General features: G+C 39.1%; 11 protein-coding genes, 1 non-coding gene and 4 pseudogenes across 15 annotated transcripts; 5 read left to right on the top strand and 11 right to left on the bottom strand.

Moving 5' to 3' along the window:
- Positions 1 to 80,324: 80,324 nt before the first annotated feature.
- On the bottom strand, positions 80,325 to 110,171 carry SHCBP1 (SHC binding and spindle associated 1). The gene is made up of 13 exons (XM_044256223.1): positions 110,057 to 110,171; positions 106,541 to 106,708; positions 106,172 to 106,287; positions 104,287 to 104,495; positions 98,723 to 98,815; positions 95,514 to 95,747; positions 95,255 to 95,423; positions 94,834 to 94,954; positions 91,582 to 91,713; positions 90,818 to 90,936; positions 83,626 to 83,712; positions 83,099 to 83,240; positions 80,325 to 81,522 (listed from the first exon to the last, which is right to left on the bottom strand). Exons 1-13 carry the CDS (start codon positions 110,163 to 110,165, stop codon positions 81,197 to 81,199), a joined length of 2,025 nt encoding a protein of 674 aa, XP_044112158.1. The 5' UTR covers positions 110,166 to 110,171; the 3' UTR covers positions 80,325 to 81,196.
- A 43,967-nt stretch (positions 110,172 to 154,138) lies between these two features.
- Positions 154,139 to 182,245, bottom strand: VPS35 (VPS35 retromer complex component). The gene is made up of 17 exons (XM_044256222.1): positions 182,161 to 182,245; positions 175,952 to 176,050; positions 174,599 to 174,695; positions 173,463 to 173,586; positions 172,696 to 172,878; positions 170,801 to 171,014; positions 169,544 to 169,627; positions 168,762 to 168,871; positions 164,973 to 165,069; positions 164,722 to 164,870; positions 162,792 to 162,999; positions 161,281 to 161,436; positions 159,305 to 159,427; positions 157,052 to 157,231; positions 156,308 to 156,547; positions 155,692 to 155,835; positions 154,139 to 155,101 (listed from the first exon to the last, which is right to left on the bottom strand). Exons 1-17 carry the CDS (start codon positions 182,161 to 182,163, stop codon positions 154,922 to 154,924), a joined length of 2,391 nt encoding a protein of 796 aa, XP_044112157.1. The 5' UTR covers positions 182,164 to 182,245; the 3' UTR covers positions 154,139 to 154,921.
- Positions 182,246 to 182,386: 141 nt separating this feature from the next.
- ORC6 (origin recognition complex subunit 6) lies at positions 182,387 to 189,681 on the top strand. Its single transcript, XM_044256221.1, has 7 exons — positions 182,387 to 182,794; positions 184,281 to 184,410; positions 185,627 to 185,790; positions 186,003 to 186,092; positions 187,859 to 187,971; positions 188,456 to 188,524; positions 189,121 to 189,681. The coding sequence occupies exons 1-7, from the start codon at positions 182,730 to 182,732 to the stop codon at positions 189,246 to 189,248; spliced, it is 759 nt and encodes a 252-aa protein (XP_044112156.1). The 5' UTR covers positions 182,387 to 182,729; the 3' UTR covers positions 189,249 to 189,681.
- A 5,725-nt stretch (positions 189,682 to 195,406) lies between these two features.
- MYLK3 (myosin light chain kinase 3) lies at positions 195,407 to 230,603 on the bottom strand. The gene is made up of 13 exons (XM_044256219.1): positions 230,127 to 230,603; positions 224,077 to 224,167; positions 222,843 to 223,248; positions 217,376 to 217,827; positions 213,760 to 213,865; positions 213,177 to 213,270; positions 212,647 to 212,756; positions 211,565 to 211,706; positions 208,511 to 208,581; positions 200,069 to 200,197; positions 198,956 to 199,108; positions 197,503 to 197,635; positions 195,407 to 196,360 (listed from the first exon to the last, which is right to left on the bottom strand). Exons 1-13 carry the CDS (start codon positions 230,601 to 230,603, stop codon positions 196,301 to 196,303), a joined length of 2,424 nt encoding a protein of 807 aa, XP_044112154.1. The 3' UTR covers positions 195,407 to 196,300.
- A 34,860-nt stretch (positions 230,604 to 265,463) lies between these two features.
- On the top strand, positions 265,464 to 267,612 carry LOC122913801 (annotated as a pseudogene).
- A 10,756-nt stretch (positions 267,613 to 278,368) lies between these two features.
- On the bottom strand, positions 278,369 to 309,837 carry C7H16orf87 (chromosome 7 C16orf87 homolog). Its single transcript, XM_044256218.1, has 4 exons — positions 309,450 to 309,837; positions 302,581 to 302,677; positions 285,855 to 286,037; positions 278,369 to 279,396 (listed from the first exon to the last, which is right to left on the bottom strand). Exons 1-4 carry the CDS (start codon positions 309,513 to 309,515, stop codon positions 279,278 to 279,280), a joined length of 465 nt encoding a protein of 154 aa, XP_044112153.1. The 5' UTR covers positions 309,516 to 309,837; the 3' UTR covers positions 278,369 to 279,277.
- An 8,658-nt stretch (positions 309,838 to 318,495) lies between these two features.
- Positions 318,496 to 319,200, top strand: LOC122913800 (nucleoside diphosphate kinase A-like). The gene is made up of 2 exons (XM_044260428.1): positions 318,496 to 318,943; positions 319,164 to 319,200. Exons 1-2 carry the CDS (start codon positions 318,503 to 318,505, stop codon positions 319,179 to 319,181), a joined length of 459 nt encoding a protein of 152 aa, XP_044116363.1. The 5' UTR covers positions 318,496 to 318,502; the 3' UTR covers positions 319,182 to 319,200.
- Positions 319,201 to 399,870: 80,670 nt separating this feature from the next.
- On the top strand, positions 399,871 to 433,462 carry GPT2 (glutamic--pyruvic transaminase 2). The gene is made up of 12 exons (XM_044256217.1): positions 399,871 to 399,951; positions 400,165 to 400,435; positions 408,034 to 408,123; positions 410,279 to 410,387; positions 415,116 to 415,249; positions 417,234 to 417,477; positions 421,608 to 421,687; positions 423,508 to 423,644; positions 426,913 to 427,087; positions 428,215 to 428,370; positions 429,630 to 429,742; positions 431,015 to 433,462. Exons 2-12 carry the CDS (start codon positions 400,193 to 400,195, stop codon positions 431,103 to 431,105), a joined length of 1,572 nt encoding a protein of 523 aa, XP_044112152.1. The 5' UTR covers positions 399,871 to 399,951; positions 400,165 to 400,192; the 3' UTR covers positions 431,106 to 433,462.
- LOC122914747 lies at positions 411,516 to 411,600 on the bottom strand (annotated as a pseudogene).
- Positions 433,463 to 456,553: 23,091 nt separating the features above from the next.
- Positions 456,554 to 472,262, bottom strand: DNAJA2 (DnaJ heat shock protein family (Hsp40) member A2). The gene is made up of 9 exons (XM_044256215.1): positions 472,081 to 472,262; positions 470,585 to 470,644; positions 470,052 to 470,275; positions 467,292 to 467,372; positions 466,912 to 467,045; positions 464,452 to 464,648; positions 459,405 to 459,549; positions 459,098 to 459,225; positions 456,554 to 458,354 (listed from the first exon to the last, which is right to left on the bottom strand). The coding sequence occupies exons 1-9, from the start codon at positions 472,156 to 472,158 to the stop codon at positions 458,163 to 458,165; spliced, it is 1,239 nt and encodes a 412-aa protein (XP_044112150.1). The 5' UTR covers positions 472,159 to 472,262; the 3' UTR covers positions 456,554 to 458,162.
- Positions 472,263 to 537,463: 65,201 nt separating this feature from the next.
- Positions 537,464 to 602,941, bottom strand: NETO2 (neuropilin and tolloid like 2). Of its 3 annotated transcripts, XR_006385476.1 has the most exons (10): positions 602,885 to 602,941; positions 591,087 to 591,143; positions 588,278 to 588,418; positions 587,345 to 587,593; positions 583,343 to 583,387; positions 583,133 to 583,260; positions 563,556 to 563,784; positions 543,416 to 543,529; positions 541,231 to 542,052; positions 537,464 to 539,248 (listed from the first exon to the last, which is right to left on the bottom strand). XR_006385476.1 is itself a non-coding variant. In XM_044256213.1 (9 exons), exons 1-9 carry the CDS (start codon positions 602,916 to 602,918, stop codon positions 541,472 to 541,474), a joined length of 1,578 nt encoding a protein of 525 aa, XP_044112148.1. In that variant the 5' UTR covers positions 602,919 to 602,941; the 3' UTR covers positions 537,464 to 541,471. The 3 variants fall into 3 exon arrangements, 2 of the variants coding, with proteins under 2 accessions (XP_044112148.1, XP_044112149.1); XM_044256213.1 differs by having other exon boundaries at positions 537,464 to 542,052; XM_044256214.1 differs by having other exon boundaries at positions 537,464 to 542,052; positions 583,364 to 583,387.
- Positions 602,942 to 614,552: 11,611 nt separating this feature from the next.
- Positions 614,553 to 911,845, bottom strand: ITFG1 (integrin alpha FG-GAP repeat containing 1). The gene is made up of 18 exons (XM_044256211.1): positions 911,623 to 911,845; positions 909,862 to 909,934; positions 904,069 to 904,214; positions 902,837 to 902,894; positions 901,306 to 901,380; positions 871,765 to 871,859; positions 814,636 to 814,697; positions 806,136 to 806,217; positions 769,743 to 769,837; positions 767,133 to 767,305; positions 722,280 to 722,430; positions 719,236 to 719,344; positions 690,050 to 690,093; positions 667,401 to 667,479; positions 622,924 to 623,048; positions 622,200 to 622,282; positions 618,492 to 618,609; positions 614,553 to 615,949 (listed from the first exon to the last, which is right to left on the bottom strand). The coding sequence occupies exons 1-18, from the start codon at positions 911,828 to 911,830 to the stop codon at positions 615,890 to 615,892; spliced, it is 1,836 nt and encodes a 611-aa protein (XP_044112146.1). The 5' UTR covers positions 911,831 to 911,845; the 3' UTR covers positions 614,553 to 615,889.
- On the bottom strand, positions 628,736 to 628,851 carry LOC122914666 (annotated as a pseudogene).
- LOC122914742 lies at positions 680,237 to 680,369 on the bottom strand (annotated as a pseudogene).
- Positions 683,904 to 684,005, bottom strand: LOC122914820. The gene has a single exon (XR_006385892.1). It is a non-coding gene; the product is annotated as a U6 spliceosomal RNA (small nuclear RNA).
- Positions 911,846 to 912,106: 261 nt separating the features above from the next.
- PHKB (phosphorylase kinase regulatory subunit beta) lies at positions 912,107 to 1,146,890 on the top strand. 2 transcript variants are annotated; one of them, XM_044256210.1, is made up of 32 exons: positions 912,134 to 912,218; positions 914,385 to 914,497; positions 942,267 to 942,356; positions 944,133 to 944,271; positions 964,895 to 964,994; positions 971,191 to 971,298; positions 975,178 to 975,258; positions 1,004,487 to 1,004,602; positions 1,020,484 to 1,020,547; positions 1,027,840 to 1,027,935; positions 1,029,189 to 1,029,386; positions 1,033,102 to 1,033,159; positions 1,033,922 to 1,033,999; positions 1,042,980 to 1,043,138; positions 1,061,101 to 1,061,195; positions 1,099,227 to 1,099,282; positions 1,099,796 to 1,099,889; positions 1,106,087 to 1,106,170; positions 1,106,597 to 1,106,701; positions 1,108,137 to 1,108,219; positions 1,108,427 to 1,108,517; positions 1,113,238 to 1,113,299; positions 1,113,391 to 1,113,553; positions 1,114,751 to 1,114,832; positions 1,116,200 to 1,116,257; positions 1,118,622 to 1,118,712; positions 1,121,519 to 1,121,721; positions 1,132,937 to 1,133,071; positions 1,140,072 to 1,140,201; positions 1,143,148 to 1,143,255; positions 1,145,230 to 1,145,370; positions 1,146,019 to 1,146,890. In XM_044256210.1, exons 2-32 carry the CDS (start codon positions 914,443 to 914,445, stop codon positions 1,146,154 to 1,146,156), a joined length of 3,261 nt encoding a protein of 1,086 aa, XP_044112145.1. In that variant the 5' UTR covers positions 912,134 to 912,218; positions 914,385 to 914,442; the 3' UTR covers positions 1,146,157 to 1,146,890. The 2 variants fall into 2 exon arrangements, with proteins under 2 accessions (XP_044112144.1, XP_044112145.1); XM_044256209.1 differs by lacking the exon at positions 914,385 to 914,497 and having other exon boundaries at positions 912,107 to 912,218.
- Positions 1,146,891 to 1,153,433: the final 6,543 nt, after the last annotated feature.

The following is a 1,153,433-nucleotide window of genomic DNA, read 5'->3' as shown; positions in this document are numbered from 1 at the left end:
AATGTCAGTTCCTCAGAAAGGTCTTCCTGCTCCATCTAAAGTGGGCCTGTCACTCCTGCCCCTTCACACTTGATCACATCACCCTGTTTTGTTTTCTACTTAGCACTTGCTACTGTGAAATTATCTTGTCATTTATATTATCAGTTTCTCTCTCTTCTGAAAGTGCTTATGCACCAGAAGACAAGGCACTTGTTTCCCCAACATCAAGAAAGTACATTGTAGGGCGCCTGGGTGGCTCAGTGGGTTAAGCCGCTGCCTTCGGCTCAGGTCATGATCTCAGGGTCCTGGGATCGAGTCCCACATCGGGCTCTCTGCTCAGCAGGGAGCCTGCTTCCTCCTCTCTCTCTCTGCCTGCCTCTCTGCCTACTTGTGGTCTCTCTCTCTCTCTCTCTGTCAAATAAATAAATAAATTTAAAAAAAAAAAACTAAAAAAAAAAAAAAAGAAAGTACATTGTAGATGCTAAATAAATATTTGTTGGGTAGATGGGTGAATGAATAAAAGGATAGAAAGAAGGAAGGAAGTGAGGAAGGGAGGGAAGGGGGAGGAAGAGAAGGAGGATAGAGAGTTAAGTCCTCTCCATAATTGTCTAGAACTTATAGATGAAGACTGGTTCACCACTTGATTCAGATATGTTTTCCCATTTAGAAATGTGTTAGGCCAAAAAACCCAAATATAATAGCTGAAAGATAAAAGGTTTTCTTTTTAATAAGAGATCTAAAGATAGGGGTGCCTGGGTGGCCCAGTGGGTTAAACCTCTGCCTTTGGCTCAGGTCATGATCTCAGCATCCTGGGATCAAGCCCAGCATCAGGCTTTCTATTCGGCGGGGAGCCTGCTTCCCCTTCTCTCTGCCAGCCTCTCTGCCTACTTGTGATCTGTGTCAAATAAATAAATAAAAATCTTTTTTAAAAAAAGAAAGAAATCTAAAGATAGAAAATTGCTGATACTAGTTCAGGTGTTTCATGATGACATCAGATACCCAAGCTCATTTCATTTTTTAATTATTTTTTTATTTTTTTATAAACATATAATGTATTATTAGCCCCAGGGGTACAGGTCTGTGAATCATTAGCTTTACACACTTCACAGCACTCACCATAGCACATACCCTCCCCAATGTCCATAACCCCACCATCCTCTCCCTACGCCCCTCCTCCCAGCCACCTTTAGTTTGTTTTGTGACATTAAGAGTCTTTTGATTTGTCTCCCTTCCAATACCATCTTGTTTCATTTATTTTTTCCTAACCACCTAACCCCCACCCTATTGCATCTCCACTTCCTCATATCAGGGAGGTCATATGATAGTTGTCTTTCTCTGATTGACTTATTTCACTAAGCATAATACATTCTAATTCCATCCACATCATCACAAATAGCAAGATTTCATTTCTTTTCATGGCTACATAGTATTCCATTGTGTATATATACCACCTCTTCTTTATCCATTCATCTGTTGATGGACATCTAGGTTCTTTCCAGAGTTTGACTATTGTGGACATTGCTGCTATAAACATTCAGGTGCACATGCCACTTCAGATCACTACGTTTGTATCCTTAGGTTAAATACCGAGTAGTGCAATTGCTGGGTCATAAGGTAGCTCTATTTTCAACTTTTTGAGGAACCTCCATACTGTTTTCCAGAGTGGCGGCACCAGCTTGCATTTCCACCAACAGTGTAGGAGGGGTCCCCTTTCTCCACATCCTCGCCAGCATCTGTCATTTCCTGACTTGTTAATTTTACCCATTCTGACTGGTGTGAGGTGATATCTTATTGTGGTTTTGACTTGTATTTCCCTGATGCTGAGTGATGTGGAACACTTTTTCATGTGTCTTTTGGCCATCTGGATGTCTTCTTAGCATAAATATCTGTTCGTGTCCTCTGCCCTTTCATTGATTAGATTATTTGTTCTTTGGGTGTTGAGTTTGCTAAGCTCTTTATAGATTTTGGATGTTAGCTCTTTATCCGATATGTCATTTGTGAATATCTTCTCCCATTCTTTTCAGTAGTCTTTTGGTTTTGTTCGCTGTTTCCTTTGCTGTGCAAAAGCTTTTGATCTTGATGAAATCCCAATAGTTCATTTTTGCCCTTGCTTCCCTTGCCTTAAAGGGCATTGTTCCTAGGAAGAAGTTGCTGGGGCTGAGGTCGAAGAGGTTGCTGCCTGTGTTCTCCTCAAGCATTTTGATGGATTCCTTTCTCACACTGAGATCCTTCATCCATTTTGAGTCTATTTTTGTGTGTGGTGTAAGGAAATGGTCCAATTTCATTTTTCTGCATGTGGCTATCCAATTTTCCCAGCACCATTTGTTGAAGAGGCTGTCTTTTTTCCATTGGACATTCTTTCCTGCTTTGTCGAAGATTAGTTGACCATAGAGCTGAGGGTCTATTTCTGGGCTCTCTATTCTGTCCCATTGATCTATGTGTCTGTTTTTGTGCCAATACCATGCTGTCTTGATGATGACAGCTTTGTAATAGAGCTTGAAGTCTGGAATTGTGATGCCACCAACTTTGGCTTTCTTTTTCAATATTCTTTTGGCTATTTGAGGTCTTTTCTGGTTCCATATAAATTTTAGGATTATTTGTTCCATTTCTTTGGAAAAAAATGTATGGTATTTTGACAGGGATTGCATTAAACATGTAGATTGCTTTAGGTAGCATAGACATTTTCACAATATTTGTTCTTCCAATCCAGGAGCATGGAACATTTTTCCATTTCTTTGTGTCTTCCTCTATTTCTTTCATGAGTATGTTGTAGTTTTCTGAGTATAGATTCTTAGCCTTTTTGGTTAGGTTTATTCCTAGGTATCTTATGGTTTTGGGTGCAATTGTAAATGGGATCAATTCCCTAATTTCTCTTTCTTCTGTCTTGTTGTTGGTGTAGAGAAGTGCAACTGATTTCTGTGCATTGATTTAATATCCTGACACTTTACTGAATTCCTGTACAAGTTCTAGAAGATTTAAAGTCTTTTGGGTTTTCCACATATAGTATCATATCATCTGCAAAGAGTGAGAGTTTGACTTCTTCTTTGCTGATATGGATGCCTTTAATTTCCTTTTGTTGTCTGATTGCTGAGGCTAGAACTTCTAGTACTATGTTGAATAGCAGTGGTGATAATGGACATCCCTGCCATGTTCCTGACCTTAGAGGAAAAGCTCTCAGTTTTTCTCCATTTAGAATGATATTTGAAGTGGGGTATTCATAGATGGCTTTGATAATATAGAGGTATGTGCCCTCTATCCCTACACTTTGAAGAGTTTTGATCAGGAAGGGATGCTGTCCTTTGTCAAATGCTTTTTCAGCATCTACTGAGAGTATCATATGGTTCTTGTTCTTTCTTTTGTTAATGTATTGTATCACATTGATTTGCAGATGTTGAACCAACCTTGCAGCCCTGGAATAAATCCCACTTGGTCGTGGTAAATAATCCTTTTATGGACTGTTGGATCCTATTGGCTAGCATTTTGGTGAGAATTTTCGCATCTGTGTTCATCAAGGATATTGGTCTATAGCTCTCTTTTTTGATGGGATCCTTGTCTGGTTTGGGGATCAAGGTGATGCTGGCCTCATAAAATGAGTTTGGAAGTTTTCCTTCCATTTCTACTTTTTGGAACAGTTTCAGGAGAATAGAAATTAATTTTTTTTTAAATGTTTGGTTGAATTCCCCTGGGAAGCCATCTGGCCCTGGGCTTTTGTTTGTTTGGAGATTTTTGAGGACTGCTTCAATATCCTTACTGGTTATGGGTCTGTTCAGGTTTTCTATTTCTTCCTGGTTCAGTTTTGGCAGTTATACATCTCTAGGAGTGCATCCATTTCTTCCAGATTGCCAAATCTGTTGGCATAGAGTTGCTCATAGTATGTTCTTATAATTGTTAGTATTTCTTTGGTGTTGGTTGTGATCTCTCCTCTTTCATTCATGATTTTATTTATTTGGGTCCTTTCTCTTTTCTTTTTGATAAGTCTGACTAGGTGTTTATCAATCTTATTAATTCTTTTGAAGAAACAGCTCCTAGTTTCATTGATTTGTTCTATTGGTTTTTTTGGTTTCTATTTCATTGATATCTGCTCTGATCTTTATGAGTTCTCTTCTCCTGCTGGGCTTAGGCTTTCATTGCTGTTCTTTCTCCAGCTCCTTTAGGTGTAGGGTTAGGTTGTATATTTGAGATCTTTCTTGTTTCTTGAGAAAGGCTTGTATTGCTATTTATTTTCCTCTCAGGACTGCTTTAGCTGTGTCTCACAGATTTCAAACTGTTGTGTTTTCATTATCATTTGTTTCAATGAATTTTTTTCAATTCTTCTTTTATTTCCTGGTTGACGCTTTCATTCTTTAGAAGGATGCTGTTTAGTCTCTATGTATTTGGGTTCTTTCCAAATTTCTTCTGAGCCTTGTGGTCTGAAAATATGCAGGGAATGATCCCAATCTTTTGATACCAGTTGAGACCTGATTTATGACCCAGGATGTGATCTATTTTGGAGAATGTTCCATGTGTTCTAGAGAAGAATGTGTATTCTGTTGCTTTGGGATGGAATGTTCTGAAAATATCTGTGATGTGTATCTGGTCCAATGTGTCATTTAAGGCCTTTATTTCCTTGTTGATCTTTTGCTTGAATGATCTGTCCATTTCAGTGAGGGGAGTGTTAAAGTCCCCTACTATTATTGTATTATTGCTGATGTATTTCTTTGATTTTGTTATTAATTGGTTTATATAGTTGGCTGCTTCCATGTTAGGGGCATAGATATTTAAAATTGTTAGATCTTCTTGTTGGACTGATCCTTTGAGTATGATATATTGTCCTTCCTCAACTCTTATTATAATCTTTGGCTTAAAATCTAATTGACCTGATATAAGGATTGCCACCCCAGCTTTCTTCTGATGTCCATTAGCATGGTAAATTGTTTTCCATCCCCTCACTTTAAATCTGGAGGTGTCTTTGGGTCTAAAATGAGTTTCTTGTAGGCAGCATATTTTGGGGGTTTGTTTGTTTGTTTTTATCCATTCTTATTCCCTGTGTCTTTTGATTGGGGCATTTAGCCCATTTACATTCAGGGTAACTATTGAAAGATATGAATTTAGTGCCATTGTATTGCCTATAAGGTGACTGTTACTGTATATTGTCTCTGTTCCTTTCTGATCTACTACTTTTAGGCTCTCTCTTTGCTTAGAGGACCCCTTTCAATATTTCCTGTAGAGCTGGTTTTGTGTTTGCAAATTCTTTCAGTATTTGTTTGTCCTGGAAGCTTTTTATCTCTCTTCTATTTTCAATGATAACCTAGCTGGATATAGTATTCCTGGCTGCATGTTTTTCTCGTTTAGTGCTCTGAATAGATCATGCCAGCTCTTTCTGGTATGCCAGGTCTCTGTGGATAAGTCCACTGCAACTCTAATATTTTTACCATTATATGTTACAGAGTTCTTGTCCAGGGCTGCTTTCAGGATTTTCTCTTTGATACTAAGACTTGTAAATTTTACTATTAGATGATAGGATGTGGGCCTATTCTTATTGATTTTGAGGGGGGTGTTCTTTGCACCTCCTGGATTTTGATGCTTGTTTCCTTTGCCATAGTGGGGAAATTCTCACAATAATTCTCTCCAATATACCTTCTGCTCCCCCCTCTCTTTCTTCTTCTGGAATCCCAATTGTTCTAAAGTTGTTTCATCTTATGGTATCACTTATCTCTCAAATTCTCCCCTCATGGTCCAGCAATTGTTTGTCTCTCTTTTGCTCAGCTTCTTTATTCTCTGTCACTTTGTCTACTATATCAGTAATTTTTTCTTCTGCCTCATTTATCCTAGCAGTAAAAGCCTCCATTTTTTAAAATTTCTTTTCAGCATAACAGTATTCATTGTTTATGCACCACACCCAGTGCTCCATGCAATACATGTCCTCCCCAATACCCACCACCTGGTTCCCCCAACCTCCCACCCACCACCCCTTCAAAACCCTCAGATTGCTTTTCAGAGTCCATAGTCTCTCATGGTTCACCTCCCCTTCCATTTTCCCCCAACCCCCTTATCCTCTCCATTTCCCCATGTCCTCCATGTTATTTGTTATGCTCCACAAATAAGTGAAACCATATGATAATTGATTCTCTCTGCTTGACTTATTTCACTCAGCATAATCTCTTCCAGTCCCGTCCATGTTGCTACAAAAGTTGGGTATTCATCCTTTCTGATGGAGGCATAATACTCCATAGTGTATAAGAGCCTCCATTTTTATTGCACCTCACTAATAGCTTTTTTTATTTCAACTTGGTTAGATTTTAGTTCTTTTATTTCTCCAGAAAGGGCTTTAAATTCTCCGGACAGGGTTTCTCTAATGTCTTCCATGCCTTTTTCAAACCTGGCTAGCACCTTGAGAATCATCATTCTGAACTCTAGATCTGATATATTACCAATGTCTGTATTGATTAGGTCCCTAGCCTTCAGTACTGCCTCTTGTTATTTTTTGTGGTGAGTTTTTTCACCTTGTCATTTTGTCCAGATAAGAATATATGAAGAAGCAAATGAAATAGTAAAAGGGTGGCAAAGACCCCAGGAAAATGTGCTTTAACCAAATCAGAAGAGACCCCAAATTGTGTGTGTGTGGGAGAACAGGGTAAAAAGAAGTTCAGAAAAGAAAATTTTTAAAGAAAACAAAGAAAAAATATAAAAAAGAAGATATATAATATAAAAAAGAAGATGTATATATCTTTAAGATATATATCTTATATAAAGATATATCTTTAAGATATATATATCTTCTTTTTTATATTATATATCTTCTTTTTATATATCTTTTTATATATATCTTTATATACATTTTATTATATATCTTCTTTTATATATCTTTTTTAAATATCTTTTTATATATCTTCATATATATATATATATATATATATATATATATATCACCAGTCTAATATATTAGACTGGTGACTAGAACAGGGTCACTCACTTAATTTTGGGAGTATTTTGGTCTCTTAGAAGAAACTACCTTCCAAATTTTTAAAGAATGAAAAACATATATAAGGATAAACACAATGAAGGGATGGAATATGACTATAAAGATGAAAAAATTTTTTTTTTAATTTCTAACAAAGGAGTTGATAAGGTAAGTTGGTTGGGAGAATAAAGAAAAAGAAAGTGGAGAGAATTTGCTTGGGCTGGAGACTAGATCAAGCCCCGTGCTAGATTTAGAGTGTATTTTGATCTATTAGAAGTTGTATCCCAAATTTTTTAGAAGAAAAAACCCTATGTGTATAAAAAAATAAAGTCAGATACAATGAAGGATAAAATACGACTATAATAATGAAGGTTCAAGAAATATTTTTTAATGAAAGGTATTACGATAAGATAAACTAGTTTAAAAACGTTAAAAGAAGAAAGGGTAAAAGTTTAAAAAATTAGCAGAGGAAAAAAAATTTTTTTAATTAATTAACTTTGCAAGACTAAAGATTCATGGGGAGAAAGCTATGGATTCCTGCTTTGCTTTCTCTTCCTCTGGAATTCTGCTATTATCCTTGGTAAGTGAATGTGGGCTTGGCTGGATTTCTTATTGATCTTCTGGGGGAGGGGCCTGTTGTAGTGATTCTCAAGTGTCGGCCCCATGAGGAATTGCACCACCCTTACCAGGGGCCAGGCTAAGTAATCAGCTCCGGTTCACTTTCGGGAGCTTTTGTTCCCTGAATGTTTTCCATAGAGTTCCGGAGGATGAGAATGAAAATGGCGGCCTCCCAATTTCCAGCCTGGAGGAGTAGAGAACTCTGGGCCCCACTCCTCAGTGCACCCTCAGAGAAAAGTGCTCAATCACTCCTATCTCCCTGGCCTAGGGCTGCACTCCAAGCTCACCCAGTCGGTGGCCAAGCATCTCTGTCTCTGGCACACAGCTCCACCTGGAGTCTCCAAACCCCACAGATCCCTTCACTCTTCCAGGGGGTCTCCCTGGATCTTGTGGGGACCCCACTCACAGAGCACCGGCCTGTGCCATGGATTATGGTTCAAGGTAACCCCGAGTTGAGAGCTCACTCCTCAACTCTGTCTCTGTAGCTGGCTTCCCCACTCTAATATCTGTGAGCTCTGTGACACTCAGACACCCCCGATCCTTCTGTGACCCCGCTGGACCTGAGGCCACGCTGTCCCCGCGTGGGCTTCACCCCGGTTTAGCCCCTGCAAAGATGTCCCTCAGTGGAGCAGACTTTTAAAAGTTCTGATTTTGTACTCCGTTGCTCTGCTGCTTGCCGAGAGGTGGCCCCTCCCCACACGGTCTATCTTCCATCGCTTTGGATTCACTTCTCCACCGGTCCTACCTTTCAGAAAGTGGTCGATTTTCTGTTTCTAGAATTGTTGCTCTTCTTCTCTTTGATCTCCTGTTGGATTTGTAGGTGTCCAGAATGGTTTGATAGGCTATCTACCTGATCTCCTGCTACCTGATGTTGTTTCAGCCTGCTACTTCTCCATCTTGACTCCTCCCCGCCCCAAGCTCATTTCATTTTATCATCTTTCGTATGGTGACTCTCTCCTACATGTGTTTTGCCTCCCAATGACAGGATGGCTGCTGTAGCTCAAAAGTCATATTCATACATTACAGCAAAGAAGGAGAAGGGGCAATGTCAACCTTATTGTCTCACTCTTTTCAGGAAAGAAAAATATTTTCTTGACATTTCCCTCCAAATATCCCCAGCATTTTCAATTACATCTCATTAAACAGAATCAGATCACTTGATCCAGATACAAAAGAGACTGGAAAAGTGACTACGTATCTCTCCAGCCTCTATAGCAGAGAAGCAGGTGAGCAGAGATGGGAATAGGTATTCTGTTGAAGCAGATTTTAGTGTTGGTCACTGAGCCTAATCCCAGTAGCCATGACAACTGAAAGAGGAAGGACAGGATGCATCAAGTACTGACGAGTACCAAAGGGTCTCTCATGACAAGGCCATGAGAAAGAAAAGTTTCCTTCCCCTGTTGCAGCCAAATCAGTGACTCCCAATGCAATGAGAGTTGTGTAATACAATGATTTGGGAAAACATATCTCATTTTAATAATTTGTGGGTTCACAGTTGAATTAAATGAGATTGAATAAGAATGATGTGAAAATGTCACTTTTTTTTAGAAAGGCTAATTAACTCACTATATGTAGTCATGAAGTTGGTTTAAGCTGTTAAATTATTTCCAGACTAGGTAAGAGAAACAAGCCTGGGAGGTTTGTCTGGTGTGTTAACACGTATTATTTACCCCGAGGTGACATTTTAATAGCAGGGGAAAACATGAGCAGCCTCCTAGTCCTTGCACACGTTTTGCCACATGCTGCTCTGAACACATAAATCCTGGCTTTGTCAACAATAATGAGGCCCAGAGAGCAGACACCTGCTGGGATCCTTAAACTTTTCCTGAGAAAAATACACATAATTAAGGAATTGCGAGCACTCACCTCTGATTTATTATGAAAAGAACACACCTTGGGCTGCATTTGCACCCTCACTTGCTGGAGTTAAACAGACAAATGATTAAATATCAACCTCACAGGGATTCTCCCAACATGCTCTGCTCCCGTTTTCCACTTTCACCTCACCTGTTCTCAGATAAAGAAAGGAAGAAAGAAATTGAGCAGCACACCAGCACAGACAGGGAGTGGCTGCCATGAAGCTGGAGCCCTCTCTGCCTTCTGCTGTCCCCTGCTTTTATGACAAATGTAGAGTTCATAGTTAATAGCACTAACTCTGGGGTCCAAACCTGGGCTCAAATGCCATCTCTACTTCAAAACCTGTGTGCTTTTCCACTCTCAGAGGCCTGGGTTCCTTATTTGTAAAATGGAGCAGATAACAGCTTCCACCTCATAGGGTTGCCATGAGGATCTGGTATAACCTTCCACATACAGTAATTGCTCATTGTCACAAGGTGGCTGCCACAGCTCAAACATCACATCCACATTCATGGCAGGAAAGGAAGGCAGAGGTGAGGTCAGCCTTATCTGTCCAATTGAAACCTCCCTCCCATAGCAGTAGAAACTATGATTCGTTTTTTTATACTCCCTGAACAGTCCCTTCAGAATCAACCACTCTGAGAATTTTGTTCCCCAACCTTTTGCAGGAAGCCTTTCTTGATCACTGAGAACTCAGTGTCACATCAACTTCAATGGGAACCAACAGAAAGCACTTAAAATTACCATTTCTGTGGACAGAGAGAAGCTGGGAGATGGCCAGCAGCACATAACGGTTTCCCTAGGGTTTTTTGTTTTTGTTTTTGTTTTTGTTTTTAGAGATATTTATTTATTTATTTGAGAGAGAGAGAGAGATCACAAGGAGGCAGAGAGGCAGGCAAAGAGAGAGGGGGAAGCAGGTTCATTGCTGAGCAAAGAGCCCGATGTAGGGCTCGATCCCAAGACCCTGAGATCATGGCCTGAGCCAAAGGCAGAGGCTTTAACCCACTGAGCCACCCAGGTGCCCCTTCCCTAGGGTTTTTAAAGGAAATTTGTTGATATGATGCCTATTAGACTCTCATGAAAAGACACTAGAAGAACAATATGAAAGCAAATCCGTAAGTCAGATGGAAATGGCTGTCACGGGGTGGTGCTTCTTCATGAGTCTGTCTCGATTCTAGGAAGGAAGGGGACCCACTCTTCCCCTGATGTTGGAGGCAGGGTTTATATTAGCAGCTGGAAAGACTGGCAAAGCATCAGGAAGGCTATAGACTGGAGCACAGCTCCTGACAAGAACAGCTCCCAGGACATATACCTGAGTAAGGACTCTTAGCCAGAGGCTTCTCCATTCTCAATCACCTACTGGGGGCTCAGTATTGGTGAGAAATGGCAAAAAGGTCTGAGGTCCAACCCTGGAAGACCAGTAACCTCACACTGGGGAGCCCAGAGAGTGAGCACTCTCAAAGCTGGGAGAGCCCAAAGGTGGCCTCCATGGGATGGGAATCAAGGAGGCCTGCTGGGAAAGGGAGGGCCCTGATGGATGGCAAGCTTTCAAAAGGTAGAGGGGAGAGCAAAAGGATAGAGATTAGCATGAGCAGAGTGGGTTCATAACACTGTATTTCACCAATTCTAGGATGACATTAATTTTTAGATGAGCTTCCTAAACATACATTAAATGTACACAATTCTAAGGCACATCCTGATCTCAGAAATACCATGATATGGGAGAAATGTGGAATAGAAAATCGAAAGCTGTCACCTTGCCTCTGGTTCTTCTTATTCCCATCACTGGTGCAGATGTGCTCTAATGTTTTTCACTGGCACCTTATAAAGAAGATGCTGTTGCCAATTCTGTTTTGCAGATAAGCGGGCTGGAGATCTGAGGCTTGGGGATCTGACCATAGCCCTCGAAGCAGCGAGGGCTATGGTCAGATCCCCGAGCCTCTTTGCAGTGCCTGGAAAAGCTTATAGGGAAAGGGAGCTGCAAATGGGGTGGGTTCAGGTGGGTGAAGAAGGAGAGTCACCCTGGCCCAGGTCCCTATCATCACTTGCCTGTTTCACCCTTCTCCACTCGGTAACCAGAATAATCCTGGAATGGGTGCCTGGGCCAACCCTTCACTCTCTTTCCCTCTCTCTCTCTCTCTCTCTCTCCCCCCGATCTCTCCCTGATCTCTCTCTGTCTCTGTCTCTGTCTCTCTCTCTCTCCCTCCCTCCTTGTCCCTCCCAGCTACACTGACCTCATTCCTGTTCCTTGCAACACTGGAAAAAACCCAGCTCATCCTTGCCTGGGGCCTCATCCCTTCCTCTTCAATGCATAAAAAGACTCTTCTTTCCCAGATAGCTGCAGGCTCAACCCCTCACATCACTCAGCCTTGACTTCCATGGGGCCTCCTCAGAAAGACCTCTGACCTTCCAATCACAGTAACACCAGCCTGGTTGGTTTCCTTTGTAGCACTCTGAGATGGTCTCACTTCATGTTTGTTGATTTATTGTCTCCCCATAAGAATCGGAGCTCTGTGGCAGCAGGACTCTTGTCTGTTTTGCTCACTGGTACATCACTTGTGTTTCTGAATGAAGGAATGCACCCCACCGTAGTGGTGGAGTGCTCTGCCTTTAACAAGCCAACCAAACCTGGAGTCCTATTGGGCCTTCAATCAAAAGCAGACATAAGGCTAGCAATGCCTTGGGACTCTTCCCAGCCCGGGCAGGTTGCCCACCTCTAAGACTCTCTTCCTTCCAGAAATGAGGCATTTCCCTCATGCTTCCTCCCACACTGCTATATTATCCCAGGGCTTTAGGGAGCTTCCTCTGCAACTGTCCTGTTCTGCAACCTCAGACCATGTTGTTCCTAAAGCTTATATCATCTTTGTCTTGTTAAGCGTGAAGCTCAAGTGCCCGTCCTTGTCCCTTTGTGTTTTCCCACCCTAAAGTCAGCTTTCTGACATGCTGAAGAATCACAACATAGCACAACCTTTCTGCTGTGATTTCTAACAGCAATACTTCCAGAAATGTTTTCCATAGAAAGTTGTTGGGAAGACTAGAGTCTTTTCAGGCCATTGGTTAACATGTGCTTAGAGAGGCATGGTCCTGCCTCACTGTGGGGGATGGAAAAGAAGATTCATTCCTGCCTCAGAGAACTCCCAATCTCCTTTAGAAAACTAAGACTCAAGCTTGATACAGGGATTCATTCAGAATCGTGTCACCTTCAGGACTAAATTGTAAAATTTAGTGCCTAAAGAGTGCGGAGGTCACTGTGGACTGGAACAGTCGGGGAGGGCCCCTAGAAGAGGTAGGAGAGCACTAAGATTCACCCTTCACAGACACAGTGGGATGACAATGTTAGGAGGGGCAGGACATAACTGAAGTCTTACTGATGTTGAGTTTTTTCCAACTTGCTAATGGATTTGTTTTGTTTTGTTTTCTAAAATATCTTGAAATTTCTCCTCCTGAACAAAGTCTTAGATAAGAACTTAGATTTTCCAATTAATGTCTTTAGAACCATGTACTTTTGAAAGGTCTGTCATGCTTCCACAAACACCTCCTGGCTTTTAGGAGGTGGAGGAGATGGGCAAGAACATACCCCCAACTCTTACACTTTAACAGGCCCCTAAGGATGGGTGGGGTTTGTAAACCAAGAAGCAGTGCTTTCTAGAAGGCAGTAAGTGAGTAAGACCCTGTAGATGGAAACACGTAAGAATCCTAGAGAAAATGCGTGAAAGCAGCAATTCTTACCCATTAGGGAACCAATCAGAGGTGCCAGACAATGGACCCCCACCAGTGCAGCTATGGTGCTCTGCAGCTTCTTTCTCTGCTTCCTCTACATGCTCAGAGATTCTTCCCTGAGATTATTACTCAATTAGTGTGAATACATGAATACAGACTAAAGCTCTAATAGGCATAGGGTACTTGTTAACTTCCATTCCATTATATCTTCATAACAGTCCCATGAGAGAGCAGAACATATTACATTAACCCCATCTCTAAGATGATGAAACTGAGGCTTACAAAAATTAAATCAAATGGTTTGCCTGAGGTCACACAACCAGCAAATGCACCAGAGCCCCCTAGCATTCTCATCTCACAACCATCTTATTACTTTCCCTGTGGAGACCTCATCCTGCTATTCCGACTTTAATCATAATGAGTGTACACACTGAATTCAAGTATCAGAGTGATAATATAATCCTTTTATGTAGTGTTTTCCCATTATAGAGTGATATTACCTTGCCTATTCATATTCCATTTTCCCCCAAAGCTGTATCATTAACTAAAGAATATGTTCTGACTTATCCAATAAAGTGTTTAACCTTTTTTAATGTTTTATTGATTCTCAAAGCTTTGGTTCCACCAGAAAATCCTGATTGCTACATTAACAACCTCATTGATATTCTTTTAACAGACCCTCTACAACAAGAAAGGCAGTGTGAGAAAGATGGAGCCCCCAATGATCCATTAATCAATGAGCAAATCTTGCATCCACTTTATACACATTGCAGGAAAATGGGCAATGAGAAATAAGAGCTACACGCAGGCCCCTTTGGGGGTGGTGACATCCAAACCCAGACAACTCACCTGCCAGAGGATGGAACAAGCGTCTCCTTTGGAGACAGTCAGTGGAACAAGGAAAAATTTATCTCCAGGCTGCTCCCTTTAACCTCTTGCAATCAATGTGATCTCTGCAAGCCCAAGTTGGACTCTTCAAGAACAACCATGCACCACTGGATAGCTTCAAACAGAATTGAAACATGAAGTCAAATTCTTTGGTGAGGCATGCAGTTCATCCTCATCTGGCCTCTGCTCTGTGCCAGCTTCGTCTTTCACCATTTGACCCCTTCAGAAGTCTCTACTGCAACCATGCTCAACTACCAGGAGTAGGGTGAAGCAAGTGAAGCACTTGACTCAGAGGCTTAACTGAAAGGGGCAGCAAAAAAAATCAGTAAATAAGAATAATACTATTTTAATGTAATACATTTAAAAATCAAAACTAATGCAAAGAAATTCAGGTTAAATAAAATATCAAAAGTTTAAATGAAGACGAAATCTTCCCTGCATTTGCGTAACCCTGCCTTACTTCCCTCCTAATTGCAGATTCATCTTCTCCTTCTAGTTTTCCAAACATACTGTGTTCTTTCTGACTTCCTGGCCTTTGCCTATGCCATTTTTTCTACCCAGAAGACTTTTCCCTGCAAATCATCTTTCAGGTATCAGTTTTGGTGTCATTTTCTCCAGGCAAGTCTCCTGTAATGTTCATAATGACTGTGACACCCACTCATACACGAGCCTGGGACTGATGTTCCTATTATGTGTTCCATGAACACCTCCTGTGGTGATATCACACTCCACCTATAATTACCTGACTGCCTCCCTGACCAGTTTATAAGCTCCATTTAGGTGGAGGCTGGCTCATGGTCATCACTGTTCCCATGGCTGATGGCTGTGGTTGGGACTATGGTTCTGGTGGTTGCTCCTGCTCAGGCTGCCTGGTGATATGTCCTAGTCAGGTTGAGTCTACATGCAGACATGTGCTGAGATGTCCTGCTGAGGTGAAGAATTCATACAGGCTGCAGGCTCCCTTGTCTGAAACCACATCCTTTCTGCAGAAGCCCATGAGGTGGAGGTCAGTGGATCTGAAATACTGAAAGAAATATTACAAGAAGCACCCAGGAAAAGCAGGGGAAGTTAGGGTCCTGATTTACAGAGGAAATAGCTAACAAAGGGCCAGGAATCACCTTCATGGGATAGTTGGGAGAAAGCTCTTTTTCTCCACAGCACTCAGTGGACAGTCAATGCCTATCCCTCTGGTCTGGCTGGGATGTTTGCTGTCTTGCACTGTATGATGAGGAAGTGATATCACTGGAGCCTGGCTGGATAGTAGCATATAAAACCAGATGCAGGTAGACCTGCTGGCCTGTGCATTACCCACTTCCTCAGCCCCACTCCTCAGGTTTTGGTGATTACAGTCAAGGAAGACAGCTCTAGGAACAGAGCAGGGTTTGTGGAAAAAGTACTGAGACTTTTGTCTGGGGAATAGAATGAGATGGGGATCAGAGAGAACCTGGACTATAACAGCAGAATTTCATCCCCACAGTATTGCTCCTCCACTGTCAATTCCCCCTCTCCTGGTACCTCTCTTCCCGCATCACTCCCCATCCAAAACTCACCAGAAGAGACATGAACTAGGACTTGGACTTTAGACCAATGTATATATTCCATGCTATACATTTAGTATCCAAAGTAGTTAATTGCCCCACGAGAATGTGAACTCTGAGTAGAAAAATAATGAGACATTTGAGGAGCCCCACTCTGTAAATGAAGAACATCACACCCAACAAACTATACTCTCTACAGAACAAAGATTTAGAACAAGCATAATAAAGTCAAAGTTATATGAAAGGCTATTGACCAGCAATTATAAGTAATATTTAATTAGAAATACTGAGAATGGGGGCACCTGGGTGGCTCAGTTGATTAAGCATCTGCCTTTGGCTCAGGTCATCAGAGTCTCAGAGTCCTGGGATGGAGTCCAGCATTGGACTCCCTGCTCAGTGGGGAGAATGCCTCTCCCTCTTCCTCTGCCCCTCCCCCCTCCTCCTTCTCTCTATCTCTCTCTCTCTCTCTCTCAAATAAATAAATAAAATCTCTCCCCCCTCTCTCAAATAAATAAATAAAATCTTTTTAAAAAAATATGAGAATGAGAATTGTAATAATAGAAATATAGAGTTTCATAGATGAGATAGAGTAGAATGGATATTGTTAAAAAATGAGTTAGTGAATTGGTAGGTCATATAGAATTTTTCTACTCAAAATATGATCCACTGACCAGAAGCAGCAACAGCATCTGGGAACTTGTTAAAATACAAACTCTCAGACCTCGCCCAGACCTACCCAATCTGAATATACATGTTTACAAGATTCCTAGGTGCTCTGTATGCATGCTAAAGTCTGAGAAGCACTGACATGGTTCTCAACACTGGCTGCACATTGGAATTCTCTAGGAAAACTAAAAGTACCCACCACCAGAGAGCTTCATTTGATTTGTTTAGGGTATAGAGTTATGAACACTCCCAGGTGATTCTAATGTGTAGCCAGATTTGAGAAACATTGACTTAGAGAAACCCTCTTAGGAAAAGGAGAGGGATAAAACAATATAAAATGTGAGACATGTGGCACACAAAATCAGAAGGATCAGATCCATGTGTCCTACATGGAGAGACAAAAGTTAAGAGAAAGGAGGAGATACTTTTTGAGAAGAATGAATGAGAAATTCCAAAATTAAAAGAAATATTCAGGACCTCAGGTTGGTATATTGAAAGAACTCAAAAAGCATAAATGGGGGAAAAAATCTACACACAAAAATATATTGATTTGGGGGGCATCAGGGACAAAGAGTAATCTTTAAAAGCTGCAAAGTGAAAGGGAGGTCACTGCAATATGAACAAGAATAAGACAGACGTTTTAACAGCAGGACTCAAATATACTTCCAGTGTTTTCATCCATCCAAAGTCATGAGAGAAAAAATTTTGAACTTAGAATTTTATATCTAGTTCAACTAGCAATTCAACATGAGGGCAAAGTAAGATATCCACAGCCACACAGGCCTCAGATCAACTTTGATATGCTGTGTTGGTTCAGGTTCATGGTTGAAGTACACAAAGCAGAACCGGAAGCCCAGACCATGTGCGGAAATGGCCCAGAAATGTGGGAGGTGGCGTCAGAGAGCAGGAACAGCCCCACTGATTTCCCCTGTTGCCTCAGGCCCCAGGATGACAGCACAGTGCTGTTACTGATCTTGACTTCATGGAATTGTTTTTTTCATCATCATGGATTTTTTTGCATTAATTTTAATGTTTTAAACATCACATTAAAATATTATCTGTCTTTGCTGAGCTTTTTAAAAAATATTTTATTTATTTATTTGACAGAGAGAGAGAGAGAGATAGCAAGAGAGGACACAAGCAGGGGAAGTGAGAGAGGGAGAAGCAGACTCCCTGCTGAGCAGGGGGCTCAATGGGTGGCTCAATCCCAGGACCCTAGGATCATGACCTAAGCTGAGGCACAAGGCACCCAGGGTCTCTTTGCTGAGTTTTTGATACCCCTTTAAATTTTGCATCCCAGGTGAATGCCTCACTCACCCCACCCAGCTCACTCTCCTCCTAGCCCAGCTGCCTTAAAGTCTCCAGGCCTCCAGGAATAGGGATATTTGCAAAACTGCCTCAGCTCATTAATACCTCTATCCCAGACCATCCAGGGTGAGGATGCTTCTTCCTGCATGAAAATCAAAAACCAGGCCACCGGTCACTTGGTGGCCCCATCCCCAGCTGGCCAGCAGAGCACCACAGAATATGGGCTCGAATACTAACCACTCTGAAGATTGAAATTCAGCTTGAGAACTTTGTGGTTGGAGAGGGCTCCTGCTGCGAGAAGGGAATATGACAGATGGCATAAGATATTACAGTAATTTTACTGACAAAGCACTAAGCGTATCACAGAAGAAGTTCAAAATCAATTCATCTGCTTCCCAGCAGAAGCAAGTCTAACAGGCAGTGAAGCATAATCTTGATAATGTAGTTGTTCCAAAAGAAAAGGGAATTAACCAGGCTACCCTAAATGTGTCTGTATGACATTCTTTTTTGTTTCTGTTACCCTGATAAGGACTTAAAATCCCATTTGTATGGAAATAAACTAAGCTCCAAACCTATCTTCCTGTTCTGGGGCATTAGCTGAGGAGGCTTGCCGTGAACTCCTCTCTAACTAAATAGGATCTTGGGCTTGGGCCCTGCAGAGTTTCAGCTTTTGTTGTTAAAGAAAAAAAATACACTCTTATTCTGTTAAATAACAAATTTTAAAGATCCAAGTGTCTTTATTAATCTATTCACCAGTCAGGCAGCATCCCACATAGAAAGTAGAAGGGAGCACCAAAGGGTTACAGAAAGGGAAAAGTTTTTAAAGACAGGAGGTGAACCATGAGAGACTATGGACTCTAAAAAATAATCTGAGGGGTTTGAATTGGTGAGTGGGTGGGAGGTTGCGGTACCAGGTGGTGGGTATTATAGAGGGCACGGATTGCATGGAGCACTGGGTGTGGTGAAAAAAAAAATGAATACTGTTATGCCCAAAATAAATAAAAAATAAATTTAAAAAAATAATAAAAAAAAAAGTAAAGACAGGACAAGGAAGTCATACACAGATAAAGGAGTATTTCTGGTGTGGTCACCTTCTGTTGGGAATAAGAATCTTACTAGGTGGATTGCTTCATTTTCCTTTGGGAGGTGGAGAAGGCCCAAGTAACAGATTACCTTATTGATGCCGAACTGAAAATTCCTAACTGAGTAGCTAAGACTGCATTCCAGGGGGAGAGGAGGTTGAAACTGCGGTTACATTAGGTATTAGGCCTCAGTTTGGTAACTTGGCCTAGGTGACTGCATTTTGGGCCCAGGGTTTGCTTTTCAATAATTCCAATCACTACAACGATGTTTCCTTTAGGAGAATTAAAAGGTTTTTTGATGGCAAACAAAAAAAACTTAATCTGAGCAACCCAGTGTCCTTCTTTAAGGTCATTTTCTTTTGAATTAAAGAAAGAATCAGCTGAGCGAGAACCAGGCTTAATTAGAATGGGAGCCATGCAGTGTGTTGCATAGATAGGGAAGGGCTTGTGTAGGTGTCAGGTAGTAGTTTAGAAAGTTGTCAGAGCTCATTCATTCCAACAACAGGCCTCCAACTGATGTTTTGCATTCTAGCATTACTCACTCAAGATTCAAAGTCCACAAATAACTAATGTAATTATCCATGTTTGGGTCATGTGTCCACACTAACTGCTCTCCATGAGTGAGGAAAGGCTCCCTGCAAAGATATGAAGGTGCTGTGACTGAAAGCAGGTACTTGGTGAGCAGCCACAGAGGAGCCAAGTCTTCTCAGAAACCAAAGGCACACTTTTAAGAATGTAGAAGTTCCAATGTTTCCCTGGCACATTCCAACAATATATGAAAGTTTTGAAAAATGCACTTCATACAGTGCCTGATACATAACAACTAAGTCATTATCATTACTTTCATCATCATCCTCAACAATGACTAATGTTTATTATTTAGACTATCTGGCCAAGACTTCACAAAAGCAGGATGTTTTCTGTGGCCAAGGGAAGGCATATAAAATGGCTTGAGTTTTTCAGTAGAAGAAATAAAGAGATGGGGGTGTGTCTGGGTGGCTCAGTTGAGCATCTGACTCTTGATTTCAGATAAAGTCATGATCTCAGGGTCATGGAATCAAGCCCAACATCCAGCTCAATACCTGCTTGGAGTTTGCTTGTCCCTTTCCCTCTGTTTCTTCCCTACTCCCACTCTTCTCTCTCTCTCTCTCAAATAAATAAATAAGATGTTTTAAAAAGAAGAAGGAATAAAGAGATGTGTTATAATTGGCAAATGCTTCTGAAAATCCTGGCCTCCTGCTATAGCCCAAACTGCAATTTCCATGCTACCCCAGAGCCCATATATCCATTAGGCACAGTGAGCACATTGTCCAGGGTCCACAATACTGTTGAATGGTGCACAAAAAATGTTTTTAAATCAGAAGAAAAAAGTGAATTTTTTTTTCCAATTTATTTATTTTCAGAAAAACAGTATTCATTATTTAAGTGAATTTTTAAGTTTAAGAAAATGTATAATATGTATTTGTCTTTATACCACATAGTTGTTAAATATAACAATGAAAGTGATAGAGCAGCCCTGAGTAACTCTCTCACAACAGAATTTGTATGCTCTGTGGAGGAGAGCTAGGGTCACTTTCTTTCCTTTTGACCAGAAATCTTCCTCCATCCCATACTATATCTTGCTAAATCATTCCTAATACTTTACCAAGGATGGGGGCTGAAAATGTTCACAGATCCCACCTTCTTTACTCAATAAACTTTCATTAACTATCCAGTACAGGCCAGACACTCTGAAAACTACTGGGACACAGTTGTGGCAAGATAGATATACTCTTTGTGTTCTTGGGGATTAAAGTTTAATTTGAGTAATATGTAACCAAAATGCTTATCATACTTGGCTATAATTACCTAGTTAATAGGGGAATATATATCCATATCTAAGATTTTTTTAAGATATTATTTTTAAGTAATCTCTACACCCAAAAGAGGGCCATAAACTTCCAACCCCAAGATCAACAGTCACAGTCTCTACTGACTGATCCATCCAGGTACCTCATATATCTAATTTTTTTTTATGATGCTGGTCATAGCACACATAACCCACCCCCTGAAATTCACATCCACACACATGTACACATAGACTTCAACCAAATATGTTGTCTCCTCTTTTTATCCTATTCCCAAATCCCCACACTAATGCCTGCAGTAGAAGTTTTTATAAGAATCTTCATTAAAACAGCATGAATATTTGGATCAATGCATGGTGAATTGATAAATTAAAATTCAACTTACAAAAGGGTAAGTGAATAAGAATATATGAAAATATATTGTATATAACTTAATAGACTAGAATGTGGCATGTGAAGTGTCACATTACAGGTTAACCTGATATTGCTTCTGTTTTGGAATGTTAGTGTCAGATGGCATTTGAGGTAATAAGCTGTGTGAAACTTTGAAAGGAGACATCAGTTTGGACTGTGGTCACACATGAAAGGTTTTATGGGGAGGTTGGCACATTCATCAAAGTGAACAAAACTTTGGGCTAATATGGGCTGTAAAGGCCCCATCTCTTCCTCCTCAAGTGAAGATGTGCTTCCCTCCTCTTCGCATCTCTGAGACAATTTGTCTCTGCCAGAATCTACCAATGATAAATTGTTTGTTGTTGTTGCTAATTAAATAACAAAAAATGTGTAATGGATTGACATTCTGCAAATTCTCAGTTACTTTTTCAGAGATGCACTTCTGCATATATTTATTGAATGAGCTACATATTTTAGAAGAGCCTGCTCTATGACAGGCCCTGGTCAAGTTCCATGTGGAAGACAGAAAAGAGTTAGACAATCATTGTGCTGTATTGGGTCCCAGAGGTCCAGCACTTTCCAGGCACATAATCCTAGGCATGTTTCATAAATCACTTAATCCCTGTGGCTATGAATTAAGTAGTACTATTATCCCCATGTTAAAGATGAGGTCACTGAAACACAATGAAGTTAATATACATAAAGGACATATGTCAAGCACTGTTAAAAGTGACCAAAAAAATTATTCATTTACTCTACCCTGCTGTAGTAGATTGCAAAAATGGTCACAGTCCTTCACCATGCCCTGCCCCCATGCCTTTACAATGTCACCTTGTAGCTACTTCCATCAAGAAATGGCCTATTTCCCCACCTCTTGAAGCTGGGATGATTGGCAACTACCATAGGGCAAGGAAATGTGACAGACATGTTAGTTCTGAGCCTAGGCCTTAAGGGACATTGTGAGTTTCCTGTATCTTGGACCCCAATGCTGCCATGTAAACAAACCCCAGCTAGTCTGCTAGGAGACAAGTGACCATGTGGCACAGCTACCCCCGTCACTCCAGCTGAAGCTAGCCATATTCTAGACATGTGAGGTAAAGCCAGTCAGTCCCCAGCTGACCCACAACTGACCACAGACACGTGAGCAGCCCACTGGAGATTAGCTCAGCTTAGACCTGATCTGCAGAACTGCCTAGTTGAGCCCTAGACTCATAATCAGGAGTCACAGTTGTTTTAAGTTACTGAATTTGGGGGCTATAGTAGGGACTCCTGAAGACCATACAAGTTTGAAAAAGACACATACTCAGAAAAGTCAAGATATAAAGATGTGGGAACACAGAGAAGGAAGGGTCTCTCCTCAACAGAGCAAGAGGACTTGTGCTTGCCTGTAAGAGATGCTATTGGGATCAAGCCTTGAGGGATGGTGGTATCTATACAACAGCTATAGCCTAGGTTCTAAAAGACTACCCAAGAGCCTCAGATGAATGGATGAGTCAGTCTCTCTCCTGACTCCTATCTCTAGTGCCTATCTATAGGCACTAGAGAGGCTCCATAAGACATCAAGCTACTCAGGACAAAAAGCACCACACCTCCACTTGGGTGGACTTGGGGGCAGATTGCTGGACATCCAGCCATAAGCCAAAATGCCCAACCAAGGATCAATTCCCCTACATCCCTGCCCTGCTGTGTGCCCTCCATGGCCCTCCTTCCCCATACACTGTCAGCATTCCTAATAGCTCCTGTCAAGAGCCATGCAGCTCCAGACAAAGGGAAATGTTCAAAACCATGTTCAATATCAAAATGAGACAGGAGAAGTTATGTTTAATTCAACAAAGAAGGAACTGGCTTTAGAAATGAGATGCAGTAGGCAAGAGGACAGGGGGTAGCTGTCAGTGGCACTCACTGCGATGAGAGCTCCACGCATAGTACATGCCAGCTCACAGGGAAGCAATGCAAACCAAACATCAGGCAGACAACTACAAAGGGGACCAGGTGTGATTTCCAAACTGACTTTGATCAAAAATGTACACAGGCAAGAGAGGGGGAAAGATGGCAGAGAAGTAGAAGACACTTTTTCAACCGGTCCCCTAAAGTGAGCTGCTTATCTACCAGAACACTCTGAATACCCATGAAATCAGCCTGAGATGTGGGATTAAAAACTTCTGGATCTCTACAGGAGCAGAAGACGCCAGTGGAACAAGTACTCCCGATTGCTCAGAAGTGTTCCAGGGTGCAACTTGCCTGGTTCATGGTTGATACATTCAGCTACACATCCCCTCAGCCATGTCTCATCAAAATGTCTAGGAGAAGGAATGCCCAACAGAGAAAAAATTTAGAGACTGTGCCCTCTTCATCAAAGCTATTGGAGATGGGCATAAACAGTATGCTGGAAAGGGAATTCAGGCTAACAATTATCCCGGCAAAGGCTAAGTTGAAGAATGTCATTAATGACAACATGGAATCAATTAGGGAAGAAGTGAAGGCCATCTAGGAAGGAGTTAAAAATATTAACAATGAGTTCCAATATAAACTAAATTCTCTAACAGCTAGGGTGACTGAAGCAGAAGATAGAATTAGTGATCTAGAGGACAAACTGATAGAGAGAAAGGATCAGGAGGAGGCCTGGAACAAACAGCTTAAAAGCCATGAAAACATAATTAAGGAAATGAGTGATGCAATGAAAAGTTCCAGCATCAGAATTATTGGAATCCTTGAGGGGGAGGAGAAAGAGAGAAGACTAGAGGATACAGTTGACCAAATTCTCCATGAAAATTTTCACAATCTGGGGAATGGAACCAGTGTTCATGTCCTGGAGGCAGAAAGGTCTGCCCCCAAGATCAAAGAATCTAGAAAGACCTCAAGACACCTGATTGTGAAACTCATGAATCATAATTTTAGACAGGAGCCCTCGAAAGCAGCTAGAGGAAGCAATTCCTTACATACAGAGGAAGGCCCATAAGAATAATGTCAGACCTATCCACAGAAACCTGGTAAGCCAGAAAGGGCTGGCAAGATGTATTCAGGGCACTAAATGAGAAGAACATACAGCCAAGAATACTTTATCCAGCAAGGCTGACATTCAAAATGGATGGTGAGATTAAAAAGCCTCCAAGACTGGCAAGGTTTAAAAGAGTATGTGACCACCAAGCCAGCACTAAAAGAAATATTAAAGGCGGCTCTATAAAAGAAGGAAGAACTCTAAAGTGTCATAGAACAGAAATTTACAGAACACTCTATACAAAGACTTCAAAGGCAACATGATGTCAATAAAAACATATCTCTCAATAATCATTCTCAATGTGAAGAGCCTAAAGACTCCCATAAAATGGCACAGGGTTGCAGACTGGATAAAACGAAAGGAAATATACATATGTTGTCTACAAGACCCATTTTTAACCTAAGGATACATCCAGACTGAAAGTGAAGGGGTGGAGAAGCATCTTTCATGCCAATGGGCCTCAAAAGAAGGCTAGGGTAGGAATTCTCATATCAGATAAATTAGATGTTAAACTAAAGACTGTAGTCAGAGATACAGAAGGACACAACATCATTCTTAAAGGGCCTATCCACCAAGAAGACCTAACAATTGTAAATATTTATGCCCCCAATACAGGAGCAGCCAACTACATAAGACAAATGTTAATCAAGATAAAGAGGCATATTGATATGAATACATTAACAGTAGGGGATTTTAACATGCCATTCTCAGTAATAGACAGATCATCCAAGCAGAAAATCAATAAAGAAACAAGAGCATTGAATGACATGTTGGACCAGATGGACCTAATTGATATATACAGAACATTACACCCTAAAACAACAGAATATACATTCTTCTTAAGTGCACATGGAACTTTTTCCATAATAGACCACATACTGGGTCACAAATCATGACTCAGCAGATACCAAAAGACTGAGATTATTCCCTGTATATTCTCAGACCACAATGCCTTGAAACTGGAACTCAACCACAAGGAAAAGTTTGGAAGGAATTCAAACTCCTGGAAGCTAAAGACCACCTTGCTTAAGAATGTTTGGATCAGGGGCACCTGGGTGGCTCAGTGGGTTAAAGCCTCTGCCTTCGGCTCAGTTCATGATCCCAGGGTCCTGGCATCAAGTCCCTCATCAGGCTCTCTGTTCTGAGCCTGTTTCTTCCTGTTTCTCTGCCTGCCTCTCTGCCTACTCGTGATATCTGTCTGTCAAATAAATGAACAAAGTCTTAAAAAAAAAAAAAAAAGAATGTTTGGATCAACCAGGAAATTAAAGAACTTAAACAATTCATGGAAACCAATGAGAATAAAGACACTTCGGTCCAAAACCTATGGGATACAGCAAAGGCAGTCCAAGGGGGGAAAATCCTAGCCATCCAAGACTCCCTCAAAAAAATTGAAAAATCCAGAATACACCAACTGTCTTTACAACTTAAAGAACTGGAGAATCAACAACAAATTAAGCCAACCCCACACAAAAGAAGGGAAATAATAAAGATTAAAGTAGAGATCAATGAGATAGAAACTAGAGATACAATAGAACACATCAATGAAACTAGAAGCTGGTTAATTGAGAGAATCAATAAGATCGATAAACCATTGGCCAAACTAATCGAAAAGAGAGGACCCAAATTAATAAAATTATGAATGAAAAAGGAGAGATCACGACTAACACCAAGGAAATAGAAACAATCATCAGAAAGTATTATCAGTTATATGCCAATAAGTTAAGCAAACTAGATGAAATGGATGTATTCCTGGAAACTGGAAACTTCCAAAACTGAATCAGGAAGAAACTGACAACCTGAATAGACCAATATCTAGTGACGAGATTGAAGCAGTATCAAAAACCTCCCCCCCAAAAAGAGCCCAGACCTGACAGATTCCCTGGGGAATTCTACCAAACTTTCAAAGAAGAAATAATACCTATTCTCATGAAGCTGTTTCAAAAAATTGAAGCAGAAGGAAAATTTCCAGACCCTTTTTGTGAAGCCAGCATTACCCTGGTCCCCAAACCAGGCAAAAACCCCAACCAAATGGAGAATTTCAGACCAATATTCCTGAGGAATATGGACGCAAAGATTCTCAACAAGATCCTAGCTAATAGGATCCAACAATACATTTAAAAGATTATCCACCATGACCAGGTGGGATTTATTCCTGGATTGCAAGGGTGATTCAACATTTGCAAATCAATGAATGTGATAGAACAAATCAATAAGAGAAGAGAGAAGAACCACATGGTCCTCTCAATTGATGCAGAAAAAGCATTTGACAAGATATACCATCTGTACCTGATTAAAACACTTCAAAGTATAGGGATAGAGGGAACATTCCTCAACTTCATAAAATTTACCTATGAAAAACCCATAGCGAACATAGTCCTCAATGGGCAAAAACTGACAGCCTTCCCTTTGAGATCAGGAACATGACAAGGATGTCCACTCTCACCACTCTTTTTCAACGTATTAGAAGTCCTAGCAACAGCAATCAGACAACAAAGAGAAATAAAAAGTATTCAAATTGGCAATGAAGAAGTCAAACTCTCTCTCTTTGCAGATGACATGATACTTTATATGGAAAACCCAAAAGACTCCACCCCCAAACTACTAAAACACATACAGTAATTCAGTAATGTGGCAGGATGCAAAATCAATGTACAGAAATCCGTTGCCTTCTTATACGCTAACAATGAAAATACAGAAAAGGAAGTAAGAGAATCGATTCCATTTACTATAGCACCAAGAACCATAAGATATGTGGGAATAAACCTAACCAAAGAGGTAAAGGATCTGTACTCAAGGAACTACAGAACTCTCATGAAAGAAATTGAAGAAGACACAAAAAGATATAAGACCATTCCATGCTCATGGATTGGAAGAATAAACATTGTTAAAATGTCTATACTGCCTAGAGCATTCTTTACTTTCAATGTCATTCCAATCAAAATTTCACTGGCATTTTTCAAGGAGCTGGAGCAAACAATCCTAAAATTTGTATGGAATCAGAAGAGACCCCCAAATAGTAAGGAAAAGTTGAAAAAGAAAAACAAAATTGGGGGCATCACATTGCTACAAAGCTGTGATCACCAAGACAGCATGGTACTGGCACAAAAACAGACACATAGACCTGTGGAACAGAGTAGAGAGTCCACATATGGACCGTCAACTCTATGGTCAAACAACCTTCAACAAAGCAGGAAAAAATATACAGCCGAAAAAAGACAGTCTCTTCAATAAATGGTGCTGGGAAAATTGGACAGCTATGTGTAGAAGAATGAAACTCAACCATTCTCTAACACCATTCACAAAGATATACTTGAAATGTATAAAAGACCTAAATGTGAGGCAGGAATCCATCAGAATTCTAGAGAACATAGACAGTAATCTCTTTGACATCAGCCACAGCAACTTTTTTCAAGATATGTCTCTAGGGCACCTGGGTGGCTCAGTGGGTGAAGCCTCTGCCTTCGGCTCAGGTCATGAACTCAGGGTCCTGAGGTTGAGTCCAACATTGGGATCTCTGCTCAGCAGGGAGCCTGCTTCCTCTTCTCTCTCTCTGCCTGCCTCTCTGCCTACTTGTGATCTCTCTCACTGTCAAATAAATAAATAAATAAAATCTTTAAAAAAAAAAAAAAGATATGTCTCTAAAGGCAAAGGACACAAAAGCAAAAATGAACTTTGGGACTTCAAGATCAAAAGCTTCTGCACAACAAAGGAAACAGTCAAACAAAACAAAAAGGCAACCCACAGAATGGGAGAAGATATTCACAAATAACACTACAGACAATGGACTGATATCCAGGATCTGTAAAGAACTCCTCAGACTCAACACACAAAAAACAGATAATCATGTCAAAAAATGGCCGAAGACATGAACAGATACTTCTCCAAAGAAGACATACAAATGGCTAACAGACACATGAAAAAATGTTCATCGCTAGCCATCAGGGAGATTCAAATCAAAACCACATTGAGATACCACCTTACACCGGTTAGAATGGCCAAAATTAACAAGACAGTAAACAACATGTGTTGGAGAGGATGTGGAGAAAGAAGAACCCTCTTACTCTGTTGGTGGGAATGCAAGTTGGTGCAGCCACTTTGGAAAACAGTGTGGAGACTCCTTTAGAAATTAAAAATAGGGCTACCCTATGACACTGCCATTGCACTATTGTTATTTACCCCAAAGATACAGATGTAGTGAAAAGAAGGGCCATCTGTACCCCAAAGTTCATAGCCGCAAAGGCCACAGTCACTAAACTGGAAAGAACCAAGATGTCCTTCTACAGACAAATGGATAAAGAAGATGTGGTCCAGGGGCGCCTGGGTGGCTCAGTGGGTTAAGCCGCTGCCTTTGGCTCAGGTCATGATCTCAGGGTCCTGGGATCGAGTCCCACATCGGGCTCTCTGCTTGGCGGGGAGCCTGCTTCCCTTCCTCTCTCTCTCTGCCTGCCTCTCTGTCTACTTGTGATCACTCTCTGTCAAATAAATAAATAAAAATCTTAAAAAAAAAAAAGAAGAAGATGTGGTCCATATATACTATGGAGTATTATGCCTCCCTCAGAAAGAATGAATACCCAACTTTTGTATCAATATGGATGGGACTGGAAGAGATTTTGCTGAGTGAAATAAGTCAAGCAGAGAGAATCAATTATCATATGGTTTTGTTTATTTGTGGAGCATAAGAAATAACGCAGAGGACATGGGGAGCTGGAGAGCAGAAGGGAGTGGGGGAAATTGGAGGAGGAGATTAACCATGAGAGACTGTGGACTCTGCGAAACAAACTGAGGGTTTTGGAGGGGAGAGGGGTGGGGGTTTGGGTGAGCCTGGTGGTGGGTATTATGGAGAGCACGTATTGCATGGAGCACTGGGTGTGGTGCATAAAAATGAATTCTGGAACACTGAAAAGAAATTTTAAAAATTTTAAGTTAAAATTTTAAAAAAGGTACACATGCACGTAGTTTAAGAGTCAAGTAGCTCTGAGGAAGCAAGATGGCAGAGGAGTAGAAGACTGAAATACATCAGGTCCTAGTTCATGTAGTTATCAAACTGTTCTGAACACCTTCAAACTAAACAGATCAAAGAGAAGAGCAGCAATTCTAGAAACAGAAAATTGACCACTTTCCAGAAGGTAGGACATGTGGAGAAGTGAATCTGAAGCAATGGGAAGATAGACCACAGGGGGAGGGGTCAGATCCTGGCAAGTGAGAGAGCAGCAGAGGACAAAGTCCTCTTTGTCCTCTTTTAGAGGCTGGCTTTTTAGAAGCTGGCTCCTCTGAGGAATGTTGCTGCCGAGGCTAAGCAGGGGGTGGAGCTCTTGTGGGGGCAGTGTGATCTCAGGACCTGTAGAGTCACAGAAAGACTGGGGATGTCTGAGTGTGGCAGAGCTCCCAGGTATCAGAGCAGGGAAGCTGGCTACAGAGACAGAGCCAAGGAGGGCACTCTCAGCTAGTGGTTACCTTAAACCATGATCCAAGGCACAGTCAGACCACTGCTCTTTAAGTAGGGATCCCACAAGCGGTAGATCCTGAGAGACCACCTCCTCTCTCCTCTGGAATCAGCAGCCTGGAAGCATGTGGTAGAAATCTTCTGGGTTTGGAGATTCCAAACAGGCCATGCACCAGAGATAGAAACACTTGGTCACAAGCCAGGTGAGCACGGAGTCCATACTGAGACCAAGAAGAGGGGAGGGATTGACTGCTTTTCTCTGAAGTGCACTGTGGAGTGAGGCTCTGAGCTCTCAGTTCCTATAGGCTAGAGATTTGGAGGTCACCATCCTAATTCTGTCCTCCAAAGCTGTGCAGAAAGTGTCCAGGGAACAAAAGCTACCAAGAGCAAACCCAAGCAGATTACTTAGCCTGGCTCCTAACAAGGGTAGTGTAATTCCACCTTGAGAAAAGACATGTGCCTCTGCAACAGGCCCCTCCCCCAGAAGATCAGCAAGAACATCCAGCCGAGACCAAGTTTACCAATCAATAAGAACTGGGTAACTCCAGAGCTAGGGGAGAGCAACACATAGATTTCATGGGTTTTTTCCCAAGATCCTTTAGTCTTTCAATGTTAAATTTTTTTAATTTTATTTTTCTCTTATTCTATTTTTTAAACTTTTCCTCTTTGCTATTTTAACTTTTTAAAACTATTTTTAAAAATCTTTTTTAAATGTTCACTGTTATACTCCTATTTTATCCCTTCATTGTATTTAACCTTATTTTTTGTATACATATAGGTTCTTATCTTTAAAATTTTGGGATACAATTTCTTCTAAAAGAACTAAATATACTCTAAATCTAGTGCATGGCTTTGTTCTGGTCTCCAGCCTGACCATATTCTCTCCTCCTTCTTTTTTCATTTTCCAACCAACTTATTTTATCAATTCCTTTTTTTAGGATCTTTTTAAAATTTTCATCTTTACAGTAATATTCCATCCCTTCATGTTTATCCTTATTTTTGTGTGTATATAAGTTTTTCTTTCTTCAAAATTTTGGAAGGCACCTTCTTCTAAGAGACCAGAATACACCCAAAATCAAGTGGGTGGCTCTGTTCTATTAACCAGTCAAATATATATATATATATATATATATATATATATATATATATATATAAATCTTTAATTTCTCCCTCTTTCTTTTCCCCCTGGTTTTGGGTCTCTTCTAATTTTGTTAGCATATATTTTTCTGGGGTCTTTGCCACCCTCTTAGTATTTTGTTATCTCCTTCATTTATTCTTATCTGGATGAAATGACAATGTGGAAAAACTCATCACAAAAAAAAAGAATAAGGGGCAGTACTGATGGCTAGGGACCTAATCAATATGGACATGAGTATTAGAATTTGCAAACACCAAACCAGCTCTACAGGAAATATTGAAAGGGTCCTCTAAGCAAAGAGAGAGCCTAAAAGTAACAGACCAGAAAGGAACAGAGAGAATATACAGTAACTGTCACCTTATAGGCAATACAATGGCACTAAATTCATATCTTTCAAAAGTTACCTTGAATGTAAATGGGCTAAATGCCCCAATCAAAAGACATGAGGAATCAGAATGGATTAAAAAACAACAACAACAAGACCCATTGATATGCTGTCTACAAGAAACTCACTTTAGACCTAAAGACACCCTCAGATTTAAAGTGAAGGGGGTGGAAAACAATTTAGCATGCTAATGGACATCAGAAGAAAGCTGGGGTGGTAATCTTTATATCAGATCAATTAGATTTTAAGCCAAAGATTATAATAGCAGATGAGGAAGGACACTATATCATACTTAAATGGTCTGTCCAACAAGAAGATCTAACTAAAAATAGAGCTTCCCTATGACCCTGCAATTGCACTCCTGGGTATTTACCCCAAAGATACAGATGTCGTGAAAAGAAGGGCCATCTCTACCCCAATGTTTATAGCAGCAATGGCCACAGTCGCCAAACTATGGAAAGAACCAAGATGCCCTTCAACGGATGAATGGATAAGGAAGATGTGGTCCATATACACTATGGAGTATTATGCCTCCATCAGAAAGGATGAATACCCAACTTTTGTAGCAACATGGACGGGACTGGAAGAGATTATGCTGAGTGAAATAAGTCAAGCAGAGAGAGTCAATTATCATATGGTTTCACTTATTTGTGGAGCATAACAAATAGCATGGAGGACAAGGGGCGTTAGAGAGGAGTAGGGAATTTGGGTAAATTGGAAGGGGAGGTGAACCATGAGAGACTATGGACTCTGAAAAACAGTCTGAGGGGTTTGAAGTGGTGGGGGGGTGGGAGGTTGGGGTACCAGGTGGTGGGTATTATAGAGGGCATGGCTTGCATGGAGCACTGGGTGTGGTGAAAAAATAATGAATACTGTTTTTCTGAAAATAAATAAATTGGAAAAAAAATAAAATGAATAAAAAAGAAGATCTAACAATTTTAAATATCTATTCCCCTAACATGGGAGCAGCCAACTATATAAACCAATTAATAACAAAATCAAAGAAATGCATCAACAAAAATACAATAATAGTATGGGAATTTAACATCCCCCTCACTGAAATGTACAGATCATATACACAAAAGATCAACAAGGAAATAAAAGCTTTAGATGACACACTGGACCAGAAGGACATCACAGATATATTCAGAACATTCCATCCCAAGACAACAGAATACATGTTCTTCTCTAGTACACTTGGAACATTCTCCTGAATAGATCATGTTCTGGGTCGCAAATCAGGTCTCAACTGGTACCAAAAGACTGGGATCTTTCCCTGCATATTTTCAGACCACAATGCTCTGAAACTAGAACTCAGTCACAAGAGGAAAGTTGGAAAGAACTCAAATACATGGAGGCTAAAGAGCATCCTACTAAAGAATGAATGGGTCAACCAGGAAATTAAAGAAGAATTTTTAAAAATCCATGGAACCAAATGAAAAAGAAAACACAACTGTTTAAAATCTTTGGGACACAGCAAAGGCAGTCCTGAGAGGAAAGTATATAGCACTACCAACCTTTATCAAGAAACAGGAAAAGTCTCAAGTATACAACCTAATCCTACACCTAAAGGAGCTGGAGAAAGAACAGCAAAGAAAGCCTAAACCCACCAGGAGAAGAGAAATAATAAAGATCAGAGCAGAAATCAATGAAATAGAAACCTAAACAAACAAACAAAAAACGGTAGAACAAATCAACAAAACTAGCTGTTGTTTGATAGAATTAATAAGATCGATAAACCTCTGGCCAGACTTATCAAAAGAAAAGAGAAATGACCCAAATAAATAAAATCATGAATGAAAGAGGAAAGATCACAACCAACACCAAAGAAATACAAACAATTTTAAGATCTGATTATGAGCAAACATATGCCAGCAAATTTGACAATCTGGAAGAAATGGATGCATTTCTAGAGACCTATAAACTACCAAAACTGAACCAGGAAGAAATAGAAAACCTGAACAGATTCAAAACCAGTAAGGAGATTGAAGCAGTCATCAAAAATCTCCCAAGGAGCAAGAGCCCTGGACAGATGGCTTCCCAGGGGAATTCTACCAAACATTTTTAAAAAGAACTAATTCCTATTCTCCTGAAACTGTTCCAAAAAATAGAAATGGAAGGAAAACTTCCAAACTCATTTTATGAGGCCAGCATTACCTTGATCCCAAAACCAGACAAAAATCCCATCAAAAAGAGAATTACAGACCAATATCCTTGATGAACACAGATGCAAAAATTCTCACCAAAATACTAGCCAGTAGGATCCAACAGTACTTTAAAAGGATTATTCACCACAACCAAGTGTTATTTATTTCTGGGCTTCAAGGTTGGTTCAACATCTGCAAATCAATCAATGTGGTACAATATATTAATAAAAGAAAGAACAAGAACCATACGATAGATCAATAGATCTATCAGGATCAATAGCTCAATAGATCCTGAAAAAGCATTTTACAAAGTACAGCATCCTTTCTTGTTCAAACTCTTCAAACTGTAGGGATAGAGGATACATATCTCAATATCATCAAAGCCATCTATGAAAAACACACAGTGAATATCATTCTCAATGGGGAAAAACAGAGAATTTTTCCCCTAAGGTCAGGAACACAGCAGGGATGTCCACTCTCACCACTGCTATTCAATATAGTACTAGAAGTCCTAACCTCAGCAATCAGACAACAAAAAGAAATTAAAGGCATCCGAATTGGCAAAGAAGAAATCAAGCTCTCACTCTTTGCAGATGATATGATACTTTACATGGAAAACCCAAAAGACTCCACTCCAGAACTGCTAGAACTCATACAGGAATTCAGTAAAGTGTCAGGATATAAAATCAATACACAGAAATCAGTTGCATTTCTATACACCAACAGCAAGATAGAAAAAAGAGAAATTAAAGAGTCGATCCCATTTACAATTGCATCCAAACCATAAGATACCTAGGAATAAACCTAACCAAAGAGGTAAAGAGTCTGTACTCAGAAAACATAAAATACTCATGAAAGAAATTGAAAAAGATACAAAGAAATGGGAAAACGTTCCATGCTCATGGATTGAAAGAAGAAATAATGTGAAAATGTCTATGCTACTTAAAGCAATCCACACATTTAATGCAATCCCTATCAAAATACCATCCATTTTTTTCCAAAGAAATGGAACAGATAATCCTAAAATTTATATGGAACCAGAAGACTTGGAATAGCCAGAGGAATGTTGAAAAAGAAAGCCAAAGTTGGTGGCATCACAATTCCAGACTTCAAGCTCTATTATAAAACTGTCATCATCAAGACAGTATGGTACTGGCACAAAAACAAACATATAGATCAATGGAACAGAGTAGAGAGCCCAGAAATAGACCCTCAACCTCATCAACTAATCTTTGACAAAGCAGGAAAGAATGTCCAATGGAAAAAAGACAGCCTCTTCAACAAATGGTATTGGGAAAATTGGACAACCACATGCGAAGAATGAAACTGGACCATTTCCTTACACCACACACAAAAATAGACTCAAAATGGATGAAAGACTTCTATGTGAAAGGAATCCATCAAAATCCTTGTGGAGAACACTGGCAGCAACCTCTTCGACCTCAGTCACAGCAACTTCTTCTTAGAAACATCGAGAAAGACAAGGGAAGCAAGTAAAAAATGAACTATTGTTACTTCACCATGATGAAAACTTTTGCACACCAAAGGAAACAGTCAAGAAAACCAAAAGACAACCGACTGAATGGGAGAAGATATTTGAAAATGACATAGCAGATAAAATGCTACTATACAAAATCTACAAAGAACTTATCAAACTCAACACCCAAAGAACAAATAATCCAATCAAGAAATGGGCAGAAGACGTGAACAGACATTTCTGTAAACACATCCAAATGACCAACAGACATGTGAAAGAGTGCTCAACATTACTTGACATCAGGAAAATACAAATCAAAACCACAGTGAGATACCACATCATACCAGTCAGAATAGCTAAAATTAACAAGTCAGGAAATGAGAGATGCTGGCGAGAATGTGGAGAAAGGGGAACCCTCCTACACTGTTTATGGGAATGCAAGCTGGTGCAGCCACTCTGGAAAACAGTATGGAGGTTCCTCAAAAAGTTGAAAATAGAGCTACCTTATGACCCAGCAATCGCACTACTGGGTATTTACCCTAAAGATACAAATGTAGTGATCCGAAGGGGCATCTGCACCTGAATGTTTATAACAGCAAAGTCCACAATAGCCAAACTATGGAAAGAACCTACATATGTATGTATGTATGTATGCATGCATGTATGTATGTATGTCACATCTTCTTTATCCATTCATATCTGTCATACATATGCATATACACATACATACCTACATATGTATGTATGTATGTTCTTTATCCATTCATCTTTTGGTGTGTATACACACACACACACACACACACACACAGTGGAATACTATGCAGTAGTATCAAAAGAAATGAAATCTTGTTATCTGCAGTGATGTGGATGGAACTAAAGGGTATTATGCTGAGTGAATAAGTCAATCAGAGAAAGACATTTATCATATGATCTCTCTGGTATAAGGAATTTGAGAGGCATGGTGGGGGGTGGGGGGGTAGGGAAGGAAAAAATGAAACAAGATGGGATCGGGAGGGCGAAAAACCATAACAAACTCTTAATATCACAAAACGAACTGAAGGTTGCTGGGGGTTGGGGGGTATGGATAGGGTGGCTGGGTTATGGACATCGGGGAGGGTATGTGCTATGGTGAGTGCTATGAAATGTATAAGCCTGATGATTCACAGACCTGAACTCCTGTGGCAAATAATACATTATATGTTAATTTAAAAAAAGAGTCAAGTAACTTTACAAGACTTACTACAAAAATAGCAGCCCTCTGCTTCCTAACCAAACAACTCCCAGAGGCAACCACTCTCAACTCTTTCTGATGATTCATTTCTGGATATCTCTGAAATAACAAGAAGGAGTGATACATGTGCTTTTAGTTTTCAGCATTATTTATTTTCTGCCCAATGTAGTGAAAAAGACAGTTCTCTTTCACATCTGTCTTTTACAGCTTCCCTGCCTCACCTTACCACTCTTCTCTTCTTGCCATCCTTCTGACACAGGTCTTCTGGAAGAAATCTAATTCAGAGCCTCTGACTTGCTGAAGACTAAAGCTCTCATATGTTGCTAATTGTCACCCTAGTATCTCCATTCACAGCTCTCTTGACTATATCCCATTTCCCCCCTATGTCTTTCCCTTCCCTCTCTCCTTTGACTTAAACCCTAGTTTTGGTCAAGCATATCTTCCAATAACTTTGTGAGAAAGAGCACACAAGACTGAAATGTTATTATTATTCATCCCTTACATTTACGTGATAGCTTGGCTGGATATAGAATTCTAAGTTATGAATCACATTCCTCTCAATCTTGAAAGACACTGATCCATCATTGACCTCTAGCCTCCAGTACAGATGTTAAAAAGTTCAAAGACATCCTGTTTCCTGATCCTTTGTATATTATACATTTTTTTTTCTTTCAGGAAGGTTTTGGTCTCCAGTGTAATAAAATTTTATTTTTTAAAAAGGGAACCTATAGGGGTGCCTCGGTGACTCAGTGGGTTAAGCCTCTGCCTTCGGCTCAGGTCACAGTCTCAGGGTCCTGGGATCGAGCCCCGCATCAGGCTTTCTGCTTAGCAGGGAGCCTGCTTCCCCATCTCTGTCAAATAAATAAAGAAATTTTTTTTTAAAAATTATTAAAAAAATAAATAAGGGAACCTATAAAAAAAGAACATTCAGAGAACAAGAAAGTGTTCTTAAAATTTAAAAATTGGAGAACATAAATAAAAATTCCTATGGAAATGTTGGAGGACAAATATGGAAAAAATCTACTATAAAATAGAACAGAAAATGAATATTCTGAATATCCAGTAAAAATATCTGAACTTTTTCATATTAGAGGCTTTCCTCAGATGTCTGCTGATCCCTAGCTCTCAGCTCTATTTAAGGTCAGGACTTGAACGTCCTGATTGGAAGCTCAGTCACGTGGTGAGACCTAGCAGCTGTGGGGCTTACTTGAGGAAGACAATACAATCATTTCACTAATGAACTTTTAATGTCAGTATCTCTGGAGAAATGTCTAAGAAGAAACCCTAAAGAATAGCCTTTAAAAACCCTGCCCATAACATTACAGGCCCACAATCAGCATCCTGGAAACTGAGTGGAAATGCTAGTATAGAAACACTCAAAATTACCCCATTTTCACTACAGCACACCTGTGTCTATAGTGACTGTATCCCCCAGGCCAAGAGACCTTCTGTTTTATCTTATCTGAGAAAAAAATCTACCTCCCACCGAGGGTGGGAAGGCCAATCACCACCAGCATGGAGTAGAAAGGATTTCCCATTCCAACTGCTTCTAAAATAGATTTTCTGCTTATTCAAGCCTTGTCTTTACCTCCACCTCCACTACTACCTAAAAGCAGCAATTGCTGAGGCTGTTTGTGGCTCTTCAGTGTAATTCAGGCTGCTTCTGCCCAGAGAAAGATGATTACTAAGCCAGCAGTCGAAAAAGCCAAATCAGTTACCACTTTGTGTGCTTTTCAAAATGTGTATGTTTTTGTTTCATTTCCCCTTTGTTTTGCTGAGTTTATATCTTTTTTTCCAAATCTTGTTACTTTTTGTTTACTCTCAAAACTTCACTAACATGCCAATTAATGCATATGTTCAACCAACCACCTCTACCTACAAACTAACTTTCCACCACCTAAGAATTCTCAGCCCTGAGCTAACAGGGAGACTCATGAGAACAACAAAATATCCTCCCCATGGAACTGTGAATGGGATGAAAGGTCCTACAGTATCCTGGTCTCTGCTGTGATGATCATGTTAGCTATTGTTGGGACTGGGCAGCCCCATTCCTTTTCTGCAGTTGCAGGGCAACCCAGGCCTCACCAGTCATAATGTCTCATTACCCAGGGCAGTGATTGGCCCAGAAGTGGACATGGGATTCATCCAGACCCATCATAGTCCCTTCCTGAGTATAGTGTCAGGGAGAACAAGTGTAGCAGAATGAGAACTTCTAGGATGGAAGAATGTTCACTTGGAGAAGCCAGGGGTTACTTTTTCCACCACATAGAAAACACCTCTCTGTAATGAGAAAAAAAAATCAAGCCTAGTTGATATGTGTGTGAGAGACAGAGAATCAGAGAATGAGCACAAGAGGGAAACAGTGACTGATGGTTAAAAAAAAACAGAGTGGCAGGCAGAGAGAAGCATGTTCCCCACTAAGCAAGGAGCCCGATATGGGACTTGATCCCAGTACCTTGGGATCATGACCTGAGACGAATTAAGCAGTGGTTTAACCAACTGAGCCATCTGGACATCCCAACTTAATCTAGTTTTTTTTTTTTTTTTTTGCCACTCTGACTGCTTGTGCTCTCTCTCTCTCTCTGACAAATACATAAATAATAAAAATATTTTTTAAAAAATTAAAAAAAAAAACAGGAAGAGGAAGCAACGAATTTCTGGAATAAGATGGAAGGAATGTTGTAACATAGACATGCAAACTAGAAACTGAGGTTTATAGGTGGGAAGCAGGGGGAGAAGTGTCAAATAAACTGAAGATACTAGAGCCCCAAGAACTGGCTCACAGGGGTGTCAACAGCAATGAGGGAAGGAGAAATGAGAGGCCCAAGAAGATGGAGTTCACAGAAGAGCCATAGAACCAAAACAGAAAAAAGAAAAGAAAAATATGAGCCCACTGTAGGTGTCTTTTACCCCAACATCTTTGTCTCTATTACCAAATTTTTTTTTAAAAATCTGTCATGTGTCCATTGTAAGCCTAATTAGTCTTTCTCAGGACAAGATATGACCAAGAGATAGAAGATACCCTATGCTGGGCTCAGCTTTTCCAATCTGTTCTCCTGGACAATGTGAAAGTCTTACCTCCTGACTTTCTAACTATGAAGTATATAAATAAACTATATCTGCCACGCAACAAAACCCTGCACACACACAGAGCACAAGCATACACCTGCGTGCACACCCGTACACGGAAATGAACCTTCCCAGCATGAAATAATAGCCTGATATTCAAAATCACCAACTTTGCCTGTTGCCACAGTAACCGGCAGCATGAAGTCCCGCTGCTAAAATTTCAAGAGCAGATGACATGAAGTATTTATGTGTAATTGCACTGTATAAGGAGAAAGAGCTTTTCTTTCATATAAAATATGAGTGTAGCTCAGATGAGATGGTGTTTATATCACATTGCTGTCAGGCAAATATAACCAAGTCTCTCTGCCACCCCAGTGCATGTTACTTCCACAAGAAAGTGAGTAGCAAGATCCAAACAGGGATCGGTGTCCAGAGGAAGTCCCTGACCTGATTTGGGCTATAGTCATTCCAAAACCCTCAGGAGTTCAAGTCTCTCTATTTCCCTATTTAGGGGGGTTGGGAGGAGGAAATACTCTTTATCTCAACTCTTAGAAGCCTGTGTTCCTGCTGTCCCCCATGATTGGCTGGTTCCTGAACCACATTCGTCATCATGGGTTGTCAGCATGAAAGGACCCAAGAATGAGGTCAGAACCCTTCATTTTGCAGGTGGAGATTGACAGGGGTCATAACTGTATGTTTTGGGACAAGAAGAGTATAGTCAGTGGAGGTCCTCCCAAGCTGCCCCCAAACCAGGAGGGCCAGAGCTAGGTCACAATTGGGCTATATTGATTTTTCCCTCATCCAGGGGCTTTCTGTAGATATTCTCAGTCATTTTCAGACCATCTTCCTTCTGGAGACAAGGCTGTGCAGGTCCATATCTGACAATGGCCCCAGCCATCAAACACTGAGCATTGCTTCTGAGCACAACAGCACAGGGCACCAAGTGAACTCTAAAAGAAGCCTCGGTCATTTGGCATTCAAATCTCACATTCAGGACCAGGTGAAAGAACCTCAGTCAATAAATAAGCTTCATGATTATTTCTTTAATCACATCTTTAATAAGTTTTCCGAGAAAGGTAGAGGTTTTAAATGAGAATATACTCATCCAAATAATTCTGATCTTCTTGAGGGAAGAAATAAGTTCAGAAGGGTAGGTAATGTTTTATTCAAGGGGCTGTTCCCATATTGGACACAGAGACCCCACAGAAGCAGCCTTCCTCCAGTGCCTATCGGATGGGGAGAAGATGGAATTGGTTGGATGAAAATAGCATGGAGGACATGGGGAGTTAGAGAGGAGAAGGGAGTTGAGGGAATTGGAAGAGGAGGTGAACCATGAGAGACTATGGACTCTGAAAAACAATCTGAGGGTTTTGAAGGGGCCGGGGGTGGGAGGTCGGGGTACCAGGTGGTAGGTATTAGAGAGGGCATGGATTGCATGGAGCACTGGGTGTGGTGGAAAAATAATGAATACTGTTATGCTGAAAATAAAAAATAAAATTTAAAAAAATACACAATGAATGAATGAATGAACAAATGAATGAACAAATGAATGGCTTTAGAAAGGAGAGAAGGACTGAGGGATAATCAGAGCCAGAAGATACTGAAGGAAACAGGCAGGCTGTGGTGGAGAGGTTTCCAGGTCCAGGGAAAGGCCTAGAGAGTGCTAGCCTGCAATTTGCCCCCTGCCTCTGCCTTAGCACGTTCTATAGGAAACCCCTTCTGGGCCACACCACACAGCACCATCTCCACCTCCCTCAGCAGCTGAACCTTGATTCAGCTGTGTCCCCTGTTACAATATCAGAAGGGAAAAAGAGAAGACAAAAGAGAAATAAAATTATGATCATTTCTGTTGCCTTAATGAGACAGTCACATTCATTTTCTGTGTGCCTAAGAAGGTTATGGTTCACAGCTCAGTGACAAAGTCCTTTACTATGTACCTGCAGGCCATCTTGCTGGGCCTGCATCTGTGTAGGTAAGAACTCCCCAGCAAATGGAGGGCTCCCTTGTGGCACAGACCCCACCACTTCCAGTCCCTGACCCACGCCAGGCACTGCTGTCTTTGTCATAATAGCATCTCGAGTTTTGGATGGCATCTAGTCCCAAAATGTTCCCAGGCTGCGTTTCCCTTCCCAGGTGCACCAGCATCTTCACGCACTGCTGGGTTTCTCTGAAGCTCCTTTCCATTCTGGTGGCCAGATCATTTCTTATTTCTGCTGATAAACAAGGCAACAGGGCTTAATTAAAGAGTTCCCCCTTTGGAGGGCAGAGCGGCTGCCTTCGCTTGATTAAAATGTTTGCCAGCTGTTTCCTGTTCTGGACTCAGGCTGGCTTGAACGTTCAGGAAAGTCTGAAACTTGACCCACTGGGTAATTATTTCTCCTTATTAAAAATCTCCTTTCCTCCTTGTGATCAATGTGTGCAATTCCCCATCACAGTGTTGAGCCATTCCTGCCTCTTCCATTCATCTCCACTTCCATTTTGGCTTTATGATCTGATTCCGCCAGTTGAGCTGGAGCAATGAGCCCCCACCTTTGGAGTGTGAGCCCTCCAGAGAGGCCTCTGAGCCTCTCTGTGATCTGGGAAAAGCCACTCGGTATGTTTTCCACCTACCCACAGCACCTTCAAGTTACCAACACTTGAAGGACATCCTCGCAAAAGCAGCACTTGGAGCCAGTCCAACTCAGAAATGATGTAGTCAGGACAGTATGGTGTTTCTCTTCTCACTGTGTCCTCCTCAGGTGGACAGAGACAGGTGTCTCCAGAGCACTGTCCTGACTGCAGATTCCCTGACTTCATGCCCTCCCCGACTTCTGCCCCTTCTGCACGGGTTTTCTGACATGCAGGGTTTGCGGGAAGACAAAGTGAGAAGACATCAGGAAGTTGTACCCCGAAGGCAGAGCCGAGACATAAAGTGTTCAAAAAGGCAAGAAAAATATCCATAACCTTAGAAATGTCTAGGCCAGATTGTTTTCACATCTGTTTTGGAGAAAGCCAAGTCTACCCTGTCTCTGCTGGCATTCCTCAGCCCACTCCCTGCCCCTATTTTACTTTAGGACATAGCAGGCCAACAAAGAACAAAGCTGCATTTGAAGGAATGGGGTTTTAGTCACTCTTTCAACAATTTAGTGGATGATTACTCTGCATCAGATAAGGTTGTAGTGTTGAGACTAGAATTTCTGTCTGATAGGAGTTTACGGTTTCAGTGGAGGATGCCCTAGGTGACTGGGGCAGAGGTCAGGTGGCTCGTGCATGTAGTCTGGCTTCAGGCAAAGCTCTCTGAGGAGGCTCCTCTTACCTGCCTGCTCCAACAGCCTCTACCCCCATCCTCCTGTGGAAATAACAATTTCAAGTTCAGGAAAGCTAGTTGTAACCCTTGAGGTCATTGCCAAAATCTAAGTAAAACCTCTAGTCAAGATTTTAATACTCAATAAACCAGATCTTCATCCCCAGCAGGCAAGAGGAAGAATTGGCTAGGTTAAAGACACAATTTCAAGTTGTTTTTATTGCTACTGTTGTGTCTTGTTTCTGCTCTCCCAGATAAAGGAGAGGGAAGCTGCAATCTCTTGAAAAATATACGAGCAATAGTTTCCTGCAAGACAAAACCCCCAGGCATCTTCTTGAGGTCATCAGTCACATTCTGACTCACATATATCTGCTGGGGTAGGAGCTTGCCAAAAAGATGTCCAGGTAATTTGGTGACATGTATCCAAAGCCTTAAAAAACATACCTTTTCTTTGCTTCGTTCCTTAATTTCTTGCTTTAAATGTTCCTAGAAATGGAATTCAGCTTGCAGCAAGGTTCATTGCAGCACTATTTGTAAAAGTAAGAAGATAACCACAACCTAAACTGCCCAGCAGCAGGGAATTCTGACACACACGTCTGATGGGGCCCTGTACACCATCCCACAAGGAGGCTGCATGACTGACAAGAAACCCAGAATGTGCTGTCAGGGGGAACAGCAGGAAACAAGTCTGCTCTGCTGTAATTGATTTTTATCTGGTCCTAGAAATACAAATAAGTCCAGTCAGTTAAACCCAAAAATGTTCAGAATGATTATCCCTAGAGGAGTCAGACTAAAAGAGATTTTCATTTTCTCTGCAGTGTTTTCTAATTTTTTAAATATCACATGTTATTTGAGTGATTTTTCTTAAGATTAATTTTAAAAAGATGACAAAATCGTTGCCCAGAGTAACCCTCTCTTCTAAGTGTACTTCCCACTGCAAAGTGGGCAGTAATTGGCTCGCCTTGGTACCCAGTAGGTGGCCCACACTGTTGTGTCCAGCTTGCTGCCATTTATTCAGGGTGAGAGGTTACCAGGGGGTTAACTTGAGTCTATAACCACAGTGAAGTCCTTGGGCAGGAGCAGGGAAGCCTCCCAGAGTACAGGCAAATGTGACCATGAAGTTGCCCACCACTGCTGGCCAGAAGAACTGGCCATTCTATTCTGCTCCCCCCTCCATCAGGGCCCAACCCCAACACCCAAGGTGTCCAAGGATCTTACCCTCAGTCTATTTATCCAGAGCCCCCTGACCCATCAGACAGTGGACCGTCCTTGGTCCCACTCTTGGGGTCTGCTGGGCCTGCTCCCTTCCACACCCCATCCCACCCCCAGCCCCTGTAGTCCCTCGAATTCTCTTCTGTGAATTTCTGCTCCACCCTTTCCTGAGACTAGGCCTGGGAAAGGAGAAGGCAATTATTTTTGTTCAAGACTAGGCTTTCCCCCTTCTGCCACTGGTATACTTCCAAACCGAAAAATAAGCTTTACGAAATTCAATACTTACCTGCATATTTCCCATGTGCTTCCCTTTCCTCCTGCCCCGTCTCACTGGCCCTTGAACCTACCTCCACCTCCACCTCCACTGCATAGCTTTCCTCAGAGACTCAGCCTCCCTGCAAACATGCACATAAACACATAATTGCATGGATCAGGTAACATCTTAAAAGGGTCCATAACACAGAAAGGCTGAGACTCCCTTGCTTAGGCCATGCTTAATAGGAAGGACAAAAGGATCTGAACTCATCAGGCTTAAAAACAAAAAACCTGAAGGTGAGGAAACTTTGACTAAGTTAAACGTCCATCTTTGGAATCAAGGGCAACCATGATTCACTTGTGAATGACAAGGTCACCCATAGGTGTGTTGTTGGGTCCAGAAAAGACAGATGCCCACACTTGTCCTGAATACATACATGGGGACTGGGTTCTGTCCCAGTAAATTAAATGTTAAACTTCCATGAAGCCTGTCCCTATCAGCAGATGTATTTTTATTTAAGCTCCAATCTTACATTGTATATGCCCCTTTTCTCTGGCTTTGAGCTCCTTGAGAAGCATGGCCTGTGGTTTTTTCGTCTCTATCCTCAGGGCCTGATTCCAAAAGGTGGGCATTCCCCCTGTCTATTTAGGCACCTGGGCCCTCAGCATCCCTGACGCACCACCCTGCACCAGCCTCAGCAGCCCAGGTCCCCCACAATACTCGCATCTGCCATGGCATCTTGCAGCCCGGGGCCCTGCACTCAGCAGGCTAGCTTATGTGGCCCCATCTATGCCTGACTCCCTCCCTGAGGGTGGCTCTGAAACCACCCCAGCCCTTCTTCCCAACACAGATCTGGGGGCACTGGGTTGCCTATTTCCCTGAGAGCCACGTGCCTTTCATCCTTCCTTGCAGTTATGCGCTCATTTTTCCTGCTGCCTCTGCACTTCCCACACCAGTCCTGAGACTTGGGCCATGCTCCTATCACTCCACCAATGTGGGCACCAGAACCATGGTGTTCCATGGCTTCGGGCATGACATCCGCAGTGCACAGCTGCATCTGTGTAAAACAAGACTTCCCTGCCCAAAGGATGTGGGGGCCCTTTCTATAATTCTCTTTCATCTCCCATTCTTTCAGAAGTTTCATTCTTGCCCATGAGGACTTTCCTCTCATCTATGGACATCAAAAGCTGGTTAGAAAGTTCTACTCAGTGCTGCCTGCATGTTAATGCTTCTAAAAGGTCTCATTCTGATTCCTCTTGTTGTGAAAGAAATGCCCGGGTGTCCTCCTTGCCCACATTAACGGTTGCAATCTGCCTGGCCATGCCTCGACCTCCCCAGACACCAAGTGTCTGTCCTACACCATAATTAAAATTTATTGCATTCTCAGCTTTGTCATCTGGACCTTTCCATGGGATAAGAAGCACAAAATTCTCAATTGTTTTTCTTCTAAATTGCTGTAAAATGGTGAATTATGGCAATTACAGTCAAACTTCAATTATTCAGATGCACTGGGGGAACATGACAATTTTGAATAAATGAAGAGACTTTACAAAAACGCAAGTTATGCATAAGGAGAGCGGTTAGATTTCAGAGCACCTCATTTCTGTCACAGGACACTCAACCTCATGCTCCAATAAAGAATCCAAGTAGCCCACGTTGTAGGAAGTCAGAAAGCACCCAGCATATCAGCCCTTTCATGGAGCAAGGTGAAAACACTCTGCAGGGAGATGGCCTCCATCTCTACCATGAGCAAACCCCATAGTTATGCCCAGATGATCCACTGAATGGAAATCCTGTCCATCAGAGCACTTTCCAGGAAGCAAATTTAAATGCATACTATTATTTCTCTTCATGGGATATTCAAAGTGAAGGTTAACTTTCATTTACCAAAACCTTGGTGTGTCTTGTCCAGAGCATCACACACTCTCTGCCTACACCTCATCTTCACTTGTGTGGGTGTTTTGGTATACATATATATATATATATTTTATAAAATATATATATATATTTTAAAATATATATATATATTTATATATATATATATATAAAATATATATATATATTTTATTTCTTTTCAGCATAACAGTATTCATTATTTTTTCACCACACCCAGTGCTCCATGCAATCCGTGCCCTCTATAATACCCACCACCTGGTACCCCAACCTCCCACCCCCCTGCCACTTCAAACCCCTCAGATTGTTTTTCAGAGTCCATAGTCTCTCATGGTTCACCTCCCCTTCCAATTTCCCCCAACTCCCTTCTTCTCTCTAACTCCCCAGAATGGGTGCTTTTAAAGGCTTTTCTACTGGTGACAAGAAGTACTAATAGGCTTTGCAAGCCAACAGAAGCCCAAGAAACTATAAACTTTCAAATGTCTATTTTCAAAATGTTTACTCTAAGGGACATGGTAAGCTAAGTTCTCTAATTAGAACAAGTGTCTGCATTGCAAGTAAGATGGGTTGTGGGAGTAGAGGCACCACTGGGAGTAGAGGCACCACCAAGCAGAGAGGAAACCAAAGGCAAGAGGACATGTGACAGGCTCTAGGTGAACAAGGGGCAAGCCAGCCCACATCTCTTAGTTCTTTAGGTATTTAATCAACTGTAAAAGCTGCTGCCTACTGCCTCTACTCCCAGAGGTCTCTCTATTATCACTAAAATAATAATGACAAATTGGGAAAGGCATAGAGGACAGGCAAATGTGAAGCCAAGTGTTGCACATGGCAACAGGAGGTGACAGCCAGCAGCCCTCAGACACCAGGAGAGCCAGAATGGTCTTAGGGGTGTCCTCTTCAGGGAAGCAAAATCAGCTGCCTGCACTTAACCCAGCAGGAAAGGGGGCTGAGCCAAGGAAGCAACAGGATAGTGACCAAAAAAGTCCAACCCCAAGGTGAATCAGCCATAGAAACAGACTTGTCTTGTTTCTGGTTGAGAAGGAACAAAGGCAAAGTCCTGGAATAATAGGGAAGGAATTTCAGGTTAGACAGGAACAGAGGCTTCCACCCTGGGGCTTCACTGGGACAATTAAGGGAAGCTGCCCACTGCAGTCTGGTTCACCAGGATCACTTGTAGTTACTGCCATGGGATTGAGGATCCAGGCCTCAGCCCTCTGAAGCTGGCCATCAGTTCCCTGGCTTTGTGCTTCCAGATTCTCTCTAGCACCCATATCCCAGAATTCTCTTTTGTCTCATGAGTTTATAGGTTATCCTGCAGAAAATGATGTCAGAAAAAGGCCCACCAAACTCTGGAACTCCCTAGGGCTCCAGCTTCTAGGGTCCTGAATATTTCACGTGTGCCTTTGTGATTTCATGCATTTCCATTGTTCCTAGAATTCCCCTCCCAGAACCTCTTCACCTGGATCACTAACTCCTGCTCATCCTTCACTTCACAGACCACCCTACACCCCACCCACCTCCTCTTCCATCGCATGAGATGCTGCATTGTGCTCTCTGTTTTATCTTCATGACATTTTTTCCTTCTATCTTTCAACCAATATTTATTGATCATCTACCAGTAAGACACAGAAATGGCTACTGGGGAGTCAGCCATGATCAAGAAAAAAATAGTGCATCTAGAGGAAGAGGTCATTGATATTGACTAACGTGTATATTATTACAGCATTTGATATTTACATGTTAGGAAGGAAAAATACAATGAGCTATGAGGAAACTGGTATCCAAAGAACCGGAGGTGAGGCAGTTGGAATTAAAACACTACAAAATACACAACAAAGGCAGTCCTGAGAGGAAAATATATAGCGGTACAAGCTTTTCTCAAGAAACAAGAAAGGTCTCAGGTACACAACCTAACCCTACACCTAAAGGAGCTGGAGAAAGAACAAGAAAGAAACCCTAAGCCCAGCAGGAGAAGAGAAATCATAAAGATCAGAGCAGAAATCAATGAAATAGAAACCAAAAAAACAATAGAACAAATCAACCAAACTAGGAGCTGGTTCTTTGAAAGAATTAATAAAATTGATAAACCCTTGGCCAGACTTATCAAAAAGAAAAGAGAAAGGACACAAATAAATAAACCCATGAATGAAAGAGGAGAGATCACAACTAACACCAAAGAAATACAAACTATTATAAGAACATACTATGAGCAACTCTACGCCAACAAATTTGACAATCTGGAAGAAATGGATGCATTCCTAGAAACATATAAACTACCAAAATTGAACCAGGAAGAAATAGAAAGCCTGAACAGACCCATAACCAGTAAGGAGATTGAAACAGTCATTAAAAATCTCCAAACAAACAAAAGCCCAGGGTCAGATGGCTTCCCGGGGGAATTCTACCAAACATTTAAAGAAGAACTAATTCCTATTCTCCTGAAACTGTTCCAAAAAATAGAAATGGAAGGAAAACTCCCAAACTCATTTTATGAGGCCAGCATCACCTTGATCCCAAAACCAGACAAGGATCCCATCAAAAAAGAGAGCTATAGACCAATATCCTTGATGAACACAGATGCGAAAATTCTCACCAAAATACTAGCCAATAGGATTCAACAGTACATTAAAAGGATTATTCACCACGACCAAGTGGGATTTTTCCCAGGGCTGCAAGGTTGGTTCAACATCCGCAAATCAGTCAATGTGATACAACATATCAATAAAAGAAAGAACAAGAGCCATATGATACTCTCAATAGATGCTGAAAAAGCATTTGACAAAGTACAGCATCCCTTCCTGATCAAAACCCTTCAAAGTGTAGGGATAGAGGGCACATACCTCAATATCATCAAAGCCATCTATGAAAAACCCACTGCAAATATCATTCTCAATGGAGAAAAACTGAAAGCTTTTCCACTAAGGTCAGGAACATGGCAGGGATGTCCATTATCACCACTGCTATTCAACATAGTACTAGAAGTCCTAGCCTCAGCAATCAGACAACAAAAGGAAATTAAAGGCATCCAAATCGGCAAAGAAGAAGTCAAATTATCACTCTTCGCAGATGATATGATACTCTATGTGGAAAACCCAAAAGACTCCACTCCAAAACTGCTAGAACTTATACAGGAATTCAGTAAAGTGTCAGGATATAAGATCAATGCACAGAAATCAGTTGCATTTCTCTACACCAACAACAAGACAGAAGAAAGAGAAATTAAGGAGTCAATCCCATTTACAATTGCACCCCAAACCATAAGATACCTAGGAATAAACCTAACCAAAGAGGCTAAGAATCTATACTCAGAAAACTATAAAGTACTCATGAAAGAAATTGAGGAAGACACAAAGAAATGGAAAAATGTTCCATGCTCCTGGATTGGAAGAATAAATATAGTGAAAATGTCTATGCTACCTAAAGCAATATACACATTTAATGCAATTCCTATCAAAGTACCATCCATCTTTTTCAAAGAAATGGAACAAATAATTTTAAAATTTATATGGAACCAGAAAAGACCTCGAATAGCCAAAGGGATATTGAAAAACAAAGCCAAAGTTGGTGGCATCACAATTCCGGACTTCAAGCTTTATTACAAAGCTGTCATCATCAAGACAGCATGGTACTGGCACAAAAACAGACACATAGACCAATGGAACAGAATAGAGAGCCCATAAATAGACCCTCAACTCTATGGTCAACTAATCTTCGACAAAGCAGGAAAGAATGTCCAATGGAAAAAAGACAGCCTCTTCAATAAATGGTGTTGGGAAAATTGGACAGCCACGTGCAGAAAAATGAAATTGGACCATTTCCTTACACCACACACAAAAATAGATTCAAAATGGATGAAGGACCTCAATGTGAGAAAGGAATCCATCAAAATCCTTGAGGAGAACACAGGCAGCAACCTCTTCGACCTCAGCCGCAGCAACATCTTCCTAGGAACATCGCCAAAGGCAAGGGAAGCAAGGGCAAAAATGAACTTTTGGGATTTCATCAAAATCAAAAGCTTTTGCACAGCAAAGGAAACAGTTAACAAAACCAAAAGACAACTGACAGAATGGGAGAAGATATTTGCAAACGACATATCAGATAAAGGACTAGTGTCCAAAATCTATAAAGAACTTAACAAACTCAACACCCAAAGAACAAATAATCCAATCAAGAAATGGGCAGAGGACATGAACAGACGTTTCTGCAAAGAAGACATCCAGATGGCCAACAGACACATGAAAAAGTGCTCCATATCACTCGGCATCAGGGAAATACAAATCAAAACCACAATGAGATATCACCTCACACCAGTCAGAATGGCTAAAATCAACAAGTCAGGAAATGACAGATGCTGGCGAGGATGCGGAGAAAGGGGAACCCTCCTACACTGTTGGTGGGAATGCAAGCTGGTGCAACCACTCTGGAAAACAGCATGGAGGTTCCTCAAAATGTTGAAAATAGAACTGCCTATGACCCAGCAATTGCACTACTGGGAATTTACCCTAACGATACAAACGTAGTGATCCAAAGGGGCACGTGCACCCAAATGTTTATAGCAGCAATGTCCACAATAGCCAAACTACGGAAAGAACCTAGATGTCCATCAACAGATGAATGGATCAAGAAGATGTGGTATATATACACAATGGAATACTATGCAGCCATCAAAAGAAACGAAATCTTTCCATTTGCGACAACATGGATGGAACTAGAGCGTATCATGCTTAGCGAAATAAGTCAAGCGGAGAAAGACAACTATCATATGATCTCCCTGATATGAGGAAGTGGTGATGCAACATGGGGGCTTAAGTGGGTAGGAGAAGAATCCATGAAACAAGATGGGATAGGGAGGGAGACAAACCATAAGTGACTCTTAATCTCACGAAACAAACTGTGGGTTGCTGGGTGGAGGGGGGTTGGGAGAAGGGGGGTAGGGTTATGGACATTGGGGAGGGTATGTGCTTTTGGGTAAATTGGAAGGGGAAATGAACCATGAGAGACTATGGACTCTGAAAAACAATCTGAGGGGTTTGAAGTGGGGGGGGGGGGTGGGAGGGGGTGGGAGGTTGGGGTACCAGGTGGTGGGTATTATAGAGGGCACAGCTTGCATGGAGCACTGGGTGTGGTGAAAAAATAATGAATACTGTTTTTCTGAAAATAAATAAATTGGAAAAAAAAAAAAAACACTACAAAATAATTACAGGAAAGCTTTTGCTCCGCGGCCCCAGCACCTCCTGACACTACGCAGCCGGGGGAGGAGTCAAGGCCCCCAGCCCCGCCCCAGTCGGAGCTCTCATCCTGGTGCAGCAGAAGAAGGCGTGGGCCTGGCCCTCTCCCGGCCATCCTCAGCTGAGGAGGGGCCCCTGAACCTTGGCTTTCTCTGCCCTTCCTCCCCAACGGTTCCACAATTCGTTTCTCGTAGTTAATTTGACAAGTGAGAAAACTGTTTTTGAAGTAAACAAAATAAATCAAAATGGTGCTAACTTCTCTCAGTAATGTCCTCCATCAATTACGGATGACTCAAGCTTTTTAAACAAAAAGAACAGAGCTTTAAACTAAACTGCTCTCCCAAGTCTGTACCTTCAAGGTGTTGGAATTGATGTGTCATTAAAAAGAGGCTACAAGTACTCTGTATACCTAGAAGGAGGAGGGGAAAAAGTCCAATATTAAACTACATAATTGGGAGAGGGGCAAGACAGTAGAAGGGGGTAAATTCCTTACTGAATCAGGAAAAAAAAATTTTTCTTTTAAATAAAAAAGAGTTGAACCTTTTCATTTAATGCATTCATGCTATATAAGGCAGGTACCAACCCAGGACAGGAATGCACAGGGGAAGCATTAATTTTTCCCGCCCGGGAGGAACGTGAGCAGAGCCCGCCTGCAACTGGATTCTCACTGGGCTCCAAACACCAGAGCTGAATTATTTGATGCAGAATGAAAACTCACAAAGATGAAGTGGGAAATGGACAACAGCAAGTGAAGTCCCCCAAGGGAACAAAACAATGCATCCAGAACCTTCCAAATCAGGAGTCAGGTGCTTGCCTCCAGCACCATGAAAAAAGTTTTGCAAAGCAAATTAAAAGTAAAGATGGGTTCCCTAAAGTGGCTATAATAATAAAAAATATGGAGAGTAGCAGATGTTGGCAAGGATGTGGAGAAATTGGAACCCTCACACAATGCTGCTGGGAATGTAAAATGGTGGAACTGTTTTGGAAAACAGTTTGGCAGCTCCTTATCTCTGAACACAGAGATAAGGTATATACCTAAGAGAATTTAAAATAAAGGTTTATGTAAATGTTTATATAAAAACTTAAACATGATGGTGGCTCGGTTGGTTAAGCATAGACTCTTGATCTCAAGTCAAGTCTTGATTCCAGTGTCATGAGTTCAAGCCCTACTCTGAGCATGGAGCCTACTTCAAAAAGAAAAGAAAAACTTACACAAGAATATTCATACCAACATTATTCCTCATAGCCAAATAGTGGAAACAAATCAAGTGTCCATCAACCAACAAACAGACAAATTAAATGTGGCATATTCATGCAATGGGATATTACTCAGCCATTAAAAAAAAAATACTGAAGGACCAATACTGCTACAATGTCAGTGAACCTTGAAAACATTATGCTCAGTGAAAGGAAGCAGATGCAAAAGATTACATATTGTATGGTTCCATTTATAGGAAAAATACAGAACAGGCAAATCCAGGATGCAGAAAGTAGATTAATTATTAGCAGGGCTGGGGAAGGTGGGGTGGAGAGTGACTGCTCTCAGGTGGAGGGGTACCAAGGGTGACTTATTAATGGGTACAGGTTTTGTTTGGGGATGATGAACATCTTGGGATTAAATAGTCATGATGGATACACAACTTTGAGAAAATACTAAAACCCCTGAAATGTACACTTTGAGAGAGTGAATTTTATGATAGGTAAATTATATCTCAATATAAAAAAGGATACACATGGTAGGAGTGGGTAACCTACTTGGTGAATCTATTTTCTCATCAAATTAAATATAAACAATGCAGCAAACACAAATAAGAGATCTAGCTAATAAAGCAAGCCCAATTTAGCAACACTTTGAGGTAGTTTAAGGTTATCTAAGTGGTTTGAAAATGATAGACTTTTGAAGATGTTGTAGTATCAACATTTTATAAGTTCTATATGGTTTCCAGTAAGTTCCCACATTAGGAAGAATATGGGCTGAATTGTATCTTCCAAAATTCTTCCATTGAAGTCCTAACCCCCATACCTGAGAATGTGACTGTACTTGAAAATAGGGTCTCTAAAATGAGATAATTAAAGTAAAATGAGGTCATATGGGAGGGCCTAATCCAATATGAGTATTGTCCTTACGAGAAGTGATTAGGGCACAGACAGGCACAGAGGAAAGACCATGTGAAGAGAGAAGACAATCATCTGCAAGACAAAGAGAGAGATCTCAGAAGAAATCAATCTTGGCTATATTTGTATCTTGGACTTCCAGCCTTCAGAGATGTGAAAAAATAAATATTTGCTATTTAAGCCACCTGTTCTATGGTACTTTGTTTTGGCAGTCCTAGTAAACCAATACAGGAAGTATTCATGTATTAAATTCAGTATCTGACTCTCTTTAAATTATAACTATCATATGCTGAACCATATGATAGTGAACTGGCAAAGCGTGAAGTAAACACTACAAGGGTTTTTATCCTGCTTCCTTAAATTCTTAGTGTAACACTTAACTCTAAGAAAGGGTTTTTTTCTCCAAACACATAAAACTGAAATTCTTTCTTTAAAAAAATAAAATATTTTTTAAAGCAGCTTGCAAATGCCACTGATGTATGGAAGGTAAACATTGGAAGACAGCTGTCCAGAATTCTACAAATGTGATGTCCACAGGCTATTCTGCCTGACAACTCCGAGGAAATTAATTCTGTGAAATCACTGTAATAATTCATGGGACACTCATCTGCCTCGTGACAGATGCTTAAAGCCAAGAGGTACATAAGCAATAGCTCAATAACAAATCAAACTCAGAATTTTTGTCCCCCATGCAGCCCCAGAGAAGAAACTCCTTGGGGGTAGGGGAGGGGCAGAGGCAGAGGAGGGGTAAAGCAATAAACAACTCTATGCTTCTTTTGAAAATCCCACCATCCAATACTTCACACAAGACTAGACAAAAAGGACCCAGTACATACTTTCACATTCACTGAAAGACGACAAACATCAAAATGGCTGCCATTGTCCACATCAAGGAATCTGAATATCCTTGAACATATTTACTGGCCACTTATAACAAAGACCTCTAAAATATCTCAATATTGCTTTTAACCTCTGTCAATCTGAGAGGTTGAAATTTTTAAATTTATGGGCCTCATAGCAGGATAATTCATAATTGCCAGAAAATGGAAACAAACCAAATGGCCATCAATGGATGAATGGATAAACAAATTATGATGCACACATACAATAGAATATTATCCAACCACAAAAAGAAATACATTACTGATACATGCTACAACTTGGAAGAAGCTCAAAAATACTACGCAAAGTAAAAGAAGCCAAACACAAAAGATTACATGTTGCATGATTCCAAAATAGGCAAATCCACAGAGACAGAAAGTACATGGGGGAAAGGAAAACAGAGAGTGATTATTTTATGGGTAAGTATTTTTCTCAGGGTAATGAAAAAGTTTGAAACTAGAAAGAACCGGTAGTTACACAGCATTGTGAAAGCACTAAATCTCGTAGAACTGTACACTTTAAAATGGTAATTGTATGTTACATGAACTTCACCTCAATTTGAAAAAAATTATACTCCCACCAGTGTAGGAGGATACCTGCTCCCCTACACTGTCATCAATACCAGCATATAATCTCCCACAGCCTTTAATTTGGAGCACATAAGCAAAATCTTGGAGTTGTGCATCCCCTTTGATACACAATTTCTAGTTATTGGAATTTATTCTAAGGCTGTGGCTCTCAACTGAAGGCAATTTTTCCTCCTAGGGAACATTTGGCAAGGTCTAGAGACATTTTTGGTTGTCACACTGGAGAGATGCTACTAGCTGGCATCTAAGTGGGAAGAGACCAGGAATCTTGCTAAACATCCTACCATGCATAGGACACTCCCCTCAAGAGACTGTCCAAGCCAAAGTGGCAAGAGTGCCAAGGTTGAGAAATAAGTACACACTTGTGTATGCTGTCAAAAAGACGTCTATGCTGACCATTAATGTTTGGATAACTTGGGAGGTGGGGAGCTCATTATCTGCAAAGCATTCTGCTCCATTGTTGGATGCCTCAAGTTAAAAAGTAGGAATGGCCTCTTTGTGACAGATGTCATGGTCTTTATACCATCTTGTTCAGGGAATGGAACTGTCTCCTGTGTGCTGTGTATAACTATCATAGCAGATTCTCCAGCTAGAAGAGAGGTTTGCGTTTGCTCCTTAGTGCCCTGGAAGCTTCTCCTGATTGGTGAGGGAGTCTAGAGATATTCTCCATGCGCTTGACACAGGAAGCTTTGCAGTGGGAAGGAATTCAGGGGAAAGAAGGGGCCTCCTCGGGCTGACTGGTAAGCATTTGAGGGAGGGACAACAGAGTCTCTTTGGGACAACAGCCAGGATCTGTAGGGGCTCTTAAACCAGCACATTATTCCTCTGTGCCAGGCTCAGTGGGGAAGTCATTGATTTCCTGCTCTGCCAGCCTAGTTTCAGATCTATGCTGGCTGTCCCATCTTTGTTGGAATCTGAGGTAATGTGAGGTAAAGGAATCCATATCATGATAATCTACTAATAGTTTTCTAAGTACCTCTTCTAGGAATAGGGCCTGGAATTCTATTATCCAGTTGACTAGAGGGGAAAATTGTTTTCTGGGGTGTAATTAATATGACTTGCAAGAACAGGAGTGATCCAGCTAAGATAATGAGTTGGTCTTAAGAACCCACCCCCTACACACACCTCCTACCCCTCAGTGTGTTAAGAGATTCGGGATATAAGAATGAAAATGAATTCAAGTACAAAGGGTGCTAGGATAGATATTTGTCCCTCTGTTCAGGTGACTTACTAGGAGTAGAAAGGCCTAAAGTCAACATCAAACTTAAGGTAAGACATTTCAGAGATTGAAAACTGATGGCCCACAAATGTATTTTTTTGTCTATAGAGTATCTTAAAATGTCTAATTAACAACCAAGAGAGAGGAAAAAATAGATCTTACATAAGAATCAAAATTTCCACTGTCCTCTAAAAACCTGGAAGATACAGCACCTAGGCCCCAAATCTGGTGTGCTTGGAGTTGAGAGGATGTGGGTCCCTCCATCTGGCACCAGCTCCCCCGCCTCCCACTGTCTCTGATACAGAAGAGGAGCTAGCCCTTGTGGGAACTGGAACTGAGTCCCACCAGGCAGATTTTACTTCAGCCAGGTTTACACTCTGGTAGACATTGCTTTTTTATTTCTTCAAAGAAGAAGAATGGAGCACAGAAGTGATGCAGAGAAACTGAAACAAAACAGAAGAAACTATTGTGTCAAATGAAAAATTGTTCCTGGGTTTCCTCTTCTGTTCCCAAGCTGAGAGTCAAAGAAAATGATGTTTGCTGTTATTGTTTTTAAGAGCCTTTAAGAGAAAGTAGCTTCCTGGTAGTTTGGAAACAGCAAGCTAGTGGATTGCTTTTCCATTAACCTTTTGGTCATTGACAGACTGGGTTGTTTCTTCCCCCTAATGACAGACACTCAGGGGCTTTAGCCAGTCAGTGCCAGCAGTGGGAGAATTACTGGGTAGACATAAAGAGTCTGTTGTTTATTGTACCCCAGTGCAGAGAGACCCTCAATGATTGGGTCAGCAGTGGCCCACTAACGCTCCTGGCTGGGCTTGAACGTTACTGTTTGAGTTTCCCAAGTAGGTTTGGAGATGTCAAGATAAGCCCTTTCAGCCAGAGAGCTAGTGGATTTAGACCTTCAGAACAACCAGCAGTTCAGTGAAAGCATCCAACACATCCAATTAGCAGTCTTCAGAACTGAACTGTAAACAACATTATGAAAAATTGTTAGAAATGGAAGTAGTTTCATTATACTAAACTTCCTCTTAAAAACTTGAAATTTGGGGTGCCTGGGTGGCTCAGTGGTTTAAGCCTCTGCCTTCGGCTCAGGTCATGATCTCAGGGTCCTGGGATCAAGCCCCACATCGGGCTCTCTGCTCAGCGGGGAGCCTGCTTCCCCCTCTCTCTGCCTGCCTCCGTGTCTACTTGTGATCTCTCTCTATCAAAAAAAATAAATAAATAAAACCTTCAAAAAAATTTTTTAAATAAAAAATAAATAAAATTTTTAAAAAACTTGAAATTTAGGAGATGTTCACAGATAGTCATCTATCCAAGATTTATTGAGTACATACTATGTGTCAGACCTGCTCTGGGAGCTGCAGGTTCATGAACACAGCTGACAGAAAGCAGGTCAACTTTACCCACAACTGACAGGTGACACAAAGGACTAAATGTGTAGTGTCATTTTGATTGGCCAACAATTATATTTCTTTTTTTTTAAGACTTTATTATTTATTTGACAGAGAGAGACCAAGCAGGCAGATAGAGAGAGGAGGAAGCAGGCTCCCTGCTAAGCAGAGAGCCCGATGCGGAACTCGATCCCAGGACCCTGAGATCATGACCTGAGCCAAAGGCAGAAGCTTTAACCCATTGAGCCACCCAGGCGCCCCCCAACAATTATATTTCTTAACAGCATACAGGAGCCTAATGTGCTCCTAAGTTAAAGTTATTTACACAGTGTTCTACATCTTTTTGTTTGTTTGTTTGTTTGTTTGTTTTTAATGTAGACTTTATGCCCAGCATGGAGCCCAACACAGAGCTTGAACTCACAACCCTGAGATCAAGACCTGAGCTGTGATCAAGAGTTGGATGCTTAAGGGATTGAGCCACTCAGTTGCCCCTATATCATTGTTCTTATTCGCCGCTTAATATTCCAATATATAGATAAATCATAATTTAGCTACCTTTGATAGACATTGAAGCTATTTACAAATTTTCCAAATTTTAACTATTATATAAAAATGTGATAGTGAACATGCTAAAGTGAACACCTGTGCTCCTTCCAGATCCTAGCTGTTGTCTCAAAGAGACTCTGTTGTCCCTCCCTCAAATGCTTACCAGTCAGTCTGAGGAGGCCCCTTCTCTCCCCTGAGCTCCTCCCCATTGCAAAGCTTCCTGTGTCAAGTGCATGGAGAATATCTCCAGACTCCCTCACCATCCAGGAGAAGCTTCCAGGGCACTAAGGAGCAAACGCAAACCTCTCTTCTAGCTGGAGAATCTGCTATGATAGTTATACACAGCACACAGGAGACAGTTCCATTCCCTGAACAAGATGGTATAAAGACCATGACATCTGTCACAAAGAGGCCATTCCTACTTTTTAACTTGAGGCATCCAACAATGGAGCAGAATGCTTTGCAGATAATGAGCTCCCCACCTCCCAAGTTATCCAAACATTAATGGTCAGCATAGACGTCTTTTTGACAGCATACATAAGTGGGAGGTTAGACCTCATGGCCACCTAACCATTACTTTCAACAACAAAGCCTTACCCTGTACAGTGTTTGGTGGAAATAGAGTCTGTGTGCCCATGCTAACTTTCTTTCAATTCTCACAAAAGCTCTGAGAAGTTTCAAATCCTTTTTACAAAGAAAGAAATGGAAGCTTAGGAGGCTTATTTAATAGGAAAGAGAGAAGACTTCTTAGAGGGTGAACTTCCAGCTGGGATCAGAAGTCTGGATGTTGGGGCAGAGCATGAGGGGCCCATTGGGAGAATAGTTAAGTTGACCCAAACTCACCTTTTCCATAGCACTTCCATTAGACCCAACCAAGTCCCCAACACTCCAACTGCTGCTCCAATCTTCTTTATGGAAGGAGGCTTTGGGAAGCTTTATCCCAGAGAATAAGCTCCTTATATGATATCCAAAGACTTCAGAGCAAGATGCAAGGTATGATAGGAAAACCTGTAGAGACTGGGTGGTAGACGGCCCAAAAGGTGAAAATAACCCAAGACTGCTTAAAGAAGGCAAGTCCTGTCCTAAGACACCCAACAGCCCCCATTACTCCATCTCCACACATGACTTGCCTGGCCTGGGAAGACTTTTAAGTTTGCAAGCTTTGCTGAGCTCTGTGGGGAGCAGTTAAAGGAGGGATGCAACAGGTGAGATGAGGGAGGCCTGCACTAGAATTGGGGACAGAATAGATGGGATTTCAGACAGAAGGGGGTGGAAGTTAAAAGGCTAGGATGGCTGGAAGGTAGGTTCTCAGGGGAGGGGAAATTTTGGTTCCATCTTGCTAGTAACACTGCATCCTGGCAAAACTATTCTCCTTTTTGTGTTTAGGTATCTGGTTTTCCCTTCCTGTGATTGTTTGATCCATGATCATCTCCATCAGCATCTCCTTCAGAGCTAGGAGAGAGGTCAGAGCTAAAGGCACATCTTGGAGTGTTCTGCATAGGGATGCTATTAGAAGTTGTATAGACAGATGTAACCAGTGAGAAAGAAGGTACAAGGAGGAAGAGAGCCAATGACTACAAGCAGCAGACATGGATTCTGAGTCTTTGATCCTCCTATCACATATATTTATTTCCAGGAGACTCCTTTATGTTTGTTTACTAACACAAAGCTGTCTGAAAAGACAGAAACAGAGCAGTCTTAGAGATCCAGGAACAGAAATCTGGATTCAGCATGGCCCTTGGAATGAGCAAACTCCACTATTTTCATTCTTTAGTCATCCTGCTCAGGAACCGAATTCTTGGAAATTTGGTTATCTGTAGCAATCCACAGATGTATCTCTGGGAAGGGCTTCCCAAGATCACAGGGAAGAAGCCAGTGATATTCTAGTTTTATGGAGGAAGATTAAGTGGTTAGACCGAGACAACTTGGCAAGACCAGGAATAACATGGTCCTCAAGCTCCCCTAACTCGGAAACAGATGGAGAAGCATTGCTGCCTTCTGGCCTGAAACCTCAGGATATTCCCACAGGCTGATGTAGGGTTGTTTTATAGTGCTAAGCCCTCTACCGTGGGAGTGTTATGATTTCTTCCTACATAAAATATGATGTGCCTTTATACATAATAAAACACTCATTATTTTGCATCTTCATTTTACCTTGGTACAATTTAATTTTTTATTTCCAATGTCAATCTAGGACCACTTTGGGTCTTACAAGTCAGACACCTTTTAAAATTTGGGGGGAGGTGGGTAGAGGAAGGGAGAGAGGGAATATTAAGCAGTCTCCACAGACAGCACAGAGCCCCATGTGGGGCTCAGTCTCACAACCCTAAGATCATGACCTGAGCCGAAATCAAGAGTCGGACACCTAACAGACTGAGCCACCTAGGTGCCCTACTATAGCTTTATCTTTAAAAGAATAATAATAATAGTAATGTTTGAACAGTGGCCAAAAAATATACGTACCCAAGTTGTATGTGATAGCTTAAGCTTACATCACCTCTTGGCCAGGAAAGAACAAGAAACCAACAATGACCATCCCCCCAAAACCACATCCAGCGAGAAGAGGAGGAATAGTTTCTCTTAGCAAAATCAGGGTGCTTTCCCAGGTGACCTTAACGACCCAACCAAAGACAGCCACACTGATTCTGAGGCAGGGTATTTCATGGCTTCACATATAAAACTACTCATTCCAGAAAGCAGAGGATGATATGGAGCTGAGACTGCCTTCTCCTTCCCACCTTTCTTCTCAAATCCATGCAGAGGTGATGGGGAAATCAGATGTAGAGAGACACTTAGGGGATGAATGTGGGGTCATACTCAAAAGTTCAGTGCAATGCTCAAGCAACTTATTAGTGATTGCCAAGTAAACAAGCAAACAATGAACCTGGACTCAAAAATTTTCTTGGAGAATTTGAAAATGCTTCCCTTGGAAATTGGAGATTTCAAAAAGTCTTCAGAGTCAGCACCCTGGCTGGCACCCCCACTCACCTGGTCGTGGCCCAGGGTGGTAAGGGTGGTAAGGTTGCATCTGACCTGCCAAATGGGGCCTGAAAGAGTGGCTTCCTAGTCAACGAAAGTGGGAGGCTTATGGAGTTAATGTTTTCAAAAGCTTTCCTAGTGCTCTGATGGGAGCAGCTGTACCACGGGCAAACAGTCTTTCATCTCCCAAAATAGTCTCTCTTCCTACCCCCTCCAACCAGCTGGTTCTTCTAACTTTACCAAGACCATCGCCTCCAAGAGAAGAGGACAGGAGGCAGCTAGCTCACAGAAGGTGATGTATGAATCTCCCAAGATCTCTGATCCTTTGTTCCTTTGCCTAATGCACCTTGGCTAAATTTTGCCCAAACAGCATCATCAGTGGTACATGTGGCCCTGCTCCGAAGCTGTGCCATTTGAGAAGGCAGAGAAAACCTTCTTCTGGAAAATGAATGCAAATAGATTCTAATCAACAGGAAGAGCTCAATTAGAGCCAAGTTCAGCACACTTCAGAGGTATTGCTATTTTCTCCCTGGTTAACCCCACACAGCCCTTATGAAGCAATCTCTGACCTTGGGAGGGTCTGGGCAACAAGAGCTCCTGCAGGCAACTCTGTAACCAGGCTGGCAAACTTCCACCCATCTTGGATGTCCTCTGCAAGCCAGAAAAGGAGAAAGGCTCCCTGCTTAACTAAAGATGTTTGAGTTTAGAGCCACATTTCTCTTCTTGCATACCCACAGCAACTCTTTCAGGACAAGGATAGAAAAGGGCTCAGTGAAGACATGAGTATGGCCACTGATCTATAGGGCCCTGGGCCCTAAGAGCCCAGGTAAACATAACCACCTGCAGAATGACAGCTCTTCTGCCAAGCTGCTGGGAACAGACTCCTGTTTAAGTGACCTCAATTAATGAAGGGTTAGAGCCTGACAGCTGGGGAGGTGAGGCAGGACAGGAAATACAGCCTGAATGCTAGGCAACACATTTGGGGTTCAGATCTTGATACCCACTACTTGTTTAATCAACTGTGTGATCTTAGGGAGATTTTTGTATATTTTTAAGATTTTATTTATTTATTTGAGAGATAGAGAATGAGAGACAGAGCACAAGAAGGGAGAGGATCAGAGGGAGAAGCAGACTCCCCACTGAGCAAGGAGCCTGATGTGGGACTCCATCCTGGGACTCCAGGATCATGACTTGAGGCAAAGACAGTCAATTAACCAACTGAGCCACCCAGGTGCCCCTTGAGGAGATTTTTTTAACAATCCTGCAGGTAGGTACCACTGTTATCCCAGTTTATAAAGGAAACAATCCTCATATTATCTAAAGCATTAGCAAGAAAAGAGAGGAAAAAGGATCAGCACGGTACCAAGTACCTAGTAAGTTCTCATTAAGTGTTAACTAGCAGTACCATGCTTTCTGCAATTCTTAGTTAACACTGGTATGCTAGGAAATGTCTGAAAAAGAGCTAGTGACCAGAAATTTTCGGAAAAGCTGCACACATCCTCCTCTGGGAGTCTGAAAAGACACTTTTCTGAGGGACTTCCCCAGTCTTTAAAATGTTAAAGGCAAGTGTAACTTTGAGAAATATTGAGTTAAATAAATTAACTTACATATTTGTTGTTACAAAGAATACCTGCAAACATCAAGATACAGAAATATTATGAAGATCAAATTGAGAAATGCTGAACTCATACATTCTCAGCTCATTCATCTCTCCCTTCAGTAATATCCTACATAAACACTCCCCCAGGCACTGGAGACCTTGGACAGCAAAGGTGCACAGGACCAGGGCAGGCAGCAGGCTGAGGGGTGTGTCCAGCTCACTGTTCAGATATTGAGTTTCTCTCTAGCTCATTTCCCTCCTTCCAGATGGGATCATTCCAGGCTAGAGGCCACTGTTCATTTATTCTGCATTTTGATTTTGGACTTAGTAAGTTTTTAGTTTTGTTTTTAAATATATAACCACATCTCTCTTTCTCTCTCTCTCTCTCTTTAATAAAAGACAAAGAGCATGGAAATTGGACTGAGACAATCAGGTTTTTCATTCCATCAATTTCATCTCTGCAACCGTTTTAAAAAAATAAATTGGGTCAGTTCGTTCACTCTCCCAATATCTGTAGACCCAGTGGAGAGCCTGTTTTTTTATTACAAAATCTAAATTAGGAAAGCGCTTCCCTCCAGGAAGGAATTTTTCAATATATGGGAGCTGGGTAGTGTCACCCCCATGCAAGGAAAACCCTAACTAGCAAAATGAGCTCCAGGACCCTCTGGAATGTCACTTACACTGTTTCTTGTGCAAAAAGAGGCCTTAGCACCTGTCAGCTAGACTCAGCCACTTCCCAATTCATCATTCCATTCCTGTCTTTCTGAATTTCCATGCTGAGCCCAAAGTCTTGCTTCACCTCACCAGGGATTATGGGGGTTCCCAGGGGTTTCAAAACAGATCCTTTGAGGGGCGCCTGGGGGGCCTTTGGCTCGGGTCATGGTCCCAAGTTCCTGGGATCGAGCCCCGCATTGGGCTCTCTGCTCAGCAAGGAGCCTGCTTTCCCCTCTCTCTCTTCCTGCCTCTCTGCCTACTTGTGATCTCTGTCTGCCAAATAAATAAATAAAATCTTTTTTTAAATAAATTAATTTATTTATTTTCAGAAAAACAGTATTCATTATTTTTTCACCACACCCAGTGCTCCATGCAATCCGTGCCCTCCATAATGCCCACCACCCGGTACCCCAACCTCCCACCCCCCCGCCACTTCAAACCCCTCAGATTGTTTTTCGGAGTCCATAGTCTCTCATGGTTCACCTCCCCTTCCAATTTCTCCCAACTCCATTCTCCTCTCTAACACCCCCTGTCCTCCATGCTATTTGTTATGCTCTACAAATAAGTGAGACCATATGATAATTGACTCTCTCTGCTTGACTTATTTCACTCAGCATATTCTCTTCCAGTCCCGTCCATGTTGCTACAAAAGTTGGGTATTCGTCCTTTCTGATGGAGGCATAATACTCCATAGTGTATATGGACCACATCTTCCTTATCCATTTGTCCGTTGAAGGGCATCTTGGTTCTTTCCATAGTTTGGCGACCATGGCCATTGCTGCTATAAACATTGGGGTACAGATGGCCCTTCTTTTCACGACATCTGTATCTTGGGGGTAAATACCCAGGAGTGCAGTTGCAGGGTCATAGGGAAGTTCTATTTTAAATTTCTTGAGGAATCTCCACACTGTTCTCCAAAGAGGCTGCACCAACTTGCATTCCCACCAACAGTGTAAGAAGGTTCCCCTTTCTCCACATCCTCTCCAACACATGTTGTTTCCTGTTTTGTTAATTTTGGCCATTCTAACTGGTGTAGGGTGATATCTCAATGTGGTTTTAATTTGAATCTCCCTGAGGGCTAGTGATGATGAACACTTTTTCATGTGTCTGATAGCAAAAGCTTCTGCACAGCAAAGGAAACAGTCAAGAAAACGAAGAGGCAACCCACAGAATGGGAGAAGATATTTGCAAATGATAGTACAGACAAAAGGTTGATATCCAGGATCTATAAAGAACTCCTCAAACTCAACACACACAAAACAGGCAAACATATCAAAAAATGGGCAGAAGATATGAACAGACACTTCTCCAATCAAGACATACAAATGGCTATCAGACACATGAAAAAATAAAATCTTTTTTAAAAATTCTTAGAAACTTGGGTTCACATCCTAAAGATGAAAAGTGGCAAAGCAGCATTTCCAATCCCTAATGCCTTTTAAACTTTCACCCCTAGCAGAAAACTCAAATTTATGCCCATAAGTGGCTTTCTTTTTTTTATTAATTTTTTTTATTTCTTTTCAGTGTACCAGAATTCATTACTTATGCACCACACCCAGTGCTCCATGCAATACATGCCCTCCATAATACCCACCACCAGATCCACCCAACCTAAAACACCCCCTGCCCCTTCAAAACCCTCAAATTGTTTCTCAGAGTCCACAGTCTCTCATGGGTGGCTTTCTTAAGGATAAGCTGGCGGGTGCCTGGGTGGCTCAGTGGGTTAAGCCTCTGCCTTCGGCTCAGGTCATGATTTCAGGGTCCTGGGATCGAGCCCCGCGTCGGGCTCTCTGCTCAGCAGGGAGCCTGCTTCCTCCTCTCTGCCTGCTTTTCTGCCTACTTGTGATCTCTGTCTGTCAACTAAATAAATAAAATCTTAAAAAAAAAAAAAAAGGATAAGCTGGTGACATGAGTTGAGACAGGCTGTGGTGTGTAAAGAAGAAGTCTCAATTGGCTTGTCCACTATGTCCCAGGTGGTTGTATAAAGCCATTGTATTATTTCCTTCCCAGACCCCGTGCTCGCTTCGGCAGCACATATATTTCCTTCCCAGACCCCAAGCCACCTTCTTTTTTTTTTGTTTTGTTTTTTGTTTTTTGTTTTCTTTTTTTTTTTTTCAATTTATTTATTTTCAGAAAAACATTATTCATTATTTTTTCACCACACCCAGTGCCCACCTTCTTTTTTTTAAGATTTTATTTATTTATTTGACAGAGAGAGATCACAAGTAGGCAGAGAGGCAAGCAGAGAGAGAGGAGGAAGCAGTCTCCCCACTGAGCAGAGAGCCCAATGCGGGGCTCGATCCCAGGACCCTGAAATCATGACCTGAGATGAAGGCAGAGGCTTAACCCACTGAGCCACCCAGGCGCCCCCCAAGCCACCTTCTTATAGTCAGATCTGACCCAAGTTCAAGCCAATAAAAGGGGCTAAGATTTCAGGCTCTAGAGTCAGCCACTCTGGGCTTAACTTCTAGTTGAGTGAACCAAGGGAGGTAGCCTAAGATCACGGAGGCTCCCTGGCGCAGGTTCTCAGACAAAGAAGCCAACAACCATACCCCCAGCAAACATGACAGTTCTTAGGTCAGTTCCTGAAACACATTTATTTAGCCAACATTTATTGAGGACTGAGTATCATCATCATTAGTAACTAACTAAAGGGCACTTAGCTGCCCAAAAGAAGATGAGGTGAAAGAAAAGGCTTAGAATCAATCGAGAAACTAACATCAAATTGCATGCTGCTTTTGGGTTGGAGATCCCCCACACAGATATTAACTCCCTTTATTTTGGTAAATTATTCCCATATTCCCATACCACAGGGAGGAAAAACTCCAGGGGGGATATGAAAAGATTTGCCCAAGAACATGGTCAGGCAGCAGAAAATCCAGGATTGGAGGTCCAGATCCTCTGACCCAAATCCTCTGTTCCTCCCACTAAACTAAATTGTTTCCCATTAAAACCGTGATCTCCATTCTTCATAATCTTCCCTGAGGGCCAACATTTTCACCAAGCTGCTCTGAAGGTAAGTTGGCTGATGAAGAACCACCTTGAGAAGGGCCAAAGGAATCTTGTACAAGTGACCTTCATCCTGACCCCATGTCCTGGCCCCCAAAACGATGCCATTCATCAGAGACAGTGAAGTAAGATTTGCCCCCAAATCTTCCTGGTTCCTTTCCCGTCTACCCTGCCCAGTGGGATGGGAGCTCTGGAGCAGGTTCAGGGTCCCATTTCTTAAGAAAACTGGTGATTTTTACAAGTGGGTTAATGAAAAAAGTCAATCCTCAAAAACAGAAGAGAAAAAAAACAGATGTAATAACTTAAGATATAATATGCCTGTGTGATTTTTGAGATTAAAAGTGAAACATATCTTAGAAAGATTTACTTGATATTTGAGGCTCTCCAGTGCAGTCACTATAGACTACACCCTTGTTACAGCTACGCTTTCCAGCTTTTTGGCTCACCCGGAGACCTTAATGAAGCTCCAGAACTGTAGCGAACAGAGGTCTGCCAGGGAGGACCTCTGCTTAAATGGTAGAGGGAAGTGTTTCCAAAAGTCCACTATTCTTCTCCCTGCCACCAAGAAAAACCCGTCACCAAGTAAGCTTGGGAAATGTTGTTCACTGCCCCCGTCCCTCACGTCCACCCTTGGGAACTGACTGCACACGCCAGCATGTTAACCACGAGCCAGAGAGGTACACTGGAACCTTTCAAGCCCTGGTTCTCTAAACTTATTTCCCCTAAGCCCTTTTCACAGGCAACACCTACAGAAATGGTATTCCTTGAAACACCCTTTGAGAAATACTTTCATAGTGGTCAAGAGAAATTTCCTCACCTTTTCTGGGCCTGTTCTATAACCTGGCCAATACTACACTGGCAGGATTGCTGTGAGGATTAAAATGCTTAACACAGGGCAGGGTACATGGGTAGTGCTCAATAAATAGCAGGCTTAAAACAATTGTTTTTGAGAAATATATTCAATAAAGTGCATAGATCTTAAATCAATGCCTCAATGAATTTATATATATATGCTCATTACCCAGGTCAACTACCCAGAACCTCTCCAACCTTGAGGTCTTCCTCAAGCCCACTTCTAAATTGTTTTTTTTTTAATTTATTTTTTTATTTTCAGCATAACAGTATTATTTTTTCACCACACCCAGTGCTCCATGCAATCCGTGCCCTCTATAATGCCCACCACCTGGTACCCCGACCTCCCACCCCCTCGCCCCTTCAAAACCCTCAGATTGTTTTCAGAATCCATAGTCTCTCATGGTTCACCTCCCCTTCCAATTTCTCCCAACTCCCTACTCCTCTCTATCTCCCCATGTCCTCCATGCTATTTGTTATGCTCCACAAATAAGTGAAACCATATGATAATTGACCTCTCTGCTTGACTTATTTCACTCAGCATAATCTCTTTTGCTACAAAAGTTGGGTATTCGTCCTTTCCTCAAGCCCACTTCTAAAGAGTCCCACAAAGGTAGTCAACCACTGTTCTATCATATAGATTAACTTTCTATAAATAGGATCATATAGATATTATTTTTTAACTTCCTCTACATGGAATCACATAGACCCTGATATTTTTTTATGCCTGGCTTCTTTTACATATTACACCTGAGAAATTCACCCACGTTGTTGTTATGTAATGGTCTGGTCTATGAATATACCACAGGTGTACGCCTGTTCTCCTGTTGGTAGATACTTGGGCTGTTTGCTGTTTGGAGCTAGTATGAACAATGCTGCTATGAAATAATTTCTTGTGTCTACATCTGGGATAAAAATGGCTGGATCATGGGAGGGGAAATAGAGGGATGTTGAGATATAGTAGTGAGGTGCTTTCCTTTTACCAACACCTAAAATGCCCCTTCAAGACACATTCCAGTCACTGCCAAGCTTTAGCGACAGCAAGGTGACCAGCTTTCCTGGTCTTCTGAGGACAGAAGAACTTCTCAGGACATGAAAACTTTTAGTGCAAAAACCAGAAAAGTCCCCAGCAAACCTGGCTGAACTGGTCATCCTACCACCCAGTCTTCAGTGCCCTCTCCTCCTCTGTATGCCTTTAACTGATCATTCCCACACTTAATGTGACTTTTTTCTAGGTGCTTCTCCACTGACAAAAGCCCCTTGAAAGCAGGAGCTAGGTCTTACACATTCTTTTTTTTTTTTAATACATTTTTTTTATAAACATATATTTTTATCCCCAAGGGTACAGGTCTGTGAATCACCAGGTTTACACACTTCACAGCACTCACCAAAGCACATACCTTCCCCAATGGTCTTACACATTCTTCATGTTCTGACAATAACCAGGAGAATGCCTTATATAGAGCACTCTCCCCATAAGTCACTGGGGACATTATTATGGGAAAGCACATCAGCAAAGCTGTATTATATAGTGACATTATTATGGGAAAGCACATCAGCAAAGCTGTATTATTCCCATTCCTCAAATGAGAACACATTCACATGGGTCATTCACGTGCTCACTGTCAGGTGATAGGAGTCAGGAAAAAGGAATTTTCCCACAATTCTAGATATTGGGTTCTGGACTCTCTGCAAACATGGCCACCAGGCAACAAAGCAACAGCTGTGGAGGAGTTAGATCAAGGATTAGCAGATCTGTTTCCAGGCTTGAATATTAACCGGACCCATCACTTCTACAGAACACAAAACACGGCATTAAGAAATAATGCAGCACCCACCCCACCACCTTTATCCTCTACACTGTATTAAGGTGCTATTCCCATTACCTACCTTCCCTCATAGCAGTGATTAATCTTCCGAGCACATCAGAACCTCTTGGGGTGTTTTTAAAAATTATCTATCCCTGAACAGACGCTAGACCAGTTGATTCAAATTCAGGGGGGGGATGTGGGCCCTTAAGGTTGGGTTTTTTTTTTAAGCATGCAAGGTCATTCCAAACCAAGTGCTGAGAAACACATCTAATGCTCTAGCCTGGTGTCGTTTTATTAAGCTGGTATGGAAACAGAACTTAAAAGGGGCTGAAACAATGTCCCTACTTGTGTGGTCTCTAAAAATGTCTAGAGCAATAATGGGAGATTCAGACTCACATGAATTCATAACCAACACCATGAGTGATGAATCTGAAATAATTCTGCCTTCATGTTGTAAGGAAATTAGCCTTAGAGACTCTTAAGCAAAAGTGCTGGATAGACATGAGATATTCAGACATTTCCACAATCTCTAAAATAGTATCTTCTGAGAGCCTCCTATATTCCTGCCATTTCTATAATCTTAAATCTTCAAAAGTTGCATGTGAAAAGAGAACAATCTCTTTCCTCAAGTGACTAGGTGCCCTAACACGTACTACAGAAAACTACCTGTAAACCAACACTTCTATCTTGGGGGAAATGATTTAGCTTTACTATTGTCAATATTTGCTTTAATATTCTCAGTTCTTTCCATAGGACATTATGCAGTTAATTTCATAGGGTAAGCACATGTCTTACGTTACCATTTCCTCCCCTCCAGAAAAACTTTCCTGTATAGTGTCCTACAGAGCAGAATTCCACCCTTCCCCCACCATAGAATAACACCATCAGCAAATTAGTCATTACATTCCACAGAGCCAGGAAGAACCCTCCCCTGTCAATTGCTGAATCGTCGATTACAGTCTGGACATACACGCTTTACACTGATTAAAAAAAGAATTACAGCCGTTGATTCTGCTTTTGAAATTAAGGGACAACATCTATGTAATATGGAATTACAGAGACTTGGCTTAACAAAATGGTTATTTAAAAGAACAGAAAATTGGATTTAGAGGAAAACTCTGTGACCAAGACAATGTGACTTTCCAAAAACAGAGAGTATCAAATCTGTTAGCCTTTCTAAACCCATAAGATTGAAAGACACTAGGGAACCATAAACTCTAACCCAATATCAATACTATGTTGAAAGGCCAAAATGTTAATTTCCTCCAGCACCAGAGAGGATTTGTCTCACTAGCAAATTTTAGATATAAACACCGAGTCAAAAATAATTCTCCAGTGACTCTGAGCATTTTACCACAACAGATTTGAAATGCATTTTAGAAGCAATGACAGGGAATTAAATAGATTTCTAGTGCTATAAAGCTTAATATTACTTTAGAAAGTGTTAAACTGTCTGCTCATCTTCCTTGCAGCTCATTTGGTATCTTGTAAGCACTGAAGAAAAGCTAAGTGCTGGAGCACTTTATTAATGTACCAAAAGCCACATCACTATTAGTATGCCTAACACCTTCAGAAAGTTTTTTAGAGATCTAAAATAAAACAGTATGTGAGTTCCTAAAAGCTTTGCTGAAAAATATCACCAGCTATCATCTAGAGAGCTGCCTTTAGCTCAAGGGCCAACTATAAATTAAGGATACTTGATTTTGCAGGAACATTCACAAGTAACTGCAAAGTATTATGCTTCCCATGAAAATAATGCATAGGATTTAATTAGTTTTTAATTGCTTGTTAAATTGGTCCTTTTATTCAAAATGTCCTTTAAAGAGCTACACGTGATTATTTCTAATATTTCAGTAAGAAAGTCGTCGGCCCACTTGGCCTGAAAGTAGTAAAAGCTAAACTCCAGAAGTATGTACACCTGGTGAGCTCACACAGGCTTCTTAGTAAGGTAAGAGTTTGTTTGCCAACCATCCATGACCTCATCTACATAAATAAGTCTGAATGCAGAAAACTCTTAATTTTGGCAGGAAGCCCACCAAATTAGGGTTAGCTGAGATTCTGGAACACATATGTATGTGCTCAGCTGAAAGACTTAATGCCCTGTGATACCACCCTACCCACATTCCCCATTTATTAAACATTCCAAAAATGTTATTTTGGTCAAATACTAATTAGTCTAATAAATATTTCAACAGAAATAAGCTAGAGAAACTCAGAAATTTGAGCTGGTTAACAACTGGTTATTAATAGAGTCCCTCACTCCCTTTGTCAATGGTTCCAACCAGGAAGATTCAAAAAGACTTCCAGCTTTAGTCAAGATTGAGTAACAAATATCAGATTTACTCCCCTGCCTTAGATAACTAGAAAACTGGACAAAATAAATGAGACAATGGTTTTCCAGACATCAATCAACATAGGACTGTGTGTGATACCTGAGAAGGGAAAAAAAGGGAAGTTCTATAATTACTCTACTTTTGTGCCTAGTGGCAGTTTCCAGGCCTCAATACAGGGAAGGGAAACAGACCCCAGTTGATTCATGAAGGTAAGGAAACAGAAATCAGAGTGTAGGAGACAACCAAAATTTTCCAGGGTGGAATACTGGAAGAGGAAGAGGCACAGAGAGCTCTGGAAACCTGCGGTGGGTCCCCTTGAGTATTGGTTGAGTACCAATCTGTATACATGTGAGAACCACCCAAAGCTGGGGAAAGACCACCAGAAATGAATAAATGAAAAAAAAATTGATTCCTACCAGCTAAAGTGAAAGAGTGAAAAGATCTTACAGTACATGGGGCACCAGATAGAATTCTAAAAGGGATAGGGGATGGATCCAAAGAATAAAAGTTGCTCTGGTCCTGTCAAAACAAACCTTAAAAACAAGCACTAAAAAGATCCAACTGATTCTAAATAATGACATTCCAGAAAAGTATCCCACACTACTTAGAGGAATAAAATGAATCACAGCAATAGCATAAAATTCATAATGTCCAGCACCCAATTAGAAATAATGAGACAGCAAAGAAACCAGAAAATATGATCCATAACCAAGAGAAAAAACAATCAATAGAAACAGACCCAGAAGCAGTAGAGATGATAAAGCTGATAACAAAGAATATTAAAATAGCTTATAAATATGCTCTACATATTTAATAAAGTAAAATATGATTGTGATGAAAAGAGAAAGGGATTACATTAAAAAGAGTCCCCCCAGGGGCACCTGGGTGGCTTATTCAGTTAAGCATTTGCCTTTGGTTTGGATCATGATCTCAAGGCCCTGGGATCAAGCCCCACGTGGGGTTCAACACTCAGTGGGGAGTCTGTTTCCCCTTCTCCATTTGCCCCTCCCCCAACTGGTCCACATGCTCTCTGTCTCTCAAATAAATAAATAAAAATCTTTTTAAAATGTCCTCCTAAAATACCATCTTGGGATAAAAGATATAATACCCAGAGTGCTTAGGTGGCTCAGTCTAAGTGACCGACTGTTGATATCAGCTCAGGTCATGATTTCAAGGTAGATGAAGCCACACATGGGGCTCAGCACTCAGCAAGAAGTCTGCTTGAGATTCTCTCTCCCCCTCTGCCCCTCCCACCCACTCAAATAAATAAATAAATTTTTTAATTGCAGAAGATTAGTAAACTTGAAGACACAGCAATAAAAAATGAAACACCAAAAAAGGACTGAAAAATAAATAAAGCATGGGTGACCCATGGGACAAAATAAAACAGAGTAGCATGCATGTATTAAGTCAAGGAAAGAAATGAAAGACAGAGACCAAAGAACAACAACAACAACAAAAAAAAACCCTCACACAATGAAGTACAATGAACTCCACACAGAATAAACATAAAGAAGTACACACAAAATACAGGATAATGAATTGCTAACAACCAGTGATAAAAACTAAAACAGCCAGGAGAAAAAATACAGGACAGTAATCTACTTGTCAGAAACTATGTAAGCCAAATGGCAATGGAACAACATCTTCAAATACTGAAATAAACTATCAATTTAAAATTCTCTAAGCTGCAAAATTTATCTTTCAAAACTGAAGAAAAAAATGACATTTTCACAAATGCTAGAAGAATTCACTCTCAGCAGACCTGTACTGAAAGAAATGACAAGTATCGAAGTATAATATGATACCAAATGAAAATTTGGATCTACAAATACCAGAAAAAATACCAGAAATGGTATATAACTTAACAAATATAAGAGACATTTTAAAGATCTTTTTGAAGAATAATATTTTAAAGCAAAAATAACAGCAAAATATTGAGGAGCTTGTAACATACATAAAATATTTGACAGCAATAACACAAAAGATGGAAGGGGGAATGGACCTTATATATAAGGTGACAAAATATTATTTGAAGGGGGCTGTGGGAGATGGGTGATGGACATTAAGGTGGGCAAATGATATAACAAGCACTGGGTATTATATAAGACTGATGAATCACTGAACTCTACCTCTGAAAATAATGATACACTATATATTAATTAATTGAATTTAAACTTTTTTAAAAAGGAAAAAAATAAAAATAAATATTTTTTTAAATATTATTTGAAAGTAGTACATGTATATTTTAAAAACTAGGGCAGGGGTCAGCAAACTGAAGCCACAGGCCAAATCCAGGCTGCTACCTATTTTTGTACAGTTCACAACTAAGAATGGCTTTCACAATTCAGAGGGAGTAGAGGGTGGAAAAGAGATGCAAGACCGTATATGTCATACAGAGCCTAAAATATTTACTATCTGTTTCTTTAGAGAAAAAGTTGCTGAGCCCAGTCCTGAAGCAGGATTTCTCAGCCTTGGCACATTTGACATTGGGCCAAAATGCCATTCCACGATGTGAAGACAGTCTCGTGCATTGTAAGATGTTTAGTAGCATCCCTGGCCTTACCTAATATATGCCATTAACACCACTCCCAGCTGTGACAATAAAAATGTCTTCAGACACTGGCAAATGTTCTTCTGGGACTGGGGTAGGAGCCCAAACTTGTCTGTGGTTGATAACCATTGCCCTAGGGCACAACTTAAAAATAAAGAAGTATAGCTAATAAGCCAATGGTAAAGATAAAAAGGATCCGTTTAAAAAATATCAATCCAAAAGAAGGCAGGAAAAAAGAAAATAGATTTTTCAGAGAAAACATAAAAAACTGGGGTGCCCGGGTGGCTCAGTCGTTAAGCATGCCTTCTACTCAAGTCATGAGCCCAGGGTCCTGGGATGGAGTTCCGCATGGCACTCCTCTGCTCAGTAGGGGGTCTGCTTCTCCTTCTCCCTCTTCCCCCACCCTTGCCCAGCTTGCTCTCTCTCACACACTCTCTCTCTCTATGTCAAATAAATAAATATTTAAAAATATAATATATATAATATAAATATTTTTTTAAAAAGACATGAAAACTGTAGAGAGTCTCTCATGTCAAGCAGGAGCCCATGTCAAGCAATGACACAAGCAGTTAAGGTAGTGCAGCTAGGAGATATCTCTGGGACCAATGTCAGCTGACACCCCAGAACTTGTAATGAGCAGAACCAGAGGACTTCTGCAGAGACCCAAAACCAATTAAATCCCTTTAAAAAGCGGAGGGTTTTGGCAGCAAACTCAGACTCTTCAGACCTGACCCCACTATGTCTGACCACTTAAAAAAGGCAACTGCCAGATGGGTCTCTGAACAGAACCGAAGCCTTCCCTGCTTGAACATCAGAAGCAGTAAGTGCCAAGAGCTGACCCAGACCAGACCAAGGCCTCATCTCAGCAGCAGGCCCGCAGACCAACTTTGCGTTTGATTCATTCGGTTCCTGCACCATTCTGTTTTCTTGTTTGTTGTGTGGCTTGTCTTCTGTACTGCTTGGTGTGCCATGTAAGAAGCCAAGTTTATCACATGGTGAATTTTCATAGAGATTGGAATCCTGGACCTGCTTTATAGTTGTGAGCTAACTTTGCTTTAGGATTGAAGAAAACTGATGTAGTGGAAAGACACAATTCATGTGTCGTCATCATGGTGTGCTCATAACAAAAACACAAACCATAAAAGAAAATATGGATAAACTGGACTTGATCAAAATTTAAATTTCTGCTACTCGAGTTTTACTGTTAAGAAAATGAAAATTCAGGGTGCCTGGGTGGCTCAGTGGGTTAAGCTGCTGCCTTCGGCTCAGGTCATGATCTCGGGGTCCTGGGATCGAGTCCCGCATCGGGCTCTCTGCTCAGCAGGGAGCCTGCTTCCTCCTCTGTCTCTCTCTCTCTCTGCCTGCCTCTCTGCCTACTTGTGATCTCTCTCTGTCAAATAAATAAATAAATAGTCTTTTAAAAAAAAAAAAAAAAAGAAAATGAAAATCCAAGCCAAGATAGAAAGAAAATATTTGCAAAACATATATTTGATTAAAAACTTGTATCCAGAATTAAAAACAAACAAAACTTACTACTCAATAGGACAAATAATCTGATTGGGGTGGGGGAGGGAATAGGCAAAAGATTTGAATACACACTTCACCACAGATAAAGAAGTGGCCAATAAGCACATTAAAAAGATGCTGAACATCATTAAAGTAAATGCAAATTGAAAACAGGATGAGCTATCACAGCATACTCATTAGAATACTTAAATTTTTTTGTTTGTTTTTTGTTTTGTTTTGTTTTATTTTTTAGAATACTTAAAATTTTAAAGGTTATATCAAATATCAACTATTGGAAAGTGTGTAAAACAACTAGAACTCTCATATACTGGTGGTAGAGAAGCAAATGAGATAGCCACTTTAGAAATCAATTTGGGATTTTCTAACAAAGTAAAATGTGCACTTACTATACAGTCTAGCAATCCCACTTGTAGGTGTTTACCCCTAGAAAAACCTATGTTCAGACAAAAACTCTTACTCTGATAGTCTTAGCAACTCATCCATAATAACCAAATACTACAAACACTCATCAACTGGTGAATAAACAGACAATATCCACACAATGGAAAACTACTCAACGGTAAAAAGAAACAAACTAGTGACACATTAAAGAATACAGATGTATTTAAAGCACATTATGCTAAACTTGAGAAGATGGACACACAAGATTACATATGAGTCATTCTTTTTATTATGTGACTCTATAAAAGGCAACAATGGGAACAGGAACAGAAAGCAGGTCAGTAATTTCTAAGGTGTAAGCACTGGGGCAGGGGATTGACTGCAAAGGAAAATGAGGGAAATTTTAGAAATAATAGAAACATTCAATATTGTGGTTTTGGTAGTGGTTACTCAAATACATACATTTGTCAAGACCCAGAGAATTATTCCCTTAAAATTGATGATTTTTTTGGTATCCAAAAAACTAATAAGAGCAGATTTAAAAAAACAAAACAAAAAAACACCTCAATAGCCAAGGTTTTGAAAAAATAAGAACGAAGTGGGAGTTAAGACTACATTTTCCCCAAGTCACCTTACTAGGAAACACCTTGCTATATAGAGGGTAACCAGGAAACAGTTTTTCCAGCCACATTTGATTGAGTACACTTGGATCTAGGTAAGAGAATCTACATTTAGCTGGAGATTATTAGTCAGTAGTACTGAAGCCAGAGAGTCAGAAGTAGACAAACAGGGGAACTTAGCAAGATTCCTAGTAAGTGGGAAAAGGATGAACTATTCAATAGAGAGTATGGAGAGAACTCATTAACCATTTAGCAAAAAAGAGTTCTGTATCATACCATACACAAAACCATATTATAGATACAGAAATGTAAATTTAAACAAGATTATAAAAGTACTAAAATATGAAATATTTTTATAATCTGGCGATAGGTAAGCTTTATGTAAACAAGTCGCAAGACCCAGGTACCCCTGGGTGGCTCAGTCGTTAAGCATCTAACCTCAGCTCAGGTCACAGTCCCAGTGTCCTGGGATCCAGCCCCACATCGGCCTCCCTGCTCAGTGGGAAGCCTGCTTCTCCCTCTCCCAATCTCCCTGCTTGTGTTCCCTTTCTTGCTGTCTCTCTCTGTCAAATAAATAAATTGAAATCTTTTTAAAAAAAAAAATCACAAGGCCCCGAAGAGCAGATGTGACTACAATTAAAATTTTTAAATTTCAGTAAAACAAAATATCATAAATAAAGCTCAGATAGCTCAAGAGATTATTTTATGTATATACATGTATACTACATATATTTATAAGCATATATACTTTTATATAAGTATGCTTAAATGTTATATGTATAAATGTATTTATAAATCTATTTATATGTATAAATGCATGTATATATATATACATGCTTGCAATATAAAGGATTAAAAACACCCTATATAAAACTCCTTTTAATCAATAACAAAGTCAAGCCACCCAATAGGACAATAGACAAAAGATAACAACAGGCAACTTTCTGAAAAACAGATATATGAAAATATAGTTAACGATAAAATATTAAATCAAATAGTCATCAAATAAACACAAGTCTGAATGATTTTTTCAATCATGAGATAAGCAATATTTTTAAGATTTTTTTAAAAGATTTTATTTATTTATTTCACAGAGAGAGATCACAAGTAGTCAGAGAGGCAGGCAGAGAGAGAGAGGTGGAAGCAGGCTCCCTGCTGAGCAGAGCCCAATGTGGGGCTCTATCCCAGGACCCTGGAATCATGACCCGAGCTGAAGGCAGAGGCTTTAACCCACTGAGCCACCCAGGTATCCCAAGATTTTTGTTTTTAAGTAATCTCTACACCCAAATGGGGCTTGAATTTACAACCCCAAGATCAAGAGTTAAATACTCTAACTGAGCCAGCCCAGTGTCCCAAGCTATTTTTTTAATTGACAATATTATCAGAATATGGCAAACTGTCACTCCTATATACTGTGGACAGGAGTATAAGGCAGTGCTCGTTTTCTTAGAGAACAGTCTGGCAATACCTACCTAAATTTAAATCCACAACCCACGACCCAAAAAGTCTTCATCCAATAATTTTTTTTTTTTTTTAAGTTTCTATTCATTTGTCAGAGAGAGAAAGCACAAGCAGAGGGAGAAGCAGGCTTCCCGCTGAGCAAGGAGCCTTATGTGGGACTTAATCCCAGGACCCTGGGATCATGACCCAAGCTGAAGGCAGATGCTCCACTGACTGAGCCACTCAGGCCTTCCTTCATCCAATAATTTAACCACAGAAAATCTTAGAGATGTCACAAGTGTTGCATTGCATCCTTTTAGGTGTGTCTATTTGTTGTTTTTTGGTTTGAGGTTTTTTTTTTGTGGAACAAGAACTAAGTTTATTTTTTCATTTCTTGTATTTTTAGTATTCCTCGATGACATCCTTTGCCTAGGTGTGTCTTTTTGTAATAAAAGAAAAACTGAAAACCTGAAAGCCCACAGGGGACTACATTAAATTATGCCTCATTCATCTCTGGTGAAACATCTGTTTTTGCCTCCAAAGCAGTCCTTCCATCTGCTTCTAGAAACAGAACCCTTTCCCTCTAGAAACTGCTCTTTCACCACCTAGAGAATGCGTCAATCACACAAAGCTCCACCCCTCTTAGAATGTGACTCAGTGAGAACAGATGGCGCCATCCATCAGGTTTCTAGTGTCTGGTCAAAGGACAAGCAATACTGACAGAATCAACCATACCCTAGAAGGTCTCTCTCCCTTCTGGGACCATAAAAACAGGCTATAGAGCGCCATTTGTCCACCACATGAAAAAAGCCAACCTCAGGATGAAGCCAACACCAGGAATGGCAGAATTAAATGATGTAACCCCCCAACCATGCCCAAAATCAGACCTCCTACTTCCAGCAAGCAACCCTCATCAGTCTGTCTGAATTGGATTTCTATCACTTATAAAATGAAAGAATTCTGACAATGGAGTTTAACATAGTCAACAGAAAGACTGAGATGGATCTGTACATACATAAATTTCTATATGTTAAGAGAAAAACAGCAGAAGTTCTTCAGAGCATTATACTATGCCTTTTTAATTGTTTTTAAAGGATATATATTTTTCTATTAATAGTGAGAACTGGGAAAAGAGAATGTTCACTTTAACACATATAAGACTTTAAAAATAGGGGCACCTGGGTGGCTTAGTAGGTTAAACATCTGCTTGTTTATAACACTTTAAAAAAAAAAATCCCTGCTCAGCTGGGAGCCTGCCTCTCCCTCTCCCACTGCAGCTACCACTTCTTGGCTCTTTTGCCCTGTCAAATAAGTAAATAAAATCATTTTTTAAAAAAAGACTTTAAAAATTTTGTACATTGGGGCGCCTGGCTGGCTCAGTAGGTTAAAGCCTCTCTTCTCTCAGGTCATAATCCCAGGATCCTGGGATGGAGCCCCACATCAGGCTCTCTGCTCCACAGGGAGCCTGCTTCCTCCTCTCCCTCTCTGCCTGCCTCTCTGCCTACTTGTGATCGCTGTCTGTCAAATAAATAAATAAAATCTTTAAAAAAAATTTTTGCATTAGGCCTTATCATCAATTTCCATAAAGCCTATGGAATTTTTTTCCTAGAAAGTAATAGAAATAAAAACATCAAATTACGGGGCGCCTGGGTGGCTCAGTGGGTTAAGCCGCTGCCTTCGGCTCAGGTCATGATCTCAGGGTCCTGGGATCGAGTCCCGCATCGGGCTCTCTGCTCAGCAGGAAGCCTGCTTCCTTCTCTCTCTCTCTCTGCCTGCCTCTCCATCTACTTGTGATTTCTCTCTGTCAAATAAATAACTAAATAAAAATCTTTAAAAAAAAAAAAAAAAACATCAAATTACAAAGCAACATAAGTGGGATTACTTCTAGGTGCTCGTGAAAGTTCTATTACATTTCCTCAACCTTCCTTTGAAGAGCCAAGTCTGATAACTGGGTATTTCTCCAATCTCCTACAACTAAAAATTTGCATAAGTTCTAGAAAATTGGGATGGACACACTGGAGAATAAACGATCTTAGGCTGAATGAATGAAAACCTATTCATGGACGTATCTGTGGCATAATAACAGAATAAGAAACCAAAGGAGATACTTCTAGAAAATTTCAAATACTCAAATCAAGGTACAGAACTTTGCTACCTGCCATAAATCCAAGGTACACTAAGAGCAGACCACAAGGAGAGGACATATGGTAATTTAATCAACATTGAAGACAGTCCTTCCATGTCAGTATTTTCACCTCAAAAGTCAAATCCACATCCCTTCAGAGCGCTCTCTCTACCTCCTATACTAAGTCATCTAAGGTGTTCAACTCTTCACAATTGAGGGAAATGGTACTCTGCATAACTTAAATAAGAATGCATTGGGCCGGGCGCCTGGGTAGCTCAGTGGGTTAAGCCGCTGCCTTCGGCTCAGGTCATGATCTCAGGGTCCTGGGATCGAGTCCCGCATCGGGCTCTCTGCTCAGCAGGGAGCCTGCTTCCTCCTCCCTCTCTCTCTGCCTGCCTCTCTGCCTACTTGTGATCTCTGTCAAATAAATAAATAAAATCTTTAAAAAAAAAAAAAAAGAATGCATTAGGCCTACTCACTAATAACTTATCACGTGAATAAAAATGTGAGTTTAGATTTAACTGAAATAGAAATGAAATCTAAAACCTATCATGTTATAAAAAGGAATAAAGAAAGTATTAACTTCACTTATCTTGCTACTTGACATTCTCTTGACACTCCAGCAACTTACAATATATGAAATCTAAACTCCAAGATAATGTGGAAATTTGATTGGAAAACCAATCTGATTTCTTTTTTTTTAAGTTGAATAAGTGGTTTTTAAATCAGTATTTGACTCAAGTTGATGCAGAAATAATTAGCATTACCTCTGCAACAGGATTTAAAAAGAGTAAAAGAAAAATGCTTTTCAATGATCAAACAAAATACCCAACATAAATTCTTCCACATTTAGTAGCATCTGAAAAATAAAAATAATGTATATAAATATAAGAAATAACCATACTGAAGAAAAATTTAATACTCCTGAAACACTAAAAAGATTAAAAAAAAAATTTGTGTGCATTCCAAAGCACCACATATGCTAATAGCACTATGGACCAAAAGGCTTCTGGAGAAATACAACAACATTCAATTTATTATTTCATCATTTTAATTTTAATAAGTAATCATATTAATGTCCCATATACTTTTTAAAAATATAAATATTTTTCAAAAGCTATGTTTTACAATACAACATTCAAGAACACAGAGCTGATATAGATTGTAAAAGTAATCACTGTGTGTAAGACATTAGAAATTTGATCAGAATACTGTTATGGCAAAAGAAAAACACCTTCTTTTTAATCATTCATATTCAGCAACAGTGAAAATGCTCTACATACGCAGTGGCTCTGAATAACACATCTCCTATGTTTCAGACCTGCCATGCTATCTATTACTGTTTTGATGATTACACAGTTCAACATAAAAATGCATCCCACTCAGATTCTCAATAATAAGTCTGATTATGCAGATAACAACCCAATCATAAAAGCTTTTATTTTAAGACAAGTATTATGCAAATGCGGCATGGAAATCAGACTTGCTATAATTTGGAAAAAAAGACAAGTGTAAGAACACTGCACATTTGACACTTACTGCATTTCTGGGCACTCATCTTGCATCCCCTGACTTTCTTCCTCATCTTTGAAGTGCTAGGTTAAAAAGTGTATTTACACTAGAAAGTTACTGATAGGCTTAATAATATGACAGAATGATGTGTTTGAAAGCAAGACTTTCTAGATAATAAATCTTTAAGTATTTTCTATATTATATGTTTTCATGACCCTCCTTATATAGAGGGAATATTTCATGTGCAACACCTGCAGATAGAAATAGATGTACATTTCATTCAAACCCAATCAAATTTATCAAATATAAAATACAGACATGAAGCAAACTATGATAGCAGCAGTGATTTTCGGGGCAGCATGTACAAAATCCAGTATTTTGCTATCTATTTACATCATGGTGGTCAGAAAAGAAATGTGCCAAAACTCCCTTTCCCATTCCACTTGAACTGGTTCCCCACAATTGAAACAAACATCTCCTGTGACATTAAGTTGTCATCAGCTTGCGTGATCCCCAGTTCACTCAACCTCTTCTTCTTCATCTGGCCCTTCTGTGTGGAGGCAGCAACTAGTTCATTTACAATTTCACAGTTGCCTTCGACTTGCTCAGAAAGGCTGGATCTTGCATAAAGCTCCATTTTGCCAGTTGCACACTGAATCAGCTCTTCTAGATCCACCCTTTCCGCTGTGCCTGCCTCCTCACTTGCCGGAATTTTAAGTGCTCTATCTTCTGAAGAAACAAATAAAGTAACAAATAAAGTTAAATGTACAAAAGAACACAATGAAATATATATATATATATATATATATATTTCTACATTCTATTAGAGCTTTCAAGGTTTTTTCTGCCAAGGATTCCTCCGATCATCCAACTGGATTCTATAAGCTCTTTGCCATAAGTATCTCAATGAATAGCTGTCTTACCCTTTGTACCAAGGCTTTCTGACTCTCATACAGGACTACCAATTTTGAATTCTTTTCTCTTTATATCCTAGACTCTCATTCACTCAACAGACCTTGTCTGGGTATTTACCACCCACAATGCATGGTGTTAGGAGCCAAATGCAAAGATTAATAAGACAGTGCCACTCTTCCTAAAGAAACTCCCATTCCAGCAGCTAACGCCAACATCATCAGCGTTTATTGAGAAGCAGAATTCTAGATGGTCCTGATGTCCAAACCCCAGTGTTACTCTCATGATTGTTAAATGGCAAAATGGTTTTGCAAATGTAATTAAGGTTACTAATCAGCTGATTTTAAGACAGTAATTCAGGTGTCCCTAACCTAACCATATGGACTCTAAAAGGAGGGTTTTCTCTGGCTAGATGAAGAAGAAGAAAGCAGGAAGAAATTCAAAACCTGAGGGAGATTTGAAGCACAAGCAAAATTTGTTTTGAGGGAGGGTCTCTTAAGGAAGGTTGCTGAGACAGAAAGGTTATTGGGCAAGCACCTGAGAGCAGCCTCCATAGAAGCTGAGAACAATCCCCGGCCAGTAGAAAAAAATGGAGACCTCACTCCTACAACCTCGAGGAAATGGCTTCTGCCAACGATATGAATGAGCTCAGAAGCAGATCTTCCCCCCAGAGCTCTCAGATAAAAGCCCATTCACCTCAATTTCACCCTTGTGAGACCCTAAGTACATAATGTACCCAAGCCCACCTGGACTTCTGACCTGCAGAACTATGGGAAGAAAAAGAATTCACAGAGAACTGGAGTGGGTCCCAAAGGCTGACAAGGACTACTTTCCTCCCCACATGCCAGTGCTTAATCCCTCTGACTGAGGTTTCATAGTAATCTGGGTCATGGCTTGAAAGTCATGAATTTCCTACTGAATTAGCTCTGTTGCCAAGAAAAACAGTTGACAGGGAGGCATTATTTCTGCCAATAAAAAAATAGAGATAAACTCCATGATCCCCTCCAGGAAATGCAGGCTTCAAGCTGGCACACGCACTTCTCTGCCTCCATCCTTAACAAATGCCGGCGGGAGTTACTGCTGCTGTCATGTGCCCAGCTTTATTCTAGAAATGTACAGAAAGCCAAGCATGATAAGGGAAATGGGCAACCAAAGAAACCACACACCAGGGTTTTGAATGAATAGGTGAACTAGTTGACCTTGAAAATTTCTTCACCCTGAGAGTCTATAATGTAACAGCTACCCTAAGCTTCTCTATCTCCATGTCCAAGCATATGCAAGTTATCTTTGCTAAGGAGGAAAAGAAGACTAAGATCCTAAATCAAAGTTTAGTGCTGAAATAAAATAAACTAGATCTGGTTTTTATTTTAAAAAATCACTAAGTATAGCATACCTTCAGTTTCATCTTGGACATTTTCCTGCAGGTCAGAGAAGATTGTAGGTTTCACCAAGACAACACCATAACCTTCATTATTATGTATGACATTATTCACCATGGATATTTTGGGAATGTCATAATGCTCATCTAAGAAGTCCTGTGATATTGAAAACAAATGTTTTAAGGAACTGTTATATTCAACACACCTGATTTTAAAAATCTTCTCACTTTTTTTGGGCTATTCTAAAAATAAAGGCGAAAGCTACACTTATTACTAAGTGGTAGCACAGTCTGTGAGGTCTGAGTGACACAGCATTCTTCTGTCATTTCTACAGATCTATAGACATCAAAGTATTCTCACAAAAGACCCTCAGTCACCAACTATCAACATCAAGATAATTATTAAGATATATATACTGTTTGTGCTTTTCAAAAACGGAAAACAATAGAACTCAACATGGGAATTTAATGAAACATAATTATTTCTTAAATGAAACCATTCCAGCTCTTTAGAAAGAGGGTGTTTTAGCAGGTACACTCACCTTAATGAGTATCCCTTCCTTGCAGTGATGGATTTCATTGTCACTCAAGGTGCACTTACTTCCAGGATATATTTCTATACCAGCACCCTACAAGTTACATTTTAAGGTATCACAATCAGTTTTTTAAAGGCAGAACTACAAGAGAATGTTTATTATAATCACTTCTTAAAACTTAACATGGTGTAAATATAAAGTGTTTTACAAAAAGCTTATTAGATATTTCTAATCAACATTTCCATTTGTTCCATTTCCAGAAAGTTGTCTATCATTTATCACTTTCAAAAACCATACACAGAAACACACACAAAACACTGGCTAAGATTATCAACACCTGATTACTGTCCCACTCCCTTTCATTCTGGACAAGTCAGTTTTCTGATTCTGCCAAAGAAAAAGAACAAATTATTTAACAATTTTGCACTTATTTAACGTGAACATCCTCTCTGAGATAGTCAATTAGTTGGAGAACAGTATGAGTCTAGTAAAATACTGTAATGTAAGGATAGAAAAAAGACCCGATATTTTTAAAAACACATCAGTTTTAAAATATCCCAATGTAACTTAAAAATCAGTTCTATGAGCTAAACAATTAATGGACTCCACTACTACACACATTAAAATTAGCAGCTAATTCAAGAGTCTCATTTATAGGAAGTAACCAGAAAGATCCATGCATGGCCCAGTTTTTCCACACTGTCCCTTGGGACGACATGGTACCAATTAAGAAGTAATAGTAACAGGAGAATTTATTTCCTGAAGTTATACTAAGCACTTTGGGAAGTAAAAATCATTTATTCAAACCTCTCCTATAGTTATTTAAGAAATAATTTTTTGGAATAATTTCATACACAATATCAGACATGAAGAAGAGTTGTTATTAACCATTTATAATGCATCTATTGCATGTATATTGAGTTGTTTTTCTAAGAGTAATATAGGCCATGAGAAAACATTTATTATTAATTCCCCCTTTGGAGATACAAGAACATATATGCCCACATGGCCCACTTCACACCAGTCTAATTCTCTATTAGGTAAAAGATCTGCTAATTGGGCTTTCTTCCCCAAACTTGAGGATGAAGAAGTTGGCAATCCATTAACACCAGACACAGACCAGAAAAGCCCCCTGAAAAGCTTGCTCACTCCAGCCAAAGGACCAGGCAGCCTAGACAGGCAGAAAACTTTCAGTTAAAGCTCTATGCCAGCCAAACAGCACAGATAAAAACAGTGGCCCAGTCCCATGCATGCTGGCAAATGCCAAGAGGAGAGAATAGACTTCCACCTTCTCAAGGCTGGTGCCTGCTGGCACCCCAACTCTCCCAATGTTTGGTGTCAGAGAAGGCCAAGCAAGAAGCCAGGATTTGCATCCCACCAGCCAGTAACAAGGCCCTACCAGCATCAGTGGAGACTACACACTCCCATCCAACAGTAACAAAGTGCCGCTCCCCCTCCCCACTAGAGTGATATCAGAGCAGGCCATGTAGAAAGTCTGGACTTCCACCATTGCCCAGTGATAACAAGGTTACTGCTGTGGGGCACAGTGTCAGCGGACACCATGTGAGAAACCAGAATTTCCACCCCCTCCCAGCAGTATCAGCTCCCGCATTCAAACTGGGTATCAGTGGAGGCTAAATGGAGAACCTGGACTTACACGTTCCTCCACCTGGCAGTAACAAGGCACTAACCTCCATTCCACCCCTTCCTATAGTGTCCAAAGCTAAAACAGAAGATCCAGGTTCTCATAATACAGTACAAGATGTCCAGGTTTCAACTGAAAATCACTCGCCATACCAAAAGTTGAGAAGATGTCAAACTGAATAAGATAGTCAATAGATGCCAAAACCAAGATGTCCAGAGATGTTAGAATCAGCTGACAATTTTAAAGCAGCCATGCTAAAAAATGCTTAATGAGAAATTATGAACATACTTAAAACAAATGAAAAATGAAAGGCACATACAGAAATAGAAAGCCTCAGCAAAGAAACAGAAGATATAAAGGACCAAATGGAAATTTCAGAACTCAAAAATAACTGAAATTAAAAGCTCCATGGATGGGTTCACTGGCAGAAAGGAAAAGACAGAGCAAAGAATCAGTGAACTGGGAAGATAGAACAACAGAAATTACCCAATCTGAACAACAGAGAGAAAATGCACTGAAAAGGAAAAGTGAATAGAGCCTTAGGGACCTGTGGGACCATAACAAACTACCAATATCAAGAATGAATTGAGATAGCAGCACTGACCCTGCAGAAATCAAAAGATTAAAGGAATACTACAAACAACTCGAAATATGTTAATTTGACAACTTAACAGAAGAGCTGTCACCTGCCTCCCCAGGCTGGTGTGAGGCCTAATGGGCTGGGTGGAAGGTGGTACATCTAATACCTGTTACACCAGCAGCCACTGCCGCCACTGCCGCCATTGCCACCAAACAGGAAAGCCCTTCACCCACTGACCTGATGCCCACTCATAGGAACCCTGTAACCTATCAACATATCTATTACTTCGCCTCATACAAAATAGGTCATTTTAACAGCCCTATAACTACTAAGGAAACTGAATTCATAATTTTAAAACTGCAATAAAGAAATCTTCAGGTCCAGGGGTGCCTGGGTGGCTCAGTGGGTTAAGCCTCTGCCTTCGGCTCAGGTCATGATACCAGGGTTCTGGGATCGAGCCCCACATCGGGCTCTCTGCTCAGCGGGAAGCCTGCTTCCTCCTCTCTCTCTGCCTGCCTCTCTGCCTACTGCCTACTTGTGATCTCTCTCTCTCTGTCAAATAAATAGATAAAATCTTAAAAAGAAAAAAAAGAAATCTTCAGGTCCAGATGGTTTCACTGGAAAAATCTACCAAACATTTAAAGAATTAATGCAAGCTAGTGCCAAATTTGTTTTATGAAGCTAATATCCTGATACCAAAACTTGACAAAGACAGTGCAAATAAAAAAAACTTCCATATCCCTCATGAATACAGATGTAAAAACTCCTCACAAAATATTAGCAAATATAATACACCAATATATAAAAAAATATACACTATGGCTAAGTTGTGTTTATCCTAGGGATGCAATACTGGCTCAAAATTTGAAAAATCAATGTAATCCGCCATTTTCTTTCATCCAAAAAGAAATATCATGTAATCATATGAAATAATGCAGAAAAAACATCTGACAAATGTCAATATACATTCATTATGTAAATTCTTACAAAACAGAAACAGAGAACTTCTTCAACTTGATAAAGAATATCTACGGAGCACCTGGGTGGCTCAGTCAGCTAAGCGTCTGCCTTTGGCTTGGGTCAGTATCTCAGGGTTCTGTGATCAAGTCCCATGTTGGGCTCCCAGCTCAGCAAGGAGTCTGCTTCCCCCTCTCCTTCTACCTCTCCCAGTGCTTGTGTTCTGTCTGTCTCTCTCTCGCTAATGAATAAAATCTTAAAAAAAAAAAAAAAAAAAGAATAGCTACAAAAAGCCTACTGTTACCCTTATACTTATTGCTGTAATATTGAATACATTCTCCCTAATATCAAGAACAAGGTAAGGATATCCACCCTGACCACTCTTATTCAACATAGCGCTAGAAGTTCTAGTCAGTGCCATAAAGCAAAAAAAGGAAACAAAACCATACATATCAGAAAGAAATAAAACTGTCTCTATTTGCAGATGTCTACGTAGAAAATCCCAAGGAATCTACAAAAACAAACCTAGAACTAAGAAAAGTCAGGAAGGTCACAGGATATAAGACAAGCCAATTATATTTCTATATAGAAATGAACACGTGGAATTGAAATTAAAAACATGAGATGATTCACAATCACCAAAAAAAAATTAACTATTTACATATAAATCTAACAAAACACATACAAGACTTGTATACTGAAAATTATGGAAATGCTGGTGAAAGAAACCAAAGATGTAAATAAATGGGAGAGACACAGAGTGTCTACAAGATTGGAAATTTTAAACATAAAAAAAGATGTCCATCCTACCCAAATTGATGCAGGGGTTTACTAGAATTCATATCACAATCTCAGCTAGATTTTTTTTTTAGATAGAGACAATATTTTTCTAAAACTTTCAGGGCGCCTGGCTGGCTCAGTGGGTTAAAGCCTCTGCCTTTGGCTCAGGTCATGATTCCAGGGATTGAGCCCTGTGTTGAGATCTCTGCTCTGCAGGGAGCCTGCTTCCTCCTCTCTCTCTGCCTGCCTCTCTGCCTACTTGTGACCTCTGTCTGTCAAATAAATAAATAGTCTTTTTTAAAAATTCTTTTTTCTAAAACTTTCACTGAAATCCAAAGAAACTAAAATACCTGAAACAATTTTGGAAAAGACAAATAAAGTGGGAGGAATGACTCAATCAGATTTTAAACTTTACAATAGCAGGTATTGGTGGAAGGACAACTACACAGATCAGCACAACAGAACAGAGACCACAAAAATGGGCCCACACAAATTTCCCAGATGATTTTTGACAAAGGTGCAAACCAATTTATTGGAGGAATCACAACCTTTTCAAGAAATGATGTGGTTACAATTGGACATCTATGGGCAAATAAATAAATCTTAACTTAAAACTCACATTTATACCAAAATTTACTCAAAAATGGATCGTGACCTTAAGTGTAATTTGTAAACTATAAAATTTTTAGGAAAAAAAATAAGAGAAAATCTTTGAGATCTAAGGCTGGGCAAAGAGTTCTTACACTTAACACCAAAAGCACTAGCCATAAAGGGAAAAAGTGATATCTTATACTTCATCAAAATTTAAGACTTTGCTCTATAAAAGCCCATGTGAAGAAAATGAAAAGACAAGCTATAGACTAGCATAAAAATCTGCAGGGATACCTACCTGGGTGGCTTAGATGGATGAGCATTCAACCCTTGATTTTGGCTTAGGTCATGATCTGAGGGTCATGGCATCAAGCCCCAAGTAGGGTTCTGAGCTGGACATGGTGCCATGGCTGGATTTGAGATTCTCTCTCTCTCCCTCTGCCCCTCCCGCCCTGCCTATTCACAGATGTGTGTGCATGTTCTCTCTCTCTCTCTCCAAAAAAAAAAAAAAAAAAAAAAAAATCTGCAATCCAAATACCCATTAGAGTACTAGTATCTAATATAAAAAGAACTCTCTGGGCACCTGAATGGCTAAGTGGGTTAAAGCCTCTGCCTTTGGCTCAGGTCGTGATCCCAGGGTCCAGGGATCAAGCCCTGCGTTGGCCTCTCCACTCATCAAGCCTGCTTCCCCCTCTCCTCTCTGCCTGCCTCTTTGCCTACTTGTGATTTCTCTCTGTCAAATAAATAAATAAAATCTTTAAAATAAAAAAAAAAAAAAGACCTCTCAAAACTCCAGTTAAAAAGAACAAATAATCCAGTTAGAAAGTGGGCAGAAGTCACAAAAAGACATTTCACTGAAGAGAAGGATGGCAAGTAAGCATATGAAAAAATGTTTCACATAACTAACCACTAGGTAAATGCAAATTAAAACCATATACCTATAAGGGCGCCTGGGTGGCTCAGTTGGTTAAGCAGCTGCCTTCAGCTCAGGTCACAATCCCAAGGTACTGGGATTGAGCCCCACATCGGGCTCCCTGCTCAGCAGAAAGCCTGCTTCTCCTTCTCCCTCTGCTTGCTGCTCTGCCCACTTGTGCTCATTCATTTCTCTGTCAACTAAATTAAATCTTTAAAAAATAAATAAAATTTTAAAAATATACACTTATCAGAATGGCTAAAATTGAAACAGTAAAAATACCAAATGATGGTGAGGATATGGAGCAACTGTATCACCCAAACATCACTGATGGGAATGTAAAATGATATAACTACTCAGGAAAAGTCTGGCCATGTCTTTAAAAAGAAAAAAGTAAACATGCAGCTACCATGTGTCCTACAACTGCTCTCCTGGGCATTTACTCCAGAGAAATAAAGTATTCACATAGTAACCTGTATGCAAATGTTTACTGCAGCTTTATTTATAATAGCCAAAACCTGGAAACAACCCAGATACCCTTCAACAGGTGAACAGTTAAATAAACTGCAAGAACCATATGCTGGAGGTGCCTGGGTGGCTCAGTGGGTTAAGCCTCTGCCTTCAGCTCAGGTCATGATCTCGAGGTCCTGGGATTGAGCCCCACATTGGGCTCTCTGCTCAGCGGGGAGCCTGCTTCCCCCTTCTCTCTCTCTCTGCCTGTCTCTCTGCCTACTTGTGATCTTTGTCGTCAATGGATAAAATCTTTAAAAAAAAAAAAAAAAAAAAAGAACCATATGCTGGAATACTACTCAGCAATAAAAAAAGAATAAACAATTGGTACCTACAACTTGGATCAAGTTCCAGAGAATTGTACTGAGTGAAAAAAGCCAATCCCAGAAGGTCATGATTTACAGTTACATAACATTCTTGAAATGGTGAAATAATAGAAATGGAGAAGAGAATGATTAAAGAAGTCTAAAGGAGAAGCAAGTGGATGCAAAAGGTAATATGCAGGATCCTTAGAGTGATGGAAATATTCCACTTGACTGAATAGACATTATCCTGCTGTGCGATTGTACTACGGTTTTGCAAGATGTTACAATAACAGAATATACCTGATCATAGTCAAAAGGCCAAGAAGCAATAGTAGTAACAGAATACAATGCAGGGATTTCTCTGTATTACTTCTTACAATATTTTATTTCAGCAATCCTCTCAAAAGAAAGTCTGATTAAAAAGCAAAAGCAGGGCACCTAGGTGGCTCAGTGGGTTAAGCCACTGCCTTCAGCTCAGGTCATGATCTCAGGGTCGTAGGATCGAGTCCCGCATCGGGCTCTCTGCTCTACAGGGAGCCTGCTTCCTCCTCTCCCTCCCTCTGCCTGCCTGTCTGCCTACTTGTGATCTCTGTCTGTCAAATAAATAAATAAAATCTTAAAAAAAAATAAATAAATAAAATAAAAAGCAAAAGCAACTAAACTTCAATTGCTATAAAATCATTTATAAAGTTAACAAATGTGAAGGGTCTAAAATTCTCAGTTAGCACAGAATAACTGAGATTTCCTATTTTTCTTCCTTATACAACTGAACCTGGCTGACTTAATACCTAAAACTGTCTGAACCTCTTTGAAGAAAGAGAACAGGAGTATGCATTTACATCTTGGTCCCACATTTTGTTTACATATTTAGAACTTAAACCTAAACTACTTCCCCAAAGGATAAGAGATTATCCTACCTTGGCACCATATAAATCCGAGTTCTTCATTAAAAATTCTGCTGATGTTCGCACTGTGACTCCTGTGGTTTCACACTGCAGCACACAATTTTCCAACGTGGTCTTACCACGGTGAATGACTAGGATGAAAACATGCAATCAAATGCTTTAAGCAATGTGTGTTTTCCAATATTAGAAATGGTCTAGAGGTGACATTAGGTTGTCTAAATATTTCTCTAGCTACCAGTTAAACTTTGATACTAGAATTACGAACTCATATTTTATAAAATAATGACTAAAATTTAAAAGCAGCATTCTTAAAAATGATTGATCTCAGAAATGCAAAATCAAGTTAAAAAGCACTTTTCATTACCAAAAACAGTATCAGAAAGTAATTTTTATGAGTATCTTGGAAGGGAAAAGAAAAGGAGACCCAATTTAAGATTCTAGAAAACCAGTACCAGCACAATGTGAATAGACCTGTACTGAGTCTAGGGCTAAATCGAATACAAAGAACACAGACCACAATATTGGAATGTTTAAAAGGGGGAGAAAAAAAAAAAGATCACAAGGAAATCAATATTAAACTAACAAATTTTTAAGAATAGGCTGAACTATTTTTTACTTGAGAGTAACTTCCCAAGTCATCATGTTATGTACATAAATAATTAATCAGTCTTTTACATACTCAAAAGTGGTTTGTTAAACTGCATCTTCTAGAAAAAGTAAAAAGTTTTCTTTTTAAACCTGGAACAAAATAATACAGGAAATATTCAGATACTTACTCAAAATTCCTTCTACAGCATCATGCTGGATAAATTTTATGCCTGAGATTTTAATATCTACACCTGTACAATCCACAAAAGTATCTCCTTTGCCCCTCTTTTCTATCACAATATCATCGGGTAGACCATACCCTAAGGAAGAGAACAAGAGCATTTAAGATGAGTGAGGGGAAATGTCTACACTAAAATTGCTACAATAGATTTCTCTATTTCAAATGGCTCCAAATAATATGAGACCAGTCAACCAAGTTGCATTAAATAAAATCTAATCATCTCCCTACATATCTTGTTTAATTTAAACTAGGGTATATAATTTTTAATAATAACAATTCCTCAGTTTGCCCCCATATCAGGAAGACTACCCTATCAACCATCTCAGACCAGCTCAGCACTAAATTCACCTACAAAACTGCTATATAAAAATAAAATAATCCTAAATATAGCTGGTTCAAAAAGCTTTAAAGCATTTAACCCTTATAAATTTTTTCCCAACTCTTTAATTCTATTATTCTAATATAAATTAGGTTTAAAAAAAACCTAAGCATTTCTCAAGATTTTCTAATTTTAGTATTCTTTTTTCCTTTATCTTTTCTTATTTTTAAATTGTGTATGGTGACTAACAGAACACAATAATTTTAGTATTCTCTTAAACAGACCGATTTCCAATCTAATAAACTTAAAACCATTTTAATTATTGAAGAAATAGGTCTACCTTGTGAACCAATAAAAAACAGTGGATCTCTACAAATCCCAAACTAATAATACAGGCCAGACCTCTGAAAGGGCTTACAAAAAACTGAAGTATCAGAAAACCAGAGAAGTTGCCTGACTTTTATCATAAAACAAAAGCTCACAAACAAAGCTGTAAGAAATAACTCTCATTGTCTAAGATGAGCCTTTACTTGAGTAAATGAAAGCAGTCACCACATCAAAAGACACAGACAAGATTTCAGGGACACTGGAGAAGAATCCTAGAGTACTCCATACTTGGGAATGCTGCCAATGGTAGACTGAATGATTGGATTTTGAGTATCTTTTTTTCCTGATTCTTTTTGTCTGTAGTTGGAACATTTTCTATAATAACCATTGTTTTTTTAATCACAAAAAAAATAAAAAATAAAAAAATTGTCATATTTAGAAAAAACAGATTATTGAATAAATATACTACATATTCTGAGTAGGGTTTTTAAGATTTTATTTATTTATTTAATTGACAGAGAGAGAGAGAGAGAGAAAGAGAGAGAGAATGGTAACACAAGTGGGGGAGTGGGAGAGGAAGAAGTAGGCTTCCTGCTTCGATGCTTTGCTGGGTCCCAGGACCCTAGGATCATGACCCCAGCCGAAGGCAGATGCTTAATGACTGAGCCACCCAGGCGCCCTATTCTTAGTAGTTTTAAAACATAAAACCATCACTTAAGTGAAGATATGTTCTAAACAAGAAAGAAAAACACTATATATAAGCCTATATATAAACCCTACTATAAGTACTAGTAACACCCTAAACACAGTAGGTATTCAATTATATATCTCCTGTGATAAGTGTTAGCTATAGATCAGAAAAGATATCAGATAACCTTTAATCTTACTCATGAACAAGTACTCCATAAATTCACACTAGAGATACCATAGGATTTCCCAAATTCTCAGAAATGCCCTCTGTCAGTAAATCTACTAATCTTTACACTCAACTATCAGAATTCTATATGGTTATTTATTACACTTTGACAATTTCATTATTAATACCCTCACCAATCTAGGAAGAACTCTTATCCACCATAAAATCTATATTATCAATGTTATTTTCACTATGCCAAAAAATAAAGTGTTTTTATTGCAGTGATTTATCCTGCAGATGTGTTATTTATACACACACATCTATTATATATCAAATACTGGAGAGGAGAAAGAACAAAAATTACATACATAAAACAAAAAAGGGGGTGAGGTGACGTACTAGTGAACAGCAGGAAATTAAACTCCTAGCCTTGTTTCCATTAAGAAGTTTTGACAAGATAAAGATAAAGAACATAGCTTAAGCAGTTTGTGAACAGCTGCACAAGTCTCAAAATGATAAACGAGTTTTTGCATTACAGGCTTTATTGCTAAGTTGAAGCTCTTTTGGTAAATAGTTGAACAGGTGCATCTAAATTTGACACGTTATGGAAATACACAGGACCAAGATGAACAATTGTAAAGTAACCTAAATTTAAAAATCTCTCTAAATGTACAATACGATGATGCCTGCTAAAAAGTTATTTTTAATAGAATCTTTCAACATAAATGTTCTCAAAAGTACACTTTGGTCAAGATACGGAAGTGTAGAAGTTGACATTCAGCAAACTTTTAATTTTCTTTCCCTCTGGAGAGAGAGCACAAGAGCACAAGTTAGAGAAGGGCAGAGGGAGGGGAGAGAAGCAGACTCCCCGCAGAACGTGAAGCCCATAGCTGGGTTTGATCACAAGACCCTGAGATCATGACCTGAGCCAAAACCAAGATTCAAATGCCCAACTGACTGAACCACCTTTAAAAGTCCCTCAGCAAGCTTTTAAAGAATTAATAAGGGCATGTGGGTGGCTCAGTTGGGCATCTGCCTTCAGTTCAGGTCATTGTCCCGGAGTCCAGGATGGAATCCCAGGATGGAGTTCCTGCTGGGCAGGGATTCTTCTTCCCTATCTGCCCCTCCTCCTGATGGTGCTCACTCTCTCTCACAGTCTCTCTCAAATAAATAAATCTTTGAAAAATAAAATTAAAAGTAATTTAAAATAAAAATAAAGAGTAAGATAAAAGATTTTTGGTCCACTTTCAAGTTGGACCTATACCTATGCAAAAATATGTTAAATTTAAAAACAAAAAAAACATGCATCAACATATCCATAACATATAAGAAATAAGAGTAAGCAGTTAATAAAAATACTAAACTTTAAAAAAATATTGCTAGGAAAAATTTTTATTCTAGAAATGATATTTCCTCTCCATGAACCACCTACAATCTGGAAAATATGCTTCTTCCTAATGGTCTTTTTTTCTCTATATGCTTATTTTCCCAACACATACAAATAATCATACCTCAAGTTGCTCAAACATTGAGTCAATCCCCCATATACTTTCAAAACTCTTAATATTTTAGGGAAACTCATTTGAAATCAAATGGATTAAATCATATTCTCGGAGCTTCGGCAAGCTCCAAGTGACTTACTGTTTTCTTAAGCATATCATGCAAGAGAGTTTGGTTGCATGATATTCCAGACTCACCTTCCAGCTCAATGGAATCAGCAATGGAGAATGTACCATGTACCGTGTAATGGCCAGGACAAACAATCACAGTATCACCTTCATAGCAGGCATTTATAGCAGACAACGGATCACTATGGAACTAGAAAACAAAAACAGATTGCAAATATACACCCCCAAAATGGCAACCTACATATCACTCTAGGTACCTTCATGCTTCACTTTATAAAGGGAGCCAAAACTACATACTTAAGTATCTCCTCATGATCAACACATGCTTGGTAAGTTCCTAATGCTGATGACAGGCAGGGCTCTCACTACTACCCATTTCACCAAAGAATAGTTCTGGTAAGCTCCTGTAAATGCTTTATAGAATTCAGGAAAACCTTGGAGTGAATTCAAAGAAAAAAAGCCACCTCAGGCAAAAAAAAACTCCTTTTACCTGAATTTCTGTTTCCTCCTTACAAGGCTCCTGACAAAGCCTGTCCCTGAGCAGAGACTGCAGCAGACCAGTCATCATGGTGGAGGAGACCACATGCATGACCTTCTGACCATTTGGACGAATGCCCTTTGCTTGGATATTCGAATTCTTCTGATAACCGAACACATATCTTAGAGAAACCAAAAGACCTGTCAGTTCTTAGTAAGACAGCAGGTTAGAAAAGATGCCAACTAACTAGGAATAACAAAGACACACATACCTCAACAAAGGATTCTCAATGAGTTTTAGCTTTTGTTTCAGCTGTTCAATCTCTGAATATAATTTTAATCCTTCAACCATGGAGATGTTTTCCTGCTCGGAATCAGAGTTACAATTTGACAAACTGCTTCTCAGATTTAAAAATGTCCTGTAACTCTCCTCACATTGGGACAACAGATTGCGGTAATCAACAACAAGTCCTGAAGGAACTCGGTCTTCAAGGATATCATAATGCCTGAAAGTTTAAAAGCAAATTAAAATCCACTGCCTTTCTGACACATTTTCTTATCATTAAAACAGCGCATTTAGTCCTCAAAGACCAGGAAGAAAAAAAGCATTTTATCGTACATAACTCACGTACATGTAAAGTCTTTCTGAATAGCACTCTATTATAAGTGGAAGCTATTTAAAGTTTTAAGGACCACTTCGTTAAAGTCACTAATGTTTCTTGCTTTGGGGAGTTGCTGGGTGTTGTCCTTAGATTTGTGCTTTAGAAACACTGAGAGATCATGTTTTATCATTTGTATCATTATTTAATAAAAACTTATGTTCTCATATATTAGACTCAAAATCTTAATAAGCAGATGTCAGGCAACAATCTGGGAGTGTGGGGCAGGGTGGGGAGGGAAGTATCCTAATAGTATTCATAATAATTTTTAAGATTACCATATTTATAGGATCAAAAATTAAAAATGATTTAAGCATTGGCTTTAGTCCTTCCTCACATTTAAAGCACTACAACACAAAATTATGCTGAATATTCCCTCAGGAAGATTATTACAGTATGTTTCAAAAATGTAAGGCTTTGAGAGTTGCAGAAAAAAAATATATAAAGCTGCCATTACTAAACTAGAAAGTGATTAAAACAAAATAACCTTGTATTGGACAACCTTATTGGCACTTAAAATTTATTATTAGTTTATATACCTTCTCAAACATATAGATAGAACAAAAAGTATTTCTAGATGGAATATAATAATTTATTAATGTAGTACAATCACGTTAACAGATGTGAAATTAATGGATTTGAAAATAAACTGCAATATTCTTGTCATTACCTATAGTTTTAAATAATTGCTTCATTTCTCGTTAAAAGTTTATTGACTAGCTATGCCTGAGGCCAGAGTTTTTCAACCTTGACTGCATATTAGAATCACTGGAGAGCTTTTAAAAATACAAATGCTTAGGTCCCCATTCAGACCAATTAAATTGATCTCTAGAAGTAGAGAGGTTTTTTTTTAAAGTTCCTTGGGGATTCTAATGCGCAGTCAAGGCTGAAAACTATTGCCTTAGATGATGTTTTTTCAACTTAGTCATGCTCTAAATAAGATGGGGGGAAAAAACAGAACTACGTCCTAAACAAATTTACATGAAATTACAGTTAACATTCAAACAGTATTTAAAATGAATAAAAAATAATTTTTTTCCACTTTTCAACTAAATGAATTAGGTGAAGCTTGAAAAGCATGGATTTTGTCTGCTTTGGTTAATCCATACTCATTTAAAGATATTCTAGAAATCCACTCTGCAAACAAAAAATTGGGAACCAAACCACTGACTGCTTGATCAGGTCTATTAAGTTATGAAGATTAAGACTCAAATTTTAAAATAAGTTTCTTAGCATTTCCAATATCCATGCCAATCAGCTTATTTCTTTTCATTAAAGTGATACTTTGTGGTCTAAAAGCAATGAACCAACACCTGTGTCTCAGACACAGCTTCGAAGCACAGCCTTTTGAATTAAAAAGGAAAAACATACACCTCACAGTGCAAAATCAAGACAATATGGTTTGATTCCCTTTAAATCCCGCCTGTTGATAACAGTACACCTATCTTGCCCAGGGACCTTTTATAAAGAGTCTGCCTGCATTTGATAACATTCCAGTTTCCCTACCAAGTACCATAGTTTCTTCTCCGAAACTGAAAACAATTCCTCCCTTATGCTTTCCCATCTGCCACTGATGTACAAAGTATGTATGTAAATCATTTCTTGTTGTTTAAACATGTAAAGCTGTCAAATCAGAATACATTCCTTTCCAAGATCAATTTGCTAGATACACAATACTCACCTACGATAACATTTCACTTCAGTCAAAACCAATCATTGCTTTCTAAGGCCAAGTATACCAAAACTAGAAAATATGCAAGCTTATTGAAATCCTGGCATTTTACTGAATACACTATGGGAAAATAGGAAATGCACAATGGAAAAATTGGAAAGGCTAAATAAAAATCATATATAATTCTAAATCAGGTAGAACCATTAACCAGACTTTTCACATATATATATTTTTTTTTTACTTCTTATTTACTATATAAACCAAGAGAAACTTACTAAATCTAACTGGGTTCCACAAAAATGTAATGGGTTACTGCCTTATCTTATGTAACCAAATCATCTTTCACACAGGAAAAAAAAAATTACCTTCTACAAAATTTTTTGGAGTGCCAATTCTAATTTTATTCTTATAGCAGCACTGCCCTTAAATTACCATTTATGAATACAAGAAAAATTACCTAGTCTTAGAGTACCATCTAGTGGAAATGTGAATGCCACATTTAACAAAATCAGTACAAAACAATTACTTGGGTTGCACCATTAAGCTAGGGTTTTGTGTAACGTAAGCATTTTTCCCTATTAAAATATGACAAATTAGAAAAAGAATGTGTTTCACTATTTAGGAAATTTTTATGCACCACCAATATTAACTGTTTCATATTTTCATCCATTTGTCAAATAGGATTCAAGGACAAGAACTTGACAAAACACCCTGAAATAATTCTGTTAGTTTAACCTAGTATGTTTTACTATAGGAATTTAGAATAAAGCCAAATATTTTTTAAAGTTCTGTTTTAAAAAATTAAAACAAAAGAAGTCTTCTATAATTCAACTAATTTCACTATTTTTCAAACAACTGTCTTTGAATTTAACACAGGGAGTTTTTTTTTTTTAACACCTCAGCTCAACTGAGTTTTATTTTATAAAAATTAGCTCTTTAACTTCAGTGTGCCTGAACTCTGCTGTTACTCACTTTATAAACTAAAAGTAGGTTTCTCTGCACTTGCACAAGTTTCATTTAATAACTTTTTAATGGGTTATACTATTTGTATGGTGGCCTGTTCTGTGGGCCCCTGAAGTATATATACACCAGATGGGTAAAATTAAACCAGGGCAGCTATTTTTCCAACACGCACAGGTCACTAACTTACAATCTCAATCGAGGTTCAACACATCGGACAAAATAATCATACTCATCCTCCTCTTCTTCATCCCAGCTCCTCCAAATGTTTTGATAGAAAAACCTGAAATACAAATTCAATTCATTCAAATTTAATCACTGGCTCGGTGTTAGGGTTCTGGAGGTGTGCAAGCTAGACTAAATCGAAACAAATGTATCAGCTACAATAGAGAAAGCTGCATAAATGCTAGACTTCAGTCATGAGTCATAGAACTTCTATGGATTAGCCAAAGAAATTTTTCTATAATACTGGTTCCATTATGATCTTTAATTAGAACTATTTATTGGGGTGCCTGGGTGGCTCAGTTTGTGGAATGTCTGCCTTCAGCTCAGATCATGATCCTGGAGTCCTGGGATAGAGTCCCAGGTCGACTGAGTGAGGCATCTGCTTCTCCCTCTCCCTCTATCCCTCCCCCCACAAGCTCATGCTCTAAATAAATAAAATCAAAAAAAGAGAAAAGTTTTATTGACCATCTATAATTGGGTGGATGGTAGTGCCATTTATTAAGACAGAAAAGACTTGGAGAGAAACAGGTTTAGGTTAAAAACAGAGTTGTTTTCTCCATGTTTGAATTGAGATGCCTATCTGACCTCCAAGTGGATGATGTCAAGAGTAAAGATGAATATAACAAACCCAGAGCCCGAGGGAAAGGTCAGGGCTAAAGATATAAATCTGGGAGTTGTCAGCTTACTGATGACATTAAAGCAACAGATGAGATCATCTAGGGAAATAATATAAGGCAGCAGTTCTCAAAGCCAGCTACCTGTTAGAGCCGTCTTGGAAGCTTTTAAAAATTGGTTCTCAAACCTATTCTAGACCAATAAATCAGAATCTTTGGGGAAGTGTGGGAGGTAGATACAGAATCTAATTTTTTTAAACCTATCCAAGTAATTAACAAATTTTTATTATGGAAAATTTCAGACATATACAAGAGCAAATAGTACCATGAATACCATGATACTATGATGAAGCTGCATCACCCAGCTTCAACAATGATCCACGCATAGGCAATCTTATTTCGTCTCTACCTTACCCACTCACTTCTTTGCTCCCCACACCCACCATGCCGACACTGGATTACTTTAAAGCAAATGTCAAACATATCATTCACAAATTTTAGTATGTAGCTCTAAAATAAATCTTTATATCAAGAAAAAGTTAAAATTCTTTAATATCCAAACATCCAGTTAGTGTTGAATTTTCCCTGTTTGTCTCTTCTGCTATTGTTGCTGTTGTTGTTTTAGCATTGGCTTGTTCAAATAAGGATCCAAACAAGGGTCAGACACTGCGCTTAACTAAATCACTTTTATTCTATAAATTATCCTTCCCTCCTTTTCTCCTTGCAATTTATTTAAGTTTTCCACACTCTGAATTTTATTGATTCCATCTTCGTGGGGTCATCTAACATGTTCTTCTGTTTCTTTCACTTCTGGTAAATAGTAAGATCTAAAGACTTGATCAGCTTTAGGAAAGTTTTTTCATTTTTTTGTTTGTTTTTTTGTTTGTTTGTTTATTTTTTGTGGCAAGGATACTTAAAAGGAGACACAACGTACTTCCATTAGGAAGTATATGACACTTGGTCATCTCTTCTGATGATGAGGTTAAGAAACCAGTGGATTCAGTTTTGTCAGCCTGATCCATCCACTATAAAGTTCCCTATGAGTTTTCAACCAATGGTTGTAGCAGCCAATCATGATCATTGCCTAGAAACTTTATTACAGGTTGTAAAATATTGATATTCTGATCCTATCATTCTTTCCTCATGTATTAGTTGGAATACTCTTATAAAAAAACAATTCCCAGGTGATTCTAATGTGCTTCCAAGGCTGATTAAATAGAGGGAAGGGTAGCTAGCCTAGGATGGATCCCTGGGTAACTCCAACATTTTAAAGTTTTGAGCAAGAGCCAAGATGACTAAGAAGATGGGAGGAGAGTGTGTTAAGAAGATGGCAATGACCAAATAACTAGAATGTGACCAAGAGGGAAAGCAAGATGAGATCTTGCTTTCATCAAGAGAGATGATGGGGAAGGAGAACAAGGAGGACTTTGATGACCTCAAGCACAGCTTCAGTGGTGCTGTGGGGCAGAAGCATTACTGAAATACCACGAAGTGCAGACTGAGACTACACAAAACTCTGCCAGGAAGTTCTGCTGTGAAAAGGAGCAGTGAAAATGAAGCCATCTCTTAATCTTTAAAGATTAGACTGCCAGTCTCTTCACCCTCTAGAGTCATCTTTTTACGTTGTTGTTCGGCTTTTTTTTTTTTTTTAAGTTTTTTTTTTTTTTTTTTTTTTAGAAGGAGAGAGAGCAAGCAAGAGCAGGGGAAAGAAGGAGCAGATTGCCAGCCAACCAGAGGGCCCAATGCAGGGGTCCATATCAGGACCTTGGCCTTGGACCGAAGGCAGAGGCTTAAAAGACTGTGCCCCCTCTAGTGTCATCTTAAAGAAAAAAAAAAAAAGAAAAAGAAAAAGGAACCTGAGCATGCCTTTACTCAGTAAAAAAAAAAAACAAACTACTGGTTCCTACCCCCAGAATGAAGTTCAAAATCCTGAGTGTGGAGGTATTCCATGGGTTCGCAATCTGGCTCTAGAGCACTTCTCTTAACTTCAGAGCTCTTTTATGCAAACTCCCATTTCAGAAGCTCTTTCAAGCCTCCATGCGACATGCTGGCAGGCTGTCTGCCTTCTCCACCTGGTGATCTTATACTTACATTTTAAGACCCCCTCAAGTAGTAAGCTCACCAGTACTGTTCTGGACATTCCTACATCTTTCACATCTGCACCTCCTCTGGTGTTTATTCCCCCACGACAGAAACCTTGACTTCTGCCATATCCACTCATTATCTCCACATCCCCCAGCTCTACTCTACCACCAGGTCCCAGCCATCCTACCTTCTCAGGAAGCCTCCATGTGTCCTCTCCATACCCCACTCTAGTCCACTCTCTTGTCCCTAACCTGGGCTTCCTAGTCCATCTCCCTGCATTTGTTTTCCAAAATACAAAGCTGATCTTATTCACCTTTGAATAAAAACATTTTGATGCTTAAAGACAAAAATGACTAACCTGCTGGCAAAGCCCTACATCTTCTAACTCTTGACAACCTCTAAGCTGGTTTCCTAAGCCTCCTCCATTACTGTCTGTTCCAGCCACACTGGCCTTTCAGCACCTTAAATTCATTCAGCTCCCGAACCTGTTCCCTCCCTACCCCTGCCACAGCCCCTTTCACCTAGCCAATATTTCAGATCCAAGTTCAAATGCCATCTCCTCAAGAGACAACCATGTAATTGCCACCTAACCTAGCCTTAGGACCTGCCTCTTCACTGCACTCGTTGCAGTTTCCAATCACATATGCACTTTTGTGTGATTAGGATTCATCTCCCACCTCTAGATTGACAGTCCCTGGTGATGGTGATTGTATCAGCTTCATGCTCCAGTCACATCTACCCCTCAACTCAGGACCCAGCACTTGAATATTCATTGAGTAAACAAATGAGAACCTGCATAATTTGAACTTTTCTGGGCATTAACCAGAATCTGAGCCCTCAAAATGAAGAATAAATTTGCCAGGCTCACCTTCAAATAATACCATTACTAATTCTAAATACTAGTCTTTCTACCAACTTCAATACCCCTAGAGATTAGCTCCCTGATTCTTAATTTCCTAAACTCATCAATTATCCCTTTACCTTCAAATACTTCCATTGAAAGATTTTTTTTCAAGTGAGAAAAACATAAGAGAATTAATTATATTGGTTCTGGACAGAGGCCAGTTCTTTAGATTTATATTGCTAGGCCTAATGCTGAACATATAGGGTTAAAATTTCTTGGGTGCAATTAGAAATTTTCCATAACATCTTGGAAGCAGGGCCTGAGATACCCTGCTTCTTTGTAGAGCATTCAAATTAAGCTCAGCAAAACCAGGTTAACTCACTAATGGTACAAAAACTGAAAACTAGGGGCGCCTGGGTGGCTCAGTGTGTTGAGCCTCTGCCTTCGGCTCAGGTCATGATCTCAGGGTCCTGGAATCGAGCCCCGCATCGGGCTCTCTGCTCAGCGGGGAGCCTGCTTTCTCCTCTCTCTCTCTGCTTGCCTTTCTGCCTACTTGTGATCTCTGTCTGTCAAATACATAAATAAAATCTTAAAAAAAAAAAACTGAAAACTACAAGACACTAAGCCACGCTAGTTCATAGAGAGTTCTCTAGGAAATCTCCCAGTTCCTAGAGAAATAGAAGTCCATTTTTAAATAGACAAAAGTCAGCCTTCCTTAGTGAATATACTTATAACACAGAAGATCCAACAGAAGTACCTGTATCAGGAAATACATGACAAAAGATCTATCTGATGATCGTTATCAAAGGGGAGGTGATGGGGGGATGGATGAAATAGGTGATGAGAGCTAAGGAGTGCTCCCTTGATGAACACAGGGTGATGTATGGAACTGCTGAATCACTATATTGTATACCTGGAACTAATATAACACTGTATGTTACCTATACTGTAATTAAAATTTAAAAAAGAAAAAAAAAAAAAAAAAGGTATACTGTTTAATCCAGGTAGGAGCGTTCCTCCTCACTGAAAGGACAAGAAGAGCACATATTCAAGTGGAAATCAAGTATGCCAAAAAAGGTTGAAAGGCATGAACATATCCCCTAAGGATCCTGGAAATGACCTAAGAAGAAATCTTCTTTGGCCAGATACATTCTTGAGAAATAGGGGCGCCTTGGTGGCTCTGTGGGGTTAAAGCCTCTGTCTTCAGCTCAGGCCCTGATCTAGATCAGGGTCCTGGGATTGAGCCCTGCATCATCTGGCCCTCTGGGGAGCCTGCTTCCTCCTCTCTCTCTGCCTACTTGTGATCTCTACCTGGCAAATAAATTTTTTTAAAGATCTTGAAAAAATACATATATGTCTTATCAGTGCACAAGACATGGTGCACTTTCTCTTCTTTCCTCATATTCAAGTACATCAACCATAAGCCTTAGCATCCAGAACTTTTTTTTTTTTTTTTTTAAGATTTTATTTATTTATTTGACAGACAGAGATCACAAGCAGGCTGAGAGGCAGGCAGAGAGAGAGGAGGAAGCAGGCTCCCTGCTGAGCAGAGAGCCCGATGCGGGCCTCGATCCCAGGACCCTGAGATCATGACCTGAGCCGAAGGCAGCGGCTTAACCCACTGAGCCACCCAGGCGCCCAGCATCCAGAACTTTTAAGGGTTTCTAAACATATGCAAATCAAAGAATCTCCTATCTTTTGTTAACATTTGGGTATACTGAATGAAAGCCACACAGGAATTCTTTGTATTTTTTTTTTCAACTTCTCTGTAAGTCTGAAATTATCTCAAATGAAAATTTAAAATGTTTTTTAAATCTTTTTAATTTAAAAAAGATTCCCCTATTTTTGAATATTTTAAAATACTGCAATGACCAAATTTACAGTATGAATTTTAAATCTGGGTATATAACACAAACTAGAATTACTGCATTTCATCCATAGTTTCTGGCGACAAGGTTATTTTTATCAACTCTCCTCTTTTCCTACCTGACATGCTCAATTGCAAGGGCTGTCTGGTCAAATATTCCAGAATCATCAAACACCACCCACAGCTCCTGCAGGGGCAACCGATGTTCCTTCAGATCGAGGAGCTCATTCATACATTCCAAGGTAAAAGAGCTCACTTGAGATTCACAGAGGTATGGGTCTGCAAGCCTCACCACTGCCTTCAAGGCTGCAAAGTCCACATCTGTGACCTGAAATTTAAAATAATGTGACTTACATGGAAATCAAAATTAAGATACATACAAAACACTACTAATAGCTTGATTTTATTATGCAGGTAATGGGAACAGGGAGCCTTCTTCCATAATATAGAAAATAAACAAGAAAGGCCTGGCTCTTACCCAAATGGAGCTTACACTGTAATTGAGACAAACAAACAAGATGGTGATGGGCATGTGACAAAGCATAACAAACAGGGGTAGTGGTCTGGTTTTGCTGGGATGGTCAGAGTCACTTCTTAGCTGTGATGTACAGGATGAAAGGGAAGCAGCCATCTGAAGAGCAGGAAGGTAAAAAGGCCCTGTGGCAGAGAAAAGCTTGGCTGCTGGAGCAGCCGAGAGGCAGTATTTTTTGCTGGAACCGAAGGAAAGAAATGGGCGGGGGAGGGGCAGCAGGCCATGAGGGGAGAGTAAAGGGCAAAGAGATGAAGACAGAAACGGCATTGGAAGGAGCTTGGATTTCGTATTCTCTAGACAATGAAAAGCCACAAAGCCAACACCATGGCTTTGGTAAATGCAATGCATTAGAGATTTTAAGCAGAAGAATGATAACTTTCTCTCTCTCTCTCTCTTTTTTTTTTTTTTTGACACATTTCTCTTTTAAAACAATGACTTTGGGGTTGCCTGGGTGGCTCAGTGGGTTAAGCCTCTGCCTTTGGCTCAGGTCAGGATCTCAGAGTCCTGGGATCGAATCCCACATGGGGCTCTCTGCTCAGCAGAGAGCCTGCTTCCCCCTCTCTCTCTGCCTGCCTCTCTGCCTGCTTGTGATCTCTCTCTCTGTGTCAAATAAATAAATAAAATCTTTAAAAAAAAATGACTTTGACAACTTTGGGAGAGTGGATCAGGGTGGAGGTTGAGGGTTGGATATGTATGGAGGACACGACCAATGACAACACTATTATAACCAAATTAATAGGCCTTTCCTGCCACCAAACATATTAACATAATACAAAACTTAAGTCACCAGAAACAGCTGCAACCCACTGCTTCATCCATAATCACTCCAGTAAATGATGTCATTTTCTCAAAGAGCTGCAGCAACAACTTGTATTCTCACTCCCTGGTTTAACATTTTAGGTTAACAGGGTTTTCTGTGGTCCAGTTAACAAACACTGAGAAAAATTCACAGCTGTAATTAGAGTGCAAATTTAGTGTAAAAGGCCCAGTCAGTTGAAAAATAAGATCATTTTTACTTTTGACAATGGGACACATTATCAAGAGATTAACCACATATCTACAAATTTGTTAGGCAAAAAATAGGCCAGTTTTAAAATGCCTGTTTGGTTTGAGCTACTTAATGGGCTACAACTAAGAAGGTAAAAAATTAATTGAAACTCCGTTGACTTCATAATGAGGTCTCTTTATTTTTTAAATGGTCTCAAATACCTCCTCCACTTCATAGGTTTATAATCCATTCTCCTTGTCAAAGGACACTGGAACTTTAACCACCTCAATTCCCGAGTAGCTCTTCCTTGGCTGCCTTTAAAATTTGCGGAACACTTCATACACCATGACAATTAGATGTGAAAAACATGCTATTTTCAATCAGCTCATAAACTTTAATTAAAAATAAGCACTTTGGCTCTAACAGTCTGAAGGAAAGTGCTTTAAGCTAGAGACAAATGTCTTAACAACAGAATTAAATTTACCTCAACCAGCACCTCAAACACATTAGTGTGCCAGACTGCCCGCCATCCAGATGGTTCAAGGACCTTCTCCAAGAACTCAGCTGTGAATTCTCTTACTTCAGAGGCCTTGCAGTCAGCTACAAACAAATTAAACACAATAAGAATTGAGACTGCATAAAGCAGAGAAAAGTTAGTAAATCCAAGCTACAAACAAATTAAACACAATAAGAATTGAGACTGCATAAAGCAGAGAAAAGTTAGTAAATCCAATTTCTCAGAACTAACTGGCAATCTGGAGACTGAAATCTACTTGTAAACTGAAAACATTAAAAGCAGCAAAACGAAAAACAAACAAACAGCAACAACAAAAACAACAACAAACCTACTCACCTAAAATGTAATCTTGATAAGCTCTGAATCGCTCATAGAACAAAAGTTGACTTGTCTGGAATATTTCTGGAAAATGAGTCTTTCCTTCAAGCACAAAACTTGGTAAACTAGAACCTGGCTTATCATGATTGCTGCAATCACTGCATGAATCTTCATCTGGGAAAAGAGCTAAAAGAACAAAAATAAGCAGGTTTAACCATCCCAGACACTTCCAGTGCTTACAGACTTCTCCGAAATTCTAAACAAAATACAAATAAGGATTTGGATGTGATGCTTTATTTACCTTTATCACCGTCAAAAGAAATCAGTTTTCCAAACTTGAAAATATCTCAAAATCCAAGTTCTACTTTGAAACAATAAGAACTTAAAATCTTTCATAGGTTAAGTCTTTGTTGTTCTGTAAAGTTTTTCAGGAAGGCAGAGAAAAAAGGTTTTTTGATTCACTGGCAATCACTAAAAATCTCCTTCAAAGGATGAAGTTATGATTCTTACTATAGCTACCAACTTACAATGGTCAAATAGTTTACAGTTATTTTTTTCCCCAAAACAATTCCATAAAGCTGCATTAAAGTTAGGAGCTAGTTTCCTACATTCCTTCACAAATGAGCTGAAGCAGCCCTTAATTTTCTGCAATATCAGTCTGTCAATGGTCCCTCAATAAACAGGGATGAGAGATGCTTAATAATGCATACGGTTTACTTGGCTAAAGGTACTTTACTAAAGGTTCCTCCTCACCAATTTCAGTGACTGTGTCTAAAGAAAGGATTACAAAATGCTAATCACATTAGGTTTGAGCTGTATGTAATGATGTTTCATAAGGCATGATTTGATCAGTGGCATATCTAATTCTGTGTAATATGATGTTTTCTTTTTTTTTAATATTTTATTCATTATTTGACAGAGAGAGAGATCACAAGTAGACAGAGAGGCAGGCAGAGAGATGGGGGAAGCAGGCTCCTCGCTGAGCAGAGAGCCCGATGCAGGGCTCGATCCCAGGACTCTGGGATCATGACCTGAGCCAAAGACAGAGGCTTAACCCACTGAGCCACTCAGGTGCCCCTAATATGATGTTTTTAATAGACAAAACAACTACTAAATAAACAATGCTGAGGGTAACATTTAAGCTGGCAAAATAGTTTCCACAGTTTGTTTCTGGGAGAATATCTGAGACTGTTATTAACAGCAATCTTTCTCTCAACCACACCCCACCCCACTGTCCGCTGCTCCTCATATTTTCTCCTTCCTTCGAATCTTTGCCTCTATTCAGGCTACCAGAACTACTTGATCCCACAAATGACCCATAGTGTACTCAAGTCTACTGCTCACATGCCAAAGCACATGAGCCTCAGAAAACATCAATACCTCACTGCTGTGTGGCAATCTCTCTGTGCCTCAGCTTCCTCTCCTATAAAGTGAAGATGAAGATAGCATGCCTGTTTCAATTCATTAATTCAATAAATTATCTGTCAATCACTTACCCATATATATATAAATGTTTATATATATAAATGTATATATAAATGTTTATTAGAGGAATAATGCCTTCCCTTCCCACCCATTGGGATAGCTTTTATCAAAAACAATAAGAAGGGGTGCCTGGGTGGCTCAGTGGATTAAAACCTCTGCCTTCGGCTCTGGTCATGATCTCAGGGTCCTGGGATCGAGCCCCACATCGGGCTCTCTGCTCGGCAGGGAGCCTGATTCCTCCTCTCTCTCTGCCTGCCTCTCTGCCTACTTGTGATCTCTGTCAAATAAATAAACAAAATCTTTAAAAAAAAATAAGAAAAACTATCAAGGAAACAAGTGTTGGTGAGGATGTGGATAAACAGAAACTCTTATACACTGCTATAGGCAACAAAAATGGTACAGGGCTATGGAGAACAAACAGTATAGTGGTCCCTCAAAAACTTAAAAATAGAATTACCAGAAGACCCAGCAATTCCACTTCTGAGTATATATCCAAAAGAACTGAAAGCAGGATCTCCAAAACATATTTCTACGCCCATGTTCATAAAAGCATTATTCGCAATGGCTAAAAGGTGGGAGCAACCCAAGCGTCCATCAGTGGTTGAATGGATAAGCAAAAGGTGATATCTCTATACAAAGGAATATTTTTCAACCTTAAAAAGTAAGGAAATGCTGACACCTGCTACACCATGGATGAACCCTGAGGACATGATGCTAAATGAAATAAGCCAGTCACGGGAAGACAAATACTGTATGAATTCATTGACATGAGGTACTCACCGTACTCAAAGTCATAGAGACAGAAAGTACAATGCTGGTAGCCAGGAGCTGAGAGGGGGAGGATGGGGAGTTATTATCTAATGGGTACAGAGTTTCAATTTACAAGAAGACGAGTTATGCGGATGGAAGGTGGTGAAAGCTGCACAACAGTGTGAATATATTAAACATCACTGAAGGGGCACCTGGGTGGCTCCGTGGGGTAAAGCCTCTGCCTTCGGCTCAAGTCATGATCCCAGGGTCCTGGGATTGATCCCTGTATCTGTATCGGGCTCTCTGCTCAGAGGGAGCCTGCTTCCTCCTCTTTCTCTGCCTGCCTCTCTGCCTACTTGTGATCTCTGTCAAATAAATATATAAAAATTTTTTTTAAAAAATCACTGAACTATACAGTTAAAAATGATTAAGATGGTATAAGATGGCAAACTTTATGTGTATTTTTACACAATATAAAAAAGCAAAGACTACCTGACTTTGCCACAATTCTTCACAGCCACTTTGAAAGTACTACTTTTCACACATTATTTCAATTTATCTTCACCATTCTGTAGGATCACTGGCTCTGTTTTCCACATAGGAAAACTGAGGCCAAGTGATTTTTGCCGGTTCACAAGAGGGATCAGCAGTGGAATTAAATCACAGGTATGTTTCCTCCCTTTGCCAGGACTCTTTCCACTACATAATCCAACTGAAAATGTTAAAGGAAAAGTCTGAACAGCTTAAAACATCAGGAAAGAAAATCATCACGGTATCTCCATAAAGAGGTACACAGCACTGAAAATTGCACTTGGGCTCTATTTTTAGACTCTGCCCCACCCTGGCTCCCTTCACTTTGGGCGTGTCAGCTACCGAGGCCAAGAGTTTACTATCTTCTCTTTGGGGAAAGGATTCATGAGCTTCCTCTGAGATTGAGATGAAAAAGAGGAGACGTCTCTCCACAGATGAACGCAAAAAAAAAAAAAAAAAAAAACCAATCCGGAAGCCCACCCAGACATCCCTGCTGGGAATTCCTGAGCGGGCACAACCCCTTTCAGTGTCAAGGACGCTGAAGCCCGATGGGGCGAGGAGAAGGGGAGAGGCCCAGGGTACCTCCCGACCTTGACGTTCTGAGGAGGGGTGGGTGCCTCTCACAGTCACCGCCGCCACCCTGGCCAGCCGCTCCGGAAGGCCTGTGAGACCCAGGCGCCCTCGGAGGGTCCCGACTGCCCCAAGCCACCGCGGACACGGTCGGCGGCTAGGAGGCTGCTCCTCCGGCCTGACAAGACGGGTGCTCACCTTTCTCCAGAGGCGCCGGCTCCTCCTCGACCGCCCAGCCCGTGCTCTCCTGCTGCGCTGTCATTGCCTGCGACCCCAGCCTGCCACCCGCCAGCGATCCGTCCGCCATTTCAAATTTCCGCGGGCAGCCGCCTACCTCGGGAACAAAGTGACGCAGACGCTTCTGACTGGATGGTGGGCCGAGGCGCTCAGGCCAATTAAAGGAAAGCGTACGTTGCCCCATTTCCGAACGAGCTCCGCCCTCTCCGGCCGCCTCTCACCGGGTAACAGCGCCTTTGCGCCACCTACTGGCCGGACGAACCGCTGCTGTTCTCGCCCAGGCTCTTGGGTGTTTTGCTTGCTGTGACTAACATGGACAACATTGAACTTGGAAGAGAATCTGGGATGACTTCTGAAACACTACCAAGCCATGCCTGGAAATGGGTGTTAGCATTAGAGGCACTGAACTGGGGATCAAAAAAACAGTATTAAGGCTTGTTTCTGGGCGCCTGGGTGGCTCAGTGGGTTAAGCCGCTGCCTTCGGCTCAGGTCATGATCTCAGGGTCCTGGGATCGAGTCCCGCATCGGGCTCTCTGCTCAGCAGGGAGCCTGCTTCCTCCTCTCTCTCTCTGCTTGCCTCTCTGCCTACTTGTGATCTCTCTCTATCAAATAAATAAATAAAATCTTTAAAAAAATAAAAAAAATTTAAAAAGACTTGTTTCCGCCATTACTAGTGGTATTACCTTGAGCAAGTCCTTCACCTGTCAGAAACTTATCTTCCGTTGTAATAGTGTATTGACCTAAGGGGCTGTGAATTTTTCATCACTACAAGTAAGACTCAGTCTTTCTCAACATCCCCCCACCTCTCCCTCATTTGCTGTGTATGCACACATAATATTTTCAAAGAATGTCAAATCAAATTTAGTAAGTAAAAGTATGGTTTATGCATAATTATTAATCAAAGGCAACTGTAATCTCCAATGATAACTGATAACATGTATTGAGTATTGTGTGTAAGACACCCTCCCGCATGCTTTACTTATACTATCTTTTTTTTTCCAGTTTTACTGAGAAATAATTGACCTACATCATCCTTTAAGTTTAAGGCATTCAGTGTGACAATTTGATTTACATATATTGTGAAATGATTACCACAGTAGGTCCAGCTCATATCCATCTTCAAAGATAGATACAATAAAAATAAAAGAAGAAAGGAAAAAAAATTTTTCTCCTTGTGATGAGAGGATTTAGTCTCTTAACCTCTATAGATAAAACAGCACTATTAGCTATAATCATCGTGTTGTATATTACATACCTGCATTATTTTATTCAATCTTCAAAAAAAATCCAACGAGAGAGGAAATATTATTATTCTCATTTTACATTTGAGGAAACTGAGTTACCAAGAAGTGAACTAAATTGCCCAATCTAACTCAGCACAGCCAAGATTATAAACCAGCCGAACTCCAGAAACCACCCCTTTATGCTTCAGCAGGACCATGACCCATCAGAGCTGAGATGGGCGGGTGATGGCAAGAGGTTACCAGAACACACTGTGGGCTGAGTCCCACAGAAGGACAAGAGCCTGGTTGTGACAGTTAGGCTACACCGTGTTGTCATAGGGAAAATGTATCCACTTACTGGCTAGGAGGAAGACCTCGGGCTAATGTCCCTCAGATCCCTTGTGACTGAAATGAAATGGAGCCAGGGGAGGCATCTGTGGAAACCTGCACTTAATTCCACTAGCTTTTCTAGGAAATATGATTTCTTTGACTCTTGTGTACAGTGTCTGACCTTAAATGTATTCATTCACTGAGCAAATATTTATTGAGTTCCACAAGGTGAAAACACACAAAACAATAAAATCGAGACAAGCAACAGGCCTTGAAGATGAAGCTAGCTTTCTCATTATTGTCCCTTTAACCTTCCCGCCCACAAACACCACAGGTAGCAGGATTTCTCCTCATCTTTCTCCCTCAGCCCTGGAGCCAACATAGCTCTCTTCTTGTTCAATTACCAAATATTTCATCAGCTGTCAATATATTACCCAAGCCAGTGCTTCTGGAAATAGGACAGGAGGCCACAAGAGTTGGAGACAAAATACCTGTGCTGCTGCAAACTCCATTAATAACAAATTGTTCATTAAACTGGATGCATTTCCAAAACTTTATCAATGTTTATTCATTACTTGCTTAATTATATCAAATGTTTTTAGACTTTTCCCCTAAATGGAGACCTGTAATTTGCACCTATTTCATGGGAGTTTGCCTTCCCTGCCCCCTCTCCCTTATACTAAGGAGTGGATTTTTTTTTTCTTTCTTTCTTCCTTTCCACTTCAGGCCTATCTCAATCTTCCACCTATCCTAAGTTGGGATGGCACCCATTATACCCACTCTTTTTTATATATTTTTAATTTTTTTTATGTATATGAGAGATTGAGAGCGAGAGAGATCACAGAGGGAGTGGGAGAAGCAGACCCACTGCTGCGCAGGGAGCCCAAGATAGGGCTCGATCCCAGGACCCCAAGATCATGACCTGAGGGGAAGCCAGATGCTCAACGGACTGAGCCACCCTTTTTTATATCTTTGCTCTCTTTCCCACCCCTAGATCCTTGTACTATGTCTATACAAGGATTCAAAACTAACTGCCTTCCCCAAAAAACTCACCAAAGCCCAGTAGCAATCTTAAGATACAGCCTACATGCATTCCTTCTCTATAGTGCCTTCCTCTCCTGCTTTCTTGAAGGCCAGTGACTCACTCCATCACCCTCCACCTCACAGGAGCACTGGCTGCCCAGCACCCCTCCTCTGTAGTCTCAACTGGCCTCTGGGTGCTCACTCTCCTAGTCTTCTTTCCTGCCCTGGTTCCTCTTCCCCTCAGGTTCCCTAAACCTAGGGGTTTCCCAAGGGCATGTCCTGACTCCACCTTTCTCAGGAGGTAACACAAGCGAGTGAAGAGGGCCGGGTACGAACTGTGGCAATCACTGTGAGCGCACAGGAAAGTGGATTTGCTGATTCACTTAACAAATAATAAACATATAGAGTGTAGACTGTGTGCCAGACTAGATTCAAGGGAAATGGGCAAACAAGACAGCGTGGAATTCACAGCCTTGTGAGGATACACAATGAACAAATGAAAAAGGCAATTAATAAGAGTCTATTATGAAAAACAATAAAAATAAAATTTAGTGATATGACAGAGAATGATAAGTAAAGAGGAAAAATTCAGATTTTTATGGGAAAATGCCTGGTTTACAAGTAACAACTATTTTTTTAAAAACCTAAACACTATGGGGGCGCCTGGTGGCTCAGTGGGTTAAGCCTCTGCCTTCGGCTCAGGTCATGATCTCAGGGTCCTGGGATCGAGCCCCGTGTCGGGCTCTCTGCTCAGCGCCCTTCCTCTCTCTCTCTGCCTGCCTCTCTGCCTACTTGTGATCTCTGTCTGTCAAATAAATAAATAAAATCTTTAAAAAATAAAAAAAAAAACTTAAACACTATGTAACCCAGAAAAACTTGTTTCCTAGGCCACATCTGTCCCATGGCCCACTAGATTGCAGCCTGTGTTCTAAGCCCCAACAACTCAAAGTATAGCCAGGGACTTGTTAGAAATGCGGAGACTCTACCCCACCTCCAGATCTGCTGGATGGGAGTCTGCATTTCAACAAGATCCCTAGTCCCCAAACAACATCATTCACATTTGACACAAAGCCCTTCACACATAACATCTCTCCTGAGGCCAATTCAGTTTTCATCTTCCAGCTGGAACATTTGACCTGGAATTCTTGCCCAAGATTCACGTTCGCTGTGCTGTAAGGCCAAACCCAAGCGCAGTTTACCTTCCAGCATACGTGACACTACTCTCACCCCACCTTCCTGGCCACAGTCCCATAGGGCCACCACCATCTCCCATTCAGGCTGTCAAGATGGCATCTGGAAAGTCACCCTGTCTGAGAAGACTTCACCCACCCTCTCACTTGCTTCCAAAATTAATTGCTCCCCTTTTGTTGCTCCTACTACAGGGTCTCAAGCAGAGAGGCCCAGAATGGCCAGGAAAGTGACATAAGAAAAGAAGTGGATTCTTGTGTAAGTCCTATGGGAAGTAATGAGGGACTCAGTGTTGCCTTGTTGGTTTTCCAAGAGAAGTCAGAAACCCAATTTTTATAAGAAATCTCCCATATTAAAAGGTTGGCAACTAATTTTAAAAACTTAAACACTGGGCCAGCCAAATAAACATATCTGTTGAACATCAGTTTGCAATCTCAGAGATTTAATCGACTTGTGACATTGCATCAGAGACAATGCTCTAGGTTCTCTGAAGACAAGGACTTCGTCTCATTCATCTTGGCATAGCTAGCACTGAGCACTAAACTCCACTTAGTAGAGAGACAAACTAAATTAAGGCTGTTCTTTTTATATATATAACGTGTTAAGAGAGATAAATAGACAACAGGCCCAAACCGGAGTCACTTGAGCTAAATCCACATCACCAAACCTAGATTTAATACCTAATCGAACAGGACTATAATCGTAAGCCATTAAATCTGGAACTTCCTGGTTAGCACTAGGGAGGTAATCCTCTTGATAGACCCCTTCTGCCCCCAAAGAAAGATGAGGTCACACTTTTTCCTTGCCCCTGTCCCCTTCTGCTTATAAAATCCCCCATTTTGTTCAGCTTTTTGGAACTCCTTTCTACCTGCTAGACAGGATGCTGTGGATTCATGCATCATTGAATAATGCCCCTAAGAATAGACAGTGCATGGGGTGCCTGGGTGGCTCAGTGGGTTGAGCCGCTGCCTTCGGCTCAGGTCGTGATCTCAGGGTCCTGGGATCAAGTCCTGCATCGGGCTCTCTGATCAGTGGGGGGCCTGCTTCCTCCTCTCTCTCTCTGCCTGCCTCTCTGCCTATTTGTGATCTCTCTCTGTCAAATAAATAATTTTTTTTTTAAAAATCTTAAAAGAAAAAAAAAAAAAAAGAATAGACAGTGCAAATTCTGACCATCACAGAGGGTAGGGAGAGGCTCCAGAGCTGAGGAGGGGTCCCACTGGGGGAAAATTGTCCCTCCACTGCTGTTTTAGGGAACTCCATGTGGGCCCAGGCTAGGCAGGCATTCCACAATGTCCACTCTGCTGCAGGGACAGACAAGACGCTAGGTCTTTGCTTCTCTGATTGGAAAGTCTGGGGACCCCATTAGCAAGAACAAAAACAAAGCAAGCAAGCCAGGCCTGAATTTTTGGATTGTACTTTCCACTAGAGGGCAGCTTAAACTTTCAAAAGGAAAGAACTCTTTAGCATTTGGTAAAAAGGTTGAGTTCTTTCAGCAAGTTTCCTCTTGAGCCTCCAGGCCCATTGCGAGGCTGTGGGATGAGAAGGGAACAAATAAACATAGCTCTTCCTTCGTGGAGCTCTTGTCCAGCGGTAGAGAGACATAGTAAACAAGAGAACACAAGGTGAATGCAAAATCGGAACCTGGTGTAATTACCGTTAAGGAAAGAGAATCCCAGAGCAGGAACCTCTTTGCATGGGGAGCCATGGGAATGAGGAGGAAACAGAAGGCTGGCTGAGAACAAAGCAAAAGCTGACTCCCTCCAACCTTCCCTCACCCCCACTCCTGGGTGGGACACATTATGACATTCTTTAGGAATCTCCCAACTATCTTAATGTTAATATCTTGCTAAAGGGCAAGATGACCTTGGCAATGGCAAGGTCTCTGGTATCCCATATCTTTTGGGTCCTCTTTAGCATATGAAAGTTCTGTTGAAACCTCCCTTTTCCTTACTTCCCCCACCTCCATGGTACATAACCTGCAACCCCTCAAAACTCCAGGCAGCAGCTTTTTCTGCCCATGGGTCCTGTCCCTGTGCTTTAATAAACCACCATTTTGCACCAAAGATGTCTCAAGAATTCTTTCTTGGTCATCGTTTCTAGACCTCACCCCACCAAACCTCACTTATATTCTAAAACTTCATCAGGAAGACCTCACTGAAGGGAGGATATTGGTCTGAAACCCTCAGGATTAGGCAGAAACAGCCATGGTAGGAGATGGCAGGGGATTCAGAAAGATGAGGGGAATCCAGGAGGGAGAGTCAGGTGATGCAAGAAGAGGGCAGTCCCAGCTCTAGAGGCAAAAGAGAGTTCTGTGTGCTGCAGAAATAGAACATAATGCTTCAGCACACAGTGTGAGGGAGGAAGTGGCTAGCAAGAAGACTGCTGGGGTAACAAAGCCTTAAAAACCATCTTTCATAGAAAGTTTAAGATTTATGTAATACCGATGCCATTTTTAAGGAAAAAGAGGTGATCTGACGGATACTCTGGTAAGAGTTCTGGCTGCTCTATGGAGAATGCATTGCAGAGGGATTTCGGCATCTGGGTACATCCACTCCCTACCCAAATAGATTGTGTAAAATTAACAGGAACACCCCATATTTGCACCGTGCTCTCCAGTTTACAAAAGTGATTTCACTTGATCCTCAGCTGTATGCCCAATTTCTTTCCCCCTCTCCAACTTTGCTATGATGTGTTTACCTAGAGGGTATTTGTTTGGTGAATTCTCATGAGTCATCCAAAGTCAGAGGGATCCATAAATGAGGGAGTCTGAACTCTAAACCAAGTCTTTGAACTTCCAATCTTGGCTTTAACCATATGGTCCAAATACACATTACTTTATATACTTGTATAAATAGATATAAATATATTTATACATCTGTATTTTTATTTCTTTTTATTTGTCTAACATATCAAGGAAAAAGGATGCCTATATCTTGAGCTTCAAAATCCTGCAGAGAACAGGTCAGGCATTTAGCTCTCTGTATGTCTGGACATATGCAGTCTAGGGAAGTGGTACAGGACAGAGTTGGAAAATACCTAAGAAAATTCAGAAGCAGTAAAAGAGCTAGTGCCGCTCATGTAACCCACACACTCCAACCAACTCTTGGACATCACCCTCCTGCACAGCCCAGCATCTATGCTTACATTAACCAAATATAAGGACACACAGATAAATACTTCTGCTTCCAGGTGTGATGAGTAACTGGGACTAAACTTATGTTCTCACCATAAACAACCAGAAAAGTGGACAACATTTTTCAAACAACAGATGTTGCAGAAGAGAAGTGAATGACGTGAATCCTGTAGCTGTCCTACCTTGTGGCAAAGGCAGTTTCCAGGCTGTGGTATATAAAAGGGGGATTTAGGCAGAGCCTGGCGTCTCACTAAGCTGAGGACACAGTGATAGGAGTTTGGACGGACAGGCTGGGATTTTAAGGAATGAGGACCAGGAAGAAGAGCTAATCACCAAAAAAGTTCCAGAAGTCAGCAGACGGTTCCCCTTTGGTCTATACCTGAATACTGAGTCACAGATGCACAAGGGGGGACTTCAGGAGGCAGGACCAAGAAGCTCTAAGTTAAGTAAGTACCGCAACTCACACAGACTTCAGAGACATTTGACTTCAGACCACAGAAAGGAGACTCCTCAAAGGACTAGTATCCACAATCCACAATATGTAAAAAACTCTCAAACTCCACAGTTAAAAAAAAAAAAAACTAACTAGAAAATTGGCAAGAGACATGACCAGACATTTCACCAAAGGGGATTTAAGGATGGCAAATAAGTACATGAGAAAAACTTTCAGAAATGAAAACTGTGTTTCTACGATAACCTGTACGTGAACTTTGGCAACAGCTTTATTCATAATAACCAAAGACTAGAAACAACCCAGATGTCCTTCAAAAGATGAATGGTTAAACAAACTGATACCACCATACCATGTGTATTAACCAGAGTTCTTCAGAGAAGCAGGATCAACAGATGAACAGAGAGGTAGAGGGAGAGACAGAAATGTAGTGGGGGGGGGCGCCTGGGTGGCTCAGTGGGTTAAGCCGCTGCCTTCGGCTCGGGTCATGATCTCAGGGTCATGGGATCGAGTCCCATGTCGGGCTCTCTGCTCAGCAGAGGGCCTGCTTCCCTTCCCCTCTCTCTGCCTGCCTCTCTGCCTACTGTGATCTCTCTCTCTGTCAAATAAATAAATAAAATCTTAAAAAAAAAAAAAAAAAAAAAAGAAATGTAGTGGGGGGAGAGGGGAAGGGAGATTTATACTAAGGAGATAGCTTATGCAAATGTGGGGGTTGTAAGTCCAAAAATGTGTAGGGGAGGAGGCAGGCTGGAAACTCAGGTAAGTGTTGATGCTGCAGTCTTGATGCAGAATTTCCTCTTCTCTGGAAAACCTCAGTGTTTGCTCTAAAGGATTTTAATGGATTGGATGAGGCCTACCCACACTATCAAAGATAACCTCTTTTACATAAACTCAATTGATTGTAGATGCTAACCACATCTTCAAAATGTCTTCATAGCAACACCTAGATTAGTGTTTGATTGAATGACTGGGCACCATAGCTGAGCCATACTGATGCATAAAACTAATCATCACGGGGGCGCCTGGGTGGCTCAGTGGGTTAAGCCGCTGCCTTCGGCTCAGGTCATGATCTCAGGGTCCTGGGATCGAGTCCGCATCGGGCTCTCTGCTCAGCAGGGAACCTGTTTCCCTCTCTCTCTCTCTCTGCCTGCCTCTCCATCTACTTGTGATTTCTGTCAAATAAATAAATAAAATCTTAAAAAAAAAAACTAATCATCACAAAGGGGAACCCTCTTACACTGTTGGTGGGAATGCAAGTTGGTGCAGCCACTTTGGAAAACAGTGTGGAGATTCCTTAAGAAATTAAAAATAGAGCTTCCCTATGACTCTGCCATTGCACTGCTGGGTATTTACCCCAAAGATACAGATATAGTGAAAAGAAGGGCCATCTGTACCCCAATGTTCATAGCAGCAATGGCCACAGTCGCCAAACTGGGGAAAGAACCAAGATGCTCTTCAACAGACAAATGGGTAAGGAAGATGTGGTCCATATACACTATGGAGTATTATGCCTCCATCAGAAAGGATGAATACCCAACTTTTGTAGCAACATGGATGGGACTGGAAGAAATTATGCTGAGTGAAATAAATCAAGCAGAGAGAGTCAATTATCATGTGGTTCCACTTATTTGTGAAGCATAATGAATAACACAGAGGACATGGGGAGATGGAGAGGAGAAGTGAGTTGGGGGAAATTGGAGGGGGAGATGAGCCACAGAGACTTTGGACTCTGAGAAACAAACTGGGGGTTTTGGAGGGGAGGTGGGGCAAGAGATTGGGTGAGCCTGGTGGTGGGTATTGTGGAGGGCACGTATTGCATGGTGCACTGGGTGTGGTGCATAAACAATGAATTCTGGAACACTGAAAAGAAATTTTAAAAAATAAAGTCTACCTGAGAGGGAAAAAAAATGTCTCTTTACTACTTTAGATGCTTGCAACTATGGGACATTGATAGTAAAATAAAGAAAGTAATTAAAATATTATAATTAACCCATGGCCCAAGTTAAAGGGACTCACACACCCCAATTTCTGTGACCCATTCATCAGAGTTCAGGGTCACCTTCTCTCAGATACTGGCCTTGATTCTTCCATTCAGTATTTATGATCCATTCTCTATATCTTTGCAAATCTTACCCTTTAAGGCACAGGGCTAGCCCACATCCTCCAGGGAGCCTTGTTTCCCTTCCTTGTTTGCTCTCCTCTGAACTCTTTCTAGTCATTAATCCAACCTCTAGATCTCATTATTTGATGAGTTGAGAAAACAGCACATATATTACTATATCACAAATGTTTTTATAATACTTTGATACTGCATTTCACTGTAACTGGTTTCCTTTGTAATCCTATGTATTTTATTCATGCACCTAAAAATATTATTCTGTAAAGAGATCCAGAGGCTTCACCCAGTAGGATCATGGCACAGAAGAGGTTAAGAATTTCTGTTGATGGATTATACTTCTGATTCCTGAGGGAGGTCTGGGGCCTGCGGCAGCTGGAGGAACAGCCATCAGGTGGCTCAGAAAATACCATCCCCTCTCACATGCCCACTGGAGAGCACTTCCAAGAAGGCCCTGTGGTAATCAGACCAGCAGAGAACCCTCTTTATGGCAGATGGAGGCTTTAGGACTTGCCAGGTGATGTTATGGATAATGGGAGTTGTCAGGTAAAAAGAAGACTTTGGGCTTAGCCCTGGGGCACCCCCATGGGGAACAAACAGCCCTATCTGTACTTAACAATGACCGCAGGGCCACTGGGCCAGCTCTGCTGCTTGTCAGACTACAAGACGGGCCAAGAGAGGCTGCCACAGGCTGAATTTCTGTGTCTCCCCAAAATTCAAATGTTGAAACCTAGCACCCAATATGATGGTGTTAGAAGGTGGGGTCTTTGGGAGGTAATTTGGTCACAAGGGTGGAGCCCCCATGAATGAAATCAGGGCCCTTTTAAAAGAGAACCCAGAGAGATCTCTTCCACCTTCCATCATGTGAGGCCATAGCAAGACAGCCACCTATGAGCCAGGAAGCAGGCCTTCCCCAGGCATGCCTTGATCTTAGGCTTGACCTACCAGTCTCTTGCTCTTGAACTTCCAGCCTCCAGAACTGTGAGAACTACAGAAACTACCAGTCTATGGCATCCTATTATAGCAGCCTGAATAGTCTTAAGACGGAAGCAAAACTTTCTTCAGTCCTCCCTGGCCTTCAGACTGTGCCTAGTTTCAAATCCTGTATCTGCCCCTGACTAAGTTATATGTGGCTTTGGGCCAGGTGCTTGATCCTGTAAAGAATAATAGAACATATTTCTCATGGAATTGTCAGGAGATAGCATGAATTCGCACACCAGGTCCTTTATTAAGATAGCCTGGCATGTAGTGAGTGTTATGCCCGAGTTTTTGTGTCCGAGAGACCACCAAGGAGCCAAGCACCGATGTAATCACACGAGGGTTTATTTGACAAGCCTAAGCCTGGGCCCAAGTATACCTGACACAGCGGAGTAGGGACTTGGGCTCGGCCTCCACAGTGAGTAGTGTGTGAGTGCTGTCTTTATTGTTCTGTGGCTATGTATTACTTCCTTCTCGGCCACCCACTCTCTGAGTGACATGGGCACATTAGTACCTACCCCAGAGGGTTCTGGCACACAGTAAGCATTCAATAGCTATCCACTATTGTCGTTTTCACTGTGATTTCCAGATCCAAAGGACTGACTTTAGAAAAGGAAGATTCCAGACACAGTGCCTTTGGCTCAGCATTGTGGTCTGGTGTCCTAAAGGAGCCATTGCAAAGAATGATAATCCTGGATTCAGGGGCCACATTTTGACCTGTGACATAGTCAAGTTCACATGACAATGAGGATGGAGATGAGTCTGACCAAACTGACTGGTTCATAAGCAGCCATCATATTCAGAATACCAAATACTCTACTTTCCTGCCTGTCCCTGCCTCACACATCCTTCCACACTGTCCAGAAACCCCAGTCTGGCTACTCCAGCCCTCAGGATGGAACCCCTGTTGTGAGGTTCTCAGCCCTGGAAGTCCACACCTCAGCACTGGGTCTTCTGCTCCCCCTGAACCAGTCCCCAAGTACCTCAAGGGCAAAACAATAGCTCCCCTGACCCTTTGTCTCATTGATACCTTCTGGAAGAGGACCTCTATAATGCACTGCTTACATAATTCATTTATGATAGATTGATTAGTTGATCAGTTACTGGACTGGCGGCCAAGAATAGCAAGAACGTCATCAGTGATACTGAGCCTCAGGGATGTTGGAAACATACAGTATCTATTCTGCGTCTGGCTTATTGACTTATCTTTATGAACGAGATCTATGTTGTATCAACATGGATAGACCCTAGAAACACTGTTGAATAAAATTAATGAATTGCAGATGATATGCTAAACTTACCAGAGTGGTCATTAATGCTGTCTACCAAATATTCCCCATTCTCCCAGGCACAAGATTCTCACTCCTTGGAATTAGGTGAGGCCATGTGACTTGATTCGGCCAAGACATGACTTGCTTCTGGGTGGAAACTTTAAGAGATAATGCAAAATTCCTCACTTTTTCTTTCTTCCTCTCTTGGGTTCCATCATCCTGAGTCCTTCAGTGATGCCAATAAATAAATCCCCATTAGAGATACTTACCAGCATGTGTCAGAGAAGAAATAAATGTTTGTTCAGCCACCAAAATGTTTTAATTATCTGTTATCGGAGCAGAGCCTAGCGCATGGACATGTGCTCCCACATACAAACACATACACACCAGTTGATACAGCTTTTTAGTGAACAAATGAATGAATTTTTTAAGTATTATTCAGTAGGTCAAAGTTCTAAAACTGGTGACAGGCGTGAGTCATGGGATTCGGGGTGGTAGTCAAAAGAGATTTTAGCTTGTATAGAAAACGATCTACTTTTAAAAGTAAGATAGAGGGGTGCCTGGGTGGCTCAGTGGGTTAAAAGTAAGATAGATCTTGTTTGATTTTATAATTTTTAAAAGATTTTATTTATTTATTTATTTGACAGAGAGAGAAAATACAAGCAGGGGGAGCTGCTGCAGAAAGAGAAGCGGAAGCAGGCAGGGAGCCCAATGTGGGGCTTGAACTCAGGACCCTGAGATCATAACCTAAGCCAAAGGCAGATGCTTAACTGAATGAGCCACCTAGGGCACCCCTGATTTTATAATTTAAAAAATTACAGAATGACATGGTTATGCCCTATCGTGACTTCAACATGTCCTTTCTTTGACTGGTAGCCACATAACTGCTGTCATAGGGTCAAGACCATATCCTTGTCTGTTCAGTTTGCTCAGCATGAGGTCTTTGTGTTCACTTGGGGCTACTAGTATTTCCAGCCCACTGCCACAGACAGACCCTGCTAATCACGGTAACGAGGAAAGGTGTCTAGCCAGCACTGGAGACAAGAATACTCCCTTGGGTCCCCAGGCGAGGAGCCTCTTTCAGGTTCAGGATCAACTGGGGGGCAGGAGGGGCAGCGGGCAGGAGTTCTTTCTGGGCATATCAGCCGTATAGTGGTTGTACGTTCTCTCTCTGCACAGCATCTTTTTGGGGCACCACCTCTCACCTTGTTCAGTACGTCCACTTTAGGGATAGGCATATGAACCAGGCCAAGCCAATCAGGGAACCCCATTCCCCTGGGTCTAGTGAATGGCTCAGGCACATGACCAAGGCTGACCTGTCAGAATTCTCTCTGGGACTTTGGCTCGAACCAGAAAGAGGAGTTTTGCCTTTCACTGGGACTACCAGCTGTGAGGATAACATAGCTTAACACTGCCAGAGACATATTTGCCTGCCCGTGGAAGAGTCTGCCTGAATAAGATGACACAGAAGAAGTCAGCCAAGAACTACAGAAACAGGGAAGATTCCTGGGACCAAGAATTCATTCCCTGGGTCCACCTGTGCCTAAGCCAGATTGACACAAATACATGCAAAAACGCACACGCAATGATCTTTCTGACGTCACAAATCAGTAAGTTCTGTTTTTCTAGATTGTTTAAATTAACTGAATTGTTTTTCTGCAAACAGAGAGGTCTGTCCTGATTCATACCATGCTTCATCTTTTTCGAAGCTCCTTTGCAGTTCATGTGGTCCTCACATCATCACTATAGAGTGAATGCAGCGTAGATTCTTCCACTATTTTACCAAAAGGGAAGCTGAGGGTCAGAAAGAAGCAACTTGCCCCAGCCCTACAACACTTACTGTCACTGCCAAGGCTGATGTCAGCATCTTGACTCCCTTGTGCAACCACTACCCTGGAGTCCCTATTTATATTCTCTGCCAAGAGTCTCTTGGCTGCAGGTTGGTGAGGACAGGCAAGAGAACCACACTCTTCCCAGCTGGAAGTGGGACAGGCACAGCTTCCTCACATGAATCTCTCCAGTCCCGGGATTTTGGATCCACAGCTACAGTTAGCACAATCCTTCTTCCGCAAGTAAGCCTCTGCTGTTAATCATTAGGTCATTAACCTTCACTCCGATAACAAGCTCATGTTTAATCCAAAGAGGTCTGTTACTAAGGCAATCAGAATCTCCATCACCTTCTGGGAAGGCATTGAGGGTGGAAGTGGTGTGGTAGACGGTGGGAGGGAAGGTTCTGGACCTTCCTCTGACTTTCAGTGAGTTTTGTCTGATCTCAAGAAAACAACACTGCAAACCTCAGACAAATCATTCTGGTGAACTCCTGGGCCTCAGTTTCTCCAAATGAAAAATGAAGAGTTTAGACCAAACTCAGCTCCAAGATATCAGAGAAGTTTCCAGAGTGGGCCATGGGCACACAGCCCTGCACCCTCCTTGTTCCTCCTCAACAGGGCAGTTATATTTTTATATGCCTTTAAAATTTTATTTTTACTGTAATAGCATCAGAAACATAACCAATACATTCCTATTGTAAATTTTCAACCAACAAGGGTAAATTTCCTTGGCTACCTCTCTTAATTCCATTTCCTGTCTCCCTACTCCCCGAGGTAAGCTATTAGTTTAGAAGAGTTTTACCCTTCCAGAGAGGTCTGTCCTGATTCATACCATGCTTCATCTTTTTCGAAGCTCCTTTGCAATTCATGTGGTCCTCACATCATCACGATAGAGTGAATGCAGCATAGATTCTTCCACTATTTTACCAAAAGGGAAGCTGAGGCTCAGAAAGAAGCAACTTGCCCCAACCCTACAACACTTAGTGTCATTGCCAGGGCTGATGCCAGCATTTTGACTCCCTATTAGTTGAAACCTATTAGTTTAAAAGAGTTTTACCCTTCCAGGCCTATTACTACATATATGCATACTCTGAGAAAATGAACAGTACTCCTTGATGAGGAAGTTCTTTTAGTTTTTTTAAATAAATATAATTTTTTAAGAGTTTATTATTTATTTGACGGAGAGAGAGGTCACAAGTAGGCAGAGAGGCAGGTAGAGAGAGAAGGGGAAGAAGGCTCTCCACAGAGCAGAGAGCCAGATGCGGGCCTCGATCCCAGGACCCTCAATCCCAGGACCCTGAGATCATAACCTGAGCCGAAGGCAGAGGCTTAACCCACTGAGCCACCCAGGCTCCCCATTGAGCCACCCAGGTGCCCAAATAAATATAATTTTGAAAATTTATTTTTTAACTTGTTATTTGAACAATATATGTCAAATATAACCCATTTTAATATCTAGAATTCTACATTATTCTTTTCACTTAATTGTCAAGACTCTGAAATAAATCCGTAAAACATTTCTGACTTTCCTGTAGTTGGTCTGTTTTCTTTCATGGTTTTCCAAACCAGAAAACCACAGAGAATCACATTAATGGGTTTAACAGATAATGAAAGCAGTCATTTGTTCAAGGTGAAGGTCATTATTGCATATATTAGTTAGAATCAAAATTGTATCTGACTTTTATGTGCGTGTCTCAAAAATATCAGAAAGAAAAAGTGGAGAGTGTTTTAATGATCCCCAGAGGGCAATGTCATCCTCAACGGAGCAGACTCATTAGCTTCTCACCAGCTCTGTTAGGTCGCTCCTAGGGAGACCTAAACTCACCGGCCCTTCATCTCCTTGGTGATGATGTAACTTCCCTCCAGACTGGCAGCTGCATTGCAGGCTTACCTCTCAATCTGGCCCTGGCTCAGTGTTTCAGATAAAAAAAACAAGAAGATGGATTACAGAGCAAGGCCACTCACTGATTGGGCAGCGCTATGAGCCAAACTGCTACTTTTCCAAAATCTGGAACAAGGCCCATACCTCCAGGCTATAGGACCTGGAATGACTCAATGAGGGAAGCAGGAGATGAACACCTCTTCTTTGTTTGTCTGAACCAGGTTACAGAGCCACTGAGGCAATCTCTGCTGCTATTTGGCGATAAGCAACAAAAGCAGACTGGTCAGCTGAAGCAAAACTCAGCAACCACAAAAATAAACCATGGGAGCATAAAGAATAGCTCAAAGGGGCGCCTGGGCGGCTCAGTGGGTTGGGGCCTCTGCCTTCGGCTCGGGTCGTGGTCCCAGGGTCCTGGGATCAAGCCCCACGTCGGGCTCTCTGCTCAGCAGGGAGCCTGCTTCCCTTCCTCTCTCACTGCCTGCCTCTCTGGCTACTTGTGATCTCTGTCTGTCAAATAAATAAATAAAATCTTTAAAAAAAAAAAAGAATAGCTCAAAGAACTGAAGAAACACAAAAGGACGGGCATTTGGAAAGACAGGTTCTAAGGAAGCTCTGGGTTTGGAGTCAGCAGCCTCATCCTCCCTCAGGGTGATCCTCTTCCCCAATTTTCTGTCCTTACACCATTGCTCAAGATTCAGATTCCTAGTAGGTTTCAACTAGCTAAACTCAGTACCATCCCTATCCTCTGTCTGGGTGAAGACAGGCACCCAGAGCAGCCCCCTTAGCTCCCATGGGTAGAAATAGATTGCAAAGAGAACTCAAGATTATATTGTTACCAGAAAGGGGGACGATGTACGCCGGGGAAGGTGGGAGGAAAAAAAAACCCTATGCCCACCCTGTTAAACAATCATTTTGCAAATACTGAATTGACCCCAGTGCCCAACAGAAGTTGGAAAGAAGAAAGAAGAGGAGAAAAAGGAGGTTAGGGGAAGAGAAGGAGAGGACAAGATGAGAAGGAGGAGGAGGGTAAAGAGGAGAAGGAGGGAGAATGAGAAAGTTGCTCTGAGAGCCCCAGGGGCCACCTCAGGCTGTAAAGCCCCCCCCCCACCGTGCTAGTCCTGGGCTCAGTGACCATCCTTACAGCTGGAAATGGTGCCAACGGTGATCTGCCGTCCCTCTGACCCACCCCCTTTGGAAGATCTCTTTGCTACTGGACATTTTTCCAACTTTCTGTGGGTTTTGTCTGGTCTTGAGAAAATAGCACTGCAGTAGAATATTCTGATTACCCATAACCACAGACTCAGATCTGCACAAAGTTGATAATCTTTTTTTTTTAACTTGTAAGTACAGAAAAGCAGACAGTAGAATATTTTAAAAGCACTAATTTTCTTCCAGTCTTTTTTGTTTGCAAAGATCTAAAAAAACCACATCATGTAATTGGAATTATGTAATATACATGTGTTGTGACCTGCATTTCGCACATTTTCCTGTCACTAAAATTCTTCATAAACATAATTGCAATGTCTGTAGAAGACTCCACTTTATAATGACATTATAATTCATTTAATGTGAATTGTTAAGAGCTTAGAGTATCTATTCAGAAGGACCTGAGATGAAATCCCAGGTCTGCCACTTACTTATTGACCCTAGGCATATTGCTTATCTTACACGGGTCTCAGTTTCATCTGTAACTTGGAGATAATAAAGAGTACCTCCCCCTAGTTTGTCCAGAGGAATAGATAAGAAAACACGTGTAAAGCTCTTGGCACAGGGAGACCCAGGGTAAGCATTTTCACTGACAACCATTAGTTTTTTTCTAAATTTTCATTGGTACTATTAGGGGATTTTTTTTCCTTCAAATTTTTGCAAATGTAAATGGTTCTGTAATGAAAATCCCAGCACAGATTCCCAGAATTAGAATTCCTGAGTATGCACTTTTTCAAGGTTCTCAGTACAGTTTACCAGACTGCCCTCCTGAAGGTCAGCCAACACCCCGCTGACTTTCGATTATTGGCAATGATGAGGGAGCAAAAGGCAAGCTGAGGACAAAAGCACAAGCTGACACTCTACAAACCCTGCTCTCCCTCCCATCCCCCCCCCCCACCCCCACCCACCCCACCCCCCCCCGTCACCCCAAGGTGGGATCTGTGTGACATTCGTCAAGCACTCCTGGTTGCCCTAAAACTAAGGGAAGGAAAAACAAATGGCTAACTAATAGAGATCACAGTCCTGCAAGACCCGAGTCAGTTTACAAATGTCTTAGTGATTTACAAGGAAAAAGCATTCCTATCACGAGCCTAACTTTCAGAAACCCATGGACTCCGTTTCTTGGAGCCCTAACATCAATCCCCTCCACAGTGATGTGGGAAACAAAGGAAGAAGGGAATGTAAATAAAATGAAATTTCCTTATAACCTGCAGCCCAATGGACAAACGCTTGTGCTGGGTGGAGTATAACATTCCTCCAGGAAACTTTCAACTACCCTAATGTTAATGCTTTGCTGTAGGGGGAAAAAACAACCTTAACTTCACAATAGCCACACCTCCAGTATCCCGAGGGTCTTCTTTACTATATGAAATTCCTTTGGGACACCTTCCTTTTTCCTTACCCCCTCCCAACTCCCAAGTATATAATCAGCCATTCCTCACAACCCCAGAGTAGCAGCTATTTCTGCCCACAGGTCTTCTCCCCGTGCTTTAGTAAAGTCACCTTTTTTACACTAAAGACGTTTCAAGAATCCTCTCTTGGCTGTCAGCTCTGGACTGCAATAACCAGCTCCAAAAACTATATCAGCAACAAGGTCTGATTTTGTCTCTCTCTGTTTCTTTGTGTACCTCTCTCTCTCTCTTTGTCTCTTTCTGTGTCCCTGTCTCCCTCTTTCTCTCTCTCTCCCACCATGTTATCCAGAATCCTATTGTGATGGTGCCCTGACCCCAGCCCACTAGATGGTGGCTTGCTTATCCTAAATGCCAGAGGAAATCAGCACCTGGTGCCTAGTCACAGAGAAAGAGCCAAGACTCACATACAATTTTTCCTCTGCGATTTGAAATCTGTTTCAATCAGCCACATGAAGTGTCTGCATTGTACCCCACTTGTTACCTTCATGCTTTCCTCATTTATCCATCCAGATGGAGCAATTTCAGGAACATTCCTTACCTTCTGTGAATCATGTTAATTTAGTCTTCCTTTTTTTTTTTTTTTAAAGATATATGCCTGCCTGGCCCCATCGGTACCTTTTTCAAATATGTGGTTTTGTTTCTATGGCAACTGAGGGGTCTATTGTAATCAAATATTGAGCCCCATTCAATCGCAATCTTCTCATTGCCCTGCCATTTGCTCTAGTCGTCATCATGCTGTATTTTCTTCCGCATCCTCAATCAGGCTGTGGCAGTAATTTCCCTGTATTGGGCAGGGGCCGCTCAGAGCGCTACAGATGGCTTAAGAGTAGGCACTAAAAACTTTATGTCCACCTCAAATGCCAAAGGTTTTTGCATGTGCCTAATTGCCTTTTTTTTTTTAAAGATTTTATTTATTTACTTGAGAGAGAGAGAGTGAGAGAGAGCATGAGCAAGGAGAAGGTCAGAGGAAGAAGCAGACTCCCCATGGAGCTGGGAGCCCGATGCAGGACTCAATCCCGGGACTCCAGGATCATGACCTGAGCTGAAAGCAGTCGTCCAACCAACTGAGCCACCCAGGCGCCCCCTAATTGCCTTTTTAAAAGAACAAAAACCTCCAAGAACTTTTCCCTCAACTACATTCTCCTGCCCTAATTGCCTTTGATTTACATAGCTGACTCCAAATTGTACTAGGTCTTTCCGAACCACCACCACCAACAATAATAATATGCTACCATTTATTGAATTCATACCATGTGCCGAACACTGTGCTAAGTCTGTTTTATTATTAGCTATAATTTAATTTTTGAATAAACAATGAACTTGAAGTTTCCAAAAATGTTTTTAAGATTTTATTTCTTTATTTGGCACAGAGAGAGAGAAATAGTCCACACAAGTCCACACAGAGAGAGAGAAATAGTCCACACATTGTTTATAATTTATTTAAACAATGCAGACACTTCATGCAGCTGATTGAGGGAGCAGCAGGCAGAGGGAGAAGCAGGGTCCCTGCTGAGCAGGGAGCTCAATGTGGCGCCTGATTCCAGACCCCTGGCATCATGACCTGAGCTGAAGGCAGATGCTGAACAGACTGAGCCACCCAGGCACCCCGAAGTTTCCAAATTTTAAAAGTGTGGTGCATTTTCCATAAAAATATCCCTGCCCCCACTGTTCCTCCGCAAGAACAACTGATTTTACATGCTCCCAGAGATACGCTATACGTGTACTAGCAAATATATATGTGTGTAACCTGCACCTGATATCTCTCAGAAATCAGTCCATATCAGTTCATGGAGAGCTTCCTAATTCTTTCCATGGCTAGATAGCATTTCATTACATGGAAGTACTATAATTTATTTAAACCAGGATATACTGATGAGGGAGCAGAAGGCAAATTGAGGACAAGCTGGCACCTGGCAACAGTCCCCCCTTGTTGGGATCTGCCTGACATTCCTCAGGCACTCCTGGCTCCTGGCTGCCCTAAAACTAAGGGAAGGAAAAACAAATGGCTAACTAATAGAGATCACAGTCCAACAAGACATGCGTCTCCATCAGTTGACCAATATCTTAGTGATTTACAAGGAAAAAGCATTCTTATCAATCGCCTAACTTCCAAAGACCCATAACTCAATTTCCTGGCGCCCTAACACCACCCTCCCTTCCATGAGTGATGTGGGAAACAAAGGTAGAAGAGAAAGTAAATAACATTAAATTTTTTTATGACCTCCAGCCCACTGACAAGGACCTAAGATAGGCAGAGTATACCATTTCTCCAGGAAGCTCCCAACCTCCTTAAAGTTAATGCCTTATAGAAAGGAAAACAACCTTAGTGCGACAGTAGCCAGGCCTCAGTATCCTAAGGGTCTTCTTTAGCAAAGGAAAGTCCTTTGGGACACCTCCCTTTTTCCTTACCTCCCCCAACTTCCAAGTATATAATCAGCCATTCTTCACAACCCCGTTGTAGCAGCTCTTTCTGCCCACAGGTCCTGCCCCTTGCTTTAATAAAATCACCTTTTTTGTACCAAAGACATCCCAAGAATTCTTTCTTGGCTGTTGGCTCCAGATCTCACCAACATTCCAAAACTACATCATATAGTAATGAACATTTGGGTTGTTTTTTTAATCCTTTGAATATTTCACATGTGTGCAAGTAAGAAAATTCTTTTTTTTTTTTAAGATTTTATTTATTTATTTGACAGAGAGAGATCGCAAGTAGGCAGAGAGGCAGGCAGAGAGAGAGGAGGAAGCAGGCTCCCTGCTGAGCAGAGAGCCCGATGTGGGACTCGATCCCATGACCCTGAGATCATGACCTGAGCTGAAGGCAGCGGCTTAACCCACTGAGCCACTGAGGCGCCCCGGAAGAAAATTCTTAATAGTGGAATTGCTGGGCCAAAGAGTAAGTGCATTTTATCTTATTTATTTTTTATTTTCTTTTTAATATTTTTTTGAAGTTCAACTTAATTGATATATAGTATATTATTAGTTTCATAGGTAGAATTTAGTGATTCATCAGTTGCATATAGCACCCAGGGGTAAGTGCGTTTTAAATTTAAATAGATACTGCAGAGGTCCCTGGATGGCTCAGTCAGTTAAGCATCTGCCTTGTGCTCAGGTCATGATCCCAGGGTCCTGGGATTGAGCCCCGAGTTGGGCTCCCTGCTTATGGGGGACCTGGCTTCTCCCTCTCCCGCATGTTCATTTCTCTCTCACTATCTTTGTCTCTCTCTCTCTAATATAAAAATAAGTAAATAGATACTGCAAACTAGCACCAAGAATATAGAAGAATGTGTATTTCCCTATTTTTTTTATAGGAGAGTAAGAGAGGAATTTGTTTTTCTGAGGTGCAGATTGTATGGCAGAGGAAAGGACCGAGGAAGGTGGCAGATGTCAAAGGAATAAAAGTTCATTCTATCTGGTAAAGAATAAATTATTCAATGACGCCTGCTCAAGCACAATAAAGAAGACTTCATTCAAGGCAAGGTCAGGCTATCATGATGAGTATAGGGACCACTGAGGTGGGAGTTTGCAGCGGGAGGAGAGGTTGGGCTCAATTCTGATTTCAGCACATACAGTGGAAATTTATAGCCAAGGAGCAGGTGGAGATCCATGAACAGAAAAAGGAAACATCAGGTATTGGAGGGGATTCTGGCTAAACCTGTTACAGGACTCAAATTTGTCCATGCACCTGATGTACAGTAAGCCAGCATCTGGGACATTAGTTTTGAAGCAAAAAAAAAAAAAAAAAAATTTATTATTAGAAGGGCAACCCAGGGAGAAGGCAGGGGATCGTTCCCAAAACTCCCTCGCTTTGTTCAATCTAGGGCCAGTTTATACATAATTAGGTAGGAATGTGAACAACATGAAGGGCAGTTTATGGGCTTCTTGGAACTTTAGGGGAAGTCTTGAAACCATCCATCTGAAGGTATGCATTCTTCTGGACAGTGAGGCATCACCTGGGACCCAAGGACCTCAGACAGTTTTAAGACAAATGTTACTGCATTGCTGGGTGGCTGTTGGTTAAGCATCTGACTTGAGCTCAGAGGTCATGATCCTTGCATCCTAGGACAGAGCCCTGTATCGGGCTTCCTGCTCAGCCAGGAGTCTACCTGTCCCTCCCCCACTGCCCCTCCCTCCTTCTTGCGTGCTCTCTTTCTCTTTCTCAAATAAACAAATAAAATCTTAAAAAAAAAAAAAAGACAAATGTTACCATCTGTTTTCCATCAGATTCTTATAATCAGTGTGCAAACAAGGGAGAGAGTGAAAAGGACAAAGTTAATAATTAACCATGCACAGAACTTAAGGAAACATAATTAAGCAAAGAACATGAGGCTAGGTTAATAATACAACTATAGTACACCTTATACTTTCTAAACGGGTCCAAGAACCAAGTGTCTGGCTTCAAACCCACCTATCATGGTTCTTGCTGAGGGCAAGACGGGGGAATCATAGCTGATCAGTGATGGTGGGGGAGAGGAACCAGATTTGGAAGGTAATTAGATATCCAGGATGGGGAGAGGCAGGGTTCTGGTTAAACTGACTTAGCAAGATTCTTGCTAAAGTTGGACAATGCGTAGATGAATATGAAGTCCAAAATTCAGGCCTAGTTAAGAGTTGAGGGGAGTCTGAGTGTGTTCGGTCAATGAAAGAATCTTTGTCATAGGCTCCATGATGTGCCCCTACCTTGTGATCCTCAAATCTTCAGTAAAACGTATTAAGCTCATAAAGTGTCTGGTGGAAATGAGTTTATCTTGGAAGTCAGTGGAAAAGTTCATTTTGCATCCAGCTGATGTGAAGCAGAAGCAGCCCTAGAGATCCAGGCATGAAGGCAGAGGACAAAAGGACCCCACACAGAACATGGAGAGAGAGTTCTGGGCTTCTAGGGACTGTTATTTATGGAGTCCTAGAAGAGCTGAGTTGCTCTCCAGTGGCAGGGGGGATATTTAGGACATAACACACGCAGCTGGTAGTTCATTTGGAAATAAATCTGATGCTGTCTGGAAAACATATTTGTGAATGACAAGACAGAAGTCTGTCCATTCTCCCCAAGTCCTCTCTAAAAAGATGGCTCCACCTTCTTCCTTGGAAATGCTCCGGCCAGTGGCCTGATTGAGGATGCAGAAGAAAAGCAGTATGGAGTGGGGCAAAAGTCAGGGCGTGGGACAGGGTTGGTCACTCCCTTTGGGATTCTTGAGGTCAAACATGACTTCATCTTTTTATTCCTAACAGCTGCCTTTGCTGGTGCTGCCGTGCCACACGGGCAGCTTTGCATGCATTGCTGAATGTAATCCCCACAGCCAAACTCTATTACACTAGTTCCCAAATTTGCTTCATACCAGAACCTCCTGGGGAACTTTACAAACTCCCAGTGTCCAGCCATAGCTCATGCCAATTAAATCAGGATGTCTGGGGATGAAAATCAGGGTCAGTATTTTTTTAAGACCCCTAGATGATGCACTGAGCAGCCACATATGAGAAGCATGGCTCTAGTACTATCCTTCCTTAGAGATGAGCAGACTAAGACTCAATGTGATGAAGAGCCCACAGCTAATAGCAGTTCTAGAGCTATACCTTCTAAACCCACGCACTAGCCAACAAGTGGAACTGTCTCAGAGCTTCCACAGGGTAGGATCGGAAATTCTGGAGATAGAGGAGGCCTCCGAGTTCATTTTGGCATTTTGACTGTGACATTATATTAGGGTTCTCCAGAGAAACAGAATCAATAGGACATTTATTTATATTTGTTTATTTTCAGGAACTGGCTTGCATTGTTATGGAGGCTGAGAAGTCCCAAAATCTTGACTCAACAAGCAGGAGGCCTGAGAACCAGGAGAGCAGATGGTGTGAGATATAGGGCAAGTCCACGTATCAAGGTCAGAAAAGACCCACATGTCAGATCAAAGAGTCACCCAGGGAGAGAGAAATCTCCCTTCTTTGGCATTTTGCTTTAAAATGCCACACAGAGGACAGCAATCTGCTTTAAGCCGACTACCAATTCAACTGTTTATCTCCTCCAGATACACCTGCACAGACACACCCAGGAAAATGTTTGTTTTAATTTTTATTTAAATTTTAATTAGTTAACAAACGTGCAATATTGCTTTCAAGAGTAAAATTCAGTGACTCACCACTTACATACAGCACCCAGTGCTCATCATTAACAAGTGTCCTCCTTAATACCCATCACGCATCCAACCCATCCTCCACCCACCTCCCTCCAGTAACCCTCTGTTTGTTCTTTATCCTTAAGAGTCTCTCAAGGTTGGGGCACCTGGGTGGCTCAGTGGGTTAAAGCCTCTGCCTTCAGCTCAGGTCATGATCCCAGGGTCCTGGGATCGAGCCCCGCATCGGGCTTTCTGCTTTGCAGGGGGCCTGCTTCCTCCTCTCTCTCTACCTGCCTCTCTGCAGACTTGTGCTCTCTCTCTGTCAAATGGATGAATGAAATCTTTAAAAAAAAAAAAAAAAAAAAAAAAAAAAAAAAGAGTCTCTTATGGCTTGGGTGCCTGGGTGGCTCAGTCGGTTAAGTGTCTGCCTTTGGCTCAGGTCATGATCCCAGGCCCCTACTCAGCGGGGAACATATTTCTCCCTCTGCCTGACACTCCCCCTGTTTGTATTCTCTCTCTCTCTCTCTCTCTGACAAATAAATAAATAAATAAAATCTTTTTTTTTTCCCAATTTATTTATTTTCAGAAAAACAGTATTCATTATTTTTTCACCACACCCAGTGCTCCATGCAAGCCGTGCCCTCTATAATACCCACCACCTGGTACCCCAACCTCCCACCACCCCGCCACTTCAAACCCCTCAGACTGTTTTTCAGAGTCCATAGTCTCTCATGGTTCACCTCCCCTTCCCATTTACCCAAATTCCCTACTCCTCTCTAACGCCCCTTGTCCTCCATGCTATTTGTTATGCTCCACAAATAAGTGAAACCATATGATAATTGACTTTCTCTGCTTGACTTATTTCACTCAGCATAATCTCTTCCAGTCCCGTCCATGTTGCTACAAAAGTTGGGTATTCATCCTTTCTGATGGAGGCATAATACTCCATAGTGTATATGGACCACATCTTCCTTATCCATTCATCCGTTGAAGGGCATCTTGGTTCTTTCCATAGTTTGGCGACTGTGGCCATTGCTGCTATAAACATTGGGGTACAGATGGCCCTTCTTTTCACGACATCTGTATCTTTGGGGTAAATACCCAGGAGTGCAATTGCAGGGTCATAGGGAAGCTCTATTTTTAATTTCTTGAGGAATCTCCACACTGTTCTCCAAAGAGGCTGCACCAACTTGCATTCCCACCAACAGTGTAAGAGGGTTCCCCTTTCTCCACATCCTCTCCAACACATATTGTTTCCTGTTTTGTTAATTTTGGCCATTCTAACTGGTGTAAGGTGATATCTCAATGTGGTTTTAATTTGAATCTCCCTGAGGGCTAATGATGATGAGCATCTTTTCATGTGTCTGATAGCCATTTGTATGTCTTGATTGGAGAAGTGTTTGTTCATATCTTCTGCCCATTTTTTGATGTGTTTGCCTGTTTCGTGTGTGTTGAGTTTGAGGAGTTCATTATAGATCCTGGATATCAACCTTTTGTCTGTACTGTCATTTGCAAATATCTTCTCCCATTCCGTGGGTTGCCTCTTTGTTTTTTTGACTGTTTCCTTTGCTGTGCAGAAGCTTTTGATTTTGATGAAGTCCCAGAAGTTTATTTTCGCTTTTGTTTCCTTTGCCTTTGGAGACGTATCTTGAAAGAAGTTGCTGTGGCTGATATCAAAGAGATTACTGCCTATGTTCTCCTCTAAGATTCTGATGGATTCCTGTCTCACATTGAGGTCTTTTATCCATTTTGAGTTGATCTTTGTGTACGGTGTAAGAGAATGGTCGAGTTTCATTCTTCTACATATAGCTGTCCAGTTTTCCCAGCACCATTTATTGAAGAGACTGTCTTTTATCCACTGTATATTTTTTCCTGTTTTGTCAAAGATTAATTGACCATAGAGTTGAGGGTCCATATCAGGGCTCTCTACTCTGTCTTTAAAAAAAAAAAAAAAAAAAGGAGCCTCTTATGGTTTGTTACCCTCAATCTTTTTTTTCCCTTCCCATATTTTTTTGTTTTGCTTTGTTTCTTAAATTCATATATGAGTAAAATCATATGATATTTTTCTTTCTCTGACTGACTTGTTATGCTTAGCATAATACAGTCTAGCTCCATCTAGGATATTGCAAATGGTAGAGTCCATTCTTTTTGATGGCCAAGCAATACTCAAATATATATATATATATATATATATATATATATATATGTATATAGGTATATACATATATACACACACATACTGCACCTTCTTTATCTGTTCAACAGTCAATGGACATTTGGGTTCTCTCCATAGTTTGGCTACTGTTGATAATGTGCTTGATAGCACATCAGGGTGTATGTACCTCTTTGATTTGTATTTTTGTATCCTTTGGGTAAATATCAAGTAGTCAAATGCTGGTTTGTAGGGTAGTTCTATTTTTAACATTTTGAGGAACCTCTAAACTGTTTGCATTCTCACCAATAGTGTAAGAGGGTTTCCCTTTCTCAACATCCTCACCAGCACCTGTTGTTTCTTGTATTGATGACTTTAGCCATTCTGGCATCTGGCATCTCATTGTAGTTTTGGTTTGTATTTCCCTGAAGATGACTGATCTTGAGCATCTTTTCATGTGTCTGCGAGCCCTCTGGATGTCTTCTCTGGAAAAACTTCTATCTGTGTCTTCTGCCCATTTCTTAACTGAATTTATTTGGTTTTTTTTTTGTTTTGTTTTTTGTGGGTTTTTTTTGGGTGCTGAGTTTGATAAGTTCTCTATAGATTTGGGTACTAACTCTTTATCCACTATGTCATTTGCAAATATCTTCTCCCATCCCATAGTCTGGCTTTCAGTTTTGTTGATTGTTTCCTTTGCTGTGCAGAAGCTTTTTATCCTGATGAGTAGTTCATTTTTACTTTTGTTTCCCTTGCCTCTAGTGATGTGTCTAGTAAGAAGCTGCTATGGCCGAGGTCAAAGAGGTTGCTGTCTCTCTTCTCCTCCAGGATTTCGATAGATTCCTATCTCATATTTTGATCTTTCACCCATTTTGAAGCTATTTTTTGTATAGTGTAAGAGAGTGGTCCAGTTTCATTCTTCTGCATGTTGCTGTCCAGGTTTTCCAGCACCATTTGTTGAAGAGACTGTCTTTTTTCCATTTTTTTTTTTCCTGCTTTGTCAAAGATTAGTCAACCATATAGTTGTGGGTCCATTTCTAGGTTTTCTATTCTGTTCCATTGATCTAGGTGTCAGTACCTTACTGTCCTGATGATGACTACTTTGTAAGTGACTGTGTTAGCCTACCACCCAGAACCACACATCCACCTGGCTCTGCTCTACCCTTTCTCCTTGCTGCAGCCAAACTACAGGTCCAGTCATGTCCTCTCTCCTTCAGGCCTTTCAGAACTTCCCCACTGATCTCACAGGTAGGTTCTGCATCCTGATCATGGCCAGCTGGACCATATGCATGCTACTTTTTGCCTCCTCCAACCCAACTCCACATCTCCTTCACTCACTTCTTTCAGGTGCTCAAACATCACACTCTCCACCACCATAGGGCCATCATACATTCTATTCCCTCTGCCTGGTGTGCTCCCTTCTCTGCCCTTTCCCTTCAGCCCCAGTAAATGCCTACTTCATGTATAGATCGGGATTAGAATGAAACTTTGAGAAGGTAAATTTCTACCACAAGCATTCCTAGCACAGACAGTGGTCGTGTCCTTGATTTCACTGTAGAGAAGGAGCCACCTGCCCACACACTTCCCTCCCCACCACCTCGCGGGCCCCCCATCTAGAAGCAAATTTCTTCAGTGCAAACACCCACTTTCAGAGGGCTCCTGGCAGGCCCTGGCTCTGCCTACTGGCATGGCAGATGAAGGCAGAGCCTAATTCCATGCATCAGCCTAGGGAGGTGACATATGGACCATGTTCCCACCTGACACACACTGCAGACCTGAGCTCTGAGGATAGGAGTTTGGGATCCCAGCCTCACTGCTAAGACATTACCTGAGAGATGATATCATCATCTACCTACCTCATCATGGTTCAGATAGTGCTTGGAACCTAGCAGGGGGAAGGGGTTCATCCAAGGACACTTTGTCAACAACAGAGTCCAAATGGGAAACAAGTCTCTTTAATCCCATTTCAGTGCTCTTCCTCATCAACAAGGAGAGAATGACAATGAGAAGATATACCATCAAGAGGCTTCACAAGAAGCAGATACAACAAAGGAGGTAAAGCAGAAAAACATGGGACTGTTCTCGAACTCACCGGAGACAGCCCCACAGTATAAGAAATAGCTGGATGAGACTTTGTGGAGGATGAAAGGCAGACTGTGACTACAGGAGGTGCTGCTCCATGCTGGTGAGGACCAGAACTGGTGAAAAAGTACTGGTTATTACCATTCATAGGACCTCTTCCAGTCTACAGTTGGGTAAGGTCTAGGAAAACCCAGTTTCCATGTTAGTAACAGCAACTTGTATGCAGGACTCTCTGAGATGAAATTGGAAATGTCTTTTTTTTTTCTTTTCCAATTTTTTTAATTTAATTTTTAATTTTTTTAAATAAATACATAATGTATTTTTATCCCCAGGGGTACAGGTCTGTGAATCACCAAGTTTACACATTTCACAGCACTCATCATAGCACATACCCTCCCAGAAATGTCTTTTAAGATATTTTATCTGTTTCAAGTTTGGCAGGGAACATCCAACCCAAAATACCTGAAACAAAAAGGACGTTTATTCTCCCATTTTCCAAGAAATCTGGTGGACGTTTTTAAGGGTTGGTTCAGTGGCTCAATAAGGTCATTAAGGTCCGGGCTCTCTCCATCTTTTCATCCTGCTGTCCTAACCAAGATGATGATGTTCCCCCCATGGTTGCAAGACAGCCAAAGTATCTCCAAGGAATCACATCACCACACAGAGAATTTCCCCTCCCTCACACCTCTTTTACCTTGGATTGGATTCCATTATCTTCTAGGAGCTCCCATTCTCCCCAAGAAACTTCCCTTAGGATGTGGTCGGCTAGGTCAGGTTACATACCCATGTTGCAAAGGACCCCTACAAAGCAGTCCCTCGATGTTTCCACCTGTATAAGTGGAAGTGAGCACTGGTGAGTAAAAAGGAAATGATAGTGGGCTGTTTGGATAATCAATGGACAGGTTCTTCACTACTAGACAAGTCAAGAACAAACCCATGCCCACATCATGCCAAGATCCAGAAATTTGCTAGAAAGAACTGATTATCTCCTAACAAGGACTTTCACAAAGATCAGTGAATCTAAGACAGGCTTGACCTTATGGGTTGACTCACCCCATGAACAACCAGATATCTGATCAAGATTTTCCTCCTCCTCTACCTCTCATGGGGCTGTTTACATCAAGTTCATTTAAAGGCCCTCTGTCCAAGACTATGCAGAAAGATGACTAAGCCTCCTGTGAAAAGGACTAACCACCCCATCATCAGTTTCTCCTTTGGTATGGGGAAGATAGTCCAAGAGAGCAAAAGAGGCAAATAGAAAAACCTTCATCTTCAACTTAAAGCATAGTCTCAGGAGGCACAATGACCATGGAGGATTGGACATGATGACACTTGAGTTTTGGGCTCTGTAACCTCAAGCAGATTCCTCCGCCTCTCTGAGACTCCATTCCTCCACTTAGAAAATGACTTCCATCATCCATTCCCTTATTGAACTGAGATTATACAACTTCAGGTGTATGGAAAAGCTTTGTGAAGCAAGAAGTATTGATCAGTCGTTCAACAAATATTAAGTAAGTACCAATTATGCACAAGATACAACACAGTGATGGATGTCCTTGTTCTCATGGAACTTCCATTTTAGTTGGAGAAAATCACAGTTAAACAAGTGAACCCATAAAGAATGTACATTGGGAAGATATTCATAAAGGAAATGTCCAAGAAATGGTTAATATCCAAAACCATAAAGAACTTATACAACTCAACACCCAAAAAACAAATAATCCACTTAAAAATGGGCAGAAGACATGAACAGACATTTCTCTAAAGAAGACATCCAGATGGCCAATAGACACATGAAAAGATGCTCAATAGCACTCATCATCAGAGAAATGCAGATCAAAACAATGCGATGTCAATGAGATGTCAGCTCACCCATGTCAGAATGGCTAAAATCAAAAACACAAGAAACAACAAGTATTGGTGAGGATATAAAGAAAAAGAAGCCCTCTTGCACTATTGGTGGGAATATGAACTGGTGCAGCCACTCTGGAAAACAGTATGGAGGTTCCTCAAGAAATGTAAAATAGAACTAGCCTATGATCCAGTAATTGCACTACTGAGTATTTACCTAAAGACTACAAAACACCAATTCAAAGGCATACGTGCATCCTGATGCATTATCTACAACAGCCAAATTATGGAAGCACTCCAAGTGTCCACTAATATATGAATACATACAGAAGATGGGAGATTATATGTATATATGTGTATATATATAGTGGAAAATTATTTATTTATTATATATGTACTCTATATAGAAAGATATAGTGGAAATTTATATAAGTGGAAAATTATTCAGCCTTAAAAAAGAATGAAATCTTGCTATTTGCAATGATGTGAATGGAACTAGAGTATATTATGCTAAGTGAAATAAATCAGAGAAAGACAAATACCATATGATTTCACCCATTAAAGGAATCTAAGAAACCTAAGGAACAAAACAAACAAGCAGAGGGGAAAAATGAAAGACAAATCAAGAAAGAGACCTCTTTTTAAAGATTTTATTTATTTATTTGACAGATACAGATCACAAGTAGGTAGAGAGGCAGGCAGAGAGAGAGAGAGAGAGGAGGAAGCATTACTAAAAATTACTAAAAATCCAAAAATAGGGAAAAGAATGTACATCTGGGTAGTTATAAAGACTATAAAAAGTAAGTTCTGTGATGTTAGAAAGTGACTTGGTGGCCAGGAAAGAATTGGGCCTTCGACATTTGACTGAAGACCTAAAAGATTTGAAAGAACCAACCAGGAACTGATGGGGCGCAGCAAACAGTAATCGGGCAGCAGGACAAGGGCTGTGCAGAAAGGCAGGCCTGGGCAGGACAAAGGCCAATGTGACTGGAGTGCAGTCAGCCCAGAGAGCAGAAAGAGGAGGTCAGAGGTAGGCAGGTCCAAGGTCACACTGGGTCTCTAGGCCTGGGCTTCAAACTTTGGGTCACAGTCAGTGGTATCACGGTGTGCTTTTCAGCTTCTTTATAGTTTCTGTGCTTTCTCTTATTCGCAATGAGCGTATTTAATTTTTATAGTCATAAAAATAAGTTTAAAAACTGGAAACTGGGGCCCACAGAAACCTGGAGGAGCAGAGAAGGCATGAAGAAAAGGAAATTGTTCAGGGAAATCCTCTGCTTTTCCTCCAGCCTGCCTGCCCTGCCTGTAGTTACCCTTAGCCCCTCAAGACTTCCCTGCCCTTGCCTCTTGCCCCCCTCCCTCCCTCCTTCCCTTCCTCCCTTCCACCCTTCCTTTCTCCATCTGTAGAATTGTCTTTCCCCTCAAGTGGAAAGCCAAAAGTCCTTCCTTTACAGGCTTCATGAACCCTAACAACCTGAGCCAGTGGTTAAATGAGGACACCCAATTCAGTTCCATCCATATTTACTAAGTATGGCCCTAATATGGGTTTCCTATCCACCTCCCCAAATAAAAGGTTGTCTTTCATATGCCTAGTGCCCTCACTTCCTGATAGGAGAAGAAGAGGAATTGGCTAGAAACCAACATTCAGGGAACGAGGCAGAGGTTGGACTGACACTCCTTTCTTCCTGATGCTGAATGTAATTATGGGTCTCAAACTCACAGGCCTAAGTCCCTGGAAAGGATCATCAGTTAGCAAAGGCCTGACGTAAGTGGTGAGGACCGTGGAACCTCTCACTCATTTTCATGAGCATATTTATTCATTCATATCCCCTCTTCTGGTAAGGGTCAAAACAGTAAATGTACAGAAAATGGAGAGAAGTAGACTTGTTGGAACTCTTTGGATCCAAACCTCCCTAAAGCTAAAATCCTCATGGATATTTCATTTATGCAAATACACAGATTTCTATTTCATTTTAGCTAGGTCAGTGTGGGTTTCTGCCTCTGAAGAGTGAGAGGGCCTAGGCAGATACCTACAGATACCGTGCTTTGTCCTTCACAAGACACTTTGATCCCCATTAACTTATCTGAGCATCAGAATGTCCCTGTGATAGGGACACTATTACCACCTTCATTTTATGGACAAACTGAACAGCATGAAGCTCAGCCTAGTATAGTTGCTGATATACCTCCCAGCCCCGTGCTCTGAGTCCTTTTATCTCTCTGCTAATACTTCTCTGTCAGTGCCAAGAAGTGACTTACTTCCAAATATGAATTTTTCACCAAGTTCTGTGTAGGGTAGTATGTGAATTGGTTCTAGTCTCTGAAACAGATCGCCTTTGCCCTGATATGTGGCACATTTGATAAAGGGATGATTATGCACCTACATGAGGAATAATACTAATGTGGAAAATTAGGGGAGTGGATTTTTTTTTTTAAAGCAAAGACCATTTTCTATTGACTTTAATTATAATGGGTTCCTGGCAATAAATTTGTAGAAAGTGGGACAGCTGACTCAGCACAACACACAAATGAGAAAGGCTTCCAGAAAAATGGCAGGTAGAAATGGCAGAATCCTCACAGCCATACTCATTTGTCACAAGTACAAATAGGACAGAGTTTCCCAGAGTGTGTTTATACAGACCATTAGTCTCTCTGGACACTAGGGCAAGGCGGGAAATTTGTTAATGTCAAATAACAATGGACAGCTGCCCATACTACCCCTTTTGAAAGGATTCACTGATAAATCCTGAAGTAAAGAGAACTATTTTATTTTTTTAAATAATGATTGAGCATATAGATATTTTTTCTTCCTTTTTTAAAGATTTTATTCATTTAGTTGAAAGAGAGAGAGTGAGTGAGAGAGAGCATGAACCGGGGGAGAGGGAGAAGCAGACTCCCCACTGAGCAGGGAGCCCAACGCAGGGCCCAATCCCAGGACCTCAGATCATGACCCAAGCCAAAATCAGACGCTTAACCAGCTGAGCCACCAACACACCCTGAAGAGAACTATTTTACATGGGGTTTTCCAAACTTGTTTTACCAGGGACATCGAGGAATAAAATTATTTGGCTACAAACAACAGAAACCACAATAGCTAGCTTTAAAGGAAGAAAAGAGAACTTATTGGAGGACTATAAGATAGCTTGTAGAATTACAAGGTCTTTGGTTTTTCTTCTTATTAATTAGTTTCTGGGAGCTTTCCATGTCGGTTTACTACTATACGTATATTCATCTCAGTGTTTCACATTGCTTCCTGGTATTTCATCGTATGGCTGGGTATCAGTATCTATGGCTACAAAACTTTGTGGTTTCCAAGACCAGCTGCACAGTTCTTCTGGTTTGATCCAGTTTGATATCTGAGGAGGTTTCCCATGTACCTGTGGTCAGCAGGCAGGTCTTTCAGAGGCTGGATGGTCTAGGGTGGCCTCATCCATATTCCAAAGATTTTATTTATTTATTTGACAGACAGAGATCACAAGCAGACAGAGAGGCAGGCAGAGAGAGGGAGAGGAGGAAGCAGGCTCCCTGCAGAGCAGAGAGCCCGATGTGGGACTCGATCCCAGGACCCTGAGATCATGACCTGAGCCGAAGGCAGCGGCTTAACCCACTGAGACCTCATCCATATTCCAAAGGCAGCCAGTGTGCCCCGGTTCACCACATGGCCTCCCATCCTCCAGCAGGCTGGCTTGGGTTCACTAGCACAGCAGCGTCAGGGTTCCAAGAGAACAGGCCCCAGGACACAAGCGCTTTCCAAGCATCTGAGTGTGTTGTGTGCCACTGGCCAAGGAAAGTCACGATGCCAAACTAGAGTCAAAGGGTGGAGACGCAGACTCCAACTTTGGTCAGGGCCACTGGCAACACCACTTGTTGGGATGCTGGGATCATGACCCCAAGCCAAAGGCAGTGGCTTAACCGACTGAGCCATCCAGGCGCCCTATTTATTCACTTCTATATCCATGGACATTTAGGTTGCTTCCAGCACTTCATCATTATAAGAAAGGTTGTAACAAACATCTTCTTAAATATATCTTTATACACATGTAATTATTTTGATAGATTCCAGCACTGAAATTGTGGGGTTAAAAACTACGGGAATTTTTGTTTTTTGACACCGATGTATACTGCCATCCATTAGCAAGAGCCCATTTTCCTGCATCTTTTTCAATCACAGTTCTTATCAATCACTTTAAATGATTCCAATCATTATGGGCTACAAAAGCTATCTCATTGTTGTTTACATTTGCATTTAATTTGACTGTTAGTGATGGTGACATTATTTTGTATGTTTACAAGTCATGTATGGGTCTCATAAACTACATTCCATATACACATGCTCCGGAATTCTCCATTTTGCTTCATTATTGTATTTTTTGATTCCTTAACACTCTATATTATGATACTTTGATACACAATAGGACAAGTTTCTCCCATTTTTCTCAAAAATGTTTTGCCTATTTTTGTGCATTTTTCCTTCCCATGTGAATTTTGCTCAACAAACTTGGGGTTTAGTTGGGATTTAATTGAATTTACAGATTAACTGAAGAATTTTTTTTTTTTTTAAGTAGGCTCCATTCCAAGTGTGGAGCCCAATGCAGTGCTTGAACTCACGAGCCTGAGATCAAGACCTGAGCTGAGATCTAGTTAGGCACATAAGGGACTGATTCACCCAGGCTCTCCTAATTGAAGGATATTTATATATTATACTATTGGGTCTTAAATATGAGGAAACATTTGTCTCTACATGTATATAGTGGTTCTTCTAAGTCAATAAAGTTAACGTTTTTTCTTCACACTTTTCTTGCTCATTTCTTGTTGGGTTTATTCATAAATATTTGTGGCTTGTGTTGCCATTGTTAATGGGATTTTTTTGCAGCAAACTAATTGGTTATTGCTAGCATATAACAAGAGCTGTTGATTCCCATACATCTTTGAGAGGGACAGTCATCTCCCCACTGGCCATGTCTGTCAGCATCAGTCTGGAACCAGGTCTGTGCAACCATAACTCCCTGGATATCCTTGATTGAGTCTCTTCCCATTCTGGCCTGTTTCCCCACATGTAAAATGAATGAGTGGCTTCAACTAGATTAACTAGATTACTGTGTTTCAAATGCAGGTTGATGGCCAGTTGAGGATCATGAAATAGAAGTAGTGGGTCAAGACCAGCATTTAAAAACTAAAAATAAAACATACAGTAGAACCAAAAGTACCAGAATTCATCATACTAAGGGCAGTCACTATTTTTGTTAAACTGTTTCCTCACCAATATGCGTGTACATGCACAAGTGCTCAGTGTGTGTGTGTGTGTGTGTGTGTGTGTGGATACACACTGGGTTATAATGTAAACAGTATTTTCTAGGTGAATTGTGATTCAAAAAACTTGAGGGGTGGCTGGTTACCTCGTTCAGTTAAGTATCTGACTATTGATTTCAGCTCAGATCATGATTTCAGTGCTGTGAGATCGAGCCCCACCTCGGGCTCACTGCTCATCATGGAGTCTGCTTCAGACTCTCTCCCTCTGCCTCTACCCCCCATGCACTCTTTCTCTAAGAAAAATTAAAAATCTTTAAAAAAAAAGCTTGAGAGTCACCTCATAGTGACCCCCAAGGGCCCATCTCTGCTCTGTGGTCCAAGAATTTATATCCATGACACTGGGCTGCTTTTCCCACCACCAGAACAAACTGGTCTGCAAGAGGCAAATAACGAGACAGACAAAACAGGTATCATCTGCATAATTTATACACACCCCCTCTTCATACACAGCCTTTCAGAAACACATACACACACACCCCAAACCTCAGGCAGAAGCTACCTAATTCAGCCCAACCCAGGAGATAAAAGCATTAACTGGTAGTCTCCCAACCACCTCCCCCTTCCTAAGGGATTATCACTCCCTCTAGGGAAAGACTGCTTCTCCCCCTTGACAATCCTGTAGTCACAACAGGTACCCAACAGGTAGCCTGCTCTGAGCCAGTTCCCCACAAGGTAGGAGAAACAAAGGGGCCCGGGTGAGAAGTAGGGAGCTTTAGGAGACCAAACTAAGACCCCACACAATTACTACCTACTGTCAACCTTGAAAATGAAGCAGCCAGTTACTTTACCAGCAAAATGGATTTATTCAGAAATGGCAGAGAAATTGCAATTTGGACACGAAAGCTATGGCAAAACCACTGCTGGTCCAGAGAACAAAGGAGAGGAACATTATAGGGGGGAAAAGAGAAGTTGGGGGCCCCGGCTTTGAACAAAAGTCCATTGGAGGAAAGTGAGAAGAGTGATGACAGTTTCTCATTGGCTGGGCTGTTGTTGGGCAAGGAAAAAGAATCTTCCTCCTGTATGCTGGGGTAGTAAAGTAGGCTTCTTCCTGCTGGAAAATGCAAGGTATGAGTTGGGATCTGCAATTGCCCTAGAGTTGGTAGGGGGTGAAAGCTCCCCTTTCGGTATCCTGCCTCTATTTTAAATGAGGGTTCCTCAGTTTCACACCACTGTTAAAATGTGGAAGTGGCCGGTTCAAAGATAAATTAGAACAACTTTTTAGAGGCAACCTGACATCCTGCATTCCTTTTGTCCCAGCAATTCTGCTTGCATTAGTTTCTCCTGAGGAACCTGTGGGACAGGTGAGAAAAGACACACAAGCAAAACCAAACAAAACGTAGAAACACAGTTTCTTAGAAACAGATTGGGCAAATATATGCTCAACCATACGATGGGAAAACGATATCATTAAAGATAATAATGGTGATCTGTATTCTATATGGATGTGGAAAATGTCCAGATTTATTATTTTGTGGGGAGAAAAAGCAGCTTATACGTTGGAACAGCCAAACCCCATTTTTGTTTTTGCAAATCTGTGCGGTGTTCTGTCTCTGTGTGTGTTTTTTCTGTTTTGTCTGTCTAGGTCTGTGGCGGAGGAAAGAGTTGTGGGGGGGTAGGGGTGGGGGCAGGGGGCTAATTTTAAAAAAAAGGTCTGAAGCCTGGAAGGACTTAACCCAAAATGTTAAAAGTGGAAGGAGGAGATCTGGTAGAAATTTTACTTCCACTTGATGCCCTCTATATTGTTTGTTTTATACGTGTAGATGTTACTCTTATGATAAAACATAAAACATAATGAAACAAAATTATTCCTTTTCGGGCGGAGGGTTCGGAACAGTAGTAACAAGTTATTGGGAAGACTCAGTTCTCCCTGCCTTCGTAGATGGGAGCCCGCGCAGCGAGAGCCGCTCGCCGGGGCTCCTCCCCACCACCCCCGACCTCCAGCAGTGCCCCCGACTCCTCCCAGCCCACTCCCAGAGCAAGGCCCCACTCCCACCCAGCACGCCTCACCAGCAAGGCCCCACTCACCGCCCGCCCGCGGGCCCCAGCTAGGGCGCCCCGCCCCCAGCGTTCCTGCCCCGCCCCACGGACAGTCCCTATCCTACACACCCCGGATCCCAACCCCAGCGCCTGGGCCTAATCTCGGCCCCGCTCCGGCTGCAGGAGGTCCCCTCTCCAACGCGTTTCTTCCCTCTGTGTCCTCGCGCACCTCCTGGGCCCGCGCCCGCTCCTGCCCCGCACCCCACTGCCGCGAGCTCCCCTAGCCAGCCCCGCGTCATCTCTGCCACCGACCGCAGGGAGGCCAATGCAGCGGGCAACGCGTGTGCCCGTGGGCCGAGGTACCGGCTAGGGCTGCACCCCAGGCCGCACGCCTGCCACTTGCGCGGGTGGCCGCCCTGCTGGCGGCGCTCCTGGCGCTGCCGGTGCTGGGCCACGCGCTGATCGTGGTGGCCCTCACTGTGGACCACAGCCTGTGCTCCAGCGGCAACTTCCTTAAGTTGCCGTTGCCCACCTGCTGGTGGGTCAAGTGCAGCCCCGGGGCCTGGGGACCGGCGGCACCCGGGCAGTTCTGGAGTGGGGAAGTGGGGAACCCGGGGCTTGCAAGTCTCCCTCGAGAGTTGGGGCACCTTGGGGCACCTCAGGCCAGGACGGAACGAGCAACCCGGCGGCAGCCACTACAGGCGGCTTCTGCAACCTGCTGTACGTCCCCTATGTCCTGACCAGGGGGTGGAAGTTAAGGAGGAATCTGTAAATTGTGGCTGGTGTGCACCGCCTCGGTCTTCATTATCGTCCTCATCAGTTATGACAGGTTCCCCTCTGTCACCACGGCAGTGAGAAGAGTCGAGGCTCGACATAAATCCGCCGGTGTGGGGGACAGCCAGGGACACAAGTGGGTTCGGAGTTGCTGGGCTAGTGGCAGAGGGAAAACCCCACACGGCTTCCAGATATTTTAGGGCCCCACAGTGGCAGAGGGAAAACCCCACACGGCTTCCAGATATTTTAGGGCCCCACATATTCAAAGGGAAAAGAAAAGCAGATGCCAAAACTAGGTTACAAATACTGATGCCTGTTTTAAATACTTATATTTAATAAATTTAAAAGTTAAAATGCAATATAAATTGTGCCTTTCACATGATTTATTTTTATCATTATGAAGTGTACCCTAGGTGTTACCGTCTTGAGTATGGTCAGGAAGGATCCAAACCTAGGGGCCCCTGGCTAGCTCAGCTGATGGAGCACGCAACTCTCCATCTCAGGGTTGTAGGTTTGAGTCCCAGATTGGGTGTGGAGATTAATTATAAAACAAAATCTTAACAAAAAAAGGGGGCGGAGGGGGCGCCTGGGTGGCTCAGTAAGTTAAGCATCTGCCTTGGGCTCAGGTCATGATCCTGGGGTCCTGGGATGGAGCCTATATTAGGCTCCCATCTCAGTGGAGAGCCTGCTTCTTCTCCCTCTTCCTCTGCGTCCCTCTCTCTCTCCCCTATCTCAAATAAATGAAAAAAATCTTAAAAGGAAAGGAAGCAAGTCCTATTAAGGCACCTTTGTCTTTCCACCCATTGTTCTCACCCTGAGTTCAGCTGTCACCCCCCGGAGAGCCTTCCTCAGTCACCCATGTCAAATAGCAGCCCTCACGCTCTCCAGTTCTCCAGGGATATACTCATGCTTGTCACGGCCTGAGACTGTATTTGAGGTCTCTCTGTCTTCTTCATTAGACTCTACCAAGCTCTAAAGAGGCAAGAGTGTTGTCTTGTTTGCTGATGTTTTCCCAGTGCCTGGACCTGTACTAGTGTATGTGCTGATTTAATGTAAGCATAATTTCATCTGGAGATGTGATCGTATTCATATTCAAGGCCCAGTGGAAAGGTGATACAGATGCCAAGTGGATTTTTGTCCTCCCTGGTAAGTGTTCATGGCTGCCTCCCCAAGAAGAGTGCTGGGTGGGAAGGGAAAATGCCCCAGCATTTCCAGGGCAGACAGCAAAGGGAAGGGTTGGCATGAGCAACCACAAGTAAGGTGCGTTCACAGTGGTGCTCCTTAATCTGGTCCAGGAGTCCGGACTGAGGGTCCACTCTTAATTTTAAGACACTTAACACATTGTGTAATCTTGGCACATCACAGCACCTCTGTGCACCTGTTTTCCTGTAGGAAAGTGAGGGGTTAAAAGCCCGTTGGCTCTAACCTCTATGATGGCTAATTCTTTTGGTCCTTACCTCCTATAAGCAGAAACTAAAGTTTTTTATCCCTGTTTTGCACATCTAGATAAGACCCAAAGAAACTAATCAGCTGCAGCAGAAATGAATCTTAAGTGAGACAGAAGGGGAAAAAACAACAGTAAAAAGAACTTTCCTTTGAGCTTTAAAAACAAAAACAAAAACCTCCTTATATCTTTTGTCCAAGTAATCCAGGTTCACTATAGAAAAATCAAAAGCTTTGGCGGGTAGGCTAAGCCCACTCTATGGCACTTGAAATTTGCCTCACTTTCAGCTGGAGTTCTCAAACCATTTGGGGAGCACCTTTCAAAAAAATACCTTTTTAGATTTAATGGGCTTGGAGGGGGACCCAAGCTTGGCATCTTTAAAAATGTCTTTGGGTGGGGGCGCCTGGGTGGCTCAGTGGGTTAAGCCACTGCCTTCGGCTCAGGTCATGATCCCAGAGTCCTGGGATCAAGTCCTGCATCGGGCTCTCTGCTCAGCAGGGAGCCTGCTTCCTCCTCTCTCTCTCTGCCTGCCTCTCTGCCTACTTGTGATCTCTCTCTGTCAAATAAATAAATAAATTCTTTAAAAAAAAAAAATGTCTTTGGGTGATTATAAGGTATTACAAGAAATAGCTGAGGACAAGACCCGTTGCTTTCCCCACTGTTCTAGCCAGCTCATCCTGTTTCCCATCTGTTACCATTTCTTACATTTTCACTATATTTGACCAAAATCATTTCCCAAGTACCATTTTAAAGTGCCATTTTCTAAATTTCCAGGACCTCAGAGTAAGTATTACTCTAGGGCCAGCTCTCCTGAGGTGCTCCATTGGTGATTAGGTTTCCTTTGCTATGAATTAAAAGCTTTATGTACATTGCAGGCATACACAGTAAAATCACTTAATTAGCAGTATTAGCAGCTAACGTGGAGAGTTGGGTCTTCGACTTCAGTGACATACTTTCCCAAAGGGTCTTCGGTATGGCAGCCCAGTTGGTGTAAAATGTCAATCTTTCGGATCTTGAAATAGCCTTAAATTTCCTGTTATCTTTCATTATCTCAGAACTTCTGCACACCAAAGATATGGGGGAGTCAAGAACATTTATTTTGTGCTTCTACCTTTACAGATATTTTTAATATCCAGTAAGAATTGATAGCTAACCTTTGAAGGCTTATTTTAAGTCAGATACTGTTCAAAGTTTATATGGATTATATCCAAGAACTGATATAGACAGGGTCATGACAACCCTGTGGTCCAGGAAAAAGTGTCCCATTTTACACATGAAGAAACCGAAGCCCACAGAGGTTAAGTAAATTACCTAGAAAAAAGAGCTAGCCAAGTGGGCTTTTATTTATTTATTTAAGATTTTATTTATTTACTTGACAGAGAGAGATCACAAGCAGGCAGAGAGACAGGCAGAGAGAAAGGAAGGGAAGCAGGCTCCCCGCTGAGCAGAGAGCCCGACGCGGGACCCGATCCCAGGACCCGATCCCAGGACCCGATCCCAGGACCCGATCCCAGGACCCGATCCCAGGACCCGATCCCAGGACCCGATCCCAGGACCCTGAGATCATGACCCGAGCCGAAGGCAGCGGCTCAACCCACTGAGCCACCCAGGCGCCCCCAAGTGGGCTTTTAAATCCAAGCTACCTCACTCCAGACAGAGCCTCTGGTCTTTGTCACAGCAACATAGTGCCACCTACAGGAACAGTAGGGGGGACTGGCTTAGTCAAAATAAAAATACTGGGGCACCTGGGCAGTTCAATTGGTTAGGGGTCTGAATCTTGTTGATTTCAGCTCAGGTCATGATCTCAGTGTTGTGAGATCAAGCCCTATATTGGGCTCTGTGTTATGCATGGAGCCCGCTGAAGATTCTTTCTCCTTCTCCTCTGCCCCTCCCCTCTTCTCTATAAATAAATTTAAAAAATACTGAGTGACCACTTAAGTACAAGATGAACTTAAAGCTGGAAGACACAGTGCAAACCAGTGCTATTCTACTTGTGGATGCTGAATTGTGTATAACATATACATGCTCTGGGAGGTGTTCCACTTACACCACCTTCTTAGATGTGTACTGACCGTTCCCTAGTCTTGGAATTCCCCATTCAACATCAGGCCTAATCTAGGCTCAGTGCTTCTCTCCACCTATGAAGGGTTGCTCTCCCCAGTCTATTAAGAACCAGTATTTTGGGGGTACCTGGCGGCTCAAGTCAGTTGAGCATCTGACTCTTGATTTCAGCTCAGATCATGATCTCAAGGTGGTAACTGAGTCCCAGTGTTGGGGTCCATGGTCAGTGGAGCCTGCTTAAGATTCTCTGTCTCTGCGCCCCTCCCACTTCCTGCTCGTGTGCACTCTCTCTCTCAAAACCCAAAAACGAAGAAAAAGGACCAGGGGAGCAGACCTACAAAACAAGCCCTAATTCATTAGATTCTAGACATAAAATTGCCAAATTGGTGTGTGCTAATTCTTAGTCCACATTTTCTTTGCATTTCTCTCATTACAGACAGGTTAAGAGTTTAACTTGCTTCAGTCCATGGAACACTGCTGGACAGCCTGGCTCTAGCTATAAAATATGGGACTGCAAGTCAAGAATTAGTGTCACAAGGCTAAAAAATTTTAAAAAAAGGCTGATGCCCTGTGACTTGAAGTCACATGAAGACTCATAAAACCCTCTCTAGGCTGTACTCCAATACTCCTAACACCTGAAAGTCCTTCTGTGCTCTCCTAGAAATATCATATTTTATTATTGCTGGTCTGTCTTCATACCAGAAGAAAATTCTCAAAGCTAGGGACCATATCTTGTTCACCTTTATACCCAGCGCCTATGCTTCAGAAAAAAATCAACACACAGCAGGTGCTCAACTTTTGTTTAATAAAAAGAAATCTGCAAATTAAATTAGCCAAATTCTGGTTAAAAAAAAATTAGAAGACCTTTGGTTTCTTAAATCTGGTCTCTTCACCTCACCAAAAAAATGTGAAACACTTTATACCCCATACTAACATTACCACCAAACCTTTCTGAATTCAAATTCAAGTATTCTCAAGTCAAATCTTTACCCTTCAGCTGTATTTCACGGACCACGTGAATAAAATGAACATGTCAACTTCATTCCACAATCAGGTTTAGAGTAAAGTGAATACCTGCAACGTACAGAGAGGGTTTGCTATTCTACAGAAAAGCTAAGCATACTTGATAGATTTTAACGGCACCAATACTACAACTTTATAGACACTTATTCCTATAAAACCTGATGTTTGTTCAGACTGCTGTAACAAAATACCATAGACTGAGTAGCTTATAAACAGAAGTTTATTTCTCACAGTTCTGGAAGCTATTAAGTCCAAGATCAAGACACTAGCAAGGCTGAGTGAGGGCCCTTCCCCAAGTTCCTTACTGCCAACCTGTGTTGTCCTTACAAAGTGGAAAGGGGCAAGCAAGCTCTCTGGGGCCTCTTTTAATAAAGGAACTAATGCCATTCATGAGATTCTGCCCTCATGACCAAAGCACCTTCCAAAGGCCCTACCACTCAACATCTTTGGGGGTCAGGTTTTCAACATTAATTTGGGGAGGTGGGGGGAGGACACAAACATTCAGACCACAGTATCTAACAAGTGCCAGACATCTATCAATGGCGGGGGGAGGGACAGATGGTGAGGTGTTAAGTGAGGTGGTCATTTGAAAATGCCCATAAATTTGCAACTTCTCACTTCAAGAGGTAGAGCTTAATTCCTCTTACCACTGAACTAGACTTAGTAACTCCCTTCTAACAAACAGAATAGGGTAAAAACAACAGCATGTTCCAAAGTCAGATCATAAAAAGGCATGTGGCTGCCTCTTTTGGATCACTCTAGGGAAGGCAGCTGCTATGCATGACGACACTCATGCTGCCCTTGTAAAGGCCCACAAGGAGAGAGGAACAGAGGCCTCCAGGTAATGGTCATGTGAACGAGCCTGGACGCCAGCCCCAACCAAACCTTCAGATGGCTGCAGCTCCAGCCAAAATCTTGAGACACCCTAAGCCAGAACCACCAGCTAAGATGCTCCTAAATTCCTAAGCCAGAAAACCATGAAATAAATGTTTGTTGTTTCAAGACACTAAATTAGCCTTCTGAGAGTTTAAGTGGAGACATCATGCCTGGAGAACAGGGTAAGGCCAAGGAAAGCAAATGGGTATAAACCAAAGAGCAGATGGTGCCTTGCTCAAGAAGTGCTTAAGTTGAGAATTGAACAAGCAAATGCTGTAATGTAAGATTGTCTATTAAATTCCACAGGCATTCTACTAGCTCCTTCTACGCATCTAGCATGAAAGGGTGAAAGTCCAAAATTGTTAATAGCAACTTTATTGTTCCACTGGTGCAAAAAAAAAAAAAAAATCATAATTGTATGATGCATTTCCCCTTAAATTTACAATAATGAAAGTTATACATAAATTATATCAATCACAAATTTCCTATTTTATACTATTTAGAACAAAATTATTTTGATAAATATGCCCAGAGGACAACATAGGTTCTTAACTGATGACTGAATCCAAATATGCAAAATAGAGCTTTTGGTGTTGACCATGGTGTTTTAAAATTCTCAAACATGCACTAATATATTCTAGTTTTAGGGAAAATATTACACATGGCCTTATCTTGCAATTAGGGAAAAGCCCAAGCTGAATTTCACATACAGTATCCCTTTCCTCTAAATTAATCGCAAATTGGACTAGAAAACAGAGAGACAGACACTTTCAAGTTAGTACTCCCAAGTAATGAAGGAAATTACACAACCAACAAAACGGAATAAAGGAAGAAGAGCTTCATTAGTAGCTGAGATAAGTGGTGGTTTGTTTCTGCTTTTTTATTTTAATAGACCACGTGAGTTTTAAATAGCAGATCAATCATGCTACCTGGGGTGATCAGACAGACTGAACACTTAGGAAATGAATAACTTTATTAAGGTCCTGAAGGTGTCTGGAGGTGCTGGGTAAAACACATCACAGGTAAGAACAGGAAACCTACCTCAGCATTTCTGAAAGGCACAATCTATGGAAGGGAAACCTAGTATAATAAAACCCTTACTGGATGTACATGGAAAAGAGTATGGTGAGCCTGTTTCCTTTTTAAAGGATGAGACCTTCATAAATTGGCCCCTCAGATTCTGGTGATTCCCGCCTCAAACGCAAATGCTCCAGTGTGTTATGAAAATGTTTGTTAATCTGCTCTGTTTCTTCACTGGACTCAAGATTTGGAAGATCTTCTCGAATCTTTTGGATAAGCTGGTTCAAAACCTGAATTGTGACCTACAAGAGAATATGTACAGTTACATAATCAAGCACGTAGCATATAAAAAATATAATTCAACAAAAATGTTTTGAGACCCTTGTGTTACTCTCAACAGTCACCAAAGTAATTATAAAAAGAGAGATGAAAACATCATTCCTGGTTTGAGCAACTACTGGCAATTCACCGAAAAAAACAAAAACAAAAACAACAAAAAGAAAAAACAAACAAAAACAATAAAAAACAGAGCATCATGAACCAATAAAAGAAAAGCAGTACTTTATTTAACCAACAAATCTTGACCAACACTGTATTAATGCTAAAAGGATATTCCATTTAGGAATTATTCTAAATTTGTACCTGATAACCAATCAGCCTATTGTGTGTTTTTCAAACAGACAGTGACTATTTTTTATAAAATATTCATGAGCAAAAGAGATGAGAATTTTCTTACACACAATGAGTTCTTCTCTTAGAGAGATACATCTATAGACAGAAAAGGATACTAGAGAATGAAATTACCAAGATGATAAACTTTTCTATATATCATCTGAAGAGCAGGATGGGAAAATATTATCTCACTAACAATATTTTATTATAGTTTACTTACCGCATCATTTTCCTTTTCATAAAAATAGATATATCTATTCAGAATTTCTATAAAAAGTTGCACTTGTAAAGAGGGGTCCATGCACTGATTTGCTATTTTCAGAGCTTTTTTAAGGCATTCCATTACCCTCTTGCCTCCATGAAGCTAGAATAAAAGAGTGAGGGGGTTAAGGATGGGGTGAGAGAGTCTATTAAAGAGATTAATGAATTATAAATGTCCCACTTCACACAAAGACATAAACATAACCCTACAGTGGCTCTTAAGGCATAAAACAAATTTAAATCCACTTCATTTTTTTTAAAGCGCACACAGCTACACTTTACAATTGTAATTTGTTTTTACATATTTATATGTTAAATGTTTTATGTTTATTACATATACTTTTTAAAGGCGGTGGTATAAACTTGCTATATTACCATATACTCAAAGTGGGGCTTCACCACAGGATGTTGACTCTCTATACATTATACATTACTGTCCATTTTATTTCTTTTAATTAACAAAGCTATTTCCTTTGTCCAAATGTTTCACCTCTAGCACACAAGGGCCATGGCAGCTATTCCCTCTTAACAATCCCCTTTCCTATAACATGGTCAGGAATGACCTCCCTCCTTACCTCCTCTCCATTTTTGTCTGTGTTTCTGCCAGACCAGAAGAGATGTGCACAGGTGCTCACAGCTCGGCCCTGGTCAGGTTTCTTCAGAAGTTTGGATGCAGCAAGTGCACACTGAGTCCTCAAAGGTTCATGATTCTCTTCACTGAAGCACTTCATCCTCTCAAAAGTACCAATGATCAAGGTGATGGCAGCCAGCTGTGCTTTGGAATCACTGATTTCATCTTCATACAGAGAAAATGCCTGGTGAATAAGAAGAGACCTTTACTACCATCTATTGGAGCACTTTCTAAAGTACCGCCCACCAAAATCCCCATCTTGTGAGATCCTCTGCAGTCTCTTCATATCACAACATGCTGACCCCTCCCATGGAGAGGAAAAAGACAGCTGATAAAGGAAAGAAACTGACAACCTGCAACAAGGAAACTTGTTTTTTCTTTTGTTTAACCCAGAGTTCTCAAACTGAAATTAATAAAGGAACTCTTCACTCCATGAAACACTTATACCAAGACCCACCTGGAAATCTTAAATCTCTTTATAGCACCTAGTAACTGATCTATTTTCCTGCTCCAAACCAATCAATATAGTATTAAGTATTATAGTATTAAGGAGTTCCAAGATAGTGGGAAAGGAGTAGTTACAAATTCAGTGAAGAGAAAATCCATGTGCACTACCACTGTAAGTGCAACAGGAGACTGAACACAGCAAAACTGATTAAATGACACAGAAAGGAGAAAAGACCATCACCTGGGACATAAATTCATACGCCACTGTTTCATGATTTTCAAAACCAATTTCTCCAGCAGCTAGAGCCCCTTGAAGAAAAAGTCTTAAGGGTAATTCTGCCAGCTCTGCTTTGATCAAAGCACTAATAGTCTGGTGAGCAAATGAAAAAATCTTCTGGCATTTCTTTTCCCATTTGTCATCCTAAAAGAGAAAAAGTAGTTTCAATTACCTTAATTTCAAGATTAACTTGCTCAAGAATATTCATTTTATGTGAAACTTCTATAGAACAAACAGGAAAAGCAGGAAAGCTGAGCTCAAGGTTCCACCATCCTCCTCCTCCATTTCATTTATGAAGCACACAAGTGAATCAAGCACATATTCACTTGTGCTTACTGGCTTTGTAATTTTTGTATATTTGGCATTTTGTTTTTTTCTCATCAGAAAATCAACACATATCCCAACTGCACAGAATTAGGAAAATAAATAAATTTTAAAAACTGTAATCATCCCTAAATCTACTACCCAGCAATAATCACTAATAACATTCTGATGTTAACACCTTTTTCCTATGCAAATGTAATGTAACTGAGATGTCTATTCTGGTTTTGTTTTCTACTTTGTAGTAACTCACCAGAAGCGTTAAATTGGGTTCATGCTGCATATATTTGCATCGAATTTCTTTTTCTTCTCTTATTTTGTCTTAACAATTTTCCTCATGATACTAAGTTACTGGAAATCACTTTAATGACTAGAAAATACTTCACACACTGAATACAGCATATTTTACTTAACTATTTCCTTTTGGACATAATCTGTAATACCAATGAATACTAATGCTCTATACACACACAGTTTACTGAATCCCTAATTATGTCTTAGTATAAATTCTTAGAAGTGGAATTATTAGTTCTTTTAAGGCTCTACTTACACACTGACAGTTTTTTAGAAAAACTGTAGTATTTCACATGTCCGCCACTACTAGTTGAGAATGAATCCCCATTACACCACTGCCACTGCAAACCTTCTTTTTCTTTTCTCTTTACCACTATGATTTCTAAAACAGAGGTTCATTGTTGAAATTACTAGTGAGGTTAAAGTTTATCCATGTTTGACCATCCAAATTTCTTATTAAAGCAATCAGTTCTTTTCATTTTTAAAAGAGGGTAATCATTATAGACTTGCTGCAAGGATTAAATGCAATAATCCAAGTATATAGATAGTCTTTGGCACAGTATATGGCACACAGTGAATGCTAGTTGCTATTTCCATTGTTATCAAAATCTATACAGAATGCTAGAAAAGGGACTACATGAGCAGGCGGCATAATATAAATTGGCCAAAAGCTCCTGTGTCAAGCTGGCAGGTATATGGTTCTCTATTATTGGAAAAGTAAGTTTACTGAGGTTTATTCGTTAACACTATCCTGACTGTCCAAATTTCAGGTACATCAGATTAAAGTAATTTCTATAAAACTATTGAAGACTTAAGCCATGATTCTGCTTAAAGAGTAAGTGCATAAAAATATACACAATTCATAAAATTATTCAATTTCAGGGTTTTGGAGAAAGGTTATAATGCAATGCTAGGCACTTTCATGAGTCAAAACTACCTTGAATTAGATCTCACCTGTTATGTACTTGCAACCTCTGCATGAAATTACTGTATCATTTAGAATTGGTAAAGACTCTAAGAAAGTAAAATCATTCTTAAACTGAGGCAGTCTGAGCCAATTCTGTCATAAACTTAACAATGTTTCACAAATAATCTTTATTTTTTTATTTTAAGATTTTCAAGAACTTATGCATTCGAGACAGAAAGAAAGAGTGCATGCATGCACATGAGCAGGGGAGAGAGGGAGAGGGAGAGGCAGACTCCCCGTTGGGCCAGAAGACCCCTCTCACCACCCCCACCCCCGTGTAGGACTCAATCCCAGGACCCTAGATCACGGCCTGAGTTGAAGGCAGAGGCTCAACCATCTGAGCCACCCAGGTACCCCTCAAGTAATCTTTAAATTACAGGAAAACTTTTGGCAGAAATCTGAACTGTTTTAATCTTTCATTTCTAAGTGTTTTTATGTGATCCCTCAGCTAGTATATGCAATCTACCAACACCATTAGGAAAACTTAATACAAGATGTATAATGAACGATTTATTGAAAATGGAATTTTATTATACCACTATTTTTGAATTTTTGAAATTTTCTATAATAAATAACATACACACAGAAGAAGAAAAAAGAAAACAAAGTAGTGACATACTTAAAAGTAAACCCACCACTTTAGAATTCTCTTTGTAGCGAAACGCCAGCTGATAAGCTGCAAATACCAAGGGTGGCAGTGTGAAGCGAATCCGCTGATTTCCACCAGCTCCAAAATGTTTTCGTGCTGTGTTTAAAATCTGACAAAAAAAAAAAAAAAAAAAACCCTAAACATTAATCTTTCCTACACTATGATTAATCATTTATAAAATCAAATGAGGGCTCTAAACACTGTTATTCCTAACATTTTTTTACTACATCTGATGTAGCAGGCTTTGCAGTAGATGCTTTGTATTTTATAATCTCATGGAGTCAATGTAATTGACATCACAACCGAGACAGACAGTAACCCCATTTTACCAATAAAGAAGGCTGAGGTTCAAAGAGGCTGCATAATGTGTTCAGGGTTACACAACTAGGCAAGGGCAGAGACAGACAGTAACACTTTGTCATACACACTTGTACAAAGTCTGCTATGTTGACAGAGATTGCAGACTCTGAAGACAGACCTATTTAAAAGTAAATTCTAACACCTACTGCCTGAGTGACCCTGAGCAAATTATTTACCTTCTCTTAGCAGTAAAAGTTTCATTTGAAAAGCGCAGTGGTGGTGGTTATTGTTGTTGGGAAGATCAAGTAAGGCAAGTGAAGACTTATAACACCTGACACAGGAAAGGGCGCAAGGGCTCAGAAAATGTTCGTTATTACTAGGATGCAAAATAGCTATGTATGTATTGCTGGTATGTCTTACCTCCTGATTCAGAAAAAAAAAATGACCATTAAAGTAAAAGGAAATGGCAATATACTTTAGAAGAGCCATTGTGAAATAAACGTCAGATTGTTTAAGAAAAACCACAAGGATTCATGAAATACTTTTTAATATGTGTGACACAACGTGTGACATATTCAGGTTTTGTGAAATTCTCTAACATAATAGATGAGAACGCATTCCCCCTTGGGGAAATCAAAGCTAATGATCCTCCCTTAAAGGTCGTTCAGTGCACAGGTACAATCAATTGGCTACACGTGGAAGGCATACTTCCAAGCAACAAAAAAAGAAAACAAACGTAGGCACAGAAACATAAGGGAATCAGTTAAAATATCTGAACACTCAGCCAATCACTGCGTACAGATCACACACAGTGCACCGAGTGGGACACTGGAGTGCCCAGAATGTTTGTCAGGCAAGTCAAAGACTATCACTGCCAGAAGAAGTCAGCTTCTTTTTCACCCTGCTTATGAAGGAGTACAAGAGTGTCCTATAACAAAGTCAACAGGAGAAAATCAGGACTCAACTTCAAATACAAATGTTCCTCATTATATAAGCCTATGAATCCAACAAGTTAAACTACACTTTGCCCAAACAATAATTAGACTGCCATCTGTCCTACCTTTCATTAAAATAAATCATCCAGATCAGTCACCAACATTTCTACGCAGGCAACATGTTTTCATTTCACAAATATTTACTGAGACTAATGATAAAGAAAGGGAAAACCTCAACTGGTTGTTCTTTACCATGAAAAAAAGGTTAAGAAAAAGACCATTTGATTCAAGTCTTTTCATATATTTTCAATGTGGCAAACACATACAACTTTTATTTTCAAACCTTGGAAACATAAATACAACTGAATATAAGGACTGTTGCTTATACTTTAAATTTTATTATGATAAGCAACTGGACAATTCTAAAAGCAGCATAGTTCAAAAAGAAAATGAACATGGAATGAGTACTGAACATCCAACTAAAGGAAAATCGGTTTTCTGCAATTCTTAAGAAGTCTTGAAAGAAACTAGAGCAACCAACTTGTTTCCAATAAGCTCACAATTATGTATTTCTATATAAAGTAAAACTCCATGAATATCACTTATCTCATTCAGTTGCAATTTTTTCAAAACCTTCTAAGACCATAGGGGCGTAAGACCACTTGAGGCACATCTACATGGTTTCTCTAAAGCTATGAAGGTGTATGATAACTGAGTTAACTCATACCAAGTACTGCTGGTCGGGGTCCTCAGACCGCAGAAGATGAATGAATCTGCCTACAAGGCTCTGCTCATCAGCAAAGTCTTCAGGATCAGGGTCTTCTATGGGCTGATCTGGCTGGTCCTGAATCAACGTGGATACCAAATTCATTATGGAATCCACCTGTAACATAAGAGAGGCAGAAATCCACTGAGGTGAGACCATCAGCATGTAAAGTCACTATTAAGTGTTTCCAGTTAAAGACCCTAGATGTCCATCAACAGATTCGGGGGTGTGTGTGTGTGTGTGTGTGTGTGTGTGTGTGTATAAAATGGAATACTATGCAGCCATCAAAAGAAATGAAATCTTGCCATTTGCAATGACGTGGATGGAACTAGAGGGTATTGTGCTTAGCAAAATAAGTCAATCGTACAAAAACAACGATCATATGATCTCCCTGATATGAGGAAGTGGAGATGCAATGTGGGGGGTTGGGGGGTAGGGAAAGAATAAATGAAACAAGATGAGATCGGGAGGGAGACAAACTGTAAGAGACTCTTAATCTCACAAAACAAACTGAGGGTTGCGGGGGGGGGGGGATGCTGCGGAGAGGGGGTAGGGAGAGGGTGGTGGGGTTATGGACATTGGGGAAGGTATATGCTATGGTGAGTGCTGTGAAATATGTAAACCTGGCGATACACAAACCTGTACTCCTGGGGCTAATAATACATTATATGTTAACAGAAAAATTAATTTTAAAAAAAAGGGTTTCCAGTTATGTAAAGTTAACCAGTATTAACATAATTCCTCTTATTTTAAGGTTTATGTATGCTAATACACATACAGACAAGAGTCTAGAAAGATACACCAAATATTAATTAATAGTAGTTATTCTCTTTCTGGTAGGATTATAGTTTTATAATTTCCTCTTTATAGACCTCTAATTTACTTTTTTATAGCCCACACTTATTTTTTACTTTATTAACATATAATGCATTTTTGTTTTGGGGTACAGGTCTGTGATCCATCAGTCTTACACAATTCACAGTGCTTACCATAGCACATACCCTCCTCAATGTCCATCACCCAGCCACCCTATCCCTACCACCCCCCTCCACTCCAGCAATCCTCAGTTTGCTTCCTGAGATAGTCTCTTATGGTATGTCTCTATACACTTCTAATTTCTAATTTATATAATGAGTAAGCTCATCGTAACCTTTTTAAATTTTTATTATCCTTTTTTTAAGATCTTATTTGACAGAGAGAGCACGCACATGCAGGGTGAAGAGCAGGCAGAGGAAGAAGCAGGCTCCCCGCCAAGCAGGAAGCCTGACATGAGGCTGGATCCCAGGACTCTGGGATCATGCCCTGAGCTAAAGGCAGATGCTTAACTGACTCAGCCACCCAGGCACCCCATAATCTCTTTTTTTAATATTAAATTACACTCTTCTTCTGTTTAATGTGTGAGTCTCAGGATCTAAAATCATTACTACGTTGTCTCAGTTTTCCTAATATATAGCACATTGGTATTCTCTTACCTGGTCTTGAGAGACAATTTCTGTGTTATAATCCAGAACATTACTAAGCACATAACAACTCATGCTTTTTCTGGACTCATAGTCAAAGTACTCAAAAAGTGGGTGAAAATGTTTTAATTTCAAGACTGTTAAAATATTGTTGTAAGTGTCAACAGGTATCTTCAAAAGTCTGGTGAGCTCCTTTGAAACTGCACTACTGGTAGCAATACTACAAAAAGAAAAACAACAGCTCTTTAATGAGTAAAATTAACTTTCTCTATATACAAACATACTGATTGCATAGAAACTTGAAGGTTTTCATTTATACATTAAAACAAAGAGGTCAGGTAAATCACACCATCTCAAAATACTCCAATGACCTTCTGAGAAGATGAAGATGCCTATCTAAACACAAACACATACTCACCTCTTAATATTCTGTTAATACAAAATAAGATGTAACAACATCTTACCAGTTGTACAGCTGGAGTTAAAATGACTGTCTAGAATTTGACATTTTTAGGAAAGCATTTTAAGTGGCAGTTAGGTTGCTAGGCAGCCAATCAACACTGTATATTCATGATGAAAATAAGTAGGGAGAAAAATCCATGCAAAACTAGCAACTCCACAAAACAGAAAAAAAACTGCTTCTTTTGCATCAGATGCTGGCACTCAAGGAAAAGCAGGCTGAATTTAAAGTAGCAGCTCACAGGAGCATTCTGTGGAGATGAGGCATACCTGGGCATTTATAAGATCTTTAGAGGTAGGGATTTCTAATTCTTTGTCTAATTTTACTTTAAAACTTACTTGGTGGGAGAAGATACCAACACATGATTTAATTTTCTCTCACATTTAACATTCGAGATCTGGAATGTTTTTCAGTTCACAAAAAATGGAAGTAACCAAAAGGCGGTGGGATGGTGAATAAAAAGAGTTATAGGGAAATAAGAAATCCTCCTAATGTGGCTCAACCACAAGAAGGGAGATGAAAAAGAAAAAGATTATATGAGGCAAAATTATGGATAACAACGATAAGGGGAAAGGGACTACCTTGACCCCATGTTCAGATGCAATACAAGACAGACAACGAGGGGACTGCTGAGGAAAAGATAAAGGGATCAGAATTACACACAGTGGCCACTAGAGGATGCCACAGACTAGGACAGCACCTTGAGGCTCTCAATTAGCAACAAAATAGACTATTTTCCTCGATGGTATCAAAATTAAAGGTCAAATAGAGAAGTATTTTAAGCCAATTTAATTTCCACACCTTAAATATACATATGCTCCTAATTTTTAAAAACATACTCATCTCTAGGAAAACACTTCCTATAGAAACACCACTTAACATAAACACAGCTGACCCATGAATATGGATTTGAGTAGTGCAGGCTGACTTATACATGAATATTTTTCTACAAATACAGTACAATAAAATGTATTTTCTCTTCCTGTAGTATTTTAAAAATTTTCTTTTCTCTAGTTTACTTAATTGTATGAATACAGTATATACTATGTAGAATGTACAAAATATGTGTTAATTGACTGTTACTGATAAGACTTCTGGTCAACAGTAGGCTATCAGTAGCTAAGTTTTAGGTAGTTAAAAGTTATAAGCAGTTTTTCAATTGCACAGAAGGTCAGTGCCCCTAACCCCAACATTGTTCTAAGGTCAACTATTAACTTCCTTACTAGTTTGAAAACTAACTCATTCATATATCAAAGGGGTTTGAAACGGAGAGACTCTGGTCCATAGACTACTTCTAGTCCTTGAGTGCCACTACTTGATCAAGGAATACAACCAAGAAATTGATTGCTACTTTCTGCACTGATTAACACCAAGCATACCAATCTAACAAATGCTAACATTTCAAAAAGCAATTAAGAAACACAAGTCTAGGATTAAAAAGTGCTTGATGAGGGTTTTTATAAAAATACAACTTTGACTTACTGTTCAAGGTTGAGCTTATTAAATATTTCCACTGTAGTTTCTAGAACTTTATCAACATAGTCCACACGATCAGGGTAACACTTCATAGCAAGATTAATGAGAGAAACTTGTAAAGATACAACATCCTCTGAAGGCATGTCTTGTCTAGACTGAAATGTTGAGAAAACCACAAAATTTATCTTAATCACAAAAGGATCTACCAGCTCAGAAGTTTCAAAATTTTGAGAACGTAGGAGAAAAGCAATACAAACCTGTATTACTGTAGCCACCTGCTGTGAAAATATGTCAAAAAGTTTAATATCTGCTGGGATTCCAGGTCCATCTTCACGGTGGGCAAACAATGCTAATCTGAAAAAGAAAATAATCTTTATTTCAACAAATACAGGGATTTAGGTAGTGGGATTATGGATGACATTTATTCTTTACACTTTTCTGTCTTTTCTACAAGGTATTTCTCCTACAACATTAAAAAAGATTTTTAAAAAGGACACGGAATGGAGCTCATCATTCCCCCAATTCATTTTTTTAATAAGTTTTTAATTCCATTAGAGTTAACAGTGTTATGTTAGTTTCAGGTGTACAATACAGTGATTCAACACTTCCACACATCACCCATTGCTCATCATGACAAGTGCACTACTTAATCCCCATCACCTATTCCCCCATATCCCGCACTGACTTTCCCTCTGGTAACCATCAGTTTGTTCCCTAGAGTTAAGAGTCTGTTCCTTGGTTTGTCTCTTTTTTTTTTCCCTTTGTTCATTTGTTTCTTAAATTCCACATGAGTGAAATCATATGGTATTTGTCTTTCACTGTCTTACTTAGCTCAGCACAATACTCTCTAACTCCATCCATGTCACTGAAAATAGCAAGATTTCATTCTTTTTATGGCTGAATAACATCCCATTACTTATAAACCATGTCTTCTTTATCCATTCATCTATCCACAGACACTTGGGCTTCTTCCATAATTTGGCTTTTGTAGGGAATGCTGATTTTAACACAGGGTTGCATGTATTCCTTTGAATTAGTGTTTTTGTGTTTTCTGGGTAGATATCAAGTAGTGTGATTGCTGAATCATAGGGTAGTTCCATTTTTAAGTTTCTCAGGAACCTCTACACTGCTTTCCACAATGGCTATACCAGTCTGCATTCTCACCAACAGTGAAAGAGGGTTCCTTTTTATCCACATCCTCGACAACACTTGTTATTTGTGTTTTTCATTTTAGCTATGCTGACAGGTATGAAGAGATAGAACTATTTTAGTTTTGATTTGCATTTCCCCTGATGATAAGTGATGTTGAGCATCTTTTCATGTGTCTGTAGGCCATCTGGATGACTTCTCTGGAGAAATGTCTATTCATGTTTTCTGCCCATTTTTAAGTCAGATTATTTGGTTTTGGGGTATTGAGTTTTATCAGCTTTTTATATACTCTGGATACTAACCATTTATCAGATATGTCATCGCAAATTATCTTCTCTCATTCAGTAGGTTGCCTCTTAGTTTTGTTGATTGCTTCCTTCATTGTGAAGAAACTTTTTATTTTGATGTAGCCCCAATAGTTTATTTTTGCTTTTATTTCCCTTGCCTCAGGAGACATCTAAGAAAATGTTGCTATGACCAATGTCAGAGAAATTACTGCCTGTGCTCTCTTCTAGGATTTTTATGGTTTCAGGTCTCACATTGAGGTCTTTAATCCATTTTGAGTTTATTTTTGTGTATGGTATAAGTGGTCAATTCATTTTAAACTGAACAGTTTTGTCAATGATGTCGTATTTCACTGAATTCTTACTATATGCCATATTTTAAACCATACATAAGATTTTTAACAGCCTGATTTTGCCATAGTCTTTGAAACTTAATCAAGTAGATCACAGATAAAAATGCATTAAAGGGACAAACATATTTGACAACCATGACTTTAAAGAGAAATTTTTAAAAGATAAATCCCCTTATAGCTTCCATTAAGAGTATGCCCAATTCAGGGGCACTTGGGTAGCTCAGTCAGTGAAGCATCTGCCTTCCCCTCAAGTCATGATCTCAGGGTGCTGCGACTGAGTCCCACATTGGGCTCTCCACTCAGCGGCGAGTCTGCTTCTCCCTCCCCCTCTGAGATCCTGCTCCCTCTTCGATCACTTTGCTCGCTCTCAAATAAATAAACAAAATCTTAAAAAAAAAAAAAAAAGAGTATACCCAATTCACATATAATTCTTGCTGTCCAGATTTAAACTAGTGATTTGGAGAATCTGCTACATCTTAGACTTTAATAGCTTAGGTATTTAAAATCTAAAAAAAAGGAGTGCCTGGGTAACTCAGTTGTTAAGTGTCTGCCTTCATCTCAGATCATGATCCCAGAGTCCTGGGATCGAGCCCTGAATCGGTCTCCCTGCTTGGCAGGGAGCCTGCTTCTCCCTCTCCCACTCCCTCTGCTTGTATTCCCTCTCTCGCTGTGTCTCTCAAATAAATAAAATCTTAAAAAATAATAATAATAATAAATATATATATATATATATATATATATATATATATGAAGGTATTTGCAGAAATAAATCTTCACTTGGGTTCCTGGTTTCATAAGGTCAATGATGTGTAAGCTAATGAGTAGGACACATGTTATATACAAGCACTCAGCACAGTTGCCAAGAAGACACTCTTTAGAGTCATTATCGAAAGCCAAGTTTAATATTTTTAACCAAGACCAATGCCGAAAGAAATAAAATTTAAACCTAAGGGGCATATACTAGACATATTTAATACTTCAAAACTCTTTTTTAAAAAAATATGATAGAATGATTACCTGAACATTCTTTTTTGTTAAAATTTTTTAAATTATTTACTTATTTATTTGAAAAAGAACGAACGAGCAAGAGAGAGCACAAGCCAGGGGAGGGGCTGAGGGAGAGGAAGGAGTAGATCCCTTGCTGAGCAGAAAGCCCGATGTGGGACTCAATCCCAGGACCCTGGGATCACAACCTGAGCTGAGGGCAGACCCTTAGCCGACTGAGCCACGCAGGTACCCTTACCTGAACATTCTTTTTAAAATTTTTTTTATATTTATTTGAAAGAGTGAGCAAGTGAGAGAACATGAGCAGGGGTAGGGGCAGAGGGAAAGAGAGAAGCAGACTCCTCGCTGAGCAGGGAGCCCGACAAGGAGGGGTTCAATCCTGGGACTCCAGGATCACGACCCAAGCCAAAGGCAGTCGTATAACAAACTAGTCACCCAGGTGCCCCTTTACCTGAACACTCTTAATCATGTGTTTCTAATGGCTACTTGATAAAAGAGACTCCAAATCAAATCAGTGCCCAATAAAAAGTAACTTTCATTACCGTAAAAAACAAATTTTGTTCTTTGCATATGTAAGAGTTAAATAATGGTTCTGTATGACATTGCCAACTAAATGTCTAGATTAAAAATATTCATTATCAGGTGCCTCGATGGCTCAGTTGGTTGAGAGACTGCCTTCAGCTGAGGTCATGATCCCATGGTCCCAGGATCAAGTCCCCCAGCCCTAGGACTGAGTCCCACATCAGGCTCCCTGCTCCGCAAGGAGTCTGCTTCTCTCTCTGCTCTGACCCTCCCCTCTCTTATGCTCTCTTTCTCTCAAATAAATAAAATCTTTAAAAAAAAAAAAAAAAAAGAATGTTTAGGGGCGCCTGGGTGGCTCAGTGCCTTAAGCCTCTGCCTTTGGCTCAGGTCATGATCTCAGGGTCATGGGATCGAGCCCCACATCAGGGAGCCTGCTTCCCCTTCTCTCTCTGCCTGCCTCTCTGCCTACTTGTGATCTCTGTATGTCAAATAAATAAATAAAATCTTTAAAAAAAATATATTCATTATCTCCATGCCTCCTGCTAAACCTCCTTCATGCCTAAGCTAGGCAAGCACCTGGTAGATACTCACACTTACAGAACCAAACTGTTCATAGTGTAACTGCCTTAAAATCATTAATATAATAAAGATGTAACAGAAGTAATTCACAAAAATGTTTTAAATTCATTAGTCCCTGGTCAGAACACTACCCTCCAATGTTGGAAGCACTTACCTATCAATTAAAGCAATGATTATGTTCTTCACATTTACATTTTGGTGTAACTCAGCACAGGCCCGGAGAAAAGGATTCAAAGTTTGAAGGTGGAATTCATCAGGGAAAACCTGAAAATCAAATAATAATTAACTGACACAAGTAAAAGTATTTCACATTATAATCTGTATGGTATCTTTATGGTAAATGTATCTGTATGTATCTTTATGGTAAAGTTCATATTTGTGGAAATAATCGTTTTAATCTTATACAACTAAATTCAAACCATGACTTTTGAGTCTCTTTAAACATTAAACCCAAGTAGAAATAATCCATTGGACAAACTACATCTACAATTAAACTAAAACTAGTGAGAACTAGAGAACTTGGAGGCCTCTCTTTCCCACATTTTGGGGGGAGAAAACATATCAATACAAAGACCAAGTTATCAGTAAGAGAAAATAGTTCTTTTTAATCAGGACAGCTTGTTTTTTTTCCTTTCTTTTCTTAAGATTTATTTATTTTAGGAAGAGTGAGTGAGTATGGGTGAGCATACACATGTGGGGGAGAGGGGCAGATGGAGAGGGAGACGAGCAGCCGACTCCCCACTGAACCAGGAGCCCCACGTAGGGCTTGATCCCAGGACTCCCAGATCCGAAATCGAGAGTCAGATGCTCAATCCACTGAGCCATCCAGGCACCTCAGGATAGCTTCTCTTCTATTCTATCAAGACTTCTTTTCAAAACAATGAAAATTAATGAAGGACAAAATGAGTTATTTATAAAATGAATGTCCTCACTTACCTGAATAATACACTCCATAAGATATTCTTGAGCCAATGCATCCCTACAATTCACAACTTGCTCCAATATGCCAGTCAAAACAATCTAAAAAAAAAGGTAAGAGTTAAAACATTATTTTTAAGTCCTAAGACACTCCTCTAATAACATATTTAAGCTATTAATTTGAGAATCTTATTTTAGATTTTTCCAACTCATACTTTTTAAATTAAACTTCAACATTTCACAGAAGCATTATTTTATTTTTTTGAAACAGAAGAATTTTTTTAAAAGGTTTAAATAAATTCTGGACTTCTACTTAGTAAGTCATTTAGGATGAAGTTTAGGAATTTTTTTTCTTTATGATTTGTGCCTTTTGCGCCCTAAGAAATCTTTGCCTAATCTAACATTATAAAGATATACTTTGTATTTTTTTCCTAAAAGTTTATAGTTTTAGGTTTTATATTTAGGTCTGTGATCCATTTTTTGAATTTTTCTGTATGGTAGGAGAACAGGTCATAGTTCAAGGGTCTTGTTTGCACACAGATGTCTAATTTTTCCAGAAACATTTGCTGAGAAGGTTAAGATTACACTTTTATCAAAAGTAACATACTATATGTATGTGAACCTAGTTTGGACTATCTTTTCCAGGGCTGACAAATCCAGTTCAATGTCTGCTTTTGTAACTGACTCCCATATTGTCTGTTACTGCTTTTCACTACAGCTGTTTACAGAGTTTACATAGTAGTTGCAGACAAAATCAAACATTTTTCTTTATAGGAAGAGTCCTTTATAGGAAGAGTTTGTCAATCTCTGCTTAACTCCCCCCCCACTGATCACATTCTTTTTTTTTTATTTATTTAACAGACAGAGACTACAAGCAGGCAGAGAGGCAGGCAGAGAGAGGGGGAGGCAGGCTCCCTGCTGAGCAGAGAGCGCGATGCGGGGCTTGATCCTAGGACCCTGGGATCATGATCTGAGCCGAAGGCAGAGGCTTTAACCCACTGAGCCACCCACGTCCCCCCCAATATCACATGCTTAATGCAGCTTTAGAGTAAATCTGGAGTAAAATACAGTCAATCTCAATTTAAGAAAAATTGGTATCTTAATAAAATATTGAGTCTTCCAATCCACAAACTGAAAATATATCTTTAAATTTACTTGTCTTTAATTTTAAAGTGGTTTTCAATGTAATATTATTTAATAAAAATATTTTAATTTTAAAAATCAGACTTCAATTTATATCTCATAGGAAAAGGTGACAAGTAAAAGGATATACACCTGTTTGTAACGTTCCACATTCACACCTTCCAACTGACTGAGGCGCACCAAATTTGTTCCCACCAAAATTCTCAGTTCTTGTCTTTCTCGTTCTCTTTTCTCTCTATCTCGGCTATGTCCCTGATGTTGCATTCGCACCCAGAGCTTGTTCATCTCTGCAAAGTTAAGTAGTACAAAATCCATGGAATCACTTATGTCGCCAGTTGTTTCTTCACTGCAAAGAGAGAGTTGAAACAATCTTTACATACACTATTTACACTAGAGCACCATCTTACTGTTTCTGTTCACCTTTGTGCGTTTCATTCTTGTCTCTTTAATACACCGATATTTCATAGAAGAAACTTTAAAATTCACTGGCTTAGTGTTCAATTTCAAGGGAAAGAGACTCAAGAGAAAAAAGATACCAGGGAAAGGACACAGAACAAGTGTAAAAGAACAAAAAACTTTCCCCCGTTCCCTATCCTAGGTCAACTTGTTCTCACAGCAATACATTAATTCAGAAAGCCTTTTAAAAAAATGACACTTAAAATGTACTGCTAACTAAATCTTTTTTTAAAAGATTTTATTTATTTATTTGACGAGAGAGAGAAGAGAGAGCGCACACTCGCGTGTGCACAAGCAGTGGGGAGGAAGGGCTGATGCAAAGGGACAAGCAGACTCCGTGGTGAGCACAGAGCCGGATGTGGGACTCAATACCAGGACCCTGGGATCATGACCTGAGCAGAAGGCAAACGCTTAACCTCTGAGCCACTCATGTGCCCAACTACATCATTTTACTGTTGAACATTTTATGTTTTCAATTGGAATATAAGCTTTGAGAGGGAAGAAACCATGTATTTCCTGCTTATTTTTCATCTCCTAGGATAGGGAACATAGTTTTCAAAAATTTGTAATGATTGCCTAATTAAATGCTTAGGATCTGCAGTCAAATCGTAATAAAACAAAGAACCTCACCATCTTCTCACATTGTTAAATTTTTACCTTTTCTATACCATTTAACTTTACATGCATGGTAAATTTTTGTATTTTTTCTCTTAAAAAGGAACTGATACAGAAATACTAAAAACTACTGAACTGTACACCTTAGAAATAAATGAATAAACGAACTTAAAGAAGGAGTGCCTGACTGGCTCAGTCACTAGGACATGGGACTCTTGATCTCAGGGTCCTAGGTTCGAGCCCCATGATGGATGTAGAGATCACTTAAAAAAAAAATTTTTTTTAAATAAATAAACTTAAACAAAAGGAATTAAGTTACTCTATCTAGGAACTCTGCACATAAAGAGTTCACCTAGTTGGTTGCAGACCAGCTAGCTGACCATCCACCCCTATGTGAAATACAAGTGCAATGGACGTGGATACTGGAACACTGGTCACACCAGAGACAGGGCTCTTATTCTGAAAGGCTTTTGCTTTTTCTGTTTTGGAGTTAATATGTAATTTGTGTATAGAGATAATTTAAACCACTTATATCCAGGGTATCTAGCAGTCCATAAATGAAAAAAACTGGTAAGACACATTCAAGAAACAACATGAAAATTAGCTAGTTCAGAGAGTAAGTTAAGGATATGTCACTATTCATCACAAATACAACTTCAAAATATAACCCATTTTAAAAAATCAAATCTTCAAAGAATACTTAATGTAATGGAAAAATGCTCTCATAAAATTATGTTTAATGAAAAAAGCAGGTTCTAATAATCTACAATTTTTAAAAGAGCACATTTTGCATCCTACCCCATATGCTGAAGAAAATATCTACATGAAATGCTACGTAAGTACCGGCTGTGGGTGGGAGAAATATTGATTTTTTTTTCTCCATACACTTTTCTATTCTTCTTATATATTCTACAACAAGAAGTATAACAACTAAATCAAAAGAGAAAATCACTTACTCTGTTGGCTCTCCTTCATCAGGCAAGATGTTTCTGGTACACTGAAGAAGATAGTTCCGAAGAAATAAACCTCTCAAAGGATGCTGCACACCCCGACACATTTCTACCAGGTCTTTCAAAATATCTTTCCTGGACTGAGGAAATGACTTGACATATACAACTCCAACTGTGATCAACAGATAACTAGGGGAATTATAAGAGAATATCTGATTAAAATATTAATAAATAAATAAATACTCAAGTCAAGAATTTGATTATGTCTAAACATACTGAATCCAAACATATTAAGCAAGACAGGGACCAGGTTTTCTTCTGCACAATGAAAAAATACCTAATTTAAAACATAACCACTCCCACTCACTGACCCTCCCCCAATCTATGTATGTATTTACATGCAAATTATATACATATATATTTATATACATATACAAATATATATGTACATACAAGTATATAAATATGTACACAAATACATATATACATACATAAGTATCATCATCACCTTTAAACATACTAGTAAGAGATGTCACATTAATTTCTCTAGTAGTCAAGGCATTAAACAAAATAGTATGTGTACTTTTTCTATTTCCAAAATTCCTCAATTATTCATATAAAAAGTAAAATTAATTATACCTTAAAACCTTTAAAGAAAACCCAGAATACCTACCAAAAAGTTACTCTCAACTTGTTAAGAAATTAAAGAATCTTAAAATTGGTTTTTAAAAATCAAAGTGGAAAATGCAGATATCCGATTCTCAATTACTTACAGCCTTGGGATAATGTTTCCAGCATACTGTACAAGTTCATAAAGATCTGCCACTTTTCTTCCTTTAGCAAATTCATCTGTCAGGTAGACTTCCAAGTAGTGTAATTCATCAGAAATAGCCATATCTTTTAATTATAATTAAGGACGCAAATAAAGCTAAGCCAACCTAGGCAATACTCTGAAACTTTTTGGAGTCATTACACTATTGGGTAGGTATCTTAAATGTTAGTCCTTTAAGAGAACATGTTTAAATGAAGAAAGAATTTCATTTAGGCTTTCCTTATTTTAAAATAAGTGTTTTTATTCACTTACATGCAGAATTTAAGAAACAAAACAAATGAGCAAAGAGAAAAAAAAAAGAGAAACAAACCAAGAAAGAAACTCTTAACTATAGAGAACAAACTGATGGGAGGGGAGGTCAGCAGGGGATGGATGAAATAGGTAATGGGGAATAAGGAGGGCATTTGTGATGAGCACCAGGTGATCCAAATAAAAAAACTTAAAAAACAAATAAATGGAATAAAATAAAATGCTTAAAAAACTGATTAAGGGTTTTTAAAGATGTCCAGTAAAGCGAAGCAGTAAAAATAAGGATTACCCATCAGACTACTAGAGGGTTGTTGGGTTTTTCTAAGATTTTATTTATGTATTTGACACAGTGAGACAGTAAGACAGGCAGAAGGAGCGGGAGAAGCAGGCTTCCTGCTGAGCAGGGAGCTAGATGCAGAGCTTGATCACAGGACCCTAGGATCATGACCTGAGGCGAAGAGAAACACTTATGGACTGAGCCACCCAGGTGCCCCAACAAGAGGGTTCTGAAATGGCAAATCACTGAATTCATTTTCATTTTGGAGTTCTGCATGACAAATATCTAAGCATTAAAGAACCAACTGCCTAAAAGCCTCAATATCCTTCATGAAGGGAATAAAAATTAAAACATAGTAACAAAGAAGCTTAAACATAGAAAAACGGTTTCTGTTATTAAGTTTTTCTTTCTCATAAAACTTACATAGAGGAGTACTATTTGGTTTAGACAATGAAAAATAATGTAACAGCAGAAAAACACAAGAAGAAATAAAATATGGCCTCATCAAGAAAAAAGTATGATCAAAATGGTCTTCAACATTCAAAAGATACAAAGTTCATAGTAGCTCTTTGGTGATAACATAGAAGTCCGGAGTTCACCAAGCATATTAGAAGCATGTTTCAGAGCATCCATAAGCTTGTTTTTGTCCTACAGAAATACCAAGAGAATTGATGGGAATGTTTAATTTAAGTAAACATTTAACTTGGATTTGTTACACAGTATATAGCACTTAAATTATTTTAATCACAAAACAATCAGGTTTAGTTTCACCTTGACTTCTCTATAAAGAAAAAGATTCAAGGTTCCTCATCCAGACTGCAAAGCTTAGCAAGTCTTATGTAACTAGGACTATAAACTTCCTGGTTTAACTCTAATCTTTTAAATCTCTAGTGACTATAAAAGTAACTCCATTAATTCACACTTACCTGCAATCAAGGCAGCTGGCATATTAATTCTTTTAAAGCAAGCTACTATCCTGACAATGGCTTTGTCATAGGTAAAGACTCCTCAGAGTTGTCTGAATTGACCATCCCTGTCTCTAAGTATGCTTTCCTCCTCACAATGCCCATGTGTCCCACTGAACACATATCTGAAGACAATGCCTTTAAATACAGGAAACAATATTCATACTCAGAAAGAGACAGAAACAAGCAATAACCAAGTTCCATACCCACTCATTTTCTCCATTCCAAGACATTTTTTTGCAAGGAAAAAAATACAATACATATAATTGGTTAAAACAGCATATTACAAAGCTTTAGAAATTGTGAGACATTTTACAAAGGTTAAGATATCATCATCAGAGCAACTTATAACTTGAAGTACCAGCCTATTTGGTTCTATTTCTTAAATTTTAATGCAGGGATTCTATAGTTTCTACACAGATTACTTCCTACCCTGTCTTTTAGAATATGACAACACAGAAATTGGTGTAAGTATAATTTTCAAGCCAGTTGCTGTAATATATATATATATATATATTCAGGATGGAAACAACAGACTTCAAGATAGAAAAAAGCCAAAAAATCCAAAATGAAGGCATTTAAATACATTCATTCAACAAATATTAGGGGCTCATTATATGTCAAGTACTTCTCAGGTTTGAGGTATAGAAGCAATGACACTAGTAACTGAATCAGATAATTGGTATGTTGATAAAAGGTAGGGTCTCTTGTCCTCGGGGAGCTTCCATTCTGGTAGGGAAGACAGACATTCCCAAATCATAAATGCAAATGCAAGTAAACAGGGCTCTGTGCTGGAACTATTCCATGCAGTGCTTGAAGGAGGTGAGATGCAAGATGTATGCCAGAAGACACTGAAGATTACATTTAGTAGAGCACTGGTGCTATACAACCTTACAAAACATACAGATTGTATTTTGCCTCCCATATTGACATTCTTACCAGGCATCTCTTCATCTGGAATGACTGGACCTTCACAGCCTGTATGGCTTCATCCAAGAGCTTTTCCTGCTCATCCTGAGGTGACTGCTGTGTTGTAGGCTGAAAAATAAAAAAATACTCCCAACTAATGTCTCATTAGCACTCTCTTCTAAAATAATCCGTTATTTCTGTACTTCTAGATATAGCCCTTCTCCAAGGCTTTCATAAAAGGCACATTCCAGTTCCAGATCTCAAACCCGTTTATTTATTTTTGATGATTATTGAACGAGAGCTATACCCAGTCACCCAAGTTAATAGCATAATAATCCTGAAGGGAACAGTAACATGTAGAGAATCTCTACTCTCTCAGAAACTGATCAACATTCTTGTAGCAGGTTGGCCTCAAAAAACATGTGGTGTTAGTGTGAATCCAACAACAATCCTTATGATAGGTATAGTTTATCCAAATTTCTAAATGCCTCTTTTTTCTCTATACTACTTTTCAGCTGCATTTTAGTCTAGTCTTAGATCAAGAAACCAATTTATGAAACACTACATTTCTAAGGCAATATGTAACAAGACACTAAAGAACTTAGAAATAAAATCACTGAAATTATTAATAGTGACTGATAGTAGAAAACCATTAAGGCATACTCTCCTCAAGTACCTACCTTATCACTTCAAACTGAGAAATCTACAGCTATAATGGACAAAACATATCTTGATATTCTTCTCTTTGTTATCAGCGAGACACCACTTGCAAAATTAATTAGATCTTCTGGTCAAACAGAATTAACCACTTGACCCTTTACATGTATAAACACTGTTTACACCTCTACTGCAGCATGCATTATATTGTAATTATAAATGATAGCCATTTCGATATCCTTGGGACCCAACACATTGCCTGACACATAACAGCTGCTTCATAAACGTTCACTGTATGAACGAATGAGCTGGTTTTAGAATGTTTAGGTCATATATTTAATTTTTAAAATGCCTAAAGAATTAACAGGTAAGAGTATCTGGGTGGCTTAATCAGTTAAGTATCTACCTTTGCCTCAGGTCATGATCTCAGGGTCCTGGGATCGAGCCCTGCAACAGGTTCCCTGCTCAGCAGGGAGTCCACTTCTCTCTGCCCCTCCCCCCACTCATTCATTCTCTCTCTCTCTCTCTCTCTCAAATACATAAAATCTTAAAAAAAAAAAAGAATCAACAGATGAATGGTTAAGTTGTGGTATACACATATATATAAATACATATACCGGAATATTATTCAATCATAAAAAGGAACGAAGTAGTGATATATGTGACATGAATGAAACTAAAAAACATTATGCTAAGTGAAAGAAACCAGACACAAAAGACCATGTATTGTATGAGTCCATATGAAATATCCAGAATATGCAAATCATCCACAGAAACAGAAAACAGATTTTGGTTCCCAGAAGAGAGAGTGGGGTAATAACTACTTAATGAGTACAGGTTTTCCTCTGGAAGTGATAAAAATGTTTTGGAATTGGACAGAAATGGTGGTTGTATAACACTGCAAAAGTACTAAATGCCACTGAATTGCTCACTTTTAAATGGTAAATCTTGGGGTACCTGGGTAGCTCGGTTGGTTGAGCAGCCAGCTCTTGATATCAGTTCAGGTCAGGATATCAGTGTCCTGGGATAGGACTCATGGTATCAGAGTCCTGGGATAAGGCCCTGAGTTGGGCTTCATGCTCAGCAGAAGTCTGCTTGAGCAGTCTCTCTGGCTCTGCCCCTCCCCCCACTGGTTCTGAACCCCTTCTAAAATAAGTAAATAAATCTTAAATGATTAAAGGTAAAATGCCTCTTACACAATGAGATGGAAAGGAAAAAGGCAAAGAATTACATATAAACATAAAAGTTAAACCTGTTCAATCATCTAAGACAATCAAAACAGCACTGAATTTGAGATTAACAAAAAACACACAAAACCCATTTTTTAATTAGAATCACTTATAAAAATGGAAAACTTTTTCTTCACCTAATTTTGGAAAAAGAAATAACATTAGTAATATGAAATTCCAAGTATCTTTATTTTTTTTCCTACAGCAAATCTAATAACCTGTGCTTCCTTGTGACCACCCTTCTTCCCAAGCATATACGAACTTCAAAGAAAAAGTTATGTCATTTAAACTAATCTTAAAGGGAATCTTCATTTACATAGCAGAACTATTAGTGTAAAATATTGGTCTTTGAGGCAAAGACAACACCAGCATCTGAGGATTCTGACTTAATGAAATTCACTAGCCATCCTGGGCTAGTCCTCTGAGAACTTCAGTGACACCAAGCTATGGTTTGGATTTCTTCAGCTCTTTATCTCTAGATGCAAAAGATTTAACAATTATTAGAATCAATGGATTTCATTAAGTTCAGATGACCAACTTAGAGATAAATATTGATACATCAGGAAATTTTTACACTTTGTCATTGTGGTAAAATAACATAATTTGCCATTTTAATCATTTTTAAATGTGCAGTTCAGTGGCACTAGGTACATTCACATTGTTGTATGGTCATCACCACCACTCATCTCCAGTATCCTTTCATCGTTCTCAAAGGAAACTCTGTACCCATAAAACAACAACCTGCCATTCTCTACTGCTACCCCAGGCAACCACCATTTTACTTTGTCTAGGAATCGGACTTCTCTAGGTACCTCACGTAAGTAGAATCACACACTTTTGTGTCTGGACATTTCAACTTAGCACAATGTCTTCAAGGTTCATCCATGTTGTACCATTTGTCAGAATTCCCTTTCTTTTTTTAGGGCTAAATAATAGTCTATCGTATCTATTTACCATGTTTTGTTTATCTATTCTTCTACTGATGGGAAACTTGGGTTGCTTCCACTTTCTGGCTATTGCGTAGAATAACATTAATATAGCAAATAAAACTGTGATTACAAAGATACTAAAAAGAGATGCCTGGGAGGCTCAGTCACTTAAGCATCTGCCTTCAGCACAGGTCATGATCCCACGACCCTGGGACTGAGTCCAACATCCAGCTCCTTGCTCAGTAGGGAGCCTACTTCTCCCCCTCTGCCTGCTGCTACCCCTGCTTGTGCTCTCTCTCCCTCCCTCTCTGGCAAATAAATAAATAACATCTAAAAAACAAAAACAAAACAAAGAGACTACAAACAATTCTAAAAATATTTGTATAGAATCCAATAGATTCTCTGATCTATAAACAAAACTGTAGCAAAATTCTATTTTGTATCAACTGGGTTTAAAATAGAAACAAATACAAAATATAGAAAATTACAGCCTTATTACAAGGTAAGCTATAAATGAAGAACTAAAGCTGTAATAAATGTATTTTTAGATATTACTCCCAAGACAATGTAGTTATTATATAAATGTAGCCATTATGTGGCCATTTTAAGAGAGTGTCTTGATGCCTTTCCTGGGAAGTGTCACATAGAATAAGAACAGTAAGAACTGTTACGAGCATGCTTTCATTAAACACAAGCCAGGTAATCCATGTCTCCTAACTTATGGAAGTAGTCCTCCATCTACAAATGACTTTGTATTTATCAGTTACATGGCTAAGAGAAAAATGGAAACACTAAAGAACCAAGATCAAATTAACGTTTTAATTAGGCTAACATTAGCCTGAGACCCAGGTCAAAGAGCCCCCCCCCCCAAGTTCATATAATTGTAAAGTTCAGAGAAAGTAATCCATCATAGATCACTTATAAAACCACTTATTCAAACAACATGCATTCGTTTCCTCTTCTACTAAACAGGGCAATAAGAGTACTTATATTACTATTATGAGGAATAAATAAGATGACCCAGAGCTCAGGACATGCTTAGTAATATGCACTTTGTAAGTGTTACCATTATTATTATACACCCTTATATATAAGCAATTACCTCCACCCATCCTAGCAACTTAGTTGCTGATCCATCTCTTCACTGATACGCTGCAGCTGTAATCTAATAACACAATTATATCAACTATAAAACAAAAATAAACAACCTCACAAAGATACAGTATTTCAACACATTTAATGAAAGTACTATTTTTAAAATTATAAGGCACAAAATTACAATTGAAGTAGGGAGCATTAAGGATGATGAGGGCTTGGGAACTTCAAAATACAATCTGAACACAAAACGGGCTCCAACTTCATTTACCAATACATTTCCCCAGGAATTCTATGGTACACACCATGAATATTTACTTCTCCCAGCTTCATCTCCAGGCAACACTTTTTCTTCTCCACCTGGAGAATTTTTTTCTTTTTAAAATTTTATTTACTGACAGGTGCCTCCTTAGCGCAGTAGGCAGAGCGTCAGTCTCATAAAATTTTATTTATTTATTTGAGAGAGAGAGAATGCACACACAAGCAAGGGTAGGGGAAGAGGGACAAGTAGACTCCCCATTGAGCAGGAAGCCCAACTCAGGGCTCAATCCCAGGACCCCTGGATCATGAGGTGGGTCAAAGGCAGATGCTTACCCGACTGAGCCAGCCAGGCACCCCTCCACCTGAAGAATTTCTGCTTGCCTTCCTCACTGTATCAGTTCACATGTTACTTTCTGCAGTCTTTTTCAAGCCCCCTGTGCAGAACTCTCTCCCTCCATGACCCCAAAACACTGAACTGACAGTGCTAATAAAGCAATCCTCAGACTGTATTAAGTTCCACAAGCATATCTCCCTCCATAGACTCTTAAGCTATTTGACAGCAAGAACTATGTTTGTTTCCAGTGACCAGCACAGTCCGTGATATTAGAAGGCATACAAGATGTTTGATGAATTGGATCCCAGAATATTAGGACTGGGAAGGGCCAAAGAAGCCAACAGTTGTTTTCAGATGCAAAAGTGAGACTCACAGAAGACTGAATGACCTGCCCAAGTCACAGAAACAGTGACTGTGACAAGACCGATAATCAAGTTTCCTTTCTCAAAAATGTTCATGAGGACAGGACTGCTCATTGCTCCAAATTAATTCATCCAGCACAGAACAGGTGTATGGCAGATCAGTTAAGTGCTTTCCGTTATAAAATACTGCAAATATCAATTCATAAATGTAGAGCAACAGACAAAACCTAGTTAAATTTTTACATTGTCCTTGTATCACTTCCCAGTCGTAAAAATTCTGAGAAATAAAATCATCCTGTATGGCAATATAGTATATGAAGTAATACATGTCAAATATTTAATTCTACTTTCTGGCATTAACACACCTAAAGTGAAGCCTGTTTCCAGACTTACAGATTTATAGAAGTGAATAAGGAGATAATTAAAACTGCCATACAGTACACCAACATTCAAAAACATTACTTATACACTGCAGACTATGTCAAAAGCCAACGAAATGCAAGTGACAACTGCCTTTGTGGAAACTCGGCAGGCACATGGATTCACATTTTGAGGAAGTTCAAGTTTACAGGCCAACAGCCACACCACGATTTGCTGCCATCACGAAGAGGCACTAAAAGAACGAATGCCTACTTCAAGCAAATAAAATACCTGGATTTCATCAATGGGGAGACAAATAAGAGAACCAGGGTGTCCAATGAACAAATATTAAAGGAAACAAAGTCTGCTTTCTCTCTGTCAGAATTCATGGATATCAAATAGCCTAAGTACTTCCAGGAAATTCACATAAGCGAGTCCTTAGAATTCGCTGACAAACACCGCTATGGAAGGGGACTATGAGGCCGAAAAAGACCAGGGCACCATTTGGACCCTCCAGCAGGTATTTCTTGCACAAGAAAAGGGCGTGGGGCCAATAGAGCACTATCAAGCACAAAGGTGGAAACGCACGCTGACGAGAGAGCAACCCGTGGGCGGGTCCCGACGCCACCCCGAGTCTCAGGCCCTCCGCACGCCCCCGGACCCAGCCTGACTCTCAGACCCGTCCCCTCAAGGCGCGGCGGTGGCCGACTCCACTCACAGGCGGCGGCAGGCCTCCACCGACTTCAACGCCTACAGGCCGAGACACCCCCTCAGAAAGGCCATCCCATTCCTGGGCAACCGCCGCGATCAGGAGCCGCCGCCCACCCCGATCTCGGATCAGCCCGCCTGCGGCCTTCCCCGGCCTGTCCTCAACCCGCAGGCCAAGCCCGGCTGGTCTTAGTCCCGATTGGGCCTCGGGGCACCAACTCCACCCGCAAGGCTCCAGGACGGTGGCAGAGCGCAAGGGTTGGGAGAAGGGTCGGCCCAGGACCCGCAGCACCTCAACACTCACCATGGCGACTCCCCTAAGCCTGCAGCAAGCAGCACCCACCCCGCGCGGAGCCTCCCGCGGTCAGGTGACGCTGCGGCCTCTTCAAACCCCGCCCTCCTTAGCCCCGCCCTCGGAACCCGCTGGGGGCTCTTCGATTGGCCTGCTTCTAGGAACTCAAGTCTCGCGTGTTTATTGGCTCTTGCCACTTATCCGTGGACTGACGGACCTGGGTGCCATTCAGTCTCTCCCCAGTGTGTGAGAGAGGACGATAAGGTGCAGAGTAGTGGGGTATCTCTCGGCGACAGGATAGAGCCAACAGGAAGTAAAGACATCGTTTGAGGACTCTATCAAGACGGGAGAAATGGAAGAAGGGGGAGCCGCTAGTCCGAGTTCACCTGCCGAGGAGCGTGCGGTCGTGGTGCGCATGAGCAAAAAGAAGACTAGGCTTGATTTGCGCAGCAGTCGCGGCTTCTCGTCCCAGCCAATCCAGATGCAGCAGAGGGGTGGGGCCTGGCCCTCACTGGCCGGCGCGGCATTTGCGCGCGGGTTTCGTCGCGCTGCAGCGGTTCGCGCGGGTACTTCTCCGTGCTATGGAGTCGGGGCTGATCCGGCGTCTAGCTGCACGCTTGGGTATCGCGGAGCCATATGTGTTGAGGTGGGTCTGGCGGCGCAGGCCTCATCGGCCTTGGACTCCTCAGGCGAGGCCCGCGTGACGTGCGGCGGCGCCGAGTGAGGGGGGACGCCGGAGCCCGGTGGGATCAGGCCCTATTTCAGGAAGAACGTCCCGGCAGTGGGTTTATCTGAACTGGCAAGAAGGGGTGATTGTAGACGTCCCTGGGGACGTCTGGCTCTGTGGGATGCACTGTGGTGGGACGAGGAAAGTCGAAATTCCGGTCGTTTCGCGGATACTTCCTGAGGGTCTCTTTACAGTGGTGAACCACACAGACTGGATACAGACCTTCTTGGAGGTCACTATGCAGTAAACACACGCCAAGAAGTAGGAGGGAAACGAAACTAGGTGGTGTGCCGAGTCGAGGGAGGGAGGCAAGTTCTGGCGTCTGCTTTTCCTTAAAAACAACCACCTCCTAGATATATGTTAACTAATTAGAATTTAAGTAAATTTTTGAAAAAAAAATCTTAGAAAGGCCTCGGAGGGGGCTGCCGCTTGTGCTGAGACCCGATTGATAGAAGGTGCCAGCCATGGGAAGATGTGGGAAGAGCGATAGCTTGTGCATAATAAGCCCTTTGCATAATCCAGGGTTAGAAATAAAGCTATTGTGGCTGAAGTGTGGACAAGACTAGGCCCATGCCTTGCTGCTCAGTTAAATGACGGAAGGGAAGGAAAGGACTTGTTGAAAGAGTTGAAGTAAAGAGCTCCTGAACGCCGTAATCATATAGAACAGCCGTTCTCGAAGTGTGGTTGGTTCCTGGACCAGCAACATCACTCGTTAAAAATGCAAATTCTTGGGTCCCACTTCACGCCTACTGATCAGAAACTCTGAGAATAGGACTCAGCAATCTCTTTATACAAACCCCAAGGTGATTATCTTGTACCTCAAAGTTTGAGTACCACTGATTTAGAGGAAAGGATAAAGAAAGGAAGAAGGAACCCTGGTATAACTGCCAGCATCTGATAGTTTATGTTCGTCCCAGTAATGATGGAAGGATGAAAGCAGGTGTTTTTTTGTTTTAAGAAATTGAAGAACTGGGGCACCTGGGCTCAGTCCTTAAAGCATCTGCCTTCTGCTCAGGTCATGATCCCAGGATTCTGGGATTGAGTCCCGCATTCTGCTCCCTGCTCAGGGGGAAGCCTGCTTCTTCCTCTCCCATTCCCCTGCTTGTGTTCCCTCTCTCACTCTCTGTGTCAAATAAATAAAATCTTTTAAAAAAGAAAGAAAGAAATTGAATGACTTACTTTTCTTAAATGTAGTTGGGCACAGTGGAATCTGAAGTCAGGGCTGGTTCTGTGTTAGAAAACATTGTTCCACATCCCCAAAGGATGTGCTTCTTGTTGGGATCCCCACATAAACTTGCCTAGGAATTAGGCCCAGAATGAAATCGACCCTGCTGTATTCATTGTTGACCAAATGTTAGGCAAACGTCTGGAAAAGTTTGAGTGAGCATGTTGCCCTTATAACCAGGAAAGCTGAGGAGTACTTGCGACTGTCCCAGGTGAACTGTAATGGCCTGTCTGCACATACCACAGAAACCAGCAATGCAGTCATGTGTCTGGACCTTGCAGCTTCCTGTATGAAGTGCCCCTTGGACAGAGTAAGTAGGTCCCATTAATGTCTAAATATTAGACAACTTTAATGTCTAAATATTCTGCAACTTTGAAACTTAATTATACCTTTTAATTTCTGGTTGGACTAGACTCAAAACTCTTGTGTTTTAGAATTTTCCTGGCTATTGTCCTATATAATCTAGATGAATTTTAAAATCATTTTTATCGAGTTGCAGAAAATTACCTTTACTATCTCGTTTCCTTGGCCACCTCTTTCTTTACTCAAGACCATCTTTCATGCTGCTGCTAGCATCTTCCTAAAGTGCCTGCTTTTAAACTAATGTGTGTTTTTCTTCTAGTATCAGAGTGGTTGAGAGCACAAGCTAGGAGTCAAGAACAGTTAGATGTTAAGACCAGATTTTAATATCCCTAGTTACTAGCTCTGTGAGCTTGGATTCCTCATTCATAAAGTGGGGATAAGAATATCCATTTCACTAGATTGTGAGGATTAAACCATATACTGTATGTAACACACTTAACAGTGCATATCCCATTAAATGATGGCATTAAAAACACCATTAGCTCCCAATGGGTTGACTCCCCATTACTGTCAGCTTCTCCAGCTTCTCTTGAACACTAACCTCAAGCTACACTATTTACTTAACAGACCATGAACTTTAATGACTTATAGCTTTGTAAATGCAACAACATTTTTCTTTACCTGCATTTCTTTTCCCATAAGCTCCTATTTGTCTTACATGATCCTGCCTTGCCGTTACATCCCTTATGAAGATTTCCTTGACTCTCCCAGGCAGTGTTGCTTCCCCTCAGTTGTTGATCCTTCTGTTTCCCAGTTTCCCTCTCTCCCTTTTCCTGTACACATTCATCCTTCCCACCTCTACTCCCTACTTCCCTCCTTCCTTTTCCCAGTGAATTGCACATTGACATTTTCAGTGAAAAACAGATGACCATGTATGTGTTTCCTGGGTTTTTATTCACAGCTTGGCTGTAGTAACACTTGTTTTTAAATTATCTGTGCTTATGCATGACTGTCTAGTATGAGCCCCTTGAGAGCAGTACTCAGCTCTGCTTGGTGGGATTACTGACTTGACTAAATGAAGCTAAATGTTTAGATAGAGCCACTTGCCACAGAATTAATTAATTTTGGAAAAGTTGACTTACTAAACAAGTGTTTAAGGGCACCAATATATAGAATGATTGTGATTATGATTTTTATGATTGGAGCATTTTTTTCTTTCAAAGGATTATTTAATTAAACTTTCTGGTTTGAACAAGAAGATGTATCAGAGCTGTCTTAAATCTTTTGAGTGTTTACTGGGCCTGAAATCAAATATTGGAATAAGAGACCTAGCTGTACAGTTTAGCTGTACAGAAGCAGTGAACATGGCTTCAAAGATACTGCAAAGGTATGAAGCATAAAGAACCTTAATTGAAAATTTATACTGACACATAAAGCAGAATTATCTGATGTTTTATTTTCAGTCTTAAAAAATAACTAATATGGTAAGGTGACATAATGCATTATTCCATACATTTAAATAGCTTATAAATTCTGATTTACATTTTCAGTCTCTTTGAAATAATTTTTAACAATTCTGCAAACACTGCTTTCCCTTAGCTATGAATCCAGTCTTCCACAAACACAGCAGTTGGATCTCGACTTATCCAGGCCACTTTTCACCACTGCTGCATTACTTTCAGCATGCAAGTAAGTATGCCTTTCAACATTGAGAAAAGTCCACAATTTAAAAATAGATTTCTCTTTCCCAAAGAGGACTTCTACTTAGTTTATTTCAACTCAGAGTGTATTTTCCTATATAAATAATATTAGAGGGGCGCCTGGGTGGCTCAGTGGGTTAAGCCTCTGCCTTCACCTCAGGTCGTGATCTTCAGGGTCCTGGGATTGAGCCCTGCATTGGGCTTTCTGCTCAGCAGGGAGCCTGCTTCCTCCTCTCTCTCTGCCTACCTCTCTGTCTACTAATGATCTCTCTCTCTCTCAAATAAATAAATAAAATATTTTAAAAAAAAAATATTAGAAACAGTGGCCAATGACCAGATTTTGTTTATCCCACAATATAGCTGATAATTTGGAACCCCTATCGCCAAAGTCTGCTTGCCAAATGGCATTTGTATATATAAGTGGGGTATTCTGTTTTCAGGGTCCACCTTTTTTTATTTTTATGTTTTATTTTCATTAGTAATTTGTATACCCAGTGTAAGGCTTGTAAGGCTCAAACTCACAACCCTGAGATGAAGAATCTCATGCTCTTAGTCTGAGCCAGCCAGGCACCCCTAGGCTCCACCTTTTATAAATGATAAAATCTATCATTGAAACTGTAGTTTGTGATTTTTCCAGTTATATATTTTCTTAAGTACTAATTGCAACTATGTTTCAAATAACTTACGAAACACCAATGATAAATTCTAAAATCTGGATCTAAAATTTGGTGTTATCTTTTTACATACTGAAATGTTACCTTGGAAATATTAATAATTGTTATTTTTCTCTAAAGTTGTCTTGTTTTATCTTGCTGAAAAACTTCTTATAGAATGTAGGGGTGCCAGGGAGGCTCAGCTCGGATAGTTCAACATCTGCCTTCGGCTCAGGTCACAATTCCAGGGTCCTGGGATGAAGCCCCACATCTGGCTCCCTGCTCCACAGGGAGCCTTCTTTTCCCTCTCCCTCTTCCTACCACTCCCCTGCTTGCTCTCTGTCAAATAAATAAATAAAACCTTTAAAAAAAATAAAATAAAATGTAGTTGGCCCTTAAAGAATGGGTTTCTTACTACCCAGCCTATTTTGTTTTTTTAGCTCTCTTAGCCACATACCTAGAAGCAATTAATTGACATTCATAGAAAATGTCCCCATGATTCAACAAAGATATGTATATAGAGAGGAGTGTGGCTGCTGTTGGAAAAAACAATATTGACAACTCCACTTTGAATTATGCTGAACAAAGAAAGGTTTGACTAGATCTATTATCCTAAATAACAGACAAGAAGTCTGTTTTGTATATTTCATCAGTAGTTGTTGTGGAGTGGTAATTAGGGGTTTTGGAGAGGGGAAAGTAGTTTACATCCCTGTAGTACAGATGTAGGCTTCATGGATTAAAATGAGCTGAATATTTAAAAATGCTATGATTGTCATTCAGCAAATCAGTAACCTCTGAGATTTAATAGGAATTCTTTGAGGCATGAAACACCAGAGCAAATGTCTTCTATGATTTCCTTTTATTATATAACAGATCTCATGTATATTTTTGACTCAGTCCCATAAACAGCTAAATAAATAAATTCAAAAGGCAGATTTACATAGTTATAGCTAATAATATATGTGTGGAATAAAGGGAAAACTAAACAGTTGGGAATTCTTAATAAAACATGGGCAGAAAGGAAATAAGTTAATAATCTGGTTGGCCAGAGAAGACAACTATATTGGTCTTAAGAACAGTAATTTTTCAAATTCTTTTGTAGGATTCTAAAGCTAAAGGTGGATAAAAATAAAATGGTAGCCACATCTGGTGTAAAAAAAGCCATATTTGATCGACTATGTAAACAATTAGAGAAGATTGGACAGCAGGCTGATAGTGAGTATTCGTACTGTATTTCAAGAGTGTGTCATTTGAAAATGTAAACCAGCTGGTAAAAGTCTAATATTTTCAAACTTGCAAAATGGCTGCTCTCTGAATTCTGTATTTAATGTGGACTAGGTAAGTTTTTAGTGGAAAATTTTTTTGTTTTTCAAATAAAGTAACTTAATAACCTTTAAAACAGCTGTGACTATATGACTCCTTGCCTGAAAAATAGTTTCTCTGTTAACATGCTCCAGTGTTAAATGCCAGTCTCCATATACATAAACTTGAATAGAAAAGATTCTTCAGTCTGACAAGAGAAACCAAGGAAGGGAAGGCATTTGCCTTCTCCTTATCCTTATATTTGGTCAGTCAAGGTGTCTTATTTTTGTGTGTGTGTAATCCAAAATAAGCTCAACTACTAAAATTGAGAACAGGCAAAAATTTAGCCCTGATGACACTTTTGTGTTGTTGTTTTTTTTTTTTTTTTTTTTTAAAGGAGAGGCTGGAGATTCAGCTACTCCACCACAGAAGAAAAAGAAAACAATGGCTGAACCTCTAGCAAAGGGTAAGGCATACTGACACTGGACAAAGTTTGAAATTAGTGCAATGGGATTAGTGTACAGTGGGTTTAATGCAGTGACTAGTCCTGTGCTACTTGTATGACAAGAGTTAGGTTTTAAATAAATCTGGAAAATCATTTGATAAGATCAGTTTTCCAAGCAGTCATTACAGAAGTTAATAGAACTACTATGTAAGAAAACATCTAAAGCCAAACTGCTTAGGTTCAACTCCTGCCTTACCACCCACGGGCTCCATAACTTTAGGAAAGTCACTTAATTTCTATAAGCCTCAATTTCCTAATCTATAAAGTTGTACTTAATATTAGCACCCACTCATAGAATTGTGGTGAGAGCTGAGTGAGATGATGCCATTGAAATGATTGGTACAGCATCTTGAAGCACAAGGTAAGTGTTTAATGAATGCTAACTACAGAATGTTGTGAAGTGCTTGGAGTTTAAAAGCAAAAAACTGATGTGTTAGCTGCTGTTTCCACTTTTCATTTTAGCATGATAGTACCTATTTTTAATTAATTAGATACTTCAAATAAGTTTACTTGTCAGTATAAGAATTTTGAAACACTTTGAAAATTTTCTCTCACAGAAACAGAGAATGTAGTAGAAAGCTCACATAAACTGCAAAAAGATGAAGATCTGACACAGGATTATGAAGAATGGAAAAGGAAAATTTTGGAAAATGCTGCCAAAGCACAAAAGGCTACAGCAGAATGATATCAGCTTCTGGACTACCTTGGATTGTAAACCAACAGTACACATGCCACCTCAATGAAGATATGAGAGCTTTAGAATTTTGTTTAACTTTTATAACGAGGATCCTAAGACTGTTGCCTTAATAACGAAGAAGCCAGCACTGGGGCTGAGCTCAGACTGGCTGGTGACATGGGCAACAAATTCTTTAGGTCAGGCACAGTGCCTGGTTGGCACGGCCTTGGCTCCCCACAGGTCTGCATTCCTACAAAATGGAATTGAAGCAATTTTGCTCTTTTGTTTTTAAGCAAAAGACCGTTTCCTGTCCTATCCAGAATATCAAATACAGGCTGAATGGAGTCTTAAGGATTTTACTTGGATTTTTGTGTAAGTTTCTTGGTTTGACTAAATCAGTATGTGGTACAACCTAAGTTAATAAATGTTATTTTTAAATACATTCAGGTTGCTCTTGTCATCAGTTTGTGGGGTCATTGCTATGCCAAAAGCTAGTAGAAAAAAGCCATATGCTGAACCATGCTGCTCACCACACCACAAACTCTGAAATCAGACTTCCTGGGTTTAAAACCCCACTCAGTGACTTACTACCTGTCAAACCTTGAGCAAATTAATTAGCTTCTTTATGCCTCTTCTATAAGTAGGACTAAAAATGGTATCTACTTCATAGAATCATTTGAAGGTGCATCGGAGCTGATACACGTAAGACATTTAGCACAGTACCTGGAATAAATATTTAGCAAATGTTAGACTAGAGAGAGAAAAATTCACATATAAATGCCTCATGTAATGAATTACACATTAGCAGCATATTAAAAAGTTGGATGGACTGAGGGTTATTTTCTTTGATGTCCACATCCTAAAGAATGTAACCTTATTAAATACTCCTTATTTTAAAACTAGAGGAAAGGGCCTTTATAGAAGATATGTTGCTAGGGGATCTGAGGCATGCCAGGCATGATTTTAACTAAGATTAAGAATACGTGGTCTAATTAAATATTTCCGTACTGTAAAGAGGGGCGCCTGGGTGGCTCAATGGGTTAAGCCTCTGCCTTCAGCTCGGGTCATGATCCCAGGGTCCTAGGATCAAGCCCTACATCGGGCTCTCTGCTCAGCACGGAGCCTGCTTTCCCCTCTCTCTCTCTGCCTGCCTCTCTGCCTACTTGTGATCTCTCTCTTTCTGTCAAATAAATAAAATCTGTAAAAAAAACCAAAACTTCCGTAAAGAATGTAATAGAGACTACATCCAAATTTTAAAAACCTATTTAGAATGGTATCAGTAGTACTAGTGGTTGCATTTTATCTGCTCAAAGTAAGGCATAATACCTGCTGCATAGACCTGGAGTGCTAAACAAGTAATTTCTCTTCTCCCCTGCCTTTGTAAATTCTAGATATTTAGCAGCTAAGGTCAAAGAAATGCCACAGTCAAATGATCCCAACACAGGCTTAATGTCCAGCAAGCCCTATGGTAGAGGGGAATAAACCTGAAAGCAATTACAGTGCATTTAAATTCTGACTCTGCCACTTCCACCCTAGGGAAATTTCAAAACCTTAAAGAGTCTCGGTTTCCTAATTTATAAAGTAGAGACGCTTTCTACCTTGTGAGGATTAAAGGTAATATTTCTCAAGTAAGTGGCACTTAGAAGGTGTTCACTAAACAGTAGGTCTTGTTACTACTTTGATCTGAAATGGGTAAGTGAGGTTTTTCTTCATTTATTTATTAAGATTTTATTTATTTGAGAAAGAGTGCAAGGGTTGGGGGTTTAGGGGACGCAGGGGGAAGAGCTGAAGGAGAGGGGAAGCAGACTCTGTGGAGCCCTTCATGGCACAGGGTTCAATCCCACAACTCAGAGATCATGACCTGATCCCAAATCAAGAGTCAGACACTTAACCAACTGAGCCACACAGGAGCCCCTTTCCTCATTTTATTTTAAGAAAGTGTATAATTTTTTTTATTTGGTGCCAGTATTTCGATTTCTGGCTTTGGGTCAAAGCAGTCTATTCATTACCAAGTAAAATTAGGCACATTCACTTTTTCTTTTATTACTGTAAAATGCACCTAACAAAATTTATCATCTTATCATTTTTTTTAAAGATTTTATTTATTTGACACAGAGAGGGGACACAAGCAGGCAGAGTGGCAGGCAGAGGAAGAGAGAGAAGCACACTTCCCACCAAGCAAGGAGCCTGATGTAGGACTCGATCCCAGGACCCCGGGATCATGACCTGAGCTGAAGGCATCCGCTTAATGACTGAACCACCCAGGTGTCCCTACTATTTTACCATTTTTAAGTGTGTATAGTTCAGGAGTGTGAAGTACATTCATATTCTTACACAACCAATCTCTGGAGCTCTTTCATCTTGCATAGCTGACTGCAGCCATTAAACAACTCTACCTCCCTCCCCTAACCCTTGGCAATCACCATACTGTTTATGTCTGAATTTGTCTATTCTAGATTGGTTCCTCATATGAATGGAATCATGTCCCTTATGCTTATTTCACTTAGCATTATTCCTTGAGGTTCATTCTTATAGCATGTGTCAGAATTTCCTTCCTTTTTAAGGCTGAATAGTAGTCCATTGTAAAGATAGACCACATTTTATTCATACATCTGTAAATGGATACTTGATTTGCTTCCACTTTTTGGCTATTCTGAATAATGCTGCTATGAACATGGATGTACAACATCTCTTTGAGACCCTGCTTTCAATTCTTTTGGATGGATGTATACTCAGAAGTGGGATTGCTGGAACATGTGCTAATGCTATTTTTAAATTTTTTTTTTAGATTTTATTTATTTATTTGACAGAGATCACAAGTAGGCAGAGAGACAGAGAGAGAGGAAGGGAAGCAGGCTCCCTGCCGAGCAGAGTCCAACGCAGGGCTCAATCCCAGGACCCTGGGATCATGACCTGAGCTGAAGGCAGAGGCTTTAACCCACTGAGCCACCCAGGTGCCCCAGGAATTCTTTATATAGTCTAGATAATAACCTTTTAGCAGATACATGCTAGCAAATATTTTCCTCCACTTCTTAGATTGCCTTTTCACTGTTGATTCCGTAAGAGTAAATGTAAATTATGTTTGTGACTTTTTCCTCCTTTATCCTTAAAAGCAGGTAATGGTTATTATTTTGATTATCTGGAACATAGTTATTTCTTATATGGCTATTTTTTTTAAAGATTTTATTTATTTATTTGACAGAGATTACAAGTAGGCAGAGAGGCAGGCAGAGAGAGAGAGGAGGAAGCAGGCTCCCTGCTGAGCAGAGAGCCCTATCCGGCCTCCATCCCAGGACCCTGAGATCATGACCTGAGCCGAAGGCAGCAGCTTAACGCACTGAGCCACCCAGGCGCCCTCTTATATGGTTATTTCTTAAGTTAACTGGAGTCGGGGAGTAGGCATTGCCTTAAAGCAATTCTTTCAAAACAACAATTTTCCAGCACACTTATATTTCCAGTGGTGGATGCTTACTACCTAGTGAGTACATTTCAGTGCTACTTTGTGAAGACTTTGTGGAAGCTCACTTCTTTAACACTGTCTCATTGTATTCATTTAAGTGATTTAAAAAACTCTTTATCATGAAAATTCTCAAGTGAAAATATAATGAAACCCTGTATTGATCATTCAGACCCAATAGTTAACAAAGATTTTGCCACATTTGCGTAACTGTATCCATTTTTCCTAGTCATTTAACCTACATTATTACTGCATTGCCATTATCATAACTCTCAAAATTAATAGAAATTCTATGTATTATTTTTTCAAGGTTTATTTCTTTTAGGGAGAGAGAAGTAGCATTAACAGGAGAGGGAGAGGCAAAGAAAATCTCAAGCAGGCGCCCCTGAAATTCTATGTATTATTGAATATGCAATTTAGCATTTTATTTTCCTGGATGCCTCTAAAATATCCTTTTATTGTTTGTTCAAATCAAGGTCAGAGCAAGGTCCACAATTGACATTGCATTGCTCATTTTTTATTATAAAAGCAATACATGCTCATTGTAAAAACAAAATTTCAAATTATTCAGAAAGTTATAAAGTGAAAAGTGGAACTGCCCCTTCTCCCCATCACCCATACTCCACACCCCACTGCTAAGTTTCTTGCATATCCTGGAAATTTTTAATGCAGGTATAAGCATATGTCTCTCCACAAATGAGATGATACTCTCTCTCTCTCTCTCTCTCTATATATATATATATATACACACATATATATATTCTATAATTTTCCTATAATAAAAGGTGGTGGTCAGTACATCTCAATCTATGTTTAACAGCTACAAAGTATTTCCCTATATGAATGTGGCAAAATTTATTTAACTAAATTCATACTGATAAGCATATGAGGTTGTTTTCATTCAGCCATTAGCAGCAGTGCTACAGTAAACATTTTGCATAAATCTCAGTCCACTTGTTCAAGTATTGCTGAGGGATAAATTTCTAGAAATAAAATTGCTGGGTGAAAGTGTGGATATGACTTTTATTTGGACACATACCCAACGAAAGTGGAAGAATTCCATTTCCCCATTTCACCCCCACAAGCACACCAATCTAACAGGTGAAAAAAGTGGGTCCTATCTTTTAGAGTTTCTCTGCCAAGCAGTTTCCAATGACTATTCAAATGGAAAATCCATTAGAAATAGTTGATACGAGCACAGTTGCAATCTAAAAATACCAGCAAAGTAGAGAACTAAAAATATCTGAAAAATTTAGAGCTTTGAAAGTTCCCTTGAATTTCAGATAAGAGAGGCTAAAATCACATTACTTCTCACTTGTGTGGGATTGACCTAAACAAAGCCCTCCTGAGGGGATTCTAGGTAAAGAATAACAGCATACAGGGGGGGGAAAAATAAAATCTGATAAGTAAAGGATTCTCTCTCTCTCTGCCCTGTCCAATGTAGAAGCAACTAACCACATGTGGCTAATTTATGGCTAATGCAACTCTAGGACCGAATTCCTGTTTTTATTTAAGTTAAATGTGAAAATGGATAACCTCATTATTAGAAAACCTTTGAGGTGTTTCAAACAACTTGAGTATGTGAGTATATGTTTCCACAGTAAATTTCATGAAATCTAAATACAAACTAAGCATGTCTGATGAAAACCTCTTGTCTGAATTGAAATATATTTTAAGTGTAAAATACATACCAGATTTTGGAGATTTGTGTGAAGAAAAAATATAAAATATCTCATTAATAGTTTCTATGTTGATTATAAATTGAAGTGTTTTTGATCTTACTGTGTTAAATTATTAATTTTACCTGTTTCTTTAGGGGAGCTATTAGAAATTTTTTAAGTGATGTATATGGTTTGTATAATATTTCTGTCAGTGGTGCTCTAGATCAAGCAAGGTAGCTAACTTCATTTTTCTGGGGAGAAGATTCATAGCATTCCCAAGAGTCAGAAATCCCAAGGGATGTAAGAATCACAGTACCTGACAGAATTATAAGGTAACTCTGGCTCCTTCTGGAGGTTGCCTTCCTAAAACCTTTTCAGAGAAGTAGCTTGTTTTAAAATAAGGCATTATCTTAAATCAGATTACTCTCCCATGAAAGAGAGATTTTCAGCAGCTCTCTGTTCTGATGTTCATCCACTAGCTGGGCAGCTTGGAGCAGGCCTGGATACGCTGGTACTGAAAAATCTTAGTTCTCAACAAGAGTTAGCCTTCTGGAGAAAAGTTACAACTTGAGAACTGCAGCAGTAGGAGTCCCCTCGCCTCCTTCTGCCTCCCTCCCGACACCCACGCCCTCTGCCAAAAAAAGCAGGGTCTTTATTTGAACAAAAATCCTGAAAGGCTGTGAAACTGTTGCATGGCTAATTAAAAACTTAAAATAAAAAAAAACACAAAGAAAAAAACTAAGCTAAAGGTAATTAAAACTGCTGACCTGAGAAGTTCATGAGGATAGCACAAAAATCAGGTTAGAAGCAAGGAAATTAAAAGCATTTGTTACTTTCAAATAATAAAGTACTTCTTGTTACTAATTTTATAGGTTAAATGACAACACTGAAAGTGGCATATCCTTTTTTTTTTAAGGATTTTATTTATTTATTTGACAGAGTTCACAAGTAGGCTGGGGGGTGGGGTAGAGCAGGCTCCTGCTGAGCAGAGAGCCCCACGCAATGGGGGGACTTGATCCCAGGACCCTGAGATCATGACCTGAGCTGAAGGCAGAGGCTGAAGGCAGAGGCTTAACCCACTGAGCCTCCCAGGCACCCCTGAAAGTGGTATATCCTTAATAAAGCTGTAGAAGAGCAGTTTATTGTCCCATGATATACCATTTGTGTTTCTCTCAGAAAGCTGAACACCATTACACTCTTATCCCTCTTTTACATATTGCCTGTCAATTCCAGATTTACTAGACCCTAAGCTCATAACTGAAGAAGGGAGTTCAGGAGTGAGACTACCAATTAGGAGAGGGTGGAGGTATGTATAGATTTAAAAAGCACATTCAAAATAATCATAGTTCTGATTTAGCCAGGATAGGTGGTATATTTTGAAGTTTCAAAGAATATTAAAGGATGCATGGTTTGATTCTCAAAAGAGAAAACAAGTTAAAACAAGTGTGAGGATCATTGCCCTAAATCCACATTGCTTTCCACAAGAGCAGGGTAGTATAGTAACATGTCAGCTCACTCTCGAGCAAATCAAAATTCTAAGAATTCTTTGTACTGGAGGGAATAACACTGAATAACATGCCCCGTGTAATAGTCTATTTAGTTCTTTAATCAGAGTAAGTTTAGACTTCAGATTTAACATATACAAAGTAGAAGCTTTCCTACGTACCTAAAGCATTGCCTACGCTTATCACCCAAAGTAGTTATACTTGAAAAGTAAACACAGCATATCAACATAGTATGATCTTATAAGGCAGAAAAAAAGTTTTTAGGTCACTTTCCTTACAGCCACTTTTCATCCAGAAGGAAGGCAACAGCCATAACCTTTCTTTACAAAATAAGAGGAATCAATATTAGTACAAGACTGAATTATTACAAATCTTGAGTCATCACTTCATCACCAGTCTCAATAATTTCTGGGCCCATGGGAGCAGCAGTGTTGAGAATTAGGGACTAGTTGGAAATTTCCTTAGCCTGTTGGCAGCTGTCACCACGTAGAAATGTTTCTTGACGTTAAGGAGAGAAAAGAAGAAAAAAATATATTTTTAGACCAATTGCTTTAAGAACAATAAAAGGACTTAAAGTTTAGCTACTTGGGCTTGTTCAAAACTGAGAACTTAATGGAGAAAACAAATTTGTGGCAAACTTCTAGCAGAAGCATGATTTTGGGGCATTCTGGAGCAAGTATGAAGTGAAAAAATAGGTTATCCTGCCCTTTTCACATGAAAAATGGAGTCCATTGGAATACTGGTTTTCAAGTTGTAATTCACAGTCCACCACTGGGGCATGAAGTCAAATTGGTGGGTTATGACCCGCACTTTTTTGAATGAAAACAAATACCACAGAATAGAAAATATCTGAGTGCATCACACTCTGTTTAGCCAATGTTGGGGTACTTTTATTTCATAGCGTATGTATGTGTATGTGTATTTGTATACTGGCTGGCTTTCTAGGTAAAGGCTTTTGTTTTTTGTTCTTTAGTGAGGATCTGAGTTGATATCAAGATGCAGGAAAGCCACTTTCCTGGAGGACAAATGTTTTTGAGACAGATTTTAAGTCCATAGAACCAAAGAGTTCTGTTTGTAAACAAAATTATGAAGCTTTTAAAACCTAATAGGGTTTCTCAGCCCTTCTTCCTGAAACATGCAGGAATCAGATCTCAAGCTGCAGGCAGTAAGTTCCAGGCACTTCACTACTATTGTCGTTGGGAACATATGCTCAAACTTCATTCTGTCATTACAAGTGTCCACCTAAGTATGAACTTAATGCCACTTTTATGCCAGATGGTTTTGGTAGGTGGCATTTTTAATCAAGATAACAGGTTTTGACATAAGACACTTTTTTTCTCCTAAATCTATTTAGAATAAAAATGTAAGTAAAGGGACGCCTGGGTGGCGCAGTTGGTTGGACGACTGCCTTCGGCTCAGGGCGTGATCCTGGAGTCCCGGGATCGAGTCCCACATCAGGCTCCCAGCTCCATGGGGAGTCTGCTTCGCTCTCTGACCTTCTCCTCGCTCATTCTCTCTCTCACACTCTCTCTCTCAAATAAATAAATAAAATCTTTAAAAAAATGTAAGTAAAAACAGCTACATTTCTCTCAAAGGACACATTAAAGACACATTCTGCCTTCCTAAGAAAAAACAGATACCTTCCATTTTCTCTGAGCCATGTATTTCTGCAGTAATAACTGGGATTTGAGACGAACTTTGGATTTTGAAGCTTTGGCAGGCAAATTATTCAACCACTCATGTTTCAGGCACTGTGTGGCACTCATTCTGCAGCTGTGAAATCAAAGAGAAGTTGAAACTTTTAGTTAGGGTTGCCTTTTCTGGTTGTCCAGAAGATAGTTCAGCTGGCTAAGAAGTCTGAGTCAATGGGACAGATTAGTCATTCGGGCAGATTTGTGCCACGTACTAAAAAGGAACTCCTCATGCCTAAAATTCCCCTCCTTAGAAGTATGAGAAAGTCTTCGGCAAAATGCCCCTGCCCTCCTTAAGTGGGTAGGAGAAGAATCCATGAAACAAGATGGGATAGGGAGGGAGACAAACCATAAGTGACTCTTAATCTCACGAAACAAACTGTGGGTTGCTGGGGGGAGGGGGGTTGGGAGAAGGGGGGTAGGGTTATGGACATTGGGGAGGGTATGTGCTTTTGGGTAAATTGGAAGGGGAGGTGAACCATGAGAGACTATGGACTCTGAAAAACAATCTGAGGGGTTTGAAGTGGTGGGGGGGGTGGGAGGTTGGGGTACCAGGTGGTGGGTATTATAGAGGGCACAGCTTGCATGGAGCACTGGGTGTGGTGAAAAAATAATGAATACTGTTTTTCTGAAAATAAATAAATTGGAAAAAAAATGCCCCTGCCCTCTACAGAGGGAAAGTAGCCCAGTGATTAATCACCTCTTTCAGAGGGAGTTGGGGAATCAAGGCAGGGAGTAGAAAGGCCAGCTGGGCCTGGAATTGCTCTTAAGAAGTTGCTCTTAAGAACATGAGCCTTGAAAGAAGCTTGTCTCTCCTTCCAGAGAAAAATGTCAGTTTTGTTCATCTGAACTAAAAATATTTTTTCTCTCATAACTTTTCACAATCGGAAAGAATCAAATAGGAAAGGCCAAGGAACTATGGGCTGTCTCAGAGCTCAGATTCTTGGACCTCGCCCTGGGTTGTTTGCAATTATTTCTTAGTGTCTGATTATCAGAAAACTCCATGGTTCCACCCATGAATTGGATAGGGCTGCTGAAAACGAAGTCGGCCTTCATTATCAACAAAAGGTTTTCTGGCCTTTATTCTGGGGAATAACATCTGCATGTCTCAACTTTCTTTCAACATTAACCCATTAGAAGTGCTAACTTAGTAGTAGGACTAATTTATATGTGTGGTCCTTTCTAAAACTCCGTCTAGATTTTATGCTCCTAGTTGCTTATTTTTTTAATGATTTCCTTCATCTCTTCCCCTGCTACTTGTTTAGCTCCAATGGAGTGGCAAACTAAGAAATCTTGGACAGAATTGGTCCAGAGGAAACCCCAGCATCAGCCTGACCTTCACAGCACCCAGACGGGTGGTCATGGTCAGAATGGCTTCAGAATGATAAGCAATGAAGGGTACCTCTTCTCTTTGACGAGCAGACGGGAAACAAAGTCTTTGGCCTCCTCCGACAGCCCTTCAAAGGTATCAGCGTCAAAGTCCCAGCTACAGTTCACAATGAAATTCATGGTCTCTGCATCTGTTTCCCCTAGAAATGGGGACAAACCACTGAGTCTACAGAGGAGAGAAAGAACCATCAGTGTGTAGAAGCCATATATGCCAACACTCAACAAGAGTGTAGAGGTCTTACAAGGTTCAAGACCATTAGCCAGAACCAAGAGGCTCCCCCATTTCTTCTCTACAGGAGATAGTCCAGTGTGTTCTGTTAGGGGAACAAGCGGCAGGACTGAAAATTTAGAGGCATGAAGAGGGTTTGAATAAATCCCCAGTCATGCTCACCTATTTTCCTTTAAGCCTGAAGTGAAGAATAAACTGAGACCCAGTCCAGTATGTCCATTTATCAGGTACATATTGACTTAATTTTAAAATACCTTAGCATGTCTCCGAGACAGCCTGGTGAGCTTAGAGACTACCCCAGGCCTTGGGGCCCAAAGGAAAACTGGCTCATTATGCCCCTCTAGAGTGAGGGCAGAGGGACAGGACACTCTAACTTGCTGGCCTTGGGCCTCAAATTCCCCCCATCTGATGCAGTACACCCAAACAAAGTGTGGGGATGCACAGTAGCAACTGCACTGTAATGATAAGTCTGGGAGCAAAGCATGACTTGATTGGGCCTTGGAGGAAAAGCCAAGGAAGGTCACAGAGATGAGAATGCTTAGTACACATAATCTCATCTCAGTCCCTCCTAACTCTGCTTTCCTCAGTCCAGAGAAAACAGTGCAGGGCAGGAAGGACAAGGTTAGATGATGCAGGAGCCCATGTCCTGCCATGTGCATCTCCTCTCCTTAGGACTCTGTTGTACTGCAGCACCTGCATTTCCTTGCCAGAGAGCTTTCTCTCCAGTGGAAGCTGCTTTATCCGCCCAGAAGTTTCAGGGAACCAAGGTCCTCGGCATCAGCACACAAGCAACGACTGGTAAGAGTTGGTGTATAAATACCCTAAGTCCCTCCCCCCTCAGACAGAGTAATTGTGAAGGGCTGTTCCACGATGGGAGCCAGGCTCCTGGGCACTCACAACATGTAGGTAATGACTCCCACACTCCACATGTCCGTAGGGAAGGACACAAATTCATAGTTGACCACTTCCGGGGCCAGGAACTCTGGAGTGCCGAAGTTCACCTTCAGCTTCTCCCGAGGCTTGTACCTGGCGAAGAGAAGGTGCAAAGGACCATGGGAGTGAGCCCGGAGAGAAGATGTGGAGGCTGGGACTAATTCCAGGTGGGAGCCAGACATTCCCAGCCCTTCCTGTCTGCCATGTTGTCTAGACCTCACATATCACCACGTAATCATCATAACTCTGCCCCAACTTCAGACTTTCCTAAGTCACTAGGGAGAATCAGAAAACCACAGCACTCTTCCTCCAGGCAACTGCAACGTGAAAAGGAGAGAAGATCAATATATCTTATTCGTCATGCAGCCACACGAAGAAGCACAAATTGGAGAGCAGCTGTCTGGGGAGGCCTGCTCTTGTGGTGCGAGCCGTTTGGTTGGTGAGATGACGGTAAGAATTAGAAAAAGCAAATGTGCTCAATATCACTAATCATCAGGAAACTACAACTCAAGACTACAAGGAGATAACACTGCATATCATGACTACTATAAAACAAGCAAAGAAACGAAAGACCAGAAAATAGCAAGAGTTGGCTAGGATATAGAGAAACTGGAACCCTTGCTGGTGGGAATGTAAAATGGTGCGGTTGCTATGGAAACAGTATGGCAGCTCCTAAAAAAATAAAAAATAAAAATAGAACTACCATATGATCCAGCAATCCCACTCCTACATATATATCCAAAAGAACTGAAAGCAGAAACTTGAGGAGATATTCATACACCCATATTCATAGCAGCATTATTCATAACAGCCAAATGGAGGAAATAAAGTAAGTGTCTACTGATGGCTGACTGCAAAAGTAAAATGCGGTAGACACATACAGTGGAATATTCTTCGACCTTACGATATAAGGCAATTCTGACTCGTGCTACTATATGGGTGAACCTCCAGGACGTTCTGCTAAGTGAAACAAGTCGTCACAAAAGACAAATGCTTTTGTCTTTTGGTATCGTTCCACCTAGAAAAGGCACCTAGACTAGCCACAGTCAGAGACAGTGGGTAGAATGGTGGTTTCCAGGGGCTGGAGGTAGGGGGAAAGTGACCTGTTACTGTTTAACAGGTATAGAATTTAAGTTTTGCAAGATGAAAAGGGTTCTAGAGATCGGTTGCACAACAATGAGTAATACTTAACACTAATGAATTAATTCAAAAACAGTTAAGATGATAAGTTTCATGTATGTTTTACATAATTACAAAAAGAATAAGAATGAGAAAAAAGGTTCTGGGGCGGCTGGGTGGCTCAGTCAGTTAAGCAGATGCCTTTGGCTCAGGTCATGATCCCAGGGGCCTAGGACTGAGCCTCAGATGGGCTCCCAGCTCAGCGAGGAGTCTGCTTCTCCCTCTCCCTCTGCCCCTACCTCCTGCTCATGCTGTCCCTCTCTCTCTCAAATAAATCCATAAAACCTAAAGATCGTATTGATTTATTTGAGAGAGAGACAGAGAGACAGAGAACACTTGCGGAATGAGAGAGAGCGCACAAGCAGGGGGAGGGGAAGGGCAGAGGGAGAAGCAGGCTGACTCGGGGCCTGATCCCAGGATATTGGGATCATGACCTGGGCTGAAGGCAAATGCCCGACTGAGACACCCAGGCACCCCCAATAAATAAAATCTTTAAAAACAGAAAAGAGAAAAATGGTTCTGAATAGGAAGATTAATAAAGGTTAGGAAGAGAGTTGATGGATGAATGGGGAAGGGGGTGGCCAAAGGTGGTTTTTAGAATTTGTGAACTTTGAGAAAGTCTTTAGCTAAGATGTAATGAGCAACATCAAAGATGGCCTTTAGTAGGTGAGTAGATAAATAAACTGTGGTACATCCAGACAATGAAGTAGTACTCAAAGCTAAAAAATGAATTATCAAGCCATGAAAAGATATAGAGGAAACAAGCCCACACTACTAAGTGAAAGAAGCCAGTCTGAATGGGCTACATACTGTATGAGTCTAATGTCATTCCAAAAAAAGCAAAACTATGGAGACCTATGGATAGTATATATATGGAGAAATATGGATAGTATATTAAAAAGATCAGTGGGGGCCAGGGGTTGGGGTGGGGAGAGGAAAGGAGGGATAAAGAGGTGAGAGAACAATGGATTTGTAGGGCTTAGAAATACTCCATATGATACCAAAATGATGAATACATGTCATTTCACATTTTTCCAAACCCAAGAGTGAATGGTAATGTAAAGTATGGACTTTGAGTGATAATATGTCAGTGTAGGTTCATCATTGGTAGCAAATGTACTGCCCTGTACTACCCTGGTCGGGGTCGGGGGGGCTTGACTGGGAGTAAGGAGTATATGGGAAATCTCTGCACCTTCCCTTCAATTTTATTGTGAACCTAAGATTGTTCCTAAAAAAAAGAAAATAAAGTATTAATTTTTTATGATTTTATTCATTCATTTGACAGACAGAGATTACAAGTAGGCAGAGAGACAGGCAGAGAGAGGAGGAAGCAGACTCCCTGCTGAGCAGAGAGCCCGATGCAGGGCTCCATCCCAGGACCCTGGGATCATGACCTGAGCTGAAGGCAGAGGCTTTAACCTACTGAACCACACAGACGCCCCTAAAGTATTAATTTATAAAATATAATGGGCACATCCTATTTGCCAGGGTAAAGGCTTTCCATATATATAATCTCTTCTCATTCTTACAATAGCCCCATGAAGTCTCTAAGATTACCCTCCTCATCCTACAGATAAGGCAATTGAGAATAAAATGAAAATCCTGCCAATGTGTCTTGCTTCCCTTAAACCAGGGAGGTGACTTGTCAAAGAGCTTTCTCTTCCAAATTTACTGAGAGCCAGATAAACGCAGACTTGTGCCAACACAGCCTACCTTCATCCAGTAAAGGAGCTACAAGGATCATCTTGGTAGCCTCATTGAGCGCGAAGCAAGGAGAGAGCAGGATCCCCCCTCTGGCAGACCCTGGCAACTGAGTCAGGGCCAAGGAGCCGAGCTGTAAGGGACATCTTTCCTCTGGACAACAAGCAGCTACTCTGCTCAGACAAGTCCCCAGGGAATGCCACAGCGTTGTCCAGCATCTCAGGACCGATAAGAAGAAGAGGACAATACAGTATTTGATTCATTGTGTAGGGAAAAAATCTTTTGTTAAGAAAATGGATCCAGAAGCCTTGATGAAGATCTTAATTGTGGTTTTGTTGTCAAACAGTGTGTTGTTTTCTTTTGAAAATGTACAAAATATCTATCATATTAATAGACTGATAGTCTATTAATATTTGTATAGAAATCGGTTTGTCTTGCATACTAGTGTAGATACACACATTCTAGCAAATGTATTTGCAACTATGATGTGGTCAGGGTTTTGTGATATAAATATACGTTTTTAAGTGTACTTTCGCTTTTAAAATGCATGTTTGGTGTTTCACAATAAAAGATCTGAAACCTCCCTCCCTCCCTCGCATAAAAGGAGAGAAGAAAAGAGAGAGGAACGAACACCCAGGCTCTCAGCCCCTAGAAGCCACTTTCCCAGAGGCTGCCTTGTTCTCACTGCTTCATCTCGCCCCGAGCCACATCCTGTGTCCTGTGACTTTGTCGCTCACTCGCCCCACCCCACTGACACTGGCTCGGCCACGTGAGATGCAGGGGGTATGATAGCGGGGCCCATCCAAGCTAGACCGTAATAGCTTGCCTCCTGGTTCCTCCGCCACCACCATGAGGAGAGAACGGGAGACACATAGAGCAGATCTGCCCTCACTGACCTGCGTCTTAGATCCAAGCCCGAGTCCGCTTGGTGGTCAGGAATCAGTGATTCCCAACCATTGGCCCATGGGTAAATGTTTAACAACCAGCTATCTGATTAAGAAAAAAAAAAAAAAAAGTCCTGATTTGCAGCATTTGCCATTTGCAGTGGTATAAATACTGATTTAATGATGGTTGATTTCAAACATGATGAATGTCTGGATGCAGAGTTGGGAAGCGACGTGCTGTAGCGAGCCATCCCATGGTCTTTCAACAAGCACCAATAATTGCAGGAGCAGTAAAATAATTAGGAAGTGAGAACGTTTGAAAACATAAGTTCTTTAATTGTAAGTTCATACAATTTAATCATGAATTAATGGTACGTCTTAACAACTGTTTACAAGGTTCCTTATCTTGAGCGGCTATGAGTGGGTCCAGCATACCACACCCCCAGATGACTCGCAAATGAGTGGATGAGAATAAATGACAGCTTTAAGTCTCTGCAGTTTGGGGGGGTTTGTCACACAGCAGTACTGTGGCAGTTAACTAACACCAAAGCTGTTTCAATATATCCACCAGGACCTCCTCTCCAAATTCCTAAGGCACTCTGTGACTATAAGGTCACATAAGAGGTTGCAGCCTCACGGAGGCTGGGGCGGGCACTTCCTTGCCGTGCCAAAGGATCTGATGAAATAGGTTTGTATTTCAATCTGAGCACTGGACTGGTAGTCAGGAAGCCTAACCCTGCACCCAACATTCTGGAGACCAAACTTAAACAAGATACTTCCCATCCTGCCCCCATCCTTGACCTGTAGGCCCCTACTTCGACCCACTGATGGGTCTCACTGCCCACTGGTATAACACTGGTCCCTCTGGATGGATGTTTTGGCCTCTGAAGATCTGTGTGTGCCAACCCCCCAGACCCCTACCCCTGCCTACATGATGGCCACCATCACCTCAGCATCTTTAATAGCTCCACCCAGAAATACCACTTTACTTCCTACAGTTTGTATTTTAGGGGGAAATTGGCTTTTCCTTCCTCTCTACAAACATTGCTTCTTCTGGCATATAAAATATGCTCTCTCAACCTGCACATTCCCCCCACAGATTCCTCCTCTTAGAAGGACATGCAGGCCAATCTGGCAAAATCCAACTTGCCAAATAATCCTTTTGCCCAATGGCCAGCTTGCCAGACTGCTGAGGAAGTTTCCAATGTTTTCCTTTTACCTCCCAGCTGGAGCCAGTGCCTCTGTCAGCCCATCTCTGCTGAGTGCGGTTTCCTGAGCACCACGTGTTTTAGACACCTGCATTTCCCCCGTGCCCAGCAGTTTCACGTGGGTGGCCTTCTCTTCAATGTGGTTCCCCGAGTTTATTGTCTTGAACTTGCCTTGCCCTCCGCCTCTGGGCCATCAGCAAAATTATTGTCATCAGTGCCTTTGACCAGGTTAATGAATTTATCTGACAGTTTGAGATGGACTGCCTGAGAGTTTGGGGATAGATTTGGACTGACATGTTTGGTAGGCTGTCCTACAGCCTTTTTCACCTCCCCACTAGGTAACTCGATGCCTGATAGGATAATGTTCCAATATCTTAGCAGGACATTCAGGACTCCCTAGTAACACCCTCATCTCCACTGTATCTGCCTCCCCCCGTCCCACCCCAGCTCCTCCCTTCCTGTGTGGGCCTGGTGTACATCCTCTACCAGCCCCCATCATCCACACACCCCCACCACTCCCACCCCCACCCCCGTGTGCTGGAGCTGGTTCTCAAGAGTACAGGAGAGTCCGTTGTCCACATCTCCTCCCAATATGCATTCAGTGATGTTGTGTTGGTAGGTTGAACTCAGCTGAAATTAGCTAAGGCTACAAGTCGAACCCCATCTCCATCCAGGCCCCCAGAGCTGATAAACATTTGCCAGCATACTACTGCCTGCAGATTAACAACACCCTGTCCATCCCTCCCTGCCAGCTGCTCAGAGAAGACTTCCCAGAATCCAGTTGCCTCAACTGGTAAATCCTTGCTCTGAATTCAGTTTGTCACTGTAAATACTCATTTGGCAGTCGGACATCTGGCAGTTGGGAGGGTACCACATACACACTGCGGGAGGCTGTGCATCCTCAGTTTGCCCCACTTACGTGAGCGTTGGTTCCTGGAAGGGCAATGTTTTGTGGCTCTCCAAAGGGCTATGATACATAAACAGATACAAAGGACAACTGCAGCATTTACTTCCATGAGGAGGGGGGCCTGATGCTTAGGAAAGAAATGTCTAAAAAGACTCTTTGGAAGGCAGGCGATGATAATAAAAAAATAGATTCAGAGACATTGCTATAGCATTTAAGACACGCAAGCGTGTAAGATGTATCCCAACTTGATAAGACATTATTTAGGAAAATATTAAGTAATTTTTTACATCATGGATTGAATGTGATTTTGAAGCATTTGGGTTGGGGGCTTTGGCATATCGTTCATGAAAAACAGTACACAGTGTAATAGGGATCCTATTCAGTAGGAATATATGAATATATGAATTTTCCTCTGCTATTACTCTCACAACATCACCCTTGGCCTCATCCATCATGTTGGCATTGAAAAATGCATCTTTTGCGCCTGCAAAAGAAGCAAAGTTATCACTTCACCAATGGGGAGGGACCTAGGAAGAGGCCACTGTGGTTTTGACTACTACTTCTGGGAGGCAGGTCTGGACAGCCGAGGCTGAGCTCAGGCAAATGGCTCTGTCTCCGTGGGGACAAGGTTTTGCTTTTCTTCCCCTGGTGGTGGATGGAGTGGAGGACACTGTTAGGTTTATAAAGGGGCAAAAACAACTTCTTTGTGATAAATGTCCAGCAGGATGAGGGAAAATTTGAAGAGTTGAAAATTCAGCTGCACTGTAGAGACCTACCTAAAAAAATATATGATTCCCAGGGAAATGTGATTCCTGGTGGAAAAAGAATTCTGGAGGAAGTAGACTGTGGGTGCTTGAGGGTTTGGGGGACAGCCCTACCCAATGCCATAGTTAGGAACCCATATACCCAGCTGTGTGTGCCAGGGGCCAGAGTGTTCATCACACATTTGACTGGACAGGATCATAAAAGTACTTATGGATAAACCATCCTTCACTAGGCTTTAGGCATTTTAAGGGATTTTAAGATTTTTTTTTAAGATTTTATTTATTTATTTGTCAGAGAGAGAGAGAGAGAGGGAGAGCAAGCACAGGCAGACAGAGTGGCAGGCAGAGGCAGAGGGAGAAGCAGGCTCCCTGCAGAGCAAGGAGCCCGATGTGGGACTCGATCCCAGGACGCTGGGATCATGACCTGAGCCGAAGGCAGCTGCTTAACCAACTGAGCCACCCAGGTGTCCCCAAAGATATTTTTTAAGTTACATGTTTACTTTGTGTAGTCAAACTGGAGAACCTAGCCACCCTCCTAGGCTGGGTCTGCCCTGTCGACATATTATTCCATTTAACCTTCAAAACTGCCCCATGTCAGCAGGCATTTCATTTTATCATCATTTTACGAAGATTTAACTCAGTCTTGAGAGGCCCAGAACCACTCAGCCGGACACCAGCCTACACTGGGACATACGCATCCTCTTATTTAAACTACTCACTTCCCAGAGGGCAGGGATGGTTCTGGATACCTCATACAGCTCAGCACATCCTAGCTCCAGGTCTGGGGGATGAATAGAACTGATCTGACCCCCCACCCCCCCGCACCCATGCAGTGGTCCTCTTTTAACCTGTCACACGCTCTCTGTTCAGACAGGGGGACTGAAATAAAATGAATCCCGCAGCCTTTTAAGGAGAAACAGAGTCTGAAGCATGAAGCCACCCCCCTAGCCCCCTGGGTAGTAACAAGGCCTATCTCTGCACAATCAAAGTCTACCAGCCTGTCAGGGACAGAGCTTTCTGTGTCAGTTCCAAAACTCAAAAATCAGAGAGGATGGGGGTGCCTGGGTGGCTCAGTGGGTTAAAGCCTCTGCCTTCGGCTCAGGTCATGATCCCAGGATTCTGGGATCGAGCCCCACATCAGGTTCTCTGCTCAGCAGGGAGCCTGCTTCCTCCTTTCTCTCTCTCTGCCTGCCTCTCTGCCTACTTGTGATCTCGCTCTCTGTCAAATAAATAAATAAAATCTTAAAAAAATTTTTTTAAAAAATCAGAGAGGATGAATACCCAACTTTTATATCAACATGGGTGGGACTGGAAGAGATTATGCTGAGTGAAATAAGTCAAGCAGGGAGAGTCAATTATCATATGGTTTCACTTACTTGTGGAGCATAAGGAATAACATGGAGAACATGGGGAGAAAAAGAGGAGAAATGAGTTGGGGGAAATCAGATTAGGGAGACGAACCATGAGAGACTGTGGACTCTGAGAAACAAACGGAGGGTTTTGGAGGGGAGAGGGGTGGGGGGATGGGAGAGGCTAGTGGTAGGTATTAAGGGGGGCATGTATTGCATGGAGCACTGGGTGTGGTGCATAAACAATGAATCTTGGGACACTGAAGAGAAATAAAATTTTAAAAAATGAAAAAAATAAAAATAATGCTAGCACACACACACACACAAAGGCTGAACTGTGGGTAACCACGTCCAAAAGAGCCATAAGCAGTCCCCCAGGAGTTTTGTCAAAGTGCCAAAATATAACTGTCTTACCTTCTGGCCAGCCCAAAGTCAATGATCTTAATTTGATGTCCTGTTTGACTGACACACAGTATGTTCTCTGGCTGGGAAAGAAAGAGAGGTCTGCTTAGCTCAATCAGCAGCCAAGAAGGTGCGCAACTCCCACACTTACGTCAACAGGCCTCAGATTCCCAGCTTCGAAGAGAACGAATGGGTCAGGACAGTGCTCCTACAGGAATATGTAGATCACAAAAACGAAGTGGACTAGCGTGAGATAATAAGGGGTGGTATGGATTGTAGGGAACTGGGGGACTTCTGCCCTGTGTAAAGCAGCTCCAGCCACTGGTCACCATGCAGGAATGCAGGCCCAGTTGCTCAAGAGAAGCCAGAGTATATATCTTTATGTGAAAATTCCATGCTTTTAAATATTGACAACTCAAGTTTAAAACATACGTCCCTGTGCGGGAGTTAAGTAGAACACCTTTGTGATGCAGGCTTGACCCATAGGCTGCTTGTTTGAGACTGCTGGCCTGGGGTCATGGTTCTAAACCCTGGCTTTTCTTTAGAATGATCGGGCAAACTCTCAAAAGTCCTAAGGTCTAGGCTCCAACACTGACTAATTACATCACAGAATCTCAAGGATAGGGACCAAAGCTTCAGTAGTCTGTTCAAGATCAGAGCTGCTCAACGTCAATCTCCCATTTTGTGGTGATAGCTGTGACCCATGGGATGGAGGTGGTGGTCTTGACAGGCCTCTCCTCTCAAGTTCTTCAGATCAACTCTGAGGCCCAGAGGGAGCATGGAATGATGCTTGCTGCTTGTGCAAAACAAATTTGGATGGGGTGGGGGCGGGTGCACGTGGAGGGTTTATGATAGAACATCCCTGGAAACCCAAAGCCTAGTAGATGAGGTGTAGGGGTCTATTATCTAGGTCTGTGTCCCTAGGTGAGTCCCTTCTCATTCCTGAAACCTCAGTGTTTCCTTCTATAAAATGGGAATGATAACCACTTCCTGCCTTCCTCCTGGGAAGGTATGAGAATCAAATCACATAACATGAATAAAAACACCGTACAGCTTTCCAAGAAAATACCAGGTTCTGTATCGCCCAACAGAAGGTTTTATTGTTATTTATGGTAAAATGGAGTCATACAAGTTCTCAGATAGGAGCAGGAGAACGGTAATTTAAAGTCTCCATGTCTTCTTTATAAAGTCTAGAACAACACTGCCTGATAGAACCATAATGTGTAAACTACATATATAATTTATAAAATTTTCTAGTAACCACAATAAAAAGGTAAGAAGAAATAAGTGAACTTAATTTTTATAACAGCATTATTGAAATATAAATAATAATGATGATATCATAAAATTCATCATTTTAAAGTGTGCAATTCTATAGGTTTTTGTGTATTCAGAGAGTTACGTAATGATTATCACTATCTAATTTTAGAACATTTTTATCTCTTCCAAAAGAACACAACTCATACCCATCTGCAGTCACTCTCCATTCTCTCCCACCCCTAAATCTTATAACTATTAACCTATTTTCTGTCACTTTGGATTTGCCTATTCTGGACATTTCATATAAAGGAATCATACAAACGCCAACCTTTTTGCACCTGACTTCTCTCATTTAGCACTGTGTCCTTCCAGTTCATCCATATTGTAGTATGTATCAGTACCTCCCTTATTCCTTTTCAGAGCTGAATAATATTCCATTGTATGGATATACCATATTTGTTTATCTGTTCATCTGCTAGAGAATATTCAGGTTGTTTTCACTTTGGGGCTATTATGCATAATGCTGCTAAGAGCATTTATGTACAAGTTTTGGTGTCGACTTATGTTTTTGATATTCTTGAGCACATACCTGGAGGTAAAATTACCAGGTCATGTGGTAACTCTGCATTTAACACTTTAGGAACTGCCAAACTGTTTTCTAAAGTGGATGCACAATCTCATCAACAATGTATGAGAGTTCCAGGGCGCCTGAGTGGCTCAGTTGGTTAAGCAACTGCCTTTGGCTCAGGTCATGATCCTGGAGCCCCGGGATCAAGTCCCACATTGGGCTCCCTCCTTGGCAGGGAGTCTGCTTCTCCCTCTGACCTCTCACGTCTCATGGTCTTTCTCTCTCATTCTCTCTCTCTCTCAAATAAGTAAATAAAATCTTTTAAAAAAAAAAAAAGTATGAGAGTTCCAATTTCTCCACATCATAGCCAACACTTCTTATTGTCTGTCGGTTTTATTTTTTATTTTAGCTTAGTCTAATGGGTGTGAAACAGTATCTCACTATAGTTTTGATTTGTATTTCTCTAATGACTAATGATGTTGTGAATTTTTTCATGTACTTATTGTCCATTTGTATATCTTTATTGGATAAATGTCTATTTAAATCCTTTGCCCATTCTAAAATTTGTCTTTCAATTACTGAGTTGTAAGATCTCTTTACATATTATAGATACAAGTCCCTTATCAGAGATATTGTTTGGAAATATTTCTCCCATTCTGTGGGCTGTCATTTCACTTTCATGATGATATCCCTTGAAGCACAAAGGTTTTTAATTTTGATTCAGTCTAATTTATCCATTTTTCTTTTCTAGCTTTTGCTTTTGAGTCATTTCTAAGAAATCACTGCCTAATAATACAAGGTCACAAAGATTTAATCCTATGTTTTCTTCTAACGATTTTATAATTTTAGGTCTTACATTTAAGTCACAATCCATTTTTTGTGTATAGTAGGAGTGTATTATTTTGCATGTGGGTACAAGCATGGTGTCCATTGAAAAGATTATCCTTTCCTCATTGAATCGTCATGGCACAGTTTTCAAAAAATCAATTGGCCACAAATATAAAGTTTTGGTTCTGGACTCTCAGTTGTATACAATTGAGCTATCTATTCATCCTCATACATATAACCCATTGTTTTTGTTGCTGTCGCTTAGCTGTAAATTTTGAAATTGGGAAATGTGCATCCTTCAACTTTGTTCTTCTTTCTCAAGATTGTTTTTTGCTGTTTTGCCACAGAAGAGCAGGAACCCTGTCCCCCCCACACCACCACCACCACCACAAGCCCAGGTGGAGCCTGACCTTGAGGTCCAGGTGCAGGATGTAGTGTTGATGGAGGTAATGCACCCCCTCGCAGATCTGCTTGGTGAACAAGATCACATCCAGTTCGGTCAGCTGGTACTTCTCCTCTGTGATCCGGTCAAAGAGTTCACCCCCATCCACACTGCCAGGACAAAGAGAGAGGCAAGCACTGGCCTAAGGAAGGCTCTCAGAGGAGTTGTCCACTCTGATCACCAAGAGTCAAAAGAGGCCAACCCAGAAAAGCCTGAAGCCACTGCCATCTTGGATTTCATGGAGATCTTTGTTCTAGGCCTATTCTCAGCTCAGAGGGCAGGAGGTAAAAAGGAATTGATGGGCCAAAAGGAAGACTGGGAATTGTCTTCAGTGTTGATAATCCAGGCTCACTCTGGATACTCTAAGTCAAGGTAATAAACTCATTTGCCTACAGGAGCCAATTAGTACTTACATGGCAAGAACCCAAAACGAGCAAAAAAGACCAGATCTGAGTCAAAAGTTTCTATAAAATACAGCCCCTTAGTCTATCTTTGTTTTTTCACTCATGGTAGAGACATGACATGATAAACCTTACCAGAAGGAAAATAGCAACACAAGCACAAAAATAAATGGCCTCTGAGCCCCTGGCCTCAGCTTCAGGGGTAGTTGGGAATGGTGGGGACTGTGACAAATGAGACAATGGTTGCCCTGTCTACAAAGATCAGCCATTAGGAGCTCTAGCACACCATTTCTAGCTGGAAACACAGGTCTAGAATTACTAGCTCTTTCACATTTTTAAGAAAAAACAAGATAGCTGGGTTTCCATGTGAAATTTCCCAATTTCCAATTGCTAACACCTAAATCAAAATTACTGAAAACTGTAGGCCAAACTGACATATATCTGAGTGAGTGAATCAGGTTTACTGCTGGTTTACAGAAAATGGCTTTGTCCTCCATGCTCCATATTGGAGGTGATGATATTCCCTACATAACCCAGAGAGGGCAAGGGGAAGAGGAAGGGAGAGTTTTGCCTAGAACTATGGCTCCAAGCCCCAGTCCTGAGTCCTGGCTCACAGAGAAGTCACTACTCCACCTCCCAAGATACTCACTACTCCATGATGAGTGTATAGCTGTTCTTGCTCTCAAAGGCATCATAGAGCTGGATCAAGTTCACGTGGCTGAGCTGGTTCATGATGTTGACCTCATTCTTCACATCCTCCTTGCAGAGTCAGATAGGAGAGGAGTTTCCAAGAAATGGGTCAGAAAGATGAGCCAGCTGTGCTTCCCAGGACACATGCATGCCCACCTCCTCCTTTTCTGCTCTCACATCAGGTCTCCAACTCATGACCCAAACCAGTTCTTAGAACAGAAGGGACTTTACTTCAATCCCCCATTCCACATATAGGGAACCTGAGACCCAAGAAGGAAGCTTGGAAGTCCAGAGGGACCCTGCTGCCCAGGGCATGAGGTGATGTGCTGAGAAGAGTGTGGGAAACATGGAAAAGAGACAGGGAAGTTGACAGGGTTCCTGATCAGCATTCAGGGGTCTGGGGAAGCATGGGGCCAGGGAGCCAAGAAGGAAGTATAGGAGCCCCGAACATGGCCCAAGGTACTAGCTAGCCCAGGGCAGATGCCTCACCCGGTCCTTGGCACTTTTCACTTTGATGATCTTGGCTGCCAGCGAGAGCCCTGTGGACTTCTCTGTGCACCTGTGGACCTGGCCAAACCGGCCTCTGCAGAGACATGATGGTAAGGCAGGCTGAGAGCCCAAGGTGAGCCATCCTGTATCCCTGGCTTTCTGGTCCTGCCCTTTGTTCATAAACACCATGGGGATTACCCTGCACCCCGGAGGCACTATAACCATCACCCCTACACCATATGGGTTATTCTCCAACCTAGAGAAGATCTTCACCCTATTGTAAGTGGTCTATGCCATACCCCAGGGAACTACTGCCCTCACTCCACACCACCCAGACCACCCTACCACCTCCAGCATATGGCTCCCACCCATGCCCATATACCATGTGGGTTCCCCTGCACTCACCTACTCTCTGTAGGCTAGCCAGTCACTAGCACGCTCTGTACTCTATCCCACCCTGGGCCTTGGCTCTCGACCAACCCCCTCCCAAGAAGCATCCAGCAGCATGCCAGCTCAGGTGTCCAAGTGTCTCTGCCCCCATCCCTCCTGCTCCTGCCCCTCATCAAGGCAGAAGCCCACCTACCCTCCCAAGACATCATGCTGACACACTGTGTAACCTGCCGAGGTCGAGGTCTCCTTGACACTCACCACCCGGTGTTCAAAGGGGGCTGGTGGGGCTGGGCTGTCATCTGTTTGGGAGACAATAGGATGTGAGCCTCTAAGTGCAGCCTGCCCCACTCAGTCACCCGCTTGGGTCAAGTGACAAGCCCCTCGCCCTTCTCAAGGATCACCTCATTGGAGTCACCCATATGGCAGAGGAGCTAGCTGAATTTCAGAGAGGTGAGGTGACTGGCCCCACGGGCACACAGTGAGTCAGTGACAGACGGGAGTCAAACCCAAATCTCCTGTCACCTACAATGGTGCTCTTTGCAAGGTGGAGAAGCTCTACCCAGTCTGTTCACTGACGTTGAGAGGGGATCCAGGGTGGATCTGTGCAGCCAGCAGGAAACGGAAGGCACCCTTGAACAGGGTGATCAAGCAGAATTTAATGATGGAACTATATTTGAAGGCACAGGCTGCAGACCCCCGCCAGGGTGGTGTGACAGGGAGGCAGCTGGAGAAATAAACACGCTCCCTTCCTCCCTCCCTCCCTCTCTCCCTCGGCACCCTCTGATCTCACAGGGCGAACAGCCCTCGAGGTAGCCCACAGCGGGTCAGCTTCGGGGGAGGTGGGCTGTGTAAGTCAAAAGAGCCAAGGACGAGGATGCCCCCCAGAGATGGAAGCCACAGATGATGGACCCCGCTGATCGTGGACTAAAGCTAAGACTCAAAAGACTATGAGTTTATTGTTGTTCCTATTGTTACCTGTTTGTGTATTGTTGCTCCTATGTTACCTGTTTATGTAAAGTATAGGTGGGAAATTAGATGAATGGAATTAGGAAAAATGGAAAAGGTTATACAAAGCGGTGAATGGCTAACTCATCACCCGACCGTGCTTTAACCTAACATTAGTAACCCTAACGTTACTTTTTGGCTCCTGCATTATAAACGTCCTAATGTCATTTGTAAATGTTAGTCTTACATGCTCAATATAACCCCTTACAACAGAACATAGAACTGGCTGAAAAGTCAAAGATTTGACTAATCTCCAAAGAAAAGGGGGGAATGCAAGGGCCTACTTAGCCAGAGGGAGCCATTTTGTTGTTTATACAGTGAACTTAGATTGACCCTATGCAGTAAACTTAGATTGACCCTATGCTGTAAACTTAGATTGACCCTGCCCTTCCCAGAGGAACTTACTTGCAAAGCCCAGATAAAAGAGCAGGTCAGGCCAGGTGGAGACATCCAAACAGTGGAGCGTGCATACTGTCTTCCTAGCTACCAGGGAGAGTGGGCCCCGCCTTTTGGGCGCCAATTCTGACCAAGGTGATAGGCTAGGGTAAATTGTAATCTCATTGGCCACCTGTGTGTAGCCAGGCTCAACCACATGGCCTTTGCTCTATAAAAGCTAGTCCGTGAGGTGGGGAAGGGTCGCCTCTTTGTAGGAGACGGCCCTGACCAGTCAGTTTGATTCTCCACGCTTGGCGAGAAATAAAGCTTTGCTTGACCTTCGCTTTGTATCAGTCTCGTTCCTTTGACCATGGACCCAACAGGCTGGAAGTGGACAGTGGGCCTGGAGGGGAAACCAAGGACACCAGCATTTGGAAAAATAAAAATAGTCTAAGGTTTTGGGAAAAATCTCACACTTCAGAGGTAGTATCAACCTAGAAATGTTGCCTGAAATAAAGGACTAAAACAGAACACCAAACACAATGACTTGAGCTGGTTTGCATATTAAGGATTGGGCGACTCCATGGCGGGCAGTCAGCAGCTTGCATTGGGTTTCTCGGGCTTGTTATGGTTCACTCAGAGTGTTCTACCTACAATCTCCTGCCTCTGAAACCATATAACCCCTGCCGTGAAAACATGGCTATTTGCTCTTAGTTCATCTTTTTTTTTTTTTTAAGATTTTATTTATTTGACAGAGATCACAAGTAGGCAGAGAGGCAGGCAGAGAGAGAGAGGGAAGCAGGCTCCTCACTGAGCAGAGAGCCCGATGTGGGGCTCGATCCCAGGACCCTGGGATCATGACCTGAGCCGAAGGCAGAGGCTTCAACCCACTGAGCCACCCAGGTGCCCCGCTCTTAGTTCATCTTAATAAAAGCAGTTTTTGCTCCCCAAAGTAGTAGCTTGAATTTGCCTCAAGAGAATATTGCTCCTTCCTTTTTGTATCTGCAAAAGCAAGCCCTGAGCCCCGGATCACAAAGGTAACAAATATGGGCTGTTTCTCCTGCTGCTGCTGTTTTCCTGGGATCTAGAAAGGCTGAGAGAGCCTGGATGCTGAGTGTGTGCCACAGAGATTCCAAATCTAGAATTTGGCTTGAAGTTTCCTTTGCTGCTCACTCTGGGCCTTCTGTTCTGAGGGGCCGTAGAGCCACAAGGTTTCTACACAGCTTCTGGAGCCAGACAGGGCAGCACTGTCTCCGTGGCCCTGAGCGTGTTCCTTGACCTCCCCTGTGTTTCTTTTTTTTTTTTTTTTCCCCAATTTATTTATTTTCAGAAAAACAGTATTCATTATTTTTTCACCACACCCAGTGCTCCATGCAAGCTGTGCCCTCTATAATACCCACCACCTGGTACCCCAACCTCCCACCCACCCCCGCCACTTCAAACCCCTCAGATTGTTTTTCAGAGTCCATAGTCTCTCATGGTTCACCTCCCCTTCCAATTTACCCAAAAGCACATACCCTCCCCAATGTCCATAACCCTACCCCCCTTCTCCCAACCCCCCTCCCTCCCCTGTGTTTCTATTTATCCCCCCTCCACCAGCCCATGGGGGGAAACACCAGCAAAAAGTCACGTAGCTTGGTACACTGAGAACCCTAAGTTCACGTTGGCTTTATCACCACTCCAAGCCCCAGAAAGGACTCTGGAGTCTCCGCTTGGTTTCAGTGGTGTTTTAGGAACGAAAGGAGGCCTTTGTCCACACTTGGACCGAGCCATACAGGTGAAGAGGAAGCAGCTGGAGATATCACTATGACAGGGCAACTGCAGAGCCCAGAAGCGGCAAGGGGCCCCAGGATGACCTGCAGAACACACAGCCCTTCCTTGGGGACTTCCTGTAATCCCAGAGCAGGAAATCAGCCTTCCTGCCGCCACATGGGATGAGGGCTCAGACCAAGGGGAGTGTGGCCCTAAGGGCTGGAGGAGTTGAGGACATTTGGGTCACAAGAGCACAAGGATCCCTCCCACCACCACTGGGACAGAAAGCAGGTCAGCAGCCCCAGCACACCCTTCTGTACCCCAGGACGAGAACTCGCTCACTGGGTGCGGTGGCAAATATTGACATCAGTTAATAGAAGTTTTTTTTAGCAAGAGCCTTCTCTGGCTCAATCCAGAATGCCACCCATGGTGGAGAGTTCAGTCAGGCTAGTGACTTTGAGAAATCCACATGGGCTCCTTCCTCCCCTGCTGTTATAGTCACCCCAAACTCAGCCCACTGCATCTCCAGGCCTTGTTCTCCAGCCCCAGCAGGTACTGGTAGGCTGTTCCAAGCCGTGGACTCTCCCAGACCTCCCTGGAAGCTGCAAGAAGGCACCCTTGGAGTAGGCCCCACCCAAACTCACTCACCTTGGGGCACCAGCAATGGGTTCACTTACCCAGAACCACACTCCCAGCTTCAGCTCCAAGGGGCAACCTCCTTCCTGCTTCAGCTCTGCCTGCACCTCCGGCTGTGCAGTCCTTCCCGGGTTCAGGATTTCCTGCTCCCATGCCTTTGTCCTGCTGCCAGCCTGTGGCTCCAGCATCACTTCCTTTGTCCCTCCTGGCCCCGCTTGGTCCCGTGGTGGACTCAGCCCCAGGCCCCTGCTCCTCCTCTGTCTTTATTCCCTCGTGGCTGTTCTGTTTCTGCAGTGGGGAAATCTTGCTGGCTCCTTTCGGGATCTGTTCTTCTGACTTGGTTGCAGGGGTCTGGGGCGTGGGCCCAGATGGGTACTGCTCGCCTGGATGGGCAGCCGTGGGAGCCTCCACAGGGGGCGTAGGTCTGAGGCTGTCCCCTCGTGTCACAAGCATCTCCCCAGGGTTATCTGTCTCCTGTACATGGATGGAGATCCTGGGGCAGAGAAAAAATACGGCCTTAAAACCAAGGACTTTCGAGTCACCCCTGACCTGGGTTCAGATGCCTGCTGCTGCCCCTCAATGATCATGGCTTATTGGCCTCAGTTTCTCATCCAGAAAAAGGGTCCTTGCATTAATTATAATAGTAAGGTAGGTTGTGTTTAGAACCAGAAGACTCCAATACCTGACTACCTCTGCCCTGACAGGACACCAGGGAGAGGCTGGATTCAGTGAGATGGTACTCTCTGCTCTCAGGATTCCAGGGGATAAGCGGTCAAGGAAGGCTGAAGTAAGCTGTGATGGACACTGGTGGGCACCAGATGTCTATGAAGGCCTTAGAAACCTGCTTCGGCCCCAGGAGGACTGTGGCCTGGAGGCAGGATATCTGGGCTCCCCTCTCTAGACCTCAATCTCCCTTTCAGTTAAGTGAAGAAAGGGTGAACCAAGCCAACTAGCCCACGGGAAACCCCAGGTCAGGCATATTTTATTAAAATCAGGCAAGAGCAGGAGCCCCGGATGGTTCAGTTGTTAAACATCCAACACTTGATTTTAGCTCGGGTCATTATCTCAGGGTTGTGGGATCAAGGCCTGTGTGAGGTTTCCCCAGTCAGTGGGGAGTCTGCTTACAACACTCTGCCTCACCTCTTCGACCTCAACCGCAGCAACTTCTTCCTAGGAACATCGCCAAAGGCAAGGGAAGCAAGGGCAAAAATGAACTGTTGGGACTTCATCAAGATCAAAAGCTTTTGCACGGCAAAGGAAACAGTTAACAAAACCAAAAGACAACTGACAGAATGGGAGAAGATATTTGCAAACGACATATCAGATAAAGGGCTAGTATCCAAAATCTATAAAGAACTTATCAAACTCAACACCCAAAGAACAAATAATTCAATCAAGAAATGGGCAGAGGATGTGAACAGACATTTCTGCAAAGAAGACATCCAGATGGCCAACAGACACATGAAAAAATGCTCCACATCTCTGGGCATCAGGGAAATACAAATCAAAACCACAATGAGATACCACCTCACACCAGTCAGAATGGCTAAAATTAACAAGTCAGGAAATGACAGATGCTGGCAAGGATGCGGAGAAAGGGGAGCCCTCCTACACTGTTGGTGGGAATGCAAGCTGGTGCAACCACTCTGGAAAACAGCATGGAGGTGCCTCAAAAAGTTGAAAATAGAGCTACCCTATGACCCAGCAATTGCACTACTAGGTATTTACCCTAAAGATAAAAATGAAGTGATCCGAAGAGGCACGTGTGCCCGAATGTTTATAGCAGCAATGTCCACAGTAGCCAAACTATGGAAAGAACCTAGATGTCCATCAACAGATGAATGGAAAAAGAAGATGTGGTATATATATACAACAGAATACTATGCAGCCATCAAAAGAAATGAAATCTTGCCATTTGTGATGACATGGATGGAACTAGAGGATATCATGCTTAGCGAAATAAGTCAATCAGAGAAAGACAACTATCATATGATCTCCCTGATATGAGGAAGCTGAGAGGCAACGTGGGAGGTTTGGGGGGGTAGGAAAAGAATAAATGAAACAAGATGGGATCGGGAGGGAGACAAACCATAAGAGAGTCTTAATGTCACAAAACAAACTGAGGGCTGCTGGGGGGAGGGCGATAGGGAGAGGGTGGTGGGTTATGGACATTGGGGAAGGTATGTGCTATGAAGTGTGTAAACCTGGTGATTCACAGACCTGTACCTGCTAATAATACATTATATGTTAATAAAAAAATTTAAAAATTAAAAAAAAAACACTCTGCCTCTTCCTCTGCCCCTCCCCCCCTCTCTCTCTCCCTCCCAGATAAATAAATAAATAAAATCTTTTTTTAAAAAAATCAGCAACTAGTCATAGAGACTAGACTTCTCGTTTCTCTTGAACAAATAGGTCTGGCTGTGTTGGGCATGTCTGCATAACCGAGAAGCAGCTCCCCTTCCTGACAGACCGTGCTGTACCCTGGCAACGCCACTGGGCCCACTTCACATCCATTTTCATTACCCAGACGTTGCGACATAGGGTTTGGAACCCCAGCCAGAGGTCGGGAAGGCCTTCTGAGCCCTGCTGACGTTCAGAGGAAAGGACTTGACCCCGGGAGCCATTACCCCCAAGGGTTTAACACTTGTCCCTGCTGTGACTGCTCTTTACAACCCCACTGCTGGGGTCTATGTGTATTGGGGTTGGGGTGAGGAGGTGAGTGTCTGGCATGGACTGAGTCTCACAAGGGAGCCCAGCAGCCTCCTCTCTGGTCTTAGCTCTGGACCGTGTTGCGGGACAACTTTGGACAAGGCCAGCATCAGCTCCCTCTTCTGTCAAACAGAGACATTAATACCTCACAGGAGTGCTGAGAGGCCACGAATCGGGGAAAGCCCCAGGGGTCCCAAAATGAGGCTCAAGACGGTGCAGCTGCTATGGAAAACCCGCTGATGGTTCCTCAAAAATTTAAAAATAGGACTACCCTATGACCCAGCAATTTCACTTCTTAAAAAAAGTATCTAGAAGAATTTATAACACAGTCTCAAAGAGATAACTTGTACACCTGTGTTCATAGCAGCATTGTTCACAACAACCAAATGTGGAAGCGGCCCACAAGTCCATCGAGGGATGAATGGATAAGCAAAATGTATAATATCTATACAATGGAACATTATTCAGCCTTAAAGAGGAAGGAAATCCTGTTACATGCTACCACCTGGGTGAACCTCAAGGACATTATGCTAAGTGAAATAAGCCAGTCACAAAAAAAAAAAAAAAAAGAAAAAGAAAAGAGAAAAATCCTGAGTCCATTTGTACAATTCCACTTTTATGCAGTACCTACAGTAGTCAAATTCAGAGGCAGAAAGTGCAGTGGTGGTGGCCAGATCTGGGGGATGGGCACGATGGGAGTTGTTTGATGGTTACAGAGTTTCAGATTTGCAAGATGAAAGATATTCAACCCTCCTGCACTGTACACTTATAAACGGTTCAGTTGGTAAATGTTAGTTTATGTGTTTTTTCACCATGACCACCAAAAAAAAAAAAAAAAAAGTGAGGCTTTTCCCCAGCCGTTGAAGGCCCAGCCGCCTCCCTGAGCTGCAGCCAGCCCTCTGAAAGCAGCACCTCTTCCTGGATGCCCCTGACTCGCTACAAGCCTGTCCACAGCCAGCCTTGGGCAGGAGGCAGCCGAAGCCACACACCCCACAGCCCTGCACCCCTCGGGAGGAGGGAGTGTGGGTGGGTGATGACAGGGTAGGTGCGAAGGGTGGCATCCAAGCCTGGCTCGGGCCTCGTCTCTGCTGAGGCCATGGGAACTGCAGTTGCTGGAAGAGTATCCAGGTGGTCAGGTGACCGGCTGATCAAGCCAAGAGTCACTGCTGTCCCACTTGGTCTTCACACCGAGCCGGGCACAGGATGACCCCAACGCACGGCCACGCATTCCCATGCCCTCGAGCGCCCAAGGCTTTCCCTCCCGCTGCTGCGCTGTGCACCCGGGGCAGACGCCGCTGACCACTTCCAGCACTGTGCTCCTCCACCCGCTGCTCGGGCCTCAGCAGCCTCGACACGGGCAGCCACGGCCCATCAGAGTGGATGCTTGACTTGAAACTCATCTTCTCAAAATATACTCATGGGCTAGCTGAGGACAGGCAGGTAGTGATCCCTCCACTTCCTGAGCCCGGTGGCCGGTCTAGTGCGCCTGAAATTCAGAGATCGGCTAAAACTGACATAGAGAACTTTCCCCTCATGCAGAATCTTTTGGGGGCCCCTAACAAGTTCATGGAAAGTCCACCCCTATCCCTAGAGTCCATGTTTACAGCCTGGACCAGGATCCGGGGAAGCCTACCAGGAATCCCTCCTTTTAGTTGGTTAAGCTCTCCCAGAGGCTCTCATTTCCTTCCAGAACGAAGGCAGACAAATGATCGGGGCTTTTCTGCCAGTGGCCCTAGCACACAGACATCAGCCCCCCCTCCCTGCAGCAGGCCTAGAGCAGGGATGGGGCTGTGTTACAGATAAGGACAACCCTGGGCAGGCGCAGGAGGGCACCAGACCCTCTTAAGACAGGGAAGCACAATATACTTCCGTGGGACGCCCTGGGGGCCCAATGCACTGTTCCACAGGGCTGAGGAACATAGGACTAGAGAGAGCTTGGCAGTCAGCAGCCTCTGGCTCTTCATTATCCTGCCCTGTGTCTGCTGAGGGCCGAGCGCTGGTCCGGAGGCTGTGTTCCGAGGGCACAATCCCACCTTCAGGACCCCAGGTATAATCGTCTTGAAAGCCCTACTGGATGGACTCAGCCTATTCCAGCCTCCCTGTGCATCCCCATCCTTCTCTCCCCAACTTAGTCTTTGGGGCCTAATTACATGCTGACCTGAGGAGGCAGGGTGGTAGGTACAGTGGCTGGGAGCAGATTCTGGAGTCCAGAAACCTGGATTCAGATTTCAACTTTGTGAATCCCTAGCTGTACGGCCGCTCTCAGCCCATTTCCTCATTTTCCTCACTTGCCTCCTGGGATGTTGTGAGAATACAGCAAGACGTGGTCTGTGAAATCTGTGGCCAGTGCCAGCTCCTAGGATTGCGCCGTGAGCCCCAGCTTGTAGCTATCATAACTACTCTGAGAGCTGGTGGTTCTCAGCCCTGCTCTGTATAGGAATCACCCAAGGAGCTTGTAAAAAAAAAAAGACAGAAAGAAAGAGAGAGGGAGGAAGGGAGGGAAGGAAGAAGGAAGGAAGGAAGCGTCAGTGAGCTGCACTCCAGACTGAATAAATCAGACTCTCTGGGCATTGGTATTTTAAAAAATTGGTTTCAGGCAATTCGAATGGGCACCAGGTGAGAAAGAGAGCTTTAAATTCCCAAAAGCAGTGCCTACACCTTCTCCTGTCTTGCCCTTAAGAAGCTAGCCAGCGTGGCAGACAGTGGGCACTCCATCCCAGCACTAGCCCCTTGGTCGTGCTCCCGCTGAGGGGCTGCCGTTAATTCCCTCCCTGCCCAGCATGGAGGAGCACCCCTTACCTGGCAGGCGTTTCACCACCACCATGAGCTGCCTTGGCTTGAGCTGGCAGCCCTGGAGTGAGCTTCACGCCTGCCTCTGAGGGCTGCGGGTCAGGCCCGCTGAATGACGATCCTTGGTCTGTACTGGGTAAAGCTTCCTGGCTGGTGGGGGCTTCACTGACCCTGTTGGATGCTGCAGACAATTCCTGGCCAGTCCCAGGGCTCTCAGCGAATGCTCCAGGAGCTTTGGCTTCGACCTCTGTGTGCAGCGGCAGGAGGCCAGGGGGCACTTGGGCTGGGCCAGGAACTCCTTCTTCCTGCCCTAGTTGGGCCTCTGCTTGAGTGGGGAGGTCAGATCCTATCTCGGAAGCATTGACGGGGGTCAGCCTCTCCTCTGTCCCCTCTGGCAGGTTCGCCTTCTGGCTCTCTACAGGAAAATCAGCAGCATAAAAATGCATTTCTATGTGGATGAGTCCAGCCTAAAGATACTGCAAAGGATATGCAAAGGCCATGCAGGGACACATGTTTATAATAGGCAGACTGGAAACAACTCAAGTGACCAAGAGTAGGAGGCTGGTTGACTAAACTACGGACCAGCACCCAGACACTGCACAGCCATAGAAAATAGACACGAATATCTCCAGATGTGGGCATGGACTGATCTCAAGATGTACTGTAAGTGGAAAAGAGTCAGGTGGAGAAAAGTGGGTCTGGTGTGCTTCTGTTTCTCTAGGAAGGGAGGATGTGTGTGTGTGTGTGTGTGTGTGTGTGTGTGTACATGCAGGTGCATGTGTATAACCACTGATAACATGGCCTAAGGACACACAAAGAAAGACAAAAAATTTTGTGAATGGTTCCATGTGCAAGGGAGGAAAAAAGAAAAGCCAGACTTCTCTTAATACCCCTTGTTTTGTCAATATGACTTCAGAATCATGTCAATATTACCCAAAATTGTACAAGAAAATGAAACTTGAATAAAAGCAATCCACAAAGACGTAGAGCAAAGTGAACTAGACCTGAGATTCAAGTTGGTGGCATAGCTTACGCAGAAAAGAGTTCATCCAAGTGACTTAAAACAGCAATGTATAGTGGAATATATAGAAAAGATAAAAGAAAAATGAAAAAAAGGAAAAATAAATAAAGGAAATTTAAAAATTAATTAAATAGATTTAAAAAGGAAAAAATAAAAAATATATTTTTATTCTGAAACCATTTTGTGTGCAACATGCAACACAGCAAACAGGGCCCCACTCACCTTCCCAAGGCCCCCTGATCTCAGCTTGCACAGCTCTGGTGCTCAACGCATGCTTTGGCTTTGCTCCTTTTTCTTCCACTCGATCTTTGTTCTGAAAGAACAATCATCATCATCAACGTCATTGTTCAGGACACACACATTGGCTGAACACCTACCATGTGCTTGAGGTAGAAGTATTTAGATTATTTCACCTGGTCTCACGGTAATACTAGAGGATAGATATTGCTACTGCCATTCTAGAGATAAAGACACAGAGTCACAGATTCTTTCTAATGTGTCCTTACATTGCCAGTAAGGGAAAGACCTGACGCGGCTTCTTAATGGACTGGACGTCAAAATACTTAGACCAGGGATGGAAGATAAATTTAAAGTGTCAATTCAGATCATTCAGTCATGGCTATTACAGTGCTGGCTTGGCTTGGATTCTAAAGTCAGATTGACCCATGCCTGTTTAGGGGGCTAGGGGCAAGGAGGAGGGTTGGAAGAGTGCCCCCATCAATTAATAATGCCTGCCAGGGAGCTGGGTGCCTCCTACCGTCACCCCTTTACTGTGCAGTAGCGTGGCCGGAAGCACAGCCTCTCTTGACTCTGGAGCCAGACCCTGCTGGGTTTAAACCCCATCTTCACCCCTCAGCCTCCCTTTCCTCATCTGTGAAATGGGGAGAGTAATATTATCTGCTTCGTAGAGTGAGTAAGAGATTTGGGGGAGTTGATCTGTGGAATGTCCTGACTAATGTGCCCAGCGCATGGTAAGTGCTCGGTAGCTCTAGGGATTTTGTCACGCCTGAGACAGGGAGCACTCTGTCTTCAAGGAGCCAACGGACTGAGGGACGGATCAAATGTGTAAGGCCCAGAGAAGCTCTGGGCAGCTCTTCCTTTAACTCTGAGTGCTCTGTACCAGGCCAGTGCTCTTACTCCTGAAATGGTAGGAACATTCAGTATTTCTAAGTATAAATATTTCTATAGGACCTGACTCTCCTTGCTGGGTCCCTCTGGTGCTTCTAAAGGTTTTAAGACTTGGGGACAGCCCCTAAGACTCCTCCTGGTCCTTATCACAGCAGCAGGTCTGGTCAAGGCACTCACCCCTGAAGGCCCTTTCCCTGGCCTCACCCACAGATGCCCCAACTGGAGCCCAAATGAGCTTGAGACACATTTTGTTTGGACCACACAGCATTTTCAATTTTTAAATTTGTTATCAACACTTGAAATCTAGGAGACTTTTACATCAAAATTCTAAGTTCTCTTTCGGGGCTTAGGATTGTTCTCTATTCTCATTGTGGTGTATATACTTGTTGAACTGTGTACTCACACGTACTTTGTGTAGTGTGTGCCATTTATTGTATGTAAATTGTGCCTTAATAAAACTGATTAGAAACAATTCTAAGTTTTCTAAGATTCTCCTGAAAAAAAAATCTGAAGATCTGACAATGTTAAGCTCACGGCAAAAATCGGCTGGAGCAGTTCCCGCTAACTGGGGCACCCGTCCTCACAACTTCAGAGTGCCTCCCCAGCACTGAGAAGGGTTGGTTCCACTTTTTTTTCCTATGCTATACCCACTTCTCTCAATCCTACTACCTGCTCATCCCTTTGGGATTCCAGCACACCAAGTTCTGTCCTTTTGAGGGTAACAGCACATGGGAACACCTAGCCTTGCACCTGGCATGTGCTAGGCACTTAATAAATAAACACCAGCTGTTGTCATCGTGATTAACACAGCGCCATCAGGGTGACCCGGATCCCCTTACTCAGCAGAGACTGCTCCCTGGACCTCTTTCTGCAGACTCTGCCCTGCCACCCCCGGAGCTGGGGGAACTGGAAGCATTATCACGGGATGCCTCCTGTTTCACCCCGGTAGAGAGGGACTCGAACAAACTGTCCTTTGGCAGACCTTGTTGGGCTCAGCATGTCCTCTCCCTCCCTCTGCTCTTGGTGTAGGTAGACACACACACACACACACACACACACGCACGCACACACACACAAACACACACACACACAGCTGCGTCATGTCTTCATGGCTCATCCAGAGGAAGGAGAAGAGACCCTCGACACCATTCTAGAGGACTGGTGTCTTCTGAACAGCTTGCTTATGATTTGGGCCCAGGCCTGGCTGAGCCTGACCCTGTCCTTCAGGACAGAGCACCTAACTTTTAGTAATAATCTAATTCATTGTTACAACTAAAATGATATCCTGCTGGGCACTTCAGAAAACCCAAGGAGGACCTTCACAAACTCCCGACACCATTTTCTTTTCTTTCTTTTTTTTTTTTTTGACTTCTTAAACATTTTTTAATTCCAGTAGAGTTATTATACAGTGTTATGGGACACCTGGGTGGCTCAGTGGGTTAAGCCTCTGCCTTCAGCCCAGGTCATGATCTCAGGGTCCTGGGATCGAGCCCCACATCGGGCTCTCTGCTCAATGGGGAGCCTGTTTCCCCTCTCTCTCTCTGCCTGCCTCTCTGCCTACTTGTAATCTCTCTCTCTGTCAAATAAATAAATAAAATCTTAAAAAAATATATATAGTGTTATGTTAGTTTCAGGTGTACAATATAATGATTCAAGGGGTGCCTGGGTGGCTCACTTGGTTAATCGTCTGTCTTATGGATCATGATCCCAGGGTCCTGGGATCCAGCCCTGCATCGGGCACTCTGCTCAGTGGGGAACATGCTTCTCCCTCTCTCTGTCTCTGCCTGCCTCTCTGCCTGCTTGTGATCTCTGTCTGTCAAATAAATAAATAAAATCTTAAAAAAAAAACTACAAGGTATATCATTCTATCTATTTCTTGTTATGTTTGATATTTTCCATAATGAAGAGTTGTAAATTTTTATGAGTTAAAGAAAAAGAATTAGCACTAGAAGGCATATAATCAGTTGTCTTATTTGAATCTTGATTCAAATAAACAAACTATAAGGAAAATAAAGCATAAGACAATTAGGAAAATTCAAACACTGACTTTGGTAACATTAAATTACTGTTTACTTTTTAGTCATGATAATGGTATTGTAATTACATTTTTTAAAAGATGCCTTATCTTCTAGATATAAATGTTGATGTTTGTGGAGGAAATGATCCAATGTCTCAGATTGGCTTCAAAATAATCTAGAGACACGGAAGTCAGTGGGGAAGAGATGCAATAACATTGGCCTCCTGTTACAGGTTTATAGGGTTCATGATACTAATCTCTATTTTTATAAATGTTTGAAAATTTTCATATAAAAAATTCCTATTTTGAAAAAATTTTCAATGTGCTAAAAAAAAAACACATGCTCAGTAAGATCTCAGTTTTCTTTTTTTTTTTTTTTAAAGATTTTATTTATTTATTTGACAGACAGAAACTACAAGTAGGCAGAGAGGCAGGCAGAGAGAGAGAGGAAGCAGGCTCTCCGAGGAGCAGAGAGCCCGATGCAGGGCTCGATCCCAGGACCCTGAGATCACGACCTGAGCCGAAGGCAGAGGTTTTAACCCACTGAGCCACCCAGGCGCCCAAGATCTCAGTTTTTAATCACCACACAGGCAAAGAATTAAAAAGTTGGATAATGTGTTTTGTTAGCTAAATGGGAGGCAACAAGCACTCCCATATGCTACCAACAGGAGACTAAACTGAAATAACTCCTTTGAAGGTCAGTTTGGTTTTATGTACACAACCTTACCCTTTGGCTTCACCCTGCCACTTCTAGGAGAGATAAGCTCACACTTCTGTGGATATTCACTGCACCGTTATTTATAATAGCTAAAAATGACAAATAATATAGCCAAACAATGATGTGGGGCTGGTTAATAAATTAAGACACATCCCCCAACTGGGGCACACTACAACTTTAAGAACGAGGAAGTTTTCTATGTGTACATATGAAATAGTGCCCAAAACACATTAAGTTAAAAAAAAATCAAGGTCAGAATAAGGTGATTAATATTTGAGCTAAAATCAAGAGGTGGTGCTTACAGATAAACAGACTCTGTCTGGGAGGTTCTGCGGGAAACAGGCACCTCTAACTGCATGGGGAGGAGGGTGGTCCTGGGGCCTGGGGGCTGGAGTAGGAGGAACACATGCTCTTTATACCACACGAAGCAGGCGCTTAACTGCTTAGCCATTTGAGGCCCCCAGCAGCCCCCCATGAATGTCTTTTACCACATGCATAAATCATACCACAGTAATTTTCTTTAAAGCTGAGGTTGATGGGACGCCTGGGTGGTTCAGTCAGTTAAGCGTCTGACTCTTGATTTTGGCCCAGGTCATGATTTCAGGGTTGTAAGTTCAAGCTGGGTGTGAAGCCTGCTTAAAATTCTCTCTCTCTCTCTCTCTCTCTCTCTTTCTTTCAGGCCTCGGTGGCTCATTGGGTTAAACCTCTGCCTTCGGCCCAGGTCACCATCTCAGGATCCTGAAATCAAGCCCCTGCATCCAGCTGGTTCTCTGCTCAGCAGGGAGCCTACTTCCTCCTCTCTCTCAGCTTGCCTCTCTGCCTACTTGAGACCTCTCTCTCTCTGTGTCAAATAAATAAATTAAATCTTAAAAAAAAAATTCTCGGGGTGCCTGGGTGGCTCACTGGGTTAAAGCCTCTGCCTTCAGCTTGGATCCCAGGGTCCTGGGATGGAGCCCCACACAGGGCTCTCTGCTTGGCAGGTAGCCTGCTTCCTCCTCTCTGCCTGCCTCTCTGCCTACTTGTGATCACCGTCAGTCAAATAAATAAATAAAATCTTAAAAAAAAAAAAAAAAATTCTCTCTCTCCTCTGCCCCTCCCCCACCTCACCTTCTCCCCCTTTATTTATTTGCCAGAGAGAGAGAGAGACCAAGCGAGTACACACAAGCAGGCAGAGAGGCAGGCAGAGGTAGCGAGAGAAGCAGGTTTCCTGCCGAGCAAGGAGCCCGATGCGGGACTCGATCCCGTGACCCCAGGATCGTGACCTGAGCCAAGGGCAGCGGCTTAATGCACTGAGCCACCCAGGCACCCCCTTCTCCCCCTTTAAAAAAAAATAAATAAATATAAAGTCCAGGTTGCTTATCCACTGATAAGCAGAAGGTCACATCTCCCCTGCAGGCAAGACTCATAGGAGAGGTGCAGAAAGTGGGGAGCTGGGTGGGGGAGGGGCATACCTTGGCCAAGGCTGTAGGGCAGGGGTGGGGGAAGGGGTCAGCAGGGTGAGCTCTGGCCTGGCTGGGGATGAGGAAGGAAGGCACACTCCTGAAGCCTTGCTCCTGTGAAAGCCTCGGAGCTGACACAGAGTCCAGCACAGCCTCCTGTAGACCCCACCTTATCTCTTTCCAGAGGTTGGTGGATAACTACAGTGATCTGAAATGGTGGCTCCAGGCCGTCTGAGGGTTGCTAAGTGGCTGACTCTTAGCTGTTCCCTCCCAAACAGTATTGCCTCTATACACCACACACATAAACACACACACACACACACACACACACCAACCAAACTTCCATTAGCCAGCGGGTTTGATTATGCAATCCTAGGGAACAGCCGCTCCCAGAAATGCCACGCTCCACCCCCAGGCTCCGGCTCCTTCATGGCCTTTGTCCCCTGGGGGTCACTGTCAACACTCATCTTCCAACAAGCAGCTGCACACTCCGCCCACTCTGGGACCCAGCATAGGTTGGGGATAGGAAGGGGAGGGTTCTAAAAGGGGGGTTCTGTTGGGGCAAATTGGCTCCCACCTGTTTCTCACTCTAGGTGTGACAAAACAGAAAGGAGTAAAAAGAAGTCACTAGTACATCTAATAAGCTTCACTGTCCTCCTCTCCCTAATGACCCATTTACCCCCACTTCTAGTTGCTCTGAAGCTGCCCAAGGCCCCGCAGACCTCACTGAGGCACTGCTTCTTCCTTTCCCTAGGAAGAGCGGCCTGTCAATGACCTGTCTGGAAATCTACCTGTGACCATTAAGGTTCAGTCTCTCCTCTTCCCCATCAACAGGTCATGCAGATGGCACAGGAAGGGAACAAGAATTCCTAGTGCTTCTAAGCCTAGCCGTCTGGCTAGCGTCCCCACCAGGACCACGCTGTCTCCCTTTCAGCCAGAAGGGTACAGGGGTAAGGAAGCAGGAACCAACCTCCAAAGGGCCATCAGCCAGGCTTCCTTTCCTCCAGGGGACACTCCCTTGCATGATGAAATCCACCACCTTCGAGTTCTGGAACACGGCCCCCACCAAAGCTATGGCCTTGTCCACGGCCACTACCATCCTGAACAGGGCTTCAAGCCTGGCGCCATGCTGGGCAGCCTCCTGCCGCACAGCCCTCACCAGCTCCAGGACCTCCGGCCACCCAGCTTGTGAGTCAGCTGGAGGAGTGTGGTCAGACCCACCCGGGCCCAGAATCTGAGAGGTCTCCAGCCGGTGTAGGCCTTGCTCCAGGTGGCCCATTCCTTGGTACACACACTGCAGTTTCTCCGTGACATCTTCTTGGAAATGCAAGAGTTTGTCCACCTTCTCATTTAGCGTATTAAGCTTTTTGTCCATGGTGGTTAAGCAGGCCTTGCCTGACACCGGCAGCCCTCGGGTCTCCAGGCCCTCCTTGGAGGCTCCGGACATCCTGATGCGGGCTTGACAAGGGCGAGGATTCAGAAGAGCCTCAGACTCCTGGCTTTTACTTGGGCAGTGGTACCTGGCAGTTCATTGTTCTTGACAGCTAACAATCTCGCCCTGCAGCGCCAACCCACACAGATCCTCTGGGTGGTTTAGGGAGCCCAGGAAACCAGTCTCTCTCTGAGCCTTTGCCTTTGCTTATCTCCCACTCTGCCGTGGCCACGAGTGACAGGCTGGGTTTGGCAAGGCGCTTCTCCTTGGGGCCCTTTTGACATCACGGCAGCATTTGACATTCCTCTCTGAGAGGGTGCTGATGGGCAAATATTTTAAGAATCTGCCCAAGGCAGGCAGGGGTTTGGATAGTTGAAATGAAAGGTTAGAAGAAAGGGGGTCCTTTAGGTAATGAACCAGAATGCTGGACTTTACAAGGGGCCTCAGGGATCCCCGGGCAGGGTAAGACCTTCAGCGGTCCAAAGCTCTGTGGCGCACGCAGTATCCTGCCTGCCCCGAACACTGAATTCACAGAGAAATAAATAAATAAATAAATAAATGTGAGGCCATTCTGATTTTTGCCATGATAAAAGTGTTGATGCTTCTGCAAATTAAAATCAAATTTCTGGTGCCCCTACTTTGCAGGTGCCCCCAAATAAGTGTTTGGGCTGCCTGTGGGGTGTACCTTCAGGTCCCACCCCACAATGGGCCCTCAGTCACTAGCTGCTTGTACCTAAAAATAGAAGTGAGGGAAAATGGCTTAGGCTACTCGCCAGGTGCCATCCCTCAGGTCATGTTCTGCATAGATCCCTCTGGAGCATAGCTGCCAGGGGTCTCCTGCTACCCCCCACCCCACCCCACCCCCTACACTGCTCCTCAAGCACTGACTACACACGCAGGTGTGGGGCACCCAATTTCTCTACGCTTAAACAGACATAGTAGCAGCCTAGAGGGTACGGGGGTGGGGGCTGGTTTTCCTGTAGTTTCCATACGTTTTAGCTTCAAAACCCTTGGTTCAAATGGAACTGTTACAGAAGCATTGATAAATAAAGCAGACAAAGGGGATGCTCAGGCTGACACTGAGGTGGGGCACCAGGAGTCACCACAGAGTCCCTAGGCCGCTGGAGAGCCATTGACTGACACCAATTTCTTCCAGGTCCTCCCACAGAGAAACTTAAGGGAGAGGGAATTCGTCCAAGGTCACCCCAGCCCAAGGCCTCCTGAGGCTAGCAGCTTTGTCAATGCTGGCTGGCCTGGTGGTGTGGGGGCAGGGAGGTGTCTTTAGTGACCTGCTGAGTTTCCTCCTTCTGAATAAAAGCAATCATGAGAATAAACTTTGACCTGGAAATCTGACATCTGAAAACACCCTTAAGTCATTTTGCTATTTTAAGCTACAGGGGACTCGCAAGCACGGGGTGCCAGCTAGACAAGTGCAGCTTGACCACCCACCCCTCACTACCTGTAGCATTGCCGGGATAGCTGCCCTCAGCCGTCCGTGTAGAAATCCAGACCCATTTCTGGGGCACAGTCCTGGGTGTCAGTGGCAGAATGGCCTGGAGCTCAAAAGAACCTTGGTCTCTTAGAGAAATGTGATTTAAAACAAATACATAAACTCTCCTTGGAAAAAGAAATTTGGGGAACGCTGTGCTCCAGCTCCTCTCGGGGATTCACAATGCCCTTCCATGGACCTCATCTGCCAAAGAAAGAAACCAGCGCCTGACCAGGGAATCCCTCCTTCCCCTGCACTTATCTCCTCATACTGCTCTGTGGGACTAGGGGTCCCTGGATCACTCTTTGGGAAGCGGCGCCCTAGAGAAATCTCTGGGTCTAACACCAGTTCAATGTCTGCCCTACAGCAGGTAGGGGTAATTGAAAGAGACAGACCAGCTTCCAGAAAGGAGTTTCCACCAGCATGAACCACAGGCAGCTGCTGCAGGGACCTTCTGAGCAGCCTACATCCAGTCAAGCCTGGGCTTAATAAAGCCTGGACACAGATCTTGAAAGTCCAGCTGAACCCAAAGAAAAACAAATATCCCAGACACACATCTATATTGAAAGCTAATTATTTAAACTACAAAAAGATTTGTCCCAGGTCTCCCTGAAGCAACAAGGGGCTGCAAGTCAGCTGGTGTTGTAGAAATGTGCCTGCTGCATTCGCCACTGTTCTAGAACCCCCTGGAAGTTTCCTGAGCCCATAGCAGTCATTGGGCTTGCCTCAGTCCCCCAGTGCACCAACATGCCTGGCAAGTGCAGGGTATTCAATACAACCGTATGGAAGGAATGAGCTAAGGGGGGGGCCCCGGCTGAGCAGGAGGCTGGACTGAGTTTCGGGAGACTTGGGGAAGGGGGAGACTGCAGCTAGGGTTTCCCAGAACAAAAAAGTACAGGGCAGAACACCTTGACAATTCCCAGAAGTAAGCTCTGGGACCTTCTGAGGAAAAGTTCGAAATATGCCAACAGGTGAAATCCTTGAGGCTTCTTTGATGAAAAAGAGCAGCCAGGAGGACCAGCTTTGAATCCCTTACATTTCTCTGCTTAGAGGAGAAATGAGTTCTGTGAGGGCTGAGGCATGGCTTCTCTTCAACTCTTTCTGATGTACAGGACACAGCAAGAACCATGGGCAATTCTTTTGGGGGCAATGGTGCCTTCCCAGAGGAGAGGAGAGGCATTCCACCCCTCAAGCCAAGTGAACACAGACCAGAGAAGAGGCAGTCCTGCTGGATGGGTACAGAGTAGCAAATCCAATGACACTTCATCTTTCTTGGGTGAAGACAGGACAGCTGATGCACTCCCAGAAAAACACAGACTGACCTCTGTTTGCCATAGGGTGGGATCAGTCCGCACCAAACCCAAGACTCTTCCGTGGCCTTTCTGGTGATAGCCGGCTTTCCCTGTACAACCCTAGAGGCACTGTGGACCCTGAGGTCCCAGGTGGACTAAGAGGGGAGCAGAAATGCAAGGCTAAGGAGCCCATTCCAAAGCAGTGACTCTCCCCCTTCACCATCTCTGCACAGAACAGGCAGAGCCAAGAGAGGCCTCACTCTCCCTGGAGAAGAGAGGTCTGTTTCTGGAGAAATTCGATGGTCCATAATACAACAGTTCTATATGCTGGCACTGGCGATCCCTGGAATCCCCTCATCTGACCATCCTCAACAGGCCAGCCAGTCAACAAGCTTCAACCTCTCACCCAGTTTTTTGTGCCTTATTCTGAAATATGTCCAGATAAGAAAGGATCGCCAGGTAGTCAAACAAAGCCCCCGTGATGAAAAGGAGAGTCCCCCAAAACAGAAACATAACTTTGGAGAAAACCCAGAAAACAAGAAACAGCAGAAAGTTTCAAAAAGCCTGTCCTTAGTTGCCATGGGCAAGTGCAAAAGGCTATCCCACCCATTAAAAAAGAAGGTGTTATGGAGAAAGAACAGGCATAGAATAAAATTAAAAGTCTGTGGGTTAAAAAGTTTAAATCCAATACGGAGATGAGAAAATAAAGTTAAGATAATATCCCAGAAAGGAGAATTAAAAGATGGTGATGCCTACCTAGGGAGAGAAGAGATGACAGACAATGGACCTAACCCCACATTTCGTTCCCTGGAGTTTCAGAAGGAGAAATGAAAGCGGGAGGGAATTTATCAAAGAAATAGTACAGTCATTATGCAATTTGAGAACACAGGGATAAAGAGAAGATTACAAAGCTCCCCAAAACCTGAAAGTAAAAAAAAAATCACATCCCCAAGGAACTAGACTCAGGATGACATCAGACCTCTCATCCTAAAAACAACTGGCCTCTGGAATCCAGGCAGGATGTAGAATTCTAGGTTCAAGATTTGAAGACACTGCATCTTTGTCAGAGGACAGAAGGAAGCATTTTAAGACTTGCAAAGATGTAAAAAATGTAAGCGCTCTTTGAAAGAGGCCCTAAAGTGATTTATTTTTCAGTAAAGAGCATTCACGGAATATTGTTCACACTATGATGCCATAATGGGGTCAACGCTTCACGGGGTTAAAACAGTGATGTTGTTAGGATGGGGGGGGAGTGACAAAGCTGAATCGATTCTCTTCATAGGAAGCACACAGATCTGGTAGGAAACTGATGGGGAGGAACGCAGAGGCAAATGCAGGCAAATGCCAGGGAAAAGAGCTGAAAGGCGGTCGGTGTTTGCCGCTGGAAAGCAGGACGGGAAGCACGTTTTGCAGAGGTCCGGGTACTGCATGTGAGGGGATGTGAATATTTATAACAAGGTTGCAGCCTGCCACAGTGAGGGTCTTGTTCTAACAGAATCAGATATGACCATTTTCTGAGAGATGGAGGCCCGTGGCCTTCTCTACTTCCCATGAAACGGCTGTAGGGCCAGCTGCATACCTGGAACTTCCTTAACCTCTCTGAATGCAGCTTCCCTCATCTCGAAAGGGGGCACATGACGGTGCAGTAACCACGGGGCTGTTTGGGTCCCCATGTAAGTGAAACGCCTAGCACAGGGCCTGGCACATGGTAAGTCCATGAAAACAGGAGATAATCGAACTCACTAGCCCGTACTCATCCCCCACTCCAGATGGTCAGCTAATCAGCCAACAGGACAGCAGTGTGTAGAGCCACCTCACTGCGGGGTGGGGGCAAGGGGGGAAAGGAGGCATCTCCCCAGGCCTAATTCAGTCCCCAGGTGCCCGGCCCACCCAGGCCACCTCCCTTGTGGGCACCATCAGCTGATGTGCACTCACAAAGTGCCACCCTGTCCTCCATAAAGCCGAGCTTATTCAGAAAAGGAAATCAGAGATGAAACAGAACCCCAGAAAGCCTCACTGAGTTCAACGCAGACAACCTGGGGGTTAGCAACTGCCGGGCCTTGTGCGCCCACTACACCCTGTGTTATCTGGGGGGGGGGGGCCCGCACACTGACCATCCCCAGGCTGTACCCATCAACCAAAGCTTCCTGCTGACTGCAGTTCTTGGTCCAAGAGGACCTACGTCTGGGGGATAATTGTCACCAAGTCTCCCTTAGTCCCATGACCCTAACAATTGTCCCCGAGGGCTCCTACTTCAAAGCAGACCCGCCTGGAGCCGCGCTTACCGCAAATATCTGGATGTAATCTGACGCCCGCTGCTGGCCTCTGGCGCCGGGACTGTGAAGTACCGGAGTGGGGCACAGAGTCCCCATCCTGGGGCTGCGGCCACGGTGCCAACTCAGTGTTTACTCTGCCTGGAGATGCCCAGCAGCCTGGAGTGCTGGGAATGAGGTGGGCTGGCTGGCCAGGGAGATTTCTCCAGAACTCAGGCAGCAGCGATAAGCCTGGCATTTCCGCTTATCTCTGACCCTGCCCCAGGCCCCAGAGGCATCCAGAGGCTTCACTCAGTTATCTGGTTTGCGAGGCGGTATCTGCTTCCCAGGGGCCTACTTCCTGCATCACTTAGTGAAGTGTCCAGTTGTGAAACAAACACTGTGTGGTCCAAAGAAGGAGGAAAGAAGGGAGGGGGCCTAGGGCAGAACTGACCTGCTTTCAAAACCCAGAACCGTGGTATCAGAGCCCAGGAGATGAGCTGGGAATCACTGCCTTCAGGCAGCCCTCTGGGATAGAGGAAAGCCCCATCAGCCAGAATGGGCTGGCGGCCCGCGTTTCTTCCCTGGGGCTGCTGGCATGGCTGGGAACCTCGTCGGTCATCTCCAGGCCAGGAGGGTCCAGCCGTTGCCTCTGCAAGTAGGACTATTGAGGAAGCAACAAAGACACACTGTGCCCCAAGACTGCAGCATGTTGCAGTGAGGGAGAAGATAAGACCTACAGCTCCTGCCGGATGAGGTGCCGGCTCCAGCTCGGCTCTCTCCAGCCGGGGGAGGGGGGGGCGGGGGGGGCTTCCTGTTCAGATCTTCCCAGAGCACCACGTGAGAGGCTGAGCCCTCCATACACCTTGGCGCACACACACGCATACACAGACACACAGATGCTTGCACACACACACACACGCATACACAGACACACACAGATGCTTGCACATACCCATCACTTAGTGCTCCATGGGAGACTGAGCCCTCCACACACTGGCGCACACACATGCACACACACACACACACACAGATGCTTACACATACCCATCACTTGGGGACCTCCACTTACCTGCCCACACACACAGGAATCAGACAAGTGTCACACAATGCTTGTACTATTAGCTTCCTCGTCTGAGCGTAACCACAGACAGACCCTGTGCTGAGCATTTTTTTTTAAGATTTTATTTCTTTATTTGACACACAGAGATCACAAGCAGGCAGAGAGGCAGGCAGGGGCCGGGGGGAAGCAGGCTCCCTGCCGAGCAGAGAGCTCAATTCCAGGACCCTGAGATCATGACCTGAGCTGAAGGCAGAGGCTTTAACCCACTGAGCCACCCAGGAACCCTGTGCTGAGCATGTTTAGCTGCAGTATCTTACTTAAACTTCACTACATCCCTATAGGGTAGATTACTAGTTGTCATTCCCATTTTACAGAGGGGATTAATCTAGAAATTAAGTGGTTCACCCAAGGCCACCCAGAAAGCAATGGAGCCAGGATTGCAACCCTGTGGTTATAAGTCACACAATCCTGCCACTTTTGGAGATGGGAGGGATCTCAGAGACCACAAGGGTCAACTCCCTCAGTTTGAAGACAGAGAATTTGAAGCGCAGAGAGGGGAAGGGACGTTCTGAAGGTCACACAGTAAGTCAGTGGCAAAGACAGGACAGGATAGCAAAAACTGTCTTCCTCAGAGTGGCTGTGGAACTCCTGCCCCACTCTGTGGGTTTATGAGGGGTGTATGTGTGTGTGTGTGTGTGTGTGTGTGCATGTGTATGCTCATGCATGTGTGTGTACACGTATCAGTGTGTGTGTCATGCATATGTGTAGTCAGATTAGCTTCTGTCCCACAGGCTTGACTCTGTGGAAATGAGGAGGGGGTGAAGGGGCTCGGGCTCCCAGGTACCATATTGGATGCTTATTCTTTCATAGAAAAGTTTCTACAACTTGTCTCACCTGGCTGTCTAGAGAGATACTAAAACAACAGCCATCAGTCTGCCAAGATGAATCCAGGAACTGCGCTTAAGAACAAAACCAAAGTCAAGCTGGCCTCTCTGAAGAAGCAGAGAGGGAAATGACAGCTATGTGGAGCCTGGCCTGGGCCTGAGGGGTCCCCTGCAAGCTCTCAGGTGGCCAGTAGGTTTGCCCCCGACATGTCCCTATCTTCTGTGGCCGACTTTCCTACCCTGGCTTGAAACCCTTCTATTTGGTCAATTCCTTTCCCCCGTCCCTAGTCAACATTGCTCCCTGCCTAAACAAGGGACCAGCCTGAAAACACTAGAGAAGAACAAAAAAGCACCCTCAGGAGCCAAATCCAGACCAGTACCCATTCATTTGTTCCTTCATTCATTCAGCACTTACGGGGCAACACTTATTAGGAAATAACAAAAGCACTAGTATTCATTGAGCACATCTCTGTGTCAGGCACTGTGCTACAACTTTATATAAATTACCTTTTACCCCTCAACATTATAAGAGGAAGGGACTATTATCCCCATTTCACAGACAAGTAAACTGAGGTTTGAGCCACTTTCCAAAGTCAGTGTCAGACCCTGTATATAAATGCAGGCAGCCAGCCTCGGAGGCAGCTTACAACTGCAAGAAGTCTAACTAAAACATCTTCTGTCTAGAACCCGGCTCTGTCTCTGGGGGGCTGCCTTTGCCAAGTACCAATTCAGAAACGTAATTGCATGTGCAATTTGGAATCAGGCCAACCAGTTTCATACAAGACGTTGCATTGCTGGTCCTTCTACCAGCTCACACAGCAAGAGGTCATCACCTGCAAAATACTTTGACATGTGCTCACACTTACACTCATGTGAGGTGGATGGATTATAGCCCCCATCTTCCCCATGGAGAGACTGAGGCTCTCACTGTGAGTCTATGCCACTTTGGACCTTGGACTTGGCTCTATAGCTCTAGGGCCTGTGTCCACAGCAGGGCAGGGTTTCTGGACCCCTCCTCACCACGACACGCACACACACACACGCACACGCACACACGCACACACACATCATTTGGGGGCCCTGACTCACCTGGCTTGACTGGGAGAGGCTGCAGGCCTTTGATAATAGCTCACTTTTCTGAGCCTTACCAAAGGCAGACCCTGTGCTAAGCAATTAGCTGCAATATCTTTTTTAAACCCCTTGATTGTGCCAATGCTTGTAAGCTCAGAGCTCTTGTTGTGTTGTGAGAACTCAGCAAATCTGTACGGGAGCAAAGTTAACACCTCAGAACAACAGAGAAGTGAGAAAGTCACTAACTCCTTGACTTAAAGGATGTAGGGTGTAATGGGGCAAAATCAGAAGCTCTGTCAGTATTTTCAGCCTTCCTGTATCTGATAAAAAGAATTCCTTCTTCATCTGCTCAAATTCTCCCCTCTCACTCTAGCCCTGAGGAAATACTGGTTTTGGATTTTCGGTGTCAAATCTGACACCAAATCATTTCGGTGTCAAATGAGTAGTAAGATGCGACCTGCGGTCTGGAAGGCTGGAATTAGCTGAGCTGGGGAGCAAAGCACCAAGAGCAAAAAAAGAAAGAAGGGGAGAGATAGATAGCATGCAGAGAGCAGCGTTTAGCGTTGCAGAATGGAGACTGGGGACAGTCCCAAGATGCAAGAGAACGGGAGTGCACAGAAGGGAGGGTTTGGGAAACCGTCTGCTGCAGGACAGAAATGCTCACCAGGGGCCATAAGTAGGAACAGCGTAGTGGCAAGGCTCCTGAGGCCCCAGCTCTCTATGGAAACTTAGTCACGTGGTGTTAACTAATTCAGGTGTAAGAGGGAGGCAAAAACATGGGGAAAAAATTTGGCAAAGAGGGAAGATTTCATGGAGGAAATGGGACTTGAGTTGAGCCTTGGTGAATGGGTGAGATTTGGAAAGGCCAAAGAAAGGGCAGTTCTTGGGAGGACTCAGAGTGAAACAGAGCTCCAGATGGAGCCTGGGAGGTGGGGTGCCAGTGCAGAAGTTAGCCTCAGGTCGGGAGGTGTCAACGGAGGCCCAGATGATTCAGCAGGCAGGACCCCAAAGAGAGTGGACACAGATAATGAGGCAGAGACATTCAGACCCAAAGCAGCAAAATATAGGAACAACAATCCTATCGAACGTTTTTAGGTAGGAAATAACACGATTAAATTAGTTAAAATTAATTAATTAGTTGGTTAAATTAAGTAATATTTCATACATCAGGAATGTATGGAATAATTACTGAGGCATGGGGAACCAACTCAGAGAGGACGCAAAGCCACTTTGGGGATTTGGGAGATGTTTTATATCCTGAGCGGTAGTCAGTCACACCGGAGTGTGCATGTGTGCATACCCGTCTGCTGTATTCACAGGCTATAAGATTTGTGTTTTGTACTGTATGTAAGTTATGCCTTAATCAAGTTCTGCTAGCATGAAAATAAGGGGGGGGAGGGGAGACTAATGCACCTGACAGCAGGGTGCAAATGGATTGGAAGGGCATAGGATCATCATCCACACAGAAGCTAAAATCAGCAAGTGTTTACTAGTTCTGGGGTGTACGCTGTTGCCAAAACACGGGACTGCTAAGGAAGTGGAGTGACATCTGCGAGAATAAGTCTTTGAAAGTCTTTGAAAGCAAGGGCTGCCTAGAGCTCTAAGGTCCTCATTCCCTGCACAGCCCCTAGCCTGCAAGAGAAACAAGACCTCTCCCCGCTGCAGAGACTCGAAGGACTTACGATGCTCTCCCCAGATCCACTAAGTGAAGAGTTCACCCCAAAAACAGTTCATAAAACAGCAGGTACATAGATTAGAATCCCATGCTTGTTTGAAATTTACCTATGTGCCAGTATGGCGAATTCTGCATGAGAGAATTGTAGATGATCTTTATTTTCCATATTGCTTTCATGTAATTATTCTAAATTTTTTAATGTGTATTATTTGTGTTATTAAACAAGTTTGTTTTTCTATAATAGTCACCTTTTACTTGGACCCACAGGAATTACTAGAGAGACAATATGCACCAGAGAGGGGTTTAATTAACCAAGAACAGAGTCATAGACTCCCTCGGGTACTTCCCCGACAGAAAACAACATTTAAAAACCTTAAAGGGATGTCTGAGATCAATTGCTTAGCCTTAAATGAACAGAATGCAGGAGGTATAACAGGTTCGGAAGGACTTCTCAGAAACAGCAAACCCCAGGTGGGAAGAGCAACAGGTCCTCTTCGCACTTTGTTATTGAAGCAGATTTTTGGTCCATTGCAACTTGGAAACAAAAGTTCCAGACTCCATGTGCAATTCAGAAACTACACAGTGAAAGTAACTTGGGGTTTGTTTGTTGTTTGTTTTTGTAGAGAAAAGTTGGCAAACATTTGAGAACAATCCCCAACTACAAAATGCTCAAAAGGATCAAAGGACCCGTAAACACTCATCACAGCAGTAAGTTCGGACACGGTTCTGAAGTCTGAATTATACATGCAGCTCCCCAAACCTGCACAAAACCAAAGACAAATCCATGCATCTAAAACTGTTAGCTTTTATTGTCACTTGTTGGTTTTCGATCAGACTCTACAGGTGTTTTCCGGAGGGTCTACATGCCTCTAACACACCTGCTAAAAGCACAAACACACAGGAAGTTTATCATCTGCACTTACATACCACCTTCCATCCATGGATCCCAAGTGGTCTGTCAGAAATATTGTTTTCCTAAGTCCCCAGTGAGATGTGTAAATATTGTTGCCTCCATCTCATACTCAGATAAACTTAAATATGTGGGCAGTTAAGTGGCTTGTCAACGGTTATAACCCAAGACAAAATCCTTGCAAGCCGCCCTCTGGTCTCCCTTCCTCTGCCGACTGTCCCTTTGAGCTTTCTCGTTGGCCCTGGCTTAAATCATGCACGCAGGCCATTGTTTCCCTGGTGATGGAGGTGGCGTGCTATTTCCTGCCCTGAATTTGGCACCGGGCCCCCAGCTACAACGCATTTAGCCACAAGTGCATCAGCCGTGCGTGAGTGGGGACAGCTTGGCTCCTTGGAAACCTAAGTGGCGTGTGTCAGCTGGCTCCAGCCCACGGAGAGCCACTCCAGGCCATGCTGCTAACTCCTCCATCATTAGCCCAGAGCAACCCACAGTGCAGGCGATGATGGCTCTCAGAGCAGGGTGAACAAATGGAGACGGCTTAAAGGCAAAGGCTCCGGCCCGGCTCCAGCGCAGCCCTCGGGGAGAAATGATCCATAGCTCTCTGGCACCCCAGCCCTTAGACCGGTATGGTCCAAGCTGCGCTCCTTTCTATGGACAACACAGCAAAGTGTGATGGCTGTCGATTACATTCCTCGATAGGCAACCGAATTTACACTTCCAATTCCCAGTTGCACTGCTTATTCTTACGTTTCATTCATTAATTAATGTGTCCTAGAATGACCATTCAGAATCAGATCCAGACAAATAGGAAAGTTGTTGGGGCACCTGCCAGGGGACAAGAATGACCACTTGAAAAGCACCTCTCTGAGGATTGCAGTCACTCTTAGAAATTGGGGGTGGAAATTTTTTTACGGTCAGTAAATGCCATATACTTTAAGTTAATTTTAACTTCTTTGCCTCTCAAGTGTCTTGTTAACCTTCCAGGATGCATCATATGAACTAGAGGCTGGATTAGTTGCCTTTCTTCTCATATGCTTCCAAAGCACCTCATAGGTGTTCCCATCAGAGCTCACTGCTAATAATAACACCTAATCTCTGCTGAGCATTTACCTTGTACGAGGCATCCTGCCAGACAGTTTAAATTCATTAGTTTTTTTCAGGTTCTAAGTATTACCATTAATATCCTCATTTTGCAGATAAGGAAACTGGCTTAGAGAGGTCACAAATCACTATGTTAGTTTCCCATGGCTGCCATAACAAATTACCACGAATATAATGACTTAAAATGACAGAAATTTATTCTCTCATAGATCTGGAGGCCAGAAGTCTGAAACCAGTATCACCAAGGTTTCAGTAAGGCTGTCCATCCTCTGGAGGCTCTGGCTTCTAGTAGCTGCTGGCATTTCTTGATTTGTGGCTGTAATACTTATTCTCTGCCTCCATGATCTCACTGCCTTATCTGCTCCTTTGTGTGTCAGATCTCCTTCTGCCTCCCTTTTATGATGATACATGTGATTACATTTAGGGCCCATCTGGATAAGGTCCTTCACTTAATCATATCTGCAAAGTTTTTTTTGTTTTGTTTTGTTTTTTGGCTATCAAATGCAACATTCATAGCTTCCTGGGTGTGAATGTGAATGTTTTTTGGGGGGCCATGATCTAGCCTATGATTCACTCATCTAGTAGGTAGTGTCTTCAAGTTTGGGCTCATGAAGATTCATCAGTGAAGTAGGGGTGGGCGCCTCGAGGGTAGGAGTGTGGGCTTTGGTGCATGAGGCAGACCTGGCTTTGATCCAATTCCGCCACTTACTGTGTGACTTCAGCAAGCAACTTACCCTCTCTCAGTCTAATGCATAAGATTGTTCTGAGGATTAAATGAGAGAATGAATGTGAAATGCATACAATGGTGCCTTGGTGTAGTTTAGAGCTCAGTGAATTGCAGCTGCTGTCCTTTTTGTTAAAAGCAGGGGCTAAGCTGGAGTTCTGACCCAACCTTGCAGATAAAGGTCAGTGAACACCAGGCTTCTACAGATGAAGAAATATGAAAATGAGGAGAAAAGTTAGTTCTGCCACAGAGCCAAGGAAAGTCAGTGCTAACCAAACACAGTAGAATTTTCAAAACCATTTGGCATGGTACACTATAAAGATCGACCAGAACTAGCCATGCAAAGGATTTCTGCTCTTCAAAAGTGGAGAATGTGACCTTTCTCCAAAGTAGGGCCAAAATGTGTATTTTTGTCAATAGATATTCCTACACATTGTTATAAATAGGAGTCACCTGGATAGTCACACTTTGATGGTCCTCTTGAGGTTAAAATGATTCCAATTTCAAGACCTATAATAAAGAGAATGACCAGTAAATCAAGAGTTTAGAGCATGGAGAGGAAAATGAGAAAAATAGGCAGGAAATAGTAGGAAAAGGACAGTAGAGGGGAACAAAAACATTTGAATCTGGTGTTTGTTAGGATGATTAAGAGATGTCATGTAAGCTGCCTTGCCTCCTTGACTCTGAACAAAATAAATGTGATTTGGTTCTGTTCCATTATTTAGCTGGGATAGGATAACATGAAGTTCAGCAAAGAAGTTTTAGTACTGCACCTCTAAATGTGGTCATATATTATATGTTCAACTTGCTATATTTCATCCAATCAGGTTTTTTAGTTTAATATACTGGGATTCTGGGGCACCTGAGTGGTTCAGTGGGTTAAAGCCTCTGCCTTTGGCTCAGGTTATGATCCCAGGGTCCTGGGATCGAGCCCCACATCGGGCTCTCTGCTTAGTGGGGGAGTCTGCTTCCTCCCCTCTCTCTGCCTGCCTCTCTGCCTACTTGTGATCTCTGTCAAATAAATAAATAAATAAAATCTTTTAAAAAATACTGGGATTCTTTGCAATACGGCAAGGTTTCTCAATTTGGGTAAAACATGTGAAACAGGAACATTAATAGATTTTGTCTTTTTAGAAAAAGAAAAACCCTAAATTACTTAAATGTCAACCAGTAGGGGAAAGAATGATAGCTTTACATCCACTGCCATGAAAAGACATACAACCAAGTTAAAATTCACAGAACAACACATAAAACTGGATCCTATCAAAATTAAAAAGATAAATAACCTGACAACCAGACAGATGGACAGAGATATGTAAATCCATTAGCAATAGTTGAGGATATACACCCAATTATTAACAGCCATTAGTTCCTGGGCAATTCTAGAATTGAGTTAGGGGAAAAGCCAATTTCCCTTTATAGTCTACAAGCTTTTGTATTTGCTTGGAACATGTTTTTATAAGGAACATGTTTTTGTACATTACTTGTTCACTTTTTTAAATAAAGATTTTCCCTTATTTATAAGATAGACAGAGATCACAAGCAGGTAGAGAGGCAGGCGGAGGGGGGGAAGCATGTGCAGAGAGTCCAATGTGGGGCTCGATCCCAGGACCCTGAGATCATGACCCAAGCCAAAGGCAGAGGCTTAACCCACTGAGCCACCCTGGCACCCCAACTTGATTACTTTTTTAAGCTGTAAAAGATAAGTTATTTATTTTAATATAAATATATCATTAACATACAGGGGTTTTGCTGGAAATATTACTTGTGGAATAACAAACAGTAAATGTGTATTTTTTTTTTACTTTTATTAATGAACCAGACATGCTCTGTCTTCCTTGACTCTGTATTAAAGGAACAGAAGTACAAAAGAAATAAACCCATACATGAGGGAGAACAGGGTAAGGGAATGTCATATTGGGCTGAGAGAGTGGGCACATAACTGGAAGCCAGGAAGTCAACGGGAGAGGCTTAATAGGTAAGGGACAGTGCAGAGAGGGGATGTATGAGGGCTGCCGAGGAGGGCAGTCAGTCAGCCTGAGGGGACCTGGGCAGGCTCCGACAGTGGATCAACTGTACCCACCTGTTTTTTTCTCCACCACCCCCTATATCCCCCGGTCCCCTGCACGACACCCAGCAAGTACAGGCGGCTGGCATCTACCCTCAGGCAAGACTGGAGTCTAAGGTTTTTAGTCCTCAACTTCATGTCCCACAGTGAAGTTCTCACTCTGGGAATCAGGGGCTCTCAGTCTCACAATGAGTTGCCCTCCCCTCCCCACCCTCATGCCCAGAGCAGAACATGCAGTCAGATTTCTCACTGGGAAGATGATGGAGCCCAGCTACATGGACCTTCTTGCCGCCTCCTGACCACCCACGGGAGAAGAATGAGACACAAACAAGTCAGATGCAAGAGAATGGGAGTAGGGGGTGACAAGGTGGCGACACGTGGTGGCCGAACAGGGACTTGAGAGACCAGACCCAATGTGAGTTTTGCACAGGCAGTGCCTTCCCTGCCCCCCCACCCCCCCCACACACACACCCCGCCGCTACTATGTTGTGGGTACTTACCCAGGGTATGGGTAATCTGGAGAGCACAAACGAGTATCACCCTTAGGGATGTTTGTTGAAAAGGCTCCTAAGGCAGGAGGAGCAAAAGTCAGCGAGGGCAAACTGTTGGAGCTTTTAAAGGTAATTAAAAAAACATTGCTCCTAATTCCCTATATTAGGGACTTTAGATTTACAAATATGAAAAAAAGTAAAACATACGTAAAACTTTTGCCTACTAAAGAAAAACCAATTCCAGGGACGCCTGGGTGGCGCAGTTGGTTGGACGACTGCCTCCGGCTCAGGGCGTGATCCTGGAGTCCCGGGATCGAGTCCCGCATCGGGCTCCCAGCTCCATGGGGAGTCTGCTTTGCTCTCTGACCTTCTCCTCGCTCATTCTCTCTCTCACTGTCTCTCTCTCTCAAATAAATAAAATAAAATCTTTAAAAAAAAAAAGAAAAACCAATTCCAATTACTATACGGTCTACTAAACCTCTTATTCGCTCCATTCTGCAGCTTTTACAAACCCATGACTCAGGTAAAAATTAAAAATAGGGTGGGCCCAAGTAAAACAATAATCAGTATTTAAAGAAAGCTAAATTTATTGGCTTCATTAAAATAGACATGTCTTTAAAGTTATCAACATTAAATGTAAAACTTATTCTCTTAAGGTTTACTAAAGGTCAAATAAGCTCATACTATCTCTGCTGGAATTTGTTAACGAAAAGACAACTAAACTGATAACTCATTGTCTGTCTCAAAGTTTTCATGGGTAATTGTTAAGATAGCTTTCAAAGTCATTGTAACCTAAAACATCAAAGTTTTACTTAAATGATAAATAAAACTTAAATGATAATTTAAATGATAAATAAAATAAAATGTGTTGGACACTTAGGTCTTTCCCGAATAAAATAAAGTGCTAAGTGTTTTCTACTGTGGCCCCTGCTCCCATTCTGTTGCAGCTGACTTGTTTGTGCCTCATTCTTCTCCCATACACCATCAGGAGTGGCACCTTCTTTCTAAAATATGACAAGACACATAAATATCACCAAGATATTAGCAGATCTGGAAACTTGAGAAAGAAAAACCGAGACAAATTTTGGTGGAAACAAACATAATCAGGGAATAGAAGAAAACTTGACTCAAAAAGATATAACAAAGATTTTATAAAAGTGTACAAGGGTGATTTGAAAAAAAAATCAGAAAAGCTCTTAGAGATTTAAAATACAACAGCTAAGAAGCACCTGGGTGGCTCAGTGGGTTAAGCCTCTGCCTTTGGCTCAGGTCATGATCTCAGGGTCCTGGGATCAAGCCCCGCATCAGGCTCTCTGCTCAGCGGGGAGCCTGCTTCCCCCTCTCTCTCTGCCTGCCCCTCTGACTACTTGTGATCTCTCTCTCTCTCTCTGTCAAATAAATAAATAAAAATTTAAAATAAAATACAACAGGTAAAATAAAATGCTCCAAATTAGAATCATAAGATAAAATAAAGGAGATCTTCCAGAGCATAAGATAAAAAAAGAGAAAAATGTGAAAGAACAGATAAAATCCAGAAGTTCAATGTTCACCAAATGGAATCCCAGAAGAAAATAGAGAAAAGGCTGGGAGTGAGAGGTGAGGGCTGAGTGAAAACCAGCCATTTCCCCATCTCAGGGTCAATGTTTTCTAAGGGAACTCTGATGGGGGCCTCTTGGACCCCCATCAGTCCCATCAAGACTTGGAGGGGGGCTGCCCAGGCAGCTCAGATGGTTGGGCAATCTGTCTTCAGCTCAGGTCATGATCCCGGGGTTCTAGGATCGAGTCCACGTCAGATGACCTGCTCAGTAGGGAGTTTGCTTCTCCCGCTGCCTCTCTCTCTCTCTCTTTGTCTCTCATGAATAAATAAATAAAATCCTAAAAAAATAAAATAAAATCCTAAAAAAAAAAAAGGACTGGGGTATGGTATATTCAGGAAGGGTAGATGAGTGTGGCCCAAAATAACAAATGTCTACTACTTTCTTTCTTTTTTTTTTTTTAATTAACATATATTATTTGTTTCAGGGGTACAGGTCTGTGATTCATCAGTCTTACATAATTCAAAGTACTCACCATAGCACATATCCTCCTCAATGTCCATCACCCACCCCCCTTCCCTCCAGCAACCCTCAGTTTGTTTCCTGAGATTATGTCTACTACCTTCTTAATGTAGCCTAACAGCACCAAGGAAGCCAGGACATGACCTTTGTTCATGTGGGCATTTGGACTCTAAGGATAACTCACTTGACTCATTGAGAGAAATGCTAAAATCAGGAAAGGGTGAGCAGAACCCTGAAATTATTATCACTAATGACATTCCTCCAGGCAAACATCAGTCCACTTTCTTTGGATCTGATTGTTCAATTGCTTATAATTTCATCCGAACCCCTCAGCTCGTTTCTGCATCTTGTTTATAAAGATATCATGACTCCAACACTTTGTTCTAGAGAGTGTAAGAGGCACCTCTTAGGTGAATGCCTGGTTAGAAAGTATTCTGACTTTTCTAGGAATGTCCCTAACATAGTCGACATTAGTAGACGCCTGCAGCCATGTCTGTACTATGAGATTCTGGTGCCCACCCAACTAGTCATGACTCATTAACCCAAGAGCAGATTTCTGATCAATTCAGAGCAATAGGATTTTCCATCCTAGAAAGCTGAAAATTGGTCTGGTAAGAGAAAGATTCTAGAGACAGTCTTTAGGCTTCACCCTACAAAACAGGACCATAAAGTCCCACATATTGACAAAGAAAGGGTAAAAAGAAGACAAAAACAAAAAAGGCACAAATGAAGAAGTATAGGACAAAAGGCACAAAAGTATTTTTATTTGTTAAGAATCAAGAACTATGATATAGGCAAGGGTAGATTCACTGGAGACTTTCAGAGCTCAGCTGAAGAAGTGGAATCCATTAAAGACAGGTTTTAGGAAGCAATCAAGACACAGAGTTGAAAGATGAGCGCATGGTAAGAACTCTTTTTTTTTTTAAATAGTTCGCATTTTAAAGATTTTATGTATTTATTTGACAGAGAGAAACCACAAGCAGATGGAGAGGCAGGCAGAGAGAGAGAGACGGAAGCAGGCTCCCTGCTGAGCAGCGAGCCCGATGCAGGACTCGATCCCAGGACCCTGAGATCATGACCTGAGCCGAAAGCAGAGACTTAACCCACTGAGCCACCCAGGCGCCCCGGTAAGAACTCTTAAGGAAAGAGACTTGAGATGGCGTCTTGTTCAGGGAAAGGTGGGAAGTTCAATGAAGAGACCATTGTAATCAAGATTAAAGCCAGCCAAAATATGAACAAAATATTTTTTTTAAAGATTTTATTTATTTACTCGACAGACAGAGATCACAAGTAGGAGGAAGCAGGCTCCCCGCGGAGCAGAGAGCCCGATGCGGGGCTCGATCCCAGGACGCTGGGATCATGAAGTGAGCCAAAGGCAAGAGGCTTTAACCCACTGAGCCACACAGGCACCCCTTTCTCTCTCTTTTTTATTTTTGAACAAAATATTTTAATCCAAAATTTGCATCTGAGGGGCACCTGGTTGGCTCAGTCAGTAGAGCATGCGACTCTTGATCTTGGGGTTGTAGGCTCGAGCCCCACATTGGGTGTAGAGAGTACTTAAAAATAAAATCTTTTAAAAATTGCATAGGAAAGAAACCCTGTAACACACTTGGAGAGGACACCTGCATTGATCAGGAAGGTGAGATGAGTACTCAGCTTCCTGCACTTTTATGTAATATTCCAAAACAGTTTTTTTAAAAAAAGGCCTTTCTACCTACTTACTTAAATCTTCTATTTTCCAGATGATATCCATGTTGCTTTCCTGGCCACTCACAGTAATACTAAGCTATTTGAAATATATTGTCCTGTTTTCATCCTCCTTATAAGTTGTTGTACTTCTATTAGGGAAGTGGGGTCATACTGGCTTAGCTTTGTATCCAGACTCTGCAATGTACCAAGTACTGACCCTGAGCAACTTTCTTAACTAATTATTTGAGCTTCATTTTCCTGATTTACAATTATTAAACACAAGCATACATGGAAAGTATGTGGCATAGTGCCTAGGACATAATAAGTACTCCATAAATGGTAGCTCTTTTCTATTGTTTTAACTACTATTCTTTTTAATCACATTCACATGCTGCACTACCATGAAGACATAAATAATTGTACCCAGATTTGTTCAACTGATTTTTTTTGTTACAAACACGAGCTGACATTTTTTATGTGTTTTATATTTTATAACCTCAAAACCACACTTAAAACTTCTAATTCTGTTTTTCTGAAAATAAATAAATTGAAAAAATTTTTTTAAAAAACTTCTAATTCTGAACTTCTTGATGAAGGGCAGAAGCCACACTTATCCCTTTATCTCTAACATCAAATATATATGTACCTCTCAACCCAGAAGAGGCACACAGCAAATTTGTGTTAGATCTCCTACTACTGGAGTTGATACAGATTCACTTAATGATGACATTTGAAATTTACAAAGTAAAATTTTCATTTGCAGGTCTAATTTGCGACCATATACCAGAGAGTGAAGGTGTTTTGTTTGTTTTATGTTTTAGATTTCGTTGAGAGAGAAAATTTTCCAACCCAAAGAAAAATGAAGGATAACAGTGTATCACTGAAGCCTTGGGGAGCCTCACCCCAAAATCTTGTGCCATTAGTCCAGTCAATCACCCTTTTCTGAAAGTTCCCATGTAGAAAGAGCAGGAGCACTCTCTGAAAACAGTGCACATGCATGGGAAGCAACTCCGAATTACTGTCTGTTTCATCTATTACAAAGAAAGATCTTTCACATAGGTTACACAGTTATCATAGAAACATGAAATGTTTTCCTGTGGAGCATTTTCTAGAAATGCCAGTTATAAAATATTAAAATAAATATCAAAAATTCCAGAAGATCATTTGGAGAGCAGATAGATTTGGACATTAAAACATAACTCACTCCCCAAAACAAACAACCCAATTCAAAAATGGGCAAAGTTTTCAAATAGGCATTTCTTCAAAGAAGATATATAAACAGTGAGGGAGCACGTGGAAAAAATGATCAACATTACTAGTCATTAAGGGAATGTAAATCAAAACTACAGAATACCACTTCACACCCATTAGGATAGATATTACAGGAAGAAAAAAAGAGAGAGAAAAGCATACACACACACAAACCAGATAACAGCAAATGTTGGTGACAATGTGGAGAAATTGAAACATTTGTGCATTGCTGGTGGGAATGTAAAATGGTGTAGCCCCCATTTAAAACAGTCTGGTAGTTTCTTGAAAAGTCAAACATAAAAGTATCATATAATCCAGCAATTTCACTCCTAGGTACATACACAAAAGAATTGAAAGCAGGAATTCAGACCAATACTTGTGTGCCACGTTCATAGCAGTATATGCGCAATAGCCAAAAGGTAGAAACAACCCAAGTGTCCATCAATAGAAGAACGACTAAACAAAATTCATTATATACATAAAATGCAATATGGCTCAGCCTTAGGAAGGAATGAAATTCTGATACATGCTACAATATGGATGAAACTTGAAAGCATTATGCTAAGTGAAATATGCCAGATAATAAAGGACAAATTTAATGAGTTCATTTATATGAAGTACCTGGAGGAGGCAAATTCAGATAGACAGAAAGTAGAACAGAGGTTACTAGGAGCTGGGAGGAGGAGGGGATGGGGAATTATTATTTAATGGATAGCCTATTGGGGATAAAAAAAAGTTCTAGAAATAGTTGTGATTATTATACAAGACTGTTGTGTCACCGAATTGTACACTTAAAAATGGTTAAAATGGTATATTTTGTTATGTAAATTTTAACCATTTTTATTTAATAATTTAAAAAATCACATAAATCTGGGGTACCTGGGTGGCTCAGTTGGTTAAGTGTCCAACTCTTGATTTTGGCTCAGGTCATGATCTCAGGGTTGTGAGATCAAGCCCTGCATCAGGCTCTATGTTGGATTGAATCTGCTTAAATTCTCTCTCGCAGGGTGTCTGAGTGGCTCAGCTGGTTGAGTGTCCAAGTCTTGATCCCAGCTCAGGTCTTGATCTCAGGGTCATGTGTACACACACATACACACACACACACACATATGGAATATTATTCAGCCAGAGAAAATAATGAAATCTTGCTATTTGCAGTGACATGGATGGAGCTAGAATGTAAAATGCTAAGTGAAATAAGTCAGTCAGAGAAAGACAAATACCATATGATTTCACTCATACATAGAATTTAAGAAACAGAACAAAATGAGCAAAGGTGAGAAAAGGAGAGACAGAGACAAAGAAACAGACATTTAACTAACAGAGAACAAAGTGATGGTTGCCAGAGGGGAGACAGTTGGGGGTGGGGGAAAGAAGTGAAGGGGATTAAGGAGAGCACTTGTGATAAGCATCAGGTAATACAGGGAATTGTTGAATCGCTATATTGTACCCCTGAAACTAATGTAATACTGTATGTTAACTGGAATTAAAATAAAAACTTTTTTAAAAAAGATTTTGTTTATTTGACAGACAGAGATCACAAGTAAGCAGAGAGGCAGGCAGAGAGAGAGAGAGAAGGAAGCAGGCTCCCTGCTGAGCAGAGAGCCTGATGTGGGACTTGATCCCAGGTTCTGGGATCATGACCCGAGCGAAAGGAAGAGGCTCTACCAACTGAGCCACCCAGGCGCTCAGAAAAGAAAAACTTAAAAACAAACAAATAAACAAAAGAAAAGAAAAATGAAACAAAAGGATTGAGTACCTGATTTTGTGAGGCTCTACCATTCTGAACATTACTAGGCTGTCAAGGAACCCAGCAAGGGACAGCGGGGATCCAAGCCAAAGATCTAGCTGAATATAACCTGGTTATAATACAAGCTTTCCTTGATCTCCAAAATAAGAAGAGAGACCGGGAAGTTTATACATTATTAGGTGGATTGCCTTGTATCCCTACTTAAAAAGGAATATACCCATGTCAGATATAATGAAGGCAGACTGGTAAAAAGATTAACTTCATGACTCTAAAAGTCTGTTTTTGCTCCTTTTTCTTTTACATAATTATTATAGATGTTATTTCTTCAACACACACTTTGCTTCTCCAAATAAGTTCAATTATGGACAGCTGTATCACCCCATGCCCAAGTTCTAGCCTGCCCTTGAAGATGGCCTGTCATGTTGATTTTGGATTTGCCTGGGAAGCCCCCTCAATCATGTAAGCCAATTCCTTTGCATACATTTCTTAATATATATATTATCTACTTCTGGTTCTCTTTCCCTGGTTGCATCTTGATGATACAGACTTTGGTACCAGAAGTGGCTCTAGAGGAACAGAATCTTAAAGATGAATTTTCTGAACTGATTCTGAGTTTTCTGGAATTGATTCTCTAATTTTATTAAAGACACTAATGCCTCTATTTCTAGCACTAAAGAGGACACTAGTAGTCCATGACATGATGCAACAAGGGATATGCAAAATATTATCATTAGATACTCCTAATCAAATACCTAGAGGAAGTGAGATTCTAGGTGACCATGTATTTGTTACATTAGAATATTTTAGTGGAACTAAGGAGTGTAATGAGATTGGCTGATTGTCCTAAATGTGGTGGAGAAAGTTGAGAAGGATGAGCTCAGGGCCTCTGTTTCCCAGCTTCAGTGTCACATTGACCTGAAAGGTAAATCTGCCCTTGGAAAAACACTTATCTCCTGTAGCCTATAGAGGCTTTCTTGCAAGTGGTTGAACTACAGTGCAAATTGAACTCTTGACCAAAAGGGTGTTTTCCCTTCAAATGAGGGCACTGATTGGGAAGGAATGGGATCTTGAAAATTGCAATGGGGAGATGAAGCCAAGTACATTGAATTTCTCAATTCTTTGAGATCCTCTTTGCCAGCAGAATCAGATTTTTTTTAATTTTTATTTTTTTAAAGATTTTATTTATTTATTTGACAGAGAAAGATCACAAGTAGGCAGAGAGGCAGGAAGAGGGAGAGAGAGAGAAGCAGTTTCCCCGCTGAGCAAAGAGCCCGATGCGGGGCTTGATCCCAGAACCCCGAGATCATGACCTGAGCTGAAGGCAGCAGCTTAACCCACTGAGCCACCCAGGCGCCCCCAGAATCAGCTTTTTGACCTTTGTTAGCCCTTCGTTTCCTGAAGAAGTTGTCTTAAGGGACGCCTGGGTGGCTCAGTTGGTTGGACGACTGCCTTCGGCTCAGGGCGTGATCCTGGAGTCCCGGGATCGAGTCCCACATCAGGCTCCCAGCTCCATGGGGAGTCTGCTTCGCTCTCTGACCTTCTCCTCGCTCATGCTCTCTCTCACTGTCTCTCTCTCTCTCAAATAAATAAATAAAATCTTTCAAAAAAAAAAAAAAAGAAGTTGTCTTAAAAGGCACTGTTGATTCTCTTCAGGACCTGCCTCTCTCCTTACTTCAAGACCAACAACTCGGTATAAGTCCCAGCAGGTACCAAAGGGTGACTTATAAAGTATGCCTGCACACTGAAAGATGCACTAACACACTAAAAGACCTGCATGACTTTTTTCAATTAATAGAGATGCAAAATATGGGTCATATGTATGGGAATGGATCTTCAGGGTGTGGGATCACATTAGAAAGAATATAAAGTTGGATCAGGCTGACTATATTGATATGAGTCTCCTAAGCAGAGATTCTTTTTTTTTTTAAGATTTTATTTATTTATTTGACAGAATGAGAGAAAACAAGCAAAAGGAGCAGCAGAAGCAGAGGGAGAAGCAGACTCCTTGCTGAGCAGGGAGCCTGATGCAGGGCTTGATCCCAGGACCCTGGGATCATGATCTGAGCTGAAGGCAGACACTTAACCAACTGAGCCACCCAGTGCCCCCTAAGCAGAGATTCTGAATTCAATGTTTTAATTTAAGGGGTTTAGAAAAGGATCTAATAGTATGACCGGTTAGATGAACCATGGATCCAAGTTTCGACTACACCAAATGAAGCTGAAACTTGCCTTAGTATATTATAAAGAACTGCCTTGATATACTATAAATGAAAGTATCCAAAAGCTAAGAGATATTGTCTTCTTCCCTCTTTTATTTCCTTATTCCTTATCATCTCTAACATAGGATGTGTTAATAATAGTTACATTTATATCACAGAGTTTAAGTTACAGGATCAAAGGAGAAAGCTCTTCCGGAATAAGAGCTAGCATGTTTTTGATTGTATAAAAGGCAATTGTATTGATGAGAGACAGAAGCAGGAAAATGTTTACCTTTAGCTTGGAAGGCAGACTTAAAGTCTGCATAGTTTCGATAAGGATCAAATATATGCTGGTTGCTACATTCTTTAAGAGTATCATGAAAGGGACGCCTGGGTGGCTCAGTCGGTTGGGCAGCTGCCTTCAGCTCAGGTCATGATCCCATCATCCTGGGGTCGAGTCCCACATCGGGCTCCTTGCTCCGCAGGGAGCCTACTTCTCCCTCTTACTCTGCCTTCCACTCTGTCTGCCTGAGCTCGCTCTCACTCACACTCTCTCTCTGACAAATAAATAAATAAAATCTTTTTTTAAAAAAAGATTATCATTTAAAAAAAGGGTATCATGACTGCTTATATATCTCACAAATAGTTAATATCAAACTGGATGAAATGTGTGGTGTCTAAATGGGATGTCTGTTCTGATCGGAGGGGGGCCCCCAAATGTGGGGTGATGATTGGGTGAGGCCAGTGGTACAGGTGACAAAAGAATTCATCCGAGGCAAAACAAAGGAGATAGAAGTTTATTGAATGCACTGCAAGGGAGCCGTGGGCAGAATAGGAGAGCAGAGAGGCTGTCTGCAAAGAGGCAATGGGTGGGGGCTGTTTTTAAAGGGGGGAGGTAAGGAGGTATGACGATGTATAGAATTCTCCCTTTTTGGTAAGTGTGCCTGGTTGTAAGTAGACCATTGGTCAGGGTCTATGGATATATATATATATATATTTTTAGGGTCTATGGATATTTTGAGGTGGGTCACCTGATGGGCCTGTGTGTATTCAGCCAGTTGGTCGTTATGGGCCCTCTCTATATTCCATTGCACAAGTCTGCCTAAAAGTGGCCTCTACAATATGTACCAGATGAATCTTGCAGAAGTAGTTTTCCAAGTAATAATTCAAAGAATTTTTTATAATCTGATATGCCCTGCATGCCCCCCCTTCCCTTTGATTGCTAAGTATGTAACCACCAGCTTCACACAGCAAAAAGTGAAGCTCTTTCTGTTCATAGGCCCTGTCCCCATGCTACTTAAATAAACTCACTAAGTTGCCCTGTAAACATCTCAAGAATTCTTTCTTGACCATTGCACTGGAGGACACCACATCAGTATCATTTAGGCAGAAGTATAACTTTGTTATTACCTTTATTTGAGATAAAGTATAGCTTGAGATGTATAAGGGTAGCAAGCTGACAAGAAGTAGACCATGCTCTTTGTGTTCACTTGACTAAGCTACAATCCCTAGTTATTCAGACATGAATCTAGGTATTACTATGAAGGTGTTTCATAGTTAAGGTTAAAGTCCATAATCAGACTTCTGGTTTCTGACATGTAAGAGTTCTGACATATCAAACCAGAAGTGACTCTTAATCTCACGAAACAAACTGTGAGTTGCTGGGGGGAGGGGGGTTGGGAGAAGGTGGGTAGGGTTATGGACATTGGGGAGGGTATGTGTTTTTGGGTAAATTGGAAGGGGTGGTGAACCATGAGAGACTGTGGACTCTGAAAAACAATCTGAGGGGTTTGAAGTGGCGGGGGGGTGGGAGGTTGGGGTACCAGGTGGTGGGTATTATAGAGGGCACGGCTTGCATGGAGCACTGGGTGTGGTGCAAAAATAATGAATACTGTTTTTCTGAAAATAAATAAATTGGAAAAAAAATTTTTAAAAAAAGAGTTCTGACATATCAAAGTTCAGAGATCATCACTCCCATCCTCACAAGATCTGAAAAGACTGAAAAATCAATGACTTTTCTTGGGCTGGTTGAAGAATTGAGGTTGTGGGACAAATTGCCACCCTAAAATCTGAAGAGATATGCAAATATAGGAAATCAGGTAATGATCTCTTTACCTTGAGCAGAAGCTCTGATGGCATAAACAGAACACTTACATGGTAATTTCGACAGATGCTGGAAGCTGTATAGGCTAGTGTGGAAGTGAGAAACTCCTGGGACTGAATTCTTAGTGGGGAGAGAAAGGGACACATTTTCATGGGTTTCCAAAGAATCCTAGCAAGTTCTCAAGGTTAAGAACCAAGAAAAAAGATAATAGCTCTGGCAAGATGAGAGGAAAAATAACCATCTTTTTTTTTTTAAGATTTTATTTATTTATTTGACAGAGATCACAAGTAGGCAGAGAGGCAGACAGAGAGAGAGGGGAAAGCAGGCTCACTGCTGGGCAGACAGCCCAATGCAGGGCTCCATCCCAGTACCCTGGGCCTGGGCCAAAGGCAGAGGCTTTAACCCACTGAGCCACCCCGGCGCCCCAAAAAATAACCATCTTGAAATAGATGTAGATCATCCTCCATAATAAAGATCTGCTCTCCATAGGAAAAGCCATTTCCAGAACCTTATCTACTTGGAAGGAAGGACATTTATCTAACTCCTCCCCTCTCCGGGCTTTCTGTCTCGCTTAAAGGGGTTATAGGGTGAATAAAAGCCAAAAAACACTTGGGAAGGTAACAGCCAGCCCAGGAATAAAGTTCTACCACTAAAAGACTGAAATATTATCAAAAGATTAAAGAACGTTTTCCATCCCCCACACCTTACCACCAGTACAACAACACTGGATTACAGTTGGAAGAACTACAGGGCATAGGCTCTATTTAAGGAGACCTGCTCCAGAAATTAATGGGAGGGGTAAAAACAAGAAAATAGAAGGGTCTGAAGCCTCTGGAACCCACATCTACAGTGAACAATAAACATAGCCCAACTCTTAACCTGATTAATACACATTAAAGACCTCTTAACTCTCCTGGCCCCATCTGTTCAGAAATGCTGGTGAGTGTCGCTCTGTGACCCAGCGACACTCAGAGCAAAGCCAGTGGACCTGTTTGGCTATGAATCTTGGAGTGAGTTAAGACAACAAAGAGCTCAAAGAATTCAAAATATCCTCTTAAATAAATTTAATGACCTACAGGGCACAGTGAGGGGAGCAAGCCTCCATAAGTTGGCTATAGGAAAGTTGACACAGCAGTGAAGCAGAAAATTGGAACTTTCAGAAATCTGCTCGGTGAGGGACATCCCTGCCTAAAAGGTGCTCAGCTACTTCTCCCACTGCATCCAGGCAGAGAAACTAATTCATAGCACTGCTTGGTGTTGAATACAATACCCAGCCTGCCTGACCAGCTAAACCAACCAGAGCACATATGTAGCTTATCCAACATCCCTGCATACAGTGATACTTGAACAGAGAACACAGCCCATGGTTTTCCTCATCTGCTGAGTATAACTGTGCTATAGTTATATATACTGTTATAGTTATATATACACTATATATACTGCTGAGTATATAGTGACCTCACCTGACCATAGAAATCTGTGTTCACTCTTGCATGATTTGGGTCCCCAAACAATGTACCATACATGTTCAGGGTCATATCCTGCTGCCCTGCCAGGGTAGGGAAGCTGATTCATGGCCCAATATACTACCAAATATAGCATTCAGTTACAACCATCTGGTAAGCCTGACCAGAGAACCAGGAAACCACAGAGTCCATCCTCCAGGCTCACTTGGATAGGGAACCAAACCAACTTAGCTAACTGCTCTCCACTAGTGGCACCCACCCTCCCAATCCATCAACCCCAGAAAGGGAACAAAAAATATACCACCTGCCTAACAACATTATCAGTAGATACACCCAGAAACCCAAACTGAGCTGGCTGATGAAGAATTGTCACTGCCAAAACAAATCTCTTAAGGAACCTGATTACTCAAATGTACAGACACCAATGTAAGGAATCAAGGATCACCAAAAAACAAAACAAAACAAAACAAACAAAACAAAACAGGTAAATATGACACCAATAAAAGAATCCAATAACTGATCTTTTTTTTTTTAAGATTTTATTTATTTATTTGACAGACAGAGATCACAAGCAGGCAGAGAGGCAGGCCGAGAGGAGGAAGCAGGCTCCCCGCTGAGCAGAGAGTCTGATGTGGGGCCTGATCCCAGGACCCTGGGATCATGACCTGAGCTGAAGGCAGAGGCTTTAACCCACTGAGCCACCCAAGTGCCCAATAACTGATCTTTTTTAGAAAATGGAGACCTATAAAGAATTCAGACAAGAATTCAAAATATCCTCTTAAATAAATTTAATGACCTACAGGGCACAGAGATAGCTGAACAAAACTAAGAAAACAATGCATGAACAAACAAGAAGTTCAATAAAGCTATAGAAATAATTTTTAAAAATCAGAAATTCTAGAGTTGAAAATTACAATAATTGAACAGAAGAATTCAATAGTTTCAAAGACAGACTTAAGCATGCTGAAAAAGGAATCAGTGAAGAGGAGTATAGGACATTAGAAATTATCCAGTCAGAGGAGCAAAAAGAAAAAAGAATGGAAAAAAAGTAAAGTCTATGAGACTTATGAGACACAATGAAATAAAACAACGTTCACAAATGGGAATTCCAGAAGGAGAAAAGAAAGAAAATATATTTAAAGCAAAAATGGCTGAAAAATTCCTGAAGGAGAGAAAAATGGACATCCAGATCTGTGAGGCTTAAAAAAACTCCATATAGGTTGAACTTAAATAGGGCTACACTAAGACACATAATTGAATTGTAAAAAATTACAACAGAAAAAAATTAAAAACAGCAAGAGAAAAGAGAAAGAGTTACAAACAAGGGAACCCCTATAAGACTATGGGCAGATTTATCAACAGAAATACTTCAGACCAGGAGAGAGTGGGATGACATATTCAAAATAAAAGAATGGTCCATCAAGAATACTATACCCATTAAAAGCTATCCTTCAAAAACAAAGGAGGGATAAAAACTTCCCTGAACTAACAAAAGCTGAGGGAGTTCATTACCACTAGACCTGCCCTAGCTTTGAGTGGAAGTAAAAGGATGCTAATTCACATCATGAAAACATTAAAAGGTAGCATAAAACTAACTGGTAATGGTAAGTATATTGTCAGTGTTCGACTCTAATTTGGTAATGATGTTGCATAATTTACTTATAATTCTAGTTTAAAAATCTTTTAAAAATGAATATATTGAAAACAACCATAAATACAATAATCTGTTGCTAGGTATGTGATATAAAAATATGTAAATTTTAACAGCAATAACCAAAAAAGTGAGAGAGAAGTAAAAGTGTTTAGAAATTCCATTATCAGCTTAAAATAAGGTGTTATAATTTTAGGATGTTTTCTGTACCTCATGGTAACCACGAGGGAAAAACTATAGCAAGTACACAAAATAATATGACAGATAAGTCAAAGCATACTGATAATTAAAGAATCAAAAGACAGAAGAAAGCAGGATAAGAAAAAAGAAAAATGAATCTACAAAACAACCAGAAAACAATGAACAAAATGGCAATGGTAAGTCCTTACCTATTGATAATTGTGTTAAAGTTTATTTTTTTAGTAATCTCTACACCCAATGTGAGTTTGAACTCATGACCCTGCAGGACACCAACGCAGGGGAATTTGGCGGCACCAGGTCCTCATGTGTAAGATGTCTCTTCGGCCCAGGCCTCCGGAGTCCACAGTATTGACAACTGTGTAGTTTTGGGCAAGAATTGAAGGAGGTCCACAGTGGCTTCAAGGGCTGTTGGGCTCTTAAGTGGCACCTCCAGGACTGGTAGAAACCACTGCAGGTAGTGTTGGTGATCAGAGCCAGTGGTGTGCACACACTTGACTATAGAGGCCAGCTATAGGAGCCTATGCAGTTGCAGAAGTCACTTACAGACACACTCATAATAATGGGGGTCAGGATGGGTAGAAAGAAGTAGGGCTAACTATGGGTTCGCTGGGATCTATGGAGTCTGTTTGTATGCCAATACTATATTATTTTGATTATTATAGTTTTATAGAGTTAGCTTGAAATCAGGAAGTGTGAAGCCTCCTGCTTTGTTCTTCCTCAGGATTTCTTTGGCGGATTTTTGGAATTTTGTGGTTCCATAAACATTTTAGGAGTTTTTTTCCTACTTCTATAAAAAAATGCCATTGGAATCTTGACAGGGGTTGCTTTGAATCTATAGATGGCTCTTGGTAATACTGACATTTTAACAGTATTTTTATTCTGCATGGGGTATCTTTCCATTTTTTTGTGTCTTCTTTGATTTCTTTCATCCATGTCTTGTAGTTTTCGGAGTAGAGATCTTTCATCTTCTTGCTTAAATTTACTTCAAGTATTTCATTGTTTTTATGCTATTATAAATGGAATTGCTTTATTTCTTTTTCAGAAAAGTCATTCCCCACAACTATATGGTCAATTAATCTCTGACAAAGCAGGAAAGGATATACAATAGGAAAAAAACAGTCTTTTCAACAAATGGTGCTGAGAAAACTGGACAGCAACATACAAAAGAATGAAACTGGACCACTTTCTTACACCATACACAAAAATAAATTCAAAATGGACTAAAGACCTAAATGTGAGATTGAAACCATCAAAATCCTAGAGGAGAACACAGGAAGTAACCTATTTGACATCAGCCATAACAACTTCTTCCTAGATATGTCTCCTGAGGCAAGAAGAGCAAAAACAAAAATAAACTATTGGGACTTCATCAAAATAAAAAGTTTCAGGGCACCTGGGTGGTTCAGTTGGTTGAGTGTCTGCCTTTGGCTCTGGTCATGATCCCAGGGTCCTGAGATCAAGTCCCACATCAGGCTCTCTGCTCAGCACGGAGTCTGCTTCTCCCTCTGTCCCCACCCCTGCTCATGTGCTCTCATGCGCTCTCTCTCAAAAATAAATAAATAAAATCTTCAAAATTTAAGAAAATTAAAAATTAGAAGTTTCTGCACAGCCTAGGAAACAAGAAAACTAAAAGGCAGCATACAGAATGGGAGAAGATATTTGCAAATGACATATCTGATAATGTGTTAGTGTTCAAAATATATAAAGAACTTATCAAACTTATCAAGTTCACCCCCCAAAATAATCCAATTAAAAAATGGGTAGAAGAGGGGCACCTGGGTGGCTCAGTTGGTTAAGCAACTGCCTTCAGCTCAGGTTATGATCCCAGGGTCCTAGGATTGAGCCCCATATCAGGCTCCCTGCTCAGTGGGAAGCCTGCTCCTCCTTCCTAATTCCCTGCTTGTGTTCCCTCTGTCACTGTCTCTTTCACTCTCTGTCAAATAAATTAATAATCTTTTTTAAAAAAATAGGCAGAAGATATGAATAGACATTTTTCCAAAGAAGACATACAGATGGCCAATGGACATATGAAAAGATGCTCAACATCACTCATCATCAGGGAAATATAAATCAAAACTATAATGAGATATCACCTCACACCTGTCAGAATGGTGAAAATCAAAAACAGAAGAAACAAGTGCTGGCAAGGATGTGGAGAAAGGGGAATCATCTTGTAATCTTGGTGGGAATACAAACTGATGCAGCTACTCTGGAGAACAGTGAGGAGTTTCCTCAAAAAGTTAAAAATAGAACTACCCTACAATCCAACAATTGCACTCCTAGGTATTTACCAAGAGGATACAAAAACACTAATTCAAAAGAATACATGTACCCCAATGTTGATAGCAACATTATCTACAACAGGCAAGATATGGAAACAGACCAAGTATCTATCAACAGATGAATGGATAAAGCTGTGGCATACATATATGATGGAATATTACTCAGCCATAAAAAAGAATGGAATCTTGGCATTTGCAATGATGTAGATGGAGCTAGAGAGTATGCTAAGCAAAATAAGTCAGTCAGAGAAAGATAAATACCATGATTTCACTCATATGTGGGATTTAAGAAGCAAAACAAACCAACAAAGGGGGGAAGAAAGAGAGAGAGAGAGAGAGACAAACCAAGAACCAGACTCTTAACTATTGAGAACAAACTGAGAGTTACCAGAGGGAGTTTGGTGGGGGAATAGGTAAAGTAGCTGATGATGGATTAAGGAGTACACCTGCTGTGTGTTGAACACTGCATATTGTATAGAAGTATTGAATCACTATATTATACACCTGAAACTTATATTACACTATATGCTAACTAACTGGAATTTAAATAAAAACTCAAAAAAAATTGGGGTGCCTGGTGGCTCAGTCAGGTAAGCATCTGACTTCAGCTCAGATCATGATCTCGAGGTCCTGGGATCAAGCCACCTATCAGGCTCAGGTTCCCCCTGGCCCCCTGCTCCTCCCCTTCTTCATGCTCTCACTCTCTCTTTCAAATAAATAAATAAAGTCTTTGAAAAAAATAAAGAAAATTCACTATTCTATTCATTAATGTATAGAATGGTACTGATTTTTGTCTGTTGATTTTATATCCTGAAATTTTACTGAATTTATTGATGAGGTCTAACAGATCAAACAAAGAATTTAAAATAATAGTTCTGCAAATACTCAGAGAGCTACAAGAGAACACAGGTTTTTAAAAAATAATAATAATAATAATACCAGAAAGATAATATAAGAACAAAATACAAGAATTCAACAAAGAATCATCAAAAGAAATACTATGTATACTATTGGAGTCCCATAAGGAGAAGAGAAGTTGAAAGGAGTAAAAACTTATTTCAATAAATAATGGCTGAGAACATTCCAAACATGGAGAGAGATTTGATCATACAAGTTCATGAAGCAAATAGCAAATCTCCCAACAAAGGAATTTCCAGGACCAGGTGGTTTCACTGCTGAATTCTATGAAAAATCTAAAGAATTAATATCAACCCTTCCCAAACTCTTCCAAAAAGATAAAGAGGGGACACTTCCAAAGTCATTTTACAAAGCCAGCATTACCAAAATAAGAGGACACTACAAGAAAATTACTGGCCAATATCCCAAATGAACACAGAGGCAAAAATACTCAACAAAATATCAGCAAACCGGGGCACCTGGGCGGGTCAGTGGGTTGAAGCCTCTGCGTTCGGCTCAGGTCATGATCCCAGGGTCCTGGGATCAAGCCCCTCATCGGGCTCTCTGCTCAGCGGGGAGCCTGCTTCCCTCTCTCTCTCTCTCTGCCTGCCTCTCTGCCTGCTTGTGATCTCTGTCAAATAAATAAAGTCTTTTTAAAAAATTAGCAAACCAAATTCAACAGGACATTAAGAAGATTAAATATCCTGATCAAGTGGGATTTATCTCGAGAATTCAAAGGTGATTCAAAATACAAAAATCAGAGAAAGGAAGATGCTGGAAGAGTAGGGGACCCTCATTTCATCTGGTCCCTTGAATTCAGCTAGATATCTATCAAATCATTCTGAACACTCGTGAATTCAACCAGAGAGCTAAGGAAAGAACTGCTGCAATTCTACAAATACACAAGCAACCACTTTTTGCAAGGTAGAATCTGTGGAGACCGTGAATCTGAGGGGATATATTGGAAGATAAACAGTGAGGGGAGCGAGCCTCCATAAGTTGGCTATAGGAAAGTTGACACAGCAGTGAAGCAGAAAATTGGAACTTTCAGAAATCTGCTCGGTGAGGGACATCCCTGCCTAAAAGGTGCTCAGGTAGCAACACAGGGCAGAATCCTTAATGGAACAGTGTGGTCTCTGGATCCCTGGGGTCACAGAAAGAATGGGGGTGCCTGAGTCAGCAGAGTTCCCAAGCAACAGAACAGGGAAGCCAGCTACAACCAGAAAGCCCCAGAGTGGGCTCTTAGCTCAGTGTTGCCATAAACCATCAACCGCAGCACATTCCAGTGACTGCACTCCAAGCAGAGGCCAAACAAGTGGCGGAACCAACGTGAGACCCTGGTCCTTCCCCCAGGAGGACTGACAGGGGTGCACACCACAGGAGCCTGCAGAGTTTGGTGCACACACGATATTGGCTAATTTTCCCTAAGGGTTAGCTGAAGAGAAGGGGCTGGGATCTTTCAGCTCTGGGGCTGGAGATTGGGGCACCGTCATTTTTCTTTTTATCCTCTGAAGTGGCTTAGAAAAGCTTCAGGGAACAAAAGCCATGGAGAGCAACTGGAAACAGTTGATGCTGAGCCTGGCCTCCTGGCAAAGGGCGGTGCAGTTCCCCCGAGACCAAGACATCTGAGAATCAGTGCAGCAGGGCCCTCCCCTAGAAGACCCGCTGGAACATCAGACTAATACCAAGTTTACGTAGCTCTCAGAACTGAAACACTCGTGCACTAGGAGAAAATTATACAATATATAAAATTCAAGGCCGAGGCTCAGGCAGCATTGGTGGCTGTGGTGGCACAGCAGCGAGGGCCGGGCAGGGGGTGGTTGGGGGGAGAGGGACCTGGCGGAGCTGACACAGCAGAAGGAACCAACACTTGAGCTCAAGCCACTGCCCCGGCAGAGATGCCGGGTGCTCCTCCCTTCCCCGCGGCTTGTCCTAAAAGGATTCCCGTACACCTTAGAGGTGCTTGAGGGAGAGTGATATAGATAGGCACGAAGCCTCTGCCGTACAGCTGCATTTGTAGTTACTGTTGAAGCAAATGCCTACCTAATTTTTTTAAAAGATTTTATTTATTTGACAAGAGAGAGCACAAGTAGGCAGAGAGGCAGACAGAGAGGGAGGGAGAAGCAGGATCCCCACTGAGCAGAGAGTCCAATGCCGGGCTCCATCTTTGGATCCTGAGATCATGATCAGAGCTGAAGGCAGAGGCTTAACCCACTGAGCCACCCAGGCGCCCCAATGTCTACCTAATTTGACAGGCTTGGTGTGTTTAAAAGTTTTTGAGTTTGCAAATAAGCATATTAAATTTATTGATGGAGCCTATTGATGGAGGCAGTGAACACTTATATGAGGACTCTGCTCCTGGAGGCAAATCCCAAGATGCAGAGGCCAAAAAGCAAACAGAATCAGAACAAAAGTTGTATGAAATGACCCACAATGCTTTGGAGAACATTAATGTGATTGGCCAAGATTTGAAGCATCTCTTCCAGCACCAGCACAGGAGGTCATCAGTGTCTCCACATAAGGTGCAACCATTTCAGGTAGATCCAGAACCTGAAATGGATCTGGAAAACCAGAATGCATGTGCTGAGATTGATGGTGTTCCCGCCCACCCCACAGCTCTGAATCATGTCCTGCAGCAGATCTGAGTGCCACCCAAGATGAAGAGGGGTACGAGCTTACATAATAGGTGGGGCAAAGACCCCAAAGGGAAGTCCCCACATCAACAGGAAATCTGGTCAGGAGATGGCAGCTATTATCCTTTGGGCAGAGCCAGGTCTTTATCCACGACTGATACTCCAACCAGCTCTGCTATGATAGAAATAGCTTGTGCTGCTGCTGCTGCTGCTGCTGCATGTCTGCCAGGGGATGAGGCAACTGCAGAGCAGATCCAGCAGATGGAAGTAAGCCGCCTCGCCCAGACTTCCAGAGCAGTGGCCTCCAGCACCCATGGCAGCTTCCGCACAGACTCTGTGGATGGAACACCAGACCCCCAACACACAAAGGCTGCTCTTGCTCACCTGCAGCAGAAGATCCTGAAGCTCACAGAACAGATCAAGATTGCACAAACAGCCCAGGACGACAATGTTGCTGAGTACTTGACTTGTCTGCCAACAATGCAGACAAGCAGCAGGCTGCCTGCATCAAGCAGGTCTTTGAGAAGAACCATCCTCCATCTGCAAAAGAAGCTTGAGAACTACCATAGAAAGCTCCAAGAGGTGGAGCAGAATGGGAGTTCCAGGCAGCCGAAAGATGTCTTCAGGGACATGCACCAGGGTCTAAAGGATGTTGGGACCAAAGGTGACTGGCTTCAGTGAAGGTGTGGTGGACAGTGTCAAAGGTGGACTTTCTAGCTTCTCCCAGGTGACCCATTCAGCAGCAGGGGCGGTAGTCTCAAAACCCAGAGAGATTGCCTCACTAATTTGGAATAAATTTGGTAGTGCCGACAATATCCCTAACCTGAAGGAGTCTTTAGAGGAAGGGCAAGTGGATGATGGGGGAAAGGGTTGGGGGGGTGATTTCAAACTTCAATCAAGCCCAAAATATGTTAGTGAGGAAGATTGTTCTAGTGCCACTTCAGGCTCAGTGGGAGCCAACAGCACCACTGGAGGCACTGCTGTAGGAGCGTCCAGGTCCAAAACAGACACACTGGACATGCAGAGCTTAGGATTAGATGCACTACTACATGAGATCCAGGAGATTCAGGAAACACAGACCAGGCTAGAGGAATCCTTTGAGACCCTCAAAGAACATTATCAGAGAGACTATTCAGTAATAGCCTTACAAGAGAGCGATATAGATGTGAATGATTAGAAGAACAACTAAATGATGGAACTCCATCAGAATGAAATCTTAAACTTGAAGCAGGAATTGGCCAGCATGGAAGAGAAAGTTGTATTTCGGTCCTATGAATGGGCCTGGGATATCCAGGAGGCGCTGGAGCCATTCCAGACCCGCATCTCCAGGATGGAGCTGCAGCGACAGCAGCAGCAGGTGGTGGTACAGCTGGAAGGGCTGGTGAATGCCACTGCCTGGAACCTTCTAGGCAAACTCATCAACATCCTTCTGGCAGTCATGGTGGTCCTTTTGGTCTTTGTCTCCACGATAGCCAACTGCATGGTTCCTCTCATGAAGACTGGCAACAGGGCATTCAGCACTTTATTCCTTGTGGTTTTCTTTTTTTTTTCTTTTTAAGATTTTATTTATTTTTTTTGTGAGAGAGAGAGCGAGCAAGCACAGGCAGACAGAATGGCAGGCAGAGGCAGAGGGAGAAGCAGGCTCCCTGCTGAGCAAGGAGCCTGATGTGGGACTCGATCCCTGGATGCTGGGATCATGACCTGAGCCACTTAATCAACTGAGCCACCCAGGTGTCCCATCCTTGTAGTTTTCATTGCCTTTCTCTGGAAGCATTGGGATGCCCTCTTCACCTATGTGGAATTGTTCTTCTCCTTCCCCAGATGATGCTGGAATGAGAAGGCAGTGCTCCCCTACCCTCTGGCGAGTGCATGCAGCAACGAATTAGACAACTTACCTACTCTGAAGTTTTCTACAACAGCAAAAGAGTTGAGTGAATATGTTTGCACTTAGAATTTTTTTTTCTTCAAGAAACGTAATTGCAATAGTATTTTTTAGATTTTATCCAAGAAGTTTTTTTGGGCAAAAATCTTGAATGATTTTTTTTTAAGATTTTATTTATTTGACAGAGAGAGATCACGAGTAGGCAGAGAGGCAGGCAGAGAGAGAGAGGAGGAAGCAGGCTCCCTGCTGAGCAGAGAACCCGATGCGGGACTCGATCCCAGGACCCTGAGATCCTGACCTGAGCCGAAGGCAGTGGCTTAACCCACTGAGCCACCCAGGCGCCCCTTGAATTATTTTTATGTAGCATGATATTCCTTGGGATGCAAATCTTAAACAGTCCTTTAACATGAACAAACAATCTGGAGCACACTGAAGGGCATTCAAAATTGTGGCTTGAAGGACTGCACTAAAACCCACTAAAAAGATGCAAAAATCTGATTAGGGGAAACCAGTTAAACCTAAAACCTTGCCTCATCTGTGCTCTCCCCTATCCCAGACTAATTTACTGTGAAATCCTGCTACATTCTATGTCTGAATTTTTGTATTCAGGGTGGATTGTCCTTGTCTGTGGAAGAATGCATGGATCTCTCCTTGGTTTTCTCATCCGAGTTGGCCACTCATGCTGACCTTGGAAGTATGATCACTTTTGAACCTTATCCCTTAACCTTTGCTAGGATATAAAAGTGAGAGCATCATGCCCCCAAAGGATCACTGCAAAACCCTACTACAGTATTTTGAAGTATTTTGAAGTAGTCCTCTAAATACTTAATTTGAAGCAAAATCTCTTGGCCACACTTTTAAGGTTTTTTTAAATATGTGTATAGTCACCAAGTTAAAAAAACAAAAAATTCAAACAGCATACTTAAAGGATGTAATACTCAAACTCTCAGTGATTGCTTATGGTTTCTAATAGGATTTTTTATTATCATTATTATTATTGGGTTTTTTTGGAAAGGGTCAGAGGGCCTTTTATTTTTCCTTAAAATAAAGAAGTGATGTTTTTAAATGAAAAAAAAAGAAAAGAAGAATTCAAGGTTTTTTCAAGTCCTTACTCTTTCAGTTTAAAATTTTATGTTTTCCTTTTCAACTAGCTTATTTTATCAACTCTTTTTTAGTCTTTTTTAAATTTTCACTTTTACATTTTATAGTCTTCATTTTTGTGTTCCTTTCACTGTATTCAATTTTATTTTTGTATATATATGTTTTTCTTTCTTTATAATTCAGGGATGTAGTGTCTGTTAGATTATATTCTCTCCCCCCCCCTTTTTTTTGTTTCTGATCTCTTTGGATTTGTCTAGTGTATATTCCTGTGGGGTCATGGTTTGATATTTTTTATTTTGTTTTCTCATTTATCTATTCTTCTCTAAACAAAATAATTAGAAGATGAAATTTGCAACAAAAGAAAAAATCAGAGGCAATACTCTCTGCCACAGATTTAATAAATATGGATATAAGTAAAATGTCAAACCTAGAATTTAGAATAACAATTGTAAGGATATTAGATGGGCTTGATAAAAAGCATAAAAAATGCTAGAGAAGGGGCGCCTGGGTGGCTCAGTAGGTTAAAGCCTCTGCTTTCGGCTCAGATCATGATCCCAGGGTCCTGGGATTGAGCCCTGCATCAGGCTCTCTGCTCAGCAGGGAGCTTGCTTTCCTTCCTCTCTCTCTGCCTGCCTCTCTGCCTACCTGTGATCTCTAATAAAAAAAAAAAAAATTAAAAAAAAATAGTTAAAAAAATGCTAGAGAATTCCATAGTGTAGAAATAAAATAACTAGGGACGCCTGGGTGGCGCAGTTGGTTGGACGACTGCCTTCGGCTCAGGGCGTGATCCTGGAGTCCCGGGATCGAGTCCCACATCAGGCTCCCAGCTCCATGGGGAGTCTGCTTCGCTCTCTAACCTTCTCCTCGCTCATGCTCTCTCTCACTGTCTCTCTCTCTCAAATAAATAAATAAAATCTTTAAAAAAAAAAAAAAAAGAAATAAAATAACTAAAATCTAATCAGGCCAAAATTTAAAATGCTTTAACTGAGATGCAATCTAAAATGGACGCTCTAATGGCTAGGGTGAAATGAGGCAGAAGAGATAGTCAGTGGCATAGAAGACATGATGGAAAGTAAGGAATCTGTGGAAAAGAGAAAAACAACGAATGAATCATGAGGAGATGCTTTGAGAAATCAGCCACGCCATAACTGAAACAATAGTAGAATAATTGGGGTCCCAAAGGAAGAAGAAAGAGAGAGGAAGAAGAAAGAGAGAGAGAGAGAGAGAGAGAAGGTATATTTTAGCAAATCACTGATGAGAACTTCCCTAATCTAGGGAAGGAAATAGGCATTCAAGTCCAGGAGACACAGAGAACCCCTCTCAAAATCAATAAAAACAGATCAGCACCCGGATGCATAAGAATCTTGCATTTTAGGGGTGCCTGAGTGACTTGGTGGGCTAAGCCTCTGCCTTTGGCTCAGGTCATGATCTCAGGGTCCTGGGATCGAGCCTCACATTGGACTCTCTGCTCAGCAGGGAGCCTGCTTCCCTCTCTCTCTGCCTGTCTCTCTGCCTAATTGTGATCTCTATCAAATAAATAAATAAATAATTTTTAAAAGGTTAAAAAAAAAGAACCTTGCAAATTTTAGATGAAAAAAGAGAAAATCTTGGAAGCAGCTCAAAATAAGAGGCTTCTTACCTAGTGAGGAGAGGACATCAGACTAATATCAGACCCATCCACAGAGACCTGGCAGGCCAGAAAAGGCTGGCATAATATATTCAGGGCACTAAATAAGAAAAACATGCAGTCACGAATACTTTATCCTGCAAGACTGTTATTCAAAATGGAAGGAGAGATAAAGAGCTCCCAGGACAAACAGAAACTAAAAGAATTTGTGATCACTTAATCATTAATATTAAGGGGGATCCTCTAAGTGGAGAGAGAGCCCTAAAGTAACATAGACCAGAAAGGAACAGAGACAATACACAGAAACAGTGATTTTACAGGCAATACAAAGGCACTAAATTCATATATTTCAATAGTTGCTCTGAATTTAAATGGGCTAAATGCTTCAATCAAATGACACAGGGAATCAGACTGGATAAAAATAAAAGACCCATCAATATGCTATCAAGAAGAGATTGATTTTAGACCCAAAGACAGCTCCAGATTGAAAGTGCGGGGTCTAGAACCATTTATCATGCTAATGGACATCAAAAGAAAGCTGGGGTAGCAATCCTTATATCAGACAAATTAGATTTTAAACCAAAGACTGTAGTAAGGGATGAAGAGGGACACTATATCACACCTAAAGGGTCTATCTAACAAGGAGATCTAACAATTATAAATATTTATGCACCTAATTTGGGAACAGCCAATTATATAAACCAATGAATAACAAAATTAAACACATTGATAATAATACAATAATTGCAGGGAACTTTAACACCCCACTCACAGCAATGGAGAGATCATCTAAGCAGAAAATCAGCAAGAAAACAAGGGCTTTGAATGACACATTGGACCAGATGGACTTCACAGATATATACAGAGCATTCCATCCTAAGGCAACAGAATATACATTCTTCTTCTTTTTTTTTTTAAGGGATATTCAATTTCTATTTTATTTTTTTATTAAGATTATTTATTTATTTATTTATTTATTTGACAGAGAGACAGAGACAGAGAGAGGGAGCACAAGCAAGAGTAGTGGGAGAAAGAGAAGCAGGCTTCCCGCTGAGCAGGGAGCCCAATGTGGGCCTTGATCCCAGGATCCTGGGATTATGACCTGAGCCGAAGGCAGATGCTTAATGACTGAGCCACCCAGGCACCCTACAATATACATTCATCTTGAGTGCACATTGAACATTCTCCAGAACAGATCACATATTGGGTCACAAATGAGGTCTCAACTGGTACCAAAAGACTGGGATTATTCCTTGCATATTTTCAGACCACAAAGCTCTAAAACTTGAACTCAATCACAAAAGGCAATTTGGAAGAATTCAAATACTTGGAGGTTAAAGGGCATCCTACTAAAGAATGAATGGACCAACCAGGAAATTAAAGAAGAATTCTAAATATCATGGAAACAAAAATGAAAACACAACTGTTCAAAACGTTTGGGGTGCAGCAAAGGCAGTCTAAGAGGGAAGTACATAGTAATACAAGCTTTTCTCAAGAAACTAGAAAATTCTCAAATACACAAGCTAGTCTTACACCTAAAGGAGCTGGAGAAAGAACAGCAAATAAAGCCTAAACCAAGCAGGAGACAAGAAATAATAAGGATTAGAGCAGAAATCAATGAAATAGTAACCAAAAGAACAGTAGAAGAGATCAATAAAACTAGAATGGTTCTTTGAAAGAATCAGTAAGATTGATAAACCCCTATTCAGACTCATCAAAAACAAAAGAGAAAGACCCAAATTAATAAAATCATGGATGAAAGAGCATACAACTAACACCAAGGAAATACAAATTGTTATTTTAAGAATATATTATGAGCCTGTGTCTCAGCTGGTTAAGCATCTGTGCTCAGCTTAGGTCATGATCTCAGGGTCCTGGGAAGGAGCTCTGTGTCAGGCTCCCTGCTCAGCAGTGAGCCTGCTTCTTCCTTTCTCTCTGCTCCTCCCCACTTCTTGTGTGCTCATGCACTCCATCTCTCAAACAAATAAATAAAATCTTATTAAAAAAAAAAAAAAAGAGGAATAGAAGCACCTGGGTGGCTCAGTGGCTCAAGCCTCTGCCTTCGGCTCAGGTCATGATCTCAGGGTCCTGGGATGGAGCCCCGAAGCAGGCTCTCTGCTCTGTGGGGAGCTGGCTTCTCCCTCTCTCTCTGCCTGCCTCTCTGCCTACCTGTGATCTCTCTCTCTGTCCAATAAATAAATAAAATCTTTAAAAAAATATTATGAGAAATTATATGCTAACAGATTAAACAATCTGGAAGAAATGGATAAATTCCTAGAAACTTAGAAACTACCAAAACTGAAACAGTAAGAAATAGGGAATAGTCGGGCGCCTGGGTGGCTCAGTGGGTTAAGCCGCTGCCTTCGGCTCAGGTCATGATCTCAGGGTCCTGGGATCGAGTCCCGCATCGGGCTCTCTGCTCAGCAGGGGCCTGCTTCCCTTCCCCTCTCTCTGCCTGCCTCTCTGCCTACTGTGATCTCTCTCTGTCAAATAAATAAATAAAATCTTTAAAAAAAAAATAAAAAAAAAAAAAAAAAAAGAAATAGGGAATAGTCAATAATATTGTAATAACATACCATGACAGATGGTGGCTACACTTATTGTGGTGAGCACTGAATAATGTATAGAATTGTCAAATCAGGGGTGTCTGTGTGGTTCACTTGGTTAAACGTCTGCCTTCAGCTCAGGTCATGATCCCAGGGTTCTGGGATTGAGCCCTGCATCAGGCTCCCTGCTCAGTGGGGGGCCTGCTTCTCCCTCTTCCCTCTGCTGTTCACCCTCCTCATGTTCTGTCAAATCAATCAATCAATCTTTAAAAAAGAAAAGAACTGTCAAATCAATATGTTGCACATGTGAAACTAACATGACGTTGTATCTTTGTTATATTTTAAGAAAAAAACTTAAACCTGTGCATAAAGGACATTATCAAGAAAGTAAAACAACAACAACAAAAAAGTAAAAACACAATGTACAGAATGGGAGGAAATATTTGTTAATCACCTGATATGCAGAAGCTATAAAGAATTCCTATAACAAAAGACCATCCAATTTGAAATAGGCAAAGGAGCTGAACAGACACATCTCCAGATGTATAAAAATGGTCAATACGCACATGAAGATGTTCAACTGCATCAGTCATTAGGCAAATGTACATCAAAACTATAAAGTGATACCACTACTAGGATAGCTATAATACTAAAACAACAAAAAAGCACTGGCCAGGATGTGGGGAAATTGTTGAATCATGTACATTGCTGGTGGGAGTGAATCTGGGGTAGTCAGTTACCACTATGAAAAATAGTTTGGCAGTTCCTCAAAAAGCAAATATAAAATAACCATATGGTCCAACAATTCCACTCCTAGGTTTATAACCAAAAGAGGAACTCCAACATGAATTTGTATGTCAATGTTCTGTAATGGCATTTTCACAGTGGCCAAAAGATAGAACCCAAGGATCAATCAAAAAATGAATAGATACATGAAAATGTAGTAGTACATAATTAGATATATATAATTGTACATTTAAAAATGGTTAAAATGGGGGAACCTGGGTGGCTCAGTGGTTTGGGGTTCCTGCCTTCAGCTCAGGTTGTGATCTCGGGGTCCTGGGATGGGGCCCCAAGTCGGGCTCTCTGCTCAGCAGGGAGCCTGGTGCTTCTCTCTCTCTGCCTGCCTCTCTGCCTACTTGTGATCTCTGTCTGCCAAATAAATAAATAAATCTTCTTTAAAAAATGGTTAAAATGGTAAATTTTGTTATGCATTTTTTTTACTTTTTATTTTTATTTAAACTTTATATATTTTTTACTTTATTTTTTCAGTGTTCCAAGATTCATTGTTTATGCACCACACCCAGTGCTCCATTTAGTATGTGCCCTCTTTAATACCCACCACCAGGCTCACCTGCCATGCATCAGGCTCTCTGCTAAGTGGGGAGCCTGCTTCCCCTTCTCTCTCTGCTTACTTATGATCTCTCTCTCTGTGTCAAATAAATAAAATCTTAAAAAACAAAATCAATGTGACCTACCATACTAACATTCTAAGGGGAAAAAAAACTTTCCAATTTACATGAGAAATACATCTGACAAGATTTAACAAATGTTCACAATAAAAACTTTCAGCAAATGAGAAGGGATTTTCCTCAATTTAATAAGGAGTATTCTACAACACAAAAACATCATACTTAATGCTGCAAGATTGAGTATGTTTCTCCCATGACTAGAATCAGGCCCAGGATCTTCCTCTTACACTTTTTCAACATTGTGCTAAGGTCCTTGCCAGTGTAGTAAGGGAAAGAAATAAAAAGCACACTGATAAAACATTAGGAGGAGGGGAGAGACACACTCAACAAGAGGATAAAATATTCCTTAATAATACAAAAGGAAAATTTTTTAATGTGGCAAAAAGAATTATTCCAGTTTAGCCTAGAGCCTCTATATGTCCATATTTCTCATTCCAGAGAGTTTGATTTGTATGTTAGGATACTCATTATTATAGTTGTTATCTTTGGGCATTGTACACTACTAATAAACTAAAATAAGCAGATTAAAACAGCACAAAAAACCTAGAAAAAGTATAATAGGTGTGTATATGTATGCATGTATATATATATATCCATGTATCACCAAATGTAAAAACAAGCCTTATAATAATACTCAAAGATGAAAACAAAAAACTGAACACCAAAAAAATTAAAAATTCTACAGAGTATATTTTTTTTCAAAATTTTAAAAAATATTTTTATTTATTTGACAGAGAGAGATCACAAGTAGGCAGAGCAGCAGGCAGAGAAGAGAGGGGAAGCAGGCTCTCGGCTGAGCATATATTTGAACATATATTTGTATGTAAAAGTACAAAAAGTGAACAGAATTATACATCTTAAACTCGTGGTAATGACCGCCTCTGGGAAGGAAGATGGGAAATGAGACAGGATAGTAGTGAAAGGGAATTTTAGCTACATCTATAACGTCTATTTCCTTTAAAAGAAAAAAAAAACCATTAATCTAAGATGATTCACTTAGGCATAGTTAGGGGATGTGAAGGGTCATTGAAATTCTTATCTAAAAACACAGCAGAGGTTTGAGATCTCATCTTTGTCCTCAAATTATTCTTTCACATAATATATAGGGTTTTTTTGTCAGACAGAACTTATGTCTCACTTTCTTTATAACAACAATAAAACCTGTTTCAAATTGATTAAATAATTCAGAAGAGTTGTTATCACCTCTTTTCCCACAATAACATTATCCTCACCAATTTCTGTGCCATGGTGATGGAACTGGATCTTTGCGTGTGTTCTGTAAAGAGTATGAGTCCTCAGTAAAAAGAATAAATAAACGAATAAGTAAATAAGCACAATTTGCTTGCCGCCTGGCAAGCAAGAGTTTGTGGGTGTTTGCATTTTGTGAAAAGTTGTTTCTCGAGGTTGCCTGTGTGACTTCTTCATCTGCAGGAACGTGTTGAGAACAATAATTTTGTTATTTTGCTCAGCCGAGAGCCTGATGCGGAACTCGATCCCAGGACCCTGAGATCATGACCTGAGCCAAAGGCAGAGGCTTAACCCACCGAGCCACCCAGGCACCCCTTTGGAGCACATTTTTGTATGAGAATAAAACAAATTTGATTCTTTTTTAAAGATCTTATTTATTCGTGGGGCACCTAGTTGGCTCAGTTGGTTAAGCCTTCCGCTCAGGTCATGATCCCAAGCTCTGGGATAGAGCCCCATGTCAGACTCCCTGCTCAGCAGGGAGCCTGCTTCTCCCTCTCCCCGCTGCTCTTTCTCTTTCTCTCTTTCTCTCAACAAGTAATAAATCTTTAAAAAGAAAAAAGATTTTATTTATTCATTTGTGAGAGAGCAAGAGAGCAAGCATGAGAGTCGGAAGGGTCAGAGGGCGAAGCAGACTCCCCACTAAGCAGGGAATCTGAAAGGAACTCGATCCTGGGACTCCAGGATCATGACCTGCAGATGCTTAACCGACTCAGCCATCCAGGCACCCAATTAATACTTTCCTATTAAGTATGCAAAGAGCTTAATTTTTCTAAATTTAAAGGATAAACATGGAGGTTGGAAGTAAAAATTACATGTATTACCAAGACATTTTTACAGTCATAATTAGAGATCAAATGCAATTAGCAGGGTTTAGAAAGTCAAACATTTTCCAAATTGAATTCTTATGTCAGAGAAAACAAGTGTTTGCTTTTAGGAAACATGACAGATGTCACGGCATACTGAGCATTGTTTTTTAAACTACTTTTTAAATTTCAAGAAGTACCAATTAAGTCTGGGTAAATAAGTCATTTATAATTTTAAATTTTATTTCATCATAATATAAATTGTCTCAAGATGTTTGATCATTTCCACTGATTGCTACAGAAGAAATAATTTGCAGTATTTCCTTATTTTTAAATACCTTACATTGAACATAACCTAAGCCTTCTCGCCCATAAAAACTTAAGAAATGTTCATGTTTAAAAAAATCAAATCTCAAAAATTTAAGTGCCTTCCTCAAAACATTTTTAATAGAATGGGGTGGGTGGAGAGGTAAACATACAAATTTGTATTGTTTAGCCTAACTCCCAAATCCCTTTTATTTAATCTTGTTCACGTTTAAGAATGAACATACCTTCAACAGAGCTAATCTAATTATGGAATCATTTCAGGGCATTCTGAATAATCATATCATTTATAGGTATTAAAGCAGAATAAATTTTAGATTATGTAATTAACTTATTATAATTATGTTCTTAGGACATACGCCAAGAGAGGTTTCTTCAACACCAATGAATGACAAGCAGTATGTTCCAAGACCATTACAACATTCTTAAGACCAATTCAGCTTTTTACTGAGATAACTTATAAAAATATCAGAAAACATAATTTTAGAGAAATTTCCTGAATAGGTTACATCACAAACAGAGAAAGCCTATTTCACCACAGAACTTTTTAAATAACAATGAACATCATAAGCATCTGAAATAAATTACTTCTTTACATGGTAAATTCCAGCCTAGTCACCAGTCTCCTTCCTTTTTGTATCCATGACTTTTCTAACATGACTTTCCTCTAAGGGTCTTCAGCTTTAAAGAGACAGACTCTGACATCAATAATTCTTTACAGAGATGCCTATTCCATAAGCTGTTCTTCCTTTTTCTGAGGACATACTCAAAAGCATTTTTAGATATTAATTACCTTTACAATTTTTTGTCAAAATGAAAATAGTTTTCTTATAGTTCAAAGACAAAAATCACACTAGCATACTTGGGAATAAACTTTATTACTAGGACTTTAAAATGCATACAAAGGGGAGCCTGGGTGGCTCAGTGGGTTAAGCCTCTGCCTTTGCTTGGGTCATGGTCTCGGGGTCCTGGGATCGAGCCCCGCTTAGCAGAGAGCATGCTTCCCCCTTTCTCTCTGCCTGCCTCTATCTACTTGTGCTCTATCAAATAAACAAAAATCTTTGAAGAAAAAAGTTTGTCTTTAAAAAAAAAATTTTTTTTAAATGCATACAAGGTAATGATAGTAGTACCTACAGGTAAATAAAAGAACTGCGGGGAAAGAATTCTTAGAAAAAATTCTGCTTCCTACCTAGAGTACCTCTTAAGCTCCCTCTGCTGGCTACCATTTAAATAAAGTAGGAAAAAAATGTCAATCTTCTTTCTTTTGAGAGATGATGAGAGAGGCAGGATGAAGCTGACAATGCAACTATTGGAACTCAAAGGGAAATTTCTCTTAAAGCTAAATCTGACTAATAAGTCTTCCAGACTGCCAAATAGATTCAGCCACTGGGGTGGGTGTGGGGGGTACCTGAAATAGGGGAAATTACTGTCAAGCTTGAATATTAAATTGATATACAAAAATGCAAAAAGCATTTAGTGTAGATCAACTAGAAGTAACTAGTTATCATTTATTACCAGAAAAATTAAGAATTTAAATATATTTCACAAACTTCACAGAACAAAAACACTATTAATCTATTAGTTTCAATATTAAGGTTTATTTTTTTCCAGAGTGAGATTAAGTAACAATTTAAATAATCATCAGGATGTATAAATGAACATCCACTCAGATAAAACATTACTGCTTTAAAAGTGGCTATCTAAGAAATATTTTGTATGTAATAAATATATTTTATGTTTAGGTTAACAGGCACCATCTTGAGAGCAGAAAAGGTATTTTTAACCAATAAATAAATTACATTCAAGAAAACAAGATGTTTATATCTGAAGTACGATATATCCTTAAATGTTTTTCTTCATATAGCACCCAAACTTCCCAAATGTCTAGAAAGTATCTCCCAAAATATAACTCATACCTTAAGTCATAAAAATAAAGGCCAAGAAAAAATCAATTTAAGACAAAATGTACAGTTTATATTCTTAATTCCCCATTCAATAAAATATCAATTGCCAATTTATTAAAAGTAAATGAACTGTATATATGCAATCTGTTAGTGCTGAAAATCTGAAATATAATATTTTTAAAAGTCACTCTTTCTCAAAGTACTTAAAATATTGCATCTCTGGTGGCAAACCTGAAAACTATCAAGCATTTTACTTCCCTAGTTTTCATTCTTCCACTCCCTCCTCTACCCCTGTATCCTTTAACAGCCATCCACTGTTTTTTATTTTTTTGTTTTTGGTAAATATACTTACTTATATCTCAAACACAAAACACTGACAATACTCCTTGGTAAACAAGGAAATCCCAGAACAGTCCAAGCCTACAGCTTTGCTCCCAAAGTGTGGCACAGGCTAAATGACAGGGAAAAAAAACAATCAATGGCCCTTATTGATGCAGTCAGAATGCTCCTGAGAGTCCACAACTGTGTGAGAATTTGCTGATGTAATCCTGAAGACAGTTTCAACATATTTTGCAGACAAATATCAGAGAATAAGTCTTTGATTGATAATTTTTCTATTTATTTCTGCCAAGGCGACTGAAAACACAAACGCCTTCTCATCAGAGAGGTTAGCATAGATGTCAATTTCCTTTTCCTGTTTCTCTGTTAAAAAAAAAAAAGAGATAACTTAATGCAAATATGGTAATTAAAAAATACTTGAGGCTTTTAAGTATTTCTTTAGATGACAATAAATATACATAATACTAACAACATATATTAAATGTTACACAGTATCACACTATTAAACTGAAATTTTTTTTAAAATTACACAAAGGAGTTATTGAAATGCCATGAACTAAATGGAAACTGTGTGTGTGTGTGTGTGTACACATTGTCTATAATATCTACATCATTTCTGTAAAAATCTCAAATATTTCTTTCTCTTCAGTAGGATAAGCTCACTGTTCCAATCAAAATTAATTTTCTCACCCTAAAGATGGTCCTTTCTGAAAATCTAATAGTGCCTTTATGAATATATTAACTTCTTTACCTTAGCCCTGCTATAAAAAATAAGAATAACCAACATTTAATTCAATGTTTCCCCCTCCTGATTACAAATGCAATCCAAGTTCAGCGTAGAAAATTGGAAAGTACAAAAAAAAAAAAAAACACCCAAAAAAGAAAATAAAAACCATCTACATTATCTCAGAGGTAGTTGAAAACACAATAAACATGGGGTGCCTGGGGGGCTCAGTGGGTTAAGCCTCTGCCTTCAGCTCAGGTCATTATCTCTGGGTCCTGGAATCGAGGCCCACATCAGGCTCTCTGCTCTGCCTTGCCTCTCTGCCTACTTGTAATCTCTATCTCTGTCAAATAAATAAATAAAATCTTTAAAAACACACACACACACAATAAACATCTTTGTGTACATTCTGCCAATTTCTTTTTTCAGGCTCTTTTATGATTGTACTTTGGTCTGTTTTTTGTTTTGTTTTGACTTTTTAATCAAAGTTAAATATATAGAGTCAAATCGTTTTTATTCAACTTGCTACAAAATATAGAAGTCTTCCTTCCCCCATGCACATTTCCCACACTCTATGTGCAACTACTCAACTACTTTTTTCCAGTTGTTTCTTTTTGTTTTTACCCCTCTAAACAAAATTTTTATGTGATGCTACTTCTTGGTTTTAGGCATTATTAACTGACCTTCCACCATGAAAAGTCAGGATCTTATTGTTTTCCATATTTTAAGCCCCATACTCTTCCTATCCCATCTTCCCATTACAGTTACATCATTTAGTGATATCAATATTCAATGTTTACATTATTCTTCTATGTAAATGATTTGACTTTTACTGCACTTTGTTTTTTTCCTGAAGAGATTCTTTTTCCATCTGCTTAGTTTTCATTAGTAATGAGTTGTATAGATCTTTCGAATGTTTACACATACTAGGTATTATATCAATTTTATCTTCTTGAATAAGTCTCTTCAAGTCTTCTGCTCCAATCTGAAATAGTTGATTTCTAGACCTGCTACACAATTAATTATCATCTAGATCTCTCTTCAACATCATGCTGGATATAAATGTCTTTCTCTTGAGTTGGACCCTGTGTCCTGGATCCCAGGACACTTTCTTGGTTTACTTCTTCCTTTTGATGCCAGGTATCCTATAGTGGCTTCCTGAGAAAGGGAGTATAAGTAGCAAATTTTTTGAGACCATGAATGTTAGAAAGTCTCCTTAGTCTACCTTCATGCTAATTCCCAGTGTGGTTCACTAGAGACTGATAGATTTCCTGAGTAGTATGAAGGCAAAAAAATTGTCTTCCAACTAATGTGCCACTGTTAGAAAGAGCTAATACCTTTTTTAACAGCTATTTAAAACATTATTGCTAAATTTACACACAGTGAAATACACAGATCTTAATGTACAATTGGATGAGTTCTGACAAAATGTACATCTACATAACCCACACCACAATCAAGATAGAGGAAATTCCTCATACTCCTTTCCAGTCAATTCCTCCCCACCTCACCAGCAACTACTGTTCTGATTCTATCACCACAGATTCACTTGCCTGTTCTTGGACTTCATACAAATGGCATCATCTAGCATGAACTATTTTGTGTCTAGCTTCTTTCATTCAACATGTTTTTAAAATCATGGATGCTATTTGTTCACATATGAGAGTTTGTCCCTTGCTGGGTAGTACTCCACTGTATGAATTCCAAATACCACTTCCTTCTCTTGTTCTTTTCTCCCTGAGCACTTGAAGGAGTTTCCCTTTAACCAGAGATAGGATTTCCGACGATATGCTTCAGTATAATCTCTACTTTCAATCCTCCACTCATCTGGGAATTTGGTGGGTCATTTCAGTGTGGAAAATCAATGTCCTTCGGGTTTGGAAAAATATCTTGAATTATTTCAGCGATGACTTCCTCTCCTCCATCTTCTATGTTCTTTTTTGGAACAACAGTTATTTATAAATGTTGACCTCAAACTGGTCCTCTAAATTTCTTATCTTTCCCATTCTATTTTCTCATCTCCCTCCCTTCCTTCCTTCCTTCCTTCTTTCCACCTGCCTGCCCTCTCTCCCTTTCTCTCTCTCTTTCTTTTTAGAGAGAGAGAGGGAGTGAGAGATTCCTAAGCAGGCTTCCCACACAGCACAGAGCCTGACATGGGACTCGATCTCACAACCCTGAGATCGTGACCTGAGCAAAAATCAAGATGGACACTTATCCGACTAAGCCATCCAGGCACCCCTTTCATCTCTTTTTCTATTTCTTTACATTCTGGTACAATTCTTTAATTCTGTCAATAAACCTGTTAAAGTTTTTCACTTCTGCAATCTGAATACATACATTTTTTTTTAGATTTGTATTTATTTATTTGACAGAGAGCAAGAGAACAAGACGGAGAATACAAGCAGGGGGAGTGGGAGAGGGAGAAGCAGGGCTCCTGCTGAGGAGGGAACCCTGGGATCATGACCTGAGCCGAAGGCAGACGCTTAACTAAACTGAGCCACCCAGGCACCCCAGATTTGTATTTTAAAGTTCATTTTCTAGTACTTTTTTGACACCGCTATTCCATTTAAATATCATCTTTTTCTTGTTTTATGACTACAGTATCTTCTCTTGCTAAAAACATTAAAAATACAGCCGGGTTGCTCAGTCAGTTAAGCATCTGCCTCTGGCTCAGGTCATGATCCCAGGTTCCTGGGATGGAGTCCCACGTCAGGCTCCTTGCTCAGCAGGAAGCCTGCCTCTCCCTGCTTGTGCTCACTCTCTTGCATTCACGCACTCTCTCTGGATTATAAATAAATAAAATATTTTTTTAAAAATCAACAATAGTTTTAATTCTTCCTCTTTCCTGAAAAAACCTCTTTTATCCAAGTTATTGTTTTTATTTTATTTGTTATTTTAGTTATTATTTTATTGTTTGGTCTTAGCCTTTCATATAGATGCTTTCTTCTGTATATCTGAGTAATTCTTGATAATACGAGCATATTTAAGAACAGGATCTGAAAAGCTGATGAGCTCATACATATGTGGAGCCTGACTGAGATCACCAATTTAGGATGATCTGACTGGGCCATTTGTGAAACCCCTAATGAATGTATCCTTGTATCAGGTCCTTTCTCTTGGGTTTTTCACATTTCCTAGAGAAGATACTGCTAATCTCCCAACTCGAAGATTCATGCCTGACCACTGATTTCAGTATTTACCCTCTTCAATTCTCAAGTAATCTTCCTGATCTCAATCTAGTATCCCTGTCCTCAGTGATACCTGGTGTTACTAAGTCAGAGACTCTGTTTTGTCTAATCTTTTTAAAAGGATAAATCTGGAAGGAGGGGAAAATGAGGTAAACAGCCCTAGCAGGCCATTAAAAACCAGACTTCCAAACAATCTCATTTTTAGCCACAACTTTACCCCTACACTTCCAAACATAGCTAATGCACCAACTCCTGACCTTAGGGGCAGTTGTATAATAAAAATCAGGGTTTTTTTATTAGTTTTTCCTAAAGGGGCAAACAATTTAGGTTTCATGGGTCTACTAAAGCAGTTATCACTTTCTAGAATTTTGTTGCTTTTCCCATTCCTTGTCCTTATGGAATTTGGTCCTTTAAAAAAAAATTCCTTTACTAATAATTACTTAGGATTTGAGGATGATGGAAAGCTTGGTGTGGTTATTCAATCCAACAACTTTAACTTGAACTCTACATAAATTTTGTATGTTCATTAATAAGATATTCAGAATTGCCCATTATATTTTAATCTTAATATCACTCCTATAATATCCAAAATAATCATATTCCCCTCATATAAAATGGAAACTTATCTTAAACCAACAAAAATTTTTAAGTTTAATGATTTGTTTTTATGATTGTATAAAAATATTTTGCTATCTAGATGTCTAACAAGCTTTCCTTTTCCATTCTTTCTTCTTCCTATTCTTTTTCAAAATATAGAAAACAAAGTCAATTAAAAATGTGATTTTTATACACAAACTGTCCTTACTAAAGGTAGGGCTTGCTCAAAGTTTTCAAGTACCCTATGAGCAAGAAATCAATAAAAACTGAATTACAGTAAATAGTTACTTAATACTAAGAAGCATACGAAAGAAGTCTGTTCTAAAATACAGAGAGATTTCAAAAGTTCATATTTCTTATGCGTATTATATTTAGAGAACATGGTCTGCCTCAAGAGTTGGTAAAATGCGGCCCAAGGTCAAATCTGGCCTGCCACCTGTTTTTATAAAGTCTTACTGGAACACAGCCATGCCCATTCATTTACATATTGTCTATGGCTACTCTCCAGCTACAATGACAGGGCAGAGTAGCAGCAACAGAAGGCTGTATGGTCCACAAAGCCTAAAATATGTATTATCTGGCTCTTTACAGAAAAAGTTTGCTGACCTCTTCCCCACTCCGACCCCAAAGCCTACCTGAAAAGATCCATTTATTCTACAAAAATTGTTTTGAGTGCCTTCCTGTATGTATTAAAAATAAATCAAAAGTGTATCTTACTCTAGATATAGCTTAAAACTTTTCTATTAATAAGCTCAAAATATCTGAAAAAAGATAGCTAACTAAATTCTTTTCTCAAGTTAATATGAATAAAAATTTAGACCAGCACATAAAAATTTCTAGCACCACTATCTAGATTTCATTACCCCAACTAAAAGACTGTCATTATCTGTTTTCTCATCTCCTCTCACTCACCACCAGAAGCATTCCTTCTCCATTCTTTGGGTTATATTCCCTTTACTTCAACCCGAAAGAATGTTCTGTTTTCTGGGCCAAGCAGTATTTCCCTGTTTTGTTTTTTTCTGTTAATTTTTTTTTTTTTTTGTCTAGTTTCCCTTCTGAAGCAGTTTTTAGCATAGATTTTTCTGATCATCCCATGTTAAAAAAACACATTCAAATTTTTAAAATAATTCAAACTCTCTGGAAGAGCAGCATAAGAGAAGGAAAAAGAAAATGGAGTAAATTTAAGGAATTAAGGAGTATCTAACTATTCTTCATAAAATACTGTCAAATATGATATAAGCCTTATTCCTTTAGACACACAATAGTAAGAAACCATTAATTCTGAAAAAGCTAAGGACAGCTATACCAGTGAATTTATTTTCCCTAACAGTCATAACTTTATTGAAATAAAAGCATACAAAGCAAAAGGAATGGTAAACAGGTTTAAAAAATTTTTTCAATGTCTAAAATTAGAGAAATTTACACTTATGCTTGAATATCAAAAACTGAGTGTCTGAAAAAGCAAAGCATAACTCACCAACAAGGTAAGAAATTATAAATGCATTTCACTGAAGATGAAATTATTTTGATGGAGGTTTTTAAGTAATTATAAAAAGTATCCATCCCTTTCTTCCATTAATCACAGGCTTGAAAGTCTCAATTGCAAAAGATACTCATTCAAGGCCATACAGGGTTTCATTATCCTAGTCTAGTCTCTCTACTCTTGTGTCATCTTTGAAATTTTCCATGATAAAAGATTTTTTAGAAGATGTACAAAAAAAAAGCTGAAGTTTTAGTTAATGTTTAAAAACTATTGGCAGACATATTACTTATCAGAAGAAAGAAGAAAACCTGTAAGGAGAAATTTGAATTTATTTTGGACCAAGAAGAATTGACCTAACTACCCAAACTCTGCCTCAAAGTAGAGAGGACACAATGAGCAATTTTAAAAATTCATACTGAAGAATATTTCAATAGTAATTTTAAAACTCATAGTGTAACAGTCTGAAATAAGTTTAACAGAAGTCAGATTTATCTTTAAAAACAAACAAAAAAACAACCGTTTTAATAGGCTTCTCTAGGTTGTCATATACAAATTATTATCTCTGAATAAACATTAGCTTATTGCAAGGTGAACTGTTCCTAATTTGAGACTTTAGCTTTTCCATAAGAATTAAATTCTCTGATTTAAAACAAAAACAAAAACAAAAAACAAGCATCTACCCTGGAGGAAATGTTTTCAAACTAAAATATGAGTTGTGATTTTGAGTCCAGGATCTCATTGCCTACCAAACACTTGCTTTACTATTATCTAATTAAGATCTAGAAAAGTTTAATACTTGAAAAACAAAACTGCTTCGATTTATTCATACCTCTTTCTTCCTCATGTTTTTTGGCAGATGCAGTTTTAGGTCTTCCTCTTCCTCGTCTGATATGATCTGAATGGCTGTTACTTCGAGACCTCTTTCTGTTTTCTAAATCCTTATTTACTGTAGAATTTATCTTCTCTCGCCTAACTCTCTCTGTTCGCCTCCTCTTGGCCTCATGCTTGTTTTCTGTATGGATGAATAAAAGCGATATATTTTAGGGCTTAGCAAGAACTGTTTGCCCCAGTTCTCATTGTCTTCTTTTTCTTTCTAAATAGCACTAGAGTTTGCTGCCTGGCATATTTTATAAAACTACAGCCATTACATCTATGTTCCTCACGCCCACACAGGAAAAAAAGAAATTCAACAGAATTCAGATCCACATTAACTCATGAGGTAGGAGGAAGTATAACAGAAGACCAGTTTCTTTATTTGGCACCTTTAATTTCAACCCCTACATGTTCACACAATTTCACAGTGATCTTTCTGTCTTTTTCCTTCTCTCTGCTTCCAAGCTAAAAATGATAAAAGTATTAGAAAAGAAAAAAAAAAAAACTCCATTCCTTTTTGTCCCCTACTCAAATTATAGACTGAAATATGTCAAATATACAGAAGCAAAACTGACCTTAGCCATAAATACATTAAGGTTACCAATAAAAAGCAAACAGAAAACATCCACAGAAAATATATAAACACTAGGGAAGTAATAAGTAGCTTTCACTTTAGCACAGATGAGATCATTTCTGACATTCTCAGGGCATGCAGATCCCTAAATGGAAAAGCAAAAGAGGAACTTTACTCAATATGGTGATTTAATTAATGCCAAGAAGCCATCCTTTTCACTCCAAACAATTCAAAATGTTGAATAAGACAAACAACAAATTAAAAAACAAAAAACTTGCTTTAATACATACCTGAACTCAAAAGCAACAAAGAGAATTCCCCAAAACCTAAAACCACATGGTAAAGAGCCAAAAGAGATAAAATTCATATTCCAAGAAGGGAGCAACTTAAAAGACTGTAATGTAAGTATAGGCTCTTAATAGGCTATTAATAGTATAATTTTTTTTAAAAAAAGACTTTTTAAGTAAAATGGTAATGGTTATTTCCAAATACTGTGCCCTTAGAGAATTACTTAATTCTAATCTCAGACATATACCAGATGATGCAAGAACACTTAATTATTCCAGATTGCAAGACAGTTGTCAAATACAACTAGGGTCTTGTTAAAGGACCCAAGGATAACTTGAAAAGGCTCCCACTGACCACTTTAGGACAATTGAGCATAAGTACAAACAGTAACTGAATAATAAATTGGAACATCAGATATACTTAAAACCACATGACAGGGGCGCCTGGGTGGCTCAGTTGGTTAAGCAACTGCCTTCGGCTCAGGTCATGACCCCAGAGTCTCAGGATCGAGTCCACATCAGGCTCCCAGCTCCTCGGGAGTCTGCTTCTCCCTCTGACCTTCTCCCCTCTTGTGCTCTCTCTTACTTGCTCTCTCTCTCAAATAAATAAATAAAATCTTAAAAAAAAAATGACATAAATTTAAAAAATACAATCAAAAATGACTTGGCCACCATAAGAATATGTGTAAGAACCAACTCTCTATTTTGAAAACTTAAATAGAATAAAAAGAAGAAAAGATTTTATCTAGCTTTTTCTATTCAAACTGTATCACTCACTGGGTAACAACAGGACAGATAAAGAGAAGTTTCTAATTTAAGAAGTACTGTGGCTAAAAAACGAAGAACAACAATAAGATAAAGATTTTATTTATTTATGTATTTGAGAGAGAGAGCAAGCAAGTGAGAGAGCGAGTGAGTGAAAGAGCGAGCACAAGTAGGGGAGAGGGGCAGAGGGAGAGGGAGAAGCAGGCTCCCCACCGAGCAGGGAGCCTGATCTGAGGTTGATTCCAGGAAACCCAGGACAACGACCTGAGCCGAAGCAGATGCTTAACTGACTGAGCCACCCAGGCACCCCAGGTATCACCATTTTCAACCAGAAATGAACTAAAGGATGTAAGTGTTAAACATAAATAGCTGCTATAATTACAAAAACAGAAACAAGCGGACTTTGTCACCTGACAGAATACCTATTAGGTAGACTTGTCAAGAAAATCAAATCCCATCAAGCCTTTGAATCCAAATTATAATTTACAGGAAAAATAAAAGTCACTGGAGGAACGTGTTATCCTACATTCCTACACCATGAAGACCCAAATAGCACATCCAGATGTACATGCGATAGCTTCTTTTTTTTTTTTTTTTTTTTTGCATGGAAAAACAAGAAAGAAAACAATAGATCAAAGAGAACTAAAAAAAGACATCACCCATACCTAATATATGGACCTTAAATAATCTGTTTTTTAAAACTTTAAAGAAGTTTTTATAAGAAACCTGAAAATGTCAACACACGTTGGGTATTTAATATTAAGGAATTATAGGGGCACCTGGGTGGCTCAGTGGGTTAAGCCTCTCTCTGCCTTCGGCTCAGGTCATGATCTCAGGGTCCTGGGATCAAGCCCCACATCGGGCTCTCTGCTCAGCAGGGAGCCTGCTTCCCCCCTCTCTCTGCCCGACTCTCTGCCTACTTGTGATCTCTGTCAAATAAATATATAAATAAATCTTTTTTAAAAATTAAGGAATTATTGTTAATTTCAATTGTGCTTATATTTTCAAAGGTATATCTTTTAGAAATATAAGAAATAAATAATAAAACATCTATAACAAATTATATGAGGTTTAAAAATAATATGCAAGGGAAGGAGTAAACATGGGTATGAATGGGGCCAGGTTGGCCATTTTCTTCCTGCTCTTCTGTATGCCTAGAATTTCTCAAAAAAAAAAAAAAGTGATAGGTAAAGCTTTTTATAGTATGCCTTTTAAAGTTCAACAATGAATTTAGGTTTGTTCCTCTGGCTACCCACCCATCTCTGCAAAATTCTCAAAAAAGAGCTATCTCTACTTTCTGTCTTCAGTTTCTCACCTCCCATTCACTAATCAATCCACTGCAATATAGATGCCCACTCAATGAAACTGATCAAGAAGGACAAAAAAATCTGTTATCAAATCTAATAGTACCTCTCTTTAACCATCTTAATGCCATACCTCAAAAATTCAACAAAGATGACTATTCTTCTCTGTAAATTATTCTTCACTTGCTTTTCAGGTTTCCAGGTTTCCCAGCTCACCAGTCATTTCCTCTTTATCTCCTTTTGCTGTCTTCTCCCCCAGGTTCTTTCTCATCTTTAATATTACAGCCCTAGACCTCTGACCTGAGCCCTCTTCTCTCACTTACATTCTGTCAAGATAATCCATAGATCCAAACATTACACTCTATTATTTATGATGGTTCCAAAATTTATACTTTCAACTCTGGCCTCTTCCCAAAGTTCCAGACTGCCTACCTGACAGCTTTACTCTAATATCTTCCAAGTATTTCAAATATATCAAAAATCACTCTTGATTTTCCCTTCTCCAAAGCTTCATTATATTAGTAAGTAGCACCACCCAGTTGCAAAAGCCAAATACTTTGTGATTATCTGTGACTCAGCCTGCTCTTTCTTGTATCATCACAAATGTCCACAGGTACTCCTTGCAAAATATATCCACAATTTCTTCATCTTTCTACCTCCATGGACAATACCCAAACCAAATATGTTTCCTACATAGCTGCCAAAGCTATCTTTAAAAAATTCAAACTGTATAGCTCCCCTTCTAAAATCTTTCATTAGCTTTTCATTGTATTTAAAAATAAAGTCAAATTTCCTTACCAAAGACTACAAGTGTCTATAAGATCTGACATTTGCCTCTCTCTCCAGTCTTCTCTCATACTGCAGCAATTTGTTCACTATACTCCAGACATGCCTTCCTTTTAATAAAACAAGTTCCTTCCTCCCTTAGGTATCTGCATTTACTAATCCTTCTGCCTAGAGTTCTGATCCCAAAACTTTTAATGAGACTACTTATTTACTTCAAATGCTGATTTATAGGTTACCTTCCCGTGAGTCTTACAGCCCAAATTACTTTTTATAATCTAATTTTATAATATGTTATGTACTTATATGTTCAATCTCTCATTAGAATATAAACTCCGTGGAAGTTGGGAAGTTGGGATGCCCCGTCTGTCTCATTCACAGAACATTCACTAGAACATTATCTACACATATTAAGTAGTGCTGAATAAATAAAATCAGACAGAGCACATGCATCTACCTCCCGCTTTCTGGAAAACCCCACTGAAAAGAGAATAAACATGGGTAAAAGATAAAGAGAAAAAGGAAAATAGATCTGTAATGATGGAAACAAGGATACTATCATGCCCCTGAAATTACAGAATTTTAGCAAATGAGCAAGTTCACAGATTCTGATTAAGAAACCAGAACAGTGGGGCGCCTGGGTGGCTCAGTGGGTTAAAGCCTCTGCCTTCAGCTCAGGTCATGATCCCAGGGTCCTGGGATCAAGCACTGCTTTGGGCTCTCTGCTTAACAGGGAGCCTGCTTCCTCCTCTCTCTCTCTCTCTCTCTCTCTGCCTGCTTCTCTGCCTACTTGTGAGCTCTGTCAAATAAATAAATAAAATCTTAAAAAGGAAGAAAGAGAGAGAAAAGACACCAGAACAGGGAGCACCTGGATGGCTCAGTCAGTGAAGCCTCCAACTCTTGATTTTGGCTAAGGTCATGGTCTCGGGATTGTGGGACTGAGCCTGGTATCGGGCTCTGTACTCAGTGGGGAGTCTGCTTGAGATTCTCCCTCTCTTCCTCTGCCCCTTGCTGAGCTCTCTAAAATAAATAAATAAATCTTAAAAAAGAAAGAATGGAAGAAACCAGAATAGAAGACACTACAATCCAAAACAGAAACAAAAGATGGCTCCTATAGAAGGGAGAGCTGTTCTTCCCCAAAATACTCCCAGGACAGAACAAAAAGTACAATAAGGGAGAGCAGGCCACAGAGTGATCATCAGAATAGCTACAAGACTACTACATAGAAAATGATACAAGGAAGTAAAGCTCTCAGGAACCAAGCAATGCTCAAAGGAACTGTGAACCTCCAAAACATAGAAGACACAAACAAATGACAGCTTCTCATAAAAATGAAATAATATAAGGAATGTCACATTCTATCCCAGAATGAAGCTTCCCTTATTTTGGTCATCATGAAATTCAATAGTGTCTCCCAGGCTCATGTAATTTATACCCAAAAGTCTGTCAATAAGCTCCTCCCAACTATACACTGAAGAGATCTATGGTCAAAATAGACTTTTAAAACGGTGTAGGATAGTCATGCAAGTTATCTACACTGAAAAATCCTTCATTTATAAATATCAATAGGCAATTAAGGATTACCAGCAATTTAAGGAAAATAGAAAGTGTAATAGAGAAGGAACAAGTTAAAATAGGAAGAACAAACATAGTTCAAGAAACACAAAAAAAATAGGGGCGCCTGAGTGGCTTAGTTGGCTGAGTGTCCTGCCCAACACTTGGTTTCAGCTCGGGTCATGATATCAGGTTGTGGGATCCAGCCCCATGTAGGGCTTGGTGCTCAGTGTGGAGTCTGCTTGTTCCACTCCCTCTGTTCTTCCCCTATCCTCTCTCTCTCTCTAATTAATATATAAATCATAAAAAAAACAAGAATAGATAACCTTAAAAAAAAAAGAATAGATAACCTTAAAACATTCTAATGCATACCTTCTGAGAGATCTGATTAGACTTTATATCATTAAGAATAAGATCCTTTTGCAAAAATAGAAAACTCAATCCTAAAATTCATATGGATTCTCAAGTGATCTGAAATAACCAAAAGAATCTTGAAAAACAATGTCAGAAGTCTCACACTTCCTGATTTCAAAACTTACTACACAGCCACAGTAATCAAAAAAGTGTGGTACTGCCATCTGACAGATACATAGACCAAGAGACTAAAATAGCCCAGAAATAAATCCTTGAATATTTGGTCAAATGATTTTCAAAAACAGTGCCAAGATGATTCAAGGAGAAAAAGATATTTTCAATAAGTTGTATTGGGAAAACTGGATATCCACATACAGAAGAAAATATAACTGGACCCTTATTTTATACCACATGCAAAAATTTATTCAAAATAAATTGAATACCTAAATATTAATGCTAAAACTATAAATTGTTTAGAACAAAAAAAAAGGAAAAGCTTCATATCACTGGACTTAGCAATGATTTCCTGGATATGACACTGAAAATACAGGCAACAAGAGAAAAAACAGACAACCTGGATTTCAACAAAATTGAAAATTTTGTGCATCAAAAGACAGTATCAACAGAATAAAAAAAGGCAATTCATGGAAGGGAAAAAATATTTGTAAACATTTATCAAATAAGGGATTAATATCCAGAATAAAAAGAACTTCTACAACTCAATAACAATCCAATTAAAAAATGAGCAAAGAACTTGAATAGACATTTATCCAAAGATGACAGGCAAATAAAAAGATGTTCAACATCACTAATCATTAAAGAAATGCAAATCAAAACTACAAGTCAACACTTCATACTGATTAGAATGGCTCTTATCAAAAGCACATAAAATAAGTGTTGATGAGGATGTGGAAAAATTGGAAACTCTGGGCACTGCTGTTTCTAACTTAAAATGGTGCAGCTGCTATGGAAAACGATATGGCATTATCATATACATAGAAATACCATAACATCCAGCAATTCCACTTCTGGGCATATATACAAAAGAAATGAAAGCAGGAAATTGAATAAATATTTGAACACCATGTTCATAGCTGCCTTATTCACAATAGCCAAAAGGTGAAAGCAACTCAAGTGTCCATCAATGTATGAATAAACAAAATGTGGTGTATACGTACAATGGAATATTAGAAAGGAATTTCTGACACAAGCTACAACATGGATAAAGTCTAAAGACATTATGCTAAAGGAAACAAGTCAGACACAAAAAAAATAAATGTAGTATGACTCCAAATAGGAACTAACTACACTAGTCAAATTCATAGGTACAGAAAGAATAGTGGTTGCCTTGGAGCAGTGGGGAAGGGGAATGAAGAGATTATTGTTTAATGGGTATGGGTTTCAGTTTGGGAAGATGAACATAGTCCTGGAGATTAATAGTGGTAATGGTTAGGTACACAATATGAATGTACTTAATGCCACTGAAGTGTACATTTAAAATGATTAAAAGAGGGCGCCTGGGTGGCTCAGTGGGTTAGGCCACTGCCTTCGGCTCAGGTCATGATCTCAGGGTCCTGGGATCGAGTTCCGCATCGGGCTCTCTGCTCAGCGGGGAGCCTGCTTCCTCCTCTCTCTCTCTCTCTTTGCCTGCCTCTCTGCCTACTTGTGATCTCTGTCAAATAAATAAATAAAATCTTTAAAAAATAAAAAATAAAATGATTAAAACAGAGGGTGCCTGGATGGCTCAGTCAGCTAATTCAGCTCAGGTCATGATCCCAGGATCCTGGGATCAAGTCCAACGTTGGGCTCCCTGCTCATCAGGTCACCTGCTTCTCCCTCTCCCTCTGCCTCTACCCCCTGCTCTCTCAAATGAATAAATAAAATCTTTAAAATTATTAAAATACAGATAATTTACCACAAAAAATATGAAAAAAAACAAGATTCAATGAAAAAAGAAGAAATCAGAAAACAAGATGAACTACTCAAAATTAAAGTGCAAAAGACAAGCTAAATAATGGACACCTCTGAAAGACAGAATTTTAGGGACGCCTGGGTGGCGCAGTTGGTTAAACGACTGCCTCCGGCTCAGGGCGTGATCCTGGAGTCCCGGGATCGAGTCCCACATCAGGCTCCCAGCTCCATGGGGAGTCTGCTTCTCCCTCTGACCTTCTCCTCGCTCATGCTCTCTCTCACTGTCTCTCTCTCTCAAATAAATAAAATAAAATCTTAAAAAAAAAAAAAATTTGAAGGACAGAATTTTAGCTCTAGAAAAGGAAATCAATGAAATTTCCTGGAGCCCCAAAAACAACAACAACAAAAAAAAGAGAGCAGGTGACACTAAATGAAGAAAAACGAAGGAAAGACCCAAAAAATCTAATATTCATCCATGACATAATTATTATCTACCCAATATTCATTCCGCCCTCTTCATTAAGAGCAGAATGTTCTGATTACAAGTGCAATGGGTCCAGCTAAAATACATACATTCAAAGACCTTCTTGCAATGAAGTGGCCATGGAATTTTGTTCTGGCCAATGACAAGTAAGTGGAATTGGGTAAGATTTCCAACACATTTTTTTTTTAATATTTTATTTATTTATTTGACAGAGAGAGAGAGAGAGAGGTCACAAGTAGGCGGAGAGGCAGGCAGAGAGAGAGGAGGAAGCAGGCTCCCCGCGGAGCAGAGAGCCCGATGCGGGACTCGATCCCAGAACCCTGGGATCATGACCTGAGCCGAAGGCAGAGGCTTAACGCACTGAGCCACCCAGGCGCCCCCACATTTTTTTTTTTAAGCTAGAATGTCCCTCTGTCCCTTTGCCCTTCCCTCTTCTTCCTATTGGAATGCATAAGGAATACCTAGAGGTACAATAGCTACCTTGTAACAATAAGGATGAAAGCCAAATCTCAGGACAGAAAGGATAAAGGAAACTAGGATAAAAGGAAACTAGGTCCTTGATGATACTACTGAATCACTAGTCTTGTAGTGCCAACTTCATCTTTCTTCACTAAATAGTGAAAAAAACCCACAAACTATCTGTCAATCCAGTGTCTGTCTCTGTGGATGGTAATCCTGATATATCATCCAACAAGTATGCAATCAGTATGCCAGGAGGAAGAGAAAAGAGAATGGGGAAGAAAGAAATAATGAGTAAAAACTGCTCTAAAGATTTGAGCCCTCAGATGGAAAGGAAGAATGAGAATGACATTTAAATGTGAGTATAGGGGGGCGCCTGGGTGGCTTGGTTGGTAAGTGGCTGCCTTTGGCTCAAGTCATGATCTCAGGGTCCTGGGACTGAGCCCCGCATCAGGCTCCCTGCTCAGCGGACACCCTGCTTCTCCCTCTCCCTCTGCCTGCTGCTCCGCCTACTTATGTTCTCTCTCCATCTCTCTAATAAATAAATAAAATCTTTGAATAATTAATTTATTAATATATGTATGTATGTGAGTAGTGAGTAATGAATGTATGTGAGTAGAGGGCTCCCAGGTGGCTCAGTTGATTAAGTGTCCAACTTGGTTTTGGCTCAGGTCATGATCTCAGGGTTGTGAGCTCTAGCTCCACAACAGTACCCATGCTTAGGGAGGAGTCTGCTTGGGATTGTTTCTTTCCCTTCACCCCTGCCTCCCCCCAAACTTGCATGTGTGCACGCACACTCTCTCTTTAAAATAAATAAATAAATAAATAAACAAATAAATGTGAGTACACAGTAAAGGCCTTCCACACAATGGAAAACAGGAAATGTATCAACACATACTTTCTATGAAAAAAATTTTTCCCAGGTCTGAAGAAACTTTCTGGAAAATTTATTTCAGAAATAAAAACACACGAGTTAAAGAAAAAATGGTATTGAAGAAAAATAGGATTATCCTAAGAGTATGAAGGAAGGAAATCTGAGTATAACAGCTATGCACCAGACCTCAAATCAGTCAGTCTTAATCAGAAGAAGTCAGAAGATTCCACAAAAAAAGTCTTAAAAATGAATATACTCATCATTATATAAACTACATGATCAAAAACATAAAAGTACAGGCACAGAGGTACATAAAGGTATGCATTCTTCCACCAAAGGCAAAAAAAAAAAAACCCTAAGCTATGTCCCACATATGAATGCATAGCAATTTTAAGTGATTAGTGTTTTCTGAAGTAATAAAATTAAACCTTTATTGCCAAGTAATTCAGAATTAATGTTTAATCACTGGGTTTAAAATACTACTGACAACTGGCAATAATCATTTCAGTTTTTTCTCTTAACTAAAAGTGAGTATTTCATTTATAGACTTCTTGGCTTATTTATCAGCCTTTGCTTGTTAACTATCTTAGACAATAATTTGAAAAGTAAGTTTAGATTTAATTTTTTTATGCTTTTTTCCTTCCCCCAATTAAAAATGAGGAGGTTTGGGGTGCCTGGGTGGCTCAGCAGGTTAAGGCCTCTGTCTTCGGCTTGGGTCATGCTCCCAGGGTCCTGGGATCGAGCCCCGCATCAGGCTCTCTGCTCAGCGGGGAGCCTGCTTCCTCCTCTCTCTCTGCCTGCCTCTCTGCCTACTTATCTCCATCTGTCAAATAAATAAATAAAATCCTTAAAAAAAAATGAGGAGGTTGTTATTTATTTGACTAAACTTAATCTAAAACTTATATCCATGGAGAAACACAGTTAAATACTAATAAGCTATTGAATTTCTTATTGTTTTAAATCTTTATTTCTTACTTTTAGAGGAAGTCTTTTATGAAGTAGTATGTCATTTAGAATTTCAGCTTACTTTCTCTTTATAGTTTTTATAATTAAAATTTTAGAAGGAAAAATGTATACCCATAATTATTAAATGCAAAATGGCAGCCTTGATATCAAAAAACACCTGGCATAGCCATTAGAAAAAGACAAATTTAGGGATGCCTGGGTGGCTGAGTTGGTTAAGCATCCAACTCTTGATTTTGGCTCAGGTCATGATCTCAGGCTGGTGAGACTGAACCCACCAGCAGAGGAGGTGGACTCTGTGCTCAGCAGGGAGTCTGCTTGTCCCTCTCCCTTTGCTCATTCCCCGACTCTCTCTCAGATAAATAAATAAATAAATAAATAAAATCTTTTTTGAAAAAGAAAAGTCAAATTTAAACAGTTGGAACAAAGCAGAGTTTGTTCTCATCAAAAACGGTTTCTGTCAGAATTTGGTGACTGATCAAATATTTGAATAGTGCTCAAGGTTTGGTCTATAGTATGGATACTCTCAATTTTAGGAAACACAGTATTTCCTTTAATCCCTTTTTAATTTTATATTTTATCTTTTTAAAGATTTTATTTTCAAGTAATCTCTACAACCAAAGTGGGACTCAAACTTACAACCCCAAGAACAAAAGTCATGTGCTCCACTGAATAAGCCAGCCAGGAGCCCCTTCTCCAATCTCTTTTTAGAGAAACTGCTTCAAATTGACAGTTTAGAACTTAATCTCAAGGCTATTTTTTAAACACTTAGGCAAACACTCAATTTAGAAATGAAATCCTGCATGAACAAGACAGTCAATTTTTAAAAATGTATCTCCATTTAATACTGGCCCCCCAAAGACAGTAAAAGAAACAACACATACCTAGCTCATTTGGCAAGTTGTCAAAGAATTAATAATTGCCTTGAAGTTCTAGGGCTCCTATAAAACACTGAGCATTTCTTAATACAGATTTATTTGTAATACTCCTCTCTTCCCCTTACCAAAATTAAAAAACTTTTAAAAATCCTTTAATTTCCATGATAAATTTTATTTAAATTTATTTTGAGCTAGATAAAGTTTATAGAGGTCTAGTGTACTAACTCCCTATTTCTACTGCATTATGAAGATACACAGAACATATTTGAAAAATGTGAGTTTTGAGCAATTCAAGCTTAGGTAAATTTGACTTGACAGCTTATTTTCCTCCTACATGTCACAAAGTTACAAAAGAAATTTCAACCCACTGAAATTTAAAATTATCTTTTATAGCTTTGATTTCACTTTTAAAATAAGTGCAATTTGAACTTTACAGATGGCTCTCTTTCTTGTTTTAAATGTTTAATTATGTAAGTAGAAGTCTTCCTTGATTCCTTTGTTACTTAGTGATCTATCCATCTATGCATTACATGTAGAAATAATTTTGTGGCGTCTTAAAAGCAAATGGAAAATAGAATGAACGTATGATACAGCAATTCTAATTTGGGTATTTATCCAAAGAAAATGAAAACACTAACTCAAAAAAATATACATATCCTATGTTCATTGCAGCATTATTTACAATAGCCAAAATATGGAAACAACTTAAATGTCTGCTGATGGATGAATGGATAAAGGTAATGTGGAGTTTTATTCTATAAAACTGAATCCTTGCCATTTTTTAAAACGTCAATGGACTGTGAGGGCATTATGTTAAGTGATATGTCAGACAAAGAAAGATTAAATACCATATGATTTCATTAATATGTGGAATCTTAAAAAACAAACTAGAGCTCATAAGTAACAGAGAACAGATTGGTGGTTGCCAGAGGTGAGGGTTGGAGGGGGAGGAGGAGGTAAAATGGGTGAAGGGAGTCCAAAAGTACAAAATTCTAATTATAAAATTAATAAGTCATGATTGTGTGAATACAGCATGGTGACTATAGTTACTAATACTGTACTGCATATTTGAAAGTTGCTAAGAGTAAATTTTAAAAGTTCTCTTTACAAGAAAAAAAATTTTGTAAAACAAAAATGATTTCATGCAAGTACTGTTTTATACTTTTCCTTAAATTAATTCTTCCTTAAATTAACTTTAGAGATTTCTCCATGTCAGTACGTAAAAATCTGCATCATTCTAATTAGCACATACTGTTGTTTCCTAAAAGATGTACCCTATTTAACCATTCCCCTACTGATGATATTTAACTTTCTACTATTATAAAGTGTTGCTTATAAATCCTAATAAATATTTCATGTGTATTAAAAACAGTTGTATCTTGAGGATACATACTTGTTGACAAAATGTCTAGATTCTAGGTTTTGTGCACTTAAAACTTTTAACAACTACAGTCAGAGCGTTCTGCAAAAAAGTTATGCTGATTTACAACTTCACCACTAGTATGAGACTTCGGATTCTGCCATACTCATAAAAGCACTTGGAAATCCTTTACATTTTTGTCAGAATATGGGTAAAAAGAAAGGTATTTTAATTAAACTGCATTTCCCTATTAGGGAAGTTCATTATCTTTCCAAATATATATTATCCATCTTCATTTTTCTTTATAAGTTCTCTAATTAAAACATTAGTTCTGGATCCCACTGACAATGTTCAAGTACTTAATATAACCACAGCGATATTAAAAATTATGTACTCAATCTCCAACATACTACAAACTATCCAAGGCAAATCATACTTTTAAAAAATTTAATTGTAGAAATGAATATTTTTTTAAGATTTTTATTAATTTATTTGACAGAGAGATCACAAGTAGGCAAAGAGGCAGACAGAGAGAGGGAGAAGCAGGCACCCTGCTGAGCAGAGAGCCCGATGCTGCATCCCAGGACCCTGAGATCATGACCTGAGCCGAAGGCAGAGGCTTAACCCACTGAGCCACCCAGGCTCCCTAGAAATGAGTATTTGAGTACATATAACATACTAAACTTTGTTTACATTAGCGATATTCATCTGCATATCATTTGGACTTCAATCCTCTAAGGCTTACATTATAAACCTATCTTATACTCAAGTAAATAGCAGCTGCTCACAGAGGTTAATTAACTTGTTAGAGAGGAAAAAAACTGGAATCTGAATCTGAACCCAAGGTTTCCAACCCCCAAACTGTTCTCTAGGCTTTGAATACTCTTAACCCTTCTTAAACCCTTTCCTCCTTTAGTTTCTATGGCACAGTCTACTCCTGATGTTCCTCCATCCTTTTAAACTATTTTTTCTGTTTCTTTCCTAGTTCCTCTTCCTCTTCCAGGGAATTTCTAGGCTTTAACGTCTCATCTTTTTTTTTTTTTTTTTTTAAAGATTTTATTTATTTATTTGACAGAGAGAGATTACAAGTAGGCAGAGAGGCAGGTAGAGAGAGAAGGAGGAGGAAGCAGGCTCCCTGCTGAGCAGAGAGCCCGATGCGGGACTCGATCCCAGGACCCCGAGATCATGACCTGAGCCGAAGGCAGCGGCTTAACCCACTGAGCCACCCAGGCGCCCTTAACGTCTCATCTTTAAGGTCGCAAGACCACACTCAGTAAACAACAGAACCTGAGGAAATTCTAAATATAAAATAATAATGAACTGCTTCTTACTCATCACCATGACTTATGTAACACCACTCTTCATTGGCTGTTCTCCTACAGCTGACATGTACACGTACATCTTCTCAGCTGACCTAAACTCCCTATCAACCTCCACCCTTTAAGACTGGAGTTTGCCAGAGTTTAGTTGCTGAACTTCCCTTCCTACCCTACCAACCCTCTGGGCACAAGCTCATCCATTTCTATGAGATCAACTACTATCTCTTCACTGAGGGCTCAAAAGATTTATCTCCAGTTGAGGCTATTCTCTGAGCATCAGACTATATGCCTAACTGGGGGGGAAAAATCGACATGGATGATATTTCCTAACCACATCCAAAACTTAATTCTTCATCTTTCCCTCTTCCTTTTTATATTTCCTTTCTAACCAGTAATCCAAGTCATTGGGAATAATTGTAAAATTCTTCCCTCTGGTTCAAGTGATTCTGATTCCTTAATATTTGCAGCATCTGTCCCTTCTCTCTGTCCTTGTTGGGTTTCTTCTTTACCTCATTTCTCACCTGAATCATTGGTATATAGAAGGAGCTTGAAAATATTTACTGAGTAAGAAAATAAACACATTTGTCCTGCTAAGGACAAGAACCGTGTCTTACTCATTTTGGAGACCCAGAGCTGAGCCACCCAGATATCTACTGAATGATCATTCAGGGTTCTCATACCTGAATCAAACACTTAGGGAATAAGACCCAGAAATCCATTTTTAACAAGCTCTCTGATTCCTATATAGTTAATCCAGCCAAGTCTTTATTTTCATGATGAAAGGGAACAAACTCAAAAACAGAAATGGAATTAAATAACTTATTTGCCACTTCTATACAGACCTAGGATAAAGAGACCTTTCACAGACATAAATATAATTTTTGAATCATCTGCTACTATAACCTAAGCACTAACTCAGCATTCTCACTTAGTTAACATACTGCAATAGCCCACTTCTATCTTGTACACCCAATAAACTATTCTCTAGACAGCAGCCAAAACAGAATTTCTAAAAGACAAATCAGAGCATGCTACTTTCTCCTCACCCCATTCCACATTCTAGGAATAGTTTGTACTCATATTTTAAGAAGAAAACCCAAAACTTCTTACTCTGGTTTATAAAGCCTTACACAATCTGGCCTCTGCCTTTCCCTCTGGCCTCATCTCCCACACTCCCCTGCTCTTACTGTCTACACTGCAACCACACAGGCATTTTAGTTCCTAAATACACCAAACTTTTTCCAGCCCTAACATTTTTGCATTTGCTATTTCATCTGTCAAGGATGTTCTTCTCCTTGATCTTATCATGGGTAGCCCCTTGTTTCAATTCAGCCTCAGTTTAAATGTCCCTTCTCAGAGAGGCCTTCTCCAACCACTCAATCAGAAGTAGCCTTCCAGTCACAGGCTAGGACAACAATCTATTTTAATTTCCTACAAGGCATTTATCACAAGCTGGTATTCTCCCTGTTTATTTGTTTATTGCCTATCTCATGCCCACAGACTGTAAGCTCCATAAGAGTAGTGAAACTTCCTTGACAGTAGATTCATTCATTCCTTTATGCTCAAGGCTTAAACAGTGCCTAGCATGCAGCAGATACTCAAAATTTATTTGTAATCAATCTACTCTTATTTGGAGATTATCTGATTTTATCTAAGGATAAATAACAAAATTTCATGTTTTTGAATTTCAAAATTTATAAATCCAATTTGTCTACATTAATGGGAAAGCAAAATTCAAAAAAAATATTTTTTAGATATTCTAAATCAGATAATTATAAAAAAAATACATCTAAAAATTATATTCACATTAAACCAAGTTATATTTTTCCAGCCACTAGTTTAGGTCATTATAAAGTTTACTAGCACTGAGGAGGATAAAACCAAATGTCCATCAACCACTGAATGGATAAACAAATTGTGGTATATCCATATAAAGAACACTACTAAGCAGTAAAAAGGAGTTAATTTTTACTGATATACACAAAGATATGGCTAAATCTTAAATTATGCTCAATGAAAGAAGCCAGGCCAAAAAAAAAAAAAGAGTACAAGCTATATGATTCTATTTATATATAAAGTTCTAGAAATAATGACTGAGGGCGCCTGGGTGGCTCAGTGGGTTAAGCCGCTGCCTTCGGCTCAGGTCATGATCTCAGGGTCGTGGGATCGAGCCCAGCATCGGGCGCTCTGCTCAGCAGGGAGCCTGCTTCCTCCTCTCTCTCTGCCTGCCTCTCTGCCTGCTTGTGATCTCTGTCAAATAAATAAATAAAATCTTAAAAAAAAAAAAAATTTAAAAAAAAAAAAAAAAGAAAGAATGACAGAAAGCACCTCAGTGGTTATCTGGGGGTGGGGTATCCAGGAGAGAATAACAATGGGGAACTAGAAAACTTTCGGGAATGAATTATCTTGATTGTGGTGACTGGTATAATCATAGGACAAAACTTATCAAGCTGCATACTTTAAATATGTGCAATATATTGAATGTCAATTATAGCTTAATTAAAAATTTTTTATTTTTAGAAATCAGATCAGATCACTTCCTCACTTAAAACCCTTCAATGACTTTTCATCCTCCAATAATAAAAAACAAAATTTGCTATAAGTTTTATCATTATAAGGGAGTTAACATTTAAACGGAATGAAGAGCAAACTAATGTCATAAAGTGGTTACCAACAGCTAATAAAAACCAAAGGCATACTTCAATAGGTTTTAATTTTTAAATTCAAAAAAAGATGTAAATAATATATTCACAAAAATTCATTTTATACTTCTAAATCAAAAAGCTAAATATGTGGTAAACTCTCACAATTACCTGTAGAAGGTGGTGATTTCTCTGGGTGTTTTGCATTTAAAAGTTTTCTGCTAATAAATATATAACCACAGGGACACGATTTACATGCAACAGGAACCTGTATAAAAATAAGAAAAAGTGTATTATTATTATTTTTCTTTTAAACTTTTCAGTGTTTATATAGTCTTCTGAATTGAATGATAAATTACCAAAGCAGGAATCATAGACTTATTTAAACACCACTTCCTTACTCAAATTGAGACTGGTATTGTGTCTTGTACATCTTCACATTCTCCTAATGCTTTACAATACCATGTATATAGAAAATGCATGATAGGGGCACCTGGGTGGCTCATGGGTTAAGCCTCTGCCTTCGGCTCAGGTCATGATCTCAGGGTCCTGGGATCAAGCCCCACATCGGGCTCTCTGCTCAGCAGGAAGCCTGCTTCCCCTTCTCTCTCTCTCTGCCTGCCTCTCTGCCTACCTGTGATCTCTGTCAAATAAATAAATAAAATCTTAAAAAAAAAAAAAAAAGAAAATGCATGATAAACATGTGCTGATGGGAAAACAATAACAGAATCAGAACAAGGGAAACTATGTGGGAAAAAAGTAGTATTTCCTAAAATATCAGTTTGATAGCAGTTTATTAGCACCAACTGGAAAAGGGAGCGTGGCTGGGAAGTAATTAAAGTAATTCCAGAATAAAAATGAGGACCCAACCAAAAGAGTGAGAATGGAAATAGAGAAAAGATAGATGGGCCAGACATTTCAAAAGGAGAGAATACTTCCACTATTTTCCCAAAAAGAACAAACGCATTAATTTGAAAAGATATATGCACCTTTAGATTTATTGCAACATTATTTATAATAGCCATGATATGGAAGCAACCCAAGTGTCCATCCATAGATAAATGGATGAAGATGTGAAACATACACACACACACACACACACACACAGGAATATTACTCAGACATAAAAAAAGAATGAACTTTTGCCAGTTGCAACAACATGGACAGATCTAGAAAATATTATGCTAAGTGAAGTACGTCAGAAAACGACAAATATGAAATTATGAAATCTAAAAAACTTATGTATGAAATCTAAAAAAACTAATGAACAAACAAACAAAAGCAGAAAACAGACCCATAAATAATAGAGAACAAACTGATGGCCCCTTGTGGGGGGCGGTGCGTTAGGGGAACAGGCAAAATGAGTGAAGGGAGTGGGAGGTATAGGTTCCTAATTTTAGAATAAGTAAGTCACTGGGTTGAAAATTATAGCATAGAAAATACAGTCAATGGTACTGGAATAGCCTTGTATGGAGACAGATGGTAGCTACATTTATCATGAGCATAGCATAACCTACCTATAGGATTGTCAAAACACTATGTGGTACACTTGGAACTAACGTATGCCAACTATACTTTCCTTAAAAAAAATTTTTTTAAGGGAAAATACTGAAAATTACTCTGGTTCTAATAGGAGAGGACAACTGCCACTAACAAAAAAAGAATAGTTTACAACAACTACTATGTGGGACAAAAGTATAGCATAAACAGAAGAGAATGTAGGAGGAGTCAAGATCAAGGATCTTTTAGTCTCAGCTCCAGGAAGAACATTGGATAAAACTTAAGCTTTTCAAACTTCTGTTTCTAAATGTGTACATTACAAGTAGCTCCTTTCTCTATTTCAAGTCTATGATTTTTCAAAAGCCAAATGTCACTAAAAATCATTTTTAAAATGTTTTGATTTCTCCACAATCATTTCACTCATATTAACTTTAATGATCCTTGAAACAAGACATGTTCATGAAAAACCAGAAATTAATCTCAACAAAAAGTACTCACAAAATAATTTATGGTCAGAAAACTGCAATTCATCTTTTAAGATAAATTCCATTTGCCCACTATTCTGCTTGTGTAAAAGTTTAGTTACAATTATAAAGCTTTTTATCCAGGATCGCCTGTGTGGCTCAGTCTGTTAAGTGGCTGACTCTTGATTTTGGCTCTGGTCATGATCTTGGGGTCCTGGCATTGAGCCCTGTGTAGGGCTCCATAATCCGTGGGCAGTCTGCTGAAGGATTCTCCCTCCCTCTTCCCCGACCTCAGTGCACGCTCTCTCTCTAAACTAACTAACTAAATAAATAATAGTAATAATAATAAAGCTTTTTATCCATGTATGTAAAGAATGCTTCAGAGTCTGAAATATAAATACTTGATCTTATTAAGCTAAATTAATATTTTGGCATAATTCTTTTTCTTTTCATAAAAACACTGAACAAAGGATCTCTAGTTTGCATTTAAGAAAAATAACAATGACTCATAAAAATAATCAAACTCCAGATAGGTCAAATAGCATGCTTCATTAAAAATGTGATGAGATTCTTTCATGCCAGGACAGAAAATGAAATGTTACATTTTTTAATACTGTAAAATGTACCCAAAATAGATGTTTGTCATTTTAAAAATTTCACATCTTCATAGAAACTAAACTCGAAGGTACTGACTCATTTCCTTTATACTTACACACATTATTAAGGACATTCACTGTAATATAAATTGTTTTAAATTACTGTTATCCAAAAAACACAGAGTCATGATGTTCTTATTCAAAAGATCCTTTGCTAATTTGCAAGCATTTTCTTCCAGCTACTAAAAATGAACAAATTTAAATTTAGGTCTCTGTCTTATACACAAGAAAAATACATCAACACATATCCTAAATTAACAGAGGGCTACACTTAGGTATCTGAGACATGTACATATGGCTTTGGGATGAAAGAATGCACAAACACTAATTGATAAGCTGATTTTCACTCCTTAGAGAGTGTTTTATGATCAAGAAACATTTATGTGCCTGAGCTGAGTCACCCAAATAAAACTTTAAAATGGAAAACTCCTTCTCTCAATCCCAACTCTGAAAAAAATACAACCAACCACATCACAACCCAAATCCTAGAAAAAGAAATATTAAATAGAGTGGACTTCAGTAATATTAATCTCTTCACAGTATAATTTGGTTTCAAACAAAAAAAAAAAAACCTACATCTCCTTCAAATTTCAGTTGTAATGCCAACAATGATACTAACAAAAGTTCTAATTCTGTACTCTCAGGGTTTTGAAATAGGGGGAAAAAAACCCCAAGGTTTTGTTTATTGATGACTTATTAATAGTTCATCAATTTATTCCTTGAAAAGTACATTCAGGTTGTTCTTATGTTTACAAGTAAAACAGCTAAAAACAAGTAAAAGGTTAAAAAAAAAAAAGGGTTAAGGAAAAAGTGCAAGAAACCAGATCCTGGTCTTACATTGTTTCACTGATTCTTAAAAAAGTTTAAAGTAACCACATTATAGAGAACTCATTTACATTCTTGCTGCTAAGACAAAGTGACCTACAGTAGACATATTTGCTACATAACACATAAAATTTCCTATAAATGGAAAGAATAATTTGCTCTATTTTTAAAAAAAAATTAAGGCAAAACAGAAACATACACAAAAGATACAAGGAAACTAACAAGAATCTTGAATATTACTACACACAAAATGGTTCAGTAATTTGAGCTACTGCATGTGAAACCTCTCGAAAATGAAAAGTATTGTGGTTTAGATGTTTCAGAATGGTATTTTCAACAGAGACATGTAAAGGAGATGTTATAAAACAACTGAAAATCTAGTTCTTGTTTGCTGATTTCTGTACCTGTTTTTAAACCTACACACACAGACACAGAACCTATGTAAATCTATTCAAGTGATGCCATCTTCTCAAAATTTAAAGATTTTACATACCCTTTTATGTTTATAAACTATTCCTAAATTCTATATTAATATTCATCAAACAACTTAGAATACCAGTAATCTAATGATGTTTTAAAAATGACTTCTGGATTATAATTTTTTTTAAGATTTTATTTATTTAGGGGCGCCTGGGTGGCTCAGTGGGTTAAGCATCTGCCTTCAGCTCAGGTCATGATCTCAGGGTCCTGGGACTGAGCCCTGCATCAGGCTCTCGGCTCAGCAGGGAGCCTGCTTCCCTTCCTCTCTCTCTCTCTCTCTGCCTGCCTCTCTGCCTACTTGTGATCGCTGTCAAATAAATAAATAAAATCTTTTTTTTTTAATATTTACTTATTTAATTGACACAGACAGAGACAGACAAGCAAGGGGAGTGGGAGAGGGAGAAGCAGGCTTCCAGCTGAGCAGGGAGCCCGATGTGGGGGGCTCCATCCCAGGACCCTGGAATCATGACCAGAGCCGAAGGTAGATGCTTAATGACTGAGCCACCCAGGTGCCCCTATAATTTGTTTTCTTTTTTATAACTACAAAGAAGCTTGTACTCTCCAATAATTATAAAGTAAAAATTAATCTTTTATTTCCTTCAAACCAATCACTTTTAGTAAAAGATATATCAATTTTAAGAATCACCAAAAGTTTTAGGGATGCCTGGGTGGCTCAGTTGGTTCAGCCACTGCCTTAGCTCAGGTCATGATCCCAGGGTCCTGGGATGGAGTCCCACACTGCACTCCTTGCTCAGCAGGGAGCCTGCTTCTCTCTCTGCTTCTGCCTGCCACTCTGCGTGCTTGTCCTCTCTCTGACAAATATATAAATAAAAATCTTAGGGAAAAAAAAGAGGGGCGCCTGGGTGGCTCTCTGCCTTCAGCTTAGGTCATGATCCCAGGGTCCTGGGATCAAGCCCCACAACAGGCTCTCTGCTCAGCAGGGAGCCTGCTTCCTCCTTTCTCTCTGTCTGTCTCTCTGCCTATTTGTGATCTGTCAAATAAATAAATAAAATCTTAAAAGAAAAAAAAAATCGCCTAAAGTTTTAATTAGCCCTTATATTCTCTTAAATATTTACAATAAAGAACAAAACCAACATTCAAAATTATGTAGTAGCTTCCCCCCTTCCCAAAAAATTCATATGTTTAAGTCTTAACCCCCAATCTCAAGGTATTTGGAGGTTAGATAATCAGATTTAAAGTCATGGTGGTGGGGCCCCTCGTGATGGGATTAGTGGCCTTATAAGAAGGGAACCAGAAAGGTCTCTCTTTGCCAGATCTTGGACTTCCAGCCTCCAGAACTGTGAGAAAATAAGTTGCTATTGTTTGAGCCAGTTAACCTATGGTATTTTGTTATGGCAGCTGAGGGAAAGGGAGGACATATTGTGTGTGTATAACAAAATTAATGTATGTTTATAAACAAACTGCTGATCACATTTTGTTGTACAATTACAGGGACTCCTAACAAGTTTATTGGCCTTTCCTTTTTCTTTAACCAGGATATTAAAAACAGGTTACTTTTTCCAAAAGATTAGTTTACGCCAAGTAAAATAAGGTCAAGGTTTGCAGTAACTTATGCCCTACAGACACTGGAATACATAAAGCATAACATGTCAACCTTATACTTCAGCACAGTTAATTGGAACAAATGGAAATGATTTAAATATTGATACAATGTCCTGCAAAGAGACTTAAATTATGAAGTCCATTTTTCTTAGAATTTAACAAATTTAGTTTATGTGGTAAATTAAGTCAAATGGTAAGAATGGAAGTTTAACTCTACTTTGGAAAACATAACTAAATTGTTTTTTTACTGCATATTCAATAAACTCAGAACATCAATAAACTCTAATTCTCCTTGCACAATCTTCCTTCCTTGAATTTCTACCATGCCCATAAAAGATACTGAATTAAACATGTAACATTTTCGTTTACAAGATTTGATCAAGGTACAAGATTGCTCTTAAAGAATGTTCCGACATCAGCATGCTATTTTTAAAAAAGTCTCCAGTCATTTCAAATTACTCCTGATTTAAAAAAAAAAAAAAAAAAAAATTAAGGGGGAGGAGAGAAGTATTCATCTGAAGAAAATTCTCTTAGTAGAAAAGAAAAAAATCACATCCAGAGCTGCACACTGGCATGAAATAAGGGCCTTCGGGTGGTTTTAATTGAGAGTTTTAACTCAATAGGTTGTAAGGAACGTCCATTATTCCAGTAAAGAATGAGGCATGCATAAAACTAAGAAACTGTAAAATGAGATTTTTAAAATTACAACTATGACACTATTAATTTTGTGTAGAAAGAAGTCATTTAAATTTCATGAAACTACATATAAATTTTTAAAAAGATCATGAAGCAGAAACGCCAAATTTTTAACAGCGGATACGCTGGTGGGTGCGGGAAGTGAAGAGAGCCCAGAAGGAAAGGGCTTCAATGGGGGCGTTATTCAATAATGTTCCACAAAAAACAACGTAAAGATCCACGATTATTTCCATCAAAAATATAAGAAATATATTTAGGAGGGAAAAATGTCCAAATTCACCTAAACTTCAAATCATTGATTGCGGCCCCTTTTGTCACATTTAAGCGTCCGCCCAGGTCGCGGTGGAACAGTTTTGGGGTTCACAGTATACATCTGATGGGAACAAAGCAACCCTGCATGGCAGGAGGGGCGTTCGGAGCCAGAAGCCTGGACTCGGGAGTCGGGCACACTGGGCATTCTCGTCGAGGCAGAAGGGGACTGAAGGGGCCGTGCTCGTCCACTTAGGCCACTGTCCCCACACTCCCGCCGCTGTCACCCAGAGCCGGCCAGGCGACTCTGGGAGGCTCCGGACAGGGCGCCCGGTCCGCTCCAGACAAACCCACGCCTCCCTCCCGCGCCACGGGCCGCAGGACACACACAGTTGCCCGGCTAAAGCCTCCTGGTGGGGACCAGCCACTGCAACCCCGGGAGTCCCCCTGGCATCCCCTCGGCTCAGCCCGGCCTCCCACCATGGACACCGAGCCCACGGGCCAGACCACCCGGCGAGGCGGCCTCTGCACAGCCAACCGCCGCCGCCAACAGCCGCCTGCCCGCGCTCCCGCCCCGCCGGCCCCCGGGCCGGCCCCCGGCGCCCACCTGTTGGTCGCACTCGGGGCACGATTTGGTGGCCATCTTCACTTTCTTGGCTCTAGTTGCAGACATGCTCTTCTCCAGCGGCGGCGGCGGCGGCTGTGGCAGTGGCTGTGGCGGCGGCAGCTCCGGCTCCTCCGGCTCCTCCCCTCGTATCTCAGCAGCCCAGCCTCCACCCGCCCGGTCCCCGCGGGCCAGACCGAGGATTGAACGGGAGCGCGCGCGTGTGTGCGAGCCCGGGCGGAGCCTGAGAGCAGCGGGGGCGGGGCAAGGCGTCTGTCCGCCGCGGCCAAGGGCCTCTCGCGCCTGCTCCACGGGACCGCGAAGGGTGCTCCCACCGGCACCGCTCAAGTCCTCGAGAGCGTCCGGATTCTCACGAGAGACCTCCTGAACCGTCCGGCAGCTATAACCGTCTGGTTATAGCCACGCCTTCTCACGGCCCCGCGGACGGCGTGGGGGCGTGGTTGGGGCGGGACTCGGCCGTAACGGGCGTCGGGTTTGACCAACGAATGCACAGAAGGGCGGGCCTGGTACGGGGCACGCCCTCTCCCCGGGAGGAAGGAGAACGTGAGTGAAAGAGGTGGAAGGGAAAGTGCTTACACAGGTCCTCGCATTTAAAACACTTCAATAAATGTTAGCAACTCTAATCACTGAGGAATTGTAATAGACACCTGCTGAGTCTGCTATATACCAAGCCCTAGACTCTACACTAAGACGTAAAATTCAACGTTAAGTCAAATATTTATTGAAGAAAGGCCAATATTGCCAGACAAATATAAATACAAGGAAATGCCCGCCCTCAAAAAATATCCAGACTACTGTGGTACATGGCCTAACTAAAATACAGCAGAACTGGATTGTTGATGGGAGGAGTAAATCGGTTGACTATTTAGAGCTGTATATAAAAATTTACAATCCTTAGGATGCCTGGGTGGCTCAGTCGGTTAAGCAGCTGCCTTTGGCTCAGGTCATGATCCCAGGGTCCTGGCATCAAGCCCCACATTGGACTCCTTGCTGGGCGGGAACCTGCTTCTCCCTCTCCCTCTCCTTCTGCTTGCCTGCCTGCCAATCCCCCTGCTTGTGTTCTCACCCACTATCTCTCTCTCTCTGTGTCAAATAAATAAAAATTTTTTTCTTAAGAAAAAAAATTTACCATCCTCTTGGTCTTTGACCTAGCCTTATACTCTAGCAATTCCGCCCTTAAGAATCTGTGCAAAAGATATTTTCCACCTGTACTCAAATCCATTTGTGCAAAGATGATGTGCTTTGTCACTGCTTGTCAGAGCAAAATGAGAAACACCCCAGATGTCCAACAACAAATTGCTTGAGCAAGTTAAGATATGCATACAACAGAATATTGCTGCAACTCTTTAAAGAATGAAATAGGTCTATGTGAACTGATACAGTGATCTCCAAAATACACTGTTAATTGGAAAAACAAGGCATAGAACTCCCTTAAGATTGTGCAAAAATAATGCGAAAATGTATTTATACTTGCATATGCATTAAGAAACTGGAGAAAAGGAACTGGGGGACAGGCGTAGGAGGGAGACTTATTTTTCATTCCATATCCTTTTGTTTTATTTTATTTTTCTACTAGATAAACCCAGTATGGCCTTTTCCCCCATAAAGGGAAAACGATTTGAACACAACTACTGAGGTACTGAGGAAGCCAGCAGACCGACCCACTGTTGAACGAGTTAGTTGTCCTAGAAAGCTTTGTAGAAAAGTTGTCACAAAAGCTGAATCCCTAAGGATGTCAACTGGTGTTCTTAATCAAAAGTGAAGCTGTACTGGGCAGATGGGACAGTAAGCAAAGGCAGAGAGGTCAGCAATTTGGTGTTGTGTAACACCAAAACCAGAGCAAAGAGTTAAGACTGGGGAAGTGGGCCATATCTAGTTATGCAGGTTTTTGCTACCAGGGGAAGAAGTTCAAGCCTCATCCTGAGGGCAATGGGGGAAGTTAAGGAGTAATAGGATTCGATTTGAATTTGAGAATGATTGGTCCTGCAAAATACGTCAAGTATCGATAAGACCTGAGGAAAGAAAGGTCAGGGGCACCAGGATATCTCAATCAGTTAAGCGGCTGCTTTCAACTTGGGTCATGATCTCAGAATCCTGGGATGGTGCCCCATATCCCACTCCCTAATCAGCAGGGAGTCTGCTTCTCCCTCTCTGTCTTTGCCCCTCCCCCATGCTGTGCACACATGCACACACACACACACACACACACTCTCTCTCTCTCTCTCTCTCAAATAAATGAAATAAATATAATGAAATATATATATTATGAAATCTTAAAAAAAGAAAAAGTAGGTAAAGGAGGAGAGGGGAGGGATTAAAAAAAGAATGAAGTCCATAGTATTAGAGCTTGAGGAGCCATTTTGCTGGGGAGGGAGGGATCAGAGATATTTCCAGGATGACTCTGAAGTTTCTACGGCAAAGGACTGGAGGAATAGAAGTAACAGTGGAAGATAGTGCTGCAGCTTTCCAAGAATGGTGTGGAGCATAAATCAGAAATCTAAGCCCTGCAATCCAGACCCTGAAAGTTTCATTTAAATTGGTCCGTTTTCTGGAAATTTCCTCAAAAGGCCACTTGGCTGGGGTAGGTGTTAAGGAAGAGGTTTTTTGTTTTTGTTTTGTTTTTTTAATTTATTTGACAGACAGAGATGACAAGTAGGCAGAGAGGCAGGCAGAGAGAGAGAGAGGAGGAAGCAGGCTCCCCTCGGAGCAGAGAGCCCGATGTGGGGCTCGATCCCAGGACCCTGGGATCATGACCTGAGCCGAAGGCAGAGGCTTTAACCCACTGAGCCACCCAGGCGCCCAAGGAAGAGGTCTTTAACTTTATGGGGTTTCTGAAATAGTTCATGTGCCAGAGACTGAGAGTTGGTTGATGTAAACTCCATCTAGGTCCCCCTTTCTCTCTAGCCACCTTCTAGCTAAGACTAGAAGATCATGGCCATGATCATATATGTGGTATTATCTCTGGCCTATTAGATATAAACCTGTCTGCTGAGTGGGATTTTTTAGAAAGGTTCTGAGTTCTTGATAAAAATGAACGGATTAATGTCAAAAAAACTTTTTTTGCCTTTTGCACTTTTTGTGCTTTGCCTTTCACACTTTTTCTTACTATCTGTGGAGTAATGAACATGAGACCCTAAAGGTATAGAAGCCATCTTATGACATGAGACAATGAGTGTTGTGCTAGTTAGTTATCTACTGTTATGTAACAAATTACACCAAAACTTGGTGGCTTAAAACAGCAAACACTTATTATCCCACTTTCTGTGGGTCAGAAATCCAGGTGTGGTTCTACAGTCTCACCTGAATGCTCAGCTAGGGGGGATACACTTCTAAGCTTACTCTTTTGATTGTTGGCACGCCCCACTCACTGTCCCTCATCACATCCACATAGTCTCTTCACAACATGGCAACTGTAAGCTGTCTCACAATATGACAATTTGGCTTTCCCTAGAAAAAAGAATGAGAAAGGGGCACCTGGGTGGCTCAGTAGGTTAAGCCTCTGCCTTCGGCTGAGGTCAAGATCTCAGGGTCCTGGGAAGGAGCCCCACATCCAGCTCTCTGCTCAGCAGGGAGCCTGCTTCCCCCTCTCTCTCTGCCTGTTTCTCTGTCTACTTGTGAACTCTCGCTGTCAAATAAATAAATAAAATCTTAAAAAAAAAAAAAAAGAATGAGAAAGAACGTGCATGAAAGAAGCCACATTCTTTTTATAACTTAATCTCAGAAGTGGCATCCCCTTACTTCTGCTATATTCCATTAGAAACTAGAGGTACCTGGGTGGCTCAGGCAGTTAAGTGTCCAACTTTTGATTTTGGCTTAGGTCTTTGATCCCCCCACCCCCCACGGGAGTCGGGCTCCCTGCTCAGCAGGAAGTCTGCTTGAGGATTTCCTTCCCTCTGCCTTGAAACACCCCCTTGCACGCATATACTTGCATGCTCTCAAATAAATCTTGTTTTGTTTTTTTAAAAGATTTTATGTACTTATCTGACAGAAAGAGACAGAGAGATCACAAGTAGGCAGAAAGGGAGGGGGAAACAGGTTCCCTGCTGAACAGAGAACTTGAAGCAGGGCTCAATCCCAGGACCCCAAGATCATGACTCAAGCCAAAGGAAGAGGCTTAACCCAGTGAGCCACCCAAATAAATCTTAAAAAAAAAAAAAAAAAAAAAAGCTAGTCACTAAATTCAGCCCACACTCAGAGGAGATTACACAAGGGCAAGAATACCAAGAGGCAGGGCTGTCTACCCGGATGCCATGCATGAAACTATGATCAATCCACTAAGGATGAACAAAAAGCTAGGAAGTGGGGCACCTGGGTGGCTCAGTAGGTTAAAGCCTCTGCCTTCGGCTCAGGTCATGATCCCAGGGTCCTGGGATTGAGTCCCGCATCGGGCTCTGTGCTCAGCAGGGAGCCTGCTTCTCTCTCTCTCTCTCTCTCTCTCTCTCTTTCTCTCTCTGCCTGCCTCTCTGCCTACTTGTGATCTCTGTCAAATAAATAAATAAAATCTTAAAAAAAAAAAAAAAAAAGCTAGGAAGTGCCTGGGTCCCTGACTGCATTGTTAAGTAACTACCCCAGTTATGGCCTGTCTCCCTAGATTCCTTATAATGTGAAAGAGGGAAAATAGTTCAAAATAAGACACAGCTCCACCCCCACCAAAATAGATAAGAAGAATAACATCAAATGTTGGGGGGAAGCGGGTATAAAATGGTGTAATCTCTTTGGGAAAAGGTCTAGAAAACTAAATATACACATAGCCTATGACCTGGTATTGACAATCTTAGGTATTTATCCAAGAGAAATGAAAACAAATGTCCACAAAAAGACTTGTGCAAGAATATTCACAACAGCTTTATTTATAATAAGCTCAAACTCTGAAAAAAATTCCACAAATGTTTCAAACAGGTAAATAGAAAAATTGTTATATTCATTTCATGGAATACTAGTCAACTTTTAAAAGGAATGAAATATTGGTACATACAACAAAATGGATTAATTTCAAAAATATGATGCTTAGTAAAAGAAGCCTTACACAAAAGAGCACATACTATACAATTCCATTTATGTGTACTTCTAGAACAGCCAAAACTATTTCATGGTAGAAAAAAATCAGAGCAGTGTTTGCCTTTAGGGATAAGAGTGGGGATAAAATGAAAAGGTATGAAAGAAGTTTCTGGGCTGACAGTAATAGTCTATATCTTCATAGGGGTTTGTGTTACACAAATATTTGCATTTATCAAAACATACTAAACAGTACAATTAAGATTTGGACATTTTATCGAATTTAAATATACAAGAACAAAAGCCTGAAGGCAATATTGGACTCTAGGTAATGACAGGTATGCTGAAGTATTTAGGGTGAAATGTGCTAATGTCTACTACTTTACATTACAATTCATATTTTAAAAAGGATAGTTACATGAGTAGATAAGTGATAAAGCAGAGTAAAATGTCAAATGGTACAATCTAGGAGATTGGCATACAGGTGTTCACTGTAAAATTTGGGTATTTTGTATGTCTGAAAAGTTTTGTAAGTTACAGTAAACAAAATCTACTTATTTAAGCCACTGCTCGTTAGGTTTTCAATGATCTGCTATCAACATATTCCTTACTTAAAATGATACCAAAACAAGGGTTTTCTACAAAGTGGATGAAACTGACCCTAACACTTATTCATTCATTTAACAAACATTTATTAGGTATTTACCATGTGCTGGACATTGTGCTCTTGATAGGGGTATGATCTTGTGAGCAAAAAAGTCCCCACTATTGTGAATTTTATAATCTAGCACAGAAGATGACAAACACGTACTATCACATAAATAAACATATAACTACTGTGATTATAGTTATGAAGGAACCATCCTGGAGTCCTAAGGCCATGACAAGGGGACCTGACCTACAGTATGGTGGGGTAATCAGGTAAGACGTCCTGGAGGAAATGTGTGTGACAGGCAGAGTTAATGACATGAAGACCAGTAAGCAGCATGAACAAATTAACTGAGGTCAAAGGAAGTGAAAGGAGGCTACTGCGGCAAAAGCACCAACAGAAAGAGGAAGACAGAGTCCAACACACTGACAGGTCCTAGAAGAGTCCACTTTCCACTGGGCTTTGGACGCTATCTCTGTGCCCAAGATCTTTCATGCATACCATTGAAGTGGCTATAGGTGCCCTAGTCTCACTTAAGCAATTAGATCAAGGCAGGAAGTTAATAACAGCTATTATGTATATAATAAAACAAAATTCAAAATCACTTTTTTGTTTTTTGTTTTTTTTTGTTTGTTTGTTTTTTAAAGATTTTATTTATTTATTTGACAGACAGAGATCACAAGTAGGCAGAGAAGCAGGCAGATAGAGAGGAAGGGAAGCAGGCCCCCCGCCGAGCAGAGAGCCCAATGCGGGACTCGATCCCAGGACCCTGGGATCATGACCTGAGCCGAAGGCAGCGGCTTAACCCACTGAGCCACCCAGGCGCCCCCACTTTTTTGTTTTGTTTTTAAGTAAACTCTACCCCAGTATGGGGCTCTAACTCATTACAGTAAGATCAAGAGTTGCATGCTTTACTGACTGAGCCAGCCAGATGCCCCTGAAAGCCACTACTTACTCCTTTTCTTGGTTGATGTTAATTTATTTATTTGACAGACAGAGATCACAAGTAGGCAGAGAGGCAGAAGGGCAGAGAGAGAGGGAAGCAGGCTCCCCGCGGAGCAGAAAGCCTGACTTGGGGCTCCATCCCAGGACCCTAGGATCATGACCTGAGCCAAAAACAGAGCTTAACTCACTGAGCCACGCAGGTGCCCTGCCACTTCTTACTCCTTTTGCAGTCAGGACCCAAGCTACCTCAGGGACATGGTGGGAAGATGAGATGTAGCAACCTCCACCTCCACTCCTTTCTTTCGACACTCAACCAAGGAGCTTTTGAAAGCTTTGTTTTTGGAGCGCTAAAAAGGTATTTACTATCTCACATAACCAAAATACACTAATAGTAGTTCAGGTACAACTCAATCCGTGTGTTCGCTCACAATGAACAAGGGTTCATTTCTGCCTCTCAAGTCGACACCCCTTTTTGGAGGGGGTAAGGATAATTGATAGGATAATTCAACATCCTATAACTGCTCCTTTCCCTCTCTCATCACATTTCACTGGTTCTTCTTGGAAGAAACCACTCATTTGGAGTGAACAGGGATATCTGCTTTTTTTTTTTTTTAAGATTTTATTTATTTATTTGACAGAGATCACAAGTAGGCAAAGAGGCAGGCAGAGAGAGAGAGAGAGGGAGAGAGAGAGGGAAGCAGGCTCCCTGCTGAGCACAGAGCCCGATGCGGGACTCCATCCCAGGACCCTGGGATCATGACCCGAGCTGAAGGCAGAGGCTTTAACCCACTGAGCCACCCAGGTGCCCCACTGCTGACTATTTTAAACCAAAGTCCATCATCCAGCTCTGGAAGTCTAACGAGAGGTCTGAGAAGTGAGGGAAGGATGGATGGCCACAAAGCTACTACTACCCAGACAAAGTAACTATACAACACCACTTTCTTCCACATTGGCCAAACTTCTGTGACCATTTGACATCACCCTTGTGCTTGCTGACTTTCATATAAAGTCCTTCCCACACCTCTGGTTTTAGCCTCGTTACCCTATCATCTGAGCTAAGTCTCAGGCTTCATTCTTGATTCATTCTTCATTCTTGAGAAGGAATTCACAACAACATTGACAGATTCCTTGACAACCCAAGGATGGAGCAGTTAAATCAGCAGGTGACTCCAGACCAGGGCACCCAGCCAGGGGAGTAAATTAGAGCTGAAAGACTCTAATTAGAGCAGAAAACACTCTGCTCACAAAGCCTTGTGTCATAGTACTGGGGCTGCTTCTACCCAAAGGAAGGGACATCTTTTTTTTTTTTTTTTTTTAATTTGCAATAATGCATCACATGGTCTTTAATTCTTTGGCTCACAGTCAAATTCTACTTTAGGGGACTTCCATTCCATCTTTCCCTCCATTCCTTGTCCTCCCTCCTTCCCTCTATGTCTCTCAAGTAAAATCCATTCCAGATGCCTTTTCCTCACCTCTTAGCTTTTAGGATTCCTTAGCTATCCTTCACAGATTAGACACAGTAGATCATCAGAAGGGAGAGAAGCAGCAAGAGAACCATCCCAATATCTTTACCCCAACTTAATCCATGAATGCCAGAAGTAACTACAATATAGCTACATAATCATAAAAAGGCCATTAATTATGGTCTCTGATAATGCCACTTATATATATTTTTTTTTTAAATAAAGAATCATGGACGAAGGACTGGCTTTGTGTGACAGAATAAGTATTATCACTCAAAAGCACCAGTATGCCATGTCTACTGTGTCCACGGCTCTTGTATCAGAAACATGCTTTCACTTCTTTACTCAAAAAATATCTTCTGAGGGGCACCTGGGTGGCTCAGTGGGTTAAAGCTTCTGCCTTCGGCTCAGGTCATGATTCCAGGGTCCTGGGATCGAGCACCGCATCGGGCTCTCTGCTCAGTGGGAAGCCTGCTTCCCCCTCTCTCTCTGCCTGCTTCTCTGCCTACTTGTGATCTCCGTCTGTCAAATAAATAAATAAAATCTTAAAAAAAAAAATATATATATATATATATCTTCCGAAAGCCTGAGAGCTTTTGCTTATTCCCTAAAACCCTCTTTACCCAGATTTTTGCATGGCTGAGTCCTAAGCATCTTTCACACACACATACACTCTGGGTTGTTCCACATTCCTCCAATGAAGAAGCTCAAAACTCAGGGGCAGCCTGTAGCTTTCCAGTATATTAGGTATCTTGCAGTCTTCATGTTCTGCCAGGGTCTGGGAAGGTATTAAGTTGAGCCATATGAATCTGCCTTAATATAAAAATGAAAATGTTGCGTTTTTCAGAAAAAGAAAAGTTTTATTCAACCAAAATACACACTATTAGCATTAACTGCTTTCCCCCAATGATAAATTTCTCCAAATATATTTAAAATTCAGCATTGTTGAGAAGGAGTTGCCGCTGGAGCCGCTGGAGGGGACCATGGCCAACTGTGAACGCACCTTCATTGCCATCAAGCCTGATGGGGTCCAGCGCAGCCTCATGGGAGAAATCATCAAGTGTTTTGAGCAAAAGGGATTCCACCTCGTTGCTATGAAATTAATTCAGGCTTCTGAAGACCTTCTCAAGGAGCACTACATCGACCTGAAGGACCGTCCCTTCTTTACCAGCTTGGTCAAGTACATGCAGTCAGGGCCCGTGGTTGCCATGGTCTGGGAGGGCCTGAATGTGGTGAAGACAGGCCGAGTGATGCTCGGGGAGACCAACCCTGCAGACTCCAAGCCTGGGACCATCCGTGGGGACTTCTGCATCCAAGTTGGCAGGAACATTATGCACGGCAGCGACTCCGTGGAGAGTGCAGCAAAGGAGATTGGCTTGTGGTTCCAGCCTGAAGAGCTGGTGGATTACAAGAGCTGTGCTCAGGGACACCTGAGTGGCTCAGTTGGTTGGATGACTGCCTTCGGTTCAGGGCGTGATCCTGGAGTCCCGGGATCGAGTCCCACATCAGGCTCCCAGCTCCATGGGGAGTCTGCTTCGCTCTCTGACCTTCTCCTCGCTCATGCTCTCTCTCACTGTCTCTCTCTCTCAAATAAATAAATAAAATCTTTAAAAAAAAAAAAAAAAAGAAAAGAGCTGTGCTCAGAGCTGGATCTACGAGTGACCAGAGAGCAGACCTCCACTTGTTCATTCCATTCCCTCTCCCTCCCCTGAGCAGGGGGCCAGGCTCTAACAAATTCACTTAATTTTGAGACCTTCCTTCTAACCTGGAGGGCATCTCCTGGAGCTGGGTGTGCTCACTGTACAGTATTATGTGCTGCTGTCAAATTGAAATATTTCATCCCCCCCAAAAAAAAAATTTCAGCATTGTTAAAATTTATTCAAATCCTTCCATTACTGTTCTCTATTAGAGAATGCTCTGTTTCTTAGAGTTTCAAATGATGACAAATGATACATAATTTCAACTTCTTTACAATAAGATGCTACTGTTAGGTTTTGCCTGAGTTAAAAGTAATGGAATACTCTCTTTGCAGACCACCATACAGTTACCAGAACCTTCTTTTTGGTTGCAATGATGGTTTTAACACACTTGGTAACTTCTCCAACATCCAACCATCATCCAGACCACTTTCATTTTTTGTCAAAGTTTATGATATTCTCTAAAATAGGCCTCTGCTCTTTCAAATCTTAAGGTATGAGCACATCTCTAATCATCTCAGTTTGTGATCATCCATCAGCTGGTGTTACCTACCCATTTGTCCAACTTTTTCACCTTTCCTATTGCAGCCAGGTGTCGAGAAATTGTAGCAGAAACTCCTAAGTCTGCTGCGAGGCCTCGAATTGCTGTTTTGGGGTTAGCTTCCACCATGGCTCTCAATTGATCTTCATTTAAAACAGATTTGGGTCTCCCTCGAGGCTCATTTTTCAGACTCAGATCCCCAAAACAAAATTTTTCGAACCACCACCGGATATAGTCCTTTCACTAACAGAGCTTTTCCAAAGACAGAATTGATGTTTCTACTTGCTGTGGCTGCACTGTGTCCTAGTTTAAATTCATATAAAAATAGTATTCGCAAATCTTTCAAAGATATGGTACTGTTCACTTCTGTGGAGGAAATAAATAATAAAAATTCAGCCATCAAAGAAAACTGAAGACCATAATATCATTATGAATACTAAACAATACAACTGAAAATAAACCTGACATCAACTTTATCAATCACAGTCAAGTTTCAACTAGTTAAATATCAGCAATTTCATCTGAAGGATACATGTTTTCATCACGGTGTTCTGCTGCCATCAGTTTATATCAGGCAGATGACTTTGCAGTAGGAATACAATTTCCAGTGATTTTATAACATCACCATAAAAGAAATAAATAGGAGTTTATTTATTGAACTAAAATATGAGTTCTGCTTTTTAATCTAGGAACTTAGGTCTGCCACACAATTTTTTCAGTACTATCAAATTAAGATCTCAGATCAATTTAATGCTTGGAAAAAATTTCTCCCACAACGGATTGATAAATACCTGCTTCTGATGTTTTCCGACAAAAGTATTCATAGGTTTTCCTTTCCCCCATTTCACATGATCTGAATGACTGCTACTTCACCAGTTCTTTATATTTTCTAAATCCTTATTTACTATGGAATTTTTCTTCCTTTGCCTAGTTCACTTTTTTGGGCTTCATAGTTAATTTTGGTGGAAATGAATGAAAATAATATTTCAGGTATATGAAAGAACTGTTTTCCATTTTCTCCTGGCATTCATGTATTCTAATGGCCCTAGGGTCCACTGCCCATTGGACTTTTTAAAAACTATAACCATAACATACATGTGCCCTAAACCTACCAAAGGTTAAAAAGGAGAGGGAGAGAGTTAGAGGGATTCATTCAGCAAAATTCCAATCTGGACAATGTTTGGGAGAAATCTTGGGGTAGGAAGGGAAAGTTTTTCTTTTCAGCAGCTTTAATTCTAACCCCTTTTAAGTATATATTACTCCAATAGTAACTTTTCTGCCTTTTTCCTCCCCTATGCTTCCAAGACAATAAAGTGGAAAAGAATTCTATTTCTTTCTACCACCACTTGAGTTCTAAACTGTTTGAAATAAGTTGATAATCTTCTTTACAAAAGCAGGAAAAAAAAATTCTGACCTCAACATAATATATTGTTACAAATATAAATATATACATATTGCAATTGTAATATAAGTATTAGGAAGGTGAGCAGCTTTATTTTAGCCCCTAAGTCACTGAAAGCAATTACACTATTATTCATCAAGGGAACAGGAATAGGGAGAGAGGGTTCCCATCATATACTACTATATTAGTAGGTTTAATTAATGCAAGAAGCCACCTCTTCCACTTCTAACACACTGCTTGAGATATAACCAAAAAACAAAACTTTTTTTAATACAGAGCTAAATCCAAAAGCAAAAGAGAATTTCCCAAGTGCAAAAAAGTAGGAAACACTAAAAAAAAAACCCACAGTGGTGAAGGGCACATTAACAGAATTCATATCTCAGAACTACATACAAATAATGGAGCAATCTGAAACAGAGACATTTTAAGAAAAAAGTATGACATTTTAAAGCATGCCTTTAATGTTCAAAGAAAAAACAAAGAAATAGATTTCACTAAGCAAGAACAGGCCATTGTAAAAGAAAAAAAACTCCCACATTATATTTAGTTGTCACATTTCCCTAGTTTCCTCCAATCTCTAACAATGCCTTGGTATTCCCTAATTTTCATGACCTTGACTCTTGAAGAGTACTGATTGCTTTACCTTGTCAAATACATTTCATTTTGGTTTGGCTAATGTTTTCTAATGACTGGACTAAGGTTATACATTTTTGGCAAAAATACAAAGAAATGATGCATCCTTTATCATGGGTTTCAAGATGTGAATATGTTTTGTTATTGTGATGTTCACCTTGATCACTGACTAAGATAAATTTTGGCAGGCTTCATCCCATTAAAATTACTATCTTTGTCTTTATGATTAATGAAGATCTTGGGGAACATACTTTGAATCTATACTTTTCCTCAAATTTCTCTCACTATATGGGATAGGGAGGGAGACAAACCATAAGTGACTCTTAATCTCACGAAACAAACTGTGGGTTGCTGGGGGGAGGGAGGTTGGGAGAAGGGGGGTAGGGTTATGGACATTGGGGAGGGTATGTGCTTTTGGGTAAATTGGAAGGGGAGATGAACCATGAGAGACTATGGACTCTGAAAAACAATCTGAGGGGTTTGAAGTGGCGGGGGGGTGGGAGGTTGGGGTACCAGGTGGTGGGTATTATAGAGGGCACAGCTTGCATGGAGCACTGGGTGTGGTGAAAAAATAATGAATACTGTTTTTCTGAAAATAAATAAATTGGAAAAAAAATTTTTCCCAACTGCTATTTGAGGACATAATTAAAACTTGTATAAGATAAATTGTGACAGGGGGCACCTGGTTGGCTCAGTTGGTTAAAGCCTCTGCCTTCGGCTCAGGTCATGGTCCCGGGGTCCTGGGATAGAGCCCTGCATCTCTGCTCAGCAGGGAGGCTGCTTCCTCCTCTCTCTCTGCCTGCCTCTCTGCCTGCTTATGATCACTCTCTCTGTCAAATAAATAAATAAAATCTTTAAAAAAAAAATTTCTCTCACTATTTTTAGAATCAATTGGTGGAGCTTGTCTGTAACAATTATTACTGTTTAGCTAATGCTTATTTTCTACTTCCCTCAATCCATCCAACCTTCCACAGTTACTAACTGGAATTTACTATAAGTGAAAACTGTTCATTTCCCCATTTATATCTATATCAGTATGGATTCATGGATATTTACTTTATTATTCCATGGGTTATAATCCAATGATTTCATTATTTCTTTTGCTAAAATTTCTCCAGCTCTGGCCATTAGAACTCTTTCAGTATGGTTCTCAAGTTCTTTCACACTATCCCCCCATTTTTTTTCTTTAAGCGTTTTGTTACCTGGCATACATCAAGATGGTCCAGGCACCTTTACCAACCACTTCTCTAAGAAATGGAGAATCAGAAATAAAAAACTGGATCCTAGGTTTGTTCATTAGTCACTCTCAGTGGAAACAGCTAAGAAACATGGATAGTAACCAATATATATAATATCTCAGATTCCAAACCAACCAGAGTTCATTTTAGCCTTCTTCTTTCTCTATTTGTGAGAAACCCAGTTTTTGTTATCTAAAACATATTTGCCTATTTTTTCAGTTAGAGTACACACAGAATTGTTAATCTATGCCCTTGTGACAAATATATTTACTGACTATATTACAGCATTAATGTGCAATTCTTTATATCTTTACCATTACAGTATCCAATCAAGATGTTATTTTCCGAAACAACTTGGAATAAAGTTCTTTTCTTCCCCATCCCCTCTAATGTTACTCCTTCCTCACTAGTTCCCATATCCTCACTTTTTGGCACTCCTTTCCCACCTACCCCCTGTAGATTACCAATAATCACTTTGGTTTCCAGTTTATCCTCCCAATATTGATTCTACAAAAACAAGTAGATACACATGTACTGTCTCATATCTCTTTCTTTCTTACACAGAAGACCATATACTATACTTTTGTGTTTTATTTTTGTCATTTAACAGTATATTATCTCAGAAACACTCCATATTTGTTGATACAGACCATTCTCATTCTTTCTTTTTCAACACAGCCCCACTACTCTATTAAATGGATATATCACATTTTAATCACTTTTCTATGTATGGACATTTAAACAGTTTCCAATATTTCACAATTACATTGTATTACACTGCGGTAGTGAATATCAGTGTATATGTATTTTTATATTGTTAGAGGTGTATCTAAATGGTAGAGTCCCAGAAATGGTTTTGCTGGGTCAAAAAGTAAAAAAATAAATACACACACACACATATATATACACATATACATATGTGTATATATATGTGTATAGTATTTTTTTTTAAGATTTTATTTATTTGACACAGAGAGAGATCGCAAGTAGGCAGAGAGGCAGGCAGAGAGGTAGGGGGAAGCAGGCTCCCTGCTGAGCAGAGAGCCCAATGCGAGGCTTGATCCCAGGACCCTGAGACCATGACCTGAGCTGAAAGCAGAGGCTTAACCCACTGAGCTACCAGGTGCCCCCATATACAATATTTTTAAGTATTGCCACATTTCCCTTTGGAAGGGCTATAACAATTCACATTTTCACCAGCAATGTATGAAAGTGCCATTTCTCCACAGCTTCACCAACAAAGTATGTTGTCATATTTTAAAGTTTTTGCCATTGATAGGTATTATTTTAATTCGCATTTCTTTAATTATGAGTAAATTTGAACTTCTTTCCATATATTTTAGGCCATTACTATGTCTTATTTTTTTGTGAGTTATCTCTTCATATCTGATTCCCATTATATCAGACTTTTGTAATTTTGCCCTCGAATTTTTTGTTTTGAAAATCTCAAAACCACTGTTTATTATCAAGGTGAACTCTAGGCTTCATGACAGACTTATCAATAGAATTTCTGGTAGCAAGTATGAACACCAAGGCCCCCAAACTTTTTGAAGTCACTGACACAGGGATCAGCTACCCCCCAGCAGGGTTTGGTCATACTGAATGAAAATGGCTTTGAGCTCCTTCTCGGAAGTCTCATTAATGTATTTCTGATAATAAGGACCCCAGGGCTCTGGAGTTGTGCTAGCAGACTGTGCAAATCTGGGTCACGTGACCACTACCCTTCACACAGACTCAGATGCCCACCCCAAGAAATCATTCCCTGCCCAGAAGCAGAACAGATTCCAGTAGCTTGTACTGCTGTGTGCACTGCCGGATCATCTCCAGGGGCTGCCCATTCACCTGGATAAGGCTGCTGCCCCATCTGCAACCAGATCTAGGGCCATCTGGTTGTGTCCAAGGACCTGCAGAGACTGCAGAAGGCCCTTGGACTGCACGGCTGCCAATGTAAACAAGAACTCCTCACCACATGGTGCACAACAAGAAAATCTTTTGTCCCTCAAATTTTAAGAGCTGTTTAAATATAAAAAATATTGTCCTTTTTATGTGGTATATACTATGAATATTTTCTCCCAGTTTCTTCTTGACAAACTTTTATTTATAGGATTTTTTATTATCTAAGAATTTATTTTAGTGAAATTTATCAGTCTTTTGTTTTACTGCTTCTGTATTTTAAGTAACAGCAAGCCTTTTTCTACACCAAGATTATAGAGGAATTAACTCATGTGGTGGATAAAGATAGCCATTTTTTTAAAAGATTTTGTTTATTTATTTGACAGAGAGAGCTCACAAGCAGGCAGAGCAGCAGGCAGAGAGGCAGGGGAAACAGGATCCCCCCTGAGCAGAGAGCCCGATGCAGGGCTCAATCCCAGGACCCTGAGATCATAACCTAAGCCAAAGGCAGAGGCTTAACCCACTGAGCCACCCAGGCACCCCAAAGATAGCCCTTTTAATAATAGTGCAATAAGGGACAAGTGGGCAGATTTGGAAAATGCTAAAAGTGGGTCACTCATTATTCCATGAAAAAGAAAGTAGATCATGTTTCAAAGAAGTTTCCAAAAACTTTCCAAAGTTTAGCAAAGTTGTAGGGTACAAAAGCAAAAATCAGTTCTGTTTTTATACACCAGTGATGAATAACCTGAATAAAAAACTAAGAAAGCAATTCCATTCATAATAGCATCAAAATAATAAAATTACTTAGGAATAAATCTAAGGAGGTAAGACTCTTTTTTAAGATTTTATTTATTTATTTGACAGAGAGAAAGAGAAAGAACACAAGCAGGCAGAGGGAGAAGCAGACTCCCCACAGACCAAGAACCAGACACGGGGCTTGATCCCACAACCCTGGGATCATGACCTGAGATGAAGGCAGACACAACCAACTAAGCCACCCAGGTGCCCCAGAAGGTAAGACTTTTAATGCTGAAAACCCTGTTGAAAGAAATTAAACAAGATCTAAATAAATGAAAAGACAATCATATTCACAGGCAGGAAGACTTAATATCAATAAGATGTCAATATTATCCAAAGCAATCTAAAGATTCAACACAATCCCTACCAAAAATCCAACAGCCTTTTTGGGAGAAATGAAAAAGCAGATCCTCGTTTTCATAAAAAAATTGCAAGGAATCCTGAATAACCAAAATAATCTTGAAAAAGAGTAAACTTGGTGAACTCACACTTCCTAACTTTGAAACTTACTACAAAGCCACAATAATTAAAACAATTCAATATGGGCATAAGAACAAACACAAAGACCAATGGAACAGAAAGCCCAGAAAGACCACATATGGTCAAATGATTTTCAACAAGACCATTTAGTGGGAAAGGATGGTTTCTTCACATGGTACTGGGAAAACGTATATCTACATGCAGTACGAAGCCGGACATAAACCACACCACATACAAAAATTAATTCAAAAATGGATGAGAGACCTAAATGTAAAAACTAAAATTACAAAAGCCTTAAAGAGAACATTGAGGAAAATGTTCATGGCATTGGGATTTGGCAACAATTTAATGAATATGACAACAAAAGTTTAAAAAAAAAAAAACCCCAAAACGGGTAAACTGGACTACATCTAAATCTAAAACTTCTGTGCCAAAGATTCAATCAATAGTGAAAAGGCGGGCGCCTGGGTGGCTCAGTGGGTTAAGCCGCTGCCTTTGGCTCAGGTCATGATCTCAGGGTCCTGGGATCGAGTCCCACATCGGGCTCTCTGCTCAGCAGGGAGCCTGCTTCCTCCTCTCTCTCTCTGCCTGCCTCTCTGCCTACTTATAATAAATAAATTTAAAAATAAAAAAAAAATAGTGAAAAGGCAACCTACAGAATGGAATATTTGCAAACCACATATCTGATAAGGGGTAAATATCCAGAACATATAAAGAGCTCCTACAACTCAACAACAGAATACAAATAGCCTGATTTTTAAATGAGCAAAGGACTTACATAAATGTTTCTCCAATAAAAATATACACATGGACAAGGATTTGAAAAGATGCTCAATATCATTAATCATTAAGGAAAGGCAAAACAAAACCACAATTATCAACTCACACCCATTAGAATAGCTACTAACCAAAGAAAATAACAAGTATCAGCAAAGATAAAGAGAAATTGGAACGCTTGAGCACAATTGTTGGGAATGGAAAATGGTGCAGGCCTCTATGGAAAACAATCATGTTAGCGTCTCAAAAAATTGAAAATAGAATTACCATATGATCCAATAATTCTACTTCCAGGAATATATGCAAAAGATCTGAAAACAAAGTCTCAAAGAGGTATTTATATACCCACATACAACCACATTCATAGCATCATTATTCATAACAGCCAAAAGGCAGAAACAACCCAAGTGTCCATCAACCAATAATGTATAAACAAAACATAATAATTGCATATAACAGAGTATTAATCAGCCTTGAAAAGAAAGGAAATTCTGACACATGCTACAACATACATGAACTGTGAAGACATGATGCTAATTAAAACAACCTGGTCACAGAAAGACAAATACTTCTACTTATGACACACCTAGAATAGTCCTATTCTTAGAGACAGAACATAGAATAGACCTTAGCAGGGGGTCAGGGTGGGGGCAGAAGGAATGGGAGTTGTTTAAGGTTATCGAGTATTCAGTTTTGGGAGATAAAAAGTTCTGGAGATTGATAGCACAAAGATGTGAAACTACTTAACACTACTGAACTACATACTTGAAAATGGTTAAGATGGCAAATTTCATATTTTTGTATGTTACCACAATTAACAATAAAAATCAAAAGAAAAATTAGGTAAGTTGGGTCTCATCAAAATTAAGATTTTTGTTCCTCAAAGGACACTATCAAGAAAGTAAAAAGAGATGGGACGCCTGGGTGGCTCAGTTGGTTAAGCAGCTGCCTTCGGCTCAGGTCATGATCCCAGCGTCCTGGGATCGAGTCCCACATAGGGCTCCTTGCTCGGCAGGGAGCCTGCTTCTCCCTCTGCCTCTGCCTGCCTCTCTGTCTGCCTGTGCTCGCTCTCTCTCCCTCTATCTCTGACAAATAAATAAATAAAATCTTTAAAAAAAAAAAAAAAGAAAGAAAGTAAAAAGAGGGGCGCCTGGGTGGCTCAGTGGGTTAAGCCTCAGGTCATGATCTCAAGATCCTGGAATTGAGCCCCACATTGGGCTCTCTACACAGGAGGGAGCCTGCTTCCCCCTCTCTCTCTGCCTTCCTCTCTGCCTGCTTGTGATCCTTTTCTGTCAAATAAATAAAATCTTTAAAAAAAAAAAAAGTGAAAAGACAAATGGCCAAAAAATACTTGCAAATCATACTTCTGACAAAGCTTAATACAGAAAATATATAAAGAGCTTCTATAGCTTAAAAAACAACCAAAACAACCCAATTAAACCCAATTAAAAATGGGCAAATGAGCTGAATAGACATTTCTCCAAAGAAGATATACAAATGGCCAATAAGCCCATGAAATGATGCTTACTTAACACTGTTAGTCTTTAGGGAAATGCATATCAAAACCCAGTAAGGTGACACCTGGGTGATTCAGTCAGTTAAGCGTCTGCCTTCAGCTCAGGTCATGCAGGCTCCCAGGATCAAGTCCCACAATAGGCTCCTTGTTCAGTAGGGAGCCTGTTTCTCCTTCTGCTTGCCGCTCCCTCTGCTTGTGATCTCTCCCTCTCTGACAAATAAATAAAACAAAATAAAATAAATCTTTAAAAAATAAAACAACAACAAAAACCAGTAAGATTAACAGTTACACCTACTAGGGTGGCAATATTTAAAAAAAAACAAAAAACAAACAAACAGAAAAAGACATCGGGGGCACCTGGGTGGCTCAGTCAGTTAAGCATTAGACTCTCAATTTCAGCTCAGGTCATACCTCAGGGTCATGAGATGGAGCCTGGAGTCAGGCTCCTCACTGGGCATGGAGCTTGCTTAAGATTTTCTCTGCCCCTCCCCCACCTCCTCCTACCTCTGCTTACACACTCTTTCTCTCTTAAAAAAAGAAAAAAAGGGGTGCCTGGGTGGCTCAGTGGGTTAAAGCCTCTGCCTTCAGCTCAGGCCATGATCCCAGGGTCTTGGGATCAAGCCCCACATCAGGCTCTCTGCTCCGCAGGGAGCCTGCTTCCTCCCCTCTCCCTCTGCCTGCCTCTCTGCTTACTTGTGATCTCTGTCTGTCAAATAAATAAATAAAAGCTTTAAAAAAAAAGAAAAGAAAAAAATTGGAAAATCTAACAAATTTGGTAAGAATAAGAGAAATTGGAACGTCTGGGCCTTGCTTGTGGGAATGTAAAACAGCACAACCACTATGGAAAACAGTCTGGCATTTCCTTAAAAGGTTAAACTCAGAACTACCATATGACCCAGATATTCTACTCCTAGGTATATATCCAAAAGAACTGAAACCAGGGGTTTGAACAGATATCGCTACACCAATGTTCATTACAAGAACCCTAGCTATGGCCCATCAGCAGATGGATTAAAAAATGTGGTATATAAATAAAATGGTAATTACTCAGACATAAAAAATAATGAAATTTAAATATATGCTACAATATGGGTAGACCTTGAAAACATTATAATTAATAAAATAAGCCAGACATAGAAGGACAAATATTATATGATCCCACTTACATATGAGGTGCCTGGAATAGGCACATTTACAGAGATACGAAGGAGAGATTGCCAGGGATTGGAGGGAGGTGTGCGGGGGTGGGGCAGAGGTGTGGAGGAAGAGATTGTTTAATGGGTACAGGGTTTATGTTGGGGATTATAAAGTTTGAAGTAAAACAACAGTGATAGAGACACAGTATTGTGAATGTTTTTAATGCCACTGAATTGTACACTTACAAATGGTTAAAATGATAAATACATTATAAATATTTTACCACAATAAAAAAAAGAAGTTCAACTTTACCCTAGTGGTCTAAAATACCACCTTTGTCATATACTAACTTTTCATATGAATTTGGGTCTAATTCTGCACTTTTTATTCTTCTCCACTGGTCTATTTGTCCCTGCCAATCCCACAACAATGTTTTAATTACAGAGGCTCAATCATATATATATATAATTTTTTAATTAAGCAGGCTCCACAGACCATGTGGGGCTTGAACTCACAATGCTGAAATCAAGAGTTGCATGCTCTACCAACTGAACCAGCCAGGCACCCCAAGGCTTTATATTAATTTTTATTTATTTTAATAGTACAGCTATCCAGCCCTGGTAGTTTATGTTTTTCAGTATTTTCCTGGTTATTTCTAAAATGAGTTTCATTGGGATGCCCAGGTGATGCAGTCAGTTAAGCAATCAACTCTTGATTTTGGCTCAGGTCATAATCTCAGGGTCCTGAGATTAAGCCTCGTCAGGCTCTGTGCTCAGCATGGAGTGTGCTTGAGATTGTCTCTTCCTCTCCCTTTGCCCCTCCTTCTCATGCTCTTTCTCTCTAAAGTAAATAAATCTTTAAAAATATATAAATAAAATATAATCACTTTTATTGAGATATAATTCACATCCCATACAATTTACCCATTTAAAATGCACAATTCAGTGGTTTGTTTGGGTTTTTTTAAAGATTTTATTTATTTATTTGACAGAGATCATAAGTAGGCAGAGAGGAAGGCAGAGAGAATGGAAACAGGCTCCCAGGTTCCCTGGAACCCAATGCAGGGCTCAATCCCAGGACCCTGGGATCATGACCTGAGCCAAAGGCAGAGGCTTTAACCCACTGAACCACCCAGGCACCCACAATTCAGTGGTTTTTAGTACACTCACATGATTGTGAATCTAATTTTTGAACATTTTTCCACCTCCAAAAGAAACTCTGTATCAATTAATAATTGTTTCCCATTTTCCCCCATCTCTTTCCCAGTCTTAAACCATTAATCTATTTACTATCTATAAATTTGCCTATGTGGACATTTTCTATAATTGGAATCATAAAAGTATATGATCTTTTGTGACTGGCTTCTTGCACAAAGCACATTTTTGAGTCATTCATGTAGTAGCATATAACAATACTTTTTACTGTCATATATTATTCCATCGTATGGATTACATTTGTTTTTCATCAGTTGATGGATATCAAGACTGTTTCTACTTTTTAGCTATTATGAATAATGCTGCTAATAACATTCACATATAAGTTTTTGCATCCACTTCTGTTTTCAACTCTCTTGAGTTTAAACCTAAGAGTGGAATTGTGGATCATAACTCTATATTTAATCATTTGAGGATTAAATCATTTGAGGATTGTTTTCAAAGTATCTGCACCATTTTGCATTCCTAAAAGCAGCATATGAGGGTTTCAACTTCTCTACTTCCTCATCAATACTTGTTATTTTCTCTTACTATTGCATCTTAGTGGTGTGAAGTAGAATCTCGTGATTTTGATTTGTACTTCCCTAATGACTAATAATGTTGAACATCTTTTGGTGTACTTACTGGGTCATTTGTATATCTTCTTTGGACAAATTCCTTCAAATCCTCTGCCTTTATTTTTTAATTTTTTTAATTATTTATTTGACAGAGAGATCACAAGTAGGCAGAGAGGCAGAGAGAGGAGGAAGAAGGCTCCCGGCTGAGCAGAGAGCCCTACGTGGGGCTCGATCCCAGGACCCTTAGATCATGACCTGAGCTGAAAGCAGAGGCTTAACCTACTGAGTCACCCAGGCGCCCCTCTGCCCTTTTTTAAAATTGGGTTATTTCTCTTTTTATTATTGAGGAGTAAGAGTATATATTAGGAGGGCACTTGTGTGGCTCAGGGGGTTAAGCCTCTGCCTTCTGCTCAGGTCATGGTCTCAGAGTCCTGGAATCGAGCCCTGCCATTGGGTTCTCTGCTCAGCAGGGAGCTTGCTTCCCTCTCCCTCTCTGCCTACTTGTGATCTCTCTCTCTCCCTCTCTGCCTACTTGTGATCTCTCTCTGAATCAAATAAATAAAATCTTAAAAGAAAAAAAAAGAGTATATATTAGGGATACAAGTCCCTTATCAGATATATGATTTAAAAATAGTTTTTCCCATTCTATGAGTTGTCTTGATATCATCTGCAGAAAAAAAGTTTTAAATTTTGATATAGCCCCATTTATTTACTTATTTATATCATTTGAGCTTTATATCTTATGTTTAAGAAACACTGCCTAACCCAAAGTCACTACGATTTACTGTTGGCTTTCCTCTAGGAGTTTTATAGTTTTGTTAGCTCTTACATTTAGGTTTACAATATATTTTGATTAATTTTTTAAGTTTTTATTTTAATTTATTTTAGAGATACAAAGTGAGAGAGAGAGTACACAGCAGAGTGAGAGGGAGAAGCAGACTCCATGTTGAGTCCGATGCAGGGCTTGATCCCACAACCCAGAGATCATGATTTGACCTAAAATCAAGAGTTGGATGCTTAACCAACTGCGCCACCCTGGCATCCCATATTTTGAATTAATTTTTATGTATGGCATGAGATAGGGTGCCAACTTCATTCTTTTGCATATCCAGCATGGTATATCAATACCATTTGTTGAAAAACTATTCTTTCCCATTTTATTTCCTTAGACCTTTACTAAAAGTCCATTGACAATTTTTGCGTGTTTATTTTTCCATATGAACCTTAAAATAAGCTTGTCTAACTCAATAAAACAACTTCTTAGGATTTTTATTAAAATTGCATTGGGGCACCTGGGTGGCTCAGTTGCTAAGCATCTGCCTTTGGCTCAGGTCATGATCCCAGGGTCCTGGGATCTAGCCCTGCATCGAGCCCCACAATGGGCTCCCTGCTCAGCCAGAAGCCTGCTTCTCCCTCTCCCACTCCCCTTGCTTGTATTCCCTCTCTCACAGTCCCTGTCTCTGTCAAAAAAATAAATAAAATCTTAAAAAAAAAAAATTCTAAAGAATAAAATTGCATTGATTTCATAAATTAATTTGGGAGGATTAACATCTTTATGATCTTGAATCATCCTATTCAAGAACAAGAGATGTTTTACCATTTGCTTAAATCTGCTTCAGTGTCTTTTAGGGGTGTTTAAAATTTTCCTTGTATAAGTTTTAGGTCATTCTTACTAAACTTATTCCTAAAGATATAACTCTCCATGTTGTTATTGTAAATAGGCTTTTCTCTAACATTATGTTCAGTATAAGCTATTTCTATATATGAAAGCTGATTTTTTATGTTAATATTAAATCCTGATCCTTCACTCAATTCTTTTACTGTATTGAGGTACTTTTATTATTGATTTCCTGGAGTCCAGCTATACTATGATCTGCAAATAGATATTGTTCTACTTGTTCTTTACCACTTCTATGCTTCTTCATGATTTCTCTTAACTAATTGTCTTGGCTACTTTACCTCTAACATAATGCAGAATAGTAGTGAAGATAGTGACAATGTTTGCCTTGTTCCTGATATGAAACTGAAATGGAAATGCCTGTAGAGGTTTCCCATTTAAATAAGATACTACCTTTAATGCTAAAATATATACTTCATCAAGTTAAGTAAGTACTCTTCAAATCCTATTCTCTTAAGTGTCTCTATCATGAATGGGTACTTAATTTTGCCAAAGGTTTTCTCAGAATCTACAGAGATAATCTTATTGTTTTTTCTTTATATTTATTAACATGGTATATGATACTAATAGGTTTCCTTATATTGTATCAATCCTGCATTCCTGGAATAAATCCTGCCTTAGAACTGCCTTTGTTTTTTCCTCTGCCTGGAATCTAATTTCTCTGGTTTTCATATGTCTACCCCCTTCATCTATTCAGATCTTATAAAATATCTCCTCCTCAGAGATGCATTCCCTGGACCACTCAATCAAAAGTAACCTTCTAGTTAATCTATAGGACAGTACCCTATTTTAATTTCCTACCCAGCAGTTATTACTAGTTGATATTCTCCCTGTATATCCCATATGTATACTCCTATGCAAATATCTTCAACTGTTACAACAGTACTAAACCTGTCTTAGAAGTATATTTATTGCTGTATGCCCAAGATATACAGTACCTGGCATATGTTAGGCGCTCAACAGTTGTTTTCAATAAATCTACTATCATTATGGGCTCACTATTGATACAACATGTGATTTTATCATAGGAATAAAAAAGTAGTAAAAAAACTCATCTTTGAATACACTTAGGGCATAAGTCTAGATTTCTCAACATCAAAGAGAAAGCTAGAAACTCAAACAAAATTGAAGTGGGCAATTTTTTAGATCGTCTAAATCAGCGAATCAAAAAAACCCTGCTAATTAAAAATTATGATACTAAAATCAAGGTTTCCTTTCTTCCAATTAACATTTTCTAATTAAAATTTCTCATTAAAATGTGTTATAAAATTTATCAGTAAAGGAGTTAACATTTAAGTTGGATGAAGAATAAATCAATGTAAATGACTTATTGTATCTAATAAAAACCAAAGGTACTGAGTATATAAGCCTGATGATTCACAAACCTGTACCCCTGGGGCAAATAATACATTATATATGTTAATAAAAATAATTAATAAAAAAGTATTCTTCAATAGATTTTAGTATTATAATTCCACCAGCAAAAAAAAAATCTAACTCACAAAAATTAATTTTAACTTTATATAATGGAAACCATAAAAAACAGAAAGGTGGTAAACTCTCTCAACTACCTGTAAAAGGTGATGATTTCTCTGAGCATTTTACTTTTAGAAGTTTCCTATTAATAAATACATAAGCACAGGGACAAGATTTACATGCAACAGGAAACTGGAGGGGAAAAAAAAAGGAAAAAAAATTACTGCTTTACTATTTATTAAACTTCTGAAGTACTTATGTGTCTTTTCAACTAAGCAATAACTTACTTGAAGGTAGAGATCACACTTTTATTAAAACTCCACCTCTTCATAAAAATTATTCAAGATAGGAAATCATACCCATCCCATTATTCCCCTAATCCTTTATAGTTCCAAGCATATGGTAAATGTTTAATAACAACTAATATGAGTGGCCACAGGAAGAATGTAAAGTAAAAAAAACTATTTGCTGGCTGGGGTAGGAGTCAAGACGGCAGAGGAGTAGCAGACTGAGATGATATCAGGTAGCAGGAGTTCAGCTACATAGTTATCAAACCATTCCAAACACCCACAAACCCAACAGAAGATCAAAGAGAAGAAGAGCAGCAATTCTAGAAACAGAAAATCGACCAGTTTCTAAAAGGTAGGATGTGCAGAGAAGTGAATCTGAAGCAATGCAAAGACAGACCATGGGGGGAGGGTCCAGCTCCCAGCAAGTAGCAGGGCGACAAAGCAAAAAATCCGGACTTTTAGAAGTCTGCTCCACTGAAGGATATTGCTCCAGAGGTCAAGCGGGGGTGGAGCCCATGTGGGGACAGTATGGTCTCAGATCCCATGGGGTCACAGAAGGATTGGGGGTGTCTGAGTGTAGCAGAGCTCGCAGGTATCAGAGCAGGGAAGCCAGCTACAGAGACAGAGCCGAGGAGTGAGCTCTCAGCTTGGGGTTACCTTAAACTGTAATCTGTGGCACAATTGGGCCACTGCTCTTCGAGCAGGGACCCCACAAGTGGCAGATCTGGGGAGACCTGCTTTCCTTCTCTGAAGGCAGGAATCTGCAGAGTTTGGAGACTCCAAGTGGACCTGTGTGCCAGAGACGGAGGTGCTTGATCACAGGCGGGTGAGCTCAGAGTCAGCCGAAGACTAGGGAGATGGAAGTGACTGAACGCTTTTCTCCAAGGGCACACTGAGGAGTGGGGCCCTGAGCTCTCAGCTCCTCCAGGCCAGAGACTAGAAGGCCACTATTTTCACTTCTGTGCTCCAGAGGTCTAGAGAAAGCATTCGGGGAACAAAAGCTTCCCAGAGCAAACACGACAGATGACTTAGCCCTTAGCCCAGCCCCTGGTAAGGGCAGCACAATTCCACCTCAGGCAAAGAGACATTTAAGAATCACTACAAGGGGTGCCTGGGTGGCTCAGTGGGTTAAGCTGCTGCCTTCGGCTCAGGTCATGATCTCAGGGTCCTGGGATCGAGTCCCGCATCGGGCTCTCTGCTCAGCAGGGAGCCTGCTTCCTCCTCTCTCTCCCTCTGCCTGCCTCTCTGCCTACTTGTGATCTCTCTCTGTCAAAATAAATAAATAAATAAATCTTTAAAAAAAAAATCACTACAAAAGGCCCCGCCCAGTAGATAAGCAAGAACATCCAGCTAAGACCAAGCTCACTGATCAAAGAGAAGAGCGGAATTCCAGAGGAGGGGCAAGCAAAGGATGGAATTCATAACTTTGTACCCATGATTCTTTAGTCTTGCAAAGTTAAATTTTTTTAATTTTATTTTTTTCTTATTCTAATTTTCTTAACTTTTCCTCTTTTAACATTTTTTAACGAGTTTATTATAACAATACCTTTCTTTAAAAAAAAAACACCTTTTTAAACCTTCACTATGATAGTCATTTTATCCTTCATTGTATCTAACTTAATTTTTTGTATACTTATAAGGATTTTTCTTCTAAAAAATTTTTGGGATACAAACTCTTCTAATAGATCAAAATATACCCTAAATCTAGCACAGGACTTTGTTCTCATCTCCAGCCTGAACAAATTCTCTCCACTTTCTTTTTCTTTCTTTTTCTAACCAAATATCAATACCCTTATTAGAATTTTTTTAAATTTTCATCTTTACAGTCATATTCCATCCCTTCATCATGTTTATCCTTATTTTTGTATATGATAAGTTTTTCTTTCTTTAAAATTTTAGGAGGTAGTTTCTTCTAAGAGACCAAAATACACCCAACATCAAGTGGGTGGTTCTGTTCTATTCACCAGTCTAATATATATATTTTTTATTTTTCTTAAACTTCTTTTTACCCCCTTTTTTCTCCCCGATTGGGGTCTCTTTTGATTTGGATAGCATACATTTTTTCTGGGGTCTTTGCAACCCCTTTTAGTATTTTATTCTCTCGTTCATATATTCTTATCTGCATAAAATGACAAGGCAGAAAAACTCACCAAAAAAAAAAAAAAAAAAAAAAAAAAGAACAAGAGACAGTACCAAAGGCTAAGGACCTAATCAATACAGACATTGGTAATATGTCAGATCTAGAGTTCAGAATGACAATTCTCAAGGTGCTAGCTGGGCTCGAAAAAGGCATGGAAGATACTAGAGAAACCCTGTCTGGAGAAATAAAAGCCCTTTCTGGAGAAATAAAAGAACTAAAATCTAACCAAGCTGAAATCGAAAAAGCTATTAATGAGGTGTAATAAAAAATGTAGACTCTTGGGTGCCTGCATGGCTCAGTGGGTTAAGCCCCTGCCTTCAGCTCAGGTCATGATCTCAGGGTCCTGGGATTGGGTCCTGCATCAGGCTATGCTCAGCAGAGGGCCTGCTTCCCCCTTCTCTCTGCCTGCCTCTCTGCCTACTTGTGATCTCTGTGTGTCAAATAAATAAATATAATCTTTTAAAAAAATGGAGGCTCTTACCACTTGGATAAATGAGGCAGAAGAGAGAATTAGTGATATATAAGACCAAATGAAGGAGAATAAAGAAGCTGAGCAAAAGAGAGACTAACAACTACTGGACCATAAGGGGAGAATTCAGAAGATAAGTGAACCATAAGATGAAACAATATTAAAATAATTGGGATTCCAGAAGAAGAGAGAGACAGGGGGGCAAAAGATATATTGGAGAGAATTATTCTAGAGAATTTCCCTAATATGGCAAAGGAAACAAGCATCAAAATCCAGGAGGCACAGACAGCCCCCATCAAAATCTATAATAGGTCCACATCTCATTATCTAATAGTAAAACTTACAAGTCTTAGTGACAAAGAAAATCCTTAAAGAAGCCGGGATAAAAAGTCTGTAACATACAATGGTAACAATATTAGATTGGCAGCAGACTTATCCACAGAGACCTGGCAGGACAGAAAGAATTGGCATGATATATTCAGAGCACTAAACAAGAAAAACATGCAGCCTAGAATAGTATATCCAACTAGGCTATCATTGAAAATAGGAGAGATAAAAAGCTTTCAGGACAAAAAAAAAAAAAAAAACTAAAAGAATTTGTAAACACCAAACCAGCCCTATAGAAAATACTGAAAGGGGTCCTCTAAGGAAAGATAGTCTAAAAGTAGTAGGCCAGAAAGGAACAGAGACAATATACAGTAACAGCCTCCTTACAGGAAATACAATGGCACTAAATTCATATATTTCAATAGTTACCCTGAATATAAATGGGCTAAAAACCCCAATCAAAAGACACAGGGCATCAGAATGGATAAAAAACCAAAACCCATCAATATGCTCTCTACAAGAAACTCATTTTAGACCCAAAGATACCTCCAGATTTAAAGTGAAGGGGTGGAAAACAATTTACCATGCTAATGGACATCAAAAGAAAGCTGGGTTGGCAATTCAGACATTTAGATTTTAAGCCAAAGACTATAATAAGAGATGAGGAAGAACACTATATCATACTTAAAGGGTCTATCCAACAAGAAGATCTAACAATTTTAAATATCTATGCCCCTAACATGGGAGCAGCCAACTATATAAACCAATTAATAACAAAATAAAAAAAACACATCAATAATAATACAATAATAGTAGGGGACTTTAACAGCCCCCTCACTGAAATGGACAGATCATCCAAGAAAAAGATCAATAAGGAAATAAAGGCTTTAAATGACACTCTGGACCAGATGGACATCACAGATATACTTAGCACATTCCGTCCCAAAACAACAGAATACACATTCCTCTCTAGTGCACATGGAACATTCTCCAGAATAGATCACATCCTGGGTCACAAATCAGGTCTCAACCAGTACCAAAAGATTGGGATCATTCTCTGCATATTTTCAGACCACAGTGCTCTGAAGCTGGAACTCAATCACAAGAAGAAAGCTGGAAAGAACCCAGATACATGGAGGCTAAAGAGCATCTTACTAAAAACCAAATGGGTCAACCAGGAAATTAAAGAAGAATTGGAAAAATTCATGGAAACAAATGATAATGGATACACAACTGTTCAAAATCTGTGGGACACAGCAAAAGCAGTCCTGAGAGGAAAATATATAGCGATACAAGCCTTTCTCAAGAAACAAGAAGGGTCTCGGGGCGCCTGAGTGGCTCAGTGGGTTAAAGCCTCTGCCTTCAGCTCAGGTCATGATCCCAGGGTCCTGGAATCAAGCCCCGCATCAGGCTCTCTGCTCGGCAGGCAGCCTGCTTCCTTTCCTCTCTCTCTTTCTGCCTGTCTTTCTGCCTACTTGTGATCTTGGTCTATCAAATAAATAAATAAAATATTAAAAAAGAAGCAAGAAGGGTCTCAAATATACAACCTACCCCTACACCTAAAGGAGCTGGAGAAAGAACAGCAAAGAAAGCCTAAACCCAGCAGGAGAAGAGAAATAATAAAGATCAGAGCAGAAATCAATGAAATAGAAACCAAAAAAACAGTCGAACATATCAAGAAACTAGGAGTTGGTTCTTTGAAAGAATTAGTAAGATTGATAAACACCTGGCCAGATTTATCAAAAAGAAAAAAGACCCAAATAAATAAAATCATGAATGAAAGAGGAGAGATCACAACCAACACCAAAGAAATACAATTTTAAAGAACATATTATGAGCAACTATACACCAGAAAATTTGACAATCTGGAAGAAATGCATGCATTCTTAGAGACATATAAACTACCATGACTGAACCAGGAAGAAATAGAAAACCTGAACAGAACCATAACCAGTAAGGAGATGGAAGCAGTCATCAAAAATCTCCCCAAAAGCAAGAGCCCAGAGCCAGATGGCTTCCCAGGGGAAATATACCAAATATTTAAAGAAAAATTAATTCCTATTCTCCTGAAACTGTTCCAAAAAATAGAAATGGAAGGAAAACTTCCAAACTCATTTTATGAGGCCAGCATTACCTTGATCCCAAAACCAGACAGACCCCATCAAAAAAAGAGAATTATAAACCAATATCCTTGATGAACACAGATATAAAAAATTCTCACCAAAATACTAGCCAATAGGATCCAACAGTCCATAAAAGGATTATTCACCACAACCAACTGGGATTTATTCCAGGGCTGCAAAATTGGTTCAACATCTGCAAATCAATCAATGTGATACAATACATTAATAAAAGAAAGAACAAGAACCATATAATACTCTCAATAGATGCTGAAAAAGCATTTGACAAAGTACAGCATCCTTTCTTGATCAAAACTCTTCAAAGTGTAGGGATAGAGGATACATACTTCAATATCACCAACGCCATCTATGAAAAACCCACTGTGAATATTATTCTCAATGGAGAAAACTGAGAGCTTTTCTGCTAAGATCAGGAACTCGGCAGGGATGTCCATTATCACCACTGCTATTCAACATAGTACTAGAAGTCCTAGCCTCAGCAATCAGACAACAAAAAGAAACTAAAGGTATCCAAATCAGCAAAGAAAAAGTCAAACTATCACTCTTTGTGGATGATATGATACTTTATGTGGAAAACCCAAAAGACTCCACTCCAAAACTGCTAGAACTTGTACAGGAATTCAGTAAAGTGGCAGGATATAAAATCAATGCACAGAAATCAGTTGCATTTCAGTGCACAACAAGACAGAAGAAAGAGAAATGAAGGAGTCAATCCCATTTACAACTGTATCCAAAACCATAAGATACCTAGGAATAAACCTAACCAAAGAGGCAAAGAATCTGTACTCAGAAAACTATAAAGTACTCATGAAAGAAACTGAGAAAGACACAAAGAAATGGAAAAATGTTCCATGCTCATGGATTGGAAGAACAAATATTGTGAAAATGTCTATACTACCTAAAGCAATCTACACATTTAATGCAATCCCTATCAAAATCCCATCCATTTTTTTAAAAGAAATGGAACAAATAATCCTAAAATTTATATGGAACCAGAAAAGACCTTGAATAGCCAGAGGAATGCTGAAAAAGAAAGCCAAAGTTGGTGGCATCACAATTCCAGACTTCAAACTCTATTACAAAGCTGTCATCATCAAGACAGTAGGGTACTGGCACAAAAACAGACACATAGATCAGTGGAACAGAATAGAGAGCCCAGAAATAGACCCTCAACTCTATGGTCAACTAATCTTTGACAAAGCAAGAAAGAATGTACAATGAAAAAAAAAACAGTCTCTTCAACAAATGGTGTTGGGAAAATTGGACAGCCATGTGCAGAAAAATGAAACTGGACCATTTCCTTACACCACACACAAAAATGGACTCCAAATGGATGAAAGACCTCAATGTGAGAAAGGAATACATCAAAGTCCTTGAGGAGAACACAAGCAGCAGCCTCTTCGACCTCAGCCTCAGCAACTTCTTCCTAGAAACGTTGCCAAAGGCAAGGGAAGTTAAGGGCAAAAATGAACTATTGGGACTTCATCAAGATCAAAAACTTTTGCACAGCAAAGGAGACAGTCAACAAAACCAAAAGACAACTGACAGAATGGAAGAAGACATTTACAAACGACCTATCAGATAAGGGGCTAGTATCCAAAATCTATAAAGTACTTATCAAACTCAAAACCCAAAGAACAAATAATCCAATCAAGAAATGGGCAGAGGACATGAACAGACATTTCTGCAAAGAAGACATCCAGATGGCCAATAGATACATGAAAAAGTGCTCCACATCACTGGGCATCAGGGAAATACAAGTCAAAACCACAATGAGATACCATCTCACACCAGTCAGAATGGCTAAAATTAACAAGTCAGGAAATGACAAATGCCGGCGAGGATGCGGAGAAAGGGGAACCCTCCTGCACTGTTGGTGGGAATGCAAGCTGGTACAGCCACTCTAAAAAACAGCATGGAGGTGTCTCGAAAAGTTGAAAATAGAGGGCACCTGGGTGGCTCAGTGGGTTAAGCCGCTGCCTTAGGCTCAGGTCATGATCTCAGGGTCCTGGGATCAAGTCCCACATCCGGCTCTCTGCTCAGCAGGGAGCCTGCTTCCCTTCCTCTCTCTGCCTGCCTCTCTGCCTACTTGTGATCTCTCTCTGTCAAATAAATAAATAAAAATCTTTAAAAATAAAAAATTTTTAAAAAGTTGAAAAAAGAGCTACCCTACGACCTAGCAATCATGCTACTGGGTATTTATCCTAAAGATACAAATGGAGTGATCCAAAGGGGCACATGCACCCGAATGTTTATAGCAGCAATGTTCACAATAGCCAAACTATGTAAAGAACCTAGATGTCCATCAACAGATGAATGTATAAAGAAGAGGTGCTATATATATCCAATGGAATACTATGCAGCCATCAAAAATGCAATCTTGCCATTTGTGACAACGTGGATGGAACTAGAGGGCATTATGCTGAGTGAAATAAGTCAATCAGAGAAAGACAATTATATGATATGAGGATTTTGAGAGGCAAAGTGGGAGGCTTGGGGGGTAGAAAAGAGTAAATGAAACAAGATGGGATCAGGAGGGAGACAAACTATAAGAGACTCTTAATCTCACAAAACAAACTCAGGGTTGCCCGGGGGGAGGGAAAGAAGGAGAAGGTGGTTGGGTTATGGACACTGGGAACAGTATGTGCTATGGTGAGTGCTGGGAAGTGTGTAAGCGGTACCCCTGGGGCTAATAATACATTGTATGTTAATTTTTTTAAAGGTAATTTTTTAAAAATCTATTTGCTAAAATGTCAGTCTCAGAATAGTTACAACATGGATTAGAGTAGGAAAAAGTGACTAGGAAATTATTACATTAATCCTAGGATGAGAGGCTGTTGGTCTGTTCTGCAATGCTGGCAGGGGAATGTATTTCCAAAAAAAAAAAAAACAAAAACCACATAGAGTATATTTTACAGACATTTTAAAGGGAGGAAGAAACAAGAAGTAGACACAAATTGATTACTAATGATAAAATCGAATTGAAGACTTGTGATTTCTTTTCTCATCCACCAGTTTTTCAGAGTATGTTATTTAATTTCTACAAATTCTTTGAATTTTCTAGTTTTCCTTTGTTGTTGATTTCTAACTTTATTCTGCTGTGGTTGGAGAAGATACTTTAAATGGTATCAGTCTTAAAAAATTAACTGTGGGGGCGCCTGAGTGGCTCAGTCATTGGGCGTCAGCTTAAGTCGTAACCCCAGCGTCCTGGGAGCAAGCCCTGCATCAGGCTCCCTGCTAGGTGGGAAAGCCTGCTTCTCCCTCTCCCACTCCCTCTGTGTTCCCTCTCTCACTGTGTCTCTCTCTCTCAAATTAATTAATTGATTCTCACCTTATGCCACATACAAATATGGACTACAGACCTACATGAAATATTTTAAACTATTAAACTTCTAGAAAATTAAAAAAAAAAAAAAAAACCTGCCTTCAATAGTTTGAACACGAGAGAAGAAGAGGGCCAGTACTAATTCCTGGCAAGGGATCATTTACAATAGCCAGTTTGAGGGAAAGGAACACGGAAAACTATAAAATAGGTGCCAGACATAGGTTCTCCTAGTCCCCGGCAGAGGAAAGACCCTGAACAAATCTCATAAGCCCTGCAGTTTTCTGTTTTCTTTTCTAAGGTCTTTACTACCTGAGTAGTCTGTGATCCTCACACAGTTTTAAGTGAAAAAACGATTATCATTTGACAGCTTTATTGTTATAATAAACATACAATAAACTATACATATTTAAAATGTACAATTTGACATGTTTTGACAATTATATATGCCCATGAAACCATCACCATCAAGATAGTCAATATATCCATCATCCCTAGGTTTCTTCATATGCCTTTGTAATCTACCTCTCCTTAGCATCCCCCTCAATATCCCCAAGCAACTACTGATCAGCCGGCACTATAGATCAGTTTTAATTTTCTAGAATTTTATGTAAATGGAATCTTAAGTACATGCTTTTTCTTTGTTTAGCTTCACTTAGTATAATTATTTTGAGATTTGTCCATGTTTTTGCATATAACAAGTTCTATCCTTTTATTGCTGAATACTATTCCATATGAAGATATACCACAGTTTATCTGTACATGTTGTTTTCAGTTTTTAGCTATTACAAATAAAGCTACTATGAACTTCCATGCAAAAGTCTTTGTGTAGGGGCACCTGGGTGGCTCAGTGGGTTAAAGCCTCTGCTTTCGGCTCAGGTCATGGTCTCAGGGTCCTGGGATCGAGCCCCACATCGGGCTCTCTGCTCAGCAGGGAGCCTACTTCCTCCTCTCTCTCGCTATCTTTCTGTCTGCCTCTCTGCCTACTTGTGATCTCTGTCTGTCAAATAAATAAATAAAATCTTTTAAATAAATAAATAAAGTCTTTGTGTGTATGTATATATATTACACACACATGTGTATACACACACACACATTATTTTCTCTTGAATAAATAGTTAAAAGTGGAAATGGTTGGATCATATGACAGGTATAACTTTTTAGGAAAACTGCCAAACTGGAGTGCCTGGTTGGCTCAGTGGTTAAGCGTCTGCCTCCAGCTCAGGTCATGATCCCAGGATTCTGGTCATGATCCCAGGACTCTGGGACCAAGCCTCACATGATGAGGTTCTCTGCTCAGCAGGGAGCCTGCTTCTCTTCTCCCTCTGCTTGTGCTGTCAAATAAGTAAAATTTCTAAAAAAGAAAGAAAACTGATCAACTATTTCCGAAAGAGGCTGTACCATTTTATATTCCCACCAGCAGTGTGTGAGATGTCCAGTTCCTCCACATCCTTATCAATATTTGGAATGTTCTTTTTTAGTTATTCCAGTAGGGTCTCACTATGGTAATACACATATCCCTAATGACTAATGATGTTGAGCATTTTTCTATAAGCTTATATGCTGCCTATATGTCTACTCTGGTGAAGTATCTATTCAAATTTATGTCTATTTTTTTTAAAGATTTTATTTATTTATTTGACAGGCAGAGATCACAAGTAGGCAGAGAGGCAGGCAGAGAGAGAGAGGAGGAAGCAGGCTCCCCGCCGAGCAGAGAGCCCGATGCGGGACTCGATCCCAGGACCCTGAGATCATGACCTGAGCCGAAGGCAGAGGCTTAACCCACTGAGCCACCCAGGCATAGGGTTGTTTGTTTTTCTGCACAATGAAGCAGAAAGGAAAACCCAGGTGCCCCGATAAAACAAAAATTTTAAAACAATTCCACTCACAAAAGCATTCAAAAAATTGAACTGATAGGGAAATATTTACAAAATAAGTTCAAAATCTGTACAATGAAAACTACACACACTGCTGAGTGAAATATTTAGAGCAGGCAGTACATTTCTCTTACCAAAGGAGAAAAGTAAAAAAGAGGCAATTATTTTGAAAAGATAGACACTGCATTATGACATAAAAGATGTCTTACAGATGGTTTTAACTGAAGAACTTTTAAATGAACTCTACTTTTCCTAGTTAAGAATAACCAGACTTGGGACGCCTGGGTGGCGCAGTTGGTTGGACGACTGCCTCCGGCTCAGGGCGTGATCCTGGAGTCCCGGGATCGAGTCCCACATCAGGCTCCCAGCTCCATGGGGAATCTGCTTCGCTCTCTGACCTTCTCCTCACTCATTCTCTCTCTCACTGTCTCTCTCTCTCAAATAAATAAAATAAAATCTTTAAAAAAAAAAAAAAAAAGAATAACCAGACTTTATAGACTAAGGAAACCATTAAAAAAAATTTAATGGTGGGGCTTGGGGGCGCCTGGGTGGTTCAGTGGGTTAAAGACTCTGCCTTCAGCTCAGGTCATGATCCCAGGGTTCTGGGATCGAGCCCACATCAGGCTCTCTGCTCAGCAGGGAGCCTGCTTCCCTTCCTCTCTCTCTCTCTGCCTGCCTCTCTGCCTATTTGTGATCTCTGTCAAATAAATAAATAAAATCTTAAAAAAAAAAAAATGTCATGGGGGGGGGGCGCCTGGGTGGTTCAGTTGTTAAGCGTCTGCCTTTGGCTCAGGTCATGATCCCAGGGTCCTGGGATGGAGCCCTGCGTGGAGCTCCCTGCTCAGCAGGAAGCCTGCTTCTCCCTCTTCTACTCTCCCTGCTTGTAGTCCCTCTTTCACTATGTCTCTGTCAAATAAATAAATAAAATCTTAAAAAAAAAAATTCATGGGACTATGACATGTTTGTTAATAAAGGTTTGACAAAAGTCTTCACTGAGATAAAAGACCTTTGCTTAAGTCTAGCACTCCCACCCTGGCAGCCTAATCAAATAATATTATTAGACAACATTGCTTATGGTAAAAATGACACGTAAGGGGCGCCTGGGTGGCTCAGTGGTTTAAGCCTCTGCCTTCAGCTCAGGTCATGATCTCAGGGTCTTGGGATCAAGCCCCACATCAGGCTCTCTGCTCAGCGGGGAGCCTGCTTCCTCCTCTCTCTCTGCCTGCCTCTCTGCCTACTTGTGATTCTCTCTGTCTATCAAATAAATAAATAAATAAAAATGACACGTAATTGGCATCTGGACTAGAAGGCATGAAGTTTTACGTTTCCTAAGTACAATAAATATAATCATGCCATTCCCGGCAAAACCTTGGAAGCAAAGGCCTTACTCGTGGGCTAAGAAACATGAAATTTCTAAGCTATGGTAAGTTTTGGAACCACTCCGACCATCTTGTTTTCACACCTGAACTGTCATTTGGGGAAGCAGAGAAAGCCCCTGGTATGCTGTGGGGATCCTTACTGACCACAATTCTGATGCTGTTCTGATTACACACAGTGTTTTCATCTGGGTCCAGGGCAGGCCTGAATGGCTAGCAGAACCCTAGACCCCTGGTGATCATAAAGCCATTGCATGACCTTATGAACTAAGTTTATAAAACAGATACTAAAAATTCAAGAAGCCAGGGCGCCTGGGTGGCTCAGTGGGTTAAGCCTCTGCCTTCAGCTCAGGTCATGATCCCAGGGTCCTCAGATAGAGCCCCGCATAGAGCCCTGCATCGGGCTCCCTGCTCAGCGGGGAGCCTGCTTCCCCTTTCTCTCTCTGCCTGCCTCTCTATTTGTGATCTCTCTCTCTCTCTCCCTCTGTCAAATAAATAAACAAAATCTTTAAAAAAATATATTCAAGAAACCACACAGAGGTAGGAATGGCAAATTCTTCTTTTTAAAAAGTTAGACAAATACATACCATTTTAAGAGGGGAGTGCCTAGAAAAGTAGGGCTTTAACAGGGATTTAGTATTCAGTGGTGTTCTATTAAAAATTTAGAAAAAAGTAATGGTTATTTGGGTTATGTGAAGTATTAAAAGGCATATTAAGATCACCAATTTAATGACATCTAAAAGGAAAATGTCATTATCGTTGCGGGCCCCCCCCTTTTTTTTTAAGATTTTATTTATTTATTTGACAGAGAGATCACAAGTAGGCAGAGAGGCGGGGAAGCAGGCTCCCTGCGGAGCAGAGAGCCCGAAGCGGGGCTCGATTCCAGAACCCAAGGATCATGACCTGAGGTGGAGGCAGAGACTTAACCCACTGAGCCACCCAGGCACCCCTGCTGCGGCCCTTTTTGTCACCGCACGCATCTAATGAGAACAAAGCAACCCTGCGTGGCAGGAGGGGCTTTCGGAGCCAGAAGCCTGGAGCCTGGACTCGGGAGTCGGGCACACTGGGCATTCTCGTCGCGGCAGATGGGGACTGAAGGGACCGTGCTCGTCCTCTTAGGCCACTGTCCCCACACTCCCCCGCCGCTGTCACCCAGAGCCGGCCAGGCGACTCTGGGAGGCTCCGGACAGGGCGCCCGGTCCGCTCCAGACAAACCCACGCCTCCCTCCCGCGCCACGGGCCGCAGGACACACACAGTTGCCCGGCTAAAGCCTCCAGGTGGGGACCAGCCACTGCAACCCCGGGAGTCCCCCTGGCATCCCCTCGGCTCAGCCCGGCCTCCCACCATGGACACCGAGCCCACGGGCCAGACCACCCGGCGAGGCGGCCTCTCCACAGCCAACCGCCGCCGACAACAGCCGCCTGCCCGCGCTCCCGCCCCGCCGGCCCCCGGGTCCGGCCCCCGGCGCCCACCGGGTTGGTCGCACTCGGGGCACGATTTGGTGGCCATCTTCACTTTCTTGGCTCTAGTTGCAGACATGCTCTTCTCCAGCGGCGGCTGCGGCAGCTCGGGCTCGCCGGCTCCTCCCCTAGTACCTCCGCGGCCCACCCTCCACCAGCCGGGTCCCTGCGGGCCAGACCCAAGCTTGAACGGGAGTGCGCGCGTGTGCGCGAGCCCGGGCGGAGCCTGAGAGCAGCGGGGGCGGGGCAAGGCGTGCACCCGCCCTGGCCACGGCCACCGCGAAGCGCGCTCCCACCGTCACCGCTCAGGTCCTCGAGAGCTTCCAGATTCTCACGAGAGGAGACCTTCTGAACCGTCCGGCGGCACGGTTATAGCCACGCCTTCTCACGGCCCCGCGGACGGCGTGGGGGCGTGGTTGGGGCGGGACTCGGCCGTAACGGACGTCGGGTTTGACCAACGAATGCACAGAAGGGCGGGCCTGGTACGGGCACGCCCTCTCCCCGGGAGGAAGGAGAACGTGAGTAAAAGAGGTGGAAGGGAAAGTGCTTACACAGGTCCTGGCATTTAATACACTTAAAAAATGCCAGCAACTTTAATCATTGAGAGACTGTAACAGACATCTGGTTAACGGTGTGGACCTAGAGTCAGGTATTGAAAATTCATTCATTTATTTAATTAAGGCCCACTGTCAGGCAAATTAAATGCAGAAGAGCGCACTTTAGGTATTTAAAACCAGTACTTACTGTCCACGATGAAAGACCACTTTTTAAAAATCCATCGGTCACTGATAGTTAACTAAATTAAGATTAAAAATAAGTTAAACATAGAAGCGCCTGGGTGGCTCAGTGGGTTAAGCGTCTACCTTCTGCTCAGGTCGTGATCCCAGGGTCCTGGGACAGAGCCCTGCTCAGCGGAGAGCCTGCTTCTCCCTCTCCTGCTCTTCCCCTGCTTGTGCTTTCTCTCTTTCTCTCCCTCTGTCAAATAAATTAATTAAAAAAATAAATTATTCGGGGCACCTGGGTGGCTCAGTGGGTTAAAGCCTCTGCCTTCAGCTCAGGTCATGATCCCAGGGTCCTGGGATCTAGCCCCGCATCGGGCTCTCTGCTCCGTGGAAGCCTGCTTCCTCCTCTCTCTCTCTCTCTGCCTGCCTCTCCGCCTACTTGTGATATCTCTCTCTGTCAAATAAATAAAATCTTTAAAAATAAATAAATAAATAAATAAATTACTCATAGATTGGAGAAAACTATACAAAACGCAATTTCATTTTTTAAATGTGAAATTCAACAGACATAAAATTGCATTTCAACAATCAGAACAAAGAGGAAATAATTTAAGAAACTGTATACTTTGTTTAGAGAAAATTTGTCAATTGACATTTGTTACAGTGAATGGCTATTACCCTAAGTTTTTGTTCTACAATCGTAACTAAAGCAGATATGAGTGAAATTCTATTCCCTTATTAAATGCCTGTAAGCACACTTGGAATGAATACATTGAGCATAAATATTTAAAGATTTCAGTGACAAATGATACTGTTTCTTGTTTGGTCATTTATCTAAACTAGGTTGGGTTGATAAAAGCATTACTTACAGAGGAAAATTTATGTCTAAACTAGTTCTAAGTTCTCATCGTAAATAAAACAATCTCATGGAGGTATGTTAATGGAAATGGAAGAATAGATTTTAAAGCAGCTTCAGTAAATTCATGGTTCATTCTTTTTTTTTTCTTCATTGTTTTTTTCATCATGGTTCATTCTTAACCTTTACTGAAAATGAACCGATGATGTATTTTCAAAATTCATATTCAGTCCTCGTAAGTGGCTAGGTCCAACAGTTTATCCCATACAGTAATAATTAAAATTTTAAATATCTTTTAATAAAAGAAATGTGTTCCAGATCTATAATTTTGCCTTGCAGCAATCTTTTTTTTTTTTAATAAAGATTTTTATTTATTTATTTGACAGAGAGATCACAAGTAGACAGAGAGGCAGGCAGAGAGAGAAGGGGAAGCAGGCTCCCCACTGAGCAGAGAGCGGGGCTCGTGACCTGAGCCCAGAGATCATGACCTGAGCCCCAAAGGCCCAGGCCTAACCCACTGGGCCACCCAGGTGCCCCTAGTAATCTTCTTTTAAGGGAAAGTACAATTCAAAATGTTCTATCATATTTGTAAAATATTTAATTACGTATTTTCACAGGTGTGCAATGTCAAGTCTTACTGATAATGTTTTTTAGTTTTTTTAAAGATTTTATTTATTTATTTGACAAATTCAGATCACAAGTAGGTAGAGAGGTGGGCAGAGACAGAGAGAGAGGAGGAAGCAGGCTCCCTGCTGAGCAGAGAGCCCGATATGGGGCTTGATCCCAGGACCCTGGAATCATGGCCCGAGCCAAAGCCAGAGGCTTTAACCCATGAGCCACCCAGGTGCCCCAATAATGTTTTTAAAATATGAAAATAACAATATATAAAATCTGTTCCTCCAATTCTTCTAAGTTCCATTTTTGTTCTTCCATCTTAACTGCCATATGTTGCCTTCCTTCCTTCCATTAAAATAGTAAGATCCAAATATCACCCACAAAATACTAGCAAACTAAATTCAGCACATCTTAAAAGATGTATAGATCTGGGGGAAAAAACACGCTGTTCTAATACAATAACATGTTTCAAAAAAAAAAAAAGTTTTTACATCATGACCAAGTGGGATTTATTCCCAGAGTACAGGGAAGGTCCTACATACAAAAACCATTCAATGTAATAAACTATAGGAGTAGTGGTTTTCTAATATCTTTCCCTCAAAGAGCCTTGATTTTGAAAACACTGGTGAGTAAGACTATCCATTTTGGAAATCCAACAGTCCAGCGGAGAAGTTCTAGCACATCCTTGGAGAAAGAAAAAAAAATCCAAAATTAGATCTAAAGAAATCCATTGCACTGAAATAGTAAGAGAAATAGTTTTAATTTATCTGTGTCTCCATTCCCACAGAGTGGCACAGCTTAGTACCAAGAGGGACACCTTGGCCTGAAGTTTCTCCCACAGCAGAAAGTGAGAACATGTGAGTGCCTATCCTCCCCAACTATGTGAGACACTGCCAAAGAGGTCCACCTTTTTCTTACCCCATCTGGAATACTGAGGTAAGCTGTACACCTGAGCATGAGGAGAGAATAGGAACACAGCAGGCAGGGCTTAGAGTGCATCACAGAGACATGGAATATGCTTAACTGTTTTGTGGACTCCATTACAAGGGCCACCACAAACCACTAGTGAGGTCTTGCCTGCAGATTCCCCTCCTGGCCCACAGGCATCCCTAATGCTCTCCACACCTCACCCACATAACCAGCACCCCCAAACACACGCACCTTGTGGTCAGTTCCCTGTGTGTGCCTGTGAGAGTGGCAAGTGAAAGCATTGGCAGAGGGCTCATGAACACGGAAAACTGTCCCAACTCTGCAAGACTGTGAAAAAGCAAACAAATTAGAACATTCACCGTTATCTTAGGGAAAGTAAAGCTAAAGCTCTCAGCAGTAGGTCCAACTTTGCAAAAAGAAGGCATATAATCTTAAGAATGCCACACACACACACACACACACACACACAGAGAGAGAGAGAGAGAGAGAGAAAGGGAACAAGAAGTGTAGAGCAGGCATACACATAGAAAAGGTTTGAGGAAATCCCAGAATCCCTAGACAGGCCAACAGAAATTATTTCTCTCCCAAAGCCAGACAGTAAAGACTGGAGGAGGTAATCACTTTTTCAAATGCCAAGACAGTAATCCAACACTTCAAGGAACATGAAAAATGAAGGAAATATGAAACTACCAAAGGAAAACAATAAATTTTCAGTAACCAACCCAAAAGAAATGGAGATCTATGGTTTGAATAAGATGAAATTAAAATAGTTGCTTTAAGAATCTCAGTAACTGGGCGCCTGGGTGGCTCAGTGGGTTAAGCCGCTGCCTTCAGCTCAGGTCATGATCTCAGAGTCCTGGGATCGAGTCCCGCATCGGGCTCTCTGCTCGACAGGGAGCCTGCTTCCCTCTCTCTCTCTGCCTGCCTCTCTGTCTACTTGTGATTTCTCTCTGTCAAATAAATAAATAAATAATCTAAAAAAAAAAAAAAGAATCTCAGTAACTAAAAAAAAAAAAAAAGAATCTCAGTAACTTACAAAGAAACAAAAACAATTCAATAAAACCATAAAAACAACATGGGAACAAAATGAGGAGTTTAACAGAGAGACAGAAATCGCAAAAAAAAAAGAACTAAACAAATTCTGGAGCTAAAGAACACTATTACTGAATTGAAAATTGCAACATTAACAACTGACTTGATAAAAAGAAAGAATCTCAGCTTGAAAACAAGTCACTTAAAATTATCTATTCAGAGATCAACAACAACTGAAAGAATAAAAAGGAGTGAAGAAACACTACATGGATTATGAAATACCATCAATTGAAACAATTTCTAAATTTTGGGAATACCAGAAGGAAAGAGAGGGAGAAAGGGGCAGAAAACGTATTTAAAGAAATAATGACTAAGGGGACACCTGGGAGGCTCAGTAGGTTAAGCATCTGCCTTCAGCTCAGGTCATGATACCAGGGTCCTAGGATCGAGTCCCGCATGGGGCTACTTGCTCAGCAGAAAGTCTGCTTCTCCCTCTGCCTGGCACTCCCCTGCTTATGCTTTCTCTCTCTCTCTCTCTGACAAATGAATAAAAATCTTAAAAAAGAAAAGAAAAGAAGGAAGGGCAAAAGGAAGGAAAAAAGGGAGGGAGAAAGGAAGGAAGACTGGGAACTTCCCATATCTGGAAAGAGATATAGGCAGCCAAGTTTATGAAGCTCATAGGTCTCCAGGCAGATTTGACCCAAAGATATTTTCTACAAATACATTATAATTAAAAAAATCTCAAATTGAAGAGAAAATATAAAAGCAAAAAAAGAAAAAAATCTCCTCACATACAAAGTAAACTCCATAAAGCTGTCAGTGTCATTCTCAGCACAAACCTTGCAGGCCAAGACAGAGTAGGGTGAAATATCAAAGTGCTGAAAGAAGAAAACCAAGAATATTCTACCCGGTAAAGCTGTCATTCACAAGTGAAGGAGAGATAAAGAATTTCCCTGGCTATTTTAATGATCTGCTGTAAAGGAGTTCCTCAAGCTGAAATGAAAGGATACTATCTACTGACATGAAAACATGAAAAAAAAACATATTGGTAAAGGCAAGGATACAGTAAATTACAGAATACTCATCCTATAATTTGATGTTTTAGAAATCACTTAACTTTAGGCGTGCCTGGGTGGCTCAGTGGGTTAGGCCTCTGCCTTCAGCTCAGGTCATGATCTCAGGGTCCTGAGATTGAGCCCCGCATCGGGTTCTCCATTCAGCACGGAGCCTGCTTCTCCCTCTCTCTCTGCCTGCCTCTCTCTCTGTCAAATGAATAAATAAAACCTTTTAAAAAAATCACTTAAGTTTAATGCAAAGGTTTAAGAACAAAGCATTAGATAATTATTGCTTCAATAGTTTGTCAATGGATACACAATATAAAATGACAGATGTTATGACATCAAAAACAAAATAGAGGGAGAAAAAGGGTAGTTTCTGTATGCAGTTGAAGTTAGAATACGCTGCTATGTTTATGTAAACCTCATGTGAATATTATTCAGTTGTGAAAAAAAAAAAAGGAAATCCTGCTATGTGCGATGATATGCAGGAGCCTAGAAAACGTAATGCTTGGTGGAATAAGCCAGACAGGTAAACACAAATACTGTATGAACTCACTTATACGTGGAACCTAAAAAACAAAACAGAACCATAAAAAGGTCTACCTCATAGAAACAGTAAAATGGCAGTTATGAGGGTCTGGGGAATGGGGAAAGTGGAGAGATGCTGATCAAAGGGTACAAGCTTGCCACTGAAGGATGAATAAGTTTTGTGGATCTGATGTACATACGTCACGATGATTATAGTTAGTAATACTGTCTTGTATACTTGAAATTTGCTAAGAGAGGAACCTTAAGCATTCTCATCTCTAAAACAAAAGGTAACATAAATATGCAACATGATGGATATGTTAATCTGGGTGGTAATCATTTTACAAAGTATATGTATATCAAAGCACCACATTACATATGGTAAATATATACAATTTGAGTTGTCAATTATATCTTAATAAAGCTGGGGAAATGGAACATACCAGATTAGTAGAAAGAAGGGGGAAACCACATGACCATTTTGACTGAGGCAGAAAAAGCATGTTGACAAAAATCAACACCCTTTCATGATAAAAACACTCAACAGAAAACAACAAGTGTGGCTGTGGTTGGGAGAAATTGGAACTCTTGTGCATTGCCTCTGGAAAGGTAAAATGGTGCAGCTCCTGTGGAAAGCAGTATGGAGCTTCCTTAAAAACTTCAACATAACATTACCATCCGATGCAGCAGTTTCATATGTGGGTTTGGATGCAAAGGAATTTGAAGAACACACTCCAACAGATTTTTTTTTTAATACAGAGATTTTTATTCTTCCAACCTTTCATATTAAGTGACTTCCCTTTTTTTCTTCAAATTTTTATTTAAATTCTGGTCGGTTAACATACCTTGCAATATTTGTCTTGGGAGTAGAATTCAGTGATTCATCACTTGCAAAAAACACCCAGTGCCTCACATGACAAGTGCCTTCCTTAATGCCCATCACCCATCTAGCCAACCCCCCAACCACCTCCCTCCATCAACCCTCAGTTTGTTCTCTATCTTTGTCTTTTATGATTTGTTTTCCCCCCTCTCTCTTTTTCCCCCTTCCCATATGTTCATCTGTATTGTTTCTTAAATTCCACATATGAGTGAAATCATATGATATTTGTTTTTCTCTGACTGACTTATTTTGCTTAGCATAATACACTCTAGCTCTATGTACATCATTGTAAATGGCAAGACTTCATTCTTTTTGATGGCTGAGTAATATTCCATTGTATATATATACCACATCTTCTTTATCCATTTCACAGAAATCTTGGCTCTTTCCATACTTTGGTATTGTTGATAATGCTGCTATGAACATCGGGCTGCATGTACCCCTTTAAATCTGTATATTTTTATCCTTTGGGTAAATACCTAGTAGTGTAATTGCTGGATCATAGGGTAGTTCTATTTTTTACTTTTTGAGGAAATTCCATACTGTCAAACATATTTTTATACCAATTTCCAGAGCAACATTCATCACAATAGTCAAAAGGTAGGAACAATCCAAATGTACATTTGTGAGTGGATAAGCAAAATGTGATATATACATATAATAGAATTTTATTCAGCCATAAAAAGGAATGAAATTTTGATATATGGTACAGCAGGATAGATCTTGAACACATGCTTAGTGAAGCAAGACAGACAAAAAAAGAACAAATATTGTATAATTCCACTTATATGAGATACCTAAATTAGTCAAATTTATAGACACAGAAAGCAAAAAAGTAGTTACCAGTGTCTCAGGGGAGGGAAGAGGGGAAATTTTTTGTGGATCTTTCCCAGTCTTATTGAAATGTACTTGACATATAACACTGTATAAGTTTAAGGTATATAACATAATGATTTGTCATGTATATATATTGTGAAATGATTACCAGAATAAGTTTAATTAATATCACCCCACATACTTACATTTTTTTCCTTGTGATGAAAACTTTTAAAATCTACTCTTAGCAACTTCCAAATATATGACACAATGTTGTTAACCATAGTCAACATGCGGTACATCACATCTCCAGAACTTTTTTATCTTACAACTTAAAGTTTGCTATCTTTCAATCTCCTTCACTCATTTCTCTCCTCCCCTACCCCCCACCATGGGTCATCTCCAGTTAATTCTCTGTTTTTATAAGTTTGTTTATTTGGTTTTTTGTTTAAGATGGCACCTATAGATAAGATGATACAGTATGTTTTCCTGTGTCCCTATGACCCTCTCACCCTATGTGGGCTTTGACATCTCACCCTGACTCATCCTACCTCCATCTCCATTGCGTGTGTGCTTCTCACGCAGCTCAGGCCCTACCACTCCATACCAGCTGCGGCTGCTGCTATGGCCCCAACACGCACAGTTGCTCTCCTCACCCTTCTTAAACCTGAACCCTGTGCTGACTGCTGCCACTGCACTTTATGGACGCCTTCTTTACCCAGCTGGATCTCCAACACTCCACATCGGGTTACCATAGTTGCCCTCTTCATCCCACTTGATACCCAATAGCACATGGACCTTCCTATTATTGCTCCAACCCCAAGTGTGGAGACATTCTTTATTCTTAGAACCAACATCTTGCACTGGGCCTTTAGCACAACTGTTCCCACCCCCATTTGCAGACTCCGACATTCCACCCCATGCTGCAAAGATTTCTTCCTACCCTTACTTGTGCAACCTCTGACCAGACTGTTTCTCAACCCACATGGACTTAACTCACGTGGACTCACCTAATGGTTTTGGACTGAACTGTTCAGGAAGAAAGAAAGGAAGAAAGAACAAAGGGAAGGCAGAGAGAATTGAAGGATAGAAGGAAGAAAGGAAGGTAAAAAAAAAAAAAAAAGAATGGAAAGAAAGAGTTATTTTTCTGTTATAGCTAACATGATTTTTTAGTTACAGGATATATAGAGTACAATTTCTGTTTTTAAATTGAGCAATTTTAGAGCAATTTTGAGTTCACTGAAAAATTAAGCAGAAGGTACACAGATTTCCCATATACTCTGCTCCTGCATACACAGAGCCTTCCCCACTGTCAAAATCTGGCAACAGAATAATACATTTATTATAATTAATGAAACCACATTGCCACATCATTGTCACCCAAAGTTCCTAGCTTACATTATTGTTCCTTCTTGGTATTGTACATTCTATGGATTTGAATAACATGTGATGATTTATATCCACCATTACAGTATCACACAGAATAGTGACACTGCCCTAAAAATCATTCATGTTCCGTTTTTCCCTCCTCCCCCTTAATCCTCAGCACCCACTGATGTTTTTACCGTCTCCTGGTTTTGCCTTTTCCAGAAGGCCATGTCATTGGAATCATGCAATATATAGATTTCTAAGATCAGCTTCTTTCACTGAGTAATGTGCATTAAAGTTTTCTTCATGTCTTCTCAGGGCTTGATAGCTCATTTCTTTTTTTTTTTAAGATTTTATTTATTTATTTGACAGACTGAGATCACAGGTAGGCAGAGAAGCAGGCAGAGAGAGAGGTGGAATCAGGCTCCCTGCTGAGCAGAGAGTCTGATGTGGGGCTCGATCCCAGGACCCTAGGATTATGACCCAACACGAAGGAAGAGGCTTTAACCCACTGAGCCACCTAGGCACCCCGATAGCTCATTTCTTTTTAGTGCTAGATAATACTCCATCATCCAGTAATCATGTTATTAGCATTTATCCAAGTGACTTAAAAACTTATGTCTATACAAAAACCTGCACACTGATGTCTATATCAGCTTAATTCATACTTGTCAAAACTTGGAAGCAGGTAAGATGTCCTTCAATGGGTGAATGGTGAATAAATGGTGGAGCATCGAGATGATGGAGTATTTCCCTGAATGTGTTTAACTTTATAAAAAAAAATGCCAAACTGGGTCACCTGGGTGGCTCAGTCAGATAAACACCTACCTTTGGCTCAGATCATGGTCCTAGCATGTCTGGGTCAGGCTCCCTGCTCAATGAGGAGTCTGCTTCTCTCTCTGCCCCACTCCCTGCTTTTGTGCTTGCTCTCTCTCTCTCCCTCTTTCCCAAATAAATCAATAAAGCCTATTTGAAAGAAAAGAAAAAGAGGGGCACCTGGGTGGCTCAGTGGGTTAAAGCCTCTGCCTACGTCTCGGGTCATGATCCCAGGGTCCTGGGATCGAGCCCCGCATCAGGCTTTCTGCTCAGCAGGGAGCCTGCTTCCCTCCCTCTCTCTCTGCCTGCCTCTCTGTCTACTTGTGATCTCTGTCAAATGAGTAAATAAAATCTTTTAAAAAAAAAAAAAAAGAAAGAAAAGAAAAAGAAAAGAAACTGCCAAATTGCTTTCCAAAGTGGTTGTACCATTTTGCATTCCCACCAGCAATGAATAAGAGTTCCTGTTGCTCTATATTCTCATCAGCATTAGGTGTTGTCAGTGTTATGAAAGTTAGCTATTCTAACAGATGTGTAGTGGAATTTCATTGTTTCTTTTCATTGCATTTCCCTAATAACATATGATGTGGCTTTAGGCTTCATTTGTTGTTCTTTTTCTAGCTTCTGTAGGTGTGAGGTTAGGTTGTTTATTTGAGATTTTTCTTGCCTGTATTGCTATATATTGCTCTTGTTGCATCCCAGAGGTTTGGACCATTGTGTTTTCATTTTCATTTGTTTCCCTGTTTGTTTGTTGTTGTTGTTGTTGTTGTTTTTCATTTATCCCTTGATTTCCTGGTTGACCCATTCATTGTCTAGTAGCATGTTGTTTAATCCCATGTCTCTGTGGTCTTTCTAAATTTTTTCTTTTTTATTTTTTTTTTGTTTATAAGATTTTATTTATTTATTTGACAGACAGAGATCACAAGTAGGCGGGGGGGGGAAGCAGGCTCCCCGCTGAGCAGAGAGCATGATGTGGGGCTCCGTCCCACGACCCTGGGATCATGACCTGAACCAAAAGCAGAGGCCTTAACCCACTGAGCCACCCAGGCGCCCCTCTTTCTAAATTTTTTCTTGCAGCTGACTTCAAGTTTCATAGTGTTGTGGTCAGAAAAGAGGCATGGTATGATCTCATTCTTTTCATATTTGTTGAGGCCTGATTTGTGACCTAATATGTAACTGATTCTGGAGAATGATCCGTAAGCACTTGAAAAGAATGTATATTTTCCTGCTTTAGAATGAAATGTTCTGAATTTATCTGTGAAGTCCATCTGATCCAGTGTGTCATTCAAAGCCACTGTTTTCTTGTTATTTTTCTGTTTTGTTGATCTGCCCATTGATATAACTGTGGTGTTAAAGTCCCATAGTATTATTGAATTATTATCAATCAGTTCCTTTATGTTTGTTATAATTGTTTTATATATTTGCATGCTCCCATGTTGGGTGCATGAATATTTACAGTTAGATCTTCTTGTTGTATTGTCCCCTTTATTATCATCTCTTGTTACAGTCTTTGTTTTAAAGTCTAATTTGGGGGTGCCTGGGTGGCTCAGTGGGTTAAGCCACTGCCTTCGGCTCAGGTCATGATCCCAGGGTCCTGGGATCGAGTCCCGCATCAGGCTCTCTGCTGAGCGGAGAGCCTGCTTTCCTCTCTCTCTCTGTCTCTGCCTGCCTCTCTGCCTACTTGTGATCTCTGTCTGTCAAATAAATAAATAAAAAATCTTTAAAGTCTAATTTGTCCAATAAAAGTATTTCTACTCTGGCTCTCTTTTGACATCCATTTGCATGATTAATATTTCTCCATTCCCTCACTTTCAATCTGCAGGTGTCTTTGGGTCTAAAATGAGTCTCTTTTAGACAGTATAGAGTTGGCTCTTGTTTTTTTTTAATCTATTCTGAATATCATAAGTCTTTTGAATGGAGAGTTTAGTCCATTTACATTCAAAGTAATTACTGATAAATATGTATTTAGTGCCATTTTATTACGTGTTTTGTCATTGTTTCTGGAGATTTTCTCTGATCCTTTCTTGTTTTTATCACTTTGGGTCTCTCCTTTCCCCTCAAAGAGTCCCCTTTAGTACTTCTTGTGGGGCCTGATTTAGTGGTCACAAACTCCATTAGTGTTTGTCTGAGGAACTCTTTATCTCTCCTTCTATTCTGAATGATAGCCTTGCTGGTTAGAGTATTCTTGGCTACAGTTTTCTCATTCATATCATGCCACTCCCTTCTGGCTTGCCAAGTTTCTGTTGAGAAATTTCCAGCTAGCCTTATCAGTTTTCTCTTGTAAGGTAAGGGCTTCTCTTGTCTTGCTGCTTTTGAGATTTTCTTCTTTATCACTGTATTTTGCAAATTTAATTATAATATGTCTTGGTGTTGGTTTGCTTTTATTGACTTTGATGGAAGTTCTCTGTTCTTCCTTGTTCTGGGTGTCTGTTTCCTTACCCAAATTGGGGACATTTTCAGCTCTTAGTTCAAATAACTTTTCTGCTGCCTTTTCTCTCTCTTCTTCTGTATCATGAATGTTATAACATTTGATGGAGTCACTGAGTTCCCTAAGTCTATTTTTGTGTTCCATAATTCTTTTTCTCATTTGTTCAGCTTTATTTCTTCCCATTATTTTGTCATCTATATCACTTATTTATTCCTCTACTTCTTCCAGCCTTTTGTTCATTGCATCAAGCCTGTTTCCAATCTCAGTTATTGCCTTCTTCATTTCTGGATGATTCTTTTTTAACTCTTTTATCTCTGTGATAAGGGTCTCCATTATGTCTTCCATTCTTTTTTAAAGCCTAGTGAGTATCTTTATGATTGTTGTTTTAAATTCTCCATCAAGCATGTTACTCACATCTGTTTCATTTAGATATCAGGCCATGGCCTTATCTTGTTCTTCCATTTGAGGTGAATTCCTCTGTCTTGGCATTTTGTCTAAATCTTTGCCTTCTTCTCTATGTTAGAAAGCCTGTTGTATTACCTGCTTCTGAAAGTAATGGCTTTATGAAGAAGAGGTCCTGCAGGTCCAGGGCCTGGTGCTTCAGGGAGTGTCTCTGGTGTGTGCTACATGTATTCTGCTGTTGTACTTTGGCTGCTCTGTCCTTCAGGCCAGTTGTCTGCAGAGGCTCTCCTTACCTGCAGTGGGCAGCATTTTGCCCTTGGCTAGAATGGGGCAAGTTTTAACTAGGTGTTCTCTGGTCTGTTAAATGAGACTGCATACTACTTCCACTAGAAGTGAGGCTCTGAAGAACTCTCTGGTCAGGCGTCATACTGCATGCAGGCAGGGTTTCATGCTGTTCTTCCAGATGCCTTTTATTCTTTTTCTTATCTAAGTGTTATAGATAGGACTTCCAATACTACATTGAATAAAAGTGGCAAGAACGAGCATCCTAATCTTGTTCCCGATTACAGAGGAAAAGTTTTCAACTTTTCACTTTTGAGTATGATGTCAGCTGTGGATTTATCACACAGGGACTTTATTATGTTGAGGTACATTTCTTCTATACTCACTTTGTTGAGAGTTTTTATCATAAATAGATGTTGAATTTTGCCAAATGCTTTTACTGCATCTGTTGAGATGATCATATGACTTTATCCTTCGTTTTGTCGTGTATCTCCTTGATTGACTATTGGATGTTGAACCCTCCTTGCATTCCTACAACAAAACCTACTTGATCGTGGTATGTGATCCTTTTAATGTATTGTTACATTTTGTTTGCTAGTATTTTGTTGAGAATTTTTGCATCTATGTTCATCAGGAATTTTGGCCTGTAATTTTATTGATTGATTGATTGATTGATTGGTGTCTTTGTCTGGTTTAAGTGTCAGGGTAATGCTGGCCTCATAGAATGAGATGGGAAGCATTCCTTCCTCTTCAATTTTTTGGAATAATTTGAGAAGAAAGGTATAAATTATTCTTTAAATGTTTGCTAAAGGGCGCCTGGGTGGCTCAGTGGGTTGAGCCGCTGCCTTCGGCTCGGGTCACGATCTCGGGGTCCTGGGATCGAGTCCCGCGTCGGGCTCTCTGCTCAGCAGGGAGCCTGCTTCCCTCTCTCTCTCTGCCTGCCTCTCCATCTACTTGTGATTTCTCTCTGTCAAATAAATAAATAAAATCTTTAAAAAAAATGTTTGCTAAAATTCCCTTGTGAAGCAGTCTGGTCCTGGATGGTTGTTTTGGGGAGTTTTTTGATTACTGATTCATTTTCATTATTAGTAATCATTATGTCTGAATTTTCTTTTAAAAAACATTTTATGTATTTGTTTGTCAGAGAGAGAGCACAAGCAGGGGTTGCTGCAAGCAGAGGAAGAAGCAGGCTCCCCACTGAGCAAGGATCCTGATACAGGACTCAATCCCAAGACCCTGGAATCATGACCTGAGCCAAAGGCAGATGCCCAACTGACTTAGCCACCCAGGTCTCCCTGAATTTTCTATCTTCCCGATTCAGTCTTGGTACGTTGTATGTTTCTAGGAATATATCCACTTCTTCTAAGTTGTCCAGTTTGTTGGCATATAATTGTTTATAGTGGTCTTTTATGATCCTTTGTATTTTTTGGTATTGGTTGTAACTTCTCTTTCATTCTAATTTTATTTATTTGGGCTCTTTCTCTTACTTTTTAAAGATTTATCTATTTTAGAGGGAGGAGGGAGAGATTTACTTATTTTAGAGAGGGGGGAGGTGTGTGGGGAGAGGGGCAGAGGGAGAGGGAGGGAAAGAATCCTCAAACAGACTCCAAACTGAGTGCAGAGCGTGACACAAGGTTCAATCCCAGGACCCTGAGATTATGATCTGAGCTGAGATCAAGAGTCAGATGCTCGGGGTGTCTGCGTGGCTCAGTGGGTTAAAGCCTCTGCCTTCAGCTCAGGTCATGATCCCAGGGTCCTGGGATTGAGCCCCACATCAGACTCTCTGCTTAGCAGAGAGCTTGCTTCCCTTCCTCTCTTTCTGCCTGCCTCTCTGCCTACTTGTGATCTCTGTCTGTCAAATGGATAAATAAAATCTTAAAAAAAAAAAAAAAAGTCAGATGCTCAACCAACTGAGCCTCCCAGGCACCCCCTTCTCTTTTCTTTTTGATGAGTCTTGTGAAAGGTGTATCAACTTTGTTTATCTTTTCAAAGAATCAGCTTTTAGTTTCATTAACCTTTTCTATTATTTTTTGAGGATCCCATTTCATTTATTTCTGTACTGGTATTTATTCCCTTCCCTCTACTAACTTTGGGCTTTATTTTATCTTCTTTTTCCATCTCCTTTAGATGTAAGATTAGATTGTTTCTTTGAGATTTTTCTTATTTCTTGAGGTAGGGCCTTTATTGCTACATAATTCCTTCTTGCAACTGTTTTTACTGTATCCCATAGATTTTAGAGTGTTGTTTTCTCATTCTCATTTACCTCAAAGTATTTTTTATTTCCTTGTTGATTTCTTCATTGATTCATTGGTTGTCTGAAAGCATGTTTTTTAGTCTCCACATTTGTGTTTTTTCCACTTTTCTTCTTTTTTTTTTAAGATTTTATTTATGTATTTGTCAGAGTGAGCACAGGCAGACAGAGTGGCAGGCAGAGGCAGATGGAGAAGCAGGCTCCTACTGAGCAAGGAGCCCGATGTGGGACTTGATCCCAGGACACCAGGATCATGACCTGAGCTGAAGGCAGCAGCTTAACCAACTGAGCCACCCAGGCGTCCCTTCACTTTTCTTTTTGTAGTTGATTTGTAGCTTTACACATTGTGGTTGATATGACCAACCACAAAGGATGGTTGATATGCTTGATATGAGGATGCTTGATATGACTTTAATCTTCTTAAATTTATTGACACTTGTTTTGTAACCTAATATGCAATTTATCTTGGAGAATGTCCCATGTGCACTTGAGAAGAATGTGTATTATACTGTTCCTAGATGGAATATTTCTCTCTGTCTCTTTCTCTCTCTGTCTCTATTTCTCTATATATAAATAGGTAGATATAGATATATAGATATTAAGTCTATCTGTTCTAATGTGTTGTTCAAGGTTAGTGTTTCTTCCTTAATCTTCTGTCTGGATGATCCATCCATTGACATAAGTGGGGTTTTTAAATCCCCTACTGTTACTGTATTACTGTCAATTTCTCTATGTCTGTTAATTTATATATGCTTTATATATTTAGGTGCTCCTATTTTGAGTGCATAAATATTTATAGGTGTTATCTCTTCTTATTGGTTTAATCCCTTTATCATTATATAATGCCATTCCTTCTCTCTTATTACAGACTTTGGGGTTTTTTTTTTTAATTTATTTGACAGAGAGAGAGAGAAAGAAAGCACAAGCAGAGGGAGAGGAAGAAGTAGAGTCCCTGCGAAGCAGGGAGCCTGATGTATGGCTCAATCCCAGGACCCTGAAGTCATAACCTGAGCCAAAGGCAGACACTTAACTGACAGAGCCACCCAGGCAACCCAAACTATCCCCATTTTAAAAAATTCTTTTTTCTTTCTGCTGTTCAGTTTGGGAGAATTATAGTAGTTTGTCTTCCAGATCACTGATTTATTCTTCTGCATCATTTTTAAAAGATTTTATTTATTTATTTGACAGAGAAAGACAGAGAGAGAGGGAACACAAGCAGGGGGAGCAATAGAGGGAGAAGCGGCTTCCTCCTGAGCAGGGAACTCGATCCCAGGACTCTGGGACCATGACCTGTGCCAAAGGCAGCCACTTAACAACTGAGCTACCCAGGCACCTTTCTTTTGCCTCGTTTAATCTGCTGTCATCCCTCTAGTGTAATTTTCATTTCTGTTGTTATAGTCTTCAGCTTTGATTGGTACTTTTTTATATTTTCTATCTTTATTGAAGTTTTCGCTGTGTTCATTCTTCTTCTGAGTTTGGTAAACATTTTTATGACCATTACTTTAAACTCAGGTAGAGGGACGCCTGGGTGGCTCAGTTGGTTGGACGACTGCCTTCAGCTCAGGGCGTGATCCTGGAGTCCCGGGATCGAGTCCCGCATCAGGCTCCCAGCTCCATGGGGAGTCTGCTTCGCTCTCTGACCTTCTCCTCGCTCGTGCTCTCTCTCACTGTCTCTGTCTCTCAAATAAATAAATAAAATCTTTAAAAAAGAAAAAATAAACTCAGGTAGATTGCTTATCTTCATTTCATTTAGTTTTTTTTTTTTTTTTGAGGTTTTGTCTTGGACTCTCATTTAGAACATTTTTCTCTCTTTCCTCATTTTACCTAACTTTGTGTGTTTGTTTCTGTGTATTAGGTAGTAGAGATATGTATCCCAGTCTTGAGGGACCGGTCTTATATTAGATATGTTCTGTGCAGCCATCAGGAGCCATCACTTCTGAGCATTCAGAAGTGCCATCCCTGGCCACAAAAGCCAGGTGCTCCAACTATGTCCCCTTTGTGGGCTGCATGTACCCTCCTCATGTGGCAGAGCCACAGTTGTGGCCACACTAGTGGGGGTGGGGGGGGAGCTCCTGTCTCAGCTGTCTATGAAGACCAACTTTGACTGCTGCAGGTCCACTGGTAGGCAGAGTTATCATTCTATCAGCTGTGAGGGCCAGCCAACCCCAGCAGGGTACTGTGAGGCTTCCAACAGGTCATGCCCCTTGGCAATAGCAATCCAGAGGGAAATTCCAAAATGGCACCCACCACTGCTGGGATCAGCACAGCAGAATGAGCTGCAAAAAAGGGTGCTGCCAGTTTCAGTCCCCGGAGAGAGGCCCAGCTGGCTCCTGCCTTTCCAGCAGGTTCTCTGATTCATAAATGGGTCTCCTTCACCTATGATCTATGTACTTTCCCATCTGATGTTTTTGTGCTAGTTTCTAGATCACAAGCCCTTCAAGAGGGGATTTCCTGGGTACCTGGATGGCTCAGTTGGTTAAGCAACTGCCTTTGGCTCAGGTCATGATCCTGGAGTCCCGGGATCAAGTCCCACATTGGGCTCCCAGCTCCACAGGGAGTCTGCTTGTTCCTCTGACCTTCTCCCCTCTTATGCTCTTTCTTACTCACTCTCTCTCTCTCAAGTAAATAAATAGAATCTTTTTAAAATTTAAAAAAAAAAAGTAGATTTCCCTAAGTTCTGTAGTTTTCCTTGAAGTATTCCCTGTTAGTTTTCAAAGACAGGTCTTTGCCAGCTCATCTCTCCTGTGTAGGATTTGTTTGGGGTGCCTGATTTGGAGCTTGAATCTCTCATTCCTCAGGCAAAAATTCTATGCAGTTGAGTTCCCTTCTGACAGTGGAGCACTGCACCTGGAATGTAGTTTTTTCCTCAGCATCACCACATCTCTGTCTCTTCTCTCCATCTCAGTGCCATCCTCTTCATTCTGTTCATCCAGGTTCTAGGTTCTCCTTAGAGACAGTTATTCTGAATGCAGGTGTGGATTTGTTGTACCCATGGGAGGAATTTAGGTCAAGATCTTGCTAGCTACTGTCTTAAAATTTCTCCTTATGTTTAACATTTTAAGGAATTGTCAAACTGCTTTTCAAAGTGGTTGAACTATTTTTCTTTTTTTTTAATTTTTTTTATTTTTTATAAACATATATTTTTATCCCCAGGGGTACAGGTCTGTGACTCGCCAGGTTTACACACTTCACAGCACTCACCAAAGTGAACTATTTTTCTATCGTCTCTTTAATCTAACAGTCTTTCTTTAAAAATATTGTTTTGTTTTGAAAAAAAAAAATTTACAACTATATGGTGACATGTTAAGTAGACTTATTGTGGTGATCATTTAGCAATATGTACATATGCAAATCATGTTGTACACTAAACCTGAAACTAATACAAGGTTATATGTTAATTATAACTTGTTGATTTTTTAAAAGATTATTTTGATTTTGAATTTATTTCCCCGTGGGTTGTTTTAATGTTTGTTTGTTTGTTTGTTTCTTTAATTTATAATCTTTACCCCCTGTGTGGGGCTAGAATTCACGACCCCAAGATCAAGAGTCGCATGCTCTACTGACTGAGCCAGCCAGGTGCCCCTTCTTTGTGTTCTGTATGTAAATGTCATTTATGTTTTAACAGTTTTATGGTTTCATTAATTAGTTTACCTCCACAAATAATATACTACAGTCCTAGCTATTGATTGTTAATTTTGGCTTTTCTTGACAAAACAAAACCAAAAATAGTAAAGTTTCTTTTGTCATGTTAGGGTGAAAAATAATAAATTTTCCTTTTCTAACTTAGCCCATGATATTAAACAGCATATCTTGTTTAAAACTTTTTTTTTTTTTTTTAAGATTTTATTTATTTATTTGACAGACAGAGATCACAAGCAGACAGAGAGGCAGAGGAGGAAGCAGGCTCCCTGCAGAGCAGAGAGCACGATGTGGGACTCGATCCCAGGACCCTGAGATCATGACCTGAGCCGAAGGCAGCGGCTTAACCCACTGAGCCACCCAGGCGCCCTCTTGTTTAAAACTTAATTAAAAACTTGGGGCGCCTGGGTGGCTCAGTGGGTTAAGCCGCTGCCTTCGGCTCAGGTCATGATCTCAGGGTCCTGGGATCGAGTCCCGCATCGGGCTCTCTGCTCAGCGGGGAGCCTGCTTCCTCGTCTCTCTCTCTCTCTGCTTGCCTCTCCATCTACTTGTGATCTCTCTGTCAAATAAATAAATAAAATCTTTTTTAAAAAAAAACTTAATTAAAAACTTAAATAATTACCAAATTAGGATCAGCTTAACTGGGTAGTTCTGGCACAGAAATTCTCATGAGGAGGTTGCAATCAAGCTATGTGCTAGAGCTCAGCCATCTGAAGCCTTGACTAGAGCTAGACGATAGGCTTCCGGGATGACTCATACACATAGCTGTTGACAGGAAGTCCTAGTCCCCTGCCCCATGGATCTATCCACAGTGTCCTCATAACATGTCAGGGGATTCCCTCCAGGTCAAGTGATCTAAGAGAGACAACAAGGGTAAAGTTTTGTTTCCTTTTGTAACTAAGTCTCAGAAATCACCAACCATCATGTGTGCTGTATTCTATTCATTAGAAGTGATTCATCAGGGACGCCTGGGTGGCTCAGTCACTTAAGTGTCTGCCTTCGGCTCAGGTCATGATCCCAGGGTCCTAGGATCGTGTCCCAGGCTCCTTGCTCAGTGGGAAGTCTGCTTCTCCCTCTGCCTGCCGCTCCCCCTGCTTGTGCGCTCGCTCGCTCTCTCTCTCTCTCTCTCTCTCTGACACGTAAATAAGTAAATAATCTTTTTTTTAAAGGGGGTGGGGGGAGAAGAAGAAGAAGCAAGTCAACAAGTCCAGTCCTCACTCAAAGAGAAAGGAATTAAGCTCCATTTCTTGAAGGGAGGTGTATCAAAGAATCTGTGAACTTCTTTTAAAACTATCATACTGGCTGGGGCGCCTGGGTGGCTCAGTGGGTTGGGCCTCTGCCTTCAGCTCGGGTCGTGCTCTTGGGGTCCTGGGGTCGGGCCCTGCATCAGGCTCTCTGCTCAGCAGGGAGCCTGCTTCCCCTCTCTCTGCCTGCCTCTCTGCCTACTTGTGATCTCTGTCAAATAAATAAATGAAATCTTTAGAGAAAAACAGAAAGATAAAACTATCACACTGGCTGATGGCAGGGGGCCCCATTCCTCACCATGGGGGCCTCTAAGCAGGCCTGCTTGAGTGTCCTTTTGACTGGGCAGCTGGACTTTCACAGAGCAGGTGATCCAAGAGAGAACATGAAGGAATCCACTGTCTTTTATGGCCTAATTTCAGAAGTTATACTCTGTCATTTCTGCAATATCCTATTGGTTACACAATTCAGCCTTTTTCAGTGTAGGATGGTACTAAATAAGGGTACGTAATCCAGGAAGCAAGGATTATTGGAGGCCATCCTGGATGCTGACCACCACAGGTACCCAAAAAAGCAATAATTAATTCTGCCAGGGCATGCAGAGTAAGCAATAATGGATTCTGCCAGGTCTTTCTCTTTATGTCACAAGGGAAGTGACATAAAGATGGGCTTTTGGGGTCCCACTACCCCTAAGAAAAATAGGAGAAATCAGGAGAGATCATCTAGTCTGTCCCTGACTTAAAGACAGAAAGACAGGTGTTAGAGGAGCCCACTTTCCACTGGCTTTTGATTCTATCTCCAGTTTTGCTCAAGATCTTTTATGCATGCTACTAAAGTGGCTGTATGTGCTCTAGTCTCACAAGAAGCAATTAGACCAGGCAGGAGCTTCTTTAATAACAGCTATTAAGTACCCGATGAACCAAAATGGCTATTCAAAGCCACTTTTTGTTCTCTGGAATAATTAGGACGTGAGCTTCCTCAGGGAGATACGGAGAATGGAGATGCAGCAGCCCCACCTTTATTCCTGTCATTGCTTTAACATTCAGAACACAGAGTCTCTACCAACCTGTCTTTTACAGCTTTTACATTTTTGGTGGGAGAACAGAAGAAGAGCAGTGGGAAGCTCAGCAGATTTTTAAAATACAAAATTTCCCATTTCTCTCAGAAAACTGAAAATAGCTCTTGAGTTATAAATTAGAAGTCTTTGTTCTTTCTTGTTTTTCTTTGTCTTTTTTTTTCCCCAAAAAAAGCCTTGGAATTATCACAAGGCTGTCAATGTGGTCATGTTTATGCTTTTTATTTTGTTATAAATTTTGCATACTTCTACAAAGGAATAATTTGCAAACAATAATAACAAATATAAATTCAAAGAACCATCCAGGCAAAGAAAAAGAGGATGAAAATCCTCATCTTTGGCCAGAAATAAGACTTTTTTTTTCCCTCCTACACAGACAATAATGCCTTGGGTCAGGGAACACTCATTGCAGAAAAAGCCTCAGGTTCCCAGTGACTCAAGAAGCCCACCTCCCTTACAGGTGGATACCTCTGGACAGTCCAAGCCATGCACCAATCTTTGCTGAGCACTGAACTCAGCCCACTGGCCTGCCCTGGACCCAAAGGGGCCTCCAGAGCTATCCATCCCTCGCTTTGCCTCCTTTGCTTTTTCCTCTCATAATATTAGATTCTATTTATCAGGCACCTACTCTGTGTCTCTGCTTTACATTAACTGTCCCTCTTCTTTCTCAAACCCTGCAAGGTGGTATCATGAACCTCATTTTACAGTTAAGTAAAGTGAAGCTCAGGGGGTACATTAATCAGGAATCTTTCTTTTGCTGAAACAGAAAGTTCAAACTCAAAATGGCTTAAGCAAAGAGTATTTATTAGTTCACATAACCAAAAAAAGCTAAGCATATGATGGGCGTCAGGCACGCCTGGGTCTATGTGCTCCTGTGAACCACCAGGGCCACATTTCTCTCCCTGACCCTTGTTCCTGTACTCTTTGCAAGCAGGCTCTTCCTTCCTGGTGTTATAGAGATGGCTCAGGCAACCAAATATGCTACATTTCATTAAGTGTGGCAGCTATGGAGGTGCTCTATTTGGATTGCCCTTCTAAAAGAAGTTGCCATCCAGCTGTAAGGAGCCTCCAGTTGTACCACCTTCAGGATCCATGCCCTTCCTTGTCAACTACTAGCCAATGGCTGGGCATGGCATGAAGTCCTAGCACCTGGTCACTTCTGCCCAGCACAGGACCCGACTCCTCTCGTGGTCAATGTTTGCAAAGCTCCCTTCGGATTGGCTGAGAATGTCAGGTCTGACTGTGCCTGAAGGCTCCCTCTTTATCTTTCACATGCATTACCTTCTGCCATAAACAAAGCTGTCGTACTTCAAAACCACCTCTCTCTCCCTCTCTCTCTGACAAATAAATAAATAAAATCTTTAAAAAAAAAACAAAAAACCACCTCAGCACCTTCCTCCCTCTGGAGTCAAGTAACATCTCTCATCTCTCTGGCTCCCAACCCCACATGAGGCCAATGTCCCTGGTTCACCAAGATCCCCTTGGATCCCTTTGAACTTTCTTTTTTTTTTTTTCCTTAAAGATTTTATTTATTTATTTGACAGACAGAGATCACAAGTAGGCAGAGAGGCAGGCAGAGAGAGAGGGGAGGAAGCAGGCTCCCCACAGAGCAGAGAACCCGATGCGGGGCTCGATCCCACGACCCTCGGATCATGACCTGAGCTGAAGGCAGAGGCTTTAACCCACTGAGCCACCCAGGCGCCCCCCTTTGAACTTTCAATGTGCTCCTCTAACACTCGTCACCTACAGCTGTGCTCAGGCAGTGTTCTCAGAGCCTCAGTTAGCCCTTCACCCTACCTGAACATTCAGAAGGTCCAGGGCCTAGGTTCCTCCCATGCTTCCTCTCCTGACTGATAACTGGCAGATTGAGGGTTTCAAAGCTAACACTCTCTGCTTCTAGGCAGACCTTCTTTTTTCCTTTTTTTCTTTTTAAGATTTATTTATTTATTTGAGAGAGAGAGTGAGAGCATGAGAGAGGGGAGGGTCACAGGGATACGCAGACTCCCGGCTGAGTGGGGAACGCAATGTGAGACTCCGGGATGGTGATCTGGGCTGAAGGCAGACGCCTCACAGACTGAGCCACCCAGACAGCCTGGGCAGACCTCCTGAAACATAACCCACCCTCCAGGGCTCCTCTGCAGCCTCAGGTCGAAGCTACTGCCCTCTATAGGACCTTGTCTGGGATCACACCTTGCCTGACTTTCTTACCTACACTACCCTGCTTCTCCCACTTCACTTCCCATCTGCCCTGAAAGTACTTCCTTAATAAATTACCCACACATGAATCCTCTTTTAGCGTGCTTCTCAAGAATCCAACCAAGAACCGGCAGCTGGGACCACAGCACCTGTCACGTGGCCTCTTCCTGTCACAGAACAGCTCCTCCTGGGTCCTCTTCCTATTTTTGCTCCATCAGGCCTAGGGGTTGTAGCTGCTTCCTACTGCCACTAACTTGAGCATGCTTCCCCAGGCTTTGATTGTTTGCCTGGGTTCCTTCCCAGCCCTTTGTAAGTTGCCCTTTCATTAAACTCTCCCCAGTGACTGCTTTGGAGTGTGCTACCTGTTTCTTGACAGAACACTGAATCATAAATACGACCATTACAGGGTTTATTTTTTTAATTATCTATCTATCTATAAAATTCATAGTACCCTAGAGGTTTGAAATGAGACAGACATTTAACATTGTGGAATGATTGCCCTTTCCCCCTGGCTTTCCCCCCCTTGGGCTCTGGGACTGTATCTCTAATAAGCCAAATTAGAGATAATATCGAAAATCTCATTTTGAAGTTCTTCCTGACGTGAAGACGGAGGTAACTACCTCCTCCTTCCAATTGGCCCTCAAAAGCCTTCCCGCTGGAAATGAGCAGTAAACAACTTGCAAAAGGTCACCTCGAGCACTAGATGGCAGCCGTGACCCACCAGTGCTGTTGCTCACTGAGGCCGTAGACCGGCCTAGCGCGTCAGGCTCTGCAGGTTCTGCAAAAACCAGTTTGCCGGCCGGAACTCCACTCTTCAGTCAGGGTTGTTATTCCTCCAACACAGAGGCAGTCTGTGATTTTCAGGCACCTCGGGTACCTGGGCAAGGTTTCCGTTTGGATCTCCCTACACCAGGCCTCCCTCAGTGCGTCTGTTATTAGACACTCAAACCCCGATGGAGAGCCAAGGGTCTGGATCTCGGGGGAAGATAAAGGCTTGGGGAAATCTCTCTCAGTACAGGAAATATGAGTGTGTTTAGCTGCATCTCCTGGCTAACTGACCTCAACAAATGCTTCGGCTGACCTTTCCCACCCACTTTGGCTTTATTATTTTTTTAAGTTTGTTTATTTATTCGGGCGTCTGGGTGGCTCAATGGGTTAAGACTCTGCCTTTAGCTCAGGTCATGATCTCAGGGTCCTGGGACCGAGCCCCACATCAGGCTCTCTGCTCATTGGGGAGCCTGCTTCCCCCCCCCTCTCTGCCTGCCTCTCTGCCTACTTGTGATCTCTCTGTCAAATAAATAAATAAAATCTTTAAAAAAAAAAAAAATTTATTTATTTTCTTTTTTAATTAAATTTTTTATTTTTTAATTACTTTTCAGTGTACTAGAATTCATTGTTTATGCACCACACCCAGTGCTCCATGCCATCCGTGCCCTCCACAGTACCCACCACCAGGCTGGCCCAACTTCCCACTCCCCGCCCCTTCAAAACCCTCAGATTGTTTTCCAGAGTCCATAGTCTCTCATGCTTCATCTTTCCCTCCAATTTCCCTCAACTCCCTTCTCCTTTCCACCTCCCCATGTCCTCCGTTTTATTTCTTATTCTCCACAAATAAGTGAAACCATATGATAATTGACTCTCTCTGCTTGACTTATTTCACTCAGCATAATCTCTTCCAGTCCCATCCATATTGCTACAAAAGTTGGGTATTCATCCTTTCTGATGGAGGCACAATACTCCATAGTGTATATAGACCACATCTGCCTTATCTATTTGTCCACTGAAAGCCATCTTTGTTCTTTCCACAGTTTGGCGACTGTGGCCATTGCTGCTATGAACATTGGGGTACAGATGGCCCTTCTTTTCACTACATCTGTATCTTTGGGGTAAATACCCAGTATTGCAACTGCAGGGTCATAGGGATGCTCTATTTTTAATTTCTTAAAGAATCTCCACACACGGGGCACCTGGGTGGCTCAGTGGGTTAAGCCACTGCCTTCGGCTCAGGTCATGATCTCGGGGTCCCGGAATCGAGTCCCGCATCGGGCTCTCTGCTCAGCAGGGAGCCTGCTTCCTCCTCTCTCTCTCTCTGTCTGCCTCTCTGCCTACTTGTGATCTCTCTCTGTCAAATAAATAAATAAAATCTTTAAAAAAAAAAAAAAAAAGAATCTCCACACTGTTCTCCAAAGAGGCTGCACCAACTTGCATTCCCATGTTTATTTATTTTAAAGCAAGAGAGTGCAAGAACACATTCTGGGGGGGTGAGGGGTAGAGGGAGAGGAAGAGAATCTCAACTAGACTCCACACTGAGCACAGAGCCTGATGCAGAGCTCCATCCAACAACGCTGAGATCATGACCTGAGCTGAAACTGAGAGTCAGATGCTCAACCAACTGAGCCACCCAGGTTCCCCCCTCCTTTGGCTTTAGCAAATAAGTGATATCAGTTAAAATCATTGTGCTAATAAAGACACTTTAAGTTACAAGTAACCAAAGCCCTGTGAAAATGAGCTTAAGCCCATTTAGCTATAAGCCTTTTTATTTAAAAAATGGGAGAATTGTTTAGCCAGTAACTTTGAGAACCAATATATGTGTGAATTCATAAGATTTATTTGTTTGAGTGAGAGAGAGAGCATGAGAGGGGAGAGGCAGAGGGAGAGGGAATCTCAAGCAGAATGCCCACTTAACACAAGGCTTGATCTCATGACCCTGACATCATGACCTGAGCCGAAATCAAGAGTCAGGCACTCAACTGACTGAGCCACGCAGGTACCCCTATACATATATGAATTTAGACACAACTATACCCACATGGACTTTAGGCATGGTTCGATCTAGGTGCTGAAAAAAGATCATCAGGAATCTATTTTGTCTCCATCTATCTTTTCCCTTTTCTTTTGAACACAGACTCCTAAGTGGTGAAAGAAATGCTTGTCTTTCTTTTTTTCTTTCTTTTAAGATTTTATTTATTTATTCGACAGACAGAAATTACAAGTAGGCAGAGTGGCAGGCATAGAGAGTGGCACGCTGAGCAGAGAGCCCGATGTGGGGCTCCATCCCAGGACCCTCAGATCATGACCTGAGTTGAAGGCAGAGGCTTAACCCACTGAGCCACCCAGGCGCCCCAATGTTTGTCTTTCTTCATAGTTTTGCTGAAACTCCCAGACTTGACTTAGGTCCAAATTCATCCCTAGACTAATCACAAGATCACTAGTCAAATGCCCATTACTAGAAGAAGGCATAGGTCAGGATGGAAGTGAGGAAGGCTTGGATTCCCATGAAGAAAACTCAGGGTGCTATTACCTGGAGAAGGACACAGGACAAGCCACATCAGCAGATGCCCATGATGATCAGACAGGCTAGTTCCCTTTGCCCTCTCCCACAATCACTTACGTATCTACTGACTCATTCAGTACACCTCAAAGTCTCCTGCCAGAAAGTCCTTCCACCTTTCCCTCTACACTCTTACCCAGACAAAAGTCCTGTTTATCCAACCTCTGTGTCCTCCTACCACATAGTCTCCTAACATCCTGTTGTTTTCCTTCAAAGCACTGATCAGTTCAAGATTGTATAGTGACATGCAATTATTAACCTAGTGTGTATCTTTCCACTACATTATACTCTTTAAAGAAACAAGATTTTGGTGTCCCAAAAGCCTAGTACAGTACAGTGACTGGTGCAGCAGTACTCAGTAAGTATGTGTTCATTCATTCACTTGATACTTACCTGTAAGACACTGGGGATAGTAAGTCCCATCAGACATGGTCTCTCCTTGGTTTCTACCCTAGTGAGGGAGACAGAGGAGTAAATCGGTGCTCACTGTCCAACTGCAACACTTACTCCAAGAATGGTGGACTCAAAGGAGCCAAGGGGAGGAACATATAAATCAGAAGGATCCAGGAAAGTCTTCCTGAAGAGACATGATGACCCTTCAAGAGACCTAACTTTAGAAAACATAAAAATAAGCAAGATGAATGAGAGGAGGAGGAGAACCTCATGTTAGGAAACACGGAAATGTAACCTAGCCTAAAAATTGCCTGGGAGAATTGATGGCCTCAGTCTCATTTCATTAACTGTCTACACTAGGGATAACTAGATAAGAATTAGGCCTTTAGCTAAAACTATGCCTTTAAGGAAAAAAAAAAAAAAAAAGAATGAAAGAAAATTAAAGGGAGGGCACCTGGCTAGTTCAGTTGCTTGAGTGACTGACTGCCTTCAGTCAGGTCACGATCCTAGAGTCTGGGTTTGAGTCCCCCATTGGGCTCCGGGCTTGGCAGGGGGTCTGCTTCTACCTCTAACTTTCCCCCTCTCATCTTCGCTCTCTCTCTCTCTTAAATAAATAAGTAAAAGAAAAGCAAAGGGGGCAGTGTCTAAAGTAGAATTTTTTTGGAAACAAAATAAAGTTAAATTTTTTGGACTTATAAAAAAAAACTAGCTTAATAGGATAGGAAGAAGCTCTCCGATTACATCAGCAACTGGCAAGGCAGCTGCCACATAGTAGGCCCTCAATAAATGTGTGAATGACTGGATGAAAGTCACTGGAATCAGTATGTTTTACTTAAAAGCAAGAGCAAAGCCAGCCAAGGATATGGCCCATTAAGAATCCTAGCAGTGGGACGCCTAAGCAGCTGCCTTCGGCTCAGGTCATGATCCCAGCATCCCGGTGATGAAGTTATCGAACCTAGGTCGGGTTCGGTGGGGTGAGGTTCGGAGCCGACTGCTAAAGAAAGAATTCTTAACACGTCTCTGGTGCAAAAAGGTGGTTTATTAGAGCACGGGGACAGGACCCGTGGGCAGGCAGAGATGCGGCTGCCCTGGGCCTGTGAGGAGTGTCTGGTTATATACACAGGAGTTGGGTAGGTGAGGACAAAGGGCTGTTCAGAAGGGCTATTGGGGCAAAGAAGACTGTCAGGATATTGAAGGCCTGGTTACTATCAAGTCAAGGCCACTTTCCCTCTAATGAGGCACTAACATAAAGACAATTGGGAGTCTCCTGGTGGAATGTTACATTCCTGCTATCAGGCGTCCTTGTTAGTGAGATTCAGGTTTTAAAAGAAATTTAACTTTATTTACTTTTCCTTCTACCTCCGTCTCCTTCGGTTTTTTATGGAGGGGAGGGTGACGTTAGGGCTTGAGGAACTGAGTTATGTGTCTTTGGAAATTGGGCTATTGATAGGGTAACTTCTTTGTTGTAAATCTCAAGGACATTTGTAAACCAAGAGAGACTCCTGCCTTGCAGGACTGTGATCTCTGCAAGATAACCATTTGCTCTTCTTTTAGGGCAGTCAGGGGTGCCTGTGGAATGCCACACATATTACCAAGGGGAGTGGGTGGAGAGGGGGTGCAAGGCGCCAGCCCCTGCTCCGTTCTCAGCCAGCCTCCTACTCCCTCATCACTGGGATCGAGTCCCACATCGGGCTCCTTGCTCCTTGCTCCCTTTGCCTCTGCTGCCACTCTGTCTGCCTGTGCTCACTTGCGCGCGTGCTCTCCCCGCCCTGCAACGCCCGGCAAATAAATAAATAAAATCTTTAAAAAAAAAAAAAAAGAATCCTAGCAGACTCCTAAGGCACACAAAAGAGATAAAGGGCAAAAGAAATTACTTTAAAGCAGGAAGATTTATATAATGCTGTGTGTGTAGAATAAAAATGTGCCCAGCTTCACATGCCATTTGCTGCCAGGATCTGAGATTGTTACTAAGAAAAGGGTGGGAGGAGGCTGTTGGGGGGAATCAGATACCAGGCCAAGACAGCCACAGAAAATTCGACATTTGGGGTTTGAAAAGAGGGCCTGGAACACAAGCCTCTTTTGTTTTTCTGGCTTCTCTTAATTACCATGTTTGAGACCTGAGATTTAAGAAAAAAGCACTAATCAAAAGGACAATTTACATTCCATTATAGAAACAGCTCAGTCACAGTCCCCAGTTTCCCCTCTGGCTGCAACCTGAGTCATTTGTGGAATGGCCGCGTTAAGCGTGGAGATCTATAAATGGTTTATAAATCAGCGTGTTGCATCACAAACCAAAGCAGTTGCTGCTCCCAAGCCTGGCAGCAAAATCATGAATCAGAGTCTAAAGTTCTAAAACAATGTTTGTGAATCAAATCTCACAATGGGTTGTCCTTAATGGCATTCTATAGCTATGCCCTCATCCCAGATCTCTTCCGAGCCAACCACACCCCGTCACGCACATGCATGGAACCTGGAAGCTCTTCTTTCCATACTAAGACGGATGAGCTAATGAAAGGGGTCACTTCCGATCACTTTATCTCATAGCCTTTGGTCAAAGGAACCCTATCCTTTACTCAGTACTTGCTGTGTGGAACATTTCCTCTACTTTGTCCTCAGGATCATTAAATCTCTCTCAATAACGGCAAAGACTTTAGATCTTATCCCATGCCCATCTCTGTTCTAAGTGTTTTATGCACATATCATCAAATTTATGTCACAACAGTCTTGGGGGGAATCTTGCTATCATCCCCCACCTTTCAGATGGGGAAGCTTTGGCTCACAGAGGTTTGGTAACTTGCCTAAAGTTACCTGGCCCTTAAATGGTTGTGCCAATATTGAAACCAAGGTCATTAGGCTCCATAGTTGACACTTTCATCTACTATGTTATGCTGTCATGAAACAGAGGGTGCTATCTAAGCTAGACAGAGCTGACCCTTGTCACAGCCCCACTCTGTTAACCATGACTGGTCCCAGGTACCCCCCACCCCCACCCCCAATCACAAAGTTCTGAAGAACCTGCCAGCCTTGACCAGGCACGAGCCAATCAGACATCAGTGTTCCCTGATCTTAGTTACTGGCTCAGAGCTGGGCCTGTGACTCAGTCAGAGCCAGTGAATCATGATGGGACTTTTCCTGGGGCTTCTGGGAGAAGGTAGTCCTCTGTTCTCTCCAGGTACTGGTGAGGGGAGGATGTGAGGAGAGAACTACTACAGCACTTTCACTGCTATGAAAGGAGGCCCCCCGAGAGGGAGTCAACAACCACAGAATACAGAACAAAGAGAAGAACCCTGCAGCACAAGACTACCAGGGCATTGCCAAGAGTACATAGTGTTGGGCTCATGCCATGCAATATAATGAGGGCCCCTGAAGTTAGGGAAGGCATATTGCCATGACCTAATTGGAGCCCTGAAGCCAGCAACTCTTGAAGTGCCAAATACCTCCACACCATTTGGTTCCATGAACCAGTATATTCTTTTTTTTTTTTTTTTTAAGAAATACTTTTTTTTTTTCTTAAAGATTTTATTTATTTATCTGACAGAGACAGCAAGAGAGGGAATACAAGCAAGGGAAGTGGGAGAGGGAGGAACAGACTTCCTGCAGAGCAGGGAGCCTGATGCGGAGCTCGAACCCAGGACCCTGGGATCATGACCTGAACCAAAAGGCAGATAATTAATGACTGAGCCACCCAGGTGCCCCCCAGTGTATCCCTTTTCAGCAGCCAATATGTGTAGGGTTTTTTTGCAACTTGAATCATAATGCACTATAATCAAAATTATTTCAACAAACCTTGTAAAAAACAAAACAAAAACAACAACAACAAAAAGTACGTGACAGCAAAGCCAAAAAGCCCACTAGTGACTGTGGTGGAACAATAAGATTTCTGATAAAGATGGAACCATGAGGGTGCCTGGGTGGCTCAGTGGGTTAAGCCGCTGCCTTTGGCTCAGGTCATGATCTCAGGGTCCTGGGATGGAGTCCCGCATCAGGCTCTCTGCTCAGCAGGGAGCCTGCTTCCTCCTCTCTCTCTCTGCCTGCCTCTCTGCCTACTTGTTTTTTTTTTGTTTGTTTGTTTGTTTGTTTGTTTCCCAATTTATTTATTTTCAGAAAAACAGTATTCATTATTTTTTCACCACACCCAGTGCTCCATGCAAGCTGTGCCCTCTATAATAACCACCACCTGGTACCCCAACCTCCCACCCCCCCGCCACTTCAAACCCCTCAGATTGTTTTTCAGAGTCCATAGTCTCTCATGGTTCATCTCCCCTTCCAATTTACCCAAAAGCACATACCCTCCCCAATGTCCATAACCCTACCCCCCTTCTCCCAACCCCCTCCCCCCCAGCAACTCACAGTTTGTTTCGTGAGATTAAGAGTCACTTATGGTTTGTCTCCCTCCCTATCCCATCTTGTTTCATGGATTCTTCACCTACCCACTTAAGCTCCCATGTTGCATCACCACTCCCTCATATCAGGGAGATCATATGATAGTTGTCTTTCTCCTCTCTGCCTACTTGTGATCTCTCTCTGTCAAATAAATAAATAAAACCTTTAAAAAAAAAAAAAGATGGAACCATGACTCAAGGCCCTCACCATGCTAAAGAAGAGAGAAAGAGCCAAGTTTCTTAAATCCTCAACCACCCTCCGATTTACATTTTTGTACAAATGGACAACAGCACAGATAATCCTCCCCAACTGGCCACTAATAGATTCACTTTCATAATTACATTTAACTTTAGTTAACATTAAAATGACTTTAAATGCTCCCAGCAAAGCAGAAAGTTGTGGACCGGACCTCCATTGAAGATAGGGCAAAGTCAGCCAGGCATCAAAAAATAACCAGGGGATCTGGGTTGGTGAGGTGGTCAAAAAGGACTTTAGCCTTATGTATGTGTTAATCTCTTATAAAGGAATGCATTTGTAAATCATTCATATAATTAAACGTTAACTTTAAAATAGGGTTAAAGGACAAGTCATGTAACTGCATTATCATACTTTTTTGGGGTAGTGTTACAGTTTTATTAATACAAGTAAACAAATCCAAATATAAATACAAATAAACAAAAAACAAATACAAAATATGACGCACACATATGCTCTCTGTGTATTCACTTCCCTCATTGTGCATGCTGGCATTGGTCTTGGTGACTCTTATGGCCAGGTGGGCTGCTCTTTCCGTAGTGGCTTTGCGGTTCTTGGAGGAGACATTGTGAGCAATCTCTACGCAGGGAGATTTGTTGCACTTCAATCTCCTTGACGTGTGCTGGGAATTTCCAGAAGCCACTGGGTGGCATGTGCTTTGTTTTCTTGTTGCTCTCGGAATCAGTGTCGGGCATCAGGATCTGGCCCTTGAGTCTTCTGTGCCCCATATTGTCAATGCTCTGGGTTTCTGCCAGTTATGCTTAACTTTGACATATGGGTCTGGCTGGTGCTGGATGAATTTCTTGGTCCTCTTTTGAATGATCTTGGGCTTCACCAGAGGTCTGAGGATGGCCATTGATGCCAAGTAGGAGACAGCTACCACCTCCGCAGGTAGTACCAAGAAAGAGCTATCATATTTTTTTTTTTAAAGTAGTGGAGCCCCTCAAATGGAATGTTATAAAACACTGTAGTGAACATCTGTTGTGTTTCCCTTCTTTGGTATAAAATTCAAAAACATGATAGCTTGCTTCCTGGGAACCACCTTCGCCTATTCACGCTCAACTTTGGTTCAGACGCATGGTCTTGATGAAAATATAATAAATTGATTCCAGAGCTCTCCTGGCTCTTTTTTCCCCCATGACAATTCTGGAAAGAGACAGCAGTGGCATAGTTTTTTTAATCTCCCTGAATCTTCTCCCCATCTTAAAAAAAAAAAAAAAAGCAGACAGAATAACTAGATGGTAAAACCAAAAACAATTAGAGACAACATCAGCAACAAGGCCAGATGGTAGGGTGTCCCCACAAAATTCAAAAATACAAGAGAGTGAGCACAACCAGCACCACCACTAATGAGATCTGCATTATATTCACGTTTATACAGGAGAAACCAGAGGGAAGAAACAAGGCAACTGATGGGCAAGCAAAATTGTACTCATGGAAGGCAGCAGAGTGGACTGATTGGAGCAAAGCAGTTGAAGTGATAGACAACCGGTTTGCCTGCTCCAATCCTAGATAAGTACAAGGGGTCTCTGATAAGATCTGAAGAGACTGGAGCGGTTAGAGCAATGTGGATTCATGAAGCTAAGTGACCAAGTTGCCTTCCGCAAAACTGATGACAAGTATAAACTAGTATTTTAAAACTAGTTAAAGATCTCAAAAGGGGGACGCCTGGGTGGCTCAGTTGGTTGGACGACTGCCTTCGGCTCAGGGCGTGATCCTGGAGTCCCGGGATCGAGTCCCACATCAGGCTCCCAGCTCCATGGGGAGTCTGCTTCGCTCTCTGACCTTCTCCTCGCTCATGCGCTCTCTCACTGTCTCTCTCTCAAATAAATAAATAAAATCTTAAAAAAAAAAAAAAAAAAGATCTCAAAAGGTACAAGATCTTAAAGATTAACATGAATTAGAACTGGAAAAATATTGCAATTAAGTGACAAAACTTGGGGAAAATTAAGAATAAATAATTTATTTCAGAAATAAAGCTAAACTAGGGAAAAAAAAACAAGAATGAATACATATTACAGATATTGCCTTTTGAGAAATAGAAGGTGAAAAAAGAAAGGCTTTTAAATTCAGAATAAAGAAAGAAAAATAATTTGAAAGAAATTGATACATATCGGGGGGCCTGGGGGCCTCAGTTAGATAAGTGGCTGCCTTTGGCTTGGGTCATGACCTCAGGCTCCTGGGATCAAACCCTACATCGGGCTCCCTGATCAGCGGAGAGCCTGCTTCTCCCTCTCCCTCTGCCTGCTGCTCTGCCTGTTTGTATTCTCTATCTCTGTGTCAAATAAATAAAACCTTAAAAAAAAAAAGTGATACATATTGAAGCCATGTAAATAAGATATAACGTTATATTAGGAGTAACTGCAAATGAAAACAAAACCAATGGAACATGAAAAACACTAAAAATTATAATTCAAAAAAACTTTCCAAAATAAAGTTTTGAAACAAGACACCTGGGTGGTTCAGTTGGTTAAGTGTCCATCCAAGTCTGGATCTCTGCTCAGGTTATGATCTCAGGGTCATGAGATCCAGCCTATCTCCAGCTCCATGCTAGGCGTGGTGTCTAAGATTCTCTCTCTCCCTCTCCCTCTGCCCCTTCAGCCCCCCTAAAAAATATAAATAAATATTTGAAACTACATTTTGAAAAGGCACACCTTAAAACTGAAAATATTGACCCAGAAAGACAAATACTAAGATATATTCTAAACTTTAAAGAAAAAGAATCAAATTGGCCCTTTTTGTAACTAGGTCAAAAATCCAAGTGAATTATAATGGAAAGAAAATTATATTTTCATTAGAATTTCAACAGCAATTTTTTTTTAAAGATTTTATTTTATTTATTTGAGAGAGAGACAGTGAGAGAGAACATGAGTGAGGAGAAGGTCAGAGGGAGAAGCAGACTCCCCATGGAGCTGGGAGCCCGATGTGGGACTCGATCCCGGGACTCCAGGATCATGACCTGAGCCGAAGGCAGTCGTCCAACCAACTGAGCCACCCAGGCGCCCCTCAACAGCAGTTCTTTATGCTGGAAGAAAATAGTTACAGATTTAAGATATCTAGGAAAGAAAATGTGAGCCAAAGATTTTGTATCCAGCTGAATATAAAGGGCACAGAAACAAACAACCTGTTCTTGACATGATAAAACTCAAGGAATCTTCCTCAGAATTGTGGGTGCCTGGGTGGCTCAGTGGGATAAAGCCTCTGTCTTTGGCTCAGGTCATGATCCCAGGGTCCTGGGATGGAGCCCCACATCGGGCTCTCTGCTCAGCGGGGAGCCTGCTTCTCCCCTCTCTCTCTGCCTGCCTCTCTGCCTACTTGGGTCTCTGTCTGTCAAATAAACAAATAAAATATTTTTTTAAAATTTTTCTATCAAAAAAAAGCAAATTTCATTCACATTTTGTTATTTTAATTCTTTTATTTTATTTTATTTTATTTTTTAGAAGGTGGGGTGGGGAGGGGCAGAGGAAGAGCAGGGGAGAGAATCTTAAGCAGTCCATGCTCAGATCAGAGCCCAACACAGGGCTTGATCTTATGATCCTGAGATTGTGACCTGAGTGAAATCAAGAGTCAGGTGCTTAACTGACTGAACCACCCAGGTGCCCCATTTATTTCTAATTGATGTATAATGTGTACAATATTATGTAATATATACAGATGTTAAGTCTTTTTTTCTTTTTAAAGATTTTATTTATTTATTTGACAGAGATCACAAGTAGGCAGAGAGGCAGGCAGAGAGAGAAGAGGAAGCAGGCTCCCTGCCAAGCAGAGCCCGATGCAGGGCTCAATCCCAGAACCCTGGGATCATGACCTGAGCCAAAGGCAGAGGCTTTAACCCACTGAGCCACACAGGTGCCCCCAGATGTTAAGTCTTATGGTGAAATGAGTTTTGACAAATGCCACTATTCTATCAAAATACAGAATATTTTCCCCAGAAAATCACTCTCCTCTCTGGTCCCTCACTGAGGGAATCACTGTTCTGATGATCTCTTCATCACAGATTAATTTTACTTAACATAATGGAGTTATGTAACATATAATCTTTAGACACACTTTTATTTATTTATTTATTTATTTGACCGAGAGAGAGATCACAAGTAGGCAGAGAGGCAGGCAGAAAGAGAGAGAGGAGGAAGCAGGCTCCCTGCTGAGCAGAGAGCCCGATGTGGGACTCGATCCCAGGACCCTGAGATCATGACCTGAGCCGAAGGCAGTGGCTTAACCCACTGAGCCACCCAGGCGTCCCTAGACACACTTTTAAAAATCTTAATATCCCTGAAATTGGAAAGCATGTTAGAAGTTGGTGGTGTTCGGGATGCCTGGGTGGCTCAGTCAGTTATGCAACTGACTTTAGCTCAGGTCATGATCCTGGGGTTCTGGGTTCAAGCTCTGCATTGGGCTTCCAGCTCAGTGGCGAGCCTGCTTCTCCCTCTACCTCCGCTGCTCCCCCTGCTTGTGTTCTCTTCTCTCAAGTAAAATAAATAAAATCTTGAAAAAAAAAAAAAAAAAGAAAGAAATTGGTGTTTAAACAATGAATGACAGTGTTTCTCTTTTTTTTTTTTTTTTTTTTTAGTGTTTCTCTTTTTTATTGTTAAATAAAATGGTGGAGTGTCTTATAATCAATGGCATCTTTGATTTGATGAAGTACTTATATAAATGAAGTAAATGTGGCAAAAATTTAATAGTTATTGAATTTAGTTGGTAGGTATATGGGTGTCTTACTTTTCTATAAGTTTGAACATTTTTATATAAAAATATAAAAAATTTGGGGTGCCTGGGTATCTCAGTGGGTTAAAGCCTCTGCCTTCGGCTCAGGCCATGATGCCAGGGTCCTGGGATTGAGCCCCGCATCAGGCTTTCAGCTCAGCAGGGAGCCTGCTTCCCCTTCTCTCTCTGTCTGCCTCTCTGCCTACTTGTAATCTCTGTATGTCAAATAAATAAGTAAAAATCTTTGCAATATATGTATAAAAAATTTTACTAAATACATAAATAAATAAAAGGATGCCACAATTGTTGCACCCTGCTTCGGTCTTTTCTTCTCCTTAATTCAAGTGACCATTAAATAATGGAATTGGTAGGAGCCTTTCTTGACCTTTGTGAAACCCTGACCATAGTAGGGACCAGGGTCCTCTAGACTAGTACAAGATCATCAACTCTTTGTAGGAGTTGTCTTGTTCTCAGATATATTATTTTTCTATACTCTATTTCCCCAAACTTTTCAAAAACTAAGAGCTCCTTCCCCATGTCCTGACGCAGTGAGAATGAGGAACTCTGCACTTGTGATCAAAGTGTCTAGTCAAGTGTAAAATCCAGCAAGCTGAGTGCCTGAGTGTAAGGCAAGAAAGAAAAGCTGAGGCCCAGAACCAGCACCTTGCCGCTGAAGTCCAAGATGCTAGTTCTCTAAGTATACACTTACTTCCACTTCTTCCATGTGAATAATTATAAATTTGTTAATGGGTACAGAATATATAAGGATGTAACTTTGACATTAAAAAACAAAGTGTGGGGGAGCGCCTGGGTGGCTCAGTGGTTTAGGCCTCTGCCTTCGGCTCAGGTCATGATCTCAGGGTCCTGGGATCGAGCCCCACATCGGGCTTTCTGCTCGGCGGGGAGCCTGCTTCCCCCTCTCTTTCTGCCTGCCTCTCTGCCTACTTGTGATCTCTCTCTGTCTATCAAATAAATAAATAAAAATCTTTAAAATAAAAAATAAAAATAAAATACAAAGTGTGGGGAAATGGAGCTATAAAGAAGTAGAGTTTTTGTACGTGATTGAAGTTTAATTGGTATTGATTTAAAGTAGACTGTTAGGCAGTGCCTGGGTGGCTCAGTCATTAGTGTCTGAGTCTTGATCTCGAGGTTGTGAGTTCAAGCCCCACAGTGGTGTAGAGATTATTTAAAATAGACTGTTTTAACATGGTTAAATGTTATATGTAATATCAGGTTGTTATATGTAATCCCCATAAGATCACAAAGAAACTATCTCTAGAACATGCATAAAAGTAAATAAGGAGGCAATCAAACCATGTCACTAGAAAAACTGATGTTAACACAAGGGAAGGCAGTAATAGTGAAAGTGAGGGACAAATACAATCTAAAAGACAAACAGAAAAGAAATAACAAAATGCCAATAGTAAGTTCTTTCTTATCAGTAACTACTATTGTTGTAAATGGGCTAAATTCTTAATCAAAAGTCATAGATTGATGTGAAACTAATATAACACTGTATGTTAGTTATACTTGAATTTAAAAAACATAGATTGGCAGAATGACTTTTTTTTTCAATTTATTTATTTTCAGAAAAACAGTATTCATTATTTTTTCACCACACCCAGTGCTCCATGCAATCGTGCCCTCTATAATACCCACCACCTGGTACCCCAACCTCCCACACTCCTTAAGGTCCAGAATGACCTTAAAAAAAAAAAAACAGGATTCAACTCTATCCTGTTTTGATGTAATTAACATATTTGGTGCAACATCCATTCATGACAAAAGCCCTTTACAAAATAGGTCTAGAGGGAACATACCTCAACACAATAAAGACCTTATCTGAAAAAACCCACAGTTGGCATTCTACTCAATGGTGAAAAACTTGAGAGCTTTTGCCCTCAGGTCAGAAACAAGACAAAGATGTCCACTCTCACCACTTTTATTCAAATATAATACTAGAACTCCTAGCCACAGCAATTAGGAAACACAAAGGAAAAAAAAGACATCCAAACTGGTGAGGAATAAGTAGAATCCTTAACTATTTACAGATGACAAGCTAGTCTATATAGAAAATCCAAAAGACTCCACCAAAAAACTACTAGCACTAATAAATAAATTCAGTAGAGCTGAAGGCTACAAAAATTAATGTATAGAAATCTGTTGCATTCTTATACACTTCTAATGAAGCAGCAGAAAGTGAAATTAAGAAAGCAATCCCACTTACCATTGCACCAAAAACAATAAAGTACTTAGGAATAAACTTAACCAAAGAGTGAAAGACCTGTACTCTGAAAATTATGAAACACTGATGAAAGAAATTCAAGGTGATGCCAAGAAATGGAAAGATAGTCCATGCTTATGGGATGAAAGAACAAATATTGTTAAAATGTCTATACTACCCAAACCAATCTACACATTTGATGCAATCCCTATCAAAATACCAATAACATTTTTCACGGAACTAGAATAAACACTCCTAAAATATGTATAGAGCCACAAAAGAGGTCAAATAGCCAAAGCAGTCTTGAAAAAGAAAAACAAAACTGGAGGTATCATAATTCAAGATTTCAAGTTATGTTACAAACTGGTAGAAATTAAAACAGTATGGTACTGGCATAAAAATCGACACATAGGTCAATGGAACAGAACAGAAAACCCAGGTGTTGAGAAAACTGGACAGCCATATGCAAAAGAATGAAATGGGACCACTTTTTCTTACCATACACAAAAATAAACTCAAAATACATTAAAGGCCTAAATTTGAGACCTAAAACCATAAAAATCCTAGGAGAGAGTACAGGCAGTGATTTTTCTGACATCAACCATAGCAACATTTTTCTAGATATGTCTCCTGAGGCAAGGGAAATAAAAGCAAAAATAAACCAGTGGGACTACATCAAAATAAAAAGTTTCTGCACAGCAAAGGAAGCAATCAACAAAATCAAAAGGCAACATACAAAATGGGAGAACATATTTGCAAATAATATACCTGATAAAGGTTTACATCCAGATTTTATAAAGAACTGATACAACTCAATATCCCCTCCAAAAAAATCCAATTTAAAAATGGGCAGAAGACATAAACAGAAATTTCTCCAAAGAAGACATATAGATAGGGAATAGACACATGAAAAGATGCTCAGGATGCCTGGGTGGCTCAGTCAGTTAAGCATCTGCCTTTGGCTGGGGTCATGATCCCGGCGTCCTGGGATCGAGTCCCACTTCGGGCTCCTTGCTTGGCCGGGAGCCTGCTTCTCCCTCTGCCTCTGCCTGCCGCTCTGCCTGCCTGTGCTCGCTCACTCACTCTCTCTCCTCTCTCTCTGGCAAATAAATAAATAAAGTCTTTAAAAACAAAAAAACAACTACCTTATACTCCCAACAAAAGAACTTCCAGATATTTACCCCCCAAATACAAAAATACTAATTCAAAGGGATGCATTCACCCCTATGTTTATTGCAACATTATTTTTTTTTAAGATTTTATTTATTTATTTGACAGACAGAGATCACAAGTAGGCAGAGAGGCAGACAGAAAGAGAGGGGGAAAGCAGGCTTCCTGCCGAGCAGAGAGCCCGATGCGGGGCTCGATCCCAGAAGCCTGGGACCATGACCTGAGCCTAAGGCAGAGGCTTTAACCCACTGAGCCACCCAGGCACCCCTTATTGCAACATTATTTACAATAGCCAAACTACGGAAGCAGCCCAAGTGTCCACTGATAGATGAATGGATAAAGAAGATGCGGTGTATCTATCTAATGGAATATTATTCAGCCATAAAAATGGAGTCTTGTCATTTGCAATGACATGGATGGAGCTAGAAAGTATAATGCTAAATGCCAGTCAGAGAAAGACAAATACCACATGATTTCACTTATGTGTGGAATTTAGAAACAAAACAAATGAGCAAAGAAAAAAAAAAGAGAGAGAGAGACAAACCAAGAAACAACTATAGAGAACAAACTGATGGTTACCATGGTAGGGGGTGTGTGTGGGTGAAATAGGTTATGAGGTTTAAAGGCACACTTACCATGATGAAAAAAAATAAAAGAATAAAATGAAATGTATTTGGTCTTTGCTCTCAAAGTTCCCTGCACAGAGCTTCAAAACCTTGGGAATATCCTGAATGTTAGGAGCGTCTTTAGTTATTCATAATGAAACCCTTTTAACCTTACCTGAGTTCATGCTAACAAGGTGGCTCAAAGTGAGCCCTTGCTGGTTTCAAGGGAGTTGCCTAGAGGGTTGGAACTTTCAGCCCCACCTGGCAAACTCCAGGGAACTGAAGGAGTATAGAGGTTGAGTTCAATGGTCAATGATATTAAGCGGCAAGCCCATGCAAAGAAGCCTTGATAAAAACAAGTTGGCTTGGAGATCTTATGGGTGGGGGGCCAATACTGATTTGCTGGGAGGGTGGCTCGCCCAGAGAAGGCATGGAAACTTTGTGCCATTGCCTCCCATCCCCCACAGCGTGCCTTATGCATCTCTTACATTTATCCATTTAGCTGCTCCTGAGTTGTATTCTTTTCTCTCCCTCTCTCTCTCTCTTGAGTTGTATTCTTTTCTCTCTCTCTCTCTCTTTGAGATTTTATTTGAAGGAGAGGGAACAAGAGCAGATTCTCTGCTGCGCAGGGAGCCTGATATAGGACCCTGGGATCATGACCTGAGCCAAAGGCAGACGCTTAAAGGACTGAGTCCCCCAGGCGCCCCTGAGTTGTATTCTTTATAATGAAATTGTAATTGTAAGAATAGTGCTTTCCGGGGCGCCTGGGTGGCTCAGTGGGTTAAAGCCTCTGCCCTCGGCTCGGGTCATGACCCCAGGATCCTGGGATCGAGCCCCGCATCGGGCTCTCTGCTCAGCGGGGAGCCTGCTTCCCCCTCTCTCTCTGCCTGCCTCTCTGCCTACTTGTGATCTCTGTCTGTCAAATAAATAAATAAAATCTAAAAAATAAAAAAATAAAAAGAATAGTGCTTTCCTGAGTTCTGCGAGTCATTCTAGAGAATTACTGAGCCTGAGCGAGGTGTTGTGGGACCCTTGAGTTTGTAGTTGTCTCCGCAGGAGTGCAGGTAGCTTGGGGACTCTGTCTGTGACTAGTGTCAACGTGGGGGCACTTTTGTGGGACTGCGCTTTTAACCTTTTAGGTCCTAAGTTCAAATTCAGCTCTGCCACTTATTAGCTGTGTGATCTTCACAAGTAGCCCAACCTCTCTGAAAGTCAGTATTCCTATCCATGTAATGAGCACAGTGACAAGTGTGTCAGACTCCTACGAGATGATACAGTAAAGTGCTTAGCCCAGTGTTTGACACATTAAAAATGCTTAGTAAATATTGGCTATGATTTTTAAAATATTTTTATTAATAAAGAAGGCTTTGGGACGCCTGAATGGCTCAGTTGGTTGAGCAGCTGCCTTTGGCTCGGGTCATGATCCCAACATCCTGGGATCGAGTCCCACATCGGGCTCCTTGCTCGGCAGGGAGCCTGCTTCTCCCTCTGCATTTGCCTGCCATTCTGTCTGCCTGTGCTCGCTCTCTCTCCTTCTCTCTCTCTCTGACAAATAAATAAAATCTTTGGGACGCCTGGGTGGCTCAGTGGGTTAAAGCCTCTGCCTTCGGCTCAGGTCATGATCCCAGCGTTCTGGGATCGAGTCCCACATCGGGCTCCTTGCTTGGCAGGGAGCCTGCTTCTCCCTCTGCCTCTGCCTGCCACTCTGTCTGCCTGTGCTTGCTCTCGCTTCTCTCTCTATGACAAATAAATAAATAAAATATTTTTTAAAAATATAAAATAAATAAACAAATAAATAAATAAAATCTTAAAAAGAAAAAAAAGAAGGCTTTGTACCAGGAGACACCCTGGTGCTAATCCAAAATCACAGATAATGTTGTAGGTAAGTATCGCTGCCTGTCACCCCAGGCATAAAATAAGAAACTCATTTCCTTTCTTAAAACACAGAGGGGTCTGAAGAGTGAACAAGAACTAGAATTTTAAAAGCTAAAAGAATAAATGAGAACTACAAAGACTAAGTGATGTAGTTTTGGAATATAGGTGAGGTTCGGTGGAGTTCAGTCCAGAACCGACCACTGAGAAAGAATTCTTGAGATGTCTTTGGTGCAAAATGGTGCTCTATTAAAGCGCAGGGATAGGACCCATGGGTAGAAAGAGCTGATGCTCTGGGGTTTTGAGGGGTGGCTGATTATATACTATGGGGTTAGGGGAGATAAGGAAAAACAGGTTTTTTTGTTTTTTTTTTTTAAGATTTTATTATTTATTTGACACAAAGATCACAAGTAGGCAGAGAAGCAGGCAGAGAGAGGGGGAAGTAGGCTCCGTGCTGAGCAGAGAGCCCAATGCAGGGCTCTATCCCAGAACCCTGAGATCACAACCTGAGCCAAAGTCAAAGGCTTAACCCATTGAGCCACCCAGGTGCCCCAAAACAGAGGTTTTGAAAGAACTTTCATGTTTTAAAAAAGACATACAGGATCCCGGAAACTTTGCTGGTTATCAAGTTAAGGTTGTTTTTCCTTTTAGCAAGGCATTAACAGTAAGATTGTTGGGAGCTTCCTGGAGGAATGTTACATTCCTGCTATCACATATCCTTGTCCATGAGCTTTATTTTTTTAATTTTTTTAAAGATCTTATTTATTTATTTTTTTTTAAGATTTTATTCATTTATTTGACGGAGAGAGATCACAAGTAGGCAGAGAGGCAGGCAGAGAGAGAGGAGGAAGCAGGCTCCCTGCTGAGCAGAGAGCCCGATGCGGGACTCGATCCCAGGACCCTGAGATCATGACCTGAGCCGAAGGCAGCGGCTTAACCCACTGAGCCACCCAGGCGCCCTTATTTATTTATTTGACGGAAAGAGATCACAAGTAGGCAGAGAAGCAGGCAGAGAGAGCGGGGGAAGCAGGTTCCCTGCTGAGCCGAGAGCCTGATGCGGGGCTCAATTCTGGGACCCTGGGATCATGACCTGAGCCTAAGGCAGAGGCTTTAACCCACTGAGCCACCCAGGCGCCCCACAATGAGCTTTAAATCTAGAAGAAATGCAACTTTATTTACATTTTCTTCTGCCTCAGCCTCCCTCAATTCTATGAAAGGGAGGATGATGTTAGGGCTTCAGGAACCAAGTTATGGGTCTCTAGAAGTTAGGCTATTGATAAGAAAGCTTTTTCCATGTAAATCACTGGGACTTTGTTTTGTTTTGTTTGACAGAGATCACAAGTAGGCAGACAGGCCGGGCGGGTGTGAAGGGAGCAGGCTCCCTGCTGAGCAGAGAGCCGACGTGGGGCTCCATCTCAGGACCCTGGGATCATGACCCGAGCTGAAGGCAGAGGCTTTAACCCACTGAGCCACCCAGATGCCCTCACTAGGACGTTTGTAAACTGAGTCAGACTCAGGTCTTGCAGGATTGTGAGCTCTACAAGTTAACTTTTTTTTTCCTTTAGGGCAGCCAGGAATGCCTGAGGAATGTCACATATATTCCACGGGGTTGGGGGGGTGGGGGGCGTGTCAGCTTCTGCTTTGTGCTCAGAATGCCTTATGTTTCCTCATCGTCGGGCCTTGCATAAATTATTTTTTCTCTTAATTTCCTAGGTCCTGAGACTATTTTGCAAGCCTCTCTAGGTGAAAGATCCTGTGGCTTCATGAAAAATATCTGGGAAAAGCTGGAGAGGGAACCAGCTGGAAATGTTGATTTGAACCATTGCTTCATATTTTGTCTGTGCTTGAAGGCCCTGAATGGCTAAAAAGTCACTGAATTTGCTGCTAAGAATTCTTTATGCTGGTCACTTGGACTGTTTCTGAAATCTTTCCCCATGACTGAAGAAGGCAAGTCCAAGAGTTCACATCCCGGCAGGATCAGGAAGCAAGCAATCCAGGAATGTGGAACAACAAACACTGCGAATGAAGGAGGCTGGGTTTGCTCCTGAAGCTTACACAATGGCTCCTTCTCCTTCCGTCCCCTCCCCTTTCCTCTCCTCAAGCTCCCATACCTCCTGGATTTCTCAGAGTCGGTTGCTGAGACCACAACATGCTGCCTCTGCTTTGAAATGGTATCAATGCAATGCTGAGCTCTAAGGACTGCTTTTGTGAAGTGTCTTTATTCTCTCCTGAGCTCTGTAAATGACACTTCCTTGGCACACGCTAGTTGCCTTATCTAGCTTGGCTTTGTATCTTTACGAGTTTATCTTGAACCCGCTTTGCAGGTCACTTTGAAAGCTTTTCTGAGTTCTATTCATTCATCTCAACTAATATTTGCATGTTATGGAGGCAATAATTTGCCTCAAACTGACTCAGAGCAGATGGGATCTCAACCAAATCCCCTCTAATTTTATCCTAAAATCTCAAGCCTTTTTTTTTTTTTTTTTTTTAAAGAGGACTTCATTTAGAAAGGGGATCCTGGAGGGCAAGGAAGGGTGCTGTCTGGAATGTGGCAGAGAGATGGAGAAGCCTGAGCAAATGCCTCCCAGAAACGCTCAGGCTAAGATTTCCATTGTTTCCCTTTCTAAATTTTGTTGCAACATAAAGGAAATCCTTGTGATTGTTTTTTATTGTGGTAAAATATACATTATATACAATTGCTATTTTGAGCCTTTTTAAGTGCATAGTTCAGAGGCATTGAGTATATTTACATTTTTCTGTAGCCATCACCACTGTCCATTTCCAGAACATTTTCACCATCTCAAACTGAAACTCTGTACCCATTAAACAACAACTTCCCATTCCACCTTTCCCCTAGTCTTTAGTAATTTAATTTCTGTTTCTGTAAATTTGCCTATTCTGGGTACCCTTTATAGAAGCGGAATCACAATATTGTCCTGCATAATGTGCCTTTGTCCTTTCTACTTAGCATAATGTCTTTAGGTTTCATTTACGTTGCAGCATGTGTCAGAATTTCCTTCCTTTTATTTTTATTTTTATTTTATTTTATTTTTTTTTAAAGAGTTTATTTATTTATTTGACAGAGAGAGATCACAGGTAGGCAGAGAGGCAGGCAGAGAGAGAGGAGGAAGCAGGCTCCCTGCTGAGCAGAGAGCCCGATGCGGGCCTCGATCCCAGGACCCTGAGATCATGACCTGAGCCGAAGGCAGCGGCTTAACCCACTGAGCCACCCAGGCGCCCCGTGCACGCAATTCTTGATCTTGGGGTTGTGAATTCAAGTCCCATGCTGGGGATAGAGAAGAAAGAAAGAGAAAGAAAGATAGAAAGACAGAAAGAAGAGGGGAAGGAAAGAAGGAAGGGAGGAAGGAAGGATGGGAGAGAGGAAGGAAGGAAGGAAGGAAAGAAAGGGGATAGAAGGGTAGAAGTGAGAGAGAGAGGAAGGGGGAGAAGAGGGAAGGGAAGAAGGAAGAAAGAGAGATCCTTCCAGCCTCGGGTCATCTTAGACTGCTCTCCTGTTGGGGCCATCCAACACCTATGGCAAGAAGGTGGTGGGCACAAAGAAGATGAAAAATTGCTAGAGGCTCCAACTCATTAAGAAAAGTGAAAAGTACATGCTGGGGTACAAGCAGACTGTGATGATCAGACATGGTAAAGCAAAACTGGTCATCCTCGCCAACAACACTCTGGTCTTGAGGAACTGAAATAGCATACTGTACCATGTTGGCCAAAACTGGTGTCCATCACTACAGTGGCAATAATACTGAACTGGGCACAGCATGTGGGAAATACCACAGAGTATGCGCTCTATCATTGATCCAGGTAATTTTTCTCTGTTTTTTTTTTTTTTTTTAAGATTGATTGATTTATTTATCTGACAGAGAGAAAGAGAGCACAAATAGGTAGGGAAGCAGGCAGAGTGGGGTGGTGGGAAGCAGGCTCCCTGCTGAGCAGAGAGCCTGATGCGGGGCTTGATCCCAGGACCCTGAGACCATGACCCAAGCCGAAGGCAAAGGCTTAACCCACTGAGCCACCCGGGCGCCCTCGGGTGATTCTAATATTGTTAGTAGCTTGTCGGAACAGACTGATAAAAAGTAAATCGTGCAAAATTTTTCTTTAATAAAACAGGCCAGAGCTTGTTTTAAAACTGTTAAATATATAAATACATATTTGTAACTAAAATATGTAAGTATATATATTTAAATATATAATTTTAATTCTCTCAGCAACCCTCTGAGGAAATACTGTCATCACTTCACTGACAGGTGAGGAAACTGAAGCTCAGTGAGCAGAGGTTTGCATCTGTGACTGAGGGAATCAGTTGGGCTGGAACGGGAGGCTGGAATGTCTTCAAGCTAGAGCCAGTAACCCAGAAATCAGGCAGAAATGCAGGTGGTTCTGCAGATGAGGAGGCTAAGGCCAGAGAAGAGGACAGCGCTGGCTCAAGGTCACACAACAGATTAGTGACAGCTTTGGAACCAGAATTCAGAACTCTGATCTATGCTTTTCCCCCTTGCATTGTACCTGTGGTTCTCAAACTTTGGTGCATCAAAATCCTCATTATAGGAAGGGTGCCTGGCTGGCTTAGTCAGTTAAGTGCTAGACTCTTTTTTTTTTTAAGATTTATTTATTTATTTATTTGACAGAGAGACAGATCACAAGTAGACAGAGAGGGAGGCAGAGAGAGAGAGAGAGGGAAGCAGGCTCTCTGCTGAGCAGAGAGCCCGATGTGGGACTCGATCCCAGAAACGTGAGATCATGACCTGAGCCAAAGGCAGCGGCTTAACCCACTGAGCCACCCAGGCGCCCCAAGTGCTAGACTCTTGATTTTGGCTCAGGTCACGATCTCAGGGTCATGAGATAGAACCCCATGACTGGCTCTGAGAGTCTGTGTGGAGCCTGGCTAAGATTCTCTCTCTCCCTCTACCTCTCCCCCTGCTCATGCTCTCTCTCTCCAGAAAAAAAAATAATAATAATAATTTTTAAAATTAAAAATCCCAATATAAAAAAACTCCTGGGCACACCCACCCCTAGAGTTTCAAAACCAAAAAGTCTGGAATCTGCATTTTAGGCAAACACTCAGGGGCTCCTGGGACAATAGAATCATTGTCGTGGGCCAAGACATTTGTTTATTGACAACTTCCACTAAGTTCCACAGAGCTCCCCAAGTGTTCTTGGGACCAAGAGATTAAGAACTACCTTTAAGTCACCCAAGCACCCAGCCTGAGCATGATTTGACATTCTGGAAGGTCATCCGTCCCTCCTTGTAGCCCCATAATGCCCATCTGTTCTTCTGGGAAGACCCTCTCACTTTTTGTTCCACTGAGTGGAACAGCCCTCGCTGACTCGGAGGACCGGCTGCTCTGCACCCCTGGGGGCTGCCCTTATCACACTGTACGATGCATCACCCTTCTCCCAGACTGCAGCCACCTTGAGAGCACAGACCCTACAGAGTCTATTTCATTCACTCATTCACTCATTCATTCACTCATTCAGCAAAAATTTACTGGGAACTTTTGTGTGACAGGTAATATACTAGATTCTGGGGATGCCAGAGAGCCTGTCTGTTTCTCACCATTCCCTAGTCCAGGGGAACAGTGGACATTGTTGGTGCCATAGTCCATCCTTCTGCACCCTCGACTGCCCCGCTCCAATCCATCCTCATGCAGCAGAATTTCAAACAGGAATATGATCATGTGACTCCCTTACTTGAAGCCTTCCAAAGGCTTTTAATGATTCTTAGGATGAAAACTGAAATGCTTAGTTTTAGGACCTTAGGCTGCCTGTCCCAAACTGCTCACCTCTGACCCTTTACTTCCAGCCCTGTTCCTCTCCCTCCTAGTTTGCCCTGCAGTCACCGTAGCCTTCTTCGAGCTTCTCAGCAGTCCCTGGCCTGGGACATTGGTGCCTCATCACTGACACTGAGATGGAGTGTGAGGTGCAAGATGGATATTAGGAATCTGCTTCTGTAAGTGGAAGTGGGAGGCAGCAGGCTTGGGCAGAGAAAGAAAAACCATGAAGCAGGCCTGCCAAAGCCTCAGCCAACCTCCTGGGAAGCCTTGCAGCAAATACCGCCCCAGCACTTGCTGAGTCTCGCTCAGGCACTGAACCTAGGCTTCTCCTGTCAGGGTGCAACAGCAACCTCAGGCCAGTTCTGTGCAAGTGAGGCAGACCCTAATGGCACTGGCAGGTGGAGGCAGGCTACGGACCACACCCCTTAGTTGAAGGTAAATTCTCTCCGATTTTTTTCCAGGCAAGTTTTCCCTTGATGGGTGAGGGCACATCTCCGTGTCTACCACACCCATCAGTACTGCTACCCCTTATCATCCTGCCAGGCTTCTCTGGGCAGGTTGTAGGCTACTTTGGGAAAACTTTGCTCAGACTTGAGGACTATAAGTACTCCTAAAACTATCCTTTCTCTCCCGATCCGTTTTCACAGTTTGCAATCACATGCTTGTGTGTGTGCTTATCTAACGGATGTCCACCTTTCCTAAGAAATTGTATGTCTGTGTAGGCAAGGACCATCTGTGTGACTCACTATAGTCCCAGAGCTCAGGTCAGCACCTGGCACATGGGAGGTGCTCAGTAAAAACTTAAGGAATGGCGAGCTGTACCATGTCTTGCAAACAAATGACTCTTCCAACTGTGGGTCATCAGGGATTTGCCGTGTATTTGGAGCTCTCGTCCCGCTCACAGAGAGAACTTTCATGACTGTTTCAATGAGGTTTTCTCTTTAATATTTAGAAGCTGCTCCTGCTCCATGCCAATCTGGTGTAGAGGGCAATTTTTTTTTTTTAAGATTGTATTTATTTGATAGAGAGAAACACAGCGAGAGAGGGAACACAAGCAGAGGGAGTGAGAGAGGGGGAAGCAGGCTCCCCAACCAGCAGGGAGCCCGATGTGGGGCTCCATCCCAGGACTCCAGGATCATGACCCAAGTTGAAGGCAGCTGTGTAACTGACAGAGCCACCAGGTGCCCCCGTAGAGGGCAAAATTAAGCCACAGTTCACTCTATTACCACCATCATCATCACAACTACCACCCAAAAGCTTTTCTAGGGCTCAGTGCATTACAGTGGCAGTGCCAATTTCCAAACCTACAGAGCTACCCAAGCCTGGTCCCTGCATGTATGGACTGAAGCTCTGGGTTAGAAATCACAGTTCAGGCTCTGCACTTGACTGGGCCACCTGAATAAGTAAGTCACTTACCTCTCTGAGCTTCATCTGCAAGATGGGGATAATGCCTGCCTTTTTCACTTCATTGATGTCTATCAGGTTCAAACGCAGTGATAAGTATGAATGTGCTTTGTAAATTGTAGTAGTGTGGTTCACAGGAAAGAAAGGGAGCTCTCTTCTCATGCAGTCATCACAGGTTGGCTAAGGACATAATTGGGACATTAACCTGTTTTCTACAACGATGACGTGTGAGCCCACGTAGATGGACTGTGTACTACGCATTGTTTTCCCCAGTTTTGCAAATGGATTTGTCCTCACCTCTCTACGCCCACCCACCCTGCCAGCTCCCCTGCCCCTTCTGATCTGGGGTGGAGACTATAGGAAGTGCACCAACCCGTGGGTGAACAGAGAGGGACTGTGTTTACATTTTATGTGGGTCAAGGTTAAATGTGTTTTAGAGATAGAGGTATGTGGGTGTGTTTCTCCACAACTGGGCAGAGCAGGTGAGAACATGATGTTGAAGGCGGTGGTGTCCTTAGAGAAGTCAAGCTCCCGAAGGGTATCTTTGCCTGGAGACGGGATACCTAGCCACTGGGACAGAGGCGGGGAAGGAGACAGTATCAACAGAAGTGCTGGGGGTGGAACCATTGATAAGAAGCCCAAATAACTGTCTTTGGTGGGCAAGACAGTTTATTAACATAGGAATATTTAGAGATATTCGTGTCTGCTGCTCCCTCAATCTGCTTTTCCCCTTTATTGCTAACCAATTTATCTAATCCAAGTATATGGCAATCTCTTGATGAGGATGAGTAAGAGAGACTCACAGCACTAGGTTCCAAACTCTTGACTTTTTCAGAGTTACCTCACTGAACTATCCTCACAGTCCCAAGAGTTTAAGTGTGTTACCCCATTTTACAGATGGGGAAACTGGGCTTACAAATGCTAAGTAATGTATTCAAAGTCAGCCAAGAGGTAAGTGATTATATGTATCTATATTCAAACCCAGATTTTTTTTTCCAATTTATTAATTTTCAAACCCAGATTTTTTAGTACCTTTTCCCCTACACTGCTGTGTGTGTGTGTTTAAGATTTTTTATTTAGGGGCTCCTGGGTGGCTCAGTGGGTTGGGCCTCTGCCTTCAGCTTTGGTCATGATCCCAGGGTCCTAGGATCGAGCCCTGTGTTGGGCTCTCTGCTGGGTAGGGAGCCTGCTTCCCCCTCTCTCTGCCTGCCTCTCTGCCTCTCTCCCTTGTGATCACTGTCTGTTAGATAAAGAAATTTTTAAAAAAGATTTTTTAATTTATGTATTTGACAGAGAGAGAGAGAGAGAGATCACAGTAGGCAGGGAGGCAGGCACAGAGAGAGGGAGAAAGAGGCTCCCTGCTGCGCAGACAGCCCGATGATGCCATGTGGGGCTCTATTCCAGGACCCTGGGATCATGACCTGAGCCTAAGGCTTAACCCACTGAGCCACCCAGGCGCTCCCACTGCTGTGTTTTTAAAGTGCCTCCTGCCCCCTACTTTCACACATCTAATACTGAGTGTGTGTGTTTGTTGGGGTGAGGGAGCTTTGGGCTGCTTTTCTGCAGGAAAACACCTAGACACAGAATTTCCAAGATGGGAAGGGAACTTGGGGGCATTTAACCCAATTTACTTTGCAGATAGACATCTGAGGCCCAGAGAGGGAAAGAGATTTCTCCCGCTGGCTCCCTGGATTTTGGTGTCTGACTGGTGTTTTCCATTCCAGCTCTTGCCCTACACTCACTCTGGGGGAGCCAAGGTGCCTTTGACTGGTAATACCTTTGCCAAAAAAAAATTCGACAAATATTTACTAGTGCCTACCTAACTGCCAGGAACCCTTAAAGGTGCTATGAATAGGATAAAGAGGAAACACTACCCTTCTGGAGCTAATGTGGTGAATGCAAGAGGTGGACATAAGCCCGTTAAGAGGTATCTAAATAAGATAATTTCAGATGCGTGCAGGAAATAAAGAGGTAATGAAAGTAGGGAAGAGCACAGATGGGAGTCAGGAAACCCGACCACCTGGTACCTGCCTGGTGCTGATCCTTTAATTCTCACAACCACCCTTAGAGGCTAGGGTCAGATCTCCGCTTTGCTGACAAGGAAGCTGACGTTCCGAGGGGTAAAGAGTGGCAGTCAGGTCCCAAACTCCTAAGCTCCACTTCCTACCAGCTCCCGTCGAGCGGCCGCGGCCACCTTCGGGCCCTGGATGATGAAACCCGGGCGAGGACTGCACCATCTCTCAGCCGTCTCCTCGCAGGTGCTCGGTAGTGGGTGGAGAGGGGGGAGGGGTCGTGGAGGGAGGGATGCGCTTCCAGACACACTGCAAAAAGCTCAAATTCGTAGGAGGCTGAAAGAGCCCCTGGCCCAGCCCCCGCCCAGCTCCCCAGCCCCAGAGCGGGGGACAAAGAGCCCGCCCAGCCCCCGGCAGAGTCCGAAGACCGTTCCCGCCTCTGGCTCGGCCCCCTATCTGGCCAGCGCGGAGCACTATGGGACTTGTAGTTCGACCACTTTCCACATCGGCTCTGGAAGCGGACTGGGGAACTACAAGGCCCAGGAGCCAGTGGGCAGGCCCGGGGCGGACCCGCCGGCTGTGGGTGTGCGAGCGCAGGGGGCCGGGCTGTGCGGGCTCTGGGTGCTGAAATGCTGCTGCAGGCGCCCAAGCCCTGGGCCAGTTTGAGGCGCGCGCGGTAGCTGGACGCAGCTAGGGGTGGCCAGGCGGCGGCAGCAGGCACGTTGCATTCGTGCATTGGGCGCAGCTTTTGCAAAACTGCTTTGGCTCTGCGGTAGCGCGGTGAAGGGTTCGAGTCGCCGGGGGATGGGCACCCGGCCCCGGAGCCAAGGTGGCTCCGCTCGCCGAAAGGGCCCTTTGGCTGGGCTTGGGGGTTGGGGCACTGGTGCCCGCCTTGGACTGTGCGCGACATGTTTGTTCTTTTTCTTTTAGTGTCAAGGTTTTCCTGGGCGGGCACGCGATGCAGCGGGCAGCGGCACTGGTCCGGCGGGGCTGCGGACCCCGGACCCCGGGCCCGTGGAGCCGTAGTCAGAGCAGCGCGGCCGCCGAGGCCTCGGCAGTGCTCAAGGTGCGGCCCGAGCGGAGCCGGCGCGAGCGCATCCTTACGCTTGAGTCCATGAACCCGCAGGTGAAGGCTGTGGAGTATGCGGTGCGGGGACCCATCGTGCTCAAGGCTGGCGAGATCGAGCTCGAGCTGCAGCGGGTGAGCGCGGGCGCCTGGGGCCGCGGGGCGGGAGGGCCCAGGGAGGCTAGGGTCGCCGAAACTGTCAGGGATTGGGGGAAAGGAGAACAGTAGTTGTTCGAGGCTGGGATCCACCCGCTGGGGCTTCCTCTCACCCCGGTGGCCAGCTCCTTCGTTCAGCCAAGGTTGGCTAAAACAAGAATGCCCTCCTCTTGTCCCTTCACCCACTGGTGCCCTCCCGGCACCTGGCACAAAGTAAGGCCCTCAGATACGGTTCACTTGTTGAATTGAATTTATCAATTATAATTGAGCGACCGGGAGTGCCAGGCACTGCACTTATGTGGCTGTCCTACCCGCGGCGGAACCAAGGTCCGTGGGGGGGGAGGTTAACAAAAACCAGTAAAGAAAGAGACAAGAGAATTTCAGATAGTGAATAAGTGCTTTGGAGAAAATAAAATGGAGGAATGGTGTAAGGGTTTGCTGGATGGGAGTGTTGGGAAGGCTGGCATGTTAGGTAGGAGGAGAGGGAGGAAGGCTCTAAGACTTAGGTTTGTTCCCAAAGCTTTTTTTCTTTCTGAGACCTTTTTGGTCGTTCTGCCAGTAAGGATTCCATGACAAGAATGGAGGTGTGGAGGAGGGTCCTGAAGGATTCCTGCCTCATTGAAACATTTTGATCTCTGGGGATGCACTCCTCCCCGGTGGGTAGTCAAAGTCTTGAGCCTTTGGAGCCTTGGTAGGATGGCCCTGGACTTTCTTTGTCTTGGGTGGCTGGCTGACTGCGATCTTGGCTTTCGTTTGTAGTTGCATGTAAAAGTGACCGCATCCCCAGGAGTGATTTCTCTTCCTACAACCAGGGTGACTGGGTGTGTGTAAGAGATACCTCTGTAAGATACCAGTTCTAACCTGAGTGGAATTCAGGAGGCCGAGTCAAGAGAGGCAGTGTAAAGAAAAAAAAAAAGCGAACACTGCTAAGATTTCTAAGATCTGATGAAACAGCTGCTTGCTTAAGATAGTTCTAACCCAGAATGTAGGTGGGGGAGGGTTCCTTGATCTGGCGCTCTCAGAGGCTCTAAACTGGGTGACTCTGGGGTGAGTTGATCACTTAGTGTCCCATGAATGTATGGGAGGAAGCAGTGGTGGGATCCCAGGTCTCCTGACTGAAAATAGTGAGCTGAACTAGTCAGAGTCCAGTGTCTCCCCCTGACTCCTTTCACAGCTAAGTTTAAGGTTTGGCTCACAGAAGGCTGGCTCGGCTTCTGTGCTTTCCTGGCCCGAGGTGTGAGGTGGGCCAGAGACAGAAAACACGAGTTTTGCCACTCTGCTCTTTGTGACTGGCCAACTGGAGTTGCTGGTCCTTGAGACAACAGTTTTCCCTGTTAAAGCAAAGCTGAGATTAAATTGTTCTGGGCTTATCACTTAAGCGAATTCCTCTGGTTTCAGAGCTGGTAAAGGCTCCAGGGGTTCTCTCCACCTTTTGCTAAATAGCAGCTTGGGTGTGGACTCCATGAAGTACGAGGATGATTAGAACAGAAAGGTGTCCTGTCTTTGTCTTCAGGAGGCTGACTGCCCACCTGTTCTGTGGACCTGAGCCTCTCCCCCACCACTTTTTTTTAAGAACTGGTGGGATTTTTTATCAGGCAGAGAAAAATGTGAGCATTCCATTCCACAGTGAGAGCTGTGAGCAAAGATGGAAGGTTGGGAAGTTCTGGCATTTGGGTCAGGGGTTGGTGCTGTTTGAAGAGCGGCCCCATGGCAGGAGGTTACAGGAGATGAATGAGACAGAAAAGGCGGGCTGGAGTTTGGGGGCTGGGCTCAGGACTTTCTGGGGCAAAGTGGGGGTTTTGGTGTGAACTGGGGAACCATGAAGTGGTTCCAGTAGGGCACAGTTCCATGACTGAGGTGAACAAATTTCTTGATCATTTAAGCTGGAAACACCGTGTGATTCTGGGAGGGACGATGATGCACATTCCCATAGCCTACTCCTAAGTAAGTTGAGTCTTGTATACACCTCCTTTCTGGTGCTTTCATTCAAACTTAACGCCTTCTCGTTGTATTCTCACGTTGTCCCAGTCTAGCTGCTAGAGACATAGCTCAGCCAAGCCAGCATAGCCTCCCTTAAACCTTCCATTTTGGGAGACCCCCTGTATCTACTTTGCTAGCTTACACAGTGCCCCTTCTGAGAGAGTCCTATTTTTCCCAGTCTTTTTTTTTTTTTTTTCGTTTTTTTTTGGCTTGGCTCTGCACAGCTTCATTTTTTTTTTTCTACCTCTGTTTTGAACTGCAGCGATCAAAATGGGACTGGTGTTATAAAGAGTTTGATTGGGTAGCGATGGGACGGGTAAGGATTTGTAGGGTGACTTGGGGTGAATCTCCTATCATCTCTGGGCTTTGGTTTCCCTAGTCTATAAAAGGAGAGAGGTGGCTTGGTGGGCCCAGAGATCTCCCGCCCCTCCCCCCATTCCCTGCCCCGACTTTTGTATCTCTTGTCCATCTGAAGGGGTCCTGGCCTTTATGCTGCCTTTTGGAATTATTTCACCAGGTGCTCTGCAGACAGTACTCACTGTTTGGCTGGACACGTGGTTCTGGTGTTTGACTTTGAGGTGGCTTGCTGGGCAAGTCCCATCCTCCTTCCCTCTGTGATAGGAGTGGAGAGTGCTCAGGAAAGCCTGAGGGAGGGAAGGGAAGTTGGTTAAGTGGGTGTGAAAGGGGCCATTCAACTCCAGTCCTGTCTGTGTGCTCTCTGAGAGGCCCTGTTTCTCCCTGACAGCAGCTCCAAGCTCCAAATGGGGAGAAACTATTAGCTTTTCAGATCCTGGTGTTCACTGGGAGCAGCCCTTAAAAATAAGCTGCAATTAGTAGGAGTTTTGAAAAGATCTGTCAGTTCTTCCTCAACCTACTACTTTTTTCCTTTATTGCAGGAGGGGAGGAAGTTGGCACCAGTAGAGACAGGAACGGCTCTACTTCTGTTTGCAAAGTACACACAGTTGGGGCGAAACATTCATAAATAGAGGGGAAAACTGATTGTGACTGTTAAAATCAGTGTGTGCTGCGTCTACACTGGTAAAAATGGAAGGTGCTATATACCACATGGTTATAGTTAGCTGAGAACTAAGAAACCCTGGTTGTGCCAAGCACAGGTGGTGAAATCTCACGGTCATTTTCTTCAACGTTCAATTTAGAACAAATTGGTAGTGCTGACTTCTAATAGAACAAACCCTCCCCCACCCACCCTGTCCAGGTCACCATGGACCTACATCCTGGGCTTTGCTTTACATGCTGTGGGCCTCAGAGAGGTCTTTCAGAGCACCTTGGGCTCAGTTTCTGCCTCTGCAAAATGGGCCAATTTATTTCCTCTAAAGACTAGTTTGAGATGAGAACAGCTAGAAGTCAGTTAGAACTCTTAAGAGCTGGGGTGCCTGGGTGGCTTAGTAGGTTAAAGCCTCTGCTCTGGCTCAGGTCATGATCTCAGGGTCCTGGGATCGAGCCCTGCGTCGCGCTCTCTGCTCAGCAGGGAGCCTGCTTCCTCCTCTCTCTCTGCCTACTTGTGATCTCTGTCTGTCAAATAAATAAATAAAATATTAAAAAAACCCCAAAAACCCAAAAACCTCTTAAGAGCCTTCTTCTCAAACTAATGAGAGTTGCTTGAGGAGAAGCACCAAGGAATGCCCTTTCCTTGCCTTTATGCTGAGCCTCTCTGGGTCTGGGAGTGCATTCTGTAGTGTGTGCTCTGTCTTGCCTGGTCCTTAGCTTTGCTGTCATGAATTATTCTATTTGGAGCTCATCAGCTCTCATTCCTGCTTCTTCTGTGAGTCTCTGTTTCTCTTGGTGACCCTCCCAACAGACCCCCGGAGTTCAGGGTTTCCCATCCCATGTGGACCTTGAGTACACAGACCCAAGACTTCTTGTCAGTGGGCCCTGAATTGGTTGAGCAGTGCCAGGGGCAGGCATGGGAAAGGAACATCAAGGGCTCTGTTCCAGAGAATAACTGTCCTATCCAGCCTTTCCCCCTACATGTCACATGAAATGACAGGAGCCATCCCTTGCTTAAGAAAACTGCCTTGTGCCTGTTGGAATCAGCTTTCCTCCCATCAACCTTCATAATGATGTTGGGCCTGTGAACTGGGAAGGCCATTGATAGTCTTTTTCCTTCTTGCTAACACCCTGTGAAATAGGTCATGCCTTGAGCCAGAGGGCCTATTCCCATATCCCTACGTAAGCTGAACGGAGGGGAAGGCCTTCCTCTAGGTAGGACATTATCTCAGCTGCCTGCCTGCCCCACCCCAAGCCCAGGGAGGCAGCGCTGGGTGGGATGTAAGCAGGTGGATTATCTAGATGTGCTCCTGGGTACTGTGAGAGGGAACGGGGATCTGCTGACCTGATGGGCTCCTGGGGGCTGGGCTGAGGCAAGGTCACTATTGGGTGTGCCAGTCAGACCTGGATGAGTCAGTGTGGGCAGGAGTCAGTCCCTGGCTCCTTTTTATTTCCCATCCCATGTGGACCTTCAGTGCTTTTTGGTAAGAATCTGCTCCAGAACAGCCTCCTTTATTTGGGGGCCTTTGGCTGGGCAGGCTGATCTGCTGCCCATTCAAGGGAGCCAGCTCATCCCCACCCCCACCCCCAGCTCATCCATCACAGCAAAATGTCTGGGGTCTCTGGGCACCTAGACCCAAGAAAAGAGATGCGCAGTGTTCCCAGGCTTCTTGTCAGCAGGCCCTGAATTGGTTGAGCAGTGCAGGGGGCGGGCATGGGAAAGGAACATCCAGGGCTCTGTTCCAGGCATATTCTCTCCCTGCATTGGGCTGGCTGAGGGCCCACAGCTGTGTGTTGGTTCCTGGCCCTCGACTGTGATGGATTTCATCCCTACCAAAGAATGAACTGTGCCCATACCATAGAAATTACCTGTGCTCAGCTGGCCAGGCCTAGGGGGCTGTGGCAATTTACAGGCTGACAGAAGAACCTGTGCCAGGAGCTCAGGCCAGTGCCAATGGGGGTGAGTCAGTCCTACCCCTTTGTACACCGTGGCCTGGCCCCTCCTCCACTCCCCAGCCTCCTGCCTGTGGGGTGAGCTCTGGGGCCACATGCCTCTCAGTCTGTCTCCAGGGTCCTGCTCTCACCCAGCAGAGGGTGGTGCCACCCACGGGCCTTGGCCCTCAGGACATTTAAGCTGGGACCTCTTCTCATACTGACCAGCCCTGAAGAGCTGTGCAGAAGGGACACAGGGATTTAAAAGGCCTCTTTCCCCCCATAGGCTTTTAGGCACTTACCAAGCCCTGTTTATGAAGGTCCGTGGCCAGTTCTGAGACCCCCTCCCCAGCCGGCTCTGTTCCCACCCCATGCCTTCTTGCTCCAAAACAGCCAGATAAATGGAAGAGTCTTAGGGATGGCAGATGAGGGTCAGGAAAACTTGTTTGGCAGCTACTTTTGTCCCTTAAGATCACTGTTTTTTACTTAAGGTATATATTATTGATTTTGAAAAGGCAAAGTTTTCTTTTTTTTTTTTTTTTTTAAGGATTTTTATTTATTTATTTGACAGACAGATCACAAGTAGGCAGAGAGGCAGGCAGAGAGAAAGGAGGAAGCAGGCTCCCCGATGAGCAGAGAGCCCGATGCGGGGCTCGATCCCAGGACCCTGGGATCATGACCTGAGGCGAAGGCAGAGACTTTAACCCACTGAGCCACCCAGGTGCCCGAAAAGGCAAAGTTTTCTAAAGGTGATTTAATTCACACATTGTGGGAGTTGAGAAAAGACAAGCGTCAGAACCTTAGAAAACAGGGAGGCAAACCCTAAGAGACACTTAACTCTAGGAAACAAACTGAGGGTTGCTTCAGGGGGATAAGGTAACTGGGAGATGGGCATGCAGGAGAGCATTTGATGGAATGAGCATGGAGTGTTATATGCAACTGATGAATCACTAAATTCTACCCCTGAAACTATAATACACTATATGTTAGCAAAATTGGATTTTTTATTTTATTTATTTGTTTTTAAGATTTTATTTACTTATTTGACAGAGGTCACAAGTAGGTGGAGAGGCAGGCAGAAAGAGAGAGAGAGAGAGGAGAAAGCAGGCTCCCCATCGAGCAGAGAGCCCAATGTGGGGCTCGATCCCAGGACCCCAGGATCATGACCTGAGCCGAAGGCAAAGGCTTTAACCCACTGAGCTGCCCAGGCACCCTGAATTTATTTTTTTTAAAGATTTTATTTATTTGATAGATCACAAGTAGGCAGAGAGGCAGGCAGAGAGAGAGAGGAGGAAGCAGGCTCCCTGCTGAGCAGAGAGCCTGATGTAGGACTCGATCCCAAGACCCTGAGATCATGACTTGAGCCGAAGGCAGGGGCTCAACCTACTGAGCCACCCAGGTTCCCCAGCAAAATTGAATTTAAATAAAAATACATAGAATTTCTATTTTTAAAATTTGAATTTAACATGTCCTCGAGGAAAGGGCAGCTGGAGATGGGAAGGTGGCCAGGCTTTCCATCCAGGCCACCCCTTGGTCCTGCCCCCTCCTTGCCCCACAGCTGCATTTCTCTGCCACGACCCTCCCAACCTCGTCCTTGGTCGGGCTTTGTAACATGATGATGTTTGTACTCTGCCAAGTGCTTTCGTACTGTTTGTCTCAGATAACCCTTCAGCCACCCTGGGGGTTGTCATTGAACTTGCTGCTGATTCTTAACGCTTCTAGTGGCAAATTCTGGACTTGGGAGCTCTGTGGAATCCCCTTATTTCCAGATCCCCAAAACCTCTGTCCGGAGTGCATTTTCTCATTCTCCGCAGCCGGGAGTCCTTCAGTCACCCCACCCCTGCCCCCCCATGACGTTGAGGTTGGCAGGTCTCTGAGTCCCTCCTCTCTGGGACCTCCTTCCTGTGTTGCTTGGGCAGTGACTGAGAGTTCTGCAGCCATTCTTTGCATCTTTGGTGCTTTTTTTTTTTTTTTTTTTTTTTTTTTTTAGCGAAAATCAGCCCACATTCTTTATTCTGCAAAACCAGGTTGCAAGGGAACAAGCCTAGAGGCCCCTGCTAATTGGGGGTCTTCTGGAGGGGAGGGCGGCTCTGGTGCCCCGGCCATTTATTTAGGCTGTTGAGATGGAGCCGTGCTTGGGGGCAAGTTGTGGGGGCCTTTCCCTGATGTTTGGGGGCCTCTGCTGCTGACCCCTGCCTCCCACCACTTTTGCCCCAGGGTCTTCTTTTTAGGCATCCTTCCCAGGCCAAGTTGGCTGGCAGGCCTTGGACCTGCAGCTGCCTCGGGGTGCAGCCCAGGAGAACTCCCGCAGCCTTCTTAGAAAGTGGGTGGTGGTGAGCATAATGGTTGAGAAGAGTGATCTTGGAGTCTGGCTTCAAATCCCACAACTTGTGTTTATCAATTACGTGATCTCGGACAAGTTGCTTAGCCTTTTGAAGCCTCGTTTTCCTCATTTGTAAAATGAGATTAGTACTAGTTCTTCATGGGGTGGTGGTTAAGGTTAAATGGGGCGAGCCACGTCAAGGGCTTGGCACTATGCCTGACACCTGGTGAGGCTCAAAATAGGAGTGTTTATTAATATCCTGTGGGGGCATTGCTTGGTGAATCCAGGGTCTCTGAGTCTCCAAGTAACCACCTGTTGCCTTCTCTCTGCTCAGGGTATCAAAAAACCATTCACTGAAGTCATCCGTGCCAACATCGGGGACGCCCAGGCCATGGGCCAGCAGCCAATAACCTTCCTCCGACAGGTAAGCTGGCGTTCAGGAGCAGAGGCTGCTGGGAGAGCAGGGAACTGGAGCCTGGGCGGGCCAGCCAGCTCTTCTCATTCCTGCTTCCTCCCCTGTCCAGCCCCCTCAGGACACAGCAGGCACCAGAATCCCACAGGAAGGTGCCATGGAGGTAGCAGCCCCCTCCGGTGTCTGATGTGCCCTGGGTCTCTCCCTCAGTCTCCTCCCCTTCCAAAGTTGTCTAGAATGTCTAGACTCACTTTGGGGCTACTCTTGCGTATGAGGCTCCCAGGGATACCCTTCCATAGTCTGTGGTCTCTCATACTGAGATCAGAGCATGGTTCATAAGTGTGTCAGAGAAGCAGCTTGGAGAGGTAGAGGCCCAGTGGGCTGGGAGGTGATATGTGGGGGTCCAGATACTTTCATCCCAAGTGAGACACCCCGAGTTTGAGTGTTGACTCTGCCACTTACCAGCTGGGTGGCTTTGAGTAAGGGCAAGTCACCAGAGGATTGTCTTGGAGGACAGCTGGGGGCCTCAGTGTGACACTGAGTATGAAGTACTGATCCCTGGCCCACAGAGTGTGGGGTTGGTGACCACTGTCAGCTGCTGCTCTCCTGCTTGCCTTGCTGATGTGACCCATCTTGCTCCTGAGGTCTCCAGGAGGTGGGGTTTAGTGTTTCCGTTTGGGCACCAACTGCAAGGATGCTGCATGGGCTGAAATTGTGGGATTGGTGGGCTGGCGGGAGAAAAAAATGCTAAGGGCCTCCTGAACAGAGGGAGAGACCAGCGGTGGGGAAAGCTGCTTCCTATGGAACAAAATATGGTCCTTACGTGGTTAAGGTTCGCAGGCTTGGGCAAGCAGGGCAGCTGAGCCCCGGAGGCCCCTGCCCTTTTCACCTGCTGCAGGGGCTGGCGTGGCGGGGGTGACCCTGCCCTACTCTCTGGTGGAGGGGTGCAGGGACCTGACTTAGCTTGGGGAGTTCACACAGGGTCTGGGGAAGAGAACCGAGACTGGCATTGAGCCGAGGAATGTCACTGGGGCTCCCCTCCCGTGGCCACTGCTGGTGAGCTCAGGAGCATACCAGCAGCTTGTGAACAGATGAGGCCCCAACCTGGGCCCGAAGCTGGGGAAATGGATCAGACCAAACAGCTCTGCCGGGGAAGTGGAGGCAGGAGAAGGCTGGAGGGCCCTGAGTGTCCTGGAGTCACACAGCTCTGGAGGAGAGAGTAGAAGCCGTTCCCCACACGTGTCTGGGGCTCTGGGCGTGAAGAGGCTCCTGTTGACTCAGTGTCCTCTGGCTGGCTGACTTGTTCCCAAATCCAGCTCTGGCTCTGGCTGTGGCAAACGCAGCCTCTCCTGCAGCCTTCACATGTGTCTCCTCTTCACAAGTGCCAGTGGGAGGAGGGCAAGCCGGGTCACACACCATTGTATGCATGAAGAAGTGAGGCACCAGGAAGCCAGCTCCCACCTGAAGTCCCCCAGCTGGTGGCAGAGCCACGAGCCCTCGAGTCCCCTCAGGGCTCTTGGCACAGCTTTTGCGATGCCAGCTTAGACTTGCCCGGTGAGCTGGGGTTTACCGGCACTTTTGCAAACATTTCCTTGCTTAATCCTCTTAATTTGTGAGGTTAGGGTGATTTTCTCTGTTACAGAGATGGGGAAACTGACCCGGCCTTCAGTTCTGGCCAGGAAAGGGGATGACCGTGAGCAAGGGGGCAGGGGTTGAGAGTGTGGGGGAGGACACTCAGTCTGTGAGTTAGGAAGGGGTCTGTGCTCCTTTCAGTTGGGGTTCACCTGCCTGCTCAGCCCTGGCCCCTGCTCAGGAGCCCCCTGGATCTTGTGGCCTTGGGTGTGTGCACTGCCGTCCTCTTTGGAAGAGTTAGGGCCAGGGACTGAGGGGCAGGCTCCTCCTGTTCCCCGGCTCCTCTTCTGGCAGCTCTCCCTTTGGGTCCCAAGCCCAGGTCATGATGTACCCCACCTTTCAACATCTCCTGCTGCAAAGAGCCCAGCATGCTCCTCCCCGGCCACCCCAAACTCCCCCCAGGCTGGAGCCCTCGTGGAGAGGCATGTCCCGGAGTTGTGGTCGTCACATTGTCCATGCTCAGGGTCCTCACGGCCCTCCTGGGGCTCTGGGGTTGGGGGTGCTGGGAGCCCAGCCCACGCCTCTCTTCCCCCAGGTGATGGCACTCTGCACCTACCCAAACCTGTTGGATAGCCCCAGCTTCCCAGAAGATGCTAAGAAGCGCGCCCGGCGGATCCTACAGGCTTGTGGCGGGAACAGCCTGGGTGAGCACCCTCCCCCGCCCCCCCATAGTGAGGTCCCGGAGGGCATGAGGTGAACATGCGTTCTGAGCGCGGGCTTGGGCCCTGGCCCCGAATGGAGAGTTACCCATGTGAGTGTGTGCATGTGTACGGGATTGTAACGCGCAGAGTAAATGAAAAACAGTCTTCCTCTTCGTGTCTGCTCTGTTAACCTCCCGTTAGCTGAGCAGTGAGGTAAATGCCATCTTTTGGAGGATCAGGGCACTTGAGCTGCAGGAGCCTCCGTTGGCCTGGAGTTTGGTTTCACACCTGGAAGCCAGCTTGAGTAATTGACCCTTCTGTCAGCAGAGTGTTGGTGTGTTTGTTTTAAAGTTTTATTTATTTTTTTTTTTAGAGAGCATGAGCAGGGGCAAGGGGAGAGAATCTTCAAGCTGACTCCCCGGGACCCCGAGGTCATGTTCTTGGCCAAAGTCAAGAATCAGGGTAACCTGAGTCCCCCAGACCTACCCCTCAGAGCAGAGGTTTAACCCAGTGATGGGCCTCAGTGACGGGCTGGGTGAAGTGCGGTGCGTGGCTTTGTCCAGTCTTCGTGTCTGTCACTGCTGTGGCAAGAGGTGGTCAGTTATTGGGGGATGGGAGTGCAGTGAGATGCCTGTGAATCCTGTGTGATGGCTTCCTTCCTTCTGATAGTGCTGTCCACCCTCCTATTCCTTGTGTTCCCACCTCCCTGGCCTTTGGTCCCCTTTGCTGGAAGCCCGCGCCCAGCCATCTGCCTCCTTAATTAAGGAGGGAGCACTCCGTGGAGGGAGGCCCTGGAATGTGGCCCCCGCAGATGTGAAAATGATACTCTCCCTCCCTTTGCTGTTGAGATGGATTTCCAGGCTCTGGACCTCTGGCTCTTTGTTCTCATCTCCTGTTCTTTGTTCTGTTTGCTTTTGCCCCATTCCTTTGCCCCATGCCTACAGAGGGGATCCAACTTTCCTCACCCCAGGAAAAATAGTTGTTCTGAGAGTTTTAAAATAGTTGTTCTGAGAGTTTTTTTTAGGACACGTGCCTGAACATTCTGGAACGTGGGAGAGGGATTCTTGTAGCTTGCTCAGCAGAGGGTCAGCTACCTTCCGCTTCTCTGCCACTCCCCTATCCCTCCCCTCCCTTTTTCTGTTCTTTCCCTTTCAATTAGCAATAATCGGGCCTCGGATAAACTTCATTGGCTACGATACTGCCACTGTGCAAAGCTTGTTCTTTCCCTTTAATGAGAGCCCTGTGCTTACCTTCCTTGCTGTGGTTACCCCACCGTGGTCTGTCCGAGTCTGGTCACTGTCCTTCAGGGTGTCCCTCTCAGGAAGGGACCAACTCCCCTTGCTTTCCTGCCTGCCAGACTGGGGAGGGTGTGGGCTAGCACCTTGTATGGCAAGGCCGAAACCAAAAGCTGTCAGAGAACAACCCGGCAGCCCAAAGGCTCAGCCTGCAGCCTCCTCTCCTCCTGTGCCCTCTGCCCAGTCCACAGGACAAAGGCACCAAGACTCTGTGGCCATGGGCCTAAAATTCCTGGAAGCTTCGAGGAGAGGCAGGGGAGGGAGTATTTGTTGTCTGCATGCCTGATGGGAATCCGTCTGACTCGGCAGGGAGGAGGGTTCTCTGTTCCCTGGAGGAAGCTTTGAGTTTTTGCAACTTTGTCAGCCAGGGCTTTGGAAAGGAGTTGGGGAGGCCACGTTCATGTGAGCCCCCACTTGGGGTGTTACAGCAAGAGGAAAGTTAGCCTGCATGTAGGGTTTTGGGGACTTGCACTGAGTTCTGAGGAGAGCTATGAGGAGAGGTGAGGTGGGTACTCCCTGAGCCTCTCTCCTCCTCCTTGAGCTAGGAAGTCCTCGACTCAGCTCCTGGGCTTTTGAAGGAGGTTGATGTATGTGCTAAAGCCCTTTGTCAGGTGTGGAGAGGCCCTGTCCGTGGGGGTCACTACCAGTCCCTGCCCATCCTACGGGAGGTGTTCTGTCACCTAAGCCTACCAGCCCACAGAAGTAAGGGAAATGGAAAATGTCAGTGTGCCCAGGACAGCCCTGACCCAGGTCGGGATTATTAAATACATACACAAGGTCTTAGAGCTCATCTGGATGTGTTTTAATCGTGCCCTTTAAAATGACTTTTTTGGGCGCCTGGGTGGCTCTTCCTTCAGGTTAAGGTTAAGCCTTTTAAGTTAAGCCTCTTCCTTCGGCTCAGGTCCTGATCTCAGGGTCCTGGGATTGAGCCCCACATGGGACTCTCTGCTCAGCAGGGGGCCTGCTTTCCCCTCTCTCTGCCTCTCTGCCTACTTGTGATTTCTCTCTCTGTCAAATAAACAAATAAAATCCTTAAAAAAATAAAACGACTTTTTTTAAAATTTAAGATTGATTTATTTATATGAGAAAGAGCATGTACAAGTAGGGGGAGGGGCAAAGGAAGAGGGAGAGAGAATCTCATGCAGGCTGGGTATTTGTTGTGTGCAGAGCTGGACTGGGACCTCAGTCTTAAAACCCTGAGATTATGACCTGAGCCAAAATCAGGAGTCAGATGCTCAACCAGCTGACCTGCCCCTAAAATTCTTCATAGAGTTCCTCATTTTCTGTTTGAGGAGTAATTCAGTTCTCAGGTTGTATCTTGGATCTTAAAAGGATTAAGGTGGAATCTAGACCTCCAGGGAGGTGCAGGTTCTTATCTAGCCCTCCCAGAGCACCCCTCTAGGCACTGAGGGACACTGGTGAACGAGGTGGATGGAATTTCTTTGCTCACAAAAGTTCATGATCAGATTTGGAAGAAACAAACATTAAAAAGAATTCACACAAAAACTAATCTCGGGTTTTCATGAGTTCTTGGAGAAAAAGCAGAAGAGTTATGCTATGGGTCTGTAACCAGGGATTCTAATGTAGAGGGAGGGTTTAAACCGCACATACGATTCAAATTCATGGGGGATGGTGAGTAATAGAGAACCTGCGAATGCATGCCAGACAGAAGAAATGTGTGCCAAGGCCCTGAGGTTTGAGAACTGAGTGTGATCAAGTGAAGAGGTCTGGATGGGGCCGTGTGAGTGTGGCAGTGGTGATGATGGCGGTTTGTAGGCCATGGGAGGCAGGTTGCCATGTGTCTGAGGGCAGTGGGTCCTAAGCAGGAGTGTAGTGGGGTGGACCAGGCAGGGGGATCGGTGTTCTAGCAGAGATGCACAGAAGAAATAGGTAATGGCCCCTGCCCACAAGGAACGTACAGTCAGCAGGGGGAGGCAGGCTTCATGTGTCTACAGTAAAGAACTGGAGAAAATGCAGGTGAGGAGAGAGGCTTAGTACGGTCGGTATTTTTATGACAGGCCCTGAGAGAGAGACTAGATTGGAGCTTTGACGGACCAGTGTGGTTTGGAGCATAACAGAAAGGCTGAAGGAAAGGGTGGAAGGTCCGTGGCCTTCAGGGACAGGCAGCTTGCCAAGGGTGAAGGCCTGGGAACTCGAGGAGGGTGAGCTAGAGGCAGGAAAAAGGGGAGGCTTGGCTGGTGTGGGAATGGACAGGCCCCATGGACTGAGGGCATTGAGAGAAGGCAGAGGGAAAGGTTTCTGAATATGGGAGCTCAGAAATAATCAAGTCAGTCACTCCGTAGAGGAGGGTTCTCTAATACCAGCATTTGTACCTCTCCACTATTTTAATTTGCAGAATATTTCAGATGCATTAGAATATTCCAAATAATGTAACAAAAGACCTTGAACCCACCACCCAGACTTGATTCATGTTCATGTTTGCCCGTGGGACCTTAGAGAATTGGCCTAGGCTCCCCTCCCTCCCCTTTCCATCTTAGCAGCTGGTCAGAAGGGAAGGCTGAGCGCAGAGATGCACAGATGTTGAGGCAAACGAGGGCTTCCAGGGTACAGGGCCTGGACTGATACTCACTGAAGCCCTAAGCCTCCTGGTGGTGGGTTTGTAGTAGTCTTAGAAGGAATAGGCTGGTTCTCTTTAAATGTGGCATAAAATTCAAACAGTGTCAAAGGATATAGAGTGAAGTCTGCCTCCCACCTCTGACCCCTGGCCTCCCCTTCAGCTCATCCTCACCACTTTGGGACTCCTGCCAAATGTGCCTGCACAAGTATATATACTCAAATTCTTCCTAAAAGTAGTGGCCGGACATTAAAAAAAAACAACAACTCTTTATAGAGATATTAACAAATCTATAATAAAGTGAACCAATATTGGTATACAGCTCAGATAATTTTTGCACATGTACACACCTGTGTAACCCTCACCAGATCATGACACAGAACATGTGCAGTGCTACAGAAGGCTCTTGCGGTTCTTCCGGGCTCCGTGGGACCCTGTGCAGGCAGCAGTGATCAAGACACAGGAAGTCTAGCAGTAGCGATTTACATGTTAACAGAACGTGTGTAAACCCCAGAAGGGTGGATAAAACAGGTATAGGCACATTTGACTGATGGGAAGCCAGGACCTAGAGTAACGCTTGACGTCTAACAGCTTCTCTGTGAATACCGAGTGTGTGGTTGGGTAGGGGGGTAGACAGGTGGATGGGCAGGTAGACGAATGTATAGATAGCAGATGAGCGGATGGGTGGGTGGATAGGTGGTTAAGCAGCCTGCCATGATTTCCACAGCTTAGAATAGTGGGAGTTGGGTCCTAAAGCCCCTCCCACCGCCCTGTCCCCATGTAGGTAATTACATGGATGTCGCAAGCTCCATAGAGCCAGTCATCCTGCCTCTAGTGACTGTCTCGCTTGCTGTCTTACAGGGTCTTACAGTGCTAGCCAGGGCGTCAACTGCATCCGTGAAGACGTGGCTGCCTACATCACCAGGAGAGACGGTGGTGTGCCTGCAGACCCGGACAACATTTACCTGACCACAGGAGCCAGTGATGGCATTTCTGTACGTGTGAGGGGGGCTCGCTCTCCAGTGTTTACCCCCGTGAAGAACAGCCTTCCTAGTTAGGGACAAGGATGTGAGCCTGTGCCAGTAGGGAGAAACAGGCCTGGGAGGAGGGCTTGGCGCTCTGCAGGTCCAGCTGGAGAGGAGCCATGGTCACTCGAGGGTGCCTGTCTTTCTGGTGGCATTGGCCTTTCTCTCACTTAGTTCCTGTTGGTGTTCCTCCTCTGCAAGGTGCTGTACCAGGTGCTTGGGAGACTGTGGGAACCGAACACACTTGGCCTCTGCTTACACCCTAGTGCCCGATCAGACCAGCATTGATAACACGTAGATAAATGTCATATCACAAGCTTTCAGTTTCTCTTCTGGGTGAAGAGGACAGAGTGCCCCAGGAGGAGCAGCAGGGGGTGGGGGTGGTTGTAGGGAGCAGAAAGGTTTCTTCTCAAAGGATGACTGAGCAGAGATCTGGGGGATATGTAGGCATGAACGGGGAGGCAGGGGACAGAGTGCCTTCTGAACAGAAGGTGTCAACATGTGCAGAGGCTGTGAGCTGGAAAGAGTCAGAGTGAATGAGCACATGTAGCAAGGGCCAGAGTTTCCATACGTGGGCTAGAAAGGCAGCCGGGGCCTGAGTCCTACAGGGCCTTAGTGGCCATGCTGAGGATATAGGTCATTGTCCTAAGAACAATGTCCATTGAAGCATTTGAAGGTTGGGGAAAGACAGATGGATAGGGGATAATTAGATTTATGTTAAGTTTTCACTCGGCTGGGAAAGGGATGATGGATGTGAGGGAGTGTTTAGGAGATGAGGGAGGAGGTGGCTTGGGCTGGGGGTTAGCTGTGGGCGGGGTGAAGAGGGGCTGTTGTCAAAGTGTGCTTAGCAGAAGGGCTCTGAAGTCCTGGGTCTGAGGGAGCTGTGGTCTTGCCATCCTCTGGAGCATGCGCTTTCCTGAGACTCATCAGTGCCGGTGCCTTCAATTCCTTTATTTTCTCTCCTCAGGGAGTGTGTGTGGACCCTTCCTTTGATGGGGTCATCTTGGTCTTTGGACCTCCAAGGCTCTTGTTTCTCCTGTTTGTTTAGTGCTTTAATCCTTTCAGATGCACAGAGCTCTTACGGGAGCCCAGGAAAGGGGCCCCAGCAACATTAAATGCTCTGCTGTCTTTAAGTCAGCCTCTTGTGACCGTTGGGGTTCCAGGGTTGAGGCTCAGGTCTCCAGCCATCACATCTTCCACTGTGTTGTGCTGTCAGGGCCTCTCAGTTCCCAGAGAAGCCCACATACATGCAGAGGTCCTAGAGCAGCCGAAGGAGGTGTCCTCAGGATTTTGTGAAAAGAATCAAGTTGTTGAGCTTCTGAATCCAGTGGCATTCTTGCAGCGAGAAACTGGTCTGTGTGTAAGGTGGAAACTCTTCCAGAACAGGGTTTGCGGTCAGTTATTGCCACCTCCACCCATATCCCCCGCCATGGGGTTCGGGTGGCCTGGTTTCTCAGGAGTCCTGCAAACCTTGAGCCACACAGCCCAGGAAACAACCAGATTGAAGCGCCACCTGGTGGTAGTACATAGGTATTTTATCCTGATTCGACAATCTCTTCTTTGTTCAGGGTCTGCCCAGCGGTGGGCACCGGTAATTACTAAAGGCAGATTCCTGTCCCTCCTCCCCTCCAGGACATACGGAATGAACTTAAGGGCAAAGACAGGGCCGGTTTGTGGACGACTGTTTCAAAAGGCCTCTTCAAAAAACATAGGCACTGAGTGTTTTAACTAGCTTGTTAAGAACTTAAAAGCATTTCATTTTGCTTACTTCTCACAGCAGACCTCGTTTTAAAGATGGGGGGGACATCAAGCAGCTCACATGGGGCTGCACTGAAGGCAGGCAGTGGGGTGGCTGGTAAAAGGCTAGGGTTGGGACCTCTGGGGGAGTCTTCCTGGCAGCCCCCAAAGGGTGGAGATGGGCAGTGTTCTGGAAGCCGTGACTTCTCTGTTGCAGACAATCCTGAAGATCCTGGTGTCCGGGGGTGGCAAGTCACGGACCGGTGTGATGATCCCCATCCCACAGTACCCCCTCTACTCGGCAGTCATCTCTGAGCTCGATGCCATCCAGGTGAACTATTACCTGGATGAGGAGAACTGCTGGGCCCTAAACGTGAACGAGCTCCGGCGGGCCGTGCAGGAGGCCAAAGACCACTGTGACCCCAAGGTGCTGTGTATCATCAACCCCGGGAACCCCACAGGTCTGTGCCCCACTTCTTTGCCAGTTTCTTGGGCGGTAGGGGCAGGGCAGCTGGTGTCCTACACGTCTGGTCACTAAAGAGTTAATGTGATGTTCTCTCTGCTCCCAGCTTTCTTGCATTTGCCAAGACTCTCCTTGAGGTTAATTATGCACAGCCTGTCCCCATTAATCACAGGCCTCACTTTACCTTTACTCCTAGTTGTTTTGCTGAACCAGTCATCAGAATGCTGGTGTGTGCGTTTTTGTTTTTCTTTGACACAGCGTTACTTGTGTACTTTGAGACTTGAGGAGGAAATGCCTTGTTAAAAAACAACAGCAAACAAACTGAAACACCCTGCTTCCAGAAGTCGAAAAGCACTCCTATTTTTACATATTTAAAAACAAAAACAAAAAACGAAAACCCCCACCAAACGCCCAGCCCTCCCTGTTTTGATCTTTCTGGGCCACTGGCTTCATTTGCCCCCACTGCTATTTGGATGCTCAGAACAAGGGCTCCTCTCTCCTCCTTTGTGGAGATAAATTGGGTCAGGGCCAAATCGCGTTGGAGTTGATTGTGGAGTCTGCTTCTTTGGAACATCAAATGATGCTTCAATCAGCTGAAAGCAGCACTTGAATTCCAGAGTGCAGAAAATGGGTGCGGCTGGCTGGGACACTCATTTATGTACATCAGCGCCCTGGGGGTAGGGGCACAGTCTAACCAGAATGCGGGTGGAAGGAAAATGACTACAGCTGGGCTCGCTATTGAGGTTGCACATTAGAATCACAAAGGGAGCTTTTTAAAAATGTCAAAGGCAGGGCTGCCTGCCAGAATCTCTGGGTATGTGCACCACCCCCCCTCCCCCCCGCAGCACCCCTCCATCAGTCAGTATTCCCTGTGCCTTGCATGAGAACCACTACCCTGGGACAGTGGTTCTCAGACTGTAACTTGTTAAAAATCAAACTGCTGGACTCCGCTCCAAGGTACTCTGATGTTATCAGGCAGGGCTGCGGCTTGAGAATTTGTTTTTCTAACGAGCTCCCAGGTGATGCTGATGTTACTGGTCCAAACTTGGGTTAGTAAGTCCTATATTTTGGGAAATACTCTGTATGCCTAGTTTCTATTAGAGGGTCGGTAACTTTGTAGCCAGGCATTTACTGTATCAGCTGGCTGTCTGGGAAGAAATATTTGCATTAAAGAATTTATTATTTTAGGTAAAGGGATCATGTGAATGTATATTAATATGAGTAATTTTTAAAGAGTAACTTCATGAATGGGCAGAGGCTGGTTTTGCTCTCTGGGTTCTCAATGTGTGAAATACCAGTCAGCTCTTGGAAGATGGGGGATGGAAAATAGAAACCTACCTGAGATAGCCAGGTATCTTGTCTGGACCACACGCTGTGATCACTTGGGCTGAAAGGTGTCAAGATGGAGTGGGATAATAAGCCAGGACTCAGAGTTTTAAGACTCAGAAATGTAGCTCAAGGCTGAAGGGTTTGGGTCCTAGAACTGTAAAGACCAGGGGTAAAGCAGTCCACCTGAACCAGCATCATTGCCCTGGGAACCTCGATCCCTTCCCCAGGTCTGGGTTAGAGTCCTTCCCAGAAAGTCTCTGTCCTTGGAGTGACCTTCAGCATCTCTAGCCCTGGTCTGCCTGCTGAGCAACCTCCCCGGAGAGCCTTGCCCAAAGTTTTAAAACAAAAATTCCAGGCCAGGTTCTCTTTGGCCCAAGTAGGGTCACCTGCCCATCCCTGAACCACTCAAATCGCCAAGATTCTGGCCATGTTTGTGTCCCATGCCCCTGCTGGAGTGCAGAGAGAGGCAATTCCCTGTAGGACAGCTGAGCTCTGTTACGCAAAGAAGAGAAGGCCCCTGGGCAGGATCAAACAACAGATTTTCTCATGAGGTTTGGGAAATTGGCTTTGGTTTGGCTCAGTCTCTAGTGAGAGGCACCTGGAAGACCCCTCTCCAGCCTTTCTGTGTCCAAGCCATCCCTTCTGTAAGTTGGCCTCATGTCTCCCCCTGCTGGGCACAGCTGTGTCCTGGTCCCTTAGACACCACCGCATGAGTCTAACCAGCCACTGGCTCTGGGGCATGTTCTCAGTGACTCCCAGGCACTGGAGAGAAACAAGCTCTGTCCTTGTCCTCAGGTCTGCACTGCACACCTCAGTGAAATTACTTCCCTTCTGCTGAGCAGCAGGCTTTCTGAGGTCCTGGTCCTTACTTAGTTCCTCTTTGCACACTCCTTAGCACTATGTGCCTGTGGTTTTGATATTCTTGCTGCTCAGATCTTCGCTTGCTTTCTAAGAGGATAGCCTGTGGGATCAGAGGTAAGCCTCACAGGGTTTGCAGGCAGGCCCAGCCCCCCAGGTAGCCACCACCTGTCAGTCTGTGGGAACAGTGGCTAATTCCTTGTACAATCCAGGGCCGCTGCCTTTCCAGAATCCCAGAATGCTGAGCTTCATAGGAAGCCCGGTTTGGCATTTGCTTGGCAAGAGGAGAGTTGAACCTTTGGTAAAGGAGTTGATTCATTGTTTCGATAGTTCAGAGCTGAGATCTGGTTGAATCATACTGTACTCTCGTAAGATACAACTTTTTTCCAGACATGTTCTTAATATTCTCATACAGGGAAGAATGGAGGTATTTTTATTTTTATTTTTTAAAGATTTTATTTATTTATTTGAAAGAGATCACAAGTAGGCATAGAAGCAGGCGGGGGAGGGGTGGAAGTGGGTACCCTGCTGAGCAGGGAGCCCGATCAGGGCTCGATCCCAGCACCCTGAGATCATGACCCGAGCTGAAGGCAGAGACATAACCCACTGAGCCACCCAGGCACCCCAGTGTTCTTATTTTTTTTTTTCAAAGATTTTATTTATTTATTTGACAGAGAGAGATCACACTTAGGCAGAGAGGCAGGCAGAGAGGAGGAAGCAGGCTCCCCGAGGAGCAGAGAGCCCGATGTGGGACTCGATCCCAGGACCCTGAGATCATGACCTGAGCTGAAGGCAGCGGCTTAACCCACTGAGCCACCCAGGTGCCCCTCAGTGTTCTTATTTTTAACAAAAATGTAACATAATCTGCGGATTGCTCTGCATCAAGATAGGTACATGTATATAAATAATGTGCATATTAGACACACACATACATATGCACATAGTTACGAGTAATATCCATAGACTCACATACATGCATAGTAAGGAAGCAGCCTTCTTTGGTAAGTAGTCAGCAAGCTTGACTGTAGTGTTGTTCCCTGCAGGGTATGTGGGAGCAACTCTCCCCCTCCCGGTGCCACACCTCCCAGTGCCACACCAATAGTAGGTGTCAGGAAACAGGAGAAAGTTTCAAAACTTTTCCACCTTGCAGCATTTGTTCCTTCCCCACCTCAACCCGGGGCATCTCCTGTGAACTGGGAGAGGACCGTTTTGCTTTTTGTACTCATTTCTGTAACATGGCGGGGGGGTGGGGTGGGGTGGGGGCGCGGTTAGTTTCCACTGTTCATGTTGAGTCAAGTCCTTGAAAGGGAGGACTGCCACGCGCTCCCCGTCCTCAGCGATGCATAGCTCCCACGTGGCCCCTGACAGGAGACCCCAGAGCTGGTGCTCAGGCTTGTTCATTCAGCACACACTCTGCAAATACTTCCTGAGCACCTGCTGAGTATTGGCTTTAAGGAAGCCGATGAGCCGCACAGTCCTTGTCCTGACTCACGGAGCTTGTGTGTGCCTCTTTGAGATGTTGTGGGAACTCTCCATCAGCCAGGGTGATCTCTCCACTGGCTGCTGTTGGTGTGTGGTAAGGTCTGGGGGCCACAGAGCTGATTCACTGCACCCTTCAGGTTTGTTTTCCTGTTCTAGGCTCTAGCCCAGACAGACATTCCCCCGCATACACACACACACACATACCCCTCCCGAGTTGAGTGTGAAACACGTCTCCCTCCATGTGCCTGACTTAAGTGAGTCAGACAGGTGGGGCCAACACTCAGGGGGTCCCTAGAGGTTGACTGCACCCTGTCAGGAGCAGTAACTAGGGAGGGCGATCCCAAAGGGTCATGTGGGAACACAGAACACCTGAGTGATTCTTGGTGGGGTTCATTCCAAGGGACAATTTAAACAGTGTTACAAGCTGCATTCTGGTTTTGTTGGGGATTTTTTTTTTAGGTCAGGTACAAAGCAGAAAGTGCATAGAAGATGTGATTCACTTTGCCTGGGAAGAGAAGCTCTTTCTCCTGGCTGACGAGGTAAGAGCTGCTCTTCGTTCTCCTCTGTGGGGAGTGAGGCTGAGCTTTCTCTTCTAAGGGGAGGGAGCCAGACTTGACTCTTGTGTAGCCAGAGAGAACTTTCTAGGTGTTGGAGGAGTGACTCTCACCAAGGGTGAGGATGTGCCAGCCTATGAGACTGTGACCTAAATCATCTCTATATTGGTTTGGGTCTTTGGTTCTAAACCTCAGAAAGTTAACCCAAACCACTTTAAACTTAAAAAGGATGGTAGAGGTAACAGGTGTGGGTTAAGTCCCGGGGCTCAAACCGTATCTCAGATTCTCTCGCCTACCTCGTTGGCTTCACACATAGCCCTGCTTTCTTCCCAGCCTAGAAAGAGCATTTCCTCCTGGTGATTCCCACAAAAGTCTCAGAATCGAGCCTCATTGGTGCAGCTTGGGTCACACACCCCTCGCGGAACCAGTCACTTTGGCCAGTGGTTGCAATATGCAAACTGACCAGGCCCCAGGCAAGGGGTGACGTCTCTGCCTCGGAGAGTGGGAGAGTGGTCTTTCCTGAGGGCAAGTGGAGGGACTCTCTCTCTGGAGGGGAGAGTGGATGCTGGCCGTGCATCCTGCTGCATTCCTGGGCCTGCGTGTGCTTCTGTGTTTACCATCCCATTTATAGTAGCCCGTGGCGGGGAGGGGAATCTTAATTTCATGATTGCTGCTCCTCGAAACCCCAGATGTGGAGCTGAGGCTGCCCATTCTTTTCCTGCTTTGTGAGGAAGAAACTCAGGCTTGTCAAATTCAACTTTCGTTTCTTCATTGATGCATGATTTCTGGTCAGTGGTAGCTTCTACCACATTGGTTTCCTTTCTTTCCTCACTAGAGGAACGCTCTCCAACCCCCAACGCTCTCCAGCCCCCACGTGCATACACACACTCATACTCACACACTCACAGCTCATCCACCGAATGGTTGCCCGGAGGAGCAGCCGGGTCTAAAGTTTTGTTTTGTTTTGTTAATTCCAGTATAGTTAACATATGGGGTTATATTAGTATCAGGTGTTAAAAATCTTCATTTCTGAAGGAGAGGAGGGGCAGCAGAGTGACCTTGGTGCCATGTGCAGACCTTCTCCCCTTCCGGTGTGGGAAGGGGTAGGGGGAGGAAGAGGAGGAGGGCTGTGCCTAGCTTGTTGAAGGTGGAGCTGGGCCGACTCCCCATGGGCCCACAGGGTCCCCGAAAGCCTCAGTTCCTTGAGCTCCAACATGAGTGTGGGAAGCTCATCTCCAAGGGCAGAGCAGGGTGCTTGCCTGCTGAAGGTTGACTATATGGACAGGAAGGAAGTATGTGTAGCGTCTCATGTGTAGAGTCTTGAAGGCTGGCGGTGAGACGGACAGAAACAAACAGAATGGTTCCAATGAGGATGGAGGCATAATGGGCAAGAGAGCAACACATTCGGCTCTTCAAGTGGGGACAGGGTCAGAGGACAGCTCCATGAACCGCTTCCATTATTAGTCTTATGGAAAGAGGTAGATGTTGAGGGAGAGAACTTGCTTGGGCCGATAGGAGTCCCTGACGCCATCATAGGTTCAGATGAGGGAGAAAGGTCTGGAGGTTGGGTGGAGTGTGGGTGAATGGGAGAAATCAAATGGACATACAGCCCAAAGCCTTTCCTCCTGACATATTCTGGAAGGTTCTTTTGGTATGGCTCGTTTTGGAAATAGCATCAGATGTTGGACTTCATAGCATACTAGGCTGAGCCTGGGCACCCGTGCCCTCCCTGGTTGGCAGCCTGCATGGGCTCAGGCCTCTTGGGGGAAGTTGGGTGACTGTCCTTGTCCTGTCCTCTCCCGCAGGTATACCAGGACAACGTGTACTCTCCAGACTGCAGATTCCACTCCTTTAAGAAGGTGCTTTACGAGATGGGGCCCGAGTACTCCAGCAACGTGGAGCTTGCATCCTTCCACTCTACCTCCAAGGGCTACATGGGCGAGTACGTCGGCTTCCACCTCCCTCCCGCTGCCTCTGGGCCTGCCCTGTACCAGCAGCCTCTCTGCCTTGCCCCACAGCCAGTGCACTACAGCCTCTGCTGATCCAAGAAGCAGGAAGGAGTCAGGCCACATCTCCCCCCACCAGGAGAGCCCTGTGGTGTGAGGACAGCCCTTGTGCAAAGAGGTTCTTAAAAAATAAGGTCCTGCTTGAAAGAAACTTGAGCCCAGTAAATGATGCAGATGAAAGCAGGGCCCACAACAGCTTCCAGAGCTAGTGTTTTCTGCCAGCCCTGTGGCTGCGGCTCCAGCATTGAAATCTTGAGTGGCCTGGGAAGGCAGGTTAAGTGCGTGAACGCCATGAGGCTAGGGGAGCAAGCTGTCTGTGCCCCCCACCCTGGCACTGGGGGCAGAGTCTGCTTCACTCCTGTCGTGGTTCATCCAGCTAATGCTTACGGATGGCCTGCTGTGAGTCCTGTGCTGATCTCTGCCCTGAGGGGACAGCAGCCAGCAAACCACGTGTGCAAACCGTGGCAGTCCCTGCCCCAAACACCTGGGGCCTAGTGAAGAGAGAGAGGCAGTAGACAAGTAAAATTGTGTGTCAGGTGGACAAAAACAGAAGAAATGGGAGTGCCAGGTGGTAGGGGCAGGGTCGCTGAGGAGGAAGGAGGGAGCTGGGCAGGTATCTGAGGGAGGAGCGTTCTAAGAGAGGGAACAGCATATGCTTGAACCCTGAGACGTGCCTGGAATCTTCTGGGAAATGGGGCTGAAAAGCAGTGCATGAGGGGGAAAGGGGCAGCTGTTGAGACCAAAGAAGTCCTGGGAGTCCTGATCACTAGGCAGGATGGGAGCCGTTGGAAGATGAGAGCAGGGTGTGAACTCCCCTGACTGAACGTTTGACTAAACGCTGTGCGGTTGCTGTGTCGTAGGGGCAGGAACAGAGACTTGCAGCCAGCTGAGGTACTGTGGGCCAGGACAGAGAGGCAGGGGAGACCCTGGGTCCTGATGTGTTTGAAGGTGGAGTGGACTTGATGGATGATTGTGAGCGAGGAGGCAAGTTTCATTTCCAAGCTGTTTATTACTCAAACAGCAGGGAAGAAGGAGATGCCATCAGTGGATGAGGAAGGCTGTGGCTGAAGCAGATTTGGGGGAAAGATGGGGAGTTGTTTTTTTGATCTGTTAAATTTTCAAATGCCCATTGGATGTCCAGATAGAGATGGATGTGGGAGTCCCCAGCTCGGGGCCGATAGCCTGCTGCTGACTGAAGTTTGGGAGATGCGGTGAGTGCGCGTTGTTAGATCTCTGAGCCTGGACCTCCCACAGGGAAGGAGCATAGATAGACAGGAGGTCTAGGGACTGGTCTAGGCCCTCACTGCCCAGAATTGGGGGGAGAAAAGGGGAAACTGCAAAAGCTGAGAAGGGAAGACTAGGGCATTCATGCCCCCAGGCACTGGTGGGGGAGGGTCCTTGCATGCACCAGGTGTAAGGATGGGGGAGGGGTCTCCCTTGTTAAGCTGGAAACCAGTGGAACTGTGAAGCTGGGAGAAATATTTTGGCCAGATGGCCGGAGCTGTACCTTTGGGATGACCGCCCAGCTGGCTTTATTTGATGTGGGCAGGGGTTAATTCATGCTGGTCTTCTGGTCCACGTCCTAGCCGTGCTTTATCTTTGCTAGACTCCTGTGCTGGGTAGCTCTTTTCCTAAATAAGTCTGTTCTCTGTGAACTCATTTTTCACGCTCCAGTGTTTTTATCACATAACTAGCCATCTGTCCGTCTGTGTTATTGATTACCCTTTTAACAGTCTCCCGGACGTAGGCATCCTGAGTTAGGCCCTGCAGTCCTCAGATGTGCTCACCTGAGATGAGACCGCTCTTCTCAAGTGGATTTTCTTTTTTTTTAAAGATTTTATTTATTTATTTGACAGACAGAGATCAGAAGTAGGCAGAGAGGCAGGCAGAGAGAGAGAGGAGGAAGCAGGCTCCCTGCTGAGCAGAGAGCCCGATGCGGGACTCGATCCCAGGACCCTGAGATCATGACCTGAGCCGAAGGCAGAGGCTTTAACCCACTGAGCCACCCAGATGCCCCTCAAGTGGATTTTCTGCTCATCAGCCGAGGATTAGGGAGGAAGTTCTTTCTTTCAGCCTCTGTTAGGGGAAACCTCTCGGAGATGCCAGAGTTTATCTTCTTGCTTCGGGAAGACGCAGCTGATGGCTGAGAGGGGAACTTGCCTTTGCCGGGTCAGTTCTGCAAGCTGATTCCAGCGGCATTTTACGGAGTGTCTCGTTGGGTCAGGGGCTCTGAGGTTGAGGGTGTGGGGTATACAGAGGAGGGTGAGACTAGATTCCTGCCTCAGGGAGTCTGCGTTTCTGGGGTCTTTCGTCTGAACTTACCTATCACAGCCCAGAAGAGGGGGCATGGCTCTGGAAAGTGGGACTGCTTGGGCCGAGTTGGTTCTGAAAGGATTTTTGTTTTTTTTAACTCCATGCATATCTCCGCTCCCATTCATGTGACTTGACTCTGTATCAGTCAGGATCCTTGTGGTGACAACTAATGGAAAGTCCACTCGAACTGACCTGTCCCAAGGAGGCTTTTTCTTTTTTTTTAAAAATAATATTGGCAAGAAGCCATGAGTCTTGAGGATGCCGATGGGCCTGGTCTCTGATCTCTTGGTCTCGTTGTCTTTCTCAGCTCTGCTGTCCTTTCGGTTGACTTTGTTTTCAGGCAGCAGGAGGTTCCAGCAGAAGTCCTCAGGCTCTGCTCATGGCTCCGTTGAATCTGGACCCGCCCCTGGCGCCTGTGTGGGCCTGAATCCTGGGCCGTTGTATTAGCTAGGCCTCAGACGAAGCTGCTTTAACAAAGAGGCCCCTAAGTACAGGGGTTAAAACAAGGTGAAAGTGTATCTGACTGTGACGTAATAGCCCAAAGGCAGGGGAGGTCAGGACAGTCTGACCTTGGGGTCATTCACGGAGGAGGCCTCTGCCTAGTCAACATGCGGCATCTCTACACTGAGGCTGCTCCTCCAGCATCTCCATGTCTCCCGAAGTGGGAAAAAGCAAGAAAAAAGAGGGGAGAGCATGCTTTTTCCTTATAAGGAAGTGATGTGGACTTTGCCCATGTCACTGCCGTTCACCTTATATTGCGAAGAACTCGGCCACACCTGGCCACTCAGTGTTAGGCATGGGCATGCTTACAGAACCTTCTGGCTGACCGACTGCCCGTAGTTGAGGCCTCTCTGTGACTGGTGGGTCCTTCTCCCTTCTTCAACCCTGCAGGTGTGGCTACAGAGGAGGCTACATGGAGGTGATCAACCTGCATCCTGACATCAAAGGCCAGCTGGTGAAGCTGCTCTCCGTGCGGCTGTGCCCGCCAGTGTCCGGACAGGCTGCCATGGACATCGTCGTGAACCCCCCAGTGCCTGGAGAGGAATCCTTTGAGCAGTTCCACAGGGTGAGTCGCCTGCCTTTGGCCTAACTGCGGTCTTTGCAGCTCGAAGGGATCCACTCAGACCCTTTCAGCTGCAAGGGAAAAAAACCCAGCCAGCTAGTTTAAACAAAATGTGTGGGTCACGTAACCAAAGGTCAGTTCCCAGCTGTTCCAGGCTCGCATTATTTTAAAATGTGGTAAAATACACAGAATGTAAAATTTACCATTTTAACCATTTTTAGCCAAACAGTTTAGTCCATAAAATCCATTTATACTGCTATACAGCCGTCACCACTGTTGATCTCCAGAACCTTTTCCTCATCCCAAACTGAAACTCTGTCTCCATTAAACACCAACTCCCCATTTCCCTGTCCCCCCAGCCCCTGCTAACCTCAGTTCTGCTTTCTGTCTCTATGACTGGGACTCTTCTAGGTACTTCGTCTCAACGGACCCATACAATATTTGTCTTTTTGTGACTGGTTTTTGTCACTCAGCGTAATGCCCTCAAGGTACATCTGTGTCATAGCATGTGAGAATTTGCTTCCCTTTAAAGGCTGAATGATACTCCCTTGTATGCGTGGACCATGTTTCATTCACCTGCAGGCCACAGCTTCATGCCTCAGTGCAGCAGCGGTCCTGGAAATGGTTCACCTCTGAGCCAGTCACTGATTTGCTTTGCCTGGGGTCACGTGCCCTATGCACACCACACAGATGGAGAATGGTGCCCAAAATAAAGAGTATGGGCCATCTCCTAGAAGCATGTTCTAGAGCATTCCATCCAGGGCCAAGTCCATTCACACTTCTGGGCTGGGATGGGGTTTTCTCGTTTTCAGGAAGGACCTCCTATGCAAGAACAGAAGCCATGACACAGCCTATGTAGGACCTACCTATTGCCCAGAACCCCCTATACTTGGGTGCCTTGTGTGCCCTGGGGCTGTGGGCAGCCTTTGGGGCTGAGCACCCAGGGAAGAAGTTCCTGGAGAGGGATGTGTTTCGCCCACCTCCCTGGTTTGCTGTGTTCATGCACACGAGCTCACTTTTCACCCTGCTGCTCCGTTGCCTCCGCATTGAAGGGACCATTCCTAGTGGCTGGAGCCATTCCATGATGCCCAGAGAGAATGCTGACTCCCGTGTTTTCTGTGTGTCCTCAGGAGAAAGAGTCTGTCCTGGGAAATCTGGCCAAAAAGGCTAAGCTGACGGAAGACCTGTTTAACCAAGTCCCGGGAATTCATTGCAACCCCTTGCAAGGAGCTATGTACGCCTTTCCTCGGATCTTCATCCCCAGCAAAGCCGTGGAGGCAGCTCAGGTCTGGGGTGCTGGGCTGGGGCACACTTGAACTTGCTTGGAATTGCTGGTTTGGGGGCTGTTCTTGTCTTAGGGAGCAGAAGTGCTGACTCTGGGGACTTGGAATATTGCAGACTGTTCTGCCAGCTGGTGCATTCAGCATAAAGATAGCAGGCTCTTGGAAGCCCAGCCCCGCAGCATGCTGTGGTGAGGGGCAGAGGTGAGGTCAGCCCCAGCTGGGCAGACCCAGCGGATCTGGGCTCTGTGAACTCCAGTGTTAAGAAGGCAAGTGCCCCACGTGTGACATGATGCATTTAACAATGAAGAAGCCATGACAGCATCCGCTCTGTGCAGCGACTACCCTAGGGCAGCACGTGTCCAAACTGCAATGTGAACATGAAATCACCTGGGGGGCTTGTTACAGTGCCCCCGTGCTGGTGCAGGAAGTCTGCGGAGGGCCTGGGATTCTGTGTGTGCGGCATTTTCAGGCCATGCCACAGACCGTACTTTGAGGATCAAGGGACAGAGCAATATATATATTTTTAACTTCATTTTATTTTTTCAGTGTTCCAAGATTCATTGTTTGTGCACCACACCCAGTGCTCCACGCAATATGTGCCCTCATTAATGCCCACCACCAGGCTCATTTTCCTTACCCCCCGCTTCCCCTCCAAAACCCTCAGTTTGTTTCTCAGATTCCACGTCTCCCATGGTTTGCAGAGTATTGCAGTATTTCTGAAAGTGTCCTCATGCTCCCCAAACCTCCTCAATACCCACTAAACATTCAGAATCTGGGCCCTCCCCCACTCAGCCCTACTGAGTCAGAATCCCGGGTGCTGGAGCCCAGGAACCCATTCAGCAGGTTGTCCAGACCAGAGGGGAGAAGCTCTGTGAACAAAGCCCCTGTGGAGCTGATCTCTGAAAGCCACCCTGGGCACAGCGTTTGGGGCCTCGTCATCAGAGGCTTATGAGCTTGGCATATAGGAGCCGCCGCCAAAGCCTGCTGCCGGGGTGTGGGGCCCAAAGGAAAGAAACTGTCAGTCCTGGGCGAGGAACAGAAGTACCATAGCCTGTGGCCATCCTGAAGTAGCCTTCAGCTTCCTTGTTCCTTGTACCTGCTTCCGGCCACGTCCACTGTCCTGCCTTGAGCCTTGCAGGGAGGGGAGAAGGGCCCCGCTGTGGGAGAGAGCCTGCCGCTGCAGAGGTTACTTGCCTTCGGGTGTTCAGTGGTGTGTTTTACAAAGCCATACACGAACCCTGAGTTCTGCCCTGTTCCCACAGGCCCATAAAATGGCCCCCGACATGTTCTACTGTATGAAGCTCCTGGAGGAGACCGGCATCTGTGTCGTACCTGGCAGCGGCTTCGGGCAGAGGGAAGGCACCTACCACTTCAGGTACCTCTGTCTTGCACCATGGGGCTGGTCCCAGGTTGGTCTTGGAAAACTTGGGCATCTGTGTGTGCAGCATTTTCAGGACGAAAGCACAGGCTGGTTCCAGAGATGGCAGTATGTGCGGTTCACGCCCCTGCTGCAGACCCCCTGCCCAACCCCATTCTGCCTTGCTGCAGAGCCATGCTGAGAACTGGGTCTAGGGATTTAGGAACACTGTGGGTAGATCCCAAGGTCATCTGCTTGACCACTCTTGTCTCCCTCCACCCCACCCCGCCCCGTCTCCATCTGTATTGTACCGTCTGAAATATTCCTGGTAGGCTGTTTTGTTTTATCTCCCTGTCCTTTCTCAAGTGCACGCAGTAGCATACAGTGTCCAGGTGCCCAGGAGCTCATCCAGAAGTCTGCAGAGGTATTGCATCTGAAAACAGTGGGATGAGTTTTGCTTACTGAGATGCACTGCCCCGTGGGTGCCGACCCTGCTGGGATGGCAGCCTGGGGAGCAGGGATTTCCCCACCAAGGCCTGTTCGGTTCAGAACAGCACCTTCTCCACTCAGTGCTCTCAGAGGTCTCCTGCAGCAGATGCTAAAAAAAGAAATGTCATGAGCTTAGTTAGCACCTTGGAGCCAAGACCTGACTCCAATCGTGGGCTGTGTGCCCCGGATGGACAGACATGTGTGGTTGGCCTCTCCCCGCTAGTTAGGTTCACCTTGGCAAGTGGTGACTCATTCAAGAAACAGTTAACTGGAGAGGGCTGCCTTTTGGGGATGGGGAGCATAATGGCAGTATTAGAGGAAGGAGTTAGTTACCATGGCAACTTGGGAGTTCCTTTGGAGGGAGACTTGTGACAGAGGTTCGTTCTCCCCCTGAGATTTTAAAAGGGCCTGCCTAGCAGCAGGAACAGCTCATTCTGTATCTGTAGGAAAATGCAGTCATTGTCTAGAGATTGTATGGACCGGTCAGAACGTCGTCCTGGCCTGCCATCACAGGTGGATGCGTCAGGGAGCCTCTGCTGCCATCTTCCTGCTTTTGGTCCTATGTGTTACTTGGGTAGAAAGAACACGCATGATTTGGGGTGGCGGGGTGGGTTCAACAAGTTCCAAGTTCTGTCCTGGGGCTGGTGCTTTCGCAGCGAAGACCAGCATCCCCCTCCCACTGCTTGCCTACACCTCCTCCTCTCTACAACTCAGGTGAAGGAAAGAGCTGCTGGCTTCTTTCCTCTCCCCTTTTCCAGAGCAACTTGTGTCCAGGCTAACTGCTGTCCTGTTTCCTGACAGAATGACCATCCTCCCTCCGGTGGAGAAGCTGAAGACGGTTCTACAGAAGGTGAAGGACTTCCACATAAAGTTCCTAGAGAAGTATGCATGAGGACTGCTTGGGCCCAAAGGGAGACCCGCTAGTCAGGCCTTCCCCCTGATGCCCACCCATGCCAGACTGAACTTGCCTTCCCTGGCGACTCTGCCTCAGACCTCACAAAGGTCACTGGTCGCTTTCGTTGTCATTCTGCCCCAAGAGACTTCTTTCTTTGTGCCTTGATGTTGGGAGCACTTCTCTTCCGAGCAGTGTGATTGAGGATATCTCACAAGTCCTGTTTTTTTGAAGCAACCAAAGTAGAGGGGACTTGCTCAGCACATGTGGCCGGCGTTCTCTGAATCCGTTGTTGTTCTTTTGGAAAGGTCATTGGAGTTTAAAACAACCAGGGTATATTGGGCGAGAGATGTTTTGGATCTGAAGAAACAAGGTGTGGGGAATGTATGACAATCATGGCGAGGACTGGAAATCCTAAACTCCCCACCGTGATCTGTGAAATAAAACCCTTAGTGGTGTGAAAATCTAGTTCTTCAAACAGGAGAGGCTGGAAGTCCACTGGAGGCTTAGAAAGGGCCCACCATTCTGGCCTGCAGGCAGGTGGCCTGTCTCTCAGACAAGAATGGTGAAAGGAGCAGCAGGCTGGTGACACTGGGTGCCAGGCTAGGTCGTGACAGGTACTGGGGGCTATGGCCAAGGTTGACGGGTCCTGCAGGGGAGGAGTGGGCGTGAGCCAGGCTCCCAGTTGAGCCGGGTCTCCCCTTGGGAACACACAGCAGGTAGTGAGGACTCTGCACAGAGAGCAGCAGGTAGTGAGAGCTTTGGGGGTGAAGCAGGCTTAGGCTGGGACCCCCGTCTGACAGTTCTCCCTGGACTCGGGGATGCAGGGTACAGCCCAGCAATATCCCCGTCGTCGTGTGACAGATCTGTCTGCCTTTGTGTGGCTGCATCCTGCTGTTAGCCCTAAGCCGTCTCCACCAAGGGCTCCCTTGAGCCTTTACACACATCGCCCCCTGTTGGTGACAGCGGGGACAAGGAAACACTAAAACTGTCCCGATGAGGGAGGGGCATCCTCAAGGACTTGACCACAGCCAAGCCCCCGCCACCAGTCCCCTCCTGTAGTGTCTGTTGTTTCAAAACGAATTCAGCCCATTTCCTAGCTCACAGTTGGCCAAAGTGCCTGGTAGCTTGGCTGCTGTGGACAAGTACATGTCATTGGATTGGAAGTTTATCAAATTATTTTAACTTAATGCCAAGTGTTTTGCCTCCACGTCTGCTGCTGGCTCCCCTCCCAGACTCTGCATACCCTCCTGGGGCATCAGTCCTTTCTGCACCAGGCCTGCTACTTCCGTGGCATTAGCAGAGCTGGGTGGGGCCCTGACCCGCACTCCCCAAATGTTGGGGCTCTGGGAACAGCAGGTTTCTCTGAGAGCCCCTTCCCTTAGGGCCCCCTCCTACCAGTGGCCTTCCCCAGTAGGCAGTGAGGGAAGCCAAAGCCAGCTCAGGAGCCTGGGGACCCACAAAGTCCCAAACTGGAATCAAAGGCACCAGAGACACGAATATGAAGAGGCGTGAGCTTTGAAGGCAGCCTCCTACGCTGAAATTTCTGTGCTGGGCCCATGCAGGGGAAGGCAATAGGAAACTGCAAACTGTCCCTACTTGCTAGCATTATAGTCCCTGTGAAGAAAGTAGCCACAGTCCCAAGTAACAAAGGGAATGTTTTGGAACTTTTCCTTCCTTAAAAATTGAGAAAATTGCACTTGTGCGTGTTGGATGGTACATAAAAGCAGGATGTGCCCCGAGTCATGAGGTTTCTGGTGGAGAGGTTACATAGTAGAAGCTAGTCTATTTTTTATATTTTTGTAACAACTGCTTTTTTCATGGGGGGACAAGGGGGCTAGTATTTATAGTCTTAACAAGTCCAGTAGTTTTTCTATGAATCTCTTCAGATTATAAATAACACCTAAAAACTTTGCAACGTTTACAAGACTTTTTAAAAGACGCTGTATGCACTTGGTTTGCTTTTAAAATAAATAAATAAAAATGTAAGAAGGTCAGCTGGCTTAGGAGGTTAACTTCATCCAGGGGAGGAACGCTGATCGTGATATATTGGGTACCGCCAAAGAAAGTCATTTGTCATTTGGGGTCGCACTTTAAATCTATACCTGCAGAATTTCGTTGTTCACCTAGATCCACACATGGGGGATGCGGGACTATACCTTGGGTGGCCCATCACCTCGTACCTTGAGGCCCAGCTGGTGGTTGTCCCAGTGTTGTGTGGTTTTGCAGGAAGAGCTGACAGGCCTGCCTGTCCCTGTTCTCTGACTTAGATTCCCATAGGCATCTCCTGACAAAGGTACTTAATGCTAGCTCTGCTGGAAATTTCTATACAATAAAATACATGTCCAAAATGGTGACCGTGTTCATTTTTCCTTGTAGTTTACGTCTACCTAGCAGATCCCAATCTAAACGCAAGCAGATGTCACCAATTGTACATCTTCACTCTGTAATTTACGTTTCTAGCACTTGAATGAACATTTTCCCCCAGTTCTACAGACTTCAGTCACGACTTCTCAATCTCCATTTCCTTCTAGATGTCAACCCCACACCCCCACCCCGCCCTGCCTGCTTAGGGCTTTCTCTTGTTTGAGGTGGGAAAATGTGGATTCTTTAAATGCGATGGTGTTAAAGTGAATGCAGCCTTGGCTGTCCAGTGAAAGAACGATGAGCTGTGAGGCCCGTGGGGAAAGGAGGAGTCATCTATACGGGGGATTTCATTCCTTTTCCTCAGCCTCTCCCAGATCCACATAAGTTTTGATGTGTGGTTTTGAAATTCAGAACTTATTTTTCACTAAACTAAACTAAAATTTGTATGTCTTTATTAAAGAAAGATTGGGAGATGGAGAAGAAAAAAAGTAGGATTCTTTCAGCTGGAAGAAATGGAACCTTTGGGGCGCCTGGGTGGTCCAGTGGGTTGTCTCTGCCTTTGGCTCGGGTCATGATCTCAGGGTCCTGGGATTGAGCCCCACATCCAGCTCTCTGCTCAGCAGGGAGCCTGCTTTCCCCTCTCTGCCTGTCTCTCTGCCTATTTGTAATCTCTCTCTCTCTCTGTCAAATAAATAAAATCTTAAAAAAAAAAAAAAAGGAACCCTGAAGTAGGAGAGGAATTGTATTCAAGTCATGGAGGGAAGCTGGCTTAGATTCTCCTGTTTACTCTGTTAAATGCAAAGACTGTCCTGTCTAGCTGCGTGTTGAAAAATTCTGGGAAAGGACGTTGGCTGCCTTGGTCCATGTGCCTTTCCCTGAATCAGTCTCTGTGGCCCTGGGGGCTTCGGCTGGCCCTGTGCTTGCTCATGGAGGTAGAAAAGGGGCTTGGAATTGCCAGCCCCATCAGAGCCATTGGAAGAGAAGCTGCTTTCTGTAGGACAGGGGTGCATCATTTACTACAGGTGGCTCTTTAGAGAGGGACTAGGGGAGGGAATGGTGTGTGTTGGGTGGGTTGGTTAAGGGCCATTACTGGTTGATACCCAAGGGGACTATCTTCCCTCATCATTCATACATTTTGGGAACGTACACATCTTGTCTGGAGACTAAACTTGGTGTAGCGTATTACATAGTTTATTAAATAGGAAGAGATTAGACTATTCTGTATTATTTTTGGTATTGATTTGCTGTAACACACCTAGAAAGCCTGCAGCAAATGTTTGGTAAGTACCCATGAGCTACAGACTCCTAGGGAATGGGGAGTTAGTAAGATGTGGTCACTGTCCTTGAAAATCCATAAATAGAATGGCCAACAGACAGTTCAGTACTCAAATTCTATCCACCCAGTGTGCTGGGCTTGAAAGCAATATGTGGGTCAGGCACAGGAGAAGGAGGTGATCCTGTTCTCTACTGATTTAAGAAACATGCCTTTGTGGGACGCCTGGGTGGCGCAGTTGGTTAAATGACTGCCTCCGGCTCAGGGCGTGATCCTGGAGTCCCACATCAGGCTCCCAGCTCCATGGGAAGTCTGCTTCTCCCTCTGACCTTCTCCTCGCTCATGCTCTCTCTCACTGTCTCTCTCTCTCAAATAAATAAAATAAAATCTTAAAAAAAATAAAATAAAATAAAATAAAAAAAAAAGAAACATGCCTTTGCCCACCTCTCAATGCCTTTGAGGAATGCCAGATATCTTTTGCCTTCATCCTGCCCCCAAGCCAGGAGGACCCTTCTCCCCAAGAAACATGAAGATGGAACTTTCAGCCAGGTACCCACCCAACTCTCTAAAGAGGCTCAGGTCAGCTGGAGTTTCCTATTAGGATTCCTTGCTCTCACTTAAAACAAACAAATAAACAAGCACAAAAGAACTTAGCCTTTTTTTGTCTCCTCCCCAATTTCATCTGCCTTTGCTCTGAATGCAAATACTGCAACCATCCCTTTGAAGTCCTTTTTTTTTTTTTTTTAAAGATTTTATTTATTTATTTGTCAGAGAGAGAGGGAGAGAGAGCGAGCACAGGCAGACAGAGAGGCAGGCAGAGGCAGAGGGAGAAGCAGGCAGAGGGAGATCCCAGGACGCTGGGATCACGACCCGAGCCGAAGGCAGCTGCTCAACCAACTGAGCCACCCAGGCGTCCCCCTTTGAAGTCCTTTTAAAGATACTAAATTTTGAAGATCTTAAAAGATTTTGAAGATTCTTAAACATCTAGAATCCTAATGGTAGCTGACAAGTTCAGACCACAAAAGTATCCATTACACAGAAGTGTAAAACTCAAAAATACTCTATCAAAGTAAACGTTCATGTGGAAAAGCTAGAAAATGAAGAAAAGTTCAGAAAATTTGAAATCCCTAAACAGAGTTCATCAAGCCTAGCATTCTGGGAGATTTCCTTACTGCCCTTTTCCTGAGAATATTTTTAACGTGGTGGAGATGTGTATGTGTGTGTGGTTTGGATCCTAACTTTGTCCCCCTTCAGCATCACAACATATTAATAAAACTGCCTAATGAGCAGTTTCCATGGCTACCTCATCTGCTCTACGGGTTATTCCATCATTTAGTTAGCTGCACTCATAAGCATTTAGATTGCACATAATTCTTGGTTTTTAAAAATAATGATGCATAAGGGTGACTGGGTGGCTCAGTGCGTCGAAGCCTCTGCCTTCAGCTCAGGTCATGATCCCAGGGTCCTGGGATCGAGCCCTTCAGGGCTCTCTGCTCAGTGGGGAGCCTGCATCCCTCTCTCTGCCTGTCTCTCTGCCTACTTGTGATCTCTGTCTGTCAAATAAATAAGTAAATAAATCTTAAAAAAAAATAATGCATAATCAGCATCCTTAAGATGGTATCACACCTCCCTTATCCTTGTATTTAGGCTTATTGGGGAACATTCTTAGGACTGGGTGTTTGCCATAAGTTTCAAGAGCCTCACCCCCAGGCAGAGCCCAGAATGTGAGAGACCATGGAGTGTACCTTACTGGTTACGGGATCACTGAGCCCCTGTTACCATCTATAAAATGGAGGTAATAAAATCCACTTATGGAGCAATAGGATAAATTATGAGCATTATATGGGGAAAAAATTGTGTGTGAGATGGAGTGTATGAGAGTGATTTAGAATAGTTCTTGGCAAGCAGCGCTTCCCATGATTATCTCCATTTTAGAGCAGTGCTGATAGAATACATGTTTGATAATGTTGAAATGGAATGGGAAAATACGCCCTTGATATGCCAGATGCAATATGAAAATGACATTTAGAAGAAGTGAGGACCATTTGCCAAAACTTCGGAACATTCTGCTAGGCAGAGTACACTGGTTATTTTTTTTTTTGTCAGTGGTAAGTTTTCGTTTTTCCGTTTTGTGGTTTGTTTGTTTTGGTCACAGTTTCTGAAATAGAAATTCCTCGAGTCCAGTTACACTAGAATCTTTTTTTTTTTTTTAAGATTTTATTTATTTATTTGACATACAAAGATCACAAGTAGGCAGAGAGAAAAAGAGGAGGAAGCAGGCTTCCTGCTGAGCAGAGAGCCTGATGTGGGGCTTGATCCCAGGACGCTGGGATCGGGATCATGACCTGAGCCGAAGACAGAGGCTTTAACCCACTGAGCCACCCAGGCAGGCACCCCAGTTACACCAGAATCTTTATGAGATAGGTCCAATTTAAAAATCACGTTTGACAACTCTAGAGTAACTTGTTTTCAGTGTGGGTCCGTCTTGACTGGCTGACACCAATTAGGAACTGGGGTTACTGGACTCCTCAGTATTTAGATGGGACTGTGCCCTCCCCCACAAGACTTCTGTGGGCCTGTATTTCTTTATGGTTAAGCTAAGCTGCTACTTGCCGTTGCTGACTTTAAACTTTAAAACAGGATACCCGGGGCACCTGGGTGGCTCAGTTGGTTAAGCAGCTGCCTTCAGCTCAGGTCATGATCCCAGCGTCCTGGAATCGAGTCCCACATCGGGCTCCTTGCTCAGCGCGGAGCCTGCTTCTCCCTCTGCCTCTGCCTGCCATTCTGTCTGCCTCTGCTCGCTCTCTCCCCCTCTCTCTCTCTGATAAATGAATAAAATCTTAAAAAATAAAATAAAATAAAACAGGATACCCTCAGTTTTTTTGGTCAGCACCATGGCATACATATTGGGTACCAAAACCCCACTCAAGGAGATAGAGTATGTAAGTTAGGACTCTTTGGGCTCTATATGACAGAAGAAGTAGTTAAGAACGGGGTAAATCAAACCTGCATTTCTCAGCCTCCCTCGCTCCTGTATGTGGGCATAAATGCCATAAAAAGTGGCCATAAGGGGCACCTGGGTGGCTCAGTGGTTAAGCTGCTGCCTTCGGCTCAGGTCATGATCTCAGGGTCCTGGGATCGAGTCCCGCATTGGGCTCTCTGCTCAGCAGGGAGCCTGCTTCCCTCTCTCTCTCTCTGCCTGCCTCTCCGTCTACTTGTGATTTCTCTCTGTCAAATAAATAAATAAAATCTTAAAAAAAAAAAAGTGGCCATAAATTTAATGGGACATACTGTCAGGTGGTGGCTGCTGGAAACCTCCCTTGCAGAAGGCTACCTCACTTTTATCGCTTTACGTCCTTGTCCTCTCTCCTGTAGCTACTTGGAATGTAGCTGTAATGGGGGGCATCTAAGCCATGACAACAAGGACAACATGTCTGTGTGTAATATATACTGTGTGAGATTTAGCTTTCATTGTTGCTATTGTTTTACTCCCCCCTAGTCTAAGGACACGATCTTTTGGGCTTTCAGAAACATTTGCCTAGATGGCTTGATTATCTCATCATAATGTTACTTACTAGGTGAGCTTAATAAGTGTTGGCAACATTCATAGATAGCTTGAAGCTTCTCATCATTCATGCTGGGTACATTGCTCAGTCATGGAGACACAGTAGTGAACAAGACACAGACCTATGATTTATAAGGTTAACAAGGACCCAGGCTGGTAAGAGAGGGGTATGAATTTGTACAACCTTTTGGAAGGACAATTTGACACTGTCAACATTAACTATGTACATGCCGACTTCAAAATTACAGGAACCAAGACAGTATGGCATTACTGAAAGGACAGATGAAATCCAGAAATAGACTTGTACATTTATCACTGTAGCTTAAAAAAGACCACACACACACACACACACACACACACACATATACGTACATATATATCTTTGATACACTTGTATGGACAACATACTTCTCAGTACAAAGTATCAAGTGGAAAGAAAAGTCTCTTCAACAGATGGTGTCACAGCAAAATTTGAGATGGATCAAGATGTGAGCTAAAACTATAAATCTCCTAGAAGAAATTATAAGAATATCTTATACCACTTTGAGATAAGTAAATATTTCTTAGCACAAAAAGGCACAGATCATAAAAAGAAAAAATTGATACATTGAACCACATCAAAATTAAGAACTTCTGCTTTTAAAAGAACACCATTAAGAAATGAAAAGACAAGCCACAGGGAGAAGACATTCTCAGAACATAAATCTCATAAAGGACTTGTATCAAGAATATACAAAGAACTTCAAAATGTCAGCAACAAGACAAACAACCCAATTAAAAAACAGAGGAAAGCCTTGAACAGACGCTTCACAAAAGGAGATACACAAATGGCCAATGAGCACATGAGAAATGCTCAACATCATTGGTACTTGAAAGGAATGCAAATGAAAACTACTAAAATAGGGGCGCCTGGGTGGCTCAGTGGGTTGAGTCTCTGCCTTCGGCTCCGGTTGTGATCTCAGGGCCCTGAGATGGAGCCCCACGTTCAGCTCTCTGCTCAGCAGGGAGCCTGCTTCCCTTCCTCTCTCTCTGCCTGCCTCTCTGCCTGCTTGTGATCTCTGTCAAATAAATAAATAAATAAAAATCTTCAAAAAAAAAAAAAACTACTTAAATACCATTCGAGTGACTAAAATGAAGATTATTGACACTACAAAAATGTTGAGGAAGAGGAACACCCACAATCTTGATCATGGGAATGAAAAATATTCCCATCACTTTGGAAAACCAATAGCTTCCTCCAGAGTTAAATGCATCTACTTTATGACCCAGCAATTCCACTCCTAGCTAGGAAGTTACCTAAGAGAAACGAAAGCACTTGTCCATGAAAGCCTTGTGTAAGAAGGCTTCGTTTGGGATTCCCCTCCCTGCACTGTGACCTAAAACCTCTTGGTAGGCAGAAAGCTGGGGCACCCTATAGCCCACTTCATTTGTTTCCCATCTCTCAGGAAACACTATCTTGTGCTACCTATTGTTTAATGTCTGCAAACTATTATTTGATGTGGGTTTTTTTTCCCCCAGCTCTTTAGGTTGTTTAAGGTAGTTGGGTAAATCCACTCTGTTATCCATCATGGCCTGGAACAAAGTTCTATTTCATGTCTTCATAGGGCCATGGGTTACACTGGTATACTCATGTGTCTAAAACATACTGAACTGTCCACTTACGACTTGTGTGTATTTCACTGTATGTAAATTATAACTCAGTAGACTTAATGGGGGTAGGGGGAATATGTATGTCCCTTGATCTAAAAATTCTACCTTCAGGAATTTATTCCAGAGCATTTTCTCACAAGTGAAAGATATATGTATAGGGATGTTCTATGCAGCATTGTTGGCCATAGAAAAGGGGGTGGGAAGACCCAAGTATCCATTAATAAGGAACTGGTGTGTCTCTTCAAAGGAATATAGGAATAAAGGAATATAGGAATACCATGTAACTGTTCATCCAGATGAGTATATCTACATCTACTGACATGAGAAGTCATTCAGGATACACTATTAACCGGAAGTACCAGTTGCAATTGCCTTACATAGTATGGTGATGGACAGTATTATCTGATCAGACTCACCTTGTCTATACTCTTCCCTGGGAATACTCTTCCCTCCCCCAAGTAAGGGAGCTGCCTTACTCTTTAAGTCTGTAAACCTCTGATCTTGGATGGGTCAGGAAGTCCGTTCTGTAACATGAAACAGAGTCTAATTCTCCAAAAACTGTAACGATTAAAACAAAACCATGGAACTCAAGCCCCAAAGACAACATGAATCTTGTTTCATGGAGGAAGAGTGGTCTGGTTAGAACCAATATTCAGGGCGCCTGGGTGGCTCAGTGGGTTAAGCCGCTGCCTTCGGCTCAGGTCATGGTCTCAGGGTCCTGGGATCGAGTCCCACATGGGGCTCTCTGCTCAGCAGGAAGCCTGCTTCCCTCTCTCTCTCTGTCTGCCTGCCTCTGTGTCTACTTGTAATCTCTCTCTGTCAAATAAATAAATAAAATCTTTAAAAAAAAAAAAAAAAAAGAACCGATGTTTTTTTTTTGTTTTTTTTAAAGATTTTATTTTATTTATTTGAGAGAGAGAGACAGTGAGAGAGAGCATGAGCGAGGAGAAGGTCAGAGAGCGAAGCAGACTCCCCATGGAGCTGGGAGCCTGATGTGGGACTCGATCCCGGGACTCCGGGATCACGCCCTGAGCCGGAGGCAGTCATCCAACCAACTGCGCCACCCAGGCGTCCCAAGAACCGATGTTCACAGAGAATCTGAGATGAGAGTCCATGGCCCAAAGACTCATCTCTAACTCTGCACTCCTGATTTCTTGTATTTTGAGGGCCAGTAAATCCTCCCATTTGCCCACATTAGCCTGGAATTCAGTTTTTATTGCTTGCAGGCAAACCACATCTTCGTATATACACAGGGGAGAAAGGAGTTACCTAGATCTGGATTGTAGTTGCTTAAACTACTCAGCTTGTTTTTTTAGCAAAGAGAACCGGCAGGAGGAAAGGGTATGGCCACAGCTGTCCACAGCTGTAGCCAGTTTTGTCAGAGCAGGAACTGAAGCCAGGGCTTCAGCTATTTAAAGGTAGATCATGTGGAATTTTAAAATTACTATTATTGAAGTATAGCTGATGTGCCACATTGTATCAGTTTCAGGTGTACAACAGTGAGTTGACAATTCTGTTCATTACTCAATGCTCACCCCAATCAGTGTACTTACCATTTACCATCTGTAACACATAAAGTTATTACAATATTATTGACTATATTCCCAGTGTTGTACTTTCCATCCTTGTGATTTACTTATTTTATAACTGGAAGTTTGTTCTTTTTAATCCCTTCTATTTCATTTATTCCCTTATCCTCTCCCCTCTGGCAACACCAGTTTGTTCTCCATATTTATGAGTCTGTTTCTGAGATTCCACATATAAGTGAAATTTCATGGTATTTGTCTTTCTCTGTCTGACTTATTTCACTCAGTACAATACCCTTTAGGTCCATCCATGTTGGTGAAAATGGCAGGACCTCATTCTTTACCATGGCTGACGAATATTCCATTGTATAGAACTCACATCTTCTTTATCCATTCGTCTATGGATGGATGCTTAGTTTGCTTCCATGTCTTGGCTATTGTAAATAATGCCGCAGTAAATATAGGGGTGCAAATATCTTTTCAAATTAGTGTTCTGTTTTCAATGGAGAAACACCCACAAGTGGAATTACTGGATTTTGAGCAGGGAGCAGGAACCTGAGGGGGAACCTTGAGATAGCACTGTACCTCCACCATGACTGTTACAGAAATCAGTCTCTCTCACTTTCTCTCTCGGTCTCTGTCTCTCAGTCTCTCTCTCTTTTTTATTTATTTTTATTTATTTTTAAGATTTTATTTATTTATTTGAGAGGAGAAAGAAAGAGCATGAGCGAGGAGAAGGTCAGAGAGAGAAGCAGACGCCCCATGGAGCTGGGAGCCCGATGCGGGACTCGATCCCCGGACTCCGGGATCACGACCTGAGCCGAAGGCAGTCGTCCAACCAACTGAGCCACCCAGGCGTCCCTCTCTCTCTTTTTTAAAAGATTTTATTTATTTATTTATTTATTTATTTATTTATTTGAGAGAGATGAGAAGGGAGAAGGTCGGAGGGAGAAGCAGACTCCCGGCAGGGCTGGGAGCCCGATGCGGGACTCCATCCTCCAACTCCTCCATCAAAACCCAAACCAAAGGGGGCGCCTGGGTGGCTCAGTGGATTAGGCCTCTGCCTTCGGCTCAGGTCATGATCCCAGTGTCCTGGGATCGAGCCCCGCATCGGGCTCTCTTCTCAGCGGGGAGCCTGCTTCCCCCTCTCTCTCTGCCTGCCTCTCCGCCTACTTGTGACCTCTCTCTCTGTGTCAAATAAATAAATAAAATCTTAAAAAAAAAAAAAAAAACCAAAGGCAGTGGCCTAACCAACTGAGCCACCCAGGCACCCAGTCTCTGCGTCTCTCTTAAAGACAAGGGATTTCCCCCCATAATGTTGTTCTGTCCGAGGAATTCTGAAGAATTGTTAAATTGGTAAAAAGTTGCAAGCTCTTATTTGTCCTCAGGGTATTGTGTATCTGTCAGACTTCGTATTTAATTGCTTAATGTAATCAGTGTGTTCCTGGGCAGGGGGAAAGGAATGTATAAATCAAAGAATTTTTCAATTTTTAAAATTGCTGCTTTTAAATAATAGATGTTATGTTTATCATAAAAATTAGAAGACATAGATTAGAAAAAAGAAGAGAAAATCACTCGTGAAAATATGAATATAATCTGGGTAGTTCAGTATGCAAAGAGTTTGGTGTTCATTTTGATAGGCATGATAATGGTATTGTAAACGCTTAAGAAATGTCCATTTTATATTTTTAAATTTATTTTATTTTTTTAAGGATTTTATTTATTTGAAAGAGAGTTGGGGGAGAGGCAGAGGGAGAGGGATAAGCAGACTTTGGGCTGAGTAGGGAGCCTGATGCAGGTTCAACTTGGGGCTCGATTGTAGGACCTGAGCCAAGGTCAGATGCTGAACCAACTGAGCCACCCAGGCACCCCAAAATGTCCTTTTTAAAGATGCATTTTGAAGTATGTAGGGATAAAATCCAAAGATATCTGATACTTGCTTTAAAATACTTTAGGAGGGCGCCTGGGTGGCTCAGTGGGTTAAGCCGCTGCCTTCGGCTCAGGTCATGATCTCAGGGTCCTGGGATCGAGTCCCGCATCGGGCTCTCTGCTCAGCAGGGGGCCTGCTTCCCTTCCCCTCTCTCTGCCTGCCTCTCTGCCTACTGTGATCTCTCTGTCAAATAAATAAATAAAATCTTAAAAATAAAAAAAATAAAATACTTTAGGAGAGGGGTGCCTGGGTGGCTCAGTGGGTTAAGACGCTGCCTTCAGCTAAGGTCATGATCTCAGGGTCCTGGGATCAAGGCCCACATCCAGCTCTCTGCTCAGCAGGGAGCCTGCTTCCCCCTCTCTGTCTACCTGTGATCTCTCTCTGTCAAATAAATAAATAAAATCTTAAAAAAAAAATACTTCAGGAGAGAGTCAGTTTTTAAAAAAAGAATAGTTGAAGCAAGGTCAGCCAAATGTTGATAATGAATGACCTGGGACAATGGATGCAGAGCAGTTCATTATGTGATTCTATTTGGTTGTACTTTTTGTAATAAAAACATTTTTAAACATACGTAAATGTGAAACACAAAGAAACCCATCATTTTCAACTTTGTGTATCTTCTATCTGAACACTTATGCAGGCAGGTATTTTTAAAACAGTACCATACTGAAGGCATTTTCTATTACATAATTAACATCATGTCATAAAACATTCTTTAAAACATTGTGTTTTGGGGGCGCCTGGGTGGCTCAGTGGGTTAAAGCCTCTGCCTTCGGCTCAGGTCTTGATCCCAGGGTCCTGGGATCGAGCCCCACATCGGGTTCTCTGTTCAGCAGGGAACCTGCTTCCTCCTCTCTCTCTGCTGCCTCCCTGCCTACTTGTGATCTCTGTCAAATAAATAAATAAAATCTTTAAAAAAAAAAAAAAACATTGTGTTTTAACAACTACATATGATGCACTGAATGGATGTAACAAAACTTAATGGGGCATTTTCGTGTAATTTCCAGTTTCTCACAATCATGAATGATCTTTCAGGGAACATTCTTGTATTGAATCTTGTTGCACAGCCATCATTTCCCTAAGATAAAGGTCTCAACAGAGATTTCCAGCTGGAGAAAATGTTTAGCACCAGGGGGAGCTGGTCTCCTACAGGATCCCCACAGCCAGTTTTTTTTGTTTTTTGTTTTTTTTTCTTGTTTGTTTTGTCTGTTTTTTTTAAAGATTTTTATTTATTTATTTGACAGAGATCACAAGTAGGCGGAGAGGCAAGTCAGAGAGAGAGGAGGAAGCAGGCTCCCCGCTGAGCAGACAGTCAGATAAGGGGCTCCGATCCCAGGACCCTGGGACCATGGCCTGAGCCGAAGGCTTATGCTTAACCCACTGAGCCAACCAGGCAACCCTGTTTTTGTTTTTTTAAAGCAAACCCTCACCCTCAAACTAAGCAGCTGAGCCCATCTGCAACTTCCTATTTCAGCTTTGTGTGATGAAAGTGTGAAGGTGGGTGTGGGCTTTGCCTGGTTGGCTCAGCCGTTAACATCTGCCTTTGGCCCAGGTCATGATCCCACGGTCCTGGGATCAAGACCCGCATTGGGCTCCCTGCTCAGCTCCCCGCTTCTCCCTCTCCCGCTCCCCCTGCTTGTGTACCCTCTCTTGGTGTCTCTGTCATATAAATAAATAAAATCTTAAAAAATAAATATATATTAAAGCGGTGCCCGGGTGGCTCAGCCGATCAAGCTAAGCATTCAGCTCAGGTCACGATCCCATAGTCCTGGGATCCACACAAACGGTGGACTCTCCACTCAATAGGGAGTCTGCTTCTCCCTCTCCCTCTGCCTGCAGCTCCCCCTGCTTGTGCTCTCTCTCTCTGTCTCTGTCAAACAAATAAAATCATTAAAAAAAAAAAAAAAAGTGCCAAGGCATTTGAATGATGCCTGGTACCCAGTAACTCTTAACGGAGGCCCTGGACATATACCATTTATATAACTATATTAATCTGGAGATCCTGTGTATTGAGGGGGTGAGATGGGCGGTGGGTGGGGTGGACATGAATACCAGAATCTAGTGAGAGGTGAACTTGAACTTGAACTTGTTTCCTTCCTTATTACTTAATTGATTTTAGCCTATAGATGATTCTTTCCGGTACATTCCTGTACATTCTCATAAGCCTTGTGGTTATTTTGATATTTTTCCTGGTTTAGTACTAAGTACTACTGAGTACTCAGTTTAGTACTGGTCTAGTAGTACTCAGTACTGATCTAGTACTCAGTACTAGATCAGACTCGGTCAGGAGACTGAGAGACGCCTTGCTGGCTTAGTTGCTGGAGCATGCGACTCTTGATTTTGGGCTTGTGGGTTTGAGTCCCACATGGGATGTAGAGATTGTTTAAAAATAAAATCTTTAAAAAAAGGGGGGGGAACAGATGTTTAACAACTGACTTTGCTCAGAGATTGTTGAGATCCTAATTCAGAGTGCCTCGGGCCCAGTGCTGCCTACAAGTCCCATCCCTGATGGATACACAGTTCTCTGTCAGAAAAGGTGCTCTAAGGATGATGTCTTAATATCTCATCTGGTCAAAGATGATAGTGGAAAAGGACAAAATCACTAAGGCCAAGAGCAGAGACAACACCGACTCCCTATCCACCCCCAACAAATGTGGATAATTGATGTTTCTCAAACCCATAAGATAAAATGCTGTCACCTTCCATTCCTTTCTATATGGAAATGCTGACACTGGCATTGTCTGGGTCATGTAATTTAGGTGAGCATGGCCCCATCTCGGGCTCATCGTTGGGCATGGAACCCAGGCCCAGCATCCCTGCCCCCAGAGATGGGCTCAAGCATGGCGTATGACCCCATAGGACAATAAGTGCCCCACAAGGGACTTTTGCTGGCAGTGTGGAGAAGGAGCTGCTGCTTTGATGGGGTTGCTGACTTGGTTGTATAGCATCAGGTTGAAGGCCAAGGGCTTGGAGTTTGGACTTGAATGAGAATCTCGTCTTCATCACTTATTGGCTGTGTAATCTTTATGAAATTCCTTAATATCGCTGAGATTCGGTTTCCTTATCTATAAACTGGGGCAACAATAATTTCCACCTTCCAAGGTGGGTGTGGGGTTCGTATGACATAACCTATGAAAACACGGGCATGTACCAATCATTTCATGATGTTGGCTGGCTGTTATGACACCATCCACACCCTGGGATGTGGAGGCAGCAAGCTTCCATCCAGTTAAACCTGTTCCTCCACAGCACTATTGCTCTCTCACCAAATATGTATGTGTTTAGGTGTATCCTTTTATACTGTGTGTACACACACACACACACACACACACACACACACACATATATACGTACATTAACATATATATATGTCGATGAGCCATCACCAAATGGTGACAATACACCTGGGATTTTAGAGGAAACCAGTTTCAAATATTGGATCCTGCTGATGTAAAGCAAGAGGCAGCTTCTGGACACAGGAGCATGGTTCCCATCCATCTACGATACAAAAGGATCATTGCTGCTCTGGTCACGTGTTTTAGGCCCCGTCAGGAGATAGATTTGAGCTGGGCCACCTTTACATCGGGTAGGATGGTTGCAAAGTGACAGAAAACCCAACCCAAATCAGCTCTAATCACAAGAACTGAGAATGAGGAAGGTAGTGGTTTATTGGACCAGAAGTAGGCTAGCTTTTCCTGCATAGGGTCAGATAGTAAATATTTTAGGCTTTATAGACTACATAGTCTCTGTTGTGACTGCTCAACCCTGCTATTGTAGCAGAAAATCACCACATAAAATATGTAGAAGAATGAGTATGGCTACATTCCAGTAAAACTTTATTTATTCACAAAAACAGGTGGTGGGTTAGATATGACCCATCGGCTGTAGTTTGCTGACCGCCGGTTTTAGGGGAAAACCAGAGTATAAGTACCCAGAAGAGATAGAAAAAAAGTAGCCAAAGATATAGGAAATGCCCATTATAAGCCTTTAATGCTCCTGACATAGCCTTCATTTTCTGTCCTCTTCAAGCTAACACAGGAAAACGACATTGACCAGCTGGGCTAGCGATTAGTCTACATGGAAAGAACAAAGAGAGATTCTTTCTCTCTTGAGTCTACTATACCAGGAGTTCAAACTCAGGACCTGAAAGAAGGGTAAACTGCAAGCTGGGGAGCGTATGTGCTGAGGTTTTACTTCTTAATAAGCTGATTTCTTTCTTCCTTTTTAAGATTTTATTTATTTATTTGACAGACAGAGATCACAAGCAGGCAGAGAGGCAGGCACAGAGAGAGGAGGAAGCAGGCGCAATGCTGAGCAGAGAGCCCGATGCAGGGCTCGATCCCAGGACCCTGGGATCATGACCTGAGCCGGAGGCAGAGGCTTTAACCCACTGAGCCACCCAGGCGCCCCAATAAGCTGATTTCTTTTGCGCCAGTTCTAATTTCTTAGGCAGATCGCTGGAACCATGATTGTCCATGGATCAAGACTCTTGGACTTCCAGTGATAAGTTATTATGGACTCCTCCCCCTCCAGAGGGGTCTCGCTGTTTCTTATGCCTGGTGTGTCTTTGTTAATTGCAATCACAAAATGCTTTAGATGTAAGTATGTACTCGTCAGTGTTAGCAGGACTTAATCAGCCATTGTACACTCATGTTTTGAAATGTTTTGGTGAGATAAACATGTACACCCTTGGCAAAGGCATTCTAAGAATTTTATGTGGACCATTATTAAATAGTTTAAGGAATCTTGTGTTGAACAAGTGTAGTCATTAGTCCTCTGTGAGTAAATATGCGGAAGGACAAGGAAACTCGGTGGACAAACTCTTTGAGACCAAAGCTATTCTAATACTAAGGAGTCAGAAGGTTTCCAAAGATGATGTCAGAGCTGGTTGGTGGAGCACTGCTTCTCCATTCTTTAAGTCTTGGATCTTTCTCATGTCTGAAACATAAGCTGTGACAAGAGCCTAACCTATGGTTGAATCTCTTCTCTTCGAGAGCAAGAAAGGAAGCATCCAAAGCATAAATTCCTGTAATGAGGCCACTATAGTGGACATCTCTAAATTGTTGGGATACTCAAGGAGGATCCAACACTGTCTGTCTTTCTGGGTACCCAGCAACCAACCCTCAGGATCAAGCCACAGAGGACATAGAATTTAAAGAGCTTTAGCTACAAAACATCCTTAGACCAGGATGCCTGGGTGGCTCCGTCAGTTAACCATCTGCCTTCAGCTCAGCTCACAGTCTCAGAGTCCTAGGATCGAGCCCTGCATCAGGCACCCTGCTCAGCAGGGAGTCTGTTTCTTCCTCTCCTTCTGCTGTTCCCCTGCTTATGCTCTCTCATGCTCTCTGTCAAATAAATAATTTTTTAAAAAAAGTTTATAAAAGAAAGACATCCCTGGACCAGTGTCATGAGAAAAAGAATGGGATGAAGTGTCATCATATCTGTCATGCCACTGTGACCCATATTGACAGCGCTTGGTCACTGAGAGCGCTGGGGCAAGGTCTCAACTATGCCTTCAAAGAAATAGCTCAGCTCTCAATCTGCTTTTAGATGCCTAAGCAAGGCCAAAACCTTAGAGACTTGAGTCTACCTGTATTTTTTTTTTAAACATTTTATTTATTTATTTGACAGACAGCAATCACAAGTAGGCAGAGAGGCAGGCAGCGGGGGGCAGGAAGCAGGCTCCCTGCTGAGCAGAAAACCCCATGCGGGGCTCAATTCCAGGGCCCTGGGATCATGACCTGAGCCAAAGGCAGAGGCTTAACCCACTGAGCCACCCAGGCGCCCCTTGAGTCTAGCTTTAATCAGTTGTCCATGAGGGAAGCCCAATTCCCACTAGTATCAGGATTAGTACATAAGGCTTGATGGGCAGGTGTTTCCCTGGAACAGTACCTATACTGTCTCAGGAAGTGGCATTCCCAGGCATTCTTCTGACTGACCCTTGTGTCTCCTAAAGTTAAATATATGTTAAATATAGATCTTCACTTTATTTATTTATTTTTTTAAAAGATTTTATTTATTTGTCAGAGACAGAGGGAGAGAGAGCGAGCGAGCACAGGCAGACAGAGAGGCAGGCAGAGGCAGAGGGAGAAGCAGGCTCTCTGCCAAGCAAGGAGCCCGATGTGGGACTCGATCCCAGGACCCTGGGATCATGACCCGAGCCGAAGGCAGCTGCTTAACCAACTGAGCCACCCAGGCGTCCCCAGATCCCCACTTTAAATATAGATCCCTGTTTTATGGATTTTGGTTCTATAGGGAACTACATCATAGATTTCAGGACTGAAAATTATGCCTTAATAAAGTAAAAAAGTAAGTAATCATAACTTATTTGGCAAGGAAAATATTTCAGCATGAGATCTTTGGTACTGAAGAAGCTGAGAAATTCATTTTGGCTCTATCCTCTAATTCTAACAGGGATCTATTATTTTTTTAGAGTCCTTTTTCAGATTTAGGTCATTATTTCATATCTTCCAGATTTTAGATTAGGTTCGAAGGTCAAGAGGCACTCCTTTCATTCAATAAATATTTATTTAGGTTCTAGTATGTGCCAGTGTTTTATGCATTAGAAGCGTAACTTTGTAATCTGTGCTTTGTGTACAAATGCACAAAGACATTTATGAAGTTATTATCCATATGATTGTTTGTAATAAGAAATAACTGGAGGCAGCCTAAGTATCTATTGTGAAAATTAATGAAGGGAAAACCTCATTCAGGATGGAATCTGGGAAGGATGCCTAGCTGGCCCGGTCGAGAGAGCGAGCAACTCTTGATCTCGCAGTTATGAGCTCAAGCCCTGCATTGGGAATGGAGATTACTTATAAATAAATAAACTTGGGGCGCCTGGGTGGTTCAGTTGTTAAGCGTCTGCCTTCGGCTCAGGTCATGAACCCAGGGTCCAGGGACCGAACTCCACATCGGGCTGCCTGCTCGGTGGGAAGCCTGCTTCTCCTTCTCCCACTCCCCCTGCTTCTGTTCTCTCTCTCACTGTGTCTCTCTCTGTCAAATAAATAAATAGAATCTTTACTAAATAGATAGATAGATAGACAGAATTAAAAAAAAAAAAAAAGAATGGAGTTGGGAAAACTTGAAGGGGGAGCTCTCACAAACTTCTGTTAGAGTTTACTTTACATTCCTGAGCAAGAAGTTCACCTTACTTCCTCAGCAAGAGGGTGGAAAATTATCTCCTTGCCCATCAACACCCCAGCTAGTGAGAAACTGTCACAATTCAGCCAATGAGAAATCATCACCACCCTGAACTCTTGCTTTCCTCCAATAGACTTTTTATTTTATTTTATTTTATTCATTTATTTGACAGAGATAGATAGATCACAAGCAGGCAGAGAGGCAGACAGAGAGAGGAGGAAGCACGCTCCCCGCCAAGCAGAGAGCCTGATGCAGGGCTCCATCCCAGGACCTGAGATCATGATCTGAGCTGAAGGCAGAAGCTATAACCCACTGAGCCACCCAGGCGCCCCTCCTCCAATAGACTTTCTTTGAAAGCAACCCCTCTTAGCATCTTCATTTTCCCCTATAAAGTAATATTTCTCTCTCCTTTATTGTCCAGACTTGCCTATGGTTTGCCATTGTTTGTATGTCACGAATTAAGTCTTCTGCTATTTCCCAAATGAACTTGATTTGTTGGTAAAATAGCTGGCTATTTGATTTTTAAGGTCATCATTACCAATAGAAGATTAGATTATGGTCCATCCACACTTGATCTTAGCCAAAAGGCCAAGAAGCGATAGATCCAAACATCGGGACTGTGAGGTCATTGAAAAGATGACATAGATCATTGTGTGTCAGTATGCAAATATGGCAAATGAATAAAAAGACCTAAGAAAAGTTGTTAAATAAACTGTATCCCATTTTCACATACATAGTCATGAGAAAATGGTAAAAGTACGTCTGGGAAGAGGACTAAAGATGGGAGGTTTGCTTCTATATACATTAAACAAATCTTAAAGAATGAAGACCAATCTGTTTGCATGAATAGTCTCATTAGTATGGGATTTGAGAAGGGGATTAGTCATTTTTCAAATCTCATTTTTTAAAAAGATTTTTATTTTATTATTTGACACAGAGAGAGATATCACAAGTAGATAGAGAGGCAGGCAGGCTCCCTGCCAAGTAGAGAGCCCAGGACCGTGAGACCATGGTCTCACGTGAGCCGAAGGCAGAAGTTTAACCCTCTGAGCCACTCAGGTGCCCCTCAAATCTCATTTTTTTTTAAAGATTTTATTTATTTGACAGAGAGAAATCACAAGTAGGCAGAGAGGCAGGCAGAGAGAGAGAGGGGAGGAAGCAGGCTCCCCGCGGAGCAGAGAGCCCGATGCGGGGCTCGATCCCAGGACCCTGGGATCATGACCTGAGCCGAAGGCAGAGGCTTTAACCCACTGAGCCAACCAGGAGCCCCAAATCTCATTTTTTAATGATCATGTGCTGCCTAACAGAAAATAATTTGTAGATCACAAGAGGGGATTAGCTGTTTACACACAGATGGGTAAAATACATCACTAATGAAAGTCCTCAACTTACTACTGTTAAAGAGCTTCTTCAGGTTCTTCTCTTTAGCCTGACTTACAGTGGTACTGGCAATTGGTTCACTTTGACCAGAGATTTAACTGAACTTTCAGAAATTAAAAACAAATGGCAATTATACTAACATTCTCTAGAAGTCTGCACCAGACTATGTGGGCTTCAGAGTTCTGGCAAATCCCTTTCAACTGGGGAAGAATTAATCACAAGACTTTTGGAGTAATTATTAGATTACATGTATTTCTTTGTAATCAAACTCTAGCTATTGATACTAATATAAAATGTGTTTACTTGAAACCGAAAGAACGTAAGACTTGCAAAGTAGCAAGCCAAAAAAGGAAGTCTGGGTTTATGGATCTAACTTACTCTGTGTGGCATTAAGTAAATGGGTTGGCAAGGAGAGACAAGAAAGTGAGTCAGTATAATTAGTACTTCCAGCAAAATACATGAGACCTAATTGATACAATTGTTAACAGTAACTTCGTGTGGGCTTCCCAAGTAAAGTATCAGTTACCAGGTAGGATCCACAATGTCCTCCCTACTCCCCAGAACCAGATGATTATTGTATGCAAAAAACCAGTACCAAAATAAACACTGAAGGTTCCATCCCCAGTGTTACACATTTTAGTTAAAATTCCAAAAGCACAAGTAACAAAAGAAAAAAATAGATAAATTGGACTTAAAATTAAGAATCTTTGTGCTTCAAAGGATACTATCAAGAAAGTGAAGACAAGGGGCACCTGGGTGCTCACTGGGTTAAGCCTCTGCCTTCAGCTCAGATCATGATCTCAGGGTCTTAGGAAAAGTCCTGCATCAGGCTCTCTGCTCACTGGGGAGACTGCTTCCCCCTCTCTCTGCCTGCTGCTCTGCCTATTTTGACTTCTTTCTGTGAAATAAATAAAATCTTCAAAAAAAAAAAGAAGTGAGGACAATCCACAAAATGGCAAAAATATTTTGCAAATCAAAAATCTTGATAAAAGATAAATTGTAGGGGTGCCTGGGTGGCTCAGTTGGTTAAGTGCCTGCCTTTGGCTCAGGTCATTTCAGGGATTGAGCCCCGTGTTGGATTCCCTGCTCAACGGGAAGCCGCCTTCTCCCTCTCATTCTACCACTCTCCTCCGCTTGTTTTCTCTCTCAAATAAATAAATAAGATCTTAAAAAAAAAAATTTAAAAAGATAAACTGTGGTATACCCGAAAAATAGAATCTTACTCGGCAATGACAAGAAATGAGTTATCAAGCCACAAAAAGATATAGATGAATCTTAAATGCACATTGTTAAGTGAAAGCCAGTCTGAAAAGGCTACATGATAACTATATCACTCTAATTATATGAAATTCTGGAAGAGTGAGAAACAGAAGAGGTCACCATGGGTTCAGGAAGGGTGAGGGGGGGTTGAACTGGTGACGCACAGGGCTTTTTTAGGGTGGTGAAACGATTCCATAGGACACTGTAATAGTAGATACATGACACTACGCATCTGTCAAAACAGTGAACTTTATAGCAGTGACCCTCAATGTATGCAGATTTGAAAACATCATATAGAGGTGGTAGGGGGTGGTTCCTAGGATGACATGCAGAATATGCAACACAATCTAACTATATTACAACATATTAACAATCTCCCTGAAGGGGGTGAGGTTACTAACCTAAGTCACTTCGGAAATGAAATCTGTAAAATTGAAAGAAACTATTCTTGGCCCTGTACACTAGTTCATAACTTGTTTCCCAGGTGGGCATGGGTTTACAGTTCTGCTATCACCATCCACGTATCATCGTGGAATTCAACAACTAAGCAAATGGTAGTAGGTCAATGGTGGGAGCAAGCTTTCTAAAATGTTTCACTAAAATAACACCAGACTGATTCATGCAAATCGGCCAGTTAGAAACAAGTTCTATGCATGTGCCTTGAGAGTTTTAATGTTCTGTAGTGTTTCACTGAGATAATACTGTGAAACTGTGATAGAATAAGAAATACACATTTGGTCTTTATTCCTGGTTCCCAGCACAGAGCTCTTAAAACCCTTCAATTTCCTGATAGGGGTGGGAAAAGTGTCTTTTTTATACATAACAAGATCTTTTCACCCATACCTGACTTTATGCTAATGAGATGAGTCTTGAAGGATGGAAGCTGGTTACCAGAGGAACCAACTGTGTGATTAGAAGATTGGAACTTTCAGCCTCACCCTCCATACCTCCAGCAGGTGAGAAAGGCTGAGGTGAAGTTCAATCACAAACGGTCAAGAACACAAACAGTTCTAAGACCATTCTTCCACCACTGGTTAAGACTGGAGTGGCAGGGGGCGCCTGGGTGGCTCAGTGGGTTAAAGCCTCTGCCTTTGGCTCAGGTTATGATCTCGGAGTCCTGGAATTGAACCCCGCATTGGGCTCTTTGCTCAGTGGGGAGCCTGCTTCCCTTCCTCTCTCTCTCTCTGCCTACTTGTGATCACTGTCAAATTAAAAAAGAAAAAAAAAGACTGGAGTGGCAGGTATTGGGGATAATATTCATTTAGCCCTCTGAGCTTTCTGGGCATAGTTGGCGACTTTGCCAGCTCCAGCTGCCTTCTTGTCCACTGCTTTGATGACACCATTTAATGGTAAGACTGGTTAATAATGCATTGTAAAACCAGGAAAATGTTTTGTGAACCATTTTTTGTGTGGGCACATATGTGGCAGTTTTAGGTTATTTCAAGTTTTTTAAAAGCAGTACTTTTTAATGGAAACAACTTGGCCAAAATCTGTCACTGAATTTTGAGACCCTACATTAAAACAAAAGGTTAATGGGACAAACAAAAACAAAAATCCCATAAATGGGGGCGCCTGGGTGGCTCAGTGGGTTAAGCCGCTGCCTTCGGCTCAGGTCATGATCTCGGGGTCCTGGGATCGAGTCCCGCACCGGGCTCTCTGCTCAGCAGGGAGCCTGCTTCCTCCTCCTTCTCTCTCTACCTGCCTCTCTGCCTACTTGTAATCTCTGTCAAATAAATAAATAAAATCTTAAAAAAAAAAAATCCCATAAATGGCTGATAAATTTAATCAGCTGTGCCTATGAATGAAACCTCCACAGAAACCTTGAAGGACGGAGGCCAGAAAGCTTCAGATCCGCGAACACATCAAGGTGCTGGGAGAAGGATGTGCTCAGAGGCACGGCAACTCCACATCCCTTGCCTTGGGCATCTCCTCCCTTTGGGTGTTCCTGTGTTGTATCCTTTATGATAAACTGGCAATCTCAGAAGTAGTGTTTTCCTGAGTTCTATAAGCCATTCTAGCAACCCGAAGACGGGGTTGTGGGTACCGCTGATGAGCAGTTGGTCAGAAGTGTAGGCAACAACCTGGGACTTGTGACTGACACCTTCAGTCGGGCAGTCTAGTGGGACTGAGTTCTTAACCTGCGGGGTCTGCCCTAACTCCAGGTAGTGTCAGAAGCATTATGAGCAGAGGAAACAGGTTTTTCAACATTATACTGATTCATTCCTGCAACTAGTGCTGTGAGAAATTTTACACATATAATCAAGGGACATTTTGCAAAATAGCTGACCAGTATTCCTCAAAACCCTGTAGGTCTTCAAAAACAAAGCGAGTCTGAGGACTGTCACAGCAGAAGAGCCTTTGCAGATATGACAAATATAATGGGATACCCTGGAAGAGAGAAAGATAAAAACTAGGAAAATCTGAATAAAGTATGGGGTGGCGAAGGATTTGAATACATTTCTCCTAAGATATGCAAATAGTAAGCACATGAAAAGATGGCTAATATCATGAGACACTGGGCAAATGAAAATAAAAACCGCTCCATTACCCACTAGGATGACAGGTACTAACAAACGTTGGCAGTTAAAGTGGAAAAATTGAAATCTCATACATTGCCGGTAGGACTTAAAATGGTACAGACTTTCTGAAAAAGTTTGGCAGTTTTTCAAAACATTAAACACTTACCATGTGACCCAACAATTCCACACCTGAACAGATCTTAAAGAATTGTAAATACGTCCACACAAAAATTTATACATGAATATTCATAGTAGCATTATTCCAATGGAAAAAGCCCCAAATGCCCATCAACTGATGGATGGGTCAACAAACGCATGGTATTGCTAGCCACACAACAGATTACTACAAAGTACTGATCCATACTATGACAGGGATAAACCTTGGAAACATACTAAATAAATAGCTTACAAAAGGCCACATGTTGTTAGGAGCCCATTTTATACAAAATGAAACTAGCTTAGTGATTGTACTAGGAGCTGGGGAACAAAATGAGTAAATGCTAATGGATTTGGGTTTTTTCTTCTGGGGTGATGAAAATGTTCTGGAATTAGTGGCGATGGCTGCAAACTCTGTAAATATACTGGAAACCACTGAGTTGTACACCATTTTTAAAAAAAGATTTAACGGCACAGGAGTTATTTCAATGAAGTTGTTAAAAAGACTCTCTGTAATGTCAATACCATACATGCTTATTCTGTATACAGGTGCTTGACAAAGCAGAGCACGGCCGAGTGCATAACAGATTTTAACAAGGTTGGATTCTCCTTCCATATGGTTTTCACTATGGCCAAAAAAACCTGGGTAGAAGAATTAAAAAAGACTACACTGAACAACTCTGTTTTATAAACCTTTATTGGAAAGGCTACAAACTTTATATTGCCACTGCATTTCTTACCCTTAAAGTGATTGTGGGGAAGTAACCTTGGATACAAAACTACTATGCTGTTGAATCTTGCCCAGGCTGGTTGTAAAATATTTTTTGTACAATGGAGGTAGAGAGGATAGGGCAATAATTTAAACCTCACAGGCCTTGATTAATGCCAGGACCCTTCCCACCCCCACCACATGCCCCCCATTCAGGTTATGGTAGACCTAGAAATAAACTACAAGTATTGTGTTGAGGCTCAGGGATGGCATAATACATTTTAAAATTTTAGTTTTCACTTTTCCCTCTTTGTTCTTTTACAAATGTAAAATGTACAACTAATGTTTCTTCTCCCTAAAATTAAAGTGTGTTCTAAAAATATCTACTCTGGGAATGAAAAGAAGGTAATAGAAGATGGAAAGAGCAACACAACATCCTCTTCATAGCAGTTTTACCTGATTTTTCTCATACCAGCCTAAGAGTCTTACTTTTCTATAAAACATTAGTAATCAATGCTTCCCCCAATCTCAAATATTCAACTTAATGGAGACAGAGAATCTTTAACTTAACATTTAATGAAAACAGCATTTTAACAGGTTCTATGCAGACATGGTTCTCATATTGATTTGCTGTTACCTTATTTTTAAAAGGGTGGTGGTGGGGAGATACAGAGGCTAGGTTAACCTGGCCCCAATGCTCAGGATCGTAACTTATGAGTTACATAACTCAGATGTCCTTGACTGTACAAAGCATCAATTGAAGCCAATAAAGCCTGTTTCTACCAACATACCAAACTTTCTTTTTGCCTTTTAATACTATAAAATGGGCACATACCTGAGGCATAAGCTTCAGGCCAATGGGTTTTTAAGGGCTGCTTAAGAACCAGAATGAAGGATACATTCTCCAGTTTAAGGATACATTTTACAGTTCCAAGCATGTTCTCCTTCTAAAAATGTGACACAAAGAATAATTTATACCAACTGCTTTTTATTATCGAGTTTCAGAAACCTTTCACAAGATGGTAAAAAAAAAAGTGGAGGGGACTTTACAACCACAGCTAATGTTATTTTTTTCCATTGTTCCCAGTCAGCTCCAAACCCATTGTGTGCAAAGCCCATTTTTCCATGCATCTAAATGATAGATACAGGCTATGAAATTCTTTATTCTATTTGTAGCAGCTTACGCAGGTGCAGCCAAACACAAAGCTTCAGGACAAATTGTACACAAACTTTACAATGTGGGATTTGGATTTAAAATATGAAACATAAAATCTACACAAAACTGATAAAAATCAAGCACGGATACCAGGACTGAAACTTATAACCCATGTGTGAAAGGGAGTCTTATTTCCTTTCAAGTGCTTTATTCTGCTACAGAACAGTCAAAATGAAGATGTAAAGCTTTGTGGTTAGTTTAAATTATACACTCTGTAGATACTATACCAATTTTAAAAGTTACACATAGACCAACAGATGTCCATCAGTTCATCTGGACTGACCAGACACTCCAGCTGGATCGCTGAAAGCAAACCGGGCAAATGTGGAAAGAAAATCCACCTGTGCAATTTGTTTGCAGAGTTTACTGATGGGCACATTGCACTCCTGGTCCATGATGGCTGCTGCTTTCTTCATCAGAGCTATCATTATAGGCTTCACGCCTCTGACCACCTCCCGAGCCCCGAGTGCTATCAAATTCTTGAAGCTCTACCTCCTCTGTGTCTCCAATTATGTTTGGAACTTCTGGTCTAGATGGCAGAAGATCTTCTAGTTCCTTCACGAAAATTAAAACGAAACAAAAATGTTAAGTTTGTGAGCTATCTCTTGGCCTTCTCTCTGGATACAATCCAAAATATATGCTTCTTTGAGAGTTAAATAAATCTAGTGTACTTTAAAGCCAGAGATGACCAACTGATGACCCACAGGTCAAACCTGCAGACATCTTTTGTACATCCAAATATTGCTTAAGACACAAAAAAACAGAATTAGTTGCCAACAATTAAACACTGGAAAATTCTACCTAAGACACGCCTTCCTGCATGGAATAACTAATGCTAACCTGGGAGGCTGCCTCTTCAGGTAAGGGATCTGGTGTTTGGGTTGTCTCAATCCTCCCACAAACTTACATCCAGTCTGCTTTAATTCTTTACTATTCCCTGCTTGGCACCATCAACCCTTTTTTTTTTTTTTTTTTTTTTTTTTTTGAGAGAAAGAGAGAGAATCTTAAGCAGGTTCCATATGCAGCGAGAATCCTGACATGGGGCTTGATCTCACAATCCAGAGATCATGACCTGGGCTGAAACAGAGCTGGATGCTTAACTGAGCCACACAGGTGCCCCAAGCCTTGCCTTTAATAATCACCAGGTCAGCCCAATGATCACTCAATGTTAAAATAGCAAAATTTTACAAATTACATGTTCTAATCTTAGCACCAAAAACAAATCAAAGGTGACAAAGGACCACCTCATTATTAAACTTTTAAGTAATTTCTCGCTTATATATAGAGAGAATACTTACAGAAAGCTTGTCTGGGTTGATCCAGTTGTTTTCAGGAAACTGCACATCAAACTTTATGTAAAGATCACCTTTTTCAAAGGGATTACGATACTGTGGCATTCCTTCCCCTCGAACTACACGGACACAACCTATTATATGAGTAAATAAAAAGAAAACTATTAGAATTTTACCCAAGAAGAAAGCTGCTCAATATTTTTTTGAAAGTCACCTACTATAAAAATTTACTAACTGCAAAAACAAAACAAAACAAACAAACAAAAAAACCCCTCCACATGGAATCCTGGATCAGACAAAAATCAAGACTTACCTGGTTCAATTACTTTTCCAGGGGGGTATTTCACCACAATCTGACGTCCATCAAGGTGCTTAAATGTGAACTGAAATCCACACAGAGCTTCAACAAGTCCTATTTTATATGTCATGTGCAAATCATTCCCATCTCTCTGGAACACCTATAAATAAAGCAAACAAAACACATTAAAAAAAAAATTATGGAGCCATACCCTGTTGTGCTGTATTCCTTGAAACGATTTCAAAACCTTCATTCTACCATTCACTGTAAAAGCCAAACTGTCATCATCCCTAATTCTATAAATTTATATAAGGAAACTGAGCTATTCTCATGTAATATGCTAGGAACACCTATCAGAAAAGCACTGGAGTGACACCTGGGTGGCTCAGTCGGTTAAGCATCTGCCTTTGGCTTGAGTCCTGATCCCAGGGTTCTGGGATCGAACCCCAAGCTGGGCTCCCTGCTTGGTGAAGAGCCCGTTTCTTCTCCTCTGCCCATACCTTCCCTCACCCTCCACTGGGCTCCTGCCTCAAGTAAATAAATAAAAATCTTAAAAAAAAAAAAAAAAAAAAAAAAAAAAAAGAAAGAAAGAAAAGAAAAGCACTGAAATTGGGAAAACTGGCTGATAAAGCATAGCTGAGGCTCCAAAAACCACAACCAGGGATATTCTGCAATTGTGGCTTATTTTCTGGCCCTGCCTCTGAGCAAAAGGTGTAGACAGTCCAGGGGGATTCTGTAGAACAGATTCACCAGACATGATCGTAACAGGGGAAGGTGAGAGCCTATGTTCAACATAAAAAGCTTAACCAGTAATGCTTGGCCACTAAGTGGACTCAATATCATGCTTTACACATGTTTAATTTTACATTTAAACTCTGTAAATGTGAAAAATTTGCTTAGATGAACTTGAATCAAACAGCAGTGCTAACACTGACTAATTACACTATTAGCCTATGGCCTAAGTAATGCAAAGATAATTTAATAAAAATAAAGTATGTTTCTGAACTTTCAGTGTGTAGCAAAAATACATCCAATTGCACAAATACCTAACATAACTTTTGCTTATTAGAATTTACAACTATCTGTACTTAGCTCTTGAAATTTAAGATGAAGCAAAATTGCAAGGGAAGGTCTCACCTAGATTTTTTTCAACATGAAACAGTCTCTCCTCCAAAAAATAAAGCAGATGAACACAAAGAAAGGGAAGGAAAAATAAGACAAAAATAGAGAGGGAGGCAAACCACAAGAGACTCAGCAACAGAAACAAACTGAGGATTCCTGAACGGGAGATGGAATAATTGGGTGATGGGCATTAAGGAGGGCACTTCATGTTATATGCAACTGATGAATCACTGAATTCTACCCTTGAAACTAATAATACAGTATATGCTAACTAAATTCAAATTAAATAAATTTTTAAAAAAGATTTTATTTATTTGACAGAGAAAGAACAGTGAGAGAGAGAACTCAAGCAGCGGGAGAGGGAAGGGGAGAAGCAGACTCTCTGCCGAGCAGGGAGCCCAATGTGGGGCTCAATCCCAGGACCCTGATGAGCCAAAAGCAGATGCTAAACTGAGCTACCCAAGTGCCCCAAACAGGATGTTTTAATGTTTTTTAAAACTGCAAAATGCTAGTGTTTCTGAACATCTTGTAACATTATTGTTCCAAGGGCGCCTGGGTGGCTCAGTGGGTTAAGCTTCTGCCTTCGGCTCAGGTCATGATCTCAGGGTCCTGGGATGGAGTCCTGCATCGGGCTCTTTGCTCAGCAGGGAGCCTGCTTCCCCCTCTCTCTCTGCCTGCCTCTCTGCCTACTTGTGATCTCTGTCAAATAAATAAATAAAATCTTAAAAAAAAAAACCACATTATTATTCCAAGAACCATCTATAACCAAATACCCTTCGGTTAAAGCTACATCAGAAGTAGGGAACAAGGGCGCCTGGGTGGCTCAGAGGATTAAGCCTCTGCCATCGGCTCAGGTCATGATCTCACAGTCCTGGGATCGAGTCCCACATCGGGCTCTCTGCTCAGCAGGGAGCCTGCTTCCTCCTCTCTCTCTCTCTGCCTGCCTCTCTACCTGCTTGTGATCTCTGTCTGTCAAATAAATAAATAAAATCTTTAAAAAAAAGAAAAAAAAGAAGTAGGGAACAAGAGGCACCATGTTCTTAGAAGGGAGCTCAACTTAAAATGATTCCAACAGAAGATGATATCAGGGTTGTTTCGGTGGGCAGGGAACTCTGGTGGAGGGGTGAGTAGGCTAGAAAATTTGATGCTAAAATCTGAACAGAGAACAAATAGGAATTCGGGGAATTTTTGAAAAACCAGGTTAATGAGGAAGAACTACCAAGAACCAAACAGTAAAAGACTTAAAGCGATGATAATTTCTGAAAAACAAAGTATAAAGAAGGGACTAACATCACGATACTGTGGTTCCTTGCTGTGCAAATGCACAACTGTAGCCATTATCACCAAAACATACATACACCTGTACTGAAAGACGAATACACATGATATAAAGCAGTCTCAAAATTGAAATGTTTTCTGACTGGAAGATTTATATGTTTTGGCTATAGCACTCACCCTAATCTCATGGCCTGACAACTCCTTTAGCACAACTGCTGGAAGGTGGGGGGGGGAGCCCCAAAGTGACTATAAGCTTTTCATTAACTACTTGAGCCAAATTTTCTTAGAAGGTTAACATTTTCAGATGTTAACCTAGATGACTCAGTCAGCTGAGCATCAGACTCTTGCTTTTTCTTTTTTTAAAAGATTTTATTTATTTATTTGACAGACAAAGATCACAAATAGGAAGAGGCAGCCAGAGAGAGAGGAGGAAGCAGGCTCTCCGCCAAGCAGAGAGCCCGATGTGAGGCCTGATCCCAGGACCCTGGGACCATGACTCGAGCCAAAGGCAGAGGCTTTAACCCACTGAGCTACCCACGCGCCCCACTCTTGCTTTCTTTAGGCTTAGGCCCTAATCTCAGGGCTGTGAGACTGAGCCCCATATTGGACTCTGCACTGACCATGGAGTTTCGCCAAGATTCTCTCTCTCCCTCTGCTCCTCTTCCACCTCTCTGTCCTTCTCAAATAAATAAATAAATAAGTCTTGGGTGGGGGACCTGGGAGGAAAGGAGTTACAAATATTTCAACCTATAAGATCCTAAGGCAGAATTCTAGGAATTACTGTTTTTTACTAAGCAAGAAGCACTTGCTATCTGTAGGTTTGGCAATATCCACAAAGGGCCTAAATATATATATAGTAATTTATAGATTTGCTGAGGTAAAAAATTTATCCTGAGAAAGGCTAACATAGGAGAGAGCAAGCTACAATCTAGTTAGGGAATTAATCCAACCAATCAAATTCCCAGAATCTACATTTCAATACAGCTTTACTCTCTATTAAACTCTTTAAATGGGGGGGCCTGGGTGGCTCAGTGGGTTAAAGACTCTGCCTTCGGCTCAGGTCATGATCCCAGGGTCCTGGGATGGAGCCCCACATGGGGCTCTCTGCTCAGCGGGGAGCCTGTTTCCCTTCCTCTCTCTGCCTGTCTCTCTACCTACTTGTGATATCTCTCTATCAAATAAATAAAATAAAAATCTTAAAAAAAAAATTCCTTAAATGATTTTCAAAATTTACTTTATTTGTAGAAATCACCATCAAATGAGGAAAAATTTTTAGTACAAACTAAAATGGTGCCCTCTCTCTGCCTGCCTCTCTGCCTACTTGTGATCTGTCAAATAAATAAAATCTTTAAAAAAAAAAAAAAAAAAAGGCGTGGGGTGGGGGTCGTTGCCTGGGTGGCTCAGTGGCTTAAAGCCTCTACCTTCAGCTTAGTTCATGATCTCAGGGTCCTGGGATCGAGCCCCGCATAGGGCTCTCTGCTCGGCTGGGAGCCTGCTTCCCTCTCTCTGCCTGCCTTTCTGCCTACTTGTGATCTTTGTCAAATAAATAAATAAATAAATAAAATAAAATCTTTAAAACAACAACAGCAAAAACCTAGAAATGCGGTTGACTTGTGATATAAGAACCTTTAGAGAAACTCAAGTCAATGTGATCAAGTATGATGCCAGAACCTTGTGAAAAGCTTCTATAGTCAAGAATATGGGTGATTACTAAAGAGGTTTCTGAATAGCTCCGAATACCGTCTTCAAGAATAAAGGCCCTCAGTATATGGACTGGACTCCCTGCTTGGTGGGGAATCTGCGCCTCCCTATCCCTTTGCTGTTCTCCTTGCTTGTGCTCTCAAGTTCTGTCAAATAAATAGATAAAATCTTAAAAAAAAAAAAAAAAAAGTGCAATGGTGTAAACAAAACAATACATACTAGATCACATCGTTGGACCACTTAATTATGCCTTGAATATAACATACGATATGTACCCAAAATAATTTTTACTTTTTTAGCATTTTATTTATTTGAGAGAGAGCACAAATGTGAGAGCACAAGCAGGAGCAGTGGGGGAGGGGCACAGGGAGAAGCAGACTCCCTCCCATCTGAGCAGGAAGCCTAATGTGGGCTTGATCCCAGGACCCCACGATCATGATGTGAGCCAAAGGCAGATGCTTAACCAACTGAACCACCCAGGCACCCCCAAAATAAATTTTTTTAAAACTGCAGAACCTTTTAAGAAAAGGTCACATGGTAAACCCAGAATGTAAAACAAATCAAGAGAGCAGCACTGAAGACTGAAGTCCTATCCACCACTCACCACCCACCACCCATCAAAGGAGTTTCACAATGAAAAATGAGCTGCCTTAGATCATCTGGTCCAATGCCCTTATTTTCCATAAACAAGGAAACTGGGGTATAGAGACAACAGGATTACTTAAGATTATAGTGCTAACCAATGGCTGAGCTGGGACTAAAACTGACTCTTTTTCAGTGCTCTGACTGCACCTGCTTTGTTGGTCTACTAACAGTCAGTTCTTAGAAACTTAGCCCAACCACTTAACTTCTATGTTCAGTGTTGTTCCACAGAACCCAAAAAGATCTAACCTCTATCTTAACCATGAGACCCATTTCTGAATAAAACAAAAATTAAACAAACAAACAAAAAGGAAATTACCTCATGTTCCTTCTCTTGTAGCAAAAGTACAATGTCTCCTGGTTCCACTCCTGGGGCCTGATCTGCTTCCCCAGTGAATGTAATTCTCTGTCCATGTTTCATGCCTTTGTCTACGTGGACTTCAAGAATCTTGACTTCTTTAATCACCTTCTTCCCTTCACATTTTTTACAGCGGTCCTTTTCATTAATTACCTCTCCTAAAAAGAAAGAACATTCAAACTCCCAGCAAGAGTATTACATTGTACACTTAAATATTTTTATTAATTAAATACATGTTTTGGATTTAACCGCTATGTAAAAAGTTTTGTTTAAATTAGCATTCTTAATAACAGAAGCTCACATCTTACTACAAGTTACCTGAAGGACCCAGTTACCTGGTTCCATTTCAAGAAGAAATGTTATGAGAAATGTAATATATCTTAAACAATACTTTCCTGACTCCTGACTACACTTCCTAAAGTTCAAACAAAGCCTAAGGATCAAGGAAACAAAATGGGTAGTCAGACGCTGAAGCTTCTAAAAGTGCTACTTCATTTTTTGTCCTCAGTCTTAGTTTCATAGAAGTTTAACTCTACAGAGACAGCCCCAATAAAAACTTAAAAAAATCTTTTATGGTTCATTGGTACTTTGTATACTGTGTATGTGATTTTATTTATTTCCTAGACTAACCCCTGCCCAGACATCCTATTACAGATCTTCCTTTTATTTAGGTACACTATCATTGAGGTATTTCCAAAACCAATAAAGAGATGGCTAAATTTTAGCTGACATTGAGTATCCTCAAACCAAGTTTAGGACAACACAGTTTCTTTTCCAAGCATTCTTCTGAAACATTTAATTAGTGGTATAATCAAGTAAAACTGAAGCTCTACACAGTGCCTTGTGAAAAAATAGCATTGATTTCTACTGGCTGATTACTGGCACATTTTAATGCTTAGGTAACATGTATAATTAATGACTTCAGGGACTATTTCTAGAACACTACTCTCAAAAATTATGTTCTGTAAAACATCAATTCCTCGTAACAGTACATAGGTTAAGATTCAGTCAACTTTGGTTCCTTGATAGCAGGAACTGTTAGAGCTTTTAATAAGGTAAAGTGCACTGAGACTTTTCAGGAGGGGAATTTAATATACAGTTTCTCCCTTATTTCACCACTTCCTAGACCAATCTGGAAAAAAATGCTCTAGAACTGTGCTGCCCAATGGTAGCCATCAGCCATCTGTGGTTATTTAAATTAATTAAAATTTAAAATTCAGTTGCTCAGTCACACTAGCTACATTTCACATACTGAACAGTCTCAGGTGGCTAGTGGTGACCATACTTGACATTGCATACACAGAAAAATTTGTAGAAATATTTTATTAGAAAAATTTTGTAGAATTTTTGTATATCATTGTACATCACTCTAGAAAAAATTTATTAGATGGCACTGCTCTAGAACAGGGTCTGGCAAACTAAAACCCACAGGCCAAATTGGGTATGCCTGTTTTTCTAAAGAATGTTTAGCTGGAAGTTGATCATGTCCATTTGGTTATATATTGTCTCTAACTATAAAACCACTACAAGGACAGAGGTGGGTAGTAGTTTCAGAAATCACTCTGAGGGGGCGCCTGAGTGCCACTGCGTTCAGCTTGCGTCATGATCCCGGAAGTCCTGGGATCGAGTCCCACATTGGGCTCCCTGCTCTGGGGGGAGTCTGCTTCTCCCTCTGACCTTCTCCCCTCTCATGCTCTCTCTCTCTCAAATAAATAAAGTCTTTAAAAAAAAAAAAAAGAAAAGAAAGAAATCACTCTGAGACTAAGTATTTTAAAGCCATTCAAAACATGAAGTATAAAAAAACAAAACCAAAAACACAAAAACCCTGAAGTATCTACGTCTGTGAGAAGAGCTTCAATCCCCATTTTGCTTAAAAGCTAGCAAGCTAAAGCTTACAGTAAAATCCTTCACTTATCAAAATGATAACCGAACAATGTGCTGTCTCCCTCTTTATCAAATATAACCTTTAAAAATATAAAGGGACAAAAAAACTTCGCCCATTCTTTCGAAACTAAAGAAGACTAACATTTCACTAAACAAATCTACTGTTGTGTTCATTCACCCTATGCGTAATAGAGTAATTACTTTCATATTCGTCTTTTAGAACTCTGTATTTTTTTTAAAAGATTTTTATTTATTTATTTGATAGAGAGATCACAAGTAGGCAGAGAGAGAGAGGGGGAAGCAGGCTCTCTGCTGAGCAGAGAGCCCGATGTGGGGCTCGATCCCAGGACCCTGAGATCATGACCTGAGCTGAAGGCAGAGGCTTAAACCACTGAGCCACCCAGGCGCCCCTAGAACTCTGTATCTTTAATAAGATGAATACAAACACATGTTAAAAAAGAAAAATTAGAAGCCTCTCCAATTCCTGCATTTCCAATCCATTTCAACATAAAAGCAAAGAAGTATTGGCATGCATACCTTCTCCATTACAATCAGAACACACAGACTGCATCTGTTGTACCATTCCTGGAGCCAGCTGTCTGATCATGATGCGTACACCTCGACCCCGACAAGCACTACACTTCTGAACAGCTCCAGACTTTCCGCCTTGGCTAAAGGAAGGAAAGATGTAAGTTAGATTTTTGCCCACAGACCATACCATTGGCCATGACAAACAGGAAATGTGCTTTTCACCTTCATCTTCAACCTTCAATGACTAGTATTTAAACTTTCAAATGTATCAGAAAATGTTCTATTTGGGTAGTTTAAATCGTGAACAATTTTTACCTGGTATAGACTAAATGTGCCACTGAAAGAACAGAAATTAATTTATTTCATAAACCTGAACACACACTTACCCACTGCATGCACTACAGAGTACATTCTTGCTAAGTTGTAGTTTGGTTGTCTTGCCATTATACAGATCTTCTAAAGACACTCTGGGAAGAAAAGAATTAGGTCCAATCAAATTTTGCCAAACTCTCCTAAATATAAGATATAAATGACAGTTCGCACAGCAAATTCTACTATAACCCTTTAAAGAATTCAAAATCATCTTACATTAAGTCAACTGACGGAACTTTTGTTTTGTGACTCAAATTAGCAGAAGAATTTTATGATTATGGAGAGTATGTATGATGCTCAAAGCCACAACCTATAGGATCAGGCCAACAATTCCCTACGCTGTGTTTTCTGATAGAGCTGATAACTGAACAAACCCAAGCACCACAACCTTCTTCTGGTCTCAGGAAGGAGCCTCCATCTAATACAACCCTCTGAATGAGATACAATTATTATCCTCATTTTACAAGACAAAACTGAGCAGAGGTTAACTTGCCTTCTTGGTCACACAGGCAACATAGCTCCAGAGTCCATGCTCTACTAAAGGCTCTGGTCCCCCCAAAAACAATTTTTAGAAAGGTGACAAAGTTATATTACAACTTATAGGAGTTGTATGCAACTTAGCTTGCGTATGTCTCAAGAACAAAACAAAACAAAAAACAAAAGAGACCTTATCAACAGTGGGACAAAGAGGAGGAAAAGAACAGGTTTTCAACAGAGCCTAGAAGTTTAAGAGGTCTTTAAGTTTAAGAAGTTTAAGAAGGACCCACTGACATAACCAAAATTATACCTTTGAACAACTTTTAACAAATTTCCAAAGGGGTCTATGATTTTTTAAAAAAAGAACAGTTTAAAAGCCTATCAAAAATACAAAACTGAGGGCGCCTGGATGGGTCAGTTGGTTGGGCGGCTTCCTTCAGCTCACGTCATGATCCTGGAGTACCCAGATCGAGTCCCACATTGGGCTCCCAGCTCCATAGGGAGTCTGCTTCTCCCTGACCTCCTCTCTCCTGCTCTCTCTCAAATAAGAAAATAAAATCTTAAAAAAAAAAAAATACAAAACTGATAAAACACAATTCATCTTTATACAGCATATCTGAATTACAGGACTATTCATTTCCAAACTAACCTCAAAACAATCTATGTATATCAAGTCCCAAAAATACTATTCTTTAGGATCTGAGAGCAATGCTTTTAATATGGTTTTACTCTTCTCATTGTGTTTTAAAATCTCCTTTAGCAGTAAAGAAAGCACCTATACTATTTATTTTGTGGTATTCAAACTTTCCCAAAATCATTACCTCAAGCTAAAATTTTTATGTTCTAGGCAGTGTAAGAATAAAACACTACCAATACTTCCCAATGAGATAGCTACAACTTAATCAGACAAAAGCAATTGGCTGCATCTGTCTTTTATACCCATAACAATCTTTAACCAAATCATCTACAGAAAACAAATAGATAGCTCATTTCCTTCTTACATATTAAATTACACATAGTATACAAAACCACTACCTAAGAGGCCAGAAAAATACAGACACTTCAACAAACATGGCTTATGAAGGAAAAGTATGGGTAATGGTCTGGCCAAGCTGACACTCTCCGCCAATGATGCTAAACTGGCACAATCCTTTATAAGGCAATTTAGTTGTAGTTATCAGCCTCAAAACACTGAAGCCTGCCTGGATATCTCCGCCAAGAAAGACAATGCTGTATATAAAGATAAGTCAAAGCAGCTATTTATTACAGAAAAAAATTCGCAACATCCTCTAGAAAAGGTGAATGCTTAAATAAATCATGGAATGAAATATTATAAAGCCTCCCAAAATGAAATCCTGTAACAACAGGTAAATTTTAATACTGTTAAAAGAAAACAGCATCTACTGTATACATTGAAAAAATTTCAAAGTATTAAGAATTTATTAAGGCACAGCAAGTACTCTCCTGATCTTATTTACTTCTTAAATCACTTCTGTATCAACTAACCCACCATACTTGGAAGAATATCCAACTGATAATTTATTTCTAAGGATAAATTCTTTAAAAATATAAACAAATTTAAGAATGAGATTCAAACAATGAAGAAGTTTACACTTCCTCTTATCTACTCAAATATATAAATCAGGTAATAATGAAATATTTTAAATAAACACTTGAAAGTCTCTGGTATTTGCTAGTAAAACCATTACTGGTTCACGAAAAGACAATAAAAGACCTCACAAACTTTGCAAAGTAAAATAGCTATTTTCATACTGTAGAGGGCTCATGGGTTCACAGTCTAAGACCAAGGTCAGACACCATTCATATGTTGGCAGGTTAATGTCAGGCTAGAAGCCAGGAAGCTCCATGGAAACCAATTTGGGAGAGTTCACACTGAGGATCAAGTAATGAGTGACTGTAACATATAAACAAACTAGTCACAGTCCCACACTTTGTAAGTTTTTAAATAAAAAGTAACTTGGAAAATTTAAATACTTAAAAGAAAATAATCATTATTGTAATTTTAAATTATATAGTAACAAGTGGCTTCGGACCAATATAACAAAACCATCCGCCTCCTCAGTAGAAACATCAACCATCCTTTAAGATGTGTAGCAAAATACAGACACCCAGGTTATCAAATTCAATTTAGTCATCCAATGAGGACAGTGAGGAAATGGAAGATTTTTTTTCTGACAAAAGACAGAACATTTTTGATACCTTTAGCTTTACTAAGCATTACTACTTGAAAAAATAGTACTCAATATTTTTTTAAAAAGAAAAAAAAAGATATTCACTTAAGTGGATGCATCATGTCTTCTCCTCTTCTTCTGCCATTTCGACTTCTACTCTGATTGCCCATGAAGCCGAACAATCCCCCACCAAAAATGTGAGAGAAAATATCATCCATGCCACCACCTCCACCGCTACCTTCCCGAAGACCTTGTTCTCCATATCTGTCATATAATTCACGCTTCTCGGGATTTGACAGTACTTCATATGCAAAACTGATTTCTTTGAACTATTATATAAAAAAAAAGGCAACAAGGAAAACAATTAGATTTTCAAGTAGAGGAGTGGGGGAAAGGCTACTGGAACCTGGAACCCAATTATTCTAACAAAAGCTATAAATTACCTCTGGTTTGATTCTGGTCTTATCTCCCACCTAGACTGCCTGGAATGTTAAGCATTCCCAATACAAAACCAAAATACTCTTCATGTAAAAGTTTGGCTTAATGGGAACACATGGGACTTTTCTTTACAAGATTCCTTTTTTCAAGCAGGGCAATTTAAAACTGAAACCTCTAAGGAAAAGTCTCAAGTAACTTACTTTGTCACCAGCATTTGGATTCTTATCAGGATGGTATTCCTTGGCTAACTTTCTGTATGCCTTCAATACAAAAGAAAAATTTAAAAAAAGGTTACATACAAAATCTGATTTAACGATTTATGAATACTAAATATTAATTTTTCTGAGAAGCAATGGGTTAAAACCACAACCTTCCAAAAACATCTTTTATTCATTGAGATTGTTTGACAATCTGGATTCATAAGCTGAGAAAATCTCAATATTATTTACTAATTTATTCGCCTCAATACTGTTCACTAACCAAAAACAAAATATCGGAGAAATCGGTATTTTCATTGTCAAATGTCTCTGATGGCCAGTAGCCATACCAAGATGACTCCAGTGAACGCTAAGAAAAGATCGTTAAGTTTGTTAAAACTGCGAAACATTTTAACTAACAAGCTAAGGGTAGAGCCTCTGCTCAGGATGGCTCCTACCTTCGCTCTAGCTTTTGAAACATCAGCCAAGAGAAGCTCCTTTTATTTTTTCATGTGGAGGATTAATTAGGGTATTAGTTAATTGGAGTGACTTCAGTTTTCGTGAAATTGCATATATTTAGGTGGCTAGGAGACACAGCACTTAAGTCTTTATTCACAGACACATGAATTATATAATACAGACTAGCATTTCCGGTAAGGTAACAGGAAGTCCATTTTACTCTCAACTCGACCGTCCCAAGGCCTAAGGAGCAGTCTCATTTTTTCTCAGCTTACAAATCTGGATACTTGAAGCTCGGTGAAGACTGTGTAGGGCTCGGTCACATGCCGCAAGTGCTTTGAAATCTCGAGATCAAAGATTCGCAGCACTGCAGAGCGCAGTAAGGCCTTATATTTATTTTTAGTGTACACTCAGGTGTTTGGCTGGGACCCACGGGCTACTCCTGAAGCGGGTACAGACATCCAGGCTACCTGCCCACAGAACAATACACAGACGCACGGGGTCGGTGAGCGAAGGAGGAAGAGAGAGAGGCGCTCCTGCGGCTGCGGCACCCAGGAAACATCCCCAACTGCCCCGAGGCACCGGCGGGGGCGGCCTCAACCCGCCCGCCAGGCCCTAGACCCAGGCCGGACTCGGCTCCGAAGCCGACGACCGCGGCGTAGACTTCTCCCCTGAGGCCGAGATGCGCTGTGCGCCTCTGTCCAACCTGTTTTTCCAGGGTGATGACCTCCGCGCGGGGAGGGCCGCGCAGGCTGCAGCCTCCCGGGAGCGCCCGGCCTCCGGCGCCTGCCGGGGGAGGGAGGAAGGAAGCGCTCCCGTCGTGTTTGCGCAGGGGTGGGTTTTATTTGCTGCATTTGCGGGCGGGCGGGGCCGACGGCCCAAGGTCAGCCGAGGCCGGTCTCGCTGCCGCTGCCGCCCCCCGGCCCGAACCCGCAGCGTCCGGCGCCGGCTCGTGGGCAGCCCCGTAGCGCGGCCTGGCCGCCTCAGCCGAGCAGGCCCGCGCCCCTCACACCTTGCCCGGCCGTCCCGCTCCCCACTACCTTCTTTAGCTCGTTCTCGCTGGCGCCGGGCGGGACGCCCAGGATGTCGTACAGCTTGGTGTCGGCCACGTTTGCCATGGCGGCCGGCCGGGCAGCGCTTAGGGAAGTAGGCGACGGAGCACACGGAGCGCAGCCAGGCCCACAGCGGCGTCGGCGGCAGCGCAGGCCGAGGAAGACAGCGAGGGAAAGAGGGGCGGGGCTGAACTTTGACCCGACGCACGGCGCGCCGTGACGTCCATGCGCGGAGTCCGCCCCCAAGCCCTCGGCCCTGGCCGTTGGGGGTCGCGGTGGAGGACTCCGCGGTAGGCTGGCTTTTCGTCGGGGTCCGGTCACGCGGGCTGGGTCCAGCGTAGAAACTGAAAGAACTGTAACCCGCGCTTTCCAATAATTTCAGCTCTCTGTGAAAGGCGTTTATGGAGAGTGCTGAGGGGGATGAAGAGGCTACCCCCCTCGGTCAGCTTCGCGGGCAAGAAAACCAGGCCGGGCGCCCGCGGGAGGCCCCGCCGAGGTCGTCCGCCGATTCCGAGATGCCGCAGGTGGACCCTCTGCGTCTGGTTCCCTCGGGGTTTAAGATGAAAAACAGCACCTGAGAGAGAGAGAGAGTGTGTGTGTGTGTGTGTGTGTGTCTGTCTGTGTGTCTCTTTCTGTCCTGTGTGTTTTGTATTAAGGAATTTTTAACCATCCCTGCAACATATTGCATCGCAGAGTACAACAGTTAGCTACATTTTACCGATTTTGTTTCATTTGTCTCCTCCCGCCCGTACTCCCTAGTCTCCAGTGTTTTAAGGGAAACCATTTTATTCATAAGTGTATGTACCCGACATGACTTTTTTTTTTTTTTTTAAAGATTTTATTTATTTATTTGACAGACAGAGATCACCAGCAGGCAGAGAGGCAGGCAGAGAGAGAGGAGGAATCAGGCTCCCCGCTGAGCAGAGAGCCCGATGTAGGGCTCGATCCCAGGACCCTGGGATCATGACCTGAGCCGAAGGCAGAGGCTTTAACCCACTGAGCCACCCAGGCGCCCCCCGACATGACTTTTGAAGGCATAGCCACATTTAATGAAATTAAGTCTTTCATCTAATCCTTGTCCATGTTTGGATTTTCCCAGTTGCCTTAACGACCTTTCACAGTTGATTTGTGGTATCCGGGTCCAAATCAGGGCTGACCCGTTGCCTCTGGATCACATGTTCAAGTCTCTAACTTTATAGCATTAAAATGAGCCAACGCCAGAGCTCTAAAGGGTATAAGGCAGCCTGGCTGGACAGTTACCCGGTGATTGATGCCCATCGATTTACGTTCATTTCAGAAAATGTTTGCAGTGCACCCACCACGTGCTGGGATGGACGGTCACCTGGACTAGGGAAGGGCAGGGTTACAAGAGAAGAAGCCGCAGTGCCGGCCTTCAACTCCCTAACGGTTTATGGAGACACAAAAATAAGATGTTCTTATCCTTTGGAACGCAAACTCGTCGTAAAGACTTCAGCATAACCATCTCAGAATAATCTCTCTTCCTTGGCATTCCTCCAGCCATAGTTGTGGAGGGCCTTGAGTGTCCTGCCAAGGAGTGCAATTTATCCTGAAAATTCTGGGGAGTCATTGGTGGGAAGACATGGTACTCCTTCCACCCAACTCTTCCCTTTTCTTTAAATCCTGTCGAAAATGCTCTTCTTTCAGTGAAGTTTTACTTGATTCCACAGCCTGGTGAACACCACTTTTCTCATACGAGATTCCACTACCCTTGTTGTGCCTTTCCTAGTCGGGTCGGATGTGAAATTTGAACAGTATTTTTGTGTGAGTCTGAACTCCATTAATAGGCTGTAGATTACTTAGGGGAAATTCATTCTTCTGTACCCCACAAGGTCTGGCTTTCAATGCATTCATTAGGCCTCAGTAATTTCAGTTTCCTCACTTCCTTTTCACATTTTGAGACATTCATAAAAAGCAGTATAAAGTTGTGGAGTTAGAGCATGTGGGTTGGTAGCCTGGATCTGCCACTTACTAACAATGTGACCTTGAGCAAGTTATTTAATTTTGCGGAGTCTATTTCCTCACAAGTAAAGTTAGGTTTAATACTATTTATGTCATTGGCTTGTTTTGAGAATTAAAAGAGGTAATAACATAATTGGAACAGGAGTTAAAGCCAAATTTTAGCAATTGGTTTTTGCCCATTTGCCTGTAGGCTGTTTCCATATGTCTGTTCATTGTTTTTTATTTAAATACCTGTGTTTCCTGAGCGGAATTCCCCAGCTTCCTCCATTGCTTATGTGGAATGCCCCTCAGTCCTTTTTCATGATCTCACCTCTCCAGACCTCCCTGCTTGCCAGTTACCATACTTTCTTCATTCATCAGTTCTTGCTCCACATGAGAATATGAACTGAAAACTGTCTTTACTGCAACCTTTATGTAGTTTACCTTATTTTCTTTATTTCTGCTCATAAAGAATCAAAAAGAACTGGACTTTTCTGTTTGTTTCAGTTTTACTCAACTTTTTCTTTCTTTTTTTAAAATTTTTTAACAAGTGGAAAAAAGTCCTCACTTGGTTCAATTTTAGATATTTTAGTGAATAGCTAGGTAAATTCTCTTTTTAGCTCTAAGTTATTTTTTACCTGTCTCTAAACCAGCAACATAATTCACATTTTAATTTTGTTTTCATTTATTTGTAATAGTTACTTCATTTCTGAGTGTTAATTGTGATCAGTATTGTTATTTCTAATTTTATAAGCCAACAAGTTATTTCAGAACAGTTCTGTGTGATTCAACTGGTTTATACTCTCCCTGTCATCACATGTGAGCACTAACATTTCAGCTACTGACTTTGTGTTTTTAAGGTAGCTCTTTCATTTTAGCTCCATATTTAGCTAATGCCATGAAGGGAACAAGACCTTTATCTCACTTCATGTCTCAGGCACCATGAAATGCTGAGTCATAGTCATCTGAGGGCTATTCTCTCTGGGCAAATGATTTAAAGTTTGAAGCTGGAGTGATTTCAGATTTCTGCCAGGCTTATATTGTTGTTCAATTCCTTTTTTTTTTTTTTTTTAATTAGTTAACTTATTTATTTGACAGAGATCACAAGTAGGCAGAGAGAGAGGAAGGAAAGCAGGCTCCCTGCTGAGCAGAGAGCCCCATGCGGGGGGCCTGATCCCAGGACCCTGAGATCATGACTTGAGCTGAAGGCAGAGGCTTTAACGCACTGAGCCACCCAGGTGCCCCTGTTCAATTCCTTTTTAGAAATTTTTAAAATTTGGTGTATTTATGTAATTGTGAGGGGTTGAGGTGGGGAGGAGGTATTTAAGGACTAGGGAGGAAGTATATGAATTGTAATAGCTTTAAGGCCCTTTATATTGTTCACAACTAAAACAATACAAACCATGTAATCAATTCATTACAGACAGCCGTAGTATGTATGATTAAGTCAGTTCAGTTTTGGTTTTAGTCTTTTTTTTTTTAGAGAGAGAGGGAGGGTGGGAGCATGCATGTGTGCGTGCACACATGCGTTTGGTGGGGCAGGGAGCAGAAGGGGAGGAGAGGGAAAGAATTTCAAGCGTGTGCTGATCAGGAAGCCGGTGGCGGGGCTAGATCTCAGGACCCTGAGATCATGACCTGAGCTGAATCCAAGAGTTGGATGCTTAATTGACTGAGCCACCCAGGTGCCCCTTTCAGCCTTTTATCTAATTAGTTTTGAATGTATAGGGCAGGTGATGCCAGTTAAAATATTTTTCAGGCAATGTGAAAGAAGGTGCTCATGGCTTTTGTCAAGACGATGTTAGGACTACAGGACTGATGATGGTACTACTCTGGGCAGAAAAAGTTGTGAGGTTTAGATCACTAAATTCTTTGTGCTTCCTAAACGAGATTGTTCAGTGATGGGGCAACTGGTTGTATATGGTGTATACACGTGTGTGTGTGTGTGTGTGTGTGTGTACACACACACGTGTATATAATTGTATATGGTGAATAGCCCCACTGCTAACCTGTCAAACAGTGTCATGTCAGACCTTTTGATGTCAGTTAGCACACTGTAAAGGTCCAATTTGCTTGTGAATTAAAAATGGATGTTTATGGGGCGGCTGGGTGGCTCAGTGGTTTAAAGCCTCTGCTTTCAGCTCAGGTCGTGATCCCAGAGTCCTGGGATCAAGCCCCGCATCCAGCTCTCTGCTCAACGGGGAGCCTGTTTCCTCCTCTCTAACTGCCTCTCTGCTACTTGTTATCTCTGTCTCTGTCAAATAAATAAGTCTTTTAAAATGGATGTTTAGGGGCACCTGGGTGGCTCAGTCAGTTAAGTGACTCTTGATTTTGGTCATGATCTCAGGGTTGGGAGATCGAGCCCCACTCCACACTGGATGTGGTGCCTGTTTAAGATTCCTTTCTTCAGGGGCGCCTGGGTGACCCGATGTGTTAAAGCTTCTGCCTTCGGCTCAGGTCATGATCCCAGGGTCCTGGGGTCGAGCCCCACATCGGACTCTCTGCTCAGTGGGGAGCCTGCTTCCTCCTCTCCCTCTGTCTGCTTCTCTGCCTACTTGTGATCTTCGTCTGTCAAATAAATAAAATCTTAAAAAAAAAAAAAAAGATTCCTCTCTCCTACTCCCTCTGCTCCTCCCCACTGTTCACCATCAAGTGTCTGATACATACAGACTGAGTATGTATCAGACACTATTCAGGGTTAGGGATACAGTCATAAATAAAACAAAATTCATGCTCTCACTGAACTTATATCTAGTGGGGAAGATGGATAATAACAATAAACAAGTATATAGTATTTCAGATAATAACATATACTCTGGAGAAAAGGAAAAGGGATAAAGAATATTGGATTAGATACTATTTTTTCAAGATTTTATTTATTTATTTGACAGAGATCACAAGTAGGCAGAGAGGCAGGCAGAGAGAGAGAGAAGGCCCCGGGGGGAGCAGGCCCCCTATGGAGCAGAGAGCCCAATGCAGGACTTAATCCCAGGACCTTGAGGTCATGACCCAAGCCAAAGGCAGAGGCCTAACCCACTGAGCCACCCAGGAGCCCCGGGTTAGATACTATTTTTATTTAGGGTATTTGGGGAAAACTTAATTGATAAGATGACATTTGAATTTCTTTTTTTTTTATTAAAAAAATTTTTTAAGACTTATTTATCAGACAGTATAAGAGGGAGAGCAGTAGGCAGAGGGAGAGGGAGAAGCAGGCTCCCTGCTGAGCAAGGAGCCCGATGTGAGACTTCATCCCAGCACCCTGTGATCGTGTTCTGAGCCGAAGTCAGATGCTTAACTGACTGAGCCACCCAGGCATCCTGACATTTGAATTTCAATCCAAGGGAAGGGAGAATATTTGAGAAAACTTTCCAGGCAGTGGTCCTGCAAAGTCGCTAAGATAGAACAGGCCTGGCTTATTAGAGGAGGAAGACCAGTAATGGCTGGCACAGCAAGTTACACAGACCGTGGAAGAAGAGGTGATGAAATCACGGAAGTTATGGGAGACCCAATCAGGTCCATTACAAAGACTTTGGCTTTTATTATGTAATGAAGAGCCATTAAAAGATTGTGAGTAGAAGAAAGACCTAAACTAAGTTGCATTTAAAATGGATCACTTAGATAGCTGTGTTGAAAAGCTATTGCAGTAAAACCCAGGCTGAGAGGTGACTTGGGAGAGGAGGCAGGGTAGTATTGGTTGGATTCTGGAAATATTTTGAATATTCTGGAGATGATAGAATTAAATGTTGGGTTGAATGGAAGTGTGGTAAAAAGAAAAGTTTACGTTAAATTACAGATGCTTGTTAGACATTCAAGGAGCAGTGTTAAACGAGCAGTTAGGTTGATACGAATGGAGTTAGAAAGGGCGGTGATCCAGGCTAAAGATGTATTTGGAACCCTTTCAACACATTGATGGTGTATATAGAGAGAAAACTGGGTAAATTCACCTTGAATAGTTCTCTTGATAATTGCATGTTAGAACCTCTGGGGGAGCTTTGTAAAATGGCAGTGTCTGAGCCTCTCCTCCCAAAAGACCTGACTGAATTGATCAAGAAGTAGGGCAGGGCATTGAACTTTTTTTTTTTTTTTTTTCCAGAGAGTGGTGTGTAAAAGTAAAGGGAGAGAGAGAATCTTCAGTAGGCTGTATGTCCAGCATGAGCCCAAAGCAGGGCTTGATCTCACCACCCTGTGATCATGACCCAAGCCCAAGTCAAGAGTCAGGGAAATCTTGAGCCAAAATCAAGAGTCGGAAGCTTAACCAACTGAGCCATCCAGCTGCCCCAAGGGCACTGTATTTTTTAAAACAGTCTAAGATGATTCTGTTTTTGAACACTTTGTTTACACTTTTTAAAAAATATTGTAAGCAGTGTTTCTAGGAATAGCCTTAATAAGTCTAATTTTTGTGTATACTTTTAGTCACTCCAGTGGGACATATTTCTAGAACATTATTTTGTCAGTTTCACACATGAAGAACATGTAATTTTGTTCTGGAGCACAGTTCTTAAAATACTCCAAAGCTATGAATTTGCTTAATAAAATTTCCATGCCTTAAACATTAGAACAATTGTTATTAAACAATTGATAATACAGATTAGGAAAAATATCCAAAATCTGTAGTGACATTTAAGTGCCAAATCTTTCTCCTAGACATAGTGCTAAGAGATTTCAACATTGCTTAATCAGAAAAAAAAAAAAAATCATAATTTAAAAAAAGCAAAAAATGAGTAGAATACAGAAAGCTCATTCAATTTTGATTTAGTCATCAAGGAATTCACAATCTTGGATTCAGTTTTCCTTATCAGGCACCTTCTTTCTTAGTGAATTTCATCAAGATAAAAAATCACAATATCAAAGATACAGAAAATAAAATGTTGGTAAATAAGGATTAAGGAAACCAATTAGGAAACTTAATTGCAGGGACCCAGGAGAGAGAAAGAAAGACAACGTAGATAATGTAGGGTAGGATGGTAATAGTAAAAATGGGGAGGAATACTGATAAAGATCGATCGATCGATCGATTGATCCGGGAGGTAAGATGGGTGATCCTCATAGCTGTTTCCAGATACTTCTCTCTCCTGAATTCCTAAAATTCTTAAAAACATATAGCTTTCACTATCTAGTCATTAGACCATATCCCCTATTACCCCATATTGCATTGTCAATTTATTGACCCCTTATCAATAAGGGGGAGTCACTCCCCCTTATCTCTCAAAAATTTTAGCTCTTGGCTCACTCTCTCCCAACTCCACTACTGTCTTAATTCTTGACTTGAAATATACCTGCAAATAATTCTTCCAACACCCTGGCCTCTCAGTTAATTGAACTCACATCCAATGATCTTGTCCTCCATTCCCGAACTACTCATTTCTGTAGTTTTATAACTTTGTCATTGCCAAACTATCCTTAATCTCATTCACTGTTTTTCCATTCCTTCTAATACTCTGACTCCAACAATCTTTCAGCCACGCCAGCATTGGATTTAGCAAAGTGGAGACCATTAGTGAAAAAGGAACAAGGACTTTGAGAGTATGCAGGGGAGTGATGATAAATTTTGACAGTGAGATTTGAGCAAGGATCTATCAATGAATGGATTTTTTTTTTAAGATTTATTTACTTGACCGACAGAGATAACAAGTAGGCATAGAGGCAGGCAGAGGGAGAGGAGGAAGCAGGCTCCTTGCTGAGTAGAGAGCCCGATGTGGGGCTCGATCCAAGGACCCTGGGATCATGACCCGAGCTGAAGGCAGAGGCTTTAACCCACCGAGCCACCCAGGTGCCCCAGCGAATGGATTATTGATCCTGACCCTATAAAACTTGCTGATGGTTTTGATGTGGCTATTGAAAAGAAACGACAAGGTGACTCTAGATTTTTGACTTGACACTAAACTGGTGGTATAGTCATTTACAGAGACGAAAAAGACTAAAGGGAGAAGCAGATTTGGTAGTTATGTGAATCAAGTATTCTATTTTGGGAGAGTTAAATTTGAAATTCTAATATTTAACTAGAGATATAGGCTAAAGAATCAGACTGAATTACTTGGAACTCAGGGAAGAGGTCAGAGCTGAGATACTTTTGCAGCAGTTACCCTCTGATGGCATTCAAGGTCTAGGGACTAGGGGGAGGAAGGAGGAGAAATAGCCACGGTTTGAGTGGCCTGTAGGTTTTTATTTGAATAGGAAGGCAAAAGTAAATTCAGAGAAGGGGATGAACATATGGGAATTTTGATGGACAGTGAATTCCAGGGGAAGAATTTCAATTTTATGATAATTTTGGACCCATTCCACAGGAATTTAAGCTTAAAGTACCAGCCAATATTGCTTTGAAACCATTTCAGATCTGCTGTGATACACTTCATAAACCCTAGGATGATTTATTACAGAACTTTAATTATATTAAAAGTTTCCAATTCTAGCCTGATCAAGAGTCCTAATATATATATAAAAAAAAAAGAAAAAGAAAAAGAGTCCTAATACTTTCTTTCTAAATTTCTGGATCTAATAAATTAATTAATTAATTAATTAATTTCTGGATCTGAGGGATTAACCAGTTTCTTTTTTTTTTCCAATTTATTTATTTTCAGAAAAACATTATTCATTATTTTTTCACCACACCCAGTGCTCCATGCAAGCCGTGCCCTCTATAATACCCACCACCTGGTACCCCAACCTCCCACCCCCCCGCCACTTCAAACCCCTCAGATTGTTTTTCAGAGTCCATAGTCTCTCATGGTTCATCTCCCCTTCCAATTTACCCAAATTCCCTTCTCCTCTCTAATGCCCCTTGTCCTCCATGATACTTGTTATGCTCCACAAATAAGTGAAACCATATGATAATTGACTCTCTCTGCTTGACTTATTTCACTCAGCATAATATCTTCCAGTCCCGTCCATGTTGCTACAAAAGTTGGGTATTCATCCTTTCTGATGGAGGCATAATACTCCATAGTGTATATGGACCACATCTTCCTTATCCATTCATCTGTTGAAGGGCATCTTGGTTCTTTCCATAGTTTGGCGACCGTGACCATTGCTGCTATAAACATTGGGGTACAGATGGCCCTTCTTTTCACGACATCTGTGTCTTTGGGGTAAATACCCAGGAGTGCAATTGCAGGGTCATAGGGAAGCTCTATTTTTAATTTCTTGAGGAATCTCCACACTGTTCTCCAAAGAGGCTGCACCAACTTGCATTCCCACCAACAGTGTAAGAGGGTTCCCCTTTCTCCACATCCTCTCCAGCACATGTTGTTTCCTGTTCTGTTAATTTTGGCCATTCTAACTGGTGTAAGGTGATATCTCAATGTGGTTTTAATTTGAATCTCCCTGAGGGTTAGTGATGATGAACATTTTTTCATGTGTCTGATAGCCATTTGTATGTCTTGATTGGAGAAGTGTCTGTTCATATCTTCTGCCCATTTTTTGATGTGTTTGCCTGTTTCGTGTGTGTTGAGTTTGAGGAGTTCATTATAGATCCTGGATATCAACCTTTTGTCTGTACTGTCATTTGCAAATATCTTCTCCCATTCCGTGGGTTGCCTCTTTGTTTTGTTGACTGTTTCCTTTGCTGTGCAGAAGCTTTTGATTTTGATGAAGTCCCAGAAGTTTATTTTCGCTTTTGTTTCCTTTGCCTTTGGAAACATATCTTGAAAGAAGTTGCTGTGGCTGATATCAAAGAGATTACTGCCTATGTTCTCCTATAGGATTCTGATGGATTCCTGTCTCACGTTGAGGTATTTTATCCATTTTGAGTTTATCTTTGTGTACGGTGTAAGAAAATGGTAGTTTCATTCTTCTACATATAGCTGTCCAGTTTTCCCAGCACCATTTATTGAAGAGACTGTCTTTTTTCCACTGTATATTTTTTCCTGATTAACCAGTTTCTTAAATGAAAAAGGGAAAAAAGAACTTGATTTAATCTACCATAGAAAAATTTCATTACCTGACTTTCAGAATCAACTATTTTTTCAGTTTAATCCATATATATTTGAACATTTCTTAGACTTATAAGTCCATGAATGTAGATGTCTTGCTAACAAGAAAATTAAGATTTAAAAATTTTCTTATTAATACATTTATGTAATTTCAAAGCCTAAACTATATAAAAATTATACAAAGAGAGCTCTTGGTTCCACTCCTGTCCTTTCAATCCCATTTCCCTCACCCTGCATGGCCTATAATTCTTAACTTATCCTTCCTGTTTCTCTTGATAAAAGTCAAACAAATACAAATTTATATTCTATTTTTACTTTTCGTTAATATGAAAAGTAGAATACCACTTGCACTGCTCTACATTGGCTTTGATCACCTAATGAATCTTGAAAATTCTTCTACATCAGTACATAGAGATTTATTCCATTTTTTTCTCATTTTTTAATGGGAACATACGTTGTGAAGGCTGTATCATGATTCATTTAATTATTTATTAACAGATACTTGACTTGTTATCTGGTAATTAAGATATGTGTATGTGCCAGAGATGAAAGTGCCTTAGAAGTTATTCTTTATTTCTCATCCTTTAAAAAATAAGATCCAGTTCATCAGGGAGCATTCTATAAGACTGAATCAAGTTTTGAATTGATTTTTGGTAGTTTAATTTTTAAAGGAAGTGCTTTAATCAAAAGAAATTTTCAAATTTTCTTTAGGACAGAAGGCATTAATTTCAAATATTGCAGAATTAAAGAGTTCCCAGGGGACTATATAAAGCCATCAGCATCAGCATTTGCCATTTGAGCTCAAAGTCATTAGCTTTCTCCTATGATTCAGGGAAAGATACCTTGAAATTGAAAGAACACTAGCTTTGAATTACAGTTTCTAGGTCAAAGTAATGGAGACTACTTGAACTGTGGTTTAGCTGTGGACTTGGCTAGTGGACTTTCCCTACTAAAGAAACAAGCTCAGGTCAAACTAGCAAAATACACAGCAGTCCAAGAGGAATTTTGGTCTCAGGAATGGAAGTCCTCTTTTCCTCTAAAAAAAAACCATGCTAAAATACTGTCTCTTTAGAAAGAGGAATGCATTCTGAAATGTTATTTCAGCAAACCAAAGATAAGCCATTTAAATGCTTCTTACCTGCTTAATGGACTAGCAGACTAAGAAGGGCCATGAATGAATAACCAGCCTTATCTAGAAAGCCATCATTTCTCTGGTGGCCTGGAGTGAAGTGCCACAACCTAACTCCTGCAAGAAATTTAAGAGTTCTTTTTTCTCTTTTCTTAGCAGGATTAATGAAGGTCTAAATGTTAGCTGTGACAACGCCCCTAAAAGTTGCTCTGGGAATCCCTGCAAATTATGGCTGCTCTCTTTGGCTGAGGTGGTCATCAGTAACAACAATTAACATTTATTGAATACTCATTCTTACTAGGTACTATCGAATGGGCATGACCTCTTTTCTCTAAGGTCATGCCCCGTGAAACTTCCACACTGCCTTTTTTCCACAAATTGGATTCCTGAATTGGAAGGACATTGAGAAGTGAATGTGGTTTACCATTGATATGAAGGATTCCATTGCTCTTTGAAGATGGGAGATAAGGAATAATTGTTGGGCTCCAGGATGCTCTGTAAGGATAAGGGAAATGCCATCTGTAGATATGTGCAGACCAAAGACCATGGTTGTGCAATAAGTGTTCTTATAAAAGATTTCTTTTCCCTTAGTGCCTGTGGTTCTTGGTCATGGCACTTCGAAGAATGAACAGACAGACAAGACAAAGAGTGGTGGGGTGGGCAGCAAAGAAAGTTTATTGAACAATAGTACAAAACTCCTGAAGAGGGAGGGAATCTGAGAGGGTTGCCACCAGTTTCTGAGTGTAGGGGTTTTTATGGGTTTGTTGGTGGCTGTTCTAATCTGATTAGCCTTGCATAAGCCTGTCATCCATTCAGGATTTTTTCATCTACCTATCAGGTGGGAAAGGGTGGAGGACTCCTTTTTTAAGAATGATTTCCTCTTGGGGCGCCTGGGTGGCTCAGTCTTTAAGCTTCTGCCTTTGGCTCAGGTCATGATCCCAACATCCTATGGTCAAGCCCCACATTGGGCTCCCTGCTCAGCTGGAAGCCTGCTTCTCCCTCTTCCGTTTCCCTTGCTTGTATTCTCTCTCTCTCTCTCTCAAATAAATAAATAAAATCTTAAAAACAAAAAAGAGTGGTTTTCTCTTAGGGCAGGGCCTGTTGTCCCTGTCTGCCTTTCTTCCAACTATCCTTCATTATTCTGAGTGTGAAAGTAATTTAAAATTTCCTTCCCATTTTTCTGTAAGTTTCATGGGAGCAAGAACTTTCTCTCTCTTATTTGTCAAAGCATAGTAAGGAAGACTTTAATCAAGGTAGGGATGGGGGACTATATCGTTTGTGATACGTATGGGGACCACTGGGATAGAATTTTATAGTGTGAGAGATTGGGCTCAACTCTGAATACAGCATGGATAAGTGGGAATTTATCGCCAAGGAGCAGGTTGGGGTTAGTAGAATGAAAATCTCTAAGAGGACCCATCTGAGCTGAGGGAAGCTTCTGACTGAACTACCTAACAGGATTCTTGCAGAAGGCAGGCCATAGTGGTCAGACATCATGTGGGGTATAGTGGAGGATGAGGAACCTGATTGCATACTGAGGGTGATGAGATCTGGAGGATGGGGGATTCTGATTAACTGATTTATCAAGATTCTTGTTTAAATTAGACAAAGCAGAGATGACAGAAGTAAAAAAGTCAGACCTCATTGAAAAAGAGCTCAGTCAGGGGTGATGGAGTTTGCACTAAAATACTGTTCACAATGTGTATAAAGCAAAACTATAAAACCCCCTGAAGAAAGGTAATGCATGCGCCAATCAATTTCTTTGCTTTAGAGTATGTGCATGCTAGCATTTACCACGCTGATTATGTGCAACTTGAATGTCTAACCAGTAAGGCTTAGGCTCTTAATGAGTAGAGTTTGTGGCTTTTGTCTTTCTGTTTCCTAACAGAACACCTGGTCTAGACACTGAATACATGTTTACAGAGTGAATGTATTTTTCAGATGTATTATGTTCCCAGCCTTTTCCATAAGAGGTTTTGTTTTATTTTGCTTTGCTTTCTTTTGAGAGAAAGTGTGCAAGCACACACACAAGAGGGGTGGAGGGGAGTGGTCTCGCCACCCTGAGATCTTGACCTGAGCTGAAACCAGGAGTTGGACGTTTAACCAACTGAGCCACCCAGGTGCCCCCATAAAAGTATTTAAAAATCTTTTTGAGGGGGCACCTGGGTGGCTCAGTGGGTTAAAGCTTCTACCTTCGGCTCCGTTCATGATCCCGGGGTCCTGGGATCCGGCCCTGCATTGGGCTCTCTGCTTGGCAGGGAGCCTGCTTCCTCCTCTCTCTCTCTGCCTGCCTCTCCGCCTACTTGTGATATCTCTCTCTGTCAAAGAAATAAATAAAATCTTTAAAAAAAAAAATCTTTTTTATTATAATGTAAACACAAAGTTTTTTTTTTTTTTATAAGATTTTCATTTATTTGACAGAGGCAGCAAGAGAGGGAACACAAGCATGGGGAGTGGGAGAGGGAGAAGCAGACTTCCCACTGAGTGGGGAGCCTGACCTGAGGCTCGATCCCAGGACTCCAGGACCATGACCTGAGCCGAAGGCAGATGCTCAACCACTGACCCACCCAGGCACCCCCAACACAAAGTTTTTTGTATTAAAGAAATAGACACATTACAAATGAGAATGGGGTTCTTCTCAGAAGCATCTGCTCTTGTGCTTTTTCTGTGTATAATTCAATAAAAATTTCTTTAGATTCCTATTGACCTTTTGTTATTAATATGTTCCCTATCAGTCATAAGTTGTGCATTTGAGGATTTACTTTGTAATCAGTTTGATTTCTCTTGACTAAGAGCTTTCATGTTCTAAGTTTATAAAGCACAAAAATGGCCCTGAACACCCTCAGATCTCCACCTCCCCATTGCCTCAGCTCTTACACCTAGAATGCCCTCATCCTTCCATTTGCTCCCATCACAAACTCTAGTTTCACCCTGAACTCCCAGTTTTCCATTTCCATCCACTCATTTTATTTAGTGCCTAACTCTTAAAACCAGCCAAACGAAGTGGCTTCTAACCTACTTGTCAAATCTAACTTGGTGACTGTTATCAGAGATAACAATTTTGAAGGAAAATAAAATTAATTTTTTCTGGATCTTTTTCATTTCCCACCTCCCCTACAATAGCTGATAATTGAAAGGCAATGGAAACCTTTCCCTCACTGTCTGTCCCAGCAATTACTATTCAGATTCTCCTATGGAAAGTACTGAACCCTGCCTAGCAGGCCTTTTTCTTCGTAAATATTACTAAATCTTTTGAACTATTTGTCACTCAGGAAGTATGTGGAGTATTTAAAAAACAGATCACTCTGAGGAGACATATAAAATTTAGAACATCAGCCATGCTATAGCGCATATCAACAACCTTTATTTCAAAAGGCTAAATTAAACATGTGCCCCCAGTCAACATGTAGAAGATTCAGATTTGGTCTAAGACCAGAGTTCTTAGGGAATTAACATCTCCGTGAGACCTATAGACATGGTGTATATAAGAATAAAATCAACGCCTACCGAGCATATTATCTCTCCTAATGTACAGCCACTTGATTTTCCTTTGTATCATCTATACAGCACAAGGATTTATCTCCTGCATAGCAGGGAACGTATATGGAGATTTTCTTTTTTTTTTTTTTTTAAACATTTGGTTTTTTTTTTTGTTTATTTACTTGTCAGACAGAGATCATAAGTAGGCAGAGAGGCAGGCAGAGAGAGAGAGGAGAAAGCAGGCTCCCCCCTGAGCAGAGAGCCTGATGCGGGGCTCGATCCCAGAATCCTGGGATCATGACCCGAGCTGAAGGCAGAGGCTTTAACCCACTGAGCCACCCAGGTGCCCCCGTATATGGAGATTTTCTAGCAATTTTGTACAACCCATTTGTGTGTCCTCTTTTCAATATTTGTGGAAATCACAGTCATTGTGATTTCATTCAGTCTTTCCACGAATTTTTTTTTAAAGATTTTTTTTAATTTTTTTATTAGACAGAGAGAGAAATCACAAGCAGGCAGAGAGGCAGGCAGAGAGAGAGAAGGGGGAAGCAGGCTCCCTGCTGGGCAGAGAGCCCGATGCGGGACTCGATCCCAGGACTCTGAGATCATGACCTGAGCCGAAGGCAGCGGCTTAACCCACTGAGCCACCCAGGCACCCCTTTCCACAAATTTTTGTTGAGCACTTAGTCTGTGTTAGATACTACTGGAGACTAGAGATACGTTTTGTGCTTTCATGAGTAAAATGGCAAATTCCTTGCTCTAACCCACTTGCTTGCTCTCAGAACTTGTATTTCAGTTGGGGGCTAGGGAAAAATACAAAAAACAAAGAGTATCTAATAATGTCAAAAGCTAAGGAAAAGCCCATGAATATTGGGCTCCCTGTTCAGTGAGGAGTCTGCTTATCCTTCTCCCTCTGCTCCTCCACCATGCTTGTGCTCTCTGTCTCACAGATAAATAAAATAAATTAAAAACTAAGGTTAAAAATAGAGAGTAGGACTAAAGAGGGCTGGGAAGGCATGGGACTGGGAGCAGAAGAAGCTCTCTTAAATGGGGTAATCAGGGAAGACCTTGCTATAAAGAAGACAACTGAGCAGAGACCAGGAGGAAGGTGAGGGAACTCACCATGCTGCTGTTTGAGGGAAGAATCTTCAAGGTAAAGGGAGCAGCAGGTGCGAAGGCCCTGAATGCTAGAATGTATTACTGACCTTGGTTGATTACTTAGTTGTTTTTTGTTTGTTTTGTTTTTTTCTTCAAGAAAGCAGCCTCTTCTGACAATCACACTGAAAGAAAATAGTTGCTATTTCAGCAGGTCATTCCCATTTAGTTACCATATACATTCTACCTTCTTTTAACTTTAGAAAGGTTTAAATGGATCACCAAGATCACAAAGTCCATTTTCAATGGAAATACATTGGTAAATAAAATACATCATCATATTAATAGCTATAAAGATAGAATAGAGCCTTTTAGCCTCTGATACAGAATTCAGTCCATCTGTTAGAACCATGACCAAAATAGGGCAGTCAAGAGGCAACTCTGTTGCCTAGCCATAAAGGGTGAAACACACAGGGTAAAAAACGTGAGTTAGACTCTTTCCCATTGTTAGTGGAAAGTAGATGAGCTGGGAGTACATGATTTAGATATTTTGTTTTCAAATCAGCCTTTCTTCCCAAGGGATTGGTGATTTCAGTTTGGGTTCTTTGGGTGGCAAAGAACTCTTTGGGTGGCGAAGATCCCCTTGAGCTTTCTCAAGGTTTTATTATAAGGACTTATTTATTATAAGTTTTGACCCCTGGTATCCCAGACCAGGAGCCACCACCAGGAACCTGGGATCAGGAGCTATACAGCTATGGGAGCTGTGTGCCCCCAATTCTGGTGTCCTGCTCTGCCCGACTCTCCTTGCTTTACTTAACTTTATCTTCCTTTACCTATTCACTAATAAATAGCTGTGACTTAACAATAGCTTTTCCTTTTGTTTTGGCTAATTGCTAATATTGCTTTTATTTTTTTTTTAAAGATTTTATTTATTTATCGGGGTGGGGGGGAGAGTGAGCACAGGCAGACAGAATGGCAGGAAGAGGCAGGGGGAGAAGCAGGCTCCCTGCCAGCAAGGAGCCCGATGTGGGACTCGATCCCAGTACGCTGGGATCATGACCTGAGCCGAAGGCAGCTGCTCAACCAACTGAGCCACCCAGGCGTCCCGCTAATATTGCTTTTAAAAGTAAAGGAATACATTTGGGGCACCTGGGTGGTCCAGTCGGTTGGCCATGTGACTCTTGATTTCAGCTTGGGTCACGATTTTAGGGTTGTGAGATCAAGTCCCACATTAGACTGTTCAGCCTGGAGTCTGCTTGACATTCCCTCTCCCCTCTCCCTCTGCCCCTCTCCCCACTTGTGCATGCTCTCTCTATATAAAATAATTGTAATCTTAAAAAATTAAAGTAATACATTCATGAATAAGGAATTCTTTCTTTCTCCAGACCCTTAGCCTTCTCATCCAGTAGGCAATTTCTGTTAATAACCATCTCTTACGCTCATTGCAGACATTTCCTATGTACAGGTAAGCACATATGTCTCCATTTTCTATACAAATAAGGGCATAGAATGCAGTTTCCCATTTCCACCAAATTTTAATAAAAATTGTACCCAGAAACAGATTGGTTTACTAATTTACCTTGCTTGGCTAAAGCAAAGTTCATGTTAGAAAAAATTCAGTGAAACAGTTTCTATTTTTTCTGTATTCTTACTCATTCTTCACTTTTGCTTCTTACATTTCCAAATCCAGTGACCAACAACCCCCAAGATCACATATTTAAATTTTAGGTCGCAAAATAAGTCACTCATTTTCAATAAGCAACACGACACCACGCATTATTCATTTCAGACAACTTGACCACAGCTGTGTGTGGCCAGGAATGTGTTATTTTCAGCTTCATATATAGGCTTTGGCAAAAACCAGATCTATTTTACATTTTATACTGGGCATACAACTGAGGTGTGCAAGAAAAATAACTTTTTCAGGGTGACTGTGTGGCTCAGTCGGTTAAGCATCCCACTCTTGGTTTCAGCTCAGGTCATGATCTCAGGTTGAGATTAAGCCCCAAGTCTGGCTTCGTGCTCAGTGGGGAGTCTGTCTGAGATTCTTTCCCTCTGTCCCTCCTACTGTTTGTGTACTCTCTCTTCTTCTCAAATAAATAAATAAATCTTAAAACAAACTTTTCTGTTATTCTAGATTTCAATTTCCTCCAAGACCCCTATTTGACAGAAATTATGGAAATGTGCAGTTCCTCCCTTTCCTGTGGTTGTGTCGAGGTTCTTAGGGGCTTTTGTCATACCAGGAAGTGAAATGTGTTGTCCGCCAGTGTCCATGAGCCATTTCCCCCCATCTGCCTGGTCATTTGGTGGCATAGTGTGGTCCACGCTATCAGAGCCATTTTGCCTGTTTCCATTGTATGCCTGGGTTTGAGAAGTAACTGTCTCTCCATAGCCGCATCCTATCAGACTCCTATGCGGCCATTTCCTTTCTTCAGTTTTGCAACTTTCCCACAAAGTGGGTCACGAGCCTATCTGCTCTTAGATTCTTGGGATTTAGTGTGTTTCTTTTTGCACTTTCTGCTGGACAGCATGGGCCTCCCTTTATCCAGATTCCACTCATGTCTAAACCTTTATCACCTTTCCTCTATCTCTGTTACCTCCATGCCCCACCCAGTCTACCAGCCCTCAGTGTTTCAGTCCAGATAGACAGAGATAGGGAGGGGGTGAAGAGCAAAGTCATTAGTTTGCTGCAGTTATTGCTCTGTTAGCATTGCTTTTAGGTTTCTGTCCCTGCCCAGCTGGCCTTCCTTTCCACCTACATCTGACCCCCGCTGACCACAGCACATCAGCCCTCTCCTGTTACAGCATGTAAAGAAAAATCCATTAGAAATGCTCCACTTGTAAATAAAATCTTTTTTTTTTTTAAAGATTTTATTTATTTATTTGACAGAGACAGATCACAAGTAGGCAGAGGCAGGCAGAGAGAGAGAGGAGGAAGCAGGCTCCCTGCTGAGCAGAGAGCCCGATGCGGGACTCGATCCCAGGACCCTGAGATCATGACCTGAGCTGAAGGCAGTGGCTTAACCCACTGAGCCACCCAGGCGCCCCGTAAATAAAATCTTTAAAAAATATTTTAAAAAAGGGCACCTGGGTGGCTTAGTGGGTTAAAGCCTCTGCCTTCGGCTCGGGTCATGATCCCAGGGTCCTGGGATCGAGGCCTACATCGGGCTCTCTGCTCAGCGGGGAACCTGCTTCCTTCTCTCTCTGCCTGCCTCTTGGCCTACTTGTGATTTCTGTCAAAAAATAAATAAAAATCTTAAAAAAAAAAAAAAAAAGAAAGAAAGAAAGAAATGCTCCACTTGGTCTGCATTATTCTCCAGAGGGCTTGACTTAATAAAGGTTGGCATTCTTTTTTCTATATCACTTCAGAGGGTTAAAAGGTTCAGGGCACAGGGCACCTGGGTGGCTCAGTTGGTTAAGCCACTGCCTTCGGCTCAGGTCATGATCCCTGAGTCCTGGGATGGAGTCCCTTATCGGGCTTCCCCTGCTCCGCAGGCAGCCTGCTTCTCTTTCTCCCTCTGCCTCTCTCCCGCTTGTGCTCTCTCTTTCTCTCTCTTTGTCAAATAAATAAAACCTTTTAAAAAGGCTGGGGCAGGGCACTGTGTAGGCCTGAACCAGAGGGCAGTAGAATCTGCCCTTTGTCTACTCAAAGGAGGACAGAAACTCTAAGAAGAACGGTTGAGAAGGCCCAGGCAGGAGGCTGAGCTGCCAGGCCCAGAAAGTGTCCTGGATCAAGTCTTTGATACCAGGAAATGAAAAATTTAGGGCTGGGATGGTGTAGGGGGGGTATGGGTGGTGTCCACCTATGTCTCCCCAGGTCATACTGGTCCTCTTTACTTTCTGGACAATTGGCCTCTCTGATTTCTTGCCTTTAAAGCAACTTCCCAGATATATCTTCACCCACTCCTGTTGACTTTAGACAGAGGGATATAAAACATCATCTTGATTCAGGGCTCTAAGATATGGCAGATAATTTTAGAAATACTTCGGAGAAAATGAATTTTATTATAATAAATAGAGAAAAAGCAGGATATACATCCCATTAGGCCAAAAATAATCAGTTGTCTAGCCTTACCATAGATTAAGCTTTCAGGAAAATGTGAAACTATGTGCAGTTTTGTTCACCGTGGCGTAGACATTAAAAAGTCAATATCCAGGGGTGCCTGGGTGGCTCGGTTGATTTAAGGGTCCAACTCTTAATTCTGGTTCAGGTCATGATCTCAGGTTTGTGGGATCTTTCTCCCTCTGCTCCTACCCCCCTCTCTCCCTCCCTCTCTGAAAAAGAAAAAAAGTCAATGTCCAACATAAGTCTAAGAAGTCAGGATGAAAATATGCATCTCTGCTGTACTAGTGTTCTGCCCCGGGTGGGCTCTGTCTTCATAGCAGCAAAGTCTCACATTTCTAACTGTGCTGTCACTGCAGTCAGTAAAGGATGCAGAAAAGGCACTCTTCTCTTTCCCTCCTCCAATGCCTTTGATCCCACTATACCATCTGAGAACAGATGTTGTCCAGTCACAATGACCCTTCCAATTTAGGAAGTCTAAGCACGTAGTCTGAAGTCACTAGGACCACATAGCATCCCATTGCAACGGCAAAGGTGGGTGCTGGTTAGGAAGTGGCTTTACTTATTGCCGTGAGTACCAAGACCCAGATTTTGGCTGGCAGCTTCAAGAGTATTATTCCAAAGGTAGCACACTTTTAATGAAATGGTGTTAATTTCTTTATTACTTATTCCAAACATGTGTAGAGTGATGACTTTAAGCTGATTCATTTTGCTTCATGGTTATTTTATTTTCTCTTTCTCTTCATGATACTTCAGAGAAAATCATTTAGACCAAGAGAGTAATTGATACTGTAGATCAGGACCTGGAAATTCAATTAGCTGCAGAGAGACATGAATGGGGTAAACTGAGTGTCTTATCATTTGGATTGTGGCATTCTGGAGGACCTACATGTCAGCTGGATGAGGAAGCCCCTTTTCAGGTCCAGATAATTGTAGCCAGATGGAAATGTGAGTCCCATGTTGCCAGACTGCTCTTTTAGAAGAATATGGAAGTCTAGATTTTTATGTGAAAAAAAAATGTAAGTTATATGGGACGTACCAAATATTTGGCCTATGGGTCACCAGACTGCAACTTCTATTTTAGACTATCTGGTTTATATTCCTTTTGTTATAAAAACAAAACCAGGAGGGGCACCTGGGTGGCTCAGTCATTAGGCATCTGCCTTTGGCTCAGGTCATGATCCCAGTGTCCTGGGATCAAGCCCGGTGTCTGGCTCCTTGCTCTGCGGGAAGCCTGCTTTTCCCTCTCCCACTCCCCCTGCTTGTATTCCCTCTCTGACTATGTCTCTGTCAGATAAATAAAATCTTAAAAAAAAAAAAAAGAAACAAAACCATGAGACTCTATGAGCAAACTTCAGTAGCATGTATCAAATCAATACAAACAGAGGAATTATTTTTAATCCAGGAAAGAGTGTGGGAAATTAAAACTCCTTCCAATGGTACCTAAGTGGCTCAGTCGGTTAAATGTCTGCTTTCAGTTCAGGTCCTGATCTCAGGGTCCTGGGAGTGAGCCCCTTGGCTCCCTGCTCAGCTCAGTGGGGAGTCTGCTTCTCCCTCTGCCCCTCCCTTCCTTGTTTGTGTTCTCTCTCTCAAACAAGTAATGTTTAAAAAAAAACAAAAAAAACCTTCCAAATGGTAGCAATATTGACACCTTTCTTCAGAGAATAAGAATAGAGGAAAATTTTCACTGAAAAAATGTGCACATCTTTTAGAAAAGGACATGACAAAAGCTACTTAAGGTACCGTTGGAAAATCTGAATGCATTCTAGCCACAAAGTACAGAGGAAATGCATTTGAAGATACTAATGGGATTTAAAAATTGTTTTTATAATTCCCATTTAACTAAAAAAATCCACTCCAAATCTTGGCAAATTAGCAAATGTAGTATTGATTTATTATTAGTCTTTCCGTCAGACTTCAAACTTATGGTCGCGTTGCATTTCTGTCAGTCTTCAAGAACTGATACATGAGGGATTATGGATTCCACTTTCTATTTTTTTCAAATTAAATAATAAATCAAGTGTCAAAGTCTAGAGGACAATGGGATCATTGTCTAATAACAAATATTAGGATTATATGGCCTCAGACCACGTAAGAACAATGATATAGTTCTTTCTGTTACAATTATAAAATATATTTATGAAGGAAAAAGGTATTTTGTACCTAAGCACATGATAGATGTTTCAAAGTTATTTTATGAATTATTTTAATAAAACTTGGATAAAAGTGCTCACATTGAAAAGTGGCTCAAAGGGCATAAATGGAAGGACACTGATAAATGGCAAGTAATGGGAGAACTCAGTACTCATCAACCCTCCCATAGTGTTTATTAAAAACCCAAATGGTCAGGCGCCTGGGTGGCTCAGTGGGTTAAGCCACTGCCTTCGGCTCAGGTCATGATCTCAGGGTTCTGGGATAGAGTCCCGCACCGGGCTCTCTGCTCAGCAGGGAGCCTGCTTCCTCCTCTCTCTCTCTGCCTGCCTCTCTGCCTACTTGTGATCTCTCTCTGTCAAATAAATAAATAAAATCTTTAAAAAAATTTAAAAAAAATAAAAAAAACCCCAAATGCTGGAATAAGGAACAGACCATGCTGAATCTCTAACTGAGCAAGAGACCCTGAAGAAAATAAATATTTGGCCACCTTTTTGAAGGGAGGACGGGGTTAAGAAACAGTTTGTTCTAGAATAGTTTTAGATTTAGAGAAAAGTTGCAAAGGTAGCACAGAGGGTTCCCATAAACCCCTCCCCCAGTTTCCCCTAAGATCTTACTTCGCCATGGTACATCTGTCATGGTTAAGAAACTAACTTGTTACATTACTATTAACTAAGCTCCAGATTTTATTCTGATTTCACTTGTTTTTTCTACTAATGTCCTCTTTCTGTTCCAAAGTAACGCCCAGAATATCAGATTACATTTAGTTGTTCTGTTTCCTTACTCTTCTCTGGTCTATGAGAGTTTCTCGATCTTTCTTGTTTTTCCTGACTGACAGTTTTGAGAATTACTGATTATGTGTTTTATAGACTGTCCCTTAATTTGGATTTGTCTGATGTTTTCCTTAAATATAGAATTATGTGTTTTTAGGAAGAACATCACAGAGGTGAAGTACCCTTTTCATCACATTCTATCAGGATACATGCCATCAATATGACTTATCATCGATGATGTTAAACTTAATTATTTGGATCAGGGAGGGTTGGTCAGGTTTCTTCACTGGAAGATAACTCTTCTGTGCCCCCATACTCTCTTCTTTGGAAGAAAATCACTAAATGCAGCACATTCTGGGGGTGGGGTGGATGTTACCCTCCACTTCTAAGAGTGATGGTTATCAATATAAATTCAGGGGAAAAAATTTTCTTTTTTTGCAGGACAGAGAGAGAGATCACAAGTAGGCAGAGAGGCAGAGAGAGAGGGAAGCAGGCTCCCCACTGAGCAGAGAGCCAGATGTGGGGCTTGATCCCAGGACCCTGAGATCATGACCTGAGCCAAAGGCAGAGGCTTAACCCACTGAGCCACCCAGGCACCCCTAAATTTAGGGAAAATTTGTCTCTTCTCTTCTACTTATTTTTTTTTCAATTGTTTGTATCATTATGGATTCATATATATTTATTGTATATTTTGGGTTAAAATTCAATACTATTCTTTTTTGTTCAAATTATTCTAGCATTGGCCATTAGGAGCTCTTCTGGGTTGGTGCCTGTGTCCCTTCAACAAGTTCCCACTCTCATTTTTTTGAGTATGTTCTGATATTATAAGATGTTCCAGACTTCTCTTGTGGTTTCCCAGCTCCAGACCTAGAATCAGCGAGTTCTCCAAAGAGTCCTGGTTTCTTTTATTGGAGAATGGTGTGTAGAAAACAAGATCTCAACATAGGATGTGCTCATTGCTACTGAGGCTCTTTGAGTGGGCAGAGCTAGGAAAACTATAGATGTGTACTAACCCAGGCATGTACACAAATCTGTAATTATATCTCTGCCTACCCATCTGTGACTATATTAAGCTACCCATGAGTTCGTACTGATGCTAACTGTCCTTTCTAATGCATGCCTCTACAACACCAAGTACAATAAATTTTCTGTTATCTGACAGGGTCAAGGAAGATAGTGCCCTGGTTAATCAACTCTCCAAGATAAAGTGAGAGTTAACAAATGAGGCTTACGTGTATTTTTGATCTTCCAAAATTGGGCTAAAACATTAAAATGATTTCTAAGATAATAACAAATTTTCATATTGCACTTACTGTGTGCTTGGCACTTTACATTTATTACTCATTTTGTCTTCACAACTCTTCAAGTAGTTACTGTTACTATCCCAGTTCTGCAGATGAAGAAACTGAAGTGCAGTCTACGGCCATACCACCCTGAACGCGCCCGATCTCGTCTGATCTCGGAAGCTAAGCAGGGTCGGGCCTGGTTAGTACTTGGATGGGAGAAACTGAAGTGCAGAGTGGTGAATTTGCCACTTGCTACACGGTAAGTAGCCGAGCAGCCATCAGAGTCTGCTATGCTATGCCTCCTTAGCAAGCTTTAGTCCTTTTTTGAGGTTCAAGAGACAGTGGAGAGTCATGATTCTGTTCCTTAGTCCTAAGTGTTTTGCAGATGCATGGATATGCCACAAACAGGGTTATGATTGACTGAATGCCAAATAGCCAAGAGTTTTTGTTTCTTTGTGGTTATCTTGAGTTGCCACACTTTCTACAATGAATATTTAGTGATTTTATTTTAAGTAAAAGCTGTAAGCATCATACACATATGTAAAATAACAGTAGCAGGCTGTGCCACTTTAGTGGAGAGTCTCCATCCATGTCTCATACTAGAAGATCAGGGTTTAATTTTAATAAGGTAAAAGGCAAGTTTTTCTTATACTTGATACATTTCCTTATTTTTTTGATAAGAACCTTATATATCTCCCATTTCCTTTTGCCTGTTAGAAAGCTCATCATAGCAATTGCACAGGTCCTTATGGCCAACTCAAACATTTTCTTGGTCATAATTTAACTCACTTTTAAAAATATTAACTTTGGGGCACCTGGGTGGCTCAGTGGGTTAAAAGCCTCTGCCTTCAGCTCAGGTCATGATCCCAGGATCCTGGGATTGAGCCCCACATTGGGCTCTCTGCTCAGCGGGGAGCCTGCTTCCTCCTCTCTCTCTCTCTGCCTGCCTCTCTGCCTACTTGATCTCTGTCTGTCAAATAAATAAAATATTTTAAAAAATTAACTTTAACTTGGGTCTCAGAATATGACATAATGAGTGAATGTGGGCCTCCCTCTTGCTGTAAACAGTAAATTTTTTTTTTCAAGTTCAAATCCAAGGCCACCCTCAAAATAAAGAATTTCCCTGAGTGCCAGAAATGAAGGAAAACTCACATCAGAGCGGTGCTTAGGCAAGTCAGGGCCATGATGGCCCAGGAGACAGTGGATCTGGATATCAGCACAAACATTTTATTGGCCACAGTGGGATAGGAGACAAGGCCCCTGGTCATACGTGGTGGGGGTGTTGAACCTGGTTCCTGGGTGAACCTGGGGTCTGGAATAGCTGCACCTTGTGATTAGGGGACCAAAAACATTGCCCACCTACCCAGGCATTGGAGTTTATCTTGTCAGGGCTCTAAGTGAAAGAAAAAAGACCAACTTGAGAAGTTCAGCTCCCAAATTTCAACACATGCAACCCAATTTCACTCCTCCTGTTTGTTGTAGTAAAACAGAGTGAAATAATGACATGAAAACTAATCACAGAGAGTTGAAAGGTTTTAGTGTTCACAGAAGCAAACTCAGACCTTCTCTGGAGGGGGGTCATTTTCATATGTCCGAGCTCACAGGACATATGCCTATTTGCACACACACATGCACACACACAAACACACATACACACCCGGAGAAGATGAGCTCACATGGGGAATTGATACACCTTTGGAGAATATCAGCAGATACAGCATCAAAAGAATGAGTGCCCTTGAGAACTTGGGATAATTAAGGAATGTGAGAAATGACCCTGAAGAAAAATAAAGACTTGACCATATACGTAAGCCTTCACGTTGAAGCAGGACCTGGATGCCGAGCAGGATGAACAAACGTGACGCACCCTTGAGGTGTTGGCTTTATCAGCTAAGTTTTCATAAATTGAGTGTTCTTTTTTTTTTTTTAAAGATTTTATTTATTTGACAGACAGAGATCACAAGTAGGCAGAAAGGCAGGCAGAGAGAGGAGGAAGCAGGCTCAATGCTGAGCAGAGAGCCCGATGTGGGGCTCGATCCCAGGATCCTAAGATCATGACCTAAGCCCAAGGCAGAGGCTTTAACCCACTGAGCTACCCAGGTGCCCCTAAATTGAGTGTTCTTAAAGTAGAGCCTGTCAGACACAGAGTGCCATCTGGAAGGTGAGGAATGCCTTTGGGCAGCCCTGACAAAAGAAGCCTCCCCTTTCTAGATGCCTAAACAAAGAAAGATTCAGACCACAGAAGCCCCTATTACCTGAAAGAATCCTCCATAAGACTCTGTCCCTCAGGGCTTGGCAGACAGCTGAACGTCTGCACAGGACACTGGATTAAGTGGTTATGGGTTGACACAGGAGGAAAGATGAAAAGAACTGAAAATGAGTACTGGGTGCAGTGACATAGCTGAGCTGACCAGAGAGCTGCCCGCTCATGTCCTGCGCTACATGGAGCCGTCCACGAGGTTAGCAAAGGGCAGTTTCAGAAACGGAGGACAGGAGGTTGAGGATATTTGCCTTCAACACTTTCCTCAAGAGGAGAGGGTGTTTGTAAAAGAGAAGACACAGCACTAAACGGTCTCTGCTGTATATAATGTGTCTGTGCCTCAATTAGCTGGTTAATTTAGTCCCTGAGACAATATGATCTGCCACTTGTTTTCTTACTCATCCTTCCAAGACATAGCTGCAAAGTCCCCTCTTGGAGAAACCTCTCTTCCTACCCCCATCCCAGGTTCGGTTGTGCCCCTTCCTCAATGTGCCTTTGGTTCATGTCCATAGAGTGTCTGTCTAGTAACCCTAACAAAAAGGCCCAGTGACCTGGCATGACTTCGGACCATGGGGCCAAATGATGGGCTCTCCAGACAAACAAGGCTCCCACATTCCACCAAGTTATTCACTTGGTGCCATACAGGCAGGGGTTAAGTCAGTTGCACTAATAGAAGTTGATACACATACAGTTGATGTCAGTCAGGCAAATTGAATCCGTTCATTAAGAAAAACCACAGGGACGCCTGGGTGGCTCAGTTGGTTAAGCATCTGTCTTCGGCTCAGGTCATGATCCCAGAGTCCTGGGACCTAGCCCTGCATCGGGCTCCCTGTTCTGCGGGAAGCCTGCTTCTCCCTCTCCCACTCTCCCCGCTTGTGTTCCCTCTCTCATTGTGTGTCTCTCTCTGTCAAATAAATAAATAATCTTAAAAAAAAAAAAAAAAGGAAAAGAAAAACCACAGTTCCGGGGCACCTGAGTGGCTCAGTCAGTAAAGCAACTGCCTTCGGCTCAGTCCTGGGATCGAGCCCCACACTGAACTGAGCAGGAAACCTACTTCTCTCTTTCCCGCTGCTTGCCACTCCCCCTGCTTATGCTCTATCTTTCTGTCAGAAAAAAAAAAAAAAAAACTCTTAAAAAAAAGAAAAAAAGTCACAATTCAACAAGTGTCTTAACATGGTATAGCAAGAGTGAATTGTAAGTTCTGTTCTTCATTAACATGTTTTGGCATCATTTACATGGCTGTAATCATTTTATCTACCTTTCCCAGCAGTTTATAAAAAAAAAAAGTTGGTTTTGCAGGATTTTTAAAAATATATTTTCTGGCCAGTTCTGAAGAAAAGAGACAAATCAGGAGAGCCAGCCATCTATTTTTAATGTTTATGTACAGCTATATTATTATTATTTTTAACAAAAGATTTAAGCATTTATTTTAGCTGTTAAGTTATTGTTCTTAAAGGCTTTCTGTGGATGTTGGTGGAACACAAGAGGTATATATACTCTTTGAATAGAGATAAATACAGCCTGTATGAAATAAATCACTGCTTAAATAGATTTCTTGACTTATTAAAAGTGGTTGTTATCATAAGCCCAAGTTTTGAATTGGGAAACACATTTGTTAGAAGCACAATCTGGCATGCTCCAGTACTGAAATCAAATGCAGGGCAAGAAATTCATGAAAAATCCATTTATAAGCTCAGTGACTCTCCTTTTCATAAGCAGCAACTTCTCTCCCGAATTGGTTTAGACTCACAGCTCTTAGTGCAGGGACGGTTCTGCTCTAGAAAGTGCCAACGTGATTCCAGTCTATTAATGCCTTGGAGAGCACAGAACTGTATCTTTAATGCAGCTCTTGGTCTAATCTTCCTGCCAGAAAGGAGCCCACAAATCTCCAGGAGCCCCAATTGTTGCTGTAAAACTGCAGGAGGACAAGGCAGTCTTTTCCTCTCGAGCCACATGTGCTGGGCTGGGGCATGTGTCCAGTGTCTCTCTGTGCAGATGAGATGATAGATACTCAATTTCTGCTTCCAGGAGGTTACGGTATGAGAGGGGGAACAGGGCACGGGGTCTACAGTACATGTAGTCACAGAATAAATGGTCTCTTGGGGCAGAGATTAGTCAATAAACAAAGGACTTTCTCTATTGGGATGGTAAAAGGCTTGATTTGAAATAAGACAGGCATGATCTAAAATAAACTGGTTAACTCAGTTTATTTAAAAGCAAGTGGTGAAATTGGACCAAGGTCACAAACTGAGGCCTTAGGGGGACATTTTGTTTGGATTTGGGAGAATACAGAGGCTCTTTGTAAATGGTTCTTAAACCTAGCTGATCATCAGTCACCCAGGAAACTTTTAAAATACAAATTCTTAGGCTTGTCCCTTGATGTACTGAATTAAGTGTGGTTCGGGTGGGACCCAGGAATTTTGAGTTTGGGACACACAGGAACTTGGAGAAAATGTTCAAGCTTAGGACTGGGCAGATCTGATTTTGAATCTTGCCTTGGGCACATTTTGAGTCTTCTAAAGCCTCAGAAGCTCTAAGAACAACTTCGGGGTAAATCTATGAGACCCCAAAGATCTCAGAGGGTTGGCACAGAGGCTGGACTTTATTGGGTATTTGGTAACTGTCTTAGTCCATTTGGGCTGCTATAACAAAAATACCATAGACTTAAACAACAAACATTTTCTTCTCACAGTTCCAGGGGCTGGGAAGTCCAAGGTCACCGTGCTGAGAAATTCGGTTTCTGACGGCAGCCCCCTTCCTGGTTCATAGATGGCAGTCTTCTTGCTGCAACCTCACATTGGCCAAAGGGGTGAGGAAGCTCTCTGTAGCCTCTTTCATGAGGGCAAGAATCCCATTCATGAGGGCTCCACCCTCATGACCTAATCACCTCCCAAAGGCCCCACTTCCTACTACCATCACTTTGGGTCTTAGGATCTCAGCATATGAATTTTGTGGGAACACCATCATTTAGTCCACAGCAGTAACTGTGGGCTGCCCTCCCCTTCTTAACTTCAACACATGATGGCCTTTGGGATGTCCGTGGACTTGATGATACTCAAAGCATAATTAGATGACAATATAGCAGGTCAAGAAGCTGTCTGAATCACAAAGAGGAAGTGTGTGACATCCTGGTGAGTTATGATAAGCTCAGAGTGAACCTGCTTAAAAATGTGGCCGCCCAACCAGCCAAGCAAGCTGGCATAAGCCTTGAGGCTTCTGATTCACTGAGGGACAGCTGTTGCCGTGGATCCCCCAAGCATCTGAAATTCACGCTTCATGCTTAGGCCCTCAATATTTTCAAGGTTCACTTGATTCTCACCATAATTGGGTGGTGGGTGGCCTGCAGCTACCAACCCCTGGACAGCACCTTGCTGGCCTAAGATCATCTTCAGAGTGCAGAAACTGAGGGAAGTCAGGGGTATGTAGAGCCACAGAATAAACATGGCTTCCTGGATTATTCAAATCCTAAAGAAGCAGCACTATGTTTACACTAATAACAGCTGGTATTTATTGAGTGTTTACTTTGTGCCAGGCACTTTTATTCTAATAACGATCTTATGAAAAAAAACCTGTAAGGTAGGTACTGTTATCATTCTTGTTTTTTTATTTAATTAAATTTATTTATTTATTTGACAGAGAGATCACAAGTAGGCAGAGAGAGGAAGGAAAGCAGGCTCCCCACTGAGCAGAGAGCCCAATGCGGGGCTTGATCCCAGGACCCTGAGATCATGACCTGAGCCAAAGGCAGAGGCTGTAACCCACTGAGCCACCCAGGCGCCCCATCATTCTTGTTTTAAAGATGAGGAAAGGGGTGCCTGGGTGTCTCAGTGGGTTAAACCTCTGCCTTCAGCTCAGGTCATGATCCCAGGGTCTTGGGATTGAGTACTGCATCAGGCCCCATGCTCAGCCGAGGCTTGCTTCTTCCTCTCCCTCTGCTGTTTTCCCCTCCTTGTGTTCTCTCTCAAATAAATAAATAAAATCTTAAAAAAAAAATAAAGATGAGGAAAAACTGAGAAACAGGTTAAATAACCAGACAAACAAGTTGTTTTTTTTTTTTAAAGGTTTTATTTATTTGTTAAACAAGTATGGGGAATGGCAGGCAGAGGAAGAAACAGGTTCCTTGCTGAGCAAGGAGCCTGCAGTGGGGCTTGATCCCAAGATCCTGGAATCAGGATCTGAGCTGAAGGCAGATGCTTAACTGACTGAGCCACCCAGGTGTCCCCAGACAAAGAAGTCTTGAAGGGGAGTGAGGAATATGAAAAGAAAGGCCATTGCTAGCTGAGGGCACAGCTTGTGCAAAGGCCCTGGGGCAAAAAGAAATGGTGCATCTGAGGAAAAGAAAGGCCAGAAGAGCTGATCTCCTGAGAACAAGAAACAAGAGTCACCAGATTACACAGTTCCTCATGGATAACAGTGATTTTGTCGGTTACAAAAGTAGCAGGAAGCAATTGAGATTTTGTTTTTAACTTTTTAAAAAAATTTTATTAAATTTTATTTTTTTCCAGTGTTCCAAAAATCATTGTTTATGTACCAAATTACATTAATTTTATTTTAATTTTAAATTAAAAATTAACTTTTATTATGGAAATTTAAATATACACAGAAGCAGAACAAAATAAGAAGCCCCTAGTGCATCGCCGAGCTTCAACAATTAGCCATTTATATGTTTCAAGCAGGAAAGTGACATGATTCGCTAGCTTTATGTTCAAACCAACCAACCAACCATCCAGCCAGCAAACCAACCAACCTACCCACCCCTGCTCTGGCTACAGTGGAGAAGGAATTGGAGGGAGCGGAGTGTGCATGGAGAGGATGGTTCGGGGGGCCAATGTGGTGGTCCATGCCACGGGGAGTGTTGTGGCCAGGTGAGGGTAAACACAGGGCAGCAGACAGATAAGGAGAAATGGCAATGAGGAGCTCATGGGTGGGCTTTCCCCAGAAGCAAACTCTGATTCAAGGATTTGAGTTCAAGTAGAAGACTTGGGGTTCGGGGAATACTGACGGAGAAGTGGGGAAGAGAGATGAGGAATGCAGGACCCAGCGCACCACGAATATGTAAGACCTATTGCTCATAAATTATTAAGAATTTAAAAACAATGGCAGTGGGGTATACAACCAAGCACAGGGCCTTTTAGCACCGGTGCCCTAGGCAGCCATACATGTTGCATGGTCATGAAACTCATCCTGTCTTTGGGTATAATCCTGCAGGAAACTGGTGAAATGATATAAAACATACACCTCAGAGAGATGGGGTGGGGGAGCTCATTGCTTGAAGGCTGCTTCTGGAGAGGTCTAACCTCCTGGCACTTCCAGCCTGCCTTGTCTAGGAAAGATGGCTTTCCCTGGGTTCTTCCCGTAGATCCTGGCAGTTAGAAGATGAGTGGCATTGTCACTGAGCAGAGGTGATCAGTCCTGAGGGACACCAGCTGGATGCCCGCGGCATCTGCTGTGGGGGCTGAGGTGGGGGGAGGGGCGTGTGTCCAAAGAGACATGAAACGGCTTCTAGATTTTCAGCTTACCCACTGGAAGATCCGAGGGTCCTTCACGGAGACAGGGAGCACTGAAGGAGGAGCAGGTGGGAGCAGGTCAGGGAAACAACTGGATCTGGTGTGAATGTGGCGAGCTTGCCTCCTTCACGTGGAGCTGTTGAGAAGGCAGCTGGAGTTTTGGCCGTTAGGCTCAGGGGCTCTGCCGGCTCTGGGCATGGACAAAAAAAGTGCCTGGGGAGGGTGTGCAGGGGGTTATGGAGATGCCTGGTGTCTGCAGTCCAGAGGCTGAGGTCAGGCCACAGGCCAGCACTGGGGGCCACTAAAACCAAAATCTGCTCCCTCAGTCCCTGTTCCTGTTTTTGTTTTTTTGTTTAAAAAAAAGTTTTTTTTTTGTTTTTTTTTCCATAAAACGATACAAACTTATGAAATTGGTAAACTACCATATTTAACACAACCATTCATCCTGGTGTTAAGACCAAAAAGCATATCCCAAATTTGATCACTTCTCACCACTTCATCGCCATTTTCCTAGTCTGAGCGAGCTCTTGTCTGTAGTCGTTTTCCAACTATTCCTCCTGCTTCCTATTGCTTTACACTTTATTCTCAACATTAGCCAGTAACCCTTAAAAAAAAAAATCAGATCCCTTTAATCTATGTAAAACTATCCAATGGCTTCATCAAGCTTAGAAGAAAATTTGCTTATTACTTTGGCCAATAGAGCCCTATTCTCATCTGACTCTTTCTATTTCTCTGACCTCATTTGTCACCACTCTTGTCTTCTTGCTTATCACGCCTTTCTCATCCAAAAACCACCTTAGGAACATTAGGGAAGGCTTTCTGAGGTAGGCTCTCCTGACTTTCACCTGCTTAATATTTTTCCATGTCATTTATCACTACATGAAATAGTATGCCCACCTCTCCAGGGGGCAGCAGGGGCCATCGCCCTCCCCAGGCTCCTGTAAGTGGCTTCTTGTTCCAGCCATGGTAGAAGCAGAGAGCACCTGGGTGGCTCGGTGGGTTGGGCCGCTGCCTTCAGCTCGGGTCATGATCTCGCGTCCTGGGATCGAGTCCCGCATCCGGCTCTCTGCTCAGCGGGGAGCCTGCTTCCTCCTCTCTCTCTCTCTGCCTGCCTCTCTGCCTACTTGTGATCTCTCTCTGTAAAATAAATTAATTGAAAAAAAAAAAAAATCAATGTCAGGCTGACCTCTTGCCACTCCCCCGTGCACACCCCACAAGCCAGGCCAGGGGCTCCCTGAGGGGGAGAAGGAAGTTCTAAAATCACGGGTACAAACCCTGAAGTCGTTCTCCATCCTTATCTCCAGTATCTGTTTCCTGTTTCCTGGGTTCTCTCCGTGCAAATAAAACCCTAAGTTTACCCATGGATATTAGAACAATGAATTTTTCTCCCCGGATGGTGACATTGCAATGGCTGGAGTCTCACCAAATCTCATTACCAGGAGCAGTTAATGTATTCACAACTTAGTGCGTGGGCGTCCCGATGACATAGGTATTCTTGCATATTTCAATGTCTATTTAAAGAAAGGGTGCCCAGGCTTCATTTGTGTCAAGAGAGGCTCCTGGAAGCCACTTTATTTCTCACCATTAAAGTCAATCTGAGTTTCTAAAAAAAAGAGGAGGATAAATGAGTTGGACCTGCCAGGTCCAGGCAGCCCTGGGCTCCCAGGCCCAGTAATTGCTTCCTTATTGTTCTTTCTCATTAAAACAAAGGTCAAATCACATGGCATACAGTGTTCTCCTTTCTAGGAAAAGAAATCTCCCCAGGGGACCTGGGGAGTGGTGAGGTCCCCAGGACTGCACCCCCCCTCCCCCCAATTGTGGGTGGGGAGCGAGTTTGGGAAGAGGCTGGGGCCTCAATTTTGCCTGCTCCTCTGCTCTTCCTGGGCAGAGTCTTTTTACTTTTCTCATGCCTCAAAGGCTGTGCACACGTGAAACCACCTCTCAGGGTTTAGTGTGGGCCAGCTGAAGTGATCTGAAAAAGAGCCAGAGTGCACCTCTATGTTAGAACATTTTGATGGAAAGTGGCAAAAATGCGGATGAACATATTCTATTTGTTATTGTGGAAAATTAAACATCTAACCTGTTCATTACTTTTTTTACTTTTTACTCTAGCTATTTTGACTTAAAAACACAGCCCAAGAGAATTTATGTATTATCATTTATTATCATTTCATGCCTGTTATTACTCAGGAGTGGTATTCAAATCTTGAGCCTCAGGTGCGGCATGAACGCCAGCCCCAAATAGCCAGGAATGGTGCTGGTGTGTGTTAGCCCGATAACAATGCCGCTGTCCTGTTCACTCTGGAAGTGAAGGGAGGAAGAGGGGACATCGAGGCAGGGCTTTAGGCGCCATTTGCATTTGTCCTGGTATCTTGCTGTAAACCACAGGTGACGTGATGCTAGGGGAGAGCATTAGGTTACCATGGCATCCCCTGGAAACCCAATTCCTGGGGGCTGGTGTCTGTCTGCCTGCTTCTCTCTGTCCTCCTGATACCAGAGCAGGAGAACACAGATACCAAGGACTTGGAATCCGAAGATGGATAATCTGTGATATCGGAAATGACACTCTAAATTGGTTCCAAACACAAGGATGTTGAGTAATGGTGCTGGCGCTGATCGTTCCCTGCGGCGTCACGCTTCAAAGGCTTTTCAGCCAAATAGAGAGGCCTCATAGCCATCAAACTCTTGTCCAGTCTAATTACCATAAATCATTATAAATGGGATCTAATATTGCTAGAAACATAGATGCACAGCCATGGTCACGGGGCAGTGGGGCCAAGAGACTGTTTCGCAGAGGGAACGTGAAATCATACTGTGTTCGTGGGACCAGTCTGTGCCCTTGCTCAGGAAGTGAAGGAAATCTCTACAGAATGTTTTGTGGTGGTTACAGGTGCCATCGAATGTGGGAAAGAACTGGAATGCAGTACCACTCCAGGAGAAAAGTCAGGGGTGGTACGCTCTCAGTAGGCAGTGTTGCAGCAGTAACCATAAAGCTAAGAGCTACCACTTCTCAAGCACTGGCTTTGTTGACAGGCTTCATTCTAGGGACTTTACATCAGTTAACTACCTTATAAGGTAGGTGTGGTTTTTATTCCCGTTTTACCAGTGAGGAAGTACAAGGCATCAGTAGGCACCACTGGGTTACAACTTTCTTTAATCCATTTCACACAGTTGTTGACACCTTCTAGGTGCCTTGGGGGGAAACACAGAAGGAGATCCAACTTTAGCCCCGAAGACTCTGCCACTGTGTCCGGCAGACACAAGTTTGAAGACAATGGAGGGAGGGAGGCGCCCCAGGGAAGACTGAGGACTGGGGCTATTTGACCAGAGCCTTGAGAACTGGTAAGATTCTCCTTGTTTTCAACCCCTCGTATCCCCATGATGTGAATGGAAATTCCAGGTAAAAATGTGAAGTTTGCATCACTATTCTCTCTCTGGCCGCAAACTGGATCTCAACAGCCCCTCTGCTTATCCCAGCTTCTCTGCCTTGCCCCAGATGGTTTCCTTAGGGCCTTTGCTAGAGGGTCAGGAGGGTCGTCAGACTTAGCAAATAAAAATACAGGAATCAGTTACATCCAAATTTCAGATAAACAGCAAATAAATTTTCAGTTTTTATTAGGTCCCATGTATTACTTGGGACATACTTAAAATAAATTTTCATTTGGGGACGCCTGGGTGGCTCAGTTGGTTAAGCAGCTGCCTTCGGCTCAGGTCATGATCCCAGCGTCCTGGGATCGAGTCCCACATCGGGCTCCTTGCTCGGCAGGGAGCCTGCTTCTCCCTCTGCCTCTGCCTGCCTCTCTGTCTGCCTGTGCTCGCTCTCTCTCCCTCTCTCTCTGACAAATAAATAAATAAAATCTTAAAAAAAAAAAAATTTCATTTGTTGTTTATCTGACTGACATTCAAGTTGAAGTGGACTATCCAGTGTTTTCATCTGGAAACCCAATATCCAGTCTCTGGGAGGTCACCCTCCATACCCTCAGGTGGGCAGCCCAGGACTTGAACCCAGACCCTCCCAGTGCCCTTGTCTCTGGTCTATCTGAAATTCATTCATGAGTCCTTCAGAAGTGGCCCGAGCACCCACCCTGAAGAGAGCCCCATGCCAGACAGTCTGGGGATGAGGTGAGCTGGCAGGCTCAGCCCTGGAGAACTTTTTGTTCGGTGAGAGAGAGGGGACACATGTATTTGCAACATCGTGACAAGGTGGGAAGTACTAGGCTGAGTGGACGGTTCTGGGCGGACGTGGTCTTGGAGGGGACATTGCGGAAGGGGCTCCACCTGGAGGTGGGGGAGAATGAGGGCTGGGTCCTCTAGGGCACATTCCAGGGCGCAGTCTCTCCCTGGAAGCTTTTGTGGAGTAGAAATAAACACAGCTGGTCCCCAACGCCGGCCACCAGAGGGCGGGCTGGCTTATGAAATGACTTTCCTCCACCCAGGGGAAGAAAATCGACTGAGCTTCAAGGGCCGTTTTTCCTTTTTCTTTGCTCTGAAACCATGTTAAAGAGGAGGGAAAAGCAAGGACACATCCCCTCCTCCTTGACGGTAGAAGGTCTTCCTGAAAGCCCCACAGGAGCAAGGACGGCACCTTCTCAGGTCAGAGGAGAATCCCCAGCCCCTAGTGCAAGGCCCGACTCCCCAAGGGTGCTCAGGAAATGTGACAAGAAAAGGAAGAGGAAAGAGGGAGGAAGACAACAAAGAAGGGAGGAAGAAAGGAAAGGAAGGAGATAGGAATAGACTGAGGGAGGAAGAAAGGAAGGAGAGGGAAAGAGAAAGGAAGTAGGGGAAGAAGGAAGGAAGGAAAGATGGAGGGAAGGAAGGGAGTGAAGGAGGGAGGAAGGAAGGAAGGAAGGAGGGAGGGAAAGTGGGAGAAAGGGAGGGAGGAAGGAAGGAAAGGAGGGAGGGAGGGAGGAGGGAGGGGGAAGACTTCCTTGCTGGGCCAGGGGCACACCTGCAGGTGATGTAAGTGTATCTAGCCCAAAGACTTTTTTTTTTTAAAAGAGGGGACTTTTTTTTTTTTTTAAGATTTTATTTATTTATTGACAGACAGAGATCACAAGTAGGCAGAGAGAAAGGCAGAGAGAGGGGGGGAAGCAGGCTCCCCGCTGAGCAGAGAGCCCGATGCAGGGCTCGATCCCAGGACCCTGAGATCATGACCTGAGCCGAAGGCAGAGACCTTAACCCACTGAGCCACCCAGGCGCCCCACACAAAAGACTCTTGATGAAATACTGTTTGAAAAAGAGAACGAGTGGCCCCTAGGAAGGGAAGCACCTAGCGTCTTTTCCATTCATACATTCAGGGTATTGAGGTTTGGTCAGCAGTGAAACCGGGGGGAGGGGAAGGGGGAGGGGAAAAGAAGGAAGAAAGCAGGATGGTGGACGTGCTGTGTGACTTTGGGGAGACTGTGTAACTTTCCCTAGGCCTCCGTGTCCACATCTGTATAATGGATGTACTTCCCACCTTGTTACGGTGTTGCAAACGGATGCGTCCCCTCTCTCCCACTGGACAGGAGGTTCTCCAGGGCTGACCCTGGCGGCTCATCTCACCCCCAAACTGTCTGTCATGGGGCTTTCTTCAGGGTGGGTACTCGGACCATTTCTGAAGAATTAGATGAACGAATTTCGGGTAGACCAGAGAAGGGATCTCGGGGAGGGTCTGAGTGCAGGGCTTGGGCCAAAAGAGGTCTCCCAAAAGCTGGGCATTAGACTGTACAAAGAAACACATGACGGCCCAGCTCAGTTTGAATTTCACTGGTCAAGTGAAAAAAACAGGTGTGATCATGGTCCAGGGCTTTGTAAACTGTGAAGAGTGTACAAAAATGAGCTGTTGTCAGGGTCATTGTAACTCTCTCTCTTCCCCCTAAGAAATCAAGGGACAGACTATGTATTGAATAAAAGAAGATTTTTTTAAAAATAAAAGATTGTGTTTTTTTATAAAACAACTTGGAAGTGAAAGCTAATATCCTGTTTTGGAAGGTGACAACGAAACAAAGAAATCATCCATTGCTCTGTATAAGAAATGGCAGAGGATTTGGGGTGGGGGTAGATGGGGCAGAGAAGAGGAAAGAAGAATAGTGCGCAGTGGGCACTATGGGACAAAATGGCAGGAAGCTGATTTCTTAGTAATAATCAGTCACTCGTACACACACTTACTCTGTACTGGTCACCGTCCTAAATACTTTCACCGTGCACATACACATACCTTACAAAATCACTTAATCCATAAATGGTTATTTGTGATGGACAGTGGACACCTCCTTTCCCTCTACCTCCGTTTCAGTAAAGATCATCGGTGGGAGTGTTTAGGGAGGGGCTGAGTTGCATGTTGGGGTCAGCTCTCAGCAGAGACACAAGAACAGGCTGGAGAGTGAGGCAGGAGTCTCACTCAAACTTCAGAAGCCAGAAGTGGCAGGAGTAGGCCCTGAGGGCCACCATCCCCCAGGAGTCATTTGTGGGGGCAAATATCGGATTTCTCATGGACAAGAGATCTGAGACCCCCACAAACTTAATTTAAATTTCAAAGAACAGAATGGCTTCAACTGGTATCTGGGTTATAGGAAGCTTCCGTCAGATGCATTTCGCAGAATAAATTAACCCAGAGAGATTAGGAAACTTGTGCAAGGCCACACAGTGAGTGCCATGGAATTTGAACTACGTGGCCTAAAAAAACCCCTGGGGAAGATTTGTGCCCTAAAAATACAGTTTCTTTCACCTGGGTCCGCAGGCTGTTACAAAGCTGGAAAAGTTCCTTTAGCCCTTTCTTCTCATCAGTAAGCTCCTTGGATCCTCAGGTAATTTACGTTCTTTGGCCTGAGAAATGCAAAAGTGTTTCTTAGCTTGCCATGAAATACTACAACTAACATACGGCTATGAGGCCTGTCCTGGGCCTGAAGACCCAGCCTGGCCCTGGAAGAGCTCACAGGCACAGGAGGGGAGGAAGCTGCTCTCCTCAGGAGGGAGCTGATGAGAGGGTGTGGGTATGTGAGTTCTAACACCCAAAGCCTCCTCCAAGCTTCCCCAATGACCGTCATCCTCCAGGAGCTGGGGCAGGAGCAGTGGAGCACTGGGGAGGAGGAAAGTGTCCCTCATTTGCAACGACGGAACTTGGATCTATAAATAGTCATCAGAAATAGAGCAGAGAGAGAAGTCATTTGCAGGCTTTCATTAATTCAGAGTGGCCTTTCTGTTCCTGATGAGACGAGCTATTTGGTTCTCTCCAAACTGAAAAAGACAAAAACTACCTTGTGTCACCAAAACGTCTATTTCCCCTGGATGCCTCTTAGGATGGGGAGTCACATCTTAGGAGGCCCTTGTCAAGGGGCGTGTGCAGGCAGATGGCTGACGGATGTGGAGGAGGGACAATGAACACCGGGGTTCCTTCCCCCCTTCTCCTTCCAACAAGGCACCAGAAAAAAACTAATCAGCATCAGCAGCCAGAGGGGGAAATTCATTAGCAGATCTGGTTTTGCATAATTTAGTAGTTGGCATTAGCAAATTAAGTCTGCTTGGCTTTCCCCGTTGTAATGGTCATTAGAGAAAACGTGAAGAAAACACAGGCTCATAATCCCAGCAGTTTTCTAGAGATGATAATTAATAACAGCAATAATAAACTGCTAATAAGACTTTGCAATTTTCCCTTCTACTCATGTCACCCTGCTTGTTCTCACCAACTGTAGCAGAGGAAAGCAAGTCCGGATTATTGTCCTATTTGATGGACGGTGAAACTGAGGTCTGGGAGTTGTGTGCAGCTGGGGAGGGCATCTCTGTTTGCCTCAGAGGTGGCTGTGTGCAGGGAGTCTTGACCAGGGCGTGATCTCAGGAGAACCAGGCTCCGGCAGGACCTTCTCAGCGGGAGCCTCAGTTCTCCCCAGGCCAGAACAAATCCTATTAACAGCAACAGCAACAATCCTAAAGTTAACATTTGTTGAGTTGCTTCCAGGCACCAACACTTTACATACATACTATCTCAACAATAACTCACAGCCACCCACTAGGCAGTGACATCAGCCTCATCCACTGGTGAGGAAATTGTCTGAGAGGTGCAACAGACACCAGCTGGAGTGGCTTCCTGGTCCCTAGTGAATCTCTTTCTCTGGGAATGATCGGACACACGGGGCCCATGGCTCTGCCTTTGTCACGTGGCCCTTGGCAGACCTGATTGGGCCAGGAATGGGCAGCTGGCCTGAGCTTGGCCAATCGAAGCCCCTCTCTGGGATTTGTCACGTCAGAACAAAGGCAGGGGAAAAGTCCCCCTCTGGTGATGGCTGGTACCAGGGCAACACCGTTCTTCCCACGTGGAAGAAGTCAGGAAGGCAGATGCAGTGAAGGGGTGAGGAGGGGTGGGCAGCACCCTGTGGTATTTGAGTCCTTCCTTCTAATGGTCCCTAAGGCACATGGCTGGTCAGAAACTCCTTGTAGTAGAACTCTTTTTCTTTGAGCTGGCTAGATTTGGGTTTCTGTCTTTTGAAACCACAAGGCCTAAGCTATGACCTTGCCTGGGGTCGCCCGGGAAGTATGTGGTGTGAGAGAGACTGCAGGCTTGTCCCTTCCTCACCATGGCATCCAGGGTCTCCTGGGGCTTCCCTTTCTAGCCATGTCTGGGAGGATGGGAGATAGCAGGGCAGACCTCTAGTTTTGATGGTCCGCTGGCAGTGGGGGGTCTGTAGGTCCCATGCCCTGCAGGGGAACCATAGGGAAGGGAAAATAAGTGGAAGCTGAGTCTTTAGCTGACCGCCAAGCAATACACTAGTCTGGCACACGGCTCGATCATGCTTCCCCTGTGTTCTGGGCAGGACTGGCAGAACTGGTTATTTGGGACTTTGAATTTTTGAGAAAGAGGAGGCCACGGTCATCTTGGGATTGGAGGGAAGAGCCTGGCCTTTACTCTGGATCCCAACCTGTGACCATGACTCTGGGGCCTCCCACTCCGTAAATCAGCATGAAGAGACTCCTTGCCTTCTTCCCCTACTCCCGGTCCTCCCTAAATGTCAGGAATCTAGCAGGTGCTCTCCGGGATCTCTCTCCTCCCCATTTCCTAAGTCCTTTGTAAAAAAGTTGGCCCCAGGCTCCTACTGGACCACAGAGTGCCCCCAGTCAGGCCTCCCGAGGGGACAGCCTGAAGCATGTACCGCAGGGAGTTGGCACACAGGGGCTGCCGTTAGGCTGCCAAGGCTCAGACTGTGGCTCTGCCATGGCTCCTCGTGTGATCTCTAGGGACATTCTTTAACCCCTCCATGCTTCTGGTTTCTAAATCCATAAGGAAAAAAGGGACAATTAACAGTAAGCATCTACCTTATAGAATGAGCGTTAGGACTCAAAGTCCTATTACAAGTCAAGCGCTAACCCCAGTGAGTTCAGCCAATGTTGTTAGCAAAGATGGGGAAACTGAGGTAAAAAGAGGGAAAGTGATTCCTCCAAGGTCACACTCAGCTCAGGTCACGGTCAGAACAGGGCTGGGACCAGAAGCCAGCCCCCACCACCAGTGAGTTAGCTCCTAGAAAGCTCCAGAGAACACTGTCCTCACCCCCACACCCCATGCCCACTTCCTCAGATGCCTCCCACTGGGGTTTCACATGTGGGAAGCGCATGATGCTGGGTCGGGGCTATGTTTCTTCGGACTGGAGCTCATGAGGTGACTGAATCTATCCCGGTGAATCAGGCAGAAATTTGTGATTTACTGACATTTAGGAAAAAGCCATCAAGCCACCCCAGTCAGCTCCCTCGCTTGGAGACACAGCAGCCAGGAGGCCTATCTCCATCTCCAGGTGGAAAGACACAGGTAAAGGCCCTAGATGCCCCTCTGGTGGGGGACCGATAGGGTCCATTGTCCTGTGCTGAGGGGGTTGCCGTGTGCACTCAGTGGCGTTTGTGCAAGCTGATGTCTGTGAGCGGGACAGGGTCGGGCAGCCAAGCCCGGAGCTGACTTGCAGGAGGGTGAGGCTGAGCGGCTTGGGGAAGGGAGACCTCTCCTTTTTGTCTTCTACCTCAGAAAGCTGCTTGAATTTTTTTAACCAGTTCTTTTGATTTTTTTTACAATTGTTAAAAAAAAAAATCAATTGATAAAAATAAATTTAACAGTAACCCGAGAAGAGGTCGAAGGAGAAATAAAAGGATGGAAGGGTTCCAGAGGCCCTGCCAGTTCCCGGGAGAGGAGCTGGCCTTGGCTCTGGCATGCCTGGAGGTCGGGTGTGGCCACAGAGAGCTTGGGGGAGCGCCTCCTTGGATGGACCAAAGTCTCTGTTTCAGGAAGAAGTTTCTAGTGCACTGCGTGCACTGAAGGGTGGTTCTTCCCTTGGCAGATTCACTAGTCCCTAGTCCAACCCTGGTTCGCTGGGCTGAAAGTCTGTACGTGGTTAGTTAGCCCTTCTGAGCACACAAAACTCAGGGAAGCTAACCCAACCCTAGAGTCCTAGGACACTGTGGTAGAATCATATATTCACTGATTAGACATCAGTGAGAAGTCTAACCGGCAGACAGAGATCTGTATGGCCTGGCCAGCGCCTTTCTTCCCTGCTGGCTAGTGTGATGTGGCAGGTCTGGTTTTCAGAGGGTTTGTGGACAGACGGCAATGCCAATGACTTGTGCATTGGGAGATGGTTGAGTGAGGCAGCCCCCATTCCCGGTGTGGCCCTGACATCCTACAGAACCCCTCAGGTCAGGCATTTCTTCTTTTATTTTTATTTATTTATTTTAAAGATTATTTATTTATTTATTTGACAGAGAGAGAGAGAGAGAGAGTGAGAGATCGCAAGCAGGCAGAGAGAGAGGAAGGGAAGCAGGCCCCCTACTGAGCAGAGAGCCCGATGTGGGACTCGATCCTGGGACCCTGAGATCATGACCCGAGCCAAAGGCAGCAGCTTAACCCACTGAGCCACCCAGGCGCCCCCATTTCTTCTTTTAATTAACTGAAATTGGGCCCCCATTCCACTGGACACTGCTCAGGAGGGCATGGTCTGTCTTGGTTTGCTTTCAGAGCCAGCCAACCCCCTGTGACAGAGACATTCTGTCTTTAGACATGTTACTAGCCCTTGTCATCAGTTTCTGATAGGTCTTGCTGACTGAGGGTCCATCTCTCGATGGGCAGACAATGCATTGATTCTGCTTTGCTCTGAGAAAATTTCATAGTTTAACTCTCGGAGAGTGAACTTCCTCTTTGTTTTCAAGTCTTTGGGTGTACCCTACTTCACCCAAATCACATCCCCATTGGGCATGAGGAATATAGAGATGAATAGCACACGGTCCCTGCCTTCCTTACAGTTGGAGAGAACACAGGCCATGCTTATGACTAATGAACTACATTTCTGGGAGTCTCTTCCTGGTACAGAGGCCAGGGGGGCCAAAGGGAGCAGAAATGACCCACTTCTACCCTGTACACTGCCCAGAGGGCGTCCACAGAGGCTCCCCACTCCCGGTTCCAGAACCCGCTGCAGTGAATACACACACACACACACACACTCACTCACACACACCCCAGCCCTTACCCCAACTCCCTATGCACTGAAGGCATATTGTCTGCTTGCAAGGAGGCAGGTGGCCAGTGAAAGTCATGACTGGCCCTGGTTGGGGAAGACTCCTGCAAATCCAGAGAGATTAGTGGGGCCACCATTCTGGCATCCAGCGTGCAGGGTCTTTGGCTCACCTTCCACAACTTCCCTGGTATCCCCGCTCTCAGGCTGCCCTCCCCAGGTGACATGAAGTCCTAGGGTCACGTGGTATCTGGGTAACGCGGGCCCCAGTTGCTTTTGTGTCCTAACTCCAACTATGCTCAGCCTGGAGGTCTTAGGGATGGGAAATGGGGCTACTGCGTGCATTTTAGGAGACTGTTTTTCATGAGTTTGGTCTCCAAATGAAGGAATTGAGTTCCTAATAGTGCAATTTCACGCTTAGGCCTTCTTAGAGCTTCCAAAATCTCAACAGGACGTAGAACTTCTCTCACTGGTGGGACCTGGGGCAGACCATTTATCCCATTTGAGCCTTGGTTCCTTTGTCTGTAAAGGGGAATGGAAACACCAGAACCTACCCCACAGGGTCTTGTGGGAGTTAAGTAAGGAGATCCGCGTAAAGGCTGAGAAGTGCGTCTGTGGCCTTGTGAGGCAAGGACTCAAGAAACACCAGCTCCTCTTGTTCTGAGGGTGTGGCCTCGCTGAGTTGACTGGGTAAGCAGCATCCCTCTTTGCTTCTCTGTCTCTCTGGCTGTCCTCTAGCTCATTAGTCCCCCTCCTTAACCCCAGCCCATTTCTCAGGAAGTGTGGCACTCCAGAAGGGAGGTGTCCACAGAGGGTTTGGGAGTCTCAGCTTATGGGTCACTGGAGTTGATTTGGGTGGTGAAGCCCCAGCCCAGAGAAGGCCCCACTTTCTTCTTTTAATTAACTATGATCTTTGCCTCCTGATGCACTCTCGTCAAGAAAATTACTCTTAATCCTTTATGGCTATTTTCCTTTCCAATGAGTATCTAATTCCCGGAATGCTGCCCTAATTGTGTTGGGGTCACCAAGGAGGTAATGATGGGCTGGGTGTGTGTGCATGTGTGTTCTGGAGGGGGTTCTGGAACCAGGAGTGGGGAGCCTCTGTGGACACCTTCTGGGCAGGGTACAGGGTAGAAATGGGTCCTTCCTGCCCCCTCTTGGTCCCTCTTGGCCTCTGTGTTGTATCTGATGTGGTACCTGAGAGACCTGGCCACTCTCCTTGAGTCGCATCAGCAGACCTAAGACATGGGCTGGAAAATAGGCCTGGGTCACCTGGTGTGGCCAAGCCAGACCAGAGGTGGACTTGAACAAGAGGCCTTGTTTTCAGCAGGTGCCCAGAGAAGACTGAGTGTGACGCTCTATCTCTGGGCTCATGCCTGGAAAGGCCACAGGGGTGCCCCTGGGCTCTGTAGAGCAATTTCCTCTCTAGTCTCCTGGCTTTTCCTCAGCCCTCACATAGCCAGCTATTGTGGTCTCATCTGAAACAATGATTCCTGAAAGTATAGTCTGTGAAACCATGCATTTGATGAACTGGCTGGATTTTTATATTAAATATGTAACTATTGCAACAAAATAGTTCATGTTGCATTTCACCTAAAATCATCCCATGTCCTGCCCATGGTAGCTGCCACTCTGAAAAATCTCTGCCTGAGTTCCAGGTGAGGGAAGAGGGGCAACAGTTCACGCCGCATGCATCTGCTAAAATACCTTTTTGCTCACCTGGGAGCTGGGTGAGGACAGAGGCTGGGTCCAGTCATCTGCTCAAAACAGAGTGAGCACTCAGGGTGTGGGTACAGGAAAGTATGCAGGTTTGCATGCAGATCTGGGTTTAAAAACCAGCTTGTGCTTCATTTTCTCTCCAGTTCAGGGGACGCCAATTTATTTTGATTTTCTAGTCGGCAGAGTGGGGATAATCTCTACCTTACAGGGTTGTTGGGAAAGCCAGCTGGGATGGTCTATCCAGTGCTTAGCATGGGGTGAACTCTATGTAGATGCCAATTTCCTTCCTTTCTCTCTTTTGATATTTGATTAATCAATTTGTACCAGGCTGTTAGTGAAGAATATACCTACCTCCTCCTTCCCTGAGGGAGTTTGCATTTGCCCTCAAGGGGGATCCCAGGTGACAACAGGACAGTGGGCAGGCGCTCGGGCTGAGCCCTGCTGGTGGGCACCGGGGTCTCACTTCTCACACTCGAGACATCGCTCCTGCTGGCCTGGGGGGTAGGAGTGCAAACGGACAGCGCCTGCCTCTGGGGTTGCCATCTCAGGTCCTCGGGGGCCGGGGCAGGTAGTGAAGCTGAGCACGGCCGCACTATGCAGGTGGTAGGCTGACGGGCCTGGAGAAAGCCCAAGGGCACTCGAGTTCACAGGAAAGCAGCGGTCCTCCACTGGCCAAATGAAACAGGTTTGGCAACACAAACAAAGTAGAGCAGAAACAGACCCATAAATGCAGAGAACAAACAGATGGCCCCCAGAGGGAAGGGGCAAAGAGGAGTGAAGGGGAGTGGGGTGAATAAGAAAAAAATATTAAACAAACAAACAAATCAGGGGGCTGCTCGTCTACAGTCTCTCAAAGGGCTATTCCAGGCAGGAATAATAATCACAATATTTAACCACCAGAAGGCCTGGTTATGAGACACAAGCAACTCCCCATTTCAAGCTTTTCCATCCCCTAAAACTCTGGGTAGAGGGGAGAATGAACTTTCCCCCAGGCCCCAAGGCCTGAGCTGCATTTTACATCCAGTCTGTAAAGAGCCACTGTCCTCCTGGGCTCTGGCTGGGCTGCTTTCTGGGCCTCCTTGCCGGGGGCAGAGCAGCTGGGTGGTAGTTGCTTCCAGACTGTGTGGGAGCCTGAGCACGTGTAGCCAACCCTCGGGCGGGGGTGGGGGGTGGTTTCTATCCTAAGATAGCCCGGCCTGACTGCAAATCCAGGCCACTCTGCCATTCTAACTGCAGTTACAGTTTGGTTTTGGGAGCTCAGTCCTTGGGGATCTGAGACCTCTTTCTTCTGCCCTCTGAGCTCACAGCTCTTCCTGAAGGGCAGTTGAGCTGGGCAGGTGTGGCAGACCAGGCTGATTTAGCCTTGTCTGAGACTTGGCTTCCTATACGCCAGTCTGCTTCGGACAGTGAGAATCGTGAAGGTCAGGTACCAGGGTGTGTGTGGCTTATATTCCGTCTGGCCTGGCTGCGGCCGGTCAGTGATGCCCTATGACTGGTGACTGACCCAGCTCCAGGGATCAGCTCCTGGGGATGATCTGGTCCCTGTCCTGCCCTCCTGGAATGAAGAGTCCCTCCCACCTTATGTGTTTCAGTGTCTACACTCCATGAGAACCTGTCCCTGCCACCAGTCTGGGCAGGGCAGGGAACATTGTATTTGTGTTTTCAGTAGGAGAGGAGAGGTCAAGGGGCTTACCTCAAGTCTTACAGAAAATCAAGGATGGAGTCAGGATAAGAGCACAGACTGCGTCCAGCGCCTTTCCTTCTTTCCCACGTCTGATGCCTCTGCTGGGTTTGAATAGACACATTCCTTTCTTTTTTTGGAGGGGAGGCCAGAAGGAGAGGGAGAGGAAGAATCTTAAGCAGGCTCTACCCCCACCATGGAGCCCATCATCGGTGGGACTCGGTCTCACCACCCTGAGATCATGACCTGAGCCAAAATCAAGAGTCAGACACGAAACGGCCTGAGCCACCCCAGCGCCCTGGACACATTCCCTTCTATTAAACAGCGAGAGGGGGACAGTGAGCTGTGAACAGAGGAGAGGGGAGACAAGAGGACAGAGGTCAGCACTGTCAGAAGAGGAGAAAAGGCTGTGCCCCGAGGGAGGAGGGGTGGAGAGAACAGGGAGCAGATTGGCTGCATAAGAGAAACCAGGCAGGGGAAGAGTCGGAGGTGGGTGAAGGTTCAAGCAGATTGCCCACACCAGGGTTTCCCCTCCATTTCTGCCTGCGCTCCGGGCCTCTCACCCCGTTCTGTGGCCCAGTGCTAGGTGTAACGCCTGCCTCGGTTAAGACACTGCCTGATTGGGGCGCCTGGGTGGCTCAGTGGGTTAAAGCCTCTGCCTTTGGCTTGGGTCTGATCCCGGCGTCCTGGGATCGAGTCCCATGTCAGGCTCTCTGCTTGGCAGGGAGCCTGCTTCCACCTCTCTCTCTCTCTCTGCCTGCCTCTCTGCCTACTTGTGATCTCTCTCTGTCAAATAAATGAATAAAATCTTTAAAAAAAAAAAGACACTGCCTGATTTTGTGGCCCAGCTCTTGGAACAATCACCAAACAATCAACAAATATCTACGACTCATTTCTTAGCTGTAAGGTGCTGGATGAAGCCTTCTTGGACAACCAAGCTGAACTTTCTCTGACACTGTGCCCCGTGAGGCGCCACCAAGGATAGCAGGCCATTATTGACCTTTGATAAACTTCTTGTGTTCTGCCGTGGCCACTTCGTCTCTTCAGCTGGCCTGACGTCCTGGATGACAAACTTGCTTGTGTCTATTTCACGTTCAAGGTGAACTGACTGAGGACGGGGCCCTCAGGTCTGTGTTGCTAGGATCCTGGGCACGGTGTTGAGTCTGGATGGGAGAAGCCTACACAACCCAAAGTGCACGATAGTCACCCGGGGTCTCCTAGGACCTGTGGACCCAGAATGTTCTGCTTTGAGGTCATCACGTGTTCAAACTCACTTCTGTTCGTGGAGGCCTTTCCCAAGCTCTAGACTTTAGGACCTTGCCCTGTGCTCCTGCTGGTCCTTCTAAGTCTTCTGCATCACTCATCACTTTTTAAAAAACTGCTTGTTTAACACAAGCCTTCTCTAAGAGCTTCTGTGTTCATGAGGACAGGGACCACATCTGTCTAATTCACAATGGGGTCCTTTACGCCTGGCAGTTGGTAACTTAATATTTGTTGAATGAACGGCAGAATGAAAATTCAAATCACAGTAGGAGAGGGAAGTCGGAAGCCCGTCCAGGGAGAGCAGCAGCCTCAAGCACAGGTATGAGATGGAAGCCAGAGAGAACATGAGGGAGAGGGAGCCACTGTCAGGTATGGGATGGGAGATGGGGCCAGAAACCTATGGTTTCGGCCATAAACTGTAGCCCAGGCTGGATGCTAGGATCTGACCATAGTGGCGATAAATCTCGTGGTGAGCTGTCCAGCTTGTCAGGGACTCCAGCTGGATCGGGTATCAGCCCCCCATTGTCAGCCACCCCACTGGATACTCAGGTGTTACTAAACACTGGGTCCCAGGGGGCTGATTCTGCACCTATGGATTTTCTCTCTTGGTATGTGTGGCAGTGCTCAGCACAGATCTTGGCATTTAGTGGGACTCAGGAAATAATTATTGACCTAAAATGGACAGAACAAAGTTATATTATCCACATAAAGAGAGACAGCTGTATCTTTTAGGGTTCTCTGGTTACAAGCAAGAGAAGCTGACTTTGGCTAAATTACATACAACTGGAGAAGTGGAAGGAGTGCTCTTTGGGACAGATGGGAACGAGCACAGCGCTGGGAATGTGATATCAGAAACAGTGAGGTGTCCTGATAAGGAATAATTTGCTTCCTCTGTCCTTAGTCCTTCTAACATGAGGCCCAGGAGAGACAGCCTCCTTGACAGTCTGCCTGCAGTGGGAAGGCGGGGTGGTCCCCAAATGAAAGGGGTGTAGCTGTTCACACTCTCATCTTCTGTGCTGACTCGATGGGAACCCTTCCTGGCACTGACTGGGTTGTCTTGCTTGATCTGTTGTCAACTCGTCCTTCCCATTGGGTTGCTGTCCTCTCCCCAGGTGTTGGACTATATACCTGAAGCTTTTTGGCTTCCTGAGCTACCCTGACCTGATTCCCCCTTATTTTACATTAGCATTCATGGGTCTAGCCTTCCAACCCTTAGTTCCAGAAACTGATCCCCTCCTTGATCAGACAAATTCCCAGGAAATCTGAGATGTCAGCAACCGTAAATGTGACCTGGAAGTTAGAAGCCCAGCGGGGGAAAGACATGTTGTCAGTGTTGGTGAGTGACTGAACCATAGATTCACAGGAATAGCCTTAGGCTTCTCTGTTTCCTGGACAATACATTTTTGTTTTTTTAATTATAGAAGTAACATATGCTCATGAAAGAAAATCTAAAAAGTATGTGAAAGTGAAAAGTACCCACCCCAATACACCCACCCATTTATATTTTAGATCCAAGTCTTTTGACATCTAGTTTAGCTGGCGAGGCCATGCAGCAAACTTATGGAGAGAATGGGCTCGGGAGGTGGTAGGAGCTATGTGACTTTTCAAGGTTGATTAGCCTCCCTAAACATCACCTATTCTGGAAAAAAGGCAGATTGACATTTGCTATGTAGTAAGTACTTAATAAATCTTGGTAAATGCTCAACAAAACTTTAATTTTATTAACATCTGATGCCCTGTCCACGCTGCCATGCTGTCTGGCCCAATTATTTCCCTGAATTCCTTAGACAACTTCTCACCTCAATCCTGGCCTTGGGGTACCATCCTGTGTCTTGGGGAGTAATTTTTTTTTTTTAAGTCACTCCATGCCTTAAAAGCAAATCTAACATCCAGGAGATGATATGGAGTGATCTGGGCACAAGTGTGGGGAGGATAAAGGCAGAGTGCATGGAAGCATCACGCTGGCCCACAGCAGCTCAGAGATGACTCCCCTTCTTACCCCCTTTTCCTTCGGAAAAGTCTCATCCCACACTAAGTGCTTTGAAGCGGGCAGGGCCACATCTCCTGGTCCTACTTCTCCTAATCCACAGAGTCGGTGATCAGTCCAGGTCTAGTCAAAGAGAGAATTTCAACCCGCTGCCTCAGAACGTGGTTCAGTAATCTTAGCTGAGCCCATTAGATTCTTCCTCCAACTTTGTCTTTGGAATCAAGGTACTGGAAGGATGTCAACATGTACTTGCCATGCGGAGGAAACCTGCTTGCAGGGAGAAAGAACGAGATTGGTATCAAGAGAGTAGACACAGAGGCGCCTGGGTGGCTCAGTGGGTTAAGCCGAAGCCTTCGGCTCAGGTCATGATCTCAGGGTCCTAGGATCGAGTCCCACATCGGGCTCTCTGCTCAGTGGGGAGCCTGCTTCCTCTTCTCTCTCTGCCTGCTTGTGATCTCTCTCTGTCAAATAAATAAAATCTTTAAAAAAAAGAAAAAAAGAGTAGACACACACACAGATGAACCTGCAAGTGTCAAGTCCTAGGTTCCAGTCCCTGAATCCCTGGTTCTTGCAGAACTTCTGAATTATGTGAATCAGGATTCTTCCCAGCCAGGTGAGCCATGTACGTTTCCTTTTTCTCCTCCCTCCCCCCTTAACTGAATTGTATTAGGCTGTTGTCATTTCTAAGTCAAAGCGACCTGATTCATACAAATGTTTTGTTTGTAAAGGTGGGAAAGCAGTGTGTAATCATTTGTAATTTTGTCCACTCCGTCTCTGATGAGAAGGAACATTTTCCCCAGGTGGGTAGCACTCCCGGCACACTGACCAAGATCAAGAGAACCCCAGTCTTTTGGGACTAGAGGTTGTTGATTACTTATTCAAGGCTCTCTGGAGTTGCACTCTGTCTTATTGATTGCTGATATGCTCTCTGCAGCATTCACGTCATCAAGCAGAATTTGAGTCTCTCAAGTCTTTGGAGTTATTTGAAGAAACTGTGATCCTTTCATCTCTTCCAGTTTCCTTGGAGCTTATTCTATTCCCTTTCATCTCAGGCTCAGCACTAAGAAAAGGTGTAATCGTGTGAGATCCTGGAGTTTGGATGTGTATGAAAGTATATTGGCATATTCTGAGCAATCAAAATGAATAATGTGGCATCCATATCCTACTTGCTTTATCATCACAGTCTTTTTTATTTTATTTTATTTTATTTTTTTTAAAGCATGCCTGGTTGAATGGGACATCCCAGGGAGGCTTTTGTAGTCCTCTCTGTCTGGTGGCGGTGCAGGAACAAGGTTGGTCGCATGTAGTCAGAGACACAACAGGCTCCTACCTTACTGCCAGTTTGAGGATTCCTCTGCAGTCTGAGACTGTCTTCCCATTGTCTGGGAATTCCACCCACCTTCTCATCAGGTTGTCCCTCTCTCCTTTAGGAAACTGCTCAGAACACTTCTGAAAGCCGTCTGGCTTGATTCCTTTCAGTGCCAGTAAATCCAGCATTTGCTTTTTCTTACATGTACTTTTTTTATTTCTTTGAGCCACCGATATATTACTTGGGGGACAAGAACAATGTATCCTTAGATTTCCTTTAAGAACATCATAGAAGGGGCCCCTGGGTGGCTCAGTGGGTTAAGCCGCTGCCTTCAGCTCAGGTCATGATCTCAGGGTCCTGGGTTCGAGTCCCACATCGGGCTCTCTGCTCAGCGGGGAGCCTGCTTCCCTCTCTCTCTCTCTGCCCGCCTCTCCATCTACTTGTGATTTCTCTCTGTCAAATAAATAAATAAATAAATAAAATCTTTAAAAAAAAAAAGAACATCATAGAAAAGCTAGGGATAGGGCTCAAGACCAGTTTAATGGGTTCTAGGGTATGTCTAGATTCCATCATGGAGGTGAGGATATAGGACTGGAAGGAATATGCTTTGTGGTGTTGTACTTTCTAGGATAGAAATGCTGAGAGAGCTGTGACCAATTCAGGGTTTTCAGTTTCATTAAAATTCATAAGAAGAGATAAAAAGGATGTTTTTCCTACTCTTTATTTCATTTATCTCTGCTCTAATCTTTATTATTTCCTTTCTTCTGCTAACTTTGGGTTTGGTTTGCTCTTTTTCTAGTTCCTTGAGATGTGAAGTTAGGCACTTGATCTGAGATCTTCTTTCTTAGTGTAAGCGTTTATGGCTATAAACTTTTCTCTTTGCACTGCTTTTACTGCATTCCATAAGTTTTGGTGGGTTGTGTTTTCATTTTCATTTGTCTCAAGTTACTTTGTAATTTCCTTTATAATTTCTTTGACCCATAGTTGTTTGTGTGTTAATTTCCACATTTCTGTGGATTTTTCAGGTTTCCTGCTGCTGTTCGTTTTAGTTTCAGTCTATTGTAGTTGAAAAAGATTGTATGATTTCAGTCTTCTTAAATTTGTTAAGAATTGCTTTATGGCTAACATGTGGCCTATCCTGGGGAATGCTTCATTGTACTTGAGAAGAGGTATGTTCCGCTGCTCTTGGTGATAAAGTCTCCCTCCTCAACTACCCCTGTAGTTGGGTTCCTCTAAGGTGATGATTGTCCTTAACCTTAGTGATTGTCTTCTTTGGGGCTGCCTCACCCAGTTGTAGCAATAATCTTGTGAATAGCTTAGAGAGAATCCCCCCACACTTGACATCTGATCACCCTCAATCTCTGATCAACTTCCTTATCCCCCTACATTGCTCCCAGGTGACGTCTGGTCACTTTGGCCTGCCTTCCTGTTCAAGTCTGTTTACTAGAATCTCTCCTTATAATTTTCTATCCACTGACCCCACCCTGCTCCTCGGCAATAAATATTCACTTGTCCATGTTGTATCTGGAGTTGAACCTAGTTCAATACCCAAGTCTCTTTTCTTTTCTTTGCAACAGTTCATGAGTAAAATTTGTTTTGGCAGGCTTTGTTTTTCCTTAACATCGGGAAGAGGAATTTTTTGAATATTCACAAAGATACATATAAATGTGCAAGTGACTTTATGGCTTGATTTGTTGGCATTTGCAAATATAAACGCTACTATGATAACTTCATTGCAAACCAGTCAACCAGTGATATCCGAACAAAAAAGGATCAAGACTTCCAACCAATGTCCTAGTGGGTCTATCTAGAGCCCTAAGGGGTCAGCAGAAGTTGTGGACCCCACCAGTGATAAAGTGATAAAGAGAAAATCTTAAAAGCAGTCAGAAAGAGGCTCATTATATATAGAAACAACAAATGGCCACAGACTTCCTGCCAGAAATGATGCAAGCCAGAAGACAATAATAATCCATCTTTAAAATGCTGAAAGACAAGAAAAATCTGTCACCTTAGAATTATATAACCAGCAAACATATTTTCCAAAAATACTTTTTCAGACAAACCCCATGAGACCTATACTACAAATTGTATGGAAGTTCTTCAGGCAAAAAGAAAATGATCCCAAATAGCTACGTGAATCTTCACAAAGAAAGAGTGCAGGAAATAGTAAATATGTGGGTAAATGTAAGTGATCTCCTTTCAATAACATTTAAAAAAAGTAGTTGACTACTTAAAAGTAGTAACAATGTATTGTGGGTTTTTAGCATAAATAGAAGTAATATGTATAACAACTAATAATGGAAAGGATGGAAGGGAGAAAAAGAATGCTACTGGTATAAGGTTCATATATTACACATAAAGGGAAATAAAATTATTTGAAGGTAGACTGTATAAGTTAAAGATATGTTTTGAAAACCGTAGAGCAACCACTTAAAAAAGAAGTAAAACTGTAACAGCTAATAAGCCTTTAGTGAAAATAAAATGGAAAAATGAAAAAAAAAACAGTCTAATACAAAAGAAGGCAGGAAACAGAAAAAGAATAAAGAGCAGATGGGACAGATAGGACCCACAGAAAAAGCATAGCATGATGGTACATTAAAACCTAACTATAATCAATAATTATATTAAACATAAATGGTCTGCATTGTCTGGGTTGCAATGTGTAGGTCTATAATCATTACATTGTCAAGGATAAACTGGATATTTTCATAACAATAAAGGGATCAAGTCAACAAGAAGATAATCTTATATGAGTTATGCATATAACAGAACTTCAAAACACATGAAATATAAACTGACAGAAGTGGAAGTAAAAACAAGGCAAATGTACAAATATAGTTTAAGATTTCAAAACACTTCCCTTAATAATTGATTAAAAAGCAACAGATATAGGGGCACCTGGATGGCACAGTCAGTTAAGCAACTGACTCTTGATTTCAGTTCAGCTCATGATCTCAGCATCATGAGATCAAGCCCAGGACTGGGGTCCATGCTCAGCAGAGAGTTTGCTCCAGATTCTCTCTCTCTTCCTCTGCCCCACCCTCCACTGTCTCTCTTTCTCTTTCTGATAAATAAATCTTTTTTAAAAAGCAGTAGATATATAGAAGTCTTAAATAATGGAATGAAGACTATCGATCAACTGAACCAAATGATATTTATAGATCACTACACCCAATAACATACAGCATGCATTCTTTTAAATTTCAAATGAAATGTTTACCAAGAGAGACCATATGCTGGGCTGTAAAATAAATTTTATCAAGTTAAAATAACAGAGATCATACAAGGTGTGCTTTTTAACCATACAAGAATTAAACTAGAAATCAGTAATGGAAACTGCTAATAACAAAAGTCTAAAGCCAATGGTCAAAGCTTCCATCTTAAGAAACTGGAACAATAACAAATTAAACTGAAATCAAGAAGAATGAAGAAAGCAAAATTATAGGAGTAGAAATCAATAAATAGAAAATAGACAAATAATAGAGAAAATCAGTTAAAGCAAAGGCTCGACCTTGGTAAAAATCAATAAAATTGCAATCTAGCTGGACTGATAAAGAAAAAGGAGAGAAGATATAAATTGTTAATATCAAGAACAAAGGAGGAATCAACAAAATTAAAAGGCAACATGCTGAATAGGAGAAGATATTTGCAAATGACATGCCTGATAAAGGGTTAGTATCCAAAATATACAAAGAACTGATACAACTCAACACTCAAAAAACAAATAATCCAATCAAGAAGTGGGCAGAAGGCATGAACAGAAATTTCTCCAAGGAAGACATAGTCAACTGACACATGAAAAGATGCTCAATATCACTCATCCTCAGGGAAATGCAAATCAAAACTATGATGAGATATCACCTCATACCTCTCCAGTTAAATGGCTAAAATAAAAAAACAGAAGAAACAACAGGTGTTGACGAGGATGTGGAGAAAAAGGAGCCCTTTTACACTATGGTGGGAATAGAAACTGGTGCAGGCACTATGGAAAACAGTATGGAGTTTCCTAAAAAAATTAAGAACAGAACTATCCTATGATCCAATAATTGCACTAGTGTGTACCTACCCTAAAATACAAAACCACTAATTCAAAGGGGTGCATGCACCTCTATATTTATAGCAGCAACATTTACAATAGCCAAGTTATGGAAGCAGCCCAGTGCTCATTGATAGATGAATGGCTAAAGAAGATGTGGTATATATACACAACAGAATATTATTCAGCCATTAAAAAGAATGGAATCCTGCCATTTGCAAGGACATGAATGGAGCAAAAGAGTATAATGCAAAGCACTATTTGATTTGAATCATATATGGCATTTGAGAAACAAAACAAATGAACAAAGGAAAATATAGAGAGACAAACCAAGAAACAAACTCTTAACTCGAGAGAACAAACTGGTGGTTACCAGAGGGGAGATGGGTGGGGGGATTAGGTAAAATAGGGATGGAGATTAAGAAGAGCCCTTGTCATGAGCTCTGGGTGATATGTAGAATTGTTGAATCACTATATCGTACACCTGAAACATATAACACTATATGTTAATCATACTGATATTAAAAAAAAAGAATAAAAGAGGAGTGCTTGCTTTGGCAGCACATTACACTAAGAACAAAAAAGGAGACATCACAAGAGATCTACTGAAATCTAAAGGATAAAAAAAAGAGATTATGACTGATTTAAGTGAAATGTTCACATTCTTTGAATTCCAGAACAAACCCAAGAAGAAACAGAAAAACGAAATGGCCCTGTATCAAATTTCTAAAATGAATTTTCCATTAAAAGTCTTTAAACAGGTTTAGTCATGGCTTCACTGGTGAATTTTATCAAACACTTAAGGATGAAATAATACCAATTCTATGCAAAATCAGAAAATGCAGGAAGAAGTAAATTATTTCCCAGCTCATTTCATGAGTCTAGTATTGTCCTTAAACCAAAATCAAAGACATCACAAGAAATATTAGAATTCAATATTCATCAACATAGATACAAAAAAAAACCCTTACTAAGATATTAGAAATTAAATCTAGCAATGTATGCGAAGTATAATACACTATGAAAAGTGAATTAATCCCAAGAATGCAAGTTTAGTTTAACATTTGAGAAATCAATCAGTGTAATTTTCATATAAGAGAGAGGAAAACCATACGATCCATCTCTATAGATGCCAAGAGAGCACTGGATAGAATCCCACACCTCTGTGTAATAAAATCTCTTAGTAAACTAGGAATAGAAAGGACCTCCCTCAACCTGATGAAAAGCATCATGAAAAATGTATATCTAAATAATACTAAATGGTGAAAGACTGAATGTCTTTCCTCCCAGATCAAGAACAATAAAAGGATATCCACTTTCACTATTTCTATTCAAAATCTTACTGAAAGTCCTAGCTAATGTAAAAGGCAAAAAAAAAAAAAAAAGAGAGAGAGAGAGAGAAAATGCATGCATAATGTAAAACTGCTTTTACTCAGATATTATATTTGCATATGTAGAAAATCTAAAGGAATCTATAAAATACTACTAGAATAAATGAGTTTAGCAAGCGTGTATATCAAAGCAGTATATAAAAATCAACTTCATTTCTATTTATCAGCAACAAGCAATTGGAAATTTAGATAATGAATCATTGAACACAGAATATGATTACATTTAAATGTTTAAAGGAAAAAACAAGAATAAAACTCGGGAAAATTTCACATGCATATATCTGATATAGGACTTGTATTTAGTATATATATAAGTATTATTGCACTTAAAAAGAAGACAACCCAATCTAAAGAAAATATATTGGCAAAATATTTGTATAAAAGCCTGACCAAGGGAGGTAAAGAAGCACAACATCACTAGTCATTGGGGAAATACAAATTAAAACAATACGGTGTCATACTCATTAGCATGGTTTAAATTAAAAAGACTAATCATACCAAATGTCCATGTGCCGTAAAGCAGTTGGAATTCTCATACATTTCTAGTGAGGTTGTAAAATGGCACAACAACTTTGGGAAAACAATTTGGAAATTTCTTAAAATGTTCAACATGTACTTATGCATGATCTATTAATCCTACACTTTGATATTGATGTGAGGTATATACATATATATGTCCACCGTAAGAATTGTAGGTGAATGTACACAGAAACATTCTTCATAATAACCAAAAATTGAAAACAATCCATATGTTCAGGAAAAGAATGAATAACTTGGGGTATGCTCAACTATGGAATACTACTCAGCAATCAAAAGTTATGTACTCTTGATACACACAATAATATAGATTAATGGGAACAATATCTTCAATGAGAAAGCCAGACACAAGAGTACATAAGATACAATTCCACTTATATAATATGAATCTGTACTATGGTGACAGAAAGCAAATCAGTGGTGCTAGGGGTTAAGAGTTTAGGTGCTCAAGGGAATCTTTTGGGGGTGATAAAAAGGCTTTATATCTTGATTAATATGGTGCCTAGGTAGGTGCATACAATTATCAAAACTCATACAACTTAAATTACATGCACTTTATTAAATGTCAATTACAATTCAACAGAGTTAATAAAGAATTTAATAGTATCTGTGGTTTTTGAAAATCCCAATATGATAATTAGTCTAAAGTTATCCTGGGTTGAAAGTACCCTGGAGGCATCTCACAGAATCAAATACAAATCCCTTGGGGGATTCCCAGAGATATAAAACTTTTTTACAGATGCATTCACAATAAAAAGAAAATTAGCAGATAAGTCACCCACAAAAACCAACTACCATGTGTGTAAGTCAACAGAAAGAATAAGTAACTACAGCTTTCAAGGAATTTTGGTAATGAAATTATGGAATACACAATATAAAATATGTATAAAGTTGTTTAAAAGAGAAAAGAGAATAAAAACACAAGAAAAGAAAAAGGTACCATAGAAAGAAGAGCAGATAGATTTGGAAAAGAACTAAATTTCTTGAAATAGCCAATATAATCATTCAAGATAAGTATTCATTGGGATCCAAGAAAATCAACTACCATGAGTCAAATAGAAGTTAGAAGTTAGGGCGCCTGGGTGGCTCAGTGGGTTAAGTCGCTGCCTTCAGCTCAGGTCATGATCTCAGGATCCTGGGATTGAGTCCCGCATCAGGCTCTCTGCTCGGCGGGAAGCCTGCTTCCTCCTCTCTCTCTCTGCCTGCCTCTCTGCCTACTTGTGATCTCTGTCTGTCAAATAAATAAATAAAATCTTAAAAAAAAAAAAAAGAAGTTAGATACCATGAGCTAAAGAGAATATGTAGCAAATGGAAAATATAAAGAGATAGAAATACTACTGAGAGATTAAGAGACATGAAAGATAGAATTTTCTACAACAGAAGCTTTTGGAACCACAAGAATAATATAAAATAAATCCATATGTAGTCATATTGTATTGAAAAGGCAGGGGAAAAAAAAAAAAAGAAAAGAAAAGGCAGTGGCACCTGGGTGGCTCAATTGGTTAAGCCACTGCCTTCGGCTCAGGTCATGATCCCAGAGTCCTGGGATCAAGTCCTGCATCGGGCTCTCTGCTCAGTGGGGAGTCTGCTTCTCCCTTTGACCTTCTCACCTCTTATGCTCTCTCTCACGCTCTCACTCAAATAAGTAAGTAAAATATTTAAAAAAAGAAAAGAAAAGGCACAATAGTAAAGAATATTGTATAATCATTAAAAAGGAAAAGAGGTTATAAATAAAGGAATTTAGATTTATAAAAGAAGCCAGATCATCCTGTGATAAACACTGGGGGAAAATAACTGGCAATGTGACTTTTATACCCAGATAACCTGTCATGCAACAATGAGGAAGAAATAAAGTTTCAGAAAAGCAAGAATTGGACAGATCACTAGGTAGAGTGTCCATAAATAAATTCCAAAGAAGACAGAAGGAAAGCGAGCCAGATTTGAAGTCTGGGATGCAAGAACATATGAAGAGCAAATGAACTGAAAAACATAGAGAAAGGTCTATATATTCACTATAGAAACAAAAATATTGACCATTTGGTGGATATATAAACAAGATAGAACTAAAATAACATGTAAGATGGAAGGGGTGACTGAAGATATTATATGATTCTTGTTCTATCAGGAAGAAAGTAGGTAGATTAATTTTAGACTTGATGCATACATGAGAAAACATGAAGGTCAGTCACCAAAGTAAGTACTACTTCTCCTCCCCCTTCTTCTTCTTCTTCTTCTTCTCCTCCTCCTCCTCCTCCTCCTCCCCCTCCCCCTCTTCCTCCTCCTCCTGCTCCTTCTTCTTTTCTTCTTCTTCTTCTCCTCCTCCTCTCCCTCTTCCTCCCCCTTCTTCCCTCCTCCTCCTCCTTCTTTCTTCTTTCTCCTCCTCTTTCTTCTTCTTTTTTAAAGATTTTATTCATTCGGGGTGCCTGGGTGGCTCAGTGGGTTAAAGCCTCTGCCTTTGGCTCAGGTCGTGACCCCAGGGTCCTGGGATCGAGCCCCGCATCGGGCTCTCTGCTCAGCGGGGAGCCTGCTTCCTCCCTTCTCTCTGCCTGCCTCTCTGCCAACTTGTGATCTGTCTCTCAAATAAATAAATAAAATCTTTTAAAAAAAAGATTTTATTCATTCATTTGACCCACAGAGAGAGTATAAGCAGGGGGAAGAGCAGGGAGAGGGAGAAGCAGGCTCCCACTGAGCAGAGAGCCCAATGTGGGGCTTGATACCAGGCCCCTGGCATCATGTCGTGAATTGAAGGCATATGCTTCACTGACTGAGCCACACAGGCACCCCTATAACTTCTAACCAATGTAGACATGGGAATAATAAAAACCAAATTTGGGCCCTCTGAGGGATGGGGCCAGAAGGAGGGAGATGAAACTGGGCGATGTTAACTAGGAGTCTGAGCCAATAGTGAGAATACTCACTATTCTTTGTAACTGTCCAGAAGTCTGAAGTATTTCTTTAAATTAAATTCAACAGCTTGGGGCACCTGAGTGGCTCGGTGGGTTAAGCCTCTGCCTTCAGCTCAGGTCATGATCTTGGGTCCTGGTATCCAGTCTCACATTGGGGAGTCTCTGCTCAGCAGGGAGCCTGCTCCCCCCCACCCGCCTGCCTCTCTGCCTACTTGTGATCTCTCTATCTCTCTCTGTCAAATAAATAAATAAATAAATAAATAAATAAATTAAAGAATCCAACAGCTTCTGGTTAGTATTTGTTAAACCCTTTAATCTTTCTACAGCAGTGGTTCTCAACCAAGGTTGATTTGACCTCTCTACCCCATGGTACCTGTGGCCATATCTGGAGATATTTTTGTCAAGTGGGGGGCAGTGCTACGGGGACCTAGTGGGTAGAGGCCAAGACTGCTGGTTGACATCCCACAGTTCATAGAACACCCCCCCCCATAACAAAGAACAATTTGGCCCCAAATATAATGGTGCCAAGTTTGAGAAATACCACTCTTTTAGGATAAGAAATTTTTTCCTCCCCCTCCTATTTTATATTTTATTTTTTAAAGATTTTATTCACTTGACAAAGAGAGATAGACAGCAAGAAAGGGAACACAAGCAGAAGGAGTAGGAGAGGGAGAAACAGGCCTCCTGCTGAGCAAGAACCCTGACCCAGGGCTTGATCCCAGGACCCCGGGATCATGACCTGAGCTGAAGGCAGATGCTAAACCAATTGAGTCACCCAGGCACCAGTCTCCTTTCCATTTCAAAGGAAATGAAACTCTATTTTGAAAATCATGAGAAGCAGAAATGATATCAGATGGTGACTTCATTCACAATAATTTCATGTACATAATTATTTTCAGAAAGTAATAGTGTTTGATAAAGTCTTCAGGAAAAACAAGAACTTTGTAAATAAGCAGTGTTAAAAATTAATTTACCTTTGGTTGATTGATAAAGTGCCATGAGCAAACCACCAACTACTATAGGTTGCTTTCGACTGGAAATTATGAGATGAGGTTTCTATGAAATAGTTCATTGCTTTCATTTTCTCCGTCAAGTAAGGGACAAAAAAGGTAACCGAGAAAGAGGTCGTATTGTTCTTTTGTTTTCTTGTTAGTGGCACATTAGTATTCGACAGTGGTTCTGTACTAAATTCTGGGGCTGCTACTGAAATGTCGTCATTAAATTCTGAGTTTACACATCTGGCACGCTGCCGAAATGCAGCTCAGTGTGTTATAGTGTAGACTACAGTCCAACAAATCAATGCTTTTCGATTGTGGCTTTATGTAAACCTGCAATTAAAAACAGCGTGCAATCACTTCTTTGCCTACCTGATGAGGGGAAGAGGAGCAAGTTGTTTTCCAGGGTGAAGAGGTGAGAATGCCAGCTTGAAATAGAAGCATTCTCTAACACATCCTTGAAGACATGGCTTTTGATAAAGGCAGTTTCTCTGTATACATCTTAGTCTACTACTACCCATACTGTTCAGGGAAGTTCCTTCCTTTTCGCTGACAGACTTGGGAGTTTCTTTTCTTTCTTTTTTTTTTTTTTAAGATTTTATTTATATATTTGACAGACAGAGATCACAAGTAGGCAGAGAAGCAGGCAGAGAGAGAGGAGGAAGCAGGCTCCCCACTGAGCAGAGAGCCCAATGCAGGGCTCAATCCCAGAACCCCGGGATCATGACCTGAGCCGAAGGCAGAGGCTTTAACCCACTGAGTCACCCAGGTGCCCCTTGGGAGTTTCTTTAAAGAACTGGTTTGGTGTTTCAGTATTTCCTTAAAAAATCTGTGAGTATTTGTGGGCAACAAAACAAGAGCCATGAGGCCCCTAGTAGAAAAGCAGGCAACTTCTAATCCCACAGAAAATGAAAAGCTTCAAGCAGCATAGTATAGTCTCTGACTACAATCTAGCATGAAGAATGGCAGGACGGGGAATACCAAGATTCATTTGATCCCTCTTTTGCAGAGATCAGAGTACAAGGAATAGGTACATCCTATTTCTAGAGGCTAAGGTTTCATGGATTCATATTAGAAAAAGATTTAGGACACAATTATACCCACAGGGCACAACAATGTCAGTAATAGCTGGCTTCAAATTCAAAGGAAAAATTTACACACAGATACAATTAAAGATACAATTTTATCTTTATAGCAGGTAGCTGTGGCTGTCAGCCAGCTATTGAAAACAATTTCAGAAAGAAAAACTCTCCAGGGTTGGTCTTTCAATCACTTTGGCCAAAATAAAGCAAAGAAAGTCAAAGCAAAGCAAAACAAAGCAAAAAAAAAAAAAAAATCAAAATCATTTTTCCGAGAAATCTCTTTTCTATCACATCAGGAAGATCTCTGTATGGAAATGTTTTGGCCACATTTCTCATTTGGGGGGTAGGGAGGATCTGGACATGAAAGGCTAGTGACAGTCCGCTCCACATTTTTTTTTTTTTTTTGCAGGGGATTTTCCATTGCCTTCTAAATTAGTTCTCCTAAGAATCACCTTTTTGGGGCACCTGGATGGCTCAGTGGGTTAAAGCTTCTGCCTTTGGCTCAGGTCATGATCCCAGGGTCCTGGGATTGAGCCCCATGGGCTCTCTGCATAGCGGGGAGCCTGCTTCTTCCTCTCTCTACCTGCCTCTCTGCATACTTGTGATCTGTCAAATAAATAAATAAAATCTTTTTAAAAAATCACCTTTTCATGTAATGATAGAGCTATAACCAGCCCTGTAGTCTATAAACTGTTAATGTGATTGGGAATGAGCAGGATGTTGACTGAATTATAGGAATACCATATAGAATCTGAATAGAATTTTATCCTTTATTTTTAGATAATTTCATTTTACTCAAAGGAGACTTGGTGAGTCACTTAAAAGGGGGACTATTCAAGAGTTAGAATTTAATATAATTTACAATTCAAATGTAGAATGAAATTCCAGTATTTTGCCATATTTTGGAGAGAACAGATCTAGGTAAGAGTTTTTATCTGTGGCTAGGGAGGCAAGGTAGCTGACAGGTTCATGCTGGAGGAAGACCAACTCGCCTTATTCCATGTTGCCAGATTCAGGATGATATGCCCATTGCTTTGAGAACTTTTTTTTTTTTTTTCCTCAACTTAAAACATCATGTTAAATTTCATCAACTACTTTTCCCCCGGGGTCGAGTTGGGATAGCCATTGTCCTTTTCTAGCTTTGTATTAGTTATCGATGGCTGTGTAACAAATTTCTCAAGGTTCAGCAGCTTGAAATAGTACATATCTTGGACTTCTGATCAGTGATCTCTCATGGTATTCAAGGTCTTTTACAAGATACAATCAAGGTGTTGTCTGTGGTCACCTCAAGGCTCCCGTGTGCAGAGGATTTTCTTCCAGGCATGTTGCTGGCAAGATTCGTTTCTTTGAAGGTGGGTGGATTGAGGGCCTCTGTGCCATGTTAACTGTTGGCTTGAAATCCCCATCTCTTGTCCCATGGGCCTCTCCATTGAGCAGCTCAGCACATGGCAATTGGCTTCCACCTGAGTAGGAAATCACGAAACTACTAGTGGGTGAGCAAGACAGAAGCCAGCCTGTCACCTGGTCTCAGAAGTGACATGGCACTTTCGGCACATTCATTGGAAGCAGTTCCCAGATCCAGCTCACACTCAAGGTCAGGGAATGATACAATCTTGTGAACTCTAGGAGGCAGGGATCATGGGAGTCATCCTAGAAACCTTCCACAAGCTTTACTCATTTTTTTATATTAAAAATACATGACAGAGGAAGTAAGACTGCCTTTAGACTAGGAATGTAAAAACCAGAGGATGCTGCGGCAAGTTCACTATTGTTAGCTGTGAACATTTTCAGAGCTTAACTGTCTTCTAAGAGTCTGGAAAGAACTTCCCTACAATTCATGTGACTATTTTTTGGTTCAAAACTTGTGAATACTTCTCTGAAACACTGCTTAATACAATAGGACAAAGTCATCAGTTGAAGAATAGAATATTTGAAAAGCATGGTTCAATACCTAGATTTCTGATGAAAATTCCTTCTAGCAATCAGCAGTTACTCATAATGTTTCAATAAAGTATGTACCGGCTCAGTGGCCTGCTGGCACCAGATGTTACAGAGTGTGACAAAGCTGGGCAGGTGAAAGCACTTTCAGATAAAAGCTGTTTCTTGATCCTAAATAACATAGAAAGTAAAATTGCTCTGTAGCTATTTGCAGAGACAGGCCAGTGGTAACTACTTTTTTCTTTCGTCTTTCTTTGCTCCTTGATCTGTGTCTGTATGATTGCAAAGCTCGGGGTTTTTGCCTTTCTTTGCTTTCTCCTCAGTATACACCTTTTGTGAAATCTACTCATCCATCTTTTCGAAGCTGTGGCCATGATTGATGCACTCTGCACCTCAACAGGACACTGTGTTCTAACAACCAGCTCAGAAAGTCCTCACTGCCACGTTGGTGACTGGGTGTAACACACTGCGTTGGTAGGCAACCTAACACTAAATTCACCTTAAAATTTTTTTTTTTTACCTTCACTGGAAGATTAATTTGAAGACTTAAATTGTCTAAGAGCCTGAGGATGCTTTTACTTTTTATTGTAACTAAGATTATTTTACTTTGGAAGCTGTTGGGTAGGAAATGCCAACTTCTCCCTACAAGGAAATAAGGATTCTTTGCCAATTCTAGAGACTCTGGAAAATGAGACAAGCAAGGAAATAAAAAAATAAGGTCTATTTCCAGTTCAAGGGTCATATTCTTTACTGTGAAGCATCCAATCCAGGATTACACATAGAAGAATTCTTACATGGTCTGGATATTCATCTCTATAAATTCACTGCTCTATTTATTTATTATTTATTTATTAATGAGAGACAGAGTGAGAGAGAGGCAGATGCAGAAGCAGGCTCCCTGCTGAGCAGGGAGCTCAATTCGGGACTCGATCCCAGGACCCTGGGATCATGACCCTAGCCAAAGGCAGATGCTTAACATCCAGGCACCCCAAATTCACTGCTTTAAAAAAACATATACTCAAGGGACACCTGGGTGCTCAGTCAGTTAAGCGTCCAACTCCAGACTTCGGCTCAGGGTTGTGAGATCAAGCCCTGTGTCGGGCCCCACACTCAACACAGAGTTTGCTTGAGATTCTCCCTGTCCCTTTCACTCAGCCCCTCCTCTCTCTCTCTGAAATAAACAGAATCTCAAAAAGAATTTACTCAAGACAGTATATACTAAACATGCACCCCAGCCATTAGCTTCTTGGGTTTTTGTAGTCATTAAACAAATCACAGAAGTATATGAAAAGTGACTAAAAAAAGCAAATTCAGAATTTTTAATTTGTTGAGGTATATAAAACATGGGAAATTGATTTTGAAGGGACCTAAAAAGGATATCTGAGGTCAACTTGTCACCGTGGCTCAGAACTCAAATCATTCGCCAAACTCAAGAGATACAGCACACAAATCTTTAATTTCTAGAGTATACATTGTTTCCTTTAGATTTAATAAAGATGACAAAAGCAAAACACTGAAGCTTTTTTAAAAATCTAGTGCCAAACCTATAAATTGTTAACATTGTTTATTAAGAATTCACAGTAACTGTCTTGCAGTTTGCAGATGCCAAGAAGTCATGGCAACAAAATTATAGAATAGTGTTACATAGATTTAAAATAAAAAAAGTAAAATGCTTTGAAAAAAATTATTATAGAATAAATTACATTTTAAATCAGAATGACCGACAAGCTTACATGGGACATCTGGGCTGCTGTTTAGAGCTGCTTGACCTTTAAAACTTCCAGCCAGCTAAAGCAGGGGAAAAACAGCAAAGGCAAGGCAAGAGCATAGGACTGGTTCTGGGATGTGGGTACTCACTCCTCTTCTCTGGGCCTCAGAATGCTCCTTCGGGAAGTTGGAACAGATCATCTTTCTTAGATCTTAAAAGCCCCCACACTCAAGGTCCCTTTCTAATCATGAACAGCACAGCAGACACCATTTTGTATGAGGGCATAATCCCCTTTGAGAATCACTCCTGGAATCACAACTAGGCTTTTCTCCTGTCCTGTTTCATCACTCCACACACTCCTGAAACCTAATTTATCCTGTTCATCAGACAACAGCAGAACTATAAAAATGTTCAGAAGCAGACATTTAGGCGGTTCTTTTAATGCCTAATAATTACATGAAACATGACAAAGACAGACACAAAAGCTGTTAACAAGTCAAAGTGAAAGGAACCTTTTTAATCTCTTTTGCGTTGTGAAAGGTGGAAAATCTTTTGCTTTTTGTTAAACCTTTACGTTGAAGACTTCCCTCCACAAAAGGTGCGTTTGTACATACTTTAGATGTTGGGTTCATAGTTTCCTGCAATTTGTGGGCACTTGAGTGTTGAGATCTTGTGCTAAACTCAGGATCGTAGGTGAAGGAAACCCAGCATTGGAGATGTTCTTAGGACCACTCCTGAACTGAAGATATTCTCCCCTCCAGATTTCCATTTTTTCCACTGTAGGGTTAACAACTGGCTTCTATATTTTCTGTGAAGGGTGTAATAACTTCCACAAGATGGCTAAAGTTCATCTTCCATTACTAAAATTTATGGCTTTTACTTTAATAAACAATTTGTAAAGTTTTCTTACCGACCTCAAAGATGAAAGATTATATAATACAGTGATGAGCATTGTGCTGGTAATAATGCCTAAGAAAAGTTTCATTCTCTTCTCTTCCTGTAGTGTACCGCCAAGTAAATGTTCGGCTAAAAAATGTTTAAACAAGGCCTCATACCCATCTATACTTCGATGAAGGCCTACAATATGTGGCAGTTTAAGGCTGGCTCAGCGGATACTGATCATCTGCCTCTTCAGTTCTAACCCCCGTGAGACACAATGATCCAAACCCGATGATCCTAGACTGTATTAAAATGTGCCTTCACTAGATAAAGATTTACCGTTCTGACTTCTCTCTGCATTTTGCATCTTTTTTTAAATTCTGAGGAAATGTTGTTCTATATAAAGATCCTCTTTCTTTAGTTGAAGAGAAAGCTAGTCTCTGCAGATAAGTTTGGGTCCTCTACTGTGAAAAACAAAAACTATTTCATTTCTTTTAGCAGCCAGAAACTTTAGAACCAAAATTGTTGTCCAAGCTTTACTTGCTAAGTGGAGTTGCCTGAAGCTACGTAGTTCTACGCTGTTTTAATGTTCAATGTCTTCTTTAAAGGCTCTATTTTGTAGGCCTCTTCATGCCCTTTTAAAAGAAAATAGGATACACATTTCAAAAAATATAGTTACAAGTGACTATAGTTAATGTAGTTAAGCATACTGTATTAGTTTCTATTACAATGTATGTGTTAAAGATGGACTTAACAGCTGTTTTTGTAATGGATATGATTTTACATAGAAAATACGCTAGTTTTCCTTCAGGAGCATGAAGAATGAGATCACAGTTATATTAAATATTTACTATGCTGTTCAAATGTTGGCTGGCTACTAACTACTAGAATGCCTATTCAACATAGCTACTGAAAGAATTTCTATCTTATCTGGCTCTGGCTCATTAGATCAACGAATACTACATTCATTTAGTCTTTCTACCTTCCAAAATTGTATTTTTAAAACAGGAAATTATGCTGACTTTAAAAAATGTTAAATCATGAATATATAGTATTTATAGGTTTTCTTATCTCCTGGATATTATGTACTTTAAAAAACGAAAAATGTGAAATAAGAAACATCTTGAAGGGGTATTTTATATGTATCATATGTAAAGGTCCCATTTTCACTAATCTGAGAAAACCCATAGGTGTGGTATCTTAAATCAATGAAATTCAGTGAAACCTCAATCTCTCATTTCATTGAGAATTTACTACAAAAAATATCAAAATGAAAACTGACCTCTTTAAAATGGCATGTCTGTTTAGTTATAATTTGATAAACAGATTTCTTTCCATATTTATCTTAAGATTCAAAATCTCAGTGCAATAACATGATTGAAGAATCATGTAACAATGTATATTTTAATATAAGATTTGTGTAGTGACTTAGAATAAATAACACACAGTGAAAAATTTATCAGAAACTAAATGGAATAACAAAAGGAAACAAAAGCTTATGTACACATTACCAAGGTCTTTACAGTAAGTTAATACGTGTAGTTCTGTCACAGCATATTTGTATACAAAGCCACTAATGTGAACACTGGAAGAAATCTCTCGTGTAGGTCTTTAATCTTGATTTAATAAAGTTTGTACAGTATCAAATAATATCAAAAGTCTAAAAAAACACAATGAGTTTTTATATCATGTTTATAAATTATTGTTTATATACCATAAAAAAACATAAGGTCAAAAGTGCAGTTTAAAAAAAAGTGGAAGTTGTTATTCTTGGTAAGAACTAGAAAAATGTATTGTCCCAAGTAAGAAGCAATCTGAGGGCTCTTAGAGTTTCTCAGGAATTTTCCTTTAACTATCATACAACCTTGGCTACTATATGCCATAACATATACCAGTACAAAGGGAGCAAAATCATCTTCTTATAAAAATATCAGGAAACACAAATCTGGTGATGAGAAATGCTGCGAAGAAACATAATTACAGGCCTCCCCCAAAATGAAAGAAACGACATTGCGCACAGGAATGAATAGGCCACCACTGCATGTGACCAAATTTGGGAAAATTCAAAGAATTTCTAGAAGTTTTAATCTTTTTCAAGTTTTTAGTCATGACGGGCAAGGGTGCATATATCCCAGGATTATGAAATCTTCTACTGTAAGACAAAATATGACTTAAAGGTGATAAATCTTATCATCTACTATCCACAAAAGATAAGGACTAAGGATCCAGTAATTAAAAGGCAGCAGTATAGAAATTAGTCAAGAAGAAACAGATGGGTGCGACAGAACTCCGGGTCTTCATTGGCACTTAGCACAGTAACAAGTTATATTTTGACAAATTCTAGAACAAATGCCTGTATTGAAATATGTGTGGTACAGTAACCATTTATATTTAAGAAACCAAAATGGTAAAATCATGGACTTAAAAAACAAATTAAATGTAAAGAAAAGAAAAACAAAAGGAATGTAGAGATGAATCTTATCTTTAAACTTATTGTGGGATCAAAATGTTGACAAGCTGTATCAACCAGAGCAGTTTCTTGGTGCTGAGCCTAACAGGCAGCCTGAGACAGGCTCAGCACCACCATTCCCCTCTTCAGATACTGTTTTGCTCGTACCTTGTGTGTGTGACACCAAGCAATAGTGACTGTTACTTTGTTCATGGACTGGAGCAGGTCCCTTGATTGGTTTAACACATAGGCTGCCTGAGACAATAAAAGCTTCACCATTACAGTAGGTTAGTGGGAATGAAGGTCTTCCTAGTTCTGACAGGAGAAAAGGGTTGGCGGCTGAGGAGTACGGGTGCTCAGCAGACTGCATACGTACACACTTAATAACTAACGTCCCCTTAGTAGAAGATTAAAAATCAATGGATATGGATGCTTGTGCAGAGTCTTCTCGCCCCCTGACATAAATCTCACAAGGAATCTCCTCCATTACTCTGTCTTCTAGGGCCTGTTCCGGGCACTCATGTGCCTGTTTGAAAGTGTAGCTACTCTTTTTGAAGGTGCTGTTAAATGTTTTCATTGGCTGTGGTTGTGCAAAATCATTTCGGAAAGGCAGTTCCATGGAACTCAGGTTGGTCCTGCTCTGTTTGACACTGGATGCCTGTGACCCACAGTGATGGTCATGAATGCAGCGGGAGGCGGTGGAGGAGCGCCGCATCTTCTGGTAGTTGTCCAGTTCTTCTGACAGGTCGGCCAAGTCTGCAGAAATCTCTTTGTCCCTTAGGGAGAACAGTTCATAATGAGGAGGATCAAACACTTCCTGAAATCCAGTTTTATTAAATGCAGTTTTGCAAGCCATGACCTTTTTTCGAGGCTGTTTCACTTGTACTAAAATAGAAATAATGAGAAGGACCAAGACAATCCCTGATGTGATGCCAATAATTGTTCCATGGGTTTTAGTGACTTGTTCAAACAGTCCTGCTTTTTTCTTTTCTGTAGAAAGAGAAACAATAAGCCTTTCAAAATTCATTGAGTTCTGTCACAAGTTGGTAAAATATTTTTAGGTAAAGCAGAACACGTGGGTCAAATATACTACAGATGATGCCATTTAAAATTAGGTTTTTAAACAAATAAAACAATCCCATTAAGATTTCTGGTTAAACGAACCAACAATATAGTCGGATAGATTACATAAAAGAAAAAGGACTTGGTTCTTTACTCAGAAGGTACATGAAGGCATACAATTTGCAAATCAAGTTAAAAACATGAATCTAGGGGCTCCTGGGTGGCTCAGCTGGTAAAGCATCTGACTTCAGCTCAGGTCATGATCTCCAGGTCCTGGGATCGAGCCCCGAATCGCGTTCCCTGCTCAGTAGGGAGTCTGTTTCTCCCTCTCCCTCTGTCTCTCCCCTCACTTGGGCTCTCTCTCTCAAATACATAAATAAAATCTTAAAAAAAAAATAGAAAAATAAAAACATGAATATAGAGGAAATGCCCAAAGAAATACTCTTGTTCTATCAGGTCAGGTCAGCTTTCTGCTCTGTGGTGTTTGGCCAACTGCCACGCTGAAGTATATCCACAGTATTCCTTTCTTTTTTTTTTTCCCCACAGTATTTCTACTGATGGCCATCAGCAAGACAGGACTAAAGTGACCAAGCTAACCCACTGAGGTATATCATCAAGATCCAACCTTTGAATGATTATCTGAAAATACTTCAAGTCAAGTACTTAAGAAGCCATATCAGATCACACTAAATTCTCATAGTAAGATATTCACTGAATTCTTGGAGGATAGAAAGCAGGTAAACTTTAAGACTGAGACAGTGATTTGACAATGCCTGTAGATATTCAGTTATTACCACAAGTCATCTTAGATATACACTAGAAATATAGCATAGAAAATTTTATAAAATGAAAAAGCAGTTCTTACTAGCCTGCTTTTACTGCTTTTTAAGACTGAATCCATCAGTATTTATTAAATAGTATTACTGTATAATTTTAAAAATACTAGTATTCTAGGTCACTTTCTAAATTATTCTGAGAATAAGGTATCTTTACAATACGAATGACTAAAATAATGCATGAATATCATGACAGACTTTTGAACAACTTCAGATAAAAAACATAGTACATAAAAAAAGAATACTTTCATTGAGAATAAATATTTTTTCTTTGCTTTTACCACATACCAGAGATGCATGATCTATTTAAAGGAACAGTTATATTCTATGTTTCCATTTTGGCCAAAGCAGCTATGCTAACTAAGCACAGTTATAGAGAACATTTTAAGTGTTTCTTAATGAAGGGCAATGGCCACTTTTCTCTCAAAAAGGTTGGCCTTTGCCAGCGCACTCACCTTTACAGTGATTTTCATCCCAAGGGTATGCACAGTTCTGAACACCGTTACAGACTAAAGAATTATTGATGCACATGTTGCTGTGGCAGAAGAAAGTGCTACCTGTGCAGGGAGCTGCAGGAAAGAAGAAGTTTGTTGCTAAGAACTCATCCTGGTTTACTGACCCTTCCTCCTTCCATGAGTACCCTCTGTACTAGAGACGCAGTAAGACAAGGGCCAGTACTCTCTGAGATGGTCTGAGGTAAACACTTTTTACTCCAGCTGGGTGCCAAACGTCATTTTTAGCGTAACGAGAGTCTGAATACATTTGCCATGGTGCTTACGGAACTAGCATACAGCCTGGTAAATTTTTTCAAAATGTTAAAAGAAAATGTTGGTGAGGATGTGGAGACTCTGGAACCCTTGGTGCACTGCTGGGGGAAATGTAAAACAGTACAGCTGCTGTGGTAAACAGGATGGGGTTTCCCCCCAATTCCCACCGACTACTGTCTGCTCCAGCAATTCCACGCCCGGGTGCATACCCCAAACACCTGAAAGCGAACACAGCTCGAACACAGAGTACACCAGTGATCACGGCAGCATTAGTCACAAAGCCTACAGCAGCATTATTCCACCAAAAGGCGGAAGCAACCTAAATAAATGCCTGTTGATGGGTGAATGGATAACCGCAGTGAGGTACACACATAAGTAATGGACTGTTATTCAGGGTTAAAATTCAAAAGAAAATGCTGACAAATGCTACAACATGGATGAATCTTGGAGACAACATGCTTGAAAGAAGCCAGACACAAAAGAACGAATTACGTATGAGTCCAGGTATATGAGGTACCCAGCGTGTCAGTTCATTGAGAGGAAGAGAGAACATCAGCTACCAGGCCCCAGCAGGAGAGGGGAACGGGGCATTGGATGGGACAGTTTCAGCCGGGGATGCTCAAAAATTTCCGGAAATGGACAGTGCTGATGGGTGCACAAAGATATGAATGTACCTAGTGCCACTCAACTACGCACTTAAAAATGGTTACAACAGCAAATTTTATGTAAATGGTTACAACAGCAAATTTTATGTTACGTAGATTTTACCAGAAAAAAAAAAAATCACTCCTTGGAATTTGTAAATTAAATTTTTTAAAATGATAAAGATATATGGACTATATACCATGTAACTTCGTGTTTTATGTAAACTTTGTTCTTCAGCCTGAAATGTCTCCTCCTTCCTTCCTGGTGACTACCTGCTCATCTTTCAAGAACATTGAAAATGCAGCCCTCTCTGTGAAGATTCCCTCAATTCTCCTAGGTACCTAGTGTGACTCCTGTGTTCCTGTCATACTCTAAGATGTGCTTCTATTTAACACTTCTCCTGTATATGTAAACATTTATTACACTACATTATGACTCGGTGTGTTTACTTCTATTAAGAAATAAAGTCCTGGATTGGAGACAAAAGTACCAACATAGTAATAGTGTGTTTTTCAGTATAAAGACATATACACAAGAATCTGAAAGCCAGGAAGCATGATGGCTTTTCTCTCACATTCACAGAAGCCCGTAAAAATCAACTAATCATTGTGACTTCCAGAAATATAATAAAGCAAAATGTATTTCCTGTCTAAAAAATTCTACATTTATGATAGGTATCTCATCAAAGAAAGAAAACTGAATACCACTCTCTATTATACTGATAGACCTCAAATATTTTTATATATTTTTTAAAAGCTTATTTTCTTTTTTTTAAAGATTTTATTTATTTATTTGACAGAGAGAGATCACAAGTAGCAGAGAGGCAGGCAGAGAGAGAGAGATGAGGAAGCAGGCTCCCTGCTGAGCAGAGAGCCCGATGTGGGACTCGATCCCAGGACCCTGAGATCATGACCTGAGCTGAAGGCAGCGGCTTAACCCACTGAGCCACCCAGGTGCCCTAAAAGCTTATTTTCAAGATGAAAAGAAATACATAAAATTTTATAGGACTAATAATAACTGGATTTCCTCCCCTAAATATTATCTTTTTAAAAAACAAATATACAATGAACCTTATCAAAACAGTGAATTTAGTATTTCTTTCCCCTCTAAAGAGAAGGCTCTCTCTTTAGGTTACAAACACAGGAAGTTTTGGAATACAACACAATACACACTGTCCAATTGCATCACCAGTAATAAAACCGACAGTTTGGCAAACATAAACAAACAAACAAACAAGACTGTTTGGTATCCACCTGCTTGACCCCTCTTTGTCTATTTCTCAATTTGGCTCTGAAGATGGGCTGTAAAAATAGGTATTTATTGAGACCACAGGAATATTATCAAAAGGACAAGAAATAAGTGTCAGTGGAAATGTGGAAAAATGGGACCCCTTGTGCACTGTTGGTGGGAATGCAAACTGGTGCAGCTACTGTGGGAAACAGTATGGAGGTTTTGAGGTTCCTCAAAAAGTTAAAAATTAAAAATAGAATTACTATATAATCCAGCCATTCCACTCTTAGATATTTATCCAAAGAAAATAAAAACATTAATTCAAAAAGATATAGACACCCCTATGTTCACTGCAACATCATTAACAATAGTCAAGATACGGCAGAAACCTCAGTGTCCATAAATGGATGAATGAATAAAGATGTGCTACATAGGGGTGCCTGGGTGGCTAAGTAGGTTAAAGCCTCTGCCTTTGGCTCAGGTCATGATCCCAGGGTCCTGGGATCGAGCCCCGCATCAGGCTCTCTGCTCAGCAGTGAGCCTGCTTCCTCCTCTTTCTTTGCCTGCCTCTCTGCCTACTTGTGATCTCTGTCAAATAAATAAATAAAATATTAAAAAAAAAGATGTAATACATATATAAATTGGAGTAATGGATGGAACTAGAGGGTATTATGCTAAGCGAAATAAGTCAACCAGAGAAAGACAATTTTCGTATGATCTCCGTGATATGAGGAATTTGAGAAACGAGACAGAGGATCACAGGGGAAAGGAGGGAAAAATGAAACAAGACAAAACCAGAGAGAGACAAACTATAAGAGACTCTTAGTCTCAGGAAACAGTGTTACTAAAGTGGAGGGGGATGGGGGAATGGGGTGGCCGGGTGATGGACACTGGGGAGGGTATGTGCTATGACAAATGCTGTGAATTGTGTAAGACTGATGAATCACAGACCTGTACCACTGAGACAAATAAAACGTTATGTTAATAAAAATGAAAATGTTTCTACAAAACAAAAACTGGAGTATTACTGAGCCATAAAAGAGTGAGATCTTGCCATTTGTGACAACATGGATAGACTGAAAAGGTATGCTAAGTGAAATTAGTTAGAGAAAGACAAATACATATGATTTCACTTATATGTGGATTCTAAAAAAAACAAATTCACAAACAAAACAGAAAGACACATAGATATAGAGAACTAATGGTTGCCAGAGGGAAGGGGATGGGGAGACAGGACAAAGTAGGGGAAGGGGACTAAGAGGAACAGTCTTTCAGTTATAAAATAAGTAAGTCACAGGGATGTAATGTACAGCACAGGAAATATAGTCGATAATATTGTAACAACTTCGTATAGTGACAGATGAAACCTAGACTTATTGTGGTGATCATTTCATAATGTATGTAAATACCAAATCACTGAGACTAATACCATATTGAATGAATGTCAGTTATTCTTCAATTAAAACAAAAAATAACATCCAAAATTGCTTTGCGATTAGAGGGCAAATATATAATCTCTCTTTAAGGCAGAATCCCCAAAAGGTAAAAGTCACCCAAGTTCTAGTTCAGCAGGCTAATCATCTATGATTAATTACTATGAGCCAGGATTTGTGAAACCCTTCTCCTTCCCCATTATAAACTACATTGAGTTTCAGCATGAGTTTTATCCATATACAATTAAATATTCTCTGTAAAAAAACTTTTAGACTTTCTTATTTGCTGGGTACTTACCCACTCCTGTTCAAGTATAATAACCCCTAGGTGGCTCTAATGACTCAAGAATTTAAAATAAAATAGCTAAGAACTGTGAGTTTGGGAAATAGTGCTATGAAACAGAGAGAAGAGATAATGATGGACTAGTAATTAATAAAAATTGTTTCTGTTATTAGTTAACCTGTCTAACTTAAACTTTTAACTGACTCCCTGGGTCTCTGCTTCCTCTTTTTAAATGAGTGGGATGGACTACCGGGTATTTCAGACTTCTGGTTCTCAAATCAATGAGACTGGGACACGTGGGTGGCTCAGTCAGTTAAGTGTCTGCCTTCAGCTCAGGTCTTGATCAAGTCCCGTGTTGCGGGGCAAGGTCCCTGCTCAGTAGGCGGTCTACTTCACCCTCTCCCTTTGCCCCTCCCCACCATTCGTGTTCTCTGTCTCTCAAATAATAAAATCTTAAAAAAAAAAAAAAAAGACTTAAAAAAAAAAAGATTTTATTTACTCATTTGACAGAGAGAGGTCACAAGTAGGCAGAGCAGCAGGCAGAGAGAGGGGGAAGCAGGCTCCCCACTGAGCAGAGAGCCTAATGTTGGGCTCGATCCCAGGACCCTGAGATTGTGACCTGAGCTGAAAGTAGGGGCCCAACCCACTGAGCCACTCAGGTGCCCCTCAAATAAGAAAATCTTTTTTTTTTTTTAGTTAATAATACATATTTATTTTTTATTTTTTTATTAATATATAATGTATTATTAGCCGCAGGGTACAGGTCTGTGAATTGCCAGGTTTACACACTTCACAGCACATACCTTTCCCAATATCCATAACCCCACTACACTCTCCCTACCTCCCTTCCCCGCAGCAACCCTCAGTTTGTTTTGTGAGATTATCAAATAATAAAATCTTTTTTTTTTTTTTAAGATTTTATTTATTTATTTATTTGACAGACAGAGACCACAAGCAGGCAGAGAGGCAGGGGTGGGTAGAGAAAGCAAGCTCCCTGCCAAGCAGAGAGCCTATGTGGAGCTCAATCCCAGGACCCTGAGATCACGACCTGAGCTGAAGGCAGAGGCTTTAACCCACTGAGCCACCCAGGTGCCCCACAAATAATAAAATCTTAAAAACAAAAATAAAATTGATGAGACTGAAATTAGTGGTCTCAATCGTGTTGATACTTCTATTCTCAGAAGAATCATGTATATAACCAGTAATTTACTCAGAGACTGAATCCACCAAATGGTATCATTTAACCTTTAAGTATTTCATGATTCTTTAAGAAATGCTTAGGGGCACCTGGGTAGCTCAGTGGGTTGAGGCCTCTCCCTTTGGCTCAGGTCATGATCTCAGAGTCCTGGGATAGAACCCTGCATCGGGCTCTCTGCTCAGCAGGGAGCCTGTTTCCTCCACTCTCTCTGCCTACTTATGATCTCTATCTGTCAAATAAATAAATAAAATCTTAAAAAAAAAAAAAGAAAAAGAAAAGAAATGCTTGATGGTTTCACAGCTTATCGTTAAGGACAAAAGATACCAGTTACGTAAATAAGCCATTAGGTTGAGGACAGAAAAGCCAATGAAAAGGTATGTTGGTATTTTATTTCAGTACACAATCAGCCAGTGTACCTACCTCAGCTCTGTCCCATAGATCATAAAATTATATTACACTCAGGTGTGCACTTTAACATAACCAATGGCCTAGAGAACACACAGTAGTTTTGGATACTTCTAAAAACTGGGGTTTTCTGTTTTGTTTATATGTCATACCACGACTCTTTTTCATACTATATCATATTACCTACTGACCTCTCTAATTTTACTAGTCTTATCCAGTTCACAAACGAAGAGATATGGAACAGAAGCTATTTTCAAGATGGGCTGAGTGAGGTTATAAGCAGCACTGTGGCTTCTAGGTATTCTGATTTTAAATCAAACTATCATTAGGTCTTAAAGTTTATCCACAGAACATTTTGAAGTCTCTTTATAATCCTCAAAAGGGGGGAAAAAAGGTTTTCTAGTCAGTGTTTCTCATTGATTGAACAGTGAGTAGAAAACACCCTCAGTTTTTATTAAAGAATTCTTTACAACTGCTTCTCACATTATTTAAAGCAATTAGAAAGCAGCACTGACATCGTCAGATATTGTTTTGTAGAAATGTATTATACTCATAATTATAGATGTGTTAAGCTCTGTGGATTTTCAGTGGACAAGCAGAGCTGTTTAAAAAGAGAACTGAAGTATCAGTTACTGACATGGGATGCTAATGACATACTTCAACTAAGAACTATAAAAAATGGTTGAATTATTGGAATTTTAAGTAAGGGACAAAGAGAATTGCAAAAATAGTGCCAGTTATAAACTTTTTTCTACTTATAGCCTGAGGACTTTCTACTGGGTCATGGCGTGAGAAAGAAGAAGGGTTAGGCTTTCAGTTCCTCTCCCTTTCTCATGAGACGTGGCAATGATGCTGAGAGATGGTCTGTCCCTCAACGAGGCCTGCAGGACCGCCACAGGCAGTATGTCACTGCGAATCCCATTATCGATTTATTCTAACAAAAATAACTTCTGCTGCTTTCACAGTTGTAGTCCTAGAAATTATTTTCCTAAAACCATATCCTGTCTTGAAGAGTGAGATATATATTAGTATTCAGTGCTTGGGAAGTACTGTTCTGTATCATTCGTTTTAGCCAAGTCATATTATTTTAGTCATATCTGTAATCTATAATGGGTAGAATTAGTCCATCCATATAAACCTTTTCTAAAATATTGATTGTTTTCATGAATGGATTCATAACAATTACACATCATTAATAGCTTAGAGAAAAACAAAAGAGTTTAACACTTTGAATCAATGATGAGCATATAAAAATGTACTATTTGGAGCTCTCTAAGGTGCTTATTAAAAGGAGATTTCCAAACTGGGACTTTTGTTTTATAAAAACTTACAAAGTCCTTTATTTGATCATATACATGACTTTTTTTTTTTTTGGGAGGGATAGTTTTCCTGTTCTTCATGGATAATAAAGCTAAATTTAGGATATGGAGCTAAGTCTTATATTTAGTGATTAATGTGAAGATATAACTTGAGGGAGACTTTCCACATATTTACTTATCAGATCTGTGCTGATGGAGAAATCATTAGTGTATATAGAGAAATACCTTAACTAAAACACATTAGAGAAGAATTTTGCTTATAAGATTTGTATCAGTGATGCCCAAAATAAATATAATGCGAGCCAAAATGTGACCAAGTAGCCACATTATAAAGAGCTTTAAAAAGAAACAGGTGGAATGAATTTTACTAATAGCTTATTTAACCCAATATATCTGTGCAGAAAAGAGTTACTACAGCGGGACTGAGGCCACTACCTTTAGAAGGGTCTGTGTGCAAGGTTGGCCCTTAGTTCTGACTGATAAGGTTCATGGTGCCTAGAGTTTGTGTGAACAATGTCATTTATGCCGAATACCTTCTTTCCTTCTGTGAGTCCACAATTTTGGTACAGGCAACGCAGAAAGTGTCTGTGAGACCAGTTTCTAGTAAAAACCTTGGGTGCTGAGCTCGAATGGGCTTCTCTGGACATTGTCTCATAGACATTGTCTATGTTACTGCATTTTTTGTTGCTGGAGAAACACATGCTCAGTGTGCCCTTCATACGAGGGAGCGAGCGTTGAGGAACGCTATGAGGACTTCTCTGAGAGGACTCGGACAGTAACTCCCATTTGTTGGTCACATATCCTTTACTGTCAGAAATCTCAGCTGTAACTATTCAAATACATGCAGAGTCTCGTGAGTCTTTCTAGCAAATCACCTAACATGTGGGTGGTGTTGGGGAGCCCTGAAACAATCCCCAAAACACTCTCATTTAACACATATAAAATATTCATGAGGTATTTTACATTATTTCCTGCCAAGTCACTGAAATCCAAGATTCATCTTTATAAATACAGCACATTTCAATTTAGATGGGCCACATTATGAGTGTTCAACAGCCACATGGGGCTGCTGGACACCACTGGAAAGCACAGGTACACGATGCTGGGAATAAATAAACTGAGGAGAAAGGGAAACGGCTGAAAGGCTTTCTTGCTAACTGAAACTATATCTTTGTATCAAGCACTGCTTTGTAGTTATTTGAAGAAGTGAAGCAGCCTTTACATAGCAGTTTTTTTCAAGTGTGAAAAGTTGATAAAAATTTTTTTGGAAATAGCTTGTATGCATCCATAGGGCAACAAGAGGCAGCAACACAGTTTGCTCCTGGTAAATATCACTGCTGCGCTCTTGACATTTCCAGCTACTTGAGAAACTCACTAAATCCAAAATAACTCAATACTTATTCCACTTATCTCTCCAATTTTTATTTCCAAGTCAGTCAGACCGAAACTGTAGGTATCTTTGACTCATTCTGTTACTCTTCAGTCTGGTCAGTCACCAAATCCTTGTTGCTTCTACTTCCACAACTCTCCCTCTGTCTCTGCTCTAGTTCAGACCATCTTCGTCTAGCCCCCTGACTATGGAAGTTAGCCTCCCTTCTCCATAGCCTCCACACTCCAATTGAAACAAGGTTCTGATTATGTCATTTTATACTATGAAACTCTTCAAAATTCCCCAATGCCTGTGATAGGAACTCTAATTTTAGCCTTTAATTTAAAGGCCGTCTAACTTTGGTTTTAGTCTACCTCTCTTGACATATTTTTCCTCTCTTCTTTCTTCTACCACTTCTTCTGATCAAATAAGCCTGGGCTGTATGTGTTTTGTTCATTCCATAGCCTGTTTGGAATAACAACCTCAGTTATTCAACATTTCTACCTTCTAAAATCTACCTGCCCTCAAGGATAAATAAACTCAAAGGTCCTCCTTTCAAGGACTACTTGCTCCATAATCGATGCTGTCTACTAGAAATAACCTAGATATTTAATCAGGAAGCACTTCATTTTCTGTCTCAAACAGTGTTTGTTATTGTTATTCCTGCAACTGCCCCATTTGCATGTATGTTACCTCACTTGAAAGACCATCCTTTAGAGCAGGGACTGTTTCATTCATTTTCGTATCTTCATAGCAAACACAGTATCTCATATGATAAATGTTAAATAAATGAATGGAAGGCAAGTAGGAAGGCTGATTGGCTAAATTGGCTTCATAACCCAACTAGCCATCCGGCAATTCATCAAGTCTTTTAAAATTATAGATGCAAGAGTTCAGTTATGATAAAGCTTATGTAGGTCACATACAATCATAATCTTAACAAAGAATCCATGGAATAATAATAATAATATAATATCTTAAAATTATATCTCTTTCTCTTATGAGAACAATACAGAAGATATACACTTATTTTTAAAATATACGTGGCATGGACATATACAGTCACCTACACTGGGGCAGTGTGGATAAGTCTTTAAATGGTAATTTTCTTCATACAGAGGTGACCGTGAGGAAAGGGACTAGTCAGAGGGCTTAATCAGCACTATCCAAATATAGATTAAAGTTAAACCAAGCCACTCAAAACCTAGCCAAAAACATGATGGTATTTTTGAAAGCAGTTTTTCAAAAAATATCAAAGCTAATTAATATGATTTGTATTTATAATAAGCAAAATCAACAAAATATTTATTAGGAAGTACAGACAAGTCACTTGGATTTTTATAGGAGATAGAAAGGAAGGCAATAGAACCGACTTTTCCTGGGATTTGTTCACGTGAATTATCAGGAGTTAAAGGAAAGAATCCTAAAATCTGTCCTCGGACATTTTCCACTTTTAAGCTGGGTCAGTATCTATACATGAGTTACCCCATTCTTCAATATAAAAAGGTTCTCATGTGCTCACAAAATAGTAAAAATGACTTTTAAAGATGTAACCAACTCAAAGAAAGACAAACACGAAACCACACACACACACACAAAATCTAAAGAATATACACAAAAGGAAATTCAAATGTGTTGCCACAAAAAAATCTAACCACAAAAGAAGGTTGTGATGAAGAAAATGAGGGACAAAAAGCTTTAAGACATTTAGAAAACTAACAGCAAAAGGGAAGAAGTCCTTCCATCTCAGTAATCACTATAAAGGTAAATGAGTCAAACCCTCCATTCAAAAAGCAGAGATTGGCAGAATAGATAATTAAAAAAACCCCAGAGGATCGCACTATATACTGTTCTACAAAAGACTCACTTTAGATCTAAAAATATAAATTGATTGAAAGTGAAAAAATGGAGAAAGTTATTCCAGGCAAATAGTTACCAAAAGACAGCTGGAGTGGCCATACAAATATTAACAAAAAATAAACTTCAAATCAAAACTGTTGCAAGTGACAAAGAGGGACACTATATTGGTAAAAGGGGTCATTAAGAAGATACAACAATTATAAAAAAATATAAATCAAAAATCAAACTCCTAAAATATAAGAAGTAAACACTATCAGAATTCAAGGCACAATTACATATTCTACAATAATGGTTGGAGAGTTCACTATCCCACTTTCAATAATGAGTAGAACAATTACACAGATTAATAAGCAAATAAAGGGACGCCTGGGTGGCTCAGTTGGTTGGACGACTGCCTTCAGCTCAGGGCGTGATCCTGGAGTCCCGGGATCGAGTCCCACATCAGGCTCCCAGCTCCATGGGGAGTCTGCTTCGCTCTCTGACCTTCTCCTCGCTCATGCTCTCTCTCACTGTCTCTCTCTCTCTCAAATAAATAAATAAATAAAATCTTTAAAAAAAAAAAAAAAGCAAATAAAGAATAACACTATATATACAGAAAGTTCCATCCAGCAACAGCAAAATACACATTTTTTTCAAGCATATATGGAACTTTCTCCAGGATGGACTATATGTTACACCACATACACACAAAAATCTTAAAAGACTGCCATCATACAAAGTATCTTTTCCAATCACACTAAAATAAAACTAGAAATCAAAAACAGAATGAAAACTGGAAAATTCATAAAGATGTGGAAATTAAGTTATACACTCTTAACCCACTAACTGGTCAAAGAAGAAATCAGAAGGGAAATTAAAGAATACCTTGAGATAAATGAAAATGAAAACACAACACAGCAAAACTTTATGAGACGCAGTGAAAACAGCGCAAAGAAGGAAATTTATACCTATAAATGCTACATTAAAAAAGAAGAAAGATCTCAAATCAGTAACTTAACCTTAAAGAATGAGGAAAAAAGGAAAAACTAAACTTGGAGTTCTATGCCTTTGTCAGAAATGCTAAAATTATAGAGAAGATAAATAGAGAATGGAAAAATTAGAGAAAAGAAAAAAAAAAGGTTCTTTGAAGAGAACAAAACTGGCAAAACTTTAGTTACAATGACTAAAGTAAAAAGAGAAACAGATGAAAAGATTCAAATTACTAAAATCAGAAACTCAAGTGGAGACATTATTGTAGATGTTACACTATAAAAGGGATTAAAAGAGAATCTTAAAAACAATTCTACACCAACAAACTGCTAATCTAGATGAAACAGACAAACTCCTAGAAACATACATTCTACCCAAACTGAATGAAACTAAACAGAAAATTTGAATAGCTCTCTAACTAGGAGTTTGAAACAGTAATCAAACTATCTCCCAACAATGAAAAGCCCTGGACTGGATGGCTTCACTGGGAAATTCTTCCAAATGTTTACAGAACATCAATTCTCAAACTCTTCCAAAAACCTGGAGAGAAAGGGTTACTTCTTTTTGATTCTATGGACCAGCATAACCCTGCTATCAAAGCCAGACAAAGATACTACAAGAAAATAAAAGTACAGACCAATATCCCTTATGCATATTGATGCAAAAATCCTTAACAAAATATTAGCAGTGAATTCAGCAACATTTTAAAAGGATCATACACCATGACCAAGTGGGACTTATTTCTGGAACATAAAAATGGTTTTATATACAAAATCAATCAATATAATACAACACATTAACAGAATAAAGAGAAAAAAAATGACATAACCATCTCAACTGAATCAGAAAAGCTTTTGAGAAAATTCAACATCCTTGCATGATGAAAACACTCAATAAACTAGGACCAGAAGAAAACTTCCTCAACATGATAAAGGTTATATATAAAAACCCCATAGCTAAAACCTACTTAATGGTAAAAGGCTAAAAGCTTTGCTCTTAAGATCAGAAAGAAGACAAAGGTGTCTCCTTTAGCTTCTATTCAATATAATACTAGAAGTCCTGGCAAGAAAAGGAAATAAAAAAATAAAATAGTACCCAAAATTGGAAAATTACCTGTTTGCAGACAATATCATCTTATATGAAGAAAACTTTAACAAGATTATGTGCACGCACGCGCACACACACACACCCAGCTAATAAACTAACTCAGCAAGTTGCAGGATACAAACACAACACAGAACAATCAGGTGATTTTCTATACACTAACAATGCAGACTTGTAGACTTGCATACTAAGCAGTACTAAACACTCCTGAAAAAAATTAAAGACAACAAATAAATGGAAAGACATCCTGGGTTCATGGGCTGGAAAACTTAACATTTATTAAGATGACACTACTAAACTACTCAAAAGCAATCCACAGATTCATTATGATTTTTATAAAAAAAACCCAAAGGTGTTCTTAGCAGTGCCTTCTTTAAGAGAAGGAAAGGGCTTCTAACCCTTTCAATCTCAGGGCTGGGCTAAGGGAAACACAGTTGAGCCTGGGTCATCTTGTGGTGACAGGAAGTAAGAAAGTAATTTAATTAAAAAAAAAAAAAAGAAGGAAAAAAAAAAAAAGGAAGGGCACATCAAAAGTTGAAAGGGACAACTTGAAGGAGCTCCCAAGGGCCAAAGCTGGGACTTTGAGTAATAAATTATTATTAATATTATAATAATTACATGTTATATATAATTATATATACAATAATGGCATAAAATAAATACCCATAAACTCATACTGATATAAATCACTGAATAGAGGGCGCCTGGGTGGCTCAGTGGGTTAAGCCGCTGCCTTCGGCTCAGGTCATGATCTCAGGGTCCTGGGATAGAGTCCCGCATCGGGCTCTCTGCTCAGCAGGGAGCCTGCTTCCCTCTCTCTCTCTCTGCCTGCCTCTCTGCCTACTTGTGATTTCTCTCTGTCAAATAAATAAATAAAATCTTAAAAAAATAAATAAAAAAAAATCATTGAATAGATAAATGGGAAAAATAACTCTTCCTCACAGTAGAATTACAACTAATAAATGGAATAATAATGGAAGCAGAAAACTATCATTAGGTAAACATTACAATAATTCCTATCACAGGCAGAAATCATTAACAGATGCTAAAATTAGTGAGCAAAGGGATATTTGCATAGTCTCAAAGACAATTATTACCAAGAAATGAAAATATCAGTAACTTTATGGTGGAAAAACCTGACAGACAGCACCTTAAGGACGTGACCAAAGTTAGCATGAGACAAATCCACATGTACCCCACTACCTCACTGGTGTGATGAGCTAAGAAAGGTGTAGTATCATTTCTGTGATATTGACAGAAATATGTAACCTCAAAAGAATTGAGAAAACATCAGACAAACCCAAACTGACATTTTACTAAAAAAATGGCCAGTGCTCTTCAAATATATTAAGGTCATTAAAGACTGAGAAACTGTCACAGATTGAGGAGACTCAAGGACAGATATTAAGTAAATGCAGTGTGGGATCCTGCATCAGAAAAGACATTAATGAAAAAACTAGTGACATGTGGATAAGGTCTATATATATAGAGGTCGATAATACTAAATCAGTGTTAATTTTCAGTTTTATCACATTATTAGGGGAATCTGAGTGAAGGATATATGAAAACTCTATAGTAGAGAGGGAGGAGCAAGATGGGATAGGAGTAGGAGACCTAAATTTCATCTGGTCCCAGGAATTCATCTAGATAGTTATCAAACCATTCTGAACACCTATAAACTTAACAGATTGTTCAATTCTATGAATAGAAAAGAAAATTTGAGGGTGCCTGGGTGGCTCAGTGGGTTAAGCCGCTGCCTTCGGCTCAGGTCATGATCTCAGGGTCCTGGGATCGAGTCCCGCATCGGGCTCTCTGCTCTGCAGGGAGCCTGCTTCCTCCTCTCTCTCTCTCTGCCTGCCTCTCTGGCTACTTGTAATCTCTCTCTGTCAAATAAATAAATAAAATCTTTTAAAAAAAATAAAAATAAATAAAAAAAAAAGAAAAGAAAATTTGAATAGATCAAATATTTTTGATATATATTTGAATAGATCGAATAAAATAGATACTCTCTAGAAGGTATCATCTGACTTGGTTAGTGTGTATTTTCCTGGGGTTGTTGTTAGCCTTCCAGCACTTTGTTCTGTCATTCATCTATTCTTCTCTGGACAAATGACAAGGCAGAAAAACTCACCTTAAAAAAAAAGAAGAGGTAACGACTGCTAGGGACCTAATCAATATGGACATTAGTAAGATGTCAGAACCAGAGTTCAGAGTGACTATTAAAAAGATGCTAGCTGGGCTTGAAAAAAAGCACAAAAGATAGTAGAGAATCACTGGAGAAATAAAGTCCCTTTCTGGAGAAATAAAAGAACTAAAATCTAACCAAGTTGAAATCAAAAAAGCTATTAATGAGGTATAATAAAAAATGGAGGCTCTTAATGCTAGGATAAATGAGGCAGAAGATTATCACTATATTAGTGATATAGAAGACTAAATGATGGAGACTAAAGAAGCTGAGATTAAAAAAAAGAGAGATAAACAACTACTGGATCATGAGGGGAGAATTTGAGAGATAAGTGATACCATAAAACAAACAATATTAGAACTGGGATCCCAGAAGAAGGAGAGAGAGGGGGGCAGAAGGTATATTGGAGCAAATTATAGCAGAGAACATTCCTAATTTAGTGAAGGAAACAAGCATCAAAATCCAGGAGGCACAGAGAACCCCCCTGGAAATCAATAAAAATAGGTCAAACCCCGTTATCTAATGGTAAAACTTACAAGTCTCAGAGACAAAGAGAAAATCCTGAAAGCAACTCGGGGCAAGAGGTCTGCAACCTACAATGGTAGATAAATTAGATTGGCAGCAGACCTATTCACAGAGACCTGGCCAGCCAGAAAGGACTGGCATGATATATTCAGAGCACTACACGAGAAAAATAAGAAGCCAAGAATACTATACCCAGCTATGGTATCACTGAAAATAGAAGGAGAAATAAAAAGCTTCCAGGACAAACAAAAACTAAAAGAATTTCCAAACACCAAACCAGTCCCACAGGAGATACTAAAAGCGGTCCTCTAAGCAAAGAGGGAGCCTAAAAGTAACAGACCATAAAGGAACACAGATGATAACAGTCACCTTACAGGAAATACAATGGCACTAAATTCGTATCTTTCAATAGTTACCCTGAATATAAGTGGGCTAAATACCCCAATTAAAAGACACAAAGCATCAGAATGGATAAAAAACTAAAACCCATCAACATGCTGTCTACAAGAAACTCATTTAAAAGATTTTTTTAAATTAATTAATTAATTAATTAATTAGACAGAGAGAAATCACAAGCAGACGGAGAGGCAGGCAGAGAGAGAGAGAGGGAAGCAGGCTCCCTGCTAGCAGAGAGCCCGATGTGGGACTCGATCCCAGGACCCTGAGATCATGACCTGAGCCGAAGGCAGCGGCTTAACCCACTGAGCCACCCAGGTGCCCAAGAAACTCATTTTAGACCCAAAGATACCTCCAGATTTAAAGTGAAGGGGTGGAAAACAATTTACCATGCTAATGGTCATCAAAAGAAAGCCAGAGTGGCAATCCTTATATCAGACAAATTAGATTTTAAGTCACAGACTATAGTAAGATATGAGGTAGGACACTGTATCATACTTAAAGGGTCTGTCCAACAAGAAGATCTAACAATTTTAAATTTCTATGCCCCGAACATGGGAGCAGCCAATTATATAAACCAATTAATAACAAAATCAAAGAAACACATCAACAATAATACAATAATAGTAGGGGACTTTAACATCCCCCTCACTGAAATGCACAGATCATCTAAGTAAAAGATCAACAATAAAGGCTTTAAATGACACACTGGACTAGATAGACATCAAAGATATATTCAGAACATTCCATCCCAAAGCAACTAAATATACATTCTTCTGTAGTGCACATGGAACATTCTCCAGAATAGATCACATCCTGGATCACAAATCAGATCTCAACCGGTACCAAAAGATTGGAATCATTCCCAATGAAATGCACTTGAAAATAAGAGCATGTTTTCAGACCACAGTGCTTTGAAACTAGAACCCAACCACAAGAGGAAAGTTAGAAAGAACTCAAATACATGGAAGGTAAAGAGCATCCTACTAAAGAAGGAAAGGGTCAACCAGGAAATTAAAGAAGAATTTAAAAAATTCATGGAAACAAATGAAAATGAAAACACAACTGTTCTTTGGGATGCAGCAAAGAGAGTCCTGAGAGGAAAGTATATAGCAATACAAGCCTTTCTCAAGAAACAAGAAAGGTCCCAAATACACAATCCAACCCTACACCTAAAGGAGCTGAAGAAAGAACAGCAAAAAAAGCCTAAACCCAGCAGGAGAAGAGCAATAATAAATATTAGAGCAGAAGTCAATGTAACAAAAGAACAGTAGAACAGATCAATGGAACTAGGAGCTTGTTCTTTGAAAGAGTTAATAAGACTGATAAAACCCTTTGTCAGACTTACCAAAAAGAAAAGAGCAAGGACCCAAATTAATAAAATCACGAATAAAAGAGGAGAGATTACAACCAACACCAAAGAAATACAAACAATTATGAACATAATTATGAACATAATTATAATTATAATTAAGAACATATTATGAGTAACTATACGCCAGCAAATTTGACAATCTAGAAGAAATTGGTGCATTCCTAGAGATGTATAAACTACCACAACTGAACTAGGAAGAAACAGAAAACCTGAACAGACCCATAACCAATAAGGAGATTGAAGCAGTCATCAAAAAATCTCCCAACAAAACAAACAAGAGCCCAGGACCAGATGGCTTCCCAGGGGAATTCTACCAAACATTTAAAGAAGAATTAATAGCTATTCTCCTGCAACTGTTGCTAAAAATAGAAATGGAAGGGAAACTTTCAAACTCATTTTATGAGACCAGCATTACCTTGATCCCCAAACTGGGGAAAGACCCCATCAAAAAGGAGAATTAGGGCGCCTGAGTGGCTCAGTGGGTTAAGCTGCTGCCTTCAGCTCAGGTCATGATCTCAGGGTCCTGGGATCGAGCCCTGCCTTGGGCTCTCTGCTCAGCAGGGAACCTGCTTCCCTCTTTCTGTTTCTGTCTGCCTCTCTGCTTACTTGTGATCTCTGTCAAATAAATACATAAAATCTTAAAAAAAAAAAAAAAAGGAGAATTATAGGCCAATATCCCTGATGAACATGGATGCAAAAATTCTCACCAAAATACTAGCCAACAGGATCCGACAGTACATTAAAAGGATTATTCACCACAACCAAGTGGGATTTATTCCTGGACTGCAAGATTGGTTCAACAACTGCAAATCGATCAGTGTGATACAATACATTAATAAAAGAAAGAACAAGAACCATCTCAGTAGATGCCAAAAAAGCATTTGAGAACGTACAGCACTCTTTCTAATCAAAACGTCAAAGTGGAGGGAGAGAGGGTTCATACCTCAATATAAAAGCCATCTATAAAAAACCCACAGCAAATATCATTATGAATGTGGAAAGACTGAGAGCTTTTCCCCTCAGGTCATGAACACAGCAGGGCTGTCCACCATCACCACTGCTATTCAACATAGTCTAGAAATCCTAGCCTCAGTGATCAGACAACAAAAAGAAATAAAAGGCATCCGAATCGGCAAAGAAGTCAAACTCTCACTCTTTACAGATGATATGATACTTTATGTGGAAAACACAAAAGACTCCACTCTAACGAGTAGAACTCATATAGGAATTCAGTAAAGTGTCAGGATATAAAAATCAATATAGAAATATTGATTTTCAGTTGTATTTCAGAAATCAGTTGTATTTCTATATATCAACAACAAGATAGAAAAAAGAGAAATTAAGGAGTTGATACCATTTCCAATCCTACTCATAAGCATAAGATACCTGGGAATAAATCTAACCAAAGAGGCAAAGAATCTGTACTCAGAAAACTTACAGAGTACTCAAGAAAGAAACTGAGGAAGACACAAAGAAATGAAAAAACATCGCATGCTCATGGATCGGAAGAACAAATAATGTGAAAATGTCTATACTACCTAGAGCAATCTACACAGTTAATGAAATGCCTATCAAAATACCACGAAGTTTTTCAAATAAATGTTGAAAAAGAAAACCAAAGTTGTTGGCATCACAATTCCAGACTTCAAGCTTATTACAAAGCTGTAATCATCAAGATCGTATGGTACTGGCAGAAAAACAGACACATAGATCAATGGAACAGAATAAAGACCCCAGAAATAGACCCTCAACTCTATGGTCCTCTAATCTTCGACAAAGCAGGAAAGAATGTCCAATGAAGAAAAGACAGTCCCTTCAATAAAAAGTGCTGGGAAAATTGGACAGCCACATGCAGAAGAATGAAACTGGACCATTTCCTTACACCACACACAAAAACAGATTCAAAATGGATGAAAGACCTCGGTGTGAGAAAGGAATCCATCAAAATTCTAGAGCAGAACACAGGCAGCCTCCTCTTCGACCTCAGCCACAGCTACTTCTTCCTAGAAACATCGCCAAAGACAAGGGAAGCAAGGGCAAAAATGAACTATTGGGACTTCATCAAGATCAAAAGCTTTTGCACAGCAAAGGAAACAGTCAACGAAACCAAAAGACAACTGACAGAATGGGAGAAGATCTTTGCAACTGACATATCAGATACAGGGCTAGTATCCAAAATCTAAAAAAAGAACTTATCAAACTCAACACCCAAAGAACAAATAATCCAATCAAGAAATGGACAGAGGACATGAACAGACATTTCTGCAAAAATGACATCCAGATGGCCAACAGACATATGAAAAAGTGCTCCACATCACTCAGCATCAGGAAATACAAATCAAAACCTCAATGGGATACCACCTTACACCAGTCAGAATCGCTAAAATTAACCAGTCAGGGAAAAACAGGTGTTGGCGAGGATGTGGAGAAATGGGAACCTTCCTACATTGTTGGTGGGAATGCAAGCTGATGTAGCCACTCTGGAAAACAGTATGGAGGGTCTTCAAAAAGTTGAAAATAGAGCTACTCTATGACCCAGCAATTGCACTACTGGGTATTTACCTTAAAGATACAAATGAAGTGATTCGAAGGGGCAAGTGCACCTGAATGTTTATAGCAGCAATGTCCACAATAGCCAAACTATGGAAAGAACCTAGATGTCCACCAACAGATGAATGGTTAAAGAAGATGTGGTAGATATACACACAATGGACTACTATGCAGCCATCAAAAAACTCCAAAGTCTTGCCATTTGAAATGACGTGGACGGAATTAGAGGGTATCATGCTGAGCAAAATAAGTCAATCAGAGGAAGACAATTATCATATGATCTCACTGATATGAGGAATTTGAGAAACAAGACAGAGGATCATAAGGGAAGGGAGAGAAAAATGAAACAAAATAAAACCAGAGAGGGAAAGATACTTTATCTCAGGAAACAAACTGAGGGTTGCTGGAGGGGAGGGTGAAGGAAGGATGGGGTGATGGACACGGGGAGGGCATGTGCTATTCACAATGCTGTGAATTGTGTAAGACTGATGAACCACAGACCTGTACCCCTGAAGCAAATAGCACATTATATGTTAATTTTAAAAAAACTTAAAAAAAAAAAAACAAACTCTGTACTATTTTTATAACTTTAAATAAACTTAAAATTATTTAAAAATAAAAAGTCAGAAACAAAACATAGCCTTTCTGAATTTTGAAAAGCATGGTTTGGTAGATTCATAATTATATACCAAACTGAATTAAACCACTGGTAATTATTTTTAATTTTGAAAATCTTGAAAGGAGTTTCCACTTTCTGTGTTCCCTATTATGTTTACACCTCTATAGTACGGCAGTGTTGCAATGCATGTTTTAACATGGTTTTTCATCCAGGACAGTTAATTCCTTGAGAAAAGGGACTCCGACTTATTTATTTCTACATTCTCTTTGACTTGCAGTCTTTGTCAAAAGGAAATGCTCAATAATTAAATTCCGAATGAATGAAAATTATGTAAAAGATCTCAATACTATAGGATTTACTTACGCTCCACAAAGGAAGTAAAGAGCATTCTGAATCTGCTTAGCCGACTACCTTCATCTGCCCACATTCGGATCACTCCAACTCCTGTTTTCAGCATCACATCATTGGCCACAGTGCTGCAAAACTTAGCCTTCAGATTTTCAATAGAACTGCTTCCATCATAAACTGCAACGAAGTTTCTCTTGCATTCATTTGAGTGCTCCATTTGATAATCTAGGAACCTCAAATAAATCTGTAACATTAAAACAGAGAAAAACACTGCTTTTGAAAAGATTAAAATTGAGTGTTGTATTTCTGACTATCCAGTCGACATGGTAGAAATATAGAACTACGACAGCGGACAGGGGCACAAGAGCTAAAGGCTAGTGCCCAAGAGTCAAAAGAACCAATACTGATGGTTTCCTTCTTAATGGGACCAAGCATTAAGGAACCTAAGTTTGTGTTTTGTTTATAAAGAAATTTTTTGCTCCACGAGGCTTATTGGGTCTCTTATATAGTTTTCTTATTATGAAAGCAACCTCCTGGTACTAACAAATTGGGAAAATGAAAGAATCACTCTTGCAATTGTTGCGATTTTTTTTTCTTCACATTTTAAAAACCCAAGTTTAATTTTAAGATATATACATCCTGTAACACATTGAAACCATTTTTATCTTACTATACTCCTCAATACCGCAAACGTTTCCATGATGTCTTGTTGTTTGTTTATCTCCTATTCTATACTGGACATTTAAGTGATTTAAAGACTTCAACCCATAAATAACAATTTCTATGTTATCAATCAGGAAGATATCAACTGCAGTATCAAAATAAGCACTATTAGGACCTATTTTATTTAGCACCCTCTTTCTTGAAAATTTTATAGGCAGCTTGCTACCTAGTACTAAGTTCTTAAAATATGTTTGGCCCACTTTTGTTTGAAGATTTCCTTTAGACTGTAGGCTTAGAAATACTGTGAGCAGGGTGCCTGGGTGGCTCAGTGGGTTAAGCCTCTGCCTTTGGCTCAGGTCATGATCTCAGGATCCTGGGAATAAGTCCCGTGGGCTCTATGCTCAGTGGGGAGCCTGCTCTCTCCCCTCTCTGCCTGCCTCTCTGCCTACTTGTGTTCTGTCAAATAAATAAATAAAATCTTAAAAAAGAATACTGTGAGCATTACTGCTCAGATTGTGGACTTAGAAACACATTGTACATATCTCTAGGAGAACTGAATGAAATGATGAAATGGCTATTATTCCTTACAGGCAGGGAGAAAATGAAGGCTCAGTTTGTTAAGAATTTGCCCAAGGTTACTCAGGGTGAGGATTTGACCTGGGTTGGCCTGAATCTACCATTCGTGTTCTTTCCACCCTCGGGGGTGCCTTTTCTGCAAGCAAGCACAGACAGTTCCCTTTTTGCTCTAGTTGCTCCTCTGTGACTCTACAATTGAAATCTTAGTGAATAGAGAATAAAAATTTCCTTTGTCGTTAAAGACATGAGTATTCATTCTAGTTTCTATTTCTGAGGTAGCAATGTGATGCCACCTCCAACTCTCATTTTAAAGATTTTATTTTTGGGGTGCCTGGGTGGCTCAGTGGGTTAAAGCCTCTGCCTTTGGCTCGGGTCATGATCCCAGGGTCCTGGGATCGAGCCCCACATCAGGCTCTCTGCTCTGCGGGGAGCCTGCCTCCCCCTCTCTGCCTACTTGTGATCTGTCAAATAAATATATAGAACCTTTAAAAAAAAAAAGGATTTTAAGCAATCTTTATACCCAACATGGGCTTGAATTCACAACCTCAATATCAAGAGTCACATGGTTCTACTGACAGAGCCAGCGAGGCACCCCAGCCCCTGCCTTTTTTTTTTTTTAAATATTTTATTCATTTATTTGACAGAGAGAAATCACAAGTAGGCAGAGAGGCAGGCAGAGAGAGAGAGAGAGGGAAGCAGGCTCCCCGCTGAGCAGAGAGCCCGATGCGGGACTCGATCCCAGGACCCTGAGATCATAACCCGAGCCGAAGGCAGCGGCTTAACCCACTGAGCCACCCAGGCGCCCCCCAGCCCCTGCCTTTTAACTTAAAAGACTTCATGGGGTGCCTCGGTGGCTATCAGTAAGTGTCTGCCTTCCGGCTCAGGTCATGATCCCAGGGTGCTGGGATGGAACCCTGGATTGGGCTCCCTGCTAAGCGGGAAGGCTGCTTCTTCCTCTCCACTCCCCCTGCTTTTTAAAGATTTTTAAAATCTTTTAAAAAATTAAAAATAAAAGACTTCATATAATAAAAATGTATTATCTAGTATCTCTTCCCACTAAAATACCTTGATGGCATAAAACTAAGAGCAAACAACTAAAAAATATACCTCAAATGGATAACTTTTGACCAAGTAACTTTGGCTTATTGGAAATGATCATCTTGTTACTTACTTCCAGAATTGTAGAAAATAGGTAATTAAATAGGATTACCAATTCAAAACTTCACACAAAATCTTCATGCATGTATTACATAGAAACAATAACTTTCCTTACATGTATTATTAGCACTCATTAATTTCTCTATTTTTTAATATAATTTTAACATTCTGCCCATGGTTTTTTGGTAATGGGCAAGTATCACCAATACTGTGACCGTCTTCTCTATTACACTGTGAGGCCTTCTAATGAGAGAATCATGTTCTAATTCTATCTGTGTAATTCTTGCTCATAGGAAGAATGAATATATGACCAGGTTTATAAAACTACGAACTTGGTAGATCTAAATATAAGAAAAACAGGAAGTCTGAAGTAGATCTTCTCTGTTTTTTTAATCCAAAGATACATGGTTCTATCCAAGGCCATAGTAAATGCTCTTTAAAGGTATTGAACTCAAAAGATTTAAGTCATGGGACAATGACATTCTTTTCTATTGTGAATGCAGCTCAATACTGAAACAGTTCAGTTCAACTAATTTTCAGAAATTATTTCTAACAAGGGGCACCTGGGTGGCTCAGTTGGTTAAGCATCTTACTTTGGCTCAGGTCATGATCTCAGGGTCCTAGAATCCGGCCCTGCATCTCCAAGTCCAGCTCCCTGCTCAGCGCGGAGTCTGCTTCTCACCTGCCTTTTGCCTTCCCCCTGCTTGTGCTCACTCCCAAATAAATAATCTTTAAAACTTTTTCTAACAAAACTGACAAATTGAAACAGGGAGGAGACACAGACTACTCTTCTCTCAGCCAAACTACAAGACCACAGATCTGCTAAAGGCTCCTGGTCTCTTACCACTCCTACAGCCTCCTCAGGGAGGTGGAGTGAGTTACCTTAATGGTGGGGAGGGATTCTGATCTCTTGGTCCTTCCCTCTTTCCCTGGACTGGAGAGTAGGTAGCAGTTACCCCACTAAGTGGGTTTTCTCTGCATATGTAAACTTTCCTTGGGCTGGCCTGGCCCAGGCTAGACTTAGGTGGGAAGTCGAACAGGTGGTGGCTAGGGAATTAGCAAGTCTGATAAAACTCTCATCAAGCTGGTTCCTCCAGTCCCCTTGTAATAAAGGAGCTATTTGGAATCTCCACATTCTCCATGTGGAGGGGAAATAGATGCTGTCTATTGGAACACCCCTCCACCTGCCCCTGCCCAATGCAATGAGAGCCTCAGAGAGCGACTATAGACATAACCTTGGAGTTACTACATGTTTGGTTCTGGATGATAATAAAGTGAACACTGCAATAAAGTGTGTCAAATGAATCTTTTGGTTTCCCAGTGCATATAAATTAGCTTCTACTGTAGCCAGTTAGGCATGCAATAGCATTGTCTAAAAAAAAAAAAAAAAAAAAAGTAAATGCTTTAATTCAAAGGAAAGTCTTGGGAGGGTCTTGTCTCGATGTGGATGGCTGCTGACCAGGGTGGTGGCCGCCAAACGCTGGGGTTGCTGTGACAATTTCTTCAAATAAGTTAACAATGAAGTTTGTTGCATCAATGGAATCTTCTTTCACAAATAATTTCTCTGCAGCATGTGATGCTATTGGTAGCATTTTGCCCACAGAACTTTGTCTTTAAACTCAATTAATTAACATGTTATTTGTTTCAGGGGTACAGGTCTGTGACTCATCAGTCTTATATAGTAATACCTAGTGCTCATTACAACACATACCGTCACCGATGTCCATCACCCCTCCAACCCCCAGCAACCCTCAGGTGGTTTCCTGAGATTAAAAGTCTCTTATGGTTTGTCTCCCTCTCTGGTTTTGTCTTGTTTCATTTTTCCCTCCCTTCCCCTATGACAATTCTCTTTCTCTGACTTATTTCCCTTAGCATAATACTGTCTAGCTCCAACCATGTTGTTGGAAATGGCAAGGTTTCATTTTTGATGGCTGCATAATATTCGTATGTGTGTGTGTGTACGTGTATGTACATATATCACAGTAGTACTCCTTTTAAAATGGAGTCAATCTTCTTAAACCTGCTGCTGCTCCTTTATCAAAGATGTTTATATAATATTCTGAATCCTCTGTTGTCATTTCAACAGTCTTCACAGGATCTTCACCAGGAATAGTTTCCATCTGAAGAAACCACTTTCTTTGCTCGTCAAAAGCAGCAACTCTCACATGATATAATGAGCAGTGGGCATTACAGAAGACTGATGAATCACTGACCTCTAACTAATACATTATTTGTTAATTAATTGAATTTATTTTTTTTAAAGATTTTATTTATTTATTTGACAGAGATCACAACTGGCAGTCTCCCTGTGGAGCAGAGAGCCCGATGAGGCTTGATCCCACGATGCTGGGATCACGACCTGAGCTGAAGACAGAGGCTTTAACCCACTGAGCCACCCAGGCGCCCCTGTTAATTAATTGAATTTAAATTAAAAAAAAAATTCATCCTAAATCCAAATTAAAAAAAAAAAAAGATCAACTCCTCATCAGCTCAAGTTTGATCAGGAGATTGCAACAATTCAGGCATATGTTCAGGCTCCACTTCAAAATCTAGCTCTTGGGCTGTTGCCACATCTGCAGATACTTCCTCCATTGAGGTCTTGAATCTTTAATTTGTAAAACATGCAGTATTTGTGAAGCACAATAAAAGGAGGTATGCCTGCATAGCATTCCAGATCAAAAGGAGACACCAGATAATTGGCAATGCAATGGACTCCCTGACATTAGATCCCTGTCTTATGGTGGACATAAAATCAATTCTTAAATGTAAAAACTAACACACACAGATGAAAATTATAGAAGTGTAGTTCTATGACCTTTGGTTAGGAAAGTTTATTTAAAGCAAACACAGAAGACACAGAGTATAAGCCATAAAGATTATCAATTTTATTATATAAAACAGATTTGACTTTGAGAACCAGCCAAGATGAAACCCAGTATGGCTTATTTCTCTTATTGCAACTAAAACCTGAGGATAAAATATGAAAAGCAACTACATGAGGATTCTGGAAAGTAAAAGGTGGGTGTCGACGGGAAGTCAAACTTGAAGGACCCATAAAGAGGGTGACACTCCGTTTTTTCCTGGTCTCCTGGGCTGATATTCATGGAATTCAGGGAACTCAGAGAAAGCACTGCAGCCATAAGACTGAGAAAGGGACCCTTCCCAGCTGAAGAGTGGGGTGAGGCAGAGATTTCTGGCTTCTTTTCCCACTCTACCAGCTCTGCTCAAGGTCAGCACCAGTCATGGGTCCACATGCAGCAGCTATAGGAGCAACTAAAACCCAAGAGAAGTCCCATCTCTTTAATTAGCAGAACTGAGAGAGGATAGGATGTTGGGAGATTATGGAGGGACTCACCATTATTTTTTTCCTCTTCTCTTAGTCACTCAACACTCACAACAGTTAGGAGGCAGAAACTGAAGGAAACTTATCTTTCTGGCCACCAGAGGAAATGAGAAAAGGAAACCATGTTATCCGGAGAATGTGAAGGAACTCTTGGAGAAGAGGGAGTTAAAGAAAATGCACTAGTTCTGGCTTACCCCTAAGCTGTGTATTCATGAAACAGAACTAAAGAAACACGACAAAGGTGTTGAGAATGAGATTCTAGTACAAGCCACTGTCCAAGTCCCTGAGTGGGGGGCATGGCCTGGGAAAGTCGACACAGCACAGCAAAGACCATGAAGATGACAAACACTGGAACCACCACCCACATTAAGTGACAAGGTACGTGCAATCTGAATCTAACTGGGTAGTTGGGCTGACAAAAATAAAATGAATAACAAAAATCAACATTTTCCAGGTATTTTTAACAGGACCCAGAGTCTCACAGTGATATATTCAAACTATCCAGGACATAATTTTTAAAAATTACTCACATATAAAGAACAAGGAAATGTGGTTAGTTCTGAAATGAAAGAAGAGTCAAGAGGTCCCAGGCCTAAGAGGACTCAGATATTGGAAACTACCAAAGACTGGAAGATTTTTTTTTTTTTTCCCTAAGAGAGAGAAAGAGAGAGAGACCTTTAAGCAGTGCAGACTGCTTAAAAGAGAGACTTCTTAAAGAGAAACTTAAAAGAGAGACTTCTGCCCAGTGCAGAGCCAGATGGGCTCACTTTAATGACCCTGAGATCATGGCCTTAGCTGAAATCAAGAGCTGGATGCTTAACTGACTGAGTCACTGAGGCGTCTCAGAATTGCCAAACACTTTAAAGCAATTATATAAATATGCTCCATGAGGTAAAGGCAAACACTAAGGGAGTAGAAAGACCACAGTGGAGAAATAGAAATTATGAAAAAGAACCACATGAAAACTTTGAAAATGAAAAATATCTGAAATTTTAAAAAACTTCACTCTATGGGCCGAAGACGAGAATGGGGATGACAGAGGTAAGTCAGTAAACTGGAAAATGACTCAGGAGAAACTATCTAATATGAGATACTGAGAAAAAAGGATTGAGGGCAAATGAATACAGTCTCAAGGACCTGTAGAACTATTTCAAAAGTGTCACTTAAGTCTCAGAGGGAGGAGAGGTTGCTACAGAAAAAAATATTTGAAGAAATAACTGCTAAAAGTGCCCCAAGTCTGGTGAAAGGCAAAAATTTACAGATTCAAAAAGCTCAGCAAACACCAAACAGGATAAAAGCAAACAAAAAAACATGGCCTACAGGGGCGCCTGGGTGGCTCAGTGGGTTAAGCTGCTGCCTTCAGCTCAGGTCATGATCTCAGGGTCCTGGGATCGAGTCCCGCATCGGGCTCTCTGCTCAGCAGGGAGCCTGCTTCCCTCTCTCTCTCTCTCTCTCTCTCTGCCTGCCTCTCAGTCTACTTGTGATTTCTCTCTGTCAAATAAATAAATAAAATCTTAAAAAAAAAATGGCCTACAGACATCAAAATCAAACTACTTAAAATCAGAGATTTAAAGTCTTGAGATCTGACAGAAAAATGATGTATTTTGTAGAAGCAAACGATTTGAGTCACTGTGGATTGCTCTTCAGAAATCATCAAAGCGAAGGACAGTCCAACAATATTTTAAGTGCTGAAAAAAAGAACTTGTGAACATCAGAATTTTGTACCCAGCAAACATATTCTTTCAGGACTGAGAGCAAAAGAAGTACACACCCTGGTGAAGACTTAAGAGACTTAGAGAATTTGTTGTACACAGACCTGCAATAAAAGGAATGCCAAAGAAAGTTCTTTAGATAAAAGAGAAAGGATACTATAATGAATCTTGGAACTTCATTAATGAAAGGAAACATAAATGGTAAATATCTGGATGAATATAAACCATCAAGGATAAAAAAGAGGCTATCACTATAGACCTTACCAACATTAAGGAAAAAAAAAGGGCGCTGGGCTGGCTCAAAGACGCGTACAACTCTTGATCTTGCGGTTGTAAGTTTGAGCCCCATGTAGGGTGTAAACAAGAATAAAATAAACAAACAAACCAGTGAACAGCTCTATGACGCCAAATCAGATAACTCAGATGAAAATGGACAAATTCCTTAAAAGGAACAAATGGCCCAGACACTTCTAACAAGAAATATGTAACCTGAATGGCCACATATTTATAAAAAATAATGAATTCATAATTTATTTATTTATTAAATTTTATTTATGTATTTGACAGACAGAGATCACAGGTAGGCAGAGAGGCAGGCAGAGAGAGGGAGAGAGGGAAGCAGGCTCCTCGCTGAGCGGAGACCCCGACGTGGGGCTCGATCCCAGGACCCTGAGACCATGACCTGAGCTGAAGGCAGAGGCCTAACCCACTGAGCCGCCCAGGCGCCCCACGAATTCATAATTTAAAACCTTACAAAAAAGTCTCCAGGCCTAGATGAATTCATAAACAAATTATAACAAACATGTAAGGAAAAAATTATGCTAATTCTTTACAACCTCCTCCAGGAAGATGGTGCACTTCTAAACTCACAAGACCAGCATTACTGTGACACCCCCAAAGACAGAAGGAAACTACTCATCAACATTCCTGTGATTTATAATAAACAATATATATATTTGAACGTTGTCTCTGTTTCTGGTTCAGACCTCCCCAAACCCTTGGAATTTCCTGAGCAATAAGAGCAGCGGGAACATGTTCTATTTGGTCTCTTGTCCTCAGTTTCTGAAAATATTCCAGCCATTGAGTTGAAACAGGTATCCTGTTAATCGTAACAAGTCCCTTTCAATGACAATTGACTTTCTATTAATGAGGTTATCTTCGGAAATCCCTTAAGGACGGGGACTAGTTACTAGGGGAAATAACCATGAGTTGAGGGCTTAAACTTTCAGTTCTATGGCGATTTCCCTGGAGGGGAGAGGAGCAGGGATGGAGGTTAAATCAAGCACCAATGTCAGTGATTTAATCAACCATGGTTATGTAGGAGCCTCCATAAAAACTCAGAAGGATAAGGTTTGAAAAAGCTTCCAAGTTGGTGAATCAGAATGTTTCCATATGCATCGTGCCAGGCCCCCCACTCCATGGGGAGAAGCTCCTTTGTTCAAGACCTCACTGTGTCTTTGGATATGGCTCTTGAATCTTACCCTTTAATATGCTCTGTAATTAACTGGTAATTTAAGTAAGAACACCGTTTCCCTGAGTTCTCTAAGTCTCTCTAGCAAATTAATCAAATGCAAGGAGGAGCTCCTAGAAACCTGATTTCCAGCCAGTTGGTCAGAAGCACAGGTGACAATGACAACTTGGACGTGAAACTGGCATCTGAAGTAGAGGCCAGACTTGTGGGACGGAGCCCCCAATTCTTAGAATCTGGTGCCATCTCCAGGTCGACAGTGCCAGACCTGAGCTGAATTGTAGGACACCCAGCTGGTGTCTGAGCACTACTTGGTGGTGTGGGGAAAAACCCCACAAGTTGGAAGTGGTATCAGAATCATCAGCCAGAAAAGCAGCAACATATAAAAAGTATAATACTTTCATATAATCATAACCAAATATAGTTTATTCTAGGAATACAAGGCTGGTTTAAATTTTGAATAATCAATGTAAGTCACCATTATAAATAGACTAAAAAAGAAAGGTTATATGATCAAAACCTCAGAAAAACAGAGAACTTCTGTAACCTGGTAAAGGGCAGCTACAAAAACCCAGAGCTGACACCATACCTCATGGTGAAAATCTGAATGCTTTCCCCCTCAAACTCCGTAACAAGGTAAGTCCTAATCAGCACCATACTGGAAGCTACAGAACGCAGAAGTGTAGGCTTTAAAGCTCCAATAATCAAGACAGTGTGGTACTGACAGAAGGAGACCCACACATACAAGAAACAGAATACAGCCCAGAAAGAGATTCTTACAAATAGAGCTATTATTATTAACAGAGATACAAAGGCAATTCAATGGAAAGGATAGTCTTCAACAAATGGTGCTGGAAAAATCAGTCATCCCTACCAAGAAGGAAGGAAGGAAGGAAGGAAGGAATGAATGAACGAACAAACAGCGGAACCTTGAGCTATATCGAGTACCTTATACAAAAATCAACTCAAAATGGGTCATAAATATAAAATTGTAAAAGTTTCAGAAGGAAATATAGTGAACAAATCCTTATGACTTTGGGTCAGGCAGAGAGCTCTTGGGATACATCAAAGGAAACTTCATTAAAAAAATTTACAATTTGACTTCATTAAAATTAAACTTTTTCTCTGTGAGAGATACTGTTGAGTGAAAAGAAAAGCCACCGACTGGTAGAAAATGTTTGCAAATCACTTGCCAGAACACTTCTTTAATCCAGAACTCAAAAGTAAGAGTACAGTGAGAACATTAAGAAAACCACCCAATCTTAAAATGGGCATAGGAGACACTTTACCAAAGATTTAGACATTACAAAAACTTCAAGTTAAAACCTGATGATAATCAAGTGCTGAGAACTATGTAGAGTAATTGAAAATCTGATAACACTTCTTGTGGAAATGCAAAACAAAATAACCACTTGGGAGAACAGCTTGGTGGTTTCTTACAAAGCTACCATGTGAATCAGCAGGTTCAGGGATGGATATCCAGAAAAATGAAAAAACAAAAAACAAAACAAAACATGTTTACACAAAACCTGTACGGAAATGTTTACAGCAGTTTTATCAATAATAACCAAAAACTGGAAACAGTCCAAATGTTCAGATGGTAACAGTAAGCTACAGTATACCCATATAATAAAATCTGCTCAACAATAAGAGGGATAAGCTAATTGGTCCATGCAGTAACAGGAATCTCAAGTGTACCATATTACATTAAAGAATTCAGACTCACACAAACTGTGTGATTCTCTTTATATGAAGTTTTGGAAATGGTAAAACTATAGAACAAAAGATCATTAGTTGCCAGGGATCAAGACTGAAGAGAACGCCTGGGTGGCTCAGTCAGGTAAACCTCTGCCTTTGGCTCAGATCATGATCCCCAAGTCCTGGGACTGAGTCCCACATCAGGCTCCTTGCCCAGTGGGGATACTCCTTCTCCCTCTGCTTGTATGTTCTCTCCCTCTCTCTGACAAATAAATAAAATTCTAAAGAAATAAGTAAAGATTGAAGGTAGGTTTTGACTGCAGAGGAAGAGCATGAGATAATTTCCCTGGGGTGATGGAACTGTTCTTGATTCTGGTGGCTGTCAAAAAATTTTCCTGTAGGTTGACATGACTGAGTATCCTGACACAACCAAGTGTCAGCAAGGATTGAGTAGAGGAAATGCTCTTAACTTGCTTTAAAAGGATAAACTGCGAAAAACACTTTGGAAAACCTTTTGACATGCTCTGGTAAAGCTGAAAATGGTCACACTCCACAAGAACTGCACTTCTGGATATATAACCATACAAAATCATCATAGATGGGAATAATGAAAATACAAAAATTGCTATAGCATTATTCAATATATTATTAAAGTGTGAAAGTAGGGGTGCCTGGGTGGCTCAGTCGGCTGGTTGAGTAACCAACTCTTGATTTTGGCTCAGGCCATGCTCTCAGGGTTGTGGACTCAGTGGGGATTCTGCCTGAAGTTATCTCCCTCTGCACCGCCCCCCATAAGCAAATCTTAAAAAAGAAAGACTGAAGGTCTAAAAGGAGAATGGATCGTGATTTCTACAACTGATACAAAATTTTAAAGTATAAGAATAATGTATATTTTCATAGTACATAAATATGAAGGTATAGAACTGCATGTAGGAATTATAAAACTCAAACTCACAATAGGGTATGTGAGAAAGATAATGGGAACATAGATTTCCTCTATACCTGTAATAGAATATAGCTTTTACCTTCTCGTTTGATAGTATTTAATTTTCTAAGTGTTTAAGAAATTAAATAATATTTCTCAAATCTTGATTTTTCTTTGCCGGGGGTGGTGGTGGTGGAGAATAAGATGGGCAAGAGATCCTGCTCTCTTTATCAAGAGGAGGTGGGTAATATTATGTTATTTCAAACACTGAATATTGGAGAATGTAACTTCTTTTTTTAAAGATTTTATCTGACAGAGAAGAGAGCAAGCACATGCAAAAGCAGGGGGAGCTGCAGAGGGAGAAGGAAAGACACACTCCCCATTGAGCAGGGGCCCGACACAGGGTTCAATACCAGGACCCTGGGATTCTGACTCGAGCTGAAGGCAGACGCTTAGCTGATGAACTACCCAGGTGCCCCAAGAATGTAACTTTTAATAACTAAATTTTTAAAACGGAAAAAGTTCAAAATACTATACATAGTTGACATGGGAATTGGATCAAATTTTTAAAACCATTGTTAAACTCGATGGGTAAATAAAATTTAGAAATATAAAGGAAAAAATGTTAAAGACTACCTTGAGAGCCGAATACTCAAAAATGGGATAAACTAGTTAATGGGCAATGTTTCAGAAAAAGCCACTTATAAATATACAAAAGAAGTCACTGATGTTCAAGTCCATTGTTCTCAGCGGCCTTTCCATAAAAATACAGGCATACTGTGCTTCTCAGATACTGCATTTTTTTTTTTAAAAGATTTTATTTATTTATTTGACAGAGAGAAATCACAAGTAGGCAGAGAGGCAGGCAGAGAGAGAGAGAGAGGGAAGCAAGCTCCCTGTTGAGCAGAGAGCCCGATGCGGGACTCGATCCTAGGACCCTGAGATCATGACCTGAGCCGAAGGCAGCGGCTTAACCCACTGAGCCACCCAGGTGCCCCTCAGATACTGCATTTTTTACATATTGAAAGTCTGTGGCAATCCTGTGTCAAGCAAGCCTATCAGTGGCATTTTTCCAAAAGCATTTACTCACTTTGTGTCTCTGGGTCACATTTGATAATTCCCACAGTGTTTCAAACTTAGAAATTATTATATGTGAATTGCAACAATCTCATGATAAAGCGTTAACGGGTGAGGAGTTTCTCATGGATGAGCAAAGAAAGTGGTTTCTTCAGATGGAATCTACTGGTGAAGACGCTGTGAGGACTGTTGAAATGACAACAGAGGGTTCAGAAATTACATGGACTTAGCTGATAAAGCAGCAGCAGGTTTAAGAGGATTGACTCCATTTTGAAAGAAGTTCTCTGGGTAAAATGCTACCACACAGCACCGCATGCTGCAGAGAAGTTGTCTGTGAAAGAAGAGTCAATGGACGCAGCAAACTGGATTATGGATTTTAAGCAACTGTCACAGTGACCCCAGCCTTCAGCAGCCACCACCCTGATCCATCAGCAGCCGTCCACATCGAGGCAGCAAAAAGAGGACTTGCTGAAAGCTTAGATGCTGGTTAGCAATTTTGAGCAATAAAGCGTTTCTGAATTAAGGGATGTACGTTGTTTTAGACACAATACTATTGCACACTTAACAGACTACAGTACAGTGTAAACATAATTTCTGTATGTATGTACTGGGAAACCAAAAAATTCTTTGAGTCACTTTATTACAATATTCGCTTTACTGTGTTCTGGAACAGAACTGGTACTATTTCCAAGGTGCACCTGCACATTTGTTATCTACCAACCTTCCATACATGTGTAGTTTTTTTTACTTAAAACAAAAACAAAAACAAAAAAACCCCTGAGATACAGTTCACATATAGTGTTAGTTTCAGGAGTACCACAGAGATTCAACAATTCCATACATTCCTCAGTGCTCCCCCATGGTAAGTGTAATCACCAAACAACATTACCCCAGTATTGGGGCGCCTGGGTGGCTCAGTGGGTTAAGCCACTGCCTTCGGCTCAGGTCATGATCTCAGGGTCCTGGGATCGAGTCCCGCATCGGGCTCTCTGCTCGGCGGGGAGCCTGCTTCCTCCTCTCTCTCTCTGCCTGCCTCTCTGCCTACTTGTGATCTCTCTCTGTCAAATAAATAAAATCTTTAAAAAAAAAACAAAACAAAACACATTACCCCAGTATTATTGACTATACTCTATATGCTGTCCTTTTTGTGTCTGTGCCTTATTTATAACTCAAAGTCCATACTATTTAATTCCCTTTATCTACTTCACCTATACCCTTACCCACCTCCCCCCAGCGGCCACCATACATGTCTAGTTTTACCTTCTAATTTTATTAGTTTGTCTATCTCAGACAGTTCCATTCCATCCAAGTACCACAACTTTATCTTGAAGGGTAAGCAGCCCCACATGTTTTTACTCAAAACTGTTATGGTTCTTGTGAACACTTTCTCTTCAATGTGAATTCTGGAATTAGTTTGCCATCTTCCCTAGAAAGCCCTCCTGGGATTTGGACTGGAATTACTTTAAATTGCTAAATTAGAGAACAATGAACATTTTTATGATATTGAATCTTCCCATCCATGAAAATGATCTCTATTTCTGTAGGCCTTCTTTTATGCATTTCAACATAATTTTAAAATTTGCTTCCTGATACCTTCTGATTTGTTCTTATTATAAATTGTGCTTTACAAAGTTTTGTTTTCTAACTGCTTTTGGCTGTAGTATAAAGAAAAGCAACTGATCTTTACAACTGATGAACTTTTTTCCTTTCCCTCATTTTGTTGCACTGACTAGGATTTCAGAACACCAAACAAAACCTTGACAACAGGCATCCTTGACTTGTTCTGTGCTTACGGTAAGTGCTTTTAAGGTTTTACCATTAATTACAGCGTTTGAATTAGGGGTTTTGTAGATATTCTTTATAATGATTAAAATGCATTCTCCTATGTTGCAATTACTGTGAGATTTTCATCAATAGGTTTTAGGTTTCATGGAGTATTTTTTCTGCCATCTACTGATATATCTGGATTTTCTCCTTTAATCTGTTAATATGGGAAACTCCATCATTCAATTTTCTAATATTAAACTGTCTAAGAATTCTAGGTCATGATTTCTAAAAAAAACTACTAGGTTTAGTTTGTTATTGCTTAGTTTTTAGAGTCTCCCCCCTTCCACTTGACAAATAATCCTGGTTTATACTCTCCATGTTGTTTAGTTTTAATAGAAAAGGCTGGGGAATGTTCTTTTTTTCTTCAATTTTCTGAAACCATTTATATAACATGTTCCTGGAGTACCTGATAAAATCCAATTTGACCAATTTTTTTGTTTATATATTTTAAGTACAAAATCAATTTTGTTAATTTGGTAAGATTTTTCAGGTTTTCTATTTCTGATTTAGTTTCTGCAAATTTTATAAAGTGTATATAAATATGTGTGTGTATATATATAAGTATATATATACACATATACATTATATATTTCAGGAAATTGTCCATTTAGACTACTTACAAACTTATCAGCAAATAAAATTACTTATATTCTTATAGTTTAAAACAGTGTGATTATGGAAAATTTCAAATGTGCAAAAGCAGACAAAATAGTATCATAACCTTGTCCTCATCCCCTAGCTTTACCAGTTACTAACTCAGCCAGTCTTGCTTGAACTATAACCCTCCCACATCTGCCTCTCACATACAGGAACAAATCCCAGAGAGAATTCACATGTCAACAGTTCTATGTGTATTGCTAAAGACCACTTAAAATATGATCAGTTCTATTATCAAACCAAATAGATAGTTTCTTCATATCAAACACCAGTGTTCAGGCTTCTGTCTTATAGTGTTTCCTACTTTTATACTTTGAATCCCCAAGTTCATTTGACTTCACATTTCTTTTAATCTATATTCACTGCTTTTTTTCCCCCTCTTTGTCATTTTTTTATTGAAGAAACTATAGGGTTTTTTTCTCTTTTGTTCAGCAGGTTTTCTTCATAGTTTATCATATTGAGAATTTTTAAATCTCTGTTATAGTAGATTCATTTTCCTCTTTTTTTTTTTTTTAAGATTTTACTTATTTATTTGAGGGAGAGACCGAAAAAGGGAGCACAAGCAAGGGGAAAGGCAGAAACAAACTCTCTGCTGAGCAGGGAGTTGGACCAGGACCATGTGTGGGCCTCAATCCCAGGACCCTATGACCCTGAGATCATGATCTGAGCCAAAGGCAGTCACTTAACTGACTGAGCCACCCAGGCACCTCTATGACCTTTTCCATTTCTAAATATTATTTAGGTCTTTCTGACTAAATCAATCTTGGCAGAGGTGTACCTATTGTTATTTTTTGCAAAGGGCCATCTTTTGGCTTTGTTGATTCTTTTTAAAATACCATTTGTTTCTGCTCTCATTAATTACCTTTTCTTTGGATTTCTTTGGACATTCTTTTAACTTGAGTTGAAACTTGCTCCTTAAACTTTTTCTTCTTCTAAAAGAAACATTTATGAAAACTCCCTTATAGGACTTTTAGCTATATTCCACACATTTTGATAGTCTCAATTTTATTGTTTTAAGTGTGTTTAAATTTCCACCCTGATTTAATCTGTGACCCATTAATTACTAACTGGTATATTATTAAATTGCCAAACATATGGATTTTAAAGTTATCTTTTGGTTGCTGGTTCCTGATTTAATTGTATTATTGTCAGAGGGTGCTCTGTGTAATACAAAGCACTAGTATTTCAGACTTCTGTTTGTAGTCTAGCGTTTGGATCAGAGTTTATAAATGTTTCACGCCTGCTCGCAGAGAATGCCTATCTGCTGGATGTTGGGAGTAGGACATGTCTCATCAGGCATACTGTGTTGTTTAAATCTGAGCCTTACCACTTTTTCTGTATGCTTGATTAATTACTGAGAGGTGAAATTAGTTACCCACTATAATTGTGGCTCTGTCAATTTTCCTCAGCAAATGTCAATTCAATTCTGTAAATTTTGAGGCCATATTAATACATAAAATTGTAAATTGTATCTTCCGGGGTGTCTGGGTGGCTTGGTGGGTTAGAGCCTCTGCCTTTGGCTCAGGTCATGATCCCAGGGTCCTGGGGATCGAGACCCGCATTGGGCTCTCTGTTCAGCAGGGAGCCTGCTTTCCCTTCCCCTCTCTCTGCCTGCCTCTCCGCCTACTTGTGATTTGTCAAATAAATAAATGAAATCTTAAAAAAAAAATTATATCTTCCTTGTAAATTGGTGGCCTTCTTGATTTCTATTTTAGTAGCTATATCAGATCTCTTTTGGTATTTGTCTATTATTTCTTTCCTCTTTCCTTATTTTCAAAATTTCCAATAGTTCTCCTAAAGCAGAATATACTTGGATTTAATTGTAGCATTTGGTCCATTTATTATTTTTGCCCAGAAATACCTTAATTTGCTCACATTCTTTTTTTTTTTTTTTAAGATTTTATTTATTTGTCAGAGAGAGAGAGAGCATAAGCAGGTAAAGCGGCAGGCAGAGGCAGAGAGAGAAGCAGGCTCTCCCCTGAGCAAGGAGCCCGATGCGGGACTCAATCCCAGGACCCTGGGATCATGACCCGATTTGTTCACATTCTAAAATGATAGTTGAATACTGAATTTTAGATTGGCAGTTACTTGTTTTTTTTCTCAGCACTTTCAAGACATTACTCTATTGTCTTCTGGCTCCTATTTTGCTATTAATGATTCTCACAGCTCTCTTTTTTCTCTAGTTGTTTTAAAGATTTTCTCATTGTCTGTTGTGGCCAATGTAGTGAGGTGTCAATATAAACTTTTTTCTTGCTTTGGGAGTCACTTGGGTCAGTGCTTCTTGTCAGCCTGAACATTTTCTTGCTAAAATCCCACTATCCCTCCCCAACCCCCTGAGGTACATTCTGGGTAATTTTCTCAGATCTATCATTTAATAACTACACCTTTTACTTGAGGAAGCTCTACTTGGTGATTTGTAAAGTATACCTGGTCATTTTTCTTTCTTGTTTTTTTGATTCCTTCTTGTAAGATACTTAAAACACCTAACTTCTTAGGCATCAAAGAAACTTCTAACTGTTAGGTCTGCTAATTCACTCACGATGGGTTGTTTCTTTACGTTTTCTAATTTTGGGTTGTGAGCTTACCTCCAGCAGTATTTTACTGATGGCAATCCTACAGCCTCTGTGGTTATTTTGAAGATATACTGTGTCTGTGTATGAGAGAGAGCACAAGCAGAGGAAGCAACAGAGGGAGAAGAAGACTCCCCACTGAGCAGGGGGTCTGATTCCAGGACCCTAGGATCATCACCTGAGCCGAAGGCACTTAACTAACTGGACTACCCAGGTGTCCCTCTGTGGTTATTCTGTATTTATTTTTGCCAGGTGTCTAAAAAGATTTTTGAGGCCAGGGATGTTTTGGTAATTTGTAGACTAAGTGGTTCCTCGATTGGGCCTGGAATGTAAATCACATATGTCCCAAATTCTAGTAAGAACATGTTTCTAGGTAAAAGCTTTAGGGGAGACCCCAGCCTTATCCTGGGACTGAGCCTAGAAAGGTAAGCTTCTTCACTGTTAACCTATTAGTGGAAGAGGTTTCTAATCTACCACTTCACAGCAATTATATATCCTTTTAAGGGTTCCAGTTTTATGTGAGGGACCTCATAAACGTCACACAAACTTCAGGCCTTTTCTCACTGTGGTTAGTAACACCAAGCTCCCGGCAGGTCTACTGCTGAGTAGCTGGAGGATACTAAAATCAGCAAGAGGTATTTGTACCATCAGTTTCAGTTTTCAATTTATTGGTCTGGTTTCTATTTCTCTCTCTTCATTTCTAGTCCATAAGAATTACCTTTTTTTTGGGTGGGGAAATCTTACCTATGCTTTTATTTTTATTTATTTATTTTTTTAAAGATTTTATTTATTTATTTGACAGAGAGAGATCACAAGTAGGCAGAGAAGCAGGCAGAGGGAGAGAGGAGGAAGCAGGCTCCCTGCTGAGCAGAGAGCCTGATGCAGGACTCGATCCCAGGACCCTGAGATCATGACCTGAGCCGAAGGCAGCGGCTTAACCCACTGAGCCACCCAGGCGCCCTTACCTATGCTTTTAAAAGGGTGTCTGTTTTATTTTACTCAAGGAATCCAGATGTTTTATAACGGTCAGGATTTCACGTTATCTAATCTGCGCTACTACCATAACTTTAAATTTGATTTTTGCAATTCTTTTTAAAAAAATATTTTATTTATTTGACAGAGAGAGAGAGAGAGAGAGAGAGATCACAAGTAGGCAGAGAGGCAGGCAGAGAGAGAGAGAGAGAGAGAGGAAGCAGGCTCCCTGCTGAGCCTCTGCTGAGCCTGATGTGGGGCTCAATCCTAGGACCCTGAGACCATTACCTGAGCCGAAGGCAGAGCCTCAACCCACTAAGCCACCCAGCTGCCCTTATTTTTGCAATTCTTTAATGGTTTGTTCTCTTATCCTCACTTTCTCTTTTCACATATATCCACATTAAATATAATTTTCACTGTGAATATTCCTAGAAGTATAAATTAAGAGCAAAAAGCAAAAGTAGTCAGCAACCAATCCCAATCTGTCAGAGTTATTTAAAAACATCCATTACTGCGGTACTTTCCAATAACAGCTCCACATCGTTAGCAGAGGACAGCATGGAAAGAACCCAGAAGCAAGACTTGCTACATTTGTGTTTTGGTTTAGACACTGCCATGACCAACTCTAAGAACTCTGACAAGATGCTTCATCCTCTTGTGGTCTGTTTTCCCTCCTCATAAAGTTCTTTATGAATCGGTAATCATATGGATCAAAACTTGCACCCCTGATCTAGGAGTACAAAGATTTTAAGACTCTCAATGTTTGTGTCATCTTCCTGAAATTATACTACAGTGTACTTAGAACTTAGGTGGCCAATCTGATTGAAATAAAAGTTGCAGCATCAGTTTCTATAATAGCAAGTATCTCCATGAATCAAAACAATACATTATGCTAATCAATGTCTTATTATGTTCTTCTCTAAAGTGACTCAATGCATAATAATACCTTGGCTTTCGGAGTAGCTTTAATTGTCCATATGCAATCAACAGCTTGACCAGGTTTTGTTTTTTCTTCTTGTTCTACCTGACTAGAACGCACTATTCCATCAGCTCCCGAGAGCTCAAACTGGCAATCTAGAAAGAATAGAGGAACGATGCTCAAAGGAAAATATGACTGATTAAAATGCCATGAGGAAAAAGAGGTGATATACTAAACCTGGGATGGGATTTAAAATACCTCCTAGGTAAGTAAAGTCTGGATCTGTAATAGAAAAAAGAAGAAAGTGATTGGCATTGAGATAGTTTAGAGTTACATTAAGGTTTCATGTCTTATGTCTAATCCTTCATTTAAAAACAAAGCAAGAGAAAGCTTTCATAGGTGTAGAATACAGTGCACTGTTTTAAACCTGGGCATGTTTAGGTGCTTATTTATAGGAAAAGTTTTTTTAAAATGGTAATGTTTATACTTTTGATTCCATCATCAATAACTTATTTATGCCACCTGAAAACTTGCAACCCTCTGTCAAGAATAATAGCTAGACCATTAATGGGTGCATGAATCAACATAATACAGTATACACAACAGAGTATTTTTTCAGTCTAACAGAGAAATAAGATTCTGATATATGCTATAACACGGATAAACCCTGAAATGTTACACTAAGTGAAACCAGACAGACACTAAAAGACAAATATTAATAATAATATGGAAATAAATGATTCCATTTATTGAGATCCCTACATTAGTCAAATTCATATAGACAGTAAGTACCAGAAGCTGGAGGAAAGGGGGAATGGGCAGTTCATATTTAATGGACAAAGTTTCAGCCTGTGTTAACAAAAAAGTCCTGGAAATGGATGGTGGTGATGATTACACAGCATTGTAAATGTACTCATACACTTAAAAAGGATTAAAATGGTGAATTTTATGTTACTTTTAATTCAACACACACACACACACACACAGTAGGAGCTAGTGAGCAGTGTTTTCAAAGTGGCAGGGAAAAAATGAGTACGTGATATACAAGATATTCTGTCCAGTGAAGTAGTTCATAGAAGACCAAAAACCAATAGTTCATATCAAAATAACTGATTTCAGCAAATTGGTCAGGTATTTGATTTTTATGAACCAAATCAATTAACTGAAATAATGAGACTTTAAGTGTCAAAAAATCTTATATATGAATCAGATCTTTGTTAACTAGTTAGACTACCTGAAAGAAAAAAGCAGATATCAAAAACAATGCTCTTAATTGAATACTGTTTTTAAATATTAAAAATCAGGCTTTTTAATACATAAAGATTCTTACTTGAAGAAAAGTAGCTCTTTTTCTATTAGTTTATGTATCAGAAAAGCAACTTCATATGGATTATGATTAAAATACAGACAAATTATAATAAAACACTAAGGATTTCTAGACTATTAGCTAACATTTGCATTTTATATTACTACAGAGTTTCTACATACACTATGCTTAGTATCATGCTCAGGAAAACTATGTAATATTTTACCTTGAAAATGAGGAAACTGAATGAGAGAGATTATGATTTTCTTAGACCATATTTATAATGGCAAAGCCAGGACTAGCTTACAATTCTCCAGACAATTTTTCTTACCCTATCATACTGCCTCTATAATGTGGGTGACGAGTCCACAGTTTAACCATTAAAAGAAAAAATATCAAAATAAATGGGTAGGGGCACCTGGGTGATTCAGTCATTAAGCATCTGCCTTCAGCTCAGGTCATGATCCCAGGGTCCAGGGGTCGAGCCCCGCATCAGGCTCCTGGCTCAGCAGGAAGCCTGTTTTTTTTTCTCCCTTCTCCCACTCCCACTGCTTGTGTTCACTTTCTCTCTGTGCCTCTCTCTGTCAAATAAATAAATAAATCTTAACCCCCTCCCCCAAATCAAAATAAACGGGTAACGCTTAACTGTCTAATTATGGCTGTGTCTAGTTATTTCAAGTCATACTTATAAAATAAATTTTGTTTAGGGATCAGTAAATCTAGAAGACTATGACTACTAATAATGAGAAGTTGATATATTGTAAAGATTTCATATATTTGTTTGTTTTAGAGAGACAAAGAGAGAGTGCACCCAAGAGGCAGGGGAAACACAGAATCTCAAGCAGACTCCATGCTGTGCATGGACCCCCGATGTGGGGCTTGATCTCACGGTTGAGATCATGACACCTGACTGACTGGGCCACCCAACACCCCAAGAAATCAGTATATTTTAAATGAAATTCTCTGGTTACTGATTACTGGTTATCTATTGGTTACTGGTGTTATCCACTGGGATAGAGAACTCTTAATGAATCGTTAATACCTGGAAATAACTGGGATAATTCTGGAAATTTTAATGCAATAATGACAACATCCTAGAATAATTGTCTACACATGAAGAAATTCTGATTCATTTGGCAGGTAGCTCCTATCACTTTTTACTCCACTGCAGTTTAATTAAATTTGTCTTTGACATTTCTCTACAGAAGAGCTGAAACTGTTGTTGTCCCCTTTTAGCAAGGCTGGGTTTAGTTTATTAAGTTAAAAGAGGAAAGTCTCTGAGATGTATTCTCAATAAAGCTAAAAAATTTCCCCCTACTTTTAAAAATATGATAACTATGAAGAAAGTGTCTGGAATTAAGGACAACTTTAACAAGAATTGAACATCCAGTTAAATACAATAAACTGTACATTGAAATAGGTTTTGCAGGCTATTTAAAGATCCTGAGATATTTTAATCTAGCAACTTTTTCGTTCTGGCAATTTGGTGTATATAATTCCTATTTAAACTTTCAAATTAAGTTTTTTTGGTAACTGTAGTTTTTAAAAATTTATTTTTATTATAGTAAAATATGTTATCTTTTCAGCATTGAGAACATAAACAGTGAAACAACACTTAAAAATTCCCATGTTTACTGACAAGAAAAAAAGCTGATTATGTTGTTCAGGCAAAAAAGCAGGTAATATAGTTGTTGTCACTTAAGTAAAACAAAATAAAGAGATACAGAAAAACATCTGAAGGGATACACACCAAATTGTTAAAGTGGTTTTTTAATATATAGGATGGTAAGATTATAGATTTTTCATTTGGATATAAATTTTTTTAAATTAACAAATTTCTTACATGAAAACAAAAGCAAAGAGATGATATAATTGGTACATTGTTACTTTTTCATCGTTAGTCTATAAGCTGTTTGAAGACAGGAGCAATAACTTGTAGATCTTTGTGTTTCTGCATTAGGGATATGCACAGTTTTACACCAGAGAGGCTTTGCAGGTCTCAAAGTGTTTGCACATACTACAGGGCAGAGTAAGATAGGCAGAGTGGGTTGAACAGGGAGAACTTAATCCAAATCCTCAGAACCTGTACTTTATGTGGTTTAAAAAAAAAAAAAAAGAATGAATATTACATTCAGAAACAGAAGATGGGATTAAGTTAAGGATTCTGCGAGGGCAATGTGACGACGGAGGCAGGGACTGGAGTGATGTGGCCACAAATCCAGGGATGCGGGGGAAGCCCCCAGGAACTAGAATAGGTGAGCAATGGATTCTCCCCTAGAGTTCCCAGAAGAAATGTGGAGCTGCTGGGTTTTCTGCCCTCCAGAATTCTGAGAGAATAAATTTCTACTATTTTCAGCTGCTCAATTTATAGTTGGTTAAGGCAGTCTCAGGAAAGTAATAGATCAGGTATTCCCATTTTACCAATAGCAACCCTCACGTGCAACTGTGCTGAATAGTCTTACAGCTGTCAGGTTAACAGAGAACGGATTCAAACAGGGGTCTTTTGCTTCCAAGTGCAGAGCAGTTTCTATTGCTCAATATTTTCTAGAGATTATTCAAATGAGTGGTTAATTCAAGCATTCCAATGGAAAAAAACCTGCCAAAATAATTTTTGGTAAGGATTATGAAAATAAGACAATTTGCTGAATTATCTTTTAAAATACATTTATCTTGATGTTTTTAGCCTTGATATACATTATAAAACATAAAGAAATCTAAGAAAACTGTGATACCGTCTATGAAATGCTTCAAAATTCAAGTGATACAGTTCTATTTCCAATTTTTGGTTTTATTTATTCATGAAGTGATTTCCCTTCGGCCTTGCTAATTTCTTTAAAACCTTGATTTGATTAACTTGACTAAATTCTCTCTTTTCCAGACATAAGATTCTAAAACCAGAGTAAACCCACTAAAAAAAAAGACAACTTCATTACCTGGAATAAATGAATATTTTGCTCGAAATCCCAGTCCTTCAAGTTCTTCATCAGAACTAAACTTAATCCACATGAATCTCCCTGTTGATCTAATTAGTGGAGGGCTTTTCACACCACAGTAACGATCTATAAGTGGAGAGAAACCAAATGGCCCATCTCGAACTTCCAAGTGGTCAAACCGACATTCAAATGATGGTTCTATATAATAATGTTCATCAAAGGTCAACTCTATTCTTTGACGTGGAGCAGCTAGAAAACAAGAAGCAAGCAAATCAGGGCAACACAAAGTATAAATGTCCTGACATAAGTGGAAAAAGCAAAGCAACTGCTCTGTTACTGTTCCACAGATAAAAATCACGAGGACTGTTATATATGAAATTCATAATTCATGTTACACTTTATATCAATAGTAACAACGCTGCTCTGCAGAGCTACACTGATGTTTCCCTGTGGAATATGCTGTTTATTAAATTAGTTAAGTGTACTTAATTGATTAAAATTAGACTACAAAAACTACTGCTTAGTTCATGAGATACAATGAATAGAAAAACAGAAGAAATGACATGACCTAACGTAACTATGGACGTAAATTTGCATTAAGGTGTAAGAGATGCCAGTAAGTTTGAGTCCCTCCCTCCCTCCCTTCCTTCCTTATTAGAGAAGTTTCTCATTTACACTGATGCATCCAGTTGAATTATATTTTAGGAGATTCAAAATCCCTATAAAATTTCAACTATTATTTTGTTCTTGTGTTCCAGACATATTTATCCAGACATAATAAATATATCCAGACATATTTATAATTACTAGAGTTTAATTCAAATACATGTATTAATTTTGTTCAAACTGGCTTAAACTGGGCATCTTAACAATGTACTCAGTTTTACAATAAAGTAAAAATTCATCTGTTAAAAGACAGAAATTGGTTAATACCTTCCAAAATGTAGATACACTCCTTGTTTGGTGGATAAGAGTCAGGATAATTTGGTGAAGCAAAGTGACCTCCATTGCTGGTTCGAACCCAAATGCCACACTGGGTTGCAGGAATATGCTTGATTCCAATATTTTGTCCATCTTAGGGGAAAATGGCATTTAAAATATGAATTATAGCAAAAGAGAACAGCATTCTTCTCTTTCCCCCACAATTCAGCCATACAATTGCCCACTCTGTGTTACACAGATAGTGTATATAATTTTGCAAGAACCACTGCCAAGTTTAGCGCAACAAACTGAATACAGCGGAAGTGTGAGAAAGGTAAAATTGTATGCTGTGCTGGTGGGAAGAACTTGCTGCTAGAGGACAAGTTTGCCCTGTAGGAGAGCAGGGAAATAAAATGCTTAGATTCTACAAGGGCAAAGCTGTGTGGGAGAATCTGATAAATCAGTGCAACTCTATAAAATTCAGTTCTAACATAAAAATAAAAGGATCCCAGGGGTTTATCTCCGGTATGGTACCTCTATATTTAGTTTAGCACTAAAGCCAGAAAGGATCCAAAGATTACAAAGGGATTTTAGTTAAAGATTGCAGATTGAACACATGCATTTAGCTCTCTCTCCTTAAACTCCACTAACAGTACTGGATTTTTTAAGGGCAAAAATAACCCCCTGAAAAGGGACAAAGAGGTGCAAACACAACAACTGGCTGTACTGGTGAGCAGACGAGGGCATGACAGGTGGTGGTGAAAACTGTTCTTTCTAAAAACAGGAGGCCTGGCTAAAAGTCTTTCAGAATCAGTCTGATTTCTAACACCCTCCCCTACTCTACAAATCCAGGAAGCTGCTGCTCTGTCACCACATCAGAAAATGAGATGATTCCTTTGCAGAGGATAAAGCAACGTTACAGGACCAGGAGACACCCGGCACAGCTGGGGGGGACCACACCAGCCTGCAAACAAGGAGACTAGGAATGTTAACTAGAATGGCATTCCTGGTCTCTTGCCCCACTCAACTCCTTCAAAGCCTCTAGGTGAGATGCAGAACGTCTGTCTGAGCTGGAAATGGAAAGCTTCCTATCTGGGGATTCTCAAGAGTCCAGAGGAAAAGTGCCAGCAATACGGACTCGGAATTCCCCAGTGCTGGGTCACTCACCAGCGAGGGGCACAGCAAACAAGTCCTTCTACACCTAAAGACGGCTAGTCAATCAGATTTTAGTGCGCCTCTCATAAATAATCACCAGATATTTGAGGAAAGCCTCTAACACAAACAATGAATAAAAAACAAGAAGAAAGCAAATCTGAGGAAACAAAGATTATATAAAAAAACAAACTAAAAACTAAACAAAACTGTCATTTAATCCCCTTGGATTAAATAGAGGATATTTATAAAACAAGAATAAGGATACTTTAAAAATATTCAGAAAACAAACATTTTCTAAAAATAAAAGAAGAAGAAAAAGAAAAAAAAAAAAAAGGAAAAATGAGTAGAAATTTTAAAGCAGAGGACCGCAAAGTATAGCTCTGGGCCAAATGCAACCAGTGGCCTGTTACCATAAGGCAAGTTTACAAAGGAACACATCGATGTCCATTCATGTGGCTATATGGTGCATAGTTGTTTTCATGCTACAACAGCAAAAGTGAGTAGTTGCTCCTGAGACTGTAAGGCCTGTAAAATCTTAAATATTTACTGTCTGGCCCTTTACAGAAAAAGTTTTCCAATTTCTGGTTTAGAGGGTAAAGCTGGGGAAGTCTCAATACAGACTGAGAAGAAAACAAGAGAAGAAAGACAGATGGAAAATAGAAAAACAACCCCAAGAATATTCCATAACCAAACAGAAATTTCTTAAGAATAAAACAACAACAACAAAAGAAAGAAAAAAAGAAATTTAAAAACTTAAACAAGGAGAAAAGAAATAAAAATTTCCTAAACTGAAAAACAAAATTTTCCTATGGAAAAAGCTCCATGAGTGACTTAAATTCTCAATATAGGTGTGACCAGAATTATGACAGACTATACCAGAACAGGTGGTATAGAAGGAAAGTAATAGAACACTGGTATCTAGTCAGGGTTAGAATAAGTAGGTGCATGAAAGAGCTAAATTTTCATCTTCTGTGGTGGGAAAACATTGTCTAAATATGTAAAACTGAAGTAATTAAGAAGTAATAGTATAACATATTATTTAGAAATATGCAGGGAAATACCAAGATTCAGCTAAAATTCTGGTTATCTCCATGGAGAAGGAAGTAGAATAGCAGAGGACAGAAAACTATTATTTCATAATTAGCTATTCAGAATACTTTGATTTTTGTCATGTATATGTACAACTTAGATGAAAGTAAAAAGTAAACCAGTAATGTTCTAAACTCTGACATGAAAATCTGGTTTGAAAAGCACACTAGCTTATTTTCTTTCATAAACAAGGATAATGAGAACAGGTCCACAGGGCTTTTAACAAGATACTGATGGTAATATTTCATTTGTCTACATTGAAAAAAGGATTTTTATTTTTGCTGAGTGATAATTCATGAATCTCATTTAATTTTTGGACATAATCCATAGTGTGCTAGGAGCTGCTAGTGATGCCCATTAAAAAAATTTATCAGCAAGTCTTTATGTTGACAATTTACTCTAGTTAACTGCAGCTGAACCCAATAAAATTGAAGCTGCTAGGTTGACAGAAAGCCTTAGGTCATTGGAACACCCCAGAGGGATTATGGAAATAGTATTCAAAAGTTGCAGTCCTTTCCAATAAGCCATCCCACTCACTGTCCTGAATATGTGTAAGTTATCACTGAAAGTACTTTACCTTGGGTCTTTTGGGCCACAGCAATCCCTTCGACTACAAGTATTGTTATTAACAACACTAGAGAAATAATAGAAAAGAAAAGTTAAAAAACTCAATCTAGATTACATTTTACTACTATAAGGAAAATCAGATGGTAAAGAAAAGGTTAATTAAGTCTCCGACTCTTACTGACAGTCAATCTCAAGATTTTTAAGGGTCAAATGTTATGTTTTGATTTACTATTTGACACTTAAGACAACCCAAGAAAACCCACAATTGATACTGTAGTCATTTATACAAGCACTACCAGTATATGGCATTTAAAGCATTTTTCAGTTTATGATAGATTTAAAACATAGTTTTTTGCAAAAAACTCTGTTGACCCCAATTATACTACATTTACTGTATTTCATCTCAAAGAGTTTACATGCATTATATGGCTAGCTCTACAATGTATTATGCCAGTAAAAGTTCAATTAGATTACCTGACCTGTGAGAAATTTATTACAAAGACAGAAGTAAGGGGGCAGCAGTCTCCCAGAAATCAATTCAAGACATTTTATAACTGTGTAGTACTATGTGGTGTCCTGCATTACAAAAGCCAGTATATTTAGAAAATGAAGCTTTTTCCCCAAGTTGAACATTTCCGAGACCCAGTCAATAAGACATTGAGTTGTTTTGTATATGTATGTATTTTGGTTCAAATACATCAAAATTCTTTTAAACATTTTATTTTTATGAATGGTGCACTGATATCTTTCACTCTCCCTTTCAACGGAAATCACAGTGCCTCCAAGTCCTGTGTGAACTGGAGTTTTTATAATTCATTCAGTCAATGAGCACTGACAGAGCACCTACTGTACCAATGGGTAGCAGGCACCAAGGACACACAGATGTTGGGGGGCAAAATACAGCAAAATAGTTAAGAGTATGGACTTTACTAGTTAGGTGGATCCAGGCTGGGATTCCAGTTTACTGTGTACCTGTTGTGAGGCCTTTTTAGCTCAGTTTACTTAATTGTAAAATGAGGCTATTTCTCCAGTAGCACCAACCTCGTGAGGCTGTTTGAGAAGATTAAATGAGATGATGACACACATAGTACTACTTGTTAGATGCTAGGCATTCTGCTAAATAAATGATAGGAAACTACCAGTCTTGAGTCAATCTACTGTCAAAAAAGAATTTACAATACAAGGTAAACAGAAGTTTAATAGGAGTTTTACAGAAAGCTTAACGGAAGCAGAGACAGGAACCATTCATTCTGCTGGGTGTTAAGAACAACAAGGTGAGGAAAGTTCCAGAAATAGAAGGTATATTCTATTTGGATGTTACAGGACTACAATCTAGGATACAGAGGAAGAAACAGCTTAGACAAAAGCATGGAGGAGCACGATCTATGGAGGTTGGTGAACTCTTGAGTATCAGAGTTGCACAGCACAAGAAGGGGGATGGTGGTACACCAGGTAAGAAACAGGATGAGGTCTGACTGTAAAAAGGCCTGACTGTCATGCTAAAGAGTTTGGACTTTTGACTATTAATGAGAAGTCATTTTGGGTTTTTATTATTATTTTTTAAAATTAATTAATTAGGGGTGCCTGGTTGGCTCAGTGGATTGAGCCTCTGTCTTCGGCTTGGGTCATGATCTCGGGGTCTTGGGATCGAGTCCCGCGTTGGGCTCTCTGCTCAGTGGGGAGCCTTCTTCACCCCCCTGCCTGCTTGTGATCTCTCTGACAGATAAATAAAATATTTTTAAAAAATTAATTAATTATTATTTTAAGGCGGGGTGGGGAGGGGCAGAGGGAGAGCGAGACTCTTAAGCAGGCTCCACACTTTCACAACCCCGAGATCATGGCCTGAGCTGATATCAAGTCAGATGCCTAACTAACTGAACCCTCCAGGAACCCCTCGTTTTGGGTTTTTAAACTAGAGAATGATATTATCCCTTCTGTGTTCTAGACCAATAATCCTGATGGTTTCATGTAGTCTAAACTTCCAAAGAGAAGAGAGAAAGCCATTCAGGAAGCAAAAACGATAAGGTCTTGAAGCAGAGCAGTGGTACTGGAAATGGAAAGGAGGAGAGATTTATAACATGATTCGGATGTCGAGTTAACCACAAATGGTGACTTACAGGACGAAAGTGGTGGAAGAAATGCGGGCATTGAAGTGAAGTTGCTAGTTAAGTGACTGGCAGATGGTCACATCATCGTTCATGCAGTAGCATGAACTGAGCACCCTACCCAAGTCGCCAATGTAAAAAAGATAATTCTTGCCATTCAGTAGTTTACATTTTGTAATCTAATCACCAACATCTTCATCTTTAGCTTCCTGTATCCTTGCTGACCTTTGTCTCCTCTGTCTTCTCTTTCGCTTCCCCTTCCCTTTCTTTGGTTGCCAGTAGTGTTGAAGCCCTCATGTTATATAGAAAAAATTCTCCCTTCGAACTCTTCACAACTGCACTGGATCAAGTTTGAGGAATGGAGAATTGAAACATGTTTTGCTTTTTTCCTAAACAGATTATTTATGATAAAAAAGAAAAACCTAGAGTAATATGAGGTATCTGACAATTCACCAAATAACACATCCATTTCTATCAATTTATCTTGTTAGAGGACACTATGTCCCAAGGCCTATCATTCAGATGATACACAACTGATCAAAATTTTGTGCTCAGTATACCTTTCCTCCTGAATCATAGGCATAACAATTTACTAGTTTTCGCATTTATAATTCACAGTATGTAAGGAACACAAAGCCATTCAGACAGCACAAGTAACAAGTAACCAAACTGAAACAAGGAAAGCAACAGTAAAACTATGGTAAAAGGATGAACAGTGCCGGTAAAATTATGTAATGATCAATAAAATGTGTCTACGTAAAATATCTGACTTATGAAATTTACGGATTGTGCAACTATGGTAGATCATTTTAAAAATAAAATTATAAGCCCAAATAAACCTATTCTTCTTCTCTACTTTATTTAAAGGGTTGCTCACAGTTTTCTTTTCCCCCAAATATTTAAAAAACTATCCACAACTCAATCAACCAAATGAGCTGTGCTACTGAATAAAAAAATCTTATACAAAGAACAGTGTGAATCTGAACAACAATCAGGGACAGAAGCATTTAGTGATACAGTTGTGACTGTTAATCATTCTAAATTCTATATCGTAATAAACAGTTTCCTGCTAGTTGTATAATAGGATCTTTGCAAACTGCTTGTTATAACCAGGCTTGGATATTCAAACAAACTCCATTAATGGCAAACACAGGACTTATTTAGTACAGGAAGCAGGGCTGTGGTGCTTTGTTCTGTCTTCTGTTCCAACCACGTACCACTGTTCCCTTCTTCCTCTTACTGAAAGGATCAGTAATTTCTTAAATTCAGAAATACCACACATTTTGATTTCAAAGATCATGTGCCCAAGAAGGCACTAATCCTTTAAGGTAGAAATCCATGCCAAAACAAAAACTCTAAACTGCTTAACCATACTGTTTAATTATATAGAGAACTGCTTGTGATTTGATGCTTAAAACAGGAGTGCCCACCATTTATCCCCATGTATCTGGTTCTGGAGTTTAGTTGAGGCCCTGTAATGATGTGTGTGCAGCTTGGGTGGCTCAGTTGGTTAAGCACTGACTCTTGATTTAGGCTCAGGTCATGACCTCAGGTCATGACTGAGGCTGGCCATGAGCCCCATGAGATTGAGCCAGGACAGGAGCCCTGTCTAGAGCCCTACAGTGGGCTCCACGCTAGAGTGTCTCTCTCTCCCACTCCCTCTGTCCCTCCCTGCACCCCCTTCCACTCTCTTAAAAAAAAAAAAAATTTTTTTTTTTTAAAATGGAGATTTATATGATAAAGACAGATGTTGTTCAAGGATCAAGGATACTCCTTTTGCCTAGAATCACTGTCCTAATAGCTCTAAGAGTCTTCTGCCCAGACCTTCTAGTTTAAGGCCTTACCTTCCACTGTAAAAATCAAGATCAACTTGATTCTTTTTACTGTTAATATTGGAAATCCTGGCCAATGCAATAAATACTGGAAAGGAGATAAAATTATTATTTATAGATAATGTTACTTAAAACCTAGAAATCCCAAGATAATTACCTGGAAAATTATTATACCTATTGAGAGAAGAGAGTAAGACTTAAATAAATAAAGAAGTAAGTAAATAAATTTAATACAATGGAGAAACAATATGGTTTGGATAATTAAACAACATAAAGGTAACAATTCTTCCCAATAAGTCATATATTTAATTATATTTTAATCAAAATCTTAGTTTTCTGGGGGACTAAAAATATTGCTGATGCTCATCTTGAAGACTTTTTTTATTAGCTAAGGAAAGTTAAAAAATAAAAAGACATAAAATACATAAAAATACTTATTGTAAAGCTACAGTAATTAAAAATGTAGCAATGGTATAAAAAGAAATAGATGATCTGTCAAGAAACATATCCAGCCCCCACTGTACTACAGGGTCAATCCTTGGGGCTACTACAGCAATGAACCAAGTAGTCTTGGTCCTTATTCTCAAGGAACTTAAAGATACGAAGATGGAAGAAAAGAAAAAGCTCAAGAAATACATATATATATTCCAGAATTTATGTATGGTATTTGAAACTCCCAGTGAAAGGATAGGTTTAATAAATGATTCTGGGGTAACTTGATAATTATTTGGGGAAAAAAAGCAGATCCCTGCCTTCATGCTAAATAGAAAAATAAATACCAGATTGAAAAAACAAAAAAGGTGAATTATGTAAGTATCTTTTGAGTGGAGAACACCTTCACTTACTAAAGACAAATAAAAACTACAAATAACTGAGAAAAAAAAGACTGTCACCAGAAAAAGTGTCAAAACCCAAAACAATACAAAAATTTAGTCTAATATTAAAAAATTATGTAGAGTCTACTGTTGGTCAGGATGTAGGAAACTGACATACACTGTCACTGGACTGCAAACTGGCATAACTTTTTGGAGGTTAACCTGGTAATATATATCAGGGTTTAAACATGCACAAATCCCACCCAGCAAGTCTACTTCTAGGTGGGAGAATGGAATCAATCACTGGGACAGTAGTGTGCACCACAATCACCTGGAGAACTTATTAAAACACAGATTTTGGGGGGCAGGTTTTACTTCCAGAGTTCCGACCTAGTAGGTCCGGGGTTGGGCTTGAGAACTTCCATTTTAACAAATTCCTTAGCAATGTTATAGCTGCTGGCCCTGGGACCATGCTTTGCAGCTCAGCCACCGCAATAAGAGAATGATAGTATATTGCAAGAAACGGAAAGAGGATGCCCGTTTTCTCCACTGGTGATGGCAGGGGCAAGGCTGGGTCAAGAGGGATGAAGCAGGGTAGAGGGCAGGCAAAAAGGAGTCAATGAGCTTGTTTTCGAAATGTTGTTGAATGCTTGGTACCTATTCTCATTATGTTGCTACAAATATTTCTTGTTTCTAAACCTCTACACTTGCCATGGATCGCCCTTTGCTTCCACCAAATTACCTTTACAGTGTCTAAAACCTGCTTTTTCTAGGAAATTTCGAAATTAATTTTATTTGATAGCATTCGGATTTTTCACTTCTATGCCTATTAGCAGTTTTCTAGCTGTCTGGTTCTGTTTCTTTTACTTTTACACAAGTTTACACAAGACAGAATATATTTCTTGCAAGTATACAAACTTTTGTGATAAGTACTTAAGGGCTAGAGTGAAGGCTATTAGTACTAGGGACCTAAGCTCCTTCAATTTTATTGTTCAGTTGTATATGACTTTCCCTTCCAAGTTCATCTTATGGTCCCACATGGATGCCGAAGTGCCAGCCATTATATCTTCATTACAGCTTCCATGCCTGTGTTAAGAGCCAGAAAGAACGAAAAAATAACACAGGACATTCCTCCTTCCTTTAAACATATTTGCCTAGAATGTACAATGATCTCAAAATAAAAATTTTAACTGAACAAAAAAAAAACACCACTTTCTCCAAGTTGCACACTCATCTAGTTGACCACTCACTGAGTCACATGGCCACACCTAACCCTAAGGAAAACTGGAAAATCTAGTGTTTCCATTGGGTGGTCACAGGCTTAATTAAAATTCAGAGAATTACTGAAGTGTAAGATGGATATTGGGAGACAACTGGTTATTTCTGCCATGTCCCCTACAGTCTATTCTGTACTCAGCAGCCAGTGACCCCTTTAAGACATAAACCAGACAAAACTTTCATAAAATCTTCTAATACAGTCCCATTACATTTAGAGTAAATCCATACCCCCTACACTGACTCCAGATGTCCTATGTGATTTAGCATCTAACCACTTCTCTGACCTACTGATTGCTTGCTACAGAGGCCTTCTTCCCACTACTTCAATATACCAAGCTAATTTCTTGCCTTAGGGACTAGTTTATTCCTTTCGCCTAGAACCTCTCTGCATGGCTGGTTCCTTCCTGTCATTCAGGTCTAGTAAGGACATTCTGACTTCTGAAGAAGCTCTTCACTTTCTCCTTCATTCTGTTTTATTATAGAAATATTTTAATTATTATTTATATCACTTGATATTTTGCTTATTATTTGTCAATTCCTACTAGAAAGAGGAGCCTTGTCTGATTCACTGATCCATCTCTAGTGACTAGAAGATTGCTTAGCGCACAACAGCATTCAATAAAAATTAGATGACTACCTGAAATGACTAAGCATGATCCTGATTACATCCTTTTTGTAACTACAACATGCAGTACGGAGTCCTGCATTAATAAATTAAGAAGCACACATCTTGGTTAACGGTTGTCACACAGATGACCCAGCTTCTTTTATTAAGCATAAATCAAGGGACAGAAAAAGAACTGACTTTTTTTTCTTCTCAGATATCCAGCCACTAAGCTTACTTTTCTCAGGCTGGCTCAATTTACCTCTGTTAGTATTTAAATGTGCCTCTTTCCAATAAGCCTTCCTGTTTTAAGCACCAAAGTGGAAAATGTAAGATCTGCAGAGTATATCACGAGATGCCAGATGTTACAATGGCCGTAAAGTCTCCTTACTCTTTACTATTTTTTAAAATTTAATTAAATTAGGGGCGCCTGGGTGGCTCAGTGGGTTAAGCCGCTGCCTTCGGCTCAGGTCATGATCTCAGGGTCCTGGGATCGAGTCCCGCATCGGGCTCTCTGCTCAGCAGGGAGCCTGCTTCCTTCTCTCTCTGTCTGCCTCTCCATCTACTTGTGATTTCTCTCTGTCAAATAAATAAATAAAATCTTTAAAAAAAAAAATTTAATTAAATTAGTTTATTTATTTGACCCAGAGAGAGAGAGAGAGAGAACACAAGCAGGGGAAGCAGGAGAGGGAGAAGCAGGCTTCCCGCCAAGCATGGAGCCCAATGCAGGACTCGATACCAGGACCCCATGATCATGACCTGAGCCAAAAACAGATGCCTAACTGACTGAGTCACCCAGGCACCCCAGCTCTTTACTATTTTCTATTATGAAAGCAGAATGGAGTTCAATGAGAGTCCACATACTACTTGAGTTAGTAGTAACTTGTTTTTGATAAAACTATGTTCCACAAAACAGAGTACCCAAATTTAATCAAACTCAATTTTACTTAGTTAAGAAAGACGACGGACTTGGCGAACTTTGGGATCTCCAACCTATATATGCTAATCAACTGCCAACCACTTTAAGAAAGACTAACTATAGCAGAAATGCTTTCTTTCCTGCAGAATGTGGCAACCTCCTTGCTGGCCAAGTGCTCCTAAGAGGGCAGTTTTATATGTTCTCTTTTTATAGGAGTCTTCTTTAGACATTCACAGCAACAAATTTTAAGTTGATCAGGTCACATTTTTAAAGAGTGGTATCTTCTTACCCACTAGTGCTGTAATTTCCAACATACTAGCCCGGGCATGTTTAAACATGTTTAAACCAACATGTTTTAATGTCATTTTGCTCAGGAAGAACTGACGTTTCAGATTAGTACACTGCAATTTTGAGTGATAATAATAAACATGTTAAAAAGTATTAGTTCTGGGAGGCCATTCTAATGATCCTTTGAGAGGGTGAGGTCCCTCACCAATTACAGCAACCTGGCTCTTATCTATTATCTTTGTATAGTTTTTTTTTTTTTTTTTAGAAGACTTTATTTATTTATTTGACAGAGAGAGAGATCACAAGTAGGCAAAGAGGCAGGCAGAGAGAGAGGGGTAAGCAGGCTTCCTTGAGCCCAATGTGGGGCTCAATTCCAGGACCCTGAGGCCATGACCTGAGCCAAGACAGGGACTTAACCCACTGAGCCACCCAGGCGCCCCTGTATAGTCTGTTTTTAAGTACCCCCTCGGAAGGGTTCCTTTTGAGGAAGTTCTCCTCTACGGAAAGTCTGGAAGCTAATGGACCCAATAACATTTTAGGGTACCCTTTTCAAATCAAAGACCATAATAACTGGGATTGCGTAGTGATTGAGGGACACATTTTTTAATCAAGAATTACTCTGCAAGAAGCATAAAATGAAAAAAATGAGACTGAAAAAAAAAAAAAACTATAGGAGACTGCTGAATGGGTTAATAACCAAAAACATAATGTGAGATTATTTTAAAACTTTGGATATGAACTTGTTTTGTAATGCACATGTGTATTACAGGGCTGCTTGTTTTTTTCTCACGGGTGAATCTGGTTTCAAAACATAGATAAAATGGATTCAAGTTTGAGGATTTACTATATAGTAAAATCAGTGTTTAGTCAGACTTCAATTTTCAGCCTTAAAACATTTCCCTTGTTTCAGGGAAGAAAAGCCAACAAGTTAATTTTTAATAAGACCGTGTTTAAAACTTCACGATTAAAAGGACAGCTTTCCAGTACTGCACTTATTTTTGGATAGTTTACTAGTTTTTGGATGAGGCATGTGAAAAATCGACAGGAATTAATTTTTGTCAGTCTCAGGTAAGATTTTTAAAAATATAGTGCTGAGGGATATTAATGCTGTTACACGATAAATTTTATAGTAGTTTATACAGTTTAAATATAACTGAATCTAATAGGATTCTTCTAAAGTGTGAAGAGTGAATAAAATAGCAAAAAATGGGCTTATAATACTAATGCAATATTTTCATGTGACTATGATGCTTACTTAACTTTGACAGAAAGTTAAATCAAATTTTATAAGACCCGGAGGGATCATAAACAGTTAAAAGTGAATTATTCAGTTTTAACAACATATGAACTGTTTGAAAAGCCTAGCAGAGTTATCCTTTTGTTCTTACCGCTGAGAGTAAAACAAAAAGAATCAATGGCATCTTAAAGAAAATTACCTTCTACTTAAGATCTCACACATTCATTATGGATGATTTGTTTTAGTTAAAACTGACCACAATACTGCAAACAAGGCTTTGGATAGGTAACAGCTATAATTATGCAAATATTAAATAACTGCTTGTGATAAGAACCTCTTCAGCATTGAAGCAATTCACCTCACAGAATACTTAAGGGCTGCTTTTTCATGCCTTAATGCACATAATGAATGGGAGCACTAGGAAAATCTAGTATTTTTCTAAAAAGATAATTTTAAAAAATTAAAAATAACAATTTTTATATAGGTAACACACAGCATTTGGTAAAAAAAAAAAAAAATCAAGGTTTACAAATGGGGGTGCAGTGAAATAGAAGTCTTCCCTTCACTCTGGTCTCCATCTCCCAGATTTGCTTCTCACAATCAACTTTCATTAATTTCTTGAATCTTTCTAGACCAATTCCCCATATTTACAAGCATACACACACAAACTTTAGAAGACTTAAAAATAGCTTGTTTCATCTCTAGCAAGCCTACAGCAACTTAGTTTGAGCTTTAAAAATGCTCCAGCATGTAAAACAATTGTAGGTTTTAGTGTACACTAAAAAGCAAAGCCAAATACCACATTGTTTTCACTGTCAGCTCTGCCATCACCACAGCATTCTTTCCTGAAAGGCGCAACAACTAAATGCTTCACCACAGTGACCAGAGAGGGCAGTATGTACCAATGACAAAAGCATAAGCAGAAAAGCTGCAAATACCTTCAGGATTCAGGAGGACCAGCAATTCTGTCCTATCCGGCTCAGTTCCCATAAAGTTCCGCAGGTAGAGCTGTGTAACAGGGCTAACTTATTTCTCCTTAGGGGGCTGCCCAGATGGAGTGTCATGATGTCGATAACCATGAAGCAATCAAGACAACGAAACAAATCTGGATAATGAACACTAACCGAAAACCTATTGTGCATATAGAATTTATTTTGGAAGAATAAAACAATCTAATTCCCAAGGAATGGCTACACAAATTAGGATTTACAGATAGGAAAACTATACTAAATTGTCAGAGTTTTAAATTTTTTAAAAAGATTTTATTTATTTGACAGAGAGCGATACAGCGAATGAGGGATCACAAGCGGGGGAGTGGGAGAGGGAGAAGCAGGCTCCCCGCCGAGCAAGGAGCCCGATGTGGGGCTGGGGGCGGGGGGGGGGGGGCTCGGGGCTCTATCCCAGGGCCCTGGGATCATGCATGACCTAAGCCAAGGGCAGACGCTTAACGACTGAGCCCCCCAGTCGCCCCCAGAATTCTAAATTTTAATTTAGTGAAGGAATCACTAAGAATTCATGGAGTGATATGAAATATTCACTAGGTAGAAAGTCCTGGTATAAGTCTGTAAGTATACAGTTGGGGAAACATTTGAAATTAAACTGCTGAAGTCTCAGTTATGCATGAGGAAAATCTGGAAAGCAGGCAACTGTCCAGTTAAAATTAAAAGCAAAATTATACTGAACTTCCTAATAAACAAATTTGGAAAAAGTGTTAATTTGGAATGGGAAAAAAAAAACCAACATTTGTCACTGTACAAATATCAAGATACAATAATGTCTATGTGACACTGCTAATACAATACCGTAACTCCTTACCCAATACAAAAAAGAGGATAATTTCATAGCATTAGCAACATACAGCTATTCAGTTTTCAATTTAATCAGTGGGGGAAAAGGGAAGCGGTTTTTTGGTGGCGATGCTGTTCCTCTGACGACTGAAAAAAGGAATTATTCAGTCCGAGTTTCGGAAGCAACTTTGTATCACAACCTTAATTATCCATACATAAAAATTTCAAGGTAAATTAACACTTCCAGGAAAATGCAAAGCAGCTCTAGAGTGTTTGGGAGCTTTGTACGCTTGGCAAGCCCACGGTTTTAATTCCCGGTGCCACAAATCAAAAAGAACCAGACACCAGCGGCACGGTATTCCGAGGTCCCGGGAAGCGCCGGGGCGCGGCCGCGAGCGGCGGGCTCTGGGCCGGGCCGAGCCGGGTCTCGGCGCCCGCAGTGGTGCCGCAGCCTCCGCGGCCGCAGCAGGTGGGACCCGGCCCGGCTCGCAGGCCGTTCCGCCACCGGCCACCGGCCACCCGCCAGCGCGGGGCTTGTCGAGAGCGGCTCAGCGACGCCTCGGCCGGGGCGTTTATTGTTTGCGTGGAATGACTTTGTCACTGAATGCTGAAAAAGACCGGCCTTAGCCCCAGTTACACGGACCCCACAACTTTGCGAAGCGATGCGCGGAACTGAAACGAAGAGGCGTGAGGACACGGCTCGGAGGGCCCCGCCGGGCCGCTGCTTCCCGTTCTACCGCGCGTTCCCACCAGCGCCCCGCGGAGCCTGCCCGCACGCAGCGGGCTGGGGCAGAGGCGCTGCGCGAGCAAGTCGATCCGGCGGGGCGCGAGAGCTCCGAGGTCCGCGCGGACCAGACAAAGAGGCGCGTCGGGCGCCCGGGAGGGACGCGAAGACGCCGGCCTCGGCCCGCAGGGGGCGCCGTCCGCGGCCCCCGGCGCTTACCTTTGAGGACCGCGCAGAGCTGCTCCAGGGCCATGTTCCCGAGCGGCCCGGTGCTTCGCGAGGGGCCGAGGCGGCGGCGGCGAGGAGGCGGCGGCGCGGCGCTCACGGCCCGGCGCGGCGGCAGTCCCGCTCGGCCCCCATCGCCCGCCACCAGGCTGCCTCTCCCCGCGGGGCAGGGCTCAGGTCCTGCAGCGCGCCATGCTCGAGTCCCCCGGCGGGCTCCCGCGCTGCCCGAGCCCCCCGACGGGCGCCGCTTCTTGCTCCGCGGCGCTCTGTCCCATCGACTGCCCCGCAGCCCAGGCGCGCTGGCGCGAGGGACTGCACCCGCACGGGCCGCTCCTCCCGCGGCCGCGGCGCGAGCCCCTCCGAAGTGGCGGGCGCGGGGAGCCCAGGCTCATTTAAGCAGGGAGCGCGAGCGCCGCGTGCCGGCCGCGCCGCCTGCGCTCTTGTGCCCGTCCCCCGCCCCCATCCCCGTCCCCGCCCCCCGCCCCCGCCCGCGTGCCCCTCGCACTCTCCCGGCCAATCGCCAGGCCCGCCCTCGGCCTCGCACCCCGGGAGGGCAGCGCGCCCGCTACCGTTGGGCTGGGGGCGGGGCGAGGAGGAGCTGGGCGCCGCGGTCCCGACCCCTTCGGCAGCGAACCGCTGCTCCAAGAGGCGGGCGCCCGGGGAGAGCCCGGCCCATCCCCCGCCGCTGGTGGGCGTCCGGGGTGAGCTGGTGTGAGCCCTCGAGGCCTCCTGCCCGAGGGAGGAGCTGGGGAGCCCGCCGCCCACCCCGAGCCTCGCAGCCCTTGTCCATCTCCGTCCGTCTTCGCAGATGGACTGGGCACCGACCCCTCGGCCTCTTAGGACCTCAGTTCAAGGTCAAAACTCTGCCCCACTAGCCCCAGCTTGATAACCTGCCAGGGGCAGGAGGCGAGGATCTGGGCGGGGGCTCAGGGACAAGAGGGCGCCTGAGGTTCTCACCTCCGCTTGGCGTCAGGTGAGTTAACCTGACGGGCGGCCGTGATGATCACTGACATTTCTAAAAGGCTTCCTAGGTTGCCAGGCACAGTACCAAATACTTTGCTTATCAACTTTTTAAAAAAATCCTCAACCCATCTTATGCCGTAGGTACTGTTAGAGGATGTGCATAACGAGGCCAGAAAGGTTAAGTAATTTGTCCAGAGCCACACAGCGGGGGAAGAAGGTAGGGTTGTGAACCCAGGAATTCTGCCGCCAGGATGGTAGCTTGACTTGGCTGATTAAAACAACGAAACAAGGAGGGGCCTGGCTGGTTCAGTGGGTTAAAGCCTCTGCCTTCGGCTCAGGTCATGGTCCCAAGGTCCTGGGATCAAGCCGCACATCTGGCTCTCTGCTCAGCAGGGAGCCTGCTTCCCTTCCTCTCTCTCTGCCTGCCTCTCTGCCTACTTCTGATCTCTGTCAAATAAATAAATAAAATCTTTAAAAACAAAACAAAACAAAAAACAACAAAAAGCCAAATTGGCAAACTGCATAATATTATCCTTTTTTATTTTCGCCATAGTAACTATCACGCTCTGAAATCACCTAGCTCATCTAATTATTTATTCATCACCTATAGCCTATTTACCCCTACTCTGCTAAAATAGGAGCTGCTTGAGAGCAGGAGGCTACGTTCATATAGTCACTCAACACGTACTTGTTGATTGTTAACTATGTGCAGAGAACAATAATCGGTGCCTAGTGAATTAAGGCTGTGATTAAGGCTCTACCATAATAGAATATTTGTGCCTGTATCTGACACATAGTAGGAACTCCAGAAATACTTGTTAACAAATTACAGTTAAGGACAATGATAGGCAACTGAAAAAAAATCTTCCAGGGATGTCAACCTCTTCTCTCTTTCCTTCTGTCCCTCAAAGAAAGGCACAAAAGTAAGTATTCACAAGATTTGCAAGTGAAAACATATTTAACACCAGTTAATAGCGAGATATTTAGCCCTTTATCATGTGCTATGGACAGTATAAAAGATGTGTATGTGTTGGTTCCCAAGACAAATCACCTACAAATCCAAGTAACTTGTGAGATTGCACAGAAGAACCAACTAGTAAATAAAACATTTGAGATCCTTTTCCACAAATATAAAGTGACATATTGGAAGACTTGGACAGTAGTAAGAGTTTTAAATGTAAGTCACAGACAATGTGGACAAAAAGAATTAGGAAGAAAGAGCCCTCTCAACTTCTGGAACAGAATAGGTTCTTAATGCATAGTTGTTGACTGAAGGAAGAATTGGTGTCTGTCATGTCATCAGAGAGTGCTTCATGGAGGAGGTGACCCACAAAGAATGGAAAGGCTATAGATGGCAAATGGAAGAGAAGGCAGAAGAGCTTTCAAGTCAGGCGAGGAGCAAGGGTTAGCATTGCATTTGGGGCAAATTTAGAGTCTGGCAGTAAAGCTAGAATAGAATATGGTGGGCTTTGATTAAGGAGATTCTTATTTAAATGATAGGCAGAGGGGTTTGTGTTTGATTCAGGTGGCCAGAGGCATAATTTTTAATAGTGGAGTTATGGAGCTCTGGAAAAACTAATCTGTCAGTTCAGTTGAGGATATAGTGAAAGGAGGGAGGGGGCTAGAGCAACTGTAGTAATTTTAAAAAGTATATACACAGGACTGTTCTTTGAGTAGCCCTTCCTGGTAGAACCATTTTGATGAAACCTAAAAAGGTTTTTAATCCTCTAGGATATTGGCTGGGATGTAGATTCCCAGGGAATAGATTGGGAATGCTCAATTTTGGCTCTCTTTTAAGACACCTATCTTTTGGCTGTGTTAATGAAATTGTCTATAGTAGATTTTTCAAGGAATGTGATAAAGCACAGATCATAGCTGGGACTACTGTGTGGCCATATGTTAACTAAATCAAAAGGAAAGCACTTAGAATATCTGTCTGTTGGAGAGTTTTGTATTTGAATGATTATTTCCCTGCAAGACCACCCAGTAACACTCAAGTCTGTTCCCAGGTTTCCTGCCAGTTCCCAGGTAACTGGGGACTTTGTTTTCATTGCATCCCACCTGATCTTTCAAGGCATAGTTTTAGCCTCTCCCAGGTCTTCAGAGAATCATACCTATAGTTTAAATTTGCTTTTCTCGGGGTGCCTGGGTGGCTCAGTGGGTTAAGCCTCTGCCTTCGGCTCAGGTCATGATCTCAGGGTCCTGGGATCGAGCCCCATATCGGGCTCTCTGCTTGGCAGCGAGCCTGCTTCCTCCTCTCTCTCTCTGCCTGCTTCTCTGCCTACTTGTGATCTCTGTCAAATAAATAAATAAAAATCTTTAAAAAAATAACAAAATTTGCTTTTCTCTGACCAAATCCCCTGTAGCACTTGAATGGTATGTACCATTGACATATTATGAAAATGAATCATTTTAAAAATACAGCATTTTATCTCAGTGTTTGTATACTGAACAGCTTTTTGTTGTCTCTCTTTCCACTAGAGGTAGAGAGCTCTGACATTTTATTAAATGATAGCCTAGGAAGGCAGGTTGTTATGTTTAGAGGTTTTAATGGACTGAATGTTTGTTTTGCTTAGAATTCTTAGGTTGAAGTCCTAACCTCCAGGACTGTATTTGGAGATGGTACCTCTTGGGTTAAATGAGGGTGGGGTCCTGATCTGATGGGATTAGTGTCTTTATAAGAAGAGAGACCAGGGGCGCCTGGGTGGCTCAGTGGGTTAAGCCACTGCCTTCGGCTCAGGTCGTGATCCCGGGATCAAGTCCCGCATCCGGCTCTCTGCTCAGCGGGGAGCCTGCTTCCTCCTCTCTCTGCCTGCCTCTCTGCCTACTTGTGATCTCTCTCTGTCAAATAAATAAATTCTTTTTTTTTTTTTAAAGATTTATTTATTTATTTATTTATTTGATAGACAGAGAGAGATCACAAGTAGGCAGAGAGGCAGGCAGAGAGAGAGGGGGAAGCAGGCTCCCCGCTGAGCAGAGAGCCCGATGTGGGGCTCGATCCCAGGACCCTGAGATCATGACCTGAGCTGAAGGCAGAGGCTTAAACCACTGAGCCACCCAGGTGCCCCTAAATAAATTCTTAAAAAAAAAGAAGAGAGACCAGACAGAGTGCCCCCTCTCCTTGACACTCCAGCACAGAGGAAATGCCCTGTGTGGCCAGTGTGAGAAGGTAGTGTTTAGCAAGCCCAGAAGAGTTCTCACCAGAAACCAGATTGGCTGGAGCCTTAATATGGGACTTCCAGTCTCCAGAGCTATGAGAAAATATATGCTGCTTAAGTCCCCCAGTCTACGACATTTTGTTATGGAAGTCAGAGTAGACCCATACGGAGCTCTGATTAAGGAAGACAGAGGAATTTACACATAACCACGCTGATGTACAGAAAATTTTGTACTGAAGTAACATCGGGATCTCACGTTGCTTTTCTTACAGTGTGTGACTGTGGCAACAATGATGGCAACATTTAATGAAAGGCGATATCGTATAGATTTGTTATTATGCAACTGTAGTGTTTTTTAGGGAAAGAAAAGAGGAAACTAAAATAAATAAATAAATAAATATATAAATTTAACTCCTATTCGTCTGCTTGGGCTACCGTAACAAAATACCACAGACGGGGGCGGGGGGTGGTTCTTAAACAATAGAAATGTATTTTCTCATAGTTTTGGAGTCTGGAAGTCCAAGATCAAGGTGCACATAGGCTTGGTTTCTGGTGAGACTTCTCTTCCTGTCCTGTAGACTGCAGACTTCTTGCTATGTCTTCACCTGGTCCTTCCTCTGTGCCCTGCAAACTTCATGTCTGTTCCTCTTAGAAGGACACCACTCAGATTGCATTCAGATCCCACCCTTATGACCTATTTGTCCTTAATTACATCCTCAAAAGCCCAGTCTCCACATACCCTCACCTGGAGGGTTAGCGCTTCAGTGTATGAGTTTAGGGGTAGCCGACACAATTCAGTCCCTATACGCACACACTCCTGAATCAAAATTACTCATTAAAAAAAAAAACATTGTTAATGATTTTGAAGAAGCTCTGCTTCCAAGTGAGTTGAAACCAGTTCTTTTCAGTAACACTGTCACCGATTCTTTCTTCCATTTTTCTGCTTAGTGAAATTCCAAAGCAAGATGGTTTTTAAGAAATACTGCCTACTACCAGTCCTCAAAGTATTATGTATGTACTTTAGTATAAAATACTAAAGTATTTCAACTTTATCAGGAGAATTTCTGATCATCCAGGTACTTTCATTTGATTGTGAAAAAATAAGGTCCTAATGATACTTCTTAGAATAACACTGCTAACAAACATGGTATCATTTTCCCTTTCACCTTCCTTTGTTCATCCCTCCCTCCCTCTCTTTCTCTTTCTTCCTTCCTTCCTTCCTTTCTTTGAGGGGAAGAGGGGTAGAGGGAGAGGAAGAAAGTCATCACTCTCCATTCAGAACTTGATCTGCCTGAAATTTCTGACTCTGAAATCATGACCTGCCTGAACCCAAATCCAAGACTCAGCACTTAACGGACTGAGCCACCCAGGCATCCCTGGTATCATTTTCTTAAAAGCCAAAACCCCATTTTGAAATATCTATTTACTTTATGCTTAAGCCTGTTTACTGCAAGCTAAAACGAATGCTGTTTTTATTCCTACAACATGAAACCATAATATTAAACTATAACATTCTTCATATAGTTATTTGGTACTGTATGCTAGATAAAAGAACTTTCTTAAATGTTCAACTTAAGGGACACCTGGGTGGCTCAGTTGGTTAAGCAGCTGCCTTTGGCTCAGGTCATGATCCCAGTGTCCTGGGATCGAGTCCCACATCGGGCTCCTTGCTCAGCAGGGAGCCTGCTTCTCCCTCTGCCTCTGCCTGCCATTCTGTCTGCCTGTGCTCTCTCTCTCTCTCTGACAAATAAATAAAATCTTTAAAAAAATGTTCAAATTAAGGGCTTGATGGACTGAATATTTGTGCTGCTTGATAGCCTATGCTCTTAATGCTAGTGTGATTAGAATGTATATATATTCAACTATATATTGGTGTTATTCAATTTTCATTTTGGAAATGAAGTTGTGTCTAAATTATTTCAATTATTAGTAACAAATCGCAAACTATTTTTTATGCTGTAAAAGATATAAGATTTGTAATGAAACATATTTCTAGGTATGGGATTTACAAAAGGATTTTGGAAAACTTTTGTAAGATTTTTTTTTTAAAGATTTTATTCATTTATTTGACACAGAGAGATTACAAGTAGGCAGAGAGGCAGGCAGAGAGAAAGGGGGAAGCAGGCTCCCCGCTAAGCAGAGAGCCCCATGCGGGGCTTGATCCCAGGACCCTGAGACCATGATCTGAGCTGAAGGCAGAGGCCTAACCCTCTGAGCCACCCAGGATTTTTTAAAAAATTGTGAAATATACTACTCAGAAAAGTGTCTAAACCAAACATGTATGTACAGTTAATTATAAAACTAAGTGCCATGTAAACATCACCCAGATCAAGAAATAAAATTTGACATATACCCTTAAGCTTCTCATGTGCTTGTGTATGATTATAATCTTCTCCCAATTCTCTAGAGTTTATCACTATTCTTTTATCATTTCCTTCCTTTTATTTTCTTTTTTTCCCTCATAGAACATAACTTCTTTTCTTTTTTTAAAGATTTTATTTATTTATTGATAGAGAGAGAGATCACAAGTAGGCAGAGAGGCAGGCAGAGAGAGAGGGGGGAAAGCAGGCTCCCTGCTGAACAGAGAGCCCAATGCGGGGCTCGCCCAGGACCCTGAGACCATGACCTGAGCTGAAGGCAGAGGCTTAACCCACTGAGCCACCCAGGTGCCCCCTTTTCTCTTTTTTAAAAATGAAGTATAGTTTACATACGATATTATATTAGTTTATGGTGTACAGCATAGTGGGTTGATAATTGATCATCCAGGTACTTTCTGAAATTATGACCTGCCTGAACCCAAATCCAAGACTAAACATTACAAAATGTTTAGCACAATAAATGTAGTTATCATCTGTTAACACATGAAAGTTATTACCATCTTATTATATCCCCTCTGCTGTACTTTTCATCTTGTGACATATTTATTGTGAAACTGGAATTTTTTTTTATCTCTTAATCCCCTTTACTTATTTGCCTGTCCCATCTGGTAACCACTAATTTGTTCTCTGTATTTATGAATCTATTTCTGATAATTTGTTTGCTTAATTTGCATTTCCCAAATTTGAACATCTATTTATATGTTTATTGGCTACTTGGATTTCCTTTTTTAGTGAATGACCTATTCAAAACGTTCGCCCATTTTTTGCTGGGCTGTCTTTTAAAATAATTTTATAGAATTTCTCTATTTTGTATAACCAGTTGTGTGTGTTGAAATATTTTTTTTCATTTTATGACTTGTTTTCATCCTTTCAATAGTGTCTGTGATGAACAGAAGAAGTTATTAATTTTAATATGCTCCTGTATAGAAAGAATTTTCCCTTTAGTGTTTTTAGTGACCTGAATAAGACACCCATCCTTACTCCAGGATCATGAAGTTATTTATGTATATTAAATACTAAAAGCTTATGAATTTGCATTGCACAATTAGGTTTGGAATCCAGTTTTCTCTTCACTAATACCATACTGTATTAATCATTATAACTTTAAATTAAGTTTTGATAGCTGACAGAGCAAGGTCTTGTTCTTTCTCAAGATAGTCTTGGCTATTCTTGGCCTTTTATTTTTCTGTATACATTTTAGAAGCAGTTTATCAAGTTTAGCAGCTACTACAACAAAACTCTGTTGGGATATTGAGTAGAGTTGGGGATGATTTGACATCTTTACAGTACTTTGTCCTCCTGTCCAAAAACATGGTATAAATCTACATTTGTTGGACTTCTTAATTTTCTGAAGAAAGTTTTATAATTGACCCTGCAAAGATGTGATACATCTTGTGTTGTTCATGGGTAGCTGACTTTGATAAGTTTATAAATATTACCTGTTTTAAAATCCATTTTGTATCCAATTTGTTCATATATAAAAATGCAGTTGACTTTAGATACCACCAATTTGTTCTCCAGAGTGGTCTGACCATTTCTGCCTTCCTATCAGAAGAATGAGAAGTCCAGTTGCTTCCATTCCTCATCCATGTCAACACTTAGAATTGTCAATATTTTTTGTTTTAGCTGTTATAGTAGGTGTGTAATTGTATTTCTTTATGATTTTAGTATTCACTCACCTAACAGCTAATGGTGTGGGGTATCTCTTCATCAGTTGCCATTTGTATATCTTTTTTAGTGACACGTCCTAGTATTTGCACACTTTTTTTAAAAAAAAAATATTTTATTTATTTATTTATTTGACAGAGAGAGATTACAAGTAGGCAGAGAGGCAGGAAGAGAGAGAGAGGAGGAAGCAGGCTCCCTGCTGAGCAGAGAGCCCGATGCGGGACTTGATCCCAGGACCCTGAGATCATGACCTGAGCGGAAGGCAGCGGCTTAACCCACTGAGCCACCCAGGCGCCCATATTTGCACACTTTTATTTTTTTTTTTCCAATTTATTTATTTTCAGAAAAACATTATTCATTATTTTTTCACTACACCCAGTGCTCCATGCAAGCCGTGCCCTCTATAATACCCACCACCTGGTACCCCAACCTCCCACCACCCCATTTGCACACTTTTAAACTGGGTTGTTATGTACTGCTTTTTAAAAAAAATAACACATTTTATTTATTTATATTTATTTATTATTTACAGATAGAGATCACAAGTAGGTAGAGAGGTAGGCAGAGAGAGAGAAAGAGGAGGAAGCAGGCTCCCTGCTGAGCAGAGAACCCAATGTGGGGCTCGAACCCAGGATCCTGGGATCGTGACCTGAGCCAAAGGCAGAGGCTTAATCCACTGAGCCACCCAGACGCCACTGTAATGCTGACTTTTAAGAATTCTTTGTACATTCTGGATATAAGCCCATTGATGGAGATGTGATTTGCAAATATTTTCTTCCCATATGCAGCTTGTCTATTCATAGTCTTGAAAGTGGCTTTGGCAAAGAAAATGTCTTTAATTTAGAAGTCAAATTTATCAATATTTTCTTTTATGGATCATACTTTTGGTGTTATTTCTGAGAACTTTTTGCCTAACTCATGACAATATTCATGAAGTTCATGAAGATATTCTTCTATGTTTTCTTTAAAAGTCTTATAGTTTTATGTTTTACATTTACGATTATGATCTATTTTTAAAAAAGATTTGCTTATTGAGAGTGAGCGAGCGAGCATGGGGGAAAGGGGCAGAGGGAGAGGGAGAGAATCTTACATAGGCTCTGTGCTTTCACGACCCTGAGATTATGACCCTGAGATTATGACCCATGAAACCAAGAGTTGCATGCTCAACCAAATGAGCCACCCAGGTGTCCCAGTTTATGATCCATTTTTGTTAATTTGTCATAAAAGGTGTGAGATTTAGATCTAGCTCTTTTTTTTTCTTTGCCTATATTTGGCCAATTGTTCTAACTAACTCTATCTGTTGAAAAGGCTGCCTTCCACTGAATCACTTTTACAAAAGTGTGTAAGATCAAATAGCTTTATTTGTGTAGGTTTTTTTCTTGATCTTCTGTTCTGTTCTATTGTCATTGCTCTATGTGTCTATCTTTTTGTCAATACCATACTATCTTGGTTACTATAACTTTATTATAAAGACTCACTGGAAGTTTTAAAATCAGTTTGATTCCTCCAGCTTTGCCTTCTTTTTCAAAATAATTTTAAGCTGTTCTACGTCCTTCACTCTTTTATATAAATTTTTATAATCATCTTGTCTATAGCTACAAAAAATACTGCTGGGATTTTGATAGGGATAGTATTAAATCTTTAGATCCCTTTGTGGAACGTTGACATTTTTACTAGGTTGAATCTTCCAATCCATGAACACAGTGTCTTTACATTCAAGTCTTACTTGATTTTTCATTGGCATGTTGTAATTTTCTGTATACAAATTCCATGCATGCTTCATTATAGTTCTACATAAGAATTTCAGGGACGCCTGGGAGGCTCAGTCAGTTAAGCGGCCAACTCTTGATTTTTGGCTCAGGTCATGATCTCAGGGTCCTGGATCAAACCTGGCATTGGGCTCCCTCTTCCTCTGCACTTCCCCCTGCTTGCGTGCTCTTTCTCTTTCTCTCTTTCCCTTTTTTAAATAAATAAATAAGTTTCTATTTCCAATTGCTCATTATGTTTATATATTAAATGATTGTGTTGAACTTGTGTCCTGCTAAACTTGATAAATTCACTTAGTTCTAGGATGTATTTTGTGTGTGTGTGTGTGTGTGTGTGTGTGTGTATAGATTCCTGGGAATTTTCTAGACACTCCTGTCATCTACTAATAGGGATAGTTTTATTTCTTCTTTTCCAATCTGTATGCCTTTTATTTTCTTTTCTTGGATTATTACTTTAGTTAGGATTTCTAGTACTATGTGGAAAAGTAACCATGGGAGAGGACATCCTTGTCTTGTACCTAATCATTGGGAAAAAGCATTCAGTCTCTCACCATTAAGTATGTTGTTAGCTGCAGATTTTTTTTTTTTTTTAAGATTTTGTTTATTTGACAGAGAGAGAGATCACAAGTAGGGACAGAGGCAGGCAGAGAGAGAGGAGGCGGGCTCCCTGCTGAGCCGAGAGCCTGATGTGGGGCTCGATCCCAGGACCCTGAGATCATGATGCCAGCCGAAGGCAGAGGCTTAACCCACTGAGCCACCCAGGCGCCCCTTAGCTGTAGATTCTTAAAGAAAATGCCTTTTACAGTTAGTGAAATTCTAGTCATAGTGTGTCTAGATTTTTTTTTTTAAAACAGGAATGGATGTTACATTTCTTAAGTTTTCTTTCTGTATCTATTGAGAAGATTAAAAGGTGGTTTTTCTGATTTATTAATATGGTGAGTAATACTGCTTTTCCCCCTTCAAATAGTAAAATTAGTTTTGTGTTCTGGATGAAACCCACTTAGTCATTACATATTATCTGTTTTTATATTTCTGGATACAATTCGCTAATGTTTTGTTGAGGATTTTTGCAGCTATGTTATGAGGAATATTGGTTTGTAGTTTTCTTGTAATGTACTAGGTATTAGTATTAGGGAAATATTAACCTTATTAAAGGAGTTGTGAAGTATTCATTTTTCTTCTTTTTCTTTTTTTCTCTTTAACATTTTATTGGCTTATAATATACTCCTCATAGACCCTGACTCCAAGTGAGTTTTAAAACTCATGCTGTATTATTTGAGAGATACTCAGCCTAACAGTCTTTAGGTCAGTGTGTGCCTGGCAGTGTTGCTGTTGATAACTGTTTCATAAAGTAAGGGAGTACGATAGTCACGGGATTCCTATCTTGCGTGAACTCACAAGGAGGCAATGGATGAGTCACTTTACATTTGTCTCATGGTGCAGATAAGTGATTTAGACTTTATACTTTTTTTTTTCTTTTTAAGATTTTTATTTATTTATTTGACAGACAGAGATCACAAATAGGCAGAGGCCGACAGAGAGAGATGGAGAAGCAGGCTCCCCGCTGAGCAGAGAACCCGATGCGGGGCTCGTGCGGGGCTCCTGCGGGGCTCGATCCCAGGACCCTGGGATCATGACCTGAGCTGAAGGCAGAGACTTTAACCCGCTGAGCCACCCAGGCGCCCCTAGACTTTATACTTAAAAAATATTTACAAACTCACCAAAATACTTTGTTTCAATACACAGTATTTATTAAGGAGACATATTAACATGCTCAGATACACAAAGTAAACCACTTATACACATGCCATTCTCAATGAACTGTAAAGAAAAAAAATAACACGAAGAACAAAATTAGGTAAGTTTTTGTGTTTTATAGCCATCACATGTCCATTGCATATTAGAAAATTAACATTGATATATAAACTTTTCCTAGTCTTAGATTTAAATCTTAAAGTAACTTTTTGATGAGGTGAAGTTCACAAAAATTTGCACTGAAGTCTGAATGTAAATTAGAGACTATGCTTTTGAGCATAAAAATGTGTTTGAACATTTGCATTCTTAGATGCTATCTATAGAAGTTTCCTTTCAAGAAATCAAATGTTCTTCATTATCACATGATAACGATCAGTGTTGAAATGAAAAAATTTAGTGCATATTAATTCTTGGAGGGTACTATAATTTTTAGTTAATATGAGCAAGTAATAAAATTGTCATATAAGATGCCAACCACTAAGAATTTACTTTTCCCAAAGAATATGATTTCCTCATGCTTGAAAATTACATTCTATTGAGTCTATATATTTTGATAATTAGTTTTAGAAGTTTGTAAAAAAAAAAACAAACAACAAGCTAATAATAGTAATCATGACAAGTACCACTTATTGAGCAGTTAACTAACTCTGTGCAGACACCAAGCTAAGCACTCCACATCCATCATCCCATCTGATGTTTACAAACCCAAGCTGAGTAGCCCCATTTGTAAACAAGAAAACTTAGGCTCACAGAGGTTAACAACCAAATTCAAACAGCTTGGAAGTGGTGGAACCCAGAATTTAAGACAAGCCGGCTGGACTGCAATTCCAAAGCCAGAGTATCTAAGCTCTAGCCCGTGTGTCGTCACTTGCTGTGACTAAGGTGAAATAACGTTATCTGTGATACATTCACAAAGGCGTAATTTGCACTGTTAGAATAAGAAGCAAGACCAGTTCAAGTGGAACACAAAAATCCCTGCTCATTTATTTTTATTTATACATGTCTTTTCCCATCATCATTATTCTAGTAAGATTATAAATACAGAAACACCTGAGTACATGCAACACATTCCACAAAGTAACAAAAATGTACAGCACATTTAAATAACCCAAATTACTGTATACAAAGTGCTTTAAAAAAAGACCTTGTGACACATTCAGACCATATTTATTTGAATACTTTTCAATAATTACCAAAGGATACATCATTTATAAATAATACTCAAAATCTCTTATTTTCTTCTATTAGCCAAATTTAGTGTTTCAATTAATCAAGTGAATAGCCGTTCCATTATGTAATATTAAAGGCAAGTCACATAGCATCAAAATGAAATCGATGCGCTTCTTGTCGTTTTTCTCTATCATCTGCTTTCTGAAAAAGAATTTTAGATTAGTTTATAAATAACAGGAAAATGTCAAGAAAACACTCATTTCTGAAATATAAAGTAATTAAAAAAACAAATCTCTAAGCAAATAGTAGATAAAAGATGTGATTTTTATATAATAATCATGAAATTTTTAGTTTACAGTAGCTATTTTATAATTAATAACCCACTAATTAATTTTAAAGACCAATAAGAAATGTTCCTTAAATGCTTAGTTTGTTATCATTTATTATTTATTTGAAAGTAATAGTAAACATTAGATTCTACAACGATGGAACTATATTTTTCCCATTATAAGCACTAATATTAATAAATGAATCTAGGTAAGGTACGTTAGTTATTTTGGCCTTAACCTATTGATTTAGCATATATTCACTGACCCTCCACTCCCAGCAAAGTACTGTGCTTTGTATTTTGAGGGATTAAAAAAATCCTCAGTTTTGTATCGTGTTCTCAAAAAACTTAAAAAAACCACCAAAACATATTGAATAACTGTATTTCAGGGAAAAAAGTAAAAACTGTCACTAATATTCTTGGAGAGACATTACTTCTAGTTGGAGTGAGGAAAGGGAAAGCTTTGAAAAGATGGTATTTATGGAAATGGAGGGAGAGAAGCACTCCTTCCAAGCTGGGGTAGAACAGGTGCAATCATGGAAGTTGGGCAGGAGGAGGGAATATGTGAAAGCAGCTGGTAAGAAGCGAGGTTGGAAAGGTATATGGTGGAGTCACATGGAAGTTCTATCAAGGCTAGGCTAAGGAGTTGACACATTTTAGGCAGGGATTTTTGAGCAGAAGAGTGACATGACTAAGGCTAAATCTGATGATGAGTTAGAGGGCAGCAATGTGATCAATGGAGCAAAAAAGAGAGAGAATGGATTCAGGGAGGTAAGGCAGGACTGGACAAGACAAGGAGCTGAACCTAAAGCCCTGGGAGAAGAAATGCAGAAATGGAGTCAGCTGCATGGATCGTCATGGAAGCAGAATCAGAGGGCAACTGATCAAATTTTATAGGTACGTAGGAAAGCAGAGAGACAAAGCTTTAAAATATTTGTTTTAAGGTGCTTGTAAGTGATCTAGGTAGAGATGTCATGGAGACAGCTGGAAATGGGCTAAGAGAACTTTAGGGACAGACGAGTTAGGGATATTTGAGGTAACAGCTTGAAACTGTGGTTTTGGATAAAACTGGCAGGAAAAGTGTAGAAAGAAGGCGGCTTAGGGCAGACACTGTGGTTAGGAAATGGTAGAAAGGAGCACCCAGCTAAGTGAAAGAGAAGTGGTCAAAGAGGTAGGAGATGAACCATAGTATCACAGGAGAGTATACATGGTCAAATCTCTATCTGTATTTAAACTTCAATTTTTAGCCGCTGCATCATTATTATCTTAAGTCTACAATGTTTACACTATAATCAGATGATCTGAGAAATTAATGAAATTAATTTCCTTTCCTTTATAGGTCTAGAGCTATGTAGTACTTCAGACTATATTCTGACACTTCTGGACAAAAGTATGTAGGATCATCCTTTATTTTATGTCTTAAGTCGCAATCTTAAAATTAACTGACTTTATAAGTTTCTGTTGTCATTTTTGATGTATAAAGGAGTAATTTTTTAGGAAGAGACAAACCTATGGACATTTATCACAATTAAGATCTCTTTTTCCCAAGTTAAAACAGCTAAAATTCACACTAAATTTAGTTACCAAAAAATTATTATGATGAACATGACAATCCAAAGACAATCCAAAAGAAAACATTTTTATGGGATGAAGAAGCCCTTTTTTGAGAACAATGCTGGAAACTGCTATATGTTATATGCCCTAATATATATTCATATTAATTCATGTACTTAATTCATATTGACATTTTCATAGAAATTAGCTTTTTCAATTTATATCTAAACTGCTAGTAAATTTATGTGATAGCCTCTTTTTTCCTCCTCATAAAAACTGTATAAAAAAACCTACACTTGGACTGTTGTTTTTAATTATTATTTAGGGTTGATACTAAAGAAAAAAATGTTTAGTTTAGTACAAAGCATACTTTATAGATGGAAAAGATGTTTATTACTTTAGCTGTTACCTTCCACCCAAACCTTGAGAAAATCATTTAACCTCTCTGTGCTCTAATTCTTTATATAGCCATAGATGTTATTCCTGGAAAAATGTGTTCATGGCTTTATCAGTAGATAATAAACACAGGCTTGTTAAAAAAATTTATCATTTTTCAGGCCTTCATGAAATTACTTCTAAATTTTTCAATACACCCAGTAATTTCTGGGTGATCATTTTATTACTATTATACAGCACTGAAATTTTAAATTAGTTTCTTGTGATTTGTATGAATTGCTGAGAGACATTAATAACTTAAAGAGATGAAAGAAATTATAATCAATAAGAGGACATTATGGATAGAATGTGAAAAATCACAAAATCTTAGTCATTTGAAGAAAGTTTAAAATATAGTGTTTTTAAAGAGCAATGTATTACTAATACAAATTAATAAAAGTTAATGTTTCATTTAAATGAACAAACCTTTTCCTGCCAATGTAAAATGCCAATTATTGCCAAGATGAAAACACAGACACCGATGAGAGCTATAGCAGTAAGTAGAACAATGTTACTTGGTGTAAGATACAGTTTGGCACTCCAGCTGCAGATAAAAAAGAATCATAAAATTATACATTTTAACTGAAAAATAATAAAATTCTACCAAGACTGAAAAGCAAATAGCTATTAATTAATGAATCAGTTGATTCATCCATTAATTCATTTTCCCATCTACCCATTCACTATAAATAAACAACAGCAATTAAATTTAGATAGGGCTAAGAATATTGATGATCCTGCAGAGTTCAGATTTTACTCAGAGAACTAGATAGAATTTTTGATGAGATGCTTCATTATTTTTCTTTGATCCCACGAGAATTATTCTTAAGTAAACTTATTAAGGACACTTAGGACAATCTTAGACATTGTTTTTACATCTTAATTTACTTGCTGAATTTGAAACCCTGACTCTAAGGCTACACAGTTACATGATTTTGATAAGATCTCCTATCACCTTATTTTTTGACCCCTGTTTACATAGGTACTATGGCCAACTAAAACAGCCATATATCTCAGTGGATGTAGTGAGACGGCTTGTGTAAAAACACGTGTATCATTTCTGTGTCATGCTGGAGGGTTTACATTACTACAATGATGTTGAGACTTCTTACAAAATCACTTTTAGGGGCACCTGGGTGGCTCAAAGGTTTAAGCCTCTGCCTTTGGCTCACGTCCTGATCTCAGGATCCTGGGATCAAGCCCCACATCGGGCTCTCTGCTCAGCAGGGAGCCTGTCCCCCATCCCCCACCCCTGCCTGCTCTCTGCCTACTTGTGATCTCTGTCTGTCAAATAAGTTAAAATCTTAAAAAAAAAAATCACTTTTAGTACCTCAGTGTTAATGGCAATAGACAGACTTTAGTATAAATAGAACTAGCTCTTTCTTTTAAAACAGTCCATATAATACAGCACTTGGATATCTTGAAAAGCTTAAAATTGGGGTCTAATATCATCAACACTGTAGGTGGTTATATACAAAGAATTCTGTTCTCTCTGAAAATAGGTAATAGATATATTTTCATCTTAAGGTCACCTATTACATTGCATTACTGTCAATTTCTCCCCGTACATCTGTTAATGGTTGCTTTATATATTAAGGTGCTCCTGTGTTGTGTGCATAAATATTTACAATTGTTATATCCTCTTGTTGGATTGACTCCTGTATTATTATGTAATGCCCTTCTTTGTCTTTTATCATAGTCTTTGCTTTAAACTCTATTTTAGTCTGATGTAAGTACAATTACCCAGCTTCTTTTGGTTTCCATTTGCATGAAACATTTTCCCCTTCTTTTCACTTTCAGTCTCTGCATGTCTTTACATCACAAGAGGGGAGTCTCTTGTAGGCAGAATATAGATGGGTGTTGTTTTTTAATCCATTCAGCCTATTTTCATTTTAAAAGTTTAATAAAAGTAAGATCATTCTGATGAATAGCAAGTAGCGAATGACTTATTTTGGGGTAATTAAAATTTATTGATCCGTAAGTTAGCCTCTAGTCAATAAATCTCAAAATATACCTCAAACTAAAATCAATTCAGTTTTTATTATGTACATAAATTTGAAAAGAACATTTCTTCAGAAAGAGCAAGAGAAACATGAAAAATGTTGAGATTATAAAAGAAAACTATACTAGAATTTTCTAGAAATTCAAAAGTAAGAAAACTAGGGAAACAAATACTGTTAGTTGAGGTTAACTGTTCTCAGTACCTTACCTCATACTTAAAAAAAAAAAGTTCTTTCATGAGATTTTTTGGTAGTTCTTCTTAAATAGACTTTAAAAAACCATGAAAATAGGAATCTTGGTAAGAAAAAAAATTGGATGAAAGGCCAGTCCTTAATTTCTTACTCAGAAGCAGTCATTCTTATCAATTTCTTACATATCTGCCCAGAGATGTTTTATACGTATATAGATATATAGGCACATATATCTTTTTCTTTTTAAGATTTTATTTATTTATTTGACAGACAGAGATCACAAGTAGGCAGAGAAGCAGGCAGAGAGAGAGGAGGAAGCAGGCTCCCTGCTAAGCAGAGAGCCCGATGCGGGACTCTATCCCAGGTCCCTGGGATCATGACCTGAGCAGAAGGCAGAGGCTTTAACCCACTGAGCCACCCAGGAGCCCCAGCATATGTCTTTTTCAAATCACAAATGGTTTCTTACTATACATACTCTAAAATGCATTTTCCTTTTATTGTCTTTTGTTTATCACTCTATTTTAAGAGATTGTTCTATGTCATGATATTACAACGTCCAGAAGTACCATAATTTATACATTTGCCTACTCACGATACACATTTTCTAGTTTTGTTATAAATTTCATGTATAGAGAAATAACAAACACATAATACAGATTCATTAAAAAATATCTGAACTCAGACTATTATTGTTTCTAGTGATATTGTCTTTTTTAAAAAAATATTTTGTTTTTAAATAATCTCTATACCCCACATGGGACCGGAACCCAGAACCCCAAAATCAAGAGTCATGTGTTCCATTGACTGAGCCACCCAGGTGCCCCTCTACTGATGTTATCTTATTTTAAGCAAATGTAATAAATTGTTTTCTTAAGTAGTTTGGTTCTAAAGCCCTTAAATCCACCATAAGAGACATCCTGTAGTAGGCTGGTAAACTGGCTCTCTGGGGTGGGGAAAAAGACTTGATTGGCAGTTGCCAATTTTCATGTTGTAAATACTCCCATCATAGCTGATTTTAGTGTGTAAAATTTTAGATGTATACAATCAGCTCATGAGCTGGCATGAACTGGTTCTAGCAAATCATTGTATTCAATTCCATCTAAAAATTTAGTAAGTAACACTACAGCCTCCATTTTGAGAAGAAATGTAACAAAGCAGGATCACACTGGTCACATATTCATAGATACATTACACCCTTTCCCTTTGGTTATTTTTTCATATTGATATCAGACTAGCCTTAAGAACAACTTCTAGTCTTCCCAGTGAAATTTGAGTGTTAGTCAATACCTTTATACCTACTTTTTAAAAATAGTGGAATCACTCTATTAATTAAAGAAAACTGAACAAAGATGAGTTAGATTTAAATGCTATTCCTATAAAGGGAATATATTTTGCTAATAAGGAAAAAAACCAGTTTTCACTTTTCAGTGAAAACTTACTCAGTGCTGGGCACTGTCTTAAGTGTATTTCATCTACATCCTTTTAAGGCACCTACCTACCTATCTCCCACTTTACAGGTGCAGAGACTGACCCTCAGCAGTAGATCTTAGTTTCTAGCCAAGGTCTGTTTGACTCTAAAACTTATGCCTAACCACTGTGGGACATACACACTTCCCAAGCATTTATTTGAAGGATCAATGCTTATTAAAAAATTCAGCATTCTGAAATTTTAGAATTTATAGCTAGTAAACTAAAGATCAGTTCATTGAAGCAGAATATGTATAAATCCCTAATTAATTAACTTGCTGTTTTTCTAGTAAGGTTTAATTTGTTCTTCATAAAAAAAATCTGGGACCTTTTATGTGGGAATGTTTAGTCATTTAAAGTGATGGGACTCATGGGAACACAGCAGGAGCAGAGAGAGTTTTAAAAACATGTAACTGTACCAGTGATTCTCAGTTGACAGTATTTTTATCAAGATCAGTTCAAGCAAGGACATTACCTTCGAGGAACATTGTGAGGATATGGAATGACAATTAGCTGGGAATTTGGAATGATTGCAGTCCACTCTTGTTTTCGTATAGACTGAAAAAAGAATTTAAGAGCAATTAACATCTAGTACACTTTAAAAACAGAATTATTATTCTAAATAAATAAGAAAAAAGCTTAAGTGCTCCTTAATTAATTGAAATCCTAGGTATGGATTAAGCTAAATTTATATATATATATTAAGCCCTAAACGGGGCTCCTGGGTCCTGCTGGCAAAATTTTTTTTGACCTTGTCAGGGAAGGATTACATTTGTCTCATAGATTCATTAATTTAGTAAATATTTATTGAAAGTGTAGCAGGCACTGTTCACAGTGCTGATGTACAAGTGCTACTTGAAGCAAAATTCAAGTGGGGGTGAGGTATGCCAAGAAATACAATAAAATGTATTTTATGTTACATAGTGAAGATGAAGAGAAAAAGCAGGAAAGAGGGACAGGAGGTCATGAGGTTTATAAAGGTGGAGGAAAACTGTATCTTTAAATTATGCTGTGTTCTATGTAAGATAAGCTTAGATAGATCACTACTTATTTCTCTTTTTCTATATTCTCCTTAAAGAGATTAAAAAAGATTTAATTATTTGGATTCAAATTCAACTGAATTCAAATAGTTGAATTTGGATATGTGAATATTATTTATTAAGACAGATTAATTGTAAAGACAATAAATTTTTACTCACCTTCTCTCCAGATGGACGGGGAATGCCAACATATAGATGATCAAGAAAGTTTGCACTTCGACCTAAACCAAGTACATTGTATGGTAGTTGGAGGGCTAAATGTGCGGATTGGCTGAGTTGTCCAGCTAAATTTATTAAAAAAAGAAAAAAAAAAGGGGATCTTTGTAAACATTGCTCTCATCAAATGTTAAATGATAAAATGTTAACAATTTAGGTGCCAAAACTTAATTCTTTAAGGATAAATTCTTTAAGGATAAAAATGTGAAATGGAATGTCTGGTTCATTACCATTAATGGTTCACTTTTCAAAGAAAGCAGCTTTTTGAGATATAATTCACACACCATAAACATCACCCATTTAAAATGTATAAGTGGTGGTTTTGAGTATATTAAAAAAGTTGTTGAGCCATAACCACAAATTGTGAGTATTTTCATCACCCAACAAAGAAACCCCATTCCCATTAGCAGTTAATCCTATTTCTAACCCTTACTCTTTCAACTATGGGTAACCACTAATCTACTTTCTCTAGATTTGCCTCTTCTGGAGATCCATATGGATACAGTCATACATGTGTGATCTTTTTATGAATAATGCTGCTGTGCGCGTTCACACTAGTGTGTCAACTTATGTTTTCCAAAATATTTGCACATTCTATATTCCCACCAATTGTATGAAAGTTCCAAGTTGTCCACATCCTTGCTAACACTTTATCTGTCTTTTTGATCACAGCCATTCCAGTGGTTGTGAAGTGATACCACATTGTGGCTTTTTTTTGCATTTCCCTAATGACTAATCACACTGAGTTGCTACTGGCTATATATATGTGCAGCTACCTTTTTATTTCTTCTTCTTTTTTTAACCTTTTTATTTCTGTGAAGGGTAAGTAGTATCCTCTCTCTCACTTTGGATTTTAGTAATTTGAGTCTTTTGGTCTAGTTAAAGGTCAGCTGAGGTGCCCCTCAACTTTTCTGTACTTTCTTTGTACTTAAAGTGTCTCTTGTAGATGGCACATAATTGTTTCATATACGATTATCCATTCTACCAATCTCTGCCTTTTGATAGGAGTGTTTGTTCCAATTACATTTAATGTAATTACTGATAAGGTAGGAGTTATGTCTCCCATTTACTACTTATTTTGTACAGGTCTTAGCTCTTTTTTTTTTTTTAAGATTTTATTTATTTATTTGACAGACAGAAATCAGAAGTAGGCAGAGAAGCAGGCAGAGAGAAGGAAGCAGGCTCCCTGCTGAGCAGACAGTCCGAAGCGGGGCTCGATCCCAGGACCCTGAGATCATAACCTGAGCCGAAGGCAGAGGCTTAACCCACTGAGCCACCCAGGTACCCCTCCCCAGTTATTTTTTTTTCCTATTTTTGGAATTATTATCTTCATGGTTGCCATGGGGATTATAGTTAGCATATTAACTAAAATAAAAAACTTAATTCCTAGTGCAAATAACAACTCCAATATAGCTATTGGAGTCCCCTTTCCTTTGTGCTCTAACTATACAAATCATATTTTTATACATTGTCTACCCATCAACACAGGTTCATAATGATCACTTTATACAGTTGTCTTTTAAATCATATAGGAAATGAGGCACTACCATATTTTATGTTTATCTATAATCTTGCTAGTGTTTTTTACTTAATTGTGTGGATTTGAATTACTGTCTGGTTGTCCTTGCAGTTCAGCATTTCTTCTAGGTTTGGTCTACTAGAGATGAACTGTTTTGTTTATTTAGGAATGTCTAAGTATCTTCATTTTTGAAGGATAGGTTTACCACATATAGAATTCCTGACTGACAGATTCCGCCTCCTCTTTTAGCACTTTGAATATGTCACTCTCCCCCCCCCCCGGCTTTTATGGTTTTTTGGTGAGAAGTCAGCTATTAAACTTATTGAGGCTCTGTTGAATGTGGAAAGTAGCATCTCACTTGCTGCTATCAATAGTCTTTTTTTTTTTTTGGTGACAATTTGACTATGTGTGGATCTCTTTAAATTATTCTCCCTGAAATTGGCTGTGCTTCTTAGATGAGCAGATAAATATTTTTCATCAAATTTGGGTGGCTTCAGACACTATTGCTTCAAATATTTTCATTATTGCTTCAGATATTTATTTTGCCTCCTTTTCTCTTTTCCTTCTAAGAATCCCCTATACATTTGTTGGTATGCTTGATGGAGGGTCTACAAGTCTCCGAGTTTTTTTTTTTTTTAAGATTTATTTATGGGGCTAATATCACTTTATATGTTAATAAAAATAAATAAATAAATAAATAGAAAAAAGAATTCTGATTACTAAAAGAAAAGAAAAGATTTATTTATTATTTGAGAGAGGCAGAGAGGGGGGAGGGTAGTACAGAGGGAGAGGGGAAAAAAGAATCTCAAGAACACTCCCTGCTGGGTACAGAGCCCAATGCAGGGCTCAGTCTTACAACCCTGAGATCATGACCTGAGCTGACACCAAGAGTCAGACACTCAATCAACTGAGCCACCCAGGCACCCCTCTGAAGTTTTTTCCTGAAACCTAGGCTGTATACACTGTATGCTGAGATTTGGTCTATATTCAAGTGTGCTTATTCTTTTGTCAACTCAAATCTGTTATTAAGCCTTCTACTGAATTTTTCACTTCAGTTACTATTTTTCCACCTCCAGAATTTCCATTTGATTTTTAAAAATATTTTATTTATTTATTTGACAGAGAGAGAGAGAGAGAGAGAGAGAGATCCCAAGTAGGCAGGCAGAGAGAGAGTGGGGGAAGCAGGCTCCATGCTGAGCCTGATGCAGGGCTCGATCCCAGGACCCTGAGGTTCACGACCCGAGCCGAAGGCAGAGGCTTAACCCACTGAGCCACCCAGGTGCCCCTTCTATTTGATTTTTGAAAATGATCTTTATCTCCTTACTTCCATTTTCTATTTAGTGAGACATAGTTATCATACTTGCCCTTAATTCTTCAATCTTGGTTTCTTTTAGTTCTTTGAACATATTTATAATAGCTGATTAACAGTTCTTGTCAACGAAGTCCAATATCTTTGGACACATTTTCTGTTGTTTGTTTTTATTTATTTATTTTTTAAAATGTGTTTGTGGCATACTTTTCTGTTTCTTTGCATATCTTATAATATGTGTTGAAAGTGGACTTCTTATAACAACTATAGTATCAGTCATCTCCCTTTAAGGATTTGTTGGTTTTCTTTGTTGTTGTAGTTGGTTTTCATTTGTTTAGTGACTTTCCTGGATGAATTCTATAGGTTTTGCATTCCCTGCCACAAAGTTCTTTTCTTTTCTTATTTTAAAAGTTTTTGTCTTTGCTCTGACTTCCTAGGGGGCATACTTACATCAGTATAACCAATGGCTGGTACACAAGATTTCCTTAGAAATGTTGTCTGTAGGTCTTCCACATTTTGTCTGGAGGATTTGTGTGTGTAAGCATGTCCTCAAACTTCAAGGAGTTTATAGAATAGCTTTAGCTTTCATTTCTTGCTTGAGTAGGGCCTCAAGGTAGTATATGCAAGCTAAATATCTGAATGAAGTAGTTTCCTTTCTGGACATGTTGACAGCCTTCTAGATCCCCATGAATATACTGGGGTTTTGGAAAGTTGCCTATGGTTACCTGGTCACTGAGGACATCCTTTTATAGTTGGCCAAGCTCTTGTTTCACTACACCTGAAATCTTAGGCTTAGGTGGCTTAGATTTTGCCAGCAGATGATTGTTGTTTTTTGTAATGTCCTGGGGAATAGTTTTATTATTTTTTTTAATTTTATGTTTTACTGCTGGGCTGAACTCCAAGTCAAATAAAATAGCCCCAACATCCTAAGAATGGGGGTTTTCCAGGCAGTTGTTAGTTTAGATAAAATTCTGTTTTGGGGATGGGAATTTTAATTCAGTCAGTCCTATTTACTGACTGTGAACTACTGGCTTTTCATGGCAGATGCATTTCCATACCACTCAGTAGAGAAGGGAGCTTGGGTGGGAATAGCCCCAAATTAAAGTGTGACAGGCCCTGTAGTTTTATTGAGGATTAGTAGTTCCTCTTGGATAGACAACATACTCCATTCTGTGGCTTTGGTTAGTTTCTAGAGTTCTGAAATGGTTGATATTAGCTGTGTGGTCAGTACCTTTTTTTCCTTTTTGGGGAGAACAGGGTCATGTATTCCTCACACTGGCATTCCAAAAGTCAGTCTCTCCCTATGTGCGCATATATTTACTAGGTATTTCCTACATAATTAAACTGAACATTTAAAGGATAAGACTAATTAATACCTAAGTATTTTAATATTCAGTGGGACTCTGCTAACATCATTACACATTACCCAGAAATATGAAATCATTTGAAAGTATACATGATTTTTAAAATATAGTTCTTATGTTAGAAATGGATATGTATAATGTAAAGAAACATTGACCTTAGGGAAAGGCATTTAAAAAAAGTTAAATAATGTATATAAAATTGTAAAGCAATAAATTGCAAATTAGAATTGAATGATAATGATTAAACTCGAGTATCTTGTGCTGCACAATAAATAATACATATTAGCTATATGTTATAAAATTTATTATTACATAGTCAAAGTAAAAATCAAATATATACTGATTTCATTACACTATCAGAAGACTGGCTTAAGAGACAAAACTAGACATATAAATTATTTTCCTATAATTATCTGACTGTAAAGAACCAAGATAAGAACATTTATTATTAATACTCTATTAAGAAGACCATAGAGGGGGGCGCCTGGGTGGCTCAGTGGGTTAAAGCCTCTGCCTTCGGCTCAGGTCATGATCCCAGAGTCCTGGGATCGAGCGCCGCGTCGGACTCTCCGCTTGGCGGAGAGCCTGCTTCCTCCTCTCTCTCTCTGCCTGCCTCTCTGCCTACTTGTGATCTCTGTCTGTCAAATAAATAAAATAAAATCTTTAAAAAAAAAAAAAAAAGAAGACCACAGAACATAAATTTGAAACTAAAAAGTATATTTAATAAGAAAACTGAAAAACTATTAAAAGAATAATGAAAATAAAAGTATTAAAAATCTCAAAATGAAGAGATAATTATTATATTTTAACATACTTTTTTTTATAAAGATTTTATTTATTTATTTGATAGAGAGAGAGACAGTGAGAGAGGGAACACAAGCAGGGGGAGTGGGAGAGGGAGAAGCAGGCTCCCCGCAGATCAGGTAGCCCCATGTGGGACTCGATCCCAGGACCCTGGGATCATGACCTGAGCTGAAGGCAGACGCTTAACAACTGAGCCACCCAGGTGCCCCATTTTAGCAATCTTTTACTCATGTAATTTTTTTCCCTTGGCATGTGCATGCACAAACACATTAGCATAGTTTAGTTTCATTGCTTTTCACTCAGTATTATTTTATGAGTATTTTCTCATATTATTAAAATTCTTTAAAAATGGGTAAGCAGGGACACCTGGGTGGCTCAGTGGCCACCCAGCTCTGCCTTCAGCTCAGGTCATGATCCCAGGACCCTGGGATCAAGCCCCGCATTGGGCTCTCTGCTCAGCAGGTAGCCTGCTTCCTCCTCTCTGCCTACTTCTCTGACTACTTATATTCTCCGTCTGTCAAATAAATAAATAAAATCTTTAAAAAAAAGTAAATAAAAATGGGTAAGCAGAGAGAAAGATTATTCCAACACTGAAATCCCAGTGAGAAAACCAAATGAAAAGTTAAAAGACACTTATTATTATATATGTCCTTAAAAATTATTTTTCTAAAATCTAGACATTACCAAAACCAATTTTCTTGCCTACATTAATCCTCTTATATCATCACTGAAAAAAATCTATTGTTGATGATGGAGATGATGGATTTCTCCTTATTTTTTGCTATTATCAAACTGATATCACTATTATCAAACTATTATCAAACTGGTAAGAGCAGATACTAAACTTGATCTTAGCCAAAAGGCCAAGAAGTGATTAATCTTTCACCATTATAAATAATGTTTTAGTGAACATCCCTGCACATCAATATTTGTCTGCATCAGGATTAGTTTTTTGCATTCCTAGATATGGAATACTGGGTCATAAAGTAGGACATTCATTGGATAAAAGAATAGTCTCTTCCAAATGGTAAGAGGCTCTTAATCACAGTAAACAAACAGGGTTGCAGTTGGAGGAGGGTTGGGAGAAAGGATCACTGGATGATGGGCATTAATTTAAGGAGGGCAGTGATGTAATGAGCGCTGAGTATTATATAAGACTGATGAATCACTGACTTCTACCTCTGAAACCAATAATATATTATATGTTAACTAATTGAATTTAAATATAAAGAAAAAAAAAGAGAATAGTCACTTCAACAAATTATGCTAAGACACCTGCAGAATGATATAGAAAAGAAAACATATTTTTTAAAAAGAGGTGTACTATACATTTCTTCTACTTCTCAATGAAAGCACCTATTACATTCCATTTCTTTATTGTTTTTTAGGGGTGAAATTCACATAATGTACAATTATCCATTATTTAAAGTATAAAAATTAGGTGGCCTTTAGTGTATTCAGAATGTTGGGCAACCACCAGCATTCTCTAGTTTCAAACACTTCATCACCCCATAAATATACCATAGCCATTAAGCAATAACTCCCGATGCCCTGGTCACTTCTAATCTGCTCTCAGTTTCATCTTTTACTCCTTAATCTCTCTTCCTTCTGCTCTGAGATATGGGTTCTTCACTGCTCCTTGACAATTGCACAGATGCTTATACCTTCCAGCTTTGACACTGGTTTTCTCCTTTGTCAAGAATATTCTTCAAAAGATAACTGTATGTCCAACTATCTTACCGCCTTCAAATCTTTGTTCAAATAGTACTTTCTCAGAGAGGCCTGCTATGAACACTCTACAGAAAACTGATGACTATCCTTTTTACCTGGCTTTATCCTCCCCTGCCCCACAGTTCTTATCACTTCCTGATAAGTATTAAATAGTATTATATAATATACTGCCTCTTTCCCCCTATTAGAATATAATCTCTATGAGGGCTAAGATTTAGGTCTCTTTTGTTTAATTCTATATCATAAGATTCTAGAACAGTCCTGGCATATATTAGGCACTCAGTGCATATTTTTTTACTAAAGAATGTATAAAGAATTTTACCCACCAAATATACCAAACCTGAGTCTTATAACATATTCTCAATTTAAAAATACTTTTATCAGTTTATACCACATAGATCCCAGTACAGAAAGATTGTCTGCCTAACGATAAATACATAAAAGGCATTTGTGATATACTAAGCACCAGATTCAAATGCCTATATGTTCTTTTATGACTACATCATAATCTGACTTTCCAAAAACAGTTAAATACACATTTATGTAATTAAAAAAGTAACAGTTTTAAAAATTGATTCATTCTTATTCTCTAGGAGAATGTTACACTGACATAATCCTGACTGCCTAATGCTATTGTAAAATAGATTATGCTGTAATTTAAGAGTCTAAAGTAATTAAGAAGGCAGGACAGGAGAGAAATCCCACTTTAATAATTTCCATGCAGTCTGTTTTGAGGTAAGATACTGAAGCCAACTTCATTGTTCAAGAATACCAGATATGGGGGGGCACCTGGGTGGCTCAGTGGGTTAAGCCTCTACCTTCGGCTCAGGTCATGATCTCAGGGTCCTGGGATCGAGTCCCGCATAGAGCTCTCTGCTTAGCAGGGTGTCTGCTTCCCCTCCCTCTCTCTGCCTGCCTCTCCACCTACTTGTAATCTTACTCTCTGTTAAATTAAAAAAAAAAAAAATCTTTAAAAAAGAATACCAGATACGGGGGCACTTGCGTGGCTCAGTGAGTTAAAGCCTCTGGCTTTAGCTCAGGTCATGATCCCAGGGTCCTGGGATCGAGCCCCGAGTTGAGCTCTCTGCTCAGCGGGGAGCCTGCTTCCTCCTCTCTCTCTGCCTGCCTCTCTGCCTACTTGTGATTTCGGTCTGTTAAATAAATAAATAAATAATCTTAAAAAAAAAAAAGAGTACCAGATATGAACTTTATCATAACTGTGGATCTGATGTCAATTTGTCAAAAATAAAACTTAAATACTATATATATGCTGACATAAGAGGCAGAGAAGCAAAGGGAAAAATAACTAGCCGAAGGGGGAATACAACTAAAATTTCATCTTCTTGGTGTGTGACTATGTGTGTGATTTAGTCAAAAGGACACTAATTTCTATCTCCCTGCAAGGGATTAAGCCACTGGGAATTTGCATCTAAAAGTAACGTCTGTAACTGTTCTGGCACTGCCCTGGCTTGAGGAAAAATACCATCTCTATAAGAATGAGATAAAAGCACACATTCAAACAACCAATATTTTATGTAACTTTAGAGAAATACATGTCTCTTCTTGGGAGAGAAAATTGTTCTGAGAAGTATTCATTATTCTAAAATGAACAGCTCTGAATCAAGAGTACATTGACATCAATTAAAATGGAGATGAAGAACACAGAGAGGACAAAGTATAAAAACTGAAGAAAATACCCTCTGGAAGCAATAAAAATTAACAGCTATTAAATGCAGATGATATGCCAAAAACTAAGGCAAGTGTTTTTTGCATCTCATTGCAGTTGTTAACAATAATTGCATGTAGGTAGGTACTATTATCTCCACTTGATTATGGGGAAATCAAGAGGTTAAATGATTTGACTAAAAACATATAGTTACTAAGTGGTGGAGCTTGGGTTTTAATTTTGGCAGCCTAATTCCAAGCCCACACCTCTCATCATCACCCGTGATCTTATTTTCAGTTGAAAAAGAAGTGTGATGTTTGTCTTACTGTTCCATAAAAAGGACTTCTAAGGACATTGAATAACCCCATCCAACGACATTTGATCTTTTATGGTCTAAAAAAAGATTATTTGAGAGAGTAGGTGAGATAGAGGGAGAGAAAAAGCAAGCCTGAGCAGGGGGAGGGACTGATGGAGAGGGAGAAGCAGGCTCCTTTCTGAGCAGGGAGCCCAGCACAGGGCTGGATCCCAGGACCCTTCCTCAGCAGATGCTTAATTGACTGAGCCACTTAGGCACCCCATGATTTTTACTACTTGGATTTGTATTTGTGGTGTCCTAGGATATGATCTGGGAATCCATAACATTTTATATGTAGTTCTTCCAGTTAACATGGCCTTTCTTAACTTTTGTAAATCTAGGCTGTGGCATTGGGCTTTGTGATGTTCCCTTCTATAACTAAAGCCTAGGCTATTTAAGCAGTTCTGGAAGATGGGGCTGGTGTATTTTGCTGATCTTCTACAACAGGCATCAATTTACTGAGGAAGAGTTTAATCCAATTATATCCACACAGGATTCGATCATGAAAAAGATTGTACTGTGGATATGGACTAGCCCTTGGTCTATACTAGAATAAGCTCAGGTTCTCTGGCTCATTCAAGGTAGTTAAAAAGATGGAACGAAATTTTTAGAAGACTATTTTCACTGCCTGTAGGGGGATGCTAAAAGAAACTTCATTTTTTTTTTTTTCATGTGGTGTGCATGTTAAATTCTATTTTACTATAAAGAAACATTATGAGACCATCAGGTAGGGAGGGAACTGTGTTTGTTGGTGGGGAAAACTTATGATTTTCAGTATGGCAAGCTGGATAATAACATGAATGCTAGAGGTTAAGAAAAAATGAAGTTAAGATTTTGAAAGAAAAATATGTTCCTAAATAGATTTAATATTAACTGTATTTCATTACGTAGGGACTCTGATTTAAACGATTTGGCCAGCAATATTTCCTCTTACTCATTGGCCTGTATTCTTTAATGGCCTGTTTTCAATTTTCTAGCTGCCTAAGAAAATCATGCTTCTGGTATATTGTCATGTCTGCCTTTAGTCTTTCCATTATAAGTGAGAGATGTTCCTTTAATCAATGTGTTCTCTTTTCATTAGGTGACTGGTATACCATCCCTCTTCCTGGCAGGGCAAAGGCATGGAGAAAGACTGTTCCAGGTACTGGTGTATTTTTTTTCTCATAACGAAGTTGTCAAGAATGTTAGGATTCTATAAAAACCAATGGATTAAAAAGGTCTTGATACATGATAAAATTAAAAATTTAAAAATACATTGGCACTTGCTTAGTTACCCTTGCTGCAGGTGTGTTTTAATTGCTAACAGAGTAAGTTTCTGATATAGCTAATAAAATCTTCCTAGACCAATTATCACAGTCTCTTTTACTTAAATGCCAACCTGAGGTAATAATTTGTGTTATCTCACATAATAAGTTTCATTGTAAATATTTGCCAAATCAGATAGCCTAGACGGAAAATCTAGAAGTTAAACTGCTGTTTATGGTGTATTCTTTTAAAAAATATCTTATTTATTTATTTGACAAAGATTAGAAGCAGGCAGAGAGGCAGGGAGAAAGTGGGGGGGGAAGCAGGCTCAGCAGGGATCATGTGGGGCTTGATCCCAGGACCAAGATCATGACCTGAGCCGAAGACATATGTCTAACAACTGAGTCACCCAGGTGCCCCTATGGAAAGCTTCTTAAAACAATTATTGGCTTCTTTTCCTGGTAGTTGATGGGTGACTTATAATGGAGAGTGAAGGAATCCACTAACATTTGACTTATTTCTTTGGAGTATTTGGAATCATATGTGAACTCAGCGTCTAGAAAATTGACAAGGATAAAGTGATGAAATATGTGGGAGAACCACCTACTAGACTGAAAATAGCACCATGGAAAGAGGTACAGAGCTGCTTCCAGTCTAGTGATATATTCCTTTCTATGCCCTATTTCTAGGACATAGTATTGTGGCTGACACCTAATGGGTACTTAGTAAATACTCACTGTACTAACCAGAAGATTTGGTAGTAAATAACTAAGTCTAATTTGTATAATCACTTAACTTTAGTATTTCCTGAGGTCTTATATAATATGCCATATCGACAATTACTGTTGAAAGCATCCATTTTAATAATAATCTGACATCAACTTAGACTAGAACTTGAACAAAAAAAATTCCGACACAGGAGACTTGTGATGTGGTATTATGGAAAGCGAACAAGATTTGAATGCCAAAGACAGTATTTTAACACTGCTTTGTTTGGTTTCTAAAGTCCCTTGACTTTCCTAAACTTTAATTTATTCACCTAAACATATACTGAATGCATACTATGTATGCCTTTTACACAGAGATGAAAAAGATACAAAGCTTGACCTGGAAATGCTTAAAGATATAACAGAAAAATAGAACTTGAGTGTTTCCTCATCCTTAAAAACAGAATTACAGTATCACTTATTGCATGGATTTGGTGAGGCAATTACAACACCGGTACTTAATTTTTAATAGTTAATGAAAGTGCTTTGAAAACTGCAAGGCACTATATAAATGTTAGTTGTTATTTTGATTATTATATAACCATTCCTCATATTTTCTGTTTTTTTTTTTTCCCCTTAGGTTGAACTTTAACTTCACATTCCTGAAAAATAGTGTAACACCAATTTTTCATGGAAGTTTTTCTAATTTCTCTTTTGTAGTAAATCAGGAAGTTTTGGAACTCTGGTTCAAACTCCATCTGTCAACCTGCTTCCCAGTTATAAATTTAGAATATAGTTTTAAATGTCTTTTTTTTGTTAAATCAATATATAACTCACACACCACAATGTCTACCACTTTAAAGTGTACAATTTGGTGGTTTTCAATATAGTCACAAGTTGTCTAAGTGTCACCACTAATTCCAGAACATTTTCATCAGCCCGCAAAAGGAACCCTGTAACTATTAGCTGTCATTTCCCATTTCTTCCTTCCCCCAGTCTCTGGTAAGCCTCAGTCCCCTTCTATCTTTATGGATTTGTCTATTCTAGACATTTTATATAAATGGAATTGTATAATATGCAGTCTTTTGTGATTGATGTCTTTCACTTAAAATATTTTATAAGGTTCATCCATGTTCCACGGTGTTTTGTGTTTTTGTGGCTAGATAATGTTCCATTATATTGATATACCACATTGTTTACCCATTTATTAGTTAATGGGCATTTGGTTCATTTATATTTCTTAGCTATTGTGAATAACTCTGCTATGAATATTCATATACTAGCTTTTATGTGACACATATTTTCTTTTCTTTGTTTTAAAAAATATTTTATTTATTTATTTGACAGACAGAGATCACAAGTAGGCAGAGAAGCAGGCAAGGAGAGAGGAGGAAGTAGGGTCCCTGCCGAGGCAGAGAAGCAGGCAGAGAGAGAGGAGGAAGCAGGGTCCCTGCCGAGCAGAGAGCCCGATGTGGGGCTCGATCCCAGGACCCTGGGACCATGGCCCGAGCTGAAGGCAGAGGCTTTAACCCACTGAGCCACCCAGGCACCACGTGACACATATTTTCAATTCTCTTGGGAATATTATCCCTAGGAGTGGAATTAATGATTCATATGGTAACTCTATGTTTAACTATTTTTGGAACTGAGTAGTTTGATTTTGATTACGGCTTTTCTTTTTTCTTTTTTTAAGATTTTATTTATTCATTTGACAGAGATCACAAGTAGGCAGAGAGGCAGGCAGAAAGAGAGGAAGAGAAGCAGGCTCCCTGTTGAGCAGAGAGCCTGACACAGGGCTCGATCCCAGGACCCTGACAATCATGACCTGAGCTGAAGGCAGGGGCTTTAACCCACTGAGCCACCCAGGCGCCCCTGATAACTGCTTTTCTTAAAACAAAAAACAAAGCAAAACAAAAAGATTTTATTTATTTTGAGAGGGAAAGTGAGCAAGCATGAGTGGTGGGAGGGGTAGAGGGAGAGGGAGAGAAAGAATCTTAAGCAGACTCCATGCTGAGTGTGGAGACTGACAGGGGGCTTGATCTCATGACTATGAGATCATAATCTGAGCTGAAATCAAGAGTCAGATGCTTAACCAACTGAGCTACCCAGGTGCACTTTGGTAACTGTTTTTCTACAGCTTAACGGTCAAAGCATCTAATGAAGGTATGATAAAAAACACTGCCAGTGCACGTAAAAAATAATCTGAAGGGAAACAAAACAAATCCACAACTCTCATAAAACCAAATTGTCCTGGGCGTTACTGACTGTGAATGTCTAATTTAATGGTCAGCGCTCCTTTACATTAAGGAGGTAAATTTTTCTGAGGTTGTGTACAATTATGTTTCAGCCGTCATTCTCTGGATTAGAAAGATAAACTCTGGTTTCCGAAGTGGACAATGTGATATAAATGAGCTAAAGAGGAAAGCTTGGTTTATGCTTTAGTGCACTTTATTTTTCATGTTGGAGACCTCTCTCTCTCTCAGAGGCAAAACACTTAGCCATAGCATTTTAGTCAAAACTGTGTTTTATAGTGACAAAAAGCACATGGGAGTAAAACTGCTTAGTTCTAAAATAGGGATAAAAGATACATAGCTACTTAAACCAAAGATGCGAGGTTATTTTTTAGTCCCAAATTGCAAGTTAGGTTTTTCACTAAAATATGTGATTTAAAAATGTTCATTAGACTAAGTAGTTATCACATGTTAGTTGACTGTAGAGACTTGGAGACAGTTACTTGGCTATAATACATATAAAACACAAAAATACCTTATAATATTTCCTTTACCAAAGTCATTTCTTTTCCTATGCACCTTCTTCCTGGAGAACATAATTAAAGTTGTGACTGTCAGGAAGCATATTCTCTTCTACTCTTAAATCTTTCACCTTCTGCTTCAGTGTATTGCTTTCCCTTTCCTGTCTACTAAGTCTGCACTTCCCAAACACACCTTTTTCTTAAAGGTCCATCTCTGTAAACTCTCTCACATTTGGCTCTCAAGCAAAGCAGAATACACTTCTTTTAGCAATTATTTATTGTTTTTTAATGAACTAACTGAAAGTTTAGTCGCTTATAGCTATAACTATTTTATTTCTCATGGATTGTGTAGGTTGGCCGGGCAATTTCTCTTGGTTTTGACACTCTTGTGGCTACCTTCAGCTGGAAGGTCAGCTGGGATGGCTGAGTAGACCTCTCTCCTTTTAGACTTTCATTCTGAAGGAGACTGGACTGGGCTTTTTACATGCAGTCTCAGGAGAGCATCCCAAGAGAGCAAATATCAAGTATAAGATCTATTAAGGTTCTACTTGTGTCGTGTTTGCTGATGTCCTCTTGCTTAAGCAGAGTCAATAGCGGAAGGAACTACATTATCAGTTATTGGGGGCCACTGGTGTGGCAATTTACATCTTAATGGTCATTAAGCTAAACTATATTTTTTCTTTTTCTCTTTGATGTTTAGCTTGGGAATTTTCTATTGACACCTTTAAGCTTACTGGTTCTTTTTCTCAGCTATGTCCAAGCTACTGCTGAGCTCCTCAAAGGCATTCTTCATTTCTAGTATGGTGCTTTTGGTTTCTAGAATTTCCTTTTTTCTGTTTGAGCCTTTAGGATATTAATCATGGTTATTTAAAATTCCTAGTCTTACAATTCTAAATTCTCTGTCATAACTGATTCTGATGCTTGCTTTGTTTATTCAAAGAGCCTCCCCCCCAACCCCCACCTTTTTTTTTTTTGTCTTTGAGCATGCCTTGTAATTTTTTGTTGAAAGCTGGTCATGTATAGTATGAGGCTTTAGGTTTATCTGGCTATGAGTTAGGCTGAATTTATTGGTTGCTGTAGCTGTGGGTCAGAAGCTGAAAGTTCCTCTAGTTTTTTGTCTTTTATCTATCTCCTTAGCGACTCCTTTTTATTTTTTATTTTATTTTATTTTTTTTTTTAAAGATTTTATTTATTTATTTGACAGAGAGAAATCACAAGTAGGCAGAGAGGCAGGCAGAGAGAGAGAGAGGGAAGCAGGCTCCCTGCTGAGCAGAGAGCCCGATGCGGGACTCGATCCCAGGACCCTGAGATCATGACCTGAGCCGAAGGCAGCGGCTTAACCCACTGAGCCACCCAGGCGCCCCAGCGACTCCTTTTGTTGGCGCCCCAATAACTGATAATCTTCTGTTGTTATACAGGAGACTGATTAATGTAGTGGTAAGATGTTCAGAGAAGGGATAAGTGTTCTATAGTTCTACAGTTAGGTCTCACTTTGGCTATGACCCTGGACTGGGACCTTAACAGGTGCTTTTCAGGTTCCTTCTCCTCATCTTCATCCATTCCTGATGGTGACACAGGAAGGCTAGATGGGGCCAGAGTTGGGTAGTTTACTTCCCTCTAATCAGTTAAGTTCTAAAAAACCCAAGTTGGTTAGGCTTTTGTAAAATAATTTCCCTTGAGATCAGGTTTTTGTTAAGGTAAATAGTAGCTCTGGGAGTCTTCAAAAATGTTTAATTTTCCCCTCCTCCAACAGAAGCACAAGAGGATTTTTTTTCAGATCTTGACTTTGAGGACCTGGTGTGGCTCCTAGATGAGAAACTCATGAAAGTGAGGGGTGCCTTAAGCCTGGGCCTCTGGGAGTTTTTAAATCTCTTAAACTAGTCTCAAGCTCAAGCTCAGTCTCCAGCAATTAGACAATTACCCTTAAAATGTTCTTGCCAGTCCCTCTGTGACTTCTGTTAAGCTGTGTTTCTATGTATTTCCCTCCTTTGCAGTGGTTTGTTTTGTATCCTCAATTCTATGGTGGGTCAAAAAGGAGTTACTGATTTTCTTTTTGTTTACCTTTTTTACGGGGTGAAGAAAGAGTATGAATTACAAGTCCTTTACCTGCTGAACTGGAAACTGAACTTGTTAAAGAGATTTTTCACTCATTTGTTCATCATTCTTTCATTCTCTCCTTCTCCACTGTATTTTAAAATTTACTTCAAGAACTGGGAAATCCGGTCTATTTTAAGATTGTTTATTGATTTTTAAAAATTACAAAAAACTGAAATAAGTATAACTCATATTCTCAATTGCTACTTATTGTGACTGCATAATTAAGTAACGTATTATAATGGTTAGTAAACTCTCTAAATTAAACTTAGAAATAACAAATATTTTGTGTAAAGAACAATAACTATCCTAAATTCTAGGCCATTTACCAAGTGTGCAGAGATAGTAGAGCAACTAAATGAAATCAATTGGAACATCTGTCTGGGATACTAGATACTTTCCTAAAAGCACTTAGGAAAGTAGAAAGAAAATATTCAAAGATATTATAGCTTTTGTGTATAGTACAGATTTCAAAAACCAGAACAAGATTTTATTGTCATGTTATTTCCTTTTTGTGCTACTCCTAATTAAGTCACATTTCTCATGTTTTGATTTTGATAATGCAACCTCTACCTTTCTTCTTGTTCATTTTTTGGGGATACATATTGTGCTAATCCTTTAAATGAAGACTACCTTCAGAAGGTGTTACCTGTCAATCTGTCCACTAGAGTCTCTTTTTATTTTGAACTCCTATAGAACTTACTGTTGCCACAAATTTGACACTTACTGCTTTGCAATTACTGTTTATGAAGATATTTAAAAATATAAATGTTTACCTTTATATTTTATATAAAGTTCCTCATGGCAGTATCTGCATCTTAGTATTTTTGCACATTCATAGCATTTGGCAAACTGTCCTGTTCCGTTATCGAGGTAAGGGCATCAAAGTCTTACAAGTGATGATATGGAATCCTAGTCTTTCTTAGGACTCCACTCTAGATACCTAAATCTTATAAAAGCAGGGGCCAGTGGATAGTGATATCATCATCTTCCAGAAAGTTATTCTTCTTCTGATAAATCCTTTATTAGTGGCTTATCATGTTAGAGCAGCATTATCAACAATAGCCAACTTATGGATGTCCATTGACTGATGAATGGATAAAGATGTGGTATGTTGCTCAGCCATAATCTCTTGCCATTTGCAATGGCAGGGATGGAGCTAAGGGAATATTATGCTAAGCAAAATACATAAGTCAGAGAAAGTGAAACACCATATGATTTCACTCATATGTGAAATTTAAGAAACAGAACAAATGATCATAGGGGAAACAGAGGCAAACCAAGAAACAGACTCTTAACAATAGAGAACAAACTGATGGTCAGGAGAGAAACAGTAGATGGAGGATGGATTGAATGGGTGATGGGGATTACGTACAGCACTTGTGACGAGCACTGAATGTTGTATTTAAGTGATGAATCACTAAATTGTACACCTGAAACTAATATTATACTGTTTGTTAACACTAAGTGGAATTTAACTAAAAACTAAAAAAAAAAAATGTTATTTTTCGTTATCTCTCCAAATAAACTGTAGATTTTTTGAGGATAATGAATATATTTCATATTTTATTTCAAATTATTTTTTGTTTTTTTAAGTTAATCTCTACATCCAATGTGGGGCTTTAACTACAACCCTGAGATCAAGAGTCACGTGCTCTACTAACTGAGCCAGCCAGGTGCCCCTATTTCATACTTCTTAAAGTGCCTAGGGTTATAGCTAGTACTTAGATGTTCCATAAACATTTTTTGGTGTAATAATAAAACAAATCTTCACAGAGCAAACCACCTTCACTGTGGAGTTTACTGTTTACATGCAGAGTCCCAACCCTGAGACAACACTCATTAGAAATCACTGTCAGGGGCGCCTGGGTGGCTCAGTGGGTTAAGCCGCTGCCTTCGGCTCAGGTCATGATCTCAGGGTCCTGGGATCAAGTCCCGCATCGGGCTCTCTGCTCAGCAGGGAGCCTGCTTCCTCCTCTCTCTCTCTCTGCCTGCCTCTCTGCCTACTTGTGATCTCTCTCTGTCAAATAAATAAATAAATAATCTTAAAAAAAAAAAGAAATCACTGTCAGTTCTTGAACTTGTTACTTGTCAGTTTTCAATCATTTTCTTAATTTCTATTCTCGTTTTGTTTTTTTTTCCCTTGCTCATATTTATTGCATAGTTTTGTGTTTCTAAATGTCTTTCTGATTTATTCTTACTGTTCCTTATCCTTTATTTTTAACATCATGTCTTCTTGAACTCTATAAATTTGGGGTAGGGTGTTACAAAGTCACTGATCTTTAAACACACAGTAAAAATTTTATAGCCTACTGTTGTTTCCCTGAAAGAGGTTATCATACGAAGTCAGTGATAAGGATGGGCTCCTGATTTTCATTTCCAGGAAAGGGCCAATTTAAGTAACAGAACACTCCCAATTCCCCCCACCCATCTCTTAGGGTTTTGTTGTCACTGATATCAGTTATTTATAATCACCCAGTACAGTGTTAATATTATTAGCTTATTATTTTTTAATTTTTTAAATTTTATTTATTTATTTGAGAAAGAGAAGTGAGACAGAGAGAAAAAGAGCATGAGGCAGGGTGAGGGGCAGAGGGAGAAACAAGACTCCTTGCTGAGCAGGAAGCCTGATGTGGGGGTCAATCCTGGGATTCTGGGATCCTGACCTTAGCTGAAGGCAGATGCTTGACTGACTGACTCACCCAGGTGCTCCTTTATTATTACTTTAAGCAGTTATTTTTGGATCAATGGTCAGGATCAATAGGTCTTCATTTATTCCATCTCTGATGTTATTCTTTTCTCATGTAGATATGAGTTTTTGACCTATCATATTCCTTCTTCTTGAAAAATTATTTTTTAACATATCTTGTGGGACAGGTCGGTTGGTGATGAATTCCCTCAGGTTTTGTTTGTCTGATAAAGTGTTTATTTCTCCTTCATGTTTAAAAGATAGTTTTGCTGGATAGAAAATTCTAGGTTGGTAGTTTTTCAACACTTTAAATATTTTACTCTCTTCTTGCTTGCATTGCTTTCTGAAAAAAGTTGGCTACAATTCTTTTTTTTTTTAAAAGATTTTATTTTTATTTATTTGAGAGAGAGAGAGAGAGAGATCACACAAGGAGGAAAGGTAGAGGGAGAAGCAGGCTCCCTGCTGAGCAAGGGGCCCAATGTGGGACTCAATCCCAGGACCTTGGGATCAGGACCCGAGCTGAAGGCAGACACTTAACAACTGAGCCACCCAGGTGCCCATATACCACATTTTCTTTACCCATTCACCTATCAGTGGACACTTAGGTTGCTTCCATATCTTGGCTATTGTAAATAACGCTGTTGGCTACAATTCTTATCCTTTTTCTGCTATAGGGAAGGTAAGGTATTTTTTTCCTTGGCCTTATTTCAAGATCTTCTCTTTGTCTTTGGATTTCTGCAGTTTGATTATGGTATGCCTACACACAGATTTGGTATTTATCTTTCATGTGTTCTCTGAGCTTTCTGAATCTGTGGTTTGGTGTACGTCATTAATTTTGGAAAATTCTTGGCCATTATAATATCTCTTCTGTTCGGTTCTTCTGACTTTCCAATTGTACATATATTTCACACTTTCTCCTTTATTATTATTATTATTTTTTTTTTTAAAAAAATTTTTTTTTTTAGATTTTTTTATTTATTTGACAGAGAGAGATCACAAGCAGGCAGAGAGAGAGAGAGAAGGAAGCAGGCTCCCGGGTGAGCAGAGAGCCCGATGCGGGGCTCGATCCCAGGACCCTGGGATCATGACCTGAGCCGAAGGCAGCGGCTTAACCCACTGAGCCACCCAGGCGCCCCTATTATTATTATTTTTGTATTTGCATTTCAGTTTGGGGAATTACTGCTGACTTGTCTTTAGGCTCCCTGAGTCTTTCCTTGTCCATGTCCACTCTGATAAGTCCATTAAAATCTGTGACATATCTGGGTCTGTTTCTGATGTTTTTGTTTACTCAGACTGTATTTTCTCTTCTTTTTTATCTTAAAGGATTTTATAGATTTGAGAGAGACCACGAGAGAGAGAGAGTGAGCAAGATGAGCAGCGTGAGGAGGGTAGAGGGGGAGGGAGAAGCAGGCTCCTCAGGGAGCCCAAATGTGCGGCTTGATCGCAGGACCCTGAGATCATGACCTGAGCTGAAGCCAAACGCTTAGCTGACCAAGCCACCCAGGCGCCTCCAGACTGAATTTTCTTGCCAGGTAATTTTTCAGTAGATGCTAGATGTGATATAAAAGATAAGGGATGTTACAGAACCTGAGGTTTTTAGGGGTACCTGGGTGGCTCAGTGGTTAAGCCTCTGCTTTCAGCTCAGGTCATGATCTCAGGATCCTGGGCTGGAGTCCCGCATTGGTCTCTCTGCTCAGTGGGGCACCTGCTCCCCCCCTCCCCCTGCCTGCCTCTCTGACTACTTGTGATTTCTCTCTCTGTGTCAAATAAATAAATAAAATCGTAAAAGAAAAGAAAAGAAAAGAAAAGAACAAGGTCTTTAGTGTGATACAGGAAGGTTGGAGGGTGTCAGGTAAATGCCATTCCTTCATGAAGTCTTTTTTCTTGGAGAGTAGGCTTTTGTTATGGAGAATGCTCTTGGCATAAGTGGTCATTTTTGGCTCTTCATCATGAGAACCTATTGGAATTCCTGGAAACCCATGAAGTTGTGGGACCAGTTTTAATAAAAACTTGACAAAATTATTTTCTCTGGTTTTACTGCAGTGTATTTGCTCCACTGATTTTCTGTTTTGAGGTAGAGGTAGAGGTGATAAGCTCTGTTGTATAATTTTTTCCTTGGAAGGCTCTGAGATTACATTTTGGTAGGTTAATAGAATCAGACTGTTTTTACTGATTTAACTTTAAGAAAACAAAATATTAGTTCTGTAACATGAATCAAGTCTTACAAAGAAAATAGCAAAATAATTCAACTATTAACTATGAAACTATCTCATGTTCTCTATCCATTTACTTGAAATAGTTACAGTATGAGTAACTCTGAACTAAAATATTAGTTTTCAAATTTATCAGTGTATTAGAATGCCACATTGAATTACTTAAAAGTTTCACATTTTCTACACAAAAAATTTAAGTGGTATATCAATCTCAGAGGGACCATGCTAATTATTCACTTGTATATTTCTATACAATAGAGATTACAAATTAGAAACAAGTAATCTAGGATGGTTTATCTCTAGGAAAATAATGCCTTGAATAGATACAAGAGTGTTGATAACAACTGTTAGTAACAACAACATAAATTTATTTCCTATGTTGTCTTCTTAAATGTCATTACACTTGATATAAAAACTTCCAGTTGGGGGGATATGAAGAAGCTGAATGAGATGTTATAGGTCATTTAGGTCCCTAAATACCTATTAAACATCATACCAGAGAAAAAGAGAAAATGCAATACCTACACATAAATCTTTGGGTATATTCTTAGTTATAAAATATCTTATTGATCATTATCAAGATGCAGTCCTTGGATACTGGATCACCTCTTAGTATTCTGTTAGACATATAAATTCTCTGGCCTATATTAGACATACTGAGTTGAAACTCAGTGGTGGTGGAGCTCAGCAATTTGTGATTCACTTCTTTATTTGCTTATTTATTTTTTAGAGAACATGCACCTGTGCATGAGTGGAGAGGGTGGGGCAGAGGGAGGAGAGAGAGAATCTTAAGCAGGCTCCATGTCCACTATGTGGAGCCTGATGTGGGGCTTAATCTCAGGACCATGAGATCATGATCAAGAGTTGGATGCTTAACATGCTGAGCCATCCAGGTATCCCTTGATTATTTTTCTAGGTAATTTGATATATGGTATAGTTTGAGAGCCATTGCTCTAATCAAAACCAAATACATGTTAGAAAAATGCAATATATAGATTAAAAAGAAAACAGATCCATTGAATTTGTCACTAGTTTATTAAATTCCTTGCTCTATTTCCCATATACTACTTTTAAAAGCCCTATGAGATAGTAGTGATGGACACTGAGGTTTTTTTTTTTTTTGGTTAAGATTTTATTTATTTGACAGAGAGACAGCAAGGGAGGGAACACAAGCAGGGGGAATGGGAGAGGGAGAAGCAGGCTTCCCACAGAGTAGAAAGCCCAATGTGGGACTCGATCCCAGGACCCAGGGGTCATGACCTGAGTGGAAGGCAGACATTTAACAACTTAGCTACCCAGGTGCCCAGATACTGAGATTTTTAAAAGAAAAGAAGTTTGGGAACCACTGCAATAGGGAGATTATTTTTTCTATTTTTAATGACATCTGTACAAGATACTGGATAGTGGGACCCAAAGACTTATTTTAAAAATAGTTTTTAAAAAAATTATTAAAATAAAAATATTAATTTTTAAAAAATTAATAAAATTTTATGAGAAGGAAAATAATTTATATTTAGGACTAAATTTCCATTTTGCATACTACTTAAAGCTAGGAATATTCTTACTGAATTTATCTTAGTATCAAGTCATTAGTCTCACAGTTTATTGATGGCAAGACAACATGAATCCAGAGCCAAACCTAGCATGGTTGAATAAGTTGAGGACCAGTGAAATATTTATCAGTGAAGCTATAAGACAGAAAAAAAAAAAAACCCTCTAAATTTGTTTCACAGGGGTGCTCAATGTATTTTTTATTTTTAAGTAATGTCTACACCCAAAGTGGGGCTCAAATCCACAATCCCAAGATCAAGAGTTGCATGCTCCACCAACTGAGCCAGTCAGGTGTTCTAGGGGTGCTCAATATATTTTAATTTGTCTTAAAACTGATCATGTTATTATCTTTTCTTTTTTCTTTTTTTTTTTTAAAGATTTTATTTATTTATTTGACAGAGAGAGATCACAAGCAGGCAGAGAGGCAGGCAGAGAGAGAGGAGGAAGCAGGCTCCCTGCTGAGCAGAGAGCCCGATGCGGGACTCGATCCCAGGACCCTGAGATCATGACCTGAGCTGAAGGCAGTGGCTTAACCCACTGAGCCACCCAGGCGCCCTGTTATTATCTTTTCTGATAATGGTCACTAATCCTTCTGTTGTTTATATTTGTATCCTCATCAAGGGGTTTGGCACAACGCTTTGACTGCAATGTTAGTAATTAAAAATATATATAGAACTGAGAAAACAACCTGAAGAGTGACAGAAGAAACTCCACAACTAAAGGAATAAAAGAGGCTACATCAAGGAAGGTAAAAAGTATGGAGACACGGTTTAAGGGAGGAATGGATCGTGGGTGCTGTGGAGGGGAGGGAGTTGTGATCCTGGAGAAGGGCAAGAGGAGAGGAGAACACAGGGGAATGCACAGAGAGCCTTCTCCCAAAACCACTGGCATGGAAAATGAAAGGGGCTGAATTTAACAAGTTCTTGCAATCAATGGGGCTTAATGTTTGGAGGTTTAAAAAATGTCAGTGGGCTTGGCTGGGATAGAGCCCAGAGAGCAGTGTGCTGCTCCTGGAGAGAGGGCAGGCAAATAGCTGGGGCCAGAAAGCATGGAAATGGTGATGGGGGAATGCCTGGTACACACAGGGGAGACTTCCTGCTCTTCTGAGTGTGTCCCTGAGAGGAAGCTTTTGTAGCGATGCATCTCCAGGAACAAGGGACCTGGCTGCTACCATTTCCCTACCCCACTGTCAGCATATATACAGAGTCACTTGCACTGACAGTGGCTGACTAACTTGCTTAGACCAAGTCCTACCTGTGCTCTGGCAAGACTGCCCTTCTCAGTCAAACTTGCCTTAGTCCCAGTGCAGTGGGCCCCTTTCCCCAGAAGACCAGCACAAACCCCCGTAGACACCACATCTCCTAATCAGAGAGTTCTGTAGAGCCCAGTTCTGGTGGAGTTGGTGTCAGGTCTCATTTCACAAGCAAACCAGAGCACATCTAGTTAAAACTCGCCACATTCAGGCCAGGGACCAAACACAGCCCAGAGCAGGCAAGTAAAGCCTCTGAAGACAACTCTCCTGAAGGACACAGTGACCAAAACACAACAGAAGAGCTCAAGAAGCACAAACCAGAGATACTCCTTCAAGTGTAAGGCTCTAGACACTGAATGACCATTTTTTCACAAGGCCATTACCTTCAGGAGCAGGAGACATAACTGGCTTTTCTAACACAGAGAATGCAGAGACTTTGACAAAATGCCAAGACAGGAATTCATCCCAAGTGAAAGAAAAAGATAAGCTCGTAGCCAGAGATCTAAGTGAAACAGATATAAGTAACATCTTCAATGGAGAATTAAAAGCAACAATCATAAGGATACTCACTGCGTTTGAGAAAAGTAGAAATCAGTGAGAACCTTACCATAGAGCTAAAAGAGTTAAAAAAGAATCAGAGCTGAAGAATGCAATAAATGAGATTGGAAACAGGCTTGAGGCAATAAACAGCAGGCTGGAAGAAGCAGAGGAATGAATAAGTGACCTAAAAGACAAAAGAATGGAAAATAATTATGCTGAACAAAAGAGAAAAGAACTATGCAACATAAGAATAGATTTAGGAAACTCACTGACTCCATCAAACATAATAATATAGGCATCCCAGAAGAAGAAGAAGAAGAAGAGAAATGGGGGAAGAAAATTTATTTCAAGAAATAATAGCAGAAAACTTTCCTAATTTGGGGAAAGAAACAGATATCCAGATCCAGGAGGCACAGTTGAACACCTATCAAAATCAACAAAAGCAGGGGCACCTGGGTGGCTCAGTGGGTTGGGCCGCTGCCTGATCTCAGGGTCCTGGGATCGAGTCCCATATCGGGCTCTCTGCTCGGCAGGGAGCCTGCTTCCTCCTCTCTCTCTGCCTACTTGTAATCTCTCTCTGTTGAATAAATAAATAAAATCTTTAAAAAAAAAAAATCAACAAAAGCAGGTCAATGCCAAGACATGTTGTAATTCAATTCGCAAAACATAGTGATAAAGAAAAAAAATCTTAAAAGCAGCAAGACAAAAGAAATCCTTAACTTCCAAGGAAAAACCATAAGTAAGCTGGAGAGTACTCAACAGAAATCTGGCAAGCCAGAATGGGAAAAATCTTCAGCCAAGAATAATCCTATCCAGCAAGGCTATCATTCAGAATAGAATGATGGTTTCATAGACAAAAACTAAAGGAGTTCATGACCTATATTCTTTTAATGCAAAGGAGGGACCAAAAATGACAGATAAAAATGATCAGAGAAAATCTCCAGAAATAACAAAACAAATAATAAAATGGCAATAAATATTAATCTATCAATAATTACTTCAAATGTAAATGGACTAAATGCTCTAGTCAAAAGACAAAGGGTGTCAGAATGGATAAAAAAACAAGACCCAGCTATATGTGCTATCTCTAAGAGACTCATTTTTTACCTAAAGACCCCTGAAGCTTGAAAGTGAGGGGATGGAGAAACATTTGTCATGCAAATGGTTGTTAGAAGAAAGCCAGAGTAGCAATACCTATATTAGACAAACTAGACTTTAATTCAAAAGAGCTAAAAAGAGACAGAGAAGGGCACTATATAATCCTAAGGTGACAATCCAACAAAAAGATATAACAATTATAAATATTTATGCCCCAACATTTCATAGAATTCAGAGAACATTCTAATTGACTTTTAGCATTTAAGAAACTAGTTTTTGGTTTACGATTACAATGAGGTACATACTACCATTCTACTAGAGAGAATCACTGGTTTCAGTTTGCCAAAAGAAAAATTTCCTTTTCTAATTCTGAACTGAATACTTTCTTTCATTGCCTTGTCTTAAAGATGGACATTTTATTAACAAATCAATGAACGTATGTATTTCATAAAAGGTATGCTTAAAATCTTTTCTAGATGAATTCAAAATCTATTTTGCCTCATTTCTTTTCTAATAAGGTCACATACATGTGTTATGTATTCATGTCATGAGCCTGCTTTTTAAATTTTTTAGTCTTGTGGCAACGTAATCATATCTAAGTGTAGATTCAGTGAATCAAAAAATACGGAGGATGAAGTAAAATTATTTCAGATTTCTTTTTTTTAAAGATTTTATTCATTTATTTGACAGGCAGAGATCACAAGTAGGCAGATAAGCCCCCCTTGCGCCCCTATTTCAGATTTCTTAAAATGATCCTTTTAATGTGTACAGCTTGATGGTGCTGACACTTTTCTTATTGGGCACTGCTGGATTTTACATATGTTGTATTTCTTCTGTTACAAATAAGATTGATGGATTTTATGGTATAGTTCTGATCTACTGTGTAAACTACAGTGGAGTTGCAATCACTACGCTAAAAACCAATAGAAACAGAGGTGCAATTTACATATTGGTAACCTGCTTATAGTCAAAGCCATTTTATTTCAACTTAAAACAATGTAATTAATGAGAAAACTGGTTAATGTGAATAGAGTAAGAAAATACTTTTATGCCTGACACATGCTTAACAATAAAATAGTATATATCTTTTCCTAGGTATTTTCCACAAAGACATCTCATTTTTCCATTTTAACTGCTAAAATAATTTCTGTTGTTAATAATACACTATATTGTCATAAGTATCAATGGATAGAGGTACACACACACACATATAAAGATATTTGGTTTTCACCCTAGGTAAGTACCTAGAAATTGTACTATGCTCATTTAATCTTTTCTACCTTACTGAGTTAATATAATTATGTAAGGATGATGATGTTAAAACATTCTACTTTGAAAGTACATCCTAGAAAATAAACCAGATGCATTTTTCAGTACTGTGCATAATAAAACAAGACTAATTAATTGTAATCCCAAACAGTCCTCTACACAATTGGTGGATTTCAGATGAAACTAATCAAACACTGTAACATCTGAGTATTATAGCTCATTAATCAGAAATTCCTTCATTTTTGGCTCCATGATACATTACTCTTATATATTACCATGTTCTGCCTCTCAAATACATGAATGAGACAAAAGAACCAATAAACAAATTGCTTGGTAGCATTACATAAATTAAGTTTTACTTGACAGATGACTGTATTTACTTTTATTCCAGAAGCTTAAAAAGTGAAAGATATTGTAGAAACCTAGTCTGTTGTGTTATCAAAGTAAGATTAAGACACACAAGTTTGAGGCTATTGTACATCCCCTACCCTGATCCCACCTCCTGTATCTATCATGCCATTCCTTAAATGAGAAACTAAACCTCAATGGTGGCAACAGGAACTGGTACAGTCAAACTTATAAGTGCAAAACTTACAGGCCAGTAAGTTTCTCCCATTCCTTCTGGATCAAAATCACTCAGGCTGACCTTTCCCTTCTGGGAAGATACTACAGTAGATTTATACTTCCCAATTCTTCCTGCTAAATATAACTAAAAACGCTGGGCACTAGGTAGAGAGATCATGTCTGGAGACATTTCCTCCCATCCCCTCAGTTTTATTGAGATATAATTGATACAGGGTACGTATAAGGTATATAGCATAATAATCTGACTTACATAAATTGTGAAGTGATTACCACAGTAAGTTCAGTGGTATCATCTCAATAGATACAAAAAGAAAAAGATAAGAAAAAGTTTTCTGTTGTGATGTGAACTCTTAGGATCTGATTTCTTAACAACTTTCAAATATACCATACAGCAGTGTTATAGTCATCATGTTGTATATTACATCCCTAGCACTTAATTATGACTGGAAGTTTGTACACATTTTGACCACATTCCTTCACTTCTCTCTCCCCCAAGCCTGGTAACTATAAATCTAACCTCTTTTCCCAGGAGGTTTTATTTTTTTGTTGTTTGTTTTTTTAAGATTCCACCTATAAGTGAAATCATACAGTATTTGTCTTTCTGTCTGACTTACTTCACTTAGCAAATGTTGTCAGGGTCCATCTGTGTTGTCACAAATGATGTATTTCCTTCTTATTTATGGCTGAATAATATTTAATTATGTATGAGTGTGTGTATGTATGTATATATACACACATACCACAACTTCTTTATCCATTACCTGTTGATGGACACTTAGGTTGTTCCCATGTCTTGGCTACTGTAAATAATGCTGCTATAAACATAGGGGGCAAATATCTCTTTGACATAGTGTTTAATTTCCTTCAGGCATTTATCCAGAAGTGGAACTGCTGGATCATATAGTAGTTCTACTTTTAATTTTTTCGAGGAGGCTCTACACTGTTTTTCATAGTGGTTATACCAATTTACAATGCTACCAACAAAGCAAAAGGTGTCCCTTTTCTCTATATCCTTACCAACATTTGTTATCTTTTATCATTTTGATGATGGCCATTCTAACAGGCATGAGGTGATATCTCATTGTGGTTTTGATTTGCATTTCCTGGTGATTAGTCATGTACCTGTTGGCCATTAGTATAGTTTTTTAAAAAAATGTCTGTTCAGGGGGCGCCTGGGTGGCTCAGAGGGTTAAAGCCTCTGCCTTCGGCCCAGGTCATGATCCCAGGACCCTGGGATCCAGCCCCGCATCGGGCTCTCTGCTCAGTGCAGAGCCTGCTTCTCTCTCTCTCTCTCTGCTACTTGTGTTCTCTGTCAAATAAATAAATAAAATCTTAAAAAAAAAAATGTCTGTCAGGTGGTGGGTATTATAGAGGGCACAGCTTGCACGGAGCACTGAGTGTGGTGAAAAAATAATGAATACTGTTTTTCTGAAAAAAAATAAATTGGAAAAAAAATTAAAAAAAATGTCTGTTCAGGTTCATTGTCCATATTTAAATTGGGCTACTTGTTATTTTGTTATTGAGTTGTATGAATTCTTTTTATAATTTGGATAATAACCCCTTAGCAGATAAATGGTTTGCAAATATTTTTTTCCCACTCTGATATCTTAACAGATACATGGCTTGTAAATATTTTTTTCCCATTCCCATTCTTTTCATTTTGTTGATCACTTCTTTTGATGTGCAGAAGCTTTTTAGTCTGATGCAGTCCTACTTTTATTTTGTTTAATTTTAATCTTGTTGCTTGTACTTTAAGTGTCACACTCAAAAAATCATTTCCAAGACCCATGACAAAGCTTTCTTCCTGTTTCCTTCTAGTTTTATGTTTTTTTTAATAGTATATTATATTATAATATTCCACATCTTTATGGTATATCATAACTTTATAATATAGGTTTTATGGTATATTATATATATGTATTACATTATGGTATATTATAACTTTATAATATCGGTTTTTATGGTATAGTATAACTTTATAATACAGCTTTAAATTGAAAAGTGTTATTCTTCTCACTTTGTTGTTCTTTGGAGACTTTTTTTTTTTTAAAGATTTTATTTATTTATTTATTTGACAGACAGAGATCACAAGCAGGTAGAGAGGCAGGCAGAGAGAGAGGAGGAAGCAGGCTCCCTGCTGAGCAGAGAGCCCGATGTGGGACTCGATCCCAGGACCCTGAGATCATGACCTGAGCCTAAGGCAGAGGCTTAATCCTCTGTGCCACCCAGGTGCCCTGGAGACATTTTTAATTGTCATGATTGGAGGGTGATAGTGGCACCTAATGGACAGAGGCCAGAGGGGCTGCTAAGCATCCTATAATAAACAGAACAACACTCACAACAAAAAATTATGTGGCCCACAGTGTCAACAGTGGTAATTTGAGAAATTCTGACGTAGTCTATAAAATTCACAAATATTATAAAACTCATGAATATTTAGTTAGGATTCCCTCTTTCTATCTGCTTATCTAAATAATAATGTTATTTGCCAGACACTTTTGGCACTGCAAACAGAAAGATGAATCAGGAAAAGATTTGAAAATTGAAGAGCTTATAATTTAAGGGGAAGATGGAGGAGAGGCAAATCTGGATGGTCCTGGGTTCATTTTCTCCTACCTTTTGACTTTTGACTGCAAGGAGCTGGCTCAGCAGGTCTGAGTTTGATAAATAAAAGGACAAGCTAATAATTGAAGCTTAGTTCCAGCTCTCTTAGCTCTTCCTTTCAAACAAGGTCATTTTCCTTAACCAGTAAATTCTCTTTTCATCTAGACATTCCTCATTTTCTTCTAACATTTGTATAAAATACATTTCCTGAGTATTTTATCTTCTCTTGGAGCATTCTCCATGGTGCATCCCATTACAGTTGGTTCAGGTCTGTCTTACTGCAAGTCAGTGAGAGGACCGGGGGCCAGGCATTCTGCTGTTTCTCTCCCTGTCAGTTATCATTAAATTTTACTGTACTTTTACACTACTTGGCATAAGCAATGAGTGCGTGCATACCTCCTTTAAGAACAGTCAAAAAAGTAAAGAATTAAAAAAGCTGTAATAGAAGTATAAACAAATGTGAACAAACTAGAAGCTATCAAAGTATAATTAGCTAAATTACTGAATGTGTTGACTCTTAGTCGTAGTGGTTGAGGGGGACAAAGATGATGATATATACCTTAGAAAAGACTGAATTTGTAAAGTAACACAGTTTTAAAGTGCCTGCTGGAGTGGTTAAGGGAACTAATGACTGCCAGACTTTCAGTCTGCGAGACCATAAATTAGTAGTTGTGAAATTTTTGTGATGGCAGCTGGTTGGTATGGGTGAATCTTTGGTAGGGTTGGTATAGGTGTGCTTGACAGGCTTTAGCTGTCAAAAGTCATGATAACATTTTACTGGGAATGAAAAGGCTAATGATTTATGTGTTAAACAATTACATTTTTAAATGTGACAACAGAGTTTTCTCAGAAAGATCCTCAAATATTTTCTTAAGGCTTTTAATATTTATTTTTATTTGTGGTAAAATGCACATCACAGATGACTGTTTCCTTTGCTGTCCAGTTTTTATTTTGACATAGTCCCAATAGTTTATTTTTGTTTTTGTTTTCCTTGCCTCAAGAGACATCTCAAGAGAAATGTTGCTATGGCCAACATCAGAAATTACTGCCTATGCTCTCTTCTAGGATTTTTTTGGTTTTAGGCCTCAAATTTAGGTCTTTAATCCAATTTGTGTTTATTTTTGTGTACAGTGTAAGTAAGTGGTCCAGTTTCATTCTTTTGCATGTTGCTGTCCAGTTTTCTCAACAGCATTTGTTGAAGAGACTGTCTTCCCCATTACATATTCTTGCCGCCTTTGTAGAAGATTAATTGACCATATAATTGTGGGTTTATTTCTGGGCTCTGTATTTTCTTTCATTGGCTTATATGTCTATTTTTGTGCTAGTACCATACTATTTAGAACACTACAGGTTTGTTGTAAGTAGTGTATCTTGAAATCTGGAATTATGATACCTCCAATTTTATTCTTCTTTTTGAAGATTGCTTTGGCTATTTGGGGTCTTTTGTGATTCCAAATTTTAGGATTCTTTGTTGTAGTTCTGTGAAAAATGCTGTTGGTATTTTGATAGGGGTTGCATTACATCTGTGGAATGCATTGGATAGTATGGACATTTTAACAATATTAGTTCTTCCAATCCATGAGCATGGATTATCTTTCCACTTGTTTGTGTCATATCCGATTTCTTTCACTAGTGTTTTATAGTTTCCAGAGTACAGGTCTTTTATCTCCTTAAGTTTATTCCTAGCAATTTTATTATTTTTGGTGAAATTATAAATGGAATTATATTTTTTTCAAGATTTTATTCATTTGTTTGACAGAGAGAGAGAGATCACAAGTAGGCAGAGAGGCAGGCAAAGAGAGAGGGGGAAGCAGGCTCCCCACTGAGCAGAGAGCCCAATGCAGGGCTCGATCCCAGGACCTTGGGATCACGACCTAAACCGAAGGCAGGGACTCAACCCACCAAGCCGCCCAGGCATCCCAATGGGATTGTATTCTTATTCTCTCTTTTGACTTCATCATTAGTGAATGGAAATGCAACAGATTTCTGTACACTGATTCTGCACTGTGTGACCTTAGTGAATTGATTTATCAACTTTAGTAGTTTTTTGGTGGAGTCTTGAGGGTTTTCTATATATAGTATCAAATCATCTGCAAATAGTGAAAATTTCACTTCTTCCTTACTAATTTGGATGGCTTTTCTTTCTTTTTCTTATCTTATTGGTGTGCCTAGAATTTCCAGTACTATGTTGAATAAAAGTGGGGAGAGTGCACATCCTTTTCTTGTTCCTAATCTTAGGGGAAAAAGTTCTGTTTTTTCCCCACTGAGTATGATGTTTATTGTAGGGTGTTCATATATGACCTTTATTATGTTGAGGTATATTCCCTCTAACCCTTCACTTTGTTGAGGGCCTTTATCATGAATGGATGTTGTACTTTGTCAAATCCTTTTTCTGCATCTACTGAAATGATCACACGGTTTTTATTCTTTTTCTTGATGATGAGACAGGTCACACTGATTGAGTTGTGAATATTAAACCATCCTTGGACCACAGGAATAGATCCCACTTCATTGTGGTTTATGATTTTTTAATGTCTTGTTAGATTAAGTTCACTAATATATTGTTGAGGATTTAAAATTTAGTAAAAAATTTATTTATTTATTTATTTGACAGAGAGAGAGAGATAGAGAGAGAGAAGCAGGCCTCCCATGGAACAGGGAGCCTAATGTGGGGCTTGATCAAAGGAGCCCTGGATCATAACTTGAGCCAAAGGCAGATGCTTAACTGACTGAGCCACTGAGGCATTCCTTTTGTTGAGGGGTTTTGCATCTATGTTCATTAAAGATATGGACTGTAGTTCTCTTTTTTTGTAGTGCCTTTATCTGGTTTTGGTGTCAGAGTAATCCTGTCCTCAGAGAATGATTTTGGAAGCTTCCCTACCCCTTCTTTTTTGGGAACAGATTGAGAACAAGGATTAACTCTTCTTTAAATGTTTGGTAGAATTCACCTGTGAAGCTTTCTGTTCATGGACTTCTGTTTGTTGGGAGTTTTGAATACTGATTTAATTTCATTGCTGGTAATTGGTCTGTTCAAATTTTCTGTATCTTCCTTTTTCAGATTTGGGAGGTTATATGTTTCTAGGAATTTATCTATTTCTTCTAGGTTGTCCAGTTTGTTACATAACTTTTCACAATATTCTATTATAATCCTTTGTATTTCGGTGGTATTTGTTATTATTTCTTCTTTTAAATTTTTGATTTTATTTGAGTCCCCCCTCTTCTCTATTTTTGATGAGTATGGCTAAATGCTTATCATTTTGTTGATCTTTTTGAAGTACCAGTTCCTGGTTTTCATTGATGTTCTATTTTATTTTTAGTTTTTATTTTGCTTATTCTTATTCTGCTCTAATATTTATTATTTCTTTCCTTCTACTAATTTTGGGTTTTATCTTTTTTTTTCTAGCTCCTATGTTAATGTTGGGTTGTTTATTTAAGATTTTTCTTGTTTCTAGAGGTAGGTCTGTATTGCTATAAACATCCCTCTTAGAAGAGCTTTTGCTGCATCCAAAGATTGGACTACTGTGTTTTCATTTTCATTTCTCTCCATGTATTTTTGATTTCCTCTTTTATTTCTTGGTTGAACCATTCATTGTTTATTAGCATGTTATTTAACCTCCATGCATTTGTGTTCTTTTAGATTTTTTTCTTGTGGTCAATTTCCAGTTTCATAGTGCTGTGGTTAGAAAAGATGCATGGTATGACTTCAATCTTTTTGAATCTGCTTTGTTTGATATAAGTATTGCTGCCCTGGCTTTATTTTCACTTTCATTTGCATGATAAATGCTCTTCCATCCCTTCACTTTCAATCTTCACATGTCTTTAGGTCTGTATTAAGTATCTTGTAGGCAGTATATAGATGGGTCTTGCCTTTTTTTTTTTTTTTTTTTTGGGGGGGGGTCTTGCTTTTTTTTTTTTTTTTTTAAAGATTTTATGTATTTATTTGACAGAGAGAAATCACAAGTAGATGGAGAGGCAGGCAGAGAGAAGAGAGGGAAGCAGGCTCCCTGCTGAGCAGAGAGCCCGATGCGGGACTCGATCCCAGGACCCTGAGATCATGACCTGAGCCGAAGGCAGCGGCTTAACCCACTGAGCCACCCAGGTGCCCCTGGGTCTTGCTTTTTTATACTTTCTGTCACCCTATGTCTTTTGGAGCGTTTAGTCCATTTACATTCAAACCAATTATTGATAAGTACGTACTTATTGCTATTTTGTTATCTGTTTAATGGTTGTTCTTGCAGTTCTTCTGTGTTCTTTTTTTCTCTTGCCCTCTCCTCTCACGGTTTGTTGGTTTTCTTTAGTGATATACTTGGATTCCTTTCTCTGTATTTTTTTGCATATCCCTGGTTTTGATTTGTGGTTACCATTAGGTTTGTCTATAACACCTTTCGTATGTATCATACTTATTAAGTTAGTGGTCACTTACATTCGAATCCATTTTCTACTCCTCTCCCCCTAAGTTGTAGGTATATGGTGGCATACTCTAGATTTTTTTATTCTGTAAAATCTTTGGCTGATTTTTATAGATATAGTTGATTTTACTGCTTTTGTGCTTCCTTTACTTTTCTAACTCCTACTTTCCTTCCCACTTAAAGAGTACCCTTTAACATTTTTTTGTAGAGCTGGTTTAGTCGTTATAAATTCCTTTAACTTTTGTTTGTCTGGAAATCCCTTGCTGGATTTTTCTCTCAGCACTTTTAATATATCATGCTACTCCCTTTTGGCCTGCAAAATTTCTGTTGTAAAATCAGCTGATAGACTTATGTGGTTTGCCTTGTAACTGTTTTCTTTCCCCTTTGTGCTTTTAAAATTCTCTCTTTTTAGCCACTCTTTGCCATTTTAACTACTGTATGTGTTAGTGGGGATGTTCTTGGGTTGATTTTGTTGGGGGCACTCTGTCTTATGGATATGCATTTGCTTCTTTCCCCAGATTCAGGAAGTTTTCAGCTATTATTTCTTCAAATACATTTTCTGTCCCCTTTCCTTTCTCTTTTCCTTTAGTGAATGTTATTACTCTTTGTGATGTCTCGGAGTTCCCTAAGTCTATTTTAATTTATTATTATTTTTTCTCTCTCCTGTTCAGCTTGCTTGCTTTCCACTACTCTGTCCTCTAGATTACTGATCCATTCTTCTCTTTTATTCCGTGTAGTGTATTTTTCATTTCAGTTCTTGAGTTCTTCATCTTTGATTGGTTCTTTTTCATTTTTTAAAAAAATCTCTTTGTTAAGGGTCTCACTGAGGCCCTCCACTCTTTTCTCAAGTTTAGAGAGTATCTTTAAGACATTACTTTAAATGATCTATCAGGCATATAACTTACCTCCATTTTGTTCAGGTTTCTTGCTATGATTTTTGTCCTGTTTTTTCATCTGGGATATATTCTTATGTCTCCTTATTTGGTTCAATTCTCTGTGTTTATGTGTTAGCAAAGTCAGCTACCTCCTGCTCTTGAAAGCAGTGGCCTTATGTAGAAGAAATCCTGTAATGCCCTGCATTGCAATGTCCCTTGTTCACCAGAACCTGGCACTTCAGGGGTGTATACTACTGTGTGTGTTGTGTACCCTCTACTGTTGTAGCTGAGATACATTTGCTTTCAGTCCAGTCGTCTTTCAGTGTTTGTTTGTTTGTTTGGTTTTGCCCCTGCACAGGTTTTGATCCCTGTGTTTTTAGTGGGTCAGTTTGGGGTTTCGTTGGGCTTGAGTTGAGTCACAGCAGGTGTTTGCCAGAGATTCAGTAGCAGAAAACTGCCCAAAACTTTCCATGTGTTGTCCCCTGAGAAGCTTTGGGTGGTAGGCAGGACCTGTAGTCAAAGCCTGCCTGCTCCAGCCATTGCTTGGGCTGCAGTTGGACTGGTATGTGTGGTATCTTTCCTCCCAGAGGTAGGGGTCACCTTAAGATTTGTTTATTTATTTGAGAGAGAGAGAGAGAGAGACAGAGAGACAGAGAGACAGAGAGTGAGTGTATCCATGGGCCGGGTGGGGGTGCAGGGGGAAAGTATATCAAGCTAACTCTGTTCTGAGCACAGAGCCCCACATGGGGCTTGATCCCATGATCCTGAGATCATGACCTGCCCCTCCAGCTCAAGCTCTGAGATTAGTAAACAAATCTTCCTCCTTTATACTTCTGGCATTTTTTCAAACTTGCTTCTATGCTATATCTCCTTGGATTGTTTGTGTTCTCTCTTCAAGGGAGACTCAATTTCCCATTGCCCTTCTGGCTCTGCCAGAGCTGAACGGGCTGATTTTTAAATTTCTAGATGTTAAGCCCCGCTCACTACAAGAATTTATGAAATTATGCTCCCCTGGTTTTCAAAACCATATGTTATGGGGATTAGTATTCTTCATGTGGGTTCCCCATGCCTGGAGTGCTTGGTGCAAGGATCTGTTTCTTTCCCTTCTTTGAGTCTGCTATGTCCCTTCCACAGTCCTCCATATTCTTTCAGCTCCCAACTACATCAGTGCCCTTCCAGCCTGACTGAGCAGGCCAGGTGCCCCCCTTTCCATGTATTATTAATCACTGGTATATATATTTTTTAGAGAATTATCTATCTAAGTTTTAGTCCATTTTGAACTATTTTTGTTTCTGTTGTTGAGCACTGCCACATGATTTAAGATTTCTGCCTGAGGCAATACCTGTATCTAAGTGCTTTGTATTATATTTCATTTAATAGTTACAACTGCATAGCAGCCTTTGAAATAACTACTCATTCACAGGGTAGAGAATGAGAAGAATTAGTGCTAGAAGAACATTAAAGAATATCAATTAGCTTGTGAAGCAATAGCAGACATATTAAAAAAATCATTACAAGGTTTGAATCTGTATCTTTTTTGTTCTTAATATTTAGTTATTGACTCTGAGAAGTAAGCCTAAGTCTACCAATGTTATGGAATTGTTTTCTTTCTGTTTTTAATTCAAAGAAGTCCTTCAGACCACTAGTATCTCCTTCCTTAAAGTACTTGAGTGTAGTAAGTGATATCTTCTTAGGTGAAAAAGATAATCTAGCTTTTAATAATGAACACCCATTCTATCTAATCTATTAAATTATTCAGATACCACGAAAAGAAATTCTAAAATATTTATTGATTAAAGAATAAGTACTTCCTATTACCTACTTTAACATAAAAGAATAACAATAACCACATGAAAACATTTGGCAGGGCATACTATTTGGGTCTTAGTGTTCAGCCAATGAGTGAGTATTTTGTTTCTAAACTTTGAATATAACTAAACTGTTATTTCTGTTTTTTACAGTAAAACTGGCCATACTATGTATTACTGAAATACTTTAAAAAGTATTTCTGCTTACATGGACGAGCTTTAAGGATACCAAGAGCAATACAGTCAAAATGATACATTTAATAAAATAATCTGTTCATACATTTTAATTTAATCATTTTAATCTTTAATTAAAATGTCTGAATTTAAATGTAGTCTTAATTGTTGAAAATGTAATTTCTTTGGTCTTAAATGAAGAATGTTAGAAAGTCTAACAGTTTCAAGGTTTATCTATTATCTTCATCAGACTGTACTAGGAAAATAGAAATCTATGTTCATTAAATCAAGGAAGAAAGAAATGCAAGAGCAGAATGCCAGGGTCATAAGTTTTCCTTGTTTTAATTGAGAAATTTTCTATTCTTCCTTATGTATCAATATATGTACTATTATGATACTAGAGTGCTTTTTAAATTCTCATGTATTTAAGTTTCAAAAACTTGATGAAATATATATAGTTGACAGGAAATTTTACACCTAATGTTATAAATGAGGCCATCCATGTACCATACTCTGCACAGTGCCTGGTCAGAGTAAGTACTAATAACTGTTGGCTAATATTATTACTTAGGAGTATCCTCAAATTCTAAGGACATAAAAAATAATGATGATGCCCCTCAGGGGCAAACATTAAGCAGTGTGTTAGAATCACTGGGTCAGCAGACTCTTTTCCTGTCACTCAATTACAAAAGAAAGCAGGATGAGCAACTCAGGCAGTAGGAAATTATTTAGGGATATAAAAAGACTTGCGCTTTATTTATTTATTACTATTTTTAAAAAAGATTTTATTTATTTATTTGACAGACAGAGATCACAAGTAGGTAGAGAGAAAGGCAGAGAGAGGGAGGGAAACAGGCTCCCCGCTGAGCAGAGAGCCTGATGCGGGGCTCGATCCCAGGACCCGGAGATCATGACCTGAGCTGAAGGCAGAGGCTTAACCCACTGAGCTGCCCAGGTGCCCCTATTACTATTTTTTAAAAGATTTTATTTATTTGATAGAGAGAGACACAGTGAGAGTGGGAACACAAGCAGGGGAGGTGGGAGAGGGAGAAGCAGGCCTCCCGCCAAGCAGGGAGCCCAACGTGAGGCTTGATCCCAGGACCCTGGGATCATGATTTGAGCTGAAGGCAGATGCTTAATGACTGAGCCACCCAGGTACCCTAGACTTGTGCTTTAGAAAGATGAATTTCTACAAGATTTCTAAGAGATTTCAACAGTCTATAGAAGCTAATCTCTGATGTTACTGAGAACAAACTGTTCATATAAGTGTTATCTAAATTTGGAATGAGCAATGTCAGAGATTATGGAAAGATGAGAAAATATTGATCCGTGACTTAGGTCTTTGTGGGAGTAGTATGAGGAGCGATGAGGTATTATGTTGAGTGGGTACAAGCTCATTACTGGTCTATATCATGTATTTGTTTTTTGTGGCCTTTAATTCTCCTGTTGTATTCATGGTCTAGAAAGTCCAGACTAGTAACAGAAAAAGGACATGAGAGAATAACATTTAGAATTTGTGTCAGGTAGAGCTAGCCTAAAGAAGGAAATACTTGAGTAAATTGTTATATTTATAATTAAATCAGCTCATCTCTTCTTTAAATTTACTTAGTTGATTTTAACTCATATTGAGTTTAAGGTAAGGAGTGGTGAAAAATTAAGAAGATGCAGAATCTAGTGTTTTCAAGCAGTTTTCTGTTTCAATTTTAGACTCAACTTACAGAAAATAATTCGTTGCACTGGCAATGTTTTATTTAAGCATGTGTAAGAAAATCATCTCAAGAACTTTATTTCATTCCCGAGTTCAACGTGTATTATTTCCTATATTACAGCATTGTATACATGATATATTTGTGAATTTCAACCTTTATTGTAGCACATAGTAGCTTTCCATGGTTTGTATTGTGCACAACTGAGGCTGGAGGAAAACATGAAAATTGAAAATAGTTAAGTCTTTAAGTAAGACTAAAGCAATGAGAAGGAATACATCAGTGGTATTACTGAGTATTGAATGAGAATTTAATCAAATTCTTTTGTACTAAATCTATGTGCACAGTAGATGTAGTTTGTTGGATTACTTATAACACCTTGTGGGATTGCAAAACATTTGCTAGCAAAGCCCACAGAATAGACAAAGTATATTCTTTCTCCCACTTTGTTTCCAAAGCTGTTAGGTGGTTTTTCCTTTGGTATTAGGATCTGTATTGACTATAATACTGTACTAGAAATCAGCCTGTAGATAGAATTTCAGAAGGCAAAACTTTTGTTTTTGTTGACACTACAATTTATGGGTTTCTTTTTTTTTTTTTTGTTTCTTCTAGAGTATGACTTTGACTCATCTGCATTTTCAAAGATGGGATTTCTAATAGCTGAACAGTTGAATAGTTTGCAACCTTTCTTACAGTTTCACAGACTCTATCTATTTCATTATTCAGTCACTCAATTTTTATAATTATATCAAGTGGGTATTTCAGTTATTGCTTATAGATATTCCACATCTTCCCACACCTCTTTCTTTTTTCTCATTCTGGTGAAAGAAAAGCATCATCACTAGCCAAGTCCCCCTCCTTATCTCTGTCAGCTTGGCTATTCCTATCAGATCTTTAGTTGATGGGAGATTAAGGAAAGGGAATGACTCTTACAAAAATTCATTCTTTCAGAGAAGAATGTTGTGGATTTCCAGGAAGCCATAACAACTCTTTTCATTTTCTGTTATGAATTATGATTTTTGACACAAAATGTAACTGTTTAGTTAAGTATTGCTTAAACTAAAATTTTTGGCTGAGCTATGAGTTTGACAATTTAAAATGTGATTAGTGGTTAAAATAAAGTGATTTGCGACTAAAAATATTCTTTTATGGATAATTACATTTGGATAAATGGAACATGACTATACTTTGAAGATAATTTCAGAAAATATATATGTAAGGAATGAACATGAAGGATAAAATGTTTTTGACATTGGAAGATGTGACAATTATTGGTTCAAATGGAGAAATCTGAAGGGTGATAAATTAACATTATAGAAAGATAATGTGCTTATGTGTTATAATAAATCATCTTCATCAATAACATAATGTGAATATGAATAATAATCTAATGTGACTATGAATTCATCAATATGAATTTTGTTATTACAAATGCTTCTTTGCCCTCTGAGATGCTGTGTTGTCAGTATGACATACATTTTAACTGCTCTTATATTTGAAGCACATGATGAGTGTGCATAGAAGGTAAGGGTTATTATGTTTTTCTCAAACATGTTAATAAATAGTAAACACAGAGGACTAAAGGGAAAGTTATTTCCTTTTAGATTTAAAGAGCAGGACTAAATAAGTAATTTAAGGGGTAAAAAAAAAAACTTAGGTCTAATAATGCTATTATTCACAAATGACCAACAACTTATTAGTTTATACAATTTTGCCACCATGCTCTAATCTACTAAGTTTTCATTAAATATTGTTGAAGGAATTTGAGCATTGCAGATCTCTGGCTAATTTACAAGACCAGTAAACAAAATCCTAGATTCCAAACCAAAGTTTTGTTTAGCTCTTAAAATTGTCATGATAAATGTAGTTTAATTTTTGTAATCTCTTACAGAAGCCATTGTTATTTAAAAAATTAATGAGTACTCTGTAATGTAACTCTTTAACAAGATTTGGCTATTCAGACAGTGCTAGGTAGTGGAGAAAGATCACAGAGTATTTGATTAACCATGCTAAGATCCCTGGAAGCAAAAGTATGATTAAGGCAGGTCTTTTTTTTTTTTTTTGAATAATACTAAGGCACATTATTGTCTCTGGCTGTGGCTTTCATACTTTTTACACCGACAGTAAATACTTAACATTACTATGTGGTCAGAGAAAATGCTCTGGTATTTTCTATTGTTCTCTTTCATTCTATTAAATAAAAAGTCCTTGTCATAAGCCACACCAAATTAGTTTTATCCCACTAATAAGTACTGACCTTAGTTACTTTATAAGAAAACCAGAGTTGCAGCTTCTCAAGTACATATCTGTGGTCATTCTCTTTCTACAGCAGAAAGTTCTCTAGTGGGACTAGGTGGGTTGGAAGGTATGTATACTTTAAACAAGCAATATTTCTGTAGACTTCAACATGCTTAGCATTTAAACAATGAATTTTCACCCTTTGAGATTTGGAGGGGGGTTTCATTAAAAAAATTTGGAGTACTTCCTGAATCAATTGAATTAAGTACTACTTCCCTATTTAGAACATATATTTATGCATGAAATGTAGCACATGCTTGAAATATTTAAAATATTTAATATTATTTATTACTTAATTTTTCTTTTCTTTAAAAGATTTTATTTATTTGACACACAGAGAGAGATCACAAGTAGGCAGAGAGGCAGGCAGAGAGAAAGGAAGCAGGCTCCCTGCGGAGCAGAGAACCCGATGCGGGGCTCGATCCCAGGACCCTGAGATCATGATCTGAGCTGAAGGCAGAGGCTTAACCCACTGAGCCACCTAGGTGCCCCTATTACTTAATTTCTTAAAGGCAATATATGCCCCTATTACTTAATTTCTTAAAGGCAATATATGATCGGTGTAGTAAAATGGAAAGATGAAAAAATACAGAGAGGAAAATCCCACAACCAAGAGATAATCATGGTAACATTTGTGTCATTTTTGTTTTTCTATTTTTCCTACACATAGGCACGCTTATAAAAAATCCAATAATTTGGATTATACATGTGGATGTGCCTCCTTGCCAAATATTATATCATAAATATCTGTTTGTTGAATCAAAAATTATTTTAAAATATGTCATAGGCTGGAAATTATTATTATAAAATGGCATAATTTATTAACTATTTCTCTACTGGACATTTAGAGTTTCCAAGATTGCTAATACCTTTTAGTTTTATGATTTTTTGCCATGAAAATTTATGCACTCATTTGATTTATGCATTCAACTGCATTTATCTTTTGTGTAGATATTTTCTTCTTTCTTTTATGCCCATAAATTCCTTCCCCAATTCAAGGAAAAAATTAATTACTCTTAAAAATTTAATTTAGTAAGAACAGACCCAATGTTCCATTACTATTTTGGGATAGACTAAAAGAAATCATGCTAAGGAAATATATATTCACTTAAAAACAGCAATGGGTACTGAATATTACTAAATAAGTTTTTATTTTATTTACTTATTTATTTTGTAAAGATTTTATTTATTCATTTGAGAGAAAGACAGTGAGAGAAAGCATGAGAGAGGAAAAGGTTAGAGGGTGAAGAAGATTCCCCAAGGAGCTGGGAGCCTGATGGGGGACTCGATCCCAGTACTCTGGGATCATGACCTGAGCCAAAGGCAGTTGCTTAACTAACTGAGCCACCCAGGCGCCCGCCTGAATGACTTTTTAGCACATAGTAAGATATTCTACCAGGTATCAGTGCCTGTTTGTAGTAGAGATTCATTAAATATATATTTTTGAATGAATCAACATTCACAGAGTTAAAAAACATTTTCCACATCTAATTTAAGAATAATATTTTAAAATAATTTCATTTGTTGTAAAATTTATTTATTTATTTATTTTTTCCAATTTATTTATTTTCAGAAAAACATTATTCATTATTTTTTCACCACACCCAGTGCTCCATGCAAGCCGTGCCCTCTATAATACCCACCACCTGGTACCCCAACCTCCCATCCCCCCGCCACTTCAAACCCCTCAGATTGTTTTTCAGAGTCCATAGTCTCTCATGGTTCACCTCCCCTTCCAATTTACCCAAATTCCCTACTCCTCTCTAAGGCCCCTTGTCCTCCATGCTATTTGTTATGCTCCACAAATAAGTGAAACCCTATGATAATTGACTCTCTCTGCTTGACTTATTTCACTCAGCATAATCTCCTATATTTAAAAGGATTAAAAGTAGTAAGTAATTAATGTGTCTAGTAGGTAGTGAATCTCTTAATATCTTGCATCCCCAAGATAAATGTTAACAATTTGATGAATATCCTTCTAGCTTTTTTTCTACAGAGTGAGAATTATTCATTTAATTGCACAAAAATATATGTGCAAAGATTTTACTGTTATATTATAATATTATATTGAAGAAAAGAAAAATAAAAGTGGCATGTCCAGAGTAGTTACGGTATCAATATACAAAATGATCCCCAAATAAATTGCCTATATAAACATACATGGAAAAATTTATATATCATTGCATGAAAAAAAAAAGAGGAAGATGGGTCTTAAAATTTTTTTGATCTACTGTTAGGATAATTAAAAGTTTTTCCCCATTTTACACCATTAGTGCATTCGGGGTTAACTATCTACTTGATGATGTTAAATAAGCAATTCTTTCAAAAAATAGATGAATTAAAATTGTTAGTATTTTAGTTAGCATTTTTCATTAATAATTGACCAATGAATTTTTGGTTTTAGGTATGCTGGCCTTGCCAAAGTTGTGCTTATTTCATTAAATAAGTAGCTTCATATTTTTTCCCTGTGTTCTGGAACACCTTACTTGGCAGTGAAATTATCTACATCCAAAACTCAAAAATAACTAACTGAGAGGGGCGCCTGGGTGGCTCAGTGGGTTAAAGCCTCTGCCTTCGGCTCAGGTCATGATCCCAGGGTCCTAGAATTAAGCCCCACATCAGGCTCTCTGCTCAGCAGGGAGCCTGCTTCTCCCCCACCCCTTCCAGCCTCTCTGCTTAGTTGTGATCTCTGTCTGTCAAATAAATAAATAAAATCTTAAAAAAAAAATTAACCGATAAAAGATAAAAACAGCCAGTCCCATAAACTATTTTGTAGTTTGATATGCACCTGAATTAAAACATACATAAGTAAAAAAAGAAAAAAAATAAGTAACTTGTTCAAATTCTCTTATCCTTATTTAAGTTTCTTTGATTAACAATGGTGTATTAAAGTGTTTGATTTTAGTTGTGCCTGTCAATTTCTTCTTGAATTTAATTAAACAGCTTTTGTTTTATGGAGTGTTTCTGTGCTGAAGTAGTATTATGATTGAGAGTCTTAAATATGTACAATTAGCTAAAAAGGAAATTCACTTTGGTATATTTATGTTAGGCCATTATATAAAATGAGAACGGCCATATAATAAATTCTTTCTTTTTTGTTTTCTTAGTGCATAAAAGTGGAGGAGTAACAGTAACTCTATTTATATTTCTTCATGATTAGGACTCCAGGAATCTCAAAGAAGCCTACTGATATGTTAGGGTTCCTTTTCTTACTTAGAGAGTTGAAATTAGAACAGTTCTATCTACTGTGATTTGGACCTCATCTCAGTCAGCTGGCTATCTGTCAAAAGCAGACATCCTTTGTTTAGTCTTATTATTTGTTTTGATTGCATTTCCCTTTATTTTTTATTCAGGTATATGACTAGAAGTTTCTCTTTATAGTCACTTATTAAAAAGCCTCTATGTAACATTCTAGTTTCTATTCCACATATGAAAAAGCTAAAATTAGCCTAAGTAGTCGTAGACTGGATTCCTAATTTTTACTTCTAAAAATAGCTTTGTTAACTAATTTACCACTTCATACTTTGCACAAGATAACTCGGTAATTTCTCCAAATCTCTCTGTTAACTTCAACTGAAAAATAAGGATAATGATTTGGCTCTATCACAATAAGGATATATGAGGAATGAATGTTAATATATTTGTCATGAGGACCTTTTTGTAATCTACTGATGTGCAGGGACTATAATAGAAAAAGTGAAGATTTTATAAAGCATGTGAAACATGATGATAATTTTTGTCATTCAGCTTACCTTGCCAATATATTGATTAAAGGTGTTTTTGTGGATTGTATCTAGTCTTACCTGAACCATTTTTCAGATATCCATTTGCATCTACAGTTGTATACATGATATAAGGTCCAGGCTGATTTACTCCAAAGGGCTGCAATAAAAAAGGAATAGTAAAGTCTAGGAAAGTAAGCAAATCATTTGAAGTTTCAGGAAAATCTATTACAAATAAAGTAAAACACTCTTGTATATATAATTATTAATAATTGGAAATACTTAGAGAACATTTCCATAAATAGATAACCTGTTAACTAATAAAAAGAAAACCTCTGTTAGTAGAAACACTTTAAATGTATACAGTTAGCTTTAAATGATTTGTTAATTGCATTTACAAAGTTCATTAATTTTATTATATATTTCTAAGATCCACTATTATCTCTTCATCACATAAATGTGAATATTAAAAAAATTTTTTTTTTAAGATTTTATTTATTTATTTGACAGGCAGAGATCACAAGTAGGCAGAGAGGCAGGCAGATAGAGAGAGAGGTGGAAGCAGCCTCCTTGCTTAGCAGAGAGCCCCATGCAGGGCTCGATCCCAGGATGTTGGGATCATGACCTGAGGCGAAGGCCGAGGCTTTAACCCACTGAGCCACCCAGACACCCCTAGATATGAACAGTTTTAAGGCAACTACAGATAGTTGCATAGAAGTTAAACTATCTTCTTCATACAATTATTCTTTTTCCTGTACAGTTTTATTATTTAAGCAAAATGTTAAAATATATTTGATTATGCCTATTTTAATTTTTATGTAAATGGAACCATACTGTATGTATCTTTCTGTGACTTGTTTTTTAAAATAGATTTTTTGAGACATATCCATGAGTACGCATGTAGCTGTATAGTTCATTTTCATTGACACAGAGTATGCCATTTTATGATTACAGCATAAATATTTTTCATTCTATTATTGATTGACACTTGTTTCCATTTTTCTTTTGCCATGATAAACATGGCATTTTCATGTATGTCACCTGATACACAAGTGCTAATGTTTGTCAGGAGTTATGTAGCCAGAAGTAGAATTGTAAAGTCAAAGGATATATATGTATGTATGTTCAAGTGTACTAGGTAGTGTCAATTTTTTAAAGTTGCTATTCAAATTCCAGTGAGTTAACAGTGTAATATTAGTTTTTGGCATACAATATAGTGATTGAACACTTCTATACATCACCCAGTGCTCATCATGAGAAGTATACTCCTTAATCCCCAAAACCTGTTTCATCCATCCCCCCACCTACCTCCGCTTTGGCAACCATCAGCTTGTTCTCTGCAGTTAAGAGTGTGGATTCTTGGTTTGCCTTTCCCATTCCCTTTCCCCACACTTTGCTCCTTTGTTTTGTTTCTTAAATTCCACATACGAGTGAAATCATATGGTATTTGTCTTTTTTTTTTTTTTCAAGAATTTTATTTATTTGACAGAGAGACATCACAAGTAGGCAGAGAGGCAGGCAGAGAGAGAGGAGGAAGCAGGCTCCCCGCTGAGCAGAGAGCCCGATGCGGGGCTCGATCCCAGGACCCTGAGATCATGACCCGAGCCGAAGGCAGAGGCTTTAACCCACTGAGCCACCCAGGCACCCCGGTATTTGTCTTTTTCTGACTGACTTATTCGCTTACCATAATACTCTTTAGCTCCATGTCATTGCCAATGGTAATTTCATTTTTTATGGCTGAGTAATATTTCATTGCATGCACGTGCGTGCACACTCACACACCATGTCCCAACACCAACCCCCCCCCCCCCCCCCCCGCCGCCCCAGCCAGCCAATTGGGTTAGAATTAGAGCCAGAGTTAGGGCATGTGCCTGATATCTTGCAGTTCAGAGACATTCACACAGGGTTAGGTTTAGGGGTCAGGGGCTAAGGGTTAGGGTTAGAGGTAGGGTTAAGATTTGGGTTAGGTTGGGGGGCCCGGGTGGCTCAGTGGGTTAAGCCTCTGCCTTCGACTCGGGTCATGATCTCGGGGCCCTGGGATAGAGTCCCACATCAGGCTCTCTGCTCAGCGGGGAGCCTGCTTCCCTCTCTCTCTCTGCCTGCCTCTCTGCCTACTTGTGATCTATCAAATAAATAGATAAAATCTTAAAAAAAAAAAAAAAAAGATTTGGGTTAGGTTGTCTCTGGCATTCTGCAGTTCAGCAACCTTCCCAGGAAATGAAACCCCAGACTTCTGCTGGGGTGAGAAAAGGCATGGAAGTCATTCACTGAGCTGAGGCAAGGAGGGAATTAGAGACTCTAATACTCTTTAAAAAGATACTCAATTGTTCCTTCTGTTTTTTGTTTTCTTTTTATCCTCCATGTTGGTAGGTAGCTATTTCATTATTATTTTTTAAAATTTTAACTTAAATTCCAGTATGCTAACATACAGTGTGTAATATTAGTTTCAGTTGTACAATGTAGTGATTCAACATTTCCATACAACACCAGGTGCTCATCACAAGTAGTACCATTTTTTTTTAATCTAAAGTGATAATACCAGTTTATATCTACCAAATGAATGTTGCTTCACATGCTTAGCAAAAAACATTGCTAAGGGGGTACACACTTCTTAATAGAAATTATTTAATCTCTCCTACGTTTGTTTCTTTAAACTTGTCTCATTCTAGTGAGGCTTGAAATAATATTTATGAAGCCATATTTATCACTGTGTTACAATCTCAAATTTACTTTATTACCCATAGTCTAGTCTATGTACTGGAAGATTGGAATCTTGATCTATAAGCAGTATTTTCAGTGAACTTTCCCAAATGTATTCTTGACCATTTTTGCATTTCACACTTGAAGAATTTCATAGTATTATCCACGGTATCTTATTTTACAGATTTACTTAGGCGAGTTTTCTCTCGTCTTATATTCATTTAAAAAATCAGTTATCAGCATGTCTCTATTATGAGTCTTAAAGCTGCAGTTCATTTCTCACCATGGGCCGGCCACTTTGATATTTAAAGACAAGATCTAGAAATCCAGATTCGATTCCTCCACATAGTAGTTCTCAGTGTGTGGTGCAAGGACCCTGGAAGTCTCAAAACCCCACTGTGCAAAGTGCAGATAATCAGCAGTGGCACTAAACTACTGTTATTCAGATTTGGGTATTTCAATTTACCCAACATTTTCTTGAAAATAACAAAGTGAGTCTGTTACTTTTAGGAAAATTACTGATAGATAGTATTTGTGGGTATGATAAAATTTGAGCTTCTAAATGAAAACTGGAATTTTAGAAAACCTGTGTCCCACACTGTGAGCCTGACATATTAAAAACTTTTCTGATGAGATCAGCAGTGATATTAACAAGTGTGATTTAAAAAAATTATATAATGAAATGTTAATATTGGGAAGATCTGCATAACTCAGTAAACCAATATTTCCCAAATAATTCAAAGCATGATGTTACTAAACCATGCACAGGTAAAAGAACATTCAGAAATCAAGACAGACCAATGGCTTTTAGTGTAATAGAGTAGGGGAGAATCTTTTCTGGAATGGTACAGTAAGGACTTCAAAAAAAAAAAAATCTTCTTCACAAAAGTAATGAGAACACTGGCAAAAAAAAACCATCAAACTTTTTTTTCAGAACTCTGGAAATTACCAAAAGGTTTTCAAGAATATGAGGAATATCTCTTCAAGAAGAGAGCTGAATATCAGCAAAAATAGTACTTTGCTGCATTTTAATTTGCCCTATTCCTATAACCTTTTCCTTAGCTCCAAAGTAGCCTTGAAAGCCAATAGCTCTGCAACTACATTAGCTGTGAAAATGAAAAGCCTAGCAGCTAATGGATGGTCTGGCAGAACAGGTTAGGAGCTCATCAAAGCCCCATCCCCAGAGCATTGTCACTATTTGAGGTGTCTGGCAGCTTTCTGACAAACTCTGTTCTTAGTATTTACCTTTATTTGGCAAGACTGAGAGCTTGTTCTGTGTGGACAGTCTTATCAAGCTAGTACATTTGTTAAAAACAATCACTAGCAATTGTTTATTTGATATTAGTTTGGTCTAATGAGAGGTTGAACAAATTTTAAAAGGAAAAGTGTGAATGAGATGTTCAAAGGGCTTTGAAACACTGCCATATTCCTGGAGATCTGGAAGGCCACATACTTGTACAACACTGTTTCCAGACAAAAGACCTGAAAAGGCCCTAACTTCTCATCTCATGTCTCATTAAGGAAACATCTGTCCAGTCACATCTGACCATTAGGCTAACTTGAGTAGGGACTTCAATGGCTACACACAATAGAGAACAGAGATTTTAAAGTATTAGTCCAGGAAAATCACTGGAAAAATAGCAGCAACAACAAACAGCAGCAACAACAAATCCAGGGGAGAGATTTCTAGGATTAATACATTATTATTATAAAATGTCTGGTTTTTAACAAAAAATTAAGACACAGACAGGAAATTCTGGTTCATACATAGGGAAAAAAAGGTGTCAATAGAAATTGTCCCCAAGATGGGGTGCCTGGGTAACTCAGTGGTTTAAAGCCTCTGCCTTCAGCTCAGGTCAGGACAGGTCATGATCCCAGGGTCCTGGGATCGAGCACCGCACTGGGTTTTCTGCTCAGCAGCAAACTGCTTCCTCCTCTCTCTCTGCTTCCTCCTCTCTCTCTGCCTGCTTCTTTGCCTACTCGTGATCTCTGTCTGTCAAATAAATATATAAACAAATCTTTTTTTTTTTTTTTAAGATTTTATGTATTTATTTGACAGGCAGAGATCACAAGTAGGCAGAGGGACAGAATACATCACAGTCAAACCTCACTGAACACAGCATAGTCAAACAGTTGAAAGTCAAAGGATTTTAAATGCAGCAAGAGATAACCCATTATGTACAAGGGATTCTTTTTTTTTTTTTTAATTTATTTTCAGAAAAACATTATTCATTATTTTTTCACCACACCCAGTGTACAAGGGATTCTTGATAACAGTTGATTTCTCATTAGAAACCAAGGAGGCCAGAGGGTGTAGGATGATATATATTTAAAATGTGAAAGAAAAACACTGTCAGCCAAGAAGTCTAAAATCAGAAAAAAATATCCTTCAAGAATGAAAAGGGAAATCAACAACCTATGAAGTAAAAACGGAAAGAATTGGTTATTAGCACACCTAGCAGGAAATACTAAAGGGAGTTCTTCTGGCTGAACTGAAAAGTCCACTAGACAGTAACTCAAATCCACACACAAAAAAAGTACTAGAAAGGTAACTATAAGTAAATATACCTGATGGCATAAATATATATTTTTGGTAGCTTTCCCCCCTATCTAATCTAAAACATGCATAAAACAAAAATAAAAAAAATATGTTATCAGGAATTTAATATGTGAGGATATAATTTATATGACAACATAAGTACAAAAGAGGGGGGTGTAAACTGAGGTATACTGGAGTAACTTACTTTATGCTACTGACATTAAGTTGCTGTTAATATGAACTAGACTGTTTCTAAGATAGAAACCAATTCTCCAAGAAATCACTAACAAAGTAACTTTTAAAAAATAGAGTATAAGAAAGTAGGGAATTAAGATCATAGCCTAGAAAACATGTAACACAAAAGAAAGCAATAATGGTGGAACAGAGGAAATAAAAAAGACACAAGACATAGAGGAAAAAAAAATAGCAGGCAGAAACCTCCCTTAATAATTATACTAAACGTAAATGGATTAAAACAGTGCTGTCACAAGGCAGAAATCAGCAGAATGGACAGAACAATATGATTTAACTATATGCTTTCTAAAAAGATATGCTTTAAATTCAAAGACAACAAATAGGTTGAAAGTAAAAGCATGGAAAAGATATACCATTAAAAGAGTAACCAAATGAGGGGCGCCTGGGTGGCTCAGTGGGTTAAGCCGCTGCCTTCGGCTCAGGTCATGATCCCAGGGTCCTGGGATCGAGTCCCGCATCGGGCTCTCCGCTGAATGGAGAGCCTGCTTTCCTCTCTCTCTCTCTCTGCCTGCCTCTCTGCCTACTTGTGATCTCTCTCTGTCAAATAAATAAATAAAATCTTTAAAAAAAAAAAAAAAAGAGGGCGCCTGGGTGGCTCAGTGGGTTAAGCCTCTGCCTTTGGCTCAGGTCATGATCTCAGGGTCCTGGGATCGAGTCCCGCATCGAGCTCTCTGCTCAGCGGGGAGCCTGCTTCCCTCTCTCTCTCTGCCTGCCTCTCCATCTACTTGTGATTTCTCTCTGTCAAATAAATAAATAAAATCTTTAAAAAAAAAGAGTAACCAAATGAGAGCTGGAATGGCCATACTAATATCAGACAAAAATTGTTACATACACTTTAAGATAAAAATTGTTACTAGAGACAAAAAGGACATTCTATAATGGTAAAAGGGTCAATCAATCAAGAATACATAAGAATTACAAATGCTGGGGCACCTGGGTGGCTCAGTGGGTTAAGCCTCTGCCTTTGGCTCAGGTCATGGTCTCAGGGTCCTGAAATCGAGCCCCTGATGGGGCTCTCTGCTCAGCAAGGAACCTGCTTCCCCCTCCCCTGCCTGCCTCTCTGCTTGCTTGTGGTCTCTCTCTCTCTGTCAAATAAATAAAATCTTAAAAAAAAAACCCAAAAACAAAAACACAAAAAGAATTACAAATGCACCTAACAAGAAAATTCCAAAATACATAAAGAATTGATGGGACAAAGAAATAATTCAACAATAATGGTTGGACATGATTATAACTATTAGTATACCAGTTTCATTAATGTATAGAACAATGAGGCAGAAGATCAACAAGGAAACAGATGATTTAATCTTATATAGAACATTGCACGCACCTCCAGCAGAATGCATATTCTTATCAAGCACACAATGAATGTTCTCCAGGGGGATCCATATAGTAGACCATAAAACATGCCTCAGTAAATATAAGTTCACAAATGTGTGGAAGTTAAACAAAAGACTACTAAATAACCAGTGGGTAATGGAATAGTAGGGAAAATTCACTGATAATGGTTTCAAATTCCAAATTACAAGTAACCTTTAAGTAACTGCCACTCGTTCAGTTTTGGTATAGTATTAATTATCTGAATAGGAAATGAAATAGTCCTGTTTTTTACTACACATCTGTGAGAGGTTAAATTTTTTCCATGTATTTCAACCAAAACAATAAAAAACTGAATGCAAAGAGAGACAAAAGAATCTTCTGTTTCCTATTATGCCAGATATTAGAGATTTGAAAAAAATTTAAAGCAATACCACTCTTAACTAATTTTTTACTTTGGAAAATAGTTATTTTTTCATACAATACAAGTTATGTTAACTTATAATGGGCTTATTTTTATTTTAAAATGAATTAATTAGGGGCATCTGGGTGGCCCAGTCGGTTAAAGCCTTTGCTTTCGGCTCAGGTCGTGATCCCAGGGTCCTGGGATCGAGCCTCTGCTCAGCAGGGAGTCTGCTTTCCCCTCTCTCTCTGCCTGTCTCTCTGCCTACTTGTGATTTCTCTCTGTCAAATAAATAAATAAAATCTTTTTAAAAAATGAATTAATTAGAAATATTAAGTTTTTGTTTTAATTTCAAATAGAGTAATATTGGTAGACATAACTCAAAGAAGAACTCTGAAAAACTCAGACCAAGAAGTTTGAGAACCACTGCTTTATACTATGTGAATAATGAATAATTTAAACCAGACTTTGCCTTCCTCAATTGAAATGATATGACTGATATCTCTGTGTATAAGTCTTTTTGGTGTCTTACTCCATGTCATAGTGTTATACATGTTTCAGAGTTTTTTTCTTTTTCCCAAGATACTGCCATTTAGCATTTGTATGAATGTTTAGTAAAAAACGTACTAAAAATGTTCATGTTCAATTGAAAGGATTAAGAATTTCTGAAATAATCCCTCTAGTTCACAAAAGAATTTATGCATACATCTTAAAATCTTCATGAAAAACCTGAAAAGCTAATCTTCAAGGAGTCCAAACTATGGGAATATTAATCAGCAATGATGCTAACACATCTGTGAGTTTCATATTAATTTCTTTCTCACACTTCCTCTGAAATAGATTGTTATTGTGCTATGGACTGGATGTTCGTCTCCACCCAAAATTTGCATGTTAAAGCCTTAACTCCTAAAGTGATGATATTTGGAAGGTACTTAGGGTTAGACAGTTCATGAAAGTGGAACCCTCAAGACACCAAAGAGCTTGATCTCACACTGTCTCCATGTGCTTGAACCTAGGAAAGGCCATATGAGACCAAGGCAAGCCAGGGAGAGAGATTTCATCAGAACCTGACCAGACTGGTGAGCAAAATTATTTTGTTTAAAACCAAAAATATTTATCAAGTTTGCCTTCTAGTTTACTGTATTATAAGATTCTAAAACTACGTGAATACTTTATTTGTAAGAAGGTATGTTTGAAATGAAATTCTACTTCTGAGTGTACAAATTACTGTGTAAGACAAAGTTGGCCTACAGGAAATCCCTTTTCTAAAAGTCCAGTGCTGGGCGCCTGGGTGGCTCAGTGGGTTAAGCCGCTGCCTTCGGCTCAGGTCATGATCTCAGGGTCCTGGGATCGAGTCCCGCATCGGGCTCTCTGCTCAGCAGGGAGCCTGCTTCCTCCTCTCTCTCTCTGCCTGCCTCTCTGCCTACTTGTAATCTCTCTCTGTCAAGTGCTGTGGTTTTCAAGCTTTAGAAAGCATTGGAATCACCTGCAGGGACTGTTAAAATACAGATTTACTGGCTGCACCCCAGATGTTCTTATTTCATATGTCTGGGTGAGGCCTGGGAATGTGCATTTCTTAAAATTCCCAGATATACTGATGCCAGGAGTTTGGTGACCCCTCATTAAGAACCTCTGATCTGCTGGGACTATACTTTTTATACCTTATAAAAATTGGCAGCTTGTGAGAGTATTTAGGGTAATCTAAACTTTTATTTTATGATTGTACTTGATTGACTATAAGAGAATAAAACCATTGATTGAGTTGGATGCATAAAAAACTAATGTTAGAAACACTTATTCCTTTCAGAATGTGGTGCAGAATTTTATTTTATTTCATTTTTTATTAGCACTGTACCTTTCTTAACCAATACAAACTTCGCAAATTAGTAAAATGAGTGTTCAGAGAACTGAAATTTCACAGACTTGAAAGGCAGTTGGAGATTCAAGTTGGGAATCATTAAGGTTTCTGAATTGTGTGATATAATCTGCAATGCTTAGATTTATTTTAAATTATTTAGCTCCAAAAAGTATGATCTGGAAGTATTTATTGTGTAAGTGCTTTCACATGGCTTACACTATTATAACAATAGCATACTCATTTTTCATCTGTAACTACAAAATAAAATAGTACGACCTTTTCCACTTAAGGGCAAACTTAAGGCTATTTATCAGATAGGTTTGTAAGTGAAGTGTAGTATCATGTTGGAATATGTGTGGGAGTAGAATTCCCCTAATAAGGAAGCAAGTAGAATATATCAGCAAATATGAATTATTTCAGCATTAAATAACCTTTATTAAATTTTCAAGCAAATTTTATTTTCCAAGTGATTTAAATTCAGAGAAAGAGAATAATCATGAAGAAGGGAGCACTTTTACTTTGAGCAAAAAATACAGAGTATTTCAGATGAAAGAAACCTGTAGTTTATGCTGTGTTACAAAAGACTTCTTTTAAAATTTGGAGGGGACATCTTCAAAAAGGCAAATATTTGATTAAATGGATATTTAGGGGGCTAGCTTAAAAAGTATAGGTGAACTGGTCAGAACACTTAGCTAATCAGATAAAGATGGAAGTATCTTTTACTTTCTTTTGTTATTATTCTAGCCCAGGAGTCTGCAAATTTTTCAATTATGTTGAACATAACTTTTGTTAAATTCCAATGTTTTGACTGTTTTCCAGAAACATGGAAAGGAAAAGGTACTTACTATACATGGGAATACTTTTAATAATATATAAAGTAAGCAATCTCTTTTAACTTCCTATATTAAGTGAATAATTATGGACTTCTCTACCATTTCATGAGGTTTCTTCCTTTTTACAGTGAGACATCTAAGTTCCTGAGTTGAACAGAAAAAGGCGTAGGTTTTAGTATCTATCCCCCCCTACCCCCCGGTTTGTAAGTGGTGGAAACAGGCTGAGTCAAGGTCTAGGAATGGATCTGGTGATGCTTTGCAGGTCTTTAGTTTCATATGAATTTTCCAGATACACTTTTGAGAATGTAACCTGTGGTAAGTGGCACAATAATCTTAGTTAAATGCAGAGAGTTCTTGCTTAATGAAACGAATGCATATTAGAGTTTCTATAAAATGAACTGTTTTCTCTTTCAATTTTTTTCCCCTACAGAATGCATCCTGAGGTCAACATTCCCTACGACACATTCCCATGCAGACCTAATATGCAGGATTAGCAAGAATACGATGTATTAAATGTCTTTTTTTCCGAGGTGCCTATTTTCTTCAAAGACACTCCTGATTTGTTTTTGCTATGGACATTTGATTTCCTAAATAATCCAAATCCATTCCCCTCTCTCATACTTTCACCACATCCACTCCTCTCCCATCCCCCCAGTTTTTAATTACCTAAACTAGGTATGTTTTCCTAGTTATAAGGGCTCCTAACACTGGGTACTTTTCTTTTCAAGTGCTCATCATTCTTGTAATTCTTCATATGTCCTGGGATTGTGAATTCCATGAACTTGGGCACAATTTTTGATTTGTTCACTACTACATGCCCATGTTTTATAGCAGAACCTGGATCATGTAGGAGTGCTGTGGTTTTATGTCACATTATAGGTAAGGTCACAAGAACTTACCTCGTAGTAGCCCCAGGACCTAGAGTTCATGTCAACAGTAGGCACTAAATAAATGATGGTTGATACCCTTGCTCATATTATTTTTCTCTACCCGGACTGCTCTCCTTCTGCTTCTATACCTACTAAAATCCTAGTCCTTTAAGACTCAAGTCATGGTCACCATGGAAGATTCTACAGGTTGCCCATTTTACCACTTCAGGTGTTGCCATTGACATAGACTGTGATGTGAATGGTAACCTCTGGAATTGTGCAGTGTGAAGCGCCCCCGTCCCCCCAGCTCAAATGTTTCCTTCTACTAGTATGGTTTGCTGGATATAGACTGTGATCTCCATGAAGGCCCTGATTTTTGTCTCATTTAGCACCTAGAACATAGCAAAAAGTGAATAAATATTTATTAAATGCATGAATGACTTCCTCAGTCATAAAGAATAATTTGTCCTCTATGTCTTACACCTTGTCCTTCCTTCCAGCTTGGCAACTTTTTTGTGTGGAATGATGTTTGTAAGTACCTCATGATTATGACCCAGTTCCCAGTGATTCTGAAACTTCTTTTTATACTGGAATGGGAGGGTTTTAGAGAGCCTGTAATTATAAGATTGAAGGCATTATGCCACATCCACACACAGGCAGATCAACTCTCCATAGTAATTTCTGAAAATTGGGGTGTCTGGGTGGCTCAGTCAGTTAAGCATCTGACTTTTGATTTTGCTCAGGTCATGATCTCATGATCTCAGGTTTTGAGACTGAGCCCTGCATTAGGCTCCGTGCTAGGTGAGGAGCCTGCTTAAGATTTTCTCTTTTCCTTTTCTTCTGCCCTTCTCCCCACTTCCTCTCAAAAAAAAAAAAAAAAAATCTGGATGATTTAATGTGACCTGGAAGTTTCACCTCAGTGTGTGGTACACGTAGTTCTGACCACAAACCATGGCTTCTGAGTACTGTTTTGAAAGTGAAGGCTCTGGAAACTTGTATAGGAAGCATGAATAATGGAGGACAGTTATACTCAGATGATGCCAGTCCAGCCCTAAACATAAGGTACACCGCGAGGCATTGATGGCTTCACTTATATGAAAGGGTGGTGTCCTATGTTCTGAAGAGTTGTGGGAAGGGAGGGACTGTGTCATAAGCTTGGGTGGCCAAACCTTATATTTTCAGCAGAGATATGTGAGATATGTGATTTTATGTTTTGTGTATTTTGAGGTCTCAGTTCATATAGGAGAATTTATTTTCTTGCATTCACTTTTACATCAGTCTCAGTTTTTGTTTTTATTTTTAAGGCAGAAACTTAAAAACATTTTGTGGAAATGGAAAACATTTCATAAATTTATTTAATAAATTTTGATAAGAAAAATTAAGACATTAGCTATTGGGAATGCTGAGCCCTGTACCCCATTTAGTAAGTTTACTTTCTGTGTGAAGATCTTAGAACAAATCTCTCATATTGTCCTTTCTTTCCTTTTATTTCTATTTCTTTTTCTTCTTTCTTTCCTTTTAAATGTCATGTCTGATATTGGTTTGAAAAAATTCAGAGAAATTTAATTAAGAAATATTAGTGACATTTCAATTTTTCCACACACCAAGTAATCAAGGACTATATTTGGGTCATTTTTCTTGTTCTAGAATGTGTCATATTGATGCAATGTATTTTGGGTGTTGTATTATATAGATTCTTTTAAACTAATTGTCCTCTGTATGCCTGTTGACTTATATAAAATCAGGGTTGGAATATATCTTTTTTCTTCATAAATTATCTTTTTCAGTAGCCTAGACAAATTTTAGGTTTTTTTGTCAGTGTCAAGTAACCAATTATCTAAGGATTTGTGTCAAGTTCTTGGTTCCTACAGTAGAGACCAAGTATATTCTACATCATTGACTCTGGATGGTAAAACTGGAAGAACTTTTAAGACATATTATGTTAGATAAAAATCATTATTAGGCTTAATTATGCACTAAAATTTATGATTCTAAAATATTAGAAAAATAGCTGACTATGGTCTTTTTTTCCAAAGGCAATTTTTTGTTTATCTTGTGTTTTTAATAAATATGGATATTTATAACCAGATATTTTTATAAACATGGATATCTTCATTAGGACTAACTGTTTTGCCCAATGTAGTTCAATATTGAATTTTTTGTATTGTTTCTTATTCACTTCTTCAAGACATTATATTCCATAAATTATTTTCTATTAGCAATAATCGCGACTCAGATAAACCTCGTTGGCTATGATACTGCCACTGCACAAAGCTCATAAATTATTTTCTTAAAATTTGCTTATTTTCCTGTTAAAACTGCAAGGTATTTTCCTTTGTAAAGGACTATGAACTATGAAAAGACATCAAATGCAGAAAATGTCATTTTTTAAAAATCCTTGGTATAGGAAACATGATAATAGCACTGTCAGGTGTAATAAGAAAAAGGCAAATACTCAGAATTAAAGGTAGAATGATATTTAAAAAAATATATCAAATAAATCTGTTGGGATCACTAAATATTTGTTGTAGCAAAGGCTGGTGTCTTTTAAAGGTGAGGAGGTGAGACAGTACCAATTCAGATAACTCACTTAGTCAAAATAAAGGCAAAAGAGGGCGCCTGGGTGGCTCGTGGGTTAAGCCGCTGCCTTAGGCTCAGGTCATGATCTCAGGGTCCTGGGATCGAGTCCCGCATCGGGCTCTCTGCTCAGCAGGGGCCTGCTTCCCTTCCCCTCTCTCTGCCTGCCTCTCTGCCTACTGTGATCTCTCTCTGTCAAATAAATAAATAAAATAAAATAAAAAAATAAAGGCAAAAGAGAAACATACTTGGCTTATACTTTCTCAGACTAGTCCTGCATAGAACAAATAAAAGCCTGAGAATATTTCTGACTGAAAAGATGAAAAAAATGTTAAAGACATCTTGTTCTGCTACATATATTATCAATCTGTTTGTAGTATCACTTGGAACATCTGTGTCTCATAATGAGGTATCTCTGAGAACATAAATAAGGGACGTTTTCCCTTTATATCAGGCCTTTGCAGAACGTATTTCTCTTGTGAATAGCTTGTAATTTATTCTCCAAATGTTCAAACTTAACAATGAATATGTGATTGTGGTTAAGATGTGGTATAGTAAATTTATCAATGAAGGCTTATTAAAAAACGGAAACCAAAATGTAGGAAAAGCTCATTTATTCATACATAAATATTTTATTGTGCTACTATGTGTCAGGCCAATGTGTTGGGGAGTAAGGACAGAATATAAACAAGACCCAGTCTCCCTTCTTCAAGAACTGAACTCAGATAATTCACCAACTTACAGAGTAGAAGTGGTAAGTAGCAGGACTATACTAAGAAACAACAGATGTGTCCAATCCTGTATCACTGGGGAGCCGGGGAATCAGAGGAAATACTGTCTGAAAGCTGACCTGAAGGTCATAGGAAGGAACCTAGGAGAAGGTGGAGAAGAGGAGGATTCCGGGTAGAGAAATAACATGCAAGAGGCTGGCGATGAGACAGCATGGCAGAACACAGTAGATCTGGAGGGTAAGGGAAAGGAAAAAGTAACTAAAACAGGGAACATGGAAAGCGGACTGAGTTTCTGTAAGACACTTATACATAAAGGTCTGAAGCTCAGAACAGATGGCTAGAAATAATCAGTATCCAAATGGCAAAACAACAACAACAACAACAACAACAACAAAACCCACCAAAACAGAACAAAAAACACCAAACAGGGGAGAGGTTGAGAAAACTTAAAGAGTAAAATGTAGAGTGAGAAGAGAACTTAGGATGGAAGCCTGAGAAGCATCAATATTTAAAAGGTGGGCAGATAATGAGATAAAAGGTGGAATTTCATGTATAAAATTTAAGAAATTTCCTGAAAATCATACCTTTGTTTCCTTCTTCCTTCTTACTTGCTTGAATGCAGATGTGGTGGGTTTAGCCATGAAAACTGTCAGAATTGTGTGATCTTGGACAATATATGTATTATCTCTGTGCCTTGTTTACTTCATGTATAACATTGGGAAATGTTATGATTGTCAGGGTATTAAATGAGACATAAGGAAAAAAAAAAAAAGGGTGGGCAGAGGAAATGTCCATAAAGGAACTGGGAGAATGGCAAGAGAGGTGAAGGGGAGCTAGGAGGATGAATGTAAAGGAAGCCAAGAAAAGTGGAGTGTCAGGAGAATCAAATGAGGTCAAATGCTAGATTACAAGAGTGGGTGAAGGATATGGAAATAAGTAACTGGAGAGATCCAATGGTGGACGCCTTAAGTTTGGCCGGGAAGAGAAAAACAGGTTGGGTAGTAGCTGGAGAGGATGTGGGATTTTAGAAGGTATGCATATATGCTGTTATGGATAAAAGAGATTTGGGCACTCCTTAAGTGCTGAAGGGAAGGCAACAACAGAGAGGCAGAGGTTGAATACACAGGCCAGGTAGAATAAACAATGGAATGAGGTCCCTGAGAAGGATGTGGGACCCACAGCATAAATGGTACATTGATAAGCAAAAAGAAATAGCAAAAGGGAAGGGTGTGGATAAAGGGATTACATTTAGTGCTATAGGAGACAACTGACATTGTTAAGTACAAGGCCCTGTGCTAATGTACAGGACACAGTGGCAGGCAAAACAGATCCTCCCTCTGCCCTCATGGAGCTACTGAAAAGGAATATGCATAGATTCTTTTTATATAGAGAGGATTAAAGGAATATTTCCAAATCTTTTGTTCAATGGGAGAGTATTCATGTGCCTGTTTATAGACTCATAATCTTTAAGGTGGAATAGTTACCACCAGGCTTTGGGTAAAAAAATTAGCAGGTTGACAAGAGAAAGAAGTTTTATAATCTCCACTAACAGACTATATGTTATACTGAGGATAAAAGACTCAAAAAGTTAGTTTGGTATTTAAAGACATAATTAGGAAATAGATTTGCAGATGCTTATGGTAGATTTCACTAAAAATACTGATATCTTTCACACCCATATTTCATAAACTCTTGACATATACTTACATGATAAGAGAAAGTCAAAAAGTGAAGTGGGCCACTAGTCTTGAAGGCAAAGAGAATACCAGTATCTCTCAAATATTTGGAACTCACTATCCTTACTAATATAGGGACATTATACAGGCAGAGAAATAACCATCTACCATTGACAAATAATAGCAGATATAATTTTTGAGTACTTATTGTATATTAGGTCTCTATTATGATTTGCCTACATAAAATCTCTTAATAAAAACCTTAGTGTGGGGGCACCTGGAATGCTCTGTCATTAAGCATCTGCGTTTGGCTCAGGTCATGATCTCAGGGTGCTGGGATGGAGCCCCACATAGGGCTCCCTGCTCAGCGGGAATCCTGTTTCTCCATCTCCTACTCCCCCTGCTTGTGTTTCCTCTCTTGTTCTCTTTCTGTCAAAACAATCAATCAATCTTAAAAACAAACAAACAAACAGAACCAAAACGTTAGGAAGGAGTGTGGCAGGCAAATTAATGGTCCTCTGAAGATGCTCACATCCTAATTCCCAAAACCTGCTGATAACCTTATATTGCAAAAGGGAATGTGCAGATGTGATTAAGGATTTTTTTTTTTTCTCTCTTAAGAATGTCCGAGGTGCCTGGGTGGCTCAGTCATTAAGCGGCTGCCTTCGGCTGGGGTCATGATCCCAGGGTCCTAGGATGGAGCCCACCACTGGATTCTCCCCTCAGCGCGAAGCCTTTTTTCTCTCTTCCACTCCCTCTGCTTGTGTTCCCTCTCTTGCTAATAAATAAATAAATAAATAAAATCTTAAACAAACAAACAAACAAAAAGAATGAGGAAGGCTTCAGGAATTTGCATGTCACCCTTGCTCTGGAGTCATGCTAATTTTCCCTGTATCATTCTAACTTTAGTATGCTGCTAAAGTTAGCACACGTGATCAAGGATTTTGAGATGGAGAGATTATCTCTGATTATCCAGGTGGGCCCAATGTAATCACTTAGGGTCCTTATAAATGAATAAGGAAAGCAGGATGGGTTAGGGTCAATGATCTGAAGATATTATTATTTGGAGATGGATAGAAAGACCATGAGACAAGGAATGTAGGTGGTCTTGAGAAGTGAAAGACAAGGGAATGGATTCCCCTTAAAGCTTCCAAAAGGAGTCCTGCTCAGGTTAGTGTATTTGGGCTTCTGACCTCCAGAACTGTAAAAGAATATATTTGTGCTGTTTTAATCCACTAAATTTATGATAATTTGTTACAGCAGCAATAGGAAGCTAACATAAATGGGTATAATTGGTTTCCCCATTATATAGATGTGGAGAATGAGGCTTAACAAGATTAAATAACTTTCCCAAAGTTACTTAAGATAGTTGAAGAGAGGGCGCCTGGGTGGCTCAGTGGGTTAAGCCGCTGCCTTCGGCTCAGGTCATGATCTCAGGGTCCTGGGATCGAGTCCCGCATTGGGCTCTCTGCTCTGCAGGGAGCCTGCTTCCTCCTCTCTCTCCTCTCTGCCTGCCTCTCTGGCTACTTGTAATCTCTCTCTGTCAAATAAATAAATAAAATCTTTAAAAAAAAAAAAGATAGTTGAAGAGTTTCTGATTTTATATTCTTATTTTCCCTTTGAAGTAGGAAGCAAGGTCAATTATTGAGAACTGGAAGTTGGGGATGGATGTAAGAGGAGATTAGAAAGGATATGAAATAGTTTTTAGAAAAAATGGGAGTTTCTGGTGTAATATGTAAAGTCCTTATCTTAGAGATACACATGGAAGTATTTACAGAATATAGGATACGATGGATTTGCCTTAAAATAACCTAAGAGGGCGGGCTGTGAATGGAATTATTAGGGGGAGATATATGATGGCGTTGAAACTGGGTGGTAATATGGGCACAAGGAGTTTTATTATATATATATATTTTTTAAAGATTTTATTTATTTATTTGACAGAAAGAGATTACAAGTAGGCAGAGAGAGATTACAAGTAGGCAGAGAGGCAGGCAGAGAGAGAGGAGGAAGCAGGCTCCTGCTGAGCAGAGAGCCCGATGCGGAACTCGATCCCAGGACCCTGAGATCATGACCTGAGCCGAAGGCAGCAGCTTAACCCACTGAGCCACCCAGGCGCCCGGAGTTTTATTATATTAATCTATACTTTTATAGATATTAAAATTTTTAAAAAGGCAAAAAACTGTCAAGGTTACAAGCAATAAATAACACAGAGGGAGATATGTTGATAAAAGCCATGAAGTATCATGGACAGAAATAACTTTTAAAATAAAGCAACAGAGAACCGATTAGTGATGACTCAGAAAAAGTGGGATAGGGAAGAAGGGTCAGGGAAGGTGAGAACGATGGATAGCCAATGGGGACAAAAATTTTTTTTATAATTTTTATACATCATATATATCATATTTTAAATATGATATATATTATATTGGCATTTTTATATATATCCATTTAAATATACACAGTGTATATATGTATACATCATAATAACATCAAACTGAATACATTCATTATGCACAGTTTATTGCATGTCAATTATACTGCAATAAAGCTGTAAGAAATAAAAATAAAGTGATACTAATAAAAATGCAAGGAGAGTTTCTGGTCTGACATGTAATGATCTTTAAGTTGTGACTCTTGTCCTCACAAAAGCAACAAAAAAAAGCTGAAGAAAGTAAAAAGCAACTCTCCTTAGAGTTCAGAGAATCTGAACTCTCTGAATCTCCTTAGATTCAGCGAACTGTCACAGGGCAAACCACTACCCTGAAAACTGGAGAGATGGGGTGGATACAGAAGATCTATCACAGTTTACTGGGAGCAGAGGCCTAGAAGCAGGAGACTGGAACCAGAGCCAGTATGGTAGTACACTTAAACTGTAACTGACAAATTAATGGAAGCACAATATGAAGCAGTTTGAGAATCCAAAACTCTGGGGGAGGAAGGGAAGCAGTCTCAGAGGGGGCCTGAATAAATTTTACCTCCAGAATCCCACCAGACTACTGGGTGAAGACTAGAAAACAAAAAGAACTTTCAGGCTTCTAACACAGGGAGGGGAAGTAACCATTCTGAAATATGCCCAGATCTCTTTGTTCTTCACACCTTGCCCTCAAGGGAAAACTATTTTACCAGAGCTTAAGTTACTTGGGTTCTACTGAAACCTTTCTATCCTGGGGGAAAGGAAGCGCTTAACTTTATTTAGTGCCCTCTCACCTTCCTGACTTGCCTAAGGGGGAGTGGAAGCTAAGAAGCACTTGGACTCTTCACATCCCAGGGACACAGGCTCACTAGAAGTCCAGACCAAATCACAGGACTATAGTTCCTTATTACCACATCAATGGGCTCCTGTCTAATAACAGGATTACAGCTAAAAGCACTGCAAGCCTCAGATCCTGTTTAAGGATAAGTCTGTAGGGAAACACAAAGACTACAGGGAGACAAAAAAGATAATTCAGAAAAATGCTGCCTCTGAGAACACAGCTACCACAAACAGAAAATACAGTTATTAAAGTTATCCTAGCTAAAGAGACATAAAACCTCATATCAAAGGCCTATCTGCCTCATTTCTGGCTTTCAACAAAATATTTCAAGGCATGCTAAAAGGCAGAAGAAAAAGTTTGAATAGAGTAAGCAAGAATTGGTACCAGACTCAGATAAGGCAGCAACGTTGGAATGATCAGACCAGAAATTTAAAGTAACTATAACTATGATAAATATGTTAAGAGCTCTCTTGGAAAAAGTAGACAACATGCAAAAACAGATGAAAAAAGCAGAGAGATGGAAACTCTTGAGAATCAAACAGAAATGACAGAAATAAAATACTTTAATAGAAATGAAGAATGCCTGGACATAGCTGAGCAAAGAATCAATGAGTGTGAAGATCAACGGAAACTTCCCAAACTGAAACACACAGGGAAAAGGTAATGAAAACAAGAAAAATACCTAAAAATCTATATCTATGCACATCATATTCAATCAGCAGAAAACCGAAGACAAAGAGAAAATCCTGAAAGTTATCAGAGAAAACGAATGGGAGAGCGCCTGGGTGGCTCAGTCGTTAAGCATCTGCCTTTGGCTTGGGTCATGATCCCAGGGTCCTGAGATGGAGGCTCGTATCAGGCTCCCTGCTTGGCGGGAAGCCTGTTTCTCCCTCTCCCACTCTCCCTGCTTGTGTGCCCTCTCTCTCTCTGTCAAATAAATAAATAAATAATCTTAAAAAAAAAAAAAGAAAAAAAAGAATGGGAGACAAGATGACTAGGAATCCACATAAAGACCGATACAATTAAGAATGCTTATTTCAGGCTGAAGACTATGAACCAGTTGTGGTACCAATTTGCAAAGCTGTTTATTTTTTTCCTTTCAGAAATGCCCAGAAGCCTAGGTCTAGTACTGAACAAGGTAGATAGTTGGACTAACCCAGGGCTGTAATTCTGCCAGGCATGCACAATGAAAGAAGAGTGCATTATGGCAGTTAAAAGCAATGGCAGGAGTGAGGCTCTGTATGGCACCTAAAAGAGGAAGATAAAGGCAAGAAGTCAAGAGACTCATGGTCTTAAAGATGAACAGGTACAGTAAGGGGAGAGTGCTGGGAAAACAGGTTGTGGTCAGATTGCTGAATGGATGGCATTATAATTTCAAAACTCTAATAGTTCTAGTAGATAAGATCCAGAGTATGGCCTGGGGTTTTCAGAATAGAGATGGAAGGAATTTGGGTGGGTTTGGTTTCTGACTTGAATAATTCTTTCCCCTCTCCACGAATCAAATAGACTGCCTATATCAGGGGGGAGCATACTGGCAGCAGAAGAGCTCTTCAACTCATAAATAACTCAAGTGGTAAAGAATATCACATTAGGTACGTTTTCCCTCTTAGTCTCACACAGGGTCATACTTAATACAACACTTTCTGCTATGATCAAATGGATCTAATGTCAAAGCAGTATGAAGAAGGCCCACTTTTTCATGAAATAATAAATAATTTTACAAGTGGGCACACATTTGATATATGGAAAACTGTGGAAGTATAGTATGCACTTGTTTCTTTTAGGTTGTCATAAAATTTTGATCTATGATATCGTGGGGAAGGAAAATGATCTATGTGAAGGCAGTTCAACAGGATCTGAACTTCAAAAGAAAGTAATAAATGGATGAATGGAAGGCAGATGTGTTACCTGCAAAAAAGCTCAAAGGTGCTGGACTGTTAGCATAATCATTGTAAGAATAGCTCTGCATGCTGAATTTTAGGTACATGGCTTTCTAAATGATTATGTTCTCCCTGTAATTAAAATTGCTTTTATTTTAAGATAAAGAGAATGGGAGCATTATTGATCTTAGAAGTATAACCTGCCTTAATCATGCCGCCTTTCCTATTACATTTTCTCCCAGAACTTGTGGGTAAAATGAGTGGGTTCCATTTCAATGTTTTAAAGTTCTATGTTTGACCATGTAGTGAATATGGTCAATGAGAGAAAGAAGGAAGAGGAAACAGACCCTGACCTGGAAGAGGAACAAAAGGTCTGAACATTTCATGGAATGGATAGACAATACCTGAATAACTGAATTAATTTAAGCCTCTGGTTAATTACATCTACACTTTAAAAATTTTAAAAAAACAGACATTTTTTAGAGCAGTTTTAGATTAACAACAAAATTAATTGGCAAGTTCCCCTACATCTTCTGCAATTCCCTCCCCATAGCCTCTCCCACTATACAACTACATTTTTATAATATGAAAGCCGATGGATTTGACCAGGCACTCACATTCTTTCATAATGGATGTGGTGACGCATTGTCTAGATGTTCTCTTCAGTACTGAAGTACTTATTCCCTGAGTTACTCTGACTCACAGCTGGGTTCCTACCTGGAAACTCTTTTCATCCAAAGGGAGCTGATTCCTACTTTTATAAGCCTTTCCTGAGGACTACATGCATGCAGTGTCTGATTGATATGGGAATACAAAAGCCTGACTTTTCTGCCTCTATTTGGGCCATCTCTGAAGGGCCATCCTACCTTCATAGCACCACATGCATCACAGACCAACTTCTCCTGCCAATTCTTTCCTTACTACTTCACAGTTGTTGCTCCTGAGTTGAGTCTAAATTAAATCTCTGCATACAAATCTCTGGGTCAGGATCTGTTTCCATATATCTTAAATATGTAATTTCCCAACCATATGCACAATATTGGTTATGTAGTGCTTAACTGGAGTAGTAAAAGTATGAGACTATTTTACTACTAGTAAAAGTATGAGAACATCTAGTTATGTGTTCTTGTTCCACTACTTAATAGCTCTATGCCTTTGGGCAATTTAATTTCTCTGATCCTCAGTTTCCTCATCTTTACATGGGGGTAATTCCTTATGAAACAAGGGCTACTATGAGGACCCAAGCAGATATATCAACATATGCATATGCACATACACACACACTCAAAATATAATGTAATATTCTTATTACTATTTAAATGAACTGGCAATTTCAAAAACTAAGCCTAATTTATTTTTACACTTTATTTCACCAAAACATTCCATTAGATAGTCAGTATTAGGACTATACCAAAAAAATTCATTAATTGTCTACTCTATGCTTGACTCTGTGCTACATATCACGCATACAAAGATGAGAGCTTTCTTGACATCAAGGGATTCCAGTCTAGTGTAGAGAGGCATTTAATATAAACAGAAGTGAGTTCAAGTACATTATATATGCCAGAATGGCAATCGTGTACCCATAAACAATGGGAGGGGTGCTTATTTTTCCAAGCTATCAGAAAAGGCTTCATCAGGGAGGTGAACTTTGAGGTGAGAATATTTTAGGCAAGGTATTTTATTCTCAATGAAGTTTTTTTGAGCATTGAAGAACATTTTAATCACTTCTAAATAATAATAATTTGAGTGTAACCTATAACAACTATTTTGTGTATACCTATTATACAGAGATTTTTCACAAAATTTTACAATTGAGAATTAAGTTTACTTACTGTTATCTTACGAGGACAGTCATTAGAACAGAGACCACTGAGAACTGTGGAAAAATAAGAAAAGGTGATTAATACTGTTACAACCTAAGCTTATATTTAAAGTGAACTCTAATTCCCCGCTCCCCCATAATCTATTAACGTGCTCTACTGAGTCATAATCACAGGCAAAAACTCATTTGTGGAGCATAACCAATAGCATGGAGGACAAGGGGCGTTAGAGAGGAGTAGGGAACTTGGGTAAATTGGAAGGGGAGGTGAACCATGAGAGACTATGGACTCTGAAAAACAGTCTGAGGGGTTTGAAGTGGCGGGGGGGTGGGAGGTTGGGGTACCAGGTGGTGGGTATTATAGAGGGCACAGCTTGCATGGAGCACTGGGTGTGGTGAAAAAATAATGAATACTGTTTTTCTGAAAATAAGTAAATTGGGAAAAAAAAAAACCAATTCAATTCCTTTAGATCTGGGTAAATCAAGTTTCTGTTGTTCACTTTACAATGATATATATATATATATTTTTTAAAGATTTTTATTTATTCATTTAACAGAGAGAGATCACAAGTAGGCAGAGAGAGAGGAAGGGAAGCAGGCTCCCTGCTGAGCAGAGAGCCCGATGTGGGACTCCATCCCAGGACCCTGAGATCATGACCTGAGCCGAAGGCAGTGGCTTAACCCACTGAGCCACCCAGGCGCCCTACAATGATATTTTAAAAGCCGTTAATAAGCAGTTAAGATGCTGCTGTTTTGTGAAATATATAGGTGAGATAATTAATTATAGTTATATCATGCCATACCTACACTTGATTGTATTTTCCAAGTGGTTAGCTAAATTCTAAGGATGACTTAGATTCTGACAGAGAAGTGCCAAATGCAAACCAATTAAAATGTATACTGAGAAAAACACATTTAGCATTTTATATCTCAAATTAGACTTTTCCCACTTATCTAGTCAAAGTTTCTGGGTCAAAGATTTTGGGTACCCTTGCTAATTAACTTTATGGAGAACACAACTATGAAAGAATTGATGGGTTTATGATAAATACACAAAAGTAATTTAGTGACATGTTTATTCTATAATCACCAAAGGGGGAAAAAAAAAGGAAAAGGTTAGAATGTTTGAATATTATTTGTATAAGTAACATGAGTTTTGAAACATAGTTTTTTTACCATCCCTTCATGTGACATGCCACCTTTTAAGGAAGTTGATATTATATACTATTAAGTATTCTATATGTTATTCATTAAAGAGATGACTGACATTTGTGCTCAGTAAGCATGAATTATCTCAATAATTATAAATATTTGTTAACTCAAACATACCCATAGGAAAAAGGCACCTTACATTAATTTATATTCTATGAATGTGAAATGACAATCATAACAGAAATAGTTAGGCTGGGCATATAAAGTATAGACAAAGTTTATAAAGTATATATAAAGTATATACAAAGACACAAAAAATGAGTGTGACATACTTCATCACAAAGGAAGATACCTGTTCATTTGCTATAGTACATTTACATGAACTACAATCTGAGTACACACTGAAATAAATGTTTTACATTTGCAGAACAGTTTTCAGTGTTTAAGTTTCTTATCCCAGAACACTACCTGGTTCTCACTCTTTTATTCTCCCAACTTTCTATGACCTAATTTCTCCTCCTCCTTTGTTTCTCTTCCCTAAATTCCAGGTAGATATTGGTACTATTTTTTTTTCTTGTCACAAAATGATTTTCATAAACTTCATTTAAACCAGTATCTTTTTTTAAAATGAAGATTTATTTGTTTATTTGACAAGAGAGATCACAAGTAGGCAGAGAGGGGAAAGCAGGCCCCCCGCTGAGTGGAGAGCCCAATGCAGGGCTTGATCCCAAGACCCTGAGATCATGACCTGAGCCGAAGGCAGAGGCTTTAACCCACTGAGCCACCCAGCTACCCCTAAAGCAGTATCTTGATGAACAGTAATTATTTTCTCACAAGTCTGTCTTTGTACTAGTATGTAAGCTCTGCATCATTTTATCCTTATTTTCTTAGGGCCTAACCCAATGTATTTGCTCAATAAGTACTTGTTGAAGGAGGAAAAAGATGGATTATTCAATAAATGGTACTGGATAATTGGCTACTTGGAGGATAATAAAGTTAGACTTCAACTCAACAGAAATATTACATTTGGCAAGGACACAAATAATATAAAGAACTCAACAGAAAGATAATCTAATTAAAAAATGGGCAAAGGATCTGAAAAGGCATTTCTCCAAAGAAGATATAGAGATATACAAAGTCATGAAAAGATGTTCAGCATCATTAGCAATCAGAGAAATGCAAACGAAAACCACAGTGCAATGCACATTTGGAATATCCAAGATGGGGAAGTAAACTGAATAAATGTCTGAAGGATGAGTAGAAATACATAAAATGTGATTTTACATATATATGTATATGTATACATATACATATACATATACATATACATGTTCATATATATGCTCAAATAATGTTCATATATATGTATATGTATGAACATTATTTGGCTTTAAAAAGAAATCCTGTCACATGTTACAACATGGATGAAACTTGAGGACATTATGCTAAGTGTAACAAGCCAGTCACAAAAAGACAAATACTATATGATTCCATTTATATAAGGTAACTAAAGTCACATTCATAGAAACAAAAAGTAGCACAGTGGTTCCCACGGGTTAAGGGTGAGGAAAAGAGGGACGGTTTTAAATAGGTATACTGTTTCAGATTTGTAAGATGAGAAAGTTCTGGAGATCTGTTTCACAACAATGTGAATATACTTAACATTACTGACTGAACATTTAAAAATGATTAAGATGGTAAGTTTTATGTTATGTGTTTTTTTTAACCACAATAAAAAAATGGTTAAGTTGGTAAAACAAAACAAAACAAAACAAAACAAAAAACCCAAATGAAATAAACTCCCAAGATACCATTTCACACCTACTAGGATGGGTATAATAAAAAAGTCAGATAATAACCAATGTTGGTGAGGAGGTGGAGAAATGGGAATCTCTCAAACAATTCTGGTGGGGATGTAAAATGGTCCAACTGCTTTGGAAAACAATATGGCAATTCCTTAAAGGATAAACTAGAGTCCTCATTTAATCCAGCAATTCCATTCCTAGATATATCTCAAAGAGATATTAAAATAGAAAAATTAGGGGCGCCTGGGTGGCTCAGTGGGTTAGGCCTCTGCCTTGGGCTCAGGTCATGATCTCAGGGTCCTGGGATCGAGCCTCGCATCGGGCTCTCTGCTCAGTGGCGAGCCTGCTTCTCTCTGCCTCTCTGCCTACTTATCATCTTTGTCGAGTGAATAAATAAAATCTTTAAAAAAAATAGAAAAATTAACATTTATGTCCACATGAAAGCTTGTACTTTAATGTTCACAACAGTATTATTTGTAATAGCCAAAATTCATCACCTGATAAATGGATAAAAAAGATGTGGTATATTCATATAATGGAATATTATTTGGTAATTAAAAGGAATAAAGTATTGATAATGTTACATGGATGATCTTGAAAACATTATGGTATGTGAAAGAAGTCAGTCACAAAAGACCATACTTTATAGGATTCCATTTTTATGAAATGTCTGGGATAGGCAAATCTATGGACAAAGAGAATAGTGGGCCTAGGGCTGGGGTGGGTTGGAGCAGCAATAGGGGACTGAAGGTGATTACTAAAGGGCATGGGGTTTCTTCTGTGGTAATAAGCATTTCAAATGGATCGTGGTGTTGGTTGCAAAATTCTGTGAATACACTCAAAGCCACTGAAGTGGGTGAATAGTATGGTATGTGAATTACATCTCAAAGCTGTTACACTACAAAAAAAAGACAAACATTTAAAAACTAATGACAGGGGTGTAAACTTCCTTTTAAATATACATTACAAAACCATACTATTGCTCACATACAAAGAGCTTCTAGGTATGTATTCAAAGATGATAATCCAGTAGAAAGTGAAGGATATCAAGAAGTAATATCCCAGAAAAGAAAATGCAAATAATCAAAACCATAAACAAAAACACTCAACCTCACCTGTCAGGGAAAAAAAAAATCAATTTTATACCTAACAGGCAAGAAATAAAAGGCCAAGAAAAATGTCTGTAGGAAAAAAACAATAAAATCAAAGATAAATGACAAACTAGGAAGAATATTTGCAACACATATAACAAAAGATTAACTTCCTTAATATATATTACAGTACATTTATAAATAAGACAGTGAAAAAAGATAAGGACTGTTTGTAGCAATAAAAATACAAATGACTCTCAGACATATGAAAGGATGCTGAACGTTACACGGTATAAGAAAAATGCAAAATAAAAGAGATAATACCTTTCACTTACGTGATTGGCAAAAATCAAAAAGTTTAACAACCTACTGGTTGGTGAAGGTGTTAGGAAATATACATTTTTATATACTATAGATGAAAGTATAAATTGATACCATTTCTATGAAGGGACATCTGTTAAAATAAAAAATATACTATAAAGTTTAAAACTAGGCAGAATTAATCTGTGGTGTTGGAAATGAAAACTGGTTATTTTTAGGTGATGTGGATTAGTAACTAACAGGGGAGCATGAGGAAGCTTCTGGTTGCTGGTTATATGTGTTTCTTGATCTGGCAATAATTACACAGGTACATTGTATTTTGTGAAATTAGGCCTGTATACTTAGGTAGCTTTTCTATAAGTATACTCAGTAATTTTTTATTTAAAACATTTACGTTATTTTTTACTAATTCTATTTTTAGAAATTTATCCAACAGGATATTCTCTGTGGCATTATTTATAATGACAATAACGAGGGATTGAAATAGCCTTGATATCTATTTAAAAGAACTCATTATGTTGTAACCATAGTTAAAATAATGAGGCAGCTCTAGATTATATTGCTGTGGTATACTCTGCAAGATATGTTGTTAAGTGAAGAAAGCAGAGCCTAGAACCACCATTTATGTAAAATAAAAGTATATACATATATGTTTGTACATACATAAAGTATCTTGGAGAGACACAAAGAAGTTGTCTTGGGAAAAGGAATTAGACCAAGGAGATGGGGAAAGAGAGACTGACTTTTCACCACTTACTCTTGTATTTTTTTCATCATTTGCATGTACTACTTAAAAACCAAATTTATTAATGAAATAAAAATTTAGAGCTCTCAGATTAATAGGTACTAAACTAGACAGTGTCATATGCTGGTGGGAATGTAAATACTTAGAGCTTTTGGGAATGGTAATTTGGTATTATTAATATTAAAAACCCAGCCCCTCAACTCACTTAATTTCATGTCCATGAAATATTGGAAACCAGCTACATATCTACATATCTTCTAGAGAAAATACTAGATAAACTGTAGAACATGTACAGTATTATGGAATGACATGGAGCTACTGAAAGTGATGAGGGAGCACGGGGCTGGCTGAAAACCAATCAAAAGCTGGCGCCTTGCACCCCCCTCTCCATCCGCTCCCCGTCTGTCATATGTGTAGCATCCCTCAGGCAGCCCTGACTGCCATGAACAAGAAGCAAATAGTTAACTTGCAGAGCTCACGATCCTGCTAGACAGGAGTCTCCCTTGGCTTACAAATGTCCTAAATCTCACTAACAAAGGCGATTGATAGCAGGATTCTGACATCCCACCAAAAAGTCTCCCAGCTATCTTAATGTTAATAGCTGGTCTAAAGACAACATTGATCAAGCAGCAAGGGCAAGGCCTCCGGTAGGCCTCTGACATCCTGGCACCTTGTAGGCCCTCTTTAGCATATGAAAACTCCATTGAAACCTCCCTTCCCCTCACCTTCCCCCAACTACAGGGTACATAACCTGCCATCCCTCACAACCGGGGGGCGGCTGCATCTCTGCCTGCCCACGGGTCCTGTCCCCGTGCTTTAATAAACCACCATTTTGCACCAAAGATGTCTCAAGAATTCTTTCTTGGTCATCGGCTCCGGACCTCAGCCCACCGAACCTCACCTAGGTTCTAGAACTTCATCAAAAGAATGAAGGACATCTGGGCTCTTTCTATATTCTGACTATTGTGGACATTGCTGCTCTGAAGATCAGTGTGCACGTGCTCCTTCAAATCACTATGTCTGTATCCCTTGGATAATAAAAAAATGAGATCTTGCCATTTGCAATGACATGGGTGGAACTAGAGGTTATTATGCTATGGGAAATAATTTAGTCAGAGAAAGACAAATACCATAGGATTTCACTCATATGTGGATTTTACGAAACAAAACATGAACATAGGGGAAGGGAAGGAAAAATAAAAAAAGACAAAGTAAGAGAGGGAGACAAGCAGAAACTTCTCTAGGAAACAAACTGCTGGAGGGGTGGTGGGATGGGGTAACTGGGTGATGGGCATTAAGGAGGGCCCTTGATGTAATGAGCACTGGGGTTACATGCAACTGAGGAATCATTAAATTCTACCTCTGGAACTAAATAAAATAAGCTCCTCCTTCACTCCCTTAATGAAAGAGACCTGTAAGTAATGACTTGAAAGAGTGTTTATGCTCTCTTGGTGAGATAAAAAAACAAGATGCAGGCAAAAATGTTTAGTAAGATTCTATTTACAAATATATGTATTGGATGAATCCCACAGACATAGTGCTGAGATGAATGCAGAGGCATAGGGTGTAATACTGTATGCTTGCTTTATATGACATTCAAAATAGGGAAAATGAATCTGTGGTGACTGAGATCATAACAATGGATATACTTTTGCAGGGAGTGTTGACTGGGTTGGGAGACCTTCTGGGGTACTGCAAATATTTCATCTTGATCTAGGTGTGGCTAGAAGGGGGTATATCTATATAAAATTTCACCAGGCTGTGAATTTCACCTGTGTAAAATTTCACCACGCTCTCTTCCTCTGTAAGCCCATCACTATAACTGTTCTCACCTCACACCTACATGTCAAGGTGGTCACCCTGGATCTGACCTTTTCATTATGTACATCCATTTTCTTCCCTCTGAACACTGCTATAAAATTTATCTTCTTCATTCACACAGTTATGTGAACAAACGATCAATCTGATGAAAAATGTAAGGAGTAAGTGTGATCGTTTTATGTGTCAACTTGACTAGACCATGGGGTGCCCAGATAATTGGCCAAAAATTATTCTAAGTATTTCTGTGTGAGCAGTTTTGGATGAGATTAATATTTAATTGGTAAAATGAGTAGAAGAGGTTGCTCTTCATAATGGGTGCCATCCAATCAGCTGAAGGCCTGCAAAAGTCTCCCAAGTTAAGAATTCGCTGGCCAGATGGCCTATACACTAAAACATCAGGTTTTCTTGCCTGACAAACTCTCTCCCTCCCTCCCTCCTCCCTACCTCTGTATGTACGTGTATGTGTGTGTGTGTATGTGTGTGTTTGTGTGTGAGATATATATAAAATTGGTTCTGTTTCTCTGGAGAACGCTAATACAGTAAGTTTCTGCAATTATTAGATCACTGACAATCATCCCTCTGCCACAGATGCCCATTCATCGGTGGATACCATCAACATTTTTCCTAAAGCAGAATTAATTTCTCCTTACTATCTGCTCATTCTGTATTCTGTGATCATGGCCTTCACCTGTAATGTTGTGCCACTAGCCATTTTGGTCGTTCCATCTTTCTGGAACTAGGTTCTCACTTACCATTTTCACAGAAGCCTTCTATGACCTTAATAATCTTCTAGCACATATAATTCAAGTACAAAGCACTTTTCACTCTTCTTTAGCTATATTACATGCAAACATCTTCCTCTTTCAAGTAGACAGATTCCTTTTAGCAATAAATGCTTGTTATGTAAATGGTGGTTTCGAAAACCACCTTCACACACAGACATACGTGCATGTACACACACACATGTGCACACACATTTTGTAACAGCTTTCAGATATAATTCACATTTTGAGATAGCATTCACCCATTTACAGTGTCCTATTCAGTGGTTTTTAGTGTACTTCCAGAGTTGTGCAACCATAACCATAATCACTTTTCATCACTTCTAAAAAGAAACCCTGTACCCTTTAGCTATTAGGCCCTAGTCTTCCTATTCCCACCCTCAGCCTAAAGCAACCGCTATAATCATCTACTCTGGGGCACCTGGGTGCCTTTGGCTCAAGTCATGATCTCCGGGTCCTAGGATTGAGTCCCGCATTGGGTTCTCTGCTCAGCGGGGAGCCTACTTCCCTCTCTCTCTCTCTGCCTGCCTCTCTGCCTACTTGTGATCTCTGTCAAATAAATAAATAAATAAAATCTTAAAAAAAAAAAAAAAGATGAGACATGAGAGAGTTGCTCTCTTGCTCTCTCTCTCGCTCACTCACTGTACACACAAAGTGGAGGTTATGTGAGCACCCAAAGAGATGGAGGCCACCTATAAACTAAGAGAAGAGGCCTCAGAATGAAACCGACTTTGCTGGCACCTCAATCTTGGAATTCCCAGTCTCCAGACTATGAGAACCAAATTTCTCTTGTTTAAGCTGCCCAGCCCCTTTATGGAACTTTGTTATGGCAGCCTGAGTAAACTAATACACACACTTAAAAAATTTACATATATGAAGACATGCTACTCATAATTTTGTAATCTTTTTGGTTTTCATAATCCAATCTTTTCCTACATTATTAAATATGTTTCTATCACATAACTACATGGGGTGCCTGGGTGGCTCAGTCAGTTAAGCATCTGCCTTTGGCTAAGGTCATGAATCCAGGGACTGAGCTCCCTGCCCAACGGGAAGTGTTTCTCCCTCTGCCCCTCTACCTCTCTTCTTCTCTTTTGCATGTGCATGCATGAGATCATAAATAAATAGATACATAAAATATACACCCATTCTTATTAGGACATTTAAGTTCTCCTCCACTCTGTAATCTAACTTTGTCTTCTTTTAAAAACACCACTGGGGAGATCATCCTTACAGATATAGTATATTATACACAAATCTTTGGCACATCCCTGATAATTTTCTTGGGCTAACCAAAGAATTAGAATTATTTCTGGGTGTAATCTTAAAGCTTTTGATGTATATACTGAAATTCTCCTTCAGAAAGTTTATCAGGTGTCTTTTTAGTAAACATTCATTGAGCTGGTAAGTGCCAAACTCTGAACAGGAATTTGCTTTCATATATGCTCTTCCTTAATCCTCACAGAAAGATTGGGAGATACGTTTAGTTGACCCCCACAATCATCTTCTTCTTCCCTTTTTTTTTTTTTTTTTTTACAGAAAAGGACAGAAGCTTCTTTTTTACAGAAGCTTGGGCCAGTACATCACTCAAGGTCACAAAATACATAGAGCTCTTACGAAAGAACACGTGGCCACTAGACACTAACTCATTTAAAAAGCACATTATCCTACTTTTATGGGAGATAGAAAAATCGATGAAGCAGTGGATTATTTTATTTTCTGTACAAGATAAATTGTCTGTGTCTTGTTTAGCATAGTTTGAGAGTATTTACTCAAAATTATATAATAGTCTGTTTCATTTTGTATATAGCAAGCTAAAAATTTGGTTCTCTTATCTATTTTTGTTTTTTATAAGATTTCCTTTGTCAAATTTGAATTTTCATATTATAGCAATAGGATCAAGATAAGATTTAAATATATCATACCTATATACATATCATACACATGTTATATATATTATACATACATATGTCTTATAAGAGGAGATACCACATAATACAAATAGAATACGCATCTCCTTGTTTTCTGCAAGCATAGTTGCAAGAAGGAATCGTAATACCCCTTGAGTCTATTTAATATTCTGGTTGATAATATTGTTTAGTTAGGAATTCAGAATTCCTAAATACTATTATGAAGGTTAATCTGTTCTTAGCCTGAAATTATTATTTCATCTACAGAACAACCCGACTTTTCTTCAGTGACATCTACTTAGTAAATGCAGCAGGTAGGGCAGACTTAGACTGTATGGTTTCTGGGCTCTACCAGCTCTATATCTCTGACATGAGGCAGAAAAAAATGTCTTTAGCTACTTTCAGTAATTATACTGTTTTCTCAAAGAATACTATGGAAAAATGGGATTTCACTTTTAGCTTTGGCTTTATCACAAATCCCTCTGTTTTCCCTTTAAGTTTCCAATCTCAAAAAAGGACACACCTACTCACATACACACTTCTATCTTCTTCCATTCTTGAGTTAATTAAAAAAAAAGTCTGAAAAACATTAGGTTTCTTCAAATGTACAGGCTATAATCAGAAAATTTTTATTTCCCTACTATATTATTCTATTAATGTGACAGGCTCATCAGTACAGTTTAAATCATAACTTACTAAAATTACATACAACCTCAAAAAGAAAGGAAGAACTAAATTAAATGCTGAGAAACACAACCGAGCATACATTTAATACTTGTATTTGTAGTTCATCTTATTATTAATAAGGGTTTTTTTGTTAGTATCTGTTCATGTCAAATTATACCAAGTTTACAGGTCATGAACGTTCATCAAGAATAAATCTCAAGGGACACCTGGATGGCTCAGTTGGTTGGGCAGCTCCCTTGGGTTCAGGTCATAATCCCAACATCTTGGGATCAGGTCCCACATTAGGCTCCTTGCTCGGCAGGGAGCCTGCTTCTCCCTCTGCCTCTGCCTGCCTATACTCTCTCTCTCTGACAAGTAAATAAATAAATAAATAAAATCTTAAAAGAAAAAATAATAAATCCCCAAATGATTATTTAACACCAACACTGGCTAAAATCCATAAGATCTGCTCCTTTCAGGCATCCTATTCATACAGTACAGGAAATTTCATCAAGTGTGTAAGCCAGTGCAAAGTGTGGGCATGGGCGAATCACTTCACTTCTCTGTTTTACAGTTTTAGAAAAATCTTTATAATACTATGGTTGGATAAAATAATTTTCAAGGGTTATAAGAATTCCCATATCCCAAGATTCCAAACTGGTATCTATCTTGCTAGTAGATAGTTTCAGGAGCTTAACATTCTATCCCAGCACAGATGGAAGTGGTTTGGTTTTAGAGTGCTTTGTTTATGTTTGTTCACATATGTCAGAAATGCAAGATCCTACTATTTAAAAAAGTTATAGATTCTAATGTGTTTCACTAAAAGTGATCATATATAGGTACTATTATATGAGACAATCCATGTAAAACACTTGGCAGAGGGCCTGGCATGTGACAAAAAGCATATATTGGCGATTGCTGTTTGTTTGTTTGTTTTTAAGGATTTTATTTATTTATTTGACAGACAGAGAGATCACAAGTAGGCAGAGGGGCAGGCAGAAAGAGAGAGAGAGAGGGAGAGGAGGAAGCAGGCTACCCACTGAGCAGAGAGCCCAATTTGGGGCTCGATCCCAGGACCCTGGGATTGTGACCTGAGTCGAAGGCAGAGGCTTTAACCCACTGAGTCACTCAGGCACCCCTAAAACTATATGGTTTTAAGTAAAACAATTTTCTTAAGCAACTGCAACAACAACTGGGAAGGTGGGCTAATATAAAGAGCCCAAATGGAAAATGGAATTTCACAGGGTAGATACTGGTATATAATTCCAGCATTCCACTATTTGTGTTTTTCACCACGGTGAGCGTCTTAAAGTATCTCTCTTTCTCATTTCAAGTGTCAATGAATGGTTTCCTACTAATCAGCTGATCTTGGCTGAAACATAGTCTAATTTTTAGAAAGTTAAGAATTTTATCCATTTCATAAACTTTTGTATATGAGTATGTATTTGTGACATATTACAAAATCGTATACAGATTTGTTATAATATTTTATAATACACTTTTATTTTTTACTTTTTATAATACCCCTTTATTTCTTTATTTATTAAAGATTTTATTTATTTATTTGACAGAGATCACAAGTAGGCAGAGAGGCAGGCAGAGAAAGAGGGGGAAACAGGCTCCCTGCTCAGCAGAGAGCCCGATGTGGGGCTCGATCCCAGGACTCTGAGATCATGACCTGAGCCGAAGGCAGAGCCTTATTAGCCCACTGAGCCACCCAGGCGCTCCTATATTACCCTTTTAAATAGACTGTTTTAAAGAGTAATTCCTAAGACCCTTAGACTTTAAAAACTATAGTTGTTATAAAAAATATTATTGGAATTTAGAAGATAGTCCATTCACAGTATTAAATGAAAATCTGTAAATAAAATACTTAATGAGCTATTTGAAGTACTGGTTACTAGCGGATTAAATTGGTTTAAAACTAATGACTAATGGGGACGCCTGGGTGGCACAGTTGGTTGGACGACTGCCTCCGGCTCAGGGCGTGATCCTGGAGTCCCGGGATCGAGTCCCACATCAGGCTCCCAGCTCCATGGGGAGTCTGCTTCGCTCTCTGACCTTCTCCTCGCTCATGCTCTCTCTCACTGTCTCTCTCTCTCTCAAATAAATAAATAAAATCTTTAAAAAAAAAAAAAAAACTAATGACTAATGGAATGTATAATTCCTAAATTTTAAATTTTAAAGTGACAATATATAGGATTTTTTCTTTAAGATTTTAATTTTTATTATTTTATTTTATTTTTTTTTATTTTTAAAGATTTTATTTATTTGACAGCGAGACAGCACAAGCAGGGGGAGTGGAAGGCAGAGGGAGAAGAAGAAGGAAGCTCCCCACAGAGTAGGGGGAGCCCGATGTGGGGCTCGATCCCAGGACCGCGGGATCATGACTTGAGCTGAAGGCAGTTGCTTAACCGACTGAGCCACCAGGTGCCCTGAGATTTTTATTTTTATCTTTAAGTAATCTCTGTACCCAAGGTGGGGCTTGAACTCACAGCCCTGAGACTGAGAGTTGCGTGCTCTATGGACTAGGCTAGCCAGGCACCCTGACAATACTTAGGATCTTAAGATTCCATTTTTTAAAAAAAGATTTTATTTAACAGAGAGAGTGAAAGAGAGAGAAAAAGAGTACACAAGCAGGGGGAGTAGGAGTGGCAGAAGCAGACTCCTCATGGAGCAAGGAGCTCAGTGAGGGCCTTGATCCCAGGACCCTGGGATCATGACCTGAGCTGAAGACAGATACTTAACCAACTAAGCCACCCAGGCACCCCTTAAAATTTCATGTTAAAACACAATAAATGTCATAGCTCATGTATTTAAAATTTTTTTTATTAATTATTTTTATTAACATATAATGTATTATTTGCCCCAGGAGGTGGAGCCACTCACACCAAACCCAGCCCCCAGTGCCCTGCAGGAGCGTCATTATTAGGGCAAGTCCAACTGTGAGCCAGTGCAGTGGGCCTCTCCCCGAGAGGACCAACACAGGCCCCCTACATGTACCAAGTCCACTGACCACAGAGTACTCCTAAGAGTTGGCTTCAGTTTTGGTGGAAACAGGACCAGGCTCTGCCATCCCCACCTCCCCTTCCTTTTTTTCCTTTCTTTTTTCTTTAGAATCATGATTATAGTTTCTAATATTTTAGATCAGCCTTCTTTTTGTTTTATTTCTTTCTCTTTTCTTTTCTTTGAAATCAAGCTTATATTCTGTTTGCCTTTTTCATTCCTATTCTTTTTCTCTTTTTCTTGGGTCTTTTTCTTTGTTTTTCTTTGTTTCTTTGTTTGTTTTGTAATCAGGCTTATCTTAACAAACAAATCAAAGCACACCTAGTTAAATGCCCAGACACTCCCCACTGCAAGCAAGGAGGAATCCTGAAGACTGACCTGTGAGAAAAAGCAGCCAAAACACAACAGCAGAGTGCACAGAGCATAGCAGCAGAAACACTTCTTGAAGGGCCAGGCCTTGGACAGTGTATGACCTCTTTTAGCATTACGCTCAGAAGCAGGAAACATACAGGCTTTCTTAGCATTACACTCAGAAGCAGGAAACATAACAAGCTTTCAAAATACTCAAAAGACGGAAACTTAGCCAAAATGACAAGATAGAGGAATTTTCCCCAAAAGAAAGATCAAGAAGAAATCAGAGACACAGACTTGCTCAAAGCAGTTTATTTGAGTAAGCAGTTAATAAGCAGTTTATTTGAGTAAGAATTTAGAACAGTCATAAGATTACTAGTGGCTTTGGAAACAGCGCAGGGCACCATAGAAACCCTTGCTTCAGAGATAAGAGACCTAGAAACTAGTCAGGCTGAAATAAAAAAATTGCTGTAAGTGAGATGCAAAACCAACAGGATACAATCACAACAGGAGGGAAGAAGCAGAGGAAAGAATAGGTGACATGAAGATGAAATTATGGTAAATAGTGAGCCAGAAAAGAGGAGGGAAGGAAAATTATTAGATCATGAATACAGACTTAGGGAACTCAGTGATTCCATAAAGTTCGGTAATACCTGTATCATAGGAATCCCACAAGAGGAAGATCAAGAAAAAAAGGCAGAAGGGTTATATGAACAAATTGTAGCTGAGTACTTCCCTAATTTGGGGAAGAAAATGGGCATTCAAATCCAAGAGGCACAGAGAATTCCCCTCTAAATGAATAAAAGCAGGCCTATACCAAGAAATATCACAGGGAAACCTGCAAAATAATAAGAAAAGAGAGAATTCTGAAAGCAGTTAGGGACAAAAGGTCTTTAACCAATAAGGGTAGATACATAAGTTTAGCAGAATTACCCATAGAAATTTGGCTGGCCAGAAGAAAGTGGCATGCTATATTCAATGTGTTAAATGGAAAAAATATGCAGTCAAGGCTGCCACTGAGAATAGAAAGAGAAATAAAGTGTTTCCAAGACAAACAAAAACTAAAGGAGTTCATGAACACTAAAGCAGCTCTGCAAGAAATATTAAAGTGGACACTATGAATGGGAAAGAGAGACCAAAAGCAAAAAAGATGAGAAAGAAAAAGAGACAGTTTACAGGAACAGAGACTCTACAGGTAATATAATGGCACAAAATTCATATCAATAATCACTCTGAATGTAAATGGACTCAGTGGTCCAATCAAAATACACAGGGTATCAAAGTGGATTAAAAAAACAACAACAACAGGACCCACTGATACTATGCTTACAAGAGACTCATTTTAGACCAAAAGACATCTTCAGATTGAAAGTGAGAGGTGGAGAACCATGCTAATGGATATCAAAAGAAATCTGGAGTAGATATCCTTATATCAGACAAACCAGATTTTAAACAAAGACTGTAATAAGAGATAAGAAAGGCACTATATCATAATAAAGAGGTGTATCCAACAAGAAGATCTAAGAATTGTAAATATTTATGTTCCGAACTTGGGAGCAGCCAAATATACAAATCAATTAATAACAAACTTAAAGAAACTCATTGAAAACAACACAATAATAGTAGGGGACTTCATTAGCCCACTCAAAGCAATGGACATATCATGTAAGCAGAAAATCATAAGAAAACCATGTCTTTGAATGACACACTGGACTAGATGGACTTCATAGATCTATTCAGGGCATTTCATCATAAAGCAGCAGAATACATATTCTTTTTGAATGCACATAGAACACTATTCAGAACAGATCACATACTAGGTCACAAATCGGGGCTCAACCAGTACAAAAAGATTAAGATCATACCATGCATATTTTCAGGCCACAATGCTGTGAAACTTGAAGTCAGCCACAAGAAAAAAATTTTGAAAGACCACAAAAAGATGGAAATCAAATAACATCCTATTAAGATTGAATGTGTCAACCAGAAAATTAAGAAACAAAAAAAATACATGGAAGCAAATGAAAGTGAAAACACAAAAAGTCCAAAAAACCTTTGGGATGCTGCAAAGGTGGTCCCAAGAGGCAAGTATATCGCAATACAGGTCTTCCTCAAGAAATAAGACAAGTCTCAAATATACAACCTAATCTTATACCTAAAGGAGCAGGAAAAAGAACAGCCAAGAAAGCCTAAAACCAGTATAAGAAGGGAAATAATAAAGATTAGAGCAGAAATTGATGGCATAGAAAAAAAACAAAACAAAACCTAGGAGAAGAGATCGATGAAACTAGGAGCTGGTATATTGAAAAAATTAAAAAGACTGATAAACCTCTAGCCAGATTTATCAATCACTAATAAAACAGGTGAGATCACAAACAACACCACAGAAATACAATTATAAGAGAATATTATGTGCAATTATATGCCAAAAATTGGGCAATCTGGAGGAAATGGATAATAAATTCCTAGAAACATAAAAACTACCAAAACAGAAACAGGAAGAAATAGAAAACCTGAACAGACACATAACCAGCAAAGAAATTGCTGTAATCAGTAATCAAAAATCTCCCAATAGAGAAGAGTCCAGGGCAAGATGGCTTCTTAGGGGAATTCTACCAAACATTTAAGGAAGAATTAATAACTATTATTCCAAAATGGTTCCAAAAAAATAGAAATGGAAGGAAAACTGCCAAACTCATTCTATGAGGCCAGCATTACCTTGATCCCCAAATGAAAGGCCCCACCAAAAAGAATTATAGACCAATATCCCTGATGAACATGATGCAAAAATTCTCAACAAAGATACAAGCTAATCAGTCCAATGGTATATTAAAAGGCTATTCACTACCACCAAGTGAGATTTATTCCTGAGCTGCAGGGGTGGTTCAATATCCATAAATCAATCATGTGATACACCACATTAATAAGAGAAAGGATAAGAATCATATGATCATCTCAACAGATGGAGAAAAAGCATCTGACAAAATACAGCATCGTTTCTTGATAAAAACCCTCTTCAGTATACAGATAAAGGCAACATATGAAAATATCATAAAGGCCATGAATGAAAGACCCACAGGTAATAACATCCTCAATGGGGAAAAACTGAGAGCTTTGCCCCTAAGGTCAGGAACATGACAGCTATGTCTGCTCACAACGGTATAGTTTAAAATGATGCTGGAAGTCCCAGCCTCAGCAATCAGACAACATAAAGAAGTAAAAGACCTCAAAATTGGCAAGGAAGAAGTCAAACTTTCATTCTTTGTGGCTGACATGATACTCAATATACAAAACCTGAAGACTCCACCAAATGATTTCTAGAACTGATACATTAATTCAGCAAAGTCTTAGAATATAAAATCAACATACATAAGTCTATTGCATTTCTATACACCAATAATAAAGCAGCAGAAAGAGAAATCAAGGAATCAATCCCATTTACAATTGCACTAAAAACTTTAAGATACCTAGGAATAAACCTAACCAAACAGGTAGAAGATCTGAAAACTATAGAACACTTATAAAAGAAATGAAGACCCAAAGAAATGGAAAACCATTCCATGCTCATGGATTGGAAGAGCAAATATTGTTAAAATGTCTAAGCTACCCAAAGCAACCAAGACATTCAATGCAAACCCCATCAAGATAACAGCAGCATTTTTTTACAGAGATAGAACAAACAAATCTAAAATGTATATGGACTAGGGGCGCCTGGGTGGCTCAGTGGGTTAAAGCCTCTGCCTTCGGCTCAGGTCATGATCCCAGGGTCCTGGGATCGAGCCCCGCATCGGGCTCTCTGCTCAGCAGGGAGCCTGCTTCCCCACCTCTCTCTGCCTGCCTCTCTGCCTACTTGTGATCTCTGTCTGTCCAATAAATAATAAATAAAATCTTTTAAAAAAATTTAAAAAAAAAATGTATATGGACTAGAAAAGACCCTGAATAGCCAAAGCAATATTGGAAAAGAAAACCAGACCTCGAGGTATCACAATTCCAGGTTTCAAGCTGAATTACAAAGCTGTAATCACCAAGACTGTATGGTACTAGGATAAAAACAGAGACATAGATCAGTGGAAATGGATAGAGATCCCAGAAATGGACCTCCAACTCTATGGTCAACTATTCTTTGACAAAACAGGAAAGAATACCCAATGGAAAAAAGACTGTTTCTTCAACAACGAATGTTGGGGAAATTGGACAGTATTATGCAGAAGAATGAAACTGGACCGTTTTCTTACACCATACACAAAAATAAATTCAAAATGGATGAATGACCTAAATGTGAGACAGGAATCCATCAAAATGCTAGAGGAGAACACAGGCAGCAAACTCTTTGACCTCAGCCACAGCAACTTCTTACTAGACATGTCTCGAGGGTAAAGAGAAACAAAAACAATAGTAAACTACTGGGACTTTCATCAAGATAAAAAGCTTCTGCACAACAAAGGATAGAATCAACAAAACTGAAAGGCAATGTATCGAATGGGAGAAGATAAATACAGATGACATACCAGATAAAGGGCTAGTATCCAAAATCTATAAAGAATTTATTAAACTCAACATCCAAAAAATAATAATCAGTTAAGAAATGGGCAGAAGACATGAACAGGCATTTCTTGAAAGAAGAGATACATATGGGTAATAGACACATGAAAAAGTGCTCAACATCACTATCAGGGAAATACAAATGAAAACGACAATGAGATATCATCTCATACCTGTCAGAATGGCAAAATTAACAATTCAGGAAACAAATATGTTGGCGAGAATGTGGAGAAAGGGGAACCATCTTATCCGTTGGTAGGAATGCAAATTGGTGCAGCTCTATGAAACACAGTACAGAGGTTCCTCAAAAAGTTCAAAATAAAGCTACCCTATGACCCAGCAGTTGCACTACTAGGTCCAACTTATCCAAAGGATACAAACATAGTTATTTGAAGGGGCGAATGCACCCCAATGTTCATAGTAGCACTACCAACAATAGCCAAATTATGAAGAGCCCAAATGTGCATTGACTGATGAATGGATAAAGAAGATGTGGTACATGTATACAATGGGATATTACTCAGTCATCAAAAAGAATGAAATCTTTCCATTTGCAAGGATGTGGATGGAGGTAGATTATATTACGCTAAGCAAACTAAACCAGAGAAAGACAAATACCATATGATTTTACTCGTATGTGGAATTTAAGAAACAAACAGATGAACATGGGGAAGGAAAGAAAAAATAAGAAACAGAGAAGGAGGAAATCATAAGAGACTCAACTCTACAGAAGAAACTGAGGGTCAATGGAGGGAAGTGGGTGAGGGATGGGTTAAACTGGGTGATGGGCATTAAGGAGGATAGTTGTGATGAGACATGGGTGTCATACGTAAATGATGAATCACTAAATTCTACTCCTGAAACTAATAGTACATTATATGGTAACTAACTTGAATTTAAATAAAATCTTGGAAGAAGAAAAAGTAAAATGAAAAATCCTTGCCTGGATTATATGTGACTCCTCATATTCATTCTCTGAAATTTTTTTTTGTTTAAGACATGTGAGTATAAGGCAAATGTCATAATCAAATACCATATGGGAAATAAAAGCGACTGTCCCAGCTATTTCTGTCATTCAGACATTAATTTAGACAACTTGTGGACACCTTTTTGTCTGTTGACTACCTATCTTTCATTATTTTAGTTAAAAAATCATATGCTCATTAAAAAGAACTTAGATACAGAAACTTATAAAGTAAAAAGTGAATCATCTTTCAACTAATTTTGATCCTGTTCACCACTTGTGCAAATCAATATTAAATGTGGCAGGCATATGTTTCACACACATATAAAGTTGTTAAAATTTATTCTAAATTCAGGAGGTCTTAGCTTAAAACCATATTTGATTCTAGGTAAATATGTCTAAAAAACTTTTAGTTAATTAAAAAATGGAATACATATATTTACCTTCCTTAATCCCTAAATATCACTACAATGATTAAAAAAAGTCTGAAAATAAAAGGTGTGATCAATGGCAGCTATTTTGAGGAATTTCTTAAGGGTATTAAGTAAGTAAATAATATTGAGAAAATAGCCAATTAATGCTAACCATGTCACAGAATCAGTGGGTCAACAGTGGATGGACTCCCTAGCACACCACTGAGACACTTTGAATCTCAGGGTGAGGGTTGATAACATGGGCAAGCCATGATGGGGCCAGGGGAGCAGGAAGGAGATGAAGGAGTCCTAGAACTGAGCCAAGGATCACACAGGGAAAAGATATATTTGTCACTGGGAGGTTCCTGCTAGCTAAGTAAATTGGGGGATTTGCTGGTATTCCTAAATAGTGTTCTAAATTATTTTAGATTATTGCCAAAAAACCAACCCTCTGAATCCACATGGTGAAATAACACAAAAAGGCTCAGCAAAGCAGTGGGATTGTTTAATAAACTGTGCCTCCCTGTAAATCTCCTAATCTTTTCATTGGAAAGCACAACTCTGTTCGTTTGATGATCCCCCCAGGTTGAGGCCAGAGGAATAAGTTAGAGAGTCTGGTAATATCCCTTGCTAGTAATTCTCATAGAAGTGGGGGTGCAGTTCACCACCCAGGCATCACTTGTATGCTGTTCTCTGTGAACTCTGAAGCCAACATCTTGTTAAATAATTTTTCACCTCTGGTTAGCTTCCACTTTCGAGCCCCAAGTAGCTCCTGCACGGGGAGGGGAGAAAGGGAGTTATGGCACTTGTCTGCTAGGCAGAATTGTATGTGACGCATGTGCTTTTCACACCCATATTACCTACCAACACTAATTCTTTTTAAAACTGTAAGTATAGAAAAATTCTCAGATGCATGAAGAAAAACAACAGCTTAAGAGAAAGAAAACCAAAGTGAGCAATCATACAAATGGTCTCCACCTAAACAAGAGAACATAAAGGAGAAGAATTTGAAAGATTACCGTACTGTTTGCAAGAAGTAAACAGAGCAATATTTATAAAACTCTATACAAAAAAATTAATGTTGATATGGAAGAGCAGTATTATGCTTAAAAACATTTTAAGATATACTAGTACTTAGAAAATATATTAACCTATGTAAACCCTCTGAAAATCACGTGAGAAAGTATTCTTCAAAGAGATAGGAATCAGAAAAAAGAAAGGGAAAGAGGTGGCATATAGGTAAACTGATGGCAATAAAGCTGGCAAAACTTGTTAAGTTTATTTTTTTTAAAATTTTATTCATTTATTTGAGAGAGAGGAGCATGTGCATGCAGGAGAATAGGAGTGAGGGGAAGGGGGAGAGGGAAGGAGAAGCAGACTTCCTGCTCAGCATGGAGCCCGATTCTATGCATGGCTCCATCCCAGGACCCTGAGATCATGACCTGAGCCAAAGGCAGATGCTTAAATGACTAAGCCAAAACTTGTTAAGTTTAAATAATCATTGATAATTTGGTTTTGAACGGTTAAGAAAGAATTTGTAAAACAGAAGGCAGAAAAGGTAAAACAAAATTAATCATCCATAAATAAACTTCCACACTATTTCAACAGAATCTTGAAACAGGCATGGAAATAAAATATTTCTAAATATCTCATCCTATTTGGGACGTAAATGGAGAAAACACTGTTACAATTTAAAAAGTGTTATGGAGGGGCGCCTGGGTGGCTCAGTGGGTTAAAGACTCTGCCTTAGACTCAGGTCATGATCCCGGGGTCCTAGGACCGAGTCCTGCGTCAGGTTCTCTGCTCAGCGGGGAACCTGCTTCCCCGCTCTCTGTCTCTGCCTGCTTCTCTGCCTACTTGTGATCTCTGTCTGTCAAATAAATAAAATCTTAAAAAAAAAAAAAGTGTTAGGGAAATTCAGGTTCATATATTTGTTAGAAACTGGAGTTAAGTTCTGATAGAACTGAATTAGAATGCCGAACCTTCCAGTGCAGCTGATAGGAATAATAAGGAAAAAACAGAGCTAGGAATCGGTTCTGATTCAAGAGAGCTAGGGAACCCCACAATTCTGTAATGCACAGGGCCCCCCATCTTTACAGAAGTGCTTGGAATGCATTCTGTGGATCTGCAGTGTCATAGGGTACCACTGGGAATAGGCTGAAGGATAGTCTTCTGTCACCAACTTCCTCAATTTTCTTAACTGAAAAACAGTGACATTAATTAAGCACAGGCTGGTTTGAGCATTAGAATAATGGAATGATTTTAAAGCAAAATCAACTCTGGACATTGTAGATGGTTTTGAAAGAAGAATTACATCCTAGTAACTGTCTGACTTAAGGTAAACAACTAATAATCAAGGGAAAAAGAGGAAGACCACTTCAAAACAACTAGGTTATCTTTCCCATATGATTGTTTCAAATTGGTATCTAATTTCCCATGACCTTTTTAATAAAGCATGTTCTTAATATTTATGTTAATTTCCTTAATGCAAAGTTATCCTGTTTCCTAAAACTAAAACCTCCTGCACCAAATTGGCTATGTCTGGGTCTGAACTTGCAGATGTGTGGAAAAAACCTTCTCCTGGATACTGTTAATTAGATGCTAGTGCTACCCAGTGGTCCCCATTCTGACTTAGACTAGGAAGTCACAGGCTACAGATTCTCAAGAGATCTATCGTTTATTTACTTATTTATTTACAGAGAGAGAGAGAGAGAGAGAGAGGTCACAAGTAGGCAGAGAGGCAGGCAGAGAGACAGGAGGAAGCAGGCTGCTCACCGAGCAAAGAGCCCGATGCGGGGCTCGATCCCAGGACCCTGAGATCATGACCTGAGCTGAAGGCAGAGGCTTAACCCACTGAGCCACCCAGGCGCCCCAGATCCATCGGTTTTTAAACTTTCTACATGGAACTTTTCAAATTACACAATATTAGAAATATAGAAAGAACCCCACTCACACTTCACAGTTTTAGCTGTCAACAAAACATGGCCAATCTTGCTACATCTACATTCCACTTCCTACTTCCTTGGGTTACTCTATTTTTCTTTATTTTTTTAATTTGAAAAATTTTTAAATTAACATATGATATACTATTTGTTTCAGGGATATAGGTCTGTGATTCATCAGTCTTAACACAATTCACAGCACTCACCATAGCCCAAACCCTCCCCAATGTCCATCCCCTAGATACCCCATCCCTCCCTCCACCCTCCCCTTCAGCAACCCTTAGTCTGTTTCCTGAGATTAAGAGTCCCTTATGGGGGCACCTGGGTGGCTCAGTGAGTTAAAGCCGCTGCTTTCGGCTCAGGTCATGATCCCAGGGTCCTGGGATCGAGCCCCACATCGGGCTCTCTGCTCAGCAGGGAGCCTGCTTTTTCCTCTCTCTCTGCCTGCCTCTCTGCCTACTTGTGATCTCTGCCTGTCAAATAAATAAATAAAATCTTAAAAAAAAAAAAAAAAAAGAGTCCCTTATGGTTTGTCCCCCTCTCTGGTTTCATCTTATTTAATTTTTCCCTCCCTTCCCCCATGATCCTCTGACTTGTTTCTCAAATTCCTCATATTAGTGAGATCATATGGTAATTGTCTTTCTCTGACTGACATATATTGCTTAGCACAATACCCTCTAGATCCATCCACGTCGTTGCAAATGGCAAGAATTCATTTTTTGATGGCTGCATAATTTCCACTGTATATATGTACCACATTTTCTTTACCCATTCATCTGTTGATGGACATCTAGGCTCTTTCCACAGTTTGGCTACTGTGGACATTGCTGCTATAAACATTGGGGTGCATGTGCCCCTTTGGATCACTACATTTGTATCTTTAGGGTAAATACCTAGTAGTGTGATTGCTGGGTCATAGGGTAGCTCTATTTTCAACTTTTTGAGGCACCTCCACACTGTTTTCCAGAGTGGCTGCACCAGCTTGCATTCCCACCAACAGTGTAGTGTTCCCCTTCCTCTGCATCCTCGCCAACATCTGTTGTTTCCTGACTTGTTAATTTTAGCCATTCTGACTGGTGTGAGATGAGGTGGTATCTCACTGAGGTTTTGATTTGTATTTCCTGATGCTGAGTGATGTGGAGCACTTTTTCATGTGTTTGTTGGCCATCTGGATGTCTTCTTTGTAGAAATGTCTGTTCATGACCTCTGCCCATTTCTTGATTGGATTATTTGTTCTTTGGGTGTTGAGTTTAATAAGTTCTTTTTAGATTTTGGATACTAGCCCTGTATCTGATATGTCAGTTGCAAAGATCTTCTCCCATTCTGTCAGTTGTCTTTTGGTTTCGTTGACTGTTTCCTTTGCTGTGCAAAAGCTTTTGATCTTGATGAAGTCCCAATAGTTCATTTTTGCCCTTGCTTTCCTTGCCTTTGGCAATGTTTCTAGGAAGAAGTTTCTGTGGCTGAGGTCGAAGAAGTGGCTGCCTGTGTTCTGCTCTATAACTTTGATGGATTTCTGTCTCACACTGAGGGAGTCTTCCATCCATTTTGAATCTGTTTTTGTGTGTGGTGTAAGGAAACGGTCCAGTTTTATTCTTCTGCTTGTGATTGTCCAATTTTCTCAACACTATTTGTTTGAAGAGATGGTCTTTTTTCCATTGTACATTCTTTCCTGCTTTGTTGAAGATTAGTTGACCACAGAGTTGTGGTTCCCTGGGTTACTTTAAAGAGACACCTCAAACATGTCATTTCATTTTCATGTAGTCTCTTGTCTGATTATTTAATTCTTTAAATAAGTTTACTTTTTTCCTGAGCAGGGCCATTATGTATTTATCTATTCTGTTACTATAGTTATAATTTATGGTCTACTGTAAGAAGAAAAACTGCAATAACTTTAGTAGGACTAATTGTTTTATTATTCAACAGATATTTATCAAGGGTCCGCTATACACCAGATATTAGTATCAATGGATAGAAGTAACTGAATATGCATATTTTGACTTCATACAAAAATAAATATTCTAACAACTAAACTGACTTATAAAAGTGTGTGTTGTTTTATGAGGAGGTGAGTTTTGCTGCTAGGCATTCAAGCAGAAGCTGAGTGAGATGTTGCATTAGGGTGCACTTTGGCAAGGTCTTCTGAGGCCTTTCCCACCTCTAGGATTCCCTGATCTTTCTTTAATTTTTAAAAATATAGATGAATAAATATCAAGGAAGGACTGTATATCCTAAATTATATGTATGCATTTTTCACATGGACAATTTCCAGGTGATCAATATAAACAAAGTGTGAGACCAGCTTCTACTTCATACTGAGAAACTGCTTTCTCTCTTTAGCATTATTATGGTTATGATTACAACTGGGGATCTGAATTCCACTGTAGGAAAATCTTTTATGCTCCAATTTACTTCTATTTCACATGACTGATGACCTCTGCTCTAGGAGAGTCTAAAGGTGCATACAAGAGAAGTAACTGCATCATATGCCCTTATGTTAACTAACAAATTTGTGAGTACAGTATAAAAATTCAAGCATATTTTTTCAAGCTTTACAAAACAAATAATTTTAAATATGAAAGCAGTTTTAAGGCTGGAATAAAAGAACCTGTTGAGTGCAGGGTGAACTTGATTTGTCCTAACCATATGCAAATTAGTATCTATTTCACTAGAATTCCTTATTACTCAATAAGTAACGTCTATTCTAGGAAGCATTAATCTTCAATCTGTACAGCCACACACATAAATATTTCACATTTAGATGAACTAAGCAATAGATTTTTTTTTTTGGAATCTTTAAACGTGATAAAATAGTTTCTTTGAAGTACATTGGCAAAACTCAAATCAAGGACACAAATCCTATAGCTATCTCATTAAACAGAAAAAAAATACTTTGAAAGAGAATTATTGAGTTTTAATATAAATTTTTGAAACAACATTTATTCTAGGTTGGAACAAAAAGGTTATTTTCACAGGATCTCATTAAGGTCATGAGAGCCCCTCTCTTACTGCATGATATTTTTTCTGTACATTTTTGGTTTATAAGCCTGGGAAATTAAGTAAGTTATTTTTTTTAATTTCTTAAAATTTTTATTATTTATTTATTTACTTATTTTTATCATGGATAAATTTTGAATTCTTTTAAAATTTAATTTAATTTTTTTCAGTGTTTCAAGATGCATTGTTTATGCACCACACCCAGTGCTCCACACAATACATGCCCTCTTTAATACCCACAACCAGGCTCACCCAATCCCCCATCCCTCTCCCGTCCAAAGCCTTCAGTTTGTTTTTTAGAGTAAGTTTTCCCCCCCCCCCAAGATTTTGTTTTTTTATTTGAATGAGAGAGAGAAAGAAAGAGAGAGAGAGAGAGAGTGCACACACAAGCGGGCAGGGAGAGGCAGAGGGAGAAGCAGGTTCCCTGAGCCTGATATGTGGCTCAATCCTAGGACTCAGCAATCATGACCTGAGCTGAAGGTAGACACTTAACTGACCGAGCCATCCAAGTAAGTAAGTTATTTTCTAGTCACAGAGAATCCTGAATATAGGTAGACCTGAGAACTTAAGCAAGGGTAGGTAACTCACTCACTAAGGCTCAATCTTCTCTTTTCTGGAAATGAACTACTGACTACCTATAGCTCTAGCATCACAAAACAGGTAAAGGTGGGAATATGTCCTTGAATTCGAGTTTCACATTTTGGTAGAATATTTCCTAGAGACAGAACATGGGGTCTGAGACATCAAGTGTTGCCTGGGTACTAGAGGTAATACTTTTAAATTAAGATAAGATAGCCAATCCATGCCTTGAAAAGTACCTGGCCATACATTTAACATGAATTTCCTGAAGGCCTCCTATATGCCAGGCTCTATGTTTGGCATTCGGTAATCAAAGACAAATAAGACATGGACACTAATCTCAAGTTGTTTAGAATACTATTAATACCCTATGAGAGAAAGATGTTAAGCAGGTGACCATAGTAAATAAGTCTGGATTTCAGAGTGCTTCTCAAATATCCTGGAATGGATGGAATTGGGGGTAGAGAAGAGATTACATGTTATATTAAAGTAAATGGGAACTAGGAGTGTGCTGTCATTTACGAAGGCTGATTCTAATGATCCAAGGGCATAGAACAGATACATTGAGATGTATGCTTCAGCTGAATCTTCCCAAGGCAACTAGAGTTTGCATTAGTCAATGACTATGCAAAAGTTATTTATCTGAAGAAGATCAAATTCCAAACTGTACTTATTTCAACAGTGCTTGTTTCAATTGAGTGAATTGAATCAGGTTATTCTAATTACACATACATTTAGGGTTAGCAAAAATTTTAAGGATTCCTTATCTTTCAGATGAGAAGAGGATTAAAGTTGAAGGAAAACTGCTGAGGAAAAAAATACACTTTAAAGTAGATACATTAATAGCAAGCCAAATATACAGCAAAGTTTAATTTTTTTTTAGCTCTAAAATAGCCAAGTAATACCTCCTTCAGAATGGCAAAGGAGTGCCTATAATCATATAGATAAAAAGTGTAGAAATGGGTAGAATATCAATATTCTGAGATTGTGGTAGTAATGAAGATTGGAGTGACTCTTAGTTCACTCAAAGTAGAATGAATATACTGGTTAGAAAGGAAAATTACATTTTCTGTTATTTATAAATACATGTGTCACTTCATTAACAATTAACAAATGACTGTCTTGCTGGCTGTCTTGGTGTCAACTATAATAATAGTAACACAAACACAGTTACCTTCCAACAGCAATTCATGATAAAACTCTCAGCAAAGCAGAAACAGGGTAAACTTACTTAACACAATGCAGAAATACAAAAACCTACTGATAATATCATACTTAATGGTGAAAGATGGAATGCTTTCCCCCAAGATTAGAAACAAGGCAAGGATGTCCACTGGGACCAATCTTATTTAACACAGTAATGGAAATTTTAGCCAGAAGAAAAAAAGGGCATAGATTGGGAAGAAGAAATCAGAGGTTTCCATGTAATTGTCTAAGTAGAAAATCCTATCGAATCTTAAAAAGCCTCCTAGAAGGTGAACCATGAGAGACTATGGACTCTGAAAAACAATCTGAGGGGTTTGAAGTGGCGGGGGGGGGGGTGGGAGGTTGGGGTACCAGGTGGTGGGTATTATAGAGGGCACAGCTTGCATGGAGCACTGGGTGTGGTGAAAAAATAATGAATACTGTTTTTCTGAAAATAAATAAATTGGAAAAAAAAAAAGGCCTCCTAGAATCAATAAATGACCAAGGTTACAGTATACAAGAGGAACACACAAAAATCAACTATTTCTATTTATTAAAAACAAACATGCGGAAACCAAACTTAAAAACACAGTACTTGTAATCACTTCAAAGAAAATAAAAAATTTAATCATACACTTAAAAGAAAATGTACAAGATCTCTATGGTAACATGGGTGCCAGCTGGAAATAGGAAACAATGAGGAAACTGAAGTAAATATACTGAGGAAAGTGGAAGCGGAGTTTCTCACTGCTAGAGAAGATACCTATAGACAGAAATGACTAGAAAGAACCCTTGAAATGCTATGTTAGATTAGAAATGGAAGTAAGGGCATAAATTCATGGTTTTATAGTAAGTAAATGTATGTATACATATATACATACATACAGTTATAGATGGGTATATTTCTGTGTTGTGTATGTGAAGCCGTATCTGTATTTCCTAGCTCTGTCCATTGGAAAAGCTAGAAGAAATGACACTCAGTAAGAATCCGCACACTGAGAATCTAGAATTTGGTTTTTAAATACCATCCACTACAAAAGGTAACAGAGCTCCTTGGAGAGATGTCAGATTCTAGACTTAGGGAAAGGGAGGTATAAGATGAATCTGCAGTATCTTTCTATCCCAGAAAACATGTCAAAAAGATAAAGGAGCCTGTGAAGGAGCTTCTACTGCTTCTATTGGGAACACTTTGAACATTAAATGATTTTATACACTGAATATAATATGAATACATACATATAATAAATATAATAATGAAATACATATATATGATAAATGAATACACAAATACATGGAAGAGAAAGATATAGTAGAATGCCAACTAAAATGTAGAAGGAATGTTGGAAATAGAGAATCACTGTTTGACAACTATCTCAGAGAAAGCAATCACAAAGACGGAAATAGTGAACTTAAGGTGGAAAGACCTGGTGGTCAATAAGATGACCAGAAGATCAAGATTAACATTATGGTGGTGTGACAGGTCAACATCATGTGCTTCCTGATAAAATGCACGAGAAGTACACAGCAATTCCATGCAATGGAATTTCTGCAAAAAATGTATGACCTGAGTGGAGAAAGAGAAAACAGGGTTATGCTAGAGAATGAAACCTGTATTCTTTAAAATTGGTAAGGACCTAACATGCAATTGTTGCAGACTGAAGAAGTCTGCAAACATGTTACAATGAAATGCAATAGGAATTGCTGGATAAAATCCTGGAACAGAAAAAACTCATTGTTGGGACATTTGAAGAATTTGAACAGGGTCTGTATGTATGATGGTAGTGTAACAAAGTTGATTTCCTGATTCAGAGAGTTGTATATAGGTTATGTAGGAGTCTGTTCTTATTCTTTGGAGAATTTGCATTGACAGAGAGAATACAAAATTAAGCGTTAATAAATTAATAATAAAACATATAAAACAAATACTCACCAATCACTTTAACAAAATAAGCATCTGCTTCAAAGTTATTTTTTAGTGTATGGATGGCAAAATCATTCTTTGTATATCCTTTACTTAGTACTACAATGTCCAAGATTCCCTGGAAAACAAATACACAAAAGTTATAAGAACAAACCAGCAACTGAAAATATAATGAAAATACATGCATGGTCATCATGTAATATAAACCTTATTCAACTTGATGTTTAAAATAAAAATACTATTAAAAAATATAAAACCTTAAGAAAGAGAGAGAGGCAGACCAAGAAACAGACTCTTCTCTCTAGAGAACAAACTGATGGTTACCAGAGAGGATGTGGGTGGGGGTGGGGGGAATAGGTGATGGGAATATGGGGATTAAGGAGTGCACTTGTCAGGAGTACTGCATGTTGTAAGGAATTACTGAATTACTATATTGTATACCTGAATTTATTACTACACTAAACGTTAACTGGAATTCACATATAAACTTAAAAAAAGAAAAATCTGGGGCGCCTGGGTAGCTCAGTGGGTTAACCCTCTACCTTCAGCTCAGGTTATGATCTCAGGGCCCTTGGATCAAGCCCGCATCGGGCTCTCTGCTCAGCAGGGAGCCTGCTTCCTCCTCTCCTTTTGCCTGCCTCTCTGTCTGCTTGTGATCTCGCTGTCAAATAAAAAAAAAAACCAAAAACAAAAACAAAAACAAAACCCCACGCCAAACAACCCCAAACCTTAAAATAGTAAACTATAAACAGAATTAAAAAAAAAAATCTGTAATTTTAATCTCTGGAGATAAGTATTATCATTTTTGTATATTTCCTTCTGGTAATAGTTGCATGTATTTTTATTTTTTAAAAAAAGATTTACTTATTTATTTTAGAGAAAAAGAGAAAGTGTGCAAGCAGGGGGAGGGGCAGAGGGAAAGGAAGAAACTTAAGCAGACTCCCTGCTGAGCGTGGATTGCCATGCCTGACCTGAGATGCATGACCTGAGCGGAATTCAAGAGTTGGATGCTTAACTGACTGAGCCACCCAGGCGCTCCTTCATGAATTTTTAAAGAACTATGAAATTGACTGCTAAATTGTTTTCAACCATCAGAGGAAGAGAGCACTTTTTTAATTTGCCCTGGTGACCATGACATATTAACATCATTTCTCCCTAAAAAAGAAGGATATTTTGCTCATTTTATTGGGGAGGGAAAAGCTTTGCTCATATTTAAATTTAAATTTAAATTTCTACTTTACTGATTATTTATTTACATATTAAAATTGTTTTGTGTATACTTGACATACAGTATTACATTAGTTACAGGGGTACAACATAATGACTCAACTGTATATCTTATGCTATGTTCAACACAAATGCAGTCCATTACACTGATTCTTTTTTTTATTTTTTTTTTAAGATTTAATTTATTTACTTGACAGAGATCACAAGTAGGCAGAGAGGTAGGCAGAGAGAGAGGGGGAAGCAGGTTCCCTGCTGAGCAGAGAGCCCCATGTGGGACTCCATCCCAGGACCCTGGGATCATGACAAGAGCTGAAGGCAGAGGCTTTAACCCACTGAGCCACCCAGGCATCCCCATTATACTGATTCTTAATGATATTAATCATTTATCATTTTCTTTTGTGTATTACCCACACATGTTTTTTCTGTAAATTGACCATGTTCTGTTTCTTCAGTGGGAGTTTTTTGGGGACTTGCATCAGTTTGTATAAACACTTTTTATATTAAAGATACTATTTGACTCTTTCATAGTAAATTTATTTCCCAGATTTAAAAACAGTGTAAAATTTGATTTAATTTTTTTATGTACAGTAATTATTTTTTTTAAATTTTTTAAAAGATTTTATTTATTTATTTGACAGAGAGATATCACAAATAGGCAGAGAGGCAGGCAGAGAGAGAGAGGAGGAAGCAGGCTCCCCGCTGAGCAGAGAGCCCGATGCGGGACTCGATCCCAGGACCCTGAGATCATGACCTGAGCCGAAGGCAGCGGCTTAACCCACTGAGCCACCCAGGCACCCTATGTACAGTAATTAAAAGCCTCTTTGTAGGGGTGCCTGGGTGACTCAGGCAGGTAAGTGTCTGACTCTTGATTTGGGCTCAGGTCATGATATCTGGGTTGTGAGATCAAGACCTGTCCTGGGCTCTGTGCTGGGCATGTAGCCCTGCTTAGGATTCTTTCCTCTCCCTTTGCTCTCCTCCTCCCCACCCCCCCCAAATTATTTGTAGTAAAATTTCTTGATTTTTCCCCTTATGGTATTTTTGTCAATTACTTTCATGTTTGTCAACTGTTAATAAAAAGTGAAATAACATGAGATTTGGTAGCAGAAAGAAGAAAACAGGAACATGGACAATTCATATAATTGAGAATCAGTCTGCTACAACATAACAAGACAAAACTGAAAATGTTACAACCAAACCAAACCAAAACCAAAAATTATGTTAGGAGGAGATATAAATGTCCTCATGGACAGTGAATTTTTAAAAATAATTATTTTATAAGGATGTACTGTGATATATTAACCCTAGAATTCAACACATTTTTATCAGAATTTGTTATTTTTCTGAGTGGCAAACTGGCTTTTCACATTAGAATGGAGGAAACCAGGGCCCTGAGGGCCTTTCATTAACACTTGGCAACTGAAGATGGAGTCACAGACATCTGTGGAAATAGATGCTACTTCTAGTTCACAAAGTTAAAAGGGGGTACTGCATTCACTCTTCTGTGATCTTGTATAGGTTCACTGTTGGCTATGCTTTTGTCTACTGGTGCACATGCACATTTGCCAGCCTCAGAGCATGATTCTCTAGTGTTTAATCTAAATAGCACAAAATGAGATAAAGGCATTTTCATATTTCACTGTACTGATCAGCTAGTAGTGTCAATAAATTTGTTCCCTGTGCCATTTAACATTAAAAGGGGCTTTCTTTAATTAACTCATTTGCTTTCATTATCTCATCTACATTTTCTGGTCAAATAGGGTGAAGTGAAAGTGAGATGAAGTGGATGGCAATTAGACTTCAAACACAGAGGAGAGCTCTCAACTCACATCTTCATAAATGTCAAAGAAGGTGGCAACCATGGCATCTCTGATTTGATTTAGGTCCATCAGCTCCCAGTAGACTTTAAACATACGATGTGCCCCCTCACAGCTTGCATTGTTGCAAGGAACATTCTCCAGTAAAAAGGCCTGCTGATTGCTGTAAGATAAAGGAAAGGTATTTAGTTAATAGAACACATCAGTTCTGTCTAGTATCAGCTGTGCTGTATTTCCTAGAATCAGAGATGATAAATAGCATATAGTGGAAATGATATGAAAAAAAACCCCCTACATTTTACTGATAATTGTACTGTATCATGCAAAAATTAAATTGTTGGCTATCCTATGTGAGCCTTTGGCAAAAATTCTCTAAGGCTACCTAGTTGCTGGCCTCTCTCCTTTTACATGGAGGTTCCAGGTCTATCCGTTCTTCCTCCCTTGCTAATTCAGTCATTGGCCCTGTGGTTTCATTATTGAGTTCCTGGACACTGTCATTATACCTTCTGATGTGTATAGCTCTTCAGATGAGTATATGCATTTTACATGGAACCACCTGATATCCCCAAGTCTTGGAAACCCCAAGTAGCAAATCCATAATAATACAATTTCAACTTCCAGACAGGCAGTAGGGTGGATATTGCTGAGCTTCTCTCAGACAAAAGCATTGTAATTTTCATAGTTATGTAGTCCTCCCTCTTATATGCTACTCTGTAGGAAAAGTGGTTATAAGCTTAGATTCTGGAGGCGGAGTACCTGGATTCAAATCCTGACTGTCCTTTAGCAGCTATATGACCTTGAGTAAATTAATTTCCTGAAGACTCATCTCCTTATTTCTAAACTGAGTAAAAAGAGTACTTACAGGATTGTTGTAAAAAATGAAATACTAAAAAAAAAAAAATACTGAATGTGAAGTACTTAGAATAATTCCTGTCATTCAGTTATCTCAGTAAAAGTGTTTGTATTATCATCATTCTTATTTCTATAGTGTAACACCATGCCATGCAAAAATATTTCCTCTAGAAATAGGAGTAATTTCTGTAGTGTGATTTTATGTAATGGTTCCTATAATAGGTATTTCCCGGTGTACACAGTCCTTTACTTCCCTCTACTTATACAAAAAATAATAGATTAAAGGTGTTAAATTTTACTACTGCTCAATTTTATCTAATAACAATTACTATTTTTGAGAGAGGGTGAGTAGGGAAGGGGAGGGGCAGAGTTAGAGAGAGACTCTTAAGAGGCTTAAAGAGGCTCCGCATCCACCAGAGCCTGATGTGGAGCTCAATCTCAGGATCATGAGATCATGACCTGAATAAGAGTCAGATGCTTAAATAACTGAGCCACCCAGGTGCCCCTCTAATAATTATTTTAAATAAAACTAAAAAGATACTTCATTTGAGATGTTTTCATATTTTATATATAAATATTACTTTGGGTCTGGACAATTTATAAAAGAAAAAAGCTCTATTATAAAGAAAATTTCCTAGTGTTTATAATACAGTAAGGGAACCTATGTATAAAACTTGCAATTTGCATAATGTACCAAATATATGATTGACTTTAAATTACTTTTCTAGATAAAAATTCCAACACAACTAGTTCCTAAGAACAAATCATTAACGAAGGAGAAAAAAGAACTCCCAGATTAGAATAATTACCTGAAAAATGTTGAAGGGACTTTGCTCAAGGCCTAACATAATTTCCAGGTAATTTAACCATCCTACTTTTTTAGCTGAAGAATTTTACTAGATATTTCACAGAAATGAAGAATCTTCTATTCGGTTATTAGGAGATTATATTAAAAAATGAGAACATGTGAACTAATGTATTATACTGGCCAACCTTTTGAGTCACTGTGCTCCAACTAACTTCCCTTTTCAAAGTGCATGGATTTCATTATTAGAACTATGGCTACAAGTTTAAATACAGAATACAACTGACAACTGAAACTAATTGTAGTTGTACAATTTAAAATGTCATTTTAATTTCTGATCTGAGTTTGTAAAGATTATAAATGCCATGCACCATGGTTCTTGTCTCATTGCTCACTATCTTGGTTTTGCACTATGGAACTTGGGGTCTGTAAAATTTCAGCTACTTGTTATTGAACCCTACACGCAGAGCCCAATATCTCCCTTTTATAAATAAAATTCCACTTAACCACAGGAAGGAAGAATCTTGATCCATTTGGGTTGGAAACCCATGAGGAGAAATGATCTTGCTTCTTTTGAGTCTTTCTTTTGATGTGTTATTGGCAATTACAAGCAGTTTATCTTTTTAAAAACTGTTTTTATTCAAAACTTACAAAGTTATTGTGAAATTCAAGTAATGGGAGACATTTAAAAAATAAAATTCTTCCTTTCCAGGAATAACCATTGTTATTCGGTATATATCTTTCCCAACTTTCTTCTGGGAATACATAAATATGTAAGTATATATAGCCTTAAAGAAACCCATTTGGGTTCTCCTACACAGATTTTTCTCCAACTTATTTCTTTACATTCAATAATACAGCATAACAGGGCAAAGGGGTATCATCTGAATGAGAATTTCTGATATTCATTTTGAAAAGTCCCTTCAGAGAAGTGGTACTAGTTTATAAATCCCAGCAGCAGCCCATCAAATTACCTGGTTCTCCACATGTGAGTTCTTTTCAATGGATACTACACAATATGGTTAAGTCATCACTAGTTTTAACACCCTGCTTTTGATAGATAGTGTTCAATCATTATCCATTACAGTGTACCACACATTCACACACATATACTATTTGCCCTTGGGAATTTGTACAAAGGTTTCCAAATGATAGTCATTGGTCAAAGAATATGCATATTTTTAAAGTCCATAGGGAAAGCTAAATGGTCCTTTAAAAAAATGTACCAATTTGTACTTCTGGTAATGTATGGATATATCTTCCATATCTTGCCAATATTAATATCATTGCTTCTTATATTTGTCAGCTGGGTAGCTTAAAAATCTCATTCTCCTGATTATGGCTCAGTTGGTTGGACAACTGCCTTTGGCTTGGTCATGATCCTGGAGTCCTGGGATTGAGTCCCACATCAGGCTCCAGCTCCACGGGGAGTCTGCTTCTCACACTGACCTTCTCCCCTCTCATGCTCTCTCTCTCTCAAATAAATAAATAAAATCTAAAAAAATATATATATATATATATTTTAAAGATTTTATTTATTTATTTGAGAGAGAGAGACAGTGAGAGAGAGCATGAGCGAGGAGAAGGTCAGAGAGCGAAGCAGACTCCCCATGGAGCTGGGAGCCCCGATGTGGGACTCGATCCCGGGACTCCAGGATCACGCCCTGAGCCGAAGGCAGTCGTCCAACCAACTGAGCCACCCAGGCGTCCCTAAAAAAATATATTTTTTAAAGATTTTATTTATTTTTTAGAGAGAAAGAAAGAGTGTGTGTGAGTGGGCGCAGGTGTAGGAGTGGGGTGAAAAGAGGAGGAGGTAAAGAATCCCAATCAGACTCCCAAGCTGAGCGCAGAGCTGTGACGTGGAGTTTGATCTCAGGACAAGGAGATTACGACCTGAGACGCTTAACTGACTGAGCCACCCAGGCATCCCTGAGTATTATTTTTATATTTATTCAATTACTGATTTTTTGAGTATATTTTTTCAATTACTGATTTTTAGGACATCTCTGAGTGTTAGTGGTATTAACATTTCACCTATTATTCTTATATCATTATTTGCAACATAAGGACAAAAACAGTATATTAATTTAAATGGCTGTTGTAAGGATTAAATGAAAAAGTACATGATAAAGAGTTACGTAAAATGCTCGAAACATAGCACAGCATACATTCAGTATCTGCTCTTGTTGATATTTTATTATATGTGATGTTATTACTCATAGATTGCAAATATTTTGTCCCGGCCTTTTATTTTAAGAATTTATGGTGTTCGTCACTGACAAATTTATAATACGACATAGTCATTTATGTCAATATTTTTCTTCATGGCACTGTAAGAAATGTTAAGTCCATCATCAGATGGGAAATGAAACCAGATGAATACTAGATTTACACAAAGGAATGAAGAGCAGTGAAAATGTTAAACATGTGGAAAAGTAAAAAATATATAGTTTTTATTATTGAAATCTCTTTAAAGATAACTGATAATTAAACACAGTGCAATGTGAAAGACATGAGGAGATATAAAATGTGCGAAATGGCAGCACCAAGGCTGGGAGAGGAGAAATGAAAATGTGCTGTTATATGGTTCTTCAACCATAAGTGAATGGCACGATATTGTTTGAAGATGGACTGGGATGACTTAAAGACTCAACCAGTAAAATGACAAGATTTATAGTTAATAATTTAACAAAAAGACAACGTATAATCTTAAAAAATGCTCACCTAATTCAAATAAAGGCATAAAGGGGGAAACACAACACTGCTGGTTGGAGTATAAATTGGTACAGCCCCTGTTGCAAGCAGTATGAGGGTTCTTCAGAAGAATTAAATGCAGAATTATCATAAGATACAGCAAACCCACTTTTGGGGTGTATATTAAAAGGAGCTAATATCATAATCTCAAAGAGATATTTGAAATCCCATGTTCACTGCAGTAATATCCACAACAGCCAAAATAAGGAATAGTTTAAATGTCCATCAATTGATGAATGGGTAGAGACAATGTGGTGTGCATATGTGTATATGTGTGTCTGTACGCTGGAATATTATTCAGCTTCAAAAAAGAGACATTTAAAACAACATGGAGGAACCTGGAGGACAATATGATAAGTGAAATAAGGCAGAATAAAAAGACAAATACTATGTGATCTTAGAGGTAGAATATAAAAACACTGAACCTAGAGAGTAACATGGGGGTTGCCAGGGGTGGCATTTTCAGTTATAAGATCATTAAATTCAGGGGATCCAATGTACAGCATGGTTAACTACAGTTAACCATACTATACTGCATACTGCAAGCTGTTGTTATGAGAATAAAGCTTTAATGTTCTCACTATAAAGACATAAAGAAGAAAATGGTAATTATGTCAGATGATGTTAACTAACCTTAATGAAGTAAACTTTTTGCAATATACATGCATGATGATATGTTTATCGTCACACTATACACCTTAAATTTACACAATGTTATATGTAAGTTACATCTCATAAGGCTGAAAAAAGAAATTAATAACTTAAAAATCTCCAAACTGGATATTAAATGAAATACTACTACTAAATATCTATGAGTAAGTAAAAGTAGGAATCAAAATGGAAATTACAAAGTACTTTGAACTTGATGAAAATGAAGATACAACATACCAAGCATTTGCAGTAGGTCACTAAAATAGATTTCTGAGGCAAATTTATAGCACGAAGTACTTTATTAGAAAAGAAGAAAAGCCTCAAAACAATGACCTCAGAGTCTTGCCTAAGAAACTGGAAATAGAGGAGCAAATGAAATGTGAAATAAGCAGAAGAAAGGAAATAATAACACAGAGGAAAGAAATGAAGTAGAAAACAAAAACAACAGAGAAAAAGGAATGAAACCAGAAGATAGTTCTTTGTGAAGAAAATTTTAAAACCCCAAAATCTTCAATTGAAATGGGAGAAGACACAAAGTACAGCTATGGTGAAGAGAGCGGTAACACCACTACAGAGTTTACTGGTATTAAAGATAATAAAGGAATGTCAAAAAAACACTTTGTACCAATATAACTGACAAGTTAGACAAAATGAACAAAATTCTTGGAGCTCTCAAGTTACCAAAGCACATTGAAGATGAAATGGGATAAAAAAAGAAATTGAAATTTGTAGTATTGTATCTTCTAAATAAAATCTGAAAAAAAAAAATCCAGGCCCAGATGACTTCACTTATGAATTCTACTGAATATTTAGAGAAGAAATAATACCAATTCTACACAAACTTCTCAGAAAATATATGAGGGATACGTGCTTCCCAACTCATTCTCTGATACTGCATTATACAGGAATATTAGACAGACATCACAAGAAGAGTACAGACTAATATTCCTCATGAACACAGACAGGAGTATTTTAACAAAATTCTAGTAAATAGAATCTAATAGTACATTTGGTTTTTGCTTTGCATGGTACAGTGTCCACTGAAACTTGTGCATTTTGGAACCATGTCTCTGCTTCATGATTTGCCAGACAACCATGCAAAGAGAGGACATGGTTCTGATATGGACATGTTTCAGAGACCAAAGTACCCTGCAAAGTGAAGACTGTGTGGGTACATTAGAAAGATAAAATTATGAGCAACTAGGGTTTATTGCAGGAATGCAAAGTTGCTTTAATAAAATAAATCAATGTGATTCAGTAGATTAATAAAAATAGGAAAACCATACAATCATCTCAATATAAGATGGAAAAATTATTTGGCAAAATCCCTTACCCATTTCAGATCTAAACTCTCAGCAAACTAGGAACGGAAGGAACCTTCTCAACATGATATAGGACATCTACAGAAAACCTACAATATCATACTAATGATGAAAGACTGGATGTTGTTCTTCTAAGATACTTGTTTCTACAAGGCAAGGATGTCTGCTTTTACCATTTCCATTCAACATTGTACTGTAGGTTCTAGCCATTGTGAATGACAAGAAAAACAATAAAAAGCATCCAAATTAGAGAGAATTGAAATTATCTTTATTCATAAATTATATGACCTCCTATTTAGAAAACCCTATTATATCTAGAAAAAAACCTACTACAGAATTAGTAAGTTGAGCTAGGTAGCAGAACTCAAGTTTAATATACAAAAGTCAACTGTATTTTTATATATTAGCAAACAATAATCTGCAATTGAAACTAAAAAGTAGGAGTGATCTTACCACTGGTGAAAAAATAAACAGAAACACATATACACAAACATACAGACACAGAGTTCATGGGTCCAAAGACTCAATATTGTTAGGATGTGAACTATCCCTGTATTGATTTACAAAGTCAATGTACAGAAGTTGTCCCTTATCCACAGTTTCACTTTTAGTGGTTTGGTTACTCCTAGTCAACTGTGGTCCCGGAGGAGATGAACCTACTTCTCACATATATTAAAAGCTTAACTGTAGCCTAACAGTACATCACAACGTCTACATTATTCATTTTACTTCAACTTACCACATAGGGATTTTGTCATTGTACATTATCACAAGAAGGGTGAGTATAGTACAATAAAATATTTTGAGAGGCAGAGGCCATATTCACATAAGCTTTATTATACTTTATTATAATTATATTTTATTATTAATTGTTACTGTTAATCTACTGTGATTAATTTAGAAATTAAACATCATAGTTATGCATGTACAGGGAAAACAGTACATATGGTTCAATACCATCAGCAGTTTCAGGTATCCATCAGGGGTCTTGGCACACAGTCCCCATGGATAAAGGGGAGGAATACTGCCATATCAGTCCAAATCTCTGCAGACTTTAAACAAAATTTTTTGGGTAGAAGATTTGAAAATAGCTTAAAATTCATAGAAAATACTAAAGATCTAAAATACCCAAAATAACTTTGAAAAAGAATAAAGTTGGAGGACTTACACTATCTAAATTTACTACTCATTATAAATAAACAACAGTCAAACCATTCTAGTATTGCTGCAAAGATGAACAACAGATTATTGGAACAGAATAGAGTGAAGAAATATACCCACTGACACACATATGGCCAATTGATTTTCATCAAAGTTTAATAGCAATTGAGTAGAAAATGAATTAATTCCTTCCTTTTCTTCTTCTTTTTTTTTTTTTTTTTAAGGAATTCTTTTCCACAAATGGTTCTGGAACAATTTACAAAAACATAAACTTGGATCTGTATCTTGTACTATATAAAAATATTAACTCAAAATGGATCATAAACATAAATGTAAAATGTAGGACTTCTAAGAAAATTTCTAAGGGAGGGCATAACTCATTGTGGCTGTAGTTAGGTAAAGATTTGTTAGATATGACACAAAAAATCACAATCCATTAAAGAAAAACTGATAGACTTTTAAAAAATTAAGCACACTGCCCAGAGTATACAGAGATAAGCCAGAGATGAAAAAAATATTTGCAAATAATAATGGTAAAGGATTTGTATATAAAGAATTTTCAAAACTCAATTAAGAAAACAAATATCCCAAATAAAATATGGGCAAAAGATTTGAACAGACATTTCATTAAAGATCTATGAAAAGCAAATAATTACATGAAAAGGTGTCACAAAATCATCAGCTATTAGAGGAATTGAAATTAACACTACAAAGGGCTACACTACAAATAAAATAACTGAAATTAAGAAGACTGACCATACCAATGTTGAAAACGCAAACCAACTGGAACTGCTTGGCGTTTTCTTAACAAGTTAAACACACACCTTCCCAAAGACCAGATATTCCATTTCTTGGTATTTGCCCAAGACAAATAAAAGCTCCTGTCTACACAATGGCTTTTACAAGAATGATCATACCAGATTATTTGTAATAACCAGATCTTGACAAAAACCTAATGTCTAGCAACATGGAAATGGATGTAACAAGCAAATTGTGATATATCTGTACAGTGAATACTCCTCAGCCATGAGCATCAATAAACATGTAACAGTATGGATGAACCTCAATACTAATGCTGCGTGAAGGAGCCCAGACATAAAGAACATACAACCTATGATGTCATTGATATAAAATAGTAGAAAATGCAATCTAATCTACAGTGACAAAAGGAAAACTGGTGGTTGCCTGTGGGATGAGGAAACGGTAGAAGGGTGAAGGAATGGAAGGGTAGATTGCCAAGGATTAAAAAGAAACTTTTTTGAGTTCTGTATATGCTCTTTATCTTGATTGTAGTATTATTTGCATAGGTGGTATATGTTAAAACATATCAATGTATACACTTCAAAGATGTGCACTTTACTTTGTGTCAATTAAACCTCAATAAAGCTTTTTAAAATAGATGGTACTCCTTCATGAGAAAAACTAAAACACAAGCAACAAAAGAAAAACTAAACTTGATATCATCAAAATGAAAAACATTTGTGCTTCAAATGACACCATCAAGAAAGTAAAAAGATGACTCGGCATGACAGAAAACTTGCAAATCATTTATCTGACAAGGGACTTGTCTGTAGAATATATAAATAATTCTTGTACCTCAATAATACAGAAGCAAATAACTCAATTTTAAATGTGGGCAAAGGATCTAAATGAACAGTTATTGAAGATACACACAATGGCCAATAAGCACATGAAAAGAAGCTCAAATTGCAAAACACAATTTCATATTCATTAGGATGGCTACAATAAAAAGGACAAATGCTGGTAAGGATGTGGGAAGATTGGAACACTCATACACAGCTGGTGGGAAAGTAAAATGGTACTTTGGAAAACAGGGAGTTCCTCAGAGGGTTACACATAGCACTCCATTCCTAAGTATGTTCAACTCCTAGGTATGCCTCAGAGAAATGAAAACACATCTCCACAAAAACTTGCATATAATGTTCATAGTAGTATTATTCATAATAGTCCCAAGGTAGAAACAATGCACATATCATGTTCATTCATATGATGAATGAATAAAATGTGGTATATCCATACAATGGAATTTATTCAAAGACAGAAAGAAATGAGGTACAGGCACATGCTATCAAATGGATGAACCCTGATAACATTATGCTAAGTCGAACAAGCCAATCATAGAATATTATATATTGTTTGACTGCATTTACAAGAAATGTCCAGAATAGGCAAAACTAGAGAGACAGACTAGTGGTTTCCTAGGGCTGGTGAGATTGGCGACTGATGACTAAGGTAAATGGGATTTCTTTTCAGGATAATGAAAAGTGTTCTAACATTGATTGTGGTGAAGGATGCACAACTCTGTGAATATACTAAAAGCCACCGAGTAGACAATGAATGGGTGAACTGTATGGTGTGTGAATTCTATCTCAATAAAGCCGTTGATAAAAAAATAGAATTACAGAAAATTTTAATTAAAAAAAACCCATGGGAACTGTTTAAAAGACACAACATGTAAAATTCACATGTCAAATGTCTCTTCTCTGAATAGACTGGTATTTACACATCTAGCATGCAGCCTTTTGAGGCTGGTTTTAATTTCTCTTTCAAGTCTATAAAACTGGTGTTGTTTTTTGGCACATTACCACTTGAGAAAGCAAGGTTTATTCTAGGTTGTTAATATGCTGTGTTTGTCTGTCTTATTTCTCATTAAGAAAGGTAGCTGATGGATCATTTAACTTGAAGTTTGATTTTCTCCCTGGCTGATCTTAGAGCTTGTGTGTCCAGTTTAGTCATTTCTATCTCCAGTGAGTTCTGCTTTTCTAGATTGTCCTTAACTTTCTTTCTCTTAATTCCCCAATTTCATTATCAGCCTGGGCTCATATGGAATGAAAAGAGCTTCAATTTGAGGATATGTCTATCTTTCTGCATAAACCTTAAGAAAGACAGCTCTACACACAGAAGAAAAAGTTAAGAAAACCAAATACGTCTATTAGAAATCCTCTAAAAATAAAACAATTTTAAAAAATTTTTAAATTGCTCCTCTGAAACCATGCTGCCAGCTATTGGTAAATGCAGAATCCTCAGCTAAGTCAATATAACAACGTAAAACTTTCACTTTGAAATACTAAAAATTATTGAGGTTTCTGTAGTATAGACTGACAACTGGAGATGTTTAAAAGAGGTGATAAATTTGAAATCTAGAATAAAGTTCACTTGAATTCTGGGTAAAAGCAGTACATTTATTAGCCAACAGCATCTAGGATACATGTTTCAGTGGGTAAATAGTAAATGTTTCTTGAATCCAAGGAGGAAGCAAGCATGTTTTGTAGAGCTAGGCCGAGTGAAAGGCAAAACTTAACAGGATTAAGACTGACTGTTAAAAGTTCCTGTTAAGTAAATGGTTAGAAAGGATTTTATCATGTTTTAATTCAAACTTTATTCAAAGATGTCTTATATATTGGCCAATTTGGTAGCCACTACATCTCCTTTCTAGGCATTATGATATTTGTGTTTTTTATTATGAAAAGAAATAAATGGTCATTTTATTTGTTAGATATTTGGACTTCAAGAGTGAGAAACTGATGGACATACCACAACTTATAATGTACACATGCCAAAGGAACAAAAATTGGTTGGGAAATTATACCGGTTCTGGTTTAGTTGTTAATACTATAGGATGCAGATGAGTTGGATAAGGGGGAAGGGAGAGGGAAAACGAGGAAAGAGATAGGAAAATGAAGGATGACCTCCACATTTCTGATTTGAGTAACCAAGTGAGCCACCATCTGAGATAAACAGTACACTAAGAACAGGTTTAGGGGAGAGAAGATAATTTCAGGTTTGGGTGCCAAAGGTAGAGCATTCAGGTAGTAAATCTTTATTGTTATTCCTAAACATATATTTGTCTAATTATATTGTAGATTTTGGACTTCAGAGAAAGGTTTCATTTGAGGAAAGCCTTTCTTTTTTTCCCCCCTGCAATGCCCATCCTTACCAATCCCCCACCATCAAAAAAGAAAAGAACATTCGAACTGTGCACCATCACGTGTCTACAAAGAGCTCCATACTGTGAATCAGCGGTCAAGGCTCTGATCCCAATTCTGCCCCACACAGGGGCTATGATTGTGGGCAAGATGCTCTGCTTCCTGGAAATCATTTTTCCCCATCCCAAAACTTAATGATTTCCCCACCCTCTCTGGTGTGTGAGGATTCAGTTTCAATGTCAACACTGCTAGGCAACCATTAACTCGATGCTCAGAAGAAAGAAACCTGTGTTAAACTGGGCTTGCAACAGCCAGCTCTAAAGCCAGGAGCCTGTTTCAAAAATTACCCCTGCCCCTTTTGCCATGTGATATTGCATAAATTATTAAATCTCTCTTGGCCTCAAATTGCACATGTGTAAGAAGGCTAAAGTCAGAATTGCTGTGGAACTCAGGCGGCCTAAAACACCAAAGCCCATGGCCGGTATATTACTCCTTGTTGCCTAGAAGGGGAAGATCCATAGGTACAAATACACACAACTTTAAGGTTGAGATAAAGGGATTTAAAAGTCCTAAGCTTATAAGTGGCAAATTGAAATAGTCAAAGTAGACAATGAACATGCAGAAGAGAATGAAGGGCTGAGAACGGAACCCTAAGAAACACCAAAATCTCAGAAGAGAACTTGTGGAAGAGACTTCTCAATCATCAACAACCAAATGTAGGCAAGAATCTGGTAACATAAAGACTGTGACGTGTCCAATGGATCTGTCAACTAGATAGAAGTCACTGGGGCTAAACCAAAGGTTTAGAGGAGTGAAGTGGGCTAGAATGACGGTTAAGGGCGAAAATTTTTTTTTTCCCTGAGTTTGGAGAGACTTATACCTATTTAAATAAAGAAAGGGGTGAAAAGAGAGTGGAGTAAGAAGATTTTGAAGGCAAAGGAGAGGGGATACTTGTGCATCAAAGGATACAGGTGGAATTGAAATGGAGAGGGTATCACACAGGGACAGAGAAATCAATGAGGAAACTGTTAAAGTAATTCAGGGTAAGGAGAAAATGACGACCTAAGGAGGTGGCAGTGATGATGAAAAGTAAGGAAGCGTGCAATCACATTGTGTAAGAGGACTGTACCTGCTTGGTGAAGGACAAAGATAATTTAACTGTTTTAGCCTAAAATGATTGGGGCCATGGTGATATCTTTGCAGTAAAAAGGAAATTAGGAGGAAGGGTTGGATGTAAAGAGAAGGGGAGGTATGATTATGTTTGGATATTTATATGACAGAGAAGACAAGGTGTGAGATACTGATCTGAGTGTTATTCACCTAAAAGTTAAGATGACTTGTCCTATAAATCTGAATGAAATAGCCCAGGAGAGAAAGGTAGTTAGTATCAACAGTTGGAGATTCTACCTTGTGGAATGTCCTTGGGGGCAGATAAAAGAGTAAGACAAAAAACCAAACCAACAACTCAGTGATGGAGAGAAACTTGTCATTCAATATCAGAAATGATTTTTTTGAATATGTGAACTTAAGCTACATATGATATCTCATGTGACTTTTTTTTTGAGTTATGGTACAAAACAGTGCAAGCATTCAATAACTAAAGGTTGGTTAAATTAACCTAATGGAATGTTTTACAATTATTAAAATAAGAAAAGAATTCTTGATATAAATTGTTTATAATATGTGAAGTAGAAAAGCATGTCACAAGACAGTATTAATGATATGATCTTGTTTTGTAATACAAACCAAATGTCATGTACATGCTCTTACACATACTCATGAGCACACAGAAGCTTAGAGCAGGTTTGGAAGGATGGATATGCAAGGATAATGGAACTTGTCTCTGGGTAGGCAGGGTTTTAGGTATGTTTCACTTTATTTCTTTTGATAAGAATCTATATTTCTTTTTTTTTTTTAAAGATTTTATTTATTTATTTGGCAGAGAGAGATCACAAGCAGGCAGAGAGGCAGGCAGAGAGAGAGAGGAGGAAGCAGGCTCCCCGCTGAGCAGAGAGCCCGATGCGGGGCTCGATTCCAGGACCCTGGGATCATGACCTGAGCCGAAGGCAGCAGCTTAACCCACTGAGCCACCCAGGCGCCCCAAGAATCTATATTTCTGTAGTAGGCAGAGAACAGTGCTTTCCTATAGTAACCACTCACTCTCTCACATCACCTGTTTTAACTCATTGCATAGTCTCAGAACTATGTTTTTCCTATTTTTGATTTGCTTGTTTATTGCCTATCTTTCCTAAATTTCTCTCTCTTATTCACACTATATTCAAAGATTGCTTCAACTTACAATGGGCACTCAATAAATATTTAAGTAAATGTTAGTAAGTAACACTTTTGTAATAAAAATAACACTAAAAGACTTATTGTTAAATGCTGTTTCTCCTAAGTTCCTCTATTTTAGAAGTGACCAAATAAGTTAGAAGCAAAGGAAAACAGTGGAGATATAGTCTGCTTGATAAGGACTTTACCCCCAGTAACACTCTGAATCTGAGGACAAACACTTCTCTGGGCTGCCTAGTGAGATGCCTCACAAGGCCTAGAGTAGCCTGGACTGTTTATACAAGAAAAGACAACGTGACAAGTTGACAGGACTCCTTTTTATAAAAGAATAATCTCAGAACACACACAAATGTTGTATCCTCCAGGTAATGGAGGTGATGCTTTACACTTATTTCAGTGTCATTGCTTACAGTGCTTTTGTGATTCCTCTTTGTGGATGCTTTCAGAAACTACTGAGTCTTCTGTCATCCTCAGTGATGGTAAATCTTCAATGTGAGCAGTAAATGTGAACTTAAGTGTTATAGTTAAGGTCAGTAAATAGGTTGGTTAGTATAATATGTGTACAAAATCAAAGTACATATGAAGCAGTGAGACTTATGTAAACCTGACTCTTCAATGGACTTATTTTTATTGAACTATAATTCATACACCATAAAGTTCACCACTTTAAAGTGTTCAATTTAGCAGTTTTTGGTATGTTCACAAGGTTACACAACCATTGCCATTATCAAATTCCAGATTATTTTCATCATTCTCATATGAAATCCCATATGCATTAGCTGTCATTCCCCATATAGACAGTTCTTACAGATGAATTTCTGAAGTGTTTTAAACATTATTAAAGAAATGTCTATTTTACCAAGGTGACTTATCTGGACAACTGATTCATCTGGTTCTATTTTTTTTTTAGATAAATACCAGTCATATACATTTATATTTGGGGATACCAATGAAATTCAATCAAGGAAAACAAACTGTTCTATCTCCAGTCATATTTTCATTTTACACCATGTTATAAAACCAACTTCTATGAAATACCATTAGTTCATGAAAAGTAAGAAATACAATGTACTTGATTACCTGTGAGCCAAAGAACTAACCACATTTAAGTTCAATTTTATCTTCTTGGGAAAGCTTGATAACATGCTGAGTTAAGATAATTATGTATCTTTAAAAAAGGGCATTGTACCATCAATGAAACTGCATTAAAATAAGATTAAACCAGGAATGTATACATAATCACCTATTAAACCCTTTATTAAGCAGAGGACAAAACATTTAGATAATTAACTAAAACTTTGAAGAAAAAGGAAATGTAACACAATTAATGCTTCTATAAAACTGAAAACTTTTTCCTAGTCAGGTCTTTCTTGGTCTTGAATGACCCTAAGTGACAAGATTTAAGCTCATCATCCTAAATTACTTTTTACCATTACTCAAAAGTAAGATAAAATTCTCTGTTCTTGGGATAAGGATGGCTTTAAAACTGCCAAGTAATGGCATACCTATGTTAATGAAAATTTATAGAAAATATCACTAAATAAACTATGGCTCCCATGTTAGAGGAGTGCTAACACATCCTATCATCCCATGACTTCTTCTTTGCTCTTTAGAACTCTGTTTCAAACTCTACAGGATTTGAAAAATGACAATATCTACCATTCTCATTTTGGTGATCTACTTGGTTTCTGATGTTCACTCATCAGAAGGGAGGGAAGGAGTTTCTAAGACCTCTGAACATTTATTATTATTATTGTTTTTTAAAGATTTTATTTATTTATTTGACAGAGAGAGACACAGCAAGAGAGGGAACACAAGCAGGGGGAGTGGGAGAGGGAGAACAGGCTTCCTGCCAAGCAGGGAGACCAATATGGGGCTCAATCCCATGACCAGGGCATCATGACCTGAGCCGAAGGCAGATGCTTGACAACTGAGCCACCCAGGTGCTCCAACCTTTGAACATTTTAAAAGCTTGGTTAACAATGTGATTATGGATGACCTTTTTTTATTTGCACTTACTACATTTCTATAATTTGAAGAACATATAAAATAAAAAATGCTATGCTGCATTTACATTTATTCTTTAATATGTAACAGAAATCATACCAGTTTGTTACATATTAAAAAATAAACTACTCTTTTTAATTAAAACCTAATGTATGGTCATGAACAAATAAACGATGCCAGAAAATACCATGACTACTTAACACTGTAATGAAATTCCTGGCCAATGCAGTAAGAACAGAAAGAAGTAAGAGTTATAACAATTCTGTAGCAAGACCACTAACTACCCTTATTTCAAATGAAATGTCTATATACATGGGAAACCCAAAAGAATATATAAACTATTAAAATAAAGGAATAAAGAAAGATTGGTGAATAATAAAATCCATATGCCAAAATCAACAGCCTTCTCACATATCAATATATTTACAATGAGCACAATACCTGGAAACTTAAAAAGGAAATTAGATATGGCCATTTCAATCTGCAGTTTTAAATGGTAATAACAAATGACATTGGAGTTGTAACTACAAATTTGAATTTTCAGGCTGTTAAGAATTCGATGACTTAGTACAAAACTGCTATCTCATATGGCAGCCTGTAGGCTACAGATGGCTACTGAGCAACTGAATTGTGGGTAGACTAAAAAAATTTTCTTTTAAGATTTTATTTATTTATTTGAGACAGAGAGAGTCAGCAAGAGAGACAGCATGAGTGGGGTGGAGAGGGAGAGGGAGGAGACATGGGCTCCCCGCTGAGTGGAGAGCCGGATGCCAAGCTTGATCCCAGGACCCTGGGACAATGACCCGAGCCAAAGGCAGTGCCTAACTGACTGAGCTACCCAGGCACCCCAGACTAATTCTATAATGTAAAATATACATTGGATTTGGAAGAATTAGTACACACTCATAAAACAAACACTATAATAACAAAGCTGTGTTTTAAAGAGTATGTTATTTACATTTCTCATTCTGTAAGGAGATGACCGTGTGTGAATTTTAGCTCTTAGATTTGGGAGGGAGCTTAGAATTACCTATAATCAATAAGAGTATCTTAGGCAAAAGGGTCACCTTTCAAGTTCATCACAAAATCATATATAATAACTAAGGCAGAAGAAATCTGTTTCAACTTTATTATCACATATTTATTCTTTTCTTTCTTTCTTTTTTTTTTTTAAGATTTTATTTATTTATCTGACAGAGAGAGAGAGACAGTGAGAGAGGGAACACAAGCAGGGGAAAAGCAAGAGGGAGATACATTCTTCCCGCAGAGGAAGGAGCCTGATGCAGGGCTTGATCCCAGTACCCTGGGATCATGACCTGATCCAAAGGCAGACGCTTAATGACTGAGCCACCCAGGTGCCCCCACATTTTATTCAAATAACTTCTTCTTACTTCCTGATACCCCTACTGTCTAAAGAGAGCTGAAGTTTACATCTATTCATTTCTGGGTCCTGAGTATTGTTTCTAGATTTGTTTAAAGCAAACAATATTTAGAGAGATTAGAAATGGAGATTCTGTATATAAAAGTGTCAGTGCATAATACAGGATTCACAGAGGTCTCAAGTGTGTTTGAATGATGTGAAGCAAATGTGACAAAAAGTTAGGATTTGCTAGAGTATCAGAGATTTGCAAGATGGAAGGAGTCATTTACAAATGTTTCTTACCAGCCATAAGGACTGATTTAGTCAATCCGATTCACAGACAGACCAGGTAAGTAGTGCTGCCTCATTTGATATTTCAAATGGAAGAGTATTATACACAAGTGCCCAGAGCCCAGGTGGAATGGATGAGACTAAGAGAAGGGAAAAGAGGCAAGGAGACTTCTTTCCATCCCTGCCTGAACAGAAATTTGGCTGCTATTTTGTTACAGACTTGTTACACTCAGGCTTAGATAAAGAGAATTTCTGCATAGAAAACAATCGTAAAACTTGATATTTTAGAATCCCCGATGCTGCTACTGCAGGGAAAAAACCGGCAGTCGCAATGGGGAGAAAGGGACAGTTACAATAAGTGAGGGGAAAACAACTAGAGAAGAAAGTGATTATCAGCTAACAGAAATCAACATCACACGAAATACTGACAGCACAGCCACGTAGTCCATGATAAGAGGATAACTTAAGAAATGGTGAGTACCTATGAAAGTCCTGAAATTTTATTCAAGGTTAACCCTTCGCAAAATCTTAGGAACCAGGTTACATATATTCTGAATCTTGCTGTTTTCCTACTGTTGAGTTTAGAATTCTTTATATATTACGGACAGAAGTCCTTTTTGAGTATGCTACACAAACATTTTCTCCTGGTCAGTGCCTTAAAAAAGTTTCCTTAACAAGATCTTTTGTAGAAGCAGAAGTTTTGAATTTTGAAAAAGATCAACTTATCAGTTTTGTTCTTTTATTATTTACTATTACATGTCTAAGAGCTCTTCATTTAACCCTCAGTCAGAAGAATTTTCTCCTAAAAGTTTTGTCCTTTTCCATTTAGGGTCTCTTTAATTTTTATGTAATATGCAAAATTTTAGGTCAAGAAGACTTTTAATTTTTCCCAAGGAATGTTTAATTGTTTTAATACCATTTGTTGAGAAGACTATCATTTCACTCCTGAAATGCTACTGCACTTCAGTTAGTTGTACTTGTCTAACTTCATTATCTGTGTTGTTGATCTATGATCTATCTATTGCTTTGCTAATACTACTGTTACTATATAGTAAAATCTTCTACTCAAGTAGTGTGATTCCAATAATTTTATTCTTTTTCAAAACCGATTTAGCTTTTCTAGTTTTTTGTCTTTCCTCATAAATTATAGGATCAGTTTGTCTAAAAAATCCTATTGGATTTTGATAGGAATGACATTAAATCTACAGGAAGATGGGGAACCACAGTATCTTTGCTGTATTGTTTTCCAAATTCAACAGTGTCATGTCTCTTAATTCAGTCTTCTTTGATTTCTTTCATGAGTATTTTGGAGTTACTGGCATATGGACTTTAAAACTTTTCACACTTAAGTATCTCATTTCTGTACTTTAAATTGCACTGTGTTGTTCATTACTATTTCCAACTGTTAGCTGCCAGCTTATGTATTTTTTTAATACATCAATCCCATATCCTGCAACCTTCCATGAGGTTTTTTCCCTACATTCTTTGAAATCTTCTACACAATCATGTCAACTACAATAGAGGAATAACAATTTCTTCCTTTATTTCCTTGTATCTCCTTTTCTTGTCTTACCGCACAGTGTAAGACTTCCAGCACTATGTTTAATGACACTGACTGTTGAGAGTATACATACTTGCCTTGCTTCCAATTTAAGGAGAAAGCATTAGTCTGCCTTTCACCATTAAGAATAGGGTTAGCTGTAGATTTTTTTTGTAGTTCTTCATCATGTTGACAAAATTCCCTATGTTCCCATAGTTCTGTGGGATTATATCATGAATGGTTGCTGAGTTTTGTCAAATGACTTTTCTGTTAATTGATATGATTTTTTCCCTAATTTTAGAGTATTAAATGGGAGAATATAACAATTTTTTAACAGGAAACTAACTTTGCTTTCATAGAATAAACTCCACTTGGTTGTGATGTTATTCTTTTGATATACTGCTGGAATTGTGTGGTGTAACAGAAAAAATATATTTGGTCTTTGTCTTGTCCTTGGCACATAGCTCCTAAAACCCTTGGAATTTCCTGTGTGATAGGAACATCTTTTGATATTCAAAACAAACCCCGTTCAACCACAGGAGTTGAAGTGACCCTTGGTGGGCTTTTCAATGGCTTCAGGATGGGAGCTGGATGCCAGAAAGTACAAAACTTGGAACCTCCTGGGGTGGGAGGGACAGAAACTAGAATCAATTGCCAATGGCCAGTGATTTAATCAATTATGCCTAAACAAGGAAACCTCCATAAAACCCCTAAACAGGAGGGTTCAGGGGACTTCCAAGTTGGTGAACACAACCATGTATCAATAGGGTAACTCACCTCAACTCCAAGGGGACAGTTTCCTGTGCTTAAGCCTCTTTTCAACTTTGATTTACATACCTCTTCATCTGGCTATTTGTTTATATGTGTAATAAACTAACAATAAGTTTAACATTTTCATGAGTTCTGTGACTGCTCTAACAAATTATTAATCCTGAAAGTCATGGGTGTTGTAGGAATTCCCAGATTTGCAAGTCAGACATAAATGCTTAGAGACTGGGACTTACAAGTTGGCACCTGAAATGAGGGCATTCCTGTGAGACTGAACCCTTCAGCCTGTGGAGTCTGACACTAACCCCTGGCAGTTAGTATCAGAATAGGATTGAATTGTTGGGGACACTTGATTGGTATTGGAGAATCAAAGAGATTTAATTTGCTAACACACTGCTTGGCAATTGTGTATTTCTATTCATGAAAGATATTAGTCTGTAGTTTTTTATTTTTGGATTCTGTGATTTGGTTCAAGGTAACGTAGGTCTCTTAAAATGAGTTGACTCTGTCAGTGAAACCACTTGGACCTGGAAATTTCCTTTTCAGAAGGCTTCTACCAAAAAAAAAAAAAAAAAAAAAAAAAAGAATCTTAAAAATAGTTACACAGTGGCTGATAACATCTGTTTCACTGTGGGTAAGTTTTAGTAGTCTACAGTTCTCAAAGAATTGATCCATTATGCTCAAGGTCAATTTGTGCATGTAGAGTTGTTCACAGTAGTCCCTCATTATCCTTTAAAGTCTGTGAGGTCTGTAGCGATAGCCTCATATTCATTTGTTATTGGTACATCCTCTTTTTTTTTTTTTTTTTTTAAATCAGTTTTGCTTGTGGTTACTGATCTTTTGAAAGAACCAGCTTTTGATTTGGCTATGTCTACTGTTTTTCTGTTTTAAATTTTCTTGAATTCTTCTTTTATCTGTATTATTTCCTTCTTTCTGATTGCTTTGGGATCATTTTTGTTTCTTTTTCTAGATTATTGACTTAACACAGCTATTCTTTTCTAATGTGATTTAGTGCTATAAATTTTCACATAAGAACTGCTTCATTTGTATCCCACAGATTTTGATATTTTGTACTTTCACTTTCATTTAGCTCAATATATTTAAAAAATTTCCTTCAGACTTCCTCTGTGACCAACATACTATTTATAAGTGTGCTGTTTAATTTCCAAGTGTTTACAAGCTTTCCTGTTATCTTTAATTGACTTTTAGTATAATTCCATCATGGTCATACAAGTATAGGTATATTTGTTTAGGTTTGTTCTATTTTGGCAAATGGTCCATGTGTTTGCATGAAAAGAATTTGCCTTTTTCCGATTTTGCACGGAGTCCTTGTTTGGTAAGTGGGAGTTAGAGCTTAGTTAATAGCATTATTCAGTTCTTTCATATCTTGCTGACTTTGTGTTCAATGGTTCTATTGATTAAGAGAGCAGTGCTGATATCCCCCACTATATCTGTGGATTTATTTCTCTTCTTAATCTTACTAGTTTTTGATTCATGTATCTGCAGCTCTGTTGCTTGAAGTATACACATTTAAGATTTCAGTTTCTTCTTGAATTAATACTCCTATATTTTTGTAATATCATTCTCTGTCCCTGGTAATTTTTTGGGTCTGAAGTCTACTTTACTGATACTAAAATAGTTACTCTAGTTTTCATTTAATTATTGTTGGCATGGCAGTCTTTTCCTATTCATTTTGCCCTACTTATATCCTTATATTTGAAATGTATTTCTTTTAGATAGCATATCATTTGGTCATGATTTTTTTATCCATCCTGTCAGTTTCTGTCTTTTAATTAGTATGTTTTAGCCACTTAAATTTAATGTAAGTAACGTTAAGTAAGTAAGTAACGTAAGTAATGGTTTTAACTTTGCTATGTCTTAACTTGGCTTATCCCTTTGTTGTCACCACTTTTTTTCATTCTTATTCTTTTTTGCCTCCCAGTTGATAATTTGAATATTTAAAAAATATTACATTTTATTTACTGTTTTTGAGTATCTGTACCTAGTTTTTTTTTTTTTTTCTTTCTTTACTGGTTGGTGTAGTGATTACATTAATATACAACATACATCACCATGTACTAGCATCATTTTATCACTTCAACTGAAATCCGAAAACTTTCCGGTTAGTGTATTTACCCTTCATGACAAGATTTTCTTGAATGTTATCTCTTTATACATTGAGAGCCCTTTCAGAAAATGTTACAATAATTTGTCTTCAACCATCAAAGATAGTCTAAATAATTCAAGGGGAAAAGAATAATCTATTTTGTTTACCCAGATATTTAGCCTTTCTTTCCTCATTATTGATATTCCAACTTTCCTTCTTATATTATTTTCTTTCTGTGAGAATTTCTTTTAATAATAATTTTATATTAATATTTTATTAATATTTAATTTATTTAATTTATTTTAATAATAATCTTATATTATTTTCTTTCTGTGAATAATTTCTTTTAATAATAATTTTACAGCAGGTTTGCTGACTACAAATTTTCAGGCTTTCTTCCATTGAGAATATATCTTCTATTGAGGATATATTTATTTAACTTTCATCCCTGCTAAATATTTTTGCAAGGCATAGAATTCAGGGCTTATAATTCTTCTCTTTCAGCCCCTGAAAAATGTGTCAATTCCCCTTGTCTCATTGGTCCCTGATAGAAATATGTAGTCACTTGGATTCCTGTTCTCTTAAAGGCAATGTTTCCTTTTTTCTTTGATCACTTTTATGATTTTTTCTTCACCTTTGTTTTCATAGATTTGCTTATGATGTGGATTTCTTCTTCTTCTCCTTGTCCTTCTCCTTTTTTAGAGGGGGAGAGAGAAAGGGAGGGCAGGGGCAGCAGGAGAGGAAGAGAGAGAATCTTAAGCAGGTTCTGCACTGGACGTGGGGCTCACTCTCATAATCCTGAGATCATGACCTGAGCTGAGATTTAGCTGGATGCTTAACTGACTTAGCCACCTAGGCACCCCTGGATTTCTTCTGAATCTGTTTGAGGTTTGCACATTCTTCAATCTGTAGGTTTATGTCTTATACTAATTTGGAATATTTTCTCCCATTATTTCTTCAAATGTTTTTCAGCCCTGCATTCTTTTATTTTGTTGAGTCTCCAATGACATAAATGTTAGATCTTTTATTACTGTAATAATATGAAATTAGAGAATGTAATTACCAACTCACTTTTGTGGACTTCAGTTTGAAGTCCACAAGTGGCATAGGTCACTGAGGGGCATATCCAGGACTTCAAACAGATTTAATAATCTCCTTCTCCAGCTCCCTTCTCTCATTAATTTTCTCTGCACAGTCTTGTTAGTCTTAACTTTTTAGTTAAGTTAACAGGCTGAACTCCTAACTTTCAATGTGACTGTATTTAAGGACAGAGCCTTTAGGATAATTAGGGTTAAATCAGGTCAAGATTGGGGCCCTAATCTAATAGGAGATTGGTTTCCTTATAAGAGGAGGAAGAGATACCAGAGATAGAGGAAAGGCCATGTGAGAACATAGTGAGAAGAGGACAGTCTATAGAAATGAAGAGAAGTCAACTTTGATGGCACACTTGTTTTGGACTTCTAGTCTCCAAAACTGTGAAAAGTAACAGTAGATTTGGCCAAAAGGGTTCCCATTGTAAAATAGTTCTCCATTTTCCCACTCCTTTGGCTTGAGAGTCTTAGGGCTTTTTGTTTTGTCTTTGCCCACTGGCATTTCTGAGCTGCAAGCTATTTTATCAACTTGGTCAGGATATATGAGAAGCAACAAACAAAACCCCCAACTAACTAGGACAAAAAAAAAAAAACAACAAAAAACAAAAATTAGGAGATTCATAACAGGGTTGTCCCTCTAAGTTCTGAGGTTCCTAGCCAGTCCACTTTCTTTTCTCCACCTTTGAGAGTTTTATTATAATTGTTTTTTGTATTTTTAATTATAATCAGAAGGGATAAAGTGCATTTTGATTATTTTATCTTCTCTGAAATTGGAAGCTCCCATTTACTTTTGAATCTACTCCAACTAGACTTCAGTCCTTTGAAAACAATCTCATCCAAGTTACCAAGAGCTTTTCATTGCTAAATCTAATGGTGAATTCTCAGACTTTCAGTTTATCCAGACTCAGCAACATTTAACATAGCTAATTACTTCTTACTCCTTGAAACTCTTCTGGAAGCCATATTATGATGGTTTTCCTCACTGGCCACACCTCCTCATTTTCATTTGCTAGTTCTTCTCGTTCCTAACTTGTAAATGTTAGAGGGTGCTATAGTTGTTATGAGACTGCTTCTCTGACTATACCAATTATCTAAATTATCTCATTCAATCTTAAAGTTTTAATATTATATGTAGGCTGATTCCCCCCTCCCCTTTTTCTTTACTTCAGTCTTATTTTATCTCTCCTGTGCTTCATGTTTACATATCTAGCTCTCTATACAAAAACTCTTCTGGGGAGGCTACTGAACATCCCAGCCAAAATATATCTAAAACAGATCTACATAATCCTTTCTCCAGTGCCCAAACTCTTTCTCCTTTAGTGTTCCCCATCTCAGAATATGGCACCCCCATCCATGCAGCTAGCCAGGGCAAAAACCATGGAGTCATCTTTGACTCTTCTCATTCTCTTAGACTTTACATCTAATTCATAAGAAAAGTGTTAGTTCTATCTCCAAATATATTAGCAAAACTTATCACTTCCCCACACCTTCACTGCTATCAACTAAAGTCACCATTGTCTCTTGCCTACAGTTGTGCAGCAGCTTCCTAATTGGCCTCCCTTATTCAAATCTTGCTCAGTCTCACCCCAAACCCATCCTCCAAACAGCAGCAAGAATAATTAGAAATGATTCTTTTAAAATTTAAATCCTGCATCTATTCAAATCTCTTAAGTGTTTCTATGATACTTCAAGTAAAATCCAAAGTCTGACTGTAGTCCATAAAGCTGTAAATCATTTGGCCCCTTGCTACTTCTTTAACCTCATTTCCACTAATTTCTGGACCACTCACTCCAGTCATACTCATTTTCCTAGAATTTCTAACATGATATTTCAAGACCTTTTCCCTCTGGCTTTTCCCTCTGGCTTCCCTTCCCGTTCTTTAAGTAGATAGTCCCATGGCTTCTTGCTCATTGAATTCAGGTTTCTGCTCAAACGTCACTGTTCCAAAAAGACCTCACCTGATTTCTATGTCCAAAATTATCTACCATCTCCTCATTGACTACTTCCACTCTGTCACATATTACTTTGCTTAATTTTGTTATCCTTGGCATTTTTTACACTTTATATTTACATATATTTGTTTGCAATCTGTTCTTTCCATTATAATGCCAACTGTAGGAAATTAGGGACTCTGTTCATTTCATGCTGTTATTTTCCAAGTATAGAATAAGGCCAGGAACATGGTATACCCTCAATAAAATTTGTGTAATGTGTAAATTATTGATCAAGTTTTATGATGCTGTAGTTCTCATATGATTATCTCCTTATAATTTTAGCTTAATCTCAAATGTTATTATTTTGGCAATTCCTTATTTGACAAATACAAGTTAAAGTAGACATCTTGTCCTCAGCCACAACCACCAGAATGTAAAACTCAATGGGAAACAAGGGCTTTGTCTTTTCTTGTTCCTGCTCTAACACCTGAAAAAAAAAATGCCCAGCACTATTTATGTTCTAGGTGAATGAAAACATGTACAAGTATAATCTGCATAAGAGGAAAGATACCTTCATAAACTAATATAATACAAAGATTTAAATAGAAGAAAAAGAAAACATATATATCAGTTCAATTGACTAAAATAATATTTTAGGTATTTTTGAGGTTACTATGGTAAGGAAAGACTGAGTTTTTTTTTTCCCTTCTCCTAGGTAACATATATTGTAATATCTCCATTTTTGCAGATGCAGATAAACTCTCTTAATATTCTCCTATATGTTGAGGAAAATATAATTTACCATTTTAACAATTTTAAGGTATACAGCTCAGTTGTATTACGCACATACATACTGTTGTATAATCATCACCACTATCCATCTCCAGAACCTTTCTCATCTTCAAAAACTGAAACTCTATATGCATTAAACACTGTTTCCTCACTCCCTTTTCCCTTCAGCTCCTTGTAATGACCATTGCACTGTCTCTATGAACGACTACTCTAATATTTGTCCTTTTGTGACTGGTATTTCACTTAGCATGTCTTCAGAGTTCATACATATTGTAGCATGTGTCAGAAATTCCTTCCTTTTTAATATTCCATTATCCAGCACATTTTGTTATCCATTCATCTGTTGATGATCACATGGGTTTCTTTCCCTGTGGCTATTGTGCATAGTGCTGCTGTGAACATGGCATACAAATATTTACTGGAGTCCGATTCTTTTGGATACATACCCAGAAGAATTGCTAGATCATGTGGTAATTCTATTTTTGATTTTCTGAGGAATCACCATACTGTTTTCCATAGCAGCTGCAGCAATTTACATTCTCACCAGAAATGTACAAGTGTTCCGATTTCTCCACTTCCTCACCAAAATTTGTTCTTTTCTTATAAAATAACAGTCATCCTAACTTGTGTAAAGTGCTATCTTATTATGGTTTTGATTCACATTTCCCTAGTGTTTCATGATGTCAGGCATCTTTTCATGTGCTTATTGGCCATCTGTATATTTTCTTTGGAGAAATGTTTCTCCAAGTCCTGTCTGTCTTATGTTTTTATTGTTGTGTTGATGATTTGTTGTGAGTTCTTACATATTATAAATACTAACCCCTTATTTATGAGTTATAAATATTTTCTCACATTCTATAGGTAGCCTTTTCACTCTGTTGATAAATGTCCTTTAACACACAAAAATTTGTAATTCTGATGCAGTTCATTAGTCTGTTTCTGCTTTTGTTGCCTGTGCTTTTGATGTCATATCCAAGAAGTTATTGCCAAATTGACTTATGTTTGCATAGTGCTTTATAGTTTTAGCTCTTATCTTTAGGTTTTGATTAATTTTGAGTTAATTTTTGAATACAGTATAAGGTAGGGGGCCAATTTCTTTTTTTTTCCTTCCTTCCTTCCTTTCCTTCTTTCTCTCTCTCTTTCTTTCTTTCACATGTGGATATTGTTTCCCCAACACTATTTAACTGTGCTTTCCTTTGAATGGTCTTATCATCTTTGTTAAAAATGGTTTGACCATATATGTGAAGGTTTACTTCTAGACTTTCTATTCTATCCTGTTGTCTGTCATTATGCCAGTAACATACTGTTCCGAATTACTACAGTTTGTAAGTTTTGAAATCAGGAAGTCTGAGACCTACAACTTTGTTCTTATTTTTCAAGATTGTTTTGGCTATCCCACTTCATTTTGAAAATTTAGTATTTTATCTTATTTTTAAAAGATTTATTTTATTTTAAAGCGTGAGTGAGAGCATGGTGGGGGAGGGGCAGAGGGAATCTTAAGAAAACTGAGTGTGGAGCCCAAGGTAAGACCTCAATCTCATGACCCCAAGATCATGACCTGAGCCAAAACCAAGAGTCTGATAGCCAACTGACTGAACCACCAAGGTGCCCCCAAAATTTAGTATCTTAAATACCATCCACCATCTCATATATGCTGTCATCTGTATTTAGTTCATTTTATGGCAACCTCAGTTTGCTCATCTATAATGTGGAGTAACAACAATTAGCTCACTGGGATAGTAGCGAGGATTAAATGAAATATATTTAAATATCTTATCAAAGCACTTAGGACGCATCCTCAGTGTTCAGTAAAATTAACAATTATCATGAGAAAAATGTACCAATATACAACTTTTGACAGAAAGAATATCAGTCACCCAAAAATGCCCACACTGTAATCCCCAGGACTTCTGAATACTTTAGCTTATAAGGCAAAAAGAACTTCCAGAAGTGATCAAGTTACGGATCTTGACATGTGGAGACTATCCTGTGTTACCTCCGTGGGCCCAGTGTAATTACAAGTGTTCTCATGAGAGAGAAGAAGGAGAACAGAGTTAGAGCTAGAAGGACATGTGAGGTCAGAAGCAGAGAGGAAGAAGGTGATGTGATGTGGTATCATCAGAACTGCTGATGTGGGCCTTGGCAGAATGAGAATAGTTTCTAGAAGCTGAAGTGTGTCAAAGAATAAATTATTGACTTGAGACTCCAGAAGAAACCAGACCTTGTAACACTTGGTTTTAGCTTTCAAGGACTCATATAGAAATTCTGACCTTCAGAATTGTTGCAGAATAAATTTGTGTTGCTTCAGGCTACTAAATTTGGGAATTTTTTTTTTAAAAAGATTTTATTTATTTATTTGAGAGAGAGAGAGTATGAGAAGGGGGAGGATCAGAGGGAGAAGCAGACTCCCTGCCAAGCAGGGAGCCCGATGCGGGACTCGATCCTGGGACTCCAGGATCATGACCTGAGCCCAAGGCAGTCGCTTAACCAACTGAGCCACCCAGGTGCCCTAAATTTGGGAATTTGTCAGGGAATCAGAAGCTAATTTATTAGTAAGAAACTAATACATATTTTGATACCAGAGGTAGGGTGGTGCTGTAACAAATATCTAAAAATGTAAAAGTGGCTTTAAAATTGGGTAACTGGTAGAGGCTGGGACATGATTTTTAAAAAGCCTCCATTACCTTGAACAGACAGTTGTTGATAAAAATATGGATGTTAAAGACTGACGGTGGGGTGCCTGGGTGGCTCAGTCTGTTAAGTGTCCAATTCTTGACTTCAACTCAGGTCATGATCTCAGGTCATGGGAATGAGCCCCACGTTAGGCTCTGCACCCAGTGTGGATTAACATTCACATTGGTAAAATACATAAAGTAAATTGCCCTCTCTACTGTACGTGGGCCTCATCCCATCAAATGAAGACCTGAATAAAAATGGCCGAGTAAGTGGGAACCCCTCCTGAACTAAAACATTGGTTTTTTTCTGGCCTTTGGATTTGGATTAAACCATTGGCTCTTCTTGAGTCTTGAGCATGCAGAATTTTTTTTTTTAATATTTTATTTTTAAGTAATCCCTATACCCAATGTGGGGCTTGAACTTGCAGCCCTGAGATCAAGTCGAGCATGCCAGAACTGGAACTTACACTGACTTCCCTAGTACTCAGGCCTTCAAACTAGGCCTGAAATGACATAAGGCTCTCTGGGTTTTGAGCTTGCCAACTGCCAATCATAGTACTTGTTAGCTTCCATTATCACATGAGCCAATTACTTATAATTAATCTCCTTCTCACCATCTATTTACCTATACATATCTCATTGGTTCCATTTGTCTGGAGAACCCTAACACAAAGATACTTTGTTGGCTCTGACAATGGAGGAATAGGCCACGAACCAAGGAATGTTACAACCTTGAGAATCTGGAGAAGGCAAGGAACAGATTCTTCCTTATACCCTGCAGAGACAAACAGCACTGAGAACACTCTGATGTTAGTCCAGTGAAACTGATTTTGGATTTCTGACCTGTAGATTTCTGACCTCCAGAATTGTACCAGAATAAATGTGATACTATGTTTGTGATGATACACTAATACACAATACAATGTCATCTTGGTATCCTTCTACAATATTGTGTCAGCCACCACCTGAAGCTTGGATAAATAAAACACGGTCTATCTCTACACTGTGGAAGATTATTTGGCAATAAAAAGAAACACTATAGTAAGTGAAAGATGCCAAAAAACCCAAATATTGTATGAATTCATTTATGTTAAATGCCCAGAACAGGCAAATCTATAGACACAGAACCCTTGGATTGGGGTGGGGAGTGGTAATGGCTTAGAGGTATTGAGGTTTCTCTGTGGGGAAATAAAAACATTCTAAAGTTGACTGTGGTGATGGATACACAGTCCTATGTTTATCAAAAGCCATTAAACTGAATACTTTAAAAGGTGAATTTTATGGTATGTGTATTTTTTTAAAAGATTTTATTTATTTATTTGACAGACAGAGATCACAAGTAGGCAGAGAGGCAGGCAGAGAGAGAGGGGGAAGCAGGCTCCTTGCTGAGCAGATAGCCTGATGCGGGGCTCGATCCCAGGACCCTGAGATCCTGACCTGAGCAGAAGGCAGAGGCTTTAACCCACTGAGCCACCCAGGCACGCTATGGTATGTGTATTAGTAATGGTAGGAAACAATTATACATTTGTTAAAAAAAAAAAAAAAAAAAAAAGATGAAGGGGTGCCTGGTGGCTCAGTCATTAAGCATCTGCCTTCGGCTCAGGTCAGGATCCCAGGGTCCTGGGTCGGAGCCCCACATTGGGCTCTCTGCTCAATGGGAAGCCTCATTCTCCTTCTCCCTCTCCCCTCGCTTGTGTTCCCTCTCTTGCTCTCTTTATGTCAAATAAATAAATAAAATCTTTAAAAAAATGATGCAGCAGTATAGAAGTATCCTCAAATCCTAGCAAAAAACAGAGTACCTATATAAGATATACTACATCTCTCTAGTCACAGATGTATGCAACTCACTTAAGTAGACACTGTGACCATTACAAAGCAGCTTTAGGAGACAGTCTTCTTTCCTTCATACAAATGTTTCAATGCTGACAGAAGAAACTAAATTTTAATTTCTTTGATATCTTTTTCAGGTGCAATGTGCAATGTTGCCATTATCGAAACAGATGATAAATGTTTTCATAATAACTTTTTCTTCAAACAAATAAAATCTGGATACCTATTTCATTATATTCTTCAACCACCTGTCAGATCATTTCAAAAGGAGGCAGATAAACTATGCCCACTTTCCCCATCGCCACTCTAATTAGAATTATTCTCTGTGTTCCTTAGAGAACCACAAGAGAAATAAATGTACATTTTCTGATACACATCTTTGAAAAAAATTCATGTACATGGCGTAATCCCCTGATATAACTCACATATTATAAAATTCACCATTTTAAAGTGTATAATTAAGTGGTTTTAAGTATATTTACTCTGGTGTGCAATCATCACCACCATCTAATTCTAGAATATCCATCACCCCAGAAAGAAACCCCATACCTATTAGCAGTCAGCCCCAATTCCTCTCTGCCCTCATCTGCTGATAACCACTAATCTTTTTTCTGTATCACAGATTTGTCTATTCTGGAAATTTTAAATAAATTGAAACATATATGCGGCCTTTGTGTTTGGCTTCATTAAATTAGTATAATATTTTCAAGATTCATCCACATGATTCAGTATTTCTTTCCTGTTTTTAAATAAGTAATATTTCACTGTATATTTATCAATTCGTCAGATGATGGACATTTGGGTTGTTTCTACTTTTAGTTCTTATGAATAATGCTTCCATATGTACATTTTGCTTATACATGTTTTCAGCTCTGTTGCATATATATCCAGGAATAGCATTGCAGGATTCCATGGTAATTGTATGTTCAGTTTTTGAGGAATTGCTAGTGTTTTCCAAACCAGCTGTATCATTTTACATTTCTGACAGTGGTGTATGAGAGTCCCAATTTATCCACATCCTTGCCACATTTGTTACTTGAGCTTGGATTTTAGCTGTGTTAGCGGGGATGAAGTGCTATTTCATTATGGCTTGATTTGTATTTCACTAATGACAAATGATGTTGGGCATCTTTTTAAGTGTTTTTGGTCTTTTGTATAAGATTCACAGCTTGTTGTTAAGATGAAAAGTAAACAGTAACTTCTATTAGAACTCATGGATACAGTTAATGTCTCAACTTAACTTCTTTTCTGTCTTATACAGTATGATACATATATAACACCTTCAACTATTGACATCACTTCCTTAGGAAAGTCTTCTCATTTGAATCCCTCTAGAATAGAAGAAATAGTCTTGCTGTACATTTTCATAATTTCTTGCACTATTCAATCACAACACTTAACTTTTTAAAAGATTTATGCAGTTAGTCAGATTGAAACATCAGAAGGATATGTATATGTCCTACTAAGTTCTGTATCATCAGATTCTAGCGTAAGTGCTCCCTTCCAAGTGTAGGAAAATTGTTGATACTCAGCACAATCAAATGGAAAGTTAAGTACACTGAATCCAGAACTAATTAATTAATCTATTCATTTCCACTACTAACTGAGTGATTTTAGCTAAGTCACATAACTGCTCTGAGCTCTAATCAATTCATAAATGAGGGAAATGGATGGCATGATTTTAAATTTCCTTTCAATCCTAAAAGGCCATGAGTCTAAATTTTTAAAAACTATAGGAAAACAGTACTTTATATGCCTTTATGAAGGTAAATAAAACTCATCAATAGAGAGAACTCCTAAGACAATGGGAACAAACCTCACAACAAAAGAAAACAATGCTCCTAAGACAATCCTCCTCCCTATATCAATAATAGTCAAAGGTGATTCTCAGTATAGATTTTTCACTGAAAGACAACTGATTAAAATATTAATATATTACAGTAAAGGCAAACCTATAAATGCTTTAGTGAAATTTATAAGAGTAGAGAAATCTGAATTTTGTCCTTTAAAAAGTCATACCATGTTTTCCAAATATTTCGGTTAACAGAAGTATTACCAAGGAATAGACCTCTTCTTTAGTTATGATCTATATTTTTTGATGTTATTATTATTATTTTTAGCAATGTTAATGTCTAATATAATGTATAATGAAAGATTATACTCTACCCCAAATGTCAATATTGCAATTTCTAAATGTTATAAATTTAAACACTGCAAATATTTACTTTCAGTAATAAAAAACTGTTACCAACAAATAAAGATTAAAATAAAGGCTTAGCTTAATAAAACATTTTGTAGTTTCCTCTTACATATATATTATCTTGCTTTGACAACTTCTCTGTAACATAGCTTAAGTATTTGCTTCATTTCACAGATGAGGAAAGGATGACCCAAAGTCAGGATTCTAAAATAAATCTTTTTCATCAAATCTAATTCTCATCCCATGTGCCCTGCTCCTTTGCTGCCTGGTCTACATTTGATATGTTTGCATACTGTGGATATTGGGGATGAAGAATACACTTGGTCTGAATCAAGCCTCTCCTCTGTAAAAAACAAAACAAAACAAAACAAAACAAACTAAAAAAACAACCACAAAACAAAACACCCCTAGCTCTTAAAAATTCTATTGAGATTTAATTTAATGACAAAGATACAAAGACAATGGGTAACAATGCTAATATATATTTCCATTATCTATTCTTTATGACTATACCTTTCCCTTTGCTAAATGAAGAAAGTGAGAAAGGGTGATAGATTTACACAAAAAGATAGATCTTGCTTCCACAGACCTTTAATTTTTTTTTTGTTGTTGTTCCTTTAATTCATGTGTAACAACACTGAAAACAGTGACCCATTGTAGCATTTATCTATCAGCCTTAAGAAAAAAAGGTTGCATATAGAGGATCTGCAAAGACTCGGAAAAATTTCAAGTTACTTCTTGAAGTCAATAGAAGAAAATTTTTTGCTAATACTTTTAAACTCTCCCTTATTTTCCTTTGAAAACTGGGAAACCATTCTACCTTTAGGTGGAGTATTCAAACTATCAGAGAGAATTTTGAGACTATTGTTTTCTTAGTAAATATGTTGTCTTTTGAGAAAGATTCCAATCTGACTAAACCACTTAGATTTGAAAAAAAATATTTACATTATATGCTTAGATTGATAGGTTTTAACTTATATATTTTAAATTTCTAACACATAAACATGCTGGGCTTAGGAGTTGTGGTTCAAAGTTAGCCATCAGTTCTTTCCCTGACAATAACATCGTCAGAAGCTACCTAGCTGCTAACAGGTCTTTTGGAACTAAAGTCAACATTCATATTCTTGACAGGCTAGTTTAAATACAGGCTTCTTAATAAGGTTAGCTTGAGAGGGAAGTGGGGAAGGAATGGTATTTCATGAAAACCTCACAAGAAATCTGTAGGGAAGGCATAACTATTCTTTTTTTTTTTTTTAAGATTTTATTTTACTTATTTGAGAGAGAGAGACAGTGAGAGAGAGCATGAGCGAGGAGAAGGTCAGAGAGCGAAGCAGACTCCCCATGGAGCTGGGAGCCTGATGTGGGACTCGATCCCGGGACTCCAGGATCACGCCCTGAGCCGGAGGCAGTCGTTTAACCAACTGCGCCACCCAGGCGTCCCAGGCATAACTATTCTTATCTCATAGATTTGGAGATACATAGATAGGATACATACCTTGTTGAAGGAAACAACTCCTAAGTGGCACACTAGCATTTAAACTGGAATCCAAAGTCCATGGTTTTGTCTTTCTCTTCTAAGCTGCATTTAGAAATAAGCTTTTCTTTTAAACTTATGGGATACATAATGTAGTGAAAGAAGTGTATATTTTATTTCTTCTTTAATTAATACATCTGAACACAAGTACATACATACCTAAGAGACGTCTGAATCTAAGTCCTGCCTTGGGGGAGGAGTCAAGATGGCGGAGAAGTAGCAGGCTGAGACTACTTCAGCTAGCAGGAGATCAGCTAGATAGCTTATCTAAAGATTGCAAACACCGAAGTGCTGCCTTGTTCATGGACAAATAGGAGAGTCATTTTACATTCTGTCATCCTGTGAAATGGATTCCATAGTGCCAGTCTACCACCATTAGTCTAATTCATATAGCTGATAAGAATTACAAAAATAGAAGTTCAAAATCTTTCATGTTTCTGCTTTATGAAGGAGCACTGTTACTGTTCTTTAGAGATCATGAAACTGCAGCTACTATTCTAGTAAGGAAGCTAATTTAAATGAAATAAAATGGATTTTTATAAATGTAATATACTTATATTATTCCCAGTACTCCTCCACCATTTATAAAAGTTAACTATATATGTTAATGATTCAATAACTAAAAAGCTTACTTTACTCTATAATGCATAGTTTAATGCAAAAATTGGCAATGTACTCATTGATTATTTAGGGAAGGCTTATTGAAATTTATCTTGGTAGCAAAACTACGTAAGTAATGAAATTTATCATATGGTCTGTCTGGAAAGACAAGCATACACATTCATATATCATTCACTACTCTCTGTAATTAATGAAGTGTGCTGCCCTCTACATATAAAATGCTTATAAAAAAAAAAATGGTCCTCCTGGGGCACCTGGGTGGCTCAGTGGGTTAAGCCTCTGCCTTTGGCTTGGGTCATGGTCTTGGGGTCCTGGGATCGATCCTGGCATCGGGTTCTCTGCTCAGCAGGGAGCCTGCTTACCCCCCTCTGTCTGCCTCTTTGCCTACTAGTGATCTCTCTCTCTCTCTGTCAAATAAATAAATAAAATCTTAAAAAAAAGAAAATATTGATAAAAACTTTATGACAATATATAAGGACTGTTACTCAGTAGAATGAAATCTTGCCATCTGCAATGGCATGGATGGAGCTAGAGTGTAGAATGGTAAGTAATGTAAGTCAGTCAGAGAAAGACAAATACTGTATGATTTTACTCAATGTGGCATTTAAGAAACAAAAGAAATGAGCAAAGAAAATGAAAGAGAGAGAGAAGAGAAGCCAGGAAACAAACTCTTAATTATGGAGAACAAACTGATGGTTACCAGAGGGAACGGGAGGGAAGTAGGGAGAGACAGGTAATGTGGATTAAGGAGGGCACTTGTGATGAGCACCAGCTGATGAATGGAGTTACTGAATCACTATATCATACACCTAAAACTAACAGAACACAGTATGTCAACTATACTGGGACTTAAAATGTAATAACAACAACAAAATAACTCACTAGGTTTAAAAAAAAGACCCTTAAGACCAAAACATTAATTGTTTGGATATTCTTCTAAGGATGACTAATCATAGACTTAAAATGAATTTCAGATGCAATTCCTTGTTCTATTGAATAGAATTAATGTCCAGAATAAAATAATTTTAAGTTTCCTTGTTTTCATGTGCCACTACACCTTTAAAAGGAATAATACATTCAGTTCAGAGGTTTCATTTTACATTAAAATTGCTTCACACAGTGGGAAGGGCAAGACGATGAAATAGGAGACCCTGTTTCAACTGCCTCCTAAAGTGAGCTAAATATCTACCAGAACACTCTGAACACACATGAAATCAGCCGGAGATGTAAGATTATACACTTCTGGATCTCTATGGTGGCAGAAGACAACAGTGGAGAGTTAACATGGAGTGGGAATGCTCAGATGGATATCGGAGGATAAGCAGAAGAGGGAGGGAGCCACCGAAGTGATCCATTGGAAAGTAATACCCCAATATGAAAGTGCCCTGTGGTTGGGGACCAGCATTAGCTTAGAGTCTGGTTGAAGGCATTCAAAAACATCAAAAGATCTGAAGGGGTTACTGGTGGAACCAGGCGGTCACAGGCCTAAGCCCACAGACCCAGGATGCCACTGCCAGCGACCAACTGTGCCAGACAGAGTGCAGCACAGCCTCCAGTCCACTGCTTGCACCACTGCTCAGTCCTGCCCACATGTGAGAGCTTCTGGAGTGGGTGCCAGCTAGTGCTCTCTAGGGAGACAGTCTCCTGCAATCTGCACACCCTGAGCAACCGTGGACAGTGAGCACACTCCTGCCTGCACCTGCGACAGCTCTGAGACAGCTTGGTGTGGGTGTCAGCTGGCACTCTTTAGGACCCTGGTCTCCTGCCACCAGCCAAGGGTCTGGATGTTCTCAGCCCTCGCCTGGGAGAACCCAGCATTACTTGTGGTCGGGATTCCTCGGTGGAGGCAACCACTGAGGTAGTGGCTGGGGGTGCACAACACCTGTGGGAGGTTGTGCTGTTCAGAAAGTTTGCAGAGGCGGAGTCTGTGTGTTCTGGACCACCCAGAAGGGAGCAGACTGAGGCTTCTCTCTGAGGCAGAGGTCTGGGTGCAGTATGCTTTCCATTACATCTCCAAAAAGCTGCAAAAAGCCACCAGAGATGGCTCAGGCCATGATCTCAGGGTGCTCAGGCCATGATCTCAGGGTCCCGGGATGGAGTCCTGCATCGGGCTCCTTGCTCCGCAGCCTGCTTCTCTCTACGCCTCTGCCTGCCACTCTGCCTGCTTGTGTGTGCTTGTGCTCTCTCTTTCTCTCTGACAAATAAATAATTAAAATCTTAAAAAAAAAAAAAAAAAAAAAAGCCACCAAAGAACAAAAACCTCCAGAGAACAAAAGCCTGAAAAACCAGTCTCCATAGAGCCCTGGGGCAGCAGTACTCAATCCAAGCAAGAATGACCAAAAAACAATGTGGCAGGCCCCTCCCCCAGAAGGCAAGCCAAAAGAATGAGAGGACAACCACCACGTGGTCCCCATAAAACTGTAAAACCCCAGCATCAGGGGAAAATAATATAAGAAGCTCCCAGTATTGCCCTAAAACCTGTATATTTCATAGATACAACTTTTAATTTATTCTCACAATTCTAGTTCTTTTTAACTTTTTTAACTTACTTACCATTAAAACTAGAAGTTTAATACAACATATTTATAGCAACATTTTAACTTGAACTTTTTTCATACATATAGCTGTGGGTTTTTTTTCTATTCTTTAAAAATATACTTACAGATACAAGCTTCAAGATAATCCTTTTTCCATAATCAATACTACCCCTATATATAAAGCAATTTTAACCACCCTTTATCTCTGGAAAGTTGAGTCCTTTACCAAAGATATCAAAATACACCTAGGAAGAACTAAAATAACTTTCCTCACCCACATCGAGGATTTAGAACCACCCTCCCATCTTCTTCTTCTGTCAGTGTTTCTGTATATTTGTTTTTGTTCTGGTATTATATAAAACTTATCCTTGTGGTTCATTTTAGCTGGGTTCTTTCTTTTTTTCTTTACCATTTACTTTTGTTGGTCTTTTTGTTTGTCTGTTTTTATTTATATACCTTATAAATCTTACTTTTGGGGCTCATTCTGGCTAGGTTTTCTCTTTTCTCTCTGTCTCTTTTTTTATCCTTTTTCTTTCTTTTTGGTGGTGACTTCTAATTGCTCTGAAACATTCTGGGGTGCACCTTGCCTGGACTGTGGTTGATATATTTAGTTACCCATCCCCTCAACCAGCTCTCATCAAAATGACTAGGAGGAGGAACACCCAACAGAGGAAAAATTCGGAGACTGTGCCCTCTCCATCAGAACTATTGGATATGGACATAAACAGTATGTTGGAAAGGGTACACTACCCAGGCAATGGCTAGGTTGGAGAAAACCATTAGTGACAACATAGAATCTCAAAGGGCAGAAGTGAGAGCCTATCTGGCAGAAGTTAAATTTGCTATCAATGAGATCCATTCTAATTGAAATACTCTAAAAGCTAGAGTAACTGAGGCAGAAGATAGAATCAGTGATTTGGACAAAATGAGAAGAGAAAAAGGATCAGGAGGAGGTCTGGTACAAACAGCTTAGAAGCCATGAAAACAGATTTAGGGAAATAAATGATGCCATGAAACATTCCAACGTCAGAATTACTGGGATCCCTGAGGGGTGGAAAAAGACAGAAGACTTAAAGATATAGGTGAACAAATTCTGGATGAAAACTTTCCCAATCTGGGGAATGGAACCAGTGTTCATGTCCTAGAGGCAGAAAGAATACCCCACAAAATCAACAAATCTAGAAAGACCTTGAGACACTTAATTGTGAGACTGATGAATCATAATTTTAGAGAAGAGCTTCTGAGGGCAGCTAGGGGAAGAGATTCCTTATGTACAGAGGAAGGTCCATCAGAATAATGTCAGACCTGTCCAGAAACCTGGCAATCCAGAAAGACTGGCAAGACATATTCAGGGCACTAAATAGAAGAACATGCAGCTGAGAATACTTTATCCAGCAAGGCTGACATTCAAAATGGATGGAGAGATAAAGAGCTTCCAAGACCAGAAGGTTTAAAAGAATATGTGAAATGGCTATCAGACACATGAAAAAATGTTCATCATCACTAGTCCTCAGGGAGATTAAAATTAAAACCACATTGAGATATCACCTTACACCAGTCAGAATGGCCAAAATTAACAAGACAGCAAACAACATGTGTTGGAGGGGATGTGGAGAAAGGGGAACCTTCTTACACTGTTGGTGGGAATGCAAGTTGGTGCAGCCTCTTTGGAGAACAGTGTGGAGATTCCTCAAGAAATTAAAAATAGAACTTCCCTATGATCCTGCCATTGCACTCCTGGGTATTTACCCCAAAGATACAGATGTCGTGAAAAGAAGGGCCATCTGTACCCCAATGTTTATAGCAGCAATGGCCACAGTTGCCTAACTATGGAAAGAACCAAGATGCCCTTCAACGGACGAATGGATAAGGAAGATGTGGTCCATATACACTATGGAGTATTATGCCTCCATGAGAAAGGATGATTACCCAACTTTTGTAGCAACATGGACGGGCCTGGAAGAGATTATGCTGAGTGAAATCAGTCAAGCAGAGAGAGTCAATTATCATATGGTTTCACTTATTTGTGGAGCATAACAAATAGCATGGAGGAACTGGGGAGTTAGAGAGGAGAAGGGAGTTGAGGGAAATTGGAAGGGGAGGTGAATCATGAGAGACTACGGACTCTGAAAAACAATCTGAGGGGTTTGAAGTGGCGGGTGGGTGGGAGGTTGGGGTACCACGTGGTGGGTATTATAGGGGGCACGGATTGTATGGCGCATGGGGTGTGGTGAAAAAATAATGAATACTGTTATGCTGAAAATAAATAAATTAAATTAAATTAAAAAAAAAAGAGTATGTGACCACAAAGCCAGCACCAAAAGAAATATTAAGGGGGGGTTCTATAACAGAAGAAAGACCCAAGAGAGTCACAGAACAGAAATTTATGGAGATAATCTATAGAAACACGGACTTCACAGGCAACATGATGTCAATAAAAACGTATCTTTCAATAATCACTCTCAACGTGAACGTGAACGTGAACGTGAACGGCCTAAATGCTGCCATAAAACGGCACAGGGTTGCAGATTGGATAAAACGACAGGACCTGTCCATATGCTATCTACAAGAGACACATTTGGAACCCAAAGATACATTGGGACTGAAAGTAAAGGAAAGGAGAAGTATCATTCATGCCAATGGGCCTCAAAAGAAAGCTGGGGTAGCGATTCTCATATTAGGTTAGTTAGATTTTAAACTAAAGACTGCAGTCAGAGATACAGAAGGACACTACATCATTCTTAAAGGGTTTATCCACCAGGAAGATCTTACAATTGTAAATATTTATGCCCCCAATATGGGAGCAGCCAACTACATAAGCCAAGTGTTAATCAAGATAAGGACTCTTATTGAAATGAATACATTAATAGTAGGGGATCTTACATGCCATTCTCAGCAACAGCGAAGCAGAAAATCAACAAAGAAACAAGAACACTGAATGACACATTGGGGCATGTGGACTTCATAGATATATACAGAATATTCCACCCTAAAACAACAGAATATTTGTTCTTCTTGAGCGCACATTCAACTTTCTCCAGAATAGACCGCATACTGGCCCACAAATCAAGGCTCAACTACTATCAAATGATTGAGATTATTCCCTGCATATTCTTAGACCACAATGCTTTGAACCTGGAACACAACCACAAGAAAAAGTTTGGAAGAAAAGAAAGAGGACCCAACTTAATAAAATTATGAAAGAAAGGGGAGAGATCACGACTAACACCAAGGAAATAGAAATAACCACCAGAAACTATTATCAATAGTTATATGCCAATAAATTAAGCAACCTAGAAGAAATGGATGCATTCCTAGAAATCTATAAACTAAATAGATAAAATAATAAATATAAAGACTGAATCTGGAAAAAATTGACTACCTGAATAGACCAATATCTACTAACAAGATTGAAGCAGGGATCAAAAACCTCCCAAAAAACAAGAGCCCAGGTCTTGACAGATTTCCTGGGGAAATTCTACCAAACATCCAAGGAAAAAATAATACCTATTCTCCTGAAGCTGTTTCAAAAAATAGAAACAGAAGGAAAACTTCTGGACTCTTTCTGTGAAGCCAGCATTACCCTGATCACCAAACCAGGCAAAGATCCCATCAAAAAGGAAAATTTCAGACCAATACTCCTGATGAATATGGATGCCAAGATTCTCAACAAGATCCTAGCTAAAAGGATCCAACAGTACATGAAAAAGATTATCCACCATGACCAGCTGGGATTTATCCCTGGGTTGCAGGTGGTTCAACATTCGCAAATCAATCAATGTGATAAAACAAATCAGTAAGAGAAGAAAGCAGAACTACGTGGTCCTCTCAATTGATGTAGAGAAAGCATTTGACAAGATACAGTAACGTTTCTAATTAAAACGATTCAAAGTATAGGGATAGAGGGAACATTCCTCAACTTCATAAAATCTACCTATGAAAAACCCACAGTGAGTATCATTCTAAATGGGTAAAAGCTGACAGACTTCCCTTTGAGATCAGGAACACAATGAGGATGTCCATTCTCGCTACTGTTGTTCAACACAGTACTAGAAGTCCTAGTAACAGCAATCAGACAACAAAAAGAAATAAAAGGTATTCAAATTGGCAAAGAAGAAGTCCAACTCTCTCTCTTTGCAGATGACATGATACTTTATATGGAAAATCCAAAAGACTCCACCCCCAAACTCCCAGAACTAATACAGCAATTCAGTAATGTGGCAGCATACAAAATCAATACACAGAAATCAGTTGCTTTCTTATACACTAACAATGAAAATATAGAAAAGGAAATTAGAGAACTAATTCCATTTACTATAGCACCAAGAACCGTAAGATACCTGGGAATAAGCCTAACCAAAGAGATAAAGGATTTGTACTCAAGGAACTATAGAACATTCACAGAAGAAATTGAAGAAGACACAAAAAGATGCCAAAGCATTCCATGTTCATGGAAGAATAAACATTGTCATAATGTCTATAGTGTCTAGAGCAGTCCATACTTTCAATGCCATCCTGATCTAAATTCTACCAGCATTTTTCAAAGCGCTGGAACAAACAATACTAAAATTTGTATGGAACCAGAAGAGACCCCAAATTGCTAAGGAAATGTTGAAAAAGAAAAACAAAACTGGGGACATCATATTGCCTGATTTCAAGCTTTACTACAAAGCTTTGATCACCAAAACAGCATGATACTGGCACAAAAACAGACACACAGACAAGTGGAACAGAGTAGAGAGCCCAGATATGGACCTGCAACTCTATGGTCAACTAATTTTCAACAAAGCAGGAAAAAAATATACAGTAGAAAAAAGACAGTCTCTTCAGTACATGGTGCTGGGAGATTTGGATAGCTATGTATAGAAGAATGAAACTTGACCATTCTCTTTCACCATACACAAAGATCAAGTCGAAATGGATAAAAGATCTCAACGTGAGGCAGGAATCTATCAAAATCTTAGAAATTAGGCAGTAACCTCTTCAACATTGGCCACAGCAACTTCTTTCAAGACATGTTTCCAAAGGCAAAGGAAACAAAAGTAAAAATGAACTTTTGGGACATCCTCAAGATCAAAAGCTTCTGCACAGTAAAGGAAACAGTCAACAAAACAAAGAGGCAGGCCATGCAATGGGAAAAGATGTTCGCAAATGACACTATAGACAAAGGGCTGATATCAAGATCTATAGAGAACTCCTCAAACTCAACAACCACAAAACAGATAATTATGTCAAAAGATGGGCAGAAGACATCAATAGACACTTCTCCAAAGAAGACATACAAATGGCTAACAGACACATGAAAAAATGGTCATCATCATTAGGCATCAGGGAGATTCAAATCAAAACCACATTGAGATACCATGTTACAGCAGTTAGAATGGCCAAAATCAACAAGACAGGAAACAACAAGTATTGGAGAGGATGTGGAGAAAGGGGAATCCTCTTACACTGTTGGTGGGAATCCAAGTTGGTGCAGCCGCTTTGGGAAAATAGTGTGGAGATTCCTTAAGAAATTAAAAATAGAGCTACCCTATGACCTTGTAATTGCACTACTGGGCATTTACCCCAAAGATACAGATATAGTGAACAAAAGGGCCATCTGTACCCCAGTGTTCATAGCAGCAATGGCCACAGTTGCTTAACTGTGGAAAGAGCCAAAATGTCCTTTAACAGATGAAAGGCTAAAGAAGATATGGTCCATATATACAATGGAATATTACACCTCCATCAGAAAGAATGAATACCCAACTTTTGTAACAACAAAAGAATGGAAGAGGAGGAGACTATGCTGAGTGAAATAAGTCAGGCAGAGAGAGTCAATTATCACATGGTTTCACTTACTTGTGGAACACAAGGAATAACATGGAGAACACTGGGTGGAGAGGAGATGTGATTTGGGGGAAACTGGAGGGGAAGACGAACCACGGGAGATTGTGGATTCTGAGAAACAAAGGGAAGGTATTGGATGGGAGGGAGTTAGGGGTTGGGAGAGCCTGGTCCTGGGTATTAAAGAGGGAACATATTACATGAAACACTGAGTGTTTGCATAAATGATGAAGCTTGGAACGCTGAAAAAGTAAAATTAAATTTAAAAAATTGCTTCAGACACATAGTTATGAAGCATGATGATCATGTCCCTTGAAAATTCCACATATATAACTTAGAGCAATTATAATTTCAAATCAAATCCTTAGAAAATTTAAGTACAGACTGTCCATAATTTTCTACAATATTTAGGGACACTCACTAATAATATATGTTCCTCTAAAAATCAGATTTCTAGATGACATTGTTTGGTGTTAAAAGCAACAATATATCTGTCGTCCGCCCCCCCCCCCCCCGCGCCAGGGAAGTTGTTTTGCATCATGTGCCTGGTAGGAAATGTGAAGCTGAATCATCATTAATTCCAGAGTGAATTAATGCACAAAGGAAAAACTATGTAGATAATGATGCAGGAGATAGTAACGAATAAGGGCCAAAAAATATAATTAATCATAGGAAGAAAACAATAAGGTAGAAAAATTTAGGAAGAATCTTATGAACAGAATCTGCAAAGAGTCAGTCTAATTATAAATTTAACCATGTTGGTTTATTTACTGGTACCTGTCCTTAAGGAAAAAAAGGAGTTGCAGCACTCAAAATCACTGATAATGTAGTAAATATACATTTTATGTATATGAATAATATCAATAATCATGTTTGAATTTTTGTGCAGTTATAAACAAACAACACTAAGGCAATATTCACTAAAAGTCTATGCGAGCTGGGTACTCACTAATTCCTTCACTTATTTTTACTTCGTTTAATCTTCACTACAACTGCAAGAGACAGATACAATTATTACTCTTGTCTTACAGATGAGTTCATGTACTGTGCCTAAGGTCAGATGGGTGATAAGTGGCTGGACTCAGACTGAAGCCGAGGTTCAACTCTTAAGCATGATGGTTTTCAGTCTGAAAATGTAACTGGGTTATTTGGTTTTAAAAATTTTGGCCTTACAGGTGAAAAGGAGTAAGAGATAAGGCCTCCTTTATGGAAAGAGTAAGTCACAGGAATAAAAAAAGGACTGTATAAGGAATATTGGTTAATGGAATTGTAATAGTGTTGTGTGGTGACAGATGGTAGCTGCACACTTATGCTGTGCTTGTGTGGCACAATTATGCTCACTTGTGGTGAGCACAGCATAATGTATAGACTTGCCCAATCACTAGGTTGTACACTTGAAATTAATGTAACATTGTGTATCAACTATATTCACATACAGAAATTAAACCAACAAGGAAATAAAATTTCAACTATTTCCAGGAAAAATAATCACACAAAAAACAAAGAGTACAATCACTCTGTCCTCTGTATGTGCCTCTATTATTGAATGTAATACAGATATTTCAGTATTTGCTTTCCAGCTTGTCTCTTATCTCCAGAATGGAAGCTTCCTGACTGTAGGGATCGTGTGTAATTACACATAAAAAAGGCTCAGCTAATATTTATTGAATTGAATATTAAATTGTACTCTTTTTAAAGAAAAAAATTTTGGCCTTCTAAAAATAAACTATTTTTGAATGAAAAACATTTTTCAAATTTTTGTTTCTGTTCTACAGAAAATAAATTTGTGGAAAAGAACAGGTATTCTAAGCCACTGGAAATTTAGTTATGACATAAGCAATTAGAAACCAAACTTATCATGTTCCTTATTTAAGGTACTCTACCATATTTAGGAGCTATTCAGTTAACAAAGTATCCAACCAAAGAATTTCCACAAATATTTCTCAATTGACTTAATTTCCATACCTTCCAGATGTATTCTTAAGTATGGCAAGTGCATCTGGATAGCCATCCATGTTATAGTCTCCAATATGAAGGGTAATTGGAAGTGGTATTTCAGTTGGTCGTTGTTCATGCACAAATGGCACAAAACCCCAGAGTGTGCCCTTGTTGCTGAACTCCTGTAGGACTGGAACCCACTACGGAATAAGAGGAAAAAGATTAGATTTTACAGTTACTTAAAAAAAAAAAAATTCACCATTTGCAAAACAATCTATTAAAAGTCTTCATAAGCATCATCTTACTTAAACTTCTTTATCTCTACAATCTAAGGATATTATAATTTACTTTGATGAACAGATAATTCATACTTTAGAAAAAATAAAGTGCCATTTAAATTTCATCAGTAATCATTTTTCCTTGAACTGGTACAATAGAGTCTTTGAAAAATTTTCACAAAATCACAGAATCTTAGGTTTGAATTGATGCTGATTCCTATAGTTGACTCTCCCCATTTTAAAGCTGTATTGAGTGGAAATGTAATTTCAAGAATATTTTTTAATGATTTATTTACCTATTTTAGAGAGATAGGTACCTATTTTAGATAGATACCTATTAAATTTAAATAGATACCTATTTTAGAGAGAGAGAGAGAGAGAGAGAGAGAATAAGGGGGAAGGACAGAGGGAAAAGGAGAGAGAGAATTTCAATTAGACTCCTGCTGAGAATGAAGCCCAGCAGGGGGCTCGATCTCAAGATCCTGAGGTCATGACCTTAGTGGATACCGAGAGTTGGGGCTGAACCCACTGAGCCACGTAGGCCCCAGCAAATGAATATTTTTTTAAATGAGAGCAAACTGTAATATTATCTAGTACTGATGTCCTTTCAGAAGGATCAGCTTAGGAAGAAGGAAGATGATAGAATCTCCCTTGTTCCCCTGTTTTGCCTTTTATACATGATGATGACTTCAGTCAATATCTTCAGAGCCAAGAGTTCTGAGGTTCCCTGAGAACACCAGCATTGAAGAAGCTCTGCCTGTCCAGGGGGATGAGCTTTGTCACCAAAATAGCTTAGTAAGTTCTTTATTTTTATATTGATTATAATGAAGAGACCGGAGAGAATAAAGTTGATTTCAAAAAGAGCTTTTGGAAATCCATTTCTCTTTTGAGTACCCTAATCCACTCAAGCTAATGCAAAGTAAAAATCTGAAGAGAGGAAATCATACCATTAAAATTATAGATACGCCTAAAATTAGTTAAAAGTATGAATACTGGCACACACCCTAGAGATGTTCAAACCAGCGCAGCTGGCTTGAAATGACAGCAGGCTAAACAGGTTTCTTTTGAGCAGGTGACTCTATATGGCTTTAAGTCAAATGATATTAAAAATGGTTTCTTGAAAAGGGATTAGTACATTGGGCACCCCAAACATATTCTAGGTTTTCCAAAGAAAGCATAACTTGCCAAAGAAAAAGAGAAAATAAAGCTAACAATAAATACATATTTATAGGAAATAACTGTTTAAAAAAACTCATTTACATCTTAGATTAATTTTTCAATCTTTCCTAAGAGCAAAAAAATATTATTTATCATCAAAATGTTTTAATGATTCATTTGACTTTGAAAAAATAGTTGGTTTTGTTTTGGAAGAAGATGGGAAATTTCACAAAATGCTGTTATCACAAACTTCTGAAAAGGTTGACAGTTTATTAGTGAGGATAAAGTGTTCTTATTAAGGTAAATGTATTAAGGTCTAAAAAGTAAAAAGATTCTTTATTAATATGACATCCTTAATAGTCACCAAAGAACTGTGACATTTATCTTCCTAGAGAGAGATGACTGTATAATTTGAAAATATTCTTACAGTAGTCTGTTGCTTGAAGCCAGGCTATAATTACTATGTTTACTTATACCTATGAAACATGATTAGGTGTTACTTGATCTCATGTTTTCAGTGATTAAAAACTTAAAAAAGCTTAAGATAATAAAATTTATAGGTACAGAAGCTAAATGTTTTTAGACTATTGACTGTATGAAGATTTTTCTTTAGTGTTTTACCATAAAATGTGGTTTCCTGTAAGGGCAATAATTTCTTACCCTAAGACAGAAAGCAAAACTGAGTAATTCCAGTACTATAATAATACTGGTTTTCTCTGGTAGTACTAACAATAAGGAAAAATTTTCAGTGTTACAACCTATCACTGCCATAGTAATCTGTGGATTCTAAACTCTTTATCCATAAGCTATAGGTAAAAAGTTAGTTTGAAAGAATGAAACAGATCTATTTAGCACAAATAAAGACAAGATTAGCCTTGACAACAGATGTGATGTTCTTCTCCATAACCTTTTGTTATAGTTACAGTGCATTTACCAATATTCCTAGCCTGTAAAATGCTAATGGGTCATTTAATTACAGGACTAAGACTGGTCTTCTTCACCAGAAATGATTATAACAGTGCTTTCCCTCTCAATAAATAAACACAAAAATATTCAAATTTATTTCATTAAATTAAAATGAGGAAGTTAATAATTTGTATAGGGTTTCACTGTGTTCTGCTTATTCAGATACTTTTTCTAATTTCTGAAGATTTTCTTTAAGAAGGTAACTGTATTGACATTAAAAAACAAGCTGATATACCTGTTTCGTTCCAGATCTTGCTAAGTAAATGATGCTTTTCTGGCAGTTTTTATCTTCACAGCCTGGCAGTAAGTGATCCATGTGTCCATCTCCATCTGCCAAAAGAAAATTTCAAGAGTCCATTAACAGCTACAAAATAAAGTGTTCTTGTATGGCAGATTACATTTCCTATTTGTTCAAAGTCTGCATCAATCTGGGTAAATGAAAGAAATTGATGTATGACTTTGTTATAAATGTGATTCAATTAAAACAATTACTCTGGCCCTTGCCATCTATTACCTGGATTGTGTCTTGTTTTAAATTGCTCACTTTTCTGTAGTTAAATATTTATCCAATGTTGGGAAAAAAACCCCAGTTCAGGCTTTAATGTTAAAATCATCAATTTTTAAACAATGTGGCTTTTGACTTATTTACATAATTATCATTGCTGCTGCAGGAGAAAAACAAGCATGTCAATAGTAACTCATTATTATATGGCTTATTTTAAATGTGTCTTTACATATAATTTATCTTCACACATTCTCTTAAATATCTTTTACATAGTATCAACTTCAAAAGTTCTAAAGCTCTCAGCACCTTGGCTTTTAAAAGCCATCAATAAATTTTTACCAATAAAAAGGCAAACGAAGAGAATATAGATGTCATTTCCAGCTGACTGGATTTTGAAAAGCTGCACGATGGGGGTGCTTGGGTTGCTCAGTTGGTCAAGTGTCTGATTTTGGTTTAGGTCATGATCTCAGGGTTTTGAATTCTTTTATTTTTGGTTAAAGATTTTATTTATTTATTTATTTGTCAGACAAAGAGAGAGAGGGAGAACACAAGCAGGCAGAGCAGCAGGCAGAGGCACAGAGAGAAACAGGCTCCCCGCCGAGCAAGGAGCCCCATGCAGGACTCAATCCCAGAACCCCGGGTTCATGATCTGAGCCAAAGGCAGCAGCCTAACCAACTGAGCCACCCAGGAGTCCCAGGGTCTTGGAATTTTGTCCCACTGAGCTCCCTACCCCCACTCCTGTTCTCTCTCCTTCTCTCAAATAAATAAATAAATAAATAAATAAATAAAATCTTAAAAAAAGAAAAAAAAAACCTCACAAAACTGCACAATGTTTTGCAAAGACCTTCAGAAAAGAGGTTACTGAAGAACCTGGAATCAATTCCTCTAATGGTCTCTCCTACCTACTGCCCCTTACCTGATAAGGTTTAAGATTTTGATGTCCTAGAGTTAAATTGCTATAGTGACATGCATAGTTGAATAGTCATTTAGATTTTAAATTTTGTGTTGTTTCATTCACTCATTTGCTATATTAACATATAATGTATGTCTGAGACAAGCGCCCTCAGTTTGAAGAAGAGAGTAAAGATTAGCTATAGAGAAATACTCTTTCACATGTAGGCTTATATATTAAGGAAATATAAAATTTTATCAAGCCTATCCTATCTTCAGTAATATATTCAAAAGGGAAAAAATAATTTTAGGATGAGTGGGCTGAAAATCTAGTCAATGGAAGTTTACCACAGCAAGGAAAAATAAAAGGTGCAGCATAGTGAAAAATAAACTTTTAAAATTTAATTTCATGGTTTAGTTACTTATGACCCTTACAATTAATATCATTAGTGATAATAAACCCTACACAGAGGAGTAAAACCTTAAGTAAAAATAGTTGAATAATGGAAGTATGGAGAACATCTGCAATTTGACAGTATATAGATTCGGACTATTGAGAAAGAAGTTGAGAGAGAGAGATGAAACTCTAGGCAGGAATACTTGGAAAGGAAAAGTCTTATCAAGGGCATCAACATATATCATAGTTAAAGATAAATAAAAAAAACAGCTAGCCAAGTAAGAATGAATTAAATACAAAATATGATTTATAAGCAGGATCTAGGAAGATCACAGACTTCATTAAAAGCCAAGCCATTTTACTGCCAATTAATGGGGGGACAAATTAGAAGACCATTACTAAGTCTCTGCCCTTCATTTTTACCCCATAGCAAAATACTCAGGTTAGATTCTGATTTACACTTTTATTTTTTCCTACTTCCTTTCTTCTGAGTAGCTTCCTATTTCCTACAAGTATTTCAACTATGAGGTGGCTGATATTTAATGCTGGCAAAAAGCCATCTAATAAACATACAACAAACTCGTGATAATTCCTAATCATACCTTTTAGTATAAATTATCAACAATATTTTAGATATGGTCATGGCATGGAGAACTTTATCAGAGAATGTCTTCCTTGTGCTGTCAGTGTTATTTTTTGGTATCTAGAGGAAGTAATAGAAAAGCTGTCTGAGAGTCCAACTTCACACCCAAAGGAAATTTTAAGTACAAAGTTATTAATTCCTGGGTCTTCTTTAAGGAATGTGTCCAAGTTCAGAGACTGATCCTTCCATCAGCATGACTTCTTCATAGTCACATTATTTCTTAGAGAGTTTGCTTAAATGAATACTAGTTGAGTAGAACAAGTCGTGACATGACAAGTCATGACAGTCACACTATGAGTGTGTAATGGTGAAGAATACAATGCATGCTAATAAAATGTGGTGCTACTGCTTTAGATTGTGCTAAATGGCATGCAGCTTTACTCACTATTGCATTTAGATTATCAGAGCTGATGTCAAGAATGTTAAAAAGGCCAAATGGATCTAAATATGATCATGCAGATAGTTTTGACCTTATGGACACCCTGAAAGAAATGCAGAAGTTCCCAACCCTAGGTGTATACTTTGGACTATAATTTGAGCATTTTCACCACAGAGGTTGTACCAATAAATGAATTATCAAATATTCCGATTTTTGCCACTCTGATAAGTGAAAATGATATTTCATAGTGGTTTTAATTTTTGGTTTTCTTATTAAAATGTTATTGGTCTTTTTCCTGCCAATTTGCAGGAGTCATTCTACATTAAGAAAACTATTCTTTTGTCTGTGATTTATTAATGTTTTTCTTTATAGCATCTAGGTTTTCCTTATAAGTTAAAAGAACTCTGAAATTCATAGACTTAGGGACATTATTTTTGCTTTTAGGTCTTTGATTCACCTTGAATTTATTCTGGCTTTAGCTATGAGTTATGATTCTACTGCACTTTTTAATCCAGTTATTCCATACCACCTACTGAATGATCTAGTTTTCACGAAACTCATTATCTCTGTATTATTTTTCTTTATCTGTAAAATGATCAAAAGGAACATAATTTAGCTACTGCAAAGGGTCATTGAGAGGATTAAATGTGGGGGGAAGAATATGGAAAATACTGTAAAACAGTAAATAACCATAATGGAGTACATTATCTCTCTAAACATCCTTTATCACTACGGTATGTTGTGTGTACTTAGGACAGTGGTATACTGTGCTTTGAAGGAGGCAATAGAGTAAAAAAAGATGAGTAACTTCTAGAAGGACACACTGATTTTTCTTTAGAGTTCTCACTTCCAGGACACACTTAACGCTTACAGTAGGAAACACCGAAACATCTGGTCACGGAAAATTAAAGTAACAATTTAGGATTTGAAGAATGTTACTCCATAGATGGAGAAAAATATATAAGTAGAATGGTAGAGTATTTAGATCTATAACCTGGAACTGTTGAGTTCAATAACAAAAACAAATCAGTAATTTCTGAATTACAGAGTAGAACAAGTCATGACAGCTCAAATGGGGAATAAGTCAAATGACTCCTTCCACCATCTGGAGAATTTACTCATGGATGGCTATAGCATGAGCAAGATATAAATATCACAAGTCATACAACTAATTAATGTTAGAAAGTTCTAAATAGAATTCAAGGATTTAACTTTTAACATTGGCAACACAAGGCTGAAAGATTTCTGTACAGAGCCTTTAAAACTGAATTTTTTGCTAAAAGACCCAGAATTTAAGTAGAAGTAACATCTTCCCCATCACATTTGTCAACAGGCATGTGAGACATATGACAGATAATGTATTCACATATTAAACTACATTTTTTGTGATTCATATAAAACTGGAAATACACTTGCTAAAATAAAAAACCATTTACTGAAATAGCATTTCCTTACTTCCATTGTAATATATGAAATATATCCCTCTATATTTTTCAGAACACATCATTAACATACTGAAATTATTGACACAGAAATAATTTGAATCTTAAACAAAACCTAATACAATAGCCAAATTAGGCTTTCCAAGAAAATAAAACTCAGGCTTTAAAAATAAATGGTGATATATATATATAAAGAGGGCATGAATGAAAATATTTAATTTCTTCAGCTTTTTAAAAGAAGTTCATAAACCAAAGTATGACAATGGGGGACCACTGCTATATTATTTTTAAAAATGAGGAAAAATGAATAACATATTATCACATTAACATGTGAAATGTATAGTTAATTTCTTTAAAATATTCATTTTTAAAGGACAAAATGACAGAATTATGAATACATACATCAGTTTACTTAATTTTGTTTCAGATTTTGAATAACATACAGGTTGATTTTTAATTGTGTTCATATAAACACAGTATTAATATAGTTATGTGGTTAAAGATGAGCCTCCAAAGTGCCAGGGCCTTAACAATTTCACAAATAAGAAACATATATTGTCAAAGGATATAAATATGATCAAAACAGAAAAATTATATTTCTTTAAGATGCTGCTGGTTACTATCAGACATGGTAATGCTGGAAAGCATGAGGTAGGACCAAAAATACACAAAGTGAATCAAATCTGCTTTAATATGTTTAGGCTTTGTGAGTAGATAGTCATGAAACAGGACTTTTATGACAGATTTCTCCTGTCAATTCTATTACTTGTTTTAATTGATGATACAATATTTTTTGTCATTTCAATACCTAAGTATCTATTAGGCTTTAATGACTTCAGGATACTCATCTTCTGATGCTTTCTGTTTTGCTGAATATACTAGTTCTTTGACAACTATGTCTTAGAAGTTTTTTTTCCTTACTAAAAATTTTATAAAAAAGTCATAGCATATTCCACTTTCTCTTTTGAGTTTTCCTTGCTCTATTATAGGAATAGAGGTAAAAACCAACTGTTTTGGTGAGAAGGATGTAATAGGGTAAAGAGGCCTAATTCCTGCCCAGTCACCACTAGGAACACAGTAGTGGAAATGTCTCCTAAACATTCTGCATGGTAATGATCTTGTTTATTTTACATTTGAAACTAGGAAGAGGGTATGGGGAGGAAGGTTCAATATTATTTTTAAGATTCTTATGATTAAATCTACAATTCTGTACTTATTATTTTGTATTATCAAATATGTTGTGAAATTATAATTCTTTTATGTTTTGTTACCAAAAATGAACACTGTACATTTATTTGTGCATGGATATAGTAAAATTTTTACATAATGTTCATGCATCATTTGAAATGAGAAGGAATATTCCTATTAATAATGCATTAAGCATTTTGAATATATCTTTAAATATCAAACCATATATTATTTAAAACCATGTTGGCAACATAGTAGAAAAAAGTCTACTCTATTTGTTATATAAATGATTAGCTTACTTTGACATTCTTCTTATTTTCCACTGTGTTGAATAATATTTAAAGAGTATTATTTTCTCGATTTATTTCAGAGTGCTCCCAACATAATATGAAATTGTATGTGTGGGGATCATTTTAAGGTTAGCTCAATTTAAATGAAAGTGATTAAAATTTTCTTTCATGTCTTTAATCCTAGTAATAAAGTAACCTATCAAGACAAATTATCAGCCAAGTCAACCTGTAATCTGAATTCTAAAATAAACGAGAAGCTGAAACAAGATCCTATATTTTGCTTTATAAATTTATTAATGTTTGTGGCACAGGGGAAGGAAAGGTGGCTGCTAGTCTTTTCCCGTCAATACAATTCTGCATCCAAAATAAGGCCTTTACTTCAAAAGAACAAAACACATTTAGGGCGCCTGGGTGGCTCAGTGGGTTAAGCCGCTGCCTTCGGCTCAGGTCATGATCTCAGGGTCCTGGGATCGAGTCCCGCATCGGGCTCTCTGCTCAGCAGGGAGCCTGCTTCCCTCTCTCTCTCTCTCTCTCTGCCTGCCTCTCTGTCTACTTGTAATCTCTCTCTGTCAAATAAATAAATAAAATCTTAAAAAAAAAAAAGAACAAAACACATTTAAATAATATGAAAATCCACACTTGCAAAAAGGGCAGCAAATGATTCAAACTCTTGTTTTGATAAGAATAAGGAAGCAAACAATGATAGTACAAGTAAATTAGTTTATTTAGTAAGATATTTATACTCAAAAAGCTTTAAATAAATGCTAATAATTAAGTATGTTATATTTGGTCAGAGAACAGAATCAAAATGCGTATGACAAAAGTTGTCCCAGAGAATTCTTGGGATACGTACACATGTTTGGGTGTAGTAGAAAAGACAATGGATTAAGAATGGGAAAGATTTTGCTTTTAAGATTGTTTAGTTACTAAGGTACTTGGCCAACTCAGTTTTTTCAACTGTAAAATGAAAAGGCTAGGTTCCATGAGATTCTAAAATGTCCATAGAAGAGAGAGAGTTTGACTTCTTCATTACCAATTTGGATACCTTTTATTTCTCTCTGTTGTCTGATTGCTGTTGCTAGGACTTCTAATACTATGTTGAACAAGAGTGGTGAAAGTGGGCATCCTTGTCTTGTTCCTGATCTCAATGGGAAGGCTGCAAGCTTTTTCCCATTGAGGATGATATTTGCTGTGGGTCTTTCATAGATAGATTTGATGAGGTTCAGGAATGTTCCCTCTATCCCTATACTTTGAAGCGTTTTAATCAGGAACGGATATTGGATTTTGTCAAATGCTTTTTCTGCATCAATTGAGAGGACCATGTGGTTCTTCTCTCTTCTCATATTAATTTGTTGTATCACATTGATTGATTTGCGAATGTTGAACCATCCTTGTAGCCCAGGGATGAATCCCACCTGATCATGGTGGATAATCTTTTTTTTTTTTTTTTAAGATTTTGTTTATTTATTTGACAGACAGAGATCACAAGCAGGCAGAGAGGCAGGCAGAGAGAGAGGAGGAAGCAGGCTCCCCGCTGAGCAGAGAGCCCGATGTGGGGCTCGATCCCAGAACCCTGGGATCATGACCGGAGCCGAAGGCAGAGGCTTTAATCCACTGAGCCACCCAGGCGCCCCCATGGTGGATAATCTTTTTAATGTGCTGTTGGATCCTGTTGGCTAGGATCTTGTTGAGAATCTTAGCATCCATATTCATCAGTGATATTGGTCTGAAATTCTCCTTTTTGGTAGGGTCCTTGCCTGGTTTGGGGATCAGGGTAATGCTGGCTTCATAGAAAGAGTCTGGAAGTTTTCCTTCTGCTTCAATTTTTTGAAACAGCTTCAGGAGAATAGGTGTTATTTCTTCTTGGAAGGTTTGGTAGAATTCCCCAGGGAATCCGTCAGGTCCTGGGCTCTTGTTTTTTGGGAGGTTTTTGATCACTGATTCAATCTCGTTATTAGATATCGGTCTATTCAGGTTGTCGATTTCTTCCTGGTTCAATTTTGGTAGTTTATATTTTTCCAGGAATGCATCCATTTCATCTAGGTTGCTAAGCTTATTGGCATATAACTGTTCGTAATAACTTCTGATGATTGTTTCTACTTCCTTGGCGTTAGTTGTGATCTCTCCCTTTTCATTCATAAAGCTGGCGGCATCACCTTACCTGATTTCAAGCTTTATTACAAAGCTGTGATCACCAAGACAGCATGGTACTGGCATAAAAACAGACACATAGACCAGTGGAACAGAGTAGAGAGCCCTGATATGGACCCTCAACTCTATGGTCAATTAATCTTCGACAAAACAGGAAAAAATATACAGTGGAAAAAAGACAGTCTCTTCAATAAATGGTGCTGGGAAAACTGGACAGCTATATGTAGAAGAATGAAACTCGACCATTCTCTTACACCGTACACAAAGATCAACTCAAAATGAACAAAAGACCTCAACGTGAGACAGGAATCTATCAGAATCTTAGAGGAGAACATAGGCAGTAATCTCTTTGATATCAGCCACAGCAACTTCTTTCAAGATACGTCTCCAAAGGCAAAGGAAACAAAAGCGAAAATAAACTTCTGGGACTTCATCAAAATCAAAAGCTTCTGCACAGCAAAGGAAACAGTCAAAAAAACAAAGAGGCAACCCACGGATTGGGAGAAGATATTTGCAAATAACAGCACAGACAAAAGGTTGATATCCAGGATCTATAATGAACTCCTCAAACTCAACCCACACGAAACAGTCAAACACATCAAAAAATGGGCAGAAGATATGAACAGACACTTCTCCAATCAAGAAATACAAATGGCTATCAGACACATGAAAAAATGCTCATCATCATTAGCCCTCAGGGAGATTCAAATTAAAACCACATTGAGATATCACCTTACACCAGTTAGAATGGCCAAAATTAACCAAACAGGAAACAACATGTGTTGGAGAGGATGTGGAGAAAGGGGAACCCTCTTACACTGTTGGTGGGAATGCAAGTTGGTGCAGCCTCTTTGGAGAACAGTGTGGAGATTCCTCAAGAAATTAAAAATAGAGCTTCCCTATGACCCTGCCATTGCACTCCTGGGTATTTGCTCCAAAGATACAGATGTTGTGAAAAGAAGGGCCATCTGTACCCCAATGTTTATAGCAGCAATGGCCACAGTCGCCAAACTATGGAAAGAACCAAGATACCCTTCAACGGATGAATGGATAAGGAAGATGTGGTCCATATACACTATGGAGTATTACGCCTCCATCAGAAAGGATGAATACCCAAATTTTGTAGCAACATGGATGGGACTGGAAGAGATGATGCTGAGTGAAATCAGTCAAGCAGAGAGAGTCAATTATCATATGGTTTCACTCATTTGTGGAGCATAACCAATAGCATGGAGGACAAGGGGCGTTAGAGAGGAGTAGGGAATTTGGGTAAATTGGAAGGGGAGGTGAACCATGAGAGACTATGGACTCTGAAAAACAGTCTGAGGGGTTTGAAGTGGCGGGGGGGTGGGAGGTTGGGGTACCAGGTGGTGGGTATTATAGAGGGCACAGCTTGCATGGAGCACTGGGTGTGGTGAAAAAATAATGAATACTGTTTTTCTGAAAATAAATAAATTGGGAAAGAAAAAAAAAAAAAAAAAAAGAATAAAATGTCCATAGAAGAATCCATAGAAGTTAAGATGGTGGAGAAGTAAGAGGACCCCAGGCTTTCCTTGTCCCTTGAACACAGCTGCATTGAGGTCAGATCACTTGGAACACCCAGCAAATTGATCTGAGGATTGGAAGAAGGATCTCCACATTTGGAGGGAAATAGTGTGCCAGGTGGGAGGTGCATGGAAGTGAAATGGGGGAGAGAAAAACTGGATGTGGCAGAGGGGAGGGAACCCTTTTTGCGGGAAGAGGAAAGATAGAGAAAGAGAAAAAGGTTGAGAGAGTGTGGCACTGGGTTCACACAGGAAGAAAACCTCTCCAGACCACAGACTGGGGAGCCAGGAGAACTGAGTGTTGCAGTATATTTTTGCAAAGAGTGTGTTCTCTGAGGTTTTGGAAGTATGAGACTTTCACCAGAGGTTTGGTTCACACTCCTGGGGAAAAGGAGGGCTCTGGTCCAAGAGTGCACAAAAACTTGTGTAGGGATCTTTTGGGTTGCACTGGAAGGGATCGTTCCCCTTCCTGGGATACAACAGGAAAAGGGTACATTGCTTCTTCAAGTACAAAAGACCCTGTAGGCGCCAACATGTGGCCTTTCATCAGCAGGGCACAAAGTGCGCAAGAGCGGGTGGATAACCAGGACACTGCTTTTCCAGGTGCCACACCATAAGATTCCATGCACTGAGCAGGTGTGGGGTGGTTTTTTGGGGACAAAGGTCACTAGTCACAGTGCAGCAAAACTTTATTCCTGATGAGCAAGTGGGTCAGTGCTGTGTTGGCTCCTTTAAGATATGGAATTTTAAATCCCAGCTGTGACAAAGATAAAACCCAGGAGACTTGTGGTGTTAAACAGCCCTGCTTTTCTGTGAGGGCTTCCTGAATAGCAGCAGCGGGTTGGGGGGGCGGGGATGAGAGTCCTTGTCTGGGTTGAGAGAGTGGGGTGCCATTTTTACCTTATCACCAACAAAGTGGGACATCAGAGAGCAGCATAGCAGTCTCAGTGGAGGTGGGAACCTCTTAAGTCAAACACCATACCTCCTGTGCTTGGCAAGTGCATTTTTACTGGGGCAGGAGTGACTCTCCCTGCAGACTCTCCCTGCAGCAGGCCTCTGCCCCAGAAGACCAGCAAAGGCAGCGTGCTGCATGCACAGAGTTTACTGATCAGTGCTTCAAAACATCTCTTCAGTTCTGGTGAAAATAAGACCAGGCTATATTTTAATTTTTTTCCTTATACTTTTTTCTTTTTCCTTTGGAATTAGGCTTTATAGGATTTTGTTAGTATGCTTTTTTGTTTACTTTTCTCTCTCTTTTTTTTAAATCAGGTTTCTGTTTTTCTTTTCTCCCACCCCCTGCCACCCGCCACTTTTGGAATCAGGCTTACAGTTTTTTGACTTTTTAGTTTTTTTATTCCTTTTTCCTTACTCTCTATTTTGGATCAGGCTCCCCACACCCAGGCTTATTCTAACAAACAGATCAAAAAACACCTACATAAAGGTCCAAATACTCCTCACTACAACAAGGAGGAACTCTGCAGAGGACTAACCTGTGGGAAAGAGCAGCCAAAACACAACAGCAGAGTACACAGAGCATAGCATCAGAAACATTTCCTGAATGAACAGGCCCTGGACAATGCAAATCTTCTTTTAAATATAGCAGTACTTTGAGTTGCAGGAAACATAACAAGCTTCCATAACACACAAGAGACAGAAATTTAGCCCAAATAACAATTATAGAGGAATTCTCCCCAGAAGAAAGGTCAGAGGATATCAAAGCCAGGGACTTGCAAAAACAGATATAAGCATATACCTCAACAAGGATTTAGAACAATGGTTTTAAGAATACTAGCTGGACTTGAAAAAAGCATAGAAGACACCAGAGAGACTCTTGCTGCAAATATAAAAGACCTAAAAACCAGACAGGCTGAAATAAAAATAATATAACTGAGATGCAAAACTGGATATAATCACAAGGAGGACTGAAGTACTGGAGGAGAGAACAGGTGATATAGAAGATAAAATTTTGGAAAATAATGAAGTGAAAAGAAGAGAGAGGGAGTGAAAAACCATTAGATCATGAATATAGACTCAGGGAACTCAGCAATTTGATAAAGTGAAATAATATTCATATCATAGGAGTTTCAGAAGGAGAAGAGCAAGAAAAAGGGGCAGAAAGTTTATCTGAACAAATTACAGCTGACAGCTTCCCAAATCTGGGGAAGGATATGAACATAAAAATCCAAGAGGCAGAGAGAACTCCCCTAAAAATCAACAAAAACAGGTCGACACCATGGCATATCATAATGAAACTTGCAATATACAAATATAAAGAGAGACTTCTGAAAGGAGCTAGGGACAAAAGGTCTTTAACCTACAAGGGGTGGACACATAGCAGCAGACCTGTCCACAGAAACTCAGCAGGCTAGAAGAAAGTGTCATGATATAGTCAATATACTATATGGGAAAATATGCAGCCATGAATACTCTATCAGGCTGTCATTCAGAATAGGAGAAATAAAGAGTTTCCGAGACAAGCAAAAACTAAAGGAGTTCATGACCACTAAACCAGCTCTGCAAAAAATATTACTCTGAATGTAAATGGACTCAATGCTTCAATCAAAAGACACAGGGTATCAGAATGGATAAAAAACCAAGACCTATCTATGTGTTCCTTACGAGAGACTCATTTTATACCCAAAGACATCTCCAGATTGAAAGGCAGGGGATGGAGAACCATTTATCATGCTAATGGACACAGAAAGAACTGTGGAGTAGCCACATTTATTATCAGACAAACCAGATTTTAAACCAAAGACTATAAAAAGCGATGAAGGAGGATACTATATCATGATAAAGGGGTCTACCCATAAAAAGATCTAACACTTGTAAATTCTTATGCCTCTAACTTGGGAGTAGCTGAACATACACATCAAGCAATAACTAACTTAAAGCAACTCATTGATGACAATACAATAATACAATACAATAATAGGGGACATTAACACCCCACTCACAGCAAAGGACAGATCATGTAAGTAGAATGTGGATTTAACAGATATATTCAGAGCATTCCATCCTAAAACAGCAGAATACACTTTTTTTTCAAATGCACATGGAACATTCACCAGAATAAATCACATACTGGGGCACAAATCAGGACTCAACCTGTACAAAAAGATCAAGATCATACCATGCATATTTTCATACCAAAATGTTATGAAACTTCAAGACAACCACAAGGAAAAATTTGGAAAGACCACAAATACACAGAGCTTAAACACCATCCTACCAAAGATTGAATGGGTCAACCAGGAAATTAAAAGAATTAAAAAAAATATATGGAAGCAAGTGAAAATGAAAACACAACATTTCAAAATCTTTGAGATGCAACAAAGGCAGTCCTAAGAAGCAAATATATAGCAATACAGGCCTTCCTCAAGAAGCAAGACAAGTCTCAAATATATATTCCAAATTTATACCTAGAGGACCTGGAAAAAGAACAGCCAAGAAAGCCTAAAACCAGTAGAAGAAGGGAAATAATAAAGACTAGAGCAGAAATCAATGGTATAGAAAAACAAAACAAAATAAAACAAAAACCCCAGGAGAACAGACCAATGAAACTAGAAGCTGGTATACTGGAAGAATTTAAAAGAATGATAAACCTTTAGCTAGACTTACCAATCACTAATAAAACAGGTGAGATCACAATCAACACCACAGAAATACAATCATAAGAGAATATTATGAGCAATTATATGCCAACAAATTGGGCAATCTGGAGGAAATGGATAAATTCCTAGAAACATATAAACTGCGGAAAAGGAAACAGGAAGAAATAGAAAACCTGAACAGACCCATAACCAGCAAAGAAAGTGAATAAGTAATCAAAAGTCTCCCAATAAACAAGAGTCCAGGGCAAGATGGGTTCTCAGGGGAATTCTACCAAATACTTAAAGAAGAACCAATACCTATTCTATTGTCCACAAGGGCCAAAATATGGAAAGAGCTCAGATATCCATGGTCTGATAAATGAATATAGAAGGTGTGGTAGCTATATATAATGGAATATTACTTAGACATCAAAAAGAATGAAATTTGCTATTTACAAGGATGTGGATGAAACTAGAGTGCATTATGCTAACTAAAATCAGTCAGAGAAAGACAAATTCCATATGATTTCACTCATATGTGGAATTTAAGAAACAAAACAGAGGATCATAGGGGAAGGGGGTAAAAATAAAATAAGATAAAGGCAGAGAGGGAGGCAAGCCATAAGAGACTCCTAAATACAGGGAACAAACTGAGGGTTCATGGAGGGAGGTTAGTTAGGGGATGGGGTAATTGGGTGATGGGCATTAAGGAGGACACTTGACGTAATGAGCACTGGATGTTATACACAACTAATGAATCACTAAATTCTACTGCTGAAAGTAGTAATATACTATATATTAACTAAAATTAATTTAAATACATCTAGAAAAAAAAAGATGCTTTATACACAGTATTGTATTACAGAAAAAAAATGTTGAAATAAAATGCCATGCACAGGGGTTCCTGGGTAGCTCAGTCAGTTAAGTGTCTCCCTTTGGCTCAGGTCATGATCCCAGGGTCTTGGGATCAAACCCTGCATAGGGCTCCCTGCTCAGTGGGAAGCCTGCTTTGCCCTCTTCTTCTGCATGCTGCTTTCCCTGCTTGTGCTCTTGCTCTCTTCCAAATAAATAAATAAATAAATAAAATCTTGAAAACTAATGCCATCCACAGTCCACTTTCACAAAGGCCACAGTATAGTTTCATAGCATAGGCTCAGGTGTCACAGGGACCTGGGTTCAAAACTTAGGTATCACTTGGTAGCAGTGCAACTTTGGGCAAGTTACTTGCCATTTCTTTGCCTTAGTTTTTTTTATCTATAAAGTGCACATTACCTGAACAGTTCCTTGTAAATATTAAATGATGATAATCATGATGCTAGTAAGCATTCACTGAGTGTTTACTATATTCAAGAGTTATAAATTTTACACATATATTATTTCCTTTAATATTCCTAACAAATCTTATTGTTTTGTTTTCCTATATTGTTACCTCCATTTAACAGAAGAAGAAAAAAAGTTATCAAGATTAAGTAAGTAACTTGCCCATAAAGAGTGAGTTAGTAAGAGGCAGAACCAGAATACATAAAACCCAGGCAGACTGACTCTGAAGCCCCTATTCTTAGACACTGCCCTTTGCAAGATGCTTGGCACACTGAAGCTTAATAAATGATAGATATTGTTCATATGATGAACACTCAAAGGGGTAACATGCTGATACTAAAATGTCAAAGATTATTGCTTTTACATAAAACAAGAGTCATCTCTCCCCCCAAAATAAGAAAGGACTATGGTTATTTTGTTTCTTCTGGAGAGAATGAATGAGGATCTTACCTCCAAAAAAGGTCGAAGATGGCTCCGGTTAAAATGAACACTGATAATAACCACTTGCAACTTCTGCCTAGGCACATCTTTCACTGAAAAATGTATCCTTGGGAAATTCATATTTGAGATACTTTTATAACTGGCAATATTTTAATTAGACATGGGTAGTTTAGAAGTATTAGTAAAGAATAAATTTGAGAAATATATGGACTAATATAAAATCTTCTTTTGGGGGGCGCCTGGGTGGCTCAGTGGGTTAAGCCGCTGCCTTCGGCTCAGGTCATGATCTCAGGGTCCTGGGATCGAGTCCCGCATCGGGCTCTCTGCTCAGCAGGGAGCCTGCTTCCCTCTCTCTCTCTGCCTGGCTCTCCATCTACTTGTGATTTCTCTCTGTCAAATAAATACATAAAAAAAAAATCTTAAAAAAAAAAAAAATCTTCTTTTGGAAAATATACTCTAGTCAGGTTAATTTTAAATTTTCATGAAAAACGTATTTTAGAGGATTTTAGTCATTTGGTTGTATAATCAATGAGCTAATTAGCACTTTTCTCAGAAGATAAACATCTTTAATTCCCTTCACAACTATGGAGTAGTTATAATTTCCATTGAGTACCATATTTTATTTATGACAGCTTTAAACAACCAAATATGCATCTTTATAAATACTGAAGAAGTTATTAGGTCATCAAGCTCTCACATCTTGGCTCCCTATCTTTAAGAAGTTCATTTTCCCACCTTATCATATTAATAAAAGATTCTTCTACATGGAATGTCTCAAACAGTGCTGGCTTGTTCTGGTTCTGACTGAGTTTTGTTTCATTGGCTGACTGTGAGCCTCTTTTCAGAAGGATGAGCAAAGATGAAATAAACACTGGTAACAGTGATAATACCTACTCTCACAAGATACTCATTTTTGAGATTAAAATCTTTATTATTCATCCTTTTCAAAGGAGAAATAGGAAATCAGACTTATAAAGTTGCTAAGTTCATAAGCGAAGTGAACTAAACAATGAATTCTATAGTAATCGTGATGTCTAATTATGTCCTTGGCATTATTAAAAGTAAAATAATCTACTTAATAAGAGGTATAAAGAGCCCTCATAACACTGGTGTTTAAGTCACATATTTTCCTAATTATTAATCCCTTTATTTTAAATAAAATAAGATATGAAAGTGAGTCTACTGCTTCTGTCTTCAGAGAAAAAGCAATATAAGAAAACAGTTTGAACAAAATCTGATAATCTAGATGAACAAATTCTGAGAAATGCACAAATTACCTAAACTGACTCAAGAACAAAGAGAAAATCTCATCAAACCTATAATAAGTAAAGACTGAATTATTAATCAAAAACTTTACAAGTAAAAAAAAAAAAACAAAGCACATAGCTTCTTTGGTGAATTTTACTAATATTTACAGAATTAACACCAAATTCTCAAAACTCTTCAAAACAATAAAAAGAGAGGGAACACTTTCAAGTTCACTGTATGAGGCCAGAAGTACTCTGGTTTCAAAGTCAGATAAAGACATCAAAAGAATGTTACAGATCATTATTCCTTATGTTTAGTGTTGCAGAATTCCTCAACAAAATACCAATAAACAAAATCCAAAAGTGTATTAAGATGATTACATACCATGAGTAAGTGGGATTTATGCTAGGAATGAAAAGGTGACACAACATAAGAAAATCAGTTAAGGCAACACATCATAGTGATAAAACAAAGAATGAAGACCCACACGATCAGCTCATGTGACACAGAAAAGTCGTCTTACAAAATCCAACACTCTTGATAAACTTTCTCAAAAATCTGAATATAAGGGAACTTTCTTAACTTGATAAAGGGCATTTAAGAAAACCCAGAGCTAACAACATACTCAATGGTAAAAACTTTTCCCCAAAATTCAGGAATAAGACAAGGATGCCTACTTTCACCACTGGTATTCAACATTGTACTGGAACTTCTAGCCAGAGCAATTAGATAAGAAAAGAAATTAATGGTATTCAAATTCAAAAGGAGGAAATACAACTATCTCTATTTCCAGATATGAAACTATATGGAGAAAACCCAAAAGGATCCACAAGAAAACTACCGTATATAACAATGAATGAATTTAAGGAAGCTGCAGGGCACAAGATCAACTCAGAAAAACTGGCTGTTTTTCTATACACCAACAATAAATAATAATAACAACAACAACAACAACAATAGGCAGCAAAAGCAGAAATAAGCAAGTGGGACTACATCAAATTAAGAAGCTTCTGTATAGCAAAGGAAACCATCACCAAAATGAAAATGCAGCAGACAGAATAAAAAAAAATTTGTAAGTCATATATTTTTTTAAAGATTTTATTTATTTATTGGACAGACAGAGATCACAAGTAGGCAGAGAGGCAGGTAGAGAGAGAGGAGGAAGCAGGCTCCCCATTGAGCAGAGAGCACAACGTGGGGCTCAATCTCAGCACCCCGGGATCATGACCTGAGCAGAAGGCAGAGGCTTAACCCACTGAGCACCCAGGCACCCTGTAAGTCATATTTAACCACCAATTAAAACAAAAGTAGATTAGCGGTTGTCTGGGGCAGGGGGTATCAGTGCAGACTACCTGTGGGCATGAGGAAACCTTGTGGGTCAATGTAAGTTCCAAAACTGGGATTGTGGTCATGCTTGCACAACTGTATCACGCTTTACTAAAACTCCCTGAACTCTACACTTATAATTAAAATGGAAGACTTTCATGGCATGCAGGTTAAACCACAAATTGTTAAAAATTTAAAATAATTTAAGCAGACTCCTCTCAAAGGAAATATTCATTAAACATTTACTAAGTGCTTACTGTGTGGTAACCACTATTTAGACACTGAAATATAAATATGAAAGTTATTCTCTGTCTCCAAAAATATTCCTGGGGAAGTCACTCTAACTTGAAACTCCATCTGATATCATCACCTTATCAATCCAACAAACACTTTTATAGAGTCTATTATGTGTCAGGTATGGTGACTGGTTTGTTGAGAATAATTATTAGGACCTGAAAAGGGAGTAGGGATTAGGAAGGTAAAAGAGGAGGAAGGGGATTCCAGGCAAAGGAAAGCCCACATACAAAGGCTTGGAAATGAAATAGGAAAAGGAGTATGATATAGGTGGGGAACTGTAAATAGATCAGTGTGTCAGTAAAGTCTTCCTGGAGTTAAGTAAAGACAAATTAGACCTAAAAGAGCCTGGTGTGCTACAGTGAACACTGGACCTTACTCTAAGGGCACATGGAGCTGTTTAAGGACTTCACTTTTATTTATTCTATTTTATAAAATTTATTCATTTTGGAACACCTGGGAGGATCAACCAGTTAAACATCTGACTCTTGATTTTAGCTCAAGTCATGGTCTCAGGGTTGTGATATCAAGCTCTATGTCAGGCTCCAGGCCCAGTGTGGAACTTGTTTGAGATTCTCTTTCTCCCTCTTCCTCTAACCCCTCACTCCCTGTTTGTGCATTTTCTCTCTTTCTCTCAAAAACAAACAAATAAATAAAAATTATTTTATTTATATAAGGATTTCAGATTTATTTTTTGTAGAAGTAGCACTACGGATGGAGAATGGTTCGGAGAGCAACAAGAAAAGAGTTGGAAGATCAGTAATCTTTCAGTAAGCTAGGAGAGAGATGAGTTAAAAAAAATGTATCTGCTTAAAAGGATAGTTTAAAGAAATATGAAGGAAGTAAGATCTATGTCCTTTTGGTGGTTTGAGAAATATGGGGCAGTGAATAGTAAGTAAAACCTTAGGTAGATATTCTAGGAGCAGCAGGGGAGAAAAGAGAAAGGCTTTAAAGAATGATTTTGTACTATGAATTCCTCTCTTGAATCTTCTGGAGAACATATTGAATAAAAAGGATATTAAACTGTAAGTAAATAGTCTAAAATATCATTATTATTGCAGCTCACATTTAGATAGTATGAATCATGTGCAAGGCATTAAAGCAACTAAAATATCATTTTATTTTATGATTCTTACAAATTTAGTTTTAATTCCATATTATAATGAGTAAATAGTTGGTTATAAAGAGTTTGAATAACTTACCAAGAACTGAAATTTGAATCTAGATCAATGTAAATCTAAAGCCCAAGACAAATCTTTAATTGCAAAATAATACTGCTATAAGTGATCTGTAATAGATTTAAGATAAAATACAAATTATATTTTATGTCTTTGATCACTTTTAATAGGTTTGTGCTTAATTTCAAAGTGTCTTACTTACAATGTACTACATTCCTGTCCTCCGCTGCTGCCATTTATCATAATATATACCATTGTTTTAAACTTGCAGCTTGTATTGCCTACAGTAGACCCACTTCAATCCTAAAGACACATAGAAACTGAGAAAAGGGACAGAAAAAGATATTCCACACAAATGAAATTAAGAAAAAAATAAATAAAAGAGACAGGGCAACAATATTATATCAGACAAAACAGACTTTAAAACAAAGACAGTAGCAAGAGACAAAGGGTATTACATAATGATAAAGGGAACAATCCAACAAGAGGACAGAACATTATAAGGCTTATGTACCCAAAACTGGAGCACCTAAAGACATAAAGCAAAAACTAATTGAGCTAAAGGGAGAAAATGACAGCAATGTAATAATAATAGGGAATTCTAACACTCCATATACATCAAAGGACAGATCATCCAGACAGACAGAAAATCAACAAGGAAACAGTGGCTTTGAATGACACATTAGGCTAGATGGATCTAACAGGTATATAAATAGAACACTCCATCCAAAACCATCACAATACTCATTTTTTAAAGTGCACATGGAACTTTCTCCAGGATAGATCACATTAGACCACAAAATAAGTTTCAATAAATTTAAGAATGAAATAACATGATGCATCTTTTCTGACCACGACAGTATTAAACTAGAAATCAATCATAAGAAAAAATGTAGAAAAAACACAAACACATGGAGGTTAAATAACATTAAACAGTGAATGGGTCAAAGATAAAATCAAAGAGGAAATAAAAAAGTACCTGGAGACAAATGAAAATAAAAATACAATGGTCCAAAGTCTTTTGGACTCAGAAAAAGTTGTTGTAAGAGGGATGTTTATAGCCAATATAGGCCAATATAGGGTTACCTCAAGAGACAAGAAAAATCTCAAATAAACTATCTAACCTTATATCTAAGGAGCTAGAAAAAGAACAAATGAAGACAAAGCTAGTAGAAGGAAAGAAATAATAAAGAATAGAGCAGAAATAAATGAAATAGAGATTAAGAAAGCAATAGAAAAGATCAATGAAACCAAGAGATGGCTCTTTGAAGAGAAAAAATTGATAAACCTTTAATTAGTCTCATCAAGAAAAAAAAGAGAGGACTCAAAGAAATAAAACAAGAAATGAAGGAGAAGGAAAAAAAAAACCCAACACTATAGAAATACAAATAATTATAAAAGAATATTATGAAAAATTATATGCCAATAATTTGGACAACTAAGAAGAAATAGAAAATGTAACAGACGAATTACTAGTAATGAAATTGAATCACTAACACAAAATTACCAACAAACAAAAGTCCAGATGAGTTATACCATACATTTAAAGAAAATTATACCTCTTTTTCTCAAACTACTCCAAAAAATAGTAAAGGAAAGAAAATTATGAATCCAACATACCCTATTACCAAAACCAGACAAAGACACTAGAAAGGAAGAAAAGTATAGGCCAGTATCTCTGATGAACATAGATACAAAAATCCTCATGAAAATATTAGCAACTGAATTCAGCAATACATTAAAAGAAAATCATTCACCATAATCAAGTGGGATTTATTCCAGGGATGCAAGAGTAGTTCAATATTTGCAAATCATTCAATGTGATATATTACATTAACAAGAGCAAAAATAAAAACCATATGATTAACTCAATAGATGCATAAAATGCATGTGACAAAACATAAAATTCATTCACGGTAAACACTCTCAACAAGGTAAAGGCCATACATGAAAACCCCACAGGTAACATCATTACTCAATGGTAAAAAATGGAAAGCTTTTTCTCTAAGATTAGGAAGATAGGGATGTGCACTCTCAGCACTGTAAGTCAACACAGTACTGGAAGTCCTAGCTAAAACAATCAGACAAGTTATAAAAGACATCCAAATTGGTAAGGAAGAAGAAAAATGTCACTATTTGCAAATGCCATTATACTACATATGAAAAACCCTAAAGATTCCACCAAAAAACTATCAGAACTGATAAATCAAGTCAGCAAAGTTGTGGAACAAGAACTAAAATACAGAACTATGTTACATTTTATACACTAGTAACGAAGTGGCAAAAATAATTATTAAGAAATCAATCCCATTTACAAATGCACCAAAAGAATAAAATACCTAGTAACAAAGTTAACCAAGGAAGGGAACGACCTATACTGTGAAAAGTGTAAGACACTGATGAAAGAAACTGAAGATGACAGAAACAAATGGAAAGATATTCCATACTCATGGATTGGAAAAATTAGTATCATTAAAATGACAACACTATCTAAAGCAACTTAAAATTCAATGCTATCCCTATCAAAATACAAACAACATTTTTCACAGAATGAGAACAAACAATCCTAAAATATGTATGGAACCACAAAAGACCCCCAAATAGCCAAAGCAATCTTGAGAAAGAATACAAAGCTGAAAGAACAACAAAATTGGAAATCTCAGATTTCAGGACATACTAGAAAGCTATAGAAATCAAAATAGTATGGTACTGGTACAAAAACAGAGAGAAATCAATGGAACAGGATAGAGAATCCAGAAATGAACCCATAGCTACAATTAATCTATGACAAAGGAGGCAAGAGTATATAATGGAAAAAAGACAGTCCTTTCAATAAATGGTATTGGAAATATCTGATAGCTACATACAACTAAGTGAAACTGGACCACTTTCTTGCAACATATACATACAAAAAGAATAAACTCAAAATGGATTAAAGACCTAAATGTGAAACTTGAAACTATAAATCTCCTAAAAGAAAACACAAGCAGTAATCCCTTGGACATTGGCCTTAGCAATATATTTATGGATATGTCTCCACAGGTAGGTAAACAAAGGCAAACATAAACTATTGGTACTATACCAAAAATAAAAAGCTTTGCACAACAACAGAAACCATCAATAAAACAAAGGGTAACCAACTGAATGGGAGAAGATATTTGCAAATGATAAATCCAGTAGGAGATTAATATCCAAAATATAGAAGTAACTTACACAACTCAACACCAAATAAATAAATCATCTAATTAAAAATGGGCGAGGATCTGAATGGACATTTTCCCAAAGAAGATACCCAGATGGCCAATAGATACATGAAAAGATACTCAACATCACTATCAGGTAAATCAAAACAACAAAGAGGTATCACCTTACACCAGTCAGAAAGGCTAGTATTAAAAAAACAAGAAATAGCAAGTATTGTCAAGGATGTGGAGAAAAAGGAACCTCTGTACTACTGGTGGTAATATAAATTGGTGTAACCATGTGGAAAACAGTATGAGGGTTCCTCAAAAAATTAAAAATAAAAATACTATATGATCCATTAATTCCACTACTGGTTATCTCCCCAAAGAAAACAAAAATACTAATTCAAAAAGATAAATACACCCTTGTGTTTATTACAGTATTATTACAATAGCAGATATGAAAGCAACTCAGATGTACACGATAGATGCACAGATGAAGAGATCTGGTATACCTACACACACAAAGCAATGTTATTTATCTATAAAAAAGAATGAGATCTTGCCATTTGTGTATAGATGGACCTAGAAGGTATTATGCTAAGTGAAGTATGTCAGACAGAGAAAGACAAATACTGTAGGACTTCACTTATATGTGGAATCTAAATGAACAAACCAAAAGAAAAACCCGGACTTTTTAATATAGAGAAGAGGGGCACCTGGGTGATCTGTAGACTCTTAAAAAAACCCCAAATATGTGTGTGTGTGTGTGTGTGTGTGTGTACAGAGTATGGTGGGGGGGATTAAATTGGTTGCCAGAGGGGAGGTGAGTGGGAGGACAGTGAAAAGGATAAAGGGGATTAAGAGGTACAAATTCCCAGTTCTAATGTAAATAAATCAGAGATGAAAAGTACAGCACAGGGAATATATTCAATAATATTATAATAATGTACAATGATAGATGGTGACTACACTTATGGTGAGCTTTCAATAATGTATACAATTTTTGAATCTATGTTGTATACCTGAACCTAATATAACACTGTATGTTAATTATACTTCAATATAAACAAAAGCAGCATACTCTCTCTAATGGGGATCTGCAACTATGAAAATAATTAATTAAAATAAATAAATAAATAAATGAATGAATAATCAATTAAATTTTTAAAATGGCAGCTTATTTTGAAAAGATTTTATGAGATGTAAACTTAATGGACATTCTTAATACACGACAGGTATAAGCAAACGTTTCAAATAAAGACTACTAAATTAAAGGAGAGGAGAAAAGAAATCATTTGTATAACATGAAGTAAAAAATTCTTGACTTAAAAAATATGAACTAGGAGGGGCGCCTGGGTGGCTCAGTGGGTTAAAGCCGCTGCCTTCAGCTCAGGTCATGATCTCAGGGTCCTGGGATCGAGCCGCACATCGGGCTCTCTGCTCAGCAGGGAGCTTGCTTCCTCCTCTCTCTCTGCCTGCCTCTCTTCCTACTTGTAATTTCTGTCTGTCAAATAAATAAATCTTTAAAAAAAATATGAACTAGGAGAGAACATAAAGAATTTATATAAGAATGCGTTTGCATAAGTTTAGAGAAATCTTGTTCTCAAAGGATGAGTCACAACTTAGAAGTGAGTCACAGTTTCAAACACTGACTAAATAATATGGATATGTGGCTGAAAACCAAAAACAACTGTAGTAAGGGGAACAATCAAAATCAAAGGGAGAGCAAGGAGCTTATTTCTAGGAAGTGAAGGGGCGGGGGGTGGGAGGTCGGGGTACCAGGTGGTGGGTATTATAGAGGGCACGGATTGCATGGAGCACTGGGTGTGGTGCAAAAATAATGAATACTGTTAGGCTGAAAATAAAAAATAAATTAAAAAAATACAACTATAAAAAAAATGACCTCCCACTAGTACTCAGAAAATTAATGGTGAAATGGCTTTACACTAATAATAAGTAGAAATTTATCATACTTGATAGAGATATCTGAAAAGCTGTGTTGAGATATTAACATATTGAGTTTTTTTTTTTTTTAAAAGATTTTATTTATTTATTTGACAGAGAGAAATCACAAGTAGGCAGAGAGGCAGGCAGAGAGAGAGAGAGGGAAGCAGGCTCCCTGCTGAGCAGAGAGCCCGATGCGGGAATCGATCCCAGGACTCCGAGATCATGACCTGAGCCGAAGGCAGCGGCTTAACCCACTGAGCCACCCAGGCGCCCCAACATATTGAGTTTTAAAATCAAAATCACTAATCCTTGTGTTGATTTTTTCTGAAATCCATAAGCATTATATGTTATATAATTACTGATATACATAATTGTATTTTTGAGATGGATAATTACTTGGGAAAGTGGTCAGATAAAGAAAAATTCACCATTAACATACTGCACAATTTTATAAAACTGAAACAGTGCATACATACTAGGAGGTCATAGTTGATGGCCGTCAACAAGTATGGTCACATATTTTAATAAGTAATTCAGGAGAAGTGGCACATAGTGTTTAAGAACACAGCTTGTGAGGGGTGCCCCGGTGGGTCAATTGGTTAAGTGTTGGCTTAACCTGATTTTGGCTCAGGTCATGATCTCAGGGTCATGAGATGGAATCCTAGGTCGAGTCCTGTGTTGGGCTCTGTGCTGGGCATGAAGTCTACTTAAGATTTTCTCTGCCTCCATCAGAAAGGACGAATATCCAACTTTTGTAGCAACATGGACGGGACTGGAAGAGATGATGCTGAGTGAAATAAGTCAAGCAGAGAGAGTCAATTATCATATGGTTTCACTCATTTGTGGAGCATAACCAATAGCATGGAGGACAAGGGGCGTTAGAGAGGAGTAGGGAATTTGGGTAAATTGGAAGGGGAGGTGAACCATGAGAGACTATGGACTCTGAAAAACAGTCTGAGGGGTTTGAAGTGGCGGGGGGTGGTGGGAGGTTGGGGTACCAGGTGGTGGGTATTATAGAGGGCACAGCTTGCATGGAGCACTGGGTGTGGTGAAAAAATAATGAATACTGTTTTTCTGAAAATAAATAAATTGGGGAAAAAAAAAAAAAGATTTTCTCTGTCTCCTTCTCCCTTTGCCCTTTCCACACCCCTCACTCCTGCTCTCTCTCAAAAAAAGAACACGACTTATGAGACAGAGCCAAGGATCATGTCCCAGCTCTGCCACTTACTATCTCTGTGCCTTTGGATAAGTTTCTTAACTTCTCTGAACCCCTGTTACTACATCTGTCTCATGAGGATAAATAATACTGCTCACCTCAGGGAGATTTGGGAGGACTGAGATAAATGTAAAAGAGTTCCTGCTAAATAATAAGTACATTTGGAAAATACGAAATTCTTACATCCTTAACTGTTGCTGAGTAAAGAAACATGAAACTTTCTTATGAGTAAATTAAGAATACATTATTTTTGTGAGGTAATATGATGACAGGTACGGAAAGGTTAAGTACAGATAATGTCCATTTATCTCTGTGTGTAATAGGGAATGAAAAGAACTGACTTACTATTGTGGAACAGAATAGGAAAATGGTACTGTCTTGTGAGCTGCTATGGAATGGATTGCTCTGGACAAAGGATAAGTAGCAAACGGCACTTTCATCCACCCATCCACTACCCATCCACCATCTACCTAACTACCAATCCACCTGTCCAATCCGTAAGTCAACTCTTTATTCCGTGAGGGTTAATTAAGCACAGAAGAGCTGTCTGTGTACCTACCTACATCTAAGTAGTACATCTTTGCTTTTGATATTAATGGATGGGGCATTTACACAGAATGAAAAGGCAGTATTGCAGATGGAAGAAAATGGGGTTGAAATGAAAGTCCAAGTTGTTTAAAAATGGAATAGGACATTTAAAAAAGGGGTGGCACTGGGACCTTCAAAATGTATTTGAATGCTTCTTTATTGCTGTGACTGATAGCAGGGAATTCTCCTCTAGTGTAATACACCGAAGAGGAATGAATTTCACTGTCTTTCCTCTTCCTAGGCTGATCTATCTAGAAGGCCTAGGAACAGGCAAGATCCTTCAACAATCACTTTCCTGGTACTGTGGCAATCAAGTAAGGAAGAGAGAAATGCCTGGTGAACATCATAGTGTAGTTATGTGGGTTGCTCCATTATCACAGATTCATTCTACTAACTGGGCAGGCTTAGAAAGACAAGTGCCCCAATTAAGTTGTGCGTTATATTAATGTAGTAAAAATACCACACATTATATTACAAAGTAGCAATGTAATAATGTAAAAATAATTATTTTAAAGAATTCTTAAGTACTTTAAATTCAGTATCCAAAGGGTCAATTATACATTCTAATACCTTGCATCATTAAAAAAAAATAAAAGAACAGTGTAGTTTTGAGAATACAGAATGTCATCAGAGGTACAGCTTTACTAAAAAAAACCTCTACCTAGAAAGGCAAGAATTTAATATATGTACAAACCTATACATAAAGGCTTTAGGGATTTCAGGTCCTAGTTTTTTCTCATGCTGTGTATCTTAAATGAATACAGCTTTAATGCTGCTTTAAATGCTGAGTATGTATAAAATCAGGACTCTGAAGCAGCAATTTTATAATTTGTATATAAATTACCATTTCCAATCAAAAAGCATTCAAAATATTTTATCTGAATCACATCTGGCATCCGTGACTCACCAAGATAGATGCCTCAGTCTTTGCTAGAAAGTAGAAACTCAGAGAGTAATCACTTTTGCTATGGCAACCACTGCAGTGCAATTGCCACAGTGACATGGAATGGAACAAGCTGGACTTAGAATATTCTAGGAACCTCTAATCACCTTATGTTCCACATGGCAATGTGTAAATATACAAATGATTTTGGTTTTACCAAAAATTTATAATAGTATTGTCTTTGGTGGGATAGGGGCAGGTCAAGAGGAGGGAAACAAAGGTTCAGCAGGTTAGAGAGAAAACTGTTTAAATTGGTTGCTTTTGCTTTGATCATGTCAGAATAAAATGGCATTAGAAGGACCCAAAATATATTGAGAAGCTATGCAAATACTTCAGTTTGTTTCAATGTTAAATAATATATACTATAGATAATACACATTGTCAGAATTCAGGAATTAGAAAAACATAAATATGAGGACTAAGAACAAAAATTTATAAGGACCCAGGAGGTCTCCTGAAATCAGTATCCATCTATTTTAGAGATTCAGAACACTTTTTAGTTGAAGGACTTAACTTTAATCAAAATGAGCAAAAGTAATGTTAGATAAAAATGACACCCAGACATTCTGGTTTAGTAGGATTATGGTTAAAGATACTTAAGACATATCCTAAATTAGGGCTCAATTCTTACAAACCAATTAGTAAATAAACTAGAATGTATTTTCACTTAATTGAATTATTCATTCAAAATTGTTCATTGAGTATTTACAATGTGACTGGCACTGCTCCAGGTGTGAAATGAGCAGTAAATAAAACATACCATATATGGAGTATATTCTAGTGACAGATAGTGATAAATGCCATGAAGAAAAATAAAGAAGGAAAGGAGATAGGTGTGCTGGGGGGAGGGGCAGAATTTACATACAGTGATCAGGGAAGGTCTCCTGAATAGGGCGATATTTCAGCAAGACTAGAAGGTTATCAGGAAGTGGCCCATGAGAAATATCAGGAGAAAGAGCATTCTACAGAGAATGAGCAAATGTAGAAGCTCTTAGAGAAAACTGCCTGGCCTGTTTGAAGAATACAAAGAGGCCAGTGTGGCTGGAATATGGTTATATTTACACTGTTAGGAAGAAAGGTGGGGTACTTCGTAGTTACTCCTTCATTTATCCATCATCCATCTTCTAAAAGGCATTTAAACAAAGATACACTGATACGCAACTCTGTGTCTCTAGTCTAGAGTTTATACCTCCCATTTGCATCTTGTTTCAGTGTCTGACAGATATCTCGAACTTAACATGCCTGAAACAGAACTATTAATTAACAGAAATCCAAATTTACTCTTCCTACTCCTTTTCTGCCTTAGTGAATGTGCCTAGGTGTCACCATCCAGACAGTTATTTAAGCCCAACACCTAGAAGTCATCCTTTCTTCTCTTCCCTCCAACATCCAATCAGCAAGTTCTTCAACTTTGTCTCCAGCATCTAAATATGACCGCTTCTCTTATCTCTTAATGGATGCCCTGGTCCAAGTCATCATATCCTTTTGCTAAGTCTCCTTGAAGCTTTCAATTACATCTACATTAACCTAAACTCTTTACCTAGGTCCACAAGGCACCAAAGACCTGGCCAAGTGCCAGCCTTCTTTCTGTTCCTTCAGCATTGACTTAGGTGTTATCTCTACATGGAATACTCTCCCAAGACTTCCTGTGACTTCATTGAATTCTTGGGTCAAATACGACCTCCAATCAGCTATGGAAAACAGCCCTTCTTACTTCCTAATATAGAACTTTATTTTCACTTTCTAAAAATACCTTACTAATTTAATTCTTCTTGTCTTTCCCTTCTCAGTTGAATTTTAATTTATAAGAGCAGGGTTCTTATATGCTTCACTTGTGGTATATGCCAAGCAGGTAGAATACAGCAGTCCAAATAGTAGGCACTCAGAAAATATTTTTGAATAGATTAACATCTTGTACATCTTTCAGTATAAAACAGGAAGAAAACTGGATGGAAAAACAACTGATCACTATACAATTTTAAAAATACACTATTTGATTGAACTGATATGTCTGTATCACAAAATTCAAAGGAGAATACAAGTATTATATTTCAAATTCCTTGAATCCAGGAATTATATCTAATTTGTCCGTATTTCATATATTAAAGTATTCTGTATTTGTATCTACTTAATACATTTTGACTGGTGACGAAGGTGCTATGGTAGTACCTTTAAGAGAGAGTATCTGAAACCACAAACATTTCTCTGAATTCAGGTATAATTCAGTGTTAAAAAGTGTTACTTTTTGATGAAAAAACAAATAAAGCTACTTAACAAAAGAGCAGCCAATTTCCAAGTATAAGAAACAAACAAACAAACAAACTCCACTATTAAGTCTCTGGAAAAAAAAGGCAGTCTTAAATGATTTATAATGAGACCAAGCCCAGAAAACATAACACCTACAACTTTCCCCTATATAATCTCTTTTATAATATAATTGTCATCTATTTGAAAGCATTTGACTTTTAAAATTCTTTTGTAAAAGAGAATATAAACATTCAATTCTCTATTCACATTCAGACTAAATATGAAATTTAAAATTTTATACATGGCTCATATGACTTACTTTTATTAACAGATCAAGTACTAACAAAAACCAAATTTCATTTGACAGCTTGTTATTGAATATACCTAATTCTAAAACAAGAGAAAGTATTAGTGCCATGTTATTTTGAACTAAGCATTTCAGCTCTATCATGGTTAATCTGGAATTAAAATTTGAATTTTTACCAAGCAGCACATAGACTTCATGAAATAATTTGATTTTGGGGTTTCCCTCTTTTTCTCCTTCACTTTAATAGCCATCATTGATTATTTATTGGGCTAGGCAATGGGGATACTCGGTAAGATTGGGTCTCAATCATCAGTGATACCATCTATGTTAATAATGTCCAAGGGTGACCAGGTTTTATATTTTCATCAGCCCCTTTATTTCTTATAAAATTATTTAGATGACCCGACTGACAATTCCCAGGCTTCACCAACATTCTAGGTATTCTCCCTTCACTTGAAGAATAAAGTGTGATCTTCTTTTTTTTTTTTTTAAGATTTTATTTATTTGACAGACAGAGATCACAAATAGGCAGAGAAGCAGATAGAGAGAGAGGGAAGCAGGCTCCCCGCTGAGCAGAGAGCCCGATGTGGGGCTTGATCCCAGGACCCTGGGACCATGACCTGAGCTGAAAGCAGAGGCTTTAACCCACTGAGCCACCCAGGCGCCCCCTAAAGTGTGATCTTCTTATGACGATCTGATATACATGAGTTAGCCTCAGATTTAGATACACAAATTTATGTATTATGAGATTTAAAATGATTCAATTTATAGAAAATGCTAACATTCTATTAAGCTTTCAATTCTCCCTTTAGTTTTGTTGCTACTTTTATAGATTTTATTGATTTCTACTATATCTGGCATTCAAAACTAATGTTTTCTCTAAGTCTGGTTATAATTCTATTTGATAGAAAAAAAATATACCTTATTTTTCTTTACCTTTTGGTCCTATGTAATTTAATAAAGAGATACCACCGTATTTGTAGAATTTCTAGAATATGATATTCTGACACAACTCTAACATATAGTTTAAAAGGCTTAACAGTACGAGAAAACACAAAATAAGCTTTCTAGAAGTTGACTGCTTAATTATTAGAGGCATCTATGGGTTGCAGATCTCCCAAGTACCTTACTTGACACTAACCAGTAGCAGCACTATTTATGAGCTCATTCTAAGGCTCAGAGACTGCCAAAGAGTTTTATAAACAATACCTTTTGGGTCACTAGAACCCTTGTAACCTGTAAATGCAAAGGCCTTTTCTTGTCATAATAACGTCAGTGGTTTTGGACCACGTTTTAGTTCTTCCTTTTCTCTTATTTCTCTGTCAAGCTACTTATATTCTCTTTTTTGGAGGGCTCATTTGGGTCTTGACTTCTTAACTCTTGGAGGATTATTAAACTTAACTTTGCTTTATTCCTGAACCTAGGTTTCCAAATGTTCCAGCTTTGTTCTTTTATTAGTGTAATTAACATGTTGACTTTAAGGTATCTCTAAAGTATTCAAACCAGCTTTCTCTTCTAATTACCTCTGTCTATGAAGGAAAATAATTCCTTTAGTCATTCCTTTAATAATTAAAATAAATTAGACAAAATAATTCCTTTAGTCATTCAGAGGCTTTTGTTTTTGTTTTTAACTCTCCAGCGTCAAACCAATCACTAAATTTACTGATTGTTTCTTTGCAATGTTTCTCACACTTGTCCTTCCAACTTATTGACGAAATTAGTGCATACTTTTACCACTTCAGACCTGGTCTGTCTCCTGACCAGTTTCTATCCCCAGAAAATGCACTATTTTAAGATTTTAAATTTGCCTCTCTTTGGATACAAAAATCCCAGGCATATCAGAGATTTTCATAAATTTCCCCTGAATTCCTATTCTATGTCTAAGAAGCAATACCTTCTGCATATTCCATCAGACCAGAAGGTTTTTATTTCCTGAAGTTAATATAAAAAGGTAATAATAAGGGGCACCTGGGTGGCTCAGTGGGTTAAGCCTCTACCTTTGGCTCAGGTCATGATCCCAGGGTCCTGGGATCAAGCCTTGCACTGGGATCTCTGCTCAGCCGGGAGCCTGCTTTCCCCCTCTCTCTGCCTACCTCTCTGCCTACTTGTGATGTCTCTCTTTCTGTCAAATAAAGAAATAGAAAATCTTTTAAAAAAGGTAATAATAAAAAGATGCTCAAAATTATTCTACCACTTCCCATTGCTTTCACAGAATAAAATTAACATTTGTTCATCTGCTATATGATAATTCAATGTGTTCTCAGTCCATTTTTAAAGTTTTTATATTTTTACAGAAAATCTCTTCAAGCCTAAGTGGTTTATTTACCAGTCACTAACCATACCCTGTTTTTATACCTCTATATATTTTTAGCCAAACCTCAGAGTTGTTTCAAAGTCCAGACCAAAATCTCACCTTTTTTGTGAGTCTTCCTACCCTTTCTCAGCCTAAAGTGGTTTGATTTGCCGTAACACTTTGCATCTTGTCTGTGGCATTAATTCTGTATTTAACAGGGAAATATAGTCTGGTTTCACTTATGTTGTGGCAGTTGTTACTCTAGTCTTGTGCTTTTTTTTTTTTTTTTAAACATATAATGTATTATTTGCCCCAGGGGTACAGGTCTGTGAATTATCAGGCTTACACATTTCACAGCACTCACCATAGCACATACCCTCCCCAATGTCCGTAACCCAGCCACCCTATCCCTCCCTTCCCCCACCCCAGCAACCCTCAGTTTGTTACTGAGATTAAGAGTCTCTTATGGTTTGTCTCCTTTCCTGGTCTCATCTTATTTCATTTTTTCCCCTCTCTACCCGCCCTGGCCCCTTGCCCCCTACCCTATCTCTCAAATTCCTCATATCAGAGAGATCATATGATACTTGTCCTTCTCTGATTGACTTATTTTGCTTAGCATGATACCCTCTAAGTTCCATCCATGTCATTGCAAATGGCAAGACTTCGTTTCTTTTGATGGCTGCATAGTATCCCATTGTGTGTGTATCACATCTTCTTTATTCCTGTGCTTTTTACAAATTTGTCTTTTGTTTTCCCAACTAGACTATACATTTCTTAAAGGCAAGGACCTTACATTAAAATCTATACTTTCTTACGTGGCATTCAGTACAATATGTGAAACATAAGAAAGGTCTAACTTTTGCATTTTGTTTGTAGGTGTTAAAGATCTTGTTAAAACTAAAGATCTATTAAAATACATGATGCTCTCTAAAGAAGTTCATCCAACTCAAAGGATAGGATCAATTGCGAATGAACTTAGAAGTACTACACCAAAAAAATAAGATACTTTAGGTACATACTTTGGCTTCTTTCTTGCCATTGCTGACTATTACTCTCCCATAATTTACTTTTTCATTATTAAATTAATATATTAATCTAACCACACAACAGAAAATCTGAAAAACGGAATAAGATAACCTATTAAACTGCTTTCACACAACCATTACTACCAGTTTGATATATTTTTTCTAACTTTTTAAAGATGATTGCATTGGGGACGCCTGGGTGGCTTGGTGGGTTGGGGCCTCTGCCTTTGGCTCAGGTCATGGTCCCGGGGTCCTGGATCGAGTCCTGCATTGGGCTCTCTACTCAGTGGGGAGCCTGCTTCCTCCTCTCTCTCTCTGCCTGCCTCTCTGCCTACTTGTGATCTCTGTCAAATAAATAAATAAAATCTTTAAAAAAAAAGATGATTGTGTAACATATTGTTCTAATTTCTTTTTTTAGTAGTTAATATGACTGAACACTTAAATGTGTTTTTTCTTCTAACAGAATCTTCATAACCATCATTTTTATCGGCTGTATAATATTCTATGCAGTTTTATTTAGCTGATTTCTGGAATAGTAGGTCTTTGTCTTTTTTTTTTTTTTTTTTAAAAGATTTTATTTATTTATTTGACAGAGAAAGACACAGTGAGAGAAGGAACACAAGAAGGGGGAGTGGGAGAAGGAGAAGCAGACTTCCTGCCAAGCCGGGAACCTGATGCGGGGCTTGATCCCAGGACTCTGGGATCATGACCTGAGCCGAAGGCAGACACTTAACAAATGAGCCACCCAGGCGCCCCCGTCTCCCTGTCTCTGTCTTATTAAGGAAATAAATACCATTATATTTTGCTTGAATAATTATCCTGGTGTTTTTTGGCAAAAGCTCCTGCTTTGTGTGATTTCAAATCACTCTACCTACCTCCCTTTGGCTATACCAGAATAGCCTGAATTTAAAGTACATTATTTTTAAATCTTTAACAAAACATTTTATGTTAAAAACTAAAAATTTTCATCATAACTGTAAGACAACTTCTGTTTCTAGACAACTTAAGTGAGCTGGAAGCCATTAAATCCTCCTTTCTTGTACAGGATTCTTCCCGTGAGCCTATTATTCAAGCACGTGCTTTTTTAATTAAAAAAAATTTTTTTTAAATGCATTGTTACCCATTTGGTAAATAGTGAATTTCTGAAATCATGCTGATTTCCTGGCCGTCAACCTCATCTCTTGGCTTGGTTCTGAGAGACATAGATAGAGAGAGAGAGTGAGAGAGTATGCACATACACATGCATGTGCCTTGCACAGGGGAGTTAAGGATGGAGAGCAGGATGCAATTCACAGATGTATTCAAATGTATAGAAAATGTATATTTTGTATATATTAATATTTATAACCTTATTCAATGTCATCTGCTTTTTTGGACTCATTAGCAGTCTTGTTTTTTAATAATACCAACTAAAAATACAAGGATTTTTAAAAAGACATTGTGGGATATTCACTTAAAGCTTACCAATATATTTGAAGTGTTTACTGACATTAGGGAGATTCAAATGGTTCTAACCACATTGAGATACCACCTTACACCAGTTAGAATGGCCAAAATTAGCAAGACAGGAAACAATGTGTGTTGGAGAGGATGTGGAGAAAGGGGAACCCTCTTCCACTGTTGATGGGAATGCAAGTTGATGCAGCCACTTTGGAGAACAGTGTGGAGATTCCTCAAGAAATTAAAAATAGAGCTTCCCTATGACCCTGCCATTGCACTACTGGGTATTTACCCCAAAGATACAGATGTCGTGAAAAGAAGGGCCATCTGTACCCCAATGTTTATAGCAGCAATGGCCACGGTCGCCAAACTGTGGAAAGAACTAAGATGCCCTTCAACGGACGAATGGATAAGGAAGATGTGGTCCATATACACTATGAAGCATTATGTCTCCATCAGAAAGGATGAATACCCAACTTTTGTAGCAACATGGACAGGACTGGAAGAGATTATGCTGAGTGAAATAAGTCAAGCAGAGAGAGTCAATTATCACAGGGTTTCACTTATTTGTGGAGCATAACAAATAACATGGAGGACATGGGGAGATGGAGAGGAGAAGGGAGTTGAGGGAAATTGGAAGGGGAGGTGAACCATGAGAGACTATGGACTCTGAAAAACAACCTGAAGGTTTTGAAGGGGCGGGGGGTGGGAGGTTGGCGGAGCCAGGTGGTGGGTATTAAGGAGGGCAGGTACTGCATGGAGCACTGGGTGTGGTACAAAAACAATGAATACAGTTACGTTGAAAAGAAATAATTAAAAAAAAAAGAATATGCATATAAAGATCCCCCATGCCTTAACATGAATTGATAAGCTAACATCTTGTTAGCTTCCAAGTTTTTGCAATTATAAATAAAACTGTTATAAACAACAACAACAAAAAAGTGTTTACTGATATGTTACTTAAATTCATTAAAAATAGTGGCGATATATAGCTATGTTTCTTAATGGACTGCATCCTATATTCTGCACATTTAAAAAATACTAATATGTAAATGTCTATGTTTATGGTTAGAAAAATTAAAAAAAATTAAGCAAAGCTACTAACAATTTTGTTAAAACAAGGCTCTGAAAAACAATCTGAGGGTTTTGAAGGGGCAGGGGGTGGGAGGTTGGGGGAACCAGGTGGTGGGTATTAGAGAGGGCACAGATTGCATGGAGCACTGGGTGTGGTACAAAAACAATGAATACTGTTACGCTGAAAAGAAATTAAAAAAAAAAAACCCAAAAAACAAGGCACTTTATCATACAAAACACACAATTACAAAACAAGTAACTTCAATTCGGACTTTATTTCCTCCCAATTTGGGGATTCTTAGGCAGAGGTTAAAGGGAGGTATATGTGCCCTCTGATAATCACATAACGCGTATATACTTTTTTTTCTACAGAGAGACTTGTAAAAGTATTTGTCATTAATCCAGCTAATCAAGTCAGTCAGCAAATATAAAAAAATTATTTCATGTATTCTATAACTTGACTATTAGCTTATTAAATACTATAAATCAAATACCAGAAATCTGCTCAAAATCAAAGAAATATTCAACATAATGAAACAAAAATACAGCACAACATAGAGATGTATGTTCATGTTTCCATCAAATAACACTATTAAACTTGCTTTAGGTGCCTTAGGATTTATCTCAAGGACACTGAATGATGAGTTGATTTAGTCAACTGGGCATAAAGCAGTAACAATAAACAATAAATAATAAAACCAGGTAAGCCTGATGAAAAGACTCCTACAGTAATTTCTTGTGATCTTACTGTGTGCTGGACACTATGCTTTACTCACATTGTGTTATTCACTGTAGTCTTGTGAACTGGATATGAATGTCACTGTCATTTTATGAATGAAAAAACTGAGGCCTCTGGACATGAAGACATGTCATCTGGATTCTGAGGAACAGGCTGAGGTGTTTATTGGCAGAATGAAGGAAAAGCAGGAGGGGAGTGAGCTTCAAACTCTTAGATGGTGGTCAGCTATACTGCTTTCCCACTGAATACCAAAACTCTTTTTAATAAATGGCAAATGGCTAAAGCCATATGTGTTTTAGATGTTCCTAACTGAAGTAAACTCGATTTACGGGTTTAGAATCTTACGGAAAACAGAGATGCAGTAAATTCCTAATAGATGTTATTCTTCTTTGGAATTAAGATGTAAATAAAAATGGTTTTATGGTGACGTAAATAAAAAGTTTCAAGAGGCCAGGTTAACTCTGTTTGTTTTTTGGTTCCATAGTCTAGATATATATGAAGACATCACAATAATTACTATTTGGTATTCTCAGAAAAGCCTCAATAGACTTCCTTGTTTTGCATGTTACTCCTGCAAAAAGGAGTCTTTGAAGTTCAAATTACACTTTAAATGTAAATGTCATAAATTGCTCCTTGTATTAAGGAATTGACCACCTACCATGCATAATACTAGAAAAGGCATCTTTAAAATCTTTAATACTCCTGAAGACAACAAAATTATATTCAGGTATAGGAAATTAATATGACTAGGTTAGAGAGAGGGGTGGAATTTGGAAGTTGAAAAGAATCTTACCAAAGTCTGCAAATGCGGACTGTCCAACCACCATCATATTTTGAGGTTTTTCAAATATAGTACTGAGAGAGAAATTTCCATCCTGTTAATGGCAGAAAATTTTGGGTTAGACTATCATAATTTATTCATTTGTCAAGTGTGAAAGAAAGCATTTAAACTGAAGCAGGGAAATAAATAATTTAAGGCTTTTGTTGTACTGTCCAAAAATTATTCTACTTTCCTATAATACCTTTATCATTAAAAAAAAAAAAAGAAACTGCTGTGAGTTGATAAAGATTGCCTGGAGTGCTTTTTTGCTGTCCCTTTCAGCTGTATATCCTTTACTAAATCTTCTTTATAATTTCAGATGTAATGACTGTCTTCTACTTTCAAGGACCATGGAAACAGTGGAATATTTGGTATATTCTTTATATTTGGTAAAATAAAGAAGTATGAAAAAAATTCCTACCTCGAGGGAGCTTACAGTCCAGTTGGGAGATAAGATATGTTAGGGAAATAGAACTTCTGAAGGTAATATATATAAATGGTACAAGTAGCAAAGACACTGTGTTTCACAGATTTCAAAAATTTCTATTGGGCATAATTAAGAAAAAAATTTAGATTCAAATGAAATGAGAATTCCACTGATCCTTACAGAGCTAATTACTTAGCAATTCAAATTTATGTATCATTGAGAAAAGGGAGTCAAGGATTAAGACTGGCAGGTACTAGGGGTGGCTAAGCTAAATAAAAAAAGAAAACCCATTCGAGATCATTTGTTTCAGTTACTTTTTCTGAAATGGAGAGTTACACATCTTACTTATAAAAATATGCAATTCTTTAAATTATTCTTTCTTTTCTATAATTTTAGGTGACAATACCAGAAAAATCAGCCAAACACTGAATTTGGGATCTGAAGCACTCTTTTTATCACTGACATATTTATTTACTATTTGACATACTGACTCTGATTACTACATACTTTATACAGATATCTATATGTTGAAAATATTTTAAAAATTACTTTTTTCCCTTTAAGGATACTGCAGATATGCAAGATAATTTCTTTCTTCTCTCTTTTTTTTAAAGGATTCTATTTATTTATTTGACAGACAGAGATCACAAGCAGGCAGAGAGGCAGGCAGAGAGGGAGAGAGGAGGAAGCAGGCTCGCTGCCGAGCAGAGAGCCCAATGCGGGGCTTGATCCCAGGACCCTGAGATCATGACCCGAGCTGAAGGCAGAGGCTTTAACCCACTGAGCCACCCAGTGCCCCGCAAGTTAGTTTCTTAAGAAATCCTTTCTGATATTTACAAAGAAAAGCATTGCTGCATTAAAAACATGAAGACCAAATGCTTGAGGAACATGAGTAAGTGGGTAAGATTTGTCTTGTGACAGACAATTTTCTAAACATTTTAACACTCTATTATCTGCATGCAGAAATATGTTTTTCCTAAAATTACTAATATATCTGATACACTTTTTGAATGATCTTTTTATAGAAATATTATTTACACAGTGTCTTATACCTTATGAATCCCCTCCAGTCTTACCGATACCTGAAATTACATTACAGATATATCAAAGGTGCCCAAGTTCTGATTGAAGTGTCAGGTGTTTTTACATTTTAGAAAGACCATAGCACTGGGTACAGAGTGGACATAATGGTTCTAGAGATTCATTATAGAATGAATGGAAAAATCTCTTTTAAAATACATCAGCTTGGGACGCCTGGGTGGCTCAGTTGGTTGGATGACTGCCTTCGGCTCAGGTCATGATCCCGGAGTCCTGGGATCGGGTCCCGCATCAGGCTCCCAGCTCCATGCTGAGTCTGCTTCTCCCTCTCACTGTCTCTCTCTCAAATAAATAAATAAAATCTTAAAATAAAATAAAATACATCAGCTTCATGTAACATAAAGTAGAATATCACCTCATTATACTGATTCAAGTGAACAAACTATTCCAGTGAAAATATGTTAAACTTAGTAAATATACCTAGAAATATTTCTGGATATAACTTTACAATGTATCTCCATCAAGAAACACTAAGTACTTCCCAGGTGATGGCCTTCCATGTCTAAGATGCCACATGAACCCTGAACCTCAATAGAAGGAAAGTAATACTTCCTTCCAACTGAATATATTCTTGGTATAGTCTACTAGAAAGGTCAATAGCCATGGAGTTAGATAATAGTGGTTCTAATGCTGCTTTCATTGGCAAGTCATATCACTTTGGGACAGCCATTATTGCTCTGGGTCTGTTTCTTAACAGTTTAGTAGGGGATTAATGTACTATCTACTTGAGCATTCTAGAGAGGATCAGTGCAATGACAGATTAGAACAAACAAACAAACAAACAAACAAAAAATGGAAAAACCTAAACCAGTTACATTCAAGGGAAACCACATAAGGCTATCAGCTGATTTTTCAGCAGAAAGTTTATAGGTCAGAAGGGGGTGGAATGATATATTCAAAGTACTGAAAGGAAAAACATGCAAACAAGAATATTCTACCCAACAATGTTATCATTTAGAAGACCAAAGAGATAAAAAGTTTCCTAGACAAACAAAAGTTAAAGGAGTTCATCACCACTAACCCAGCCTTCCAAGAAATGCTAAAAGGGAATTCTATGAGTGGAGAGAAAAGGCCATAATTAGAAGTAAGAAAATTATGAGAACAAAGATTTCACAAGTAAATACAAATATAATAAAAGCACTAGATTAATCACTTAAAACGGCAGTACAAAGGTTAAAGGAAAAAAGCAGCAAAATCTATTATATTTATAAAGACCAGTCAAGGGATTCATAAAATAAAAGGATGTAATATATGATATCATACACAGAAAACATGGGGTGGGTTTCAGAGTAAAAATGTGTTTTTAGAATGGGTTCAAACTTAAATGACCATCAACTTAATACAGGTTATTGTATGCATAAGATGTTATATATGAACCTAATGATAATCATATAACCAAAAATTTGTAATTGAGATACAAAAAATAAAGAGGAAGTAATCTAAGCATATCACTAAAAAACCCATCAAATCACAAAGGATGACAAGAAAAGAAGGAAGAGAGAAGAAAAACAACAACAACCAAAAAACAAGTAACAAAATGGCAGTACGTATGTGCCTATCAATAATTATACTGAATGTAAATGATCTGACTGAATACTTCAAATAAAAGACAAGGGGTGACAGAATGGATAGAAAGGCAAGATGCATCTATATGTTGCCTATAGGATAATCATTTCAGACCTAAAAACACATGCAGACAGAAAGAGAAGGGACAGAAAAACATTTACCATGTAAATGCAAGTGAAAAGAAAGCTGGGGTTGCAATCAATACATATATCTAATAAAAGAGACATTAAAGGCAAAGACCATTTAAGAAACAAAGAAGGACACTACATAATGACAAAGGAAACAATCCAACAAGAGGATCTAACAATCGTAAATATTTATGCACCCAACATGGTAGAAGCTAAATATATAAAGCAACTGTTGACAGACATAAAGGAAAAATCAACAGGAATATAATAATAGGGAACTTTAATATCCCACTTACATCAATGGATAGATCAGCCAGACAGAAAATCAACAAAGAAACAATAGCTTTGAATGATATATTGGACCAAATGGACTTAACAGATATATATTCAGAACATTTCACCCAAAAGGACGAGGAATACTCATTCTTTTCAAGGGCACATGGAACACTCTCCAGATTGGATCACACACTGGGTCATTAAACAAGTCTCAATAAATTCAAATAGACTGAAATCATATCATGTATATTTTCTGACCTCAACAATATTAAACTAGAAATAAGTCACAAGAAAGAATTTGGAAAGAACACAAATACATGGAAACTACATAACATGATACTAAACAATGAAATGAACACAAAAACACAATGATCCAAAGTCTTTGGGATACTGCAAAAGTGGTCCTAAGAGGGACGTTTATAACAACAGAAGCCTCAAGAAACAAGAAAAATCTCAAATAAACAACCTAACCTTACACCTCAGGAGCTGGTAAAAATAACAACTAACGTCCAAAACCAATAGAAGTAAAGAAATAACAAAGATTAGAACAGAAATAAGTGAAATACAGAAAAAACAAAAACAAAAACAGAAAGATCAATGACTCAAAAGCTGGTTTATTGAAAAGATCAACAAAAATTGATAAACCTTTAGCCAGACTCACCCAAAAAGCAACCCACTCCTGAAAAATAGAGAACTCAAATAAACAAAATCAGAAATGAAAGAGGAGAAAAAACAATGAATAGCACAGAAATACAAAGAGTTATAGGAAAATATTATGAAGAATTATATGCCAACAAATTGAACCTAGAAGAAATAGATAAATTCCTAGAAAACTGTAACATCCCAAATTTGAATCAGAAATAGAAAATTTGACCAAACTGATTACCAGTAGTGAAATTTAATAAGTTTTCAAAAAACTCCCAATAAACAAAAGTCCAGGACCAGATGGCTTCACAGGTGAATTCTACCAAATATTAAAAGAGTTACTACTACCTATTCTTCTCAAAATTAAAAAAAAAAAAAAAAAAGAAAAAGATGAAGGAAAGCCACTCAATTCATTCTATGAAGCCAGCATTACCCATAATAAAACCAGAGAAAGTACAAAAGATAAAAATTATAGGACAATAACTCTGATGAACACAGATGCAAAAATCCTCTACAAAATATTAGCAAAATGAATCCAACACTACATAAAAAAATCATTCACCTTGATTAAGGGGATTTATTCCAGGGATGCACAGGTGGTTCAATACATGCAAATCAATCAATATGATATATCAAATTAACAAGAGAAAGGATAAAAACCATGTGGTCATATCAGCAAATGCAGAAAGAGCATTTGAGAATGTACAATATCTATTCATGATAAAAACTCTAACACAGTAGTTTTAGAGGAAACATACCTCAACATAATAGAGGCCATATATATGAAAAACCCTGGCTAATATCACACATAATGGTGAAACACTGAGCTTTTTCTCTAAGATCAGGAATAAGAAAATATGTCCAGTAATCACTTTTATTCAACATAGTACTGGAAATCTTAGCCACAGCAGTAAGACAAGAAAAAGAAATAAAAGGCATCCACTGGTAAGGAAGAAGTAAAACTTTCACTATTTGCAGATGCCATGATTTTAATATATATATACATATATGTGTATATATATACACAAACACACACACACACACACACACTAAAAGTGTACCATAAAACTACTAGAACTGATAAATGAAAACAGTAAAGTTATAGGATACAAAATTAATATACAGAAATCTTGCATTTCTATACTCTAAAAATGAAATAGCAGCAGCAGAAGTTAAGAAAACAATCCCATTTACAACTGCACAAAAAGCAATAAATACCAGGAATATACTTAACCAAGAAGGTAAGTGACCCATACTCTGAAAACTATAAAATGCTGGTGAAAGAAACTGATGATGACATAAACAAATGGAAAGATACTCCATGTTCATGGATTGGAAGAAAGAATATTGTCATAATGTCCATACTACCCAGAGAAATCTATCAAAATACAAAGAACATTTTTCACAGAACTAGAACAAACTATCTTAAAATTTGTATGGAACCACAAAAGACTCCAAATAGCAAAAGCAATTTTGAGAAAGAAGAGGAAAGCTGGAGGTATCACAACCGCAGATTTCAAAATATAGTACAAAGCTGTAGTAATCAAACCAGTATGACACTGGCAGAAGAATAGGCACATTGATCAATGGAACAGAATACAGCCCAGAAATAGACTCACATGTATATGGTCAATCTATGAAAAAGGAGGAAAGAATACACAATGGGAAAAAGTCTCCTCAACAAATGGTACTACATAAACTGTGCAGCTACATGCACAAAGAGTGAAACTGAACCACCTTCTTACACCATATAGAAAAATAAACTCAAAATAGATTAAGGACTTAAATGTGAGACCTGAAACCATAAGACTCCTGAAAAGAAAATAGGCAGTAATTGCCTTGACACTGACTGCAGCAACAGTTTTCTAGGTATGTCTAGAGAAACAAGAGAGACAAAAGCAACATTAAACTATTGAGACTATACCAAAAGAAAAATCTTTGCACAGTAAAGGAAACCATCACCAAAACAAAAGGCAACCTTCTGAACAGGAGAAGGTCTTTGCAAATGATATTCAATAAGGGGTTAATATCCAAAATATATAAATAACTTAAATAACGCAACACCAAAAACCCAGATAATTTGATTAAAAAATGGGCAAAGGGCCTGAAAAGACATTTTTCCAAAGACATAGATGGCCAACAGATACTTGGAAAGATGTTGAACATAACTAATCATCACAGAAATGAAAACTGCTCTTAGATACCACTTCATATCTGTCAGAATGACTTAAATCAAAAACACAAGAAATAAGTGTAACAAGTGTTGGCAAGGATGTGGAAAAAAGCAACCCTCTGTGTACTGACTGAAATGCAAATTGGTGGGACCTCTGTGGAAAACAGCATGTAAGTTCCTCAAAATATTAAAAACTGAATTACCATATGATCCAAAGATTCCATTACTTGGTATCAACCCAAAGAAAACAAAAACACTAATTTGAAAAAATACCGACACCCCTATGTTTATTGCAGTGTTATTTACAATAGCCAAGATATGGAAGCAACCAAGGGTCCATTCATAGATAAAGAAGATGTGGTATATATACACAATGGACTATTACTCAGCCATAAAAATGAATGAGATCTTGCCATTTGCAATACATGGATGACTCTAGGGGGTATAAGGTTAAGTGAAATAAATCAGAAAGCCAAATTTCATATGATTTGACTCATATGTGGATTTAAGAACAAAATGAACAAACACACACAAAGAAACAGAGACAAATAAATAAAACAGCCTCTTAAATACAGAGAAGAAAACAGTATTTGCCAGAGGGGAGGTGGGTATAGGGATGAGTGAAACAGATAAAGGGAATTAAGAGTACAGTTATCCCAAAAAAAAAAAAAAAGTACAGTTATCCTGATGAGTACTTAGAATTGTATAGAGCTGCTGATTCATGATACTGTATACCTGAAACTAAAATAACACTGCATGTTAATTATATTTAAATAAAAATATAATAATCTAAGCTAGGGAAAAAGAAAATCAGCCTAGGCTGAGAGGACATCATATACTTAAAAGTACTTAATAATTTTATATACACCTTATATTTATATGTAATGAGATTTTTTTATCCTCCAGGTGGATAGAGATTAGTCAAAATGGTTGATTTTTCTTGGTACTGTTTCCAAGGTCACCTAAAAACAAAGGTCCCCACGGCAGGGGGAGATTTAATTTACAATAATTATTAAGTATATGACAATCATATTTCTATTATCAGTAAAACTAATATAATTACACTTTTAAAAAAGTAGACAAAAATAAATCTTTCTGGTTTGATTGTCTATCTCCCATTTCCCATATTAAAAAAAAAAAAAGATAAAGTTGTTTACTGTAGAAGTCATACCTAAAAGCCCTAATCTTGTTTATACATAGCTTTTCCACTCAACTGAGTTTCCTTCTGTGAAAAAAATTTGAGTCATGACCAACATCACTGACTATACTTTAAGAGATGCCTGATAATAAATTTCCTTCCACAAACTGCATGATAAATTTTTGAGATCTGCTTATTTTTCATCTGTATTAAATAGACGGGAAATCAAGAGATCTAAAATTAAAATTTGTTAAGTGTCTGTTGTGTGCTTGGCACTTTACACACATTATTTCATTTAATTTTCATAAACATATGAAACACTCTTATTCCCATTTTGCATCGGAGGAACATGAGGTTTAAAACTTGACCTTTATTTGATCAATGTCAGTCAGTTGGCCAATTTGGCCTGTCCTCAACAATGCAGCCTGAAATTCAATTTTAAGATTTGGAGTGTTCTATTCTTCATTAATTAATATTTAATACAGTCTATGCCAAGCTAAAAGTAAAATAAAATAAAATCACATCAGTTTGGAGAGCTTCAGTTTGCCATTAAAATATACATATATTGGGAAAGACTTCTTAATTCTGGTCAAGTTGGCAGTAAGTTTAGTGCATGTTGTTCTTATTTTCTTTATATAAGCCTGAAGGCAAGAAGGAAAAATTAGTCTTTTAAAAAGGGTTTTCTTCAATAAACCATCATGCTGACAAATTAAATGACAGTAACCTCTCTCAACAGCTGACAGCCTAGCAGGGGCCCTGTTAACATTCACATTAGGGCAGACTGATTGGTTTAATTGGCAGTCATGCCTAAAAACCTGCAGAGGAATTGATGCTGAATGAATCATTTCCTTTAGCAATATTCAGCAGTTTGAATGCAGCAATGCAACCAAAGGCTCTTAAAGTTGTTCTATTTATTGTTGAAACCAACCGACCAAGTGATTACTTTCATTTTATTTTCTAAAATTGTGTGCTTTTTACTGAAAGCCATCATTTAAAAATGCTTCAAAGAAAAGATTTCTTACCACATTTTCCCATATCTCAAACTGGAAGGTACTAGAGGCAGACAATGTCGTGAGGAATAAATCTAGAAGGAAAATAATAGAATCGTAAGTTTTGTTACTGACGTATACATTTAAAACAGGAAGAAAAACGGTTATTAATAGAGTTGTACTTAAACACATTTTAAATTATATTTTAAAAAGCTTGATCCTGTCAAAGAAAAGAAAGCATATTATCCTGTACTAGTACAACTAAGGAAAATGTATTTAAAGGCAGCATTTGGTATTATTCCTTCAAAAGCATTCTTTATTTTTAAGAGCAGTTATGTGTATTAACCTTTTTTATCTTATACATTTTTATTTTAAAGCACCCTATATTTTAAACAAAATATTCAAATTAGAATCACATTGTGCTTTCTCACCTAAGAGCTATGCTTCCTTATGTATCATATATATATATATATATATATATATATATATATATGGCTTAAGTGTTATTTTAAATCACAGCATCACAGCATCCAAAATCTTTAGTACTTATGTTAAATGAACAATAAATTGTATTTCAAATTTTGAATAGAAGAATTATCTTCATGTAGTCCAACTAAAAAAATTTATTTTATTGGAAAGTGTAAGATTTTTAATAAAATTTGTTGAAAAATAAAATGTTGACAGTCAAATCTAACACCCTACTAATCCAAAGGCCAGTTGAAATGCAAATCTATTCTAGTAGTAGTATTTATTATATTTGCATAGTGGCAATTTTACTTAGCAAATACATAGTTACAAAATGATGAACTGACTCATAAGAATATTAAAATAACATTACTCTTTCATGCTTTAAAAAGTGGGAATTATTCAGAGTGATATGCAGACCATAACTATTTTAAAGAAAAGATTTTTTCTGTCCTATTAAATATGTTTAAGAAAACTATCCTTCACATTTTAATGTGTTTTCTGTAGAGATTTCATATGAATTTAATGAAGCTCATTTATGAAATAATTATAATAATAAGAATTCTCATAGAATCCCCAGAAAGCTAAGTAATTTCTTCTCTGTTACAATTAGTTGTAGTTAAACTCCTGATTCCAAGTAAGTGAAACTATTCTTTCTGTCAATTAAATCAGATATCTCTTGGTTTATTTTTAACCATACTAAGGATGCTTTGCCTGTCTTTTTTTTTTTTAAAAAAGATTTTATTTATTTATTTATTTGACAGAGAGAGATCACAAGTAGGCAGAGAGGCAGGCAGAGAGAGAGAGAGAGAGAGAGGAGGAAGCAGGCTCCCTGCTAAGCAGAGAGCCCGATGCGGGACTCGATCCCAGGACCCTGAGATCATGACCTGAGCCGAAGGCAGCAGCTTAACCCACTGAGCCACCCAGGCGCCCGCTTTGCCTGTCTTTTTGAAGTCTTTTTTAAATTTTTTTTATTTTTTTAATTTTTTTTTTAAAGATTTTATTTATTTATTTGACAGAGAGAAATCACAAGTAGATGGAGAGGCAGGCAGAGAGAGAGAGGGAAGCAGGCTTCCTGCTGAGCAGAGAGCCCGATGCGGGCCGATCCCAGGACCCTGAGATCATGACCTGAGCCGAAAGCAGCGGCTTAACCCACTGAGCCACCCAGGCGCCCTTGAAGTCTTTTATGAAGATAATTTCTTTCTTTCTTTTTTTTAAAGATTTTATTTATTTATTTGACAGACAGAGATCACAAGTAGGCAGAGAGGCAGGCAGAGAGAGAGAGGGAAGCAGGCTTCCTGCTGAGCAGAGAGCCCAATGCGGGGCTCGATCCCAGGACCCTGGGATCATGACCTGAGCCCAAGGTAGAGGCTTTAATCCACTGAGCCACCCAGGTGCCCCTGAAGATAATTTCTTTACTCTGTACTTCCATGCTCATCTAGGAAAATTCCCAAACAATACCCAAGATTTGTGAGATGATGCACCTACAGCCAACATCCTCTCCTTTTCCCATATACCCTCCACATTGCCATTAGCATGATGAAAAAATAAAAGTGCAAATCCAATCTAATTCCTTCTCTTCCAGTATCTCTTCTTCCCATGTGAGGAAGCCTACTTACCCAAGTTTCCATGCTCATTTCCTGCTACCCTCTCACAAGAAACTGACTCTCTGTAGTACCCTTTTATGTCACAGCTATCTGATGTCCCCACTGTTCCTGAGGCCCTTCCTCTCCCTAGGCATAGCTTTCCCTCCATTGTTATTCCACTATGGTATCTCAATTGGCATGATTACAAGATCCTATGATATTCCAGTTTCATATCTGTCTTTCCTGAGCTTCCTGAGGGGAGGAGTCATGCCTAATTGGTTTTTATATCTCTGTGGTTTCTATGTACTTGGAAATGTGTTTGAATAACTGTTTTACAACTAAATGATACCATACACACACCCCCCCCACATATATACACATATACATGTCTACAGACATATGTAAGTGTGTTTATGGGTATATATATATATATATATATATTGTATTTAGTTATATAAAATATACAGTGGTTCCCGAAAATTTGATTGAACTATCTATAAATAGTTACTCTATTGCATCTTTAAAAAGTGTCTTGGAAAAAGAAGGGTTTTATGTTAGAGCATTTCATTCAAAATATGTATGACTGATTATAGTGACTCCTGTCTTAGGAATGTTTTAAAAACTGTTAATTTTTATCTGAAAATATGAGCCTGGTAATGGGTATTATGGAGGGCAGGGATTGCATGGAGTACTGGGGGTTACATGCAAACAATGAATCATGGAACGCTGTATCAAAAACTAATGATGCTTGGCATCAGGGAAATACAAATCAAAACCACAATGAGACACCACCTCACACCAATCACAATGGCTAAAATTAACAAGTCAGGAAATGACAGATGCTGGTGAGGATGCGGAGAAAGGGGAACCCTCCTACACTGTTGGTGGGAATGCAAGCTGGTGCAACCGCTCTGGAAAAAAGCATGGAGGTTCCTCAGAAAGTTAAAAATAGAGCTACCCTATGACCCAGCAATTGCACTACTGGGTATTTACCCTAAAGATACAAATGTAGTGATCTGAAGGGGCACATGCACCCGAATGTTTATAGCAGCAATGTCCACAATAGCCAAACTATGGAAAGAACCTAGATGTCCATCAACAGATGAATGGATAAAGAAGATGTGGTGTATATACACAATGGAATACTATGCAGCCATCAAAAGAAATGAAATCTTGCCATTTGCGACAACGTGGATGGAACTAGAGGGTATTATGCTTAGTGAAATAAGCCAATCAGAGAAAGACAACTATCATATGATCTCCCTGATATGAGGAAGTGGAGGTGCAACATGGGGGGTTTGGGGTGTAGGAAAAGAATAAATGAAACAAGATGCGATTGGGAGGGAGACAAACCATAAGTGACTCTTAATCTCACAAACAAACTGAGGGTTGCTGGGGGGAGGGGGGCTGCGAGAGGTGGGTACTGTGAAGTGTGTAAACCTGGCAATTCACAGACCTGTACCCCTGGGGATAAAAATACATTATATGTTTATACAAATAAAAAAAATTGATTAAAAAAAGTCTTTAAAAAAAAAACTAATGATGTACTGTATGGTGACTAACATAACACAATTAAAAAAAAGTTAAAAAAAAAAGGAAAATGTTAGTAATCAGCATAAGAAAGTGATTAGGTATTAACAGCCATAGAGATTTCTAAGCATCACTTACAACCATGTCAGTGCAAGCTCTGAGCTATTTGACAGAAGTAAAGCGGATAATTACTATTATTACACAATACAGATGCATTTGTTCAAACTGAAAACATTTACAGTGTTGAAATTCTGAATGCATTTGAGAAGACAGGAGGGGGCATCTTTCTGACGAGGGCTCACAGGCTCATTGCCCTGATAAGCCAGTTAGCTTTGAAGGATTGGAAGAGCTATTTTGTTACCACAAATGACCAAGCAGAGACAGTCAGAAGGGAGGGGTGGGTGGTTATCAGCAATCTATTACCCTTCATAGAAAAACAACACGAAATGTGTTTTTCTGATGGCACTGCACTAGTCTCAATACATTTGCTTAAAAGGTGATAAATCATGAGCTTTCTGCTCTTCCGTTCATAGTTTGAAAATTTAACAACTATAACCACATTTGCTGATTCCATTTTCATACCTTCATGAGCTATTATATTAAGATTTTGAAATACAGTAAATTTGGATGAGGGATTGGAAGTATCTTGTAAAATAGATTAAAAAAATTCATTTCACTATTCAATTATGCAAAAAAAAGGTTATAGGAAAAATAAATGATTCATTATGTGAAGAAATAGAGACAATTAATAATCAACAATTCAAGATGAAATCATGCCTCTGACTTTGAATGAAATGAGAATGAAATAAAGAAATGAAATTAAATAAGCTAGGAAAAAAATTAAGTCAATAAAGCAACCAACTTCTCACCTCCTACATGGGTAAGAGTAGTTCATTCACATAATATAATGGAAAGAAATGTACCCAATGAAACTGTAACAGATGCTGTGACATGCCACCCAGATCCCTTCTGCATAAAAGACTTATTCTTTTGCTTACTGGAAATGCAGCTGGCAGATAGCCCTACGCATTTGCCCTTTCTGGAACAGCTCTAGGTGAAAAGAATTGCTTTGCCAAAGGTTGCATCCCTTTCTATACTAGGCTGCATTCAATAACTGGTCAGTTCAGAGAAATAAAGGCTAGACCCCCACCACCGTCACTCAGGAAAACTCTGCAGGGCCACAAGGCATTCAGAAGACCAAGGTCTGGTGAGGTTTTTATTTGACACTAAATCATAGCCCAATTCTGCTTCCTTCCCATTTCTTCCAGTAGTACTGACTATAAGAGCACTCACTAAAACTTCTTGCACACTAGTTTCTATTTCAAAGTCTACTTCTCAGAAAATGCAATCTACAACTGTTGATACCAGAAGTGACCTAAGAAAGCAAATACTAAGATTTTGAAGTTGGATCACCTCAAAAGAGACTGCTAATAAGGATTTTTTCACTGGGGTTAAAGAGTGAACAGATGGCCATACTATCTTTTACTGGTATTATTGGGATGGTATTTTGGTGGAAGGGAATGCACTAGTGGGTGTGGTATTTCAGGCTTTTTGAGAAATATGAGATAAACACTGACTATAAAGACAGTGGAATTGGATGGCTATTGTTAAGCTTACCTGAAGAAACAGAGGAGAGACACAAATACTAAGCGTGACTAACGAGAAAGTAAAAGCCATGTGTGAAAGCAAGAGGGCCTCTTGAGTAGCATCTAAAGAGGTTCTCATCTCCTGTAGTAGGAGGGCAAAAATGAGCTGAAGACTAAGACCAGGATTTGTTTCAACCGATCCCCTAAAGTGAGCTAAATATCTACCAGCACACTCTGAACACCCATGAAATCAGTCCGAGATGTAAGATTATATACCTCTGGATCTCTACAGGGGCAGAAGACATCAATGGAGAGGTAACATGGAGTGAGACTGACATCAGAGGATAAACTGAAGGGGGAGGGAGCCACCAGAAGTGACCCATTGTAAAGTAATACCCCAATATGAAAGTGCCTTGTGGTTGGGGACCAGTATTAATTTGGACACTGGTTAAAAGCACTCAAAAAGCACAAAAGATCTTAAGGGGCAACTGGTGGAATTGGGTGGCCACGGGCACAGGCCTAAGTCCAGGGTCCCACGACAGTCACCACCGGTGATCACATCTGTGCCAGAGAGAGCCGGGTGAGGCCTCTGTGGTCCCGGAGGCCACAGCATTCCGCACTTGCATCACTGCTGGGCTGGCGCACTGCTGCTGGAGCCTGAGAGAGTCCGATGTGAACGCCAGCCTGTGGTCTCCGGCCCGCAGCCTTCCGAGACCGATGCGATCCTGGGGTCTGAGCATACCCAGCCCACGCCTGAGAGAACCTGGTGCAGTCTCAGGTTGGGGTCTGTCGGCCTGCAGCCTTCCTCAACCTGCGCCTCCACGGGGTGTAGCACACTGGGCATGGGCATGGATTCCAGACAGCAGTCTGGCAACCGTAGCCACCCGGGTTCAGACTCACCTAGACCAGTATCACTCACAGTTCTCATGGCACAGGAATGCAGAGACAACTGGGGGTCCTGGGCAACCACTGACCACTGAGGTGGTGGCCAGGGGGTGCGCAATGCCTGTGGGAGCCTGTGGTGTTCAGTGGAGTTTGCAGAGGGAGAGTCTGTGTGTTCTGGACCGCCCAGAAGAGAGCAGACTGAGGTTTCTCTATGAGGTGGAGGTCTCAGTGGAGTCAGCTTTCTATTAAATCCCGGAAAAGCCACAAAAAGTCACCAAAGAACAAAAGCCTGAAAAACAGGTTTCCAAAGAGCCAAGCCCCTTGATAGGGGGCAGGGCAAAGCAGCCCAAGCAAGACTGACCGAAAAACAACAGGGCAGGCTCTTTCCCCAGAAGGCAAGCCAAAAGAATGAGAGGACAACCACCACAGTGTCCCCATAAAATTGTAAAACCCCAACACCAGGGGAAAACAATATATTAAGCTCCTGGTATTGCCCCCAAACTTGTATATTTCACAAATACAAGTTTTCTTTCTTTTCTTTTTTTTTAAAAATTCATTCTCACGATTCTTGTTCTTTTAATTTTTTAAACCTACTTACCATTACAAATGAGGTTTAATACAATGTATTCCATAATAACATTTTAACTTGAACTTTTTTCATATATATCCCTGTGTTTCTTTTTCTTTTCTTTTCTTTTTTTTAAAATACATATAGACATAATCTTCAAGGCAGTCCTTTTCCCTCTTCAATACTATCCCTATCTATAAACCAGTTTTAATTTCCCTGTATCTCTGGAAAGTAGAGTCCTTTAACAAAGATAAAAATACTCACCCAGGAAGAACAGAATTAACCTTCCTTGCCCACATGCAGAGTTTATAACCATCTTCTCATCTTATTTTTCTGTTAGTGTTTCTGTGCTTTTTTTTTTTTTTTTTTTGTGCTATATAAATCTTATTCTTGGGATTCACTTTGGCTTTTTTTTTTTTTCCTTGCATTTTACTTTTGTTGGTCTTTCTGTTTGTTCGTTTTCGTTTACGTACCTTACAGATCTTACTTTCGAAGCTCATTCTAGCTGGGTTTTCTGGTTTTTTATTTTATTCCTATTTTTTTCTTTCCTTTTGGTTGTGACTTCTGATTGCTCTGAAACTTTCCAGGTGGATCTTGCCTAGGTCGTGGTTGATATGTTCAGCTACACATCCCCTCAACCACCTCTCACCAAAATTACTAGAAGGAGGAACACCCAACAGAGGGAAAATTCAGAGACTGTGCCCTTTCCATCAGAACTACTGGATATGGACATAACCAGTGTGTTGGAAAGGGAATTCAGGGTAACAATTATCCAGGCAATGGCTAGGTTGGAGAAAACCATTAGTGACAACATAGAATCTCTAAGGACAGAAGTGAGAGCTGACCTGGCAGAAGTTAAAAATGGTATCAGTGAGATCTAGTCCAATCTAAATACTCTAACAGCTAGGGTAACCAAGGCAGAAGATCGAATTAGTGATCTAGAAACACTAGGGAGGGGATAGGGGGATGTATAAGCCTGGTGGTGGGCATTAAGGAAGGCACGTATTGTGAGGAGCACTGGGTGTGGTGCATACACAATGAATCTTGGAATACTTAAAAAATAAAAAAAAAAAAAAAAAAAAAAAGGAATAGAAGATCTCCAAAGAAGGATGAAAGTCACTGTACTTCCAAGGGAGTAAATATTATGGTCCATTTGGAAAAACTGAGTTCATAAGACTTTTTCAGTATTTTATGGAAGCTTCAGGTATTTCCACAAAAAATGGTTCAAAGCAGTATCACAGTTTGTGCTGTTTTAATCTTGAGCACAGAGGACATGCCAAGCTCATGTTTACATCTGTACTATAGAACACCTGCTCTACATCTGTTCTTTAATACTGTCCAGTCTTTCTTAGGTCTGGTTATATTAATGAAGATGAGCATAAGTATGTAGAATAAAAATATCTTCCCCCTGCTTCCATTTGTTCATAAAAAAGCACACTGAAGTCAACACGGCAGCTGAAATTGTGAAGACAAATGAGCTCTTCCCCTTCCCAGTGGCAGTTTAACTGCACTATGGTTCAGAGGTCATCAACACACAGGCTGTAAGGCATGAGGCTCCAACTTAAACAAGTTAATGGGTCCTGGTACAATGAAGATGATCAAACAATAAAAAGTTACAGAGCACAAAAACTAACCACGAATCTCAGGATGGATGAGATGGTGGGTAGTAGAGCTAGATGAAGCCACAAGATCTGATCACTGACTAATGAAGACATCAACTAATTAGCCTCAGGCAATTACTATTATGGAAATATGGTTTTTAAATATGAAAAATTATATTTTAAAAATACTGAAATCTAATTCAAAATAGGTTAAGCAGTAAGGGCAAAAAACCAAAAACATTTCTGCAGAGGCTCCAGTTTTAGCCACAGGTACTAGATTGAAACATCTGATATACTACTGCTTTGCTTACATATCTGTGGGCAGAGAACCAACCCTATTTCTTATATTCCTATTTCAAATAATAGTCCCAAATCATATTCTGTACAAATGAATTAAATTTAATAACATATGAGGAATCTGTTTAAATGGATCTCCATTCACAAAACAAAATTTAAGGAAGAAGTATAAATTTCTAGGAATCATTTTTCAATTTCATTTTTTAAAGACTTATTTATTTATTTTAGAGACAGAGAGTGAGAACATGAGCAGGGGGAGGAACAAAGGGAGAGGGACAAGAAGACTGTGCTGAGTATGGAGCCCAATGTAGGGCTCGATCCCATGATCCTGAGATCATGACCTGAGCTGAAATCAAGAGTTGGACGCTCAACAGACTGAGCCACCCAGGTGCCCCTCGATTTCAGTTTTTAAGTTATACCCTTCTATCTAGACTTCCCCTTCCTTTCTTTTTCCTATCACGAAGCACTGGGCTCCAGCTGAAGATTCACTATACTTAGCAGAGAGCTCTGACTACCTCAAATGTAAGAGACTGTTCACAAGGTACAGAGAGACTTAAGACATCATACTCTGGTCCACAGTCACACATTTTAAGAGTGAAAGCCCTTAATCCTGGGTAAACAAGAAACAACTTCAACACCCATCTTCTCTCATCAGTCAAATCATTATCAGAAGTTCTTTTGTTGTAAAGGGGAAAAAAGATTGGATTTATCTCAGATTGTGTAGGAACATGAGAATCTCAGGTGAAAACAATAAACTCTAAATAATAGGCTGCTGGCAGGCAATGATGAGAGGGGCCTAGTATGACCCTAAAATTGAATGTTTAAGGGAATTATAATTTCCATTTGATGAGGATTATTAACAAATGAAGAATGGATATATTTTACTTACATTTTAACTATAGGAAATTTATTTTCAGAACTTGTATGAACTTTTAGAGAAATGTAATCAATCATCAAAACAAATTAATGATCTTCAAAGTTTTAGCAGTATTTTGAATTCTACTGTTTTATATTTATCTTTCAATTTAAATCACATATTTCCTCTATTCCTAAGAGGTTAGAGTCTTAAAGAACCTTGGGGAATTTGCAGTTTCAATGTTTTTAATCTTGTAATGTTTTGATGGGTGAACAGGCATTATGATTCAAAATTCCAATATGAGAAGACACTTCATCTTCTATAAGAGTCTTCTATGTTCCAGAAGGTAAAGAATTCATTAGAGATGATAATATTTAATGATGGAAAGAACAGGAGAACAGGAACTTGGCATTAATCACTACTAAGATTTTCATATTTTCTATCAGCTCTCAGTAAGTAAATTTACTTGAATGAAGGTTTTATAACACAAATTTTAGAACTGCATTTGCCCTGATGTTTTTTCCTCAGGGCAATCAAGTCAGTCTGCATTGATTTGGTTTATACAATAAGGTCACATCCATTTGGTTTATACAATAAGGTCACCTATTTCCATTAGATGCTTTCGTTCCAAAATTCTGATCCTTTATTACCATGTCCACTTATGTCTTACTTACAAATTTATAAAGATATTATACTTGCCAATTGTTCAAAAGCTACCTACATAGCATTAACATGGCATGTTGGATTTTTGAGTACTTATTTCCTTTGAATAAAAAGATTGCGTGTCCAGGAAAACAACAGATGTTGGCAAGATTGCAGAGAAATGGGAACCCTCTTACACTGTTGGTGGAAACGCAAATTGGTGTATTCTCTCTGGAAAACAGTATGGGGGTTCCTCAAAAGTTAAAAACAGAACTATTCTACAATCCAGCAACTGCACTACTAGATATTTGCTCAAAGGATACAAACATACTGATTTGAAGGGGCACATGCACCCTGATGTTTATAGCAACATTATCAACAATAGCCAAACTACGGAGAGAGCCTAGATGTCCATAGACTAAGGAATGGATAATGAAGTTGTGATATCTATCTATCTCTCTCTATATGTATCTATATCTGAACACACACACATATCACATATATGCGATGGAATATTACTCAGCCATAAAAATGAATGAAATCTTGTTATTTGCAATGATATTGATAGAACTATAGTATATTGCACTAAGCAAAATAAGTCAGAAAAATACTGTATGGTTTCACTCATGTTTAATTCAAGAAACAAAACAGATGAACCATATGGGGGAAAAAGAGAGGCAAACCAAAGAGAACAAACTGAGGGTTACTGGAAGGAAGTGAGTGGGTCATGGGTTAAATGGGTGGTGGGTATTAAGGAAGGTACTTGTTGGGACAGCAATGGGTGTTGTATGTAAGTGATCAATCATTAAATTCTACTCCTGAAACCAGTATTATATTATATTGTATGCTAATTAAGTGGAATACTTATTTCTTCATTTATTTGTTTATATTAAATATTTTATCTATTTATTTGTCAGAGAGAGAGAGAGAGAACAAGCAGGAGAAATGGCAGGCAGGGGCAGAAACAGGCTCCCTGCTGAGCAAGGAGCCTGATGTGGATTCAATCCCAGGACCCTGGGATCATGAACTGAGCCAAAGGCAGACACTTAACCAACTGAGCCACCAGGCATCCCATTAACTAAGTGGAATTTAAATAAAAACTTAAAAACAACAAAAAAAAGAACAACCCTTATGTATAGACTTATGAGTAAAGCAGAAATTAAAAAAAAAAAAACAGCAGAAATAAAAAAAAGTCAGTCTCCACTGATGTTAAAGGACTGTTAAAGGGCTTTAACTGTATCTTTTATGCATTTCTGTCTCCTGAGTTGTTTCATTTTTAAGAGAATTCTTAATTTTCCAACATGATGGGCTCCTACTCAGGGGATTTGGGTTAGAGAAGAAACCTTAGTTTTGCTCACAAAAATAGTGGCTAGACATTTAAAATCAAATTCAACTTGACAGTAATTTATTTCTCAAGTGGCATGACTCAATCAAGGTAATGAATGCTCTAAAATTTATGAGTAGCACCTGTTGGTATCTCTGACCATGGCTACATCAGATCGAACTGCAAATGCAATACATATGGTCAGAAAAGCTTAGTAGATTATTCCTTTTGTAAATCCACAGGCAGGACAGTTTAGCATACAAAATGAGTTATTTAAAATGATTTAAACTCAAAGGAGGGGAAAGATGGCAGAGAAGCAGGAGACCCTGTTTCAACTGTCCCCTAATGTGATCTAAATATCTACCAGAACACTCTGAACACCCATGAAATCAGCCTGAGATGTAGGATTATATACTTTTGGATCTCTATGGGGCAGAAGACACCAGTGGAGAGGTAAAGCAGAGTGAAACTTGGACTGATACTGGAGGATAAACAAAGGGGGAGGGAGCCACCAGAAGTGACCCACTGGAAAGTAATACCCCAATACAAAAGTGCCCTGTGACTGGGGACCAGCATTAACTTGCAGACTGGTTAAAAGCATTCAAAAAGAGCAAAAGATCTTAAGGGGCAACTGATGGAACTGGGCGGTCCCAGGCACAGACCTTAGCCCACAGACTGAGGATGACCACCACCCAGCAACCACGCATGCCAGAGAGACTGTGGCGGAACCTTGAGTTCCTGGTCCCTCAGCTTCCAGGGTTGTGGGGCTTGCACCACCACTTGGCTGAGCACACTCCTGCCCCCCCTCATGACGGAGTCTGGTGGTCGCTTTCTAGAACCACATCCTTTTGCGCTCTGCCTGTACTGCATTACCGGGTCTGAACCGTACCTCCACATGCACCAGAGAGAGCTCCGTGTGGGCGCCCGATGGCAGTCTCTATGACTGGCAGAGGGTCTGGACGCTCACCTGAAGGAACTTAGCACATTCTCTAGCCGGGATCCCTCAGGGGCGGCGACCTGAGAAACCATGAGTTCTGGACCCCAGACAGCAGCCCCGGCAAAGGCAGCCATCAGAAGCAGGCTCTATGGACCAGTATCACTCCCAGTTTTAGTGGCACAAGGTTGCAGAAACAAGTGGGTGCTTTGGGCGACCACTGACACAGTGGCTGGTTTCGTGTACTGCCTGTGGGAGGTTGCACGGTTCAGTGGAGTTTTGCAGAAGGGGAGTCTGTGTCTTCTGGACCACCCTGAGGGGAACTGACTCAGGCTTCTCTCTGAGACAGAGGTCTGGGTGCACTCTGCTTTCCAGTATACCTCCAAGAAGCAGCAAAAAGCTGCCAAAGAACAAAAACCTCTAGAGAGCAAAAGCCTGAAAAACGTGTTTCCACAGAGCCCAGCCCCTTGATATGGGGAAGGAGGACTCAACCCAAGAAGAATGCATGAAAAACAACCACCACAGGGGTCCCATAAAACTGTAAAACCCCAACATTCGGGGAAAACAATATATTAAGCTCCTGGTATTGCCTTAAAACCTGTATATTTCATAGATACAATTTTTATTTTTAATTCATTCTATTCTTGTTCATTTAAAATTTTTTTAAACTTACTTACCATTACAACTCCAGGTTTAATACAATATATTTCATAAAAAACTTTTACCTTGAACTTTCTTCATACATATACCTCTATTTTTCTTTTCTATTTTTTTTTATATACATATAGATATAAGCTTCAAGGTAATCCTTTCCCTAATCAATACTGCCCCTATATATTAAACAGTTTTATTCTCCTTTCTCTCTGGAAGTTGAGACCTTTAACAAAGATGCCAAGATATACCCAAGAAAAATAAAAATAACCTTCCTCACCCACAAGGAGGGTTGATAACCACCCTCCCATCTTTTTCTTCTGTCAGTGTTTCTGTGTATTGGTTTTTGTTCTAGAATTATATAAATCTTATCCTTGGGGTTCATTTTGGCTCGGTTCTTTCTTTTTTTCTCTTGTCATTTACTTTGGTCTGTCTTTTTGTTTGTCCATTTTTGTTTGTATACCTTATAGATCTTACTTTTGGGGCTCTTTCTGACTGGGTCTTCTCTTTTCATCTTTTTTCTTTCTTTTGGGTACTGACTTCTAATTGCTCTGAAGTGTTCCAGGGTGCACTTTGCCTGGACCATAGCTGATATACTCACCTATACATCCTTTCAACTACCTCTCACTAAAATGACTAGGAGGAACATCCAACAGAGGGAAAATTCAGAGACTGTGCCCTTTCCATCAGAACTACTGGATATGGACATAAACAGTGTGTTGGAAAGGGAATTCAGGGTAACAATTATCCATGCAATGACTAGGTTGAAGAAAACCATTAGTGACAACATAGAATCTCTAAGGACAGAAGTGAGAGCTGACCTGGCAGAAGTTAAAAATGGTATCAGTGAGATCTAGTCCAATCTAAATACTCTAACAGCTATGGTAACCAAGGCAGAAGATCGAATTAGTGATCTAGAAACAAACTGATAGAAAAGAAGGATCAGGAGGAAGCCTGGAACAAACAGCTTAGAAACTATGAAAATGGAATTAGGGAAATAAATGATGCCATGAAACATTCCAAAGTCAGAATTATTGGGCTCTCTGAATGGGGTGGAGAGAGAGAGAAGACTAGAAGATATAGTTGAACAAATTCTGGATGAAAATTTCCCTAGTCTGGGGAATGGAAGCAGCATCATTTGTGTCCTAGAGGCAGAAAGGTACCCCTCCAAGATCAACGAATCCAGAAACACCTTGAGACACTTGATTGTGAGACTGACAAACCATAATTTGAGACAAGAGCTTCTGAGGGCAGTGAGGGGAAAGAGATTCCTTATATACAGAGAAAGGTCAGACCTGTTTGCAGAAACCTGGCAAGCCAGAAAGGGCTGGCAAGACATATTCAGGGCACTAGAGAAGAACATGCAGTCAAGAATACTTTATCCAGCAAGGCTGACATTCAAAATGGTTGGAGAGATAAAGAGCTTCCAAGACTGGCAGGGTTTGGAAGAGTATGTGACTACCAAGCCGGCACTACAAGAAATGTTAAGGGGAGGGGTGGTTTCTATAAAAGAAGAAAGAACCAAAGAGTGACAGAGAACAGAAATTTACAGAGACAATCTATAGAAACAAGGACTTCTCAGGCAACATGATGTCAATAAAAACGTATCTTTCAACAATCACTCTAAATGTGAACAGCCTAAATGCTGCCATAAAATGGCAGAGTATTGCAGAACTGAATAAAACAACAGGACCCATCCATATGCTCTCTACAAGAGACACACTTGGAACCTAAAGATACATCCAGACTGAAAGTGAAGGAATGGAGAAGCACTGTTCATGCCAATGGGCCTCAGAAGAAAGCTGGGGTAGCAATTCTCATATTAGATAAATAAGATTTTAAACTAAAAACTGTAGTCAGAGATACGGAAGGACACTAAATCATTCTTAAAGGGTCTATCCACCAAGAAGATCTTATAATTGTAAATATTTATGCCCCCAATATGGGAGCAGTCACGTGTTAATCAAAATAAAGAGTCATACTGACATGAACACATTATTTGTAGGGGATCTTAACACTACTCTCAGGAACAGACAGATCATCTAAGCAGAAAATCAACAAAGAAACAAGAGCACTGAATGACACATTGGAGCATGTGGACTTCATAGATATTTACAGAACATTCCACCCTGAAACAACAGACTACCCATTCTTCTTGAGGGCACATGGAACCTTCTCCTGAACAGACCACTTACTGGGTCACAAAGGAGGGCTCAACCGATACCAAAAGAATGAGATTACTCCCTGCATATTCTCAAACCACAATGCTTTGAAACTGGAGCCCAACCACAAGAAAAAGTCTGGGAGGAATTCAAACACTTGGAAGCCAAAGACCACCCTGCTTAAGAATGTTTGAATCAGCCAGGAAATCAAAGCAGAACTTAAACAATTCATGGAAACCAATGAGAATGAAAAAACATCAGTCCAAAAACCTATGGGATACGGTAAAGGTGGTCCTAAGGGGGAAATACATAGCCATGCAAGCCTCACTCAAAAAAACTGAAAAATCCAAAATACACCAGCTCTCTTTACACCTTAAAGAACTGGAAAATCAACAACAAATTACGCCAACCCCATGCAAAAGGAGGGAAATAATCAAGATTAGAGCAGACATCAATGAGATAGAAACTAGAGATGTAGTAGAACATATCAACGAAACTAGAAGCTGGTTCTTTGAAAGAATCAATAAGATCAATACACCACTGGCCAAACTAATCCAAAAGAAAAGAGAGAGGACCCAAATTAATAAAATTATGAATGAAAGGGGAGATATCATGACTAACACCAAGGAAAAGGAAATAACCACCAGGAAGTATTATCAACAGTTATATGCCAATTAGTTAAGCAACCTAGAAGAAATGGATGCATTCCTAGAAACCTATAAACTTCCAAGACTGAATCTGGAAGAAACTGACAACCTGAATAGACCAATATCTAGTAGTGAGACTGAAGCAGTGATCAAAAACCTCCCAATAAACAAGACCCCAGGACCTGATGGATTCCCTGGGGAATTCTACCAAACATCCAAGGAAGAAAAAATACCTATTCTCCTGAAGCTCTTTAAAAAAATAGAGACAGAAGGAAAGCTTCCAGACTCTTTCTATGAAGACAGCATTACCCGGATCCCAAAACCAGGTAAAGATCCCATGAAAAAGGAGAACTTCACTTATTTGTGGAGCATAACAAATAACATGGAGGACAAGGGGAGATGGAGAGGAGAAGGGAGTTGAGGGAAATTGGAAGGGGAGGTGAACCATGAAAGACTATGGACTCTGAAAAACAATCTGAGGGTTCTGAAGGGGCAGGGGGTGGGAGGTTGGGGGAACCAGGTGGTGGGTATTAGGGACGGCATGGATTACATGGAGCACTGGGTGTTGTGCAAAAACAATGAATACTGTTACACTGAAAAGAAATAAAAATTTAAAAAAAGAAAAAAAAAGGAGAACTTCAGACCAATACCCAAGATTCTCAATAAGATCCTAGCTATTAGGATCCAACAGTACATGAAAAAGATTATCCACCAGGACCAGGTGGGATTTATCCCTGGGATGCAAGGGTGGTTCAACAGTTGCAAGTCTATCAATGTGACAGAACAAATCAAAAAGAGAAGAGGGAAGAATCGCACAGTCCTCTCAATTGGGGCAAAAAAAGCATTTGACAAGATACAGTATCCACTCCTGATTAAAACACTTCAAAGTACAGGGATAGAGGGAACATTCATCAACTTAATAAAATCTACCTATGAAAAACCCCCAGCGAATATTATTCTCAATGAGGAAAAGCTGACTGCCTTCCCTTTGAGATCAGGAACACGATAAGGATGCCCACTCTAACCACGGTTGTTCAACATAGTACTAGAAGTCCTAGTAACAGCAATCAGACAACAAAAAGAAATAAAAGGTATTCAAACTGGCAAAGAAGAAGTCAAACTCTTTCTCTTTGCAGATGACATGATATGGAAAACCCAAAAGACTCCACCCCCAAACTCCTAGAATTCATCCAGCAATTCAGTTATGTGGCAGGATAAAAAATCAATACACAGAAATCATCTGCTTTCTTATACACTAACAATGAAAATATAGAAAGGGAAATTAGAGAATTGATTCCATTTACTATAGCAATAAGAACCATATGATACCTTGGAATAACCCTAACCAAAGAGGTAAAGGATCTGTACTTGAGGAACTACAGAACACTCATGAAAGAAACCAAAGAAGACACAAAAAGATGCAAAAGCATTCCATGCTCATGTATCGGAAGAATAAACCTTGTTAAAATGTCTATGCTGCCTAGAGCCATGTATACTTTCAATGCCATCCTGATCAAAACTCCACTGACATTTTTCAAAGAGCTGGAAGAAACAACCCTAAAATTTGTATGGAACCAGCAGAGACCCCGAATTGCTAAGGAAATGCTGAAAAAGAAAAACAAAAACTGGGGGCATCATGTTGCCTGATTTCAAGCTTTACGACAAAGCTTTGATCACCAACACAGCATGGTACTGGCATAAAAACACAGACCAGTAGAACAGAGTAGAGAGCCCAGATATGGACCTGCAACTCTATGGTCAACTAATCTTCAACAAAGTAGGAAAAAATATACAGTGGAAAAAAGACAGTCTTTTCAATAAGTGATGCTGTGAAACTGGACGTCTATGTATAGAAGAATGAAACTCGATCATTCTCTTTTACCATATACAATGATAAATTCGAAATGGATAAAAGGTCTCAATGTGAGGCAGGAATGTATCAAAATCCTACAGGAGAACATAGGCTGTAACCTCTTCGAAACTGGCCACAGCAACTTCTTTCAAGACATGTCTCCAGGGGTGCCTGAGTGGCTTAGTTGTTAAGCATCTGCCTTTGGCTCAGGTCATGATCCCAGGGTCCTGGGATCTAGCTCTGCCTCCGGGTCTCTGCTCCATGGGGGTCTGTTTCTCCCTTTCCCACTCCCTCTGCTGTGTTCTCTGTCTAGCTGTGTCTCTGTCAAATAAAAACAAAATCTTCAAAAGAAACGACACATCTCCAAAGGCAAAGGACACAAAAGCGAAAATGAACTTTTGGGACTTCCTCAAGATCAAAAGCTTCTGCACAGCAAAGGAAACAGTCAACAAAACAAAAAGGCAGGCCAGGGAATGGGAAAAGATATTTGCAAATGATACCATAGACCAAGGGCTGATATCAAGATCTGTAAAGAACTCCTCAAACTCAACAGCCACAAAATGGATAATCTCATCTAAAAATGGGAAGAAGACAGAAACAGACACCTCTCCAAAGGAGACATACAAATGGCTAACAGACACATGAAAAAATGGTCATCATCATTAGGTATCAGGGAGATTCAAATCAAAACCACACTGAGATACCATGTTACAGCAGTTAGAATGGCCAAAATCAACAAGACAGGAGAGGATGTGGAAGAAGGGGAACCCTCTTACACTGTTGATGGGAATGCAAGCTGGTGCAGCCGCTTTGGGAAAATAGTGTGGAGATTCCTTAAGAAATTAAAAATAGAGCTTCCGTATGATCCTGTAATTGCACTACTGGGTATTTACCCCAAAGATACAGATGTAGTGAACAGAAGGGCCGTCTGTACCCCAATGTTCATAACAGCAATGGCCACAGTTGCCAAACTGTGGAAAGAGCCAAGATGCCCTTTAACAGAAAAAAGGATAAAAATGATATGGTCCATATATACAATGGCATATTATGTAAGCCTCCATCAGAAAGGATGAATACCCAACTTTTGTATCAACATGGATGGGACTGGAGGAGATTATGCTGAATGAAATAAGTCAAGCACAGAGAGTCAATTATCATACGTTTTCACTTACTTGTGAAGCATAAGGAATAACATGGAGGGCATTGGGAGAAGGAGAGGAGAGTGAGTTGGGGGAAGTCAGAGGGGGAAACCATGAGAGATTGTGAACACTGAGAAACAAATGGAGGGTTTTCGAGGGGAGGTGGGTGGGGGGTTGGGTGAGCCTGGTGGTGGGTATTAACGAGGGCATATATTGCATGGATCACTGGGTGTGGTGCATAAACAATGAATCTTGGAACACTGAAAAAAAAATACAATGATTTAAACTTATAATCACTCAAAAGGAAACTTCTAACAGTAGGTAGTTATGCCCCATCCTGTTTCTGAAGTCTTGGTTTGTGTGTTGCTTTCTTCATACCTGGTGTCAGTCTCCTTCTAAGCACCAGAGAGGGACTTTCTACTCATTAGGATAACAGTGGCCTTAATGAGAGAATCTGTCTACATGGTTTCTATGCTTCACATTAGTGTAACATCCTGGAAGGGAATATTTTTGCTCTATCTAGAGCAATGTAGTGATAAAATGCTTCAAGTGTAATAAATTCCAGTAAGTTGGAAAAAGTAAAGCAAAGCATTAACCTCTCTGGGCTTCATTTCCTTGCCTATAAAATGATGTGGTTAAACTAAATGATCTTTAAGATTTCTTTCATATCATATCCACCCACTCGTTCAACATCTTTTTAGCATCTCCTATGTGCTTGGCACTCAGATATTAGAGAAACACAAATGAGGTATGCTCCTTTCCTTTGAGTAACTTTATGAGGGAGACATATGTGGAAAAAGACAAATACCATGTGGCAATTGCTCTGCTAGAATTACGATCGTGTGTGATGGGAAATGAGCTGATGGAGATACTGCTTAGATGTTTTCACAAGAAGGTGATGTCTGTGTGGTCAGAAACTTAACAGGTAATCACTTTCAGAAGTTTTAATACTCTCTCATCAGTGACTTGCTAATACTATCAACACATATTTTATAGCATATAAAACTCCACACACACAGCGTAAGTTAAAACCAATCAAATCATTAAGAAACTTTAAGTTATAGCAACTGATTAAAATAATGAGACACACTAATGGCCTCTCCCTCATTCAGAAACAAGTATTAGGTAAAGCTTATCTTACTGGTGTAATGTACACCCCAAGAATACTTGACAATTATAAAAATAGCTCATATTCCCATTTTAGCTATACAAAATCTGAAGTTAATGATAATTCTGTAGAAGGAAATAATTTTGTCAAGAATAAGGAACTGATTAAAGTAGTCCCCAAACCTCACATGTGACATTATAAATGTATTTCTCATGAAGCAGAAACAAGTACAGTATGATTAAGCATAAAAATTAAATGGATATTAAATGTATTAAAGCTTCCTTTCAAATAGCTACATGAAATAATTTAAAAAACTTAATGTTAGCTCCAAAAGTACATCTTTAATGATATGGAAAGTGGACAGCTTGTAATGCAAATAGTAAACCTCATAGTGTCTATTAAACCTCTAATTAACCTTCTTTTAAATCTGTCTTCTCTGCTGTTAGAATAGGAGAATGTTATTTATAGGTTATGTTAAGAGTGTTCACATCAATAAAAAGAGATTTAACCTTTCTTTTTTAATGTCAAAGGGTCTTACATGAGAATCAGAACTTCATCATTTAAAACTGAAAACCTAATTAAAATACTCTGCCAAAAATAAGAAAAGAAAAGGCTTGTTAAGCCAGATAGGGAAGTTCTAGTGATGCTTTGTAAATCTGTCATATTTACTTATAGAATAATCTCTAACATTTCCAAAATAATCCCATACAGCATCATAAACTTCATCCTGAAAATGCTCTATCAGAAAAGGCAAACAACTAAATTCAAGCCCATAGGCTTAAACAAAAATCACAATTTGGCACTAGGGCGGACTCCTTTTAGGTTGGCAAATGCCTACTAAATGTGAAAGTTCTATCTCTATATGGTAGCATGAGGAGCTAGTGCCACAGACCTGCTCCCCAGCAAAACAAGCACTACTGGGAAAAATCATCTAAAAAAACTCATTTTAAGTTGTAAGCCTATAGCAGATGAAGAAATAGCTCTTCAAAAAAAGAAAAAGAAAAAAATATATATATCCAAACTCAGAATAGTGAGAATCTGTGGTGTAAGAACCACAACCAGCTCTCTTCCTGTCTCTCCTAGCTCAGTGTGATTGAAACTCTGCTTTAGGCAGGTATAGCCAAAACAGAGAGTTCTCTTCTCCCCAGCTACCAATCAAACTATTCCTCTATGCGAATCTTTTCTTCTAGAGTAACTAAGAGTTATGGCACATATTTCAGAGAGGCAGGTGCCTGCAGTTTTCAGCTCCACCCCCCAGCAATGTGTTGCAGAGGTTAAACTTCAAGTGAGTAGAGCTGAGATATCAGGGACTCCCTTCTTCAACTCAGCCCCCACTTATAGGATGGAGGATCTTCCTTAGGCACAGCGCATTTTAAAATAGTGGTGATCTTCAGCATCCTAGCTTATTTGTAGGTTGTTGGTTCCATGCCAGTGAGTAAGCCAAGAAGATCAGAAGATACCACCCTCAACCTGTGCTCTTCTAGAGCAGGTGTGTCATGCAAATAAGTACCTCACTGTCCTGGCTCCCAGGTTTGGAGCCATGGATCAAGGATTTTACCCAGGAGGAGAGGCAGGCTGTACACAGAGAGCTCCCAAGCTTTTGTCTAAGGAACTGACTCTATTTGAAACAGAAAGTTGGGAAGTTCAAGACTAAGGGCAAACTCAAAACTAATGAAAGAAAAACAATTAGAGGAGGCTGTCAGCTTCATGAAAGAAAAATCCTAAATGACAGACTGGAAAGAACTAAGGAATGAGAACTTAGCTGAGAGAACTAAGGAAAGAAGAAATAAGAACCTGGCTGAGGTCTAAGTAATCTAAAACACTAACCTAAAAAATTAATCTGCAAAGGAGTCCAAACTTAATTATATCAGATTATGGAGCAATTTATGCCCAAGGTATTGCTGAAAATAATAGAGCGATGAGCTGGTAGTTATCTAACAGTTGAGTGTGATCAGGAAAAGAGAAAAAAAAGAGTCCCACTAAAACTACTGTCATCCAGGGTGACTGTGCACACATCCAAAGCTGTAGCCTCTGAGGACTATCAGCTGACCAGAAGAGGGAAAAGAAACAAAACAATACATAGAGAGAAGCAGAGCTATAAAAGTAGTGGCACTATCATTTTAGGACAACTGGAGCTTAGATGCTCAGGAAGTAATAAGGGAGTTCACCTGGTCCCCAGAGTCTCCTGGATCTCTAACAACAGCCACGGACACATCCACCTACTGTATCTGCTCCTTTTCTGACTAAATCATACACTTCAGGTTGCCTGAGCCTTTATTCCTCCAGCATAATTAGATGATCAGTAGTGTAATAATATGAAGTACACACAATACATTATCCAAAGGGCTGTGCTGATGTTGAAATGTTCTGAGAGTTCAAGAGAAGGTCCTTAGAAGACTGGAGAGATCCTGCAAGAATGAGAGGCAAAGAGGAAATGGGCAAGTTTCATAGTGCTTACAGGATTATCTTTTGAAGTTTATTCAAGGTAAGAGTGACTAAAGATGAGAGGATTCTGCGAAGATGGTGGAGTAGGAAGCACCAAGAGTCTGTCTCCCCACCAAGGCCAATAATTGCACTGGCAGAATCTGCCTCATGTAATTATTTTAGAATTCTGTAGTCTATCAAAGGCTTTGCAATTTCCACAGGAAGACACTGATGGTACACTATACTTAAGTTTGGTCTACTTCAGCTCTTAGCTCCTAGCTCCTAGTATCAGCAACCCACCCCTCATCCCCAGTTCCACAGAAGGCAGTGTACACAAGCTGGTGTGGGCACAAAGAGCTTTGTCCTCCAAATACTGAGGATCTATTCTCTAATCACTGACTGCTAATTCTGAGGTACAGGCAACAGGACAGCAGCAACTGTTGTTGTACGTCTCTCATTGATGCACCCGGCACTACCAGCAAATATAACTTCCAAGGGATTTAAAGGGCTGGTCCCCTGAGCTCCATTTTTCTCTTTTTCCCAATTTAGGAACCAGACATTAAAAACCAGGACATTAAAGAGCAATTGAATATATGGGAAAAATTAGAAAGTGACCACACATGCTCAGGAAAAGGCACAGGTCCAGAAAAGACCTGAGAAGACCTTAAGTTTATAATTCAGAGTGTCTCTTGGCACTGAGAGAGCCTACAATAAACATCAACCAGTAAGTTCTGGGGAAGGAAGGGAATCTAATTTCAAGATTTAAAACATTATTAGATTCAAAAGTCCAGTGTTCAATAAGAAATCACAGTGCATACAAAGAAAAAGTAAAGTACAGCCCATTCAAAGGAAAATAAAATCCAGAAACTGTCCCTGAAAAAGACCTGGTGGTAGATCTAGTAAAGAAGATCTAGGAAAGTAAAGGTAGATCTAGGAAAGAAGAAATCTAGTAGACAAAGACTTTTTTGTCTAGTAGACAAAAACTTTCAAACAATCACCTTAAAGATGATCAAAGAACAACAGGAAGATGTGCAGAAAGTCAGTAAAACGAAGTTTAAGCAAAACAGAAATATCAATAAAGATCTAGAAAACCTAAAAAGAAACCATGATTAAATATCAGGGTGAAAAAGTATAGTAAATGAATGAAACATCTACCAGAGGAAATTAAAGACAGATTTTAGCAGGCAGAGGAAAAAATAAAGCAGTAAACTTGAAAGGACACTGGAAATTACTGAATCTAGAACAGAGAGATAAACAAACTAAAGAAAAAGGCACAGTCCCTAAGGGGCCTGTGGGACACTGTGGGAGTCTCACAAGAAGAAAAAAGGGGTATAGAGAAAATGAAGAACTAATGACTGAAAGTTTCCTTAATTCGATGAAAAAATGAATATAAATATCCAAGAAGCTCAATGAACTCCCAAAAAGATGAATTCAAGAAGAGCCACACCAAGACAATGTAATCAAAACTTTTACTACAAAGTTAGCAATTAATCACATAATGAGGATCCTCAATAAGGTTAAAATACTTTAAATAGAAACACTGGAGGTCAAAAGGGCAGTGCACCAGTAAATTCAAACTGCTAGAAGAAAACAACTGTCAACCAAGAATCCTATATCCAGCAAAACTGTACAACAGTGAGGGAGGAACTAAGACATGCAGATGAATAAAAGGTAAGGAAATTCATGACCATTAGACCTACCCTGAAAAAGCCTCTCCAGGGAGTCTTTCAGGGGGTAATGAAATAGCATTAGACAATGACCTGAAACCATATACTGAAATAAAAATATTAGTAAAAATAAAAACAGCTAGTGTTTAGTTTTTTAATATTTTTAAATCATTTTTTATGAGCTAGTTTTTTTTTTCCTCCCTGATTTTATTTATTTATTTGACAGATATAGCATGATAGGGAACATAAGCAGGAGGAGTGGGAGAGGGAAAAGCTGGCTTCCTGATGAGCAGTGAGCGTGAAGTGATGCAGGGCTCAGTCCCAGGACCCTGGGATCATGACCTGAGCCGAAGCCAGATGGTTAATGACTGAGCCACCCAGGAGCCCCTTTATAAGCTAGTGTTTCAAACAATGGTTTGTAACTCCACTTTTGGATGGAACTAGAGGGTATCATGCTTAGCAAAATAAGTCAATTGGAGAAAGACAACTATCATATGATCTCCCTGATATGAGGAAGTGGAGATGCAACATGGGGGGTTAAGGGGGTAGGAGAAGAATAAATGAAAGAAGATGGGATTGGGAGGGAGACAAACCATAAGTAACTCTTAATCTCACAAAACAAACTGAGGGTTGCTGGGGGGAGGGGGGTTGGGAGAAGGGGGCTGGGGTTATGGACATTGGGGAGGGTATGTGCTATGGTGAGTGCTGTGAAGTGTGTAAACCTGGCGATTCACAGACCTGTACCCCTGGGGATAAAAATATATAGTATGTTTATTAAATAAATAAATAAAAGAAAAAATTTTTATTTCTTTTCAGCGTAACAGTATTCCTTGTTTTTGCACCACACCCAATGCTCCATGCAATCTGTGCCCTCTCTAATACCCACCACCTGGTTCCCCCAACCTCCCACCCTCCGCCCCTTCAAAACCCTCAGGTAGTTTTTCAGAGTCCATAGTCTCTCATGGTTCACCTCCCCTTCCAATTTCCCTCAACTCCCTTCTTCTCTCCATCTCCCCTTGTCTTCCATGTTATTTGTTATGCTCCACAAATAAATGAAACCATATGATAATTGACTCTCTCTGCTTGACTTATTCCACTTATTTTTTTCTTTTTAAAAAATCTTTTAAAGATTTTATTTAGGGGTGCCTAAATAATACTACATTGTTAAAATGTATACTACATTTTATGAATACTACATTGTTTAAAAAGTCATCTTTCCAAGAGCTAGTATCATTGTAACTTTGGTTTATAATAACATTATTTTGTTTTCTATATAATTTAAGAGACTAATGCATTTACAAGAATTATTAATTTACATTTTTGGTCACATAATAAATAAAGATGCAATTTTGTGAGATCATCAACCTAAAGGGGTAAGAAAAGAGCAGTAAAGGAGCAGAGTTTTTCTATGTTTTTGAAGTTAAACTGATATAAATTCAAATTAGAGGAGTATAATTTTAGGATGTTAAATGTAATCACCGTGGTGACCACAACAGGACAGATACAAATGGTATACAAAAAGAAATGAATTTAAATATTCCACAACAGAATATCAAGTAAACGCAAGAGAGTAATACAGGAAATGAGTGGCAAACAAAAGTCATAACTCATACAGAAAACAATTGTAAAATGGTGGAACTAAGTCCCTTTTTATCGGCAATTACTTTAAATGTCAATAGATTAATTTTCCAATCAAAAGACAGAAATTCATAGAATGAATAAAAACATGACACAATGGTATGCTATACAAGAGACCCATGTTAGATCCAAAGTCACAAAAGAATTGAGAATAAAAGGACGGAAAAATATATTCAATGCAAATAATAACCAAAACTGAGGAGGAGTAGTTCTACTAACATTAGATAAAATACATTTACGCCAAAAAAGATTTCAAATGATAAATATGGACATTATCTATTTTTAAAATGTGCAATACAGCAAGAAGCTATAGCAGTAACATTTATACACTTCATAATGGATCAGCAAAATGTGAAATAAAATATGAAGTATTTCATATTTCAAAGTAAGAAGTAACACTTGACAGAATTGAAGGGAGAAATAGCCAGTTTTACTATGATAGTTGGGAGACTTCATTATCTCATTATCAATAATGGACAGGACAACCAGATAAGATAAAGAAATAAAGGACTTAAAAAGCAAAATAAACCAAATAGATCTAACAGACATGTACAGACCAAGCTACCAAAAACAACAACAACAACATATTCTTCTTATGTACAACAGGGACATTTTTAGTAGACTATAATTATTGATAATTATACTGCAAATTAACTCCTTTTAAGTTTTAAAAAGAGCTATCTTCTCTGAATACAAGGGCATGAAATTAGAAATCAACAGTAAAATTAAAATTAGAAAATTCATATATTTGTAGAAATTAAACAACACACTCTAAAAAAAAGCAGTGGATCAAAAAATCACAAGTAAAATTTGTGAAGAAGAAATGAAAACAAAAACATTATAAAACTTATAGGACACAGTGTAAAACACTTATGTTAAAAAGCAGAAACACTCTCTAAGTCAACAACATAACTTTACAACTTACAGCACTAGAAAAACAAACTAAATCCAAAGCTAGCAGAAGAATGGAAATAATAAAAAAAAAAAAGAAAGGAAATAATATAGATCAGAGTAGAGATACACAAAATAAGGAACAAAAATAATAGAAAAAAATCAGTGAATCCAAAAGTTGGTTCATGGAAAAGATTGAGAAAATTGGCAAATCTTTATCTAGATGGACTTCAAAAAAAGAGAGAAGGCATAAATTCTAAAATCAGAAATGATCACGAGAACATTACTACCATGCCTATGAAAGTAAAGGATTATAAGAGAGCAGTATGAACCTAAACCATGAAGAAGTAGAAAAATCTGAACAGACCTGTAAATAATAATAATAAAATCAGTAATCAAAACTCTCCCAACAAAGAAGATCCGTAAATGTGATGGATCCACTAGTGAATTCTATTAAATATTTAAAGATGGACTAATACCAATCCTCAAATGTTTCCAAAAACTTTAGAGGAGGGAACATTTACTAATTAATTCTATGAGATCAGCATTACCCTGATACCAAAGCTGGACAAAGACATTGCAAGGAAAAAAACCCCAAAACTACAAGCCAATTTCCTTTATAAAAACTAATGGAAAAGTCCTCAACAAAATTCAGAAAATTAAATTCAGCAGTATTTGAAAGAGATTATATACCATGATCAAGTGGGATTTTTTTCCCAGAACACAAGGATGATACCACATATGAATACTGATCAGTATATTGTATCACTTAAAACAGAATGAAGATAAAGGACACCTGGTCTTCTCAACTGATGCAGAAAAAACATTTGGCAAAAGTCAATACCATTTCATGATAAAAACACTTAAACTAGAAATAGAAGGAAACTACTTCAACATAAATAAAACTTAGTGTGAAAAACCCACAGTTAACATCATATTCAATGGTGAAAGACTGAAAGCTTTTTCTCTAAGATGAAGAAAGAAGAATGATCACTATCACCACTTCTGTTAAACAAAGTACTAGAAGTTCTAGCCAAAACAACTAGGCAAGAAAAAGAAACAAAAGGCATCCAAATTGGAAAGGAAGAAGTAAAATTATCTTTGTTCACAGATTATATGATCTTATTTATAGAAAATCCTAAATATTCCACAAAAATTATAGAACTAATAAATGAATTTAGTAAAGTAGCAGGATACAAAATTAACATGCAGAGGTTGGTTGCATTACCATACACTAACAATGAACAATCCCAAAACACAATTAAGAAAACATTCTCATTTATATTTGAATCAAAAAAATATAATACTCAGGATTTAACCAAGGAGGTAAAAGACCTGTACAATGAAAACTATAAAACAATTCTGAAAGAAATCATTAAGAAGACAAACAAATGGAAACACATGTCACATTCCAGAACTGGAAGAAAACAATGTTACAACAACAACAAAACAACAAGCATATTGAATTTTGCAAAAATTTAAAAAACATTTTTGCATCAAATAGAATACAGTGTAAGGCATCCCACAGAATTGGTGAAAATGTTGGCAAATCATGTATCGATGAGGGAGAAACAGCTCAAACTTGTAAAAAACTGAAAAAAACTTAATAATGGCAACAAGAAAACAACCCGATTAAACAAGGGCAAAAGATTAGAATAGAGAGTTCTCCAAAGAAAATATGCACATTCGGGGCGCCTGGGTGGCTCAGTGGGTTAAGCCGCTGCCTTCGGCTCAGGTCATGATCTCAGGGTCCTGGGATTGAGTCCCGCATTGGGCTCTCTGCTCAGCAGGGAGCCTGCTTCCCTCTCTCTCTCTCTGCCTGCCTCTCCATCTACTTGTGATTTCTCTCTGTCAAATAAATAAATAAAAATCCTAAAAAAAAAAAAAAAAAAAGAAAATATGCACATGACCAATAAGTATGTAAAAAGATGCTTAACATCAGTAAACATTAGGGAAATAATTACAACAAAGTATCTTTACACCCACAAGATGGCTACTGTGGAGAAAAACAAAATAACACATGTCAGCAAGCATGTGAAGAAACTGGAACCCTCTTACACCCTTCCTGGGAATGTAAAATCGTAAAGCTGCAGAGGGCAGTTCCTCAAAAAATTAAAAATAGAATTACCACACAATCCAGCAATTCCAGGTATATACCTAAAAGAATTAAAAACAAGGCCTCCAAGAGATGTTTCTACACCTATGTTCATAATAGTATTTTTCATTGTAGCTGAAACATGGAATCAACCTAAGCATCATCAATCAGCAGATAAACGTGGTATACACACACAATGGAATATTATGCAGCATAAAAAAGAATGGGATTTTTGACATATGCAATAACATGGATGAATCTTGAGAATATAATGGTAAATAAAATGAGCCAGTCACATAAAAGTCAAATACTTCATGACTCCAGTTATATGAGGGACTTAGAGTAGTCAAAATCACAGATACATAAGGAGAATACCTCATGTAGTTGCCAGGGGCTGGGGCAGAGTAGAGTAAGTTAGTGGTTAGAGTTTGTTTTACAAGATGATAAGAGTTATGGGAGGACTGTAGTGATGGTAGTTCCCGATTATGAATGGATTTATTATCAATGTTATTATCAATAAATTATCAATTGATAACTTTTATTATCAAAAAGTATAATTTTTACATGTATAAATAAAATGCAAACATCTAAATATTCTTGTAAAAGAAAAAGAGTGACTTCATATCACAATAAATAAAAGGTTTTTTATTAAATACAAGACCATGGAATTGTAACAAGCTTCAACAAACATCTGGCTCTTTTATGTTTTGGGGATTAATAAAACTATGGGAAACCATAACACGTTAACAGTTCAGTGTCATTTAATATATATAGCTTTTAATTTAAATCTCTTTAGGTAACAGAATTCTCAATTACCACAGTGGATTAGGATTCATCCTTTGGGATATTAAAACATTTTATATACTTTGGTATATATGTTGGAAGTATCATTTATTCTAGTACTCATACTAGAAATGGTTCTGTGAGCAATAGGAAAGAATTTACTCGCTAGTAGCAAGCTTTAAGAAGTCATTATTTATGTGTAGTAGTTCACACACTAAATGTTTTTGTAAAAGAACCCATTATCTCTTTCATCTGCATTATATTTTTAATGATCATGAAAATTAACTTTGGTTTAAGAGGATGAAAACATTTAAAAGTTAGATCTAACTGAGCTGTTTCACAGATATATTTTTAAGGGAAAAAAGTATGTTTGGCATACTAATCTTTTTTTTTTAAAGATTTATTTATTTTAGAAAGAGCAAGTATAATGTGCATGCAAACTGCAGGAAAGGCAGAGAGAGTGGGAGAGAATCCTCAAGCTGATTCTCCACTGAGCATGGAGCCCAGTGGGGTTCTCAATCCCAGGATCCTAAGTTCATGACCTGAGCCAAATTAAGAGGTGACCACTTAACCGACTGAGCCACCCAGGGGTTCCATACTGATCATCATTTTTAAACTGATTAGAAAGTGGGTTAAAGCCTCTGCCTTCGGCTCGGGTCGTGATCCCAGGTCCTGGGATCGAGCCCCGCATCGGGCTCTCTGCTCAGCAGGGAGCCTGCTTCCTCCTATCTCTCTGCCTGCTTCTCTGCCTACTTGTGATCTCTGTCAAATAAATAAATAAAATCTTTAAAAAAAAAAAAAAAAGAAATAGTATACACTTTTAAGTCAGCTGATAGCTTACAATTCTCAGGAGCCAAAAGCACCTCTATCTCTGCTTGCTCTGCATTCCTGAAAGCTTTGTTTTAAATCTGTCATGACTTACTGACATAGACTAATGTTTATTTCAGAAATAAAAATTCTATTTCACCTTAGGTAAAGGCCATGTTGGGGAGGGGGGGAACCACATATAACACTTTGAGAATGCTGACAGGATGCCGTGTCCCAGGCACTATGTGTTTTCTTAGGGTGGAAGGGCTAAGGTTCTATTATTTGCCAGAAGCTCTGTAATGAAAGTTCTTTCCAAAAAAAAAAAAAAAAAGCCTCTTACTTTGTACAAAGTCGTCCTATATACACTTTTAGCTCATTTAAAACACATTTTAGTTACTTTGTATTTCTAAACATGGATACTGGAAGCGTTCTCAAATGTTCTCAAAGCATGCCACAGGCATGACTGATACTGAGATCCTTGGTGCTGAGATCCTTGGTGCTAAAAAGAGTGCAATGGATTCTTTAGTTAGTAAAAATTAGTTTCTTATTACTCCATAATTTCAGCTAGCCTTCCAAAAAACATCAATGGAAAACTCTCTTGGTTTTGGAAGGAAGGTAGGCATGGTGTATCTAAATATTTATTTTTAGGCTTTTGTGTTTTAGATGCCAATATACAGTATGAAGAGTCTATTATGATTACAGATCATTTCTACTAAGATAAATGTATACATCTTGGTCAAAACATTTTTATGTGACTTAATCTGAATGTTAATTTTATAACCCTTTTTTGGGGAAATTTTATAATCTTCTTAACTGTGCCAATTTAACAGTTTTAAGGCCTAGGACATTTAAAAATTTATTTTTATTTTTATTTTTTTAATAAACATATAATGTAGTATTAGCCCCAGGGGTACAGGTCTCTGAATCACCAGGTTTACACACTTCCCAGCACTCACAGCAGTCACCCACTCATCCAGGACATTTAATGTTAATAGTCTTTAAGTTCATAGTAAACCAGCTATAATGGATATAAATTGACTTAGTTCATCTTGAATATGACTAGATAATAATTCAAACAATTTAAGCTACTTAATATACATTTACTACATAGGTTATTAAAAATATGATGAGCTACCACAATCATTTAAATTTTTTGGCACAACATGTGAGCTTTGGAGATGCTATAAACTGTCATTCAGATTAAAAGACATAGCACCCTCACATTCTAATTCTGTTGAAGTGTTCAAGTAAAGAAACTTGTTTTGAAAGTCTGTATTACAGTATAAACCTATGAAAAGTTAACTAGTTAGATTTAAAATGGCAGCACGATTCTGTTAATTAGTGACAAAGACTGAAAGAAATCTTCAGGTGATTAAGAATCACTATTTAGGGTACTTAAATATATGGAAAACATATAATAGAAGCAAATCATGCAATTTTATTTTCTTTATTGTGTAGTCAGTAAGAGCTGAGTACTAAGAGTACCAAATACTACTTTAAAGTAAAATTTCCAAAGTTCTATTAATATAAAAATACCCGATTTCCTAACGTCAAAAAAGCTGAGTTTCAAAAACTTCCTTCCATTTTTGTAGAAAATACAGTATTATTGCCCTGTGTCTATCGTCAGCAGTATGTGATCCTGGATATCAAATTAAGAACACATCTATATTCAGAAAGCAGGTGTGAAGAAATATCAAACCATGCAACATAATCTTCTACTAAATGTCATATCAGTCTCCTGGTAAAAGACTGCCTAATGTTTTAGGTATCTGATGACCCAACTTACATCTACTCAGTTCAAAGGATATTTTTTTACTTTAATCTGCTTCAGAATGTCAGAAAACTTTCAACTATCCCTTTTTATTTTCTTAAGAATATGGGTGAGGGAGAGGTCTACATTTGTCTCTGAAGCACTCAGAGCAAATACATTGCTAAATGCCAAGATGAACAGGTAGAGCTGTTAGTGGTTGTTGAAATGTGTACATGGCTTTCTTCTCCAAGGATAGCTGGAGGGGAGGATGAGGAAGGGGATTGGAACAGGAGACCACCTGACATATAACAGAATGAGAAAAGACTTCAATTTCAAATTGTAACAAAGTGAAGAAAAAGTTCAGGAAATACGAGAGAAGAAAATGAGGCCTTGACTTCAGAACAAAAGACTGAAATCAGGAACAGACTCCTACCTCAATGATTTTACTGTTTTTCTTGTTGAAAGAGCTGGGTTTAGCTAGGATTAGAGTGTCAGACTGTTGGAGAATGAGAGAAGCTAAGGGTATTTGGAAGAGATTGTTTTTAATGATGCACCATGGCCAGGGAGGGAGTGAAAGTGGGAAGGGGGATAGGTGGACAGAAAGCAGTAGGGTCAGTCAAGTGGACTGGAGGTCTCAGTAAAGTCCAATAAATGTTGCAGGGAAGGCACTTAAGGCAGGCAGCCTAGAAGGACAGGAGATAGTAGCAGGAGAGTGGGACATCTGATTAGTGATTTTTGGGATGGTATATTTTCTGGTACCTACAAGGTACAGGGAGTAACTGAAGTCGCTGAGGTGGGAAGGTTATGATGCTGGGTTGGGGTTATCTCCGTGGACAATGAAGTCATCTAAAATGACAGCAGCAGTTAGATAACTATCTGGGAGGCATTATATCTCCAGGAAACTGACCAACTGGTGTTGTTACTTAGGTGTAATGTTGTTAGTTAGGTGTTAGTAGTAACAAATGGAAAATGGCTGGTATAGCTAGGTGGCAGAAGCCTCAAATGAGTAGATGTGCAGAAAATTAGGGCAGAAATAATCTGTAAGTGTAATTTGCTTCTCGTCTGGAGACATATTTGGTTACTTAGAGGTATTTAGAGGATAGAGGCCAGGAATACTCCTAAACCGCCTACAATGCACATGACAGTTCCTCACAACAAAGAATTATTCAGCTCAATATGTCAGTAATTCCACAGTTGAGGAACTATGAGGTAGAGGAAAGAGCATAAACAAAGGCATAGCAATGAGGAAAACTAATGCATGCTTAGTTTTGTGCACCTGAAGTACAGGATAACAGCTGGGGAATTCTGGAATTAAAGCTAGGAAAGGAGGCTAGGGCCACAAATATGCAGGCTAAGGAACCAGTGTCTAATTTAGAGGATAAAGAGGAGTTACTGTAGGTCTCTGAGAGAAAAAAAAAAAAATTATACAACATCACTGATATGGGGTGGGGGTTACATATGACTGGAGCCTTATCAGTAATCTCTCTTTTTAGTTTAAAGGCACTTTTTTTTTTTTTTTTTTTAAAGTAGGCCCCATGCCCAGCATAGAGCCCAACATGGGTCTTGAACTCAGGACCCTGAGATCAAGAATCAGATGCTTAATCTGCTGAGCCACCCAGGGGCCCTTGTTTTTTTTTTTTTTCTTTTTTCATTTCCACTATTCCGGTTCATATTTTATTTTTTTTTTTACACATAGGTAATTTTTTTAACCTATTTGGGGCCCTTGTTTTTTATAAGCCCTTTTAAGCATGCCTTTAATCACTCTTTAACACTTCACTGAAGTCTCTTCTTCACAGAACAGTAGGCCTTGGAGGAGAAACATTGTGTCCCACAGTTGACCAGGCACACAGAGTAGGTTAGCCTAAAGTTCAGACTTTAAACTAACTACACTACTTTTTTTTTTCTTCCAAAGAGTCAGTTTTCTTTTCTTTTTTAAGATCTTTATTTATTAGACAGAGAGAGAGAGACAGAGAGAGAGGGAACACAAGCAGAGGGAGAGGGAGAAGCAGGCTTCCTGCTGAGCAGGGAGTTGGACATGGGTGGGGCTCAATCCCCACACCCTGGCATCATAACCTGAGCCAAAGGCAGATCCTTAATGACCAAGCCACCCAGGCACCCCTAAGCTACACTACTTTTAACAACACTGCTCCTTCTTCAATTACTAAAAACAGAGAAAACATGAAAAACCTTTATTTTCTTTCTTATTTTCAGTATTTAGAGGTACTGAGGAACAAAGAAATGGCAAGAAACATGACACAGAAAAAGAAAAAAAAAAAGGTTTGAATTAGTATGTAAATACTTCTTGGGCTGTCTGGGTGGCTCAGTGGGTTGGGCGTTTGCCTTTGGCTCAGGTCATGATCCTAGGGTCTTGTGATCAAGTCCCACGCTGGGCTCTTGGCTCAGTGGGAAGCCTGCCTCTCCCTCTCCCTCTCCCTGCTGCTTTATCTGCTGGTGCTTTTTCTCTCTCTGTCAAATAAATAATGAAAATCTTAAAAAAAAAAAAAAGAAGTATGTAAATACTTCTTAAAAAAACCAACTGCCAAGTGTACTGCTTAATTCTGGAAATATTCATGAAAGCTAAAACATGGGTCACTAGACTTCTTCATTTTAACTCCTCTTCAAAAAAAAAATCTTTAACTCAAGCTTCCAAATTTGTACCATTTTTTATCTGTTCTGCAAATTTGTTTTGCTCACTTCAGTTAGTAGTTACTTTCGATAATGATGGTAATTTATAAAAGGCTGAATATAACCAAGGCAATCTGCTTCCAAAAAGAAAATATTACCTTGATTCAGGTTGCCCTCTCTATTTCTTTCTCTGAAAATAAGCTAGATACCAAACAAGGTCACCAAGGCAGTAATGCCCCCAAATAAATCAGATCCTTCCTGAGAGATAAAGAATTTAATCCACAGGCAGGCATTCTTTCTAGAATGATACCATACTGCCAAAATGTCACTTATTCCTTCTCCAGGGTACCGAATGGAGCCTTAGTGACATTAAAAAGCTAATATGATTACAATTACAATATGCTCATTCCATACTTAGGGACAGCTTGTTCACCAGACAAAAGAAGTGTAATTCTTCAAACCACATGTGTGGATCAGACTAGATAACATCCACAATGGAAAGAACTTTCCATATCAGGAAGAAGAGAGCTGCTTGCTCTCCCTGCACTTTTAATCAGTTCAGATAAGTGTTTCCCTTTCTGTGCAGATCACATTTTGAAGGCTAGAGCTACTCTGACAGATGGCAGAGAGTGAAAGATGTTGCCAAGGTACAACTAAATTAATTTGTATCATCAAATAATAGATAATAAATTCAGTGAACATGAAATAAAAGGTAAATGGAATAATACTAGTAAGTGGATTTTAGAGAGCTACAATGTACTTTTCTTTTTTAAGCAAAAAACACTTTAAGAGATATACCTTAGTAGAGAGTAGTTACCATGAAAAAATTCAGAAACCTCACATTCTTTCCATTTCTTATCAGATATGATAAAGTTTCCCTTCTTTTTCATGCAGTATACTATTATAAAGGACATTTTTAATAAGCTGTAATTATGCTCACATTTTCCTATAACAAGTAAAGATTTTGTTTTACCTCATAATTGTATTTTTACCCAACTGGGAAATCAGTTAGCTTTTTATAATATTTTCAGGACTTGAAGACCACATGTAACAGTATGTCTCATGTCTCTTGATATTAATTAAGCAATCTTTGTCTGCGGGGTCATGTTGTCCTCTAGGTATGTGTGCTTTTATTGATAAAAATATTACAGTGATAATCAGATAGCTTTTTAGTTCAATTTGTTCATGTATTAGAATGCAATGAAAGAAAAACTAACCTTATTGTATACTTGTTTGTAAACTACAGGCCCTGTGCTAGATACTCCACTTATATTCTCTAATTTTATCCCTTACCCTGCAATGTAGGAACTATTAACACCCAAATTTTTACAGATGGGGAGTATGAAGCGTAGATGAAATAATTTGTCCAGCTGGTCAGTGGTAGAGGCAGGATTAAAACCCAGACCCACCGGACTTTCGAGCTTATGTTCTTAAGCACAATGGTACCCTGTCCTCCTTTGCAACTGGCTTTTTCTTACTTTCATTCTTTCCTTCATCTTTCAAATAGGTATTGCTAGGTACCAGCACTGTGTTAGGAGCTGGGGCTAGAATGATGAACGGAGCAGACAGACAACTCCCCTTAAGAGCTGACAATCTCCTAGTGGAAAAAGACAAGTAAACGAGCAATTACAATTGTAGCAGTTACACTGGGTTCAGAGAAAGTTTCCCAGAAAAAAAAAGAGAATTCTCATTTGAGAGCTAAAGAATCTGTAAAAGTCAGCCAGTTGAAAGGAGGTAGGAGAGTTCCAAGTATCTTGGGCAGAAGAAACAGAAAATAAGTTCCATGTGGAGAAGTACAAAGAGATGGGGTTTAGAGAAAGCTAACAAGGGGATTCGACAGGGCAGGGAATAGACTAGCAAGGGCCCTGGATGCTGTGATAAGGAGCATGAAATTCTTCCTATTGGTTATGAGGTGCCATTAAGAGATTTTAATACGGGTGTGATAAGATCAAATCTCTACTTTAGACTCTAGATGTCGTCTGGATACTGGACTTGAAGAAAAGGACATTGGTGTTTAAGAGACCAGTCAGGGGACTGCTAAGGTACAGTAAGTAAGATACGATATGGTCTAAAGCTGGGTAGTTGAAATAGTGGTTTCCCAAAGATTGTTAGGAGGCAAAAATCACGAAGATTTGGTAACTGGTTAGATGTGAGGACTGAGAAAGAAAGGGAATAGGAATGACTCTTGTAAATGGCTTGGCAGCTTGGTGATGTTGCCACCAAGACAGAAAACAAAGCATGGGATGAGGTCTGGAGGGTAAGATAACATTCTGTTTAGGGCATATGGAGTTTGAAATGCCTATGGTTTGCAGGAGTGGTAAAATCTGTAAGAGAGATCTAGATAGGAGACATAAATTTGGAAGTTGGTGGCACATGTAATGTAGCTGATTTGGGCCACAGAAATGAACCACCAAATCAATACAGTGCCCAGGAAGAGTGTTTATTGTAAAAAAGGGAAGAGGTTAGAGGACAAAATCCTGAGCTTTACTCATATCTATCAGAGAGATAAAGAGAGCCCATGGAGGGTTCAAAAAAGAAAGAAAAATAAAGCAAGTGTTATGAGGACAGAAAAATTGTGTCAGATGCTGCCTGGAGGTTAAATCAGAGCCCAAAAGACAGGGAATTATGGTGGGAGTTCTGGGAGATAAGTACTAGGTATGTCAAAGGGACTGGTGCCTAGAATGAGGTGGGGCTGTACAGGGGATGATTATTAAAACAGTTAAAGATTAAAATCATTTGGGAAAGTCTTTTGTGCAATACATTATTTATGTGGTTAATTACAACAGGATCATTTATTAAAAAAATCAGTGACCTCAGAAGAAATGATTGAAAGCACAATTTTCAAACCTGTCTAGTCAAGACTTGTTTCAAAAGCCCCACTGCAGCTTTCCCTCATCCTTGCTCCAGTTTCCTTTTTCCTGGCCCCCCGGTTTGAGCCATATGGTCACGCTGCAGCTTTCCATGCCCACTATAAAGCAGGTTCTTTCTGGTATTCTTTCACTTGCCCACGTATTTCTTTGTGGTTTAGTTGATAGTTCACAAAGACACATTTTCTTATGAATTTTCTCTCTTTCCCAAGGGGCTACAAACAACCAAAGGCTAGAGACTGCCAGTTCTGTTCACATAGGTACATGATAGCTGCTTAATAAACATTTGCTAATTGAATGACCAGAGTAGAAGAAGTAGTAGAATCATTTTAGTAGTAGAATCTGAAACTAACTGAATCTTTATATAGTGTTTTCAACCAAGGGCCACTACCTATTATTGGGTCATGAAATCAATTTCACCAACATTTTAAAATAAGTGTACCATACACAATATGAGTAAGCCATGTTATATAGAAATGTTTACACATGTATAGATATAGACCTATAAACATACATGGTATAACTATGTATGTACAAGTTATGATGTAAAATATTTTCTTACTATGGCTCTCTGTCAGAAACACTCTAAAGACACTGTATCAAGCTATGTGATACCATCCCTATTTTTACAAATAAGGAGACAGTCTCAAAAAACCAAAAGTCTTGATCAAACTCCAAACTGAGGGGAAAGAACTGAAAGACCAACCTTTTTGGGTGCCACAGCCATGGTTCTCTACAGAATCTTGACTCTGACCACCCAGAGCCAGTGTTAAACAGTGTTCACTTAACCTTCTTTGATTATAAATATCTGGAGTATATTTCCATTTGGTACCAAATGGCCAACTGACTTCAACTATGTTGTCTAATCTTAACAGTTTTTATAGGCTAAATTTACTGGCTAGTGATTTAAATGACCAAATTGATCATGTATATAAGGAGGTTATGTTTTCAATTTTAGAATCATAAAACATGAGCATCAAATGCCTTTGCAAAGAATCAAAGAACAGAGGTACAACATATCTCACACACTGAAATATAGTTGTGTTTTTAATGTAGGTGGAAAAAGAATCATACTTCATGCAATAAATACCAAAAACCATTTCAATCAAAGGAAGAGATTCCACATCACTATTTCTATACAATAAATAACATATTGCACTAATATAATAAAAAAAGTAACTTAAAAATATATATACATATAGGGCGCCTGGGTGGCTCAGTGGGTTAAGCTGCTGCCTTCGGCTCAGGTCATGATCTCAGGGTCCTGGGATCAAGTCCCGCATCGGGCTCTCTGCTCAGCAGGGAGCCTGCTTCCCCCTCTCTCTCTCTCTCTGCCTGGCTCTCTGTCTACTTGTGATCTCTGTCTGTCAAATAAACAAATAAAATCTTTAAAAAAAAATATATATATACATATAAATTTTAAATCAGGAAGAGACTTTATAAATTGCTTATGGCCAACACACTGGTGTCTCTGAGGAAATGCAACTAATGTAATAAGCCCTCATTATACTTGATCCTTCTTCTTCCTTTTTTGAAAAGATCACATTTGTACTATTTATGGCATTTGGTCCTTTCTCTGCTTCATAATGAAAAGAAAAAATAAAAGTTCATCTTTGTCAAAACACATTGAGTCAACAACAACACTGAGCTTACTGGAGTACCTTCTGTTACTGCACTATAAGAAGTTGGTGTCTGAAAGTTAAGCACCATATGGAAACAACTGAAACAACCAGATAAATACAGAATGTGGGGCATTCTATAATACAAGTGACTTGGACTCTTTAAAAAGTTAATATTATTTAAAAAAAAAGGCAAGGTGACAGCTAGATGAGAAGAGATTAGAGAGAAATAGCTATAGGTGAGTTTTGATTGGGACCTAAATAGAAAAAAAAGGTAGTTATGAAATGGGATTTTTGGAACGACTGTAAAATGTGAATACGAATGGATTATTAAATAATACTGTGGAACAACTACTAATTTTCTTAGATGTAATAATGGTATCATGGTTGTATAGGAGAAAATCAACTCACTTTCAAATAGTTCAGGAAAATTCTTCACATACATATGCATGTATACTGTATATAAATGAAAATAGAGTAAAATGTTAAAAACTGTTCAATGTAGGTTAAGTGTATTCTAATTCTAATAGTCTTTTAAATATGTGTAATGCTTGAAAACTTTCAGAATAAAAAGCTGGGAAAAGAAAAACAAGAAGTCAGTGCTAAATGTACTGGTGTTAAGTGAGCCAAAAGCAGATTTGGTGCTACATACCACAGTACACTGGCATTACAGCATGTGTTTACTTAAAGTTTAAATAAACTTTAAACCACACAATTTAAGTTTTAAATCAACAAAGTAAAAATCTTAAATCCACTGATGGTAGTGGTATCTTACAGACAATATGCAAAATCCACTGAACACAGAGAATCTCTTCACAAACCAGAATGTGGTAAGTGGCATTTATTACTGGGGTACTTCCCAATCTGTGTTTAGTGGCAAGACTTACTATGTTAAAAGAGATACATATTTACATAAAAATTATTCAGCTATGATGTAAATGAAGTAGATCTAAAATACTGAGATTGAAAGGTTTCTAAGAAATGAAGTGAAAAAAGGAAATGTCAAGATGGTATATTGCCTCATTTTTGGCAGTCATTTTTAAAATTGTGAAATAACTCATAAAATTTATCAAAGATATAAAGAGTGATAAACATTCAAGTATACTCTGCTCCCTTAACAAACAGATCACTCTTTTGCCACTCAAATCCAGTGCATCTCTGCTGTATCTTTTCTTCCTCCTCCTTATCCACAAGGTTACTTTCTGATTATTTCCCCACTCTTCTTTATAGTTTTATTATACACACCCATACATATGCAATGTGTATTATTCAGTTTTGCCTAGTTTTTGAACTCTACCTAAAATCTCTTCTGAGACTTTTTTTTTGCTCAATATTGTTTCTGAGATTCTTTCACGTTAACATGTATAATAATTTTTCACTGCGTAATCAGAGAAGTCTCAATAATTTTTGCAGAACAGATGAGTGTAAACTCTTTATTTTCTGGTTTTCACTTAACTTCTCTGATTTCTCCAGATGCTGAACATGTATGTTAATTGGTCTTTTCTGTTTGATTTTTTGTGATATGCCTGTCCATATTTTTTCCCTATTTTTCTAGTAGGCTGCCCATTTCCTTGATTTATATGAGTTCTTTAGTTTGGAACTCAATTCATGCTTGGTTACATATGTTGCAAATATCTTCTCCCCATCTGTGGCTGGTTTGTCTTTCTATTTTATTTTAATCATATTTTCTGATGAACAGAGGTTTTATGTTTCAATATAGTTCTTATCATCATTAAAAAAACAAAACAAAACAAATCACCTATGGTTTCTTTTGTGCAGAGAATATGCTTAGAAAAACAATCTGGTCAACAGAGACTAAAGCAGTAACAATGTTAATATCCACAGTTTCAGGTAATGTGGGACTTTTATTTTTTTGCATCATATGTCTGTAATGTTTGAGGATTCAAAACGAGCGGTATTATTTCATTCTTAACCAGGAGACCTTCTAGGGAGTTTATAGATAGGTTTCAGGGTGTTTGTGAACAAAACATTTTATTTTTATGGGTATTTTTCTTCAGAGAGGTTCTGTAACTTTCCCTAGATTCTCAAAGGGATTTAGGACCACAATAATGTTAAGAATACAGTTCTACACAGTTATATAAAGGTATACAATAAACTGAAAGTTTAGAGGCAGAGAGTCTCTTTCTCAGGTTCCATGGTGTGACTCCCAGGAAAGTTACCTCTCTGTGTTGGTTTCACAATATAGGGATGAATTTATTTATTTATTTTAAAAGATTTATTTGACAGAGAGAGATCACAAGTAGGCAGAGAGGCAGGCAGAGAGAGAGGAGGAAGCAGGCTCCCTGATGAGCAGAGAGTCCGACGCGGGGCTTGATCCCAGGACCCTAAGATCATGACCTGAGCTGAAGGCAGAGGCTTAACCTACTGAGCCACCCAGGCGCCCCATGTAATGAATTTAATAATAGAATCTGCTCCATTAGGTTATTGTGAGGATCAAATAAGTGATTACTTACTAAATAAACAGAGTACTTAAACTGCTTACAATATGGGCCAGGCTCACCTAAGTACTCAATAAATGGTAGTGATTCTTCTTATTAATTCCTGACTCTATTTCAGATAAAAGCTAAAAAAAAAATATGGTAGAATCAATACCTTAATGGACTTTTTTGGGGGGAAAAACTGAGGAAGGGATAGATATCCCTAGATTAAGCCCACTGACCAATAATAGATACTAATATTATAAAATAAAAAAGTGTAATAGTGCTACAACAGACTAATATCTCTGTAAAGTCTCTCTCAGAAGTGTTTAAGAATGAACCATGTAAGTAACAGAGAAGTTACAGGATGCTTACAAAAAAAAAAATTCCTATTACTTTGTCTGCCTGGTGCCCTATCCTTATCAGAGACCATAGTGATAACATCAGAAACAACTGCAGTTTTTAGTAAACAGGTCTCTTCATCTTTGCTGATAAAGATCAACTATTATTTGAATCGAATTTGAATCAGTTCAAACTGAATGCATTTAGAAGGGACTTATAAGATAACCTTATGACATCTTAAGGGTTGAAATGGTTTAATTTGTATTTTTTAAAAAATGGACAGAATTCTTGAAAAATGTCTCCATTATTTTCTACACCTGCTTAGATAAAATTTTCACAGCCCAAACTCCTAAGCTTTGTATATAGTTCTGAGAAAATCCTTGTGGAGTTTTAAAAGAGAACCCATTTAATAATACATATTTGAAGTTCTGGAAACAAATACTATTTTCATCAAGAGTTTCCTTGGTTAGCTGTTAAATCTTTAGCTGAAAGAGCCCTACCAATTAGGGACAGTTTGAGCACTTAAAAATATGCTAGCTGTCTTCAGATTCTGTTTTGCTGTCAAACTTGTGAGATTTATTCAACAGATGTCCTTAAGTTCCTATTTGGTGCTAGGTACTATTCTAGGTACCGGAGAAATGAAAGTGAATAGAACAATAATAATAAACAATAGTCCCCACCCTCATGGAGTTTATGTTGTAGTATGAAAAGACATAATAAAAAATAAGTATATAATATTTTAGCAAGGGAAAAGGATATAGAGAAAAACTAGAGAACAAAGGCAAAGGTGGGGGGTGCTTGTGAGTTGCAGTTCTGAACACAGGAGGACTCTATGACAAATAAGATGACATCTGAATGAAGATGTGAAGGAAATGAAGTACATTAGAAGAAATAACCCAAAAGAGGTGACAGAGATATCTGGGAGAATAATATTCCAGGCAGAGAAAATAGCCACTTAACCCAAGCTCTGCAATTGGACCTTGCTTTGTAGTGTTTAAGGAAATCATGGAAATTAGTGTGTCTGGTGTAAGGCATCAAAGGGAAAAGAAAACAACCTTGGGTAAAATTATGTGGGCCCAGCTGGCCAATTTACAGATATCGGCTGGACCTCTAAATCTAATGAAGAAACAATTGGGAGACTTTGAGAAGAGTGACATGACCTGAGCTATATTTTTAAAGGATCACAACAACCCATGTGTTAAAAAGAGACTATAGGGGGACAAAGCCAGAAGCAGAAGCAGGGGAGGAGTAACTGGAGTAATTCAGATGAGAAATGATGTTGTCTTGAACCAGGATCGCTACAGTGAAGGTGATGAGAAGAGGTCAGATAGGGGATATATTCTGAAAGCAGAATGAACAGTATTTCCTAAGGATCTGTTGTGGGATGTGACAGAAAGAGGTGACGAGGACGACTCCTAACATTTTAACAGAATAACTGGAAAGATGGGGCTACCATTAAGTAAGATGGAAGACTTGGGGCTGAAGAGGGCTGAAGGGAAAGATGAGGGATACAGTTTGGGAAACACTGACTGAAATGTGTTACCAGACAGATATATAGCTGTGGAGATGGCTGGCAGGCAGCTGGATATGTGACTTAGAAACTTGGGAGTCATTAGCATGTAGATGATGCTTAAAACCATGAGATCACCAAGGTTGTGCAAAGAAAGAAAGACGCAAAGAATCCCATGTAGTTCCACCAGATGCACAACAAACAACTGCTCTTCAGCAATGGCATGCACCTGGGTCTGAAATTCTGCTGCATTTTAAAACATTTAAGATGTAAATCAGTGTATTTAAAAATCAATTTTAAACTTCCGAATCCAACATGAATAAAGGGATATCTTGCTATAATAATATCCTTGAGGTTCATGCTATTATAGCATTTGAGTCTAGTGATCTTGTTTTTCATCTTTAAACCCTTGGTTTCTAGCATAATGCCTCAGAGAAGAAAATCAGTGATTACTGAAACTGATGAATGAGGGAAAAAGTATTTGTGATAGCAAAGAAATTTTCAGGTCATGTTGAAATGCAAATCAACACCATGAGTTATTACCTCATGCCTATTAGAATCCTTGTATACTGTTGGTGGTACTGTAAATTGGCACAGCCACTATGGAAAATGGTATATGGAAAGTCTTCAAAAAATTAAAACTAGTGCTACTATATGATCCACCCAGTCCACTTCTGGGAATACATCTGAAGGAAATGAAAACACTGTGCTGAAGAGACAGCTGTATCTCCATGCTCACTGCAGCATTATTTACAACAGCAATAAATGGAAAGCATCCATCATTGGATGAAAGTGTCCATCGATGGATGAAATGATAAAGAAGGTGGGGTGTATATACATACACAAGCACACACACATGGAATATTATTTAGCCATAAAAAAATGAAGAAATCCTGCTATTTGCAACAATATGGGTGGACCTTTAGGGGATAATGCCAAGTGAAACAGGTCAGAAAGAGTAAGATAAATCTCATTTATATGCAGGATTTAAAACAACAACAACAAGGAAGTAAATCAAACTCAGAAACCAGATTTGTGGTTATCAGAGGAGGGCTGTTGTGGGAGTAGATTAGAGTGAGATTGTCAAAAGGTACAAACTTCCAGTTATAAATAAATACTAGGATGTATTGTACAACATGATGACTATAGCTAACACCCCTGAATGATACATAGGAAATCTGTGAGAGCTAAGATCTCCACACAAGGAGAAAAGTATTTTGTATGTATGCTTTTTTTACTTGCTTGTTTCTTATATCTATATTAGATGATAGCTATTAACTAAACTTATTGTGGTAATCATTTCACAATAAATGTTAGTCAAATTATTATACTCAACACCCTAAACTGATATGGTGCTATACATCAATAAATCTCAATAAAATAGGGGGGAAAAAAAGAAATTTTCAAGTCATGTTTCCCTTGCCTTCCCAATGACAACATTTGCCTCTTTAAATGCCTAGCAGGCCCCATCCATTCCCTTGCTCAGGAAAATGACAAGGAAGGCATTCTAAGGGTGAACTTTCAAGTTCTAAAAGTAAATACATGGCTAATGCCCACGTAAATCGATGTCTTTCCAGTTTTATAATAAACAGACAAATGACCTAATAAAGAAAATGGTAGAGTCCCTGGGACCAAAGGTTATATATATATATTTTTAAAAAGATTTTATTTATTTATTTAAGAGAGAGACAATGAGAGAGAACATGAGCGAGGAGAAAGTCAGAGGGAGAAGCAGACTCCTCATTGAGCTGGGAGCCTGATATGGGACTCGATCCCGGGACTCCAGGATCATGACCTGAGCCGAAGGCAGTCGTCCAACCAACTGAGCCACCCAGGCGCCCCAAAGGTTATATATTTTATATCAACTCACCAATAGACCAGCCTCCTAGTCCTTTCATTTGATTGCCTTTCAGGGCTAGATGCCAGAACCATGGCAATTATTTGGCAGGAATAAAGTGGTGGTTGGGGGGGGGTTGCTTAGAGAGATGGTTATAATCTATTTGACTTTACACAGCCAAGATCTTATCTTTGATCGAAAAATGTAAGTATGTATCAAGATTATTACATGACTCTTTTTCACTACTTCGTATAATGACCCCAGTCAGTCAGAGACACCCATTTGCCTAGGGCAGTTTTTTCTGGTCTCAGGATCTCTTTCTACTCTTACTGAGGACCCCAGTGAGCTTTTATACATGACTTGTGTCTATCATATAATAGATATAATATAGATATAATCTACCAAATTAAAAATTAGACACTTTTTTAGAATATGAATGTCTTAATTAAAATAATTAGCATTTAAAAATGATTACTAAAGTTACTAATGTTATGTGAAGAACATATTTTACATGGTCCGAGTCCAGGGCAGACTCTGTCAAATTTACATTGGAGATTTATTCAACAAGCATTTATTGAACTTGGGCATTTGGTCACACACCATTAAAGCAGACATTTTAAGAATATATAAGCACACACACACAAGATGTCAAAGTAATGAACACACTACATGTTTTAAAGTTTCTGAGAAACTCCACTGTGTCATGAGAGAATGAGAGCAAAGAGAACAACAGTGAAAAGAATGTAAGAGAATGAGGGTAAAAAGGCAAATAATGTCTTACAGTTTTTATAAAAATTACTTGGTTCTTCTGGGCAGCAACCCTCCCCCCACCATCAAAAAAAGGGTCTTTGACATCCTCAGGGATACCCAGACCATACTTTGAAAACTATTGGTTAGGGTTACCACAGCAGAACCACAAAAAAGAGTCAACTATTCAGCTTTTGACCTCCAGAATAGCAGTATTTGAGTCTCCAGCCAGAGAAAAGTACTGAAAGTCAGGCTCTGTTGAGAATGAAAAAGAGTCCTAAATCCCCAGAATTCTATTTACACATTAAAAGCCAAACGTGGGGATCTGAACAAATTTTACTTAAATCATAGGTAGAAAGAACTCAAGCTTGAATGTGAGCTACTAGGGAGGTAATAAGAAGGCTGGGGGCAAAGAGGAGGAGTCAGAGATTGGAAAAAGAGGAGATTCAAGGCCAGTTTCCTCGATCACCTTTCTTGGCCTCAGTCAAGGTTCAACCTGGAGAAGGAAAACACTAAGAACAGAGAAAGTGATGAAGCTGAAGGGAAAGATGAATACAGACCTGCACGCTACTTCCTACTAGAACTCAAGGAGGAACCCGGCTTGTGAAATGACAACTATGTACAGGGGTTATTCTTAATGACATAATGACATTCTAGGTGAAGCCTCACCTAGAATTCTCAACACTCCCCTTGACTTTCATTTGTAGAGAAGAGACTTAAGATCATAAAAGGTAGCCAAGTCGAGGGTCACTGGTCCTTGCTTGGGCTAGTATGGTTTAAGTCAAGTGAATCCCAAGACACAGGACACTTGATGGACAATCCAAGTCAGAGGGCTCAATGGAAGGGGTGGAGCTTCAGAGGAATCCATTCAAACAGTGAGTTTCAAGGCAGAATTAAGTTAGGTGGGCAGACTGTGAGGCTCTGACCGTGTCAGAAAAGATCAGGAAGGAGTTCCCCAGCTGCCTACTTCAGCAGCAAATGCCAGCAGGGTACCTAGTGTATAAGGGTCATCAGTGTGGTGGTATAAGGACTTCAGAGCAGACACAAAGATCTCTTCCAATTCTTTGAGGACTTATGAACCTATCCTTAGGCTTACCCAGTTGCCACTCATGCTAGAAGGAAAAATAGGGTAAGTCCTAGAAAAACTGAAAATTTAACTAAAAAATTAAAACCCTAAAGAGCCCAAGATAATTTTAATTGAGAAGTTTAAATTTCCTTTCTCCAATATGTGTCCAGGGCAATAGATTTTAGAGCCTTAATTTTAGAAAACAAATTGGCTGTTTCCCGTGTATACCTATGTTGTAATCTGTTACAATTTCAATAGCACTATTTATGATACTCTTTTTAAAGTGAGTCATCTTTTATTCAAGTATAATAAATTCTCTGTTTAAATGACCAATGATTGGGACTGTTTCTTTATTTGCAAACCTATAGGAAGGAAAAGATGACCCACATGCTGTATAAGGGAGGACACAGATAAACAATTAAGTACTGGAATTACTGGCAAGAAATAGAAGGAAGCCTGTGCTGCTGAAGAAGGAATCCTCAGGGGCCATTAATAAAGATATAACAAAACTATCAACTAAAACTAAAGACATAATAAAAATATCAACAAGAAAATGCAATTGAAAGATTAAAAAGCACCAAAAATATTTTAAAAACTTGTTTTAAAAAATCTTACACACAAATGGCATTTCCCAAGCATGATAGAAAACTTAAAAACCATGAAAGAAAAATGTGATTAGTAAACATTTAACAATTCTATACGTCCAAAAAATGCTAAGTACAAAGTAAGAAGTTATACAAACACAAGCTGGAGATATGTATAGCATATATCACAAATTAAAAATAGTTTCCTTAAGGTAAAAGATCTTTTATGTGGATGGAACTACAGGGTATTATGCTAAGCAAATAAGTCAGTCAGAGAAACACAAATACCACATGATTTCATTCATATGTGGAACTTAAGAAATAAAACAGATGAATACAGGGAAAGGGAAGGAAAAATAAAATAAGATGAAAATAGAGAGGGAGGTAAACCATAAGAGATGCTGAACTCTGGAAAAACTGAGGGCTGCTGGAGGGGACTGAGGTAACTGAGTGGTGGGCATTAAGGAGGGCATTTGATGAAATGAGCACTGGGTGTTATATGCAACTGATGAACCACTAAATTCTACCTCAGCAAATAATAATACAGTATATATTAACTAAACTGAATTTAAATAATTAAAAAAGATACCAGAAAAAAGAACTTTTATAAATTTTAAAATAAAAAACTCCAACAAAAAAAGGGACAAAGTATATAAACAGACAATTCCAAGAGAAAGAATCACAAATGGCTAATAACTATATGAAAAGCTGTTTAACATTAATAACATTTTAAGAAATGCAAATCAAAACAAGGTATGATTTTTATGTTAGACTAGCAAAAAATGTGAACATTTAAAACAACAAATGTCATGCCCACTTTTTCTGTATGCCTGAAATAATCCATAATTAAAACATATACACTTCAGAAAATAAAAGATAGAAAATATCCAATGTTGGCTAGAATGAGCACTTTCATATACTTTTCATGGGACTGCAATACAGCCTCTGAAAGGAAACTGCAATATTTATGAGAATTAATAATAAAAGTTTTCTATGTTCATTCGAGCTTATCCTTTATTCTCTTCCACATATTTAAAATATTCTCTGATAAAAGACAGTTAAGGGAAAGAAAAGCACATGTACAATCTTAATTAAAGTTCTGGGAATATGTGATATTCCCATGTTTGCATGCAAATATAGAAATGTATGAACAAAAATGTTTAATGGAGTACTGTTGCAAAAAAAAAAAGGAGAAGCATACAAATGTCCATCAAGAGACAGATATTTAGTCAAATTATAGTATCTCTAGCTAATGGAAGACCCCATAAGTCATTTAAAAAAAACCCAGGTAGATCTATATGTTGCTTATATGTTAATTATATCTGAATTAAGATAGATTCACAATTATACACAAAATTTACTTCCATTTGGGTAAAAATGGGAAGTGTGTATCTGTGCAGAACATTTCAGGAAGGGCAGAGGAAACTGAAAATAGTGGTTGCCTTTCTTTGAACTGTTTGAGTTTCTTACCATAATCACGTTACTTTTAAATAATTTTAAAAATATATAAATACACACATAAATAACTGATCAAACAAAAAGAATACTGGATTCATAGCCCTCTGTTCTTATCAATCAAAGAGCTCAGCCATTTCCATAGTCTCAACAATGCAAAAGACCCAAATTAAGGTTCTGACCTTGAACTGTAGTCTCAAGTTCTAGGGTAAAATTGACAATGATTGCTTGCATGTATGTCCCGCCACCCACCGCTGTCTCAAATACCTTTTGTCTAAACTCAAATTCTCCCATATCAAATCTTCCTAAATTCTCTACTTTGCCTTAAAACTGTGTTATTCTATCAATCAAAGGACTTCTACGATCAGTGGAAACTGACTCATGTACGCATTTTCTAAACAATCTTCAAGATTTTCAGTTCTTTACTACCCCCAAATATTCTGTATTTCTTAATACATTATTCTGATCATCTCATTTTCTTCAATAATCCACCTGAAGAAAATAATCTTAGAATCTTGGTCCAACCCTCCATATATAGCAGAAATGACTACACATCACTTGGAGTAGACTCTATTACATTATTTTATTTCAGAAGAAAACCCATCTTGTCCCCATTTAGGTGACTGAGGAAAATATACCTGCCTTCAAAAATGAAAAGAAATACCAAAATCCAGGTTCTTGCTATAAAATAGAACCTGCATCAAAAGTCAGTTGAGAAAGAAGATATTTACAGGTGAATGACTTGGGACATGTGGACCATTTCACCTCTCTTAACATTCCAAGGACCTGTCCTTGCTCTGGGCCAGATTGTGGGTTCTACGGACTTGCTCTCCTACAGAACTGCTTTCACTAAATTAGGTTTTAATGTTATGTTTTTAGATTTCATGTTTAGTTTTGCTTTTTTTTCTTTTAGAGAGAGAGAGTATGAGTATGGGTAGGGGAAAGGGAGAGAGAGAGTCTTAAGTAGGATCCATGCCAAGTGTAGAGCCTGATATGGGGTTTGATCTCATGACTCTGAGATCATGACTTGAGCAGAAATCAAAAGTCAGATGCTTAACTGACTGGGCCACCCAGATGCCTCAAGATTTCATATTTAATTTCAGTTTTTTTTTTTTTTAAGATTTTATTTATTTATTTGAGAGAGATGTGCACGAGCAGGGAAAGGGCCAGAGGCAGAGAGAGACGCCGACTCTCCCTTAAGCAGGAAGCCTGATGCGGGGCTCTTTTTCAGAGCTCCAAGATCATGACCTGAGCCGATGGCAGACACCTAACTGACTGAGCCACCCAGGTGCCCCTTCATGCTTAGTTTTAATTTTCATTTAGTTTCACGTCATTTTTAGTTTTCACTTTTCAAGATAGCCTTAAATAACAGGCAACTTCAGCAATACATAAGGCAATACACATATGAAACTCACATATGAAACTCACATATGAAAAAAATTTGATTTCATACTAATTTGAGAAATGGATGCTAAAGGTATAATCAAATTTTTTTCCACTTATCAAAATAGTAATAAACAAAAAGTAATACGCAAGTTTTGGGAAAGGTGGGAGAAAGAAGCACTCTCTTAGGTTTCTGAAGGGCAATGTGGCTATGTTTTACCTTAAAAATCTTCACACTTGTTTATCCAGGTTATTTTACTTCCAGGCCCTCTCCTTAAGGAACTTTTCAGAGATGTACACAAAATAAGTCACCAGAGCTCTATTTAGAATAAAAAATGAAATAAAAACAAGAAACTACTGTCCAAAAAAAGGATTAAATAAGCTATGTTACAACCATACAATGGATAAAAGTTATTAAAAGCCACAGTTTAGGTAATTATAAAAAAATCTAATAAAAACATTTAAAAAATATTTGTCATGGGCAACTCAATTACTACATTATATCTTGTCTCCCATAGGAAGTCCCACTTATAACAAGAATTTCTTCTAGAACTAATTGTTTAGCAAAGCTTTATATTTTCTAAAGAATGAGTATAGAGCATATGATGGATAATGAGAAGCATATAATGCATTTTTTCGGTGGCCAAATTCTTAGCTCAACTGTGTAGGACTCTAGTCCAAGAACAGTGGGGCTGTCTGTCTCTTCCTACTGTCTTTCTTGTTATTATACAGCAGTTTGTAATTAATATATAATTACTTTATATATATTTATATACTTACACATCTATATATATAAAGTAATATGTAATTATTTTTTCTGCCACATAACATGGCTAGACTGGTAGACTCTCCCAGAAAACTAAATGCTCTTTGAGGACTGCAAGCATTTCTTCTCATCCTTGTATTTCACATAACAAAGAAGCAGAGGGCTTTGCATGGAGCAGGTATTCAATAACTTTGCTGAAATGATTTTAGCAGCAGAAATAATGTTTTGAAAAACACAGTACTAATAATAACAGTTTTTAATATTTCCCCATGTATTTTAAGTTAACTTTAGAAAGATTACTCAAAGAGATTTTCTTTACTGGTAAAAATGGGATGAAGAACAGAAAGAAATATAACGTAAACAATTAGAAAGGAGGAAGCAAAATGATCTCTGCATAGAGACAATATGAATTTATCTGTAGAAAACCCTAAAAATTTTTCAAAAAGGTGTCAGAATAAATGAATTTAGCAAAATAGCAGGACGCAAAATTAACACACAGAAAGTGATTGCATTTCTACACACTGACAATGAAAAATCTAAAAAGGAAATTAAGAAACAACTTCATTAACAATAGGATGGAATTAACCAAGGAGGTGAAAGATGTGTAAAGTGAAAACTAAAAAAACATTGCCAAAAGAAATCATTAAAAGACCAACCACGAGAGACTATGGACTCTGAAAAACAATCTGAGGGGTTGGAAGTGGCGGGGGGGTGGGAGGTTGGGGTACCAGGTGGTGGGTATTATAGAGGGCACGGATTGCATGGAGCACTGGGTGTGGTGAAAAAATAATGAATACTGTTTTTCTGAAAATAAATAAATTGGGAAAAAAAAAAAAAAAAAAAAAAAAAAAAAAAAAACAACAACATTATTGCTTTTTAAAAATAATTTTACCACAAATAAACAAGCAAATATATCATGGCAAAAAAAAAAAAAAAAAAAAAAAAAAAAAAAAATAATGAATACTGTTTTTCTGAAAATAAATAAATTGAAAAAAAAAACCACTGCCAGAGATACAGAAAATAAACAGCTTTGAAAAAAAAAAAAGACATAAAACAATGGAAACATATTCCATGTTCATTGACTGGAAGACAATATTATTAAGATGTCAATATTACCCAAAGTGATCCACAGATTCAGAACAATCCTTAACAAAATCCCAAGGGCATTTTTTGCAGGAACGGAAAAATCCATCCTAAAATTCATAAGGAATCTCAAAGGACCCCAAATAGCCAAAACAATTTTGAAAAAGAACGAAGGTGAAAAATTCAGTTTGATTTCAAAATTTACTGAACAGTTATGATAATCAAAACAGTGTGGTATTGGCTTAAAGTCAAATGTATAGGATACAGAGCCCAGAAATAAATCCTCCTATATATTGTCAAATGATTTTTGACAAGGGTGCCAAGACCATTTCGTGGGGGAAATGACAAGTTTTTTCAATGAATGGTGCTGGAAAAAACCAGGTATCCATGCAAAAGAATGAGGCTAGACTCTTATCTAACACAGTATACAAAAGTTAACACAAAACAGATCAAAGCCCTAAAGGGACAAAAGTATGTACGTAAGAAACTCTTCTGAGAAAATATAGGGCAAAAGCTTCATGACACTGGACTTGGCAATAATTTCTTGGGTAGACACCAAAGGCACAGGCAACAAAAAAATAAGAGAAAAAAATGGGCTTAAAAATTTTTAAAAACTGGGGTGCCTGGGTGGCTCAATTGGTTAAGTGACTGCCTTCAGCTCAGGTCATGATCCCAGGGTCCTGGGATCGAGCCCCGCATTGGGCTCTCTGCTCAGTGGGAAGCCTGCTTCTCCCTCTCCCTCTACTGCTCTGCCTGCTTGTGCTCTCTCGCTCTGTCAAATAAATAAATAAAATCTTTAAAAAAATTTTTTTTAAAAAACTGCTGCATCCAGAAACAGTATCAACAGAGTAAAAAAGCATCCTTAAAATGACAGAGAATATTTGCAAATCTTATCACTGATGAGGAATATTCTGAATAGAGAATAACTCAAACTCAACACCACCAAAAAAAAAAAATCCAATTAAAAATTGGGCAAAGAACTTGAATAAACATTCTTACCAAGGAGATATGCACGTAGCCAATAAACACACAAAAAGATGTTCAACTTTTTAATTTTTTTTTAAGATTTATTTGAGAGAAAGGGTAAGGGAGAGAGAAAGAGAATCCTTGAGCAGACTCCCCACAGAGTGTGCAGCACAACGCAGGGTTTAATCCCAAAATATTAAGACCATAACCTGAGGCAAAACCAAGAGTCAGACCCTTAGCTGCCTGAGCCATCCAGCCATCCAAGATGTTCAACATTATTTATCATTAGGGAAATGCAAATCAAAAATATAAGAGATACCACCTTATACCCATTAGGAGGGTTACTATAAAAAAAAAACCCAAACAAACAGAATATAACAAATGGCAAGTACATGGAGAACACTTCTGCACTGCTGGTAGGAATGCAAAATGGTATAGCTGCTATAATGGCAGTTCCTCAATACATATATATATATAAAAGAATTACCATATCGGCCTGAAATTCCATTTCCAAAAAAACTGAAAGCAGGATTTTTTTTCTTTTTTTTAAAATTTATTTATTTGATAGACAGAGAGAGATCACAAGTAGGTGGAGAGGCAGGCAGAGAGAAGGGCAAAGCAGGCTCTGCTGAGCAGAGAGCCCGATGTGGGGCTCGATCCCAGGACCCTGGGATCATGACCTGAGCCGAAGGCAGAGGCTTAATCCACTGAGCCACCCAGGCGCCCCTGAAAGCAGGATTTCTAAGAGAGACGTTTGTGCATCCATGTCCACAGCAGTATTACTCACAACAGCTAAAATGTGGAAATAACCCTAAGTGTCCTTGAATAGATGAATGGATAAACAAAATGTGGGATACAGAGGAAAGAAACTTGACATATGTTATAACACAGATGAATCCTGAGGACATTATGCTAAGTGAATAAGTCAGTCACAAAATAACAAATACTGTCATGATTTCACTTATTTAAAATACTCAGAGTAGTCAAAATCAGAGCCAGAACATAGAATAGGGGTTGCTAGAGGGTGGGGAAAGGGAATGAGGAATTAGTAATTGGTGTACAGTGTTAATTTTACAAAATGAAATGAGTTACATGGTAGGTCAATATTATGAGTGTATTTAAAACTACCAAATTAAACACTTAAAAATGGTTAAGATGGCAAGTTTTTTTTTTCATTTACTATGGCTTTCTTCATTTGAAAATCAAAATATATTATTTTATAGTTAACGAGTCTAAGTTCAAAGTCTGAATATAACAACTTGGTGACTTATTTGATATACATATATACATGTATTTTATATTTATTCTTCACTTCTTTTTAAATTAACATATAATGTATTATTTGTTTCAGGGGTACAGGTCTGTGACTCATCAGTCTTACATAATTCACAGCACTCATCATAGCCATATTCTCCCCAATGTCCACAACCCAGTCTCCCCATCCCTCTCACCCCACTTCTCTCCAGCAACCCTCAGTTTTTCCCTAAGATTAAGAGTCTTTTATGGTTTGTCTCCCTCTCTGTTTTCCTCTTATTTCATTTTCCCCTCCCTTCCCCTATGTTCCTCTGTCTTGTTTCTCAAATTCCTTATATCAGTGAGATCATATGATATTTGTCTTTCCCTGATTGACTTATTTCGCTTAGCATAATACCCCCTGTTCCATCCACGTCATCGCAAATGGCAAGATTTAAGATGGCAAATTTTAGAAGTATCTGACCTCATTAAAAATAATTGGAAAAAAATTAGGGAGGAGGAACAAAAATCCAGCACTTAACCTGCCTGTCTGAGCTGTACTTGAGGTAACTAAAGAGATAATGATGGAATTTGTCTTTTTTATTAGATAGAAAATTCCAGATAATAATACATACAGATGAATGGCAGATTTAAGGTGCCACAATTTTGGAATTCCTATTGAAATACTGGACATGCTCATAAATATCAATAGCACCTAAAACCATTAAGACAGCATTACAATGAATGGTCCATGCTGAGGAAATCTGAAACTACTGATCAATCTTAACAACACCAAAGAGACAGAATTTAAATCACATGTCTCCTAATGAGCTGAAAAAAATAGCAATATCTAGGAAGTATTCTTGACCAAAAAAAAAGAAGTCTCATTCTGATCAAGGTTTCAAATTTAATTACTGGTTTAAAAGAAATACAGGAGACAGAGTCACATGCTAACACCATGAGGATAGAAATGGAAAATCCAGAGTTTGAGACATTTTGTAACACAAAAATGTTTTTTGATTTTCATTTTGTTCAAAGGTTTTTACTTATTTGAGATAAAGAGTGAGCAAGCATGTGCATGAGAGCAGGGTGGGTGGGGGGATGGAGAAGAGGCAGGGAAAGGGCAGAGGGAGAGGGAGAAGCAGGCTCTCTGCTGAGCAGGGAGCCAGATGCCAGATGTGGGTTTGATCCTGGGACCCTGAGATCATGACCTGAGGAGAAGGCAAAAGCTTAACTGACTAAGCCACCCAGGTGCTGACAGATAATGTTTTTTTTTAATATACCTATGTACCTTGTGTAGCTTTGGATTTGATAAAAACATTTAGGAGATAACTGAAACATTTTCAATAGTGAATAAATATTTGATGATATTAAGAAACTATTGTTAAATTTTTTTAGATATGAAAATGATCTTTTGGATGTTAAAAATAAAAAAGTCCTTATCATTTAGAGATACAGGTTAAAATATTCATAAGTGAAATGATACAATGTTTGGGATTTCAAATTATCTGGGACAGGAGGGGCTTGATGGTTGTACCAACGAAATAAGATGGGCCATATGTTGATAATTGTTGAAGCTAAGTTATGAGGTATTTACCCCAAAGATACAGATGTCGTGAAAAGAAGGGCCATCTGTACCTCAATGTTTATAGCAGCAATGGCCACGGTCGCCAAACTGTGGAAAGAACCAAGATGCCCTTCAACAGATGAATGGATAAGGAAGATGTGGTCCATATACACTATGGAGTATTATGCCTCCATCAGAAAGAACGAATACCCAACTTTTGTAGCAACATGGATGGGACTGGAAGAGATTATGCTGAGTGAAATCAGTCAATCAGAGAGAGTCAATTACCATATGGTTTCACTTAGTTGTGGAGCATAACAAATAGCATGGAGGAAAAGGGGAGATGGAGAGGAGAAGGGAGTTGGGGGAAATTGGAAGGGGAGGTGAACCATGAGAGACTATGGACTCTGAAAAACAATCTGAGGGGTTTGAATTGGCAGGGGGGTGGGAGGTTGGGGTACCAGGTGGTGGGTATTATAGAGGGCACGTACTGCATGGAGCATTGGGTGTGGTGAAAAAATAATGAATACTGTTATGCTGAAAATAAAATAAAAAAAAAAAGAATAGTGTATCATATTACTCTACTTTTCTATGTTTAGAATTGTTCACATTAAAAAAATTTGTAAAAAACCTCTGAAATTTTTAAATTATAAGCTAAATACTTTTCTTACAGTTAAATTTATAGCATTTATTCGTCAATAATTTTTAAATGGAAAAGGAAAGAAACATCAGGCAATAGGTATCTAAATTATCATTAATTTTTAAGTGGAGAATCCAAATTTTGATGTGGTTAACAAACAAAAGCAACTAAAGTTTTATTTATTATATCCAGTACATTTTTTTTTTTTTTTAAGATTTTATTTATTTGAGAGAGAGAGAACAGGAGGGAAGGGCAGGGGGAGAAGCAAGCTTCCCACTGAGCAGGGTGCCCAATGTGGGCTCGATCCCAGGACCCTGGGATCATGATCTGAGCCTAAGGCAGACCCTTAACCAACTAGGCCACCCAGGCACCTCTACGTCCAGTACTTTTAAAGTGTATCTAATATCACTGACTTCCTTATAACCTTTTAACATTTTGGTTTTACCATTCAATTCAGTAGGATATGATTACTAAGAAAAGAATAAATAAAATCTTGTAATTCTTTGGCAGTTCAAAAGAAGTATTTTACATTTATGTGTAACTTACCTGCTGTAAAATCTGCAGTCAGATCAATAAATGCATGAGAATGTGGAATTCGCATTTTACTTTTAGTGGTCAATGCAGGATGCCACGATAAATTCCTAAAAAAAAAAAAAGAATTTTCTTAAGGCAAATATCAAATAAGCATTGTTTTAAAACAGAAAATCTTCTGCTTGCAAGGTATTTTTAAAATGTATTGATTTTTGTTGAGATATTTCTCATACTATAAAATTCATTCTCTTTGAGTATACAGTTTCATGCTTTTTAGTATAGTCACAGTTTGCAAACTTCACCACTATCAACAGAAAAATTTCTTTACCTCAAAAACAAACCCTGTATCCATTATTTACTACCCATTCTCTCCTCCCTCTTGCCCTTGGCAAGTACTAATTTGCTTTGTATCATTATAATTTTCCTACTCTGGAAATTAGATATAAATGGAATCATATATGGACTTCTGTGTCAGGTTTTTTTCACTTAGAATATAATTTCAGGTTCATGCATGTTGTAGCATGTGTCAGTACTTCGATCCTTTTAATGGTTGAATATTTCACTATACGGTTATGCTTTTTGTTGATTCATTTGTCTTTTTAAAAAAATATTTTATTTATTTATTTATTTGACAGACAGAGATCACAGTTGGCAGAGAGAGAGAAGCAGAGAGAGAGAGGCGGAAGCAGGACGCTTGTTGAGCAGAGAGCCTGACATGGGGCTCGATCCCAGGACCCTGAGGTCACAACCTGAGCCGAAGGCAGAGGCTTAACCCACTGAGCCACCTAGGCACCCCTATCCATTTATCTTTTGATGGACATTTGGCTTGTTTCCACTCTTGGCTATTATAAATAATGGTGCTATGAATATTTATGTACAAGTTTTTAATGTGGACATATGTTTTCAATTCTTTTGGGTATATATCTAAGAATTGCTGGGTTACATGGTAACTATATATTTAGCTTTCTGAGGAACTGTCAAACTATATTCTAAAGTGGCTTCACCATATTATGTTCTTAACTAGCAATGTCAGAGGGTTCCAACATCTCTGTCTCTTTGTCAACACTTTTTATTTATTGTCCCTTTGTTTTATTATAGTTATCCTAGATGGTGAGTATCTCATGGTTTTGACTTGTATTTTCGTGATGGCTAATGATGTTAAATGTTTTAAGTGTATATTGGCCACTTGTACATCTTTGGAGAAATGTCCACTCAAATCCTTGGCTTATTTTTAAGTTAGATTTTTAAATATAATGTTTTATATTTAGTTGTAAAAGTTCTCACATTCTGCACATTGGCTTTTCACTTTCTTGAGAGCATCCTATGATGTACAGAAGTTTTTTCATGAATCCTATTCCTTTATTTTTTTTTTGTTGATTGCTCTTATCTCTTATCTGTCATATCTAAGAATCCATTTTAAAATCCAAGTTCATACAGATTTACCCATATGCTTTCTCCTGAGAATTTTATAGTTTTAGCTCTTATATTCTTCGATTCTTTTTTAAGTATAAGAAAAAATGATTTAATATTATCATAAATGTTTTTTCTAAGACAATGAAGAATGATGATTATCTCTTTTGAATATTAATTCCAACATTTTGAGCCAAAGAATAAATTTAGAATCTTAAACTATATATCAAAAATTAACTCAAAATGGATCAAGGGGCTAAAACTATAAAACTCTTGTATGAAAACCTACGGGAAAATCTTCATGATCTTGGAGTTGGAAATGGAATTTGAGGTATAATACCAAAAGAATTCAACAAAAGAAAAAATAGATGAATTAGATTCATCAAAACTAAGAACTTTTGTACATCACAAGATACTATCAAGGAAGTGAAATGAGAATTTCATAGAATGGGAAAAAGTACTTGCAAATATCTTATGTCTGACAAAGGTCTAGTATCTATACATAAAGCCTTTACAATTCAACAATTAAAAAAACCTAATTAAAAAGTGGGCAAAGGACTACATCTAAGAACATACACAAATGGCTACTAAACACGTCAAAGGACGCTCAACATTGTGAGTCATTAAGGAATTATGAAAGAAGACCTTAATGAAAAACTACTTCACATTGGGGAGGGTATGTGCTTTGGTGAGTGCTGTGAAGTGTGTAAACCTGGCAATTCACAGACCTGTACCCCTGGGGATAAAAATATATGTGTATAAAAAAAAAAAAAAAAAAGAAAAGAAAAACTACTTCACAACCATAGGATGGCAATAATCAAAACCAAAAAAGAATAAGTGTTGGGGAGGAAGTCAATAAACAGGAAATTTTGTACACTACTGCTGGGAATATAAAATGATGCACCGCTTGTGGAAAAGTCTGGCAGTTCTTCAAAAAGTTAAACATAGAATTACCACATGACCCTGCATTTCTATACTGAGGTATGTATCCAAAACAGTTGAAAACAAGTATTCAAACAAATACTTGTACATGAATACTCTTAGCAGCACTATTCACAATAGCCAAAACCTGGAAATAACCCATATGTCCACCAATGGATGAATGGATAAACAAGATGCCATTCATACAATAAAAATATTTTATAGCCAAAAATGAAAATATCCTAAGTACTGATACATGGCACAACATGGATGAACCTTAAAACATTATGCTTTGTGAAAGAAGCCAGACATAAAAGATCATCTAAATGATTTCATTTAGATGAAATACAAATGATAGGCAAATCCATAGAGAAAGAGCAGATTTAGCGGTTGCCAAGGGCTGGGGGTAGGGGGAAAGGGAAAGTGATTGCTTAATGGGTACAGAGTTCCCTGCAGAAATGATGAAAAGCTGCTGGAAGTAGGTAATACTCACAAAACATTGTAAATATACTAAATATCATTAAATTGTACACTTTATATGGCTAATTATACATTATGTAAATTTTGTTTAATTATTTAAAAAATCATAAAAAGTTTTCATATATCCCTCATTCAGTTTCCTTTAATGTCAACATCTAATATAACCATAGTACAATTATCAAAACCAGGGAGGTCACACTGGTAAATTGTTATGAACTATAGAAGAGCGAGCAAATTTAAATAAAATAATTTCTCAATTCATCATCAGTAGAACACACTCCATTGTCAAAGTCATTGTCATTTATCAAGGTCCTACTTTGCTTTTCTTAACTGGTATCCAAGTACACTCTTCTCAACTAATAGCACTTTTTAAGATGTAAGCTCCTCTGAGGGACCCATTAGAGGCTCAATAGGTTAAGCACCTGACTCTTGATTTTGGCTCTGGTCACGATTTCAGGGTCATGGGATTCTCTTTCCCCCTTTTCCATGTGTCTCCCCACATGTTCAGGCACACGCACTCTCTCTCCCTCTCTCTCTCTTAAAAAAAAAAAAAAGGATGTATGCTCTCCTGGATATCCTGATTCATAGATATTTCTATCTACATAGTCTAACCAGGATATGGCTCCCATATAGTGGCTGAAATGAAATATGGTCTAATTAGTAAATACTTGCTAGACTACATCATAGTATCAAATAGCATTTCTTATTCTTCTCTACCTATAGTTAGAGCATGCTATTTTTTTTTTTTACAATACGATGTTCCAGTGAAATATATGTCATCTCCAAAGAGAAATTCAAGGCTAATTAATAAGTCAAACTTAATTATCAATATATCATCTAAGTGACTGGATAGCAAACAAGATTTATTTGAATTTGGTTTTAATGTGTTGGGAAAGCAGAGAGAAACAATTGACTAATTTTCTCTTGGCAGGTGGAGTCTGGGAAAAAGAAGAAGCATTCATCAGGAGAAAATTTTCCCTACACACTGGGGCGCCTGGGTGGCTCAGTGGGTTAAGCCGCTGCCTTCGGCTCAGGTCATGATCCCAGAGTCCTGGGATCAAGTCCTGCGTCGGGCTCTCTGCTGAGCAGAGAGCCTGCTTTCCTCTCTCTCTCTCTCTCTCTGCCTGCCTCTCTGCCTACTTGTGATCTCTCTCTGTCAAATAAATAAATAAAATCTTTAAAAAAAAAAAAATTTCCCTACACAAAGAGTCCATGTTCTACAAACAGTAACTTCTTCCCAATATCCTCATACACACTTTTTAACATACAGCAGGCCTCATCTGTTGCCTCACAAGACAGTAAAAACAAAATTAAGCAATGTTTGCATAACCCAATTTTATTATTTTAACGAAAATCCCAAAGTATAAGGTTATGACCATAAAATACGAAAGTGAGACACTGTATTCAGCATTCAGTGTAAGGTAATTCAATGTCAAGCATTCATGTCGTGTTTTTCTTCCATACTTCACAAGGTTAGAAATGCCTAAAATAATTTCAATCAAGTCCAATTTAGTAAGGCCAGTTCATTCTTTTTAAGAGAGACCATTTATTCACAGGTTCTTTAAATTCTGAGCATTAAAGTATTTTTAATTACTAACAAAATAATCAGAGGCAGGCTAGAGAGATTCTACAAGAAGTTTAACCCAAAGTCATTTCAGAAGAGTTTCCTAATGTTCCCAAGAAATTTGTAATTATAGGCCAAAAGTGAATTAAAAAATGTAAGCTTCTACAGAATTGAGCCCAATGAGGTTAATCATGTGGTTGCCTTTAATTACTACCTGAGAAATTATTGATTTCATTCCTTAAAAATCTTTTTGTAAGTTTGCTTTGAAATAAGTTATAGTTAGAATTCTAGAAAACTTCAACTAACTCTTAGAAACTACTTGACAAAAATGTACATTTCAAATAAAGAATTTAGAAGAGAAACTCCCAAGGGGCACCTGGGTGACTCAGTGGGTTAAAGCCTCTGCCTTTGGCTCAGGTCATGATCCCGGGGTTCTGGGATCGAGCCCTGCATTGGGCTCTCTGCTCAGTGGGGAGCCTGCTTCCTCCTCTCTCTCTCTGCCTGCCTCTCTGCCTACTTGTAATCTCTCTCTGTCAAATAAATAAATAAAATCTTTAAAAAAAAAAATTTAAAGTTGAAAATAAAATTCATTTTCCTCTACCTTTACTGTTGTTCTTTGTACACAACAGTTTTTCAATAAGAAGCAACAGAAACAATCTTTATAAGCAACTGTATTCATATAAACTATAACCTTCTCATATACATGCTCAAATCCATTTGAAGGCCAAGGTCACAGACTGTTCTCATTACAAAGGAAGAAAGAGCAGAGATGAAAAAATGGGCAGTTCTGAGCCATGTTGAGTCTATTTGTTGACATTTCTTGACCTCTATAGAAAATTCCAATTATTAGCTACCCACCACCCCGCCCCACAGGAAACATAATTATGTCAAGGTGTTCTAATTTGTGAGCACCATTACCCTTAATCTCAAAGAATAGCATTTATCAAAGGATGAATTTAAATGTAATTAATGTCAACTGTAGCTTTTGGTTGCCTATGGTAACTGCTCTTTGAAATGACTGATAATCCACCCACTTTTCAACGATCAGTCTATAATGAATTATCATTATTTTAGATATCCAGATAAAAGCAATTACCAGGAGGAGATGGGTCTAGTATGCTTTTCTAAGCTCTCTAATTCTTTAGTCCACTGGTCTTCAAACATTTTCACTCAGATAGGCCCTAAAGGAATTTTTAAAAACTATGTATCCCTTTCCACATTTAAGATCCCTTCTAAAAAAGTAATCTAAATATTTTCATCAGTTTAAACTGTTATCAAATATGTAATTTTCAAATCTCTTAGAATTATTAAGATTGTAAAATAAGTGTTCTTAAAAAAGTATACCCAGTGGACTATAACTACCATACTGAGTTTTTACCCACCATTATCCACACACAAAAACTGCATGAACAAGACTGCTAGAAAAGATGGGGGAGTAGGAGGACCCTAAGTTCACTTTACCTTACTTATACAACTTGATAACACTCACATCAGTATAAATAACCCAGCAAATGACCCAAAGATTGGTAGAACTACAAAACTAAATATAAAGAGGCCACATCTAAGAGGGTAGGAAAGGCAGAGACAAAGTGGGGAGTCAAAAGGTGGGGAGCTAAACAGACCCACAGGACTGTTCACAGGATGGAGGGATACTGTAGGGAGATAGACTCTCACAGTAGGTAGACCTCACAGAGAAGACAAATCTCCCTCACCATTTGGCTTTGAAAACTAGAAGAGCCAAATTTCATGAGTTCTTACAACCAGCAGGACTTAAAACTTCAAACGTTCAAAATCACTGGGTTCCACTCTCAGGGAGCCATAAAGTGAGAGAAAATGGAGTTACTGCCCTTAAAGAGACAGCACAGTAAACAGTTTGAGGAGATACAGCAGAGAAGCAGTAGTTTGAAAAGTGCTATGGTCATACTGGAGGGGAACTGGTCTATACTAATCTCAGAGTGTGTGCTGGAGGGACAGGCTTCCATGGAAGACTTTTCTAGGAACAAAGAGATTGGCAGGTGGTATTTCCCTCCCCTGCCTCCCAGCATAAATACATGTGCATCTGTGGGAACCAGCGCAGTGCCAACACTCCAACCTAACTTGCTTATACTGCAAGTCCTGCCCTGGCAGAACCCTTCCACCAGAGGACCTGAGCAAACCTTGCTAACACTGTGCACTCACCTCCACATACTTTGTGGATCCACTCCCTCCAAACCAGCTGGCCTTAGTCTGGCAATTGCAGCTTCCCTCCTGCAAAAGACCTGTTCGCAAACCTTTCAAAAACTGCAGGTCTGATCTGACAAACTATGCGGATCCACACCTTCAAATATGCTGTTGGGTAGAGCACATTCAGAACAATGCCAAGAGCCTGGCAGTATGCAAGCAGCCTCAACAAAGCCCAGAACAACTCCAAAGTAACTCCTGCCACAGAAAGAGGGAAAGATAACCATACATTAGTCAGACTATGGACCCAGCCATGGGCTGGGGGAGACAGCTGGTCTGACCGCAAATCCCACTCACCAACTGAAGCTTCTCAGGGGACGACACAGGGAAGGTACTCTGCAGTTTGGTGCTACTGCATCTTTGACAAATGGCTGGTCTGACTCAACTCAAGCCCAAGGCAGCCTCAGACTGGCCCCTTAGCAACACATGGACCAAATACTGCCCAGCACAGGCAAAGAGAGCCACTGCAGATGACTGGACTGAAAGTAAAAGCCAGCTCAGCCAGAAAAGGAGGGTATAGGCAACACACATAGGAGATACTCCTGAAGTGTCAGGTTCTGGTGAACAGGGGACACAGCAATGCAGGGCACGAAATGATCTTTTCTTCATAAAGCCATAACTTTCAAGAGCAGGAGATGTAGCTAACACTGTTTAACACAGAGAAACAGACCACAGAGTTAGACAAAAAGGAGACAGAGGAATATGTCCTGAAGGAAAGAACAGGACAAATCACAGCAAGAGATAAAAATAAAACAGAGATAAGTAATATGTCTGATAGTGAATTTAAACTAATGATCATAAAGATACTCACTGGGTTTGAGAAAAGAGTTGAGGACTTTAACAATGAGACAGAAAATATAAACAAGAACCAATCAGAGATGAAGAACCAGTAACTGAAATGAAATATACATTAGAAGGAATCAATAGTAGACTAAATGAAGCAGAAGAATGGATCAGCAACTTGGAGGACCAAGAAATGGAAAGGAATCAAGCTGAATAGGAGAGAGAGAAAAAAAATTACACAAAATGAGAATAGATTTAAAAAACTCAGCCAACACCATCAAATGTATGAACGTTCCCATTATAGCAATCCCAGAAGAAGAGAGAGAGAAGGGGGCAATTTTATTTGAATAAATAATAACTTTAAATTTCCCGAATGTGAGGAAGGAAATACATCCAGACTCAGGAGGTGCAGAGATTTCCCAACAAAACCAACCCAAGGAGGTCCACACCAAAATACATAATAGTAAAATGCCAAAAAGTAGTGATAGAGGGAGAATTTTTAAAGCATAAAGAGAAAATAGTTACAAGCAAAAGAAACCCCATAATGGTATCAGCTTGTTTTCAACAGAAACTTTGGAGGCCAGAGGGAGGGGCATGATATATTAAAAGTGCTAAATGGAAAAATCTTCAGGCAAGAATACTCTATGTAGCGGCTGGTCCAAGTGCAGTCGTGTTTACATTAATTGATCACAGCCAGTTACAGATTTCTTGGGGCGCCTGGGTGGCTCAGTGGGTTAAGCCTCTGCCTTAGGCTCAGGTCATGATCTCAGGGTCCTGGGATAGAGCCCTGCATCAGGCTCTCTGCTCAGCAGGGAGCCTGCTTCCCTCTCTCTCTGCCTGCCTCTCTGCCTACTTGTGATCTCTCTCTCTCTGTGTCAAATAAATAAATAAAATCTTAAAAAAAAATACTCTATGTAGAAAGACTATCATTCAGAATAGAAGGAGTGATAAAGAGTTTCTCAGACAAATTAAAATCAAAGGAATTCATTACCATTAGACCAGTCCCACAAGAAATCTTAAAGGGGACTCTATATGAGAAAAGGACAGAACATAAATAATAAATAAGAAAAGTAGGAAAACACAAGAGCAGAAAAATAAGTATATTGTAAAAATCAATCAAGGGACTCACAAAATAGAAGCTTGTAAATTATGATACTATATACATAAAATGTGGGGAGGTGGGGGACAGGAGCAATGAATGGTTCAAACTTAAGCGATCATCAACTTAAAATAGATTACTATATGCACAAGATGTTACAGACAAACCAGTTGGTAGCCACAAATCAAAAGCCAGTAATGGATATATAAAAAATAAAGGGAAAGGAATGTAAGCGTACCACTAAAGAATGTCAGCTAACCATGAAAGAGAACAAAAGAAGAATTAGAACAACAAACAACCATAAAACAATGTGGGGATTCACAGTGCTGGAACAGATAAAAACCTGACTTGTATATGCCTCCTGGATGAGGCCCATTGAAAAGCAAAAGAACGCTGGGCCTCCTCTCAAGTTTCTTGGCTGAATGTGGCCAGATTCTTACTATGGCTCAAGGGTTTCATCCAGGGAGTAAATGCTTAAGTGCAGGCATCTGTAATGGTCCTGTACCTCACTAACTCCTTGCCTTGCACGTGGTGTATTAATTAAACTCACAATAAAAGCAGAGACTTGGCTCAAGGCCTTTCACCACTAGAGCATCTGGCCCCCAGGCCTCTCCTTTCTCCTACTAAGTTTTTGGGAGTAATCCTTTCATTCACTGTCTCAGGGTTACAAAATAAGTAATAAAATAAGGACATAACTATCAATAATTACTTTGGATATAAGTGGACTAAATGCTCCAATAAAAAGACACAGGGTGACAGAATAGATATAATACAAGACCTACCATTATGGTGCCTACAAGAGACTCATTTAAGACCTGCAGACTGAAAGTGAAGGGATGGAGAAGCATTAATGATGCACATGGAAGTAAAAAAGCCAGGGGAGCAACCCTTATAGTGAACAAAATAGACTTTAAAACAAAGACTGTAACAAGAAACAAAGAAGGACACCATATAATTATAAAGAAAACAATCTAACAATCTAATATAATTGTAAATATCTATGCATCCAACCTGGGGGCACCCAAGTACATAGAAAAGTTAATAACAAACATAAAGGGACTAATTGATAGTAATATAATAATAGGATAGGACTTTAACACCCCACTTACATCAATGAACAGATCATCTAAAGAGAAAATCAACAAAGAAACTGTGGCTTTTAATTGCACATTGGACCACATGAATTTACTAGATGTATTCAAATATTCCATCCTAAAACAGCAGAATTCATATTGTTTTCAAGTGCACATGGACCATTCTCCAGAATGTATCACACGGTAGGTCGCAAAACAAGTTTCAACAAACTGAAACAAGTTTCAAAAAATTGAAAAAGATCAAAGTCATGCATCTTTTCTGACCACAACACTATGAAATTAGAAATCAACCACAAGAAAAAATATAGGAAGAGCACAAATACATGAAGTTTAAATAACATGCTACTAACAATGAAGGGGTCAACCAAAAAATGAAAGAGAAAAGCAAATACATGGAGACAGGGTGCCTGGGTGGCTCAGTCAGTGAAATGTCCAACTTTTGGTTTCAGCTTAGGTCATGATTTGAGGGTTATGAGATTAAGCCGTGTCAGCCTCCACCTGCTTAAGATTCTTTCTCCCCACCCCTTCTGCCCCTCCCTTACTAAAAAAATACATGGAGACAAATGAAAATGAAAACACAATGCTCCAAAATCTTCAGGACACAGGAAAGATTTTCTAAGAGTAAAGTTTATAGCAATATGGCCCTACCTCAAGAGGAAAAAACCAAACAAACAAAAACCAAAAACTCAAATATACAACCTAATTTTATACCCAAAGGAGTTAAAAAGTACAAACAAAACCCGAAACCAGAAGAAAGAATATAATAAAGATTAGATCAGAAATAAAATAGAAACTAAAAAAGCCAACAGAACATATCAATGAAACCAGGAGCTGGTTCTTTCTAAAGATCAATAAAATTGACAAACCCTTAGGCAGACTCATCAAGAAAAAAGGTGAGGGGGAGAGAGAGGGAAAGTGGGAGAGAGAGAGAGAGAAAGGACTCAAACAAAATCAGAAATAAAAGGGAAGAAATAATAACTGATACCAAAGAAATACAACCTATTGTAAGAGAATACTACAAATAATTATATACCAACAAACTACACATTCTAGAAGAAATGGATACATTTCTAGAAGTCTACAACCCCCTAAAACTGAATGAGGAAGAAATAAAAAGTTTGAACAGATTACAAGCAATGAAATTGAATCACCACTCAAAAAACTGTAACAAACAAAAGTCTAGGACCAGACGGCTTTACAGATGAAGTCTACCAAAAACTTAGAGAAGAGGTAATATCTATTCTTCTCAAACTATTAAAAAAAAATAGGTAAGAAAATTTCAAAATTCATTCTATGAGGCCAGCATTACCCTGATACCAAAACCCCATAACGATGCCACTAATAAAGATAACTATCGGCCAATATTCTTGATCAATATAAATGCCAAAATTCTCAATAAAATACAAGAAAACAGAGTCCAACAAGACGTTAAAAAAAAAACCCATTCGGGGCGCCTGGGTGGCTCAGTGGGTTAAGCCACTGCCTTCGGCTCAGGTCATGATCTCAGGGTCCTGGGATGGAGTCCCGCATAGGGCTCTCTGCTCAGCAGGGAGCCTGCTTCCCTCTCTCTCTCTCTCTGCCTGCCTCTCTGTCTCTCTGTCTACTTGTGATCTCTGTCTGTCAAATAAACAAATAAAATCTTTAAAAACAAAACAAAACAAAACAAAAAAAAACATTCATCATGATCAAGTGGGATTTATTCCTGGGTTGCAAGTGTGGTTCAATATCCACAAATCAATCAATGTGATATATGACATTAACAAAAGAAAAGATAAGAATCATATAATCATTTCAATAGATGTAGAAAGAGTATTTGACAAAGTACAACATCCATTCGAGACAACTCTGGACAATGTAGGTTTAGAGGGAACATACCTCAATATAATAAAGGCTATATATGAAAAAAACCAAAGCTAATACTGTCTTAAAAAGGGAAAAACTGAGAGCTTTTCCTCTATAGTCAGGAACAAGACAGGGATGTCCACTCTCACTGCTTTTATTCAACACAGTACTGAAAATCCTAGCCTCAGCACTCAAACAAAAAGAAATAAAAGGCAACCAAATCAGCAAGGAAGAAGTAAAACTTTCACTGTTTGTAGATGACATGATACTATATATGTATATAAAACCTGAAAAATGGCTAAAACTGATAAACAAATTCAGTAAAGTTCCAGCATACAAAATTAATATACCAAAGAGTGAAAGACCTGTACTCTGAAAACTATAAAACATTCATGAAAGAAATTGAGGGTAACACAGAGAAATGGAAAGACATTGTAGTCTTGTGAATCAGAAACACAAATACTGTTAAAATGTCTATACTACCCAAAGCAATCTTCATATTTAATGCAATCCTTATCAAAATACCAGTAACATTTTCACAGAGGTAGAACCAACAAACCTAAAATTTGTATGGAACCACAGAAGACCATGGATATCATGAATTATCCAAAGCAACCTTGAAAAAGGAAAGCAAGGCTGGAGGCATCACAATCCTGGACTTCAACTTGTATTACAAAATTGGAGGGGGAGATGAACCATGAGAGACTGTGGACTCTGAAAAACAATCTAAGGGTTTTGGAGGGGTGGGGGGAGGGACAAAGCTACAGTGATCAGAACAGTAAGGTACTGGCACAAAAACAGACACATAGATCAATAAAACAAATAGAAAACACAGAAATGAATGCACAATCATATGGTTGGTTAATCTTTGACAAAACAGGAAACAATATACAATGAGGAAAAGACAGTCTCAATGAATGATGTTGGAAAAACTGGACAACATGCAAATGAATGAAACAAGACCACTTTCTTACACCATACACAAAAGTAAACTAAAACTGGATTAAGGACCTACATATGAAAACTGGATTAAGGACCTACATATGAAACCCAGAACCATAAAAATCCTAGAAAGAGCACAGGAAGTCATTTCTCTGACATTGGCTGGAGCAACATTTTTCTTGATATGTCTCTTAAGGCAAGGGAAACAAAAGCAATAATAAACTTTTGGGACTACATCAAAATAAAAATCTTCTGACCAGCAAAGGAAACGATCAACAAAACTGAAAGACAACCTACTAAAAGGGAGAAGATATTTGCAAGTGACAATGCTCATAAAGGGTTAATATGCAAGCTATATAAAGAACTTACATAACCCAACACCACCAAAATTAAGAATCCAATTAAAAATGAGCAGAAGACATGAACACACATATTTCCAAAGACATACAGATGACCAACAGACGCATGAAAAGGTACTCTACATCAGTGATCATCAGGGAAATACAAATCAAAGCTACAATTAGATAGAAGTTTCTTAGGAGTTAGAAACTTAGAAGTTTCTTCTAAGAGACCAAAATACTCCCAAAATCAAGTGTGGCTCTGTTCTATTCACCAGTCTAATATATATCTTTTTCTTTTTTTAAAAATTTTTTTGAACTTCTTTTTACCCCCTTTCTTCTCCGCACGATTTGGGGTCTCTTCTGATTTGGTTAATGCACATTTTTCTGGGGTCTTTGCCACCCTTTCAGTATTTTAGTCTCTCATTCATATATTCTTATTTGGATAAAATGACAAGGTGGAAAAGTCACCACAAAAAAAAAGAACCAGAGGCAGTACCGAAGGCTAGGGACCTAATCAATACTGATGTTGGTAATATGTCAGATCTAACAAACATTTAAAGAAGAATTAATACCTATTCTGAATGATACCCACCACCACTTTCACTCTTTGTAGATGACAGGATACTTTATATGGAAAACCCAAGAGACTCCACTCCAAAACTGCCAGAACCCATAGAAGAATTCAGTAAAGTGTCAGGATATAAAATCTATGCACAGAAATCAGTTGCATTTCTATACACCAACAATAAGACAGAAGAAAGAGAAATTAAGGAGTCAATCCAATTTATAGTTACACCAAAAATCACAAGATTGCTAGAAATACACCTAACCAAGGAGGCAAAGAATCTGTACTCAGGAAACTACAAAGTAGTCAGGAAAGAAATTGAGGAAGACACAAAGAAATGGAAAAACATTCCATGCTCATGGATTGGAAGAAAAATTTTGTGAAAATGTCTATGCTACCTAAAGGAACTGTGCATTTAATGCAATCCCTATCAAAATACCACCAACTTTTTTCAAAGAAATGGAACAAACAATCCTAAAATTTGCATGGAAATAGGAAAGATCCCTAATCACGGGCTGGGGGGGTGTTGATAAAGAAAAAGGCATCACAATGCCTGACTTCAAGCTATGTTACAAAGCTGTGCTCATTCAGACAGCATGGTATTGCACAAAAACAGACACATAAATCAATGGAATGGACTAGAGAGCCCAGAAATGGACCCTCAACTCTATGGTCAACTAATCTTTGACAAAGCAGGAAAGAATGTCCAATGGAAAATAGACAAATGGCACTGGGAAAACTGGACAGCCTCATGCAGAAGAATGAAACTGGACCATTTTTTTACACCACACACAAAAACAGACTCAAAATGGATGAAAGACCTCAATGTGAGACAGGAATCCATCAAAACCTTGAGAAGAACACAGGCAGCAACCTCTTCGACCTCAGCCACAGCAACTTCTTCCTAGAAACATCATCAAAGGCAAGGAAGCAAGGAAAAAAAATGAACTACTGAGGCTTCATCAAGATCCAAAGCTTTTGCGCAGCAAAGGAAACATTCAACAAAACCAAAAGACAACCAAACGAATGGAAAAAGATATTTGCAACTGACATATCAGATAAAGGGCTGATATCCAAAATCTAAAAACACCCAAAGAACAAAAGCACCCAAAGAACAAATAATCCAATCAAGAAATAGGCAGAAGACATGAATAGACATGAATAGACATTTCAAAGAAGACATCCAGATGGCCAACAGACCATGAAAAAGTGCTCAACATCACTGGGCAACAGGAAGTACGAATCAAAACCACAGTGAGATACCACCTCACACCAGTCAGAATGGCTAAAATTAACTAGTCAGGAAACAACAGCTTTTGGTGAGTATGTGGAGAAAGGGGAACCCTCCTATATTGTTGGTGGGAATTCAAGCTGGTGCAGCCACTCTGGAAAACAGTTGGAGGTGCCTCAAAAAGTTGAAAATAGAGCTACCCTACGACCCAGCAATTGTGCTACTGGGTATTTTCCTTAAGGATACAAATGTAATGATCCGAAGGGGCACGGGCACCCAAATGTTTATAGCAGCAATGACCACAATAGGCAAACTATGGAAAGAACCTAGATGTCCATCAACAGATGGATGGATAAAGAAGATGCATTATATATACAATGGAATACTATGCAGCCATCAAGAAAAAGAAATCTTGCCATTTGCAAGGACATGGATAGAACCAGAGGGTATTATGCTAAATGAAATAAGTCAATCAGAGAAAGACAAGTATCATTTGACTGATAAGAGGAATTTGAGAAACAAGACAGAGGATCATAGGGGAAGGGAGGGAAAAATGAAACTAGAGGAAACCAGAGAGGGAGACAAACCATAGGAGACTCTTAATCTCAGGAAAAAACTGAGGATTGCTGGAGGGGCCGGAGGTGGGAGGGACGGGGTGACTGGGTGACGGACATTGGGGAGGGTATGTGCTATGCTGAGTGATGTGAATTGTGCAAGACTGATGAATCACAGACCCGTACCCCTGAAACTAATAATACATTATATGTTAAGAAAAAAAAAAAGAATTGTCAAATGATCATACTGTACACTTAAAATTAATACAACACTGGATGTTAACTATAGTAGACTTTAAGAAAGATACACGTGAATGAGGTCTTTTTTACTTATATATCTCTCTTTTTCACTGACCCTGTACTTACATTTTTCTTACAGAACTTTATCATGATATACAATATTCTTATATCTGAAATTTGTTTGCTGGTTGTAGTGGTTAATTTATCATATGTTTCCAAAGAAATGCATGTCTACAAATTAATATATACATTAATATTGGTATTTAAGTTGGTTTTGTTTACATATTCAAGTTTGAGAGGGACAGAAATAGGGACAGAGATAGTGATAGACAGCATGAGCAGGGAGGAGATGGAGAAGCAGGCTCCCCACTGAGCAGGAGGCCCAATGCAGGGCTTGATCCCAGGACCCTGGGACTACCATATATATTCAAGTATTAAGAGAAATCTCTTTTCAGGCACCTGGGTGGCTCAGTTGGTTGAGCATCTGCCTTTGGCTCAGGTTATGATCTCAGTCAGGGTCCTGGGATGGAACCCAGCATCAGGTTTTCTGTTCAGTGGGAAGTCTGTTTCTTTCTCTGTGCTCTCCCTCCCAATCTCTCTCTGAAATAAATAAATAACATCTTTAAAAAAATCTCTTTGAAGTTGAATTATTTTAACTCTTAGTGTACAATTGATGAAAATAATTTGATAATTTACTGAAATATAAAATTTTATTAGAAATGCATTTTTTAAAAAAATCGTATTTATTTATTTGACAGAGAGAGAAAGATCACAAGTAGGCAGAGAGGCAGGCGGAGAGAGAGGGGAAGCAGGCTCCCTGTCAAGCAGAGCACCCAATGCAGGGCTTGATCCAAGGACCCTGGGATTATGACCTGAGCTGAAGGCAGAGGCTCAACCCTCTGAGCCACCCAGGCACCCCTAGAAATTCATTTTTTGAAGAAATGATCAGACTTTTAAAATATATTATTTTTTATAATAACATGACATTGCCAGAATGAGATAGGATTCAGGATTATGTTTATTTGTAGCCTTCATCTTTATAGATATAAATGCTAAGAAACCTTATTCATATTAATTTAAATTAAAGTCTTCCTGGATGTTAAGGTATGATAACTATATTGTGATTATGTATTTTTAAAATCTTTATTAGAGATATTTTAGAGATACACATTGAAATATTTATAGACTAAAAACATATTGGGTGTGGGTCAGAGGAGAAAAATGAGGGGAAAGAAACAAGACTGGGAAGAGTGGGTAAGTTAAGTATAGATGGCTGATAGGTACATCATATGCAAATTAATTATCCCATTCTCTATACCTTTGCATATCTTTAAAATTTTTTGTAATAAAAGTAAAATAATATTAGAGCTGCTGACTTAACTCATTGTATGTATGAAAAATGTCTGCCTTATAATCCAGTTAGCAAAGCCAGTTCTCACGGTCAAACCAACCTCCAAATGAATTTCATTTTCTCTCAGAGTTTGACTTCAGTTTCTCAATTCAAATATATGTGTTAGTGTGTCTTTCAAGGAATATCATAAAAATTGCTGAGAAAAATACAGAATATGTATTGTGGGTAGATTACTAAAAGCAGTCAAGGTTAAAATGACAGTTTTTATAAAATTTATCAATTTTTATAAAAAAGAAGGTAGTAAAGGAACATGCTGTTTGTTAGTTAACTTATAGCAATGCAATACAGCTAAAATAAATTATAATACAAGAAGTATGATAAAAGACAATAGTTCTTCATTAAATGTGAATGAATATTGATCTCAGATATCTGGCTTTTGAAGTAATTCAATAAAAACCGAGTACAAAAAGTTTTTTAAAAAGGGTATAAAAATGAGAACTTTTTTTACTTCTTTACACAAAAGAAAATTTTCCTGTGAGTACAATAAGTGAGAAAGGTATAGACTATAAAAAAATATCTGGCTAAGGAACAGCAGGTAAATTTATTATTTATTTATTAAAAAAAAGATTTTATTTACTTATTACTTTTATTACTTATTACTTATTATTATTACTTATTACTTATTACCTATTTACTTATTACTTATTTATTTACTCCCTGCTAAGCAGGGAGCCTGATGTGGAGTTTGATTCTGGAACTCCAAGATCATGACCTGAGTAGAAGGCAGACACTTAACCTAATGAGCCATCCAGATGCCCCTAATTTTTATTAATAAGAGAAAGAGAATAAACATTCCATAAGACATAATAAGATCCTTTACTTTAAATGGAACTTTTTGGGTATGATTTTATAAGTTTTCAGCTATATGATAGAAAAATGCTTATCAAATATGAAGGAAATTATGTAAAAGTTTCATCCATAGGTTTCGTAGTCCTAGTGAACATTCTAGTCACGTATATAATAATCATTGTCATCACCCAGAACTACACTGGGATGAAAGGTACCTTCTTTCCAGTTAATGTTGTGTTCTAGTGCTAGAGTACTATGAAAAGCTTAAAGGTCTGCTATAGGAATTCGGTATTTATTATGGATGTTTTTTGGTCTGCTGTCACAGGGCTCTCTCTGAACAGTAACAAATTTTTTACAACTGTTATGGAATAGAAGAGGCAAAGTCATTAAAACAAAAGCTGTCATTACTCCCACACCTTAGTCTACCACATCTGAAATCAGAATATCTCACTGTGGATCAGAATGCTCCCTTTTGCAGCCAACCTTTATCTTAAGAGACACAGGTATTAGGAAACAGAAATACTGGACATACAGGCACATCAATTTTAGGTAGGAGTACTATGAAATGTGATTTACTAAATGATCTGTTTGCATATTCCTTGGTAGGTCTTCATTCATGGTAAAGTACATGAACAGACTACTGTGATGTGTTTCCAAAGATGGCCACATTATTTCCCATCCTATATGCTCTTTTGCATTTTCATTCCGCCATGCCCATATCCATAGGGAGACTCTATAATCCTCCAAGATTTCCCTTGAATAGTTGCTCGTTCTTTGATCTGTTCTGACCAACAGAATACAGCAGAAGTCAAGTGATGCTGTTTGACTTCTAGAATTGGATCTGGAAGAGAGCTAGAGCTTCTACCTACACCTCTTAGGAAGCTCCTTCATTTACTTACAAATAAATAAAAATTCACTTACATACAATACTGCTAACCAATACCTATAAAAAAGTAGTATAATCAATCACCAGGGAATTGCAGGTCATTTGACCCCTCAAATGTCCTAGTGGAACTCCAGGAAATAAAATTAGAGATCCTCGGGGCACCTGGGTGGCTCAGTCATTAAACATCTGCCTTTAGCTCAGGTCATGATCCCAGGGTCCTTGAATCAAGCCCCACACTGGGCTCCCTGCTCAGTGGGAAGTCTACTTCTCCCTCCCCTTCCCCCCCTGCTTGTGTTCCCTCTCTCACTCTCTCTTTCTCTCTGTCAAATAAATAAATAAAATCTTAAAAAAATTAAATAAAAGTAGGGATCCTTAAGTGACATTCCATTTGAAATAATTACATCATATTCAATTCAGTCATTTGCTAAAGCTTTTCACTATTTCTATGGCTTAATTCTGAAAAGAAAAACGTTTAGATGAGAAACAATGGGAAAATAAAATAATTTATCTACAATAGGAAAATTTCTTCAGGAATATAGAAAAGTTAGAAAACTGTTGTGTTGTTTCTATGGAAATAATAGTAAAAAACTAATTTCTCAAGTTCTAATAGATCCCTTTAAATAACAATGTTCCAAATATAAATGGTATATAAGGTGAGAGGGGAAAAGGTTAATAGAGGAATTCTAGTATTTTCATATCAGAAAATATGAATCATCTCAAGCCACCTTTTTTTTGTTAAGATTATGAATACTAATGCTGATTACAAAGTTAACAACAACTTTGATGAGTATTTCTTCCCTTTGGTGTTATAAATCTGTAATTTTCATATTTTTCTAAACAATAGATTTAAGTTACATAATATCATATCATTATTTCATTAAGAAACATATTTGCGGGGGGGGACAAGATGGCGGGGTACTAGGAAGAGGCGTCTTTTCAGCTGGTACCCCAAAGTGAGCTGATTACCTACCAAAGAACTCTGATCACCCATGAAATCAGCCTGAGATCAGAATTATACACGTCTGGATCTCTACAGGGGCAGAAGACGCCAGTGAGCAGGTAAAGCGGAATGGGAACAGCGGACTGATATCGGAAGATAAACAAAAGGGGGAGGGAGCCACCAGAGGCGACCGGTGCAAAAGTAATACCCCGATACGAGCGAGAGTGCCCTGCGTCTGGGGACCAGCATTAACTCGGAGACTGGTTGAAAGCACTCCAAAAGAGCAAAGGATCGCGGGGGCAAATTGTGGGAATCGGGGCGGCTAGGGACAGGGGCTTGAGTCCCCAGTCCCAGACGGCCTCCCCGGCGCGGAGGCAGAGAGAGTGCGGCGGAGAAACCGGCTCCTGGTCCCTAAGCCGCCAGCGCGCCCCAGAGCGCGGGGGTTCCGGCTCCTGTGAGGGGATGGGAGCCAGTCTGCACAACGCGCGCTAGCCCTACCACAAAGCTTGAGATGCGCGTGCACGTCGCTCCAGCTCTCCTGGGTTTCTAAGGCCCTGGGGCGCTTCTTGACCCGGGCCATTGTTTCAAAGTCTAAGCCGCGCGCGCATGAAACTCTTCCCCGGACAGAGGCGCGCAAAAGCCCAGCCTGCGGCTTACAGACCAGCGCCCCGTTCTCAGTGCCCCAGACGCACGCCCGACCCACAGCCGCCTCTGAAAAGAGGTGCGCGCAAGCCGGGCACTCCCAGCCCCGGCCTGCGGCAAAATCTCAGTGTGCGATCGCTGCTTGGAACCTCTCTGGTGGTCAGGAGCTCCCAGACAGCCGCCACTGCCTTGGCTTTGGGGACGAGCAAAAGATCCTGCGCCCCCAGGGTCTTTAACTTGGAACCTGCACTGCCAGCGTCCAAGGGGGAATTTATTCAGCTTCTGCACCCAGACTGAGGCTTCTGAGACGGAGATCAGGAAGTGCTCCAGGGTGCACCTTGACTGCACCAGAGTTGATACATCCAGCTACATCTGTTCAGTCTTCTCCCACCAAAATGACTAGGAGGAGGAATGCCCAACAGAAGAAAAATACAGAGGATGGACCTTCCGCAACAGAGCTAACGGCTATCAACATAGACAATATGTCGGAAAGAGAATTCAGGCTAACAATTATCCAGGCAATAGCTAGGTTGGAGAAAGCCATGGATGACCAAACAGAATTGATTAGAGCCGAACTGAAAGAGACCAGACAGGATGTTCACAATGTTAGGGAGGAGCTTAAAGCTACCAGGGAGGAGGTCCACAATGCTCTCAATGAGTTCCAATCCAATCTAAACTCTCTCAAAGCTAGGGTAACTGAGACAGAAGATAGAATTAGTGATCTGGAAGACAAACAGATAGAGAGAAAGGATCAGGAGGAAGCCTGGAACAAACAGCTTAGATCCCACGAAAGCAGAATTAGGGAAATAAGTGATGCCATGAAGCGTTCCAACGTCAGAATTATTGGAATTCCTGAAGGGGAGGAGAAAGAAAGAAGTCTAGAAGATGTCGTGGAACAAGTCCTTCATGAAAACTTTCCGAATCTCGCGAATGAAACCAGCGTCCATGTACTAGAGGCTGAACGGTCTCCACCCAAGATTATACACTCCAAAAAAACATCACGACACCTGATAGTCAAATTGAGAAATTATAATTGTAGGTATAATCTCTTGAAAGCTGCCAGGGCAAAGAGGCTCCTTACTTACAGAGGAAAGCCCATCAGAATAACGTCAGACCTGTCCACAGAGACCTGGCAAGCCAGAAGAGGCTGGCAAGATATATTCAGGGCACTAAATGAGAAGAACATGCAGCCAAGAATACTTTATCCAGCAAGACTGACATTCAAAATGGATGGAGAGATAAAGAGTTTCCAAGACCGGCAAGACTTAAAAGACTATGCAACCACCAAGCCGATACTGCAGGAAATATTAAGGGGGGTGCTATAAAAGAGGAAAAATCCCAAGAATAGCATTGAACAGAAATATAGAGACAGTCTACAGAAAGAAAGACTTCAAAGGTAACTCGATGTCAATAAAAACGTATCTATCAATAATCACTCTCAATGTGAATGGCCTAAATGCACCCATAAAACGGCACAGGGTTGCAGATTGGATAAAACGACAGGACCCACCCATATGCTGTCTACAAGAGACCCATTTTGAACCTAAAGATACACGCAGACTGAAAGTGAAGGGGTGGAGAAGCATCTTTCATGCCAATGGGACTCAAAAGAAGGCTGGGGTAGCGATTCTCATATCAGATAAATTAGACTTCAAACTAAAGACTGTAGTCAGAGATACAGAAGGACACTACATAATCCTTAAAGGGACTATCCACCAAGATGATCTAACAATTGTAAATATCTATGCTCCCAATATGGGAGCAGCCAATTACTTAAGAAAACTGTTAATCAAGATAAAGAGTCATATTGATATGAATACACTAATCGTAGGTGATCTTAACACGCCTCTTTCAGAATTAGACAGATCATCGAAGCAGAAAATCAATAAAGAAACAAGAGCATTGAACGACACATTGGACCAGATGGACCTCATAGATATATACAGAACATTCCACCCTAAAACAGCAGAATACTCATTCTTCTCAAGTGCACACGGAACCTTCTCCAGAATAGACCACATACTGGGTCACAAATCAGGACTCAGCCGATACCAAAAGACTGAGATTATTCCCTGCATATTCTCAGATCACAATGCTTTGAAACTGGAGCTCAATCACAAGGAAAAGTTCCGAAGGAACTCAAACACCTGGAAGCTAAAGACCACCTTGCTTAAGAATGCTTGGATCAACCAGGAGATCAAAGAAGAACTGAAACAATTCATGGAAACCAATGAGAATGAAGACACTTCGGTCCAAAACCTATGGGATACAGCAAAGGCGGTCCTAAGGGGAAAATATATAGCCATCCAAGCCTTGCTCAAAAAAATTGAAAAATCCAGAACACACCAGCTGTCTCTACACCTTAAAGAACTGGAGGATCAACAACAAATCAAACCAACTCCACACATAAGAAGGGAAATCATCAAGATTAGAGCTGAGATCAATGAGGGAGAAACCAGAGATACAGTAGAACGTATCAATGAAACTAGAAGCTGGTTTTTTGAAAGAATCAATAAGATCGATAAGCCACTGGCTACACTAATCCAAAAGAAAAGAGAGAAATCCCAAATTCATAAAATTATGAATGAAAAGGGAGAGATCACAACTAACGCCAAGGAAGTAGAAACAATCATCAGAAGTTACTACGAACAGTTATATGCCAATAAGCTTAGCAACCTAGATGAAATGGATGCATTCCTGGAAAAATATAAACTACCAAAATTGAACCAGGAAGAAATCGACAACCTGAATAGACCGATATCTAATAACGAGATTGAAGCAGTGATCAAAAATCTCCCAAAAAACAAGAGCCCAGGACCTGACGGATTCCCTGGGGAATTCTACCAAACCTTCCAAGAAGAAATAACCCCTATTCTCCTGAAGCTGTTTCAAAAAATTGAAGCAGAAGGAAAACTTCCAGACTCTTTCTATGAAGCCAGCATTACCCTGATCCCCAAACCAGGCAAGGACCATACCAAAAAGGAGAATTTCAGACCAATATCACTGATGAATATGGATGCTAAGATTCTCAACAAGATCCTAGCCAACAGGATCCAACAACACATTAAAAAGATTATCCACCATGATCAGGTGGGATTCATCCCTGGGCTACAAGGATGGTTCAACATTCGTAAATCAATCAATGTGATACAACAAATTAATATGAGAAGAGAGAAGAACCACATGGTCCTCTCAATTGATGCAGAAAAAGCATTTGACAAAATCCAACATCCGTTCCTGATTAAAACGCTTCAAAGTATAGGGATAGAGGGAACATTCCTGAACCTCATCAAATCTATCTATGAAAGACCCACAGCAAATATCATCCTCAATGGGAAAAAGCTTGCAGCCTTCCCGTTGAGATCAGGAACAAGACAAGGATGCCCACTTTCACCACTCTTGTTCAACATAGTATTAGAAGTCCTAGCAACAGCAATCAGACAACAGAGAGAAATAAAAGGTATCCAAATTGGTAATGAAGAAGTCAAACTCTCTCTCTTCGCAGATGACATGATTCTTTATATGGAAAACCCAAAAGACTCCACCCCCAAACTACTAGAACTCATACAGCAATTCAGCAGCGTGGCAGGATACAAAGTCAATGTGCAGAAATCAGTGGCTTTCTTATACACTAACAATGAAAATACAGAAAGGGAAATTAGAGAATCGATTCCATTTACTATAGCACCAAGAACCATAAGATACCTGGGAATAAACCTAACTAAAGAGGTAAAGGATCTATACTTGAGGAACTATAGAACACTCATGAAAGAAATTGAAGAAGACACAAAAAGATGGAAGACCATTCCATGCTCTTGGATCGGAAGAATAAACATCGTTAAAATGTCTATACTGCCTAGAGCAATCTATACTTTTAATGCCATTCCGATCAAAATTCCACCGGCATTCTTCAAAGAGCTGGAGCAAATAATCCTAAAATTTGTATGGAATCAGAAGAGACCCCGAATCGCTAAGGAAACGTTGAAAAACAAAAATAAAGCTGGCGGCATCACCTTACCTGATTTCAAGCTTTATTACAAAGCTGTGATCACCAAGACAGCATGGTACTGGCATAAAAACAGACACATAGACCAGTGGAACAGAGTAGAGAGCCCTGATATGGACCCTCAACTCTATGGTCAATTAATCTTCGACAAAACAGGAAAAAATATACAGTGGAAAAAAGACAGTCTCTTCAATAAATGGTGCTGGGAAAACTGGACAGCTATATGTAGAAGAATGAAACTCGACCATTCTCTTACACCGTACACAAAGATCAACTCAAAATGGATAAAAGACCTCAACGTGAGACAGGAATCTATCAGAATCTTAGAGGAGAATATAGGCAGTAATCTCTTTGATATCGGCCACAGCAACTTCTTTCAAGATACGTCTCCAAAGGCAAAGGAAACAAAAGCGAAAATAAACTTCTGGGACTTCATCAAAATCAAAAGCTTCTGCACAGCAAAGGAAACAGTCAAAAAAACAAAGAGGCAACCCACGGAATGGGAGAAGATATTTGCAAATGACAGTACAGACAAAAGGTTGATATCCAGGATCTATAATGAACTCCTCAAACTCAACCCACACGAAACAGACAAACACATCAAAAAATGGGCAGAAGATATGAACAGACACTTCTCCAATCAAGAAATACAAATGGCTATCAGACACATGAAAAAATGCTCATCATCATTAGCCCTCAGGGAGATTCAAATTAAAACCACATTGAGATATCACCTTACACCAGTTAGAATGGCCAAAATTAACAAAACAGGAAACAACATGTGTTGGAGAGGATGTGGAGAAAGGGGAACCCTCTTACACTGTTGGTGGGAATGCAAGTTGGTGCAGCCTCTTTGGAGAACAGTGTGGAGATTCCTCAAGAAATTAAAAATAGAGCTTCCCTACGACCCTGCAATTGCACTCCTGGGTATTTACCCCAAAGATACAGATGTCGTGAAAAGAAGGGCCATCTGTACCCCAATGTTTATAGCAGCAATGGCCACAGTCGCCAAAGTATGGAAAGAACCAAGATGCCCTTCAACGGATGAATGGATAAGGAAGATGTGGTCCATATACACTATGGAGTATTATGCCTCCATCAGAAAGGACGAATATCCAACTTTTGTAGCAACATGGACGGGACTGGAAGAGATTATGCTGAGTGAAATCAGTCAAGCAGAGAGAGTCAATTATCATATGGTTTCACTCATTTGTGGAGCATAACCAATAGCATGGAGGACAAGGGGCGTTAGAGAGTAGTAGGGAATTTGGGTAAATTGGAAGGGGAGGTGAACCATGAGAGACTATGGACTCTGAAAAACAGTCTGAGGGGTTTGAAGTGGCGGGGGGGTGGGAGGTTGGGGTAACAGGTGGTGGGTATTATAGAGGGCACAGCTTGCATGGAGCACTGGGTGTGGTGAAAAAATAATGAATACTGTTTTTCTGAAAATAAATAAATTGGGGGAAAAAAAAATAAAAATAAAAATAAAAAGAATATCAAAAAAAAAAAAAAAGAAACATATTTGCAACATTTTCTGTATTGCATCAGCAAACCAACAAAATCAGCAGTATACATCAAGGGTGATTAAATAAATCAGTTATGGGTATGAAGTGAGAAAAGAAAAGTTTACCTGGAAAAATAGGGATTTATGCCTCTTGGATTGAGAGTAGCTAACTATATTTAAATAAAAGATACTAAGTGAAATAAGTCAAGAAGAGAAAGACAATTATCATATGGTTTCACTCATATGTGGAACATATGGAATAGCAGAGGACCACAGGGGAAGGGAGGGAAAACCGAATGGGAAGAACTCCGGGAACCAAACTGAGGGTTACAGAAGGGAGCAGGGTGGGTAGCTGGGGTAACTGGGTAAATGGGTAATGAGTATTAAGGAGGACATGTGTGGTGATGAGCACTGGGTGTCATATGCAACTACTGAATTGTTGAACACTCTATCAAAATTATCAAACACTAATGATGTATCATACACTGGTTAATTAAACATAAAAAAAGTTAAAAAAAACCTTTTGGTTCTATATTTTGAAATAATATAATTTTCTGTTCCATTGTAATGATAGCTATAGTCAATAGAAGAAATAAAAAATAAATAGTAGATAAATAATTTTTTCCGCAGTGGAGAATAATATCGATCCATATAACTAACAGTTAAAAATGGATGCTTTCAGTGCCATTAATAGTCATTCAAAATTTTTACACAATCACTTGTGAAGTAAATGGGGTATATGTCAAAGTAGTTATCTATTACATACCTACATTAATATTTCTAAGTATACAACTTGGGTCTGAACCAGAAATAAGTCTGAACTCGGTATGAGTCACAGAAATTTGAACAGACCAATATTATATTTGGCTTTGATTAAAATTACAGGTACAAATGCTTTCACTTCAATACTAAATATTCTGAATGCTTATGCAACATCAGTTGCAAATTCCCTTTTACAGAAAATGCTCATTAATGATAACCTCACATCACTGCAAAAGCTCCTCTAACACTTAGTGGCTAGGTGTTATTTCTAAGTAATGGGGCACACGGTTACATTATTTCAAGTCATTATAAAGTGAGGTTGAGACACAAACTGAAGCATCACCTTTGACCATTTAACATACTTCAAATATCTCTGGCACCCAAGTAGATTTAGTACCCTACTTTCCCTGTTAGATAGACCCCACTGTACCAATTAAAAAGGATCCTTCTGCCTATTACCACTGCCTGCTTAGACTGACCATGTGTACATTTACTCCAGCCAAACCAGTCATGCTAGTTTTATTTGTGGGCAATCTCCTATTTCCATGCTGGCACTGGACCGGGTTATGGCTGTGGGCTTTTCAGCACAATCCTATGGGAGCATTTAGTACTCTATTTAAAGATCATTGCAAATTTCCCATAAAATTAAGGTTCTGTAAAATTTAGTTAAATTTAAGATAATCTTGGGTCTGCCATGCCCATAAAGCACAACACTTAAGTTGCAAAATGTAGGTTAGGTTTCTTGATAAATAAGACTAGGGTGCCAGTCAAGGTCTCATGAATAGTCCAAAATGTCAATGCCGATGGCTTTTTTACTTATGTACCAGTACATATGTCTATACCTTGTAAAAGTGATATGGCCTAGACACATTTTTCTTATTTTAGTCACACATTAATGCTTGCTCCCATAGGGATATATTAAGCTTTCTGTTGTCTGGAATCATGATATTGCTAGGCTATAGTTATCCCAGCAATGCTATGGACAGGAATTCTTTTCTGTCAGTTTATATAATTTCATTCTTTAAACTGGCATCAGAATAAATCTTGTTTACAAACTTGTTACTACAACACAATTAGCTATTATTGTTTAATCTGTAAATGAAAGTATAAATGAGAATATTACTCCAGTATACTGAAATATACCAGAATATAGTGTCTAAAAAATAAAAGTGAATGTCTCTAGGCATAAGTTCTTAAAGATATTGTTTTTCAGTAAACATCAGAGAAAAAAATCTAATGCAGAATTCAGAACAATAAGCTATGATACTATCACATGATACTCTCAATAGTTTTCTTGTAGATGAAGTAGAAAACCCATAAAGATATTGGAAATTTTACTCTCTGAATTAATGATAGCTGTTTCAATAGTTTTAATTTCTAAAGGTCAAATTACATATTAAAAGTATTCTAAGTATTTCTTTGACTAAAGTGGAGATTATTCCACTTTATAAAATAAAGCAGGCCTGAATTCACCATCACGTTCTCAATCACATGTATGCCTTTATTTATTTATTTATTTATTTTTAAGTTTTTATTTTTAAAGATTTATATATTTATTTAAGAAAGAGAGAGTGTGCACAGATGAGCACAGCAGGGGGAAGGCCAGAGGGAGAGGCAGAGAGAGACTCTCAAGCCAAATTCTTGGTGAGGACAGAGCCAGACCTCATGATCCTGAGATCATGACCTGAGCCAAAACCAAGAGTCAGAGGCCAGCCGACTGAGGGACCAGGTGCCCCAACTTTTTATTAATTTAAGTAATCTCTACACCTAACCTGGGGGCTTGAACTAATGATCCCAAGATCAAGAGTTGCATGCTCTTCCAAAGGAGACAGCCAGCACCCCTCCCCCCCCGCCCCTTTTATGCCATTAAAGAGAGGAAACAGAAAGACAGTTTCCTGAATAGTTCCAGCTCAAAGCAAACCAGCAGGACTGGCAGTGGCATGAGTGACCTGTGCCTTCCTCCAACCCCACCCACACTCAGTTCTGCCTATACAGGGCTACTAGGCAAAGCAAGATCTCCAACCAACTGGTCTCGAATGCAGGTCTCTCTTTCAGGCATTTTTCAAATACTGGGAAGAAAAACTATGTTTGTCATTCAAGATTCGCAGTAAGTCCCTCAAGGATCACTATCACGAGCATTAAAATACCCATATTCCTTACTGAAAACCCTCAGAAAAAGTGACAGGAAATGTGACAGTTTCTTCTCATAATACCTTATATTTTGAGAATTTACTCATCTATGGGCTGTGAATCACATTTCAAAAGGTAAATATAAAAATATATGACTTTTCCAAAACACAGGAAAGAAATTCATTAGATTTCCAAACACCTGGGGAAGACAAATTATTAATAAAGGCAGTTCACTGCACTTGTTGGAAAGTCAAACAAGTAAATGCGTTCTGTACTTTTTATTTTCCAAAGATTTATTATTTGAGAGAAAGCAAGAGAGAGAGCTTGCATGGATGCACACATGTGTGTGCAAATGGGGGAAGGAGCAGAGGGAGACTCTCCAGCAGACTCACCACTGATGGTGGAGCCTGATGCGGCTCTCTATCCCACTACTCATGAGATCATGACCTAAGCTGAAATCAAGAGTCAGACACTTAATTGACTGAACCACCCAGGTGCCCCATGTTCCGTATTTCTGAACTATATTTCTGGCTTACCAGACAAAGAAAAAATTAACCAAGCTAAAGGCATCTCATGAAAAGTAACTTGCTATAAAAGTTAGGAGGCCAGTTCTATTTAAGTCTAGAGGAATTATATCTTTGAATTCCAAGATTCCAAAGTTTTTTGAAAGACAGGCACGCATGGGTAGTAAGACTCCTAGCACATATATTTGTCAAAGATAAAGAACACAAAGTTTCCAGAGTGCAGAGAAGGAGTGTTTACATTCTCAGGCAAATATTGATTGCTCATTGAACAAATAAAATGGAGAAGGAACAGGCTTATCAGTAAAAGTCTCGGAGCAAACATGACTAAGGTAGAGAATTCAATCAAGACTGCAGGCATCTTTTTAATTAAATTTTTCTTAAAAAACATCTAATGAACCAATATTCAAATGGGGAAACGTAAGTTTATATCTTTAATTTCCAAAAAGATAAATGGATTAAGCCAGTTCTACTTAGAAAGCAGTTGCAGATCAAATCCCAAACTGTTTGAGAAAGCCTATTTGATGACCAAATGCCCTTTTAAAAGTCTTTAGAAGCAAGGATTTCCAATGAGGTGAGTTTTCTCCTAATGGTTAATGCAATCAGTTCACATAGGCACATAGATCCTGTAGCAGCAATAAGCACAATTAATCACATGGTTATAATCATATTTACTCACCCTCCCAATAGTATCTGTGGCTGGCTGGATTCATTTGTAATACCAAATACATCAGGAATTAAATCACCATTGAAGCTGAAAAGAAAACATTAAAAACATTAAGCAGCTATTTCATAAAATTCTCATGTTCTAGCTTTAAAAGGAAAATAACCTTTGGGAGGTGTGGTCGACATCACAATGCTCACCAGTTTCTACTGTAGTCAATAAAATGTTAGCAGAAGTGTAAGACATGTGTTATTTCTAGGCAAAAGGGTTTATTATTTATTACTGGACCATCCAGCCTGCTTTCAGCTTGCAGTGGCAATGAGAAGACCATGTGTTTCATGTGGTCCGGCCCCAAGATGATGGGGCCTCTGGCACCTGACTGATGGCACAGAGTTGAGCCTACCACAGACCCACACTGGACAGGCAGTGTAAGCAAGAAATGAACTTCTGTTGTGAAATTTTAGGGCTTGTCTGTAGTTTCTGCATAACTTCGCCTAACCCTGAGTGGTAAGAAGACAACACGTATTTCAGACCCAACCAATGTAGTTAGATGGGCTTAGGAGAAAAAGCCCACAAAAGTAATCCCCTGCTAGTTTAAACATTCATACTTTCATTAAATACTGCAACAAGAATGAAAAAGCACACAACTATGAAAGCAATCAAGCTTTATATATTTAAGATGATCAATCCATGGATTTACCGTTCAGACTTCAAATGGCCACTGACCTACTGATATATGATTACTATTTTAATAACTGAATGAAAGGCAGCAATGGAAACAAGAAAGTGGCTGTATACTGCTTTAGCTCCCCCAAATGATCTCTGTATCATTACCAAAAGCCCTGACAGGAATTTGGATTACACTTAATCTAGTATATGTGTGTATTTGAGAAATAAATGATAGCACTAAAGAAGAGCTTTAAAAAAAGGTAAGTGTCTCCTTAATATAGACATTTTTCTAAATCTCTGGAGAAAAGCCCATACCATTCATATTTGTCCATCAAGTGCTAATAGTATTACCCTGAAATGGTTACCTTAATTCTTTGGGTAATGACATGGCTACAGTCAACATAGATCCATAATGGACGCATTGAAAGCTACTGAAACAAAAAGACAAATTTCTTCCTCTTTCTAAAATACTGAATTTCATTAAAAAAAAAAAAAAAAGATTTCATTTATTTATTTGACAGACAGAGATCACAAGTAAGCAGAGAGGCAGGCAGAGAAAGAGAGTGTGGGGGGGAAGCCGGCTCCCTGCTGAGCAGAGAACCCGACCGGGAGCTTGATTCCAGGACTCTGGGATCATGACCTGAGCTGAAGGCAGAAGCTTTAACCCACTGAGCCACCCAAGCATCCCCTGAATTTCATTTTTTTCTTTTCTCCATCATGGCAAGTAAATATCATACAGTCAAGAGTGTAAGACTCTATCAGTTTCAAAGGGGGAGTAAATTCAGTGTCAATGCTACTTTGCAAAGTGGTCTCTTATGTGAGAAATTTTAAGTTTTTAAGTTTAAAATCATTCAAAAGGAAGCAAGCACATACTTACTCCATAATTAGTGGTTCATCTTGAAAAGTTCTATTGAGTACAGTCATATTATTAGGATCTGCATAGAAAGAATATATATAAATTAACAGGTACTTTATATTATATTTGATATCTACACTTGGGGTAAAATATCTAATCTTTTCAAAATTCATCTACAATTAATTTCAACTATTACTATTAACAACACACTATAAATCTAACTTAAATGGACACCATGTTTGTAAAGACAAAATACTGGGGTTCATTCTATAGTTAAGACCACCATTACGATAACTTTCTTGAGAGGCTTCCATCAAAACCTCTTAGGTGAGTCTTCTTTAAATACAATTTTGCACCGGAACAATTGACAACATGCACAAAACTACTTGACTCTAAAATGTCCATGCTTACATACATGAAATGCTTCTTTAATGGTGCTGTTTCTTTAGATATTTACTGACAATGAATTTGAAGTTTTGAGACTACTACTTATCTTCTCAAATGTTACAGAAAACTCAACTATATCCCTTCCACACTGCCTTGAGAAATCTGGCTCCACGAACAAAGTTATCTATTTAGGTATAGCTAATTGGCTTTTCAGGTAAGTCTTGAAGGTTTTGGGGGAGACTCTCAAGCTCTACTCCAACCTTTTTGTGTTTTCCTGTAATGGGGAGACCAGAAACCCAAAATAGCATTTCTCACATATCCCTGCATCTGAGATTCTGAATAAAATGTGAGCCTTGCCAATCAGACACACTGAATTTTGGAATTCAGTGTCTGATCACTGAATTTGTGAGTATCAAGAGGCAGGGTGCAGAGCATCCACCTGGCTGGTGAGGGTCACAGCAGACAGTGTCATTCTAGCAGCTGCTGTACAACCAGCAGTATTCTGATAGTAAAAAGCCTTCCTTGATGGCTCTGGGGATTGTTCCTGAAAGTTCAAACCAGGGTCTGTTCTTTAGCTATCCCAATGATTCTATAGGCCTTAAACCCTTTAATAAATCACTCTCTTCCTAAGATAGCAAGAGTGGAATCTGTTCTCTAGAACTGATTTCAGATTAGCCCTACTAAAAAAGAAAAATCAGAAATTTGACTTTTAAAAATGTTTTTACAGACAATTACTGACTCTTAAGGAATTCATTACTGAACTGATTTCAGAACAATATTTTGTTATATTTACCTAGGAATAATGGGCATATTCTTCCTTTAATATCCAGTGATAAACATTAAAAACTCTTAAAAAACAAATTCACCTAATGTTTGATTTTGTCCCCAGAAGATAACAGCTCCCAATTCACTGTTGGCATGATTTTTGGGAAGATATGTCAGAAGGACATCCATTTGTGAATCTCCATCATAATCCCCAGGGACTACACTCGTTATCAGTGCACTGTGATTCCTAAAAGAAATAAACATTTTAAGGCATCGAGTCAAGCTATAATGGAAAAGGACACCTTTATATTTGTACTACACACAAATATTTTCAATGTAAACTTTAAAATCACAGAACTGATTCTCATTTCATTCTTTTTTAATTTCTTATCATCCTTCATGTATTTAAGCCTCTTTGATCTACAAAATAATTCAGGATGACTGCAGAGACAAATCTGAAATATTTCAAAAGAAAGCACAGTTTTATGTTCTTACACTAGCTAATATAGTCCTTTTACTTTGTTCTTTTGTCAAGGACACCAATGAATTTGGCTGGTTTATAAGAAACGGAGGCTCATAATTAACTGTTAAGACAATAAGGGGTATCACTGTCATTTTATTAGTTAAAAGTATATTATTTGTAAAATATTTAATTTTTGATTTTAATACAGATGTGAAGATTAATCATTTTATTTTTGAAAAATATTCAAGATTCACAATGGTAAATAAGTTCTTTTTATCAAACCTGGCAATATGGTATCAAAACATACATATCTAATTTTATATTTTAATAATGAAATAATTTTGAAATTATTTATATTAACCTTGAAAACTTAAAACATGTCTTCTTGTAACATTTGAATGACCCAACCAAAAAACAGGCCTTAAATTCAATCTTTATTTAATTCCACTTAGAGCAAATAGCAAGATAGCAAGTTTTCCAATAGACTAGAGATAATTACTTTGTAAATGGCATCAAGAATCTAAAAATATATATAACAGATTTTATTTAGGGTGAAAATGAGAAAAATACTGAAAAAGTTAAGCAAGGTTAAGAGGAGTGAAGAGAAACAATAGTATCATAATGCATCTACCTATTATGTCCCATACATTACATCAATGCTTAATAGCTATTAACTGATAATTTTTATCACCTGAATTATCATTCTCATTGAACTGACTCGAAAACTGAGGTCTGGAGCAATTAAAAAGCTAAAGCTAAAAGCTAAAACTAACTAGCTAACAAGCTGACAATTAAACTGAATTGCTGAAATTCAAATTGTGTCAGCCTCTAAAACTAAAATAAACTTCATCCTGATAAAATCGTTTTGGTAATGCTAGTTTCCTCAAATAATTCCAACAATACTTTAAGTTTTATCTATGAAAATACCTGTTTTTTAAAAATGATGCTATAGCAATCACCCATGCTACGATGTAGCAAACTATATCTAATTGTGGAGGTCTCTTCATCTGCATGTGCATACAGAAACATACTCAGTAACACATACTGAACATAGTTGGTATTAATACCTGTCTAAATATATTCATGATTTGAGGGCAAAAAGTACTCTAGAATAGACAGGAATGTATTACAAAGGATTAGTTGGGAATTTAACCTAATCAGGTTATATGGCCACAAATACCTAGCTTCTTTATGGCTGTAAAAATAAGAAGTAGAACATTTAAAGATATGAGATTGACATATGTGTTTTTCTTTTTCTTTTTTTTTTGAAGATTTTATTTATTTATTTGAGAGAGAGAAAGTGAGAGAGAACATGAGAGGGGAGAAGGTCAGAGGGAGAAGCAGACTCCCTGTGGAGCTGGGAACCCGATTCAGGACTCGATCCCGGGACTCCAGGATCATGACCTGAGCTGTAGGCAGTCGCCCAACCAACTGAGCCACCCAGGTACCCCGACATATGCATTTTTCTTTTCTTCTTTTAAAGAACCAACTAAAATGATACTGAATAAAAGTTTTTAAAAAATATATATCCCTCAAAAACAAAGAGATCATAAAGGGAGATAGGGAGTGGAAGGAATGCTAACTGACTTATGAGCACAAGAAAACTAAAAGCTAAAACGTTTTAAGGAAAAGGCTTAAGAATGAAAGTTTTTGCCCAGAACTGAGAAGCTCAGAATTTGCAGTCATCAGAAATTATGAAAGACAAGAGTGATGCAAGAGGCTGAAAACAGGTTTATCTGAAAGTCTATATTGTGAGTGATGGTCCCTTGTCCCTCTCTCTCAACAAGACAAGAACCAAGCAGTTTATTAACCAGGGATTACAGATTTAAGTTACAGCAAAGGGTAAGGTTTGGGACTAAGCTAAAAACAGAATGTTAAGTTTACAGAAGGAACAATCTGACCCTTGCCCCCAGCTCTATCCTATCCCTTGGATGCCAGGCATCCAGGAGCATATCCACAGGGCAAGACAGGAGATAAGGGGCACCATGCAAAGTTTCCAATCAGCTTGTTAGTCCCATACTATTAAGTATGATGTCTCTGCTTTTTGAAGAAAACTATGAATATTAAAGAGAGCCAAAACAAATAGCAATAAGGAAATGGAAGAAAAGAGAAATAATAAGGGGAATAACGAATCTTCAAAACTATACTTGAAGACATAAGGAAGTATGTCCATAAAACAAAAAAGGAACAGAATGCTAAGAGAAAAGAATAGTAAGAGAACACAGAAAACTTCTTGGAGATAAAAAATAAGACAGCTAACAAAAAATTCAATAGAAGGCTTCAAGTAAAACTGAGAAAACCTCCTGGAAAGCAAACAAAATGAAATGACAAAAACACAGATAAAATGAAGGTATAAGGGCAGTCCAATAACCAAATGATAAGAATTCCTGAAAGAGAATTAAAAAAATTACTAAAGAAATAAGAACATTTCAGAAAGCACCCAAAGTTAGAAACCTCCATTTTGAAGGGGCCCACCTAATACCCAGTATAACAAATGAAAAATAAATCAAGACACATTATCATGAAATATCAGAGCAAAAGGGATAAAGACGAGACCCTAAAAGCTTCCAAAAGTAAAAATAAAACAAGTCACCTTAGAAGGATTAGAGGGAAAAAAAGCACTGTATTTTAAAATAGCACCCCATGAAACTAGAAGACTATAGGCCAATCAAAGTATAAAAAATTGGGGACTTGGAAGGACAAAGCATATACTGTTGCTTAGGAATTTCCTGAAGGATGCACTCTAGTGAAGTAAATGAAGATGTTAAGAATAAAAGGGCACAGGATCCAAAAAAAGAGGGATCCAACAAAGAATGACAAAGGGAAAATCCCCAAATACTAACCTTGCAGGAGGCTTAAAGAATGAATCCAGAGGGGGTAGAGGACTCAAAGGGGAAAACAAAAATGTACAATTGGTATTCAGCAAATACGATGGAACATGTACCATGAAATTAAAGTACACAGAAAACTATGCAATTGAATTTTCAAAAATCAACCGTTTACTTCAGGAGGAAAAATTGCAGAAATGAAATAAAAAATGGTGGATACTGACGTGCACAGAAACTACATGGTCAAAATGTAAACGAAGTTTACTAATTTAACTAAAAATATGATATAATGAAACTGAGATGATGGGGATAATTAAGAAGGCAAATCCTCATGTATGCTAACAAAAATCCAAGAGAAGAGCATTAGTGAAGAAATTACAGTGTAAATGCTTATTTTAATATGGAAATAAACCTCAGAAAAAATATCTGAAGGTTTTGTAAGTGGTTGCATCTGAGAGAAGAACATGGGAGTAGGAAAGAGCAAAGAGGAAAGGAAAGAGGAAAGAAAAGAGGAGAGTTATTTTTCCTTTGAAAAATATTCTAAACAAAATAAAAACAAGTTTCTAAATTTTAATAATATAAGACAACATTGCATTAATCAAAGAAAATGAAACAAACTGCCATTTTTTTTTTTAAAGTCGGTAAAAGTTTAGTCCTTTGTAGTTCAAACATTTCTTTCCAAGAAAAATCACTTCCAAGCAGTTCATTTCTTGTATATAATATTTACCTACTGTTACCTGCCCACGCGGAGCATGCTGACATTTATTACTAGGAAAATTTCTCAAGAAGGACAGTTCCTGCTTGTTCATTTAAAACTTTCTCTCAATGTTCAAATTCAAGGTCCTTTTTTTTTTTTTTTAAGATTTTTTAAATTTATTTGTTTGACAGAGATTATAAGTAGGCAGAGAGGTTGGTGGGAGGAGAGGGGAGGCAGAAATTAGGCTCCCTGCTGAGCAGAGAGACTGATGTGGGGCTTGATCCCAGGACCCTGAGATTATGACTTGAGCAGAAGACAGAGGCTTTAACCCACTGAGCCACCCAGGCACCCCAAGGTATTTTTTTTTAAACAAATGTCTGAGTTTAAATATTGTAGAGTCTGAGCAATCATTAGCCCACAAAGGGAATTAAATATTTTTTAAACTGTTTCCTAAGTAATTTCTTATCTTTCTACAAACCAATTCACCCTGTAAATGGTTAACAAGTAAATCAACTTAAAATACCATTTTTTTCATCTTTCCTTTATTTTTTTTTTAAGATTTTATTTATTATTTGACAGAGAGAGACACAGCAAGATAGGGAATAGAAGCAGGGGGAGTGGGAGAGGGAGAAGCAGGCTTCCGACTGAGCAGAGTGCCTGACCTGGGGCTTGATCCCAGGACTCTGGGATCATGACATGAGCCAAAGCAGAAGCTAAACAACTGAGCCACCCAGGCACCCCTTCATCTTTCCTTTAAACAAGAACCTGTAATGATTCCCTGCTTTTTATGGGATTCAGTTCAAAAGCATTGTGATAACATTATCACAGGTTCCTAGTCCTCCCTGATCTCATCTTCTTGGTCCATAACTCTCCAACCTATACCATCCATTTCAGCTAAGTAAATCTTTCCATCTCCATTTCACAACACGCTTACTCCTATCTCTTGTTAATGCTGTGTCCCCAAAATTAAAAGCTTGCACCTAAATTATACTGAAGGTCACTGAAATCCTATAACTTTCTAGAAGTTTCCACTTTACTCTGTACAAGTCTTCCTTGAACCAGTCATCAATCAATGCTTGCTTCTTCATGTTTCAAAACTGTGCTGGTTCGGGCGCCTGGGTGGCTCGGTGGGTTGGGCTGCTGCCTTTGGCTTGGGTCATGATCTCAGGGTCCTGGGATCGAGTCCTGCATCGGGCTCTCTGCTCAGCAGGGAGCCTGCTTCCTCCTCTCTCTCCCTCTGCCTGCCTCTCTGCCTACTTGTGATCTCTCTCTGTCAAATAAATAAATAAAATCTTTAAAAAACAAAACAAAACAAAACAAAAAAAACCTGTGCTGGTTCATTACTGATGATGATCACTGAGTTTCAGGCCATGTCAGTGACATAAAATAAAAATAAGAACTATTATTTGAACAAATCTAAAATTCAGCCTGATTTAAATTCCTTCAAAATAAGCCTTAAAAAACCCACCACTTACCAAGCAAAAAGAAATGAGCACAAAGATCACTGACCTTTTCCCAGTGCAAATAAAGGCCCCTTCCTACCCTCAACACATAGTTGACCTGATGAACCTGTGAATGAGCTGGTGCCATGTGCACACTCAGGATGAGGGACAATCTCCAACACATTCACGAAGGGGTATTAGATTGCAAGAGAATGAAGGGTGTTTATGCAGGAACAAACCTAATTTACTCAAGCATATTGATTTTTTTAAAAAGTAAGTAATTTTTAAACTTTGGTATACTCAATATTTTTCCTAACAAATCTCTTGCTACCCATACCTCATAACTAGTGGTTTTGTGTCAACACAGTTGAGTAAAATTGATTCAAAGACAATTCAACTAGCTATTGCATATCAATCATTACAACAATGATTGTTTTTACAGGAAAATATACATTTGTACTTACTTCAAAGACACTTTTACTTTGGGTTTAAAATAGGGTGCATTCTGGTCTGCCAAAAAGACGATTAAATCATTTCCTAAAAGAAGTGAATATACATTATTAGAGAAGTATTTCCAGGTAATACCTCTAATCAGTGGTTACAAAAAGCTTTCTGGGTGCTGTTCTTAACAAAAAAACTTTTATTTTACTCCAGTTCCTCTGCCCTCTCAAGGTGAGTCTTACTTGTCTGATGGAATGGGGATACCTAACAGTATATCACAAATTCAGTGTTGAAGTGGCACAGAAACAGGAAGGATGAACACAGAAAATGAGGCTGATCAAAACAAACTGAGGCCAATGGCTTCTGCCAGGAATCAGATCAGGTGACTTAAAAGAATATGTAAGGAATACGCCTTTTACCTATAGTATATGTCAAGCCTTATCTCCCAAACCTACCAACATGACCTCTTATAAGGCTGTTGAGTTTATCACACAGATGCATTGCCCCAAGAAACAGGAGCTCCTACTGTAGGTATCTAACTAGTAACAAGGACATGATTACATATTTAAGAAAAAGTTGAATCTTCTAAGGTCCTCCTCTTGTGGCTTCTACAGAACCATCACCCAAGTTGATGCACTGGAACTCACTGGATGCATTCATGAGAACTCACTGGAACACACTTTTGAAACTGTTTAATTAAACCCAAACCAACTTTCTGAATTCAGTTTGGATGGAATAGCTACAGGTTTGGCAGTATGCACCCTTCTTGCAATAAATACATAGTCATACAAAGATAGGAAAATTATCCACAGTCCACAAGAGGCTTCGGTATATTTATAAGAGCCACAAAAAACCTGGACCAAGATCCTGTTAATTAAGCTCTGTATAAACCTGCTTCACCTCCTCCCTTAATGGCCTTGATCTACCCAGTTCGGGGGTACTTGAAATGTTAAGACCCTTTAATATCCATTGTCAGCATCAAAATTTACAATAAAGTTTGTTTAGTGATGATTAAAGCAAAGAACTCCTAAAAACCTCAAGTTGACAAGGAAAGCAGAGATTTGGAAGATTAGGGTGGTGACCAAAGTGAGTAAAAGGTCAGGTGCTCATAAGACTACACAGCTCAGGAGGGAGAAGAATCCGCAGTTTAACATTGATAAACGCTGGGTTTCTCAATGGTCCCTTCAAAATGGTTGTGTGAGCTGTTAAGTGTTTAGGGCACAGGGCGGGGCGGGGGGGCGAGGGGGCAGAGAGTGGATACAGTAGCTTCAAAGCTGGGACCCTGAAAAAGTGAGGGGCGGGTGAATAAGGCAAATGAGGAGGTAGATATCAGAAGAAACTGTCAAGTTGCATCTTTCCCAGTTCATTAAAGGAGAAGGAATATCGAAGGAAGTAAAGCAGAAAGGAATGAAGGGATTTGGGGAGGGGAAGGCAGAGGGAAGCTAAAAAGACTCCTGGGAATCAGGAAGGACTTGGGAAAGCAGGTGATTGCATGGGGAGCAGAAGGTACTCGGGTGAAGGCCTCAGGAACAACACAAAACCCTGGGGTGTTTCTAGGGCTCTTGTAGGTAGATCAAACTGTGGGGTGGCCAGGCCAGCATCCGGGACTGGAAAAGATGGAGAAAACGGGCAAGCTGCAAAGGATGCTGGAAATTAAGGGAGAGACAGGGTTGGGAGAGAAGGGCTGGGAAATGCAGGAGGACTGGCCATCCGGGCTAGGGGTGTGGGAACACCGGGAGGGGCACAGGGACAGCGGACAGAGGGAGGGCCGGGCAAGCACTGACTTTCCCGCAGCACGAAGAGGTCCGTCTGCTTGTCGGAGTTGAGGTCTCCGAAGGCCGCCAGGGTGCCCCAGGCCTCGGCCCCAAAGAGCTCGGCCGTGACGTTGTGCAGCGCCCGCGCCGGGACCGGCCCGACTCCCAGCAGCGCGAGCCCCCCAAGCAGCGGCGCCAGCAGCACCCAGGAGCTCGGCAGCCGGCCCGCCGCCGCCATGGCAGCCCCTCGGCCCCCGCCCGCCGGCACACTGCCGCGCTTGACGGCAGCCGGAAAGCACCGTACCGCCGGCCGAGAAAAAAATCGCACTGCCCAGATGCTCGCACGAGCCGCCACCGGTTCCCCGCTCACTCTCCGCTAGAGCTAAACCTCCGGCGCTTGGGAGGCCGCGGAACTAGGTTGAAAATCGCCCTTGCGCTCACTTCCGGCCGGCGCGCCTCTCGACAGTGTCGCGCGGGGGGGGGCGGGGCCGGCCGGGAGGAGCTGACAGGCGGCCCCGGGGGCGGTGGCCAAGGCGGCTGCCCGAGAGCGGTGTTGGGGTTGGCGGGGCTCATGGCTGAAGTGAGCTGGAAGGTGTTGGAGCGAAGAGCCCGGGCCAAGCGCTCAGGTTTGGCTGGCTGGAGCGCCACCCCCTTCCCCAGCACCCGGGTGGTGCACCCCCTCAAGCGACTTGGACGGGAGGGTGGTGGGGGTCCTGGGGCTGAACCTGTGCCCGCCTGTGTCCCCTTAGAAAGCAGAGGGCGGTCCGTGGCCTCCTTACTCATGTCTACCCCCATCCGCACCAGTAGGTGGTGGCCCCAACTTTACCACATGTGTTTTCCCCCAATGCTATTTCGTATGTGTCCCCCCCACCCCACCCCCGGAAAGTAGGTGGTGGTGTCGACTAAGCTCCGAGTCTTTAGAAATCAGGTGGCTGCCAGTTTCCTGGGGGGAGTGCGTCCTCCCTCAAAAATCAGCTTCGTTCTTAGATGTGACTATGATCTGGTCCTAGAAAACTGGCAGCAGAAATGTGTTGTCTTATTTCATATCTCCCTTTTACATTCTTCACAAGTTCTGCGAGTTTTCTATGTAGCACGAATCGAGGGGGGACAGGGCCTTACGCTGTGAAGGGGGTCACGTTGAGCATGCTTAGGGCTCAGAAGGAAGCGGGCCCCTTCCCTGGGCAAGTGGCCCCAAGACTCATAGTTCCCAGTGGTGCCTCCCGAATCCAAAGCCGCCGAGGTCAGAAGACGCTGCGCAGGCAGTTACAACAGTTGGAAGTGTCCTGAACTGACTTGTTAAAATTGCAAAGTCACGACTTTGAAGTTAGCACTTGTGGCTGATCACTCCTCTAGATAGAATTGAAACTTCCCTTATTTCTGGCTGGCTGGATATCATCTTGAGCTAAATGTGTGCCTATAAACAGAAAAGATGTGTGGAATGACAAGTGTTCAATTAAGAATCTTCCTTTTTAAAGGATTGACGTTATTATATGTCAGTGTTGAGAGATGCTAATGTTAAGCAAGGAAAGGCATGGCCCTCAGAAAACCAGTCTGCATTTGCATTAATATTGAGAGTTTTTTTTTTTTTTTCTTCAGCGAATATGCCCCATTATGTTTGGGGTTTTTTCAATTTATGTATTTTTTGGTTGTCTCTTGTGTGGTTTGCCTTTTTTTTTTTTTTTAATGTGTCTAATTTCATAAATCATACAGGAGAAAGTCATTGAATCTTCCTTGCCAATTTCGTTGTTTTTAAACTTTACTTAAAAAGTTTTGCACTACTTACTTAGGTTACAGCAAAACTACCAGGAAAGTATGAGAGAATTTTTTTTTTAGCAAGTAGTCCTTAGTACATTTCAGAGTCATTACAGTTATTTGAATTAGTCACATGTATTGTTGTTTCATAATTTTTAAAGTTTTTGTGTCATATTGAAATATTGATTGACCACTAACAATGTGTCTACCTGGGCTATAAAAAGTGTTAATTGTATTGAACACATCTGGTCAAAGAGAGTAACCTGAGTTTTCTTCCAGGGATCTGAGGTCTGCCCTCAATGTCTATTTTACAGCATTTCTCTTTTCTTTTAATAAGCATATAGGGTTTATTTTCTTCTCCAGGCTCTATTTTCTCTGAATTGCATATCATAACAGTAAGCTTTGAAAACCTACCTTCCCTTTCTTAAGTGAGAAAAAAAAATCGGATTTAACTTTTATTGAATGCAGTCACTTAAGTCCAGTTTCATGTTAAGTGCATAGTATAAATGTTGGATGTTACTGTGTGTTTATATTATGGTAGTAAAAGATAGTATTCGAAGTCATTCCTCCAAATTAGTTGAGGTTTCAGGTTCTAACTCTGTAAGGTATTGACTATGAAGTTTATTGCATGAATTATTGACTTCCTGTGTTATTAAAAACAATCAACCTGATTCTGTTTGTTACTTTTAGAAGAATATATAAACTGAGCTTAGTTTGAAATATATAACATGACTCTGAGATAGATGCCACTGCAAAGTTCTGAGCATTGTTACATAGTAGCGAATCACTTCACTGCTCAATAGAGGATGCTACACTTGTGTAATGTTTAATAAGTGGATATTATATATTTCCTGCCTCATCCATATAAGCAAATGTAATTTATCAAAGCAAAGAAAATCAAATTTTCAAGTCATTAAAAAGAAAATAAAATTATAATGAGCCTCGATTATTGCCTTTGTTGCACACTGCATCATGTTAATAACTGCTCACACTGCTTTCAATTAATCTAATGCTGATTGCTTCTAACCTTCACTAAACAGTTTTGAAAATTGCTGTAGTTTAGCCTGCGACGCTTATGATTAGAGTCAACAATTTGAAATGGCCAGCTCACCTGATGCCATCGTCTCTTCTCCTTCAGCTTTCTTAAGGTCTGGTAAGTGTATAGACCCCAAAAGGGTCACTTGGTAATTTTAAATACCTTTGTTTCTGAAGGTTGGTGTCAACCATATGATACCATCTTGGTTTTATTTCCTCTTTGGTGGGCCCAAGCCTGGCATCATTTCTGTTTTTTTTTTTTTTTTTTAAGATTTTATTTATTTTATTTGACAGAGAGAAATCACAAGTAGACAGAGAGGCAGGCAGAGAGAAAGAGAGAGAGGGAAGCAGGCTCCCTGCTGAGCAGAGAGCCCGATGCGGGACTCGATCCCAGGACCCTGAGATCATGACCTGAGCCGAAGGCAGCGGCTTAACCCACTGAGCCACCCAGGCGCCCCCTATTTCTGTTTTTGTTAGACTCAAGTTTGAATGTGGCCTATAGTGATATTGTGTAGGGCGTGAGAAGTGTAGAGGAGCCCCTGTCTTTACTCTAGCAATATGTGACCAGGGTCTGGGAACCTCAGTGCCAGGGATCCTCAGTTGTAAAATGGGTACCTAAAAAGTTTCTTAAGTGATTATCATCTTCTTGGATAATGGAAGTAACTTTTTTAAATTAGAAATTTTTGGTTAGTGTTACAATTATTTCCTCATCTACTACCTGTGAAGTAGGGTTTTCTTCTTCTTCTTCTTCTTCTTTTAAAGAGAGAGGTGGATGGAGGGGCAGAGGGAGAGGGAAAGAGAGAATCTTAAAAAGCCTCCATGCCCAGCACAGAGCCCAATGTGGGGCTCCGTCTCATGACCCTGAGATCAGGACCTCAGCTGAAATCAAGAGTCTGATGCTTAATTGACTGAGCCACTGAGGTGCCCCTGTGAAGCAGGTATTTTTGTAAATAGGATTTCATAGACAGGAAATGGAAGCTCACAAAGGTAAAACAACTTGCCCCAGATCCCAGACTATTATGTTTCAAGGCTATCTGCTTTGCCTTCTACACCTTGGCATGCTGGTATAAGGGCTGGAGGAGATTTTGGCACAGTGGCTCTTAGACATGTTGGTGAGACCCTTTGCAAGTGGATGAAAGCTGATTGCTCCCCTCATGAGTCCCTAGGATTTGGAAAACATATGCAAGAAAGTTCATGCATCCAATGGAGACCACATTTGTATTCTCATTAGGAATTCAGGTCTTTGGCTGTATCTAGTCTTCCTTTACAAAAGAAGGAAAGGCCTCCTTTGGGCTTTTTTCTATATGTAGTGACCCATCTTGGCCATTTAAAATCTGTTCATTGTGTGAACACTCTCGGAGAAGCCCTTTGGCAAAAGGATGCTTTTCATCTCAAATATGCCTTAAGCAGAATATTCAGCCTTGGGACTCATTAACAGGTAAATGTGAGATGAGGCAGCCCAAACCCTGACAATAAAGCCCAAACTTTTATTTCCTTTTAGATTTTAATTCCTGTTTTGGCAAGATTGAGGAGGAAAATCTTGAAATAGGAAGGAGCTTAAGGAAAAATCACAGAAAAGAATGCTCATATTAAGGAATGAAAATGATCCTTGTCTTCAGCTGTCATCTGCTAAATAACAAAAGAGTATATAATATATAACATCGACAGTTGATTTCTGGTTTAATCTTTGAACTAAGAGAAGAAGAAGACATATATCTTTGGACTGTGCTTTCTTTATTTTAAGTACCAGGCTCTGTTTTCCATTTTGGCTTTCCTAGTAAGGGCTTGGTTGGTTTCCAGCATTAGCAAAGTCATTCAGCAGTTATAGGGAAAGAGAATACTAAAGATATGCTTTTATGCATCAATAGTCCTGAAAATTTCAAAACATAAGGACTGTGCTTTACCAGTACATAGGGTATTTGATATACAGATGCTTCATTTACAAAAAGCATTTCCAGTACTGTATCATTAAATTGAAATAGAATGCACTAAGAGACAACATAGAAATATACCAAACTTCACAGTTTTAAGCTATGTTAAAGACTTGATTCCTTGTGAATTACTTTCAACATTTACACTTTTTGGGGGGTTCCTTTAACCAAAACTTAATATTATGACTCCAAAATCTCCTTAAATCTTTTATCTGCTAAACACTCTGAGTGGTTTGCATTTATAATTTATTTACTAATTGAGAAATACTGCTTTGGAAATGATGTATTTTCCCTATTGTGATTTCTTGGACATTATCACTGTAGAAGAGAGTTTTAAGGTATAATTTCAGGGGCACTGGGGTGGCTCAGTTGGTTGAGCGACTGGCTCGATTTCATTTCAGGTCGTGATCTTTGGGTTCTGGGATCAAGCCCTGTGTCAGGCTCTGCACTCAGCAGCGAGTCTGCTTGAGAATTCTTTCTCTCTCTTTGCTCAGGCTGTAGGTTTCTGTCTCTCTGTCAAATAAATAAGTAAATAAATCTAAAAAAAAAAAAGGAATACTTTCATTTAACAGTTATTCTGAAGTATGTCCTTGTTTGACAGCTGAGCTTTTCCCTGGTGTTTTTGTCTAGATACTATTCGATGATACCAAAAATGAAAGCTAGTACCTTGATTTTGGAAAATTAACTTCTAGTGTACCTAGATTGTTTTATGTATTGTAACCCTCTTTATTTCTCCTGAATTTATTTCTAGTATATTGTCTTCATTCCCACTCTTTACTCAATTTATTATGTGTGCATTCTTAGTTGTGCTCTGACTGCTAATATGACCATAAGTGCTATGGTTAAATATCATCTCTTTTGTTCCGACTACTTAAATTTAAAGAGGTATCTGGAGGTATGGGTTTTTCTTTAAAGAACCTTGGAGTAAAATATACAAGACCTTGAATTTATAGGAAAATTCCACCAGCAAAATAAATTATCAAATTAGGAAAGGAGTGTAGCATCCATTCCTCAGATTGCCTCCATCTTTCATGTGACTGCTATAGTTATACAATATGTTAGGTTAACAGAGCTAGTTAGCAATAGCAGTCACATTGGTATTGTGGTTGAATTATTAGTAGTAATTGTTAAGAGCATTTTGTAGTGAGCTAAGAAGTGTTTTTACTTTTATTCTTAGATAATAATTTTGAAAGTTACTCCTTCTTAAAATGAAGTAGCCTGTCTCTATCTTGGCTCCCTAAGTTTACCAGCATCTAAGTGAGTTTATCAGCACAAGACTTGAATTTTTTCCTGATTTCTTTTTAGGTTCTTTGATTAATTTTCTTTTATCAATTTGATTTGATGAGCATATCAGTACCTGGTAAAGTTTTATTATATATTCTGGGCATAACTCAACTCTATTTTACATTTTTGACTCTCTCTTTTTTTCTTTTTCTTTTTAAAGGCATTATATAACCTTGATTTCAGCCTAATGTAATAGACTATTAATCAAAAAGTTTCTTGTGGCTTAGAGATACCATATACCTGGGTTCCTGGACCACTGTGGGTTATAGCCCCTTTGAAAAGCCTAAGGAAAGAGTACACATTTTGTGTTCAGCTAAACCTGAATCTCATCTTGCCTTTGTTGTTTACTGTTGTTTGATCTTGAGCAAGTTACTTTACATCCTTGAGAACTGGCTGCTTTCTCTATAAAAATAAGGGTAATAAAACCTACTTGGAAGAATTATTGTGAGGATTAAGTAAGATGTTATATGCAAAACTCTTGCTATTTAGTAGCTGCCCAATAGATTTTAGTTTTTATCTTTCCTAACATGGTCTTTTATAATATCACTGATAAGTATTTAAAAGTAGGACTTCTATAAAAACAGATGAGTTTGCTTATCTCTCTCATTTTGATATCTAGCCTCTAGGTAGCCATTTGATTAAGAAAACTTGTCATGCTAAAATACAATTAGCTTGAATCAGATTACCCAGAATCTGGTTCTCATTTGAGTCCAAGTCCATTTCATTTTTGTCAATAACACTAGACTAAAGAAATTTTTTATGACAGTTTCCATGGAAATTCCTGTCAGACAGCAGGGAGAGCAGTCATTATTTTATGTATAGTTAGACTTTATTTTTGTCTTATATTGGATATAAAACAGGTTCCCTTCAAGTAGGATGGAATTTTCTAAAACACTTGTAAATTGGATCCTGCTGGGAACTCTGATCGCTTCTTTCTAGGTCTTGCCCTGTAATCTTGTAAGATTTAAGAAATAGAGGACGTACGATGTGGCTTAACTCTCCTGGCATGAATCTCATTGACCTTAAAGTTTACTTTCTCTCTGTATCATTATCCTTAGCAGAGATGATGCTTTAGATTCTATAAGTGAAATAGTTTCATGAGGAGCACAGTGTCTTGTCTTGCTGTTTCACATTGTTACAGAATACTCACAGTGTGCCACCTAAAATCTGTTTTCCTCATGATGTTTTCTTTATCATCAGTCTTCTGTGAGGTGAGAGAAATGATAAGAGGAACTTCCAGAGTTCCTGATTCTGATCTAGGCACCTACTTGAACATTTCCAAATGAGTATATGATGGGCATCTCAATTGAAACCTGGCCAAAATCAAACTCTTACCTCTAATTTCTATTCCTACCCGAAACATGGGCCTCCCTTAATCTTCTTCATCTCAGTAAGCTACTATTTTGCTGGCTCTTAGGCTAAAAATACAGAGGTTATTCCTTTTTTCTTCATCCTTTTTTTCAGTTCATTTGTAAATCCTTTCTACTCCATCGCCAAAAATGTATACTAAAATCTGTCTATTTTTCTCCAGCTGTACTCCTGCCTCCCTAGTTTAAGCCACATTCATCTCTGGTCTAAATTACTGAGATAGCCTGGAAAGAATTCATATTTTTCCCTAAATTACTGAGATAGCCTGGAAAGAATTCATATTTTTCCCTTACTACAATCTGTTCTCTACCTTGCAGTAAGAAGATTCTTTTAAACATGTAAGTCAGATCATGTCACTTTCCTGTGATAATTTATTACGTTTAAGCATAAAATCCACAGTCCCTTCCCTTGGGTGACCCAAGGCACCTGATGTTGCATCTCTGTAATCTTCTCATGGAACACTGTATTCCTCACCTATTTCTTTTCAGGCATACTGGCTTGGTTTGGTTGCTTAAGGGACAATTTTGTTTCAGTTAGGTTCTCTGTAATAGCTATTTCCTTTGCCTGGAAAACCCTCTCTCCTGTTGTTTGGTAGCTTGTGCTTGTCCCTTTCAGTTGTCTGTTAGGTTCTCATCTTAAGCTTAAGTCTCCTTAGAAAGGCCTTTTCTGCCTATCCAATCTAAGTGGCCCCCAGACACATCACTCTTTTTTAAAAAAAATTTTTATTTTTTAGAAACATATATTTTTGGCCCCCGGGGGTACAGGTCTGTGAATCGCCAGGTTTACACACTTCACAGCACTCACCATAGCACATACCCTCCCCAATGTCCATAACCCCACCCCCCTTCTCCCAACCCCCCTCCCCCCAACCCCCCTCAGTTGGTTTGTGAGATTAAGAGTCACTTATCGTTTGTCTCCCTCCCAATCCCATCTTGTTTCATTTATTCTTCTCCTACCCCCTTAACCCCCCATGTTACATCTCCACTTCCTCATATCAGGGAGATCATATGATAGTTGTCTTTCTCCGATTGACTTATTTCGCTAAGCATAATACCCTCTAGTTCCATCCACGTCAGACACATCACTCTTAATTCTAATTCTCTTTAGTGTACTTCTCACTGTTTGATAGTTTTCTCTTCTCTTGCCTGTCTCATATGAGAGAAGAGATTTCATCTGTCTTGTCTTCCTGCATCCCTAGAGACTAGAAGAGGTCTTGGAGCATAATAAATGATCAGTAAATCATATTGCTTAGAAAATTTTATTACTTATCACACCTGAGTTCCTCCTGCCCCTTTTGAGAGACAGTGTCTTTGTGTGCTTAGTATATAGACTTTAGGCTCATGCTACTAGGCTCAGATCCCAGTATGTTATTTATAAACTGTGTGAATTGTTTTTTAATCTACTTTTCCTCATTGGATAATAGAGATAATAGTTATCCTTCGTAAGTCCTTTTGTGAGATGAAATAATGCTGTGACGTACTTGGTGGTTGTAATAGTGGTACTAATGATAACAATAAAGACTAATGTTGATGGTGTTAGCAGTGACTATTTTAGTAGCTAATATTTATTTAACATGTGACAAGCAGTGTCCTTTTCGGTGCTTTTCATTTAAATCTCACAACAATCTTTTGCTATAGGTATTATTACTTTTCTCCTAAACACACACACACACACACAGAGAATTAAACTCACATAAAGTCATGCAGTTAGGATATAGACTTTGGCAGAACCACTGCTCCTAACCACTGCTGCCTTTGCCTTCTTCATTATGCATAGTGCTTATGTGTTCCATAAATGGATGGCAGTAATTATTATTTGTATCTTGATTATGTTCGTCACTTTTCTCTCATTTCAGATTAACTAATGTTTATGGGGTCTCTCTAATGTCATAGGAAGTTTATAGTATACAATACTGGCTTTAGAGAGCTCATGGCCCAATGGAACTTTATGCAGAGCTACAGATGACTTTAGTGTTCTTATAGATATACAATCTCTGTCTCTTTTGGACTCTTCTAGTTGTTTCCTACTTAACTTTGCTGCCTATGGCCATCATCTGCCATTATACCACCTCTAGCAAGTCTGTTCACAAGTTACTGTCTGGATTATTTTTCTAAAATAAAGAACTGATCTGTTCCTCCCTTGCTTAACACTACTCATTAGCTCTCCATCTCCTGCAGCATTAGGGTGGGACTTCAGTGAATTCTTTGGAAGTGACATTTGAGCTGAAGGAGGAAGTGGAAATCAAATGAGAAGTTAATATGAAGATTCTAGTCTAGGTTCTAGGGGCTAGATAGAGCTGGGCATTTAAGGAGCACTGAGAAGGCCAAAGGCCAAAGGATTGTGAATGACAGAAATAGGAGAGAGAAGACAGCTGGGATGGGCAGGGCATTGGAAACCTTGAAGATACTTGGATTTTATTGTAAGTGAGAAGGAAAGACATTTAAAATTTGAAGTAATACAGTGATAAGACTGAGTAATGTTTTATGAAGATCTTCTGGCTACTAAGTGTAAAACAGATTGGAGAGTGGTAGAAGGTAGGGAGTGGCTGATGATAGAAGCCGTATTTTATATGTCTGTCTCTGATGCTTAACACAGGGCATAATGCCAAGCATGGGTCCTCGCTGAGTGATGAATGTCTATGAAGTTGACTCTGATCAGTCTAGATTCAGAAGATGTGATCACCTTGATTATGTATTAGAATCCATTTACCATTTATTACATAATTTTTGACTCAACAGACTGACTCTTTAGAAGGAGGCCCAATTCAACAGATTTCCTGTGTGTGTATATATAGTAAATTCTTATAAATATATATCTTATTTTATGTCATTATAATCTTTGTCCATATTTTAAAATGACAGATTGGCCGTTCTATTTCTGAAGAATAATCTGCAAAATTGTGCAGAGTTCTGCTGTATCTTTTTTTGGTTCAAGCTGGAAGATGCATATGGAGATTTGATTTACCTGTTAATAGATCTTAGATTCATGGCAGATAAAAGTATTTTATTTTTACTGGTAAACACACAGTTAGAATATGTCTTTTATGATTTTGAAGGGGATGTATTTTCAAATCCCTAAGTAGAAAACAACAAAATTGTAACTGCATGTTATATACTTGATCTTAAAAAATTAGTAAGTGCTTTTTGATGGTTCATTGTAGTTTTCTGTGATTTTTTAAAAAGATTTTATTTATTTATTTGAAAGAGAGTGAGATCACAAGTAAACAGAGAGGCAGGCAGAGAGAGGGAGGAAGCAGGCTCCCTGCCAAGCAGAGAGCCCGATGTGGGGTTTGATCCTGGGACCCTGAGACCACGACCTGAGCCAAAGGTATTATTCTACTTTATGTTGTCCCATAGGTCCCTTAAATTATTTGTACTTCTTAAAATATTTTTTTTCCTGATTTGTTTGGATGCATTCCACTGCCTATCTTCTAGCTCACTGATCCTTTCTTGTACTTTGTCTAGTCTGGTTTGAATCCCTCTAGTGTATTTTTTTTTTTTAAGATTTTATTTTTATTATTTATTTGACAGAAATAGAGAGAGAGATCACAAGTAGGCAGAGAAGCAGGCAGAGAGAGAAGGGAAAGCAGGCTCCCCACCGAGCAGAGAGCCTGATGTGGGGCTCGAATCCAGGACCCTGAGATCATGACCTGAGCTGAAGGCAGAGGCCCAACACACTGAGCCACCCAGGAGCCCCGCTCTAGTGTATTTTAAAATTCATTTATTTTATTCTTCAGCTTTTGACTTCCTTTTGGTTTCTTTCTTTCTTTTTTTTTCTTTCTTTCATTTTGTTTGATACTTTTTAATATTTCCTATCTGTTGAAGTTCTCTATATATCCATTCTTCTTTCAAGTTCAGCTTTATGGTCATTACTTTGCACTCTATCAGGTAAATTGCTTATCTTTGTTTCATTAAGGTTCTTTTCTGAGGTTTCATCTTGTTTTGTTTGGAAGATATTCCTTTATTTTCTCATTTTACTGACTCTCTGTGTTTGTTTCTATGTATTAGGTAAAGTAACTACCTCTTCCAGTCATGGATTAGTTGCCTCATACAGGAGATAAACCTTATGGTTCAACTTTGCCGTAGCTCTTGGTTGTCTGTCAAACTTTGTGATTGTCTAAGCAGTCTGGTTTATTCTTGATAGGTGCCAGTTGTTAAGGATGTGTCAAGACCTGTCAGTATTCCAAAGGGAAGGACCTCAGTCAGCATCTAGGTTCAGGCTGAATGGGTGCCATACCCTCAGACAGCAATTTTTAAAGTATGAAAATATATACAGTCTTATAGGACTATAGTTATTAACCCTTCTAGCATTGTGTTCTGGGCTTCTGGAGGTGTCCATGAGCAACAGTTGCAAAAATTGGGGTCCCAGACACATGTGTGAGCTCCTTACAGGTAGGTGTCATTGAGCTGTAGTGAAGCTAAGGAAATAAGCAAAGATTGTTTGCCCCAGTCTACACTTCCCACAGTCACCTCCATAGTCTCTATTTGTGTAGGAAACCTGACACTTGTCCTTCATGTTTAAGCTCCAAGACCAGTAAATAGGCCCTTTCCATAGAAATGGTTGGGATGTGTTTCATTAACCTGTCTGTGCAGTACCCTTTGGGTGGTAGGCTGATAAAAAGTATCTTTCCAATTGTTTTAGTCCCATGGGGCCCAGAAACACAAGCCTCCCTGGCCTCCAGAGCCAAGTGATCTAGGGGTATCCCCTGTGTGGACTGTGTATGCTTGTTGGCTTTGGCGAGGTAGCAGAATAGTCCAGGGCTGCAAAGCACTCTCCAACTGTAGTGAGACAGCAGGAGAGTGCAGGGCCAGGGTGTTGCTGTGAGTTGTAGCAAGGGAGCTGGAGATGTAGGGCCAGTGCATACCTGCTGTAGCGAGGCACTGTGAGAACACAGGGCCATGGTACACCTGCTTACTTTAGAAAAAGAGTTGTATCCAAGGATAATGAGGCAATATGCTTATTAAAACACTACTTTGCAGAACTGAGTACCTTTTAAGTAGTTCATTAATGTTGTTCATCTGTAACTTATAGGTTAATCCTGAGGAATAAGAATTATTATCAGAACTGCATAGCAAAACCATGTCCAGATAACAGACATACCAAATAATCTATAGATCAAGATAACCTATAGACTATTTAATAAATCCAATTTAAAGCAAACAAATGTTAGGAAAGATACTAAGTGATATCCATATTAACAAAGTTTTGAAATGCTTCATCAAAGCCTTTTAAACTTTAAACTAGAAACTTTTAAACTTTTAAAATAGAGTATTCAAAGTGGAATAACTTGTATGTTGAAATGATTGTATGTCCTGTATAGAATGACCAAGTTAAGTTCTTACAAAAGCACCTGGAATATCTCATCTAAAAATTAAACTTTTTTCAGCCTCCAAAAAAAAAAAAAAGAAAAAGAGTTGTAGACTTCGGGGTGAGGAGCACGCCTGCCAACCTAATTGGGACAGTGGGAGAGTGCTGTTACTGTGCACGTTCTCCAGCTCTAGCAAGATAGTGGGAGAACTTAAGAATGGGGTAGTGCTGGCACTAGCAAGGTAAAGTGGGAGTGCTGAGAGGGCTCCCACCATCGCCTGTGTCCCCAAAAAGAGTCCCAACAGGCCCTAGTCCTTTGTCAGACACTAAGATTAGCAAATGAATCTCCATACACAGTGTAGGCGATTTTCAGACTTGGTTTCATACTGAGTCATAGGAAGAATGTGTCTGAGGGAACCCTGTATGACTGGAATCTCATTTCCATGTACCCCTGTGAGTCTCCTAGACATAAACTCTGTTGGTTTTTCAAAGCCAAACATTTGGAGAGCTTATGTCTCTGATGCAGGTCCTAAGGATTGAGGTCCTGATGTGGAACACAAATGCTTCACTACTCAGTGAAGCTCTGTGTTTTTGAGATCCCTTCAAAAACCGGGTCACTGCACTGGGGATGAGGTTTTTGGTGAGACCATGTCTCTGACTCACCTACCTACCTCAATGTGTACCTCTTGTCCTTTGTTTTTGAGGAGCAGTTGTAGATTTGGTGTGTCCATGATTGGAGGGATCTTCTATGCTGCCATATTTTAGTGTCCCCCGCCTAACCTCCCTGCACATGGAATTTTTCTGTCAGTTTTTATCATTGTCTTTGTCAGTTCAGAGATCCTTGTGTTTGGTTATGTTATCTTGTTTTCATGGAAATACATAATGAAGCTCAATTAATTTGTTATACCCACTTAATCCCAGTTCTCAATAGGCTTGTAGCTTTGATAATAATCATTTGCGCAGTAACTACAAGGATAAAAAAATCATAGCAGAATGTAAAGTTAATTATCATAATTTGAAGGAATAAAAACCATTTAGGGATTAGGTATTATCACTGGACTCTTTCTGCTGTGTATTACACTATGCAGTATTAATATTTTACTTAACACCTGTATCAAATTTAAGCCTTTCCACAGTCTTATTCCATTTATTAAATACTTCTTGAATTTTTCCTCCCCTTTGCCTCCCTGCTGTTACTGCCGTAATTCAAGGGTCTTGGATGAATGTTTTAACCAAAACATTGATTAAAATGGACTTTTAACCAATGGACTCTTGTGCCAAGGGCTCACCGCTTATGCAGCCCTTCACAGTGCCAACAGAGTTTGTTATGTTAGTCACCATACAGGACATCTTTAATTTTTGATATAGTGTTCCATGATTCACTGTTTGTGTATAACACCCAGTGCTCCATGCAACATATGCCCTCCTTAATACCCATCACCAGGCTAACCCATCCCCCAACCCCCTCCCCTCTGAAACCCTTAGTTTATTGCCCAGAGTCCAGTCTGTCATGGTTCGTTTCCTCCTCTGATTCTCCCCCATGCATTTTTCCCTTCCTTCTCCTTATATCCTCCATGCTATATCTTTTTAAAGGTTTGATCATATGATGCTCTTGCCTAAGCTTCCTCAACAGTTCTCCATTATCGAAAAGATAAAAATGCAAACCTAGAACCTGTTGTTTAGCATTCTCCACTGTTAGATTTCTAGATACCTTTCCAATCACCCCCCCCCTTGCATTTTCTTCTGTAGTGCTACTAATCTCTCAGATGGGGCATTTTCTTTCTTGCTTCTGCAACTTTATAGTGAGGTTCCTTCTGTTTTGGATAGCCTTTCTCTGAAAATTTTGTGTACTCCTGTAATCTTTTATTTGGTTCCAATGATCTCTTATCTTTACATATTTTCTGACTACCCCCTTCCTCTCCATCCCAGTTTTCATTGAATTGTTCTACTTGTTCTTTGGCACCTTATACATGCTTCTTTTAGCTCTGATGTTCCTGAATTGCCATAATTATATATCTATCTCCTCTATGGGTCATGAATTCTTTATGTTAGACTGAATTGGTTATAGGTTTATATCAGTAGCCCCTGATGTAGGCTTGGTGTTGGGGTCTTAAGGTTGAATGAATCATTCTAGAAAGAATTAGTTCAGTTTTGATATAGAATAAACTTGTCAGCACTCTATATTGTCTAATCATTTCTCCTTTATGTTTGGTAAATAAATTTTGATGAATTGATTTTCTAGCTATTTCATACTAAATAGATTTTCCTTATTGGAGAAATCAAAAAAGGTTCAAAGTCCAAATTCCAAAAAAGAAATCAGTAAGTGATGTGAAATAGTGATCTTAGAGGATAGTAATTTCATGAGTTGGGCGCTCTGATTGTTCTCTATACTTGTGGACAACATCGGCAGAGCCAGCCCTGCCTGGCTCTAGCTGCCTTTGTCTCTTTGCTTAAGAACCTTGAGCAATTTTTGTGTACTGAATTTTGCTTTCCCTGAAGTGAAGATGTAAGAAATCATATAGATTTGTCATCCATGTTGTTATCAAGATGTCAGTCATCAGTAGCATGTTTATTTTTTCACATATAGAGAAGGACAACTCTATTTAATTGGCCTTGTCTATCACAGTATAGACTTCATCTAAGATACCAAAAAACTTGAACTTGGCATTTAAGTTTTAAGAATATGGAAATGAAAGACAGTGAAATGATACCCTTTTATATTTTTTTTATGTACCCTTTTAAATGAAGTGGGAAGAAATTAGCTTCCTAAACATGCCATCTAGAGTAAGTATAAAATTTTTCAGAATAAAAATGGTATAAAATATATTTCTAATAATACACTAGAGAAAAATCTCTCTTTTCATGGTGGACCTCTTCAAATCAAGTCTGTCAGTTATTATATATGTAACTTGTAGAAGAGAGCCCTTTTTATTCCTGTGCACTGCAGATGTCTTGAACTAACAGAAGTAAAGGGAAATGAAATCTTGGTAAAGGACAGTTGTGTCAGGTATAATGTCTGAAACAGATAATTTACACAGCTAATATGGACAAAGTTCAGTGATAAACACTAGAACTGCTTGGAAAACAACTTAGTGCTTTGGTAAAAAAAAAAAGTTAAAGCAATATTTCTGATTTAAATTTTACTTGGAAGCAGGTTATATATATTGAATTTATGTTATTTTTGTAATTAGAAATGAAATTCTCAAGAGAAGACCTTAAATAATAAGTATATACTCATCTCTGTTTTGTTTTACCTCAAACAAACAGGCAAACAAGAAAAGCAAAGCATACTTCAGTGTTTAAGCCCTGGCTCTTCCAGTTGTTAGCAGTGTGACTTTTGAAAAGTCACTTAACCTCAGTAACTTTGCATCTATGAAATGGAAATGATAATACTACCTCCATAATAGGTTTGTAAGGATTGAATGAAACCATGTTTATAAAGCTTTTAACATAGTACATTGCACATGACAAATGCCCTAATAATGTTAACTGTTTTTGTTATGATGCTGGTAATAATGAGATTATATTATTCCTTACCTTTTTGATCTCTTTGTGTTGAAAGTGGATTTATGTGTTTATATTCAGTCTGGTATATTGTCTGTTGAGTTTGGGTATCCTGGTAAATTATATTAACATTAAGCAATGTCCTTGTCCGGGACATAGAGGCAAGAATAATTAATGTAAATTAGACAAAAATGAGACCTCTGAAGAGGGAGTCAGAGGATCTTGTTTCTGGTGTTAGTTCTTCTCTTAACTAGTTCTCAACTAGCTCTTCATTCTTGAACAAATTGTGAATTTCTTTCATAAAATAAGGGACTTAGACCATATGCTTGTTTCCATTCCTTTCTGCTTCAAAATATTATGTCTCTTGCCCATTGACTTCAGGGTAGTCAGGGGAGAATATTTACAGGGTTTCAGAACCTAGGCAGATTTTATGAGAGGTGATTTTAAGGCAGATTTTATGAGAGGGGGAATCTGTTTGGATTGGGCAGAGTTGATGACATGATAACTTTGGATCAGTTATTACAGTGATTCAAGGTCTGGAGGCAAACCTCAGTGAGGAAGATATTACTCTTAATATTAAGCTGTTTTAATTGGTTCATAGTCTTACCTTCTAGGAGTTGTAGAATTGGATTTTCCTAAGACAACAAAGCCCCTGGTTGATTTTAATCCCCTCTTCTTCCCTGTCTTTTTCTCCTCTATTTTGTTTTTTTGCAAGATGGAGTTACTACCTCTTTAGAGTCTTGGATCTCCTTAAAAATGGAGACTTCATTCAGCAGGTCTGAGATGAGGCCTGAAAGTTTGTAATTCTAGCAAGATCCCAGGTGAGGTCCTGCTGCTGGTGGTTGGATTACCATTGGGAGAGCAAAAGTCTACTAAGTACCATTCTTGTTGAGCAGTTTTTTATATCATCTTCATCTCTTATCTGCCTTGTATCGAGACTCTAGATTTTGGGCTCTGAATTAAGCATCCTTATGTTCCCAATCTTGAACTTACTTTTTGGATAAATATGTCATGATCAGCATCACTGATTCTCATTAAGGACAACTCCATAGTTCCTATGTGTGACCATGGCTTGCTTCTGCAGCTTCCTTTCACTAGTATGGCTCTCTGCCTCTATCAGTTTTGTAATCTGCTCCAGGCTTGGACTTTTGCCTCGATTTACCTGGACCAAACCTTTTTACTTAGCTGAGCTGCGGCATTTGAATTGCCAGTTCAGGGCTCCCATTTTGAGTTTATTGCTGTACATTAATAACATAAGTTAAATTTTCCAGCAGATGTCATTAAAAATGACTGGGTATTATTCACTTTTCCTTCTAGTCTCTTTACCATACATGATTTCAATAATTATATTTCATGATCCCTTTCATGTCCTAAGAACCATGTAGTCTCCATTTCAATAGGCAGCTCTGTTCAGGATGCAATGACCACCTCATTTTTAGAGAGTTTTGTAGCCAAATGAATGGAAATGAGAGGCATAATTGGTCAGCACTGGAAGTTAAGCTCATTTGTTTTCCCCCAGAGTCCAGTTTATTTTCCCTAAGTATTTCTTTGAGAAACTAATGTGCTGATTGTTTTAAGATCTTTGCAGAGGCCTCTAATGGTAATGGCCATTTTGCAGGCAGGGTGGGGAGCGGGGAAGATCTGGCCTTTTTCATAACTCATGCAGCTTATCATTTAAAGCAGAATGATGTCAGTTAACACTGACTTTAGATTTTTTTTTCTAGTCATCCTTTCAAGATAATATTCAACAGTCTTATAGAATGAACATAAAAATGAGGGTAGGTGCTTCAAATAATACACTATAATTTTGTTTGAAGAGAAGAGGAAATAGCACAGTCTTCAAATTAACTACAAAAACCATCAAGTTCAAGGCTGATTTCCATTATGGCTTCATGTTACAGTAGTGGTTTAGTTTCATTTGCAATAGTATAAGCTGAATACCTTAAATATCCATTGTCATGACTCCTGTTTTCATTGCAATTTTTTGCTACAATAAAATCCTTATAACTAAATTATAATACAAATTAAAGTACAACAAAATTTTAATAGTCTTAGTGTTCACCCAGAGTTACATTTTTTCAGTTTTGTATTACATAAAAAACTAACAGTCCATAAAACATATGGTAAAGTTAAGCTATACTTAGAATAGATGTGAAAAATTTTAAGCTAAAGTAGAAGACTTGAAAAGTGTATTGCTTAATGAATACACTTAGAACTTAAAGAATGCCTATTCTGGTATTCAGTTCTTTAATGTTAAACATATGTATTAGAAAGTAGGTTAATTTACATTTTAATATCTACATTATTGCATGTGTGTGGCAGCCTAATACTCATCATATACTTTTTTTTTTTAAGATTTATTTGAGAGAGAGAGTGAGCACAAGTAGTGGGAGGGATGAAAGAGAGGGAGAGAAACTCTCAAGCAGACTCTGTGAGCTCCGGGCCCAGTTTGGGGCTAGATCTCATGACCTGAGCTTAACCTACTGAGCCACCCAGATACCCCACTCATCCTACACTTCTTAATGAGACTTGATTTTTCTCCCAAGGGTCTTAAGTTTGCTTTGTCTCCCCACAGACAGCATGTTTTTCTGGTGTGTTTGACAATTGGCTCTGATTAGACCTGGAGGTTGGTGGTGATTTATTAGTGAAATTAAGATTAGCTCTGAATAGTCATTCTTCAGAAATACTCATTTTGGTTATAAAATTTTATTGAAGACCTGTTAGCATCACTGTTATGTAGCAGAGGGTCACATTTCAGTGGTTCCTTTCTACTCTTAAGTCATGCTTTCTCTTCTGGGTAAAGAAATCGATAATCTTGGTTTTCTATAGCACTTGCACTTGGCACTAAACTATGTATAGCAAACCAAGGGTATTTTAATATAAGATATACAGTTCACATTCCACTCAGTTATCTTGTTGCTGTTTTTTAAAAGTTATTGATAATGTAAATTGCTGATTTAAAATCACTGTGTGGAGCATCTATTCTTGCATCAATCAAGATGTTAACCTGACAAAGCTAGTTAATCAAGCATTCTTTGATTTCTTCTTTTGTGACTAACCTTAAGCTAAGTGCTGGAGGAGATTTAAAGATTTAAGGATGGGAAAGGGAAGACAATTGGGATTTAATATACACTGTGCTAGTTACTTTACTCAAAATATTTCCTTTAAGTCTCACAACAACTTTGGGAGGTTTTGTAATTCCTACCACTTCACAGATGAGAAGACCTATCTCAGAGAGAGAGTCCCAGTCCTGAAAGGTACAAAGTATAACAGCTCTGATTGTAGCCAAGGTCTGTCTGTTTTCAAAACCCATGTTCTTCTCACAGCCTCTTAGATAACAAGATATTCTCCATTCAGGAGTTTCCTTACACTTTGAAGATGAGGAGGAGGGGCCCTAGAGAGCAGAGAGACCTTTCTTTTCCTTGCTTGAACTTTGAAGTTTAACTTTATTCTCTAAAGAGGGAAAGTTGGCTTTAACATATGTGGCTTGGATTCCATACAAGAAAGTTTGGTCAGTTAATTATTTTATTGCAGGTGGGTCTTAACAGAAGGCAATTCATTAATGCAGACCCTTAGGATAGCCTTGGAACAAATCACCAATGTCTGAGGTATAGTGTTGGAAATGGCAGTGCCATCTCTGCCCTGTTTTACTTAGTGATCTAAACATCACTGCATTTTGGTGAGAAAATGAACAGCTTTCATTATCTACAAACTTTATTTTATGAACTGTTTACAAACTTACAAACTGTTTTTTAGTAGTATTTCCAGTTTTTATTTTGGTTTTGAGTTTTTTTGTTACCATGGTAACTTACTTTGCTAATTCATAGTTTATAGTGTTTTTTTTTTTAATTAAAATTTAAGACCTCCTCTATTCATGCCTATTATATAAAGTGTTGTAAGGGAAATTTTTAATTAATAGTAATGACATTCATATTAAATGCATTTCTGAACTTTACCAAGACTAGAAATACAGGCCAGGCTTCATCAAAATGTAAATGATCAAGGGAAATGGGTCAGTTCCATTTTTCAAAGTGCTGAATGGCTTGAAAGTACTTCTTTCATACTTGTATAGAATAACTTGTGACATAGCATAATGCCTAGTATCACAGGTTTTTATCACTGTAGTAACAGAAGATATAATAAAGTTAAATATTTCTTGTAAAGACTGGGCATGGTATATAGTGAAGTTCTTTCTCCCCCCTTGGTGTACTTCAGTTATTATTGAACTAAAACTCTATCATTTAAGTCTTAGAAGTTTGCAATTTAAAATTTTTACTTGTATTGTAAGTATGAAATAATGATGCTGGGTTTCTCTGGAGAAATCTTACATGTCCAGATTAGCATTATCTTTTATATAGTGACCCACTTATAAGTCTAGATACATTCTTTCTAGTGATCAAATAATTTTTAATCATATTTTTTATGATTTCATTTAGCTCCTCCTTTATGAGCAACAGAAGAACAGAACAGAATATAAGAGAAGAGTAGAACAAGTTGAATTACTTTATGGTGACAGCTTAGGTTATTGATTAATGGGTCTTATTTTACTTCATCTGCCCTAATGAACAATTTTATTCATTGCAGCTGATTATGAGTAAATTTTGGCAAATTTTAGATATCAGAAGATATTAATTTCATTTGTTCAATAAATACTTTTGAGTGCTTACTGTTTACCAAGCACTGTTGGCACTGGTTATAACAGTAAATAAAACAACCACTTCAAGAAAATTTAACAACTTGTGCCACTTCTGAATGCATTTTTTTTTTCCTGTAGAGAGGAGTTCCAAACACTTTTTTAAAGATTAGAGTTTTTGGAGTATAGCACTTATCTCACAGAAATCATACGAATTCATGGTACATTATAACAAGGTATGCTACTAGACTATAAATAAGAACGGAAAATGAAATAGCTAATTGAGTGATTGGAATTCATAAGGTCAACACATGAAACATCAACTGGATTTAATATCCTTAAATAGATTTTATAGGCTATGCTCCTTTTATAAAGGTCACTGGAAGAACTTAATACCTTTTTATTAAAAATAAAATGGGAATAGTGGAGTGGCCTTTTCGCATCTTATTTGGATAAGTTGAACAGGCAAATTTTACTTCATTTTTATAAAGCTGTGTTATTTCATATTTGCCATTTCATATTTTACATTTAAAGTATATTTCTTACCTACCTTGCCATAAGAAACATGAAGACTTAAAAAGTTGAGGGTTCAGATGAACTGTGAAAATAAATTTGCGTTAAAAATATACATTCTTGCATATATACGTATTTATTATTTTGAAGCAACCTCATAATTTTGAGGTTTTATAGTATAGGGAAAAGACCATGCATAGAGTTTGTCTTTAAAGAGTCCTGTATTCAAATTCAGCCTGTTATGTAATGACTTCTTTGTGCCTCTATGCCAACCTTGAACTTTGTTAGATGAGGAAATGGGATATTATGTATAAAGTATCTTCTACAACATATAGTATTAGGGATTCAAAATTTCCATTTATCATTAAAAAATTATATAACTAGTAAATGAATACAATTTTTTTTTTTTAAGTGTGTGAGTAGCTGCAGGCCACAGAGGGAGAGAGAGAATCTTAAGCAGGCTCCACACACAGTGCAGAGCCTAATGCAGGGCTTGATCCCATGACCCTGAGACCAGGACCTAAGGTAAAATTAAGAGTCAGACAGTTTTAACCAACTGAGCCAACCAGGCACCTGTAAATGAATACCGTCTTATGTAATATTTAGATAATCAGAAATATAGAGAGTAAAAATCACCATCCCCTCTTGAGTAGTAACATTTTTAACAGTTTGGTGGTATCCTTTTCCAGCATTTTAAAGTTCTTCGTTATCTGTATTATATGCACATTTGTAAACATAACATATGTATAGTTTTGCAACAGGTGGCATCATACCGTGAATCTTATTCCATGAAGTTACTTTTTCACACTAATTTTTAGGTTTTTCATGATATGAGAGATCTACCTCATCCCTTTAAACTGTTTCAAGGTATCATTGAATGGAAGTGTCACAATTTATTCATTCCCCTGCTGGGGGTACGTTTATTCCTTAATATTTTGAGTTTTTGTGCATGGTGGAAGTGAACAGTAAAGAAAACCATGGTTTAAGTTTTGGGGTTTTTTTGTTCGTTTGTTTTGCAAGGGGCTATTGGTGATCTTGAAGGTGCTTAAAGTGTGGAGTCATGTATAGTATATTCATATCTTTTTTTTTTTAAAGATTTTTATTTATTTATTTGACAGAGACCACAAGTGGGTAGAGAGGCAGGCAGAGAGAGAGAGGAGGAAGCAGGCTCCCCGCTGAGCAGAGAGCCCGATGCGGAACTCGATCCCAGGACCCTGAGATCATGACCTGAGCCGAAGGCAGCGGCTTAACCCACTGAGCCACCCAGGCGCTCCCAAGTATATTCATATCTTTTAACTCTAAAAGTTAATATGTGTACATGCTCAAGTTAGAGAAGTTTTCCACTTTGTCTAATTATGGAAGTCTGAAGAAGTGTTACTTAATCATTAATTCAGATGATGTAGTTGGGGCAGTAACAGGAGATAGGGTAGCTTGTGAGAAGAAAATTGTAAAAGTGTTCATCAGAAGTTTTCTGAAACATATTTTTGTCAGCTTTTTTTCTTTTTCCTTCCTTCCTACCAAATATTACTGCCATCTACCACTTACTAGGTGTGGCCCCTATCGTCTCTCAGCTTCTAATGTAGTATAACACATTAATCGAAGAGTGAAAATAACATGTTTTGTGACAAGGAAAAGCTATAATTAAAGTATTTACAAAGTGTTGTAAGAACGCAGAAGATGGCCAAATTAACTGTGGGAATTCAAGGAGGCCTCTCTCTGATCATGTGATTCATCAAGTTCAGTTCAATAAATATTTACTGAGAACCTCTTAGTACCAGCCTCAGGGATATAGAGTAAGAATGTGTTGGAATAAATTGCCTCTTCTATAGTAGTATGTTTCTTGCTTTTATCAGTGAGGAGTAAAAGAGAATTTTAAGATGAAGAAATTATCTTCTGAAGTTAAAGATGTAACTTAAATTTTAAAGTTGCTTGAAAATATATTGTATTAAATATAGATTTATATGTAGGATAAACATATAGATTATTGTACTCTGAGAATTCTTGCTGTCTTAGCAGCCCCCAAATTAATGTTTTAGTAATTTACTGACAAACCACAGGTTTTTATTGTAATTCACTGATAAACCACAAAGGTTTGCACACAAAATTGTGTGTTCTTATTTAAGGCTATCTCTGTGCTCTCCAGGGCTTACCTGCTCTCTAGCCTTTTCTGTCCTTCTCACTTTTTCTACATGCATATGTGAGCATGATGAATATACAGATCTCATGAAACTATGGGGTATTTGATCCTCTACAATACAAGGTCTTCACATTCTGCTTAGTTCTTAATTATCTTGTGCAACATGTTAGCTCTTGGGATTTTGGTTATTTACTGCTTCTTTGTGTATACCTTCTTATTAGTTTAATAGCCTCTGTACCTTGGTGTCTTCAAAAACTACTCCTTAGGCTTTCAGAGACTTGTTCCTAACTGAAAAGTCACAACTCTTAACACGCCCTTTGTCTATACAGTTAGCAGCTTACCTTGAGCTAATGCAGGAGAAGATTTTAACTTCAACTTGCTCTATTTCCAAAGTAGGACATTCATTAAAAAGCACAGATGGAAGATACTAATTGATTTTTTCCTTGGGCTAAGGTTTTTACCTTCACAAGTTTTGTGTATTTTCTGCTAGAACCCAAGACCCATGGAAAAATGAAAGTATGCTCTTTCCTTTATGTTTTAATTTTGTGTCAGTATTCAATATTGAGTGCTACATAAAATACTTTAAAAAAATAAGTATATATTGCCTGAAGCATTTTAATATTCTGTAATAAAAAAAAGAACCAATTTGATCTTTTTAAAAGTCTGGACCTCACTATTTTAAAAGTGGTTTAGGGGCATCCAGGTGGCTCAGTTGGATAAGCATCTGACTCTTCATTTCAGCTCAGGTCATGATCTTGGGGTTCTAAGATCAAGCCCCTATGTAGGGTTCTGCTTTGGAGGAGTCTTATTTCTCTCTCACCCCATCTTCCTCTGCCTCTCTCCCTGCTGGTGCTGTCTCTCTAAAATAAATACAAAATCAAACAAACAAATAAATAAATAGAAGCGATTTAGAAAACAGATTCCCAATGAATCAAATACCAAAGTGGGAAAAGTTTTTTACATAATAAAAAGCTTAGCAGAAAGTTGAGGGATGACTCTGTATGTAATCTAGGAGTTGTCAAAAACCCTTTTTATTTAATATTTAAGTTTTTATTTAAATTCTAGTTAGTTAACATACAGTATAATATTAATTTCAGTTGTACAATATAGTGATTCAACACTTCCGTGTAATACCTGGTGCTCATCACAAGAGCACTTCTTCTTTTTTTTTTTTTTTAAGATTTTATTTATTTATTTGACAGAGAGAAATCACAAGTAGGCAGAGAGGCAGGCAGAGAGAGAGAGGAGGAAGCAGGCTCCCTGCTGAGCAGAGAGCCCGATGCGGGACTCGATCCCAGGACCCTGAGATCATGACCTGAGCCGAAGGCAGCGGCTTAACCCACTGAGCCACCCAGGCGCCCACAAGAGCACTTCTTAATCTCCATCGTCTATTTCACCCATGCCCCACTCACCTCCCCTCTGGCAGCCATCAGTTTGTTCTTTATAGTTAAGAGTCTAAGGGTGCCTGGTTGGCTCAGTGGGTTAACCCTCTACCTTCGCCTCAGGTCATGATCTCCGGGTCCTGGGATCGAGCCCCACATCGGGCTCTCTGCTCAGTGGGGAGTCTTCTTTCTCCTCTCTCTCTACCTGCCTCTCTGCCTACTTGTGATCTTTCTTTCTCTGTCAAATAAATAGATAAAATATTTAAAAAAAAAATAGAAGAGTCTGTTTTTTGGTTTGCTCCTCTCTCTTAATTTTTCCCCCTTTGCTCATTTTGTCAAAAACCTTTTTAAAAGAAAGGAAAACTAAAACTAAATGAGGAAAGAGATGTATTTGACTCTTGGAAGTTTTTATATTGTATTGTTAGTATACTAATGAAAGCTCCAGGGGAAAATATTTGAAATGAAATATTAAGCAGCAAACAAAATACACAAAGAGCTTTCAGAAATTGATGGCAAAAACACTAACAAAGCAATAGCATATGGCAATAGGATGTAGGCAATTCGCAGAAGAGCAAATTCAAATGGCTAGTTTGCAAAGATTTTCAGACTCACGAATTCTATGAGAAATGATGAACAAAAGTAAGAGACTATCAGATTTGAAAAAAAAATTTTTTGTTTTTTTTCCTCGAGAGAGCACAAGGAGAGTGGCAGAGGGAGAGGGAGAGAGAGAATCCCCAGCAGGCTCCATGCTCAGTGCAGAGCCCAATGTAGGGCTCGATCTCATGACTCTGAGACTATGGCCTGAGCCAAAATCAAAAGTTTGACACTCAACCAACTGAGGCACCCAGGTGCCCCTGGAAAAACTTCTATAAGAATGAAGCACTTACATCTAGTAGGAATAGGAATTGTTTTAGTCTTTAGAAAAAATGCAGTTTGCCATTATTTTTTAAAGAGTACATTTATTCCTGAATTTAATACTACTAGGAATTTACATTAAAGGCAGGCAAACTTCTAAAAAGGGCCAGATGGTAAAAAACTTTAGGCTTTTGCAGACCATTTGGTTTTTGTCACAACTGCTCAAATCTACATGACATCACTGAATGCAGAGTTGGAAAGAGACATGTTGTAACATGCTGTTACATAGTATTTCCAATGTACAGATCTATAGGTATAAATCAATTCAAGAGCCCATATAACAGTAAAATATAGTAAAATTAGGAAGTGATGAGTTTTGGGTATTTATTACCTTTGTTTTTAATAATTATCATTGTAAGTTTTCGTTATTTTATTTTCATGTATTTGTTTCGTAACCAGCTCCCAAAATTCCTGAAAATTTAATACTTGACTCTCTCCAGCGAGTATTAGTTGGTTCTAGCAAACTACTGGTTGTATCTATGTATTAAGGATGTTTTGCAGTATTGTTTTTGATGGCAAAAATAGAAAACAAATTATATACTCACTGAAAGAGGAATAATTGAATAAGCTGTACTGTATTAAAACCCTGGAATCAGTCAAAGAAAGAATCATTGCCTTTTTTAATTTCCATGTGTGTTGTCAAATGAGAGGAGCAAGAGGCAAGGAAGGGTCTATTTCATGACTCCATTTTTATAAAACAAGCATTGAAAGACTCTTCCCTCATTTATGCATATGTGTTTCGTTACATAGATAAGGAAAAAGTATGGTTACCTGGGAATGAGGACAGAAGAGGGCAAGAAGTGAGATAAGGGAAAAAAAGAATGATAAAAACAGCCTATATGCTATGACTCCACATGTGGTAAATTTTATTCATGTTTACAAATATTGCTTAAAGAAATGCTTGAAAGGAATGCACCAAAATGTTAACGATGCCTATTTTAGGCTGGTGGAATGTTGTAGTTTTTTAATCTGAAAAGAAATTATTTTAATTGAGGGAGAAGATCAGAATCCTATAGGCCTTTCTAAGGAATTAGATTTATAATAAAATTTCCTATTTCATAAAAGGGCATACTTGGATCTGTGTTCAATAAAATGTACCCTGTTAGCTATATCTTTTCTTCAGCTAAACCTTTTCATGTGTATCACTTCAAAAAAAAACCTTGGTATGTAGTATCTTGTTCCGTAAGACACGTGTATAAGCTTTGGAGCTATGATAATATGTCTATAGGTTTGTGTATATGTTTATGACTTTGTGTTCTCCGGATTTCAGTTGTTATCTTCATATTTAGATGGTAGTTCATTATTTGCAATTGCTATTATTTTCAGAGATTGCAATGCAGGAGTTTCCTGTTATTATTATTTCCTGTTCTTAGCCCCAGAGGGGGACTGAATTTTCCTATCCTTTTTCTTTTAAGAAACTCACTACTCTAATTTGTGTTACTCTTATTCAAAACCTTATCTTACTACTAATCTGTGAATCCTGGTAGCCTCCTAGATGTGGAATCCAGAGTTTTTTGCATACACTGCATGTATTAACTGAATGAATAAATAATGGTATTTATCTTAGTCTATCACCATATGTGGAAAAATGATAAAGGTACTTAAGGGTTCATGAAAGCCTTGATTAATAGAATTTTTGTGTAGACCCTATTAAAGGGCTTTCAATCATATACTGAAAAATTGTATGCCCAAATAATAGACAGTTGATACTGTTTCGGTTTGCTGATCTGTTTTCCATCTTGACTTCCCTTTTGAGTCCTCATTTTTATTCTTTTAGTGGTTGCTATTTGAATTATGAGTGCTGTTTTATGATTGCTTAAGAGCCTCCCCATAACACTCAGAAAGCTTCTTGGTGTTTCATGGAGCCAAATTCATAAAATTTGTACCTTTATTGTGCTCTTAGTATTGTTTTCGTCTCATGGAAATTTTTTAAGGAAACTCCTTGTTTAATCTCCTAAATAATAACCCTTTCCTCTTTTATGATAAAGCTAAATATTAATCTTCAAGAAACAACTTCTGCCTCTCCTTGTATTGTTCTTTGTCAGTGAATGTCTTTGGCAATAATGTGTTCTGAAAGAAGAGTAGATTGATTGTATTTTCCTAATACCAAGACAACTGACAGGGAAAAATCAGATGAACATGTTTAAATTCATTTTTACAAATTGGAAAAAGATAATTTTATTTTACTTTGTGATGTTTGAATATAGGCATAATTCAACTGGGATGAAACATAAAAGGAAATTCACATTTAGAAACTTCATTTCATTTTGAACTCTAAACATTTATTAATGTTTTCTGTAATTTTGCATCTTTTTCATTGTCTTTGGGAATTCATGTTCTATTGATTGCTTTCTCCTCCACATTTTTATTTGTATTGAAGCTTTTCAGGTGTCTAAATTTTTTTTAAGATTTTATTTACTTATTTGACAGACAGAGATCACAAGTAGGCAGAGAGGCAGGCAGAGAGAGAGAGAGGAAGCAGGCTCCCTGCTGAGCAGAGAGCCTGATGTGGGACTTGATCCCAGGACCCTGGGATCATGACCTGAGCGGAAGGCAGAGGCTTTAATCCACTTAACCACCCAGGCGCCCCTAGATGTCTAATTTTTGTTTAAAATGTTACCATTGATCACTTTTCCTTTGACTCAGATTTGTGGTACTTTTTGCCATAAATTATGGGGAACATCCTTGTTTAATTTTACGCAGTTACTTCAGAAGCAATACAATGGTGATCACTAAAATACTAACATTTATCTAGGCAAGCTGTTCTTAATTCACCATGGGTTTGCTTTGAAGATGGAAGAAAGCATAAGAAAATATTGGTTCTTAGTGACTTAGGTGATGTTACTTTTATACTTTTCTGCATGCTTTGAACATCTCTTTTAGCTCTTACTACAGAGGTATTTATTTTTCTGAAAAATCTGGTTTTCCTTTTGTTTATCATAGCTTTAATGAAACTCCATTGGTGATTTCATTGCGGAACATTAGATAACAGAATCAATTTAATCTTTCTTGGGAGTTGAGGGGCACCTTAGATGTAATAGCACTTTTAAAAATAAATATTTTTTACCCTAAAACCATGATACAATGACATTAAAACAGTATTTGAAAACAAATTCACCTATAATTATTAGGGTAGATATAAAGTTGGATTTTAGTTTTTTATATTCTACTTCAACTTTTATCCATATGCACATATATTGTTTTACCTATATGTAATGAAATTATATGCAATTTCTGGTGGGTTTTTTTCTTAGCAAAATATTAACATTTCTAATAAGTAAAAATAGAAATAACATCCATTCACAGTCCTTCCACCCAGCAAAGGTGTCTCCTTTAATCTTTGTATATGTGTATTCACAATTTAAAACTTCTGATGATATATATCTGATTCTATTTTATTAATTATTGAATGAGCTTCACAGAGAGGTTGTAGACTTCCAGAGCTTAGCACCTAACTTGTAAGCAGTGGCCATATTCCTTTTTCCAATCTGCCAGGCTGTGCATATACTTATACCTACCCAGAGCTATTGAATGCAGGGAGGTAGAAGCCTTGGCCAGATCTTTGCCTCTTGTGCAGGAGTTCCTGATGCTTTCCTGTCTAGGTTGATAGGCCTCCCTATTCTTCTCTGTGGGACCATTCTGGTTGATGTCATTATCTTTTTTAGACAATCTCTTCAAGTCATTTCATATTCCTGTTTTGTTGCATAAATCACCTCTTTCCACCAGAGGATAATGAGATTATTGCCTTAATATATAGATCTTTCCTTTCTTCCTTCATAGTGTTTATTATCTCCCTAAACATAAAGGGACTCCAAATACCTAGGTTTTATACTAGCATACTGGGCATAGCACTTTTATGAACAGAAATGCTTTAATTTTTTTTTAGAGAAACATTCTTAATGCATGCCAACACAGTCCCCTCCTAACCCTAGGTAAATTTTTAGGGGCACTCTTGTGCTATGTTGATAGGCCATATGATGTATATTACGTGAATCCAGAGGTGGATTAGTTGTGACCTTGAGATGTTTATAATTTCTGAGTGCTTCGAACAAGAATATGAGACAGTACTTCGTCTGATGGCTGGAGGTTCAGGTGTCTTCCTTTCAGTCAGTAGTTGAGAATGCGCACTAGTCAAGTGAACAATTTTCTGTATCCATTTTGTGACAAATTATCATAATTACTGTGTATTCTGTAGCTTTTGAGCAGTATGCTCTGCTAATACATTGGAGTAGTTTTTATGGCTGAGAAGTAGAAATGGTTTCTGCTTTAGTTCAGATAATAAGGCATGAGTTTTATCTACCTAGGAGAAAGTGGAGGCTTCAGAATATCAGTATGAAAACTATCTGAATATTCATGGAGTGGATGACTTTAGAACATTTTAGCATTCTCTTTTTCCTTGAGGTTTTTGGGATATGATCATTTGACAGAAAGTTTCCTGATCATGAGCATAAAGAATAAGGTTTGGATTTCAGGGCATTCTAAGTAGATATTTCTCAAAGGGAACTGAAATTATTGAACTCGTGACTAGCACATAATTATTACTGGTATTTGAATTGTTGGGCTCAGTATATGTGTATATATCTATGTCAGTTAGATTAACTGCCAAGGGTGAAGGTAGGGTTTCCGTAACATTTAAAACTCTTCGAAAAAATAATGAATACTGTTTTTCTGAAAATAAATAAATTGGAAAAAAAAATTAAAAAAAAATAAAAAATAAACTCTTCTATACTTGTTGCAAGGGCGATTTCTTCTCTCTTCTTCCCCTACCAAAAATTTGACCAGTAATAAAATTTGGTAGTTCACATATAAAAATGAAAATTAGATTAAGTAGTGCTTTTTCATTTATTTAGAAGTTTTCTTTGTTTATCTCAGTGAAAATGATTGCATTTGATGGGTTTTCATTTTTCTTTTAGGCTCAGTTTATGAACCTCTTAAAAGCATTAATCTTCCGAGACCTGATAATGAGACTCTTTGGGATAAACTGGATCATTATTACAGAATTGGTAAGCAAAACTTGAGAAAAATGTGTCCTTAGGTAGTTAACATTAGTATTTACCCTGCCTTCTATTGCATATATTATATGCATGATGATATTCTTTCATTGGGATTTTGGGATAGTGTCATTGCTGAGGCAGCTATATATTCCAATTGCATATTGATACTGGGACTATAAAAGAATTCCAGCAAGTCATCTGTCCCTTGAATAATTTTGAAAACCATCACCAATGTCCTCTGTGTCCTTTTAGCCCTCCTAAACATTACCAGATTTGAGAACTAGAGGCTGCTTCTTGATTACTACTTTACATAATGATTTTGTAGAATTGTTCCTTCCTCATTTACCTATACTTGGTTCCCAAGTAGTCCTAAGGCTTTTATATCTATTTCTAATTCACTGAGAGACACAAGATAATCTCAAGTTAGTATTACTACAAAAAAAAAAAAAAAATGGTTCCCTATTTTATTTGTTATTGTTTTGCCAAAGGCAGCCTGGCAGATTCTGCTTTTGATTGTGAGTAATTGACTTTGAGATATGTGTGCACAGGATTCCTCTTTGTTCATCAGACTCTAAGTTAGAAAAGCTTATTAATTTTTGCCAATTTTCTTCTTGTGCTATTTATATGGACTTGTATGGAAAATAATATTAAATTAAATTAATTTATTTCCCCTAAGATAAGGGTTTTTTGTTGTTTGTGTTTAGCTCACGTAAAACCTTAATTCATGTTATTTTGGTCACAATTCTGGAATATATTCTTATGTGGCCCTTCTATTATCATTTTAGCCATGACTAGATAAAGAAATTTAAATACCTTTCTAAAGAAATGCCAGTTGTTTACTTCAGACTATAAGGACTAATTCTTTGCTTGGGGAAAAATGATAAATATACTGGTATTCTGAAAAAAATGGTAATGATAACATCAGTTTTGTCTGAGAAAAAGAAAAAGAAATTCTTTAAGTCTTTGAAGGAGAAGAGTGCTTTAGGTCCTTAAAAAATTGCTCTAAAAAAAGGTGGCATATGTCAATCTAGATTAATTAAATGTATTTTATGGAAAAACAAATTTATAGTTAGGAAAAAATAATTTTTATGAAATGTTGTTTTGGTGGGTGTATATTTATATTTCAAGGCTCTTTTATAAAAGGAAATAAAGCATTAATTTCAGTTTTTAAAGTAAAATGTTCTCCAAATATTTATTTACTTATTTTCATGTCATATAATGATAGGATTTGATTTTGACATGTTACTATATCTCCAGCCTGTATAATATAATATGTTATATTATATTATAAATATATACATATATATAATATTAAAATAAAATGAATAAATTCCTCTGAAGACAGGACACAAGTTAGTCATCAGTGGAAAACAAGATTTGGATTTAGCGACTAATGCCACTCTTTGTTGTACATTTGCTTTGTTTCCCTATTGAACTTGTTGCAAATATACATCTTTTTTATTGGTCTTTTTTTCTTTTCTGTACCTGATATTGCCTTACTACACTTATTGACATTAGGTAGGCTATGCTAAAAGGTTTTTAATTGCTAATTAGCTGAGTTCTTTCCTCAAAAGTAGAAATACCCTTCCTTTAGGGTGGATTCCCACTTACGTTGGAGTGATCTACATGAAGCAGTTTCTGCATGCTAAAAAGTTGCATATTATAGGTAAATTCAGGAACAACAGAAATGTCAAAAGTAGAATGAGGAAACCAAAGATTAAGATCTTCAGCCCAAGGAAAATGGATGGCTGTACAATTCATTCTTTTTCTTGTGTTCCATTCCAGTCAAGTCAACATTGCTACTGTATCAAAGTCCAACCACAGGTCTCTTTCCCACTAAAACATGCGGTGATGATCAGAAGGCAAAAATCCATGACAGTCTGTATTGCGCTGCTGGGATCTGGGCTTTGGCTCTTGCATACAGGTAAGCTGGTGTGTGCGCTTTTAGTAACTTTAAGTCTGGATAATAGATTTTTGTTGGCCTAAGACAAGTTGGGCAATTGTTGGGCTTTGCTGCTGATTCACTGTGTAATCTGTGAGTGCTCATATCTATCTAGGCCTCTAAATATTTAAGTTTTATTAAGAGTTTATGCAAGACTAATTCTGACATTTTATGATTTTGTCACCAAAATTTTTTTCATCTCTAGATATTTAAGTCATCATTTGTTTTTGGCAGAATGATCTCCCCATTCTCCTTGACTTGGTTGCTTTCAATCAGAGGAACATGATGGCTGATCGAATTTTGCAGATGATAAAACTAGGGCCCAGGTAGTTAACAGATTTATCCAAAGTTACACAACTAGTTAATGATAGAGCAGGGCTGAGGCCCATTGCACCCCACCCCAGTTTAGAACTTTACCCCCTACAATTTCACTGAGGTATCATTTGTTAAATAAGGCTATAAGTCAAATAATTATTTTATAAAGTAAAAAAAAAATCCCTCCACAATATAAAATATATTCTTACTTTATTTTGTTATATATGGAAAACATCCAATGTGTGTCCTGATTCATAGTCTATACTAATACATTTTAACTGTTATTAAGAGTCTCATGCTCTACCGACTGACCTAGCTGGGCGCCCTTTTAACTGTTATTAAGATTAGGTTTCTGAATATTAATTTTCTGGAGGTGAGACATATGCATATACTTTTAAAATTATGTTTAGTTAGCTAACATATACTACATCATTAGTTTCTGATTTAGTGTTCAGTAGTATATTAGTTGCATACAATACCCAGTGCTCATTACATCATGACCCCTCCTTAATTACCCATCACCTGGCTACGCCATCCTCCCACCCTAGTCCCTTCCAAAACCCTCAGTTTATTTCCCAGAGTCCATAGTCTCATGGTTAGTCTCCCTCTCTGATTTCTCCCATTCAGTTTCCCCTTCTTTCTTCTATGGCCCTCTGTGCTATTCCTTATGTTCCACATATGAGTGAAATAATATAATTGTCTTTCTCTGATTGACTTATTTCACTTAGTATAATACCCTCTAGTCACTTCCATGTTGTTGCAAATGATACATATTCATCCTTTCTGATGGCTGAGTAATTGTCCATTGTATATATGAACCATATATTCTTTTTATTTTTTAAAGTTTTTTAATTTTTTAAAGATTTTGTTTATTTGACAGAGACACAGTGAGTGAGGGAACACAAGGTAGGGGAATGGGAAAGAGAAAAGCAGGCCTTCCACTGTGCAGGGAGCCTGGTGCGGGGCTCAATCCCAGTATCCTGGGCCTGATGCTTAACAGTTGAGCCACCCAGACTCCCTGAACCATATCTTCTTTATCCATTCATCTGTTGAAGAGCATGTCAGCTCCTTCCACAGTTTGGCTACTGTGGACACTATGAACATTGGGGTGCATGTGCCCCTTGTTTTCACAACATTTGTGGGGTAAATACCTAGTAGTGCAATTGCTGGGTCAGTGGGTAGCTCGTTTTTCCCTTTTTAAGGAACCTTCATACTGTTTTCCAAAGTGGTTTAACATCTTGCATTCCCACCAATAGTGTAAGAGGGTTCCCCTTTCTCCACATCCTTGCCAACATTTGTTGTTTCCTGCCTTGTTGATTTTTGCATTCTAACTATTGTATGGTGGTATCTCATTGTGGTTTTGATTTGGATTTCCTGATGTTGAAAATTTTTTCATGTGTCTGATAGCCATTGGTATTTCTTCTTTGGAGAAATATCTGTTCATGTTTTCTGCCCATTTCTTGATGGGATTATTTGATAATTTTGGTGTTGAGTTTGAGAAATTCTTTTTTTTTTTTTTTTAAGATTTATATATTTATTTATCTGACAGCAATAGAGATCACAAGTAGGCAGAAAGGCAGGCAGAGAGGCGGAAGCAGGCTCCCTGCCAAGCAGAGAGCCCGATGCGGGACTCAATCCCAGGACCCCGACATCATGATCTGAGCCAAAGGCAGAGTCTTAAACCACTGAGCCACCCAGGCGCCCTGAGAAGTTCTTTATCCATCTTGGATACCAGCCCGTTCTCTGTAATGTCATCTGCAAATATCTTCTCCCATTCCGTGGTCTGCCTTAATTTTGTTAATTGTTTCCTTTCATGTACAGAAGCTTTTAATCTTGATGAAGTCCCAAAAGTTCATTATTACTTTTGTTTCCCTTGCCTTTGAAGATGTTCTTGAAAGAAGTTGCTTGGCCATTGTCAAAGAGGTTACCACCTATGTTCTCTGGGATTTTGATGGATTCCTATCTCACGCTGAGGTCTTTCATCCATTTTGAGTTTATCTCTGTGGATGGTGTATGAGAGTGGTCCAATTTCATTCTTCTCTATGGAGCTCTCCAATTTTCTGAGCACCATTTGTTGAAGAGACTGTCTTTTTCCATTGGATACTCTTTCCTGACCGTTAGTTAAGGGTCCATTTCTGGGCTCTCTAGTCCATTCCATTGATCTATGTGTCTGTTTTTGTGAAGTCCCGTGCTGTCTTGATGAGCACAGCTTTGTAGCATAGATTGAAGTCAGGCACTCTGATGCCCTCAGCTTTGGCTTTCTTATTCGACATTTCCCTGGCAATTTGGGGTCTATTCTGGCTCCATTCAAATTTTAGGATTGTTTGTTCCAGCTCTGTGAAAAATGTCAATGGTCTTTTGACAGGGATTCCATTGAAAGTGTAGATGGTTCTGGACAGCATAAACATTTCCACAATGTTTATTCTTCCAATCCATGAGCACGGAATGTTTTTCCATCTCTTTGTGTCTTCCTCAGTTTCTTTCGTAAGTGTTCAGTGGTTTTTAGAATGTAGATCCTTTAACTCTTTGGTTAGTTTTATTCTTAGGTATCTTGGTCTTTGGTGCAGTTGTAAGCAGAATTTATTCCTTAATTTCTGTTTCTTCGGTCGCATTGTTAGAGTATAGAAAAGTGACAGATTTCTGTGTATTGATTTTGTATCCTGCTACATTGCTGATTTGCTTTATGAGTTCTAGTGATTTGGAGGTGGAGTCTTTTGGGTTTTCCACATAAAGTATTATGTCATCTATGAAGAGCAAGAGTTTGACTTCCTTGCTAATTTGAATGCCTTTTATTTCTTTTTGTTGTCTGATTGCTGAGGCTAGGACTTCTACTACTATGCTGAACAATAGTAGTGAGAGTGGGTATCCCTGTCCTATTCCTGACATTAAGGGAAGTTTTTCCCCAGTGAGAATGCTATTTGTTGTGTGCTTTTCATAGATGGCTTTTATGAGATTGAGGTATGTTCCCTCTAACCCTCCATTGTGAAGAGTTTTAATCTAGAAAGGATGCTGTATATTGTCAAATGCTTTTTCTGCCTCAATTGAGAGGATCATATGGTCCTTGTCTCCTCTTTTGTTGATGTGATCTGCGATTGTCGAATCTCCGTTGCATGCCAGGAATAAATCCCACCCGGTGGTAGTGAATAATCCTTTTTTTTTTCTTTAAAGATTTTATTTATTTATTTGACAGAGAGATCACAAGTAGGCAGAGAGGCAGGCAGAAAGAGAGGAGGAAGCAGGCTCCCTGCTGAGCAGAGAGCCCGATGTGGGGCTCGATCCCAGGACCCTGGGATCATGACCTGAGTTGAAGGCAGAGGCTTGACCCACTGAGCCACCCAGGCACCCATGAATAATCCTTTTAATGTACTGTTGGATCCTATTGACTAGGAACTTGGTAAGTATTTTGGCATCCATCCATGTTCACCAGGGATTTTGCTCTGCAATTCTTCTTTTCTTTGGGGGTCTGAAATGTTTCAGGTGAAATTTGGGGGTCTTTGCCTGGTTTGGGGACCAGGATAATGCTGGCTTCACAGAAACAGTTTGGACTTTTTTCTTCCATTTCTATTTTTTGAAACATCTGCAGTAGAACAGGTATTATCTTTTTAAATGTTCAGTAGAATTCCCCTGGGAAGCCACCTGGCCCTGGACTCTTGTTTTTGGGGAGGCTTTTGATAACTGTTTCAATTTCCTTGCTGGTTATTGGTCTGTTCCAATTGTCTATTTTTTCCTGTTTCAGTCCTGATAGATTATAAGTCTCCAGGAATGCATCCATTTCTTCCAAACTACCTAGCTTGTTGGCATATAACTGCTAATAATAAGTGCTAATAACTGTCTCTGTTTTCTTGTATTGGTCATGATTTCTCCCCTTTTGTTCCTGATTTTATTGATTTGGGTCCTTTCTCTTTTCTTTTGGATAAGTCTGGCCAGAGGTTTATGGCCCTTATTAATTCTTTCAAAGAACTAGCTTCTAGTTTTGTTGATCTGTTCTACTGTTTTTCTGGTTTCTATTTCATTGATCTCTGTTCTAATCTTTATTATTTCTCTTCTCCTGCTTGCTTTAGGTTTTATTTGCTGCTCTTTGTACAGCTCCTTTAGGTCTAAGGTTAGCTGTGCATTTGGGACTTTTCTACTTTTTTGAGAGAGGCTTGGATGGCTGTGTATTTCCCCCTTAGGACTGCCTTTGCAGTATTCCATCGGTTTTGGACCAATGTGTTTTTATTCTCATTAGTTTCCATGAATTGTTTAAGTTCTTCTTTAACTTCCTGCTTGACCTGTTCATTCTATAGCGGGATGCTCTTTAACTTCCAAGTGTTTGAATTCCTTCCAAATTATTTCTTGTGATTGAGTTCCAGTTTCAAAGCATTTTGGTCTGAAAATATACAGGGAATAATCTCAGTCTTGAGAAAAATGAGTATTCTGTTGTTTCAGGGTGAAATGTTCTGTATATATCTACGAAGTCCGCCTAGTCCAATGTGTCATTCAGAGCTCTTGTTTCTTTGTTTATCTTTGGGTTAGACCATCTGGCCATTGCTGAGAGTGGAGTGTTGAGATCTCCTACTATTAGTATAGTATTATCAATATGACTATTTGGGTGAAGAGTTGGTTTATGTAGTTGGTTGCTCCCATGTTGGGGGCATAGGTATTTACAACTGTTAGATTTTCTTGTTGGATAGGCCCTTTAAGTATGATATAGTGTCCCTCTACATCCCTTACAACAGTCTTTGGTTTAAAATCCAATTTGCCTGATACGAGACTTGCACCCCAACTTCCTTTTGATGTCCGTTGGCATGATAAATGGTTCTCCATCCCCTCACTTTCAATCTGGAGGTGTCTTTAGTTTCAAAATGGGTCTCTTGTAGAGAGCATGTGAGTGCGTTCTGTCTTTGTATCAGTGTGCAACCCTGTGCTGTTTCATGGAAGCATTGAGACCTTTCACGTTGAGAATAACTATTGAAGGGTATGAATTTAGTGCCATTGTATTGCCTGTAAAGTCCCTATTTCTATAGATCATCTCTGTAGATTTCTGGTCTATAATACTCTTGGGGTCTTTTTTCTTTTTAGAATCCCCCTTAATATTTCTTTCATGGCTGGCTTGGTGGTCACATATTCTTTCAGTTTCTGCCAGTCCTGGAAGTTCTTTGTCTTGCCATCTGTTCTGAGTGACAGCCTTGCTGGTAAAGTATTCTTGCCTGCATTTTCTTCTCATTTAGTACTCTTTATGCCTTGTCAGACCTTTCTGGCTTACCAGGTCTCTGGACAGGTCTGACATTATTCTGATGATCTTCCCTTTGTATTTAAGAATTCTCTTCCCCCTTGCTACTCTCAGTTTCCTTGGCTCTAAGATTTGCAATCTTCATTATTATATGCCGGGATGTTGGTCTGTTTTTATTTATATTGGGAGGTGTCCTCTCTGCCTCTTTGTCAGGAATACTTGTTTCCTTCCTTAGATTAAGACGTTCTAAGCTATGATTTCCTCAAATATACCTGTTAGTCCTCCCTCCCTCTCCTACCCCTCCAAGATCCCAATAATTCTGACATTGGAACCTTGCATTGTGTCGCTGATCTCTCTAAGTCTGTTCTCATGGGTTTCTAGCTGTCTGTCCCTATCCTCCTCAGCTTCCTTCCCTTCTTTCAGCTTATCTTGTAGATCAGTAATTCATTCTTTTGTTTCATTTACCCTGGCTGTTGGAGCATCCAATTTTGACTGTATCTCATTTATAGCATTTTTAAGTTCAGCCTGATTAGATCTCATTTCTGCCCTTAGAGATTCTGGCTTTTCTAAAGCCTAGCTATTGACTTTATAATTGCTATCCTGAATTCTACCTCTTATATCCATGTCCATTAGAACTATGGCAGAGGACATCGTCTCTGGTTCTTATTTTTGTTGGGATTCCATTCCTGTTGAGGGATGGTTGAGGGAATGTTCAGAGTCCAAAATATCAAATGTGAACCAAGCAAGATGCACCCTCAGAAAATCTAGAGTGGTTGGAAGCCACCACCGAAAGAAACAAAGCCAAGGTGAAACACAAGAGTAAAAATTTTAAAATAAAAAAATCTAAAACAAAAATTTTTTAAAAGGCAGGGGTGAGATAAAGTAAAGGGGGCTGTAATCTCTCAGTGTGGACAGTGTAGGTTGTTCCAGTGTTCCTGGGTGTATTTTGGTCTGTTTGTTAGAGGACACTACTTACCAAAATTACAGGGAAAGTAAAACTTGTGTATATATAAAGGTAATATTGAATAGGGATAAAGGACTGCATGAAGCATATAGTGATAAAAAAATATATAGGTGTGAAAAAGTACAAGTTAAAAAGCTATTATGAAATATAAGTTGATATATTAAACATCTAGTTATAATGAGAATAAGGTCAAAAAAATTCAGAAGAAGCATAAAAGAAGGAATAAAGAGAAAAAGAGATTTGGTTCTGAAAAATAACAAGCTGTGAGACAACGCTTGGAGCTCTATATAGTAGTTTCTCCTGGTGTAGGGATTTTACATTTTTATTGGGACTCTAGGGTTGTCATCCTCTTACTCTTCTAGCCTTTCTTCTTGGGGAGAAGCCTGCCACGCTGTTTCTCACACAACCCTGCTTGGGCAAAGTTACCCTGCTCCCTGTCAGAGGGATGGGCTCAGTGGGAACGGGTCTTTGTGCTTTTGTTCTCTGACTGACAGAAGAGTTTACACAGTTAATTGTAGAGAGGAGGCCACATCAAAAAGAGGGGGAAGGGCAGTGACATGGGTGGGAATCAAACCCCCCTTTGAGACTAACTGTTAGGGTCCGTGATCAAAGGAATGAGACTGATACAAAGCAAAGGTCAAGCAAAACTTTATTTCGCGCCAAGCATCAGGAATCAAACAACTGGTCAGAGCTACCTCTTACGAAAAGGCGGTGACGATGATCCCAACAAGGTCACTTCCAAGAAGGCCACTCTGGACGAGGCCACTCTAGATGACGCTGCTGCTCCGCAGATGAGGCCGCTCCATGATTGGAGCCGTTCCCAAGAAGAGGCCGCTCCCAAGAGAAGGCCACTGCTCAATGAAGTTGCTCCCTGGACAAGGCCGCTCCCAAGAAGAGGCTGTTCTGGACAAGACCATTTCCTGGATGAGGCCACTCCCAATGACGAAGAAGCAACAATGACAAGGAGGACAACCCGGATGACACAGACTCTGCTCCCCACGATACTACTCTGACCAGGCTTCCACCCGGAGGAAGCCACCATTGCGGACAAGGCCACTTGTGGTTCGGGGTGGCGAGGCATTTTGCAGCGAGGCTGCTGGTGTCTAGGGGCCGTTGGCATCTCAGGGCTGCTTACGCCTCGAGACTGCTGGCACCTAGGGGCTGCAGGTGTCTCAGGACCGCAGGCTTCGAGGGACCGCTGACAACTGGACCGCAGATGTCTCGGGACCGCAGGCGTCGAGGGACCGCTGACAACTGGACTGCTAGGCCGCCGCAGGCTGTAGGCTGCAGGCGGCGGCGTTCGGGGCCGCCGCCGGAGGCTGTAGGCTGCAGGCGGGGCGCTCGGGGCCGCCGCCGGAGGCTGGACCGCCGGAGGCGGGGCCTCAGGCGGCTCAAGGCTGCAGGAGCGGCTCGGGCTGCTGGAGACTGTAGGCGGCGGCTCGAGGCCGCGGGAGGCTGGAGACTGCAAACGCGGTTGTAGCTCTTACAAGAGCTCTTACAGCTCTTCTATTCACCGTTGACTCCCCTGCTCTCCGCCGACTTCCACCGCTCTCCGCACCGCTTCACCGCTCTCCGCCGACTTCACCCGCTCTCCACCGACTTCACCCGCTCTCTGTCGACTTCACCGCTCTCCGCCGACTTCACTGCTCTTCGCCAACTCCATCGCTCTCCTGCAGCAGCCCCTGACAGCCTGGCAGAGCAACCTTTATGGGGGTGCCTGAGCCCCGCCCCCACACAGGCGGCCAATTGAATTCCAGTTTCCCCAGTGGCTATACATACGCCTCACTGATTGGATGTCTCCACTCAGTCTGCCCCACCCTTACATTCAGTGTCCACAAGCAAGTTCCTCTGGGAGGGGCAGACCCTTACACTAACCACAAAGGAGAGGGACACCATAACCACAGAGAAGTGAGAGAATCAGACTCCATACCACGTACTCCAGGCACAGGGGACCCTCATTGGCAAGATGAGTCCCTATAACACTGGGCTTGGAAAAATGTATGGGGCTTAACTTCAGGAGTTTTTACCATTAGTAGGGTTCCGTTCTTACATTAAAAATTAGTACATTTTGCTGTAGGATAACTGGTATGTGATAGGAAACTGAGTTCCTGCCTTTAAAGAGTCAACATAAGGGGCGCCTGGGTGTCTCAGTGGGTTAAAGCCTCTGCCTTCAGCTCAGGTCATGATCCCAGGGTCCTGGGATCGAGCCCCGCAATGAGCTCTCTGTTCATCAGAGAGCCTGCTTCCTCCTCTCTCTCTGCCTACTTGTGATCTCTGTCTGTCGAATAAATAAACAAAATCTTAAAAAAAAAAAAAAGAAAGAAAAGAAAGAACCAGCATAAATAACGTGGTTGAGATACAGCAAAGAAGGAACAGTTTTAAAATATTTTCACGTGTCCATAAAAGAGATTTAATCATAAATATCAGAACAAGTGCTGGAGGTGCAGGGATCTTTAAGAGACTTCTCCAAGATCAAAAGAGGTGGCAAGTGCAATTTCTTTCCCCCTACACAGCTTAGAATGTGGGACACTTGTAGAACCATCAAAAAATACACTCCACTTATCTTGCTAGCTCCAAGTGCCCTGCCCTTGTGTTCTCCTGGACATCTGTTCCATCCAACCAGGTCCATTTGGCAGGAATATCTCCAGAGTGTCTCCTGCCACAACATACCCTGCAAGTACTCCTGGGAGATACTCCTACCATTTTACAGTGACTCCTGCCCTGGGGAGTGGGAAAAGATAATCACATACCCTAGTAAGTCCATAGTTCCAGCAGCTGAACTTTATAGCTAGCAGCTTAGAGATAGTGCCTTGCCAATCAGTGTTACTGCAGTCTTGGCAGACAGATTGGGGCCAGGCATCTGGTTTGACAGTCAACACTAACTACTAACAAAAACCTGTCAGGACAAGAAAAGGAGGTCAGTGTGACCTCACACAGGTCAGTGTGACCAGCCCCAGCAGGTTGGCTAAGGGCAAGCATCTGGTCTGATAGAAGACACTATTGCAATACAACCCCAAATGCAGCTGCAAACTGGCCCCTTAACAATACAGAGGCAAAACCCTACTTGGTGTATTAACAACAGGCAAAATAGGCCATTGCAACTGATAGGACTGAAGGCAAATACAGCTCAGCCATAATAGTAGGTTGCGTACAACTCACATGGGAGATACCACTAAATGATGTGTCTGGTTTTGATGAATAGAGAGCATTGTGTTATAGGGCACTACAGGACCTTGTCTTCATAAGACCACTACTTTCAAGAGCAGGTGATGTAGCTGACTTTTCTAATACATGGAAACAACCAGTTAGACAAAATGAGATAGAGAAATATAACCCAATTGGAAGAAGAGGTCAAAACCACAACAAAAGAGCTAAATGAAATGGAAATAAGCAATATGTCTGATAAAGAATTCAAAGTAATGGTCATAAAGATACTCACTGGCCTTGAGAAAAGAATGGAGGCTTTCAGTGAGGCCTCCAACAAAAAGAAAATGTAAAAAAGAACCAGTCAGAAATGAAGAAGTCAATAATTGAAATAAAAAATACACCAAAGGGAATCAATATAAGGATAGAGGTGGCAGAAGAATGTGATGATCAACCTGGAAGACAGGGTACAGGAAAGCAACTTGGCTGAATAGCAGAAAGAAAAAAAGTACAATAAAAAGTGGTAATAAACGATTTCAGCAATATGATCACATGTAATAATGGTCACCTTATAGGGATCCTAGGAGGCAGAAAATTTATTTGAAGAAATAAAATGAAAAACTTCCCAAATCTAGGGAAGGAAACACATGCATATTTGGAAATCACAGAGAGCCCCCAATGAAATTAACCTAAGGAGGTCCATACCAAGCCACATAATAAAAATGGCAAAAAGTAATGACCAAGAATTTCAAAGGCAGTAAGAGAAAATAAAACAGTTACAAATAAGGGAAACCTCATAAGGCTATCGGCTGATTTTTTCAACAGAAATTTTGTAGGCCAGAGGAGAGTGGCATGGAAGGAAAAACCTGCAACTAAGAATATGCTCCCTAATAAAGTTATAATTCAGTATTGGAGGAGAGTGAGTTTTCTAGAAAAAAAGTTAAAGGAGTTTATCCCCACTAAACCAGCCTTCTAGAAGTCATTAAAGGGAATTCTTTGAGTCGAAAGAAAAGGCCATATTCAAAGGTAAGAAAATTATGAAAGGAAAAAAAATTCACAGGCAAATGCAAACATGAGAAAACTAGATTAATCACTTATTAAACCAGTACAGAGGCTAAAGAAAGAGAGCAATAAAGTCAATTGTATCTATAAAAATCAGTCAAGAGATTCACAAAATAAAAGGATGTTATGTATGACATCATATACATGAAACATGGGGAGGAGGGAGTTAAAATTCAGTGCTTTTTGAATGGATTCAAACGTAAGTGACCGTCAACTTAATATAGACTGTTGTATGCATTAGATGTTATATGTGAACCTAATGGTAACCACAAATCAAAAACTTATAATAGATACACAGAAAATAAAGAGGAAGAAATCCAAGCATAAAACTCAAGAGGAAGAGAAGAAAGGAACAGAGAAGAGCTACAAAAACAAGCATAATATAAGTAACAAAATGGCAATAAATATATACCTGTTCATAAAGTACTTTAAATGTAAATGGACTAAATGCTTCCATCAAAATACGTAGTGCAACTGAATGGATAAAAAAGCAGGACCATTATCTGTATGCTACCTATAAGAGACCCACATCAGACCTAAAGACACATGTAAATTGATTTTGTAGATAGAGAAAAACATTTATCATGCAAATGCAAGCAAAAAGAAAGCTAGTTTAGCAATATTTATATCAGACAAAATAGACTTTAAAACAAAGACTATAACAAGAGACAAAGAGATCATAATGATGAAGGGAACAATCCAACAAGAGGGTATAACAATTGTAACTATTTATATACCCAACATGGGAGCACCTAAATACATAAGCTATAATATAGACAAATGGATAAACTGACGGGAATACAATAATAGTGGGTGACATTAATACACTAGCTACATCAATATAGATCATTTGGACAGAAAATCAGCAAGGAAAGAGTGTCCTCGGATTACACATTGGATCAGATGGGCTTAACATATTCAGAACGTTCCATCCAAATTAAGTGGAATACACATTCTTTTCCAATGCGCCTGGCATAGTCTCCAGGTGATATCACATGTTAGATCACCAAAGAAATCTCAATAAATTAAAAAAGACTAAAATAATGTTATGCATCTTTCATGACCAAAACAGTATGAAAGCAGGAAGTAATAACAAAAATAAAATCTGTAAGGGACAGAAATACATGAAGATGAACTAACAGTCTACTAAACAATGAATGGGTCATCTGACAAAATCAAAAACTACATGCAACAAATGAAAATGAAAACATGAGGTGACACAAATACATGAAGACAAAATAACATTCTACTAAACAATGAATGGCTCATCCATCAAATGAAATAAAAAAACTACATGTAAGCAAATGAAAATGAAAACACAGGGTGTCTGGGTGGGTCAGTCAGTTAAGCATCTGACTCTTGGTTTTGACTTGGGTCATGATCTCAGGGTTGTGAGGTCAAGTCCTCTGTACTCTGTGTGGAATTTGATTCTCTCTCCTTCCTCTGCCCTCCTGTTCATGATGTCTCTCTCTCAAATAAATAAATCTTAAAAAAAAAAATGAAAACACAATAGTCCAAAATTTGGGGGATACAGCAAAACCTGTTCTAACAGGGGCAAAACCTCAAGAAAAATTTCCAATAAACAACCTAATCTTAACAGCTAAAGGAGCTAGAAAACGAAGAACAAAGTCAGTAAAGATTAGAGTAGAAATAAATGAAATAGAGACTAAAAAAATAGTAGATTAATGAAACCAAAAGGTGGTTCTTTATAAATCTCATTGAAGTAAATAAGCCTTTAGCCAGACTTTAAAAAATAACTAACTAACTAAATAAATAAATAAATAAGGAGAGGACTCAAAAAATGAAGTTGAAGTAACAATAACACAGAAATACAGTGGATTATAAAAGAATATTATGAAAAACTATATGCCAACAAATTGGACAACCTGGAAGAAGTGGAAATTTCTTAAAAACATAAAAACTAACAAAACTGAAGCAGGAAGAAGTAGAAAATTTGAACAGACCAATTACTAGCAATGAAATGGACTCAGTAATAATAAAAAAATCTCCCAACAATAAAAGTCCAACACCAGAGAGCTTCCAAGGATGAATTCTACCAGATATTTAAAGAAGAGTTAATACTTATTCTTCTCAACTATTCAAAAAAAGTAGAAAATGAAGGAAAGCTTCCAAATTCATTCTATGAGGTCAGCAGTACCCTAATATCAAGCCATATAAGACACTAGAATAAAACTACAGGTCACTATCTCTAATGAGCACAGATGCAGGGATTCTTAAGAAAATACTAGTAAACTGAATCCAACTATATATTAAAATAAATTAACGATGATCAAGTGGGATTTTTTTTCAGGAATACAAGGGTGGTTCAATATTTGCAAATCAATGAATGTGATATAATCAAAAGAGAATGGATAAAAACATGATCATCTCAATAGATGTGGAAAAAGCATGTGATGAAGTACATTATCCATTCATGATAAAAGCTCTCAACAAAGTAGTTTTAGAGGGAACATACTTCAGTATAATAAAGGCTATATATGAAAAATCTGCAGTTAATATACTCAGTGGTGAAAAACAGAGCTTTTTCTCTCAGATCATGATCAAGACATGTATGTCCACTCTCACTACTTTAATCAATATAGTACTGGAAATCCTAGCCACAGCAATTAGTCAAGAAAAAGAATGAAAATTATCCAATTGGAAAAAAAAGAAGTAATACTTTAACTATTTGTAGATGAGAGGCTTATATAGGAAACAGAAACTATTAAAGCTTTACCAAGTAACCCCTAGAACTGATAAATGAATTCAGTAAAGTCTGAGAATACACAATTAATATACAAAAACCTTTCGGCTTTCTATACTCTAATAATGAAGTACCACATGAGAAATTAAGGACCTGTCCCAATTACATTTGCACAGGGAAGAATAAAATTACTAGTAGTAAACCTAACCAAGGAGATGAATGACCTATACTCCAAACACTATAACTTCTGAACATAAGTGAAGATGACACAAATAAAAAAATATTCCAGGCTCATGGATTAGGGGAACTGATATTGTTAAAATGTTCATACTACCCAGAGCATCTACAGATTTGATGCAATTACTATTAGAGTACCAACCACATTTATCACAGAACTAGAACAAATAATCCTGAAATTTGTATGGAGTCACAAAAGACCCCAAATAGTCAAACGATCTTGGGAAGGAAGAACAACTCTGCTATATCACTATAGCAGAGTTCCAGATAGAGAACAAAGCAGAATAATCAAAACAGTATGGTACTATCACAACAGTAGTCACATAGATCAGTGGAACAGAAATGAAAGACCAGAAATAAACCCACATTTGTATAGTCAATTAATTCTGCAACAAAGGAGACAATAGTGTACAGTCGGGAAAAGACAGTCTTTTCAGTAAATGGTGCTGGGAAAACTGGACAGCTACATGCAAAAGAATGAAAACTGTACCAGTTTCTTATACCATACACACACACACAAAAAAAAAAAAACCTGGAAATGGATTAAAGACCTAAGTGTGAGACCTGAAACCATAAAATTTCTAGAAGAAAACGTAGGCAACAAGTTTTTAAAAAAATGACCATAGTTCTAGTTATGTCTCCTTAGGAGAACCAAAGCAAAATTAAACTATTGGGACTATACCAAAACAAAAAGAATTTGCACAGCAAAGGAAACCAGCAGCAATGCAAAAAGGCAACCTAGTGAGTGGGACAACATCTTTGCAAGTGATATATTTGACAAGGGGTTAATATCCAAAATATATAAAGAACTTAAAACACTCAACACAAAAACCCCCAAATAGTTCAATTAAAAAGTGGGCAGAGGATCAGTTTTTAAAGTGAAGACATATCCATGGCTAACAGGTATATGAAAAGAAGGGCATCATCACTAATCATCAGGGAAATGCAAATTAAAACCACAATGAGATATCACTTTACACCTCTCAAAATCTAATATAAAAAACAAGAAATTATAAGTATTGGAGGATGTGCATAAAAAAGATCCCTTGTGTGCTGTTGGTAGGAATGCATATTGGTGTAACCTCTGTGGAAAACATGGAAGTTCCTCAAAAATGTTAACTAGAATTACCATATCATTCAGCAATTCCTCTACTTGGTATTTATCCAAAGAAATGACAACACTAGTTCAACAAGATATGTACCCCAATGTTTATTGTAACATTGGCAATGTCATAGATACAATATCATTGTTTCCATGCCTAGAAACATCCCAAGTGTCCATTCATTGATGAATGGATAAAGAAGATGTATTATGTGTGTGACACACACACACACACACACATACACACACACAGACACTCACACTGGAATATTACCCAGGCCCAAAAAAGAATGAAATTTTGCTATTTACAACAACATGGAGGGATATAAAGGGTATAATGCAAAGTAAAATAAATTGGAGAAAGATAAGTTCCATATGATTTACTTATGTGGAATTAAGAAACAAAACAAATGGACAAAGAAGAAAAGAGGCAAGCCAAAAAAGACCCACAACAAAACAAAACAAAAAACCACACTTCAAAATGGTGAAAAAATAATGAATACTGTTTTTCTGAAAATAAATAAATTGAAAAAAATATGTTCAACAAAGAAGGTGTATTCTTGCATACATACATTGTTATTTTATTTATATAAAGTAAAAAAGCAAAATAAAAATCTATGATGATATAAATTAAAAAAAAATAAAATGCAGATAACAAATTCTGGTTGCCAGATGGGTAGAATAGATAAAGGAGAGCAAGAGTACACGTTTCTTGATGAGCACTGGGTAATATTTGTTGTTAAATCATTATATTGTATTCCTGAAACTAATGTAACACTATGTTAATTATACTTCATTTAAAAAATGAAGAAAAGGAATAAAATGTTATATTAGTCAACAAAAAATAAACATGAAATTCAAATTCAATCCTTGATTGGATCATGCATTAAAACTAAATCCTAGGGGCTTCTGGGTGGCTCAGTGGGTTAAAGCCTCTGCCTTCGGCTCAGGTCATGATCCCAGGGTCCTGGGATCGAGCCCCGCATCAGGCGCTCTGCTCAGTGGGGAGACTGCTTCCTGCCCCTCTCTGCCTGCCTCTCTGCCTACTTGTGATCTCTGTCTGTCAAAAAAATAAATAAAATCTTAAAAAACAAAACAAAACAAAAACCAAAAATATAAATCCTAGAAGGTATATTTTGAGTATAATTGGATATATTTGTTATAGTATATATATTAGATAATTTACTAGCAATATTTAATTCCTTGGATATAATGATAATATTGTTCTAAAGGTGAATGTCTTTGAAGACAAATTTTTGAAGTGTCTGAGGGTGGTGATTTTTGTAGTTTACTTTCAAAAAGTAGAAAAATTATAGAGAATGCAAGCTAATTTTAGTAATTGGGGAATCCAGGTGAAGATTAAAATGTTTATTCATTGTAACATTCTTTTCATTTTTCTATGGACCTGAAATTTTTCTGAATAAAATTTTTGGGGAATTTTGCTTGAAAAAATATAATATATAGGCCTTTTCCCAGAAAGCTTCAGATATTTGATAGAGAATTTCAAGTCCTTTCTTCGTGGGCATACTCTATGTACTAACTCCCTGGATAATTTATCTTCTTATGTATGTAAAGCATTACATTTTTTTTTTTTTTTAATTACTAGCAAGGGAATTGTTTCCCTTTTGGAGAAATGCAAGAGTACTTATCACAGAATTATTTAAATCCTTTTTACTTTTGCAATATTAAACCATGAAAGGATTTGTTTAGAGAATTTCATGTTAAATTAATAGACTTTTTTTTTAATTAATAGACGTTTCTAATTCTACTTGTTAATGGTAGTGAAATCATACGGATTACATTAGGGAGAATTCTTAAAAAATTACGCTGTCAATATTTTATTTTCAGAAACTTATATTTACCTTTTTTTAATGAATGCATAATATAAAATTATTAATTTTTAAAAATTGTGAGTAGTTTGATTTTTCTCATTGCATTGGTTTTCAGTCTTATTAACAATCTCTTGAAACCTCGTATCTGTTTGGATTTGTTTCTGTGTGTGTGTTTGTGTGTGTGTGTAGTGAGTACTTAAAAAGATTTTATGCTTTATATTTTATTTTATTTATTTTATTTTTTTTTAAAAGATTTTATTTATTTATTTGACAGAGAGAGATCACAAGTAGGCAGAGAGACAGGCAGAGAGAGAGAGAGGAGGAAGCAAGCTCCCTGCTGAGCAGAGAGCCCGATGCGGGACTCGATCCTAGGACCCTGAGATCATGACCTGAGCCGAAGGCAGCGGCTTAACCCACTGAGCCACCCAGGCGCCCAACCTCGTATCTGTTTGGATTTGTTTCTGTGTGTGTGTTTGTGTGTGTGTGTAGTGAGTACGGGCGCCTGGGTGGCTCAGTGCGTTAAGCCGCTGCCTTCGGCTCGGGTCATGATCCCAGATCCTGGGATCGGGTCCCGCATGGGGCTCTCTGCTCAGCAGGGAGCCTGCTTCCCTCTCTCTCTCTCTCTGCCTGCCTCTCTGCCTACTTGCGATTTCTCTCTGTCAAATAAATAAATAAATAAAAATCTTAAAAAAAAAAAAAAAAAGATTTTATGCTTTATATTTTATATGCATGTAAGAGTATAATTGGTGTTATTTAATTAATCAGATATGGTCATTATTTTGTTTTTAGAGACAATGAGATGATTTCTTTGCAAAAATACCCTTTAATTTTTTGAATATAGTATAATATTTTGAATGTAATATAATATTACAAGTCCACATTATAATTTTGTTGAGGAAAGAAAAATTGACTAGCATGTTTGACTTTGTAAAATGTCATTTATAGGAACGCCTGGATGGTACAGATAATTAAACATCTGACTCTTGGTTTTGGCTTGGATCATGATCTCAGGGTCCTGGGATTGAGCCCTACATCCAGCTCTGCACTCAGTGTCGAGTCTGCTTGGGATTCTCTCTCCCCTTGCCCCTTCTGGTCATGCTTTCTCTCTCTCTCTCTCTCTCTCAAAATTAATTAATTAATTTAAACATTTTTTAAAAAATAATAAAATATTTATGTCATGTTGCAGTTCCCAATGTACCAGTGTTTATTTATATTTTTAAAAGATTTTATTATTTATTTGACAGAGAGATACTGAGAGAGGGAATACAAGCAGGGGAATTGGGAGAGGGAAAAGCAGCCTTCCCACTGAGCAGGGAGCCCGATTTGGGGCTTGATTGCAGGACACCAGGACCATGACCCGAGCTGAAGGCAGATACTTATGATTGAGCCACCCAGGCAATTATTTTATTTTATTTTATTTTATTATTTTTTATTTATTTTTTTCAGGCAATTATTTTAAAGACAAGTTTGGCCCTAGTGTACCAGTATTTAAAATTATAGCTGTATTATATTATATATAACTATGTATTTATTGTAATTAATGTAAACATTTTTATATTTTATTATATAGTTAAAATTAATTTAATTATATATGTTTATTATTTTTGTTTACATGATTCAGTTTAAAACTGTTTCTGAACCTACTCAACTACACAAAATCTGTTAAATGAGTTTTGATTCTATACTTTATGCTTTATTAAAAAGTATTATGTAATTTTTTTTCATTTTTGTGTTTCTAATATAATTTTTAGAGAAAAACATGACTTTAAATTAGGGTTCAAATATGGAATTAAGTTTTCTTTTTATATTTGAGAAGAGTAAGTGATATTTTGAAAAGAGTATTGACTTGAAAGAGTATGTGTAGACTGTATAAATATATATGCATATATATATAGGAAGAATGAGAATGAATAGCAAACATTTGCAGCACTGTCCAAGGGGGAGAGAGAGGTAGACTTTCTGCAGGAAATCAGCCCATTTCTTCCTAGCGTTAGATTTATAGCTGTTAAAGGAGTTGAGTTTAATAGGTGATCCTAACTAGTTTTGGTAAACAATCAGGTTACGTGACTCTTTCAACCAAACAATATTGATTTTATTTTCCTTTAAGCTTGTTTGTAGGGAAATAATGTACTGACAGGATTCAAGTATCCAGTTTCTTTCACTGGTTTATATTTATAAGTACAGAATTCTAGTTTAGGTATAATAACAGGACTTAATATGGTAGAAATATTTGAACAACACTTGCACATAGCTTATGATCAGTAAATTCACAGATGAAGTTTAAAGTTCTTTAATTATTCATTTTTTAAAATTAGAAGTATTCTTCAGAGCCCATTGAAACTTGAATTGACATCCACAGGGTTTGTTGGTTTTTTGTTTGTTTGTTTTGTTTTTAAATTTTATTTTATTTTATTTTCAGTGTTCCAAAATTCATTCTTTATGCACCACACCCAGTGCTCCATGCAATACGTGCCCTCCATAATACCCACCACCAGGCTCACTCCATCCCCTATCTCATCCCCTCCATAGGGCTTGTTAAAGAGAGTAGAATATTGCCAGATCTTGGCAGAAAATAGAGAAATTATTTTGGATCATCAGATTCACTTTAAATCTTTGAAAAGGTAATACATGTAGACTTGTTGCCTAAATGTTTTTACTCACATAAAACTATTCATTTACTTTCTCAGTCAGAAGAAAAATATTCTTCTGCTTTCTGTTTTATTTGCAGAAGAACAGAGAAATAGAAGTTCATTGAAATATAAGAACTCTATAATGGGTGATTTATTCTGGAATATTTTTGTTTTGGTTAAATGGTTGTTGAAATTAGGGGCAGAGAATTACTTTAAAAGACAAATTTGGAAAAACTCGATTTGTTTTTGCTTTTAGATGAAGTAGGAATTGGAAACAGATTTCATTGAGCTTAATCTATCCAAAGTGTGCTGTTTCCTTCATCTATCAATTCCTGGTCCACTGTTACCTGTGCCATAATTTGTCTCTATTAAAACACTTGCGTAGCACATTAGACAGAAAAATAAAGCATAGAGCAAAATCATGGTAGTTGTACTGTAGTGCTTGCATCTGAAGGGAGGAATGATGTTCTAATAACAGCTTACTTTTGCCTGACATTGACAGTGCTATGTTAAAATGATCATTATTCCTTCTTGTACTGGTCTATGAGATGTGCAGTTGGAAACGGAGGCATTGTAGTATACTTTTTAAGGAGACAAGTGACACTTTTTCTCAAGTGTGGATGATTGCCAGATATTTCCATTAAGATTTAGCAAACCAATGAATAAGTTACTTTCATTTGCAGTAGTGGGTAACTCTCATTACTTTTTGATTCATGGTGAAAAAGGAACTTAAGGACAGAAGGACAACTTAACCTTGCTTTATGGTTAGATTTTAGCTGTTTTTTTTTTTTTTTTTTCTTTTTGAAAGCCAACAATATAAACATTGGTTGATTGATTTTAAACTATGAGCCAAGAGTATAAAACTGCCCAAATACATCATGTTTCATACTGGATATGTGTTTATTTGAAGACATCCTTGACTAAACTGCCCACCCTGACATTATTAAACACATGGTAGAGCAAAGAAGGCATGTGTCCACCTTAATCTGTGTTGCCTTGAATACAAGTGGCCATTGCATAACCTAAAGGGATTGATACTAAAAATTGCCTCTACTCTATAACAGCAAATTCAAAAAATCTCTTGGTAGATTTTTCCAATATATCATATCCTTTAAAGTTTCAGCCAAGTCAATGTAGAAATATTGTATGCTATTTCTGAAGCAATTGGCTTACTTCCTTAAAAGAAGGAGAAATCAACACAAGTTTCATCTTGGGATTTTTTTTTTTTTTTTTTTTGCAGCATTTCTACATCTGCTGGGAAAATGGAGTTTCACTGTTACAGAATTAGTAGATGTCGCCAGAACATAGGATTAGTCAGATAGTTAAATACTTAATTACCGAAAGCTCTGCTTCCTTTTCAAATGCATTTCCAATTTGTTTCATGAGTTATCTCTCTCACCCAGGCGCATTGATGATGACAAGGGAAGGACCCATGAGCTGGAGCACTCCGCTATAAAATGTATGAGAGGAATTCTCTACTGCTATATGCGTCAGGCCGATAAGGTAAAACACTGTAGTGTGGACTGGAATTCTCACATCATTCTGAAGGATTAATTTAACCAGTATAGCAATAGCATCTTCTGAAGAAGAATGTACTTTCAAAAGGTAAAGCCACATCCTAGGGCTGTCTAGATAGGTTAAAACAGCCTCTGCATTCCCAGCCCAGGGTTTGAAATACTGAAATTGAAGAAACAGATTAAGTGAGAGGTGATTGAGAATTGTTATTTAGGATTGAATTTGTTTGTATTTCACATCTGGTGTTTGCTTGATAAAGACTCAGTTTCTCAGGAACCTTACAATATCCATAAGTCTAACGAATATTATATTGCTTAAGAAAATCCTTATCAAAATTCCTTTTGTACATGTGATTGCCCTGACTTAAGTGAACTTCAGTTTATTTTTGTTTTTTAGATTCTATTTATTTATTTGTCAGAGACAGAGAGAATGCATGCGCACAAACGGGGGGAGTGACAGGCAGAGGGAGACACAGTGTCCCCTCTGAGCAGGGAGCCTGATGTGGGCCTTGATCCCAGGGCCCTGGGATCATGACCTGAGCCAAAGGCAGGTAGATACTTAACCAGCTGAGCCTCCCAGGCATCCCCGAACTTCAGCTTAAAAATACTTCATAATTTACATGTAGAGAGGACAGAAATGATTGGCTTAGAAAATAGCCAATTTTACAGGTTATTGTGGAATACATAATTGGTAATTATTATTGTTATTATTAAAGTAATATACATAATAAGAACTGCAAGGTACTATGTAAATATAATATAATATTTCTCCTACTCACCTACATCCCTTTGTCTTCAGGTCCTAATATATTAAGTGTCCATATATCAGTGACTATATCTTGGGCCCCCAAGACTACCAGGTTCGATGGTTCATGAGCAAAGATGCACATCAGTAATTACACAGTCAATTTTGATCACTTAATATTTTGTATATTTTTATCTTGTGATTATTAGATTTTTTGTGATCGCACATTTTCTTCCTAGGATCTGTATCTGAAGTCAAAGCTAACAAAAAATTATATTTTGTCCCCAGAATGTGACAACAAGAAAATGTTATTTGGCAGAAAAAGTAGATTTTTTTCACCAGTTGATAATAAAGATATGTAATAAACCTGTAGTTGTCTGCTGAGATTTGATTTTATAAATTATTATCATAAAAGTCTTTCATTTGATGAAATAATATCCTATTGGTGTACTTGAATTAAACTAGTGTGTTATATATTTTGAAGTAACTGTGATTAAAGATTTTTTTTTCTTCTGGGAAAATTACTGTGAGAAGTTTACTGTTTATTTCACATTTATTATTTCATGAATGGCTAATGTCTGTGAATTAACTTTTCTCTTAAGGAAACATTGTGAAAGCCATGAATTTTGTATTTACTAAACAAACTGACAGACTTAAAATTAGTATGGTTTATCAAAAGGGAGGAAATGAAGAGTTCCTTGTGGCTTATTTAACCAGTTGTTAATATCTCTTTCTAAATATCATTCAACCTTACTAACCAGTCTTCACAATTTTTTTTTAAGATTTTTATTTTATTTATTTGACAGACAGACATCACAAGTAGGCAGAAAGGCAGGCAGAGAGAGAGGAAGGGAAGCAGGGTCCCTGCCGAGCAGAGAGCCTGATGCGAGGCTCAATCCTAGGAACCCGGGATCATGACCTGAGCCAAAGGCAGAGGGCCCAACCCACTGAACCACCCAGGATCCCCCACAATTTTTTTTTTTTAATTTAAATTTTGTTTGTTAACATATAGTGCAGTATTGGTTTCTGGAGTGATTCATCACTTACATGTAATACGCAGTGCTCATCCCAACACATGCCATCCTTAATACCCGTTACCCGTCTAGCCGATCCCCCACCCACCTCCCCCATCAATCATCAGTTTATTCTTTTTTTTTTCCAATTTATTTATTTTCAGAAAAACATTATTCATAATTTTTTCACCACACCCAGTGCTCCATGCAAGCCGTGCCCTCTATAATACCCACCACCTGGTACCCCAACCTCCCACCCCCCCGCCACTTCAAACCCCTCAGATTGTTTTTCAGAGTCCATAGTCTCTCATGGTTCACCTCCCCTTCCAATTTACCCAAATTCCCTTCTCCTCTCTAATGCCCCTTGTCCTCCATGCTATTTGTTATGCTCCACAAATAAGTGAAACCATATGATAATTGACTCTCTCTGCTTGACTTATTTCACTCAGCATAATCTCTTCCAGTCCCGTCCATGTTTATTCTTTATCATGAAGAGTCACTTATAGCTTGTTTCCCTCTCTCTTTTTTTTCTTTTTCCCCTTCCCATAACGCTCATCTGTTTTTTTCTTCAATTCCACATAAGATTGAGATCAAATTTGTCTTTCTCTGACCAATCTTCACAATTACGTTTTCTTTTGAATACAGCTTAAATGGGACTTAAGATGTCTTGAATTTCTTAAATTATAAAGAATTAGCGTTTCTTTCCTTTATTTAGTTATGATGCTAGATAATTAAAATAAGTATGGGGGAGCCTGGGTGGTGCAGTCAGTTAAGTGTCTGCCTTCAGCTCAGGTCATGATTTGAGGGTCCTGGGATTGAGCCCTACATCAGGCTCCCTACTTAGCAGGAAGCCTGCTTCTCCCTCTGCCTCTGCTGCTCTCCCTGTTTGTGCTCTCTTTCTCTCTGACAAATAAATAAAATCTTAAAAAGTAAGTGTGAGTTTTAAGAGAAGGTATGGGGCACATTAGGATTAGGTATTTATACTTACCACCAAATATAAGGTTTTACAGATTTTAAAGCAGTTTTTATAGTTGTAATTTTTTTTTTTTTAAGAGAGAGCTCATGCACATGTGTGTGAGTGGAGAATGGTGTAGAGGGAAGGAGAGGGAGAGAGAATCTTAAGCAGACTGCCTAGCTTGGAACCTGACACAGAGCTTGACTTCACAAGCCTGAGATCATGATGTGAGCTGAAATCAACATCAGACACTTAACCACCCAGGCACCCCTGTAATCTTTCATGATCCCATAACTTTTTATAGTTAGAATGGAGGATATTATCATGATTCACATATGACTCTGAGGGAGTGACTCTGAGATTAGATTTAACGACACACAGCCAGCTCACTGCTTCCTACCAAACCTTCACCTTGTTGATGTTTACAGTTTCTATCATGATTATGTAGTAGCAGGGAAGGTTACCAAATTTTAAAGTTGTGAAATGCATATCTTTTGCCTTTTTCTTAAAACTAATGTGAAGCGTATTTGTAGTAATCATTTGCTATTTGACACTAAGATTCATCTTCTTTGTCTTCTGAAGTAAAATCATGATATACTTCTTGACATATTTTCTAAAAATACTTTATAAAAGAAATATTTTATTTCATTATGCACTTGAATGAATAGAGTCGTCCTTGTTTTGCAGAGTGTAGAGCAATCTGATTTCTATTACTATCGTGCTACTTGTCTTAAAATGCCTACTTACTCATATTAGGTGTTTTTCTTTTTTTAACTTCTAAATGTTCATATACTTACTCTCTCATTTACTCTATTTTCTAATACTCCCTAAGGAGAAGCATTCAGAATTTTTCAAAATAAATTCAATTTGCATTTAGTATTTTGGAAGGCACAGATTTCCTTTAGAATGGACTATGAATGTTGCTGTCCCTAGCTGTCTACATAAAAAATTTGTCTAAAATGTTATTGAGTAGTTTCTAGTTCAGATTTAATGATTTTTAATGAAAAATCATTAGATTTTATAAAATTTATCATTCCAGCATTCCCTTATGAGATGATTTTTCTCACTTACATGCTATGTTATTTTATAAATTAATAATGGTTGACAAAATACTCACCTTTTCCTAAATGATAAACTGTTTATTCACAATGATTTAAGTTTTCAGGAAAAATCTAAGTAAAATACAAACAGCGAAAACATTATTCTAGGTTTTTTTTTTTTTTTGCCTAGAAAATTTTGCTTTAATCATTCTTTATTTTTACTTGCCAAATGCCAGACATATAAAATAATGATTAATGTCACCTTATTATTGACTGATTTCAAGGATAATTATTGTCTATAATTCACAAACACTATGTCCCATTAATTTTCAAAGCTTGTATAATTTGGGTCTTATTTTTTTCTGAAATTTTAAGTTGTTTGTCTTATAACAGCTGCAAGACTCAAAACATGGTTACATAATTTTCTGTTTGAGTATCCTTAATCATTTAATAGTTGCTTTTCCCCTGACACAGTGATTGAATATAAATTCTCATGTTGGGTACTTGTGTGTCTTGAAGACAAATGACAAACACTGCATTGTCAACTGTAGCAATAACTTTATTAAACAGTTAAGACCTTATCCTTTTGGGTCTCTATCAAGTAGGCAGAATGTATTTTAACTTAACCATATTTTTGTCTAAGAGCCCAGACTAATAATGTTCAATACCTTGAGATACTAGTGTGAAACGACCACATTTGATTTCTATTTGTGTAGTCTAATACTGTGGCTGCAGTTTCAGATACTGAGAAGGAATAGCCTTCTCACCTTCTCTGAGTTAATACTCAATGGCTTGGTCACTGTACATAGTACACATAGAAGATACACATCCCTACCTTTGTCCTTACCCTTTCATTCCTGAGTATCTCCTGGTAGGGCCTAGCTTTCATTTTGTTGACTTGAATGATAGGAAGGGCTGTGTATTTATTTGTGGGGTATTTACAGGCTCTTGGGGGTGGGGAGGGGATGCAAAGATGTATTAACCCTCTAGCATGGCACTGTCCAGTAAACTTTGTGTGATGACAGAAATGTTCTGCATTAATGTGTTGAACAAAGCAGAAGCTACTAGTCACATATGATAGTGTTTGATACAGTCAGTGTGACTGAGGTACTGAATTTCTGAACTTTGTTTAGTTGTAAATTAGTTAGCTGTTTATTGCTAGTGGCTGCCATATTGGGTAGTGTAACTTCTAGAGACCTATAAGATAGAGATACAGACAACTAATAAAAAGAAGAGAGAAGAAGTTACTGAAGGATAAGTACCCTGTGTGGAGTCCAGAGGAAGGAATTTAAGGAACATTTCAGAAGGGACTTTATAAAAGAAGATTTTTTTTGGAGGTAGAATTTTAAGGATGAGAAAATTTGAAGGTGAAGAAAAGAGCTTGGTTCTATGTACTTCATTAGCCAAGTGAAACAATGCAAAGTCATAACATTGTAGATATTATCATCACTTACATATTTTAAAAGGAAGAAAAAATTATTTCATTTACATATAGCTAGGTGTTATTCTATTCATTGTCTGTTCTTATTCATCTTTTTTTTTTCACATGTATTTTTTTTCCAATTTATTTATTTTCAGAAAAACAGTATTCATTATTTTTTCACCACACCCAGTGCTCCATGCAAGCCGTGCCCTCTATAATACCCACCACCTGGTACCCCAACCTCCCACCCCCCTGTTCTTATTCATCTTATACTTCTAGGAGCTAGCATAGTACTTGACATATGATTGGTTTCAGTATATAGTCACCAAATTGAATTAAACAGGCCCTTAAAAAGTAGATGGATTTCTTTTTTTGTCCTTGGAGTTTGTTAGATCACTTAGTATTTACTTAGTATTCTAAAATGGTTAAACTTTATATGCAGTTAATAAATACAAGTGTGTTATGTTCTCTTGGAATTGATGACTTAGTAAGGAGAGTATATGTGGCAAAGGAAATGAAAACCTGTTGATAGGAACGTAGGTTAAAATTGGTCATCTTTAGAGAAAGAAGCAGCATTTGAAGTTTTGAACACTTACTTAGAATTAGAATTAGAATGAGGTCTAAATCCATGGAAGCATTTCCAAGTGGGGTGTAATCCCTGAAATCCTGTCCCACAGAGTAAACTATTATTTGACCCTAAAATAAAATGAATATAAAACAACTGTAAAAGCTGTTGGTACCATACTCACAAGCTCCATATTACACTTGACTTGCTATTTTTGAAATATCAGCTATTCAATAATCATGTTAACTGTTAAGTTAGTAGTTATATGAGTTTTGTTGGTGTGTTGTTTCTTTAGAAAAAGTAATATATCTGTTTTACTCTGTATTCTGCCTTTAGGCTATGGTTTTCTCTTTTAAAAGGTTTCATGAAAAATAATTTATAATCTCTAAAGTTGGATGATATTGTGAGTTAGTAGCACTATTTGAATTTTGTATTTGATTCTAGGTCCAGCAGTTTAAGCAGGACCCACGCCCAGCAACCTGTCTTCACTCTATTTTCAATGTGCACACAGGAGATGAGGTCTTCTCCTATGAGGAATATGGTCATCTTCAGGTAAAAGGAGAAGTCTATAAGTTTTCTTCTTCTCTGTTCATAGTCTGTATCATAGAAGGTTTGGGGATATTTGCAAGTTTTAGAAAGCAGATTTCATAAATTATTCACAACAGAAGTAGAAAACCAACCCTAAAATGAGGATGTGAAATGGTAGGTTCCAGGGCTGAGTTAGTAATTGTGATTGAGCATCAACTCAGACTGAGGTCTTGGTCTGCAAGGAATAAAGAGCAACTGGATAACTTACAATATTATTCCTATCTCAATGAAGCTTGTACTTACTCTCAAATTTAGAAGAATTTCACCATTTAGGAACTACGGAATAAAAGACAGTTGGCAGTGATATAGCAGCAAGTCAGAAATTTTTGTTATGTGACAGTTCAGTTTTGGTATATCAACCTTCAACAAAGCTATCAGCCTATCATTAAAATGTATTCCAAAAGGCATTTCTGGAGCCTATAAATTTTGTCTCACATATTATATTAAATTTTATACCGAGGCTAAGAATGCATTGTAGGATTTTATGTTTTGTTTTCACTTCTTTTTCTCTTACATCTGTGTATTACTTTTTAGCTGCGCATCCTATTGCCTTGTTTTTAGAATATGAATATTATATATGCTATTTAATGAGTTTTTTTCCTGCTCGTCATTTGATTCTGCTGTCTTTAGGACAGAATGCTTATTATTCATATATTCTTTACTAAAATAAGAGTATGTCTTTTTTATAGTCCCTTTCTCTCTAGAGATCTGCAATGTCTTACTTTAGTATGACTCCTCCAGTCATAGAAAGTACAGTTTCCCCATTTCTATGCAACGGAAACTCTTACACTTATTTGTAACCAGTTCCTTGGAGAACTAGTATTATATGAATATGTAGTTGCTCAACCTTCTCCTTATAATTGTGACATAATTAGGTTTTATGTATCTCTTGCTTTGACAAATATGTTTACTGTCTGAAATAGGGTTTTCAGAAGATAGTGGCTCATTTATTTTTGTTTCCTAGAACTTAAGCTTAGTGCCTGCCTCATAGTAGATTTTAAATAAATGCTGGTCAACCTGTTTCTTGGCTGTTTCTGTACCATTTGCCACTTACTGTACTTTCTCATGGAAGCATCCTGCAAGTCAAAGCAGAGGGCTTTTGGAGGTGTAGCTATAAATGCCCGACCATAGCAGTGACATTTCTTTGAAATCATTTCTGACAGGCCGTCAGTGCTGTAAGAAAATATTTGGGTGAGCCTGGCAGAGGTTTGAAGCTCTTCTCTACCATGTTCTGAGAAGGGTCACTCGAAAGTAGTATGTCAGTCTAAAAAAAAAGTATGTCAGTCTAAAAACCCTAAAATAAGAATTTATATCTTTGGGTCTGGCTCACTTGGACCTTGACAGCACCATGACACCCCCTGGACTTTGCTGAAAAGTCAGGAGGCGTCCAAGACAGCTCTGCTTCCTGAGAGAGGCATCAGCACTGCCAGGTCCTGGTGGCGGTGTTATGTAGTTTTATAGTATACATTATTGCTGCAAAAATTTTCACTGCATGTATTTTCACCGCATAACTAATTGGCTCTAAGGCAATTTTACTTTGAAATATAAAATCACAAAAAATAAAAGGACATTAAAAGGGATATTATGTAGCATGAAAAATGAATGACAAAAGTAAAGACTTTATTGTGAAATACAGAACACTAAATATATTTAAAATGTGTGTAAATTCATGACAGTATTGTGCAAATAACTGATTTTATTTTTTTATTTTTATTTTTTTATTTTTAATATATTTTTAATACTTGACGTATTTATTTTTTTTCCCAATTTATTTATTTTCAGAAAAACAGTATTCATTATTTTTTCACCACACCCAGTGCTCCATGCAAGCTGTGCCCTCTATAATACCCACCACCTGGTACCCCAACCTCCCACCCCCCCCGCCACTTCAAACCCCTCAGACTGTTTTTCAGAGTCAATAACTGATTTTATTTTTTGGATTTTACCTAAGCATTTGTTTTCAAAGTCTTTGGTTCAGAGTAATAAATTTTTCTTTTTTGCTTGTTGTTTTGTCTCTCATTTGTGTTACGCTTTTTTTTTTACCAAAATTTCTTCCTTCATTAAGAGGGGTATTACTTTCCAAATACTAGGATGCATATTTGTAACTGAGCTTTGCACTGCCTTGTGAATGCCGTCTACACTGTTGTTTGTTTATTTGTTTGTTCTTGGCATACTGTCACATCTCTGTTCATAGACACTCCATAGTTCTGCAGTAAATGTGGTTTCAAACATCTGCATCATTGTATAGACCATTATGAGGACTAAGATTTAATATAGAAAGTACAAATTACAAAAAGATACTTATAAAAATACAAGATTTATATAATATAAAAGTGGGAGAAATGCAGAAATGAAACCAAACTGTCAAATCAGACTGTCTACCAGGTTTTTGTTTTTTTCTTTTACAGCAAAATTGCCTTGTGGCCAATTGGTGATGTGGAAAAAATGTACCCACTGGAAATATTTGTGTTTAAGTGCTTGCGGCAAAGATTTCTAAGGCAAAGATGATTAGGCAAAATACCCAACACACCTGGTAGCACAGGGCCACTTTGTCCTGGGCCTCTCAGACACAAATAATTTTCTGCCCCCAGTTTCTGTCAGTTACTTAGTAAGGATTGGAAGAGAGTCAGGGAAGACATGAGCCACCAAGGCTATTAGAGAGTAATGATCTTCTGGATTAGAATCATATCAGGACAAAATTACATTGTGCTTTCTAGTTGATTTTAACTCAAGTTATCATTTTCCTAGGTAAATGAAAATTTTTTTACTGCTTCCTGTGTATTTATTTATTATATAGCAACTTTATTGAGATATAATTAACAAAATTTACAATTCACCTATTTAAAGTATACAATTCAGTGGTTTTTATTACAGTTAGAGAGTTGTGCAACCACTATCACAGTTAATTTGAGGACATTTTCATTACCCCATAAAGAAATTTGGGTTCATTAGCTGTCATTCCCTACCTTCTCGAAAGCCTCCTGCCCTCGGCGATCACCAGTCTACTTCCTATCTTTATGCGTATTCCTATTCTGTAAATTTCATAGACATGGAATCATACAATATATGGTCTTTTGTGACTGTCTTTTTCCTTTAGCATATTCAAGTTTTGTCTGTGTTATAGTATTTATCTTTCACTACTTATTTACTTGGCATCCCATTCAGGCTTCTGTGAGAATCTTTTTTGTTAAAGTAGACATTATTGTCTTCATTTTTTTCGTTTATATCATATAATGTCTATCTTTAATAGATGAACTAAAAGGAAAAATGACTCATTTGCTTATAAAACTCATTTGTTCTTAAATGTATTTTATATGCTATATCATTGATTAAAATTAATATGTCCCTGCAGTTGCTTACATAAATTCTGCATTCTCTGAGAATAATACTGTTTTCTGGATGCACTGCCTATTGTTTATGGTGTATTGGCAAAGTCCTAATGTCTTACTTGCCAAATAACTTTTTCATTTACATACATTTGAAATGAATTGACATTACTTAGCTGCCTCTGAGGCAAAACTACTTCAAAGTAGACTACTTTAGACCCAGAATTTGAAAATAAATCTTAGAAAACAAATGTTACAGAAACAGTTCTATTAGGAGCCATTTTTCTAATCAGGTATTAACCACCACAGTAAATTTGAGGATTTTAGAGTTTTATATTCAAAGCTGGGATTTTATGATGAGTTAAATAGTCAGCTCCTTTATTTCACAATAGGAAAGGCAATATTTTTTATTTGCCACTATTAGAGAAAATGACTTGTAATTTTAGCTCTTACATAGAATTTCATAACATAGTCTTTTTGTTTTTTCCTTTAACCTTTTAATGTTGTTTGTTTTCAGATAAATACGGTGTCACTCTATCTCCTTTACCTTGTGGAAATGATTTCTTCAGGACTCCAGATTATCTATAACACTGATGAGGTATGAATTGCCCAAATTTTCTAGTACTAAATTTCATCTCTGAGAATATTTTTTTCTTTTACTTTTTAAAACTTAGTTTTCGTTTTATGAAAATGGCTTATTCATATAATCAGATACTGGATTTTAGATGTTGGATCAAGAATCTTTATATTAAAAAGCAAAGCACTTTAAAAATGAATGAAATATATGACCAGTTGTAAAACTTTTCACCTATGAAAGCTCTGCCTCAGGTGATACAAATGCAATAAAAACTTGTAACTTTCAGAAAATTTTAGTAACAAAGTGAAATAACATTTGCAGATTTTCTTAGCGTTATTATGTTGTTTTTGCATATCGTTGATTTTTGTAACCCATTTTACAAGTAAAAAGATACTTTTATCATGTTCTTTTTATTATATGGACCTCATATATTTTTATTATATGAGATCACAGTAAGGTTCTTGATGTTTTTAAAACATAAGTACAATGTTATTAGGAAATTTGAAAAGAATTTATATCCCAAAAATGAGAAGCATTTCTTTCTTAGCACTAATGCTTGAACATACACACATGCTGACATGTTTCCAAATATACCACAGTGAGAGCAAAAAGTTACTATTATTGAAATGTTACATATAATGAGAAGCCATCAAAGAGTAGGTATGCTATATATGCTTGTTATTATTTCTTTCCTGTGATCCATGTAGGGAGAACAAATGCATCATGTAATTAACATCCAAATCATCATTGGACTGCAATGAGGGTGCAGTAATGTAGTCCTGTCCTTTAGTACTTCATAGTCTTTGACATCCTTCTGGTTGTGCTTTTTTGATAGTAAGTAAAGTCTATTCATTTATTTTAAGATTTTATTTATTTATAAGAGAGAGCACAAGCAGGGGGAAGAGCAGAGCGAGAGGGAGAAGCACACTCCCTGCTGAACAGGGAGCCCAATGTGGGGCTTAATGCCAGGACCCTGGGATCATGACCTGAGCAGAAGGCAGATGCTTAACCAACTGAGCCACCCAGGCATCTATGTAAAGTCTATTTAGATGTACAGATAAACAGTAAAGAAGAAATTAAGAATACCCACTTATGGTTTCCTTTGTTTGATTCATCAAAGAATTACATGTTTTTATTTCATCCAAATACCTCTTTTTTTTAATAATATTGTGAAATGGTGGTATTCAAAGATTTTGGGTAAGGGAGGTGTGGAAGACCAATTAAGACCAATTTAAGCAGCATTCTAAAGTGCAAAACAAATGGAAGTACTTAACTCTGACTAAGGAAAGGGAGGTTCCCAGAACCATCCCATTCAGCTTTTCTTAGAAACTCCAAAGCACTGGGAGAAGTATCCAGCACAACATAGTTTGATAACCATTATATTAAGCAGCAGCTAACATTGACAGTTCCAAGTAATTTCCCATTAATGTTACTGATAGAAGTGGTGAAATTGCCTTGGTTAGTGGTAGCATTGTTTTGTTTGGTATTTTATTTTCATTTTTAATTTTTAACATTTTATTTCTTGCTTTCTCAGTACCTACCTTAGTTCATTTTATTATTTGTTTTATTTTTTAAAGATTTTTATTTATTTATTTGAAAGAATGAGTACAATCTGCACAGAGAAGCAGAGGGAGAGGGAGAAGCAGACTCCCCACTGAACAGGGAGCCCAGTGTGAGGCTCAATCCAAGGACTGTGAGATCATGACCCCAGCTGAAGACAGACGCTTAACTGACTGAGCCACCCAGGCACCCCATACTATGGTTCATTTTAAATCTTCAGATATCAACTGACAGTTTTCAAAAATGTGATTCTGCTTTAACCTTTCTATTCTTTCTTTGTATGATTTGAATATATTTAAGCAAGTTTGATATCTTCTTTTTTTTTTTTAAGCTTTTATTTATTTATTTGACAGACAGAGATCACAAGTAGGCAGAGAGGCAGGCAGAGAGAGAGGGAGGAAGCAGGCTCCCTGCCGATCAGAGAGCCTGATGTGGGACTCGATCCCAGGACTCTGAGATCATGACCCGAGCCGAAGCCAGAGGCTTTAACCCACTGAGCCATCCAGGTGCCCCTTGATATCTTTTTCTTAAAAGCTGTATTTTCTATTTTTTTTCTTGTTGATTTTTTTCTTACCCTTACATTTTTTATTTGGCAGATAAAAAATTTTTATATAGCTGATTTCAATAGACCTTTGACTTGTACACTTAAAATCCTAGAATAATAGAATGTGTTCTTGGGGCTCACCATCTTTTTCTTTGGTTTTTAAATATACTATGTCCAGAATTATATGGAGAAGCAGTAATTGGAACTGCATAGAATCTTTCAGGGAATGAAATTCCTTTTATCAAGGTATTTCAGAGAAATAAATTCTTTGAAATGTGGTATGACTTGGGACCATTTTGTTTTTTCAAATCGTGCCTTATACCCTAACTGGCAAGTTCATAGTCCTGTCTCTTTTCGTTATTCCCAACCATATAACATCTCAGGGCTACCCAAGAACCGGGGAAGGAAGTGGGAATGCCACTCATTTCTTTCTTTACTATCAAATTTTTAATTTGCCTAAGTCCTTATCTTTTTAGGATTGAAGAATACAGAGCTCATGCACACATGACACGCATATATGTAATATACATATTATATTGTCAACACTTTGGTTTATTTTTTAATAAATCATTTTCCTTAACAGCTTATCATCATATCTTTACCGATTCTCTTGTTTCTATAAACTTTGTACAGACAAAGGCTTAAAGGGGAGAAGGCTTAAGGGTACCCTTCCTAACAGGCTGTGAAAATATTGAGTGCCAGTGTTTGAGCTTGTGAGCCTTGCTGGAGAACATATTTGCTGAAGGCAGGGAACAGTAGGGGATACTCATTTTCTAGCGTCTTTCATTGCCCACATATATGTCATGTTCTGTGGTTATCTAGTCTCAATTGGTGTCTATGGAAGTATTCTGTGCATATTTGGAATATTGGATTTTTATTAAAAATGAAAACTGTGGGAGAGGCATACTTCCACAGTTCTTCCCTGGCACTCTTACTTGCTTTCTCTTTTTCATCTGGAGAGAAACCCATAATGTATATTAAAGCTATGTATTTTAAAACAAGTTTATAGCTATGTGTATAAGCCAGGTGCAAATTGCCTAGTCCTTTCCTGATATAGTCATACAGAACATGCTTAATTCCTCCAGCATTCAGTTGTGACATGTGTGAAATGTTGTCTCTACCATGCAAGTTCATTAGGGAGTTAATGCCCAGGGTGTTTTTTTGGGGTCTGGTCACATATACACCCTCTTCCTAAAGTTACTAAATTTCTAACTCTCAGGAAAGCAGGTGTTCAGCACAACATGTGTTTAGGCAAAAATACTGTTTGCACTAACAGTTCAGGCACAGTAAACCGCAACTGTGGCTTAATAAATTATTCCTTCATCATGCCTATCTACAAAAGAATACTTCATCATATATTATTCATCTTAATTACAGGAATTTATAGCTTACGTATAAATGATAAAAACTATTTAAATGTTAGAATATTTAGAGCTCTTTGTATTAGACAAATGAACAAGCATAATTGTTCCTAACGAATCAGAGTATATATTATCATTTTTTGTTTATCTCAACCCAGATAGGAAAATTATATGTGAAAATTGAGCCTGATAGCCCCTTATGTATGAGAAATGTTAGACCTTTGTGAGTACTCCAGAATTCTTTAGTTGTGAATGTCAAATGAGAAAATATAACTATGTCATCTTTTCTATGATGCAGCATAGTTTTCCAGATTCTTTTATTTCTTCTTAGGTACTCTTTTTCTGAGGTGTCTTGGCATCTTAATGATCTTCATAGGTGTTATTAATCAAATTTTAATGATGCCAGTTTACTTAACTACACATAAATCAATCAGAGAATAACAGTTATTATATGATTTAACTCATATGTGAAATTTAAGAAACAACACAGAGAAGCATAGAGGAAGGAAGGAAAAAGTAAAAAAAGAAATAATCAGAGAGGGAGATAAACCAAAAGACTTTTAACCATAGGAAACAAACAGAATTACTTGAGGAGAGGAGGATGGGGGAAGGGTAGTAGGGTGATGGGCATTAAGGAAGGCACCTGATGTCATGAACACTGGGTATTATAGGCAACTGATGAATCACTGAACTCTACCTCTCAAACTAATAATATACTGTATGTTAATTAATTGAATTTAAATAAAAAAATTAAAAACCCATTATTAAAATCATCAAGTATAACTTTTTTTACTTTGTTTCTTTGACCTTTATTAAGCATATGTTTTAAGAAAACATAAATATTAAATCATAGTTCTTAATTCATACAACAGTTTGAAGGAATAAAAAGATCCTAGTATAGTTAAGTACTCTTTGGTTTCTTTGTTGCAGTGAATTGTATTTTACAAGAAAATTCTTTCAATTTAAACCCTCAAATATATTGGCATATATTTTTTCATAATAATCCTTTTATCATTTTAACAACTGTTGGTTCTGTAATGTTGTCCTATTTTTCAATTGCTCAATTTGATAATTTGTGACATCTCTCTTTTCTGCTTGGACTTGCTTAAAGTTTTTCAGTTTTATTAGACTTTTTAAAAAACCAGTTTTCTGCCTTTTTGAGTTTCTCTACTATATGTTTTTTGTTTCATTCATTTCTACTGATATCTTTATTTCTTTTCTTCTACTTTCTTTTTAATTTATCCCTTTTCAGGTTTTTCATTATATGGAAGATTAGATTATTGATTTTGTTGCTTTTTTTTTCTGCCTTATGTATATACTTAGGGCTTTAAATATTCCCTGCTTAGCTTCATTCTAAAAGTTTATGATTTAATTTTATTTTCATTCAATAAAAATATTTTCCAATCACCATTATGATATTTTCTTTTAGCAGTGAGTTATTTAAATATGTATTTCTTAATTTCTAAATATTTGGCTATTTTCTATCTTTGATATGACTTACAGTTTAAATCTTAAGTGGTCAGAGAACATATTCTATACTGTTCTGATCCATAAAAATTTGTTGAGATTTGCTTATGACTCAGCATATGGTCATTATCAGTTAGTATTTCATAGAAATACAAAAATGCTAGTGGGCTCAGTGTTCTTTATTTTAATTAAATACACTGTGTTAATCAGGCTCTTCATATTTTTTATGTGTTATGCAGGTTTCTGTCTGTTATGTTCATTCAGTATCCAGCTATGATTGAATTTTTTTCTCCATTTCTGTAACTTTCTGATTATATATGTAAAACTACATGCATATGATTTAAAGTTGTTATACTTTTTTTTGAAGAAATGAAATTGTTTGCATCTAAAAAGAATTTAAAGAAGACAATAAAAAGAGCAGAGAACATGAATATACTTTTTTCCCCAATTAACAGACTGTGTTTTAGAGAAGTTTTAGGTTCACAGCAAAAATGAGAAAAAAGTACAAAAAGTTCTGATATACTCTTGCCCTCACACACCCATAGCCTCTTTTTAAAAAATTTAATTTAATTTAATTTTTTTCAGTGTTTCAAAATTCATTATTTATGCACCACACCCAGTGCTCCATGCAATATATGCCCTCCATATTACCACCAGGCTCACCCAACTCCCTCCTGCCTCCCCTTCAAAACCCTCAGTTTGTTTCTCAGAGTCCACAGTCTCTCATGGTTTGTCTCTCCCTCTGATTTCCCACTACTCACTTCTCCTCTCCATCTCCCAATGTCTTTTGTTATTCCTTATGCTCCGCAAGTAAGTGAAACCATATGATAATTGGCTCTATTTGACTTATTTCATTCAACATAAAAGTTGTTATACTTTTTTGTTGCGTTGACAATGTCCCATTTCAACTCATAAAATTTCTTTCTTAAAATCACTTTTTAACTAGAGCAGTTTGTTTTGATTAGTATTTCTATAGTGTATCCTTTATATCATACAGTTAATGCTGTTTTTAAAATCTAGTCTGCAATCTTTTCTTTTTAACTGGAGTACTCAGTTCATTTACAATTTAATGTAAATTTTTGTCTTGGTTTTAGTCTTTCATATTTCTATTTGTTGTTGGTTTCATCGGTTCTTTGTATTTTTTTTTCTCCTTTCTTATATCATTTTGGATTCAGTAAGTATTTGTTACAGTGGCATCCCTCCTTCCATAAGCTCATTAAGCTTTATTTTATTATTCTTTTAGTGGTAATTGTAGAAATCATAGTATCCTCAACTTAGTAGGGTCTACTCAATATTTATATTTTGACTGTTTTTCAGACCATTGAAAACCCTTAGCACATTTTAGCTTTACATACTATTGTTGACATTTATTTTAATTCTACGTAAGTTTTAAAAGAATTGTTTTCTTAAGAGAGAGTGAGTGGGCAGGGAGGGGCAGAGGAAGAGAGAAAGAGAGAGAGAAAGAGAGAGAGAATCTTAAGCAGACTCCACACCCAGCATACAGCTTGATGGGGGGGCTCAATCTCATGACCCTGAGATCACGACCTGAGCCAAAATCAAAAGTCAGACACTTAACCGACTGAGCTATCCAGATGCCCCAAATCTACATGTATTTTAAATTGCACAAAACATTAATATTATTGCTGTATTCAGCAATATAGAACTGTGCATCCATTCATATACATATAACCTTTGCATGTACCATTATGATGATCATCTTTCTTTCCTAGGTTGTTCTGTGGGATTATTGGCTCTTCCTGACTTACTATTTTTCTAAAAATGTCTTAATTTTATTTAATTTTTAAAGTGTATTTTAGGTTGAGTTATTTTCTTTGAATACTTCAAATATGTCATTACATTATCTTCTGGCTTCCATTGTTTTTTTTTGTGTGAATCCAGTGTAATTCTGTTGTTGCTTTTAGGAAAACATTTTCTTGTTGGGCAACTTTAAACTGTTTTTCCTTGTCTTTCATTTTTATTAGTTTTACTAAATGTGCTACTTGTGCTGTTCTTTGTATTTATAATCCTTGGTATTTGTAGAAGTTTTCATATCTGAACTTAATGTCTCTCATAAGATTTGGAAAATTTTCAGCTGGTTTATACTGAGATAATTGTTTGTGTTACATTCCTTTTTTCTATTTTCCTTTTTTGAAGCACCAAATACATAGGTGTTACACCTTCTCCCATATCTTTTCATCTTGTCCCATATCTTTTCATCTTTTTTTCTATCCTTCTCTCTATGGTTTTTACTATTTCTACTTTGACTTGGAATTTTTTTTTGCTGGTTTATCTTTACATTCATTGTTGTATGTTCTAATATAGATAATTGGTTATTAATTTAATTTTAAATTTTAGGTATTATACTTTTTAATTCTAGAATTTGCATTTGATTTTTTTAGATTGGTGTCTTCTCCTGAAATTCTCATTTTTAATAAAATTTCTCTTTTGAACTTAATTATTATTGTTGTATTAACTTCCATGTTTGATAACTGCACTGTATGGATTACCTGTGGTTTTGTTATTATGATCTATTTTCTTACATCAGTTTTGTAATTTTGTCTTTTTTCTTGCATGTCTGTTATGGCTTGTAATTGTTTGTTTGTTTGTTTGTTTGTTTTAACAATTTCTTGTTTTACTATTCATGGAGTTGTGAAACTATCACTTTTGGAACATCATCATCATCCTTAAAAGAAAAATGACAGGTTACGAGTCATTCCCCATTTCTCTCTCCCCCTTCCCCCTGACAACCACTGATCTTTTTCTCTCTATTGATTTGTTCATTTGCACATTTGAAATTAAGGTAATCATATAACATCTAAATTTTTGTGTATGGATGGCTTTTTCATCTAGCATATTTTGAAGTATATCCTTGTTATAGCGTGTATCAGTACTTTGTTCATTTTAATAACTAAATACGTTGCATTGCTTGTATATTCCACATTTTGTTTATCCATTTATTAGTTGCTAAAGATTTGGGTGATTTCTGCTTTTTGACTGTTACTAATAATGCTGCTCTGAATATTCATTCATGTGCCAGTGTTTGTGTACTCTCAGGTATATACCCAGAAATAGAATTGCTAGAGAATAGAACCTAATGTTTAATTTTATGAGGAATTGCAAAACTGCTTTCCAAAGTGATTGCATCATTGTACATTCCCTTCAGGAATGTTATAGGGTCCATGTTTGTTCTTCCTGGTTTTTGTTTATTTGTTTTTATTATAGCCACTCTATTGGGTGTGAAGTGATATCTCATTGTGGTTTTGATCAGCATTTCCTTTATTACTACTGATGTTCATATATGTATCATTTACCCATTTTTAGTTGAGTTGCTTAATTGTTGACTTATAAGAATTTTAAAAATATATTCTGGATACTAGATCCTTATCAGATATATAATTTATAAACATTTCTTCTATTCTGTAGGCTATCTTTTCATTTTCTTTATAATGTCCTTTGAAATATAAAGTAAAAATTTTGATGAAGTCCAGTTCATCTAGGTTTCCTCTTCTTGTTTGTGCTTTAGGTTTCACAAGTCTTTCTTAATTTTTCTTAATTTCTCCCAATGAGGTTTTATAGTTTTCAATATGTGGTTTTCATTCTTTTTAAAATTTTTTCCTGAATTTTTTATTTTCTATGCTATTGTAAGTGGAATTTCTTAATTTCATTTTCATACTTTTTATTCCTAGTCTTTATAGAAACAGTTGATTTTCATATATTAATCTTTTATCCTGCAACCTTGCTGAGCTTGTGTTTGTTTTATAGTTTTATAATTCCAACTAAGAGGTTTATCATATTTTTTCAAAGAACCAGCTCCTTGTTTCATTGATCTGTTCTTTTAGTTTCTATATCATTTATTTCTGCTCTAATCTGTATTATTTCTTTCCTTCTGCTGCCTCTAGGCTTCATTTGTTGTTCTTTTTCTGTCTCCTTTCGGTGTAAGGTTACATTCTTTGAATTTTTTCTTGCTCCTTGAGATAGACCTGTATTGCAATATACTTCCCACTTAGAACTGCTTTTGCTGTATCCCAAAGACTTTGGACTGTTATGTCCATGTATATTTTACATGTATTTTTTTTTTCATTTTTTTCCATGTATTTTTAAATATCTTCTTTGATTTCTTGGTTGGCCCGTTTGTGGATTAGTAACGTGTTGCTTAACCTCCATATATTTGTGGTCTTTCCTGATTTTTTTCTTGTGGTTGGTTTCTAGAAACCAGAAAAGGTGGATGCTATGATTTCAGTCTTTTTGTATTTGTTCAGGCCTGTTTTGTCACTTAGTATGTGATGTAGTCTGGAGAATGTTTCATGTATGCTTGAAAAGAATGTGTATTGAATCCCTGAGGATTTTCTGTATAGAATACCATGTCATTTGCAAATAGTGATTGTTTATTTCTTAATTTCCTATGCAAATGTTTCTTCAGTCTTTAACTTACCTAATTTCTCTGGCTAGATCCTCAAATACAATGTTGAATATAAGTGGCAAGAGTGTACATCCTTGTTTTATTTCTGATTTTAGGGGGAGAACTCTCAGTTGTTCAACATTACATCCACATCTCTGGATTTTTTTTTTAATACATCCCTTTTATCAGGTTGAGGAATTTTTGTCTTCCTAGTTTCCTGGGTGCTTCATGAAAAGGTGTTGGATTTTTTCGAATGCCATTTGTGCATCTGTCAAGATGATCATATGGTGTGTTTTATTCTATTGATGTGGTATATTGTAGGGATTGATTATTTCATTTCAAACCAAAAATTGGGATTAAAAACTACTTGTTCATGGTGTATAATCCTTTCTATATGTTGTTGTATTCCATTTTCTAGTATTTTTATTGAGTATTTTTTACATCCATGCTCTTCATGAATATTGGTGTGTCCTTTGTTGGTGGTGGTGGTTTGTTTTGTATTTGCTCTTTTCTTGTGACATCTCTGTCTGGGTTTGGTTTTAGTAAACTAATGGCCTCATAGAATAGGTTAAGTATTTCTTCTTTTGTTTTTTAGAAGAGTTTATGAAAGGTAGGTATTAATTCTTCTTTAAACATTTGGCAGAATTCGCCACAAAGCTAGGTAAGTCTGGGCTTTTCTTTAAGGGAAGATTATTTTTATTATGATTTCACTCTCTCTACTTATTATATGTCTATTCAGATTTTCTGTTTTTTCTTTAGTTGATTTTGGTATATTCCCTCTTTCATTCTTTATTTTAGTGTTTTGAATCCTATCTCCTTTTTCTTCATCAGTGTAGCTAAAAGATTATCAGTTTTATTGGTATTTTCAAAGAATCATTTTTTAGTTTCATTGATTTTTCTCTGCTGTTTTTCTATTCTCTTTTTATTTCTCCTCTAGTTTTAATTATTTACTTCTGTTGGTTTTGTATGGGCTCACATGGTCTTACTCTTCTATAAGTTTAGATTATTGATTTGAGATTGTTCTCCTTTTCAAATATAGGCATTTTTAGGTATAAATCTCCCTCTACAGCCTGCTCTTCTGCATCTCATTATTTGTGATATGTTGTTGGTTTGTATTTGTTCATCTTTGTGTATTTTCTAACTTCCCTTGTGATTTCTTCTTTGGTTCATTGATTATTTAGTAGTGTAATATTTGATTTTCACATATTTGTAAATGTAACAATTTTCCTTTTCCCTCTGTTACTTGTTTATAATTATATTCCATAATTGCAGAACAATTTGGAGTGATTGTAGTAAAATTATTGAATATCATTACTCTCATTTTTGTCTTTTTTTTCATTTTTGTCCTTTTCAACTCAAATTTTAATTTTGGTTCCTGTTAATAATTTTTGTTTCTTTATTGATGCTATATATATATATATATATATATATTCAAGATAAAATTGAGTAGAGTTAAAAATGGACTAGTATGAGGCATAAATCTATAAAATGTAGATGTGGAAATAAATAGAAATTAAAAAGCAACTTAAGAATGTAAGTTGAGAAATAAGAGTCCCTTTGAATCGGGACAGTGTTTAAAAAAAATAGAAAAGAAAGAATAAATCTTTTAGCTACACTGATGAAGAAAAAAGTAGATCACCCTGCTTTGTCCACCCAGAGAGATTATAGTATTTCCCCTCCCCCCATTTTTTTTAAGGTTGTTTTACATCCTCCTGGCTTTGTTTGTGTATCTGTAGTAGCTTCTGACCACTTTGGATTTTTTTAGGGTGCATTTTGCTTGAGTTGTAGCTGATATTTTGGACTCTATTCATTCACTCAACTATCCCTCAACAGAATGACTAGGAAGAGGAACACCCAACAAAGAAAAGAATCAGGGACCATGTCCCCCAACTAATTGATACGGATGTAAGAAAGATGTCAGAGATAGACTTCAGGATAGCAATCATAAAGTCAATAGCTAGGCTTGAAAAAAGCACCAGTGAAAATATAGAATCTCTAATCTAAATAATATCTAATCAGGCCAAACTTAAAAATGCTATGAATGAGATACAGTCTAAGCTGACTACTCTAACAGCCAGGGTAAATGAGGCAGAAGAGAGAATAAGTGATCTAGAAGATAAGCTGATGGAAAGGAAGGAAGTTGAGGAAAACAGAGATAAGCAGGCAGTAGCCCATAAGAAAAGGCTTAGAGAGATTAATGATGCCTTGAAACATTTCAGTGTCAGGACTGTTGGGATCCCTGAGAGGGTGAGGGAAGAGAGACATCTAGAGAGTATATTTGAGCGTATGTGAGTATATTTGAGCAAATCATAGCTGAGAACTTCTCTAATCTGGGGAAGGAAACAAGCATTTGTGTCCAAGAGGCAGATAGGGCCCCTTCTAAAATCAATAAAAAAATAGATCAATACACTGACGTGTAATAGTAAAACTTGCAAATAAAACAGCTGAGGAAACTATCCTGAGAGTAGCTACAGAGACGAGATTCCTTACATATGGAGGTAGGAATATCAGAAAAACATCAGACCTTATCCACAGAAACTTGGCAAGCGAGAAAGGTCTGGCAAGACATATTAAGGGTGCTAAGTGAGAAGAAAATGCAGCCAAGAATACTTTATCCAGCAAGGCTGTCACTCAGAACAGATGGCAAGACAAAGAGCTTCCAGAACTGGCAGAAACTGAAAGAATATGTGACCACCAAGCCAGCCATGAAAGAAATATTAAGGAGGATTCTATAAAAGAAGAAAGACCCCAAGAGTATTATAGACTAGAAATCTACAGAGACGATCTATAGAAATAGGGACTTTACAGGCAGTACAATGACACTAAATTCATACCTTTCAATAGTTACTCTCAACGTGAAGGGCCTCAATGCTCTATATCATACTTAAGGGGCCTATCCAACAAGAAAATCTTAACAGTTATAAATACCTATGCCCCCAACATGGGATCAGCCAACTATATAAACCAACTCTTCACCCAAATAGTCATATTGATAATACTAGTAGGAGATTTCAACACTCCACTCTCAGCAATGGCCAGATGGTCTAAACCAAAGATCAACAAAGAAACAAGAGCTCTGAATGACACATTGGACTAGGTGGACTTTGTAGATATATACAGAACATTCTACCCTGAAACAGCAGAATACTCATTCTTCTCAAGTGCACATGGAACTTTCTCCAGAGTAGACCCCATGTTGGGTCACAAGTCAGGTCTCAACTGATACCAAAAGACTAAGATTATTCCCTGCATATTTTCAGACCAAAATGTTTTGAAACTGGAACTCAATCACAAGAAATAAATTGGAAGGAATTCAAACACTTGGAAGTTAAAGAGCTTCCTGCTATAGAATGAACAGGTCAAGCAGAAAGTTACAGAAGAACTTAAACAATTTATGGAAACTAATAAGAATGAAAACAAATCGGTCCAAAACTGACGGAATACTGCAAAGGCAGTCCTAAGGGGGAAATACACAGCCATCCAAGCCTCTCTCAGAAAAGTAGAAAAGTCCCAAATGCACAAGCTAACCTTAGACCTAAAAGAGCTGTACAAAGAGCAGCAAATAAAACCTAAAGCAAGCAGGAGAAGAGAAATAATAAAGATTAGCACAGAGATCAATGAAATAGAAACCAGAAAAACAGTAGAACAGATCAACAAAACTAGAAGCTAGTTCTTTGAAAGAATTAATAAAGGCCATAAACCTCTGGCCAGACTTATCCAAAAGAAAAGAGAAAGGACCCAAATCAATAAAATCAGGAACAAAAGGGGAGAAATCACGACCAATACCAAGAAAACAGAGACAGTTATTAGCACTTATTATTAGCAGTTATATGCCAGCAAGCTAGGTAGTTTGGAAGAAATGAATGCATTCCTGGAAACTTATAATCTATCAGGACTGAAACAGGAAAAAATAGACAATTGGAACAGACCAATAACCAGCAAGGAAATTGAAACAGTTATCAAAAGCCTCTCCAAAAACAAGAGTCCAGGGCCAGGTGGTTCCCAGGGGAATTCTACCAAACATTTAAAAAGATAATACCTATTCTACTGCAGGTGTTTCAAAAAATAGAAATGGAAGAAAAAAGTCCAAACTGTTTCTGTAAGGCCAGCATTACCCTGATCCCCAAACCAGGCAAAGACCCCTTGCAACAAAAAGGAGAATTGCAGACCAAAATCCCTGGTCAACATGGATAGATGCCAAAATACTCTCCAAGTTCCTAGTCAATAGGATCCAACAGTACATTAAAAGGATTATTCACTACCACCAGGTGGGATTTATTCCTGACATGCAAGGGAGATTCAACATTTGCAGATGAATCAATGTGATAGATCACATCAACAAAAGAGACAAGAATCATATGATCCTCTCAATGCAGAAAAAGCATTTGAGAAAATACAGCATCCTTTCTTGATTAAAACTCTTCATGGTGGGGGGTTAGTGGGAACATACCTCAATCTTATAAAAGCCATCTATGAAAAGCACACAACAAATAGCATTCTCACTGGGGAAAAACTGGGAACTTTTCCCTTTATGTCAGGAATAGGACAGGTATGCCCAGTCTCACCACTGTTGTTCAATGTAGTAGTAGAAGTTCTAGCCTCAACAATCAGACAACAAAAAGAAATAAAAGGCGTTCAAATTGGCAAGGGAGTTGAACTCTTGCTCTTCATAGATGACGTGAAACTTGGATGTGGAAAACCCAAAAGACTCCACCTCCAAATCACTAGAACTCGTAAAGCAAATCAGCAATGTGGCAGGATACAAAATCAGTGCACAGAAATCAGTCACTTTTCTATACACTAACAATGTGACTCAAGAAAGAGAAATTAAGGAATAAATCCCACTCAAAACTGCACCAAAAACCAATATACCTAAGAATAAAACTAACCAAAGAGTTTAAAGATCTATGCTCTAGAAACCACTGAACACTTATGAAAGAAATTGGGGAAGACACAAAGAGATGGAAAAACATTCCATGCCCATGGATTGGAAGAATAAACATTTTGGAAATGTCTTTGCTGCCCAGAACCATCTACACTTTCAATGGAATCCCTGTCAAAAGACCATTGACATTTTTCACAGAGCTGGAACAAACAATCCTAAAATTTGAATGGAGCCAGAAGAGACCCCAAATTGCTAGGGGAATGTTGAAAAAGAAAGCCAAAGCTGGGGGCATCACAATGCCTGACTTCAATCTATGCTACAAAGCTGTGCTCATCAAGACAGCAAGGTACTGCACAAAAACAGCCACATAGATCAGTGGAATGGACTAGAGAGCCCAGAAACAAACCCTTAAATAATGGCTAGGAAAGAGTATCCAATGGAAAAAAAGCAATCTCTTCAATAAATGGTCCTCAGAAAATTGGGCAGCTATATACAGAAGAATAAAACTGGATCATTCCGTTACACCGTCCACAGATATAAACTCAAAATGGATGAAAGACCTCAGTGTGAGACAGGAATCCATCAAAATCCTAGAGGAGAACATAGGTGGTAACCTCTTTGACAATGGCCACACAACTTCTTTCAAGAACATCTTCAAAGGCCAGGGAAACAAAAACAAAAGTGAACTTTTGGGACTTCCAACAAGATAAAAAGCTTCTGTACAGCAAAGGAAACAGTCAATAAAACTAAGAGGCAACCCATAGAATGGGAGAAGTTATTTGCAAATGACATTACAGATAACGGGGCTAGTATCCAAGATCTATAAAGACCTTCTCTAACTCAACACCCCAAAACCCAATAATCCCATCCAAAAATGGGCAGAAGACATGAATAGACACTTTTCCAAAGAAGACATACCAATGGCTAACAGACATGAAAAAATTTTTCAACATTTGAAAATTCGAATCAAATCCACGAGATACCACCATACAATATTGCAGTTAGAATGCAAATATTAACAAAGCAGGAAATAGCAAATGTTGGCAAGGATGTGGAGAATGGGAAACCCTCTTACACTTTTGGTGGGAAAGCAAGATGTTAACAGTCACTTTGGGAAAACAGTATTGGCATTCCTCAAAAATAAGAAAAGAAGAACTTCTCTCTGACCCAGCAATTGTACTGCTGAGTATTTACCTCACAGATACAGATGTAGTGAAAAGAAGGGCCACATGCACCCCAATGTTCATAGGAGCAATGTCCATAATATCCAAACTGTGGAAGGAGCTAAGATGTCCTTCAATAGATAAATGGATAAAGAAGATGTGGTTCATTTATACCATGGAATATTTCTGCCATCAGAAAGGATGAATACCTAACATTTTCATCAACATGAGTGGATCTGGAGGGAATTAAGCTAAGTGAAATAAGTGAAGCAGAGAAAGACTTTTCATATGGTTTCACTCATATGTGGGATGGAGGAATAGCTGGGAGGACCATAGGGGAAGAGAGGGAAATCTGAATGGGAAGAAATCCAAGGGGGAGACATGCCATGAGAGACTCTGGACATCGTCTGGCAAACTGAGGGGTTATAGGAGGGATGGGGTGGATGGATAGGGTAACCAGGTGATGGATATTAAGGGAGGGCACATGATGTGATGTGCACTGGGTATTATATGCAACTAATGAATCAGTGAACACTACATCAAAAACTAATGATGTACTGTATATTGGCTAATTGAGCATAAAAAAAAACCGCTTTTTATATTTGTGTTGGATATATGACTGTTACTGAATAAATTTAGGGTTTTTGTGTTTAATAAAGCTTGTTTTACGAATATTTGAAATTTATCTTTCATCCTTAGCTTTCTAAAATTATACTTCTTTATGAAAGGATAGACTAATTTATCCTGTATCTTTTGGAAGTTACTAAAGTAGCTTTAATGAAAAGTTGCTTATTTTTTCTCATATAATATGATGCCTGTAGATATTTGACTGCTTGGTCTATTAGTTTCTCTTTATCTCAAATGGCTGCTCTACTGGCATCATGGCAAAAAAGAAGGGGGAAGGTTGATAAAAGTGGTGTGTTAGCTAGTTTTTCTCAGAAATAGCCTTTAAAAAAATCAGAAATCTCAAAATCTTTCCCCAAAGTCCTCTGCAAATTCAGGCTTATGCCTTATATAAGGTACTTCCAGCAAAGGAGGCAGGCTGGGAAAGTATGTTCTTTTTTCTTTTTTTTTTTTCCCTGCCTCTACAGTTGGTTTGTTCAATAGAAATGTAATGTGAGCCACTTACATAGTTTAAAATTTACAGTGGCTACATTAAAAACAGATGAAATTTCTTTTTATAATGTATTTCTTTAATGCAATATACTGATAATATCTTTATTTCAACATGTAATAAATATAAATTATTATGTTGATATTTTATATTTTTATCTAAGTCTTCAAAATTGGTATGTATTTTGCACTGAAAGTTAAATTGGACTAGGTACATAGTAAATACTCAATAAGCACTGGCTAATGGCTACCTTAGTTACTGTACATGGTTGTTTCCTATCTTTGCCTATCATTTACAGTATGTTGAATTTTCACAATGTTATAAAATGATTTTGTGTAAGAATCAGGAACTTACTTTTCTTTAGGTATTCTCCCATCTCCTTCCCCTCATTTCAAAACCCAGCTTTTCCTGATGAAAGAAAGCTTACTTTACCTCATTTTTGTATTTTGCTTGTGGTATCTCCTGAGAAATTTAGTGTCTCATAAGCCAACTTGTTGCAAAAATTTGTTCTTTCGAGCCGTATTCCAGTCATCCGAGTCATTGGCTAACCACTGCTAACATTCTGTGTCCCCATACCCTCTGTCCCATGTTCTGTCTCTTGAAATGTTCATGTTCCTGAAACCTTTCCGCATACCTTAAATGGCAATTTGCCCTTCCCTTGTGGTGATACTTTACACATAATTCATGCTGCATTACAGTGTTATTTAAGAGGTATCTTGGTTATGATGTGTTATAGAAAGAATTAAACACAAATTATCATCATCCATCACACAAATCATTTTTCCAATATTGCATCTAGGTTGGGGTGCTATAATCTATGGGGAATTTACAGACATTGGAGGAGGTTCAGGTTTGTTACTGTTAGAAAAATAGGGCCTTGTAATGCTTGCATCATTGTAAATATTTTAGAATAGATGCTAGAACCATACACACCTAGAAAGATATGGTTGGTATGATGATTTCTTGAGCTCTTTTCCAACCCAGTCTCCAAATATTTAAAAATAACAGTTTTATTCTATTTTTGCCAACAAAATAAAAATATTTCCCAGATATAAAAATGTGTTTCTAGTTCCCTATAAAAGCTTAGAAATTTATGAATTGAATTTTGTTCGTTTGTTTCATTGTCTGTGTAGTGTTGTTAGGAGTTAAGAGAGATGGGGAAATTTAAATAATGTTCCAATAGGATTAAAATGAATTTTTAATTGTTACAATAGCTTCCCATTTCAGGATAATATTATAACTTGGGGAATTAAAAAAAATTAGGCCTACAGTATGTTGGCATACATTCCTTTACCTAATTAAACAATAAATGAAACAAGATGGGATTGGGAGGGAGACAAACCATAAGAGACTCTAAATCTCACAAAAGAAACAGAGGGTTGCTGGGGAGAGGTGGGTAGGGAAAGAGTGGTTGGGTTATGGAAACTGGGGGGGATATGTGCTATGGTGAGTGCTGTGAAGTGTGTAAACCTGGCGATTGATAGACCTGTACCCCTGGGGCTAATAATACATTATATGTTAATAAAAAATTTTAAAAAAGAATAGTGTCACCAAAAGATGTATTCTCAAATATTAGTTATTACTGAAATAAAACTGATGGATTAAAAAATACCAATAGTTTCATGAGCCACAATAAGCTGGAATAGCCACTTCTCTTACTGCAGAAATATATACAAATTATCTTAACTATATAAAATGGTCATTGTTTGATATGGATTCACTTTTCTATATTACCTATTTTAGGAAAATAATATAATACTAGTAATTGTTAGTAGTAATGCATTTATTTTTCTAATGTTTATGTTTAATAAACAAAGAGTTATAACCTTTAGGTTATATACAAGTTAAATGTACATATAGTCAGAGTCTTTATTTCTATTTCTTCAGGAAATACTAATATTTTAGTTTAGTGAATGGCTGAATTACTTGTCTAAAATTTTTTAATCTGTTACATGGTATGAAGAAACATGTTCCCTGGTTAAATATCATTTGTGACAAATATTTCTACTTGACAATGAAATGACTTTTTATGACTAGAATTCATTTGCATTGGTCAAACTAAAATATATCATGTTTAGCTACAAAGCAATTTTGAATAACCATTCTTGAATTACAGCATAAAATTGTACTTTCAGAATTATTCCAAATTACTCTGAGAGGAAGGCAAGATCTTCTGCAAGTTACTGAAATTTTGAACAATTCTCTTTCCATGTAATCAAGTAGCATTTAGGATATATAATCTTCCTATAATTTTCATCCAGAATTAAAAGTCATTAATATCCCGTAGTATGGCAGGAAAAATCTTTTTAGTGACTTACCTATTTTTATTTGTTTTTTAACTCTTCCTTTGCAACGTTAGTGCATTTTGATTTTGTTGCTATTAGTTGCAGGTTCTCCACTGCCATGGTAATGAAGTCACTGATGGTAAGATGAGGTGCTGAAGTTAGAATTTAAATATTTGGTCTGTGAATAATACTCTTTAGGATATTATTTTCCAGTTCTGAAATTCCTTTATTGTTATTTGATATCCCATGATGCCTGACTGGTAAGTCTCAAGACTTCAGTATTTTTCTTTTTAGAATTTCAAAATTCTGCTTATCTCACTTAAAAATTTGTAAAGGCTTTTTATTTATTTATTTATATCAAATTATATTATTTGCTATTTCATAGTTATTATTTGGTTGCAGTGTCCTGAATCTGGCAAAGGATATGTGGGTTTTCTTCAGTAGAATTTTTATTAGGATGACAAAAATTTTGTTTTCTGAAATCCCTGGATGAAGATTCTTTAGACTTGAATGCCCCTACACTTGTCACCAGTAACAGTATAACAGAGTTAGAAGAGTAAGTCCTTATCAATGACAAACTATTTTAATATATGGAGAAGAGTGCAGGGTATAGTTCTCTTGGGAAAGACTAATTTTTAAATTTTAATATTCCTGGAATTTATGCATACAAATGATCCCTGTTTTAGGGGAGGGAGGGCTTTTTCTTCAACAATGCCGAAGTATGGAAAGGATAATTGGTTTTTCTGTTGGTGTTTACTGAGGTGTAAATATATGATGTTTTTTTTCCAACAAATATTTCTTGTGGACCTTTCATGTATAAGAAGGTAATGTGATATAATGGTGAATAAGATAGCTCATCCAAACTTAAGAAATCAGTGAAGTTTTTTCTTTTAGGGAATTTCCTCATCCAGGTTGATATCTGAAGGCAGTGTAGGAATTATAGGTGGGCGAAGCAGTAGGAAAAGAATATATTAGGGAGAAATAATATGTAGAAATCACCAAACTTGGGAAAGAACATAGATGATTCTAGGAACTGGAAGAAGGTTCACTTCCAAGTGTTTGGGAACAACCCAAGAGAGGTAGTTGAGTACTTGTCATGAGAAATTTTTGTCATGTTTCTGTAAATGTGATAATACAACTGAATAAGCAGATTTAACTCCAAAAATATGTACTATTAGGTAAACTATAACAAAATTTATTTAAAAAAAAAAAACTATGTGACCAAGCATAAATGAAAGAAAAGGAAATTCCTAGATGCCAGAAATGATAAGGAAATTAGCAGATTTGTATTTGATTTGGTGATTTGGGTAAGCTCAGGGATCTAATAGATTCAGATATATTGCATCACTTAGCTATTCCAGTTTCTTAACAAAGTACCCCCAAATTTAGTGTCTTATTTACAAGTTTTGTTTCCTACTGGTCTATAGACCAGTTCCCTACTGGTCTATAGAAGAGCTGATCAGTTCTGCTGATTTGCCAATTCTGCTTGGCCACCTGAGCTCACTGATGCATATTATGACTAGTTAATAGATTGACAGCTGATTAAAGATGGCATTAACTGATATAAACCATCTCTGCTCTATGTGGTCTATCAACCTCCAGAAAGGAGCTAGAATTATTCTTAAGGGAAAGTTAAGGATCTGAGAGAGCAGATGCATATAAGGCCTTTTGAAGCAGAGGCTCAGATTTGGCACACCCTCTCTTGTGTCACATTCTGGTGGCTGAAGTAAATCATGTGTCTGACCTCTTTTAGAAAGAACTATAAAATCATATTTCAAGGGTCTAAATGAAGAGAAGGATGTTTAGTTGTGCAATCTCTGTGTCATAGAGCTTATGGGCCAAGAGTTTGAGTTTTTAAAAGGTCACATTGAAACAAGAGTTGTTGCCTGGGCTCATTCAAGACAAGATGTTACATGTGAATTCTGTGCATGAACTTATAAAGAACTGTCCTCTTGAAGGAGAATTTAAAAAAAACCTCAGGTCACTGGCCTAGAGATTAGGAAGCTAGGACCCTAAATTGAAACTTTTAAGCCTGTGCAATATGTGGATATGTGGTCTGATACAAAGGTAAAATTGCTTCTTAGGTACATATCCACAAATGAAAACCTTTACTGAAAGAAGTTAAATAATACAAATAATAATTACAAATGATTACAAATTACATGAGGAAATTATTCAAAACAACCACATACAGCAGATAGGAAAGCTTGCATGCCAAGAATTTTAGGTAATAGAACTGTTTTTAAGAGACTCTAGAATAAAAATGTTTAAATTGTTAAATATTAACATTAGATAAAATAAAGAATATATGAAAAAGAACCAAAAGTGATTATTAGAAATAAAGATTAAAGAACAACTAAAAAGTTAGTAGTAAAGAGTAGATTGGACATTGTTGAAGAAAGAATTTATGAACTGGAAGATGGTTTTGGGAGAACAGAAAGGTAAAAAGAAAATATGAAAACAGATTTAAGATAATTGAGGATAGAATAAGAAGGTCATTCTTTTTTTAAATAAATGCTTTTTAAAAATTTTTTATTTTTATTTGTTTTTATTTTTTTATAAACATATAATGTATTATTAGCTCCAGGGGTACAGATCTGTGAATTGCCAGGTTTACACACTTCACAGCACTCACCATAGCATATACCCTCCCCAATGTCCATAACTCCACCACCCTCTTCCCACTCCCCTCCCCCTGGCCATCCTCAGTTTGTTTTGTGACATTAAGAGTCTCTTACGGTTTGTCTCCCTCCTGATCCTATCTTGTTTCATTTATTCTTTCCCTACCCCCCAAACCTCCCATGCTGCAGGGAGATCATATGATAGTTGTCTTTCTCTGATTGACTTATTTAGCTAAGCATAATACCGTCTAGTTCCATCCACGTCATAGCAAATGGCAAGATTTCATTTCTTTTGATGGCTGCATAGTATTCCATTGTATATTTATACCACATAAGAAGGTTATTCTTAAGAATAACCAGTAAAGAGAATTGGGGAAAGGCAATATTTGAAGAATATTCGAAGAAGTGGTGATTGATATCTGAATTGATGAAAACATGAGTCTTAGAATAGATAAAAATACATTCTCCCCTCCCACTGCCCTCCTTGCCCCACCTAGAAAACCCCTAGTAAATTATAGAACAAGTAATAGAGGAAGGCTGGGTCTCTAAATGACATTGTGGAACTAAGCTGCCATGCCAGTCTGTGTTTTAGAAGGTTTATGATTTTTTTCAGTTAAAAAAATTATTTTGATTGCTTAAAACAACATAGTGACACTCAGATGGATGAAATGTGCAACTCTTTGTTTATAGCTCTAAATGAGAAAGCCCCTATGTAGGGCCACACTGGGGTTTGTAACTGAGGACAGGGTAACAAGATGCAATTATAGGAAACAGTTTATGTATAGCAAGGAGGGTGGAGTTAACTAGGTTTTGTAGTCTCCATTGTACTGGGTAATTTAGTACTCCTGTGGGCCCCAGGGTCTGTCTCTATTTTTATGGGATCTGAAGTAATTAAGGTGAGTGCAAAATGCATGGAGTGTGAGAACCCAGTTAGGGAAGTGGCTGAGATATGAACTTAATCAGTACTTAATCCTCTATCTTAACACAGGAAGAGCCTCCTTTATCCAGGTCTTCAAAACTGAGAAAAGACTGCTTTAAAACAAATAAGTAAACAAGACTATATTACACATAGACAAACTGTATGGTATAAGAAATCAATTATAGCTTAAAATGCCATTGTATTTGGGGGATTTCTTTTTACAGCAGTCTTTTTTTTTTTTCTTACCCCATATGTTTAAGGTATAGGTGTAAAAAGGGACATTGCTTAATGATTAAAGGATCATTTCACTGTGAAGATGAAATAGTGCTGTATAAACCTAACAGTATATCCTCAAAGTATATAAAACAAAAATTTAATGGAACAGGTGGGAGATTTTTAACACATTTCCCTTAGAAAATGATAAACTGAGAAGACAAGAAAAATGAAAGTTATAATATATATTATTTGACTAGCACAATTAGTCTCTACAAAATTTGACAAAGACTAAATGAGTAACAAAGAAAAAATGAGTATTTTCTCTGACCACATTAAATTTAGAAGTCAATTGGTAAAAGATATCCATTAAATATCCTGTTTTTGGAAACAAAATATACACTTCTGTTTTATGATTTTGAAGAAGTAATGAAAATGGAAATTGAGAAATAATGTGGAATGACAGTGAAACACTATGCACCAAAACTTGTGGAATGTAGCTGTGAAGTTATTAGTAGGCAATTTTTACCTTTGAATGCACATATTAGAAAAGAGTTACAATGAAAATCCAGCAAGTTAAGTATCCTATTTTTAAATTCAGAAAAAGGATACTATAATAAACATGAAGCAAGTACAAGGAAGAAAGTAATAAAGATAAAAATAGGAATAATTATATAAAATATGAAGTTAGAATAGAGATTGCCAACAAAGCCAAGAATTGGATTTTTTAAAGGTTAATAATTTAAACCAACCTCTTAACAAAATTTTCCCAGGAGAAAAGAAATACTTTTGAACATATGAATAATATTAGGAATGAAAGGAGAATATAACTACAAATAAGTAGACATTTAAAGAGAGAGACTATACCATAAGAAATTATTTGGCAATAAATATCAAAATGATTCCAAATGGAATGTTTTCTAGGAAAACCCTAAGTTACTGTTATAAGTTGATTTGTGCCCCCCCTCCAGCTTCTACAAATTTATATATTAAAACCCAAAGGCTCCATACCTCAAAATGTGGTCTTGTTTGGAAATATGGCTGTTCCAAATGTATTTGTAGATAAGGCCTTTACATAGGAAAGTTTAAATCAGGCCCACAGGGTGAGACTTAATACAGTCTGACTGGTGTCCTTATAAGAGGAAGGAGTTGGAACATACAAGAGAAACCAGGGGCCTATGTGATTAGAGGAATAATCATGTGAGGACAAAGTAGCAAGAGTGTGGCCTACCTGTAAGTCAAAAAGGCCTTAGAAGAAACCAGATCTGCTGGCATCTTGATCTTTGTATATGGCCTCCACAACTATGAGAAAATAAATACCTCTCTCAGTATGTTGCTATGGTAACTGATACCGTTACTAATACTAACTTAAGAAGTAGAAAAATAAAATAGAATTATATTATAATATTTCTTAACCTTTTTGTTGTTGTTGCCCTCCAGAGTGGGGAAAACTATGTAAGCTTTCTGTAATGTGAGAAATTAGGGAATAAGATTTTGTCAAGGTAGAGTTGAGTATTCCAGGGCCACACCCTATTCTAATAAGTAAGATTTTTTCCTTTTGCTTCTGAAAACCGATTTTTACCCTCTGAGGAATGCATGATCTATAGTCTTTGAGAAAAGTAAATTATTGGTAAGAAATCTTTTCCCTTCCCTCTCAACCTCTCCAGAAAAACAACTGTTCCAGCTAGCTCTGTAGGGAAACCCACCAAAGTTTAAAGGAAGGGGTAATTTCTGACTGGCTTTTCTCCTATTCTGCCGTTTTTAACATGGGACATTTATCCAAATAATCGTTAATAAAGGTGCTGTTCATCTAGTTATCATGTCTACACTAGTAAGAATTTGGAAAGAAGAAGGGGCTTTAAAAACTGTTCCTAGAAGCCTTACCTGCTGTGACTTCAGCCTAACTTTATTGGTCACCAGTTTTCTTTTTTAAACCATGCAGGGCATTTTGACAACATCTAGTGAAGTCGAAAGTACACTTAGTCTATAATTAAGCAGTTCAGCTTCCAGAACTTACACTCTTACACTTCCATACTTACACTCTTAGCATATCAATTATACCTCTTTTTACTTTTTTAACTTGTTGCCCTTGAGTTTGTAATATACATTTACAACTAATCCAAGTCCGCTTTCAACTAACACTGTACCATTTCATGTGTGGTATTTCTTAATAACAAAATAACCCTAATTCCTTCCTTGTATCTTTGCTGTCAGTAACTTTATTTATATATAAGGGTACATTTAGATAGAAAAATACATAATCAATTACATTGTTGCTATTTATTATTTTGAATGAACTGTTATCTGTTAAATCCATTAAGAGTAATAAAAATAAAGAATTTTATTTCACCTTCATTCATTTATTTAATTTTTAAAAATATTTTATTTATTTATTTAGCAGAGAAAGACAAGTGAGAGAGAGGGAACACAAGCAGGGGAAAGTGAGAGAGGGAGAAGCAGGCTTCCCTTTGAGCAGAGAGCCCAATGTGGAGCTCGATCCCAGGATCTTGGGATCATGACCTGAGCCAAAGACAGACAATGACTGAGCCACCCAAGTGTCCCTCACATTCACTTATTTATATTTGAATTTCTGTTTATTATTTTCTGTCTCTCTAAAGAACTTTTAACATTTCTTGCAAGACAGGCCTACTGGCAACAAATTTCCTCAATTTATGTGTACCTGAAAAAGTTTTTATTTCTCCTTCACTCTTGAAGGATAATTTCACAGGGTATAGGATTCTAAGTTGATGGGGTTTTTTTCCCCCTCTCTCTCAGCACTTCTAGTATTTCATTCCAATTTCGCTTGAATGGTTCTGATAAAAAGTCGAATGTAATTCTTAGCCTTCTTCTACTGTAGGTAACATTATTGTTTCCTTTTATTTTTTCTGGGTTTTTTTATTTAACTTTGAGTTTTTTGTTATTTGAAAATGATGTGCTGAGGTGTTGTTTTGGGGAACATTTATTATACTTAATTTTCTCTGAACTTCCTTTATATGTGATTTGGTATTTGACTTTTAATATGGGGGCATACTTCATTGTTATTATTTAAAATATTTCTTCTATTTTTTTCATTATTCTCATCCTGATATGCCAATTACATGTATATTACACCTTTTTTAGTTGTCTCACAGCCCTTGAATATTCTGTTTGTGTTTTTCAGTCTTTGATCTCTTCGCTTTTCAGTTTTCAAGAATTCTGTTTATATAGCCTCTGGCTGAGATTCTTTCTTCAGTTGTGCTGAATATCTGATAAGTTCATCAAAGGCATTTTAATTTCTATTATAGTATTTTTTATATCTAGCATTGTTGAGGAGTTTGTTCTTTGAATGTCCATCTCTGATTACATTGCCCATGTGTTCTTGTTTACTACTACTTCATTTGACAGATTCCATACCATAATTAGTCAGTTATTTTAAATTTAGTCTGACAGTTCCAATATCCCTGTCATATATAGTTCTGATGTTTACTTTGTCTCTTCAGGTTGTGTGAGGTTTTTTTTTTTCCTTTTGATATGCCCTATAACTTTTTCTTGATAGCTGGACATGATGTACTATAAAAAGAACTATTGTAAATAGGCCTTTAGTAATGTGGTGGTGAGATATGAGGGGAAAGGATACAAAGTATTCTGTAATCCTAATCAGGTCTAGTCTTTTAGTTAGCCTGTGCCTCTGGACTATGAACTTCACAAGTATATCTCATTTTTTTTTTTTTCCCCTCTCACCTTGGGCAGAATAAGATGGCTATAGTAGGCTCTAGTTGAGTATTTCTCTTCTTCATGTGGAAGGTTAGAGCTGACTGGAGTTGGTATTTCCCTTTCCCCAGGTCAGTTAGGGCCCACTAGGCAAGGTCTGGTTAGTCAAGGTCTGGTTAACTAATTTGAGGCCTTGTTATGAAAAACAAAATGTTCCAATGTAGAGATTTCCCCCACAGTCTGGAAGTAGAGTGTTCCTATGGAACCTTTTGTAAGCCTTAATTTGTAAAGTGAAGATTATCCCCCACTTTCTCAAAGTTTGTATTACACCACTTTGCTTTCACAAAAGACTTGCATTACTATAGTAATAGTTTGTTTGTTTGTTTTTGTAAAATTGAAAACCCTCATTGGATTTCTTTCAGTTAGTGAAAACAGGTAGTAATGTAGGTCTTTTGTAAAAGTGAACTAGCTTAAGAACATTTAGAAAGCACAGATAGTTGTATTTCAGAATGGTTTCTTTTCCCCTCCCCCTTCTGGAAGACATAGGAGATTTTCCTCAGACATTTTCTATAGGAACCTGGTGGAGTTTTTGCAGGTAAATCTCAGTATATAGTGGGGAACTACTTATGACTTCCTCCTGGAGCAGTATACTCTCAGAGCTTTAACTCTCAATTTTTAACTGTGCCTCTCCCAGCACAATTACAGTTCAGGTTTTACCACCCTGGCCCTGGTTCCCAAGGTGACTTCTGCTCATGAGTCTCTACCCCAGGAAGCCATGCCTGCCTGTATTCACTTGTAGGTCTCTTCTGTCTTAGGGCAGCAGTATGTTCTGTCTCCATACCCCGCCCCCACACTTTATGGATATAAGTAGAGTTGTCAATTTTTCAGTTTGTACAGCTTTTTACTTGTTAGGAGAGAGTGGAATGGCAATTCCCAGTCTCTTTACTTGTGGAACTAGAATCTAAATGGTATTTTAGTTTTTCTCACAGGGCTTGTTAGCCAAAAATGCCTTTCCAGCCATTTATACCATGTAGGCATTCTGAGCAAACTGCTTACTTGGGCCTAGTCCTGTCCTAAAGCCCTCCTAAGAGAAGGAAGGAACAGGAATATAGAGAGATTATATACTTGAGAAGTTTGTTATGAAAGGAAGGAGGACTTAGATGTTTTCAAATCTTTAAACTTGAAGTATTTTCTGTATGCATTATAGAATCTAAATAATTCTAAAGACCATAGAAGAGCTAAAGTTACTAGGTTTTGTGACAATGGACCAGGATTTTTCTACAGGCAGGTTTTCCTAGGGTGTATAGCAAGAAACTGGGAAAGCTGGGGAGACCCTCAATAATATTTAAACTAAAAAAAGAATAACATTTAAACTAAAAAAAAAGTTTTTTGTAGGTATGTAATGCTTCACTCTTGCGTAGGGAAGTTATGGGACAGGTGTGTGTTTTGTGGAAATCTAGAATTATCTTATGCTCTGTTCTGTTTCTTTGAGACTCCAGCACCCTTATTGCTTTTTTCTTCACTGAAATTTGTCAACTGTTTTTGACCCTAAGGGCAAACATCTCTGTTGGGATACAGGGTAGAAATGTCAGGAATTCCGACATGAACCACAAGATGAAGCGTTCATGTTTTGTGAAATCATCTGGGTAGACTGCTTTATGATCAACTCTTGAGCAATGCCTTTGTTGACTCTGGGCTTAAATACTTTGTAGAGATCCTAAAGAACAAAGAAGAATCATTTTAAGAGGCTGTGGTTTTCTCTGGTCTGATTTCTCAAATAACTTTTTTCTTTGCTTTCTTCTACTATAATTTGGCACAGTTTCTGGTATACTGGTGAAATCTTGCCTTGGCTTTTTAATTAATGTGTCATTTCAAAAATTTTGTGTATACTTTATTAACTATAATTTTTAAAAATACAATAATTACAATGGCGTAAAGAGGTTTTTCTTTTCTTTCTTTTTTTTTTTTTTTTACTTAAATTCAAGTTAGCTAACATATAGTGTAGTATTGGTTTCTAGAGTAGAATTTAGTGATTCATTACTTATAAATAACACCAGTGCTCATCCTGACAAGTGCCCTCTTTAATGCCCATAACCCATTTAGTGTACCTCTCCCATCCATCACTGTGTCATTCTTAAAATTACATACATTATATTACTTATGTGTATGGGGAGAGGTGGGAGATACATATTGCCACTTCAGAAGGGATCTCGAGATGGAGGATAGTTAGGTAAGTGCACATACTCAATTTGCGATATTGAACCAAACATGGTAACTAAATTTAAAGCATTATAATTAAGGCCAGTTGTTCAGTTAAGATACTGTCTTCCCTAAAATGAACAGTTCTTTAAAATAAGAACTGGCTGTAATCTCTGCTTTCTAGAGTTACTTTTGAGAGTTTAACTTTCATTATTTGTCTGAAATCTTTACAGGGGAACTGTGACTCTTGGCTTATTGGTTGGTGCTCATTTCTATCCATTAGCTTTGAGTTTGTAAGAATGGATATCAACAGTTGTAGAAAAGACCAAAAGAATATTAGATTCCAGGATTAATAGACTCAAGACTCCAGGTTAATCTTAACGAGTCAGTTAATGGATTGACTCATTTCAGAACTGAGAAATACTTTTTTATCTCTAAAGTTTTAGATTTATTTAAAATTTTACATGAACATTTTAGATAACAAATATTTATTATAAAATGATGCTTTATATTTTTCTTAATTCTCAAGATACCCAGTGTCTATGAACAGTAATAGGTACATTGCTGAAAAATTATAAGTTGGAGCATTGACAGGGTTTAAATTTCATTTCTGTACTGTGTATTAAGTTCTCAGTTGAGGCTTCATATTAGAAAAACCAGGTATAACAGGGTACTCATAGTAATATAAAAAACAGTAATTTAAACATACTAAGAAAGTATTGGTACCAAGTGTGTAATTGGATTTCAAATGATAATCTAATTGCTCTTATCAATATCTAAAGTTCCTGCTACTATATGGGTCCTTATGTTTCATTTTTTTATTTTTTAGGTCTCTTTTATTCAAAACCTTGTATTTTGTGTAGAAAGAGTTTACCGTGTACCTGACTTTGGTGTCTGGGAAAGAGGAAGCAAATATAATAATGGAAGCACAGAGCTACATTCGAGGTAATTTGGTGATTCTTGAGTTTTTTAAAAAAAATTTAAATGTGTGGAATTTGAATAAAAATCAAAGTATTAGATTGCAACTATCGTTTCTATGTTAACTTTCATCTCTTTTTTTCCTATATATGATGCAGATGAAATTCACTTAAAATTAAAGCAAGAGACTACTCTCAGGGCCCAGAAACAGATGGAAGAAAAAAAGCAGGATATCTTTCCCAACTTCCCGTGGTTTCGGTACAGGCATATCGGCCTCCAGTCCAAGGCTTGGCCTTCCTGCTCAACCAATTATTTCTCTTTTTTTCTTCTTGAAATGATACCATTTGAAAGATCAAATACATTAAAATTGCCAAATGCCAAATGTATATTCATTGCACATGAAGTTCCCTTCCATACTGTAGAGCTGGCTTAACCAGATACCCATACCCTTCATACAAAACTTAACATTTATTGTTTTCTGTAGGAGATGTGATCGACATCTTGCATTCTGGTTTAGTGGGGTTCATAAACAACAATAGCTTATGACTGATGTTAGTGGTATATGAATTTCCTTTACTCCTTAACGTTAGGGAAATAACTTTAGTGACTGACTGCACCTTTTAGCTCTATTGCACCAAAATTAAAATATCTAGGAATATAGTTAACCCAGGAAGTTAAAGAGCTGTACTCCAAAAACTATAAAACATTGATGAAAGAAAGTGAAAATGACCCAAACAAATGGAAAGATATTCCATGCTTGTGGATTGGAAGAACCAGTATTATTATATGGCTCATACTACCCAAAGCAATCTACTGATTTAATGCAGTCCCTATCAAAATTCTAATGAAACTTTTCACAGAACTAGAACATTAATCCTAAAATCTGTATGGAACCACAAAAGACCCCCAATAGCCAAAGCAACTTTGAGAAATACAAACAAAGTTAGTGATATCACAATTGCATATTTCAAGATATACTACAAAGCTACGTAATCAAAACAGTATAGTACCAGCACAAAAATAGACATAGATCAATGGAACAGAATAGAGGGCCCAGAAGTAACCCGTAATTATATGTTTAGTTAACCTGGAACAAAGGAGGCAAAATTATACAATGGGGTAATATAGCCTCTTCAACAAATAGTATTGGGAAAACTGGATAGCTACATGCGAAAGAATGAAACTGGACCAGTTTCTTATACTATACATAAAAGTAGACTCAAACTGGATTAAAGCCCTGAATGTGAGTCCTAAAACCATGACATTCCTAGAAGAAAACCTAGACAGGAATTATTTTGACATTAGTCACAGAAATATTTTTCTCCTCAGGTGAGGGAACCAAAACCAAAATTAAATTATTGGGACTACACCAAAATAAAAAGCTTTTTACAGTGAAGAAAACCATCAACAAAAGAGGCAACCTACTGAATGGGAGAAGGTATTGCAAATGGCATATCTGTTGAGGGGTTAATATCCAAAATATATAAATAATCTGTACAGTTCCACTTCAAATAAACAAAGAATGTGATTTTAAAAATGGGCCGTGTACCAGAATGGACATTTTCTCAAAAAAAAAAAAAAAAAACTACAGAGACGAACAGAAACATGAAAAGGTGGTCATCAGGGAAATACAAATTAAAAGCACAATAAGATCTAATTCTACATCTGTCAGAATGGCTACATCATAAACACAAGAAATAAGTGTTGACGAGGATGTAGAGAAAAAGGAAACTTTCTGTGCTGTTGGTGGGAATGCAACAATTATAGTATAGAGGTTCCTCAAAAAATTAAAAATAGAATTACTATATGATCTAGTAATTCTGCTATTGGGTATTTACCCAAGGAAAACAAAAACACTAATTTGAAAAGATACGTACACTCCTATGTTTACTGCCACAGTGTGTACTACAGCCAAGATATGGAAGCAACCCAAGTGTCCCATCGAAGATGTATGAGTAAAAAAGATTATATCACATAGGATGTGATATCTATATATATTCCATTATATCCGTATAATGGAATATTACTCAGCCTTAAAATAGAATGAGATCTTGCTATCTGTAACAGTATGGATGGACCTAGAAAGTATAATTCTAAGAGAAATAAGTCAGTCAGAGAAAGACAAATACCAAAGACAAATATGATATCACTCATATGTGGAATTTATAGAACAAAACAATGACAAAAAGAGACAAAAAAAAAAAAAAAAAAACAGAGAACAAACTTGGGGTTGCCAGAGGAGGGGTTGGGGGATAGGTCAAATAAAGGGGATTAAGAATTCACATATCTTCTAATTTTTTTTTTTTTTTAAAGTAGGCTCTACATCCAACATGGGGCTTGAATTTATGCCCCTGAGTTTAGGAGTCTGATGCTCTACTGACTGAGCCAGCTAGGTGTCCCAGGAGTATATGTTTGTTTGTTTGTTTCTTTCTTTCTTTTTTAAGAGGGAGAGTGGGAGGTGAGGAAGTGGAGGGAGAGACTAGTAAGCAGACTTCATGCCCAGCATGGAGCCTAGTGCAGGGTTCGATCTCACAACTCTGAGGTCACTACTTAAGTGGAAATCAAAAGTCAAGACACTTAACTGACTGAGCCACCCAGGTGCCCCAAGAATATACATGTCTTGAGCATTTAGTAATGTATAGAATTGTTGAGTCATTGTGTTGTACACCTGAAACTAAAATAACACTGTACGTTAATTATACTTGAATTTTTTAAAAAAAAGTATCATACAATTAATTAGGCTTCTCAATTTCACACTAAAAGATTTAAGATTTAAAGGTTATCAACTATAGGTTTAGATCATTGGGACTTAAATGGACTGTAGAAACAGATTAGGAATCATTAGTTAAGAAGATATACTTTTTTGAATATAACGACTAATCATACACAAAAAAATTAAGCTGATCTAAGATACTTAGTAAACTAAAAATTGGCTCCAGATCACTAGCTGTATATCCTCATGCCTCAGTTTCCTCATCTACAAAATGAACCAACAACAGTTTCTACTTCATAAAATTGTTGTAATGATGGAGTTAACATATACAAATCATTTGATTACCTAAGCAGAAGTAAGCATTAGAATGCAAGAGTACTTACATATTTCAGAGTATGTTAATAACAAATATTGAAACAAAGAAGATTTTTCTATTAACTTTAGGAAACTAATTTATACACATTTTTCTATAAGTTTATGATTTATATGAGGCATTTTGTAATATAGAGCAGGATAGTAGCAATCAGGAAGAAGTCAGTGGAGTAGAAAAATGATTTGTGGGAAGTTCATTTCAGGCATTAAGCAAATTCTGGAAAATACTAAAAATAGGAAAATAAATAGAAAATTCGATTTCAGTTATCATTCAAATTAAGTTCTTAACACTCCAGATTATCAAATTGCAAGAAAGTAGATCTAATTAGAAAAGGTGATTTTTAAAAATCTATCTTCCTTTTCAGTATTTATGATTTGTCATTGCCCTTCCCTGCTTTTTAATAACCATTTAGTATATTCCATTGTGAACCTACTGACATTCTCAGTATATAATATTTGGAGTAAGGGTTTTTCTGTTTATTGCTTTATATTTTTCTGTTTTCTGTTTACTGTAGTAAACTCAGGAAGAACCTTGGGTAAAGGTTACCATTAACCCAAAAAATGAGGGTATTGGAGTGTCCCCTGTGAAAAAAACAGAGAGGCTCCAACAAGTTTGCATGTAACAGAGGTGCCAGACTTTTAAATTGAATCATTAAGGATTTTATTTCAAGACTCCGAAGATTATTATGTGATGTTCTTTGCTATCTTTTGCATGCAAAGTCAATCTTAATTTGTGACAGGTCAGTTCTATTCAAATGGATGGGAAATTGAAGTTTGCCTTTTAGATTTGGGTTTGGATAGTGGGTTTTACACATTTAACATTGATTTCCTAATTTTCTATGGTGTATTACTTTATAATTCCCCAAAAGAACTTTAAGCACTTTTTTCCCCCAAACATTTCTGAACTCTGATCTCTACAAGCATGTTTTGGATGTGTCATGTCTGGTGCCAAAAGGGTGTTTTGAAACTGCAGGAGATCTGAGCCTCGTGGCATTCATGGGCTCAGTAATGGCAATGGTGGTAGGAGGCTGGTAGTAGAATATAGAGCTGCTACTAGACACGGACAATTCATCTATCCCAGAACTATCTATTCTAGTTGGATGTGATCTTTACTGCTTAATACAATATCTTTGTTATATCCAAAGCTGTTCTTAGGATGTTTCAGACATCCTGAAATTCTGTACCCCTTAAGTAGTCTATGATAATTGCTCCCATAAGTAAGTATTCATACTGTCCTTTTTCTTCTAACTTACTTTTCCTCTCTTCATCTCTGTGCTATACAGTCCTTCTGCAGGAGTCAGTAAAAGAGCACAATCTGACTAGTTCCTTGGTGCTTACTAAGGTCTTGGCCAGAGTGACTGGCTTGATAAGTGTTTCTTCTTTCCTTGCCTCATTGCACACATCGCTTCTAAGCTGCACCTTGATCAAAGAAGATTTCTGCCTCTGGGCCCACAATATGCATGCTGTAGTATTCTGAGGTCAGAGGCTCCCTCTTCAGCATCCAAGCTCAGCTGTTGCTTAATAATTGAAATCTCTCGTTCTGTACAGGTACAGAATATTTTTTATTTAGGCCATACCAGGAACATATTACTGCCTTTTATACAGAAGAAAGTTAAAGGTTAGAAAGTTTTGTGCTTCTCCCCCTACACACACCTTAAATAATACAAATCACTAGATAGTAGAGCTAGAACTGGATTCTAGGTGTTTGGCCTCCAAATGGAAAGTTGTTTGAACTATATCGTGTTGTAATTTAAAGTCTTAAAAAGTTTCCTAAAGTTTGAAATAACAGCAGGGTGTGCAATCTTGGTGAAATTTTGGAAAGTTTTAAGAATATCTTTAAGTAATCATTAAAGTTTGATTCAGCTTAATGCTTTGGTTAGTCCCTCGCCGATCTACCCTTTTCAGCTCCAGGTTTGCTGATATCTATTTTAGTTCAAATTCTTTAATTATTTAGTATTTCTTAGCTAAACCCCAAAGGTTTTTTTGTAAAAAGTGATCTCATTACATTTATCTGAACCCCATTCTTGCAGCAACCTCACCTTTTTCGAGGGCTTTAATAAAAGGGTCTATTGCTCTAAGGTTACAATGAATCTTTTTAAAAACATTTCCTAAGTAACCATTCCCAGTTTTCTGGTCTTTCTATTGACCCTATTTTCCTCAAACAATATGTTCCTTTCAGTTTCTGCTAAGGTGTCTGGAACCATACCAGATAATTCTCTTTTCTCCTGTTCAGTCTCAGTCTTTGAGCAAGTTCCTATACATTTAAAAATCCTCTTCTTTGATTTAATTATATTTTCCTCCATATATAATTTTGGTACATATTTATTGTAGCACTAATTCTTAACCCCCAAAGTTAAATATCCAAGTAGTCTTCTCAACCTTTCCAAGTTTAATTTATGTATTTTTATCTTAATATTTCCCCGTCTTCCCCCTTAATACTTTCCCCTCTTAATATCTTCCCCTCTTAATATTTCCCCTCTTTATATAAGGACATTCCAACTCCTCAGGCTACCTTTAAACTCTTTAAACCAAAACTCTGTTTTGGAGATGAGAGGAGTCCTCTGTAAGATATGGTTGAATCTCAAACCTAACCTTGAATTGTTTTGGTTCTTGGGAAGCACAAAGGAATACTTAAGCATTTAATGAATTAGTAATGTAGATATACCCTAATGGAAAGATAAGTTTCTGAACATTGACTCCTAAAGAGAACTTTACATTTAACAGCATAATTTCCTTTTTTTCATTTTGTTAAATCTTGTATTTGCGATATAAAGGAGACCATAGAAGCAAAAATTTAAATCATTTTTTTCAAGGTTTTTTTTTTTTTTAATGGTTTTATGTTCTAATCTCTTGGCTTCTCCAATAAAGAAAGCGATCATTAAAGTATCAGGTAAGTAACTATCGTAACACCACTTAGTTTAAGATGCATTTAGTGTCCATTTTTAGTTCTTGTTATTTGAAGTTAGTCCTTTTCAGTCATTTTTGGTTTTCCAGTCACTGAGTTATGATAGAAGCAACTGTCCATCCATTGTGCTTCATTTTATGAATTTTTACTGTACAAAACAATTCATGAACATCCAGTAAAGCCTCAGTTTTTGGATTCCATGGTTGGTTGTAAATCACTTAGTCCAAACCCATCCTTTTTTCTAGTAAAACTTGATTTATGTAACAAATCACATTACTATAACAAATCGCATCACAATATCCCAAGAAATGTTGCTTTTAGCCCTTTTGAATGAATGTTGAGGTAACACCTTGTAAGAACAAACTGATGTATGTTCTATTGGCAATAGTCCCCTAATACTAATATATTCATTAGCTAATCATAGAATAATTTTCAGAGAGTATCTTGTGCCAGTAAAATATTTTTAATTCTTACAACATAATGTATTCTATTTGCCAATAAAATGTAAATCACATTAGGAATATGTTTGTGTTTCTAAATAACTTGGTTTTGCCAGAGATTCAAATAACCAGTGGTTGATAAATTAATGTATTTGTAAATTTCAATTAAGTCCAATTATTTAACCAATTGCATCAGGAAAGCAGGTTAAAATGGATAGAAGTCAACATTTACTGTATTCCAGGCACAATGTCATTTTCTTTTGTAATGATTTATTAAGATAATTTCCAAATTCATCTCTTAACTGCTTTTATGTACAATTGTTAAAGACAGAACCTTGGGCTGGCTACATTATATATTTCCTTTAGTACAGAGTTTCCTTTTTATTAGCCTTTTGAATAAGTTATTTTCTCTCACTTCTCAAAATACTGCAAACAATCTTAATAACACATATACCTCACTGTAAGGAGGAGTTTCTGGTATTACCAAGGTTAGATGCATGTAAGTGCTTGTGCATTAAACCACCACATATTCCACATATACTTGGACAGAATTTCTTTAGGTTCCAGGCTTTGTCATTTCTCTAAAATGTCTTTGGATATGAAAAGAGACCACTGTCCTTGTCTTGAGTATACCAGCAGTACCATGTGAAATATTATGAAATTTGTTTAACTGGTGGAAGCAACAAGTACTTCCTTTACTGGTGTTGAAATGCTAGACTGTAGATTTGAGTCAGGTGGACAATATCTTAAACCCAGATTATTAGCTCAATTGTTCTTGAAAACTAAGGTAAAATGGTCAGCCTCGATTTTAGTGAAGACATACAAAAATGTAAAGATATCCTGTGATCAATGTAATCTAACAAAAAATCCAAGTGTCTTTTTTGCAGAAATTGACAAGCTGATCCTAAAATTCATATGGAAATGCAAGGGACTCAGCCTATCTAAAACAGCCTTGAGAAAGAACAAAGTTTGGTTCACACTTTCCATTTCAAAATCTACTACAGTACTATGCTTATTATATGTAGAGTAATTGCCACAATAATTAAATACTGTGATACTGGCTTAAGAACAGATATAGAGATCAATAGAATAGAATTGACAATTCAGAAAGAAGTCCATACCTTTATGGTAGTTGATTTTGGTGAAGGTGCAAAGACAATTCAGTGGAGAAAGGATAATTTTTTTTCAGCAAATGGTGCTGGGACAACTGGATATCTACATGTGAAAGAATGAATTTGGAACCCTACTTCACACCATATACAAAAACTAATTTCACAGACCTGTACCCCTGAATCAAATAATACATTATATTTTAATAAAAAAAAAACTAATTGGAAATGGATCAAAGACCTGTATGTAAGAGCTGAAACTGTAAAACTCCTAGAAGAAAATAGAGTTGTAAATCATTGTGACCTTGGATTAGACAAGAGTACACTTTAGATGTAACACCTAAAGCACATGCAACCACCAACAACAAAATGTTCTCTCTACAGGTTTTTGTGTGAACAAAAGTTTTCATTTATCTGGGATGAATGCCCAGTAGTACAGTTGGTAGGAAGTTGCCTTTTAGATTTCAAAGAAACTACAAGACTGTTTGCCAGATCCCTGTATCATGGTACTTTCCCACCAGCAATGTATGAGTAATACAATTTTATCTCCATCTTTGCCAGCATTTGGTGTTACCATTATTATTTTTTTAATTTTAGGCACTCTGATTGGTTTATACTGGTATTTCATTGTGATTTTGATTTGCATTTCCTAGTGGATAATGAATGATGTTGGATCTCTTCATGTGCTTAGTTGCTATCTGTAAATCCTCTTCAGTGAAATGTCTCTTCTTGCTTTTTGCTCATTTTTACTTGGGTTTTTTCTTTATTGTTATTTCTTGATAGTTTTTAATTCTGGATAGCAGTCCTTTGTCAGATATATATTTTGCAAATATATTCTCCCTACTATAGCCTGTCTTTGTATCCTCTTAACAGAGTCTAAACAGAGCAAAAACTTCTAATTTTGATGAGATTGAATTTATCAATTTTTCCTTTTTTGGGTTGTACCTTTTGTATAAAGTCAGAAAACTTTTTGCCTGACTCTAGATCCTTAAGATTTTCTTCAACAACTTGTTTCCCAAAAGTTGTATAATTTTATGTCTTATATTTAAGTTTGTGATCCATTTTGAGTTAATCTTGTTTGATGAGACTAAGGTTGAAGTTCTTAATCCTTTTTTCCTTTTTTACCTAAGAATGTCCAATTGTTCAGCATCATTTGCCTTTGTTAAAAAGATTATCATTCCGGGATGCCTGTGTGGATCAGTAGGTTAAGCCTCTGCCTTCGGCCCAGGTCGTGATTTTAGGGTCCTGGGATTGAGCCCCACATGGGCCCTCAGCTCAGCAGGGAGACTGCTTCCCCCTCTCTCTCTGCCTGCCTCTCTGCCTACTTGTGATCTCTCTCTCTCTCTCTGTCAAATAAATAAATAAATAAATCTTTAAAAAATAAAATAATTTTTAAAAAAAGACCATCATTCCTCCATTGAAATGCCTTTGTGCTCCTATTAAAGATAAAGTGGGCATATGTGTCAGTCTCTTTCTGGGTTCTATGTGTTTATCCCGCCACCAATACTACACAGACTTGATGTGATCTTGTGATTTTTCTTCTTTAGCCTGTTAATTTTATGGTGAATTACATTGATTGATTTTTAATTGTTGAACCTGCCTTGTGTCCCTGGGATCAACTCCACTTGATTAGTTATGGTCAGGGTAATTCATTTTATATGGTGCTAAATTCTTTTTTGTAACACACACACACACACACACACACACACACACATATGAGGGATGATGGTGTATAATTGTTTTTTGTGTATTGCCTTTGTCTGGTTTTAGTATTACAGTAAAAAAAACTAATTGGAAATGGATCAAAGACCTGTATGTAAGAGCTGAAACTGTAAAACTCCTAGAAGAAAATAGAGTTGTAAATCATTGTGACCTTGGATTAGACAAGAGTACACTTTAGATGTAACACCTAAAGCACATGCAACCACCAATAACAAAATGTTTTAGTATTACAGTAATGCTAGCTTCGTAAAATAAAACCCAAAGTACTTTCTTTCCTGTTTTCTGGAAGAGAGTGTAAAGAATTGGTTTTAACTTTTTTTTTTAAATGTTTGATAAAATTCTCTAATCAAATCAGCTAGGCTTGGAGATTTATTATTTTTTTGGCCATTTTGAAATTATGGATTAAATATCCTTAAAAGTTATGAGGATATTCAAATGATTTATTTCATATTGGGAAGTAATAGTAGTTAATGCTTTTCTGGGAATTGATTGATTTTTTTTGTAAGCTGTCAAATTTATGTATGTAGAATTATTTGTAGTGTTTTCTTATTACCCTTTGATGTTCTGCTGTGTCTGTAATGATATTTCCTTTTTTATTCCTAATATTCGTCATTTCTATTGTTTTATTTCTTTGACAGCCTGCTAGTGATTTATCAGCTTTTCATTAGTTTTTTAAAGAATCAGTTGTTTCATAAATTTTATTATTTTCTATTTTTAATGTCATTGATTTCTGCTCTCATCTCTCTATATTTTTTGGTTTGCTTTGGGTTTATTTTGCTCTTTTCCAGGTTCTTTATGTTAGAGCTTAGATAATTAATTTGAGGATTTTTTTTTTCTTTTTTCTAGGATATGCATTTAGTGTTATAAATTGCTCTCTCAACATTGCCACACAACCTTTGGTGTTCTATTTTCCTTTTCATGTTTAGTATTTTTTAAAAATTTTACCTGAGACTTCCTCTTTGACCTATGTGAATTGTGTAGATGGGCATATATTGTTTTGTTACAAGTGTTGATAGATTTTCCTGTTGTCTTTCTATTGTTGATCCTAGTGTGATGCTATTGTAGTCAGAGAACATGTTATGATTTCAGTTCTTTTATATTTTTCTCATGGCAGAGAAGGAGAGAGAAAGGAAAATCTCTGGTATCTCTTCTTATAGGGATACTAATGCCATCATGAAGGCCACATCCTCATGACCTCATCTAAACCAGATTATTTTCTAAAGGCCTCATCTTCAAATATATAAAAGTGAACATTGGGGCCTTAATGTATGTGTATTTGGGGGACATAATTTGGTCCATAGCAATAAGGTTAGAAAAATATTGATTAGATTCTGCTGGCCAAAGGTTCTTCTCTTTCTTTGCTGATTTTATGTCTAGTCATTCTACTAATTGTTGAGAGAGGAGTGTTGAGTCCCAACTATATATGTGGGTTTGTCTATTTGTCCTTTTAGTTTTGTCAGTTTTGCTTCATTTATGGTGCAGCTCATTTATTTGATGCATGCACATTTAAGATTGCTATGTCTCCTGTTGAATTGACCATTTAATTATGATATAATATCCCTCTCTGTCTCCAGTAATTTTCTTTGCTCTGCTGTCAACTTTATCTGATGTTAAATAGTCACTCTTGCTTTTTTTTTTTTTCCTTTTGGTCATTCTTGCTTTTTTTAAATTATTGCTTGCATGATATTTCTCTTTTTATCCTTTTACTTTCAGTCTGCCTATATTGTTAGAATTCAGTTGAGTTTTTTATGGATGATATATCATTGGGTCATCGTTATTTTTATTTTTTTGTTGTTTTTTAAAAGATATTATTTATTTATTTGAGAGAGAGCAAAAGCAAGCACAAGTAGAGGTGGGGGAGGGACAGGTGGAGAGGGAGAAGCAGACCTCCTGCTGAGCAGGGAGCCCAAAGTGGGATTCAGTCCCAGGGGTCTGAACTAAAGGCAGATGCTTTACCAACTGAGCCACCCAGGCACCCCGGATCACATTTTTTTAAAAAATATTTTATTTATCTATTTATTTGACAGACAGAGATCACAAGTAGGCAGAGAGGCAGGCAGAGAAAGAGGAGGAAGTAGGCACCCTGCTGAGCTGACAGCCTGATGTGGGCCTTGATCCCAGGACTCTGGGATCATGACCTGAGCTAAAGGCAGACACTTTAACCCACTGAGCCACCCAGGCGCCCCCCAGATCATATTTTTAAATCAACTCTGCCTATCTTTCTTTTAATTGGTATAGTTAGATCTTACTGATGTGTTTGGGGTTAAGTCTGCCATTTTATTTCTGTTTTGTGTTTATTCTCTCTGTTTTTCATTTCCGTTTTTCTTCTTCTACCTTCCTGTAAGTTCTTGAACATTTTTTAGAATTCCATTTTGATTTATGTATATTGGATTTGAATGTATCTTTTTGTGTAGCTTTTTAGTGGTTGCTGTAGGTATTACATTATTTATACACAACAGGTCAAGCTTATTGATATCATCATTGTACCAGTTGGAGGGAAATAGAGAATTACTTTTGCCCATCTGTAATAGAATATCTTAAGTATTTCCTCTCCAATATGTTTACAACCACAGTTTCACAACTTTTGCTGTAATTATTACACATAATTTATAAAATGTAAGAGGATAAGAAAAACCTGTTATATTTATCCATATTTTGCTTACCATATTCTTTCTTCCTTTTTGGTTGTTCCAAGGTTGTTGTTTTCTTTCCCTCTTTCTATCATTTCCTTTCTATTTTGAGACCTTATTTTAGTCACACTTTTAGAGTAGATCTGCTGGTGACATATCTCTTATTTTTCTTCTTTCTGAGAATGTCTTGCTCAGATAGATAAATTGATAGGTAAACGAATGTATTTGCCCATATAGGATCCTGAGTTGACAGTTCATTTCTTTCAGTGTTTAAAAACTTGCATGGCACATCCTTTTAGCCTTCATGGTTTCTGATGAGTCACTGTTACTCAGTTGGTTTTCCTCCTATAGGTCAGGTGTTTTTCTCTGGCTACTTTCAAGATTTTTTTTTATAAGATTTTTTTTTTTTTTTAAGATTTTATTTATTTATTTGACAGAGAGAGATCACAAGTAGGCAGAGAGGCAGGCAGAGAGAGAGAGAGGAGGAAGCAGGCCCCCTGCTGAGCAGAGAGCCCGATGCGGGACTCGATCGCAGGACCCTGAGATCATGACCTGAGCCAAAGGCAGCGGCTTAACCCACTGAGCCACCCAGCCACCCCAAGATTTTTAATTTTTAAGTAATCTCCACACCCAGCCTGGGACTTGAACTCAGAACCCTGAGATCAAGAGTTGTTCACTCCACCCACTGAGCCAATCAAGCACCCCTTTTTAATATTTTTAATTTGTATTAGTTTTCAAGACTTATGGTGTTTCCTAGCATGGACATTTTTATTTTATTCTGTTTGAGTTAGCTGCTTGAATCTGTAGCTTTAGTCTTTTGCTAATCGGGAAGTTTTCTGCCATTATTTCAGGTACTTTTTTTAGCCCTGTCCTTTCTCCTCTCTCCTTCAGGGAGTTCAATGATATGAATGTTAGATGTTCCACATGTCCCTGAGGCTCTCTTCATTTTTCTTTTTCTTTTTTTATTTTTTAACAGTCTTATTTTCTCTCTTTTGCTTTGTTTTATCTTTTAATTTAGTTATTTTTTCTTCTGTTTTTTCCTTCCTGCCATCAATCCTGTCTATTGAGCTTTTTGCTTTGATTATTGTATTTTTCAATTCTAATATTGAATTGAAATTGCTGAGACTATCTGTTTCTTAGCTGGGGCTTTCTGTCTTTTCATATGTTTCACTCATATTTATGATTGCTCAGTGAAGCATTTTTTATCATGGCTGCTTTAAAATTTTGTCCCATAATTCTAACATCTTTTTCATCTCAGTGTTAGGATTTATTGATTGTCTTTTTTTTTTTAATATTTTATTTATTTATTTAACAGAGAGAGAGAGAGAGAGAGATCAGAAGTAGTCAGAGAGGCAGGCAGAGAGAGAGGGGGGGAAGCAGGCTCCCTGCTGAGCAGAGAGCCCCATGTGGGGCTCGATCCCAGGACCCTGAGATCATGACCTGAGCCGAAGACAGAGGGTTAACCCACTGAACCACCCAGGCGCCCCGATTGTCTTTTTTATTCAGTTTGAGATCTTTCTGTTTTTAGATATGATGAGTGATTTTTTTATTGAGACATAGACATTTGGGTATTATAAGACCCTGAATCTTTTTTTTTTAACTTTTTACTTTAACTGTATTTTATTGATACCACTCTGGTAATGGCAGGGGACAGGAGCATCACTGTATTATTGCCAGGTGAGAATGTATTGCCAGGTTTTTTGTTGACACCCAAGATGGAGATTCTTTGTTACTCTTGGGTATGGATGGGATGTATAGTTCTCCGATAGACTTCCACTGATAACCTGCCTAGTTGGAAAGGATATGAAAGGGGGTAATCTCCTTATAGCTGGACATTAGTGAAAGTTGTGACTCTCCAGTGGACCTCCTCTGATGCCGTCCAAGCAAGACAAGGAGGTCCATTTCATTATTGTTGGGTAGGAGTAGAAATCTAGACTCTCTATATAATCTTCACAGTATGGGGGGGAAGCCTTCTTACTACCTGTTGGGAATGAAAAATCTTGGCTTCCTCCTTGGACTTATGTGACACCATCAGAGCTGGGAGGGTTGGTGAATGGGTATGGTTCTTTTCATTATAGACTTAGAATGTAAAAGTCTAGGTTTTCTACTCAATCTTTATAGGACTGGGTAGGGCTAAGTCTACAATTTTTTTCTGAATGGTTATTGTCTAAAAGTTTTTGCTAGGCTGCTCTTTTCCTGGTCCTTTGGCTAAAGAGAACAGGCTTTTGTTGGGGCTTTTTGTATATGCACCTACTGGCATTCCTAGTTGTTAGCTTCTTTAAGTCCATTATATATGAGACAAAAAAGTATTGTTCCTAGAATCTTGAGGTTCTTAGCCAGTCTGCCTTATTTCCATTTTCTGAGCTTTTTTATGTTTGCTTGAAAAGTGTCCAAGGTTTTTAGTTGTATTTAGTGAGAGGAATTAGGGAAAGTTATATCTACTTCACCTTTCCATCCACATATTTCAAAATAAGTTTCCCACCTTTTTTCCATTCTTTCAAAATATCCTGTAATTAAAGTAGTGCTTACTTGAGAACATTTCATGTAAACAACTCATAGAAAATGGGGATCATTGTGACATGAATAGCTTAGAACAGTGGTTCTCAATTTAAAACACATCCAAGCACCTAGAGGTCTTTTATTTTTATTTTTTAAAAGGATTTTATTGATTTATTTGACAGAGAGAGAGATCACAAGCAGGCAGAGAGGCAGGAAGAGAGAGGGGAAAGCAGGCTCCCCGCCGAGCAGAGACCCCCCAATGCAGGCCTCAATCCCAGGACCATGGAATCATGACCTGAGCCTAAGGCAGAGGCTTAACCCACTGACCCACCCAAGCGCCCAACACCTAGAGGGCTTTTAAATACTAATTGTTGGATTCCACTCCCAGAGAGGAGTGAGAACTGACATTTCTAATAAGTTCCCAGAGAATGCTACTGCTTTGGGGACCATACTTTTGAAATAACTGCTTTAAATAAATGCTTAGATGATGATAGACCATTATTTTCAAAAGATATTAATGGCATATGTTATTGCTTTAAGTAAAAACAACAAAATTACAGTAAGTGCAATAAACTAGATATTTGATCTAAAAATATTTAAAGGTTAACATTTATAAGATGACATTTCACCTTTTCTTCAATTTTTCTTTTTTTGCTTTTATTTTAAAGACTTTATTTATTTGTCAGAGAGAGAGAGAGAGCTTACAAGCAGGGAGAGCAGCAGGCAGAGGGAGAAGCAGACTCCCCACTGAGCAAAGAGCCAGATGTGGGACTCCATCCCAGGACTGTGAGATCGTAACCTGAGCCAAAGGCAGATGCTTAACTGACTGAGCCATCCAGAATCCCAACAGTGTCACATTTTTAATGAAATTGGGATTTTTCCATTTTTCAGCACTATTGTATATGGCATTTGAGAGGCCAAAGGAGTACACATTTTATGCAAAGAGAAGAATGTGGCAAAAAATGAGAGGTGTGGTGATCAAGTTGTTCTTTGAGTATAAAATAAAGCCTATTTTATTGGACCCTAAGCTAAGAGTGTTTGAATGGGTATATTAAGCTCTTACTAAACTCTGGTAAGTGTATGACATACAAGATCTTTTTTAAGGCTCAGTGTTGATGGCAGGAAAGCTCTGTTAAATTGATCTGAATTAATGATGCCCAACCTGGTTATTATTGAGTACATGTCATCATAATACACCTTCCTCTAAAGTTCATCTTTTTTTTCCCCTTGCGTTAGTGAATATAAATGATACTGGGATTAAAACTACTCCCATCAATAGTATGACTATTTGTCTAGATCAAGGTGAACTTAGAAATATTTTCCCCAGAAGATCACTAACCATAAAAAAGAAAAATTGAAATAGTGAAATGTCAGATTAGAGTCTCTTAGACATTATTTTTCTCATGAAAGTTATTATAAGTGTTAATAAAGAAACTTACTTGTGAATATTCATTAGATAATCGTTCTTATTTTGTAGCCAGATATCAGAATTCTAAAGGATTTTCTTTTCTCTTTTAGCTCTGTTGGCTTAGCAAAAGCAGCTCTAGAAGCAGTTAATGGATTCAACCTCTTTGGCAATCAGGTAAAATAAAACAAAACAGGAATATCAACAACAAATTGATTATTTTGTTGAATTGCATGATTAATTAATTTGGTCATTTATCAGGTCATTCCTTATGATCAAAAAATTCTGAAATTTATGTAGCAGCTCATGGTTGATCAGCCTTTCCTTTGAATATGATTTTCCAGTTAAATCACATTTTTTAACTAAAAAACATTGCTTAATTTAAAAATACCTTTTGAAAAAGAATTCTCATTTTCTTTGTTCAGTAACTTTCCCCCCAAATCTCTTATTGCACTTTCACAGTTTTATTTCTCTCTCTCGCTCTCTCTCTCTCTTTTAAGTAAGCTCTATGTCCATCATGGGGCTCAAACTCACAACCCCAAGTTCAAGTGTTGCACGCTCTACCGACTGAGCCAGCCGAGCACCCCGTTTTCACATTTTTAAATATTCTTGATATTAAAAATCATTTATTTTCTGTGTCAGTTCCCATGTTGATTTCAGTATGATATATATCAATGTATATCTCACACAGAGGGGAATTTGCGTAATTTGTGCAGCCAAAGAATTGGAAACTTGATCCTAGCTTAATCCTCAGCTAGCTGTAATTTTATGTTTAATTCTCTTTTTCTTTGGGATAAAAAGGAAATCCCAAGGGTTGCCTTAAATTTTCATAAGATGTTTAACCAATTTCTACACCTAATCAAGTGACCATGGACTGATTTGTCAATGGAAGGCAATAACATATAGGAATACAGGTTACTTTTCTCAATCAAGGAGTAGGCTAATTTTCTTGAGCAATCTCTGGATTTTTAAGATGTGAGGGTAAAGGAAGTTTCCAGCTGATACGGCGATTAACCCTAAGCTATTAAAATGCTAAGTCAGTGGAGATACATTTTAGGAACTTATTCAGATCTGCAAAATGTCACATGGTTTCTGTTATGGCAGTTGTAATTTAATTACAGGTCTTGAATTTAATAAAGGTTCAAGTTGGCATATGGCAAAAAGGAGTGACATTGTTTTTCGAGTCAGGAAATAGGATCATTGTCTGCTCTGTACCCCTACCAGTGAGCTCTATAACTTTGATACTAGGATCTAACATAGAAGGTTTTCATACAATTAAAAAACAATTAGTTTAGTGCTTGACAAAGATTAAACCCTCAGTAAGTGTTATCTCTCATTACTATTAATGGATTAATGGTAATTCTAAAGAAAGGACATGAGGAGATTGGACTGAAAAACCTCTAGAGGGTGTCTCAAAGAGATGGAGAAGACTCATGGACTAAACCAGTAGTGTTACAGCAACAGTCTGAAAAGATGCAGGTCTTGCTTTTCTGTTCTCCATGTCCTACCAAATAGTGGCTGAGTAGAGTTGTATGGTTGGATGTTATGAAGTAGTGGTCAGCTCTTTTTTTGCAGCTGTGCCATCTCCTTTGGTATACTGGAATCTTAGCATATGTAGCTTATGTATCTTGTATATACCCCCTCCACCTATCCAGATACCCATACACATAATTGCACCTTTCCCAGCTCCCTATCTCTCAGGGCTCTGCCTTCAGCTTGCTTTTTCCAGAAAGCTCTCAGAAATCTCTTAGCCATAACTCTAAAAGCACTGAACTGCTTTTTTATGCATTCTGATTTTGAGTTTTAAGTATATTGCCGGTATCGTTACCCAGCCATAATTTCTCAGTCTTGACTGTGCATTGGAGTGATCTGAGGAACTTAACCAATACTGATGTGTGGGCTTTAGCTGTAGAGATCTGAATTGGTCTGGAGGAGGCCTGGGTATTGAAGTTTTCCTGTACTGCCCAGAAATTCTAATGCACAGCCAAGGATGAGAACTGCTCTAAGCAAGTTCATTCTTTTTTTTTTTTTTAATTTTATTTATTTATTTGCCAGAACGAGAGCGAGAGAGAGAGAGTGTAAGTGCACAAGCAGGGGGAGTGGCAGGCAGAGGGAGAAGCAGGCTCCTCACAGAGCAAAGAGCCCGATGTGGGACTTGATCCCAGAATCCTGGGATCAGGACCTGAGCTGAAGGCAGACACTTAACTGACTGAGCCACCCAGGCGTCCCAAAGCAGAATTCATTCTTGACCTTGTTTAGCTTGTATTTCTGGCAGAGTTATACACCAAATGTTCACTGACTAGACTATTCTTTGATTATTTCTGGTAGAAATTTAGATAAATAATGCTTTATTCCTGTAGCCACACAGAAGTTACCTATTGCAAGTAGAACCCCTCTTCGTCTTCCTTTTTTTTTTCGAATAATCAGAGCTAGTTTTGCAAATTCCCATCACTATAGCAATGAAATTAAAAAGGTACCTGCTAAACAGTACCACATTTAAAAATTACGTGATCTTTTTAGTGTTTTATCATCTTATAATATTGCTTCATGTGCTTAAAAGAGCTGTGGTCTCTAAAATCAGTAGCTAGAAAAAGAACTAATATAACAAAGAAATGTTTTTGTTCAAACGAAGAAACCTCTTCAAGTCATAGATCTTTGGAGCTGGAAGAGTCCTTCTCTCAAAATGAATGGTCGGAGAGTTGAGATGGCTTTTTGCAGGTCATGAAACAGAGGCAAACCCAGGAATTAAACCAAACCCATTTGCTAATGAATCTGGAAAATCAGCTGTTACTACAGGAAATCATGGATCTTGAATGCTTTTCACCTTTAGAGGTGTCAGCTATGCTAATTCTTGGAAAATTCTTAAGGCTTTTCTTTCTTTTTTTGAATTAAATTAAGTAAGATTTTTACTAAGATAGAATTGATATATAACATTAATTTCAGGTCTGTGACAATGACTAGATATTTGTACATGTTGCAAAATGATCACCACATTAATTCTAATTAATCAACTATCATCCACCAACATACATAGGTAGAATTTTTTTTCTTGTGATAGGAGATTTTAAGATCTATTTACTTAGCAACACTCAAATATACAAATACAATATTATTAACTATAATCACCATGCTGTACATTACATCCCCAAGATTTATTTTATAACTGAGAGTTTGTACCTTTGACCGCACTATTGTCTTCTTAATTATTGAACTTTTGAAGGAGGAATTCATATATTAAACAATGTGAAAGGCTTGCCTTTTTCCCTTTGTATACTTCAGTGTATAAGATGAATGTTAATTTTTATTTTTAGGGGAATTATTGGGTGGGAAAAGCTTTTCATTTTCATTATGACTATCTTGTGTTTCTACTTCCTTTCTTTTTTTAAATATTAGACTTGCTTTATTATTCAAGGAAAAATCCATTATTTAAATATTCACTCGAGGAATAAAATCTTAAAAAAAAAAAAAAAGAAAGAAAGGGGAACACTTGGGTAGTTCAATTGGTTCAGCGTCTGCCTTCGACTCAGGTCATGGTCCCAAGGTGCTGCAGTCAAGTCCTACGTTGGACTCCCTGCTAAGCAGGGAGTATGCTTCTCCCTCTGCCCACTGCTCCCCCTTCTTGTGCTCTCTCTCTCTCTCTCTCTCTCTTTCTGAAAAGTAAATAAATAAAATCTTTTAAAAAAATAAAATAAAATGTTTACTCTGAAACTATTTTCAAAACTTATTTTCTTTTGTGAGAGAATACCTAGGAAAAATGTACGATAAAATGGCTTAATTTTTTTACTGAGAAGTTTATAATAAAGGCTAGTTTCTAGCATTTAGAAATAAAACTCATATAATCCTCAATGTGAGAATTACATATTTCATGATGATTTAAAAATATATCCTGTATAAATATGATGACAATATACAGAAATATTATTAGATGTAATACTTAAATCATAATTTATACTCAGCAAATGTCATTGGCATCGTTAGCAACAGTTTCGTGATTCCTGGGTCTGAGTCTCAGTTCTGCTCTTCTAAAACCCTGAGAATAGGGCGCCTGGGTGGCTCAGTGGGTTAAGCCGCTGCCTTCAGCTCGGGTCATGATCTCGGGGTCCTGGGATCGAGTCCCGCATCGGGCTCTCTGCTCAGCGGGGAGCCTGCTTCCCTCTCTCTCTCTCTGCCTGCCTCTCCGTCTACTTGTGATTTCTCTCTGTCAAATAAATAAATAAAATCTTTTTAAAAAATAAAATAAAACCCTGAGAATTAACTCTCAGGTTCATCTCTTTCTGTAGTTTGAAAATGTGAGTAGCATCTTTTGTAGAGAAAAGAAGCGTGCCTTGCGGAAAGGGCTACTAGAAGCTACTCTTTGGTCAATATGTAAAAGCTGGCTATTTATACACCCATGGCCACCCATAGCCATGGTACAGAGGGGTAAGGCCCATCAGCAAATATTGTTTCTGTAAGGAAACAGATTTCCAGGATCTGTCACAAAGCTAAGAGAGAGCCTGATACTGAACTGGGGAAGACTGTGATGTCATCAGAGTGTTGTTGGTTTTGTTTTCAGAAGAATAGAAATGATTTCATGTATAGTAGATATACTAACCAGTTTCATTGTTTGGTTCTTTGATGCTGGATGAAGCTAGCAAGCCCATTAGCTCAGGTTCAAAGAAGTGATTAATGAGGAAAAGAAAGACCCAGACAGTCCTTCAAATCATTTCACTTTGAATTGAAACTAAAGAGATCAGTAGTGTCTTATAGTCATAGATGTCACCCCTGGTACCACCTCAGAAATGTTTGTTGTGGTCGTGAAGCCTGGGGTAGATGGTTCAGTGCAGCTTTTACCCACCACTGTAACTCAAGTCCCCATGATGGTAGTCAGGTTGAAACAAATTCTAGTGTATTTACTAGGACACAATTGCAGAAACTCAGTTTGGGGATTAAAGTTTGAACTGCCAGTCTTAAAATATGTTCTTTTGCTGGAGTTAAGATATTATGGCAGAATTGTGATGATTTCAGGAAATGGAAGATTAAAATAAAATATCCAAAGCTAATCAGGTATTTTGCAGTGACATATACATATAAAACGTCCTTTCATATAATGTGTCTTTAACTGGCAAAATTAAGATACTAACAGATGAGCTGAGGCCAGAATCTAAAAGGTGATGACTGGAGAGATTGCTCATATTATGAAAAGTGTTCAAAGCAATGGAGACATATGTAGCTTCCTTTCAAGTTTACAGTCCTAAAATTAATGTGTCTGATAATTTAAGGAAGGTGATAATTAATTCCATATGTAGGTTTTCCTTGATGGGTTTTAGAAAATGTTGCTTCTGATTAGGAATAGTGACCCAAGGCCTTGGATGAATTTTATCCTCCTGTAAATCTGAGTTATATACCTAAAGCATGGTGTATTTTTTAAGAGGTTAGCCAAACAATACAGTTAACTAATCTTGATCTCAGTGTTAAAATATGGTAAAATTATGAGATTGTTTTTCCTTTTGTGCATATTTCTTAGAAGCTGTCAGAGAAAGAGACCTGAAACAAATACTTTGAATTTAGGTTAATAAGCCATTGATTTTGGCCAGAAAATAGACGTTGGCAGTTTGTATTAATCAGATAATGTCAGGAATTGCCAAACTTGCCATTTCACTTCGTTATTTATAAGTTTCCCTACTTAGGTATCTTTTAAAAATTCAATTCAAGGCAGACTGATTTGGCATGCAATTAACTTTATTATCAGCCTAAAGATAAACTATAAATCTGATTTTCTATACTCACAGATTCCCAACATCTCATACCCATTTATTTCTCTGCTCCTTTGTTCTAACTACCCTCCTTGCTCCTCTTTCCCCCAAAATTCATCATTCTAGTTACCTTCTCCAGAAAGTCTCTCAAGTTCCCTATTGTTTTTCTCCTATTAATTTAAGAAGTTTATTATCATTAGTAGTCTTTCATCTAAGTCAGTCATTTGGTACAAGTTGTGTATTGCCATGTGCTATCTTTTTGTTTTGCTTGATATTCGTATTGTTTAGGGACTGTGTATCACCAGGGTCAGTTCCTTGAGAGAAGAGATCAAGTCCTATCTTTTTTGTTTTTCTTGAAGGAGAGAGCACTTGACTCTGACAATGGTAGCTACTGCATCAAGCTTTTGTTGGGCTCAATTTTGTGGGTAGAGATGAGTAGTTAGGGCTTTCAAATTGTAGGAAGGAACAGTTTAGCATTAATCTCATTGTTGAGAGTCAGCTTCACTCATTCATTGTTCATTTATTAATTATCGGAATTAAGAGAGATTTAAGAAATGTATGAACAGGTTAACAGGAAAAATATACGTATATTGAATCTACTATTTGGATGTAGGACCCAGTAATCCTAGATTTGGGGTGTCAGTCTAGGTGATTGATTTGAGGTATTTTAGTTTCAGGGTGAATACATCTTTGAAGTTGGTGTAAATTTGGTCGAGATTTACATGAAAGTTATGAGTTCTCTTCTTCCTTTCTCCATGTATTTTTCTGAGTGTTCTCTTATAGTAGAAGTAGTCTTTGTATTCCAATTTCACTTCCTGTGTTTTCAAAATATTTAACTCCCCAATAAAAGAACAAAACCATGTTTACTTATAACTATGCCCTTGAATATGGAAAGTACTAATGGCTAAATAGTAAACTTTTAAAAACTTAGTTATCAGACCAATTGCCACTTTTTTGTTACACCTATCTTTTTTGTTTAAGTTTTTGGTTCTTACATGAAAAATATTTTTTAATGTGGGAATTGTATAACTCAGTGGTTAAGATGTGAGCTACTCTGTCAAAACCTGATTTTTGAACCCTTGCTCTGTTAAGCTAGGAGTTAGCATCTTCTTCATTAAAATGGGGATAATAATATCTACATATAGGGGATTAAGTGAGATAATCCATGTGAAGCATAAAGAACAGTGCTTATCATGAATATTAGCTAGCATTATATGAATTATTATTATTAGAGATGTTCCTATCTTCATATTTCAATCAAATGGTTTTTATAGCTTTAATTCCAGATTGTATCTAAGTTTGTATAGATTGATCATACAATCAGTGTTCTTTTTAAGACTGTGTAATTCAGATTTCATGTATCCTAATTAATTCTTGCTTTATTCCTTGCTAAAAATGCTAGTTAACCTATTTTTATCTTTATTAAAACAAATATTCTTAATTGATTAGTTGTCTTGTAATCACTACATTTTGAATTATAAAAGACTAAGAAGAAATAGGGAAAATGTAAGAATAACATTTGTATTTTATGATTATAACATTGTTTATTGCAAGAAATTTGAGGAATACTGAAAATATAAAAAAGAAAATTAAAATCTTCTGTAATGACACTCTCAAATGGAACCAATGTTAATATGTTTGTGAAATTTCTTACAGCCAAAATGTCTAGCATTCTACATGTTATTTTTTCTTGATTTAGAAAATGTTTTGTTTTGTTTTGTTTTTCTCTTGTTCCAGGGCTGCTCTTGGTCAGTTATATTTGTGGATCTCGATGCTCACAATCGCAATAGGCAAACTTTGTGTTCACTGTTACCCAGAGAATCAAGATCTCATGTGAGATATTTTTATAATAAACGAATATGAACTACTATTTATTATTGCTTCCTCAAGAAAGTGCTTAAAATGTTAGAAGTTGCCAGAAAAGATGAGGAGAGAGAAATGTTGCCCTTCAGTCCACTGTCTTGTGGAGGTTTCATTCAGGAAGTGGGGAAAGCTGTGGGCAAACCTACTTTGTCCTTGGCTCTTCTGAGGAACTATAGAAAACTGGAACTATTTTTTGAGGCAGGGTGTAGAGAGTAGCAACATTATACCAAAATGAATTTTTTGGTCATAAAGTATTAGAAAAATGTTTTTCATGATTTATATTTCTTTTGAATATCAAAATTACCTGCTTTGTTTCTTTTCTTTGATGTGATTCATCTTCAAACTTTTATATGCCTGTAATACCTGATTACAGATTTTTCTAGGGGCTATTTGTGGCTCTATTCTTAAAAACACCCCAAATAAAATAATTATTTAAAAAGTACAATTTGGGGGTTCAGTGGGTTAAGCCTCTGCCTTCAGCGCAGGTCATGATCTCAGGGTCCTGGGATCAAGCCCTGCATTGAGCTTTCCGCTTGGCAGGGAGCCTGCTTCCCCCATTCTCTCTTTGCCTGCCTCTCTGCCTACTTGGGATCTCTGTCAAATAAATAAATAAAATCTTTAAAAATTTTTTAAAAGTTAAAAAATAAGAAGTACAATTTTATAGAAATACCATGAGATTATGATAAAACAGAACTCAAAAATAAGTCAGTAATAATATAATATCCACTCATTATTTCGCCACTCAATTACAGTTTTAGGATGATAGGATGATAGCATTTGAGTTTATATGTTTCCACACATTTTTCTGTACATTTTTATGTACATGTAATATTATTCTTATTTTATAAAACTGGAAGAACATTCAGTTTTGGACATTCAGTTCTGAACTGGACATTCAGATGATTTTCTGCTTTTTACCATTATAAACCACTGTTATGACAGACCAAGTTATAATTAGTGATTATCGGTGTTAAATTTTTACACACTGCCTTAATTAATATCTTTGCATCCAGTGTTGAATCTTGAAAATACTTATTAATGGATAAAGTTTTACTGATTCACCAAACCATCTCATATAAATGTCTGTCTGTCCCTTGGAACACAGCAATCTCACTGTCAGTTAGATAACCTTATTGACTTTTCATCTCCCTGATTCTCCTTTGGCTATGTTGATCATATCACTGTGAGCATTTACATTCCTTTCTTTTTCTTATTGCCTCCAGAACACAGATGCTGCCCTACTACCCTGCATCAGTTATCCTGCATTTGCCCTGGATGATGAAGCTTTATTTAGCCAGACACTTGATAAAGTGGTTAGAAAATTAAAAGGTAAATATGGATTTAAGCGTTTCTTGAGAGATGGATATAGAACATCATTGGAAGATCCCAACAGACGCTACTACAAACCAGCTGAAATTAAGGTATCAAAAAATATTTCATATTATAACAGAGTAGTCAAAAACACCGATTTAGGGAACAGACTTCTTGGGTTTGAACTCTGGCTCTGCCAGTTACTAGCTATTTGGCCTTGGGCAAGGTAATAAACCTCTGTGTGTTTAATATTTTCCATTGGTAAAATAATAATAGCTACTATTATTTGTCCTGTTACTGAAGTTCTTATGAGGATTCAATGAGTTAACACATGTCTAAAAGTGCTTCAAATGGTTCTTGACGCAGAGTAAGTGATAAGCATTAGCCTTACTGGCAGTGAGGCCCATTTGCTCATATTGGGTTGGAGTGATTCATTGGATGAGTAATTTTTTGACTGAACTTTCAGTACTTAGCCTATCTGCTAAGTGTATGCATACTGTATGCCTTATATAATAGAATATACCAATTTGTGATTCAACTTTTAATCTCTTAAGTAAATGCTCTTTTTTTCTATTTCATGTAGACATTTCCCTTTGAAATATAGTCCTCTAAATTTTCAATTTTAAAATATTTATTTCAAATGCACATACATACCATTTTATCTAGGTTTATTCTAGGAATTTTTAAGCTGTTCAGAAAACTGTAACATTCAAAAAAAGGGTAAGCATCCATCCACATTGCTGAAGGTTTTCCTTTAGTGGTATAGATTGACAATTATTTTTGTTAGCATGGTCATAACTTTAAAGATATATAGGGCCTTATGAATCTCTCTATATAAAATGTTTAGGCAATATTGTACCTCATAATTCATTAGGCAGTTAAATACCATTCTTTTAATATTTAGTACACACTTAAATTTGCTGGATAATTAGAGAAACTATTTATCATCTTATTTAATTTAACAACTGACTATCATCTGAAAGCATTAGGAGCCATGTTATTGTGTACATATTTGAAACTTTACATCAGTCTATTAGGTTGAGTCAAAAGATCCATTTATTTCTTTTTTTTTTTTAAAGATTTTATTTATTTATTTGATAGAGAGAGATCACAAGTAGATGGAGAGGCAGGCAGAGAGAGAGAGAGAGAGATGGAAGCAGGCTCCCTGCTGAGCAGAGAGCCCGATGCGGGACTCGATCCCAGGACTCTGAGATCCATTTATTTCTTAAACACCTTCAGATATTTCTTTTTTACTGAATACATTTCCTGAGCTAATTTGTAGCACTTACATTTGAATTGGACCTGCTGTTACTACCACCCTTCAAATTTTCATCTTTGGATCAGTCCACTAGAGGTTCTGTGTCCGTGTACCTGCTGGTGAGCACCAGCGTGGAAAGCCACAGCTATAGTCAGATGCCGCCCCAGATTCAGAGCACCCATCTTGGTTCAGTCCTCACTGCTGATTTCACCACTTGTCAGTACTGCTGTGTGACTCTGCCAGGAACTCCCTTACAAGCTTTTCCAGCTTTTTCCCTATTTGTATTCAAGTTCCCAGACTTTAATTCTTACTGGGTAGCCTTTCATTTCTATTTGCCCTCCTCCACTGCACCTCTCCTTCATCCAGTCCTGCCTCCATCTCTGTCTCACCGAAGGTGCTGTCTGTTCTTCATCCTTGAGCTAACCCTCCATATGTACACCCCATCCTCTTCTCTTTTACTTCTTGGGTTTCTTACTCTTTCATTTGTTTTCTTCTCTGATAGAAGGATGTCTGCCTCTATCTTTCTTTTTTTCCTCCTCATCTCCCTCACTTCTCCCTTCCTTCTGTCTTGCTCTCCCCCAACTCCAGTCAGCTTTTTTCCCTCAGCATAAGCACAGTGGTGTTCATTTAAAACCAAAACCAAAACCTTTACTCCTCTCTTCCTTTAGTCCTCTCTCTCTCTCCTTATAGCCACACTTCTGAAAAGCATAGTCTGTTCTTGGTGTGTCTCCTTGTTTGCCTCCTACTCACTGCCTCATGTTATACTCCTCTTTGTCTTTAGCACTTTCCAGTAGCCCTGTTGGCTTCAGTCAGCTTAGGTCACTGGGTAGTGGAGGATTTTATGACCTTCTTTCACTGAATATCTCCTTGGCATTTGTATGTTTTAATTGAGTCTTCTTTCTTGGAATATTCTCCATTTTCTGTGATCGCATTCTTCCCAATCCTCTTCTGTCATTGTCCTTTCAGGTTCTTCTTCCACCTCCTAAACATTGCTCTTCTCCCAAGTTTCATCCTTAGTCCTATTCTTTTTTCATGCTATCCATGCAATCATAGCTTCAGCTATCACTCTTAACCGCAGATCTCCTTCTCCCCTTGGGTGTACTATGTGTATCCAGCTGCCTTTTGGACAGGTCCCACTCTTTTGCCCAAGCCCCAAACCTGAGAGTTATTCTAGGCTTCTCTTTTTCTTTTTTTTTTCCTTCAATTTATTTATTTTCGAAAAACAGTATTCATTATTTTATTCTAGGCTTTTCTGTCTCATTTAGCTCTCTTTGTCACTCCCCAGGTCTAGCAGATTTAACTTCCTTTAAATCTTAATGTCTGTCCCTTCCTCTCTATTAACTCCTTGGCTAGTGATTCTTAAGCAAAGGATTTTGTGCCCCAGGAGACATTTGACAATATCAATTGGCTAGTGATTCTTAAGCAAAGGATTTTGTGCCCCAGGAGACATTTGACAATATCAGTAGACGTTTTTCATCGTCACAACTTAGTGGGTGCTACTGGCATCTGGAAGGTAGAGGCCAGAGATGCTAGTAAAGATTCTGCGCTGCATAGAACAGCCTGTACAACAAAGAATTATTTGGCCCAAAATGTCAAGTAGTGCTGAAATTGAGAAATCTCAGTTTAGGCTATCATATTTTCTGTGGATTGCTTCCAAGTAGCCTTCCACGTGGTCTCCTTTTTCTTGCCCCAAAACTCTGTTCAGTACTGCCAGCTTTCCAACTAGTAAGTAAATCTGATGAGTAAATCTGATTCTGCTCAGTATTCATCAGTGCTTCTCTGTCACTTGCAGATCCAAGTCTCAGTCTTTTTTAGCATGATTCCCAGGTTTTTCCTGGCTGGCCTGGGCCGGGCCACCTCTTGGCCATTAATTTTCTCAATTTCTTGTTTGCTTGTTCCAAAAATACTGAATTGCTGGTTATTTCTTTAGCAAACTTTGTCCTTCCATGCATCTGTAGTTTGTACTCTTGCTTTCTCTGCACAGAGTTCCCTTAGCTCCTCTCCCCAAAGAAATCCATCAAGTCTTAATTGAACGTCCGTCCGTTACTATTATCCCTTCCTAACCCTTGGGCAGACTCAGGTGTTTCCTTTTGTGTATTTCTGATGTACCATGTATAAACATTTCATATAATACTTTAGAAGTTTATTTACATGCCTGACTCCCCACTAGGCTAGGAGCACTTGAGGGCAGGTTCTCTATTTATTTGTCTTCATAGCCCTCTGTCTAATTGGTGCCAAGCATTACTAAGTACTTAGTAAATATTTGTTGAATGAATGATTACTGTGTGATGGATTAAATGAATGAGATTTTGAGTAACAAGAGTTCTAAAAATTTTTTTAGAAGCAGTTAAACTACTTATATCAATCTAATTTTGTTATTACTATATACTTCTATGTATATCCTATATGCTATAATTCATTATACTATACAGTATAATCTATATACTTCTATATATCTTTGTTCTAACAGTTATTCCATATATAATTAATATATTTATTCTAATTAATATAATTGTTCTAACTAATTAACTTCAGTGAAATGTTTAATATTTTATTTTATGTTTTAGCTATTTGATGGCATTGAATGTGAATTTCCCATATTTTTCCTTTACATGATGATTGATGGTAAGTGAGCTTTTCTAAAATTTAAACTACGGGATATAAGTGGTTTAAAGAAAAGCAGATGAAATATGACCCTTTCAGCTAGCAAAATAGGCTATACTTCAGTGATGTTAACTGCTCTGCATTTTTATATGCTACTCTTCTGCTTTCTGGGTATATATTAAATCATTTAAAGAGTTCAAAAATACTTTGAGGTATTTAAGAAATTATACAAATATATTTTCATATTTGCAAAGAGAAATTTTTATGGATAGTAATAATAGATATTATAATCTTTGACATTGTGAATATCTATAACATTTACACTTAAGAGTAGAGAAATTTCCATTAAAATTCAATAATCAATTCTAAATGTTAACATGACCCAAAAACAATTTCATGGAATAATATACATATTTGCATTACTTTTTTCCAATTTTATTTTTATCATTTACATACAAAATTAACAAAATAATTATAACTGGGCTAATAGATTTTTTCCTTTCTTTCTTTTCTTTTCTTTTTTTTTTTTTTAGGGAGAGGGAGTGGAGAGGGAGGGGCAGAGGGAGAAGGGAGATCTTAACTAGGCTCCATGCCCAGCATGGAGCCCAACATGGGGCTCGATCTCACAACCCTGAGATCATGACCTGAACCTAAATCAAGAGTCGAACGCTTAACCAACTTAGCTATCCAGGTGCCCCATGGACTAGTCGAGTTTTCTAAGGCAAAATTTCTGTGGTACTTATTGAGCTCATATGCTATTGGTTTTTGTATTTTAAATTTTAGGAGTTTTTAGAGGCAATCCCAAACAAGTAAAGGAGTATCAGGATCTTCTGACTCCAGTACTTCATCAGACCACAGAAGGTATAGTTGGATTGTTTGTCAAGAAATTCTTCCGAATATTTCCTAAATGTTACTTTGAAATCTATAAATTACTCCTTTTTAAATATAACAACTTATATTAAATTATAAAAAATGGAGCCTTGGATGAATTGTAAGGAATAATCTATTAATTTGTTATTATAAGTGTGTTTTTATAAAAGGAGTTCATTGGGCAAGGCAAGGTTGAAGAATAAATTTAGGTGATTATGGTTGTAGTAATTACAAAATACTTTTCCAGGTGGGCAAAGTTTCTTGTTCTTCTACCTACCATGAAACTCCTTCACTCTGTGAAGTATGACAATAATATAGAGTAGCTGTTTTCTCTCCCAATCATCAGAGATGCTATGTTCAGGTGAATGCTGCCCCCTCCAGAGGGCTACCGTAAGAGGTTCTGCTATAGCCTAAAGGTCCTACTACTACCAGAAACAGATTGGCCTCATCTTTGGAGTTACTTCTTGGACCTTTAGCATATTATTTTGAATGTCAGCTTAGTGCTAATGATTCATCCTTTGAGGATGGGTTTAATACTTTAGAAGTGGCTAAAAGACTATTACAAATAGTATATTGGTTTTAGTTAAACACCAGCAGGGCCCATAAAAGAATATAACTGATTTTCAGTATGACTAGAAAACTAATAGTTCCAAAAAAGAAACTCTAGATTCTCTAGATTCTTTAGAACTCTAGATTCTTTGGAGATTAGTGTTAGTAAAATAAGAACATATTCTCTTAAGTAAACAGCTTTGAAAACCTTTACCTGAAAGTGAAAAATCATGATGTATGGCTAAAAAATGGGTAGTCCTATGGAGCCTTTCCACAAACTTGGAATTACAGCACTGGGCCTCATTCTTCCCTTAGGAGAAGTTTGTGATATTTTTTACAGTTTTCCACAAGTATTTTCAAATAAAAACTTCACAATGTGTGCTCAGCCTTTAAAATACTTGTAATGTTGAAGTAGCAAAGTATTTGTGAATAAACCTTGAATTCCAAATAAATATTAATTTTTGAAACCAGTTATTAATATTTTTATGCTCCAAATAATAATTTATCCAATGTGAGAAATAATGTAATGCATGCTGTAATGAATATAATGTTTGAAATCCAATCCCTTGAATCATATCTGTTAGTATTCAGTGGTAGAGCATTGATGCATTGAGGGGGTAGTTTAGTGTACAACAGTTTAGTCTTTGTCATGTTCAGAAAGTGATGTTCAAACTCTTCTTTGTGTATCAAAGATCTTTTTACTGGTTTTAGATACAAATATCCCTATTGATTGCCTTTCTGAAAGGAGCTAAAGGAATGGAAAAGGCGGAATTCTAGGTCAGTCACTGTGGTCTCAGGATCCCACAGAAGCAACCAGGGTGCCTGAACCAATAGGGTGCCCAAGCGGTGGACTGGGGAAAATGGTTATAGTCCGTGAGCCCAAGAGGCACTCTCAGCTCAGGTCACCATAAACTATGAGCCAGACCAGTAGCGAGAGCACTCTTTGCCTGTACACCAGAAAAAGACTGGGACATGTGGGCCATGTTACCAACCCCTGGGAGGGTCCAAAGAGCTACACCATGACCAAGCAACAGCTCTCAGGGTGGCAGCAGCTCTGGAAAGGACAATAAAGCAGAACCCAGCTGGCATGTGGGAGTAGTGGAGGAGGGTGTATCTGTGCAAGCCCACAGGTACTTCCAGTCCCAAAGATACAAAGTGCAGAAGTGCTTGTAGGTCTCTAGGAATGCTCCCAGGAGAATTGCAGTCCCTGTCACCCAGGGGTTTCTGTAGAGCTTGGTGCACACAGAAGTGAAGACAGTTGTACTTAGAAAGTTTACTAAAGAAGGGGTCTGTGATCATGTGGCTCTGGGCCAAGGATCCAGTCAAGGCCATTTTTGCTCAGACCCTCTGAAAAGTCATGAAAAGTCAGCAAGGAACCACACAGAGGACCAGCTCACCTTGAGGCCATCCTCCTGACAAGGGATGGTGCAATTCCACCCAGGCAAAGAAACCCGAGAAGCAGAACAGGAGGTACCACCCCCAGAAGACATACGGGAAGAATAGGTGAATGACAAGCTAATAGATCTCAAGGGTTTGTAAAAGTCCAGCACTATAGGAAAATAATATATTGAGCTCCAGGTGTTTCCTCACAACTTGTTTTTCCTTCAGTCTAAAATTTTACTTTTTTTTTTTTTTTTTTTACGTTTTTCCCATTATAACTAGATCCTTATTTTACCAATTTATGTTTTTAAGTGGCTTTTTAACCTTTTTTTCCCCATCAACATTTTATAGATTTATGCCTCATTCTAGTCCTTGTTTCATGCTATTAAATTTTATTTTATTTATTTAAAAAATATATTTTAAAAAGACTTTATTTATTTTATTTATTTATTTGACAGAGAGAGATATAGCAAGAGAGGGAACACAAGCAGGGGCAGTAGGAGAGGGAAAAGTGGGCTTCCCGCAGAGTAGGGAGTCCTATGCGGGACTCAGTCCCATGGCCCTGGGATCATGACCTGAACCGAAGGCAGACATTTAACAACTGAGCCACCCAGGAGCCCTAAATTTTATTTTACATATATATGAACTTTGTTTTCTTTGCATATTTGGGATGTAGTGTCTTCTAACACATAAACCTAAATTCAGTCAGGAATAAGTAGATCACCCTGCTTGTCCACCCTGAGAGATTATAGTCTTTCTCCACCAACCCATTGTACCCCCCCCATTTTTATTGTTTTGTTCATTTTGGCTTTGTTCGCATTTCTGTGGTGGCTGCAGATAATTTTAGATTTTTTCCTGTGGTGCATTTTGCTTGGGTCATGGTTGATATTTTGGACTCTATTCATTTGCTGATCCATCCTTCTTGGGCAGAATGACTAGAACTCACAACAAAGGAAGGAACCAGAGGCAATGTTCTCTGCCACAGAGCTAATCTATATGGATATAAGCAAGATGTCAGAGATAGAATTCAGGAGAGCAGTTATAAAGTTAATAGCTCGGTTTGAAAAAAGCATACATGACAATACAAAATCTCTAAGGGTGGAAATGAGATCTAACCACACAAAACTTAAAAATGCTATTGATAGGATGCAGTCTAAATTGGATGCTCTAAAGCTAGGGATAAGATTAAGTGATCCAGAGGACAGGCTGATGGAAAGGAAGGAAGCTGAGGAAAAGACAGAGAAACAAATTATAGCCCATGAAGAAAGGCTTAGAGAATTTAATCATGCCTTGAAAAGAACCAATGTCAGAATCATTGGGATCCAAGGCGTGGAAAGAAAGAGAGAGCGTCAAAGTATATTTGAGCAAATCATGGCTGAGAACTTCCCTAATATGGGGAATGAAACAAACATTCATGTCTAAGAGGCAGAGAGGACTCCTCACAAAATCAATAAAAATAGATCAACACCCTGACATGTAATAGTAAAGCTTGCAAATCTTTGAACCAAAGAAGCTATCCTGAGAGCAGCTAGGGAAAGTAGACTCCATACTTTGGAGGAGGAACATCGGAATAACATGAAATCTATCCACAGAATCCTGGCGGGCATGAAAAGCCAGCAAGATACATTCAGGGTATTAAATGAGAAGAACATGCAGCCAAGAACACTTTATCCAGCAAGGCTGTCATTGAGAGTGGAAGGAGAGAGAAAGTGTTCCCAGGACAGATGGAAAGAATATGTGAACACCAAGAAATATTAAGGGGGATTCTGTAATTGAAAGGAGACCCCAGGAGTAATGTAGACCAAAAAATAACAGAGATAGTCTACAGGAACAGGGACTTCACAGGCAATACAATGGCACTAAGTTCATATCTTTCAATAGTTATTCAATGTAATTGGGCTGATGGTCCCATCAAAAGACACAGAGTTTCAGATTGGATAAAAAAGCAGGACCCATCCATATGCTGTCTACAGGAGACTCATTTTGAACCTAAAGACACCTCCATATTGAAAGTGAGGGGATGGAGAAAAATTTACCACTCCAACAGACCACAAAAAAAATGCTGGGGTAGCAACCCTCATATCATCAAACTTGATTTTAAACAATCATAAGAGATATAGAGGACACTATATCATACTTAAAGGGTGTATCGAACAAGAAGATCTAACAATTTAAAATATCTATGCCTCCAACATGGGACCAGCCAATTATATAAACCTATTAATAAACACAACAAAGAACCATATAAATAATAATATATTAATAGTAGGAGACCTCAACACTGCACTCACAGCAGTGGACAGATCATCTAAGCCAAAGATCAACAAAGAAACAAGAGCTCTGAATGACACATTGGACTAGATGGACTTTGTAGATATATACAGAACATTCCATCCTAAAACAACTGAATACTCATTCTTTCTGAGTGCACATGGAACTTTTTCCAGAATAGACCATATACTGGGTCACAAATCAGGTCTCGACTGATATCAAAAGATTGGAGTTATCCCCTGCATATTGTCAGACCAAAATGCTTTGAAATTAGAACTCAACCACAAAAAAAAAAAAAAAAAAAAAAAAGTAACTCAAGTATTTGGAGGTTAAAAAGCATCCTGCTAAAGAATGAATGGGTCAATCAGCAAATTATAGAACTTAAACAACTCAGGGAAACCAATGAATGTGAAAACACATCCATTCCAAAGCTATGGGATATTGCAAAAGCGGTCCTTAGAGGGAAGTACAAAGCCTTCAGAGCCTCTCTCAAGAAAGCAGAAAGGTACCAATGCACAAGCTAAACTTGGACATAAAGGAGCTGTACAAAGAGCAGCAAATAAAACCTAAACCAAGCAGGAGAAGAGAAATAATAAAGATTAGAGGAGAAACCAATGAAATAAAACCAGAAAAACAGTAGAACAGATCAACAAAACTAGAAGCTAGTTCTTTGAAAGAATTAATAAGGGCCATAAACCTCTGGCCAGACTTATCCAAAAGAAAAGAGAAAGGACCCAAATCAATAAAATCAGGAACAAAAGGGGAGAAAGGGGAGAAATCACAACCAATACCGAGAAAACAGAAACAGTTATTAGCACTTATTATTAGCAGTTATATGCCAACAAACTAGGTAATTTGGAAGAAATGGATATTCCTGGAAACTTATAATCTATCAGGACTGAAACAGGAAAAAATAGACAATTGGAACAGATCAATAACCAGCAAGGAAATTGAAACAGTTATCAAAAACCTCCCCAAAAACAAAAGTCCAAGGCCAGGTGACTTCCCAGGGTAATTCTACCAAACATTTAAAGAAGAGATAATACCTATTCTACTGAAGGTGTTTCAAAAAATAGAAATGGAAGAAAACTTCCAAACTCTTTCTATGAGGCCAGCATTACCCTGATCCCCAAACCAGGCAAAGACCCCTTGCAACAAAAAGGAGAATTGCCGACAAAAATCCCTGATAAACATGGATGGATGCCAAAATACTCATCAAGATCCTAGTCAATAGGATCCAACAGTACATTAAAGGGATTATTCACTACCACCAGGTCGGATTTATTGTGACATGCAAGGGCAGTTTAACATTCGCAGATCAATCAACATGATAGATCACATCAACAAAAGAGGAGACAAGAACCATATGATCCTCTCAATTGATGCAGAAAAATGCACTTGACAAAGTAGAACATCCTTTCTTGATTAAAACTCTTCACAGTGGAGGGTTAGAGGGAACATACCTCAATCTCATAAAAGCCATCTATGAAAAGCACACAGCAAATATCATTCTCACTGGGGAAAAACTGGGAGCTTTTCCGTTAATGTCAGGAACAGGACAGGAATGCTCACTGTCACCACTATTGTTCAGCATAGTAGTAGAAGTCCTAGCCTCAGCAATCAGACAACAAAAAGAAAAGGCATTCAACTTGGCAAAGAAGTCAAACCCTCGCTCTTCATAGATGACATGATACTTTATGTGGAAAACCCAAAAGACTCCACCTCCAAATCACTAGAACTCATAAAGCAAATTAGCAATGTGGCAGAATACAAAATCAATGCACAGAAATCAGTCGCTTTTCTATACACTAACAATGTGACTGAAGAAGGAGAAATTTTTTTTTTTTTTTTAAGATTTTATTTATTTATTTGTCAGAGAGAGAGGGAGAGAGAGCGAGCACAGGCAGACAGAGAGGCAGGCAGAGGCAGAGGGAGAAGCAGGCTCCCTGCTGAGCAAGGAGCCCGATGTGGGACTCGATCCCCGGACGCTGAGATCATGACCTGAGCCGAAGGCAGCTGCTTAACCAACTGAGCCACCCAGGCGTCCCTGAAGAAGGAGAAATTAAGAAATAAATTCCACTTACAACTGCACCAAAAACCAAGATACCTAGGAATAAAACTAACCAAAGAGTTAAAGGATCTACACTCTAGAAACCACTGAAAGAAACTGAGGAAGACACAAGAGATGGAAAAACATTCCGTGCTCATGGATTGGAAGGATAAACATTGTGGAAATGTCTATGCTACTCAGAACCATCTACACTTTCAATGGAATCCCTGTCAAAAGACCATTGACATTTTTCACAGAGCTGGAACAAACAATCCTAAAATTTTAATGGAACCAGAAAAGATCCCGAATCACCAGGGGAATGTTGAAAAAGAAAGCCAAAGCTGGGGGCATCACAATGCCTGACTTCAATCTATGTTACAAAGCTGTGCTCATCAAGACAGCATGGTACTGCACAAAAAAAAGACAGATCAATGGAATGGACTAGAGAGTCCATAAATGGTCCCTCAACTAATGGTTAACTAATCTTTGAGAAAGCAGGAAAAAATATCTGATGGAAAAAAGACAGTCTCTTCAATAAATGGTATTGGGAAAATTAGACAGCCACATGCAGAAGAATGAAAGTGGACCATTTTCTTACACCATACACAAAGATAAACTCAAAATGATGAAAGACCTCAGTGTGAGACAGGAATTCATCAAAATCTTTAAGGAGAACACAGACAGCAACCTCTTCTACCTTGGACATAGCAAATTCTTTCAAAACATGTCTCGAAAGGGAAACAAAAGCAAAAATGAACTATTGGGACTTAATCAAGATAGAAAGCTTCTTCCCAGCAAAGGAAACAACCAATAAAACTAAAGGAAACGTATGGAATGGAAGAAGATATTTGCACATGTTATTATAGATAAAGGGCGGATATCCAGGATCTATAAAGAACTCAAGCTAACCTCCCAGAAAAGCAAATAATCCCATCAAGAAAAGGGCAGAAGACATGAAAAGACACTTCTCCAAGGAAGACATACCAATGGCTAACAGACACATGAAAAAAATGCTCCATGGCACTTGCCATCAGGGAAATACAAATCAAAACCACAATGAGATACCACCTTACACCAGTTAGGTCGGCAAAAATTAATAAGACTCGAAACAACAAATGTTGATGAAGATGTGGAGTCAAGGGAACCCTCTTACACTGTTGGTGGGAGTACGAGGTAGTACAGCCACTCTGGAAAACAATATGGAGGTTCCTCAAGACACTAAAAATATAGCTACCCTACAACTCAGCAATTACACTAGTAGGTATTTACCACAAAGATACAGGTGTAGTGAAAGAAAGGGGCACATGCACCCCAGTGTTCATAGCATCAGTGTCCATAATAGCTGAACTGTGGAAGGAGCCCAGACATCCTTCAGCAGATGAATGGATAAAGAAGATGTGGTTCATATATACAATGGAATATTGCTCAACCATCAGAAAGGAGGAATACATTTACATTGACATGGATGAAACTGAAGGAGATTATGCTAAGTGAAATAAGTCAATTGGAGAAAGACAATTATCATATGGTTTCACTCATTATGTCGAACATAAGGAATAGTGCAGAGGCAATAGGGGAAGGGAGGGAAACTGAATGGGAAGAGATCAGAGACAGAGACAAACCATATAAAACTCTTGACTCTGGGAAACCAACTGAGGGTTGCGGAAGGGGAGGTGGGTGGTTGGGTGGGGTAAATGGGTAATGGGCATTAAGGAGGGCACATGATGTGATGATCACTGGGTGGTGTATGCAACTAGTGAATGAATCCCTGAACATTATATCAGAAACTAATGTTTTGTACTATATGTTGAATAATGGAATTTAAAATAAATAAATAAGGAAACAAACAAACCAAATATCTCAATTGATAGATGTATGAAGGAAAAATATTTTTGGGAAATCTATGCCATTTTATTGGGAAAAATAAATTTACCCAGGGTTGATAGTACAAAAAGTCTTCTTTAGCATTCTACAAGAGTGTTGTTTTTTTCTTTATGTTACCCACAAAGATTTTAGGCTTTAAATGATAAATTTTAGTTTCTATCAAGGAATGTATTTATTTATTTATTTCTAAGATTTTATGTAAATTCAATTCAGTTAACATATAGAGTATTATTGATTTCAGGAGAAAGATTTAGTAATTTATTACTTGCATATAATGCCCTATGCTCATTACAACACATGCCCTTCAAGGAATGTTTTAAATAAGTTGCTCACAGAGGAGGATGGATTATTTTTTTCTCTTCAATGATATTAAATGGTAGATATTGGATTTGATGTTTAAAATGAGGATTTCTTTGCTTTAAGCAATGGCTCAGGGTTATAATTCTTCATTTGAGATTACACGGTATCTCATTTGTAATGCTTCTACAGACTAATCCTATTAAAGAAAACTTGTATGGCTTTAAATGTTTGCATACTGTGTTTTTGTTGATTCATTTAAAGGTGTTAAAATTAAATGTTGTTAAAGGAGATTATGTACGTATTATTGGCAAAGCATAGCATATGCTGTCAAATTAGTGTTAAAATCAAGGAGCTTTTTCCATGTTTTTCACTGGCAGTGTCTGAGACCATTATATCCAATTTCCTGTAGCTGATCAAATCTCTTACTTTCTTTAGAACACGTTTCTCTCTGTTTTCTAACATTTCAGTTTCTTGAGGGGAAAATTTGGGGAGGACACTGATCTTTGTATTTTAAATATGTATTTTTAAACTCCATAGGTTATCCTGTCATACCAAAGTACTATTACGTGCCAGCTGATTTTGTAGAATACGAGAAAAGAAACCCTGGTAGTCAAAAGCGATTTCCTAGCAACTGTGGCCGTGATGGAAAACTCTTTCTTTGGGGACAAGCCCTTTATATCATTGCAAAACTCCTGGGTAAGTAGAGAAGTTTGGGAACATTTTTTTCCCTTGATACCACGCTGTTAGAAATAAGTATATCTTTGCTCTCATCTTTCTTGGATTTGGATGGTGTTTCCTACTGTTAAGAGGTCTTGGGGAAGTTTCTTAGTATGTAAAGCTATATTAATATGTCTGTTTCACTGAATAATGATAGACAGTTTCTGGGAAGAATGTCAAATAGGTGTGAGTACCATTATGATCATTTAGGGGCTACATTCAGCTTGGTGGATAGGTTTCTAACAGGAGGCTGTGGAAATTTTGAGTTACTTTTATATAACATAACAAAAATTCTGATTTTATGCTTGCTCATAGCTTTAGTAAACCACTTGTCAAAAGGAATTGGTTAACTCAAAGTTCTCTTCTTTCCCATAAATATGCATTGGTAATTTAATCAGTTAGCTTAGAGGCTTAATGGAACCATTATTCATAATTTTTTGAGGATTTTTCAACTTCTCCCAAAACTTCTGCCGAATATGAGCACTCTTTGGACACATTGAGATGAAGGCTAATTTAAGGAACACACACACAAAAGCATTATTATGCATCTTTCTGCATCATCGCTTGCTTAAATTTGAAATATTATTAGCATTCCCATCAAAAAGGCTATCAAATTAGAGTCAGAATTTCTTAATGGCAAACAAATTATGAAATAGGCTGATTGTAAATACTGTATGTACCTGCACTAAAAGAACTGCTTACCGTGTGAAGTATGTTATTGTCTTTGCTGTTCCCAGTATTACTGCATAAATGCTAAATTTGTTTGTGTTGTAAGAATAATCATCTTGGGTTTCTTTCTTTCTTTTTTTTTACATTCCATTAGGGAAGAATATTTCAGATTTCCAATTCAAGCTTTACACAAATGATATATAAAAGCACACAGAAGCTAACCAAAGAAGAGAAAATTAAGTTAATGCTGTTTTCAATTTGCTTGTTTCCTAACTGCATTTTCCGGGTCTCCCTATATACTTAATGCTAATTTAAGAACCTGTAGAAAAATTTTCTTCTTTTAAGGGGACAGCTTTTGGATAAGGAGTTGATATTATTTATACAGGTATTTCTTTTAGATTTTCCAAAAGAAAAAATATATATATATATACCTGAAGTAGTTTTCTTAGAATCAAGCCAAGTTGGCAAGGTTATCTCTGGTTAGAATGTTATTTTCCATCTCACTAGCATGAATACAAAGGAGTCTTCTGGTGATACAGTTAAATAAAACATGTTGTAGTAAAGAAGTAGTTAACTGATCTAAGGATAAGAATTTTAACATCTGAATCATAATTTTCTATATATTGGAGCTTGGAAATTATAATTGAGCTTAATGAAATTTTTCTGATTCTGAGGTTGAAAACTAGAACTTGGGATATTGAGTTTGAGATCTAAACCTTTATCATCCTGCTTTTTGCTCTGTATCTGGTCTGTGATTAAGTGCTAGGAAGAGTGCTATTTGAGCAAAGTCTATGGATAAAATTGAGGAGGCTAATGAATTGGGAATGCAGAATTGACTGTACTATACATAAGCAACTTGGGTTTTTAAAAAGGAAGAAATTGAAAATAGTATCAGTCAGAAAAAAGCATTGTACCTTCCTTACTCTAAAATAAATGTATTGAATGTAGACAGATTTTTATTGTAGATAGCATTTCCTTATGTTAAGATGAGTGTGAACAGAAATAGTCCAGGCCAGACCTTCTCATCTCTGTTTCATGACCAAAAAGAAGAAAAACTTCAAAGAAAGAGTCTATTTCTCTTTTCCCTGCTGAGCTCCTAAAAAAGCAGTTGAGAACATACAGAAGCTGTGTTGCAAACTATGAAACCACATACTTTCTCTGCTGCTGAAAAAAGAGATGCTACATATTCATTAGCACTCTGACCTAGCTGTGTGTCATCTGGTTAACAAACTCACTGGTTAAGATGAATAAGATCTCAGAAGACTGAATCATTTAGTTACTCTTAACTCTTATATACTTGCCCCCAAGAACATTAAACTTCTATGGATGTTATTGAGATTCCAGATGCCATATTTATTAACAAAGTCTTATTTATTCATTAAAGGGGCATGATTGGATATTTGCTTGACAGTATTTTGTGGGTCCATTTAATTGGAATTAACTGAAAATAATAGAATAGTAAATTTTTGAAATTATTCTATGATATATGACTTTTATTAATTCAGGCCAGTTTGCATCCAGTGAAATCTAGTAAGAATATTTTGCATATATATATATATATATATATATATATAAATATATATATATACCCTAATGAATAATTATGCAACAAAACTATGTGACTTTCATCCCATTGTTAGAGCAAAAAGACTCAATATGCTGTTTCCTGGCCTAAGACCTGAACTACCTAGTGTATTCTTAGAAAATAATTATTACAGTACTTCTTTCTTTAGAAAATTCAGATTTTAAGAAAATCAGTAGTTGCTATAAAATAAGTCAAAAGTTATAAATATTAATTTTATTTATTTGTTTATTTATATTTGACATAGAATTGCTATTACTGGAATACTATATTCTAATGTTTTCTTACAGTATTACATTATAGAAAATATTAGAGATGATTAAAAATAAAATCAAGTTTACATCTGATCTTCAGGCAAAACATGATGATTGTTAGTATTTGCTGTCTATCCCTTGTTCTTTTTTTTTTATATAACTTTTTTTTATTACATGTTAGTTTTTGATGTAGTGTTCCATGATAAACATGCTTATTTTAAACCAGATTAGACATATTTTAAGATATAACATTTGAGGGGCACCTGGGTGGCTCAGTGGGTTAAAGCCTCTGCCTTCGGCTCAGGTCATGATCTCAGGGTCTTGGAATCAAGCCCCGCATTGGGCTCTCTGCTCAGCAGGGAGCCTGCTTCCCTTTCTCTCTCTGCCTGCCTTTCTGCCTACTTGTGATCTCTCTGTCAAATAAATAAAAAAATCTTTAAAAAAATATAATATTTGACTTGTCTTAGAATAAAATGATCATTAGCTATACCTTTAATCATTATTTAAATTTGGAAGTTTAGAAACCTACCATAGAAGAGATGATCAGTCTCTGGAACACAGTGTATCTTTTTTGCCCATATTTTTAAATTTAAATTTAGTTAATTAGCATATATTATTGGTTTCAGAGGTACAGGCCCATGATTCATCAGTCTTATATAATACCCACTGTTCATTATATTACATGCCCTCCTTAATGTCCATCACCTTAATATCCTTCCTCCAACGCTCAGTTTGTTTCCTGTGATTAAGAGTCTCTTATAGTTTGTCTCCCTCTCTGGTTTAGTCTTGTTCTATTTTTTCCTCTCTTCCCCTGTGATCTTTTGTTTTGTTTCTTAAATTCCACATATCAGTGAGATCATATGATAATTGTGTTTCTGTGATTGACTTATTTCACTTTGCGTAATACCCTCTAGTTCCATCCACGTCATTACAAGTGGCAAGATTTCATTTATTTTGGTGGCTGCATAATATTCCATATATATGTGTATGTGTGTGTGTATACACACACGCACGCGTGTGCGCACGCGTGCACTCACACACACACACACACACATATGCCACACCTTGTTTATCCATTCATCTGTTGATGGAGATTTGGGCTCTTTCCATAGTTTGGCTATTTTAGATATTGCTACTATAAACATTGGGGTGCAAATGCCCTTTCAGATCACTACATTTGTATCTTTGGGGTGTACCTTTTTAAGTGTTTTGCAAAAATAGCTTCAAAAGTATTTATCACATAAAAGTCACTTGAAAAGCCATGATCTTTGGATTGGATTTTTTTTTGAAGTTAAGAATACAAGAGAAATGTAACATAAGGTTAATGATAACTAACTCTAAAACTTCCCCAAAGTCATTACTTAACTTTAATATATTTCTTATTCAGTGTTTTTAAAAAGAGAAACTAAGAGACCATGTTTCCTGGTCTTAGGTCTGGAAATAGCATATTGAGTTTAGCTTAAAAAAAATCTGACTTCTAGACTTTAGCTTTTCTTTTCAATATATTTTTAGTTAACTGCCCTTATATCCTGTACATCAGATATTCATGAACATGACCTTCATTTAGGCACCATTATAAGATGCCAAATCATTAAAGATTAGAGCATTATACACTGTATAACTTAAGATAGGTAGATAGAAGAATGTTTTTAGGATGGATACTTTGAAAACAATAAATATCAAGAGTTAAAATGAGGCATGTTCTCTGATTAAATTTGAAAATATTGAGCAATTTTTTAAAAGATTTAATTTGTTTTAGAGACAGAAAATGCATGAGTGAAGGGAGTGGGAGAGGGAGAGTATCTTCAAGCAGACTCCCCACTGAGCACAGAGCCCAATGTGGGGCTTGATCTCATGATCCATGAAATCATGACCCAAGCCTAAACCAAGAGTTAGAAGCTAGACCAGCTGTGCCAACCATATGCCCTAAAATATTGAGATATTTTAATTAACTACAACTTTCTTTCCAACACACAAACTCCCAGAATATTCAGGTGAATGAAAATTCTCTTGAATTTCACAAAGGATTTTTTTCCTTTTTGAGGGAGGTGTTATTGAATTTCCTAGGAGTGTTAATAAGAGATGTCTAAAGTGATAAGATATAGGGGTATATTAAAGTATGCTAGATGTTATATACTTATAAAGTTCCCAACTTAACTTTTTGGGTGTCTAGTGTTCTTTGGTAAGTCATTATTTGGAATCCAATTTATTTTCCAGTAGAAATTATGTTTTAAATGATTATTGACACCCAGCACACTTGTAACCAACCATTTGATATAGATTATTTCTCTTATATAATCATCTTTTTCCTTCACCTCCTTCTCTGCCTGTTTCTCTTCCTATTTTTCTTTTCATGTTTTTCTTGGACTGTGATGGAAAGATTAAGAGTTTTAGAGTCACGAACTTAAGAAACTGGACAGTTCAGGATTTCAGTGAAGTTTCTGCACTTATCACTTACATGACTTGAAGAATTTTCTTAACTTCTGTATCATCAGTTTTTTTTTTAACTGATGGATGGATTAACTGATGAAGAAATATACATAAAACATTTACTGTGGCACAGATACATACTTAAATGGCTCTGTTTCCTGTACTTCCTTCTGCCCTCCCTCTCTCAGTCAACATTTAAGAGATAGTATTTGTTAAAATGTATTTCATACTTCTTATTAACCAGACAACTTAGGATGCTCATGGGCCCTCCTTGTATGTACCCCCATAGTCACAAAGCATCACAAGAATAAAATGCTTCCCTAGTTGCTACTTAATCTTTTGTCTTCTCCATGATTTAGCTGCTATATGCTATATGCATACAGGCCTACTATATGCTAGTCACTGATATCCAGTAGCCCTACAGCAAGAAAATGACAACCTAGGAAATATATACTACTTCCTAATTCTAATCTTTGTAGCTAAGGTAAATTCATTTGCATTTGATTTCATTCATGGTATTTTTTGCCCAATTGACGTCAGATATAAAAACTACTGATTAAGCCTGGAAACCTAATGCTTTTTAAAGTTAAATTTAGTGATAAAGTGCCCCCTAGTGTGCACGAGGACAAAAGAAACTGGTCTTGATTTTCTTTCTTTTTTTTTTTATTTTTATTTTTATTTATTTATTTGACAGAGAGAGATACAGCAAGGTAGGGAACACAAGCAGGGGGAGTGGGAGAGGGAGAAGCAGGCTTCCAGCTGAGCAGGGAGCCCAATGTGGGGCTCCATCCCAGGATCCTGGGATCATGACCTGAGCAAAAGGCAGCTGCTTAACGACTGAGCCACCTTTGGCACCCTGGTCTTGATTTTCATTGGTCTCTTGACTTCAAAAGCAGTTGACTCCTTACTCAGTATAGCACAAGGTTTTGGTACTGATCAGTTAAAGATAAAATGAACAGATAAGAGTATACAGATACATTTCTACATTGTAGTTGCTAAGAGATTTCCCAGCTGTTACACTTCAGGAAACTTCAAGCAGAAAGACATTGATTTCTAAGCACTTTTGTTTGTTATCTTTTTCATGGTATCTGTGTGATTGCTAGTGCCCTGAAGTGGGATTTCTGGGCAGTAGGCATTATAAACATCTTGCAAGCACATGTAATACAGTATGACTCTAAAAGCTTCACCTAAGAAGATTTTCTTCCTTTAGCTTATTATATAAATTTCTGGCTTTCTTAAAACTAAAATTTTTAGTTAAATTGCTACTAAGGCTAGGAAACTTGTATAAAAATTTATGATCCCACCCTTAAATATATTAGTAAAATTGAATATAAAAGCCGTAATGCCTAGAGTCTGAGAAGACTGCATACATCAGACTGTTTCCCAGAAATACTAATAATACCTGCCTCAAAATGTATCCGATTCTGTGCTCCGTCCTTTGTAAGTTTTAACCTAGGTAATCCTCCTAGCTTCATATGAGTCATAACTGAGGCTCAAAAGAGTTTAGCAACTCATCCAAGGTTACATAGCCCGTGACTGATTTGCTGATTTATTCAGGAATCTGCAGGGTGATTGTATCACCTCTAACCTTTCTGTCAATAAATATGCTCATTAAAAATAAAAACCTTGCTAATAATAAAAGGTATTAATTTGTATCCTGTTTTCATTTACATGCTTATTTTTATAAAACTATGTCTTAGTCATTTTTTGTCCTCTATGAATTGTCTAGTTTTCTTTGCCCATTTAATTTTGATTTTTATGGGTTTTCTTATCAGTCTGCATGAATGTTTTATGTATTAGGTGTATTGACCTCTTTGGTATTTTCCTAGTTTGTTTGCCTATGAATTTTTTTTTTTGCATTGCTTTTTGATGAACAAGATTTAAAATCTTTATATAATTAGATCTATCATTATTTTTCAATTTAATTCTGGCCATGGAATTTAACATTTAATTCTAAGAAATCCATCCCTGTTAGTCAATTGAGTTAAAAGCATTTATAAATTTGAATTTTTTTGGTATGGTATCTGAGGTTGAGAATCTACATTTTCTTTTTCTCTGTAGCTTATTTCTTAATACATGTGTTACTAATAGGTGGCACTACAGCTGAGAATCAGTTAGGCTTAGAAGCACATGATTTTACCCTATAAATTATCTGCTGAGCCTATTTTAGTGTGTTCTATATAATTTTGGTGTCATGATAAAAAATTACTTGCTCTGTTAAATTTCCTTTGGATTGTCATTTTATTAAAGAAACAAAAATTCTTCTTGATATTTTCTCTTTACCCTCAATAATGATTGAAGTAAACCTGGTGTGTTTTTCATAAATTATCTACACACAAAAAATGCAAGTATTAATGAACCTAATCTGTTGTCTAAAGATTTAAAGACAGCTGTCCCTATTTATAGAAATGCTTATCTCTGAAGTTTGTTACCATACTATGAAAGGTAGAAAGCCGTTGGTCTTATATCCTTGTTCCGTTATTTTCATTTTAAATATTCTGTAGTTGGTTGGGCACACATTCCTTCAGGCTTTCACTTTTCACCAGAAAGCAAGTACCATGGAACTGGCACAGTGAGGAATTCTGTTTTGCCTCCTGAATGTCAAAAATCAATGCAGTTCAAAAAAATACGTTTATAATATGATCTTTTTAAGGTATTAGTCACTTTTACCATTATGAAAATTAAAGCAATGATTATAGCAATTGATGTTTCCAAATTTGTTAATCCAGCAGTTTATTATTTTGTTTAATAAGTCTCTTGGGCACCTACTATATGGAAGATGCTATGCTAGAAAGTGGGGAATAGCCATGAATGAGAAGCATACAGCCTGTGGGGTTACAGATGAGCACATGGTGGAAGTTCAGATGTCAAGCTGGATATATAGATGCAGCACAAATAGAGAAATGAGAAGGAAATACAAAGAAATAAGCTTTTTCAAGAGACTTGGTTAACTGATCCTTATCAATTTTACAGATTAGCATTTATGCTTTCCAAGGATTTAAGATTTACTAATTTTTCTGTCATTTATAAATAACATAATAATAAAGATAGAATTTTATTTCTGTGGAAAGACAGTGAAACATTAATTATGTAAAATGCTTGTTGATAGTGGAAATTTTTTCACATCCAATGATCAGACAAATGAAATAGGGAAATAATTTGGTGCTATTTAGAATATCATTGTACTAATCAACCCTGCATCATGAGCTCAACTGATATTAATAAATAGAAATTATATGGCGGTATTTGCCATAATTAAGCCTACATTGATTTGGTTTAAATTTTACAAAAGTGTATTTTTTTTCAGAGGTAGAAGAATATTCTGTGATTTGAATAGGAAAAATATAACATATCAAGGTCTAAGTTACTTGTTGAATGTTTTCTCCTATTGGTATATTTTCCATCTGTGTTATATACAGTGTCAGTGTTCTTAAAGGGTAAAATTAGTCTAGGCTATGAGTACAAACTCGAGAGAGAGACTGTGTTTGAATCTAAGCTCTGTCATTTACTTTCTGCGTGCAAGTTTCTGAGCCCCTCCGTGCCTCCATTTTGTCATCTGTAAAATGACAAGATTGTGGTGAGGATTAATGAATTAGTATAAATGAACTGCTCAAATGAGGCTAGGAACAGAGTGAGCACCTGGTGAGTGTTTCTGTGGTTCCTGTGACAGACGCAACAGCGCCTGCACTGTTCCTCCTTTCTCTTGTCATGCTATCATTAATATCACTTTTATTATTACTAAAAACATCTTTCAAGAGTTACTGAAAACACCTTTTGTGATTCTGTCTTTTGGATAACATTGCATTCATGCCCTGAAGTTAACCCTAGAATAGAAATACCTGTATAATGAGAAACATTACCCCAGCTGCAAGGAAATTTACAAGCGTTTCTGTGGTTGACTTTCTGCTCTGTTTTTCAGAATTATTCACTGACTTAAAGAAGTACCTAAAAAACTATGGAAAATTAGGTTGTTGGTTTTTGTTTGTTTGCTTGGTTGGTTGATTTTTTACTAAATATTATACACAGGTAAATTTATATGACATTCAGCATGGTGTCATTTTTATGTAATCAGTAAAGAACTGAAGATCAAATATGAAATGAAGACTTTTCATAGCATAAGTGCAGCAAAAATTGTGCTGATTCACTTTGGAAGAAATTAGATTTTTTTTTTTATTAAATTTTTAAATTTTTTATAAACATATATTTTTATCCCCAGGGATACAGGTCTGTGAATCGCCAGGTTTATACACTTCACAGCACTCACCAAAGCACCTACCCTCCCCAATGTCCATGACTCCACCCCCCTTCTCCCAACCCCCCTCCCCTCAGCAACCCTCAGTTTGTTTTGTGAGATAAAGAGTCATTTATGGTTTGTCTCCCTCCCAATCCCATCTTGTTTCATTGATTTTTCTCCTACCCACTTAAGCCCCCATGTAGCATCACCACTTCCTCATATCAGGGAGATCATATGATAGTTGTCTTTCTCCGCTTGACTTATTTCGCTAAGCATGATACGCTCTAGTTCCATCCATGTTGTCGCAAATGGCAAGATTTCATTTCTTTTGATGGCTGCATAGTATTCCATTGTGTATATATACCACATCTTCTTTATCCATTCATCTGTTGATGGACATCTAGGTTCTTTCCATAGTTTGGCTATTGTGGACATTGCTGCTATAAACATTCGGGTGCACGTGCCCCTTTGGATCACTACGTTTGTATCTTTAGGGTAAATACCCAGTAGTGCAATTGCTGGGTCATAGGGCAGTTCTATTTTCAACATTTTGAGGAACCTCCATGCTGTTTTCCAGAGGGGTTGCACCAGCTTGCATTCCCACCAACAGTGTAGGAGGGTTCCCCTTTCTCCGCATCCTCTCCAGCATCTGTCATTTCCTGACTTGTTGATTTTAGTCATTCTGACTGGTGTGAGGTGATATCTCATTGTGGTTTTGATTTGTATTTCCCTAATGCCGAGTGATATGGAGCACGTTTTCATGTGTCTGTTGGCCATCTGGATGTCTTCTTTTCAGAAACGTCTGTTCATGTCCTCTGCCCATTTCTTGATTGGATTATTTGTTCTTTGGGTGTTGAGTTTGCTAAGTTCTTTATAGATTTTGGACACTAGTCCTTTATCTGATATGTCGTTTGCAAATATCTTCTCCCATTCTGTCAGTTGTCTTTTGGTTTTGTTAACTGTTTCCTTTGCTGTGCAAAAGCTTTTGATTTTGATGAAATCCCAAAAGTTCATTTTTGCCCTTGCTTCCCTTGCCTTTGGCGATGTTCCTAGGAAGATGTTGCTGTGGCTGAGGTCGAAGAGGTTGCTGCCTGTGTTCTCCTCAAGGATTTTGATGGATTCCTTTCTCACATTGAGGTCCTTCATCCATTTTGAGTCTATTTTCGTGTGTGGTGTAAGGAAATGGTCCAATTTCATTTTTCTGCATGTGGTTGTCCAACTTTCCCAACACCATTTATTGAAGAGGCTGTCTTTTTTCCATTGGACATTCTTTCCTGCTTTGTCGAAGATTAGTTGACCATAGAGTTGAGGGTCTATTTCTGGGCTCTCTATTCTGTTCCATTGATCTATGTGTCTGTTTTTGTGCCAATACCATGCTGTCTTGATGATGACGGCTTTGTAATAGAGCTTGAAGTTCGGAATGGTGATGCCACCAACTTTGGCTTTCTTTTTCAATATTCCTTTGGCTATTCGAGGTCTTTTCTGGTTCCATATAAATTTTAGGATTATTTGTTCCATTTCTTGAAAAAGATGGATGGTACTTTGATAGGAATTGCATTAAATGTGTAGATTGCTTTAGGTAGCATAGACATTTTCACAATATTTATTCTTCCAATCCAGGAGCATGGAACATTTTTCCATTTCTTTGTGTCTTCCTCAATTTCTTTCATGAGTACTTTATAGTTTTCTGAGTATAGATTCTGTGCCTCTTTGGTTAGGTTTATTCCTAGGTATCTTATGGTTTTGGGTGCAATTGTAAATGGGACTGACTCCTTAATTTCTCTTTCTTCTGTCTTGCTGTTGGTGTAGAGAAATGCAACTGATTTCTGTGCATTGATTTTATATCCTGACACTTTACTGAATTCCTGTACAAGTTCTAGCAGTTTTGGAGTGGAGTCTTTTGGGTTTTCCACATAGAGTATCATATCATCTGCGAAGAGTGATAATTTGACTTCTTCTTTGCCGATTTGGATGCCTTTAATTTCCTTTTGTTGTCTGATTGCTGAGGCTAGGACTTCTAGTACTATGTTGAATAGCAGTGGTGATAATGGACATCCCTGCCGTGTTCCTGACCTTAGTGGAAAAGCTTTCAGTTTTTCTCCATTGAGAATGATATTTGCAGTGGGTTTTTCATAGATGGCTTTGATGATATTGAGGTATGTGCCCTCTATCCCTACACTTTGAAGGGTTTTGATCAGGAAGGGATGCTGTACTTTGTCAAATGCTTTTTCAGCATCTATTGAGAGTATCATATGGTTCTTGTTCTTTCTTTTATTGATGTGTTGTATCACATTGACTGATTTGCGGATGTTGAACCAACCTTGCAGCCCTGGAATAAATCCCACTTGGTCGTGGTGAATAATCCTTTTAATGTACTGTTGAATCCTATTGGCTAGTATTTTGGTGAGAATTTTTGCATCTGTGTTCATCAAGGATATTGGTCTATAGCTCTCTTTTTGGATGGGATCCTTGTCTGGTTTTGGGATCAAGGTGATGCTGGCCTCATAAAATGAGTTTGGGAGTTTTCCTTCCATTTCTATTTTTTGGAACAGTTTCAGGAGAATAGGAATTTGTTCTTCTTTAAATGTTTGGTAGAATTCCCCCGGGAAGCCATCTGGCCCTGGGCTTTTGTTTGTTTGGAGATTTTTAATGACTGTTTCAATCTCCTTACTGGTTATGGGTCTGTTCAGGCTTTCTATTTCTTCCTGGTTCAATTTTGGTAGTTTATATGTTTCTAGGAATGCATCCATTTCTTCCAGATTGTCAAATTTGTTGGCGTAGAGTTGCTCATAGTATGTTCTTATAATAGTTTGTATTTCTTTGGTGTTAGTTGTGATCTCTCCTCTTTCATTCATGATTTTGTTTATTTGGGTCCTTTCTCTTTTCTTTTTGATAAGTCTGGCCAAGGGTTTATCAATTTTATTAATTCTTTCAAAGAACCAGCTCCTAGTTTGGTTGATTTGTTCTATTGTTTTTTTGGTTTCTATTTCATTGATTTCTGCTCTGATCTTTATGATTTCTCTTCTCCTGCTGGGCTTAGGGTTTCTTTCTTGTTCTTTCTCCAGCTCCTTTAGGTGTAGGGTTAGGTTGTGTACCTGAGACCTTTCTTGTTTCTTGAGAAAGGCTTGTATCGCTATTTATTTTCCTCTCAGGACTGCCTTTGTTGTGTCCCACAGATTTTGAATCGCTGTGTTTTCATTATTATTTGTTTCCATGAATTTTTTCAGTTCTTTAATTTCCCAGTTGACCCATTCATTCTTTAGAAGGATGCTGTTTAGTCTCCATGTATTTGGGTTCTTTCCAAATTTCCTCTTGTGATTGAGTTCTAGTTTCAGAGCATTGTGGTCTGAAAATATGCAGGGAATGATCCCAGTCTTTTGATACCGGTTGAGACCTGATTTATGACCCAGGATGTGATCTATTCTGGAGAATGTTCCATGTGCACTAGAGAAGAATGTATATTCTGTTGCTTTGGGGTGGAATGTTCTGAATATATCTGTGATATCCATCTGGTCCAGTGTGTCATTTAAGGCCTTTATTTCCTTGTTGATGTTTTGCTTAGATGATCTGTCCATTTCAGTGAGGGGAGTGTTAAAGTCCCCTACTAGTATTGTATTATTGTCAATGTATTTCTTTGATTTTGTTATTAATTGGTTTATATAGTTGGCTGCTCCCATGTTAGGGGCATAGATATTTAAAATTGTTAGGTCTTTTTGTTGGAGAGACCCTTTGAGTATGTTATACTGTCCTTCCTCATCTCTTATTATAGTCTTTGGCTTAAAATCTAATTAATCTGATATAAGGATTGCCACTCCTGCTTTCTTCTGATGTCCATTAGCATGGTACATTGTTTTCTACCCCCTCACTTTAATTTTGGAGGTGTCTTCAGGTCTAAAATGAGTCCTTGTAGGCAGGATATAGATGGGTTTTGTTTTTTTATCCATTCTGATACCCTGTGTCTTTTGATTGGGGCAGTTAGCCCATTAACATTCAGGGCAACTATTGAGAGATATGAATTTAGTGCCATTGTATTGCCTGTAAGGTGACTGTTACTGTATATTGTCTCTGTTTCTTTCTGATCTACTACTTTTAAGGTCTCTCTTTGCTAAGAGGACCCCTTTCAATATTTCTTATAGAGCTGGTTTGGTGTTTGCAAATTCTTTCAGTTTTTGTTTGTCCTGGAAGCTTTTTATCTCCTCTTCTATTTTCAGTGATAGCCTAGCTGGATATAGTATTCTTGGCTGCATGTTTTTCTCGTTTAGTGCTCTGAATATATCATGCCAGTTCTTTCTGGCCTGCCAGGTCTCTGTGGATAGGTCTGCTGCCAGTCTAATGTTTTTACCCTTGTATGTTGCAGACTTCTTTTCCCGGGCTGATTTCAGGATTTTCTCTTTGTCACTAAGACTTGTAGATTTTACTATCAGGTGATGAGGTGTGGACCTATTTTTATTGATTTTGAGGGGCGATCTTAGCATCTCCTGGATTTTGAGGTTTGTTCCCTTTGCCATATTAGGGAAATTCTCTACAATAATTCTCTCAAATATACCTTCTTCTCCCCTCTCTCTTTCTTCTTCTTCTGGAATCCCAATTATTCTAATGTTGTGTCAGCTTATGGTGTCACTTATCTCTTGAATTCTCTCCTTGTGGTCCAGTATTTCTTTGTCTCTCTTTTGCTCAGCTTCTTTATTCTCTGTCATTTGGTCTTCTATGTCACTAATTCCTTCTGTCTCATTTATCCTAGCAGTAATAGCTTCCATTTTTGATTGCACCTCATTAATAGCTTTTTTTATTTCAACTTGGTTAGATTTTAGTTCTTTTATTTCTCCAGAAAGGATTTTTATCTCTTTGGAGAGGGTTTCTCTAATATCTTCTATACCTTTTTCGAGCCTGGCTAGAACCTTGAGAATCGTCATTCTGAACTCTAGGTCTGTCGTATTAACAATGTCTGTATTGATTAGGTCCCCAGCCTTTGGTACTGCCTCTTATTCTTTTTTTTATGGTGAATTTTTCCGTGTCGTCATTTTGTAGATAAGATTTGCTTTCTCCTCCTCTGGAATTCCGCTGTTTTCCTTGGTGAGTGAAGTTGGTCTTGGCTGGGTTTCTTGTTGGTCTTCTTGGGGAGGGGCGTGTTGTAGTGATTCTCAAGTGTCTTTGCCCCAGGTGGAATTGCACCGCCCTTAGCAGGGACCAGGCTATGTAATCCGCTCGGGTTTGCTTACAGGAGCTTTTGTTTCCTGAGCACTTTCTGTAGAGTTCTGGAGGACGGGAATGAAGATGGCGGCCTCCCAGTCTCTGGCCCGGAGGAGCCGAGAGCTCGGGGTCCCGCTTCTCAGTGCACCCTCAGAGAAAAGCGCCCAACTGCCCCTGTCTCCCTGGCCTCCTGCGCTTAGAGGAAATCGCTCAATTGGTCGCACTTAGAGAAAAGTGCCCGGTCGCTTTTGTCTGTGTAGCCTCTGGCCGTGCTCCAAGCTCACCCAGCCTGCGACCGGTTCAAGGTAACCCCGAGCTGAGAGCTCACTCCCAGCTTTGTCGCTGTAGCTGGCTTCCCCGCTCTAATACCTGTGAGCTCTGTGACACTCAGACACCCCCGGTCCTTCTGTGACCCCGCGGGACCTGACGTTATGCTGACCCCGGTTTAGCCTCTGGAGCGATGTTCCTCCGTGGAGCAGACTTTTAAAAGTCCTGATTATGTCGCCCTTGGATTTTATCCATAGTTGCCACAAGGAGCTACCAGGTGGAAGGGGATTCCAGTACAACAGTATAACAGCAGTTGAAGCCATTGCTTTCATGATGGTTAGCACCCCATGAAAAATGCTGTCTCAGAAATCTATCAGAATTTAGTATCAGGAAACACTTTGTCTCCCCTTCATGAATTGGTTAAAAAAAAAAAAAAAAGAGAGAATGTAAATACAGTATTTTGAGACCAGCTTTATTGAACATAATTTACATGCTATATCTTAACATATTCAAAGTTTAAATGCAGTGGTTCTAATTTATTCACAGAGTTGAATAACCATCACCACAATCAATTTTAGAATATTTTCATCACCCTTCAAAAACCTCATGCCCAGTTACTCCCCAACCACCCCTAATCACTTCAGCCTTTCCCCCAACACTGGATACTTGTTAATCTACTTTCTATCCCTGTAGATTTGCCTATTCTGGACATTTCATATACCTTGAATCATATAATACCTGGCCTTTGCACCCTGTTGTCAAGGTTCACTGATGTATCATATTCTTTCTATGGTCAAAAAACAGTGCATTGTATGTATACACCACATTTGATTTTTCCATTTATCTGGTGATGGACATTGGGATTGTTTCTATTATTTTGCTTTTATGAATAATGCTGCTTTGAACTTTCATGTATAAGTTATTGCTTGACATTTGTTTTCATTTCTCCTGGGTATATACCTAGGGGTAGAATTGCTGAGTCATTTGGTAACTCTGTGTTTAACATTTTGAGTAATTCCAGACTGTTTTCTAAAGTAACTGTACCGTAATGCATTCTATCTAACAATGTATGAGGATTCCAGTTTCTTTCTTTTTTTTTTTTTTTTAAAGATTTTATTTATTTATTTGACAGAGAGATCACAAGCAGACGGAGAGGCAGGCAGAGAAGAGATAGAGGGAAGCAGGCTCCCTGCTGAGCAGAGAGCCAGCCCAATGTGGGACTCGATCCCAGGACCCCGAGATCATGACCTGAGCCGAAGGCAGTGGCTTAACCCACTGAGCCACCCAGGCGCCCAAGGATTCCAGTTTCTGTGCATCCTCTCCAACCATTGTTCTTGTCTGCTTTTTGATAATAAGCATCCTAATGAATATGAAGTGGTATCTCATTGTGATTTTGATACGCATTTCTCAAATGACTTAATGTTATTGAGCATCTTTTCATGAGCTTACTGGTAATTTGTGTATTTTGGGGGGAAGTGTCAGTTCGGGTACTGTGGCCATTTTTAAATTGTATTCTCTTTTTTTATTGAGTCCCAAGATTTTTTATATATATTCAAGACAGAAGTCCTTTACAAGATACAAGATTTGTAGATATTTTCTCCCATTCTGTGGGCTGTTATTTTACTCTTTTCATTGTGTCCTTTGAGGTCCACAAGGTTATAATTTGACAAAGTTCAATTTATCTCATCTCTTATCTCATCTCTTATTTGTTACTTATGTTTTCATTTTGTAGTTTTGGCCTCCTTGAATGAGTTTGAAAGTATTTTCCCTACTGTTTTGGAAAAGTGTGTGAAAGATTGATTTTACTTCTTCTTTAACTGTTTGGTAGAATTCCCCAATGAAGCCATCATGTTCTGGGCTTTTGTTTTTTTGTTTGTTTTTCCAGGGTCTCAGTCACTTGTTATAAATCTGTTTATCGGGGTGCCTGGCTCAGTTGGTTAAACATCTGCCTTTGGCTCCGGTCATGATCTTAAGGTCCTGGAATTGAGCCCTGTGTCTCTCTGCTCAGTGGGGAGTCTGCTTCTCCCTGTCACTCTCACTCTCCCTCTGTGTGCTCTCTCTCAAATACATAATTAAAATCTTTAAAAATAAATAAATAAATATAGTTTATATTAGGTTATCTAAATTATTGGCATACATTTGTTCATGGTATTATCATATACTCCTAAAGGTCAGTGATAATGTTTGTAACTTCCATTCCTGATTTAATAATTTGAGGCTTCTTTTTTTATTGTTCAATCTAGCTAAAGTTTTGTCCACTTTTTAAAAATTAACATAAGGGGCCCCTGGGTGGCTCAGTGGGTTAAAGCCTTTGCCTTTTGCTCAGATCATGATCCCAGGGTACTGGGATCAAGCCCCACATCAAGCTCTTTACTGAGCAGAGAATCTGCTTCCCTCTCTCTCTCTGCCTGCCTCTCTGCCTACTTGTGATCTCTGTCTGTCGAATAAATTAAAAAAAAAAGTATCTTTAAAAAAACTAAAAATAAAAAAGATTAATCTGTTTAAAATTAACATATAATGTATTATTTGCTTCAGGGGTACAGGTCTGTGAATTATCAGTCTTACATAATCTATAACACTCACCATAGCACTTATCCTCCCCAATGTCCATAACCCAGCCACCCTATCCCTCCCCCCAACCCCCAGCAACCCTTTTGTCCACTTCTGAGCTTTTCAAGAATCTACTTTTAGTTTCACTTATATTCCCTCTTGCTTTTCTCTATTTTATTTCATTAACTTCCACTCTAATCTTTACTATTTCCTTCCTTCTGCTTGCTTTTGATTTAGTTTTCTCTTTTCATCTGCTGTCTTAAGATGTAAAGATAAGTTACTGATTTGAAGTTTTTCTTCTGTTTAATATAGGCATTTATAGCTTCAGATTTTCCTCTGAGCATTGATTTAGCTACATCCACAAGTTTTGGTATATTGTATCTTCATTTTCAATCATCTCATCAGAACATGTATTAGAAACTATTTTCTAATTTCCCATTTGTTTTCTTCTTTGACCCATTGGTTATTTAGGAGTGTGTTAATTTCCATGTATTTGTGAATTTCTAAAATTTCTTTCTATTGACTGATTTCTAATTTTATTCTATTGTGGTCAGAATCATACTTTGTATAATTTTAACTCTTTAACTCTTTAAATTTATTGAGTATTGTTCTATGGCTTAGTATATGGAAGATACTCTGTGTACATTGAGGAGGATATATATTGTGCTCTTGTCGGATGAAGTATTCTGTTGCTATTAGATCAAGTTGGTTTATAGTGTAAAGATGAATTTTTGACAATGTCATTTCTCTTCTTTTTTTTTTCAGCTGATGAATTAATCAGCCCTAAAGACATTGATCCTGTCCAGCGCTATGTCCCACTACAGAATCAGCGTAACGTGAGCATGAGATTTTCCAATCAAGTAAAGAGATTTTTTTTTCTTAATTTAGACACATCTAGAGACATTTAAAGATTAATTTTAAAAGAAATTTTATTCTGAATGGGTTTTTGTTTCTTTTTCTGAGGGCAAGACTTTTCTCTTTTCTGGTTAATTAAGATTTACTTGTGGTAAAAGATTACTTGTTAATGAAGAAGTATGAGTCAGATATGTCAACAGGATGTCTTCCAGGCAGGCATTTTCATCTTCACAGTGGTTGAGTTTAAGGTGTTAAATGCCTTCAGGAGGATACAGTATGTATGTGTGGGCAAGAGGATATATGTGGGGTAAGTGGGGTCCCATGAAAGGCCCTGTGCTTAATGTCTGTCCATTTCTATATCTCTGTGACAGGACTGAGTGAGTGACAGAGTTTTCTTAGTATTTGGTGACATGTTGGGTGAAGGAATAATTTAAAATTTTTTACACTTAGTAGCTATGGATTCAGACTGTGTTGTGTCAACAAAATAAGTGTTTGCAGGATCAGCAAGATTGATGTTGATTTGAGCAAACCCTCAAGTATTAAATGATACCAGTAATGAGGACTGTTAAAATGAGAATGTTGTGGATTCGGGAAACTGCCTGAGGAGAAAGGGAATGAACCTGAGTGTGTGCCTGGGATTCTAAGCAGTTTACATTGATTTAATAAGAATCACAGCACTTCCAGAAGATAAGCTTATAAAATCAAAATGCTTCTTTTGGGGTGCCTGGGTGGCTCAGTTGGTTAAGTTTCCAGTTCTTGATCTCAGCTCAGTCTTTACCATGGTTGTGAATTTGAGCCCTGCAGTGGGCTCCATGCTGGTCTTAACAAAAACATGCCTATTTAAAAAACAAAACCCAAAATGCTCCTCTTATTAAAAAAAAAATGTATATATATATATATACACATACACACATATACATACATACATATATATAATACACACACACACACATAAACATACACAAATAAATCCTTGTTTTAATGAGAGTAAAGGAGAGCCAACTAGGCCCTTTGGATTCTGTCACACTATTTCTCTGTTTATTTTGCTGGTCTTCAACAAAACATGTAATTACTCTGAGTGGTTTATAGATGAGAAGTTATTGAGAAGTTATTTGGGAGACTTATAAATAAAGGTTAAGATTTTCTCAAGAACGTGAAATCCCTATGTTAATATGTATTAGAAATTTTTCACTGGCCTGTTGACTCCTGTATAAGGTGAGGATTTGGCCTTTATCTTAGTTACCACTAGTGTCAGTGCAGTACAAGGATACATTCTGTAAAAATCTGAGATATGAATTTTAGTTGAAGAAATGGTAAAATAAGGAATACATTTAACTTCCTATTACCCAGTGCTGTGACTCTTGAGCCATTTTTAGACTAGTGTGTGTATCATTTACATAGCATTTCACATGTGTTACCCACTTCTGTAGGGTAATGAAATCACAAAGACTTTTCTAGAAAATAAAGTAATAGATTACAGATTTGAGTTGTGGGGATAGGAACCAGAGAGCATCAAAGCACATAACTAACAAAATGAACAATTTAAACAGTCATATAAGGAAGGCTGTGGCTCTGTGTAATTTTTGACAGGCAGAGTGCTTCCAACTCTTTCTCTCCCATTCAAGAAAGCTTATTAGAGTACAAGTGAGTGAGAGTTAATTTTATAGGTTTATTTTTTATATGAAATCATTTCCTGATGCTGCTACTAAATTATCTATGCCCTGCTCCCCAGGTGGAGCCACATCCTACGTCAGAGACTTACTAAGAGCAAGGGCTTCGGGGCGCCTGGGTGGCTCAGTGGGTTAAGCCGCTGCCTTCGGCTCAGGTCATGATCTCAGGGTCCTGGGATCGAGTCCCGCATCGGGCTCTCTGCTCAGCAGGGAGCCTGCTTCCTTCTCTCTCTCTGCCTGCCTCTCCATCTACTTGTGATATCTCTCTGTCAAATAAATAAATAAAATCTTTAAAAAAAAAAAAGAGCAAGGGCTTCTCTCTTTCAGCTTCATGAGGATTACATCTGTGCAGAGTTGTGTACAGTTTCTGAGAAAGATAATAGGAGGATTGGCAGCAGAAAATTGCTAGGAGTTATCATGCCCAACCCTGTTGCAGCTTGGTTGTAGTGATATATAAAGTGGTGAGGTGACTTTGCCACTTTCTTGGCCATTTAAGCAGTAGCCAAGACCAGACATGACCTTGTCTGTTGCTGGGACTGGGTAGCATTGATTGATGAAATACAGAAGTCAGACGTAGACCTCTCCTTAAAATATTGATTTTAGAGACCTCTTGGTCATTATTATTATTATTATGTAAGACTTTATTTATTTGAGAGAGAGAGAGATAGCAGGGGAGAGGGAGAAGCATGATCCCCAGTGAGCAGGGAACCCAACATGGGGCTTGATCCCAGAACCCTTGGATCCTCACCTGAGCCAAAGGCAGACACTTAACGTACTGAGCCACCCAGGAACCTCTCTCTTGGTCATATTGACCAGGTCAGACTTTGCAATTAACTTATCTGTGGGGATTGACCAGGTGCTTTAAACCCTACTAAACAGTGGGGAAAATAGAGAAGAGTAGTAAAGTTCAAATAATTTCTGGAAGTGAGAAAAGTCCCTGACTTTGAAGGAAGATATGTCAGAGGTCCCCGTTTATCCTTTGCCTCAGTCATTCAGTACATGAACTCAAAGGATTTAGAAGCCCTGATACTTACAGTTATGGTTTATTACGGGGAAAGGATGCAAGATAAAATCAGCAAAGGCACTCAGGGCAAGTCTTGAGGAAACCAGGCATAAGCTTCCTAATGTCCATTCCCAGTGGAGTCATACGAGATACAATTACCAGCGACGATGTGTGAAAACACATGAAAAGTGTTGCCAACCAATACTTGCTCAAGCTTGAGTGTCCAAGGTTTTTATTGACAATCAGTCATGTAGGCATGTAGTACCTGCATGATTAACCTTGGTTATTCAAGCTCTAGCTCCTTAGAGGTAAAAACAAAACAAAACAACAACAACAAAAAACAGATGTTCACCATAAATCACATTGTTAGTGATAAACCTTCTGGACAAACTGGTACCGTATGGTCCATGGCCTTAATTAAGCATGCAAAAACACTTACCTGACAGATCCTTCCAAGAAGCCAGCCAAGGCCCCATCCTGCAAATATCCCTTTCTTAGGATTGTTCAGAGTTTGAACAGCCCAGGTGTGCTGAATCAATGTATTCCTCTACAGAAAGGTATGGAAGAAGGAAGTTTCTAGACTCCAGAAAGCAAGGAGAGTGCCATAACTGTATAATTGTCCACTCCTTCAAGTATACATAAGGCTATTGGCAAAATCTGGTATCATCTGGGATGACCTTCCTCACTACTCTGTCACTAGTCAGAAATTGCTGTTTTCTTTTGATGTTACTTAGAGAATAAAACAAATCCCCTTTTATAAGTTAGTTTAGAGGAGTAGAAAGAAAAGTACTGTAAACAACAGCAGATATACTTTATAGTATTGTGAGATTTTGACCCTACCCCCGGAAAAACCTCCAAAACCCACCTTTTGGAGATCTTCAAATGTAAGTTCCTAGGGACCAGAGAACATGGTTCATTTATTTTTGTAGCTTTAGTACCTGTGATAGTATCATAACACCTATTATATAGAAGGTAGTCAGTGTTTAACTTGAATGTTTGAGTATAATTGAAGGTATGTGTGGGAGGAAGGAATGTCATGGGAAATAGTGGACTTCTCATGCAAATGTCTCTAAATTTACATCCTAACATCTTTCCTAATATTTAAGCTTGAATTTCCAACTACTTGGTGATCATGTCTCCACAGATCTAGTATTTAAAATCCAACACTTCTGAGTATATACTTATCTATAGCTCATCTAGTTGTAGACATTAAATATATACAGGTTTTGCATGTCGATCATATCTCATAAAGTTGTTGAAAAATAAAACATATCTTTTTTAAAAAACAAATTCTTTTAAATGAATTCCAAAATTTTTTAAAAAATTTATTTTAACTCTAATTAGTTAATATACAGTGTTATATTAGTTTCAGGTGTGCAATATGATAATTCAGCATTTCTGTAGATCACCTGGTGCTCATCACAGCAGGTGCCCTCCTTAATTTTTGTCACCAATTTAACCCATCCCCCATTCTCCACTCTGGTAACCATCAGATTGTTCTCTATTATTAAAAGTCTGTTTCTTACTTTGACTCTCTTTTTTGCTCTCATTTTTTTTTCCTTTGCTTGTGTGTTTTGTTTCTTAAATTCTACATATGGGTAAAATCATATGGTATTTGTCTTTCTCTGACTTATTTCATGTAGCATTTTATTGTCCAGCTCCATCCATGTCATTGCAAATGACAAGATTTCATTCTTTTTTTATGGATGAATAGTATTCAATTGTGTATATACACCACATCCTATTTTTCCATTCATCAGTCAGTGGACACATGGGCTACTTCCATAATTTGGCTGCTGTAAATAATGGTGCTATTACATAGGGGGACATGTATCCCTTTGAATTAGTGTTTTTGTATTCCTTGGGTAAATACCTAATAGTGCAATTGCTGAATCATAAGGTAGTTCTGTTTTTAACTTTTTAAGGAAACTCCACACTGTTTTCCAGAGTGGCTATACCAGTTTGCATTCCCACCAGCAGTGCACGAGTGTTTCTTTCTCACCACAACTTCACTAACACCTGTTGTTTATTGTGTTTTTTATTTTATCCATTCTGACAGGTGTGAGGTGATATCTCATTGTAGTTTTGATTTGCATGTCCCTGATGAGCAAAAACACATTTCTAATACCAAATGTGTTATCTTCTCTCTTCACATCTGCCCTTCTTCCCATATTGCTTGTCTTTGGATAAGGACATTGCTTTCAGTGGTCCCTTCTCATGCCAGTAGCTCTTCTGTTCAGATGGGTCTCATATTGGCTCTGCCTTCACAGTAGCATTCACAGTAGCATTTGTCTCTCCATATTTAGCCCCACTGCCACGTACCACTTCGACTTCATTACAACTCAGTGGCATGGTTTTAATACTCTCTCTCTCTGACTCCAGCCTCTCTGTTTTTTCTCTGTGCTTGAGAATACATGATCTTATAAAGTTGGGTCCGTTAGTGGAATTTCCTGCTTAAAAGCTTCCATGATGGGGCACCTGGGTGGTGTAGTCAGGCAAGCATCTGACTCTTGGTTTCAGCTTAGGTCATGATCTCAGGGTTGTGAGATACAGCCCCGTGTCAGGCTATGGACTACGTGTGCACTTTCCTTCCTTCAGATTCTTTCTCCCTCTCCCTGAGTGTTCTCCCAAATTTCTGAATAATGTAGATGTAACTCTTTTTGCTTGATATTCTACTTTTGTAGAGTTTCTGTTGTTTGTTTGTAAGGGGTATACCTCAACCGCCCATCCATCTTAATCTCCTAATATGGAGTAGTAATTTTTAATTCTTCTATTTATCACTTTTGCTACCTATACATTGTAATGAAACTATATTTTTGGGATCATATCCTTTTGGGAACTTGTCTTTATTTTTGGTGTCCTAAAATTTCTATTTTTATGTGGATCTTGTTTTCATTTTCTCTGCTTGGCACTTGGGCCCTTTCGGTTTGTGACTTTCTTCAGGGGTGGGAAATGTTCTTAAATTATTACTTTCCTTTTTCTATTCTTTCTGTTAGGATTCTTTATTAGTCAGATCCTAGTCCTACAGGAATGATGCCCTGAATCTCTTCCCTTTTTCTTTTTTTTTTCAGATGGTTTCTGTTTCTTTTTTTTGTTTGTTTGGTTGGTTTGCTTTTTGGATTTTTTTTTTCCCTATATTCAGAGACTCTTCCTTAACTTTTTGTTCCAGCTCGTCTGCTGAAATTTTTTCAAAGTCATATTTTTAATTTCTAATAGTTCATCTTTGTTCTCTAATTATTCCTTTTGTAGCTTTCTGGTTTTTTATTTAAAATTATTATCACAATTGTTGACAAAATTACACAATCAAAAAATCTTGAGGTGTCAATTTAATAAAAATTTTAATCTCACCACGGTTGTTCAGCACAGTCCTTCAAGTCCTAGCAACAGCAATCAGATAACAAAAAGAAAGAAAAAGGTAGGTATTCAGATCGGTAAAGAAGAAGTCAAACTCTCTCTCTTCGCAAATGACATGATACTTTACATAGAAAAACCAAAAGACTCCACCCCTAAATTGCTGTAAGAACTCATACAGCAATTCAGTAATGTGGCAGGATACAGATCAATTGCTCTCCTAATCACTAACAATGTAACTGTAGAAAAGAAATTAGGGAATCAATTCCATTTATAATAGCACCCAATACCATATGATACCTTGGAATAAACCCAACCAAAGATATGAAGGATCTATACTCTAGAAACTACAGAACACTTAAACGAAAAAAAAAAATGAAGGAAGACAAAAAAAGGTGGAAAAACATTTCATGCTCATGCGTTGGAAGAGTAAACATTGTTAAAATGTCTATGCTGCCCAGAGCAACCTATACTTTCAATGCCATCCCGATCAAAATAACAATGGCATTTTTCAAAATGCTGGAAAAAACAATCCTAAAATTTGTATGGAACCAGAAAAGACCCTGAATCGTCAAGGAAATGTTGAAAAAGAAAAAGCTGGGGTTGTCACGTTGTCTGATTTCAAGGTGTGATCACCAAGACAGCATGGTATTGGCACAAAAAACAGAATAAGGAGCCCAGATATGAACCCTGAACTGTATGGTCAACTAATCTTCGATAAAGCAGGAAAAAATATCCAATGGGAAAAAGATAGTCTCTTCAATAAATGGTGCTGGGAAAATTGGACAACTATATAAGAAGAATGAAACTTGACCATTCACTTACATCACATACAAAGATAAACTCTAAAAGGATGAAAGGCCTCAATGTGAGACAGGGATCCATCAAAGTCCTAGAGGAGAACATAGGCAGTAACCTCTTTGACATCAGCCACAGCAACTTCTTTCAAGACACATCTCCAAAGACAAGGGAAACAAAAGCAAAAATGAACTTTTGGAACTTCAACAAGATAAAAATCTCCTGTACAGCAAAACAAACAGTCAACAAAACAAAGAGGCAACCCATGAAATGGGAAAAGATCTTCACAAATGACACTACAGACAAAGGGCTGATATCCAAGATCTAGAAAGAACTCAAACTCAACACCCAAAGAACAATAGTCCAGTCAAGAAATAGGCAGAAGACATGAACAGACACTTCTTCAAAGAAGACATACCAATGGCTAACAGACACATGAAAAAATGTTCATCATCATTAGCCATTGGGGAAATTCAAATCAAAACCACATTGAGATACCACCTTACACCAGTTAGAATGGCAAAAATTGAGAAGGCAAAAAACCACGAATGTTGGAGAGGTTGTAGAGAAAGGGAAACCCTCTTACACTGTTGGTGGGAATGCAAATTGGTGTAGCCACTTTGGAAAACTGTGGAGGTTCCTCAAAAAGTTAAAAAAAGAGCTGCCCTATGACCCAGCAATTGCACTACTAGGTATTTACCCCAAAGATACAGGTGTAGTAAAAAGAAGGGCCACATGCACCCCAACATTCATAGCAGCAATGTGCACAATAGCCAAACTATGGAAAGAGCCAAGATGCCTTTCAACGGATGAGTGGATAGACGATATGGTGCATATTTACAATAGAATATTACTCAGCCATCAAAAAGGATGAATACCCAACTTTTTTTTTTTTTTTAAGATTTTATTTATTTATTTGACAGAGAGAGATCACAAGTAGGCAGAGAGGCAGGCAGAGAGAGAGGAGGAAGCAGGCTCCCCGCCGAGCAGAGGGCCCAATGTGGGACTTGATCCCAGGACCCTGAGATCGTGACCTGAGCCGAAGGCAGCGGCTTAACCCACTGAGCCACCCAGGTGCCCCGAATACCCAACTTTTGCATCAACATGGACAGGAGGAGGTGGAGATTTTGCTAAGTGAAATAAGTCAAGTAGAGAAAGTCAATTATCACATGGTTTCACTTATTTGTGGAACATAAGGAATAGCATGGAGGACATTAGGAGAAGGAGGGGAAGATGAAGTGGGGGAAATCAGAGGGGGAGACAAACCACGGGAGACTGTGGACTCCAGGAAACAAACTGAGGGTTTTAGAGGGGAGATGGGTGGGGGGATGGGTTAGCCCAGTGATGGGTATTAAGGAGGGTATATATTGCATGGAGCGCTGGATGTTATATGCCAACAATGAATCATGGAACACTGTATCAACAACTAATAATGTATGGTGACTAAGAGAACATAGTAAAAAAATGAATTTATGCTGGGGGGAGGGGGGTTGGGAGAAGGGGGGTAGGGTTATGGACATTGGGGAGGGTATGTGCTTTGGTGAGTGCTGTGAAGTGTGTAAACCTGGCGATTCACAGACCTGTACCCCTGGGGATAAAAATATATGTTTATAAACAATAAAAATTTAAAAAAAATTTAACTTTAAAAAAAGGATTTTATTTATTTATTTGACAGAGAGAGAGAAAGAGGGAGGGAGAGAGAACACAAGCAGGGGGAGTGGCAGATGGAGAGAGAGAAGCAGGTTCCCTGCAGAGCAAGGACCCAGATGTGGGGCTTGATCCCAGGGCCCTGGGATCATGACCTGAGCCTAAGGCAGACCATTTAAATGACTGAACCACCTAGGTGCCCCCCAAGTTTTTTAACTTTTAATTTTGAATAAGTATAGGTCCACAGGAAATTGCAAAGAAATACCCAGAGAGAGCTTTTGAATTCTTCACTAGCATTCCACAACGTTAACATCTTATGTAACTATAGTACAACCTGACAAATAGAAAACTGATATTGATACAATTCATAGAGCTTATTCACATTTTATCAGTTATACATATACTCATTCGTGTTTGTGTGTGTATAGTTCTGTCCATTTTGATTACATGTGTAACTTTGTGTAACTACCACCACAGTCAATATACTACAAGGTACCATCACCATATTATCCTAAGACTTCCTTGTGTTACCCTTTTATAGCCACTGCTCCTTCACTGCTTTCCTTAAACCTAGGTAACCACTAATCTGTTTTCCATTTTATAATTTTGTCATTTCACAAATGTTATATAAATGGAACTATATGGTATATAACCTTTTGAACTGGCTTTCTTCCCTCAGCCTAATTCCAAAGAGATAGATCCAAGTTACTGCATATAACAAGTTTGTTCTTCTGTATTGCTGAGTAGTTTTTCATAGTATGACCATACCATTGTTTAACCTTTCATCTGTTGAAGGACATCTTGTGGATTACTTAAAATTTTTTTAGAATTCTATTTTGATTTACTTAAAAAGTTATTTAGTATATTGATTTTAAAAATTTTCTTAGTGATTTCTCCAGGAATTACCATATACATTGCTATCTAAAGTCCCCCTGGTGTCAGTATTTTTCTTTGAGTGAAGTGTAGAAACCTTACTTCCATTTAGTTTTTGTTCCTTTTTTACTTTTTAAATACATTTTTAAAGTATTTCCTCTGCATTTATTGAGTAGCACATCAGATTGTGTGAAAAGTTTTGCTTCAACTAGAAAATTTTATTGGAGGCATTCACGAGGTAAAAGTCTATTGTGCTTATCTCAACTTTTACCATCCCCTTGTTCTTTTCTTTCTGAATATCCCAGCCTTTTTCTGTTATCATTTTCTTTCTGTTTAATGCTCTTTTTTAAAGACTTTATTTGTGAGTAGGTCTGCTGAACATAATTCTTAGTTTTCCTCTGTCTGATAATGTCTTTATTTCCCTTTCATTCTGAAAGGTACTTTTGTTAGTCACAGAATTTTTTGATTGGCAGTTGTTTTCTTTTAGCACTGAGAGTTATTATGCTACTTTCTCTGGCCTCCTAGTTTCAGATTATAAACCCTTTGTCAGTTCAAATTTGTGTTTTATAGGTAATATGCCATTTCTGTCTGACCAGCATCTCCTCTGAGTAGAAGGCTAGGAGGCACCAAGCTCAGCTGATGTGGGTGGATCAGCCCACTCACTGGTTCCCCAGGTGTAGAACAGGGGTTGGGTAGATTGTCACTGCTGTGAAGCTCTGCTGAAGGCAGATCAGCCTGATTGCTGGTGCACTGGTTGTGGAGTGGGGATTGAGATGGCTCTGAGAGCTTTGCTGCTGCTATTGTATGTGAGTTGGACTGCCAGCTGAAGCCCAATTTACAGAGCAGACATCAGGATAGTTCACTGGGGCTTCTTAGCTGATGCTATGGTCCTTTTGGCCCACCAGTGGCCTTTGTGAAGCAGAGGTTGGTGGCCCCACTCCAGCTTTGAAATTTCTGCTGAAGGCACATTGGACAACTAATTGGTTGGGAGCTCAATGGAGGCGCTAGGGTTGGATCCCCCAACTCAGTCTCTGTTGTGCTTCCTGTTTTCTAGTCGTTCAGCCAGAGAGAACAGACTTTAATTGTTTTTCTTTTTCAGTTTATGCTTGTTGATTGTGTTAGGCCACAGGCTTCTCTGGTGTTCTGCCCATATGTGTATCTCAGAAATCTGACCACATTGCTTCAAGTCCTGACAGCTGAGCCAGTCCAGCCTGACTTCTTTGCAGATCCCAGAGTCATTATTATCCATTGAATTATTTTCAGGGTGAATAATTGTATTAAGAGCAATAGGGAAAACTCAGTTTAGGCCATCATGTTTCCACCTCCCTTTCTTTAGATAGTTTATCTTCATATGTCTTTCTGTGAGTAGAAATTAGAGTTAAGATTTCTTCTGTTTCTTGAATCATCTTTTTCTCCTTAATTAAAGCTTTATTGAGATATAATTAATCCTACCCAGTTCACTAATTTAAAGTGCATAAATCAGCAGTTCTTAGAATATTCATCACAATTAATTTTAGAACATTTTCATCACCCCCAAGAGAAACTCTGTGGCTTTTAACAGTCACTCTCCACTTTCCTCTACTTTTCTCTTTCTCCTTACCTCAGCCTTAGACAACTACTAATCTACTTTCTCTCTGTATGGATTTTCTCTATTCTGGAGATATCACATAAGAGGTTTCATATAATATGTGCTATTTTGTGACTGGCTTTTTTCACTACACATAATGTTTTCAAAGTCCTTCAATGTTGTAGCATGTGTTTGTATGCCATTCCTTGTTATGGTTGAATAACATTCCATTGTATGCATATACCACATCTTATTTATCCATTCTTCTGGTGGTGGACATTTGGATTGTTTCCACTTTTTGGCTATTCTGAGTAATGGTGCTGTGAAATTTGTACAAGTTTTCATGTGGCATGTTTTCATTTTTCTTGGATATTGTGGAATTGCTAAGTCATATGCTAACTCTGTGTTTAACATTTGGAGGAACTGCCTGGGCTGTTTTCCAAAGTGATGACTGCACTATTTTGCACTCCTACCAGCAATGTATGACGTTTCCAATTTCTCTATATTCTTGTCAACATTTGTTATTATCTTTTTTATTATAGTCATTTTAGTGGATGAGAAATAGTATATTATTGTGGTTTTGATTTGCATTTCCCTAGTTACTAATGTTGTTGAGGATCTTTTCATGTGTTTATTGGCAATTTGAATATATATGTTCTTTGGAAAGATGCCTATTAAGGTACCATGGTCATTTTTAAATTGGGTCACTTGTCTTTTTATTATTGTGTTGTAAGTGTTCTTTATATATATGTCCTAGATATCAGTCCCTTATATGATTTGCAAATACCTTCTCCTATTCAGTGGACTACCAGTCTAATTTCTTGATTGTATTATTTGAAGCACAGAAGTTTTTCATTTTGATGAAGTCTAATTTGTTTTTTCTTTGATTTCTTGTGTTTTTGGTATCATATCTAAGAAACCGTTGCCTAATCAAGGGTCATGAAGATTTATGCCTGTTTTCTTCTAAGAATTTTAGAGGTTTAGTTCTTACATTTAGGTCTCTGATCCATTTTGAATTACTTTTGTATATGGTGTGAGGTAGGCATTCAGTTTCATTTTTTGCATGTGACTATTCAGTTGTCACAGCACCATTTGTTGAGTTTCCAAATTGATTTTTGTCTTTTTTCATTACTGTGGTACAACATACATTACCTAATATTTCTCATTTTACCATTCATAAGTCTACAGTTTGCTGGAATTAAATTAAATATATTTACAGTGTTGTATAACCATCACTGCTATCTGTACTCAAAACTTTTCATTATCCCCAACAAAACTCTTTACCCATTAAACAATGAGTTCCCCTTCTCCTCTCCCTCTAGTCCCTCGTAACCTCTATTCTACTTTCTGTCTCTATGAATTTACCTATTCTTGGTACCTCAAATAAGTGAAGTCATGGAATATTTGCCTTTATGTTTTTGCTTATTTCACGAAGCATAACGTCCAAGATAATTTTTATGTTTCATTAATGTGGTGTTTCTCTTTCACCCTTCTGGTTATTTTGTCATATATCTGGTAATTCCTCATTTACCTAATTATGCATTACTATGATAGACAGTCTGGTTATTCTCAATATATTAAGTAGTCTCCTCCACCCTCCACCTCAACAAGAGGTGAGGAGGATATGATTGGAAGCTTTGTCTCTCAGGGATCTGGTGGGAAGCAAACTAGACCCTCACCACCTTTACCAAATGCCAAAATGTGAAGGGCTTTACTTTGAGAAAGCTATTGCCTACACTAGAAACATTAACTTACCACAGCCAATTTGTTCAATATATTAAGAGAGAACCCTGTTTTATTGATGACTGTAGTTCCCTATGTGGGGCATGGAGCTGACTCCTATGGCCTTTAATCAGTTGCACGTTATGCCCCAATTCTCCTATCTGCCCTCCATTGTAACTAACTGCAAACTAAGTGACCCTGTGGAGCCCCTCTTTTTGGTGGGTCACCTCCTACACCTGTGGCAGCATTTTGGTGACACTCTGGTATGTTGGTATAGTTTGGGTTTTATAACCTTCTGGTACTGTGCTTTATTCATTAATGCACTTCCATTTACCATCTTTTGTACTGGAAATGTACTGATGTACTTCTTTGATGGCCCTCTTTCTATTCATTGCTCTGGCTTTAGTCTTCTGTGTTTATTCTAAATATCTTTGTGGTCATTTCTGTAAGGCTAAAGAGAGATAAGAATTGAGTATATGCACTCTGCTGTCTAGAACCAGAAGCCTATGCCTCACCTCCTATGCTTGAGTCTTATCTCATTGTTGTTAAGTATTTTCTCTCCATCAACATTCTGTGCTGCTTCAGATCTTGGTTGATGACCTTAACACTGGGATTTGAGCAGAGTGGGTGTTCATTAAGCAGTTGTAATGGCCACAAGTAGATGCAAAACCAGTAAATTAAGTGTGAAAATTATTCAAATTGCCTGGTATAGAAACATTTAAAAGAGAATAATTTACCCCAAACTGTTAGTCTGTCATTTGTTCTTATAAGTAGGGTAATAGTGTCTGCTTCACTTTCCCTGCTTTCTTATGTCACATTTGATTTGGAAAAGATAAATTGTACAAAAGACCATATTATCCAATCATCCCATAGATTACTCCCCGAAAGCAAGTCTTGTGGGTTTGGAAACTACACCGTTAAGCCTGCCTTCCTATAGTCTTCTTCATACTCTATGTTACAGCACTTGCCACACTACTGTAGCTGTTAGATAATAAGCCTGCCTCTGGGACAGTGGTCTTCAGCACAGAGAATACATCATATTCTTGTCTTCTAGGACAAGAAAAGGGAAGTGAGAGAGATGAAAATAACCAGTATTCATTGTGCTCCTGTTTATAGGCACTGTTCAAAGTATTTTATAGTATTGTGTGTGATTTCAACAATCTTCTGAAATAAATATTATTATACTAATTTTACAGATAAACATCTCAGAGAAGTTTAGTATTTTTCCAAGGTCACACTTTTGTCAAGTAACAGAACCAATATTAAGGTGTTAACTGAAGAAGGAAAGAAGGAAGAGATGTCAAACATTTGGAAGCAGTGATTTTCATAATGGTGTGAAGGAGTTAACAGAGGAAGTAGCTTGTTTCCTCAGCAGCCTGCCTTAGTATCACATCACAGAAAAATAGTTGCATCTGTGCCTGTAGAACACTGAGAGGCCTGTGGAAATGATCTGAAAACCAAGTGCAAAGATGTTACATTAGTACAAAATGTAGGCTGGTCATAGTAAGGGGGTCTAATTATTAATTTCTTCTTCCTTATTAGCATTAGGATGAGACCAAGTACACAAGCCTAACCATTAGTAATTTAACTAGGGACTTCCCTTTTCCTTATCCAAAGGAAAGTACTTTCAAGAGGTTAGCAAGCTTCTTTTCTGAGTGGTTAGTCCCCTCTCCTTTCTCCCTAACTTGTTTCCTACTGGGGGTCCATCATTTTCTGTTGGGTAATTCTGGTGCTGGCAACCTACTGATTATCTGTGAATGAAATTTTCATTGTTCACACTATAGCGCCTCTGCTATTTTAATATGAGATAATGGTTGCTTGAAGGTGGTGTTTGTTTCCAGCCTTTGCTGCTCCTTCATATTTGGAAGAGGTCTAATTACGGTGCGAACTAAGCAGCTGGCTGTGTGTATTTCACTGATTCATTGTATTCTGCACTACAGTTGTCCACTGGGAATAAGGTAACTCTGTAGAGGACATCCGTTTATAGCAACTGGCTGGTGGGTTTCTGGGGTTGTGTAGAAAACTGACTTTATTTTAAAATATGTGTTATACTAATCAGAACACAGAGGATTTCTGGTAAATAGGAAAACACACTTAATTCTTTATGGCAGGATTGGCAGGATTCTATCTGAAACTAACATATTTAACAGGTTATAGCATATGACCAGCCAGGAATTGTTTTTTTTTTTCTTTATTTTTAGGTTGATTTGAGAACAATTGAGCTTGTTGCATGACATAGATGTTGAATGCAACAGAATTTTTTTTTAATTTATTTTCAGCGTAACAGTATTCATTGTTTTTGCACCACACCCAGTGCCCTGTAAAATCTGTGTCCTCTCCAATACTCACCACCTGGTTCCCCCAACCTCCCACCCCCTGTCCCTTCAAAACCCTCAGATTGTTTTCCAGAATCCATAGTCTCTCGTGGTTCACCTCCCCTTCCAATTTCCCCCAACTCCCTTCTCCTCTCCATCTCCCCTTGTCCTCCATGCTATTTGTTATGCTCCACAAATAAGTGAAACCATAGGATAATTGACTCTCTCTGCTTGACTTATCTCACTCAGCATAATCTCTTCCAGTCCCGTCCATGTTGCTACAAAAGTTGGGTATTCATCCTTTCTGATGGAGGCGTAATACTCCATAGTGTATATGGACCACATCTTCCTTATCCATTCATCCATTGAAGGGCATCTTGGTTCTTTCCACAGTTTGGTGACCGTGGCCATTGCTGCTATAAACATTGGGGTACAGATGGCCCTTCTTTTCACGACATCTGTATCTTTGGGGTAAATACCCAGGAGTGCAATTGCAGGGTCATAGGGAAGCTCTATTTTTAATTTCTTAAGGAATCTCCACACTGTTCTCCAAAGTGGCTGCACCAACTTGCATTCCCACCAACAGTGGAAGAGGGTTCCCCTTTCTCCACATCCCCTCCAACACATGTTGTTTCTTGTCTTGCTAATTTTGGCCATTCTAAGTCGTGTAAGGTGGTATCTCAATGTGGTTTTAATTTGAATCTCCCTGATGGCTAGTGATGATGAACATTTTTTCATGTGTCTGATAGCCATTTGTAGGTCTTCACTGGAGAAGTGTCTGTTCATATCCTCTGCCCATTTTTTGATATGATTATCTGTTTTGTGTGTGTTGAGTTTGAGAAGTTCTTTATAGATCCTGGATATCAACCTTTTGTCTGTACTGTCGTTTGCAAGTATCTTCTTCCATTCCGTGGGTTGCCTCTTTGTTTTGTTGACTGTTTCCTTTGCTGTGCAGAAGCTTTTGATTTTGATGAAGTCCCAAAAGTTCATTTTCGCTTTTGTTTCCTTTACCTTTGGAGACATATCTTGAAAGAAGTTGCTGTGGCTGATGTAGGAGAGGTTACTGCCTATGTTCTCCTCTAGGATTCTGATGGATTCCTGTCTCACATTGAGGTTTTTTATCCATTTTGAGTTTATCTTTGTGTATGGTGTAAGAGAATGGTCGAGTTTCATTCTTCTACCTATAGTTGTCCAGTTTTCCCAGCACCATTTATTGAAGAGACTGTCTTTTTTCCACTGTATATTTTTCCCTGTTTTGTCGAAGGTTATTTGCCCATAGAGTTGAGGGTCCATATCTGGGCTCTCTACTCTGTTCCACTGGTCTATGTGTCTGTTTTTATGCCAGTACTATGCTGTCTTGGTGATCACAGCTTTGTAGTAAAGCTTGAAATCAGGTAATGTGATGCCCCCAGTTTTATTTTTGTTTTTCAACATTTTCTTAGTGATTCAGGGTCTCTTCTGATTCCATACAAATTTTTGGATTATTTGCTCCAGCTCTTTGAAGAATACTGGTGGAATTTTGATCGGAATGGCATTAAAAGTATAGATTGCTCTAGGCAGTATAGACATCTTAACAATGTTTATTCTTCTGATCCAAGAGCATGGAATGGTATTCCATCTTTTTGTGTCTTCTTCAATTTCTTTTGAGTGTTCTGTAGTTCCTCAAGTACAGATCCTTTACCTCTTTGGTTAGATTTATTCCCAGGTATCTTATGGTTCTTGGTGCTATAGTAAATGGAATCGATTCTCTAATTTCCCTTTCTGTATTTTCATTGTTAGTAAAGCCACTGATTTCTGTACATTGACTTTGTATCCTGCCACATTGCTGAATTGTTGTATGAGTTCTAGTAGTTTGGGGGTGGAGTCTTTTGGGTTTTCCATATAAAGAATCATGTCATCTGCGAAGAAAGAGAGTTTGACTTCTTCATTGCCAATTTGGATACCTTTTATTTCTCTTTGTTGTCTGATTGCTATTGCTATGCCTTCTAATACTATGTTGAACAAGAGTGTTGAGAGTGGGCATCCTTATCGTGTTCCTGATCTCAACAGGAAGGCTGCAGGCTTTTTCCCATTGAGGATGATATTTGCTGTGGTTCTTTCATAGATAGATTTTATGAAGTTCAGGAATGTTCCCTCTATCCCTATACTTTGAAGCGTTTTAATCTGGAATGGAGAATGCAACAGAATTTTTAAATAAGCCATTCCAATATCAAACGAAGAGTCACAGACAAAAAAGTACTCTGATATTAAAACGTTATTTTAATATTCAAGGGTACAAAGAGGAGATTTTTATTGCTGCCTAGCAAAACAATTAAGAGCACAGCTTCTGGAAACACAGTCCATGGGTTTGAGTCCAAGCTTGGGCAAGTTGATTAACCTCTGTGTAACTTAGGTTCCTTATATATAAAAATCAGAATATTATCTCAAAGAGTTAATATAGTTTAAGAGCTTAGAATAGTTCCTGGTTTATAGTTAAGTACTCAACAAATGTTAGCTCTTTTTTTAAAAAAAGATATTATTTATTTATTTATTTGACAGAGATAGCAAGAAAGGGAATACATGCGGGCGATTGGGGAAGGGAGAAGCAGGCTTCCCACTGAGCAGGGAACCCAATGAGGGGCTCAATCTCAGGACCCTAGAATCATGACCTGAGCCAAAGGCAGACACTTAATGACTGAGCCACCCAGGTACCCCAAATGTTAGTTATTTTTATTTGCATGTTGACAGTTCCACTTCAGACATAGTAGTTAATCAAGGTGCCCAGTATTTAATCAAAAGAAAAGGTACAAGGTTGTGTTGTTATTAACATGGTTTATGGTGGAAACTGAAACTATGAGAGCAGACAATTTTTGGAAGGCCAGGCCTGAGGCTTAGTTCTTTGCCAGTGTATGGGGAGTGCAGATGTTGAAAACAAAGGGATGTGCAAAAGAAGGGCAGAACAAAGGCATCTAGCAAGAAGGTAAAACAGCATCACTGAGTGAGAAAGTATGGAGGATTTTGACTTAGACAATGGTTCAAGAAGGCAAGCTACCTAGTTGACTTGGAGGAATAGCACAGCACTGGCAGAATTCCAGGTATGAGTCTTCAGACCTTGCATGGTTCACCTGTGGGGTAATCTGGGGAAGGTCTCCTAGTGTGTCTCTAATACAGTTACAGTTCTCTAATCTAAAAAACTATTTGTCTGGGTATGATTCATAAAATTCCTTCTAGCAGTTCTGTTGCTGGCTTCCATGATCCTAGGTTATTGGTAATCTTTGAGTGATTTTAGTGAATAGTGTGCCCAGAAGCCAGATTGTAGGGAGTTAAAGAGTGATTAAATGGTAGAAGACCATCTGTTCAGGAACTGAGTTTGCTCCAATCCAAGAAAGGTTATAAGCTTCTCCTAATTTAGTAGATTCATTATATAGTACTCCTACAATATGGACTTATACCTGCTTCCCTTTTCTATTCTTGTTTCAAATCTGTTCACAGTTTTTAAAGGTTTATTAATCTTCAGTGATTTCAGGAAATTTTGCATGAGGCTCAGTTTTATTTGGTTCAGTTCATTCTAATGCTCCCAAATAGTTTAGTCAGTTTAAGACATAATTTCTACTTAAAGGATTAAAAAAGCTCCACTTCATTAGCTTGGCAAGGAAAGAAAGTATTTGTGTGGGACTAAAAAGCCAAATTTATCTACAAGCTTGGGAATAAATTTTTGAGTACTCAACAGAAGTTCTAGTGATTATCATAATAAAACAGAATAAAATAGTCAAGGCATCAAAAATGCTTCTGAAAGCCTAGTCTGCATATGCTATAGCTACACAGAGGTTCTATTCAGGTAATACTGTTTGTAGTCTTTAAGGGAAATAAGAGTTTTTTATCAACTAGTATTTATACCATGGGCAATGAAAATTTAATGCCTTAATCAAAAATATCCAGAACTGTGAAAAATGTTAAATTGGAAATAAAAAACTGAACTTAAACACATTTAATATTATCATTCTAATTAACCCACTGAACTTAGTAAAATTAAAAGTTCCAATAATAGACATGAGATATGAAATATTTCATCAACAAGATGAAGACTTCTTTTAGCTATGTCTGAAATATAAAAGAAGAAAAATAGATCTGAGTAAAAAAGAAAGGCTTTTAGTCCACCAACAAAGGTGTATAGGAATATTATGATCCAATGTTATTTTAATGAACCTACTGCAGGTCTCAGTTTATGCTTCTGCTCTGGTCCAACCCATGGGCCTACTTATATTCCTGGCATTTTGCTCTGAGGAAAAAAAAATCACATTTTCTCAAAAATATAAATAAATTTATGAACTTACCCGTGACTTGCCTATTTCCCCCTTTTTTTCCTAACTTTGAACCTCACAGTTTTTACTTTTTTATTTTTATTTTTTAAAGATTTTATTTATTTGACAGAGACACAGCAAGAGAGGGAACACAAGCAGAGGGAGTGGTAGAGGGAGAAGCAGGCTTCCCTCCAAGCAGAGAGCCTGATGTGCGGCTTGATCCCAGGACCTGGCCGAAGGCAGACACTTAACAACTGAGCCACCCAGGTGCCCCTCCACTCACAGTTTTTAAATGTCTGTTGATCTTTGAAGAAAACCTTACCATTTAGCCCTATTTTAACCCGCTCTTATTTAATGAGCCATTTTACAAGGAGATGCCCTCTTCTAAATCAGAGGACTGGGGTTTAGGAGCCCTTACCTCCCCAAGGAGCGATGTTCTCTCGTGAGGTCCTTAGAGAGTTCCAGGTATTTTTGCCATTGTACTGGTGAATAAAATATGAGTATTTTTGATCAGCTACTTGAAGCAATATTTTACATTTATGTCATAATTATCATGATAGACCAGATCATGTGTGTTGAAGCACCCTTGAGAAAATTCAGCTTCACTTTTATCATTTTCTGTGACACCCAAGCTTTGAATCTGAGAAGTAGACTAGCACATTTAATATGCCAATTAAAATGGATTGATCTACTTTGACAGTCTTTGGAGAAAAAGCCAATATGAAAGGAATGCTTTTTAGTCATAATAAGAGCTTATTTTCCAAGCTGCAGAAGTTCTAAATTTAGGATGAAAGTCAGTACTTACTTACTAAATCATGTACATATTTATACAGATCTCAGTTACAAACATGTACACTTGTTGGCCTCTCATTTTTCAAATTAATGAAGAAAAGGGCTCATATTTTGTTTTCTGAAAATACAGGTGTATAAAATTTTTGCACAAATTATTTTCCAGAAGATTAAAGAATACCACATATATATGTGATATATTTTTATTTTTATGAAGGTGACATAGTATAGTGGCTTTATATGATACAGGACCAGCTATTAAACCAGTCTCATCTGCTGATTAACTGTGTGACCTTGGACAATTTAATTGATCTTTCTAAGCCTTACTTTCCTCATCTATTAAATAGTGATAATCATTTCTAACTCACAGTGGTCATTATGATAAAATGATAACATATGTAAAGCTCTAAAAATGTCTGACACATAAGAGCTAAATAAATATTATTGAAAAATAGCAATAAAAGAAAAATACATTTTATCCCAAATAGTTTATTTTATAAGTAGTATACTTTATCTTTAAAGAGAATGAGAAAAATTCTGTAAAGTCTGGAGAAAAACATTATATTTTCAACACTTTGGCTTATTACTATGCATAGGCTCCCTTATTGTGTGTTTGCAGCCTTGTTGGATATTCAGTTCTGCAGTTACTAACACACATTTATACTATCAGTTATTTTTCATGCTATTTCTATAAAATATTATCTTAAATATCCATATATTGTTTTTTTCATTTGGCTATATCAAGCTTTCCTTTACCAAACACCTAATCATTTATATTCTAGAAGTTTATCCTAATAAGAGATGATTAAATTTGAGGATTAGAGGCACCTGGGTGGCTCGGTTGGTTTAATGTCTGCCTTTGACTTAGGTCATGATCTCAGGGTCCTGGGATAGAGCCCCACCTCTGGTTCCTTGCTCAGCAGGGAGCCTGCTTCTCCTTTTCCCTCTATCTACTGCCTCCCCGCACACCCCCTCACCCTGCTTGTGCTTGCTTTTTTTCTCTCAAATAAATAAATTAATTAAATCTTTTTAAAAAGGGATTTGATGTTTAATACATCATTATAACATTTTTAAGACTACTGGTATGGCTAAATTGCTATTTCATTAAAAGGTCTCTACTTAATGCTTTTCTGTTACTACATGAAATATTTTATATTCCATAGTGTTCATTAGCTAATGAAAATAAAGCAAGGGATTATAAGATAAAACAATTTAAGTCTTAAATAAAAATAATAAAAATGAAAATCACATCCCCCAATTTTTCCTTCCCTAAAACATACTTGATCCAAACGTACTGTTTTAGACCTTTGCCCAGATTTGGGAGTCTTTTTCTTATATTGAATGTGTCTGTATAAGCCATGAAACTATCCACAACTGTAACAGAGAGAAGTTGATTTCTTCTTATTTCACTGATAAAGTTCAAAATTTATGGTTTTATGTATTATATGTATACTTATATTTATTTCCTGAACCTTACATACATGATAGAATATTAAGAGAGAAGTATTAAGAGAATATTAAGATTGTCAAGAGTGTTTTCTTTAACTCCCTCATTTTGTAGAGCAGGAAATGTTTCAAAGAGGAGTGGCATGTCTAAGGTCGCACAGGTACAGTTCTGAAGCTGGAACCCAGGGGTACTGAAGTGTGGCCAGGTGAGCCATGTATACCATAGTTACATGATGGTATACATAGTTATATGGTGGTATACATGGTGGGTACAGTGTGGTGAAAAATGTACACTTACTGCATGAGATTAAAGACAAAAACTACTTCAGTAACACTTGTTAAAGATGATAAGGCAGACTTTATTCAGGACCATCATAGGAGGTATAGGGACCATTGCAATGGGATTTTACAATAAGAGAAGAGAGACTTGGATCATTCTAAATACAGCTTGGGCAAGTAGGAATTTATAGCTAAGGATCAGGGTAGGAGTCAGTAGATGGAAAATTACCAAGAGGAAATGTCACAGGGAAGGAGGATTCTGGCTAAACCAACCTAACAGGGTTCTTTGTTGAAGAAAGGCCAGTGTTATCATGTATCATCAGCTGAGGGATGGTGGAAGATGAGGAGCCTGATGAGAAATCAAGGATAATCAGATATCATTAGCAGCATTCTTGCTAAAACTGAATTTTACAAAGCATACAGCTGAGCCTAAGAGAAGTTTCAGGAGCCTGCCTAAGTTTGGTCAAGCAAAGAATCATTGTTAATAGGGCTTTTATTACTAATGCCATTTTTTATATTCTCATCATTCCTTAATTATGACTTAGATTAGTTGGAAGCAGCATGACTTACATTATTGCATCTCTCCCACACCAACAACTAGCATATAGCTAGGCCAACAAATAAATATTCATTTATCAGCCAATTACCTACCAGTAGGAATGTGAAACCACTTTGTAGCTTCTGCCATGACTTTGCTTTCTCCTAAGTTGGGATATTTTTCATTTATTTTTGCTTTTTTGAGTAGTCAAAAGAGTTTGACCTTGTTGATGACCATCATATATAAAATACTTCTTGTATAAACTTCTATAATCTCTATTGATTAAGCATTATAGTTGGGCTACTTTGTAGAAGATAAGATTTTGAATTTGTGAAGAATTGGGAAGGATGCAAAGGAAGCATTGGCCTCGTTAAGGAGCCATTTAAATGTATTTTTAAAATTATATTCAGCTTAGAAAAAATTATTTTGAATATTTGATGTGTTATATTCCTTTTATCTCTGTGTATGTCTCTGATTAAGCCCGTACCTATATACATGCAAACCAGTGTTTTAATTTAGACAGTTTATTTTTTTTAATTTGAAATATAGTTCCATTTTGAAAATTAGCCATATATTGAACTTTGATTTGGAATAGTTACAACTTTATTGTCCATTGCCTTTTGTCAGATTGCATTATCCTGTTGTATACCATACTTCTTAAGAATAATATTGAATTAGAAATGTCAGACTATAAGGTCTAAGAAATATACCTTTCAAAAATTACTTTCAGAAGCTAGGAGAAGACCATATTCCATTAATGCATATAGTTTTCATATTATTCATTTATTTATTCAATTTATTTATTTTCAGAAAAACAGTATTCATTATTTTTTCACCATACCCAGTGCTCCATGCAATCCGTGCCCTCTACAATACCCACCACCTGGTACCCCAACCTCCCACCCCCCCGCCACTTCAAACGCCTCAGATTGGTTTTTTTTTTTTTTTAAAGATTTTATTTATTTATTTGACAGACAGAGATCACAAGCAGACAGAGAGGCAGGCAGAGAGAGGGAGAGGAGGAAGCAGGCTCCCTGCAGAGCAGAGCCCGATGTGGGACTCGATCCCAGGACCCTGAGATCATGACCTGAGCCGAAGGCAGCGGCTTAACCCACTGAGCCACCCAGGCGCCCAGATTGTGTTTTTTTTAATAACAATTTTATTTATTTGAGAAATAGAGAATGAGAGAGAGAGAGAAAATGAGAACACGAGAGGGGAAGGGGCAGAGGGAGAAGCAGACTCCCCACTGATCAGGGAGCCTGATGTGGGACTTGATGCTGGAACTCCAGGATCATGACCCGAGCCAAAGGCAGATGCTTAGCCAACTGGGCCACCCAGGAGCTCCTGGGTGATGAAGATGAATTTGAAGGGACATGTGTCATGGTCAGATAAATGGACATTGATTATGACTCTTCTAATAATATTATTTACAGACTGAAGAAACTAGTAAAATCAGCCCAAGAATATATGAGTTCAATGTGGTAATGAACAATGAATAATCCTCTGTAGCAGAGCGTGAGCCTTTCATGTTGTACAAGGGCAAAATTGTTAAAACTGGAAGATAGAGTTTTAAGTTCTCAGAAGGGTCCGGAAACATAAAGATTAAAGCTAAATTAATGGATTCGAGTACATACTGACAGCCTTACGTCATCCTTGTCTTTTCTTCTGAATCCCAGAAGTCCAAGGGAAGCCCCCATGGTAGGCAGTAACCTACTCAACTTTTCCCCTCAATCTTTTGCATGTTCTATATTGATATCCATTCTTTCTTCTATATTTCAGCCTTTTTCTCTCTACTTATTTTTACTCCTGAATCTATAAACATGTTTGTCTCCTGACCAAAAAAACTGAAAAAACTATTTCCTTGACTGTGTCTCTCTTAAGGACTTATCTTAACTTCCATTGTCTCCTTCTCTTTCAGACATTGTAGAAAAGTACTATCTCCCATTTCCTCAACTTCCAGTCACTGCTTACTGTACACAGTTTAGCTGCTTCTGTCATCACTCCACCAAAACCACTTGCAAAGTGTTTCTAATGATTTTCTTTTCTTTTTTTTTTTAAAGATTTTATTTATTTATTTGACACAGAGAGAGAGAGAGAGATCGCAAGTAGGCAGAGAGGCAGGCAGAGAGAGGGAGGGACACAGGCTCCCCACTGAGCAGAGAGCCCAATGTGGGGCTCGATCCCAGGACCCTGAGATCATGATCTGAGCTGAAGACAGAGGCTTAACCCACTGAGCCACCCAGGTGCCCCTCTAATGACTTTCTAATTGATATATCCAGTGATCTCTTTTCAGATTCAAGTCTGTTTGGCCTCCCAGATATTCAACACCATTGAACATTCCCTCTTCCTTTTAATCTCTGTTAAAGTATAAAAGTAATCTTTCTTTTCTCTCTTCTTCTATCACTACTTTTCCCCTTCCAAATCCAGTCCTGCCAATTCTATTTCCTAAATATTCTTGAAATCTTTCCACTTGTTCCTTCATTCCCACTGCTATAACCCACGTCACCTTGTGTCCATTCTGCCCTCTGCAACCCATGTCTATATAGTAACCATCATAATATAATTGTTGGGTGGGGCCTGGCCTATATAGTATGTTCAATATATGTATTTATTACTATTATTCTAAGAAATGTAAATTACATTGTCTTTTTCATGTTTGAAATTTTTTTTTTTTTTTTTTTTTATGACAGACAGAGATCAAGTAGGCAGAGAGACAGGCAGAGAGAGAGAGGGGAAGCAGGCTCCTCTCTGAGCAGAGAGCCCGATGCAGGGCTCGCTCTCAGGATCCTGGAATCATGACCTGAGCCAAAGGCAGAGGCTTTAACACACTGATCCACCCAGGTGCCCCTGAAACCCTTTCAGTAGCTTTTCATTTCACTTGGTTGAAAACCAAATGCCTCATTGCCTCACTGCTAGGCCTTAATTCCACCCCCATCTCTCATCATTCTTTTGCTTGCCTGTTATGTTCCAGACACTCTCCTCTTAGTTCCTCAAATCCTTCAAGGGTTTCAATCTCAGGGCCTTTGCACATGGTATTTCTTCTGCCTGAAGTGCTCATTTGTTTTTGAATTCTGTCTCAAATTTAATGACACCCCGAAAAGAATTATTTTCTGGCCATCAATCTAAATTAGCTCCTATATCTTCAGTCATTTTGTTATATTACCCTTTACATTTATCCAGTTTATTATTGTTTTTCATTATTTAGTTACCTGTACATTTTGTTTATTAATTATCTATTTCTCCCAGACTGAAATATAAGTTTCATGAGAGAAGGATTTTGTCTTATTTGTCTGACACATAACTGAAGAGAAATATTTACTAAATAAATTCACGAATGGCAAGTTTTTATCCTTTAATAACCAACAGCTAAGATACCTTTTCTATAAAGTTCTCCTTAATTTTCTGAGTTTAAATTAGATGCTTCCTCTTTTGTCTTCAGAGCAACCATTAAGAGTATTGTATTTAGTATCCTACTGAACTACAAGAATATTTTGTCTTCTCTGTTAAATGGGGAGTTCATGAAGAATAGGGGTAATGTTTCATCTATCTTTCTGCCATTCCTAGTAACTGCCATGATGTCTGGACTAATGAATGAATGAATGAGCAAACCCTCTAAGGTGGGAACATTTCTAGTACACAGCATTGTTGAATTGTGCTCTCCAGGGTCTGGAAGACATTTAGGTTTACTCTGCTAAGTGTGATGGTCTGGGGTCTCCTCTGCAGTCAGGTCCTTTCTGAGAATCCACACTAGAAACAGTTTGGCCTCAACCAGTGAAGGTAGCAATATACGGGTAAAGGCTTGCTGGATTCTAGAGCTTCCTGGATACCTCTGTAACTGTTTGATCTCTAAGCCAGCTGCCATAAATCTTGCCATAGTTTTTCCCTAGCCCTGTCTTACTAGTCCAAGCTTCTTGTCCTTGGGATGTTCATAAAATACTGAAAGAGAAAGTAGCACAGGTTTTTGTACTCCTCTTCCTTTAAGACCACCCTTCTTAGGTGGCTGTCACATTGGAATGACTGCATATGTGGCCTGTCCAGAGCAGCAACAACAAATACAACAAAGTTATGCTGCTCTGGCTTAAGTGCAGTCTTGCCACCCAGTCTCTCCCATAGACTTTCACATCTTTTTCATTACCCTTTTCCCCAAGTTCCAGGTGATAAAAACGGCCTCTTCCATCTCTGACCTTTTCAGCTCAGACATCAGGGTACTGATCTACTCAGCACAAGCACTTAAAAGGGAAAAACCAAAGCAAGTTGGCTTGCTCTGCTTGCTTCTTCCACACCCACCCCGCCCCCATGATTCTAAAAAGATGGTTTCCTTCCATCTACCTTTTAGAGGCCTTTCATGGGTGGTAATCCAGGAATTGAAGCCCTTTGAAATGACAAAAACACCGAGAGGGAAATGACCAGAGTTTTGGAAACTCTGCTTCCCTCTTTTGCCTCTGCCTCCGCTGTCTCATCTCATTTTATCAGTTATTCCTGATGTGTTGCTATGAGTTTCCCATAATTTGTTCCTCCCTCTGGTTGTGATTAAAGCTGTGTGGACACCATGAGTCAGGCTTTCTCCATCTGGGCCCATGTAGCATTTTAGCATTGTTTCCAAGAAGTAGCAAGATCTTTGGCACTGTCATTTCTTTAAGATAAAAATATAGAAACATCCAGTTACAGAAGTGCTTAGAAAGGAGGGAATACAGTTTTACAAATCAATTCATTGTGACAAAGTGATGATCAGGAATTCTCTTCCAAGATAATTGCAGTCATTGAAAGGCCTGCTGTCAAAAGACATGGCCTGACTAATTCATTCCGGCATTTGAACCTATGTGTCTGAGATCTGGGAATACGTTTTTAAAATTCATTTGTTTTCCTCTTAAGTAGAAAGCTTATATTATCATTAATGGGGCATATAAATACAGGATCCTACAGGGCCGTTTCTTCCCTGGCCAGCTCTCCTCTTGAGCTGAGTTTAGCTCTTTAACCATGCTTGATGTTGTTATTCCTCTGGTATTTCTACTTACCTTTTCTCTGCTTCCCTATTAATTTTCTCCATGTTGCTGCTTTGGCTTGGTTGGAAATGTCAGAACAAGATGCCAATGTGTTCCAGTCAGGATGTGCCTGTGTTCAAACTGCTGTATCCTGTTACTTGGCTCCTACAGGAAAAATACTGCGGGTGCAGTGTCTCCAGTTGGAATTGAGATGTATAAAGCATCTGCTTGGTTTCTTCAGCTAATGAGGTTTTGCTGAAAAATGAGTGTAATGAAAAAATGCTGGCTGTTGGCAGGACCTACTGATGAAGGCTAATGAGCATAAATGAGTTTCTGTAAGGCCTCAAAAACAGAGGCATAGAATGTTTCAAATGTACTACCCTTGAGGCAAGACTAGCCTTGGATGAGGTACGACCCATTTATTTGTTGGCTTCTTTTTTCTTTTCTTCTTTCTCTTCTCCCTTGCCCTTCTTTCAGTAAAAGACGTATTCAAGTCAGCCACAATAGATTATTTTAAGCAACATAGGGCACTTTAAAAATAAAACTACTGCACTAGGGTTCAATATGATGTTCCAAAAGGAAGAATTATGAATTCTATATACTTGTATACATTATTTGTTAGAAGAGATAATTTTTTAATTTAATTGCCGAGAACTTCAGAATTATATTTTATCAAAAAGCAGATTAGAAAATAGGTTTTGTAGACAAACTTAGAGTTGAGTTTTCTTAAAAACCTAAAGTGGATGAAGAGTGGACTGTTGGTGGGTCACAAGGGTTTTGTCTGCCATTCTGCCCCCCATGATTTTATTTTTTGTGTCAACTTTATTGGGACACACAGCAACAAATATTTGATCAAATATTCTGGATGAGGGTAAGGGTATTTGGGGAGAAGACTAACATTTAAATCAGTAGACTGAGCAAGTCAGTTTGCTTTCCCTCATCTGGGTGGGCTTTATCTATGAAAGCCTGAATAGAACAGAGAGGTAACTCTTCCCTGAGTAAGAGAGGGTTTTTCCCTGCCTGATGGCCTTAAACTGGAACATCAACTTTTTCCCTGCTTCTGGATTTGAAATGGGTATTGAGCCTCCTGGCCTTCAGATGAACTATACCGTCAAGTCTCCTTGGTCTTCCACCTGCTGATTCAACCTGTGGGTCTGGGAGCTTAGCAAACACTGTAATTCCCTGAACCAGTTCTTTATAGTTAATCTTTTTCTTCCCTTTATTCACACATATACACCCCATCAGTTCTCCTTCTCTGGAGAATCCTAATACAAACCACAACAGCAGTCAGCATATAATCTATGAAATACATGCTATGACATGTGCCATGCTGACTTTGTGACTTTGGACTTGCACATACCTAGAGTCAGGTTTAAGCTCTATCACTGGCTATACATATGACCTTTGACAAATTATTTCACCTATTTCCTTATTGGTTTTCTGATCTTACAATATGGGAATTCTTGTGACACTATATAACATAGAGCTTAAATAATACATCTTTAACAGCAGGCTATCAAGATATTTTAATTTTTTGACATTCTAAGCTATACTGCAAAATAAATATAATCAATAACATGATAATATAAATCTTACTAATAAACTCTTGTATTATTTCCATTAATTATGCAGTCGTACCTTGGAAATACTGTGGTTTTAACTTCAGACTATTGCAATAAACCAAATATCTCAATAAAGCAAGTCAAATGAAGTTTTGGTTTCCCAGTGCATCTAAAAGTTATGTTTATACTATACTATAGTCTGTTAATAGTATAATAGCATTATGTCTAAAACAATGAACATGCCTCAGTTTAAAAAAAAAAAATACTTTATTGCTAAAAAAAATGATGACCAGCATTTGAACTTTTTAGCGAGTCATAATCTTCTTGTTGATAGAAGGTCTTGCCTTGATGTTGATGGCTGCTGCCTAATTAAAGTGGTGGTTGCTGAAGGTTGGGGTGAGTATAGCTATTTCTTAAACTGAGACAGTAATGGGGTTTACCACATTGAGTGTCTCTTTCATAAATGATTTCTGTGTAATGTATTTGGTAGCATTTTACCCACAATAGAACTTCTTTCAGAATTGGGGTCAGACTCAAACACTGCTGATGCTTTATCAATTAAGTTTATATAACATTCTAAATTCTTTGTTGTCATTTTAATAGTCTTCATAGTATCTTCACCAGGAGTAGATTTCATTTCAAAAAGCCACTTTCTTTTTCATCCATAAGAAGCAACTCCTTATCCATTAAAGTCTTGTCTTGAGATTACAGCAATTCAGTCACACCTCCAGGCTCCCCTTCTAATTCTACTTCTCTTGCTCTTTCCACCACATCTGCAGATACTTCCTCCACTGAGGTCTTAAACCCCTCCAAGTTATCTTTGGAAATTGAAATTAGCTTCTTCCAAACTCCTGTTGATGTTGATATTTTGACCTCTTCCCATGAATCATAAATGTTCTTGATGGCATCTAGTATGGTAGATCTTTTCCAGAAGTTTTCAGTCTACTTTGCCCAGACCCATTAGAGAATCCCTATTTGTGGCCTCTATAATCTTAACAAATGTATTTAAGTAAGACTTGAAGGTCGAAATTACTCTTTGATGGGCTGTAGAATGGATGTTGTGTTAGCAGACATGGAAACATTAGTCTCATTGTACATCTTCATCAGAGATCTTGGATGACCAGGTACACAGTCAATGAGCAGTTACATTTTGAAAGGAATCTTTTCTTCTGTGCTATAGATATCAACAATGAGCTTAAAATATTCAGTAAACAATGTTGTAAACAGATGGGCTGTCATCAAGCTTTTGTTGTTCCATTTATAGAGCACAGGCAGAGTAGATTTAGCATAATTCTTAGGAACCCTAAGATTTTCAAAATGGTAAATGAACATTGGCTTCAGTTTAAAGTCATCAGTTGCATTAGCTTCTAACAAAAGAGTCAGCCTGTCATTTGGAGCTTTGAAGCCAGGCAATGGCTTCTCTCTAGGTTTGAAAGTTCTAGATGGCATTTTCCTCCAATAGAAGGCTGTTTTATCTACATTGAAAATCTGTAGTTTGTTGTAGCCATCTTTATTAATTATCTTAGATCCTCCAGAAAACTCGCTGCAGCTTCTACATCAGCACTTGCTGTTCACTTTGCACTTTGATGTAATAAAGATGGCTTTTTTCCTTAAACCTCATAAACCAATCTCGGCTAGCTTCAAACGTCTCCTGCAGCTTCCTCACCTTTCTCTGCCTTCATAGAATTGATGAGAGTTAGGGCCTTGCTCTGAATTAAGTTTTGGTGTAGGGAATGCTGTGACTGGTTTGATCTATCTAAACCACTGAAACTTTCTCCATATCACCAATAAGGGTGTTTCAATTTCAGATCACGTGTGTGTTCACTGGCATAGCAGTTTTTATTGCCCTCAAGAACTTTTCCTTTGCCTCCACAACTTGACTAACTGGAGCCTAGCTCTCAGCCTGTCCTGGTTTTTGATATGCCTTCCTCACAGAACTTAATCCTTTCTAGCTTTTGATTTAAAATGAGAAACATGAGACTTCTTTTCACTTGCACACTTAGAGGCCATTATAGGGTTATTTATTGGCTGGATTTCAACGTTGTTGTGTCTTGGGAAATAGGGAAGCCTGAGGAGAGAGAGAGAGAATGGGCCAGTCGGTGTAAATGAGAATGCACACAACATTTGTCAGTTAAGTCAGCTGGCTTTTATGGGTAGGTTTGTGGCAACCTAAAACAATTTTAATCATAACATCAAAGATCACTGATCACAGATCAGCATAACAAGTATAATAAAAATGAAAAAGTTTAAAATATTGTGAGAATTACCAAAATGTGACACAGAGACATGAAGTAAGCAAATGCTGATGAAAAAATGATGCCAATAGTCTCAATATAGGGTTGCCACAAACCTTCAATTTGTAAAAAACTTAATCTCTGCAAAATGCAGCAAAGGGAACTGCAATACAATGAGATATGCCTATAAAAGGACATCTGTGCATCTTTCTGTGCTTTCTCCTAGAAAATATTCAAACTCTTTTTACTGTCCCCCTCCCAAAATTGAATCCTACTGATTTTTTTTTGATAACTGTCTTCTAGTGACCCAAATAATCCAGTGATAGGAATATATATGAGTGATTTAGGTTAAATGCCTGTTCTGCTCTTATAAGCAAAATTGAAACCTGGTATTTAATGATTCCACTATGTAAAATCCACCATAACCCTGTCCAGAGATTTGTTGCAAATGTTGACTAGCCTTAAATGATAAAAGATGTGTAAAGATGACATTAATAAGAAGGTACGTTTATAAAAGGGAATACCAAGGAGTTATAACAAAAAATGAGGTTGTGTTCTATATACTAATATATAAAAAGTACATCATGATATGTAATTACTTAGTGGGAAAGTAGCTGATAGTATGCTGTTTTTCATCTAAAAAGTATGAGAAAATAAGAATGTAAATGTTTGCTTTTCTATGTAAACTCTGGCAAGGGGCATTAAATAATCCTAGCAATTACCTGGTTGGTAGACAGTGGGGAACTGGCTGGATGCTGGGGCCACAGGTAGGAAGGAGAGACATTTCATTGAAAACCTGAATAATTTTGAAATTTTGAACCATATGAATTAATTATCTATTGAAAAAATTAAATTGAAAGAAGAAAAGGGGAAGGAAACCATCAAGGCACATTCACATTAAAGTTTCTCTGTATAACCTTTGAAAGTTGTATTACACTGTTTTATTTATAGTTCCCAGCTGCAAATCTCCTAGCTTTGCTGCTTTGACCTGATTTGGGTAATTTAAAAACTAGAATCTAGACAGATGTACCTGCAGTGTTTTAATTACCGTAGTTTTAAATTTTTAGCAAGATGAGTTACAGTGTAAAAATTCCTCTTCTGCTACGGTACACTTAAACATGGTGAAGATGCTAAATTTTGTGTTATGTGGTTTTTATCAGAGTAAAAATTTTTTTTTAAACCTGACTTAATTCATTTGTAAAAACTGAAGTTTTTTTTTTTTTTTTTTTTTTAAGATTACTTATTTATTTATTTGACAGACAGAGATGACAAGTAGGCAGAGAGGCAGGCAGATAGGGGCAAGAAGCAGTCTCCCACTGAGAAGAGAGCCTGATGCGGGGCTTGATCCCAAGACCCTGGGGTCATGACCTGAGCCGAAGGCAGAGGCTTTAACCCACTGAGCCACCCAGGCTCCCATATAAATGGAAGTTTTAAATCAGAATATTTCTAACCACAGGTTGTTGGTCTTCAGTCATGTGATTAAGATGACCTGTGTACATCCTTTGATAGTTTATATAAATATGTGTACACCAAATTATGATTATTTTCCTTTGTTAAAAATATACTGTTTGTATTTGCAAACATCTATTTTGTATATTTAAGGGATGATTTATGTATTGTTAATAAATATAAACAACAGTACTTTAAAAACAAGATTCTTCTTTCAGACCACCAAATGAGCACCAACTGTCTTTATTTTAATATAAGGTATTGTATACAAGCGAGGTAAGAAAAGTGAGCATGAGGGGCCCCTCAAGGGGTTCACTCTGTAGTTCATTCTGTACAGACCGCTTACACGCTTGCAAAAAGCCTTTCAATGAGACAATAAGAGTATCATCAAGTAACTCATACAGACATTACCTCCATTTGCTGATGGGGAACAGAAGATATCTGGACACCCTGATGTTTGGCAAGTTTATGGAGGAGACTATGTTGAAAGAGTGGATCAGGATCTGGATAGACAGGAACAAAGGAGCAGTTAAAATGTTGAAGTATAGAAGGACAGTAGACAGAAACTTGAGATGGATAGGAGTGACTGTTTTTAGTGGTGCACTCTTCGGCAAACAGATGGGAGATAAATAGGGAACCATAGGTAGTGGTTATATTGTAAAGGTCTTTTGGAAGTTGGACCTTTATTTGGGAAACACTGGTTTTAGAGTAAGAAGTGATAACCCAAACATTACATAAATATATGTTTATTTACCCATCTTTCTTCCCTTGTCTTCATTCATTCAACAAGTATTTTTTGACCACTTCTGTTATGTAAATCACTGACATAAGAAAATTAACCTGACTATAAAATACAGAAGATGGGCAGATGCAAGTATGAAGCAGAAAGTTGAGGAAGCATATTACAATCACTCAGAATTATGGTTGTATTTCTGGGGTTGATGAGAAGGCTAAAGTTTTTTGAACACTTAAGAGGATATGTCAGACAGTGTGTTAAATGCTTCTATGTGCTCTGTATTATCCTCATAATCCTATGAAGTAAATACTTTTATTATTCCAGTTTACCAGTGAAGAAAGGGAGGCTTAGCAAGGAATACTGACAGAGAATGGCAGAATAAATAGTATAGATATCATGTGTTTAGCAGATCAGTTTGTAAATGTATTACATGCCCTCTTTTGTTTGATTTTCCCCCTCCGTGTTAGGCAGCTTACATATCATTATTCCCGCTTTACAAATAAACACATAATTGAGAAACTTTCTTGAGCAGTCATTCATCAAGTAGTAGGCACCAGCTATATGCTCAGGTACTGTTTTAGGCAATGAGGACATAGCAATGGAGACAATAGATCAAAGTTCCTGTCCTCAGGGAGTTACTTTCTGGTGGGAATGAATAACATTGAACATTTAAGTAAATAATGCAATATAATTTCTGGAGCTGATAAATACTAAGAAGTAGACAAAATAAGATAAAACGATAGAGAGGGGCTGGCTGTGGTAGAGAGAGAAGACCTTTCTGAGGAAGGGATAATGGTTGAGACCTGCATAACAAGAGGGCATTCACAAAACAATTGGGAAGGAAAAACATTCCAAACAGAAGTTCTGCAAGTCTAAAGGCCCTGTGATAGGAACACAGCTGGCTTGTTCAAGTGACCCACAGAATCCATTGGGGCTAAAACATGGTAAAGGAAGGGAGGGAGAATGAGAAAGAAGAGGTAGGCCGGAGCTAGATCATGCAAGCCATGGAAGGACATAGTAAGCAGTTTGGTTCATATTCTGTGGGCAAAAGGAAACCACTGGAGAGTTATAAACAGAGTATGTATATATGTTTGCAAGGGAGTAGGATGGAATGAGGTGGTGGTGAGATGGTATGATTTACACTTTTTGAGAAAAAAATCCTCATTGCTGTTTGCAGAATGGACTGCTGTGAATGGTGGGGTAAGACTGAGGTAGTTACAACTATTAATTGACCAAGTGAAAGATCATGGCAACTTTGAGTAGGGTGGTCGCAGCAGTGAAGGTGGACAGAGGTGGTGTGGTTGAGACATGCTTTAGAGGTAGAACCAATATGACTGATGAATTAGTAGCACCTTAGAGAGGCAGATACTATAGTGTTTAAGAGTTAGATGAGACTGCCCAGATTTGGATTCCCCCTTTGCCACTTACTATCTGTGTGATGTTAGCTAAGTTTTTTTTTAACAACTCCATGCCTCAGTTGTCTCATTAGTAAATAAGAATAATAGTTACCTACCTAGTATGGGTGTTATAATGATGGTTACATGGTGCTTAATAACTTATCTTTTTTTTTTTTTTTAAAGATTTTATTTATTTATTTGACAGAGAGAGATCACAAGCAGGCAGAGAGGCAGGCAGAGAGAGAGAGAGAAGGAAACAGGCTCCCGGCTGAGCAGAGAGCCTGATGCGGGGCTCGATCCCAGGACCCTGCGATCATGACCTGAGCCGAAGGCAGCGGCTTAACCCACTGAGCCACCCAGGCGCCCCAATAACTTATCTTTTGTTGTTGTTGTTGTTGTCAGGAGGTTTGAAGGAAAAAGGAGTCAAGAATGATTTACATGGTTTTGGCCAGATCAAATGAGCACATAGTGTGGGACGGACCTTAAAGAAATAAATACTTTGATGATGAGTGGTTTTAGGGATGGAATTCAGTGGTTCAGTCTTGTTCATGGCAAATTGAAAGCATCCATTAGATGACCTGGATCATACAGGATCAAGTGATAAGATTGGATTTGTATGTGGATCTTTTCATTTTAACATCTGCCCCTTTTCCATCTCTGAGAGGCAGAATAACTGAATATGAGCAAAGATACTGCCGTCAAATTGCCTGTGTCTGAATTCTAGCTCTTCTGTTAGCTAGCTCCATATCCTTGGATAAGTTACTTAAGCTTTCTTTGCCTCAGTTTTTTTAATCTGGAAAATGGAAATAATGGTTTGTTAGAACAGTGCCTTGCACGTAGACTGTTGAGTGTTTTGTGAAGTGTTTGTTGCTGTGGTTAGTACTTTCCAATCCTGAATACTGCTACAGAAATGAAAAAAGATTCAAGAAAAGAAGATTCATACTTTTTGAGGGAAAGATTAACAGGATTTTGGTGACAAATTGGATATGGAGGATAAAAAACAGGAGTGAAAGGTGATTCTGAGCTAGAGTGAGCCTGTTGAGGGTGGAGGTAGGGTCAGTGAGGAGTTGAGTTCTGGAATTTTTAACTTTGGAAATAGCCAGGAGAAAATGTCCAGAAAGTTGAAAATATGGGCACTAGAACTCAAGAGAAAGTTCAGGACTAGGAATATAAATATGAAATGATCTGCTTAGAGGTCATAATTTTAACTCCCAGAGTAATTGAGTTTGGTGAGAGAGACAAAGAAAGAGAAAGAAATCCAATGAGTAGAAACCAAGGACTTAAGTATGAGGTTTTCAGTCTCTAAAGGCAAAGTAGGTTAGATGGCAGAATCCAGAATTATAGAGGCAAGAAAGGTAAAAAGTAAGAAGATAGCTATAGTCTGTGTTTGAGAATAGGAGGAGAGAAAATTAGAAAGTGGTAACTTACCTGAGGATTTCTTTTAAAAGATGTTTGGAATTCTTTGGGGGAAGAATTAGCCATATAAAAATGGATTAATAGATGGTCTTCATGTCTTAGAATGGTAGAAGCCTAGGGTGACTTAGGTATTAAAGCGAACCTCAACAAGGAAGACAGGAACAGGTGTTCTAGAATAGATGTAAAAACAGTAAATACAACTGCAGTAAGTATTAGTGTCTTTATTTTTGTTAGGTGTCAATACTGTGCCTAGCACTTTGTTCCCTCCCTAAATCCTCAGCAATTCTCCGAGATAAGGGCAGTTGTTATTATTATATGGGTGAGAATACCCATGCTGAATTCTTTCTGGGGTAGAAGTGGGGTGCAGTGTCCCACTTGGGCTATGGCAAAGGCCTAAGATCATCACAGAAAGTTTTTGAGTTGTAACTTTCTGAAATGCTGAGTTTTTACAATGAAAAAATTCTTCAGCCACTAATAGTCCCCTAACCAAATACTTATATGATTCAACATGTGTTGTGGGCATTTTAGATCTGAGTACTCTGTCATACCAATGGAACAACATTATCCTAAAAGGTCTGTGATTCAAAAAAAAAAAAAAAAAGATACCAATTTGCCAATCCTAATCTATAAACTACCTTATTTATTGTTATTGAAATGTTATCTGCATTCTTGTATATGTATTCACTTGCTTTTTATTTAAGAATCCCTAATTGTCCTGAAGATTATGGGTAATTTGCCCACTCTAAGGTTACTTCTTTTGATGAAGTAAATACTAGATTTCATCAGAGAGAAGTAAGCTTAACGTATTCATTTGGTGTTAGAGATCTTGATGAGACTGTGAATATTAATTTTTTTCTCATCCTCCTAAGTAACATTAACTTTTAAGGTCTTTATCAAATAAAAATAGAATTTATGGCATCTTTAATATGTATTTATTTTTGTTGGGTTGTTATATCATATTTTCTCTTCTATATTCATTTAAATCACATGGAAGTCTTCCCAAAATGGCATTTTCACGATGATTCTGGGAACCATCCTTTTGAATGTATGATATTTACTGCTGATATATGTATTCTGGTGTTTCTTGCTTTCCATCATACATAAATTCTAGTGACATATTGAATACCATAGAGGGGAACTGACTGATGGTAAATCAGACATTTTACAGCAGACTATTGGGAATGGAATGTTGGATTCATTACTATGAAGAAATTACATTTGATCAGTATTTTCAGAGCTTCTTAATACTGTAATTTATTGATGCTTCTTAATGTTCTCTGTTAATTAATACAGGCTCAAAATTGGGTTCATTTTAACAATGTGTAATATATGCTATAGTGAATTGTTTCCACACATACACAAAAAGAGTAACAAATATCCAACAGTATCTTTGATTAGAACTATTAAGCCCAACAGCTTGTATTTAATGAACAGTGTTAATTACATAGTCAACTGGGTAGTTCATTCTCTACTATAGGAACTATATGTTAGAATAAAGCTATTTTGATATATATGGTGCCAAAGGAAAATTGGCTAACAAGAAAGAGAATAGCCTTATATGTGGTTAAGATGTCAAATGAACAATTTTAACTCACAGTCATTATTTTACAGAGAATGCATAAGTTGGGTTTTTATTTTTAGTTCCTTCTCTTCCCTTCAGAGTTAAATGATGGAAAATGACTCTCAGTCCCAAAAGTACTCTTATGCATCATTCAAAATAGGCCTGACAGGCTAGCCCCTCTGGTAAGGGTGAGATTTATAGCTTTCTGTTCCTTGGTGTTCCATTACTCTGTCTACACCATCAAATTGATTAGTAGGCAGTAGAGAGCAAGGAAAGAGAGGTGACTGCATGGAGCCAGTAGGTGTCCATCATTTTAATGAACTGATTAGAGATAGTTAATACTGTCCTTGATTCTCATTGTAGCTGATGATGGCCAGATCTTTTAAAATTTTTCTCCCCCCTCCCTTATTCTATATTACAGGGCCCGCTGGAAAATGATTTGGTTGTTCATGTAGCACTCATAGCAGAAAGCCAACGGTATGAAATCCAGATGGGTGGTGTGTTCCTTTGGGAGGAAGGAGAGGGGGCTTATTGCTTTATGTTACAATATTGAGTATGTGGTAGAGATTAATTTCACAGACCCCTTGACAGGGTTTCAAGGAGTCATTAATGTCACTTTAAGTGCCAGAACAACATTGCTTTCATGTTTAAAATAATTTTGTTTTAGCTGATGTGAATATTAAAGACTGTGTGACCTGTGCCAGTGTTTCCTGGGGTGTAGTTCAGAGGAGTTAGTGCCACAGATACCGGGAGTTCTCCAAATCAGTGCTTGCTCTTTCTGCCAGCCCCAGAGCTCCCACCTGATGCCTAGTAAGGAACCCCAGAGGGCCTCTGGATCCCAGCACAGATGGCATATTGCTCACATTAATAAATTAAAATGTTCTCCAAGCTAGCATAGTCTCCTTCCTCCCCACCTCCTCCTCCACCGTTCTCCACACTCCACGTTCATTGCCTAAAAATGTCTCTTCCCTTTTTCCCTGTGTTTTTTAGCCTTCAAGTTTTCCTCAACACGTATGGTATTCAGACTCAAACTCCTCAACAGGTAGAACCTATTCAGATTTGGGCTCAGCAGGAGCTGGTGAAAGTAAGTGATTCTACTTCTTTACTGTCAATTTTGTAGAGGTACTAGAGCGTGAAGATTAGACTTAGTCTACAGTCAGGTAGCATAGTTAAAATCTGATTCTGAAATAGAGTCATTAATCCAGAAGTCTTTCTCATTCAGTTGAGAAACCTACCTTATCAGACATTGTTACTAAAAAACCCTTGCATTGTGTGTGTATACATTATATTCATAGGTCTATTGATTCTTACTTCTAAAATCTATTACTGAACTAGACTGAACATTTAAATAACAAATTAACCTGAATTTTAGTGCCTTGTGTTTAAAACTAACATTTACACTGGACTTGGTAATTTTCCCTTACATTAACTATTAAAGAAAATTTCTCATTGAAATATTTATTGGTAATAACTATTTCCATTTTTCTTTTGCCTTACTATTTGGGGTCTGAAGTAATTCTCACCCTTTTGGTTTGCTCGGTCTCAAAGTAACAGCTGAGTTGATTCTTAATGTTGTTACGTACCTATTTAGATTGGATTAAAGGGTGACTTTGGGGGCCTTTTGCATGTAATACTCTGCAGAAGAATTCAGAAATGCCTGTTTAGGAATATTCCTGCCCATTAGTGACAGGAAATTGTTGACTTCCATCAGTTATTTATTTATTTACTTACTTATTTATTTTTAAAGATTTTATTTATTTGAGAGAGAGCTAGAGAGAAAGTGTGTGTGTGCATGAGCAGGGGAGAAGGGTAGAGAAGGAGGGAGAAGCAGACCCCCCCACTGAGCAGGGAGCCCAATTCCACTAGTTATTTATAAGCCATCACTTCTACATAGTAATTGTTAAAAACAATACAGGAACAAACTCTGAAGTGTTTGATGTAAGTGTTTAGAATTTTCTCTCTCAAATAATCAAGGTTAGCTCAGCTAGGTTGATATAACCATTTGTGGTCAAAGCCTTAATGCTACAACAAGGAATTCGAGCTTAGAGAAGAGAACTGTACTTTGCATGGGAGAAGGCAGGGCCTTAGAGCGTCACTGCTGATTGGACAGGACTTTGTCCATTGGCAACGAAACCAGAACCTGGGTGTCAGATCACCCTGAGTACTAGCTCTTTGAGGGCTCTTAAACCTCTTCTAACAAATTTAGAGCTCTTATCCCCTCTGATTTAAGAGATAAGGCTGAAAATTCAAGGATCCCTAGAATAGGTAACACTTTGAAATCATGCCAACATGTAAATAAATGGGCTTTGTGGTAGAAGAGGAGAGGGACCAGAGGATTCACAAGGCAAGGAGAGGAGGCAGCATGAAGTGGGGAAAATCTAAGTCTCTAGTACTCTATTATTACTGGCTATATTTGCTGATATACTTTTTAGGGTTCTTCACTGAAAGCTCCAGAGAATAGTAACAAAGATTATTACTCTTTGATAAACATGTGCTCAAAGCAAATAAACTTGACTCCATTTTTTTCAAGCCTAATTTATATTGCAATTTTTTTTTTTAATCTTCGGTGAATCTGTACTCCACCAGACAATATGCAGTCAATATTTTAAAGATAAACATGGCTTTAAATGACTTAAATGTGACATTTTATGCATTCATTGATTAGTGAACACCTGCTATATGCAGAAGTTTGTGTGGGGCACTCAGATAAAATGGCGCTGTGCTCTGTCCCTGTTCTCAGTAAACTCTGAGTCTATTGGTATGACAGGAAAAATAGTTAATTACAATCCACCTAGATTCGTGCTATAATAGATGTTTAACAAGGTACTGTGGAGGTGATAGGAAGCATTCCATTTAGACTAAGGTGAAGACTTGGGGCACCTGGGTGGCTCAGTCGGTTAAGTGTCCAGCTCTTTGTTTCAGCTCAGGTCATAACCTCAGGGTCATGAAGTGAGCCCTGAGTCAGCCTCTGCACTGGGCATGGACACTGCTTAAGAATATCTCTCTCTCTCTCTGTCTCTCTCCCTCTCTATCTGCCCCTTCCCTCAACTAGTGCGCACGCATGTGCTCTCTCTCAAAAAATAAAAATAAATAAAAATAAAAAATAAATTAATTGTAAGAGTAAGGTGAAGAGTTCTAAAAGGACCTGACTTATTTTATGTTTTGTTGTTTTAAAGATGGTGTGAACAAATGGGTATGTGGTTTGGGTAAAATGAGACTTGGGGCCAAGAGTCCAACTTCCCTAATCATGTGTCAAGATAGAAAATTCTCTGTGGCTACAGCCTTTGCATTCCAAGCTAGCTGCTCTTTGGGATTCATCCTCTAAGATATACTGCCTAGTATATTGCTTCTTATAAGCTTATCTTTAAAAAAAAGTTAATTCTCGTGTAGTTACCATACAATATTGTATTAGTTTCAGGTATACAATAGTCCCATATATTACTCTGTGATAAGCCCACCTTTTATTATTTTTTTAAAGATTTTACTTATTTATTTGAGAGAGGGAGAGAGAAAAAGGGAGAGTGAGAGAGAGCATGAGAGGGGAGAAGGTCAGAAGGAGAAGCAGACTCCCCAAAGAGCTGGGAGCCCAAAGCAGGACTTGATCTCAGGACTCCAGGATCATGACCTGAGCCAAAGGCAGTTGCTTAACCAACTGAGCCACCCAGGCACCCTAAGCCCACCTTTTAGAAGTAAAAGTGTGCCCTTCAATCTCAGTTAATACACATGTTCTTATGCCAGTGGCTAATCTTTCTGTTCTAAGGAGCTGTACCTTCCTTCAGCTCACTCAAGAGATAGAGCAGACAGCTGAGAGCAGGACTTATACTGTGTGTAGTTAATGTTTCATGATGTGGTGACTGTGGTGTGATTCACTTCATGGGGAGATGAATTTAGTGTGATCTAGAATGAAGTTCTGTTGTTTAGCCATTACAATACGCTATTTCAGTGGATTAAATGGTGTGGATGTGTACAATGTGGGGATAGTTTTATCCACACCCTGGAATGTGAGGAGCATTCTAGGTCTTTCTACACAATTGTCAGACACCTACTATACCTTGGTTCAGAAAATTAAGGAAAACCCTGTCACTGTAACACAGTAGTATTTAAAGGAAATCTAGGTCAGTACGTTTTAACTTGTACATAGTTAATTAATCACCGGTCCAAAAGAAGAAATCTAAAATAGCTTAGACATACATTCATTTCTGAAAATTTGGAAAATATTTGAGAGAAAGGGGGCTCCGTCTAGCGTAGTACGCTGTAGTTTCAGGGCAGCTATACAGCCTAATGCTTATAGGGTACTTTTTCTGGCCAGTTGATTTTATTTAAAATGAGAGCCATTATTCCAGAGTCGGTATTCACAGCCCGGGTGGCTCAGGAGGACATTCAGTTGCTCCCTTATTCCTCTATCAGGTATTTCCTGAGCACCAGCTATGTGCCAGGCACAGTGCCAACCAGCTGAAAGGAAGCTGCTCTCGAGGAACATAGCAATGCAGAAGGAGAAGGAGACGCCGAGCTAACTCTGACATGGGAGCATACACAATAGCATAATGACCAGAGACTTCTGGTGATGACATTAATTTTAGGTGCAGTGAGGTTCATATTTGAAGCAGTTCAGGGGAAAACAGGTTCGATTTCCTCCTCTCATCAAATAGAGAAATAAATTCCAGACGGATTTAAGATTTAAACTTTTTTAAATGATATAAACAAAATCTTTAGAAGAAAAAATAGAACAGTTTACAACTGGAGTGAGAGTCCATTCTTAGAATAATGCCAGCACTAAAAAAGTCTTTAAGGAAATGATTAACAAATTTAACTAAATAGGGCTGAAGATGGGATAACAACCTGGCACATCGGAGGTGCTTGTGAAATTTCCTAGTAGGAAAATGTTTAGATTGAAATACCGCATGCTGCAATGATGTTTGACCTACTGTGCAGTCATTCTCACATTTCATAACATTGAATATGAGCAAACTGGGTAAAATATTTATACAAAGGGTAATATTCTTAATATACCAAGATCTCTTACAAATCAAAAAGAATGAAAAATACCCAATAGAAAAGGGAACAAGTGGGAAAATTTATAGAACATGCAAGTAGCCATGAAATATATGGGAAAGTCCAACCATAAAATATTTGAAAACAGTAGTTTAAGATAAACTTTCTGACTCAAGGGAGTAACTAAAAAGGCCTACGCACTATTAATGGTAGTAATTTGGTCCACTATTTCTGCAGGGTGACTAACCTGGCTTTATGTTTCAAAGAAAACATATTCTCTTTGATCCAGCAAGTTTAGGAAATTATTATGCTGAAATAATTGTACACTGTCCAGAGATGTTTACTGAATTGATTTTGAAATAAAAAAAAGTTGGGAACTGCCTTCATCAAGGGATAGGTATTAAATAGGGTAAGAAGGCACCTTATTGGGTGAATTGCTCAGCTTTGGCAGTGGTAACCTTCTAATTCATTCCAAATCCATCTGTTTTTACTTTGTAGAAATTCTAGAAGTTTCTGTTCCACTGTGGCACCTTTTTATGTTTTCCAATAGTGAGTGCTACAGATATTTTTAGGGGTCTTTTTATTTCTTCGGTCATTTAAACACTGAAATGTGGAGTATATGCATAGACTTAGTTTCCCATCTTGAAACTGGAGCACAATAGTACTAAGTTTTAACAAGTAGGACACCAAACAGATACAGATATATATATATATAGATATATAGATATAGTTTATGAACTTATTTATGTAAATATATATCCCATATTGATATATGTATGTAATATGGGTATATATTTATGTATATACTTTTAAAAAATCTGTAACCCTATACTTCGGGTGTTTTTTTAGGGCTTACACAATAAATTACACATCCTTCAATATATACCAAAGTGCAAGAGTTGGATAACGAGAATAAATAGGACCATTCACTTGGAGCATATGGTTTAAATTTTTCATAAAATTTATGTAATCAGAAAAATCAATAAAGACATTTCCATTTAAAAAATTTTTTAAATTTTAATTCCATTATAGTTAACATAGTGTTGTATTAGTCTCAGTTATACAATATCATTAATCAACAATTCCATATATTACTCAGTGGTCATCAAGATAAGTGTATTCTTAATCCCTGTCATCTATTTGAACCATATCCCCCACCTATCACCTTCTAGTAACCCGCTATAGTTAAGAGTCAATTTTAGGGCACCAGGATGGCTTAGTCAGTTAAGCAGCCGACTCTTGGTTTGGGCTCAGGTCATGATCTCAGGGTCCTGGGATTAAGCCTCTCATGGGGCTCCACTCTCCTTCTGCTTGTGGTTTCTTTCTCTCTCCATCTCCCTTTTTCCCCTCCCTTGGCTCATGCTCTCTCTGTCTCTCTAAAATAAATAAATAAATCTTTAAAAAAGTCATGTGCGTTTTCAGTAACAGTCCAAGAGCATTCCTTTTACTCCACATCCTCACCAACACTTGTTTTTATTGTGCTTTGATTTTAGCCATTCTGACAGGTGTGAGGTGATATATCATTGTGGTTTTGATTTTCATTTCTCCGATGATTAGTGATATTGAACAACCTTTGATATGTCTGTTGGAATCTATTTGTATGTCTTTGAATAAATGACTGTTCATATTTCTGCTCATTTTTTAGTTGGATTATTTATAGGTTTTGGTGTTCACTTAAATAAACTCTTTATATATTTTGGATACTAACCCTTTTTTGAATAAATAATTTATAAATATTTCCTCCCATTCAGTAGGTTGCATTTTAGTTTTGTTGATTGATTCATTGCTTTGCAGAGGCTTTTTATTTTGATGTGTTCCCAACATTTCCATTTTGATGAGAAATACTTGAAGGTGGGAATCTAGTAGGAGATGTGAGACCCTGAATATTAAAACTTTAGCCAGTGTGGTGGTGGTGGTGGTGTTGTTTTTTATATCACACAGCAAGCATTTGTCTCTTTGTATTCTTTTATGAATTGGAAAGAGCATGCAAGTTTACATTTGACAAAGCAAGAACAATGTCAAATTTTACAGTGTTGCTAAGCAGATCTCCAAAGATTTACTCTCAAATCTCTTAGTGCCTCCAAATCTAAGTCATCGTTGGCTAGTTTTTCTAGCCAATTCATTGGCTTCATTGTTTTCCTGCAGGTCTGTTGAGTAAGGTTTCCCTGGCCACGTTTCCTCTGGAAAGATCAGAAATTAGGAGGGTTTTAGTCAGGGGGGAATAAAGGGGCCAAAAAGGAAAGCATTGATTCTTCTTGCCTGACTGATTTACAAATTTATGTCTTACAGGCTTATTTCCACCTGGGTATCAATGAAAAATTAGGACTCTCCGGAAGGCCAGATAGGCCCATTGGCTGCCTTGGTACTTCAAAGGTGCTCATAAAATCTCCTTGTGGAGCAGTGTTCAGATCATAATACCACAGAACGAAATGATGTTTGACCTGCTATGTATCCATTCTCACATTTCATTATATACTTGGGCTGATTGTCTGAATTATTATTTTCTATAAGTAAATCTTACTGTTTGTTTTGTGTGATATCACAGAAGTCTTCTAGGAAAGAATAAGCATCTCACTGCTCTATTATTTATGAACATTGTACGTTACCTGATTTTGACAGTATTTATTCAGAGGCTTTTTCTATCACAGTAGAGGTGGACTACACTTTAGTATACTGATCTTACTGATCCAATCAAGAAACTTAGAAATGTCTTAATCACTTTTAATTTTTATTAAGACTTACACTACTGTACTTTTGCCTTTGGTCCTGTTTTGTACTTTTTAAAATTATCTCTTACAGATTTATCGCATTCTAGGAAAGACTGTGGTTTGTTACCCTATCATCTTTGACCTAAGTGATTTCTACATGTCTCAAGATGTTTTACTGCTGATAGATGACATAAAGGTAGCTTCAAAACCCCTTTTTATTGAAATTGGATGACTGTGTTTCTACTGATTTTATCATATGTTATTAAATTGAGTGCTTCTGGGTGTCTGTGACACTGGGTTAACACGCTGTAAAATATGAAAGTAAAACAATGTCTGCGTGGCTTTAGAGAAAGAGTTAAATTGCTTGCAGCTTTAGAATAATAGATGGAGTATGTCTTATATAAAGTTGTGTGACGTTGCTTGATAGACCATTCTACAAATGGAATGAAAAGATACAGTTTATAAAGCAAAGGGGAAACCATTTGGAAACCATGTTCATATGACAGCAGTAATTTATCTCTTTTTGAACAAAAGTTGAGTTAGGAAAGTAATTTTATTTATATTATGAATAATGTCAAGTAAAACCTCAACCAACTCATAAGATCTCGTCAGTTAAAATCTCCTCCAATCCCTTTTCCATTTGCAGAGTAGAGAAGCTTAGAGTCATGGTTTAGAGCATGAAGTCTGGACCCAGATTACATTTGTTAGAATCTTGGCTCTACTGTTTATTTACCAGCTGTGTGATCTTGGGCGAGTTACTTGACTTCTCTGTCTCTCTCTTTTCTCATCTGTATAACTGAATAATAATAGGGATATTCTGAGAATTAAATGAGTTAATGTATATAAGGTGCTCAGAATAGTGCCCGACATATGGTGAAGTGTTATGTAAGTCTTTGATGTGATGATGACAATGATGATGACAACAGTAGAAATTGAGTCAAAAAAGGACTCTCCATATTTATGATTCAGTCTTGTTTCTCCCACTTGCTGTAATAAATGCACAGTAATGTGGGATGAGGATTAATCTTCTGGATGACAACCCTGGATTGATTTTTCCTCCCTGGGACCATTCCTTTTTGTTCTTCTTCTTCAAGTATTTATTTTAATTCCAGTTAGTTAACATACAGTGTTATATTAGTTTCACATGTACAATATAGTGATTCAGTGGTTCCATACATCACCCTGTGTTCTTCATCACAAGTGCCTTCCTTAATGTCCATCCCCCATTTCATCCTCCCACCACGCCTCTGGTAACCATCAGTTTGTTTTTTATAGTTAATGTTTCTTGACTTCTCTTTCTCTCTCTCTCTTTTATTTTTTTTTTCCCTCCAGGGACCATTCTATTAGGCCACCAAAATGGAAGTAGTCTCAAAATATATGTAATCTGACTCCTTTTAAGAACAAAGTTTAAATTCAATGAAGTTTCAGACTTAAATTTGTATATATTCATACTTGTATACATGTTTGTATCAGAACATTTCTACCCCTAGTAGTTTATATTATCCAGGGATTGACTGTGAATTATCTTGATATATCAGAGTTTCGTTGGCTATTTTCCACAAACGGTTAAACATCCTGATCAGCGCAGATATAATGCTATTACATGCTACCTCATTCTTGTGTTTTGACAGAATGCACTACAGTTCATTAAGCAATACTGGAAAATGCATGGACGTCCAATTTTTCTTGTTCTCATCCGGGAAGACAATATACGGTAGGTTGACAAAAGAAGTGAGGTGCACCCATCTCACCTGCTTTAAGACTGTAAACCCTTTAGAAGAAGGCCCTCCTACTGTTTTTATGTCTCTGTCAGCATGTAGCAGAGAGACTTGCATATGTGAAGGATACTTAGTGTTAGATTTTTTATTTCTTATTCTGTTATTAATAATGTACTTTTTGTTTGTCTGTTTATATTTTTTAGAGGTAGTCGATTCAACCCCATATTAGATATGTTGGCAGCCTTTAAAAAGGGAATAGTTGGAGGAGTCAAAGTACATGTCGATCGGCTACAGGTAATCTTCTAAATTTCAGTGTGTTTCTGTTTCAGGACAATTAATACACAGAGCCATTTTTCTTAATATGTTCTGTTTAATGTTTTTGTCTTAAGGTTATTCTGTGCCTACCTTCCTATTCCTATTGTAACCATCCTGTTTATTTTATCTCTCCAGTCTTGTGCTTGAACAATTACAGTGGTTTCCCAACCAGAATTTTAGACTTTACTAGCTCCTCTCCAACATCTGTTTTGCAGTTGAGGAAGCTGGCGTCCAGAGTGGTGAAGTGACCTGCCTAACACCCTAATCCAAGTTACCTAACTCCCTGGTCCAGTATTCTTTTCCGTGCTTCACAGTAACATCCAGCCTGGAGAGGATCCTCGTTTAATTCAGGACCTCAAAGCATTATCTTCATAATTCCTAAATGAGAAAAGCCCCTTGTGATTCCCTGTTAGCCTCCCTGCCCACAGTTATCTTCTACTAACACTCTGTGCTTCTGCCAATTCAAGTTGATTACTCTGTTCTGACTTTGTGAGGTTCTGCCCCTCTGCTTATGCCATTTCCTCTATCTGGAATATCCTTTATTTTTTCAAGATGTCTGCACTTTAAAATCTTACCAAACTTTAAGACTGGTTCTGCAAACTCACCTAGGTCAAACATAACAATGCTCTTCTGGAGATCCTTTTATGACCTTAAACATGAACTAATCAGGTTGTAATCTGTCATGGACTTAAGTGCCTTATTTTCTACACACACACACATAAAAAGTGATTATCTCATAGGGTCTTTCGTGTAGTAGGTTCTCAATAATGAGTAAGAAAGAGGAAAATTTACAGAGGGACCTGTAAGTGGCATGTTTACATACTCATTCTACTAGTGCTTGTGTTTTGTATACTTTATTGGTTTTTACCTGAAATTTTTTTTTTCTTTTCCCCCTTATTTTCTGTTGCTTCCTGTTGCTATTGTCTTTTTGTCATGCTTTCTGTAAAAATTTCTTTTGTATTTATCATGCAGCTTCTTTGTTAAGTTTTATATTCTGGCTATCATGTTTTTAATTCTCCCTTTTCATAAAATCATGTTCATATTTTCTGGGTATTATATTTTATCTTTCTGAGATTATTTACTAGAGAACTTTTGAAATTTTCTTCTCTGCCTGATCTCTGCCTGATCTCTTTCTTTAAAAAAAAAAATTCTTGTTTTTTTGTGCTCAGTCTTTCATGTTGGGGGCATTTGTGAGATGTGTGGTAATCTTTAGCTATCCATTCATTTTTAAGAGTGAAAGAATAAATTTATTGGAAGCTCTATGTTTGGGAACAAGGATTTTTGTCACAATGATGTCATTTATCAGGTAGTCTGATAGCAAGGGCTCTTTTTGGGGGGAAATCCCAGGTGCCAATATCTGGAGTTTTTTTTCTCCTAGATCCTTCATTTCCAAAATAAACATATAACCTCATGCCTAAAGAACATACATTTTGCTTTCATATCCTGAGTACAGGGTTGTAGAAGGAGCCGGGGTGTCCTGCTGTTTCCTGCTCTCTGCTATGCCCTGTCTCTCCCTTGAGTAGACTCTTTCACCAGGAATAAACTTTCTTTTCATCTTGCAAAACTGAAACTTTGTACTTATTAAACAACAACCCCTCATCCCCCCGCACCCTAGCCTTTGTCTTCTCTTTAATATAGTAAATGAAAATGACACCTATATGCTTCTCTTTTTATTTCAAGCCCTTTTAGATCTCGTTAGCCCATGTTCCACAGTCTCTCTCATCACTGGACCCCAACCTCCCTCCCTGCCTCATCACACAGGATCTTTCCATGCAGCTCATTCCCAGCCCTGCTTTCCATTCCTAAATCTACTGGGTACTTTCAAAATCCCTGAGTGTAATTGGATTTTTTTCCAGCTCATGTTGTTATTTTCTTCTATCCTTGCTTTTTTCTTTTTTTCCTTCTAAATATTTTAATTTTATAATTTAGGTCAATGTCTCCTCTTTAGTGACGTCTCCAAGGTTGGAATTAATTTCACATTCCTGTGTGTTTCTATGGCATTTTGCTTGAACCTTTGCTATAGCTCTTAATTTAAGTGTAGCTAGTTTCTTGTGTCTGCTTCTCTCTGTAGGTTGAAAACTTTCTCAGGCCAAGCCCGAGTCATCTCTGTATTCCCAGAGTGCTCTGCTTACTACTATTCTCTTTTAGGAAAGACACGAATATTGGTTCATTGATTCAACATATATTGATTGAGCTCCGTCTCTAGGCACTGGGGATAAAATGGTGAAAAAAATATATAAGGTCCCTGATCTCATGGGACTTATTCTAGTGGGGGAGCCAAACCAGAAACAAAGCAAGGGAGCAATGCAGGATGGTAGGATGGAGTGCAGTCTTAGGTAGGCTGTTCAGCTGGAAAGGACTTTGGTGGGATATAATTAAGTATCACAGAGCAGGATACCTTTTTGAATATTATATTTCATTTGACATATATATAACAATGTTAAGTCATTTGATTACCATCAGAAGTAAAGTATTAATGCCTAGTAAATGATTATAAGTGTAATTTTTTTTATGAAACTAATTTAGGAGACTTTGTTAACCAACTGAATTTTTTTTAATCAAAAGCTCTATAGAGACTATTAGTGGAATTTAGCATTTGCCTATTAACATTTACCTTATGAGCTTAATCAGTATATAGAGTGGGTAGGCTAATAACAGAAAATATTAAGTAAATATTATTATTCTTATGTTTTCAGTATTAGCTATTAGATTTGAGCATCAAATAATTCTTGACTCTTCTCTTTCATTCATATCCCACATTATTACAATCCATTATCAATTCTGGTTTTCTTTACCCTCAGATTATATCGTTAATCTAACTACTTTCCATCACTTCTAACACTAACATCACAGCTCAGGTTACCAGCATGCATCGCCTAGATTTTTACAGTAGTCTTAATTCCTACTGGCCATAAGACAGTTATCCTCTACCTGCTCATAAGGCAGTTAGATTATATGACATATCATAAGCCTATACTGACTTTCTTTCTCATACAAAGTGAAAACAAACCAAAGTCCTTCCAATGGTCTTTGTACTGTCCATGATCTGAACCTTTTTTTCTGACCTCATCTCCTACCACTCTGTCCTATCTACTGTGTTCCATACCATTCTTCTCCTTATTGATCCTAAAACACACCAGGCATGCTTCTGCTTCAAGGACTTTGCACTTCAGGAACTCAGCCCTGCACACTCTTCCTTAAGATCTATATTGTTGACTTCCGTCAGCTTCCACATACATGTCACTCTATGAGAGGAAGTCTTTTCTGGTCACCCGTGTAAAATGGCAAACCTGCCTCCTACTACTACCCTACCCCAACACTTCTCATCCCCTACCTTTCTTATTTCTACTTTGTACTTAACATCATCTGACATAGCATATTTAGATTTTTGTTTGTTTATGTTGTCTTCTTCCTACACAGCTAAGGACAATTTCAAAAGGGCAAGGATTTTGTGTATTTTATTTGTGCTTTATCCTTAATACCTAGCAGAGTGCCTGGAATATGGTAGGAGTTCAATAAATATTTGTCTAACAAATTAGTCAACCAGAGAGAAAGATGTGTAGATATGAGCCTGAATCTTAGGAAATATCACTCAACGGACTTTTATTATGCTCAACATTGCTCTCTACCGAGGCACAGACTGCTCTCAGACCCTGACTATCACTGCCACATGAAAATGTGCAGATTGGTTCCATGTTTGGGCTTCCTCACTCAAAGTCTGAAAGAAGGCTTTAGTGTGATTGCTGGTAATATGTCCTGACATTTATAGTAGGTTTTTTGTTGATGATCTACTTGTTTATGAGTTAGAGGAGAAGGCAGTATAGCTTTGGGTGGTTAGCCAACAAGTGCAACATTTCCTGTGTCATGTTGCTTCATATTTGAAAAGAACAGTGAGAAAATTGAGAAAGTAATACATGTAAGACCGTTTTGATTGAAGAATTGACTTATTTTTAAAATAATTTATGGTTTGTTTTTTATGTATAACATTTCTCGATTTTATCTGACAGTTCATCAGGTAATTAGAAGTGACACATATTGCTAAAAAAACCATTGTGGGTTTTCATTCATTTATGTTCTTCACATGAACCACTGACAAACAAAAACTGTGTTTGAGTTTGGCCTTATTTAGTTTGCTAACCTATAATCAGGAACTAATGAAAAATAAAATGACCAAATACGGGTTGCCAGAATGTAGAGAAGGATTGGCCTCAATAATCAACAACTTCCTAATCCTGAAAAATGGAGACTTGGCAGTATCCTATCATTAGATAGCCCTGAAATATATACTGTAACAGAATCCAAAGTGCAATTTCCTATCATCTTTTCTCAAAGCAATTTTAGTATTTCTTGTTTTTTTAATTTCAAACTATTTTTAACATGTTAGTAGATACTGAATTTTAACTCTAGCTTAAAAATAAATGCATATAATTCTCAGAACAGAGAGACTCATGTTGACTTTCCTATTTACTATGACACATGAACTTGTAGCATGATTTATTTGTTCTTTTTAAGAGGGTTTTGTTGTATATGAAAACCTCTCTGATTTTAGAATGCTCATTTAAGAAATTAAGAATTGTGTGTACTTTTTAAAGTAAACTTTTTTGAGTATTATATTCTTACAGAATTGTATATGCACAGATCATAAGGGTATGGCTTTATGAATTTAAGAGTTGTGAATTTTTTCTCAATCACATTTCAGACACTAATATCTGGAGCCGTAGTAGAACAACTTGACTTCCTACGAATCAGTGACACAGAAGAGTAAGTCCCTTTGGGTTATTATTAGAAAAGCAGGAAACTAGAATTAGAAATGTAGGAAATCTGAACCTTTTTTTTTTTCTTTAATTTCTAGGCTTCCAGAATTTAAGAGTTTTGAGGAACTAGAACTTCCCAAACATTCAAAAGTCAAACGACAAAGCAGTACCCCTAGTGCTCCTGAACTAGAACAGCAACCAGATATTGCCATTACTGAATGGAAGAACAAGCCCACCCATGAAATTCTTCAAAAACTCAATGTAAGGAAGATGTAATTCCCACCTGGCTCTGAGTGAGGTTGGCAGGGCAGGAATTCTCAGGGCCAAGCCATATTTCTTTCGTCCTCTCAAAGAAGGTAGATGCAAGTGCCTGGAGGTAGATGACCTCTCTATGGTAGAGGCAGTAATGAGAGGTTGTTTTCATGGTCTAACATTAGCATCGATGTCTTAAAGATGCTTAAGGAGTGTGGATGATTTGAGTTGCCTTGGGTATGAAGGTATTATATGAGCCATTGAAGAAGTTATGTCAGGAATAGTTGCCTTTGGGATCTCCAGACTTCTCATTTGGCACTCTCCCATCCTTTTTGCAGCTTGGATCTTCTCTCTTATCCCTGTGTTTAGGTCTTAATGCTTGCTGTAAGTCTCTCCAGTCATTGAGGAAAGCAATCCTATGACCATATTCTATGAATATTATGTGAACAACCTAATACTTTACCTTCCCTACGAGTATTTGCATTTATTTTAAAAGAGGTGGGGTGAGAGTGGGTTATAGTACTTATCCAAGGAAATGAAATTCTAATGATAGAGCTATAACACTATGACATCTTATTGGGCTATACCACAAATTTGAGCATGTAGGTTAACTATGTATCCTACTAGACATCTTTTGTTCTTGTTATTGATTAACATTATCTATAGATTTCCATAAACATGAGAATAATATGGTAAGCATAAAGCACATAGCACATGCCCTAATACATAACAAGCATTCTATGCATGTCCCCTGCTTTTATCCATCTCATAACAGGTTGATAGCAACATGGTCTCTCATTTATGAATAAGCAAAAGGAATGAGGTTGAATGACTTGGCCAGATCAGAGAGTGGCAAAATCAAGTGTTAATCAAGTATTAATGCTTGGAGATAATATATTTTCTGTCCATTGCTTATCTTGTTTTCTGGAAAATTTGATTATTAAATACTACTACATCAGGAAATCAACCTGTCTACTCTCTATCTCCAAGATACCTAAGATAAATAGTTGTTTAATGTCATCTAGTGCTTGGTAGTATATCAGCAACATTTTATTTTTCTTTATTTTTTTTCTTTAATATTTTTTGTTAATTCTTTAATAATAGCACATTTCCTCTCTGTATCACGTGGTTGCCTGATTAGTTACTCCCTATGGTAACTTTTATATCCATTTTATTCCAGTTACTCACTGTGATTTGTATTTTTAGGACTGCAGTTGTCTGGCTAGCCAAGTCATCCTGCTGGGTATACTGCTCAAAAGAGAAGGCCCCAACTTCATCACCAGGGAAGGTAAGTATACATGTCTAAGAGAACATTTTTGAATAATGAGACCTATTTTATTCTCCATTAAACCATTTTTTAACCTTTAAATGGAAAATGTTTATCCATACCCCCTAGAGTGGTATAGACTGACGTATGAACTCCTAAATTGCTTTCATGCAGTGATGTTTGATTGTTTCTCTGATTGTCTGAATGGTGTGGTAAAGCCTGATTCTGCCTGTAACTGTTAACCTCTGATGACTCTTTCATAGTTCTTTATTGACAGTTTCTGTTTCCAGTTTTATTTCCTGAATGTTTCTAAGAACAATATTAAATCATTATAGCTATAAAAATTAGCTCCCTCATGGTCTTCAGCAGCCAATGGAATATGGCATTTAATAGAATTGATAACAAAAATTGATAACAAAATTGATAACAAAACATTGATAACAAAATTTAATTGTTATAATTGATAACATTGATAACAAAAATTGATCATTTCTCTCTCTTTTTTAAGATTTTATTTATTTATTTATTTGACACAAAGAGAGAGATCACAAGTAGGTAGAGAGGCAGGCAGTGGGGGGGGGAAGGCAGGCTCCCCGCTGAGCAGAGAGCCCAGTGTGGGGCTCAATCCCAGGACCCTGAGGTCATGACCTGAGCCGAAGACAGGGGCTTAATGCACTGAACCACCCAGGCGCCCCAACAAAAATAAATCATTTCTAATCATGTCCTCTCTGCATTAAGGATGTGACCCAATTACCCCTGAAATCCACACTTGTATGTTGAGGCACTCTAAGGAATTCTTGAATTCTCCATCATGGTCTGCTTCTAGTATTTTATTACATAGAATAATATAGAATACATTTCAAGATACTCAAAGTTTTTGTCTCTGTCCTCTGTTAGAGGGGCATGTTGATTTGTTTAGGATTAAAGATTGATCAGGATTCTAAACAGCAATGTTTATTGGAATGATCATGCACGTAAGAGAGTCTCTGTAAACTTTCATAGGACAAATAAATGTATATTTATATTCAGAGTCTGCAGTACTTGTTCAATTTTCTGTGTTCTGTTTATTTTCTGCACTACTTAAAATAACATCTTTATTTGTTAAAAACTTAGATTGCATATTAATTAAGAAAGTAATAAATTTCGAGAAATAAAATACTCACCAAAATCATATACTCAAACTAAATATTAATTATGGCTGGGACATTCACATAATATATTGGTTTACATGTTTAAATATGTCAGGTAGTTCAGAAGACTATTGGATGTGGGATTAACTCTAGTGGAACAAAATGAAATACAAGAGTGTTTTTTTGAAAGAGAATAAATGTTATGTATTTAATTAAAAGGATTTTTTTTCAACAAAGACTCTATTATCCAATGTCTAGGTACCATTTCTGATCACATTGAGAGAGTATATAGAAGAGCTGGCAGCAAAAAGCTTTGGTTTGTATTAGTGTCTTTGTCATTATGTTTTATTTTTTGTGTTGTCATATTTAAAAGCATAAAGATAATGGGCAATCTTAAAGATGGTTATTTATCCTAATTTTTACTTTTAAACTCCAAGGTTATGGCTGTGATTCTGTCTACTTTCTAAGGGCCTGCCTACATTCTATTGTATTGTGGCTCTCCCAAGTTATTAAAAATAATGTCTGGGAATAAGGACCTCCACAGGAACAGAACCTGGAGAGAGTATTCACTGGAATGATATGCTAATGACTCTTTTCCTACATTGCGTACCCTCTGTCCCAGCAAGGTGATTTAGGTTCTACTTTGTATTTCAAAGAAGGCCATGAAAAGAGACCAATGGTTCATTTAATCATAAGCAAAAATAATAGAAGGCAGTTCTCTCACTACTTAAGTTGAATGAATCCCAGTGATTATAGTTGCTTCATGTAAAATAACTAATATGTTCTGCAGAAGTAGTCTCCCAGGGAATGGAAAAAAAAATAGGGCAAGATGAGATAAAATTGTTTCAATTCACAATGGGGTAGGTATGCCTAAATGCATAGCCCTCTGTATTTTGAAGCAATTCTAGTCATTTTACTAGCAGAATCTAATATTTTGAAAGTAAGAATACATGTATTTTTTAAATGACCCATTATTATCTCATTTTGAAAAAACATCTCAAGCTATGTCATAAGAAATTCTCTTAACCTCAACGAGCCTCAAGTTTCTAATCTCTAAAATAAGAGGATTTAACAAGACCATCTAAGAGATGTATATCAAGTATATCAACTCTGTGATTTATAGCAAATATACCATTCCAACCCAAAAGAAATACTATAATAATCCTCTGGCTAAATCTCAAATTTGCACTGTAAATTCTCAGCACAGTAAGACATACAAGCCAATAGATGTTGCTTTTCAGCCAGTATATTTCAAATGTCTATAGTCTAATTTTTTGCTAAGTGAACTTGTTTTCACTTAATGTTATTATTCTTGGATTTTAGATAAAGCATTAACTAGCAGATATTTAGAGTGCTGACTCTTACGTTTAAAAGAACAAACTCCTGGAAGTTTATTTACTGTATTTTTCCTTTTATGGCTTTCCACTGACACGCTCAGGTTGGCGGTACGCTACGGGGCTGCCTTTACCCAGAAATTTTCTTCCTCTATAGCCCCACACATTACTACTTTTCTGGTACACGGAAAACAGGTAACATACACAGAATGTGGCAAAACTGAAGCTGCTTGAAACGTGTGGGCTTATTTGCATTCTGAGGGTTAAGTATGTCTTTTGGTCTTAAAATGTGTGGATGAAAGCTTCTCTAAAAGTAAGAAGCATTTGTTTCACTAACTTTACCAGTTATTTACTTAATTTTCTACTAGTCTATGTTGGAATTAAGGAATATAGTTACTTTTTATAAGTCAGCTTCCATGGATATCCTGAAATATAGGAAACTGTTTGAAACCTACATTTTCATTTTATTTTCTTCCTCTAAAAGTTCCACATGAATTTTACTTTTGAGGGAAAATTTCTTATGTATTGCATGTGCCATGCTTTAAAAAATAAAAAATCTGTTCTCTCTAGAATCTGAGACTTTTTCGGAAATGTAAAAATAGCAATGTGTGTTCCTTCCTCCAACATTCTGGCTCTATCAAGAAAAAAAAGATGCTGGTATTTCATTGTATCACTTCCTGAAATTGACTACTTAGCGAGTCCCCAAATCCAGGAATTTGGTTATCTAGGCACCAAAAGAAACATGATTTAAAGTGGTTATAGGAATAGAAGACATATATAGTGACAGACTTAATAATGAATTTTTTAATTAAAGATTTTATTTATTTATTTGACAGAGAGAAATCCCAAGTAGGCAGAGCAGCAGGCAGAGAGAGAGGGGTGGAGCAGGCTCCCTGCTGAGCAGAGAGCCCAATGCGGGACTCGATCCCAGGACCCTGAGATCATGACCTGAGCCGAAGGCAGAGGCTTAACCCACCGAGCCACCCAGGTGCCCCAATAATGAATTTTTTAATGCAAAATCAGAATAGTCACTTAATAACTCCTCCTAACTCTACTCCCCTTCAAAGGGATGGTTAGGCTCCTTTTCTTTCTTTTTAAACTGATAATGGCATGAATCATGCTGGTAGCAGAGAAAAGGATGAGGGGTTCCCTTCCTAATTCTGGATGGTCCTACAGTTGGGGAGACTTCAGATATGAGGTCCAGTGTCTTGGGCTCAGTATTTCCTTCAAATTATTATTTAAGGACTTAATTGTGCACATTTTTCAGTCTCCCACATCAGGGCCCCCATTCATTCACCATCTTTTAGATTTGTCAACCTCTGGCGTGCTCTCTTCTTTGCCCCCAGGTCGGTTGTACGCTGTGCAGCAAGTCTTTTAAGTAAAGTAGTGGACAGCCTGGCCCCATCCATTACTAATGTTTTAGTGCAGGGCAAACAGGTAAGTATCTGATTTTCAGACTCTCACTCAATCACATCCCAAAAGCTTCTGGATAAGACTCTTCCTTTTAAATCTGGCAAGCCTCAACATCCTAGGCCTCTCAGCCACATTAACAATGGCTCAGGCATTTCTACAGAAGGCTCCTACAGAAGCAAAGCCTAGTCTTAAAGATGCACATTCACTAAGCAGACCACCCCTTTTTCCTGCTGTATCTTAGAGATGTGGTTTCCGACTCCTGTTGAGATCAGTGAGGCTGCTGACCCAGAACATGCAATAATGCCAACTACAGTACTCCACACAGGTTTTGGATAGGCAGGGCCAAGACAGGTGAATAGCGAAGGGCACATTTTCCCTTCTACTCCACATGAGATTCTTCTCACTCTGAGAAATGCTTGGACTCCCCAGATCTTTAACCCTTTAGACCACCTCTTCCTATAGCTCCTCCCCTCCCACAAGGGCCAGCTCTCGTTAGCTCCTCCTCACAGAGCCGTCTCCAGTTAGCAGTGGTTCCTTTTCTCCAGTGGCTTCTCATGACGGCCCTGTGACACTTCTCACAATCTGTCCTGGATCCCAGTTCATTTCCAAGTGTCCCAAGGTAGGCTGTGAACACCTGGAAGTCAGGGCCCAGGTTTTTTCCAGGACCTGTTCCAGCATGGGGTCTGGCTTGATAAATGTGGCTTGAATTGAGCTTGTGCATGTGGGAATGCAGAGTGGGATGTGGCTGCTCATTTTTGTTTTGTTTACCATTAGCTCTAATTACCTGGCTGAATCATTACTGGTTGGAGTGAAAACCTTTTTGCTTTCTTTCTCTTCTCTGGGACTATGTGCGCTTTATCATGCTTTCCTGACAGTTGGCCTAGGGATATAATAAGCTTTAATAATATGAAATACTTTAACCCTCCTTAATAGAATCAGCCCATTGCTCATATTTCAGGGCTCTTAATTCATTAAAACTGAAATTATTTCATCTTGACATCCAGCTTAAAATGTTAGAATAGTAAATTCTTTTATCTTGTAATATTTATTAACAATGAAAAAGTGATTGTACTAATTAAAAACTCCTGAGAAAAAGTTAAATCATTTCTCACACATGTTATTTTCTCCAAATTAATAGTAGAATTAATAGAATTTTCATCCTCATTCATCAGCTACATACACCAAGATACAGGAAGTACCTTATCCATTGCTCTAACTCTCCACAGTCCTTACATCCAGCCACAGTCTCATATTGCTGCCCTGGACTGGGTTACCTCTGAGAGAAAGTAAATGGGCTTTGGGAAGCTATTTTTCCTTGGATTTTAGGTCTCCATAGTATATCTGAAAATATAGTTAATTCTACTTCCTATGAGTATATGAGAAGATTTTGGAGATCTTTGAGGTCACGGCATCTGACCCCTTGGAGAGGGGTGCATTGGGGTTAGTCATGTCCATTCTGTGCATTATATGGAGCAGACTTGCAGCCTGTGATCCTGAGATTCTGCCTTCCATATCCTAGGGGGCTTGTCATGAGGCTGTGGCTAGACCGCTGCCTGCCAGACCAGCACATCTCTCATGGAAACATTTATAGAGCCGAGTAAGCCTGGAAGCCTGACAGCCCCATTTCAGGTGCATGAAGTCCCTTTACTGACTGCATCTTACCACTTTACAAAAAAGAAATGAGGATCGAGCATTCAAAGTTTGCATTCCCTCATTTATGAAATACTGCCCTGAGAACTGAAGTTAATACTGTTCCTACAAAGTGCTTCCAAATCACCTCAAGCTCTCTGGAATGAAACAGTGGTTTAGTCATCACTGCTTCCAGAGGCAGTGATGTGCCTTCTCTTTGTTTTCTTCTTTACACACTGACATTTTAATAAAAGTAATCACACTTGGACTAACTGATTAGTACGACTTGTGATATAATAAACCAGCAGTTCTCAGTTTTCACTTCCTCATAAAGTTGTGGCAAAAGATCCCGTGTTCTGCTCTCTCACCTCATCTTAGAAAACACAAGCACCCTTTGATATGCTTTTCACAGTTGTGCACTGTCCATGGAAGAGAGAGGGAGAGGGGTAATCAGGAGGAAGGAGGGGCTGCAGACTCTTCTGGGGGGCAAGATGCCAAGGAGAGAGGAGACACAGAGTATTCCTCTTGCGAGCTTTAGCAGCGCTCTCCCTGCTTTGAGTTTTTGTTGTCATTTCCCTCTGTGCTTTCTCATTTCCTAGGCCTGTGGGCAGCCTCGTTTATTCCCCTCCACAGGTGAGAGATAGATCAACAAGTATTTTAATACTCACTAGGTGCCTAACACAATGCTGAGATAAGTTGGGGCTACACTAGAACTATATGACCTTGCATCTGCCTTTCAAAAGGTGATAGTGTTGTTAAAGAGCAAAAGTTCCACATGAGAAACCATAAAAGAAATGAAAAATATACTCTCAACTACTAAATTGTGTAGACTGTGCAGTAAAGTAAAACTATCCAATGTATTTTGGTTTCTCTGGGGAGTTTCTAGTACTAAAGTCATTCAGAATAATTTTCTCTTAATAGTTATTTATATTCCTTCCCTGCTTTTATCCACTCACCTTCACTCCCCTAACTGGGACCCTTACCTGCCCTTATATTTTAGACCAGACTGTGAACCATCATGAACTCCAGTGGGAGTCACGCTTTGAAAGCCATTTTAATAAATAGCAGGAACAGTTATTCTACCTAATTCCCTAGTTCACGTAGAGTAATTTCAGCCTGCCAGTCATCCTGAGCCTTGATTTTTTTTCTTTTATCTTTTAGTAGCTAGGAAATTTTTGCAATAAAAATCTGCCACTTATAGGTAACTCTGGGTGCCTTTGGGCATGAAGAAGAGGTTATCTCTAATCCTTTGTCTCCGAGAGTGATTAAGAACATCATCTATTACAAGTGTAATACCCATGATGAGAGGGAGGCGGTCATTCAGCAAGAACTGGTCATCCATATTGGCTGGATCATCTCCAATAACCCTGAGTTATTCAGCGGCATGCTGAAAATTCGAATTGGGTGAGTAAAGTGCTTTGCATTTGTCTAAAGAGAATTGTTCAAGTTGTCTTCCCACAGACGTGGCCTGCCCCAGGCCTGATCGGTATCTAGGAAAGCACATCTTTCCCCAGAGTAAGAGGCAACGTCTGGTGTTATAAAGAAATAAATACCTGTGGCCTGGAAGAATATTCCTATTTTTTTTAATTTCCATGTTAAGCATAATGAAGTAACACTATTCTCTGGTAAAATCAAACTCCAGGGATTTAAACAACTGCAACATGCTTAAAAAACAAACAAACAAACAAAAAAAAAAACAAAAAACCACCACTAAGCGTAACACTGATAAAAATTCCTGTAAGTAAAATGGTTAAACCTTAAGAGAAGAATGATTTTCAGTAAAACTGGGTGTCAGGAAGACATACTGGAATAAAAATTTTTGTCCCTTTTCAGAATATTCTACTGCATCCATTTTCTACCAGAATCTGATTTTTATTTATTAAAATCTTAAGTGTTCTGTTTGGAGGAGAAATTAAAAGTAAGGGTCTGGTGAACTTGAATCTTCCTAATCAAGATTTTCGTGAGGCAGCGTGGTCAGGCAGGCTGACCCAGCTCTGGCATTCAGCAGAACTGAGTGGTTCTGGTCTGAGTCCTGGTTGCCACTTACCAATTTAGTGACCTGGGATAAATGATTGAGCCTCTCCAGCCTCACTTTCATACCAGGCTTATTGTTTTATGTGAGATGGAATGAGAGAATATGTTTTAAAAACCCACCACAACCAAATCATAAATATTTCTTTTCTTTAATTTTTTATCACATACATGATTATCTCCTAATTGTCAGAATCAAACAATACTGAAGCATATAGAGTAATCTAATCTATGGCCAGTTTTAGGGTGGGGCTGTTCCTCTAGGGTTTAAAAAGAATATAGAGTTTGTCAGGCACAAATATATGTGAATGTGTGAGTATGAATAAGTGTATAGCTTGCTGGTAATATAATTAGATTATTAGTATCTTTACTATTTCTGTTCTGCTTGATTCTCAATTTTTGGTAAAAATCTTAAAAATTGCTCATTTTAATTATGGATTTATCTCCTCCTTGCATGTTTTCTTTCAGTTTTATTTTGTATACTTAAAATTTTTTGTCCATATTACTTTATAATTTTAACAATATATCTTCCTTTGTGCCATTTATTTTCTACTTGAATTCTTTAAAAAAATTTTTTTTTGATTTCAAATATCTACAAAATTATAGAGACTAATACAATAAAGCCTCTGTGCTCATACTTTCACTCAGCTTCAACAATATCATCATATGGCCAATCTTATTCACTCATACCTCCCAATTAATCACCCCACCCAAACCCCATCCAAGTTTAAAGCAAATCCATCATTTCATCTCATCTGTAAATACTTGAGTGTGTATCTCCAAAAGATAAGGACTTTTTAAAAACATAACCATGATACCATTACAATGCATAAAATATAACAAATTATTTTCTGTCTGATATTATTCCCATGGCTGCTTTATTCTACTGTCATTATTAGTTTAATATACTGTCTTCTCTTTACCTTTAATGTTCTTTTTTATTGAGTATAGATATATCTATTATGTTCAGCATCTATGCTATATTTATTTTTAATTCAATCTGAAATCTTTTCATAGAAATATGTATTTCATATTTATGCCATTTCTTTTCTATTTTGACTTACTAATTCCTATCATTTTGTTTTCTATTTACTGCACTTTCTTTTTATTTTTTCCTTATTTCTTTGTGCTGGATTTCCCTTTCATTTCTTAGTTTTAATTTTGCACATGAGTATGAAGCACTTTATAAAAAATGCTTGTACAGTTTTTCCTTCAAAAATTACATATAAAAAAAACTAGGGGCTTATTTGGCAGTATCTGCATACCTCATGTTTCAACAATTCTCATTCTAGGAATTTAGACATATTTTATAGCAGTCTTCATTTCAGTAGTCTTTGAAATAGTGAAACCTTGGGAACAGCCTAGATATCCATCAGTAGGAAATAGTTTAAATTATTATAGTCAGAGAGTAAAATGCTGTTCAGCCATTACAAGTAACAAGAGAAAGTCTTTACTGACATTTATAAATGTCCAAGATAAATTAAGTGAAAAAATAGCTAAGTTGCAAATGTATTATTCTGTTTTTTAATAAAAGAGCAATAATAATACTATACATTATGTGTATAATGCATATATGAGGAAATCTCTGAAAAATAAAATTGGTGTCCGTTATTTTCTCTAGGAGATTTCTACTTTTAAGTTATATTTTTCAGTTTTATTTAAAGTTTTTTCATTTGAGGTTATTATTTTTAAACTGTTGGCCTGATTTCAATTATAGCTTATTTCAGGTGAATTTCCCAATCTTTATCTCACCTTTCTTTTGATCAAGAAATGAATTCACTCAGCATAGAACTTGACCTTAATTTTTATCCCTTGAAATTGTTCCTTTCAAAGATTTAGAGGTGTTCCAAATCAGCTATAAGAACTTGGAATCATACCCTGATTTGTTCAGTCTATTTGCTCTAATATTTTTAACTCCAACCTCTTGACTACATATAAGGATACAGAAATGGGTCTTTCGTGTAAGTTGTTCCTAAATGAAAGGAAATGTGATTCTCTGTATCCATACCAGGTATTAAAAGTACTCTATTGTCCCAGGCTCAGGCATTTCTCTGAATCTGACTGAGAAGCAAAGGTTATAACTTCCAAAGCACATTCTTTCTAATAAATGTTCTATACAGGAGAGCCTCTTTAAGTGATAGTCATCCTTGCAGAGGTTCAAGCAAAGCCCGAGAGTAAAAGTTAACAGTTTCCCAGGATTTTACTTCCAATACTGTGTTTTTCAGCCTGTTAGTAGTTTTTCCTTTACTGCTTATTTAGCATTTTAGGCTGATTTATGTTCTTCTAAAAACCCATTGGAATTTTCTTTTTTGAATTCAAATCTGACCTGAAATTTCTCTTCACGGGAATGAAATATGTTTAATTTATTCTAAAAATAGTTTTTTTCCTGTTTTTGTATCTGCTACTCTGTATGTTCAGTGCCTTCCATGAGAAACAACATACTCTTTTTTCCTTTAACTGTGCCACCCATAATAAAAATGTCAGGACAGCAGCATGTGACTTAGTATTTAACAATAGCAGAAAACCTCCTAATGAAGATTTGCCATGCAACTTTAATTATTCATTGTCCTGAAATTCATCCTGGAATTAATCAGGGCATTATATTTCCACTGTGTGTATTAACAATGTCCCTGCCCGATTCATTAATGTGTATTTCCCTCTCACGTGGGACTCACAGGCTTAGCTCTAAATACTGGTACATTTTCAGTTGGAGAGAAGTCTATTTTTTCTTCCTAAGGTATAATTTATTTGAGAAATTTACTTCTGCTAAGGATAGGGACTGCATCTTATCTTCCTGTCTCTCTCAGGGTCTAGCTCACAAGAGATGCTCAATAAAATTTGACAGATTATTTAATATATAGGTTATAAGTAAGTTCAGATAGCTTGCTTGAGCCAGTGGGGGGAATCTAGGAAACACAAAAGATAGCATGTTTCTGTGGTCATTAGATAAAGAAATAAAGGACTTTTACTTTTTTTTTAAAATTACTTCAAGTTTTTTTTTCCCTATTTTTTATTTAAATTAAACTAACTAACATATAGTGTGTTATTAGTTTCAGAAGTAGAGTTTAGTGCTTCATCAGTTGCACATAACACCCAGTGCTCATTATATCACGTGCCCTCCTTAATATCCATCAACCGGTTACCGCATTCTACCACCACCCCCCAATAGCAACCCTCCATTTGTTTCCTATGATTAAGGACTCTTTACTTTTGATAAATGTACTTAATTTGTACAAGCCATGTACTTCAGGAAATTACCAAGTTAAACAGGGTCTTGTTTATATGAAAATCCACTTATACATGTAGAAGGTAGAAGGATCTAGCACTTTCCTCACTTCTTTTGTTAATGGAATGGCATAGCTAATCACATCAGTATGGTTCAAGTTGCCTTATCATGGTACCTCCCTAAATAGCATTCCTAATAAGGATTTAAGGGCATATGCATATGAATAAAGTGGTTATTGTACTCAGAAGTTCACTATGATAAACTATTTCCTCCTCTTCTTCCAACAGAACAAATATTATTTATTGATTGCCTATTATATACCATGCAATATACTAAAATACTTCACATATATTATCTGATTTAATTGATTCAACAACTTTGAGGTAGGCACTAGTACCTCCATTTTAAAATCAACAAACTGAGGTTCAGAAAGCTTAGATGACCTTAGTCAAACCAGTTTGTCAAAGTGGGATTCTTACCCAGATCTGCCTAATTACAAAATTCTTGTTCTTTGATCCTAAGTACTAATGTTTTCACTTATATAAACTGTTGCTGTTTTCTCAGGGAAACAGACATTGCTGTTTTCCTAAAACTTATGACCTTATGGTCTCTTCTACATGATTTCAACTTATGATCCATTTTGTATTCAAGTATTTATGTAGCAACTGTGATGTACATTGGCCCCAGATAGTTTTCATCTTTTGTTTATCACTCCTCTAATCTGGCATCAGTACTGTTTAACATACAGTGCAGGGCACACCAAGAAGCCTGAATAGTTAGAAGTTAACATAAGAAATGAGATTTTGCCCCTTTATTCATCACGAGACTAAACCAATGGAGATGATGTGGAACTGATTCTAAATTAGCTCCTCGTACATTGCAAGAAATGTATAAAATACTGTAAAAGTTTAGCAGAGTAACTCTCCCAAGGTCATAAGACCACAAACCAGGATTTGAACCTAGAGTGAATGTTTCTAGTGTTCATGTTTCCCCAGCCCCTATTCCAGCTCATTTGTCTATAAAATAGGGAAGCTATCCTTGCTTAGGCTTCCTCATTGGATTGTGCAGATTCTGGATAAGGAATGTGAAGATGTTTTGTAAAACTTCTACAATATTGCCGTGACATTCAGTAATTTGAGGTTCTTTATCATGTGGCTTTTGGAGTACAGGTATATCTAGGGATATCTTTTACGTGCCAGAAATCCCAAGAAGGAGGAACCTCTCCCATCCAACATCCATTCTCTCTCTCTCTTTCTCTCCTCCACTCTTTCCCTCTCTCTCTCTCTATTCCAGTCCTAGGCTTGCAAAGACTCTGCTCCCATAAGATATGTTCACCATAGAGGTATCCCTTTCTGCCATGGTTGTTTCTCCTTGAGAACCCAATGAAGTGATCCCCAAGCATTTCATACAAAAACCTTAACTCAGAATCCCTTTTGGATATACTTTGTTGCCATGTGACTTGGTCTCATGCCTCCATCACTTGATCATCGCTCATGAAATACTTGGTAGACCCTATACCTGTGCCCATAGTGCTCTTTAGCCACATTAACAGAAAAGTTTTGGAGCCTTGTTTCTATTCTAGGGATATCAGACAACTTTAGAGAAGTACTATTATCGTGTCTATGGGGCTTGTGATAGTGTTTTTCTGAAAAGGAAAAAGATATTTTTGTATTTTTCAATGTGTTTTTATTGTACTTTATCCTTAAATCAATTTTACTCAAACCTCTCAGCTCCCTAAGTCAGTGGCTTCCTCGCATGTTAGTTTACTGCCGCTGCAGTAACACACTTATATGTTTCTTTACAACAATTTACCTTAAGTTAGTTCCTAGAAGGTTTTAGTTTGTTTAATGATGAGCAAATTATTCATTCATAGGGTCCTTGAATGTCAAATTTCTTATAAACTGTTAAACTTGTTGCTTCTCTAAGTCTCCCCTTTCTGTATTATAGTGATTCCAGCATGATTGTAAAAAGGGGAATGTTATGGAAAATACAATTTTTTTTTTACTTCCTTAAAGGTTAAAGCATTTCAGACTCATTCATATCTAACTTTTTACTATTGTTTCTCTTGTTGATTATGAATAAAGAGATTGAGAGTTCAGTCAGCTTCTAACACCATCTTCCACCTGAAATGCCAACATTCACTAGGTTGCATGCCTATAAGAAATAGGAACGTTTATTTTAGTCATGGTAATTTATCCAGAATTCCTCTGCACTACGTGTACTTTTATCTCTCTGTTTTAACCTTTCTAGCTGAGATTTTGGGGTTTTAAAAATTTATTTATTTACATCACCCACTGTCTCATTGCTTTAAATCAGTACTACCATGTTTCTTTTCTCTTTTTTCCAAGGTTAATTCTTCCAGTGCAGTTTCTCAACATTACTGCTATCAGGTACTCCTGTGAACAAAATTAACCTGCTCACAGGAATGGTATTCTAGTCTGATAATGATTTGATTTGCTGTCTCATTATTGATTTGTGCTCCAGCTTTCATGTTGAAATAGATCAAGTTCCTGACAGGCCCATTACTGTAAAGACCTCCAATCAACTGCTTTCTGCTCTAGGTCTGTCAGTCAGGCTTTAGTGGGAGATAACCCCTGAGGATATATGTTATCAAGCCTTTTTCATCTCCGCTTTTCATACTGCCAGGACATCCTCTGTAAGCAATTATGCTTCAGACATGTCTTGTCTTCTGATGCCCACAACTGGGTCCGTGGATCACACATCTGATGCTTAGAGAAGGCCATTGATGTCATAGCTACTAGACTGTAACATTGCTTATGCAGTAAAAGAAAGAGGAGGTAATTAGAGGTCTGAGTTCATTAGCATGGCTTGATACTCATTCAGAGGTCTCTGTTTTTGACATTTTATATTTATATGAAGTGAGGAAGTGAGATGATGGAACTCTCCTACCTCCGCTCTGATGATTTCAGGGGTAGAGTGAATGAGTCATTGTTCTCCAGTTACCAGACAGGAAGCTCAGTTTGCCTTATCAAATTATCACCCTCTCTGTATTAATATCAATCAAGTGCCTTCCTGTACAATTTTCCCATCTCCTCTCATATGGCTTAGTAAATGCTTGCAGAGAGTTATACATTCACTTGTTTAACAGCAAACTTGGCAGACACTTCTTAGTATCTTCAGATTGGCTCAAAATGATTATTTTTAAAGATGTGTCTTGCTATGAATCAGAGGCATGTTTTCAGAAAATGTCAGCTCTCCTCATTTACCAGTGATGTCAGATTTCCATGTACTTTGTAGTATATTTCACTCCTTGATTGGGGCATGTTAGAAAGAAAAATACCAATATATACACAATATGTTTACTAACCTCACAACAAGAGAGTTTTTAGGATAATGTTATCCCTAGGACTATATAGGGATACTATCTACCTTATCATACTTCTCCAGTAGTGCTGAACAATTCATTGTCCCCAAGTCAAATCTTGGCACACATGAAGGTTGTTCTGGTCAGTTGTGTGTATATGCCACTCTCTCATTTGCTTATTGGCAAGTAGAGCATGTCCTTGGTTCTTTAGACAGACTGAATCTATACGGATGTGGTCCAACGATAACCTTCATTCTTTTGACCTTCCACATTTGCTTGCTTGCTTTTTCTTTCCCTATTTTGCATTAACTGCTTCTACATTGTAATGTCAAATCAGGTTTGATGACTTTGTCAGCGGGAATGAGGGTAAGAAGTGAGATGTTCTCATGCAAAGGAATTAATGCCCTTTTATATTAGTAGTTCTAAAAATGGATTAAATGTCTTTGAATTTTTTAACTATGTTTCTCACTTGGTAATTTACATTCTCTGTCTCTGACTGTTGCACAGTAGTTTATGTCTAAGACTTTTGCTGCTGTTTAGTCCTTTGAAGAATTTCAAGCTAAATAGATTAGTTTGGCCGGTATTTTTTAATGAATAAATGTATTTTAATAATTTGGCTGATAAGTTATATTAATTTGTGCTAGAGTGAATGAAAAGCAGTCACCTTCTTTCTTTGGTGACTGTTGAGTATATGTTTTCTATAATTTGGCTCACAGAATTGCTGAGATTTTATGAACAGAAGGAAAAAACCCTAGGGGAAGTTTATAGATCTCCAACTATCTTTATTTATGGTACTAAAGATTTGAAAAGGTAACTATGATAAATAATGGTCAGTTTTGATAATTCAAGTTTTAGAGGACTTTAGAAGGTTAATGTTTTTAAAATTTTAAAGTTATTTATTTTAGAAGGGGACACGTCCTGAACTTAAGTGGATATGGCCCTTGCTTAAGTAACTCCAAGACGTCAGTGTAAAATTGTATTACCTTTCTCCAATCTGAATATCAGAGGTCAAATAAAAGGAGTTTGCTAACATTTTTCATGACTCTATAATTTCAAAAGCTTTTAAACATATATTGTCTTATTTATTCCTCAAAATAATTCCATAAAATGAGCGGAACAAGTAATATTCCCATTTGAAAAATAATTTGCCAATGGAACACAGTTGGTGAGTGACAGGATTGATATTTAAGCCTGTCTTATATTTTTGCTTGTCATCATAAATAGACTAAATGTTTAGTAATAGAATAATTTGGTAAATCCCCACATGTCCATAATTTAAATGGCTATAGGCAATTGTTAGCAATTTACATTTGCCTTGCTTCCTCTTCTTCTTCTTCCTTCTTCTTTTTTTTTTTTTTTGGCTGTAGATTATAAAGCAAATTCCAGACATTTTTTGTTTTACTCCTCAATATTTAAGTAAGTCTATATATCTTAAAAAGGAAGTTTTCTCAGTAATCACAATACCATTATCACATCCAACAAAATTAGCAACAATTCCTTAATATCACCTAATACCCAGTTCTTATACACATTTTTGTGGTTGTCCTCAAAATAACTTAAAAAAAGAAATTGGTCCCAAACAAGGCCCACACATGGCATTTGTTATTATGTCTCTTCAATCACTTTTAATCTAGAATAGGGCCCCTTAACCCAGACTTTTCTTTTCATGCCATTGACTTGTTGAGACCAAAAGGCAGATCTTCAGATTTTTAATTTGATGTTCTTTCTTTTACAAAGTTGCCTCAAAGTAAATGTGAAATATTAAAGAAAGAAAATAATAGAAGGCTATTATAACCTGTAAAATTAAAAAGTATTTTATTTAAAGAGAGATCCATGGAGCAGTTTATTATAACTGAAATGTCATTTTAACAGGTAATTTCATAAGCAACTTTAACATCACAGCATCCAAAGTAACTATATTCTTGTGGCTTTTAAGCTGATATAACATTTTGACTAAATACAGTTCATAATAATGAGGATGAAGATAACATAGTTTTAGTCCAGCTTTTCTTTTCAACCTATTAGAGAAATAAAAATGGTAACTCTTAATTCAGTCACATGTTCTGTTGTTTTGTTTATTTTTTTGTTTGCAAATGCTTTGTCATCTTTATTGTTCTTACCAGTGAGCTACTATTAAATATTTAGTATGCACTATCAACAGAAATATTAGTAAGAATATATATTTTAAATTATTATGTTCTGTCCTTATAAATCTCTCATGCATCTCAGTTAAATTCCTATCTTCCAGAAGTGACAGCAACAAAGAATACGTGAGAGGATAGGAAAAAGAACTGAGAGTTGCCTCAGCAGATGGCGTGAGATTAGAGCAGTCAAAGAATAGGGGCATTTGCTTTGTGGCCTGTGGGCTGGCCCAGCAGGCTGGGACATATGCCAGGCTGATATCACCTGGGCTCTACTGGGAAAGCTTCACAGTTTTCTTATTCTTTTCCTCTGAGAGACATTAAAGGTATCCCGTGAGGATGCATCAGTATTGTTTTGCAAAGCAGCCTTGGCAGAAAGGACTTTAATCTTTTGACTATTTCCACCCAACTTTTTCATCCTCTGTACCTGCAATAGCCTCATGGGCTGTCTTTCGAAGTGTATCAGGACAAAGATAATGACATATTTGAGTGCAGTCACTTAGGCACTTTAAATCTTCACTGCTGTAACTAGACGTTTCTTCCAGTGGTTTGGCTACACAGCTTCCCTTTGAGAGACAAAGTAGCATGGGTGAATGAAGGCACATTCTTTCTAGTTGCTGAGCCGCACTATCTCTGTTTGTTATTCAGTGTTCACCGAAGGATTTAAGGATAAAGCCTGGGAATCTGCTGTGTAAAACTAATTCCCTAGCTTTTCCTAATGGTGTGTAGAGTTCTGGTCCCCTAAGGCACAGTATTATTTCCATGGTTTTCTTTGGTTTGCATAACTGGTTTATCTCAGTTCTTTCCTCAGAATGCAGTAAATGAAAGAAATGAGATGAAAGTATAAAAATACTTACTGAAAACTTCTTAAATCAAAAAGTGAAATAATTTACATATAAGATAATTAAATATTTTACCTTGGAAAATACAAGGCACACAAGTAGTTCTCCAGTTGCCTAAGTAATGACATTAAAGCTTCTTCTGCAATAAAAGTAATTACTTTATGAACAGCTTTTATCTATTAAAGAATAGATTCTTTAAGAATAGGTACATGAACAGCATTTAAATATCTGTAAAGGAGGGATGCCTAGGTGGCTCAGTTGTTAAGGGTGTGCCTTTGGCTCAGATCACAATCCCAGAGTCCTGGGATAGAGTCCTGCATTGGGCTCCCTGCTCAGCAGGGAGTCTACTTCACCCTCTCCCTCTGCCTGCTGCTCCCTCCGCTTGTGCTCACTCTCTCTCTCTCTCTCTCTCTGTCAAATAAATACATAAATAAATAAAATCTTTTAAAAAATATATCTGTAAAGGAGATTCTTCTGAAATCTATTGGTTAAAGTACATTTTCTAATATACTCATATGATTGAGTTATAACTAACTGTGTTCTTGTATCTCAAAAGAAGATACTCCTCTGTCCCCTCCAATCGCAAGGGAATGACTACAAAGTAAAAGAAATAGGTGTAAGTGCTTACCCTTCCTGGGAAATGAACATTTATGTAATAGCATATCTCAGCCCATTTCCAATTCCAATGAATTGTTTCTATCCTGCTTGTTTTTTGCATATATCTAGTATTAGGAAAATAATAGTGTAGCAGCTATTACATACTGTTTACTTTCATACCAAATTGGTAGAATCTCATTTAAGAAGAACCTAAGTCCTTACATGTGTTCAGATTTACTACCTAACTGCACGTGCAAGAGCAGGGGTCTTTTTAAAGAATCTGATCATGTCATATAATCTTGATGGAAGTAATTATATCAACGGTTCAGAAAATTCAGATGGCTTTTTCTTCATTCACCTTTCAATGGGTCAGTGCTGTTAGGGGTATTGCTGTAAGAAGCACCAGGTGGTTTTATTTCAAGAGTTATTGATTCATGCTTTTCCTGTTTTGTTTTAGGTGGATCATCCATGCTATGGAGTATGAATTACAGATCCGTGGTGGAGACAAGCCAGCCAGAGACTTGTATCAGTTGTCACCTAGTGAAGTTAAACAACTTCTGTTGGATATTCTCCAGCCCCAACAGAATGGAGGGTAATGAAGACCTGTTGTTACCTCTAGGACACTCTGGATTTATAGTAACATTATACTTTGATATATATATATAAGAGATTAATAAGGTGGTAATAAATAAAATGCAGCAGAGTATCAGAGGTCACCTTATGAGGTAGATAGTGTATATAAAGATACTAACCAAAATGTCTATCTTCACTTATGATTTTGGTTGATTTTAATTTTTTACTCTTTTCAGGTATAGTTTATCAGTGTTTCTTAATTTTTATTATTTTGTATAGAATGTAAAACTTCATACTGTGTTGATCAATTTCCTTTCTGAATCTTTGTAGCACTTACCGTCTCCTCCCAACATTTTGAGATAAAGATATGAGTTTGGTAATGTTATTTGAATAAGTTACCTGTGACTGTCTCTCTAAGTAAACTAAAAACTTATTCAGGACTAAACCATTTCATAGGCATAACTTGTGCTAAGCTTAGAATAAGAGCAAAACAAATACTTGTCAAATGCATCAAATTGAAGAATATTTTATAATAGAAAGAGATTTAATATAATTATTTGGGCAAGCATTTATTAGCACTATTTGTATGCCTGATATTTTCTAAGGTGGTATTTATATCCTTAGAAAAGAAGTCTTCAACAAAAGTAGATCTGAGCAAATGGGAAGATACCTTTGTTCTTAAAGAGGAATACACAACATTATAAAGATATCAGTTATAAACCCTACACCTAAAGGAGCTGGAAAAAGAACAGCAAATAAATCCTAAACCCATCAGGAGAAGAGAAATAATAAAGATCAGAGCAGAAATCAATGAAATAGAAACCAAAAGATTAGAAGAGCAGATCAATAAAACTAGGAGCTGGTTCTTTGAAAGCATTAGTAAGATTGATAAACCCCTGGCAAGACTTATTGAAAACAAAAGAGAAAGGACCCAAATTAATAAAATCATGAATGAAAGAGGAGCGATCACAACCAACACCAAAGAAATGCAAACAATTATAAGAACACATTATGAGCAAGTATATGCCAGCAAATTAGACAATCTGGAAGAAATGAATGCATTACAGAGATGTATAAACTACCAAAACAGAACTAGGAAGAAATAGAAAACCTGAACAGACCCATAACCAGTAAGGAAATTGAAGCAGTCATCAAAAATCTCCCAACAAACCAGAGCTCAGGGCCAGATGGCTTCTCAGGGGAGTTCTACCAAACATTTAAAGAAGAATTAATATCTACCCATTCTCCTGAAACTGTTCCAAAAAATATAAATGGAAGGAAAACATCCAAACTCATTTTATGATGCCAGCATTACCTTGATCCCAAAACCAAAGACACCAATTAAAAGGAGAATTACAGAACAATATCCTTGATGAACACAGATAAAAAAAATTCTTGTCAAAATACTAGCCAATAGGACCCAACCATACATTAAAAGGATTATTCACCACGACAAAGTGGTATTTATTCCTGGGCTGCAAGATTGGTTCAACATCTGCAAATCAATCAATGTGATATAATACATTAGTAAAAGAGAGAATAAGAACCATATGATACTCTCAATAGATGCTGAAAAAGCATTTGAAGAAGTACAGCATCCTTTCTTGATCAAAACTCTTCAAAGTGTAGGGATAGAGGGTACATACCTCAATATCATCAAAGCTATCTATGAAAAAACCACAGTGAATATCATTCTCAATGGAGAAAAACAGAGAGTTTTCCCCCTAAGGTCAGGAACACAGCAGGGATGTCCACTATCACCACTCCTATTCAACATAGGATAGAAATTAAAGGCATCTGAGTTGGCAAAGAAGAAGTCAAGCTCTTACTCTTTGCAGATGATATGATACTTTATGTGGAAAACCCAAAAGACTCCACTCCAAAAATGCTAGAACTTGTACAGGAATTCAGTAAAGTGTCAGGATATAAAATTAATGCACAGAAATCAGTTGCATTTTATACATCAACAGTATGACAGAAGAAAGAGTAATTAAAGAGTCAATCCCATTTACAATTGCACCCAAAACCATAAGTTACCTAGGAATAAACCTAACCAAAGAGGCAAAGAATCTGTACTCAGAAAACTATAAAGTACTCATGAAAGAAATTGAGGAAGATACAAAGAAATGGAAAAACATTCTATGCTCATGGATTGGAAGAACAAATACTGTGAAAATGTCTATTCTACCTAAAGCAATCTACACATTTAATGCAATCTCTACCAAAATACCAAGAATATTTTTCAAAGAAATGGAACAAATAATCCTAAAATTTATTTGGAACCAGAAAAGACCCCAAATAGCTAGGGAAAAAAAAAATAGCTTGAAAAAGAAAGCCGAAGTTAGTGGCATTAAAATTCAGACTTCAAGCTCTATTACAAAGCTGTAATCATCAAATATGGCACAAAAGCAGACACACAGAGCAATGGAAAAGAATAGAGAGACCAGAAATAGACCCTCAACTCTATGGTCAATTAATCTTCGACAAGGCAGGAAAGAATGTCCAATGGAAAAAAGATAGTCTCCTCAACAAATGGTGTTGGGGAAAAATGGACAGCCACATGCAGAAGAATGAACTGGACTACTTCCTTACACCACACACAAAAATAGACTCAAAATGGATGAAAGACCTCAATCCGTCCACATCCTTGAGGAGAACACAGGCAGCAACCTCTTTGACCTCAGTTGCAGCAACTTCTTCATAGAAACATCACCAAAAGCAATAGAAGAAGAGGCAAAAAAAGCACTATTGGGACTTCATCAAGATAAAAAAGAAAAGAAAAGAAAAGAAAAAGCTTTTGCACAGCAAAGGAAACAGTCAACAAAACTGAAAGCAACTAACAAAAAATATCTAAATATCTTTGCAAATGACATTTGAGATAAAGGGCTAGTATCCAGAATCTAAAAAGAATTTGTTTAACACCCAAAGAATAAATAATCCAGACACAAAAAGGGCAGAAGACATGAACAGACAGTTCTGCAAAGAAGACATCCAAAAGGCCAACAGACACATGAAAAATTGCTCAACATTCCTTGGCATCAGGGAAATACAAATCAAAACCACAATGAGATACCACCTCACACAGTCAGAATGGCTAAAATTAACAAGTCAGGATATGACAGATGTTGGCGAGATGCGGAGAAAGGGGAACACTCTTACACAGTGGGAATGCAAGCTGGTACAGCCCCTCTGGAAAGCTGTATGGAGGTTCCTCAAAAAGTTGAAAATAGTGCTACCCTATGACCTAGCAATTGCACTACTGGGTATTTACCCTGAAGATATAAATACAGTGATCCAAAGGGGCACATGCATCCCAATGTTTATAGCAGTAATGTCTACAATAGCCAAGCTATGGAAAGAGCCTAGATGTCCATCAACAGATGAATGGATGAAGAATATATGATGCACACACACACACTGGAATAATATGCAGCCATCAAAAATGAACTCTTGCTTTTCGCAACAATGTGGATTGAACTAGAGGGTGTCATACTAAGTGAAGTAAGTCCATGAGAGAAAGACAATTATCATATGGTCTCACTGATATGAGGAATTTTAAAAGCAAGACAGAGTGTCATAGGGGAAGGGAGGGAAAAATGAAACAAGACAAAAGCAGAGAATGAGACAAACCATAAAAGACCCTTAATCTCAGTAAACAAACTGAGGGCTACTGGAGGGGAGGGGAAGGGGAGAGTATGTACTATGGTGAGTGCCATGAATTGTGTAAGACCAATGAATCACAGACCCGTATCCCTGAAACAAATAATACATTATATGTTAATTTAAAAAATGATATCAGTTATAAATGTAATTCAGTAGCAAAAAAATTCCAACAAGTTGTTTATGGAGTTAGACAAGTTAATACTAAACTTCATATGGAGAAGCAAACATGCAAGAATAACTGGAACAACATAAAAGAAGGACTTGCCCTAACCGACAATGAAATGTACTATAGAGCCTCTATGATAAAAAGTGTGATGCACATGAACACATAATAGACCAGCTGAACAGAATGGAAAGTCCAGAAATAGACCTTCAACCCATATGGAAAGTTAATGTGTGATAGAGGTGACATCTCATGTCACTGGGTTAAGGGTGAAGATTATTTATTAATAGTGGTGGGACAACTGGATAGCCATTTAGGAAAAGATAAAGTCAAATCCATACTTTATACTGTACATAAGAATAAACTCCACAAATAGATTAGCTATCTAAATGTAAAAAATGAAACCACACCAGCAGTAAAAGAAGACATACCACTTTAACCTCAGTATGACAAAGGCTTTCTAACTAGGGCTCAACTCTAGGGGTATTAAAAGATTAATAAGACTATATAAAAATTTAAAACATCATTTTGCATGGCAGAAAATAGATAATCTCAGAAGACAGCTGAGAAACTGGAACAAAACATAGGCTATAAAGGGCTACTATCCAAGAATTCTTAAAAACTCAGAGACAGGGGCGCCTGGGTGGCTCAGTGGGTTAAAGCCTCTGCCTTCGGCTCAGGTCATGATCCCAGGGTTCTGGGATCGAGCCCCACGTCGGGCTCTCTGCTCCACAGGGAACCTGCTTTCTCCCCTCTCTCTCTCTGTCTGCCTCTCTGCCTACTTGTGATTTCTCTCTGTCAAATAAATAAAATCTTTAAAAAAAAACCTCAGAGACAACCGAAAGCCCAAGAGAAAAATGGGGAAAAATATGACTAATCTATTTATTTAAAACATAAAAAAACAGACCTTAGATAGAAAAGATGCTTAAACTAACTCATAATTAGAGAAATGTAAGTTAAAACATGTTGGAATACCATTTCTCATCCATCAGACAGACTGGCAAAAGTTAGACAGTATGACAAACATTTGCTGGGGCTGTAGGCAAACAGACACTATTAATTCCAATTAGCAAGTGTAGATGGAATGATTGAAAAGGAAAGTCACCATTAGAGAAATACAGTAGTAACAATTGTTACAGGCAAGAACCATCATGGATGCTAAATTTAGTGGATGGAAATATGAGGAGATATGAAAAATTTGCTTAATTCAAAAGTATTTCACTCAAGATACTTTTTAATTGCAAAAGGAAAAATAGTAACTTTATAGTGAGGGAACCCAGTAGACTCCACCTTAATCAAATGATCAAGGTTAGCATCCGAGGAATAAGACAGACACATCAGTATCATGTACTCCCTAATATGATATACCAAAAAGCACAATCACTTCTGGGTATTCTTGCCAAAAATGCACAATCTAAGTCTAATCATGAGAAAACATCCGATAAACCCAAACTGAGGTGCATTCTGCAAAATAACTGACATGTCCAAAATGTTAAATTCATGGGAGATGAAAGAAGATTGAGGAACGGTCACAGATTGGAAGAGCCTACCTAAGGAGTCTTGGAAACCAGATGCAGTGTGCGGTCCTGGATTGGACCTACAACCCAAACAAGGACATTAATGGTAAAATGACATAATGTGAATAAGGTCCATAACTAATAATATTGTGTCAGCATTCATTTCCTGGTTTCGAGTATTTTTATGTTAGATACAGAAGTAGGAGAAGCTGAGTATATGGGAGCTTCGTGAATTACTGTTTTGACTTCTAAGTCTAAAATTTTTTAAAATAAAAAGTCAAAAAATAAAGAGGTCCTCAAAAATAATGCATCTCCATTGTGAGTTTTCATGTATTTCTACTTTCTTTGTTGTTCTAAGCAAACTTTTCCCTTTTATAATACTAACCATGACTTTATAGAACTCTGAAAACATCTTTTTTTTCTTATTGCCAAACAAAGGGAATAGGAAAAAAGTCAAAAGCAGAGTACTGGGTATTCAGTTTTACACCCTCATTATCCAAAGTAAAACGTCACCAAGAAAACCTCTACCCCTTTGGCCTTCTTCTTTTTGGCGTAGCACTGAACCCAGCCACACAAGACTGGGTCTACCAAAAACAACAACAACAACAACAACAAAACCAAAACAAACAAAACCAACAACAACAACCAAAAAACCAAAAAAATATATAAATAAATAAATAAAACCCAGCATCCAAAAAGGATACCTCACTTATTTATGCAGTTTTAAAACTTAATTGGTCCTCTTTTATCGGAACAAAAATGTCTTTTTTCATTATACTGTCTCCTGCATAGCTGTTTTCCTATCTAGAAATACTGTTGGTCACGTGCTTACCTTGTGGTTGAGGGCATATTTCATTCAGTATTTGTTTCAATATCCAGTATAAAAAAATACATATTAGTTCCTATCTATAGCTTTTGGAAGAATATACTGCTATTTCGTTTGTGTATTCTTTTCAAATTATGCAAATTCTGCATCTTTAGCAGTTTGTGAAGGAGTATTATATCTTTAAGATGTATGTAATACTTAATCCATGAAAATAAAAGATCTAGAATTTTGACTTCTCACTATGGTATGATTATTATAACATGTAAGATCATATAGATGATTTTTCAGCACTAGTACTTTGGCCATATTTAAATAGAAAAATAAATCAAAGGTTTTAGGTATAAGATTTAAAACAAAGTCATTTCATTAGGTACATAATACTTATTTGAGCTTTCATTACTTACCAAATTTTTATTAAGCATCTTTCTGGAAGAGTGTATAGGAGTGATCAAACCTTACAATATCCATGCTTTCATGAAGTTTATATTTCATTGTATGTAAGGACCACATGAAATTATTTTGAAATTGGCTGCTTCTGTGTTTTTAAATGGAGCTTCTTTGCATATTAGGAAGTCCTTTGATCACATAGTGAACAACCTTATAATTTACTAGAGAATATTGTTTTGCCTATTGAATTTTTAAAATCTTGGGGATTTTCTCCTTTCCTGCAAGCTCTGTTTTCACTATGAAATATTTAGTAACCCCTGTAACACATGGTAGGTATGCATCATTGATGGACTTTGGTTTTTGTTGGTCACCCTATTGAAACAATTTATCTGTATTGAAAGTTCTGCTCTCTATGAGAACAACCTTGCTTTTCAGCTCTGAGGCATTTTCTTTTGGTCTACAGATGTTGGCTGAACAGGCGTCAGATTGATGGGTCTTTGAATAGAACTCCTGCTGGGTTCTATGACCGAGTATGGCAGATCCTGGAGCGCACGCCCAATGGTATCATTGTAGCTGGGAAGCATTTGCCACAGGTATAGCCCCACTGTATTTGTGTCATTTAAGGGTACGTAAGGCAGTAGGGAATTCTTTCCCCCTCTGCATTGCCAATAACCTTTCTCTTTATTCCATTTTCTAAGAGTATTTAGAGGAAGGGTATCAAGATACCTGAAGGGAAGAACTACTAAAAAATAAGATACCTAATCAATTGGGCTAGAAATTTTTCCCCCAGTCCGAATTACTTTAATTTTTTTTAATTTTAGTGCCCCTCTATACAAAAGCCTTGCTTTTTCCATTTCCATTAAGCAAAATGGATACTTTGCTTAAAAGTTGTATTTAATAAAAAAAAACTAATGATGTACTGTATGGTGACTAACATAATAAAAAATTTAAAAATATTTTTTGTATTATTATATTTCATATGTTTCAGGGAAGCTCTGTGTTTAAAAGAACCATATGTCTAAACCTTTTGCCAAGCAGCTGTCCTTCTTTTGTTTATTTATTAGTGAAAGTTAAGCTTTCTTATGTTGGCATAACTATGAGTGCTGGTGTTCCTTTACCACCAAGCGGTAGTGAGCCAGTGCTGGAGAACCTCACAAAGAATAAAACATACATTCAAAAGACAGAACCGAATCAGACCAAAAAAAAAAAAAAAACCCAAAGTGGCTTAGTAATGCTGTGAAAAGGGAAATGACTGAATTTTGGTGAATGTAAAAATTGTAATGATTTTTTAGATCATAGAAAATCACTTAATTTACTCAAGATATAACCTGAGCTTTGATCCAAATGATTAGGGCTCCCTCCTTCAGAGGGCTTCCCAAGTTATATAAACTGGCTTGCTTCTTTGATTTGGTTATTTTATTTAATACTGACATCTAACTCATTCTGCTTATACACAAACAAGAATAACCAGGCCTTTTGGAAATGGAATACTGTATTTGTTTTTTGTGTCGAAATGTCAACCAAATTACTTTTGATGAAGTTACTTATTCGAATATAGTATTCTTAAATACACATACCCACACCTATTTTGTTTATATGTACACAGTATTTCTGGAAGGACCCACAAAACACTGGTAGCATTCTTTTCTTTGCCTTGGGGAAGAGACCTGTGGTTTGAGGGCACAGGGTGGGCTTTTCACTGAAAACCTTTTTTAGCCGTTCAAAATTGAACTAGGTAAATCTATTACTTATTTTTAAAAATGAATAAGAACTGTTAAAATTATTCTTTATACCAGTCACAAATTGTTGAGTGCTTGTATTTGGTTATGAGTATAGGGGCTCCTTTCCTCCCCCACATGCTCTGTGACCCTCGTATGAGGCAGCACTATCTCCTGTGAGCATAGTACAGGCCTCCATTATTCCTACTCTGCGTATGCTAGGCCTCATGTCTGCACACAGTGGACTATGGCAACCTTTTGTTAGCTTCTTCCCCAGGCCCTGCTAATAGCTACCAGATTTTCATTTAATTGTGTGATTGCCCAGGTCACTTACATTTTGTATATTCTCTTTGCTAACAAAAATAACAGTAGATGCATGTTAAGTATTCTTATGTGCCAGGCACTTTTCTAAGTGCTCCTTTAATCCTCATAAAATGTTCTTTTGAGGTGGGTACTTTATTATTCCCACTTGACAGATGAGGAAACTGAGGCATAGCTAAGTGATTTTCCCAAGGTCATACATCTAGGAAGTAATTGACCCTGAGTGTGACACATATCCCCTCCCCTACCCCTGGTAATTTGACTTGTCTTTTGTCTTAACTTCTCTGCTATATTGCCTACCCCATATTCTTCCATAGAGTGGGAAGTAGAGCAAGCTTGATGTCCCTTCTCTAGGTTTATCATAGTTGCACAATAGCCAGGTTGGCTTTTCAAATGAGATCTCTTAAAAGGAAATTGATATGAAAACATGACAGGGTTTTTCTTTCTTTCTGTAGCCCTACTAATCCCATTGCTAGACATCTAAAGAATTATAATTACTGTGTTTAGCAACTGGGCTCACTTTCCCCAAACTAGGTACTGCCTGTAAACATTAATAATATGTTAGATTGAACTGAATATAGAATACAATAGCTGGACCATATCAAATTATAGAGGTTGAACTAGTTTGCTGTCATTTGATTTCAAGGGGACATTCCTGCTGGGTCCCATTAAGAATAGTAGTAGATACACATTGTTCTAAGGCTATGATTAAGTTCACTGTAAGTCATCATTGAGGTAGAAGCTAATAAATATGACTCATCATTTCTGCATCTCTGGTAATAAGTCTGGTGACTCCATCTGCTTTCCACCATTCAAACCTAAGATTTAGTCTTCAATCCTTTGAGGGTTAGCCCTCATGCCCAGATTTGGATTTGCATTTGAATTTGAGTTTATTTGCTGCTTTCATTTGGTTTGTGAAAATGTTTGTGAAAAGACTATGCAGTACTCTTGTCTTAAATGAAGTAGAAAAGGTAGAGTAAATTATTTTAGTTTTGCTTTTTTTCCTGTGTTTTCTTGCCATTTCTACATGCAATGTTGGTTTTTTTTTTTTTGCTTATTTGTATGCATTTTTATGCTGCCAGCTCAGAAAGGACCTGCCACAGAAATGATGTAAATTCAATATCAAGTGACTTACATGCTAAAGTCTGACAGCAAGCATAACTTCTTGTGTTAATTCTGAAAGCAATATGTACTCTATTTGTTGTCTCAATTTTTCGCAGTTTCTTTTGTGTGTGGAAGTGGATTTCCAATATAGTCTCTTTCCCTTAACATTTGTGTATTGAAGATAACTACTAAAAACAGGAGGTTTAATATATCACAATAGTCAGCTGGTTGGCTTCAGTAGTTTGACATATATAAAATCCAGTCATATCGCTGAAAATGCTCCCTAAGGTTTTATAAAACCTGAAAAAGGTTATTGATTAGAAAATGAAATTCTTCTATTAAGTGGGAACCACAGTATAACAATGCAGCATGTTAATATTAGGTTATTTTTTTCAGCAACCAACCCTGTCAGATATGACCATGTATGAGATGAATTTCTCTCTCCTTGTTGAAGACATGTTGGGAAATATTGACCAGCCAAAGTACAGACAGATTGTTGTGGAGGTTTGTATCTAGAAATGCAGATTGCTTCAAAAGTGTTTTCTGTCTATTCTCTGAACACTAACATAAAAGACATTTCTCAAGGGAGAACAGGAATTCCACTCTTTACCTAACCTGGATCGCCTCTAGTTGAGTCTTAGACAATATAGCCATCCTTGACCCAAGCCAAGGTACATAAATAATTCAAACATCTTAAATCCTTCAGTGTGGAAAGACTGCCTAGCTTTTTCAGTCACCCCTCAGTGGCAAGTGCATTAACATATATTAACATATATTAACTTAAAAAACAGCAACCAACCAATGAGCAAGTGGCTTTTTCCTGTTTGCTTTAATTTCATTTTTTTCTATTTATAGAAATAACACATGACTGTTGTAGAAAGTTTTAATAGTTTAGAAAATTATAGAAAAGAAAGCTGAAAAATTTCTCCATACCCACTAGCAATAGATATTTTGAGGGACATCATTCCAAACACCTCTCTGAACCTCTAGAGAAGACATGTAATTTTGTGCCGTATCATTTTATATAAAGTTAAATGCTAAAATATACACATACATGCATGGTGTATACCCGTGCTCTTTTGCCATTTTAAAACATTATGCCAAATATGGAGAGAATCCCCATAATGAATGGATTTAACATGTAGTACATCTTCACTTTTTCTCTTTCCTTGGGGATGACTCCATCAGACTGTGCTTCTTATAGGTGGGTAATATGTTTGGGTGAGGCAGAAGCTCTCAGTAAGTGCTGGATCTGGCACCTGAAATCCAGTCAGAGTTGAGTGAGATTCAGTCGTACCTTAGCTGTGCCAGGATTTAGAGACAATATCAGCCAGTTACATAGTATGTGGGAATGAGGCAGCCTGGGGTCAGGAAGAGATGGGATTATTGGAAGGGTGAATGCCTTTCTTAGCTGTTAGCCATTCAGTGTCTAGTGCCCAGCATTTAGGACCTACAATGGACATGGAGGTCCTTCTTGTTGACCAAGTGAGGGTCCCCTTGCGAAGAAATTTTTCTTAGAACTAGAGCAAAACTTCAGTTCTCCTGGCTAAAGCCATCTCCAAGGTCTCCCAGGTTGTGACACCTGGATTTTTTCTGAAAGTGTTTCCTTTGTTTTTTTTCATGTTCTGTTTTGGAAGCATTTAGAGAGAGTACAGACAGGAAGATTTCCAGACTGGGAATTATGAAGTCTTTTTTCCTGTTTCATGTATAAAGAAGGAGTCATAATTATCATCGGTTAAGTCTTTACCAAGCATTGTATACTCAGACACAATCTTTGTGTCTAGCAGTTTGTCATCTAAAGTGGAAGTTACTACCTAGGTCGAATGTATGAGATAGCCAAACAATAAGATGATGCATTAAACTAAGATATGCAGACCAAGTAGTACTCAGACCATAAAGAGATCAGGGCTAGGTGTATTTTTTAAAACATAACCATTACCTGAGAAACACTATAATGTCACAGATTTATACTCATTTTGGAGTCCTGGGTTCCAAGTCATTTGATCATGAGCCTAGATCCGGAGTCTCCACTGAACTCACCTGCCTTCTTTAGCTTTGTTGCCTACCACCTCTCGTAGGGCAGGCTGTGCTCCACTGGACACTGGTTTTGGTGTCTTGCCAACAAGGATTAATGCCCGAAGGCCAGAAAGTTCAGACACCTTGGGAAAATAGAGCACAGTGTACTGTTGACAGGACTGGGAAACCATTTTTCTTATTTCATTTAAGTGACCTAAAACATTTCTGCACAACTACAAAGATATACACAATGAAAAAAATGTGCGGTTTCCAAACAGAACTTGTGCTACTAATTTGCAAGATTAGAAAGATTCCATTCACAATGATCATAGTCAATCATTGTATAGAACACACTGTGGAATTCAAGGGTCATCCATCAATCTGAGTAAAGAATGAAAACATGTCCAGACTGTGTTGCTTTTATGGTTCATATAATTGGCTTTCAATGTCTGTCTCTTCTAGTTACTAATGGTTGTATCCATTGTACTGGAAAGAAACCCTGAGCTAGAATTTCAAGACAAAGTAGATCTAGACAAACTGGTAAAAGAAGCATTTCATGAATTTCAAAAAGATGAGAGTCGACTAAAGGAAGTTGAAAAACAAGTAAGTAGAGAAAAAAGCTTTTTTTTTTTTTTAATTGTCTCAAATCTTCAAAATATCCGTAATCTCTTACCGTTTAACTTACAAAACAGATTTATAGAGTGCAAAATGGAGTACTTGAGGGGCAGGGAGAAGTCTGACTTACTTGAGAAATTAGTGGTGCTTTTTAGTTAATTACTAGTCAGTTCAGCTGTGAAGCTCTGACTAAAAAGAAAACTTGGGAAGATATAAATTTCCTTTATATAGTTAGCAGTTAAAATGTGTTTTACCAGAGAGGAGCCATAGATTCCAGAAGGCTATAAAATTAAATTCTGGGGAGGATGGGAATACGTAACAGGCTACATTGGTGCTGTGTATACTATCTAATATAGTCCCTTCCAGGCTCTCTGTTTAATATTTTATGCTCATCTTAAAAAGGTTCCCTAAGTAAATAAAAATTATCAGCAAAGAGGAGAATACTAAAAATGTCTGTCTTTGTTTTATATGCTGAGAAGATGCCTTAGGAAAATGAAGGAAAACCTCAAGAAGGTTCTATTTTCCATGAGGAAATCTTTCTGCGAATTTATTTTTCCCCCTAGGCTGACACTGATTTTACCTGTCAACTCTTTACAAACAAAAATCAAACAACTCGCTTACTGTTTTCCTTTGTAGGATGACATGACTTCCTTTTATAACACTCCCCCACTGGGAAAAAGAGGAACATGCAGCTATTTGACAAAGGTTGTGATGAATTTGCTGCTAGAAGGAGAAGTCAAACCAAGCAATGATGACCCATGTCTGGTTAGTTAGTGAGGAAGGTGTGAGAGGCTCAATTGAGACACATTTTCTAGCAGTGTGTTAAGTTTTGTGTTGAAGCTTAGTCCAGGCTGCCATTTATGTATGGATTGATTTTTTTTGCTGAGGTGGTTGGCATACCCTTGGCAGTTACTGGACCTCTTGCATGCCATAGTCAATCTAATGGTAAGAAATGCTTTAACTAGGTGGAAAAAATTTCTCATGATTATTATGCCAACTATAATAATCTTTACTGAACAATAGAAATGGCTAATGAATTAAAAGTTCACCATTGCATGTTTTATGATCAAATAACTCATCGAAATGAATCTTTGTTCTTTGGAATAAATTCCCAACTTACTGCCATTAAAATGAATTTGCCAGCTAGAAGTGCATACAGGAAATGAAAAGATAGAGAAAGAATGGTGAACTTAACTTAGTGGGCATTGTCATACTAGAAAAAATATTAAAATCATAAAAACAAATCTGCCAGCTAATGTTTTGATTTTCAGATACTGTGTTATTGGTAATATTTTAGTATACAGAGCTGTTGTACAATTTTTACCTTGTAAACATGACTGTGGTTTTGTATTTGTGCTGACCTTAGGGGTTGGGCTAAAATACAGTGTAATCTATACCTGATCAAACATTTTCTTTGAGCTCTTACTAAAAATATGGCACGTGTAATATTGTTCAGAAGTATGGACTATTAACCTAGTTTGTACTAATAAAAACAAAATTGAAAATCATTATGTTTTTTTCCTGAATTAATGAGTATATCTGGACACACTTTTTATTCTCCTGTTCACAATATTAAGTCTATTACTCCTGAATATTTTCAGCTTAATTGATCTGTAGATAGAGTGGAAGAAAATCTATGGTATCTACTACTACACATATTTTGCTATGAAATTTAAGAAAAATAGAAAATGGATTAAATGTTTAGGTTTTATGAATCCTTACTGAGTGTTACAGTACAGCCCATTAGTTTGAGCCATGGACCAAAGGAGAGTCATTTTTCTGACCAGTCTTATTATAGAGTATCACCATAATATGGAGATATCCACTTATTATGGAGTTTCACCTAAGAAGTCAAACTTGTTACGTAAAGGAGGCAGCCCATTCCATAGTCTTGAAAGGATCTAAGAAACATAGGACAAGTGGCTTTAGTAACAAGTCAAATTGATATCAAATACATGGTTCTCTGAGCGCATGGAAAAATCTGCAGAGTGAAGCACATTTCTCATAACTTTGAGGTATACTGCCTGGATCTTACATAAGAAATCATACACGCACTGGTTGGCAAAAATGGGAAGAATGAGGTAAAAATCTGACCTTATAGAACATCTTAAAGAGAGGGATATGACAAAGAAGACAATTACTTGATAAATTAAGAGAGTTTATGAAAACATGGTAATGAACCTAGTTTCCAAAACAAGCATTAAAAAACTTAAACTTGAAGCCCATGGAGAATTGAAGACAGATGCTTCATAGCTGGAGAAACTGGAAATAGAAAGAAAAAAAGCCCTTGAAATATTTAATATTTGCTGAAATCTAGAGGAAAGTAAACTATGTTGTATTTTTAAGAATTTTTAAGAAGTCTGATAAGCTAGGCAAAATTGTCAGAAACCTGTCACTGACTTTATTGAAATCAAACATCAAATGCCAATATATTTCCTGCGTGAGTTTTAGTTTGCTGCTTAAATGCCGCATAGGCAGGATTCTGGTTTTCCCATGCTGCTAAGGCATTCAGGATCTGTGACATACGTACCAACTTTGTGTTTTGATGAGATTCAAAATTTATTGTACTGAAAGATGTGTTGGGATTGGTAAACCTTGATGTATACCTCTACAGAAGCCAATGTCTGTTTTCTAACTAGGAAAGCAGAACATAATAAGAATTAGAACACAGAACTCATATGAATTTTAAAAGTCCCATTTGGCCTACAGAGCTAAAATATTTTAACAGCTGTACTAGGGACTGACTGAAAATATTAGCACATTTACCCAGGCATGACAAGATTTAAATCTGATTTAAAACTTCCTCTATCACAATGGCAGATTCACTGTGTAAGTTTATTGTACAAGCAACGTCTGTTGGAAACTCCTGACTGAATATCAAATTCAACTACATTTCCAGAGCTATCATTTTAAGAAACATGGTGTTTTCCAGATTTCCTTATATTTTATTTAAGTCTGAAAAAGTCATATTTCAATTTAAAAAAATCAGAGTGTGGGATCTTCTTGATGTCATCTTCAATATGTGATAAACTTACAGTGCCTTATGGACACGAAATAACATTTATAGGACACCTGAATAAATTTAGCTTTTTGCCACAACTCTATAAAGAGTAGGTTCAGACGTGCTTGTTGCCCTTCATGAACATGCATATTAAATAGATGGCGTATAAAAGCAGAGAAGTCAACACGGTATGACTACCCAGTTATAGCAGCACAGAGAGACCATGTTTAAATCAAGGAAAGGCTGGAAGTAGCATGGTAGTATGCAGCCAGATCATAAAACTACTCTATTTCAGAAACTAAAAACATGAATGAAAAACGAGGGAGGAAGGATCAGCAAAACAAAACCAGCAGTATTCAGATGAAGCAATACAATCCCCTACCAAAAACTCTATAAAGCAACAGGAAGACAAAAGGCTCATTGGATTCATATTTGGCTCCTGTTCATATTCTGGCCTCCCAGAAGCTGTACAGGGCGAGGACAAGGCAGTAGATAAATTATGAAAAACCTAATGCATTTTGAGGGAACCAGATGAGTGTTGAGTCAGCGTCTCAGGGAAAAAGACAGTGTCCTTCCAGCGTAGAATTCCTTCCCCCTCCACATATACCACCATTGGCACTATTCTCCAGCAAGGCCATGCCAGCCCACATGACATCTGTGTGAGTTAGAAAAAGGCAGCCTTTCTGGGCACACTCAGCCCTGTGGGCACAGGGTCAGGCACTTTTGTGCTAAGAAAAATGTCCTTTTACTGAACAGATACAATCCTATAGCAGGACACATGGCTCAGAGAGCCAAGAATAAGCTGGATTTCAGCCCCCAGTTGCCCTCTTAACTGGGCACCTTACCTGGGCACTGCCACAATTGTGCTCTCCAAGGAAGGAAATTACTATTGAGAGTGGCTCTTTTGATTTTTCATGTGGGGCCATAAAAGACCCTGGAATGTTGACATGTGCCTCCTTTCAGAGCAAAGGCAGGCCATCAAGGTTTAATTCAGTTCTTTTTTTTTTTTTTTTAAAGATTTTATTTATTTATTTGTAAGAGAGAGAGGAGCGAGAGTGAGCACAGGCAGAGGCAGAGGGAGAAGCAGGCTCCCTGCCAAGCAAGGAGCCCGATGTGGGACTCGATCCCAGGACGCCGGGATCATGACCTGAGCTGAAGGCAGCTGCTTAACCAACTGAGCCACCCAGGCGTCATGTGGGGTGGGGTAGATGAGGAGCAAGGGTGACCACAATCCCCTAGAACCAATTATCTACAACAATAGATGGTCTGTCAATAGGTACTGCAACCTTGTCCTGTTGCCTGAGAAGGGGCTTATGGGCAGTGGTGATTGGATTTGACGACTATCTTTTTTTCTCTGAAGTCTTGTTTTAACACTATGAGACCTGAATTCTCTCTTCCTAATCAAGAACATTCCGGTTTCCAAGGACAGTGGCTTATAGTATGAGACTGTTCCTTTAAACAGGGCAAACTTTGGAGCTTACTTATTATTGCCAGAGAAGGAGGGACTCAGCTGGAAATAGCTAGAAGAGAACAAAAGAAAAGCGTTCAGATTGGGAAGAAGTTCAGAAGACCACCAACACTGTATCTGGGTACCCACAAAAATGCTGTGCCAATCTCAAGAAAGATGGAAAGCTGCTTGTAAACTATGTAAAAATACTACAGGAAAAAAGAATAGATATAGAACTCATTCTGAATATACTCCCTCCACAACGAATGCCCTATACTCAAAAATAAAGAGAAAAGGAATTGATGAAAGAAGAAAGCAAAGACAAAACAATACAATAAGAAAGAAAAATAGAGTTGAGGCAACAGGTTTCACAAATTAGAAACAGCAAAGAACAAAATATACATAGCTAAAAACTGAATTGCTGACTGACAAGGAAAACGAGATAATTCAGTCAAGTGCTGAATATCAACTATACGCTGGGCACTGTTCTGGCATGGTAATTGGGGGAAAAAAGACAAATTTCCTCTCATGGAGTTTATAGTCTAGTTGGTGTTGGGAACACGGGTGACACATAGTAATGAATGCTGTGAAGAAAAATGAGACAGGATGGGGAGGGAAAGAGTGACAAACATCATTAGTTTTCCTCTGGTTTTGGAGAGGTCTCTGATGTGGTATTTCTTAAGAGAGATAATCAGAGTAAATGCTGATGGAAAAGGATAGAGGTGGAGGTGGACAAGGTTGATCCAACATAAATAAAACTGGTATCCATCAGTACAGAAGGCTACATTGGCAGAGAAGAAAAAAACTCAATGATATAAAGTTTTCCCTAAATAAAGAAGAACTAAATCTGCAGGTAAAGAGAACACTTCATGTTCCAGAAAAATTTGATACAAAATGAGCAACATTGAAACATCTTGGAGAAGTTAAGCCCCCAAAACCCATAATCTTCTAGGGCTCAACTCAATAAGTGTGATCTAAGACTTTTTTTCCTGGCCAGCTGTAAAAGCAAAGAATTCTTCAATACACAATAACTCAGAAATCATAACACCGTGAATCTTTCTTGAAAATAATACTTGACTAAATCCAGTCAACCAAGAGAATCAATGTGAATAGTGCCGTAATGGAGAAAACATAATAAATATGCAAGAACTACTCATAAATGATTAATCCATTAAAGTATCAATAGTAACAACAATACAATTTACAGTCACAGAAAAGAATGTAAAGGTGACTTGAAAGAAAAACTTAGCAATTTAAAATGATGTAATTATGGGCTGGGACAAAAAGCCTAGAGCTTTTTAGACAAAACTCAGTAGTGGCTGAGAAGGAAGTACTAATGAGCTAATTTCCTTGTTTTCCACAGCAAGGAATATTATTCACTTCATTTTTTAAAGTTAATAAATCAATAAATTAAGGTTTTTTTTAAGTTTACGATTTGAAATGCAAGTAATTTTAAATTACCACAAGGTGCCAGGTAGGAGAGGTGATGTTCAGAAAATTGACCATAAAGCATAAGACAGAAAACAAAATGACAGTCCAAGATCCCTTATAACTGTGGCTCTCCACTTTACTGTCAGACAACCTTTAATTAAAAGTAAACAAACAAACAAACAAAAAACATTAAATCTGTACCTAGAATACAAATGGCCTAAATCTATACACAGAACAAAGCATCGTCATGGCAGAAATTGCTAGACGTCCATCAAAATCCATTCTCCACTTCCATAGTAACAGAATTATAGCTGGGCATGTATGGCTACTCAGATGTACCACACATTCTGTTGTCTCTCACAGAGTATGGGTTTGTGACTTCAATGGAATGCTCTCCAATGGGATGTGAGCAGAAGTAGTGAATGGTACCTGTAGACCTGGTCCATAAACCTCCGTGCTTGCCTGCCCTGTGCACTTCCCCTACTCCTGTGGGCTGAGATGACAATGAGCAAGGTGAATGTGGTAGTTATTTGTGGACAACGGCCAAACTGCCTCAGTGTCAGTCCCTGACCAATGGTGAGGCAGGCGGTCTGTACCCCCTCCATGCCCCCACTCTGCTTGCTGCCTCACCTGTCATTAACCACTGAGCCAGGATTCTGTCGGGATACAGAAACTCCCAGTTATTTAGACAAAAAGAATGTAATGTAAAGAATTATTTAACCAGATATAAAGTATGAAACTGAAAGTGAGTGTATATGAGCAGTTCCCTCTAGCCAGCAGCAAGATACATAAAGCAAATGTCTGAAAATGCAAAGAGAAACAAAAACACAATCACTAACTTGCCTGTGATGAATAAAATCTGTAAACAAATAATGACCCCATGGGAATAATCACTAAAACATAAATATTTAATTCTATATCCAAACTACAGAGATTATATCTTCTAGTTCCCCTGAAACATATTGAAGCTGTCCTTATTTTGGGTGCCAGGGAGAATCTCCCTGCATTTCAAAATTAGAAGTAATGGAGGGGTGCCTAGGGGGCTCAGTCGGTTAGCGTCCGACTCTTGATCTTGGCTCAGAGTCTGATCTCAGGGTTGTGAGTACAGACCCCACATTGGGCTCCATGCCCAGTAAAAGTGAAGACTTCATTCTCTTATGTCCAGTTAAAGAACAAAAAAGGCTTCAGTTTAATAACCAAAATAGAAAATAAAAAAAGCCAACCTCTCATAAATTTTGAAATTCTTTATTGAAATTGAAACTGGAATTTCAAAATATCTAAACTGTGATCAAATTACTACATAAAAGATGACTATGACCATATTCAGACAAAAATTATAGTTCTAAACATAGTACCAAACAAGATCAAATGGAAATTAAATACTCATTGCAAGAAAGAAAATGATCAGGTGAAACTAATTCAAAAACAAAAACAAATAAATCTAAGAGCTGGTTTTTTTGTTTGTTTTAATTTCTTTTTAAAGATTTTACTTATTTATTTGACAGATAGAGATCACAAGTAGGCAGAGAGGCAGGCAGAGAGAAGGAGAGAGAAGAGGAAGCAGGCCCCCTGCTGAGCAGAGAGCCCGATGTGGGGCTCAATCCCTGGACCCTAGGATCATGACTGGAGCTGAAGACAGAGGCTTTAACCCACTGAGTCACCCAGGTGCCCCTGTTTGTTGGTTTTTAAAGAAACCATTAGATCACTATATCACCAGTTAGCCTAATCAAGTAAGAACAGGGGCTAATAATAGGTTGCATTTACTGAGCATTTAATATACTAGGCATTGGGCTTAGTTCTTTATATCGAAGTGCTCTATGTATATATGGCACATAGTGCCATATGTATAGTATGGAGTAGAAGCTATTAGTATCCTCATTTTGCATATGAGGAAACTGAGGAACAGAGTTTAAGCCTCTTATCCAAGGTCCCACAAATAGTACGTGACTGAACAGTGAGATTCCAGATCACAAAATTAGAACTGAGATAATTATTTCTCAAATGCAGAGGAATTTGAAAAATTTTAAGGATACATAGCCATTAGAAAATTCTCAAATTTGTAACATGACTCGTTCAAAGATGCTTTATTAAGAACCGAGCTCATCTATTTTTGTCCCCAAGCCCCTGCCCATCTTACAACAGCATCGGTGCCTCTGTGATGTGGGGACATAG

The sequence above is a fragment of the Neovison vison genome, chromosome 7, assembly GCF_020171115.1.
Source record: "Neovison vison isolate M4711 chromosome 7, ASM_NN_V1, whole genome shotgun sequence".
Lineage (NCBI taxonomy): Eukaryota > Metazoa > Chordata > Mammalia > Carnivora > Mustelidae > Neogale > Neogale vison.
The sequence above is the reverse complement of the archived record's forward strand: the minus strand, read 5'-3'. Positions and strand labels throughout refer to the sequence as shown.

What these genes read in the sequence shown, in the direction of transcription:
- SHCBP1 (XM_044256223.1), bottom strand. Translation starts at nt 110,165, where the DNA reads ATGGCGGACGGATCGCTGGCGGGTGGCAGGCTGGGGTCGCAGGCAATG. An exon ending in TGTTTGAGGTGCTGGTTGAG is followed by an intron (nt 104,496 to 106,171) that starts GTAAATTTAATT and finishes TTTAAATTTCAG; the next exon opens with GTCACAGATGTGGACTTTGC. An exon ending in CGGATTTATATGGTGCCAAG is followed by an intron (nt 83,713 to 90,817) that starts GTAGGATAATCT and finishes TGTAACTTGTAG; the next exon opens with GGTGCTGGTATAGAAATATA.
- VPS35 (XM_044256222.1), bottom strand. An exon ending in ACAAAGAGAATTCTAAAGTG is followed by an intron (nt 157,232 to 159,304) that starts GTGGGTTTACTT and finishes TTTCTCTTTTAG; the next exon opens with GATGACAAATGGGAAAAGAA. An exon ending in ATGAAAAGGAAAATGATGCG is followed by an intron (nt 155,102 to 155,691) that starts GTAAGTAAACTA and finishes ATTCTCTTGTAG; the next exon opens with GTCACAATTCAGGTTTTGAA.
- ORC6 (XM_044256221.1), top strand. Translation starts at nt 182,730, where the DNA reads ATGGAGTCGGGGCTGATCCGGCGTCTAGCTGCACGCTTGGGTATCGCG. An exon ending in GCGGAGCCATATGTGTTGAG is followed by an intron (nt 182,795 to 184,280) that starts GTGGGTCTGGCG and finishes CCTTATAACCAG; the next exon opens with GAAAGCTGAGGAGTACTTGC. An exon ending in GCTTCAAAGATACTGCAAAG is followed by an intron (nt 185,791 to 186,002) that starts GTATGAAGCATA and finishes GCTTTCCCTTAG; the next exon opens with CTATGAATCCAGTCTTCCAC.
- MYLK3 (XM_044256219.1), bottom strand. Translation starts at nt 230,603, where the DNA reads ATGTCCGGAGCCTCCAAGGAGGGCCTGGAGACCCGAGGGCTGCCGGTG. An exon ending in CAGCATGATGTCTTGGGAGG is followed by an intron (nt 213,271 to 213,759) that starts GTAGGTGGGCTT and finishes ATGTCTCTGCAG; the next exon opens with AGGCCGGTTTGGCCAGGTCC. An exon ending in CTGCTCGTCAAAGAGAAGAG is followed by an intron (nt 197,636 to 198,955) that starts GTACCCTTCATT and finishes TTGATTTCACAG; the next exon opens with CTGCAGAATGAGTGCCACAC.
- C7H16orf87 (XM_044256218.1), bottom strand. Translation starts at nt 309,515, where the DNA reads ATGTCTGCAACTAGAGCCAAGAAAGTGAAGATGGCCACCAAATCGTGC. An exon ending in GCCCCGAGTGCGACCAACAG is followed by an intron (nt 302,678 to 309,449) that starts GTGGGCGCCGGG and finishes ATTTTTATACAG; the next exon opens with GTTCCTGTTGCATGTAAATC. An exon ending in AAAACATGAGGAAGAAAGAG is followed by an intron (nt 279,397 to 285,854) that starts GTATGAATAAAT and finishes TTTTTTTAACAG; the next exon opens with AGAAACAGGAAAAGGAAATT.
- LOC122913800 (XM_044260428.1), top strand. Translation starts at nt 318,503, where the DNA reads ATGGCCAACTGTGAACGCACCTTCATTGCCATCAAGCCTGATGGGGTC.
- GPT2 (XM_044256217.1), top strand. Translation starts at nt 400,193, where the DNA reads ATGCAGCGGGCAGCGGCACTGGTCCGGCGGGGCTGCGGACCCCGGACC. An exon ending in TCGAGCTCGAGCTGCAGCGG is followed by an intron (nt 400,436 to 408,033) that starts GTGAGCGCGGGC and finishes CTCTCTGCTCAG; the next exon opens with GGTATCAAAAAACCATTCAC. An exon ending in CCTTTGAGCAGTTCCACAGG is followed by an intron (nt 427,088 to 428,214) that starts GTGAGTCGCCTG and finishes GTGTGTCCTCAG; the next exon opens with GAGAAAGAGTCTGTCCTGGG.
- DNAJA2 (XM_044256215.1), bottom strand. Translation starts at nt 472,158, where the DNA reads ATGGCAAACGTGGCCGACACCAAGCTGTACGACATCCTGGGCGTCCCG. An exon ending in GCGAGAACGAGCTAAAGAAG is followed by an intron (nt 470,645 to 472,080) that starts GTAGTGGGGAGC and finishes TTTGTATTGAAG; the next exon opens with GCATACAGAAAGTTAGCCAA. An exon ending in GACATGATGCATCCACTTAA is followed by an intron (nt 467,373 to 470,051) that starts GTGAATATCTTT and finishes TTTTCTTCCCAG; the next exon opens with AGTGTCTTTAGAAGATCTGT.
- NETO2 (XM_044256213.1), bottom strand. Translation starts at nt 602,918, where the DNA reads ATGGCCCTGGAGCAGCTCTGCGCGGTCCTCAAAG. An exon ending in GTGTATCTACATTTTGGAAG is followed by an intron (nt 587,594 to 588,277) that starts GTATTAACCAAT and finishes CTTGTTTTCTAG; the next exon opens with CTGCTCCACGTCAAAGAATA. An exon ending in AAAATATTCATTTATTCCAG is followed by an intron (nt 583,388 to 587,344) that starts GTAATGAAGTTG and finishes TTTCTATTACAG; the next exon opens with ATCCAGACTTTACTTACCTA.
- ITFG1 (XM_044256211.1), bottom strand. Translation starts at nt 911,830, where the DNA reads ATGGCGGCGGCGGGCCGGCTGCCGAGCTCCTGGGTGCTGCTGGCGCCG. An exon ending in CCTCTTCGTGCTGCGGGAAA is followed by an intron (nt 909,935 to 911,622) that starts GTCAGTGCTTGC and finishes CACTTCTTTTAG; the next exon opens with GAAATGATTTAATCGTCTTT. An exon ending in ATATCTGAAAAATGGTTCAG is followed by an intron (nt 623,049 to 667,400) that starts GTAAGACTAGAT and finishes TAATAAATTTAG; the next exon opens with CTGGACAACTCAGCCAATCC.
- PHKB (XM_044256209.1), top strand. Translation starts at nt 912,164, where the DNA reads ATGGCTGAAGTGAGCTGGAAGGTGTTGGAGCGAAGAGCCCGGGCCAAG. An exon ending in GCTTTGGCTCTTGCATACAG is followed by an intron (nt 944,272 to 964,894) that starts GTAAGCTGGTGT and finishes TCTCTCACCCAG; the next exon opens with GCGCATTGATGATGACAAGG. An exon ending in ATATGCGTCAGGCCGATAAG is followed by an intron (nt 964,995 to 971,190) that starts GTAAAACACTGT and finishes ATTTGATTCTAG; the next exon opens with GTCCAGCAGTTTAAGCAGGA.